General features: G+C 34.5%; 10 protein-coding genes and 9 long non-coding RNA genes across 34 annotated transcripts in view; 10 read left to right on the top strand and 9 right to left on the bottom strand.

Annotated features, from left to right (window-relative positions):
- Positions 1–73,346, top strand: part of LOC141454926 (glutamate receptor ionotropic, kainate 2-like) — a 381,268-nt gene extending 307,922 nt beyond the window's left edge. Inside the window, exons 10-18 of one of the 3 annotated variants that reach the window (XM_074129632.1) lie at positions 15,405–15,608; positions 35,185–35,289; positions 44,377–44,634; positions 60,907–61,104; positions 61,198–61,417; positions 63,787–63,951; positions 64,054–64,154; positions 65,774–65,968; positions 69,196–73,346. In XM_074129632.1, the coding sequence (XP_073985733.1) occupies positions 15,405–15,608; positions 35,185–35,289; positions 44,377–44,634; positions 60,907–61,104; positions 61,198–61,417; positions 63,787–63,951; positions 64,054–64,154; positions 65,774–65,968; positions 69,196–69,252 (1,503 nt within the window). In that variant the 3' untranslated portion in view covers positions 69,253–73,346. Of the gene's footprint in view, positions 1–15,404; positions 15,609–35,184; positions 35,290–44,376; positions 44,635–60,906; positions 61,105–61,197; positions 61,418–63,786; positions 63,952–64,035; positions 64,155–65,773; positions 65,974–69,195 lie in introns of all 3 variants that reach the window. The other 2 variants (XM_074129631.1, XM_074129633.1) reach the window with 2 other exon arrangements.
- LOC141454930 (uncharacterized) lies at positions 717–1,265 on the bottom strand. Its single transcript, XR_012459047.1, has 2 exons — positions 842–1,265; positions 717–749 (listed from the first exon to the last, which is right to left on the bottom strand). It is a non-coding gene; the product is annotated as an uncharacterized lncRNA (long non-coding RNA).
- Positions 8,659–9,207, top strand: LOC141454928 (uncharacterized). Its single transcript, XR_012459045.1, has 2 exons — positions 8,659–9,082; positions 9,175–9,207. It is a non-coding gene; the product is annotated as an uncharacterized lncRNA (long non-coding RNA).
- LOC141454932 (uncharacterized) lies at positions 10,042–11,409 on the top strand. Its single transcript, XR_012459049.1, has 2 exons — positions 10,042–10,707; positions 10,898–11,409. It is a non-coding gene; the product is annotated as an uncharacterized lncRNA (long non-coding RNA).
- A 4,604-nt stretch (positions 73,347–77,950) lies between the features above and the next one.
- On the bottom strand, positions 77,951–112,371 carry LOC141454927 (uncharacterized). 4 transcript variants are annotated; one of them, XM_074129635.1, is made up of 5 exons: positions 112,216–112,371; positions 103,618–103,754; positions 99,980–100,077; positions 80,574–80,674; positions 77,951–79,453 (listed from the first exon to the last, which is right to left on the bottom strand). In XM_074129635.1, exons 2-5 carry the CDS (start codon positions 103,737–103,739, stop codon positions 78,920–78,922), a joined length of 855 nt encoding a protein of 284 aa, XP_073985736.1. In that variant the 5' UTR covers positions 103,740–103,754; positions 112,216–112,371; the 3' UTR covers positions 77,951–78,919. The 4 variants fall into 4 exon arrangements, with proteins under 4 accessions (XP_073985736.1, XP_073985737.1, XP_073985735.1 ...); XM_074129636.1 differs by lacking the exons at positions 103,618–103,754; positions 112,216–112,371 and adding an exon at positions 100,223–100,343; XM_074129634.1 differs by lacking the exons at positions 99,980–100,077; positions 103,618–103,754; positions 112,216–112,371 and adding an exon at positions 89,019–89,270.
- A 1,658-nt stretch (positions 112,372–114,029) lies between these two features.
- Positions 114,030–115,273, bottom strand: Prosalpha5 (proteasome alpha5 subunit). Its single transcript, XM_074129801.1, has one exon. It carries the CDS (start codon positions 115,135–115,137, stop codon positions 114,397–114,399), a length of 741 nt encoding a protein of 246 aa, XP_073985902.1. The 5' UTR covers positions 115,138–115,273; the 3' UTR covers positions 114,030–114,396.
- A 196-nt stretch (positions 115,274–115,469) lies between these two features.
- Positions 115,470–119,088, top strand: LOC141455004 (uncharacterized). Of its 2 annotated transcripts, none has more exons than XM_074129799.1 (6): positions 115,470–115,809; positions 115,883–116,044; positions 116,118–116,294; positions 117,425–117,745; positions 117,831–117,976; positions 118,809–119,088. In XM_074129799.1, exons 1-6 carry the CDS (start codon positions 115,633–115,635, stop codon positions 119,086–119,088), a joined length of 1,263 nt encoding a protein of 420 aa, XP_073985900.1. In that variant the 5' UTR covers positions 115,470–115,632. The 2 variants fall into 2 exon arrangements, with proteins under 2 accessions (XP_073985900.1, XP_073985901.1); XM_074129800.1 differs by having other exon boundaries at positions 117,831–117,950; positions 118,809–119,080.
- Positions 119,089–124,234: 5,146 nt separating this feature from the next.
- LOC141455003 (maternal embryonic leucine zipper kinase-like) lies at positions 124,235–129,864 on the bottom strand. 3 transcript variants are annotated; one of them, XM_074129798.1, is made up of 13 exons: positions 129,724–129,864; positions 129,305–129,530; positions 129,072–129,222; positions 128,229–128,338; positions 127,878–128,138; positions 127,626–127,793; positions 126,777–126,971; positions 126,587–126,695; positions 126,409–126,504; positions 125,269–125,326; positions 124,913–125,072; positions 124,711–124,814; positions 124,235–124,578 (listed from the first exon to the last, which is right to left on the bottom strand). In XM_074129798.1, exons 2-13 carry the CDS (start codon positions 129,446–129,448, stop codon positions 124,374–124,376), a joined length of 1,761 nt encoding a protein of 586 aa, XP_073985899.1. In that variant the 5' UTR covers positions 129,449–129,530; positions 129,724–129,864; the 3' UTR covers positions 124,235–124,373. The 3 variants fall into 3 exon arrangements, with proteins under 3 accessions (XP_073985899.1, XP_073985898.1, XP_073985897.1); XM_074129797.1 differs by having other exon boundaries at positions 129,631–129,763; XM_074129796.1 differs by lacking the exon at positions 129,724–129,864 and having other exon boundaries at positions 129,305–129,651.
- Positions 129,865–134,581: 4,717 nt separating this feature from the next.
- LOC141454913 (uncharacterized) lies at positions 134,582–149,398 on the bottom strand. Of its 2 annotated transcripts, XM_074129615.1 has the most exons (8): positions 149,015–149,398; positions 146,241–146,306; positions 144,379–144,597; positions 144,030–144,281; positions 137,850–137,972; positions 136,601–136,817; positions 136,179–136,498; positions 134,582–135,185 (listed from the first exon to the last, which is right to left on the bottom strand). In XM_074129615.1, exons 1-8 carry the CDS (start codon positions 149,153–149,155, stop codon positions 134,928–134,930), a joined length of 1,596 nt encoding a protein of 531 aa, XP_073985716.1. In that variant the 5' UTR covers positions 149,156–149,398; the 3' UTR covers positions 134,582–134,927. The 2 variants fall into 2 exon arrangements, with proteins under 2 accessions (XP_073985716.1, XP_073985718.1); XM_074129617.1 differs by lacking the exons at positions 146,241–146,306; positions 149,015–149,398 and adding an exon at positions 144,964–145,115.
- Positions 149,399–152,217: 2,819 nt separating this feature from the next.
- Positions 152,218–172,945, bottom strand: LOC141454915 (uncharacterized). 2 transcript variants are annotated; one of them, XR_012459038.1, is made up of 6 exons: positions 172,671–172,945; positions 170,555–170,729; positions 165,887–166,058; positions 160,093–160,443; positions 155,667–155,800; positions 152,218–152,795 (listed from the first exon to the last, which is right to left on the bottom strand). It is a non-coding gene; the product is annotated as an uncharacterized lncRNA (long non-coding RNA). The 2 variants fall into 2 exon arrangements; XR_012459037.1 differs by lacking the exons at positions 152,218–152,795; positions 155,667–155,800 and having other exon boundaries at positions 159,332–160,443.
- On the top strand, positions 156,459–159,153 carry LOC141454917 (uncharacterized). The gene is made up of 2 exons (XR_012459040.1): positions 156,459–157,446; positions 157,995–159,153. It is a non-coding gene; the product is annotated as an uncharacterized lncRNA (long non-coding RNA).
- A 3,184-nt stretch (positions 172,946–176,129) lies between the features above and the next one.
- LOC141454914 (oligodendrocyte-myelin glycoprotein-like) lies at positions 176,130–183,975 on the bottom strand. The gene is made up of 5 exons (XM_074129618.1): positions 183,821–183,975; positions 180,303–180,519; positions 179,972–180,214; positions 179,148–179,308; positions 176,130–176,753 (listed from the first exon to the last, which is right to left on the bottom strand). The coding sequence occupies exons 1-5, from the start codon at positions 183,838–183,840 to the stop codon at positions 176,195–176,197; spliced, it is 1,200 nt and encodes a 399-aa protein (XP_073985719.1). The 5' UTR covers positions 183,841–183,975; the 3' UTR covers positions 176,130–176,194.
- Positions 183,976–187,381: 3,406 nt separating this feature from the next.
- Positions 187,382–211,615, top strand: LOC141454910 (prolyl endopeptidase-like). 5 transcript variants are annotated; one of them, XM_074129610.1, is made up of 16 exons: positions 187,382–187,585; positions 192,590–192,673; positions 192,745–192,968; positions 193,651–193,838; positions 193,952–194,034; positions 194,842–194,987; positions 195,651–195,813; positions 195,916–196,116; positions 196,721–196,909; positions 196,980–197,093; positions 197,498–197,646; positions 198,601–198,813; positions 199,191–199,332; positions 199,418–199,528; positions 199,663–199,731; positions 210,415–211,615. In XM_074129610.1, exons 2-16 carry the CDS (start codon positions 192,608–192,610, stop codon positions 210,478–210,480), a joined length of 2,124 nt encoding a protein of 707 aa, XP_073985711.1. In that variant the 5' UTR covers positions 187,382–187,585; positions 192,590–192,607; the 3' UTR covers positions 210,481–211,615. The 5 variants fall into 5 exon arrangements, with proteins under 5 accessions (XP_073985711.1, XP_073985713.1, XP_073985709.1 ...); XM_074129612.1 differs by lacking the exon at positions 187,382–187,585 and adding an exon at positions 191,008–191,074; XM_074129608.1 differs by lacking the exon at positions 187,382–187,585 and adding an exon at positions 191,996–192,209.
- A 4,335-nt stretch (positions 211,616–215,950) lies between these two features.
- On the top strand, positions 215,951–771,653 carry aPKC (protein kinase C iota type). Of its 2 annotated transcripts, XM_074129614.1 has the most exons (15): positions 215,951–216,086; positions 216,320–216,533; positions 218,215–218,336; positions 218,644–218,733; positions 456,072–456,122; positions 460,212–460,297; positions 466,325–466,505; positions 467,949–468,047; positions 468,142–468,314; positions 470,315–470,549; positions 476,238–476,418; positions 478,850–478,968; positions 481,007–481,176; positions 491,592–491,707; positions 768,858–771,653. In XM_074129614.1, exons 2-15 carry the CDS (start codon positions 216,460–216,462, stop codon positions 768,943–768,945), a joined length of 1,785 nt encoding a protein of 594 aa, XP_073985715.1. In that variant the 5' UTR covers positions 215,951–216,086; positions 216,320–216,459; the 3' UTR covers positions 768,946–771,653. The 2 variants fall into 2 exon arrangements, with proteins under 2 accessions (XP_073985715.1, XP_073985714.1); XM_074129613.1 differs by lacking the exons at positions 215,951–216,086; positions 216,320–216,533; positions 218,215–218,336; positions 218,644–218,733 and adding exons at positions 281,255–281,557; positions 295,042–295,740.
- LOC141454916 (uncharacterized) lies at positions 770,639–772,411 on the bottom strand. Its single transcript, XR_012459039.1, has 2 exons — positions 771,033–772,411; positions 770,639–770,717 (listed from the first exon to the last, which is right to left on the bottom strand). It is a non-coding gene; the product is annotated as an uncharacterized lncRNA (long non-coding RNA).
- Positions 772,412–852,687: 80,276 nt separating this feature from the next.
- On the top strand, positions 852,688–859,663 carry LOC141454924 (uncharacterized). The gene is made up of 5 exons (XR_012459042.1): positions 852,688–853,252; positions 853,325–853,470; positions 853,573–853,832; positions 855,804–855,882; positions 856,047–859,663. It is a non-coding gene; the product is annotated as an uncharacterized lncRNA (long non-coding RNA).
- A 70,698-nt stretch (positions 859,664–930,361) lies between these two features.
- Positions 930,362–932,635, top strand: LOC141454935 (solute carrier family 15 member 1-like). The gene has a single exon (XM_074129642.1). It carries the CDS (start codon positions 930,525–930,527, stop codon positions 932,538–932,540), a length of 2,016 nt encoding a protein of 671 aa, XP_073985743.1. The 5' UTR covers positions 930,362–930,524; the 3' UTR covers positions 932,541–932,635.
- A 33,811-nt stretch (positions 932,636–966,446) lies between these two features.
- LOC141454908 (uncharacterized) lies at positions 966,447–968,829 on the top strand. The gene is made up of 4 exons (XR_012459036.1): positions 966,447–966,684; positions 966,767–967,026; positions 967,716–967,897; positions 968,605–968,829. It is a non-coding gene; the product is annotated as an uncharacterized lncRNA (long non-coding RNA).
- An 11,380-nt stretch (positions 968,830–980,209) lies between these two features.
- On the bottom strand, positions 980,210–982,167 carry LOC141455028 (uncharacterized). The gene is made up of 3 exons (XR_012459103.1): positions 981,548–982,167; positions 981,236–981,463; positions 980,210–980,346 (listed from the first exon to the last, which is right to left on the bottom strand). It is a non-coding gene; the product is annotated as an uncharacterized lncRNA (long non-coding RNA).
- Between the last annotated feature and the right edge of the window lie 31,970 nt (positions 982,168–1,014,137).

Here is a 1,014,137-nt window from a genome sequence, read left to right as displayed (position 1 = left end):
AATAAGAAAATAATTTACACTGCTAACTTAATCAACTGCGCATGCGTAAACTACAGTCAATTGTGTGATACCTTAATACAGCAGGCAGTTGCAATATCGATTATTCCTATCGATTATCACATTGACTATATGTATTGATTAATATCGATTTATTTCTTAATTCAAGTAATTAATATATAACCACTGCTATTTAAATAAGAATATGTTTTACACTGTTAACTTAATCATCTGCGCATGCGCAAACTCCAGTAAATTGTGTAAGACCTTAATACAGAAGGCAATTGCACCCAAATACATATGCGCTGCATTTATTAATATTTTTTTTGAAAAATTAAATAAAAATTGAACTTATTATGACGCAACTTGTTGCAACCTTAACTAATTACCATATCTTCCGTTTACCAACTATACAAACCTGTATGAGCATGTCCTTTTTGCCCTGCTTTCTTGCCCTAATAGAATGATTCATATTATTTCCGGTTATATTTAATAATTTATTTACCTTAACCCCATAAAACTTTCCTGTAATTTTAAGTGTAAAAAGGAAAAATACGAATGAACAAACATTAATTAAAACATTTTATTTTTATTTAAAGGAAAAAATTAAATTAAAATAAATTATAAATTAAATTTATGAAAAAAAAATGCTTAAAAAATTCTTGCTCTGCCTGTAAGCATGCCTGTATGAGAATTTCTTCCTCATCTTTTGAGGAGGATAATAACTTGCGCTGTTCTGCCCTTTGCAGCGCCTGAAAGAAATAATAACAAATATTTTGTTATAATTTATATTAAGATTAATATAAGACAAAAATGCATTTTTATTATATTGATATTTAATTACTTTTGTCCAAAATTCATCTTCATCATCACTACTACTACCGCAGTTGGGCCAAAGGGCCTCTACAGGGTTGGGGGTTGAATTCCAATCCCAATTGGATATGTCCTGGGCATAGGTCTGAGAAATATCAATAATAATTATTATTTTATTACTATTTGCCTATTTATTAATTAAAATTACCTATTGAGAGAAAGTATTAATTATCACTTACTTGCATTAAATAGGAGTCTGTTGCTTGATCCATATTTGTTTTAAAAATGAACCGGAGTCAAGATTAAAAATGAACTATATTGTGCCTAGCAAGAGATTAACATGCCTGCACATGCCAGGCAAAACATGCAAGCGCAGGTCTGAAAAGTTTTGTGTCTGTGCTCCACTAAAAAAAGGGCCTGCTCTGACATGCCGTTTTCAGACTTTTCTTTTTAAATATCATTATTTTTTTAATAATTTATTTTATTTCATTATAATGTATTTATTCAAATATTTTATTATTTTATTTTCATGTTATTCATTTTTTTTTTCAATGTATATTTTTTTTATATAAATTATTTTATTTTATTATTTATTATTTTATTATCACTAGCAAGAAAACAGGGGAAGAAAAAATGAAATAAAAATTTTCTAAATGCAATTTTTTTTTTTATTATTAAAAAAAAGAAATTAGAGATATTCACATTTTTTTTTTTAATATAATCATTTACATTATCAGTTTAACCATTACTTATATACAAACATCTTTTATACAAATACAATACATATATTAAAATTAAATTTTTCTTAATACATTTGAAATTAATATCCAATGTGAAAGAGCATATACATGAAAATGGGTACACATCGTCGGAGTCTTGTTATGAAGAAGACACTGAGTACCATCGTTAAATGGTCTTAATTGGGAAATTTGAGGGCAATCGAATTCTTCTAGGTTGATTACGTTTCCACAATAATGATTTAAAAATTGTTTTTTCTGGAGTCCTTTTACAAAGATTTTGTTGTAATGGGTAAGATGTTTGTGTAGAATAGCATCTAATTCCACATAGTCCACCTCTCCTTCTTCCCATTTAATTTGATGAAAATTTCTAGTTAACCATGAATTTACTCGGTAACTGAATGCATTTAATGACAGATTTTCTGGCGGTTTAAACAACCAGTGTCCACTTGAAAGATTCTCCATGTCTAAAATAGACAATTCTTTCACGATATACAGTTTTGAGTTGTCTATGAAGCACTGCATGTCTACGACACACGCACCCGACGAGGTCATGATTGCAATTGATACAACTGAATGAAATTTTTAATCGAACTGGCTTGTCTTAACATGTCCCAACGTGCACAAACATGGTATTGCAATTGATACTTCTGAATGAAATTTATAAGTAACTGGCTTGTCTTAACATGTCCCAACGTGCACAAACATGGTATTGCAATTGATACTTCTGAATGAAATTTATAAGTAACTGGCTTGTCTTAACATGTCCCAACGTGCACAGACATGGAATTTATTACATTTTCCTCTAAATAATTAAAATATTTTTTTTTTTTAAACTTAATTTTTCTTTAATTTTTTTTTTTTTTAACTAAATTATTTTTTTAATAATTTTATAACAGAAATCTTGCACTAAAAGTATTATTTAAAAAAAATATATATCTTCCAGTTTTACATAAATTAATTTCTTCCATTTTTTTAAACTAAATTATTTTTTCTTTTTTAATTTTATAACAGAAATCTTGTTTTAAGAGTATTATTTAAAAAAAAAAAAATATATCTTCCAATTTTACATAATTTCTTTCATTTTTTTTTTTTTTTTTTTTTTTTTTTTTTTTTTTTTTTTATATATCACATAAAAATAAAAATAACTTAAATAAAAATAAAATTAAAATAACACTTAAAAGAATTCCAAATCATATCGGCGATTTTTTATTCCTTTATAGAGCAAAGCTATTTTTCTGTTTGTAACATCATACTCGTCGATAATTTCTTTCGTAAACATGTCGGTGAATCTATTTGGCAGGAAAACTATATTTGGTTCGTCCTCAAACTGTGTAGGTCCAACATACGATCTGATGTGTGCTATTATGGCTTTTCCATATTTAGTGTTAATCTTATCAAATTTAACTATTTCATAGCTAACTCCTACGCGAAGGTCGGCAAGCCTACCAATCTGTGAGGAGCTTTGGTTAGCATCGTTGAGGTACGCTGCCAAAGTCGACATCTGAAGGGAATTTTGAAAAAAGTACATATGTAATTAGAAAAATAATATTTTAATTCAATCACTGTGAAGTGTATAAAGATTTATGTAAGTATAAAATAGTAGTATAAATACTTACTTTTAAGTATTGATAAAATTTAATTTAATCCACCTGGGTCGAGTTCTAGAGAAGAAATGATGTTGAATCCTTTATCCTATACCCCCACTACCAGTCACAAAGCCGACATGTCAGTGCAAGTCTAATAACTAGTTCAAAATTCAATTGCTAATACAGTTGTGCATAAACATGTTTACACCTGCATAGACCTGATTAGCTTCAGTAATCATTTAATGCATGGATTTTGTAAATTGTACGGAATACAAAAGTAATGATAGTAGTTTTAAGCACTCATTGTACATAATTTATTTTGTCTCTCAATTAAGATTACAAAGTAGAATATAAATATAATTACCATTAAAACTTGAAGTTGCTCAAAGAACAAAATAATGTTATTATCCAGAATATGGTCAAATATTATGGAATTTTGTACAGATTCTTAAGATTTAGCAATAAATGCAAGTGCTTATCATCGTCGTTGAAGGTTAATACTACTTTTTTCATGTCTCACCAGATTTTATTATAGGTGCTTGGAAAAAATTATGATTATGAGTTTTTTAAAAGAGGGTAGGCATGAATGAATACATAACTCAAAAGGTAGCGTACTATTTTTTCATATCTTAGGAAAAAACTGTCACTAAATATTTTCTTATTCTTTTTTCTGGTGTTCGTGTCGTTTATGGCGAATGAAGAAGGATGGATGGATGAGATCTAGCAGTTGTTGCCTAAAGGTTGGAAATGATTCACTCTTAAGAGGACTCCATCGAACTTTTTGATTGTCCATCCACTTTCCTTAAGTGAGGATTCCTCCATTTCGGAAATCATCTTATCAAAGCCTTCTCTTAGAGACTTTTCAATAGAGGAGTCTTTGCAAATTATCTTGTTTTTTTGTCTTGAATGCGCAATTAGTTGTTTCCTCTTTCATATTTTCAAATGTAGCCTCCAAAACCAAATTATATTTTATTGCGGTTTTATCGCCATCCATGGCACTTTCAATCAGTCGATGCAATGTTTCTTGCTTACCTGCTAGAAACTCCATTACATCAACTTCTCCAGAGCACGGTATGAAGAAGGTTCTCAGAGTTCCACCAAACGACGATTCCACTTCGTATAATTGTCCTTGTGCGGCGTCCAATCGTGCTTTTTTGGTTAAGTTGGCCGGCGCTTTCTGTCCACAGCTACGAATGTGACAGTTTAAAGTTTTCTTAGTAGAATAAAACTCGCCGCATGCCACACATTGGAAACGAGTCTGACGCTTCAGATATGTTTTTTCATGGCGTTTTTTTTTTTTTTTTTTTGGAAAATGCTCTTGAAAATATTTTATTGCAATGGCTGCATTCAAAAGACATAATGATAGAATTATTTGAACAAAGTTTAAAAATTAAGAAACAAATCTGTAACAAATTGTATGCTCAACTTAAGAATGTATGAATGCTGTAGCTTAGTAGATATAATTGCGGTTCTTGAAATCAAAGGGTTTAAGTGTACAAGTGTCTAACGAATTAACAGCTTGCGCACAGTCATAGAACTAATAAAAAATGCATACTTCGCAACACTTTTATCGTGCAAGGGATTAAAATCGATATTAGCGTTTCTGTCGGCAAAAAATAATAAATAAATCTAAGATCTGAACTGGTCGTAACATGCATGTTATAGCCCCCCCCCCCAACCACTAACTTAGGTTAGGTTATGATAGTGTAAGTTGCATTTGATTAGGTTGGGTTAGGTTAGGTTAGGTTAGGGTTAGGCTAAGTTATCGAATTTAGCCTATTTAATTGTAAATTGTATTAAATTCGATAACTTAGCCTAACCTAACCTAACCTAACCCAACCTAATCGAATTTAACAGTACTAAATTGTATTTAATTGTAAATTCGATAACGTAGCCTAACCTAACCTAACCTAACCTAACCCAACCTAATCAAATGCAACTTACACTATCATAACCTAACCTAAGTTAGTGGTTGGGGGGGGGGGCTATAACATGCATGTTACGACCAGTTCAGATCTTAGATTTATTTATTATTTTTTGCCGACAGAAACGCTAATATCGATTTTAATCCCTTGCACGATAAAAGTGTTGCGAAGTATGCATTTTTTATTAGTTCTATGACTGTGCGCAAGCTGTTAATTCGTTAGACACTTGTACACTTAAACCCTTTGATTTCAAGAACCGCAATTATATCTACTAAGCTACAGCATTCATACATTCTTAAGTTGAGCATACAATTTGTTACAGATTTGTTTCTTAATTTTTAAACTTTGTTCAAATAATTCTATCATTATGTCTTTTGAATGCAGCCATTGCAATAAAATATTTTCAAGAGCATTTTCCAAAAAAAAAAAAAAAAAAACGCCATGAAAAAACATATCTGAAGCGTCAGACTCGTTTCCAATGTGTGGCATGCGGCGAGTTTTATTCTACTAAGAAAACTTTAAACTGTCACATTCGTAGCTGTGGACAGAAAGCGCCGGCCAACTTAACCAAAAAAGCACGATTGGACGCCGCACAAGGACAATTATACGAAGTGGAATCGTCGTTTGGTGGAACTCTGAGAACCTTCTTCATACCGTGCTCTGGAGAAGTTGATGTAATGGAGTTTCTAGCAGGTAAGCAAGAAACATTGCATCGACTGATTGAAAGTGCCATGGATGGCGATAAAACCGCAATAAAATATAATTTGGTTTTGGAGGCTACATTTGAAAATATGAAAGAGGAAACAACTAATTGCGCATTCAAGACAAAAAAACAAGATAATTTGCAAAGACTCCTCTATTGAAAAGTCTCTAAGAGAAGGCTTTGATAAGATGATTTCCGAAATGGAGGAATCCTCACTTAAGGAAAGTGGATGGACAATCAAAAAGTTCGATGGAGTCCTCTTAAGAGTGAATCATTTCCAACCTTTAGGCAACAACTGCTAGATCTCATCCATCCATCCTTCTTCATTCGCCATAAACGACACGAACACCAGAAAAAAGAATAAGAAAATATTTAGTGACAGTTTTTTCCTAAGATATGAAAAAATAGTACGCTACCTTTTGAGTTATGTATTCATTCATGCCTACCCTCTTTTAAAAAACTCATAATCATAATTTTTTCCAAGCACCTATAATAAAATCTGGTGAGACATGAAAAAAGTAGTATTAACCTTCAACGACGATGATAAGCACTTGCATTTATTGCTAAATCTTAAGAATCTGTACAAAATTCCATAATATTTGACCATATTCTGGATAATAACATTATTTTGTTCTTTGAGCAACTTCAAGTTTTAATGGTAATTATATTTATATTCTACTTTGTAATCTTAATTGAGAGACAAAATAAATTATGTACAATGAGTGCTTAAAACTACTATCATTACTTTTGTATTCCGTACAATTTACAAAATCCATGCATTAAATGATTACTGAAGCTAATCAGGTCTATGCAGGTGTAAACATGTTTATGCACAACTGTATTAGCAATTGAATTTTGAACTAGTTATTAGACTTGCACTGACATGTCGGCTTTGTGACTGGTAGTGGGGGTATAGGATAAAGGATTCAACATCATTTCTTCTCTAGAACTCGACCCAGGTGGATTAAATTAAATTTTATCAATACTTAAAAGTAAGTATTTATACTACTATTTTATACTTACATAAATCTTTATACACTTCACAGTGATTGAATTAAAATATTATTTTTCTAATTACATATGTACTTTTTTCAAAATTCCCTTCAGATGTCGACTTTGGCAGCGTACCTCAACGATGCTAACCAAAGCTCCTCACAGATTGGTAGGCTTGCCGACCTTCGCGTAGGAGTTAGCTATGAAATAGTTAAATTTGATAAGATTAACACTAAATATGGAAAAGCCATAATAGCACACATCAGATCGTATGTTGGACCTACACAGTTTGAGGACGAACCAAATATAGTTTTCCTGCCAAATAGATTCACCGACATGTTTACGAAAGAAATTATCGACGAGTATGATGTTACAAACAGAAAAATAGCTTTGCTCTATAAAGGAATAAAAAATCGCCGATATGATTTGGAATTCTTTTAAGTGTTATTTTAATTTTATTTTTATTTAAGTTATTTTTATTTTTATGTGATATATAAAAAAAAAAAAAAAAAAAAAAAAAAAAAAAAAAAAAAAAATGAAAGAAATTATGTAAAATTGGAAGATATATTTTTTTTTTTTTAAATAATACTCTTAAAACAAGATTTCTGTTATAAAATTAAAAAAGAAAAAATAATTTAGTTTAAAAAAATGGAAGAAATTAATTTATGTAAAACTGGAAGATATATATTTTTTTTAAATAATACTTTTAGTGCAAGATTTCTGTTATAAAATTATTAAAAAAATAATTTAGTTAAAAAAAAAAAAAATTAAAGAAAAATTAAGTTTAAAAAAAAAAAATATTTTAATTATTTAGAGGAAAATGTAATAAATTCCATGTCTGTGCACGTTGGGACATGTTAAGACAAGCCAGTTACTTATAAATTTCATTCAGAAGTATCAATTGCAATACCATGTTTGTGCACGTTGGGACATGTTAAGACAAGCCAGTTACTTATAAATTTCATTCAGAAGTATCAATTGCAATACCATGTTTGTGCACGTTGGGACATGTTAAGACAAGCCAGTTCGATTAAAAATTTCATTCAGTTGTATCAATTGCAATCATGACCTCGTCGGGTGCGTGTGTCGTAGACATGCAGTGCTTCATAGACAACTCAAAACTGTATATCGTGAAAGAATTGTCTATTTTAGACATGGAGAATCTTTCAAGTGGACACTGGTTGTTTAAACCGCCAGAAAATCTGTCATTAAATGCATTCAGTTACCGAGTAAATTCATGGTTAACTAGAAATTTTCATCAAATTAAATGGGAAGAAGGAGAGGTGGACTATGTGGAATTAGATGCTATTCTACACAAACATCTTACCCATTACAACAAAATCTTTGTAAAAGGACTCCAGAAAAAACAATTTTTAAATCATTATTGTGGAAACGTAATCAACCTAGAAGAATTCGATTGCCCTCAAATTTCCCAATTAAGACCATTTAACGATGGTACTCAGTGTCTTCTTCATAACAAGACTCCGACGATGTGTACCCATTTTCATGTATATGCTCTTTCACATTGGATATTAATTTCAAATGTATTAAGAAAAATTTAATTTTAATATATGTATTGTATTTGTATAAAAGATGTTTGTATATAAGTAATGGTTAAACTGATAATGTAAATGATTATATTAAAAAAAAAAATGTGAATATCTCTAATTTCTTTTTTTTAATAATAAAAAAAAAAATTGCATTTAGAAAATTTTTATTTCATTTTTTCTTCCCCTGTTTTCTTGCTAGTGATAATAAAATAATAAATAATAAAATAAAATAATTTATATAAAAAAAATATACATTGAAAAAAAAAATGAATAACATGAAAATAAAATAATAAAATATTTGAATAAATACATTATAATGAAATAAAATAAATTATTAAAAAAATAATGATATTTAAAAAGAAAAGTCTGAAAACGGCATGTCAGAGCAGGCCCTTTTTTTAGTGGAGCACAGACACAAAACTTTTCAGACCTGCGCTTGCATGTTTTGCCTGGCATGTGCAGGCATGTTAATCTCTTGCTAGGCACAATATAGTTCATTTTTAATCTTGACTCCGGTTCATTTTTAAAACAAATATGGATCAAGCAACAGACTCCTATTTAATGCAAGTAAGTGATAATTAATACTTTCTCTCAATAGGTAATTTTAATTAATAAATAGGCAAATAGTAATAAAATAATAATTATTATTGATATTTCTCAGACCTATGCCCAGGACATATCCAATTGGGATTGGAATTCAACCCCCAACCCTGTAGAGGCCCTTTGGCCCAACTGCGGTAGTAGTAGTGATGATGAAGATGAATTTTGGACAAAAGTAATTAAATATCAATATAATAAAAATGCATTTTTGTCTTATATTAATCTTAATATAAATTATAACAAAATATTTGTTATTATTTCTTTCAGGCGCTGCAAAGGGCAGAACAGCGCAAGTTATTATCCTCCTCAAAAGATGAGGAAGAAATTCTCATACAGGCATGCTTACAGGCAGAGCAAGAATTTTTTAAGCATTTTTTTTTCATAAATTTAATTTATAATTTATTTTAATTTAATTTTTTCCTTTAAATAAAAATAAAATGTTTTAATTAATGTTTGTTCATTCGTATTTTTCCTTTTTACACTTAAAATTACAGGAAAGTTTTATGGGGTTAAGGTAAATAAATTATTAAATATAACCGGAAATAATATGAATCATTCTATTAGGGCAAGAAAGCAGGGCAAAAAGGACATGCTCATACAGGTTTGTATAGTTGGTAAACGGAAGATATGGTAATTAGTTAAGGTTGCAACAAGTTGCGTCATAATAAGTTCAATTTTTATTTAATTTTTCAAAAAAAATATTAATAAATGCAGCGCATATGTATTTGGGTGCAATTGCCTTCTGTATTAAGGTCTTACACAATTTACTGGAGTTTGCGCATGCGCAGATGATTAAGTTAACAGTGTAAAACATATTCTTATTTAAATAGCAGTGGTTATATATTAATTACTTGAATTAAGAAATAAATCGATATTAATCAATACATATAGTCAATGTGATAATCGATAGGAATAATCGATATTGCAACTGCCTGCTGTATTAAGGTATCACACAATTGACTGTAGTTTACGCATGCGCAGTTGATTAAGTTAGCAGTGTAAATTATTTTCTTATTTAAAACAGCTGGTACAATTGACTGTAGTTTACGCATGCGCAGTTGATTAAGTTAGCAGTGTAAATTATTTTTTCTATATTTATTCAAAAATATTAAAAAAATGGTTGTAACAAGTTGTGTCATAATGTTTTAATTTTTTTCTATAATTATTCAAAAATATAAATAAAACGGAAATAATATGACTTATCATATTAATACTACAACGATATGTTCATACAGGTTTGTATGTAAACGGAAGACATGGTAATTAGATAAGGTTGCAACAAGTTGCGTCATAATAAGTTCTTATTATTTTTTTTCTGTATTTATTCAAAAATATTAAAAAAAAATGCAGCGCATATGACAGAATTTAAATAAAATTTATACTTTGAAAACTTTTTTTCATAAATTTAATTTTTTCCTTTATAAATGCTTCCTCAGAAGGATCGATTATGATAATCGATTATTAGTAAAAACATGAAATGCTATTGGTTAACTATAAGTGACGTCATACCCAAGGGTGGGAGATACCAGTTAGTTACTGACCAATACAAACAGGGCATGCTCAGTCATGCAAGTTGAGCAATATTAAGCCATATACAAATAAAGAGATAAATAAAGAAAAGTTAATTAAAACTTATTTATATTTTATTAATAAGTTCAAAGTTCAATTTACTTTTAACTTCATAATAACAAAAAAAAAACGGTTACAGCGAAAGAGGCAGCTGGCTACATGTCCAGACTTGTTGGAGCATGTTCAGGTAATCACACATATTGAGACTACACCGATGATATGTTCATACAGGTTTGTATAGTTGGTAAACTGAAATAATAAGATATATGAAAGTTCAAAGTTCAATTTACTTTTAACTTCATAATAACAAAAAAACGGTTAAAGCGAATGAGGCAGCTGGCTACATGTCCGGACTTGTTGGAGCATGTTCAGGTAATCATACGTGTCATCCTATTGAGACTATAACGATATGTTCATACAGGTTTGTATAGTTGGTAAACGGAAATAATAAAACGGTTAAAGCGAAAGAGGCAGCTGGCTACATGTCCAGACTTGTTGGAGCATGTTTGTGCTCGTTGAGGATATGACAATGGTATGAGTCATCATTACTTTTACTTGCCTGTTCAAACAGCTGGCTACATGTCCAGACTTGTTGGAGCATGTTCAGCTATGTTGGCATATATATAAATTAACAGCTATGATAAAAGATGTGGAAGGGAAAGGGGGTGGCTTGCTACAGAGACCTGTCCAGAGAGGCAATCAGTTGGAAAAAAAGATGCAATTCTATTGGCTAGTTAGAGTGTGACGTAATTGTGGTGGGGGGTTAATGCTAGTATCGCAGTCCAAATGCCAGTTCGGGTTTAGTTTTCAGTGAGTGTAGGTCGCGTCATCAGCAACGGAAGCAGTCCAGGTGGAGGGGGTAAGTAAATAGTTTTTTCTATTACCTAAAGTGAGGTTATCCATTTTTATTTAAGTTAAATATTTTTGTGATAGTGGGGGTAATTTAAATAAAAAAAAAAAAAAAATTCTTGGTGAGGGGGGTTAGATTTTTTAAAAAATAATTCCAAGTTAAAACATAAGAGAACATTCAAAACTAGAGTAAGCGAGACTACCACTGTGGCCGACTGGTGCAGATGACGTGTCTATCAGTACGAAGGTTGTAGGATCGAATCCCAGGTAAGTAAAAATAATTTAAAAAAAAAATCCCCTCCTGTCTATCAATGGGCGAGGGGGGTGGAGGTATGAGGTCCGCCATCTTGTGGTCATCAGCTGGTACGAGGTCGGCCATCTTGTGTACTACAGCTGTTAGAAGAGACGCCATCTTGTAGGAGGAGCTTAAGAGGCCAACGAATACGACGACCTAGAGGTGGTGGGGGTAAAGGTAGGTGTCATGTGATAGGAGTAGGGCTTGGGTGGGGGTAAAGGGATGTCGTCGAATACGCTGATTGGTCTATTAAGAAGGGTGGGGGTAGGAGTGGGGGTAAAAGGGGTGTCATCGAATTCGCTGATTGGTCGATTTAAAGGGTGGAGTGGGGGAAGGGGCGTGGCCTAAAGCCCTCGTCGAGTTCGATGATTGGTCAATAAGGTGGGGTGGGGGTAGGGGGCGTGGCTTAAACCCTCGTCGAAATCGATGATTGGTCAATAAGGAGGGGTGGGGGTAGGGGTGGGGGAGGGGGTGGGAGGGGAGGGGATGGCCGCCATTTTGTATTTTAGGTGCGCCAGAACCGCCAAATCCTCTCTACTTTCCACTTTCCCTAAAAAGTTATTATCGATTGGTGCGTTTTAAAATGGATCACTTTGTATAATTACACCTTGCTGATCATGAAATTTATGGACATGCATCTACTCTGATTGATCATAACTTTAATTCTCAGTACCCGTTTCTAGGAGTAAATCTGTGATCAAGTTTTCCAGCTCACTTTTCCTCACTTTTTAAGAATAAAAAAGAAAAAGACAATAAAAGAAAACACGACTCTTACATAAATATAATACATACCCGGGAAAATAAAATAAATAAAACTGCAGAAGCTTAAGTAAGAATTTAGTTTTTTAGGATGTGCTTACATAAAAACGGAGCTTCTCTCAGTGTTGCCATAACAGTGTGCTTCCTCGCTCGAATTTCTCTTCTATTTCCTCCCCCCCCCCCACCTCCTTAAAGCTCGCGTTCTGCACAAACTGCTATCTATTCTCTTCTACAACCTCTTCTATTTTTTCCCCATTCTTATTTTGCTCTTTTTGAATATAGATGAATCTAAAGAAATTGTTCTTCCAGATCTGTAGATCCTTAACCCCTAATCCTCTGCTGCTAAAATATTTGATCTCCTTTTAGGTTTTTTTTTGTTCTTATAGCTTTTTTTTCCACAATTTTGAAAGTTATGAGCTTTTCGGTAAAAAATTTAAAATGTGGACGAAAAAAACAAGTTCCAGAAGACTTTCGTTTTACTTTGTCAGTGTATTTCTTATTTATATCAATTAAAATTATTAAAATAAAATGAAATCCATAATAAACACAAAGCTGGAATATACATAGTGTGAATTCCAAGATAAAAGTTGCTTTTAAAACAGTGGCGTATCTTACTTTAGGCTCTTAGGATGAGCCTTGCCGAAGTACTTTATTATTATTATTATTATTATTATTATTATTACTGCTACTATTATTATTATTACTATTATTATTATAACTTTTTTTTTTTAATGATTTAAGGCGCGTCAACATCTGGCGCCCGGGGAGCTTTTTTCCATTGCACTGCCGGCCTCCGGACAGTGTTCTCTCGTTACAGACAACACTGTCCATCACCCGGACAGTGAGCTGTAAGAAGCTCCTAGGAAGAGAAAATCTAAGGGTCAGCACCTGGATTAGATTAGATTAGATCGGACTAGGGCGGCCTCAGGGCCTACGCCACTGCGACCCCTTTGGGTCTATTGTGGCTCCCCTAACTTTAAAGCTCACCCTCCAGTCCTGTCCTTTTAATTAGACTCTTATTGCTGGAGAGCGACTCTTGGGTAAAGCTCACAGGCCTTGGTTTTTCCTCCCCGAGAAGTAACATCCTTAGCCAAACAAGCCCCTCACACTGGCACAACACATGCAGTGCTGTTTCCTCCTCTTCCTGACAGAACCTACAGAGGCTATCATCTGCCAGGCCTATGCGATGCATGTGTTTTCTGAGTCTGCAGTGGCCAGTTAATAGACCTACAATCATCCTGATAACCACACGGCCTTGGCGGATTAATTCTGCAGTCAGCCTCGGCGAATAGCCTTTAATAAACTCCTTCGCCTGTCTCTGTCCAGTGGTGGCAGACCACCACTCCTGAGACCTACTCTGCACCCATAAGTTAATGGTCGCAGTCTTAATACACTTCGGAACCCCAAAACAGGGCTCCGGGCCAACGAAGTATCTCGCAGAGCCTTCCCGGGCCAATAAATCTGCCGCTTCGTTACCCTTATGTCCAGGTACCCAGACCAGAAAGACCTTATTTTGGTCACTAATTTCCTTCAGGGCACCCAGACAGTCCCAAACCAGTTTTGAGTTAACCTGATAGGAACTAATTGCCCGTAGAGCAGCCTGACTATCCGAGAAAATCACGACTTTAGAATTAATAATTCCTCGCCCTTCAATCTCGGTAGCACAGAACGTAATTGCAGCCAGCTCAGCCTGAAAAACTGTAGCTAGCTTCCCTAGGCTAACCGAAAAGCTACATTTCGGCTTCACCTCGTACACTCCCGCTCCCACTCCCTCCACCATTTTGGAGCCATCAGTGTACCACATTGATATTATTACTACTACTGCTACTATTATTATTATTAATATAACTTTTTTTTTTTAATGATTTAAGGCGCGTCAACATCTGGCGCCCGGGGAGCTTTTTTCCATTGCACTGCCGGCCTCCGGACAGTGTTCTCTCGTTACAGTCAACACTGTCCATCACCCGGACAGTGAGCTGTAAGAAGCTCCTAGGAAGAGAAAATCTAAGGGTCAGCACCTGGATTAGATTACTATTATTTTATTATTGCCTATTATTATTAAATAAAAAATAAGATCTTTATTTGTAAATATTATTTATGTCCAATTTTAAATTCCTTTTTTTGAAAGAAGGGGGAGGAATACCGTATTCTGAAAAGGTTCCGATGCTGATAATCTTTAATGTTGTCGCATCTCAAAAAAAATGTATTAACCTGTGTATACACGTCAAACCAAATCTCTGTTACGGTGCGTTCGACGTGTATACCTCGTTGTGGAAAATGTAAAATTGCCATTAACTATAAAAACTCGAAATTTTAATAAAATACAATAAGAATATTATTTGGTGGGATGTTTCCCTTTATCTTACCCAATAGAACTGCCAAGTATTTTATACGGAGGGGTAGTCAGCCAAATGATAAGTGGTTGGTACATGTTTGGTCTCCGCATTAGAAATTGGGGAGTTACGCACACAAATAGAAGCTCTCACAACCCTTGTGCAATGCCCGTTTTTTTTACCTTTTAGATAGAGATTCAGAGACCTCACAGTATGAGCATGATTTCATTTTGCACAAGAATTCAAAGCTCTTTTCTTCCTTGTAAAAAAGCTCTTGCGTCTCTAGTTAACTAGGAGCAATGCATACGTGAAGATGGTGCAAGATTTTTTTGCATAAGCACAGAATGCTCTGTAATCTGTAAGCCCCACAGAGATATTGCAGAAAAAGACGCTTGCTGTGACTATTATGACGTTTTAAACGTTTTTGGCTGTTTTGCCCTACTGCGTTCGACGACGTGTATACACACGTCATTGTCTGATTTTAATTCCGCTCCACTGTGGGGTTTTTTTTTTAAAACTAAATTCCACCCATAATTGGTTAATAACTTAAAATTTTAGAAATGAATAAAATATCTTTAAATAAACCTATAAAGCCTAAATTGTTCTTGATGGGACAAAACTTAAGGCCTAATATTTTAATAATGATAAAAAAAAAAAAAAAAAAACTAAAAACAAAAAAACTAACATTACAGGAAACACCATACGTAATGATGAAAGACGGTAAAAATGGTACCGGAAGTGGTAAGTTTGTCGGCTTTTGTATCGATTTATTGCGAATGGTATCACAAATGGCTGGCTTTCAGTATACAATAGAATTGGTACCGGATGGTAAATATGGTGTATATGATCCAGAAACTGGTGAATGGAATGGTATGGTTCGTCAGCTTATGGATAAGGTAATAAAAATGAATAAATTTGGTGAATGGATTGTTGAAGCATGAGGTTATTTATTTTGTAACGTGCTTATTTATTTCAGCATGAGCATGCTTAGAAACATCTAGCTGCTTTGAAATTTCAGTTTCCTTCAGTACTTTTGATATTAAATTCTCATTTTGTAAAATTTAGTTCCAAGTGAAGAGAAAATAATTACGATTTAAATTTTATTTTCAATGAAAGTTTAGGATAGAATCTATTTTCCAATTTTACACCAAAAAAAAATAAGAAAATTGTGGTTAAAAAAAGAGAAAATACGCTAATAATGTATCAAGTTTCGAACTGAAGGCATTTTTAATTTCCGTATCGATTGTCACTCGAGCTGACTTGGCTGTTACATGGCTATTACTCAGAGCAAGCGGAGAGCTTATTGTTACCTTCTCTTGCTATATTTGGTAAAAGAAAGTATCTATTTAGATCCTATCGAACTTTCGATATCGATTTTTTTTTAAACCGGAAATACACGTTTTGAGGTCTTGTAATTCCAAAAAAAAAATAAAGTTTTTTTTTTATAAAATTTAAAAAATAAATACAACTGAAAAAATGATTCTTTCACTACACTGATTGCGATCAAAATCGTTACAGTAGTAACCCTCACTTTTGGTCGCGCGTCAGCCCTGCGTATGCGGGCAGGAATCTAAAATCAAGTCACATATTCTAAAACTAGAGGTGATGGGCAAACAAATTTTTTTCCTCTACCATTTTTTTTGGCTCAGATCGAGACCGTTTAAGCATGAAATGCATTTGAGCCGTCTTAACATGGAACACCCTGAATGTTTGGTTAGGTTAGGTTAGGTTAGCTTAGGTTAAGTCAAGTTAGGTTAGGTTAGGTTAGGTTAGGTTAGATTAGTTTAGGTTAGGTTAGGTTAGGTTAGGTTAGGTAAGGTTAGGTTAGGTTAGGTTAGGTTAGGATGTATACACTTACACAAAACACGCCAGTCCACTTTGTAAAAATTCCTCTTTTTCTTCCCATCTCTTGGAAGGTTAGGTTAGGTTAGGTTAGGTTAGGATGTATACACTTACACAAAACACGCCAGTCCACTTTGTAAAAATTCCTCTTTTTCTTCCCATCTCTTGGAAGGTTAGGTTAGGTTAGGTTAGGTTAGGATGGATACACTTACACAAAACACGCCAGTCCACTTTGTAAAAATTCCTCTTTTTCTTCCCATCTCTTGGAAGGTTAGGTTAGGTTAGGATGTATACACTTACACAAAACACGCCAGTCCACTTTGTAAAAATTCCTCTTTTTCTTCCCATCTCTTGGAAGGTTAGGTTAGGTTAGGTTAGGTTAGGATGTATACACTTACACAAAACACGCCAGTCCACTTTGTAAAAATTCCTCTTTTTCTTCCCATCTCTTGGAAGGTTAGGTTAGGTTAGGTTAGGTTAGGTTAGGTTAGGTTAGGATGTATACACTTACACAAAACACGCCAGTCCACTTTGTAAAAATTCCTCTTTTTCTTCCCATCTCTTGGAAGGTATATTTCTCAGCAGGATAACAGTACTTTCTCTTACAGTAAGACTGAAGTATTACGAACATTAAGGTAAAGAGTAAAGCTGAATAAGCAGTTTAACGCGCTTCAATTGATTTCCAGTGTTTTTTTTTTTGTATGAATGTTCGCAAATTGTGTGTAAAATTTCCAGTAATTAAAATAATTTTCCCAAAGTGCCTTTTAAAGTTTTGTGGAAAACCCAAATGAAAAGTTTCTTTTCAAAAGAAAAAAAATGGGGGGAGAGAAAAAAAAAAAGCAGAAAGTGTTTTTATCAGTTCAAACTTTGAAAGCATCATTACTGAACACCAATTAGTGGGGTAAGGGGAAGGGGCAGTTAGTTTAAGCTTTTGTTTTGATTTTAACGTTATCCTTTTTACAAAAGACACGTTATTTGTTGTGGCGTTGTGTTTTAGACTCGTTTGAATTTGTAATTGGTGTTCACTTAACTTATTCATTGGCTTGTACTTTGTATTCACATTTTTTTACTTTTTTTTAAACTCATTCTCTAACGAGCAGTTTGCATAAACGTTTTCTCATAATGTGATTTGCAACGCCAGACATAAAAGCTTCTCGCAGTCAAAGTTAGGAGAGAGCAAACTTCTAACACTATATAAAGAGCTTTTAAAGTTTTATATCCTTTTATTTACAAAGGATGACGAACTTTAAAATTGATATTGAGTTTTTCATCTCCCAAAAATAAAAAAAAGTATAGGGAACAATTTTCACGAATTTTCTTTAGCGCAGTATGGTTATTTTTTTATTTATTTATTTATTTATTTTTTTTTTTTTGAGACTTGCAATTTTTACTGAGACACTTAACCTCATATAATCATTTAATAATGGGAACAGTATTCGAGAAAAAAGTGTTTAAAAAAAATGTATTGTGATCACAAACACGACTCGTTCTCACAACTACTCTCAAAACTTTAGCTCACAACTTTTTTTTCAAACTCTGAATTCTCTATTTAATTCTAATCACTTAACAAAGAATCTACCCCCTCGCTCCCTTAGAAATACCCTAAGTTGTATTTTAGGGAGAAATATTTCAAGAAAATTGAGTTATTCCATGTGTGCTGAGTGTAGTGCGAGCTAGAAACGGAAGTGAAGACGAAATTTTTACACCAAACAGATAAATTAACCTCTGAAGATGGAATTAAGTTCGAAAACCGATCAGGGATACGTATAGACAAACGTCCCACGACGGATAAAGTCAAAGATATTTCAGGTTCTCAGCAAGATTCTGTCCTATATCAATCAGTCTTATGACCAAAAGATCTGTGTTATTTGATTCATCAATAGAAACCAGGCCCCCAGATCTGAGAGAGAACCGAGAATTACAACAATTCCTTGAAGAGACCTGAAGACTATCCACTTCCCTCTATGTATTAAAACAGGGGTCCCCAAACTTTTTACACAGGGGGCCAGAGTTCACTGTCCCTCAGACCGTTGGAGGGCCGATCTATAAAACAAACTATTTTAAAGTAAAAACAACAAAAAACAAAACGGGAACAAATAGAATATTTCAAATAAAGAACAAGTAAATTTAAATCACCAAACTGCCCAGTATTTCTGTGGGAATTATGGGCCTGCTTTTGGCTATTGAGATGGTCCAATGTCCGGTTTAGTTATAGTGCTTTGCCTTTCTTCCTACTTCTGGTTGTAATTTTTCGGAGTCGTGACACGTGCGTCCTGCGTCACCGGAAGTAGTACTGTAAATAAGTGACGCAGCGCTTTGCAAGAGATGCCCCTTCCGGAAGTGCGGCGAGGGCCGGATAAATGTTCTCAGGGGGCCGCATGTGGCCCTCGGGCCGTAGTTTGGGTTTCCTGGTATTAGAAGAACACAAATCACTGAGCTGGCCAAAATTCATCAAAAACTGACGGCGGCTCACTAAGTCTACACCATCGTCTACAATACTTACTGTAATATTGTGAGTAAATACTAAACAGTAAGCGCAGAAGCTGTTTATTTCGACCAAGTTCCCCCACCCCACTTCCGGGTTATTATTAAATCTACGGAACAATTCAACCGCCACAGCTGTTTGGTACCGGAAGTCTCTAGAAAATTCAATATTCCTGCTTCAATATAAAAGTCTTAGGGCAGCGTGGTGCTTGTACCGGAAACTGGATGATTGGATGATTTAATTAAGTCAGAATCATATTTTATTTAGAATTTCAAACTGGTTACCCTGATATTGTAGCAAAAATAAAGTCCCTCGGGAATTCGATTCAATCTGTGGACTGGGACAAGATGATCTTTTATGGTCGTATTAATTTATTCCATTTTGTTATTATTTTTTTATTTTATTTATTTTGCAACTGCAGTCAATACTACAAGCAAAAGAGATGAGGAGGATAGCGCAAATGCACATGCACGTATATAATGTACATACGCATACGTGCATGTGCACCAAGAGACGTGAGTGCAGTGAATGACGAACCATCCAGTGATGGAAGCCGTTATTTCGCCAAGTTGGCAAGCTTACACAGCAACCATCCTAGGAGATCGGCGACTCCATTTAAGGACAAAAAAAAACTAAGTTCAAGCTATCTTTTACAAGAATATTTACAGAAAAATTGGAATTTCAAACGCATCTTTAGTTATTAGAAGTCATTAATTAAAGTAATAAAAAGTTTAAACATGCCCACGAGTTTCCCTGACCACAAATCAATTTCTAAAAACTTGGAATTATTACTTATAAGTTAGCTAACTTTAATGTTGTACATGATCACGAAAAACTTCAATGCCTTATTAAATATCAACATTAGGCTCCACGATAGCCGAGCAGTTAGAGGCGAGATCCGCAAAGCTAAGATGTATTGCGGTACTAGTCTATATTCCCAATGGTTAATATGAGAAATTTATAGTAAAATATGTTAGGCGGATATAGGCTAGACCTGCAAAGCTAAGATGTATTGCGGTACTAGTCTATATTCCCAATGGTTAATATGAGAAATTTATATTAAAGTATGTTAGGGGGTTATAGACTAGACCCGCAAAGCTAAGATGTATTGCGGTACTAGTCTATATTCCCAATGGTTAATATGAGGAATTTACAGTAAAGTATGTTAGGCGGTTGTAGGCTAGACCCGCAAAGCTAAGGTGTATTGCGGTACTAGTCTATATTCCCAATGGTTAATAAAAGAAATTCACAGTAAAGTATATTTGCTAGTCGCCTCCGTCCACGAAACCCTAATTGGTAGTTGGACGGTAAAGCCCACCTGACGAAAATAGGCGATTACTTTACTTTACTAAACATCAACATTCTCTGAAAAATAGTATCAAACCAAAGCGAATAACCCTAAAATACGAAAGGTCCAAGGACGATTGATGACTATCAAATCCCTTTGGTGACTTCTATATACAGAAAACCCCCCCTTAAAAGTTCTTCTTCTTTGCTGAAAGATATTCTTTCATTGTAGAATCAATCTGTACTATACAACGGAAATGTTAAAAACTTTACGGTACGTTGAAAATCTGGGAATAATGTTATGAATGAAGTGGATGTAAAAAATCTACGAAACAGGAAAAGAAACAAAATCTCTATTGCCTAGACGCATACTAGATTTGAACTATCTGCTCAGAAAATGGCGTAAGATCAACTTCCGGTATTATAGACGCTAATAACAAATTTTAGCTTAGCTTTCTTTCCGTCATAAAATAATTCATTAATAATTTATTCATTGAAATTATGAGAATAATGCATTCTCGTTAAGAGCAATCTGGTTCCTTACAGTAAATAATGTCTGGAAGCTACGTCATTATTTCCTGTTGATTTACAATTGGGCAGTGGGGCGGACGGATCCACCCTAATACTCAAGCTAAGCTTCTCCTTTGTTCCTAATGTTTTATTATACCACATCTGTTTTTGTTAAACATTAAATATAGATTTGGATTGGTGGCATTAAAAAATCATTCCATTGTGGTCCATGCTAAATCACACTAAAACACACTCAAGAAGATAGACCCAATTTACTCGGTTACCATGGAGAAGAAAGATGAACTTGGGTAAAAATAAGTCAATTTCAGATACAAGAGAAAAACTAGAATTATTACTATATATATTATTTTCTACTAAAACCTTCTTTAATTTCCTCTAATGGAAAATAACTTTCCATTCTATTTACGACTCTTATTTAATCCATTTTTAGGGGAAAATTTAGATTAGCTTTTTGATAAGACCAGACAAGGAAAGAGAAAACTAAATCTTCTTTCTCTTATCCAACAGATGGTAAGTACGTACACAACACTGAAATGGCACTTCAGAAAATAGACTAACCCCCCCGCTACCACACGTCAAGAAGTACTGTTATTTTATTTGTTTGTAAAATAACAGAGTTACGTAATAGCTAAGCACTGTTTAAGGTTTCACCTCGGCCCCCTTCTTGTTGGATTAAGCACTGTAATTAAGTTAGTCAAGTAAAAAGTTGCTGAACAATGAATCGTTTACAGTCAGTGAACTCCTCCTAAGCGTAGTGTCAACTTAAAAGTTCTACAGTTCCAACTTCGGGGGGCACAAAGCTTTGTTTGAATATAAAAACGAAGAAAAAAGATAAAAAGATAATTGAAAAGTTAACGAGATAACTGTCCTGCTGATAATTCTCTTTGAAGTAAATTTATTTGCTTTCTACTTTTGTTAATAATTTATAAAATTATCACTTGGCACCGGATGTCCATGTAATTATATTGCTACTTCCTGTCACTTCCCGTAAGAGAAAATGAAGCAAGCGTGCTATTCGTGGGATTTTGGACTCCCATTGGAACACGAAACAGCAGTTTTTTTACAAATCAGTTTGTGTGAAAGACGGCAGTTCCGTTCTGTCAGTCTGTCACCAAGAAAAACGATTTTTTTTTTTTGGTGAGTCACACAGACAGACAAAAAAAATGCAGGACAAATTGTAAAGACCACTTTGTAGGACTCACAGAGCCTAAAAAAACAGACATCACTAGTGAAAACTCGAAGTCAGACTTTTCCAATACTTCCTCTTCCTGTAGTAACAAGTAAAAAAAAAAGATCGAAACTACTAGATAAATGCAAACAACTAGCGGCAAAAGAAAAGCTGGAAAAGACAACATGGCGACAGATAAACTGATTGAATCCAACAGTAACAAAAAAAACTTAAAACTAACATTGTGGTTAGAAGTCTAACAAGTGATGTTATCTCTGTGTGCGGGTTGGAGTTCAGCCAAAATCTCAGATTGAATTTTCTAGGTCTCAGAGAGTCGCGAGGCAATAAATCAGTTTCAGTTTTTTTATATATTTATATTGTTAAAGCCAAGTTAAAATTATTTGTTATTCATGTTTAGTTATCCTTACTAAATAATACTGGATCGTGATTGGAAAAACAATTGGATCCATGTGTGGGAGCCATGGACGGTTTAACCAATGGAAATTCTTAATCCATACTAGGAGCTACTTACAAATGCCCGGATTACTTAGTAGATTACGAGACCTGCGAAGCTAATATGCATTGTGGTACTGGGTTTGATTCCCGTCTTAGGCATTGGATTTTATTTAATGTTTATTATGAGAAATTTATAGTAAATTATGTAGGCGGTTATAGACTAGACCCGCAAGACTAAGATGTATTGCGGTACTAGTCTATATTCCTAATGGTTAATATGAGAAATTTATAGTAAAGTATGTTAGGCGGTTATAGACTAGACCCGCAATGCTAAGATGTATTGCGGTACTTGTCTATATTCCCAACGGTTAATATGAGAAATTTATAGTAAAGTATGTTTGCTAGTCGCCTCCGTCCACGACATCTAATTGGTAGTTGGACGTTAAGCCCCGCCTGAAAAAAAAAAAGGCAATTACTTTACTTTACTTTTACTTACTACTTAGAAGACTAAGTCCCATTTTAGCCGTGATGGCTTAAATGGCTTTCATGTCGAGATTAGAGCCATCAATGAAGTAGTAAAAGGAACTGGTTTGAAGGACTTTCTCTTACTGAACTCTATTCTCAGAGTTCGAACTCAAAAATTTTCTTCCAAACTTCAAAACGTTTGTATTATATATTTAATTGCCGTCACAAGAAGACAGGCAAGAAGAGTGAGCGAGAAGGAAAGCGAGCGAGAGAGAGTGAGCGAGAAGGAAAGCGAGCGAGAGAGAGTGAGCGAGAAGGAAAGCGAGCGAGAGAGAGTGAGCGAGAAGGAAAGCGAGCGAGAGGGAAACAAGGGAGGGGGTAGTGAGAGAGGCGGAGAGTTAGAGAGAGATAGGGCAAGAGAGGGGTGAGCTAGAGAGATGTAGGGCAAGAGAGGCGGAGAGCTAGAGAGAGGTTGAGCAACAGATTGGGAGAGCGTGAGAGAGGGAATGCGAGAGTGAGTGAGCGAGTGGGAGAGCGAGTGAGAGGGGAGCTTGAGAGAGGTTGGACAATAGAAGCGGAGAGCTAGAGAGAGGTTGGACAATAGAAGCGGAGAGCTAGAGAGAGGTTGGACAATAGAAGCGGAGAGCTAGAGAGAGGTTGGACAATAGAAGCGGAGAGCTAGAGAGAGGTTGGACAATAGAAGCGGAGAGCTAGAGAGAGGGAATGCGTGAGTGAACGAATGGGAGAGCGAGAGAGAGGGCGAGCTAGAGAGAGGTTGGGCAAGAGAGAGAAAGCATTAGGTAAAAACATTTTCTGACTCAAGGCACCTCAAAACGGAAATTTCCGATATAAAAGTAAAGGAAGTGAAAGTAATGAAAAGCAATTCTTGCAGAGGACTCGTAGCGTGCTAACTCGATGAACTACTTACAAGCTCAAGTACTAGGAAGTAAAAAACAAAGAACACAAAGAGGAATTAAAAGAAGCAGAATTGGAATTAGGCAACCCTTGCTAACTGCTACACTTCCACCTGACCTGCATTGGCAAATAATAAGACTATAAACGAGGCCCTATTATTTGGCAAGCTCATCTAAAGCTAGGTGAGGATGAAAGGGAAACCCTTTATTTGTCACCCTTTGAGAAACCAAAGCCATCATGGACACTGGACACCCCTGTGGATGTCCAGAAATCTTATAGTGTCTTCTTACAGTGGAGGGAGCAACGAATTCTATACTTTAATTAGGTCATCACGAAGGCGGAAATGATTTTCAAGGCAACTAGCTTGCGTAGAATACGAAACATATATTATTCACATACACACAGATTATTTTCTAAAAAACTACTGGGGGGGCCCCGGCCAAAACTTGAAATCTACAATTTGAGATGATCGTAATGTGTACTTTCTTTACCTAGTAAGAGTAAGTGGAGTCAAAAATTCTTTCATTGCAGTAATGTACTACTTCTGGTAGCTAAGTGCGCTAAGTTACGATTGGGTCCCCGACAAATTTTATTATTCATGAAAAAAATAATAACAAATCATTGCAAATTTAGCTAAATTGTCAACTCTGCTAAAGTAAATCAAATTACTGATTAAATCCAGGGGGGAAAAATACACAATCTAATAAAGTAGAACTTGCTAAATTTATAAATGAAAAATCAGAAATGAGGAGATGAACTGCACGAATGAAAAAATGAAATGGAGGAAAAAATATGCTGGAAAAGGTGGGGGAAAAAAATTATCTAGAGTCCCAGCATCATGGGTATTCAATATCATCCCAGGGCATTGCAGCATGAACCAGCACTACGCTCGACAACGCTAATCAGTTTTTCTTCCGGTGAAAAATAACATTACGCTCAAATAGCTGGCCTTCCTGTTTTGCTACGTCAGCGGGACTACACTTTTCCGAGAAACGTCAATGAATATCTTAGCGGCTACTTTGCTGCAGCTTCTTATTTAAGTACAAGATGTATCTAGAAGAATCGTGTAATTAGATTCTTTCTCTCTCTCTAAAAAAACAAGACGTTCCAAAGTATCAATAAGGCTCATTTAGCAGCATTGTGCTCTTTTTTAAACCTTATTTTTATCCTCCAGGAATAAAACTCCTGTAAGTGAAAATGTTTTATTACAGAAATTATGTCCTAGTTTATAGGATAACAGACAGCTCTCTCGATCTGATTTTCCAAAACGGAGACCGCAAAATCTCGTGAAAAACAGATGCAAAGATGTAATTAAAAATAATGCAACTTGGAATTTTTATGAAATTTTAGATACTGTCAACATCAGAATAGGTACTGAGGTACTGAGTATCTAAACAGTCCAGGACAGAAGACCCACTAACCTATGATGACAAAGAGAAAGCTCGGCAAGGAATTAAAAAAATTAAGATTGAAATTGGCAATAATCTTTTTTCTTTTTGGACTAATGAAAGAAACAGTCGCCAAAAACGATGAACAATAGTAAAGTAAAGTAATTGCCTATTTTCGTCAGGCGGGGCTTAACGTCCAACTACCAATTAGGTGCCGTGGACGGAGGCGACCAGCAAACATACTTTACTGTAAATTCCTCATATAAACCATTAGGAATATAGACTAGTACCGCAATACATCTTAGCTTTGCGGGTCTAGCCTATAACCGCCTAACATACTTTACGATAAATTTTTCATATTAACTATTAGGAATATAGACTAGTACCTCATTTCATCATAGCTTTGCGGGTCTAGCCTCTAACCGCCAAACATACTTTACTATAAATTTCTCATATTAACTATTGGGAATATAGACTAGTACCGCAATACATCTTAGCTTTGCGGGTCTAGCCAATAACCGCCTAACTTACTTTACTATTTTCTCATATTAAACCATTGGGAATATAGGCTAGTACCGCAATACATCTTAGCTTTGCGGGTCTAGCCTATAACCGCCTAACTTATTTAATATAAATTTCTCATATTAACCATTGGGAATATAGACTAGTACCGCAATACATATTAGCTTTGCGGGTCTAGCCTATAACCGCCTAACATACTTTACTATAAATTTCTCATATTAGCCTTTGGGAATATAGACTAGTACCGCAATACATCTTAGCTTTGCGGGTCTAGCCTCTAACCGCCAAACATACTTTACTATAAATTTCTCATATTAACTATTGGGAATATAGACTATTACCGCAATACATCTTAGCCTTGCGGGTCTAGCCAATAACCGCCTAACTTACTTTACTATTTTCTCATATTAAACCATTGGGAATATAGGCTAGTACCGCAATACATCTTAGCTTTGCGGGTCTAGCCTATAACCGCCTAACATACTTTAATATAAATTTCTCATATTAACCATTGGGAATATAGACTAGTACCGCAATACATATTAGCTTTGCGGGTCTAGCCTATAACCGCCTAACATACTTTACTATAAATTTCTCATATTAGCCTTTGGGAATATAGACTAGTACCGCAATACATCTTAGCTTTGCGGGTCTAGCCTTTAACCGCCTAACTTACTTTACTGTAAATGTCTCATATTAACCATTGGGAATATAGACTAGTACCGCAATACATCTTAGCTTTGCGGGTCTTGTCTATAACCGTTCGGCTTCCGTGGCGGCTACCAATGAACAATAGCTTAAAATGTAAAATTTTGATAGTTTGCCAAAAGCATAAAAGTAATGAGCGAATGAGCAGCAAGAGACAAGAAAATGGTGGGGGGAGATTTGAATGAAGGAATGAGTATTAGACAGGGAATGAGAAAAAAAAAAACTGGAACATGCCTACTGTTCTTTTGATGCATGTCAGGTGTGTTTGGAGGGGGAATTCATGGGTTCTTTTTTTGGGGGAGGGGAAGAACAACTGTCTTTTAACTCAGCAAGAGTAAAACAGGCAGAATAAAGTTGATGGTAGGCGGCAAGAAGCGTATCATAAGACGGTGGGCGGGATGCTGCGAGAAGAAGGACCGACCAGAAAACCTTTGGTGTGATATAGATGGTGTTGTTTTTTTTGTGTACGGACGAGCGCTCAGCCACGTGTTTGCACATACGTAATGCACACGTGCATACAGTCGACTGTGTTGTACACGATATAATACAGGGCGTTACTTTTTCCAAGTTCCACACGCCCCATCAACCAAGATGTACCATTTCCTTCAAGCTGAAATAAATCTACGAGGATTACCTTGGCCACCCAGATCTTCTGTTCTTTTTTATTTCTTTGCCCACTTCTTGTACGGCTTTGCCGTCTCACACACTAAGAGACAAACACATATCCTCTCTCTCTCGCTCTCATCCTTCATCCTAGAGTAACTTGGGAAAACTCCACCAGAGGGTTCTTAACTCAACTCAGAAAGTTTGAAAGGCATGTTACGCATGTAAAAGTGTAAATGAGGAATTTCCCATACATAAGTGGAAGATAAATTGCCAAAGAAAACCTCTATCTAGCTAGATTTATGTTCAAGGAAAAACTATTTTCCATATTTTCATTTCAAGAGGCACTAAAAAATTAATTATACAATTACTATAAGCGGGAAATATTGTGAAAAAATTTTAAAAAAAATTAAATAAATACGAAATTATTTTTCAACAAAAATATAAATATTCATGACTTTCAAGTATTTTGGAAAATAAATAATTATTTAATAGGATGGAAAAATAACTGCCAGTTTCAGTCATGATATATTTTTATTATGCCGAGCTTTCTGCCTAGGGACTAGGTCACATCTTCAGGGCTGTGGAACATATTTACAGTGTGTTAACAATAATTATATTAAAACGAGTATGTATAATGTAACGTAATTTACAAAAATTATTTACCTAATTGACAATATAATATTTTACAACATTAAAGGGTTTGTGTGTCTTCTGTCTTGTCTTGCTCATGGACTGAGTAGGATCGGTTTTATGTGTGTTTGGCTGTTAGATGTAGAAATAATGTAACATATCAAAGACAGAAAAGAGTCTAAATTTCTGACACGAACATATACGCCAACTTTTACTACAAAAATACTTGTGACAATTGGCAACACTGACTTCCACACAACCAAATACACATAAAACCGATCACACTCAGACCATGAGCACGACAAGACAGAAGACGCACCAACCCCTTTATTTATGTAAAACAGTACATTGTCAATTAGTCCTGAAGATGTGACCTAGTCCCTAGGGGTCGAAAGCTCGGCAGAATAAATGTATCACGACTGAAGTGGCATTTATTTTTTTCATCCTATTGAAACTATGAATCAGTCACCAAAAATAATGAACAGTAATAAATACTTAATGTATGTGTAATATAAGAATAAGTTTCAAAAGAATTACAGAATTCAGCCAAATCGCTGAAATTATCGTTCAACATATTTAAAAGAAAATACCGAAGTAGAAACAGAAAAATCATGTTACAAGGACCAATAATTGTACTAACCAAGAACGACACATACAAAAAGAAAATGTACCTACTCTAAAGAAAATTAATTTCCCCAAAAAATCCTATTTTCTCTTTTTTTTAACAGTAAAAGAAAATAAAGAAAATAGGAAAAAATAACTCATATTATTTATTTATTCATTGCAAAGTGCTAAATTTATTCTCAACAGCTTTTCAATATGTATAGAAAATTTTCCCAATTTTCTCTTTCTTTACATTACGCACGTCATAGTTACACTTGGCGGTAAAAAAAAAGAAGAAGAAAATTTAAAATATGTACAGCTGTTAATTTCCCAAGGGGAGGAAACGGTTTTTTGTTTTGTTAGTTTCCGCCCCCCTTGCTGAATTGAAAATAATAATCTGCATATTAATATTCAATTTTTGTTTTGTTTTCACTTTCTTATCGTAAAAGTTTTTCAATTATTGCTAAGTCGATGAATATTTTTCAGCTATAAAAAATATTCAGTAATCTAAAAGTGGGAAAGATCATTGCCAATTTCCGGGATAATAGCAAAAAAACAGAATAAATAATTATGACTGAAATTACTTACTTACTTACTCAAGCGTCTCCCGAAGGTTGCCTGCACGGATCTTATCTCTCTCCAAACCACTCTATCCTCTATCTATTAAAGGGGGAGTAAACTACTCCCTATCATTTCAGGCAGGGCTTTACGTCCAACAACCAATTAGGTGTCGTGGACGGAGGCGACTAGCAAACATACTTTACTATAAATTTCTTTTATTAACCCCATTAAATAAAATCCAAGGCCTAAGACCAGGCGGAATCGAACCTACTAAACCAGCAATACATCTTAGCTTTACGGGTCTAGCCTATAACAGCCTAACATACTTTACTATTTTCTCATATAAACCATTGGGAATATAGACTAGTACCGCAATACATCTTAGCTTTGCGGGTCTTGTCTATAACCGCTATTAAAGGGTGGTTGCAACCTCAAAACATCTCCCGGGCCATCTGTCGTCTCCCATTCTCTGTATGTGACCGCACCAAGTTAAACCTCTTTGGAATATCCGTACTATTACGTCGACGTCCACTTCCATGAGTCTTGCTTATTGTTTCTGACTTCACCCGTTGTTCTCTTGAGCATCGCGCCGACCCTCTCCAGAAGTTCATTTCGACAGCTCTGAGCTTTTGCATTTGTTTTTTTCGTGAGAGTCCAGGTCTCGCTCCCATACAGCAATATACTCCCTACAATGGACGCATAAATTTGCTTTTTCACCCCAACTGATATTGTGTGGATTCCACAATAAGGAATTCAACATTCTTATGGCTTTTCGTTCACTTTGAATCCGGGATTCCATGCCATCCTTCTCAAATATAGACCCGCAGATATTTAATGCTTTTCACATTCCTAATTGTGGATCCATCTGAGAGTTGGAGATCTTTCTCGTTGCCTGATTCTCCCACTACCATATGTTCTGACTTGTCGAAATTGATTTATAGCCCCCCAGGACCTATATTCCTTTACTAAATTTTTAACCATAAAGATTATATCATCACTATCCTGGGCTATTACTACTTGATCGTCTGCAAAATGTAGGGAAGCCAGACATGCATCATCAATAGGGATACCCATACCAGAGACCTTCCTTTTACCATTGGGACAACACATGGTCCAGCTATATATCTTGAAGGGTGTGGGAGCCGCGCAACATCTTTGTTTCAGCCCTTTTATGGATGACTGAAATTAAAACGTGAAAATAATCTTTATCCCCTTTGGATTAATTACAAATTTTTTACGAAATTCCAAATTTGTTCAACAATTTGTAAGGTTCTATGTCTAATGTATTATATAAGTATTATTATATATAATCCACTGCCGGAAGGAAATACCACTTTACTAAATTTTTTTATTTTAAAGTCTTTCTATTTCCTTTAAGTAGAAGTAAAGTAAAGTAATCGCCTACTTTTTCAGGCGGGCTTAACGTCCAACTACCAATTAGGTGTCGTGGACGGAGGGAACTAACAAACATACTTTACTGTAAATTTCTTTTATTAACCTTTAAATAAAATCCAAGGCCTGAGACCGGGAATCGAACCCAGTACCACAATACATCTTAGCTTTGCGGGTCTAGCCTATAACCGCCTAACGTACTTTACTGTAAATTCCTCATATTAACCATTGCGAATATAGACTAGTACCACAATACATCTTAGCTTTGCGGGTCTAGCCTATAACCGCCTAACGTACTTTACTGTAAATTCCTCATATTAACCATTGCGAATATAGACTAGTACCGCAATACATCTTAGCTTTGCGGGTCTAGCCTATAACCGCCTAACATACTTTACTATAAATTTCTCATATTAACCATTGGGAATATAGACTAGTACCGCAATACATCTTAGCTTTGCGGGTCTAGTCTATAACCGCCTAACATACTTTACTGCAAATTTCTCATATTAACCATTGGGAATATAGACTAGTACCGCAATACATCTTAGCTTTGCGGGTCTAGCCTATAACCGCCTAACATACTTTACTATAAATTTCTCATATTAACCATTGGGAATATAGACTAGTACCGCAATACACCTTAGCTTTGCGGGTCTAGCCTATAACCGCCTAACATACTTTGCTATAAATTTCTCACATTAACCATTGGGAATATAGACTAATACCGCAATACATCTTAGCTTTGCGGGTCTAGCCTATAACCGCCTAACATACTTTACTGTAAATTCTCATATTAACCATTGGGAATATAGACTAGTACCGCAATAAATCTTAGCTTTGCGGGTTTAGCCTATATCCACTCGGCTATACATTAAAAAAAATGTAAACTGCAAAATATCTCATAATTAATGGATTTCCCATTTGTTTCTGATAATTTTTTAAAATACAACCAATAAGTTTTCAACTCGTTACTTATATAGATGAAATTTTTCTGGAAAAATTGTTTTCGGAAAATTCTGCGATATATGATTTCCTGTTTTTCCTCCGGAAAAAACAAAAAAATTAATTCATGCCATTATTTTTTTGGGGGACATTCTATGGAATTCTATTTGAATAATTATGAAATATAATTCACAAAAAAAATCTTAGATGAATCCCAGTCCATTTGGATAAATGACCAACAGTACCAGAGGCTGTAATATGAGCAAGAATTTTAAGGATTTGAGGATTGCCTTTAGAGGGTTGGGGCCAAAAAAAAGGAGGAAATATGGATAAACTCCGAGATAAGCTGCTGTATCGGAAACCAGGTTAAATAAAAGTTGTTTTTCTGCACTTGTTATAAAAAATAAATAGGGTCAGTTATCTATCTAGTTTATTTTACCAATGTAACCTCGTAGACTTTATCTATTTCTTTTTTTTTAAAAAAAAAAAAAAAAAAAAGAAGAAATAGTGTTAAAATATACGCGAAGTTCTAGTTCTCTCCCTCTTTCTCTAATAGAGTTAAGGCCCCCTAGAAGTTATTACCCCCTAGTAAAAGAGGCCGAAGCTCGCTCAAAAATAAGGGGGGCTAAATTAAGCATGACAAGAGTAGAGAGAGAAATTGCTCATTAAGGGCACCGCTCAAGTCAAAGGGGAAAGGAAGTGGAACAAAGTTTTCTCATTGCAGTAAGAGAAAGAGGAGGAAAAAAGGGTGAGTGAACAAGGGAGAAGTGGAGAATTGGTTTTTGAAGAAGAGAAAGAGAAAGCAGCAGCAGCTCTCCGGGGAGGAGATGATGAGGTTTCCTGGTGTGCCAGGCTGGAAGAGGTTTGGCAACAAGGAGTCAGCGAGAGGATTGAGTGTGGTGGTAGAAGGCAGTATGTTTGGAGGGGGGCCCTTTAGGTCCAAAACCCCCCCTCTTTTTTACTATACAAGGAATTAAAACCCTTAAAGGAATTGGCACAGTTCCCTACATTTGTGTAGTGCCATCGGGGGCGGCTTCCAGAGGGCTCCTCCACCTCTCCACTCCACTGTTCCTCTGTCAGTCTGCCTATTGGATGGTTAAAGTTTACTTCACTCTTCTACAGCTAAACTCTGTACTTCCTTCCTGGACACTGGCGGGGGTTTGATGTTCCAAACACTCTCATTTCCATTCTCCAACCGGCCCGCCTCCAGCCGGCACTTTGATCTTTATGTTAGCTAGTTCAATTTACTACATTAACAACCCTTGTCCAGGGTGAATCTCGAGGGTTTGGTTGAAGATAAAGTGAATGAGACTCGGATACGTATTGCTCCGGAAATCGGACAGCAGAGAAACACTAAAGTTACGGACCTTTATATTTAACCGGATGTATCCGTAATTTTTCTATTAAAAAAAAAAGCTGAGTGACCCACTCACATGACTCTCTCTTAATACAATTCTCGAGTTGTTGTCTCACAGGAAGTTTCCAAAACGAGTTTTTTCCAACAAATGAAAACTTTTGATATAAATACGAAGCTTATAGAAAATGAAAATGAGGCATTTTCCAAAAAAAAAAAAAAACAAAAAAAAATCCCGATAAAGTGAAAAATCCATTCATTAATATGGGCCCAACTTTTTGACGGTACTTTTGGAATTTTTTAGGGACACGGGAATTTCTTCAAGGGAATTATTAATAGTATTATTACTATTAACCCCTTAATGCACAGTTTGTTTTTTTTTTAAAACCGCTATATTTTATACTTGAATAAGTAAGTTTTATAGCTTACAATCCCATGTAAATGATAAATATCAATAAAACGATTGTTTTTCTTTGCTTTCACATTTTCAATTCTCGATTATATTCGAGTGTGAAAAATAATAGCAGCATAAAGTACAACGCCGCTCGAATTATCTCGAGTGTGCACAGTTTGGCCAGTTTAGCGCGCTCGAGATAATTCAAGCGTGCACTTTAAGGGGTTAATAGTAATAATAATAATAATAAGGGAAGGGATTAGCTATGCGGTTAGCGTACTGGACTCCCACGTGGAGGTCCCAGGTTTGAATCCAGCTGCTAACCCTTAGATTTTCTCTTCCTAGGAGCTTCCTACAGCTCACTGTCCGGTGATGGACAATGTTGTCTGAGTGAACACTGTCCGGAGGCCGGCAGTGCACTGGAAAAAGCTCCGGGCGCCAATAACCTTAGATGTTGACGCGCCTTAAATCATAAAAAAAAAATAATAATAATAATACTAAGCCTAATTAAGTTCAGATCAGAGTATCAAATAATTATTTATTCACCATTAAAGCGGCTGAGACAAGAAGAAGACAAATACTTAAGATAGTCAAGTTGAACGGCTCCGAGAGCGTCAGAGCGTCAAATGACCTAAGATAGCCTCTGGGTGATTAATCGTCCCAGTGTGTCCCATTCTATCTTCCCATTTATGTCTCCACATATTCCTAGCATCCCAGCCCATCCATATATATTCTTCGTCTCCTTTTTCTAGCTAGAAAGAGATGAATGATTGACGGTTATTCTGTAATGGGAAATTCTAGTTATCCTTCCGAAGATAGTTTGTTGGATACGAGAGAGAGAGGAAAATGAACATTTTCCTTTTTTTTACGTCAATAAAAGGAAAAGCTAAGGTCCATGCTAAACCTGCTGAGGAAAATTTTTTTAATTTTTTTTTTGATAAAAAATTATTTTTTAATCCTCTAGGACAGGGGGTCGGCAATCCGCGGCTCGCGAGCCGCATGCGGCTCTTTTATCCAAATTGTGTGGCTCTTCAGCCTGCCCAAAATATATTGTGTATTTTAATTTTATTGAAATAAATGAAAATTTCATTTATTAAAGTAAAGATATTTTTTCAAAAAGAATTTTAAATTGAGATTTGGTTTGAAATTGAATAGAATTATTTTAAAATACAGTACGTAATATATAGGACAGCCGCCTTTTTCGTTCCTTAAGTTATTATTTATTTGTTTATTTACTTTGCAATATGTGAAAATAAATATATAAAACATTTAAATGTTATTGAATATCATAAAATAATAATTTGTGAATACAAATGATCTACAGACTTCTGTACTCTATCATCCTCGCGGCTCTTGGTAAGATTTATTAAAATTATTTAAGGAGAAATGGCTCTCTACTTGAAATAGGTTGCCGATCCCTGCTTTAGTCCCTTGTAAGATTAGCCAATCCTGGAAGACCACTACCCAGGGGATTTTTAAATGCATCCCGCGATTAATGGACGAAAATTGGCAAAAAAAAAAAAACCTCTCTGTTTAATTCTGCATCAGATTTTCCTAATGCCAAGCTCTTTTCTATTATTAATCGCTGTAAGCCGGAAACCGTGGAAAATGTAAACTAGAATATTCTCCCCTCTCCCCAATTTTCTGTACCTCCAACAAGCTGAGCATTTCTTCCTTTCGTTTATCTCCACACGAATAGAACTGTTATAATACATTTCGAACAAAAATAGAAGGCGTCACTGAATGTAGTAGAAGAAATCAAGACGGCAGTGAAAAGAAGGTGAGTGACGTAATAAAGAGGCTGAAGCAGAGTTGAGGCCAGCAGAAGGTTTCAAGGTAAGGCAGGTTATATATATATATATTCCCTATAGAAAATTTGCTAGCCCTTTCAAGCACGCACCTTCCAGAATAAAATCTTCAATTTTTTGTTATCCAACATTCCCAATTCAATTTATATTCCCCCCTCTAACTGTTTGCTTTATTCATTTTATTTATTTATTTTTAAATTGGTTTTATTTATTTATTATTTATGTAATGGAATAAATTGTTTAGAAATTATTTGTAATTTCTCGCTTATTTGTTAGTTATAATCAACAAAGTTTGTTAACGAATTGTTTGTTTAAAGTTCAACAAACACTTCAACGAAATTATTGAATGAAAACATTTTGGGCCCCACCCCCTTCAAAACTATTGACTAATTTTTTGATATATTTTTTGCAGAAAGCTGATTTAGCCGTTGGTTCCATGACAATAAATTACGCCAGGGAAAGCGTAATAGACTTCACCAAACCTTTTATGAACTTAGGGATTAGTATATTGTTCAAGGTAATGTAATAGTTTTCATTCAGGTTTTTCAATAAATTTTCTTTCTTACTCTGTGCCTGATGTGAGAAAGGTTTTAACTAATAATTTTCTTGGCTAGCAGCGTGAATCTCAGCCTAACAATTTACCACAGCATTCAACACTCTTAGAACACCTTCAACACACATAGAATCTGCAGAGATATTTGATTTGTCCCAACTAATTAGGTTTTAGCGTGCCTTAAGGCAAACTTTAGCTCATCATCCTACATATAATTCCTCTTTTTTAAAAACATTGATACAGTTTTATGGGACGGTTATTTGGTTTAAAAAAAAAGGTAACGACCGTCAATGACGACATGTCACGATTGATGTGGTGGAGATACATGATGTACTTTTTTAAAAATGAACATTCGCACATAGGGCCCCCTATTGGTGGTAAACGACATACCAAACCGTCATACGGAGGGGTTTTTTTTGAGCGGGGGGCGGTCGTAGTTGGGGTTGAATGAAACCTAGAAAAGTAGGCTAACCAGTTAAGCGCGTTCGACGTGTATACTCGTTGTGAAAAATATAAAATTGCCATTAACGATAAAAACTCGTTTTAATAAAATACAATAAGAATATATTATTTGGTGGGATGTTTCCTTTATCTTACCCAATAGAACTGCCAAGTATTTTATACGGAGGGGTAGTCAGCCAAATGATAAGTGGTTGGTACATGTTTGGTCTCCGCATTAGAGATTGGGGAATTAGGCACACAAATAGAAGCTCTCAACCCCTTGTGCAATGCCATTTTTACATTAGATGGAGATTCAGACCTCACAGTACGAGCATGATTTCATTTTACACAGAATTCAAAGCACTTTTCTTCCTTGTAAAAGCAACTTGTGTCCCTAGTTAACTAGAGCAATGTTCATACGTGAAGCGGTGCAAGATTTTATGTAAGAGCACAGAATGCTCTGTAATCTGTAAGCCCCACAGAGATATTGCAGAAAAAGTCGCTTGCAGTGACTATTAAAGAAGTTGTAAACTTTTGGTTGTTTTGCCCTGCGTTCGACGTCTAGTATACATGTCATTGTCTGATTTTAATTCCACACATTGTGGGGGATTTTTTTAAAAACTAAATTCCATGCTTAATAATAAAATTGTGAAAATCTTTTTATTATTATTATGTTTATTATTAATTATTATTATACTAATACTAGTAATGCTATAAGTAACATTGATATAGAACTGTATAGCATGTGACCATGTCAGCAAAACATGTAAAAACACCCAATCGCTCTCGTCATTCCCTGAGGAAATCGCGAGGCTGCTGGCTTTTTAACGGCCTGGAATGGTTATCTAGATTGATGCGAGATGAGAGATAGCAAACCAAGGGGATTAGGGGGTGGGACTGGCATTATCCTTTAATAAAAAAGTATTGCGATTGTGTGTAATTCCCATGCTTTTACCCAAGCCCCTAAGCTTGTGAAAAAAGTTTCGCTTTTCTTTAACTGGCTGCAACTGCGTGTGTGTGTGTGCGAAATATTTTAAAATTACCGGAAATCCTTTTGTGTTTCTACCATGGAAACAGATTTAAGATCAAAATTCCTCAACTGGAAGTATCACCGAACTAAGTTTTCCTCTTCCTCTTCCTAATAGCTTTAACGATTTTCTTCAAACAAACTTTTACTAACTGCAATAAGTTGGTTAGGGTTTCCTTGGAAAAGTTTGAAAAATTGAACTGACGATGGAAGAGCCCAAAAAGTTAGCAAATGGTTATTTAAAAAAATAAATGTGAAAAATAAAAAAAAATTATTGAAAAAGTCATTTAAATTTGATGTGTGAAACTGCTCACACGCACTGATGCACACAATCACATCAAAGGAAATGCTCCCATATTCCCTCTCTCTTATCACAACACACCCCTCTAGATAGCATCCCCACCACTACTACAAAACAAACCATCCAACCCCCCACCAACCTGCTTTGCCAACTGTTGTTATCTCCGCCACCTAGATACGCACAGTTCCACAGCCATCTCAATAAATTGATTATCATAACCAGATGGGCGGAAGAAGATGAGTTTACAATGGAATAAGTTTGCTGTGTGTTAGTGAGTAGTTGTATATGAATGGAAAATATATGTCTCTTTATAGTTATAGACGACGCGTGGAAAAATCTATTTTTTTAATATAAACGATCACTTACAATCTCATTTTTTCCACATTTTTCTCGCACCAACACCCATCCTGAAAGCCAGACATTGTACGAGTATGTCTCTAGTTCGTCTTTTCCCCGCTCCACAATATTTTCACTTTTTTTAAAAAATAAATTGTGAGTTGATGATTTTTCTTTTAAATTTCTAAAAGATGGGAAACAGCAAAGTAACCTCAACATTTTAGGCACTTCTTTCAGTACCTCTGGTCAGCTGTTGTCTTGTTACAGACAATACTGTTTAACACCGGAAACTGAGTTGTAAGAAGCTCCTAGGAAGAGAAAAATCTAAGAGCCAGCAGTTGGATATTAAGAATGGATACTTAGCTATATCAGACCAGCAGATCTGGGGAAAAGACTAAGCCCTATGCTTAATATTGTTGCCTGTGATTATTATTTCATTTTATTGTATTATATTATGTCTCATAAAGTTGCATAGCAACAATGCCTTCATAACTAAGTCAAGATTAACTTAATTTATTCCATCGGACTTAATTATATTTAATCATAAATACAGCAATCAAAACCTCTTTTTTTTGCCTTTTTTACATCCAGCATCCTCTAGGAGCACCTAAAGTGTGTCCTCCTCAATGCAATCCACGCAAAGAGGAGAGGTGGACCTTTTGTTGATCCTGTGAAGATACGATCCGCACACCGCGTGGTTCACTCTCAGCCTGCTTATTGTCGTAACAACCCATTTATTAGTGACAGTTCCCTTAAACCATGGTTGTCTAGGTAACTGATCTACACATAGTTTTATAGAATCTGCCCTTTATTACCAACTCTTAGAACTCTTAGATAAGCATATCACTAGAATATCATTCACTCTCCATTCTTACTTATAAATACATTCGCTTCACACATTCATCTCTCTACTATATACAACTATTTACATACAAACTTACAACTAATGGATGGATCAGTACTCTATATTCCTGCCATCCTTATAGTTTAACCGAAATTAAAATCACCGTAATCCTTCTCTAATCATTTTCTTGCAATCATTCTAATCGGCTATAACTTTTAAATACATTCATATTTCTTAGCTAGCTCTGCTACAGATTTTTAAGCACACAGATGTTGGTGGAGAATATTATGTTTTCGTAGCGAAATGGTGCATCTAAATACCTGTATAAGTCGTCAAACATTCGTTTCCTTTCTACTACATAACGTGGACATATCATTATTGTATTATCCTGAAATCCTCCTCCTCAATGCAATCTACGCAAAGAGGAGAGGTGGACCTTTTGTTGATCCTGTGAAGATACGATCCGCACACCGAGTGGTTCACTCTCAGCCTGTTTATTGTCGTAACAACCCATTTATTAGTGACAGTTTCCCTTAAACCATGGTTGTCTAGGTAACTGATCTACACATAGTTTTATAGAATCTGCCCTTTATTACCAATCAAAACTTACTACTTACTTTCTACTAAACTTTTGTTTTTCACAAATATTCTCCATCTTATGGGCAAAATTATTGATGCCACTCTTGAAGCTGAAAATATTTTGCTTAGAAAATTAAAGGGACGTCATGAAGGGAATCAAATTTAGTGCCTTCAACTGAACCTCAAGGGACATCTGAACAAATTAAAGGTTAGAATTATAAGACTACTTGGAAGAAACGTATTTTTTAAAGTTTTTGGTAACCTTTTATGATTTTCTGGTGTCTTAAATTTTGTTCGTCAAATCTTTCTGAAGTTTGAACTTCATTTTGTGGGGAAGTTTATTGTTTTATTGTCATAGCACGTTTGTTTTCATTCTCTTCGACCTGTTTTTGGAGTTTCATCAATTGATGGGAGATTGAATCAGTTGTCGAGTTTTTGTCTTCTGGTACGAATAAATTTAGATATTATCCAGCGCTGCAGATTTAAATAAATTTCCAGCAAATATTATTTGTACTTACTAATAGATGAACATTGCTGGAACAGATATGTTAAATAAATAGTAAAAACCAATATTGAATGCGTAGCTGATGAATGAACTAACAACCAAATTCTCAAATAAATAAGAACTCAAGGAGTACTTTTTACATTACCAAAATGATTCTTCATCTGAGTAGGAAATTTTGTACTGTTTTGAAGAATTTGGAGGCTGTGAATATCAACGGGGGCCTAGAGAGGTTCAGTAACTTGTCACCAGAGAGTTCTATGCTTAACACGGGCAGATTGTGGTGCAGTAATTCTTTCAGAAAGTCAGCCTTCTGTAAAGAAGATTTTTAGCAGTATTTCATTTAATAATCTTTTCATATTTGTATTGATGGTGAATCTGCAAAATTTTTAATTATTTCTAGAATGCAACCGTTCATTTGGTTAGATACCAGGGGCTAGAGATGAGAGAATTCTTATTCTTCCAGTTTTGTATTCAAACCTTTCTTCTATCTTGGAACAGCTATTTGGGGTAATAGTATTAGGCCTCTTCTTCAGTGAAATTGATATTTCCTAAGTTTGCCTAACAGGCCTTGCACCTGTAAATGTAGTTGCTAATTATTTATATTTACTTCAACCATCCGAGTTCACTAAGCACTACTCTGTATGCAATCTGCTCACACCATAAGAAGTAACAAGTTTTCCACCTCTACAAAGGGCGGTTTCTTTCTTGAATTTCCCAAGTCAATAATAATCTTTTGTTTAATAATATCCCTAGGAGAAAAGCCGTGTACTCCCAATGTTAGACTAAAGATTTTCTATTAACTTAGTATTTGTTCAAATCAGGTTCTATTTCATTTTGCAGTTTATATGCAGATTTATGTGGTTTTCCAGCATCAGCGGTCCTGGTACTGGCATCCGTTGCATACACATGCTCGAAACCCATTCCGGATGTATCATTTTCCGCCCTCAGTAGTAGTGCACAGTTTTCCCACTGTGGAAAATAACAGCGTGAACTTCAATATACAAACGTTTATTATGATGGTATCAGTCTGTAAAATATCTTTCTAATGTTCTACGTATATATTTGCTTTAACAAAAGTTAAATGCTTTTCACAATCTATTGTGAAATATTCCACTATATAAAGCGAAAGCTACAGTATTTACCTACTGTTTCAGGTAATAATACTTGTGAAGTGTTTTGTTGTGCATTATTTATAGTCTGGAATATAACAAAATTTCTACCTTCAAATTTTTTTTGAAACAATGAAGCAAAATGTAACCGACGGTAATTGAGTTTTAAGACTTACAAATTGAAGTTAAGAGGATTTAACTGTTCTAGAAATAAACAGTGTATCATTTTGCTGTTCTTAGCAGTGTAATATTTTTACTGAAGTATTTATTGTTATAAGGAGTAAGGATTATTTGAGAAGATGTTTCTATAGAGATGTTTCAAAAATATTAACCTACTTCTCCACCGTACAACTAGATAGCTCTAGTAGTCTATATTTAAAAACCAAGGTTGGATTCAAACTGAACTTATTATTTGTCCCGTTCCTGAAAGTAAGGTCCCGACCAACTATATTCCAGTAAGTAAAGTAAAGTAATCGCCTATTTTTTCAGGCGGAGCTTAACGTCCAACTACCATTTACTAGGTTAATAGCAATATTTCTCATTTAACCATTAAATAAAATCCAAGGCCTAAGACCGGGGAATCGAACCCAGTACCACAATGCATTTAGCTTTGCAGGTCTCGCCTCTTAACCCGCTCGGCTACCGTGGCGCCTGAAATATATTCCAGTTATTTTATACAAAATGGTTTAATTTTGAAACAATATTTTTTTGATGGTAAAGCAGTACATTGTAAGAAAAAGTATCTACACCAGATTTTAGTTTTGTCTTATTATAATTTTGACAAATACAGTCCTTTTATTTTAACTCAATATAAACTTTAATAATTAAAGTCTTAATGCTATTAAAGTTTGAATTCTCATTAAAATTTAAACAATCATTTAAAACAAAATTCTCTTCTCTTACTCGGTACAAAGTTTCCTGTAGAGTTGTAGCTCTCAGCGCCTTTGAGATCTCCCTGAGAGAAAGCGAGAGCCTCTCTTCTCCTTTACTTCTCTCATGCTCGCATGCAATCTCCTGGATTTACCTTTATCTTCGTAATTTTACATCCTAAATCTTGTTAACCAAACTGACATACTGACAAGATGATGGGTTCGTCGTATCCCAGCTTTAGTCGTCCCCACGAAGAGGTCTCTTCTCTTTCTCCTCAATCTCCCTCTCCCACTCTCTTACCCACCCCCTTTTAGCACTCAACACACTGTGTGAATATAAATTTGATTCATGTCTGTCTTCATTATAATCACATGTGTGACTTAATTTAAAGTAAATGTAAGGAAATTGAAAGTTGAAATTCTAAGCGGGGATGTTGCGCTAAATGTGTACGAATTGAAATTTCAATTAGATCTTATGTCTTAAGTTTAGTTGAAATTATTACAATTCTGAAGCAAGTAGTTACAGAATTTAAGAAAATTGTGACAAAATACGTGTTTCATGAAGCTTGAGATTTTTGCAAAAGAAGTAAATTGCAAACTACAAATACAGAACTTCCGTTCAAACTTTTATTTACGTTAAAATTGGATATTAAGGGTTAAATATTGATTTTCTTTTATTCTTATAAAAGAGACAGAAACCTTGGGCATCCAACCTTGGGCCTAAACTTAATCCCCATGGAAGTGGGGACCAGTTTCTTTTGTAAATCTTCATGTCGCTGGATTTCTTCTTCTTCTGTGTAAGGATTCCAAAAAAAAAATGATGGCGTTCTCAAGTTTGGACCAGAGAAGGAAATAACAGTTCTTGATGGATCCCTTCAATGTTTAAACCTAATCCCTGCACATTCATTCAGCTTCCTTCTTCCACACTTCATCAAACGTACTCTTTGAACCCTTTGGAGTTCTTGATGGATCCCTTCAATGTATAAACCTAATCCCTGCCGATTTAGCTTCTTTCTTCCAAACTTCATCAAACGTACTCTTTGGAGTTCCACTGTTCTATGAATCCTCCAAGGTCACCTCAATACGTCTTACTCTGTTCATGAAAGATCTCTGTAAGAATCTGAGTGGCCAAATACGGATTTTTCTCCGTAGTGAAAGGTAATTGTCCCTCTTTTTTTCTTAAGTTTACCATTTCAGTGAAACGTACCTCACAACATGCTATTTCCGGCCATCACTCAATTTCTGGAATTTGATTTACTCGTACTTGTGTCAACTTCCTTCCAAATTGCCTGCTCACTCTATGCAAGGCCCTAGTTAATTATTAATACTGATAAAATTCACTTCATACTTGCGACTTAAATTGGAACTTCTAATTTTAAACAAACAATTCTTATAATTGAAATGAACAAAGTTTATTGTTTTGTTGTTAGGCGCCACGGTAGCCAAGCGGTTAAGAGGCGAGACCCGCAAAGCTAAGATGTATTGCGGTATTAGTCTATATTCCCAATGGTTAATATGAGAAATTTATAGTAAAGTATGTTAGGCGGTTATAGGCTAGACCCGCAAAGCTAAGATGTATTGCGGTATTAGTCTATATTCCCAATGGTTAATATGAGAAATTTATAGTAAAGTATGTTAGGCGGTAACAGGCTAGACCCGCAAAGCTAAGATGTATTGCGGTATTAGTCTATATTCCCAATGGTTAATATGAGAAATTTATAGTAAAGTATGTTAGGCGGTAACAGGCTAGACCCGCAAAGCTAAGATGTATTGCGGTACTAGTCTATATTCCCAATGGTTAATAAAAGAAATTTACAGTAAAGTATGTTAGGCGGTTATAGGCTAGACCCGCAGAGCTAAGATGTATTGCGGTACTAGTCTATATTCCCAATGGTTAATATGAGGAATTTACAGTAAAGTATGTTAGGCGGTTATAGGCTAGACCCGCAGAGCTAAGATGTATTGCGGTACTAGTCTATATTCCCAATGGTTAATATGAGGAATTTACAGTAAAGTATGTTTGCTAGTCGCCTCCGTCCACGACACCTAATTGGTAGTTGGACGTAAAGCCCCGCCCTGAAGAATAGGCAATTACTTTACTTTTTTTATTTTGGTGTTGATGTGCAAGCAGTAGTTGACAAATAAATTTTAAAGGTGAGGTTACAAGGCAGGTGCGTGAATCTCTTATCACATAGTTTACGATGAATATGAAGTGGTTCACTTTTTTCTTCTTCTTCTAGTAGGTAATAATGGGAATTTAATGAGTTCCGGATATTGGTGGAAAGTTGGTAAACCTGCTGCATTAAACATTCTTTCTCTAGCTCTCTCTCTGTAAAGGGAGATGGCCTTAAAATTTGATGTACTAGTTGAGCGGAATCTAATGTGCCTAAACAGTATAACTTATCGATGTTTAAATCTCGATAGTTACGTTTTCACTTTCTCATGTCCTATTATTGTGCGTCACACTGAATTTATTGTTCTCGAAAGATCGTTAGGTTGCCGAACTATAGAGCTATTGTGGTGATATCTACTGGTGGGCTCCATCCGATTAACTGAAGTCATAAAAACCGCTTAAAAGAGAATAATCTTTTTCAAGTTGTAAAAGAAAGATCTATAACCTTACTTCCTAGTGAAATGCAAGGAGATAATCATGATGGCCGACTAGAAGACGCGTCTTATTTCCGCCTAGTTAGAAAATGACGTTCGTTTCCTAAAAGTAGGTGCAGCTGATTCGATTACAGAATAATTATGAAATTTTTTTTTGTTTCATAATTTGAAACATTTGTTATTGCCGGAAGTCGGGGATAGATGTATCCTACGCCAAAGAGGCCTTAAATTTTTTTCTTCCTAGGAGCTTTTTATGGACAACACTATCCATTGATAAGCAGTGTTGATTGTAACGAGAGAGCTCTGTCCTGAAGCCGACAGTGCACTAAAAAAAGCTCCGGTTGCTAATAACCTATTATGTTGACACGCCTTAAATTAAAAAAAAAAAAAATTGATAAGAATATAATCAATGTATTTTTCTTTTATATTCCAGGTGCCGAAATCACAGGAAACCCGTCTGTTTTCCTTTATGAATCCACTAGCTGTTGACATATGGTTGTACGTGTTAGCAGCCTACGTATTAGTGTCGATAACTATGTTTATTGTAGCAAGATTTTCACCGTACGAATGGCATAATCCGCATCCGTGTGATGTGGAAAATGATCTAGTGGAAAATCAATTTTCTTTAGCTAATTCATTTTGGTTTACTATTGGAACATTAATGCAACAAGGATCTGATTTAAATCCTAAGGTAAGGGTTTTTCTTTATTTACCTGTGATAAAGTTTGTTTTCCCAAAATTTGCTGCAATTTTCCTCATTCATTTGGGAGCCAATTTTAAGAAAATCGTTAAAATAGGGGAAAAATGGACAGCCCCACTTCCGGTGTGAAAACTTTGAAACAGATTTAGAGAATCAAAACCTAGCCAATTCGGGTAATTGGTAATCCAAGTTGCCAAAAAGAAAAAGCAGTTGCACGTGGACAACACGTGTGTTAAGTCTATCAGTTTGGTTCGAAACCTTCTTCTCGGTAAATATAATGAGATTCTAAAGGAGCTGTGACGTCAACTATCTTTTTAGAGCAAATTCGAAGTTTCAAAAAATACTTAATTAATAAGTGGAAGAAAAATAATTATTGCCAAGCTGTCGACTTAGGGACTAAGTCCATTTTCAGGGCTTATACTTATTAATAATAGTAATTTGTGTAGAAGTCGTGGTTGAATAGCTGAGAATCGCAACAGTCAAAGCAGAAGACACAATAATGTAAAACAAATACAATCTTTCATAGATTTAAGCCCTGAAAAGGACCTTAGTCCCTAAGTCGACAGCTTGGCACTAACACTAAGAAAAATATTACGGCTGAAATTGGCAATAATCTTACTACCCCTTTCATTAAAGAATCAGTCACCAAAATGGATGAACAATACAAATAATTATCTGAATTGTGGTAAATGAATTTCGTGTGAGTGTTTTTTCATAATTCTGACCTCACAATCAGTCATAATTCTAGTTATGAGGACGTCAAAAATGTGTATTTCCGGTTCTGACCTCACAATCAGTCATAATTCTAGTTATGAGGGCGGCAAAAATGTGTATTTCCGGTTCTGACCTTACAATCAGTCATAATTCTAGTTATGAGGACGTCAAAAATGTGTATTTCCGGTTCTGACCTCACAATCAGTCATAATTCTAGTTATGAGGACGTCAAAAATGTGTATTTCCGGTTCTGACCTCATAATAAACCATAATAATGGTAACGAAGGCGTAATGAATAAAATAAAAAAAAAACGTAAAATTCCAAATAATGGAACAAGTTGTTGATTTGATTATTTCTCCAAGGGACGAAGTGACCCTTTTACAAGGAGAAGTATGCAAATTCAAGGAACTATAGCCGGGTGTATGTGTGCGATACAGAGATGGAATTTTAGCTTTTGAAAGAAAGAAATTGGCTCGGCGGGATGCTGCGGAAGTAAAAGAGATATGGAGCAGCTCACGTCATTCTCTCCTCCCCGACTATAGCTCGGTCATTTCCACTTGTCAACTTCTGCATCGTCGCCCGTTTATACCGGCAGCCCTTTCTAATTTATTACTAGCTAATAGGGGAGCCTTCTTCTAACTAAATACACAACGGCTTCCAGAGGTCGTTTTTCTTTTTTCTAAACTCCAGGGAAAATAGTTTTTCATTTGTTACGTTAAATGATCTCCCAATTTAATGAACGAACTATTACCCAATTGCAGATGATTAATAGCCTATACTTACTAGTTTCCGTCTTGAAATTAAGTTTGCTCACACATTAAGACCAAATACTTTCATAGTTTACGCTATCAAGGCACCACTGTTCTGCTTTAAATATAAAAATCAGCAGCGACATTCAATCGTCACAATTAAAGCAATTAAATTTTAGTGAATCACGGTTCTAAAAAGTATAGTTGATTTCAATGCAGCACACATTTACTGTAAAAAAATATCACAGTCGGAAGAAAGATTTAGTCACACCATAATTATTGAAATCAACAATAATTAAATACCAATGTTTTCTCTACATTTCGGCAAAGAAATCATGGAATCCAGATAAATACAAAAAGACATATAAACGGTTGAAATTTCACCGTATTCGAGAGAAAAGTGAAAACGACCAAAATTTTATCTTGAATATCTCACGAACTATTATCACTAAAACATTGCCATTTATACCACGTATGAAACTTACTATTTCCTCCATTTCGGTATAGAAATCATTAAAATCTAACCAATACAAAAGGAGATATAAACGTTTGAAATTTGAATGTCTTTGAAAAACATAAAAATTTAACCACCAATATCTCGTTAACTAATATCTCCAGAACATTCCAATTTGTACTACTTATACACTTGTCTTTTCTCTACATTTCGGTAAAGAAATCATGGAATTCTGATAAATAAGAGAAGAGATATAAACGTTTGAAATTTCACCGTATTCGAAAAAAAAGTGAAAAAGAACAAAATGTTTATCTTGAATATCTCACGAATTATTATCACTAAAACATTGCCATTTATGCCACGTATAAAACTTACTATTCCCTCCATTTCGGTATAGAAATCATTAAAATCTAACCAATACAAAAGGAGATATAAACGTTTGAAATTTAAATGTCTTTGAAAAACACAAAATTTTAACCACCAATATCTCGTTAACTAATATCTCCAGAACATTCCAATTTGTACCACTTATACACCTATCTTTTCTCTACATTTCTGTAAAGAAATCATGGAATTCTGATAAATAAAAGAAGAGATATAAACGTTTGAAATTTCACCGTATTCGAAAGAAAAGTGAAAAAGACCAAAATTTTTATCTTGAATATCTCACGAACTATTATCACTAAAACATTGCCATTTATACCACGTATGAAACTTACTATTCCATCCATTTCGGTATAGAAATCATTAAAATCTAACCAATACAAAAGGAGATAAAAACGTTTTAAATTTGAATGTGTTTGAAAAACTCAAAAATTTAACCACCAATATCTCGTTAACTAATACCTCCAGAACATTCCAATTTGTACCACTTATACACCTATCTTTTCTCTACATTTCGATAAAGAAATCATGGAATTCTGATAAATGAGAGAAGAGATATAAACGTTTGAAATTTCACCGTATTCGAAAGAAAAGTGAAAAAGACCAAAATTTTATCTTGAATATCTCACGAACTATTATCACTAAAACATTGCCATTTATACCACGTATGAAACTTACTATTCCCTCCATTTCGGTATAGAAATCATTAAAATCTAACCAATACAAAAGGAGATATAAACGTTTGAAATTTGAATGTTTTTGAAAAACTCAAAAATTTAACCACCAATATCTCGTTAACTAATACCTCCAGAACATTCCAATTTGTACCACTTATACACCTATCTTTTCTCTACATTTCGATAAAGAAATCATGGAATTCTGATAAATGAGAGAAGAGATATAAACGTTTGAAATTTCACCGTATTCGAAAGAAAAGTGAAAAAGACCAAAATTTTTATCTTGAATATCTCACGAACTATTATCACTAAAACATTGCCATTTATACCACGTATGAAACTTACTATTCCCTCCATTTCGGTATAAAAATCATTAAAATCTAACCAATACAAAAGGAGATATAAACGTTTGAAATTTGAATGTGTTTGAAAAACTCAAAAATTTAACCACCAATATCTCGTTAACTAATATCTCCAGAACATTCCAATTTGTACCACTTATACACCTATCTTTTCTCTACATTTCGATAAAGAAATCATGGAATTCTGATAAATGAGAGATGAGATATAAACGTTTGAAATTTCACCGTATTCGAAAGAAAAGTGAAAAATACCAAAATTTTTATCTTGAATATCTCACGAACTATTATCACTAAAACATTGCCATTTATACCACGTATGAAACATACTATTCCCTCCATTTCGGTATAGAAATCATTAAAATCTAACCAATACAAAAGGAGATATAAACGTTTGAAATTTGAATGTGTTTGAAAAACTCAAAAATTTAACCACCAATATCTCGTTAACTAATATCTCCAGAACATTCCAATTTGTACCACTTATACACCTATCTTTTCTCTACATTTCTGTAAAGAAATCATGGAATTCTGATAAATAAAAGAAGAGATATAAACGTTCGAAATTTCACCGTATTCGAAAGAAAAGTGAAAAAGACCTAAATTTTTATCTTGAATATCTCACGAACTATTATCACTAAAACATTGCCATTTATACCACGTATGAAACTTACAATTCCCTCCATTTCGGTATAGAAATCATTAAAATCTAACCAATACAAAAGGAGAGACGTTTGAAATTTGAATGTGTTTGAAAAACTCAAAAATTTAACCACCAATTTCTCGTTAACTAATATCTCCAGAACATTCCAATTTGTACCACTTATACACCTATCTTTTCTCTACATTTCGATAAAGAAATCATGGAATTCTGATAAATGAGAGAAGAGATATAAACGTTTGTAAATTTCACCGTATTCGAAAGAAAAGAGAAAAAGACCAAAATTTTTATCTTGAATATCTCACGAACTATTATCACTAAAACATTGCCATTTATACCACGTATGAAACTTACTATTCCCTCCATTTCGGTATAGAAATCATTAAAATCTAACCAATACAAAAGGAGATATAAACGTTTGAAATTTGAATGTGTTTGAAAAACTCAAAAATTTAACCACCAATATCTCGTTAACTAATACCTCCAGAACATTCCAATTTGTACCACTTATACACCTATCTTTTCTCTACATTTCGATAAAGAAATCATGGAATTCTGATAAATGAGAGAAGAGATATAAACGTTTGTAAATTTCACCGTATTCGAAAGAAAAGAGAAAAAGACCAAAATTTTTATCTTGAATATCTCACGAACTATTATCACTAAAACATTGCCATTTATACCACGTATGAAACTTACAATTCCCTCCATTTCGGTATAGAAATCATTAAAATCTAACCAATACAAAAGGAGATATAAACGTTTGAAATTTGAATGTGTTTGAAAAACTCAAAAATTTAACCACCAATTTCTCGTTAACTAATATCTCCAGAACATTCCAATTTGTACCACTTATACACCTATCTTTTCTCTACATTTCGATAAAGAAATCATGGAATTCTGTTAAATGAGAGAAGAGATATAAACGTTTGAAATTTCACCGTATTCGAAAGAAAAGTGAAAAAGACCAAAATTTTTATCTTGAATATCTCACGAAATATTATAACTAAAACATTGCCATTTATACCACGTATGAAACTTACTATTCCCTCCATTTCGGTATAGAAATCATTAAAATCTAACCAATACAAAAGGAGATATAAACGTTTGAAATTTGAATGTGTTTGAAAAACTCAAAAATTTAACCACCAATATCTCGTTAACTAATATCTCCAGAACATTCCAATTTGTACCACTTATACACCTATCTTTTCTCTACATTTCTGTAAAGAAATCATGGAATTCTGATAAATAAAAGAAGAGATATAAACGTTTGAAATTTCACCGTATTCGAAAGAAAAGTGAAAAAGACCTAAATTTTTATCTTGAATATCTCACGAACTATTATCACTAAAACATTGCCATTTATACCACGTATGAAACTTACAATTCCCTCCATTTCGGTATAGAAATCATTAAAATCTAACCAATACAAAAGGAGATATAAACGTTTGAAATTTGAATGTGTTTGAAAAACTCAAAAATTTAACCACCAATTTCTCGTTAACTAATATCTCCAGAACATTCCAATTTGTACCACTTATACACCTATCTTTTCTCTACATTTCGATAAAGAAATCATGGAATTCTGATAAATGAGAGAAGAGATATAAACGTTTGTAAATTTCACCGTATTCGAAAGAAAAGAGAAAAAGACCAAAATTTTTATCTTGAATATCTCACGAACTATTATCACTAAAACATTGCCATTTATACCACGTATGAAACTTACAATTCCCTCCATTTCGGTATAGAAATCATTAAAATCTAACCAATACAAAAGGAGATATAAACGTTTGAAATTTGAATGTGTTTGAAAAACTCAAAAATTTAACCACCAATTTCTCGTTAACTAATATCTCCAGAACATTCCAATTTGTACCACTTATACACCTATCTTTTCTCTACATTTCGATAAAGAAATCATGGAATTCTGTTAAATGAGAGAAGAGATATAAACGTTTGAAATTTCACCGTATTCGAAAGAAAAGTGAAAAAGACCAAAATTTTTATCTTGAATATCTCACGAAATATTATAACTAAAACATTGCCATTTATACCACGTATGAAACTTACTATTCCCTCCATTTCGGTATAGAAATCATTAAAATCTAACCAATACAAAAGGAGATATAAACGTTTGAAATTTGAATGTGTTTGAAAAACTCAAAAATTTAACCACCAATATCTCGTTAACTAATATCTCCAGAACATTCCAATTTGTACCACTTATACACCTATCTTTTCTCTACATTTCGATAAAGAAATCATGGAATTCTGATAAATGAGAGAAGAGATATAAACGTTTGAAATTTCACCGTATTCGAAAGAAAAGTGAAAAAGACCAAAATTTTTATCTTGAATATCTCACGAAATATTATCACTAAAACATTGCCATTTATACCACGTATGAAACTTACTATTCCCTCCATTTCGGTATAGAAATCATTAAAATCTAACCAATACAAAAGGAGATATAAACGTTTGAAATTTGAATGTGTTTGAAAAACTCAAAAATTTAACCACCAATATCTCGTTAACTAATATCTCCAGAACATTCCAATTTGTACCACTTATACACCTATCTTTTCTCTACATTTCGATAAAGAAATCATGGAATTCTAATAAATGAGAGAAGAGATATAAACGTTTGAAATTTCACCGTATTCGAAAGAAAAGTGAAAAAGACCAAAATTTTTATCTTGAATATCTCACGAAATATTATCACTAAAACATTGCCATTTATACCACGTATGAAACTTACTATTCCCTCCATTTCGGTATAGAAATCATTAAAATCTAACCAATACAAAAGGAGATAAAAGCGTTTGAAATTTGAATGTGTTTGAAAAACTCAAAAATTTAACCACCAATATCTCGTTAACTAATATCTCCAGAACATTCCAATTTGTACCACTTATACACCTATCTTTTCTCTACATTTCGATAAAGAAATCATGGAATTCTGATAAATGAGAGAAGAGATATAAACGTTTGAAATTTCACCGTATTCGAAAGAAAAGTGAATAAGACCTAAATTTTTATCTTGAATATCTCACGAACTATTATCACTAAAACATTGCCATTTATACCACGTATGAAACTTACTATTCCCTCCATTTCGGTATAGAAATCATTAAAATCTAACCAATACAAAAGGAGATATAAACGTTTGAAATTTGAATGTGCTTGAAAAACTCAAAAATTTAACCACCAATATCTCTTTAACTAATACCTCCAGAACATTCCAATTTATACCACTTATACACCTATCTTTTCTCTACATTTCGATAAAGAAATCATGGAATTCTGATAAATGAGAGAAGAGATATAAACGTTTGAAATTTCACCGTATTCGAAAGAAAAGAGAAAAAGACCAAATTTTTATCTTGAATATCTCACGAACTATTATCACTAAAACATTGCCATTTATACCACGTATGAAACTTACTATTCCCTCCATTTCGGTATAGAAATCATTAAAATCTAACCAATACAAAAGGAGATATAAACGTTTTAAATTTGAATGTGTTTGAAAAACTCAAAAATTTAACCACCAATATCTCGTTAACTAATACCTCCAGAACATTCCAATTTGTACCACTTATACACCTATCTTTTCTCTACATTTCGATAAAGAAATCATGGAATTCTGATAAATGAGAGAAGAGATATAAACGTTTGAAATTTCACCGTATTCGAAAGAAAAGTGAAAAAGACCTAAATTTTATCTTGAATATCTCACGAACTATTATCACTAAAACATTGCCATTTATACCACGTATGAAACTTACTATTCCCTCCATTTCGGTATAGAAATCATTAAAATCTAACCAATACAAAAGGAGATATAAACGTTTGAAATTTGAATGTGTTTGAAAAACTCAAAAATTTAACCACCAATATCTCGTTAACTAATACCTCCAGAACATTCCAATTTGTACCACTTATACACCTATCTTTTCTCTACATTTCGATAAAGAAATCATGGAATTCTGATAAATGAGAGAAGAGATATAAACGTTTGAAATTTCACCGTATTCGAAAGAAAAGTGAAAAATACCAAAATTTTTATCTTGAATATCTCACGAACTATTATCACTAAAACATTGCCATTTATACCACGTATGAAACATACTATTCCCTCCATTTCGGTATAGAAATCATTAAAATCTAACCAATACAAAAGGAGATATAAACGTTTGAAATTTGAATGTGTTTGAAAGACTCAAAAATTTAACCACCAATATCTCGTTAACTAATATCTCCAGACCATTCCAATTTGTACCACTTATACAACTATCTTTTCTCTACATTTCTGTAAAGAAATCATGGAATTCTGATAAATAAAAGAAGAGATATAAACGTTTGAAATTTCACCGTATTCGAAAGAAAAGTGAAAAAGACCTAAATTTTTATCTTGAATATCTCACGAACTATTATCACTAAAACATTGCCATTTATACCACGTATGAAACTTACAATTCCCTCCATTTCGGTATAGAAATCATTAAAATCTAACCAATACAAAAGGAGATATAAACGTTTGAAATTTGAATGTGTTTGAAAAACTCAAAAATTTAACCACCAATTTCTCGTTAACTAATATCTCCAGAACATTCCAATTTGTACCACTTATACACCTATCTTTTCTCTACATTTCGATAAAGAAATCATGGAATTCTGATAAATGAGAGAAGAGATATAAACGTTTGTAAATTTCACCGTATTCGAAAGAAAAGAGAAAAAGACCAAAATTTTTATCTTGAATATCTCACGAACTATTATCACTAAAACATTGCCATTTATACCACGTATGAAACTTACTATTCCCTCCATTTCGGTATAGAAATCATTAAAATCTAACCAATACAAAAGGAGATATAAACGTTTGAAATTTGAATGTGTTTGAAAAACTCAAAAATTTAACCACCAATATCTCGTTAACTAGTTCCTCCAGAACATTCCAATTTGTACCACTTATACACCTATCTTTTCTCTACATTTCGATAAAGAAATCATGGAATTCTGATAAATGAATGAAGAGATATAAACGTTTGTAAATTTCACCGTATTCGAAAGAAAAGAGAAAAAGACCAAAAATTTTATCTTGAATATCTCACGAACTATTATCACTAAAACATTGCCATTTATACCACGTATGAAACTTACAATTCCCTCCATTTCGGTATAGAAATCATTAAAATCTAACCAATACAAAAGGAGATATAAACGTTTGAAATTTGATTGTGTTTGAAAAACTCAAAAATTTAACCACCAATTTCTCGTTAACTAATATCTCCAGAACATTCCAATTTGTACCACTTATACACCTATCTTTTCTCTACATTTCGATAAAGAAATCATGGAATTCTGATAAATGAGAGAAGAGATATAAACGTTTGTAAATTTCACCGTATTCGAAAGAAAAGAGAAAAAGACCAAAATTTTTATCTTGAATATCTCACGAACTATTATCACTAAAACATTGCCATTTATACCACGTATGAAACTTACTATTCCCTCCATTTCGGTATAGAAATCATTAAAATCTAACCAATACAAAAGGAGATATAAACGTTTGAAATTTGAATGTGTTTGAAAAACTCAAAAATTTAACCACCAATATCTCGTTAACTAATACCTCCAGAACATTCCAATTTGTACCACTTATACACCTATCTTTTCTCTACATTTCGATAAAGAAATCATGGAATTCTGATAAATGAGAGAAGAGATATAAACGTTTGTAAATTTCACCGTATTCGAAAGAAAAGAAAAAAGACCAAAATTTTTATCTTGAATATCTCACGAACTATTATCACTAAAACATTGCCATTTATACCACGTATGAAACTTACAATTCCCTCCATTTCGGTATAGAAATCATTAAAATCTAACCAATACAAAAGGAGATATAAACGTTTGAAATTTGAATGTGTTTGAAAAACTCAAAAATTTAACCACCAATTTCTCGTTAACTAATATCTCCAGAACATTCCAATTTGTACCACTTATACACCTATCTTTTCTCTACATTTCGATAAAGAAATCATGGAATTCTGTTAAATGAGAGAAGAGATATAAACGTTTGAAATTTCACCGTATTCGAAAGAAAAGTGAAAAAGACCAAAATTTTTATCTTGAATATCTCACGAAATATTATAACTAAAACATTGCCATTTATACCACGTATGAAACTTACTATTCCCTCCATTTCGGTATAGAAATCATTAAAATCTAACCAATACAAAAGGAGATATAAACGTTTGAAATTTGAATGTGTTTGAAAAACTCAAAAATTTAACCACCAATATCTCGTTAACTAATATCTCCAGAACATTCCAATTTGTACCACTTATACACCTATCTTTTCTCTACATTTCGATAAAGAAATCATGGAATTCTGATAAATGAGAGAAGAGATATAAACGTTTGAAATTTCACCGTATTCGAAAGAAAAGTGAAAAAGACCTAAATTTTTATCTTGAATATCTCACGAACTATTATCACTAAAACATTGCCATTTATACCACGTATGAAACTTACTATTCCCTCCATTTCGGTATAGAAATCATTAAAATCTAACCAATACAAAAGGAGATATAAACGTTTGAAATTTGAATTTGCTTGAAAAACTCAAAAATTTAACCACCAATATCTCGTTAACTAATACCTCCAGAACATTCCAATTTGTACCACTTATACACCTATCTTTTCTCTACATTTCGATAAAGAAAGCATGGAATTCTGATAAATGAGAGAAGAGATATAAACGTTTGAAATTTCACCGTACTCGAAAGAAAAGTGAAAAAGACCAAAATGTTTATCTTGAATATCTCACGAAATATTATAACTAAAACATTGCCATTTATACCACGTATGAAACTTACTATTCCCTCCATTTCGGTATAGAAATCATTAAAATCTAACCAATACAAAAGGAGATATAAACGTTTGAAATTTGAATGTGTTTGAAAAACTCAAAAATTTAACCACCAATATCTCGTTAACTAATATCTCCAGAACATTCCAATTTGTACCACTTATACACCTATCTTTTCTCTACATTTCGATAAAGAAATCATGGAATTCTGATAAATGAGAGAAGAGATATAAACGTTTGAAATTTCACCGTATTCGAAAGAAAAGTGAAAAAGACCAAAATTTTTATCTTGAATATCTCACGAAATATTATCACTAAAACATTGCCATTTATACCACGTATGAAACTTACTATTCCCTCCATTTCGGTATAGAAATCATTAAAATCTAACCAATACAAAAGGAGATATAAACGTTTTAAATTCGAATGTGTTTGAAAAACTCAAAAATTTAACCACCAATATCTCGTTAACTAATACCTCCAGAACATTCCAATTTGTACCACTTATACACCTATCTTTTCTCTACATTTCGATAAAGAAATCATGGAATTCTGATAAATGAGAGAAGAGATATAAACGTTTGAAATTTCACCGTATTCGAAAGAAAAGTGAAAAAGACCTAAATTTTTATCTTGAATATCTCACGAACTATTATCACTAAAACATTGCCATTTATACCACGTATGAAACTTACTATTCCCTCCATTTCGGTATAGAAATCATTAAAATCTAACCAATACAAAAGGAGATATAAACGTTTGAAATTTGAATTTGCTTGAAAAACTCAAAAATTTAACCACCAATATCTCGTTAACTAATACCTCCAGAACATTCCAATTTGTACCACTTATACACCTATCTTTTCTCTACATTTCGATAAAGAAAGCATGGAATTCTGATAAATGAGAGAAGAGATATAAACGTTTGAAATTTCACCGTACTCGAAAGAAAAGTGAAAAAGACCAAAATGTTTATCTTGAATATCTCACGAACTATTATCACTAAAACATTGCCATTTATACCACGTATGAAACTTACTATTCCCTCCATTTCGGTATAGAAATCATTAAAATCTAACCAATACAAAAGGAGATATAAACGTTTGAAATTTGAATGTGCTTGAAAAACTCAAAAATTTAACCACCAATATCTCGTTAACTAATACCTCCAGAACATTCCAATTTGTACCACTTATACACCTATCTTTTCTCTACATTTCGATAAAGAAATCATGGAATTCTGATAAATGAGAGAAGAGATATAAACGTTTGAAATTTCACCGTATTCGAAAGAAAAGTGAAAAAGACCAAAATGTTTATCTTGAATATCTCACGAACTATTATCACTAAAACATTGCCATTTATACCACGTATGAAACTTACTATTCCCTCCATTTCGGTATAGAAATCATTAAAATCTAACCAATACAAAAGGAGATATAAACGTTTGAAATTTGAATGTGTTTGAAAAACTCAAAAATTTAACCACCAATATCTCGTTAACTAATACCTCCAGAACATTCCAATTTGTACCACTTATACACCTATCTTTTCTCTACATTTCGATAAAGAAATCATGGAATTCTGATAAATGAGAGAAGAGATATAAACGTTTGAAATTTCACCGTATTCGAAAGAAAAGAGAAAAAGACCAAAATTTTTATCTTGAATATCTCACGAACTATTATCACTAAACCATTGCCATTTATACCACGTATGAAACTTACAATTCCCTCCATTTCGGTATAGAAATCATTAAAATCTAACCAATACAAAAGGAGATATAAACGTTTGAAATTTGAATGTGTTTGAAAAACTCAAAAATTTAACCACCAATATCTCGTTAACTAATACCTCCAGAACATTCCAATTTGTACCACTTATACACCTATCTTTTCTCTACATTTCGATAAAGAAATCATGGAATTCTGATAAATGAGAGAAGAGATATAAACGTTTGAAATTTCACCGTATTCGAAAGAAAAGAGAAAAAGACCAAAATTTTTATCTTGAATATCTCACGAACTATTATCACTAAACCATTGCCATTTATACCACGTATGAAACTTACAATTCCCTCCATTTCGGTATAGAAATCATTAAAATCTAACCAATACAAAAGGAGATATAAACGTTTGAAATTTGAATGTGTTTGAAAAACTCAAAAATTTAACCACCAATATCTCGTTAACTAATATCTCCAGAACATTCCAATTTGTACCACTTATACACCTATCTTTTCTCTACATTTCGATAAAGAAATCATGGAATTCTGATAAATGAGAGAAGAGATATAAACGTTTGAAATTTCACCGTATTCGAAAGACAATTGAAAAAGACCAAAATTTTTATCTTGAATATCTCACGAACTATTATCACTAAAACATTGCCATTTATACCACGTATGAAACTTACTATTCCCTCCATTTCGGTATAGAAATCATTAAAATCTAACCAATACAAAAGGAGATATAAACGTTTGAAATTTGAATGTGTTTGAAAAACTAAAAAATTTAACCACCAATATCTCGTTAACTAATACCTCCAGAACATTCCAATTTGTACCACTTATACACCTATCTTTTCTCTACATTTCGATAAAGAAATCATGGAATTCTGATAAATGAGAGAAGAGATATAAACGTTTGAAATTTCACCGTATTCGAAAGAAAAGAGAAAAAGACCAAAATTTTTATCTTGAATATCTCACGAACTATTATCACTAAAACATTGCCATTTATACCACGTATGAAACTTACTATTCCCTCCATTTCGGTATAGAAATCATTAAAATCTAACCAATACAAAAGGAGATATAAACGTTTGAAGTTTGAATGTGTTTGAAAAACTCAAAAATTTAACCACCAATATCTCGTTAACTAATACCTCCAGAATATTCCAATTTGTACCACTTATACCCTTATCTTTTTTCTACATTTCGATAAAGAAATCATGGAATTCTGATAAATGAGAGAAGAGATATAAACGTTTGAAATATCACCGTACTCGAAAGAAAAGTGAAAAAGACCAAAATTTTATCTTGAATATCTCACGAACTATTATCACTAAAACATTGCCATTTATACCACGTATGAAACTTACTATTCCCTCCATTTCGGTATAGAAATCATTAAAATCTAACCAATACAAAAGGAGATATAAACGTTTGAAATTTGAATGTGTTTGAAAAACTCAAAAATTTAACCACCAATATCTCGTTAACTAATACCTCCAGAACATTCCAATTTGTACCACTTATACACCTATCTTTTCTCTACATTTCGATAAAGAAATCATGGAATTCTGATAAATGAGAGAAGAGATATAAACGTTTGAAATATCACCGTACTCGAAAGAAAAGTGAAAAAGACCAAAATTTTATCTTGAATATCTCACGAACTATTATCACTAAAACATTGCCATTTATACCACGTATGAAACTAACTTTTTTCTACATTTTGGTGTAGAAATCATTAAGATCTGATAATTTCAAGATTCTCAACCACTTTGTCGCTGCACGTTTGTGTGCCGCGAATTTGAAGTGTGCTGTCAAATTTTCGAAATGCATACAATAAAAATTATACAGTAAAAATTGTACTTACTGTAGTTTTGGTAGTATAATTATATTTTATTTTATTTAAAATAAAGAAACTTACAATATTTTACACAGTGTATTATGGATAAGTGAAATATTTTTAAAGTTATTGTTGGTGTACTACTCGTATTAAATTTGGAAATTGGTAAACTTGTGCCGCGACTAAAAAAAAGTTTTTTAATCACTGGTTTGTTCCATATACTAGTGGCACTTCCGGTCTAATCATATTCTTTCTGTACGACAAGCAGAGTGTACAGTTTGGGTTTTAACGAACCCACAAACAAACTCATCATTTTATTGTCGGCACCAAACACTATATGTTACTTTAGGGAGACACTATAGATCTTTTAGGTGGCTGTTATTTTTTTGACTTAGCCACTTTCTTAAAAGATCTTCTGCAACCCAAAACGGGGAAGCCATGTCAACATTACCACTTATAACCACTTTTTTATTTTTGGACTCAGAGGACGCAAAGAAACGTTCTATTTTCTTTTGCCAATTCAATATCGAACATTTAACACGACCATATCCCCTGTTTCTTTATTTCCAGTATAAGAAAAATAAACATCTTAAGATGAAATCCAAAGTTAAGCAAATCTCCGCGAACTAAGTTAAACTGTGATAAGAGTTTAACTAAGAGAAGCTTGCAAACCCCACTAATGGCAACTTAAAGCCACAAACATTAAGGTTTAGTTAAGGTTTGAAGTGTGAACATTGTTAGTAACTAGGCGTCCTACAGAACTAATGTCCCAGTTTATGGTTTTTTCAAGTTTCAACCTGTCTAAATTTGGCAGTACTATCTTAAAATATCTTTTTTAGTTTCTCTTACTCTACTAAAAAGAGGAGGTATTGTAATCGTGCAGATTTCCGATTAAGAAATTTCGCCGGAAATATCCATTTTGATGGTAAGATGACGTGTATTCACCGGAACTTAAAAACGGATAATAGCAGGAAGTTCAAATTGAAAAAACTTCGTTTTGGTGCCCAAAGTGTACTTCCTAAGAATTACGATTGATCGACTTCCTTCTAAAGTGATAAGAGTTATCTATAACACATAATTTATTAGTTAGAACTTTGGGAAAAGCGGTAAGAGCAAAATTGAAAGTTCATTATTGATCTGACTGCTACAAAGGAATGTATGACTTCAAAATGAAAGACGCTGCAAAGTCCAAGACTTCGTTTAGGTGCCGTGGGTTTACCCAGAAATAACTGGACAGATTCTGCTTCCTCCTTCAGCTTTTCCAGAAGAAGTTTGGTTTCCGCTCTCCATATGCATAAGATTTTTAAAAGGCGGGACGGAACCGAAAGCCCCACGGCACCGCAGCCACATGAGGCTTATTGTGCCTTCCCCTTTAAGTCTAGTAGATGAAACCTCCCCTTCTAAGAAGGTCCGTGGGCTTTCCCTACCAGTTCCTTCTGCTCTATAATCTCCTTTGGTCTCAAGGTACCAAAGATATCGTAGAGCAGCCGCTCGATTGCAACACAATCGAATAACAGGTGAGAGGCCGTTTCTTCCTCTTCCTGGCACAATCTGCACAACGGTTCCGAGCTAATAAGCCCTAATTTGTGTAGGTGCTTTCTGAACCTACCGTGCCCTGTGAATAGGCCTGTAACCAAGGTAATCTGATTCCTGCCCAAGCCCAGAGTCTCTTTGGTTTTTTGTTTACACAGCAATGGCATGACACTCTTGCCGTGTTTGACCCCAGGAAGCATCACCCAGTTCTTTTCATGTTCTCTCTCCAGATCCAGATACGAACCTTATCTTTTTCTTCTTCTATTGTAGGCCACTTCAACAAGAATCGTCGGCGGAATTTGGTGGTTTTTCACGTTAATCATCATCTCCTCGTATACAGCGAATCTAGCCGCTTTTCTCACCGTTGAACGGATGATCACGCCGATAGAGAATGCGGAAGATTTGGCCGGCCAGACGGAAATCGCTTATGGTACTTTGGACAGTGGTTCAACTATGACATTTTTTAGGGTAACTACTCTTTTTTTCTCATCCTAGAGAAAATAGTAAAAGTTTTGGAAATTATTCATTTGTTTTGATTTTTCCTGTTTTCTTTTGCTCCAGGACTCGATGATAGAAACTTATAAGAAAATGTGGCGATTTATGGAAAATAAAAAAGTATTTGTTTCGACCTATGAGGAGGGCATAAAGAGAGTGTTAGAAGGAAACTATGCCTTCTTGATGGAGTCCACCATGTTGGATTATATAGTTCAAAGGGATTGTAACCTGACACAGATTGGAGGTCTGCTTGATACTAAAGGTTATGGGATCGCAACGCCTATGGGTTAGTTTTTTTTTTATTATTATCATTATTGCCCTTTTTACAAGCTCTAGGGCTGGCCTCACTTCGTCAGATGTCTTGTAGTCTCTACAACACTTCTTTTGGTTTCACCGACACTGCCTAACTCTACTAGGCTCTCCCATAAAAGGTGTTGATATAATAAAAGGGAAGTATTGATGGCTTTACCGGATTTCAAAAATTGCTTTCAGAGGATTTTGAAAGTAGAATTCGATTCAAAATTTGTTCTTTTTTGTGATGATTTTTGCCGGTCGTTCATGAGGTACAAACTTTTCGAATTTTAAACCGCCCACGGTAACCCAATAACTCAGCGATCCTTCGAACTGTTTAAGATGAATCAGCTTCCATGATGAAATGATTCGAAAACAGGCTTTTATTTGATGTACGCAGCTGATTGCTGCTGAAATAGTCTGTCTCTAAAAAAAAAAAAAGTAAACTATAGTAATCGCCTATTTTTTCTGGCAGGATAAAAAAAAAAACTTAAAAACTCCTACTTCGTGGACAGGATAAAAAGTAGCTACAAGCGGGATTTGAACTGGGCTTTCTCATTTACAAAACTATGCTTCATAACCAATACACCTTCAACCGCCCCAAAAACCCACTTTTTGGGCTTCAATTTTTGTTGTTTTATTACAACTTCAGCCTAAATCACTAATAAGACTTTTTTACGAAATACAATCTTACTTAGTTTTAAACATTGTTTTAAAAAACTAACAATTACTGACAATGTCGCCAGTTATAGTATTTCTATTTAGCGAAATAATGTTAAGCTGCAACATAATTACGTTGGAGTTGATCGTTCATGCAATTGACATTAGCAAAGCTAGCCTCCAGTTATTGTCTAATCTAATTACTGTAACTCCTGGACTGCACATATTCTGAACTACCAGGAGTTTAAGTTTAAAGGTCAAATTTGGCTCACAGAAATTGCGATTAGGATGGCAGAAATTGGAAGTATATATTTTGTAAATTAAGTTTTAAGTTAGCGTACTTAAATTTACTGTTTATATAAAGTTACTTTTAATCCGTAGAAATGTTTGTTGCAACCTCCACTGTAAGGTTATCTTTTTCATGGTCTATTTTATTTATTTCACTGTAAATAACCAGACGGTAGTATGATATAATGTTACAATGTGTTCGCTACACACTGTAACAATACAGTTTTACAACCTGTTGTTAAAGAAATGTACGTGCTCTCCATTGCCCCAGTAGAAACGTATTACCAACTGGAATTGGTAGGATATACCCAACGTTGGGCCTTCCTCTTCACAAGTGGTGGCGATTATTTCCGGTTCTTATCTGTCTCGCAATAGAAGCTAATTCTCCAAGGAGCTGGATGCCATCAACTTTAACTCATGATAAACTTGAATTTAATCCATAATCTTGTTTTAAATTCTAAGATAATTTCATTTGTTTTTCTTTATTAAGCTGAAATTTTGGAAAAGATAGATGGGAAGAAAGTGAATACGGAGAAGGCTCCCGATGTCTGGTGGCTCCGTTTTCGACACATCCCTGAATCCATCTTTCGTCACGGGTCTCAAATTCAGCTAGGGTTGGGGAAGAAAGGAGAGGATCAATCTGAAATCCCTTCTTCCAAATCTCCCGGCTATTCGGATGAGTCCTCGTATGGTCTCTGTTGTCGTTTTGAGGAGCCGCTGCCCGGGAATAGCACAACAAGGATTGTTCCCGTCCTGATTCAATCATTTACAGCTCATTTATTACTTTAAAGCGCATTTTGATGATTTTTTTTTTTTTTTATGAGAAATTAAACATCAATATCCTGAATCAGTAGAGATTCAAATCTCAGTTTACCTTTTCCACTGACTTGGAAAAGGCGGCTTCAAGAGTCGTTCTTACGTTGCCAGTTCTGCGGTAAGTGCTCGAGTACTTTTGGTTAGGTTCATAGACCGCCCTTAATTGCATTTCTTTCTAAGATCGTATCCCACCAAATAATTGTTGAAACCAATGTCAGACTATACCCTGATCAGAGACTACTCTGGTTAGAAAGGAAGTCCCCTAACAATCCTCCATGGTGTCTCAGCATCATTGAATTCTCCAGTATCGACTTAAAATTGCCAAGATATCGTTAAGATTTAGTCATAATATTGTAGAAAAGCTTACAGTTGGACTTCACTTGAAGAGAAGGCAGAATGAACAGAGACTCCCTAAAGGGTCCAGTGCATAATGTCACCTTAGTAACATTAGAGGTAGGTTAAGAGCTTAGAAAGTCCGGTGAACTTCTTTACTTTCTTCCCAAGATCCACAATTTTATTTCTAAGGAATAATCGTTGAAATTATTGCTTAATAACACTCATTTTCTTTCTTTTTTTTTTTTTTTAAATCCAAAACTAAAGGTTCTCCCTGGCGTGACAGAATCTCTTTAGCAATATTAGAGCTTCAAGAAAAAGGTGAAATCCAGATGCTGTACGATAAATGGTGGAAGAACCCGGGAGATACCTGCATTCGCAAGGATAAAAGCAAGGAGAGTAAAGCTAACGCGCTTGGCGTGGACAACATAGGTAACTAAGAATCACCTTATTGGTGCACTCTCAGAGGCAAGTTGCTGAAGATGGAAGAATATTGGTTGTTTTATTTGACAATAGATTTTAATGTGATTTCAGGCGGTATATTTGTTGTCTTGCTGTGCGGATTGGCCATTGCCGTTGTGATTGCTATCTGTGAATTTTGTTACAATTCCAAGAGGAATGCTCAGATTGAAAGGGTATGCTAAGTTTTTATTCAAGATTTTTGATTAAGGGGGGGAACCAAGAGTTATTGCTATTAAGGAGAGATTAGATCAGCTTCTAAGGACCCAAAGTCTAGCGTCTTGAAGCTTGCGCACAATGGGTGCAAGAGAACTTTGCCCTAACCTAGGATAATTGTCATTTCTAAGTCTACACATTAGAGCTGATAGGTGGGCAAACGGGGCTATTATTAGAAACTAGAGAAGCCCATTGGAATGGAAGGGATCAGGGTTTAGGGTCAATGCGATCTCTGTCTTTGGATACTCCCAAACTGGACCGATCTTAAGGATGCATGATGAAAATTCTTGATACGATGATGAATACCTGAAAAAAAAAATTGAGCAATGAATCTTCTGCTGTGGTATGGAAAACCAAGTCATTCTTCTGTTCGAAAGCTTCTTGGTGTCAAAGATAGGTGGCCATCACAAGACACAGCTCATCAAGTTCTTTTAGAGGTTCAACATCTCCCCATCCTCCTTGAAAAAGACCTATTGCTTACCAAACTGAAAAGACCAAGAAATCTGAACAGTCTTTCCTCCAAGATTAGCCTACTTCTGGGGTACACTGTAAAAGTGTGAACATTATGTTGCCTGCAGATTCTGAACAAGAAGGCTGGGAAGAGATTCCAATATAATTTTATGACTTCCAGTCACCGTTCAGTCAAGTTTTGTAAGCTAAGTTCTTTTGTATCAGCTGTTGAAAAAGGAAATATCTTCCTTGGATTTTTGGTGGGCTTGGACTAAAGAGGCGCCGAGGATTGGTTTTTCTCTCTTCCAGGGAAGCCAAAAGGCTTCTTTTGGTTGTATCGCAATGCATCTTTTTAAAAAAAAAGCAGCTTGTTTCTTTCCTAATTGTTTCAAATTGTAAATTTTTCAATTAAATTTTCTATTATATCAAGATATTATATCTATTATATCAAGATATTATATCTATTATATCATGATATTATATCTATTATATCAAGATATTATATCTATTATATCAAGATATTATATCTATTATATCAAGATATTATATCTATTATATCATGATATTATATCTATTATATCAAGATATTATATCTATTATATCAAGATATTATATCTATTATATCATGATATTATATTATATCAAGATATTATATCTATTATATCATGATATTATATTATATCAAGATATTATATCTATTATATCAAGATATTATATCTATTATATCAAGATATTATATCTATTATATCATGATATATCTATTATATCAAGATATTATATCTATTATATCAAGATATTATATCTATTATATCAAGATATTATATCTATTATATCATGATATTATATTATATCAAGATATTATATCTATTATATCAAGATATTATATCTATTATATCAAGATATTATATCTATTATATCATGATATTATATTATATCAAGATATTATATCTATTATATCAAGATATTATATCTATTATATCAAGATATTTTATCTATTATATCAAGATATATCTATTATATCAAGATATTATATTATATCAAGATATTATATCGACTATATCAAGATCTTTTTTCATCTTTCTCTCCGTTCACTTCGACACCAAAAAATTCTCTCTTCACCAAAAACCAGCGAGGTGGCACACAGTCTTTATGCGCTGAAATGGCCGATGAACTGTGCTTTGCGCTAAGGTGTCGCGGATCACGCCAGAGGCCAGCATTGAAACGGCAATGCTCCAAGTGTGTGTCCGGTCCAACTTACGTTCCAGCAGTGCCGCCGGCTCCAGCGCCTCCTCCGCCACAGTTGCCTCCGTACAATAACGCCCAGGTAAGGTACGCAAGCATTTCCTTTTCTTTTTTTTTTTTTTTTTTTAATTGCTTTATGGGAATTTTATTCCTGAGGAAGAAATGCTTTATTATCGGGAGGAAAACAGCACAGATCTTTTTCCTGATTTATGAATCCTAAGATAAAAACTGATGCTCCAGAAAAGAGAGCATAATGTACAAGCATGAAAAACCAATAATTTTTTACTTTAATTTTTAATTAAAAGAAAATTCTGAAGTACTCACACGACTTTTCCTTAAGGAAATAATTCTAATTAAAAAAAAAAAAATTCCTTAAAAATACGTAACATATGGGGGAGATGAAGATACTTGTTTTACCTCACGATGAACTCTGCAACTCTCGTAAAACATGTTTGTACATGTATATTCAGACCACGAATTCAAGCAAATATGATTGGTCAGGCAGGCACGTGCGTATCCAGTATCCCGCCCAAGTCTGTGACCATGTCCAACACTAACCATGTATCTGTTCTGTGAAGAGATTATTAAATCAGAAATCATCAAGAATAAGTCACTTCCGCTTAAAAAAAATAATTATTTTAGCTGGATAAATTGGCTGAAGTGATACTTTAAATTGATGTGCTTAATTTAGAAAACTCTAAAACAAATAACATGCACCAATAACAACATTTCCCCTTGCACTTTATTTAAAATAAAAAAAATTCATCATGAAAAAGTGTTATGTTTGGCCGATGTTATGGAAAAAAAAAGCTACAATAGTTGGATAAAGCTTAAATTATTTCTAAAACATAAAAGTAAATTATGGATGACCAAAGCTTTATAACCTAAAAAAATGTGTAGGTTTTATGTTTAAAAATTTCAAGAAAAATCGCGTAAACTAATGTGAACTAAATACCTGTTCAATTGGCTTAAATAGCTCTATGATTTTCTTTCAAAACTAAGTTAAAAGAAAAGCTGTAATCTGGGAAATCCTATATTAACCAGTGAGGATTTATACTACAGCTAAAGGGATGAAAGTAGGGCCCCCAACTATAAGGAGCTTGCACCCTACTGAATAAATTCTATCTACTTTTAGACTGGATGTAACACTTTACAACCTCCCGGTTAGGTTAGGCTAGTAAACAAATCAGATATCATTTTCGATTCTATGAGAAAGAAAAAAGGTTCAGAGTAACAACATGTGATTGCTTTTTTTCGAGCTTATTTTCGTGTATCAATTATTTAGTAGTGTTTTTCTTTGAGAAGGTTACTTCTACTGGAGGAGAGAGGTAACAGCTGCAGAGGTTAGGATTCTTGACAGTGAATAACAATTTAAATTTCTTAAATAAACCTTACTTGCTGCTCTGGATGTGGTACGAGCGTGCGAATTTTCAACCTGTGAAAGAAATAATATTTGTTCGTAATCTATGCGATCCAAATAATCGGAAAACGTAAACAGTACACACATCTGTATTTATTTTCACAACTGCAGTAAATTTCTGCAATAAGTGAAGCTGATACAACATGATACATAGTATAAATATATGGATAACATGAGGGAAGGTGAAAATTCCAAAGAAGAACGGTTCACTATCGTCCACTGGCACTTACTTCATTAAAAAGATCGCGTGGCCACCTGCGCTTCAGCCGTCTTGGAGTAGTTCCAGGCAATGCAGTAAGTTGGGGATACTAGTGGATTAGGATGTAAGGTAATTGAAGTATGGAATTTAATGTAACGGGATCTTGCAGCTTCTGAAACATAGGGGAACAAGGTAATCTCGGTGAAAGGTAGAGTTTGATACAACGTAAGGGGAGCATTAGCGATTCGACGGAGTGTTTTTTGACTGGAAGGAGTGGATTACTGTAGATATTGGAAGCTTTGGCGAGCCTCAAGTCTAGGCTGGTTTCAGTATCAGGGAGTAGATAAATCGTTTGCTGTTCATTGAAAGTTTCGATCGTTTGTCGAGAAGTCTGAGAGAGAAGTTTGAATCGTCTGTTTAGTTCTTAATCGTTGAAGTCTAGCATGGGGATACCAGGTAGGCGTTTGTCCATGAAGAGTCCTAGGAACTTACCACAATCTGTTGTTGGAAGAGGAATGAGGTTTAGGTAAACGGGTGGAAGGATAGTTCTCGCCTTAGGGAGAATGCAATGTAATTTACATTTGCTTTCATCTAGTTTCATTCTCCAACTCTTTAGCCAAGGCTCCAGGGATTCTGCATGGTATTGATGGGAGCAGTAGGCAAGGACCGGATCTTTGTGAGGAGAGAGAATTGTCGTAGCGTAAGTAAAAAGAAAATTATAAGGGTACGTTTACAACGGAGCTGTGAGTATAGATGATAGCAGAGATGATAACTGATAGAGTAAAATATAATCGCTGATTAGTGTGCACAACGGAGCTGTGATACATGCAACATGTCCGAGTAGTGAAGAAGAGTTTTTATGTTCACCAGCAACAAAATGGTATATTTTAAAGAAAAAACGCTTTAGAAAATATCATGTACATCCCATAGATAAAAAACGAAGTACTTTGGGTGAATTTCACCATTTATATAAGGAACTTAGAAATTATCCGGATCGTTTTTTTTGAATATGTGAGGATGGGTCCACCCACATTCGACTATATTTTAGAAAAAATAAGGTCAAAATTAAGAAAACTTTGGAAAAATTGTCATGGAAATCCTATAACCATAGAAGAAAAACTAGTGATTACTCTTAGGTTAGTAATGATTTTATTGAAAAAAAACAACAAATAAATACACATGAAAATAAATGTAAGCACGATTTAAAAAACAAAATATTGTTTAAAAGTAAATAATAAAATAATAACCAAAAATAATGAGTAAAGACAGCACTAAATAATTTTTCTACGTCCATTTTGAAGCTCCGATACTGGGAGTTCAGCTAGCAGAAAAATGAAAAATTCAATTCTATCATCTATGCTCGTTTATAGCAGCGCGTATGAGTCACTAGTCGAAGCTTCGTTGTGCACGCTCACATAAGAATGTACTAGGTTATTCTATAAGCGCTGATGCATCACTGCTATCATCTCCGCTATCATCTATGCTCACAGCTCCGTTGTGAACGTACCCTAAGAATTGGTAGGGATATCAGCGGTGCGTATGGTGTAAAGGCCTAAGGACATATCCCTGGGAACAGGTGCACATTCAAAATTTGGATAATGAGGAAAAGTCGTGTCTGTCACATCAGATTTTGTTCCCCCAAATTTTGTGGAAAGTTGTAATTATGTTTTTACTTTTTTTGGTGTCCCAGAGATCCAGCATGGCAGTTCCCCTAGATCTTCCAGGAACTATGCATCTTAACATTTAAGAGCAAAAAGTGGAAAAGAAAAAAGGTTACAAAAACAAAAAAAAAGTCAATTTTCAAAATAATACCAAAAATAAAAAGACAAAAGTAGTGAGAAAATTATGTAATAAAATTTTTATTATTTATTAATTTGTTTTCTAGAATTCAAAAAATTAATTCTTAAATATTGCACAAAGTGTCATTAATTTTTTTTTTACAAATTAATTAAATAGTAATTAATTTGATTATTTTTAAATTAATTTTTGTCTCTGTAACTTGGGGTTCAAAAAAAATGTTCCCAATTAATTTAAGACGTAAAAATAAGAAGAGGCTACTATTTTAGAGATTATGTTTAAATTAATTATTGATATTTTCTCAAGAAATTAAAGCTCCCACAATTTTAATTCCCCCCTCATTTCAAAATGAGTGAAAAAATTATTTATGTCGAAACTGGACAAAATTATTGATTTCATTTCTTTTTCATTTGCATCTAAAATTCAAAAAATATTGTATAAATTAAACAAAGTCAATTGATATTAATGAAAGAAAATTAATTGCTTAGGTTTTTCTTAATTAAAGCAAAAAAAAAAAACTACATTTTTCACGTTTACCAACATAAAAAGGCTGACAAGCCTGCTTATTTGTGAGCCACTCGTGATTAGAAGACTCGGAACTGCAGTCTGACCGGAATCCAAAAAACTGACCCCCACTGACCGACAGGCCTTCCCCCTATCCATTTGGCCCGAACTTAAGGAGTAAAAGCAAAACCCCAGACTTGATATTTAACCGTAAGTACTGATCTCAGTTTCCTATTCATCAGTGTTAAGTACTAACCAGTTACCTTGGAAGGAACGAATCTCGAACGAGTCTGAATCAGGATTCGGTTCATTTTTTTTTTAACCCCTACCATTCCAAATTTGTTGTAAAACTAATTTAAATTGAAAGTCACAATCGATTGCGGCAAAAATCGATAGAAACATACATTTTTGTAAAAATTATTTGGTAAATATGAAAAACAGTATTTTATGAATACTTATTAGACCATTAAATGAAAATTCAACTTATTTTTTGTTTTTTTGCGAAAATCATTTGTACTTTTCCATTAAGTTGGAAAACATAGGATATTAAAAAGAAAGCTACATTTGTGCCTAAAACTTCTTTTTTTATTACAATTATTATTTTTCTTTTAAAAAGAAAATCTAATTAATAGGACATTTTCTCGCTAAAATTAAAAAAGAAAAACTAACGTGTGGCTGTGTCAAGGACACGGCCGTGTGTTGTACGTGAATACGTTTACGTAACGGGTTATATTTTCTATATAAAATATTTTTATTCATGTATTTAGGATGAAACAATGTGTCTTCATAATCGACGATTCGAACGCAATCTATGCCTATACAGTCCGTTGTCGATGTAGAAGCGATTTCATCATCCACTTGCATAATTTCAACCGCCCCAGCTGCAGATGTACTGGACACCATCGTTGATCCGCTCGGCCGTATTCATTCTTTTACGTTCCCGGGCACAGCTTGACTCGGTTATATGGTGTTTTATTATTACCATTCGATTGTTCTTGAGAAGCCCTTTCCAACCGTATACGGATCTCTGTATTTGGTTTACGGCTTTTCGACGCGTATAGGCCGACATTACGAGGGTCGTTTGAAAAGTCCGTGCAAAAATAAAAACTACTTAATTTTTTTGGGGTAAACCTTTTTTATTTTTCAACATAGTCTCCTTTTAGGTTTATACACTTCGTCCAACGCTGCTCTAGTTTGTTGATCCCTTCCGAATAATAGGATTTGTCCAAGTCTGAAAAATAGCCATTCGTTTCTGCAATCACCTCCTCGTTTGAATAAAATCTTTTTCCCGCCAGCCATTTCTTCATATTGGGGAACAAATAGTAGTCCGAGGGAGCCAAGTCTGGAGAATAGGGGAGATGTGAAACGAGTTGGAACCCTATTTCCATTAATTTTGCGACCACAACTGCTGAGGTGTGAGCTGGTGCGTTGTCGTGATGGAAAAGGACTTTTTTGTGGGCCAATCGTGGGCGTTTTTCTTGCAGCTCGGTTTTCAAATGGTCCAATAACGATGAATAATATGCACCTGTAATAGTTTTACCCTTTTCCAGATAGTCGATGAGGATTATTCCTTGCGAATCCCAAAAGACAGTCGCCATTATCTTTCCGGCCGAAGGAACGATCTTCGCCTTTTTTGGCGCAGATTCCCCCTTGGTAACCCATTGTTTAGATTGTTCTTTGGTCTCAGGAGTGTAGTGATGTATCCATGTTTCATCCACAGTGACGAAACGACGCTTAAAGTCCTGCGGATTCTTCTGGAACAGCTGCAAACCGTCCTTGCAACACTTTACACGATTTCGTTTTTGGTCAAGCGTGAGCAATCGCGGCACCCATCTTGCGGATAGCTTTTTCATGTCCAAACGTTGATGCAAAATATTATGTACCCGTTCATTCGAGATGCCCACAGCACTAGCAATCTCACGCACCTTCACTCTTCTGTCATCCATAACCATATCATGGATTTTATCAATGATTTCTGGAGTAGTAACCTCAACTGGGAGTCCAGAACGTTCAGCGTCACTTGTGCCCATACGGCCACTCCGAAAATTTTGAAACCATTTATAAACTGTTCTAATCGAAGGTGCAGAGTCACCATAATGTTCATCAAGCTTCTCTTTAGTCTCCTGAGGCGTTTTGCCTTTCATAAAGTAGTGTTTAATCAGCACACGAAATTCTTTTTCGTCCATTTTTTTTTTAAAATCACTCGACTTCCTCGATTCAAACTAATGCCAAACACAAAGAAATAGACCGATCTGGCTGAAACTTGGTGTGTGTTCTTCCAAGAGATGCTACTAACTAAACATAACCTCGATACGCGCCAGTGGTGCTATCTCTCTGACTTTGCACGGACTTTTCAAACGACCCTCTTATATATTTTTGATAATATTTTTTTTATTCTAACACCTTATTATATTCACTGTCACTATTTTACACTAATGTTTTATATACAATCGATAGATTGTGTGACGACAGCTGACGATTAAAACTTAAACGAACATCGTAGCTTCTCTGAGTCAAAAGTTATACTAATTGCAAATCTCGATACGCAGCAAAATGATCTCAAAATGGCGGCGCTTCCCCCTCCACCACGCGCGATGCGTCACAGTCCTCGCTTATCGTAATGAATTCTTTGATCCTTTAGCTATCCAGTAATTTTGGATGTAGACGATAGATTCGAAACTATAATGCCAAACTGTATCCCCCGATTTTGTTATCATTGGGTTTTTTGGATTGCCACCATATGATTCAAATTAAAAGACGTATTCACGTCAAAACTAAAAAAAATATGTATTCGAGCGTATTTCCAGAGCTTTTAATTTTCTTTTAGGAAAATTTAGAAATGATTAGATATTTTCAAAAACCTATTTAAGAAAAAAAAATTAATAAAAAACAAAATTACGTCAGTAATAAAATTATTGGCCTATTTAAAAAATTTTTATATCAGATTATTCAAATAAATTATGTTTAAAACAATTTTTTAGGTAAAGCGTCAAATCTAAAAAATAAAAATAAAGATTTTAATAAACAATTTAAAACAATGAAATTATTTGAAAAAATAAAAATATAACTCGTAATATACTGTAAATATTGTAAAACTCGCAGGCGTAACAACCCCTATTGTGGGATAAAAAAAAATTTACCTATAAAAAAAAAAAAAAATGTAAGTACACAATTTAATACATAATTGTCAAAATATATATTGTAAACTATAAATGTATAAAATATTTTCTAGAACTATATGTATAGCAAATATAAAAAGGCAAATCACAATTGTTTTGGGAGAGGGGCAACTATGAGCGCGTAGTTGAAAGAAATATTTATAATAAATTAAATTATTTATTTAAAAACAAAAACGAAGGGGACATTTGTAAAATTTTAGAGGTTGCACATACTAGCTGATATCTTTTACCATTATTGTACATTATTCTGTAAAATTGTACAGCAATGTTCTTGTTTTTCTTTTTAAAAAAATTATCATTACTATTATTTATCGAATGATTTTAATAATTCATGTTTATAATATATTTGTTGGTTTATTGATCCTAATTGTCTGATCCTTTTTGATCCTGAGGGCATAATCTTAGGCGGAAAAAAAAGGTAATACCAAAAGACGTGAACAATGAAAAGTCCAGAAATGGCCATCTCTGAAAACCAAGCATAAAAAAAAGGAAGTTCTTAAGGTCTAAATTTACTTACATTCTCTTCCTGAGTTTTCAGAGAAGACGAAGAAATCTTGAAATACCATGTATTTTTTAGTGTTCCGACGGAAAAGGTATTCCTCATGTTCTCAAGAAATGAAGGTAAGTTTAAAAAAATATATCATTTTCTGGTACAAAGTAAATTATTATCATTTTCACCTGAAGTACGCGTTACAGACTTCGGCAGCTCGTGGTGATCAGAGTTAGGCTCTTCCCCTTCCAAGAAAATACTCCCCTTTTGGATTAGAATTCGTGGGATTGGCCCTGAAAGCATTCCACCAACCTGGAGTATCTATCTATTGTGGCACCTCGTCTAGAAAGCTTAGGATACTGCTGAAGGGCTTCCTGGAATTCACTTGAAACGTGTATCTTTATTCTTCATCGACAGCAAGCCCTTCACACTAACGTAATTTCTTCTTTTACCTGATAAAAACCTGCTCGAGTCTTGTCCAGCCTAAAACAATTCCCTCCAACCTTTGAATGTCCTCCCGCCACACTTGCGGCAGGCTGTGCACCCATTCTTTCCTTACTACGGCGTTCTATTTCCGGCAAGTGTACTTAGCGATCTTATTGCCCGTGCCAACCCCATGTCCAGTGGCCGTCCATGCTTCGAAGCTGTTCTTTCAAATAGTAGACCTAACTTGAAGTCTGAGTAACTTCTCAAGCTCTTGAGATGCTTTAGGTACGAGCAGCTTCGCTACTATACTTTTCGACGTAAAGATTCTTCAGAAAACAATTGTTTTGTTCGTTTGTTTTCTTTTTTGGGGCATTGGCTTTCGCCATACAGCCAGCATCGTCTAGGTGCTTATCACTAGAATATCACTCACTCTCCATTCTTACCTTATAAATACATTCGCTTCACACATCCATCCCTCCGCTATATACAACTATTTACATCTACTACAACTAATGGATGGATCAGTACTCTATATTCCTGCCATCCTTATAGCTTAACCGAAATTAAAATCACCGTAATCCTTCTCTAATCATTTTCTTGCATTCCTTCTATAACTTTTAAATACATTCATATTTCATTGCTAGCTCTGCTATAGACCTAAGCACATAGATGTTGGTGGAGAATACAGTCGAACCTCGCTTAACGAGCATAATTCGTTCCAGAACCTTACTCGTTACGCGAAATACTCGTTAAGCGAAACAATTTTTTCATATAAATTAAAATAAAAGGGGATAATTGCTAGATCAGCCACACTTACACCATGTTCTCGTTTCTCAATGATTTTACGTTTCAATTCTAACGTTATTTTAATTCTTTTCGAAGCCATTTTGTTAGAGGGATAACAAAATAAACACAATAATATTTAAACACAAATATCACTATATGGACTTCCCCTATACACCACTCATTCGGTGAAGTTCGGTTTCGACTATATCAATGCATTAGATACGTGGAGAATATGAAACGCATATACGTAAACAGGAATGACTAATCGAAGAATGCGCAGTTTTCGATGAGTCAGCGAGAACTGCGCAGTCAGCGAAATGTCATTAGAAAACTATCGTTATGCGAAACATCGCTCGCTATAAGAATCAATTTGTTTTACTCGTTATGCGAATTACTCGTTAAGAGAGGTGCTCGTTATGCGAGGTTCCACTGTATTATAGCTTCGTAGCGAAATGGTGCATCTAAATACCTGTATATGTCGTCAAACGTTCGTTTGACAATTACTGCATCAAGATATCTCCTTAACAAAAACTTACAGTTTAAAAAGTTAAGTATAAGGGTTGATTAAACGCCAAAAGGTACACAAATCAGCAAGTACCCAACATTTCATTCAAGCTTAGTTGATATAATTTAAGTAATTTTGCTGCATTAACTTTTCCTTCACATTTTTTAGAATTTATTAGATGTCACAGACCCTTATGCTGGCCAGTTCGTTCATAATATTATTTGGTTATACTTATGATAAAATGTATATTATATCTTCGTTTTTAAATAGGTACTTTATTTTAACTCTATTCCAAATAATTATTATTCTTCTGATTTATCTTTAATATGCCCTTTATTCTGAAGTTGTCACATCTTATACATGCATGTTAAAGTAGAAAAAGACAAAGTTAGAGTCGGCTACTGTTTAAATTTGAATCACGGAGGATTTAAAACAATATTTCAGACTTGAATTCGTCTTACCGAAATATTCGTGAGCACAAATAACACACAGTTAATAACAAGTAGATTATTCAACAATTATTCATTTCTCAATTGTAATTTAATTTTACTTACAGTAAAATACTGGAATAATTATCTGTCCTAAAAGTATGCAATACTTATTTATTTTATATTACATAACATATATATAACATTGTGAGAAGAACAGCTACATTGAGAGTGTGATTGAAGAAAACTATATTATTTTCTATAAAGGCAGATAATTATTACCTATTATTATAAACGTTTGACTACTACATAAAGTAACAATTACTTTAATCGAAGAATGAACTTAAACAGACGATTTTTATTAAAAATAAAATAATCGAAATCATTGATGTATGTTGGTGTAAGCATTTTTTTAAAAAAGTTTTTAAATTTTGTAGCCTCGTAATTTTTTTTATTTTTTATAACGTTTTCTTTTTAACCTGTAATTAATAGTTTGATTATTATAGATTAATAGATATTACAGTCAATCTACAGTGCTACTTGAACAAATTTTTTGTAGATGAAAATGGCCAGCATAAGGTTCTGTGACATCTAATAAATTCTAAAAAATGTGAAGGAAAAGTTAATGCAGCAAAATTACTTAAATTATATCAACTAAGCTTGAATGAAATGTTGGGTACTTGCTGATTTGTGTACCTTTTGGCGTTTAATCAACCCTTATACTTAACTTTTTAAACTGTAAGTTTTTGTTAAGGAGATTTTTGTACCTTTTGGATAGATTTTCATTTTTGTCTATTTTGCTAAGTTACATATCTGCTTTACTGTTTTTTTTAAATTTGGAATAAGCAATTCTAACATTATAACCTGATAAGGTGTTAAGTAGGAACCGTAACTACCACTGGAGAGATCTTTTTAAAGAATGATTATAGTTGCGGTCCCCAAACCATCCTCAATAACAATTTTTTTGAGAAAGCCTTTTTATATAAAATAGGAAGGTATTTGTACGTAAAAAGCAAATTTAAACTGCGATTTCAGACCTTCCTTTTAAGAGGAGTAAGAAAAATAAACGGGCGATTACAGTACTTCTCCCTAAAAGGCAAAGAGGCAAAGATTTTGAATCGAACGACAATTCATTAATGTAAATAGGTTCACCCATTGATAATTTTAACGATTTCAGTACTTCCTCTTAGTAGGTGTAAGAGCATGATGGCACTTCACAGCCATGTAGAGGAGCTTTAATCACTTCTTCGTGCTAAATTTTATCAAAATCGGACAAAGCGTTATAGAAATATTGGTAATAATAGTTTTAGAAACGGCCTTACTTGGGTGGGGCAAACTCCCCTCCATATGAGGCGTAGCGACGAGACTTTTAAAGTGCAAATCTGTACAAAATTTCGATTCGAATGACACTTCATTCATGAAAATCAGTTCACTTGTCGATAATTTGAAACGATTGCTATACTTCCCCTTAACTAGTGTAAGAGCAGATCGCCGCTTTAATGTTACGTAGGGGAGCCCTAACTCTATCATCCTACCAAATTTTATTAAAATCGGGCTAAGATTTACAGAGTAATTAGTAATAATAATTTTGAAGGGGGCCTTACATAAAGGGGGCTAACTCCTCTCTAATTCGGTGTACAGCGTCGAGACCCCCAAAAGGCACATCTACATAAAATTCCGAATCGAATGTCACCTCATTCATGAAAATCGGTTCTCGCGTTTAGGCGCTACGTAGTTTACAAAAAAGGTAACAACAACAACAAGAAGAAGAAGAAGAAGAACAACAACAATTTCTGAAAATACCGTTTTTGCTCATTTTCGGCAACTTTTTTCTCAAAATCTATTAGGTCTGGGGGTTGCAAAAAAATTACAGTTATAAAGGAGGGTTTGCCCTATATTTTAAAGAAAATTTGGGAATTTTATCTTTTATAGAAAAAGAGAAAAAAATTGTCAAAGTTGGGTGTTTTTTAACGTTACGCTTTTTCGTGCACTTTTTGACGATCAATCCTTATACAACTGTCCTACCGGACAGTTTTAATTATACACAATACTATTCCACAGAATATTGGTTATCCTAAATGAATATTTAAAACGGTGCACTTCTGGAGAAAAATAAAAAAATGAAGTAATGCAATAGAAAGAGGTTAAAAAAGAGTAAAAAACATTCTTTGGCTTAAATTCCATTGACTTACAATGTGAGCCATCTAGCGGCAGTGTTTGGAAAGTGTCCAGCTGATGATCAGTGATGTCGCAGGGTGGCCCAATAAGAACTTTTTCCTTCATATTTTTTTTTTCAAATAAAGGGATTTTTTTTAAAAAAATGAGAAATATTAAGTAATTTATTAATTTATTTTTAATATAAGTTACATCAGGTTTCCATAAATTAAAATAAATATTTACACACCATTCATCTTATAAATTTTAAAGAAATGGAGGGGGGCCTTTCTGTTCTACGACTTAGAACTTGAGTTTAAATTACAGTGTCTGAATTTCCACTACTTTTCGATCTATTAAATGGGAAAATTAACAAATATGTCCATAGAAAAATACCGAATAATAAATTTTGTAATAAAACATTTTGGAATAAGTGACTAAAAATTGTTTTTTGTTTTTTTTAAATAATTTAGGAGAAAAGATTTTTTTTATTTATTTCTCAAAATATAAAAAAAATGTATCCTAGCAAACAAGCCCAAATTTAGTCATCATCGATAAATAATTTTTAATTTTTGCTAAAGCATAATCGAAGTTTTCCAGTTTCCAGCACAAAAAAGAAATGGTTATACTACAACAGAAAAAAAAAATTAAAAAATTAAATCGCAGATTATTTTATTATAACATCGATTAATTTAAATTATTTTTGGATCCGCATTATTGGGGAAAAATCGTTGATCTATTTCCTTGTCGTTGGATACAGTTTGCTTTATTTTGAGGGCATCTCTTTGAGGCAGAGATGATTATCACAGGCTTTTTGAGGGTTAAATCAGTACAAGAACTGTTTTTTGTAGGCTACTTTTTGTCTTCACAACATTGCCAAGCAGTTATCCCAAAATTTTGTATACTATTCTTCAAAAATTGAGAGTATACTGATTTTGCCCAAAACAAGTTCGTGAAAGACTGATACAAAATGAAGCTGGACTGTCACGTTGGAAGTGATCTGTGAAATTTAAATTTTATTTATTGCGAGATCCTGTTGTTTTTAGCATTTAAAAAAAAAAAAATTAAAATTGATAACTTATTTTGGTGAATATTTTTTATTCTTTTGGTTTTTAAATAGTTTCGTTTCGATAGTAGCGATTGTTTCACAGATTTGAAGCGCCTTCCATGTAGTGCTGTGTTCCTGGTGGAGCTCTATAACCAGGATAGGTAGTGGTTAAAGCATGCTGTGCAAAGAACGTAGAGTAATCCTTCTTCACCTTACGTGGCCTACAGGCTGGTCCTTTGGCCAACGCTACCCTTGCTTCATTCTCCGCAGCCGCCTGCTGTTTAACACTCTCTGGCGGCCATTTCTGATCACCACGCATCCTGGTACCTCCTTGAACTGTGGCCGTGACTGGCTGTGAAACGTAAACTGGTGCCGGTTTCTGTCGTACCGGTGCTGTTGGCAACAATGTCACCGTGGTTTTGGGTGGTTCAAAATGTACAGGATGATAGGGTACCGACTGGACGGCAGCAGGCGGTGAAGGAGGTACTATACCTTGGGTACTAGAATAAGTGTGAGCTAGTAGTGGTGGTTCTTCTGGACGTCTTCCGCCGTATCCGCCCAGCTGGGGACTGGGTGATGGTGGTTTCACTGATTTTACAGGACTAACTGGTTTCTGTACACTTTGGAGCCCCTGTTTGTACAGAAAGAAAAAAGATTAGTTAATAACAGGGCGAAAATATCGATTTTAAACATCTAATATTAATCACTTTCTCCCACTAAAATCCTTACATTTTTAAATTTTCACCAGATTTTTGTTTTTAATCAGACTCTTAATTCTGGAGAGCGTCTCCCTGGGTAAAGCTCTCAGGGCCTTGGTTTTTTCCTCCCCCGAGGGAGTAACATCCTTAGCCCAGACAAGCCGCCATCGCATTGACAGGTTTTTTGTTTTTTATATTCTCGTTCAATTATCTTTTCGATGCATAGTGTGTCACAAAACTCCAGACTTGAAAATCACTGGTCAAATCTGGTGAAAACGTTATTTTGAACAATCGATTGCGTAGCTCTAAGAAATCGAGAATATCGAGAAATAATATCGATTCAGTTTCACTAAGAATGGAATTCGTTGATTCAATTATTTTCTAACCTTCAAAAACAAACCAGAACCAATCACCTTTAAGTTGAACGTACCCACAGGTGGAATAATCACTTTCTCTTGTTTGTATTGACTGAGGTCCAATATTTATAAATTTAGTCGTCGTCGATTTATTTAGAAATGAACGAAAAAAACTATTTTGGCGCTTTTTCATCTGTATTAATGAACAGCTGGTATTTTGAGAATATTATTTCCCGCCAGAGGGAACTGACCAATGCACAAAGAGACCGACTTAGAGCCGATAGCCTTTCAATGTCAGTTTGATTTATTGTAAAGAAGGCTTTCCCCATCTTTATGAAGTAAACGTGCCGACTATTTACAGTTCCAAGCTCCTTAAATTATTATTATTATTTTTTAATTTTGCAATTTAAGTCGCGTCATTGGCGACTGGAGCTGTTTACATTGCACTTCCGGCCTCCGGACATAGCGTACTCTCTTTACAGACATTCACTGCCTTCCCGATCACCGGTTAGTTAACTGTAAATAGCTGCTAGGTACTGAGATAATCGGCTGGCAGTTAGTAAAATTGGTTCTGCCTAACAGTTAATAAATTTAAACATTTTAAATGAATTTGAGAGTTAAGCTTATTTAATACGGTATTCTTAATTCATTATTTTTTTTATCACACAAAATTTAAGTAAATAAATAAGTGACATACTTGCGAGTATACGGGCTGTTGGTACTGTTGGTATTGTTGTGAGTGTACTTCCTCTTCTAGGCTCTCTTCAGGAGGCGGTGGCCAAGCAACTCGTTTAACTCCTGAAGCAAATTAAATCCAGTCTTAATCCTAAGTTCAAACCAAGATAATCTTTTGAGAGTTTTGAGGGATAAAAGCAAATATGCCGCTCCCCTAGTATGAAATGTGTAGTTACTTTATGAAATTCCACAAAATTACCTAAAATGTAATTTACAACGTCTGTTATTCGATTAAAAAATATATATATATATAAAGCGGATTATTATTTAGAATATACATGAAATATCCGGGCGGGTTTCTTATGTACAACATTTTGTACAAGCAATAAATTGGAGATATAGAGAGCGTTGTCAGTATGATAGATAGATTAGACTAGGGCGGCCTCAAGGCCTACGCCACTGCGACCCCTTTGGATCTATTGTGGCTCCCCTCACTCAAAACCTCACCCTCTAGACCTGTCCTTTTGATCAGACTCCTAATTCTGGAGAGCGTCTCCCTAGGTAAAGCTCTCAGGGCCTTGGTTTTTTCATCCCCCGAGGGAGTAACATCCTTAGCCCAGACAAGCCGCCTTCGCATTGACACAATACATTGCAGTGCCGTTTCCTTCTCTTCCTGACAGAACCTACAGAGGCTATCATCTGCCAGACCCAAATAAAAAGTAAGGGATTCTAATAGGGCGGCCCTTAAGGCCTATGTCACTGCGACCTCTTTGTATCTATTGTGGGTCCCACCGCACTCTAGAGCTCATACTCCCAGATCCGTCCTCTTAATCAGACTCTTAATGCTGGAGAGCGTCTCCCTGGGTAAAGCTCTCACAGGCCTTGGTTTTTCCTTCCCCCGTGGAGTAACATCCTTATCCACACGAGCCCCTCACACTGACACAACACATTGCAGAGCCCGTTTCCTTCTCCTCCTCCTGATAGAATCTACAGAGGCTATCATCTGTCAGGCCCCGTGCGATGCATGTGTTTTCTGAGCCTGCAGTGGCCCAGTTAATAGTCCTACAATCATCCTTATACCCCCTCGCGGCCTTGACGGATTAATTCTGCAGTCAGCAGCCTTGTCAATATGGATGAAGGACTTTCAAGATTAGAAGGATTCGATTCTCTGAATGTAGGACATCTTTGTGGAGCCTTATAGTTCGGCTCCAGAAATCAAGATCGGTCTCAGTAGTATTGAATAGAACTGAGTTAGCTAGTCTAAAGTTAAAATTAATGAACTTAAAATTATTTAGATGGTTTTTTTACTTTGTAACGTAACTAAGCATTTAGATAAAAAGTCACGCTTGCGCCTTCTGACTGCCAATAAATCCATAACATACGCCTAATTAAATAACTATTATCTGAATAAAAAAGAAAAGTAAAGTAATCGCCTATTTTTTCAGGCGGGGCTTAACGTCCAACTACCATTTTAAGTGTCGTGGACGGAGGCGACTAGCAAACATACTTTATCAATAAGTATCCCATATTAACTATTAAATTAAATCCTAGGCCAAGACCGGGAATCGAGCCCAGTACCACAATGCCTATTAGCTTTGCAGGTATCGCCTCTAACCGCTCGGCTTTTATCTGAATAATTTTATGTGAAATATCCGTCCAAAGGGTTTTCTGAGATGAGATGATATTTCTTTTAGCGTAATTTCCCAATTTCCCAATATTGGACAATGTTAGTAAGAATGAAGTAAAAAATTCAAGAGTTTGGAGGTGGGAAAAAAGTAAGTTAGAAGATTCGTGTGAGTAATTCACCATCTTGTTCCAACAATTTCACGCCTTTCCCTAAATAAAACCCAGTTGCGAATCCTGGATTATATTTAGCTTTTAATGCAATGGAATCTCCCCGTTTAATCCAGACCTGTCTTTGGGAATGAGAGAAAAAGAAAGACAGAGTTTAATGCGGGCACCTAGCCAGGACCTCTAAACCCCAACTATAGCGTCCCTACAAAACTACTGTGTCTAGTTACGTAAATATATTCTTTTGTAAAATAAAATAAGACATTACCTAGAAATAAACTTTTTGTAATTTACTTCTTGTACGTCACATGTGATAAAAGTAGAAAGAAGAAATATCTGGTAAAGAATTTTAGTAGAATTGGGTGACCCAGGTTACTAAAATTGAATTTAAAAAACTAAACTTATATATATTTTTTTGTAGAGCAAGGTAAAATATATAAAAATATTATTTTGGCTTCATGCCACAAACTGTAGTGTAATTAATTATGGAGGCATGTGTTTAAAGGTTTAGTTTAATTTTTTATTCTTTATTTTGTTTGTTTTAAAGATGTATTTTTTTTAATTATTATTATTGTTATGTTTTGAAATTATTTTTATAAAAAAAATTTCATTAATCCAGTCTAGGCAACCATTAACAGTTTATTAAATAGTCCGGAGAATAATAAGGCCTAGTCAGAATATTGCTTTGGTACATTTACAAACAGAATAATGCGTGTAGAATAATAAATTAAATTTACGTGAAAAATCGTGAAAAACTAAAAAAGAAATCTTAGTAAAGTGAAAAGAAAGATAATTTTTCTTAAAATTTCAAATTTGTATTACATATTTTAATCTTCTTCTTCTTCCCATGGTGCTACAGTTCTATAATAGGACCTGGACCTCATTTAAGAGAGAGTGCCACTCTTAAGTAAAAGTAAAGAAAAGTAATCACCTATTTTTTCAGGCGGGGCTTAACGTCCAACTACCAATTAGGTGTCGTGGACGGAGGCGACTAGCAAACATACTTTAGTGTAAATTTCTCATATTAACCATTGGGAATATAGACTAGTACCGCAATACATCTTAGCATCGCGGGTCTAGCCTATAACCGCCTAACTCACTTTACTATAAATTTCTCTTATTAACCATTGGGAATATAGACTAGTACCGCAATACATCTTAGCTTTGCGGGTCTAGCCTATAACCGCCTAACATACTTTACTGTAAATTTCTCTTATTAACCATTGGGAATATAGACTAGTACCGCAATACATCTTAGCTTTGCGGGTCTAGTCTATAACCGCCTAACGTACTTTACTGTAAATTTCTCTTATTAACCATTGGGAATATAGACTAGTACCGCAATACATCTTAGCTTTGCGGGTCTAGCCTATAACCGCCTAACATACTTTACTGTAAATTTCTCTTATTAACCATTGGGAATATAGACTAGTACCGCAATACATCTTAGCTTTGCGGGTCTAGCCTATAACCGCCTAACATACTTTACTGTAAATTTCTCTTATTAACCATTGGGAATATAGACTAGTACCGCAATACATCTTAGCTTTGCGGGTCTAGTCTATAACCGCCTAACGTACTTTACTATAAATTTCTCTTATTAACCATTGGGAATATAGACTAGTACCGCAATACATCTTAGCTTTGCGGGTCTAGTCTATAACCGCCTAACGTACTTTACTGTAAATTTCTCTTATTAACCATTGGGAATATAGACTAGTACCGCAATACATCTTAGCTTTGCGGGTCTAGTCTATAACCGCCTAACGTACTTTACTATAAATTTCTCTTATTAACCATTGGGAATATAGACTAGTACCGCAATACATCTTAGCTTTGCGGGTCTAGTCTATAACCGCCTAACGTACTTTACTGTAAATTTCTTTTTATTAACCATTAAATAAAATCCAAGGCCTAAGACCGGGGAATCGAACCCAGTACCACAGTAACATATTAGCTTTGCCGGTCTCGAAATGTGCCACTCTTCCCTATCCTCGGCTTTTAGGCGCCATCTTCTAACACCCACCTTTCGCAGATCTCTCTTTCCCGCGTCATCCAACCATCTTATCCTGGGACGACCCTCTACGTCTTGCGCCCCCCCAGGTGTCCATATAGTACTTTTTTAGGAACTCGGTGATGGGGCATCCCGAGATATGGCCGAGAGCCACCTCAGCCTGCCTTTTTTGTGATACAAGAAACTATGTACCGTGTTCTCCGTATAGTTTCTTGAGTTCTTCGTTCTTTCGGAGCCTCCATTTACCCCGTCCAATGTATACCGGGGGCCGTAGATTTTCCGCAACACTTTTCGCTCCCATATCCCCTAAGCATATTCTCACATTCTTGTATCTTTTCCCAAGTCTCGCTACCCGTACATCACTACATGGCCTTATACATATTTTATTATTAATATTTAATAGGCGTTAAATTTAATAGGCGTTAAATTCTTGCATTACACGTGCACAGTGGTGCTTTTTGGAGGATGAAGTACTCCAATCACTTTCGCTCCCGGAAGTGCTGTAGACAGGGCCGGATTTAGATGAAAAGAGGCCCTAGGCTATTCCACTTATGAGGCCCTTTCACCTCCCATTTTTAAGTTTGTAAATTACATGAGAGATAATAAAATACATCCCTACTGTGATATATATCAATATGTTAAATGAAACATGATGTAGTTGGTCCTGTTTTTAGAATAGTGTAATCTTAATTTTGCTAACAATTTGAATGTAGGCCCCTTTAGATCTTGAGGCCCTAGGCTGAAGCCTAATTAGCCTATAGGAAAATCCGGCCCTGACTGTAGATTCGAATTTTCTCCGAGAAAATGTTTTTTAAAAAAATTATAGATCTACTTTTGCTTAGGAAAAGTGTTTTAACAGTTTTCCCCATTCTTACGCGAATAATTCCTTAAATGAATCTCTTTTTACGGCCACAGACTGGGGGTGGGGGAAATACGTGAAATTTGAAAAATAGGGAAGGGATAGAGTGTTTAGCATGTATACTGGACGCTGAGATCTAGGGTTCGATTTTCCAGCAGCTGGCCCTTAATAAAATTTGGGTCTCTTTTGGGCTTAGAGGTCCTCAAAACGGATATTCCCTGTGAATACTCTCAAAATGGGAAATCAGCACCCGGAAGCAATACCTTCTCTTACTGCAGTAGAGGAACAGGAAGCTACTAACACTACAAAAGCATTTTCCGAACATCTGTGAACACAGACGCAAACAGCTCGGTTAAGAATCATGTCCAGTGATTGTGTTAATTTTTACCTCAACCTAGGAATTCCAGAAATGTTTATCAGTGCTTCTAGTGTCCTGGAGACAAGGAACAATGACTGTTCTTAATTTTTATTTTTTCTTACTTTTGTCCACAGAGAGAGAGAGAAAGAATTGGGCTCGTGACAGATTTTTCGGGCACGTGGAAATGTGCACTGTACTGTGTCCACCACCGTAACTCAAAAATGAAAAATGAATTTTCCGAAAGTTTGAATTCGAAATTTCGGTTAGTTTCCAACAGAGGAGGGTTCTTCCCATGAACGGCACCCACGATCTCTTCCAAACTCGGCGCACCAGTTCCAGATATGCACATCTTTAAGTTTTTAGTTGAAACATTTTTCGCAGAAAATTTGGCCAAAAGCCTATCCAGTCATTATAGTGTAATGTACGGTTCTATCTCTTGTATACTTCTAAAGAGTCCCTCCACCGGAAGTAGCTATTTACTTAATGAGTTGTTCACGCCACTAAAGTCTCACGTGAATATGGTTTTGGTGTTCTCGTTGAAAACTTCCCAAAGTGGACTCTTTAAATCCACCCTTTTGTTTGGGCACTTCCTTCAGGGAATATTTCAAAGGGATGCTGCCCTCTTCTTAGGATGAAAATGGACTGACCTCTTTTATAGACCTCCAGGCCATCCTAGGTAGGCATTTCTGTCGTGGCATTCACCTCCAAACAGAATACACTACAAGTCTACTCAGGTGGTAAATATGTACAAACTACTTAGCCTTAACCCACAGGCAAACTCTTGGCTCATTATCACAAACCCACATTTTTACAAACGCCTTACACCTTTTATTTTTACAAACATGGCACCTAAGGGAGCCACAATATTTTTTTTTTTTTTTAAGTCACAGTGGGTTTGCCTTTGAGGCAATACCATTTAGAATTTATGGCAGCAATGAGCAAACTCTTTGTGGTCCATCAACTGGATGAACACCTTTTTTAAATTCAAGGTTTGAAACATTAAATGCGTAAGTTAGAACACGTCGAGTATTGAAGTGATTTAAAGGTCGTGTGAGTGTGCGACCCAGAATTTAGTTTCTGGAAGGATGTTGGGAATTTCAGGCTTGAAACCGTTCCGATCTATGCCTCAGGCCGCTCGAGATGGACGTGAAAGATGATTGAGGTCAATCATATTATCCCACTGAACACAACAATACTAAATCCATCTTATAATATGAATCTTTAGTAAAAATTCCATGTCTAAAGTAAGCTTATCCATTGTAAACTATAAGAGAAGCAATTCTGTAACAGAATGTTGGGCGAGCCTTTGAGATATTTTTATATTTGAAATGAAATTTCACAAAGCATCCTTGAATTTGTAATGTAGCTCCTAGCTAGCTATAAATAAATTGGAGAGATGCACCGACAAGAAAAATGCCACGAAATAAATCAAAAAAACTGCACGCAGCATTACCTGTATAATACAGCAAAAGCCAATGTTGAGTTGAATCCCTAGGGAACTGTGCAACTACTGCTACCAATTGATCCTGCAATGTTTTGCCAACTAGCCAGATTGTCGCAAATTTCATCCCCCTCTCCCCTTATTCTGGTGACTAAGTGCAAAATAAAACTCTAATCCCTGTTTTTTGGGGGGGTTTTGTTTCTTATTTTCTGGATGAAGGTGCAGAGAATCAAAATAGAGGTGGTGGGGAGCCCTAGGTGATAGGTAGGGTCACATTTACTGGTGCCCCCTCACCGAGTATTAGCTCGGCAATGTACACGACCTTGATGTATACGAGCACACCTTACATCCCCTTCCCAAAGTGATACCCCCTACTTACGTGAAATACTAAAACCCCACTATTGCAGGTTCGTCTCCCAAGAAATTAGCTGTTTTTAATCTTTGTTCTTTAAAACTTTTTTCTTCTCCTTAAAATGTACTAAACATTGACCATCTCAGATCAATGATGCTTCCAAAAACGATTAAAAGAATGAATTTCACAATTTCTAGCCAACGTTTCGTGGACTGCAATGGTTTCTCTTCATCAAGGCTTAAGTTAAAAAAAAGTCTTCTTAAAGAATTCAGTACAACATTCAGTTTCAGTTTCAATTCCGTTATAAAACTATTACTACGCAAGCGATACAGCCCGTAAAAGTGAGATCAAGACCATAAGCATGGTCAGGAAGAAGTCCAAATCCCTATTCAGTTAAAAATTTGGTAAGCTCATCATCATTACTGGGATAATATCCCTGATTTTATAAGTCCACAGTGCTCTTGTTTATATAAATGTCAGACCGTCTTCTCGCCTCCCAATACTTACACGATTTTGACGAAATTTCCGCTCTAATCTAGGGCACTTTACAATCCCTACATTTCAGCCAAATTTCAGCTTTTAGGAAGAATTAGTGTAGGGAGAAACAGCAAGTTTTAGTGTATTCCAGTTTTTGCCCAGTTTTCGGCAAAGTTTTCCTCAAAATCTATTAGATCTGGGTTGTTGCAAAAATAAAATTACACGAGTTATAAACGAGGATTTGCCCTATATTTTAAAGAAAATTTGGGAATTTTATCTTTTATAGAAAAAGAGAAAAAAATTGTCAAAGTTGGATGTTTTTCAACGTTACGCTTTTTCGTGCACTTTTTGACGATTAACCCTTATACACCTGTCCTACCGGACAGCTTTAATGTATTTCGCACAGGACTTTGGAGTTTCATCCATCATTAAAGTAGATTTAACAACTTTTCTTTTGTTCTGCGGCTTCATGGATTTCCGTAACGTTCCAGATCGGTTCTGGGTTGAAAGATCAGCACTTAAAGTCTTCGACTGAGGCTAAAAGGACGAACTTATGGATCATCAACAGTCTTAAAGTAACTTTTGCAGCCCACATCCTCTTTCTACAGCTTCCAAAATAAACCAGGTTATCCCTTTAATTGGTCAGCGGCGCCTTTAGTGTAAAATACCTGGAAGATGAACGGATATCTGAAGCCACAGTTTAAGAGTTGTTTGGCTTTCACTAACAGGGATTTAGTTTATATTTACTGTCATCGAATCCAATAAAATTACGCTACAGGGAAATTAGATCCTATTCTGTAGAACTAAATTCTAGAAATAAAGCAGCAATTAACCATGGAGAAGGCATTAAATTCTAGACAATTTTCTGGAACAGTGAGGGAAGTTGCCATTTTCCAGCGATTTTCTTTTTCAGTTTTCAGAAAAACTCGGGTGTGACAACCACATTCTTCACTAATCTATTAAACCACCATTTCCATTCCACTACTCCAGCATTAAAGACTCTTCCAGGGGATAGAATAAACAAAACTTTTGACGATAGTACCCTCCAAAATTTAGACATCATGCTCACAAAACTGGACAAAAAAAAGGACCAAAACTCAAGAAAAAAAAATATGCGCTTTGATGCATAACAAAAAAAACAACACCTTGGTTGCAAAAGAAAAACCAAAATCTACCTGACTGTGGAAAACCACTTGCTAATTTCCTAGGGAAGAAAAACGCTGGTCGAATTTTACCATTTTTCTGCATCACTGAAGATGGTGGCCATTTTACTCTTCTGTTTGGCGGATGGACGGACCATTTTTTTAATTTAGACCAAAATTTTTTAATCATTAGTTCATCGGGTTCATCTTTATGGTATATTGCGTGCTGGAGAAATCTTTCAATCCATGGATGGTATAGATCTTTAGCGATTATGTTCATCCGCTCTGCGCAAGTGCAAAAAATAAATTAAAAAAAAAAAAGAAAGAGCTTAATTTTATTTTTCTGTCAACATTTTTTGAATCATGGCCAACGACGTCATTAGTACAGTCGCAAATTGTCAACTAAATTATTTATATATTAGTCAAATATTGTCTTAGTTTAATGGCGTAGTATATTATTAGTAATTAAGGATTTTTTTTTTTTAAATTATTAGTTCCTTTTTTCCGACAAAAAAATGTAAAACAGTGTTTTTTAAGAAAACACTTCCTGTCTCGGAGACGAACATTTCCGGTATAAAATCAATTCAGAAAATGAGCATGATTGCTTGAAGATGATTGCTCTTGTCCAGTCATCAAAATTTTAAAAAATGTCTTAATTCTATTGTAGTAACGGATGAGTTTGACATTTGTGCTCAATTTGTATTTTGTTCTTTATAAAATTTAATAAAAGAAACTCAATCTTCTATAATACATAGAGATAGCCGTCGTACAGCTAATTATAGCCCACAACGATATGAATCTCGCATTTATAACTCATCCAACATAAATATCCACAACCCAGTCAACCGTAGCCAAATGGCAATCTTCATATTTACAAATGCTTAGTTGTTTTTCATTTTATTTCCTTCTTTTTTGTAAAAGAAAACCCTCCAAAAATAAAAGGAAAACATTAAAGCAAACAAAATGTCGCAGAAATTTATTTTCGTAGTCATTGTCGTGTTCACAAAAAACATGCTTGGGTGGAACATTCTAATTCAGCGCCCCCCTCTGATTGTGAAGATCAAAATTAAAGAATAAATAAATCTGATTGCGAACCCACCCCAATTTTTCGTAAGTTTTCTTGGGAATTTACAATTTTTACTTTTAAAAAAATTTGGATGACTTAATTATTATAATTTTTTTTCAAAACAAGCATTTCCGGGGGAAAAAAACTCAAAATCAAAAATCCGCACGATTACAACACTCCCTCTAGAGAAAAAGAAGATGAAAATATGTTTCAAAAGTTCAAAAATGTTGAAGAAAATTCATGAGTTAGAATCTTAAACATTGCAATGAGTGTTTTGAATCTCAATATTTACTTATTTCGTAGATGTTGGCAAGAAAATGCATTTCGCTATCATAAGATCTCATCGCAGCCATAAATCAAATATTATTGGCTAAATTGTTTAAATAATATTCTGACTCCCAGATTTATCTCTAAAGAATCATAGACAGGAAATATAGAAACTGAAAATGTATTTTTATCGTTAACAAAAAAAAGAATGACGGAACTCTAGCAATATTTTATTGATTCTCACTCTCTCTCACTTTCAAGAAATAACCTGAACAGTATAGAGAAATATTTTGTAACCTCGCCAACTGTATGCATTCCATAGTTGATAGATAGATACTGTGAAGGGGGGGGGCCCATGTGGTGTGGTTTGCATGCTTTCAGCGAGTTCGGCCCGTGTTTGCAAGGTCCTGTCTGTCTACAGCTACTTCCAGTGATTCTAAATTTGAATCACTTCATTCACACATACCTGTGGCTGTTTCATTGGGCTACACTAGTTTATCATCACATCTTACTGATTCAAACTAATCTTTTTTTGGTAATCAATAAAGTTCATTTTCATTCACAATCCATTGTGTGGATATCCAACTGGCTTTTGAGAAGGAAAAATTACTATAACTTATCAAATTTTCAACAGGAATAACCCGACCATTCAACATAGAATTCTTTATTTTGTTGACAAAGAAAATAACTTAAAGATTCAAAATTAGCGAGGAATCGTTCCAAGACGAGTTATTTTTGTTTGGACCGAATCCTCGTTAATTTTGAATCCTTAATATATTTTTACGGTCACCAATATAAATTCAAAGAAAATAAAACAAAAAATATATTAGAGATGGTACATACACAGTTAAGAATAGTCTGATCAACTAATTATAAAAAATAAAAAGGCTAAAGTAACCTACATCAAATTATACTTAAAACATAAAATCAAAACCCGAATTCAGAAGGCAGTGGCAACTGCCGCTATTTCAGTTACCAGCGTATAATAACCTTCAACATAGTTCATACTTCTTTCAAGTTGTAAACCTCCGTATCATTTCATCCATCAAGAAAAAGTTAAGAAAGACGAGCTATCAAGACCGTCACCCAATAAAACCAGGATTCAATAGAAAAACAAAGAAAAATATAAGGATAACAAGTAAGTAAAGCACGAAAAAATTAGTTTTTCAAAAAACTGGGATGTTATAGTCTCGCAAAATAGCTGAAAATAATAATAATTTAGAAAATATCAGGTGTATACATCTTGCATGACTTTATCTTATTCAGTTTAGGTAATTAAGTTTTCTTGAAAGACACAATTTGTACCAAAAGTATCATTTTCAAAAAAAAAAAAATTACATTCAAATTTAAAGTTTTGGTTACAAAGTTAATCCTTATAAATATTTATTAGATCAGAAGAACGTACATTAAACTGAAACAGTAGTTAGGAAAAATTTAGCAAGAAAAAGAATTATCTGTTGTAGCTGTCAGTAATAAATTAGAAAGTTATCTTTTTAAAGTCTGTCTTTAGAAAGACAAATGGGAGGAAGTTTTCGAATTTTATCTTATGTATACGTTCCCCCATAAATACTTTTAAATGACATTGAAACTAAGCCTAAAATTTTATACTATGTACTAACAAGCTTGGATTAAAATTAAATTGAGCTTGACATTCGTTTTTATCTTCAACAGATGTACACATTTTATTTTTGTAACTAGTGGATAAAATTTTGTTATTTCTGTGAAATTTTATTTTGGAGTATTTATAAAAGAAAAAGAAAACTGTAACATTGAAACTAAAAATATTAAAATAGGATTGATTACTCAGATCATCCAATTCAATCTGCCAAGTTTTGTTTACTTTATTAGCAACAACAAGATGGTGACTAAGTGAACAGCTCCTGACATCTAGCGGATATTGTAGTATCTAATTTAGTTAAAAAAATTCATTTAACGAACTGTCATTTGCAGACAAGTGAAATCTTGATTGATTCATTTTTTCTTTAAACGATGATTTGGACAGATTTCAGATATTTTTTCAATAATTTTTTTTTTCTTCAACTATGAATTTTTACTAAATGTTTTCTTGGCTTTAATTTGGAGATTCACATACAACAAAAAGCCGAAATCTTTCTTTAAAAAAGTAATTTTCATGATCCTGTTCACAGCATAACTTGATTAACAATAAAGAGAAAAATGTGATGAAATAATTTCATTGTTTTTTATAATTCTGTTTATAATATAAATTCCAAATAAGTTTACTGATATTATCAGCTGTTACTGTATTTGAGTTGGAATTATTGCAACCATTATTTACATTATTGTAATTCAAAATGGCTTCTTTAATAAATTATTTATTATTCAATGGCCAAAAAGTTTTTGGTCGTTTAATGGTGATTTTCTTTATTATTTGGGAAATTTATTTGTAAATATAAAAAGCTATGATTGAAGCAAGAGCTTTGACAGCTGAACCAAGTTCGACTAGCAAACGTACATAACTATAAATTTCTCCATATTAACGAGTAAATAAATCGCCAGTAAAAATCGAACCTTAAGAGGTCAGTAAATTAAGTAATGAGACTGATCTTTTTAAAATTTGTTTATTCAAAAAGATTTACAATTCTATATTGTCACCTTCAAAATAACTTCCTTCTGAAGCCACACAGCGCTGGAGACGTTTCTTCCACTCCTCATAGCAGTGCTCGAACTCCGATACTGAAATAGCCTTCAGCTGGTCTCGGTTACAGCCGTTTGAATGTTTTCCGACTGTCCCAAAATGAGTTCCCTTGAGGTGATTTTTCAACTTCGGGAAGAGAAAAAAGTCACAAGGACTCAAGTCAGGCGAAGTTAAGGAGGCTGAGGAGCCACAGGAATGTTTTTTACTGGCCAAAAACTCTGGTTTATTGAAATTGCTGTGTGACAAGGAGCAGGCGGTCAACCAACACTTTTACCGAGAGAGGTTCTTGAAAAACTTCTGAAAAAGGGTCATTCGTGTGAGACTGCCAAACATCAAGAACAATTTGGGTGTTGCATCACACGATAATGCTCCTTGTCACACAGCGATTTCAATAAACCAAAGTTTTTGGCCCTGTAAAAACATTCCTGTGGCTTCTCAGCCTCCTTATTCGCCTGACTTGAGACCTTGTGACTTTTTTCTCTTCCCGAAGTTGAAAAATCACCTCAAGGGAACTCATTTTGGGACAGTCGGAAAACATTCAAACGGCTGTAACCGAGACCAGCTGAAGGCTATTCCAGTATCGGAGTTCGAGCACTGCTATGAGGAGTGGAAGAAACGTCTCCAGCGCTGTGTGGTTTCAGAAGGAAGTTATTTTGAAGGTGACAATATAGAATTGTAATTCTTTTTGAATAAACAAATCAGTCTCATTACTTAATTTACAGACCTCGTATACCACCAACAATTCTTAGCTTTCTGAGCCTTGCCTCTAACCGCTCGGCTATCATGTAGCCTAATTTTATTATAATGTGAGCATACCCAATATATAGAAGCTGTATTACCCAGAGAGTTCATATACATTTATTAAATAAACGAACACACTACTTTTTCGATCTGTTGGGACCTCAAAACCGGTCATTTCCGGTGGAAATTCGATATCGAAAGAGAAAAAATTGAAATCGTGTACTCAAAATGTAGAATTTGAAACCGTGCTTTATTCGCCTAGATTTCAGAGTAACATCAAAAAAAGTGCAAACTCATGAATTAAAATTATGTGAAAGGGGGCTAAGGTAAATAAATAATAAGGTTACACGGTATTTATTAGACTGAAATCCGGTGAGTAAGGTTATAATAATAATAATAATAATGTATTTTTAGCGTAGTTCGCCTCTTTGATTATAAATAATTAAAGGGGGGCTGCACAAAATCCTTTCGGCATGGCTAGCTGACGTCAGAGCCAGCAAGGAATAGTAACGACATGGTCATACCCCTAGACCCCAAATGTTGCCTCTGCTCGTAAGATGTCCGACGGATTATTCTAGCATACAACTCCATTGGCGGTTCTGCTTTGAAACAACTCATTTGGTTGGTCATAATCAAAAATAGAGTGGGGAGAAAAGCTTTGGCAAAGTAAGTGTTTTACTCTGACGAATCTTAAAAACGGCTGGCATTAAACATCTGTTTCAATGATTTTTTTTGTTTTTAATTTAAAATATCAGCTGTTGTGTTTCTGTAACACTGTTAAAACCTTCCTCTTTTTATTTTCTCTAAGAAAGTTGAACTAATTCAATTTTTTAAAATCGATTATTCAAAGGTTATATACGTTTCCGGAGTCTGACAAAAAAAGAAAATGGTGTACGCTTATGTGAACACTCATTTTGCTGAAAAACGGAAAACTCGCTGGAAGCTGAATATTTATATTTTCTTTGAGTACCCGAATGCGAACTGACAACATCGAAATCGGTTCTGACAGTTTACACCAAACTTCGCGCCATCTTTTGATTCATTTTTCCATCCAACATTTTTCCGGGGAAAAGGTGGGGTTTTCAGCTTTCTTTTTGACGTCATTATGGACTCATTATTTGTTTATTAATAAAAGGAATTTTAAAAAAAATTGTGAAAGTCTAAATTTGAGCTACATGTGTGTCAATACTTGATTACACTAAATTCTACGATAAATGTGGACAGCAAGTGTAGTCTTGGCGGAAACTGTTCAAGTCTATACACCAACTAATTGGTCAACCCCTAATGATGAATGAAGAGTGGAAAACTGGACAGGATCTACAATAAATATTTGATTGGAAGTAATCAACCGATATTGTCCAGCATTGCTGATCCAATCACACAATGTTCATCGTGAAATTGCATTACATTTGTTAACCATTTATGGGCCTCACGAGTCCGGGCTCTTAAAATCTTTTCCAAGGTAAACATCGCGACCATCGACAGCCCTGAAAGTTCTTAAAAATCAAATCCTTAAAAGCCACTACCACTTTACTATTTGTGAAACTTAAGAAAGGGTTTTGGTAAGCGATTCTTTTTTTACTAATAAATGCAGCCAATTCGCTAATATTAACGTACAACGCATTTCCAAAAAAGAAGACCCCCCCTCCCAGCTCTGGATTTAATATAAGGTAAATCACATTAATCAAATTATGCAATATTTGGCAATGAACTTATTTAGTAAATAATACGAACCAGTAAACATACAATGATTGTAAATATTTATTGTAAATGGTTAGAATACATTGTTATAAATATATAACGGAACATAAAAGTGACCACTATCTAAATATAAATATTTACAAGATAGAAGGTTTTCTAGGTCGCACTTGTTTTTTACAATTTCTTGAGAAATACTGTTTTTTATAATTCACTGACAGCTGTTAGCAAAACGTTTTAACCGTTTTTGCTCAACCATTTCAAAAACTTGTAGCAAGATTAAGTCGTGTGAGAATGTACAATATTTCTCATGAATGTTGCATGATTTGTAGCTTGACCATAAAGAAAAAAAAACAAGAAAACAACGGAAATACTTATAAAATTCTTTACATGAACAAAATATAATCAAGTAATCAAGTTCAGTGACTCCTAAAATGCTGAACACAAGTGTAAGCAAGGCTTAATAAAGCTAAACTTGATTTTTGCCTTAACAAAAAAGAAATAAGAAATACGCATTTACTTTTTTGAAAAGCGCACAAATTGATAATTATATGGTAAGTAAGTCCGTAAGAAGGGAGTTAATTGCTAATCAGAATTACAGAGACTCCTTTAATTGGGTTTAACTTATTATAATGTACGATAACTCGGCAATTATATTGTCTTTTATTCATTTTCTTAATGAAAAATAAATTATGAGAACCCAATTAACATTTTAATGTGTGCACACTTAATTACAGAAAAAGTGGGGATTGTAATATGTAATTAAAAATAAGAAATAACTAAATAGAAATTCGAGATTCTTTCACGTAAGAAATTCACATTAGTTAAGTCAAGCTTAGCATTATTTTGAAGATTATTTTTATGTTCTTATGATCGCTTTCGAGGAAATATTGGGATCTTACCAAATATTAGTGTTAGAGTTTTGATATTTTTATAAAATGTACAAAATATTTGTAAAAAAAAAATACCAGTTTGTTTGTGCAAGTAGGTGGATGTATCTCAAACATATAAAGTCACAGTATGGTAAAACTTAGTAGAGGTTAAGTTATGATTGGCAAGCTGGAGGATGTCCTACCAAAATAAAATGTCGAAGATCCATTTCACGCGAATTGAATGGACAAAAAAAAAAAAGACTGGGTGTAGGATGTCCAGGTTCTAAAGAGAAACTGTATGGTTTTCAAGATTTACCTGTAATCGCAGGAGCAGAAGACTAAACCAGGACTGAATCCAGAAATCCGGAGACCCTCTTGGGAATCATGATATATTCCAAGACTGGAGAATCTACCCTGCGCTGAGGAGAACCTGAGATAAGATCTGTAGGTAGGGAAGATCTCATCTTTTCTAACTAGTACAGCTGTTGGGTGTTGATAATTTAACTGGTAATTTTGAGGTTAGATCAAACCTCGTCCTTTTTTTAGCGTAATAATCGAACGAGTGCGCGAAGTGAATCAATGCTATCATCAGTAATCGATTCACAATTATCGAAAAAATAAAATAAATGAATAGAATTTAATTGGATAATTCTACGAACAGTCAACAGATTAGTGTAATTACTCATTAATTTGGATAATGTTTGACTAATTTTAAACTTTTTAAAAGAAAAATAATTAAAGCATTTTTACATATTTTCTGAATCATTAAAATATTTACGATTAGTCCACATCAGCTATGGAACATTAGTAACATAACCTAACATTAGGATCAGCTGTTCCTGTTACATGACGATACTGTATCGAGTTTGCGTTTATTGATTCAATGTTAAAATAGTTTTAAAAATTCTACTCAATACGCTACAAAATTTTGGGTCTAGGTGCCATAAAAGGAAAGCGGCGTCATTTTCCACGTTGAAAGAAACAGGAAATATCACATTGTTGAATAGGTGTTTTTACTCTTACTGTTTTTCTTTTATTTCGCAGCCTAAAATGGCTCTTTTCTTGGGTGTTCTAGATCTGTACCTATTATTTGAAAATAAAAAGAAGGTGTTTCTAAGGCATTCTGGAGGCCTTTAAATGCTTTAAAGTTTCCAGTTCGAAGGAAGTGGATGAGCATGTACCTGTAGATTGTCTAAGAGTGTGCTCACCAAATCAATTTCCTAGTTCTAGCTGTTATTGTTGTTAATTATTAATGGTATCAGTTTGGTTATCTGCATTAAGTGAAGTCCAAGGAATCGAATACATGATTGTTCTTGCCTCTAATTGCTCAATCTGTAATGGATTGCTGTAATGGATCATTGAAATCTTATCCCAAATAATTCAAATATCCTTGATTTTATCCCTCATGGCATGAATATTTTTTCAAATTTTCCTGCATCATCAGACGTTAATTAATGAGTTTTGTGTGGAGAATTTGACTTTAATTATGTTTCCGTGTTGGTGATTCAGTGAAGCAGAGAGTTATTAAAGTGTAGTGCTGAGTTAATTTTACCACCTTTTTCGAATAATTCAAAGTTTTCATTTCCCTTGATTGAAAATCATTTATTGACCAAGCCCTAAGTTAATCTATAAAGTTCCATTGGCTACTTATCGCTAGCAAAGTACATCTACAAGCAGCGGATACAGTTTAAACGTTGAAAAGCAATAAGTTGTGTTTCCGCGTTTCGTCCACCCTCTAGCACCCCCCCCCCCGCATTGCCCTGAAAACTAATAAACATGGCCTGGCCGTTGCCAAACGATCTACCAATGCCAAACGTAGATTGTTTCTGAGTCATCACCTAAAATCTTGGCTATATTTCTGGTCTAATGATTTTACAAAGCAGAAGCAAAACTGATGTGTCATGAACTTATTTTACCATCATTAATCATGGTTTTTTTTTATATATTTTTGTGCGTATTAGTTAATGAGGGACAATTCCGTAGGGACACTCAATAGAGTGTATTGACTTCCGTTTAAAATGTGGATTTCTGTGAGGGCTTTGTTTTATGCAACAATAAAATGACTGCAAATTAAATAAGCGAATTGTTAATACCAAAATTTTGGGCTAAATAATAATACATATTCTTGACGATGCAGTTGGATTATCATTAAGAAAATAAATTCGAAGAGAAGATTTAAAAAAATAAATAAAATAAATGAACTGAACTAAACAATAATCGAAATGATTGACTACAAGGCGCTATAAAAGGAAGGTTCTTCTAATTATGTGTATGGTTATGGGAGAGAAGGTTAACGAGCCTCGTTCAAGGTCCTAAATGGGTAAAGCTAGCCTTCTTGTATTTATTTTATTTTTTATTTTTTAAACAAAACCTTGTTATCGATTGTTATTCGGTCAATCTATCCACTTTCTCTGCCATTCAATCATTGCAATTCTCTATGGTAAATACAATGTTTTCTAAATGTTTAATACAGAATACTAGTATACTTAAATATGGATAGAGGGGATTTCGTCTTGAACAGGACTAAAAAGTGCCCGACTTCTTCCAGCATTAAATAAATTCAAACTTAAAAATCCATTTCACAGGTTCCTGTTTTTTTTTAATGATTTAAGGCGCGTCAACATCTCGAGGTTATTGGGGCGCCCGGAGCTTTTTTCAGTGCACTGCCGGCCACCGGAGGCAGTGTTCTCTCGTTACAGACAACACTGTCCATCCCCGGACAGTAAGCTGAAAAGAAGCTCCTAGGAAGAGAACCATCTAAGGGTCACAGCAGCTGGATTCAAGCCCGGGACCTCCGCGTGGGAATTCAATAAGCTAACCGCATAGCTAATCCCTTCTCTCCTAAGTTCTTAAGGTTTCAAATTTTAGCAATGCTTTTATTGCGAACCTAATAATTTATTAAAATCGGGCTAAGATGTAGTGAGTTATAAGTTTTAGAGAGGGGTTTACTTATGAGGCAAACTCCCCAGCTAATGTATGGAACCACGTTGAGACCCGCAGTATGTGCGTCTACATTGAATTTCAAATCGAATGACACATCATTCATGAAAATCGGTTTTGCGAGTCGATAATTTTGAAACGATTGAAATACTTCCCCAATTTAGGCGTGAGAGCAGGATGGTACTTCAATTCTTTGTAGGGAGCTTTGTAGGGAAGGAAGGTACTTCTTCCTTCTGCTAAATTTTCACGCAGTTATTATTTAGTAATAATTTAAGAGGCGGTCTTACATAAGTGAAGAACTAAATTAGCTAGTTTACTTTAAACTAGCTGAGGCATCCCTCCAAAAAAAACAAGACACCCAAGAAAATTCATTTTAGGGCATTTCTGGGCGATGTTTTAGGGTATCCTTTCATTTAAAGGGGCAATTTCAAGGAATTGTACGCTATTAACTACCTAAGTGATGTAACTGGGGATTGGCAATGTTACATCGATATCGTGTTTGTAAAAAAATCGTTTGACGGATGAGTGAAAATCGATCGATTTTAACGAGTGATTTTGAGACAGTTTTTTTTTTTTTTTTTTTCAACATTTTCTTTTTTTATTGTACGAACGTTGTCAGAAGAAAACTAACATTTAGGAAAAATAATAAATTTGAAGAAAACTTAATGTAATGAAAAATGGATATAGTAAGCCGTGACAGCGTTTGCATCATAGTTCTTTTATTTTTAGGTAAAGATATTCATAAATAGTTTACCTGCAGATCTGCCTCGATTTGCCTCCTCTTCTTCCAGCATCCTCAACACAGCCGAATTCGCCAGGTTGCCAGGTTTTGCCAAATTGTGAAAATCGATCCTAAGAAAAAAAAAAAAAAATGCAACACAAAATATTAAAAAGAAAAATATTTTAATTTAAAAAATATAATCACTCAAACGTCATAGAGTTCGAGCTTATTTTAAAAAAAATGTAATCAAGTCAATTTTCGAAGCCAGACACGAACCTCTGTTCTGGGTAACACTCCATAACTGAATGAAAGGCAATGTACGAACTCTTACTATAAAATTAACACTTCTTGTCTCCTCTAGTGGTGGTGGGGAGGCGGAGAAGGGAGAGTCACCCCAATAACTTTATATTCACCGCGAAATTACTCACTCTAGTGAGCGAAACTAGAAGTAAAATAGCTCTTCTTACTAATATAGTCCTGTTACCGAGTTATTTCAAGAAAAAAAAAAAAAATTACAGCCCACTTAAAGAATGACAAGCAAAACTAAAACCATGATATTACCTACCAGTAACCTGAAATATAACCTCCATGTTTACTACGATTATGATATCGTATTATGATACAAACGGTACTATTTCCAATCTTTTGTGATATTAATGAGTAAAAACGTTATTTTCTTGCTGTTCATTAATTATAATTTCTTGGCGATTCATCTTTTCACTTCATCTTTTTTTCTTGGCGAATGATGGATTCATCCAAAATGAGGAAGAAAAATGATTGCCAATTACAGTCTTTTTATTTATCTTTCCAAGTTTTCGACCTTTGACATTGCAATCCGGTAATTTTAGCTAAAATGAAATATGTTTGCAAATAAGAAGAATAGTTTTAAGCTTAGCTTCTCGCAAATCGTGATAAAAGGAAGTCCAGTGTTTACTCCAGATTTGTTTGGTTTCCCAGGGCGGACAATTCCTGTTTTTTTTTTTTGCGCTAGTAAAAAGCCTTGTTTTTTAGTTGTTCTAAAAAATATTTTGGGTAAACTGTCTGTGGAGGTTCGCTAATGGTGCTGATTGAGAAGGATAAAACCACATTAAGACCTTGCAAGGAATACTTCTACCACTAACTTTATTTTAAGAAATGTAATCAATTTTAAATGTGACAGTTCCCGAAATGTGATTTGGGTTTTCGGTGCAGAATTATAAATAATATTGCCGAAGGAATTAGCTATGCGGTTAGCGTACTGGACTCCCACGCGGAGGTCCCGGGTCCTGCTGCTGACCCTTAGATTTTCTCTTCCTAGGAGCTTCTTACAGCTCACTGTCACCGGTGATGGACAGTGTTGTCTGTAACGAGAGAACACAGGTCCGGAGGCCGGCAGTGCACTTATAAAAGCTCCGAGCGCCAATAACCTTTGATGTTGACGCGCCTTAAATCATTAAAATAATAACATTGCCAGCAATAGGATTAGCTTAATCCAGATTAATGGGAATCCAGTTTGCCCTTAGATTTTTATCTTCCTTGGAACCTATTATAAGTCAGTGCCTGGTAATGGAGGACATCATTATTCGAAGGCTCCAAACGCGAATTACCTCAAATTTTGTTAAGCCTTAAGATTTAAAGAAATGGATTCTCCCATATTACAAATCTCGAGATGTCAACTAATAGAAACATTTAAAAAAATTACCCTCAAAGAGTTTAAAACCAATTTTCCCAGTAATGTTATTCAAATAAAAAACTGTGGATCTAAGTACGAAGTTTCGAGATTATCATAGGCTGTATTTTCGAAGAAAATTAAAACCAACAAAAAGAGGAAAATCCATATTCAGTTAAATTGTACCTATGGTTCTGGAATTTCCCGCAAGTTTGGAACTTTATCAAAACATTTTATCCCTTTAAAATAAAAACATAGAACTGTACATCTTACTGAAAAGGTGCCGTAATAAGAGAATTCCCAAGCTCTTTCGTAACAGTCCTCTTATTCAAATCGTAGAAAAATTACTCAAATTAACGTTTAAAAATCAACAAATGCTAATGCAATTAGGGTTAGCTCTGTATACAAAATTTTTGAGGCCATCCAAGAGAGAAATTAGCATCTGATTCGAACCTCCAATATCTAGAATTAAGAACCGTACATTACACCCAAATAGAACTTTAGAGAAAAGTCTACCCACCCACCACCAAAGAAAATCGCTGAAGCCATTTTTGAGAAAATAGAGGCGGGTAATGTGAATAAATCGATTATAAAGTGGGACTTCCGGTAAGGGGATTTAGATCGCTACGTTGCCGCGTCACATTTCCGGTCCATTTTTGGGACTCGAGGACCTCCTGTGAAAAGTCAAAATCGAAAAGACGTGTTCGCTGAGTTTTCCTGAACTAGTAATTATATATTTACATGTATGTTGCACCATACACAGTAACTAGATAAAACTGTATAAAACTATCTAGTGAACAGGCTGGCACTTAGTGGGGACCAGCGGGAAAATTAAATGTTAAAAGTTATTTGAACTGGAGCCAGTAAATTTAATTGGCTAGTGGTCCTAGTTTTTACAAAAGTTTTTCACACTTACATTGAGACATGTAAAAAAACTACGAAAGAACTCTTTTTAAAATTTCTCTTACCCTTCTAAGTGAGTAAGTATTGTAATCGTGCAGATTTTAAGAATTTCCCTGAAAATAACCCCTTTTAAAGGGAGGGAGGCCCCCGAGTTCGGAAAAGTGAGTTTTCACAAATTGATTTCGCCCACCCCCCTCATCCCTCTTTTTAGTTTGTGTAGCCACCGTGACTCAAGAACAAAATATCGCGAAAAGTTCCAATTCAATATTTATTTCACGTTCCAACAGGAAGGTCTAGGTCGCAATCAGAAAACCGGGAAATATCACTTTATTACCATAAAAGATTTTCAGTTTCCCACATTAAATTTTAATTTACATACCCAGATAACTTGTATTAGAAACAGTTTCCCATAGAAATTCGATTAAGAGCATTTCCAGGAGAGGAAATTGGTTAGGTCTTCCTCTAACGTGCCATTGCTGTTCATTGCACCGGCTTACCACTAGTATAATATTAACAAGAATCAAATGTGCCACTGAATTTCCAAATTTGATGAAAATCAGCTGTCTGTAAGGGCCACTTTTCCACTTTTCGTATCAGTTTCCACGAATGATATTTAAATTTAGAGAAGTGCAGTCAGTATTATTTTTATTTAAAAAAAAAGTACTTTTTCTAAACCAGTAAAAAGGAAAAGCAGAGCCCGGTGAAAGAAAAATTACTTAAACCAAAGAGCAATAAGTAAGAGGTCGAGTGTTTGTTTACATTAAGTGGGGTTGGCCAGCCTGCTAAGAATACACGCAGTGTTTACATTGTGCTAAAGTGAGGTTTCACAGGTTATATTTGAAGTTGGCCCCATCTACATTCCTTTCGCTTGTACCTTTTAACTTATCGCCAGTAAATTTCTACCTGATTGATTATTGTTTTCACTTACTAGCTAAGGGAAGCATTGGAATCCTTATCAGATTTACGATATTGAATTTTCACTTTCAAAAAAAACACTACGGACACGGCAAGGGTAAAAACATTTTTAATTATTTTTAGTCAAATTAACAATTTTACCAGCCAAGACACAATTTATCCGCTTTACAAGTTTTTATAGCCTATAGCAAAGTTTTCAACTTACCCAACAGCTCCGTTGGCTAGAATTTGTTTCTGTTTTTCTAAAGCATCAGCCACGTTTTCAGGAGAGTACAATTTGATTGGTGAATTGAACTGCTTGTTTACCAGGTTCGGTCGGAATGCCATCCTCGAACCTCCAACCTGAAAATTAATTTTTTTAAAGAATAAATAAAGTTGAATAAATAGGATAAAAAGGAGATTGTTTTGCGGGAAGTGGTCCATGAGGAACAGGGATTTGTTGTCTCGTGACACTCAGCTCCCTTTTCTGCACACGGATTCCTTAATTTGGAGGAGCCCGTCATCAGGACATTTGATGGAAGTGGTAGCGTGATTTGCTCTAGTGAGTGGTTATCCCTATTTTCAGATTCTCTGCCTTTACCTTAGGACTTCCCTTTTTGAAACCTGGGTACCTAGATTAGATTAGATTAGCCTCAAGGCCTACGCCAGTGCGACCCCTTTGGATCTATTGTGGCTCCCTCCACTCTAAAGCTCGTGCTCCAAACCCGTCCTTTTAATCAGACTCCTAATTCTAGAGAGCGGCTCTTGGGTAAAGCTCTCAGGCCTTGGTTTTTCCTCCCCCGAGAAGTAAACATCCTTACCTAGAACAAACCCCTCACACTGACACAACACGTGCAGTGCCGTTTCCTTCTCTTCCTGACAGAACCTACAGAGGCTATCATCTGCCAGGCCCATGCGATGCATGTGTTTTCTGAGCCTGCAGTGGCCAGTTAATAGGCCTACAATCATCCTTATAGCCCCACACGGCCTTGAAGGATTTATTCTGCAGTCAGCCTCGGCCAATAGCCTTTAATAAACTCCTTTGCCTGTCTCTGCCCAGTGGTGGCAAGCCACCACTCCTGAGACCTACCTGGGTACCAAGGTGTCATTGGAGAAATTTCTAACAGCTGTTTACATTGGTCTATTTAGTTTCACCGAATGCCGCATTACTCTAGGCTAGAGGTCGACAAAGTGGTCTATATAGACCCCCCCAAGGGGTCTATTAAACAAAAGTAGGGGTCAATCTGAGCTAGGGGGTCGAAGGAAAAACAATTTCGAACCCAATATAGCGGAACCTTGCAAAGAAACACCAGGCACACCCATCTCATTAATTAAGAAGCAATACTGTAGTTACTTTACTTATTATTTAATGAATATTAAATGTATTTAAATTTCAACATTAAGATATTTTTCATAAAACTGTTTGTTACACAATGTAAAATTACTTTAATAAATGTTTAAAATCATAAAATAATTGTACAAACACAGTACCTAATAGTTTTATTTTAATTAACTGAAAATTACTTTTATGGGAGGGTCGATGGAGATTTTTGAAAAATTATATAGGGGGTCCATGATCAAAAAAAGTTTGGCGAGCCCTGCTCTAGGGAATATTTGCTTTCAAAAAAAAGACCGTATTTCTATAAGATCTTTTATTTTATTTGAAGTAAGTAAATTTAAATTATTTAATAGTTTCAAAGTAACTAAATAAATTTTAAATATTAAAACTTATATTTTGGTACTATAAAAAAACACAATTAATGTAAGATTTGCGTCAGATTTGGCAGACCATCTTGCTCAGCGGCGTACATCAAGGTACCGCCCTCTTCATGAACTCGCACACACGAGCGTGGCCATTTAAATAAAACAGTAATTTTTTATAAAAATCTAAATCTATGTTTCTCTTTTATTCTATTATTAAAACGAATAACATTTCAAGGTGAAGCGAGTATTTAAGTGTACTATTTTCTTTTTGTAAATATTAGTGGATTATTCATCGTTGAAGCTTTTAAATAATAACTCTTCTTAGAATAGAATTTTCTTTAGTTAGTCCAAATGAAATGGAAAAGGTTGGGTATAGTTTTTGATCATCCAAGAGCCGCTCTTGGTCACAAGAGCCGCTCTTGGTCACAAGAGCGCCGTTACCTCTTTTCTTGATCAAAGCTACACCCTGCTATCTGCTGCTAGCTAGGCCTTGTGTTCCCTCAAATGACCATGGCTCCTCAGCATGGTCTTCGCTCATCCAAAGCTATTCAGCCTATTCATCCGAATAAATAAGACCTTCTGCTACCACTTCTCGTCAATGATTTCTGAACAGTCCTACACTTTTTTTTTATAGCCTTTATAGATTCAGAGATAAATTTACAAACCAAAGTATGTTATGATATTTAAAGTAAAGTAAAGTAATCGCCTATTTTTTCAGGCGGGCTTTACGTCCATCTACCAATTAGCTGTCGTGGATGGAGGCGACTAGCAAACATACTTTACTATAAATTTCTTTTATTAACCATTAAATAAAATCCAAGGCCTACAGACCGGGAATCGAACCCACTAAACCAACAATACATCTTAACATTGCGGGTCTCGTCTCTTAACCGCTCGGCTACCGTGGCGCCTATTATGATATTCATTACCACCAATAGCTTAGTTTCACAATAAACAAAACCAACTTATACCAGGTTTTTTTTTTTGTTTATTGTGATAGTATTCTCAAATTTTATCTCATGAATATGGTAGCATTATTTTACGAATTCTAAAAACTGTAGTTACCTAAAATTTGCCAAGTTGTGCAATTAAAATGAGCTCATACGTTTACATGATATATCGGCAGAGAATGTATAACAGTTCCGTTAGTAAAATGGGAGTTGGTCCAATAAATATATATAAAAAATATTGTTAAACCAAAGAGAAAAAATATCGTTATTAATTATTTAAAATATTCAAAATGGATGTAGAGAAATAATGAGCTTGAGTGTCTGTCAGCTGATGTTAAATGAGAATAGAATAGCAATAAATATCGACAGTTCGCAATAAATCGAATTACTTATTGAAACGGCTGATAGACTGCGTGATTACTGCATTAACGCAAAAAATTAAAATAACGGCTTCATCAGAAACACCGTAACCTTGTTCTCACCTATTGTTTTCTGAAAATATTTTACACGTCCATTTAGATAATTGCAATGTCAAAATTAGGATGTTCAACTTGTCTTAATGGCCTTTAAAAATAGCCTGGAAGCTGCAATTGTTCAGGTTATAACCTGAACGGAGCTTGTTGATTAATTTTAGCCACAAATTAATACCTGGTTGATTATTTTAGTCTAGAGTCTCGAAATCTAAAAAAACAACTAAATCGTACTGGAAATTTAAAACCTCACTCTCGTCTGGCGTCAGAATTTGGAAGTAGTGGTACACCGACTTATGATTAAGAGGTGAGGTGTTCAGGCACCAAAAAGTGGGTCTCCTGATCTATCGCTTCTCTTCTCTTCCTGGGCTTCCCTGAAAAGCTTTTTTCAAGGAAAGCTACACGCTAGTTGAAGCGAGATATATTCTCCTAGGGGGCAGTAGGGATGTCTGATTAGAATGGTTATTCCTTCTTTCTGCAACCCTGGGAATTCTCTGCAGAGCTTGGGCAATTAATTGGATTGGAGGGATGTATGCCTTTCCTAGAACACTCCAATGCCTTAACTTCAGGTGTCATCTTTAGCCTATCTGAAGGGGACGTTGCAGGAAATGGGGAGTCGGAACGAGGAACAGAATTTAAAGGCGCTTTCATTTCATTTCCTTTCAAACATTCCGTGAATTGATTCATTGTGTTGACTTAATTAATGAACATCCCAGTTCAAAATTAATCCTTTCTAAATGGCTTCCCTTCAAGACAAGTTTAGAGAGCTCAAAACATTGAAAGAAATCTTCTGGAGTTAATCTAAAAGATAGATTCTAAAGAGAATGGCACAAAAATTTGGTAAGTGGTGAGTTTTAAAGAAATGTGGTTTGACGTCAACATATACAATCTTATGTTGTGACTCAGTGGAGTATTCTAGAAGGAGGCCCCATCCCGAACTCCGCCATCTCCCTTCTTTTACAAACACAATTATTTTTAGATATTTTGGCACCAGACTTGCCTTCACGGTTTTTTTACTCCTATCGTTACCAACATACATAAAGTCTGCCTAGATCGGCAATACTATCTTCTTTTTCATAAAAAAAATAGTTTCCTTAAGTTTTATATCTTTTCTTTTTTTTTGTAGCTTGCTAAAAGTACTAACCTTTAAACCCTGTATAAAAAAAACTAAAGAATGATGTTATAACCTCTCTCTTTTGATTAACCTAAACAAATTTTTGTTTTATATAAACAGATGTGTCTAATTTTAAGTATTACTAACAATACTTTATTGTGCTTTATAAACTCTCCTCAAGTCCAAGGATAATAAAATTCTAAAATAAACTACGAACAAATAGTCTACTAAATTTAGCCTGCTCATCAAAATGAAAGTGTAGCCATAGAGGATTCGATCATAAATAAAAGTCTGGTGAGTGACACTCTTATATTCTTTTCTTACTTCAAATACCGGAAGACAAAGTTAAAAAAAAAAAACGAAAATCAGTAGTGTAATTGGCATTAGAAATTGTAACCGTGCATTATTTTAATGTGGCAGATTAGAGGGTTACATTTCCCTTAGAATCTTTTCTAGAAGTGTGTGAATGAGGAATAACTTTAAAATAGTAATAAGGGCTGCCAAATAATGTGGACCAATTGGAGACTTGGTTGTTCCATCTACTGATGACGCAGGGATTAGGGTATTAATCAGGGTCAAGATTGTTGAAGAAATGGCTCAATCCCTTGCCGATTTGTCAAATTGAGGTGGAAAAACTTCATTGGCGTTCTCAACATTTTGAATTCCTGTCTTCCTGTATGGCCTACTTAAGTCGAGTTGGAATTCATTGCCAATAGAGTAGGCATAAATGGGATCGAAAATGTGCTAAGGATGGCGCTTTTAATGAAATACAAATGTTTAGAATAATTTATTGACATTTTTTACTTCTAGTTTTTTAGAATTTGAACTCTTGTAAATTTGGGCATAGGTTTTGAAAAAAGAGATTTTTATATCTTTTGTTTAATGTACACGTTCTACTTTTTAAAGATTCGAACCTTACGAGCTCATCAAAGCAACAGTACGTCTATTAAAGAGCAAATAGCTCCAAATAAAAACAACATCCATACAACATCATTGAAACCACTTCGGGATAATTTAGCTGCAATAATGAAAGTATTCAAACAAATATCTGATACTCGCCATTACATGAAGGAACTACGAACAGCTTAACCAACAGGACATCGTCTATCCCTCATAAAAAAAAGTACACAGGTATGTATTTAAATGCCCTGAACATAAAGGTATCTCAGAAACAGCCTAGCAATTGCAACATCGCAAGCACACTAATCAAAGAATATAACTACAGAATCAAAGATAGGGTCACACACTACAAATCAATTAATGTAATATACAAGATTAGCTGCAACGACTGCATAGACGCTTATATTGGACCAACATTGCAACATTTGGAGAATGAACACTACGAAAGGAGGACAACGTAACTTAAAAGACCATCAATTCCACGCCACAAAGTTCAACATTCGACACTGGCAACCCATAGGATAGTTGATAAATGATGCCGTAGAGTCAAAGGATTCTGGCTTCAATTAAATACTGAACAGTGATTAGTTTACTTCGACCAAAACAATAACCACATAACTCAAACCCAATCAAGAAGGTTGTAAGATAGTCGCCGCTGATGTGTACTTTGTATAATGCTTAAGGACACACGATTTGTTTGATAGTTATTAAAACTGTCCGGTAGGACAGTTGTATAAGGGTTGATAGTCAAAAAGTGCACGAAAAAGCGTAACGATGGAAAACACCCAACTTTGACAATTTTTTTTCTCTTTTTCTATAAAAGATAAAATTCCCAAATTTTTTTTTTTTTTGCAATAGCGCAGATAAAAAAAATTTTGAGAAAAAGTTAGGGGTCAAAAACAGAATTTTGAGATATAAACATCTTTTCCAGTACGATACTGAAAAATAAAGAAAGAAACGTATTAAACGGACCAATCATATGTTTTAAAAACCCTACGAGTATATTTGAAAACCCAAAAGAATTAAATAACACCAGTCATTAAAAAAAATTACACGTTTTTATTTTAACTTTAGCGGTTCTTTGACCGAGACAAAACTAAAATAGAATCGATATTGAATTTGATTTAAGGTTTTTGCCCCCTCCCACAGAGTTGGAGAAGCAGCCTTTACATCTAAAGGCCGCCAAAAAAACAGGTGTTTACGATTCTATGCGTGTCTAAAATTAGTTCAGTATTATTAAATTATAGAAAAAGAAATATTCTATCTTCATGATTCAATAGAATAAGATATAAATGTAGGCAGCGCTATCTTTAGTTTTGCCCACAGCTATTAGAATTAAAATATTTCTATTCAATATATTTAGTAACAGCTGATACTCATAGAACATTGACTTCACGCAGCAGGTCTGCTACTCAACATTCTTCATGTTGGTCTATTATCTTCAAAAAAAAAAAAAAATGCAGTGGCGCAGTTTAGCGCAAGGTCGTGGGAGAGAGAGAGACTCGAAGTTTAAAAGCATGATTGCAACATTACAGAATCATAGTTTTACTTTCTCTCACTAGCAACTAGCTTCAACTAGTCGAATGGTGTTTATATCTAATGTTCTAGGTACAGGTCTCCGGAGTTTGTAAAACAGCTCAAGACGTGATTGATTGTATGTGCGAACAAAAATTATTTCTCATAAACGAAAATGTCCAGCCAGCTCAAAACTATATTTTAATTGTTTTTTAGTAAGGCGCCACGGTAGCCGAGCGGTTAGAGGCGAGACCTGCAAAGCTAATATGTATTGTGGTACTGGGTTCGATTCCCCAGTCTTAGGCCTTGGATTTTATTTAATGGTTAATATCATAAATTTTCAGTAAAGTATGTTTGCTAGTCGCCTCCGTCCACGACACCTTATTGGTAGTTGGACCTTCAGCCCCGCCTGAAAAAATAGGCGATTACTTTACTTTATTTTTTAGTAAGCGGAGTGTCCTTGCACTGCGTCCAAATAGAATTGTTATGTCCTCAAAGGGCCCAGTTGAGACTTACCCAAAAGCAAATATATCCATTTCATGAAATCACTTAGCCAAGTTCTGGGAGAGCAGGGATCACCGGCTTTTTGAGAGATAACAAATCCCACGGTGCTATACACCATTACCCTCTTACCACCGTCTCCAAACATTCTCAGCAAGACTTGGATGAATTCTATGGAGAGTATATCCCCGCCAATAAGTAATTCAGTAATTCCGCGACTCTTCTAGGGGAAGGAGCAAGGAATTTGCAGTTAAGGAAATGCATTCCCTAATGTTCACTTCCTCCACACAACGCTCCTCTAATGTCCTGAAGATGACTCGCACAGATTAAGTAAACCCGGCTTTCTGCAGGAAGGTTCAAGGAAGAATAGGAGCAGCCAATATGAGGGATAACCACTTCCTGGAAGACAACTTCAATTTACTTTTGAATTTGATTATGGCACTGCGACTTGTTAGTTGTATATCTAGTCATCTAAACACATTTACAGACAGGCCAATAGATACAGTAGGAGAGATCTAATGCTAAAAAAACACATCCTCGAGTTCAATAGGACCTCAACGCAAGGATATCCTGCGAAAATTTGACACGATAACAATAACTAGTAGTAGATAAAGTAAAAAATCGTCAAAGCGTTGCCGGGAAAATTGCAGAAAACTCAGAAACGTGCGGAAAAAAATCACACTTCAGGTTAACAGTTCTTTACTGGTTAGAGATAGCTTTGCAATCTTGTCATGTAAGGAAGAGCTTTTACACACACGTTTTAGAGACTCCTGGGGAGTAAAAAGGGAATTTTTCAAGTGGCTGAGTATGTGTGTTGGGATCTAAGAAGGAAAATCATTGAAAGAATTTAATTTTATTATTTTTTTCAAAAATAACTCCCTTTAAACTACGTTCAGTCGAGTCGTTTATGCAGATCCGTAAGTTTTATTACTAACATTTTCCACAAAAAAATTACCATTCTGGATCTTGTTTTTAAAGGGGTTAGTTGGCGTCGCCAGTAAAGTGCATTTTAGTGAACTGTTTTGATTCCTACCTAATATTAAATAAACGATGATTAAATATGTTTTTAAAATTTCTCTGAACTGAAGAGATTTTTCTCAATTTTTTTTTGAGATTGTAAGAAAATTTGGTTAACTATAAATTTTAATAATTTTTGAGGATAATTCTGAAGAAAGATGAGGATAGATTTCCCTCTAAAGTCTGTTCAGTGTAACATACGACTTAGAAACTGTAAGATGTTTAAGAATTTACGGAGTTAAAGAGGAACTGTGAGATTAGAACCCAGAGAAAGTCGTGCCATTATTCACGCTATATTTCATATTTATTTTGAGGAAAAAACATGATTTATGGTGTAAACCCAACACAATCCATGTGTAAGTGAAGAAATAGAGTGATAAAAATAGATTCATAAACTATTCAACAATTATCCTCTTTATTATCTTAAAGGCGGTTCTCAAAGATGGCATATTAAGAAAACGGTTCACCACTCTAAATGGCAGTTACGTGTTAGAATGCAAGTATTTGAAGCTTATTGCTCTGGAGAAACGGAAAAGGAAAGTTTATTTAAACACATTTAGTCAACAAATAGAAAAAAGCAAAAGAAAGAACAATGTTTACAGAAATTGTTTTTTTTTTTTAAATATTTAGTTATGAAAAATTAATCCACTTACGATAATTGCGTTGAGAGGGGCAAACAATAAATGTATAAATCTAATTTTCTAGGTGAGGTTATATCGCATTGAAATCTTCGCAAGAAATGCAAGCTTGTTTTTTTTTTGGTGGCCGAGTTTTAGATTTGATTGGAGAGGGGCGCCTGGCCAGTGTTGGAACAACTGCGGGGGTGTATTCTCTCATCTGTTGTTCCCCTCCCCACCTACACTCTTGATCGTGCCTAGTCGCTTGCAACACTTTTATTTAGTGGGAGGAAACCGCGCATAATTGCAACATATTTGAATTAATGAAATTCCAGAAATTGCATAAAATAGTGCAACTGAAAAAAAAAAAAAAATGCACACTTTCTTAACATGGTTATCGTAATTAATTGCGAATTTTTATTGAAAAATCTGTATTATCTGGTTGACTTAAATATTGTAAATGTTTGGTAAATAATAAAATGATGCCGTCGGAAAAAGCGTGCTCCCGTTAAATCCAAATTTCCTGAGAAAAAGTTTCAATCCTGATTGATAATTTGACGACTGTTATATCCAAATTCAAATGAAATCCCTTGTTTAAGTCTAGAAAAATTGCAGAAAACTAATTGAATGAATTGTAGCAACAGACATGTGTTGTCATGTAAATTAACATGCAGTATCAGAAATATGGCATTTTCAGAAAAGTTTAACTGAGAAACTCCAGTAGAATCTTTCCCTAAATGAAGTTTCCCTGATGAAATCTTTTAAGTATCACATATACTATGTGGTTCAAAAGAAAATCTTATCCATTTTTGACAGGGGGATTGTATTTGATTATTGTCTGTCATAATCCTGTAATGGGATGCGCCCAATTTTTCGTACGTAGAGGGCCTCAAAAATATCGAGAATCTGATACAAAAAATAAAAAAGTACTTAGAGAAAAACAGTAATGTTATTTACTTTCTTTTATTTTTTACTCAAGCAAAAACAAAGGAAAAAATAGTTTGTATTTGTAACATGCTTTGTATTCCATTTTTGACATTCTTTAATATTTCGTGGAGAATTGTATTTTCGAAATTTGAGTTTTTATTTTAAACCAAACGAGTAAGAAAGGAATGCTTTAGCGCTTAGTATGTGACCAGAATTTTCTAGTAAATTGGTTGGAATTTCCTGAAAATTTATTTTATTCGGTTTGTCTGGGAAGGGAATAGTTTATAGAACGATTGAATGGGATTCACATCCAGGTGAGCTGCCTAAAATTTTCTCTTCCTAAGAGCTTCTATATCTCACATCCCAAAAGCAGGCAATGCTCTGGAAAGATCTGGACACCACCAAAGAAAGAAGTTTTTCTGGAATGAACAGCTCATACATCAGTTGATATGTTACTTGTACTTCTTAAACAATGTATTATTAAAACTTTTACCTGATGCCGTGTTCCCATTGAAACGTTTTACTATTTAATTAATTGGAAACGAACTATGGAAGTATCATACCAGTAGCAATATATCTTCAGTTTGGTGCAATTTCCTCGTCAGGCAGTTTATTTTTGTTGTACTTTAACAATTGAGGTAGAACACGTGGGTTGCATAAACTAGTTGTTTCTTATGGAATTAGATAGTATACAGCAACCGATTGGCACAAGTAATAAGGGTTAAATTATTTATTATTAGTAATTATCACAGGGAAATGTATGGTTGAATTTGCTAATCAGATAATAATAGAAAACATGCATGGTAATACCTTTGAATTCTTGATCAACTAAATCAGGCAGCTTTTTCGTTTACCTGAGACCAATAAAAGTTAAGTCAATTATCTAATATGATCATATAAAGTGTAAAATAAACACACAAAACTATTTCATCCACAATTTATTACAAATATAGATAATAATAAAAATTTAGGTACTTATTGTGTTGTAAATTGAAATGAATTAACTAACAAAAACGTTTATGATTAATTCTAAGTACAATCACGTTTCTGAAGCTTATACAAGATTTAATTTTTCAATTAATTAAATAGAAGCCAAAGTTAAGAAGAATACGTAAAAGAAAGAAAATTATTATCAATATTCTCTATAATGTGAAACTGAAGGAGAGTACAATAATCGTTGGTATGAAATGAAAATCTTGAAGACAACTGTACCTAATTCAAAGGAAAAAAAATTAAAAATAGATTGTTATAAAGAAATCTCTTTGTCCAAATACTAAATATAAATTTCCCTCATAACTCGGCTTCACCAAGATCTTGTATTTCAACTTCAACTTCCTCTTTTGTAAACATATGAAACAAACGATCTTTCGTCACTGTAGCTATTTCCACATTATCAGCTTTTAATGTTTCTTCCATTACTTGTTTTAAAATTAACAGCACAGTTTTTATTGCTTCTTTTAATGTCATAGACTTATTGTAATGTTCTTGTAAACTTTGCTGGGCACCTTCACTTCCGGCTCCAATAGCTTTTGCATCAAAATGAAGAAATGTACCCGACGGATCCATATGATAAAGTTGAGGCCCACTTTCATCGTAGCCAGCGAACATGATCGCTACACCATAGGGACGACTCATAGCAACATGATCATAATCTGTGTCACCAAATCTGATGGCTAGATTTGAAGATGCCTGTGCCACAGATTCCACACTCATTTTTTCATCATACAGGAAAAAGTACTGAGCACATTCAAGTCTGGCGTAATCCACGAGAGTTCTACTATCTGCCATCAAACCACTCACCGCACAACCAATGTGGTGATCAACCTCTAAAATTTTCTCAATAGTGCTAGTCACCATGGCAGAAGATTTGATCCTTTTCTCAACGGCCAATACAACTCCTTCCTTTGTTTTTATACCAATTGCGGTTGAACCTAATTTGATAGCTTCAATAGCATATTCAACTTGGAATAATCTACCTTCTGGTGAAAAGGTGTTAACACCTCTGTCGTATTCGGATCTTGTAAGAAACATAATGAAAAAACAAAGAAGTAAATTATTTCCACGAAATGAACGGAACTTGTTCTCTTTAACTAATTGCTAGACACCGCGTACACAGAAAAATGCACACTCACAAAAGGTTATACTAACAATCTATAAGGTAATATGTTATAACCTAGTCTATGCTGATATTCATTAAAGTCATCATTAATGTTTTCATTTATTTGAGATTATAATCAATTTAAAAATATTTTAAAAAAATATGACATTTTAATAATAATTAGCCAATTACAAATATATATTAAACAAATTTTATGGTTAATAATATGAAAGGTTATGTATGCCTACTGAGAAGGTTCACATTCACATTGCAGTTGGGATTGGGTGTCACCTGACGGCGTTGAAGTTAGATGAGAATTCGAAATTTTTTATTAATCCTTTTTGGTTTCTTTGTTTTATATTCTTATGACTTCTTGGTTACGCACATAGCCACAGTATTAACTATGCAGTATAACTTGTGAATACAAGATGAAAACTTATAGTCGTGTTAGTAAAGCACAACTTGAATCAAATCATTTACCCAAAGAGTTTATTAATTCTTGTCGACTGTGTCTAACCAATGTACAAGATAATTTATTCGTTGATATATTTAGTTTTGATAAAAAATTGACTAAAAAGAAAATCAAATTTTGTACAGGATTGGACGTAAGTCTGCTATTACATTACTTTTGCTATTATTATTATTTACCTTATTAGTAATAGAAACAACTTTTTTTAGTTTTCAGATGACGATGGTTTACCTTCAAAAATATGTGAAAAATGCTATACATGTGTCACAAATTTTTATCTATTCAAAAATCTATGCATCTCCAATGATTTAAAACTTCAAAAATATAGTAAGGTTCCTAGGATAATCCAACCAGAACTGAGTATTCAAACTGTAAGTTGTTAATATTAATCAAAAAGAGACTATTGGTCAGATGTATCAAAAATGAATTTGTTCTTTTTTTCAGGTTGAAGATTCTTCAATCAACATTCCAACAAACTTACATATAGATCAGAATATTATTTCTTTGGTCGAAGAAAAGTATAATACAGTTGATTTTCTATTGGAAGAAGAGAACGTCCATCCTGATGCGCCTAATGAAGTGATGTTTCAGATTAAGAAAGATTACATTGGTTCGGAAATGGTATGTCTTTTTAACTAAAAAGTTGAACTTAAGGTCTAATCTTTAATTTTGTAATAGGATATAGGCCATTATGAGGTATCTCCTGTTTAATAACCTACTATTTTTACAAATTTCAGTTTTATATGATAAACATTAAAACTTGCGCACGTATATATATTTAGTCAGTTTTTTTAACGTCGTTTGGTACCTCTAACATTAAATCCAAAGACCTCCAGAAAATGAATTTTTGGATAGAACCACGTTGTTCATCATTAGAGAATGAATGTTGCTAAGAAGGAAAGATTTAGGATATGATATGAGGGGAGATGTTTTAGAACTACTATACGAGAATGATTAAGTTTACATGGTCCAAGGAACAAACGATCAAAACAATGATCCTGTTACGAATTCCCTTCTCTAACAAATAAGAGCAAACGTGAAACACTTGAATTGGGAACGAAATTAGGTAATAATTTGTTTTCAAAAGTAGCCTTGTGTAAGGACTGTTATCTGCGTTGTAGAATTCAATAAATGATTTGGTTTTGCATTTGTATTTCTTACTTTTAAACCATATCAAAATAATGGAAGTTGCGATGACCCGGTTTTTCGTACAAAAAGCTACAATTTCAAGTTCACAGTGTTCTGAGGATCTGATCTTCTTTTAAATTGGAGCATAGGTTTGCTGCATTTAGTGTACTGCACAGTAACCTCTAATAGTTGGCTAATAGTCCAATTGTTTGTAAATACTTTGTGTAAAAACTTATTGTACATAGTCTTCTATTTTTTCCATTATAGCCAGTATCCGTGTACTTAAGGCAAACAGTTACGTGCAAACTGAAAACGTCAGTAAAAATGTGAATTGGACTTCACATTCCTTCTCCCATATCCCTAGCTGTATTCTCTTTCAAATTTCTAGAAGTATCCTCTTTAGTTCTTTTATCTCCTGTTGAGAAGATATAATGTAATAGTCTGCATTCAACCAGATTCGCAAGAATTCTTATTCCTTGCAGCATACCAAGTTTTTAAAACATTCCAAGCAAAAATTAGCCGCTTTCGAAAGTAAAAACCCTATCCTAGGTTTTAGTCAATCCTCAAATTCAGAAACTGCTTATATATGTCTTTCTTCATTTACTATCTCTCTCTGTTTGCAGGAAAAATATTCAGAAATCTTGGAAGAGATCCCTACTGGTAAAAGTATGGAAAATTCTACTGAACCACCACATCTACCAGTGCAACAACGTCTTCTAGAAGCTCAGCCAAGATATTTTACTTGTAAAGAATGCTCCCAGAGTTTTTCACGCACTGACAGATTGATAAGCCATGAAAAGCAAGCCCACAACATTCATAGATTATATTGCAGCCATTGTTCCAAATCGTTTCTCAGTAAGAGTTTAATTGAACGTCACATGCGCACCCACACTGGCAGTAAGCCTTTTCGTTGTACAGTCTGCTCTAAGAGTTTTTCACAGAAGGTAAGTGTACTTTTTCTTTCTAGATTTCTCAGTTTATATATTTTTTTAATTATATTGTATTTTCATATTCCTATATATTTTACAGGAATCATTGAATCGCCATTTCACTCGGCTTCATTGCGAAAAGAAATATGAATGTGATAAATGTCCAAAAGTTTTTACAAGTCGTGAAGGTCTCAAATCACACTTCTTCACTCATCACACTGTACGTACTAATGAAGATTTTTACCGGTGAGTAAAGCACCCATTTCCCAGAGAACTGGGTAAAGTTTTTGTTGTGCCATTAGACACATTCCCTGCATAATAAGGCTTGTACTTATGCCTTATCATATGTCCCATTTTGAAGGTACGGTCCCTGGACTGTGTATCATGAAAAGTCTACACTCCTATTTTTACATTTTTTTCATTTATATCATTCACCTATAAAAATTCATTCTTAATTCATCCGTCTTTATTCAGGAATCCTTTACCTTCATCTTTAATAAATAAAACTACGATTTCCTTATTTAAAACTGAATTATACAATTATTTAATGCAACTATGCAAAGGTGGCGCAAATTAATGTTCTATTTATCATTATTTATTGTAATAATTAATAACCCAATAATTATTATTGTTAGAAGTAAATATTTATAAAGTTTTTTGTTTAATTCATCGTATTTGTAAATTTCTTTCATTTATTTTTATTTTATTTATTTATTTATTTATTGTCCTTAAAAGATATTGTTTCAGAACAAAATAATAATTTATTTTTTCATTTTTCTCTCTGTCTGTGTATGAGTGTTCTCTCTCTAAGAGAGTGTATCCACGGTAAATCTAAAACGAAAAACGAAAAATTTGGGTAGATTCATTCTAAAATAATTAAGTATTAAATTATGATTTGAACATTTTCAATTTGAAGAAAATGTATGAATTTAAAAATTGAGAATTATAGCGAGAAATCACGTGAATGTTCACATTACATATATTTTTACATGCTTTATCCTAAACGTCTACAAAAATTACAAAATCTTATCAGCTTTTTTTTTTTGTTTTTTGTTTTTTTTTTGTTTGATTTTTCAAGGTACAAATGCAAATATTGCACAAAGTCATTTTGCCACTCTTCCGGTCTGTCTCGCCATCTGCTGACGCATACAGGTGTTTTATTCACCTGCAAGATTTGCCAGAAAGGATTCTCCGATGGATCATGCCTCAGAAGACATTCGCTTATGGTCCATCGCGAAGGCCATCATCATTCATTCGTAATCAAACAGATACCTGTTACAAACAATTCCAAAACTATGAACAGTGTTAATCATAGTAAAGCTGTACGCCAAGATCAGAATATATTACCTTGTGGGTAAGCTTTTATTTGCTTTTTTTCTCACTTTCTGATGATTATTTTATATGTATTTCACTATTTCTCTTTGCTCTTGCAATATTAAGATATTTTCTGAAATTCTTCATTCTTCTTTTGGGAATTCTTACAAAAATGTTTAATAATATTAGACATAAATTAACAAATATATAAATGTATTCAAAGAAACAAATATTTCCTCTTGTTTATGAAATATTTGACGAATTTAATTCGATTATTCTACAGCTTTAAATGTACTCAATTTGTATTAAAACTTCAAAACTTTATTATATCAATTAGGGATAGTTAAAGAAATATTGTGATTCGATACCGTAATATACATATGCTTTTTTTCACATTTTCTCTATAAGTAAGATGATTGGAAATTTGATCTTATTCCTATATGGATGATTAAATATTGTATAGACCAGGATTGTCCAAAAGTTGTGTGAGAAAACATAGTTGAAGTTGAATGCTCTTGATAGACAAAACTGATTACAAACCTCTGATAATGGATGAGAGTCTGAAAGCGATACAATAAGCATGCGTCTTACGACGGATAGAATCAACGGTATTACCATTGTCGTAACAATAATTTTTCTCGTATTTTTTTTTTTGCGTTTTCTTATTACATACTGCTATTCCCAAAAATTAAAAAACTTGTGAATTTAGAAGAAATTTTAAAATGTATTTCGGTAATTTGACAAAACCAAGCCTGAACAATTTAGTTTTAGCAATTTAGGCAGCATAATTAAAACAGTTTTAAAATTCAGAATTCATGCATGAATCCGTATTTGCTCTGAATATCCTAAGTGTAAGTTGTAATATCAATTTGAAGCCTCACTAAGTGTTGTTACTGTACATTGCGTCCTGTTAATAATAATTACTTAAACAGCTAAAGATAAAAAAATCCCTAAACTTGTAAGATTTTAGACTTTAATATATTTAAAACCAAGTTTGCTTTATTTGATTGAATAAATTTGCGGAACCTTAAGATAGAAAATGCATTTGCAGGTAAACAATCTCTTCTGTCACCCTTATTAGGAATACTATTTTAACTTAATGTAATAACGTGTAATTCTAGTATTATAAATTACAAGTTTTGGCAGAAATTACTTTGGGTAAAAAAGCAAAGCTTTGTGGCGTTTATCAACTTAATATTAAACTAAAACAAAAGGATTGATTGATTGCTATTAAGCTTAAAAGAGAGGAGACCTATATTTTCTGTGACTAGAAATGATCTTGTGACTACCAAATACCAAAAGTAATCTTTGGAAGCAAAACTGTTTTCACCTCTTAGTATTTGTAATAAATTCACCATTTTATATTTATTTTTTAATCAACGTCAGTGGGTGGATGTCTTACCATTGAGTATAGGCTGCTTTTGGCGATATTCTTTAACACTAAACCTACCGACATTTATGCATAACTATTCCTACCATGACCGGTCAAATGACCGCACTTTAAAATCACTTAAATTTCTTATTTTAGAATGAAGATAATAATTAGTTAACAATGAAAAAGCATAGTTTCTTTTGTTTAAAAATAAATCTCGTAGATTTTACTCTTTTTTTGCATCATTTTTTTATAATTACAGGCTTCTCAATTGCAAATTTCCCGCATACTTACTTTTTACATTTTAGACAGCATTTTTTAGACTTATTGCCTTTGCAGTATCTTATTTGGCTATTTTCCGACCATTTGTTCTTGTACTAGTATTTGTCATGCTTTTGCAATGGTAACACAAATTTTGCTTTGAAATTTCACTTCCGGTAGTTTTTGATACAAAATCCATGCATTTATCCCGGGGCTAAGTCTAGGATATTGAAAACTATTTGTTGAGGCCATCTCCGAAATTTTCTACGGTTATATTTCTTCCACGAGCTGTATTCATTTCTGCTAATTTCAGAGCGACAAACTCCCCAAGCGGAACTGAAGGTTTCTCTGCTTTCACGTTTTTCCAAAAATGGAAAGCCTTTTATTGCATCAAACGCTAGCCAAGATTTGATACCAAATTTATCCGGTTTATTTGGCATGTACCGAGTAAATCTGCATCTTGACTTTGTTGGGAACAAACGTCCTAGGAAGAGATAAATGCTCTTGGTTAGAACAGTTTTGATTGTTCTCAACGAATTTGTTCCAAAATTTAGAAATCAAAGCAAATTTATCGGTTTGTAAACGATTATTTCTTTGATCCACTCGAATAAACCTCGAAAATTTCCGTCTATACATTTCTGCTCACAATGTTTGAGAAGAATGCTCGTCCCTATTTTTGTTCCAGTGAAAAGGGCAAAATCGTACATTTTTCGCCTCATATGCACCACATGCAAACAATAATCCGATAAATGCATTATCAAATTGAGTTTTTGAGAGAATTCTGTTACAAAAATAAATAAATAAATAAAATAAAATATTAAATAATAAGTAAATAAAATGAAAATATTCAGCCGGTCAAATGACCTGTCGCGGTAGTTAAGAGGGACGGACTACAAATTTTTCTCAAAAATCAAATATTAGGAAAAGAAGTGAATATTATAAAAACAATTGTATACATATTTAGGAAAAGTGAAGTTTAATGGCGGTATGATGACGCTGTAATTAGAAAATTTAAATCAAATTTAAAAAAACAGTCAATTGACCAGTCGTGGTAGGTTTAGTGTTTAATCGTTTTGCCGCGTTAAAGCGTAACCAACTCGGCGCCACCCTGAGGCGATCTACTTCATCTCCATATTTTGAAAATGGGCCTTGGAGCGCCAGAGATTGCCAGGACTAGGCTGTTAGCTGGTTGAAAGGGAAGTTCAAAATTAAAATACTCACTATAGATTGCTGAGGGAATTCGACGCCTTGTTGAGCGGGTTTACTCGAATAAAACCAAAGTGCGTCATCTTATTTTATATTTTTATAAACCAAAGTAGAGAGTGCTTATTATATGGAACAGAGTAAAATGGAGTTAGGAACGAAGCATATTTTCCGGGCTTCTAACACCCACTCTAGAAAATATTTTTAAACAGATCTAACAGCTTATGGGGAAAACAGGTATTTATCTCACTAAACCTAGAGGCGAAATTTATGATGTTATTGTAATCTTTTTTAAAAAAATAGAGACGCAAAATCACCCGAATTTCTACATACATTTATTAAATCAACTTTATTTATTTTTTTGTGCATCGATTCATAACTGAAAATATTAGTTTCTAATAAAAAAAAACGTTTAATAGCAGTTGAGAAACGTAGTGAAGCACGGTTGGGGATTAAGAAAAAAAATAACAAGACTTTTTGTTACACCTTCGTATTTTCATGACAAAACCTCCAGATATAGTTAATAAAAGTATTTCGTGGCCTCATGTTACAGTCACTAGAAAAACCATCAAAATAAAGTATACAGCTAAATTTCTTCTATTTCATAATTCCATGATTAAAGAGCACACTACTGCATTATTCTTCAGAAATTAATGTTCTGTTTGATAGATGGAATTAACAATTGTTGACAATATAAATATTTTTTAAAAATAATAATAACTGTCAATTATTTTAATGATAATAAATTTAAATGGCCAAATAACATTTACTTGGGATAAGATGTAAGAAGTAAGTTGGATGAATTGAGTTTATTTTTTTTTTAATTTGATCTCATTTTTAAAGAAATTTATATTAATATAGTATATATTTATTATATTTCTTCTTTTGTAATTTTATAAGTTTACTAAATTGTTAACAAGATTTTTCATGATAAATAAATATTTTACAAATTATGGTTTTGTTTATTTTTTTTTTAAATGTTAATTCAACGTGGCTCCAAAGCAGTTAAAAGGACACATCACAGCATTATTTCGTTCCAAGTCCATCAACCATCAAAAGATCTTTATGGTTTACTAAGGGAAGTTAATAACGGACTGATAAACGTACGATATTGTAAGTTTGAGTTCGTGAGATTCCAGTAATTCATTTTTTTTCTAGTGTATTAAAAGATTTTAAAAGGAATAAGGGAACAATTTCAGAAAATGTTTGAAACATCTATTCTCTGACAAGGAATTTTTCTTTAAATTTAGTATTTGGTAACATAATTCTCATTAATACTATACAGGTAGGGAAGGGATTAGCTATGCGGTAAACGTATTAGATTCCCACGCGGGGAGGTCCCGGGTTCGAATCCAGCTGCTGACCCTTAGATTTTCTCTTCCTAGGAGCTTCTTACAGCTCACTGGCCGGTGATGCGACAGTGTTGTCTGTAACGGAGGCCGCCGGCAGTGCACTGAAAAAAAGCTCCGGACGCCAATAACCTTAGATGTTGAACGCGTCTTAAATCATTTTTTTTTTTTTTAAATACTATACAGGTGATTAAGATCGTATATTATTTTGAAACAGCACCCTGCCCTCCTCTCACAAAACTTAATTTTCAGAGAAAATGTTTAACAAGAAAAAAAAGGTAAGAGAAACCTCTCAGGTAAACCAAGTTTAGGACCAAAATTGGAGTAAAAAAAAAAATACAAGTATTTTATTTTTAAATTTGAGACTTTACTTATTAAATGATTATTTCTTTAGATATATATACATAAAAGCAATTATTCTGTTAAATGTTGTCGTCTTTTACAATTTTTTTGTACAATTTATAGGCATTATATAATAGATTTTTGGATATTTTTGTCTTTTTATTTTTGTTACGAGCACCGCAAGTTACATAATTCTCTCTGTACATAACACATTAATTATTGCTTTCCAAATATAACTATTAATACAAAAAAATAAATAAAGTAAACATGGAAAATCGTATGTATCAGCTTTATTCCAAAATATTAATTAATTAATGTATTTATTAAACATTTATTAACAGAAAAAATAAACTGACTGCAACTAAAACAGTAATACATATTCATTTTTTGGTTTTTACAGCCTCCTGTTTCTTTTTCTTTCTTAAATTGAAAATTTATTTTACTTTTCAATTTCTCTTTCTGCACAATTATCTGAATTTTCTGTTTCATTTTAATGGAAAAAAGAAATCCCTGATAATTTTAAAATAAGAATGGCGTGGCTAAGTCAATGATAAGTTAAATATAGATATATTTTAATTTTTTTTTAATGTTGATGCTTTGCCTCAATTACATTGAAAACTTGTTTAAAAAAAAAAAAACAATGTAAATCATATGAAATGTCTTCTTTTGATTGGTTTTAGAACTGATATTTAAAAGACATTACAGTATAACTCTCCATCCTTTAAGGACTATAGTTTCTTTTAAAAAACAGGCGTGAATATAAAAATTTGTTTAAAAAAAAAGTTTTTTCTTTTGTTTTTCTCTAACTATTGGTGTTAGTTAATTTTAAGATCTGTTCGCAAACTTGTTTATAACACCAGGCATCTCCTTTCAATCGTTTTCTTTTTATACCAACCAATAGTTCATTTCGTGATGCCAACTTCACCATACATACTTCTAATTCAAAAGATAGTTTACAATTCTCTCCTTCTCCTCTACGTTCAACGATTTTGCCTCTTAAAGTGAACCTGAAAACAAATTGAAAAAAATATACAGAAGGGGATAAAATTGTAACGAGAAATTTATATGAAGATTTGGCATATCATTCAATCATGAAATCTCTTCAGTAACATATATGTAGTTTCTGGAAGAACACATACCCTTTAATTTTACAAATAATTCCTTTTTGTTGTAAAGCTGTATTCAATTGAGAGATAACATCCTGTGGGTTAGTGAAACTAGTCGTAGAAACATTGCAAAGGTTCTGGGCAAAAAAAGTAGAAAATAAATAAACTTTCATTACATTCAAACTAACAAATATTCATTAAAAATAATAATAATCAATAGCTTTTCAACACTTACCTTATCCAAAAGTACGGTCGGCAATTTTTCTGCTTTGTCAATACCTGGAGTTCTCTTTCTTGGCGTCAATACGTTCCTTACTTGATTAATCTTTTTCTCAATACTGCAGAGAAGTTTATTACTGGAAGACGATACTACAGGCGGTGGAGTCGATGGTAAACTGAAACAAAAGGAATATTACACAAAAGAGGAAAATACGAATTTTCAGGGAAATCTGTTTCAGATTTTTAAAGGTGTTAAAGTTTATTCATGTTAATTCATAACTTCATAAAATCACCTAAAACAGGATTTATTTTTCACTGCAACTAATAAAAATGCATATAAGCTAAGAAATAATCTGTTCTGTTGTGACTTACTCATTGTTTAACTGAGAAATTATCACTTTTTTCTGGCCAGGCGTTACTTTAGTTGGAACTGAAACATAGGTTATTAGTGAAATTAGTGCATGAAGTGGCAGGAATCGGGGAACCCGCACATTAGTTTAACACTCCCTGGTGTCTAAACACTCCTTTCTTCCCAAGGGGCGAGCTTATATACTGCTCCATGTAGTAACTATTTTCTAAAAAAATTAAATGACCTGCAGCAATCAGAAAAAACTGGTTACTCAAAGGGGCACCTAGTGCGTTGGAGGCTACGTATTCATATCAATCCTTGGCTATTCATCCCTCAGCTTGGAACGCATAACAACAGGGATTCGGCTAGGATTTGTTTTTTTGAGAATCTAAATAGATTACCCACATGAACTATCTCTGCAGAACCTATGTACAATTCCGTGAGTGATAGTTAAGCGTCGTAGGACTGGGATATACACAAGATCTCTTAAGAAGTGGCTAATTCATGCAAGAACAAGAGTGGAAGAAAATCCCTACCATCCAATGAGAGCCCATTCATAAATCTTAACCACCAGTAATTGTAACTAAGATCCTAGCTATATACATTTATATGTATTCAATTATAAGCTTAGTTTTGTGCTTGATTTGTAAATTTACACATACATACGTATAATAATTGAATCAAGACAATATGTTTACACGAAGTTATTTCATTTTACTTTTATTCTTTACTCCTCTTACTCCTATGAGAAGAAAGTATTGTAGCGAACAGATTAAGGGAACTTAAAGAACTGAGGCGAGTTTTGGCTTCACTCTAAAGTGTCACTTTAATGAAATTCAGGATTTATTACCTACTAATGAATAATTAGATACCCGAAATTCCAAATAAATAAGAAGTAAATTAGTTGAATGAAAGTGCCACTTCAAATTTTTTATTATTACTATTTTAAATGTTTTAAAGTGAACTGGTAAAATATAAAAGTATAAAATTTAACTATTAAGAAAATTGCATTACGTAAGTAGCTGTAACAGAAAACAGTCGAAAAGCCTCAAATAATTCCAGTTTTAATTTTAATTCCAGGTTAAAATAAATTGAGCCAATCGTCTAGAGTTCTTTTAACCCAAAGAAATAACAAATTACTTCATAATAAAAATAATACTAACTTGGTGAAATCAGATCTTCAGAGCCAGTGGCATGCGTTCTTTTTCTAGATTTAGGAGGAGTGCTCCAATTTTCTTTATTCTTAACGTTTAACTTCTCTAAAAATAAATTAGGGACAAATTTAAAAATGTTATATATTCATTAGTGTAATCAATTATTTATAATAATAAGGTGGTTCACCTATAGATCCGCAATCATTATTATTGATAGTTGTAACCAGTTTAGAGTAGGAATGCCGGCGTTCTTGTACTGGAGTTCCTCTTTGCATTAATACAGGTATGTAGGATCTCTAATTGGACATTGTTGACCATTTTATTTTTTTCATACTTATCTTACATAAAATATAATGTTTCATAAATTCTAAACTAACCTTTTGACGGAATCTATTGCAGAAATTTGTATTCATAGTGAGTGGAAGTTCTAAACGATGTTTTTCTAATAATAGCTGATAGGTAGCCGTGTCATAATCGTACATCCAGCGGCTCACTCTTGTCCATTCATCTTCTATTGAAGTACCATGGAAGCTGGCCATAACTTCCAACACTTCCTCATTTCTTTCACGATACTGGTTTTTCAAAAAGTAATTAAGGTGAGAGGAAAAAAAAGATCATAATGAAACTTTGGTTAAAAGGGACAAAAGTGAAAAAAATATTACTAGATTTAGACCTTTGATAAACTCTCAACTGTGGATTTTTTTCTTATATAAATTCACAATTGATTATTATCATTTTAAGTACTAAATTCCAAGACGGAGTCTTCTCAAATATGAAGTGGTATCCTAAACAATCATGGTGCAACCCCTGAAACTTTCACAGTTCCAAACACGGTTTCTATAGTAGAAACAAATGATAACTTCATTACAAGATATGCAGAACCTGCAAAGGGATTGTGATTATGCAACTAATCTGAATTTAGCGAACACGAGGCAAATTTTACACCCTCCTACGCAAAAATTACTAAAGGCCTATTCGTCGGCCAATTTTAAGATGCGATCGCAGGAAAATTAAGCACTTTTCTTTTCTAAACATTTCTTTATTGTCCTAACAAAGTCGTCGTATTTCATTCCGTCAGAACACACATCTACTGTAAACAAGCCTTAAAGAGTGTATACGACAAAACATTAAGAACTTTTGTTACCTCCCAAGAGACTTCCAAATCTGGGGGAGCAAGGCACTTAGAATATAAGATTATAAACTATTTTAAGTTCTTTTTCAATTACTTGGTGTAATGTTTTAAATGAAACAGGTTCATAGTAACCCATTGTCATCCAAGGATGGGACAACAGTTTATTAACTGTTATTCTCCTTCTAGGATCCACTTGTAACATTTCTTTTATGACCTGCCTACTCTCTTTTGACAGCCATGGGGGTTCTTCGTACTTTCCAGTCTGTGAATGCAAGTTTAAATCGATTCTTAAATTATTTATATTTTTTCAAGATTAAATTAAAAAAAAAATTATGAGAAAAATTACCAAAATTTTTTTATAAAGACCTTCGATACTATCACAATCAAATGGTAGAAATCCACAGAGTATAGCGAACAACAGGACACCTAAACTCCAGACATCAACTTCTGAGCCTAGATATTTTTCACCCTTAATTAATTCTGGTGCAGCGTAAGTTGGAGATCCGCAGGAAGTTTGTAAATGTGAAAGCATACCACCTTTAGGTTTAGCACACAGGCCAAAATCTATTAATTTTAAATTTAATTCTTTATCCAATAGAATATTTTCCTATAATTTAAGAAATGTATTCTCAATTAATATTGTAGATTTATTCAGCTTATTAAATTTATTCATGAAGGGAAAATAGCAATATCTTACAGGTTTCAAGTCCCGATGAACATATCCTTTACTGTGTAAGTAAGCAACCGCAGAAACTATTTGCCGGAAGAATGTTCTAGCCTCAGATTCTGTTAATCTACTCTTTTCAACTGTAACAGTATGTTAAGTTAAAGTAAGCTAATTTTGGTTTCCCACAAAGTTACAGCTGATTTTTCAGCTCAAAATTATAACACATCATGTTTTAGCAAGCTTTCTTCTTTGTGGTTTTCCAAGAAGAAGTGCTGGGTTTCACGCGTTAACTACAGTAAAAGAAGTTTTGTGAAAGAAATAAGACATTTAAACTCTTCATGAGGACCTTAGTGGCCATGTCCAGTGCAAATTGAGAACTTTTCAAATGAGGGCAGTCATTTTAGTTAATCTTCCCAAAACTACATGTTACTGTGTATGGACCAGAAACTTGGGGCTATCCAGACACTAATGGAAAACAGGCCACTCTTCAACCTAAGAAAAGTCTTTCGCTAAGTTTGTGCTAGCTATGAATATAAAAGAGAGACACATATGAAAAGTTTGATATCATCTTATAATAGAACCAAATATAAAAATCTTCACGAAATTCGGTCCAAAAAGAGTGATGGGATACGTTTCTAGAATGAATGAATATGCTTTGTCTAAAAAATGAGAATGAGGCGGAATAGCTGTCCAGTCACAATTTTTAAATTTAATGATTCTCAATCTTTTATTAGTAAGGTTTGGTAGCTGTTACATCAATAATTTGAAATTTACATAGAATCTCCAATAACGTTGTAAGCTATATAATAAGAATGAAAGAACAAATGCTATTTAATCATCAATAAATAATATTTAAATACAACAGATACATACCAATATGATCGAATAATTCTCCTCCCAAACAATATTCCATTATCATGAAAAAATTAGATGGTGTTTCAATAACTTGATAAAGTTTACAAATATGATGATGTGATATATTTTTCAATGCTTCTAATTCCATTTTAACTCTTGGATAATCATCCTAGAAAAAACAGTTACTCATGAACATCATCACTACTAAGGGCTAACTAACTAACATTTGGAAAATACAATACAAAACTTACCCCAAGCATATTTTTATCCATAATTTTAATAGCAACTTTCTCTCCGGTCAATAAATGGGTACCTAATTTAACTTTGGCAAATCCACCGGTACCTATGGTTTTGTCCACATCATAAAGTGATTTTAAAGCACCGTAACGCACCATTTTTTGGTTTCTTAAAATTTTTGATATTTCAAGAAGAATATAGCACTATGTACAAGCATTAGTTACGGATCGAAGCGATTCTCTACAGAGATATAGTTCTACCATTAATTTTATTATTCTAAATCTTCACTAATTCATCAACTTAAAACAAATGTACACCAATAAATAAATTTACAACTCACACGTATTGTACTAAACAAATAAAACGAATGCAAAACCGTTAAGATTTAGAACAAAACCTATTAGTCGTTAATTTACTAACTCATTTAACCAACCTCATTCAAGGAAAATTTAAAAGATGAGCCAATAAACAGGTCTGATGTGTTGTTGTTGAAGCCCGCCAGATTCCGTCTTATTCAAACGTCTTTTAACAATTAATTTTATCAAATTAATTCTAAAATAATTTTAGTCATATTATTGTTTAAGTTTTACAAGTATATACCTATTTTGTAAAATTTAAACAAGTATATGACTAAAATTATTTTAGCAATTAAATTTATCAAAATAATTCTAAAATAATTTTAGTCATACAATTGTTTTAATTTTACTAAGCCAAATGTACTTCCATCTCATAGAAGTTTTAAGGACTGTAAAAAAAACATGATCCAGATGGCCGTCTTGGAAGGCTTTACTACTAAACTTGGTTGACACCAAATCTGTGTTCTGTGTAGTGATGGGCAGAACGAGTCCGCGTTTGGAGTCGTTGGATTTGAATCAGTTCCAGGGTTGGAATCGATTCCAACAACTCGTTCACTGATTCCAGTCTGTACTTACCCTATGCATTTGTACAAATGTCACGCATTGTAATTAAATAAATAATTAAAAGTTAGCTTTTCCAGTTAATAACAAAACTATATTTCTTTAACACACATTAAGTAGTTCCCTAATTCCCAATTGATCTGATAAATATAAAATTAACAACGTAACCAAATATTAACAAAAATAGGCTAGTCAAATATAAAAATTAAAGCAACTGCAGTTTTGTCGTTATCTAGCTTGACCACCGGAGTTAACTTGATTCAAGAAGAAAAACGCAAATGGGTAGGAAATTATTCCCATAAAAAAAAATTATAACCCTTCAAACAAAATGATAATTACTCATAAAGAAAGAAATATTTATTTACTATGAATTAATATCAAGCTTTTAAAATATCTTATTATTTTACAAAAAGAAAAAGCTGTGTGCCAAATCTTTAACTTAGCGGCTGGACGCTCTTTCTCTTATCTTCATTGGCGAAAGTTAAATCGTGTACATGTCATGACGACGATCAAAGTAATACTGAGCTAAAAAATAGTATTACCTAACTGCTTTACTTACTGCTGTATCCCTCCCACTCTATCACCTATTTCACAAACATTCGTCGATTGGAAGTAGGTTTTAGTTAAATATTTGTTTCATTTGAAAACAAAAAACATTATAACGCTTTCTCAAGATGTTTTTAAGTTTTAAAAATTTGTTTTTGTCCATTACTCTTGTAAAATACGAAGAATTTTAAATAAAATATAATATACAAACACAAATGATCTAGAATGCAGGTGGAGTCAGTCGGCGTTGTCATGGTGATGGAACCGTTTAACGACTCCGGTTCCAGCTCCAGCATTTTCTATTGGCTAGATTCAGTGAACGAAAAAATGGAACGAGTCCGGTTTCAAAAGGATTTAAATCACTCCGGATTTGACTCCACCAATTCCAGTGGATTTAACCAATGAAATTGCTGGTGTTGGGCCGGAGTCGTTAAACGGTTCCATCACCATGACAACGCCGACTGACTCCACCTGCACTCTAGATCATTCTGTGTTTGTATATTATATTTTATTCGAAATTCTTCGTATATTATAAGAGTAATGGACAAAAACAAATTTTTAAAAATTAAAAACATCTTGAGAAAGCGTTATAATGTTTTTTGTTTTCAAATGAAACGAATATTAAACTACAACCCATTTCCAATCGACGAATGTTTGTGAAGTAGGTGATAGAGTGGGAGGGATACAGCAGTAAGTAAACCAGTTAGGTAATACTATTTTTTAGCTCAGTATTACTTTGATCGTCGTAATAACATGTACACGATTTAACTTTCGCCAATGAAGATAAGAGAAAGAGCGTCCAGCCGCTAAGTTAAAGATTAAGCACACAGCATTTTCTATATGTAAAATAAAATATTAAATAATAAGTAAAGTAACTACAGCATTGCTTTTTAATTAACGAGATGGGTGTGCCTGGTGTTTCTTTGCAAGGTTCGCTATATTGGGTACGAAATTATTTTTCCTTCGACTCCCTGTCTTAGATCGACCCCTACTTTTGTTTAGAAATTAACAAAATAATAAAATGAATATTATTTTAGAATCGATATTCTAAAAAAACCTTGGAACTTATTTTATTCTTCAAGCATCAGTATTTAAGCTCGCCAGATTTTGTATTTTGGTGTGGATTCCTCTTACAAGTTGGAATGTGTCAGTGAACTTCTACATAGTAGCCTTAAGTGAGTTTTATTTTAGTGTAAACGACTACAGTATTAATTATTTTCATTTTAATTTGCCTCAATTTTTTGGGGCGGGGCGGAATCACTTTTTTTTAAAATAGGGATTTGAATCAACTCGTTCCACCATCGGACTCGTTCCAGTGGAACGAGTCCGCTCTAATAGCCCATCACTAGTTCTGTGTTCATTCTTGATAAATAGTTCAGCGTCCAGAACCAGTAAGTACCAGTTGTAAGTGAGCTCAGTAGATCATTTAATGTTGGTGAATTCCTAATCGTATCAGTTATTTGCAAACTGATTGCGTCCGTGATTATAAATTTTGTTTTGCAGCATAAACGTGAGTTAGAAATCTGGTTATATTCGTTCCTATAACATTATCGTTCCTATTATTATTAGCGTAAGAATATCAGAAGATGGATTGCCTTCACTGTGAACTCTGTTCTTCATAAAAATAACCAAACCCTCCTTTCTATCGAACTCGTAAACTTAGCAATCTGGGAATGATGCTTCCATCAATTCATTACAAAAGTAATCTGTACGTGATTTTCTAGTCTTTTAAGTATTCTGGGTTTATAAGTTGATTGAAAGAGGGATTTGGTAATTCTTTTTCATATTGCTTACCCTTGTTTGTTTGTTTTTTTTTTTAAATTGAATTTCTTTGCGTTTATTTTATTTCTCTTTTTGTTGCTTTACTTCCAATCCAGATGGTGAATTTTAGGGTCCTGTTCTGTACACATCTTTTTATGCTATATTTTGCTTAACAGATATTTTGTAGATGAAAATGAACAGCGAAAGTGTTTGTGACATCTAATAACTTTTAAACAATATTAATGGAAATTCAATGCCGTGAAATTACTTAAATGATATAAATATTAATTTGAATATAACAAGCATTTAGAAGAAATTTTCTAAATGACTAAAATTACGAGCTGAAGGGTAAATGAAATGTAAGTACCGAACATTTTGTGTCCGGCTTGTCGTATCATCAACCCTTATACTTAACTTTTTAAACCAAAATTCTCGTTAAGATTAGTATAGCGTTTTTCAATAATAATTAATAATTTTGAATAAAATAAGACTGCTTGTATAAAACGGTATTGTTTGAAAGAAAAATTGTACGATTGCTACTTTATTATAACTGCCCTTTAGGATTGGTTCTCCCAGTTGAATGGAAAATTGTTAGCGGTAGGAATAGCTGATATAACTAATATTGATTGTATTGAATCCCATAAAACAATAATTCGAAATATAGTGGAGAAAGTCAAAAATAATAATTTCTGCCTTGATATTGAAGCGGTACTGCGGTCCACATAAGACCCCCTTTTCCGAAATATATGCAATCTAAATTTAGGAGAATATTACCCGCGTCGTTTCATGTTAGTTTTTGGAAATTAAGAATTATCAGCCAGCTATGGTTGGCGCCACTTGGACATTTTTGAAAATATATTTTAAAGGAAAGAGTTTCTTATTTTTTGAAGAAAATTTATGTTCTCTTTATAACTTGAAAGACCCTAATAATATGTATCATTTATTCTTTAAATGCCCTTTCACAAAGAAGCTAGGTCTCAATACTTAAGGAAATATATTGCTCATAATTGTAATGATGTGAATGTAGCGAACATATTACAAATTGAAAGTATTGCTTAAACTCAATGATATTTATTATTTCATTGCCAATTGTTTAAAAAGACTAGAATTTTTGGAAGATTTATAAACATTTATATAGGGTTTGTTTATTGGACTGAGCTATTTTAATGTAAACATAACTAATTATTAATTTAAGTTAATTATAATTCATGCATTCCGTTCTTATTATGTTTTCTTTTATTTCCGCATTCTTCTTTGTTTAGTTTTTTTATTTATTTTTATTTGCTTAATTTTCATTTATTTATATTTACAACAAGCAAGAAGCGTAATCTCCTTAATTTGCCTTTTGTTTTCTTATGATTCTTAGTTTAATTTGTTATGTAAATTGTAAGCTCGTTTGTAAAAAAAATATTGTAATATGTCAACTCCTTGTTAGGAGAGACTGACTCTCAAAAGCAACAAAATAAATAAATTATTAAATAAATATATTTGGTCTAACATTCATCACCTCTCTCCCAAAAAATCGTTGTCGCTTGGACGGTCGGGATACGATTATTATTCCACAGAAAAAAGGAATTTTTTATTATTTCAGCTGGAAATTCCATATTTGTTTTGTTTCCGACATAATATTACAAAGGCAAGCGTAACATACATTGTAATCATTAGGTTGGCTAGATTTCAAGTTATTGAAACCACTAGTTTACTGGAAGACCAATTCAAGTTAGGCGCACACTATTCTGTAAATAATTGCAGCAGAAGTTGATGGTCTTAAAAAATATGGAGTAAGTAAAAAAAAGTAAAGTAATTGCCTATTTTTTCAGGCAGGGCTTTACGTCCAACTACCAATTAGGTGTCGTGGACGGAGGCGACTAGCAAACATACTTTACTATAAATTTCTTGTATTAACCTTTAAATAAAATCCAAGGCCTAAGACCGGGAATCGAACCCTGTACCACAATGCATATTAGCTTTGCAGGTCTCGCCTCTTAACAATGTTCACGTACACCTTTATATTGATGTCCTTAATGGACGGAAACTTGAAATATGGAGTATATGAATTATAATATGAACTATAATACTTTTTCTATTGAAAAATATATTTATTTTTTTACAAAAAATAAATACGGTTACAATTTATTTAAAAAATATCAATAATACATTTAAAAAAATCAGTGCTCTGTAGGTAGCTACAAGAAAATATCGAATTGATTTCAATAATAAACAAGTTTTGTACATAAATAAATAAAGTTTTTTTTTACTTTAATAAAATACAATGTAGTAATTAAAATATCAGATCTTGTTTGTGGCAAGATAAATTCAACTTTTTTCTTTTAATCATTTTTTAAAAAATGAAAAAGAAGAGAAACTTGCATACGGACACAATTGGCTTCCTTACTTTTCCTGCTTGTAAATCTTAAATTGGTATAAAGACAAGTTTCTCCCATTGAGTGGAGAAGAGTATGTTCAACTGTGAATCCAAGCCGATATTCTCTAATCTAATTAATTGTGCTTCCAAATCCTTATTAGTTTTGGTTACAATGGCTGTACCAGATATTCTCATTATTAATGGCTCTGGTGATTTATCGAATCTTGTGTCTATGGTTACATGGCAAGTAACATCTACATGGATATGCTTGGTTAATAGAGTAGTTCCACCTTTTTTCTTTGTTATCTGTAAATAAATAACAGCAATTTAGTGTATTTTCGTAAATGAGGAAATCTCTGCAGTCAGATATCCTCATTAACCGCCACCCTGGATGGTTTTAATCCTTCGAACACTAAGAAAGAATGCTGAAGTTCTAATATTCTCAACTACACTGTAATTATTTATAACTTGCTACGAGAGTAGTGACCTACAATACTGAAAAGATTTTCATCCCTTTAATCGATTTCCAAGACATGATTTCAGCCATAAGGGCATAACCCCTAATCCGTGCACACTCTTTATGAATCTAAGAAAAAAGTAGTTTACAAATGGATATCCTTGCAGTGTGGGCAAGACGATAAAAGAAGATGCGCTCGTGTACCTGAAGTACACCTCAGAAGTACTGCATTCAGCAACAATAATAATTATAAGCTGTTCAGAATATTTAAATTAAATAATAATCTATGCGCAGGAATCTATCTGAAAGGAAATGCTTAGGGTACTGAGAAGTACGAATAAATACCTGCCACCGGATTTACTTTTAGGGGATGTTGCCTTTTCATCCGTGATTGGCTTGAAGGAAATACTTTTACTCCATGTAATAACGGAGATATTGGCTCTCGGACCATCTTGAGGTCCGTTCTGTGCCTCTATATTTGGTATCTTAATTTCGAAAGGACAAAAGACTTGCGGTTGGCGTAGCGGTTAGTAAGAGAAATTTAAAAAAACAATTGCTCCAGTAGGGTAAGTATAAAAGAATAAAAAACTTATCAGCTTATATCGTAAAAGTTCCAATCTTTTTCTTTTATATTAGAAACATTTTCCCTGAAAAAGGTGCTAGACACCAGCGAGTATTTTCACAAAAACTGTTTTTGGTACTCTGTAACACTATTGTAACACGAACTAACTCAATAAGCAATAAGATCATTGAGAATAATAAATAGTAAATTTCGCAGGAAAAATAGTGAAACGGGTGGGTTAACAATAAATGCCTTTACAAAGTAAAATATTAACACTAACCTGTTCTTTTTCAATTTGTGGAGCATCCGCCCTAAAAACTGTCGCCTCTCCCAACCTCAAATTACCAGCCAGTATTTCAAACTTCATACCAGCTCTGACCGCCGACGGCTCGAAACCAAGACCATCTGGATGTGAATCACTCCAGAAATAATTTTCCGGATGGTTCAACGATTCCGAAGCGAAAGTGATTCTTTTACCATAGCCCATACCAGTTGAGACTAACTTCAAGATCTTTCCATTGAACAATGGCCTCCTTTTACCAGCTGCTGGACGAACTCTGTAGTAGAAACCGGGTATTATTCTTGGATCTATGTATGTACCTATGTTGGAGGGGAAAAAAAATGACTGAGTTAATAAAAATACATGTGTCCAATAATATTCAATTCCACTCGTAAAAATGTCAATAATAATAAAACCCTTACCAATAACTGGCAACTCATGGGCATCCAAGCCGGTTATAGTGTACGTGGTTGGGACATCGGCAATAGATTCACCACGCACTTTAGTCGACCTCAGACGATTATTGATGCCAGCCTTCAACGTGAAGCCACGTCTTGGATGACTTCCAATTGTCACGCCAATCAGTTTTGTTTTGAGGATACCTTTTGGAGATTTCACACTGATCGCTACTCCGCTCATCTGGAATTGGAAATTTTGCATTAATTTATTGGTTCAATAAAGTAAAATTTAAATATACAATTATTTTAATGTTATTTCTTGTTTGCAAAATTCTTAAAATTCGTTTCTTTGGAGGCGGAAAGGATTGAGCTTATTTTTCAGATCCACAGAATACAGATTGGATTACTTCCTCTTCGTAAATGTAGATAATCAAGTAAGTACAACTTATAATTTCCAAAAAATTAAAATATTTTGACATTTCAACACATGCTTGATTGCTCTCAAAGACTACAACGTCAGACTGAAGATTGAAGCAGAACTAACTGGCTAAAGTAAGAAACAAAATAGAGCTGTCATAAAAAACAAAGGATCCTTATGAAAACCTAGACGATTCACAATCAGTGTATCGCAAATAAAGAGAAGTATGAGAAGCAACGAAAAATGATTCTTATTATATTAGTAGGCTACATTTCGTCAACTTAAAATATTCTCTATTTGGGAAAGTTTACGAAGCTGACAGAAAGGGGAGTTTGCTTTAGAGAACTTCTACCTAAATTATAATGAACAGAATTAGAAAGTAAGAATAAATATTTTTACTTACTTTTCATTCTACCAAACAAATTGAATGAATGATTATCAGTAATCATAAGAGATTTTGCGAATTTGAGTTCTCTTGGAGAAATACCTGAATTGAGGGGGCCCTTAAGTTGGAAAAAGTGGATCTAACGATTGACCCACACTTTCCCTAGTGTCTTAGGTATATAATATATATCCACCCTAATTCAAAAAAAAAAATAAAGCAGACAGTTTCAAATTTTGATATTTAGAGGGTCAATAGAGAGTTTTTGATAAAAATGGTCGACCGGAAGTGCCACTTCGATTTTTCCAGAAAAAGTCGATTAAGAGCACTTCTGGAAAAGGGAAGAATCATGGAAAATGGATTTTAACCTATCCACTTGAAAACAATAAGCAAAACTATAGATAAAATATCCCGTAATTCTAAAACGTATTTTCCAAAATATTTAAATAAATTAATACCGCACTGATACTTACCGGTACCACAATATCACAGTTACTATCTTCGTACCATTCCACTTTGCACAAGGACCTGATTCTGACGGTTTTCTCCACAGAACCATCTTCTAATATTCGATGACCAACCTCTTCCTGTGGAACCTGCAATCAAAATTAATTATTGTTAAAATTCTGATTATAAATATTTTAATTACATTGTATGTAGATGAAAACTTGGTAAAAATATTTTTTTATTCTTTTAATTGTATATCATTTCAGCATTGAATAATTACTTAAATCATAAATTTTATGATTGTGTGATGCTTTAATCTTTAACAATGTCTTTCATTAAAACAATTAATGAAATCTTTGATGAAAATGAAATTTATCTGGTATTGTTTTCAACGATTCTCGTGCTAAACTGAATATTATTTTTTTTTAAAGAATTACAATTCTAATATAACTTACCTCCAAGCTTCTTGAGAAGCGCCTAATGAATGATTTGCAATAAGGGGTTCTACTTTGTTTTATTTAAAATTATGAACATGGAAAAATGATTTTAAAATACTGGTATATATGTTGTGAGCAAAAATAATTTCATCTTTGATTGGTAATGAAATATTTTTTCAATGAGAAATCAAAAAAATCCTAAGTAACTACTCTTAATTAAACTTTGATCAGATAATTGAATAATCAATAAAAACAGTGGAACTTAATTTTTCATTGTTTTATAGTTTAAATTAACTCACTGATGAAAAGGATTAATTACCAAGTTTGTATCAAAACAAAATATTTTTTAAATTTGTGAATTAATTTTTGAAAATTCCTCAAAAAAAATAACTTTTGAGATTTTCTTATATTTTAAACTTACTCTCATCCCAAGAAATGAGATTTGCAGTTTTCATTTAAAAAAAAAATCAGTTTTGATACAAAAAAAAAATTTACTAATTGGTGTGTGAATATAGTAGTATGTATTGTAACTAGAAATGGCAAGAAGTACAAATTTGAAATTCGTTTAGGTCACTCAGAAATATATTATCGTGTAAAAAAATTGCGATAATTTCAAACACACTACGAGGGTCGTTTGAAAAGTCCGTGCAAAAATAAAAACTACTTAATTTTTTGGGATAAACCTTTTTTATTTTTCAACATAGTCTCCTTTTAGGCTTATACACTTCGTCCAACGCTGCTCTAGTTTGTTGATCCCTTCCGAATAATAGGATTTGTCCAAGTCTGAAAAATAGCCATTCGTTTCTGCAATCACCTCCTCGTTTGAATAAAATCTTTTTCCCGCCAGTCATTTCTTCATATTGGGGAACAAATAGTAGTCCGAGGGAGCCAAGTCTGGAGAATAGGGGGGATGTGAAACGAGTTGGAACCCTATTTCCATTAATTTTGCGACCGTAACTGCTGAGGTGTGAGCTGGTGCTTTTTTGTGGGCCAATCGTGGGCGTTTTTCTTGCAGCACGGTTTTCAAACGGTCCAATAACGATGAATAATATGCACCTGTAATAGTTTTACCCTTTTCCAGATAGTCGATGAGGATTATTCGTTGCGAATCCCAAAAGACAGTCGCCATAATCTTTCCAGCCGAAGGAACGGTCTTCGCCTTTTTTGGCGCAGATTCCCCCTTGGTAACCCATTGTTTAGATTGTTCTTTGGTCTCAGGAGTGTAGTGATGTATCCATGTTTCATCCACAGTGACGAAACGACGCTTAAAGTCCTGCGGATTCTTCTGGAACAGCTGCAAACCGTCCTTGCAACACTTCACACGATTTCGTTTTTGGTCAAGCGTGAGCAATCGCGGCACCCATCTTGCGGATAGCTTTGTCATGTCCAAATGTTGATGCAAAATATTATGTACCCGTTCATTCGAGATGCCCACAGCACTAGCAATCTCACGCACCTTCACTCTTCTGTCATCCATCACCATATCATGGATTTTATCAATGATTTCTGGAGTAGTAACCTCAACAGGGCGTCCAGAACGTTCAGCGCCACTTGTGCCCATATGGCCACACCGAAAATCTTGAAACCACTTATAAACTGTTCTAATCGAAGGTGCAGAGTCACCATAATGTTTATCAAGCTTTTCTTTAGTCTCCTGAGGCGTTTTGCCTTTCATAAAGTAGTGTTTAATCAACACACGAAATTCTTTTTCGTCCATTTTTTGAAAATCATGCTCTCTGACTTTGCACGGACTTTTCAAACGACCCTCGTATAAACAATTAGAAGTAGAAAGTTTTTCCTAATAAGAAAAATTGTCACATCATTATTTGCTTTTAAAATATTTAGTTTCGAAAATTTAAACGATGTAGTTACTTGCGCTAGGTGACTTAGCAGGAAGAAGATTGTAAAAATATGAACTCGTTCATATCAGAAAAATTAATTTCTTTTGTGATAATTATTTTCAAATTGCTGAAATTCCGTCTTCAAAGTAAAATAAAGTAAGAAGAAACGTCTATAAAAATGGACCAGATATTTTTTACAGATACCCATAAAAATATTCTAGCAAGCAATAAACAATTTATCAACTGTGTCAAAAAAAAAAAAAAGAATAAATAATGAAAATCCAGGAAAATTCCTGAAACAAATAAAAATTTTTAAATTCCTCATCACCAAAACGATAAACAGCCTATAAAACTCGAAATTATTCTATTTCATTTTCCTCAATTACTGATCAAAATATGGCAATAAAAGTTGAAAAATTTTCAGTTGAAATATGTTAATGGGATCTTCATTAATTATCTTTTTCTTTTTTTTTTTTTAAGTGAAGAATACTCGTTTTTTTTTTCTCATAAAATGAAAATGAGAGTTCAAAATTTGATTATTTTTTTGAATTGCTTTACTTTTAGATTAAAAACCAAGGGGAGCCCGGTTATAGGGCTTTAGACAAAACTAATCGAATGGAACTGCTATTTCGATAAATCGATTTTCTACTTTCTTTTTTTTTAACTTAGTGTAAGTAAACATAACGTGCTCCGTTTTAATTTGGAGTTAAGAAAAACTCTGTTTAGGCAGTGCTGGGAAGAGAGTGCGAGATTAGAATGACACTGCCGCCGGCCTCCGGACAACCCAAGTCTATCACCGGAAAGTGAGCTGTAAGAAGCTCCTAGGAAGTGAGAACATCTATCGGCTAGCAGCTGGATTCGAACCCTGGATCTTCGCCTTGGAATGCAGTGTTCGCTAACCACTGAAACTAATCCCTTCCCCGTTTAGACTTTCCACATAAATGCTATTTTCTGGTTCTAGTACTTCCACAATATTTAATGAGAAATAACGAGTTGCAATAAATCTTCGCAATAAAAACAGACCACACAGTTCATGGGACAGTGAGCCGCAAAGGAGGATATTAATATCTACTAAAGGTAGCAATGACTGGACTCGGAGATCTCCGGTTTTGAAGAGACTAAGATGCTTTTATTTCTACGCCCAGAAATAATCCGTAATTTAGACTGAACCGCAAAAAAAAAACCAACATTTTCTCGATCAACACTGAAAATGGATCAACTAATCGACCAGATTCACATTTCTGAAAAAGAAGTTTATCATACTGAGCATAGATTCACAGAAAATAAGCAAAACTAGTTTCTTGCGAAGTCGCAGGAATTACAACTATTTTTTGACAGTGCCTCTAATCTGGTTTGTTATCAACCAAACAGAAACAAGAGCAAATTCGTATAACCTTCCAGTTTTGGTTAGTCCACATTTAAATTAATTATTTATTACTATCTTATTAAAAATTAAGTATTAATTTAGTTAATTTAGAAAACAAATAAGCGCATGCAAGAAGACACAATTTACTGACAAATACACAAACATATATACCAGGATTCATGGTGTTATGAATATATTTTTTAATATATTTATCTGTGAATAAAGATAAATATTTTTTTGAATAAATTTCTACAATTTTCTTCATTTATGAATTTTAAACTAACAATTGAAAAAAAAAAAAAAAAATTACGGCTCGAGAAGTGTACCTTGGTCAACCTGATTCAATTGGATTCAATTGTAGTTCGGGTTGCCCAGGGTGTGAGGTATTTTTTGTTAGTTGTTCGTTCAGTAGGGCCTCCTGGACATTCCTCCAGAATTTAGCTTGGCCTGACTGATTCTTTCATTTTTGTTCTCTGTGGATTGGTTCCGGTCGGGGGGCGAGGTGTAGATGTAGATTCCTTGGTGGTAGATGTTGATAACCTCTCTCACTTGTAGCCACACTTCAGGGAGGAGCCTCGTGTTATGCCATCTAATCTCAACACATTTCGCCATACTCCCGTTAAAGGGAACACACAAGCCACAACAATCCAGCCTCATTTTCTTTTTTGTTTACCCGAGGGAATATTAATTTTTCTCTCATTAAAGAACATTTAACTATTCGCGCCACGTGAAAATCATATGAGAGAAAAAATATATAATGATTTAAATTCAAACTTTTCATGCTTATTGGAAAACAAAAACAAAAAATCAAATAAACGAAAAAATGAACATTCCAAAAAGACATCGCGAGCACGTTTACGTCACCGGAAAATAGCCAAAGTAAAAATTTGTTTATACACAAAGCACATACTTGAAATTTTCCCATCATAAAGCGAGACAAAATTTTAAGTGAAAATAAAGATAACACATCAAATCAGTAGAAATTAATTACTCATTTTTTTTAAACACCCTGATTCGCAGAAAGAAGCTTGTCTTCAGAAATTGAACCAAAATATAGAGAAAATTTCAAAATTAAAAAAAAGGTATGTGCTTTGTATATAAACAATACCATATTTAAAACCGATTAAGCCTAATATTTTTCAGTTAATTAATCGGGTTTATTTTAATTAAAGTATGTTTAAAAATTTACTTAACTTAAATATCTTGTACCTAGTTATCAGAGCATTTAAATTGCCATTAAAATAAAAATTTAATTTTGATATTTTCCTTTTGCTTTATTTGATAAGACAACCTAATTTAGAGAGTAACAAAGAATCTGAGAATACCTTACCGGCACAACAATTGTTGTATTGAAAACGTTGTGTAAGGTAATTGGGTATACTCGTATAAGATATAAAATAGATCACGATATTCTGAAGGCATTAAGTGAAATAACATATTCATTTAATCGCAAAAGAAGCAATATGCTATATCACTTCATTAGTTATTAAATCATTGACAGCACTTTTTTGTCCTTTTTGAAGGAAGTACTATAATAAGTTTTGCAAGCAGCACACAAAGCACTGATTTGTTTAGTTTTAGTTAACTCAAATTGATGAAAAAAGACATAAATAATAAAAAGCAATGCAATTTACTCCAGAATATTGTGAATCTAAAAATCTCAAATTGAGTAAAACTTACGACTTTTAAAACTTTACTAAATTTTCTAAATTAAATTTGTAAAATTCTTGGTTACCCAAATTGTATTAACTTCTATTTTATATAACACATTTCTAATTGTTTTTAATTTTTAGAATCCAGGGTTTCCCAACTTTATAACTGACTTTTTTTGTTTTGTTTTCAATTCATTTTGTTCTTAAAATCTCATTGATTATTATAAAATAAATTCACATGAAAATTATTCCTTGAGAGTTGAGAAATCTAAAAAATAATAATAAGAAAAGTCGTTTGATTCGCATATTTTGATTCCTATGGAAGGGGAATATCCCTTTAGTGGATACCTACTTATCCCAAATTTCAATTGACAATATAAGACACAAGCCAGAGAGGTTATTTTCCCCCTAAAAGTTTTATTTCAAACCAGTTGGGAAACCCTGGATTGAAAAATAGAATACAGGATATTTAAGTTAAGTATAGTTTAATAATATGAAATGACCCATGAGAAATAAATTTAAAAACCAAAGGAGAACAGAATAAATGAAGTATGACAAAGAAAATTATGTAATTAAGCATTGAACGTTTTGCTTTAAATGAGACTGACACGTAAAAGTTTTCGTTTTTGTTTCATTTATTTAACGTGACTTATTCTTTTTAATTAAATTATTTTTAAGGTTAAATGATCTAGAAAAACGATAAAAGCTCGACGGTTGAACGTTTTCATAATACAAAAACGAATAATCATTGCGCTAACAAAAATCGACAGGACAAGTGACAAAAGAAAAAGCAGAACAAATTAATTCAGGCCCCAAAAAAAGAAAAAAAAATATTGACGCATTTTGTATTTACCTTTTGTTTTTTCTGGTTAAAACTTGAATAAAAGGAACAAAAAAAGATCTGTCTCACCTGATTTCTAGCAATCTCTAAAGTGCCAACGGGTAAACGGCTTGCATCGAATACAGTGAATTTATCGCCCACAGAGACTAGCTCCAATTCAAAAGCAAATCCTTCCGGCCGTGAATCAGCCCAGAAATAATGTGGATTGTCGTTCAATTCACCACGATCAGCTTTGAACGTGATTCGTCGTGAATATCCACGGCCGACTGATTCCAGTTCCAAGGCACGTCTCTTGAATAGCCATTTTTCTTGGTAACCATTCTGGAAATTTTAAAAAATAAAAAGTTTTTTTTGGATTTTTGATTAAATGGATTAGGAAAATAAGGAAACCATATATCAGAGGGGAAAAAATCCTTACTTGCTGCAATGGACGAACTCTGTATTTAAAGCCAGGTACCACTCTGGGATCCACAAATATTCCAATAACTGGAAATTCATGTTTTCTGATATTTGCAATCCTATAACTAGCTGGTATATCGCCAATGCTGGATCCATTAACTTCTATAGGCCTTGATTCTGTAGATGTGCATTTGCATTCAGCTTTGCATATCGGTGCAAATGTATTCTGTACTAAATCCTATAAACAAAGATAGTAAACATTGAATTAGAAACAATTAAATATCAGTAATTTTACTAACGATTCAAATACACATGTTCGCTTTGAGCGCGCTCAGTAGATTTCTCTTCAAATCTTTTAAAACGAGTTTCAAAGATAGAAAACTTACTTAGAAGGTAAAAAACATGACCCTTAATCTCATTATCACTAGTCTCCTCGCATTTCTATCTAACGTAAAGCTATTCAGGAATTAATTAAAAATACGAAAGCCAATATTTAATGAAGATAGTTTCAATGAACTATTTATAAAGTGGCCCCACACTTCACAATAAACAAAAAAAACTCGAAGCTATAAATAATTACTACAATATTTTTAAAAAAACTTACTTGAATGTTGCAGATTTTAAAACATTTTCTCCAAAATATTTTGCAAATTAAAAATAAAAATAACATTTTCCGAAATTAAATAAATATTTAAACTATAAGATTTGTCATGATTTTAGGATGAACTCGTAGTCTCCTATCTGGACACAGTAAAAGCACTATTAAAGGTGACTACCAATTTTTTTTCTCAAAACACAAACAAAATACATTTATAATGTGCCAAATTTAGCTTAAGAAAATTGGCATTAGTATTTTTTCTAAATTGCAATTGAGTAATTTGTTTATACTCCATCTAAAACGCAGTACATAATGTGATAAATAAGCAGAACAGAAATAACTGATGAGTTTTTGCTATTGTAAAAGACGATTTTGCTTCAGCTCAAATGGATTCATTACGAAGAGATACGTTATTTGGTAACCATTACAATTTTTTACTTTAAAAACAACCGTTTTTGGCATTTTTACAAAACTTTCAAGGTTTTTCTATTTCTTTTAAAGGGAATTTTAAAATAATGAGACAATGATTTATAATTAAGAGCTGCAATACGACAAGGACGCCAATCTTGAAGCTGTTATTCATTAAAACCTACCCCTTTAGGGCAAGTGTTCGGCTTCTTGTTTAAGAGACTAACTTAACAAACTCATTAGGTTTTTTTTAAGAGAAAGAGCCAAATGGGTCAGAACTGTTCTTGCTTAAAAACTTCTTTACTTTTAGTTTTAGAGTATCCGAATGGTAAAGGACTTCCAATGTAGAGAAATCAAAAGCATATTCTTACAACACTAGAAATTCTCCAAAAACTCAAGGACTTATTTTGTAGAATTTACTGTTTTCAGATAAGCCTATTCAATTCAAATTTTGTTTTCTTGTAATCTTGAAATGGGCCTTCACATTAGATATTAGGTTGCTGAAAATTGTTGTAGTAAGGCACACTAAAACTAGCATTTCGCCCTAGAATTGTGTTTCAAGAATGAAAGTGATGAGGAGTTAGGATGCTAATAGCGTAACAATAGTTTAAAGATCGTTGGGTCCATTTTCAAATGAACACTGGACAAACCAATTCCAAGTAAGATGGGAGATACCTTTCACAGGAATTTTGAAGCTTTGGCCATTAAAAACTTAAGTTTCTCTTTCTAGGGACTAAGGTTTCGTCTGTATCGACAGAATACCGTCCAGCGGGCGAAGTTGCACTGAAAAGTCTTCCATGACCTTACACAAATGTTGACGCGTAAATAAATTAAAAATTTCTTTGAGTATATATACAAATAATACTAAAATTTACCTGATAGAATGGATCCTGGCACGGTTGACAAGGACTGCTTGGACGGCTTTTGGCAGCTTCATCAATCTGTGAAAGAAAAGGACGAAAAAAAATTTAAAACTGACGTTAATCCTGTCCATCTAGTGTGGTTACAAAACAGGAGAATCTTATTTTCTTCATTTACAAACACTAAGTAATTAATCGGATTCTAAAGAAAGAAGCTGGGCTTCTGGATAGCGTAAGTCATTCGGTGGAGATTCGCCACTCGCCAAGTTTGCACACTTTCTGTTCACTGAAAATGACGTACTTCTAAATGATGGCCATGTCTTCCAGGGTTGGGTACTAAGAGTAACGGAATTCTAGGCAAGCATCTGTTTAATTATTTGTTTTAAGATTTTTTCCCCTTTCTATGCTATAGTAACACTAGAGGAGAGCCGAAAGTGTCTTTGGATCAGAGTTACGCCTAATTTATTCATCGAAGAGGAGTTAATTAGCTTAATTTCAACTAGCATCGATTGTGTTGTTCTGCTTTAGATCTTGAATTGTTTTTGTATACGTTCATTCAACTTGAGTTCCACTGATTAATTTCAGCACCGTAAATTCATACCCATAAGCTGAAGTATGGATCTGGGTTGAATATATTGCCAAAACTAATTTAGAGGTATTATTCCCGCTTTTTATCTTTCTCAACTAGGCACAGGAGGCCGAGTTAAAGATTCGGAGAGATCTTGCTAGGAAAAGGAACTTAAATGTAAAACCTGCTGAAGTCAATGAGCTAAGGTAAGTCTAAGGTGGTTAGGATGGACCCAGCCAAAACGACTAGACTTATCAAAGGAACAGAAGTATAGAGGAGAAGAAGAAATGGTTAATCAGATAGGGTGAAAGAGATGCACTCCAAAAATAAAACAGACTAACGCAAGGTGTTAAATTTGGCCTCGTTAAAGAGAAAGTGGATTAAGTTGTATAGAGGGGAAATCTTACAATAGACGTAGAAAGACTATGATAAACAGGAGGTACAAATCAAACTGATGCACGTTTGTGTGTTGTGTTTATGAGAGTAAAGAAAACCTTTAGAACCATTTTCTACAAAAAATAAAAAAAAGCAAAACCACTTTAGTGAATTGAGACTTGCGGTCAATAAATTTCGGCCAATAACACACGAAAGCATAAACCAAAAGCAACAATAATGGCAACATGAAATTTTAAATTTGTACATAGTTCGATTTTCATTTTATGAGATATTACTGTAGTCACTAACACTAGACAGATGCGCTTTTGAAAAAGAAATCATGTTCTAGAGACCAATTAATTCATTGCCACGGCAGCGGTATATCCTTTTAATAGATATAGATGCGAGAAAAAATGTAAATGTTCAATCCGATTTTGTTTACTTTCTCTAGCATGATAAGGTAAGGTTTGTAAAGAATATACATTGTTTCATAAATTAACCGAAGATCTACGCATACAATAAATGAATTCATTCGTTTGTCAGCTGTGTTTTGGAAGCCTAGACGTGATTTAATCAATGACAATGCCACCAAAAAATAAAGAAAAGAAAGCAATTTAGAACTAGTTTACAGTATGAAGGAACTCTTTAAAGAAAGCCCTAAAATATAATAACTAAAAAGAAAAAAAAAAAAACCTGACTGCATACGATTTAATGATACCATATCAGTTTTGTGTGGAAATTAAAAACCTACGAGAAGAAAGAAACCATATATTTACAAATCAAAGAAAAATCAATTAATTTAATGTGAAACCAAACATCTACTGACAATGTCATGCAGTGACCCATTCAGTAGGTTTGTAGTCGGTGTTAAATCCAGAGTTTAATTAATTCAGGAAAAAAAAAATGTTGATATGGCAGTTATTTCTTGTTACAAGAAGTAATTAAATACAGAGATGCACTCACTTTATTGTAATAAAACTAAAAAGTCGCAAAAAAAATTTAGTTAAAAGGAAAATTTTCTAATGATCTTACAAAATGACCAAAAAAAAAAGAGTAGCAATCAAAAATTTACATTATGTTCACAAAATTACTTTATGTTAACCGCCTGATCTTTAGAACGTATTTGAACTGTGAAACTCGTTGAAATTGGGTAGAGCTTTTAAATGAGAGGCGGCATGCAGTAACAAAAAAGATCAATACGTGGCGCAGGATTGTTAAGCTGTGTGAATACAGGGCTATGGAAACCGCTTAAAGCTTTAAAGGTTTCACTGAAGACAACAAATAAACTAGGCCAAATGTTTTGATGATTCATAAGCATACCATAAACAAATGGAAGCTTCACAAAACTGGGTTTTAAATTAAGAAAACTTTGTAGTTATTTTTCAGTTTTACTCACTTTGTTAAAAAGAAAAATTTATAAAATGAACTTAAATTAGGTGAAGGATTTTTTAAATTTTCAACTACGTAAATTTATAAAAAAAAAATAGCCCTGATAACTTCCAATTATGACTTCTTGAGCTTCAAACCACTTTCTAAAAATACATTCTTAAACCTGCAATGTTTACACTACATAATTTTTAAGGGTAGACTGCATTCTATATGAATGCAGTGTGTAACTTTTGTTTGCTTACATACCCAGTTATTATTATTAAAACAATGCTAAAATACCGTGAAAAGAATTACTACTTTTTTTTCTAAATAAAATTTAAAAAAGCTCTAAATATAGCTTTTGACGAGCTCAAAAAGTAATCTTCACAAAATTTGAACTCTTTTTAAATTTTGCACAACTAATCACTTACAAAAATCGTAAAACAAATTCCAAAAAAAAAAATTGATTTATATTTACCTCAAGTTGAGCAGATGGGAACAGATCTGGATCTTCAAGAAGGCCGGCTAAATCTTCTTCCAGGATATTACCACCAGTTAATCTTCTACCCCAAAGCCTCTGCAATCCAAATTCAGTCGTAAATTCTGCAGTGGTTTCCATATTTATTTCTTCAAAAAAATGCGTTTTTAAAATTTAAAAAAAGTCTCTCTCTTTAAGTTGAAGTATTTCGTTAAATATCAAATATGGTTAAAAGAGAGCTTGCAGTAGCGGCAACGTAAAATTAAAAAAAAAAACACAATAAAGGAAAAATAAATAAAATAACGGTAGTAATTGTTTTCAAAAACAATACGATTTTCAACGCAGCCTGTACGCTTTCTGGGCAGACACAAACTGAGACTGAGCCAGGCCACAGACCTTACTTATATGTGCCGGTTATCCTGCAAGTTGATTGGTTAGCTTTCAGTTTCGGAGGCCCCCCCCCACTGATACAATATTTTTTTTTCGTGTGCGTGTGACTTGTTACCCACGTGAACAACTCGTGTTCTTGGCAAGACAAGGCATAGTTTTCCATAAGGAAAAAAAAATATGTTTTAATATTTTTCCACCTAAATTCTGATAACCTCTTGTACACTCAAAAAGTTTATCCAAGGAGGACTAATGGTGCGTCATATTTTAAATACGATTGTGCGTTATTAAAATGATAATCCTGTTGTCCTCGATTACCCCCCGCGAACTCAAATTTTTTTTTTATCTAGGAATATGTTTTGGGTTATTAGCGATCTGGTTAACCTTTTTTTTTTTTTAAAGAACTATTTTAAAATAACTAAAGCTATCAATAAAAAGAAACTGATTCAGAACATTTACACAACTTTTCATAGCGCAGTTTAAGCAATTGAATTTTCTTGTAACATTGATTTGTACTAAAAAGTTCAGCATCAGTACATCTTTTCTTTTATTGTAAATTTTTGATTTTGTAAGCTGTATTTTTAATACCTACAAGAATAATCATTTAATAGTTTTTCGTCCAATGTGGTAAGACATTATTTATTTAAAATTATTATTCTTCTTAAAAATAGTTTGTTTTAATACAGTTCAAATGATGACGAAAATCAATTAAATATCGATTCTTGAAGTTAATAAAAACTCGCAACTTTCAATACTAAAAATTGCGATAAAAGGTATGCTGCATCGCAAACTACTGTTGAATGAAAAGCGTGGCAACCCATTGAACTCCATCTAAAACCAATGTTCTTAAATAAAAGTTTCAAAACAAGGAGAATGTACTTAAATTCAAATGAAACCAGTTTATAACATTTGTTACACTGCAAGTTGAGAGAATTGCTCATTTTTAGGGTTAGGAGTGCTTAAATTTGAACGTACAGGTTTGTGAAGTTTGTAAAGATGAAACCAATAATGAGATTAAGGTACGTGTTATTTAACATTTTATTGATTTTCTAAAAGAGAATTTGAAGTACATAGGTGCGTGGGATTGTAAATGCGTATTATTAGTGAAGTTATTGGAGTACGTTGATGAAGGCGTTAAAGAAATGAAGTCCTCCTCTTTAAATACGCCTTCACGTACACTGGGCCAAAAAAGTCTGTGAACACTAACCTAAATTTTATTACTTTTATTATTATCTTATTAGAAACTTCTTTTATTTTCAAATGAAATATACTATTCGATAGAGAGAAACCAGAATTTTTCATTTTATATTCAATCTTTTATTTTTGTTCAACAGGAATATCACAATTAAATGTTTAACAAAACAACACCCCAAACGAATGCAAAAAAAGTCTGTGAACACTTTGCAGAAATAAATCATTGTTACACATTGTACGTGAATTATAAATTTTAAAAACTTGTAGGACCTCCTATGTTCCTAATCACTTCCAACAAGCGAGCTTTCATCGATCCTAATAATTTTGTGGTCGTCAATGTTGGAATTTTATCCCACTCTTCTAAAATAGCGTTTTTTAGTTGTTCACGGTTTCTTATTCCTCGTTTATTTATTTCGCGGCTGATTTCATCCCACAAATGTTCTATTGGGTTAAGGTCTGGCAATTGTGGAGGGGTGTTTAGGCGCCAGAGTGTATTATTTAAAAGCCATTCCCGAGTTTTTAGTGCGGTATGTTTCGGGTCATTGTCTTGTTGGAAGACAAACGTTCCCTCCAACCCTAATTTTTTTGAATTTTCTTTTAAATTGCGTCTTAATATATCCACATACACATATTGGTCCATCATACCATTAATTAGATCTAACTTGCCCACTCCTTTAGCACTCATGCACCCCACACCAGAATGTTGCCTCCCCCATGCTTAAAAGTAGGCTTCATATTTTTCATTTTCATAGCTTCATTTCTTTTTCGCCACACTTTTTGTCGTCAATCAGACCCACATACATTGAATTTTGACTCATCTGAAAAGATTACGGTTTCCCAGAAACTAGAAAGCTTAGAAACATATTCTTTCGCGAAATCCAATCGGCGGTTACTATTTATTTTATTGATTAAAGGTTTTTTCCTCGGGACTCGACCGCAATAATCGTATTCATGTAATTTATTTCTAATTGTCTGTGGTGTTACGCTTACACATAACCACTTGATAATTCTTGACTGATTTTTTGAGCGCTTGTCCTGGGTTCTTCTCGAACAGACTTCAGAATTTGCAGTTTATGAAAGGAATTAAGTTTTGGTGGCCGTCCACTGCGTGGCCTACTAATCACATTTCCGTACTTTTTAATTATATTATGCACCGTTGAAGGGTTTTTTTGAACTATCTTCCCTATTTCTCGAATACTTTTTCTTTCATTTCGCAACGTCACAATAAGTTCTCGAATTGGTCTGGGAACTTCCATATTAGTGGTTAAATATGTACTAATTAGATTATTTATTCACAAAACTGACTGTAGTGGTTTCTACAATACAATAGAGAACTTTGAAACTTTATTCAATCGTTTTTCTGTTTGTTATCTTAATGTTTTTACATATTTATACAGCTGTTCACAGACTTTTTTTGCATTCGTTTGGGGTGTTGTTTTGTTAAACATTTAATTGTGATATTCCTGCTGAACAAAAATAAAAGATTGAATATAAAATGAAAAACTCTGGTTTCTGTCTATCGAATAGTATATTTCATTTGAAAATAAAAGAAGTTTCTAATAAGATAATAATAAAAGTAATAAAATTTAGGTTAGTGTTCACAGACTTTTTTGGCCCAGTGTACATATCCCTTTTTTACCTTCTCTAATAATATGTATTAACTGAAAGGTTAAAGAAAGCGTTGAAGCATGAAGCACTCCAAACTAAAAAGTCAACCTCTAAGATAAACATTATTGATACATTTTCAAAGAAATTTTTCTTAAAACGCAACATTCTTAGTAATCGTGATAAAAACAGATAAATATCAAGAAATTAAATAACTTCTGGTCTTAACAGCACTGAATGGAAATTCTCCGTTTTTTGTTACCAGTAACGTGTAGAACTATACTAATGTTGAAATGTTTTACGGGTAACCTGAACAACCATAGATCAACAGTAAAATGAATTTTGCTCAGAAAAAATTGTTTATTCCAAAAGAAATTCGTGAAAATAGAATAAAATAATCTCAGTCGCATATCCAATGGACGCATTTCGACCAAAATATAATTTCGTGATTCCAGTGAAATTGGTGTGAACTCGTTTTACTTTTTTCGTCTCTAATCACTCAAGTTCCATGGTTGCATAGTGACGATTTGTGCTACTGTTTTGCTACCGTTATAATATTATCTAGTCAAACATCGACTCTTCGTACCAATGTGAGCTAAACATCAGATAATTGCGATAAACTCAGAATAATTAATTATCAATCCTGTGTTACAATATCTATTTTTTGTTCTAATACTTCCCAAAATTAATTCTCCATTTTTTGTTGATTAAAATTAGAAATCATAACATCAAAAGTGAACCTAGTAACGGGTGCTTTCTAATGTAAAAGTTCCCTAAAGTAATTTCCTCCGTTCATAACAAAAAACTTGTTTGACTAGTTTTATTTTAAACCTAAGCCCTCCTTGAAAAGGGTTAGCTTTTTGTATAACTCCCTTCGCTAGGGCTTCTAACAAATATCTAGCAAGTAGTAATACGGCCCAAGTTATATTAAAAACAAAACAAAAATCTTAAGCTATGTGTCTATTTGTTGTAAATGGGCGAACATCATAAATGTAAACACCGTCATGCATTTATCATTCATTAATACGGTTCAGAGCAACAGCTTGTCTTGGTTTCCTTTAAAAAGAAAAAACGATTTGACCTGTCGCCATTCATTAATTTAAACATCAACCATTTTTTATTGACCATTACACGAAAATTACCACGATGGGACAATATATGAGCAACTTTAAATCTGAAAATGGACATTTGAACGTTTCATAAAGCCGCATCTCGGTGATTTTGTATTTTTTATTATCCAGATCAGAAACATAACAATGAAATAATGAATAGTAATGATAAAGGAGGATTTTAAAGAAGACGTTTAGTACAAGTATTTGTGGGCGTGGCTGTCAGCTGAACTAAAGAGCAATTAAAACATTCAACCCTCTTAAGAAGCCTCGCAACAATATTGGCCCTCACAATCTGAGTCTGGTTTGAAAAAATAAATACATAGTAACGTAAATATACATAATTCATGAAAATCGGTTTACGCGTTTAGGCGCTACGCAGTTTACAAAAAAGGTAACAAGAACATTTTTTGAAAAAGCCGTTTTTGCTCATTTTCGGCCACTTTTTTTCTCGAAACCTATTAGATGTAGGTGTTGCAAAAAAATTTCAGTTATAAAGGAGGGTTTGTCCTATAATTTAAAGAAAATTTGGGAATTTTATCTTTTATAGAAAAAGAGATAAAAATTGTCAAAGTTGGGTGTTTTTCAACGTTACGCTTTTTCGTGCAGTTTTTGACGATCAACCCTTATACAACTGTCCTACCGGACAGTTTTAATAACACAAGAAAATAAACGACAGAATTTTTCCCCCTATTTTTTTCAATTATAATATCATTACAATAAGAGAGAGTCATGTAAGTGATCGCACCAGATGAATTTTCTCCACCAGAAGAGCATTCTCCAAAAACAATATTTCTGAATTTACGGAGCTGAAATCTTCCGCTCACATTATTTCTAAAAGTTGGCCTTAGTAATCATAAAGATCTTTCCACTTCACTTAGTCTCCAATAAATATGGTAAACTGAGGAGCACTGAATTTGGAAAGAATTGTTTATCCAAATTTTGCCCTTGTATAATCTTGTTCCTAAATATTAATGTTTATGTAAATTGCTGTGTTTAGAATTATGCATAATGTTTAAAATGATCTTTATAATAAGTTCATTATTATACAGTTTTGAAATAGAATGAGGTGTTTTCAGCAATAGTAAATGGTACATGTTCCAATGAGAATCACAATAATCACGTTGTTTGAGTAGGGGATTTCTAATTCCGTTAAAACCTTAATGAAAGTGGAAAAAAGTATTACACGTAAGTTCAGAACTTTGGTAAGTTGTCTTAATTCTGTCAGGTTTTTAGTTCACAATTTTTGCCGGAAAATCTGGCAATGAAAGGCTGTATGCTTTTCTAGGAAAGTCGTACAGTAATTTTTCCTTATCGAGAGAAATTATTTCTGAGTTTGCATAGCTTTTCTATCTGACACAATCGCAGTTTTTTTTTAATACTTCAACAGCGGTTGCCTTATACAACGCAACGTTAAGATGAATAAGTTGTTGGCAATGATACCTGACATTTAACTCAGGCAATTCTAGGATGACTTTTTTTTTCGAAGCAAGGAGTGCACTTGCTTAGTAAGTAGAACCTGCTTCTCCTCATGCTCCTCATGTGCTGAGAGCACTGAAAATTCGAATGACTTCAGCTTGCAATTAGAGATAGTTGTGAATTACAATTGCAATTACACGTTCAGAAAAAATTTGAGTTGCTTTATTGACTGCATTCTCGCAAATACAGGTCTATGTTTAAATATTAACGGTCACGAAGAAGAAATACTTCTAACTTGATTTCGAGTGAAACCTTAGCAGTATCAGATGAGATGATTAGTTCTGGACGAAATATCAAATTCGAACTCCTCACTATTTCTCACTTACAGCTTACACATTCACTCACAAGAGACCAAATCCTTTTTTTTTTCTTCAATTCAGGGTATTTCAAAATATATATATGGTATATAGTCTCGCCAGACTGTAAGAAGTACGAAGAATAAAGTTTCTCTAGAGTCTGACACTAGAACTAAAGTCTTGAACACAACCGAAAAAGGACAGGAGACTTCAGGTAAGTTTAGTTCAGAAATTCCAATGATTAAACAAAACATCATACAAAGCTTACAGTTACCTGCGTCTACCTACCTGCTTTAAAAGTTTTTACATATGAGAAACTATTCTAAAAGAAGGTAACAAGTTATGGACCTGCATTTTGTTTTTTAAAAACAAACTCTCAGAAACTTAGAGTTCTGAGAAAGAAAATTCCAATTTTTTCTTCTGAAGTATGAGAAATTATTATGAACGTTAAAATTTAGTAAGTATATCAGCCAGTTTTACCTATGAAACGAACTGCATCAACTTGAATAGAAAATTAAATCTAAAAATAGACTCTAATTAGGGGAAGGCCAAAGTAGAAAACCTTACAACATTAATACTAACCGCCATTAATTATTTAAACCAAAAATGAACTACTTCCTGATCAGCTTAAGGTCTCTTATTTAGACTGATCAAGTTTTATCCAAGATTAAAGCATACCCCAGCATCCTCAAGTCTTTGTTGGCGTTATCACAAACCTAAACAAACAAAGTATTAATTTTAGAACGTAAATAATACTGATTTATCAATATTTAAATATTAGTTCGTATTTGTTTTGTTATATCTACAGCTGCTAGAAGAGGGAGACTGCGCCCCTCAGATCCTATAACATTTCCTTATCACTAACATTGGGCTGTACCTAACCTATTTATCACTACTTCGTAACCTTGTTATTTTTCTACAATTAGCTCTCCAAAAAAAATTTTTTCCGACAAATATACAAAATAATGGACCCTATTACAGTGGCATAAGAATCTAAAAGAGAAACGGCATCGTTTCTTTAGTTTTGCAAAGATTTCCTGATCTGAAAAAGAAAGATGTTAATGAACATTCTCGTATTCCAGTTTTTCCAATTATGAAAAATTTACTTCCAAAGGTATATCTATATAATGGTCATTCCAAATTTAAATAGAAACCTATGTTAATTAAATAAAACTATGCATGTATCAAGTAAACAACAAAATCCTAGGAGTACTTTTCGCGAACATCTAAACAAAGTAAATAAACTAAGGAGTATAAAGAGGGATTTCATGCTTAACAGTACTAAATAGATAGGATCGTACAAAACAATCCTAGAAGTATCCCTATTCGAATTTTCCAGAAAATATTTCACAAATTAAAGTTTAGGATTGAAATTTTACCACCTTACGAAGTTTAAAGAAATTCTTAAAAGGAAAAAAATAAAATTGGAAAAATGAAAAATTGATTCAGTAAAGAGGTATTTCCAGTCGACCGATATTGACCCAAACCTTATGGTGGTTTTCTTTGATGACATCTAAGCGAAATATCAAATTTGAACTTTCTGAAACTTTTCTTTTATTTAGATATGGTGGACGGACACAATTATGATATTAAGACACACAGTAAAGATGGATTTATAAGACAAACTTACAGTAAAAATGGATTTATAAGACACACAGTAAAGATGGATTTATAAGGCACACAGTAAAGATGGATTTATAAGACACTCTTACAGTATAAGACACACAGTAAAGATGGATTTATAAGACACACAGTAAAGATGGTTTTATAAGACACTCTTACAGTAAAGATGGATTTATAAGACACGCCGTAAAAATGGATTTATAAGACATACAGTAAAGATGGTTTTATAAGACACTCTTACAGTAAAGATGGATTTATAAGACACACCGTAAAAATGGATTTATAAGACACACAGTAAAGATGGTTTTATAAGACAAACTTACAGTAAAGATGGATTTATAAGACACACAGTAAAGATGGTTTTATAAGACACTCTTACAGTAAAGATGGATTTATAAGGCACACAGTAAAGATGGATTTATAAGACAAACTTAGTCAGATGGATTTATAAGACACACCGTAAAGATGGATTTATAAGACACACAGTAAAGATGGTTTTATAAGACACTCTTACAGTAAAGATGGATTTATAAGGCACACAGTAAAGATGGATTTATAAGACAAACTTACAGTCAGATGGATTTATAAGACACACCGTAAAGATGGATTTATAAGACACACAGTTAAGATGGATTTATAAAAATTACTTTTTAGTCCTCCGGAGTCCTCAAAACCGATAATTCCTGTGAAAAAGATGTCACGAAAAGAAAGCCAGCATGAGTACAATTTTTTTCTAATGGTAAGTAAAAAAAGGCAAATAAATTTCATTTCCTAAAATTTAGAGAGATTTTTGTTCAGAAAATGATTCCAAAAAAATACCGATTAATAATCCTGAAGGAGCTTTAAAATGTTTAAAGTACCATATTGCTAAAAGAAACTACAAAATTAACTGAAGTGAACTATAAGATTTATGTTTATCTCATTGTAACCAGCAATGAAAATAATGTCAGTACGTTAAGGTAAACAAGTAGTAAGGTTATAGTAAGAATTTATTTACAGATAGAAGTCAATACCCTGCATGCTATGTCCCAGCTGCCTTTCTTATTTACTACAAGTGCAACTAACTCGTATTATTATTTGAGCGCACTCATCATGCAGCGATCACGTGCCTAACTGCGCAGAGAAAGCTAGACTTGCCCTACTACTTAATAATTAATTTGTTATAAGATTTACATAATTCCTTGAGCTTAATAAACAAAAATAATTATTTACTATTAGCGTTAGTTCAAATTTATAAAGTCACAAACTGATCGCTTGATATTTTATTGAATCATAAATGGTTAATAGATTATCAGAAGATGCTGGAAAAAGGAAATCAGATGAAATATTCGAAATTCAGTTTGCAGTGGGAAGGATTGCTTTGGGATCCAAAATCAAGTTTCTTCTTCTTATTTTGGCGAAAGAAGTATACGTAAGTAAGAGAAATATCTCAGAAATGAAAAGTCAAAAGCAAATTATCTTTTAGTCCGAAATATGTCATACACGTGTAGAACCACTTTACTGAACTATTATCACAATTGCATTTAGAAATTTGTTGTACGAGAACATAGACAAAGTAGTGACAAAGTTTCCCCAAAAAATACCGTGGAAAATATTTCGTTCAATTGAATAGCATTTTTTAATCTACTATCTATTCAATATATTAGATTAGAACATAAGGCGAGGTTCATTATTCTCAAGCACTGCAGCCAAAAGATTTAAGTCGCTTACTAATAAGATTATCTGAAGAAACCTCTCCTTTTTAGAAAGTCCAGGGGTTTCCCTGTCCATTTCGCTTAACATCTCCTTTCGTCTCCAAGGACAGATGACTACATTGGAAACAATCATTGCATTTAGACAGGAATAACGTGTAAGAGACTGTTTCCTTAAGACTCGAGGCTAATCGCTGAAGAGACTGCTATGCAGTTTGCCTTGAGCAAGAGCTTAATGAAATGGACTTGCGTATTACATATGGTGGCCACAAATAGCTCCTCTCTAACCAGAATGCTCCAAGAGCTCAAAATGAAGGAGTGTACCTCGTCGATTTCCGCCACTAGGTCAGAAAGAACGTGGTGCTTAACGACCGACCAAGAGATCCGCCCATCACAGAAACAAATCCAAGTCCAGAAATTTCACTATAAATTCTAACTTATTAACACTATAGTCACGAAGAAGAAGAAAATCTAGGGTATGGCATGAGCTGTTACTTCACGTCATCTTTAGTCTAGATATACCTAAGCTAAGAGATCAGAAGAGAAGAAAGAATGAACTACAATGAAACGCACAAACTGAAATAATAAATTAATTATACATACAATAACTGTTGCAAACTACTGTAATAAAATTATACTACTCCAAAATTACATAATAATAAATAAACACTACTATTAGGTTATTTTATGTCAACTATAAAACACTAACAAATGAAAATTCTTCTTTTTTAAAATTATAAATAGAACATAAAATATTCAGTGTTTATTTTATACAGGACATTACCTGTTACTAACTCAAAGACTATTTTAAAGAAAACATTCACAGGATATTGAGCCGATGACGTTATTAAATTTCGTATTAAACAAATTCATAAATTTTGTTTACTAACTCAACGCTAACTGTAAATAAAAATTATGTTTACATTTTAGATGGGATTTCTTGTATTAGTTATGTTCCCACGCACTGTAGCGTGTTTATGTTCTATTTTTGTACTGTCCATGTTCTTTATGTACACCCTTCTTTTTTTTTTTGCGTCCCCTTAAAGGGGCTCTATTTTGACCTGAGACCCAAAAGGAAAAGGCCCAAAAAACACTGTTCCAATGGTCTGTAGAGTAGGAAGAATTCTCTCGAAATTCTGTTGTTGTAAGAACATTTACAGAAAGAAATTAGATAAGACAAAAATTGGTATTGAACTATGGAACTCTAAAAAAGAGGAATGTGCTTGTGGTGCAGCTTCCTTGAATGACCAATCCTAGATATGAACACTTACACGACTATATCTAACTATAATTCTTAAGATTATAATTTATAAACTATTTTTAAATAATGGATTTCAGACTATGTTGTTATATAACATTAAACAGTTTATAAAACCGTTCATTAAAATTGACGGATCTCTCTTCTTTGACAGGACGTTGCGACCTGCTAATAATAATATTTTAAGTGTTAGGCTAAATTTCCTGTTTTAGGCAATAAAAAAAAAAAAAAGGTATTTTCTCGAACAGTTTAAGCCCTTTAAATACAGAAGTTGACTGTAGCGAAAAGTGTAAAGCCATTTGAAGTTATAACATAGAACGTATAACAAAGTGAATCTTTGCAAGCGGTCGATGATTAAATAGTTTTATTCGGATTCTGTTCCACCATAAGACGAACGAAAATATGGTAAATCAATAAAAATCTATGGTTTACGAACGAGCGAAGTTAATAGAAAATCTTAGAATCCATTTCCAGAAAAGACATCTTCCTTTGCTTTAAATATCAGAGGGCCTTTGAAGGTATCCATTGGAAGGGTTTCAAGGCCTGGCAAAATGTCCTCTCAGTACTATTCTGTGCTGAATGTCCGAAAATCTTTAAATTTAATAGTGTCACAATCCTTGAATTAACCACATATGACTTTGTAACGAGTTGAATCGCCTGAATATCTGAGAAAATTAGGGTTCAGCAATTGCTTTATAACCAGCTTCTTCCACCTGAAAAGACAGTTTTTCTAAGCTTATCGATATATGTCACACCTCAGATTACATCCCGGCTTACTTCTCCTGACCTGGAACCATCCAAAAAAGTCCAAAAGTTACAAGTAATTACTAATAACCAAAATTTAATGAAAAATGAACTAACTTAATGAAAAATTAAGTTTATATAGGAGGTGTGGACTTAACTGAACAGAAAAATGTTCTTTTAGTTAATGTGGTGGAGTTCGAAAGAATGTGCGCAGCAAGAACATTCTAAGAACAACTAAAGGAATGCCGTTTGAATCAAACGCACACGAAGTTCAGTATTTGCTCTAGATCAAGGCTTAAGTTTGTTAAAGAGCAATACTAAAAAAAGAAGTGTACTCAAAAAAGTTCCGGACGCCAATGGAAATACATAAATAAAAAAATTATATTCAAAAAAATTTAATAAAATATATTTAATTTTATCCGTCTTTGGTTAGTTGGATATGCCATTTTACTGAATACATTTTGGATTTATAGCCATCAATTGTTCCGGAAAAGAAAGTAATTGAAAGTAGTGTGAGGTTTTAATAGGTGAATCAGCTGTATTTATCAGGAGGAACTTGATAGGAAACATGTCATTGTAACTGCAGTAAGAGAAAGTTTGTGTAGATTTCTCATCAAGATTCTCCTCTCTATCTCCCATCTCGAAATCACAAATCATTTAAAATGCTATTCATGCAATTTTATTTTTCAAAATATCGAGATATCTAATGCCTCGATTAATCGCCACTATCAACTAGTTCAGACTATTACGCCTATAATATAAAATTATATAAAAAAGCCAGACACTCATTATCAAAAGACTATTTTTAGCTAGTAAATATATACAATAAAAATAATTTTCAAGAATGTGCAAGGAATGCTAATCAACAAAGACATTTAACCAAAAACGCAAAAAAATTATGGTTCAGAATTAGTTCACGTGATCTGAACGACATTTAGTGCACGTTAGATAATGTGCTACCAAACACAGACGGCGTGCTATGCCCCCAGACGACTTGACTTGCTTGCTACGTTGTTAACAAGACGTATTCTAATTTTGCGTTTTATTAAGTAATCTTGTGTTTTTTTAAAATTATTTTATCTTCCAATTCATAATTTCCAATTAGTCATATTAGTCATTTTTATTTGTTATTGGAGCGTATTTACGTATTTAATAAAATGAACTTTGAACGAATCAATTAAAAAGAGATTATTTCTAATAATTGAGAAAATATTTATTTTCTTATAAAAAAAAAAAAAATAAGTTCCAAAAATTCTCTTATTAGAGTTTACACACTACTGTGCAAACTTAGAACTTTACTACCTTATTAGAAAAAAACTAAATGTAGTTAGTAATTTATTTTTCAGCAGAAACTCAAATATGAAATAAAATCCAAATCTGGTGCTAAAACTCAACGATTTTTACAACAATTCACAAGGTTCTAACTCTTTTACTACCTCCAAATTTTTGAGATATATACTAACTTCAAAGATTTACATTTTGGAAAAACGTTACGTTAAACTTAAATGACCTTTTAAAAGGGAAGTCTAGCGTATCCCTAATAAGAAATAACTGTCCTAAAACATTTCTATTTTCTCATAAGTTTGAAATGTTTTGTAAAGACAAAATTGACATGGCACCAAATTGGCAATAACATTGAAGCAACAGCATTTGTCCCTATTATAATTCTATTAACCTACAATTATATATTTTTTTTGTAGCAATATTGATGGTGAAAATAAAGTAGAGAAATATACTAAAGGTTAACTAAAGGTCAGGCGAGCTTCTTACGATCGAATGGCTGACATGGACGGAGGCGGTTAGCGATCATATTTACCTCAAATAAAAGCCAAGGCTTTTGACTGGTACACGAACCCAGTACTAAAATACATGTTTTTTTTTACCATCCGTGTCTCTAGCCTTCGGTTATGTTGTCGTCTAAAGCAAATGCATCGAATGGATCTTCTGTCAAGGAGAAGATAAAATAGTACTGCACAATTTGTGGCAATTTGTTGGGCTAGGTCAGCTCAGGGTTCTTCTTTTTGGAGAATAAACAATCCACGCCATCATACTTTGCTCCAGGAGTATTTCACTAGATCCCTAATTCTAGTAAAATAGACAGGACTGGAAAGGGTACTCTAATTAGTAGGTGCAATAGATCCTCTGGCAGCGACGTAGGATAACTGAACAACCTAATATCTATGTTGGCATCTAATATGACTACGATTTAGACTACAATGGTTCAATTATAGGCAAAAATAAGTATTTTTTTATTAAAAAAAATCCATCTTCCTTAAATTAAAAAAAAAATTGCCATGTTTTAACTTAAGAAAACGAGTAGATGAGCGGCGATTGCAGGTTCAAAACAAAATCTATTCTTTTCAACAGATATATTTATAACAAATATTTCTTTCATTAGGTTTGACGTAAATTTATGCAGATAACATCCATCAGACTGTTTTTAATGTAAATATCATTTCATCTGATTCTCTTGGTTTAATTTTCGAAATATTTTCTTTATAAATACAAAACTGAGAAATGTGTTCAAATCATCGAATGTATGCAAATTAAAAGTAATTTTCACATTAATTCCTTTAAAATGTAATAAACTAACTAGTTTGTTCAGTTTGGTAAGAAGACAATAAAAATTTCATACATTTTAATTGTATCCGAGCCAGACATAATCTGTTCATGCCCACTAGAATTCGCTAAAACAGCTGTTACATGATTTCTCGTGATCTGATCGACTATATTATAACTTTTCTTTGTTAAACACCGGCACAATTAATCTCAGTGATATAAATATTAGATTAATGTTCTCCAGAATATTTGAACAAAAGTGCTTTGAGATGAAAAACAAAAAAAAAAAGGAAAATTGGGAAATTATGGGTGCGTGACTGACTAAAAGTTAATTTAGTTACTAAAAAAGCCGAACCACAAAGACTTATTTTAGAATTCAACAAATTATAAAATTTGCATGTCTATTGTTTCCAAGCAACTAGAAATGAAATACTCATTAATAAATAAATAAAAATAATAGACATTTCTTTTCATGTTTTTACACAAATAAGAACAAAGCCACAAACCAAAAATAGAGAAAAATTTATCTCTAAATTCTCTGAATTTCAAGCTAGGTTTGTTGGAATTATAATTATTTTTTAATATCGGAACAGTTTTAAGCACAAATTTGCATTTTTTAGGTAAAAATCTTGTTTTCAAAATAGTCTAAAGAGGAAATTAGCTAAAGAATCGATAGTCTAAAGATATCGGAAAATAAAATTTACTAATCTTTCACATTACCTAAACTTTGAGTCCTAATATCTCGATTTCTATCGCACAGAATTCTATGCAGTTTGGCACAATTATAGAGAATAACTACCTTAACAATTGAGAGTAATATGATGATTCCAGATGTAATAGTAAATGAAATATAGTAAGGTAAAGTTTTGTAACCTTTCGTTTTCCTTAAACTTTGAGTCCTTATATCTCGATTTCTATCGCACGGAATTCTATGTAGTTTGGCACAATTATAGAGAATAACTACCTTAACAATTGAGAGTAATATGATGATTCTAGATGTAATAGTAAATGAAATATAGTAAGGTAAAGTTTTGTAACCTTTCGTTTTCCTTAAACTTTGAGCTCTAATATCTCGATTTCTATCGCACGGAATTCTATGCAGTTTGGCACAATTATAGAGAATAACTACCTTAACAATTGAGAGTAATATGATGATTCTAGATGCAATAGTAAATGAAATATAGTAAGGTAAAGTTTTGTAACCTTTCGTTTTCCTTAAACTTTGAGCTCTAATATCTCGATTTCTATCGCACGGAATTCTATGCAGTTTGGCACAATTATAGAGAATAACTACCTTAACAATTGAGAGTAATATGATGATTCTAGATGTAATAGTAAATGAAATATAGTAAGGTAAAGTTTTGTAACCTTTCGTTTTCCTTAAACTTTGAGCTCTAATATCTCGATTTCTATCGCACGGAATTCTATGCAGTTTGGCACAATTATAGAGAATAACTACCTTAACAATTGAGAGTAATATGATGATTCTAGATGTAATAGTAAATGAAATATAGTAAGGTAAAGTTTTGTAACCTTTCGTTTTCCTTAAACTTTGAGCTCTAATATCTCGATTTCTATCGCACGGAATTCTATGCAGTTTGGCACAATTATAGAGAATAACTACCTTAACAATTGAGAGTAATATGATGATTCTAGATGCAATAGTAAATGAAATATAGTAAGGTAAAGTTTTGTAACCTTTCGTTTTCCTTAAACTTTGAGCTCTAATATCTCGATTTCTATCGCATAGAATTCTATGCAGTTTGGCACAATTATAGAGAATAACTACCTTAACAATTGAGAGTAATATGATGATTCTAGATGCAATAGTAAATGAAATATAGTAAGGTAAAGTTTTGTAACCTTTCGTTTTCCTTAAACTTCGAGTCGTAATATCTCGATTTCTATTGCACGGAAACCGATGTATTTTGGCACAATTATAGAGAATAACTACCTTAACAATTGAGAGTAATATGATGATTCTAGATGCAATAGTAAATGAAATATAGTAAGGTAAAGTTTTGTAACCTTTCGTTTTCCTTAAACTTCGAGTCGTAATATCTCGATTTCTATTGCACGGAAACCGATGTATTTTGGCACAATTATAGAGAATAACTACCTTAACAATTGAGCAAAATATGATGATTCTAAATGCAATAGTAAAGGAAATATTGTGAGGTAAAGTTTAGTAACCTTCCGTTTCGTATAAAGTTTCGTTTAAACTTTGAGACCTAATATCTCGATTTCTATTGTACGAAATATTAAGTATTTTGTCACAATTTATAGAGAGAGTATAACTATCGTTAACAATTAAAAGAAATATGAATATTGTAGATTACCTATTTTTCAAGGTATGAGTATTACGTCAGAAGGAACCTTTTGTAGGGTACTATTGGCATTATGACACAGAACACTATTGATTGTATAACTTATATAAATTTGTAAGATTTGTTTTGTTTGTAAGTAAGCTGGAACGCTTTGCCCAAATGCCCCCATTTTCTGACGATATTCAAGTGTGTCGTTACTGCTAGTCATCGACTGTTACCTCACTATTCTTTGAGATGTCCTACTTCTTAAGCATTAGCTGTACTAGAACGTACATTGTAAAACTACTGTTATAGATGTAGGCAATAGAGAATGGGGCATCAGAAGATAAAGTTTAGACTAATTTTTGTGGGAAATTGCTGATACTTAGTTTACCAAACAGAGCTGAACAGAAGTTACCGATGGTAATTTATAATACATACTACAACAGCAGAAGACAAAATTCTTCCTTAAAGGACTACCGCTCGAGGGAAAGTTGATTAGGAAGCTGTGATCTGTACTTAAGATCACCGTTCAGCTTCCAGATCAGCTCACCGTTAATTTTAATGGTAACTTGTCAACTTTAATCTTGACAAATCAACTGTAAAATGATTCCTACTCACAAAAAACAGATAAAATCCCTGGATATAGAAAAAATATTTGGATCCATTGTCACAGGTGATCTTCAACGCAAAGTAGATGTTCAACAATTGGCTGAGACATAAGTTTAAGAATGCTTTGAGATTGTATGAGATGTTGCTGCCAGCGACTTGCATACCAGAAGACAGGTGCAATCTGCAAAAGAAAAGAAGTATTCAGTGTTGGTTAAAGGATGAAAAAGAAAAACAAAATCCAAACAGGACATCCTGCAACAATAATTAGTTTTCTTCAGACTTGGTACTTTTATTTTGCGTTGTAATTAGATATATTTAGATAAGTATAACGTAGATCAGAGAGGAAGAAACTGCCTGGTGAAATTATCAATTGAATGTGTTTTAAAGAAGGATCTGTCTTCCAGTGACTATGACCAATAGAACAAGCAAAACCTTACTTGAATTTGACTAAACTACACGGTATGTCGGAAGGCAGCACCTCCATCAACTCCAGCAAATTAGCGCTGATACTTTGAAAGAAACATTATATCATTGCTTCAATAAATTGTTAAAGTAGCGGCTACATGCCACATCTGTTAAACGGTCCATGCCCTGAAAGATCTATCTTGTCTCCCTTTAATGTAGAATTCGTATTTTGTGAACGTAAAAAGTGAATGTGTGCGCGTTGAAGACTGGACATCCGCAGGGAAAGCCGAGTTTCCTGAAGAGTTTCACTTCTTCTATCTCCACCTGCGACTATTTTACCTTCCTTGGTTATTCTTTCACCATAGAAGACGCCTATCCTACCCGATTATAATGGCAGCCCCCGCTTGAAAAGGTAAAAAATACTACCCAGCAAGTACTGTCTGGCACCTTTCAACTAGCGCTAAAAGCAGACATCTTCAATTTTTTCTTAACAATCCTTTTCACTTTTGAGGAAATGCAATAAGAACAAAATCAATCGTAATACGTTGTGGAATGAATTGTTACATCAAAATCAACAAATACTATTATCTTTCGAAATTAATAAAATTTGCCTGATGTTATGGAGAATTCGCCAACTTTATTAGCGTGCATTTCCACACCATTCACTAACACGATATACTCATGACCTCATTCTATAAACAAACAGTGTCAAGCAGGGAAGCCACATTAGAGCTCTTAGGTCGTATTAAAGTTGGCTTTTCCACCACTTCTTTTATCTAGACGTATATAAGACATAAAAACATACATATGTACAAAGTGGAATGTGCATTTCTATTTTTTACATTGTTTCTAACATTTTTGTATAATATCCATCACGGAACGCTTTTTTGTCAGGCATTGAAATGTTCTGATGATAGCCAAGTGAAGGTACTTTCCTTCTGTTTTTATCCAAATGTTACCAAAAAAATAATAATGTATTTGAAGATTTAAAAATAAAAAATTAAATACTTCCATTTATGGACTTCATCATAAATCTTAGTTTCGAATCTACGAAGTATTAGGAGCGAATACCAGGTTTAAGACTATCTCACACCCGGCGAAAAACCTAAATTTAAAAAATTGTTCACGTTCGTAACACCTCACTTTATGAAGTGTGAGGACGAAGAAATAAAAACTTAATTCTACTACTTACTAAGTATAAATTAATAACTTCCAGAAGTTGACCAAATTTTAAAACTGTAGTGCAGATCTTCAAAGGAATGTGTAGTTATAGTTTATTCCGAATAGAGCGTTGCGCGATGCCACTGTGATAAATAGTGGTTCTTCAGCAAATGACGTGAAATACTGTTTGTACTCTATAAATAATCTCATTTTTTTTGTTTTCTTTAAATCAATATGTATGAAGGTTACCAAGGGGTTATTTGGCTACCTTTGGTAACCTCTCTCCTTAGTACTGCCTCCAACAATGAGACTGCTGTTAGCCGAGTCAAGGTTACAGCAAACTGTCAATCAAACTTTTTAACTACTTCAAAAACTGTTTCAACAGCAGTTGGTCATGCTAGAATTCATACTGGGCAGGATTTTATTTCTTCAAAACGCTGACCAATACTACTTCCTAACATCATTATAATTTTCTTTGCTAAGTTGTTAAAGCATTTTTAATTTAAAGTCTTACTCCTTCTTCTACTAATTATTAAAATTTAATTATTTTTATTGCCTGTAGTCTCTTCAATGTGCATTCAATGGAAATACATCATTTTAGGGGGGAACCGAAGTGAAGGTCATCGTTCACTAGTTTCAGACATTACTGCCAATAATAGGAGTGAGTTTGAAACTCTAAGGGTACGTTCACAACGGAGCTGTGAGCATAGATGATAGCGGAGATGATAGCAGTGATGCATCAGCGCTTATAGAATAACCTAGTACATTCTTATGTGAGCGTGCACAACGAAGCTTCGACTAGTGACTCATACTCGCTGGTATAAACGAGCATAGATGATAGAATTGAATTTTTCATTTTTCTGCTAGCTGAACTCCAGTATCGGAGCTTCAAAATGGAGGTAGAAAAATTAATTAGTGCTGTCTTTACTCATTATTTTTGGTTATTATTTTATTATTTACTTTTAAACAATATTTTGTTTTTTAAATCGTGCTTACATTTATTTTTATGTGTATTTATTTGTTTTTCCTCAATATAACCTTACCTCAGAGTTATCACTAGTTTTTCTTCTATAGTTATAGGATTTCCATGACAATTTTTCCTACGTTTTCTTAATTTTGACCTTATTTTTTCTAAAATTTAGTCAAATGTGGTTGGACCCATCCTCACATATTCAAAAAAAACGATCCGGATAATTTCTAAGTTCCTTATATAAATAGTGAAATTCGCCTAAAGTACTTCGTTTTTTATTTATGGGATGTACATGATATTTTCTAAAGCGTTTTTTCTTTAAAATATACCTTTTTGTTGCTGGTGAACATAAAAACTCTTCTTCACTACTCGACATGTTGCATGTATCACAGCTCCGTTGTGCACACTAATCAGCGATTATATTTTACTCTATCAGTTATCATCTCCGCTATCATCTATGCTCACAGCTCCGTTGTGAACGTACCCTTAGGTTAGCCTGCTGAATTCGAATCCGAAACCTGAGTTTAGTGCACTTCCTTGAGTTAATAACATCCCTTTTAAAATTTCTATTCTTTAACGTTAAGCACTCACCTAAAGTTTGAAGAGTCTCTAGTTACCTAGCCCTAATTGCATTAGTAAATGCATTCTATTTAAACTAAGCAAGAAAAACACAAATAATTTAATCAAAAACGATTAACGTTTCAGCGCCAGTTTCCTGAAGTTGTAAAAAAGTAACCATCTCTCCATCCACAATAGTATCCCTTGGATTAACCACCGCAATCAGATTCAGAAGGATCACTCCATGCTGGTTCCCTAACTATCGCCATATCGATCAAACTTAGTTAGAAAGCATCCCAGTGGAAAAAAGGTAACCCTAGAAACTTGTACCTACCACTTCGTGATACCACAACCTGTTACTCTTAAAGGAAGCCTAATCCAGAAAAATGTATTTATTCATGTCAATTTCCTTTCCAATTTACTAGAACTCCAAGTTTGCCGATAATTGGCAACATCTAAATGCGATTAAACAGAATAAACCTCAAGTTTTTTTTTTTAATTCGCTGAAACAAATTCATTATAACTAACTACAAAGATTTAAAGCAATCACTTTTATTTGAGCAATTTTCTCGAAAAGTTAGTGAGTTTTGAGAAATTGGTGATTCGGTTAAAAACCGAAAAGTCGGGATTGTGATAATTTTTAGCTGAATCAAAGAACCATAATTTTCACTTCCGTGAAAAAAATTCAATTCTTAAAATCGAAAATGCTAAAATACGTCGTAAAAGACGTAAGCACAATAAAAAAATTTAAAAAAAAAATAACGCCGCAATAATTTAATGAATAGCTCATTAGATAAGAGATAAGTTTGCCACCAACTACCAATTTATATCAATTACACTCTGTAATCGTGACGTAATACAGCGGTAGCGGTCTGCTGTGAATTATAGGATGTTTAACTTGGTATTAGTGTTTACCAACAGTGTACGTAAGTTAGATAAACACTAATTGTCAACAAATATACTAGCAATGTATTTAATGTCAACTGCTATTAAAAAATAAATCAGTGTTAGTCGATAGTTACATAATAGAGATATGCATCAATAAAAAACTCATTGATTACAAAGCCCTTGTACAGTTTAAATTGTTCAGGATTAATTCTTTAGCTATGTTTGTTTGTACAATGAATTGCACTAATTGATCGAAAGTATTTCATCAACCATGTTCTGCGAAACTGTTTCCTGAGAAAGGTCTTTAACAATAGTAAACCTATTTTTAGGAAAGTGACTAACAATTTGAAACAATTCGAAGTTAGAAGAAGTAAGTCGTATGAGGGTTTCGAACCAGGTTTATTTTTCAGAGAAATCAAAAATTCACGGTTCAGTCCTATAAAAAAATTGGCCTGTGAAAGAAATCGGAGGCCCTTAGACGAAGCTCTCAAGGTTAGTTGATGGGTAGAGAATTTGGGGTAGATAAGACAGTGGAAAAAAGCGGCAAAGCGGTAAGTAAATGGTGGGGCGTCATTAGAAGGAAGCAAGAAGTAGACACAATAATAGACCTGCTTTAATCGCTAAGACCATCCTTCCAAATACTTATAAGTGATTTATCAGCATACAATAAAAACGGAAAAATTCAATGGATTTACCTGTGTACTTATCGCCGTTAAGATCATTGTTGTTAGACCTAAATTTACTTGAAATCGAGTTCAACTGTCCGCCACATTAAAACAGGGAATGGCATTTTCATCCCTCGAAGTATCTCCTTTATTCTGTAGCATTTCTTTTTTGTTTTCTACCATTATTTTCTCCGCAACAAATCATCTGAAACATTTCAGAGATATTTAATTGTCTGGCTGATGATTTCTCAACCTGTGATCTACTGAACCCTAGGGGATCCGCGAATCTACTTCAAGGGAACCTGAAAAAGTGGTTTTTGGATTTAAACAATTAAAAAATTGTAAGAAATATAAAATAAGGTTAATAACTTTTTATAGATATGTGAACGATTACACAATATTCTCGTCAAAGACTACAACCGTTAATACTATCTCTTGTTTACGTTAGTTATAGGTCAAGTTCAATATTTTTTTAACCTTTCATTCAAATATATTATAAACTAGCTGACCATTCAAGAATTCCTCCTTAAAATATATTTGCATAAAATTCAAACCATTGCGTAAGATGTTTTAGAATTATTTGTTCTAGAAAATAAAATTTCAAACACCAATTAAACCTTTTAATAATGTAAGGTCAGATTAAATGACATCAAGCTGGAGTAATTTTCGTAGCACTCGCGTAAAACCAAATTATATTGAATTGTCTAGTTTTATTTTACTACGATGGCTTTTTTTCACTTATAAATAAATACATACTGAAAATATTAAATCACTGTATTCAATATCTATTAATCGATTTTTTTTGAAGAGTGTCATGTTTAAAATATAAGGTTTTATCGTAAATGGCTTTGTAGAAGAAATACCCAACTGAAGATTTTGATTTTTTATTTAATAGAAAAAAATAATTAAATGAGGCAAGATATTGGCCGTTAATAAAAAGGTTTAACCCTTAATAATTAAAGATACCCGACTTCTAAAAACATACCTTGAGAAGGTATTATATCATCATCAGAAACTCAAGAGTTTCAATAGATGGAAGTAAAGGTCATCTTATAACACTAGGAAATATAAATTTTTCCAAAAGAAATTGCTGATATCTTTTATCCTTCAAGATTCCTTAAAATTGTTATTTATCCACTTTTTGTTTGTAGATGTATGATTGAATTCATTTTAAGAGAAGATACTTCACATTTCGGGGGCTCGTGCTTTGTTAACATTCAAAATAAGGCTTCGCCAATTGTAAATGTAGCGCATTAAAAAAAAAAAAAATTGGTAAATCTTTACAATAGCCCACGGAGGTGTGGCCTAATATCGAAGTGATTCTGATTCGCTGTTAACATATAACCCGCCAAATTCAAGTGTAAATATAAAAATATTTATTTTATATTTACATTTAAATCTGGCGGGTTATATGGTAACGGCGAATCAGAATCACTTCGAATTATTAATTCAAGATTGAAAATTTTATTTAATTGCCCCCACACCCCCCTCACTACACAACTAATCCACACACAACTCTAATTTGTAATTCAGACACATGAAAAACAAAGAAAAGAAGCCTACCTTATTCAATGCAATCCCCATCCTTCTGTTTCTACACTTTATTTACTCCCTTAAATAATGCTCTCATTTGATCGCCCATGGAAGAATGACTTCTTTTCATACTTAACACACTTCGGACCTACATATCTATTACTAATGAAACCAACACTCATTCAAAATTTTGAAACTTTCATCTCTCCATCTTCACTCAGACTACATTCATGCTTTAAATAAAAGAAAAACTGTAGATTTTAAACGTTCATGTTTTATGAACTTTAAAAAAAACGCACCTAAAGTTACACACTGGACACTGGCGGGAACTGATAATACGTTGGAAAGGAAGCAGTTACTAAGTGTGAGTGTACTGCGCATGCTCACTAAAAATAAATAGGCAAGAAATTCAAAAAAATTATATACAGCACATTAGCGGGAAGTTGAGAAATTTAAAAAGAATATATTGAACATTGGCGGGAAGTAGTTTAAAAAGTCAACGGTAAGTGTGCTGTACTGCGCATGCGCTTAAAATAAATAGGCCACACCTCCGTGGGCTATTGTAAAGATCAACTTATATCAATCAAATTATATATAATTTCAGCATTCTTACCTTCTGAACGATTTTGGAATTGATTGATTTTTCTTTAATCTGTAAGTACACAGTTTGCATTAGTTTTTAGTAATACAACCTAGGCAAACTCCGTTAAAAGACGTTGAATCACATATCCATAATGAGTTGATTGCCAACAGACCATATTTCATTCTTAAAAATTCGTAATACCTCTCATACCTATTTGTGGATTAGACAGAATTATCCAGATTAACCTACTTAAAACCAAATTTTCGGGTTTGGGTCAACAATCTGCTAGCAACTAAGTGGCTTCCATTTTGAATACTGATTTGCAATAGATCATATGATCAAAGCTGCCATCGACAAGGCACAAGAATTTTTTTTTTTTAGCAAGTTAACATAATACATAATTTAAGCAAGTTAAAATTTTATTTTGTCCGAGTAATTATTTTTTTTTGTTATATATTTCACTTTATTTCTAAGCTTCAAGTCCATCTTCCGTACGAATCTACAGAATGACAGTTTTCGAGTTTTTTTTGAATTATTTTAGAGAATTTTAGTAAATATATGCAATATTAAAGTCAGATATCTTTTACAATACATTTTGTAATAAAGCCCAAACATCCAATGTATCTATCAGATATCTTTTTAGTGTAAATTCTTATTAAAAATAATAATAATTCATAACTTAAATAGCTCCAAGACAAGTCGTTCACTGTTTGTATTTACAAATTTGATATTTCGAGTCGGTGCCGCCAAGGGATTCGGTAATATGCTTTTTGATATAAATCAGCTGACCGAAAGTAACATTTTACTGAATCAATTTTTCAGTTTTTTTGCAAATTTCTTGAAAACGGCTCAAATGATTTACATCGTACGATCAATGTATTCATGAAGGTCTGTAAATTTTATACCTAACTTTCCCTACCCCCAATTTTTTTTTTTTTAATGCATTGAGAAGAGAGTGAATCTTCATTTTAAAATGACATTCGAGCGTATTAATGGTCTCGTTATCGGGGTAATTTTAGGAGAAATTAAATGTATTGGTAATTTGAATAAAAACTGTTGAGCGTAAGAGTCACTTTATGGAATAAATTGTTTAATTTTAAGTTTTGTCCTTCCTCTGAATGAGCTGCAACCTTTTATAAAATAGATAAAATTTCAATTAATAAAAATAGTTAAGAATAGAATAAATAATAAGAATAGTTATCTTTAAACTTATCACCTCCAAAGATAATGATAATTTAGGCAGTTATTTTTTTCAATGGAATGTCCTAAAATAATAATGATATAGAAATGAATCTTTAGTGAACATTTTCAATTACTCAGGCACCTGAACAGCTAATAAGTGTAGCGGTTACTAGGTGTAATTCCCGGTTTAGATCTTGGATTTTATATTTAATGGTTAATACAAATACCATTCTCCTCCTCACACTCTCCTCTCTCCTATAGAGAGTGCTACCACGGTGGGTAGCTTCTCTCCTCCTGCTCTCCTCCCGCACCAGTTCATCTCATTCACCTCCTATTTACTTATTGTATATATTTATACAGATTGTAAATTACAAAATAAATTAAAAAAAAAAAAATACAAATAAATTCAAAAAGTTTTGCCAATTCAAGGAGAGGGTTCAACTCAGTGATTGTAGTAATGGATTCCCTTGTGGATATCTCGGATTTGAATCCAGTTGGATGCCCTTAGATTTTCTCTGTTTTGGAGAATAATTGGGTAACCTAATTTAGCTGATGATAAATGTGAGGATAATTTTTTTATTGAAGGCCTAATACGGTACCTAAGAACTGCTCTAAAAAAATCCTTGGAGAATGTTCCCATAAAAGTCCTTAAAAAGTTGTTTTAACTAAAAAAAAATTTTTTTCAACTATATAAATACAAGGTTAATAAATAAAAGAGGAATATAATTCTAGACCAATTACATAATGACGTATAGATTTAATTTGCGTATTAACTACGAGTTATCAGAACCCCCTCCCTGTAGCTTATCAATACCCCCTGTGAAGAGTTCAATGTTCAAAATATTTCAATGTGTAATCGATAACGTGGGTTAAAGGCCATAGTAAAATATTTTTTAAAAAAAGTTAAAGAAAATACGTAAAAGATATAAATCATAGTTGGGTCTTTTTAAAATTAATTTCTTTTTTTTGTTTTAGAGTGTGACCTAAATTGTATTTTAGATTTGATTTTTGTTTACTTTTCAAGTACAAGAGTTTTTACTTTCTCTTAGGGGTTTTTAAAGAATGGTCTGTGTATGTTTTTTGTGTGTGAACCGTCTAGTTCAAGCACAAAGACCGTAAATAGTTTAAACTTTATTAATTCTAATGAAAATTCGTCAACCGTACCACTTTACAGCTTGCAGTTTTCAATTATTTTATTTTCTCCAAAAAAAGGCTCTAAAATTTCCTCCGTAAGTCGTAAGAAGTATCCATTAGCTCCTTCAAACGAACGTGCCGAACATTTATAGAACTTTCTTTGATAAATGTTCCAGGAAATCAATATAAACTTTGCTGGCCTTCCTCTACAAAACATAGTGTTTTTTAATTTGAGGAGCCTTAAAACATGCATTTCCGGTTTTAAATGCTAGACAGACCGCAATACTTCCTCTTTCTAGGATTAACCCTCAAACCACAAGATGCGGGTCGGATCCGACCCGAGGCGAAAACAAATTTCCATTGTTCCCCCCACAATTAACTCTTAGCGATTAGACTCGGTATACCCTTTCTGTGAGTCCTTAGGAAGAGGCCACACTGTTTCCGCCGATTCGGTAAGGGTCTCTCCGCTCTCTAGGTTTGTATTTCTTTCAGTAAGTCAGATTCTGGGTCGGATCCGACCCGACCTTGGTATTAACGTTATACGTTTTGTCCTGCACAAGTGGAACAAAAATGAAGAAAGTTACTCTGGAGAAGCACGTTCGACGTTTCTCAAGAATCTTGCGTTTGCCTTGACGCTTCCTCTAGAAGAAAAAAGACTGAAAAACGAGCGTTTTCCAAAGGAATTACTCCTTACGATTGGAAAATATGTCCTACTTGTTCCCACTGATAATGGCGAACAATCAAATGATTTTTTTTCCTTAACAATGTGATAATTTTGTTACCACACCACTATTTTACTTTAATTTTCATTCAAGCTTTTTGTAAACTGTTTTGTTTTTATTGAAACAAAGTTCCTTTTTCAAGTTCATTTCTTCACTTATTAGTCTATTCTAAATAGACTAATGCCATAAAATTATACAATTTATTAAAAAATTTATACATTTTATATAGAAATAAATGTGTTATTTTGAGTTATATTTGAGTTTTTCACTGTATGCAAGAAAATATAGTATCGGGTCGGATCCGACCCTACCTTAGTGTTCGTGTCAAGAAAATTCATCTTGTGGTTTGAGGGTTAAGTAGAATTAGAAACTGCTGAGAAATCATTCACTAAAACAGGAAACAGCAATAATTACTAACTACTTTAATCATATAGACATCTAAAAATCAAAATTAATAATTATCACCTATGTATATTTCCGTTAAAAGTACAAAAAGTTAACAATTAGTTTAAGGAATCAAGAAGGAAATTCCCTAAATAAATCATGATATGAAGGTGGTGGAGTTTCGCTGGGAACATCACCATACTGGGCTCCCCTTTGACGTCGTTGTCTATTATTAGGTCGGCAACGATATTTACAGCAATAAATCCAGAACAGTATGGCGGAAGTTGAAAGCGCTGCACCAGTCACTAGCCCGTTCAGAAACGCTAGCCATAGCATGCTGCGATAATCTTGTTGAGAGAATTTTCTTCTTTCCGGCTGCGTCTCATCCGGTCGAGACGTGGTAGTGTTCACACAATCTTCTTTAAAATCCTCAACCAATTCTGGACATTTACATTCAGTTGCTAAGTAATCCTCATTATAAGTCCCATCGTCGTAATCATCATCATCATCATCCTCTGATGATTCAATTTTCATGATCATCTTTTCAAATTTTTTTGGTTGTCCGCTGGTTAACTGGTTAAATTCATTAGATATGTGAGAAGTAGTACAGGGTGATCCGATGATTCTTGCTGAATTTTCCATAGCCCAGGAAACAAGATTTGTGAAGCTGGCGTCACATTTAATTGCAGTGCTAGAACAATATGAAAAGATATTAGTATTTTCCAAACCTGAGTAAGCTAGAAAGGAAATGAGCATTCAGTCTGAAGTGTAGGGGAAATAGAAATGGTTCTGGCGGGGAAAGCACATGTAGGTTTGGAGGGGAAATGAAAAAAGAGAGCGATTGGCAAAAGAGGTGGTAAAGTATCTTATTAAGTCCATCCTTAATTCTGTAAAACAGAACTCTGATAGGATGACATGTTCCAACATGTTATCGAATCAAATTAAAACTACACATTCCTCATATCTTAACCAAATTTTTTATAGGACACAAGCCCAACAAGCTCCCTGCTGTCCCTGCAATGAAAATACAGTCCACGATGTTCACCACATCCGCTGCTTGGTCGAATCCGCAAGGAGTTTATTAGGCCAATATTGTACTTCAAGAGGAAAGTTGACCAATTCCAAAATCTGTATTAAAGAAATGTACAATTTAGCGCTATCTATTAAATTCGTAGATAATTAGAATTAAAAGAAATGAATAATCTTTAAATGTTTAAAATCGTGTAAATGACGTTAAGAATTATTGTTATAATTTTTTGTTTAACCATTGCGCAAATGTCTTACTTCAAACTTACTTTTGATATATTCTCATTTTACTTGTTAATATACATATCTATACATCAATTTTTAATTAAATTTTTATTACAGATGGTAACGAGAGCTGTTGAAAATGTGTAGAAAAATAAAACTCCCATGTTAGAGTTACTACCAAAGGGATGAAAAAATAAAATTCTAAATTATCTGAATATCTGATTTTATAAAATAATTTAACCTAAATATCCAAGCTTTGGATGCTCTGTCTTCTTTCTTCCATGTAAGTTCTTTAAAAATTCTAGCTTCCCCTAGCTATCTTGAAGGCTAGCGTTGGTAGTGCTCCTAGTTTTAATAATTCTCAATTATCTTTATTAAAATGGCATACAAGCCAATCATTAAAGCGGTTCAGATCAACAGAGGCATAGTAAACAAAATAAAACCCACTGGAAACTTAAGAAAATATTCTACAATTCAGTTAACTGCCACTTTCTGTACCCAAAAAAAAGGAGGAAGTCAATGGTATAATGTATTAATGGGATGATAAATTAATGCCAGTTTTAGTCATGACAAACTTTATTATGCCGAGCTTTCGACCTAGGGTGACTAGGTCAACTTCAGGGCTGTGGAACATATTTATAGTGTGTTAACAATAATTATATTACCAATTAATTATATTACAATGAATATGTATAATGTAAGATTTGAAAAAGACAAACAATCAACCCTTATTTACGAAATTGTATGTAAAGACTGTCACAAAAAATATATAGGCGATACATCACAGTACTTAAAAAAAAGAGACTGTACCAACTCGACACAAAACTAAAAAAGAACACCACAGCACTTTCCTTACATAGCACAGAAAATCATCTCACTTTCGATTTCCCAAACACAAAGATACTTAAATCAGAAACCTACACACCAAAAAAAAGGGAAAGTGCTAGAAATGATATACATATCTAAGACAGGAAACAGTCTAAATTTCAAAACTGACACCAACAATTTAAACAACATATACGCAAACTTACTGCAAAATACTTGACACTTGGCAACACTGACTTCCTTACCACCAAACACAATCACACACAGACCGATCACATTCAGTCCATCAAGACAGAAGACACACCAACCCTCTAATGATGTAAAACAGTATATTGTAAATTAGCCCTGAAGATGACCTAGTCCCTAGGTCGAAAGCTCGGCATATTAAAGTTCATCATGACTGAAACTGGCAGTTATTTTTTCATCCTATTGAAACTATGATTCAGTCACCAAAAAGAATGAACAGTAATAATGTATTAAAGCAAGTATGAAAGAACTAGAGTTTTTCAGATGTTGCACTAAACATAAGAACTATCCATGTCATCCACATCTGCCGGTTCTGTGTTTGCATCTCCTGATGAGTGAAGAGTTAATCGGTGTAAAAGTTGTATAAACGTCTGGCTGAGACACGTTTAGGAAACAAAGATTCACAAGAAAAAATTACTTCGAATTCCTTAAAAAAAATGTTACAATCCAATTTTTGAGATAACTATTAATTAAGTAAATTACATTGAAATAACAAATATTTACATATTTCAATCTTCCAGTTGCTAAAAAACATCTTTTACAACAAATTTTTGAAATTACTGAGAAAAAAGTTCCTGCAGAACAAATTACATTCGAACTTCCTTGAGTAAATTAGTTAAAAAAAATCAAATTTGAAGTTTTCTAAACTTAAACATTCCCCTAAAACAGCTTTTGAAAGCTATCCGTTCGTCCTAAAATCGAACATTTCCGATATTTATTTCAAAATATAACAAGAATATAAGAGATAATAAAAATAACTTACTTGCTAATATCTAATTCTTTTAAATTGTGCAAGCTATTCAATAGATCTTCATGTAACATTAAAATATCATTATTTGAAATATTTAACTGCTGTAAAGATGGTAACGATGTAAAAGATTCAGTGGGAAAATAGCTGAGTCTGCATTCACTGATTTCTAAAATCTGGAAAAAAAAAATTAAACTTAATTAGAAGTAAATTAAATTTTAAATAAGTTTTAGCCATTTTATTTTTGACTTACAATAGGTGTAAAATTGTAAGAAGAAGGTTTTAGGGAGAATAAAATTAATTTTTTGTCTTCAACGAGACAAAACAAATATTGCTAAGGAAATTTCCCATTTAAAGAGATGGTTTACTATTGCGTTACTTACAGATTAAGCGAGAATAAATGATGATAAGTTAAACATGTTGCTGCTCTATATACTGCGTCCATAAAAGTGAAAGGGACTTAAGAGGTATGTGTTATGAAGTTGTAAAGTACAATTTTACGTCTAATCATAAAATTTGAATGGTTTTATTTTTATTTTAGCCCTTTGTTTTGCATTTATAACTTTGCCATTTGTGCCGTTAATATGTGGTGATTTACATACTTATCACATTGTATTTTATAAAGAGGAGCTAGCTGCCTGTTTATTGAAGATTAAATAAATAAATTTAGTTTATTGGTTTGCCTCGGGCACCAAAATTAACTTTACTAGATCCTGATTGTAAGTATCTGATTAGAAGTGCAGTTCATCTTAAAAGATTAGAGTAACCGAAGAAGTAGCTAGCCAACTCAAATAATTTGATTCACCACAAGTCTATCAAGATAATAATCGTTTAATTACCTGCAAAGAATTGGTGATGAGAAATGGTCGATGAGAGGGTATATGTCTTAAAGGATTGCTGCTCAATATAACATGTTCTAGCGATGGATTATTTTCAAAAGTTGCAGGATCAATTCTATATAAATGATTTCCACTTAAATCGATAAATTTTATATATTGTAATCCATTAAATGCATTTAAACCAACATAATTAATTGCATTATTATTTAAGTTCAATATTGTAATACGTTCAAAACCTAAGTCCTGAAAATATTTTTTAAAAAATTACATTAAATTTGCTTAATTTCTGTTTTTAGAAGAAACAATTTTTTTTTTTAGAAAATGGTATTACCTGGAAAATATTATCTCTTAGTTCAGAAATGTAATTATTTGATAACTCCAACCATTGTACAGTTTTAGGTATGTCCAGTTCAACGTTGATTAATTTCTGGCCGCTACATTTGACATGTCTCAGGCCATTTGTTACTGAACATTTACAGTAAGGTGGGCAGTATATGGCGTCCACAAAGTTTATCACGGTTGCCAGTAAAAGCAACGATCTATGGATCCTAAAAATAATTAATAATAAGCTAATCAACCAAAAAAAACTTCTGAGCTTAAGATATATTTTTTTTTACGCTAAAATCTTGGTTCTAAATCGATAAATAAATGAAGATTTCTATTTTAAGATGAATGATCTGAGAGAATTTAAGAAGATGCAATTGATTCACCTTCTTCAGCTTTTACTGCGTATATTATATTATTTAAATTATATTTATTATTTATGTTATAATGTGTAAAGTTAGTACTTGAAATAAATACAAAAATAAACAGACCAAGTTTTAACAATCGAGGCCAAAGAATAAAGCTAAAAGCGTAAATTTTGTGGGTATGCAACAAGAGACCAAGCAATTATGAACTATGTTTTGGGACTGCAAAAATTGGACCAAACAGCGGCTGGGAATTATAACTATACGAGGGGGTACCCAAAAATAACCGGAATTGCGTTGCCGCGCATGGAGCTTATGTAGTACGCATTTCTGCCGCTAGACGTGTATAGCGCAATTCCTTGCCAGTTCAGTCCTGCCTGTGTTGTCTGCCTGGCTTGTTCTGTTCATCTGCAGTGATTGTTTTTACCAGCGCTGTTTTGTTCTTTTTTCGTTTTTTATGATGGCAAGTTTAAGTGAAAACGTGCAGCTCTGAAATTTTGTTTTCTACTCGGCAAAAATGCTGCTGAAAGTGTTTTAATGTTGAAAACAGCTTACAAAGATGACGCTATGGGAAAAACTCAAGTATACGAGTGGTTTACTCGGTTTAAAAATGGCGACATGTCGATTGATGACAAACCTCGTTCTGGACGTCCATCAACTGCCCGAATCGACGAAAATGTTGAAAAAATTCGAGAGCTGGTGTTCACAGACCGTCGACAGACAATTGATCAACTGTCAGAGAGTAGTGGGTTATCTTGGAGCTCGGTTCAGCGAATTTTAACGGAAGATTTGGGGATGAAAAGGGTTGCTGCCAAGTTTGTTCCTCGAGTTCTGACTGACAATCAAAAAGAACATCGAGTTGAAACATGTCGTGCTTTGAAACAACAGCTTGAAACTGATCCAGACTTTCTGTCAAAGGTCATTACTGGTGATGAGTCATGGTGCTATGGTTATGACCCAGAAACAAAGCAACAGTCGAGCCAATGGAAGACGTCATCTTCACCCCGACCAAAAAAATGTCGTCAAGTCAAGTCAAACATCAAAACAATGCTGATTTGCTTTTTTGATGCCAAAGGCGTAGTCCATTCAGAGTTTGTCCCCCCAGGTCAGACCGTCAATCAAACCTTGTATTTGGAAGTTTTGAAAAGATTGCGCAATAGTGTTCGCCAAAAAAGACCCGATTTGTGGCAAACAGGAGACTGGTTCTTCCATCACGACAATGCACCTGCACACACAGCCATCTCTGTTACACAGTTTTTGGCTAAAAATGGCATGGTTCCGCTGCCCCACGCACCTTACTCGCCTGACCTGGCTCCGTGCGACTTTTTCTTATTTCCACGCATGAAAAAGGGCATGAAAGGTCACCGATTTGACAACATTGAAGAGGTCAAGAAAAAAACGAAGAAGCAGCTGTCAGCCATTTCTAAAGATGCCTACAAAAAATGTTTCGAACAGCGAAGCACCGGTGGGACAAATGTATTAGTTGTAATGGAGAGTATTTTGAAGGGGATAAGGTTGTTCTGTAAAAAATTTGTAAATAAATAGCTTTTAAAAAATAATTCCGGTTTTTTTTGGGTACCCCCTCGTATATTGTACAGAAATTCGAGGATATATAAGCTATTTTAACCAGTTAAGTGTGTTTGACGTGTATACAAGTCAAACCAAATCTCTATTACGGTGCATTCGACGTGTATACTCATGAAAAATATAAAATTGCCATTAACTATAAAAACACGAAATTTTAATAAAATACAATAAGAATATTATTTGGTGGGTTGTTTCCTTTATCTTACCAATGGAACTGCCAAGTATTTTATACGGAGAGGGGTGGAGGGAGCCAGCCAAATGATGAGTGGCTGGAACATGTTTGGTCTCCGCATTAGAAATTAAATAAAAGCTCTTAACCCTTGTACAATGCCCGTTTTTTATACCTTAGAGAGACATTCAGACCTCACAGTACGAGCATGATTTCATTTTGCAAAGAATTCAAAGCTCTATTCTTCCTTGTAAAGAAAGCTCTTGCGTCCCTAGTTAACTAGCAGCAATGCATACGTGAAGCGGTGCAATATTTTTGGATGAGCACAGAATGCTCTGGTAATCTATAAGCCCCCAGAGCTTGTAGAAAAAGTGCTTGCAGTGACTATTACGACGTTGTAAACTTTTGGTTGTTATACATGTCATTGTCTGATTTTAATTCCACACACTGTGGGTTTTTTTAAAACTAAATTCCACGCTTAACTGGTTAAGGAGCATATGTAGAAAGATTCGATTCTGTTTCCTAGACACCATCATAACGTTACGTCTCTTTGTACTGCTGTATAACTATACATAGATGAATATAGCTGCTTTCGCTTAAATAACTCCCAAAACAATCAATTTTGCCTGGAAAACTTTTAAATAAAAGTGATAGGCCTGTGAAGTTAAAAGAAAACTGTTAGAGCTGTTTTAGAGAAAGTTGCTAGTAACTAAAAATCGTTTAGTTAAAGTCGCATTTAAGCAAAAAAAACACACACACTCACAGACATTATAATTCCTCTGCTATAGCACTAGCAGAAAGTAAAAACTCGAGACAGAAATAACACAAGTACAAAATATTTGCAAAAGATAGCATAAGCTGTTGGTTTTTATGAAACATTTAGCAAACAGTTCCAAATATCATTAACAGATAGCATAGTAGGTACCTTACTTTTGCATTTATTTATTTTTAAAAGAAATTTTGATTAATGTATCTATCCAGGACCTGCATTCGGTAAAAACATTTTTAGCCCATGATTGTTAAAAGATATCATATTAGAAATCAGTCAAAATGACCCAGCAAGTTCAAACTCGAAAAGTTCATAAAAAAAATGTTTTACTGTGAGTTGAACATTTTAGTTTTTTTTTTTTATCTAAACGAGCTACAACAATTAACTTTAAATTTTCCATACTAACTTTACGACAATGAACTTTGAACTTACTGCAATTTTCTACTTTAAAATAGATTTTTTCCACACATCCAAATAAAAACCAACGACAATAAATCTTAGAGCACTTTGAGAATTCATTAATGATCACAGTATCACCGCTTAAAAACACTTAGAAAATCTTACAATTATCACTGCTTTAAAGAATATCTATATAGATTTTACTTTTTATGAGAGAATAATCTATATGTACTCACTTTAGAATTAGACATATCATATTCACTAAAACTATTTCATTACATAATCATAGTTTTTTTTATTTTTTAAAGACTAAACAATTTCATAAAGTTGTATACACATTCGGTACTTCATTCTTCATTATGAAAGTTTATCTTTTGCTATTTATCTTATCTTTGGTTTTGTTACACCCAAACGTGATGGCATTAAATGAGTCATGTACATGCTCTTTATTTAAGTGGTTACAATTCTTAATTTTTAATCGCTAAATTGCATGTAATGATTGTAATTGTATTTGTTCCTGTTGATACACTGTTATAGAAATTATGAGGTGGAACAAATTAACATGAAAAATACACTTTTTTGCTCTAGTGTTCCCTTATAAGAAGTATAATAAATAAGTAAATAAATGATGCATTCGAAATAAGTTCATTTTAGCGCTATAAATGATTTTTCTCAGAAAACTTTTCATTTGATTCTGGAGGAATTCTGTATCATGAATTAGAAAGTAGTAAATGTATAATACAACGTATTGTAAAATCACGAGAACCTGATAAAATCTAGACATTCCTAAGGTTGTACACCAAATTAAGAAGCTGAAAGTGTTCTAAGATGACATTTACAACCTGGTATACGGAGTGTGGCTATTAAATAAGGAGACTGATGCTGCTACAGAAGAACTATGCATGCGCCAAATCCTAACGACAGACAGCTGTGCAGCTTAAAGCCTTCTCTTTCGATTGTAGCGTCTCACATGTTTGTAGAGAAATCTGTCTGACCGGAACCGCTTTGTGTGTAAGAGGTGTTAGTTTCGTTTTGCCGAAAACATTGATACTACAAATGTAGTAAGAGCAACGAATTGTCGTGAAATTTCACATCAAAACTTGATAAAACCGCTACTGAAACTTATCTTTTATTAAAAGAAGTTTATGGTGATGAATGCTTATCACGTGCGCGAGTTTTTGTGAGGTTCAAGCGTTTGCAAGATGGCCGAGAAGAACGTCGGAGATGATGACCGCCCGGGTTGCCCTTCCACGTCCAAAACGGATGAAATTATTAATATGAATATGAAATATGAAAAATATGAATTATGATTATAATTGATCAACAAAGTCATGGGTTCTCCATCAAGACAACGCGCCAGCTCAAGACGTTTCTAGCCAAGTACAACTTCCCAGTTTTATGCCATCCGCCTTATTCGCCTGATCTGGCCCCATGTGACTTTAGATCTGTTCTCTAAAGTAAAATTTGCATTAAAAGGAAAACGATTTCAGTCATGCAGGAGCTCACAGAAAAAGACTTCCAGAACTGTTTGGGAACAATGGTAAATTCGATGTGGAGCGTTGTAGGGATAGGGGAGGGGTGTATACTGAAGGTGATAATAACTAAATATGTATAAATTTAAAATAAAATGTTTTATAGGAATAGTCTCGTTATTTAATAGCCACACCTCGTAGAACGTATAGTAAAATCAAAATCATCATGAGAACCTGATAAAATCCAATGAATTTAGACATTTCTAAGGTAGAACTCCAAATTAAGAAGCTGAAAGTGTTCTAAGATGACATCTACAACCTGGAATATACCCAGATCCCCCAGAAGCTGGTAGACAACCACTTTCAAGTATTAAACACTTCTCAACTTACAAGAAACGGTTATTCTCTACAACACTAGAAACACGAAGCCTTTCTGTTGAAGACAAATGTCCTCCAAAACATGCATTGAAAGATTACTTACAGTAAAGGCTACGATTTCTATACATCACCCTGTGTTATCCATCCATCGAATAAAAAAAAAAGGAGCTACAGTCTGGGATAGCTCACTCTTTAATGCCAAATGCTCTCGCCATTCTCCACTTAAATTTTCCCCAGATGTTTTGAGCATAAGCTCCCTTAGCTCACCTCTCAACCACAAACTGAGAAAGTGAAGATTAGAGAACGGTGTTACACTATCTGATGGAAATTATAATTAAGGGAACAAAATTTTTATTTAAATTCAGACGTCAAACTAAGCTAGGTAACTTCCACCAAACGAATTTTATGGGTTAAAATCAAATTTAAACATATATATACTAGGGTCGTTTGAAAAGCCCGTGCAAAGTCAGAGAGATAGCACTACTGGCGCGTATCGAGGTTATGTTTAGTTAGTAGCATCTTTTGGAAGAACACACACCAAGTTTCAGTCAGATCGGTCTATTTCTTTGTGTTTGGCATTCATTTGAATCGAGGAAGTAGAGTGATTTTCAAAAAATGGACGAAAAAGAATTTCGTGTGTTGATTACACACTACTTTATGAAAGGCAAAACGCCTCAGGAGACTAAAGAGAAGCTTGATAAACATTATGGTGACTCTGCACCTTCGATTAGAACAGTTTATAAGTGGTTTCAAAATTTTCGGAGTGGCCATATGGGCACAAGTGACGCTGAACGTTCTGGACGCCCTGTTGAGGTTACTACTCCAGAAATCATTGATAAAATCCATGATATGATGATGGATGACAGAAGAGTGAAGGTGCGTGAGATTGCTAGTGCTGTGGGCATCTCGAATGAACGGGTACATAATATTTTGCATCAACATTTGGACATGACAAAGCTATCCGCAAGATGGGTGCCGCGATTGCTCACGCTTGACCAAAAACGAAATCGTGTGAAATGTTGCAAGGACGGTTTGCAGCTGTTCCAGAAGAATCCGCAGGATTTTAAGCGTCGTTCCGTCACTGTGGATGAAACATGGATACATCACTACACTCCTGAGACCAAAGAACAATCTAAACAATGGGTTACCAAGGGGGAATCTGCGCCAAAAAAGGTGAAGACCGTTCCTTCGGCCGGAAAGATTATGGCGACTTTCTTTTGGGATTCGCAAGGAATAATCCTCATCGACTATCTGGAAAAGGGTAAAACTTATTACAGGTGCATATTATTCATCGTTATTGGACCGTTTGAAAACCGAGCTGCAAGAAAAACGCCCACGATTGGCCCACAAAAAAGTCCTTTTCCATCACGACAACGCACCAGCTCACACCTCAGCAGTTGTGGTCGCAAAATTAATGGAAATAGGGTTCCAACTCGTTTCACATCCCCCCTATTCTCCAGACTTGGCTCCCTCGGACTACTATTTGTTCCCCAATATGAAGAAATGGCTGGCGGGAAAAAGATTTTATTCAAACGAGGAGGTGATTGCAGAAACGATTGGCTATTTTTCAGACTTGGACAAATCCTATTATTCGGAAGGGATCAACAAACTAGAGCAGCGTTGGACGAAGTGTATAAGCCTAAAAGGAGACTATGTTGAAAAATAAAAAAGGTTTACCCCAAAAAATTAAGTAGTTTTTATTTTTGCACGGACTTTTCAAACGACCCTCGTATATGTTTTTCTATTTCTGGTCATTGCACTTCTTTTTTTGTTTTTAACCACAAACGTGAGGATGCACCATTTTTTTTTGTACAAACATAAACATTAGACATTGTTTGCATACACTTTTATCTCTCTTGGTAACTGCTTGCTTATAGATAATTGCAGATAACAAAATATTAAATATCAAATCTCGAAATATATAATGAAGTCAAAATTCATTGCATTGGTTGGTTGTTCAATCAATTTGAATCTATTTCAATCTCCAATTCGTTAGTTTTGATTTTATTTTGATTTACAATTGTGTATGATCGTAAAATCCTTGTTTTGTGCGTTTTTTTAAAAAGTTTAAAATCAGGTTTTCTTAAAATCATAATTCTGAACAGTTTCTAGTAAAACCGCTAGGAATCGCTGTCAATAAAAATCTGTGAGGTAAGTCAAATTAAAGCTAGAGTTAAGAATACTCTTTGATCTTTAGAAACAAATTTTAGATTCTCATTAACAGTATCAAGTACAATTCGTTCAAAGTTACAATTTATTGAAATAATACTTAAGAAAAGTGTTCTTCCTTCCTTGAACCTTTCATAAATAAATTTTACTGGAAAAAGTTTTCAATAAAAGTTCTTGTCTACTTCATGAATCAGTAACGTAATAGTTTTAGAGTCTATGAAACTTAAAGATCTGTCAGTAATAGATGCATTTCACTAAATTTGCATTTTAGAGATGCACGTCATTCTTCTTTCAATGAAGTGCATGTATACGATCAGTGTTCCAAATTTACAGATAATCTTAGAAGCTTTTTTTTTTGTTTGGAGAAAATATATTTAAAAATAAAAGGAAAGAAGAAAAATGAAAAGTTATTCATTAAAATGGTATTTCCGTTTGATCAATTTTGACCAAAACGTAATTGTTGTGTTTCTTTGTTGACTTATACGTACTTCCTGATTGTTTTTTTTTTTTTGGTGTGGTGAGCACCTAAACACTTTTGCATAATCAGGTTAGGGGCCGTACTTAAATTACGTAACGAACGCAAGGGGGGAGGGGGGTAAGGCTCGATTGTTACCATTCGTTATGGTTCGGGGGAGGGGTTTTTTTAATGCTTGTACGTAATTTTTCCAATTGAATCTATAATTTTTTGGTCATTAATGGAAAAATACTAACGATATTTTTCGCGCCAAATTCTACTATAGCCAACCTTCATACTAAGTGATAATGTAATTAAATAAGTAATAAATAAAAAATATATGTTTGATTTTAATTAAATACTATGCAATGACGATATTCCATAACAAAAAATTACGTACATTTGGCTAGGGGGGAGGGGAGGTTGACATTTTGTTACGATCTGTTACATCGGGGGGGGGGGAGGGATTAAAAAGCTCTTTAAATTGCGTTACGTAATTTAAGTAAGGCCCCTTACCAGAAAACCTTAAAGGATATTTTTTTCGGATTAGCAGCTTGAAAGAAAGAAAATCTGATGTAAACCATCTCAGGATTTCCTTTTAATATAATTTTCAACGCTTTCTTCAAACTTTGAATTTAAATTAAATGTTTTTTTAGCTTCAATTTGATTTTTTTTTTAAAAATAAAAAGAGTTTTGAGGAGACTTTTACAACCCAAAACTCGTCTAAAATTATCCATTTTCAGAAAACAAATTTTGTCAAAAGCGATAGCTTATTATCAGAGTAGTTGGTTTACAAACTTTAAAAAGAAGTAATAAAAAAAAAAAAAATAGTTAATTACCAGATTAACCTTAGTTTATGTTTTAATTAGAGTCTTTCTTAACTTAAAACAAATTTAGTAAAAAGAAATATGTTATGAAGGTAAATGAAACTTATCTTTTATGTTTGTGATAATACTGGTCACTTTAAAGCAGTTATCGTTAGTTTTCAGTTAAAATGTATGTTATTAACAGTTAATTTATTTTAAAAATAACACACTAAGTGCACAGGACCGAAAAAAAAAATAATGTATAAGTTACTATTACTAAGTGGTAACATCGGGTCTTTTGAATTTCTGTTGCATATCAAAGTTTCGTGGAGAGTGTAAGTGTCACTATTTTAATTCTTCTTTCACTAGGTTATGCTTAATAATTACTTCATAGTCTCAGAAATTGACGTAGAGAGTGAGAGAGCGGCAGAATCATATTTATTGCTACGTGGTGCCCTACTTACTTCCAACCTCCACCAAAAATCTCTAGATTTGAAATAATTTTCTCACCCACCTTTAAGTAAAATAATGATTTGGGGTTAAGGATTTCCTCAATTGAAGCTATGGGAATACCTCATACCTCTGTGCGCTTTACAGGGTGCCCCAAACTATTTAGATAACGACTTTTTCTCGGAAGCTAAGATAGCTAGAAAAAAAACTAAAAAATACGTGTGAACGAGGTGGCCACTGAATCGCCCCCCCGTGTCGATATAACACCATCAGGCATGTAAAGAGATATCTCGAAGGCAATTTGATGGGCGTGTTATATCGACACGGGGAGCGATTCAGTGGCCACCTCGTTCACCGGACTTGACACCTATGGACTATTTCCTTTGGGGACACCTGAAAAACCAGGTGATTATTCATAACTTTTCTGCTTATCTAGAAGCATTTCTAAATCTAGGTGTATCAGAATCAAGCCGGAATTGCATCTTTAGATGAACTAAAGTAAAGAATAATAGATGCCTGTAACTCGGTTAAATCCGAATCTAATTCCTTCGCAGTGAGGGACAATTGGCAGGAAAGAGTATGTCTATGCATCTCTAATAGTGGAGGCCATTTCGAGCATGATCTGTAATATTAATGAGGAGTAAAATTTATAATAAAATAGTACTTTTCTTCTTATTCAATTAAAAAACCGTTATAATATTATCATTTTGAAATTTCTTATAAGAATCATGTTTTCATTCATAACTTGTAAAATATCGCTCACAGTAAAAAACCGTTCAAGCAAAAAAAATAGAGGAATCTATTTCTGAAATAAAAACCCCACCTCCCGATTTGAAAAAATGAAGTTGGTGCCTGTATCTCGCTTCTGGAAGCACCGAAAAAAAATTTACAAATTAAATTTGGATTTCCAACAAAAACTAAGGGAATACGTATTTTTTAGTTTTTTTTTTTCTAGCTATCTTAGTTTCCGAGAAAAAGTCGTTATCCATATAGCTTGGGACACCCTGTATATAACATAAGGTTTTTCAATTTGAATTTAACTTAATTAATAAATTTTATTTCTTATAACTACAAAGTACTACAATGTAATAATGCGAATTATTGCTTTTATCAGGAACTACGTTTTTTCAAAATCGGCATTTCGTCATACATCCCGTGTATTGTCATATTGTTACACTCCACAAGTTTAATGTTTACTTCTTTCTATATAATACATATTTGATATCTCAATAATGGTTAATGTGGTGGATTTCTAAATAATTTCGCTTTTCTATCTGCTTATCGTTGTCACTAAAATGCCTGTTTATCGCCTGTTCCATAAAAATTAATGCTTTCTTAACAGATTAATTAAACTTTGTTGAATGTCCAAGCTTCCTTTTACGTCACTATATTTTCAATTTTCACATGTAAGAAAGTGCTGCTTTGTGCTTAGCGAAGCTCTCAATGATTTCGCATTTTCTTAAGAATATAAAATCCATAAATCAATATAATTTTTTTTTTCCAAATATAAGTAACTTAAGCAAGTCCACTCTAGCTATTTTTAGCTTAAAAAATTATCTACTCACTTAAAGTTGTACTCAACTAAGATGTCTCTTGCTCGAGATACAGAATATATACACGAGCACTACCATCTTCCGGAATTTGTTCTCTTGTTTCAGATAACAATGAAGCTACCAATCACTTAACAGTGAGTTATAAAAGGCTTAAAAATAGGAAAAATTTGGGTGTTTGGCACCAGAGAGATTCCAGTACACTAATCTAGTGAGCAGCTAATATTCTGTAGTATTATTACTAGCCTAGCCTTTGTATTTTCAGATGTTCAGACCAAAAGTAAAATAAGAACAAATTCAAAAGTGAGAATAGAAAAGAATTGTGCTGAAATATCAGCTTAGATTGGATTTCATCAGGAATTATTGAGAATTTTGTTTAGTAGACAACTGGTTTCCGGCTTTGCTCTACTAAACGATTTCCTGATGAACTAGATGATATTAAGCATACTCTCAATAAAAGAGTGGAACTAATCATCTTTTACAGCGAAATTTTTAACATAACGATAAAAATAAAAATCTTTAATACAAAAAATTATAGACACAACATTTACAACGATAAATTATTATGTCAGAAATTAATTCTACCAGTAATGTACGAATTTTAATAGCTAATTAGTTTAAATTTAGTGGGATGATTCCTTTTGACAAAGGTAAAAAGGTGCGAGATAGAAGTTTACCTCAATCCTGATTTTGGGACAATTTTGGGCCTATTGATGTGACTTCCCTAAAAGTATTGTGTCAGTGATCTGTTCTGATTACTATCTACATTACATTAGTTCATTAGTTGAAATATATAAAAGCTGAAATTAAAAAAAATATTTCTTATGGAAATGTATTCTCTGTCTCTCTAAGCGATTTATTTACCATATATCTCCAACTGCGGTGTAACGTCTCTCAAACACAGCTTTTTATTATGGTGAACATATAACAGAACAATCGAATTCCATAAAAAAAATAAGTTTTTAGAAAAAATGTACGAAAGTTAAAACCAACAAAGTTGAGAAATAGTGTGACTGTGAATGATCACGAGAGATCTATGTATATTATTCAATAATCGAATTTTTCAACTCGATTTTACAATTAAAATCTATTTTCTCAATCGATACAAAAATCAGATGAATTGTATTTCTAAGCATTAAGAGAAGTATATAAACAGTGCGGTGCCTTCTCCCAGCATTCTTAAATTTGTTTTCGCGAGTGTTTAGTACATGAGCAATTCATTTTATCGTTTTGCTCATATATCTTCTATAGTTTCTAGTCGAATTATTTCCACCAGTTACCTTTCAAAATTTACCAAACTATCTGTAAACTATTTCCAAACGAGACGTGTACTATCAAAAGAAAAGGTTAATGTTTTGGTTATTTAAGACACATCTGCTTACAGATAACATGTTTATAGTTCATTTAACGGTCAATTTTCTTTTTCTTTAAGTAAGGTGCTAGTAATTTAGTTATTTTATTGCACATTTAAAATACACTTAATGCTCTATTAATAAATTTACTTATCGTTCAGATGCTTTTCACTTATGCCCTATGCTTAGAAAGTACACAATTGTTATTTGTTTTTCTTTTTACGTAAGTTCAAACTGTAAAGTAAAGCATATAAATTTAGTTAGCAATTGAAAAAAACTAGTTTAATCTGAATGCATTAAGCTTCTAATTTTTTTTTTTTTTAAAAAGAGGGAGTGATTTTTATTCTTACATTTATCATTGTCTCAAATTTTAGCTCTCTCGTCCGCAAGAAATGAAATTCAATTACCCATCAGCAAGAAGAGATGAAAATATTAAAGAAAACCTATTTGGCGTACAGGTAATCAGCATTAAATTCTAATATCATCACAATTTATTGTAACTTTCATTCATTATTACGTTAATTTTAAGATATCTGATCCATATCGTTGGCTAGAAGACCCGGATAGTGAAGAGACTAAGAAATTTGTTGATGCACAGAACAACATTTCTGTACCATATTTACATGAAGCGAAGGATCGAGAGAAAATCAATGCCAAATTGACGGAAATGTGGGATTTTCCAAAATATGGATGCCCTTTTAGAAGAGGAGATAAATATTTCTATCACATGAACACTGGTTTACAAAACCAAAAGTAAGTCTATCCTTGTTTGGAAATTACCGTATTAGTCTGACTAAAAACCTCATTTTGACATTGTAATTTATGGAAGTCATAAATTTTATCTTGGTAATGATTAATTTAGAAACTTAAACACTTTACTGTGGAAAAGTTGTGGTTTTTAACTAAAATTGTCAGACAATAAAAAGATTCTGTCGATTGGTTTTCACTTTCTTATTTCTTATTTAAAATTATTGCCGTATAATTTGTTTTAACTTTGATTATTACTGTAGAAGGGACCTATAATTTTATTTTTAACATATTTCCTGTTAAATTTATATGTTCAAGGTTCTAGCAGGTTTTTGACATTCTAAAGTGTCTTTTCTAGAATTATTTTGAGGTTCATTTTCTCATTATTGAGAACTGTTTAAAGCGTATAATTTTTCAGATTTTTTCAATTAATGAAAGTAATTAGTATTGATTAAAAGTTAGAATTGAATTTAATATTAACGTGTATTCATCTTACTAGTAATTCTTAAATGTTCGTATTTTGTGGAAGACAAATCTGGAACATAAGAAAAAATACTCTAACCCTAGTTTCGCTTAGTATTTCCATTAAATGATTTTTTTTTTTGTAGAAGGTGAAGCAGGATTTCGAATTTTAGTCCTTCACTGGGGGACTATTGTAATTAACTGTAATTAATTATCTTATTTCTAGCGTTCTTTACAAACTTGACACATTGGACGCAGAGCCTCAAGTATTTTTAGATCCTAATCTACTTTCGCCTGATGGTACAATCTCACTTGCTGGTACCGCATTTTCAGAAGATGGCAAGATTATGGGTTATGCGTTGAGTGAAAGTGGAGCCGATTGGGTTACTTTTCATTTTAAGAAAGTGGACGATGGTAAGATATACATTTTTTCATGCTAATCACTGTAAATGATATCAGAAACAATCTAAAAAATTACATTTCATTATTTTGTGATTATATTTGTATTATTACTTTTTTTTTTAAAGGAGAAAATCTGCCAGAAGTTTTGGAAAAAACTAAGTACACATCTCTCTCTTGGACACATGATAACAAAGGTGCATTTTACGGGGTATGAAATGATTTTAACATTTATCAAACATTTTGATTGATTTGAAAATCAATACTGTTTGCTAAACAGTCTCAGTTGTACAAAACATACTAAAACTTATTTATATGTCATCCATTATTTAATAAATACTCCTCACCAATTGTTGAAGAACTACAAAAACGAATATGGAGGAAACTAAAGGACGCGTTAAACACAAAATTAATATCTTTATAAATTAAAGAATTTTCAAATGATTCAATCAAATTATCTTTAATTATAATAGAATGAGACTCTCTGAAAATTCAAGACTACTATGTTATCAATATAAATTGCAGATGATTTAAAAATTGATTGCCAGTTGTAAATAAGATCAACTTTTCCACTAAACTCTGCTATTTTGCGAAAAAGCATGTAAGGAAAATTATCAAAATCGATATTTAATTATCTAATGAAACCACTTTCACATTTTTAAAAACGTTAATGCTCATTATGGTTCTCCCTTGTGACTATTAATTAAAAAAAAATGGTTTCATTTTAAAATTGATACCAGAAGTTTGAAATAGTATATTAACGATTATATTTAACTGGATATATTGACGAATTCTAGAAGCTTTTATTTTCTAGCACAATATTTTTATGTGGCTCGCAGTGAGGTACTCGCTCCCTGAGCTAATTTCTTTTAGTATAGTCTTTTGAATTTTCGTCATCTAATGTAAATTTTGTTGTAAGTTACAAATAAATTTTTGCGACATAACAATTTTTAAACTAGTTTTAAGTGTATTTAGTGCAAGTAATTTCTCGTAATTAATTGCATTTTCCTCCCCTCAGTGTTTTCCGGATGTTGAAGGCAACAAAGCTGTTGGATCAGAAAGTGGTGTTGTAAAAAACCAAAAACTTTATTACCATCGAATTGGAACACCACAATCTGAAGATATACTTTGTGTGGAATTTCCCGAAGATTCGGGTTATATTTTGTAAGTATATTTTTAGGACTCACTTGTTTACTAAAGTTTCTGTTGAAGATCTCTCCAACTGACTCTCTCTCCCCAGGCAATCATTGGCTTGCAATCCCAGCTGGATGTATCCCAATGCTGCCTCTGTACCTGTTAAACGGTGGCTGCCACCTCAAGCGCTTCTTGGGCCCCAAATGTTTAAAGCTTTCCACTCTCTCTTAATTATGGTCCCATCTGAAACGAGAAAATCAACCTCACTACTTAATCTCCACTGGTTACGATGTAGTCTATTGTAGCGAAATTGATTTCCAAACCTCCGGATCTATCTGATTTTCTATTTCGCGATTGTCTTAATCATATACTTAACATAGTCTCTGTTTTGGGCAAACACAATACAACTTGGTCATCTGCAAAATACAATAGTTGATGGAAATGTACCCTTAATCGGTACTTCTTTCAAATCTCTTTCTCATTCATTTCTCTCCACAACTACTTCTGGAGCAAGTGTCGTATGTTTGATCAGGTCTCTGAAAACGATATTCGTTTCCTTTACCTTGTGCTCTTTTTTTATATCTCGGAGACTTGACTACGAAAAAATTATCCACACAATTATGTCCTGGGGTGTTCCTTTTATATTATGAATTTAAAGTGTGTACGATTTATAACTTGTTTTACAAAATTTAGGGACGCAACGGTTAGCGACTGTGGTAGGTGGCTGGTGCTAGAACCAAGAAAGATGTGCCATTTTAATTTGTTATATTTTGCCGATCTATCTGCTCTTCCCAACGGTATAACTGGTCCAATACAGCTTACAGAAGTAGTCAGTACCTTGGAGGCAGATTATCAAGTAAGAAAAATTATTATTATTTTTTTTAATTATAACATATTATGTAACTTTTGTCTCGAAATTTTTACTAATCCATGTTTTTTTTGGGGGGGTTGTTTATAGTATATTACCAATACAGGATCAAAATTCGTTTTCCGCACAAACAAAAATGCACCTAATTATAAGCTGATTGTGATTGATTTTGATAATTATACTAGAGAGAATTGGATTACATTAGTACCTGAACATGAAACTGACGTACTAGACTGGGCTGCTTGTGTAGCCACTGATAAACTTGTCCTGGCATATGTTCATGATGTTAAGGTAAGCTTTATTATGTTATTGATATAATTTTTTGTTACAGCTTAGATTAGAAGTCGTCAGAAGTTAGTCTCTTTGTTCACCAACCAGGCGCATTTAAAATTAAATTTTGTGGGCCTGATCCCTCCGATAGGAAAAGCGACATGCTTCTTCAAGAAATGCTCATGAGAGAGGTTGAAGTCAACAGAACTATGCTTTAGAGGACTAAGACGGTTCAAGATCTATTTTCTGATCAATCACTACCGAATAAAATCGGGTTTTTCTTGGAAAACGGATTCCTCTTGAATATTATCTTAAAGTGGGGATTTGGATGTGAAAATGGTAGAGGAAGACCCTCTTGAGAGCACAGATTTTGTGATTTCGTAGATATATGATTTAGAGGGATTATTGCCGGGTTATCAGTCTCGCAAAGCACGAGTAGGGGGAACATAATAGATCTGTGTAGGTCGCAGTACATTATATTCCCAACTATTTTATTTGTGCTTGATATTCTTTAAAAATTGAACCAATTCCAAACTGATTGGAATATTCTAGGTTACTTTCTGCTGAAAAAAAAATTGGAGATTTTTTTTAATTATAGCTACTAGTTTCATGTCTTTGCTTTCAGAGTGTACTTCATGTACACAATTTAGCTGATGGTTCATTCATCCAAGAATTACCATTACCAATGGGAACTGTTAGCGGTTTTTCTGGCAAGAAAAAATATCCAGAAATTTTTTATGATTTTACGTCATTCTTCACACCAGGAACCATCTACCGTTGCGATTTGAGTCAAAGTCCAATACCACAACCTACCGTAAGTTAATTAATTAATTATTTATTAAACAGATATTTAAATTAATAATTTATTACATTTTAAATAATAGGTATTCCGTGAAACAACCATTAATGGCTTGGATCCAGAAATGTATGAATTAGAACAAGTGTTCTATCCTAGTAAAGATGGTACCAAAGTGCCCATGTTTGTGATGTATAAAAAGGTATGTATTGTCTTTTTTTTTTTTTTTTTTTTTTCCTAATTTTCGTAATCTTGCTTAGAACTAAGTACGTTAGTCTGCAATGCTTCAAAATAAGACTCTGTTAAGGCTCTACGTTAAAGTATCATTTAGTTGCTAATTATCGTTTTGCTTAATATATCTCTAGAAATGACTGTCGTATATAGTTATAATATGCTCTGTAAAGTAAAAGAAAATACAATGAGTTACTAAATTGATGTGAATAGGAAATAACTGTAAGTTTATAGGCTGAAAGTAAACTCACAGAAGTCCAAAACAACTCTGATTTAAGGAGTGATGGTGAATGAGAATACAATTAAAGTTTAGAGATTAACTGATGGTTTTTTCAGTTGCCCTATATTAAATGATTTCTTCCTTCTAAATTTCAGGGTACCGTTAAGGATGGATCCAACCCTTGTCTTCTTTATGGTTACGGTGGATTTAATGTTAACTTACAGCCAGTGTACAGTACGTTTAGACTAGTTTTTATGAAACATTTGAATGGAGTAGTGGCCGTGGCAAATCTCCGTGGGGGTGGGTAAGTACAGTTGTCTAATATTTCTTTCTTTTTATTTATTATATTCTTAAGCCTTAAGGCTTATTATACCAACCCTTGAATTTTATAATTGGTAGAAAAACACCTTTATTACAAGGCTCAATCTTCCCCACTACTTTACATAGCGCATGATCTCTTATTACGATCGTGCCACAGCAACGCAATTGACAGGATTTAAGAAGTCTTTTTCTCCATCTCGTGGCCAAGCAAACACTTAGGTTCCGTGTTAAACAACCCTACCCTGTGAAGATAAGGAAGGTAGAACAGATTACTTCTTACTTAATGGTTACTCAGATTGGATATTAGCTTTTTTGATTCCTGAAATAGCGATTCCAGAGATTTATCGTGCTCTTTCTAAAGCGATTCTGAAGGACCGTTTTCATGGTGCCCTTGGGTGTTTCCAATACTTGGCCAGCTGATCAGCAATTACGTTGCCCCAGTTGACAACATGCAGCTTTCTTGTTGCACTGAGAAAGATGTCTCAGAGACTCCCATACATTCCCAAATAAGAGATCAGAGTTGTTTTAAAAGCTGCTAGCTCTTTTAGCGCAGACGGCAAGTCCGAGAAGTTGAGAAGTATCTCCCTTACATTTAAGGCCTTTTCTCAAGATCCTTAGTACAGCTTAAGATTGCAAAAATTCAACTTAGAAAACTGTGTTAACTGTCTTGAGAGTATTCAGTAACTGTCTTGTTTTATTTCAAAGATTCTGGAACCTGAATCACAAGTCATCTATTAAACCTGATGGATCCCTTTTTACGCTGTAAAAAGTCCAGTCTCCAGTCCTTAGTTTTAAGTTCCCTTGAAATGGATGCTCAAAATTGTGTAATGGGGGAAATATGGTCCCCGATCTTAACAGTACCTTGGTCAACCTTTACCCGAAAAATTGCCTTGTGATAATCATATTGTTTTAATTGATTTAATTTTTCCTATCTAAGAGAATATGGTGAAAAATGGCACGATGCAGGTCGTTTACTGAATAAACAAAACGTTTTTGATGATTTCCATTCAGCTGCTGAATATTTAATTCAAAATAAATTTACAAACAATAAAATGCTAGCTATACAAGGAGGTTCGAATGGTGGTCTATTAACAGCTGCTTGCAGTAATCAAAGACCAGATCTCTATGGAGCTACTATATCTATGGTTGGGTGAGTAATAAAATAAACAACATCTTTAATCAAGAAGTGATAAATGAATAATAGATAAGTTTTTTTATTTAAATTTTATTTTAATGAGAAGGTTTTATCGGCAAAGACCATTAAATGTATTTTTTTGGTTACCCAATTACTATGTTGCGTGTTTTTGGTTGGTCTTTTATTTCTCTACATTTCGGTACCCTTCATCAGAAACTTCTGAAAATGTCTGGACAAAAAACTTAAGATATATATTGGAACAAATGATAATCTGATCGAGCGTTTATGCAGGCTGAGATAACAGTCTATTTTCAACAATTTTTTATTTTAAATTTTCATCGTACAACGAAAGTTAATAAATGAATTTGTATTTTTATTTTTTGTCACTACAGCGTATTGGATATGCTACGATATCATAAGTTTACGATTGGTGCTATGTGGATATCAGATTATGGTAATCCAGATGAAGAGGAACATTTTAAAAATGTCCTCAAATATTCACCATTGCATAACATCAAAATTCCAGAAGGACAAGTATGCAATTTTTTTAAAAATTTATATATTTTTTTTGTATTTCCACCCTTATTTTTTGCTTGTTACTTAATTTTTCGGTTTTTAGTACCCAGCCACCCTCTTGATAACGGCAGATCATGATGATAGAGTTGTACCTGCACATTCGCTTAAATTTATAGCAACTTTACAGCACACCTTGGAAAATCACATTGGTCAGGTGAGTCTTTCTTTGATGGAGGGGCGCATCATATTCTAAGCTAATAGCACCCTAAGAATCTTATTATTAAAATTAATGAAACTCCCGAAAATTAAAGATTAAAATTATAATTCGAATGTTTTGTTTTGGGACAGATAAATCCATTACTAGTCAGAGTGGACACAAAAGCTGGACATGGTGCTGGAAAACCGACTTCCAAAAAAGTAAGTATCAATTCGATTAATACATTGAGGTTACGGGTATAAGCAGGCACCCTAAATATGAGTGTAATAATATATTGAAACGTCTTTGGAGTTACCTGGCCTAATAACATATCGGCCCTTTCTAAAGCTGAATGATCTAAGCAATTGTAGTGCCAAATCCTTAAGTGAGAATGAGCTAAACAAGTTTTCAGGAGCCTAGCGTACCTCCGGGCCCCCCAGACTAAATTAAGCACACACACACTGTTGCCCGCCGTGTTTACTTATTTCAAGTGGATTGTCCGAAATGTTCGCGCAATAAGCTACCCTGAGAAGTTAGAGATTGTTTAGTCCCCTCAATCTAGACGATCCAGCGTACTGAATGCTTCGGCAGTCCCAAGGTGGTTTTCCTACCAATTTAAGAAACAGATCTCGAAAGAATAGGATCTATTGTAACATTTTTCCCGTTATCCAGCGTAAAAAATTAGCAGGCCTAGTATGAGGAATCTCGCTATTGCCAGGACCGTGCATTAACGCAAAGCAACATCTGTAATGACATAATCCTCAGCATTTTCATATGTCTACTGAGGCATGTAGTCCAGTTCTTGCCTACTCGATCCTGTTTATGAAGGCTTGCCATTAACTTTGGCCAAGGGTGTTCGAATGAACTTCTTTTATATTCCTTTTGTAGTGTTATTACCACATTAGCCACGAACCCCCTTATTATTAAGACTGAAACAGCCTTAGAGGCACCGAAAGCCCTCGAAATGTTCGATTAAACCAGTGGTTCTTAACCGGTGTTCCGCGAATATCGTCCAAGTGTTCCGCGAAGTATCAATTTTAAATGTATTGAAATTTAGAAACTTAGGAAAGATACGAAAACAAAAAATTGTTCCTTTTTTTTTAATTTAAATTTAATTTTAAGTTCTTGCTAAATACCGAATTTCAAATTATTTATTCTTAGTGTTCCGCGAGAAAAATATATACAAATAATTGTGTACCGCGTCTTTGAAAAGGTTAAGAACCACTGATATAAAGGGTTGAAAATTTTTTGGGTCATGAAATTCTGTAAAATTATGGCCGTCCTATATCTTCCACTTTGAACCACGTATTCTTATGAAATTTTGTTCACTTGTACACTTTGTTTTTCTCAATTATAAGCTATAGTTATTTTGTGCACAGATCTATAAATGTAGAAGATATAAAGGGTTAAAAAATTTATGGGTCATGAAATTCAGTAAAATTATGGCCGTTCTATTCCTCCCACTGTGAACCTCGTTTTCTTATACACTTTGTTTTTCTGAATTATAAGCTATAGTTATTTTGTGCACAGATCTATAAATGTAGAAGATATAAAGGGTTGAAAATTTTTTGGGTCATGAAATTCTGTAAAATTATGGCCGTTCTATATTTCCCACGTATTCGTATGAAATTTTATTTTCTTATACACTTTCTTTTTCTCAATTATAAGCTATAGTTATTTTGTGCACAGATCTATAAATGTAGAAGATATAAAGGGTTGAAAATTTTTTGGGTCATGAAATTCTGTAAAATTATGGCCGTTCTATATTTCCCACTGTGAACCACGTATTCGTATGAAATTTTGTTTTCTTGTACACTTTGTTTGTCTGAATTATAAGCTATAGTTATTTTGTGCACAGATCTATAAATGTAGAAGATATAAAGGGTTGAAAATTTTTTGGGTCATGAAATTCAGTAAAATTATGGCCGTTCTATATTTCCCACTGTGAACCACGTATTCGTATGAAATTTTGTTCTCTTGTACACTTTGTTTTTCTCAATTATAAGCTATAGTTATTTTGTGCACAGATCTATAAATGTAGAAGATATAAAGGGTTGAAAATTTTTTGGGTCATGAAATTCTGTAAAATTATGGCCGTTCTATATTTGCCACTGTCAACCACGTATTCGTATGAAATTTTTTTCTCTTGTACACTTTGTTTTTCTCAATTATAAGCTATAGTTATTTTGTGCACAGATCTATAAATGTAGAAGATATAAAGGGTTGAAAATTTTTTGGCTCATGAAATTCTGTAAAATTATGGCCGTTCTATATTTCCCACTGTCAACCACGTATTCGTATGAAATTTTGTTCTCTTGTACACTTTCTTTTTCTCAATTATAAGCTATAGTTATTTTGTGCACAGATCTATAAATGTAGAAGATATAAAGGGTTGAAAATTTTTTGGGTCATGAAATTCTGTAAAATTATGGCCGTTCTATATTTCCCACTGTGAACCACGTATTCGTATGAAATTTTGTTCTCTTGTACACTTTGTTTTTCTCAATTATAAGCTATAGTTATTTTGTGCACAGATCTATAAATGTAGAAGATATAAAGGGTTGAAAATTTTTTGGGTCATGAAATTCTGTAAAATTATGGCCGTTCTATATTTCCCACTGTGAACCACGTATTCGTATGAAATTTTCTTCTCTTGTACACTTTGTTATTCTCAATTATAAGCTATAGTTATTTTGTGCACAGATCTATAAATGTAGAAGATATAAACGGTTGAAAATTTTTTGGGTCATGAAATTCTGTAAAATTATGGCCGTTCTATATTTCCCACTGTCAACCACGTATTCGTATGAAATTTTGTTCTCTTGTACATTTTGTTTTTCTCAATTATATGCTATAGTTATTTTGTGCACAGATCTATAAATGTAGAAGATATAAAGGGTTGAAAATTTTTTGAGTCATGAAATTCTGTAAAATTATGGCCGTTCTATATTTCCCACTGTGAACCACGTATTCGTATGAAATTTTGTTCTCTTGTACACTTTGTTTTTCTCAATTATAAGCTATAGTTATTTTGTGCACAGATCTATAAATGTAGAAGATATAAAGGGTTGAATATTTTTTGGGTCATGAAATTCTGTAAAATTATGGCCGTTCTATATTTGCCACTGTGAACCACGTATTCGTATGAAATTTTGTTCTCTTGTACACTTTGTTTTTCTCAATTATAAGCTATAGTTATTTTGTGCACAGATCTATAAATGTAGAAGATATAAAGGGTTGAAAATTTTTTGGGTCATGAAATTCTGTAAAATTATGGCCGTTCTATATTTGCCACTGTCAACCACGTATTCGTATGAAATTTTTTTCTCTTGTACACTTTGTTTTTCTCAATTATAAGCTATAGTTATTTTGTGCACAGATCTATAAATGTAGAAGATATAAAGGGTTGAAAATTTTTTGGGTCATGAAATTCTGTAAAATTATGGCCGTTCTATATTTCCCACTGTCAACCACGTATTCGTATGAAATTTTGTTCTCTTGTACACTTTGTTTTTCTCAATTATAAGCTATAGTTATTTTGTGCACAGATCTATAAATGTAGAAGATATAAAGGGTTGAATATTTTTTGGGTCATGAAATTCTGTAAAATTATGGCCGTTCTATATTTGCCACTGTGAACCACGTATTCGTATGAAATTTTGTTCTCTTGTACACTTCGTTTTTCTCAATTATAAGCTATAGTTATTTTGTGCACAGATCTATAAATGTAGAAGATATAAAGGGTTGAAAATTTTTTGGGTCATGAAATTCTGTAAAATTATGGCCGTTCTATATTTGCCACTGTCAACCACGTATTCGTATGAAATTTTTTTCTCTTGTACACTTTGTTTTTCTCAATTATAAGCTATAGTTATTTTGTGCACAGATCTATAAATGTAGAAGATATAAAGGGTTGAAAATTTTTTGGGTCATGAAATTCTGTAAAATTATGGCCGTTCTATATTTCCCACTGTCAACCACGTATTCGTATGAAATTTTGTTCTCTTGTACACTTTCTTTTTCTCAATTATAAGCTATAGTTATTTTGTGCACAGATCTATAAATGTAGAAGATATAAAGGGTTGAAAATTTTTTGGGTCATGAAATTCTGTAAAATTATAGCCGTTCTATATTTCCCACTGTGAACCACGTATTCGTATGAAATTTTGTTCTCTTGTACACTTCGTTTTTCTCAATTATAAGCTATAGTTATTTTGTGCACAGATCTATAAATGTAGAAGATATAAAGGGTTGAAAATTTTTTGGGTCATGAAATTCTGTAAAATTATGGCCGTTCTATATTTGCCACTGTGAACCACGTATTCGTATGAAATTTTGTTCTCTTGTACTTTTTGTTTTTCTGAATTATAAGCTATAGTTATTTTGTGCACAGATCTATAAATGTAGAAGATATAAAGGGTTGAAAATTTTTTGGGTCATGAAATTCTGTAAAATTATGGCCGTTCTATATTTCCCACTGTCAACCACGTATTCGTATGAAATTTTGTTCTCTTGTACATTTTGTTTTTCTCAATTATAAGCTATAGTTATTTTGTGCACAGATCTATAAATGTAGAAGATATAAAGGGTTGAAAATTTTTTGGGTCATGAAATTCTGTAAAATTATGGCCGTTCTATATTTCCCACTGTGAACGACGTAATCGTATGAAATTTTGTTTTCTTGTACACTTTGTTTTTCTCAATTATAAGCTATAGTTATTTTGTGCACAGATCTATAAATGTAGAAGATATAAAGGGTTGAAAATTTTTTGGGTCATGAAATTCTGTAAAATTATGGCCGTTCTATATTTCCCACTGTCAACCACGTATTCGTATGAAATTTTGTTCTCTTGTACACTTTGTTTTTCTCAATTATAAGCTATAGTTATTTTGTGCACAGATCTATAAATGTAGAAGATATAAAGGGTTGAATATTTTTTGGGTCATGAAATTCTGTAAAATTATGGCCGTTCTATATTTGCCACTGTGAACCACGTATTCGTATGAAATTTTGTTCTCTTGTACACTTCGTTTTTCTCAATTATAAGCTATAGTTATTTTGTGCACAGATCTATAAATGTAGAAGATATAAAGGGTTGAAAATTTTTTGGGTCATGAAATTCTGTAAAATTATGGCCGTTCTATATTTGCCACTGTCAACCACGTATTCGTATGAAATTTTTTTCTCTTGTACACTTTGTTTTTCTCAATTATAAGCTATAGTTATTTTGTGCACAGATCTATAAATGTAGAAGATATAAAGGGTTGAAAATTTTTTGGGTCATGAAATTCTGTAAAATAATGGCCGTTCTATATTTGCCACTGTGAACCACGTATTCGTATGAAATTTTGTTCTCTTGTACTCTTTGTTTTTCTCAATTATAAGCTATAGTTATTTTGTGCACAGATCTATAAATGTAGAAGATATAAAGGGTTGAAAATTTTTTGGGTCATGAAATTCTGTAAAATTATGGCCGTTCTATATTTCCCACTGTGAACCACGTATTCGTATGAAATTTTGTTCTCTTGTACACTTTGTTTTTCTCAATTATAAGCTATAGTTATTTTGTGCACAGATCTATAAATGTAGAAGATATAAAGGGTTGAAAATTTTTTGGGTCATGAAATTCTGTAAAATTATGGCCGTTCTATATTTCCCACTGTGAACCACGTATTCGTATGAAATTTTGTTCTCTTGTACACTTCGTTTTTCTCAATTATAAGCTATAGTTATTTTGTGCACAGATCTATAAATGTAGAAGATATAAAGGGTTGAAAATTTTTTGGGTCATGAAATTCTGTAAAATTATGGCCGTTCTATATTTGCCACTGTCAACCACGTATTCGTATGAAATTTTTTTCTCTTGTACACTTTGTTTTTCTCAATTATAAGCTATAGTTATTTTGTGCACAGATCTATAAATGTAGAAGATATAAAGGGTTGAAAATTTTTTGGGTCATGAAATTCTGTAAAATTATGGCCGTTCTATATTTCCCACTGTCAACCACGTATTCGTATGAAATTTTGTTCTCTTGTACACTTTCTTTTTCTCAATTATAAGCTATAGTTATTTTGTGCACAGATCTATAAATGTAGAAGATATAAAGGGTTGAAAATTTTTTGGGTCATGAAATTCTGTAAAATTATAGCCGTTCTATATTTCCCACTGTGAACCACGTATTCGTATGAAATTTTGTTCTCTTGTACACTTCGTTTTTCTCAATTATAAGCTATAGTTATTTTGTGCACAGATCTATAAATGTAGAAGATATAAAGGGTTGAAAATTTTTTGGGTCATGAAATTCTGTAAAATTATGGCCGTTCTATATTTGCCACTGTGAACCACGTATTCGTATGAAATTTTGTTCTCTTGTACTTTTTGTTTTTCTGAATTATAAGCTATAGTTATTTTGTGCACAGATCTATAAATGTAGAAGATATAAAGGGTTGAAAATTTTTTGGGTCATGAAATTCTGTAAAATTATGGCCGTTCTATATTTCCCACTGTCAACCACGTATTCGTATGAAATTTTGTTCTCTTGTACATTTTGTTTTTCTCAATTATAAGCTATAGTTATTTTGTGCACAGATCTATAAATGTAGAAGATATAAAGGGTTGAAAATTTTTTGGGTCATGAAATTCTGTAAAATTATGGCCGTTCTATATTTCCCACTGTGAACGACGTAATCGTATGAAATTTTGTTTTCTTGTACACTTTGTTTTTCTCAATTATAAGCTATAGTTATTTTGTGCACAGATCTATAAATGTAGAAGATATAAAGGGTTGAAAATTTTTTGGGTCATGAAATTCTGTAAAATTATGGCCGTTCTATATTTCCCACTGTCAACCACGTATTCGTATGAAATTTTGTTCTCTTGTACACTTTGTTTTTCTCAATTATAAGCTATAGTTATTTTGTGCACAGATCTATAAATGTAGAAGATATAAAGGGTTGAATATTTTTTGGGTCATGAAATTCTGTAAAATTATGGCCGTTCTATATTTGCCACTGTGAACCACGTATTCGTATGAAATTTTGTTCTCTTGTACACTTCGTTTTTCTCAATTATAAGCTATAGTTATTTTGTGCACAGATCTATAAATGTAGAAGATATAAAGGGTTGAAAATTTTTTGGGTCATGAAATTCTGTAAAATTATGGCCGTTCTATATTTGCCACTGTCAACCACGTATTCGTATGAAATTTTTTTCTCTTGTACACTTTGTTTTTCTCAATTATAAGCTATAGTTATTTTGTGCACAGATCTATAAATGTAGAAGATATAAAGGGTTGAAAATTTTTTGGGTCATGAAATTCTGTAAAATAATGGCCGTTCTATATTTGCCACTGTGAACCACGTATTCGTATGAAATTTTGTTCTCTTGTACTCTTTGTTTTTCTCAATTATAAGCTATAGTTATTTTGTGCACAGATCTATAAATGTAGAAGATATAAAGGGTTGAAAATTTTTTGGGTCATGAAATTCTGTAAAATTATGGCCGTTCTATATTTCCCACTGTGAACCACGTATTCGTATGAAATTTTGTTCTCTTGTACACTTTGTTTTTCTCAATTATAAGCTATAGTTATTTTGTGCACAGATCTATAAATGTAGAAGATATAAAGGGTTGAAAATTTTTTGGGTCATGAAATTCTGTAAAATTATGGCCGTTCTATATTTCCCACTGTGAACCACGTATTCGTATGAAATTTTGTTCTCTTGTACACTTCGTTTTTCTCAATTATAAGCTATAGTTATTTTGTGCACAGATCTATAAATGTAGAAGATATAACGGGTTGAAAATTTTTTGGGTCATGAAATTCTGTAAAATTATGGCCGTTCTATATTTCCCACTGTCAACCACGTATTCGTATGAAATTTTGTTCTCTTGTACACTTTGTTTTTCTCAATTATAAGCTATAGTTATTTTGTGCACAGATCTATAAATGTAGACGATATAAAGGGTTGAAAATTTTTTGGGTCATGAAATTCTGTAAAATTATGGCCGTTCTATATTTCCCACTGTCAACCACGTATTCGTATGAAATTTTGTTCTCTTGTACATTTTGTTTTTCTCAATTATAAGCTATAGTTATTTTGTGCACAGATCTATAAATGTAGAAGATATAAAGGGTTGAAAATTTTTTGGGTCATGAAATTCTGTAAAATTATGGCCGTTCTATATTTCCCACTGTGAACGACGTAATCGTATGAAATTTTGTTTTCTTGTACACTTTGTTTTTCTGAATTATAAGCTATAGTTATTTTGTGCACAGATCTATAAATGTAGAAGATATAAAGGGTTGAAAATTTTTTGGGTCATGAAATTCTGTAAAATTATGGCCGTTCTATATTTGCCACTGTAATCCACGTATTCGTATGAAATTTTGTTCTCTTGTACTTTTTGTTTTTCTGAATTATAAGCTATAGTTATTTTGTGCACAGATCTATAAATGTAGAAGATATAAAGGGTTGAAAATTTTTTGGGTCATGAAATTCTGTAAAATAATGGCCGTACTATATTTGCCACTGTGAACCACGTATTCGTATGAAATTTTGTTCTCTTGTACTCTTTGTTTTTCTCAATTATAAGCTATAGTTATTTTGTGCACAGATCTATAAATGTAGAAGATATAAAGGGTTGAAAATTTTTTGGGTCATGAAATTCTGTAAAATTATGGCCGTTCTATATTTCCCACTGTCAACCACGTATTCGTATGAAATTTTGTTCTCTTGTACACTTTCTTTTTCTCAATTATAAGCTATAGTTATTTTGTGCACAGATCTATAAATGTAGAAGATATAAAGGGTTGAAAATTTTTTGGGTCATGAAATTCTGTAAAATTATGGCCGTTCTATATTTCCCACTGTGAACCACGTATTCGTATGAAATTTTGTTCTCTTGTACACTTCGTTTTTCTCAATTATAAGCTATAGTTATTTTGTGCACAGATCTATAAATGTAGAAGATATAAAGGGTTGAAAATTTTTTGGGTCATGAAATTCTGTAAAATTATGGCCGTTCTATATTTCCCACTGTCAACCACGTATTCGTATGAAATTTTGTTCTCTTGTACACTTTGTTTTTCTCAATTATAAGCTATAGTTATTTTGTGCACAGATCTATAAATGTAGAAGATATAAAGGGTTGAATATTTTTTGGGTCATGAAATTCTGTAAAATTATGGCCGTTCTATATTTGCCACTGTTAACCACGTATTCGTATGAAATTTTGTTCTCTTGTACACTTCGTTTTTCTCAATTATAAGCTATAGTTATTTTGTGCACAGATCTATAAATGTAGAAGATATAAAGGGTTGAAAATTTTTTGGGTCATGAAATTCTGTAAAATTATGGCCGTTCTATATTTGCCACTGTCAACCACGTATTCGTATGAAATTTTTTTCTCTTGTACACTTTGTTTTTCTCAATTATAAGCTATAGTTATTTTGTGCACAGATCTATAAATGTAGAAGATATAAAGGGTTGAAAATTTTTTGGGTCATGAAATTCTGTAAAATAATGGCCGTTCTATATTTGCCACTGTGAACCACGTATTCGTATGAAATTTTGTTCTCTTGTACTCTTTGTTTTTCTCAATTATAAGCTATAGTTATTTTGTGCACAGATCTATAAATGTAGAAGATATAAAGGGTTGAAAATTTTTTGGGTCATGAAATTCTGTAAAATTATGGCCGTTCTATATTTCCCACTGTGAACCACGTATTCGTATGAAATTTTGTTCTCTTGTACACTTTGTTTTTCTCAATTATAAGCTATAGTTATTTTGTGCACAGATCTATAAATGTAGAAGATATAAAGGGTTGAAAATTTTTTGGGTCATGAAATTCTGTAAAATTATGGCCGTTCTATATTTCCCACTGTGAACCACGTATTCGTATGAAATTTTGTTCTCTTGTACACTTCGTTTTTCTCAATTATAAGCTATAGTTATTTTGTGCACAGATCTATAAATGTAGAAGATATAAAGGGTTGAAAATTTTTTGGGTCATGAAATTCTGTAAAATTATGGCCGTTCTATATTTGCCACTGTGAACCACGTATTCGTATGAAATTTTGTTCTCTTGTACTTTTTGTTTTTCTGAATTATAAGCTATAGTTATTTTGTGCACAGATCTATAAATGTAGAAGATATAAACGGTTGAAAATTTTTTGGGTCATGAAATTCTGTAAAATTATGGCCGTTCTATATTTCCCACTGTGAACCACGTATTCGTATGAAATTTTGTTCTCTTGTACACTTTGTTTTTCTCAATTATAAGCTATAGTTATATTGTGCACAGATCTATAAATGTAGAAGATATAAAGGGTTGAAAATTTTTTGGGTCATGAAATTCTGTAAAATTATGGCCATTCTATATCTCCCACTGTGAACCACGTATTCGTATGAAATTTTGTTCTCTTGTACACTTTGTTTTTCTCAATTATAAGCTATAGTTATTTTGTGCACAGATCTATAAATGTAGACGATATAAAGCAGTGGTTCTTAACCGGTGTTCCGCAAATGTGGTCCAAGTGTTCCGCGAAATTTCAATTTTAATTGTATTGAAATTTAGAAACTTAGGAAAGATACGAAAACAAAAAATTGTTCCTTGTTTTTAATTTTATGTTCTTGATAAATACCGAATTTCAAATTATTTAATGTTAGTGTTCCGCGAGAAAAATATATACATATAATTGTGTTCTGCGTCTATGAAAAGGTTAAGAACCACTGGATTAAACCAATCAGTTAGACACAGTCAGTTCGGCCTATCATTGTTCGAGGCCTGGGTAAAATGAAGAGTATTGGAGCTGCATTTATGGATTATTCCTTTATGAAACTATTATATTCAACTATATTCAAGTGATGTGCTAATTAAAAATTAAATTTCTTTTACAGATTGAAGAATGCACTGATATATTGAGCTTCTTACAAAGGACTCTGAATTTGACTTATGTTGGATAAAAAAAAAAACTTGATAAAAAAATCATGCTTTTCAATACAAATGGCTCACTGCTTACTATAGCTCAGAAAATTTTAAGAGAATCTCACAAATCCTAAGGAATTTAGTGAAACAAAAAAAAACAACAAAAAAAACGCCATGTTCAAACCCACAAAGTAGTTTTAAATTGCAAAGAAAATTATTGATTTCATTATATTTATGTAATTTATTTTTTTAAATTGCGGATCATCTTAAAACAAAGTAAAACCGTTTAAATACAGCTTAAAGTCAGAAAATATTATTTTGTATTTATTGTTTATCCTATTACACATAAATTTTGAATAAATTATTCAATAAATAACTGTTCATTAAAAGAAAAGAAGTTATGTACATAAATAATAACAGTGTTGGTAAAATTATCTGACAACTGATGAATAGCAGTCATAAAAGAAAACCTTGGTGAGGTTTTTGAAAGTGAAGCTTTTGAATTTAAGAACTAAATGAAATAGTGAAGGAATTTAAACAAAACTCATGAAGTTAATTCTAATTTCTGATGAAATTTTTGATAAATAAATTGAGAATGATCGTTTAAAATTGTAGCGTATAACGTTTGCAAAGTAAATATTTGATTTTTTTTTTTTTTAGTTCACTGTCTTGTGAGCAGGTTACCTTGTTTTTTTTTTATTATAAACTCAAGTTTTTCAAGTGGATATTTTTAAGTGAATGTGTTTATTAAATAGATGTATTTAATTTCTTTATCTTTATGTTATTTTAATTTTAATTTTATTTAAGGTGACACATTGAGGAATTAATTTTTGTAAATGTACAACTTAAACGGAAAAAATGCGGATAAAAGAAAATTGTACTAGTCTTGAAAACTCATTATCAAAATATAAAACTCTGTTATGATTTGAGATATTCATGGATATTATTCTAATTTTATTGATCAAATTCATTTTATAAGCACGCAAAAATACATTGAGGTATCGAGTTGCTGAAAAAATAAAGTAAAATTACTTTTTCTTGCTCTATTCATTGGGGAAGGTATTGTAATCGGACAGATTTCCGATTCTGAGACTAAGAAATAATGTTTTTTAAAAATTTGTAAGTTTGTATCCACTGTTACAAAAAAAAAAAAAAAAAAAAAAAAAAAGAAAAGTCGCAGAAAGTTGAAATTATTCTATAGTTTTCCCTGTCAAGTGCTGTTTCAGTGCAATCATAGTGTAAGGATAAACAATTAGGAGATAGAAGCAATATATGTTTAATTCCTTGAGACTGTACGGTAAGGGAAAGTCATGTATACAGGGCCGGATTTTGACGAAAAGAGGCCCTAGGCCGGGGGTCGGCAACCTGCGGCTCGCGAGCCGCTTGCGGCTCTTTTACCCAAATTGTGTAGCTCTTCAGCCTGTCCAAAATATATTTTATACTTCAATTTTATTGAAACGAGTGAAAATTTCATTTATTGAATAAAGATATTTTATCAAAAAGAATTTTAAATGTGATAGGTTTGAAATTGAATAGAATTATATTAAAATACAGTACGTAATATATAGGACTGCCGCCATTTTCATTCAAACACAGGTTTGGTTATTATTTATTTGTTTACTTACTTTGCAATATGTGAAAATAAATATATAAAACATTTAAATGTTATTGAATACCATAAAATAATAATTTGCGAATACAAATGATCCACAGAGTTTTTTACACTCTATCATCCTTGCGGCTCTTGGTAAGATTTATTAAAATTATTTAAGGAGAAATGGCTCTCTACTTGAAATAGGTTGCCGACCCCTGCCCTAGGCAATTCCACTTATGAGGCCCTTTCATCTCCCATTTTTAAGTTTGTAAATGAGAGATAATAAAATACATCACTACTGTGATACATATCAATATGTTAGATGAAACATGTTGTTATTGGTACTGTTTTTAGAATAGCGTAATTTTAATTTTGCTAACAATTTGAATGTAGGCCCTCTTGATCTTGAGGCCCTAGGCTGAAGCCTAGTTAGCCTATAAGAAAATCCGGCCCTGCATGTATATGTTCAAACAACAAGTTTTTACTTTTAAGAAAGGGGACAATTTTCTTTGTAAATAGCTTTCAGAACAAATTTAATGTAAATCGTGTTTGGGAAAGTTATGAATTATAAATTTTCTTCATTGATTTAGTTTCAATTTAAAAAAAAAAATGCAGACTAAAGTGGATGTATAAATGTGATATCTCCAGTAGGGGATGTTTTTCAGTCTCTTGTGACTGCAAAAATTCAATTTGTCAAAATCTTGCTTGAATCTTTTAGATTTCGTGAACATTATTCGAAAGCCAACAATGTACTGAAAATGTTCGAGGGATCAAAGATATTGACGAGCTCTAAGTAAATAGTAAAACCAAAAAAAGTGGATATTTTTTAAAATTCAAAACAAGTGGAAAGCTTCAGTACAGTAGTTCATGGAAATAAACAAAAAAAGGGGTGCCCCCCCGAGTATTTCCAATGAAAACACAACTTCGAAAGTTGTAAATAATTACAATGCCTTCCATTTCTTTTTTCTGATTAGCAGTAAGTAAAAATAATGGTCAATACACGGTGGCAACTAAGTAATTATTTGCTAAAATATAATAGCTACTACTTCACCTCAACGTAAATACGCCATAATTGTTATAATGTTGAATTATTATTAATTTTTATGCTAGAGCAATTAAACACTGTCTCAGCCAAATTTAAAAAAACAAAAAATTGCCATGATAATTAGATGATATGAAATGCAATATTTAAAGTAATGCAATGATCTTATGATTAAAAAAAAAGAGTATCTTTCTTATATTTAAGGACCTATACCAACTAGTGCTATAAGAAGTCAATAATAGATTTAAAGATAACACGAGGAAGCCTAAAATGTAGTGACAAATAATAGACCATAAGGAGGAAAGCGGTACTATAATTTTCTCATTCAAAGTTGCATTAAATACCATCCAAAATATAAAATATATTATGTATTTATCATTGTATTACCTCATTTTTATTAAATTGTAATATATATTTTTTATTAGTAATAAATATTTTGGAAGTGCCAGTGCATATATGTATGTTCTACCAATATTATTTAATTGTAATAATGTTTACACATTTTAATACTACGACGTTTTATACACTCCTAATATTAAAGAGAGAGAAAACTTAAAAAGATTTATTTATTTTTAAGATGAAATCCTTCTCTTTTTTGTTTTTAAATTTATATAAAATTTGAATAGAACTCTTTAAAAGTTCAACGATGGCGCCTAAGATAATCTTTTGCCAGCAACTGAACAGCAACGTTTAACTCTGAAGGGCATTTGAAAATAATCATGGAATTTGATTACGATATGTAAATGAATCTTAAATTAATGTGCTGTGACTGCCTGTCGATCTGCTAGAAAAACGTATTTATTTTAAAATTAGAAAGTCAATAAACTTCCAGCTTACGCGCCACCTAATCTTAATCATTTTAAAACAAACCAATAGGTATAAATAATTTTGAAAATGTTTATTATTATGATTATGATAAAGATACGCGAGAGGACTTAGCCTCCAAAGGATCTAATCTTACTTCCCCACTCAAAAATAAATCTAATATCAGAGAATATCTCTGATCTTCATGTGACCGAGGTCCTCCTTTAATATCTAGCCTGTACCAAATACCCCGGAACCTAGACTTGAGAAAGCGAGAACAAAGTCAAATTATCATAGATTGTTGACAGAGATGTAGATTTCCCTTCCGATGGTATCTACTGCACAAGCGTGCCCAGTCTTTTTAAGTGTTTCTTACCCAGATCAAACTCCTTCGCTACCACTTTCTTACAAACCCGTCAATGTAACGTTTCGAAATTGCCAAGCAAGGTTTTGGGTCCATAAAATGATATGCTAAACTCGTCCCTTGCAAGCTCATTAGTTCTTTCGTTACCGTTAATTCCTGCATGTCCCCATATGGGAAGAGTCTAACTATCCTTCCCTAGACAAGATGATCCAGACATCTCCAGCATGTCTACCAGCTTAGAATTTCATTTTTACTTAGCAATCAGGCTAAGTTTCTAAGGTTTGGAAGGAGAACTCTGACGCCGAACAAGTGTCAAAACTGTCTTATGACTCGATCTTCGCATATAAAATATTACGATTGAAGAGTTTTAACGATATTTTTTTGTACTTATAGCAAATTACTTCAGAAAGTCACCAAGTAAAAACTCTTTCTGAGTTTGTACTGATTAAATTTAACGTTTATAATGATGACCGTTTGGCCTAATTTTGTTCATTCTAATGTTACGTTATTCCTGTATTTCAATTTTACATTAAAGTCATAAGTTTATTATAATTATTCGAGGATAAATTAAAAGTTTTTAAAACAAAGAAGATGCAGAATCTTCGTCGCAATATACTTTATTTGCTGTCCGCCAGCTTCAATTAATTAAAGATTAATTATGAATAAAAAACTAAGAAACTGCTTAGAAATAAAAGTAATGCAGATTAGTAGTTCAACAAATTAACGAAACAAATCATTCAAGCTCTGAAGGACACTAAAAAATGTTCAAACTTTAATAAAAAATAAAGTAATTAAACAAAAAATTATTTACAACTGATTCTCATTCTCACTGAACTAAAATTAATCGATATGTTAAGTTATTTCACAAGCAAAAATAAAAAACTAACTTTTCTTTTCAATCTGTTTGACGGAGAATTTAGAGTAAACGTTTTAATGTGGAAATATTACTTTTGAAAGGCTTACAATAAATTTTGAGTTGAATAGGTTTATAAAAATGTCTGCAACTAGCACTCGTAATTCAATGTCTCGTTTGATAAATTGAGTGTACATTAGATAAGATATATAAAATAATTAATTCTTCGAATTCAAGTAAATTTTAAAAAGTTAACAATTACATTTGCAAAAATATTCATTTTCAAAACAGAATTTGATGTTTATCGGGAATCATTGCAAAATAAAGATTTTGTAATTAGTTGTTCATAAATTTTTACCTCTAATTTTTGACGAGTAACTTGTGATAATTTCTCTGGCATTAAGTTCTGAAGGGCACAGAAAGCAATTACAGATTCTGGTTTGGCTAACAACCGTCTTTTGCCGCCGTTTAAGGAGCCTCAATGTTTGTCCTCAAAAAGTGCAACACGCAAGAAATGCCTGAAGTTAATACAAAAAGAAAGAAGAAAAATAATCCCTTAAATCTTAAACAATACAGAAATGAATTAATAAACATTTTAAAAATATCTAACAATAATAACAAAACAAACTTATTTCAATTTCAGAGCGATTGGAAACTGGATAGTGCTGTTATCTAGCGAGGAAATTTCCAACTAATCCGTTTTGCGTATTATTAAATATTATATTTATACTTACTTTTTTCTTAATTTTATTACATATTGGCCCTCCCATCAATTTGTTGTACTTAAAATCCTAAAGACTGCTTATTCACTCATAAAAACGAGCTACATCGAATCGATGGTTAAATACGCAATCGAATTTATGATTCATAAGTAAGAAATTGAAAGAGGGGATCTAACCTATTCAAAGATATGGTAAGGTTATAGTTGTTGGGCTTGAAGGATATATTAAAATCTCTGTAAAGGTGGTTACTTCAATGACAGTTACGGTAAATTATGATATATTAGTAATAATTATATTTATTTTATTTTGTTCTGGATGTTATAAGTTAGTTTTAACAATTCCATTCTACAAAACAAAGACTGACAGTGGTTGTTTTCTTTTTATTCTATGTTTTTTACTCACTTTTTTTTGCTTGATTCCTAAATGAAACATAATTAATTCGTTCTATAAATAGACTTAATTGGGTAATTAGTTACATAAATCTCGTTTTATTTGCAGGCCTTTGTGACTGTTTAAAAGTGAAATAAAGGCTATACAAAGTTTTCAAGTTGGATTGCCTGTGGGAGTTATACGTAGTAATTACTAGATTTTATAAACGTAGAATTAGAAAAGGAAAACGGTTTTTCAACAAGCTTAGAATGCCAACTTATCAGAATACAGCCGATGTGGATTTAGATCCACCAGAAGTACGTGTAAAAACTGCTTACAATGGGTAAGTTTACAATTATTTTTTTTAAACAGTATTTCATGTACCAGCACTTAATTAAATTGGGGTGAAAGCATTTGGTTTTTTATTCTTTGTGTTCTACCTTGTGCTTAGCTTTAAAAGCGGCTTTCTATGGGATGAAATCTATTTCATTCTTCAATATAATATGTGTTAACCTTAGTAGAATGATTTATGTATGCAAATATTCTTTTGGCTTATAAGCTTTTAAATAATTGCACCTTTACGTGGAGTGCATGTAAATGTTGGAAGTATCTATCCAATTCTCAAAATAAATCATTCTCATTTCCAAAATTGGCTACATTTTAGTCAATTCTAGCTGTAAATGCAGATCACAATAAAGATTTGTTTACACTTGTCTGATCTTTTTTGCAATTCTTAATAAATTCATTAATTTCATATAGTGCAACAATAAGTAATAATCAAAACTTCAGTGAAGGAGGCATGCGGCTGGATTGTGTTTTAATTTGTGCCTTATTTTATATGCCTGAAATTAATGGAATGCATTTAAAGCTTAATTTTAAATTTTGTTGATTACATTTGTTAAAATGTTTAATCATTTGATAATAAAAGTTATAATGGTTATAATAATAAGCTGAACTCAGCACATCACTTAGTAGATTTTATTTTGTTAATTCAAGTTTGTTGAATTTCGATTTTTTAAGGTTTTTAAGTGATCTTAGTTTGTATTGCTCCTGAATTTCATTTGCTTCTAAAAACTTTCAAAAGTACTTCTACTCTTTAATGTTGTTTTATTCAATTTTATTAACTATTTCATGGTATTGAAAGTAATTGTTGACAAGTATTCTTTACATGTATTTAGCATCCAAAAAAACATTTGTTTTTGTATATTAAAAGTATTTAAATGCCCCTTCAGTAATAAACCATTAAAATTCCTAAAATGGAATGGGAAAAATCTACACGGGTGTTTTAAATAGTATATTTCTTTAAGATTTGTTAATTTATTTGTAATTTTGCACGATTAAATGATAAATTCATTGCTTTTCAATCCTGCATGAAAAAGTAACTTTTAATATCATTCAATTTTTCGTATCAAATTTTTATAGACAAACCATTTTATTTTTATTTTGAATTTATCTCTGAAGTGATTCTAAATATTGAAAGTTTCAATTAATAGATATATTTTTGTAAAAACTTACTTTTAAATTGAGTTAATTATAAAGGAATCGCCAAAGTTGTATTTAACATTTTTAGTACAGTCATAACCAAATATCCAGGGATTGTGTCCAAATCTTAAGCATTATTAATTTTAAAGTTAAAAATTACTTCCTTTTTTTTTAAATTTTTGCCTGAAGAATAAATAAAAAGATAATTTAATGTTAAGATATTTAATGTTTAGATGTGAACGTAATTTTTGCAAAAAGTACTAGATTCTTTTAATTGACCATCAAGAACAAGGTAGCTGTGGATAATTCTCTTCCTATATCCTGAAAGTTTAAATTCAGTCGTCTTCCATCTTTTTTTTTTTTTTTTTCTCGGTTTCGGTAGTGCGTGAATTGTGTAAATTTGATTTTGTTTCGTTCACTTCAGAAATAAAAGTTGATCTCTTCTTATTTTTTTAAATTTTCATTTCTTATTTTTTTAAACAACTTAAAAACTAAACTTGTTTTACTATGATATGTGAATATTTAGTGTATAAATTTTATAGGGAGATCATGATTACCTATATAGATCCGCAGATTACATTAGAGCAATTATGCCAAGAAATGAGAGATATTTGCAGATTTAATCAAGAACAAGTGTTCACAATGAAATGGGTTGATGAAGAAGGTAAATTAATCAATTTATTAATCTAGAAATTTGACATTTATGGGTTATTAACTAGTATTCATAGTATGAAATTAATCTCTTAGCAATTGCTAGTTGTAATTGTTTAGAATTTATAAGTTTCAATTTAAGAATGTCTACTATTATAGTTGTCTAGTATTATAAGTTTAATTATTTATATAATTATTTTAAATTTGAATAATTTCAATATAAGTAATTCTTATTAAGTTCATAAACTATTTTGGATCAAGTAATTAGCATCTTCAGTGTTTGTTCCTTATTTTTATAATTTTCATTTTACTTGGTTCAGGTGATCCGTGCACAATTTCCACTCAAATGGAATTGGATGAAGCCATCAGATTGTACGAAATCAACAGGGATTCTGAGCTGATCATACACGGTAAGAATTGTTATTTTTACTTTTTGTAACTTTTTTTTTCTTATATTTTTCTTGTTTTATCCCTTGAAAAAGATGTTAACAGAAACGTTTTCTGTTGAAACTTTATACAGCTGAAAACAATTAACTTAAAATTAATATAATATGTATTAAGTTTTATGTCACTGTTCATCTTAGTCATCTCTTTAAAACGTTCAACATTTTGGGCCTTCCTATAGGTATAAAATGTGTACAAAATTTTGTTAAGTTTTACTTTGAAATATTGTTATTCACTGTATTTTATTTTTTATAGAATTATTGCTTTAGCAATAACTGTCATAAATTGAAGATGACCTGTTTCGAGGTTAAAACGTTACATATATAGGATGAAAAAATAATTGCCATTTCTGTCGTGATACATTTATTCTGCCGAGCTTTCGACCCCTAGGGTCTTAGGTCAACTTCAGGGCTAGTTTAAAAAAGTAATATTTTTACATTACAGGGTTGGCGTGTCTACTGTCTTCGTCTATTCATGGACATGCATGGATCCATCGGTTCTGGTAGTCCATGAAGTCTGTTCATGACACCTGAAGTCTGAAGACACACCAACCCTGTAATGTAAAAATTATTACTTTTTTAAACTAGCCCTGAAGATGATGACCTAGTTCCTAGGGGACGAAAGCTCGGCAGAATAAATGTATCACGACTGAAATGGCAATTACTTTTTCATCCTATTGAAGCTATGAATCAGCCACCAAAAATAATGAACAGCAGTTACATATATAATAACCAGAGTTAAAAGGAGATTTGTGGGTTTTGGCGAATGAGCTTGCAGATAGAAATGACTAATTCATGTTTTTCTTTTTAAAATCTTTATTATATTAACGAATTCTCTTGAACAATTTTTATTCATCAAACTAGACCAATTTTTTTAAATTCTTCTTAGTATAAACTAGTTTAATTGAACCTTAAGTGTTTGATACGGGAGAAATTTTCTAATTAGGTATAGTTTAAGTTTAATGAACTTAACGTGAATTTTTGTTTATTGACTCATTGCGTCTTATTAACATTAATAAAACTACCACTTTTTAGAGAGAAGTATCATCGCCTTTATGATGGAATTTATTATTGTTAGATTCTAGTGCTTTTTTTCAGCTAAATATTACGTATCTCTTTTTTTAAGAAGACGCTTATTTTGGCTTAAATTGAATGATAGTTTTATGTTTCATTTTTTTTTTGCTCATCATGATGCATGAAGATTTTAAAATTTTTTGTATTTATTTGCGGATTTATGTATTTCGTTCTCATGTTGGAAAAGTGTGCATGAAATAGTATATCGGTTAAATTTTATTAATTTTGTGTATTTTAGGATTTATTCAAGGATTACTTTTTTCATTGCAGGCGTTTTGATTTCTACCTTCTTTCGTGTTGCAATGCACGTAAAAGTATAATTTCTTGTACTGTTATTATTTTTATTATTAATGTAATAATAAATGTAATAAACATGAAATTTACTTTAAAACTAAGAACTTTAGTTTTAAGTTAATCATGAAGATGGTAGCAGTTGATCTTTGATGTGTGTGATCTATTCATGGGAGTGAATTCCTACTGTGTTTGGGATTCGAGTACATTTTTTTTTTACTCAGTTCTTTTTTAAGGAATTGCATTCCCTTTTGCTTGTAGATCGCTTTGATTTGTGTGCCTTCTTCACTAACCAAGTTTTGCAACCTTATGTGATGGAAAGGTACAGAGTGGGGCAAAAGGTACGAACCGGTTTTAAAGGGATGTAAAACAAAAACAATTCAACTTACAGAACTTATGTTTATATTGTTTAATTCAGTACAGAATCTAGTTTTTTACATTAAGTTTCGAAAGATGATATCACGTAGGTGGCGGCCGTCAGCCGCGATGCACTCTTGAAGGCGAATTCTGAAGTTTTCAACCGCTCTTCTGCACATTTCGATGGGTATTGCCGTAACTTCCTCTCTGATTCTCTCCTTAAGTTCTTCCTGGGTATGTGGACGATGTTTAAAAACTTTTTCCTTTATGTACCCCCAAAGGAAAAAAAATCACAAATGCTCAAATCTGGTGAGCGCGCAGGCCACTCAACGTCACCCCTCAAAGAGACGAGGCGCTGGGGAAACACTTGCCTCAATCTCGCCATTGAAATCCTAGCAGTGTGAAATGTAGCCCCCGTCCTGTTGGAACCAGATGTCTCCCAGATTAGTTGCTTCACTCAATTCTTCCAGCTGAGGTTCAAAAAACTCTTCCAACATTGTCACACAGCGCCTCGACTCTTTGAGAGGTGACGTGGAGTGGCCTGCGCGCTCACCAGATTTGAGCATTTGTGATTTTTGTTTCTTTGGGGGTACATAAAGGAAAAAGTTTTTAAACATCGTCCACATACCCAGGAAGAACTTAAGGAGAGAATCAGAGAGGAAGTTACGGCAATACCCACCGAAATCTGCAGAAGAGCGGTTGAAAACTTCAGAATTCGCCTTCAAGAGTGCATCGCGGCTGACGGCCGCGCCACCTACGTGATATCATCTTTCAAACTTAATGTAAAAAACTAGATTCTGTACTGAATTAAACAATATAAACATAATTTCTGTAAGTTGAATTGTTTTTGTTTTACACCCCTTTAAAACCGGTTCGTACCTTTTGCCCCACCCTGTATTTGAGATTGGTACACGGTACAAAGTCTGCTTGGTTTCCGTGCGGATCTCTCGATTGCTTAAGAATTTCTTGTTATTTTCTGAGAATAACTAAATTGGTCGAGGCTATTCTTGCGTTAATTCTCGGTTTCAATGTCCCCCATTTGCATCCTACTAGTACTTCAAACTGGACTTCATAGTACTGCTGGCTTACCTAGAAGACAAATTTTCTCAACTGGTTGCAGTTTGAATTTCCTATAAGCGATTAACTATTGTTCATTCAAACTTTTTTAGTCCTTTGCGTTCGTACAGAATTTTCCATTTTCATTTTTTCCGGGAAATACATGTTTTTAGTACCCTTTGGCGCTCCGGGCCCTAAAAGAGCTTGGGTCTGCCCAACAATCCTGTTCCCACTCTTCTCTTTTCTGGGAGTTTTCTCAGGAACTCTCTTTTTTCTCCTTTTTCCTGGTCTTCTCCCCCAATTCTTCTCACTCTCATTCTCTGCAGTACTTCTTTTCCTAGGGAAAATTTATTTTGGGTCAGTTTTGGTGAAGTGGTTTCTACAATTCCATTTAAATAAAATAGAAAGATCTTTTCCAGACAGCTATATCCAGTTCGATAACAGCGCATAGTTTACAGTAATAGAAAGTTCCGTTTGTTTGCCGAATTACCTAGGCTCTAGGGTGCCAAACTTTTTAACTATTCCTATACTTTGTACAAATAAAATAATCATGTGCATTGTTATGCAAAGTTTTTCCGTAACTGCATTCCTGTGAACTGCTGGGCTGTGAATAATGTCAAGTTTACATTATTATTGTTGTGCGCGTATTGTTGAATGACTTTTTATTATTATTATTATTATTGCTTTAATGTTATTTTAACGAATGAATTATGCATTAATATTTCAACATACTCAATATCCAAGTCGGGTTTAAGGTTTTATCTTTTGGGAATGGATATAGCTAAAATTGAATAGGCTCATTGTTCGAGTGTTTTTCAGCTTAAAGCTTAAGTTTAGCTTAAATTCTTTCTTCATCATACCGTTTTCAGCTATTTTGGCCTGTGACGTCATTTTCGACAGTTGAAACTCCTTTGCTGCAGTCATCTTCCATAGATTCTAAGTTTATTAAAGTTTCTCCGCTTTTATCTTCTGAACTCCTATTTCAATCGCATTCTTTATTCAGTATTTAGTTTTTTTGGTCAAAAAATTGTCTATTACATTTACTCGCCACGAAGTCTTTGACATCTTATCTGTTTGTTCTGTACCCAATTTGTAGATTGCTCACCGGTTTAAGTAAATTCTTTTTCTGATATAGGAAATTATGTCCAACTACCAATTAGGTGTAGTGGACGGAGGCGACTAGCAAACATAATTCACTGTAAATTTCTCTCATATTAACCATTGGGAATATAGACTAGTACCGCAATACACTTAGCTTTGTGGGTCTAGCTTATAACCGCCTAACATACTTTACTGAAAATTCTCTCATATTAACCATTGGGAATATAGAGTAATACCGCAATACATCTTAGCTTTACGGGTCTAGCCTATAACCGCCTAACATACTTTACTATAAATTTCTCATATTAACCATTGGGAATATAGACTAGTACCGCAATACATCTTAGCTTTACGGGTCTAGCCTATAACCGCCTAACATACTTTACTGTAAATTTCCCATATTAACCATTGGGAATATAGACTAGTACCGCAATACATCTTAGCTATGCGGGTCTAGCCTATAACCGCCTAACATACTTTACTGTAAATTTCCCATATTAACCATTGGGAATATAGACTAGTACCGCAATACATCTTAGCTTTACGGGTCTAGCCTATAACCGCCTAACATACTTTACTGTAAATTTCCCATATTAACCATTGGGAATATAGACTAGTACCGCAATACATCTTAGCTTTACGGGTCTAGCCTATAACCGCCTAACATACTTTACTGTAAATTTCCCATATTAACCATTGGGAATATAGACTAGTACCGCAATACATCTTAGCTTTACGGGTCTAGCCTATAACCGCCTAACATACTTTACTGTAAATTTCCCATATTAACCATTGGGAATATAGACTAGTACCGCAATACATCTTAGCTTTACGGGTCTAGCCTATAACCGCCTAACATACTTTACTGTAAATTTCCCATATTAACCATTGGGAATATAGACTAGTACCGCAATACATCTTAGCTTTACGGGTCTAGCCTATAACCGCCTAACATACTTTACTGTAAATTTCCCATATTAACCATTGGGAATATAGACTAGTACCGCAATACATCTTAGCTTTACGGGTCTAGCCTATAACCGCTCGGCTACCGTGGCGCCTAGATTGGCCATAAGTTTTATCATTTTATTTTCATATTTGAACCGTTTTCTCACACTGTTTTTCTTAGGGGGAACTTTTTGGTTTTAGGCTTCGTAATTCTTGCACCGATTTGACGTGGTCTTTAAATATAACTGGTACTCAGCATTTGGGCAGTACATCCTTGGAAAAAAATACGTTTAAAACAAATTGTAAATTTAATACTTTCAATAATTAGAAAACTATTTCTATGGCCAAAGAAGAACCACTTATTTTAAGAAATAATTTATGCTAACTATTTATTTAATTAACGATACCATTATTTGGTTTCTTTGAAAGAACAGCGTCGTCTGTCCTTTTGGATGGAAATTAGGTTTTAAAAAAACTAAAAAATAGCTGATCATTTGTTTTCCTTCAGCTTTTTTTTTTTCCAGCGTATTCTATTGTATAATAAACAACAATGGATGTTTATTGTTATTTGTGAATGATCCACAAATAAACGGTGTTTCCATTTGCTAGTGGTGTGGTGGGGGGAGCGCAATTAGTTTTAGGGAGGACAGGCATGGTTGGACAAAACTACACTCCTTTATTTTGTATTTAACGAAAAAGAAAAAAAGGCATCTAGTTTATAGTGTTAACTCTAGCCCGTAGGATAAAGAGGGTGTCTTTTATGATGTTATTTCTTTAGGATTGTGGTGTGTGGTTTTTTTTGTTTTTTGTGCTACCATAATTTGGTTTTTATTTTTAATTGTGTGATGTGAAAATAATTGTGCGAATTTTTTTACGTTTTTCATGTTTGTGACTTTTGAAGTGTACGCACTCGATCTATGTTTAGCCTGTTTACATCCGCATATGAGTACTCTGTCTCTATGATAGACAAAGTATTACCATCGAATATTGAAGGTCTGTGTTTATGGTGTCTTTTATGTTTTTTTTTTTGTTTTTTTAAGTACATTCAGACCTTTTTTTTTCTTTTTTACTTTTCTTGTCTTTTATGTTTTATGTTTCTTTTTTTTAAGTACATTCGGAACTATTTTTTTTTAACTTTTCTTGTCTTTCATGTTTTATGTTTGTTTTTTGTTAGTACATTCGGAACTTTACTGAAGATTCTGACGTTTGGGTTCTGTTAAAGGGATTTCAATGAATTTTTTTTTGTTTTAAAAAGAGTTTGAAGGAAGTTCCCCTAAGCGGAAGTAGTTTCTCATTCAGTGGATTTGTTCACTCTTCTTCGAAATTAGTTTCATGCTTTTCGTTCAATTTTGTGCATACTTCCGTTCAGATAGATTGTTTTTTATAGCTTCTATTTCTATCATTTTTCTAGTACTTTTTTTTTTCTAGGCAGTTGTTGGGGGATGGGCTGGGGTAGGCTTCTTCTCTCTAAGGTTATATTTCAGTATAGTGTACGGTTTTAGCCACTACATTGTTATTGATAATTAAGAATGACTCAGATATTTCGAGTTTGAGGAATTGTTAGAAACTTGAGCCGTGAGTTAGTGTTTACAGCTGACTTATTAGTCCGAATTCTTTTACCTCGTAAGAGAGAAAATTATCAAACTTAATACCTAATAGTTTTCCATAAAATGGAAAACAAAATTGGTTAAACCGAGTATGATTGTTAGCGTTAATATTCGCTGTCGTATTACCATTGTGTAATCAGCTGTTTGGAGGTGGTGGTGGGGGAAATAGTGTTGTGGTTACGTCAGCAGAAAATGCATAATTCCGCTTGATTTATCGTTTATACTTCTTATTAGACCCTTCCTTGTATACCTATATACCTATAGCTGCTATTTTCTGTGTCTTTTCTCTTCATGATTTTGTACTTCACAAAAATATAATAAAAGGAAGTAATATCCGGTGTGACCACTCGCACGACTTCCTCTTTTGGATAATTACGTCATTAAATGTTCTTGAAACATAGAATTTTCACTTAAAAGAAATTACTTCGATATTTCGCAAGTTCTAAATAAAAATATTGCTGTTGATGGTGAAAGATATACGCCACAGCTACCTAGAATCACATTTGTATACTGTAATAGTTTCAGGCCAAACTGATAGGCCTTAACACATGTTTAGTTTCTAAAGCAGGAATCGCCAAACTTTTTTTTATCATGGACCCCCCCTATATAATTTTTCAAAAATCTCCATCGACCTCTCCATAAAAGTAATTTTCAGTTAATTAAAATAAAACTATTGGGTACTGAGTTTGTATGTTTATATTATGATTTTAAACATTTTTTTAAAGTAATTTTACATTGTGTAACAAATAGTTTTATGAAAAATATCTTAATGTTGAAATTTAAATACCTTAATATTTATTAAACAATAAGTAAAGTACAGTATTGCTTCTTAATTAATGAGATGGGTGTGCCTGGTGTTTCTTTGCAAGTTTCGCTATATTGGGTTCGAAATTGTTTTTCCTTTGATCCCCCCTTGCTCAGATCAACCCCCTACTTCTGTTAAATAGACCCCTGGGGGGTCTATATAGACCACTTTGGCGATCTCTGCCCTAACCAAATCCAAAAATCCTCAAATAAAAAACATCGGTTTAGTAACTTCCGAGGGGGTATTTCCGGAAGTACGTTCTATGGCTACTACAATTGGCGCTACTGCTCATTACTGGGCCTCAATCCGCTTCCGCCAGTCCTCCATATCCAATTCCTCAACTCCTAGCAGGTCTCTGGCATCCCCGCCTGCCCCATCATTCCCTTAATCTTAATTTAGGCCTGCCCACTCTCCTGACACACTATGTACATCCTCTTGTAGAAGCCGTCTGGGTGTTTCCAACTCAGAGACCTTCCTTGCCACATGGCCTGCCCATCTGAACCCGCTAAGGCCCTAATTACCTTTACGATGTCTGCTTCCCGGGAATAGATGCTGTAGTTCCTGATTCTTTCTTCTTCTCCAAATCGTGCCCTCTTTAATAGGGCCAAAAATTCGTCAAAGAACTTTTCTCTCGGTACACTTGCAGCATCCTTTTAACATTTTTTGAAATTACCCAAGCTTCGGAGCCATATGTTAATACAGGTGGGATCAGGGTCTTTTAGAGATGTACTTTTGTATGTTTTGATATTAGGATGCTTCTCAAATGCTTATTCAAGCCATAATAGCACCTATTGGCCATCATACTCCTTCTTTTTATTTCTAGGGATAGATCGTTGTCCCTAGAGATTAAGGTTCAAAGGTATATGAATGAATCAACTTGTTCATTGATATACAGGGTGTATGCGGAGGAGTGGTCGAAACTTCGGGAGGTGATTCAGCAGCTCAAATGCAACAAAAAATATTCTCTTCGCGAATATCGATGGAAAAGTTAAAAATGCAAATATCTTGGACACTATTGAGAATCAGGCCAAAGTGAAGAAAATATTTTTTGTTGCATTTCAGCTGCTGAATCACCTCCCGAAGTTTCGACACCACTCCTCCGCATACACCCTGTATATACGTTCTATGGCTTGTACAGGTTATGCACGCAAAAGAAGCCGAGACTCGTGTTGAAGTTAATGATTCCTTTTGCTCATTATTAGAATTAGAAGAAGCAGGATTGCATTGTTCTTTCTGTTCTTTCCTGTGACCAGTGTGTGTGGGGTGGGGGGAACTGTTATGGGTTTGTGTTAAGCCATTTTGTTTAACTCTTGGAAAGTGTACATCACGTAGACGCCTAGGGCGGATTGTTACTGTGTGAGTACACAGGGCGTTTCTTTTTCCACCCCCTTTTTTTTTGGCGTGTAAGGGCAAGAAGTTAGCGTAGGGTGGGTGGGGGACGAAAGAAGAGGGTTTGAGGCTTTTATAGTTGGGGGGAGGACTTTTCCTTCTCCAAAGTAACATTCGGCTCCGGAAAACCGGGTCAATGCGAAATCAATGTAGGTACCACCCACCCACACCCCCGTTCTGTGTTCTCAACCCTCCCGTCGCCCGGCTTCCAGCTAGTAAAGCTGGGCGCGTGTGTATGTATGTGTGGGTTTAGTTGTATTTTGTGGTCCTAATGTATTAGGGAGACCTGCTTGTTGGTGGCTTATATTGACGTTGTGTCTGTGTGTGAGTTTGGCGGGTGAAAACTAAACCCCTCACCCCCTCCCTACTGGATAGATACCCACAGGGTCTTAGTTTTTAAAGAGCCCATGGTACTTGGCTTCAGCAGTGCAGCCAACTTACACACTGACCCACTTACTCTGGGCCATTTCCTTCAAGGCACTGGTTCCACTTCCTTTACATTCTCTCTTCCTCACCCATTAGTAGAGAAAAAAAAATACTAGGGATGCTGTATCTTCTAATACCTGATACAACCTTCACAAATCCTACTTATCTTCTTTGAGCACATTGATTACACACCCACATACTTCGTAGTTTTACTATTTGCGTTCATGCAGATTATCATTCCTTCCACAGATATCGATTTGGAGTTTACACCCAGAAAAATTGATTGTAAAGGTCCATTCTATAAGAAAAAGTGGTTTTTATACAATTTTCTCCGGTTCATGTACGTCTGTCTGTATCTAACTCAAAACGGAAATATCACGAATAGTTCTGATTAAAAGTAAAGTAATGGCCTATTTTTTTCAGGCGGGCTTAACGTCCAACTGAATTAGGTGTCGCGGACGGAGGCGACTAGCAAACATACTTTACTGTAAATTTCTCATATTAACCATTGGGAATATAGACTAGTACCGCAGTACATCTTAGCATTGCGGGTTTAGCCTATAACAGCCTATACTTTACTGTAAATTTCTCATATTAACCATTGGGAATATAGACTAATACCGCAATACATTTTAGAATGGCGGGTCTAGCCTATATCCGCCTAACATACTTTACTGTAAATTTCTCATATTAACCATTGGGAATGTAGACTAGTACCGCAATACATCTTAGCTTTGCGGATCTAGCCTATATCTGCCTAACATACTTTACTGTAAATTTCTCATATTAACCATTGGGAATATAGACTAGTACCGCAATACATTTTAGAATTGCGGGTCTAGCCTATATCCGCCTAACATACTTTACTGTAAATTTCTCATATTAACCATTGGGAATATAGACTAGTACCGCAATACATCTTAGTATTGCGGGTCTAGCCTATATCTGCCTAACATACTTTACTATAAATTTCTCATATTAACCATTGGGAATATAGACTAGTACCGCAATACATCTTAGCTTTGCGGGTATAGCCTATAACCGCCTAACATATTTTACTGTAAAGTTCTTTTATTAACCATTGGGAATATAGACTAGTACCGCAATACATCTTAGCTTTGCGAGTCTAGCCTATAACAGCCTAACATATTTTACTATAAAGTTCTCATATTAACCATTGAGAATATAGACTAGTACCGCAATACATCTTAGCTTTGCGGGTCTAGCCTCTAACCGCCTAACATACTTTACTGTAAATTTCTTTTATTAACCATTGGGAATATAGACTAGTACCGCAATACATCTTAGCTTTGCGAGTCTAGCCTATAACAGCCTAACATATTTTACTATAAAGTTCTCATATTAACCATTGGGAATATAGACTAGTACCGCAATACATCTTAGCTTTGCGAGTCTAGCCTATAACCGCCTAACATATTTTACTATAAAGTTCTCATATTAACCATTGGGAATATAGACTAGTACCGCAATACATCTTAGCTTTGCGGGTCTAGCCTATAACCGCTCGGCTACCGTGGTGCCCAAGTTCAAATTAAAGTGCTTTTGCTTTCAATAACTTGCACAACATCTTTCAATTAGTGACCGTCCATTCTAATTTAAGAGATTTCTGAGTTTTAAAACCCCAGATAGTTTCAAAACTTCATATTAGCTTAATTTAACAAAAAAATGATCTACCATTTTTTTTAATCAGCTACTTAAAATTGAATTGAGTAAATATAACGCCAGTTGTATTATGATTCAAATGCAATACAAACAGTTACAGTTTGACTGCATATGTGCATGTAAATTAAATTGGACAATTAATCGACTGTTTATTATGATTAGATTGTCCAAATTGGGCAATTGTTATTGCTGTGCTAATTTTGGTCCAATTTTAGCTAAATGGCTGGGGGTTTATTTATGATAAGGGGCGGCGCTTGGAGTATTGGTCCCGATTTCAGTCAAAAAATGTAGTTTTGTTAAACTCAATTAGTTTTTATTGCAATCTGGGTTGATTGTTTTATTTATTTTTATTACTACGTGTTAAATCGTCGGAATTGGGTGTCTTCCGGTGTATATATATATATGTTTGAGTTCCTTTAAACACGAATAAATTACTGCGTGAACAAATTAAAGATAAATATTTACTAAATAAATAATGGTTATCACTCGTAGATTTCCTTATATTAAATGGAAATCGGGAAATCATGGTGCTGCGCATTAAACAATAGCAAGCATCAACAATTTATAAACGATTAGAATATACTCGTAGCATAAGAGCACCCAGAATGGCCAACAAAACTTACTGGAAGTATTGTGCAAAACGGAAACTTAAGTGAAGTCGTAATCTAAGTGGACAACTAAATCTGACTTCCGCCTAACTTTACGCAACATATCCTAACGTTATATCTACAGGGTCTCTATTGACATCAAAAAAAGTCACGCTGAAGGCTAACAATAAGAACATGGTATCAACAAGTGACCGTCTAGAGCAGGGATGGCGAACCTTTTTTGAGACTTGGGTCAAATTTTGTACTTTTTTTTTTTAGTACTAGCTCTTGGGTCACTAATGCCCATTTGTACAAGAGTTAAGTTTAAAAATTTTAAACTGAATATTTTCAAAACTAAAACATCTTTAAAATTCAGTTGGCTTAACGGGTAAAACGGGGACGAAAAAAAGTGCTAGGGAAGTCTCTTTTTACAAAACATAACTGAACAAAACCTTACAAAAGTGTGTTTTATCTGAACAAAAAATCTAAATATGGTTATTTGCTTTGGGTTGTCGACTTTTTTAACAAAAAAAATATGAGTAAAATTATACATTTTATTTGATATTTTGTAAACACTTTTCCTTTATTTCAAATACTACAAAAGCATTTGTCGCCATTTGCGTTTTAGAACTGTAATGATCAAACTAAAGGTTATAGATAGCATTTAAATTGCTTTTGTGTCAATGCGTGATTGAAAAAAATACAGATAGAATATAAATTATCCACAACAATTAGAAAATCTAAATCAACCCGCGTAAACAAACCAATGGTTGCCTAGCAATTGTGGGTCAGTGAAAAAGCTTGCGCCGCGGGTCTGACCCGCGGGTCATAGGTTCGCCATCACTGGTCTAGAGACTTGAGCAAAAAGGACAAGAAATCATTTAAAGCCTTCAACAACTTATATATGACGTGCCCATAACGCACGTCCAATTGTCGGCTTACAATATCCACAAAAAAAAAAAAAATCAAAGACAGGACCGCCGCCGAAAAACCTGGAACACTAACTTAACTGCAACAACTCTACAGCCTTAGTGCAAAGGGACAGACTTTTTTACAGCAGAATGAAAGGAAATAACTTAAGGGAAATACAGCCTCCAACACTCCGCGACATCATTTCCAGTTCATGATATCGCTCTTATAAAACTTCTAGTCTGCGTATCCTCTTCATTCTTTCTCCCTTCAAAAATACCCTTCAGTAAACTTCCGTTTGCTAGATTTCAGCGAAAATACTTGTTCCAAGAAGGAACAGTAATACGGAAGTAACGTGAAATTTTAAAAAGATTCAGAGTTCTCTGCGGATGTTCAAAGTACATTCATGTTCTTCTATATACCATGTGCTAGATCTGGTCTAGACTCAGTGTTATTTTGGACACGCTCAATAGACTTCCTGTTGTTAGGAGGAACGTGAGTTTGCTGACTGGCTGGTTGTTGGCTAGATGTCATTACCACTAGTGTAGGTTTATAGGTACGTTCTACTGAGAAAGGTAGGTCTTATCGGAGCTATTAACTTCAGACCTTTTCGCGGGAGCGCAGCACTATCTCTCGCGAGATTTTTAGTTGTATTCCCCCTCTCTCGCCCCCGTCACAACTATCCCCACCATATTTGTTCTTCCTAGTGATCTATTATTTCACTAGTGATAACAAACAGTTCTAGCCAGCTTCCAGCATCAAGCCGTCCATTGTGTTCGACTCCAGCTTGTGTGTCTGTCTATCTATCTCTCCGTTCTAAAACTTATCCATAATACCCCTCCCTACTCTACCGTTATTTATCTAAAGCATTATATAAGAATTGGTACCATTGTAAATAAGTCCGTGCAAGCATCCTGAGAACTTAAGGGAAGCAAAGATAAGATTGAGATGAGGTCACTGGATGAGATGTATTCCCCAGGCACCGATAGGGGTGGTATCTATATTTGCAATTCATTAGTTTACTTACATGTAATACAGAATTTTTGATACAACGTCTTCATAATAACTCTAAAGTGGAAGGGGAACAATAGATTATTGTCACTTGGAAAAAAAATAGATGTCTGAAATAGACATGTCTGGGATGCACGCTTATGGTGGCTGTGTTATTTGACAGTGTTATCGTGAGTCCCAAAACTATGGTTTCAGTTTTTAGCAGCGTTACATCCCCCCCAATTAGGCGCCTTTAAGCAGTCTGGAAGAATGTTTGCCATAGAAGCCCGCCAAGTCCTACTCCAGCTACTCTTTCTTTGATTCCATGGCTGCCAACCCAACCGAACAGAACAATTTTTGCATGGGAAAAATTCCGATTCAAGATTCACTTCTAGGTCAATCTTCAAAAATTTCAGAGAGTGTGCAATTAAAGTTCCTCCGGCCAAACTGCCTAAAATGAGCGTAGTAGTGAATTTGCCTTTAAAAGTGTTCAAAAATTGCTCCCAGTCAGTATACCAACTTCATAATCTTCTAAGTACCAATAAGCCAATTTAATGACTTTTCTACTTGACTAAAATATTGTCATTGTTCTAAGTCATGTTTTTGAGGGAATCAATGGTCTATATTATGCTAGACACGTCCAGCAATTATTTAAAAAAAATATTTTTATTTAAAGCACGTCAACATCTGAAGGTTATTGTTACAGAGTGCTCTCGACTCTCTCCATTACCGGAAGGAAGTATGTTGTGGAGACGTGAAACTCTTTTCTTTTTTTTTACTAAAACCCATTTTTATTAATCGTAGGGACTTTATTAAAATGGGTATTTTTGATGTCACCTTTGGTATTATCGAAATATTTTCTCGTATCTAAATTAAGAAAAAGGAATCGTAATGCTGTTATAGTTCCGGTGGGTGGCTCTAAGTCCGTTATCTTCAATTATTAAATTGGGAAAAGAATCGCGGGTCGTTTTTTCTTTTGGAATCAAATTTTTAAATACGCGATTAAATAAATAAAAACAAGTAGATTAATGTTTATCCCTTTAAAAGGTTTATAATCAGTTTTCTCCCGGCTGGCTGGCCGGAAAGATCACGTACACGGCACGATAGTTGAATTTCTAGAGCCCAGGGGGGGGCCTCTCTCTGGAGAGGGTTGGAGGAAGCCCAGTTTTGGCGTAGCTACGGCAGCCAGCCCAGCACGTGATGGGTATTAACGCCTGAATTATTTCCAACACTGACTTTTCAGCTTTCCCCCACCACCACCACCACCCGCTTTTATCAAGCCCGAGTGGGGAGGAGGAGCTAATGTGGTGGCATTACCTCTCTCAGTTAGGTACACGTTCGCTCCACATCACCGGAAACCTGTCTATAGAAGTTCCGGTCTTCTCTCCCTTCTGCTTTGCTTCTATACCACAGCTGCCGCACATTGCCCTTTGGAATCTATTGAATGCGTTGCTCATATTGTTCTACTACTTCTCACACGTAGCCCCCTCCCAAGCTTAATTCAATTATATCACATAATCGTTGTGTTTTTTTTTTTTTATATATAAAAGTAGGTTTACCGTATTTTTTTCTTCGGATTCAGGAAATCCTGTATTTTTTGTGGCTATGTTGGAGTGCGCGTAAAATATTTGTGTAACAAGAAATATGTAGCCGAAATGTGTGCATTATGTCGCCCTTAGATAGAGTTTCCCGGAGAGAAAAGACCGAAAACTTCGTAAAGTTTACAAAAAAAAAAGCATGCCCAAACTCTTAAGAGCCAGCTCTACAACTTATTCTTAAAGACTAACTTGTCCATGGTACACTATGTGCTTCAGGCCACCACCTCCTCTGCGCTTACCTTTATCTTGTCCCTTATATCGCTCCCTTCTCGTGACTCCATTTTCGTATCTAAATTTTCTTTTTCAAGTGATCCAATTTTCTTTTGCATGAATTTTTAAAATTTTTATCTCATAAAACTTTTCTCATCTTATTAACGTCCTTAGTGCGATCTTTTTTTTTATTTTATTTAAGTTCACTTTTTACTCGTAGCAGCTGATTTGCTGGATCTTATCAAATTAAAATGAGCTGTCTCCGGAAGTTTAAGTGTGTTGAGTTTCTCAGATTTTTGATTAGTAGTTAGGACATTCGTAATCCTTTCACCTAACTCAGGGGTCGCCAAACTGTTTTGACCATGGACCCCCCCTTATATAATTTTTCGAAATATCCATCGACCCCCATAAAAGTAATTTTCAGTTAATTAAAATAAAACTATCTATTAGGTACTGTGTTTCTACATTTATTTTATGATTTTAAACATTTTGTTAAAGTAATTTTACATTGTGTAACAAATAGTTTTATGAAAAATATCTTCATGTTGAAATTTAAATATCTTAATATTTATTAAATAATAAGTAAAGTAACTACAAGTATTGCTTCTTAATTAATGAGATGGGTGTGCCTGGTGTTTCTTTGCAAGGTTCCGCTATATTGGGTTCGAAATTGTTTTTCCTTCGACCATCCTGGCTCAGATCGACCCCCTACTTTTGTTAAATAGACCCCTGGGGGATGGGGGTCTATACACTTTGGCGACATCGGCTCTAACTGCTTACTGAAAAATTGTCACTTTCAGAAAGAATTTCACGAGTACCCTTAAACCGGAAATGTGTTTTCTTAAACACTGTGTTAAGTTTAAGAATGTTATCGTAGGAGCCGTTTCCGGGGAATTCTTAAAATACTAAAAAAAAAAAAAAAACTTTTTAAAGTGTCACTTCCTGTCTGGTGATTTTCTTCAAATTTTATTTTGAAATTTTCTTTCAAAATTTGAGTTTGAAGTCATTAATTCATCAGTTACATCAGTAATGAAATTTTAGAAGAGGAAAAAGGCTAAACACCGTTTTTTTTTTCCCGGAAGTGCCTTTAAACGAATTTTCCTGGGGAAATGTCTCGTAAGAAAATTTTTAGAGTTTTCGAGAAAATCCTGAAAAACAAAAACAAAAAATTATTCAGTAAAGTAGTATTTCCGGAAAACTGACTTAGACCAAAACTTTATTGTGGCTTCCTGTGTTAGCATCTAAGCTAAATATTAAATTTCAACTTCCTGCAATTTTTAGTTTTTGAGTTACGGTGATTACTTACAGATAGACAGACACACGAACCCTCCAACCCATGCGTACAGAGAGATTATTTGGTAAAAAAAATACTCCTTTTTTTTCTAGTTAGAGACTTCCGGAAAAACCCACGAAAAATTATCTGCACATTACTATAGTAGGGCAAGGAAAAGTTTTAGAAAACCCTTCCAAGATTGCAAAAACCAAAATGGTTAGAGGTACCTCTGTTCTGGACTTGTTTAAAAATTAAGTTGTTTAGGAAAGAAAATAGAATGGGTGGGTGGATTTTTCTTTTTTTATTCCAAAATGGATTTCCCTGACTAGGGGGCCAAGTAAAGGGCAGTTTCCCTCTTTACCTTTCACTGCCCCCCTAAATAAAATGATCAGGAACTGCAATTTGAGTAAGAGTAGTGAGTGTGATGGTTGGGGGCTGCGGTTGGGAGCGGCAAATAGTTAATTCCCAAAGGTATGATGACACAAGTGAAAGAGTAACGTATGCCCCCGGGGGTGGGATCCATCACTTGAGGGGCGGTGGCTAACCATTGTGTAGTTCAAAATGAAATGGAGGGTGTACCAGAGAAAAACACGTAGACGTTCTATTTTTGTTTGACAACAAAGTCAATGGTCTGGGAGACGGTAGGACTTGCTGATAGACTTACCCTTGGCCTCTCGCCCCTCAAGCTGGAGCTCCTCGTTGGGTAGATGTCATTCTCGCCTTGTTTTTATTCCACTTGGAAGGAATAGGGTTTATTCTTTGTTGAGAATGGGGGTGTATATATATATATATATATATATATAAAGAAGTATCCCTGGGGGAGACTGGATAGCAGACGTGGGATAGTGAGTAAGCCCTATTCAAAGTGACCCTCTAACCCGCAGTCCCGAACGAAGGGAGAAACCCTCGCCAAACTACCTAGATCCCAAGATGGGCTTGAATACAGTCAAAACCAATGGTTCTTTACTTCTTGGATCTCGGTTGCCTTCTCTTGGCTTTCTTCTTTGTATCCAACCCCCCTCCTTTGCGTAACACCCTATTTTTTTTTTCTCCTTCTTCTTCTTCTTCTTCGCCACCCCAAACCCAGAACCAATTGTATTCTCAAGACAATTGTATTCCCTTAGTCTTGCTTCCCAAGTAGTGCTGCTCCCTGATGCTGGAGGTTTTACTTCTCTATCTTTTACTACTACAGTCATTGTAGGGCCCTTCACTAGAGTGTTGCCAATATCCTTTGGGAATAGTTTTTCACAGCCCTCTTTCGCGCCAATAATGCAAACCATTTCCCCTTTTTTGTATTGAAATTTAATTATTTATCAGGACATGTTTCCTTTTGTTAAGGGTTTTTTCCCCCTTTGTATTTGTTTGGTACAAATAAAAATACAAATGACTGTTTTACTTTGTTCATGTAAAAAAAGACTTGGAAAGAATTTTTCTTTTATTTTCATTTTGTGAAGATCATTTGTATGGTTACAACCACCGTAGTTCTTGTAAAATATTGTAGATGATAAATCTGTAAAGAATTCTTAAGATGGGAATGCAATAGCCACTTCTTTGGTGGTTCTGAAGTCCTGTCGTTATATCTGTTAACATCGTAGACAGTCCGCATTGTTCTGTTATACAGTACTCTGGTAGTTGCTGACGTGGAAGGAGATCCGAGTTTAGATCAGCGTTCTTGCAAGCGAATCCATCATCACTCATCTTGTATTAGGCATTGACGACTTCTTCGAGGACTTTATAGTTAGTTGGGCTGTTAGCTGAAGGCCAGTTCGTTCTTCGTAGAATTGTAAAAAAGAAGTGCCTCCGTAGCCTTTAGTTGTCTTAAAGATGGCAAACTTGAACTGGAGGAGGCGATGAAAGAGGCGGGTTTTAAGATCGGAAATTGTAGTGGCGTGTGAAGAATGTAAACCGATAGGGACTTCCGGTGGCACGGATGCTTTGTTGAGGTGTAGGCTGTTTGATTCTTTTTTTTGTGGGAAAGAATATAAAGATTAAAAAGGAATGCGCAGAGAATTTAAAATTGAGGTCTCTCTCACGTGACTCCAAAATGGAGTGACCAACAAACCTTCTCCACTACAAAGTGGTCATTAGGCCGATGTTGCTCTACGGCAGGCTCCGCCTGGAGCCTGGACTTGTAGCTAGTAACATCAAGAAACTCCAGGACAACATAGACTTGCATCTGACTCTCCTCGGACGCACTAAAATTTACTCACCTCTCCACTCTGACTGCATCTATTAGCCCCCGGTTCACTCCTATATCCAAAATCAGTCTGCTGAAACCCACTCTTCACTTTTCCCACTCTAGACTGTCATCCTAATCTACTCTGCCGCGACATAGCCTCCTACAGATCCTTCTATTCCCTTACAGACACACAAAAGACTAACAAACATCCTTCTCTAAATTTCCACAGAAGCTGTAGGTTTTTCCTTCCTTTTTCCCTTGCATTCTGTAACCTTCACATCTTAAGCTTTCACCATACTATTGTTATGAAGGTGTTCAACGGCACTCCATGTATTTATTTCTTGTACATACATATAATAAAGATTATTTATCTAATCTATCCAAAATTGAGGAGTTGAAGTATGTATAAAGGTTTTTTGGAGAATTAATATGGTGGAATTTGAAAGCTCCCAAGAATAATATTGGCGACGTAATTCAGGGATAAGCAGCAAAATGACCATCATGACTGACTTGGTATTCCTAAAATGTGCCTTAAAAAAACTGTTCATCGAGCGCTTTAGCTTATTTTCTATATTCCCCATAATCCAGAACCTCATAATCAAAATTAGAGCATTAGCGGGGAGCAGGCTTTCTAAAAAAATAAATTACTGGATTTTGTTTTCACAAAAAAACAAAATTTTGTGTGGGGGGTTTCAGAAGACTGCAGAAAGGATATTAGTAAATCCTAAACGTAAATAAAATATATGCAGGGTGTCCATTTTCAGACGGCTCAAATGCATTTCATGCTTAAACGGTAAATCTGAGCGAAAAATGGTAGAGGAAAAATTTGTTGCCCGTCACCTCTAGTTTCAGAATATGTAACTTGATTTTGTGATTCCTGCCCGCATACGCGGCTGACGCGCGACCAAAAGTGAGGGTTCGCTTTTGGTAATTAAACGCAACTCTCCCAAAATTACCAAATAATTATTAAACCTTCTTGTTTGTAACAGATGTAAAATTAATTTTTAGCCATTTTGGGTAAGCTTGAGAACATCTAAAGCTCTTAACATTTGATTTTTCTTAGGAAAAATCACTCGGAAAACTGACTTATTTCCCTGATATTAAGAAAAATACTAGCTTTACTGCCTTGGCAATATTTTTAGTAGAAAGGGGATGAAAAAATACATAAAAATGACCTATCGCGTGCTCTTCTTTCTCTTTGATAACAAGTTAAAAAATTGAAATATGATTAATAAATATCCAGATTTTGAAATGGTCTAGCACCTTTAATTTTAAAGATATCGAATTGTGGTTTCCGGTTTCTTTCATAACATTTTATACTCCTTAAAAGTGTTTATATGAAAATGGGGGCTCAACTGCGAACCCTCACTTTTGGTCGCGCGTCAGCCGTGAATGTGGGCAGAAATCTAAAATCAAGTCACATATTCTGAAACTAGAGTTGATGGGCAATAAATTTTTCCTCTACCATTTTTTGGCTCAGATCAACCGTTTAAGCATGAAGCCGTCTTAAAATGAATACTATGTATACTATGTATCGTATCTTTATTAAAGAATATTTATGTACCCCAATTGGTCTCATATAAATATCGTTGATTTTATTTGTCCTAATCATTCATGTTTATTGTAACCGTGATTCGTTTCGGTTTTTCGTCCACCAGCAGAGGTTGATTAACCAGTTTGGTGTAGAAATATCGCACTATACTTGCTGATTAATGTACCTCGTGATTATGGATGAAAATCTGAATTCGGTAACGAAATACAACATGTGCGCAACGTTAATATCCAGCCCTACGTTAGCTTAAAACGTATTCATCCGATTAATAAAATGCTTAGTAAATATTAAAACTTATACTTACGATTATGGTAATCGATTTATTTATTCATTTAAATTACAAAAAGCTAATCGATAATGCTAGACATCTTCTTCCTTTTCACCCTCTATTTCTCTCTCTCTCCTTAAATAACAGATGTCTACTTTATTTATATAATATTCAATTTCTTGTTTAAGCCCTGGTTGAGGCACCACTGCTCACCCCTCACCATCACCCCTCTGGAAATTTTAATAATTCCCTCAGCCGCCGACAGACAGCTCTTTTGCTCCGATATAAAATCTATTTTTCTATAAACGAGTGAAAGAGAAGAAGAAGAATTGATGGATAGGGGATGGAGTAGTGGTGGTAAAAATTGCTGTGTATTGGCAGCACCCTTCTCTACCACTTTGCAGCAGCGGCGGTGAGTGGGTGGTTTCTGCAATATTTTCAAAATTGATTTCCACATGATTTGACTTGGAAGCCATTTTTGTATTTTATTTTCATTATTCATTTACTTCAACATTTTTTATTTGCTCTTTTCTTTTTGATGTTCCAATCTTCCTTCTTTGCCTACGTCTTCTGTTCTTCGTTCTTCTTTGTACTTCGTCAAGATGAGATAATCAAGTTTTGTGAATTCTTATTTTTTTTTTGTTCCTTTTAGATTACGATCTCGTTCAATATTCGATCGCGAATTTTCACCGGAAATACCCATTTTGAAGACCCCCTAAATTCGAAAAAGGGTGTTTCGAAATCTCTTGCCTCTGGTTGTTTGTTTGTACGAGTATAACAAAATCTTTTTAAAAAAAGTGACGAATGGAACGAATATTTCAAAACATTTCCGGTTTCCAATCTAATAGTCGTCATCTTGAGATTGAGGTTTCTCAAGTTATTCACAGTCCGTTATTAACAGAATATTTTTTTTTTTTTTTTTACATGCAGCGGCTCCGGCTCCGGGGAAAAGTCCCCTCTCTCCCTGTCTATAATCTGGCCTGGGTACATTTATATCTTACATACTGATTCATGAAAAGTTCATCGATACATCAATAACCCTGTTGACCTATTCAGTCCAGTTAGAACAGAAAAACAACACGCCAAATGAAATACTCTCAGAAATCAGAACTTAAATAAAAAATTCAATAAAATAAATTAGATTTGTGTGAACAATATCTGAAAAAAAAGGACAAAAGGCGTTCTTTCTTAATTTTAAGAAAGGACAAGGACAACCAGGTGTTAAAAAAAGGACTGTCCTTTCCAAAAAAAAGGGCAGTTGCCAACCTACATTTAACCCAAAAAATTTGTTTTTAACCCACAATTTAATAGCAAAGAAAAAAAAAAAAGACCCATTTATATTTTAAAACACCGATCTGCGTCTCCAAAACATGTGTTGCTCAAAATCCCAGTTTTGATGAAAATTCCACATTCCGGAAGTACCATTGAATGGGATTATTTCCTTCTTTCGAGATTTTTCCTTTGGAATATTCCTTTTAAACTTTCTTGTTGCACTAGGTTTGGTCTATAACTCATAATTTCATTAACTTTTCCAGAACATTTAGATTAAAGGGAGGGGGACTCTTGGGAATGACGTGGCTATTGTTCCCGATACCAGTTTAAAAAGTACGACTCTTACGTGTTTTGTATTATAAAGAGCATTTTTTAATAAATGTCTTGATTTAATTCCTAAGTTCGAAGTAAATTTTAAAACTCCCGGTAGTACCATAATTTTTTTTCTAGACGAATTCTGGATAGAGGGGAGAGGCTTGTATTCCCCCTGAAGTGGGATTTCAATGTGATGTACGATTCTATAAGCTCCGAAATATGAGTTAAATATGTTTGGAGATTTCCATTTTAATGAAGATCTCTCAACCGGAAGTACAATTTCACAGGCCGGAACTTCCGCTATTCTAAGATTTAGTTGAAAATAAATTTTCACTTTTTCACTAAACTGTGCATTTTACATTTACACGCACACAAAGTTCTCAAAAACGTTTTATTTTTATTTATTTATTTTTTTTTCACGAAAATTGGTTTTCACGAGTGTTTTAAATTTAAAAAAAATCTGAGAAAGTTGGAATAAAAAACTTTTTAATCAAGTAGGGCACTTCCGGTAGCCTAACAGAAATATGAAGTTTCCGCTTTCTGGGTACTTTTCGTTTTTAGTTGTTTTGTTCAAACACTTATCATTTGACGAAAACCATTTTCAGTTTTTAACTAGAAGGCTGTGAATAAATATAAAGATGACGAAATTTATGTGCTTTTAAACATAAATGCGATGTATAAAACAGGAAGATGTTCTCTCTCTCTCTCTCTCTCTCTCTTTCTCTTACTCTCTTGATGTATACCTATTTATTATTGAAGGAAGTGGCCAAATTTAATACACGAAGAGATAGGAAGTCGCGTCAATGTATCTTCTCTTCTACTGCTAATCGTGCGTTTGTTCTCCCACTTTCTAGCGAGCTACAGCGAATAAGAGCAAGGGCTCAAGCAAACTGAAGTTTATTCGCTAGATTACTGTGTCGGTGGCGGTGTGTGTGTAACGGGGATAGATTTATATTATGAGATTTTTTTTTAAAAAAGAAGAAGTATAAAGAGAAAAGATTTGTTTCGATCTCTGAGTTTGTATTAAGTAACAAGGAGCTGCACCGCTTTGTGTGATAAAAGGGGAGAGAAGTGAACTCTGAGGGTAGAAAATAAATTGGGAGGGGAAAGATCGGTGGTGGGAAAGAGGCTAAGTGGAAAAAGAAAGAAAGACGTAAGCAAGTGGGAGAGTGGATAACCACTGTCTGCGTGATATTCCAAAAAAAGTAACACTAAGATTCCATATCTAGACTTGACTGTTCACCCGTACAGACCGAAAAACCAAAGGAATTACGCTGGGGATGCTGCAAAAATGGATGAGAAGAAGTCGCAAAATCCAAATCCTGTAGTAAAAGGAGCAGTGGTGCCGCACGTAAATATTTCTCTCGTGATTGGCGAAGTGGTAAAGACAAGAAAAAAGGGAGAAGTTGAAAAGAAAAATCAAAGAGAATGGAGTGTGTGTGGGGTTCACCTCTGAGAGTTAGACGAGGAGGCTGTGGGAAACGGAAGTACTAGCAAGGAAAAATAAAATACTTGCGAGACATTGAAGTCACAGCTATTTGTCTCTCCACAGACAAACAAATCCGAAGAAAAAAAAATCTCTTATCTGCGCCAGTTTCCCCTCGTTGGGGTTTTCTCTTTTCCGTCCTTCACTCTGTATATTCCTCACTTCCTGTCCTAACCACACTAGTCGAAACTCTTAAATGTAAATTTATATGGAAGGAGAAAACAAAAAGAGACACATTTTCCGTTCCAGTGCGCTTTTCCTAGTATATTCTCGCGCACTGATAAGCTGCTTTATAAGATATACAGCTTACTGGTCCTGCTTCTTGTAAGAATGAAAATATTATGCATACAATATTATGTAAGCACGCATGATGGCGTTATTATTTAAATTTTAAATCAAGCTGTTTTTTTTGTCTCTCGGATTTCTCTAACGGAAGGATTATTTATTATTTAAAATAAAATGGTGGAATTGTTTAATCGGTAGCTGAGTCTCGGAATGAAGCTGTATGGTTGATGGCAAAAATTAAGAATAACAAGAACTTCAGAATTTATTTTTTAAAACTATGTAATAATTTATCCTTTTTAATTTTAATTAATACATACGAGGGTCGTTTGAAAAGTCCGTGCAAAAATAAAAACTACTTAATTTTTTGGGGTAAACCTTTTTTATTTTTCAACATAGTCTCCTTTTAGGCTTATACACTTCGTCCAACGCTGCTCTAGTTTGTTGATCCCTTCCGAATAATAGGATTTGTCCAAGTTTGAAAAATAGCCATTCGTTTCTGCAATCACCTACTCGTTTGAATAAAATCTTTTTCCCGCCAGCCATTTCTTCATATTGGGGAACAAATAGTAGTCGGAGGGAGCCAAGTCTGGAGAATAGGGGGGATGTGAAACGAATTGGAACCCTATTTCCATTAATTTTGCGACCACAACTGCTGAGGTGGTGAGCTGGTACGTTGTCGTGATGGAAAAGGACTTTTTTTGTGGGCCAATCGTGGGCGTTTTTCTTGCAGCTCGGTTTTCAAACGGTCCAATAACGATGAATAATATGCACCTGTAATAAGTTTTACCCTTTTCCAGATAGTCGATGAGGATTATTCCTTGCGAATCCCAAAAGACAGTCGCCATAATCTTTCCGGCCGAAGGAACGGTCTTCGCCTTTTTTGGCGCAGATTCCCCCTTGGTAACCCATTGTTTAGATTGTTCTTTGGTCTCAGGAGTGTAGTGATGTATCCATGTTTCATCCACAGTGACGAAACGACGCTTAAAGTCCTGCGGACTTCTTCTGGAACAGCTGCAAACCGTCCTTGCAACACTTCACACGATTTCGTTTTTGGTCAAGCGTGAGCAATCGCGGCACCCATCTTGTGGATAGCTTTGTCATGTCCAAATGTTGATGCAAAATATTATGTACCCGTTCATTCGAGATGCCCACAGCACTAGCAATCTCGCGCACCTTCACTCTTCTGTCATCCATCACCATATCATGGATTTTATCAATGATTTCTGGAGTAGTAACCTCAACAGGGCGTCCAGAACGTTCAGCGTCACTTGTGCCCATATGGCCACCCTGAAAATTTTGAAACCACTTATAAACTGTTCTAATCGAAGGTGCAGAGTCACCATAATGTTTATCAAGCTTCTCTTTAGTCTCCTCAGGCGTTTTGCCTTTCATAAAGTAGTGTTTAATCAACACGCGAAATTCTTTTTCGTCCATTTTTTGAAAATCACTCGACTTCCTAGATTCAAACGAATGCCAAACACAAAGAAATAGACCGATCTGGCTGAAACTTGGTGTGTGTTCTTCCAAGAGATGCTACTAACTAAACATAACCTCGATACGCGCCAGTAGTGCTATCTCTCTGACTTTGCACGGACTTTTCAAACGACCCTCGTACAAACTTACCAACTAAAGGATGGATCAGTACTCTATATTCCTGCCATCCTTATAGCTTAACCGAAATTAAAATCACCGTAAACCTTCTCTAATCATTTTCTTCCATTCATTCTAATCGGCTATAACTTTCAAATAGACTCATATTTCTTAGCTAGCTCTGCTACAGATTTAAGCACATAGATGTTGCTGGAGAATATTATGTCTTCATAGCGAAATGGTGCACCTAAATACCTGTATATGTCGTCAAACATTCGTTTCCTTTCTACCACATAACGTGGACATATCATTATTATATTGTCCTGAAATCCTCCTTCTCATTGCAATCTACGCAAAGAGGAGAGAGGACCTTTACTTGAACAGTTGAACTGCTTTTTAGTTTTAAATTGTAAGTTTCAAAAAAAAAAAAAATAATGACCTAAACTGGGTCGTGTGAGTGTGGTCACACCAAGAATTTGAATTTATTTGAATAATAGTTTGACTAATCTTTTTCTTAATTTTGTTTCAGGTAAGTTTGTAAGTTTTGCTACACCACAAATATGACGTCATATTGGGTGAGTTGGGTTCCCTACTTTTTTTTCTTTTTTTTTCTATTACGTCTTTATCCAATGTTTCTTGTCTAACCAATCATCTTTCTTTTTGCTCGCTCAATTTATTTTTATTAAGATTATTTGTAGTCTCTAAAAAATAAAAGTGAACAAATTAGGGAAAATGTTACAATTCTTGCAGATTTTCTGTTTTGCATCTTCACCGGAAGTAACCCGTTTTGACGTCAATGTGATAGAAAATTTAGAAAACAAAATCTTACAAGCGGAAGTTGGTCTTTACTAAACATTTTTGGTAAAAAAATTCAAAATATTTGTTTGTCCCAAGTTGATAATGTTTATTTCCATCAATTGGAGACGTTTTTTTTAATTTTTATGTAGAAATATACATAAAATAAAAATAAGGATATAAAAATTAATAGCATCATTTTATTACTAGCATTTTTATTGCAAATAAAAAAACTGGTTATTACTTAGCAATTTTATTTGTTACTAGTTTAGTTGTTGCTCAACTTTGTGCCAGCCAATGTTTATGTTTTGTGCACATTATGGGTTTTTGAAAAATTACGAACTTTGTTTATTGGATCTACATTTGTGAAAAATGTTCGAATAGTAAGTAGTTTTTTTTTTTTTTTTTACGAGGGTCGTTTGAAAAGTCCGTGCAAAGTCAGAGAGATAGCACCACTGGCGCGTATCGAGGTTATGTTTAGTAAGTAGCATCTCTTGGAAGAACACACACCAAGTTTCAGCCAGATCGGTCTATTTCTTTGTGTTTGGCATTCGTTTGAATCGAGGAAGTCGAGTGATTTTCAAAAAATGAACGAAAAAGAATTTCGTGTGTTGATTAAACGCTACTTTATGAAAGGCAAAACGCCTGAGGAGACTAAAGAGAAGCTTGATAAACATTATGGTGACTCTGCACCTTCGATTAGAACAGTTTATAAGTGGTTTCAAAATTTTCGGAGTGGCCATATGGGCACAAGTGATGCTGAACGTTGTGGACGCCCTGTTGAGGTTACTACTCCAGAAATGATTGATAAAATCCATGATATGGTGATGGATGACAGAAGAGTGAAGGTGCGTGAGATTGCTAGTGCTGTGGGTATCTCGAATGAACGGGTACATAATATTTTGCATGAACATTTGGACTTGACAAAGCTATCCGCAAGATGGGTGCCGCGAATGCTCACGCTTGACCAAAAACGAAATCGAAGTGAAGTGTTGCAAGGACGGTTTGCAGCTGTTCCAGAAGAATCCGCAGGACTTTAAGCGTCGTTTCATCACTGTGGATGAAACATGGATACATCACTACACTCCTGAGACTAAAGAACAATCTAAACAATGGGTTACCAAGGGGGAATCTGCGCCAAAAAAGGCGAAGACCGTTCCTTCGGCCGGAAAGATTATGGCGACTGTCTTTTGGGATTCGCAAGGAATAATCCTCATCGACTATCTGGAAAAGGGTAAAACTATTACAGGTGCATATTATTCATCGTTATTGGACCGTTTGAAAACCGAGCTGCAAGAAAAACGCCCACGATTGGCCCACAAAAAAAGTCCTTTTCCATCACGACAACGCACCAGCTCACACCTCAGCAGTTGTGGTCGCAAAATTAATGGAAATAGGGTTCCAACTCGTTTCACATCCCCCCCCTATTCTCCAGTCTTGGCTCCCACGGACTTACTATTTTTTCCCCAATATGAAGAAATGGCTGGCGGGAAAAAGATTTTATTCAAACGAGGAGGTGATTGCAGAAAGGAATGGCTATTTTTCAGACTTGGACAAATCCTATTATTCGGAAGGGATCAACAAACTAGAGCAGCGTTGGACGAAGTGTATAAGCCTAAAAGGAGACTATGTTGAAAAATAAAAAAGGTTTACCCCAAAAAATTAAGTAGTTTTTATTTTTGCACGGATTTTTCAAACGACCCTCGTACTTGACCTTCATTCGATCTCAAACTTTTATGGTTATTTTTATTTTAATCGAATTACTTTTTTTTGTTTGCGCATTTGTTTGTTTCTATTTCCGGTCCGATTAGGGATCTCCTGAAGGGCTGCAAGGGTTATTGGCTGCAATTAGGTCATAGAAGTGCCTTAATCTGTATTCTACTTATTATTTCAATTATTTACAAAATAATTTTTCGATTTTAAACCCTTTTACTTCGTAAACTTTCGAAAGCGGAAATTGACCGTGCTGGAAAAAGTAAATATTTTGGGATCTTCTGAATTGAAAAAATTAATTATTGTATAACGGTAAAACATTTCGCTGATACTCTACTTTTAAACCAGCTGATTGGAATTTGATTAAATCAGCTGACAGGAGATGTAAAATATTTTGTGTAATAAAGTTTTATTTGGAAGAATTATGCAAAAGGGTAGCCCGTGTAGCTTGGTAGTGTTCTTTAGTATATTGTTAGTGTCCAAAAGTGCCGGGCAGAGCCCATATTAGACGAAGCTTTAGTAAGGTGTGCTTACTAAGTGCTTCATTACTGTTTAATATACACCTGCTTCGTCTTCTCCTGCTTCTTCTAGCACTAGTGTACATTAAGTATATAAAATGTTGTAAAATATGTAAGGAGAGAGAGAGAGAGGGAGTGAGAGAGAGGACTTTAGGGAGAGCTTTATATAAGTCCAGCTTCACCAGTTCCCTACTTCGCCCCATGAGAAGCACAGTTAAGCACACTATCTTCCTCACTCACTCAACCTCCTGTAAACCTCTTAACCTTTCCCTTCCTCCTGAGACTTCTTCACAAATACTTTTTACCTAATATCTTTTAGGAGGTTAACTTATATACGTATATTATATAATACCTACAGTTTTCATGGTAATTTATTTTTAATCGATTCAGTGTTAATTATTTTGTACTTGGCACCCTTATTCATTAGTGCAAGTGATGCAGGATTAGAAATTTAGAGTTATCTCTCGACAAACGACCAACGTAGTGAAACCCGTTCACCAGACATACAAAAATTAAACTTAATCGCTCAAAACTAATGTAAAATACTACGATTTAACAGATTACTGCGGCAACATATATCGAAATGGTTAAAATTTCAAAGCTACTCTCTTCGTGTTTTTCAGATTTTAATGGTTTCTGTACCCAATTATAGAGAAAAGATAGCTCTACAGCTGATATAAGTAGCAATACTATAGTGATAATAGTTATCGAGAAATCGAAGGTTAAATTTTGGAGGTTTTGCAAATGGTTCAAATTTCAAAGCTTTATATCTCTCTTTGTAATGTTCCGATTATAATGATTTTTGTATCCAATTGTAGAGTAAAGACAGCTCTATAACTGATATAAGTAGCAATACTATAGTGATAATAGTTATCGAGAAATCGAAGGTTAAATTTTGTATGTTTTGCAAATGGTTCAAATTTCAAAGCTTTATATCTCTCTTCGTAGTGTTCCGATTTTAATAATTTTTGTACCTAATTGTAGAGAATAGATAGCTTTACAACTGATACAAGTAGCAATACTATGGTGATAATAGTTATTGAGAAATGGAAGGGTTAATTTTAGGGGTTTTGCAAATGGTTCAAATTTCAAAGCTTTATATCTTTCTTTATAATGTTCTGATTTTAATGATTTTTGTACCCAATTGTAGAGAAAAGGTAGCTCTATAACTGATATAAGTAGCAATACTACAGTGATAATAATTATCGTGAAATCGAAGGTTAAATTTTAGGGGTTGTGCAAATGGTTCAAATTTCAAAGCTCTATATCTCTCTTTGTAATTTTTTGATTTTAATGATTTCTGTACCCAATTGTAGAGAAAAGATAGCTCTATAACTGATATAAGTAGCAATACTACAGTGATAATAGTTATCGAAGAATCGAAGGTTAATTTAAGAGGTTTTGCTAATTATTCAAATTTTAAACCTTCTTCGTATTGTTCTGATTTTGATGAATTCTTTACTGATAGGTAGAGATTTATTTGAATTATATCAGTAAATATGGCTTAAAATAGCTTTCCTTCCCTCCTAGTTAATAGAATTAGTTTTTCCGTTTTATTTTATTTTTTTGAAAGTGAGAAAAATGGAATGATATAGCCGCTTTAATGTTTGTTTGTTATGTTAGTGGATTCAAATGGCGGTGGCCGTGAATATAATGGCTCCTTGTCATCCGCCAAGTTACGCGCCAAATCCATATCGATCTCCTGGTTTGCTCTACTTCCCGTCTGTTCTGCAGTGTTCCTCTTTCATATAAAACTTTATTTCATTCTACTTTTTTCTTTTTTTGTTTTTTTAGTTTCCTTTTTCTTAGTTCTGCAATGAGGAAGTTTGTGATCGTGGTAGATTTTATATATTTACATTTCTTCAATTGAGTTATAAATTTTTTGATACTTCCTTATTGAAAATTGTTAGCGAATTTCCTCTCTCTCTTGAGAACAAAATTTGACTGTTTTAAAAATTCCAAATTTTTTTTTATTTCCGTTTTTTTCTTTCAAATTACTCTTCCTGCTGTAAATTGTTCACGTCTTTTTCATCCATTTTGGATTGTTATTAACGGAATTATTGCACTGTTGATATATTGTGTTCTCTCCTCGACTACTGACAGGTGAAAATGTTCACTCTACAGCATCCTCTAGTGATATGACCACACTCATCCAAGGAAAAGTCTTAGAAGAACTTGACTTCATGTAGAAGAATTGTCTTGGTTGTTGACCTCTTCCTTTTAATGTGCTCCTTGATATTTTAAAAGAGAGATTCCTGCTTAATGAATTCACGTAGGAGGTATTTTCTTCCAAAACCTGGATAACTAACTGGAATTCTAGGGAAGTATAGCGCGTTGTCGGCACTTAAATGGGTTAACAATTTTTTTTTTTTTTCTTTAATTCAAGTCACCTCCTACCCAACGGTCTATTCTGAGGATGGCATCCCTCAATTAAAGGTATTATTCTCTCTAAAGAACTTCTGAGGTTAAGGTGCTTAATGGACCATCTCTTCACAGCTCCTTTCTCAAGTGTTCTAAAGATGAAACCACAAATTTGAGTGGTAGCAACTTTTAATGGTGTTGTTTAAATTGTTAGGCTAGGTTGCATGCAATCTTTAAACACAATTTTTATCCAGAATCTATGATTGAAATATAATTTACTTTATTTTAATTTTAATTTTTTTTTTAACGATGGTTACCTTCTAATAAGGTTACAGTTTTTAAGGAATAGTATAAAAATCGTTGAGCGCCAAATCGGTTGAAAAACATTGGATATGAGAAAAACGTGAGAGACAGATGTTTTTCCATTTTTTTTTCTGCTCAGAATTCACTAATTTTGTTGGCAGAATGAACTGACTGAAGCGTTATCTTCCTATATTTCAAAAAAAAAGTTGTCAATGGAAATAAACGACCCAAATTCCCACGATTTAAATAATGTATTGACCCCCCCCCCCCCATGACTAAACTCTAAGATAAAAAGATACGTTTAAATGCTATTGAAGTTTATGTTTTGGGCGGTTACTACATAGAATAGTCCTTGAGGGGAGGAGGGTAATCACAATTTTGCAGGAAAAAAACATTTATTATTCAAACTGGCTGTGGTGCATTTCCACAGAGAGAGAACAGGAGTAGTCAGGAATTTTCCAGTTTAGCATATTTATTGATTTAAGTGCGTTAGCCTTATGTGATCTAATTAAAACTGGAGTTTTCCCTTCCAGTCTTATCTTCCAGCAGTTTTATAATTTAGTTTGAACAATTTTGTATAGTATTGAGAAATTATAACCCTCTTTATTAAATTTAAAACTGCCTATTGGCAACAAGTAAATGACCTAAAATTTACTGTTAAGACATGGACAATTGTTGACAGTATCTAGACTAAGATACTGCCTTTAACAGGTCATGAAGTTACCAGACACTGTTAGAGATACACATGTAAATTATATTATGCTAAACCCGCAATACTACTGTGTAGCACATATTGCAGCTGTACAATCTACCACAACTAGCTGTAGGCTGTGACGGTTACTATGACGTATTGTAAACCGCATTGCTCTGATTTGACGCTCGAAATCCTTAGGAATTCGTCTTTTGGTCATCCTCTTCCGTTTCAGATTCTCAATCCCAGTAATATTGCGTTATTTTTCTCAAATAAACTGAATTTTTCAACCTTCATTTTTTACTTTCACCAGATAAGGAACGTTATTGTATATGCTAAACCCTCAATACTGCTGTGTAGCACATATTGCAGCTGTACAATCTACCACAACTAGCTGTAGGCTGTGTCCGTTACTATGACGTATTGTAAACCGCATTGCTCTGATTTGACGCTCGAAATCTTTAGGAATTCGTCTTTTGGTCATCCTCTTCCGTTTCAGATTCTCAATCCCAGTAATATTGCGTTATTTTTCTCAAATAAACTGAATTTTTCAACCTTCATTTTTTACTTTCACCAGATAAGGAACGTTATTGTATATGCTAAACCCGCAATACTACTGTGTAGCACATATTGCAGCTGTACAATCTACCACAACTAGCTGTAGGCTGTCCGTTACTATGACGTATTGTAAACCGCATTACTCTGATTTGACGCTCGAAATACTTAGGGATTTGTAGTCTTTTAGTGATCCTCTTCAGTTACAGATTTTCAATCCGATTAATGTTGAGTTATTTTTTGTAGCCACTATTATTTCTCACAAATAAACTTAATTTCTCAGCTTATTTTTCTATTTCCTCTTTCTTAGTCTGAAAAATGGTTTTCCAGGAAATAGTCTTTCTTTATAATTGCCTGTTCCCCCCCTCTTCAGGAGCTTCCCTATTTCTCTCTCTTTCTCTGTGGTTGTGAGGGAACAAAATATATTATTATAAACAGAAAATGGCAGAAAGGAAACTTTATAATTCGATTTGTGTCCCATCAGGAAAACCCATGTTTATAAACATTAGAACAGAATCCCGTCTCCGGAAGTACCACGATTTCGTAGATTTCCTTTAAAATAGCTCTAATAATAATTGTCCTTAAACTTCGCTATTCCATGGTGTTCTGCAAAATTTTTATTGAAATATTTTTCCAGGATAATTCCTGTTAGGGCACTTCCGGGAAACCGGGGGGGGGGGTTGTTGTAGCCTTTTAAAGGAATGTTGCTAAAACAGAAAAAAAATTGCAGTTTTTTTTTTTTGTCATTTGTTGAAGTCTTTGTAGTCTTTTGAAGTTTAAACCTCTTTTAGCCGCCAAAAAAATTATGAATTTTCTTAAGATCATTTTTCTAAATGCTTAGAGGTCAATTTCCACTTCCGTTCTTACTACAAAACCAGCGTATCTCCCGAACGCTATTGTCCTAACAGCAATAGGAATTTCTTAGTTTGGTTTTTAAATGATTTAAGGCGCGTCAACTTCTAAGGTTATTGGCGCCCGGAGCTTTTTTCAGTGCACTGCCAACCTCCGGACAGTGTGCTCTCATTACAGACAACACTGTCCATCACCGGACAGTGAGCTGTAAGAAGCTCCTAGGAAGAGAAAATCTAAAAGTCAGCAGCTGGATTCGAACCCGGGACCTCCGCGTGGGAATCCAATACGCTAACCGCATAGCTAATCCCTTTCCTTAGGAACTACTTAGTATGACCAAAGCCGTTTTTCTAATCAGTCACTGGTATATTAGTTGGTCAACGTATTTTATTTCTATCTACGTAGAAAAAAATTATCAAAGTTGGGTGTTTTTCAACGTTACGCTTTTTCGTGCACTTTTTGACGATCAACCCTTATACGAGGGTCGTTTGAAAAGTCCGTGCAAAGTCAGAGAGATAGCACTACTGGCGCGTATCGAGGTTATGTTTAGTTAGTAGCATCTCTTGGAAGAACACACACCAAGTTTCAGCCAGATCGGTCTATTTCTTTGTGTTTGGCATTCGTTTGAATCGAGGAAGTCGAGTGATTTTCAAAAAATGGACGAAAAAGAATTTCGTGTGTTGATTAAACACTACTTTATGAAAGGCAAAACGCCTGAGGAGACTAAAGAGAAGCTTGATAAACATTATGGTGACTCTGCACCTTCGATTAGAACAGTTTATAAGTGGTTTCAAAATTTTCGGAGTGGCCATATGGGCACAAGTGACGCTGAACGTTCTGGACGCCCTGTTGAGGTTACTACTCCAGAAATGATTGATAAAATCCATGATATGGTGATGGATGACAGAAGAGTGAAGGTGCGTGAGATTGCTAGTGCTGTGGGCATCTCGAATGAACGGGTACATAATATTTTGCATCAACATTTGGACATGACAAAGCTATCGGCAAGATGGGTGCCGCGATTGCTCACGCTTGACCAAAAACGAAATCGTGTGAAGTGTTGCAAGGACGGTTTGCAGCTGTTCCAGAAGAATCCGCAGGACTTTAAGCGTCGTTTCGTCACTGTGGATGAAACATGGATACATCACTACACTCCTGAGACCAAAGAACAATCTAAACAATGGGTTACCAAGGGGGAATCTGCGCCAAAAAAGGCGAAGACCGTTCCTTCGGCCGGAAAGATTATGGCGACTGTCTTTTGGGATTCGCAAGGAATAATCCTCATCGACTATCTGGAAAAGGGTAAAACTTATTACAGGTGCATATTATTCATCGTTATTGGACCGTTTGAAAACCGAGCTGCAAGAAAAACGCCCACGATTGGCCCACAAAAAAAGTCCTTTTCCATCACGACAACGCACCAGCTCACACCTCAGCAGTTGTGGTCGCAAAATTAATGGAAATAGGGTTCCAACTCGTTTCATATCCCCCCTATTCTCCAGACTTGGCTCCCTCAGACTACTATTTGTTCCCCAATATGAAGAAATGGCTGGCGGGAAAAAGATTTTATTCAAACGAGGAGGTGATTGCAGAAACGAATGGCTATTTTTCAGACTTGGACAAATCCTATTATTCGGAAGCGATCAACAAACTAGAGCAGCGTTGGACGAAGTGTATAAGCCTAAAAGGAGACTATGTTGAAAAATAAAAAAGGTTTACCCCAAAAAATTAAATAGTTTTCATTTTTTCACTTTTCAAACGACCCTCGTACAACTGTCCTACCGGACAGTTTTAATACGTAAAGGAAGTTCAATTGCGGAAATACTACAGACTTCCCTTTAGAGTTTGAACACTTTAAAAATACACTTCATGTTTTATGAAACAAAAGTTTTGCTAATAATAAGAATATCTGCATTAAGTCCCCCACCCTCGAAGTGTGTGCTTTGTACAAGATTTTGGTTTATTAAATATATAATTCTTTGTCACGTAATAATACTTTCGTTCTATAAATCTGTTTCGGAACATAAAAGATAATTTTGAAATGTTAGTAAATTATTCAACTTCAGAAGTAGGACTGTTAGAGTTAATTGTATTCGATGGAGTAGCGGTGCTCCATTAACAATTTTTAATTCCACTAACAGATCAAATTTATTACATTTTTGTTAAAGTTAAAAAAGGAAAAACAAAAAAAATAAAGCCTATTATGCATTTTTATTTATTGTATAGTTAGTTTACCTTTGCGAGGGAAAACTTATTTATTTATTTTAAGGGTTAGTAATCCTCTTAACTTGTTTGTTTTACTTTAAAGTAGTTCCCTTTGCATCTAATTAGGGTCTAATGGAAGGGAAGAGAAAGGACCAGTTACAGCTGAGTGGTTTTAAGGACACAGTAGTGACGCATTGCGTTCAGTATTGTCTTTTTTAAATATCCACTCTGTTTTAGGGGGCAGATCTTCATGGCATCTGTAGTATAGGGGGATGTAATATGGATGTTTTTGTCTGCTCTTTTTTGGGAGAAATAGTTATTTATTTAACAAGTGTGGAAAGTAGTACTTTTCCTCACACTCGGCAATTTGCACTTGCACTCGCCTCGCTTCGCTCCGCTCGTGCGTGCAAACCCTGCCTCGTGTGAGGAAAATACTTCACACTCTAGTTAAATACTATATTTTTTCTGCAACCATTAGGGTTATTAACTAAAAAAATAAAACTAAACAGGAATCACTAGAGTCCATTTTAAATTTCTATAAGGTAACACTGTAACCTTTTTAACTGTTATAATTAAAAATATCTAATTATTTATTAAAATATTATTTTTATTTCTATATTCCTTTCAATTTTTTATTTTATTTTTTAATATTCGTTTTTTAATTATTTAGTTACGTTAAATAAGCTTATTAGAGTTTTACAGAAAATATTTATGTTAATAACAAAACTTCTTATATCAAGGAAGCACAATAAAGTTTTTTCACTCACTAGTGAGGAAAGTGACACTAACGGGAATTTTTCCCCACTAGTGAGGTAAAGTTGGGCATTACACAGCTGATTTTAATTGAGTAATGAGAACATTCCTACATGGTTGCAGAAAATAGTTTGTTTTTTTTCATGGTGCAAGATCTGCCTGTACAAGGTTTAATATTAGGCAGGGAATAGTGAATTTTTAGGGTTATCACAGTTGCAGGTTGTTGTTTTGAAAGGTCTGCAGCCTCTGGTTACATGGTTTCTCTTCCTCTATCGCTCGCTCTTCTTCTGCACGCTCTCTCTTCTTGGTGGTCTACCAAAAGTCAGCTTGTTTCATATTGTATCAGGTGAAGGTAGGACAAACTTGGTTCTTGGCTTGTACTCACTGGAATTCCTTACCAGGAACCCTAGTAATGATTAAAAGGGTCTTGGATATCTGGGTCTCAGATGAGTTTATGTCTCTTCCATTAAACTTTTTACTGCTTTCAGTCTTAGTTTTGTTTGTTTTCCTTTTGTCGCAAGTTCTTGCAAAAATCTTCCGGGAACTTCTCTACCTTCTAGAAAACAATATGCCAGATTAATCCTTTTATATTTGGATTATCCAGGAAGTGACGTAGAACCATATCTCTCTGCTATGACTTCCGCAGTTGTATAGGAGTTCATAACTTCTTATTTTTTTCTCTTTTTTCAATTCCTCAGATCCATTTATGGTGTCATTGGTTCCTCAGGATAAGTCTACAGGTTTTTTTTACATAGCTTGAAACAGTTTTTTAAAACACTGAGTTCAAAAATGCTCTTTTTCTTGTAAAGCGTTGACTATTTTTTTGGTTTTGCCCTATTTTATAATTAAATCGTAACACAAAAATTAGGAATTTCAATTTTTGGTATCAGTTTGTGTAGATTGGTGGCTATAAGCCGAATCCAATGCGACCTTCAAAGTTATATTTTAGCTCTCTAAATGGTGGGGAACAATGGGCATTTTGGATTGCCTGCGTTCCTTCCCCTTATTGGTGGTACCTCCCTTCTAATACAATTTACAAATGGTAATGTTCTTGCTTAAAATGTAGTTCTATCGTTGACGTGCAACATGCATATCATGCATGCAACTTAATATGCAACTTTAAAACTTAACATATGGTTGATCCTGATGGTGTGCTTTAATAAGCTAGATACTTCTTGTGATGTCGATGAACCTAAATAGCTACACTTCCTTCTTTTGAAAATTGTTTTAACCAATCAAATAACAGATTGAGGGCGCCACGTTAGCCGAGCGGTTAGAGGCGAGACCAGTAAAGCTAATATGTATTGCGGTACCAGTCTATATTCCGTATGGTTAATATGAGGAATTTACAGTAAAGTATGTTAGGCGGTGATAGGCTAGACCCGCAAAGCTAAGATGTATTGCGGTACTAGTCTATATTCCCAATAGTTAATGTGAGAGAAATTTATAGTAAAGTATGTTAGGCGGTTATAGGCTAGACCCGCAAAGCTAAGATGTATTGCGGTACTAGTCTATATTCCCAATGGTTAGTAAAAGTAATTTACAGTAAAGTATGTTTCTAGTCGCCTCCGTCCACGACAACTAATTGGTAGTTCGACGTTAAGCCCCGCCTAAAATAACCGATGGTTTAAGCTCCATATTAAATTTTTCTTAATAAAAAAAAATAACTTAAAAGCACATTGTATTAATTAAAACAAATTAAGTTAATTTTTAATAGAAGTTATTTTTTTTTTATAACCACTAGTGACTTAAGCTTATAACTTGTCCCAATAAAGTTAACTTTAATATAATTTTAATACAAACTAAGTCCTTGAAAAGATAACTAACCTAATTTGATAATTAACTAATAAAGTACTTAAAACCTAGGCACTTTATCAAAGTTGTGACAACTTCATGCACTAGAAGATTAACTTCTACGAGTTTTCTCTGCAAAATTAACCATTTTTACTGTTTTATTGATTTTTTAATTGTTTTACTGTTTTAATTGTTTTAATTGTTGTCTTTTAAGTAAAAATTCCATCTTTTTTTTTTTTGGAGGTTAGTAAAAAAATAAAAAATAACGCCCACCTAACATTTTCTGCTCTTGAGGTTTCTTCAACTCAAAACTGGTTCTTCGAGTCTGGTTTTTTGTAGTTCTGTTCGTAAATGTAAATAAATAAAAGCATCCGAGTGCCAAAAGATATATCCGGTATGAACACCCATAGCCGACTTCCTGTTCCTTGTATTCTCGACAGTTCGATCTCATTGGAAGTACCCATAATTTGAATATCCGTGGGGGGGGGGGACCTGATAGGTTTATGTATTTGTAATCCACTATAAGTTTAAATAAATTCGTAGGAGCTGTTCTTTGCTAGTAAAATTTTAAAATACGAACAAATTTATTTGGATAGAGTGGGTATTTCCGGTCTGCCAATTTACATCAAGTTCAGAATTTTGAGTCTCAAATTTGATTCTTGGCAAAATTTATTGTACAGTGGTACAAGAAGCAGTATTGACACTTTAGAGCAGTGGTTCTCAACCTTTTTTTTTTTTATTCATTAATTAAATTAAAGAGGAGACTCGTGAACAGAGAATCGATTTATCTAGTTAAACAATAGTTTATTTTTTATCATGAACTATGATAATTTCCTGTTTAACTAACACTTTAAACTAATTTAGTTTTAAAAAGATGGCCCAGAATGTAGATTGGCAATTTGTACTATAATTGCAATTAGGTTAAGTTGCATTGTATGCAAAATGTGTTCTACACACTTTGTGGCGGAATGTGTAGTTAAAGGTTGTGTGAATGTGTGTGTATGGGATGGGGTAGAGAGAGGGTCTTCTTCTCTACTAATGTGAGGTTATGTTGATTTTATAGTTACTAGTTTGAATATCCACCGCAATCACCATCTCAGCGCTTCTTATCGCTTTAATTTGCTTATTTAGCCTATTGTGCAAAAAGCTTTTTAGTTTTCTACTTTATTAAAGCTATTTTTAATACTTATATTACATTAATTACTTTAGGGATACGAGGTTATTTTTTTTGTTGGGGGGGGGGGGGGTTTGCTTTACTGGCCGGAACAGGAAGGAAGTTCAATCGAGAGCGGTTTTGGGGTCCTCTGGGTACGAAAAGGAACAAAACAAAATTCAACGCATTGTCCATTTTTTGGACGATTTAATTGTGGGAGACGATTAAAGTCCAAAAATATCTACTCCAGATTTTTATATACCTTTGATGATGGTTGAAGTTATGAAATCAGGCAGAGATACAATAAAAACTACGACCGATAAAATCAAAGATGATTTATACCTCGTAATATATCTTTTATCTTAATAATTGCCAATTTCAATATCATCAATAATTGATTTATCACTAGGAAAATTGGCATCTTAAAAATGGAGACTGGACCAATTTTCAGATCTTTGTAGCATGTTTACGTCTGGTGTAGAAATGTAAGTTCCGTTTTACTGCTATATTTTATTCTCTCGGCTGGAGTATATGTACATATATCCTTCCTGTACCAGTAATTAACTACACACTCCTGTTCGTACACCCCCAGGTAAACAGATGAACATATCTAAAACCAGAATACTTCCCAGTTTGCAGGTTCCAACCTGTTTGCCCTATCCTCAAATACCTTTTCATCCCTTTCTCTCTCTCTCTCTCTCTCTCTTTCTCTCTCTCTCTCTGTACGCTTTCTCTTGAGAAAAATTTATATCCTTTACCAATTCCACTTTAACTTGGCTGTTGTTACCTTTCGCTAACTACATCCGGGCTGTGTTTATCTGACGGAAATCTATATTGATGGCCATGCTCTTTCATTTACAACCAACCGCTCCTAGGTAACGCCTTTTTTTTTTTTTTTGTGAGAGGCTAGTTTGGGAGTTAGATTCAGTTAAGGATTGTTTGAAAGTTTTCCAGTCCTTTTTCCTGGATTATTTTTCTCTTGTTTTAAAGAAGGGAGTTAAAATCCGGAAGTGTAATTTACTACATACTTTGTCCTTTATCAGCTCATTTAATCCTCCAGGAATAAGGGCTATGGCAATTAAGGGCTATTTTAAGTTTAAAGAAAATCATTTGAGTTATGACGGAGAAAATTAAAAAAAAATAAAGGTGGAAAATCCCCTCCATTGGAAAATTACTTCCGGTTAGTGACCTTGACTATTACGTAAGCTACTTTCAGCTCCCAAGATGATACTTAAAATCATGATCACAATGTATCCGCTTACCTGTAGGAAAATAAGTAATAGAAGGCTGGATAATTTGGCTATCCCAAAAATATAACCTGAATCAATTTTGGTTTTACTTCATTTATTTTCACAACTGCAATAAGTGAAGCTGATAGAACATGAGATCTCTTTCTCTAAGGCTGAACAGTCCTTAAAAGGACCAAGGCCTCCATCACACTATCCTCTGCCATTCCTCTCTCGCCCTTGGGCTCTCGTCCTCCACCTTCTTACACACCCATTGCCCGCAGATCCTCCTCCACCTGGTCAATCCATCTATTTGGTGGGCTGCCCTTGGGCGATAGAACGTGATACATAGAATAAATACTTGAATAGCATGAGGGGAGAATTCATCCCATTGGTGGAACTACCAAAGTGGTACAGTTCCACTGTTGTACACTACCACTTACTTCATAGAGTAAGATCGTGTGGCCACCGGCGCTTCAGCAGTCTTGGATTAATTCCAGGCAATGAAGTAAGTTGGGATACTAGTGGATTAGGATGTGTGGTGATTGATGTGTAGAATTTAATGTAACGTGAGCTTACAGCTTCTGAAACATAGGGGAACAAGGAAATCTCGGTGCAAGGTAGAGTTTGATTCAAAGTAAGGAGCATCAGGAGTGTTTTTGACTGGAAGGATTGATTCTTATATCTGAACCCCAAAGTTCCATTCCATAAATCCAGGCAGGTTTCAGTATCATAGTGTAGATAAGTCGTTTATTCTGTAGTGAAAGCTTAGATCGTTTTTCTGTCATTAATTATATTTAATTCAACATCCAAATACCATTCTTTCTATTTTTGCTGACGATACTGCAATCTTATCTCCTCATTCCGATCCTCTGATCGCTACACGAACTCTACAGACACACATCAGCCACTTACAGGACTGGCTTTTCAAATGGCGAATCAAAACTAACGTTACGAAATCAAAGTTTATAGTATTTACTCTAAGACGGAAAATCCTACCTCCTGTCATCTTGAACCAAACTCCTACACCAACTGTTGACAAAGTACGCTACCTTGGACTGTACCTAGACAAACGGTTGACATGGAATCAACCGATACTAGACTCGAAAAGACAAGAAACTAACCAACGCTACAAAACTTCTCACCAGACTACTTGACAAACGTTCGAAACTTAACCTAAATAACAAAACACTCTTATATCTACTGTTATTGCGACCTATTTGGTCATACGGCATAGAAGTGTGGGGATCGACTAAACAGAAATTACAGTCAAAAATACTTCGAAAACTTCTTTTAACGCTCCGTTCTATGTATCTAACCTCACACTATCCATAATGACCTCAAAATCCCTTTCATTACAGATCTTGCTAACACTCGTTTTCTCAAATTTCATTCCACTCTACAGCAGCTCATTTTAACCCTCTCATAGATTAAAGAGAAGATGGCCTCGTGATCTACTCCTTATCGTGAGAGCAAAGCACGTTACTGGAGTGACACCACTGGGTGCCTTCTCCAATCATGATTTCCTGTTATTTCTTTTTTCTTTCACCATATTTGCTTGCTGCAACAACTGTTGCAGTGGTAAATTACAAAAAAAGATAAAAAAAAAGAAGAAGTTATATTTAATAAAATAGTTTCGTCGTGAAAATTAAATGCAATTTGAGGGAAATTTCTCCATTTCCCTTCTTTTCTTCCTTTTTCTCCAGTTAAGAAATTAACATTGGAGTATAATTTCTGTATCTGGAACAGGATATTGGGTATTATTAAATTTTCTTGTTTTTTTGGTCTTGTTCCGTGCCTTGAGCATATCCATGGGTGTTCCGGAAATAGAGAGAGAGAGAGAGAGAGGAGATTGTGTAGTGTGCGCGTATGTAGGAGTAGAATGCGTACGCTTAAGAATTTTCTCGACAGATAAATATGGATCCTAAAATTTCCCCCTCTCTTTTGCCCGTAGTTTCTTGCTTCTTTAATAAAATCTCTTATAATGTAATTTCATTTTATTCTTATTAAATTTACCATTTCTTTTGCTTTATAAAATATCTTTTTTATTTTTTGAATTATTCCCTTTTTTTTTTTTTTTTTTTTTTAAAATGAAATTCTTGTCCCCAATTGAAAGCCGATAAGACTATATTACAGTAAGGCGCGACAGTAGTCGAGCGGTTAGAGGCGAGACCTGCGAAGCTAATATGTATTGTGGTAGTGGGTTCGATTCCCGGTCTTTAGGCCTTGGATTTTATTTAATGGTTAAGAAAAAGAAATTTACAGTTTGCTAGTCGCCCCCGTCCACGACACCTAATTCATCGTTGGACGTTAAGTCCCGCCTGGAAAAATAGGCGATTACTTTACTTAATTTAGTAGATTACAGTATTACATAGTAGAAGTTACTTTTAAGATGGAGAAGGAACTATTGGCTGATCTTAACCTTGTAGGTGATACGTTCGCCTAGTTTAGGGTTGTCCGTCTTGTACGGAGACGGTGTTTTGGTGGTCAAAGACAAATGTTTGGTTAGGTTATGGAATCAAAACACTTCAACAAAGTGATTTGATTGGCCCACAAAATGCTGATTTTCTTAGAGCATGACATGTACCTCATCACAGTTACTGAAAATGTAAAGAGAGAACATTATTGGGCAGTGCCGGCAGTAGACTGTTGATAGCTCAGTGTTGGTAGGCTATAAGTGTTTCTCCTGTAAATGAACACATAGTCAAGTGAGCTCTTGAACAAACTGAATTATAAAAACGGAAACACTAATCCTCTTTATCCTGTGACGTCACCTACCAACCGCCAGCCCCATTCCACTTTTTGAGCTAACTTTATCGAATTGTAAATTTTATTGATTAATCCACTGGCTCCTCCTGTATTATACACCACGATCTGGATAAAACGTTATATCCTACATACAGAGGTGTAACAATAACCCAATTGTGCACATACATAGTAACATCATCTATGCCAATTCCGCTGAATTAAATTTTAATCTCTCACTCAAGCTATAAAACGATATTGCAATATTGCTTCTGTTCTCTGCTTGGAATTTTTAAATTTAATTTTCAGTGGAAGTACTCTTACATTCAGTGAGTGCGATAGAAGAAGTTTTCAGACGAAAAAAATTGCACCAATAGAAATTATTAAAATAAACAGTCTTAAAAAGGGTATTGTAAAAATTGGTGGAGTTTACTGTTAAGCTACAACATCATATCTGTTGTAACGAGGCGCCACGGTAGCCGAGCGGTTAGAGGCCAGCCAGATCTATGAAGCTAATATGTATTGTGGTACTTGGTTCGATTCCCGGTCTTAGGCCTTGGATTTTATTTAATGGTTAATAAAAGAAATTTACAGTAAAGTATGTTTACTAGTCGCCTCCGTCCACGACACCTAATTGTTAGTTGGATGTAAAGCCTGCCTCAAAAATTGGGCATTACTTTACATTTGCCGTAACGTTGGTATGAAGAAACAAAATTTTTGATTTAATTTAATGATTGCACCTCAAATATTCCCCAAATCAAACAGTCTTAAACTTTCACAGTTTACCTTCCATTAACCAGAACAGTTGACCAAAACAGGTACTCTGGTTTAGTGCTAGTTGTTTTGGGTTTAGGTTTATAGGTTCTGCATCAATTGTTGGCCAAGGTTTAAGGTCTAGATCAGAGGGGGCCACTTATCCGGCCTCCGCCACACTTCCGGAAGGGTACCTCTTTCATTGGTGGCGTCGCTCACATACAGTACTACTTCCGATGATACGTTAGCACGCGTCATGGCTCCGGTGTGAAATAATAGTAGAAGTAGGAAGAAAGTAATAGCGCTATAACTAAACCGGACATAGACAACCTCATTAGCCAAAAAGCAGGCCCATAGTTCCCACAGAAATGCTGGGCAGTTTGTTGATTTAAATTTACTTGTTCTTTATTTGAAATATTCTATTTGTTCCCGTTTTGTTATTTTACTTTAAAATGAGATATGTGCAGTATGCATAGGGATTAGTTCATAGTTGCTTTTTAATAGCCCGGCCCTTCAACGGTCTGGGGGACAGTCAACTTACCCCCTGTGTAAAAAAGTTTGGGGACTCCTGGTCTAGATATTGTACACGGTATCTGCTGCAAGAAAAGGTAGACTAAAGGAATTATTTTTCTAATAAGAACAAAAAAGATAATTTTAAGATTTTCCTTCCATATTTAGATATCAACTTTGACTAAACGAAGTCCCAGGAAAACTTGGAAAACAACATTAAGTAAGTTCACTTACGTAAACTGGAGGCTTTTATAAGGTGCCTTCGAGTCAGTGGTTGGTACAGATTTCCGTTTTGGCTGTATTAAATTTCCAAGCTTTTTTTTTTTTACCGTTTCCGCTTAAAGCTTCCACATTGGCAATAAAATTGGTAGCCCAAAAGCTCTGGGCAATAATAATCTCAGAATTTCCTGAGCTGGCAAAAGTTCTGGGTGTGGGAAGCCCACTGTGACCCTCGTTTATGCTGAATAGGAACCCCCCCCCAGTTTTGCCAATAAAACTGCTAAAAATCTAAAATCTGAATTATTGCGCAGTACTTCTTTTTATGTAAATGGTAATTTACATATTACTATTTAATGGCTTTTCATTTTAGCCGGAAAATAAGAGAGAAAAAAAGGAAAAACAAATATACATAAAAACCTTATTCTTCTACGTGCAGCAGCTGCTGGGAAAGCAGGCGAAAAAGAGGAAAAACTGTATGAATGATAATAAAAAAAAACAAACTATAGAATATTATTACTATAAATAAAGGGATGCTGGGAGTTCAAGTTTGACTGTGCGCGTGGGTAAGTGACGTATATCCGGTTTTGAGGAATAAAGTGAATTCAAAAATGAAATGAAGAGAGAAGGATTAGAGGATTACAGTGGGGGGATAGGTAAAGAGATAGGTTAAAAGAGTTAAAAAGGAAATAAATGTGTATAAGTGAAGAGGGGATAATAGACAGAGAAGGCAAGAAGAAGTTGGGGCGGCTCTGACCTAAATATGATGCTCTAGATGGAGGTGAAGTTTTTGGGGGATGAGATGGGAATATCAACTACACACAGAGACTGAGTGAGGGGGGGGGGAGTTTTTAGTAGTCTGGGAGACCCGCTCTGCTGCTCCACTTACCGCTGTTATACTCCCTACTTGCAGCTCCAGGATCTCTCTCTGGTAGCTGCTGGTCTGACCTCAATGTTTCTAGTGGGGGGGGGGGACAGCTGCAACAGAGTAGAAGAACGAGAGAGGTGGATGAGAGAGAGTTCGTAACAGTTTTATAGAGCGAATGTCTCTACGTAGTGCAAACGGGGCGGAAGATCCCTTGGGGCTGTGCTAGCTCTGCAGCAAACGGGTCCCGGTTTTTCGTCCAAAGTTGGGGTGGTGGGGGTGGTTAGAGCACAGCAGTAAGATGTTGCAGATTTTTTTCTTTCTGCGATAAGATGAGGTTTTTTCTTTTTTTTTTTTCTTGAATTGAATGTACCTCAAAAATCTTGATGTACCGGATCTGACGCTGAATGGGACAACAACGCCTTTTTGGTCATCTAACTTACGGCACCCATCACACGAACTTAGCGACGTCAATTCTAGCTCACTACTCTGTAAAGTGAAACTTTAGCTATAATGGTTTTGATCTTACTTCCGGTCAAGATGTTCCTTCAATCTCAGAATTACTCCTCATTTTACTTCCTAATTAAAAGGATAAATCATTATTTATGGTGAAATACTCAAATTCCCAAAATTTGACTTCTTCTTGCAGCAGTAATTAAATTAAAGATCAAGATAAAGGTTCTGGGAAAGTTGCAGTATAATTGCAGTTCCAGTTGCCATTATCTAAATGCATTTTTTTTTTTTGAAAAAAGGTATTTCAAAAATAGAAAAAAAATAAGAAGCTAGCAATGTGTAACGAGACTATCCAGGTATCGACTGCCCATATCGATAGTAAAGAAAGCAAAGAGAATTCAAAATGACCTTCCCCACCACTTCCACATCACCGGCGCAAAGTTTAACTTCACTTTATCTCTATGGTAACTAATATAACCAAAGCAGAATAATATATACGAGGGGGTACCCAAAAATAACCGGAATTGCGTTGCCGCGCATGGAGCTTATGCAGTACGCATTTCTGCCGCTAGACGTGTATAGCGCAATTCCTTGCCAGTTCAGTCCTGCCTGTGTTGTCTGCCTGGCTTGTTCTGTTCATCTGCAGTGATTGTTTTTACCAGCGCTGTTTTGTTCTTTTTTCGTTTTTTATGATGGCAAGTTTAAGTGAACAACGTGCAGCTCTGAAATTTTGTTTTCTACTCGGCAAAAATGCTGCTGAAAGTGTTTTAATGTTGAAAACAGCTTACAAAGATGACGCTATGGGAAAAACTCAAGTATACGAGTGGTTTACTCGGTTTAAAAATGGCGACATGTCGATTGATGACAAACCTCGTTCTGGACGTCCATCAACTGCCCGAATCGACGAAAATGTTGAAAAAATTCGAGAGCTGGTGTTCACAGACCGTCGACAGACAATTGATCAACTGTCAGAGAGTAGTGGGTTATCTTAGAGCTCGGTTCAGCGAATTTTAACGCAAACAGGAGACTGGTTCTTCCACCACGACAATGCACCTGCACAGCCATCTCTGTTACACAGTTTTTGGCTAAAAATGGCATGGTTCCGCTGCCCCACGCACCTTACTCGCCTGACCTGGCTCCGTGCGACTTTTTCTTATTTCCACGCATGAAAAAGGGCATGAAAGGTCACCGATTCGACAACATTGAAGAGGTCAAGAAAAAAACGAAGAAGGAGCTGTCAGCCATTTCTAAAGATGACTACAAAAAATGTTTCGAACAGTGGAAGCACCGGTGGGACAAATGTATTAGTTGTAATGGAGAGTATTTTGAAGGGGATAAGGTTGTTCTGTAAAAAATTTGTAAATAAATAGCTTTTAAAAAATAATTCCGGTTTTTTTTGGGTACCCCCTCGTACTTGTACAGGTAAAAGCACTATCTTTACCTTAGATAGTAGTTTCAAGTGAAAAGCTAGAGATACCAAGTTATGTTTTTTAAAAGTTAAATTCCAAGTCGTTCATGTCAGACATGTCAATGTGTGCTTGTTGGCCTAGCCTATCAGCACACTATTATCGACCATCTGTTTTGCTTGTTGCATTTATTTCTGTGCAGTGGTAAAAATCTAAATAAAGGTAAAAAAAAAAAAAAAAAAAAAAAAAAAAAAAAAAAAAAAAAAATTCCAAGTTATAATTCTGGGAGCTTTTAAGTTTTAGTCAAAGTTTGGTGCAAACAAAGCCGGATTTCCTAATTAACACTTTACCACTTATACGAGGTGTGGCTATTAGATAACGAGACTGATGCTGTAAAACATTTTATTTTAAATTTATACATATTTAGTTATTATCACCTTCAATATACACCCCTCCCCTATCCCTACAACGCTCCACAGCGAATTAACCATTGTTCGAAACAGTGTTCAGAAGTCTTATTTCAGTGAGCTCCTGCACGACACGTGCCGCTTTTTCTTTCACAGCTTCAACTGGACTGAAATCGTGTTCCTTTTAATGCAGATTTGACTTTGGGGAACTGATCTAAAGTCACATGGGGCCAGGTCAGGCGAATAAGGCGGGTGGCCTAAAACTGGGATGTTGTACTTGGCTAGAAACGTCGTCTTGACAGACAATGCAGTGTGAGCCGGCGCGTTGTCTTGATGGAGAACCCCGTGACTTGTTCTTCCACAAATCGGGTCGTTTTTTTGCTTACTCTTTCACGGAGTTGAGCAAGCACCTCACGGTAGTAATGTTGATTAATTATAATCAATATTTTCATCCGTTTTGGACGTGGAAGGGCGGTCATCATCTCCGACGTTCTTCTCGGCCATCTTGGAAACCCTTGATCCACTCAAAAACTTGCGCACGTGATTAATAATTCATCGCCATAAACTTCTCTTAATAAAAGATCAGTTTCAGTAGCGGTTTTACCCAGTTTTGATGTGAAATTTCACGACAATTCGTTGCTCTACTACATGTGTAGTATCCATGTTTTCGGCAAAACGAAACTAACACCTCTTACACAAACGACTGTTCCGGTCAGACAGATTTCTCTACAAACACGTGAGACGCTGCAATCGAAAGAGAGAAGGCTTTAAGCTGCACAGCTGTCGGTCGTTAGGATTTGGCGCATGCATAGTTCTTCTGAAGCAGCATCAGTCTCATTATTTAATAGCCTCACACCACGTCTATTACTCGGTGACGGGAGTTCCCAACCAAGCTTGTAACTAGTTCTTTGTTTCGAAGCCCATCCACCGTGAGGCTTCAACTATGTTTTCTGAACTGGTTCATCCAAAAAGAAAGAAAATAGGCTGCATTTCCATGAAAATTAAAAGAAACTGTAGATTTAAAAAAAAAAAAGCACGTACGTATTGTTTCTGCTTAACCGCTTCCGGTAAAATGTCGACACTAGCTCGTCATCGGTGTTTCATGCCATACAGCACAGTGACGAGCTACACTAATCACGCGACTAAAGTTACTGTTGAATACGATGATTAATTTAGTTTAAATGTCTAGGGTACTTAATTTGGAAACACTTTTGTTACTTGTGGAAATATCTCAGATCAGTAAAGTAAAGTAATCGCCATTTTTTCAGGCGGGGCTTAACGTCCAACTATCTAATTAGGTGTCGTGGACGGAGGCGACCAGCAAACGTACTTTACTGTAAATTTCTCATATTAACTATTAAATAAAATCCAAGACCTAAGTCCGGTAATCGAACCCAGTACCACAATACATATTAGCTTTACAGGTCTCGCCTCTAACCGCTCGGCTACCGTGACGCCTTATAACAGATCAGTATCACACTTTGTTTATCGTTGAAATTTCTTGGGTACAAGTCACGTCCAAATTGTTGTTAGTCTCTAAGATTTCATTCTTGTAAATATTTAGTGTGAACATCGACCAATATATTATATTGCAAAAGGAAAATCATGTTGTACAATAAACACCATAATGGATAAGAGTAGTGCAGACTATGAAGATCAAGGAGATTGGAGCGATTATGAAGGATCAGAAGAAATGAGTATACATTTACCTGATACTGATCGTGAAAGCAATGAAAGCGAAATATTATCAAGAAAGCGAAAACGTGCTAGTAACGATAAATTTACTAATTTTTACACTCCCAAAAGTAGTATATCTATTGACGAGTCTTTGATGAAATATAAAGTTTGATTGAGTTTTGTGCAGTTTATTGCAGCATCCAAGAGAGAAAGATTTGGAATAAAATATTAACTGTGTGAATTAATAATTAATTTGGTTATTTCATTCAAAGATTTTCATTATTAAATCGTACTGGAAGGGGTTAAAAAAGAGGCGAACTAGATGATTTTTAAATATCAGTAAGTAAATTGGGGGGAGGGCCGGAAGTTTAATGTTTGAACAAAGGAGGGTATTAAAATAAACAATTGATAATAATAATTGAAATTGATAATATGGTCATGATTATTATGAATGATTATTATTATTCATATAAGGCGCGACAACATCTGTGGTTATTTGCGCCCGAAGCGTTTTCTAATGTATTGCCGATCTCTGGACTTTGAAAAGCACAGAGAAAGAGAGAAATGTTGCAGCTGGATTCGAAGCCGGTCTCTCTAAGTTTGAATGCAGAATACGCTAACTACTGAACTAAATTCTTTTTCTGAGAGTTTTTATTGTTTTCTTAAAAACTATTTATAAATTATTTTTATTTTCAAATTGTTTCTAGTATTATAGGTGGGATTAAAAAAAAAAAAAGAAATATTATATGCATAATAAATAGAACAAAGTTGATAAGATCTATATGGTGGTGAGAGGAATGCATAAAATGATCATGGAGAACAGACGTAGCCCTTCAGACTGTAGATAAAGGATACTGTAGGCTTAGAGAGGCCTAGTTCCCCCACATAAACCGGGAATAGCATGCATGAACATAACTAGATGGGAAGGGCCATGGGGCCGTACAGTTATACAGGGAAGACTCTTCTACTGCTAAGGATGGTAAGCGAGAACTCAGCGATACTACCCCACAGTTCCTGCTATTCCCCTAGCAGAGATTGAGAGAGAGAGATCCTGCAGGATTTCACAAGGTAATAGGAAATATTAATCCCCAGGGCCACTTATATCTGCATTAAACTAGCCGTAAAAGAGCAGCAAAAGCCCCTCCCCCTCCCTACTCCTTGCCATTTCCGTTCTGCTGTAGAATGCATCTCGTTGCTGATTGTTGCACGCGCTATATCCTCTTTTATCGTTGCATAGAAATATACTCGCGCCGTATCCACAATGCAAAAAAACTCTTACTACGACTAGTCAGGTTTTGTTTATTTTTATTCACTATTTTCTCTTTCTCTTTCTCTTACATCACAGTTTCACATTGTTCGTGGTAGTTAGGCTGGGATTTGTAGGGAGTTGTTTGTAGTACTCATTGTTCAACAGATCTCCCCGTTATCTGATCTTCTGTTTACATCTTTTATATATATGCTTGTATTATCTGCAATAAATTGCACTCCTGCTGCGTCTATACTTGAATGCAGTACTTCTAGATTCTAATCCTATAAATTGGGATTATGACTTGCATGCATATCCGTTGCTTAAGCCGAAACTAAGTTTCTCTGTCCTGCACCTTCGTTCTCCAATCAGATATTGCAGCACTTCCTTCGTCATAGTTCCATCTGCTTTTCGTTCCAACAGGCTTATACTGCATGACCTTCTTTAGCGGTGGTAGTGACCTGTATCCTAATTAAATGGCCATCCCGTCTTAATCCTTTTATTTTGATCCCATTAAATAACTTGTATGAGTTCCCTGTTATGTCGGATTCTCCGCGTGTCTCCTTCCTAATATTTGGGATTATTACTTATCCCACAAACTTTCAAGTACTACAGAGTTAATGTCTGACAGTAAAGTAAAGTAAAGTAATCGCCTATTTTTCCAGGCGCGGCTTACCGTCCAACTACCGAATTAGGTATCGTGGACGGAGGCGACTAGCAAATATACTTTACTGTAAATTTCTCAGATTAACCATTGGGAATATAGACTAGTACCGCAATACACCTTAGCTTTGCGGGTCTAGCCTATAAAATCGTACTTAATTGTAAAATTTATTAACTAATTATTTCATTCGTCTAGGAATAATTATTGGTATTGATTTAATTTTAAGTAACAAGTTTCTGTACCACCCGTACTCCATCTGCAGCTGAGTGTTTACAGTTGTTTGACTGGAGTATCAATTCGAATATGTAAACGATGAAAAGCAAGTAGCTTTTCCAAGATATTTATGTTTGAGAAAGTTTGTGAGCGATTGATTACATTTCCACAGTGAAACTATGTTAATTTTGAATTTCTATTGATGAATTCGTATTTTCTCTAAATATGTAAAACGGTGAGAAAATATCTCGTGAGCAGAATTTAATTAGATTCAGGATGAACTAGGGGATCACCTTGGTAACTACAGTAAATATTAAAGGAATTATAGTTTATAAACCTTCTTGCTGCTTCCTTCCAAATTTTATCCCTTCAAAAGAGTGCAAGTTGTTAGCAAAAAAGGGACAAGGGTCTAGGGTTTTGTGGTTAGGTTTCTATTTTGCCTACGACAGTATATTCATTAAAAACTCGAACTCATGGACTGCAAGGTCGCTGTAATCAACTTAATCGATACTCTTACCTGAACTTCACTTGCACAAAAACTCAAATTTATTTTCAGTTTGGGAATATATGGGATCCCAGGTTTTGGTCGATTTAACGGTTTTACTAAAAACTTGCACACAAATAAAAATCGATTGCAAATTCTCTCGAATCAATTAACGAAATATCACTAACAATAATACTTGCAGTATCAGTAGAATGTTGTTTATGAATTACAGTAGACTCCTGAAAATGGTAATTGAAATGATTAGCTCACATTTACCTTTTTTTCTTTTCCTGAAAAATTAATCGATTTAATACAATAATAGTATAATCTTAAACTGATATAAGCTTAATGTTAATGGTAGCTTAATTTTTATGTTATATTTTGATGTAAACATTCGTCGTTGATTCTAATGTTAAAGTAGATGTTAAGTTTTCGTATTGTATAGTTTGTAAAATTTTACAACTTAACCTAAATTTAATACAAACAAAAACTGCGACGGATAAAATCATCGATATTATCGATAACTGTTCGATAACTGTTCCTGAATTAATTTTACAATCTTTTGTAGAAAACAGCTTCCAACAAAAAAGATAACTTTTTCAATTTAGCAAGGACTGTTTTACACCAAAACATCATCATTCTAAAAAAGTAATCTTAAAATTTTTTTCCAGCCGGCACTGCCGACCTCCGGACATGTTTACTCGTTACAGACAACACTATTTATCACAGTGGCAGTGAACCGTAAGAAGCTCCTAGATAGAAGAAAATCTTAAGAGCCAGCAGAGCTTGGATTGGAACCGGGGTTATCCATATTGAAATCCAGTACGCTAACCACTGAGCTAATTCCCCTCCTTAATCCGCATCACTGCGGATCTAATTATACATTTTCAACAATATTTTTAATTATATTTCTTTCTTTTGTTTCAGGTAAGTCATTTTATTCGCAATTAAGGTGGTGGGCGGATAGGTGAGTTAACTAAGGTATTTGTTACCTAATTAGCTTAAGCTTTACAGGAAATCGAGTGCTATTTCACAATCATTATATTCATTTCATTACAGTCGAAATTTCCAGTGATGCATCATTTTGAAATTAAGAGAAAAAGTTGCACAAATAGCCTACTCGCATCGTACATAATGCCTACTTACATAATGCTGCGGTTTTTAGCGAATTTACAAATAGAGAATACGCTGGACAGTTCCTTATTATTTATTATTTTCTTAATAAATAAGCGCTTTATTTCAAATCTAATACGAATTAATAAAAAGTAAAGTAAAGTAATGCCTATTTTTTCAGACGGGCTTTACGTCCAACTACCAAATTAGGTGTCGTGGACTGAGGCGACTAGTAAACATACTTTACTGTAAATTTCTCATTTTAACCATTGGGAATATAGACTAGTACCGCAATACATCTTAGCTTTGCGGGTCTAGCCTATAACTGCCTAACATACTTTACTATAAATTCCTCATATTAACCATTGGGAATATAGACTAGTACCGCAATACATCTTAGCTTTGCGGGTCTAGCCTATAACTGCCTAACATACTTTACTATAAATTCCTCATTTTAACCATTGGGAATATAGACTAGTACCGCAATACATCTTAGCTTTGCGGGTCTAGCCTATAACTGCCTAACATACTTTACTGTAAATTTCTCATATTAACCAGTTGGAATATAGACTAGTACCGCAATACACCTTAGCTTTGCGGGTCTAGCCTATAACCGTCTAAAATACTTTACTATAGATTTCTCATATTAACCATTGGGAATATAGACTAGTACCGCAATACCTTTAGCTTTAAACCTGATCTTTAGAGAGATGGGAGCCACAATAGATCCAACGGGGTCGCAGTGGCGCAGGCGTAAGGGCTTCCTTATTAGAATCTTAATCTTAATTCTTAGGCAACGGAATCAGGATTCAAAATACAGTTATAAATGGGTTTCTTTATTCTCGGTGATTTCCTTTCCTAGTAATAATTTCTGAGCTAGGCCGCCTTTATCGTTCCTTTATTCCTATCCCCCCTTCCTTCGTCTTTTTTCTAAACTATGCATTTACGATTGTACATTGTTCCTGTGGGGGGCGTTTGATAAATATTCCCCACCTTTTTTTGGGGGGGAGGGATCAAAGAGTGGTTTTTGAGCACGTCCGTTGGCCCAAATTTATAAATCGATTATTTCTGCACGTACTGTGGTATTGTATTGATGCATGAATCTGAGCAGTTTCCTCTTTTGGGAGGAAATTAAAAAAAAAAACTATAAAATTAATTAAATCATGTAGAGATAGTTAAAAGGATAAATTGTATTTCTAAAACGGAACTCTCTCTCTCTCTCTCTCTCTCTCTCTCTCTCTCTCTCTCTCTCTCTCTCTCTCTCTCTCTGAACCAATAAAGAAGCATATAATTGATTGGCTGAAAGTTCTCGCATCCCATTCACTGGTTGGGCCCTAAACATGTAACCAGCTATTTAATTGGTCCAAAAATTAATCCCGAGCTCTTATTGGATCCGGGGACGTTAGGGGAAGGGAGCGGGATAATCTGCCGCTATACGGGGGGAACATTGTACTCTACACCTGATCTAACCTTACGTCATAGAAACGCACGAACACACATGCACATGACAATCTAGTTACCAGTGAGAGAATGAAAGAGAGAGAGATAGTGTGGAGAGGGGGTATCCAGCAAGCTTTCTGTCTTTATTGAGAGACCACTTGTGCCGCCTGCCGCCGCAGCATATCACAAGTCCTGCATCTTCCTCCATCTCTAGCTGGATGCGACCAAATTAATTGAGCCGTTTTAATTGAATTCTCCATACCTAGGAAACCCACTTTGATCCAGTTCATAACAAGTTGTGGTTAAGAGCGACATCCTACTGGAGACAGAGACAGAGAAGAGTTTCGTTACAATTTCCAGAGTAAGCCGATGGATGTGGTGTTTCCCATGTCACAAAGAGCTTAATATTGTAACCATGGTAAAACTGCCTTTGGTGGCCTTATTCTCTGTCTATTCCCATTCCCTGTATAGCTCTACGCATTATTTTATACAAAGAGGAATACTGGGAATCCGTCAAAAGTTTGGGAGATTGTTTTCATTGTAGTAATAGGGTAAAGTGCCCAAATTTCGTTCCCCCTTCAGTATATTGAATTTTATTGTCAAATAAAACATTTCAACAATAAATAATTTCGACAAAATTTCTTATTGTAGCACAATAAGCGCATTAGCGCTATAAGTAACAATGATACAATAGAGTAGTAAATGATAAGGTAACAAGTAGAGAAGTTACCCAGTGGTAACACTCCAAAACAGACTATTTAGTCACTCTCTTCACTTGGGAGGAGATCACGGGGCCACACTGTCTCTTAAGACGTCTTGTCCGGGTTATCAGGGAAGAGTTCTAGAGGCAGAGATTTTGAGCTAGAGGATTTATATGAGATTGCAGGCTGAAGTGGAGTTTTCTGTATCGTGTTTACAGCGACTTCGGTGATAAAAGAAATGTTAAGGTCCAGTGTGTATAGTCCAGGTTGGGAGACATAAAATGGAGCGTTTACAATAGTTCGAAGAATTTTAGATTGTAGCATTTGAATCCTTTGGAGATTGGAACGTTTGGTTGAACCCCACAGCTCTATTCCATACGCCCAGATGGGTTTCAAAATAGACGTATAAATCAGTCTTTTGTTGTCCAGAGTGAGTTTTGATCTGTCGTCTAAGAGTCTTTTGAGTAGTCGATAGCGTCTATTTAGTTCTGTTCTTTTAAGTCTAGTGTGGAGGTAAATATAAAATATAATTTAAATAAAATACACTTTTAATTGTTTAAAAAAAGTGATCTTAATTTCGTCCCCTCGGCCACAAGTAAGAAATAAAAAAAATAAAAAATTGGGTAATAAAGAATATTGTGTTTTTTTATAATACTATATATTGATACACAAATCTCAAATAAGATGAAAAGTCAAAACTCTGAACAAATTTTTGTCCCGGGGATGAAATTTAGACTACTTTTAAGGGGACGGAATTAGGAACAATTACATTTTTAAAGATGGCTACCACTATAGAAACATGAATGAACTGGCGTTTCGTTGAAGAATTTCAAAATAAAGACAATGTGTGACATGCCCTGAGCAACATCAATATTTTAACGAACCTTTAAAAGACTGTGAATACGTTTTAATTCGTATCCACACCAAAATTTATTTAAATGTATGCTCCAAGTAAAAGGCTAACTTGTGGTTAGAGAGAACATGCTGCTATCTATCCTGCATACACCATTTTCGCTCAAACGAACATTATAATGTTTCATATCCTACTTTACAAACAGATAAGCTTACTGCGGGAGGGGGGAGGAACTTAGTCTTTACTGTAGGTCCACGAGGAGTGGAGCAAGAGAAGATTGGGTGTAAGGGACTTCGTTAGATACTAAGTACTTTGCTTATGTTATTATAGTGCATAACATGCACACATAAATACAACTATTTTGCTAGTACTTATCAAAAACTTTATATATAGTACTTGTTATCTAACAAGAATTTACAAAATAACTTAAATTATTATTAAACTTTTAAGATTTATCAATAAAAAAGAAGGATTGACTGCGTGGAGCTTACCAAAGTGTAAGTTTTTTATTTGGGTGTGTGTGTGTGCTTTGGAATTTAATAATCAGGATAAAGTTTGTAAGCAGAGATGGGCACGTCTAGATGGTAAGCCGAGATGTGCTTTCTGAAAGGGCTTAATATTAAAGGTCGATTTATAAATAACACTGTTTATACTTCGCTCTTTATAAATTAATAATTGTTGCACATATAGAGCTTAAAACCAGAATCACTAGACGAACTAAATGTATAAATAATTATCGATTAAGGAAATTTTAAGTAGTATTTAAACCCAAGTTAATTTGATACCTCGCTGTCGATTTGTTATCCTGATTCCATTGTGCACATTTAGTAAACACTTCTACTATACACGCATAACATTCGTGTATTGCAGGTCTAGTATAACTTAATTGTTAGAAATTTATTTTAAAAAAATTATTATTTCCGACTTTAATAGACAACATCAAAACCGGATATTTACGGTTTTCAAAAATTGTAACATTAAAAACAACATTTTAGTAAGTGGTTACGTAATAGGCCAATACTGACTTCCTTTTTTTTCAAGAACCGATGAGAAAATCGGTAGCCAACGTATGATTTTGTTACAATATATTGACTCTCAGAAGTAATATTTCGTAGTGAAGAAAAATTTTGAAAGGGGGACTCTAAGCCCTTAGATTTCCATTTTCTTAAGGTGTTTCTTTTTTTGGTGGTGGTGGGGGAAATTCAAGATAAACAGACAAACAAACTTCTTGTCTGTATTCGCTTGGGGTTTTCATTTATACATTTTCTTTCTCTCTAGTTTTGTGACGAGATCTCTTCTTTATCATTGAATTCACACTAGGCCAAAGACTCTGCATGGAAGAGATGAACGGGCATACATACGTATGCTGCATTCTTTCTCTGCAAAGATTTTCTGTTTTTGTGTTTTGTTTTTTCGTTAGTCTTGAAGGTTTTTCTTCTTTTCTTTTTAATAACAACATGCACTTATGCTAAATTGGTTTTCTCACTAAAAATGTCTGGTTAAAAAATTCGAATTTTCACACTTCCGGTTTAACTATAAAAAAAAAAAGACGTTCAATGAGCTCTCAGAGAATTTCTGATCTAACGATTTAAAGAAAAAATGATATTTAAGACGCGTCTACATCTAAGGTTATTGGCGCCCGTAGCTTTTTTCAGTGTACTGCCGTTCTCCGGACAGTGTTCTCTCGTTACAGACAACACTACCCATCACCTGGACAGTGAGCTGTAAGAAGCTCCTAGGAAGAGAGAAAATCTAAGGGTCAGCAGCTGGATTCAAACTCGGGATCTCCGCGTGAAAATAACGCTAACCGCATAGCTAATCCCTTCCCTTCTATCGATTTGATTTAAACTTCAGAGTCTCGTGAAGTTTACATTTTTTGACGTTTAATTTTAATATAAAGTCCTTCTATAATTTTTTTATTTAATATTAAATATTGAATTTTGGAAAGCCACACCACGATGACCATCATTAGTCAGCCGATTTAGGATACCGATTAAGTGAATTCAAAGGATGCCATTTTCTTTCAATGCAATCCGGCGAGGTCATCGACGGTTTCAGGATTCGGGGAGAATTCGACCGGAAGGCTGTATAGTTTGGGACAGCAGGTTGTGAGCTCGTAAAAGCGGGTTGAAGTGTTGGAAAATTTTACAATTTTTATTTGAATAATCTCTGTTAAGGGGGCACTTTGGTCCCAGGAAAGGGATGGTTGGGATTTATCACCAATTAAAATATTAGTTATCAAATTTTCTGAGCTGTTTTCAAAAATAGTTCCAATATTTCTTTTTTCTATATTCACTGTCTACCTAAGCATTTACCCTTATATTGGCAAAATTTCTTGGGTTTTCTATTTTCCCGCGAATGCTGGTGAAAACTAGGGGATTTGTTGAACATTTTGAGGTTCCCAGTACTGGATAATAACTTCGATTTGATTATTTAATTATGATTATTGTATTATCTGACCAGAAGTTCGGAATTTCATCCACCACCGGAAGTTGATTTATTAGTTGATGAAGAGTACATCGATTACAACTGTGTTTCCGGTCTCCGTGAGTCAGCAGCTTTCTTATACGAGGAGCTAAAGAAAGCAGAAGTTGGCGAATAGAGGATATTATTTTCATTCAGGTTAGCAGAGCAATTCATATTAGTTTGCTCTCATTTTTCGTCATTATTCTTGTTTTACGCTGGCTAGGAAGAATATAAGAATAAATGGCGCCGTTTCTTAGTTTCCACAGTGTGTGTTGTGTATGCATACATGGAAACTCTGAATGTATGTAGCACGTGCTGCAGTCCCACTGCCCTGTACCTTCATAGTCCCGTTCATCTCTCTCTCTAATTCTCCTAAGCAATGTAGTGGCGCGGATAGTGCGGGTGCCATAATTCTGCACGCTTAATCTCTCGCTATCTCCTTTTTCCATTTAATCATCTCTTTTACAATATCTTTACTAGTTACTCAGTTACTAGGCGCTTCTTCATTCTCCGGGAAATATTCCATTTCCTCTTCTTTATAGGAAGCACTGTAATCGTGCAGATTTCAATGTTTCTTTTTTTTTTTGTTTAACGTAAAACAAAAATCAGGAGCCATTGTTGAGAAAAAATTCTTAAATACGTGAACAATTCATTGAATAATAGGCATTTCCGGTTGAAAAATGATATTTAAACGTGTAATTTTTTGCGACAAATGTAACTTCCTTCATCAGTACGTGAATAGTCAGGACCGTATATTTCACTAAAGTAGTATTATTTTCTTGGTATAAAATGTTTGTTTTTTCGTTTATTTTGTGGTACAATCAGCGCGTTGGCGCTATAAGTAACAGAGTAACAAACGAGTGGAGAAGTTACCCAGTAGTAACACTCCAAAACATTATATGGTTAGTCACTCTCTTCACTGGAGAGGAAATCACGAGGCCACTGACTCTTAAGACGTCTTGTCCGGGTTATCAGGAAGAGTTCTTGAAGAAAGATTTTGAGCTAGAGGATTTATATGAGATTGCAGGTTGAAGTGGAGTTTTCTATATCGTGTTTTCAGCGACTTGTGCGATAAAATTAATTTAATTATTGACGTAAACTTTTGGTTGTTTTGCCCCCTGCGTTCGACGTGTGTACACGTCATTGTCTGATTTCCTTGGAAAATGTTTCAGATCTGCGTATATGCAACTAATATACCAAGTTAAAGAAAAGTCGTTTCAGCTGTTTTTTTTGGGTGGGGAAATTTGTTCTTCCGGAAGGTTGATTTTATTCTAAACCTGGATGAATAGGATATCCTCTGGCGATTTTTACGTACAATGATACAGACAGATACCCACATAAGGATTCAATTTGTAAAAACCACTCTTTCGTACTAAAAACAACGGAGATACATCCGGTATAATATCTCAAAATAGAAAATCTGCACGATTACAGTATGTGTCTCTTACTGCAGGAGAAAATGTGTAGGAGAAAATGAGAAAAAGCAAAAAAGGTTGTGAGAGGGGACACTAATATGTACGAGTATAGCCTACATACTTAGCAACATCACAGGCTCCCTTTTAAACACTGCTCACCTTTAATTAACTTTTATGCTAATAAGGGCTAATTAGCCAGTTAGCCCTTCAGGTATGCGCACAGAGTACACGCATTTCCAGCGCTTTCGATCTGTTCAGCCAGGAAACATAATGATGCCTTACTCATGTTTATGCAATAATGCGTGGGATCGAAAATTATTTGCCAGGGGGACCGAATGTTTACTCTCGATATTTTGTAAAATATGTAATCTACAAAATGGCGGCGTACATTAGTGGGGCTCTGACTTTTCTATTTGGAAGCGGGGGGTGGATGTTCAGGTGTTTGGAATCAGCATATTATCATTCCTGGAAAAAAGGGAGCTAAACATGGGTCTGGGCACCAAATTTAAATGCATCATATGCGTTAGAATAGTTATCTGATATTTCCTCTAAACGCTGAATTTGGTTTCGAAAACTATTTCCCGTTATTTGTTCTCATTTATTGCCTTACTGCAGAGGTCGCCAAAGTGGTCTATATAAGACCCCCAGGGGTCTATTTAACAAAAGTAGGGGTCGATCTGAGCCTGGGATTCGAACGTAAAACAATTTCGAACCCAATATAGCGAACCTTGCAAAGAAACACCAGGCACACCCATCTCATTAATTAAGAAGTAATACTGTAGTTACTTTATTGTTTAATAAATACTAAGATATTTAAATTTCAACATTGAAGATATTTTTCATAAAACTATTTGTTACACAATGTAAAATTATTTTAACAAAATGTTTAAAATCATAAAGTAATTGTACAAACACAGTGTCTAATAGATAGTTTTATTTTTAATTAACTGAAAATTACTTTTATGGGGAGGTCGATGGAGATTTTTGAAAAATTATATCGGGGGTCCATGATCAAAAAAAGTTTGGCGACCCCCTGCCTTATTGTCTGTTTTCATATATATGATCCCAATTTATGATGGGACATCTGTTTGGGGGGGAAGTAGGGAAGTTTGAAATATCTAAGGGAGTTTCGAATCGGTAAGCATTCAAACAAGTTTCGAGCACCCTAGCGTACCGGAAATGGTTTTTACCTTCTCTTACCCCCTACTAAAATAGATTAAATTAGGGCGGCCTCAAGGCCTACGCTACCGCGACCCCTATGGATGTATTGTGGCTCCCCGACTTTAGAGCTCACCCTACAGACCCGTCCGCTTAATCACACTCTTAATGCTGGAGAGCGACTCCCTGGGTAAAGCTCTCACAGGCCTTGGCTTTTCCTCCCCCGAGCAGTAACATCATTAGCCCAGACTAGCCACTCACACTGACACAACACATTGCAGTGCCGTTTCCTCCTCTTCCTCTTGACAGAACCTACAGAAGCTATCATCTGCCAGGTGTCCATGTGATACATGTGTTTTCTGAGCCTGCAGTGGCCAGTTAATAGGCAATAACAATTATTCTTATAGCCCCACGCGGCCTTGACGGATTAATTCTGCGGTCAGTCTTGGCGAATAGCAGCCTCTGATGAACTCCTTCGCCTGTCTCTGCCCAGTGGTGGCAAGCCACCACTCCTGAGCCCTACTCTGCACCCATAAGTTAATGGCCGCAGACTTAACACATTTCGAAACCCTAAAACAGGGCTTTGGGCCAACTGAAGTGTCCCGCAGAGCCTTCCTGGGCCAATAAATCCCTTATGTCCTTGAATGACCAGGTACCCAAACCAGAAAGACCTTATTCTGGTCACTAATTTCCTTCAGGGCACTCTACTAAGTAAGATTTTCAATATTCAGTTTTTCTCCCCGGAAATATTCATTTTAAACTTTCCTCTGAATCAGGAAAATTGTTTTTTCCAAAATGGCCTCTGCGGGGGGAAAGGGTGTATATCTTTGTTTTGTATCCACCGTAAATCGTATTTAGCTTCAAAGTTACCAACTGAGGAGGAGAAGCCCTGAATAGGTTTTGGTTAAATTCGGTCCACCGGAAGTATGTACTGATTTTTCTAAAATTATGGCGAAATTTTTGTAAGGAAAAATAAAAAGATCCGGGGGAGTCCTTTTAGTCTAGGATCTGGAACATAATCAAGTATTTATGAGTAAAGAGGAACGTTTTCTCAGTCTCTCTCTCTCTCTCGCACACACTACTTAATGACGTCACTGAATCCAGCGCGCAGTAAGCAAGGCCATGGTAGAGCCGGCCAAAAAGATAGGAAAGTGCTGCTGCCCAACGGCCGTAGCTGGCATTGAACAGTTTTAGCTCTGGCAGTGGTTGGTAAAAGTAGCGATAGTAGCGCGACAGGTCAAGGGCTGGTAGGTAAATGTGGGACACTTGAGGCAGCAGAGGCACCGATCTGTGTTCAACCCCCCCCAACTTGCTCCCAATCCAGGCTACCCCCCCCCCGTGGAAACCCCAGGCCACTCTACTACCAATATATCCTCTATATCAGTGTTAGTAGAATATGGTACGATATTGTTGGAGGTAGTGGTTGGTAGGACTGTAATTGTGGAGGGGGAAGAAGTTTTTTCTTTATTTTTTTGGGGGGGGGTAGCCTATAAAGTGATGCGCGCGCATCTTCAGCCCGGCCACCAGGGTGGGTCTTACCGCAGTCGTTTTCACTAGAGTGACTGAGTACAGCTGTAACACCTTACGCCGGTTCTATCCCTCTTTATTTCAACCGCAACCTCCGTTTTATCATTACACCCTTTTGTGATATTTGTTTTAGACTTTTTTTTTCTAAGAAAACAATAAAAATAGAATATGTTGGAGACTTAAGTTTTCTTTGACTTTTGAATATAATTAAGTTCTTTTCCATTTTAATCAAAGAAATGCTAAATATTTATTAGAAAAAACATAATCAAAATTTGTGCTAATTTTATATATATATAAAAAAAATCTAATCAGGTATATAAATATATATATTTTTTAGCATTTTATCTTTTATCATTACGCAATACTCTTTTATCTCTTATATTGTAGTATATAGTAGTAGCAAACCTAATATAACCTCTCAATTTTGCTCCATTTTTTACCCAACATCCCTTTTAAAAGTAGCATTATTTAATCAAAACTTTTAACAACTTCAACGCTCTATAATTATCATTTTAACTATAAATTAGGATATAATCTTAAATCTATTATAACTTACTATTATACATTATATATAATACATATTTTTTCCCCCATTTAATCTATATATTTAAAGTATTAAGTTTTTTTTTAGGGATATATTTTAATTATTTAAATCGACCTTTTTTGATCGACTCAATTTCGTAACGACTTCTCTCCTCCATATGGTGTTTTATGTGGTTGCACACAATTTTATCTCTTTGCTCGATTTTATCTTGAAGCTTCATCTTTGTTCTATAGTATTATTATTTTTGGAGTGGGGAAATTTAGTGTAGTTTTAAGGGAAGGAAAATTAGTTTTTCCATTTTTTTTTCTGCTGGATTTTGGTGCTTTACAAAGTAAGTGTTAGAAAAAGTATGTTTTTCCTTTTTTTTCTTCGTTTTTCTTTTGTCCGGGAAGTGTGGTCGAATGATTTTGCAGTAATAATTTTCGGTTTTGTGCGTCGTCTTTTTTTTTTTTTTTTTTATTGGATAAATTAATAGAAACCATTTCCGGCTGGAATTAGGGTCTGTCAATGCTTCTACTTTTGGGTCAAGTATTGATGGGTTTTTGTTTTTGTTATCTTGCTTTTCCATTTTTTGTTGTTTCTATTGTTCGTATAAGAGAAGTCGTTATGGTAATCCGCGAAAAAAAGGAGATTACCAAAAAAGATTTCCATTTCAAAGTCGTCTGATTTCCACTTACCCCAAAATGTGTAATTAAAAAGAAAATCTTGTTGAAAGTTCTGGTACACGACAATTGTTTTCCTCATGAACTATTTTTTTATTTTCTTGCCTCCCTCTACGAATTTTGGGCACCATATTCAATAATAAAATTTCTTTGCCCTGATTTTTCCTTTCAATTATTTGATTAGACTAAACTTTATTTTTAAGTTTCATTTTAGGATAAGAAAAATTAATTTTCCAAACAAGTTTTTCCTCGTAATTTAGAAGGCTATTAACTTTTTATACGTTAAGTTATATCTTTAAAACATTATTTCATTTTTCCCCCTTATCATTTATCATTAAGAGAGTTTCTCTTCCAAGTTCCCGTTCCCGTTTCCCTGGCCCTTGCGCTATTCCCCCCCCCATAATTGCATGAAGTACAAAATAGTTCACGTTTCTTCCATCTGCAGCAGTTTTTCTTTGGCCTTCACTTTGCGCTATTCCAATAATACTTTTTATCTTTTTAACTTTAGCTTTTGTTTCCACTATTTATTGTTGAATCGCAAGTGTTGTGTTTCTATACCAGTTTGATCCTTTTTTACGTAATTAAGGAGATTGTAAAAAAAATATGGGATAAAGAAAATCTGTTATTAGGGGGGGAGGGGAAATATCAGACGGTTTTCTTTAATTTCGGAGTTTTAGGTGGTAATTTAAACATTGTACAGGTGATTGTAGGGCATTCTGAGGTTTACACGTTTCTTAAATGCGTCCGATTTTTTTTTTTAAACTTCGCAAATACATTACTTAATCTATTTAATTTTAATAGAATATATATATATATATATTTTCATTTCAATGGCTATGATGATAATGATGGGAAATACAATTGGTTCACACAACCTTTGTTCAACTTATGGTTCCTCCATTAGTGCCACGGAAAAGCAGTTGCATTGCATCACCTCCAGGAATTCCTCCGGATTCCCTAGGGATGTTCCAGGAATAGAAGTGGAAACCGGCAGTTACAGAATACCCTCTATGGCAACCATATGTCCCCCCCCCCCCAACGCTCCTCTGATTTACTGAAGAGGGATGGTAGTTCTAAGGAAAAAAATGCCAAAAAAAAAAAACCGGTAGTCAGTTATACTAGTTCCTTTCTGCAAAAGGTTTTCCCTTAATATCCTGATGATGGCATCACAAATAAAAATAAAAAAAAAATTTGGCCCTCAGGTTGCAATTCACAGGGATTGTGGAAAGGCTTGCAGGAAATAGCTAATCCCTGGGTTGGTACCAGATACCATACTTCCAATTCTTCCAGCAAAGATCTAGCATTGTTCATTCCAGGTTAATAGCTGGTGAAGTCCAGTAAGCTGTAAGAAGAGAGAGAGAGAGAGAGACAGAGAGAGTGTTTAGCCGGAAGATGGGAGTTTCCCCAAAAACCTCCTCCCCTTAAAGGAAAGTACATCCTTTTCCACATTTTGGGTACTACTCTGACTTTCTCTGGATTATTTACAGGCGCGCTCAGTACCTCAGAAGCACGCGTTTCCTTACATAGTCACACCTTAAGACCCAGGACTTCATGACGTTCTCTGTACTGGATAAAAAAGTTGTGGGAAAGTTCCCCTACTGCAGATGTTCGTAGGGTTCTCCTACTTCACCTGTTAGCACGATTAAGAGATGTGAGATTATTGGACAGTTCCCCTATGTGGTTTCTAGGGAACCTGGAGAACAGTTGTCCCATCCTGTCACCATCTGACTTTCCATTATGCAGTTTTACATCTTTGTCTAACTTAAGTCTAGAGAGAATGTCGTCTTAGTGGTTGCATCAGATTTTCCTTCCAGTAAATAATCTCCAGCTCCCTCCAATTTAATCTCACCATACAGATGTTCCCTGTGGGAATTTTTTTGGAGGGTATTTTAATTTTTTCACTAGATAACGTTGCGTATTAACTCTTCCATAGATTTTTCTCTATTGTGGAAAATCACCCATTATGGATGGGCTGACCCCTCAGTTTTTCTTAATCAGTGGTCTGGAAAGTCTGCAGTTGTTCGTCAGGGGTTTTACCCCGCTTTTCTTTCCTCCATCTTAAACCAAACCACTTTTTCTCTAATTAACCGCCATATCAGATAAAGAGAGCTGTAGAATAATGGGTTGTACAGAGCAGGTTTTCCACCTTCAGCTAATTTTCATTGTGAGCCCTTCTACCTGTCATTCACACTTGGTTCTCCTTCAACCTCTCAGCTCATCTTCAACTTCAGTTTCGTTTAATTATTTATTTTTTTTAAATTAATTCATTTTGTCTTACAATTTCGTAATTAATATATTTAATTAGTACCTTTTTCGTGCTAAAACCCCCAAACCAACTGAATATTTCTTTTATTTCTTCTTCTTGCTTTACTCCTTCATCTGGATGAGGAATAGCCTTGAAGCGGTGTCCCCAAAATACTGTAACCCACTAACTTCTTGTCTCCCCGATCTGTTCCAACACTTCCGCTGTTCACATTTTTTTTTTTTTTTTAACATTAATCACGCACATTTCATGACCAGTAAGCTAAAATTCATTTCTTTGCCGTTTCGAGCGTAAGCGCTAAACGGCCGATTAGAGTTGTTGAATCATGTTTAGACCACAGATCGAAGCACTAAATGGCACAGCATACGCTTGCATCGCTGTAATGGGCACAGTGATAAACCTGCAAAAAAAAAAAAAGAGCCACTTTTGCTGCATATCTAGCCCAACCTTTTCCGAGTTTTAATACGTACGAGGTGTGGCTATTAAATAACGAGACTATTGCTATAAAACATTTTATTTTAAATTTAAACATATTTAGTTATTATCACCTTCAATATACACCACTTCCCTATCCCTACAACGCTCCATGCGAATTTACCATTGTCCAGAAACCGTGCTGGAAGTCTTTTTCTGTGAACTCCTGCATGACGCGTGCCGCTTTTTCTTTCACAGCTTCAACTGGACTGAAATCGTGTTCCTTATAATGCAGACTTTGACTTTGGGGAACAGAACTAAAGTCACATGGGGCCAGGTCAGGCCAGGGATGTTGTACTTGGCTAGAAACGTCTTGCGACAGACACAATGCAGTGTGAGCCGCGGCGCGTTTTCTTGTCACGGAGAACCCCGTGACTTGTTCTTCCACAAATCGAGGTCGTTTTTTTTTTGCTTACTCTTTCACGGAATTGAGCAAGCACCTCACCGGTAGTAATGTTGATTAATTATAATCGATATTTTCATCAGTTTTGAACGTGGAAGTGGGCGACCCGGGCGGTCATCATCTCCGACGTTCTTCTCGGCCATCTTGGAAACCCTTGAACCACTCAAAAAAACTCGCGCACGTGATTAATAATGTCATCGGCATAAATTTTCTTTTAATAAAAAATAAGTTTCAGTAGCGGTTTCACCAAGTTTCTGTGTGAAATTTCACGACAATGCGTAGCTCTACTACATGTGTAGTATCCATGTTTTCGGCAAAACGAAACTCTACACCTCTTACACAAACGACGGTTCCAGTCAGACAGATTTTTCTCTACTGCAATCTGAAAGAAAAGGCTTTACGCTGTGCACAGCTATCGGTCGTTAGGATTTGGCACATGCATAGTTCTTCTGTAGCAGCATCAGTCTCGTTATTTAATAGCCACACCTCGTATTCTTCGCATTACTACTCAGTTCACAGCTGTTTCCTGAGACGTAATCATGCAAACTGCTATTCCAACTTATTAGTATTCCAGATTGTAGCGTAAATAAAATTTTAATTAAATTATTCCAGAATGAGAAAACTTTCTTAAATTTAATTAATATATATATATATATATCTTTACCCAAATTTTGTTTTTCGTGTGGAAATTAACTCGCATTAATTATAATTTTGTTTTGTGAAGAGGAGATTAACTTTTATCGTGGTTTCATCTTCAAATCCCGTGGTAAACTTTTATTGAATATATTTCTAAAGTATTTAGTGGAGGCTGTTGTAACTTTGCTAATACGAGTATAGTGTAATGGAATATTTTTACATATAAATTGTTTTATTTTATATTTTTATTTTAAATTTAGCGTCATTGCTGTAAAAGCGGAAATCTCAAGTAATAATCAAACTTTCTAATTATACTTAACAATAAACAAAATCAGTATAAGCTGAAAATTAGAATGTTCTGGATGAAATCAACCATACGTAGGTCCATACCAGATTTTTGGTTTTGTGATGTTGATCCATAACGTTAAAAGAAAAATACCTCTGTGAATTTCTAGATGGAAAATTCAATAAAGAAAATTTCGTAATAAAAACGGTCGTAATAATAATAATAATATATAATATATATATTATATATTATATAAAAAAAATGTTCCCAATATACAGGGTGTTCATTTTAAGACGGCTCAAATGCATTTCATGCTTAAACGGTTGTTCTGAGCGAAAAATGGTAGAGGAAAAATTTATTGTCCGTCACCTCTAGTTTCAGAATATGTGACTTGATTTTAGATTCCTGCCCGCATACGCGGCTGACGCGCGACCAAAAGTGAGGGTTCGCAGTTGACCCCCATTTTCATATAAACAGTTTTAAAGTGTATAAAAAGTGAAAGAAACCGGAAACCGCAATTCGATATCTTCAAAATTGAAGGTGCTAGGCCTTTTCAAAATCTGGGATTTTTAATCATATTTCAATTTTTTTTAATTTGTTATCAAAGAGAAAGAAGAGCACGTGATAGACCATTTTTATGTATTTTTTCATCCCCTTTCTACTAAAAATATTGCCAAGGCAGTAAAGCTAGTATTTTTCTTAATATCGGGAATTAAGTCGTTTTCCGAGTGATTTTTTTTTAAGAAAAATCAAATGTTAAGAGCTTTAGATGTTCTCAAACATACCCAAAATGACTAAAAATTAATTTTACATCTGTTACAAACAAGAAGGTTTAATAATTATTTGGTAATTTTGGGAGAGTTGCGTTTAATTACCAAAAAAATTGGGCAACCTCCTGCCACATATTTAAGTGATCAATATCTTTCGTAAGGGAAGGGATTAGCTATGAGGTTAGCATACTGGACTCCCACGCGGAGGTCCCGGGTTCGAATCCAGCAGCTGACCCTTAGATTTTCTCTTCCTAGGAGCTTCTTACAGCTCACTGTCCGGTGATGGACAGTGTTGTCTGTAATGAGAGAACACTGTCCGGAGGCCGGCAGTGCACTGGAAAAAGCTCCGGGCGCTAATGACCTCAGCTGTTGATGCGCAAAAAAAAAAAAAAAATAAAAATATCTTTCGTGTAAAGAATCAAACTTATTCCTTAATTTATCAAATAATACACTTTACTCAACTTGTGAAGCATGTACTGTGCCTTTAAAGGTGCCTCCTCAGATACAGAGAGCAGTTGATAACCTCCTGGCTAACCTGGCTTGCGAGTCTGAGGAGGCACCTTTCAAGACACAGTTCATGCTGTAAAAGTGCATTATTTGATAAATTAAGGAATAAGATTGATCCTTTACACAAAGATATTGATCACTTAAATATGTGGCAGGAGGTTTCCAATTTTTTTTGGTAATTAAACGCAACTCTCCCAAAATTACCAAATAATTATTAAACCTTCTTGTTTGTAACAGATGACAAATTATTTTTTAGCCATTTTGAGTATGTTTGAGAACATCGAAAGCTCTTAACATTTGATTTTTCTTAGAAAAAATCACTCGGAAAACGACTTATTTCCCGATATTAAGAAAAATACTAGCTTTACTGCCTTGGCAATATTTTTAGTAGAAAGGGGATGAAAAAATACATAAAAATGACCTATCGCGTGCTCTTCTTTCTCTTTGATAACAAGTTAAAAAAATTGAAATATGATTAATAAATATCCAGATTTTGAAATGGCCTAGCACCTTTAATTTTGAAAATATCGAATTGCGGTTTCCGATTTCTTTCATAACATTTTATACTCCTTAAAAGTGTTTATATAAAAATGGGGGTCAACTGCGAACCCTCATTTTTGGTCGCGCGTCAGCCGCGTATGCGGGCAGGAATCTAAAATCAAGTCACATATTCTGAAACTAGAGGTGACAGGCAACAAATTTTTCCACTACCATTTTTTGCTCAGAACAACCGTTTAAGCATGAAATGCATTTGAGCCGTCTTAAAATGAACACCCTGTATATTGGGAACATTTTTTTTTTTCTTACAAATCGAGAAAAAACAAAAACTGCAATTTCTCCAAAATTGAAAAACATTTTCTTCAGAATATTAGTTTTTCTTAAAACAACCGAGAGAGAGAGAGAGAGAGAGCGAGAGAGAGGTGAGAAAACAGTGAAAAAATTCTGGAGTTATTTAAAGAATTTTTTTTTCTTAAAAATTACTTTCTCCAGGAACGTGATTTTATTTTTATTGCACTTCACTTAGTTTACCTGTGAATTCCTTCCCCCTTCCCACTCATTTCCTGTTTTACTTGACCACGTGATTGAGAAATGATTTGGAGATCTGTGCGTAAGTGATTTCTCAGTGTCATTATGATTGTGAGAGAACAGTTTCGAGTTTATTTATTTTGTATTTTTTTCATGGAAAGCGGGCTAAAAAAATAAAATAGATTTTCTATGGATTTTGATTTAAAAACTTAGTCCCGGATGAAAGAAAAACGTTTTTGTCAAGAAGATGGCGATGTGTGGGAGGTACTTGTCGATTTTGTTTTTCCTGAGTTAACTCTTGTTACAATTAATCGTCCTTAATCGCTTATTCGTCCTGTATTCAGGAATCTTTGTATAAAGAAAAACGTTTTCGTCAAGAAGATGGCGATGTGTGGGAGGTACTTGTCGATTTTGTTTTTCCTGAGTTAACTCTGTCACAATTAATCGTCCTTAATCGCTTATTCGTCCTGTATTCAGGAATCTTTGTATAAAGAAAAACGTTTTCGTCAAGAAGATGGCGATGTGTGGGAGGTACTTGTCGATTTTGTTTTTCCTGAGTTAACTCTGTCACAATTAATCTTTCTTAATCGTTTATTCGTCCTGTATTCAGGAATCTTTGTATAAAGAAAAACGTTTTCGTCAAGAAGATGGCGATGTGTGGGAGGTACTTGTCGATTTTGTTTTTCCTGAGTTAACTCTGTCACAATTAATCTTTCTTAATCGTTTATTCGTCCTGTATTCAGGAATCTTTGTATAAAGAAAAACGTTTTCGTCAAGAAGATGGCGATGTGTGGGAGGTACTTGTCGATTTTGTTTTTCCTGAGTTAACTCTGTCACAATTAATCTTTCTTAATCGTTTATTCGTCCTGTATTCAGGAATCTTTGTATAAAGAAAAACGTTTTCGTCAAGAAGATGGCGATGTGTGGGAGGTACTTGTCGATTTTGTTTTTCCTGAGTTAACTCTGTCACAATTAATCTTTCTTAATCGTTTATTCGTCCTGTATTCAGGAATCTTTGTATAAAGAAAAACGTTTTCGTCAAGAAGATGGCGATGTGTGGGAGGTACTTGTCGATTTTGTTTTTCCTGAGTTAACTCTGTCACAATTAATCTTTCTTAATCGTTTATTCGTTCTGTATTCAGGAATCGTTGTATAAAGAAAAACGTTATCGTCAAGAAGATGGCGATGTGTGGGAGGTACTTGTCGATTTTGTTTTTCCTGAGTTAACTCTGTCACAATTAATCTTTCTTAATCGTTTATTCGTCCTGTATTCAGGAATCTTTGTATAAAGAAAAACGTTTTCGTCAAGAAGATGGCGATGTGTGGGAGGTACTTGTCGATTTTGTTTTTCCTGAGTTAACTCTGTCACAATTAATCTTTCTTAATCGTTTATTCGTCCTGTATTCAGGAATCTTTGTATAAAGAAAAACGTTTTCGTCAAGAAGATGGCGATGTGTGGGAGGTACTTGTCGATTTTGTTTTTCCTGAGTTAACTCTGTCACAATTAATCTTTCTTAATCGTTTATTCGTCCTGTATTCAGGAATCTTTGTATAAAGAAAAACGTTATCGTCAAGAAGATGGCGATGTGTGGGAGGTAAACCCTTATAGGATGAAAAAATAATTGCCAGTTTCAGTCGTGATACATTCATTCTGCCGAGCTTTCGACCCTCTTAGGGACCAGGTCATCTTTCAGGGCTAGTCCCTAAGGAGTCGAAAGCTCGGCAGAATAAATGTATCACGACTGAAACTGGCAATTATTTTTTTCATCTTATTGAAACTATGAATCACTCACCAAAAATAATGGACAACAGTAAACCCTTATCTTGCACCAAAGTTATTCAACCTTTTCTTGCTACTTATAGTTGGTATTACGGTTTTCCAATCTTCTTAGTTCCATTTTCTGGATACAACTTTTCACTCATAATTTTCTTTACGGAACAGTTCAGATCCTATGGAATGTCTAAAAAAAATAGGCAAAAAAAAAGAAGAAAGGGTTATTATTATTTCCGGTGAGATTAACTTTCATTTTGATGAAACCTCCCCAAGTCTTGACTTCGGTGAAGCTAGAAACTCCCCCCCCCCATCCACCCAAAAAATGAAGCTTAAAGCTAAAGCACAGCTTCTTCTAATTGTTGCACTCTACATTGCATTGATTTGACTTGGCAGTTTTAGGTGTCAGTTTTAGTCTGTGAATCTTGAAAGAAAAACTTTTAGATTTTGTTTTTGTTTTTGGACTTTTACGATAAAGTTATTCTCCCCAGTTAAAGATTATCCATGTATTTCCAGATATTTAAATTTTACATAATTAATTTTGTTTGAGAAAATTCTATTTTAATTGCTTTTCCAAAGTTTTTCGTCTTCTTCTTCCTTTTTTGCATTTGGCGTTCGGGCCAGAAGGTTTTTCCTCCTTCTGTTTCCTTTTCTAGCCAACTGCACGCCCTCTGAGTGTCCCCATCCCTAGTTCCTTCCGCATTTTCCACTTTTCCATTCACTTTCTCACCCCCGTCTCTCCAACGCTTCTTCTTTCTTCCTTCAGAGTATTCCTTATGTATAAAGTTTTTGTTTCCTGTCCTAATTTCAACCGACTCAAACCCAGAATAGAAATCTCCAGCGCGCCCATTGCTGAGGCTGTTTTTCAATCTCTCCTCCTTTTTTTTTCTCCTGCCAGCAGGATGTAACACTAGTGAAAACTTTACTCATCCTTCTTTGTCTCAGAACTTCTGGAAGCCTATTTACTGTTTCCCTTTTTTCCCCTTCCCCACTTACTCCTCCAAAGTTTTCTTCAAAATTCATTCGGTTTATTTTCTTCTTCCTTAAAATTTAATTTTTTTTTATTTCGTAATTTGAACAAATAATATTATTAAGTCAAATTAGAGGGTTAAAGTATTTTTTATTTTATTTTTTGAAGTTTCTGCGATGTTTCAGGAAAAATTGTAAGAGCTATTTTGGAAAAATCCAATAAAATAATGTGGTATTTCCGGTATTGGAGTTAACTTCAAACCCATAGTATAAGAGACATAGTATTGAACATTGGGCTTAAGAGGACAGCCTACCCAAATCCATCTCCCTTAAGTATTTCCGTCTTTTTTTTTTTTGGCAAAATGTTACTTCCGGTTAAGGAATCTTAATTACTAAGATACAATCGGTTTCCGGTCAAACTCAATAGAAATATAAAGTTCTAGCTTCCGGCAATTATTTATTTATTTATTTTTTCGTTTTTCATATATATTTTATTTATCAACAGACATAAATAGATAGATTAAACTAGGGCGGCCCAAGGCCTAGGCCACTGCGACCTCTTTGGATCTATTGTGGGCTCCCCTCACTCTAAAGCTCACGTGTCCAGACCTGTCCTTTTGATCAGACTCTTGATGCTGGAGAGCGACTCCCTGGGTAAAGCTCTCAGGGCCTTAGTTTTTCCTCCCCCAAGGAGTAACATCCTTAGCCACACGAGTCCCTCACACTGTTGTTTTAAGGCTGTTTTAATGGCACCTACAACCCCCAGGCTATAATACTCGTACAACGGTGGAGGCGTGATCTTTCTCTTGGCCACAGTCTGACAGATGTTTTGTTAATTTTATCACCACCACCTTCATACTCTGATCGATATTTCAATCGAATGTTTTGTTGATCATTTTAAAAAAAATAACTGTAAATAGATAGATTAGACTAGGGCGGCCTCAAGGCCTAGGCCACTGCGACCTCTTTGGATCTATTGTGGGCTCCCCTCACTCTAAAGCACACCTGTCCAGACCTGTCCTTTTGATCAGACTCTTGATGCTGGAGAGCGACTCCCTGGGTAAAGCTCTCAGGGCCTTGGTTTTTCCTACCCGTTATCAACAGACATACACACGTACAGAACATTTTCTGAAAAACTACTTTTGTTCGAACTCAGGAGGTACATCAAAATAGGCATTTTCGGTAAAAAAAAAAACTGAATTTAAAAAAAAATTGACTAGATCGTAATACTCCGCGAGAGAGGGGAAGGAAGCATAATTGAAAATTGAAAAAGCTCCAGAATATTCTATTTTAAATTGTGTTTCAAAAAAAAGATGGAGGGTAAATTTTCAAGTAGTGAATTTTGTTAATTAAAAGGAAATATTTTTATTAATTTCTAAAATAAATAAAATAAATTTAAATTCCATGAATATTGCGTTTTCTTAAAAAAATAGTCTTACCACTTTAGACTATGGTTGCTAGATTATTTGATAGGGTTTGTTTACTCAAATGTTCGCAGGCTACCCTGGGGCGATAGGCAAATAGAAAGCCGTCAGGGCGGGGTGAAGGGGGAATGTACTTAGTAGTAGAAAGCAGGTTAAGTTCGTTAAGCCTTGGCTGCAGATCTTATTTGCTTAACTCCATTCCTGGTGTGCATGATTGTTGTATGCATCTCTCTCTCTCTGTGTCTGTGTTTGTGTGTGTCTTATTATGTTTGCTATTTTCTAAGCACATATCTAGTCCCCATGGCCTTGCTTTGCTAAGTACGTGAGCTTTGTCTTCAGAGACTTTACACTCGTAGTTTACCTAAGCTTTGTGGTTTTAGGTTCTCAGCGAAAGTAAATATTTTTGTCGTTTATTCTACGACCTAGTTTTTTTTTTTAAATTTAAATCCTTAAAAGCAAACATCAATATATCCATTTTTGTAAATTTAAATCCTTAAAAGCAAACATCAATATATCCATTTTTGTAAATTTAAATCCTTAAAAGCAAACATCAATATATCCATTTTTTAAAATTTAAATCCTTAAAAGCAAACATCAATATATCCATTTTTTTTTAATTTAAATCCTTAAAAGCAAACATCAATATATCCATTTTTGTAAATTTAAATCCTTAAAAGCAAACATCAATATATCCATTTTTTTTTTTAAAAAAGTTCAGGAATCGTGTAGATCCTCTTCTCGTTTTATCTGGATTCCCAAAAACATGACCGTTTTTGAAAGCAGTCTTTAAACTTGATTTCTGGAATTGATACAAATTCCTGTATTCATCTTAGTCAGAGTAATTTTGTGCACCAAACTCATGACTTTTGTTGTTGGTAGAATAAGGTTGAATATGGGGGGGAAGGTTGTCCTGGTGGTTAATGGTCCATGACTGCATCTTTAATTACTTTTGTTTTTTTGTATGATGATGACTCTTCTAGAAGCATCTGGATGATTGAATTATCTTGCTCTTGATTGCTTGCTCTTGTGGTGGAATCTTGGTGGTTCAAATTCGTAGAACCAGGTCCGCTTAATCTTAGAGTTAAAGTCTCCCATTATTATCTTTATACCAGCTCTAGGACACTTATCCACCGCACTTTCGAGTACTTCGTAGAAATCATCTTTTTCGCTTTCTTCCGAGGCGTCCGTAGGAGCATGGATGCTAAAGAGGCTATAGTTAAAGAATTTACCCTTCATTCTCAAATAGCAAATTCGGGGATTTACAGGCTTGAAGTCAATAATTAGCGTTCTTACGTTCTTCTGGGCAATAAACCCGGTACCTAAATAACTGTGTAACCCGGAACTGTGTGGCAAGAGATGCTTTGGCATTGCTTGGATTCTGTAACTGCGCAGGAAAGAGACGCCTGGCGGGCACGTCTTGAGGAGGCCAAGACTCTTCATGAGTTGTAGCGCCATTTAAGAAGAAGAAGAAGAAGGTTCGCTTAAACTGGGAGACATCCTCAATTTTTTTTAAGGAGGGGGGAAAACTGTCGCAAAAAGGAACCCAGAGAGAGAGAAAGAGTGATGTCACACTTCCTTCTAATTCTAATTTTGTCTGTTAGTTCACACATCCAGACTTCACCAGATCGAGGTGATGGACTTCCGCTTAGTTGATCCACTTCCTGTCCACTTTAATTTAATTTAATTTTTTTTTTTAATTTTGAATGAAAAGTAACCCATCTTTTTGCTGCACTTGTATAAATGAAAAATTTAATTCATTAGAAAAAATAGTTGCATTTAATACGAGGTTGTATGCTTTCAGAACTTCTTATTCTGAAAAAAGCTGATCAGGAGTATGCTTAACGTGATATTTTACCGTTTCGTAACGTAATATTTTCTCTCTTTTCTCAAATGTTATTTTTATAAAAAAATAGATATATTAAAACTAGTAAGGAATTTCGCACAAATCCAGAAGGCAAAGTACAGGAAGAACAGCTGTGCTACTGCATGTGTGCTTAACGGGAAAATAGAAAGTAGATGGGTTTTTGATGTGCTTAGTCTTTTTTTTTCTTTTTATTGTAGGTTGGGTGGAATGATAAAACGGAGATAGAGGTGGGAGAGAAATAGAAAGGAAGCGGAAGCAGAAGAAGAGCTAGTAAGAGAGCTCAGTGAGTTTGTGAGTGTGTAGGGGAGAATAACAGGAAACATAGACGGCAGCAAGAAGTAGCAGGAGGAAGAAGTGCGAGGAAAGGGAGGGGTAGCCGACTGGTGGGAGGGGGTGGCGGTTGGCGGAGGTGGTGGAAAAGTGACGTGTGGTGACATGTGGTGAATAGCAGGAAATGGCGTGGGGTTATTGGAGTGCCAGTTCAGTGCAGGATAGAGGCAGATCTCCGAGGAGAAACCAAGTGCCAGCAGCCAGCGAACCGCCGGACAATGGAGCCGACGAAGAAGACTATCCACCACCACTCTCCAGAAGGCCGTCGTTGGCCGACATTGAATTCTCTGGACCGGGAGGAGCTTTGGCCCACGTTTTGTCTTCCAGCGGGCCCAGGGCACCGCTCTCCTTGCCGCCGCCAATCATGCCATTGCCGGTCCCAGTTACAGCCGGCAGCGGCGGCGGTGGACAACAGCCCTGCGGACCGGGCACATCTGGACTGCCGCCTCCATTGCCTAGGCACGAGTGTTTCATGCATCAATCGTCCGCGCTCGTCCACCATCACCAGTGCAGAGTGCACGATCTCTCACCGTCCGACGAGGACGACGAGCCCACTTACGCCACAGGTAAATCTCTGGAATTCTTTTAATCCATAAGCTGAATATTTTTCCTGCACATACCCTAATAAAATTAAGAACGATCTTGTCCTGCTATAAATAGAGCCGAGGTATCCATTGTGATAGAACAGTTTTCTTCAGCCCTACCGCCCACCAAGGGCCTTGACCCCCTTTATAATCAATTTCCAGACAGCCCTCTTCACTACTACTACCTCCTTACTCTTGCTTTTTAAGTTCTATCTAGACCAGATCCGCCCACCTTTTTCCTTCTCTGACTCCTTGTACTACATTCTCACTTCTCGATCTATATCCATTCTCTTCTTACGCCAGTCACCCTAATCTTTTTAGCTTTCTCGTCCAGAACACAGCGTTTATCATTGTTTACCTCTCCACAAGTTTCACATTGCTTTCAATTATCCTCATATTCTTTACCCAATTCAGAGACCCTTATATTGTTTTGCCTCATCTTCATTCAATAGAATCTTAGCTAAAAGGAGACAGAAATTAACACTGAATAGATCAAAGTCCATAGCCTGTACTCTAAGCAACAAACACTTGTATCCTTCTTCTTGTCCAGTGGTCTTAGTACCAAGATATTTGTACCTGTCCTGAAGCTTTTTTAAAGAACACATTTCGGCCCTATTTGTTTGTTTTTTTTTGTTGCATGTCCAAGCTTTCGACTTAGGGGGCTAGGTCAGGGGTTGGCAACCTATTTTAAGTAGAGAACCATTTTTCCTTCAATAATTTTAATAAATCTTACCAAGAGCCGCAAGGATGATAGTGTAAACAAACTCTGTAGATCATTTGTATTCACAAATTATTATTCTATGATATTCAATAACATTTAAATGTTTTATATAATTATTTTCACACATTGCAAAGTAAATAATAACTTAACGAATGAAAAGGCGGCAGTCTTACAATATAAAATCATGTACTTTATTTTGATATTGTATAATTCTATTCAATTTCGAACCCAACACATTTAAAATTATTTTTGAAAAAATGCCTTTAATAAATGGAATTTTCATTCGTTTCAATATAATTAAAATATACAATATATTTTGGGCAGGCTGGAGAGCAACACAATTGGGATAAAAGAGCCGCATGCGGCTCGCGAGCCGCGGGTTGCCGACCCCTCGGCTAGGTTAAATTCAAGATTTGTACTTATCATCCATTATAATATTTTTTTTTTTGCATTGCAACAACTCTCCGGTACTGTTCATAAACAGTACGGGCAGAAGATTTCACCAAACTTTGGAATAATCGGGATTGGAGAACCCCCTTAGTACTACTATAAACGCAAGGCTATCTAATGCCTTATTGCATTTGGGCAATTCTAAGGACAAATTTTATGGCTAACATTTTGTTTGTTTTAAAGACCATTTTATGGCCATTAGTGATAGGAAATATTTTTACCATAATTTAACGCCCAACGTTTTACTAAGCAGAAAAAAAGAGTTAAATCGTTAGTTTTTAATATCTCATGCTTTGTTAAAATTACACTTTTTTTTTTTGCTTGCGTACGTTCAGATAAGAATTAAATTCAGCTTAATTTTTGCTCTACGTACAGTTATGTTAAGTAAAAGGGGAAAATATGTATTGTACTTTAAAAAAACAAGCACATAGCGTACATTAACAATAATTTACTTATAATTATCTACATAAGGGTGTTGTTCAAAAAAATTATATTTCATGAAATTTAAAAGAAAAGCCAGACTAATGCTGCACGAGAATCGAGACAAATCTCGGTCTCGGTCTCGGTTTTTCAAATATTTATTTTTAGCTAGAAAATTATGAAATTGTGTTCTTTATTAGTACCGAGACCGAGACGAGATTTGAGCGATCGAGACCGAGATCGAGACCGAGACGAGACTTGTGCGACCGAGACCGAGACGAGGCGAGATTTGCATAAAGTCTCGCCTAGTCTCGGTCTCGTGCAACACTAAGCCAGACTGCCAGGAGTAATTCAATTTAATCAAAAATAAATTAAACACTTTTATTCCGTAAATAAAATTTTATAACCTTATCAATTAATTACAATCATAAAAAGTAGAAAAGTAAAAAAAAAAAAAATAACTTTAGTGTTAAATAAATAAAATACGAGGGTTTTTATTGATAGAAATAACAATAACTTCTTGCAGATCTCATTTTAAATTATTACCAACACAAAATGCTCTGAAATGTTAAAATGTTAGTCGTTGTTTCCTATTTCCTTTTGAGAGAGAGAGAGAGAGAAGGCGATACAAAAAAGAACAGAGGAGAGTGATAAAGAGAACAAGGAAGAGAAGAAGCTAGAATGGAGAAAGGAGGCTTGGTCCAACCAGTTTGCAGTTACTTTCTTTTGGAGGGTTTACGTACATTTTTATTACCATGGTGATGTGTGGCCGGCTGCTGTCTCCTAGCAGAGATGCTGGGGAAAAAATTTAGCGAAAGAAATAGTGGCAAAGTTTTAGTAATGGTAGTGGTATAAAAAGGTGCTTTATACTTTAGCTCGTTTCTACTTTGCTCAATATTTCATCTGTTTATAAATATCCAAGTTCAAGAAAGAGAAAGACTTCTTGGACTAAGTCCTGCAACTACAACAACCTCTTCCTTCAGGGCCAGTAGTTATGGGAGCTCTTCCAGTGGATAGAGTGTTGGGTTTCTTCAGTACACATTTTCCACCTCGTAACTGAATTCTCTCAAACAACAGCAGCAAACTGGAATTCCTTTCCATCTGATTCACTTGGGTTGTGTTAATATTTTATATCTTATAAAAATTTTGTTCCCCAATTTTTGTTCTGTTTCTATTTTTTAAGGTCCAAGGCTGGAGAGTCCATGAATACCTTATATTTGATATCATCATCCTCCCTCCAGTTTTGGGGACATAATAAAGGTCCCAGTCTCACGTACTATCTGGGAACATGTACATATTAGAAGGTTTTTACTTTTTGGTTTTTCTCTCTCTTTTCTTCAATTTTTTAAAATTTGGAATCCTCTAGTTAAAAAATCTTTCTCCAAGAACTCTTTCTGACAACACGGACAAGACGCCTTAAAAGACAGTGTGGCCTCGTGATCTCCTCTCCCAGTGAAGAGAGCGACTAATAGCCTATTGTAGGGGTCCCCAAACTTTTTACACAGGGGGCCAGTTCACTGTCCCTCAGACCGTTGGAGGGCCGGACTATAAAACAAATTATTTTAATGTAAAAAAACAAAACAAAACGGGAACAAATAGAATATTTCAAATAAAGAACAAGTAAATTTAAATCAACAAACTGCCCTGTATTTCTGTGGGAATTATGGGCCTGCTTTTGGCTAATGAGATGGTCAATGTCCGGTTTAGTTATAGTGCTTTGCCTTTCTTCCTACTTCTGGCTGTTATTTTACACTGTTTTCGGAGCTGTGACGCGTGCATCCCTCATCATCGGAAGTAGTACTGTACATGAGCGACACAGCGCTTTGCGGCACCGCCACATATAGTGCTCCTCCTCTCACTGACCACCAATGAGAAAGAGATGCCCCTTTCGGAAGTGCGGCGAGGGCCGAATAAATGTCCTCCTCAGGGGGACGCATGTGGCCCGCGGGCCGTAGTTTGAAGACCCCTGGCCTAATATTTTGGAGTGTTACCACTGGATAACTTCCTCCACTCGTATACTTCTGTTATTCATTGTTACTGTTGTCACTATTACTTATAGCGCCATCGCACTGATTGTAGCACAAAATAAACGCCAAAAAAAATTTGGAATTTCTCAATAATAAAAACTCAAATTGATGACTCACCTTTTTTTTCAACTTTCTTTTGAAAAACTTAAGCTTTTGTCTTTAACCTGCCAGCCGGAAATACGTCTTAAATGTTTTGATAACTCAACTTTTTTTTCTCAATGTTCTCAAAAGAGGATCAATTTTTTTTTCTTTGAAGTTTGTAGATCAATCTTTGTGGTTTATAATTAAAACTAGCTTAGTCTCATCTCCGGTTAGATAGAAATCGTCTTGAGAGATGCATATTTACTACTCAATACCAAAATCAAATTACGAGCCTTTATTTTGTGATTTTGAATTAGAAAACAATTTTCTTTATTATTCCTGTAATTATAGCAAAGCTAAGGTAGCTTTGCGGTACTAGTCTATACATAACTTTTTATAGTAAAGTAAGTTTGGCGGTTATGGGCTAGACCCGCAAAGCTAAGATGTATTGCGGTACTAGTCTATAATAATAATAATAATAATAGTCTTTATTCAAGACTGCCTCCTGGCCATCGACCATCGGGGGAGTCGGTCATCTCATACATTAAATTAAACAGCACATTACTAGTAAAATACAAAAACCAAATAAAAAGTACAATATACAAAAGAAATGAGATGGAAAATTTACACAAAAACAATACAAACGGGAAAATAAAAGAAAAAAATTCTCCAAATAAGCAAAAGCAAAATAAATTGAAAACTTGTATGCTGATGCAAAAAAAAAAAACAAAATAAAGCAAAAAATAATTTAATTAATTAATAAAAGATAAATGGGAAAAAAGAAAGAAAAGAAAAGAAATAAAAATAAATAAATAACTAAAATAGATAATAGTAATATAGAAAAATAATCATCTCAACTTTTATCTACGCACTAGAGTTTACATTTTGACGTAATCTTGAGGCAATCTTACAGAAATTGACAATTGAATTCCAACCGTACTCTCCATTTAAGTATTTTATTAGCACATCTTTCTGCAATATCTCCTGTTTTAAACATTTTAATCTTATTTCTTTTAATCTGGGACAGACAGCTATGAAGTGGAAAGAGTCTTCCGCTTGAGACAAGTTACATAAGTTACAGAGTGAGCTGTGTTCGCTATGTTGATAGATTTTAAAGTACTAGTCTATATTCCCAATGGTTAATATGAGAAAATAGTAAAGTATGTTAGGCGGTTATAGGCTAGACCCGCAAAGCTAAGATGTATTGCGGTACTAGTCTATATTCCCAATGATTAATATGAGAAATTGAAAACTAAATTTTAAAAAATCAGCTGTTGAACCATTGTGTAAACAACTTGCTAGAAATTTTTGTGTGTGTTTAAAGAACAATTTTATTAGTTTATTAAGACTTTTAATGACCAACTTTGTCATTAAATAATAATTTGAAAGTGGTTTTTTAATTATTAAATAAATTCACCCTTTCCCATCCTGATATAAAGTAAGAAGTTACAAAGCAAATTCCAACTGAAGTGAGGTAACCTAATTATTTACTTATTATTGCTAAGAACAAACAGAAAAGAAAAACTACAAATATTAACCTCCTCGGCGGCTTAGACATGGATCTAAGCGAGACCGACATCGGAGGATCCATCTCTGGTAGCGAATCTACTACTTCTTCTATTAACCGATCTAAACGAACTTCAAACAGTATTAACCTTTCTCCAGATAAAAAGAAAAAGAAAAAAAAGAAATAAAATCTCTCAGTTCACTTCACCTCCTTTAACACGTCAATCTAACTCTGCACTTTCCAAGACTCCGCAGCAAAACCAAACAGCTTTTATGCCTAACTTACCGGCAACAACTTCATCAGCACCTCCACAACAAGTACAGTTTGTGTCAGATTTTGAGACACCTAATAAATTTAATATTCTGCCAGAAGTCAATGACCAACCCGAGCACAAACCGCCTCCTATCTATTTGTACAAAATCTCCAACTATATAACGCTCAACAACGAACTCAGACAACTCCTTGGAGCAGAGAATTTCACATGTAAAGCACGCACTGACAATATTCTGGTTTCAACCAACACCATTGCAACATACAGGGCAACAATTCGGTACCTGCACGAAAAAAATATTGAATACCATACATACCAACTAAAAAAAGACAAAGCCTTTAGAGTCGTTCTGCGCCATTTACACCACTCCATACCGCCTGAAGAGATCAAAGCGGAAATACAATCTAAAGGGTTCAGGGTACGAAATGTTAGCAACGTCAGGCGCCCGATCGAGAAGACTCCTCTTCCTCTATTCTTCATAGATCTAGAACCAGACAGTAACAACAAAAATATTTTTAACCTCACCAAGATACTGAACACAATTGTCCGGGTGGAGGAGCCCTATAAAACAAAGGAAATTGCCCAGTGCAAGAGGTGCCAACAATACGGGCACACCCGCACATACTGTCATGTCTCTCCGAGATGCGTCAAATGTGCAGGGCCCCACTTCGGAGAAAACTGCAACAAAAACACAGAAACTCCGCCTACCTGTGCACTCTGCCACAAACAGCACTTTGCCAGCTACCGTGGATGCGGAGTTCACAAGGTATTGCAAAGGATCCGACGAGAACGAATCCAACTTCGAGGCCAAGGAGCAGCTGTTAGGACGCAACCTCCTCAAGTCTCTTCCCGAAGCGACTTTCCAGTTTTTCCATCAACTCTGCAACAGCAACAACCTCCGCAGCAGCAACCACAACAACCTTATTACAATGGAACTTCCACTGCTAGGCCCTCTTATTCAGAAATCGCGAGGTCACATCCTTCATATCATTCTCATCAACCATCTGCACATCATTCACCTCAATCATCTACACATCCTGCACATCATTCTCCTCAATCAACTGCACATCCTGCACATCATCCTCAATCACCTGCACAACCGGATATAACCTCAGTACTGAACTCCTTTTTCCAAAGATTTGAAACCCTCCTCACTCCTCTCATCAGCCTCTTAAACACTCTTATTACTCACCTCCTTCCAGGCATAAAACCATGATCTCTCCAACACAACATTCTTTAACCATCCTTCTCTGGAATGCGAATGGGTTGAACTCCCACAGAGACGAACTTAATACTTTGCTACATGACAAACGCATTGACGTGGCCCTACTGACGGAAACACACTTTACAAGTAGATCACACTTTTACATTTCAGACTATCAGACATACAGGACCGATCATCCTGATGATACTGCTCATGGTGGCGCGGCAATATTGGTCAGAAACTCCTTACTTCATAATGCTCTCCCTTCATCTGCTACAGACTACCTTCAATCCTCTGCAATCTCCTTGTTCACTCATCCGCATAAAATTAATCTTGCTGCAGTGTACTGTCCGCCGAATAAATCTATTTCTGAGCTGCAATTTATCTCCTACTTTAATTCTCTCGGAACTAAATTTCTTGCAGGAGGAGACTATAACGCAAAAAACCAACAATGGGGGTGTCGCACGACTAACCCTCGCGGGCGTACACTCATGAATGTCCTTTTTTCAAAAAACTACAACATTGTTTCACCTAACCAACCTACGTACTGGCCCACATCCTTATCCAAACTCCCTGACATTCTTGACTTCTTCATACTTTCTCAGGTAGCTCACTACTTTGAAGTTTCGACCTTGACAGAACTTTCTTCAGACCATAGCCCTGTTTTAATTACTCTCGACACTTGTCCCATCCACAGACCTTCCAAACCATCTCTCATCACTGGCCCCGTAGATTGGGAAAAATTTCAATTTGAAATAGAAAGTAACATAGACTTACGTATTCCTCTTAAATCAAAAGAAGACATTGACAATGCGGTAGAACAATTTACTGAAACCATACAAGAATCTATAAGACAATCAACTTTACACCACACTAACCAACAACGAACCCGCACATCCAATATCCCTTTGTTTATACGGACTCTTATTATGGATAAACGACGTGCAAGAGCTAAGTGGCAACGAACTCGCTATCCATCTGACAAACGACTCTACAATAGACTAACGCACCAACTTAAAACTGAACTTAAACAGTTGAAGGATGAACGTTTCCAAGACTACACACTAACACTAACTACGGAAGACAACTCGCTTTGGACTGCTACTAAGAAAATCTTGTCTTACAAAACCACTCCAACACCTCTCCGTCGTGTTGACGGCTCTTGGGCTGCATCTGACGAAGACAAAGCTTCCTTGTTTGCCTCTCATTTTTCCTCAGTTTTTACCCCTCATCAAGATATGATCAATACTTCATTCCACGAATCCTTACGATCAGATCTTGACCTACCTCTTCCTCTCTCCTTACCACCGAAACATTTCACTCCTTCTGACATTCTATTTATCATTAAACATCTCTCTCTTAAGAAAGCCCCTGGCCCTGATCTCATAACTGCTAAAATTCTCCGACGTCTTCCCAAAAAAGCAATAGTCCTCTTAACTACTATCTACAATTCAGTACTAAGAACAACTTACTTCCCGATTCTATGGAAATCCTCTTTAATTTACCCTATTCCTAAACCTAACAAGCCACTTCATCTTTCTTCTTCTTACCGACCAATTAGTCTACTGCCAATTCTTGGCAAAATTCTTGAGAAACTTCTTTTAAAACAAATTCTTCCCATACTCGAATCCTCTAAAATTATTCCAGACCATCAATTTGGATTTAGGCGACAACACTCTACTGTACAACAGTGCCATCGAGTGGTAGACACGATTTCATCCTCCCTTGAGAAGAAAGAGTGTTGCTCGGGTGTCTTTCTCGATGTGAAGCAAGCCTTCGATCGGGTTTGGCACCCGGGCTTGCTCTGGAAACTCAAGGGCATTCTTCCGTTCACTCACTTCCTCATCTTGAAATCCTATTTGTCTGATCGTCATTTTCAAATTCAAATCGGGACATCGTATTCAGCTAAACATCGCATTGAAGCGGGTGTTCCACAAGGAAGCATCTTAGGACCTATCCTATATGTTATATACACAGCAGACATACCAATCCATCCTGAAACTGTCCTTCTAACTTATGCAGATGATACCGCTATACTTTCTCCTCACATTGATCCGGTAACTTCACATAGAAACCTTCAAACACATCTCTTTTCTCTTGAGGAATGGTTTAAAAAATGGAAAATCAAGTTAAATGAAACCAAATCTCAAAATATTACTTTTACTCTCCGCCGCATCACTCTTCCTCCGATCTTCTATGACTCAATTCCAATTCCTCCTGCCAATGTTGTCCGTTATCTTGGGCTTTATTTAGACAAAAGACTGACTTGGAACCCGCACACACGACTTAAACGAACTGAAGTTAACAGGCGTTATCGACTACTTAAAAGACTTCTAGACCAACGTTCAAAACTTTCACTTAATAACAAACGACTGATTTACAATTCCATACTAAAACCCGCCTGGACGTACGGTATTGAACTGTGGGGTTCAACGAAACGCTCCAATCTTCAACGAATTCAATCTCTTCAGTCTAAAATTCTCCGCACTATCGTTAACGCTCCATTTTATGTTTCTAATCTAACCATCCATACAGACCTGGAAATTCCGTTTGTTGGTCAGGTTGCACGAACTCGCTATAAAAGTTTTCATCAGAACATGCACTCTCATTCCAATCCTCTTGTCCGCCACTTATCATCTCATCACCATCCAGATCATCCTCCCAGACGACTAAAACGCCAGTGGCCTCGCGATTTTCTCTCTTCTGAGGAGAGTAGCTAATCCTAGAGATGACATAGGGAGTGTTATCACTGGGTAACTTCTCCCCTCAATTAGTGGAGTTTGTAGTGGTATCAACTATTGACATTGTTACTAATAGTGCATCTAGCGCTGGTGTAACTTAACAAATAAATTAAAAAAAAAAAAAAAAATTTTAAAAATTTTCGGCATTCACAGTATTTCAACTGGTTCATTCAGAGGAAAAGCTTTTCAGAAGCTTTTCCAAACGAGTTTTCTCTCTCCGTAAAATCATGTTAAATTTTCACCAGAAAATATCCATTCCCCCCACCCCCCAATGGGATTTAAATTAGCCTGATTTTTTTTTGGTAAAATGAAACTTTTAAGAGACCCTAGTGCTGTAAGAGAAAGTCATGTGAGTTGAACTAACGTGATGAAAACCTCATTTTCTTTGTAAGAATTAATGAAATCCAATGATTAATTAAAACTAAATTTGATTTTCCTCGTAGTTGGCTAGATGATAAAGCACGTAGTTTCATTTTGATGGTTCCAGTGAACTTGCTGATGCTGTTGGGAATGTGGGGTGGGTTAGTTTCAAGAACTTCTGATAAAATGATTAGCTGATTGTTCTGAGACGTTGTTTCGCTGGGTAGGCCCTTATTCTAAACCGTCCCTCACAATCTTCTCGCTGAAAGGGCTACTATTTCCCCCTCCTCAGCTATTTGCGACTAATTATTACTGCGTAAAGTTTCTAATTCTATAATTTAGCAACTATGCTTCGATTTACTCATCTTGCAGTACTGTAATCGATGCAGATTTTCGATTTTGCGCTTTAACACAGGACATATCCATTTTGAGTTCCCATGAATCCGAAAAAGTGGTTTTTACCCTTTTTCTATGTGTGTATCTATATCCATCGTTTACTGAAAATTGGGAACCACTGAAAGCTAAAAGTTGATGGGCTTATGCACCGTCAGAGGAGTATGTCTTGAATATGGTTTTGGATCTAAATCGATCGAGTGGAAGTATCTCTTTACTCTATAGATTTTCACGAAAAAGCAGCTTCAAGAACTATTTCTTTATACTTATTGTGTTGTGGTACTGGGTTTGATTCCCGGTCTAGGCTTTGGATTTTATTTAATGGTTAATATGAGAAATTTATTGTAAAGTAAGTTAGGCGGTTATAGGCTAGACCCGCAAAGCTAAGATGTAATGCGGTATTAGTCTAGATTCCCAATGGTTAATATAAGAAATTTATAGTGATGTTTTGCGGTACTAGAGTATATTCCCAATGGTTAATATAAGAAATTTATAGTGATGTTTTGCGGTACTAGTCTATATTCCCAATGGTTAATATAAGAAATTTATAGTGATGTTTTGCGGTACTAGTCTATTTTTCCAATGGTTATTATAAGTACATAAGACTCTCTCTAATGGCTCCTCGATTTTATTTAAACTTTTGTAAACTCAAAAATCTACAAGTATTACTGAAACTTTTCTCATTAAAGTTCGACTAAGCTTAAATTCTTGGATAATGGGTGGATTGATACCTTCTAAGTTGATGAAAACTAAACGTAACTCCAACATTTTTTTTTTGTTTGAACATAAACTTAGTAAGAGAATGTCGTGTGAGTCTAGACAGCGGATGTTTTACACATTTCTCATGTACACGAAACATGTAAGCCAGCTCTAAACACCTCCTTTTAATAGCCTAGGAGGGTTAGTTTCTCTAGAGTTCCTCTACCTCTACTTCTTACAGCCTCATCTTCTCCCAAATTATGCAAGTACATTTAGGTTGAAGGTTACCGACGTAAGGGGCGCCAACCTTCATTGTTACCATGGTCTATTATTATAATAATGCCATCTGCATTATTAATGACGTCACTTCTCCTACCCCAATACTGCTGTGCTTGCCTGAAGTGGGAAGTACTTCCATTACTACATAATAGATATTATATAATACACACATTTATTAATATATGCGTTGAATGAAAGCGATGTTGACTTAGCCTAATTGATACTGAAGCACCATCTTAGTGAGTGAGAGAGCCTCTCTCTTCTTGGTATTCAGATGTTTAGTATTAATGGAATATGGAATTCATACTCTCAATTGGTTACTGATTGTATTGACTGGTCTATAAATACGTGTATTGCAAGGGCCTGGCGGATGATAGCCTTTGTAGGTCCCGTGCAGGAGGAGGAGGGAAAGGCACTGCACGTGTTGTGTATACTTATTTGCATTCGTAGAAAATTTTCAAAATCAAGTTTTGACGTCCTCTGAGTTCAGAAAAGTAGTATGTTAGTAAGCCTGAGTGAGAGTGTGAGAGAGAGAGAGAGAGAGAGAGAGAGAGAGATCGCCCGTCTATGGAGTCTGTAGTCAGCAAACATTTGAGTGAACATAATAATGTACAACAAAATTGAAGTCAACTGTCTGATTTTTACAAATTCAAAAGCAGAATATGTCTATTGTAATTTAAGGCGTGTCAAAATCTAAGGTCATTGGCGCCAGGAGCTTTGGACCGGTGTACCGCTCCTGGACCTCTGGGCAGTGTTCTTTCCTGATAAAACAAAAAAGCTTCTTGGAGGAAGCCATATTCGAACTTGGGGTCTAGTTCGCTAACCTCTTCCCTTAAGAAAAGAAAAAATAATTATATTGTGGTAAGATCGTGTGAGTGTTCTCACCAGATTTTGGTTAGTAAAGTAAAGTAATCGCCTATTTTTTTCAGGAGGGGCTTTACGTCCAACCATTAAATTAGGTGTCGCAGACGGAGGCGACTAGTAAACATACTTTACTGTAAATTTCTCATTTTAACCATTGGGAATATAGACTAGAACCGCAACACATTTTAGCTTTGCGGGTCTAGCCAATAACCGCCTAACATACTTTACTATAAATTTCTCATATTAACCATTGGGAATATAGACTAGTACCGCAATTCATCTTAGCTTTGCGGGTCTAGCCTATAACCGCCTAACATACTTTACTATAAATTTCTCATATTAACCATTGGGAATATAGACTACTACCGCAATAAATCTTAGCTTTGCAATCCCCAAATATTTCTTCTCCTTACTATTACTCTCAGTAAAATCCTTAATTCTTAACGATCCGGCTGCAGCCGGAAAACCACGTCTTCCACATCTGTAAAACTAATCCCTCCACAAAAACTTACACACAGAGCATTAACTTGCTGTACATAATGCTAGAAATACAAGAAATGGAAAATGCTATGTTACATAATCAACAGTGAATGCTTTGGGCCAATAATCTTCTGACAGGGGATATCCCTGGTGATATTCGCATGTACTGATGAAATCCATTGTTTCCAGCTAAAAAGGAATCTCCCAGTGCTAATTACCCTTTGCTTGGCCGGTACTAAGTACCCTCTGTTGGGATACTAAGTAAACAGACTGTGGTATTAACTGAACAGCACAGAGGTGATTCATATTCATAAATTCCAAAAAGGGCTTTTCCTCCCCACTATATACTAAATTACCTTCCTCCCTTGCCCTCTTTGGTTCCCCCACTGCCCTTTACCTGAATGTACTGTAGCCTCCTGTATCCGCTCGTTATAACCATTGTTGTGAAGAAGATATTCCTCCCGCCACTCTGCCTTTACTTTCTTTCTTCACTGGTCTCTTAACAACATTTTAATGTATTTCCACCGTGTTCTCTATATTTACTTTCTCCATCCTTCGCAATCTCTCTCTTATTTATGTACATATACATATAAAGAGATATGGCCCGTATATAGAGAGTTATTAAACAATGGCGTCATCACTTATCTAATTTTCCTAAAGCTTATCACATTTTAGGCTTCTCCTCTTTCTTTTACCGGAAGTAGATGTTTTAATGTTTGTTATCAACAGGCAGTTTTGAGGAGCCATCGTAGAGAGAGAGAGGAGTTAACCTTACAGTGGATTTGCCTCAAAATGGATTTTGCCTAGACTATATTTGAGCATTGACCCAAAAAAAGATGCGTAAAGAGAATCGTAAATCTGCCGAGCAAGGCAATCCGGAGCCTAGAACTCCACTGTAAACTTCTACGCTAATCTCCTCTCTTGGTGGTTGCTTATAATAAAATTTAATTAGGCCTAAATTTTTTTGGGCAGGTAATAAATTATAATCTAAATCCTTTATTCAATGAAGTTAATTTTTTATCAAAATTAATGCATTAAAAGAGGAAGTGCATTTTAATTAGCTGCAGATAAAAATTTGTAAAGGGTGGTGTTTTTCTTTTAAAAATATATATATTTTCTTTAACATTTATTTAGTTACAATCTACGCATTTTGCGTTATAAGCAACAAGGGTAACAATAAATAATATTCACACATATCAGAGTGGAGAAATTACCCAGCGGTAACACTCCAAAAACATTCTACTGACTCTCTTCATCAGAGAGGAGATCGCCGAGGCCACTCACTGCCTTTTAAGACTGTCCTAGAAGTGTTGTCTTGGAAATGTTCTGGAAGATAAGATGTTGTACAAAGTGGATTGTGATGTGTTTGGAATGTTAAGATGGAATTTTCTGTGTATCGTGTTTTTGCAACTTGTGTGACGAAAGGAATGTTCAAAGCTGTGTGAATGGTTTGATTGGTGACGTAGAAAGGAGCGTTTACTATAGAGCGAAGAATTTTAGATTGCAAGGACTGGATCCCACAGTTCGATGCCATAAGCCCAGACTGGCTTTAATATTCTTACATATATGAGTCTTTTGTTGTCCAGGGTGAGTTGTTTGTTCTGTTGTCTTGTTAGTCTTTTCTCAGTTATCGGAAGCGTCTATTGAGTTCTGTTCTTTTGAGTAAGAGTATGAGGGTTCCATGTAAGTTTTCCGTGCCAAGGTAAAGGCCCAATTTAAAAAAATTTAAATAATTTTTTAGTCCGAGGAAATTCACTTCAGTGTGCTTACTTGATCCTAATGGACTGTAGGGGTAAGCAGAGCAAAGCAAAAATAAAATAACCCTATTTCCTGTATGCTTATTTATACTTTATGTTGAATATTATGCGAATGATTCTATAAAAAGCACATCTTTTTAAGCAGTCTCTTTCTCCTCCTAGCAGGGAAATCGGTGACCGGCAATGGATGGACCAAGGAATTGAAAGCCTAGAGAGGGAGAAAATTGTGTTAACGGTCAGTGTTCTGGGAAACTCTTTTACTTCTTCTTTTGCCAAGTTGAAAAAGAAGGATGATGAGGATGATGATGATGATGATGATGATGAAGGAGGTGGTGTGGCCAAGTAAAGGAGGATAAAAAAAAAAAAGGACAAATGGAAAATCATATTAGAAAATGGAAAAGGGCACACAGCGTGTGGGTTTATCAGTGCGTAGGCATACGGAAAAACAGGTCCTTTTCTGATGAAAGTATGCTAGGAGATTGTATAGTTTTGTAGTGGAGGGAAATGGAAGCGGCCACAGATAGAAAGCAACCCGTTCCCGCCTCCGCTGCCGCCTCCAAACAAAGTGGAGCCTTACTGTAAATAGAAGTATGCATCATTTATATGCAGCCACTTCCTTCCCTTACCTCTCCATCATCACTTAGTTAGTTGGCTGGACAAATCAATGCGCACAATTCTCTCAGTTTAGCGTCATGTTTCATTTGTTTCTGAAGCTTTTCTATAATCATTTTTCCTGGAAAATTAGATTAAGGGGGGGATCTCTGTGAAAATTGAGGGGCAATATAATTTTCCTCACCCAAATGTTTTAGTAGATCCGCTATTAAATGCCCTGAAAAGAGATTAGCCAAGTATGAGTGCCATTTTGGAATGCACTGTTTGTACAAGCAATAAATTGGAGACGTAGTGAGCGTTGTCAATATGATGAAGGACTTTTAAGATTAGAAGGATTCGATTCTCTGAATGTTGGAGATCTTCGTGGTGCCTTATAGTTATATTATACTTTAAATCAGGGGTGAGCAACCTTTTTAATCAATGGGCCAATTTAAATTTTAATTCTTTTTGGCGGGCCGCACATAGATTAACTCTTATTAATAATTTACGAAACTTAATTTATAATAAATATTAGAATACAAAAATATAAAATTAAAAAAAAAGTAAAGATTTCAAATACAAATTTTAATGCAAGATAAGAACAAACAAGAAAAGAACAGAAAACGAATTTACTTGAAAGTTTTAATGAGAACTTTGGCACTGTTTTTTCGATACAAGCTGATCAATATTAGATCAAATTCAATTTTAGAAATGTTTGGCGGGCCGCGTGTTGCTCATCCTTGCTTTAAATAATTTTAAGTTCATTAATTTAACTTATTTATCTTTACTGATTGGTTATTAGTTTGTGCTTATTAATATTTAATTTGCTTGTTGGTAATTACAAAAAAATTAAGTTCTCATTTTAAGTTTACGTTTATTTGTTAAAAAAACGTTTTTAGTTTCGCAGTGCTTATAACAAGGGTGGCCTACTATTCTGTATGTACGAGGGTCGTTTGAAAAGTCCGTGCAAAAATAAAAACTACTTAATTTTTTGGGGTAAACCTTTTTTATTTTTCAACATAGTCTCCTTTTAGGCTTATACACTTCGTCCAACGCTGCTCTAGTTTGTTGATCCCTTCCGAATAATAGGATTTGTCCAAGTCTGAAAAATAGCCATTCGTTTCTGCAATCACCTCCTCGTTTGAATAAAATCTTTTTGCCGCCAGCCATTTCTTCATATTGGGGAACAAATAGTAGTCCGAGGGAGCCAAGTCTGGAGAATAGGTGGGATGTGAAACGAGTTGGAACCCTATTTCCATTAATTTTGCGACCACAACTGCTGAGGTGTGAGCTGGTGCGTTGTCGTGATGGAAAAGGACTTTTTTGTGGGCCAATCGTGGGCGTTTTTCTTGCAGCTCGGTTTTCAAACGGTCCAATAACGATGAATAATATGCACCTGTAATAGTTTTACCCTTTTCCAGATAGTCGATGAGGATTATTCCTTGCGAATCCCAAAAGACAGTCGCCATAATCTTTCCGGCCGAAGGAACGGTCTTCGCCTTTTTTGGCGCAGATTCCCCCTTGGTAACCCATTGTTTAGATTGTTCTTTGGTCTCAGGAGTGTAGTGATGTATCCATGTTTCATCCACAGTGACGAAACGACGCTTAAAGTCCTGCGGATTCTTCTGGAACAGCTGCAAACCGTCCTTGCAACACTTCACACGATTTCGTTTTTGGTCAAGCATGAGCAATCGCGGCACCCATCTTGCGGATAGCTTTGTCATGTCCAAATGTTGATGCAAAATATTATGTACCCGTTCATTCGAGATGCCCACAGCACTAGCAATCTCACGCACCTTCACTCTTCTGTCATCCATCACCATATCAGTAGTAAGCTCAACAGGGCGTCCAGAACGTTCAGCGTCACTTGTGCCCATATGGCCACTCCGAAAATTTTTAAACCACTTATAAACTGTTCTAATCGAAGGTGCAGAGTCACCATAATGTTCATCAAGCTTCTCTTTAGTCTCCTGAGGCGTTTTGCCTTTCATAAAGTAGTGTTTAATCAACACACGAAATTTTTTCGTCCATTTTTTGAAAATCACTCGACTTCCTCGATTCAAACGAATGCCAAACACAAAGAAATAGACCGATCTGGCTGAAACTTGGTGTGTGTTCTTCCAAGAGATGCTACTAACTAAACATAACCTCGATACGCGCCAGTGGTGCTATCTCTCTGACTTAGCACGGACTTTTCAAACGACCCTCGTAAGATTTATTTATCTTAAAACTGTGTTGCGATCGACTTGTTGTCATAGACGTAGTCTAAAGGGGTTGAGAAGGGGGTGTGAAGTGCACACTATGTTTATACACTGTGTTTCAGTATAAGGTGCATTCCAGCGAGGTATGGGTAGATAAGTAAAATATATTCTTTTTTTAGATCACTTATTAACTTTTCGAGATATAGGCTCATGAAGAAGAAAATAGATTTCCAGACCCAACTTTTGATGGCAGCATTCCCTGTTACATGCGGTTCCTAAAAAATTCTATTTTCCGACACTTTTTCAAGATAGATTTTTACTAAATTTAAAATGCAATTTAATCTTTTTATCAACTGCAATGTATAAGTTGTTGTACTATTTGTTCGTAAATATGAAAAAGTTGTTATAAAAATGCACAGTATGGCTGATAATTTGATTGCAATATTTCACTTTCGCGTTTTTTTGGAGGGGGGGCCGGGAAAATTTATCATGAAAGAATAATATGAGTTACTTTTTGCTAATCTATCAATAGCCCGCTGAGTACACCTCGTACTAAAATATAGATATACGGCTTATCTACCTACGTAAAAAACAACAACAATAATTTAAAGGGCTAAAAAACTCACATCTAGGGCAATTAAAAGAACATGGATAATTATTAACCATATTTATTAACTCAAAGTAGCTACAGATAAAGACAGATTTAGAATTTACTTAGTTGCCTTAACATTAATGGGAAGACTTGAGTTTGCATGTCTCTCTCTAATCATGGAATCATAATTAAGGGGTATATCCTGACAAAGATAATAATAATGAGTCTTCAGTATGGGAATCAGTCTGGACAGAACGTTGGTTAGTCTTCGTTAGCTTCAAGTATACGTAGAGCCGTAACAAGAATAGATATATTCGCTACATTTGGTGATACGATGGCGAAATCTATCTACGATCGACCCAAAGTGGCCTCGCGATCGACCGGTCGAAAAGTGATCGACTTGTTGGCCACTCCTGATGTATACCTAACCTCAGTTCTGAAATCCCGTACAAATGACTATGGCCCTGACAACATTCCTGTTAAATTAATTAAAGCCTGCCTCCCAGCGATATTGCCAGTCCTTTACCATATTTATAATTTCTCCCTTCAGAATTCTATTTTCCCATCCTGCTGGAAAACAGCCCTAGTCCGTCCTCTAAATAAAATCTCAAATCCCACCTCTCCTATTGATTTTCGTCCCATCTCTATTTTATCAAATTTCTCCAAACCCTTTGAACGTTTAGTGCAATCCCAGCTTTCTAATTACCTCGAACAAAACAATCTCCTTAATCCACTCCAATCTGGCTTTCGTCCTTCTTATTCCACTCATTCTGCACTCTTGAAAATTACCCATGACTTGCAGACGGCTATTGACGACCAAAAACTTACCATCCTTATACTCCTAGACTTCTCCAAAGCCTTTGATACCGTTGACCATCATATCCTGCTATCTAAACTACAATCCCTCTCTTTTTCCAATAGCACCCTCCGTTGGTTCCAATCCTTCCTGTCTAATCGTTCCCAATTCGTTGTCACTCCCGATAGTAATCCTTCTTCACTTCTTCCTTTGTCACGCGGTGTACCTCAAGGTTCTTCCCTATCTCCCACCCTCTTCTCAATTTACATCAATGACCTTCCTCTTTCCATCTCTCATTCCCAGTATCACCTCTATGCTGATGATTTTCAGATTTACATATCCTTTTCCCCGTCGGATTTGTTTGAAGCTGTATTTAAACTTCAAGAAGACCTCAATAACATCTCAGCATGGGCCACGAACAATAAGCTTACCCTGAATGTAGAAAAGACCAAAGCTATAGTTATTGGCTCCAACCCACTCCTTAAATCATTGGCTCCTCTTCCTAATCTTTTCCTTTACAATACCCCAATAAAATATTGTTCCTCTGTGAAAAACCTTGGTATCACTTTCGATCAAAACCTATCCTGGAAAAACCATGTTTCCCAAATCTCTCGACATTCCATCCATATCCTTAAGCAGTTTAATAGTTCCCGTCACCTTTTTCCAATTAAGACCCGGCAACTCCTAGTTTCCTCTCTTATATTCCCCCATTTCGACTATGGTTGTTTAGTGTATGGCGGTCTATCTGGTGATATTGAAGCTAAGCTTAAGCGCCTCATGAACTGCTTCATAAGATTTATTTTCAGCATTTCCAGAGACTCTCGCATTTCGCACTGCTACGATGAGTTGAAGTGGCTTTTTCCTGTCTATCGCCGCCAATATTTTTTGGCTTCTTTCCTTTTTCAAGTCATCCAGTCTCAAAGGCCTTCCTATATTTTTCAACTCCTTAAGTTTAAATCCTCCATCCATTCCCGTAACACTAGATCTCGCTCATCTGATCTTTATATTCCCTCTCACCGTACCTCATCCTTTGACAAGTCCTTCCTCATACGTGCTACCTCTCTATGGAACTCCTTGCCTTCATCTGTCCGCCATGCTCCTACCCTATCCATCTTTAAATCCCGTCTATTCAGTTATCTCCTTTCTATTCAGCTTCCTCCGAAATTCTAATTGTTTTAATTTATTTCCTTAATTTCTGCTGTTTTATTATTTTATTTTTACTTTCATTTTCACTTATTATATTTTCACTTCTGTAAATATTTATTTATTTATTTAATTTCTCTATAATCACAGGCCAAACTGTTAAGGCCTCTATTTGTACCTGTATTTATTCTTAGGGGACAATTGTCCCAGAATAATAAATTTCTTTTCTATTTCTATTTCTATTTCTATAACATCATTGATTCTATCAATGTATCCAGCAATTTCTTTTTTTTTTTTTGTATCCATAATCAGAGGTAGATTTAGTTAATTTAGCACAGATTTCGACTTCTGCCTCTTACTACATTTACATCAGCAAGTTTTATGTTTTTTTGTAAGTGAAAGTGTAGTTTGTTTCTTAGTAAGTTATGGTGTAACATTTGAAGTCAAGTCATAATATTGAAGTCAACTATGGTGTAACATTTGAAGTCAAGTCATAATATTGAAGTCAACTACATTTTGAAAAAATTCCAGGTTTTTAAAAAAAAGTAATTACGTAAGCTGTGTTAAGAAAACGGGGTGTGAGAGTTATTAATGGAATCTTAATTAAATTATTAATACTTTACATTGTGTTCTTTTTTTTTGAGAATTTTTCTTCTCATTGATGCAACAGCAGGTAAAACAATAAGAAAATTAAAAAAAAAAAAAAAAAAAGAGCGAGGCAAAATTAACAAAATCAAGATAAATTATATACAAGGGTAATTATATAAGAAGTTTCCATGGATACCCCAGTTGGGAGAACAAAGCGCCTACCGTACGAAGTATTAAAGAGCAACTCTGATACTGACAAAAGAGGGTTGGAGAAGCGAGGTGAGTGAAGTTAACGGTGGAGGCAGGGGACCGACAACACAAAGCCGAGGAAGAAAGGCGAGTATTGTTGAGAGGCGGAGGAATAAGAGTAGGAGGTACCGCACAAGAAGAAGATGAAGAAGAAGAAAGACGACGAACACGGAGGAAAACACAAGCTAAACGAGGAGCCAAGGCAATAAATTGACACGGACTGACATGAACTTCAAACATTTGTCTGTAACAGCCAACTTTAGGCTCCTAGCCACCACCACCATTGCTTGCTCCTGGTCCCAGGAGAGGAGTAGCACAACTGGTTCCACTACTAGTGGCGCGCCAGGCGACAGAAGATATTCCCCGGCTGTCAGCAAAGTGTGTGTGTGTGTGCTGCCCTCCTGTTACCATCCACTCCAGCGCGTTAATGTTGGTACCCTACTGCCTGGCTGGCTGGGTGGCTTCTCCATGATTGATATATTATGCCTCCGATACATATATTTCTCTGGGCCTACTATTATTAGCTATTTTGCTCCTACTTCCCAGTCCCTTAGATTATCCAATTTATTCTATAAGACAAAGGCACTAACTACTGCATTAAAGCTTCTTCTTCTTCTTCAACTATGCTGCACTAACACTGTGAATCCTTTTTTGATGAGACCACCTGCAGTCTCTGGGCGGGGATTACTGCATATCGTTCCCAGCAAATATGAATTTTAGGTAGGTTCACTGACGTCACGCTTACTTCCACAGTATCATTTTGTCCAGGTAACCATGACAAATGATGAGAAATAAATACCCTTTCACTATTTACTCTAAGTTTCCAAAAAAATTTATAGTAATAATAATAATATTAATATTAATAAAATTTATTAATCAGACATAAAATATTTAATAATAAGTAAACAGAATAAAGCTCTGTTTTATGTGAGGTGTTTATTGAAATTAATATTTTATTAGATTCTGCAATCTTTTCTTGTATTAATATTAAATAAAACTTTTATTAAAGGTATTAAATTCACTAGTAAACGGCTCTCTTTGTCTTACCAGTCACCATCTCTGTTACTCTTTAATATCCTAGATATAAGAGTACACTTTGGTGCAAACGGATTAGGACGGCTCAAATATATACCAGAACGTGCCTAACTTAATTTTTTTTGTTACTAATACCTATGTCTTTAACTTTAGGTATTTATTAAAGTTATTGAATTTAATCTTATGGATTTATAGTTTTGTGCTACGAAATAATGTAGCAAAAGTTTGAATATAATTATTTGCCCTTACTGTGCCAAAGCAAGAGGAAAATTATTGAGCAGATTTTCACTGGAAAGATCTGTTTTGAAGTTAGCGTAAGAAAACTATATTATACAGGGTGATCCATTTAAAACGCACCAATCGCAAATAAGGAAAGCGGAATTTCGAAAAAAAACCCACGAAGTAAACTATATGTTTTTTCGGTCTAGTTTTCAAATTTTCCATCCCCGATGCTGTATCTTGAGATACGGCCAAAAACCTGATTGGGGTTTCATAAGGACCACTGGTTTTGACAATGATTATGAAAACTACACAACAAATTGTGAAAAATGATGTTAATCCCGTTTCGATATCCCCTAATATTAGTTGAGATATTTAAGATCAAATTTACATTTTTTTTCTATTCGTGAACGGTTTTCAATATTAATTTTCCACCAGAAATACACGTTTTGGGAGGTACTCTGACTACAAAGAACAAAAATAATCCTAATTGAAGATTTTAAAGAATGTAGAGAATGTAATGGTTTTGAGTGAATCAGGATAAATTTATTTTATCATCAAATAAAAGCAACCATCACATCATTTTAATGCATTCAGTATGCAGGACTTCTTGACCTATGATTACGGGTAAGAATATCTTGCCAGGGATGGGCGGGTGTTCGTCTAGTGGTCAAGAGCGTGGTTTTATAAGTGAGAGAGATTCCCAGTCCGAATCCCGCGGGTGCAGTCATTCACAATACTTAATACAACATAACACTATTTAAATAAAATGTAGTCAAACATGGGATTCGAACTGGGGACCTCCCACTTACAAAGCCACGTTCTTCATCACTAGACCAACACCCTGGAGAGATATTCTTACCGTAAACATAGGTCAAGAAGTCTTGCATATGGGGTGCATTAAAATGATGTGATGGTTACTTTTATTTGATGATAAAACAATTTTATCCTGATTCACCCACAACCATTACATTACACTACATGTTTTAAAATCTTAAATTATTATTTTGGTTTTTTGCGTCACAAAAAACATTTTTTGCAGCCAGAGGACCGTCCCAAAATGTGTATTTCTGGTGGAAAATTAATATTGAAAACCGTTCACGAATAGAAAAAAATTGTAACTTTGATCTTAAATATCTCGACTAATTTTAGGGATATCGAAACGGGGTCAACGTCATTTTTCACAATTTTTTATGTAGTTTTCATAATCATTGTCAAAACCAGTGGTCCTTATAAAACCCCAATCGGGTTTTTGGCTGTAACTCCGCCAAAAATGAAAATGACAGCATCGGAGGTGGAAAATTTGAAAACTAGACCAAAAAAAACATATAGTTTACTTCATGGGTTTTTTTCGAAATTTCGCTTTCCTAAACAGTTATTAGCGATTGGTGCGTTTTAAATGGAACACCCTGTATATGTTACGAGATATATCGTATTTATACTTTTTTTTGTGTTAAATTAAATTCTAAAAAAATAAATAAAATAAAAGTCTATTATGGTTACTATTTATTTTATTTATTTATTTATTTTTTCTCTCTGTGTGTTTAATCTCATTTAATTTGTATCATTTGCACGTATGTATGTGAATGTGAAACGCCCAATTTTTTGTGAATTTGGCTGCAGTACCATATTTGTGTGAATTTTAGCCCAGAATTAGTTTTAAAACGGGAAATGAAAACTTCTACTAGGGTTTTTTTGCGCTGTATTCGGCGGATGCGGGAGGAAGGAAGTTAATTATGATGGTGATACTACGGTGCTCAGTTAGGTGGAATACCAAACCTACGAACAAATATGCGCACACACCAAGATGTGTATATGTTAGAGTCCACTTTATTCTTTTTAGTTCCAATTTATACATTTTCACTGTATTTATTTTATTTTATTTATTTTTTTCCCCCTGTATTTATTTTTATTTCGTTTGACCATTTATTTTAATTAAACGTTGGAGAAGGCTTATTCTTGTGTTTATTAGATAAATAAAAAAAAAAATTTGTTTTTCCTTTATTTTTCCGCTCAAGTAACATTATTTTCCTTCCTCACGGAGTTTTCTTTTAATAAGGGGAGGGGGGTTGGAATTACCTGTAATAATATTATGAAGGCACCTGTCAAAATATGACGTTTACATGAATGAAAGGAAACAATTTGGTGGGCGTGGCGAAAGATACCAGTTATTTCCTGTAAAGCCATTATTTTCTCTTACTAGTTCATGACAAATTTTTGGAAGTGCGCTTTCTGCGGGTAAATTTGGTAAATAATTAACAAACTAGTGCATAAGCGATATTTCGGAATGAAACTACAATAATGAAAGTAAAATTCAGTATTATTAAATATGCCATGTAATAAAAAGTAAAGTAAAGTAATTGCCTATTTTTTTAGGCCGGCTTTACGTCCAACTACCAATTAGGTGTCGTGGCCGGAGGCGACTAGCAAACATACTTTACTGTAAATTTCTCATATTAACCATTGGGAATATAGACTAGTACCGCAATACATCTTAGCTTTGCGGGTCTAGTCTCTAATCGCCTAACATATTTTACTATAAATTTCTCATATTAACCATTGGGAACATAGACTAGTACTGCAATACATCTTAGCTTTGCGGGTCTAGCCTATAACCGCCTAGCATACTTTACTATAAATTTCTCATATTAACCATTAGGAATATAGACTAGTACCGCAATACACCTTAGCTTTGCGGGTCTAGCCTATAACCGCCAAACATACTTTACTATAAATTCCTCATGTAAACCATTGGGAATATAGACTAGTACCGCAATACATCTTAGCTTTGCTGGTCTAGCCTATAACCGCTCGGCTACCGTGGCGCCTATGCTATGTATTCAATTATTATTATTTAATGATTTAAGTTGTGTCAACATCTGAGGTTATTGGCGCCCGGAGCCTATTTTTCAATGTACTGCCGGCCTCCGGACTGGTTTCTCTCGTTACAGACAACACTGTCCATCACATTCAGCTGTGAGGAAGAGAAATTGTGAGGGCCAGCAGCTGGATTATTATTATTTTTTTTTTTAAATCCTAATTTAAAAATATCCTGAACTACTGGATATCTGTTGCTTGGTCAGCTGACGAGAATCAGCGTGAATCGCAAGAAGTTTAAATGTGTTGTTTAGGTGGCAATATCGGTCTTGAAGAGCTATTGGAGTTCATTTTACCGGAAGTGACATTGAATTGATTTTCCAGTTTGTTTGAATTTTCCCAAGATTGGCTATAAGTTTTTCTTTTAGTTTTCGATTCACTTTGTTCTACGACGTTTGGCTGCATGTTTTTTTCCCCGGAAAATTCTATTCAGAATGTTTCTGGTCTAGGAAAGTGGTAGGCTTTTCTCAAAAGTTCTACTTTAGTGTAATGTACGGACGACTTACTATCTATTAAACATTAATATAATGGTTACTCCAATTTCAGTTTACCTACCACCAAAACCCAAAGGGGATTTTGGTTGGTGGTTTAGCGTGTACTAGATTTAAAACCCGGAAATCCTGGGCTGGACTGCTAGCCCATAGATTTTCACTTCCTTGCAGTTTTCTACAGCTCTCTTGCCGGTGACAGACAGTGCGGTCTCTGTAACGACAGTGCAGACCAGTTGATCTCAGAAATTAACGCTCCTTAAATTAGAGAAAAAAGTTCTTGCAACGTAACTTTGTCATTCTAATAAAACATTGTCATCTTTATAAAATGCAAACAATGGTGGTGGGGGAACAAATAGTGAAGATTGAAATAAAGTAATTATTTATCTCTCGGGAAGGCGGACAGTTAAAAAAATAAAAATGAAGCGTGCAAAGACATTAAAAAGATTGCAACAGTCCAGAAACTTTGCCTGCTTCCCATTCTTTCCTGCTTTAACACTTACTTTTTTTTTTAAAGAAAAAATTAATTATCTTTTAAAGCTTATGATTATCCTTCTCATTATCCTTTTTGTAGAAAAAGCTGGCATTAATGGCTGCTGCGTACGTCCTCAAGATAATTAATTGCTAAGAGTCACTCGTATTCAGTCAGTTCACTGATTCTCTTCGCAACTTTTAGACAATAGATCCAATCTCAAGACTGTGATTCCTCCTCTGAAGTGTGTTCATCCTTAAATACTATTGATAATCATTATAGACATGCGCCACGGTAACGTAACGGGCTACACCCGCAAAGCTAAGATGTATTGCGGTACCAGTCTATATTCCCAATGGTTAATATGAGAAATTTACAGTAAAGTACTCGTATGTTAGGCGGTTATAGGCTAGACCCGCAAAGCTAAGATGTATTGCGGTACTAGTCTATATTCCCAGTGGTTAATATGAGAAATTTACAGTAAAGTACTCGTATGTTAGGCGGTTATAGGCTAGACCCGCAAAGCTAAGATGTATTGCGGTACTAGTCTATATACCCAATGGTTAATATGAGAAATTTACAGTAATGTAATCGTATGTTAGGCGGTTATAGGCTTAACCCGCAAAGCTAAGAGGTATTGCGGTACTAGTCTATATTCCCAATGGTTAATATGAGAAATTTACAGTAAAGTACTCGTATGTTAGGCTGTTATAGGCTAGACCCGCAAAGCTAAGATGTATTGCGGTACTTGTCTGTATTCCCAATGGTTAATATGGGAAATTTACAGTAAAGTACTCGTATGTTAGGCTGTTATAGGCTAGACCCGCAAAGCTAAGATGTATTGCGGTACTAGTCTATATTCCCAATGGTTAATATGGGAAATTTATAATTAAGTATGTACGATAGGCATCTCCGTCCATGACACCTAATTTGGTAGTTGGTCGTAAAGCTTCCTGAAAAAAACAGGACTTTTTTTTCTTATAGATCTGTAGACAATAGATTTATCTAACTAAAGATAGATTATAGAATTCTATTTCTTACTTTCACCAGATAAGGAAAGTTATTGTATATGCTAAACCTGCAATACTACTGTGTAGCACATATTGCAGCTGTATGATGTACCACAACTAGCTGTAGGCTGTTTGTTTCTGTGACGTACTCTAATCAGGCTACCGATATTTTTTGGCTGTAATTTAGAATGTCTGCTTACTCGGAATATTATACAAGATATTTGACCTTTACTTAAGATGTGATGTCTCAACTTTTGCTGCAATATTAGTTCTTTAGAGCGAAGAAAACCTCTACTAACAAATAGAAAAATTTCTCTAACAAAATTTTAAGATAACACTAGAACAATGAGAAGGTAAAGTTTATAGAAAAACCTTTCAAGTTCAGTTAGTTAGCGTTTTGGATTCCCAGATGATATTGGAAATTTGGCAGGAAAAAGAGTTGCTAACTTGCTGGTCTTTAGGTCTTCTCTTTCTAGGAGCTTCTTACAGCCTACTATCCGGTGATTGACAGTCTGCAACGAGAGAACATAGCCCGGAAACCGATAGGTGCGCTGATAACTCATAATAACTAATGACCTGAGATATTAACGAGCGTAAAGTTGAAAATTATGCTAATTCTGGTAAAATTTGGTAGGAAAAAGAGAAGTAAGGTTTTTCCTGATTTAGTTCAACCATCATTCTGCTCTTCCTCCTATTAAGGGGGAAAGTATTATGGACCATCTTTTCATAAATCCGACGGAAATTTTGGATAATAAAATTCTAAACAATTGGATTTGCTCAGTGAGTTAGTGCTTGATATTTACCCCAGTTCTGGTTAAAATATTTAAATATATAATATATTGGACATATATAGAATTGTCAATAGTGGGGGATGGTCATATATATGTCTGAAAGGGGAGTATGGGTATTACAGCCAGATTTCGTGGTTATGGTATGATCTTCGGGTATGAGTATGTGGATATAATTGTGTGATAGATGCTGCAGCACACAGTGCGCTTGGATTAATGTGGCTGCGGTATATATGTATGTCCAGTGTGGGTGGGTAGTTAGGGTGAGCTGAATGTGGGTTACTAGCGCGGAGGGAGGGAGGATTCATTAGAGCGGTTGGTGGGTCCTGTGGGTACCACTGCCATAGACCAGAAAGCATCATGATGTAGGGTAGGTGGGTGTATGTGTTATACAGGAAGTGACAGATAGGAAGAGATTGATCGGGTTGTGCCGTTATGAATCTGTGGGGGAGGATGTCTCTTCTGAAATGGGTGTGTATGGGTCCTAATATAGCCTCGGGAGGCTTTCATTGTCTAGTTTCATCCAAAATTGAACTCAATTTCTCCCTATTCTGTAAGGAGTGGGGGTCCAGATAGCCATCCTATTCCTCGGAGCATACGAGTAGGAAAGACACGCTCACAGACCATCTGGGAGGATGCTTGCCTACAAACCCATATGAAGACGTCAGCGTCAGCGTACTATCAAATTAAGTGACACGGACGGAGGCGACTAACAAACGTAATTCACTGTAAAGTTTTTATATTAACCATTAAATAAAATCCAAGGATAGGCTAGTACCGCAATACACCTTAGCTTTGCGGGTCTAGTCTATAAACGCCTAACATACTTTACTATAAATTTCTTATATTAAACGTTGGGAATATAGAATAATACCGCAATACACCTTAGCTTTGCGGGACTAGCCTTTAACCTCCTAACATACTTTACTATAAATTTCTTATATTAACCATTGGGAATATAGAATAATACCGCAATACACCTTAGCTTTGCTGGTCTAGTCTCTAATTTCCTGTTTTTGTTTTTTTAATTTTGAGTACGCAGCGGAAATATCCGTTTTGAGACATTTTTGAGTCCGATGAAGTGTTTTTTTCCAAATTTGCGTTTGTGCGCACACTCGTACTCATCATAACTCGAGAAAGGAAACTCGCATTGAGCTCAAATTTTGAAATTTCTTGATCTTGGTCCTTTCTTCACCAACAAGGGATGCCACTAATAATAAGGTTTAGATAAAGTCCTGGAAAAGTCGGTACCTTTTTTCCAGGATCAATTTTCTAATTATTTTTTATTACCTGCAGTAAATACTTAATGAATTGAATATCATTACAGGAGACTTCATTTTAGGTAAATGGGAGATTATATTTGATTCAAGCCAGAGAAGTATACGAGGTTGTAGTTATTGAGTTAATGCAGCAGATAATAGTTTGTAGTGTGGGAGGTGTTGCTTAGGGCCGTTAGAAAGACCCTTGTTCGCGCCTTCCAGTGCCTGTACAATAGTTTAGGACAGTTCGGCCGGATGTGGGAGAAGACTAACTTCCACTTCTTCTTCATCCCCGCTTTCCTCACTCTCTCTCTCTCTCTCCCCCTCCTAGTTTGGCACTTCCTTCCTTAACCTGTACCTACCTAGCATAGTGGAACACAAACCTACCTACACATCTCTGCCGCTGTAACCCACCCTCTTTTACCAATCTTAGTCCATAAATTCCAAAAAGCACACTCTTGGCAGACCACCTGGGGGTAGGTGGTCTCTTCTATAGTGTCCCAAAACAACGGATGTTCATTATGAACACACTCTCTCAAACCACACACACCACAACTATTTGGGCTTAAGGTAAGAAACACAAGCATTGTATAAAGTGGGGAAGGGGTAGGTAATCTGTTTGGTTTTAAGATGGCTGTGGAGGGTATTACCTTACCAGCTGTAAGAAGCAAGTTTATGGACATGTTCAAACTGGCTAGAACTCTTTCCACACACCCCACCACCCTGTTAGTTTAACATGTACCCAAGGCACCACACCTGGTGTACTGAAGTTCATATCTTTTTAATTTCTCTTACACTACAGCCGGTATCCGGACTGTGTTCTCTCGTTCTCCTACTCCTTGGTAGAGTATATCTAAAAGGGGTCCAGCAGATGATTCGTACCCGGGATTTATGCGAAGGAATGCAGTAAACGCTAACCACTCAGCTAATCCCTTCCTTTGATATTTTAGTATTATCACTATTTTTTTTTTGCCGGCGCATCGACATCTGTGGCCATTAGCGCCCTATTATCACTATTTTTTATTATTATTATTATAACTATTATTACTTTTTCACAATGTAAGTCATTTCAAATATTTATTGATTTTTTTTATTTATATTTTTGACAATTTTAAAAAATACGTATTTACGAGGGTCGTTTGAAAAGTCCGTGCAAAGTCAGAGAGATAGCACCACTATCGAGGTTATGTTTAGTTAGTAGGATCTCTTGGAAGAACACACACCAAGTTTCAGCCAGATCGGTCTATTTTTTTGGGTTTGGCATTCGTTTGAATCGAGGAAGTCGAGTGATTTTCAAAAAATGGACGAAAAAGAATTTCGTGTGTTGATTAAACACTACTTTATGAAAGGCAAAACGCCTCAGGAGGCAAAAGAGAAGCTTGATAAACATTATGGTGACTCTGCACCTTCGATTAGAACAGTTTATAAGTGGTTTAAAAATTTTCGGAGTGGCCATATGGGCACAAGTGACGCTGAACGTTCTGGACGCCCTGTTGAGGTTACTACTCCAGAAATCATTGATAAAATCCATGATATGGTGATAGATGACAGAAGAGTGAAGGTGCGTGAGATCGCTAGTGCTGTGGGCATCTCGAATGAACGGGTACATAATATTTTGCATCAACATTTGGACATGACAAAGCTATCCGCAAGATGGGTGCCGCGAATGCTCACGCTTGACCAAAAACGAAATCGTGTGAAGTGTTGCAAGGACGGTTTGCAGCTGTTCCAGAAGAATCCGCAGGACTTTAAGCGTCGTTTCGTCACTGTGGATGAAACATGGATACATCACTACACTCCTGAGACCAAAGAACAATCTAAACAATGGGTTACCAATGGGGGAATCTGCGCCAAAAAAGGCGAAGACCGTTCCTTCGGCCGGAAAGATTATGGCGACTGTCTTTTGGGATTCGCAAGGAATAATCCTCATCGACTATCTGGAAAAGGGTAAAACTATTACAGGTGCATATTATTCATCGTTATTGGACCGTTTGAAAACCGAGCTGCAAGAAAAACGCCCACGATTGGCTCCACAAAAAAGTCCTTTACCATCACGACAACGCACCAGCTCACACCTCAGCAGTTGTGGTCGCAAAATTAATGGAAATAGGGTTCCAACTCGTTTCACATCCTCCCTATTCTCCAGACTTGGCTCCCTCGGAATATTATTTGTTCCCCAATATGAAGAAATGGCTGGCGGGAAAAAGATTTTATTCAAACGAGGAGGTGATTGCAGAAACGAATGGCTATTTTGCAGACTTGGACAAATCCTATTATTCGGTAGGGATCAACAAACTAGAGCAGCGTTGGACGAAGTGTATAAGCCTAAAAGGAGACTATGTTGAAAAATAAAAAAGGTTTACCCCTGAAAATTAAGTAGTTTCTATTTTTGCACGGACTTTTCAAACGACCCTCGTATATATTTTTTTAATTTCTTATATTTTTTATGGTTTTCAATTTATTACTATATTAGTAGACACTGGAGAAGGTAGTAAAAATTACCGAAACGTTGGTAAAAAGCAGAAAAAAATTGGTATTTATTTATGACCGCACCTCGATATTCCCAAAAAAATCATCCATCGACAACGGTCGAAAAAAAAAACGAAAACCATCATTACCATCATTATTATTAAGATTTAAGGCGTGTCAACATCGTAAGATTATTAGCGCCCGGGGAGCTTTTTCCCAGTGCACTGCCTGCCTCCGGACAGTGTTCTCTCGTTACCAGACAACACTGTCGCATCACTCGGACAGTGAGCTGTAAGAAGCTTCTAGGAAGAAAAAAAAAATCTAAGGGCCAGCAGCTGGATTTGAACCCGGGACCTCCGGGTTACTATTATTATTAATCATTAAGTTAATCGATTACTAAATTACCCTTTATTCTTGTTACAGGTAAGTGAAATAAAAGGGTTATATTCCCCCGTACACAGGTGGATATTGAAAGGTAATTAAAACTTATTCACATTTTTTAGAAAAATATTTTTATTTTTTTACTTTTTCAATGATAACCTTCAAATTAGTTTTTTAGTTAACTTTTTTGTGGGCTTATGTTTTAGAATCTGAGAGAAATAAAATTTAAAAAATAAATAAATTAAGTTTTAGAATTTTTAGTTTTTTAATTATTGAGATTGTGAAAATGGACTTTTATTTGGAAATAACAAAAACTTTAATTTTATGGTAAATTTGGCTTTGTTATTTTGGACTTAAAAAAACTTATTGGTTTAGGGAATGTGATTGGATGAAATTTCGTGTTTAATTTCGGATGTAGTTTAGAAGCTGCTTCCGTTTTATTCGCTCATTTATTTATTTTTCTTTTTCAGCATTGTAATTCTGTATCCAAAATTTAACGTTGAACTTTTACTGACAGTCTCTGATTGTTTTTTTAAGCTTTTTTTTATTTGTTTTCTTTATTTATTTTTTTCTTTATTTTTATTTTTAATTGGACAGGAAAAATCGGGAAGCGTCTAGATATTTGGTTATGGCCCACTTTATTATTTCTAAGTAGAATACATCTTGGGATGGTAGATTTTTATATTTCAAAATCTATGTCCGTATCCTGAATTAAGGCGCAATCGAATATTTAATTTTTTTTTTTCTCCCAACTTTGTTTTAAATCGATCGATTTTAATATACGATTTTAAATACAATCCTCTAGCTAAAAATCTTCCTTCTAGAACTCTTCCTGATAACCCGGACAAGACGCCTTAAGAGACAGTGAGTGAGTGGCCTCGTGATTCTCCTCTCAAGTGAAGAGAGCTACTAAATAGCCTAATAAAAGTAAAAAGTAAAGTAATCGCCTATTTTTTTCAGGCGGGGCTTAACGTCCAACTACCATTTACTAGGTGTCGCGGACGGAGGCGAATAGCAAACGTACTTTACTATTTCTCATTTAACCATTAAATAAAATCCAAGGCCTAAGACCGGGGAATCAAACCCCAGTACCACAATGCATATTAGCTTTGCAGGTCTCGCCTCTTAACCCGCTCGGCTATAGTGGCGCCTAAATAGCCTAATATTTTGGAGTGTTACCACTGGGTAACTTCCTCCACTCGTATACCTCTATAATTCATAGTTCTGTTATCACTGTTAATTATAGCGTCAACGCGCTGATTGGAGCAAAAATAAACGCAAAAAAAAAAATACGATCGACAGTTTTTCTTACAATTTTCCACGTCTAAAATATTTATAAATAGTTGGATGAATTGTTTACTACGCATCATCTTCGGGATCCCCAGGGATGCTTAAGTATATCACCCCGGGGTCACACATAAGTCATTGAACTGGCTCAACCCAGCATTTCTGTTGCAGCCTAGTTTTATAAATTCCCCTCCAAAGATCTCTGTGCATTCCCTAAATTTCATTTCAATTTTTAAATCCTCCAGTGTGGTGGATTCTCGGTCATGCTTGCTCTCCTCCTGCTGTTACTGCTGCTGACCTTTTAAATTTTTGTTCCCACAGGATATCAGCCCCTCCTCCCTCTGCCGAAGTCCTTCATCTTTCGTGCTCTTTTACACTTTTTAGAATTCTCTTCCTAGTTTTATAATTCTTCACTCATTTTTTCTATCAGTCTCTTCAAAATTTTGCTTCTATCTTATCTTCTTCATCTTCTCCCAATCCCAGCTGAAACTTTATTCTAGGAATATATTCATGTTAGGAAACTTTCTAGCGGCCTTATCCAGTCGCCAAATTGTGCTGGCTGTGGTGAGTCCTATGAAACTATGTGGCACTTTGTTGAGATGTATCCAGTTTATTCTAAAACTAGATTTCTCGTTTTCGGGAGGTTAAATGTTTCCCTTCCCGGAGATTGTGGCATCTGGTAATCTTTACCAGAACTTTCTAGGTTTATTCCAGTGCACTGTAGCGATTGAGTCGCCATGCTCCCTAGTGTCCTGTTGCTACTTTATTAGTTTATTATATTAGCATCTGGCAACCTTTAGCCGGATTTGTTGTTTTTAAAGCCCCGGTATGTCTTATGAGATGAGGGGCGGGCGGGCAACAATGGGAACCATTTTGGATTGCCTGCGTTCCTTCGCCTTTCTGGTGGAACCGCCCGTCTAAAGCTATCTAATCTAATCTAAGAAACTTTCTACGAGAAAAGGCTTCTCCTCTAAAGTGTCAATTCATAAAAATTGTACGGAATTATCAATTGGAGTTTACAGAATATGGCTACTTTCTTTTTTAGCTTTGTTTCTTTTTTGCTTATAGGTATCTTTTGATCAAAAATAGGTACTAGGTTTAAGGAGTGGTTCTGAAACGGCACGCCTCCCTTTAAAAGTCAATGTTCATTGGTACAACTTTCTTTTTACGTGATCCTTGAAATACTAGATCAGCCATCATTTATGTAATGCCGCCATATTTGCTACTCCAAAACACTGCCTTCGCGTAATTGCTTTTAAAATTTTTAATCCTTAATTTCAAGCTTTGCCATTGGTCTTTTTTTTCCCTCCCCCTTTAAAAGGAATGAAAAGTCAAAGTTGGATCTAAAGAAAAAAGAAGAAGGGAAAGAAAAGCTTCACACTTTTAAGCTACCTTTTCAAGTTCTTAAGCTTCTAGTACATGAACTTAAGTTTTGCCACCATTAAAACTTTTCAATGTTGAGGGCACAAATAAAGGAGTCAATTTTTTTTTTCTTTCATTTTCTGTGAACTTCCTTCTTTTTTTAAAAAGACTTTTTGCGGGAAATAAAGCTCTAGGTGCTACTTCCTTTCAATGCCATTTAGATCTCATAGCTATACGAAAGGAAATATACTGATATTAGCCTCACTTTTTTTTTTGCCTAGAGGATCCATTTCAATATAAGTGCCTCATTAGGCACTTCTACTTAGGATTATGACTTTATGACCCTATTTCATCATTCTTCTACCATGATTCCTCAAATCCTTCTTCATAGGCACTTCGTTTTTTTTTCATTTTATTTCACTATCGGTATTTATTTCCGTTGATAATCGCGATTGTGTCTAATTTACTTTATTGATCTTTTTTGTAATCGATTAATCACATGCTACAGTTTTGGGCCAAAATTTGATCAACAAGAAGGCTTTACTGAAGTGAGTTTTCCGTTTCCCCCCACAATTTTCACTTCCGTTTCCGATTCCTTTAAACTTAGGTAGAAAGGTTTATCATGGTCTAACCCTTTTATTTATTTTTTTAATTTTTTTGCTTGTCCTAAGTTTAACTTATCCAAATTCTCGAAATATCCGCGTCCTGAAATATCCGTTTTGAAATCTGCTTTAATTTTTATTATTATTTATAGTCAACATCTAAGGTTATTGGCTCCCGGAGCTTTTTTCAGTGCACTACCGGCCTCCGGACAGTGTTCTCTCGCCACAGTCAACACTGTCCATCACCGGACAGTGAGCTGTAAGAAGCTCCTAGGAAGAGAAAATCTAAGGGTCAGCAGCCGGATTCGAACCCGGGACCTCCGCGTGGGAATCCAATACGCTAACTGCTTGTATTATTATTATTATTATTATTATGAAAGTAGTCTCTGTTTGTACGTAAGTATGTGAACAAAAAAAAAGCGCAAGTTGCTCTAAATTTATATTTTATTTCGTTACCTCTGACTAAAAGTAAAGTAAAGTAAGGTAATCGCCTATTTTTTTCAGGAGGGGCTTTACGTCCAACTTTTAAATTAGGTGTCGCAGACGGAGGCGACTAGCAAGTATTCTTGGCTGTAAATTTCTCTCATATTAACTATTGGGAATGTAGACTAGTACCGCAATACATCTAAGCTTTGCGGGTCTAGCCTATAACCGCCTAACATACTTTACTATCAATTTCTCATATTAACCATTGGGAATATAGACTAGTACCGCAATACATCTTAGCTTTGCGGGTCTAGCTTATAACTGCCTAACATACTTTACTATAAATCTCTCATATTAACCATTAATTAAAATCCATGGCGTTGACCAGGGAATCGAACACACCTCGGACTAAAACTATTGCTTATAATAGTTTACCGGAAGTGGCTATTTCTCAAATAAAAGAGGTAATCATTTTTTTAAAAAAACGGTGATATTCACCATAGTAGCACGCGCATTTATTGTTTTGGATTTTCATCCACCATTTTGCTGGACACTTTGTAGTACGTGACGTAAGTGAAGTTGAAATCTCTACCCCTTCCCTACCACCAGCTGATAAAATATATCACCAAGGATGAAAGAAAGTCCAAAAACCGGTCAAGGATTTAACCAACCAACATGCATGGTTATGACGTATAGAAATAAATCAAAGGTTTAAAAAAAAAGATAAATGCTTATTATGTGAAAAAGTATCGATTTTTTACTTTAAACTAATTACTTCTTTATTTAACCGCTCGATTATTATGTTTGTGAAATTATCCGATTATCATTTCACTGTTCGTGCGATAATTTTTGTTTTGATTATCAACTCGTGGCTTTTCTTTTTCTATTAGACAATCACACGCTTGCAATTATCGTATTTATTATAAGGAAACAAGTTGTTCGATTTATCTACTCGAAGATTACAGGTAAAATTATCATCTTGGGGCTTCCGTTATTGATTACATGAATATTATTTATCAATTTTATTTTGGAAAAACTGTTTAAATATTTATTGGAAAAATTTGTTCGATTAACCCGGGCCTCGGTTAACCGGGATTCGGATTAACCGGGATCATGTTGCGTCATCATAAGAACACCTGGATTGGCGCCGAAACAAAAGTTAATTTTCAGTGGCGACAGGAAAATTTTTTGTCTTCCAATTGTAACATACGAGTAATTGTAGTCGTAATTGTAGCCGTGGCAGCAACTCTTTTATACCTGATTTTCTTGAAGGGCCTTTATGTATGTAAAACCCCCAAATATGGTGCAATTAGTACTGAATCTCTTGGGATTTACCATGGTCTTACAAAAAACCATGAGATTTACGTGTCGTAAATGTTTGATTTTCAACTTCACGGTTATATGTAAAATATTTTTATGGATAATTACCGGCATTATTTTAATCTTCCCAGAGAGCAGCCTAATCTCAAGCTAGTCTTCAGAGTGTTAAATCAGTTCTGTCCTAGAGAAAACATCTTTCGTTTGCCCTTTCGTTCGAATTTTTATTTCACTTACGCAATGGAATCCGTTAAGAAAACTGGTGCTAAACGTAAACGTATTTGTTTATCTATCGAAGATAAAATCTACATCGAAACAGTAATGTACGAGTATTAACTATGTAATACTGTGTATTCGGTTTAATCGGGGTTTCAGTTTTCCGGGGTTGGGTATAGCCGGAGGTCAGCCCGGTGTAATCCAGTTTGTACTGTACTTCGGTTTTCTTTGTCCCTCACTTCCGGCTATTTAATTGTATTAGAATGGAACTAAACATTTGTCTATTTGCAAATTTTAATTGTGAGAATAATGGTAAAAGAGATTCGTGTGGTGATTTCATTGCGAGTAATATCGGAAGCTGTGGTAGAACTTGAAACTGCACTTCACTCAGTCGTGTGTTCCTTGTACCGTTGGCTAGTTCTTCTTCTCCTTCCCAGTGACTCTCTACTACTCTTTGGAGGCGGCAATGATTAATGATGCTCTTCTTTAGTTGGTTCATGTTCTCCTCCATTCTATCTTCTTCTACTTACTCAGAGCTTTTTCCCTTATTACTCTCCTTACTTTTTGTCCCCTCTTTGTCTAGTTTTCTCTCTAGAAGGCTCTTGAATACCATGCTTTCAACTTTTTCTTATCTTTTTGCTTTTTACCCCCACTCTTTTTAGAGTATGTATAATAATTAAAATTTCTTTTAAACTTATTTGGAGCTAAAAAAAAATAAGTCCCCTTTTTTTTGCCTCTTGCTTCATTATGCATTCATTCATAACTGACCTTGAATAGATTACGCTTTTTATCTATATTTTTTTTTTTGTTTTTCATCCAATTTTATTTTACGCCTTTCCATTGATTACGAAATGTGATAACCCACGAAAGATTAATTAAGCTTTTGAAAGTTTCTAATTAAGATCATGAAAGCAGCGGCTCCAAGGATGACAAAAAAAAAAACGAGAAAGAAATAGTGTGACGTAACCCTCATGCGAGTTAATCTTCTTATTATGGCTAACAATTTATTTAATTGCATAAATTCCCAGGAAGAATTGCAGCAATTTATTCACTTCTTTCTAATAATATACAGTTGGTAGAACTGTACATCCCCCCTTCTATTTGTAATGGGGGGGGGGGTAAACATGCTCGCGCACTCACTAAATAAGCCCCCTTCTCTTTAACATGCACGTACAGCCTGGTGGTGCGACATAAACACGTCCAGTCGGGCTCTCCATTCTATCCTAAATTGGTCCCGTCATTTGAGGGGGGCTAGACTTCTGTCTGAGCTTAGTTTTCTTCCTCAGCAGTACCGTCCGTGCAATTGTCCTATTGGCCCTTGCCAATATAATGATTGCCTTACTAGGCTGACCATCAGGCCGATCTCTCCAGCCACCAGTTCGCTGCTCTCCAGCATGCCATCAATTTAGAAATAAATCAAAGGGGTGGAGGATGATCAGGCATCATTTCCTGTAGATGCTAATCAACAAATCTTCAATCAATTTTCGGGGATCCTGTTCTGGGTATAAGATAAGAAGATACCCTTTGCGAAATTAAAGGAGTGAGTTAACAAATCTCGGTCTTGCCCTCACCCTGTTCAGGGTTTTGAATAAAACCTGAAGGATGTCCACCTTCCACGGCTCATCTTCTCGGCAGACCATCGCTTCCTGCCAGTATCACATAGGGCAGCGTTTCCCAACCTTTTTTGGCTCGCGTACCACTTGGTAGTACAACATGCTAAATTGTACCACTTCGTAAAAATGATTGTATTTCGTGAACTTTGTTATTCCGAGTGTGTTATTTTATTTATTATTATCTTTATTTATATAGAGATACAATGTATCTGTTACAAAGGAGTTCAAGTTCATGTTCACTTTATAAACTTTGTAAAGTGTAAGATCTTAGTTTTAAACAATTAAAAATTGCTTACATATTATTTCTTTTAAGCATTCAACTACCTGTAAGTACCAATTAAATTTAATGTTGCTTGGACAGAGCTTACTCATTACAATCCAGTCTCTTTAAGCAGATCTTTACATAGTTATCATTTAAGTTCTGTCACATGATAATTCTATTAAATTTTCTTTATCTCTTATCGATAATGATGTAGCTTTTCCTAAATTTTCTTTATAGAAGGAGGTTTGAAATCCAATTATCATTTGTGTTTTCGGGTTTTGGGAAAATACTCCATGAAAGACAATTTTAATCCTTGATAAATGTGCTATTATATTTTCTCGTACATCTTGAGGCAGACTAACCTTATTACTTGTTCATATTAACAACTTTACTGTATAACAATTTTTATAAATTATAGGAAACAATGTTTCCATGATATTTTTATGATTTAATTTTTTTTTTTTAATTTTTTATGTCCGCCATTGATTATTTTTCGCGTACTACCAACCAGCAACTCGCGTACCACAGGTTGGGAAATGCTGACATACCTAAAGTATAGTGCACAATACGCACTTACAGAGAGACTAATAAGTTGTACTTTTTGGGGTAGCAGCATTCTGTATAAATTTACAGTGTAATGTTTTACAAACTTGATAAAGTTGATTAAAGAATTAAATATAAACGTTGTGCGGAGAAAGTTTGTGAATTTAGTTAGAACCTTTTGAGTGAAACAGGAAGTCGTGCGGGTGTTCATGCCAGATTTCATTTTTTAAATATCCCCTCCAAAAAAAAAAAGAAGAAGTAATAAATAACAAAATAGAACCAGCTGGGAAACGTTTTAGACAACGGATAACAATATCGTATATTATTTTTGGGTTTCAAACACCATGTTCTTTTTTTTAATTTCATATTTTTAATAAACATATTTTTCTTGCATGTTCATAGATAACAAAAAAAATATATACATAACTGTAAATATATTCTACATGTGGCGAAAAAAGAACCGAAAAATAGCATGGATGTAAAGATAACGGCTACGATAATGCTACATAGTGTTCAAAATTTATTGGCTGTTAGTCCCATTGTGTCAAGCCAGCGGTTTGTTGGTTCGTAGCTGAAGAAGATTTTTGGGTGCAGGGGGCTTTTTTTTTGTTTTAAATATTTTTTATTTTATTAATATTTATTTTATAGTGGCTGCACTTTAACCTCTAACCGTGGATTCATTCTGTTCACGATAAATGCATGCTTTTTGGTAGATATTTTTTATGCGGGCAGCGGGTTGAAAACTAAACGAACTATATATAGTAGGAAATATATTTGATAATAATAATTTTAATCACAGAATTGGGGACATAGAAGTATTTATTCTGTATATAGAAAATGAAAATTATTATTTTTACTAAATAGTTGAATCAAAAAATACAAGAGTTAGTTTATCAATAAGTTCGGTTTATTCACTTAAAATACATAAAGGTTAACATAAGAGGTGTGGCTATTAAATAACGAGAGTGATGCTGCTACAGAAGAACTACGCAAGCGCCAAATCCTAGCGACCGACAGCTGTGCACAGCATAAAGCCTTCTCTTTCGATAGCAGCGTCTCACGTGTTTCTCAGAGAAATCTGTCTGACCGGAACCGTCGTTTGTGCAAGAGGTTTTAGTTTTCGTTTTGCCGAAAACATGTGATACTACACATGTAGTAGAGCAACGAATTTTCGTGAAATTTCACATCAAAACTTGATAAAACCGCTACTGAAACTTATCTTTCAATAAAAGAAGTTTATGGCAATGAATTTTAATTACGTGCGGCGCGAGTTTTTGAATGGTTCAAGCGTTTCCAAGATGGCCGAGAAGACGTCGGAGATGATGACCGTCCCGGGTCGCCCTTCCACGACCAAAACGGATGAAAATATCGATTTTAATTAATCAACATTACTACCGTGAGGTGCTTGCTCAACTCTGGTGAAAGAGTAAGCAAAAAAAAAAAAAACGACCCGATTTGTGGAAGAACAAGTCTTGGGTTTTCTCCATCAAGAGAACGCGCCGGCTCACACTACATTGTCTGTCAAGAAGACGTTTCTAGCCAAGTACAACATCCCAATTTTAGGCCATCCGCCTTATACGCCTGACCTGACCCTCATATGACTTTAGATCTGTTCCCCAAAGTCAAAGTCTGCATTAAAAGGAACACGATTTTTGAGTCCGTTGAAGCTGTGAAAGAGAAAGCGGCACGCGTCATGCAGGAGCTGACAGAAAAAGATTTCCAGTACTGTTTGGAAACAATGGTAAATTCGCATGGAACGAATTGTAGGGTTAGAGGAGGGGTGTTTATTGAAGGTGTTAATAACTAGATATGTATAAATTTAAAATAAAATGTTTTATAGCAATAGTCTCGATATTTAATAGCCATACCTCGTAAAGCACCACGTGTTACGTAAAGACTACTCACCCCATCAAAACTATCATCCCCTCTCAACACACCCTTATCAGTGTTGCCACCGCTATATCAAAAATGACTTTAAATTTACCTACAATTCCATTATAATAATAGTTTTTGAGAAAATTTTGCAAAAAAAAAAAAACCTTGAAAAATCAATTCACTGAAAAGGTATTTTTCCGGATGACCTAATTAGTTTAAAATTTTATTGTAGGGGGCGCCCTTTGTTGGCGTCTAACGTAATATCCAATTTGGACTTGCTACGATTGAGTTTGGTTGGGATACGGGTGGACCATCCACACAGACAGAATCACTGGCTAATCTTTTGTTTTTTGTTTTCCTTTTTTTTTTAATGGATTTTCCACAACTCGTGGTTTTCCTTTCAGCCATCGCGAGTAGATGCTTTCCTCCAAGTGACACGATCCTCTCTGCCTGTTCCTCCGGCAGACCATATCCCACCATAATCTCCTTCACCTGGCCCCTTTCACCCACTTTTGGGTCTTCAATTCTCACTTCTTCCTTCGGCCATCCACATCGCTGTCCATTACCACCTAGTAAAGAAAAGTAATCGCCTATTTTTTTCAGGCGAAGCTTAACGTCCAACTACCATTTACTAGGTGTCGTGGACGGAGGCGACTAGCAAACATACTTCACTATTTCTCATTTAACCATTAAATAAAATCCAAGTCCAAGACCGGGAATCGAACCCAGTACCACAATGCACAGGTCTCCATCACCACCTTAGGAGGCAATCTTTCTGGACCCATCCTCCATTCAAGGTGACCATACCCATGTGAGTGTCTTAGTCTCGCTCTAATTTTCAGGACGTTCCTCTCTCCTCCCATCCTTTTTCCTGATGTAATTATTCCTAACTTTGTGCCGCCTCGAACATCCTGCAGGTCTCCTCCAAAAACACTAGAGTAGAAGTAAGAGATGCTTACAAAAAAAAAAAAAAAAAAAAAAGAGGAGCTATTTCCGGTATTTTCCACAGTCAAGGTAGAGGTACCTGAACTTTGACCGGAAATTTGATTTGATTACTATTTTATGTGAGCCGTAATTATTTTAAAATAATTGAATTAGGTCGCGGTATGGAATTAATTTGACCAACCGAGTACCGCCCTCTTTTTCGCTCTCTCGTTCTTTCCCCTCATAATTTATCAGATTACCACTGAAATCTAAAACCCTTGATAGACGATATTAAATATTTTCACGAGTACTGTTGACAGTTTTTCTTCCTTTTTATTCGCTGCCTCTCTTTTCATCTCTTTTAAATTATATTACCATAATTTGGCATTTATTGAAGGATATTAAATTTACAGTAATAATTGACAGATAACAGATTTTTTTTTAATTATTATTTTATGAAATTGCGTAGATGAAAAAGTTGGAGAATTTAAATTTTTGAGAAATGCATTTTCTTTCTAATAATAATCTGATATTTTCTTGCACTACATTTTTCTTTTACTATAAATTTACCAACTAAAATTTCTTCCCACTTCTAGCTTCTCAGCCTTTCTTCTCTTCTTCTAAGGCTCAACAGTCCTTAAAAAGGACCAAGGCCTCCACCACTATTTGGTGGTTTTTCTGGAAAAACGTTTTTCCCGGTATGGAGTTGTTTAGGTAATGATCTTGTTAGGATTCTACAGGAAATTTTTCTAAAGGTTTGGACTACAGAACAAATGCAACCATCCTGGAGTATGGCAATAATTTGCCCAATATTTAAGAAGGGAGATCATTTGGACTGTAATAACAACCATCCTGGAGTATGGCAATAATTTGCCCAATATTTAAGAAGGGAGATCATTTGGACTGTAATAATTTTAAGAAGGGAGATCATTTGGACTGTAATAATTATAGGGGAATATCTTTATTAAACTGCGCCTACAAGGTTCTATCGAATATTATTTATAAAAGACTGCTCCCGCATGCCGAAAAGGAGATAGGAAATTATCAGTGTGGTTTCAGGAGTAACAAATCAACGACAGATCAGCTATTCTCCTTGCGTATGATCTTGGAAAAAAGTAGGGAATTTAATATCATCACCCACCATATCTTTTGTCGATTACAAGTCGGCCTATGATAGCGTTCTGCGGAAGGAGCTTTATGAGGCTTTATTAGAGATGTCTGTACCCCAAAAACTTGTTCGACTGATTCGGATGACTATGGAAGGCTCTAACTGTGCTGTTCGAATACAAGGTACCCTCTCCAGAGACTTTGAATGTGGGAGAGGATTAAGACAGGGGGGACGCACTGTCGTGCTTACTGTTCAATATGGCGCTAGAAAAGGCCCTGCGAGATTCTGGAACCCAATTGAAAGGAACGATCTTCGATAAAACCATTCAGATCTTAGCATACGCCGATGACGTTGACATAATCGGGAGATCTCTCGTGAGGGTGAAAGAAGTATTTCTGTGTTTAGATGAAGCTGCGAAGAAATTAGGCCTAGTTGTCAACGAAGCCAAGACCAAGTATATGCGGACTGGTGGAGATGGTACAGGCGGTGGTGGCACCGATGTAGCGGTGGGTTCATATAAATTCGAGAGGGTTGACCACTTTAAGTACCTCGGATCCGTAGTTACCCAAGGTAATGAAATATCAGCAGAGGTCCAAAGTGGAACAATAAGCGCGAACCGATACTACTTTGGACTAGTCAAGCAGATGAAAAGCAAGCTGATATCTAGGGAGACTAAGATCATCCTCTACAAGTCACTAATTCGCCCAGTTTTAACTTATGGTTCGGAAACGTGGGCTTTTTCTAAAACAGATGAAAAAGACCTCCAGATTTTCGAGAGGAAGATTTTAAGAAGAATATTTAGACCAATACGGGATGGCCCGACTTGGCGAAAACGCACTAATTCGGAAATTTACTCACTCTACAAAGAACCGAACATAAGTAAAACGATAAGGATAGGCAGACTAAGATGGGCAGGACACGTGGCTAGAATGGGTGATGATGACGTGCCGAGGAGGCTTATGGAAATGGTGCTACACGGCGGTAGGAAGAGAGGCAGGCCAAAGTTACGTTGGCTGGACGGAGTGAAGGAGGATGCCCTGGCGTTGTTGGGCGTACGTAACTGGAAAGTGGCTGCCCAAAATAGGGAAAACTGGCGGAAGCATTTAACGGAGGCCAAGGTTCGCTAGACGGACTGTCGCGCCGAATAAGAGAGAGAGGGGGGAGTTGTTTAGCCCCCGCCCAACCACAAGTTAATTTGGAGGACCTGTGATTTTGAGGGTTTACTCATACGCCAAAGCCTAGGTGCGGGCGGTGGCCCCTAGGTTATGTACTGTAAATGACCTTTTCTGTATTGTGTATATGTTGTGTAGTGTAAGTGTATTGTGTGCTTCTCTTATTTGTGGTGATTGTGCATGGTGTACTGAGCTGGGGTACCTGGGGGATCGCTACCCCCAGGTGACTGCAGGCAACAGACACCCCTTGCGGGTCATCCTTTCTGCTAAGATCGGTTGTGCAGTATCTGTTCTTAGTAAATAAATAAATAAATAAATAAATAAATAAATAAAAATAATCAGTTTATCAAATTCTAATAACCATAAATGTGGTAACCAAATATCAGATTCAAATGGCCATAAATGCGGTAATCAAAAGTGTTGATGTTTTCCGCAGCAGGTTACTTTTCTCTTTTTATTCAAATAAATGTCCAAAATAAGTTATCGATCGATCAAAATGGTAATTGTGTAAGTAATGAATTACCCTTCAGATAAAGCAGAATACAGTTATCGATTGGTTATTCCAAATCAATTCTTTCTTAAATTGTGCACTCCTATTTCTGAGTGATTCTTATTTTTTTTTTTGCATATTGATTTGGTAATAATTTTTTGTTTTTATTATTTAGCGTCTTTTTTTTAAAACAAAAATCTTCCGTCAAAGCAGATGCTGTAGAACCAGTTACAGTTGCAAATTGCTTAAGATATTTGTTAGTACATATGTTGCCGATAGGGTTGATTTCCCTACCAGTTTGAAAGGAACAAATGATAACTGATTACACTGGCCAAAATTAATTGGTTCCCGGAAACCTCTTAAAGGGCAAACAAAACCTTGCGAATGATGGCTGCACGTCAGTTCCGCTAAACTAGTCCAGGTTTGCTAATTGCTGAAGCTCCATCAAGCAGATCTATAAAAACATTCAGCAAGACCCCCCCCCCAATCATGAGACACTTTAAAAAAAAGAAAAAAAATTGTAACTGAAGTATATCCATCATTATCATCACGACAATCATTCCTCTACTGTCGCCTAATCGTTGTGTGTGAGTAGAAAGATGAAACATACGTATTCTTCCAGTTCTGATGGTCTTTTCTTTTACGATCAGTTTTTGGAAGAAGAAACCCTATCTTTCATGACGTCCTAAAAACAGATTTTGTATTCTTTGAAATTGCTGTACCCTGAATTATGATGACATAAATTCTCCTCAACAGGTACTCACAAGTAGAGTTGTTATGGCTTCCAGGACATATTGATCGAGTGGGAGGTGTCGTTGTCAATCGTCCTCCACATCTGGTAATCTGATTAGAGTTTGTGGCAATTTGTGGGTAATTTCTGAGTTAAGCCTCTAACTAAATTAACTAAATTTTTGTAAATCTTTTTTTTTTAATTTTTTTAACTAATTAGTGGTTCTTAAGGTTTTTTAAAAATTAATGCTTGATTATTTTGATATCTTAATCAAATAATCTTGATTATTTTTCTCTCCTAATAACTTTCTTTTCTAAAAGTAAAATATGTAGATAAAAAATACTTAACACTTTTTAAAAAATAAAAAACTGACCACTTTAGGTTAACTGATTTGGGAAAAAACATAACCCCACCAATATATGATGATATTACTCATTACACGGGGAGGCATTTAGATATATATATTTACAGACAGTCACCACGATGGCCGAACGTTTAAAGGCTAGACCCGCAAAGCTAAGATGTATTTCGGTACTAGTCTATATTCCCAGTGGTTAATATGAGAAATTTATAGTAAAGTATGTTAGGCGGTTATAGGCTAGAACCGCAAAGCTAAGATGTATTGAGGTACTAGTCTATATTCTCAATGGCTAATATGAGAACTTTTTATAGTAAAGTAAGTTAGGCGGTTATAGGCTAGACTCGCAAAGCTAAGATGTATTGCGGTACTAGTCTATATTCCCAATGGTTTATATGAGAACTTTTTATAGTAAAATAAGTTACGCGGTTATAGGCTAGACCCGCAAAGCTAACATGTATTGCGGTACTAGTCTATATTCCTAATGGTTAATGTGGGAACTTTTTATAGTAAAGTACGTCAGGCGGTTATATGCTAGACCCGCCAAGCTAAGATGTATTGTTGTTTTAGTGGGTTCGATTTCCGGTCTCTACGCTTTGGATTTTATTTAATGTTTAATATGAGTAATTTACAGTAAAGTATGTTTGCTGGTCGCCTCCGTCCATGACACCTAATTTGGTGGTTGGATGTAAAAGCTGCCTGAATAAATAGGCATTACTTTTATATGTACACGCTGACGTAAATGTATACAGACCAATTTTTAAAAATCTTCCAAATCTTAAAATTATTTTATGGCTCCTCGCTAGCTAATACTCCCTCTCCAGGGAAGGTTATAGTGCCTCCAGGTTAAAGGGCCAATTGATGTTCCTCTGATGAACTTCCCCCGGGAAGTTTTTACTTAAATGGTTAAAAAAAAAAAACAACAGAAAGTTTCATTAGCATTCATGAGTAAAGGATATGACGTATTGTTTAGTTGGTAGAACTTAGTAAATTATATTGTTTTGTTGTTAAATCATGATGCCCTAATGTATTATTTGTACCTACGGGGAAAGTTTGGAATATAACTGTATAGTTGACTGTGTCACCTGGCAGTATTCGGCTGAATCGGGGTGCTCTCAATGCTGTTCTGGATTATTCTAATCAGTATGGCATAGGGATGAGTGTTTTGAATATATATATATATATATTCAGATACTCGTGACTGCATAGTCGACCCAGGTAAATCAAATCTCCTCCAGTGGTTAGCACAATAATATTAGTGTGTTAGTATACATGTACAAGTGTACACACTACTACATCTCTTCTCTCCAATTAACCTTGCTCGTATCTCTCCCTCTCACCTGAGCAGGTAAACTGGTTCCTAAACAATTGAATCCTTTATTCCTGATTCCTCCCTCTTTCCTACCAAATTTCCTCACACCTTACCGCCCCGTTACCGCCCCTTCAAAACCACCATCCATCCATATATTCTGCCATTATGCTTTGTGGCTGGCTGCTGTCGTCATGTCAAGCCGAGCTTTCAATACGTAATTATTGGATTTTCCAAAGCACTTTACTGTTTAATGTTCAACATTGCTTACCCCTTAACTAAATACTGCTTAGCGCATGGAATCATCACACACACACACACGCCCTCAAATTGAATTCATCCTGCTTAGACTGCTTAAAAGGCTAACCTAAATTCTATTCAGGTTTTCATCCCCATAATTATTACATAATTTATTTTTCAATAATTCTACTAGTACTGTATAATAGACAGCCATCTATCCTAGTGGTGTTAGTAAAATAAATCTACTTTGATTTGCTCGAATACTTTGCTGCATCTAGTTTTCTTAAAACATGGAGTTTTTACTAAATATTACCTTCAAAACGTAGGTTCAGTGAAATAAAAAGGAATTTTCCAGAGAATAAAGACAATTTAGAACCCTTCCTTAATATTTTGTAAAAATTTTCTTTACTAAAAAAAAAAATAATTAAAGTAATACTATGAATGTTAATTATAACAATAAATGCAAAATATTCCCCAATTTAGACGTTTCAGTAACCAAAATTATTTGTTTTTTTAAATTCTGTACGAAATACATAAAAAATGAAGTGATTTTAACGTAATTTTTTTTTTTGCGTTTATTTATGCTACAATCAGGGCGTTAGCGCTATAAGTAACAGGGATAACCGAGTAACAAATGATAAGGTAATGAGTGGAGAAGTTACCCAGCGGTAACACTCCAAAATATTAGGCTATTAGTCACTCTCTTCACTGGAGAGGAGATCGCGAGGCCACTGTCTTTTAAGGAGTCTTGTCCGGGTTATCAGGAATAGTTCTAGAAGCAGAGATTTTGGAGCTAGAGGATTTATATGAGATTGCAGGTTGAAGTGGAGTATCGTGTTTTCAGCGACTTGTGCGATAAAAGGAATGTTAAGGTCACAGTGTGTACGATATACGAGGGGGTACCCAAAAATAACCGGAATTGCGTTGCCGCGCATGTAGTAGTATGTAGTACGCATTTCTGCCGCTAGACGTGTATAGCGCAATTCCTTGCCAGTTCAGTCCTGCCTGTGTTGTCTGCCTGGCTTGTTCTGTTCATCTGCAGTGATTGTTTTTACCAGCGCTGTTTTGTTCTTTTTTCGTTTTTTATGATGGCAAGTTTAAGTGAACAACGTGCAGCTCTGAAATTTTGTTTTCTACTCGGCAAAAATGCTGCTGAAAGTGTTTTAATGTTGAAAACAGCTTACAAAGATGACGCTATGGGAAAAACTCAAGTATACGAGTGGTTTACTCGGTTTAAAAATGGCGACATGTCGATTGATGACAAACCTCGTTCTGGACGGCCATCAACTGCCCGAATCGACGAAAATGTTGAAAAAATTCGAGAGCTGGTGTTCACAGACCGTCGACAGACAATTGATCAACTGTCAGAGAGTAGTGGGTTATCTTGGAGCTCGGTTCAGCGAATTTTAACGGAAAATTTGGGGATGAAAAGGGTTGCTGCCAAGTTTGTTCCTCGAGTTCTGACTGACAATCAAAAAGAACATCGAGTTGAAACATGTCGTGCTTTGAAACAACAGCTTGAAACTGATCCAGACTTTCTGTCAAAGGTCATTACTGTTGATGAGTCATGGTGCTATGGTTATGTCCCAGAAACAAAGCAACAGTCGAGCCAATGGAAGACGTCATCTTCACCCCGACCATAAAAACAATGCTGATTTGTTTTTTTGATACCAAAGGCGTAGTCCATTCAGAGTTTGTCCCCCCAGGTCAGACCGTCAATCAAACCTTGTATTTGGAAGTTTTGAAAAGATTGCGCAATAGTGTTCGCCAAAAAAGACCCGATTTGTGGCAAACAGGAGACTGGTTCTTCCACCACGACAATGCACCTGCACACACAGCCATCTCTGTTACACAGTTTTTGGCTAAAAATGGCATGGTTCCGCTGCCCCACGCACCTTACTCGCCTGACCTGGCTCCGTGCGACTTTTTCTTATTTCCACGCATGAAAAAGAGCATGAAAGGTCACCGATTTGACAACATTGAAGAGGTCAAGAAAAAAACGAAGAAGGTGCTGTCAGCCATTTCTAAAGATGACTACAAAAAATGTTTCGAACAGTGGAAGCACCGGTGGGACAAATGTATTAGTTGTAATGGAGAGTATTTTGAAGGGGATAAGGTTGTTCTCTAAAAAATTTGTAAATAAATAGCTTTTAAAAAATAATTCCGGTTTTTTTTGGGTACCCCCTCGTAGTCCAGGTTGGGAGACATAAAATGGAGCGTTTACGATAGTTCGAAGTATTTTAGATTGTATAGATTGAATTCTTTGTAGAATGGAGCGTTTGGTTGAACTCCTCAGCTCTATTCCATAAGCCCAGATGGTTTTTTTTTAAATAGAAGTATAAATCAGTCTTTTGTTGTACAGAGAGAGTTTTGATCTGTCGTCTTAAGAGTCTTTTAAGTAGACGAACGTTAATTAATCGAAATTTTTCAAAAATGTAGATTTTTCTTAATATTTTTTTTTTTCAAAAATACAGCTTCTTTAATTATTCATAACTTTGAATATAAAATGGCCATCAAAATGATTCCAACTGCCTCTGTCTTTATAGCAAATTATATTTAAATAAACTTTGTACAATTATAAATGTTTTGCTAATTATTTTAAACGATACAAAACATTTAATAAGGATTTTTTATGAAAAAAAAGAGCAAAACAAAAATTTTAAGGATCGATGGTAGCGATCTCTAAATATTAATCGATTTCGCTCTAATACGGACGAAACTTTTTGTTTTTAAATGAACTTTCGATTTTCCGCCCGGCGTTCTTTAAAATTTAAAAGTCATCATTTTTTGAAACACCCTAATGTTTAATAACCTAATATTTAAAAATTACTTATTTATTTATGCTTTTTATTTTATTTGTTTTTTGTTTTTTAATTAATTATATATGCAGCAAATATTAGAAATTACAGCTGTTATTGCAGTATTAAATGTAATATAAGTATCAGCTGATTAGTGGACGAAAATTTTTGGTTGAAATCATTGAAGTGGTGCAGTTTGATTGGCTGTTGATTTTGTAGTGGAATCATTGAAAAAAAAACGATGGGTTTTATGTAGTTTGATGGGTTTTTTACTAACTTTAAAAATAATTGTGGTTTTTTTTAAAAAAAACTCTAAAATTTTATGTAATTTTACAGTTATTTAGCCTTGAGTAATACCATAAAATGCAGTAAAATGGTTCTTTAGTTGATGTCGAAACCATTTATCATTTACGGGGGACTTTTTTTTTGTTTTTTTAAAGTATATACTTTGTTTTATGCTTAGAGAACCACATAATCGAGTGGCTGAAACTTTTGGAACGTTTGAGGCCAAAGAAGAGATAGTAGAGCTAGAAAGAAATAGTAGGGGAGGTTTCGTCTACTACATCCAAAAGGGGAAGGTCCCAATAAGCCTCTTGTGGTTGAGGTGCCGTGGGGCGTAAGTCCCTTCCCGTTTTCTATTTCTAGGGAACCACATAACATGATTTTCCTGTGAGACTTTGTACGATAACAGTACTCTCTCTCTTTAGGGCAATTTTTCACGATCAATCCTCTTTGTCTGCAGCTGCCCTGTAAGGATAGTTTTAATTAAAAAAATAAAATAAAATAAGGGAAAGTAAACGTTAAAAAAAACCCTAAGGAAAATCCGGAACCTCTGTGGTATTGTTATTAGTAAGTTCACTTGGTATTTCCGCTTTCTTTCTGTTCTAGTTCCTCTGGTTGCCATTTATTTCATAAAATTGTTCTCTACGAGTCAGGCAGGACTATATTTATATTGTGGAATATTCGCTAAAGTACTTTAGACAGGTAAAACTGAATTATTAACGAAGTGTTTCCAAGTATTACTGTATATAATGTATGTAGACACTGCACTGGGGTGGCCGAGAGATCCGCACAGTGGTTGGAACGTTGACATCTGAGTATAATTATATTAGTTACCTAGGTTACGCTCTTGTAAAACTTCCGTTCTGGTGTACGTATTTATATAAAATGGAGAATGTCAGTTTAGTTTTACCTTGTAGCTGCCCAGATTTACTGGGAAATGATGTTAATACTCTTTGATTTGATACATTGCATTACTTTCTTTAAATAGATAATGCCTTCCCAGCTTCTTTCATTTTTTGTTTTTTACTTTTTAAGAGATGGGCTATTAAACTTAATGAAAGCAAGTCTCAAAATATCACCTTCACTCTACGGCGCATTACTCTTCCGCCAGTCATCTATAACCTAACACCTCTACCAGTAGTGAATGTTGCTCTCGCTACCTTGGGCTTTACTTAGACCGAAGACTTTCTTGGAACCCCCACACTAGACTAAAAAGAACAGAACTAAACAGACCGCTATCGACTACTTAAAAGACTTTTAGACCATAGATCAAAGCTCTCTCTGTGGACAACAGAAGACTGATTTATACTTCTATTTTGAAACCCATCTGGGCGTATGGAATAGAGCTGAGGAGTTCAACCAAACGCTCCAATCTCCGAAAGGATTCAGTCTCTACAATCTAAAATACTTCGAACTATAAGTAAACGTTCCATTTTATGTCTCCAACCTGGACTATATACCCTGTGACCTTAACATTCCTTTTGTCACCGAAGTCGCTGAAAACACGATAGAGAAAACTCCACTTCAACCTGCAATCTCATATAAATCCTCTAGCTCAAAAATCTTTCTTCTAGAACTCTTCCAGATAACCTGGGCAAGACGCCTTAAAAGACAGTGGCCTCGTGATCTCCTCTCCAGTGAAGAGAGTGACTAACCATCTATTATTTGGGAGTGTTTACCATTGAGGTAACTTCTCCACTCGTTACCTTATCATTTGTTACTCTGTTATCACTGTTACTTATAGCGCTTACGCGCTGATTGGAGCACAAAATAAACGCCAAAAAAAAATTTTTTAGGAAATAAAAAATATTAAGAAGCAAAATTTTCGTAATTACGTAAAATGTATTTGCCTATTATTTTTAGGCGGAATTTAAGGTCCATATCTACCAATTAGGTGTCTTGGATAGAGGCGGAAGCTGCTACTTTGCTATTAACATTTTTTTCAATTGAAAACTAGCGGGATACAAGCGGGATTCGAACCGAGGATCACCCAGTTTAATTGACTTTTTACCGGAAATCTTTCTATTTGTGGTTCTCTGAGATCGTAAAAGTTTTACGGAAATGGTGTATTTTGTTTGTTTGTTTTTAAACAAAATGTTTTAAGGATCAAAATTGGCAGGAACCAACCCTCATTTCTTGGAATCCATATTAGTTACCATTAATTACTCGTGACTTAATCATTAGGAATCAATCCGAGTGGTGTGTGTGAAGGGACATTCATGGAACAGGTAGAGGAGTATAACATAGGTACCTAGGAGTCTTGTTTTGCCGGGATGGCAGAATTGATAAGGAGGTGCTGAATCGGGTGGGTGTGGCCAATACAGCCTATGGTCTGATCAGGAATACTGTGTGGTCGGTAAAAGAGAGGTCAGCAAAAAAAAAAGTGAAAATGACCGTCTTCAAGACCGTTTACTTACCTCTTCTTTAGTATGAGGCAGAAGGTCTTGTACTTGATAAACATGCAAATAAGGAGCTGATTAGAGATACAACCCTTCGAAACCAAGTTGGAGAATCGGTAGTTGGTGGGGTGGTTTGGCCACGTCTGCAGGAGAAGTGGAAGAGGAGAAGATTAGGTGGTTGCTGGAGGCCTAAATCAGAAGGCCGCAGAGCAAGTTTGGGCTATTTGGATTGCATCGGACAGATTGGCACAAAAGCGAGGTCAGACTAGGTCTTCTATCCAAAAATTGGCAAATAACAGAGAAGAGTCCATCCGTTGGTTAAAGGCCTAAGTTATCTAAAGCTCCAAAATATTGGACCCCCCCCTCGGCCGAAAAAAATTTCATTTAAGTTTGAAGCCAAGTTGGCTGTCCCCATCCCCAAGGAAGAGGAAAAAGTAAAGTGGTGGAGATTTGTGGGCGAAAAGAGGAAGATTAGATATGATATATAATACAGTAATTCGTATCTTTTGCTAACTTCCTGTGTATGTTGCGAGCCTCTTTGTATATGTTAGGCTAGTCACTAGAACGGATATGTGCGCGCAGCAATCCAACTTTCTCTCGACAAACTGAATTTCTCTATACTCGAGTATAGCTCCCCCCTCTCCTCTCTCTCTCTCTCGAAACCTCTCCCACTCCACGCATACCATATCTTTTCAATAACTTTATTACAAGTTACAGTTCCTGCTCCTCCTTCTTTCTCAGCCTTACAGACCATCACAACTTTATATTTCTCTTAGGATTTTATCAAAGTTTACAAAAATAAGTTGGCAGCACTGGCACTTGAGGTGGTGGGAGGGAGTTCAAGTATGTGTTTTAGAGCGGGTATGGTTTTTCCGCTTTTACTAAGTAAAGTTTATCATAGAAAGGCTTTCACATCCAATATTATATTTTATAAATTGTATAGTTCTGTATTTTCTCCATTCTTTAGCCTTCTTATTATTATTTTAAAAATTTACTTTTTCTTTTTCTTCTAAGTAAATTAAGTGAAAGTAAAGTAAAATAATAGCTGAAAATTTGGTTAGATCGCTGATTTAACCCCTTCGTAACGCATATTTTTCTCTATTTCCTGTCCGAATTTCAGCCTAAATTTTCAGAATGCTCTTATTGTCTTAAAATAAAGAAGTCAAAGGTCACAAATTGCACTTAAAAAAAAAAAAAAAATTCTGATCTCTCTGAAATATTTGAGAAAATGTTAGTACTTACTCCAAATTACAATTTCCCACACGACTACACTGTTGGAAAAGAAAAGAATGTGAATGAACCTTAACCCTTTTTTTTTTTTTTTTTTTTTTAGTGCCATTTGTGACCTTTGACTTCCTTATTTTAAGACAATCTACTGTAAAAATTGACTACTGGTCCATCTAAAAGAGTTTTCAATGAATTAAACAACTTGATAAACTAACACTGCTTTGTGCTCGTGAACACGTTTTCTTGTAAAACAAACTTAATTTCTCATACGAAGATAAGAAGGAATCCTGGAAAATGATATACCGTTTGAAAGCCCGTTAGACAAGGAAACTTTTACTAAAAAGTGCCAGCACCTAGGTCTGATAATGATCACATAAGGGCCTAATGAGTTTTCTTCAAAAACTTTCGATTACTTTTATTTTTCCCAGTATCCAGAAGGAAGATTGAGGCTGTTTGGAGAATAACTTATGCTTCAAAATGGTATCAATTTTTAGAAAATTTATCTGTCTTTCTAACCGTGTCATCGGAATCGAATTCGGACTAAAACTTTCTGAGTAATAACATTTTTATTGGAAAAAAGTAATGATTTAAAAAAAAAAATGTAAAGTGACGTCACTTAAGAACAGAGGAAAATATGAAGTTGGCCAATACGTTATTGAACTCCACTTTAGATGTACTACACACAGTAGGCCTATGGACAATACTTACTGGTTCACCCTGTATATTTAAGGTTATTTTTTTTAAAAAAAATTTCAAGTTCTTAGGTAAGATTTGAAATGTAAAACACGATCCTAAAACAGTAGTCGCAGAATGGGTCGGTAGGAAGTTAACCTAGATATAGTTATCGTTTTGCTATGATTCCACGAAGCGAGGAAGTGCGTCATTCTGTCTACAAATAGGGTTGTTAGTGTGTGACGCAATAATTTGGCTTTCCCTGGAAGATGGTTTAATAATGTTATGATTATTAGATCGTAGCCAGTTGATGCGAAACAATTTAAAAAATATATCTATATAAATTTTGAAGGCATATCCCCTAATATTGGTGAGAATTAGATGGCAAAATTAGAGTGCATAAATAAGCACGCCCAGGAGGATGGTTGAAGATTCGTGAGTCACGCCATTTTAGATTTATTACCAGTGAGAGGGGGTGGGGGTGGTAGTATCTCCGGGTTTTTAGCTATTCACATATCAGCTTTAAAGTAGGTCTGCAGCAGCTGTGCGCCAGCTAATGATTGGGTTTCTTTTCTGGGTCTTTCATTGATTGATGAAAATAACCCCACTGGGTTTGTGGAGGCAGAACGGGGAAAAGCGCTGGTGGGTCGGTCGTCCATGGAAGTTACCACTTTGTAGCCCCAGAAGATAACAGACAAATACTCTTCTTATCTTTCTCACTTCTTCCTCATTACTCTCACTTTCTAACCGTTTTTATCACCGGTTCCTTCTACACTGATCATTGTGGTAGTGTATTTAACATAAATACTTTGGGTGAGCTTTATTAACGCTATTTCTCTGCGTGTCTGCATTCTCTTTCATTGCTTGCTTACTTTAATTTCCGCTAAATAACGAATATTTCCTTTTGTATATCTTTGCATCTTCGCGCTCTTTCATAGGTTCTTTAAAAAACTAGAAATTTTTGAGATTTAAGATCAGTGCACAATCATCAGCCTGCTCAAAGAAAAAGAAAAAAAAGGCGTCTTAGCAATGAAATTGGTAGACAAGATGGAGATACCCAATTTTGGGCATATGTAACTGAAAGATATTGCAGCAAGTGGAAGAAACTAATTATCCAACACTAATTATTTTATTGGAAAATGTATTTTAAAATTTGAGGCGCCACGGTAGCCGAGCGTTTAGAGGCGAGACCTGCGAAGCTTATATGTATTGTCAGTTTAGTGGGTTCGATTCCCGGTCTTGGGGCCTTGGATTCTATTTAATTTATTGTTAAATAAAGAAATGCACAGTAAAGTATGTGAGGCGGTTAAAGACTAGACCCACAAAGCTAAGATGTATTGCGGTACTAGTCTATATTCCCAATGGTTAATATGAGAAATTTATAGTAAAGTATGTTAGGCGGTTATAGGCTATACCCGCAAAGCTAAGATGTATTGCGGTACTAGTCTATATTCCCAATGGTTAATATGAGAAATTCACAGTAAAGTATGTTAGTCGGTTATTGGCTAGACCCGCAATGCTAAGATGTGTTGCGGTACTAGTCTATATTCCCAATGGTTAATATGAGAAATTTATAGTGAAGTATGTTTGCCAGTCGCCTCCGTCCACGACACCTAATCGGTGGTTGGATGTAAAGCTCGCATGAAAAAATAGGCAATTACTTTACTTTTGACTATAGTTTAAATTTTTTGTTCTAATTTCCCCCCAATTTGACAAATTTTTAAATTATATAATACAAATTTTATGTGAAAATATCTATGTTTATTTAATTTTTATAGTATTTAACATATGGGTTTATCTTATTGATCTTCAAATTTGGTAGATTAAAGTGTTTTGGATGAGGGAAAGTGCGAAAAATTAAAATCTTCTTTGTTGTGTTCCTTGAAGAGGAATAGAACTGCCATGTTTTGATGATAATATGGCGGATTAATTTCAAATGAAATCTAGTTTCTCAAACATTATTTAATGGACCTGTAGGTTGACGAGGTAATTGGAAGTTCAATATTGGATAATCTCCATCATTAAAGAACGATTCTCGGATGGTAACCATTATGGGGGAACTTCTTGAATTCTTCAACATCTGCAGATAGCTGCTTCCTGCAGTATCTTCCTGATGGATGTTTATACGAAACCGGTTTAGAAAATAGAAAATTATTTCCACGCTGATAGATAAAGTCAACGATAGTTTTTACTTAATTTGGACGTAATTTAAGATTTAATACTCAGGTTCTGTGTTGTATATTTTCTTTCTTAGTTAGTTAATAATGATGGAGCTGACATTTACAGCTCTTAGCTAGCAAAGTCCACTCCAACTTCATTAATTACTTCTGTTCAGGTGCGATGTTTTTCCGAGAGAGAGCACTAGTGTAGTTAGTGTTTATGTTTGGTGTTTAAGGTGTGGGTTAATGTACGAACGAACTTCACTTTTGTTTGGGCTGGGTTCTTGGCGGTGAAAATACTTTTTGAAAATTTTACTCAAGCTTTCCCACACACACACAATAGAAGTGAAACTCTTTAAGGTAAAAGGTTTTTCCTTTTCACGTTGGGAAAAGAGTGATATCTTTATTTATTTACTTTATCCTTGATACAGGCGTCTCTTATTACATGTTTGAACATGTTGTGAATTGCATATACATGTTGATCCAATTGATTTTTTTATTTTTTTTTTAATTTTCTGCTTTGAGTTTTTATCAGTATATTACATTTTGATGTTACTGAGTAACGAGTACACTGAGTAGTTTTCACAATTTGGGATCTGCATATATGTCTCTATTTTACTAGTACCAGGTTTAATGTATTATTGAGAGGCATACTTTTAATAATGGGAATGCTTGAGACATTTTGAGCTCAGGCTGCTATAGAGAGACTATACCTTAACATGTTTTCTCTGCGAGGTTTAGGGTTCATGGTGGGAATTACATTAGGGTGAAAGTACTTCACTGTTCAGGGTGCCTAAATAATAATTACAGTTTCAAAGATTAGATCCGGCTATGATCAAGTTTCGAACATAATCGATCGGTCAGAAGAGTCACTTTACTAAACTAAAGTTTCATTGTTGACAATTTTTTTTTTAAACGGCTTATTGATTTTCTCTTTAAAAAAAAATATGTATCTATATATACTTGGCATAGATGAGAAATTTATAGTAAAGTATGTTTGCTAGTCGCCATGATAGCCGAGCGGTTATAGGCTAGACCCGCACAGCTAAGGTGTATTGCGGTACTAGTCTATATTCCTAATGGTTAATTTGAGAAATTTATAGTAAAGAATGTTTGGCGGTTAGAGACTAGACCCGCAAAGCTAAGGTGTATTGCGGTACTAGTCTATATTCCCAATGGTTAATATGAGAAATTTATAGTAAAAAATGTTAGGCAGTTAGAGACTAGACCCGCAAAGCTAAGATGTATAGTGGTACTAGTCTATATTCCCAATAGTTAATATGAAAAATTTATAGTAAAAAATGTTAGGCGGTTATAGGCTAGACCCGCAAAGCTAAGATGTATTGCGGTACTAGTCTATATTCCTAATGGTTAATATGAGAAATTTATAGTAAAAAATGTTAGGCAGTTAGAGACTAGACCCGCAAAGCTAAGATGTATTGCGGTACTAGTCTATATTCCTAATGGTTAATATGAGAAATTTATAGTAAAAAATGTTAGGCAGTTAGAGACTAGACCCACAAAGCTAAGATGTATTGCGGTACTAGTCTATATTCCTAATGGTTAATATGAGAAATTTATAGTAAAAAATGTTAGGCAGTTAGAGACTAGACCCACAAAGCTAAGATGTATTGCGGTACTAGTCTATATTCCTAATGGTTAATATGAGAAATTTATAGTAAAGTATGTTAGGCGGTTATAGGCTAGACCCGCAAAGCTAAGATGTATAGTGGTACTAGTCTATATTCCCAATGGTTAATATGAGAAATTTATAGTAAAGTAAGTTAGGCGGTTATAGACTAGACCCGCAAAGCTATGATGTATTGCGGTACTAGTCTATATTCCCAATGGTTAATATGAAAAATTTATAGTAAAAAATGTTAGGCGGTTATAGGCTAGACCCGCATAGCTAAGATGTATTGCGGTACTAGTATATATTCCCAATAGTTAATATGAGAAATTTACAGTAAAGTATGTTTGCTAGTCGTCTCCGCCAATGACACCTAATTTGGTAGTTGGACGGTAAAGCCTGTCTGAATGAGTATGCATTACTTGTCATAGAGTTAACACCCATAAAAGGGTTTCCCACTTTTACATGGGGAAATTCATCAATTATTTAGGTCATCCTCGGGAAACATTTTAAAAGTGCCATTTTGGTATGTATAGTAGAGGTTAGAAGTACTAAATTTAGTACACTAAGTTCTTAGTATCCCTTTTCAAAAACAAGTCTTCTTTTTCATTAGGCCCTTCTCCTAACAATTAGTTCCTTTTTAATACAGCTTTTAGGTGGCCGTATTTATTAGATGCCCATTAATTAAGTTCCCTTTCTAGGTTTTCATTAGTGTAAAAGCATTTCTCCATTCTAGGGCCATGTGTTTTTTTATTTTCGAATACTTTTGCTGTTAATTTTTGATCATTGGAATTGGTTGATTTGATGAACTCAAAAGTTTTCTTGTGATGTATTATTGAGTGACTTTACTTTTTTGAGAAAATTATAATTATTGATTCTGGTTTTTTTTTTCACTTTTTTTTTTTATTTGAAGTGTAGAGTTTTCCATTTTCTTAATTTTTCTGTTTTCGGTGCGGATTTCACAGGAAATTCTGTTTTTAAGTTTCCTTGAATGCGAAAAAAGATCAGAATGATAATGAAAGTTTTGAATAAATTTTAGAGATGGCTATTAGAAGAATTATTGTGAGTGCTCCCAGTAGTCTTTAGGATGGCAGTCGATTCTTTATCATGTGGCGTGGATGTAGGAGTTAACAATTAACTGGTAGCACCCTCTCTGATTGACAGACGATCAACATGTTTGTGAGACAAAGTTGTGACAAGTTGACAGTTTTAATTCTCTAGCGGGTTTTGAGATCTAGACCATATGATTATAAGTGTGGTTGGAGGAGCCAGGAGATTTGATTATGAATTCATATTAGAAGAATTGACAAACGGTCCTACTATCTGCGTTTATTTTTTTAGAAATGGGTTTATTTGAAAAATTGATGTGATTTGTTTCGAAATGGGAAAAATACAAAAAAACAAAAAGGACAAAATAATGCAACAAAAAGAAAAATGGCCACGATTACTTGGATGTCCAGAACAGAATGGGATCATCTATCAAAATTCGCCTACCGCCCTCCATGCACCATTAACCCTGGGCTCAATACATATGCGCTCAATTCTGATTTGCAAACTCGCTGGACCCTACCACCAATCAATCACAGGAAATATCTTCCTCAAACTGTGTAGAGGATAGTGGTGGCCACATTTGATTTCCGATTCTTCTTAGACTCCAATCAATCACAGGAAATATCTTCCTCAAACTGTGTAGAGGATAGTGGTGGCCACATTTGATTTCCGGTTCTTCTTAAAAACAAATTTTTTTTTTGCCCTTAAATTTTCAACGTCCAAAAAAACCGCTTTTTTCGCTTGCGTATTTTAGCCTACTTCTGCATTTCAATAAAAAAATTTTTTTTTTCACAGTTTTCTTCTTTGAAGCCAAAGTTTCCAATGAATTCCATGAGTATCCATGATTGGATGCTTGCCTATGCAGTATCAGTGACTCTACAGTCCCCCTTATTAGTCTTGGTTACCTTCCCCTTCGCCCAGCTTTCCCTGTTTTGTGTTGCTGCCTTCCAATTCCTGATTCCCCAAAATAAAAGCTGCATCTTTACTTACACCCACTGACTAACTCAATTTTGGCCTCCATATTCTCTTCTTCCCATGAATAACATTCTCTCACGACTTGTATTGCAAGAAGCTAGCCATAGCACCCTCCATTTGTCCCGTCCATCGTAGCCTGTTTTTTTTTTTTTAATTTTTCCACCATTGCCTTGTTCTCTGAACGAAATTTCCAAGCTCCTGTTTAGATCTTCTTCTCCAGTCACTACGTACAAATCTGCTCCATATATTCTGCGAAGTACCTTTCTTTCGTATCTTCTTCACCTTTTTTTTTTTTTTGGAGAGAGTGATCTCCCAGTCAGATTTTAAAACAGGCTTTATTAGAGTAGAATGAATTTGTTTTTTTTTTGTGTACACAATGGACTTTTTGCTCCTAGAAATAAGTTTGCTCTTCAAGTATTAATGGAGGATGAAGAAGTAGAAGTAAAGGCAGAATTCTCTTTTTGATCTCCTGGGATGTGTCCATGAGTGGCGCTGATCAGCGAACCCAAAGACTCAAAGCTCCTTCTCTACTTGTTTGAATTTAAGGGGCCCCCCAAGGATATCTCTCTGAAAAATGGGTGCTCTGCTGTTCTCATGTATTTCTTACTAACTAATTTATTGGCAGTCTTCATCAAGCTAGCATGCTTTCAAGCAAGCATTTTGGCAGCTAGCATGCCTTCAAGCTAGCATTTTGGCAGCTAGCATGCCTTCAAGCTAGCATTTTGGCAGCTAGCATGCCTTCAAGCTAGCATTTTGGCAGCTAGCATGCCTTCAAGCTAGCATGCCTTCAAGCAAGAATTTTGGCAGCTAGCATGCATTCAAGCTAGCATTTTGGCAGCTAGCATGCCTTCAAGCTAGCATTTTGGCAGCTAGCATGCCTTCAAGCTAGCATTTTGGCAGCTAGCAATCCTTCAAGCTAGCATGCCTTCAAGCAAGAATTTTGGCAGCTAGCATGCATTCAAGCTAGCATGCCTTCAAGCTAGCATTTTGGCAGCTAGCATGCCTTCAAGCTCGCATGCCATCATCATCAAGCTAGCATGCCTTCAAGCTAGCATGCCATCATCATCAAGCTAGCATGCCGTCAAGCTAGTATTTTGGCAGCTAGCATGCTTTCAAGCTAGCATGCCTTCAAGCTAGCATTTTGGCAGCTAGCATGCCTTCAAGCTAGCATTTTAGCAGCTAGCATGCCTTCAATCTGGCATTTTGGCAGCTGGCATACCTTCAAGCTAGCATGCCGTCAAGCTAGTATTTTGGCAGCTAGCATGCTTTCAAGCTAGCATGTCTTCAAGCTAACATTTTGGCAGCTAGCATGCCTTCAAGCTAGCATTTTGGCAGCTAGCATGCCTTCATCAAGCTAGCATTTTAGCAGCTAAAATGCTTTCAAGCTAGCATGCCTTCAAGCTTGCATGTCTTCAAGCTAGCATGCTTCCAAGCTAACATGCCTTCAAGGTAGCAAGCCTTCAAGCTAGCAAGTATTCAAACTCACAAGACTTTCTTTACAACTCAATAATAATCTTCAAACTCTGAACATTTCCACCATAATTACGATAATTCTTATCACTTAAGAAAAGAATCATCTACCCAGTACCCACCTCCTTATCATAGAAGGGCTCTTAATGTTTTGTAAGACCACTCACCGAATTCAAGCCATAATTTCAGTCCCCAGTGTAGTAGAAAGAGGAGATCTAATCGGTTGGGCAGGTGTTTAGAGCCGGATAAAGGAAAAAAAAGAAGATTTCCATCAGTTTGCCTTTTCTCTTCTGTAAATTCTCGTTCATTGTGTCGACAACGGAACACTTGGCAGGCCATTTCACTCTTTCAACGCACGCCCTCTCTACTTAGTGCGACCTCTCATACTCTTCTCCAAACAAACCTCTCTCTCTTTCTCTTAATGCTCCGTGGAGGCGTGGAGAGCGACCATGGAAATGGTGCCTGTTCTACAATCGCAACATTCCTTGTCGTTGAATTATTCTTTAATTCAAGCTTCGCTCCATCTTTTTTTTGTCTCTTTGTTTACCTTCTTGAGCAGTTTCTAGTATTCTCTTCTAGTTACTTTCTATTATTTTATTTTTCATTAAAGAAATTTGAAAGAAACTATTCTTCTATTGTTGGCCTTATCTTTCTTCTTTTCGAGTTTTCCATTCGCTCTTGAAAGCAAGTGTACAATGAAAGGCTTTTCCAGCTCATTATACTAATGAAAACGGAAGTGTAACGGGCAGACATAATGGACGTCTGACAGTTTCTTAGCTCACAGCTGTACGTAATATCAAAGAAAGGGTTTTTGTAAGGTGATGGTCCAAATGAAGATCTGGAACAGTGATATACGAGGGTCGTTTGAAAAGTCCGTGCAAAAATAAAAACTACTTAATTTTTTGGGGTAAACCTTTTTTATTTTTCAACATAGTCTCCTTTTAGGCTTATACACTTCGTCCAAACGCTGCTCTAGTTTGTTGATCCCTTCCGAATAATAGGATTTGTCCGAGTCTAAAAAATAGCCAATCGTTTCTGTAATCACCTCCTCGTTTGAATAAAATCTTTTTCCCGCCAGCCATTTCTTCATATTGAGGAACAAATAGTAGTCCGAGGGAGCCAAGTCTTGAGAATAGGAGGGGGATGTGAAACGAGTTGGAACCCTATTTCCCATTAATTTTGCGACCACAACTGCTGAGGTGTGAGCTGGTGCGTTGTCGTCATGGAAAAGGACTTTTTTGGTGGGCCAATCGTGGGCGTTTTTCTTGCAGCTCGGTTTTCAAACGGTCCAATAACGATGAATAATATGCACCTGTAATAGTTTTACCCTTTTCCAGATAGTCGATGAGGATTATTCCTTGCGAATCCCAAAAGACAGTCGCCATAATCTTTCCGGCCGAAGAAACGGTCTTCGCCTTTTTTTGGCGCAGATTCCCCCTTGGTAACCCATTGTTTAGATTGTTCTTTGGTCTCAGGAGTGTAGTGATGTATCCATGTTTCATCCACAGTGACGAAACGACGCTTAAAGTCCTGCGGATTCTTCTGGAACAGCTGTAAACCGTCCTTGCAACACTTCACACGATTTCGTTTTTGGTCAAGCGTGAGCAATCGCGGCACCCATCTTGCGGATAGCTTTGTCATGTCCAAATGTTGATGCAAAATATTATGTACCCGTTCATTTGAGATGCCCACAGCACTAGCAATCTCACGCACCTTCACTCTTCTGTCATCCATCACCATATCATGGATTTTATCAATGATTTCTGGAGTAGTAACCTCAACAGGGCGTCCAGAACGTTCAGCATCACTTGTGCCCATAAGGCCACTCCGAAAATTTTGAAACCACTTATAAACTGTTCTAATCGAAGGTGCAGAGTCACCATAATATTTATCAAGCTTCTCTTTAGTCTCCTGAGGCGTTTTGCCTTTCGTAAAGTAGTGTTTAATCAACACACGAAATTCTTTTTCGTCCATTTTTTGAAAATCACTCGACTTCCTCGATTCAAACGAATGCCAAACACAAAGAAATAGACCGATCTGGCTGAAACTTGGTGTGTGTTCTTCCAAGAGATGCTACTAACTAAACATAACCTCGATACGCGCCAGTGGTGCTATCTCTCTGACTTTGCACTGACTTTTCAAACGACCCTCGTACACAAATATTCATTTTGGCCCACAATAAAGACGAATCTTTTTAGCTCTGGTAAATTTTGATGAGGTGAAGAGGAACGTTGTTGATGATGATGATTATGTTGAGCCGAAAAAGTGCGTAAAGTATAAAGGAAGGGATAATCGGCTTTGTGATACAATATCAGAGTAGTGGGGGTAAAGCAATGTGGTGGCCCCTTTGTAGTTCTAGTAACATCTCCTCTGGTCATCTGAGATGGCAGAACTGCCTCCTGAGCCTTCGTATCGCCGACTAGCCAATGTAGAGCAATCTGATATGGTTTCAGAGAGGTTTCCTCCTCTTTTGTTATAATCTCTACCCAGGACTGGAACCATCTACTCTGTGAAGATTTATTTTCTGACCTATCGGCACCCTAAACTACATTGATGCAAGAAACCTCTCTACTTTCAATAGAAAGAAAAAAGTAACTGCCAGTTTTCAGTCGTGATACATTTATTCTGCTGAGCTTTCGATCTAGGGTGACTAGGTCATCTTCAGGGCTAGTTTACAAAGTAATATTTTACATTACAGGGTTGGTGTGTCTTTCTGCCTTGCCTGTTCATGGACCTGTCCCTATCATTTGGACCTAGTCTTTAGGTTGAGGTTGGAGACTATGAATCAGTCACCAAAAATAATGTACAGCACTCTCTACTTTCGTTGGAACATTCTATCCAGCAGCACCAACTTCAAGATGTAACTATCCAGAAATCCTAATAAATGCTATAATCTCGAATCTGAAAAGTTGGCCGAACTTGGAAGGTCCACAAAGCTAAAAAAGTTCGATTTTTGGTCTTACATCTTGGATTTTATTTATAGTTAGGTGCCTCCGTCCATAAAGCCTGCCTTAATAAATAGGCAATTACTTTACTTTTTACTTTAAAACAAAAATATCTCCAACGCCTTTTTTCCAGTTCAGGAACCCAGTGCAATGTTGAACAGTGGAGTACTTCCGCATGAGGAGGATAATATTGTAACGGATTTAACGGGTGGTTTATGTGATTGATTAATATATATTCATTTTCCCCGCTCGGGGAAAAAAAGAAGCAAAGTGACCAATTTGTTAGCTGTGGACGAGTATTGGTTAAAGTGTGGAGAGTTATTCCCTCTAAATAGAGGGCGTGGTGTGTGTTTTGGGGGGTGGGTGTTGTAGAGGCAGCAAGTGAAGGCTGTGTGTGTTTTTGAGGTTGGTGGAGAGATTTAGCTGCCTAGCCACTGTGGTGCTGATGACCTTCATCTCTTTCTCTTTCTCTCGCCCAGAGTCTGCCACCTTCGGAGACGGCGGCTGGTGCTCTCTGTTTGTATATATGTCTCCAGGTTTATCCCGGGGTACTTGCTACGCTTGATCAATATCTCTCTCTCTCTTAGAACAACCTTGTCTTTTTAAGTTGTTTATTTGTTCTTCTCGTACTAACCCACCTTTTAAGAGTTTACTTTCTTTTCTTGTTCTCGAAGACTTGGTGCTCTTGCAGTTTTGTCTTGTTGCTTTCTTTCTCATTTTTTCTCTCTCTTTGCTGGCTTCTTGAATTGTTATTTGTAGTACCAGCCGAAATGGAAACACCACTCTTTCTATCATCTCTTTCTCTATAAAGGTGCACCAAATCACCCATTACGTAGTCGCCTGGTATTGACCTCTCCCACCTCTAGACATGGCTGATAAATTATTCAATTACGTTAAGAGACTGCCGAGAGAAAGGCAAGTCTAAATAGAAAAAGGCGGAAGATCCTGTGTGTAGAGGGGGAGGGAAGGAAGTTATTGAGTGATTTCAATTAAATTAGTTCGCCTTAAAGAAGTAAATAATTTATTTCCCTTGAAATGGAAAACATACTACCCCATTTCGTTTTGTATAGAAACCCATTACTTCCGGTTTATTGAGCGCTCAGGTTATAGGTAAAGGGTCATTGTTAGCTTTTTTTTTAAGGAAAAAAAACCGGGCATTTTCTTTTAACTAATTATGAAGTGTGTTTGTAGTAAAATGGTTACTTTGTTAATTAAAATGCAGTTAGTAATAATATTGAGGTTAAATTTGATGTGGTTCACTCTAGAACTGCTCAACAATAATAATTGAAATTGCTTCTTTTCGAGCAAAACAACGACTTTGAAGAAAAACCCATCATTCCCTTATTGCTGTTCATGAGACCCTAACTAGACAAATTTTCTCACACTATACAAGTGACCAAACCTTAATTACACTGAAATGTAAACCTTACAGTAACGCCCCATTCTATTCGTCTTGTGCTATAGAATATGGTGCGTACCAGGTTTACCAGTATAGAGCCTAGGAGTCCATTTCCCAGGAAGTGGAACTAACCATTCTTTAAAGAGGGCATTTTTATCTTTAAAACTTCATTTTAGCAAGAAATTTAAGCCCCCTCCCTCCCGTTCAACACAAGAGATTAATAATGATGGTACCTCAGGAAAGCCGAACCTCCTGTCTCCCCAGGAAGTGTCCTTAATAAAATGTTTCCGGAAAAGAGTTTTAAGAATAAGTTATTAGATCTACATATTCTGGAAGACGGTTTTACCTTGCCGTAGAATGTAAAGAAATAATTTGCTTTGTTGTTATGAAATAAAGCATAATAATAATAATAATAGTAATAATAATAATAATAATAATATTTTTTTAATGGGGGATGAAATGCAACTTACGCACATTGTGCTGGACTCCCTCGCGGCCTACAGGCTAAAATACCCCTCCTTACGGCCAGGCCTAGTCTGGATTCGCTGTGATGTCAGCATTGCATCAGGCCTCAATCCTGCCCCTTCTTAGGGGACCCTGCACATACTGTGTTCCATGTCTCTTTTTTTTTTTTTTAGAGATGAGTACTTCTCTTGCAAAACCAGCCACTAACGGCCAATTAGTCCCGCAAGAGAGCAACGCCTCCACCAACCTCTCAGGAGTCAACAGCCCGATTATCTGCTCCAAATCTCTTCTGGGGCGACCCCACCTTTCACATACACAAAAAAAAGGTATGGTAGGCGTCATCTCTCAGTCCTGGAGAATATAAGCAGTCTTCTTGAGTCTCCTTACCCATCCTATTGAGGTATGCTCTAAAAAAAGCCATGCCCCCTCAAGAGTTGGGTAACGTAGTAGTCCACTTCTCCGAATGACCGCCTTATCTAGATGCAATAATAATAATAATAATAATAATAATAATAATAATAATAATAATAATAATAATATGATAACGTGCAGAAAAGCAGGGGCGAAAAGATCCGGAAGTACCAGGACCTTAGTTTCCAACTAAGAGAAATGTACAACAACCTGGACAAAACGACGATTGCGCCTATAATACTTTCCACTAGTGGCCTCGTGCCCAGAATAACGGTGACTGCTATCAATGAGTTGGGCCTATCCACTGATCTGGTTGTAGTGGCGCAGAAGGCAGTCCTCCTAGATACGGTCCGTATCGTCCGAAAGTTCCTGAGTGCTGCCCATTAAGCAGATCAATACAGCCAATCGCTGCGTGCAGCCCGTTATTATTTGGATTTAGTTTTTAACTCCGAGAGATAGATAGTAATTTACATAAGGGGTTGTGGCAAAGTCCACCCCCTGAGTGATCTCCCTAACAAGGAGTCATAAATAATAATAATAATAATAATAATAAACAATAACTCTGCTTATATACTCGTACAATTAATGGATCAAGTTCAAAGAGATTCGTAGGAGTCATTTTCTTTTTACAGCAAATTTAAAAAAAACCTGAAATGATGATTTAGTACTTCCGGCAGAAGAATTTTAAAAACAAAACCACTTTGTGGCATGCTCTGTTGGCGGCAGCAAAGGGAAATATTAAGTGCCCAGCCTTATGCGACTTTCCGTTTATGAGAGATTTTGTTTACACACCCACGGAAACAAAACCGAGAGAGTGTTAGTGAGGGAGAGAGAGAGTTGGACAGAGAGAGAGAGAGGTAAATTTCCCAAAAACCGTTTCATTTTAAAACGGACACTTCCGGTGAAATTCTGCATGATCGTAATACTATTTATTAGATCGCCATTATTATTTTAGTTTAATAAAATTGAGAAAAAAAAAATATCTAATAAATAAAGGGAAAAAAGTGCAGGAAATCGAGTCATACAATGAATGCTCCTCTGAGTTGCATGAACATTAGGAAATGGTTTTTGTGTAGGTATGTTCGTATATCTGTAGATAAAAACGGTGAATAGAGGAGCAGCGGAAGTGTGTCTTTGGCTAGTGATATTGCTGAAGTGATCCAAGCGGGTACATGAGATGCGGTGAATGTACACCTGAAGAAAAGAAAGGTAGAAGGGTCGATGAATAAGATCTCCTTCTTCTTCGAGCCAGGACCGACTCACTAGAGCTGTCTTGGTTTTACAGCCAAACTCGTCTTACTTGGGAGCCTTACTTCGCAGTTTACATTATATCCTTTCTTATCTTAGGATTTCCCCCCCATCCCTCCCTTTGGGTCTTGAAAGAAGTGTGTGGGGGAGGAGCAGGAAGAGGTGGAGGAAGATATCTCTTATCCTCAAATCGGTATTTACATTAAAAAAAGACTAGGTCTTACCCTTTTATATAATAACAACCACCACCCTGTAGTCCTTATTCTTAGGGCCTCTACTTACCGCAAGGTTGCGCTTAGCATTTATTAAAATCCTGATATAAATGACTTTTTCTTTTTTCTTTTTTCTTCGTTTTAAAATTCTTCATGCTTCACTGGCTTTTCCTCAACTACCGTCATCATCCGCTAAATCCGTAATCCCTCTTTCTTTCCCCCATCCCCTTTAGTTTCTTTTCTCCTTCATCAGTTTTTAATTAGAAAATCCCCTTCCTGTTCCAGATCTCGGGTGGATTCCCCCCAAAAAATAAAATGAAAAATTGGTATATTGTAACAATCTCTAGTTTTGAATAGATTAGATTACATTCAGCTATGGTAGCCCTTAAGGTCTACGCCACTGCGACCCCTTTGGATCTTTTGTGGCTCTCCCCACTCTAGAGCTCACTCTCCCAGACCCCTCCTTTTGATCAGACTCCTAATTCTGGAGACCGTCTCCCTGGGTAAAGCTCTCACAGTCCTTGGTTCTTTTCCTCCCCCCGAGAAGTAACATCCTTAGCCGAGGAGGAAACGGCACTGCAATGTGTTGTGTCAGTGTGAGGGGCTTGCCTGGTTAAGGATGTTACTCCTCGGAGATAGGAAAAAAACCAAGGCCTGTGAGAGCTTTACCCAGGGAGTCGCTCTTCAGAATTAAGATTCCAGGTCTAGAGGGCGAGCTTTAAAGTTGGGGAGCCACAATAGATCCAAAGGAATCGCAGTGGTGTAGGCCTTAAGGGCCGCCCTATTAGAATCTTAATCTAAAATCTATAGCCACACGAGCCCCTCACTCTGACCCAACACGTGCAGAGCCCAACACGATTGCGCCTATAATACTTTCCTCCTCTTCCTGACCAGAACCTACAGAGGCTTTCATCTGCCAGGCCCATATGGTTTTGACAAACTGCAATATTTTAACTTATTCCTCAAAATGTTCAACACGAATTTCCAAAGACAAATTTTATTTAAAAGAAAAACTTGTGATCTAAAGACGAAGTTGAAAAAGAAAATTTCTTAGAAGATCTTTTCGGAGCAAAAGAAAATCCAGAAAAGTGGAAAATTCAATGAGTAATGAGGGTACTACCGGTAGTTTTAGAACTTATTCCGGTTAATTTCCTTCGAACTTAGAATTTAATCAAGATATTTAACTGCCCCTTTGTAACTAGAGCTTCGCCATTGTGCTGAAATGGAACCCTAGAGATTTTTCGAGAAAAGCGACCCCCCTTCTTTCTCAAGAATCACGCTTCTCTTTAAAATCGAATTTTCCTGGTAAAATTTATGCAAAAAGGAAAACAATTTTGTAGACTAACCACTAGGACATCGAGAATGGAAAGCTTACAGGAAATAGAACTATTTTAGACAATCTCACGGAAATAAACTTAGCCATAATCAGTGGTACATCCGGTGGTGGGATTTTCTCTTAGGAGTTGTGGCGAATCTTTTGGACTGACCTTTTTTTTTTTTTTCTTATATGTTAAACCGTCTAAATAATGCTGTGAAAATCTTCTGTAATGGTAGAAAATGTACCATATTCTCTCTTGAGATACCTGCAGTGTCTAGATCCTCGTGATCACCTGTAATGGACCATTGTCCAGTGATCTTGATTTGCAACTCCTCGCTTTGCAGCTTCTTTTTCTTCTTCTTCTTTTTTTTGACGCTTTTGAAAGTGGTTCTTCTTTGAGAAAAATGTAAAAGCGATTTAAATTGTAGCGGCTCATTTTTCCACCTTTTTAACAGTGAAGATGTAGCTTCCTTATAAATATTCCTTCAATAACCGCTGTGATTTTTAGCTCACTTTGTTTCTTTGACTGGTTTCAGACCTTCATCTACCATCAGAGGTAGAATAATCACGTCACCGCCTTGCACTTCAGCATTGCTGACTAAATAACCTAGTCAAAAGATGAAACCTTTACACTCAACTTATGAATCAACCTCTTTTGGTAGTGGAAAATCTGAAACGGATCAGGGATACAATAAACCTCACTAACCCAGGAAGAATTCCCCTGAATCGGCGATAAAACGAAAGCACCCTCTTTCAGGCTAGTCACTATCAACACCACTGAAACCCATAGAAAGCCATTGTTGTTCGCTACAGCCATACTTGTACCAAATTCTCCTTCCATTAGGCACGCCATCTTCGTGCACATGCCGAGAACATTTCACTCGTTTCTTAGTACAAACCTTATAAAAAGAGCCAGTTCACGACAATCATGGTTGTTAAAAAATTCGTAAAGTTTAAATTTAAAAGTAATTGCTTCGTTATCATTCGTTTAAACGAATGTAGTGACTTATTTTTTTGAAAGTGTAATTTGTTTTCAAAATTCTATTTCCATTAATAAATTTACAAACTCACCGTTTTCTTGGAAATTGAGGAATTTCCTCGCCCTGGGGGCATTTTATTTATACAAGATTTCCATCTCCTTCTCTTTTTTAGGGAATCATCAAGTGTTGTTAATCTCTCTCCTCATATTTTATTTAAAAGTCTTTCTACCTCCAGTTCTTTTTTTTAAATGCTTCTACGAAGAAACAGCAGTCCTTGCGTTTCCACTCGTCCTTGGTCTTGTAGTCCTTTTGTGTTGTCCTTCAACAAACCCTTCTTCTTAAGCTCGTCCTATACCATCTTAACGGTTATTTTCTTCTTTTTTTTTTTCCTTAATTTAGCACTTTTATCTGAAGGCCGCCCTTTATATTCCATGGTTTTTTATTATCCTCCTTTATTATCCCTTCATTTCGTCCACTCGTGGTAGGGTCAGAGCCGTCTCTGTGGGGGAGTTTATTTTGCAGATTAACTGGCATTATAAGTTTCATACTGGTGCTTTATTTCTAACCCCTCCATTCTTTGCTTAAACCCTTTTTTTCTATATATCTTCCTTAAGGATCCACAAAAAAAAAAGGGGGGGAAATATTTCATTATAATGTCCTTCTTTGCGATCCCAAAATCCGCAAAGAGGATTGCTGACCAAACCAAAGGAACTCCTGAAGGACAGCTTTGTGGGTTTTGATAAGAGTACTATTCCCAACATTTCCATGTATGATGTCTCATGATTTGAATGATCGATAAGAAGCTGTCTAGTACAGAGCTTTGTTTTTCTCATTGCATTCACTAAAAGAAAATAACCATTTTTTTTTAATCGAATCGTGAAGGAAAATTTATTCTGTACGATAATAGAAAACGTTAAGAAAAATGATGGTTATGGTTTTTCCGACCCGTTGTTGATACATGATTTTTGGTGAATATCGAGGTGCGGTCTTAAATAAAAACAACTTTTTTGCTTTATACCAACGTTTCGGTAATGTTTACTACCTTCTTCAGGGTACAAGGGTCGTTTGAAAAGAAAAACTACTTAATTTTTTGGGGTGAACCTTTTTTATTTTTCAACATAGTCTCCTTTTAGGCTTATACACTTCGTCCAACGCTGCTCTAGTTTGTTGATCCCTTCCGAATAATAGGATTTGTCCAAGTCTGAAAAATAGCCATTCGTTTCTGCAATCACCTCCTCGTTTGAATAAAATCTTTTTCCCGCCAGCCATTTCTTCATATTGGGGAACAAATAGTAGTCCGAGGGAGCCAAGTCTGGAGAATAGGGGGGATGTGAAATGAGTTGGAACCCTATTTCCATTAAATTTGCGACCACAACTGCTGAGGTGTGAGCTGGTGCGTTGTCGTGATGGAAAAGGACTTTTTTGTGGGCCAATCGTGGGAGTTTTTCTTGCAGCTCGGTTTTTAAACGGTCCAATAACGATGAATAATATGCACCTGTAATAGTTTTACCCTTTTCCAGATAGTCGATGAGGATTATTCCTTGCGAATCCCAAAAGACATTCGCCATAATCTTTCCGGCCGAAGGAACGGTCTTCGCCTTTTTTGGCGCAGATTCCCCCTTGGTAACCCATTGTTTAGATTGATCTTTGGTCTCAGGAGTGTAGGTGATGTATCCATGTTTCATCCACAGTGACGAAACGACGCTTAAAGTCCTGCGGATTCTTCTGGAACAGCTGCAAACCGTCCTTGCTACCCTTCACACGATTTCGTTTTTGGTCAAGCGTGAGCAATCGCGGCACCCATCTTGTGGATAGCTTTGTCATGTCCAAATGTTGATGCAAAATATTATGTACCCGTTCATTCGAGATGCCCACAGCACTAGCAATCTCACGCACCTTCACTCTTCTGTCATCCATCACCATATCATGGATTTTATCAATGATTTCTGGAGTAGTAACCTCAACAGGGCGTCCAGAACGTTCAGCGTCACTTGTGCCCATATGGCCACTCCGAAAATTTTGAAACCACTTATGAAACTGTTCTATTCGAAAGTGCAGAGTCACCATAATGTTTATCAAGCTTCTCGCTAGTCTCCTGAGGCGTTTTGCCTTTCATAAAGTAGTGTTTAATCAACACACGAAATTCTTTTTCGTCCATTTTTTGAAAATCACTCGACTTCCTCGATTCAAACGAATGCCAAACACAAAGAAATAGACCGATCTGGCTGAAACTTGGTGTGTGTTCTTCCAAGAGATGCTACTAACTAAACATAACCGTGATACGCGCCAGTAGTGCTATCTCTCTGACTTTGCACGGACTTTTCAAACGACCCTCGTATTATAAAAAAAGTTTGTGTAGAGCATCATAACTGTTGTGATGATATTCTCGTAGCTCTACATTAAACTTCACAATTTTTTTTTTATAATACCCTGAAGAAGGTAGTAAAAATTGCCGAAACGTTGGTATAAAGCAAAAAAGTGGTTTTTTATTGATGACCACACCTCGATATTCACCAAAATCATCGTTAAGAACAATAAGTTTGACAAGGCTAAGTTCCCTAAACACTACTTACAGGAAAACATCCATAAAAACAACCCATGGTTACGGCTTGGTGGTCGATGATTGGTATCGATTGATGATTAATCAATGAAGAGTGATACTGTGAAGAAAACTATGAAATGTACCGGAAATTACGCCAACAACATCCGGCATTAGTTAGCAAAGGGGTCCAGTACAACTCTCGGCCGTACCTTCCATAAATTACGTCCAAAAATTAAATTTCTGCTTCTCCCACTTCAATTCGCAGACCTTTTTTCAACGGATTATAACCTTTTATCTGGTAGAAAGAGTAAGAACAGCAGTCGTCGAATTCTTTTTAATCTCGAGAACGGAAACTAAATATCTAGTTTGAACTTCCTGCAATTGTTAGATTTTTTTTGAGTTATGCTGACCAGCATTTCCGGTGTAAACTAAGTCGAAGTCTGAAATTGACTCGATCTTAAATTTCTCTTACAAGAGAAAGCAGAAATCGATACATATCATCGATGATTAGAACTGTTCACAACAAGTTCAATCGATGGAAACACAAAGTTAGTTTTTGTGAAAGTCTGGATAGAATAAACTCTACACGAGACGGACTAGACAGATTGGCTATGGATTGGTGGAGGGTGGTTGAGGTATTGGGTGGGTCTAGTTGTCACTATTTTGCACCCGTTTTACTGTTCCAGTGTGGTCATTGCGGTTGGACCCACATTCCCCAGTAGTACTCCTGGTTGTCCGGTTTTGTACTGTGTTCCAGGAGGAGCAGCACAATTTCCCCATGGACACACGGTTGTGTGTGTGTGTGTGTGTGCGTGTGCCTTGCCCGGATTAGGCCCCGAGTATTAGATAACTAGTCAGCCGTAGGGATCTGGTACCCTGTAGAATCCCTAATTCTAATCTCCTTACTTTATCCCTTGTCTTCCATTCCCTCTTGCTTAGTTCTGTTTCCCTTCTTCTCTTGAGCTTCCGTTCTTCTGCTTTCCCTACAATGTTATCTGCACCACGTTGTTACTGTGGGTCCTTTTCGTACTTCATTACTTTGTCTCCTCTCCTTCTCATTTTCACTTCATCACCCTCTTTTCCCCGCTATTCTGTGATGAAAATTAACTTTCTGTAATTTCCTTTTATCAAAAACATTTTCCCTGATAATAAGCAAGCATTGCGTCCTTGTCTAATTCTCTAAATTAAGTTTTCTTCTAGGTATATAGGTTCTTGTAAGTATTTTTACTAAGAGGTTCTGTCCGATACGGAAGTGTGCGATATGGTAATGTGGTGTTCCCTCCCAAATTAGAGGAAGTATTGCAATTGACAAATTATTGAAAAAAATTCACCGGAAATACAAGTTCTCTAATACTTAGAATACGTAAAAAACAAAAAAAAAAAACCATCCGGCATGTCTGTATGTTTGAGCACATAATAATTACTAGGACATAAGAAGAATTTATCGTGTTCAAAAATTTGAAGGAAATTGTTTTTCCTGAAAGTCCATTTTCACTTTTGTTCCGCTTTTTCTTTTTTCCAAGAGAAGATTTTTAGGTTTTTTTAAAGACCCCCACAATTTGATTTATGGATCTCCTTTAGGGGGTTCTCGAAGGTCAACTAAAGATGAATAGAAATAAAATATAGTTCTTTCTTCGGAATCCCATGCGCTCATCATGCAGAGTCACAAATGGTGCTTATCCTGTGAATTCCTTGGAGCCTTCCTCTTTCGACCTTCTGGCTTTTTGTTTGACGTCCCACTGGACCTCAGCATGGAATAAATAGATCCTTCCTCATCTGTGCCGCTTTTTACCGTTATATACATTCGTTATACCCCCTTCACTTCCTGTTTTATTAAAAACTCGCATCTTCCATTATAATCTCTTCCAGCATCCCATCACTAATTCCTTTTGTGTTTACTGATTTTTCACCTGCTTATGTAATATGTATTCATTACGTGATTTAATCTGTAGTATGGTCCATTATAAGTAGCGGAGAGGGGGGCACATTTGAACAGAATTTACATTTTCTGTTTACGGAGTGCTTACAGAATCGTATTATTGAACCTTTTTATTTAGTTTTCTACAACTTTCAAGTCTTCTCAACAGATCTATATCAATAAACAGTTGGTACTTTACGTACATATCTAAATTTTTTTTAATTTAAAAATGTTGTATCAAATGTTAATATCTGCCCCACTGGTGGGGGTCACCTTTGAACACAACATAAAATAGAAAGAAATGATATTACTTTACTCTGGATCTACCTTCTATCAGCTGTTTCTCTCACTACTACATTACTTACTCTTTTAAACCACTGAAATCTAGTTCAAAAAATCAAGAATGACAGATGTTGTACCCGAAGTGTGATGGGTTTAGGAAGTTTGAACAAAATATTCGGGTTTGTTGCGCTTCTTAATGTAGGTTCGGACCACTTTCTCCTCACAAACTTGCAGGTCGGTAGGGCGGCACATTTTAACTGTGGTGCCCCTCTCCTTCCAAAAAAGAAAATATAATATCCAACACTTTTTTTTGCAAGCAAATAGACTTTTTGTAAATACTAGATTTAAAAATACGAATTCCAAATGTTAATATGGACTAACAATACTTACTCCTTGTCCACTACAATCTTCACAATACACTTCCAAAGCTGCACCAAAAATTTTACTACCACCTTACAAAATATAATAACATTCCTCAATTCTGACTTGACAAAACAATGGAAAACGAAGGGAAACTCTGTCAATTGTACAGCAGGTCTACCACAACATATATGGAGACAATTACCAATCATAAATGTTTTAAATATTTGGAGGGGAAATTGAAAAACTGTTCAAAGGTGCCCTCGTCTCCCCTACATCTTGATTCTTCGATAATCATATAAAGTTTTGCCAATCATAATAGGCCTGTATTTTTAAAATTTCATCACTATTAGGGTACTTTTGTCCTGGAATAAGGTTCTGTTTTCTTCTCATTTTAAATTATATACGTAACCCAGAGCTTAACAACATCTTCCAGAACTTCTGCAATATTCCAAGTACCTATCAATTTGTCTTTTAGTATTATATGTGTTCCAGTTAAGGAATAAAACTGCAGAGAATACTCGCACGACTTTTAGCGGTCACTCTCAAGGTGAAAATTTACAAACACCCAAAATTTAAATCCTGACTTAAAACAAAAAAAACAACTTCACATTTTTCTTTCGTTGATTTATATTTTCTTAAGAATTATTTTAGTGAAGCTTTATAACAAAAAAAAGAAATGACTTATTTCCGGAAATGAAAATGCATTATGGGAAATTTTTGTCAATATATATATATATATATATTTTGCAACAATAAAATGCAGCATGGCCATGAGAATTGCTTTTGTTATTTTTAGCAAAATGGAAATGCGATATTAGTGATAATAAACGAACAAAATTATTCATGCATTTTATAAATTTACTGCTTGAAATTATTCTGGTTATTCTTTTGAATAATGTGCTTTTTTTGAAGTTTGGTAGTTTTGGTGAAAATTTAAGGCTGTAGTTTTCTCTATAATATTCTTGTAATAAAAGAAAAATAATTTTCCAGTACTAGTAGTGAACCGAATGATGAAAAATCATAGAATAAACTAGAAAGCCAGGTATGAAATGCTTTCATGTTGTCATCATGCTCTGATTATTAGGCGTAATGGTCACCCAGTTGTTTCCAGCTTTTCCAAACCAGAGATTGAACCAATGAGCAACGATTTGATACATAATTGTTGGTTAGGTTAGGTTAATACAGTGAGCTTATCCAAGAAGCGTGTTCTATAATCAGGATCATCTGCAAGCGTGTTACAGACCCAGAATCCTTATTCATTTCAAATCTATTGATCATCTACTGGGATTGGTTTTACAGACTCCACTTTTCATCATTTATCTTTTGTCTTATCCAACTTAATTCTCCAGATCTGTGGCTCTGGACATTAGCCTGCTAAAGTAACTAAAACTCTACACAATCGTTTGCCTTTCTCCTCAGTTGCCCTGGTTGTCTTTACGTTGTTGATTGCCTTCTCAAGCGTGGCCTTCCGTACACCTCAGGCCTTATTGGTCATCTTTATCTTGGTTAGACCTTTATTTCCCGAACTAAGTTTTTCAGATCAGTTTTATGAAACGCACATTATTTGCTAATCTCCAAAATGCTATTTCTCGGAAATTAATATCTTGTTCACCTGTTGAACCACCGATTTGAATAACCATCGATCTAATCATAGTTTTGAAGATGATGAACGTTTACTTTTCAGCGACGTCCAAGAAAGGAATATTGTACAGATTTCTTGAGAGTACCGATCAAGAGAAATCTCTGCTTCTTTCTATTTTCACAAACAGTCTAGGTTTTGCTCGCCATTGTATAATACGATCTCTTCTGGTCTCGAAGTGCTAGAAGTCTAAAACTAGTGATAGTCCACGCAACCATGCAGGAAGTAAAGAGATGTTTCCTCTCCTTCTATCACAGTCTGCACAAAGGCTAGGACCCACACACTGCAGGGATACCCTGCAGGAATATTTGAGCCTATAGCTCTATAAGAAGTGCCTTATAAAAAAGGCACAAGACCACGATAAGGAGGCGAGCTACATCCATCTCTTGACCAGTTTGATGGACTTTTATTTCGCATGATGGCCCTAGGGCCTCTGCCCTTCCTGAAATACGTATACTCATCCAACTCTTACTTTCAATCTCCACTCTGGAAATACCTAAACCTACCAGTCTCGTAACAATACCTTCTGTAGTCCTTCAGGAGAGTTTTGTAAACTTATATCTGTATAAACTTCACTCCAGAACCACTGGAGCATGTCCATAAATCAGCGACACAATGTTTTCTAGATCTATCCTGCTCCATTTGATAATCCTCCAGAGAATCTTTCTTTATAAAATCTATTCACATGAATATCTCTCTGCAGCCCAAAAGCTGCAAATAGCTTTTAGATAGAAGAGTGTCCCTCTAATCAGCCAGCAGGTCTTCATTCTAGTGAATTCAGACTCCTAGTGAATTTACTGCTAAGTTACTGGACGTTTCAACGGCCCGCAAATGAAGCCTCTTAAGTTACCCCTTAACTAGTCTCAGCTACCTCTTCGCTGGCATAAACATTGTCATGGAAATTATGGACGTTTCTTTGTTTAAGGGGTAACCTTATCCTTTTTTTGCGCTTAAAAAATTGTGGAGGGGGAAGAAAAATTGAATTTTCAACCAAAGAAAGTGCAACTAGAACATTTTTCATAATAGACTTAATGTAAAACCGGGGCTTATTTATACTTATTGTCGTCTGAAAATGAAGTCTGGAGGGGAGAGTTAGCGGAAGTTGGTGATGCTGTGTGCTGTAGATAGCGGTGTGCGTGTTTAGAGAAGGAGTTAAAGGACTTGATCCGGTGAACTTTGAAGGTCGGCTGAATGTCATACTTTATTTTCGGACTTTGGTTAACTATATTTCCTAAAAACTTTATTTAGTATCCATTCTTCATCTTCATCTTTAGCTTCTACTTCTTCATCATATTCACCAACTTACGAGGGTCGTTTGAAAAGTCCGTGCAAAGTCAGAGAGATAGCACCACTGGCGCGTATCGAGGTTATGTTTAGTTAGTAGCATCTCTTGGAAGAACACACACCAAGTTTCAGCCAGATCGGTCTATTTCTTTGTGTTTGGCATTCGTTTGAATCGAGGAAGTCGAGTGATTTTCAAAAGATGGACGAAAAAGAATTTCGTGTGTTGATTAAACACTACTTTATGAAAGGCAAAACGCCTGAGGAGACTAAAGAGAAGCTTGATAAACATTATGGTGACTCTGCACCTTCGATTAGAACAGTTTATAAGTGGTTTCAAAATTTTCGGAGTGGCCATATGGGCACAAGTGACGCTGAACGTTCTGGACGCCCTGTTGAGGTTACTACTCCAGAAATCATTGATAAAATCCATGATATGGTGATGGATGACAGAAGAGTGAAGGTGCGTGAGATTGCTAGTGCTGTGGGCATCTCAAATGAACGGGTACATAATATTTTGCATCAACATTTGGATATGACAAAGCTATCCGCAAGATGGGTGCCGCGATTGCTCACGCTTGACCAAAAACGAAATCGTGTGAAGTGTTGCAAGGACGGTTTACAGCTGTTCCAGAAGAATCCGCAGGACTTTAAGCGTCGTTTCGTCACTGTGGATGAAACATGGATACATCACTACACTCCTGAGACCAAAGAACAATCTAAACAATGGGTTACCAAGGGGGAATCTGCGCCAAAAAAAGGCGAAGACCGTTCCTTCGGCCGGAAAGATTATGGCGACTGTCTTTTGGGATTCGCAAGAAATAATCCTCAACGACTATCTGGAAAAGGGTAAAACTATTACAGGAGCATATTATTCATCGTTATTGGACCGTTTGAAAACCGAGCTGCAAGAAAAACGCCCACGATTGGCCCACAAAAAAAGTCCTTTTCCATCACGACAACGCACCAGCTCACACCTCAGCAGTTGTGGTCGCAAAATTAATGGGAAATAGGGTTCCAACTCGTTTCACATCCCCCTCCTATTCTCCAGACTTGGCTCCCTCGGACTACTATTTGTTCCCCAATATGAAGAAATGGCTGGCGGGAAAAAGATTTTATTCAAACGAGGAGGTGATTGCAGAAACGAATGGCTATTTTTCAGACTTGGACAAATCCTATTATTCGGAAGGGATCAACAAACTAGAGCAGCGTTGGACGAAGTGTATAAGCCTAAAAGGAGACTATGTTGAAAAATAAAAAAGGTTTACCCCAAAAAATTAAGTAGTTTTTATTTTTGCACGGACTTTTCAAACGACCCTCGTATTGCTCTGAAGCTGCTTTCTTATCACTTTTCTGCTTTAGTCTTGTTTATTATCAATAAGATTTTTAGAAAAACAAATCAGCAGAAGTTCAATTAAATAAAACTATGCGCAAGAATTAGTAAACAAATAAAAGTTGCATAGGCATAGATTGCATATTTATTGATTGCATTTTTTATTATTCAGTTATTTAATTTTATTAATAATAAAAATTATTGTAATGCTATAATTCCTATTCTTCCATTTCTTCTGTTGCAGGTAAGATTTAACCTCATTCTTCAAAAGAAACTTAAATGTAAGTCTGTTATATATTTTTTGTTTTTTTAAATAAATGTATTTATTTTGACAAAATCTAAATCTAAACGTGAAAAGAGGGATAATTGTATTTTTTGAATTGCTCACAAAGAAAGGCAGGCGATTTTAAATGGTTGCATTGACAAAGCTTTGCAATATTATATCTGCTCCATTTCCAGGAAATGTGCCTTAATACGAATGCTGACGTATAAAAATATGACCGATGTGAACGTCTTAGAATGTGTTAATTTTTGGTGAATCTTTAATGTGGTGAACTGTGATCTATGAATTTTGCGATAAGATAGATTTGCTTGTGGTTTCGCTAAATCCATATAGTTTTGTAATACATCAAATTTAACGTATCTACGAGGGTCGTTTGAAAAGTCCGTGCAAAAATAAAAACTACTTAATTTTTTGGGGTAAACCTTTTTTATTTTTCAACATAGTCTCCTTTTAGGCTTATACACTTCGTCCAACGCTGCTCTAGTTTGTTGATCCCTTCCGAATAATAGGATTTGTCCAAGTTTGAAAAATAGCCATTCGTTTCTGCAATCACCTCCTCGTTTGAATAAAATCTTTTTCCCGCCAGCCATTTCTTCATATTGGGGAACAAATAGTAGTCCGAGGGAGCCAAGTCTGGAGAATAGGAGGGGGATGTGAAACGAGTTGGAACCCTATTTCCCATTAATTTTGCGACCACAACTGCTGAGGTGTGAGCTGGTGCGTTGTCGTCATGGAAAAGGACTTTTTTGGTGGGCCAATCGTGGGCGTTTTTCTTGCAGCTCGGTTTTCAAACGGTCCAATAACGATGAATAATATGCACCTGTAATAGTTTTACCCTTTTCCAGATAGTCGATGAGGATTATTCCTTGCGAATCCCAAAAGACAGTCGCCATAATCTTTCCGGCCGAAGAAACGGTCTTCGCCTTTTTTTGGCGCAGATTCCCCCTTGGTAACCCATTGTTTAGATTGTTCTTTGGTCTCAGGAGTGTAGTGATGTATCCATGTTTCATCCACAGTGACGAAACGACGCTTAAAGTCCTGCGGATTCTTCTGGAACAGCTGCAAACCGTCCTTGCAACACTTCACACGATTTCGATTTTGGTCAAGCGTGAGCAATCGCGGCACCCATCTTGCGGATAGCTTTGTCATGTCCAAATGTTGATGCAAAATATTATGTACCCGTTCATTCGAGATGCCCACAGCACTAGCAATCTCACGCACCTTCACTCTTCTGTCATCCATCACCATATCATGGATTTTATCAATGATTTCTGGAGTAGTAACCTCAACAGGGCGTCCAGAACGTTCAGCGTCACTTGTGCCCATATGGCCACTCCGAAGATTTTGAAACCACTTATAAACTGTTCTAATCGAAGGTGCAGAGTCACCATAATGTTTATCAAGCTTCTCTTTAGTCTCCTGAGGCGTTTTGCCTTTCATAAAGTAGTGTTTAATCAACACACGAAATTCTTTTTCGTCCATTTTTTGAAAATCACTCGACTTCCTCGATTCAAACGAATGCCAAACACAAAGAAATAGACCGATCTGGCTGAAACTTGGTGTGTGTTCTTCCAAGAGATGCTACTAACTAAACATAACCTCGATACGCGCCAGTGGTGCTATCTCTCTGACTTTGCACGGACTTTTCAAACGACCCTCGTACATGCAGGGCTCTTTTTGAATTGTGTGAATATTAAGAGGGGTGTCGAGTGGATTGGAAAAAAAAAAAAAAAAAAAAAAAAAAAAAAAACAGCGGCGTGCCAGTCGATAGTTCGGGCCGGAAATAAAGTCTGGTGTGCATACTCACACGACTTTTCCTTACTAAAATTCTAATCCAGAAATTTTTGTCAAACTCCAAACATTTTAGTTATAATTGGTTCTCTTCACACTTAAGAAGCAAAATCTACCCAAATTCGGTCCTCACAGAAGTGGCCTTAATTGAATTTTTCCGGGGGGAGAAAAGTGTTTTACGTAGAATTCCGAACGAAATTACGTCCGTAATCGCTGTATAGGAGCCGGAAAAGTGGCATTTCCGGGTCTGCTGATTTTTCATTAAATTTAGAAATTCACTTCTCACATTTGGTTCTCATTAATATCATACAGGTGGCAAGCCTTATTGTATTGTTAAGTATTGTGAATAACGTGAATTACTAATTACGCAGTATTAGTAATAATAATTAATAATTACGAATTACTGGATACACAAATTATTGTTTCATTCCTATTAAATGAAATTATCTAGAAATAATATGGCAAAGTAAGAAGTGATTATATTTGCGTAGAAAACTTTCTTTTTCCCGTTTCCTGTTCTTCCTTCCTCCTCTCTCCACCCCACACACTCGTTTCCCTCGACATCTCCCAATTTCCAGCTTTATACTACCTCCTAAATTGTGTATCATGATAAAATGTCAGTTTCTTTTTATACAAAGATGGAATGCTGTAATAACCTTAGCTTTTCCTCGCCGAAGGAAATGAGGTAGAAACTTCCCCTCCTCCATTCTTTACGCTTATTTTCCCTTTACCTCTTTTTTTTTGGCTCCTTTGGTAAGTTTAGTTTTTTTTCTGTTCTTTATCATAAGTTTTATTTATTAATTTTTCGCGTCTTGTTTCTTTTTTTTTGGATTTCTTTTTTCCAACAAGCCTTATTACAGGAAAATGAAAATCAGATGTCATTTATATTTATTCATTAAATTTTTATTGTTATTTATGCTCAGAGATGAGCAAATTTTTACTCAATTAAATTCCAATTAAATTCCAAACCAAAGAATTGAATTTTAATCATGATTAAAAATTAAAAAAATTAAATCGGACAAAATCAGTTGGTTGACTTTTAATCTAATTAGAATTTAATTAATTAATAATTATTAATAATAAAAAACAAAGTAAGATTAAAATTAAATAATCAGAATTTTAATTGATCGAATTAAATTCCAAATTTAGTTTTAATCACTTGTGACGTTTAAATTCTTCAATTTAATTAAAATTTAAATGTTTTTATTTTTATAACCACCACTTTGTCAATAATTGAATCAAGATCGGGCCAATGCTCCTTCACTCTACCATCCAGCTGCCTCATATTATCATTTTCCGGAAACTCGACACCTTCATTGTACCCAATACGAACACTATTAATTGAAGGAAGTGCTTGTAGAATTAGGAAAATCTTTTAAAATATCTTCTCCCCAACTATTGCTCACATCCACATCCCTTTGTCTACATCACAGTATGTTGTTGAGGAGAGTGGTTGGAATAAGTTCTAAAGAAGTCTCTTCAATTGATGTATTGCTAGAACAATTGTTTGGATGGGGGGGCACACCATGATCAATAGGATTTTTGTCATTGTAATCTGTAAATCAAATAGCCACAATAGATAGTTTACTGGAGGTGTAACAAGTGATACTTCTAACTAGTGAGTCGTCAACATGGTTAAATGAGAGTGTAAGATATTTCTAAATAAGTCTAGTGAGTCGTAAGCATGGTTAAATGTGAGTGTAAGATAATCCAATATAAGTCTAGTGAGTCGTCAACATGGTTTAATGTGAGTGTAAGTTGGTGTAAATTGGTCTAGTGAGTAACTAACATGGTTAAATATGAGTGTAAGAAAGTCCTATAAAGGTCTTGTGAGTCATCAAATTGTTAATTATGAGAGTAAGATAGTCCTATATAAGTCTAGTGAGTGGTCAACATGGTTAAATGTGAGTGTATGTTAGTGCTATATAGGTCTAGTGAGTAGACATCATGGTTATATGTGAGTGTATGTTAGTGCTATATAGGTCTAGTGAGTAGTCAACATGGTTAAATGTGAGTATATGTTAGTGCTATATAGGTCTAGTGAGTAGTCAACATGGTTAAATGTGAGTATATGTTAGTGCTATATAGGTCTAGTGAGTGATCAACATGGTTAAATATGAGTGTAAGATAAGTCTAGTATAAGTCGTCAACATGGTTAAATGTGAGTGTAAGATAGTCCTATTTAAGTCTAGGGAGTCGCCAACATGGTTAAATGTGAGTGTAAGGAGGAACTTACCTTAAGGAGGATCTTGCGTGAAGTCAACATGGTTAAATATGAGTGTAAGATAGTCCTATATAAGTTTAATAAAGTAGTCAACATGGTTAAATGAGAGTGTAAGGTAGTCCTATTTAAGTCTAGGGAGTCGCCAATATGGTTAAATGTGAGTGTAGAATGGTCTTATATAAGCTAGAGAGTCACTAGCATGGTTGATTTTGAGTGTAAGGTAAAGTAGATCTAGTGAGTAACCAATATGGTTAAGTATGAATGTATAAACTGCATATATGTTTACAGAAATTGCCGCTAGAGTTCTCTACTGAATGGAGTGTAAAGTAAGCTTACAGCCTATTTAATGGCGGCTTACCAGGCTTCAGTATGCCCATTTCTCTTAAGTCTATTTCACGATTAAACAATACAAATTCTCAACTTTTTTGTTTCTGTTAACGATAATTGGGTAAAATATGAGGTATCATACCAAAAGAAATATTAATTATGGTATTTTTAAAGGATTTTTTTTTTTATTGCTTTAATCGATAGTTTATCAAATACCTATGGGAGAAATGTTGGAAAAAAAATTTTAAATTAATTATTTCATTGATTTTAAAGCAGTAGCCAATCACAAAGCAGTACGGTGGCCAACTGTGGGCGGGTCATGCCCACCTCTAGTGTAGCCACGCCCCGTCCAATGATAACCAGTTATGGGCTGGTCAAAGCGTACTACAACAATGGTGCGTCAACACCTTTCACTCATTCTGCTAAATCTTTATTTTTTTCTCATATTTTATTAACTATTTCTGTTATTTTAGAAATAATATTAATGTTACGTAGATATTGAGATTTAATGGTAACAAATTATTTTTTAAAAGAATCATTCTCAGTTTTCAAGAAATTTTTTATTAAGTTAAGATCGTTTTCGAATAGTTTTCGCCAATATTCGACAGTTTCACTTCACTTTCTCATGAAAAGAATCTCGTATGAACACTCACATGACTTTTTCTTACCTTAATTTAGGAATTTAATTTAGTATTACTGTTACTTAGAATTACATTAAAAAAAAGGGGAAATGATCAATTTAATAATAATGTTGATAGATTGCGACACATTCCCTCTGAACCAAACTATTAATTGAGTAATAGTTACAAGCCAAACTGACATTTAAGATTAAGTACGCCATTAGATCAGCTTCAAATGATCCGTTTGGCGAATTCAGAATAAATTACAGAGAAAGCCTTTCTTTAAAATTGCACTTCCGGTGTATTGATTCTATTTCTTTTTGGAAGTTTGGTTAGAAATTTAATAATCAAATACTTGGAGGTAGTAAAACCTTAAAATATCTAAAATGGAAGTTTATAAAATCTTATTTAACCTCTTCTAATTTTTTTTTTTAAATGATTTTAGGCGCGTCAACAACTCAGGTTATTGGCGCCCGGAGCTTTTTTCAGTGCACTGCCGGGCTCCGAACAGTATTCTGTCTTTACAGACAACACTGTCCATCACCGGACAGTGTTGTCTGTAAGAAGGTTGTCGGAAGAGAAAATCTAAGAGTCAGCAGCTGGATTCGAACCCTCCGCTAACCCCATAGCTAATCCCTTCCTTAACCTCTTATAAATAAAATTGCTTGGAAAAAAACAAAAAAAAACACGGTAGTTCCAACATGTAATCAGGAAAGTCATTTAATTAGAAAAATAGTTTAGCGTAAAAATACGTAAATTAGCAGGAAGTTCGATGGAGATTCGCAAATGGCGGAAGTCCAGGGTCTGAATTCCAAAACCAGAAGTACCAACTTTCTTCTAGCCGAATAATTTTAAAGCGCGTTAGCATCTGAGGTTATTGGCGCCATATGGTTAAGCAATATTGTTCATCAGTGTTCATTCTTCAGATAAAATCTGATTAGTTGGAGTTCGCTAGCATTATTTCAGTATGGTGTACGGTTTGTTTTATTTATTTAAGAGTATTTTTACCTTAGTCTTTAGATATTTTCAAAATCTGTAGATTCCAAATAATCAGTGATGCTGTTGAACGTGCTGATTTGTAATGTTCATGTTAATTCCTTGTTTGTCAATTCATTTTCTTTTTCCCTGAACAGAGAGTGAGTTTAATTTGAAAAACGTAATGTTAGGCTCAGCGGGAGTACCCAGTGGTGGCCTGGCTAACTCTAGAGTTAGGTCTTTGTGGATTGGCAGGCAGGCAGGAGGTGCTGCACAGTGATTCTTTGCAGAGAAGGTCGTGTGGCAAGTCGTAAATACGGTCACGCAAGAATATTTTGGTTATTTTTTTCCTTTTTCTTATACATATATATATATTTTCTTCTTAATTTCTTACTGCGGGGAACCCGCGCACTGCCTCTACCCCCGCCCGCCGTGCGATGTTTATGCTTCCGTTTTGTAGGACATTACCATAACATTGGTGGCCCCCCCTTTCCGCCACGCTTGTGTGGTTCTGGCAGCCGCTACCTGCTTTCATATTTAGCACGCAATTTATTTAAAAAAAGAAAGGAAATTCCAAATTCTCATTATTATTTTGTTGAGTCAGATTTTCTTTATTTTCCCCAGTTTATATTGGAAGTAAAATGTTTTATTGTCTCGGAAGTCTGGTGTCTGGAACATTACTCGACTTCCTTTTACTTTAAATTTTTTAAAGTTCTAAACTCAATGTAAAAATTACGATACTTTTAAAAAAGTTTTTAGCTGGATTCCTTACGTATTCACTGTGGTAAAACGGAAGTTGGCTCTTAAGTTGCCAGAAAACAATAAAGGGCAAAACGCAAGTCTTCTGTGGACCCAACTTGATGAAAAAAGTTCTTAAAATTGATTCAAAAATTACTCGATTGCAAAATAGAAATATCTTTGATCAGGACAACGCGCCTGCGTACAAAAATGCTTTGATAATGATGTAAAGACCTGAATTGTTGGGCCACACAGTCGTGAGTATTTTTGAGATGAAGTTAATTTCCGTTTTCTTCTCGCAGATGCTTTGTTCTGGGTTTTATTTCATTTTCCGTTCTTTTTTTTCTTTTTTTAAATTTATTTGTAAAGTTACACTAGCGCTAGACACGCTACAAGTAACACTGACAATTACTGACACCACTACAGACTCCACTAATTGACGGGGAGAAGTTACCGCAGTGATAACACTCCCTAAGTCGTCTCCCAGGATTAGCTACTCTCTTCAGAAGAGAGAGAAAATCGTGAGGCCACTAGCGTCTCTGGGAGGATGATCTGGATGGTGATGGAGATGATAAATGGCGGACAAGAGGATTGTAGAATAAGAGTGCAAGTTCTGATGAAAACTTTTTATTGCGAGTTCGAGGCAGCCTGGACCTACAAACCAGGATATTTCCAGGTCTGTGTGGATAGTTTAGATTTGAAAAACGTAAAATAGAGCCGTTTAACGATAGTGCGGAGAATTTTATACTGAAGTGATTGAATTCGTTGAAGATTTGGAGCGCTTCGTTGAACTCCACTGTTCAATACCAGTACGTCCAGACGGGTTTTAGTGTAGAATTGTAAATCAGTCGTTTGTTATTAAATGAAAGATTTGATCGCTGGTCTAGCTGGTCTTTTAAGTAGTCGATAACGCCTGTTAACTTCAGTTCGTTTAAGTCGTGTATGCGGGTTCCAAGTCTGGTCTTTTGTCTAAATAAAGCCCAAGATAACGGACAACATTTTTTCCGTTAATAAAAGCGATTGTTTGAATTTCACAGCTTCTCTTCGCCTACGTTTTTTTTCTCTTTATTGGTCCACAACACCCTTCGCACCACCGAAGATCTGAGGCACTCTGAGTGGGGGTGGGGCGGGGTAATTTATTCGGAGCTTGCTTAGCCTAAGTTCGGGCAGTATGGCCCCTGTAACGAGATTCCCTTGTCTCCAAAATATGTGTTACCCTATAATGGGACCTCGAGAATTGTAGTTACAGCAAGTCTTGTGAGTGGTCACCCTAGATAATATTTTATTTTGTGAAGGGCGAAGGGGCGGAAGAAGTAGGCAATGTTTGCAATGATGTTATGTATGTCAAGTTAAGAAAAAAGGGGTATGTACATATGTCTGCTGCGCATGCGTGCAGGAGGGTAATGCTGAGAAATAGTAGATGGTGTCCGTGTGTGTATTTGGTACTGCTATAGAAAAGAGATTTTTTTCTTTTCTTTACTATGTCCGGAAGGCGGTAGCGCCGCAGGGGGCCGCCAAGGGTCTTGTGCGATATATTTCACACACAGTAAGAGTGTACAAGGGGAGCTGTCAGTTGTTATATGTGCACTATACCTTCCCTGCGATTACTTCTTAGAAGGGCTCCTTTCAGCAGGCTCCTGTAACCAGGCAGAAACATCCACCGCCCCTTACATTCAACCACCTCCAAAGACTTGCTGTAGTGGGCGGCCAACTGAAAAAGCAAAGACTCCCGTTGCCGTCTCCACTTTAGCCCCCTAGCTCCTTCTACTGACTCACCTAAAAACTCCTCAGTTTGACTGTCGTTTCCTTTACAATAGGACTCCCAACCGACGCTCCTACACCCACCTATTTTACCGCCTTCAAATCAAACATATTCTATATATCGTACATATATATACTTGGGGGCAAAGCGTCTACGCGGTGGTAGTCGCTCTTCTTGTAGGCCGCACCTCGCTACTTATAATACCACTCATTGTGTGACTAGAACATGCCCGTGGGTTTGTGGGTTACCAGACTGTCTCTCTCTCTCTCTCTCTCTCTCTCGTTTACCATAGGACTTCTTCAGTGTTGACAATCGACAAGTCTTCAATGGGCCGTCGTTCCCTTATTGCTCCCTACATGTTCATACATGCGAGCTTTGGTCCTCCTTTCCAATGCAGAAAACTACCAACTCCCATCATTATTTGCTTTCACCTTTACAAAAGAAGTATTTATATTTATTTATATTTAAAGAGATACTGTAAATATTTAAGTTTAATCTTAAATCTAAACATAGTCGATCCAACGATTCCTCGTTGGAAAAAGAATTAAAAAGAACAAACCCACTGTATGGTGTTTAGATTTTCTTTAAAAAATGTCACTCTAAAGAAAATTCTACCATCTCACTCTGCCATAAGGCCTTTCATCAAATTTGGCTTGGAAAAATTTGAGAGAAAATTATAGGCAGCCGTGTAAAGTTTAAAGAAAATAGAGCAAATATCGACCAAATTTATAAAAAAAAAGTTAAAAATTCAATCTTTAAAGTGATACTTCCGGTATAGGTATTTTCGTCGCTCAAATTTTGAGACCAAATCCAAATATTAAGTTTTAGTTTCCTGTGATTTTGAGATTCCAAATTTTAAATGCGCCGCACAGTCCAATAAATTTTTAATATCTATTCGAAATCATCTGGAGCGGTTGAGATTTATTTATATTTTCTTTTATTTAATTTTGTCTGTCAATGCTTCATTCAACTATATAAATACAGTTAATTTCATGTTGGATTAAGCACAAACTTAAACGTTAAGTTTTAATGAAGTTTGGAGCAACAGTTTTTTTTTACATTGATAAGCGGATAAGTATCACATAGCTGGATGGGCAGAACTTTCTCTACAGCTGTACTTCCTCCTTAACTTCTTTTACTTGAAAAGAAACTTCGTGTTTCAGAATTTTCATAAAGAGATTTTTAATCAGGAAGTACGATAACAAGGGGTCCAAGTTTTTGCGGAGAAAAAAAGGAAAAGCAAGCAGTAACGACGTTGTGACCTTCCCCGTTTTTCTCACAGTTTTTCACGTCAGCAAAATGTTGTCTTTGAGTCTAATGGAATAATAAAAAGAAGTTATTAGGAGCGGAGGAGGTCAGATAATAGTGGATAAGCTGTTCCTCGCTGATTTACAATCTCCTAGGGCCCAGAAAGTATTGTTCTTTTAAATTTCTGGATATCAAGTTCTTCCACAAGAATATGTCCGTTTTATTTGTCCCCTGAGTTAGAAAAAACTGGGAAACCTCTGTGTTGAGAGGGAGAGAACACAGTCTTTCTCAAGAAGAAGAAGAAGAAAAAAAAAAATAAAAAATCAGGAAAAGTTCAGAATTTCCATTTCTGTTGAGAGTATACCTCCAGGGACTTGGAGGAAGTTGGCGATCAGTATCTCTCTACCGGAAAAGTTCCACTTTACAAAATGTTTTTTTTTTTTTTCCTTTATCGGCAATTTCTATTTGAAACATTTCTCAGGAAAAATTTTCAAAGGCTGGAACAAGATGATTGACTTGCGGTGGGAAGAGAAATAACGTGAAAATGGGCCCCCCCCCGAACGGAGATTTTATTGCAGCGCTAAAGGCCGGAGATATAAGCAATTACCACGAACTTTATATAAATATTTATTAGGAAATAAATAATAAAGAAAATATATAAGACCAGCTGATTTATAGCTGGCTCACAAGCCAAGGTTACTCTATTATTTATTATTTAAAATTTAGACAGCTGACTACTCCCCCCAACAAGATTTATGTTTCCTGTTAGATTAATAAATAAAGTAAAAGTTCTGTGCTTAAGTTTGGTTTCTTTTCTTCCTGTGGAAAAGTTGTAATCATTATTTATTTTTTGGCCAAGCTTTCGACTTAGAGACCAGACCATCTTTAGTGTTTTTTCTTTTTAACAAATATAATCATTTTTTACATCGTTCAGTATCGAAAGTTGGTGGGTGTGCCATCTGTGTTCTAACTAATTAAACTCAGAGAATGGTTGCTGGCCGATTTTTTGATCGTTCTTGTTTGTTGCCATTGCTGCAAATTGTCCAAATAATTGTGTGACACCTGTTTTGAAATTTAAACTATTTTCCGTCTTTGTATATAAGTAGTTCCGCGAGGTACTTTCTAAAAAGTTCCATGAGATACTTTCTAAGTAGTACCGCGAGATACTTTCTAAGTAGTACCGCAAGGTACTTTCTAAGTACTTCCGCAAGGTACTTCCTAAAAAGTTCCGTGAGATACTTTCTAAGTAGTACCGCGAGGTACTTTCTAAGTAGTTCCTCAAGGTACTTTCTAAAAAGTTCCGTGAGATACTTTCTAAAAAGTACCGCGAGATACTTTCTATGTAGTGCCGCAAGGTACTTTCTAAGTAGTTCCGCAAGGTACTTTCTAAAAAGTTCCGTGAGATACTTTCTAAGTAATACCACGAGGTACTTATTAAGTAGTACTGCGAGGTACTTTCTAAGTATTACCGCGAGGTACTTTCTAAGTATTACCGCGAGGTACTTTCTAAGTAGTCCAGGAGGTACTTTCTAAGTAGTACCGCGAGGTACTTTCTAAGTAATACCGCGTGGTATTAAATGTACTTTTTTTTTGTAAATCTTTTCTAGTACTTTTCTTTTTTTGTTTTTCTTCTGTATTAGTCATTATTTTGATTTTAGTATTTTTTTTGTGTGTGTGTTCGGGAAATTGGCAGTGGGATGATTTTCCGTGCTACGAAAGGAAAAGGCTGTGGTTTTTCCCCAGTTTTTTGTCATGCGAGTATTGGTGCCTGTATTTCTTTTGTAACAGAAACAACTTGCTGTTAAGCACATTTTTTGGATTCATCCAATAATATTTCGTAATTTCCATGAACTTAGAAGAAATTTAAACTAGGCATTCATTTTTGGTAAGATCAATCAATGTCTTTCGAATGATCAATTATTTTTTATTTATTTATTTTTTTTTTGAAACTGCTACTTCAATAAAAAAAAGAGATGTACTTTAATTCTTCGAGCGCAGATTGTTGGACATTTAAGTGAGAAGTATAGCAGGTCATCTGTGCCATTGTCACAGCATATGGACTTAATTTAGCGAGGAAAATTTTGCCTAAAAATAGTTCTATAGAATTTAGTACCAGACAGACTACTTTAGGGCTAAGGATTACAATGTTTTTGTACATCATATTAGCTAACAAATCTATTATATTCGATTAAATGAACTTAATTATATGAAAACTGTTTACATGTTAGCTTTACTAGACTTACTAGGACAGAAATCAAGCTTTGGTTATTGATAAGTTAGCTGAGATCCCATTTTAAGTAGGTAGAGAATTACGAGTATAATTTCCAAATTAATAACTCAGAAGTAACAGATTCTAGGTAAGAGGTCGCCAAAGTGGTCTATATAGACCCCCAGGGATCTATTTAACAAAAGTAGGGGGGCGATCTGAGCCAGGATGGTCGAAGGAAAAGCAATTTCGAACCCAATATAGCGGAACCTTGCAAAGAAACACCAGGCACACCCAATCTCATTAATTAAGAAGCAATACTGTAGTTACTTTACTTATTATTTAATAAATATTAAGGTATTTAAATTTCAACATTAAGATATTTTTCATAAAACTATTTGTTACACAATGTAAAATTACTTTAACAAAATGTTTAAAATCATAAAATAAAATGTACAAACACAGTACCTAATAGATAGTTTTATTTTAATTAACTGAAAATTACTGTTATGGGGGTCGATGGAGATTTCTGTAAAATTATATATAGGGGTCCATGATCAAAAACATTTTGGCGACCCCTGTCTAGAAAATGTGTCCGGTTCCGCAGCCAGAATCCGGATATTTTTAACCTTGTGGTTGATTCTTCCGGTCTCCAGTTTAACTTAATTATTTTTTACACAAATATTAGGTAATTAGATTAAATTAAAAATTATAATTATTTTTCACTTTTAGGAAAAATTCAATTTTTCCAGCCTCAAAATTTGTAGTTTTCCCTGTTGTCCATTTTTAGAAATGATTTTCTTAAGACATCCTCCAGTATTGTATAAAGGTGGTTAGTTAAAGAAAGGAAGAACAGGAAGTAAAGGTTGGTTGGGGCCCCCTTCCCCGTCTCGTTGAGGTATTGATCCACAGGTGGTCTGCCAGCAGAACTCACTTTGCTCTTCTATTGTTACAGCTGATATTTTTGATCTATATAAACCCAGCTGAACATCATTCGGTTTTTTCCCCAAATAACAACCAAGTTTTTATTGTTGATAGTAGTTTTTCCCATGCGTTTAATTCATATTAATGTTTGTATACATTTTGGGGAAAACAGCTGGAAATGTTATTCAATTAATGGTGGGGGGAAAAGCTTCTTTTAACGGTTAAAGCGGTTATTAAGGTGCATTTTTTCATGCGTCTGGCGTCAAAACATCTTGACGTATAGAGCTTGCATGTTTTGTCTAAGGCTATGTGGAGGGGCAAGATAGCGCAAAGAAAGTTTATATGTCTCTGACGACATTTGCAAAAATTCACGCAATTTCATTGCTTATTTCCCTCCCTTTTTATATTACTAGAAAAGGAAGTTATATTAGATCTCACAACTTCTAGAAACTCCTCGAAACTTTCCAGGGATGTCCCTCCATGAGGAGCCTACAGATTATAAATAAACACTTTTCGGGAGCCACATTTCCATTCTCTGAAAAGAAGCGTCCTTACAAAAGATGTTCTGAAAATGGCTTTCTAGTGCTAGAAATTCTAGAGTGGGAGAAATGGTACGAGATATTTACGAGATTTTAGAATAGACTGACGTTAGCTAGATTCACTTACGAAACTCGAGAGTTCAACGTATATTTTTTTATTAATTATCTCTTTTATAGTAAAGAGAAGTTCATCTTTTTAGATGACAGATGAATTAAATTAATCCAAAAATGATGAAAAATTAGGGCCTATTTCAGTCATAATTTTATATTATTTTTTACCAAGTTTTCCGCTCTAGACATATTTATATATAAATGAATATTTAAAGCACCAAATTAATTTCAATCTATTTCTATAAAATATTGTAACGAAGTGACCTGAGTCAGAGAAGAAAGGTCTAGATTGTTCTGGGAGTTTAGTGACCTTGGAACCGAGGGGATGGAGCTTATTAGCCCGTGGAGAGGCCGCTGGAAGGGGCTAACAAAAGTCCAGACTTGACCTGAGCCAGAGAAGAAAGGTCTAGATTGTTCTGGGAGTTTAGTGACCTTGGCACCGAGGGGATGGAGCTTATTGTCCGTGGAGAGGCCGCTGGAAGGGGCTAACAAAAGTCCAGACTTGACCTGAGCCAGAGAAGAAAGGTCTAGATTGTTCTGGGAGTTTAGTAACCGAAGTCTAGAACGTACTACCACTGTATAAAAGTCAAGTGAGCGGCAGTCAGTGAGTCATCCTTTCTCTACATCTCGTAACCACCCTGGTTACTCCAGAGAAATTCTAGAAAAAGTGGGAGCAAGTTTTTCTTCCCGTCTCCAAACTTTCTAGTAGATCGGTAGCCCAGAGATATTCCTGGAGTACAGTCCACACTCCCAAAAAACTCTTCCTTTTTTTTTTTTTTTTTTTTTTTTTTTTTTTTTTTTTTTTAAAAGATAAATTCCCTAATAAGATTTATGGGGGAAGGGATTAGCTATACAGTTAGCGTGCTGGACTCCTACGCGGAGATCCCGGGTTCGAATCCAGCTGCTGCCCCTTAGATTTTCTCTTCCTAGGAGCTTCTTACAGACATCACTGTCCGGTGATGGACGGTGTTGTCTGTAACGAGAGAACACTGTCCGGAGGCCGGCAGTGCACTGGAAAAAGCTCCGGGCACCAATAACCTTAGATGTTGGCTCGCCTTAAATCATTAAAAAAAAGATTTAGGATATCTTTTTTATTTATTTATTTATCTTTTTAATGAAATTTACACCTGTAACTATAGGGTACAATAAGTAAATACTATAAGTGTATAAATAAATAGCGTGTCAGACGTGAATGACGGTCATCCAGTGATGGCCGCCATTAGTCACCCAGTTGGTCACGGGGCCAACGGCGCCTCAGCCGTCTTCGAAGATTGGAGGGTAGCGTAATAAGTAAGGAACGGATTTTTATGTATTTAAAAATGCCAAATATTTAATTAAAATATGCATTTATTTTCGTCAATTATGTGGAAAATATGTGATTTTCTTAAAATATTTTCTGGAATATTTAAGTAAAATGGACTTTTTTTTTATGAAAATGGATTTTTTTCTGGGGGGGCAAGTTATAATTATTTATACAAGAAAAGAACATTTTTACAAATTATAATAATTTATTAGGAACAAAATAATTTGTTTTTACAAGTTGTAATGATTTATACGACAAAGAACATTTTTACTATTTATAAAAAGATGTGTTAAATTTTCAATTTTGAAAACTTCACTCTTCGAAATTGTTGGCAACCACATGAAATTTCAAATGTTGGAACGTAAAGTGACGACGATCTGGGCGTAAGATGGACTTGTAACGACTAAAAGATCGTTCAACATCTACAGATGTTATAGGTGCCTTGCTGAAAGAAGTTATCTCGTTGGTTGTAAAGGGTACACGATGTTCTGAGGTGACTTCTGTTCCACTGATAATATCAGAAATCTGGCAGATGGTCTCCCACCCTTTGTTCTTGCTCAGTACTTCTACCAGTTTTGATCTGATCAGATCTCCCTTACTCCCAGGTATTCCTTCCACCTTTTCGATGACTTTTTTAACGTTGGACACGTTTTCTGTCAGTCGAACATTTTGGGACTCAAGTTGGGTAATGGCTTGTGCAAGAAATACGCAATTGTCAGAAATGAATGCTAGGTCGTTCCTTAAATTAGGTTTCTCGAATAAAGACTTGGCTGTATTTATCGCTACTTCTTCGTCTTCGAGATGTGAAAGGACATTCTTGATTTGATTGTAGTTTTCATAGTAATACTGAGCTGCTTCCAGCCAAGTACCCCATCTTGTCAATATTGGTTCTGGTGGAAGGCACAAGTCTGGATAGAGATCTTTTAGCATTTTAATGCGACTTGGTGCTTTTAAGAACACTTTTTTAACCGAGGAAATTAAGGAATCTACGTCACTGAACAAAGATCGGACAGTTTCTGCTACTCGATGCAAGGCATGAGCAATCAATTGACACCCAAATCGGTCCATCTTTGATATTCTCGAATTTTGGTTAGTGTATCTTTATAGATATCTTCCAGGTAGTTTTGCCCAGAGTGCTCTCGTCAGGCATTTTTTTCCAATATAGTTCTCTAAGAATCCTTTGAAATGAGGATTTTTAAGTTTGTGGAAAGGGATATCTGCTCTAACCAAAGCCCGACACAGATCTGTACTCAGAGTAGACTTACTTGATGATGGAGATGTAAGGAAGGCTTGATAGGACGTCCTCTCTTTCTTTCTGTTTTTATTCTCTATGTGCGATCCGGTGGCAATATGTTGGGTGACTTGGGAACTTTGAGAGCAAGAAACGCGCTTGTCACAAGCTGTGCAGTACAAAATGTCTCCATCAGTTCGAAAAAGTTCTGCTGGAAACTCGCGAAGATATTTAGCAACCAGTTGTTTGTTTGAGGCCGATGTTCGTGGCATTTCACCCAAAAAAGAATACACTAAGTGACCGAACGAAATGAATTGGACACTTCAGCGAACGAGCTGAAAGAACAGACAACGTCAGACAACTTCAAAGAACTAACAAGTGCCCGTCACTGTTTAGCAGCATTCTGTGTAAATTACAATAACCATTGTACCCACTGTGATTCACAGCCCTACAGTCTGTGGTTCACAGTTCCTGTCAACCACCTCCCAATTATGAAAATATGCCCAAAATGAAAAATATGAAAAAATATGTAAATATTTTGATTAAATATGTAGAAATATTTATTTATTTTAATCAAATATGTATAAATATGCGATAACATCCAAATATGTGGAAATATGTGAAATAAAAGTAGACTCAAACGGCTTAAAAAGTGTCAGTATGAATACTTCTAGTTGAAAAACGTCTGTAAATTGCCTAGAAAAAAATATGTAAATACATACGAATCCGTTCCCTAGTAATAAGTGTACCTAGGTCGTCATATGGCTTAGCCATCAGCGAAAATATCTCAAGTTATGTCTAAAGACAAACTGGAAGCCCAATAAAATACTCAAAACATTTCAATGTTAAACAAATCATTTGAATAGCTTTGTTTTGAGCCAATATTTTGTCAATAATTTGTTTTGTATGTTTGTAGGTATGTATCAAACATTTATTGCTGATTGTCTATCTGTTCGCTATATACGAGTATGGCTCTGATTCTTCCCATCTATGTGTTTCGTTCGTTACCTCAAACATCTCTCTCCCACTCTGTATCCTATATACGAGTATATATAAGGCGAGATACCGTTTGGAATTTCTAATATATATTGGAATCTCACGTTATCCTCCGCGCTACTCCTCCTGAATCCATCTATTCCTTTTTCCTTTCTTTCATTTCAGTATATATTTCCGAGCAATCTTTCCGCACTTGCTCTCCTCAGTCAGCCAATCGTTTTCTCTTGTATGTTTGTATTATATATTTATAGATATAAGATCTATTTTATTTATTTATTGAAGTTGGTTTTAGTTTCTCTTGCAGCGGAAATAATGGATTTTTTATAGCCTTTTTTTCTTTTATTTTTTTTTGTACACCATTTCCTTTACATCGGTTACTTTGTTTTTTTTTTGCATTGTCCCTACAGAACATCCTGTAGGACTCAGGACAAGTTTCTTCCTATAAATTTACCTAGAAATGATTTTGGGGAATGTTGAGGTGTGGTCAATCAATAAATTTAAACATAAAGTTTTGTTTCATCTCACCAAAACGTTTCGGTAAATCTATTAGTACCTTCTTCCAGGGTCTGTACAAAAGAAATATTACACTAAATATACGTAGATACAGTTTGAGTAACATAAAAATTATACAAAAAAATTTTTTTTACGATTTTTTGAAATTATATAGAAATAAATAAAAATAGAAATATTTGAAAAAACTTATATTGTAAAATTTGTGAAGTTACCCTCTACGAGGGTCGTTTGAAAAGGTCAGAGAGATAGCACCACTGGCGCGTATCGAGGTTATGTTTAGTTAGTAGCATCTCTTGGAAGAACACACACCAAGTTTCAGCCAGATCGGTCTATTTCTTTGTGTTTGGCATTCGTTTGAATCGAGGAAGTCGAGTGATTTTCAAAAAACGGACGAAAAAGAATTTCGTGTGTTGATTAAACACTACTTTATGAAAGGCAAAACGCCTCAGGAGACTAAAGAGAAGCTTGATAAACATTACGGTGACTCTGCACCTTCGATTAGAACTGTTTATAAGTGGTTTCAAAATTTTCGGAGTGGCCATATGGGCACAAGTGACGCTGAACGTTCGGGACGCCCTGTTGAGGTTACTACTCCAGAAATCATTGATAAAATCCATGATATGGTGATGGATGACAGAAGAGTGAAGGTGCGTGAGATTGCTAGTGCTGTGGGCATCTCGGATGAACGGGTACATAATATTTTGCATCAACATTTGGACATGACAAAGCTATCCGCAAGATGGGTGCCGCGATTGCTCACGCTTGACCAAAAACGAAATCGTGTGAAGTGTTGCAAGGACGGTTTGCAGCTGTTCCAGAAGAATCCGCATGACTTTAAGCGTCGTTTCGTCACTGTGGATGAAACATGGATACATCACTACACTCCAGAGACCAAAGAACAATCTAGACTTGGACATATCCTATTATTCGGAAGGGATCAACAAACTAGAGCAGCGTTGTACGAAGTGTATAAGCCTAAAAGGAGACTATATTGAAAAATAAAAAAGGTTTACCCCAAAAAATTAAGTAGTTTTTATTTTTGCACGGACTTTTCTATCGACCCTCGTATACCTCCCTTACTCTATATACCTCACTTACCTCTATATAAATATAACTCCCTTACTCCGTATACCTCACTTACCTCTATATAAATATACCTCCCTTATACTTTGTATACCTCAATTACCTCCATATAAATATACCTCTCTTACTCTGTATACCTCACTTACCTCTATTTAAATATACCTCCCTTACTCTACAGGGTGAACCAGTAAATAAAGTCCATAGTCCTACTGAGTGTAGTACATCTAAAGTGGAGTTCAATGACGTATTGGCCAACTTCATATTTTCCACTGTTCTTGAGTGACGTCACTTTAAACTTATTTTCCAAAAATCATTACTTTTTTCCAATAAGAATGTTATTACTCAGAATTCTGATAACTTGAACTCGATTCTGATGACACGGTTAGAAAGACAGATAAATTTTCTAAAAATTGGCACCATTTCGAAGCATAAGTTATTCTCCAAACAGCCTCAATCTTCCTCCTGGGTACTGGGAAAATAAAAGTAATCGAAAATTTTTAAGAAAAAACTCATTAGGCCCTTATGTGGTCATTATCAGACCTAAGGTGCTGGCACTTTTTAGTAAAAGTTTCCTTGTTTAATGGGCTTTCTAACGCAGTATATCATTTTCCAGGATCCCTTTCTATCTTCGTATGAGAAATTACGTTTGTTTTTACTAGAAAACGTGTACACGAGCACTCAACTGTGTTAGTTTATCAAGTTGTTTAATTCATTGAAAACTCTTTAAGATGGACCAGTAGTCAATTTTTAAAGTAGATTGTCTTAAAATAAGGAAGTCAAAGGTTACAAATCGCACTTAAAAAAAAAGAAAAAAAAAGTTAAGGTTTATACCTCTATATAAATATACCTCCCTTACCTCTATATAAACCCACTTTTCCATGAATCCTTAACAGTTATTATGATGTAGCTTAATGTTAAACTCCACAAATTTTATACTGTAAGTTTTTTTCCAAATATTTCTATTGTTATTTATTTTTAGATAATTGCAAAAAGTTGTAATAAAAAAAATGGTATAATTTTTATGTTACCCAAACTATATCCATATTAGTGTAATATTTCTTTTGTACAGAGCCTGAAGTTGGTAATAGATTTACCGAAACGTTGGTGAAATGAACAAAAATTTTGTGTTTGAATTTATTGCTTGATTATACCTCATATTCCCAAAATCAGCAATTTCGACAACGGTTGAAAAGCAAAAAACTATCATTACCCAGAGATGTAACCGTCTGATGAGTACAAATTCTACTCGTATCTATAATGGAGAAGTTAACATGGACCATGTTAAATTACGTCAACCGGATTTCATCTAACACGGAACTCCTCTTTCTAGTTCATATTTTCTAATCTTAAAAAATCCTACTTCCGCTACTCTGTAAAGCGCGAATAGGCTCTTGAATAGGACCAAATTCCAACTCTGCTTTGCATTAGAAGTTGTCTGTTTTGTATGATAAAGAACATTTTTCAAAACGACTTCCACTGTAATTGGGTTGCTCGTGGCAAGGTAAAAAAACAAATACGTTTGACAATAAAAAAAAAGTTATTGTCTCTAGGATTTGATTGCCTTAAAGCAGGTGAGGCACAGCTTCAATACAAATAAAGATTCTCTACCTCGACTAATATAATTTCCTTTCGGTATAACCGTGAAGCATTAACCCGACACAGAATACACAGAGTATAAAAAGGAGATTAAGGTTGTTTATTTTCCTGTGGTACGGTAAGTTGACGTTGTAATGCCATCTGCTGTCAGACTAGATAGCATGCGCGTCACAGTTCCTGCGTTCGGCCTCTCTATGTGACTTTCCTTTTTTTTTTTCATGATTACCCTGAAGGGCTTATTTTTTTTTTTTTTTTGTGCACAAATGTCCCTTTTTACTACAACTTTTATTATCGATTTACAACAACACTATTTAAATAGTTACGTACAAAAAAAATTTACTAAAATAGAGAGAAAAGAGAATTAAAACAGCGTATCATAGAAGTTCGATGCTGATATCCTGAAGAGATGTGATGACGACTCTTGTTAATTCATGGTGTTCAAATTCCTTTTGCTTCTTAACTAACTTTTTCGTCCTTGTTAGGGGGTAGTAGCTGATTGTTTCATCTTGTTGTCCCTAAATATCCCAAAGGACCGTGGCTAGGACAGGTATGGACTAAAAGCTGATTAAGTCCCGCAATGCTGGATAATCCGTTGTAGCAAACCATGTTTATTGTATCCCCGACTGGTTTCGTACATTCAGCCATCACCAGAGGTAGATTAAATTTAAAAGTTTTACAAAAAGTTTTATGATTCATTAAAATTTGGAGTAACCAATATACGAGAATCAAAGAATCAAAGATATATTATCCAGCAATATGAACCCTAACCACATTATCAGCTGGATAATATGCTTGATTATATCTATTTTTTTAATGTATTTGTTTTATACTGACTTATTTATGCATTATTTGTTAAATGATTAGAATAAAATCAGATGTTCATTAATATTTAATTCTCAGTACAAATGATCAAAGCAGTATTTGCTGCTTAAATTGGGCACCCTTACCCCTCCCCCTATAAAAAAACAACTCCAATTTTACGATTCTAAAAAATTACCCTAGCTCAAAAACTAATTTATTCCATAAAGAAATTTTAGGTCTCATTAGTTTTTAAAAAAAATATTTTTACGTAAAATGTAACAAGTGTAATAAGCTAATATATATTGTGGTACTAGTCTATATTCCCAATAGTTAATATGACGAATTTATAGTAAAGTGTGTTAGGCGCTTATAGGCTAGACCCGAAAAGCTAAGATGTATTGTGGTACTAGTTTATATTCCCAATGGTTAATATGACGAATTTATAGTAAAGTAAGTTAGGCGGTTATAGGCTAGACCCGCAAAGCTAAGATGTATTGTGGTACTAGTCTATATTCCCAATGGTTAATATGAGGAATTTATAGTAAAGTATATTTGGCAGTTAGAGACTAGACCCGCAAAGCTAAGATGTATTGTTGGTTAGTGGGTTCGATTCCCGAACTTAGGGCCTTGGATTTTATTTAATGGTTAATGAAAGAAATTTACAGTAAAGTGTAGTTAGCCAATCGCCTCCGACCACGACACCTAATTTGGTAGTTGGACGTAAAGCCGGCCTGAAAAAAATAGGCAATTACTTTACTTACGTTACATCAACCACTTTACGGTACTTCTTTTCTGCGCGTGCATTTTTCGCTTCCTGCTTGTCTTTTTTTTGAAGAATAAATTCTAAATTCTTTGGTATTTCGTAATGGGACCTCGCAGAAAATGTGAATGGTTGTTCACAGCAGAACTTTCTTTTTGAAATTGATTGAACTATTAATTTCCCTTCTTTAATGAACTCCTTTTCTTCTACTTCATCATAACTTTTTTATCCCCCAACAATCGATTTTCCTAAATATAAACCAATATTTCACCTTTATTGAAAGGAAAACGAGATATTTATAGAGACAGATAAAATTACAGATATTTAACGCACGAATAATTCGGTTTAATTAATACAGGAGGCAGTAATAACTTTAGGAGGCGGAGCCAAACAAAAGTGGGGGGGATGTGATTAGATTTGTATGGTTGGTATCAAGTGTTTTTGAAATCTATAATTAACAGGATATGATGAGTAGGCGTTTTATTTATTTATTTTAAATGAAGCCGACAGAATTTAATGAAGGCAACAGCTTTGAAAAACGAATTCCTTTATTAGTCTAGTTATTTAAGCGCGCCATAAATTGAGAAGATATTGAGAGTGGAAATTTTTTTGGATCATGGTTTGCTATGATAAATTTTGTGTGTTTATATGTTCTGTAAAAGGATGCGTGGAAACTTGTTCAAAAGTGGAAGTTAAAGTGCTTAGAAAGCCCCCAATAGATGCGGGAGAAATAAGTTCAACAAAAATGGGTAAAAAAAATATAGAAAATTTTAAGTAAAACAATCTTTTTTTTTGAACGTTTCTATCTGGAGGTAATTACGGGCCGAAGTATTAATAAAATTTTTCATTTATTATTTCACCTAGATAATGCAATTAGTGAGATTGTTGTCAGGCGCCGGCAGCATGTTATTAGAACTATTTTCTGGGATTCTGGGACTTTATTGTCTTCCTTGTGAGACCAGGACCACCATGTAACCTTGATGTACCGCCTCCGTTTGTATCCTCATTGAGCAATTCAAAGGGATTGATGATACTTGCATTCGAAGTATCCAACTTAATTGTAGACAAATGCTGATATGGAAAATACGATTCGAACTTAGTCCAAGTTAGCCTTATCCAGTCGCCAAATTTTGCTGGCTGTGGTGAGTCCAATGAGACTGAGCGGCACTTTGTGGAGGTGTGTCCAGTTTATTCTAAAACTAGATTCCTCGTCTTCGGAAGGTCAAATGTTTCCCTACCGGAGATTGTGGCATCTGGTAATCTTTACCAGAACTTTCTAGGTTTATTCAGTGCACTGAGGCGATTGAGTCGCCATGCTCCCTAGTGTCCTGTTGCTACTTTATTAGTTTATTGTATTGGCATTTGGCAAACTTTAGCCGGATTTGTTTTTTAAACTCCGGTATCTCTCATGAGATGAGGGATGGGCGGGGAACATGGGCATTAGGATTGCCTGCGATTCTTCCCCTTTTTGGTGGAACCGCCCGTCTTAAGCAATCTAATCTAGTCCAAGTTATCTACGGCAACAGTCATCTTTTTGATAAGAAGACACATCTCCGAATCATCACAGAACCATGAAGAAAGGTATACGTATATGTACATTCATCGTACCGGAAAATTTTTTCAAGAACTCTTGGAAATGCTGCAAAGCCTTCGTGATCGTCTTTGTTCCAAATAGTATCAGAAATCCAAGTGAAATAATTTATTATTAGGGCACCAGATGTACTTTACCCTGCATAGTTCACTAGTTCTCGTGTAACAATAGTTGGACTAGTTTTAATCTAGCATGTAAATGTTGGCGATCTGCTAGTCCTGCGAACCTTGTATCCTCCCGAAGGAGTATGAGAGGATTACTGGCTACCACTTGCTGCACCCCTATCCTGGTACCTAGAGTGTCCCCATATTCAGTACACCATTTGGGTCAATATCATTTACAACGTAGTGTTCGACCTCACGTATTCACCACGTGTACATGTACGTCCCCGGTTAGATCTGTCGCATGTTATCCCTCTTTGTCCCCCACCTCATCAATTCTCTCACTAGTCTGCACCTGTGTTCCCCTCTGGCTATCCTTGTGCGTGTGTGCCTGTATACTTCATTGCCGTCTCCCTGGTGACCTTCTTCTCCTTTACTAGTCGCCTATTCCAAAATATCATCATCATTGTACCCATCCCATTTCCACCCCCCCCCCCCCATAATGGTGACTGGAATTTTATATTGCCCCAGTATCCCCAACTGGCCTCTATAACCATTTACCCAATTTGCTGGCTACGGTCGTTCCATGGTTTATACATACACCAAACGTCATTTTTTAGAGAGGGAAAGTGGCATACATATACAGTTGATGATACGCCCACGGTTTTTCTTTTTGACGTCATTATTCTAAACCAGAAACTGTCGTATAATATTTTCATTTTTCTCCATTTTTATTCTTATTCTTCAGCCAAGGAAGTATAAAATTCAATCTAACATTCCAATTTTTGCTTTTTTGACATCAGAAAATTTACATTTTTAAGAAGTAATGTTACATGATCATTGTTACATAGGGAATAAACATGATTGCCAATTTCAGTTTTATCTTTTATTTGTAATAAAATATAAATCGATATTTTTAATAAAACAAAGTAATAATAATTTTAATGATTCGTAACAACTTTCGAAACGCTTATTAATATTGTGACAAGATTTTCTTTTCTAGAGTTGAGTAATTAGAAAACGGCTAAGAGAGATAGAAGTAATTTAAGATGTAAATCTAGCCTCTAGGTGCGAAGCTTGTCTACTTCGGTGTCAAAGAAGGTGTTCGTCATTTTGCTAATGAGAACATGCCCCAGCCTCCTTGTTGTAGCCTAGCGCACAAAGGTATCCTCATTTCTAGTTAAAGGAAAGAGCTAGCAAAAGTACTACTGCTGGGAGCTAACTATGTATGCGATAAATGGTAGTGTGTAAAGGAAGACGCAAGTGCTAAAAGTAATTGAAGAAAATGAAGATCAAGAAGTGGAGGGACGGTGGAGAAAGATAAAGCGGGGGTTAGTGGAAGAAACTAAAAAGAACTAGTGGTAGGCGGGAACAAAGAGATCCTCTGTCTTACTATTTCTGCCTGTCTTCTTTTAGGATGTGCGGGTCTGTAGTACCCACAATGCGCGGGGCGCTGCTAGATCTTGGCGCGGCACAGCCCTCTTGTGGGCTCACAGCCAACATTAAATCCTTTTCTCTATTCAATTAAAGGAAATCTCTCTCTCCCTCTCCCACTCCCTCTCCCTCTCCCATTGAACGCTATCCACTAACTTTCTCCTTGACTATTCGACGCGCCTTTACCTTCTCTGTGTCCCAGCAAAGCCTCATTCTCGCTACTTTTACGTCGTCTTTACGTTCTGGATAAAGCCAAAAACGGTTTTTTTTTTTACACTAAAAACACATTTTCGCTCATCTATTTTCCGATCCTCTTACTCTGTCTCTCTCCCTTTCTTGTAGCCATTTACATTTCCTCCAGTGCATTGTAGGAAAATGGTTGTTGGCGCCTAAGTTTCATTTAAAAGGAGTTGGAAAATTATATAAGTCATTCTGGTTTAGTGAGCAAAGTTTAACTTTATTTTGGCACTAACTTTTATCGAGTCTTTCTTAAATACTATTTTATGTCTTGCAATTTATTTCGAACCTATTTTTATCTTCTTTTTTCATCCATCAATCGTAAACATGGTAAAAAATATGATCATGCTCTACACCGCTTTCTTAAACCTGATTTATCTTAGGTTCTGCATAATTTAAATTGATTTTTAAAAGTGTGGGAGTGGCCTAAATGGCTGTTATTAAAATTCTCTTCTCTGATACGCTGTACTGGCACCAATCAATGAGCACCACTTAATGTTGTGAAAGAGATTGGTTGGTAGTTTATGGATGTTTGAAGTTTTATAAACTACAAACTAGTTTAGATAAAGAAAATCTGGCATGTCCACTCACACTACTTCCTGTTTATGTCAAGGTTCTAAACTCACAAATTTTCATCGAACAACGTTTATATTTAATTCTTTAATCAACATTATTTAGTTTGTAAAACATTGCACTGAAACGTTATACAGTAAGATACCTCAAAAGTACAACTTATTAGTCTATCTGTAATTGCGTATTGTATACAGGAAGCTACCCCCAAAAGTACAACTTATTAGTCTGTCTGTAAGTGCGTATTGTATACAGTAAGCTACCCCAAAAGTACAGCTTATTGGACTGTCTGTAAGAGTGTATTGTGTACAGGAAGCTACCCCCAAAAGTGCAACTTATTAGTCTGTCTATAAGTGCGTATTGTATACAGTAAGCTACCCCAAAAGTACAGCTTATTAGTCTGTCTGTAAGTGCGTATTGTATACAGGAAGCTACCCCAAAAGTACACCTTATTATTCTGTCTGTAAGTGCTTATTGTTTACAGGAAGATACTCCAAAAGTAATACAACCTATTAGTCTGTCTGCAAGTGCGTATTGTGTACAGGAAGCTACCCCAAAAGTACAACCTATTAGTCTGTCTGTCTGTAAGTGCGTATTGTGTACAGGAAGCTACCCCAAAAGTACAACCTATTAGTCTGTCTGTAGGTGCGTATTGTATACAGAAAGCTACCCCAAAAGTACACCTTATTATTCTGTCTGTAAGTGCGTATTGTTTACAGGAAGATACTCCAAAAGTAATATAACCTATTAGTTTGTCTGTAAGTGCGTATTGTATACAGGAAGCTACCCCAAAAGTACACCTTATTATTCTGTCTGTAAGTGCGTATTGTTTACAGGAAGATACTCCAAAAGTAATACAACCTATTAGTCTGTCTGTAGGTGCGTATTGTATACAGAAAGCTACCCCAAAAGTACAACCTATTAGTCTGTCTGTAAGTGCATATTGTGTACAGGAAGCTACCCCAATAGTACAACCTATTAGTCTGCCTGTAGGTGCGTATTGTATACAGAAAGCTACCCTAAAAGTACACCTTATTATTCTGTCTGTAAGTGCGTATTGTTTACAGGAAGATACTCCAAAAGTAATACAACCTATTAGTCTGTCTGTAGGTGCGTATTGTATACAGAAAGCTACCCCAAAAGTACAACCTATTAGTCTGTCTGTAAGTGCATATTGTGTACAGGAAGCTACCCCAATAGTACAACCTATTAGTCTGCCTGTAGGTGCGTATTGTATACAGAAAGCTACCCTAAAAGTACACCTTATTATTCTGTCTGTAAGTGCTTATTGTTTACAGGCAGATACTCCAAAAGTAATACAACCTATTAGTTTGTCTGTAAGTGCGTATTGTATACAGAAAGCTACCCCAAAAGTACAACCTATTAGTCTGTCTGTAGGTGCGTATTGTATACAGAAAGCTACCCCCAAACGTACAACTTATTAGTCTGTCTGTAAGTGCGTATTGTGTACAGGAAGCTACCCCCAAACGTACAACTTATTAGCCTGTCGGTAAGTGCGTATTTTGTACAGTAGGCTACCTCAAAAATACAACCTATTAGTCTGTCTGTAAGTGCGTATTGTATACAGGAAGCTACCCCAAAAGTACACCTTATTATTCTGTCTGTATGTGCGTATTGTTTACAGGAAGATACTCCAAAAGTAATACAACCTATTAGTCTGTCTGTAGGTACGTATTGTATACAGAAAGCTACCCCAAAAGTACAACCTATTAGTCTGTCTGTAAGTGCGTATTGTGTACAGGAAGCTACCCCAAAAGTACTACCTATTAGTCTGTCTGTAAGTGCGTATTGTATACAGGAAGCTACCCCAAAAGTACACCTTATTATTCTGTCTGTAAGTGCGTATTGTTTACAGGAAGATACTCCAAAAGTAATACAACCTATTAGTTTGTCTGTAAGTGCGTATTGTATACAGGAAGCTACCCCAAAAGTACACCTTATTATTCTGTCTGTAAGTGCGTATTGTTTACAGGAAGATACTCCAAAAGTAATACAACCTATTAGTTTGTCTGTAAGTGCGTATTGTATACAGAAAGCTACCCCAAAAGTACACATTATTATTCTGTCTGTAAGTGCGTATTGTTTACAGGAAGATACTCCAAAAGTAATACAACCTATTAGTCTGTCTGTAAGTGCGTATTGTGTACAGGAAGCTACCCCAAAAGTACAACCTATTAGTCTGTCTGTAGCTGCGTATTGTATACAGAAAGCTACCCCAAAAGTACAACCTATTAGTCTGTCTGTAAGTGCGTATTGTATACAGGAAGCTGCCCCAAAAGTACAACCTATTAGTTTGTCTGTAAGTGCGTATGTATACAGGAAGCTACCTCAAAAGTACAACTTATTAGTCTATCTGTAAGTGCGTATTGTATACAGGAAGCTACCCCAAAAGTACAACCTATTAGTCTGTCTGTAAGTGCGTATTGTACGAGTATACAGAAAGCTACCCCAAAAGTACAACCTATTAGTCTGTCTGTAAGTGCGTATTGTAATTGTAGGCGACATTCTCGAGGAAATCCCAAAAAAGTGGCAGTTTCTTGAATACGGTCCTACTTTAGACAGAGGCATTTTCTTTAAGCTCGGGATTTTTCGTAACAAATACATCACTACACAGGAAGTAGCTAATTACTAGAAAAATTACCCTTTAGAAGGGGTATCTATTCATCTCTTTACTCCCAAAATATTACGAGAAAGTGTTTTCAAGTTGTACATTTATAGGTTTGTAAACATCAATATAGGATATTTGCATAAAATTGTAGGAGAAAATTCTGGAAAAATCTCTTCTGTAAAATGGTTAGTTATCCGGATTTTTTTAAAATTTAGTCTTAACTTTGATTACTTTAAATATAATATAGATGGCAAGGCAGTCCTTTAACAGTATTGGCGCTTTAAAGGGATGTCTCACCATCTTCCTTAATCTCTAAGAAGATGCCTTTATCTTCTATGAAATAAATCGTAGACTTGGTAAAAGAATACTATTGTTTTTTTTGTTGTAAGCTAGCTTAAAATTATGCCTATACGGTCGTCTTGGAAGAGCCCTTAATGAGATGGTGATTGCAGTTGATAGCATTCTTCACAGTTTTTGGAATTTAATGAGTTTAATGAGCTAGCGTTGTAAGATGTCGCGGAGATATTGTTCCAATTGAGTGGAAAATGGGTTTAGCAATTTTTCCCCATAATTTTTTCCATTATTTTCCCAAAATAATTTTCTTAGGTGGCTGAATGTGTACCTCCACTCCTCCATTGAGGGACAGAATATTTTGTATTTGAAAATGGTTTTAATAATCGACAAAGTTTTCCAAGTTTTTCTCTTCCTTTTATCATCCTCCAGGAGGGTATTTTAGTCAGCAGGAATCTGAGGGGCAGTGCCTCACAGCCTGTGGGGGTAGTGCATAAATTAAAAAACTGTTCTCTCTCTGCCCCGTCCGCCATCAGTTGATTTCTATTGGCACATCGTCTCCCATCGTCCTCCTTATTCAACTTTACCAATTTTCTTTCTGCTCAGCCAGTTTCTTTTGAACAGTTTTTTCTTTTCTTTTTCTTTGAATGAGCAAATTCTTTGGTTATTTCTTTTACTTAACTTTAGTGAACAATTAGTGAGATGGGAGGAGGAAGCTGCGCTGGACGGACGGTGTTGCTGGTGATACAAGGTTGATGCACAAAACAGGACTGACTGGCGGAAACTGGTTGAGGAGGCCAAGACATTGAACATTGAGTTGTAGCGCCGTTGGATGATGATGGCCAATTAGAAATGGTTTTAATTTCCCCCCTTCCCTTGCACAAATTTTCTTGATGGAAAAGTCCCAAGAAAATAAAGTTGCCAGGAGCGGCGTGCTTTGATATTCGGCTATATCCATTCCAACCTGTTCATCCGTCTCTCATTTCCAGATAGGCGTCACTGGCCTAGAGACCAAAATCATTCAATGATGCGAATTTGTGGTTCGGGAGGCACTCCCATTGGATTGTAGATCGTCCAAGGGCTAATGTGTGGTTAATTCTCTTAATTTCTGAGATCTTTTTCTTTTCTTCCTGTTAATTGCTTGCTCTCCTTCTAATTGACGCTACAACTCGCTTGCGCGAATCTTGGCCTCCTAGAGGCTCCTTTGATAGATCAAAGTTTGCCAGTTGTCCCGGTCCAATGCTGCCACCATCCAGTTTCGGACACCAAGGAGAGTTCTTGTATCACCTTCGAAACACTCCATCGCGACCTCGGTCTGCCCACTCGTTCGTGTACCATATATATTTTCTTTAAAGGAGCCACGTAAGCCGAGCGGTTAGAGGCGAGACCTACGAAGCTAATATGCATTGTGGTACTGGGTTCGATTCCCGGTCTTAGGCCTTGGATTTTATTTAATAATTAAATGAGAAATAGTAAAGTATGTTAGCTAATCGCCTCCGTCCACGACACCTAGTAAATGGTAGTTGGACGTTAAGCCCCGCCTGTAAAAATAGGCGATTACTTTACTTTATATTTTCTTTAATTATCTTATATGGTATTTCCTTGAGATTCATTCTGCGCCTACGCGTCCTGCCCAACGAAGGCGTCCAAGCTTCACCACCACTCACCACGTCGACGTCCCTGTACAAACTCCTTTAGTTCTGCGTGTTACTTCTCCTTCTCGCATGTTTCACATAGATCCTTCGAAGAATTTTTTTTTCTTTCGAACCTAAGGAGAAAAACAAGTTCATCATTTCTGGTGGTGACCCAGCTCTCTGACGGGTCAGATAAGGGGCTTATATGTTAAAGCCTTAACTTAGTCGACCTGGAGAGTAACTGACTTTTAAAATGATCTTGCAAACCAAAGTATGTTATAGCCAGCGGTAGTAATTACTTGCTCGCGATTTAGTAAATTAACAGGTCTTTCCTCGCTTCCTTACAAGGAAACTTTTACTCGTAAGATTTTTAAAGTACAACTGTTCTTCGTGATCTTTAAGAACAAAGCCATATCCTAAGTATTTATTTTCAATTTTTTGTTTCTAAGATTGTGTTAGCATTATCAAAACATTATTTGTTCATTTTTTGTTTGATTCTCGTAAATAACAATTACATGTTATTGTTAAATATTACCTATAATTTGTGAAGAACATAAATTATTATTATGAGTAAAAGATATTTCACATGCATAGCCTTTAATATAAATACATATACTCGTATAAAATTCACTATGGTATAGGTTGTAAACAACTGCGGGCCATATCTGGATAGAGTTGATTTACATATTCCCATATATTTTGCTACCACTCGCCCCCCGTGGAACCCAGAAATGTTTTCTACGTGAGCTTTAAATTCTAACGGTGGGGGGAGCTACCTATTGTTGGAGCCTCTGCCTCATCAGGGTCTCCTCTTCGCCCCCTCCACACACACACACACCCACAAGCGAGCACATTATATAACACAAAAACCTGGGTATCTCTGTAAGATTAAATTAATAATATGCTGCATATAATGAACGTTAATGAAAGTATGACGTCATACTCTTATCGTGCATAACGATACAAGTGTGACGTCATTCTCGTCTAGATACTCTCTCTCTCTCTCTCTTCTTTTTATTTCACCATTTTACACTTTTGAAAATCATTTTTGCATTAATAGATTACCTTAAAAATAAAATTTGATAATTTTTAAATTGTTACGGTGCAATTATTATTACCTATTATTTTTTTATTTCCGGCGCATCGACTTCTACGGTCATTAGTGCCCACTATCAAGCTTCTTTTTCTTACCTTATACCACACGAGCTGGGATGACACGTGCAGACCCATAGCTTCCAATCACTACACCTTGCTTAACAAGGTAGAGTGGAGCCCTTGTCGACGAACGGGGAGTATGGAATATGATTGTGTCATCCTTTAAAAATCAACTAACTTTTATTATAAATATCCTATATCTGAATTAATAATTTAAATTGCTCACTATTAGATTCATTTTCGGCAAAACCAAAAGTATTACTGGGTCCTTATAACTTCTACGTTTACTGCTTACTTAGGCTTTATTTTATACTTAATCCGAGGAGGCTGTTTACTCTACCTACCTATGAGAAATTTACAGTAAACTATGTTAGGCGGTTATAGACTAGACCTGCAAAGCTAAGATGTATTGCGGTACTAGTCTATATTCCCAATGGTTAATATGAAAGAAATTTACAGTAAAGTATGTTTGCTAGTCGCCTCCGTCCACGACACCTAATTGGTAGTTGGACGTAAAGCCTGCCTGAAAAAATAGGCAATTACTTTACTTTTACTAAAATTATCGGAGAAAAATTAGAAGCTGAAATGCGCAGTACTTTGAACTAATATTCCTGCACATCCTAAAATAAACTAGAAACTAAATATAATTAACCTAATGGGATTGAAATACTCGTATAAAACTTCTTTTAACCCCAGGATAAAAAACCTAACCTAAACATACGTACGACTTTCTTGCCAATAAATACATTCACGCCAATAAGTACATCATGCCGATAATAATAATAAAAATATTATTATTATTATTTTTTTTGGCGCATCGACTGCTGCGGTCATTAGCGCCTATTATTGTTATTATTATTACTAACGCGAATCGTCAGTTTGAAGTTTCCACCACCGAAGATTGATTTTTAACGAGATTTACTACCATTTTCTTTACAAAGCAGTTTCCTCATGTAGACACAATTAAATATTTAGTAAAAAAAAGAAAGGACTAGAATTCAATGTGAAAGTTTTTTTACTTACGATATAAATTTTCCTGCTGCACCAAAAGGTTTACTTCCACCATCCCTTTCCTGGAAGCCCGAAAGAAAATTCCTAGAAAATAGTAAAGAAAGAAAAGAAAAAAAAAGATTACATAGCTAGTATTTTCCCTTAATATTTACCAGAAAGAATGGCACGCGAGATTTATGGTGAAGTAGAATGAAATGCGAGTGAAGTTACGGTGAAAGGGGCGCTGCTGCGCAGTTTTTCAATTTCTGGATACACGCAACATTATACTTACATTTATTAGTTGAATAAGCAACGCTCCACTGAGCACCGTAATGCCATAAATAAATGGTAAAACATGTCCAATTAATAAATATAAATTTTGGCAGTTGTCAACCATTTCTAATTTATTTTTCTACCTTATATTTTATAACCAGAAAATTGTTTTTAACCAATGATATTTGAATTTAAGTGAACAATTTATGAACCCAAAATGAACTCTTTGAAGGGAGCTCTAATTTCCGGTTGGTTCTTTAACGGTTTTTCTGTAAACTTAGTGCACTCAATGCTCAGATGTCTCAAATGTTTATTATATAACTTTTCTTTTTAGCCAGAAAAATGGAAATATTAGCGAATGATTATTCTTATACAAACATTCACAGAGTGTACAAATATGTTAAAAATATACTAATGTTACGGTCATTTCTGATGAATGAGTAATGTTTGAATTTAATTGTACGTTAGATCTTTATTATTTTGTTTGTATTTTTTGTACCAAGTTGTATTCATTGTTGTTAAGGATAAAACCAACTCCTTTTGTTACAGGTTTATAACCTATAAAACAAATAAAAAATATAATAATAATAATAATAATATAATAACTTTTCCCCGATAATTTTAGTGAAAGTTAAGTAAGTAATGCCTATTTTTTCAGGCGGGCTTTACGTCCAACTACCAATTAGTTGTCGTGGAAGGAGACGACTATCATACATACTTTACTGTAAATTTCTCATATTAAACATTGGGAATATAGACTAGTACCGCAATACATCTTAGCTTTGCGGGTCTAGCCTATAACTGCCTAACATACTTTACTGTAAATTCCTCATATCGTATTTTTGTTTATTTTGGGTTTTTACATAGATACATACATAGTTGCTGCCACGCCTACAATTATGTTACAACGGAAGGCAAAAAAGTTTTCTGTCGCCACCAAAAATTAACTTTTGTTTCGGCGCCGATCCAGGTGTTCTTATGATGATCCCGGTTAATCCAAATCCCGGTTAACCAAGGGCCGGATAATCGAGGTTGTACTGTATTATCTCTGTGTAATTTACGATTTCCACAATCTGTTTAATGTTAGTAAGAATTGAATAGGCTTATTACAAATTCGGTTTTAGGAGAAAATTCATGAGAAATAAAAAGAGAAAGTCATGTGTAATTACAGATTTTATTACTACGTCAGCTTCCTGTTTGCGTGAACTTTTTCTTTTCTTTATTCAAGCACGTGGGGCCTTAGAAAGGCATGCACTTCCGGTGGAAAACTTGATTTCCAAAATCTGACACGAATGCTTCTTATAATTCCTGTTTAAAAGAGAGATTGCAAAGAAGAAGAAGAAGAAATCACGTGCTAACTTCAAAGTTTTTTCATGGTTTCATTAGTTTGGATTGAGAGTATGAGGAGAAGAGGTGTGAGAATGAGGGAGGAGGAGGAGGGCGTATGTGGAGGGATGGAGGATTGTGGAATGGTGAGGGGTGGGGAAAAAACCCCTTAACGAAGAAGAATCGTCTAGTACAAGCGACCACTTGGTTTAGATTAGTTTGTGAAAGTTGAGGCAAGATAAGTTTCCTGTTCAAGGAACTTCCGTTCTTCACGCTTCCTTTTCTTTTTTTGGCGGGGAACCGACACACACACACACACACACACACGGGTGGTGAAGTTGAGTATTGGGCTAGAAGTGGGATAGGCTCCTAGGCGATTCGTCCGTCCCCAAATATACAACAACTTTATGAGCAGAATGGTGGTGGAATAAGAGCTGCTCCCCAATTTTCTCCGTCCGTGACAGCTTTAGGTGCAGGAGTTTTGAGGTGCAGGTTTAGGGGAAGATTATTGGCGTGATTACAAGAAGAAGAAGAAGGATGTGTCTGGGTGTGTGCGGGACATGGTTTGGGAGGATGTTGGGTTAGCTGAGTGTGGGTTATAGCGTGACCTACATAACTTCCGTCTTAATCAGTGTTACAAGAAGACCAGGCTGGAGCCATTTTGGCTATTTTCTCGTTGCACAGTATTGCTACACATGTTCCAGGACCACCCGGGGGGAACCTCCTCTCAGCATGCTTTCTCTTGTCTTTTTAACCCAACGACAAATATCATTCACATCTTCCTGTGTGCACTCCTTTATCTTATTTTCTTTTCGTAAACCCTTACCACCCACCTTCTTATGGATAATAACTTTCTCATTTTTTTTCTTCTTATTCTTTTCAGACTTCTTTTATTATGAAGTTTTCTTTTTTCCACCTCTTCTAGAAAAGTTAGGGTATCTCTGGACCATCTAACAATGGCCGTCAAATCTCTTTTCTTCTTCTTATTTTATGTTTAGTGAAAGGATTGACGTAAAAAGGAAAAAAGAAAACAAACTTGAAATTACATCAGCGTAGACTCTGGCCAGCATCTTTTATGACCATCTCCAGTAATAATAAAAATAAAGAATCCAATCTTATTCTTTATTGCTGCCGCCTCTCCAGCAAATGTGACAAACTGAAGGCGGCAGTAATAATAATGTAAGCGCAAGAAACCAAGAGAGAAGAGAGGGAGACGGCCGCGAGAGAAGAGAACCAGGGAGGGGAGCGAGCCTGACCGAGCGCTGATGCCGAATGGAGGGAGTCAGTCAGGGCCTGAGTGGCGTAAGACCAGGTAATAGGCGCTAGCGGTGCAAGTTCTTCTCTCTCTCCAGCTTGAGGTGTGCGTACGCTTTAAGGAGGACGTTTCATCACGTACAGTTTCTTTTTTATTATTTTTACTACCAGGCTAAGGGAGCCTGAGGCTATTTTATTTCTTTGTATTTTCTTTTCTTTTATGTTAGTGTACTTATTGTGTTTTAGTTAATAAATAGGGCTGGTGCCCGTCTGTTAATCTCTCTTAGCGGCCTTGTTAATTCTTACCCTTTCCCTTCCTCCTCCCCCATTACACTGGTGTCAGGTGTGGGGTTCCTTTGGTGTAATTAAAAAAAAAAAAAAAAAAAAAAAAAAAAAAAAAAAAAAAAAAAAAAAAAAAATTGGTTTGTGTTTATTCTATGTGGGTGATAATTTAGGTGTGTTCCATATTTTGAAATTTAGTAATTTAGCGATAGAATACGTACATGGTATTAATAAGTAAATAGTAATAAGAATAGAAGTGTCAATAACTTATTGTACATAGTGTACTAACTACCATAGAAGAGTATTAAACACCAAATCGAGTGCACGACATTCTGTTTATGTTTGTTGACCTTATAACCATTGGAATAACAAAGTAAGTTTGCAACAGAGGTTTGTCTGTCGGTGAGGCTGTTGCTAAGAGCGTGATTCTTAGTGGAGTAGTGGGAGAGCTGCTAGACAGTACGCCTCAGTTAAAACGGCCTCAAAAAAGGCTCGAGCGTCTGCAGCGAAACGGCAGCGTTTTCATCATTTTTATGCATTTTTTTTTCTCCTCTTTATTAGTGTAATTAAGTAATAATTAAATTATTAATTAATAATTAAAATATAATTAATAATTAAAATATAATTAATAGTAATCATTAGTGTTGTTTGTCACTATGGCATGTTGGGTATCATAGGAAACAGTTTTGAAAGTCCTATGCATCTATGCAACTTTTATTGGAAAAGTAAGAAACCCTGACAAATTTTTGCGTTTTCAATTATTCGTAATTATAAAGTTCTGTAGTATTCTCTGCCCACATATTTCCTGTTCTAGAGAATTTATAGTTCCTTAACGAAACGATTCATTATGGGAGATATCGAGCAATTAAAGAAAGAAATGGCCGTGTTAAAACAAGAATGCGACGAGCTACGGCGACTTTCGCTAGCGCGGTCTAGTACCACTACAGCTCAGACTAGCAGCGCGAAACGGGACCTTAGTCTGCAATCCCTGATAAGACCTTGGGGTGGAGGCGAAGACGAGGAAGGAGTAGATATATTTTTACAAAATATTGAACTGCTGGCGGTCTCAGGGGGTTGGACTGATGATGATCTGAAACTCATATGTAGATTGAAGTTGACTGGCGCTGCTTCGGCGTGTATAGCGGGCCACCCAGAGCTCTTAGAACCGGCGGCAACCTTCCAAGATCTTAAGAAGGTATTAAGAGACCGTTTTGATACCTTGCTCTCCCCAGCCCAGAGACTGCTGCAATTAAATTCGCTTGTACAGCGACCAGACGAGGGGGTGTTGGCTTTTGCAGATCGATGCAGGCGATTGGGCGAAGGTACTATTCCAAAGTCGTTAACGGCGGAGCAATCACGTTACGCCAGGGAGCAAGCCGAACAGGTCTTGCTGGCCGCCTATGTAAAGGGCTTGCGTGGGGAGCCGGGGCTCCAGTTACAGTACCATCCGCCCACTAATTTCCAAGATGCTGTGGCTACAGCAGCAAGGATAGAATTGGCAAAGGCACAGGTCCGCATGGCTAATCAGGAGGTGTGTGCGGTCCAAGGACTATCCGGTAACGAGACACGTTTTTCTCGCCGAGGACCCTGCTTTAAATGTAGAGAAGATGGACACGCGGCGAAAGACTGCCCGGGAATTCAGCCAGGCCCGGAATCTGGGAGCCCCTCAAAACGAAACGCGAGGAAGGGGAAAAGGGGCGCCTGTTTTGTTTGTGGTCAGCAGGGACATTTTGCGAGAGAATGCCCCAGGCGGTCGAACGCAGCAAACGTCTGCTCGTGTAACTCAGGAGTAGCGGAGCTCCAGGCCCCAAATGGGAAGGGACCGGTGGAAGCCCCGTCCACCGGAACTACAAGAACCTAGGGGCCTCAATCTCGATTCCTAACGTCTGCGCGAACACTTCGAAGAATATGCTGGTAACTGTCGAGGTGGCGGGTAGGCATCTACGCCTTTTAGTGGACAGCGGGTCGGAAATTAGTATAATTAAGAAAGCGATACCGGATGTACCCCTAAAAGATGCGGAGATTACAGCGACCGGGGTTACGGGGAGTATTATCCCTGTTCAGGGGACCCAAACGTTACCGTGCCGTCTAGGTAGAAATAGAATAACCCACCGCTTTACTGTGGCGTCAGTCAGTACTATTGGGGATGGACTTATCGGATTAGATTTCATGGCGGCCGTGGGTATGGTAGTGGACGTACCGCAGAATTGTGTGAGAGCCAATGGCGGGTTTATCGAGAAGGTTGCACACTCCGCGGACTATCGAACAGCGGATAATGTTTCGAAGCAAGGAATGAGGAAGGTAAAATTAGCACGTAAGACTGAGGTGGCTCCGTTAAGTGAGCAACTGTTAGAAGGGCGCCTTCATGATAAATTGGAGGGAGACTTGTTGTTTGAGCCGGCATCAGTCCCTTTAGGCCTGAGGATGGCTCATAGTGTCCATACGGCATCAGGGAAACGAGTATGGGTAAACGTGGTAAATCTCTCGGGAGTAGCCATTCACCTAGATAAAGGGCAACCGCTGGGAACCGTTGAGCCCTTAATGGGACAGCAGGAGATCATAGGCTACTGCGCGGCAGTGGAGGCCACGAGGAAACACTCGGCCTCGCCAGATAACCGGGAGCAGGAGTTCCGGAGCAAACTTGAACATTTGCCAGAAGAGGCTCAGAATTGTATCCTAAGGGTTCTTAGGAAATATAGTGTCCTATTCGAGGAACCCGGGCCAGAGGGGTGTACGTTACCGGTTTACCACCGCATATATACTAATGAGGAGGTGCCAATCACCAAAAGACCTTATCGTGTGCCACACTACCAGAAGGGAAAAGTGGCCGAGCACTTGAGGGATATGCTGGATCGGGAGATAATTGCACCGTCGTCAAGTCCATGGTCGGCTCCGGTAATCCTGGTACCTAAAAAGTCGAATGGAGGGGAGGTCAGGTACCGGTTTTGTACCGACTTTCGAGGCCTTAATCAAATAACGAAGACTGATGCCTATCCCCTTCCCCTAATCGTGGAGACACTGGAGACACTGGGAAGGAGCCGTTTTTTTTCCACTCTGGACCTGGCGAGTGGATATCACCAGATACCCATCTGGCCTGGGGACTGTGAAAAGACAGCATTTTCCACGTTGGGAGGGCATTATGAATATCGGAAAATGGCCTTCGGACTGGTCAACGCGCCGGCCACCTTCCAAAGATTGATGGATCACTTGCTCGCGGAACTCAAGGGCGAGGAGTGCCTTGTCTATCTGGACGACATAGTGATATTCAGCGCCACCATTGGAGAGCACGGTGCTCGGTTGGACCGAGTCCTCACCCGATTGCAAAACGCTAACCTGAAAGTTAACCTCAGTAAATGTAGTTTCGCCCAGGAAGAAGTTAAATATCTGGGACACGTAGTATCTGCAGAAGGCTTGAAACCCGATCCCGAGAAGATTAAGGCCGTTCGGGATTATCCTGTCCCCAAGAGTGTAAAGGAGCTGAAAAGCTTCCTGGGATTAGCAGGATATTATCGGAGATTCATCCCGAGATTTGCAGATACGGCTAAACCACTGACGTCCTTGTTGAAGCAGGAGGCTCCATATTCGTGGGGACTGGAACAGGAGAGGGCATTTGAGGCACTCCGAAAAGCTTTATGCGCGGATTCCCTCCTTATCTACCCAGATTTTAAAGATCCTTTCATATTGGCGACGGACGCTTCGGGAGTAGCGTTGGGCGCAATATTGTCACAAGTAAGGGATGGTAAGGAAAGGCCCATCGCGTATGTGAGCAGGCAGCTTAACGCTGCCGAGAGAAATTACTCAACGACGGAGCGCGAGTTGCTTGCTGTTGTATGGGCTACCGCTCAGTTCCGTTGTTACCTACTGGGAAGAACGTTCACCCTACAAACGGACCACTCAGCTTTGAAATGGATGCTGCGGCTAAAGGACCCTTCCGCCAGGCTCACTAGATGGGCTTTACGGTTAGCGGAATTTTCGTACGAGGTGGTGCACCGTCCGGGCTTGAAGCACCAGCACGCGGATGCGCTCAGTCGGGCAGTAGGAACCATTCAAAGCTCACCCACTCCGGAGGAGCTCCGGTTTCGGCGAGAACAACAACGGGATTCGTGGTGCCAAAGTACACTCTCAAGGGAGACGGAGTGTGTTAAGACCGGGGAAAATGGCCTTTTATATTGGACCGAGGGAGGGGAGAACGTTGATCAGTGGAGAGTAATGGTCCCTGCATCCCTTAGGGACCATATTCTCGAGCTTCTCCATAATGCCCCTTGGTCGGGGCACCCGGGGGTTATACGTACCACCAACCGCATTAAAAGATACTTTTATTGGCCTAAAGTCAAAGAAGATGTAGAGAAACATGTTCGGAAATGTCAGCGGTGCAATGAAAGAAAAACCCCAGCTGGGCTGCAAGTACCCCTGGGACAGACCTATGAAGCGCATCGACCATGGGAACAGGTGTCACTTGATATCGTGGGGCCACTGCCCACTTCCCTTTCAGGCAAGCGTTACCTACTGACGATGGTAGATACCTTCTCCCGATACGCCGAGGCGGTACCGCTACGAGAGCAAACGGCAAAAGAAACGGCCCGAGGTTTTGTTGAATGTATCGTCCTAAGGCATGGGGCTCCAAAGCGAGTATTAACGGACCAGGGCCGAAATTTCGTGTCGGACGTGTTCCGACAGACATGTAAACAGCTAGGGGTAAAGAAGCTTCAGACGACGGCCTACCATCCTGAAAGCAACGGAGTCGTAGAAAGGTTTCATCGGACCTTGGTAGAGGCCATGGCGCATGTAGTAAGGAGGGATGGACGGGACTGGGACCGGTGGCTGCCGTTTGTTTTGATGGCCTACCGAACCACACCGCACACCTCGACAGGGTATACCCCTCATTCCCTCATTTATGGAAAGGAGCTGGACTTACCCTTTGACTGTTCAGTTGCTCCCAGTTGCCCGCCAACCAACTTGCCGGAGTACGTGGCTGCCTGGCAAGAGAAGGTGGCGAATGCGTTCACGGAAGTTCGGGAAGCACATCGGAAAGCGAGACACGCGAGGGCCAAAGCCCACGATAAAGGAAAAGTTATGAGGGAATACGAGATAGGAGAGAAGGTCTATCTTTATGAACCTGCACTCCCCGCCGGCCATGCGCGCAAATTCCACCGCCCGTGGTCAGGACCACATACGGTCGTAGCGCAACCCTCACCTTGGACATATAAATTAGCCTTGAACAAGGGGGGATATGGACTAGTACATGTAAACCGGATAAAACCGGCTCCCGACGCCATCCCGGAGGAAAGGGACCCGCACCGGGATCCAAACGGGGGTATCGGGGCCTTCCCAGAAAGCGAAAACCCAACGGGGGGCCGCATCGGCGAATGCGAAAATTGGATAAGGGGAAATGATGAGGATAGTCTGGAAGGGGAGCTAAGCCACCAGGAGGAAATAGGAGACATCCCCCCGGGGAACGGTACCGACACTAGTGGGGGGGATGAACAAAGTGACGAAGGGAGTGAGGAGGAGTCCGCCTGGGACCCAGAAGCGGCGCTGGAGGAAATCTCCGAAGAAGTCGACAGCTTCAGATCACCCTATCACCTACGGAGTCACCCGGAAAGGGACCGCGAAGCCACCTCAGAGATTCCCTGGGATGTTGGAGTCAACGTGCAGGATAGGCGCCGAATCCAACGAGATTAGCATGCCCAGATAATAGCATGAGGGCCTTACGGCAGGGGCGAGTAGAGTAATATGTGTTGCATGCTGTTGTAGTTAACAGGGAAATTAAAGGTAACCTTGCCAGTAAGTAGGTTTAGGGACATAAAATACAAAGAAATCCTTGGGAAGGGGCGTTCACGGGGGATACAGCGTACCCTTTTGTCTGTGAGGAAGAGGGGAGGCGGCCCGGTAAGCTCCGAGTAAACAGTCCGCTGGCAGCTGCGTTTGGAGAGGCCCCATCCACTCATGAGATAAGGTGGAAAACATACTACCCCAAGCGGCGCGTTCATACTGTTAGCCGAAATTCGCCTCACGGAGGAGACCGCTAGGAGACGGAAAAATGGCAGCCAACCCTGAGAAGAAGCAGGAGGATGCCCTAAAAGTGGAGCCTTTACTGGGTACTCCACTTTTCAAAAGGGGGAGACAAATGTAAGCGCAAGAAACCAAGAGAGAAGAGAGGGAGACGGCCGCGAGAGAAGAGAACCAGGGAGGGGAGCGAGCCTGACCGAGCGCTGATGCCGAATGGAGGGAGTCAGTCAGGGCCTGAGTGGCGTAAGACCAGGTAATAGGCGCTAGCGGTGCAAGTTCTTCTCTCTCTCCAGCTTGAGGTGTGCGTACGCTTTAAGGAGGACGTTTCATCACGTACAGTTTCTTTTTTATTATTTTTACTACCAGGCTAAGGGAGCCTGAGGCTATTTTATTTCTTTGTATTTTCTTTTCTTTTATGTTAGTGTACTTATTGTGTTTTAGTTAATAAATAGGGCTGGTGCCCGTCTGTTAATCTCTCTTAGCGGCCTTGTTAATTCTTACCCTTTCCCTTCCTCCTCCCCCATTACAATAACAACAGTTTTTTATTTTTATTTACTATCAAACTCCAAACTAGAATACTTTTGTGTCCAGACTCCGCAAATGATGTCTATGAAGATTGTAATAAACGGTAAAAGCGCCTTCCAGTTTTTAAATCCAATGATTGTTTCGTTTTTCGATTTAAAGTTAGTTACCGATTCCATTTTTAGGAATAAAATAAAAATATATTAATTAAAACTTATAGACAACAGATGTCTTCATATACCAGTAAAATATAAACAAAATCTATCGAGTAGTTTTCGAGTTATGTGAAGTTTAATTTTTTAGTGTGTAAAACGGAACCAAACTTTAACTCTAAATATCTCGTTTTCTACTCAATAGAATTTTACTAAATTTTACACAATTATAGAGAATATATGGCTTCATATACAGGTAAAATATAAACAAAATCTATCGAGTAGTTTTCGAGTTATGTGAAGTTTAATTTTTTAGTGTGTAAAACGGAACCAAACTTTAACTCTAAATATCTCGTTTTCTACTCAATAGAATTTTACTAAATTTTACACAATTATAAAGAATATATGGCTTATATACAGGTAAAATATAAACAAAATCTATCGAGTAGTTTTCGAGTTATGTGAAGTTTAATTTTTTAGTGTGTAAAACGGAACCAAACTTTAACTCTAAATATCTCGTTTTCTACTCAATAGAATTTTACTAAATTTTACACAATTATAGAGAATATATGGCTTCATATACAGGTAAAATATAAACAAAATCTATCGAGTAGTTTACGATATGTTCGAAGTTTAATTTCCCAGTGTGTAAAACGGAACCAAACTTTAACTCTAAATATCTGGTTTTCTGCTCGATAGATTTTTAGCACCTTCAGCATTAAGGTCTCATACAACTGACTCCAGTTTACGCCTGCGCAGTTGATTAATTTAACAGTGTAAAATATATTCTGAATGAAACAGCTTTGATTATACATAAAAAATTACTTGAATTAATAAATATATCCAAGAAATGCTGCACATCAGTGCCATGATGATTTTAGTTACAACCTCTCCGTTATAATTCCTATCAGCTGATAGATTCAACCAATCCAGGTAAATTTTATAGCGACAGTAGTGCTACTTGGTTGGAAAAGGGGTGTGTGCGGTGGTGAAGATACTACGGTAAAATACCGCAACCTGATTAGCGCAGATCGTTGAAATTGTAAAATCTAATTTGATAGTTCCCGTTACACAAGAGTTTACTTAACAGGTTTTAACAGGTTCTTGTGATTCAATTTAGTTCCATCGAAACTGGTAACCGGAACGTCTTATATCTATAGATTACTGTCGTGAAAAATATCCGGTGAGAAATATACTACTTCCTCTTCCTGTAATTATTATAATTCTAAAATTACAATGTTTCTTAAATAAATAAACAAAATAATAATGTGAAATACAGTTCTAAGGATTGCTAACTCTTTTACATTTATTGTGCAGATAAAAATTTGTAATTTTTGTGTTCAGTACGAACTAATTTTTAAAATACAAATTTAACGTAAGACTTAACATCTGTGAAATAATTGTGTAACTAAACTATTCTATTAAATAAGTGTTTAGAAATTAATTTGCTCTCATAATATGTGCACAATTAAGAGTTTTTAATTTGAGAATATAAAAATTATTTTTAATTTTGAATTGTTTGCTCTATTCTAGTATGTTTGGTTTAAAGGTAATTGTAGTTCACTCATAATTAATGGCTATTAACGTTTTGTTCATCGTGCACATGTATTATACTGTTTCTTTCACCGTGGGGCCGGTAATTTGGTGAAATTAACTGTATTATGTAATTATTTAACATATTTATAGTTTCTTAGGTAACAGAAAAGATAATATTATTCTCCCACATTCAAAGATTCAAAATTAGTTTCAACTATCTTGTGCCCACAATTCCTAGGAAGGCAGCGCTTGATTGGTTCATCATGGTAAACCCTGGGCACGATAGAAACAACTGAATAGGATTGGAAATAATGGAGAGCCACATTTTTTGTCAAGTTTTGACAAGAGCAGGAAATGTAGGAAGCCTTGAGAAGAAGAAGTGTAGCCAACTTGCTTCCAAAAAATGTTGCCAATGATGAATGTCCTAGAGGCCAGTTTGATGGGCAAATCTTTTTTTTTTTTTTTTTTTTTTTTTTTTTTTTTTTTTTTTTTTTTTTTTTTTTTAGGAATGAAATGCCAAAAATTAAAAAAAGAAAAAATTTGGCGGGGCCTTAATTTTTAAAAAAAATAATTTATTAAGTTATCTACAATCTGTATACAGGGTGTCCCAAGCTATATGGATAACGACTTTTTCTCGGAAACTAAGATAGCTAGAAAAAAACTAAAAAATATGTGTTCCCTTAGTTTTTTGTTAGAAATCCAAATTTAATTTGTAAATTTTTTTCGGTGCTTCCAGAAGCGAGATACAGGCACCAACTTCATTTTTCAAATAGGAAGGTGCGGTTTTTATTTCAGAAATAGATTCCTCTATTTTTTTAATGAAAAATTTACTGGAACGGTTTTTTTCTGTGAGCGATATTTTAGAAGTTATGAATGAAAACATGATTCTTATAAGAAATGTCAAAATGATAATATTATAACGGTTTTTTGATTGAATAAGAAGAAAAGTACTATTTTATCATAAATTTTACTCCTCATTAATATTACAGATCATGCTCGAAATGGCCTCCACAATTACGAGATGCATAGACATGCACTTTCCTGCCAATTGCCCCTTACTGCCAAAGAAGTACATTCGGCTTTAACCGAGTTACAGGCATCTATTATTCTCTGCTTTAGTTCATCTACAGATGCAATCCCTGCTTGATTCTGATACCACCTAGATTTAGAAATGCTTTTAGATAAGCAGAAATAAGGAAAGAAAGAAAAAAGTTATGAATAATCACCTTGTTTTTCAGGTATCCCCAAAGGAAATAGTCCATAGGTGTCAAATCCGGTGAACGAGATGGCCACTGAATCGTCCCCCATGTCGATATAATACCATGAGGCGTGTAAAGAGATATCTCGATAGGCAATTTGATGGGCATGTTATATCGACACGGGGGCTATTCAGTAGCCACCTCTCTCACAGGATTTGACACCTATGGACTATTTCCTTTGGGGACACCTGAAAAACAAGGTGATTATTCATAACTTTTTTCTTTCTTTCCTTATTTCTGCTTACCTAAAAGCATTTCTAAATCTAGGTGTATCAGAATCAAGCCGGAATTGCATCTGTAGATGAACTAAAGCAGAGAATAATAGATGCCTGTAAGTCGGTTAAAGCTGAATCTATTTCTTTGGCAGTAAGGGGCAGGAAAGTGCATGTCTATGCATCTCGTAATTGTGGAGGCCATTTCGAGCATGATCTGTAATATTAATGAGGAGTAAAATTTATGATAAAATAGTACTTTTCTTCTTATTCAATCAAAAAACCGTTATAATATTATCATTTTGACATTTCTTATAAGAATCATGTTTTCATTCATAACTTCTAAAATATCGCTCACAGAAAAAAAAACCTTTCGAGTAAAAGTTTCTTTAAAAAAATAGAGGAATCTATTTCTGAAATAAAAACCCCACCTCCCCATTTGAAAAAATGAAGTTGGTGCCTGTATCTCGCTTCTGGAAGCACCGAAAAAAATTTACAAATTAAATTTGGATTTCTAACAAAAAACTAAGGGGGACACGTATTTTTTAGTTTTTTTTCTAGCTATCTTAGTTTCCGAGAAAAAGTCGTTATCCATATAGCTTGGGACACCCTGTATACAATCAGTAAATCAGGAAGTATTAAGATCAATTGCTACAATAGGATGAAAAATAACTGCCAGTTTCAGTCATGACAAACTTTATTATGCCGAGCTTTCGACCTAGGGACTAGGTCATCTGCAGGGCCAATTTACAAAGTTTACAATGTTTTACATCCATTGGTTTTTGGTGTGTTCATTGTAAACTTTGTAAATTAGCCCTGAAGATGACCTATAGTCCCTAGGTCAAAAGCTCGGCATAAATTTTTCATGACTGAAGATAAGATAAGATCCTATTGTAACTATGATTCAGTCACCAAAAATAATTGGTACGTGAAGAGCAGGAGGAGAGAAACTACCCCAGTGGTAGTTTCTCTGTACGGGATATTAATGATCTTTAGGTCTTCAGACCTCAAGGAAGTAGCGGGGCCCACTGGCGATTCAGTCGGCGAGGAGGATTTTTAGAAGGATTGTCAGAGGAGGCGAGAGTCAGTACAAGAGAGGATTGGAGCAAGTGCAGAGAGCAGTATGGAATTTTAGATATTTCGTCTTGGCGAGTTGTTGTGCGAAAGGGTTGTTTGAGGCCGTTGTGAAGAGTGTTTTCATTTAAAAATTACAGTAAGTTAGAAATTTTTATAAAATACAAAGTAAAACTAATCCGATGTACGTATTAAGCTGCGAGTACGTCATAGTTTGACCCAAATTGGGGACGTAGTTATTCTTAAGAGTGAACTCAGGGGTCTAATCGCCACTCTATATCTGAACTCAGCTTTTTCTAAGTTTCATTATTGGAAAAAGCTGATCACAAATACATGAAGTATAATTATTATTTTTAATTATTATTCCTTCCGCTACGAAGACATAATATTCTCCAGCAACATCTATGTGCTTAAATCTGTAGCAGAGCTAGCAATGAAATATGAGTGTACGTATTTAAAAGTTATAGCCGATTAGAATGAATGGAAGAAAATGATTAGAGAAGGATTACGGTGATTTTAATTTCGGTTAAGCTATAAGGAAGGCAGGAGCACAGAGTACTGATCCATCTATTAGCTGTAGTTTATGTAAATAGTTGTATACAGGGTGTTCAGCATAAGACTACGGTAACTTCGGAAGGCGATTCTGGGCTTCATTTGCAACAAAAAATTTCATATAAACAATGGTTCGATTCGGCTCCGTTTTGTAGATATTTTTAATTTTATGTTTTTTCAAGGTGTTACTACTTTTTAGCAAAAAGTTGCCTGTATTTCTCTAACTATTAAAGCTACTGCTATTTTAATAAGCTCATTAGAAAGAAGGTTAAATTTCCTTTTAAATAAGCTAATTTGTATTCCAAAATAATAATATTAAGTATTTTACTTTGTGGCCCAAACATAAGAAATAGCAAGTTTCTAATTTTTTCCAAAAACTTTGACTTCATTTTTCTCAAAAACATTTTATATGAAAAAACCGTGCACTATTCAGGAAAAACATCTACATAGGATCACCTTTCGAACGGTATACAATAATTGGGGTTATGTTAAAAATTGATGCAGAAATATGTGATTAATTGCAAAAAAAGTAGGCCTCAAAACAGCGTCAGCATTATGAAAGGAATTCACCTACCATAAGAATATAACTGATCAGAAAAAGTACGATTTTTTGCAAACGTGTAATTTAATAAGCGTTCGGAACACCCTATCAGGAAAACATCTAGAATATTCCCGCCTAGCTTCTCCAGTATTCCAATCTACGAAACCGTAGATGTATTCAATATTCGAATACGCTGGCATAATGATAGCAAAATGACAACTAAATATCTAATGAAAATGTATACTTTAAACTATCTTTTCTTCTTCTTGTATTTATTTGTTTTTATAAGCCTTATTAGGATAAAACATGTCAGTTTTTAACTTGGAGATTAGAGCGATAAGTAAGTTCTCGGGTTATTCATTAGCTCTTCACAACCTGTTAATTCCAAAAGTTTATTGAGTAGTTCAAGAAAATCTGTGATTTGTTCACATTATTTGGCATATTTCTTTAATTAACTAAAGAATATCACACAGATCTAAACTCGTTAAACGAAAATCCTTCCTTTCGAAATTGGTACCTAACCCTCATTTAACATCATATTCATTTTTCTTCTTTTTATTTTATTTTATTATTTATAATGTAAATTTTATGTTTTTGAAAATAGTTCTTAAATTAATTAATTATTAAATTACACGTTTGCAAAAAATCGTACTGGATCTGATGATTCTGATCAGTTATATTCTTATGGTAGGTGAATTCCTTTCATAATGCTGACGCTGTTTTGAGGCCTACTTTTTTTGCAATTAATCACAGATTTCTGCATCAATTTTTAAAATAAACCCCAATTATTGTATACCGTTTGAAAGGTGATCGTATGTAGATGTTTTTCCTGAATAGTGCACGGTTTTTTCATATAAAATGTTTTTGAAAAAAATAAAGTCAAAGTTTTTGGAAAAAATTAGAAACTTGCTATTTCTTATGTTTGGGCCACAATTTGAAATACTTAATATTATTATTTTGAAATATAAATTAGCTTATTTAAAAGGAAATTTAACCTTCTTTCTAATGAGCTTATTAAAATAGCTGTAGCTTTAATAGTTAGAGAAATACAGGCAACTTTTTGCTAAAAAGTAGTAACACCTTGAAAAAACATAAAATTAAAAATATCTACAAAACGGAGCCGAATCGAACCATAGTTTATATGGAATTTTTTGTTGCAAATGATGCCCAGAATCGCCTCCCGAAGTTACCGTAGTCTTATGCTGAACACCCTGTATAGTAGAGGGATGAATGTGTGAAGCGAATGTATTTATAAGTAAGAATGGAGAGTGAGTGATATTCTAGTGATAAGCACCTAGACGATGCTGGCTGTATGGCGGAAGCCAATGCCAAAAAAAGATAAAAAAAATGCAAAATATGTGACGGGCCGGATTTTGAAACTTTCACTGTACCGGAGTTAATCCGCGGGCCGTAGTTTGCCCCATCATTGTCCTAGATAATTAGAAAATTATATTGGACTGTGCAAAGAATATAATAACAATTCCCTCCAGTTCCAGTATGTATTGTTGGAATGTTAGATGTTTTCAATGTATGAGGATGCCTGCAAAGACTTGCAAGACTACGAAGGAAATGGATCTAACCCACTTCCTCCTCCGCCACAGAGCAGCGTCTTGTTGCATCCTAAATGTAATCGTGATTTCTATGTGTTAGTTATTACACTTAAATTCTACGAAATATGAAATGAACTTAATAGTTAATGTGCTTCAATACGAGTACGTCTTCTAAAATAGACGATAGTTATGCAAAAATAAGTGTTCAAATGATGCAGACCTTACATGATCGTTATTTTAGAGATAGACGCCACGGTAGCCGAGCGGGTTAAGAGGCGAGACCTGCAAAGCTAATATACATTGTGGTACTGGGTTTGATTCCCCCCCGGTCTTAGACCTTGGATTTTATTTAATGGTTTGTTAATCGTCTCCGTAAATGGTAGTTGGACGTTAAGCTCTGCCCGGAAAAGTAGGCAATTACTTTACTTACTACCTATTAGTATTGGTAGTGTGAACAATACGAAACAAGTTAAAAAACAAAAATTTGGCACTTTGTTTAGTGCTAACCTAAGCTTGAATGCGCTATTTAGGTAAATACCTGTGTTTTGATTGGTGAACTTTTAAATCCCCGTAGATAGGGTAGAGTTCTCTGAAAGTTTAGCGAGAATATAATTGTACCAATAGCAGCAGCAAGGGAAAACCCTAGATTATATTCTAGTAGGCCTTAAAGGCCTACCGCGACCCAATGGATCTATTGTGGCACCCACAACTCTAGAGCTCGCCCTCCAAAGCAGTCCGTTTAATCTCGCTCTTAATTCTGGAGAGCAGCATCTGGGTAAAGGCTCTCAGCCCTTGATTTTTGTAGCGAAAACTTTATGAAAAAATTTTTCATCAGACATAAAAAAAAAATTTATTTTTTCTCTCCACCGACCCGAGGTCATACCTCTAACGTGTGTATAATTCTCAATTATGTATAATTAATCACCTGTCAGTGTTACCAGTGCTGCACCGCCTTCTAGAGTTTAACTTGTTCATTAACTTTCTAACCTTCACCTAATGAGCACCGATGAACTTTGTTTTATCTCGCCGGAAACTGTTCAAAATAAACCCGTTTTATACCTTAACCTATTAATTATTACAATGCTAATTTATCATTTACAAAATCTGGACGAAGTTTTTTTTGGTAGAGGTTGTGTTATCAATAATAATTTGTGTTAATTTAATTATCGTAGCTTTGCTTCCTTTTCTTTTTAAATGATCTTTTAATTAGCAAAGTTCATTAGTTCACAGTTCTTACACTTCCTTTGGGAACCTAATGGGTAGATGTTCCCTAAAGTCATGTATCAAACTTGTTGCAAATGACTGTTTTGTATCACCCTGAATTATCTATTTATTGGCAGTGTCTGAATGAAAAGCTAGTGAATAATACATTGTCAGAAGTGTCAGACTCTTCACAGCCTCGCGGATTTCGAACCCAAATCAAGAAAGAAGAAGAAGACTTTTTTTTACTTTGAGTTTGAAACTTTCTCAGTATTCTCTTTAATGGACCCTTGGTCTTGAAGATTAAAGTGCTTTAAATAATAAGCCAAACCCACGGCAACGTTGTATACGATCCGTGGGTAAATGTTGAAGAAATAATTATAATTTTTAATACGAGATTCTTGGAACCGCCAGACTGGACTTAAAAGAACAGAACTAAACAGACGACTACTTAAAAGACTCTTAGACGATAGATCAAAACTCTCTCTGGACAGCAAAAGACTGATTTACGAGGGTCGTTTGAAAAGTCCGTGCAAAAATTAAAAACTACTTAATTTTTTGGGGTAAACCTTTTTTATTTTTCAACATAGTCTCCTTTTAGGCTTATACATTTCGTCCAACGCTGCTCTAGTTTGTTGATCCCTTCCGAATAATAGGATTTGTCCAAATCTGAAAAATAGCCATTCGTTTCTGCAATCACCTCCTCGTTTGAATAAAATATTTTTCCCGCCAGCCATTTCTTCATATTGGGGAACAAATAGTAGTCCGAGGGAGGAGCCAAGTCTGGAGAATAGGGGGGATGTGAAACGATTTGGAACCCTATTTCCATTAATTTTGCGACCACAACTGCTGAGGTGTGAGCTGGTGCGTTGTCGTCATGGAAAAGGACTTTTTTGTGGGCCAATCGTGGGCGTTTTTCTTGCAGCTCGGTTTTCAAACGGTCCTAAAACGATGAATAATATGCACCTGTAATAGTTTTACCCTTTTCCAGATAGTCGATGAGGATTATTCCTTGCGAATCCCAAAAGACAGTCGCCATAATCTTTCCGGCCGAAGGAACGGTCTTCGCCTGTTTTGGCGCAGATTCCCCCTTGGTAACCCATTGTTTAGATTGTTCTTTCGTCTCAGGAGTGTAGTGATGTATCCATGTTTCATCCACAGTGACGAAACGACGCTTAAAGTCCTGCGGATTCTTCTGGAACAGCTGCAAACCGTCCTTGCAACACTTCACACGATTTCGTTTTTGGTCAAGCGTGAGCAATCGCGGCCCCCATCTTGCGGATAGCTTTGTCATGTCCAAATGTTGATGCAAAATATTATGTACCCGTTCATTCGAGATGCCCACAGCACTAGCAATCTCACGCACCTTCACTCTTCTGTCATCCATCACCATATCATGGATTTTATCAATGATTTCTGGAGTAGTAACCTCAACAAGGCGTCCAGAACGTTCAGCGTCACTTGTGCCCATATGGCCACTCCGAAAATTTTGAAACCACTTATAAACTGTTCTAATCGAAGGCGCAGAGTCACCATAATGTTTATCAAGCTTCTCTTTAGTCTCCTGAGGCGTTTTGCCTTTCATAAAGTAGTGTTTAATCAACACACGAAATTCTTTTTCGTCCATTTTTTGAAAATCACTCGACTTCCTCGATTCAAACGAATGCCAAACACAAAGTAATAGACCGATCTGGCTGAAACTTGGTGTGTGTTCTTCCAAGAGATGCTACTAACTAAACATAACCTCGATACGCGTCAGTAGTGCTATCTCTCTGACTTTTTCAAACGACCCTCGTATACTACTACATATTTTGAAAAAACCATCTGGGCGTATAGAATAGAGCTGCGGGGTTCAACCAAACGCTCCAATCTCCAAAGGATTCAATCTCTACAATCTAAAATACTTCGAACTATTATACACGCTCCAATTTTATGTCTCCCAACCTGGAATATACACACTGGACCTTACATTCCTTTTGTCACCCAAGACGCTGAAAACACGATACAGAAAACTCCACTTCTGCCTGCAATCTCATATGAATCCTCTAGTTCAAAAATCTTTCTTTAAGAACACTATCTGATAACCCGGACAAGACGCCTTAAGAGACAATGTGGCCTCGTGATTTCCTCTCCAGTGAAGAGAGTGACTAACCATATAATGTTTTGGAGTGTTATCACTTGGTAACTTCTCCATCCGTTACCTTATCATTTGTTACTCTATTGTACTTATAGCGCTAATGCGCTGATTGTAGCACAATAAACGCAAAAAAAAAAAAACAAAAAAGAATACGAGGTTGACGATTGTTGGTAGACTAGTCACTCAACTAATCGATAAAAGCTCAAAACTTATCATTGAATTGCCTTTCAGGATGCTCTTAAAAAAAATTGCGTATTTCGTTTTGCCTGGTGTTGTTCTTAATGTTTAAGATGAAACCAATCATAACTTTCTTTTTTAGGAAAAGTCATTTTCTTGTTTTACACTTGGATTTTTTGTTTTTCATAACCTATTTACAAAACTTGTTTATGTTTTTCTTAATATATATGTATTTTCATCTAAGTAGAACGTAGAACACAATACTGATAAAACTAGAAAGATAAGGAATTGTGGCGGTTGAAGGGAAAACCCATGTTGAGAGAGTCTCTGGGTTAGTAATAAGTTCTGTCAAGATAAAATGTAAGGTTTTATAGTTTTTCCAAAGAAAATAAGTGACATAGTGGGCGAGTGGTGGAGGAAGGCGGCGGAAAGCGTGTTATTGAAACAAAGTAACAGGAATTTCCTTTCTCCTCTCGGAGACAGAGAGAGACCAGAGAGAGGACATGTGTGCGTAAGGCAGGTTTTATCATAACTTTCACATCTCTCACTTAAAATCTTCGCAGACTCCGGGAAATGGCGAGATAATAGGGTCCAAATAAGAAGTTCCGACTTGTTTTCTTCTTTTGCTATTATTGTTATTGTTGTTTGTGCTTATTTAGTATTTGTTCCACGTCTAGTCGAGCCGAGTGTTTGTTCTCCTATGATTGGGTTGCTATAACTTCTTCCCCCCCCCCCTTTTCGTTACAACTCCAGATGTTAAGGAAGTATCAGGGCACGTGACAAATTTTGAAAAATTGTTTTTACCGGAAATACTTATTTCGACGACAATTTTAAGAACATCAAAGACATATTTAATCCTCGTTTCTAGAGAGATTTATTACATGCTTTACAAGCACCAATGAACTGGCTCTTTAGGACAAGACATCATAATCAACTCCTACACCCAAAAAAATGCTATTGTGTTGTTAGCTGTAGATGAAGTCGCTAAGAGTAGCCACGAAAAGGTGATTTAGGAAGCTGTTAACTTTATAGGCACGAGTGGAATATTGTGGTTTGATTAAGAAGGCTGAATTAAACTTAGGTCTCTTTAAAAATAAGTACTTCATTAGATATTTTAAAGTCGAGCTAACTTAATTAAGTTGTTCTATTAAAAAGATTTACACGAAACTTCTCTCTTCTTCTTAGAAATTTCGGTTACAAGCGAGTGGAAATAGTAAACTGATCAAATTAGGATCATTTGAAACCGTACGCCACGTACAATATTCCAGTTAAGCGTGGAATTTAGTTTTCAAAAACCCCCCACAGTGTGCGGAATTAAAATCAGACAATGACGTGTATACACGACGTCGAACGCAGGGGACAAAACAACCAAAAGTTTACAACGTCAGTAATCACTGCAAGCGACTTTTTCTGCAATCTCTGGGGCTTGAGATTACCAGAGCATTCTGTGCTCGTTCAAAAATCATGCACCGCTTCTTCACGTATGCATTGCTCTAGTTAACTAGGGACACAAGAGCTTCTTTTTTTTTACAAGGAAGAAAAGAGCTTTGAATTCTGTGCAAAATGAAATCATGCTCGTACTGTGAGGTCTGAATCTCTATCTAAGAAGTAAAAACGGGCATTGCACAAGGATTGAGAGCTTCTATTTGTGTGCCTAATTCCCCAATCTCTAATGCCGAGACCAAACATGTACCAACCACTTATCATTTGGCTGACTCCCACCATCCCCCTCCGTATAAAATACTTGGCAGTTCTATTGGGAAAGATACAAGGAAACATCCCACCAAATAATATTCTTATTGTATTTTATTAAAATTTCGAGTTTTTATCGTTAATGACAATTTCATATTTCTTCACAACGAGTATACACGTCGAACGCACCGTAATAGAGATTTGGTTTGACGTATATACTCGTATAATATCCGGTTTATAGTCTCCGGAGACGGAAAAATGATTTTTAGAAAAACAAAGCCCAATAAATAACTTAGAACACGATATATTGGCAGTAATAAGTTCACATTATGTGTCATCTAGGGGGGGATGTTGTGATTCTTTTGTCAAAATTGATCTGCCGGAAGTAGAGCATTTTATTAAATCGTTTTTTCAGTTTTTTAATAGTTTTTAAAAACGGATCTTAGGATTTTCGTAAACACAGATCTATAACTTGTAGGAGATTTACCGTTTAAAGATTTATTTCGATGTAGTTTCCGGTTTCTGATGAGAAATGAATACGACGCAAATATTCGAAGATTTTAGAAAACCTTGTGAATTAGTAAATAACTGGAGGTCTCGTGAGTTTATTTATTTATTTATTTTCAAATTTATCCTTGAAAATAAAGAACTTCAACAATTAGGCTGAGTTATCAGCTGTTACTTATTGCAGAATTTGTTCTGAATAAAATAAAGAATATAAATTATTTGTTTACATAATAAACTTTGTATTTAATTTATGGGCCCTTTTTGTCTTTTTGCATCATATATATTTTGTCTTTGTTTATCTTGTTCTTATACACTAATACTAAATGAAATAATAATTGTAGTGATACTTGTAGCTATCAGAATAGTGTGTGATTGCAGTCAGTGAGCAGTAATATGTTCCAGTTCTACATATATTTACGTTCTGCTTTAGCTTGTTCATTCAGTTAGTAACCTTTACTCATACTTTGGAGTTAGTCGTTAATCTTTATTAATATTTTTCTATGGATTTAGTTATAACTTCTTTAACTTAGTTAGAGTATGGTGCCACAGAAAGCGTTACATTTCTTCCTATTTGGATGTTTTCGTAAAAGATCCTATGTTATTGGTAAGTTTTACAGCTTTTATTATAAATACGAATTATATGTTTTTTAGACCGTAAAGGGAAGTTGTTAAGGGTCTTATACAATTGAAGTAGAAGTTTTGAAATCAAAGCCAGCTGATTTAAAGAGAATTCAAGTTTAATAAGATTCAAATGGTTCGAACTAAAAAAAAAAAAAAAAAAAGCTTTCATCAGAACTTTACAGTATTTCATTGCAATCCTCTTGTCTGCCATAAATCAGTTCATCACCTTCTAGATCAGGGGTCCCCAAACTTTTTACACAGGAGGGCCAGTTCACTGTCCCTCAGACCGTAGGAGGGCCGGACTATAAAACAAACTATTTTAATGTAAAAAAACAAAACAAAACGGGAACAAATAGAATATTTCAAATAAAGAACAAGTAAATTTAAATCACCAAACTGTCCAGTATTTCTGTGGGAATTATGGGCCTGCTTTTGGCTAATGAGATGGTCCAATGTCCGGTTTAGTTATAGTGCTTTGCCTTTCTTCCTACTTCTGGCTGTTATTTTACACTGTTTTCGGAGCCGTGACGCGTCCGTCCCGCGTCACCGGAAGTAGTACTGTACATGAGCGACGCCGCCACATATAATGGCTCCTCTTACTGGACCACCAATGAAAGAGATGCCCCCTGCCGGAAGTGCGGCGAGGGCCCGGATAAATGTCCTCCTCAGGGGCCCGCATGTGGCCTGCGGGCCGTAGTTTGGGGACCCCCTGTTCTAGATCATCCTCCTAGGCGATTAAAACGCCAGTGGCCTCGTGATTTTTCTCTCTTCTGAGGAGAGTAGTTAATCTGGAGATTAGTAAAGTAATCGCCTATTTTTCTAGGTAGGGCTTAACGTCCAACTACCAATTAGTTGTCTTGGACGGGAATGTCATCTGGAGATTACTTAGGGAGTAATACCATTGGGTAAACTCTCCCCTCAGTTAGTAGTGGAGTACATAGTGGTGTCAGTTTTTGCTCCATGTTAGTAGCCTAGTGCTGGTGTAACTTAATAAATAACTTTTTTTAAAAAAAGTTATTTATTAAGCTGTACCGGAAACTGGTAATAAAGTCACAGGGGAAAAAAGTAACAGACAGATGTCAAGCATTAAATTATTGATATTGAACTTGACAACGCCATTATATTGCATACATCATGATGGCGTTGCATTTAAGTGATAAAGTCTGGTCTAGCATGGACCATATGCTTTCACAATTTTCCCGTTGAAATTTTTGGGTAACTTACCCATGAAAAATCGATAGAAACGTCAAAAATTTAGGTAGTAAAGTTTCACTTCCGTGTTTCCGATGTTTTTTTGTTTTCAACTTCAAAGAATTTACCAACTTACAAGTACATTATATCCCTTTTTAATATTATAAACAGGAAATTACAGTATCATTTAGGCTTAAGTAATATTTTGAATCTTCGCGTATCCAATAAGCGTGTGGGAACTTCAAATAACATGGCTTTTCTGCTTGATTATTTTCTTTTTGTGAAAATTTCTAACGTAAAAATAACAGCAACTTTGAACATGAGTGAATTTGAAGCCAATAACCTGAGCGAAAATGGAATTTTATTAAAAAAATCATGCGATTGTTGATATCGTCTTCCGCTTCTTCTTCGACTTCGTCCATCTGGTAATACTGTCAAATTGTGGATCCTGATCCTTTATCTGCGAGTGTCTGCCATTTCACTGTATTGGCCGCCTTTTGTTCGTCACCACCTTATTTGTCCTGGAAGAGAGATCATCCTCTTTTGTCGTATAGCCATCTCTTAAACCCTCTTTTCTATCTCCCTAGAGAGTCTGGCTTTCCATACATCATCTTCCTGCGATATATATATATTCTAAATAAGTGTCGATCTATCCATAATAAATCAATATTAATTACGTTGAGCGACACTACTGGGAGTACAGACTACAGACTATGCATGTAGAGATGTTGGTGACTACAGGATTTCGTAGCTTGGATAAATAAACGAAAACAACTCTTATGATTGAGTGAGCGCTGGGATGATTGGGTAAAAGCAGAGAGAGAGATCCTGTGGGAGTCGTGTGTCCTCCGCACTGAGGAGGCAGGGATTTCTCTGGGGTGAGTGATTGAATTTGGTTGCAGAACGGTCCGAGAATGTCAGCGCTCATCTCAATTATTTCTTGCCCTTCTCATTCCCGGAATGATTTATCTATTTTTCCCACATATCCGCTTTTTTTTTGTTTCCCCTGTTAACTAGATTGGGATAGCGTCGTTTTTATTTTCATTTGTTTTGGTCTTCCTTTCTTTATATGCTGATGATATTTATGCTACAATACTTTTTCTTAATTATGTTTTTTTTTTTCATAAAAAGAATGCCCTTTCTTCAAGAATCATACTCTCCAGACTTCCTCTAACGTGCCTTTGCTGCTAATTGTTCTGGTTTACCACATGTGTAATATTAATAAGAATCAAAGGAGGAACTGAATTAACTAAATTTGAGGAAAATAGCCTGACCGGAAGTGCCACTTTGCCGAATGGAATTGAGGAGATATCTGGAAAGCGGCTCCAGTGTGATCAAATTTGCGAATCATGTGATTAAAATGCAAAAATTTTATTGGAAAGATTTTTCCCTGGGAAATTCGTTTAAGGGAGCACCCTTCTGTGAGAGAGGAAGTGAGCTCATTATCCGGAAGTGCTGCAGTTATTTAATGAACGCTCCCTATCTCTCTGGTACTATTTAAAAAAAAATTTAAGGCGCGTCAACATCTAAGGTTATTGGCGCCCGGGGAGCTTTTTTCCAGTGCACTGCCAGCCTCCGGACAGTGTTCTCTCGTTACAGACAACACTGTAACATCACCGGACCAGTGAGCTGTAAGAAAGCTCCTAGGAAGAGAAAATCTAAAGGGTCAGCAGCTGGATTCGAACGAACCCAGGAACTCCGCGTGGGAATCCAATACGCTAACCGCATAGCTAATCCCTTCCCTCCTATTTTAGGGCAGTCTGAAGGTGAGACAGGATGCAATTTTTTAGGATGATTTACAGTTTTACATGAAGTTAGTAATAATTAAATGTGAGTTGAAAACATATTTGTGAATTTAGAACGTTGAGAATAGCAGCAAGAGGAAACTGCTCCCCAGGATTGTGGATTCTGATAACAAGGCTTCCAAAGAGATTTTATACTTGGGAATTATTAAAAATCGAAACGCCCCTTTGGGAAGATGACCCCCACTGGGACTCTTATGGATTGTTTTGTTGATGCCCTCGGGCCAAGTTCTCCCTCTTCTCTGCGTGCGCTCTCTCTCTCTCTCACTTGGTTTGAAAAGCTCTTTTTTTGGGGGGGAGTTGGGGGAGGAATTGTGGGTGGAGTTGGAGCATTTATTGTTTTAAATTAAAAAGGAATTGTAATTTTTGTAGTCGATCAATTAGAGCACACTAGTTCTCAATCGACTGTTTTCACTGTGTCTATTTGAATGAATGTGCGTATGTGAATTTCAGAGTGAGAGTGTGAAGAATTAAAGAGAGATAGGATATCTGGTAATTGCTATAGCAACAGTGTTCATTGAAACTTAACCACACTGGGTGTTCATTGCTACATTTGATGGAATAGCCATTCATTCATGGCTATCTACAAAACTGAGCCCATCTTGTTGGGCTAGGCTGTCCCATACTGAGTGTGATCTCTCTCTACTCCAATTGGGCCCCCTCCCAATTCAACCAGAATTCAACCGCTGTCGACAATATACTAGGGCTACAGGCTTTTCAATAATGAGTAGTTTGGCCGGCCCGTTAATTATCTTCTATGGGGTTTCTGGTTAGATGCTACTCAAGACTTTGACTGATCATTGGAATACATTTTTAAATTCCTTCTGCATTATACTCTCACTACTCCGAGTATACATCAATTTTAAATAACCAATTGTTTTTGGAATATAAAGTGAACATTCCAAATTTTTATTAAATAAGTTCTCTTGAAATTTAAAATTTGACTGATTGGCTTTAATATCCCCAGAATACTGTTGAAGGAAGTGTGACGTCCAAGCCCCTGCAGAATCTCACTATTTCCTGAAAAGAAATTTTCAACTACTCTGATAGGCCTAAAGTTCTTTATGATTCAACTGATTCCGCACTTCATAAAGAAGATTTCGCCATACAGCCAGCATCGTCTAGGAGCTTATCACTCACTCTCCATTCTTACTTATAAATACATATTCCTGCCATCCTTACAGCTTAACCGAAATTAAAATCACCGTAATCCTTCTCTAATCATTTTCTTCCATTCATTCTAATCGGCTATAACTTTTAAATACTCTTATATTTCTTTGCTAGCTCTGCTACAGATTTAAGCACATAGATGTTGCTGGAGAATATTACGAAGTCTGTAAATTAAGTAATGAGACTGATTTTTTATTCAAAAAGAATTACAATTCTATATTGTCACCTTCAAAATAACTTCCTTCTGAAGCCACACAGCGCTGGAGTCGTTTCTTCCACTCCTCATAGCAGTGCTCGAACTCCGATACTGGAATAGCCTTCAGCTGGTCAGATACAGCCGTTTGAATGTTTTCGACTGTCTCAAAATGAGTTCCCTTGAGGTGATTTTACAACTAAGGGAAGAGAAAAAAAAGTCACAAGGACTCAAGTCAGGCGAATAAGGTGGCTGAGGAGCCACAGGAATGTTTTTACAGGGCCAAAAACTCGTTTATTGAAATTGCTGTGTGACAAGGAGCATTATCGTGATGCAACACCCACTTGTTCTTGATCCACGGAATCGTCCACAAAGAGTTTCTACCTCAAGGTCAAACGGTCAATCAACATTTTTACCGAGAGGTTCTTGAAAAACTTCGAAAAAGGGGTCATTCGTGTGAGACCAAACATCAAGAACAAGTGGTTGTTGCATCACGATAATGCTCAGACCTCGTATGTCTTCGTAGCGAAATGGTGCACCTAAATACCTGTATATGTTGTCAAATATTTGTGTTTCCTTTCTACCACATAACGTGGACATATCATTATTATATTGTGCTGAAATCCTCCTCCTCATTGCAATCTACGCAAAGAGGAGAGGAGGACCTTTTGTTGATCCTTTGAAGATACGGATCCACACACCGCGTGGTTCGCTCTCACCCTGCTTATTGTCGTAAACAACCCATTTATTAGTGACAGTTTCCTTAAACCATGGTTGTCTAGGTAACTGATCTACACATAGTTTTATAGAATCTCCCTTTGATATTATTTGTTATTTTTTTTTTTTAAAGATATCTTACGTTTAACGACCTTTTATTATTTAAATAAGATGTGTTAATAATTAGATAAACTGGGCAGTTTGAAAGGTTAATTTTATAACAATATATAATATATAACATAATACAACCAGTGCATAAATATCTAGGGCTACGTTTTGCCCAGGATTTATTTAGCTGTCAGTGTGGAAGTGTCCTTTCGTTAAAGGTTAATTAATATCATCACACTATATCCTGGTCCCGCTCATTATAAATGGCTCCTATATAAAATAGTTTAGCCACCTTCCGTGAAGTTAACACCCTAAAACTGTTTATCCAATTATAGTGAATTTAGTATTTATTTTTTTTGGCAATCGCGTAAAATAATTGGTCCCTTATTATTGGTCCATCATTATTGGCCCGTTAAATTTAGTGAAGAATGTTCTAATTTTAGTCATTACTTCACATAACTATATAAAACGATTCTGAACGTGGGAGGATTACCTGAATATCGTTGCAGGCAAGACTCTATATCAGGAGATTTTTTACAAGGACAGAAAAGTAGATAGTCGAAAATTTTTCGATATTTTCTATGTACTGCTTTAGTTAAATTTAGAATTTGAGGCAAAAAATGAAGCGTGTATAAATTTGAAAAAGTAATTTCGATTAAAAAAGACTAGATTTTCCTTGAATTTTTAGAGTTTGGTTCCGCCCGTACACTTTTCCAAGTGCTTAACATAAGTCCACATAGGTTTGAGTATGTTGTTTTAAAATAGCCTTTTTTTTTTTCTGGTAGTTTCGAGACTGCCTGCCTATCAGGTGCAGTATTAATTGTTCCGTTTGTTCATTTTCAAAACCGTGTTTCAGTCTGTACATAGTTGTACTGCCTAAGTGATAGCGTACCAGGATAGCAGGAAACACTGTTAGTGCAAGAAGGTGACGTAAGTAAAGTCGAAACCTTTACGTCAAACTGATAAATTAACCTCTGACGATGGATGCAACTCGGAAACAGGCTAGAGATACCAATACGCATGCGTGCTACAATGGGTTGAATCAGTGATATTATCCAGCACTACCAACCTAACCACATTTTTGAATAATTTAAATATTTCGTCATAAATTTTATATCTATCTATACTGTCCACTTTCCGCCCCATTATTTAAAGTTACTTATAACGTTATAACTATTAAAATTGTAACAATTGCTAGGAGGGAAATTATGTGATTGCTCCCGCAAAATTTTCACTTTACATTTTCTTTAACACTATTTTTCTTTGGCAATCTAGTTTATTTTATTTCCTTTAAGCAAAAAAAAACCTGCCTACAGTTTTATCTTATAAACAATAAATAAGAAGTTAGAAAAAAATGTACGTCATCACGCGACCATTCTTTGCATTCATAATTAGACTTTTTCTGTTTTGAAAAGAAAAAGGTCTGTGGTGATTTCTATCTTTGTTTTTAAAAAAAACATTTATATATATAATCTACTCGCGTTATAAGCAAAAATATATGTAATTATTAAGACCCTATAATTAGCAGAGTTTTTGGTTAAATATGATTGCATATACAATACAGTTGTTTTTTTTAAACAAAATTTATTCAAGTTTCCCTCCACATTAGGTCACAGGTAGCTTAGTTCCAGTAGTAAAGTTACCAACTGGACTTATTAAATGTATGAATAAATTGAACTGAAAATGTATTTTTTCTGCAACCATGTAGGGAAGTTCTCATTACTCAATTAAAATCAGCTGTGTAATGCCCAACTTTACCTCACTAGTGGGGAAAAATTCCCATTAGTGTCACTTTCCGCACAAGTGAGTGGAAAAACTTTATTGTGCTTCCTTGATATAAGAAGTTTTGTTATTAACATAAATATTTTCTGTAAAACTCTAATAAGCTTATTTAAATTTATTTTATTTAAATAATTGAAAAACGAATATTAAAAAATAAAATAAAAATTGAAAGGAATATAGAAATAAAAATAATACTTTAATAAATAATTAGATATTTTTAATTATAACAGTTAAAAAGGTTATAGTGTTACCTTATAGAAATTTAAAATGGATTCTAGTGATGCCTGTTTAGAAAACACTCCTCCATCAAAAAAGAAACAGCAGAAAATGTAATAAGTAATGTAAATACGTAAGTAATGTAAATAATTGTAATATAACAATAAATGTTTATAATAAATAAATTACTTTTTGTAGACTGTAAAAATGAAATTTTTAATTTTATTAGTTAATAAATGGTTGCAGAAAAAATATAATATTTAACTCTAGTGTAAAGTATTTTCCACACACTCGGCAATTTGCACTGTGCAAACCCTGCCTCGCGTGAGGAAAAGTACTACTTTCCACACTTGTTAAATAAATAACTATTTTGACTTGGAATTAATTACTAAAATAACCATGAAAAATATCTAATCTTGTTTCCCAATCATTGTATGAACTGTGGTCAATTTTCCACCACCATTATTTGCAGATTATATATCCAGATTATTTCCAATAATTATAGCTGAGAATTGCTAAACTTTTTTTTTTGCACCAGTAGCCACATAATGCTATAGGAGCTCACAGCAAAATCTTCTTTAGGATTACGTCATAAGCAATTCAATACGAAGTAACGTCTCCTTTGCGCGTACTGCGAATCACAATAACAGTGTACAGGCTGTACGCTCCTACAGTATTACGTTGCGTAAGTACTAAAGTTTCTAAATACTAAAGATAGAGGCGCCACGGTAGCTGAGCGGTTAGAGGCGAGACCTGCGAAGCTAATATGTATGTACTGTGTTCGATTCCCGGTCTTTAGGCCTTGGATTTTATTTAATGGTTAATAAAAAGAAATTTACATTAAAGTATGTTTGCTAGTCGCCTCCGTCCTTGACACCTAATTGGTAGTTGGACGTTAAGCCCCGCCTGAAAAAATAGGCTATTACTTTACTTTACTTACTTACTTACTTACAAATACCTACTAAAGATTTTTTTTTGTGAAAAATTCTTAAAACAGAAGAAATTGATTTTTTTTTATTTTTCATTAAAAATAGCAAATTATGTAAGTAATAATTAAAAAATAATCATAGAACCACGAAAAATAACAGAATCTGCAAAAATTTATATCTAAAAACGAAGTAAAATTGTAATTTTTGTAACAGTAGGACATAATGCTATAGGAGCTCACAGCAAAATGTTCTTGGGATGTGCATGAATGAGTGGTGGAAGGCGTCAGCCAATCAGAATTCAATACGAAGCAAGCCTTCTTTGCGCATGCGCGAGAAACAGCGAATCAAAATAATAGTGTACTGGCAGAGAGCTCCTACAGTATTAAGTTGCGTTAACACTTAAGTTACCTTTTTCATAACGTTTTGAATAGAATTTTAATTATTCTCTAAAGATAATCGAGAATCATAATTGGTCTTTAATTCTTAATAAATACAAAACACCTTTTGTTCGCCAGTGAATGTTTCCATTAACTCAGACGCATCTTTGGAGATGGTTTATGCTTGAAAATAGAAAGAAAATTAATAGTGAACATTTTCCAAATAGAAGCATTTGAAAATTATTAGAAACTATTTTGAGTAGGACGAATGCTTAAAAAACTTGAAAAAGGGTAGTTTTTTTCCCCATAATTCTTTAAACTGAAAAAATTACCTTTTCTTCAATTTTTCATTAATAATAGCAAATTATGGAAGTAAAAATTAAGAAATAATCATAGAACCACGATTCTGCAAAAATTCTTATCTAAAAACCAAGTAAAAATGTAATATTTGTAACAGTAGGACATAATGCTATAGGAGCTCACAGCGAAATCCCAATGGGATATGCACGAATCAGTGGTGGTGGAAGGTGTCAGCCAATCACGATTCAATACGAAGCAACACCTTCTTTGCGCATGCTCATGATACAGCGAATGAAAATAACAGTGTACTGGCTATGAGCTCCTACAGTATTACGTTGCGTAAACACTAAAGTTACCTTTTTTGTAATGGCTTATGCTTGAAAATAAAAAGAAATTCAAATGTTAATAATTTCCGTAATAAAAGCATTTGAAAATTATTACAAACAATTTTGGAAGGGTTTTTGTTATAAGCAGTAAAAGATTTGAGTAAGATGAATGCTTTAAAAAACTTTATATATTAATAAGTGATGAAAGTTGAGACTGAAAAGAAAATAGTGCTTCCACTATAGAGCTTTATTCAGTCGTTGGCTGAAATAGAGGTATGAGTTTAGGGCAAATATTATTATACATATATAAACTGTTGGAAATATAAAAAAAAGTAATGTTAGATGAAGTTGAGTTATTACTTGATGGCCGCAAACAGCAGCACCATCTGAAAGTGTGCAATTCACCTGCACAAGTGTCCACTATTAGAGCTCTCTCTGTTTTATTGAACAATAACTAGAAATGGGAGATAAAAAATATACCCAGACATTTCTCTCGAAATTTAGGAGTACTATCAAGCAATATGGCGGAAAAATGATAGGACAGCCTGGCAATACTTTTTTAGCAGCTATGGTAGCGATTAAACACAAAAATTTATTGACTGTAATAAACAAGATATAACTAAAAACCTTTCTATCAGATAAATTCAGGTTCATTGCCTCCAGGAGAACTTTAATAATGGTAATTCGCTCTATTTTAAATCGTCTAGTGAAGTTTCTGTATCGGGGAATATCGGCTCTGTGCGATTATGGCGCATAACGTAAAAACAAAACAGACTCTCTAAAGAGATTCACATTTCAAATAAATTTACTTCAATCTCACACAAGTTTCTCAAGAATCTGACTTTCTTTGGGTACCCCCCCTCCGCCGGGATTTCCGCTTTTGGAATCCAGTATAAGCAGTTTTTAATTTTATGATAATTCGGTTAAAAATTCATTTTAGGACTAGTATTGCTGTGAGGTTGGGCTGGGTAGGCCTTTTCTTAAATTTTATTGAATTATTTTAGAATTTGAATTAGAATCTATAGAATTATAATTATTATACAGAATTTTTAAATTTTTATTCAATTGTCATAAAATTAAGAACCATAAATGTATATTAGGTAAGGGATTACCTCAGTAACAGGGTATACTGGATACTCAATTATAGTGTATACTGGATACTCAATAATAGTGTATACTGGATACTCAATAATAGTGTATACTGGATATAATAGTATTCAATAGTACTCAATTATAGTGTATACTGGATACTCAATAATAGTGCATACTGGATGTAATAGTATTCAATAGTACTCAATAATAGTGTATACTGGATACTCAATAATAGTGTATACTGGATGTAATAGTATTCAATAGTACTCAATAATAGTGTATACTGGATATAATAGTATTCAATAGTACTCAATTATAGTGTATACTGGATACTCAATAATAGTGTATACTGGATATAATAGTATTCAATAGTACTCAATTATAGTGTATACTGGATACTCAATAATAGTGCATACTGGATGTAATAGTATTCAATAGTACTCAATAATAGAGTATACTGGATACTCAATAATAGTGTATGCTGTATATAATAGTATTCAATAGTACTCAATTATAGTGTATACTGGATACTCAATAATAGTGCATACTGGATGTAATAGTATTCAATAGTACTCAATAATAGTGTATACTGGATACTCAATAATAGTGTATACTGGATGTAATAGTATTCAATAGTACTCAATAATAGTGTATACTGGATACTCACTAATAGTTATACTGGATACTCAATAGTGTTTACTGCATACTCAATAATAGTATATACTGGATACTCACTAATAGTGTATACTGGACGCTCAATAATAGCGTATAGTGTATTTGTAATGTATAAAGGGATTCTAGCGGGAAAGATCACAGTTTTGAATCCATCTTCTTGCACTTAGATTGTTTTTTCTTCCTGTATGTTTGTAATGTATAAAGGGAAGTTCACAAATATAATAATAATAATAATAATAATAAGGGAAGGGATTAGGCATGAGGTTAGCATACTGGACTCCCACGCGGAGGTCCCGGGTTCGAATCCAGCAGCTGACCCTTAGATTTTCTCTTCCTAGGAGCTTCTTATAGCTCACTGTCCGGTGATGGACAGTGTTGTCTGTAACGAGAGAACACTGTCCGGAGGCCGGCAGTGCACTGGAAAAAGCTCCGGGCGCTAATGACCTCAGCTGTTGATGCGCAAAAAAAAAAAATAATAATAATAATAATTAGTAGTTATAATTTATAAGCTACTTATTACTTATTATAGTGGGGAGGGATTAGCTATGTGGTTAGCGTACTCGATTCCCACGCGGAGGTCCCGGGTTCGAATCCAGCTGCTAACCCTTAGATTTTCTCTTCCTAGAAGCTTCTTACAAAAAAAAAAAAAAAAATAATAATAATAATTATAGTAATACTTATAAGGCGCCACGGTAGCCGAGCGGTTAGAGGCGAGACCTGCGAAGCTAATATGTATTGTGGTACTGGGTTCGATTCCCCCGGTCTAGGCCTTGGATTTTATTAATTTATTGGTTAATAAAAGAAATTTACAGCAAAGTATGTTTGCTAGTCGCCTCCGTCCACGACACCTAATTGGTAGTTGGACGTTAAGCCCCGCCTGAAAAAATAGGCGATTACTTTACTACTACCTACTACTAGTAATACTAATAAGCCATTTATTGCTCTTAATGTATAAAACATGATTAGATATACTCGTTTATCTAAGTAGCAATTCAGCAAATTTGCTGTGACACCTTTTAAAGATATATTTCAGTTTACTTCAGTTACAACTTTAATATTAATTTTTTACAAATTGATACAAATACAAATACATAATTGAAAATATCAAATAAATCAAATAACAACAAAAACAACTGGCTGAACGCCACTCATTGCACATTTAATTTATATACAAGATTTTTGTCTTCATTAGGATAAAAGTTTTATCAATAAATATTTGAAACCTTCTTTGATGTTATTTTTGAATAACATCAAAAATTGAAAAGCTAACGTTTTTAGTCACGTTAATAATGTCCATAGCTTCACAGCACCAGCTTTGGTTCTCTAGCCAATCCCTGGGGCCACACTTTGAAAACTTATCTTGAACACTCTGGCAATTCCGATCTAGTCGCTAAGTTTCTAAGGATATTGAATGCAATAACGTTGGCCAAAGTTTGCTACAAATAGGGGAAAACCAAACCACACTCCAAGTCGAACAGAAATAGTTTACATACCCACAGCTACCACCACCCTTACACATCTTCCAAGGACTACGCACTAGAAATAGTTTTAATTGATAAATTATCCTGGAGTGCAGTTTTTAATTATGGTTTTACAAGTGAAAGTAATATTTGTGCAAAGATTAAATAGTGTAAATAAAATAATGTGCACAATCTGACTAAACTACCCACATAGTTTTTCTAATTTTGGACAGGTTGGCCTAATAATAGTGATCGAGTAGAAAATTTGACTTCAATTTTTCAATTTAATTGATTCTTGTTGCTCAATTCTTGTAGATGTACAACTTCTGAAGGAGAAAACTTGGCGACTGCATGGTAGATGGTGACCGATGAAGACTATTTGGATTTTCTTGCGTGAAAATCAAATCCAGAATTTTTCCATCCCCTCTAAAAGTAACATTTAAGTATAAATTTAAATTCATATAAATATAATGAACTATACATAATACGTAAATTAAATAAAAATCCTATGTACATTTAACTGTTTGTTAACAATGGCAGCTTGCACAGAAGTTACTGAAACGTTGCTAATGTATATTCCCTTGGTATTGCCCATGTTTTTTTGCTGCCCCCACATACAATTCTGGCATACCCTTATACAAACCGCCGCCTCCGCATACAGGCGGTTTTATTTTATTTTTCCTCGGTATTCCTGCTTATTCTGTTCTTATACATACATGAAACTAATATATTCTATTTACATACGAGTAAATCCTGTACTGGGTTTTTGGACAAGCACGGGTGGCCATCTATCTCCTCCAAGCTTCTACAGGCTTTTTTTTCCTTCTTACAGTATCTTCTTGATGCTGAGGTCACAAACGCAAGGTTTAAATTTTTATTTCAAAAATCTGTTATTTCTTTTGAATGTTTTTAAATGCTGTATCACTTCCAGAAGTTTCAAGTTTATCAATAATAATAAAGCGTGGGACTTAAGATGATGTTTAAGATTCTTCCAGACTTAAGATGATAGATAGATAGATAGATAAAACTAGGGTTGGCTCAAGGCCTACGCCACTGCGACCCCTTTGGATCTATTGTGGCTCCCCTCACTCTAAAGCTCACCCTCCAGACCTGTCCTTTTAATCAAACTCTTGATGCTGGAGAGCGGCTCTTGGGTAAAGCTCACAGGCCTTGGTTTTTCCTCCCCGAGAAGTAACATCCTTACTTAAGATGATGCTTTAGATTCTTCCAGACTTAAGATGATGCTTCAGATTCTTCTTCTTCACTTACTTAGATATTCCCTCAGGATACCCGTAGGATAGATTAGATTAGATTCGATTTACATGGCGGGACGGGACCCATGCCCCACGGCACTGCAGCCCTTAAGTCTAGTAGATGAAACTTCCCCTTCTTAGAAGGTTGAGGGCTTTTTCTACCAGTTCCTTCTGCGCTACTATCTCCTCTGGTCTCAAGGTACCAAAGATTTCGTAGCGCAGTCTCTCGATTGCAAAGCAATCGAATAACAGGTGAGAGGCCGTTTCTCCCTCTTCCTGGCACAATCTGCACATCGGTTCCGAGCTCATAAGCCCTACCTTGTGCAGGTGCTTTCTGAACCTTCCGTGCCCTGTGAATAGGCCTGTAATCAGAGTGATCTGATTTCTGCCCAAACCTAGAGTCACTTTGGTTCTTACCCGTAGGATAAGTCACTTCTTGATTCTCCAATTCTTATTTTTAATCTCGCATCTCCGCAGCTACATCATCTTTATAAAACACCAACTCTATCTTTTCTAACGTTCATCTGTTGCGAAAGAATAGACACTCTGCAGCCTCTTTCACTTCTTTCTTCTCCATGACTTCCTCAAGGTAAGAATTTTATGTAGTCAGAGAAAGTTGTGTGAGTGATCTCAACAGTTTTTGCTTTTTGGTGTGAAAATTAATCACCCACGAATTCCAGTCAAAGAAAATTTGCCACATTTTAACTACAATTAACAGTATTGTACAGATAATTAAGAGAAATAGTTCCCATTTTGGTTATTTATTTAAATAGTTAAGTAATAACTATCCTGGGTGTAAGTTTTGTAATGGACTAGTTTTGGGAATAGGCAACCCCCCCTCTAGAAATGAATACTTACATACCCACCAGCAAACCTATAATAGGAGAGAATATCTTGTATGCATGTGAAAGCTGCAGTTCCCTCTAGGGAGTCGAGAGCGTTACCTAAACATTGTAACAAGAATGGACCTGCAATGTCCACAAACAACATTTTAGGTTGGCAGTACTGATGCTGATGGGGAGGTAATGTTACGGGCAGAGTAGCATTAAAGCTATTTTAGTTCATCTCGGGCATAATTGAAATAGTGTGCAACATCCATATTACTCGTACTAGCCCCCCCTCTTTTCCTTCCCAACCTATCCAAACCATGCTCCCATGCGGATTATCTTTTATACATATAAAATTGTGTATACAAGCATGGAGCTTCCAATGCGCTAGATGTATTACTAGACTCCTGGATTAGAGCCATATGTATTCGCATACATCATTGTAGTAATACATATTAATTACCCAAACTGACATTCGATCGTTTAACTCAATTTCACTAATTATTTACCTTGTTTCAATGCATTTGTGCAACATTATTTTGCACTTTCTGTAAAAGTAAAGTAATTGCCTATTTTTTCAGGCGGGCTTTACGTCCAACTACCAAATTAGGTGTCGCAGACGGAGGCGACTAACAAACATACTTTACTATAAATTTCTTTTATTAACATTTAAATAAAATCCAAGACCAGAGACTGGGAATCGAACCCACTAAACCAACAATACATCTTAGCATTGCGGGTCAGTCTCTTAACCGTCTAACATACTTTATTATAAATTTCTCATATTAACCATTGGGAATATAGACTAGTACCGCAATACACCTTAGCTTTGCGGGTCTAGCCTATAACCGCCTAACATACTTTACTATAAATTACTCATATTAACCATTGGGAATATAGACTAGTACCGCAGTTCATCTTAGCTTTGCGGGTCTAGCCTATAACCGCTCGGCTACCGTGGCACCAAATCTACCATGTGTATCAATAGCAAAGAAAAAGTAAAAACTATGCTGCTGAACACTGAACTAAATGAAAGAACTTATGCAGTTGCCTTACTTGCAGTTTATTTTTGGAGGGGGGAGACGCTGCATTTTTTGGGGATTTTAGAAGAAGAAACTTGATCTATAATACGACACCATCGTTTGCAGAAAGTAAGAGTAATAGAATTTAATTTTTCTCCTTCTAAATACTCTTAAATTAACCAGGAATGAGAAGTAATCGTCTACTTTTTTTTTTTAGCAGGCGGGGCTTAACGTCCAACTACCAATAAGATTCTAATATTGGGCGGCCCTTACGGCCTACGTGACCCCTTTGGATCTATTGTGGCTCTCCAACTACCAATCAGTTGTCGTTGACTGGGGGGCGCAAGCTCATACGCGGGATTCGAACTCTTGGGAATCTCCCAAATAAATTGCAAGCCTTGTAAATGAGGAAATACGAGTTGAAATAGTTTAGTAACGGTAAAATGGGCATCATGCACAAGTTAAAGAAAATTCCATGTTAATATTCCAAGTGTTTTGGAAGGTAGTATTATCACGCTTCAAGGACTTGCACAACGTGATCTGGGAAAAGCGGGAGGTAGTTGCGAAATGGATGGAGTCTACCACCAGTTCCTTGGTTACTATCCCTGGGGAGCTTAGCATCCAGGGGGCAGCCCCCCTCTCTCTCTCTCCATTCAGAATAAGAGGGTCAGGTTCTCAGATCCTGAGAGACAGGCCCGCTAACTCTTGAGGAGTAGATCGTCCTCTATACTTCGGCACTGGGTTTTCTCTTATATAGGGAAGGGGGTGTTTAGGGAGAGTAAATCCTAATGAATATTCATTTTCATTAGCCGAGTTTTCTCTTAAGTTTGGCCTGGGCTCGCTAACCCACAATCGCTTCCCGTATTTCGCCGCTTTAGATTCTACTAAGCGGAAATTGAATCACAATACCAACTTTATGTTGCAAAAATGATTTTCCCGATCACTTCCTCGCACTTCGTCGCTTTTCCAATTCTACCGCCCACTGTACTAACTTTTAATATAAAAAAAATTGTGTTGAATACTCATACGACTTCCTTTTATTTGAATACACGTAGTTCTAACTACTACAGTATTATTGCCGATAATGGCGGAGGCTGACAGCGCATCTGGAGGTTCCAGTATCCGACTACATCGCTCTTACTGAAGCCACTTTTTGGAACTTAGTGAAAACTTAAAACGAAGCACGATCCCAATATATTAGTGTGTGAGTGAGAGAATTAACCAATAAAATTGTTTCCTGTGAGGTGAAAATTACTTTTCAAAAAAAGATCCTTCCTCTATTCCATCCCCTCCTAACAAAAGTTGGGCTCCCTTAAATTATCATTTAATTATTCCTTTTTCTCCTTTATTTCCCGTTAATACCTCAACTACACATTTTACGATCTCAAGCTGGTAAAATTTCCATTTTTATGGGATCGCAGGCGCTTTATTATAGATGTTTTAGCACGTTCTACTTTTTTCTAGAATTAAATTTACACTTAGCTGCTGCAGCTATTACAAGCAATGCGGGTCAAAATTTGTAAAATGTTACGCGACAGAGGAAAGGAAGTTGAATAGACTATCTTTTAAAACTATAAATCTGTTGTATTTTCGTCATTACTTGCTGTACCGTTTCCGTTTTAACGTTTTTTGGTTTTAACAATTCATTGTTAAATTATATGGAAGTGCTAAAACATATTTCGCTCTAAAGCACCCTTTTTTTTAAAAAAAGTCGGTAACTCCACACTCTGGAATCCCCGGAGTGCTTCAGAACTATTTATAGAAAGTTATAGATTCATGGATTAGCCAGTGGGTGTCATTTTTGAAAAAAAAAACAAAAAAAAACCTGAAAGTAGAATGTGCTAGCGGATTTCCCTCAAGGAAGCATCCTTAGGACCTATCCTATATGTTATATACACAGCAGACATACCAATCCATCCTGAAACTGTCCTCCTAACTTATGCAGACTTTCTCCTCACATTGATCCGGTAACCACACACAGAAACCTTCAAACTCATCTGTTTTCTCTTTGAATAATGGTTCAAGAAAATGGAAAAATCAAGTTAAATGAAACAAAATCTCAAAATATTACTTTCACTCTCCGACGCATCACTCTTCCACTGGATCTTCTATGAATTCAATTCCGATTCCTCCTGCCAATGTTGTCCCGTTATCTTGGGCTTTATTTAGACAAAAGACTAGACTTGGAACTCGCCCACACGACTTAAAACGAACTGAAGTTAACAGGCGTTATCGACCACTTAAAATACTACTAGACCAACGTTCAAATCTTTCACTTAATAACAAACAACTGATTTACAATTTTATACTAAAACCCGTCTGGACGTACGGGTATTGAACTGTGGGGTTCAACGAAACGCTCCAAATCTTCAACGAATTCAATCGATTCAGTCTAAAATTCTCCGCACTATCGTTAACGGCTCCACTTTACGTTTTTCAAATCTAACTATCCAAACAGACCTGGAAATTCCGTTTGTAGGTCAGATTGGCACGAACTCGCTACAAAAAGTTTTCATCAGAACTTGCCACTCTCATTCCAATCCTCTTGTACGCCATTTATCACCACATCATATCACCAGATCATCCTCCCAGGCGATTAAAACGCCAGTGGCCTTGCGATTTTCTCTCTTCTGAAGAGAGTAGCTAATCTTGGAGATGATTTAGGGAGTGTTATCACTGGGTAACTTCTCCCCTTAATTAGTGAGTTTGTAGTGGTGTCAGTTATTGCCATTGTTACTGATAGCTGTATCTAGCGCTGGTGTCACTTAACTAATAAATTTTAAAAAAAGAGCATGTGCTAAAACATCTATAATAAAGTCAGTGATCTCCATTAAAATGGAATTTGAGTGGTCAAAATTCCATTTTATTGTCAGGTTTCGCGTTTGACAACTAGTATCAAATATTTATCAGATTTGAAATTCCTGCGATTTTCTGTTTAGAGTTAGAGCTGACCTCGATTAGAGACAAACAGACAGACAGACAGATAGACAAAGAGAGAGAGTTTGATGTGGGTGGGGGAGAAACTATACTCCCCCTCCAATTGGTGCGAGTGTGGAAAACTAACAAACATTCACCCCCACGCGAAGTGGGTGAGAAAATCAATTGGTAAAAGTCACTTTTCCGTCATTTATCTCAAAAAAAGGTGAAGTTTTGGTGTAAAAATCAACTTAGGAAATAGTAAGAAAATCCATATTTACGAACGTTTTTCATCATATTTACCCTAACCGAATTTTCCGGGAAAAATTTTACCCTAAGGAAAAGCTGTTGGTAATGACTATATAGTTTGTATAAAATCAGCGAGAAAATCTCGAAACTTCCGGAAAGTTCTATTCAGCAAAGTGGCACTTCCGTTCAGGTCAATTTTGTTTAATAAGTTTAATGTTTGTTCCGTTCTCTTTGTTAGTAACTAAGCGAAATATATATATATATATATATATATATTTTAATCTTTTATTGGAATTTACAACTGCAACGGTTGTTGCAACAAGCAAATATGGTACCTCATAAAAAAATACGTGAATATCACGAGTGGAGAAGGCACCCAGTGGTGTCACTCCAGTAACGGCTCTTGCTATTCAGCTCTCACGATAAGAGTAGATCACGAGGCCATCTTCTCTTCAATCTTCTTAGAGGATTACCTTGTAATGTGGAAGAAGATAGGTGTTACAATGAGAGGGTTAGGATGAGCTGCTGTAGAGTGGAATGAAATTTGAGAAATCGAGTCTTAGCAAGATCTGTAATGAAAGGGATTTTGAGGTCATTATGGTTAGTGTGAGGTTAGATAAATAGAACGGAGTGTTAAGAAGTTTTCGAAGTATTTTTGGACTGTAATGTCTGGAGGCGTAGTAAGTTGGAACGCTTTGTCGATGCCGTATGACCAAATAGGTAGCAGTAACAACAGGTATAAGAGTTGAGTTTCGAACGTTTGTCAGGTAGTCTGGCGAGAAGTTTTGTAGCGTTGGTTAGTTTCTTGTCTTTTCAGTCTAGTATGGAGGATTCCATGTCAACCGTTTGCTTCTAGGTACAACAGTCCAAGGTAGCGTACTTTGACCACAGTTGGTGCAGGAGTTTGGTTCAAGGTGATGGGAGGTAGGATTGTAACGTTAGTTTTGATTCGCCATTTGTTAAGCCAGTCCTGTAAGTGGTTGATGTGCGTTTGTAGTGCTCGTGCAGCAATAAGAGGATCGGAATGAGGAGATAAGATTGCAGTATCGTCAGCAAAGGTTGAATGAATGGTATTTGGATGTTGAGGTATATCTGCTGTATATAAGGAGTAAAGAAGAGGACCTAGGACACTGCCCTGAGGAACACCAGGCGAAATATTAAAATGAATCTATCATAACCATAGCATTACTCAAAAGTTATGCTAAAAGTTTTGAATGGCTTTGATGGGAACCTTAGTTTTGAAGTCATTGAAGAAAATTCAGGAAAAATTATTTATTTTTATTTTTTGGAAATACAATATTTCATAATGTATAAAGGCTTAAGTAAGTTTCAACTTGATATAAATACGTAGTTACGTAAGAAACATCAAGAACGGAAATGATGAAATAGAGACTATAACATTTCAAACGTTAGAAGCTAACAAATAAATATTGTTCCAAGTCTTTATTGATTTACAGCTAAATCTGGTGATAGTTTAACTACATTCAGACAGACATGATCGAATAATTAATTCGATTATAAAGCCCAATCAATACAATATCCCGAGATAAATGTATTAATTATCTAATACATGTATGACATTAATGTGCAGGAGATTGACCATCCAGCTGTGCATACATAATTACAAGAGAGGGGCCTAAAACACAGAGCACGACTTCCGTTCCTCTACACCAACTATAGTGTGCGCAGCTCTGTCGAACGATCATGATTGTTAGTGATTCAATCACACGGGCTATGTAAGACGGTGTATAGATGATGATGTATATAGTTTCTTCCTTAAGATATTCTCGTCTTTTGTCTCGACTAAATCACTATGGAAACTATCTGCTTATTACTATACGCTTGGATTAACTTAACTTAGTTTCGTTAACTATTAATAATTAACTTTTCCCTTTAATAGTTTCAATAAACTAAGGCGCAACTTTTGCTAGAAAATGATTAATCCAAATTTAGTGTTATAAAATGTTTAGCATTTTATTGAATTAATTTTTTGGAAAAGTCTTTAGCACAGCCTAAGGGCCGGACTAAAAAGGTCAGCTAGTGGGGCTCTAATCTGTAGGGTGGGCTTTTCAAATGCAGTCCCATAATTATGAAATAATACGTAGGTGACTTGATTAGGCCATGAAATAAGCAAGGGATGGTTTAAGGGAAATTGTGGAATATTAATAGGTCTTATCTAATAAACATTAATAGTTAGTAACCATAATTAATAGCGTGATGCGCTTTTGCAAGTTATTACGCACATCCGGTAGACGACATGGAGAAAAAAGTTCAAATCCACAAAATGGCGATGGTGTCCAAGATCTTACGCCACGTAATTATGCACCTTGCTTTAATAGAAATGTTATTTAGAATAACCAACCAGAATAGGTGTATTGTTTCACGTTTTTCGGGTGCAACGAGTAGTAGGGGAGCAACTTTGAATTTTCCGGATCCCTTAAGCGGCCACTGTACTCCATAAATCCCATCTTGGATTAAGAATATCCTATGCAGTGATCCATAAGAGAGATCTAAGCAATTAGCCTTCATTATCAGTGGGTATTTAACTTTATAGGGGAACTCTAATCAAGGTCCTCTCTCCTCTTTGCGTAGATTGCAATGAGGAGGAGGATTTCAGGTCAATATAATAATGATATGTCCACATTATGTAGTAGAAAGGAAACGAATGTTTGTCGACATATACAGGTATTTAGATGCACCATGTGCATTACAGCTGGTGAATCTGTTATTTTAACCAATTTGTGGTACAGAGTAATCCAATAAACTTAGTAGTTATAAATGTACCCTTAGAATAGAAAGTAAAGTTTAGAATAACACCAAAGCAGTCGGATTTGTTATCTAAAATCCCAACTGCTTACTGAGGAAAAGACCTTACTCCTGAGATCAATATCACAAACATGTACATCTCAAGCGACGTGGTAAGAAGGTCGGCTGCCGCCATTGAATGGAATGATTAATGACACGATCTGAATTTTGTAAAGAGGTAGGTGAAGAAGTTGTGGACATCTTATTTCAGCGGCAACAAGTTCTTAACAGAATCATGGATAAGTATGGCGTAAAAGTTGCAATCTCCTTTAATGAGTAGATTACAATAATCGAACGAAACTTATCGATTTATACGATTAAGATTAACTTATCGAACGTAAAAAAAAAATGGCGATTAGTGGGTGAAATGTAAGTTTATGGGTTCTCGCCTGACTTAAATATTGTCGTCAAGCGTAGAAAGAAGTTGAAGGCTCTTAAGTTTGTAAAACTACGAAGGGACTTCTCTTTTAGGAAGTACATAGCACATGATGTCATCACGGTTAATAAACTGCGCTGCCTTAAATATTAATATGGTTTCTTATTTATTTTTATAGTTCTGCAGACTCCCTTTAACTCCTCATCCGTGCGTGCTTAAGAAGTTATGCTACTTATGAGGAGTATTAAAACTTAATAAGAGTGTGTTTTATATAAGAGGCTCAAATAAAACTACTCTTCCAGTATTTCTTGTAAAATTGTGAAATTTATGGTGTATGGGCTCCCGGAAGGATATGAAATTTGTGGTGTGCTGGTTTCTGGTGAATGTTCACAGTTAAGAGTGTGGTGGTAGTAGGTTTTAAAGATAAAGGCACCATAAAGGCCGATAAAGTATTACTGTTATATGTAAAAGTTTTTCTGTGTATTAGTCTAGTGTGTGTAGAAAGCGCCTCATATAAACACTAACACATTCATATCACGCCTTTTGGAAACTTGTCTATTCACCGTGTAGTACTCCAGTATAAACTTTGTGGAACAGAACTGGATAGAGAGGGAGTGGTAGGAAAGCCACTGGTCCATTTCCCCAACACAGATTGATGTTACCTTACTGGGTACTAAAACAGTATTCTCCGTATACCGCCCCCGGGTACTTGCTCCTCTATGCAGATAGTTCCAAAGAGTAAACCGTCATACTTAGTTCTGCAAACTATAATCCCTCGGGAGATATTTCTCTAGTATTTGTATGCTTCAGCTGCTCCATATCTCTGACGGCTTAGAGCGTATCTCTCATCTCATCTCTCTCTCTCAACCTCTCTCTCTCTCTCTCTCTCTCTCTGTAGCAGCTTCATCTTCCCAAAATGACTAAAAGTTGCTAATGATGCCAACATATTGCAGCTGAATTCGAACAGTTTGTCCAGTGGTACATGGTCCATCAATTTTTGTATTCAGGAAAGTCTGTAACAGCGCTCAGCAACGTACCAGATGATCCTCTCTTGAGCTATTGCATAACTAGTCTTTCATAAATAGTAAAACATAGGTGAGGTCACTGGGAACAGTCCCAGAGAGTGTACAGTATGCTGGAAGAGTATACATATCCTCGCCTAGGAGGATAGGGATTTTTGGACACCACGGAGTTGAAAAAGGCCTAGGGGTAGGCCTCGACTAGGATGGTTGATTGACGTACAGACCTTGGTTTGCAGAGAGATGGAGAACGTCGGCAAGAAACCAGAGATAGGTGGAGAGCTGTAGTGGCTGAGGCTCGGGTCCTTCATGGACAGTTATAGCCCTTTTATAAGTAAGTAAGGGAATTGTTATTCCAGTCTACAGGGTTTCCCATTCTTCTGGGCTAGGATAGTCATCACCAGGTGTCTCCTTTTGCCTTTGGGAACTAACGGGATAAGAACGTGGTTGTGGACCACCTATTGGTAAATCGGAACTTGGGTGTAGGGAAAGTTTTTATGTCCAGTTTTCCAGGCGCTTACCATCTGAGATCATTTACGCCCGTTGTCTTTTCAGTGCATTCCAGTCCACTTCTGGATCTCAGTGCTCGAATCAGGAATCTTCGAGTTGAAGTCAAAAGCGGTAATTACGTACTCAACTGTAGCAGAGCTCTGTGACGTACCAGATGATCCTATCTTGAGTCTTTCCTGTGTAAAAAAAAACATAGATGAGGTCCCAGGGGAGTTGTTATTCCAGTCTACAGGGTTTCCCACTCTTCTGGGCTAGGATAATCATTACCAGGTGTCCCCTTTTGCCTTTTGCCTCTAACGGGATAAGAATGTGGTTGTGGACCACCTTTTAGTAAATCGGTCCAATTTCCCAGGCGCTTACCATCTGAGATCATTTTTCGCCCGTTGTCTTTTCACTGCATTGTCCCACTTCTGGATCTCAGTGCTCGAATCTGGAATCTTCGAATTGAAATCCAAAGCGCTTATTACTCAAGTTAATAATACTTTCTCCTTTAATATTACTGAAAATACTAATTAGCATATCGTCCATCTCTATTTGCTTTGTTCGCAGCGGAAGAAGTTTCTAATCTCTCGTAAATTCGCTTAAAGAAGCTGATGCTTTTAGATTAGATTGACCTGAGTTTGTTTGTCTAAGCTACAGCCTCCTGTCTCCTGGCAACCATCCATCATCTCGTTTCTTTCCACTTCCTTCTTCTTTCTTCTTCCGCTTTAGTATTTTTTTTTTATTATTATTAATTCGATCTAGTTTGGCCAATACAAATTTTAATGATCGATTTTCTTTGTTTTTATATATTTTTTTATTTATTTTTTCTTTTTTTAATTTATATTTATATAGTCATAAGATGATAAGTGGCAAGTTCGGTCAAGACCTTGTATTTGTAAAGATGGACTTGAATTCCATGCAGCTTCAATCTGTTGTCTAAGTGTACTTAACATGTCGGCATTTCTAATGGAAAGTCACTCTAGAAAACTACATGAAATATAGTTTTATACTTGGCGCTTCACAAACTATAAACAACTATGCAGATATTGAATTTTTTTTCAAATTACATTAAAAGATTTCAAAAGGATGATCTTGAATTATTCGTAAAAAATATTCGATATCTTAAAAACGAAATACTGATCTAACTGTATTGTTATCTTGTCACTGATCCTAGTTTCTTTCCGCACCTTTTGCGAGTCATAAAACTAATTTTTGACTTTTCTTTTGTTACAGTTTTTCCGAATGTGCCGCCGGCGCCGGGCATGCCATGTCAAGGAGAAGATAGTAAGTTAATTTCTTGTATTATTATTATTTTTTAATATTTCTTTAATAAAAATTAAAGAAAGTGATAATCACAAAGAAAGGAGGTACCGTAAGTACGAGGTGTGGCTATTAAATAACGAAACTGATGCTGCTACAGAAGAACTATGCATGAGCCAAATCCTAACGACCGACATCTGTGCCCAGCGTAAAGCCTTCTCTTTCGATTGCAGCGTCTCACGTGTTTGTGTAGAGAAATCAGTATGACTGGAACCGTCGTTTGTGTAAGAGGTGTTAGTTTCGTTTTGCCGAAAACATCGATACTACACATCGTAGTAGAGCAACGAATTGTTGTGAAATTTCACATCAAAACTTGGTAAAAACGGCTACTGAAACTTATCTTTTATTGCTGTAAAAGAAGTTTATGGCGATGAATTATTAATCAGGTGCACGAGTTTTTGAGTGATTCAAGCGTTTTCCAAGATGGTCGAGAAGATGTCGGAGATGACGACCGCCCTGGGGCGCCCTTCCACGTCCAAAAGGGATGAAAAATATCGGATTATAATTAATCAACATTACTACCGTGTGAGGTGCTTGCCCAACTCCGTGAAAGAGTAGGGAAAAAACGCGACCCGATTGGTGGAAGAACAAGTCATGGGGTTCTGCATCAAGACAACCGACGCCGGCTCACACTGCATTGTCGGTCGCAAGACGTTTCTAGCCAAGTACAACCTCCCAGTTTTAGGCCATCCGCCTTATTTGCCCTGACCTGGCGGCCCCATGTGACTTTAGATCTGTTCACCAAAGTCAAAGTCTGCATTAAAAGGAATACGATTTCTGTCCAGTGGAAGCTGTGAAAGAAAAAGCGGCACGCGTCATGCAGGAGCTCACAGAAAATAGCCTTCCAGCACTGTTTGGGAACAATGGTAAATTCACTGTGGAGCGTTGTAGGGATAGGGGAGGGGTGTATATTGAAGGTGATAATAACTAAAGATGGTTTTACAGCAATAGTCTTGTTATTTAATAGCCACATCTCGTACTGCTTTTATTTATCTGGAAAAGTTGGTAATTCTTAAATGTGTGAACGCCACATCCTGTCCGAATCTCGATTGAGATATATATGGGCAGAAAATTGAATCAATTCAGTAAAGAAAATCGTAAAGCGATTCAGTAAAGAGGCCATTTTAGTTTTTGCTAACTTCTGAACTTTGATTGGTCGGGTCAGATAATGGCATATTAAAGCTAAAGGTCAAGTTTAAGTTTGTGCAATTTTTCAATTTTTGAGCTATGCACACATTTATGCTCTTCAGACAAAAAGAAAAATAGCCAAATTTGTGGAAAAACCACTTAGGAGGGAGGAAAAAATCCAAAATTTGCCTTTAATTTGCTGTACCTTAGTAAGAGTCCTCGTCGAGGAAAATTACAGCAGTCATTTCCTTTAGAAATCACCAAATACTGAAACACACTAAAAACTCACTTCCGGTTACCGGATTTCGGGCTTTAATAACCTGCGAAAAGCTTAAACCTTCTTTGTGGTTTTCTTAAAACGCACAATACGAGGGTCGTTTGAAAAGTCCGTGCAAAGTCAGAGAGATAGCACCACTGGCGCGTATCGAGGTTATGTTTAGTTAGTAGCATCTTTTGGAAGAACACACACCAAGTTTCAGCCAGATCGGTCTATTTCTTTGTGTTTGGCATTCGTTTGAACCGAGGAAGTCGAGTGATTTTCAAAAAATGGACGAACAAGAATTTCGTGTGTTGATTAAACACTACTTTATGAAAGGCAAAACGCCTCAGGAGACTAAAGAGAAGCTTGATAAACATTATGGTGACTCTGCACCTTCGATTAGAACAGTTTATAAGTGGTTTCAAAATTTTCGGAGTGGCCATATGGGCACAAGTGACGCTGAACGTTCTGGAGGTTACTACTCCAGAAATCATTGATAAAATCCATGATATGGTGATGGATGACAGAAGAGTGAAGGTGCGTGAGATTGCTAGTGCTGTGGGCATCTCGAATGAACGAGTACATAATATTTTGCATCAACATTTGGACATGACAAAGCTAACCGCAAGGTGGGTGCCGCGATTGCTCACGCTTGACCAAAAACGAAATCGTGTGAAGTGTTGCAAGGACGGTTTGCAGCTGTTCCAGAAGAATCCGCATGACTTTAAGCGTCGTTTCGTCACTGTGGATAAAACATGGATACATCACTACACTCCTGAGACCAAAGAACAATCTAAACAATGGGTTACCAAGGGGGAATCTGCGCCAAAAAAGGCGAAGACCGTTCCTTCGGCCGGAAAGATTATGGCGACTGTCTTTTGGGATTCGCAAGGAATAATCCTCATCGACTATCTGGAAAAGGGTAAAACTATTACAGGTGCATATTATTCATCGTTATTGGACCGTTTGAAAACCGAGCTGCAAGGAAAACGCCCACGATTGGCCCACAAAAAAGTCCTTTTCCATCACGACAACGCACCAGGTCACACCTCAGCAGTTGTCGCAAAATTAATGGAAATAGGGTTCCAACTCGTTTCACATCTCCCCTATTCTCCAGACTTGGCTCCCTCGGACTACTATTTGTTCCCCAATATGAAGAAATGGCTGGCGGGAAAAAGATTTTATTCAAACGAGGAGGTGATTGCAGAAACGAATGGCTATTTTTCAGACTTGGACAAATCCTATTATTCGGAAGGGATCAACAAACTAGAGCAGCGTTGGACGAAGTGTATAAGCCTAAAAGGAGACTATGTTGAAAAATAAAAAAGGTTTACCCCAAAAAATTAAGTAGTTTTTATTTTTGCACGGACTTTTCAAACGACCCTCGTAGACCATGCGCTGTTTATTTTACCTCAATTTTTAGAGGAAAATACGTATTTCCGGTGTGAAAACTCGATTTGAACAATTCAACATGATTGCGCACTACTTCCTCTGGTAGGAGGAAGCGGTTATTGAAAAGTTGAAATTATTTAGACAGAAATATAGCTGTAAAAAAGTAATTGATAATTTACTAGAACTATTAAAAGACAAAACTGCAAGTTACAAGTTAAATCTCCATGGATTGTGGACAATTTCGCCATTAATTTTAATTACCAAACATTATTTTAATTCTATTAATTAAGATGGATGGAAGTACTAGTAGTATTGAATTTTCATTACGTAGCTAAGTAAGTTGAAGCGTCATTAGGAATCTCTTTAAACTAGCCGGATGTACGAGTACATCAAGGAGAGGCCTGTGCAGTGATGGATAGTCGGATGATGCACCCACATCTATCGATAATCGATTAGTTATCGATTAATTTGCTGGCGGATTTTTTAGTAGCTCATCGATTTGGAAGTGATATCAAGCATTAATATCGATACTACACAGTCATTGCGATTTTATCTTTCCTTTTTTTTTTTTTTTTTTTTTTTGGTAAATGTCAAAAGTTAACGATTTGAGATTAAAATCGAGAAATTATGTTCGATTTCATTAAATTTAAAAAGTGATTAGTATTTGTACACGGCAAGTTTCGCTGAAGACGTTAAATTTTTTGTGACTTCAAAAAAATTGATGCTGAAATTTTTGCAGAACATGAGGAAAAAAAGTGGTTATTTTCGGCCAAATTAGGGCCACGTTTCTTCTGCCCTCTCTCCCTCTGATTAGTGTGTGGCGTATCTTTGGGTACACACCACACGTGTCTGTCCAGCATCACAGAAATGGACGTCTTTCATCTGTGTTCTTTATAATTGATGATGACGCACATTTGAAATCAATGAGATTATTCTCCGCGATTATTCCGGAACCTATCTAAAATTTATTTTAGCTGTGGTTAGATGTGTTTTACGTAAGTAAAGTTGTGAGGAATCCAGAATATTTTAAAGGAAATAGATGAAACCCTCCCTTTATTGCCCCCCCTCCAAACTCCTGGATCTTACCACGCAGGTAGGAAGTAAAGGAATACTAAAGTTCCAGGCACCGGGAACATAATTGGTGGCTATAGATTCTGCGTAACTGTTCATCTAGACTAAGAAGTCAATATCCATGATTAGTAGACAATAAATTGTAGCTTACAATTTTTTTTTATGCAATTTTTTTGTTTGTTTGTTTTGTCTGTTTCAAACAGGAAGTATATACAGGCGGGGTGCAAGACGCTGGAGGAAACTGTACCGAGTAAATGGCCATATTTTCCAAGCGAAAAGGTTTAATAGAGTAAGTATTTTGATTGGTGGATCACAGGTTTAGTGTATCTCTGTAACCAATAATCTAGCTATATATCCTGTACCAGGAAGAATTGTTACTTTCATCATACGTAGAATGTTGTTGGCAAGCCTGCTCCCACATTTAATTTTTGTAATAAAAGTTATAGACACCTATACGCGTAACAATTAGTTAACAACTATTTTAACACTAAACCTACCACGGCCGGTCAATTGACCGTTTTTTAAATTTGGATTAAATTTTCTAATTACAGCGTTATCATACCGCCCATTAAACTTCACGACTTTTCCTAAAATATGTATACAATTGTTTTTTTAATATTCACTTCTTTTCCTAATATTTGATTTTTGAGAAAAATTTGTAGTCCGTCTTAACTACCGCGACCGGTCATTTGACCGGCTGAATATTTTCATTTTATTTACTAATTTTAATACTTTATTTTATTTATTTATTCATTTTCTTTGTAACAGAATTCTCTCGAAAACTCAATTTGATAATGCATTTATTGGATTATTGTTTGCACGTGGTGCATATTGTTACAGATAGAAAATCTGGTACCAAGAATTTTTAATTAACTTTTATAGAAAATCGGGTAACAAGTCAATTAGGGGGCAAATGTGTACATCAAATGGAATATGAATAGAAAGAAATACGTCTTTGGCAAGTTAAGCGAGTAAAATTGTACTTCGGCCTGTTTATGAAGCGAACAAAAGGGGATAAACAGAGAGTGGCGCGTATGCGGAGAGCCAGAGCCCGACTGTGGGCAGTAAGCCACTGATAGCTCTGTTACAAGGTGACTTCCTTTCGTCGGCTTGGCCGGATAGACCTACAATTTTCGGACAGAAATTGGGAAAATTTTTCGTGACCGGGTGAAGTTAACAGCGGTGGTGAACATTTCCCAGTGTGGGGATTGCGCTCAACGAAATCAACCACAGAGAAGGAAGTTGGGAGAAGTGCTGCAGTAGCCTGCGAACAGGCGCCGGAAAGGCATTTGAAAACAGTGAATACAATTTCACCCCCGCAAAACCGAGTAAGACCCAGGCCTGGGGGATAAGTTAAGTATTTCTTTTGTAGACAGTTATGTATATAGTTTTCACGGCTTTCTTTTTTTCCCAATTATATTGTATATAACTAAGGTTTTCAACAGTGTAATCTTTTTAGTTTTGTAACGCTATTAAGATATTTTTTGTTGGTTATTACAAGAAATAGAACAGTTACACGGAAGCTTCCGCCCTGGCTTTTTCTCCTGAACAAGGTTTTTCCCATTTTCTTTATTGTTTAAATACAGCTCTTACTTGATTTAATATATTGAATATTTAAGTGCCGTGACTCTAACTGATAGTATGTAAAAAGATACACATTTGCCACCAAATACTTTTTGGTTTCATTAAAAATTTCGTTTTTTTCAATATACACTTTTTTTTTCCAAATCGCCTTCTTCTTTTTCTTTTTTTTCCAGAACTTCCTCCCTCCAACCTATTTTTTTTTGTTGCAGGCCTAAAAACCAGTATGTTCCCGTAGGTTCGCTGTTCCCTGCGGAACTAACTTAAAACAGCGTGGCGCCCTGAATACATTTTCTTTTATTCTTTTTTTATTTTCTCTTTTACTCTTCTTATTTTATTTTATTGGTTTCTTCCTCATCACGACTCACCCCCTTCTCTACTGAGGTGGCGCTGGGCCTAAATGGCACCGTAACATTGAGACAAAAAATGTACGATATTGCCCATTTCTATGGAGTGGGGACGAGCATTCTTCTCAAACACTGTGAGCAAAAATGTATAGACGGAAATTGTGAGGTTTATTCGAGTGGATCAATGAAATCATCGCCGATAAATTTGCTTTGATTTCTAAATTTTGGAACAAATTCGTAGAGAACAGTCAAAACTGTGCTAACCAGGAGCATATATCTCTTCCAAGTACATTTGTTCCCAACAAAGTCAAGGTGCAGATTTACTCAGTACAAGCCAAATAAACCGGACAAATTTAATATCAAATCTTGGCTAGCGTTTGATGATGCAATAAAAGGCTTTCCATTTTTTTTGGAAAACGTGAAAGCAGAGAACCTATAGTTCCGCTTGGGGAGTTGGTCGCTCTGAAATTAGCAGGAATGTACACAGCTCGTGGAAGAAATATAACCTTGGAAAATCTCGGAGATGGCCTCAACAAATAGCTTTCAATATCCTAGACTTAGCCCCGGGATAAATCCATGGATTTTGTATAAAAAACTACCGGAAGTGACATTTCGAGGCAAAATTTGTGTTACCGTTGCAAAAGCATGACAAATATTAGTACTCGAACAAATGGTCGGAAAATAGCCAAATAAGATACTGCAAAGGCAATAAGACTAAAAAAATGCTGTCTAAACTGTAAAAAATACGTATGCGGGAAATTTACAATTGAGAAGCCTATAATTATAAAAAATGATGCATAGAAGAGTAAAATCTACGAGATTTATTTTTAAACAAAAGAAACTATGCTTTTTCATTGTTAACTAATTATTATCTTCATTCTAAAATAAGAAATTTAAGTGATTTTAAAGTGCGGTCATTTGACCGGTCATGGTAGGAATAGTTATGCATAAATGTCCGTAGGTTTAGTGTTAAAGGAAAACGTAGTAGGCGTTTACAAGAAAATCTTAGTTAAAAAAGAAGAAGAAGGAAAAAGGAAAACCCCCATTTTGTAATGGGTATTTCCCCGGTTGTTTGAATTCGTCTAAAACCTTTATTCTGGCATCCTGAGAAGCTATCTAAGCGAAATGTGAATTTTCTGCTTATTTGTCTATTTTTTTTAATGATTTAAGGCGCATCAACATCTAAGGTTATTGGCGCCCGGAGCTTTTTTTCTTCAGTGCACTGCCGGTCTCCGGACAATGTTCTCTCGTTACAGACAATACTGTCCATCACCGGTCCAGTGAGCTGTAAGAAGCTCCTAGGAAGAGAAAAATCTAAGGGTCAACAGCTGGATTCTCGAACAACAAACCTCCGCGTGGGAATCCAATACGCTAACCTCCTAGCTAATTCCTTCCCTGCTTATTTGTCGTATTGTTTTTGATTTGGGTCTAGCAGCTTTGGAAACGCATTACTTCCGGTAAAATCTCAAAAACGGAAATCCTCTCAGATGTTCTAGTAGAGAAAGATAAAAGTAAAAAAAGCAACTGCTGTTACTGTACATCAAAATCTATAAATGTGTTGTGAACATCACACACGTGAATTACTTAGAAATCTATTTAATACTCTTCGGGATGCTCAATCTTGGCCAAAAATATTACTGCAAGTGTCTCTTGGGTGGCGCTATTAAATGAAAAATATAGAATCTGAATTTTCTTTGTAGGAAAGAAAAAAAATCACAATTTTTCACGATTGAGAGACCCCAAAAAAGGAGTATATCCGGTGGAAAACTGGAAGTACAAGAGACTGCATTGCAGTAACTTTCTTGTAGTACTTGTAGAGTGGAAGAAACCAAGTTGAGAGTACAATAGTTATCGGTTAACGCTCGTAACAATTATTAAGAAAACTACAGAGCTAGTTATAATTATATTGGCTGTAAGAAGAAATTGGAAGTTTTTCCTTTAATTTTGTTAGAAATGGCTTTCCCACAAAGAGGGTTTGTTGGAGTAAAATGGGCATAGGGGGCGGCCGTTCCATCACAGTTTGATATAAGAAAAGTTTTCTAACATAGAAATGTTGCTTTTAATTATCTTAAACAAGTGGAGTTTTCCCAATTTCCTGCGGTGGCTTTGCCGCTACTCTAGGAAAACCATCATCGCGTTTCCATCATAAAACTTTATTCCATTCATCAATGATAAGATTTCCCGGCTGTGATAAACTTCTAGCTAAACTTCCACTTTTATGATGTACACACTCGCCTACCATCCTTTGTAAGATTAGAATTTAATTTATTTGTCACTTAGATTATAAATCTAGTTTTAATTATTCAATAATTCCTTAAAATGTAATTTTATTTTGTATGGGGGGTAAGGGCGCTAATAAGAAGGGAGCTTTGAAAACTTTCACAAAAGGTAAGGCGAGAAGTTTCATGTACTTCTCAAGGGAAAGTGCCCTGCGTCTTATTATTTAATGCTTACTGCGTCCCATAAAAAGGACACGGGGATCTGACAATTAAATTGTTGCAAAAGCACTTTGGAAAATTATCAACACCTTGTTAGTCTGAGTGTAGTCACTGCCATGGAGGGGGAGAACTTATTACGTAAGAACATATCAGAGAAAACTTCTTTGTGTAGGGAAAATGCTTTTAAGTCAAAAACATCTAATGTGAATCACTCAAAACTTTGAATTTTGGGTGTTTTTCTAGTAAAAAAGTTGAGATAGTCAAAATTGCAACTAACTGGTGTAACATACTTGAATTATTTCAAGTCTTGAAACTTTGGCTTAAGCCTTAATGATAAGTTAAGAGCTAGATGCTTGCTAGTATTGCTGTAGCGGAGAGGTGGGCACATTTGAACAGAATTTACATTTTCTGTTTACAGAGTGCGCACAGAATCGTATTATTGAACCTTTTTATTTTGTTTTCTAAAACTTTCAAGTCTTCTCAACAGATCTATATCAATAAACAGTTGGTACTTCACCTACATATCTATATTTTTTTAATTTAAAAATGTTGTGTCAAATGTTAATATCTGCCCCACTGGTGGGGGTAGCTTTGAACACAATATAAAATAGAAAGAAATGATATTACTTTACTCTGAATCTACCTTCTATCAGTTATTTCTCTCACCACTACATTACTTTCTCTTTTAAACCACTGAAATCTAAGTTCAAAAATCAAGAATGACTCAGTTCGTGATGTTGTACCCGAAATGTGATGGGTTTAGGAAGTTTAGGAACAAAATATTCGGTTTGTTGCGCTTATTAATGTAAGTTCAGACCACTTTCCCCTTCTCTGCGAATAAACCAAAAAAAGTCACCAACTCGCAGGTCGGTAGGGCGGCACATTTTAACTGTGATGTTGAAATGTGCCCGCAAATCCTCCTTTACAACTGTAATTTTTTTTTTTTTTTTTTTTTTTATGCAACAACATAGATTAAATAGATTTCGAGAAATACGTTGCTGAAAATGGGCAAAAGTGGCATTTTCAGAAAATTGTTGTTGTAGTTACCTTTTTTTTTTTTGTAAACAACTATCTTATTTTGTTTTTCTCAACGTTTCGTTCCAGTACAGCTAGTGGGAGAATGGTATAGGAGAACTTGTCTAATTCTTTTGTTGTATGTAAAGATTGGAAGGATCGTAATTATTTTGCTGCATGCTGGGTTAGGATGACAATTCTAGAATGGAGAGAAGTGTCAGCTGACCGGTTCTGGATAAAGGAGATTTTGAAAGATATTTTCTTAAGGAAGACGATTCTGAAGAGTCTAAGAAGAAGATGGATGGATAATTATAATTAATGCTATGGTTTCTGGGATTAGTTAAAGAAACGGAACCTGGTCCAAGAATCTATAGAAATCATCCATATTCTTTAAACTCTAGTTCTGTATTGCACCAGTTCGTTAGCACTTTTATTTTTCTCATGATCTCCCCCACCCTCCTCCACTAATTTATTGTTATGTATTTGTAACACTTGTGGTGGCTAAAAATAAGAAGTTAACAATATATTTCTCAGTGTGGTTCTCACAGGTTAAAAAAGACTAGCTGACAAGGAAGGAGTCCTGCAGTCTTGACGATTGTCTTGTCTCTCCCATAACTTGCGCAAAAAACTATCGCTCCCACTAGTTGTCGTCTATCTTCCGGGTTATCTTTCGCTCATATTCTCTTGAATTTTGTAAACGTTAATTACCATAGTTTGTTTTTTCAAGAAAGTGTATCTAAATAACCACTAAAGAAAAACTATCGCCATTTTTGTTTTCTTACGTTTGTAAAGATGTGATTTTATTTAAAGAAAAAAAAATTTAAATGAATATAATTTTTATTCAATTCTATATTACTGTAAGTTTGCCCAATTCTGTTTCAAAATAATTTGCTTTACTTTTATTATCAATTAATTAGCTCTCTTTTTGGTTTCTAGAGAGCGTTTTGTGCATTCTGCCAAGATAGAATTTGGGGCCTTGGACGGCAAGGTTTTAAATGTATTCAGTGTAAGCTATTGGTCCATAAGAAATGCCATAAACTTGTACAGAAGCCGTGCAGCAATGAAGCTGTTGAGCCAATAGTCAAGGATGAATCCAATGGAGACACGCCTACGATTAGTAAGTTTAAGCCAATTATTATCCAATATTTTGTTTGTGTAGGTTTTTTTTTTTGAAAGTGTTGCTATAGTTACAGGAAATGGTTTTTGCTAAAAAAAACTCTCTCGTGAATGTAGATTGTGATTTGCAGAAACATGTATTGTTCTTTCACTGATAAAAAATCATTTGGACCACTCATTCAGTTCCTGTAACCAGTAACCAGAGAGAACTCTGGCAAATCTGAGCAGAATCTCAGTCTCAGAGAGTTAATTTGTGAAATGGAGTATAATATGAAAAAAAAGAGTAAAGTAATTGCCTATTTATTCAACCAGACTTTATGTCCAACTACCAAATTAGGTATCGTTGACGGAGGCGATAAGTAAACATACTTTACTATAAATTTCTCATATTACCCATTAAATAAAATCCAAGGCCTACAGACCGGGAATCGAACCTACTAAACCAACAATACATCTTAGCTTTGCGGGTCTAGCCTATAACCGCCTAACATTCATTACTATAAAATTTCTCATATTAACCATTAGGAATATAGACTAGTACCGCAATACATCTTAGCTTTGCGGATCTAGTCTCTAACCACACGGCTACCGTGGCGCCTACCTCTTGCGCTATTTTGGCGTGCAATGTACGTCTTTCATCATTTTCTCCTATTACTGAAAAAAACGTGCATCGTACGTCCACTAAATTTTCTGAGATACTGGTACTACTTGCTACATTTTATTATTTTTCGTGTTGGTAATACTGTACTTAGCTCTTAATTGAACACCGTTATTCAAATGTGAAATTAGTGCAATTACACGAGAACTGCCTTTTTTTATTTAGTCGTACATATTAGATTTGTAATGGTATAATAAATTAAAACCTGGTCAGTATAATAATAGTTTCATTGTTATTTTTAGTAAGTATTATCCTTATTCTGATCCCTAAAATGGATGATGGATAGTGAAGGTAGGGATATTATTCGACCACTCTCAAAAAATCTAGAATTTCAGACGAAGAAGATGGAACTGTTTGAATGTGGAAAAATGAACCAAATAATAATAAAGTGTGGCATTTCTCGAGAATTTCTGGTATAGAGAAATCAACGCTTGTGAAGTTATAGGTCAAAAATGTTACACCGTTACCTGTAGTTCATGCTATATTGATGGCATATTTTGCTTCTTTTTTTCCCCCGTGGGGTGGGCACACATTTTTTGCTGATTAAATAATAGCGCAAGAGGTTAATAAATCATTTTTGAAAGAAATCCAAGCTCTTGGAATCATTTTGAAAGTATGACACATTCTGAGTTAGCTTAAATTCGTACATGTGACGGACTCGGTCCTGTACACCCAGACAGCCAAGATACTTGGGCGTGGACAACTCCTTTTCAGGAGCAGATAGGCCAAAATAAAAGAAACCCTTTCGGCATATCAAAAAACTAAATTTTCTGGCCACTATTTCAGGCACTCCAACTTCTGAACTTCTTCCAGAACTCAAGGACTTCCCTGAGCCACCGTTGGATATTTCATCCGATTCAGTTCCAATAGAAGATCCCTCCAAAAGTAAGTACTTATTTAAAAAAATGTATACATCTAAATGAATTATAAAAAAACTAAAGTATCAATTAAATGAATTTATTAATTTATTTTTTTTCAGCCGATGAAAATCTTGAGCCAGGTTCCCAGCGACAATACTCAATAGCTGATTTTGAGCTGATCAAAGTTATCGGACGTGGTTCATACGCTAAAGTGCTCATGGTTGAACTGAAGAAGACCAGACGTATTTATGCGATGAAAGTTATCAAAAAAGCTTTAGTTACTGATGATGAGGTAAAAAAAATATCTTCTGTTATCTATTTTAAAGTATTAATTTAGATTAACTAGGGTATCTAAACCGATCAGGAAGTCTAGAACCGAGGTGGTTCTTAGAAGGTTTAGTTACTCTCAAATGAAACATCTGAGAATTCTAAGTTTTCGAAATGAGAGATCTCAGTCTATAAGTTTTGAGAAACCAAAGGGTAATGGCCTACCTGGTACAGCATTTCTAATTTAGATCAAACATAAGATCTGTCTCCATACAGAGCTCTATTCATCAAAGCATTTATACCAGTAAATTAAAACTATATCCGGTAGGACAGTTGTATAAGAGTTGATTGTCAAAAATTGCACAAAAAAGAGTAAAAAACACCCAACTTTGACAATTTTTTTTTCTCTTTTCCTATAAAAGATAAAATTACAAAATTTTCTTTAAAATGTAGGGAAAATCCTCCTTTATAACTGTAATTTGATTGCAACAACCAAGATTAAACAGAAAATGGGCAAAAACGGCATTTTCAAAAATTGTAGTGGTTCTTCTTCTCTAGTTCTTGTTGTTGTTGTTGTTACATTTTTTGTAAATAACTATCTTATTTGGTTTACTCAACCTTTCGTTCCAGTACAGCTAATGGGAGAATGGTATAGGAGAACTTGTCTAATTCTTTTGTTGTCTGTACGAAGTGGAAGGTTCATAGTTGATGGCTATTTAGAGGCAGGTACGTTTAGGATGACAATTCTAGAATGGAGAGAACTGTCAGCTGACAAGTTCTGGATAAAGGAGTGTACTAAGATTTTGAAAGATATTTTCTGATGGAAGAAGATTCTAAAGAGTCAACCCTGAGAAACTCGTCCAGAGTAGTTTGGTGTTTCTTTGGAGTTAGTACAACAGGTCAGACTCCAGAGTAACATCAGCCTGATGACCACTTTGTAGGAGGGAGTACTTGGAAAAGTAATCTTGTTGTCAGTTTACAGGTATTTACTTTGTCCTGTCCTGTGTAACAGGCAAGTTTAATCTGTTGTCCCAGAGTTAAGCCGAGGCTAAGTTCCTTGATGAGGTTAGTCTAAGGACTCAGTATATTGTTTTTTGTCTGTTCGGTAAAATTCGGCGATTAATAAAGAGTGTGGCGTTAGTTTTCTTTAATAGTTATCGAGTATTTAATTTTCCATTTAGTGTTTAGTTTTGTTAATTGCTAAAGTAAGTTTTGTGTACAGAGTGTGGGTTGATTTGAGGAGGTTTGTAGGGAGTGGATTAATGTAAATGATGATCTGTGGAAGGGGACCTTGATGAAAATACCCGCTGCGATTGGATAGGAGTTTGGAGAGACCTAGTTTTCTTTGAATGACAGACTTTGGAGAGGTTTTTTTTCTTAAGCTGAAGAGATTAAAGCAGGGAAATCTTCTAAAGAAATAGTCTAAGCTTTTTTAGTGCTGGACTTCCACTTAGATTCTTTTCTAAACTTAAGTTCTGAGTTCCGAGAGTAACGAGCTTGAACGTAGGTGCTAAGGCCGTAAGACGAGTGAGGGCCAGTGAATATCTTATAGTCTTGAAGTTTAGTGTTGGTAATTCACTTATATGATGAGCCCTCATCATAAGTCAATAGAAGTAGAGCTACAGATTGAGACTATATCTTACATCTAGCCCTAAGAAGGTCAAGAAATGAGCGAGATTTCCTAGCGGCGGAATTCTTTTTCATAATAGAATGGAGTAGAGATATTATTCACCGGAAAGCCATCTTCTAGATATAGTTCTGCTATCAAGATGTGTGCATGATTAAAGTTATTGGTAGCTGCAGGTTTTACCTCGTGGAAAACCTGAAAAAACTATTCATTTTCTAATAATTTAATTTAAGAAACTCCAGTATTTGGAGTTCAAAAGGGTGGTAAGAATTTACTAAATAGTCAAATTTAAATGAAACAAATTTGAGAATAACTTTTGTCTGTGCAAAGAGTGAAGAAAAGTTTGTATAAAAATCTTCTTTGTTATATATCTTGATGAGTTTTCTTTTCTATTCCAGGATATTGATTGGGTACAAACAGAGAAACATGTCTTTGAAACGGCGTCCAATCACCCATTCCTGGTGGGTCTACATTCGTGCTTCCAAACACCGTCACGTCTGTTCTTTGTAATAGAATTTGTTAGAGGTGGCGATCTCATGTTCCATATGCAACGCCAGAGGCGGCTACCTGAAGAACATGCTAGATTTTATGCAGCCGAGATCAGTCTCGCTTTGAATTTTCTCCATGATAAAGGTAAAGAAAAAAGAGTAGAAAAAGAAGAAAATTATTATGTTTAAATGATTTGTGTTCAGTTTTTCAGTATCAGATCATTTGTCAATTATTTTTCAGTATCTAAAAAGTTTTTTTCTTGATGTAATTTTTCTGTATCTGTAAAAAGTAAACCAATACAATTTTGCAATTTTATTTGCATGATTTAAAGGAAATCAAACATTTGTTTGCTTGTAAAAAAGATCAAGATTAGTAAGTGAAGTGTGCGACAGAAAAATGAGTAGATATAAAATTGTCTTAACCAAACTCAATCAATCAACTTAATCAATTAAACTCTGTACATATAAAAACCTTTATTAGTAACTTGATGGTGAGTTAGGGGCGGGTGTTGGTCCAGTAGTCAAGAGCATGGCTTTGTAAGTTAGGAGATCCCAAGTTCGAATCCCGCGTATGCCTACTTTTTATTTGTTAGAACAAGTAGTAAACTATGAGCTTACGCCCCGGCCCACGAACACCTAATTGGAGTTAGACTTTAAGCCCCGCCTTAAAAATTAGGCGATTACTTTACTACTAGATGGAAAGATAAATAGGATTTGTATCTAAAAAAAAAAATAAATAAAATAAAATGGGATGAGAAATGGCAGAGATGGCCGTTGCAGCATTTTCCAGAAAGGGGGGAAAACTTAAAGGACAGTACCGGCACAGTTTTCATACGCTGTGGTGCGTTTATATTTACATGGACATGGCCAATTAATTGGGAGTTATAGTACAACTTAGGACTAGTGTATGATTGCTACAAAACAGCTGAAAATGTAATATTTCATTGATCTCCCCGTTTGGGAATCTGGGCGAAATTAGGCTTTTTCTTGTAAACTTTAAAAATGCTTTTCCCTTGATGCTGGAAAATTCTTCCAGTTTATAAAGCCTTCAGCACACTTCCGGATCGACGTTGACTAGAAGAGTTGGAAATAGCGGGGTAGATTGATTAGGCAGAGTGTCTGATTATGTAAAGGTAGATTACTGTTTGCTTGGAGCACTCTTGCAATTAGCAAAGGGCTTAGGTTTACTATTAGGAATTTTAAGGTTTCTTTTTGAGTATCAAATCTAGGAATATTATAAAGCACCACGGTAGCCGAGCGGTTATAGGCTAGACCCGCATGCTAAGATGTATTGCGGTACTAGTCTATATTCCCAATGGTTAATATGAGAAATTTATTAGTAAAGTATGTTAGGCGGTTATAGGCTAGACCCGCATGCTAAGATGTATTGCGGTACTAGTCTATATTCCCAATGGTTAATATGAGAAATTTATTAGTAAAGTATGTTAGGCGGTTATAGGCTAGACCCGCATGCTAAGATGTATTGCGGTACTAGTCTATATTCCCAATGGTTAATATGAGAAATTTATTAGTAAAGTATGTTAGGCGGTTATAGGCTAGACCCACATGCTAAGATGTATTGCGGTACTAGTCTATATTCCCAATGGTTAATATGAGAAATTTATTAGTAAAGTATGTTAGGCGGTTATAGGCTAGACCCACATGCTAAGATGTATTGCGGTACTAGTCTATATTCCCAATGGTTAATATGAGAAATTTATTAGTAAAGTATGTTAGGCGGTTATAGGCTAGACCCGCAAAGCTAAGATGTATTGCGGTACTAGTCTATATTCCCAATGGTTAATATGAGAAATTTATTAGTAAAGTATGTTAGGCGGTTATAGGCTAGACCCACATGCTAAGATGTATTGCGGTACTAGTCTATATTCCCAATGGTTAATATGAGAAATTTATTAGTAAAGTATGTTAGGCGGTTATAGGCTAGACCCGCAAAGCTAAGATGTATTGCGGTACTAGTCTATATTCCCAATGGTTAATATGAGAAATTTATTAGTAAAGTATGTTAGGCGGTTATAGGCTAGACCCGCAAAGCTAAGATGTATTGCGGTACTAGTCTATATTCCCAATGGTTAATATGAGAAATTTATTAGTAAAGTATGTTAGGCGGTTATAGGCTAGACCCACATGCTAAGATGTATTGCGGTACTAGTCTATATTCCCAATGGTTAATATGAGAAATTTATTAGTAAAGTATGTTAGGCGGTTATAGGCTAGACCCACATGCTAAGATGTATTGCGGTACTAGTCTATATTCCCAATGGTTAATATGAGAAATTTATTAGTAAAGTATGTTTGGCGGTTATAGGCTAGACCCGCAAAGCTAAGATGTATTGCGGTACTAGTCTATATTCCCAATGGTTAATATGAGAAATTTATAGTAAAGTATGTTTGTTAGTCTAGTCGCCTCCGTCCTCGACACCTAATTTGATAGTTGAATGTAAAGCCCGCCTGACAAAATAGGCATTAATTTACTTTACTTTTTATAAGATTATTGTTTATTACTTGTATAAATCCTGCGCGCCAGGGGAAGAAAAATTATTTTGGCTACAGGATAACTCTGGAACAACTCTTAAAAGATTAAATGTAATCTAGTGTGAACCCTCGCTCGACTGACTAAACTTTTCTAGTTGTGGACTTAACGGGATTACTTGATTAATAATTGACTTTTCTCATATCATTATTTTAATAGAAACTTTTGATCTAAATAGGAAGTTTAGGAGAAAAATTTAGGAGCCATTTCCTTTCAAAAAGAAATCGTTGGAACCATTTCCAATAAAATATCAAAAAAGTGAAAATCCAAAGTTGTAAAGTGACCTTAAGGATTATGATCGCTAAGTTGCAAGCAGGTTCCCAGGTAAAGCTCAAGCTCAGCTTCCAGTGGCTTTGATTTCCACACGTTTTCCAAAAAACCCGATTTTTTCCGGCTCATTTTTCCCTGTGAAAACTTGAATTAGCAACTTTAACAGGATGACAGTAACTTACCCAGTCAAAGAACAACATGAAATATCAAATCAGATTTCCTTTTTTTGAACGGTAAGTTGGTGGGTCTGTTAGTTCGCGAAATTTAATCCACTTCTTAGAAGATACACTCTTTATGGATGCTGCGTCACCTTTGATCCTATCTCGAACATATTATTGGGTGCGCTCTCTATAATTATCAGAACGTTTAACCTTAACCAAATTGGAATCAATATGCTGACCACGCACTTCCCAGTTCAGTGAACACCTACATACAAACTTACATTTAAGTGAGTAAGAAACCTCAAGTTCGAATATGAACTTTTATCCAGAAGGAGGGGAGCTAAAAAATTTAAAAGAGTGAAATTCATCTGAAATGAGTTCATCTAATGTTAATACTAAATTGAACCTTTTTTTTGTTCGCTGTTGATTCCAATTCTAAACATTTTGTAGCCCTTATCTATAGAAACTAATGCAAGATAATGTTACAGTCTAAAAGAAGCTGGAGCGAGGTGGTGGGGCTACTAGTTGAGTTACAGTCGCCTCCATTTAAATTGATGAGTTTTTTATGTTGTCCGCCGGCAGATCCGCATCTCTAAGCAACCGGCTCTCCATCCTAATGGTATTGAATGAATAATAGATAGCCGGACGGAAGTTGGCCCAATACAACTCTACTTATCTCACTACCAAGTCGTCTGAGTGATCGGAAGATTCTTCATACTCTTCTGTTTTTTTTTTTCTGGTTTTTTCCTTTTTTTAAATTTTCTTGTGGAAAATTCAGAAATATGCGTTTTTTTTTGTTGAAACCATCCATTTCTCTGGTATTAATGAAATCATCTCTAAAAAGATTTTTCGTACCCACAAACTTGGTTTCTAATAAAAACGCAAAATTTAAAACCTTAACGATTACAATTAATACTTCCGTTTATAGGTGAAAGAAAACGTTCCTAGCCAGATTTTTCTAACACTTTCTGCTAAGATTGATGTATGTAATTGTTTTAACAGTAAAAAGTAAAGTAATTGCCTATTATTTCAGGCCGACTTTACGTCCAACTACCAAATTAGGTGTCGTGGACGGAGGCTAGCAAATTTCTCTTATTAACTATTGGGAATATAGACTAGTACCGCAATACATCTTAGCATTGCGGGTCTAGCCTATAACTGCCTAACATACTTTACTATTAATTCCTCATATTAACCATTTGGAATATAGACTAGTACCGCAATACATCTTAGCTTTGCGGGTTTAGCCTATAACCGCCTAACGTACTTTACTATTAATTCCTCATATTAACCATTGGGAATATAGACTAGTACCGCAATACACCTTAGCTTTGCGGGTTTAGCCTATAACCGCCTAACGTACTTTACTATTAATTCCTCATATTAACCATTTGGAATATAGACTAGTACCGCAATACATCTTAGCTTTGCGGGTTTAGCCTATAACCGCCTAACGTACTTTACTATAAATTCCTCATATTAACCATTGGGAATATAGACTAGTACCGCAATACATCTTAGCTTTGCGGGTCTAGCCTATAACTGCCTAACATACTTTACAATAAATTTCTCATATTAACCATTGGGAATATAGACTAGTACCGCAATACATCTTAGCTTTGCGGGTCTAGCCTATAACCGCCTAACATACTTTACTATAAATCACTCATATTAACCATTGGGAATATAGACTAGTACCGCAATACATCTTAGCTTTGCGGGTTTAGCCTATAACCGCCTAACGTACTTTACTATTAATTCCTCATATTAACCATTGGGAATATAGACTAGTACCGCAATACATCTTAGCTTTGCGGGTCTAGCCTATAACTGCCTAACATACTTTACAATAAATTTCTCATATTAACCATTGGGAATATAGACTAGTACCGCAATACATCTTAGCTTTGCGGGTCTAGCCTATAACCGCCTAACATACTTTACTATAAATTTCTCATATTAACCATTGGGAATATAGACTAGTACCGCAATACATCTTAGCTTTGCGGGTCTAGCCTATAACTGCCTAACATACTTTACAATAAATTTCTCATATTAACCATTGGGAATATAGACTAGTACCGCAATACATCTTAGCTTTGCGGGTCTAGCCTATAACTGCCTAACATACTTTACTATTAATTCCTCATATTAACCATTGGGAATATAGACTAGTACCGCAATACATCTTAGCTTTGCGGGTCTAGCCTATAACCGCCTAACATACTTTACTATTAATTCCTCATATTAAACATTGGGAATATAGACTAGTACCGCAATACATCTTAGCTTTGCGGGTCTAGCCTATAATCGCCTAACATACTTTACTATTAATTGCTCATATTAAACATTGGGAATATAGACTAGTACCGCAATACATCTTAGCTTTGCGGGTCTAGTCTCTTAACCGCTCGGCTACCGTGGCAGAGTGAGCATGTATCCTAAAGGCAAATGGACTGCACGCTGTTGGTCAACGATATAAGAGGTAATGTGAGTGTTTGTGTGTGTGTGTGGGATGAACTCGAGTTTGCCTGTGGGTTTGCTAAGCCCAAATAGTTGTACAATATCAACTACCTCTGCAGGCCCTATGTGAATGTTTCTAATACGCAGTTTGCCTGTGATATTCTTGTAGTTAGCGCGGGTTTATCCGCAGAGACGTCAAGATCTTGCGGTAAAGCAACATATTTTGCAAAATCCTATTCTGGATAAACTTGGATATATTGATTTTAAAGTACATTCAACTTTGAACAGATATTATAGCCAAAAATGTTACTTTGTAAGAACCTATGCTTATGGATCATTCATATTTTTCGATTTGTATATTAATGAAAGTTTTGAATTGATATTTCAGGTATAATATATCGTGACCTGAAGTTGGACAATGTCCTGTTGGACCATGAAGGCCATATTAAACTGACAGATTATGGAATGTGTAAAGAAGGAATCAGGCCGGGAGATTCTACATCAACTTTCTGTGGCACGCCTAATTATATTGCTCCAGAAATACTCCGTGGGGAAGATTATGGATTTAGGTATATACATAAATGAAACCTATACCATGATTATATTGTTTTGTGTTATTTCTTTTGCAGGAGGAGGTTAAATTTATTCTCGAATTTAGCGGAAGTCCGCAACCGGTGTGCCATTTCTCGGTATTAATATGTGCATCACCGACATTAATTAAAACTGTCCGGTAGGATACTCTAACAGTGCACAAAAAAGTGTAACGTTGAAAAACACCCAATTTTTACCATTTTTTTCTCTTTTTCTATAAAATATAAATTCCCAAATTTTCTTTAAAATGTAAAGAAAATCCTCCTTTATAACTATAACTTTTTTGCAACAATCCAGATCTGTTAGATTTCGTGAAAAAAGTTGCTGAAAATTAGCAAAATCGGCCTTTTTAAAAATTGGTCTTGTTCTTCTCGTTCCCTTTTTTGTAAACAACGTAGCGCCTAAACGATTTTCATTCGATTCGGAATTTCATGTAGATGTGCTTTTTGGGGGGTCTCGACGCTGTACATCGAATGAGAGAGGAGTTAGCCCCATTTATGTGAGGAACTATATACTTTAATGGCGTCTATCCAGTCATTTAGTAATTAGGTTTAAACTAAGAACTTAAAACGCTGGAAAATACGGCTAGGCAATGACTATTTTTCTAAAATAAAAGTAGTTTTTGTACAACTTCTTCCATAATATCCTTCCTTTGGAGCTTAACTCTGTGCAAATTAATAAGATGAGGAAGAAGATGATTCATCTGGTACAGGACTTCGTCAGGACTTCAACGATAAGCAGTTTGTGATGATGTAGACTAACAAGAAAAAGCAATTGAACTAAAATGGAGACAGATTCATGACGGGGCGTCTCTAGTCAGCAACGAACACCTCTTTTCTTGGAAATACTTTATGAATAAATTCTTGTAATGTAAAGTAAAGTAAATGCCTATTTTTTTAGGCAGGCTTCACGTCCAACTACCAATTAGGTGTCGTGGTCGGAGGCTACTAGCTAACATACTTTACTATAAATTTCTCATATTAACCATTGGGAATATAGACTAGTACCGCAATACATCTTAGCATTGCGGGTCTAGCCTATAACCGCCTAACATACTTTACTATAAATTCCTCATATTAACCATTGGGAATATAGACTAGTACCGCAATACACCTTAGCTTTGTGGGTCTAGCCTATAACCGCCTAACATACTTTACTATAAATCTCTCATATTAACCATTGGGAATATAGACTAGTACCGCAATACACCTTAGCTTTGCGGGTCTAGCCTATAACCGCCTAACATACTTTACAATAAATTTCCCATATTTACCATTGGGAATATAGACTAGTACCGCAATACACCTTAGCTTTGTGGGTCTAGCCTATAACCGCCTAACATACTTTACTATAAATCTCTCATATTAACCATTGGGAATATAGACTAGTACCGCAATACATCTTAGCTGTGCGGGTCTAGCCTCTAACCGCCTAACATACATTACTATAAATTCCTCATATTAACCATTGGGAATATAGACTAGTACCGCAATACACCTTAGCTTTGTGGGTCTAGCCTATAACCGCCTAACATACTTTACTATAAATCTCTCATATTAACCATTGGGAATATAGACTAGTACCGCAATACATCTTAGCTTTGCGGGTCTAGCCTATAACCGCCTAACATACTTTACTATAAATCTCTCATATTAACCATTGGGAATATAGACTAGTACCGCAATACACCTTAGCTTTGCGGGTCTAGCCTATAACCGCCTAACATACTTTACAATAAATTTCCCATATTTACCATTGGGAATATAGACTAGTACCGCAATACATCTTAGCTGTGCGGGTCTAGCCTATAACCGCTCGGCTATCGTGGCGCCTGAATTTCTTGTATCAGTTAATTCATTAAGCCTCTTACTAGGCGTAAAATTCCCTGTGCTACTTAAAAATCCCTATAAAGACTCCCGTAAATGGTAGTATTTGTCCATAGAATTTAGGTACTTTAAGTGAACATATAAGTGTGTGTGTAAATGTGAGGATACTGACACCGCTATCGCACGTCCTGATCATTTTTACAGGATGTTCAGGATTATTTTTGATCAGAATTAGAACTATTTTAATAGCTGAACAATGCAAAGTAAACGTTCGTTTTAGTTAACGTTATGATTTATAGTATTTTCATGACCCGTTTAAATATGGACTAGTTTTTACGCATCAAGACTAGCTCACTAACCCACGAGCCGTTTTGGACACTAATCCCTTAAGCTGTATGCAGGTAAAAGTATCGCTAAGAACCATTTCTGTCCATTCAATGAATCGATCATAAGACAAAAAATTGGTTCTTGAAAATCAATAATTGAAGTGACTACAATCAAAAAGATTTTTCATTGATTGATTTGATTTTGTACTTTTTTTTTTCTTTTTTTGAAACTAATTCATGTTTTTGTTATTCCACAGCGTGGATTGGTGGGCGCTAGGAGTACTGTTATACGAAATGTTGGCCGGAAGAAGTCCATTCGATATTGCCGGTGCCTCTGAGAATCCAGATCAAAATACTGAAGACTATCTTTTCCAAGGTAAGCATATTTTGTGGTTCGTTTTGTAAATTTAGTTTGTAGATGTATTGACTGTTTACGGATTGGAAGAATTGTCAATTGATGAGTTGTTTGTAAAAAGGGTGTATCACGTTTTGCCACTACTAAGTGAGTTCTGAGATATTCTCTTTAGAAAACGTCTGGGAGATTTGAAGCAACATCATATGGTACGAGTATTGCTGGCAGAACGGAATATTACTTTTGGAAGAGGCCACTGACGGATTGTTTTTCCTCTTTCTCTGGATTAAAGCCTGGATTTTAAGGATAAAATCCTTTTTGGGTTCACATTCTGTGCCTGTAATGTACCACGAAATAGTCACCGTAAATCCTTCTTTACTTAACCGAACGGTGTTGGCAAGAAAATTAGATCTTTTAATTTAACATATCACCTGGAAAGACATATTGAAGGCTGCTTACCTTCAAACATACTTTAACCTTTCTCTTCTTAACAGTACAGAATTCACAAAAATGGGAAAGTCTATGAAAGTCTAACTTGTTGGTTCAAGGATATCCGCTTTAAAATTAGGCCAATTTAAGTAGCGCAGTCGTAAACGGAAATTATGCATTCTTAAAGATCCAAGGCTTTAGACTAAGTCCCGAAAAAATGGAATTTTACACTAAAATATACAAATTAACAGAATATTTTAACGATTTAAATTTACATTCAAGAATCAATAAGCAATAAATCCACTTCCGTTTATTTATTATATTAAGATTAATGTAGAACTAATTAGAACTTAATAGGAAAACTTGATGCGCATCAGTAAATAAAGGGTCACACTGGCTAATCCAGTACAAGATATTGCGAATATGGCTGAAGAAAATCGGGAACAAAACTTTACTCAGAGGGTAAAGGAAAGATAACAGTACAAGGAGTTGTGCAGAAACTAGAAAAATTGCTAAAGCAAATGATGTATCCAAAGGATAAAACAGGAAAACATGACTGAACTCAAAAGGAAATCTAAAAAAGAAATACATTTTTGGAACTAATGCAAGTAATAATGAAACATGAGTTGTGATAGGGCCCTACAGTGGTATATTGAACAATTGACTACAGGAGAGTTACTCCAGGAGAAAGGGGTGGCCAGAAATTCCTCTAATGTGCCATTACTATTAATTGTACTAGTTTATCATCTATAAGTAATGCCTATTTACTTTACATTCAACTACCAATTAGGTGTCGAGGACGGAGGCGACTAGCAAACATACTTTACTATAAATTTCTCATATTAAACCATTGGGAATATAGACTAGTACCACAATACATCTTAGCTTTGCGGGTCTAGCCTATAACCGCCTAACATACTTTACTATAAATTTCTCATATTAAACCATTGGGAATATAGACTAATACCGCAATACATCTTAGCTTTGCGGGTCTAGCCTATAACCGCCTAACATACTTTACTATAAATTCCTCATATTAACCATTGGGAATATAGACTAGCACCGCAAAACATTTTAGCTTTGCGGGTCTAGCCAAAAACCTGGTTTACATCCTATGTATATAATATTTAAAACAATGACATTTTAGACTGAATTCCTAAATTTTAAGAAAATCAGCTGAAGAGCTACTTTTCAGCGAAGATTTTCTCTTACAGTTTGATGGAAAAATCATAAAGTGATTGCAGACAGATAAATGTACAACTATATTACCCGGAATTCGATTAGAGGATGAATAGATTCACTCTAAAAGAGCCGTTTCTGTTTTATCTCTTGCGAACTGGCCGGATTATATTTTTGCTAATAATATTCTGAGTTAACTGAAAATTCATTTATCGGAAGTAATTGAGATTTCCTCGACAATGACTCCTAGAATTTTCTGCCAACTTCCTTCATTCACAGATGTTCTGTAGATTCCCTGTAACGTTTCTCAGTAATGTGGTAAACAATTATAATATAAGAATTAAATATTAATATTGTTTAATTATTATTAATATTCGTCAGCCAGATGAGTGTTAATACCATGTTTTATTCATTTCGATATAATTTACCATATTTTATGATTTCTTGTTTGCAGTGATATTAGAGAAAACAATTCGTATCCCTCGTTCGCTGTCAGTAAAAGCTGCCTCGGTACTGAAAGGTTTTCTGAACAAGAAGCCAGAAGATCGGCTCGGCTGTAATAAAGAATCTGGATTCATGGACATAGTTAACCACCCGTTCTTCAAAAGCATCGACTGGGAAATGGTCAGTAATGTTTAATATTATCTTAAATTTATTAAGTTATGTCTCATTTAAAATCTTACAATTGATTTTTTCGGTTATTGTTTTGGACCTGGTTATTGTTTTGGACCTGGTTATTGTTTTCATCAGCTTTTCTGTTATTGAAACAACTATCTGTTTAGTCCAAGGTGTGCTTAATTTATTGCACTATCAGTAAAATTCTTTCATCCATCTTCAGAGATTAATGCATCTCGTTTGAATGAATGAATGAATGAATGAATGAAAGAAATCGAGCATTCTGTTAGGATGGAAAAAGTCTCTGGTGTTTTCTTGAGGGGTTGCTAGGAGCATAGGTTTAGCATCTTCGATTGGATCAGTGTGAACATTAGGTTATGCATGAGAACTACGCCTAACTTAGTCTATCCGATGGAGGCTTTGTCGATATTGGAACCACTTAATTGATTGATTAGTGATCGGAGAAGCTATGAAGAGTTTTCTAAGACTTGTAAAGAGGAGAAGAGGCAACGATTTCGTGGAGTCCATTCCGGTGTAGAGGTTTTAAAAATCTTGATCTTGAAATTGAATATGGCCAGTAAGAAATGGGGGAGTTCACCAATAGAATTCATGTTTTCAAAGAAAAAAATTAGGCTAAGAGGCTCTTAATTTGTTAACGAAGTCTGAGAATGTTTTCTATTGCTCTGCAGATTGGTTCTAGGTAGGAGCTGTCGGATTAGCCAGAAGCAGGTGCACCAAAGTGGTACGAGAAAAGGATTATGGTGCATACAGGTTTTCTTTTTGTAGGCTAAGTGATATGAGGAAAATAGAATGCTACGATGTACTGGAAGCGATTCAGAATGAGTTCAAGAAGATAAGGATCAGCTGTAAAGGCATTAGCTAAACTCAGCTGAGACTCTAACCTCTGGTAGGAAAAAAAGCAGTAGACGCCTTTCAGAGTCACTTGCCTAGGGTAGAATATTTACGTCTCTTTATAGATCTCTGGCCTTGGAAGGTAACATGAACTTGCAAGTAATGGGTCTAGCACATCATTTTGTGGACCCAAAGCAGAACCCTGGCTAACTCGAAGCGATGTAGTGACTAGATTATCAGCTGAGAGAATATGGAGAGACTGATAAGTCTGGAGGAGGCTCAGGTTTCTCCAACATTTGTGGCCGAAGCTTATAAATGGAACAGCAGTGATAAAAGATGGAAACTGAATTATTAATATAATCCCGATATAAAGTAACAGGATAATGAATTGAGATTATCATACTGATGGAATGAGAAACTAACCAAGTGGCAATGGAAAAAAAAAAAAATAGCAAATATTCTTTCAAAGTCTCAACTTGGGTGGTTAAGTGGGTGGCCATATCTCCAGATTAGGGAGCTCCCCCTATCTGTTGGATGAATTCGGTACTAAACTTGTATTTCCCAACAGTGTATTAGCATTTCATGAAAATTGGGAATTTTCTAAGGGGAAAACTGTGCGACTGATTCAAGACATTAATTTCTTTCATTGCCATCTTACATTAATCTCGATGTTGAGTTTATCTTGAGGTCCTCTGATACCGTAAACATGCTTTATTAAAATTCAATTTGTGTTGCATATATAAGGGTAGCATAATCAATTTGAAAAACTCAGCTAATCAAAAATGTAACTGAATCAATTTTTTGAGTTTTCCAGGGGCGTGATTTTCTCGAGAACGTCTCAAGCGATTTCCACTGAACTTCCGCTTGTAATATTTCCAGGAAAACGCTTCCCAGCTTAGAGGTCTTTTCAAGCTTCTATAGGTTTTTAATAACTCTTATTATTTTACTTTAAAATTACTAGTTAAGAGAATAGTCGAGCAGAACTACTACTTACGACAAACAAGGTCTTCTTATAAGTAGGTGTATGCAATTTAAATGGTACATTCTCCAAGTCCATAAGTAAATTAAAAATATTAACATGCCCTCGGGCCTCCATAAACTGACTAAAATAAGACAAAGCTATCTTATTGTCAAAAACATCTTTTATATTCAGAGCTATGTCTTGAATTAGACTCACATAATTGTTTACCTAAAAAATTAATAAATTTTATTAGGATTGCCAAAGTTAACTTTAAAAAACCATATTTCTTTAATAGAGGCGCCACTGTTTCCGAGCGGTTGTAGGCTAGACCCGCATAGCTAAGATGTATTGCGGTACTAGTCTATATTCCCAATAGTTAATATGAGAAATTTATAGTAAAGTATGTCAGCGGTTATAGGCTAATACCCGCAATGCTAAGATGTATTTGCGGTACTAGTCTATATTCCCAATGGTTAAAATGAGAGAATTTATAGTAAAGTATGTTAGGCAGTTATAGGCTAGACCCGCAAAGCTAAGATGTATTGCGGTACTAGTCTATATTCCCAACGATTAATATGAGAAATTTATAGTAAAGTATGTTAGGCGGTTATAGACTAGACCCGCAAAGCTAAGATGTATTGCGGTATTAGTCTATATTCCCAATGGTTAATGTGAGAAATTTATAGTAAAGTATGTTAAGCTATAACCCGCAAAGCTAAGATGTATTGCGGTACTAGTCTATATTCCCAATGGTTAATATGAGAAATTTATAGTAAAGTATGTTAGGCTATAACCCGCAAAGCTAAGATGTATTGCGGTATTAGTCTATATTCCCAATGGTTAATATGAGAAATTTATAGTAAAGTATGTTAGGCGGTTATAGGCTAGACCCGCAAAGCTAAGATGTATTGCGGTACTAGTCTATATTCCCAATGGTTAATATGAGAAATTTATAGTAAAGTATGTTAGGCGGTTTTAGGCTAGACCCGCAGAGCTAAGATGTATTGCGGTACTAGTCTATATTCCCAATGGTTAATATGAGAAATTTATAGTAAAGTATGTTAGGCGGTTATAGGCTAGACCCGCAAAGCTAAGATGTATTGCGGTACTAGTCTATATTCCCAATGGTTAATATGAGAAATTTATAGTAAAGTATGTTAGGCGGTTTTAGGCTAGACCCGCAAAGCTAAGATGTATTGCGGTACTAGTCTATATTCCCAATGGTTAATGTGAGAAATTTATAGTAAAGTATGTTAGGCGGTTTTAGGCTAGACCCGGAAAGCTAAGATGTATTGCGGTACTAGTCTATATTCCCAATGGTTAATATGAGAAATTTATAGTAAAGTATGTTAGGCTATAACCCGCAAAGCTAAGATGTATTGCGGTACTAGTCTATATTCCCAATGGTTAATATGAGAAATTTATAGTAAAGTATGTTAGGCTATAACCCGCAAAGCTAAGATGTATTGCGGTACTAGTCTATATTCCCAATGGTTAATGTGAGAAATTTATAGTAAAGTATGTTAGGCGGTTTTAGGCTAGACCCGGAAAGCTAAGATGTATTGCGGTACTAGTCTATATTCCCAATGGTTAATATGAGAAATTTACAGTAAAGTACTCGTATGTTAGGCGGTTATAGGCTAGACCCGCAATGCTAAGATGTATTGCGGTACTAGTCTATATTCCCAATGGTTAATATGAGAAATTTATAGTAAAGTATGTTAGGCTAGACCCGCAAAGCTAAGATGTATTGCGGTACTAGTCTATATTCCCAATGGTTAATATGAGAAATTTATAGTAAAGTATGTTAGGCTATAACCCGCAAAGCTAAGATGTATTGCGGTAGTAGTCTATATTCCCAATGGTTAATGTGAGAAATTTATAGTAAAGTATGTTAGGCGGTTTTAGGCTAGACCCGGAAAGCTAAGATGTATTGCGGTACTAGTCTATATTCCCAATGGTTAATATGAGAAATTTACAGTAAAGTACTCGTATGTTAGGCGGTTATAGGCTAGACCCGCAATGCTAAGATGTATTGCGGTACTAGTCTATATTCCCAATGGTTAATATGAGAAATTTATAGTAAAGTATGTTAGGCTAGACCCGCAAAGCTAAGATGTATTGCGGTACTAGTCTATATTCCCAACGATTAATTTGAGAGAATTTATAGTAAAGTATGTTTGTTAGTCACCTCAATCCACGACACCTTATTTGGTAGTTGGACGTAAAGCTCGTCTGAATAAATAGGCGCTTTACTTTTTACCTTAGTGTTACATACTTTTGGAACATACTTCCCAGATATTTAATTAGATTTAAATTTCATTTTTGGTTTATTTAACTTCGGCTAGCCTTACTATGAAAGCATAATTCCAATAAATCGTTAAAATTTTAATAAATGAAAGTGAATACAGGCAGCATGGCGCTCTAATATTGCTGATTAAAATTCATTGAAAATATTTTAGATCGAACATCTGTAGTATTCGCAGAATTTTCTATTGAGGTAATAAATTGTTACCTCTCCTGGCTGCTGGCTCTTCTTCCAGGGTTGTTCCAATAAACAAATCGAATCCTGTGCCGCTAATGATGGGAGCTCTTGAGTTACCAACTTATCAGGTTTCAATAATTCATGTTTGGTTACGTTTAAATGTTCCAGCATGCAGTAGTTGTGTGACTCATCATTAATATTTGCCCATTATTGATTAGCAAAGGGTAGTTTCCGTTTGTTTTACCTTTTCTTACAGCAGGAAGTGAAAATGCATTGTGATCGTGTGGATGTTTTTGATTTTTAAGTTTTCACCGGAAATAGGGTTTAACAAAAAAAAAAGATGTATTGTGGTATAGGGTTCGATTTCTGGTCCAGGCCTTTGGTTTTATTTAATGACGGTACTGTTTGTGAGAAATCAGCTCATAATTGAATAGTTCATTAAGTAATGGCGTACACTTTCAACCAATTTAATTCCACCCTATGTTTGATAACACCTGAATGAATCATAAGTTTTGAACTTTACGTGATTATCCTGTTACGCGATGGAAAAATGATTTCTGGTGCAATAACTAAACAGTGATAAAATAAGGTAATAAAATTTAATAAATCGAAAAGAGATAAAGGGATAAAGTTAGTTACAAGTTCAACGAACACACGGTGAATTTAATAAGTTATTATAACACTACGTAGTGGCAAAGATTGGTGGATCGTATGTGACCTCATACAAAACTGTGGTGAGCTCCTTGTTCTTCTTTATGAGATAGTTTTATCAGGATTCACATAATATATCGGGCACCATCAAACTCCTGTCCTTATCTCAGCCAGCCTGTTATTGGGCGCACATCGAAAACAGTTTGATGTGTGTGTAGACACACAGTGGTCTACGGGACTCTGTGTACAGAACTTAGCCAAGCTCTTTTGAACAAGCTGACTGCAACAACATCATTGTGTGTATAATACTGTTATTGTTCTGTTTTCCGTCCAGTTTGTTGAACTCTTTTTTATTTTTCTTTAATCATCAGTCTTAAGTTATTATAAATCATCATTATATTGATTGATGATTGTAATTATTATTTTTTTCTCTGGTATTCTGGTGAGATTGGAAACATGGAATTTGCTACAGAAGCGCATGCATCAGGTTGTGTTTGAAAACAAAAAGTCAGCGTTATACCTCATCTACATTTTTTATAACCTAATTTTAGACAGAATTAGCATATTTTCATTTAATAACCTACACGCTTTGAAAATATCTACGTCATTTTTGCTCTCATAGTTCATAAAAAACTCCACTGCATATTTCTGGAGCAGTGTTCGGCAGTCATTCACCATCCCTATTCTGTTCTGTTTAGTGTAGTGGTTATAAGTGTGGACTATTAAGTGAGGGGTGCTCTAGTTCGAATTATATTGAACAACGTGCCCAATTTTTTCTTTTACTCATTTTTCGTTCAAATTACAATAACCCTAACTTTTCTGCATTCTTCTATGATCTCACTAACCCCAGCTGCTTTATTCTTTTAGCTTTCTTCGCTTTAAGCTCTGTCAAATATTTAGTTGCCTCCCTAGCCTGGAGGAGGTGGCGGCATCATTGGGATAAATTGGAACTTTTTCACCAGAGCAGCTATGGTGGGTGGGTTTAGGTCTTTGTCAAAATATCAGTTTCGATATGATTTTGGGTTGGGAAATAGCGCGCAAGCGGAAGTGCGAATCTTGGAGTTCGTAAATCGCAGCTGTATAATACAGAACTAACGCTTTAAAGAAAATATATATACATTTTTTAATGAGACTTTCGGGTATGACTCGCTTGCCACCAAATGCCCTTATATTAATTGGATTTATATTATAGCCCTTATATTTTGCCACCAAAGCCCTTATATTTATTGGACTTATACTATAGCCTTTATATTTTGCCACCAAAGCCCTTATATTTATTGGAGTTATATTATTGCCCTTATATTTTGCCACCAAAGCCCTTATATTTGTTGGACTTATAGCCCTTATATTTTGTCACCAAAGCCCTTATATTATTTATATTTAGTGAAATTTGAAGTTATAAAAAAAACCTTAGAGAGAAATTGGTGTGAGTAGTTCAGGATGTGGAGGAGAGAGAGTGAGTAAGAGGGGGTATTTCAGAGGTCCTCGATTTGACAATGAATTACGTGATACAAACACGTGACTAAAAGGAGAGGGAGAGAGAGGCCTTTGGCCCTACTTCCATTGATTACCCAATGAAAGGGGTTTCTCAGAGTCGTGTTTGAGCTATATCCGTTTGGGAATGATAGAGAGTGACAACAGTACGTGGTAGCCATCATGGCTTGCTGGTGAAGGACACCCTCGGAATCCAATGTGAATACTTGGGAATGAACGACGGGACTTTGGACAAAGGTGGGAGGGTTTGAATACCGGCCAATCGACCAAGAGTCCAATTACGGTCGGCCTGGCAGTGGTATTGAAAAGGGGAATGCTTGAAGAGGAGATCCCTTCTGTGGCAAGAGGAGTCATCCCCCTTCAGCTCCACACACATCACTCCCTCTCTCTGTCACAGTGATTGCCGGATACAGGAACGTAACTGTAACAAGGGCCAAACTAGTAGCTATCCCTCCTTCCCAATTCCCGATAACTCCAGACTCTTGAGAAGTCCAGACAGAATAGTAAACATCAAACGAGGAAATACTGCTGCTTTCAGAGTAGTTCTGAACAGCGCTCCTTGGAGATCATCCCTAATTAGGCCTCCCTTGACATAAAGACGTCTCCCAACTATGTCAGCTGGCATACAGCTAAAACTTTCTTATTAAGTTCTTTCAATTAAAAAAAGCTGTTCCGTACAGACAGACCGTCATACGTACAAGCAGATTTTTTTTCCACTAACGTCACAAAAAGTAAAAGTAAAGTAAAGTAATTGCCTATTTTTTAGACGGGCTTTACGTATAACTACCTAAATTAGGTGTCGTAGTCGGAGGCGACTAAAAAAACATACTTTACTATAAATTTGTTATAATTAACCATTGGGAATATAGCCTAGTACCGCAATACATCTTAGCTTTGCGGGTCTAGTCTATAACCGCCTAACATACTTTACTATAAATTTCTCATATTAACCATTGGGAATATAGACTAGTACCGCAATACATCTTAGCTTTGCGGGTCTAGCCTATAACCGCCTAACATACTTTACTGTAAATTTCTCATATTAACCATTGGGAATATAGACTAGTACCGCAATACATCTTAGCTTTGCGGGTCTAGCCTATAACCGCCTAACATACGTACTTTACTGTAAATTTCTCATATTAACCATTGGGAATATAGACTAGTACCGCAATACATCTTAGCTTTGCGGGTCTAGCCTATAACCGCCTAACATACTTTACTATAAATTTCTCATATAAACCATTGGGAATATAGACTAGTACCGCAATACATGTTAGCTTTGCGGGTCTAGCCTATAACCGCCTAACATACGTACTTTACTGTAAATTTCTTTCATTAATCGTTAAATAAAAGTCCTAAGACCGGGGAATCCGGTACCCAGTACCACAATACATATTAGCTTCACAGGCCTCGCCTCTAACCGCTCGGCTACCCTGGCGCCTTCACTAACGGCTAAATTTTACAGTATTTTTTACCTTTTCACCTGCCATAAAATGATCTAGTCATTCACATTGCTGGTAGTTTTTGCGATCGTGAAGGAAGCCGTATGAGTATATCCTTGTTCCATTTTATTTTGTGGTAAAGCTAACATCCGGGTTGATTATTTTGTACTAATTGATTCCACCATTTGGCATAACTCTCTAAAAACTGTCCCCGGAAGTAAATTTACGGCTGCCACAAAATTTTAATTCCATAAAACTTTTTTTTGGCAAAGTTTTTAAAATTGAATTCTTTTTAATATTTGCTCATATATTTTCTCTCAGTTTTTTTATTATTTTGTTCACAGCTGTTCGTTCATATCAGCGTTACTCCTTTGGAGCGCTGCTCCTCGGGTAAAGCAACAAAGTAAAGACTAAAAGGTTTTTTAAAAAGCAAAAACTGTAAATGCTGTCCCGGGTTCTTTCTTAAATACTTGTCATCCGCCCCACATCTCGAACCATCATACTCCAGGGTGAACTCTCCGTCACTCTGAAGACCTCCTGCAAGAAGAAGAAGCGTTCAGTAGCTACAAAGATTCTCCTCCTTCTCTCCCTGTAGTTCTACTATATCCGTCACTCAAGCTTCAACTCTTTTCATCACTTGAACTTTTTAATTATGCATCTTTTCTCCTTTTTCTTCTCCTTCACCGCTCTTTTTCCTTTACACGGGGTTCTTTTTTCTTCTTTCTCATCTCTTCCCTCCTGCTGACTTTAGCACAAGTGTTGAGAGAGAGAGAGACGGCCCTGGGTAGCTTTTCAAACTCAAGCACCTCAAGTACCTTGGCTTTGCAGAATTTCATTCTTTATAACCTTTTTTTACCTCTTTTCACTTTAGACATTTTATTTTTATTATTTTTTAATCTTCACTTTTACTTCTTCTTTTTTGCCATTATTAATACAGTGACATTTTTCGGCAAAAATAATTTTTTCCTCCTAAATATATAATACATATATGTACACAGGGTGAACCAGTAAGTATTGCCCATAGGCCTACTGTGTGTAGTACATCTAAAGTGGAGTTCAATGACGTATTGGCCAACTTCATATTTTCCACTGTTCTTGAGTGACGTCACTTTAATTTTTTTTTTCTAAAATCACTACTTTTTTTTTCCAATAAAAATGTTATTACTCAGAAAGTTTTAGTCCGAATTCGATTCTGATGACACGGTTAGAGAGACAGATAAATTTCCTAAAAATTGGCACCATTTCGAAGCATAAGTTATTCTCCAAACAGCCTCAATCTTTCTCCTGGATACTGGGAAAATAAAAGTAATCGAAAATTTTTGAAGAAAACTCATTAGGCCCTTATGTGATCATTATCAGACCTAGGTGCTGGCACTTTTCTATAAAAGTTTCCTTGCCTAATGGGCTTTCAAAACGGTATATCATTTTCCAGGATTCCTTTTTATCTTCGTATGAGAAATTGCGTTTGTTTTACAAGAAAACGTGTTGACGAGCACTCAACAGTGTTAGTTTATCAAGTTGTTTAATTCATCGAAAACTCTTTTAGATGGACCAGTAGTCAATTTTTAAAGTAGATTGTCTTAAAATAAGGAAGTCAAAGGTTACTGATCACCTATAGTCTACAACAATCCCTTATCTAATAAAACAATATATACTCCAACAAACTATTACTTCAGAACATAATACCAATTAACATTTTATAGTTCTACATATAAACATTGCTAGATAATGTTAAGTCTTTTTCAAACGTTTAAATTAAAAACACCAACAATGTATTAGTTTAGAACAGAGGTCGCCAAAGTGCTCTATATAGACCCCCAGGGGTCTATTTAACAAAAGTAGGGGTCGAGCCAGAGGGTCGAAAGATAAAAAAACAATTTCGAACCCAATATAGCGAACCTTGCATAGAAACACTGGGCGCATCCATCTCATAGATCTCTTTTATTTTGATTCTACTTTTATTGTATTAGTAATGATTACCTAAAATTTTACGCATACATTAAAAAACTATAATTGTTACTATAGTTACGAGAGAGGAAATTGGCATCACCATTCATGCCGGATACGAGTAGCCGCCATTGTCTGCACAATTTTGACCCACAGTTCACTGATATGCCACTTCGCTTCACGCCAGACGATCCGTGAGTCGTCCCCAGTTTTAGAAAAAGCAAAACCAAAAAAAACTAGATTTCTGTGTGTGTGTGCTCTTTTTAAGTATTTACTCCGCTTATATGTTACGTAAAATAATTTGTGTGTTAGTGTGGTAAATAACTGCTGTTGTAGTGAGAGTTTCTTTGATTGCAGTTACCTCCTCTCCTCCTCCCCCCTAAGTTACCCTTGCCTAAAGCGTTCATAGATTAATTAATCGCACCTCAAATCATTTGCTAGCCCAGCTCACGATTGGTCCGATCTGTCGAAACTAGTTGTAAATTATTTCCTGTATATATGCTTATATTTCATTATTCGCTTTATAGCAGTAATGTTTGAGTGGTAGTATTTTGGTTTGTTTGTCCATGGTTTGGCTACGTAAAAACAGTTGGAGCAGAAACAAGTCGGACCGCCTTACAAACCAAGACTGGACTCGGATCGAGACCTCGCCAATTTCCCACCGGAATTCACCGACGAGCCTGTTCATCTAACTCCAGATGATCCGTAAGTCTATTTATTTATTTTAAATTATTTTATTTAAATGCAAGAAAAAAATTATGTTGTATTCTTGATTTTACAATTAATAACCATTTTATTCCTCACTTCCGTCGATTAGTGCAGTGAATTGAGAGGGGATATCGGGAAAATACCCGATCACCTATACTCTATCCTTCCTTGCTGGACAAGGTACTGCGTTTAGGAGCAGAATAGGAAAATAGTCAGTACCATCTAGCCCGAGTGGTTGTACAACAAGAAGGATACTAAGATTTAGGGCATCGCAATCGTTGCGCCAAAAAACTATAATTAAAAATAAATAAATGAATACCAGAGTTTCAGTTTCCGTCCATTAGGACATTAATATAAACGTGAACATATCGGACCCTCTTGGATCTTATTTAATGGTTAATATGAGGAATTTAAAGTAAAGGATGTTAGGCAGTTATAGGCTAGACCCGCAAAGCTAAGATGTATTGCGGTATTAGTCTATATTCCCAATGGTTAATATGAGGAATTTATAGTAAAGCATGTTAGGCAGTTATAGGCTAGACCCGCAAAGCTAAGATGTATTGCGGTACTAGTCTATATTCCCAATGGTTAATATGAGGAATTTACAGTAAAATATGTGTGCTAGTCGTCTCCGTCCACGACACCTAATTTGGTAGTTGGACGTTTCAGGCCCGCCTGAAAAAATAGGTAATTACTTTACTTTTACTTTTAAAAATAAATAAATAACCGTCTTAGTTGTGAAAGAATAAAAATTTAGAATTTTCAGGAACAAAAGGTACTGACAACTAAGACACTTATAGTGACCTAAATCTAAACTAAGCACCACCCAACAAACTAATCCTCTACAAGAGGTTGCTTAAACCCATCTGGACTTAAGGACTTAGGAGCTGTGGGGCTACAACTAAACCCTCCAATATCTCCCTGCATCCAATCCTTCCAATCAAAAGCCTTCCGCCGTTAATGCCTCCCTATTATGTCACAAGCCTCATCCTTCACAAAGACCTAAATATCCCCCTTTTGTCACTGAAACGATCCATTTCATGGATTCTTCAATTTCTTCACAGAAGCCTCTATCCTGCCATAACCAATTACTCGAACACTATCGGAAACTCTTTCCCTCAATCGCCCATTCTGATAATCCACGCACAACGTCTAAAATTGACGTTAGTCTCGTGATCTCCTATCATAGACTTTTCCAGTCACTGAAATTCCCAAGAGAGTCAGCACTGGCTGATTTTCCTCTTCCTGTGTCCCTACGGAGGTTGCGTTTTGAGTTACGGTTGCGTCATGCATCGGCTCAGCTGGGGCCTATATTATGCATCACGTAATTGTAATTACCCCCTATATGTAAACTTTGCCTGATGTATTATGCAGCTAGCAATAAAAGTATATTGTATATTAAAAAAAAATAAATAAATAAATTGTTGTGAATCTCACGATATATAATTTTCAAATAGATGAGATTTCAACATTTTTTGGAGAAAATCGAAATTTGTTTGCTATTATCCGCTTCCGCCCATTAAGTGGTCATCTAGGTCTGCCATCTTCATTAGACCATGTTATTAGAACATATTTACTTTTAAACTTAGGATGGAAGATTTGCGAGGAATCGGTCAAATAAAACAACTCGTCTTTTTTGCCAACGTTTCGACAAATATATTGTCCTCTTCAGGGCGTGGCTATGCGGGTTGGTTGAGTTACAGAAACTGACCGATTCCTCGCAAATCTTCCATCCTAAGTTTAAGAATTTGCCGTCTCGAAAACTATATATTCATATTTACTTTTATAAGTGATTTTAGAGTACTGAAGGCCATTTATTTGTGTGGGTACATTTGCACTACGAAGTAATAAACCCAATAGGAATTTAAAGTCAGTAGGGCGGAAGTGCCAATTTACAAAATAAAATATTGCGATTTTTAGTGGTTACTTTTATTTTTACGGTTTTGAAAGAACCATATTAATGTTTTCACTTCAGACTAGTAATTTTATAAACTATTTATGGATAGCAATGTAGTAATTACTACGTAAAAATTATTACAATTATTTGTTCGTGTTTATATTATTAAATTGTGAGGAAAGATTAAATTTGTGCAAAATACAAATGTAAGCTTTGTAAGCACAAAACAAAGTACTAAAACTTAACTATCGTAACTTTGTATTCGCTCCAGTAAAAGCACTAGTAATAATAATGTTAATCTAAATTAGCTTTACTTGGATTTTAGATAATCTACGAAATACATTTAACGATTATATCTCTAGATTGAGCCTGTACTGTGTAAGTTCTATTTGGATACATTACTACTAAATTCTATTCAATTATTTTGTTCTCTAAACTGATTCAACTTGAATCCCCACACGATTTACTTAGCCTCTTGAGTTCCATGCTACATTTGTTCTGTAAGTCTGTTGTAATTACATAGAAATCTTAAACTATTACTAGTTAAGACCTAAGAGAATTTACTTTTGATGTTTACGGGAATCCATTAAACCTATTCCAGAGAGAGAGAGAGTCCAGCTAATCTTACGGGATTTACTTCCGCTTGGACTGTGGTTGATGGCCAAATTAATCCATATTAATTTTAGCTTTAATCCATAATTTGGGAATTTCTCTTCTCTGTATTAAGTCTTAGGATTACACAATGTGAATAAAAAAAACTGTCGCTCATCGAAGAATATTTAGAAGTTGAATCTCAATTAAATTTATTAAAAATGAAAGAGGGAAATTTATTTGTATTAAAATATATAAAGGGATATATACTCGTATATAAAGCTTTATGGGAAGCTTCAGAGTTTCGCTCGGTGGGTTTCCTTTTCAGTTTCACTGCCAACACACACCGTAAATGTCTCTCTTATATATTAATTTAAGTTGAATGCTTTCGCGCTTTTATTAAATAATTAAAAACATACAAATCGACATTGAGAAAATAAAACAAACAAATATTTGAAGAATTTCTTGTTCCTTTGTCATCTAATTAATTAGATTAAATTAATTAGATTAAATTAATTTAAAATTAACATTCGCAGAACTAACGTTCAATATTTATTTGAACGTTGAAATGTTATACATGAGGTAACAATCTTATTTGTAATAGTTCAGGTAAAATGCACGTGTCCCAAATTTTAAAAATTTGTGAAGAATTTCACAAACGGATGTGGAATAAATCTACAACATTTTACGTAGAAACAATTAGGCTGGAAATTCAAATTAAAATATGGGAGAGTATCGATTACTTGTAAAATTATAAGAATTGAATATGACGTAAACCTCTTCGAAGTTTGTTGACTATTTGTGAGTCAAAACTTTGGAGTTTGGTAGTAATTTTGGGTAAATATTTAATTGCTATTGAAAGGTAATGGAGGCCAAATTTTGTATTTAAATGACACGTAGAGGGAAGTTAAACATTATCTATCCAACAGAACAGACTCGAAGAAGGGATTTCTTGTGTATACGTATCAAAGAAATACGTATCATTTAAGCTAGACGGAATAGTCGCTCTGAATCTGAGCTTTATTACCACCTCGATCGAAGTAGTTTTCTTTTGGATCCATCAATATCCTGGGCAATAAGATAACGATAACAGGGATTCAGCCAAAGAACCTATTGCTTCGTTGCACTTTCTGTCCCAAATACTTACTTCCTCAGTTTCCTGTAAGCCTCGCAAGAATTTCCTATTGTTTCCTTAAAAAGAATTACTTTTAAGAGATCTCTATTTTTTTTTTTTTTTTTTTACACCATCTTAAACTCATAAACTTGCCTAAACTCATTCCAAATTCTTCTTTCGCCTTTGAGAGTCTCTCTCTCTCTCTCTTTCTACAATTTTACTTGGGACCTATTGTTCTCTCCTCTGGTTTTCATTCCTTTAAATTATCTGGGTGGGTAAAGGAGTTAAAGGTTTTATGATGTTGAAGAGGGAGGGAGAGTTCCACCTTACAATTTTACGGCGTTTACCACCCTACACCGAGAGAGAGAGAGAGAGAGAGAGAGAGAACAGCACCCTAAAATAGTAAATAGCAAACAGTGCCCGAAGTGAGAGATCGTCCACGGGAACTTGAGGGAAGAAAAGTAAAAGCTCCAAAGCTGTAAAAACTTTTTCCTTCAGTTTAACTTTAATTAACCGTTAAAAAGCTCCTCCTCCAACTTCTATTATTATTATTCCTTAATCTCCTTTCTCTTTTCCTTGTTCTCCTTTTCTCTCTGGCTGGCTGGTGTTTTTGTATTTGCTTGTTTAGTGCATGGTTCCTCCATGTTCCCTTGGGAAGATAATCTTTTTTTTTTTGGCTTGCTTCCACTTTATGGAGTCTTTAATGACAAGTTGCATTGTTTTTTATTTTAATCTATTTATATATAGTTCTTTCTTATCTTCTGCTTCATTTTCCCTACCATCCTCTATTATCTTTTTTTCATCTAACCTTATCATTAAACATAATTCGCTTATCCTTATTAAAACAAAGTCAGAAATAAAACAATGATTTGGCATTTTTAATACAGCTTCAACATTCTTCAAACAGCTGCTGACAAAAAAAGATAAAATAAAACATTCCATCTCATATTTAGTAGAATTTTCTTAGCTTTTCTTCTAAAAAATAAACCTTTTTAAAAGTCTTGAAACTAAATTTTAACATTTTTGTGCATTTTTTTGGAAAATTGTTCACAATAATTATCTTTAAACTGTGTAGATCTTTCATTGAAACAATTTTTTTCTATTATTTAGAGGATTTTAGATATGTCCCTTTAAGTGCCAGAAACCTCACTTTATATCTACTATCAAGGACGTCTTAAAGGAAAATTTTTTACCCTAAATTGCAACTTAACAGAATGAATTTTTCACTTCCACCTCCTAATTTTTTCTTTTAACTTTTATTTGAATAATTTTTCGTGACAAATTCGGCAGTTTTAGGGACGAATAGGGTTACTTTTGAAACTTTTAGACCCTTCTGAGAATTTCTGTAGGTAAACGAAAGTCATACCCAAGTAGAGTACATTCCTTATCTTGGGCTAAGAACCTATACATATATATATAATGAGAATGAAAAGGAAGTAGGAGACAGCAGGGGGTCGTCATTCTTCGAGCACTTCCTGTGCAGGATTATACAAACTAGAAGAGGGGTATGGGGAAGAGTATTGTGGCCCAGATATTACTCAGGAAAATTAAAAAAAAAAAAAAAACCTGTAGAGATATCACTGGAAATTTATGTCGTACTGACTGACTGACAGAACACAGAACACTGGCTCTGTGTGTGTGTGTGTGCATTTGGCTGGAGGCGGTTCGGGGGCTGTACACCACCATCATGATGAGTGCTTCAGCGTAGGGTTTTTCCTATAATGGCCGCACTTTTACTTAACTTCGCAGCTCTATATCTTTTATACTTTATCTCTTTTTGTCTGCTCCATATTTTGTCTTGTTACTTAGTAATCCTCTTTCCGGTTTTTCATCTTCAGCCATTCTCATATTCTTCAATAGAACTTCATAATTTATGACTTCCTTTGTTTATCGTAATGGTTATTATACTAATTAATATATTCTATGTATTTTAAATATACTAAACTCTCGTATTACCTTGACTTTTATTAGATGTTAGAAATGGAAAACCAATATGAGCTACCTCACTGTCGTTATGTTATTTTTAACACTTCCGGGTTTCGTATCTGGATACAGCTGGAATTAGACCCCAAGGTTCATTTAATCCTTTATCTTCAAGCCTTTGGCCAAGTATATGGCCTAATCTCTCTTTGCGTTTCCAATAAACTTCTACTCGCCATCATCATTCTCTTTTTTGGTAACATTCTTCTTCTTTTCAAGTCTCTTCAATTTCAAATCCTTCGTTTGCTCTTCTTCTTCTTCTTGTTTTGCCGACTTCCTGTGTCATCTTCTTTTCGGACTCTATCCTTCTTCTTATTCTCCACCTCACTTAATGTACACAGCGTCTTTTTTTCCCTCCCTTTTGGTCCTGTGTTGATTTAAAGCCAACTATGAAATTCTCGGCCAAAGGAACCAAAAATTTACTTTACTAACTAATTCTTGATTTTGCTCCTTGTTCGACACTTTCGAAACGCAGAGTTCCGGTACGCGTTTGTTCATGCAAAATTGAAATTAGCATTTCCTGGGTTTTGGCATCATATTTTAAAAAAATCTACCACGTTTCCGTTAATGGGTTTTTATTGCTTGTTAGAAAAATTGGATATATACTATTTTTTTTCAAGTTGTTCTTGAGGAACCCATTATCATTATTATTATATTTTAATAATTTTAAATTTTTGTTTTAAAAAAAAAAATAATGTGCTTATCACTTTGTGAGGTTAAGGGAGTGATCTAGCGTGATTATTCTATGTGGGTAGCTATATCTGCAGGATGTTATACAGTAAAACCTGTCCTAACATCCAAGAAGGAGTATAGAAGTTATTTTTTTACCTTCAGAAAACTGTTTTTCGTAGGTGCCATATAAATTTTCCATCAAGGCTTTTTAAAAGAAAGAAAGAATGTAGAGCATTAATTTCCACAGTTTTTCTTTGCTATATAAAAGATCAGAAAAACTGCCCGGCCGAACTATTATAGGCCTAGTATATGTGATTAAAAAGCTAAGTTAGAGTTAATGGTTCTGTGTGTTAGTAATGTGCGAGAGTATAGCGTGTCCCGTATCGGCAGGAGTCCCAGGGTTTGATCACTATCGGGTATGTTTGGAAGAAATACTAATGGGGGAGGAGGGGGTTCTCTGGTAGAAAACCAGAGGAAGTCTAGATGGTCGGCAGCCGCCTGACTCTGTTCTGTTCAACTCGCTGGCTATTTCCGTTATGTTAGTTGATCACGATTCCGCTCCACAGTGCTGCTTTTCTTTTGTTATCTAAAAATTATTGTCACTCTTCTTATCTCTGTTGTATTGCACTAATATTTATTACGGTGTCCAGGGGCTTACTGCTTGCCACCCACTATGTGCTTTGTTTAGCCTAATTTAATGGACTGGCGCGTGAATAGAGTTTCGAATTGTTGCCATAATTACAAGACTATGGGAAAAAGCTCCCAGACTTATAAGTAGTACAACCTGGCTGGAATCATGACTTACACGACTAATCTTTTGTTTCTCCAACTTATTGCCAATGTAAGCCACAAATTAACTTGAAATGATTTGTGTTTTCCTGGGGATTGTGGTAGTGTTTGTTTTTCTTGCCGGTTAATACGTATTAGAGTAACAAAGCATCCAAACACATAAAAAAATCATTTTACAGAACAAACCTTAAAAACGTATTAAAAAATACGTAACATTTACTAAAATATAAGTAACAGGAAGTGTCAAATACTAAATTTGTGCTACAGATTTTCCGCTAAAATAAATAAATCGTATTCAGAGAGTTACACACTGTACGTGAAAGTTCTAAAATTTCTAAACATTTTCTCTGAACTTTCTCAGAAATTATGACCTCTGCAATTCAGTATTCTAGTTTTCACGGAACGTTGTATATACGTATTCCACTTCCTTCCAGTCTTATCACTAAATATTCATTTTTTTTGCCGGAAATAATAATGTTCTCGTGATTAAAACCTATAGATTGCGATCTAATATAGATTATCGGTAGATGTGACCATAAATTATTGCAATAAATGCGAAACAGGGGAAGGGGTGTAGGAAAAAAACAGGAACATGTGATTAACGTGACGTAGAAACAGATCATTAAGGTCATACATTCAGGTCACAGGTCACACCCACACACGCACTGCCATCTAGATGGAAAACTTGGGGTTTTAAGTTTTTTTTCTTTTTTTTTTTTCTTTAAAATGTTTGTAAAAGAAAAGTGTTTTTGATCGTGTGGAGTCCATGATGTTGAATTCCAGGTGTCCCTTGAGTCTGAAAATGTGTATGTGTATTGAGGAAAAGCACAAATCTTGCAAACGGAAATATCATTTTACAAAATTTTCTTGCAACTTTAAATTGATAAATTTTCGTTAATTTTAAAGCAATCTAGAGGAGGGTAAAGGAAAGAGTAAAAGGATAAAGGATGAAGGGACTCCCTCTGAAGTTCCCTTTTTAATGTAATATTGACTTCTAACACACATCATATGAACGAGATTAAATGAGTTTCGAGTTTGAAGATATTTTGAGAGAGGAAGTGCCATTTTCTCGAAACTTAGTACTGTAGATTATCTACGTAATTATCTAGGTATTTTGTCTGTCCATTTCCTCTTCAGAAAATTCTTTTCCTTGCGAGTTCTTGGCATGGAGTGCCATCCTCTCCAGCTGGTACAGTGGAGTCTCGGTTATCCGTCATGACCGGGACCGGACACGTGCCGGATAGTCGAATAGACGGGGATAATGGAAAAAAGACAGGAAAATTTCCAGATTCTTTTGTTTAACGTGTATAAAACTTTGTATTAACTGGTATACATATTATACCGGTCTTTGTTCCTATTGTTTCTACTTGTATATGTATGTATTTGCCATACACAGACCTTAGATCAGTTCTATCTTCCCTCTCAGTTCATTTGTTCAATGCATGTTAGGTAGTACCTAATAATAATTCTCTAAGACTCTAACTAAATGTATAATTACTAGTACTATACCTATAAATACTTTACTAAAACTATATTTAAGAGGAGTAAGTACTTTGGATAAAATATTCCTTACTAATTGAGACATTATTTATCCTAACATTCTCGCTCAAAAATCCCAATAAATAAAATCATACCTAAAAATGCAATCATGCCTATAAATACAATCACATTTATAAATTATTATTACTATTATTATTTTTTTTAAATGATTTAAGGCGCGTTAACATCTAAGGTTACTGGCGCCCGGGGAGCTTTTTTCCATTGCACTGCCGGCCTCCGGACAGTGTTCGTTACGGATAACCCTGTCCATCACCGGACAGTGAGCTGTAAGAAGCTCCTAGGAAGAGAAAATCTAAGGGTCAGCTGCTGGATTCGAACCCGGGACCTCCGCGTGGGAGTCCAGTATGCTAACCTCATAGCTAATCCCTTCCCTTATATTATTATTATTATATATATTATTCTTCCCTTATATATTATTATTATTATTATTATTATTTTTGTTTTTGATATCGCAGCCAATAACTTTACATTCCTACTCGATTTAAGCCCAAGTAACTTTCAGCAATTTTTAAAATACATGCTCTCAATTTTCCAGATGACTCACTGAAGCTCCCATTAGAGTTTTCCTCTTTTTCTCACCAACATAACCCGGGATGAATTTCCCTGACTTCTGCGCATTCCCACTGTCTGGGAAAAACTTTTTCTTTTTTTCCGCGTAAATTTTGGGTTACTTCTTCTCATTCTTTAACCTGATTGGACAATTTTATCACACTCCCCACCTACTCCAGGACAATTTTCTCAAAACAACTGGAATAAATTTTCGTGTCCCATATTTACATAATATTCCCGTTACCTCCAAAAAAAAAAAAAATAAAAATAAAAAAAAAATTATATATATATATATAAACAATTGGTTTCTTTCGGGTTCATTATAATTTATGAAGAAGAAAATTGTCAGAGGAAATATTATATTGTAAATTTTCCAAGTTCAGGATAAACAACTTGAAAACCTCAAACGTGATGGAGATAAAGGTTTTTCCCTCTTTAGTGATTTACCATTTTGTTTAATGGAAATTCAGAGAAGTAGGACCCTTGATATTGTATAATTTATTACTTTATTTATCGGAAGTATATTTTCCGTGTTTTTGGTTGTTAAGTTTTTTTCCTAAATAAATAATTTCTCTTTTCCTTTACAACGTAATGGAAAACAGTCTATTTGCGATCAATTTTAGGCTAATGTATGTATTTCCAAGGAAGGAAAAATCCAAGAAATTGGAGCGGGGAATCAAAACATCAGATTCTGGAATTTTGGTCAGAATGTGACTTTAACTTCCATGCCTTTCTCCAAAGCAGCGCGAAGCATTTTTTCTTGTACCGAATCCCACTTTGCTTTTTTAAATATATTTCCTCCCCCTATATCAGCATGCTGTATTTGTTATCTTGAAATCACTTCTCTTACTTCCTTACTGACGCTACAACCTCGCGGCGAGTCCTGGCCTTCCTAATGAGCATCTGCCATCCAACTTTATCTTGTGAGGCTGCTTTCCAGTCAGGAATTCCCAAAAGTTTTTGCGTCAGCCACCACTCCATTTAGCCCACTTCAGCCTCAGCATTCCTGCCCTTCTTGTTCGGTTGTACAGTATCTTCTAACACTTTCTCTTAGGATCTCTAGATTTCTCCATTCTCTAGTTAGATAGCCTGCCCAGCTCAGCCTTTCTGAGCTTAACTTTTGCAATATCCGCTTAGCGGCATACAAGTCTTACAACTTCCTATTCATTCGTATTCCGAGACCGGCGAAGCTAATAAGTATTGTGTGTGGTACTGGGTTCGATTCCTCCGGTCTTTAGGCCTTGGATTTTATTTAATGGTTATTAACAGAAATTTACAGTAAAGTATGTTTGGAGGTTATAGCTAGACCCGCAAAGCTAAGATGTATTGCGGTACTAGTCTATATTCCCAATGTTTAATATGAGGAATTTATAGTCAAGTATGTTAGGCGGTTATAGGCTAGACCCGCAAAGCTTAGATGTATTGCGGTACTAGTCTATATTCCCAATGTTTAATATGAGGAATTTATAGTAAGTATGTTTGCTAGTCGTCTCCGTCCACGACACCTAATTGTGGTAGTTGTATGTGAAAAAAGGTACGTGAAAAAATAGGCATTACTTTACTTTTCTTTCGTATTCACCAGACTTCTCCCTCTTTTACTGGGGCGGGCCAAAAAATTCTGTCCCAAGGATCTTCCTCTTGAAAATGAGCGCAGATCTTTCTCATCTTACTTCCTTAACTTCTGATAAACCAGCTCCAAAATAAAAAAAAATCACTTTACAGTTTTCTTAAAGTTGGTGGGCCAAATGTGGACGATACTTAAGTTTTTAGCTAGCTATTCCCTTAAACTGTAAACTGCGCTGTATGTTCATCATTGAATTTTTCGTCTCACTTAGTGCGGAAATACGTTTTATATGATCGACAACTGTTCTGCCGTGACTTTCTTTCAGCAGGGAAACTGTTACTCATCGTGCATCCGTTAGTTCTTCCACCATTGGGTGAATTCTCCTCCTCATGCTACTGCAGAAATTATTTATTTGAATCTTGTTATCAGAAATGTGTGAAAAATAAATCATTTAAAAGTTATAACATTAACGGTATGGTTAAGGGAAAGCAATGAAGCGTAAAGAATAAAGCAGGAAAAGCTAGTGACGTAATGAGTTGAGTTTTCCTTTTTGTAACCACCCACATTGCTCAGCGCTGGAGAAGTAGGTGAACAGAGATGCCGTGCGATGTCACACTGTTCCCTGATAACAGTCCCGAACGGCTGAAACATTGCACAGTCCGATTTACTAATTCCAGTCGTGCCTTCTATCCCCGTTTGCTTATCACATTGCCGGTCAGCTCGTCTCCTAGAACTCCTCACACAATACCTAAACGTTTACTCTCTTCCCCTCTTTATTTCCTGAAATTAATCTTTTCTACCCCTACCTCGTTTCACACTGATAAACACTCCTTTTCCTGCATATATCTGCTCCCTGTATCTTTCTAATTTGTGGTTTTTTTTTACTCTTTACACGTTATTTTCCATTAATCTAGTGCAAAGCTTTGTATGATTTGCATTCATTTGCAACATTTGCATTCAAATATATGCTGGAATTGAAAGCAACTATGCGTAGATTCGTGCATGCTTTACTTCCTTTTTGAATTATCCAGCCCCCTGCTATCTAAACATTCTTGAACCAGTTCCAGCTTGGAATTTAGTCTTCAAAAAACCCTCCCACACAGTGTGGCAGAATTAAAATCAGACAATGACGTGTATACACGACGTCGAACGCAGGAAGCAAAACAACCAAAAGTTTACAATTTACAACGTCATAATAGTCACTGCAAGCGACTTTTTCTTGCAATTTCTGTGGGGTCTGAGATTACAGAGCATTCTGTGCTCATTCAAAAAAAATCTTGCATCGCTTTACGTTTGCACATTACTCTAGTTAACTAGAGACACAAGTTGCTTTTACAAGGAAGAAAAGAGCTTTGAATTCTCGTGCAAAATGAAATCATGCTCGTACCGTGTGGTCTGAATCTCTATCTAAGAAGTAAAAATGGGCATTGCACAAGGGTTGAGAACTTCTATTTGTGTGAGGTAATTCCCCAATCTCTAATTGCGGAGACCAAACATGTACCAACCACTTATCATTTGGCTGACTTCGCCCACCTCCGTATAAAATACTTGGCAGTTCTATTGGGAAAGATACAAGGAAACATCCCACCAAATAATATTCTTATTGTATTTTATTAAAATTTCGAGTTTTTATAGTTATTGGCAATTTTATACAGTTCACAACTAGTAATACGTAATAATAATAGTGTTTTTTGGTCCCGGGTTCGAATCCAGCAGCTGACCCTTAGATTTTCTCTTCCTAGGAGCTTCTTACAGCTCACTGTCCGGTGATGGACAGTGTTGTCTGTGACGAGAGAACACTGTCCGAAGGCCGGCAGTGCACTGGAAAAAGCTCCGGGCGCTAATAAACTCAGCTGTTGATGCGCCAAAAAAAAAAAAAAAGGATTTATCCTAACTATAGCAAAACATTTCTCTAGTTCAAAACTTAACACACTTCGAGCATGGACTTAGTCCGTCTGCCGAGTTGACTCTAATTTACAATGACATAAACTACGAAAGTAAACCTATTTCTGTATTAAAAATTAAAATGATATATTAAGAATTGTCTATAACTCCAAGCGGATATTGCGTACTTAAGTATACAGCTTGGACCAATCAAGGCCATTCATATAAAGAATAAACTCACCTTTATTGAGTTTTCTATTTCCCAAGTACTGTACCCTGAACTCCTGTAAAATCGGACATTCCCCAATGAAATGGATGTTATCTTCAATCACTCCAAGATAACTGAGAGAACAATAATGCCTATTTTCATCCCTGTTGACACTAAAATTTGAGCACCTCTCAGCTTCATTATTACAATAATAAATTGTAAACTTCTTTTATCATTAATATAACCGTTTTCCCCTAAATCTAATTCTAATTCTTTGTAAATACCATGGAATTTCGCGCTATTTGCTTTTCGTAACAGACTATCCCCAAAATTCTGATTTTATTCCCAACATCAATTCATTATTAGATAATTTTATTTGATTTTCAAAACGAGTATACGAGGGTCGTTTGAAAAGTCCGGGCAAAAATAAAAACTACTTAATTTTTGGGGGTAAACCTTTTTTATTTTTCAACATAGTCTCCTTTTAGGCTTATACACTTCGTCCAACGCTGCTCTAGTTTGTTGATCCCTTCCGAGTAATAGGATTTGTCCAAGTCTGAAAAATAGCCATTCGTTTCTGCAATCACCTCCTCGTTTGAATAAAATCTTTTTCCCGCCAGCCATTTCTTCACATTGGGGAACAAATAGTAGTCCGAGGGAGCCAAGTCTGGAGAATAAGGGGGGATGTGAAACGAGTTGGAACCCTATTTCCATTAATTTTGCGACCACAACTGCTGAGGTGTGAGCTGGTGCGTTGTCGTGATGGAAAAGGACTTTTTTGTGGGCCAATCGTGGGCGTTTTTCATGCAACTCGGTTTTCAAACGGTCCAATAACGATGAATAATATGCACCTGTAATAGTTTTACCCTTTACCAGATAGTCGATGAGGATTATTCTTTGCGAATCCCAAAAGACAGTCGCCATAATCTTTCCGGCCGAAGGAATGGTCTTCGCCTTTTTTGGCGCAGATTCCCCCTTGGTAACCCATTGTTTAGATTGTTCTTTGGTCTCAGGAGTGTAGTGATGTATCCATGTTTCATCCACAGTGACGAAACGACGCTTAAAGTCCTGCGGATTCTTCTGGAACAGCTGCAAACCGTCCTTGCAACACTTCACACGATTTCTTTTTTGGTCAAGCGTGAGCAATCGCGGCACCCATCTTGCGGATAGCTTTGTCATGTCCAAATGTTGATGCAAAATATTATGTACCCGTTCATTCGAGATGCCCACAGCACTAGCAATCTCACGCACCTTCACTCTTCTGTCATCCATCACCATATCATGGATTTTATCAATGATTTCTGGAGTAGTAACCTCAACAGGGTGTCCAGAACGTTCAGCGTCACTTGTGCCCATATGGCCACTCCGAAAATTTTGAAACCACTTATAAACTGTTCTAATCGAAGGTGCAGAGTCACCATAATGTTTATCAAGCTTCTCTTTAGTCTCTCCTGAGGCGTTTTGCCTTTCATAAAGTAGTGTTTAATCAACACACGAAATTCTTTTTCGTCCATTTTTTGAAAATCACTCGACTTCCTCGATTCAAACGAATGCCAAACACAAAGAAATAGACCGATCTGGCTGAAACTTGGTGTGTGTTCTTCCAAGAGATGCTACTAACTAAACATAACCTCGATACGCGCCAGTGGTGCTATCTCTCTGACTTTGCACGGACTTTTCAAACGACCCTCGTACACGTCGAACGCGCTTAACTGGTTAAGTATGGAGTTTGGACCTTTCCACAGAACCTCTAAAGATCCACACGCGATCTCGAATCCTGGCTTCCATTACAAACAATCCTTTACCTACAGAAGTACTCTCTTGTGTGCTTCGAAACCATATACGAGTACTTTTCATGTAGCTTCTAAAATATTTTGTTAAATAAATTTGTGTTAATAACGCAGACAAATTCAATTAAAAGGATATTAGACGGAGAAGATGTTTTTAGTGAATTTAATTACGTAAGGAAATCCAATTTGTTACAATACACAATTATTTGTGACAGAATTGTTTCCCTCCGGGAGAGAATTCTAATAGAGTAGCTAGCCCGCAGTTTCTTTCATCTTCTAATAAATATGTATTTAGTCATCCCGTAAACTGTGTTGTTCTAGTGCGATGCGCACAGGAGGGTCGTCTTGTTTTAGTTGGATGGGGCAGAGGCAGACAAGTCTTTACCACCAAGCGGAAGTTCACAAAGACCGCGTCTTTGCTTGGGTTTAATCACTGTTCTCTAGGAGAGCCCTAAGTTGCAGCTTCCGGCTTTCCCAGGCCATCGTCTGAAACACACACACAAACACAGTGTTCTGATGTGAAGACTACACAAATACGTTCAATTATATCTCGTGTATTGTCAATGAATTAATTAGTGTTATTCCTGTGTGTGCGGTTGTAGCAGAGTGGGAACCATTCCTGTATTTCTCTTTGGGCTTCCCCCGGGACCTTCATCCCTTCACATTATACAAAACGCCTTCGTCAGCGGCTTCAGCTTACATCATCCACTTGCCTCTTCGCTGCTTAGAAATGTTTGTTCTTTCCCATAAAGTACTAGTTTACAACTTAAACTAAAGCAACAAACGGACGTCTGCTAAGTCCGTATTACTGCACAAAGACTCCTGAAGAAACTCCCATCCGTCCAGTTCTACTCTCTGCCAACTACTGCTTTACTTTGCCCCTTTCCAAAATGCTTACACGATGAAATAACTAATGTCGAACTTAAAATGTACTTAGCGCTTTCAATTTTCATCAGAATGATTTATTTTAAAATTTTAATCAATACTTGGCTCTCCCAGTATGGATCAAATCCAGCTCCCACACTGGCTATCCCAGGGCGATCTTCCTCCATTACACTCTTTTTAACCTGACAAGTAGATATTCATCAGGAACCTCAATCCTTTTTCTTCGTTTAATATTACCAAAGCTCTCTAAATGCAACCTCTTTCAGTTGCATGGAGTGTCATAACTTAAAAAATAGTAAGTTCGCAGGAAGTACGCATAATCTAACCCTACCGGAAGTGCCACATTACTGAAACTACATTTCCGTTGTTTTGAGATTTGAGCTCAAATTGTTGATTTTTAATATTCTCTCAAAAAAAAAAAAATATATTTATATATATCCGCATTGAGTCCTGTGAGTCAGAAAACCTCTTCAGACTCACAAACTGAGGAGTGAAGTTACCCAGCGGAAATACTCTCTAAGATTACGAAATTAATTCTTTTTGTTTAAAATATTTTCAATTAAGAGCACTTCCGAAAGGAAAGATGGCCTAGCAGTGGAGGGACGCCTACTTAAGTATCTAAGTATCCACTACAGTATAAAGTACGATACTGCGTGTTACAAGTTTACAAAGTATCGTTAACTGACCTGATCACACATTACTCGAATCACATTCTCAAAAATATAAATGGTCTTCTTGCAGAACGGATGCCCGGCAAGCATGGACAAGATTTGACCGTCATCTCAGGTTTTCAACAGAAATGGATATGTTTCCGCTAGCCATTCAGTCAGTCATTTTATCCTAAGATGGTTATTTTCCTTTGCATACATGGTTCAGTGACCCAAATTATCACTCATTAACGGATGCCAATTTATTGTGTACTTTAGCAAATGAAAACCACCTCTGGAAAACAGAACTACATGTTATCGATTCTAACTAATGGTTATTAGAATGGTCTCGTAATGAGCGACTCCATTAGTAAATATACAACGGAAACGATATCATTTTACAGCCCCCCCCCGCAATTCTGGCCAATCAAAAATAGCATCATCCCCAGTATCATCACCCAGTTTTTATTATGAAAAGGGCTATCAAAATTTAAAGCAATTGAATAAACACAAATCCTGTACCTAATAGGAAAATGAAAATATCTGGTTAAATTTTCCCCACTAACATGAGAAAGAACAAATTGAAAGCCGTGGTGAACACTGAAATATTAGTTTGTCAGCGAGCGGTGGTGTGTGGAAAACCAGAAAGAAAATTAGAGTTTCCCTCTGCAGACTTCGTGAACCTACTCTCACTAGTTTGAAGAAGAATTAATGTTCTAGGTTGGGGAAAAATATTATAAATGATCGTCGGGCCAATGTCTCGGATCCGCTTTTCCCACCTCCTCTTGCAATCGGAGAAAACTTTAATATTATTTTCCATTTTTCTTACAGAACCTCTCTCCCCTCCTTTGTAATAACAGGATTGTATTAGTTCTTTCCATTGTTAATAAAATTCTATTTTTCCATTCTTCATAAAGTTTATTTTCTAAATAGTTTTCCTTTCTAGTGTGGTGTTTGAAAATATCTTTGGGAAAATCTATAGCGCACAATTTTCTTTTAATACAATTTTCTTGGAATTAAATTATACTTATTCTTCAGGCTTTCCGCATTTCAAGAGAGGTTTCATTCTAACTAGCATTGTACTGTTCATAGATTTCCTTTGAATTTTCCAAATAAAAGGTTTGCATAGTTGCAGCTATTTTAAGGGTGCGCTGTTAGATATCTAGTTTAAAGAGGTGCATGCTGTTCTTGGCCGGTCGTTGCTAAGGTACTATTGCTTCTAAGGAATCTGGAGTTTTGGTCAGTTTATAAATAAAAAATCTTTACGCCAACGTTTCGAATTATATTTAGTTCATCTTAATGGTTAATAAAAGAAATTTATAGTAAAATATGTTTGCTAGTCGCCTCCGTCCACGACACCTAATTGGTAGTTGGACGTTAAGTCCCGCCTGAAAAAATTGGCAATTATTTTACTTTACTGAGTCTTGTGTTTGTTATTATCACTTGCTTAAGTTTACTATTAATTGATTTAGATATTGTAACGGAGAAGAGCGATTGGTTTCAGGAAAACTGATGAAGCACGCCCAAAAGAAAAAGAAGCACCAGAACCATTAGTTATGAAACGTTCCAAGAGAACAACCAGCTTCCCCAAAATCTGTCAAACGCAGTTGGCAAGAAACACTACCTTAGTTTGGTAGATAAAGGGGGATTTGTGTTAACTTGACGGATGTGGGCTATGACTTAGGTTCGTCCCCTATCTTTAAACCAGAGCATTGGATCTTTATTTTTTTTTTTTTGCTCGGTTTTTACTCACAATGCTCTAACCAAAACACTATTCCTGGTTCCCATGGTGTCTGTTTGTCCGTAAATTCATACGGAAGCCAATTCTGTTCTGCGATTTGGCGCTCCTGATGCATTGAGACTTGGCGTGATAAATAATATATGTATTCTAAAAAGAAATGCAAAAAAAGTACAATTGAGAATGCAGAACATGCCCATCGCCATTTCCACTTCCCCCTCCTTGTACCCAGTTAGGCCCTCATTTCTCTATTTGTTTTCATTCTTTCTCGCAACTACTTGCCTTCCTAGAATAATAATATTTTTTATTTTATTTGTACTTCCGCACAAAATTTATGGTTTTTTTTTTTCCTTTTTTATTTTTTTACTTTCTCTGACTTGTGGTGAAGGAAGTAGGGTTAAATATTTAGACGGAAATACGTGTGCGGATGTGCTCTTAAGTTACAAAATTTCGTTTAGCGAATTTTGTGCCGTGTAAACAGGATAACTCAAACACTGTAAAATCTCGGAGAGCACTAACTTATTAGTAGTTTACTATCTGCGCTTCCTGATATGGGTGGGATTTCAGACTAGAGTTCAGCTGGAATGGGCTGCAAATCTGCTGCAACTTTTTGTTGATACTAAATTCACTCAAGAATGTTAAAAGTTTAAAAAAATAATTCTTACCACGGTTATTTCGTAAATGTAACTTTCGGTTTTTCTATTAAAGATTTTATTAATTTCACTTAGTAGTTAGGGGATGTAAGTAAAGTAAAGTAATCGCCTATTTTTTCAGGCGGGGCTTAAAGTCCAACTACCAATTAGGTGTCGTGGACGGAGGCGACTAGCAAACATACTTTGCTGTACATTTCTCTTATTAAACATTGGGAAAATAGACTAGAACCGCAATACATCTTAGCTTTGCGGGCCTAGCCTATAACCGCCTAACATACTTTACTATAAATTTCTCATATAAACTATTAAAGGTATAGACTAGTACCGCAATACATCATAGCTTTGCGGGTCTAGCCTATAACCGCCCAACATACTTTACTGAAAATTTCTCTTATTAAACATTGGGAATATAGACTAGTACCGCAATACATCTTAGCTTTGCGGGTCTAGCCTATAACCGCATGGTTATCGGGCGACTTAAAGTAAAGTAATCGCTAATTTTTTACAGGCGGGGTTTAACATCCAACTACCAATTAGGTGTCGTTGACGGGGGGGGGGCGGGGCGGAAGCTCATACTTTACTACAAAAAATTATTTTCTGCTAAATAAAAAGTAGTCACACGCAGGATTCGAACTGGCGACCTTCCACATATGAAGCCCCAGCTCTTGGCCACTAGAGACCAACACCCGCCCCGAGAAAGTATGAGAAAGATTATGTCAAATTTCTGGTTTTGAGTTTCTTTAACCGGAAATATCAATTTTGAGGTTTCCGGTGCCGGAAAGAGTGTGTGTGTCTTTATTGTTATCATTATTACGTATTATTATTTATAGAAAACGGTTTGCCGGTATTGGGAGTGCGTGCAAAATATCTGGAATAAAAAGGAGCTGAAAGTTGGGAGCAAAACAGGAAGTACGTCTACAATTGTGGCGATCTAAAAGAAATCCCTCGGCCCAAATAGGCTACTTCATTGAATAGATTTTCACTTTTTGTTTCCCCCGCCTTCCGAAGATGAGTCCCCATTTTCTTTCCATTTTCCCAGGAAAATCCTATTAAGAGTACACTTTTGTGTTAAAATTTGTTTTTTCTAAGAAAATTCTCCAACCGGAAGTGCCTCTCTCTCTCTCTACCATAATTTTTTTTGAAGATTTTTTGGAATATAGTGGTCCCTATAGAATTTTCTATTAACTTTTTTTTTTAGAATAATTCATTTTTGAGAAAATTTCTTGGGGGGGAAATTTTGGGGTTTTAAGGCGTCTCTGGAAGGTTACATTACGTTTTTAATTTGCAAACTATAAAATTTTGGATTTTTCAAGAAAATTTATAAAAGATCGAACGAACCTCGAGATTAGCAGCAGGAGATAGTCGTGTTTAATATTTATTTTTCTAAACTTTGGTTTTTGTCTCTTGAAAAAAGAGAAAAAGTGAAAAAAAGCGGTAATTATATTGGCTCCAATTTTTCTACTTCCTTCCCGCCTCCACACAGTGACGTCAGAGGCTAATGAAGTTATAAAAATGCTTTATTACATCTATCTACCCTTTGTGTAGGACCAGTTTGTGTATACAAGGGGGAATATAGGGACTACATTTCATTTTTTTGGTTTCTGTTCTCTGTTGGTCGTAAAGGGAACAAGATACGTATGTGATAAAAGGAAGAAGCTGTACAGATTGTCTGTGACTGTGTGTTTTTTTCTTTTGGCGTGGTGTGATGCTTCCCCCACCTCAGCTTACTGACTTACATACAAGACAAAAAAATCTTAACATATTAGTTTGTCTGTGAGTTATACCAGAGACGCAGATAGTGTTCGTGTCGAAAGGGATTCTGGCGTTCGCATGGGTACACAGTAAATGTGGGAACTTCTATAACTACGCATCTCTTGTCATGATGGGGAGCGCTCCTCTCCATGTGTCCACATTTTAACTACATCACTACTACCTACTTGGTGCTCCGTCGTAATATTTATAGACAGCTCCAAAAAATAATATTCTTCATAATTTAAAGCGGTTATAAAAGTTGGGAGGGCAAGTTTTTTCTATTGTCATTAATAAAAGGCTACAAAAAAATATATAATTAATTCTTTTGAACTAATGAACCTTATACGAGGGTCGTTTGAAAAGTCCGTGCAAAAATAAAAACTACTTAATTTTTTGGGGTAAACCTTTTTTATTTTTCAACATAGTCTCCTTTTAGGCTTATACACTTCGTCCAACGCTGCTCTAGTTTGTTGATCCCTTCCGAATAATAGGATTTGTCCAAGTCTGAAAAATAGCCATTCGTTTCTGCAAACACCTCCTCGTTTGAATAAAATCTTTTTCCCGCCAGCCATTTCTTCATATTGGGGAACAAATAGTAGTCAAGTCTGGAGAATAGGGGGGATGTGAAACGAGTTGGAACCCTATTTCCATTAATTTTTGCGACCACAACTGCTGAGGTGTGAGCTGGTGCGTTGTCGTGATGGAAAAGGACTTTTTTGTGGGCCAATCGTGGGCGTTTTTCATGCAACTCGGTTTTCAAACGGTCCAATAACGATGAATAATATGCACCTGTAATAGTTTTACCCTTTTCCAGATAGTCGATGAGGATTATTCTTTGCGAATCCCAAAAGACAGTCGCCATAATCTTTCCGGCCGAAGGAATGGTCTTCGCCTTTTTTGGCGCAGATTCCCCCTTGGTAACCCATTGTTTAGATTGTTCTTTGGTCTCAGGAGTGTAGTGATGTATCCACGTTTCATCCACAGTGACGAAACGACGCTTAAAGTCCTGCGGATTCTTCTGGAACAGCTGCAAACCGTCCTTGCAACACTTCACACGATTTCGTTTTTGGTCAAGCGTGAGCAATCGCGGCACCCATCTTTCGGATAGCTTTGTCATGTCCAAATGTTGATGCAAAATATTATGTACCCGTTCATTCGAGATGCCCACAGCACTAGCAATCTCACGCACCTTCACTCTTCTGTCATCCATCACCATATCATGGATTTTATCAATGATTTCTGGAGTAGTAACCTCAACAGGGCGTCCAGAACGTTCAGCGTCACTTGTGCCCATATGGCCACTCCGAAAATTTTGAAACCACTTATAAACTGTTCTAATCGAAGGTGCAGAGTCACCATAATGTTTATCAAGCTTCTCTTTAGTCTCCTGAGGCGTTTTGCCTTTCATAAAGTAGCGTTTAATCAACACACGAAATTCTTTTTCGTCCATTTTTTGAAAATCACTCGACTTCCTCGATTCAAACGAATGCCAAACACAAAGAAATAGACCGATCTGGCTGAAACTTGGTGTGTGTTCTTCCAAGAGATGCTACTAACTAAACATAACCTCGATACGCGCCAGTGGTGCTATCTCTCTGACTTTGCACGGACTTTTCAAACGACCCTCGTACTCGTGAGATTTTTTTGGGCTTAATTCTTTAATGATGATTGGTTCAAAGATGTCATCGAAAATTAAAAAATTAAATTGTGCCTTCCTTCTAAGTCTAGTAGATGAAACCTCCTCTTCTAAGAAGGTTGAGGGCTTTCCCTACCAGTGCTTTCTGCCCTATAATCTCCTTTGGTCTGAAGGTACCAAAGATATCGTAGAGCAACCGCTCGATTGCAACGCAATCGAATAACAGGTGAGTGGCCGTTTCTCTTCCTGACTCAATCTGCACAACGGATACAAGCTAATAAGCCCTATCTTGTGCTGGTGCTTCCTGAACCTTCCGTGCCCTGTGTATAGGCCTGTAATCAGAGTAATCTGATTTCTGCCCCAAGCCCAGAGTCACCTTTGTTCTTTGTTTACACAGCAAGGACATGGACACTCTTGCCGTGTTTGACACCGCGAAGCATCACCCAGTTCTTTTCATGTGTTCTCTCTTCAGATCCAATCTCTGAGAGCCTCACGAACTGCACCCTTGGTGATCCCCGGGACAGGCTCCGGGGCCGATGAAAGGAGTGTTAGCTCCATTCTTGGCCAGTAGATCAGCTGTCTTATTCCCCTTAATCCCCACATGACCCGGCACCCAATCTAACCTAACTTTATACTACTGCCGAGCCAGTAGTTCTAGGGCCTTCAGACTACGTAGTTTTCTTTTTATAGTCGAAGAATTTTTTGAAGGAAATTAACCAGTTAGAACCTACAGCATTGCAATAAGAGGAAGTCGTGTGTAGTCGTCGTTTTGGTGTGTATATGGTGGTAAAAGATTTCCCTCAGTATAAGAAGGCCTTGGAATTCGCGTAGGCCGCAACTATGAGTTTTGGTCTGGCGATCTTATTGGTCTTGAAACCCAGGTATCAGGCCCAGGAGGGGTGGGCGGGGAACAATGGAAACCATTTTGGATTGGTTTCAATCGCCCTTCTTATACAATCTACAATCCACAATGAGTTTTGAGTCACGACAGACGTGATTTAGGCTAAAGCTTTTATGAATCAGTGGAAAGGTCTTGAAACTGTGATTGGGCGTAAAAGAGCTTGGTTATGGATATTTGGGGCGGAAAAACACACTGAGCACCATTTTTCCCCAGAAGATTGATATCACTTGTAAACAATGGTACTCTGGTTTGCCGGAAAGCGGCCTGCCTGTTGTTTCCCCCGCCGTTGTTTTGTTCGTGTAAGGTTTTCACGAAAACTACTACAGGCGCGCGCTATATACCATGAATATTGTATGTCACGCGCGGAGGACCTCCTTCTGTGACCTGTTCGCTATTTCTCTTGGTGGTTACTTGGTCGTCGTAATGTTTGCTTTTTTTCCTCTATGACAAGGATCACCGTCCCGCTTCATGCTTTCTTCTGTGTATATGGGGGGGAGCAGTGCCTCCATCAGCTCCTTATACTATCTGTGATATATAGGTCGCCGCCATGTCTACCCCCGTTTCTTATTCTGGTGGAAAACACACACACACACACACACTTAAAACCGTTTCGCCTTACTACAGAAGAAAATATACAGCTTCAATCGTTGGTCATTTAAAAATTCATATGTCGTATTGCCGTCTCCATCATTCTGTTCTCGTCTTTTACGCACACTTCCTTCCTTCAGATCACATAAAGGATTATCTAAATCTCAAGCGTTGCTACCAAAATCTTTTAGGCCTTAACATTATTTATTTATGTATTTTTCTTTTTATTCCTCCGTTTTTCCGCTAAATAAACTTAAAAAGAAAAAAAACCTGACCAAGGATTTATTGCCATGAATATATTTATGTATTTGGGGTGTCACGATAAGTATTGTATTTATTGTTATATCTATTCAAGCTTGTGAATTTCTATTGGAGCTTTTCGTTTCCACCGACTAGAAGAGTAATTCACTGACAGAGTTATCACAGTTCAGAAGAGTAAGAAGGATATTAGTGAGATAGGACCTTGAGAAGTCATAGTAGTCGTGTGATTGGTCATAGCAGTCTTTTTGGTAATAAGAAAACTGCTGCGTAGAAGTTAATATTAAGAATTAAAAGAGGGTGGAAGAATAGCGTTGCGGGTTGTAAGATTGTAAGCTGGTAATGAGTGGGAATAGTCTGGAGAGGAGATGTCGGTGATGATTAGTGCCTTGCTGATTACTGAAGAAAGGAGATGAAGTGGTCGTCGCTGCACGATAATGGAAGTACAGCTGGCACACCCCTCTCAAGGGGAGCTCCCTCTTGCCCCTCCACTGAGCAATGACGAGGTGCTCGTCTATTGTCTTTGCAAACCTCCTCCATGCCCGGCGGGGGCGGGGGAAGCCTTCTTCTCCAACTACTTCCTAACTTCTCTTTCATAATTGCAAATACTCTCAAGCACCAAGAACTCTTGTTCTCTTGTCGTGGGGTTCGTTCTCTTTTCCATCAACATCACTCTGGCTCTTCTTAGTTGGGATCCTGTCTGCCCACTTGTCATCTGGCAAGTGAAGAGATCAGGGCCATCTCTTGCTAGCTTTTTTTTTTTTTTTAACAAGAACTGTTCTTCACTTGTCTGGCCCCATGAGGGTGATGATATAGCTCTCTCTCACTCTCCAGTATATTCCTTTCCTTTATCTAGGGAGACTGCCCATCTGTTATGTAGATGGAATCTGCGTATTATCTCATAGCAATCCCTTCATTGAAAGTGCAGCATCCTCTTTTTGACGACACATTCTCCTTCAAGGGCATGTTGAGTACCTAATTTCAGGACACCCATTTGATTTACAACAAGATTTCAAAATTGTTCGCATTATTTTATACTTGCTAAAGATTTCCAAGTTCGACACTAGTGCCAATTCACTTTTGAAGTCGCTGAAATAATTGTGCCACAATTGATGATTCCAGTGTCTTCTTTCAATGACCAACTGAGCATAGTCTACCACATGGAGTAGACAGTCTCAGATATCAACGGAACTTTCAGAAAAGGACCCAGACATTGTATCTCAACAAAGAGATAAAGCCTAAAATTTTATTTTCTACACAAAAATCGATTGTGAACATATTTCTGTAAAATCGATTAAGAATATTTCTAGCTGAAGAGGATAAGTTATTAATAAAAGTAAAAAAAAAAAAGTAAAGTAAAGTAATCGCCTATTTTTTCAGGCGGGGTTTAACGTCCAACTACCAATTAGGTGTCGTGGACGGACGGAGGCGACTAGCAAACATACTTTACTGTAAATTTCTTTTTTTAACCATTGATTAAAATCCAAGGCCTAAGACCGGGAAATCGAACCCAGTACCACAATGCATATTAGCTTTGGAGGTCTCGCCTCTAACCGCTCGGCTTCCGTGGCGCCTGGATAGATTATTAATATGGGGTTGAAATATATCTGAGTTTGGAAGAATATTAAAGAATTACAACCTTGAGAGTTTGTGAGTTAGGTATGAGTTGTAAGAGATAGTCGAGTGAACGCCTGGATAGATTATTAATATGGGGTTGAAATATATCTGAGTTTGAAAGAATATTAAAGAATTACAACCTTGAGAGTTTGTGAGTTAGGTATGAGTTGTAAGAGATAGTCGAGTGAACGCCTGGATAGATTATTAATATGGGGTTGAAATATATCTGAGTTTGAAAGAATATTAAAGAATTACAACCTTGAGAGTTTGTGAGTTAGGTGTGAGTTGTAAGAGATAGTCGAGTGAACGCCTGGATAGATTATTAATATGGGGTTGAAATATATCTGAGTTTGAAAGAATATTAAAGAATTACAACCTTGAGAGTTTGTGAGTTAGGTGTGAGTTGTAAGAGATAATCGAGTGAACTTCATAGGTAAATAATTATTTGAGATTCAGCGTATTCTCAGCGCATAAGCGTATTCGTCCAGTTTTTTTTTTTTTACTTTAGTCAGCTTACGAGGAAAACAAGCATAAAATTTGGTAATTTATTGATTCCATAAGCGCTCTCAAGCAGAGTCAAGGTGAGCCCCACTTTCGCTCCAGAGCGTCCGTGGGTGGTGCTTAATTTTGCCTTTGCTGACCTTTGTGTGAGAATTAGGGGCTCTGGGCGTGTTGTTTTGTATTCTTAGACAGGGACACCCTCAGGGTTGCCAAGATTCAGGTACAGTAATAGCAAAATTGATTTTTTTGTTTTTTTTTCTCAAAGAAAAACGGTTTACGTTTGGTTCAGTCAAGCTGGAGCTCTACCTTCAGCTACTAAGAGAATTGGATTTTTCCATTTAAACATTTTCTTATTGCATTACCCAAGTTTTTTTTTTTTTGTATTGAATGGAGAAAAAAGGTAAAATATCCAGGGCTAAACAGGAGATCAGCGTATCGTACAGATTCACACTTAGGGTGCGTAAAGTGAAGGGAGATCACAAGGTGGACCGCAAGGATTTGAGGGGGCGGCATGATGGGCGCCTAGAGAGTCTCCAGGTGTGCAGCTATTCGTTGTGAACGTTAAACTGGGAACTGGTCCAGTAAATGTCCTTCGCCAGTGTTTGGGTTAACTTGGGGTAATGTGATGATGATGCCGATGGTACTCCGGGGAATTCAATCCTCCTTTCGGATGCAATTATCCAGCTTCCGCCTTCTGTGATGTGCTCATCTCCTTTCCCTCTTCCCTCTTTGTAAATGCCCTTTTTGATTTCCCCCCCCTCACTCTCTCTCTCTCTTATACACACACACACACAGATTTTCCTGAACTTAACAAATAATTGCTTATCAGCAATTCTTATCACGACCGCTTATCAAAGTCTTCTTTTGTTTTTTGCATCATTTATCTGCAAAACCAAAACTCCACTTCTACTCGTGTTATCAACTTAGTTTTTTTTCCCCCCTAATTGCTTCTTCAACTTTTCTCTATTAGACACGAGTACTGCATCAATTTTTCTCAACATTCTGTCAATTAACATTAAGAACAATATCTTTGAACTGTTGCCTTTTTCTTTTGGCCTCTGATTCCCTCTCCTCCCCTTTCTTAACAGCGGCTCCACGTTTTTGAACTTTAACTTTCATCATTTATTCAGCTGGTTAATTTCGCCATCTTGCTTCTCTGTTTTCGTGCTAACCTTCATTCTGAATCATTCATTTCCTTTTATGAAGATTCTCAAGGGAAATCTACAGCAGGTCCCTCCAAGATGTTAAACGACAACACAAGTGGAAGATTGAAGTCACTAATCAAGGAAACGATGGGGAAATCTAATGTAAATACTCACTCGTCATGTTTTTATCATGATGTACGCATTTAGCATTTGTAACTATAACTAATTAATAGTCGGATGTTAAGCCCCGCCTGAAAAAATAGGCTATTTCCTTACTTTTTCTTTATAAATATATGTATAAAGGGTGTTCCATTTAAAACGCACCAATCGTTAATTACTTTTTAGGAAAGCGGAATTTCGAAAAAACCCACGTAGTAAGCTATATGTTTTTTTCGGTCTAGTTTTCAAATTTTCCACCCCCGTTGCTGTATCTTTATTTTTCGCGGAGTTACTGCCAAAAAACCTGATTGGGGTTTCATAAGGACCATTAGTTTTGACAATGTTTATGAAAACTACATAAAAAAGCTGTGTAAAATGACGTTGACCCCGTTTCGATATCCCTAATATTAGCCGAGATATTTAAGATCAAAGTTACAAATTTTATCTTTTTCGTGATCTGGTTTTCAGTATTAATTTTGCCACCAGAAATACACCGTTTTAGGGAGTTCCTCTGACAGCAAAAAATGTTATTTTTGACGTAAAGAACAAAAATAACAACTAATTGAAGATTTTAAAGAATGTAGTGCAATGTAATGGTTATGGGTGAATCAGGATAAATTTGATTTATCATCAAATAAAAGCAATCATCACATCATTTTGATGCACTCAGTATGCAAGACTTCTTGACCTATGATTATTGTAAGAATATCTTTTTTCTGATCTGCTGATTTGGAAAATTAAATTTGGGAAATGCAGTATTTACATTTGCTTCTTTTTATGTTACTTACTAATATCTAAACGAGTTTATTTTATTTAAATCATATAAACTGTATTTACTATTTCAGTAAGATAGACCTTACGGAGACAGTTAATATTTGGAAATATCTTTCAGAGGATCTATTTCCACAGCTGTGCACACAAATATTAGCACAATTTTATTTGGGGATCTGCGTAAAGAAAATAATTTTAGTGAATGTAAATATGTATTTGTATCGGCAGTTTATGTGTACAGTAAATATTATACTGACGGACTAAAATGGGGTAGATTAATGGTAGACTGCATTTGACTTTAATAATGACTAGCAGACCGACATATGTATGTATGTATGGTAATGAGGTTTATATTCGAATGTCACACATTTGTTTAGGAGCTTAAGTAAACTATGGTTTTAAGATAGGTTTTAGTATAATTTGATATGATACTATGTTCATGCAACATACAAGGCAGTTATTTACTTATTATCCCTGAACTTTTTATTTTTTTATAATTTTATTTATTTATTTATTTATTTATTTATTTATTTATTTACAACCTGTATATATACACATACATGAAGTAAATGTGTTCTTAATTGAGTTAGGCACAGATTGTAGGCCGAATCCTAGTGAATCCAGTGCAACAATGGGGAAGGCATGCTGAGAGGGGCCAGCCAATGCTGGAACTCTCTAGAGGTTGGAAGGAAGTTTAGGAAATTGGTAAAAGGGCGCGGGGCCAACGTCGTTTCCAGGCGTCGTGGAGGACCGTCGGGATGGGTTGTTGTGTGGATAAGGCTTGTGCTGTGGGATTAGGATATACGAGGTGTGGCTATTAAATAACGAGACTATTGCTGTAAAACATTTTATTTTAAATTTATACATATTTAGTTATTATCACCTTCAATATACACCCCTCCCCTATCCTTACAACGCTTCACAGCGAATTTACCTTCGTTCGAAACAGTACTGGAAGTCTTTTTCTTCTGTGAGCTCCTGCATGACGCGTGCCGCTTTTTCTTTCACAGCTTCAACGGACTGATATCCAGTTCCTTTTAATGCAGATTTGACTTTGGGAAACAGATCTAAAGTCACATGGGGGTCAGGTCAGGCGAATAAGGCGAATGAGGCCTAAAACTGGGATGTTATACTTGGCTAGAAACGTCGTCTTGACAGACACAATGCAGTGTGAGCCGGCGCGTTGTCTTGTCACGGAGAACCCCGTGACTTGTTCTTCCACAAATTGGGTCGTTTTTCCCTTTCTCTTTCGTTGAGTTGAGCAAGCACTTCACGGTAGTAATGTTGATTAATTATAAATTCATATTTTCATCCGTTTTGGACGTGGAAGGGCGACCCGGGTGGTCATCATCTCCGATGTCTTCTCGGCCATCTTGGAAACGCTTGAACCACTCAAAAACTCGCGCACGTGATTCAAAATTCATCACCATAAACTTCTTTTAATAAAAGATAAGTTTCTGTAGCGGTTTCAACCAAGTTTCATGTAAAATTTCATGACAATTCGTTGCTCTACTACATGTGCAGTATCATGCTTTCGGCAAAACGAAACTAACACCTCTTACACAAACGACGGTTCCGGTCAGACAGATTTCTCTGACAAACTTTTGAGACGCTGCAATCGAAAGAGAAGGCTTTACGCTGCACAGCTGCCGGTCGTTAGGATTTGGCGCATGCATAGTTCTTCTGTAGCAGCATCAGTCTCGTTATTGAATAGGCACACCTCGTATGGTTAGGCTATTATGGAAAATAAGGAATTAGGTCAATTGACAAAAGGGATATTGAGATCTTTATGGAGGGTTAAATTTGGATACATAATAAGGAGCGTTGAGGATTTGCCGAAGGGACTTTAAATTGAAAGGATTGGATTCCTGGGATGTTGGGTGGTTTCGCAGAGCTCTACAGCTCAGCTCTGTAGGTCCACATGGGTGTTAGTAGTGCCTTGTATAGAGTCAGTTTGTTCTGTACGTTCATGGCTGATCTCCGCCCTAGCAGACTTCGCAGTTGTCCCTATCCCTGAACTAATTACTATTTTGGGGGGACGAGAGACCCTTTACGAAGAGTAGGCAAAACACAATTCCAAAATTCCGACACGAAAACAGCATAAAGAAAAACGAGTAAAATTAACGAACACACACATCCCAAAAAAAGAAAATTTATAATAAAGACAAATTAAAAAAAAGGTCCAGATATAGTTAGAGGCAACTGGAAATTTATTTTCAAGTAGATATTAAATTTGCCTCCCTCCTTTATTTCTCTTAGCGCGAGTTTAATGAGAATACTTGTAGATAAAGGCACACGTTGAGATGGTAGGTGGGTGGATTTAAAGAAAGAAGAAAAGAGGTGATGGAAGCAAGAACTGTGGAAGCTGGAAGATAGGGTTCAGAGTGAAGAAATAGTAGAAGAAGATCGAGTGTACTGGAGCCTGGGATTGTACAGTCCAGTTTCATTAGACATGAACATAAAGTGTTGCCACTGGCTTGCTGGGAAGTCCCCGAGGATAGGCAGGTAAATGAAGAAGTGGTCTAACACTCCAATTAGAGGAACTTACTGACAGACAGAGAGGCACACTGCTGGATGTTGAGAAAAACTAGGGGCTTAAAAAATAATAATGCAAAAAAGAAAAACTTCTATTTCCTCCCTCCCCCTCTCTTACGAAAAGCCCTTTCTACTACTTCCGGGGCGCGCACAGAATGGGGAAACTCATAAAAATAAATAAGAGGTCACAACGATGGAATGAATGAATGAATGGGAAAAGAAAGCCTAAAGGATGAGAAGGGAAATACAGAGGCTCTCTAGAACTTAATTAGAAGCTGCGGCACCAAAGACCTTTCTGGTTCCTCCATCTACCTTTCTACCAGACTTCCGGTACCCCAGCGAGTATGCACTAAATAAGGGCGGCGGCGGGGAAAAAAAATATGTTCGGCTTTATGGAGTGTACTTCAAAGGGAAATAACAAACCTAGCATATCACTACGTACGCGCGCAAAGCTCCGCCCACCTTGCATGCGTGCGTACGCAGTTGAAAAATCAAATCATTGTAAACCCTCTCATGACTTCCTGTTATCACAGTTTTCCAGATGTTGAAACATTTTAGCTCTTCTCAAAATTCCCAAATACAAATTTTCTCAGAAAAATTACTCAAATTTAGAATTTTGTTTACACGTTTAATGCTTAATAATATTTAATAAGCCCCCATATAAATAATGAAAGGGCAATTCACAGATAAGACCTCCTCGCTAAGGAGAGTGCTCTTAATCGAATTTGCCGTCGGAAAATGGTCCAATTAAAAGTTACTGATCAACACACAATTATCAATTATCAATCAGCCAATTTCGATTTATTTATATCGAAAATAAAGTTTTCCTTTAAAATAGATGGGGAAATTCTTCCTGAAAATAGAATTCTGTCGTGTCCTTCTCACTTAAGAATACTTTTCCTCTTATTTTGGGGGCATTAAAAACTTGACTATTTCGTAAAAGTATTAAGGGATTGTGCAGTAAACTTTTCTATTATTGTGTTGCAGGTAATATGGGTGGGGGGTATTTTTTCTTTTTTCTCCTGAGATTTTCCTCTCTTTTTCTAGAAGTTTTTCCCTCCTCCCCCTTAGTTGATCCCTTGTTTACGCCACTAAGTTTCTCGTTGACATGGGTAAATAGCTTGCGTGTCACCCAATGTTGCGCATGTGTAGGGTTTATTTACTTTCTTTTAGAGTTTAGGGATTTCTATTTTCATTAAGGTTCTGTTTTGATTTCTGTTCCGATTCTTTAGGGTGTTTTGTTTACCATTACAGTAATTCCATTAATCTCCTAGTAAGAACCAAATTTCAGGTCAATTCATGCCATGCTGCTCTCAATTTGTTGGGAGCTTTGAATACCTGTTTCGGATGCTTAGGTCATTCCGGGATTCCGGTTAACGAACTTGCTGACGGAAACAGCAAAGGAAGGAGCTGCGATGATAACAATGGCTCCTTAGCCCATTATCCCCTGCATTCTATCGACGTTGCAGAACAGAGGTGGAGCAGTGGATTTTGGAAGGAACATCTGGAAACGGTGGAGATCCGCCCGAGCTGACTGCCGTCAGGCTAAAGAAATTCTTGGCCTGTCAAAAACCGGCTATAGTTGGTTTTAGCAGGTCCCGGATCTGCCAGTTGGTTCAGGTTATACTAAACCTGCATTACTCTCCTGTATTGATGTAATCTTTAATATAACTTACTGTTTAATAAACAGTGATTATATTATTCAGATTATATTGTGTATAAGTCAGATTATACTCTGAATGCAATACATAAGTAATTCAGATTATACTCTGGATAAGTCAGATTATACTCTGAATGCAATTTAATAGTAATGTTTAAAATTATTTAGATCTTGTATTATTACATTTTGAAATAGCACTTTTGGGCTTATCTGTTACATTGAAATTTTTCTAAATTCACTTTTACAGAGTCGATTAAAATAAAAATGATATTTAGGTACATAGATTCGAATTATATTAAAAGTAAAAATAAATTACTTATTATTATTATTTTTATTATTATTATTACTATTATTATTATTATTATTATTATTATTATTATTATTATTATTTATTGCTTAAAGAACCGTTTAAGGAAGATTATTAAATATATTTGTTTCGTGACTGTAACCGACCAAACTAGCGGTTACGGAGCCAAGGGCTTTCAACAAATCAGTTCTTTTATATCAGTTAGTTTATTTACAATATTTACAAATAATTCCTTATCTTACAAGTTAATCAGTAACATACACACCGCCCTAACCGACAACCGACAAACAGACACACACTCATCCACACTACGGCCCTAACTAATCTACGTACTTTTTTACTTAACTAATATATACTACTTATTACAGCTAATATATTTAATTACATAACATAAACCTAATGCTAACTGAAAACCAATCTCTTTAAATATTACTATAACTAATAACTAAAATAACGAATACTAGAGCTGCACAGAAACACGCGAAAAGTCCAAGTCTCTCTCGCCAATCCTCCACCTCCACATAGAACTCACCCATCGCCGCCGATAACGCCTCCTCGAGTCGGATACCAGTGCGGGACTTCCTCTTAGACCAATCTGACGAAGAAAATGCTTCTTCAGAAGACTTCAAAAAACGTCTTATTCCTAGCGAAAAATCAAAATTTGAAAATCTGCCCGAAACGTTTCTTTTACGAGTTAGGTAAAAAAATAAAGTAAATATATTTTCAAAAATGTATTTAGGTATATTTCCACATGAAGACCTTTCAGTTGATTTTCTAATCAACATGTATTTTTTTATGTATAGGTCATTATTTATTTATTGTACTGGAGATCGCTTCTTTCTTCTACTTTGCAGTTACTAATTTGGACTTTTGTTCTGTTTTTCTGTTTTAGGTGAGTATATGGCCAATCTGTTAATTGCATGAAATGAGGTAATGTAAGTTTATTTTAATGATGTATGGTGCACGCTTTTTTAAAGTTTAGACTTTAATTCCTCGTATTTTCTATCGAACATAGTGCGCGAACGTAGCTGTTTAATTTGTAGTCAGTAACTGTACATTAAAATGGGGGCTAAAAATTTAATATTTATATGAATTAAAAACGCCTTGGACTGAAATAATCAAAGATCCTATCTGGGTAGTTTATACTATAACAGGAATAGTTCTGAGGCTTGCAGCTAGAGCAAAATTTGGCGGTGCATGCTTACGAATTTTCATTAAATGGCATTTTTTTTTGGACTCGGAGTGTACCTTAAAAAAAAAAAAAAACCTGGAAGGGAGAATCTTTGGGGGACGGAAAAATAGTGGAGATTCCCTCAATTCAACTCCCAATCTGCAGGATCGTAGAGAAGGTTCCAAAGTTCCTCCCAGGAACACTTACAAACACCTCTCTTTAGAACCCACTCAAGATACTTAGAGCAGCTTTCCCCTGAAGTGTGTACTAGTCTGGATCGTACCCATGGAGAAGCTTAATAGATCTATGAAGGTCCGCTGTGCAAATAGTTGCAATCCCCGCTCTGGCCAACCCAAAAAAAGAATAGTTGGGCTTTCTTTGCAAAACCTTGCCCCCCCCAAAAACCCCACTCCGAAATAGTACCACAGCTAATTAACAGCGACCGAATACTTAGAATGCCGATAGTAAAGCCTCCACCTGTTGCTTAATAAAGCCACCTTAGAATTCTCTTGTTCAGCTGCCGCATTCATTTAGTTGTATATAACTAGTAAAAGAAATAATTGTAGAAGCTTTTTTGTGAGCAAAAAAACTTTTGACAGCTTTTATGGATGGATGGTCGTTAGAAATACTTGCGTGATATATCAATCAAAAAATTAATGTCACCCAAGAAATGTAACAATATTATTTTACTAGAACAACTCCCTCTCAAGCGTGTCACCCAGAAATACTGATTAGGCTATCCACTAAATTGATGGAGCTATCCAAGAAAAATTAACCCAATATATTATTTAATAGAGAAAATGTATTTTTATCGAAATTAAGTTAGATAAGAGGGGGGTGGAGAATTATATGTATATATACATATACAGGGTGACCAGAGTTATATGCTCCACCCACTTTTTTTTTTAACGGCGGGAAATTTCGAAAAAATAAAAAACACGTATTTAATCATTTTTAGTCTAGTTTATTTTCAGTGAATGACCCATTTTTTGAAACCCCTGTATCTCGAGATACAGCATCCAACTTTGTTTTTTCAAATGTAACGTTATATTTTTTTGGAGGTCAAGATCTAGGCAGGCTAGAGTTATTCGACGTTTCAGATCATCGATTGAAGCCACGGGATTAAGGTTACTGTACACTTCATTTTTTAGATATCCCCACAAAAAAATAGTCCATTGGGGTTAAGTCCAGCGATCGAGGTGGCCATTGGATGGGACAATGAGTCCCTAAGCACTTTTCATGGAAATTTCTGTCCAGGTAACCTCGAACAACTCTCGCATTATGTGCCGGGCAACCATCTTGTTGAAAATAAATATCTAGCCGACGTTGTAGAGGAACATTTTCAAGCAGAACTGGCAAAATGTCTATTAAAAAAAGTTGGGTCCTTGCACCAGTTAAGTTCTCTCTGTAGAAGTATGGGCCGATTAGTTGATTTCCTATAACTCCACACCAACAGTTTGTAGAAAAAACAACCTGAACGTCGAATAACTCTAGCCTGCCTAGATCTTGACTTCGCCACCATAAGTGCTGCTACAAGCAAAGCGTGGGAGTCCAGAGTTTTGGCTTGCCTATCCGTTGGTTGTGCCCAGTTTGAACAGGTTCTTTCAAAAAAATAACGTAATTTTGACAGTAAACTGAAATTTGTTTTTCATATTTTAAATTACCACAACTTTTGAAAAACCTAACCGATTTCAAAAAATGTTTTTTTTTTTTTTCTTAGGAGCTCAAATACTATAAAAATATGCAAAAAAAAATATAACGTTCCATTTGAAAAAACAAAGTTGGATGCTGTATCTCGAGATACAGGGGTTTCAAAAAATGGGTCAATCACTGAAAATAAACTAGACCAAAAATGATTAAATACGTGTTTTTTATTTTTTCGAAATTTCCCGCCGTTAAAAAAAAAAGTGGGTGGAGCATATAACTTTGGTCACCCTGTATATTGGGGGGAGGTGACAGTTTGGAGGGAGGATGAAATTAGTGAAGAGGGAAGTGTTAGGGACAAGGGTGGACAATATTCTGCTCTATGGGTGTTTTTGGGTTAGAACTAGAGTACCTCTGTGCGATGGAAGCGCCCCTGTAGGAGACGGCTCTATCAGGATACAATGGTTAATGTTGTTTTCCTGACACGTCCTCTACTGGGATGATGGTGGTAGTTTCTTGTTTTAAAAGCACCACCACCTCCAACCATGGGGACCTAAAATCCATCCACAAACTAGACGCAGTCACGAATCTCACTTTATAACCTTCTTGTTGTTGTACCCCAGCATCGCTGTACCACCGAAATGGATTTAATTAAGTTCACACACACTTGGTACTCTGTACGTAATTAACTATGTACTCTAGATTTATTACAACACAGGTCAACGTATCGCAAATATACAGTTCTATTGTTGGTTTTGGTATATGTATGCACCAAACTTTACCCATTCTATGGTACTTATTGTCCTTTAGATCAACTTCCTTGGGGTAATCCCATTTATATTTCCAGCTTTGAATTGGATTCCTGGAAATGGATTCAATCCTATGAGAGAGGACCGACCGTCTAGATATTTTCCAGGTACAACGCACTGTCACCTGTGATATGAACTAGAGTTTCTCTCTGAGTGTGGGTTCACTAAACCCATTTTAACCCATAGTTGTATTCATTTCAACTAACCCTACCAAGCTTTGTGATGTGCAAGTTTTGGAGGCTAAAAGTTTGTGAGTAGGGAACGCCAGGTTCCTAAAAGGTCAACAACGTAGTCATCTACTCCCTTGCAGATATTTGGAACAACTTCCGAAGTATGGCCAGTTTCAACCAGGTACATCTTGAATAAATGTTATGGAAAAGTGATACATATGGCTACAAATTCTAAAATAGTTAATTTTTTTTAACCCCCAAAAACTCAAAGGAAAATTTATCCAACTAAAACCACAGGTAAAATCTTTCCCGCTTAGTAAAAACCATTACCATAATTTCTACCAACTTTTTAGTTTTATCCACACATTACATAATGCTACAGAGAATAACCAAAGCCACTTCCACGTTACATTATTCTGTTATTCTGTATTTACAAAGAAATATCAACCACATTTAAATTACCAAAATTTATGTACATATATGTAAATTCATGGTTTCTATTATTTTAAAAGTTTTTAGTGGTTCATTTTAAGTAATTTGCATTTAAGTGAGAAGTTTAGTTTTAATGGTATAGTTTGTGTATGTAAATGAGCAGGAGGAGGGTTCAGGTTGTTGGATGATGAGCAAGATTAGCGCGCGGTATGTGTACTTACGTCTATTATATGTTCTAGTTTTTGTACATATATGTGTGTGATTTATATACATTTTCGTTTTGAAGTTTTACCATATTTATGGCGTCTCCATTTCCTCATGTATTGCGGTACTAGTCTATATTTCCAATGGTTAATATGAGAAATTTATAGTAAAGTATGTAAGGCGGTTATGGACTAGACCCGCAAAGCTAAAATGTATTGCGGTACTAGTCTATATTCCCATTGGTTTAATATGAGAAATTTATAGTAAAGTATGTAAGGCGGTTATAGACTGGACCCGCAAAGCTAAGATGTATTGCGGTACTAGTCTATATTCCCAATGGTTAAGATGAGAAATTTATAGTAAAGTATGTAAGGCGGTTATAGACTAGACCCGCAAAGCTAAAATGTATTGCGGTACTAGTCTATATTCCCATTGGTTTAATATGAGAAATTTATAGTAAAGTATGTAAGGCAGTTATAGGCTAGACCCGCAGAGCTAAGATGTATTGCGGTACTAGTCTATATTCCCAATGGTTTAATATGAGAAATTTATAGTAAAGTATGTTAGGCGATTATAGGCTAGACCCGCATAGCTAAGATGTATTGCGGTGCTAGTCTATATTCCCAATGGTTAATATGAGAAATTTTATAGTAAAGTGTGTTAGGCGGTTAGAGACTACATATTTCAGCTTCCCAAGTTAAAAATAATTTCATCCTAAAGCAACTCAAAATCAGTTTTATTAGCAAAAGTTACAAATTCATTATATCAGTCTTTAGTTAGTAATCTATTATGAGGCAGTGGCCAGTTTTCACCAGTTAAGGCTGTTTTTCTGATGAGTCTAGGTCCTGTGAAACTCAAGTAAGCAACAGTGAAAAAGCAAGTGATCAACATCCTGTTTGGTTGTTCCTTCACAAAGACATCTGTCGTCTGAAATTATGTTGAACCTTTTAAGATAGTCTCCGATATGGCCGTGACCTGAAATTAACTGCGTTAATTTAAAACTGTCACATAACGTTACTTTCAGCCGGTGGTTTACACTAGGAAAAACCCTCTTTGTAATAGCTCCGTTCTATATTCCAAGAAGTCGTTAATACTTAATTAGCTCCTTATGTAAACTAATTGATTGACTTTGGAGATTATGTTTAACTTGAGCGTTCGCTAAAACATCCAGCAATATTTTACACGCCTCAAAAAGCATGATAATGATATCAGAACTGGAGTACACTTCCAAGAATACAAATATTTAGTCTCAATATTACAAAATTGGTCATTGTTATTTAATTTACTGTAATTAGAATAAACCAAGTGAAATTTCTCATTAGTTAGGGAAATATAGGCGTCTCCTATCTCTAGCAGCCAAGGATATTTCTCGCGTCCTGGGCAACTCCATCATTCCAATGCAGTGCTAGGTCTACCTACCCTCCGTCTCCTATCCGAGGTCCCGCGCAGCAATTTGGAGGGAATGTCATCGGCACTCAGCCTCGCCTTGTCCATTCCAGCGAACTTCCTGGATAGTGACTAAGTCCAAATCATACCTAGTGATTTCATTAAGGAGCACTTTCAGTGCCCCCCGGTCTAAAAAAGGGTCAAATACATTCCAATATCCAATTTTAAAATCCTTATGACGGTGCCTGGGTCTAATCCGTAAAGACAGTCCGGGTTCATTATCATTTTTAGGTTTCGGAATCGTGAGCTTTAAGACTTGAGGGTGATTAGCCCTCAGCGCCCGAGTCTGGAGGAGGGGCTGCCTCCTTAGAGGCCTCAGGGGCGGTAGTCCTGAGTTGTGGACTGTATATGCCTTAGTGGTATGTGTGGGGTGAATGTAGAGTGCGTGTGTAGTCTGTAGTGTGTGTACGTGTGCATGTTCCCTTTTAGTCGCCTCTTACGACAAGCAGGGGTACTGAGGGCGAATTCTGAAGCCCCACCCCCCAGGGCTAAAATAATGGGAATAGTTCTACAAAATCCCTAATAATCCCTAATTTTCGAAAATGTTTTTTTTTGGACAGGAAGTTTCGAAAGTTACCCGACTTTTCTAGCGCATTATCTGTGATAAATAGCCCAAAATATTGCTCAGGAAACACCACAGTCTTTTGATTCTTGAATCGGAGATCGGAATAACTTCCAAATTCGAAACTAAGAAGGTCCTTCGAATTACACCTTGAAATTATTGTCTCGAAACTCTTCTCTTTTTTTTTTTTAAGTTTAAACGTCAATTTCTATGAATATAATTAAACGGGAAGTGGCCGGAAACCTGTTAGTTTTCCAATAGTTTACAGCAACTATCCGTACACTATTATTATTTCGTGTAATGTTTGGCAGAACGTGGTAAAAGAGAGCAGCACTACAGTTTCATTAGACCGACTCTCATGGCCTAATTAGAGACAACTAGTTAGTGTAGCACAGGAAATTAGTTAGCGTAGACTCGCTTTCCGCCACAGAGAGCCTCTCTCTACTGGCTCGCCGCTCAACTACTGCAGTCATGTGGTTTGGAAACGTTTCAAATTGACTGGCTCTAGTTTTATCGGGACAAACTGACCTTCCCTTCTTCATTGAAACTTGTTACTACAAAGCTGGCCAGTGAACAGTTACTAAGCCCCTAATTAGATTCCATCTGGTGAAAATAACAAAGCATCGTTTGTTTTTTTTATCAAACTATTTAGCAAGTTTTTGTTTTTCTTTTCACTTCCTTTTTTCCATAGTTTATTAGGGTTTTCAGTGGGAATTCCTGTTTATGGGGTTAATGTGTAAGGGAAGGTGATTTTTTACCAATTATTCTGAGGTTCAAAGCCAGTAGATAGAAAAGACTTTAATGCTTTAAAAAAACGATACAACATAATCTTACAAATAATGAAGAAAACATCCACTTCCTGATGGATTGCAAACTGTAAAAACGTTCAAGATTCAAAATTTTGTCTCTTACTATTTAAAAAAGGGCCCTACAATATTTACATCACATTTTGAACCAAAGGAAAAAGGAAAATGAATAAAACAGAGCCGTGGAAATGGTCAATATGAAAAGTTATCCAAAAAAAGTAGAACAAAATAAATCAATAAAGGAAAAGAGAGATTAGTGCCCATTTAAAATTTAATTGCCATCTGTAAAACATATACCCTGAAGATGACCTAGACCCCCAGGGTAAAGAGCTTGGCCAAACAATTATGTCGGAAATTGGTAATAATGCTGCTTCCTTTTGGATTAATGAATCAGTTCCTAAAAAAAAAGATGGACAACTTCTACGAATGATTTTTTTTTTACGAAGACGGATTTCCTCTTTGAATGGATTATCCCATAAGATTCCCCAAAGTTCGTCTCCCCTCCTCACAGTAAGCTGACTTGCAAGTTTCATTCCTTGATTTTTTGTACTTACAGGATGATGCTTATTTGATCTCAAAATCTCTGGGTACTTTCTTGGGGGGCTTTAGGGTTTAAATGTAAGTAAATGCGTTTCATTGGAGATGTCGTGATTAAGTTGGTAAAGATTCAGTGATTGTGTGATGCTGCTTCATTGTGGCCAATTTTTTCGCTCCCTACAATACTCTCTTGATTTGGGTGGGAGAACAAAACCTTAGGGAAAGCATCTCGTTGGGTGTTCTTGAATTGAGAGATAGAGAGAGCTGGAAGGTGTTGAAGAGATTGAAAAAGGGCCGAAAATAGAGGTTTTTTTTTTTTCTCTACGTCGCCAACCAACCCACTTGAACTACCTGTAAAGCGGAAAGCGATCGCTGAGGAGGAGAGAAATTTCACGAATAGTACTCCAGTAGTTGGGATCTACACATCTTTTTTTCATCCGTCCCTCCGGGTGGCTGTTGTTGAAGGAATGGCCTGGAATCCGATTTTTGGGCAGAGCAAAATACCTTTTAACTTTGGCCAGAAAACAAAGGAAGAGTCGCTGTTACCTCCTCTTTAATTCCTCAGCCTCCAGATCTCCGGAATATTGACTAGCCTTTCCCCCCAACCTCCTCCCTATATAACAAGGGCACATTCCAATTAAATGAAGCACACAATCGTAATTTTTTATTTTTTGCTTTCAATGGGAAGGAAATGAATTTCCTGATTCTCAGTCGACATGATTGCTATCCCCACCCCTTCTTCATCCACATAGTGTTATTTAAATCATTTCCGTTTCTAATTGACATCATACTCGTCTAGAGACCTCTTCAGATTTGTAAATCTAATTAGAGATTTCCCCTTTGAACTGTAAAATATTTTTTAGTATTCAAAGAAGTGGAAAATGGTTTAGCAGGTTGCTTTTTCCATTAACAAACTTTCCCTACTTAGAAAATAGGCCCTACAAATTGTTCTGAAACACTGAAAATTATAATTAAGGTTTTTTTCTGCTAACTGTAACATTTCTGTTTCCGTCATTTCTTTGTTTTGTAGATTCCAGGTTGTTCTTTTGAGCTTTTTTTTTTTATTGAATTGGTCTCTCAGTAACCACAGGTTGGATGTTTCAAAGATTCAATCAAAGTCAGTGCTTTCTTCTTTTTCGTTTTTTGAACAGTTGAATTTTCGGAAAAACCAGGAATGCTTCCGAATAAATCTAATTTACTGATGGGGTGTTGTTGTTGGGTTGAAAAGTGTGGATTTGTAAGGGGAAGATCGCCGGTTCAAATCTCGCATTTTCCTTCTTTTTTTTTTGTAAGGAAAAAAATATTAATAGCAAAGGATGATCTTCCCCCGTTAGAAAAATTTAAGGTCAGCAGCCCAGATCTGGCTTTTCTTTGGTGGTTTCTGAAGAGTACGTTCTTTCCGGGATAGAGTTGTTAGCCCCACGCCCAACTCCTGTTAACTTGGAGGACCAGTGTAGTAAAGTAAAGTAATTGCCTATTTTTTTCAGGCAGGCTTTACGTCCATCTACCAATTAGGTGTCGTGGACGGAGGCGACTAGCAAACATACTTTACTATAAATTTCTTTTATTAACTATTAAATAAAATCCAAGGCCTAAGACCGGGAATCGAACCAGGTGCCACAATACAGGTTAGCTTTGCAGGTCCTCACCAGGTTAGCACTGGTGAGGACCAGTGATTTTGAGGGTTTACTCCCTGGGTATGGCACTTTGAGGGCAAGCCTGGGGGCAGGAGGCCCCCAGGGGCCGCCCACTAAATAGATGGATTGACCAGGTGGAGGAGGATCTGCCAAAGTGGAGGACGAGAGCCTAAGGGAGAGAGGAATGGCAGAGGATAGTGTGGTGGAGGCCTTGGTCCTAGGTTATGGACTGTTCAGCCTCAGAGAGAGATCCCAGATCTGGGCAAAGCCGCCCTAGCCTATTTATTTGTGGCATCTAATTGCTCTTAACTTTAAAACGTTGTGAGACGCGCTGATTGATGACGTCTTTCTATTCCTGGACTCTACTACAAACTGGGGGATCATTCCAATTTCCAATTTGTGTTGTGACCGGCTAGGGAAGAGAGGGAGAGATCCCTCTCTCTAAAGGGACGGTATCGTTACGGGCGCCAGATAGCCGGAGCTATCAGAGACGATATCCCTAACCAGCCCCAGTTAATACCCTTAAAGGCGCCTCTGGCGTGATAGCTCACTCGTGAGAGGAGGGAGGGTCCTGTAGAGAATCACCCGGGGCGACAAGGAGCAAAATAAAATTCTCTCTTGTGCTATAATTGGACAACCAAAAGAATACCTTTATTTAAGGAAAGATTGATACAGAAAAGATTTGAGAGATTTATTACAGAGAAAATTGTAGGTATGTTCTAAGCTAAAGCAAAGTAGAACGAAGAGCATACAATAGAAAGAATAATTAGGCTAAATACAAAATAATAATAAGAAAATGCAAGTCTCACAGTGACGATAACGATATTCGAGGCACTGGCCAGGCCGAGCGTACGAGAATCTTATTCCTATTTTTAAAAATGTTAGCGATAAACAGTATATCGCTCTTGCAGTTCAAGGATCACTTCAAATTTATATTAATGAGGCAGCTCCTGCCATCTTTGACCATTTTTCGGTTACATTGTATAAAACCTATTATCTAAGAGTCTTTAATTCTAGATCTAATCATTAGTAAGTTCCTTTACTCGATCGTATTAAACTGGTTAAAGCGACATGTCGGACCAATGTTTTCCTCCATGTTGTGAGTAGCGCGTGCGTATGCTGTGATGGGCCACTTAAAGGCTATACTGCAGTGCCACTTCCAGATCCTAGATCTGACTTAGATAAAGCTATATAGTGAGACTTCTGTATAGAAGAACCTTCTACGTGCTGCTGTTTCTCTCCCTGCTTGTTCATGTCACTTTAGTATCTTCTTTTTTTTCTTTTGCTCCACCTCCAGGAGAAGAGGCTACGTGTCATGTAGCTCTAACTTGGTTTTTTGTGTTCTGTGCACACACGCTGACGTAGAGAGATCTTGCTAGACTAGCTCTTTTTTTTTTTTTTCTTTCTAATACTAAACTCAACTCTTATAAACCATATAAATAATGAAGGTTAGATGTAATCTGTAAATGAAGCCAAAATCCTTTTTCTTTCTTACCCAGAATTTTATCCCATTCCTTTAAAACCTACACCCTACCCCTCCAAAAAGTAGAAGGAAAGGGTAACCGCTGCCACAAGCAAATCCCAGTTTAAGAACTAAAACCTTCCACCTCTCTTTCTCCTATCTTTCCTCCCTTTTTTTTTATTTAGCCCAACATTCAGACTGCATTCGTGCTTTCTTTTCCATCTGCCATTTTCTTCAGCTTTCTTTCTATACATCATTCCATTTCTTTTCTATGTCTTCTCTGACATCCTTCTAACTTCAGAGAGGGGTAAAAGGAAATAATTCCTACACCAAATGTGGGGCTACATTGTTAAAACCTAAAAGAAGATTAAAAAAGAAGGAGGGACTTTTTCTCCATTCTAGTCATTCGCTAATAAATTTTTCCTCTGCGAGATTTCCCTTTAAAAAGAATTTTCCTTCAACCTGCTTTGCCAAAGATTTGTTTTTCTTTCTTTCTTTTTTTTTTTCATTAATGAAATATGTTTGATACTCTTGGATGAGCTTTTAGATCGCATTTCGTTTTATTTTATATTTTTCTGACCAACACCGGAAGTAAGCTGCTGTAGAGAATAATAAGATCAGCAAGACTCAAACGTGGATATTCGCAGCGTAGTTATCTGTTTGGGTCTGTGTTAGAGTTTATAGTATATCTCCAAAAAAAAAAGGCGCCCCGGTAATCGAGCGGTTAAGAGGCTAGACCCGCAAAGCTAAGATTTATTGCGGTACTAGTATATATTCCCAACGGTTAATATAAGAAATTTATAGTAAAGAATGTTAGGCTGTTATAGGCTAGACCCGCAAAGCTAAGATGTATTGTGGTATTAGTCTATATTCCCAATGGTTTATATCAGAAATTTATAGTAAAGTATGTTAGGCGGTTATAGGCTAGACCCGCAAAGCTAAGATGTATTGTGGTATTAGTCTATATTCCCAATGGTTTATATCAGAAATTTATAGTAAAGTATGTTAGGCGGTTAGAGGCTAGACCCGCAAAGCTAAGATGTATTGCGGTACTAGTCTATATTCCCAACGGTTAATATAAGAAATTTATAGTAAAGTATGTTAGGCGGTTAGAGGCTAGACCCGCAAAGCTAAGATGTATTGCGGTACTAGTCTATATTCCCAACGGTTAATATAAGAAATTTATAGTAAAGTATGTTTACTAGTCGCCTCCGTCCACGACACCTAATTTGGTAGTTGGACGTAAAGCCCCGCCTAAAAAATAGGGGGGAAATTGATCTCCAAAAAAAATCGCAGGAAAATGAAACTTAATAGTTCGATTTTGCCCCTCCCCCCAGCTGGAAGACCATCAGAAACTTCGCGATCAAAATTCTTCAAATTCTTGAATTACTACTCTAGTCGGTACTCCAACCACAGATTTCGGGCTCAAGCCTAGCTACTTGTTTTAAGATTGGAGGCAACACATGCTCTTAGGGAAGTAAACCGCAGCCCTAAATTTCCTCCTTCATGGAGCCTCTATAGCTCACAATCCTCCAGTGCTCCAGGGCCTCCAGTGACCTTACATTTTTGAAGCACCACAAATTAAAAATAATAATAATTATTGTTGGAATTTAATAAATTGAGTTTGCAACTTAGAAGCACCAATTGATGAAAATATTGAGTTTAATTCTTTGAGTTTTCATAATTTGCTGGTCCATTGTTAAGAAGCAAAAAACAAAGATGGCTGATTCACAAAGAAATAGTTACCTAGGTATTGTGCGAAAAGGATAAACAAACTTCCCATCAAGGTGGCAGTGGCATTAAAACTTAAATCTACATAAAAACTTCCTTTAGAATTCATCTTAGTAAATGGAGAGTTACTTTGCAAAGGAGTAAATTGTAGAATACAATTAAAACTGAAGTAAAACCGGATGTAATAATGATAATGAAGATAATACTATCTGAATTCAAGAAGAAGTTTTTACGCGGGAAGAGGAAGTGGGGAAACTTTCTAGGGAAAGCACGAATTTCCCTTTATAATTTTCCATCTCCTACTACTTTTCCAAAATGAGAGATATTCAAAACTGTTATTAAATGTAATAATCAAGAGTAAGTAAGTTAGAAATTTAATGCGCATGTCTCCAAACTATTATTTTAATGATGTTTCCTTTGGAGTTTTTTATTGGTTAGGCTGATTATTCAAAAAAATATTTTAATTATTGTTTCAATGGCAGTTTTGGATGGAGTAGGGAGAGGACAAAGGGTTCTTGTTAGGGAGTTCTCCTGGCTTTTTCATCTACGTGGGGGGCGTGGCCCTTCACTCCAGCAGGGGCTCCTGTTCTCCAGATTATTTCTCCACTTCAGCTCCTCATTATGGCCTACTTGAACGTTAAGAAATTAACAACAACAAAAAAGAAAAGTTATTTTTCTTTCCTCTTTAATTTCTTTCATATTTCCCTCTGTTTCTACCAACTGTTCGAACAAAACTCTTCTCTAAACAATCTTTAACATTGCAGGTGTAATTATTGGTACGCGGGGCTGATCCTCTAGCTATCCTCTCTCTTCAGATCCCGGATCCGGTTCTTAGCACACATAACCTTCACCCTCAGACGTGCCATTATGAACTGGGGACTTGATGTGTTGATAAAAAACAGTAAAGCACCAAGGAGGACTCTTCACAGACAAACACTTGATCTGGAACCTAAATTCAAGACTGAAACGATAAGTTCTATTCTAGAAGTCTGCTCCTAAAACCAATTAGGACTTAGGGAATGAGATTATTTGGTTAGACCGCTAAACCGATATCCGCCGCCAAACCGTTCACGTGGAAATTTTCTTGAATTATAACTCACCTATAACTTCTTTTCATGTGTCCAAAAATATAACAATCGATTCTAACCTTCGGATTCAATTCATCAATTAACTAATCCGAACCATATCCTTTTTGAGGGCCACTGAGAATAAAAATAATTTAGCTAATCCCTTCTATTCCCTCACTAACATCCTTTTTGCACATTAACGGGGTGCCAATAATGCGGATGCTAAGCCTCTCAACACCAACCATTTCTCAGCACTTTCACGTGAAACTAGAAGAAGGTAGAACATTCCTAAGGCTGGATACATAGTGGAGCGGCGAGCAAAGCGGCGGTGATAGCGAAGAGCAAAGCGGCGAAATCAAACACAAGTTAACATATGGGACCGCGCATAGTGGAGAGCAAAGCGAAGATAGAGCAACGCTATCTATAGAGAGTGTTTGTTTTCGCCGCTTTGCTCTTCGCTATCATCGCCGCTTTGCTCGCCGCTCCACTATGTTTCCAGCCTAAGAAGCCTTCCGCCGGGAAACTTCTGAATTAAAACTGTTTCCGGTAGGACAGTTGTATAAGGGTTGATCGTCAAAAACTGCACGAAAAAGCGTAACTTTGAAAAACACCCAACTTTGACTAAGCTACAAGGATTCATACGCTGGCTCTGAGTCATGAAACATAATTAAAGTTGAAATCTATCCACAATCTACCTGATGGTGGACCGGACAGGAATAAACATGCGTGCTTATGAAGGTTAAAAAAAAATCAAAGAGACAAACGTTAAATTTAACACGCCTCTAGTAAGTTACGCTGGAGAAAAGAAGACCTCCCACTATCACCAAACAAACATCCCGAAAATACACACCTCTTCATTGGTAGAATTGAATTCGAGAATCCATCCTGAGAACTCGCACTTGAATTTTGATTTGCTTAAAAAACGGGTTTCCGGTTTCACCCCCCAAAAATTATCCTGTCCAATCCCAGATCACCAGGTTTGAACAGTGTGGCAGAGAGAACTTGAAACATTGCACAAACTGTACACAGGAGTTCCTTTATAGTTCTACACACTTTAATGGCCGAACTATATAGTTTTCCTAGCAACTATAAAGATTATAACTTCCAGTACAATATATGTCAGTCCCCAGATTCAAGTACAAGCTTTCAAAATTCAGGATAAGCCTCTTGGAGACTATTTTTAAGTGGTTTCCTGTTGGAAGCATTAAAAAGATAACACAAACTCTTTCCGACAAAACGTCAGCGTACCACATCCTGTCATGGCCAAAGTTGGCAAATGATATCAACTTCCTGCCGCAACTCGTTCTCTCTGGTTTATAGGAAAAACGTGGCGAATTGAATTTTAAAAAATATGGATTCAATTATTCCAGCGGGATAAATTCCTGATTTTTTCTTTTTATGCACTTTTTATTAAAGGTTAAATTTACTTAATCTGTTTAAAAAAAAAAAAAAATCATTAAATTGTTTTTGGGAAATTGCTGTTTATTTGGGAAACTGATTTCCCAGCTAGCTAAGCCCCTTCAAGCGTGATGGGGCCATATCGAGGAGATGAAAAAAATACAAACAAATTCATCAAATATAAAGTCATATTTAGTTTGCACAACGTGGACGGTTGTTTTTAATCAAATTAAATTTTATTAAATTGTACGTCAATATTAAATATTGATGGTGTAAATATTTCCAAAACTGATTGAGAAATATTATTGGTCCAGGCTGACTTCGGAGAGGGGGAACACTGATAAATTGTCTGTATTACATTATTGGATTTCATTCGGTTAAACCCTTCTTATAGGTCTATTGTTACGCAAGAGAGAGAGACAAATTGATGTAATTTTTGTCCTTTAATTAAAAAGTAATTGTTCAGTATTTTGGGTATTAATAGTAATTGAGCTGAATATTTTGTAATGTTCATTTGATCCTTAAATTTATTATTTATAACTGTAGAAAAGAATCAAATATTGGCTGTTGTTGGAAAAAATAAAATTTTGTTAGTAACTACTCGTAGACCATCGGGAAAGAAAGCTAATCGATGGAAAAGCCGGTTGTTCTGCACCAAGTAAAACAGATGCAGTCGATTTCAGCTGCAGGGAAAAAAGAAATCATGAACATTGGGTTTAAAGTAAAGTTAAGTAATTGCCTATTTTTTAAGGCGGGCTTTACGAGGGTCGTTTGAAAAGTCCGTGCAAAGTCAGAGAGATAGCACTACTGGCGCGTATCGAGGTTATGTTTAGTTAGTAGCATCTCTTGGAAGAACACACACCAAGTTTCAGTCAGATCAGTCTATTTCTTTGTGTTTGGCGTTCGTTTGAATCGAGGAAGTCGAGTGATTTTCAAATCGTGTGAAGTGTTGCAAGGACGGTTTGCAGCTGTTCCAGAAGAATCCGCATGACTTTAAGCGTCGTTTCGGCACTGTGGATGAAACATGGATACATCACTACACTCCTGAGACCAAAGAACAATCTAAACAATGGGTTACCAAGGGGGAATCTGCGCCAAAAAAGGCGAAGACCGTTCCTTCGGCCGGAAAGATTATGGCGACTGTCTTTTGGGATTCGCAAGGAATAATCCTCATCGACTATCTGGAAAAGGGTAAAACTATTACAGGTGCATATTATTCATCGTTATTGGACCGTTTGAAAACCGAGCTGCAAGAAAAACGCCCACGATTGGCCCACAAAAAAGTCCTTTTCCATCATGACAACGCATCAGCTCACACCTCAGCAGTTGTGGTCGCAAAATTAATGGAAATAGGGTTTCGTTTCACATCCCCCCTATTCTCCAGACTTGGCTCCCTCGGACTACTATTTGTTCCCCAATATGAAGAAATGGCTGGCGGGAAAAAGATTTTATTCAAACGAGGAGGTGATTGCAGAAACGAATGGCTATTTTTCAGACTTGGACAAATCCTATTATTCGGAAGGGATCAACAAACTAGAGCAGCATTGGACGAAGTGTATAAGCCTAAAAGGAGACTATGTTGAAAAATAAAAAAGGTTTACCCCAAGAAATTAAGTAGTTTTTATTTTTGCACGGACTTTTCAAACGACCCTGTACGTCCAACTACCAATTAGGTGTCGTGGACGGAGGCGACTAGCAAACATACTTTACTGCAAATTTCTCTTATTAACCATTGGGAATATATACTTGTCCCGCAATACATCTTAGCTTTGCGGGTCTAGCCTATAACCGCCTAACATACTTTACTATAAATTTCTCATATTAACCATTGGGAATATAGACTTGTCCCGCAATACATCTTAGCTTTGCGGGTCTAGCCTATAACCGCCTAACATACTTTACTATAAATTTCTCATATTAACCATTGGGAATATAGACTAGAACCGCAATACATCTTAGCTTTGCGGGTCTAGTCTATAACCGCCTAATATACTGTAAAGTTTTTCTTGTCCTTTTACTAAGAAAGAACTTTACTTACACAACCAATGCCTGCCACTAGTTATTTTAATAATATTATGTGGGTTTGATTAAATAATAAAACTCGCTAAAGTTGTAAGTAATAACCTGATTTATTAACACATTACCTTTACTAACATTAACATTTACTAGCAACTAACGCCATTCATTACAGTCACCATTTACAACAGTCACAACAGTTTACTGTTACTTACTCACTACGTAACGCCACAAAACTGTTCCCCGACTGACCACTGGTCCGCACTGCACCGAATTGCACTAGTCTCTGCTACACAAACAAAGCTCTACTCACTAACTGACTAACCGCCTGACTAGCTATCTCTGAAGCACTCCGCAACACTGACTCTCTCAAACTGTCACTTTCAAAGTGTCTCTCCAAACTAACGTCTCTCCAAGACTCACTCAAAACTAACTCATAAACTTGACTATAAACTCTAAACTCTAATAACTCCTTAAAACTGATTAACAACTCATTAAGAACTCCTTAAAACTGACTTCTCCAGCTGTGTCTGCCTCCTTTTAACTGCGTGCCTCCCTCCAACTGGGACTGCCTTCCTCCAACTCTCTGAGCATAAGTTTCCACGCCCTCCTGACGTTCATTAGCTGGAGAAAACATACTGCCACCACCTCAGCTGGGGCCGCCCTCCTCTTACTCTCTGTCTCGCTCCTACCTGTCAATCACTGGCTGCGAAAACACATATGCCACCACCCCAACTGAGGCCTTTCTCTTAGCTGGCTTTTACACAGGTCACTAACTCCTTGAACAATCTAGCCCTTTCCTTTCTAGTTCAGGTAGAGACCGGCCCTTTTGTCTACAGAGTGGAGGCCTGATACCGACTTTGGTCGCTTAACCCCTAGAACAATCTAGGCCTTTCTTCTCTGCCACAGGTAGATACCGCCCTTTTGTTTATGCAGTGGCGGCCTGTTACTGACTTTGATCGCTCAACCCCTAGAACAATCTAGGCCTTTCTTCTATGCCCAGGTCAACTTCGTTACAATACTTTACTGTAAATTTCTGATATTAACTATTGGGAATATAGACTAGTACCGCAATACATCTTAGCTTTGCGGGTCTCGTCCTAACCGCTCGGCTACCGTGGCGCCTAACTTGGGGTTTAATAATCTCTGATAAGAGAAATGTTTTTGTGAACATTGGATCTTTGCAAGCCATCACCAGATCAAAAAAAGACCCAATGGTTTCTGGTTCCTGGTATTATGAAACTAATTTCCACCACCCCCATCATGGTTTCCTCTAAAATTTCTTAATGTGATGGTAGGGGGGGAACCTTGAAAATTTTGTAAGAGGAAAATTTTCTCCCGGTAAATATTTGGCCCCCATACCCAGCGCGCGGCTGCCTAACCTTTCATCTTCTTCATCTCGCCAATAGTTTTTCCATCTCATATTTCCTTTTTAGATTTCTCCATGCGAAGACCAAATAGACGATCTCAAAACTTTATAGAAATCCACTTCCGCTTCACCAACCCCCACCACCAACCGATTTCCTCACATCGTTGACAGTTACAAATTTTATTTCCAGCCCAAATCTCTTCGAGTGTATATTATATATTTGGTCCTTTGACTAAACCAACTGGAAATTTATATGTGTGCTATCTTCCGCGTTTTGTTTCTTGTCTTTTTTATATCTACTTCCTTTTTTCCTTTTCTTTGTGTCCTTTCCATCGGCCCTAAGTTCTCCGTGTGATTGTGTGAATGTGAACTGAACAGGAGGACATAAATTTCAGTTTGATTTACTTTTTTAAGATATATTTGGAAAAGTTCTTTATTTCCGTTTTGTGTGTGTGTTTTCTTTTTAATGGCAAAACAGTTTCTCTCACTCTCGTAGCAGTTTTTCCCAGTTTCCACGCCAGTAGACACAAGCCATGTCTTCTTCAACGAAGAATCTGTCTATCCGGTAAGATTTAGTTAACAGTTCAACAATTTTTACAAAAATGGTAATCCTTCTTCTTATAGATAAATACGAAAATAAACGTTTTTGTTTTGGGTCCTTTACGCACAAAGAAGAGCTTTATAATACACCAATTGGTCGTGTAATTTTATTATATTTTGGTACATGGCATTTTTTTAAAAATCATAGAAACGGAATCGAGCGCATTCTGCTGTGATTGGACTAGCCGAAGAACGAATCCATGGGCACTAATCCTCCAGATGATCCATTGAACCTAGGTACATCTGGATCGTGACACCTTAAAATGTTCCCTAAAGGTTTTTTCTTGAAACATAAAGCTTAGAAAATCGTGTAACTTTTATGGAAACCAATTTCATGGCAGGAAACTTTAGAGGCCTTAAAGGAAGTGTGGTAAAAAAAGAAAAAACAGTTAAGCCTTGCTGTAAAAATATTGTTTCTTTAAATTGTAGAATCTAAAAATGCCTTTACTTTGTATTGTTTGGTGGGAGGGGAAGATAAGATTCTAATAGGGTGGCCCTTAAGGCCTACGCCACTGCGACCCCTTTGGATCTATTGTGGGCTTCCACAACTCTAGAGCTCACTCTCCCAGACACGTCCGTTTAATCAGACTCTTAATGCTGGAGAGCGTCTCTCTGGGTAAAGCTCTCAGGGCCTTGGTTTTTCCTCCCCCCCGAGAAGTAACATCCTTAGCCCCAGACAAGCCCCTCACACTTGGGGGAGAACAATGATTCTAGTGCGCATCCGGGGGGAGTTTTGATGACCTCACACCTCCTTCAGTCAAATCCTATCTTTTTAGTACAAATCCCAAAATTGAAGAAAATTTAATAAAACGGAAATGGCGATAACATAAATTTAATCTACCGCGCTAGCTTTTCTTTTTTTGTCGCTTGTTTACATTGATTAAGTTTCTTTTGTGTGTGTGATAGATGATAATTTTCCTTATCTGCAACTTTTATTGAGCTAGATGAAGGAAGTTACACTTGATGCTGGGAACTTTCTTTACTAGAGCCACTGAAGAAGTGGATGAACACATAAAATATAATTTATGGTCTGTTCTCAATTAAGCAGACCAGAAGCAAGCGTCCATATAAAACGCTGCTGCTGCTGCGGCCCCTGTTTTGAAGAAAGTGTGAGAGAAAGAAGAAGCGTGGAGTTCTGAAGATGGTGGTAGAGCTGAAGTGAGAGGTTGGGATGCTGCTATATATATATATAAAGTTTACGCTCGATGTATTATTTACGGGGCAATGTCATGACTCATCTGTCCCGCCGTTTTGTCTAGACACTAGGCGACTCTCCCTCCACGGATCTATCCTAAGGCATACACATGGAGCGACCACCATAGCAGTAGTTTTGGATCTCTACCACTTCTTCTTGTACTATAGACAACTGGCCCAGGATTAGACTGGACAACTTATCCAGCAGTTCTGTTCGGGTCTTCTTTTTCTTCAACTGCCTCTTCTTCTTCTTTTTTTTCCCCTTCAGCTGAACTCCATTTATACTTGTAACCAAGAACGACAACTATTACAACAAGCAGAAGACAAAGAAAGGAACCAAGTTTTGTTATATCCTTTTCTGTTCACCTCCCAACCCTACAAAAGCTCTCCCCTATCCTGGATGCTGTTTCTTGTGTCTATGCCGTTTTTATCGCTCAGTCGGATATCTTCATCCCAGGTCAGCGGTTCCTCTTCCTTTGCTGATCTTTCTTCTCCAACTCTTTTACAGAAAGGAAAAGTGGGTGGAAAATCTTTTGATATTTATTTTATTCCTTTTTTTTTTTTTTTTTTTTTTTACAGACAACTCAAAACTTTCTTTTATATCTCAATCGATTCTATTTACATTAACTAGCCGGGTTTAATTAGTAAGTGAGAGACTTATTTTGGGCTTATTATCGCACACAAGGGTGTTTAAATTGAGCCCGTTCACAGCACGAATCGATTAGCTCCACTTTTTTAAAAAATAACGTATTTAAGTGCCCAAAACACTTGGTTCAGACATAGCTTTTTGTATATTTATAATAAATTTCCCAAATAATAAAGTTGAACACCATTAAACGACAAAAAAATGTTTTGGTCATTAAATAATTAATTTCAGAAGCCATTTTGATTAGCTCCGTGCTCTAATGTATCAGTGCGTTCGAGTTAATATCGTTGGAAATACTGAGTTAATTAGACCTCCGAAGCTAATGTCTATATTCCCAAAGGTTAATATGAGGAATTTATAGTAAAGTATGTTAGGCGGTTATAGGCTAGACCCGCAAAGCTTAGATGTATTGCGGTACTAGTCTATATTCCCAAAGGTTAATATGAGGAATTTATAGAAAAGTATGTTAGGCGGTTATAGGCTAGACCCGCACAGCTTAGATGTATAGCGGTACTAGTCTATATTCCCAAAGGTTAATATGAGGAATTTATAGTAAAGTATGTTAGGCGGTTATAGGCTAGACCCGCAAAGCTAAGATGTATTGTTAGTTTAGTGGATTCGATTCCCCTGGTCTAGCTCTTGGATTTTATTTAATGGTTAATAAAAGAAATTTACAGTAAAGTATGTTTGCTAGTCGCCTCCGTCCACGACACCTAATTTAATAGTTGGACGTCAAGCCCCGCCTGAAAAAATAGGAGATTACTTTACTTTACTTTTTACTGAATTAATGTAATTGTAAATACAAGTCTCAGTATATGTAAATTAGAAGATAATGGCGTCTAAATTATGGATAACAACAGGAGAGTTTTTTGTACAGCATGCTGGAAGCCTATTTAAAGAGGAAGTCAGGATACCTTTAAACAAAATCAAACCTCTGATGATGAATGAATGTCTGATAAAGGGGGGGGAACACACACGTGATGACGATAAAATAAAATCAAGCCCGAAGTTCTCATTTCCACTAATACACTGCCATTAAGTACAACTTAATTGGTCTTGAGTGAAATCATTATCTCTTTGCAAAATTGTCTGCTTACGATGTATCTTAACTTTCCTCATTAAACATCTCTATCCTGCTTTCTTTAGCGCTTCTTCTGTGGTACAAACCGCACAATAAAGATCTGACAAAGGAGGATTATTACATGAAATTCTTGGTTGTTTTACACAGAGTCTGTAGCTTAAGGCGAACTAATTAGGTATTTGGTATTACATAGTAATTAATAAATTTTATAAAAGAGTCTGGTGGGATTTAACTTAAGAATTTAGTACCAAACATAAATAGCTAAAAAAGAAGCAGCATTCTAAGAATATTATTAAATATTTTAAGAGTTAAAAACAGGGTCGTATATATACATTGTGGAGCTTACAAGTTCACAGCGAGTGAAGTTATAGCTAGTACATATATTACAGTAGGCGTTGGGTTGGGGTATCTGCTTATATATGAACCTCCCTGCTTACCTTCATAAAGCCTTAAACCCTACGAGGTAGAAAGGGGGGATTAGTCTCCCTCCCTTGACTCACACTCTCATTACCTTTAAACTTCCCAGCCCTTTTACTCAAATATCTACAAAACCTTCGCCCTATGGGCCATAATTCTTTGCAAGAGATGCTTAAATAAAAAAAAAAATCACTTTTTCACTAAAATCTAACTAAGTTAAAATTTACTGTTACAATATATATTATTATTCTAAGGATAGTTCAGGCGCCCAAGTATAGCCAAGCGGGTTAAAGGTGTGGCACGCAACACTGTGTGTGGTGGGTTCGATTCCCGGGTCTACTAAGGTTTTAGTGGATGTTTTTATTTAATAAATTAAATAAGAATATTCGCCGCTGATGGCAACCAGTAAATGTTAGGCTCCCTTAGCCTGTTTGATAAGCACTATCTTAAATTTGATGGCTAAATTTCGCCGGAAGTATGAGTGTTTTGTACAGAAACTTCTTCAAATTTTTTTCAATGTCTGAAGAAAGTCAATCAATGGTTCCATTTGGACAAGAAAAAAGAAACAAAAAATTGTGTTAAGGAATTACTTTGGTATGAGGCTATTTGAGAGAACTGGGATTTTTAGGGAGGATCTAGGAGAGCAGAGATGTCGCAGCATCACTTAACTGATATAACTGTTCAGTTTGAACTTTAAAGAAAATTTCTGAAATCGCCAAGTGCAGTAAGAGATATTCGCCATTGTATTCAAAACAGAATTTCTCTATTGAGAAATCGTAAATAAATAAAGAAAACTTCAAACTAAAATAACGGAAGCTGTTCCGGAGATAAGTAGTAATAAATTTAGAAAGGGTTTGTAGGGGGAGGCCTACAAGAGAAGCTTACTGGAAAGAGGGCCCCTATAGTGGGTGACTAGGTGGAGCTCTGGTCGATATTGCGGGTCTAGACAGTAGACGGACGCCTCCTAGTTCGACGACGACGACGACGACGACTATCGCTGGTGGAGGCTGGCAGAACAAGTTATTGTGGATAGCTGAGAAGGGGAGGTGGATAGGAGCTAATACTCGTTAGGCTTCATTTGAATTATATACGTGTATTTATTGCATGAAACATGCCATCCCAGCTGCACATGTTACATGTATAAGCGTCCCAGGGCAGAGCCGAATGTGTGTCCGGGTCGAATGTAAATTTATTTGCTTCTATAGTCCCCATTAACCCCGACCCCCTTTACCAATTCCCTTTCCATCCCTACCTCTTTTTCTCGGCTCTTCTCTGTTTTTATTTCCTTCATTTTTTCTGAGTTTTTTCATTTAAATATCTGTTTGGTAAAAGAATAATAAACAAACAGGAAAAACTAAAGAAAAGGCAATATTTGAACAGATAGATTTTTAAAGGACATTTTCGATTTTAACTTCCTTTCTTACGTCCATCATTCTGTCAGTCCATTTTCATTTTGGATAATAACAAAAAAAATGCCCAATTTATCACGACGGGATTTACGTCCAACTACCATGCAGGGAAGAAATCCCGTTACTACTACGGTACTTAACTTTGAGGGACTCGGCCTCTAACCGCTCGGCATCTTATTGGAAAATGATTTTACGTGTATCAAGGCCGTTGGGCATTGTGAATGGATAAATCAGGCATGCATTATGATTGGTTCCTCAAAAAGCTTCTCAGGATTGCCATTTTTCCTGACGGCATTTTTCATTATAATGTATTTCCCTCTGAAGTCTAGTCAGTGTATAGAGATTGGCTGCAGAGAAAAAAAAGAAAGGATTTAGGGCCGTTGTGAAAAGATTAAATCAAGCATTACAATTGGTCCCTCAAAATAAGCGTCCCAGTAACGATAAACGTGGAGGATAGTTCCTTGAGTAGTTCCGCTGAATTTTGAGGTTAATTCCCTAAAGTAATTCTTTTCATTAACTCTTCATAAAATCGAGTCAGTTTTCATAATAGATACAGAGACTTGAGGAGGTTATACTCTGGTTGTGATTACAATCAGGTGATTGTGATAACTTGATTGAGATTTTGGATACAAGATTGTGTAATGATTTAGCTATTTGTAAATGTTCGGTAATTAAATATGTACAGGCGGAATGGTATGTCTCAGTAATAAATAAATTGATGTACACTCTAGCTAAGGCCCAAGTATCCGCTGGAGTAGTTTGGCGAGAATGAGACGTTCTAAGATCTTCATAAAGGAATTCTGACATTGCCCACACCAGGGCAAAAGATGCTCTCCTAGAGTATTACGTTTGAGTAAAGTAAAGTAATCGCCTATTTTTTCAGGCGGGGCTTAACGTCCAACTACCAATTAGTGTAAATTGCTAAAATAGGCTACCAATTAAAATCCAAGGCCTAAGACCGGGAATCGAACCCACTAATCCAACAATACATCTAAGCTTTAGGGGTCTAGCCTATAACCGCCTAACATACTTTACTATAAATTTCTCATATTAACCATTAGGTATATAGACTAGTACCGCAATACATCTTAGCTTTGCGGGTTTAGTCTATAACCGCCTAACATACATTACTATAAATTTATCATATAAACCATTGGGAATATAGACTAGTACCGCAATACATCTTAGCTTTGCGGGTCTAGTCTATAACCGCCTAACATACTTTACTCTAAATTTCTTTTATTAACCATTAAATAAAATCCAAGGCCTAAGACCGGGGAATCGAACCCAGTACCACAATGCATATTAGTTTTGCAGGTCTTTTCGTTTGAGGAGATATCTAATATACAATAGAATGGAATTCCAGCTAGAGGAACCCTATGCAAGTAAATGTGGTAACCAGGATTTTACTTCTTTTTTCTTCTTCCTTGGGGATTGCGTGCACTTGGTTTGGCTCCTGTAATTGGGAGATGAATTGGATAAGGGTCCAGCGTTACTGGCGGCTTGAATGATACCAGGGTTGCGTGAAAAGCCCTTATATCCAGCTCCTTCCAAGGGGAGAGCACGTTATTTCAATTTTGATAGAATCGTTTATTAGTTTATTACTCGTATTATTGCAATTTCCAAATTCCGAAAATTCTATTTAAAGTTTAAAAAAGCACACGCTTTAAGTGCTTTATATCTTGGACTTAATTAGGACTGAGCAATAAATTTGGCTGTTGTTATGTTCAACGAAGTAATCATGCCTTGAAACATACATAAATCAAGTAATAACTACTTTTTTTATTACGTCTTGTAAAGTTCTTCAACAACAATAGTTGAATTCAATAGTTTTAGTTGGACGTCAGAAAAAGTCGTGTGAGTCGAATTTCTCTCTTGCCAATTTTCTAAATGGACAAGACTTAGTTATCTTGGTATTCTTGAAAGGGGCCAAACCACATTTTAGCGGAAATATGTGCAGGTTTACCACCTTTCACTTTCTTATAGAGAAGTTTTATGTGAACTGTTTACCACATTGTGTACATTTAATTTCCTTTCCACGAAATGAGTAAGAGAGAGACCGTATATTATGTATGTTTAGGGTTATATGTTTGTCAGTATGTGTGATGCAGGTATATATTACTAGAGTTTGTTGGCTAAGTCCCCCAGCGTAAAGTTCAGTTCACGTGATTAGTGTGTATATGTTTGGTTTAAGTGGACACATGTTGTAGTGCGTAGTAAAGTGTAACAGTTTGAGAGTGTGCGTGATAGATGGAAAGTGTTCAACACATGTCTATCAAAGTCCTTCGGATCAATACTTGCAACCAGCAGTTAGCCTTCCGCAGTAACCGGAAGTCTATATATATATATATATACACGAGCAACTCACTACTTCAACTCACCGACAAACATACCCACCCGCGTTACACCTCATTTGCTATATTCTCTCAACGATACTCTGTGTGTCACATAGTTCCTCCTCATCTCTCCTCGTTTTGACTCATTCCTCATATTCCTCCGCTCGTTGTTTTGATACCTAACACCACATTATTATTAACTTATTTCCAACTCTTGTATCGCATTACCAAGTCTATTGACATAAAGTGGATTTGAACACAGAGAAGTAAAGATTTACCTCGTACCTGAACTGATAACTAGCAAAAATTTAATAACAGCCCTAAATTCTTTAGGTTAGATTTGAACCTAAGAGCGGGATCAGTTTTCAGAAGCTCTACATCCAAAAGAAGCTTCTCAGGTTGCAGTTCTTTCTTTTTTTTTTGCGAAGTAGTTCAGCAATTCAGCCTCCACATAATTCGCTTCCAATCTCTTCCATTAATGCCAAATTTAAGATTTATAAGAATAGGTTAGGCTACACTTATATAGAGAACCTCGTTTTGCGCTGTTACCATGGCAGCTTCCAAATGAGCCTATTTCGGGAACGGCCTGCCCGCCCAACACCTTAATAGGTGCCGGATATTCTTCTGTGACAATTATAGGAGGTTTTGCCACCTCATGAGTCCCGCATTCGACCCAATAACCTCCTGAAAATATGTCTTAACCCAAACTTAAACCTAACCTAACCGTTCTGTCATCGTGGCTACACACTACCCGAAAATGGTGACAGAATTTTGGGAAAATGTCCAGACTGCCGTCCGTCAAAGGCACTTTTATAGGCAGGTATCGAATATCTAGGCGCCATGATAGCCGAGCGGTTAGAGGTGAGAATTGTAAAGTTAATATGTATTGTGGTACTAGTCTATATATTCCCAATGGTTAATATGAGAATTATATAGTAAAATATGTTAGGTGGTGATAGACTAGACCCGCAAAGCTAAGATGTATTGCGGGACTAATCTATATTCCCAATGGTTAATATGAGAAATTTACAGTAAAGTATTTAGGCAGTTATAGGCTAGACCCGCAAAGCTAAGATGTATTGCGGTACTAGTCTATATTCCCAATGGTTAATATGAGAAATTTATAGTAAAGTATGTTAGGAGGTTATAGGCTAGACCCGCAAAGCTAAGATGTGTTGCGGGACTAGTCTATATTCCCAATGGTTAATATGAGAAATTTATAGTAAAGTATGTTTGCTAGTCGCCTCCGTCCCCGACACCTAATTTGGTAGTTGGACGTAAAGCCTGCCTGAAAAAATAGGCATTACATACTTTACTTTACTTTTTGTCAAATATCTGGGACTCGTGTTATTTAAATACAATTTATGGACAACAAAATAGATTTCCCAAGCGTAGAAAACTTCATTACAGCAAAATATTAACATCCATTTTCTTTATTCTATTCAGGGCCCTCTTATCGTGATTGTTATATCTTGTACTTCCACAAACCATTGAGAAGAAACTGGACATATGACAGAATGTTAGATAGTTTTGGTAGATAGTGGTGTTGTAATGTTTTCAACAAGGAGACAGCCACTAAAATTGAGCTTGAAGCGCTCATCAGAAAGATCTTCTTCTGGTACTTCTGGATTCTGGGAGTGTTTCCTTCCTTCCTCTCGTTTTTGGTTGGGAAACGATAATGTGGGAGCCACCGCTTGCTTTACCATCGAATCGTTACTACTCTGGCCAGCCAACAGAGTGACTTCCTGCGATATGACCGTATATTCAGCCAATAGAGAAAAAGCACCTTATCATACTTTATTATTATTATTGGGAAATTCCGGGACTAGGCAGCATCATTAGATAGAGAAAAGGATGTTTGTCAGTTTGTAAGCAAAATGAAGCTGGCAACCCTGCGAACGTTTCCGCACCTAAAGCACTAATGTTGCAGAGTAATATATATGGGGTCGCTGTCTCTTTTCTAGCTAAAGGAAGTACTGTCACTGTGACCAATTTTGGAAATTGAATATTAACAGGAAATATAAGTTTTTGGAGGGGGGGTTGTCTGGGGCTCAACATGTATTTATAGAAGTGCGAGTGTGTATGTGTTAATACAAATACAGAAACGATAAAATGGAAAAATTAATTTACTGAAATAAATCTCCAGTTTGAAAATAAGGCTAAGTTTCCAGTGCTGGATAATATCACGACGATTTCAGAATATCAGTGAATTTTCAGTTACTTTTTTTGATAAAACATTGGGTGAAGATGATTAGGATAATCAACGGATAAAGAAAACCAGAATCGATTACATAAGAGTGATTATTTCAGATCGATCATCAAAAGTTGCGAGAGAATGCAGAAGAAAACTTAGCGAAAACACGAAATGATTCTGTATCTCATACAGTTTCCTGTATTTTTTTTTCTTACCAATGTCATCTTGGAGCCCCTAAGTGCTGCAATATCCAGCATACTATGATCCCATCTAATAAGCTGATACTCGTCACATGTTACAACCAACTAAAAGAATAAAAATTAATAATGCGTTTTTTTGTTGTTTTTTTTGGTATCATTGTTTTAATAATGCGTTTACGAAATGAATAGAAAGATAATTAGATAATTAGAAAAATAAAAACCATAAGATGGTAGGTGTTCTGAGGATGTGAAGGATAAGGCGATAAAGGGAAGAGCTGCGACGCGGATGCTGCATTCCGTAATCTGGAACCGCACTTTGAGCATTCCCACTAAGCACCAAATCTACACTTCCCTCGTAGAAAGCCTAATACTGTATGGATCCGAGGCATGGACACTGACAACTAAAGAGCGCAATACCCTTAATTCGACAGAAATGGGATTCTGGAGGAGATGTTTAGGGAAAAACAATCTTCGATAGAGTCCCAAATATGGTTATAAGGGAAGCCGTCGGTATAGATAAAACCATACTGGATAGGGTGGACAAAAGAAGGCTGTTGTGGTTTGGACATGTCCCCTTCGTATAAGCGATACGCGCCTCCCAAAAAAGGCTCTCTGCTGGCAGACAAAGAAGAGGCAGGCCTATGAATAGCTGGCTAGCGCAGGTAAAGAAACTAATGACAGCGCGAGGTCTATGCGAAAGCGACGCTCAGGATAGAGAGAAGGGTGGATGCTTGGCGCAAGGAACCTTGGTTAGGGAAACTCCTTGAAAGAAGAAGAAAAACCATAAGATCTTCCACAAAAAAAAAACCCTTGCTTAACCAAACCAAATAAGGAGAGACTATGAAAAATAACACTTGAACATATAAACAATCAACGAAAATCAACAACAGTAAAAAAAGCTATAAAAATTACAACTAACTGTTTACTAGATGGACTTACAGCGGTGAAGCTAACTACATTATCATGTAAATCGGTTCACGCATTTAGGCGCTACGTTGTTCACAAAAAAAAAAAAAAAAGGTAACAACAAGTGGAAGAACAAGGACAAGCAACATTTTCTGAAAATGCCGTTTTTGCCCATTTTCAGCAACGTATTTCTCGAAATCTATTCAATCTATTTTTTTTTTTTTTTTTTAAATGATTTAAGGCGCATCAACAGCTGAGGTTATTAGCGCCCGGAGCTTTTTCCAGTGCACTGCCGGCCTCCGGACAGTGTTCTCTCGTTACAGACAACACTGTCCATCACCGGACAGTGAGCTGTAAGAAGCCTCTAGGAAGAGAAAATCTAAGGGTCAGCTGCTGGATTCGAACCCGGCACCTCCGCGTGGGAGTCCAGTTTGCTAACCTCATAGCTAATCCCTTCCCTTTAATCTATGTTGTTGCAAAAAAAAATAAATTAGGGTCATAAAGGAGGATTTGCCACTATATTTTAAGGAAAATTTGGGAATATAATCTTTTATAGAAATAAAGAAAAAAAAATTGTCAAAGTTGGATGTTTTTCAACGTTACGCTTTTTCGTACAGTTTTTTGACCATCAAGCCCTTATACAACTGTCCTGCCGGAAACAGTTTGAATACATCCCTGGACACGAGCGGGAATGCTGGATAATGGGAAGGAGGATAAGCGAGGTTTCTTCCAACCGTCCAATTCGGCCCAAAAAAAAAAACGGCGTTAGCCATTTTGGACACACTACGGAATAGTAAAAAGAAATAAAGGAAGTGGAAGCTCCAGGTTTTATTTGAGGACCTTCATTCTTTACAGAACTCCTAAGGGACTTACCCCTTTCTCTAAAGTACTTGAACGTGCTTTGTAAAAAAGGAAGTAAAAAAATAAAAACAAAAAGTTTTTTAGAAAATAGAAAATTGCAGAATGAGAAACAAAGTCGTTCTAAGCTTACTTCTATTTTTTCCAATATTTATTCCAGCCGAAGGCAGTAAACTTTTATTTACGGCTTTATAAATTATTAATAACAAAAGAGGACCCAATAGTTGCCTTTCTCTTTATTCTATTTTCACCATTTTTCTCCGTTCTGTTGAAAATACATAACAAATAGTAGTAAAATCGAAGATAAAAGAAAAGTAAATAGTATATACGCGTATTGTCTAGTAAGCTGGAAATTTATCTAAGTTCATATATTTCTATTACAGATTTGACTACCGTCAGCCAGCGCAATCCCCTCTGATCTTCCGATGGCAAAACACTTACAATTTGATTTTACTGGCATAGATTTACGAACAGTTTTACGTAGAAAATGAAATTAAAGATCTTGCTGAAGTACATAAATTATTATTATTTTATTTACTCCTGGCTGTAACGGTCCCTTAGTCACTCCTCGAACTATCCTTAACTCTCGCCAGTATTCTCTAAGGGAGGCTAAAAAACAACTGCCATCGATTTCATATTTCATCGCTCAAGTTGTGTACACCGGGAATTTAAGATCTCATATCTTAAACAAAGCCTAGGGATTTCTAAAAAAATTTCTACCTTTGTAACCTAATCCTTAAATCATCCTGCAACCTTATCATTCCAGAAAATTTCTTTAACAAACACGATCTCTCCTTCTCCATATAATTATCAATCAAAGATGATCCGCACTGTCAGCATCCCGTTTTAAATTCACCAGATTCAGTGTGCTACATAAATCTTTAAGTAAAATAAGAGATGCTCTTTTCTAGTACTGGTATTTCATTTAAAATACCTAAATTCTGTTCGAATCAAGTGGGCCGCCAATTCTCCCTACAGGAGCAAGAAATTCCAAGCAGATCATAATCTCCACTCACTCCGGCAATCCGATCCACCCTTACTGCAAGTCTCTTTGAAGTCCAATTTTCAGTTTAGTTAAAACAGTTCTGAAGGACATTCGTATAAGGGTTAATCGCGAAAAAGTGCACAAAAATGCCAACGTTGAAAAACACCCAACATTTGACAATTTAAAAGTTTTGGAGTTTTGCAAATGCTTCAAATTTCAAACCACTATATCTCTCTTCCTGTTGTTCCGATTTTAATGAATCCTTTACCAAATTGTAGAGAAATTTTAGCTCTATAACTGATATAAATAGAAATATTTTAGTGTTAATCGTTATGGAGATATTGAAGGTTCAAGTTTGAAGGTTTTCTAAAAACTTTAAACCACTATATCTCTCTTCCTGTTGTTCCGATTTTAATGAATCCTTTACCAAATTGTAGAGAAATTTTATCTCTATAACTGATATAAATAGAAATGTTTTAGTGTTAATCGTTATGGAGATATTGAAGGTTCAATTTTGGAGGTTTTCTAAAAACTTTAAACCACTATAACTCTCTTCCTGTTGTTCCGATTTTAATGAATCCTTTACCAAATTGTAGAGATATTTTAGCTCTATAACTGATGTAAATAGAAATGTTTTAATGTTAATCGTTATGGAGATATTAAAGGTTCAAGTTTGGAGGTTTTCTAAAAACTTTAAACCACTATATCTCTCTTCCTGTTGTTCCGATTTATATGAATCCTTTACCAAATTGTAGAGAAATTTTAGCTCTATAACTGATATAAATAGAAATGTTTTAGTGTTAATCGTTATGGAGATATTGAAGGTTCAATTTTGGAGGTTTTCTAAAAACTTTAAACCACTGTATCTCTCTTCCTGTTGTTCCGATTTTAATGAATCCTTTACCAAATTGTAGAGAAATTTTAGCTCTATAACTGATATAAATAGAAATGTTTTAGTGTTAATCGTGATGGAGATATTGAAGGTTCAATTTTGGAGGTTTTCTAAAAACTTTAAAACCACTATATCTCTCTTCCTGTTGTACCGATTTTAATGAATCCTTTACCAAATTGTAGAGAAATTTTAGCTCTATAACTGATATAAATAGAAATGTTTTAGTGTTAATCGTTATGGACATATTGAAGGTTCAATTTTGGAGGTTTTCTAAAAACTTTAAGCCACTATATCTCTCTTCCTGTTGTTCCGATTTTAATGAATCCTTTACCAAATTGTAGAGATATTTTAGCTCTATAACTGATGTAAATAGAAATGTTTTAGTGTTAATCGTTATGGAGATATTAAAATTCTAGTTTGGAGGTTTTCTAAAAACTTTAAACCACTATATCTCTCTTCCTGCTGTTCCGATTTAAATGAATCCTTTACCAAATTGTAGAGAAATTTTAGCTCTATAACTGATATAAATAGAAATGTTTTAGTGTTAATCGTTATGGAGATATTAAAGGTTCAATTTTGGAGGTTTTCTAAAAACTTTAAACCACTATATCTCTCTTCCTGTGGTTCCGATTTTAATGAATCCTTTACCAAATTGTAGAGATATTTTAGCTCTATAACTGATGTAAATAGAAATGTTTTAGTGTTAATCGTTATGGAGATATTGAAGGTTCAATTTTGGAGGTTTTCTAAAAACTTTAAACCACTATATCTCACTTCCTTTTGTGCCGATTTTAATGAATCCTTTACCAAATTGTAGAGAAATTTTAGCTCTATAACTGATATAAATAGAAATGTTTTAGTGTTAATCGTTATGGAGATATTGAAGGTTCAATTTTGGAGGTTTTCTAAAAACTTTAAGCCACTATATCTCTCTTCCTGTTGTTCCGATTTTAATGAATCCTTTACCAAATTGTAGAGATATTTTAGCTCTATAACTGATGTAAATAGAAATGTTTTAGTGTTAATCGTTATGGAGATATTAAAATTCTAGTTTGGAGGTTTTCTAAAAACTTTAAACCACTATATCTCTCTTCCTGCTGTTCCGATTTAAATGAATCCTTTACCAAATTGTAGAGAAATTTTAGCTCTATAACTGATATAAATAGAAATGTTTTAGTGTTAATCGTTATGGAGATATTAAAGGTTCAATTTTGGAGGTTTTCTAAAAACTTTAAACCACTATATCTCTCTTCCTGTGGTTCCGATTTTAATGAATCCTTTACCAAATTGTAGAGATATTTTAGCTCTATAACTGATGTAAATAGAAATGTTTTAGTGTTAATCGTTATGGAGATATTGAAGGTTCAATTTTGGAGGTTTTCTAAAAACTTTAAACCACTATATCTCACTTCCTTTTGTGCCGATTTTAATGAATCCTTTACCAAATTGTAGAGAAATTTTAGCTCTATAACTGATATAAATAGAAATGTTTTAGTGTTAATCGTTATGGAGATATTGAAGGTTCAATTTTGGAGGTTTTCTAAAAACTTTAAGCCACTATATCTCTCTTCCTGTTGTTCCGATTTTAATGAATCCTTTACCAAATTGTAGAGATATTTTAGCTCTATAACTGATGTAAATAGAAATGTTTTAGTGTTAATCGTTATGGAGATATTAAAGGTTCAAGTTTGGAGGTTTTCTAAAAACTTTAAACCACTATATCTCTCTTCCTGTTGTTCCGATTTTAATGAATCCTTTACCAAATTGTAGAGAAATATTAGCTCTATAACTGATATAAATAGAAATGTTTTAGTGTTAATCGTTATGGAGATATTGAAGGTTCAATTTTGGAGGTTTTCTAAAAACTTTAAACCACTATATCTCTCTTCCTGTTGTTCCGATTTTAATGAATCCTTTACCAAATTGTAGAGAAATTTTATCTCTATAACTGATATAAATAGAAATGTTTTAGTGTTAATCGTTATGGAGATATTGAAGGTTCAATTTTGGAGGTTTTCTAAAAACATTAAACCACTGTATCTCTCTTCCTGTTGTTCCGATTTTAATGAATCTTTTACCAAATTGTAGTGAAATATTAGCTCTATAACTGATATAAATAGAAATGTTTTAGTGTTAATCGTTATGGAGATATTAAAGGTTCAATTTTGGAGGTTTTCTAAAAACTTTAAACCACTATATCTCTCTTCCTGTGGTTCCGATTTTAATGAATCCTTTACCAAATTGTAGAGAAATTTTATCTCTATAACTGATATAAATAGAAATGTTTTAGTGTTAATCGTTATGGAGATATTGAAGGTTCAATTTTGGAGGTTTTCTAAAAACTTTAAACCACTATATCTCTCTTCCTGTTGTTCCGATTTTAATGAATCCTTTACCAAATTGTAGAGAAATTTTAGCTCTTTAACTGATATAAATAGAAATGTTTTAGTGTTAATCGTTATGGAGATATTGAAGGTTCAATTTTGGAGGTTTTCTAAAAACTTTAAACCACTATATCTCTCTTCCTGTTGTGCCGATTTTAATGAATCCTTTACCAAATTGTAGAGAAATTTTATCTCTATAACTGATATAAATAGAAATGTTTTAGTGTTAATCGTTATGGAGATATTGAAGGTTCAATTTTGGAGGTTTTCTAAAAACATTAAACCACTGTATCTCTCTTCCTGTTGTTCCGATTTTAATGAATCCTTTACCAAATTATAGTGAAATATTAGCTCTATAACTGATACAATAGAAATGTTTTAGTGTTAATCGTTATGGAGATATTGAAGGTTCAATTTTGGAGGTTTTCTAAAAACTTTAAACCACTATATCTCTCTTCCTGTTGTGCTCGATTTTAATGAATCCTTTACCAAATTGTAGAGAAATTTTAGCTCTATAACTGATGTAAATAGAAATGTTTTAATGTTAATCGTTATGGAGATATTAAAGGTTCAAGTTTGGAGGTTTTCTAAAAACTTTAAACCACTATATCTCTCTTCCTGTTGTTCCGATTTTAATGAATCCTTTACCAAATTGTAGAGAAATTTTAGCTCTATAACTAATATAAATAGAAATGTTTTAGTGTTAATCGTTATGGAGATATTAAAGGTTCAATTTTGGAGGTTTTCTAAAAACTTTAAACCACTATATCTCTCTTCCTGTGGTTCCGATTTTAATGAATCCTTTACCAAATTGTAGAGAAATTTTAGCTCCATAACTGATGTAAATAGAAATGTTTTAGTGTTAATCGTTATGGAGATATTGAAGGTTCAATTTTGGAGGTTTTCTAAAAACTTTAAACCACTATATCTCACTTCCTTTTGTGCCGATTTTAATGAATCCTTTACCAAATTGTAGAGAAATTTTAGCTCTATAACTGATATAAATAGAAATGTTTTAGTGTTATTCGTTATGGAGATATTGAAGGTTCAATTTTGGAGGTTTTCTAAAAACTTTAAACCACTATATCTCTCTTCCTGTTGTACCGATTTTAATGAATCCTTTACCAAATTGTAGAGAAATTTTAGCTCTATAACTGATATAAATAGAAATGTTTTAGTGTTAATCGTTATGGAGATATTGAAGGTTCAATTTTGGAGGTTTTCTAAAAACTTTAAGCCACTATATCTCTCTTCCTGTTGTTCCGATTTTAATGAATCCTTTACCAAATTGTAGAGATATTTTAGCTCTATAACTGATGTAAATAGAAATGTTTTAGTGTTAATCGTTATGGAGATATTAAAGGTTCAAGTTTGGAGGTTTTCTAAAAACTTTAAACCACTATATCTCTCTTCCTGCTGTTCCGATTTTAATGAATCCTTTACCAAATTGTAGAGAAATTTTAGCTCTATAACTGATATAAATAGAAATGTTTTAGTGTTAATCGTTATGGAGATATTAAAGGTTCAATTTTGGAGGTTTTCTAAAAACTTTAAACCACTATATCTCTCTTCCTGTGGTTCCGATTTTAATGAATCCTTTACCAAATTGTAGAGATATTTTAGCTCTATAACTGATGTAAATAGAAATGTTTTAGTGTTAATCGTTATGGAGATATTGAAGGTTCAATTTTGGAGGTTTTCTAAAAACTTTAAACCACTATATCTCACTTCCTTTTGTGCCGATTTTAATGAATCCTTTACCAAATTGTAGAGAAATTTTAGCTCTATAACTGATATAAATAGAAATGTTTTAGTGTTAATCGTTATGGAGATATTGAAGGTTCAATTTTGGAGGTTTTCTAAAAACTTTAAGCCACTATATCTCTCTTCCTGTTGTTCCGATTTTAATGAATCCTTTACCAAATTGTAGAGATATTTTAGCTCTATAACTGATGTAAATAGAAATGTTTTGGTGTTAATCGTTATGGAGATATTAAAGGTTCAAGTTTGGAAGTTTTCTAAAAACTTTAAACCACTATATCTCTCTTCCTGTTGTTCCGATTTTAATGAATCCTTTACCAAATTGTAGAGAAATATTAGCTCTATAACTGATATAAATAGAAATGTTTTAGTGTTAATCGTTATGGAGATATTAAAGGTTCAATTTTGGAGGTTTTCTAAAAACTTTAAACCACTATATCTCTCTTCCTGTTGTTCCGATTTTAATGAATCCTTTACCAAATTGTAGAGAAATTTTATCTCTATAACTGATATAAATAGAAATGTTTTAGTGTTAATCGTTATGGAGATATTGAAGGTTCAATTTTGGAGGTTTTCTAAAAACATTAAACCACTGTATCTCTCTTCCTGTTTTTCCGATTTTAATGAATCTTTTACCAAATTGTAGTGAAATATTAGCTCTATAACTGATATAAATAGAAATGTTTTAGTGTTAATCGTTATGGAGATATTAAAGGTTCAATTTTGGAGGTTTTCTAAAAACTTTAAACCACTATATCTCTCTTCCTGTGGTTCCGATTTTAATGAATCCTTTACCAAATTGTAGAGAAATTTTATCTCTATAACTGATATAAATAGAAATGTTTTAGTGTTAATCGTTATGGAGATATTGAAGGTTCAATTTTGGAGGTTTTCTAAAAACTTTAAACCACTATATCTCTCTTCCTGTTGTTCCGATTTTAATGAATCCTTTACCAAATTGTAGAGAAATTTTAGCTCTTTAACTGATATAAATAGAAATGTTTTAGTGTTAATCGTTATGGAGATATTGAAGGTTCAATTTTTGAGGTTTTCTAAAAACTTTCAACCACTATATCTCTATTCCTGTTGTACCGATTTTAATGAATCCTTTACCAAATTGTAGAGAAATTTTAGCTCTATAATTGATGTAAATAGAAATGTTTTAGTGTTAATCGTTATGGAGATATTGAAGGTTCAATTTTGGAGGTTTTCTAAAAACTTTAAACCACTATATCTCTCTTCCTGTTGTGCCGATTTTAATGAATCCTTTACCAAATTGTAGAGAAATTTTATCTCTATAACTGATATAAATAGAAATGTTTTAGTGTTAATCGTTATGGAGATATTGAAGGTTCAATTTTGGAGGTTTTCTAAAAACTTTAAACCACTATATCTCTCTTCCTGTTGTGCCGATTTTAATGAATCCTTTACCAAATTGTAGAGAAATTTTATCTCTATAACTGATATAAATAGAAATGTTTTAGTGTTAATCGTTATGGAGATATTGAAGGTTTAATTTTGGAGGTTTTCTAAAAATATTAAACCACTGTATCTCTCTTCCTGTTGTTCCGATTTTAATGAATCCTTTACCAAATTATAGTGAAATATTAGCTCTATATCTGATATAAATAGAAATGTTTTAGTGTTAATCGTTATGGAGATATTGATGGTTCAATTTTGGAGGTTTTCTAAAAACTTTAAACCACTATATCTCTCTTCCTGTGGTTCCGATTTTAATGAATCCTTTACCAAATTGTAGAGAAATTTTAGCTCTTTAACTGATATAAATAGAAATGTTTTAGTGTTAATCGTTATGGAGATATTGAAGGTTCAATTTTGGAGGTTTTCTAAAAACATTAAACCACTGTATCTCTCTTCCTGTTGTTCCGATTTTAATGAATCTTTTACCAAATTGTAGTGAAATATTAGCTCTATAACTGATATAAATAGAAATGTTTTAGTGTTAATCGTTATGGAGATATTAAAGGTTCAATTTTGGAGGTTTTCTAAAAACTTTAAACCACTATATCTCACTTCCTTTTGTGCCGATTTTAATGAATCCTTTACCAAATTGTAGAGAAATTTTAGCTCTATAACTGATATAAATAGAAATGTTTTAGTGTTAATCGTTATGGAGATATTGAAGGTTCAATTTTGGAGGTTTTCTAAAAACTTTAAACCACTATATCTCTCTTCCTGTTGTTCCGATTTTAATGAATCCTTTACCAAATTGTAGAGAAATTTTAGCTCTATAACTGATATAAATAGAAATGTTTTAGTCTTAATCGTTATGGAGATATTAAAGGTTCAAGTTTGGAGGTTTTCTAAAAATTTTAAACCACTATATCTCTCTTCCCGTTGTTCCGATTTTAATGAATCCTTTACCAAATTGTAGAGAAATTTTAGCTCTATAACTGATATAAGTAGAAATGTTTTAGTGTTAATCGTTATGGAGATATTGAAGGTTCAATTTTGGAGGTTTTCTAAAAACTTTAAACCACTATATCTCACTTCCTTTTGTGCCGATTTTAATGAATCCTTTACCAAATTGTAGAGAAATTTTAGCTCTATAACTGATATAAATAGAAATGTTTTAGTGTTAATCGTTATGGAGATATTGAAGGTTCAATTTTGGAGGTTTTCTAAAAACTTTCAACCACTATATCTCTATTCCTGTTGTACCGATTTTAATGAATCCTTTACCAAATTGTAGAGAAATTTTAGCTCTATAACTGATGTAAATAGAAATGTTTTAGTGTTAATCGTTATGGAGATATTGAAGGTTCAATTTTGGAGGTTTTCTAAAAACTTTAAACCACTATATCTCACTTCCTTTTGTGCCGATTTTAATGAATCCTTTACCAAATTGTAGAGAAATTTTAGCTCTATAACTGATATAAATAGAAATGTTTTAGTGTTAATCGTTATGGAGATATTGAAGGTTCAATTTTGGAGGTTTTCTAAAAACTTTAAACCACTATATCTCTCTTCCTGTTGTTCCGATTTTAATGAATCCTTTACCAAATTGTAGAGAAATTTTAGCTCTATAACTGATATAAATAGAAATGTTTTAGTGTTAATCGTTATGGAGATATTGAAGGTTCAATTTTAGAGGTTTTCTAAAAACTTTAATCCACTATATCTCTCTTCCTGTTGTTCCGATTTTAATGAATCCTTTACCAAATTGTAGAGATATTTTAGCTCTATAACTGATGTAAATAGAAATGTTTTAGTGTTAATCGTTATGGAGATATTAAAATTCTAGTTTGGAGGTTTTCTAAAAACTTTAAACCACTATATCTCTCTTCCTGCTGTTCCGATTTAAATGAATCCTTTACCAAATTGTAGAGAAATTTTAGCTCTATAACTGATATAAATAGAAATGTTTTGGTGTTAATCGTTATGGAGATATTAATGGGTCAATTTTGGAGGTTTTCTAAAAACTTTAAACCACTATATCTCTCTTCCTGTGGTTCCGATTTTAATGAATCCTTTACCAAATTGTAGAGATATTTTAGCTCTATAACTGATGTAAATAGAAATGTTTTAGTGTTAATCGTTATGGAGATATTGAAGGTTCAATTTTGGAGGTTTTCTAAAAACTTTAAACCACTATATCTCACTTCCTTTTGTGCCGATTTTAATGAATCCTTTACCAAATTGTAGAGAAATTTTAGCTCTATAACTGATATAAATAGAAATGTTTTAGTGTTAATCGTTATGGAGATATTGAAGGTTCAATTTTGGAGGTTTTCTAAAAACTTTAAGCCACTATATCTCTATTCCTGTTGTACCGATTTTAATGAATCCTTTACCAAATTGTAGAGAAATTTTAGCTCTATAATTGATGTAAATAGAAATGTTTTAGTGTTAATCGTTATGGAGATATTGAAGGTTCAATTTTGGAGGTTTTCTAAAAACTTTAAACCACTATATCTCTCTTCCTGTTGTGCCGATTTTAATGAATCCTTTACCAAATTGTAGAGAAATTTTATCTCTATAACTGATATAAATAGAAATGTTTTAGTGTTAATCGTTATGGAGATATTGAAGGTTCAATTTTGGAGGTTTTCTAAAAACTTTAAACCACTATATCTCTCTTCCTGTTGTGCCGATTTTAATGAATCCTTTACCAAATTGTAGAGAAATTTTATCTCTATAACTGATATAAATAGAAATGTTTTAGTGTTAATCGTTATGGAGATATTGAAGGTTTAATTTTGGAGGTTTTCTAAAAATATTAAACCACTGTATCTCTCTTCCTGTTGTTCCGATTTTAATGAATCCTTTACCAAATTATAGTGAAAAATTAGCTCTATATCTGATATAAATAGAAATGTTTTAGTGTTAATCGTTATGGAGATATTGATGGTTCAATTTTGGAGGTTTTCTAAAAACTTTAAACCACTATATCTCTCTTCCTGTGGTTCCGATTTTAATGAATCCTTTACCAAATTGTAGAGAAATTTTAGCTCTTTAACTGATATAAATAGAAATGTTTTAGTGTTAATCGTTATGGAGATATTGAAGGTTCAATTTTGGAGGTTTTCTAAAAACATTAAACCACTGTATCTCTCTTCCTGTTGTTCCGATTTTAATGAATCTTTTACCAAATTGTAGTGAAATATTAGCTCTATAACTGATATAAATAGAAATGTTTTAGTGTTAATCGTTATGGAGATATTAAAGGTTCAATTTTGGAGGTTTTCTAAAAACTTTAAACCACTATATCTCACTTCCTTTTGTGCCGATTTTAATGAATCCTTTACCAAATTGTAGAGAAATTTTAGCTCTATAACTGATATAAATAGAAATGTTTTAGTGTTAATCGTTATGGAGATATTGAAGGTTCAATTTTGGAGGTTTTCTAAAAACTTTAAACCACTATATCTCTCTTCCTGTTGTTCCGATTTTAATGAATCCTTTACCAAATTGTAGAGAAATTTTAGCTCTATAACTGATATAAATAGAAATGTTTTAGTCTTAATCGTTATGGAGATATTAAAGGTTCAAGTTTGGAGGTTTTCTAAAAATTTTAAACCACTATATCTCTCTTCCCGTTGTTCCGATTTTAATGAATCCTTTACCAAATTGTAGAGAAATTTTAGCTCTATAACTGATATAAGTAGAAATGTTTTAGTGTTAATCGTTATGGAGATATTGAAGGTTCAATTTTGGAGGTTTTCTAAAAACTTTAAACCACTATATCTCACTTCCTTTTGTGCCGATTTTAATGAATCCTTTACCAAATTGTAGAGAAATTTTAGCTCTATAACTGATATAAATAGAAATGTTTTAGTGTTAATCGTTATGGAGATATTGAAGGTTCAATTTTGGAGGTTTTCTAAAAACTTTCAACCACTATATCTCTATTCCTGTTGTACCGATTTTAATGAATCCTTTACCAAATTGTAGAGAAATTTTAGCTCTATAACTGATGTAAATAGAAATGTTTTAGTGTTAATCGTTATGGAGATATTGAAGGTTCAATTTTGGAGGTTTTCTAAAAACTTTAAACCACTATATCTCACTTCCTTTTGTGCCGATTTTAATGAATCCTTTACCAAATTGTAGAGAAATTTTAGCTCTATAACTGATATAAATAGAAATGTTTTAGTGTTAATCGTTATGGAGATATTGAAGGTTCAATTTTGGAGGTTTTCTAAAAACTTTAAACCACTATATCTCTCTTCCTGTTGTTCCGATTTTAATGAATCCTTTACCAAATTGTAGAGAAATTTTAGCTCTATAACTGATATAAATAGAAATGTTTTAGTGTTAATCGTTATGGAGATATTGAAGGTTCAATTTTAGAGGTTTTCTAAAAACTTTAATCCACTATATCTCTCTTCCTGTTGTTCCGATTTTAATGAATCCTTTACCAAATTGTAGAGATATTTTAGCTCTATAACTGATGTAAATAGAAATGTTTTAGTGTTAATCGTTATGGAGATATTAAAATTCTAGTTTGGAGGTTTTCTAAAAACTTTAAACCACTATATCTCTCTTCCTGCTGTTCCGATTTAAATGAATCCTTTACCAAATTGTAGAGAAATTTTAGCTCTATAACTGATATAAATAGAAATGTTTTGGTGTTAATCGTTATGGAGATATTAATGGGTCAATTTTGGAGGTTTTCTAAAAACTTTAAACCACTATATCTCTCTTCCTGTGGTTCCGATTTTAATGAATCCTTTACCAAATTGTAGAGATATTTTAGCTCTATAACTGATGTAAATAGAAATGTTTTAGTGTTAATCGTTATGGAGATATTGAAGGTTCAATTTTGGAGGTTTTCTAAAAACTTTAAACCACTATATCTCACTTCCTTTTGTGCCGATTTTAATGAATCCTTTACCAAATTGTAGAGAAATTTTAGCTCTATAACTGATATAAATAGAAATGTTTTAGTGTTAATCGTTATGGAGATATTGAAGGTTCAATTTTGGAGGTTTTCTAAAAACTTTAAGCCACTATATCTCTCTTCCTGTTGTTCCGATTTTAATGAATCCTTTACCAAATTGTAGAGATATTTTAGCTCTATAACTGATGTAAATAGAAATGTTTTAGTGTTAATCGTTATGGAGATATTAAAGGTTCAAGTTTGGAGGTTTTCTAAAAACTTTAAACCACTATATCTCTCTTCCTGTTGTTCCGATTTTAATGAATCCTTTACCAAATTGTAGAGAAATATTAGCTCTATAACTGATATAAATAGAAATGTTTTAGTGTTAATCGTTATGGAGATATTGAAGGTTCAATTTTGGAGGTTTTCTAAAAACTTTAAACCACTATATCTCTCTTCCTGTTGTTCCGATTTTAATGAATCCTTTACCAAATTGTAGAGAAATTTTATCTCTATAACTGATATAAATAGAAATGTTTTAGTGTTAATCGTTATGGAGATATTGAAGGTTCAATTTTGGAGGTTTTCTAAAAACATTAAACCACTGTATCTCTCTTCCTGTTGTTCCGATTTTAATGAATCTTTTACCAAATTGTAGTGAAATATTAGCTCTATAACTGATATAAATAGAAATGTTTTAGTGTTAATCGTTATGGAGATATTAAAGGTTCAATTTTGGAGGTTTTCTAAAAACTTTAAACCACTATATCTCTCTTCCTGTTGTTCCGATTTTAATGAATCCTTTACCAAATTGTAGAGAAATTTTAGCTCTTTAACTGATATAAATAGAAATGTTTTAGTGTTAATCGTTATGGAGATATTGAAGGTTCAATTTTTGAGGTTTTCTAAAAACTTTCAACCACTATATCTCTATTCCTGTTGTACCGATTTTAATGAATCCTTTACCAAATTGTAGAGAAATTTTAGCTCTATAACTGATGTAAATAGAAATGTTTTAGTGTTAATCGTTATGGAGATATTGAAGGTTCAATTTTGGAGGTTTTCTAAAAACTTTAAACCACTATATCTCTCTTCCTGTTGTGCCGATTTTAATGAATCCTTTACCAAATTGTAGAGAAATTTTATCTCTATAACTGATATAAATAGAAATGTTTTAGTGTTAATCGTTATGGAGATATTGAAGGTTCAATTTTGGAGGTTTTCTAAAAACATTAAACCACTGTATCTCTCTTCCTGTTGTTCCGATTTTAATGAATCCTTTACCAAATTATAGTGAAATATTAGCTCTATAACTGATACAATAGAAATGTTTTAGTGTTAATCGTTATGGAGATATTGAAGGTTCAATTTTGGAGGTTTTCTAAAAACTTTAAACCACTATATCTCTCTTCCTGTTGTGCCGATTTTAATGAATCCTTTACCAAATTGTAGAGAAATTTTAGCTCTATAACTGATGTAAATAGAAATGTTTTAATGTTAATCGTTATGGAGATATTAAAGGTTCAAGTTTGGAGGTATTCTAAAAACTTTAAACCACTATATCTCTCTTCCTGTTGTTCCGATTTTAATGAATCCTTTACCAAATTGTAGAGAAATTTTAGCTCTATAACTAATATAAATAGAAATGTTTTAGTGTTAATCGTTATGGAGATATTAAAGGTTCAATTTTGGAGGTTTTCTAAAAACTTTAAACCACTATATCTCTCTTCCTGTGGTTCCGATTTTAATGAATCCTTTACCAAATTGTAGAGAAATTTTAGCTCCATAACTGATGTAAATAGAAATGTTTTAGTGTTAATCGTTATGGAGATATTGAAGGTTCAATTTTGGAGGTTTTCTAAAAACTTTAAACCACTATATCTCACTTCCTTTTGTGCCGATTTTAATGAATCCTTTACCAAATTGTAGAGAAATTTTAGCTCTATAACTGATATAAATAGAAATGTTTTAGTGTTAATCGTTATGGAGATATTGAAGGTTCAATTTTGGAGGTTTTCTAAAAACTTTAAGCCACTATATCTCTCTTCCTGTTGTTCCGATTTTAATGAATCCTTTACCAAATTGTAGAGAAATATTAGCTCTATAACTGATATAAATAGAAATGTTTTAGTGTTAATCGTTATGGAGATATTGAAGGTTCAATTTTGGAGGTTTTCTAAAAACTTTAAACCACTATATCTCTCTTCCTGTTGTTCCGATTTTAATGAATCCTTTACCAAATTGTAGAGAAATTTTATCTCTATAACTGATATAAATAGAAATGTTTTAGTGTTAATCGTTATGGAGATATTGAAGGTTCAATTTTGGAGGTTTTCTAAAAACATTAAACCACTGTATCTCTCTTCCTGTTGTTCCGATTTTAATGAATCTTTTACCAAATTGTAGTGAAATATTAGCTCTATAACTGATATAAATAGAAATGTTTTAGTGTTAATCGTTATGGAGATATTGAAGGTTCAATTTTGGAGGTTTTCTAAAATTTTTAAACCACTATATCTCTCTTCCTGTTGTTCCGATTTTAATGAATCCTTTACCAAATTGTAGAGAAATTTTAGCTCTTTAACTGATATAAATAGAAATGTTTTAGTGTTAATCGTTATGGAGATATTGAAGGTTCAATTTTTGAGGTTTTCTAAAAACTTTCAACCACTATATCTCTATTCCTGTTGTACCGATTTTAATGAATCCTTTACCAAATTGTAGAGAAATTTTAGCTCTATAACTGATGTAAATAGAAATGTTTTAGTGTTAATCGTTATGGAGATATTGAAGGTTCAATTTTGGAGGTTTTCTAAAAACTTTAAACCACTATATCTCTCTTCCTGTTGTGCCGATTTTAATGAATCCTTTACCAAATTGTAGAGAAATTTTATCTCTATAACTGATATAAATAGAAATGTTTTAGTGTTAATCGTTATGGAGATATTGAAGGTTCAATTTTGGAGGTTTTCTAAAAACATTAAACCACTGTATCTCTCTTCCTGTTGTTCCGATTTTAATGAATCCTTTACCAAATTATAGTGAAATATTAGCTCTATAACTGATACAATAGAAATGTTTTAGTGTTAATCGTTATGGAGATATTGAAGGTTCAATTTTGGAGGTTTTCTAAAAACTTTAAACCACTATATCTCTCTTCCTGTTGTGCCGATTTTAATGAATCCTTTACCAAATTGTAGAGAAATTTTAGCTCTATAACTGATGTAAATAGAAATGTTTTAATGTTAATCGTTATGGAGATATTAAAGGTTCAAGTTTGGAGGTTTTCTAAAAACTTTAAACCACTATATCTCTCTTCCTGTTGTTCCGATTTTAATGAATCCTTTACCAAATTGTAGAGAAATTTTAGCTCTTTAACTGATATAAATAGAAATGTTTTAGTGTTAATCGTTATGGAGATATTGAAGGTTCAATTTTTGAGGTTTTCTAAAAACTTTCAACCACTATATCTCTATTCCTGTTGTACCGATTTTAATGAATCCTTTACCAAATTGTAGAGAAATTTTAGCTCTATAACTGATGTAAATAGAAATGTTTTAGTGTTAATCGTTATGGAGATATTGAAGGTTCAATTTTGGAGGTTTTCTAAAAACTTTAAACCACTATATCTCTCTTCCTGTTGTGCCGATTTTAATGAATCCTTTACCAAATTGTAGAGAAATTTTATCTCTATAACTGATATAAATAGAAATGTTTTAGTGTTAATCGTTATGGAGATATTGAAGGTTCAATTTTGGAGGTTTTCTAAAAACATTAAACCACTGTATCTCTCTTCCTGTTGTTCCGATTTTAATGAATCCTTTACCAAATTATAGTGAAATATTAGCTCTATAACTGATACAATAGAAATGTTTTAGTGTTAATCGTTATGGAGATATTGAAGGTTCAATTTTGGAGGTTTTCTAAAAACTTTAAACCACTATATCTCTCTTCCTGTTGTGCCGATTTTAATGAATCCTTTACCAAATTGTAGAGAAATTTTAGCTCTATAACTGATGTAAATAGAAATGTTTTAATGTTAATCGTTATGGAGATATTAAAGGTTCAAGTTTGGAGGTATTCTAAAAACTTTAAACCACTATATCTCTCTTCCTGTTGTTCCGATTTTAATGAATCCTTTACCAAATTGTAGAGAAATTTTAGCTCTATAACTAATATAAATAGAAATGTTTTAGTGTTAATCGTTATGGAGATATTAAAGGTTCAATTTTGGAGGTTTTCTAAAAACTTTAAACCACTATATCTCTCTTCCTGTGGTTCCGATTTTAATGAATCCTTTACCAAATTGTAGAGAAATTTTAGCTCCATAACTGATGTAAATAGAAATGTTTTAGTGTTAATCGTTATGGAGATATTGAAGGTTCAATTTTGGAGGTTTTCTAAAAACTTTAAACCACTATATCTCACTTCCTTTTGTGCCGATTTTAATGAATCCTTTACCAAATTGTAGAGAAATTTTAGCTCTATAACTGATATAAATAGAAATGTTTTAGTGTTAATCGTTATGGAGATATTGAAGGTTCAATTTTGGAGGTTTTCTAAAAACTTTAAGCCACTATATCTCTCTTCCTGTTGTTCCGATTTTAATGAATCCTTTACCAAATTGTAGAGAAATATTAGCTCTATAACTGATATAAATAGAAATGTTTTAGTGTTAATCGTTATGGAGATATTGAAGGTTCAATTTTGGAGGTTTTCTAAAAACTTTAAACCACTATATCTCTCTTCCTGTTGTTCCGATTTTAATGAATCCTTTACCAAATTGTAGAGAAATTTTATCTCTATAACTGATATAAATAGAAATGTTTTAGTGTTAATCGTTATGGAGATATTGAAGGTTCAATTTTGGAGGTTTTCTAAAAACATTAAACCACTGTATCTCTCTTCCTGTTGTTCCGATTTTAATGAATCTTTTACCAAATTGTAGTGAAATATTAGCTCTATAACTGATATAAATAGAAATGTTTTAGTGTTAATCGTTATGGAGATATTGAAGGTTCAATTTTGGAGGTTTTCTAAAATTTTTAAACCACTATATCTCTCTTCCTGTTGTTCCGATTTTAATGAATCCTTTACCAAATTGTAGAGAAATTTTAGCTCTTTAACTGATATAAATAGAAATGTTTTAGTGTTAATCGTTATGGAGATATTGAAGGTTCAATTTTTGAGGTTTTCTAAAAACTTTCAACCACTATATCTCTATTCCTGTTGTACCGATTTTAATGAATCCTTTACCAAATTGTAGAGAAATTTTAGCTCTATAACTGATGTAAATAGAAATGTTTTAGTGTTAATCGTTATGGAGATATTGAAGGTTCAATTTTGGAGGTTTTCTAAAAACTTTAAACCACTATATCTCTCTTCCTGTTGTGCCGATTTTAATGAATCCTTTACCAAATTGTAGAGAAATTTTATCTCTATAACTGATATAAATAGAAATGTTTTAGTGTTAATCGTTATGGAGATATTGAAGGTTCAATTTTGGAGGTTTTCTAAAAACATTAAACCACTGTATCTCTCTTCCTGTTGTTCCGATTTTAATGAATCCTTTACCAAATTATAGTGAAATATTAGCTCTATAACTGATACAATAGAAATGTTTTAGTGTTAATCGTTATGGAGATATTGAAGGTTCAATTTTGGAGGTTTTCTAAAAACTTTAAACCACTATATCTCTCTTCCTGTTGTGCCGATTTTAATGAATCCTTTACCAAATTGTAGAGAAATTTTAGCTCTATAACTGATGTAAATAGAAATGTTTTAATGTTAATCGTTATGGAGATATTAAAGGTTCAAGTTTGGAGGTTTTCTAAAAACTTTAAACCACTATATCTCTCTTCCTGTTGTTCCGATTTTAATGAATCCTTTACCAAATTGTAGAGAAATTTTAGCTCTATAACTAATATAAATAGAAATGTTTTAGTGTTAATCGTTATGGAGATATTAAAGGTTCAATTTTGGAGGTTTTCTAAAAACTTTAAACCACTATATCTCTCTTCCTGTGGTTCCGATTTTAATGAATCCTTTACCAAATTGTAGAGAAATTTTAGCTCCATAACTGATGTAAATAGAAATGTTTTAGTGTTAATCGTTATGGAGATATTGAAGGTTCAATTTTGGAGGTTTTCTAAAAACTTTAAACCACTATATCTCACTTCCTTTTGTGCCGATTTTAATGAATCCTTTACCAAATTGTAGAGAAATTTTAGCTCTATAACTGATATAAATAGAAATGTTTTAGTGTTAATCGTTATGGAGATATTAAAGGTTCAAGTTTGGAGGTTTTCTAAAAATTTTAAACCACTATATCTCTCTTCCCGTTGATCCGATTTTAATGAATCCTTTACCAAATTGTAGAGAAATTTTAGCTCTATAACTGATATAAGTAGAAATGTTTTAGTGTTAATCGTTATGGAGATATTGAAGGTTCAATTTTGGAGGTTTTCTAAAAACTTTAAACCACTATATCTCACTTCCTTTTGTGCCGATTTTAATGAATCCTTTACCAAATTGTAGAGAAATTTTAGCTCTATAACTGATATAAATAGAAATGTTTTAGTGTTAATCGTTATGGAGATATTGAAGGTTCAATTTTGGAGGTTTTCTAAAAACTTTCAACCACTATATCTCTATTCCTGTTGTACCGATTTTAATGAATCCTTTACCAAATTGTAGAGAAATTTTAGCTCTATAACTGATGTAAATAGAAATGTTTTAGTGTTAATCGTTATGGAGATATTGAAGGTTCAATTTTGGAGGTTTTCTAAAAACTTTAAACCACTATATCTCACTTCCTTTTGTGCCGATTTTAATGAATCCTTTACCAAATTGTAGAGAAATTTTAGCTCTATAACTGATATAAATAGAAATGTTTTAGTGTTAATCGTTATGGAGATATTGAAGGTTCAATTTTGGAGGTTTTCTAAAAACTTTAAACCACTATATCTCTCTTCCTGTTGTTCCGATTTTAATGAATCCTTTACCAAATTGTAGAGAAATTTTAGCTCTATAACTGATATAAATAGAAATGTTTTAGTGTTAATCGTTATGGAGATATTGAAGGTTCAATTTTAGAGGTTTTCTAAAAACTTTAATCCACTATATCTCTCTTCCTGTTGTTCCGATTTTAATGAATCCTTTACCAAATTGTAGAGATATTTTAGCTCTATAACTGATGTAAATAGAAATGTTTTAGTGTTAATCGTTATGGAGATATTAAAATTCTAGTTTGGAGGTTTTCTAAAAACTTTAAACCACTATATCTCTCTTCCTGCTGTTCCGATTTAAATGAATCCTTTACCAAATTGTAGAGAAATTTTAGCTCTATAACTGATATAAATAGAAATGTTTTAGTGTTAATCGTTATGGAGATATTAATGGGTCAATTTTGGAGGTTTTCTAAAAACTTTAAACCACTATATCTCTCTTCCTGTGGTTCCGATTTTAATGAATCCTTTACCAAATTGTAGAGATATTTTAGCTCTATAACTGATGTAAATAGAAATGTTTTAGTGTTAATCGTTATGGAGATATTGAAGGTTCAATTTTGGAGGTTTTCTAAAAACTTTAAACCACTATATCTCACTTCCTTTTGTGCCGATTTTAATGAATCCTTTACCAAATTGTAGAGAAATTTTAGCTCTATAACTGATATAAATAGAAATGTTTTAGTGTTAATCGTTATGGAGATATTGAAGGTTCAATTTTGGAGGTTTTCTAAAAACTTTAAGCCACTATATCTCTCTTCCTGTTGTTCCGATTTTAATGAATCCTTTACCAAATTGTAGAGATATTTTAGCTCTATAACTGATGTAAATAGAAATGTTTTAGTGTTAATCGTTATGGAGATATTAAAGGTTCAAGTTTGGAGGTTTTCTAAAAACTTTAAACCACTATATCTCTCTTCCTGTTGTTCCGATTTTAATGAATCCTTTACCAAATTGTAGAGAAATATTAGCTCTATAACTGATATAAATAGAAATGTTTTAGTGTTAATCGTTATGGAGATATTGAAGGTTCAATTTTGGAGGTTTTCTAAAAACTTTAAACCACTATATCTCTCTTCCTGTTGTTCCGATTTTAATGAATCCTTTACCAAATTGTAGAGAAATTTTATCTCTATAACTGATATAAATAGAAATGTTTTAGTGTTAATCGTTATGGAGATATTGAAGGTTCAATTTTGGAGGTTTTCTAAAAACATTAAACCACTGTATCTCTCTTCCTGTTGTTCCGATTTTAATGAATCTTTTACCAAATTGTAGTGAAATATTAGCTCTATAACTGATATAAATAGAAATGTTTTAGTGTTAATCGTTATGGAGATATTAAAGGTTCAATTTTGGAGGTTTTCTAAAAACTTTAAACCACTATATCTCTCTTCCTGTTGTTCCGATTTTAATGAATCCTTTACCAAATTGTAGAGAAATTTTAGCTCTTTAACTGATATAAATAGAAATGTTTTAGTGTTAATCGTTATGGAGATATTGAAGGTTCAATTTTTGAGGTTTTCTAAAAACTTTCAACCACTATATCTCTATTCCTGTTGTACCGATTTTAATGAATCCTTTACCAAATTGTAGAGAAATTTTAGCTCTATAACTGATGTAAATAGAAATGTTTTAGTGTTAATCGTTATGGAGATATTGAAGGTTCAATTTTGGAGGTTTTCTAAAAACTTTAAACCACTATATCTCTCTTCCTGTTGTGCCGATTTTAATGAATCCTTTACCAAATTGTAGAGAAATTTTATCTCTATAACTGATATAAATAGAAATGTTTTAGTGTTAATCGTTATGGAGATATTGAAGGTTCAATTTTGGAGGTTTTCTAAAAACATTAAACCACTGTATCTCTCTTCCTGTTGTTCCGATTTTAATGAATCCTTTACCAAATTATAGTGAAATATTAGCTCTATAACTGATACAATAGAAATGTTTTAGTGTTAATCGTTATGGAGATATTGAAGGTTCAATTTTGGAGGTTTTCTAAAAACTTTAAACCACTATATCTCTCTTCCTGTTGTGCCGATTTTAATGAATCCTTTACCAAATTGTAGAGAAATTTTAGCTCTATAACTGATGTAAATAGAAATGTTTTAATGTTAATCGTTATGGAGATATTAAAGGTTCAAGTTTGGAGGTATTCTAAAAACTTTAAACCACTATATCTCTCTTCCTGTTGTTCCGATTTTAATGAATCCTTTACCAAATTGTAGAGAAATTTTAGCTCTATAACTAATATAAATAGAAATGTTTTAGTGTTAATCGTTATGGAGATATTAAAGGTTCAATTTTGGAGGTTTTCTAAAAACTTTAAACCACTATATCTCTCTTCCTGTGGTTCCGATTTTAATGAATCCTTTACCAAATTGTAGAGAAATTTTAGCTCCATAACTGATGTAAATAGAAATGTTTTAGTGTTAATCGTTATGGAGATATTGAAGGTTCAATTTTGGAGGTTTTCTAAAAACTTTAAACCACTATATCTCACTTCCTTTTGTGCCGATTTTAATGAATCCTTTACCAAATTGTAGAGAAATTTTAGCTCTATAACTGATATAAATAGAAATGTTTTAGTGTTAATCGTTATGGAGATATTGAAGGTTCAATTTTGGAGGTTTTCTAAAAACTTTAAGCCACTATATCTCTCTTCCTGTTGTTCCGATTTTAATGAATCCTTTACCAAATTGTAGAGAAATATTAGCTCTATAACTGATATAAATAGAAATGTTTTAGTGTTAATCGTTATGGAGATATTGAAGGTTCAATTTTGGAGGTTTTCTAAAAACTTTAAACCACTATATCTCTCTTCCTGTTGTTCCGATTTTAATGAATCCTTTACCAAATTGTAGAGAAATTTTATCTCTATAACTGATATAAATAGAAATGTTTTAGTGTTAATCGTTATGGAGATATTGAAGGTTCAATTTTGGAGGTTTTCTAAAAACATTAAACCACTGTATCTCTCTTCCTGTTGTTCCGATTTTAATGAATCTTTTACCAAATTGTAGTGAAATATTAGCTCTATAACTGATATAAATAGAAATGTTTTAGTGTTAATCGTTATGGAGATATTGAAGGTTCAATTTTGGAGGTTTTCTAAAATTTTTAAACCACTATATCTCTCTTCCTGTTGTTCCGATTTTAATGAATCCTTTACCAAATTGTAGAGAAATTTTAGCTCTTTAACTGATATAAATAGAAATGTTTTAGTGTTAATCGTTATGGAGATATTGAAGGTTCAATTTTTGAGGTTTTCTAAAAACTATCAACCACTATATCTCTATTCCTGTTGTACCGATTTTAATGAATCCTTTACCAAATTGTAGAGAAATTTTAGCTCTATAACTGATGTAAATAGAAATGTTTTAGTGTTAATCGTTATGGAGATATTGAAGGTTCAATTTTGGAGGTTTTCTAAAAACTTTAAACCACTATATCTCTCTTCCTGTTGTGCCGATTTTAATGAATCCTTTACCAAATTGTAGAGAAATTTTATCTCTATAACTGATATAAATAGAAATGTTTTAGTGTTAATCGTTATGGAGATATTGAAGGTTCAATTTTGGAGGTTTTCTAAAAACATTAAACCACTGTATCTCTCTTCCTGTTGTTCCGATTTTAATGAATCCTTTACCAAATTATAGTGAAATATTAGCTCTATAACTGATACAATAGAAATGTTTTAGTGTTAATCGTTATGGAGATATTGAAGGTTCAATTTTGGAGGTTTTCTAAAAACTTTAAACCACTATATCTCTCTTCCTGTTGTGCCGATTTTAATGAATCCTTTACCAAATTGTAGAGAAATTTTAGCTCTATAACTGATGTAAATAGAAATGTTTTAATGTTAATCGTTATGGAGATATTAAAGGTTCAAGTTTGGAGGTTTTCTAAAAACTTTAAACCACTATATCTCTCTTCCTGTTGTTCCGATTTTAATGAATCCTTTACCAAATTGTAGAGAAATTTTAGCTCTATAACTAATATAAATAGAAATGTTTTAGTGTTAATCGTTATGGAGATATTAAAGGTTCAATTTTGGAGGTTTTCTAAAAACTTTAAACCACTATATCTCTCTTCCTGTGGTTCCGATTTTAATGAATCCTTTACCAAATTGTAGAGAAATTTTAGCTCCATAACTGATGTAAATAGAAATGTTTTAGTGTTAATCGTTATGGAGATATTGAAGGTTCAATTTTGGAGGTTTTCTAAAAACTTTAAACCACTATATCTCACTTCCTTTTGTGCCGATTTTAATGAATCCTTTACCAAATTGTAGAGAAATTTTAGCTCTATAACTGATATAAATAGAAATGTTTTAGTGTTAATCGTTATGGAGATATTGAAGGTTCAATTTTGGAGGTTTTCTAAAAACTTTAAACCACTATATCTCTCTTCCTGTTGTACCGATTTTAATGAATCCTTTACCAAATTGTAGAGAAATTTTAGCTCTATAACTGATATAAATAGAAATGTTTTAGTGTTAATCGTTATGGAGATATTGAAGGTTCAATTTTGGAGGTTTTCTAAAAACTTTAAGCCACTATATCTCTCTTCCTGTTGTTCCGATTTTAATGAATCCTTTACCAAATTGTAGAGATATTTTAGCTCTATAACTGATGTAAATAGAAATGTTTTAGTGTTAATCGTTATGGAGATATTAAAGGTTCAAGTTTGGAGGTTTTCTAAAAACTTTAAACCACTATATCTCTCTTCCTGCTGTTCCGATTTTAATGAATCCTTTACCAAATTGTAGAGAAATTTTAGCTCTATAACTGATATAAATAGAAATGTTTTAGTGTTAATCGTTATGGAGATATTAAAGGTTCAATTTTGGAGGTTTTCTAAAAACATTAAACCACTATATCTCTCTTCCTGTGGTTCCGATTTTAATGAATCCTTTACCAAATTGTAGAGATATTTTAGCTCTATAACTGATGTAAATAGAAATGTTTTAGTGTTAATCGTTATGGAGATATTGAAGGTTCAATTTTGGAGGTTTTCTAAAATTTTTAAACCACTATATCTCTCTTCCTGTTGTTCCGATTTTAATGAATCCTTTACCAAATTGTAGAGAAATTTTAGCTCTTTAACTGATATAAATAGAAATGTTTTAGTGTTAATCGTTATGGAGATATTGAAGGTTCAATTTTTGAGGTTTTCTAAAAACTTTCAACCACTATATCTCTATTCCTGTTGTACCGATTTTAATGAATCCTTTACCAAATTGTAGAGAAATTTTAGCTCTATAATTGATGTAAATAGAAATGTTTTAGTGTTAATCGTTATGGAGATATTGAAGGTTCAATTTTGGAGGTTTTCTAAAAACTTTAAACCACTATATCTCTCTTCCTGTTGTGCCGATTTTAATGAATCCTTTACCAAATTGTAGAGAAATTTTATCTCTATAACTGATATAAATAGAAATGTTTTAGTGTTAATCGTTATGGAGATATTGAAGGTTCAATTTTGGAGGTTTTCTAAAAACATTAAACCACTGTATCTCTCTTCCTGTTGTTCCGATTTTAATGAATCCTTTACCAAATTGTAGAGAAATTTTAGCTCTATAACTGATGTAAATAGAAATGTTTTAATGTTAATCGTTATGGAGATATTAAAGGTTCAAGTTTGGAGGTATTCTAAAAACTTTAAACCACTATATCTCTCTTCCTGTTGTTCCGATTTTAATGAATCCTTTACCAAATTGTAGAGAAATTTTAGCTCTATAACTAATATAAATAGAAATGTTTTAGTGTTAATCGTTATGGAGATATTAAAGGTTCAATTTTGGAGGTTTTCTAAAAACTTTAAACCACTATATCTCTCTTCCTGTGGTTCCGATTTTAATGAATCCTTTACCAAATTGTAGAGAAATTTTAGCTCCATAACTGATGTAAATAGAAATGTTTTAGTGTTAATCGTTATGGAGATATTGAAGGTTCAATTTTGGAGGTTTTCTAAAAACTTTAAACCACTATATCTCACTTCCTTTTGTGCCGATTTTAATGAATCCTTTACCAAATTGTAGAGAAATTTTAGCTCTATAACTGATATAAATAGAAATGTTTTAGTGTTAATCGTTATGGAGATATTGAAGGTTCAATTTTGGAGGTTTTCTAAAAACTTTAAGCCACTATATCTCTCTTCCTGTTGTTCCGATTTTAATGAATCCTTTACCAAATTGTAGAGAAATATTAGCTCTATAACTGATATAAATAGAAATGTTTTAGTGTTAATCGTTATGGAGATATTGAAGGTTCAATTTTGGAGGTTTTCTAAAAACTTTAAACCACTATATCTCTCTTCCTGTTGTTCCGATTTTAATGAATCCTTTACCAAATTGTAGAGAAATTTTATCTCTATAACTGATATAAATAGAAATGTTTTAGTGTTAATCGTTATGGAGATATTGAAGGTTCAATTTTGGAGGTTTTCTAAAAACATTAAACCACTGTATCTCTCTTCCTGTTGTTCCGATTTTAATGAATCTTTTACCAAATTGTAGTGAAATATTAGCTCTATAACTGATATAAATAGAAATGTTTTAGTGTTAATCGTTATGGAGATATTGAAGGTTCAATTTTGGAGGTTTTCTAAAATTTTTAAACCACTATATCTCTCTTCCTGTTGTTCCGATTTTAATGAATCCTTTACCAAATTGTAGAGAAATTTTAGCTCTTTAACTGATATAAATAGAAATGTTTTAGTGTTAATCGTTATGGAGATATTGAAGGTTCAATTTTTGAGGTTTTCTAAAAACTTTCAACCACTATATCTCTATTCCTGTTGTACCGATTTTAATGAATCCTTTACCAAATTGTAGAGAAATTTTAGCTCTATAACTGATGTAAATAGAAATGTTTTAGTGTTAATCGTTATGGAGATATTGAAGGTTCAATTTTGGAGGTTTTCTAAAAACTTTAAACCACTATATCTCTCTTCCTGTTGTGCCGATTTTAATGAATCCTTTACCAAATTGTAGAGAAATTTTATCTCTATAACTGATATAAATAGAAATGTTTTAGTGTTAATCGTTATGGAGATATTGAAGGTTCAATTTTGGAGGTTTTCTAAAAACATTAAACCACTGTATCTCTCTTCCTGTTGTTCCGATTTTAATGAATCCTTTACCAAATTATAGTGAAATATTAGCTCTATAACTGATACAATAGAAATGTTTTAGTGTTAATCGTTATGGAGATATTGAAGGTTCAATTTTGGAGGTTTTCTAAAAACTTTAAACCACTATATCTCTCTTCCTGTTGTGCCGATTTTAATGAATCCTTTACCAAATTGTAGAGAAATTTTAGCTCTATAACTGATGTAAATAGAAATGTTTTAATGTTAATCGTTATGGAGATATTAAAGGTTCAAGTTTGGAGGTTTTCTAAAAACTTTAAACCACTATATCTCTCTTCCTGTTGTTCCGATTTTAATGAATCCTTTACCAAATTGTAGAGAAATTTTAGCTCTATAACTAATATAAATAGAAATGTTTTAGTGTTAATCGTTATGGAGATATTAAAGGTTCAATTTTGGAGGTTTTCTAAAAACTTTAAACCACTATATCTCTCTTCCTGTGGTTCCGATTTTAATGAATCCTTTACCAAATTGTAGAGAAATTTTAGCTCCATAACTGATGTAAATAGAAATGTTTTAGTGTTAATCGTTATGGAGATATTGAAGGTTCAATTTTGGAGGTTTTCTAAAAACTTTAAACCACTATATCTCACTTCCTTTTGTGCCGATTTTAATGAATCCTTTACCAAATTGTAGAGAAATTTTAGCTCTATAACTGATATAAATAGAAATGTTTTAGTGTTAATCGTTATGGAGATATTAAAGGTTCAAGTTTGGAGGTTTTCTAAAAATTTTAAACCACTATATCTCTCTTCCCGTTGATCCGATTTTAATGAATCCTTTACCAAATTGTAGAGAAATTTTAGCTCTATAACTGATATAAGTAGAAATGTTTTAGTGTTAATCGTTATGGAGATATTGAAGGTTCAATTTTGGAGGTTTTCTAAAAACTTTAAACCACTATATCTCACTTCCTTTTGTGCCGATTTTAATGAATCCTTTACCAAATTGTAGAGAAATTTTAGCTCTATAACTGATATAAATAGAAATGTTTTAGTGTTAATCGTTATGGAGATATTGAAGGTTCAATTTTGGAGGTTTTCTAAAAACTTTCAACCACTATATCTCTATTCCTGTTGTACCGATTTTAATGAATCCTTTACCAAATTGTAGAGAAATTTTAGCTCTATAACTGATGTAAATAGAAATGTTTTAGTGTTAATCGTTATGGAGATATTGAAGGTTCAATTTTGGAGGTTTTCTAAAAACTTTAAACCACTATATCTCACTTCCTTTTGTGCCGATTTTAATGAATCCTTTACCAAATTGTAGAGAAATTTTAGCTCTATAACTGATATAAATAGAAATGTTTTAGTGTTAATCGTTATGGAGATATTGAAGGTTCAATTTTGGAGGTTTTCTAAAAACTTTAAACCACTATATCTCTCTTCCTGTTGTTCCGATTTTAATGAATCCTTTACCAAATTGTAGAGAAATTTTAGCTCTATAACTGATATAAATAGAAATGTTTTAGTGTTAATCGTTATGGAGATATTGAAGGTTCAATTTTAGAGGTTTTCTAAAAACTTTAATCCACTATATCTCTCTTCCTGTTGTTCCGATTTTAATGAATCCTTTACCAAATTGTAGAGATATTTTAGCTCTATAACTGATGTAAATAGAAATGTTTTAGTGTTAATCGTTATGGAGAAATTAAAATTCTAGTTTGGAGGTTTTCTAAAAACTTTAAACCACTATATCTCTCTTCCTGCTGTTCCGATTTAAATGAATCCTTTACCAAATTGTAGAGAAATTTTAGCTCTATAACTGATATAAATAGAAATGTTTTAGTGTTAATCGTTATGGAGATATTAATGGGTCAATTTTGGAGGTTTTCTAAAAACTTTAAACCACTATATCTCTCTTCCTGTGGTTCCGATTTTAATGAATCCTTTACCAAATTGTAGAGATATTTTAGCTCTATAACTGATGTAAATAGAAATGTTTTAGTGTTAATCGTTATGGAGATATTGAAGGTTCAATTTTGGAGGTTTTCTAAAAACTTTAAACCACTATATCTCACTTCCTTTTGTGCCGATTTTAATGAATCCTTTACCAAATTGTAGAGAAATTTTAGCTCTATAACTGATATAAATAGAAATGTTTTAGTGTTAATCGTTATGGAGATATTGAAGGTTCAATTTTGGAGGTTTTCTAAAAACTTTAAGCCACTATATCTCTCTTCCTGTTGTTCCGATTTTAATGAATCCTTTACCAAATTGTAGAGATATTTTAGCTCTATAACTGATGTAAATAGAAATGTTTTAGTGTTAATCGTTATGGAGATATTAAAGGTTCAAGTTTGGAGGTTTTCTAAAAACTTTAAACCACTATATCTCTCTTCCTGTTGTTCCGATTTTAATGAATCCTTTACCAAATTGTAGAGAAATATTAGCTCTATAACTGATATAAATAGAAATGTTTTAGTGTTAATCGTTATGGAGATATTGAAGGTTCAATTTTGGAGGTTTTCTAAAAACTTTAAACCACTATATCTCTCTTCCTGTTGTTCCGATTTTAATGAATCCTTTACCAAATTGTAGAGAAATTTTATCTCTATAACTGATATAAATAGAAATGTTTTAGTGTTAATCGTTATGGAGATATTGAAGGTTCAATTTTGGAGGTTTTCTAAAAACATTAAACCACTGTATCTCTCTTCCTGTTGTTCCGATTTTAATGAATCTTTTACCAAATTGTAGTGAAATATTAGCTCTATAACTGATATAAATAGAAATGTTTTAGTGTTAATCGTTATGGAGATATTAAAGGTTCAATTTTGGAGGTTTTCTAAAAACTTTAAACCACTATATCTCTCTTCCTGTTGTTCCGATTTTAATGAATCCTTTACCAAATTGTAGAGAAATTTTAGCTCTTTAACTGATATAAATAGAAATGTTTTAGTGTTAATCGTTATGGAGATATTGAAGGTTCAATTTTTGAGGTTTTCTAAAAACTTTCAACCACTATATCTCTATTCCTGTTGTACCGATTTTAATGAATCCTTTACCAAATTGTAGAGAAATTTTAGCTCTATAACTGATGTAAATAGAAATGTTTTAGTGTTAATCGTTATGGAGATATTGAAGGTTCAATTTTGGAGGTTTTCTAAAAACTTTAAACCACTATATCTCTCTTCCTGTTGTGCCGATTTTAATGAATCCTTTACCAAATTGTAGAGAAATTTTATCTCTATAACTGATATAAATAGAAATGTTTTAGTGTTAATCGTTATGGAGATATTGAAGGTTCAATTTTGGAGGTTTTCTAAAAACATTAAACCACTGTATCTCTCTTCCTGTTGTTCCGATTTTAATGAATCCTTTACCAAATTATAGTGAAATATTAGCTCTATAACTGATACAATAGAAATGTTTTAGTGTTAATCGTTATGGAGATATTGAAGGTTCAATTTTGGAGGTTTTCTAAAAACTTTAAACCACTATATCTCTCTTCCTGTTGTGCCGATTTTAATGAATCCTTTACCAAATTGTAGAGAAATTTTAGCTCTATAACTGATGTAAATAGAAATGTTTTAATGTTAATCGTTATGGAGATATTAAAGGTTCAAGTTTGGAGGTATTCTAAAAACTTTAAACCACTATATCTCTCTTCCTGTTGTTCCGATTTTAATGAATCCTTTACCAAATTGTAGAGAAATTTTAGCTCTATAACTAATATAAATAGAAATGTTTTAGTGTTAATCGTTATGGAGATATTAAAGGTTCAATTTTGGAGGTTTTCTAAAAACTTTAAACCACTATATCTCTCTTCCTGTGGTTCCGATTTTAATGAATCCTTTACCAAATTGTAGAGAAATTTTAGCTCCATAACTGATGTAAATAGAAATGTTTTAGTGTTAATCGTTATGGAGATATTGAAGGTTCAATTTTGGAGGTTTTCTAAAAACTTTAAACCACTATATCTCACTTCCTTTTGTGCCGATTTTAATGAATCCTTTACCAAATTGTAGAGAAATTTTAGCTCTATAACTGATATAAATAGAAATGTTTTAGTGTTAATCGTTATGGAGATATTGAAGGTTCAATTTTGGAGGTTTTCTAAAAACTTTAAGCCACTATATCTCTCTTCCTGTTGTTCCGATTTTAATGAATCCTTTACCAAATTGTAGAGAAATATTAGCTCTATAACTGATATAAATAGAAATGTTTTAGTGTTAATCGTTATGGAGATATTGAAGGTTCAATTTTGGAGGTTTTCTAAAAACTTTAAACCACTATATCTCTCTTCCTGTTGTTCCGATTTTAATGAATCCTTTACCAAATTGTAGAGAAATTTTATCTCTATAACTGATATAAATAGAAATGTTTTAGTGTTAATCGTTATGGAGATATTGAAGGTTCAATTTTGGAGGTTTTCTAAAAACATTAAACCACTGTATCTCTCTTCCTGTTGTTCCGATTTTAATGAATCTTTTACCAAATTGTAGTGAAATATTAGCTCTATAACTGATATAAATAGAAATGTTTTAGTGTTAATCGTTATGGAGATATTGAAGGTTCAATTTTGGAGGTTTTCTAAAATTTTTAAACCACTATATCTCTCTTCCTGTTGTTCCGATTTTAATGAATCCTTTACCAAATTGTAGAGAAATTTTAGCTCTTTAACTGATATAAATAGAAATGTTTTAGTGTTAATCGTTATGGAGATATTGAAGGTTCAATTTTTGAGGTTTTCTAAAAACTATCAACCACTATATCTCTATTCCTGTTGTACCGATTTTAATGAATCCTTTACCAAATTGTAGAGAAATTTTAGCTCTATAACTGATGTAAATAGAAATGTTTTAGTGTTAATCGTTATGGAGATATTGAAGGTTCAATTTTGGAGGTTTTCTAAAAACTTTAAACCACTATATCTCTCTTCCTGTTGTGCCGATTTTAATGAATCCTTTACCAAATTGTAGAGAAATTTTATCTCTATAACTGATATAAATAGAAATGTTTTAGTGTTAATCGTTATGGAGATATTGAAGGTTCAATTTTGGAGGTTTTCTAAAAACATTAAACCACTGTATCTCTCTTCCTGTTGTTCCGATTTTAATGAATCCTTTACCAAATTATAGTGAAATATTAGCTCTATAACTGATACAATAGAAATGTTTTAGTGTTAATCGTTATGGAGATATTGAAGGTTCAATTTTGGAGGTTTTCTAAAAACTTTAAACCACTATATCTCTCTTCCTGTTGTGCCGATTTTAATGAATCCTTTACCAAATTGTAGAGAAATTTTAGCTCTATAACTGATGTAAATAGAAATGTTTTAATGTTAATCGTTATGGAGATATTAAAGGTTCAAGTTTGGAGGTTTTCTAAAAACTTTAAACCACTATATCTCTCTTCCTGTTGTTCCGATTTTAATGAATCCTTTACCAAATTGTAGAGAAATTTTAGCTCTATAACTAATATAAATAGAAATGTTTTAGTGTTAATCGTTATGGAGATATTAAAGGTTCAATTTTGGAGGTTTTCTAAAAACTTTAAACCACTATATCTCTCTTCCTGTGGTTCCGATTTTAATGAATCCTTTACCAAATTGTAGAGAAATTTTAGCTCCATAACTGATGTAAATAGAAATGTTTTAGTGTTAATCGTTATGGAGATATTGAAGGTTCAATTTTGGAGGTTTTCTAAAAACTTTAAACCACTATATCTCACTTCCTTTTGTGCCGATTTTAATGAATCCTTTACCAAATTGTAGAGAAATTTTAGCTCTATAACTGATATAAATAGAAATGTTTTAGTGTTAATCGTTATGGAGATATTGAAGGTTCAATTTTGGAGGTTTTCTAAAAACTTTAAACCACTATATCTCTCTTCCTGTTGTACCGATTTTAATGAATCCTTTACCAAATTGTAGAGAAATTTTAGCTCTATAACTGATATAAATAGAAATGTTTTAGTGTTAATCGTTATGGAGATATTGAAGGTTCAATTTTGGAGGTTTTCTAAAAACTTTAAGCCACTATATCTCTCTTCCTGTTGTTCCGATTTTAATGAATCCTTTACCAAATTGTAGAGATATTTTAGCTCTATAACTGATGTAAATAGAAATGTTTTAGTGTTAATCGTTATGGAGATATTAAAGGTTCAAGTTTGGAGGTTTTCTAAAAACTTTAAACCACTATATCTCTCTTCCTGCTGTTCCGATTTTAATGAATCCTTTACCAAATTGTAGAGAAATTTTAGCTCTATAACTGATATAAATAGAAATGTTTTAGTGTTAATCGTTATGGAGATATTAAAGGTTCAATTTTGGAGGTTTTCTAAAAACATTAAACCACTATATCTCTCTTCCTGTGGTTCCGATTTTAATGAATCCTTTACCAAATTGTAGAGATATTTTAGCTCTATAACTGATGTAAATAGAAATGTTTTAGTGTTAATCGTTATGGAGATATTGAAGGTTCAATTTTGGAGGTTTTCTAAAATTTTTAAACCACTATATCTCTCTTCCTGTTGTTCCGATTTTAATGAATCCTTTACCAAATTGTAGAGAAATTTTAGCTCTTTAACTGATATAAATAGAAATGTTTTAGTGTTAATCGTTATGGAGATATTGAAGGTTCAATTTTTGAGGTTTTCTAAAAACTTTCAACCACTATATCTCTATTCCTGTTGTACCGATTTTAATGAATCCTTTACCAAATTGTAGAGAAATTTTAGCTCTATAATTGATGTAAATAGAAATGTTTTAGTGTTAATCGTTATGGAGATATTGAAGGTTCAATTTTGGAGGTTTTCTAAAAACTTTAAACCACTATATCTCTCTTCCTGTTGTGCCGATTTTAATGAATCCTTTACCAAATTGTAGAGAAATTTTATCTCTATAACTGATATAAATAGAAATGTTTTAGTGTTAATCGTTATGGAGATATTGAAGGTTCAATTTTGGAGGTTTTCTAAAAACATTAAACCACTGTATCTCTCTTCCTGTTGTTCCGATTTTAATGAATCCTTTACCAAATTATAGTGAAATATTAGCTCTATAACTGATACAATAGAAATGTTTTAGTGTTAATCGTTATGGAGATATTGAAGGTTCAATTTTGGAGGTTTTCTAAAAACTTTAAACCACTATATCTCTCTTCCTGTTGTGCCGATTTTAATGAATCCTTTACCAAATTGTAGAGAAATTTTAGCTCTATAACTGATGTAAATAGAAATGTTTTAATGTTAATCGTTATGGAGATATTAAAGGTTCAAGTTTGGAGGTTTTCTAAAAACTTTAAACCACTATATCTCTCTTCCTGTTGTTCCGATTTTAATGAATCCTTTACCAAATTGTAGAGAAATTTTAGCTCTATAACTAATATAAATAGAAATGTTTTAGTGTTAATTGTTATGGAGATATTAAAGGTTCAATTTTGGAGGTTTTCTAAAAACTTTAAACCACTATATCTCTCTTCCTGTGGTTCCGATTTTAATGAATCCTTTACCAAATTGTAGAGAAATTTTAGCTCCATAACTGATGTAAATAGAAATGTTTTAGTGTTAATCGTTATGGAGATATTGAAGGTTCAATTTTGGAGGTTTTCTAAAAACTTTAAACCACTATATCTCACTTCCTTTTGTGCCGATTTTAATGAATCCTTTACCAAATTGTAGAGAAATTTTAGCTCTATAACTGATATAAATAGAAATGTTTTAGTGTTAATCGTTATGGAGATATTGAAGGTTCAATTTTGGAGGTTTTCTAAAAACTTTAAACCACTATATCTCTCTTCCTGTTGTACCGATTTTAATGAATCCTTTACCAAATTGTAGAGAAATTTTAGCTCTATAACTGATATAAATAGAAATGTTTTAGTGTTAATCGTTATGGAGATATTGAAGGTTCAATTTTGGAGGTTTTCTAAAAACTTTAAGCCACTATATCTCTCTTCCTGTTGTTCCGATTTTAATGAATCCTTTACCAAATTGTAGAGATATTTTAGCTCTATAACTGATGTAAATAGAAATGTTTTAGTGTTAATCGTTATGGAGATATTAAAGGTTCAAGTTTGGAGGTTTTCTAAAAACTTTAAACCACTATATCTCTCTTCCTGCTGTTCCGATTTTAATGAATCCTTTACCAAATTGTAGAGAAATTTTAGCTCTATAACTGATATAAATAGAAATGTTTTAGTGTTAATCGTTATGGAGATATTAAAGGTTCAATTTTGGAGGTTTTCTAAAAACTTTAAACCACTATATCTCTCTTCCTGTGGTTCCGATTTTAATGAATCCTTTACCAAATTGTAGAGATATTTTAGCTCTATAACTGATGTAAATAGAAATGTTTTAGTGTTAATCGTTATGGAGATATTGAAGGTTCAATTTTGGAGGTTTTCTAAAAACTTTAAACCACTATATCTCACTTCCTTTTGTGCCGATTTTAATGAATCCTTTACCAAATTGTAGAGAAATTTTAGCTCTATAACTGATATAAATAGAAATGTTTTAGTGTTAATCGTTATGGAGATATTGAAGGTTCAATTTTGGAGGTTTTCTAAAAACTTTAAGCCACTATATCTCTCTTCCTGTTGTTCCGATTTTAATGAATCCTTTACCAAATTGTAGAGATATTTTAGCTCTATAACTGATGTAAATAGAAATGTTTTGGTGTTAATCGTTATGGAGATATTAAAGGTTCAAGTTTGGAAGTTTTCTAAAAACTTTAAAGCACTATATCTCTCTTCCTGTTGTTCCGATTTTAATGAATCCTTTACCAAATTGTAGAGAAATATTAGCTCTATAACTGATATAAATAGAAATGTTTTAGTGTTAATCGTTATGGAGATATTAAAGGTTCAATTTTGGAGGTTTTCTAAAAACTTTAAACCACTATATCTCTCTTCCTGTTGTTCCGATTTTAATGAATCCTTTACAAATTGTAGAGAAATTTTATCTCTATAACTGATATAAATAGAAATGTTTTAGTGTTAATCGTTATGGAGATATTGAAGGTTCAATTTTGGAGGTTTTCTAAAAACATTAAACCACTGTATCTCTCTTCCTGTTGTTCCGATTTTAATGAATCTTTTACCAAATTGTAGTGAAATATTAGCTCTATAACTGATATAAATAGAAATGTTTTAGTGTTAATCGTTATGGAGATATTAAAGGTTCAATTTTGGAGGTTTTCTAAAAACTTTAAACCACTATATCTCTCTTCCTGTGGTTCCGATTTTAATGAATCCTTTACCAAATTGTAGAGAAATTTTATCTCTATAACTGATATAAATAGAAATGTTTTAGTGTTAATCGTTATGGAGATATTGAAGGTTCAATTTGGAGGTTTTCTAAAAACTTTAAACCACTATATCTCTCTTCCTGTTGTTCCGATTTTAATGAATCCTTTACCAAATTGTAGAGAAATTTTAGCTCTTTAACTGATATAAATAGAAATGTTTTAGTGTTAATCGTTATGGAGATATTGAAGGTTCAATTTTTGAGGTTTTCTAAAAACTTTCAACCACTATATCTCTATTCCTGTTGTACCGATTTTAATGAATCCTTTACCAAATTGTAGAGAAATTTTAGCTCTATAATTGATGTAAATAGAAATGTTTTAGTGTTAATCGTTATGGAGATATTGAAGGTTCAATTTTGGAGGTTTTCTAAAAACTTTAAACCACTATATCTCTCTTCCTGTTGTGCCGATTTTAATGAATCCTTTACCAAATTGTAGAGAAATTTTATCTCTATAACTGATATAAATAGAAATGTTTTAGTGTTAATCGTTATGGAGATATTGAAGGTTCAATTTTGGAGGTTTTCTAAAAACTTTAAACCACTATATCTCTCTTCCTGTTGTGCCGATTTTAATGAATCCTTTACCAAATTGTAGAGAAATTTTATCTCTATAACTGATATAAATAGAAATGTTTTAGTGTTAATCGTTATGGAGATATTGAAGGTTTAATTTTGGAGGTTTTCTAAAAACATTAAACCACTGTATCTCTCTTCCTGTTGTTCCGATTTTAATGAATCCTTTACCAAATTATAGTGAAATATTAGCTCTATAACTGATATAAATAGAAATGTTTTAGTGTTAATCGTTATGGAGATATTGATGGTTCAATTTTGGAGGTTTTCTAAAAACTTTAAACCACTATATCTCTCTTCCTGTGGTTCCGATTTTAATGAATCCTTTACCAAATTGTAGAGAAATTTTAGCTCTTTAACTGATATAAATAGAAATGTTTTAGTGTTAATCGTTATGGAGATATTGAAGGTTCAATTTTGGAGGTTTTCTAAAAACTTTCAACCACTATATCTCTATTCCTGTTGTACCGATTTTAATGAATCCTTTACCAAATTGTAGAGAAATTTTAGCTCTATAACTGATGTAAATAGAAATGTTTTAGTGTTAATCGTTATGGAGATATTGAAGGTTCAATTTTGGAGGTTTTCTAAAAACTTTAAACCACTATATCTCTCTTCCTGTTGTTCCGATTTTAATGAATCCTTTACCAAATTGTAGAGATATTTTAGCTCTATAACTGATATAAATAAAAAAGTTTTAGTCTTAATCGTTATGGAGATATTAAAGGTTCAAGTTTGGAGGTTTTCTAAAAATTTTAAACCACTATATCTCTCTTCCCGTTGTTCCGATTTTAATGAATCCTTTACCAAATTGTAGAGAAATTTTAGCTCTATAACTGATATAAGTAGAAATGTTTTAGTGTTAATCGTTATGGAGATATTGAAGGTTCAATTTTGGAGGTTTTCTAAAAACTTTCAACCACTATATCTCTATTCCTGTTGTACCGATTTTAATGAATCCTTTACCAAATTGTAGAGAAATTTTAGCTCTATAACTGATGTAAATAGAAATGTTTTAGTGTTAATTGTTATGGAGATATTGAAGGTTCAATTTTGGAGGTTTTCTAAAAACTTTAAACCACTATATCTCACTTCCTTTTGTGCCGATTTTAATGAATCCTTTACCAAATTGTAGAGAAATTTTAGCTCTATAACTGATATAAATAGAAATGTTTTAGTGTTAATCGTTATGGAGATATTGAAGGTTCAATTTTGGAGGTTTTCTAAAAACTTTAAACCACTATATCTCTCTTCCTGTTGTTCCGATTTTAATGAATCCTTTACCAAATTGTAGAGAAATTTTAGCTCTATAACTGATATAAATAGAAATGTTTTAGTCTTAATCGTTATGGAGATATTAAAGGTTCAAGTTTGGAGGTTTTCTAAAAATTTTAAACCACTATATCTCTCTTCCCGTTGTTCCGATTTTAATGAATCCTTTACCAAATTGTAGAGAAATTTTAGCTCTATAACTGATATAAGTAGAAATGTTTTAGTGTTAATCGTTATGGAGATATTGAAGGTTCAATTTTGGAGGTTTTCTAAAAACTTTAAACCACTATATCTCACTTCCTTTTGTGCCGATTTTAATGAATCCTTTACCAAATTGTAGAGAAATTTTAGCTCTATAACTGATATAAATAGAAATGTTTTAGTGTTAATCGTTATGGAGATATTGAAGGTTCAATTTTGGAGGTTTTCTAAAAACTTTCAACCACTATATCTCTATTCCTGTTGTACCGATTTTAATGAATCCTTTACCAAATTGTAGAGAAATTTTAGCTCTATAACTGATGTAAATAGAAATGTTTTAGTGTTAATCGTTATGGAGATATTGAAGGTTCAATTTTGGAGGTTTTCTAAAAACTTTAAACCACTATATCTCACTTCCTTTTGTGCCGATTTTAATGAATCCTTTACCAAATTGTAGAGAAATTTTAGCTCTATAACTGATATAAATAGAAATGTTTTAGTGTTAATCGTTATGGAGATATTGAAGGTTCAATTTTGGAGGTTTTCTAAAAACTTTAAACCACTATATCTCTCTTCCTGTTGTTCCGATTTTAATGAATCCTTTACCAAATTGTAGAGAAATTTTAGCTCTATAACTGATATAAATAGAAATGTTTTAGTGTTAATCGTTATGGAGATATTGAAGGTTCAATTTTAGAGGTTTTCTAAAAACTTTAAACTACTATATCTCTCTTCCTGTTGTTCCGATTTTAATGAATCCTTTACCAAATTGTAGAGAAATTTTAGCTCTATAACTGATATAAATAGAAATGTTTTAGTCTTAATCGTTATGGAGATATTAAAGGTTCAAGTTTGGAGGTTTTCTAAAAATTTTAAACCACTATATCTCTCTTCCCGTTGTTCCGATTTTAATGAATCCTTTACCAAATTGTAGAGAAATTTTAGCTCTATAACTGATATAAGTAGAAATGTTTTAGTGTTAATCGTTATGGAGATATTAAAGGTTCAATTTTGGAGGTTTTCTAAAAACTTTAAACCACTATATCTCTCTTCCTGTGGTTCCGATTTTAATGAATCCTTTACCAATTTGTAGAGAAATTTAAGCTCTATAACTGATGTAAATAGAAATGTTTTAGTGTTTATCGTTATGGAGATATTGAAGGTTCAATTTTGGAGGTTTTCTAAAAACTTTAAACCACTATATCTCACTTCCTTTTGTGCCGATTTTAATGAATCCTTTACCAAATTGTAGAGAAATTTTAGCTCTATAACTGATATAAATAGAAATGTTTTAGTGTTAATCGTTATGGAGATATTGAAGGTTCAATTTTGGAGGTTTTCTAAAAACTTTAAACCACTATATCTCTCTTCCTGTGGTTCCGATTTTAATGAATCCTTTGCCAAATTGTAGAGAAATTTTAGCTCTATAACTGATATAAATAGAAATGTTTTAGTGTTAATCGTTATGGAGATATTGAAGGTTCAATTTTGGAGGTTTTCTAAAAACTTTAAACCACTATATCTCTCTTCCTGTTGTACCGATTTTAATGAATCCTTTACCAAATTGTAGAGAAATTTTAGCTCTATAACTGATATAAATAGAAATGTTTTAGTGTTAATCGTTATGGAGATATTGAAGGTTCAATTTTGGAGGTTTTCTAAAAACTTTAAGCCACTATATCTCTCTTCCTGTTGTTCCGATTTTAATGAATCCTTTACCAAATTGTAGAGATATTTTAGCTCTATAACTGATGTAAATAGAAATGTTTTAGTGTTAATCGTTATGGAGATATTAAAGGTTCAAGTTTGGAGGTTTTCTAAAAACTTTAAACCACTATATCTCTCTTCCTGCTGTTCCGATTTTAATGAATCCTTTACCAAATTGTAGAGAAATTTTAGCTCTATAACTGATATAAATAGAAATGTTTTAGTGTTAATCGTTATGGAGATATTAAAGGTTCAATTTTGGAGGTTTTCTAAAAACTTTAAACCACTATATCTCTCTTCCTGTGGTTCCGATTTTAATGAATCCTTTACCAAATTGTAGAGATATTTTAGCTCTATAACTGATGTAAATAGAAATGTTTTAGTGTTAATCGTTATGGAGATATTGAAGGTTCAATTTTGGAGGTTTTCTAAAAACTTTAAACCACTATATCTCACTTCCTTTTGTGCCGATTTTAATGAATCCTTTACCAAATTGTAGAGAATTTTTAGCTCTATAACTGATGTAAATAGAAATGTTTTAGTGTTAATCGTTATGGAGATATTGAAGGTTCAATTTTGGAGGTTTTCTAAAAACTTTAAACCACTATATCTCACTTCCTTTTGTGCCGATTTTAATGAATCCTTTACCAAATTGTAGAGAAATTTTAGCTCTATAACTGATATAAATAGAAATGTTTTAGTGTTAATCGTTATGGAGATATTGAAGGTTCAATTTTGGAGGTTTTCTAAAAACTTTAAACCACTATATCTCTCTTCCTGTTGTTCCGATTTTAATGAATCCTTTACCAAATTGTAGAGAAATTTTAGCTCTATAACTGATATAAATAGAAATGTTTTAGTGTTAATCGTTATGGAGACATTGAAGGTTCAATTTTAGAGGTTTTCTAAAAACTTTAAATCACTATATCTCTCTTCCTGTTGTTCCGATTTTAATGAATCCTTTACCAAATTGTAGAGAAATTTTAGCTCTATAACTGATATAAATAGAAAGGTTTTAGTCTTAATCGTTATGGAGATATTAAAGGTTCAAGTTTGGAGGTTTTCTAAAAATTTTAAACCACTATATCTCTCTTCCCGTTGTTCCGATTTTAATAAATCCTTTACCAAATTGTAGAGAAATTTTAGCTCTATAACTGATATAAGTAGAAATGTTTTAGTGTTAATCGTTATGGAGATATTGAAGGTTCAATTTTGGAGGTTTTCTAAAAACTTTCAACCACTATATCTCTATTCCTGTTGTTCCGATTTTAATGAATCCTTTACCAAATTGTAGAGAAATTTTAGCTCTATAACTGATGTAAATAGAAATGTTTTAGTGTTAATTGTTATGGAGATATTGAAGGTTCAATTTTGGAGGTTTTCTAAAAACTTTAAACCACTATATCTCACTTCCTTTTGTGCCGATTTTAATGAATCCTTTACCAAATTGTAGAGAAATTTTAGCTCTATAACTGATATAAATAGAAATGTTTTAGTGTTAATCGTTATGGAGATATTGAAGGTTCAATTTTGGAGGTTTTCTAAAAACTTTAAACCACTATATCTCTCTTCCTGTTGTTCCGATTTTAATGAATCCTTTACCAAATTGTAGAGAAATTTTAGCTCTATAACTGATATAAGTAGAAATGTTTTAGTGTTAATCGTTATGGAGATATTGAAGGTTCAATTTTGGAGGTTTTCTAAAAACTTTAAACCACTATATCTCACTTCCTTTTGTGCCGATTTTAATGAATCCTTTACCAAATTGTAGAGAAATTTTAGCTCTATAACTGATATAAATAGAAATGTTTTAGTGTTAATCGTTATGGAGATATTGAAGGTTCAATTTTGGAGGTTTTCTAAAAACTTTCAACCACTATATCTCTATTCCTGTTGTACCGATTTTAATGAATCCTTTACCAAATTGTAGAGAAATTTTAGCTCTATAACTGATGTAAATAGAAATGTTTTAGTGTTAATCGTTATGGAGATATTGAAGGTTCAATTTTGGAGGTTTTCTAAAAACTTTAAACCACTATATCTCACTTCCTTTTGTGCCGATTTTAATGAATCCTTTACCAAATTGTAGAGAAATTTTAGCTCTATAACTGATATAAATAGAAATGTTTTAGTGTTAATCGTTATGGAGATATTGAAGGTTCAATTTTGGAGGTTTTCTAAAAACTTTAAACCACTATATCTCTCTTCCTGTTGTTCCGATTTTAATGAATCCTTTACCAAATTGTAGAGAAATTTTAGCTCTATAACTGATATAAATAGAAATGTTTTAGTGTTAATCGTTATGGAGATATTGAAGGTTCAATTTTAGAGGTTTTCTAAAAACTTTAAACTACTATATCTCTCTTCCTGTTGTTCCGATTTTAATGAATCCTTTACCAAATTGTAGAGAAATTTTAGCTCTATAACTGATATAAATAGAAATGTTTTAGTCTTAATCGTTATTGAGATATTAAAGGTTCAAGTTTGGAGGTTTTCTAAAAATTTTAAACCACTATATCTCTCTTCCCGTTGTTCCGATTTTAATGAATCCTTTACCAAATTGTAGAGAAATTTTAGCTCTATAACTGATATAAGTAGAAATGTTTTAGTGTTAATCGTTATGGAGATATTAAAGGTTCAATTTTGGAGGTTTTCTAAAAACTTTAAACCACTATATCTCTCTTCCTGTGGTTCCGATTTTAATGAATCCTTTACCAATTTGTAGAGAAATTTAAGCTCTATAACTGATGTAAATAGAAATGTTTTAGTGTTTATCGTTATGGAGATATTGAAGGTTCAATTTTGGAGGTTTTCTAAAAACTTTAAACCACTATATCTCACTTCCTTTTGTGCCGATTTTAATGAATCCTTTACCAAATTGTAGAGAAATTTTAGCTCTATAACTGATATAAATAGAAATGTTTTAGTGTTAATCGTTATGGAGATATTGAAGGTTCAATTTTGGAGGTTTTCTAAAAACTTTAAACCACTATATCTCTCTTCCTGTGGTTCCGATTTTAATGAATCCTTTGCCAAATTGTAGAGAAATTTTAGCTCTATAACTGATATAAATAGAAATGTTTTAGTGTTAATCGTTATGGAGATATTGAAGGTTCAATTTTGGAGGTTTTCTAAAAACTTTAAACCACTATATCTCTCTTCCTGTTGTACCGATTTTAATGAATCCTTTACCAAATTGTAGAGAAATTTTAGCTCTATAACTGATATAAATAGAAATGTTTTAGTGTTAATCGTTATGGAGATATTGAAGGTTCAATTTTGGAGGTTTTCTAAAAACTTTAAGCCACTATATCTCTCTTCCTGTTGTTCCGATTTTAATGAATCCTTTACCAAATTGTAGAGATATTTTAGCTCTATAACTGATGTAAATAGAAATGTTTTAGTGTTAATCGTTATGGAGATATTAAAGGTTCAAGTTTGGAGGTTTTCTAAAAACTATAAACCACTATATCTCTCTTCCTGCTGTTCCGATTTTAATGAATCCTTTACCAAATTGTAGAGAAATTTTAGCTCTATAACTGATATAAATAGAAATGTTTTAGTGTTAATCGTTATGGAGATATTAAAGGTTCAATTTTGGAGGTTTTCTAAAAACTTTAAACCACTATATCTCTCTTCCTGTGGTTCCGATTTTAATGAATCCTTTACCAAATTGTAGAGATATTTTAGCTCTATAACTGATGTAAATAGAAATGTTTTAGTGTTAATCGTTATGGAGATATTGAAGGTTCAATTTTGGAGGTTTTCTAAAAACTTTAAACCACTATATCTCACTTCCTTTTGTGCCGATTTTAATGAATCCTTTACCAAATTGTAGAGAAATTTTAGCTCTTTAACTGATATAAATAGAAATGTTTTAGTGTTAATCGTTATGGAGATATTGAAGGTTCAATTTTGGAGGTTTTCTAAAAACTTTAAGCCACTATATCTCTCTTCCTCTTGTTCCGATTTTAATGAATCCTTTACCAAATTGTAGAGATATTTTAGCTCTATAACTGATGTAAATAGAAATGTTTTAGTGTTAATCGTTATGGAGATATTAAAGGTTCAAGTTTGGAGGTTTTCTAAAAACTTTCAACCACTATATCTCTATTGCTGTTGTACCGATTTTAATGAATCCTTTACCAAATTGTAGAGAAATTTTAGCTCTATAACTGATGTAAATAGAAATGTTTTAGTGTTAATTGTTATGGAGATATTGAAGGTTCAATTTTGGAGGTTTTCTAAAAACTTTAAACCACTATATCTCACTTCCTTTTGTGCCGATTTTAATGAATCCTTTACCAAATTGTAGAGAAATTTTAGCTCTATAACTGATATAAATAGAAATGTTTTAGTGTTAATCGTTATGGAGATATTGAAGGTTCAATTTTGGAGGTTTTCTAAAAACTTTAAACCACTATATCTCTCTTCCTGTTGTTCCGATTTTAATGAATCCTTTACCAAATTGTAGAGAAATTTTAGCTCTATAACTGATATAAATAGAAATGTTTTAGTCTTAATCGTTATGGAGATATTAAAGGTTCAAGTTTGGAGGTTTTCTAAAAATTTTAAACCACTATATCTCTCTTCCCGTTGTTCCGATTTTAATGAATCCTTTACCAAATTGTAGAGAAATTTTAGCTCTATAACTGATATAAGAAGAAATGTTTTAGTGTTAATCGTTATGGAGATATTGAAGGTTCAATTTTGGAGGTTTTCTAAAAACTTTAAACCACTATATCTCACTTCCTTTTGTGCCGATTTTAATGAATCCTTTACCAAATTTTAGAGAATCTTTAGCTCTATAACTGATATAAATAGAAATGTTTTAGTGTTAATCGTTATGGAGATATTGATGGTTCAATTTTGGAGGTTTTCTAAAAACTTTCAACCACTATATCTCTATTCCTGTTGTACCGATTTTAATGAATCCTTTACCAAATTGTAGAGAATTTTTAGCTCTATAACTGATGTAAATAGAAATGTTTTAGTGTTAATCGTTATGGAGATATTGAAGGTTCAATTTTGGAGGTTTTCTAAAAACTTTAAACCACTATATCTCACTTCTTTTTGTGCCGATTTTAATGAATCCTTTACCAAATTGTAGAGAAATTTTAGCTCTATAACTGATATAAATAGAAATGTTTTAGTGTTAATCGTTATGGAGATATTGAAGGTTCAATTTTGGAGGTTTTCTAAAAACTTTAAACCACTATATCTCTCTTCCTGTTGTTCCGATTTTAATGAATCCTTTACCAAATTGTAGAGAAATTTTAGCTCTATAACTGATATAAATAGAAATGTTTTAGTGTTAATCGTTATGGAGATATTGAAGGTTCAATTTTAGAGGTTTTCTAAAAACTTTAAACCACTATATCTCTCTTCCTGTTGTTCCGATTTTAATGAATCCTTTACCAAATTGTAGAGAAATTTTAGCTCTATAACTGGTATAAATAGAAAGGTTTTAGTCTTAATCGTTATGGAGATATTAAAGGTTCAAGTTTGGAGGTTTTCTAAAAATTTTAAACCACTATATCTCTCTTCCCGTTGTTCCGATTTTAATAAATCCTTTACCAAATTGTAGAGAAATTTTAGCTCTATAACTGATATAAGTAGAAATGTTTTAGTGTTAATCGTTATGGAGATATTGAAGGTTCAATTTTGGAGGTTTTCTAAAAACTTTAAACCACTATATCTCACTTCCTTTTGTGCCGATTTTAATGAATCCTTTACCAAATTGTAGAGAAATTTTAGCTCTATAACTGATATAAATAGAAATGTTTTAGTGTTAATCGTTATGGAGATATTGAAGGTTCAATTTTGGAGGTTTTCTAAAAACTTTCAACCACTATATCTCTATTCCTGTTGTACCGATTTTAATGAATCCTTTACCAAATTGTAGAGAAATTTTAGCTCTATAACTGATGTAAATAGAAATGTTTTAGTGTTAATCGTTATGGAGATATTGAAGGTTCAATTTTGGAGGTTTTCTAAAAACTTTAAACCACTATATCTCACTTCCTTTTGTGCCGATTTTAATGAATCCTTTACCAAATTGTAGAGAAATTTTAGCTCTATAACTGATATAAATAGAAATGTTTTAGTGTTAATCGTTATGGAGATATTGAAGGTTCAATTTTGGAGGTTTTCTAAAAACTTTAAACCACTATATCTCTCTTCCTGTTGTTTCGATTTTAATGAATCCTTTACCAAATTGTAGAGAAATTTTAGCTCTATAACTGATATAAATAGAAATGTTTTAGTGTTAATCGTTATGGAGATATTAAAGGTTCAAGTTTGGAGGTTTTCTAAAAATTTTAAACCACTATATCTCTCTTCCCGTTGTTCCGATTTTAATGAATCCTTTACCAAATTGTAGAGAAATTTTAGCTCTATAACTGATATAAGTAGAAATGTTTTAGTGTTAATCGTTATGGAGATATTGAAGGTTCAATTTTGGAGGTTTTCTAAAAATTTTAAACCACTATATCTCTCTTCCTGTTGTGCCGATTTTAATGTATCCTTTACCAAATTGTAGAGAAATTTTAGCTCTATAACTGATATAAGTAGAAATGTTTTAGTCTTAATCGTTATGGAGATATTAAAGGTTCAAGTTTGGAGGTTTTCTAAAAATTTTAAACCACTATATCTCTCTTCCCGTTGTTCCGATTTTAATGAATCCTTTACCAAATTGTAGAGAAATTTTAGCTCTATAACTGATATAAGTAGAAATGTTTTAGTGTTAATCGTTATGGAGATATTGAAGGTTCAATTTTGGAGGTTTTCTAAAAACTTTAAACCACTATATCTCACTTCCTTTTGTGCCGATTTTAATGAATCCTTTACCAAATTATAGAGAAATTTTAGCTCTATAACTGATATAAATAGAAATGTTTTAGTGTTAATCGTTATGAAGATATTGAAGGTTCAATTTTGGAGGTTTTCTAAAAACTTTAAACCACTATATCTCTCTTCCTGTTGTGCCGATTTTAATGAATCCTTTACCAAATTGTAGAGAAATTTTATCTCTATAACTGATATAAATAGAAATGTTTTAGTGTTAATCGTTATGGAGATATTGAAGGTTCAATTTTGGAGGTTTTCTAAAAACATTAAACCACTGTATCTCTCTTCCTGTTGTTCCGATTTTAATGAATCCCTTACCAAATTGTAGAGAAATTTTAGCTCTATAACTGATATAAATAGAAATGTTTTAGTGTTAATCGTTATGGAGATATTAAAGGTTCAATTTTGGAGGTTTTCTAAAAACTTTAAACCACTATATCTCTCTTCCTGTGGTTCCGATTTTAATGAATCCTTTACCAATTTGTAGAGAAATTTAAGCTCTATAACTGATGTAAATAGAAATGTTTTAGTGTTTATCGTTATGGAGATATTGAAGGTTCAATTTTGGAGGTTTTCTAAAAACTTTAAACCACTATATCTCACTTCCTTTTGTGCCGATTTTAATGAATCCTTTACCAAATTGTAGAGAAATTTTAGCTCTATAACTGATATAAATAGAAATGTTTTAGTGTTAATCGTTATGGAGATATTGAAGGTTCAATTTTGGAGGTTTTCTAAAAACTTTAAACCACTATATCTCTCTTCCTGTGGTTCCGATTTTAATGAATCCTTTGCCAAATTGTAGAGAAATTTTAGCTCTATAACTGATATAAATAGAAATGTTTTAGTGTTAATCGTTATGGAGATATTGAAGGTTCAATTTTGGAGGTTTTCTAAAAACTTTAAACCACTATATCTCTCTTCCTGTTGTACCGATTTTAATGAATCCTTTACCAAATTGTAGAGAAATTTTAGCTCTATAACTGATATAAATAGAAATGTTTTAGTGTTAATCGTTATGGAGATATTGAAGGTTCAATTTTGGAGGTTTTCTAAAAACTTTAAGCCACTATATCTCTCTTCCTGTTGTTCCGATTTTAATGAATCCTTTACCAAATTGTAGAGATATTTTAGCTCTATAACTGATGTAAATAGAAATGTTTTAGTGTTAATCGTTATGGAGATATTAAAGGTTCAAGTTTGGAGGTTTTCTAAAAACTTTAAACCACTATATCTCTCTTCCTGCTGTTCCGATTTTAATGAATCCTTTACCAAATTGTAGAGAAATTTTAGCTCTATAACTGATATAAATAGAAATGTTTTAGTCTTAATCGTTATGGAGATATTAAAGGTTCAATTTTGGAGGTTTTCTAAAAACATTAAACCACTATATCTCTCTTCCTGTGGTTCCGATTTTAATGAATCCTTTACCAAATTGTAGAGAAATTTTAGCTCTATAACTGATATAAATAGAAATGTTTTAGTGTTAATCGTTATGGAGATATTGAAGGTTCAATTTTGGAGGTTTTCTAAAAACTTTAAGCCACTATATCTCTCTTCCTGTTGTTCCGATTTTAATGAATCCTTTACCAAATTGTAGAGATATTTTAGCTCTATAACTGATGTAAATAGAAATGTTTTAGTGTTAATCGTTATGGAGATATTAAAGGTTCAAGTTTGGAGGTTTTCTAAAAACTTTCAACCACTATATCTCTATTGCTGTTGTACCGATTTTAATGAATCCTTTACCAAATTGTAGAGAAATTTTAGCTCTATAACTGATGTAAATAGAAATGTTTTAGTGTTAATTGTTATGGAGATATTGAAGGTTCAATTTTGGAGGTTTTCTAAAAACTTTAAACCACTATATCTCACTTCCTTTTGTGCCGATTTTAATGAATCCTTTACCAAATTGTAGAGAAATTTTAGCTCTATAACTGATATAAATAGAAATGTTTTAGTGTTAATCGTTATGGAGATATTGAAGGTTCAATTTTGGAGGTTTTCTAAAAACTTTAAACCACTATATCTCTCTTCCTGTTGTTCCGATTTTAATGAATCCTTTACCAAATTGTAGAGAAATTTTAGCTCTATAACTGATGTAAATAGAAATGTTTTAGTGTTAATTGTTATGGAGATATTGAAGGTTCAATTTTGGAGGTTTTCTAAAAACTTTAAACCACTATATCTCACTTCCTTTTGTGCCGATTTTAATGAATCCTTTACCAAATTGTAGAGAAATTTTAGCTCTATAACTGATATAAATAGAAATGTTTTAGTGTTAATCGTTATGGAGATATTGAAGGTTCAATTTTGGAGGTTTTCTAAAAACTTTAAACCACTATATCTCTCTTCCTGTTGTTCCGATTTTAATGAATCCTTTACCAAATTGTAGAGAAATTTTAGCTCTATAACTGATATAAATAGAAATGTTTTAGTCTTAATCGTTATGGAGATATTAAAGGTTCAAGTTTGGAGGTTTTCTAAAAATTTTAAACCACTATATCTCTCTTCCCGTTGTTCCGATTTTAATGAATCCTTTACCAAATTGTAGAGAAATTTTAGCTCTATAACTGATATAAGAAGAAATGTTTTAGTGTTAATCGTTATGGAGATATTGAAGGTTCAATTTTGGAGGTTTTCTAAAAACTTTAAACCACTATATCTCACTTCCTTTTGTGCCGATTTTAATGAATCCTTTACCAAATTTTAGAGAATCTTTAGCTCTATAACTGATATAAATAGAAATGTTTTAGTGTTAATCGTTATGGAGATATTGAAGGTTCAATTTTGGAGGTTTTCTAAAAACTTTCAACCACTATATCTCTATTCCTGTTGTACCGATTTTAATGAATCCTTTACCAAATTGTAGAGAATTTTTAGCTCTATAACTGATGTAAATAGAAATGTTTTAGTGTTAATCGTTATGGAGATATTGAAGGTTCAATTTTGGAGGTTTTCTAAAAACTTTAAACCACTATATCTCACTTCCTTTTGTGCCGATTTTAATGAATCCTTTACCAAATTGTAGAGAAATTTTAGCTCTATAACTGATATAAATAGAAATGTTTTAGTGTTAATCGTTATGGAGATATTGAAGGTTCAATTTTGGAGGTTTTCTAAAAACTTTAAACCACTATATCTCTCTTCCTGTTGTTCCGATTTTAATGAATCCTTTACCAAATTGTAGAGAAATTTTAGCTCTATAACTGATATAAATAGAAATGTTTTAGTGTTAATCGTTATGGAGATATTGAAGGTTCAATTTTAGAGGTTTTCTAAAAACTTTAAACCACTATATCTCTCTTCCTGTTGTTCCGATTTTAATGAATCCTTTACCAAATTGTAGAGAAATTTTAGCTCTATAACTGATATAAATAGAAAGGTTTTAGTCTTAATCGTTATGGAGATATTAAAGGTTCAAGTTTGGAGGTTTTCTAAAAATTTTAAACCACTGTATCTCTCTTCCCGTTGTTCCGATTTTAATAAATCCTTTACCAAATTGTAGAGAAATTTTAGCTCTATAACTGATATAAGTAGAAATGTTTTAGTGTTAATCGTTATGGAGATATTGAAGGTTCAATTTTGGAGGTTTTCTAAAAACTTTAAACCACTATATCTCACTTCCTTTTGTGCCGATTTTAATGAATCCTTTACCAAATTGTCGAGAAATTTTAGCTCTATAACTGATATAAATAGAAATGTTTTAGTGTTAATCGTTATGGAGATATTGAAGGTTCAATTTTGGAGGTTTTCTAAAAACTTTCAACCACTATATCTCTATTCCTGTTGTACCGATTTTAATGAATCCTTTACCAAATTGTAGAGAAATTTTAGCTCTATAACTGATGTAAATAGAAATGTTTTAGTGTTAATCGTTATGGAGATATTGAAGGTTCAATTTTGGAGGTTTTCTAAAAACTTTAAACCACTATATCTCACTTCCTTTTGTGCCGATTTTAATGAATCCTTTACCAAATTGTAGAGAAATTTTAGCTCTATAACTGATATAAATAGAAATGTTTTAGTGTTAATCGTTATGGAGATATTGAAGGTTCAATTTTGGAGGTTTTCTAAAAACTTTAAACCACTATATCTCTCTTCCTGTTGTTTCGATTTTAATGAATCCTTTACCAAATTGTAGAGAAATTTTAGCTCTATAACTGATATAAATAGAAATGTTTTAGTGTTAATCGTTATGGAGATATTAAAGGTTCAAGTTTGGAGGTTTTCTAAAAATTTTAAACCACTATATCTCTCTTCCCGTTGTTCCGATTTTAATGAATCCTTTACCAAATTGTAGAGAAATTTTAGCTCTATAACTGATATAAGTAGAAATGTTTTAGTGTTAATCGTTATGGAGATATTGAAGGTTCAATTTTGGAGGTTTTCTAAAAACTTTAAACCACTATATCTCACTTCCTTTTGTGCCGATTTTAATGAATCCTTTACCAAATTGTAGAGAAATTTTAGCTCTATAACTGATATAAATAGAAATGTTTTAGTGTTAATCGTTATGGAGATATTGAAGGTTCAATTTTGGAGGTTTTCTAAAAACTTTAAACCACTATATCTCTCTTCCTGTTGTGCCGATTTTAATGAATCCTTTACCAAATTGTAGAGAATTTTTAGCTCTATAACTGATGTAAATAGAAATGTTTTAGTGTTAATCGTTATGGAGATATTGAAGGTTCAATTTTAGAGGTTTTCTAAAAACTTTAAACCACTATATCTCTCTTCCTGTTGTTCCGATTTTAATGAATCCTTTACCAAATTGTAGAGAAATTTTAGCTCTATAACTGATATAAATAGAAAGGTTTTAGTCTTAATCGTTATGGAGATATTAAAGGTTCAAGTTTGGAGGTTTTCTAAAAATTTTAAACCACTATATCTCTCTTCCCGTTGTTCCGATTTTAATAAATCCTTTACCAAATTGTAGAGAAATTTTAGCTCTATAACTGATATAAGTAGAAATGTTTTAGTGTTAATCGTTATGGAGATATTGAAGGTTCAATTTTGGAGGTTTTCTAAAAACTTTAAACCACTATATCTCATTTCCTTTTGTGCCGATTTTAATGAATCCTTTACCAAATTGTAGAGAAATTTTAGCTCTATAACTGATATAAATAGAAATGTTTTAGTGTTAATCGTTATGGAGATATTGAAGGTTCAATTTTGGAGGTTTTCTAAAAACTTTCAACCACTATATCTCTATTCCTGTTGTACCGATTTTAATGAATCCTTTACCAAATTGTAGAGAAATTTTAGCTCTATAACTGATGTAAATAGAAATGTTTTAGTGTTAATCGTTATGGAGATATTGAAGGTTCAATTTTGGAGGTTTTCTAAAAACTTTAAACCACTATATCTCACTTCCTTTTGTGCCGATTTTAATGAATCCTTTACCAAATTGTAGAGAAATTTTAGCTCTATAACTGATATAAATAGAAATGTTTTAGTGTTAATCGTTATGGAGATATTGAAGGTTCAATTTTGGAGGTTTTCTAAAAACTTTAAACCACTATATCTCTCTTCCTGTTGTTTCGATTTTAATGAATCCTTTACCAAATTGTAGAGAAATTTTAGCTCTATAACTGATATAAATAGAAATGTTTTAGTGTTAATCGTTATGGAGATATTAAAGGTTCAAGTTTGGAGGTATTCTAAAAATTTTAAACCACTATATCTCTCTTCCCGTTGTTCCGATTTTAATGAATCCTTTACCAAATTGTAGAGAAATTTTAGCTCTATAACTGATATAAGTAGAAATGTTTTAGTGTTAATCGTTATGGAGATATTGAAGGTTCAATTTTGGAGGTTTTCTAAAAACTTTAAACCACTATATCTCACTTCCTTTTGTGCCGATTTTAATGAATCCTTTACCAAATTGTAGAGAAATTTTAGCTCTATAACTGATATAAATAGAAATGTTTTAGTGTTAATCGTTATGGAGATATTGAAGGTTCAATTTTGGAGGTTTTCTAAAAACTTTAAACCACTATATCTCTCTTCCTGTTGTGCCGATTTTAATGAATCCTTTACCAAATTGTAGAGAATTTTTAGCTCTATAACTGATGTAAATAGAAATGTTTTAGTGTTAATCGTTATGGAGATATTGAAGGTTCAATTTTGGAGGTTTTCTAAAAACTTTAAACCACTATATCTCACTTCCTTTTGTGCCGATTTTAATGAATCCTTTACCAAATTGTAGAGAAATTTTAGCTCTATAACTGATATAAATAGAAATGTTTTAGTGTTAATCGTTATGGAGATATTGAAGGTTCAATTTTAGAGGTTTTCTAAAAACTTTAAACCACTATATCTCTCTTCCTGTTGTTCCGATTTTAATGAATCCTTTACCAAATTGTAGAGAAATTTTAGCTCTATAACTGATATAAATAGAAATGTTTTAGTCTTAATCGTTATAGAGATATTAAAGGTTCAAGTTTGGAGGTTTTCTAAAAATATTAAACCACTATATCTCTCTTCCCGTTGTTCCGATTTTAATGAATCCTTTACCAAATTGTAGAGAAATTTTAGCTCTATAACTGATATAAGTAGAAATGTTTTAGTGTTAATCGTTATGGAGATATTGAAGGTTCATTTTTGGAGGTTTTCTAAAAACTTTAAACCACTATATCTCACTTCCTTTTGTGCCGATTTTAATGAATCCTTTACCAAATTGTAGAGAAATTTTAGCTCTATAACTGATATAAATAGAAATGTTTTAGTGTTAATCGTTATGGAGATATTGAAGGTTCAATTTTGGAGGTTTTCTAAAAACTTTAAACCACTATATCTCTCTTCCTGTTGTGCCGATTTTAATGAATCCTTTACCAAATTGTAGAGAAATTTTATCTCTATAACTGATATAAATAGAAATGTTTTAGTGTTAATCGTTATGGAGATATTGAAGGTTCAATTTTGGAGGTTTTCTAAAAACATTAAACCACTGTATCTCTCTTCCTGTTGTTCCGATTTTAATGAATCCTTTACCAAATTGTAGAGAAATTTTAGCTCTATAACTGATATAAATAGAAATGTTTTAGTGTTAATCGTTATGGAGATATTAAAGGTTCAATTTTGGAGGTTTTCTAAAAACTTTAAACCACTATATCTCTCTTCCTGTGGTTCCGATTTTAATGAATCCTTTACCAATTTGTAGAGAAATTTTAGCTCTATAACTGATGTAAATAGAAATGTTTTAGTGTTTATCGTTATGGAGATATTGAAGGTTCAATTTTGGAGGTTTTCTAAAAACTTTAAACCACTATATCTCACTTCCTTTTGTGCCGATTTTAATGAATCCTTTACCAAATTGTAGAGAAATTTTAGCTCTATAACTGATATAAATAGAAATGTTTTAGTGTTAATCGTTATGGAGATATTGAAGGTTCAATTTTGGAGGTTTTCTAAAAACTTTAAACCACTATATCTCTCTTTTTGTTGTTCCGATTTTAATGAATCCTTTACCAAATTGTAGAGAAATTTTAGCTCTATAACTGATATAAATAGAAATGTTTTAGTGTTAATCGTTATGGAGATATTGAAGGTTCAATTTTGGAGGTTTTCTAAAAACTTTAAACCACTATATCTCTCTTCCTGTTGTACCGATTTTAATGAATCCTTTACCAAATTGTAGAGAAATTTTAGCTCTTTAACTGATATAAATAGAAATGTTTTAGTGTTAATCGTTATGGAGATATTGAAGGTTCAATTTTGGAGGTTTTCTAAAAACTTTAAGCCACTATATCTCTCTTCCTGTTGTTCCGATTTTAATGAATCCTTTACCAAATTGTAGAGATATTTTAGCTCTATAACTGATGTAAATAGAAATGTTTTAGTGTTAATCGTTATGGAGATATTAAAGGTTCAAGTTTGGAGGTTTTCTAAAAACTTTAAACCACTATATCTCTCTTCCTGCTGTTCCGATTTTAATGAATCCTTTACCAAATTGTAGAGAAATTTTAGCTCTATAACTGATATAAATAGAAATGTTTTAGTGTTAATCGTTATGGAGATATTAAAGGTTCAATTTTGGAGGTTTTCTAAAAACTTTAAACCACTATATCACTCTTCCTGTGGTTCCAATTTTAATGAATCCTTTACCAAATTGTAGAAATATTTTAGCTCTATAACTGATGTAAATAGAAATGTTTTAGTGTTAATCGTTATGGAGATATTGAAGGTTCAATTTTGGAGGTTTTCTAAAAACTTTAAACCACTATATCTCACTTCCTTTTGTGCCGATTTTAATGAATCCTTTACCAAATTGTAGAGAAATTTTAGCTCTATAACTGATATAAATAGAAATGTTTTAGTGTTAATCGTTATGGAGATATTGAAGGTTCAATTTTGGAGGTTTTCTAAAAACTTTAAGCCACTATATCTCTCTTCCTGTTGTTCCGATTTTAATGAATCCTTTACCAAATTGTAGAGATATTTTAGCTCTATAACTGATGTAAATAGAAATGTTTTAGTGTTAATCGTTATGGAGATATTAAAGGTTCAAGTTTGGAGGTTTTCTAAAAACTTTAAACCACTATATCTCTCTTCCTGTTGTTCCGATTTTAATGAATCCTTTACCAAATTGTAGAGAAATTTTAGCTCTATAACTGATATAAATAGAAATGTTTTAGTGTTAATCGTTATGGAGATATTGAAGGTTCAATTTTGGAGGTTTTCTAAAAACTTTAAACCACTATATCTCTCTTCCTGTTGTGCCGATTTTAATGAATCCTTTACCAAATTGTAGAGAAATTTTATCTCTATAACTGATATAAATAGAAATGTTTTAGTGTTAATCGTTATGGAGATATTGAAGGTTCAATTTTGGAGGTTTTCTAAAAACATTAAACCACTGTATCTCTCTTCCTGTTGTTCCGATTTTAATGAATCCTTTACCAAATTGTAGAGAAATTTTAGCTCTATAACTGATATAAATAGAAATGTTTTAGTGTTAATCGTTATGGAGATATTAAAGGTTCAATTTTGGAGGTTTTCTAAAAACTTTAAACCACTATATCTCTCTTCCTGTGGTTCCGATTTTAATGAATCCTTTACCAAATTGTAGAGAAATTTTAGCTCTATAACTGATGTAAATAGAAATGTTTTAGTGTTAATCGTTATGGAGATATTGAAGGTTCAATTTTGGAGGTTTTCTAAAAACTTTAAACCACTATATCTCACTTCCTTTTGTGCCGATTTTAATGAATCCTTTACCAAATTGTAGAGAAATTTTAGCTCTATAACTGATATAAATAGAAATGTTTTAGTGTTAATCGTTATGGAGATATTGAAGGTTCAATTTTGGAGGTTTTCTAAAAACTTTAAACCACTATATCTCTCTTCCTGTTGTTCCGATTTTAATGAATCCTTTACCAAATTGTAGAGAAATTTTAGCTCTATAACTGATATAAATAGAAATGTTTTAGTATTTTATCGTTATGGAGATATTGAAGGTTCAATTTTGGAGGTTTTCTGAAAACTTTAAGCCACTATATCTCTCTTCCTGTTGTTCCGATTTTAATGAATCCTTTACCAAATTGTAGAGATATTTTAGCTCTATAACTGATGTAAATAGAAATGTTTTAGTGTTAATCGTTATGGAGATATTAAAGGTTCAAGTTTGGAGGTTTTCTAAAAACTTTAAACCACTATATCTCTCTTCCTGCTGTTCCGATTTTAATGAATCCTTTACCAAATTGTAGAGAAATTTTAGCTCTATAACTGATATAAATAGAAATGTTTTAGTGTTAATCGTTATGGAGATATTAAAGGTTCAATTTTGGAGGTTTTCTAAAAACTTTAAACCACTATATCTCTCTTCCTGTGGTTCCGATTTTAATGAATCCTTTACCAAATTGTAGAGATATTTTAGCTCTATAACTGTTGTAAATAGAAATGTTTTAGTGTTAATCGTTATGGAGATATTGAAGGTTCAATTTTGGAGGTTTTCTAAAAACTTTAAACCACTATATCTCACTTCCTTTTGTGCCAATTTTAATGAATCCTTTACCAAATTGTAGAGAAATTTTAGCTCTATAACTGATATAAATAGAAATGTTTTAGTGTTAATCGTTATGGAGATATTGAAGGTTCAATTTTGGAGGTTTTCTAAAAATTTTAAACCACTATATCTCTCTTCCCGTTGTTCCGATTTTAATGAATCCTTTACCAAATTGTAGAGAAATTTTAGCTCTATAACTGATATAAGTAGAAATGTTTTAGTGTTAATCGTTATGGAGATATTGAAGGTTCAATTTTAGAGGTTTTCTAAAAACTTTAAACCACTATATCTCTCTTCCTGTTGTTCCGATTTTAATGAATCCTTTACCAAATTGTAGAGAAATTTTAGCTCTATAACTGATATAAATAAAAATGTTTTAGTCTTAATCGTTATGGAGATATTAAAGGTTCAAGTTTGGAGGTTTTCTAAAAATTTTAAACCACTATATCTCTCTTCCCGTTGTTCCGATTTTAAAGAATCCTTTACCAAATTGTAGTGAAATTTTAGCTCTATAACTGATATAAGTAGAAATGTTTTAGTGTTAATCGTTATGGAGATATTGAAGGTTCAATTTTGGAGGTTTTCTAAAAACTTTAAACCACTATATCTCACTTCCTTTTGTGCCGATTTTAATGAATCCTTTACCAAATTGTAGAGAAATTTTAGCTCTATAACTGATATAAATAGAAATGTTTTAGTGTTAATCGTTATGGAGATATTGAAGGTTCAATTTTGGAGGTTTTCTAAAAACTTTAAACCACTATATCTCTCTTCCTGTGGTTCCGATTTTAATGAATCCTTTACCAATTTGTAGAGAAATTTTAGCTCTATAACTGATGTAAATAGAAATGTTTTAGTGTTTATCGTTATGGAGATATTGAAGGTTCAATTTTGGAGGTTTTCTAAAAACTTTAAACCACTATATCTCACTTCTTTTTGTGCCGATTTTAATGAATCCTTTACCAAATTGTAGAGAAATTTTAGCTCTATAACTGATATAAATAGAAATGTTTTAGTGTTAATCGTTATGGAGATATTGAAGGTTCAATTTTGGAGGTTTTCTAAAAACTTTAAACCACTATATCTCTCTTCCTGTTGTTCCGATTTTAATGAATCCTTTACCAAATTGTAGAGAAATTTTAGCTCTATAACTGATATAAATAGAAATGTTTTAGTGTTAATCGTTATGGAGATATTGAAGGTTCAATTTTGGAGGTTTTCTAAAAACTTTAAACCACTATATCTCTCTTCCTGTTGTACCGATTTTAATGAATCCTTTACCAAATTGTAGAGAAATTTTAGCTCTATAACTGATATAAATAGAAATGTTTTAGTGTTAATCGTTATGGAGATATTAAAGGTTCAAGTTTGGAGGTTTTCTAAAAACTTTAAACCACTATATCTCTCTTCCTGCTGTTCCGATTTTAATGAATCCTTTACCAAATTGTAGAGAAATTTTAGCTCTATAACTGATATAAATAGAAATGTTTTAGTGTTAATCGTTATGGAGATATTAAAGGTTCAATTTTAGAGGTTTTCTAAAAACTTTAAACCACTATATCTCTCTTCCTGTGGTTCCGATTTTAATGAATCCTTTACCAAATTGTAGAGATATTTTAGCTCTATAACTGATGTAAATAGAAATGTTTTAGTGTTAATCGTTATGGAGATATTGAAGGTTCAATTTTGGAGGTTTTCTAAAAACTTTAAACCACTATATCTCACTTCCTTTTGTGCCGATTTTAATGAATCCTTTACCAAATTGTAGAGAAATTTTAGCTCTATAACTGATATAAATAGAAATGTTTTAGTGTTAATCGTTATGGAGATATTGAAGGTTCAATTTTGGAGGTTTTCTAAAAACTTTAAGCCACTATATCTCTCTTCCTGTTGTTCCGATTTTAATGAATCCTTTACCAAATTGTAGAGATATTTTAGCTCTATAACTGATGTAAATAGATATGTTTTAGTGATAATCGTTATGGAGATATTAAAGGTTCAAGTTTGGAGGTTTTCTAAAAACTTTAAACCACTATATCTCTCTTCCTGTTGTTCCGATTTTAATGAATCCTTTACCAAATTGTAGAGAAATTTTAGCTCTATAACTGATATAAATAGAAATGTTTTAGTGTTAATCGTTATGGAGATATTGAAGGTTCAATTTTGGAGGTTTTCTAAAAAGTTTAAACCACTATATCTCTCTTCCTGTTGTGCCGATTTTAATGAATCCTTTACCAAATTGTAGAGAAATTTTATCTCTATAACAGATATAAATAGAAATGTTTTAGTGTTAATCGTTATGGAGATATTGAAGGTTCAATTTTGGAGGTTTTCTAAAAACATTAAACCACTGTATCTCTCTTCCTGTTGTTCCGATTTTAATGAATCCTTTACCAAATTGTAGAGAAATTTTAGCTCTATAACTGATATAAATAGAAATGTTTTAGTGTTAATCGTTATGGAGATATTAATGGTTCAATTTTGGAGGTTTTCTAAAAACTTTAAACCACTATATCTCTCTTCCTGTGGTTCCGATTTTAATGAATCCTTTACCAAATTGTAGAGAAATTTTAGCTCTATAACTGATGTAAATAGAAATGTTTTAGTGTTAATCGTTATGGAGATATTGAAGGTTCAATTTTGGAGGTTTTCTAAAAACTTTAAACCACTATATCTCACTTCCTTTTGTGCCGATTTTAATGAATCCTTTACCAAATTGTAGAGAAATTTTAGCTCTATAACTGATATAAATAGAAATGTTTTAGTGTTAATCGTTATGGAGATATTGAAGGTTCAATTTTGGAGGTTTTCTAAATACTTTAAACCACTATATCTCTCTTCCTGTTGTTCCGATTTTAATGAATCCTTTACCAAATTGTAGAGAAATTTTAGCTCTATAACTGATATAAATAGAAATGTTTTAGTGTTAATCGTTATGGAGATATTGAAGGTTCAATTTTGGAGGTTTTCTAAAAACTTTAAACCACTATATCTCACTTCCTTTTGTGCCGATTTTAATGAATCCTTTACCAAATTGTAGAGAAATTTTAGCTCTATAACTGATATAAATAGAAATGTTTTAGTGTTAATCGTTATGGAGATATTGAAGGTTCAATTTTGGAGGTTTTCTAAAAACTTTAAGCCACTATATCTCTCTTCCTGTTGTTCCGATTTTAATGAATCCTTTACCAAATTGTAGAGATATTTTAGCTCTGTAACTGATGTAAATAGAAATGTTTTAGTGTTAATCGTTATGGAGATATTGAAGGTTCAATTTTGGAGGTTTTCTAAAAACTTTAAACCACTATATCTCACTTCCTTTTGTGCCGATTTTAATGAATCCTTTACCAAATTGTAGAGAAATTTTAGCTCTATAACTGATATAAATAGAAATGTTTTAGTGTTAATCGTTATGGAGATATTGAAGGTTCAATTTTGGAGGTTTTCTAAAAACTTTAAACCACTATATCTCTCTTCCTGTGGTTCCGATTTTAATGAATCCTTTACCAATTTGTAGAGAAATTTTAGCTCTATAACTGATATAAATAGAAATGTTTTAGTGTTAATCGTTATGGAGATATTGAAGGTACAATTTTGGAGGTTTTCTAAAAACTTTAAACCACTATATCTCTCTTCCTGTTGTGCCGATTTTAATGAATCCTTTACCAAATTGTAGAGAAATTTTAGCTCTATAACTGATATAAATAGAAATGTTTTAGTGTTAATCGTTATGGAGATATTGAAGGTTCAATTTTGGAGGTTTTCTAAAAACTTTAAACCACTATATCTCTCTTCCTGTTGTACCGATTTTAATGAATCCTTTACCAAATTGTAGAGAAATTTTAGCTCTATAACTGATATAAATAGAAATGTTTTAGTGTTAATCGTTATGGAGATATTGAAGGTTCAATTTTGGAGGTTTTCTAAAAACTTTAAGCCACTATATCTCTCTTCCTGTTGTTCCGATTTTAATGAATCCTTTACCAAATTGTAGAGATATTTTAGCTCTATAACTGATGTAAATAGAAATGTTTTAGTGTTAATCGTTATGGAGATATTAAAGGTTCAAGTTTGGAGGTTTTCTAAAAACTTTAAACCACTATATCTCTCTTCCTGCTGTTCCGATTTTAATGAATCCTTTACCAAATTGTAGAGAAATTTTAGCTCTATAACTGATATAAATAGAAATGTTTTAGTGTTAATCGTTATGGAGATATTAAAGGTTCAATTTTAGAGGTTTTCTAAAAACTTTAAACCACTATATCTCTCTTCCTGTGGTTCCGATTTTAATGAATCCTTTACCAAATTGTAGAGATATTTTAGCTCTATAACTGATGTAAATAGAAATGTTTTAGTGTTAATCGTTATGGAGATATTGAAGGTTCAATTTTGGAGGTTTTCTAAAAACTTTAAACCACTATATCTCACTTCCTTTTGTGCCGATTTTAATGAATCCTTTACCAAATTGTAGAGAAATTTTAGCTCTATAACTGATATAAATAGAAATGTTTTAGTGTTAATCGTTATGGAGATATTGAAGGTTCAATTTTGGAGGTTTTCTAAAAACTTTAAACCACTATATCTCTCTTCCTGTTGTGCCGATTTTAATGAATCCTTTACCAAATTGTAGAGAAATTTTAGCTCTATAACTGATATAAATAGAAATGTTTTAGTGTTAATCGTTATGGAGATATTGAAGGTTCAATTTTGGAGGTTTTCTAAAAACTTTAAACCACTATATCTCTCTTCCTGTTGTACCGATTTTAATGAATCCTTTACCAAATTGTAGAGAAATTTTAGCTCTATAACTGATATAAATAGAAATGTTTTAGTGTTTATCGTTATGGAGATATTGAAGGTTCAATTTTGGAGGTTTTCTAAAAACTTTAAGCCACTATATCTCTCTTCCTGTTGTTCCGATTTTAATGAATCCTTTACCAAATTGTAGAGATATTTTAGCTCTATAACTGATGTAAATAGAAATGTTTTAGTGTTAATCGTTATGGAGATATTAAAGGTTCAAGTTTGGAGGTTTTCTAAAAACTTTAAACCACTATATCTCTCTTCCTGCTGTTCCGATTTTAATGAATCCTTTACCAAATTGTAGAGAAATTTTAGCTCTATAACTGATATAAATAGAAATGTTTTAGTGTTAATCGTTATGGAGATATTAAAGGTTCAATTTTGGAGGTTTTCTAAAAACTTTAAACCACTATATCTCTCTTCCTGTGGTTCCGATTTTAATGAATCCTTTACCAAATTGTAGAGATATTTTAGCTCTATAACTGATGTAAATAGAAATGTTTTAGTGTTAATCGTTATGGAGATATTGAAGGTTCAATTTTGGAGGTTTTCTAAAAACTTTAAACCACTATATCTCACTTCCTTTTGTGCCGATTTTAATGAATCCTTTACCAAATTGTAGAGAAATTTTAGCTCTATAACTGATATAAATAGAAATGTTTTAGTGTTAATCGTTATGGAGATATTGAAGGTTCAATTTTGGAGGTTTTCTAAAAACTTTAAGCCACTATATCTCTCTTCCTGTTGTTCCGATTTTAATGAATCCTTTACCAAATTGTAGAGATTTTTTAGCTCTATAACTGATATAAATAGAAATGTTTTAGTGTTAATCGTTATGGAGATATTGAAGGTTCAATTTTGGAGGTTTTCTAAAAACTTTAAACCACTATATCTCACTTCCTTTTGTGCCGATTTTAATGAATCCTTTACCAAATTGTAGAGAAATTTTAGCTCTATAACTGATATAAATAGAAATGTTTTAGTGTTAAGCGTTATGGAGATATTGAAGGTTCAATTTTGGAGGTTTTCTAAAAACTTTAAACCACTATATCTCTCTTCCTGTTGTTCCGATTTTAATGAATCCTTTACCAAATTGTAGAGAAATTTTAGCTCTATAACTGATATAAATAGAAATGTTTTAGTGTTAATCGTTATGGAGATATTGAAGGTTCAATTTTAGAGGTTTTCTAAAAACTTTAAACCACTATATCTCTCTTCCTGTTGTTCCGATTTTAATGAATCCTTTACCAAATTGTAGAGAAATTTTAGCTCTATAACTGATATAAATAGAAATGTTTTAGTCTTAATCGTTATGGAGATATTAAAGGTTCAAGTTTGGAGGTTTTCTAAAAATTTTAAACCACTATATCTCTCTTCCCGTTGTTCCGATTTTAATGAATTCTTTACCAAATTGTAGAGAAATTTTAGCTCTATAACTGATATAAGTAGAAATGTTTTAGTGTTAATCGTTATGGAGATATTGAAGGTTCAATTTTGGAGGTTTTCTAAAAACTTTAAACCACTATATCTCACTTCCTTTTGTGCCGATTTTAATGAATCCTTTACCAAATTGTAGAGAAATTTTAGCTCTATGACTGATATAAAAAGAAATGTTTTAGTCTTAATCGTTATGGAGATATTAAAGGTTCAAGTTTGGAGGTTTTCTAAAAATTTTAAACCACTATATCTCTCTTCCCGTTGTTCCGATTTTAATGAATCTTTTACCAAATTGTAGAGAAATTTTAGCTCTATAACTGATATAAGTAGAAATGTTTTAGTGTTAATCGTTATGGAGATATTGAAGGTTCAATTTTGGAGGTTTTCTAAAAACTTTAAGCCACTATATCTCTCTTCCTGTTGTTCCGATTTTAATGAATCCTTTACCAAATTGTAGAGATATTTTAGCTCTATAACTGATGTAAATAGAAATGTTTTAGTGTTAATCGTTATGGAGATATTAAAGGTTCAAGTTTGGAGGTTTTCTAAAAACTTTAAACCACTATATCTCTCTTCCTGTTGTTCCGATTTTAATGAATCCTTTACCAAATTGTAGAGAAATTTTAGCTCTATAACTGATATAAATAGAAATGTTTTAGTGTTAATCGTTATGGAGATATTAAAGGTTCAATTTTGGAGGTTTTCTAAAAACTTTAAACCACTATATCTCTCTTCCTGTGGTTCCGATTTTAATGAATCCTTTACCAAATTGTAGAGAAATTTTAGCTCTATAACTGATGTAAATAGAAATGTTTTAGTGTTAATCGTTATGGAGATATTGAAGGTTCAATTTTGGAGGTTTTCTAAAAACTTTAAACCACTATATCTCACTTCCTTTTGTGCCGATTTTAATGAATCCTTTACCAAATTGTAGAGAAATTTTAGCTCTATAACTGATATAAATAGAAATGTTTTAGTGTTAATCGTTATGGAGATATTGAAGGTTCAATTTTGGAGGTTTTCTAAAAACTTTAAACCACTATATCTCTCTTCCTGTTGTTCCGATTTTAATGAATCCTTTACCAAATTGTAGAGAAATTTTAGCTCTATAACTGATATAAATAGAAATGTTTTAGTATTTTATCGTTATGGAGATATTGAAGGTTCAATTTTGGAGGTTTTCTGAAAACTTTAAGCCACTATATCTCTCTTCCTGTTGTTCCGATTTTAATGAATCCTTTACCAAATTGTAGAGATATTTTAGCTCTATAACTGATGTAAATAGAAATGTTTTAGTGTTAATCGTTATGGAGATATTAATGGTTCAATTTTGGAGGTTTTCTAAAAACTTTAAACCACTATATCTCTCTTCCTGTGGTTCCGATTTTAATGAATCCTTTACCAAATTGTAGAGAAATTTTAGCTCTATAACTGATGTAAATAGAAATGTTTTAGTGTTAATCGTTATGGAGATATTGAAGGTTCAATTTTGGAGGTTTTCTAAAAACTTTAAACCACTATATCTCACTTCCTTTTGTGCCGATTTTAATGAATCCTTTACCAAATTGTAGAGAAATTTTAGCTCTATAACTGATATAAATAGAAATGTTTTAGTGTTAATCGTTATGGAGATATTGAAGGTTCAATTTTGGAGGTTTTCTAAATACTTTAAACCACTATATCTCTCTTCCTGTTGTTCCGATTTTAATGAATCCTTTACCAAATTGTAGAGAAATTTTAGCTCTATAACTGATATAAATAGAAATGTTTTAGTGTTAATCGTTATGGAGATATTGAAGGTTCAATTTTGGAGGTTTTCTAAAAACTTTAAACCACTATATCTCACTTCCTTTTGTGCCGATTTTAATGAATCCTTTACCAAATTGTAGAGAAATTTTAGCTCTATAACTGATATAAATAGAAATGTTTTAGTGTTAATCGTTATGGAGATATTGAAGGTTCAATTTTGGAGGTTTTCTAAAAACTTTAAGCCACTATATCTCTCTTCCTGTTGTTCCGATTTTAATGAATCCTTTACCAAATTGTAGAGATATTTTAGCTCTGTAACTGATGTAAATAGAAATGTTTTAGTGTTAATCGTTATGGAGATATTGAAGGTTCAATTTTGGAGGTTTTCTAAAAACTTTAAACCACTATATCTCACTTCCTTTTGTGCCGATTTTAATGAATCCTTTACCAAATTGTAGAGAAATTTTAGCTCTATAACTGATATAAATAGAAATGTTTTAGTGTTAATCGTTATGGAGATATTGAAGGTTCAATTTTGGAGGTTTTCTAAAAACTTTAAACCACTATATCTCTCTTCCTGTGGTTCCGATTTTAATGAATCCTTTACCAATTTGTAGAGAAATTTTAGCTCTATAACTGATATAAATAGAAATGTTTTAGTGTTAATCGTTATGGAGATATTGAAGGTACAATTTTGGAGGTTTTCTAAAAACTTTAAACCACTATATCTCTCTTCCTGTTGTGCCGATTTTAATGAATCCTTTACCAAATTGTAGAGAAATTTTAGCTCTATAACTGATATAAATAGAAATGTTTTAGTGTTAATCGTTATGGAGATATTGAAGGTTCAATTTTGGAGGTTTTCTAAAAACTTTAAACCACTATATCTCTCTTCCTGTTGTACCGATTTTAATGAATCCTTTACCAAATTGTAGAGAAATTTTAGCTCTATAACTGATATAAATAGAAATGTTTTAGTGTTAATCGTTATGGAGATATTGAAGGTTCAATTTTGGAGGTTTTCTAAAAACTTTAAGCCACTATATCTCTCTTCCTGTTGTTCCGATTTTAATGAATCCTTTACCAAATTGTAGAGATATTTTAGCTCTATAACTGATGTAAATAGAAATGTTTTAGTGTTAATCGTTATGGAGATATTAAAGGTTCAAGTTTGGAGGTTTTCTAAAAACTTTAAACCACTATATCTCTCTTCCTGCTGTTCCGATTTTAATGAATCCTTTACCAAATTGTAGAGAAATTTTAGCTCTATAACTGATATAAATAGAAATGTTTTAGTGTTAATCGTTATGGAGATATTAAAGGTTCAATTTTAGAGGTTTTCTAAAAACTTTAAACCACTATATCTCTCTTCCTGTGGTTCCGATTTTAATGAATCCTTTACCAAATTGTAGAGATATTTTAGCTCTATAACTGATGTAAATAGAAATGTTTTAGTGTTAATCGTTATGGAGATATTGAAGGTTCAATTTTGGAGGTTTTCTAAAAACTTTAAACCACTATATCTCACTTCCTTTTGTGCCGATTTTAATGAATCCTTTACCAAATTGTAGAGAAATTTTAGCTCTATAACTGATATAAATAGAAATGTTTTAGTGTTAATCGTTATGGAGATATTGAAGGTTCAATTTTGGAGGTTTTCTAAAAACTTTAAACCACTATATCTCTCTTCCTGTTGTGCCGATTTTAATGAATCCTTTACCAAATTGTAGAGAAATTTTAGCTCTATAACTGATATAAATAGAAATGTTTTAGTGTTAATCGTTATGGAGATATTGAAGGTTCAATTTTGGAGGTTTTCTAAAAACTTTAAACCACTATATCTCTCTTCCTGTTGTACCGATTTTAATGAATCCTTTACCAAATTGTAGAGAAATTTTAGCTCTATAACTGATATAAATAGAAATGTTTTAGTGTTTATCGTTATGGAGATATTGAAGGTTCAATTTTGGAGGTTTTCTAAAAACTTTAAGCCACTATATCTCTCTTCCTGTTGTTCCGATTTTAATGAATCCTTTACCAAATTGTAGAGATATTTTAGCTCTATAACTGATGTAAATAGAAATGTTTTAGTGTTAATCGTTATGGAGATATTAAAGGTTCAAGTTTGGAGGTTTTCTAAAAACTTTAAACCACTATATCTCTCTTCCTGCTGTTCCGATTTTAATGAATCCTTTACCAAATTGTAGAGAAATTTTAGCTCTATAACTGATATAAATAGAAATGTTTTAGTGTTAATCGTTATGGAGATATTAAAGGTTCAATTTTGGAGGTTTTCTAAAAACTTTAAACCACTATATCTCTCTTCCTGTGGTTCCGATTTTAATGAATCCTTTACCAAATTGTAGAGATATTTTAGCTCTATAACTGATGTAAATAGAAATGTTTTAGTGTTAATCGTTATGGAGATATTGAAGGTTCAATTTTGGAGGTTTTCTAAAAACTTTAAACCACTATATCTCACTTCCTTTTGTGCCGATTTTAATGAATCCTTTACCAAATTGTAGAGAAATTTTAGCTCTATAACTGATATAAATAGAAATGTTTTAGTGTTAATCGTTATGGAGATATTGAAGGTTCAATTTTGGAGGTTTTCTAAAAACTTTAAGCCACTATATCTCTCTTCCTGTTGTTCCGATTTTAATGAATCCTTTACCAAATTGTAGAGATTTTTTAGCTCTATAACTGATATAAATAGAAATGTTTTAGTGTTAATCGTTATGGAGATATTGAAGGTTCAATTTTGGAGGTTTTCTAAAAACTTTAAACCACTATATCTCACTTCCTTTTGTGCCGATTTTAATGAATCCTTTACCAAATTGTAGAGAAATTTTAGCTCTATAACTGATATAAATAGAAATGTTTTAGTGTTAAGCGTTATGGAGATATTGAAGGTTCAATTTTGGAGGTTTTCTAAAAACTTTAAACCACTATATCTCTCTTCCTGTTGTTCCGATTTTAATGAATCCTTTACCAAATTGTAGAGAAATTTTAGCTCTATAACTGATATAAATAGAAATGTTTTAGTGTTAATCGTTATGGAGATATTGAAGGTTCAATTTTAGAGGTTTTCTAAAAACTTTAAACCACTATATCTCTCTTCCTGTTGTTCCGATTTTAATGAATCCTTTACCAAATTGTAGAGAAATTTTAGCTCTATAACTGATATAAATAGAAATGTTTTAGTCTTAATCGTTATGGAGATATTAAAGGTTCAAGTTTGGAGGTTTTCTAAAAATTTTAAACCACTATATCTCTCTTCCCGTTGTTCCGATTTTAATGAATTCTTTACCAAATTGTAGAGAAATTTTAGCTCTATAACTGATATAAGTAGAAATGTTTTAGTGTTAATCGTTATGGAGATATTGAAGGTTCAATTTTGGAGGTTTTCTAAAAACTTTAAACCACTATATCTCACTTCCTTTTGTGCCGATTTTAATGAATCCTTTACCAAATTGTAGAGAAATTTTAGCTCTATGACTGATATAAAAAGAAATGTTTTAGTCTTAATCGTTATGGAGATATTAAAGGTTCAAGTTTGGAGGTTTTCTAAAAATTTTAAACCACTATATCTCTCTTCCCGTTGTTCCGATTTTAATGAATCTTTTACCAAATTGTAGAGAAATTTTAGCTCTATAACTGATATAAGTAGAAATGTTTTAGTGTTAATCGTTATGGAGATATTGAAGGTTCAATTTTGGAGGTTTTCTAAAAACTTTAAGCCACTATATCTCTCTTCCTGTTGTTCCGATTTTAATGAATCCTTTACCAAATTGTAGAGATATTTTAGCTCTATAACTGATGTAAATAGAAATGTTTTAGTGTTAATCGTTATGGAGATATTAAAGGTTCAAGTTTGGAGGTTTTCTAAAAACTTTAAACCACTATATCTCTCTTCCTGTTGTTCCGATTTTAATGAATCCTTTACCAAATTGTAGAGAAATTTTAGCTCTATAACTGATATAAATAGAAATGTTTTAGTGTTAATCGTTATGGAGATATTAAAGGTTCAATTTTGGAGGTTTTCTAAAAACTTTAAACCACTATATCTCTCTTCCTGTGGTTCCGATTTTAATGAATCCTTTACCAAATTGTAGAGAAATTTTAGCTCTATAACTGATGTAAATAGAAATGTTTTAGTGTTAATCGTTATGGAGATATTGAAGGTTCAATTTTGGAGGTTTTCTAAAAACTTTAAACCACTATATCTCACTTCCTTTTGTGCCGATTTTAATGAATCCTTTACCAAATTGTAGAGAAATTTTAGCTCTATAACTGATATAAATAGAAATGTTTTAGTGTTAATCGTTATGGAGATATTGAAGGTTCAATTTTGGAGGTTTTCTAAAAACTTTAAACCACTATATCTCTCTTCCTGTTGTTCCGATTTTAATGAATCCTTTACCAAATTGTAGAGAAATTTTAGCTCTATAACTGATATAAATAGAAATGTTTTAGTATTTTATCGTTATGGAGATATTGAAGGTTCAATTTTGGAGGTTTTCTGAAAACTTTAAGCCACTATATCTCTCTTCCTGTTGTTCCGATTTTAATGAATCCTTTACCAAATTGTAGAGATATTTTAGCTCTATAACTGATGTAAATAGAAATGTTTTAGTGTTAATCGTTATGGAGATATTAAAGGTTCAAGTTTGGAGGTTTTCTAAAAACTTTAAACCACTATATCTCTCTTCCTGCTGTTCCGATTTTAATGAATCCTTTACCAAATTGTAGAGAAATTTTAGCTCTATAACTGATATAAATAGAAATGTTTTAGTGTTAATCGTTATGGAGATATTAAAGGTTCAATTTTGGAGGTTTTCTAAAAACTTTAAACCACTATATCTCTCTTCCTGTGGTTCCGATTTTAATGAATCCTTTACCAAATTGTAGAGATATTTTAGCTCTATAACTGATGTAAATAGAAATGTTTTAGTGTTAATCGTTATGGAGATATTGAAGGTTCAATTTTGGAGGTTTTCTAAAAACTTTAAACCACTATATCTCACTTCCTTTTGTGCCAATTTTAATGAATCCTTTACCAAATTGTAGAGAAATTTTAGCTCTATAACTGATATAAATAGAAATGTTTTAGTGTTAATCGTTATGGAGATATTGAAGGTTCAATTTTGGAGGTTTTCTAAAAATTTTAAACCACTATATCTCTCTTCCCGTTGTTCCGATTTTAATGAATCCTTTACCAAATTGTAGAGAAATTTTAGCTCTATAACTGATATAAGTAGAAATGTTTTAGTGTTAATCGTTATGGAGATATTGAAGGTTCAATTTTAGAGGTTTTCTAAAAACTTTAAACCACTATATCTCTCTTCCTGTTGTTCCGATTTTAATGAATCCTTTACCAAATTGTAGAGAAATTTTAGCTCTATAACTGATATAAATAAAAATGTTTTAGTCTTAATCGTTATGGAGATATTAAAGGTTCAAGTTTGGAGGTTTTCTAAAAATTTTAAACCACTATATCTCTCTTCCCGTTGTTCCGATTTTAAAGAATCCTTTACCAAATTGTAGTGAAATTTTAGCTCTATAACTGATATAAGTAGAAATGTTTTAGTGTTAATCGTTATGGAGATATTGAAGGTTCAATTTTGGAGGTTTTCTAAAAACTTTAAACCACTATATCTCACTTCCTTTTGTGCCGATTTTAATGAATCCTTTACCAAATTGTAGAGAAATTTTAGCTCTATAACTGATATAAATAGAAATGTTTTAGTGTTAATCGTTATGGAGATATTGAAGGTTCAATTTTGGAGGTTTTCTAAAAACTTTAAACCACTATATCTCTCTTCCTGTGGTTCCGATTTTAATGAATCCTTTACCAATTTGTAGAGAAATTTTAGCTCTATAACTGATGTAAATAGAAATGTTTTAGTGTTTATCGTTATGGAGATATTGAAGGTTCAATTTTGGAGGTTTTCTAAAAACTTTAAACCACTATATCTCACTTCTTTTTGTGCCGATTTTAATGAATCCTTTACCAAATTGTAGAGAAATTTTAGCTCTATAACTGATATAAATAGAAATGTTTTAGTGTTAATCGTTATGGGGATATTGAAGGTTCAATTTTGGAGGTTTTCTAAAAACTTTAAACCACTATATCTCTCTTCCTGTTGTTCCGATTTTAATGAATCCTTTACCAAATTGTAGAGAAATTTTAGCTCTATAACTGATATAAATAGAAATGTTTTAGTGTTAATCGTTATGGAGATATTGAAGGTTCAATTTTGGAGGTTTTCTAAAAACTTTAAACCACTATATCTCTCTTCCTGTTGTACCGATTTTAATGAATCCTTTACCAAATTGTAGAGAAATTTTAGCTCTATAACTGATATAAATAGAAATGTTTTAGTGTTAATCGTTATGGAGATATTGAAGGTTCAATTTTGGAGGTTTTCTAAAAACTTTAAGCCACTATATCTCTCTTCCTGTTGTTCCGATTTTAATGAATCCTTTACCAAATTGTAGAGATATTTTAGCTCTATAACTGATGTAAATAGAAATGTTTTAGTGTTAATCGTTATGGAGATATTAAAGGTTCAAGTTTGGAGGTTTTCTAAAAACTTTAAACCACTATATCTCTCTTCCTGCTGTTCCGATTTTAATGAATCCTTTACCAAATTGTAGAGAAATTTTAGCTCTATAACTGATATAAATAGAAATGTTTTAGTGTTAATCGTTATGGAGATATTAAAGGTTCAATTTTAGAGGTTTTCTAAAAACTTTAAACCACTATATCTCTCTTCCTGTGGTTCCGATTTTAATGAATCCTTTACCAAATTGTAGAGATATTTTAGCTCTATAACTGATGTAAATAGAAATGTTTTAGTGTTAATCGTTATGGAGATATTGAAGGTTCAATTTTGGAGGTTTTCTAAAAACTTTAAACCACTATATCTCACTTCCTTTTGTGCCGATTTTAATGAATCCTTTACCAAATTGTAGAGAAATTTTAGCTCTATAACTGATATAAATAGAAATGTTTTAGTGTTAATCGTTATGGAGATATTGAAGGTTCAATTTTGGAGGTTTTCTAAAAACTTTAAGCCACTATATCTCTCTTCCTGTTGTTCCGATTTTAATGAATCCTTTACCAAATTGTAGAGATATTTTAGCTCTATAACTGATGTAAATAGATATGTTTTAGTGATAATCGTTATGGAGATATTAAAGGTTCAAGTTTGGAGGTTTTCTAAAAACTTTAAACCACTATATCTCTCTTCCTGTTGTTCCGATTTTAATGAATCCTTTACCAAATTGTAGAGAAATTTTAGCTCTATAACTGATATAAATAGAAATGTTTTAGTGTTAATCGTTATGGAGATATTGAAGGTTCAATTTTGGAGGTTTTCTAAAAAGTTTAAACCACTATATCTCTCTTCCTGTTGTGCCGATTTTAATGAATCCTTTACCAAATTGTAGAGAAATTTTATCTCTATAACAGATATAAATAGAAATGTTTTAGTGTTAATCGTTATGGAGATATTGAAGGTTCAATTTTGGAGGTTTTCTAAAAACATTAAACCACTGTATCTCTCTTCCTGTTGTTCCGATTTTAATGAATCCTTTACCAAATTGTAGAGAAATTTTAGCTCTATAACTGATATAAATAGAAATGTTTTAGTGTTAATCGTTATGGAGATATTAATGGTTCAATTTTGGAGGTTTTCTAAAAACTTTAAACCACTATATCTCTCTTCCTGTGGTTCCGATTTTAATGAATCCTTTACCAAATTGTAGAGAAATTTTAGCTCTATAACTGATGTAAATAGAAATGTTTTAGTGTTAATCGTTATGGAGATATTGAAGGTTCAATTTTGGAGGTTTTCTAAAAACTTTAAACCACTATATCTCACTTCCTTTTGTGCCGATTTTAATGAATCCTTTACCAAATTGTAGAGAAATTTTAGCTCTATAACTGATATAAATAGAAATGTTTTAGTGTTAATCGTTATGGAGATATTGAAGGTTCAATTTTGGAGGTTTTCTAAATACTTTAAACCACTATATCTCTCTTCCTGTTGTTCCGATTTTAATGAATCCTTTACCAAATTGTAGAGAAATTTTAGCTCTATAACTGATATAAATAGAAATGTTTTAGTGTTAATCGTTATGGAGATATTGAAGGTTCAATTTTGGAGGTTTTCTAAAAACTTTAAACCACTATATCTCACTTCCTTTTGTGCCGATTTTAATGAATCCTTTACCAAATTGTAGAGAAATTTTAGCTCTATAACTGATATAAATAGAAATGTTTTAGTGTTAATCGTTATGGAGATATTGAAGGTTCAATTTTGGAGGTTTTCTAAAAACTTTAAGCCACTATATCTCTCTTCCTGTTGTTCCGATTTTAATGAATCCTTTACCAAATTGTAGAGATATTTTAGCTCTATAACTGATGTAAATAGAAATGTTTTAGTGTTAATCGTTATGGAGATATTAAAGGTTCAAGTTTGGAGGTTTTCTAAAAACTTTAAACCACTATATCTCTCTTCCTGCTGTTCCGATTTTAATGAATCCTTTACCAAATTGTAGAGAAATTTTAGCTCTATAACTGATATAAATAGAAATGTTTTAGTGTTAATCGTTATGGAGATATTAAAGGTTCAATTTTAGAGGTTTTCTAAAAACTTTAAACCACTATATCTCTCTTCCTGTGGTTCCGATTTTAATGAATCCTTTACCAAATTGTAGAGATATTTTAGCTCTATAACTGATGTAAATAGAAATGTTTTAGTGTTAATCGTTATGGAGATATTGAAGGTTCAATTTTGGAGGTTTTCTAAAAACTTTAAACCACTATATCTCACTTCCTTTTGTGCCGATTTTAATGAATCCTTTACCAAATTGTAGAGAAATTTTAGCTCTATAACTGATATAAATAGAAATGTTTTAGTGTTAATCGTTATGGAGATATTGAAGGTTCAATTTTGGAGGTTTTCTAAAAACTTTAAACCACTATATCTCTCTTCCTGTTGTGCCGATTTTAATGAATCCTTTACCAAATTGTAGAGAAATTTTAGCTCTATAACTGATATAAATAGAAATGTTTTAGTGTTAATCGTTATGGAGATATTGAAGGTTCAATTTTGGAGGTTTTCTAAAAACTTTAAACCACTATATCTCTCTTCCTGTTGTACCGATTTTAATGAATCCTTTACCAAATTGTAGAGAAATTTTAGCTCTATAACTGATATAAATAGAAATGTTTTAGTGTTTATCGTTATGGAGATATTGAAGGTTCAATTTTGGAGGTTTTCTAAAAACTTTAAGCCACTATATCTCTCTTCCTGTTGTTCCGATTTTAATGAATCCTTTACCAAATTGTAGAGATATTTTAGCTCTATAACTGATGTAAATAGAAATGTTTTAGTGTTAATCGTTATGGAGATATTAAAGGTTCAAGTTTGGAGGTTTTCTAAAAACTTTAAACCACTATATCTCTCTTCCTGCTGTTCCGATTTTAATGAATCCTTTACCAAATTGTAGAGAAATTTTAGCTCTATAACTGATATAAATAGAAATGTTTTAGTGTTAATCGTTATGGAGATATTAAAGGTTCAATTTTGGAGGTTTTCTAAAAACTTTAAACCACTATATCTCTCTTCCTGTGGTTCCGATTTTAATGAATCCTTTACCAAATTGTAGAGATATTTTAGCTCTATAACTGATGTAAATAGAAATGTTTTAGTGTTAATCGTTATGGAGATATTGAAGGTTCAATTTTGGAGGTTTTCTAAAAACTTTAAACCACTATATCTCACTTCCTTTTGTGCCGATTTTAATGAATCCTTTACCAAATTGTAGAGAAATTTTAGCTCTATAACTGATATAAATAGAAATGTTTTAGTGTTAATCGTTATGGAGATATTGAAGGTTCAATTTTGGAGGTTTTCTAAAAACTTTAAGCCACTATATCTCTCTTCCTGTTGTTCCGATTTTAATGAATCCTTTACCAAATTGTAGAGATTTTTTAGCTCTATAACTGATATAAATAGAAATGTTTTAGTGTTAATCGTTATGGAGATATTGAAGGTTCAATTTTGGAGGTTTTCTAAAAACTTTAAACCACTATATCTCACTTCCTTTTGTGCCGATTTTAATGAATCCTTTACCAAATTGTAGAGAAATTTTAGCTCTATAACTGATATAAATAGAAATGTTTTAGTGTTAAGCGTTATGGAGATATTGAAGGTTCAATTTTGGAGGTTTTCTAAAAACTTTAAACCACTATATCTCTCTTCCTGTTGTTCCGATTTTAATGAATCCTTTACCAAATTGTAGAGAAATTTTAGCTCTATAACTGATATAAATAGAAATGTTTTAGTGTTAATCGTTATGGAGATATTGAAGGTTCAATTTTAGAGGTTTTCTAAAAACTTTAAACCACTATATCTCTCTTCCTGTTGTTCCGATTTTAATGAATCCTTTACCAAATTGTAGAGAAATTTTAGCTCTATAACTGATATAAATAGAAATGTTTTAGTCTTAATCGTTATGGAGATATTAAAGGTTCAAGTTTGGAGGTTTTCTAAAAATTTTAAACCACTATATCTCTCTTCCCGTTGTTCCGATTTTAATGAATTCTTTACCAAATTGTAGAGAAATTTTAGCTCTATAACTGATATAAGTAGAAATGTTTTAGTGTTAATCGTTATGGAGATATTGAAGGTTCAATTTTGGAGGTTTTCTAAAAACTTTAAACCACTATATCTCACTTCCTTTTGTGCCGATTTTAATGAATCCTTTACCAAATTGTAGAGAAATTTTAGCTCTATGACTGATATAAAAAGAAATGTTTTAGTCTTAATCGTTATGGAGATATTAAAGGTTCAAGTTTGGAGGTTTTCTAAAAATTTTAAACCACTATATCTCTCTTCCCGTTGTTCCGATTTTAATGAATCTTTTACCAAATTGTAGAGAAATTTTAGCTCTATAACTGATATAAGTAGAAATGTTTTAGTGTTAATCGTTATGGAGATATTGAAGGTTCAATTTTGGAGGTTTTCTAAAAACTTTAAGCCACTATATCTCTCTTCCTGTTGTTCCGATTTTAATGAATCCTTTACCAAATTGTAGAGATATTTTAGCTCTATAACTGATGTAAATAGAAATGTTTTAGTGTTAATCGTTATGGAGATATTAAAGGTTCAAGTTTGGAGGTTTTCTAAAAACTTTAAACCACTATATCTCTCTTCCTGTTGTTCCGATTTTAATGAATCCTTTACCAAATTGTAGAGAAATTTTAGCTCTATAACTGATATAAATAGAAATGTTTTAGTGTTAATCGTTATGGAGATATTGAAGGTTCAATTTTGGAGGTTTTCTAAAAACATTAAACCACTGTATCTCTCTTCCTGTTGTTCCGATTTTAATGAATCCTTTACCAAATTGTAGAGAAATTTTAGCTCTATAACTGATATAAATAGAAATGTTTTAGTGTTAATCGTTATGGAGATATTAAAGGTTCAATTTTGGAGGTTTTCTAAAAACTTTAAACCACTATATCTCTCTTCCTGTGGTTCCGATTTTAATGAATCCTTTACCAAATTGTAGAGAAATTTTAGCTCTATAACTGATGTAAATAGAAATGTTTTAGTGTTAATCGTTATGGAGATATTGAAGGTTCAATTTTGGAGGTTTTCTAAAAACTTTAAACCACTATATCTCACTTCCTTTTGTGCCGATTTTAATGAATCCTTTACCAAATTGTAGAGAAATTTTAGCTCTATAACTGATATAAATAGAAATGTTTTAGTGTTAATCGTTATGGAGATATTGAAGGTTCAATTTTGGAGGTTTTCTAAAAACTTTAAACCACTATATCTCTCTTCCTGTTGTTCCGATTTTAATGAATCCTTTACCAAATTGTAGAGAAATTTTAGCTCTATAACTGATATAAATAGAAATGTTTTAGTGTTAATCGTTATGGAGATATTGAAAGTTCAATTTTGGAGGTTTTCTAAAAACTTTAAACCACTATATCTCTCTTCCTGTTGTACCGATTTTAATGAATCCTTTACCAAATTGTAGAGAAATTTTAGCTCTATAACTGATATAAATAGAAATGTTTTAGTGTTAATCGTTATGGAGATATTGAAGGTTCAATTTTGGAGGTTTTCTAAAAATTTTAAACCACTATATCTCTCTTCCCGTTGTTCCGATTTTAATGAATCCTTTACCAAATTGTAGAGAAATTTTAGCTCTATAACTGATATAAGTAGAAATGTTTTAGTGTTAATCGTTATGGAGATATTGAAGGTTCAATTTTAGAGGTTTTCTAAAAACTTTAAACCACTATATCTCTCTTCCTGTTGTTCCGATTTTAATGAATCCTTTACCAAATTGTAGAGAAATTTTAGCTCTATAACTGATATAAATAGAAATGTTTTAGTCTTAATCGTTATGGAGATATTAAAGGTTCAAGTTTGGAGGTTTTCTAAAAATTTTAAACCACTATATCTCTCTTCCCGTTGTTCCGATTTTAAAGAATCCTTTACCAAATTGTAGAGAAATTTTAGCTCTATAACTGATATAAGTAGAAATGTTTTAGTGTTAATTGTTATGGAGATATTGAAGGTTCAATTTTGGAGGTTTTCTAAAAACTTTAAACCACTATATCTCACTTCCTTTTGTGCCGATTTTAATGAATCCTTTACCAAATTGTAGAGAAATTTTAGCTCTATAACTGATATAAATAGAAATGTTTTAGTGTTAATCGTTATGGAGATATTGAAGGTTCAATTTTGGAGGTTTTCTAAAAACTTTAAACCACTATATCTCTCTTCCTGTGGTTCCGATTTTAATGAATCCTTTACCAATTTGTAGAGAAATTTTAGCTCTATAACTGATGTAAATAGAAATGTTTTAGTGTTTATCGTTATGGAGATATTGAAGGTTCAATTTTGGAGGTTTTCTAAAAGCTTTAAACCACTATATCTCACTCCTTTTTGTGCCGATTTTAATGAATCCTTTACCAAATTGTAGAGAAATTTTAGCTCTATAACTGATATAAATAGAAATGTTTTAGTGTTAATCGTTATGGAGATATTGAAGGTTCAATTTTGGAGGTTTTCTAAAAACTTTAAACCACTATATCTCTCTTCCTGTTGTTCCGATTTTAATGAATCCTTTACCAAATTGTAGAGAAATTTTAGCTCTATAACTGATATAAATAGAAATGTTTTAGTGTTAATCGTTATGGAGATATTGAAGGTTCAATTTTGGAGGTTTTCTAAAAACTTTAAACCACTATATCTCTCTTCCTGTTGTATCGATTTTAATGAATCCTTTACCAAATTGTAGAGAAATTTTAGCTCTATAACTGATATAAATAGAAATGTTTTAGTGTTAATCTTTATGGAGATATTAAAGGTTCAATTCTGGAGGTTTTCTAAAAACTTTAAGCCACTATATCTCTCTTCCTGTTGTTCCGATTTTAATGAATCCTTTACCAAATTGTAGAGATATTTTAGCTCTATAACTGATGTAAATAGAAATGTTTTAGTGTTAATCGTTATGGAGATATTAAAGGTTCAAGTTTGGAGGTTTTCTAAAAACTTTAAACCACTATATCTCTCTTCCTGCTGTTCCGATTTTAATGAATCCTTTACCAAATTGTAGAGAAATTTTAGCTCTATAACTGATATAAATAGAAATGTTTTAGTGTTAATCGTTATGGAGATATTAAAGGTTCAATTTTAGAGGTTTTCTAAAAACTTTAAACCACTATATCTCTCTTCGTGTGGTTCCGATTTTAATGAATCCTTTACCAAATTGTAGAGATATTTTAGCTCTATAACTGATGTAAATAGAAATGTTTTAGTGTTAATCGTTATGGAGATATTGAAGGTTCAATTTTGGAGGTTTTCTAAAAACTTTAAACCACTATATCTCACTTCCTTTTGTGCCGATTTTAATGAATCCTTTACCAAATTGTAGAGAAATTTTAGCTCTATAACTGATATAAATAGAAATGTTTTAGTGTTAATCGTTATGGAGATATTGAAGGTTCAATTTTGGAGGTTTTCTAAAAACTTTAAGCCACTATATCTCTCTTCCTGTTGTTCCGATTTTAATGAATCCTTTACCAAATTGTAGAGATATTTTAGCTCTATAACTGATGTAAATAGAAATGTTTTAGTGATAATCGTTATGGAGATATTAAAGGTTCAAGTTTGGAGGTTTTCTAAAAACTTTAAACCACTATATCTCTCTTCCTGTTGTTCCGATTTTAATGAATCCTTTACCAAATTGTAGAGAAATTTTAGCTCTATAACTGATATAAATAGAAATGTTTTAGTGTTAATCGTTATGGAGATATTGAAGGTTCAATTTTGGAGGTTTTCTAAAAACTTTAAACCACTATATCTCTCTTCCTGTTGTGCCGATTTTAATGAATCCTTTACCAAATTGTAGAGAAATTTTATCTCTATAACTGATATAAATAGAAATGTTTTAGTGTTAATCGTTATGGAGATATTGAAGGTTCAATTTTGGAGGTTTTCTAAAAACATTAAACCACTGTATCTCTCTTCCTGTTGTTCCGATTTTAATGAATCCTTTACCAAATTGTAGAGAAATTTTAGCTCTATAACTGATATAAATAGAAATGTTTTAGTGTTAATCGTTATGGAGATATTGAAGGTTCAATTTTGGAGGTTTTCTAAAAACTTTAAACCACTATATCTCTCTTCCTGTTGTTCCGATTTTAATGAATCCTTTACCAAATTGTAGAGAAATTTTAGCTCTATAACTGATATAAATAGAAATGTTTTAGTGTTAATCGTTATGGAGATATTGAAGGTTCAATTTTGGAGGTTTTCTAAAAACTTTAAACCACTATATCTCACTTCCTTTTGTGCCGATTTTAATGAATCCTTTACCAAATTGTAGAGAAATTTTAGCTCTATAACTGATATAAATAGAAATGTTTTAGTGTTAATCGTTATGGAGATATTGAAGGTTCAATTTTGGAGGTTTTCTAAAAACTTTAAGCCACTATATCTCTCTTCCTGTTGTTCCGATTTTAATGAATCCTTTACCAAATTGTAGAGATATTTTAGCTCTATAACTGATGTAAATAGAAATGTTTTAGTGATAATCGTTATGGAGATATTAAAGGTTCAAGTTTGGAGGTTTTCTAAAAACTTTAAACCACTATATCTCTCTTCCTGTTGTTCCGATTTTAATGAATCCTTTACCAAATTGTAGAGAAATTTTAGCTCTATAACTGATATAAATAGAAATGTTTTAGTGTTAATCGTTATGGAGATATTGAAGGTTCAATTTTGGAGGTTTTCTAAAAACTTTAAACCACTATATCTCTCTTCCTGTTGTGCCGATTTTAATGAATCCTTTACCAAATTGTAGAGAAATTTTATCTCTATAACTGATATAAATAGAAATGTTTTAGTGTTAATCGTTATGGAGATATTGAAGGTTCAATTTTGGAGGTTTTCTAAAAACATTAAACCACTGTATCTCTCTTCCTGTTGTTCCGATTTTAATGAATCCTTTACCAAATTGTAGAGAAATTTTAGCTCTATAACTGATATAAATAGAAATGTTTTAGTGTTAATCGTTATGGAGATATTAAAGGTTCAATTTTGGAGGTTTTCTAAAAACTTTAAACCACTATATCTCTCTTCCTGTGGTTCCGATTTTAATGAATCCTTTACCAAATTGTAGAGAAATTTTAGCTCTATAACTGATGTAAATAGAAATGTTTTAGTGTTAATCGTTATGGAGATATTGAAGGTTCAATTTTGGAGGTTTTCTAAAAACTTTAAACCACAATATCTCACTTCCTTTTGTGCCGATTTTAATGAATCCTTTACCAAATTGTAGAGAAATTTTAGCTCTATAACTGATATAAATAGAAATGTTTTAGTGTTAATCGTTATGGAGATATTGAAGGTTCAATTTTGGAGGTTTTCTAAAAACTTTAAACCACTATATCTCTCTTCCTGTTGTTCCGATTTTAATGAATCCTTTACCAAATTGTAGAGAAATTTTAGCTCTATAACTGATATAAATAGAAATGTTTTAGTGTTAATCGTTATGGAGATATTGAAGGTTCAATTTTGGAGGTTTTCTAAAAACTTTAAACCACTATATCTCTCTTCCTGTTGTACCGATTTTAATGAATCCTTTACCAAATTGTAGAGAAATTTTAGCTCTATAACTGATATAAATAGAAATGTTTTAGTGTTTATCGTTATGGAGAAATTGAAGGTTCAATTTTGGAGGTTTTCTAAAAACTTTAAGCCACTATATCTCTCTTCCTGTTGTTCCGATTTTAATGAATCCTTTACCAAATTGTAGAGATATTTTAGCTCTATAACTGATGTAAATAGAAATGTTTTAGTGTTAATCGTTATGGAGATATTAAAGGTTCAAGTTTGGAGGTTTTCTAAAAACTTTAAACCACTATATCTCTCTTCCTGCTGTTCCGATTTTAATGAATCCTTTACCAAATTGTAGAGAAATTTTAGCTCTATAACTGATATAAATAGAAATGTTTTAGTGTTAATCGTTATGGAGATATTAAAGGTTCAATTTTGGAGGTTTTCTAAAAACTTTAAACCACTATATCTCTCTTCCTGTGGTTCCGATTTTAATGAATCCTTTACCAAATTGTAGAGATATTTTAGCTCTATAACTGATGTAAATAGAAATGTTTTAGTGTTAATCGTTATGGAGATATTGAAGGTTCAATTTTGGAGGTTTTCTAAAAACTTTAAACCACTATATCTCACTTCCTTTTGTGCCGATTTTAATGAATCCTTTACCAAATTGTAGAGAAATTTTAGCTCTATAACTGATATAAATAGAAATGTTTTAGTGTTAATCGTTATGGAGATATTGAAGGTTCAATTTTGGAGGTTTTCTAAAAACTTTAAGCCACTATATCTCTCTTCCTGTTGTTCCGATTTTAATGAATCCTTTACCAAATTGTAGAGATATTTTAGCTCTATAACTGATATAAATAGAAATGTTTTAGTGTTAATCGTTATGGAGATATTGAAGGTTCAATTTTGGAGGTTTTCTAAAAACTTTAAACCACTATATCTCACTTCCTTTTGTGCCGATTTTAATGAATCCTTTACCAAATTGTAGAGAAATTTTAGCTCTATAACTGATATAAATAGAAATGTTTTAGTGTTAAGCGTTATGGAGATATTGAAGGTTCAATTTTGGAGGTTTTCTAAAAACTTTAAACCACTATATCTCTCTTCCTGTTGTTCCGATTTTAATGAATCCTTTACCAAATTGTAGAGAAATTTTAGCTCTATAACTGATATAAATAGAAATGTTTTAGTCTTAATCGTTATGGAGATATTAAAGGTTCAAGTTTGGATGTTTTCTAAAAATTTTAAACCACTATATCTCTCTTCCCGTTGTTCCGATTTTAATGAATTCTTTACCAAATTGTAGAGAAATTTTAGCTCTATAACTGATATAAGTAGAAATGTTTTAGTGTTAATCGTTATGGAGATATTGAAGGTTCAATTTTGGAGGTTTTCTAAAAACTTTAAACCACTATATCTCACTTCCTTTTGTGCCGATTTTAATGAATCCTTTACCAAATTGTAGAGATATTTTAGCTCTATAACTGATGTAAATAGAAATGTTTTAGTGTTAATCGTTATGGAGATATTAAAGGTTCAAGTTTGGAGGTTTTCTAAAAACTTTAAACCACTATATCTCTCTTCCTGCTGTTCCGATTTTAATGAATCCTTTACCAAATTGTAGAGAAATTTTAGCTCTATAACTGATATAAATAGAAATGTTTTAGTGTTAATCGTTATGGAGATATTAAAGGTTCAATTTTGGAGGTTTTCTAAAAACTTTAAACCACTATATCTCTCTTCCTGTGGTTCCGATTTTAATGAATCCTTTACCAAATTGTAGAGATATTTTAGCTCTATAACTGATGTAAATAGAAATGTTTTAGTGTTAATCGTTATGGAGATATTGAAGGTTCAATTTTGGAGGTTTTCTAAAAACTTTAAACCACTATATCTCACTTCCTTTTGTGCCGATTTTAATGAATCCTTTACCAAATTGTAGAGAAATTTTAGCTCTATAACTGATATAAATAGAAATGTTTTAGTGTTAATCGTTATGGAGATATTGAAGGTTCAATTTTGGAGGTTTTCTAAAAACTTTAAGCCACTATATCTCTCTTCCTGTTGTTCCGATTTTAATGAATCCTTTACCAAATTGTAGAGATATTTTAGCTCTATAACTGATATAAATAGAAATGTTTTAGTGTTAATCGTTATGGAGATATTGAAGGTTCAATTTTGGAGGTTTTCTAAAAACTTTAAACCACTATATCTCACTTCCTTTTGTGCCGATTTTAATGAATCCTTTACCAAATTGTAGAGAAATTTTAGCTCTATAACTGATATAAATAGAAATGTTTTAGTGTTAAGCGTTATGGAGATATTGAAGGTTCAATTTTGGAGGTTTTCTAAAAACTTTAAACCACTATATCTCTCTTCCTGTTGTTCCGATTTTAATGAATCCTTTACCAAATTGTAGAGAAATTTTAGCTCTATAACTGATATAAATAGAAATGTTTTAGTGTTAATCGTTATGGAGATATTGAAGGTTCAATTTTAGAGGTTTTCTAAAAACTTTAAACCACTATATCTCTCTTCCTGTTGTTCCGATTTTAATGAATCCTTTACCAAATTGTAGAGAAATTTTAGCTCTATAACTGATATAAATAGAAATGTTTTAGTCTTAATCGTTATGGAGATATTAAAGGTTCAAGTTTGGAGGTTTTCTAAAAATTTTAAACCACTATATCTCTCTTCCCGTTGTTCCGATTTTAATGAATTCTTTACCAAATTGTAGAGAAATTTTAGCTCTATAACTGATATAAGTAGAAATGTTTTAGTGTTAATCGTTATGGAGATATTGAAGGTTCAATTTTGGAGGTTTTCTAAAAACTTTAAACCACTATATCTCACTTCCTTTTGTGCCGATTTTAATGAATCCTTTACCAAATTGTAGAGAAATTTTAGCTCTATAACTGATATAAATAGAAATTTTTTAGTGTTAATCGTTATGGAGATATTGAAGGTTCAATTTTGGAGGTTTTCTAAAAACTTTAAACCACTATATCTCTCTTCCTGTTGTTCCGATTTTAATGAATCCTTTACCAAATTGTAGAGAAATTTTAGCTCTATGACTGATATAAAAAGAAATGTTTTAGTCTTAATCGTTATGGAGATATTAAAGGTTCAAGTTTGGAGGTTTTCTAAAAATTTTAAACCACTATATCTCTCTTCCCGTTGTTCCGATTTTAATGAATCTTTTACCAAATTGTAGAGAAATTTTAGCTCTATAACTGATATAAGTAGAAATGTTTTAGTGTTAATTGTTATGGAGATATTGAAGGTTCAATTTTGGAGGTTTTCTAAAAACTTTAAACCACTATATCTCTCTTCCTGTTGTGCCGATTTTAATAAATCCTTTACCAAATTGTAGAGAAGTTTTATCTCTATAACTGATATAAATAGAAATGTTTTAGTGTTAATCGTTATGGAGATATTGAAGGTTCAATTTTGGAGGTTTTCTAAAAACATTAAACCACTGTATCTCTCTTCCTGTTGTTCCGATTTTAATGAATCTTTTACCAAATTGTAGTGAAAAATTAGCTCTATAACTGATATAAATAGAAATGTTTTAGTGTTAATCGTTATGGAGATATTAAAGGTTCAATTTTGGAGGTTTTCTAAAAACTTTAAACCATTATATCTCTCTTCCTGTGGTTCCGATTTTAATGAATCCTTTACCAAATTGTAGAGAAATTTTATCTCTATAACTGATATAAATAGAAATGTTTTAGTGTTAATCGTTATGGAGATATTGAAGGTTCAATTTTGGAGGTTTTCTAAAAACTCTAAACCACTATATCTCTCTTCCTGTTGTTCCGATTTTAATGAATCCTTTACCAAATTATAGAGAAATTTTAGCTCTATAACTGATATAAATAGAAATGTTTTAGTGTTAATCGTTATGGAGATATTGAAGGTTCAATTTTGGAGGTTTTCTAAAAACATTAAACCACTGTATCTCTCTTCCTGTTGTTCCGATTTTAATGAATCCTTTACCAAATTGTAGAGAAATTTTAGCTCTATAACTGATATAAATAGAAATGTTTTAGTGTTAATCGTTATGGAGATATTGAAGGTTCAATTTTGGAGGTTTTCTAAAAACATTAAACCACTGTATCTCTCTTCCTGTTGTTCCGATTTTAATGAATCCTTTACCAAATTGTAGAGAAATTTTAGCTCTATAACTGATATAAGTAGAAATGTTTTAGTGTTAATCGTTATGGAGATATTGAAGGTTCAATTTTGGAGTTTTTCTAAAAACTTTAAACCACTATCTCTCTCTTCCTGTTGTTCCGATTTTAATGAATCCTTTACCAAATTGTAGAGAAATTTTAGCTCTATAACTGATATAAATAGAAATGTTTTAGTCTTAATCGTTATGGAGATATTAAAGGTTCAAGTTTGGAGGTTTTCTAAAAATTTTAAACCACTATATCTCTCTTCCCGTTGTTCCGATTTTAATGAATCCTTTACCAAATTGTAGAGAAATTTTAGCTCTATAACTGATATAAGTAGAAATGTTTTAGTGTTAATCGTTATGGAGATATTAAAGGTTCAATTTTGGAGGTTTTCTAAAAACTTTAAACCACTATATCTCACTTCCTTTTGTGCCGATTTTAATGAATCCTTTACCAAATTGTAGAGAAATTTTAGCTCTATAACTGATATAAATAGAAATGTTTTAGTGTTAATCGTTATGGAGATATTGAAGGTTCAATTTTGGAGGTTTTCTAAAAACTTTCAACCACTATATCTCTATTCCTGTTGTACCGATTTTAATGAATCCTTTACCAAATTGTAGAGAAATTTTAGCTCTATAACTGATGTAAATAGAAATGTTTTAGTGTTAATCGTTATGGAGATATTGAAGGTTCAATTTTAGAGGTTTTCTAAAAACTTTAAACCACTATATCTCACTTCCTTTTGTGCCGATTTTAATGAATCCTTTACCAAATTGTAGAGAAATTTTAGCTCTATAACTGATATAAATAGAAATGTTTTAGTGTTAATCGTTATGGAGATATTGAAGGTTCAATTTTGGAGGTTTTCTAAAAACTTTAAACCACTATATCTCTCTTCCTGTTGTTCCGATTTTAATAAATCCTTTACCAAATTGTAGAGACATTTTAGCTCTATAACTGATATAAATAGAAATGTTTTAGTGTTAATCGTTATGGAGATATTGAAGGTTCAATTTTAGAGGTTTTCTAAAAACTTTAAACCACTATATCTCTCTTCCTGTGGTTCCGATTTTAATGAATCCTTTACCAAATTGTAGAGAAATTTTAGCTCTATAACTGATATAAATAGAAATGTTTTAGTCTTAATCGTTATGGAGATATTAAAGGTTCAAGTTTGGAGGTTTTCTAAAAATTTTAAACCACTATATCTCTCTTCCCGTTGTTCCGATTTTAATGAATCCTTTACCAAATTGTAGAGAAATTTTAGCTCTATAACTGATATAAGTAGAAATGTTTTAGTGTTAATCGTTATGGAGATATCGAAGGTTCAATTTTGGAGGTTTTCTAAAAACTTTAAACCACTATATCTCACTTCCTTTTGTGCCGATTTTAATGAATCCTTTACCAAATTGTAGAGAAATTTTAGCTCTATAACTGATATAAATAGAAATTTTTTAGTGTTAATCGTTATGGAGATATTGAAGGTTCAATTTTGGAGGTTTTCTAAAAACTTTAAACCACTATATCTCTCTTCCTGTTGTTCCGATTTTAATGAATCCTTTACCAAATTGTAGAGAAATTTTAGCTCTATAACTGATATAAATAGAAATGTTTTAGTCTTAATCGTTATGGAGATATTAAAGGTTCAAGTATGGAGGTTTTCTAAAAATTTTAAACTACTATATCTCTCTTTCCGTTATTCCGATTTTAATGAATCCTTTACCAAATTGTAGAGAAATTTTAGCTCTATAACTGATATAAATAGAAATGTTTTAGTGTTAATCGTTATGGAGATATTGAAGGTTCAATTTTGGAGGTTTTCTAAAAACATTAAACCACTGTATCTCTCTTCCTGTTGTTCCGATTTTAATGAATCCTTTACCAAATTATAGTGAAATATTAGCTCTATAACTGATATAAATAGAAATGTTTTAGTGTTAATCGTTATGGAGATATTGATGGTTCAATTTTGGAGGTTTTCTAAAAACTTTAAACCACTATATCTCTCTTCCTGTTGTTCCGATTTTAATGAATCCTTTACCAAATTGTAGAGAAATTTTAGCTCTTTAACTGATATAAATAGAAATGTTTTAGTGTTAATCGTTATGGAGATATTGAAGGTTCAATTTTGGAGGTTTTCTAAAAACTTTCAACCACTATATCTCTATTCCTGTTGTACCGATTTTAATGAATCCTTTACCAAATTGTAGAGAAATTTTAGCTCTATAACTGATGTAAATAGAAATGTTTTAGTGTTAATCGTTATGGAGATATTGAAGGTTCAATTTTGGAGGTTTTCTAAAAACTTTAAACCACTATATCTCTCTTCCTGTTGTACGATTTTAATGAATCCTTTACCAAATTGTAGAGAAATTTTAGCTCTATAACTGATATAAATAGAAAAGTTTTAGTCTTAATCGTTATGGAGATATTAAAGGTTCAAGTTTGGAGGTTTTCTAAAAATTTTAAACCACTATATCTCTCTTCCCGTTGTTCCGATTTTAATGAATCCTTTACCAAATTGTAGAGAAATTTTAGCTCTATAACTGATATAAGTAGAAATGTTTTAGTGTTAATCGTTATGGAGATATTGAAGGTTCAATTTTGGAGGTTTTCTAAAAACTTTCAACCACTATATCTCTATTCCTGTTGTACCGATTTTAATGAATCCTTTACCAAATTGTAGAGAAATTTTAGCTCTATAACTGATGTAAATAGAAATGTTTTAGTGTTAATTGTTATGGAGATATTGAAGGTTCAATTTTGGAGGTTTTCTAAAAACTTTAAACCACTATATCTCACTTCCTTTTGTGCCGATTTTAATGAATCCTTTACCAAATTGTAGAGAAATTTTAGCTCTATAACTGATATAAATAGAAATGTTTTAGTGTTAATCGTTATGGAGATATTGAAGGTTCAATTTTGGAGGTTTTCTAAAAACTTTAAACCACTATATCTCTCTTCCTGTTGTTCCGATTTTAATGAATCCTTTACCAAATTGTAGAGAAATTTTAGCTCTATAACTGATATAAATAGAAATGTTTTAGTGTTAATCGTTATGGAGATATTAAAGGTTCAATTTTGGAGGTTTTCTAAAAACTTTAAACCACTATATCTCTCTTCCTGTTGTTCCGATTTTAATGAATCCTTCACCAAATTGTAGAGAAATTTTAGCTCTATAACTGATATAAATAGAAATGTTTTAGTCTTAATCGTTATGGAGATATTAAAGGTTCAAGTTTGGAGGTTTTCTAAAAATTTTAAACCACTATATCTCTCTTCCCGTTGTTCCGATTTTAATGAATCCTATACCAAATTGTAGAGAAATTTTAGCTCTATAACTGATATAAGTAGAAATGTTTTAGTGTTAATCGTTATGGAGATATTGAAGGTTCAATTTTGGAGGTTTTCTAAAAACTTTAAACCACTATATCTCACTTCCTTTTGTGCCGATTTTAATGAATCCTTTACCAAATTGTAGAGACATTTTAGCTCTATAACTGATATAAATAGAAATGTTTTAGTCTTATGGAGATATTAAAGGTTCAAGTTTGGAGGTTTTCTAAAAATTTTAAACCACTATATCTCTCTTCCCGTTGTTCCGATTTTAATGAATCCTTTACCAAATTGTAGAGAAATTTTAGCTCTATAACTGATATAAGTAGAAATGTTTTAGTGTTAATCGTTATGGAGATATTGAAGGTTCAATTTGGAGGTTTTCTAAAAACTTTCAACCACTATATCTCTATTCCTGTTGTACCGATTTTAATGAATCCTTTACCAAATTGTAGAGAAATTTTAGCTCTATAACTGATATAAATAGAAATGTTTTAGTCTTAATCGTTATGGAGATATTAAAGGTTCAAGTTTGGAGGTTTTCTAAAAATTTTAAACCACTATATCTCTCTTCCCGTTGTTCCGATTTTAATGAATCCTTTACCAAATTGTAGAGAAATTTTAGCTCCATAACTGATATAAGTAGAAATGTTTTAGTGTTAATCGTTATGGAGATATTGAAGGTTCAATTTTGGAGGTTTTCTAAAAACTTTAAACCACTATATCTCTCTTCCTGTTGTTCCGATTTTAATGAATCCTTTACCAAATTGTAGAGAAATTTTAGCTCTATAACTGATATAAATAGAAATGTTTTAGTGTTAATCGTTATGGAGATATTGAAGGTTCAATTTTGGAGGTTTTCTAAAAACTTTAAACCACTATATCTCACTTCCTTTTGTGCCGATTTTAATGAATCCTTTACCAAATTGTAGAGACATTTTAGCTCTATAACTGATATAAATAGAAATGTTTTAGTCTTATGGAGATATTAAAGGTTCAAGTTTGGAGGTTTTCTAAAAATTTTAAACCACTATATCTCTCTTCCCGTTGTTCCGATTTTAATGAATCCTTTACCAAATTGTAGAGAAATTTTAGCTCCATAACTGATATAAGTAGAAATGTTTTAGTGTTAATCGTTATGGAGATATTGAAGGTTCAATTTTGGAGGTTTTCTAAAAACTTTAAACCACTATATCTCACTTCCTTTTGTGCCGATTTTAATGAATCCTTTACCAAATTGTAGAGACATTTTAGCTCTATAACTGATATAAATAGAAATGTTTTAGTCTTATGGAGATATTAAAGGTTCAAGTTTGGAGGTTTTCTAAAAATTTTAAACCACTATATCTCTCTTCCCGTTGTTCCGATTTTAATGAATCCTTTACCAAATTGTAGAGAAATTTTAACTCTATAACTGATATAAGTAGAAATGTTTTAGTGTTAATCGTTATGGAGATATTGAAGGTTCAATTTGGAGGTTTTCTAAAAACTTTCAACCACTATATCTCTATTCCTGTTGTACCGATTTTAATGAATCCTTTACCAAATTGTAGAGAAATTTTAGCTCTATAACTGATATAAATAGAAATGTTTTAGTGTTAATCGTTATGGAGATATTGAAGGTTCAATTTTGGAGGTTTTCTAAAAACATTAAACCACTGTATCTCTCTTCCTGTTGTTCCGATTTTAATGAATCCTTTACCAAATTGTAGAGAAATTTTAGCTCTATAACTGATATAAATAGAAATGTTTTAGTCTTAATCGTTATGGAGATATTAAAGGTTCAAGTTTGGAGGTTTTCTAAAAATTTTAAACCACTATATCTCTCTTCCCGTTGTTCCGATTTTAATGAATCCTTTACCAAATTGTAGAGAAATTTTAGCTCTATAACTGATATAAGTAGAAATGTTTTAGTGTTAATCGTTATGGAGATATTGAAGGTTCAATTTTAGAGGTTTTCTAAAAACTTTAAACCACTATATCTCTCTTCCTGTTGTGCCGATTTTAATGAATCCTTTACCAAATTGTAGAGAAATTTTAGCTCTATAACTGATATAAATAGAAATGTTTTAGTGTTAATCGTTATGGAGATATTGAAGGTTCAATTTTAAAGGTTTTCTAAAAACATTAAACCACTGTATCTCTTTTCCTGTTGTTCCGATTTTAATGAATCTTTTACCAAATTGTAGTGAAATATTAGCTCTATAACTGATATAAATAGAAATGTTTTATTGTTAATCGTTATGGAGATATTAAAGGTTCAATTTTTGAGGTTTTCTAAAAACTTTAAACCACTATATCTCACTTCCTTTTGTGCCGATTTTAATGAATCCTTTACCAAATTGTAGAGACATTTTAGCTCTATAACTGATATAAATAGAAATGTTTTAGTCTTATGGAGATATTAAAGGTTCAAGTTTGGAGGTTTTCTAAAAATTTTAAACCACTATATCTCTCTTCCCGTTGTTCCGATTTTAATGAATCCTTTACCAAATTGTAGAGAAATTTTAGCTCTATAACTGATATAAGTAGAAATGTTTTAGTGTTAATCGTTATGGAGATATTGAAGGTTCAATTTGGAGGTTTTCTAAAAACTTTCAACCACTATATCTCTATTCCTGTTGTACCGATTTTAATGAATCCTTTACCAAATTGTAGAGAAATTTTAGCTCTATAACTGATATAAATAGAAATGTTTTAGTGTTAATCGTTATGGAGATATTGAAGGTTCAATTTTGGAGGTTTTCTAAAAACATTAAACCACTGTATCTCTCTTCCTGTTGTTCCGATTTTAATGAATCCTTTACCAAATTGTAGAGAATTTTTAGCTCTATAACTGATATAAATAGAAATGTTTTAGTCTTAATCGTTATGGAGATATTAAAGGTTCAAGTTTGGAGGTTTTCTAAAAATTTTAAACCACTATATCTCTCTTCCCGTTTTTCCGATTTTAATGAATCCTTTACCAAATTGTAGAGAAATTTTAGCTCTATAACTGATATAAGTAGAAATGTTTTAGTGTTAATCGTTATGGAGATATTGAAGGTTCAATTTTAGAGGTTTTCTAAAAACTTTAAACCACTATATCTCTCTTCCTGTTGTGCCGATTTTAATGAATCCTTTACCAAATTGTAGAGAAATTTTAGCTCTATAACTGATATAAATAGAAATGTTTTAGTGTTTATCGTTATGGAGATATTGAAGGTTCAATTTTGGAGGTTTTCTAAAAACTTTAAGCCACTATATCTCTCTTCCTGTTGTTCCGATTTTAATGAATCCTTTACCAAATTGTATAGATATTTTAGCTCTATAACTGATGTAAATAGAAATGTTTTAGTGTTAATCGTTATGAAGATATTGATGGTTCAATTTTGGAAGTTTTCTAAAAACTTTAAACCACTATATCTCTCTTCCTGTTGTTCCGATTTTAATGAATCCTTTACCAAATTGTAGAGAAATTTTAGCTCTTTAACTGATATAAATAGAATTGTTTTAGTGTTAATCGTTATGGAGATATTGAAGGTTCAATTTTGGAGGTTTTCTAAAAACTTTCAACCACTATATCTCTATTCCTGTTGTACCGATTTTAATGAATCCTTTACCAAATTGTAGAGAAATTTTAGCTCTATAACTGATGTAAATAGAAATGTTTTAGTGTTAATCGTTATGGAGATATTGAAGGTTCAATTTTGGAGGTTTTCTAAAAATTTTAAACCACTATATCTCTCTTCCCGTTGTTCCGATTTTAATGAATCCTTTACCAAATTGTAGAGAAATTTTAGCTCTATAACTGATATAAGTAGAAATGTTTTAGTGTTAATCGTTATGGAGATATTGAAGGTTCAATTTTGGAGGTTTTCTAAAAACATTAAACCACTGTATCTCTCTTCCTGTTGTTCCGATTTTAATGAATCCTTTACCAAATTATAGTAAAATATTAGCTCTATAACTGATATAAATAGAAATGTTTTAGTGTTAATCGTTATGGAGATATTGATGGTTCAATTTTGGAGGTTTTCTAAAAACTTTAAACCACTATATCTCTCTTCCTGTTGTTCCGATTTTAATGAATCCTTTACCAAATTGTAGAGAAATTTTAGCTCTTTAACTGATATAAATAGAAATGTTTTAGTGTTAATCGTTATGGAGATATTGAAGGTTCAATTTTGGAGGTTTTCTAAAAACTTTCAACCACTATATCTCTATTCCTGTTGTACCGATTTTAATGAATCCTTTACCAAATTGTAGAGAAATTTTAGCTCTATAACTGATGTAAATAGAAATGTTTTAGTGTTAATCGTTATGGAGATATTGAAGGTTCAATTTTGGAGGTTTTCTAAAAACATTAATCCACTGTATCTCTCTTCCTATTGTTCCGATTTTAATGAATCCTTTACCAAATTATAGTGAAATATTAGCTCTATAACTGATATAAATAGAAATGTTTTAGTGTTAATCGTTATGGAGATATTGATGGTTCAATTTTGGAGGTTTTCTAAAAACTTTCAACCACTATATCTCTATTCCTGTTGTACCGATTTTAATGAATCCTTTACCAAATTGTAGAGAAATTTTAGCTCTATAACTGATGTAAATAGAAATGTTTTAGTGTTAATCGTTATGGAGATATTGAAGGTTCAATTTTGGAGGTTTTCTAAAAACTTTAAACCACTATATCTCACTTCCTTTTGTGCCGATTTTAATGAATCCTTTACAAATTGTAGAGAAATTTTAGCTCTATAACTGATATAAATAGAAATGTTTTAGTGTTAATCGTTATGGAGATATTGAAGGTTCAATTTTGGAGGTTTTCTAAAAACTTTAAACCACTATATCTCTCTTCCTGTTGTTCCGATTTTAATGAATCCTTTACCAAATTGTAGAGAAATTTTAGCTCTATAACTGATATAAATAGAAATGTTATAGTGTTAATCGTTATGGAGATATTGAAGGTTCAATTTTGGAGGTTTTCTAAAAACTTTAAACCACTATTTCTCTCTTCCTGTTGTTCCGATTTTAATGAATCCTTTACCAAATTGTAGAGAAATTTTAGCTCTATAACTGATATAAATAGAAATGTTTTAGTCTTAATCGTTATGGAGATATTAAAGGTTCAAGTTTGGAGGTTTTCTAAAAATTTTAAACCACTATATCTCTCTTCCCGTTGTTCTGATTTTAATGAATCCTTTACCAAATTGTAGAGAAATTTTAGCTCTATAACTGATATAAGTAGAAATGTTTTAGTGTTAATCGTTATGGAGATATTGAAGGTTCAATTTTGGAGGTTTTCTAAAAACTTTCAACCACTATATCTCTATTCCTGTTGTATCGATTTTAATGAATCCTTTACCAAATTGTAGTGAAATATTAGCTCTATAACTGATATAAATAGAAATGTTTTATTGTTAATCGTTATGGAGATATTAAAGGTTCAATTTTTGAGGTTTTCTAAAAACTTTAAACCACTATATCTCTCTTCCTGTGGTTCCGATTTTAATGAATCCTTTACCAAATTGTAGAGAAATTTTAGCTCTATAACTGATGTAAATAGAAATGTTTTAGTGTTAATCGTTATGGAGATATTGAAGGTTCAATTTTGGAGGTTTTCTAAAAACTTTAAACCACTATATCTCTCTTCCTGTTGTGCCGATTTTAATGAATCCTTTACCAAATTGTAGAGAAATTTTATCTCTATAACTGATATAAATAGAAATGTTTTAGTGTTAATCGTTATGGAGATATTGAAGGTTCAATTTTGGAGGTTTTCTAAAAACATTAAACCACTGTATCTCTCTTCCTGTTGTTCCGATTTTAATGAATCCTTTACCAAATTATAGTAAAATATTAGCTCTATAACTGATATAAATAGAAATGTTTTAGTGTTAATCGTTATGGAGATATTGATGGTTCAATTTTGGAGGTTTTCTAAAAACTTTAAACCACTATATCTCTCTTCCTGTTGTTCCGATTTTAATGAATCCTTTACCAAATTGTAGAGAAATTTTAGCTCTTTAACTGATATAAATAGAAATGTTTTAGTGTTAATCGTTATGGAGATATTGAAGGTTCAATTTTTGAGGTTTTCTAAAAACTTTCAACCACTATATCTCTATTCCTGTTGTACCGATTTTAATGAATCCTTTACCAAATTGTAGAGAAATTTTAGCTCTATAACTGATGTAAATAGAAATGTTTTAGTGTTAATCGTTATGGAGATATTGAAGGTTCAATTTTGGAGGTTTTCTAAAAACTTTAAACCACTATATCTCTCTTCCTGTTTTGCCGATTTTAATGAATCCTTTACCAAATTGTAGAGAAATTTTATCTCTATAACTGATATAAATAGAAATGTTTTAGTGTTAATCGTTATGGAGATATTGAAGGTTCAATTTTGGAGGTTTTCTAAAAACATTAAACCACTGTATCTCTCTTCCTGTTGTTCCGATTTTAATGAATCCTTTACCAAATTATAGTGAAATATTAGCTCTATAACTGATATAAATAGAAATGTTTTAGTGTTAATCGTTATGGAGATATTGATGGTTCAGTTTTGGAGGTTTTCTAAAAACTTTCAACCACTATATCTCTATTCCTGTTGTACCGATTTTAATGAATCCTTTACCAAATTGTAGAGAAATTTTAGCTCTATAACTGATGTAAATAGAAATGTTTTAGTGTTAATCGTTATGGAGATATTGAAGGTTCAATTTTGGAGGTTTTCTAAAAATTTTAAACCACTATATCTTTCTTCCCGTTGTTCTGATTTTAATGTATCCTTTACCAAATTGTAGAGAAATTTTAGCTCTATAACTGATATAAGTAGAAATGTTTTAGTGTTAATCGTTATGGAGATATTGAAGGTTCAATTTTGGAGGTTTTCTAAAAACTTTCAACCACTATATCTCTATTCCTGTTGTATCGATTTTAATGAATCCTTTACCAAATTGTAGTGAAATATTAGCTCTATAACTGATATAAATAGAAATGTTTTATTGTTAATCGTTATGGAGATATTAAAGGTTCAATTTTTGAGGTTTTCTAAAAACTTTAAACCACTATATCTCTCTTCCTGTGGTTCCGATTTTAATGAATCCTTTACCAAATTGTAGAGAAATTTTAGCTCTATAACTGATGTAAATAGAAATGTTTTAGTGTTAATCGTTATGGAGATATTGAAGGTTCAATTTTGGAGGTTTTCTAAAAACTTTAAACCACTATATCTCTCTTCCTGTTGTGCCGATTTTAATGAATCCTTTACCAAATTGTAGAGAAATTTTATCTCTATAACTGATATAAATAGAAATGTTTTAGTGTTAATCGTTATGGAGATATTGAAGGTTCAATTTTGGAGGTTTTCTAAAAACATTAAACCACTGTATCTCTCTTCCTGTTGTTCCGATTTTAATGAATCCTTTACCAAATTATAGTGAAATATTAGCTCTATAACTGATATAAATAGAAATGTTTTAGTGTTAATCGTTATGGAGATATTGATGGTTCAATTTTGGAGGTTTTCTAAAAACTTTAAACCACTATATCTCTCTTCCTGTTGTTCCGATTTTAATGAATCCTTTACCAAATTGTAGAGAAATTTTAGCTCTTTAACTGATATAAATAGAAATGTTTTAGTGTTAATCGTTATGAAGATATTGAAGGTTCAATTTTTGAGGTTTTCTAAAAACTTTCAACCACTATATCTCTATTCCTGTTGTACCGATTTTAATGAATCCTTTACCAAATTGTAGAGAAATTTTAGCTCTATAACTGATGTAAATAGAAATGTTTAAGTGTTAATCGTTATGGAGATATTGAAGGTTCAATTTTGGAGGTTTTCTAAAAACTTTAAACCACTATATCTCACTTCCTTTTGTGCCGATTTTAATGAATCCTTTACAAATTGTAGAGAAATTTTAGCTCTATAACTGATATAAATAGAAATGTTTTAGTGTTAATCGTTATGGAGATATTGAAGGTTCAATTTTGGAGGTTTTCTAAAAACTTTAAACCACTATATCTCTCTTCCTGTTGTTCCGATTTTAATGAATCCTTTACCAAATTGTAGAGAAATTTTAGCTCTATAACTGATATAAATAGAAATGTTATAGTGTTAATCGTTATGGAGATATTGAAGGTTCAATTTTAGAGGTTTTCTAAAAACTTTAAACCACTATATCTCTCTTCCTGTTGTTCCGATTTTAATGAATCCTTTACCAAATTGTAGAGAAATTTTAGCTCTATAACTGATATAAATAGAAATGTTTTAGTGTTAATCGTTATGAAGATATTGAAGGTTCAATTTTGGAGGTTTTCTAAAAACTTTAAACCACTATATCTCACTTCCTTTTGTGCCGATTTTAATGAATCCTTTACCAAATTGTAGAGAAATTTTAGCTCTATAACTGATATAAATAGAAATGTTTTAGTGTTAATCGTTATGGAGATATTGAAGGTTCAATTTTGGAGGTTTTCTAAAAACTTTCAACCACTATATCTCTATTCCTGTTGTACCGATTTTAATGAATCCTTTACCAAATTGTAGAGAAATTTTAGCTCTATAACTGATATAAATAGAAATGTTTTAGTCTTATGGAGATATTAAAGGTTCAAGTTTGGAGGTTTTCTAAAAATTTTAAACCACTATATCTCTCTTCCCGTTGTTCCGATTTTAATGAATCCTTTACCAAATTGTAGAGAAATTTTAGCTCTATAACTGATATAAGTAGAAATGTTTTAGTGTTAATCGTTATGGAGATATTGAAGGTTCAATTTGGAGGTTTTCTAAAAACTTTCAACCACTATATCTCTATTCCTGTTGTACCGATTTTAATGAATCCTTTACCAAATTGTAGAGAAATTTTAGCTCTATAACTGATATAAATAGAAATGTTTTAGTGTTAATCGTTATGGAGATATTGAAGGTTCAATTTTGGAGGTTTTCTAAAAACATTAAACCACTGTATCTCTCTTCCTGTTGTTCCGATTTTAATGAATCCTTTACCAAATTGTAGAGAATTTTTAGCTCTATAACTGATATAAATAGAAATGTTTTAGTCTTAATCGTTATGGAGATATTAAAGGTTCAAGTTTGGAGGTTTTCTAAAAATTTTAAACCACTATATCTCTCTTCCCGTTTTTCCGATTTTAATGAATCCTTTACCAAATTGTAGAGAAATTTTAGCTCTATAACTGATATAAGTAGAAATGTTTTAGTGTTAATCGTTATGGAGATATTGAAGGTTCAATTTTAGAGGTTTTCTAAAAACTTTAAACCACTATATCTCTCTTCCTGTTGTGCCGATTTTAATGAATCCTTTACCAAATTGTAGAGAAATTTTAGCTCTATAACTGATATAAATAGAAATGTTTTAGTGTTTATCGTTATGGAGATATTGAAGGTTCAATTTTGGAGGTTTTCTAAAAACTTTAAGCCACTATATCTCTCTTCCTGTTGTTCCGATTTTAATGAATCCTTTACCAAATTGTAGAGATATTTTAGCTCTATAACTGATGTAAATAGAAATGTTTTAGTGTTAATCGTTATGAAGATATTGATGGTTCAATTTTGGAAGTTTTCTAAAAACTTTAAACCACTATATCTCTCTTCCTGTTGTTCCGATTTTAATGAATCCTTTACCAAATTGTAGAGAAATTTTAGCTCTTTAACTGATATAAATAGAATTGTTTTAGTGTTAATCGTTATGGAGATATTGAAGGTTCAATTTTGGAGGTTTTCTAAAAACTTTGAACCACTATATCTCTATTCCTGTTGTACCGATTTTAATGAATCCTTTACCAAATTGTAGAGAAATTTTAGCTCTATAACTGATGTAAATAGAAATGTTTTAGTGTTAATCGTTATGGAGATATTGAAGGTTCAATTTTGGAGGTTTTCTAAAAATTTTAAACCACTATATCTCTCTTCCCGTTGTTCCGATTTTAATGAATCCTTTACCAAATTGTAGAGAAATTTTAGCTCTATAACTGATATAAGTAGAAATGTTTTAGTGTTAATCGTTATGGAGATATTGAAGGTTCAATTTTGGAGGTTTTCTAAAAACATTAAACCACTGTATCTCTCTTCCTGTTGTTCCGATTTTAATGAATCCTTTACCAAATTATAGTAAAATATTAGCTCTATAACTGATATAAATAGAAATGTTTTAGTGTTAATCGTTATGGAGATATTGATGGTTCAATTTTGGAGGTTTTCTAAAAACTTTAAACCACTATATCTCTCTTCCTGTTGTTCCGATTTTAATGAATCCTTTACCAAATTGTAGAGAAATTTTAGCTCTTTAACTGATATAAATAGAAATGTTTTAGTGTTAATCGTTATGGAGATATTGAAGGTTCAATTTTGGAGGTTTTCTAAAAACTTTCAACCACTATATCTCTATTCCTGTTGTACCGATTTTAATGAATCCTTTACCAAATTGTAGAGAAATTTTAGCTCTATAACTGATGTAAATAGAAATGTTTTAGTGTTAATCGTTATGGAGATATTGAAGGTTCAATTTTGGAGGTTTTCTAAAAACATTAATCCACTGTATCTCTCTTCCTATTGTTCCGATTTTAATGAATCCTTTACCAAATTATAGTGAAATATTAGCTCTATAACTGATATAAATAGAAATGTTTTAGTGTTAATCGTTATGGAGATATTGATGGTTCAATTTTGGAGGTTTTCTAAAAACTTTCAACCACTATATCTCTATTCCTGTTGTACCGATTTTAATGAATCCTTTACCAAATTGTAGAGAAATTTTAGCTCTATAACTGATGTAAATAGAAATGTTTTAGTGTTAATCGTTATGGAGATATTGAAGGTTCAATTTTGGAGGTTTTCTAAAAACTTTAAACCACTATATCTCACTTCCTTTTGTGCCGATTTTAATGAATCCTTTACAAATTGTAGAGAAATTTTAGCTCTATAACTGATATAAATAGAAATGTTTTAGTGTTAATCGTTATGGAGATATTGAAGGTTCAATTTTGGAGGTTTTCTAAAAACTTTAAACCACTATATCTCTCTTCCTGTTGTTCCGATTTTAATGAATCCTTTACCAAATTGTAGAGAAATTTTAGCTCTATAACTGATATAAATAGAAATGTTATAGTGTTAATCGTTATGGAGATATTGAAGGTTCAATTTTGGAGGTTTTCTAAAAACTTTAAACCACTATTTCTCTCTTCCTGTTGTTCCGATTTTAATGAATCCTTTACCAAATTGTAGAGAAATTTTAGCTCTATAACTGATATAAATAGAAATGTTTTAGTCTTAATCGTTATGGAGATATTAAAGGTTCAAGTTTGGAGGTTTTCTAAAAATTTTAAACCACTATATCTCTCTTCCCGTTGTTCTGATTTTAATGAATCCTTTACCAAATTGTAGAGAAATTTTAGCTCTATAACTGATATAAGTAGAAATGTTTTAGTGTTAATCGTTATGGAGATATTGAAGGTTCAATTTTGGAGGTTTTCTAAAAACTTTCAACCACTATATCTCTATTCCTGTTGTATCGATTTTAATGAATCCTTTACCAAATTGTAGTGAAATATTAGCTCTATAAACTGATATAAATAGAAATGTTTTATTGTTAATCGTTATGGAGATATTAAAGGTTCAATTTTTGAGGTTTTCTAAAAACTTTAAACCACTATATCTCTCTTCCTGTGGTTCCGATTTTAATGAATCCTTTACCAAATTGTAGAGAAATTTTAGCTCTATAACTGATGTAAATAGAAATGTTTTAGTGTTAATCGTTATGGAGATATTGAAGGTTCAATTTTGGAGGTTTTCTAAAAACTTTAAACCACTATATCTCTCTTCCTGTTGTGCCGATTTTAATGAATCCTTTACCAAATTGTAGAGAAATTTTATCTCTATAACTGATATAAATAGAAATGTTTTAGTGTTAATCGTTATGGAGATATTGAAGGTTCAATTTTGGAGGTTTTCTAAAAACATTAAACCACTGTATCTCTCTTCCTGTTGTTCCGATTTTAATGAATCCTTTACCAAATTATAGTAAAATATTAGCTCTATAACTGATATAAATAGAAATGTTTTAGTGTTAATCGTTATGGAGATATTGATGGTTCAATTTTGGAGGTTTTCTAAAAACTTTAAACCACTATATCTCTCTTCCTGTTGTTCCGATTTTAATGAATCCTTTACCAAATTGTAGAGAAATTTTAGCTCTTTAACTGATATAAATAGAAATGTTTTAGTGTTAATCGTTATGGAGATATTGAAGGTTCAATTTTTGAGGTTTTCTAAAAACTTTCAACCACTATATCTCTATTCCTGTTGTACCGATTTTAATGAATCCTTTACCAAATTGTAGAGAAATTTTAGCTCTATAACTGATGTAAATAGAAATGTTTTAGTGTTAATCGTTATGGAGATATTGAAGGTTCAATTTTGGAGGTTTTCTAAAAACTTTAAACCACTATATCTCTCTTCCTGTTTTGCCGATTTTAATGAATCCTTTACCAAATTGTAGAGAAATTTTATCTCTATAACTGATATAAATAGAAATGTTTTAGTGTTAATCGTTATGGAGATATTGAAGGTTCAATTTTGGAGGTTTTCTAAAAACATTAAACCACTGTATCTCTCTTCCTGTTGTTCCGATTTTAATGAATCCTTTACCAAATTATAGTGAAATATTAGCTCTATAACTGATATAAATAGAAATGTTTTAGTGTTAATCGTTATGGAGATATTGATGGTTCAGTTTTGGAGGTTTTCTAAAAACTTTCAACCACTATATCTCTATTCCTGTTGTACCGATTTTAATGAATCCTTTACCAAATTGTAGAGAAATTTTAGCTCTATAACTGATGTAAATAGAAATGTTTTAGTGTTAATCGTTATGGAGATATTGAAGGTTCAATTTTGGAGGTTTTCTAAAAATTTTAAACCACTATATCTTTCTTCCCGTTGTTCTGATTTTAATGTATCCTTTACCAAATTGTAGAGAAATTTTAGCTCTATAACTGATATAAGTAGAAATGTTTTAGTGTTAATCGTTATGGAGATATTGAAGGTTCAATTTTGGAGGTTTTCTAAAAACTTTCAACCACTATATCTCTATTCCTGTTGTATCGATTTTAATGAATCCTTTACCAAATTGTAGTGAAATATTAGCTCTATAACTGATATAAATAGAAATGTTTTATTGTTAATCGTTATGGAGATATTAAAGGTTCAATTTTTGAGGTTTTCTAAAAACTTTAAACCACTATATCTCTCTTCCTGTGGTTCCGATTTTAATGAATCCTTTACCAAATTGTAGAGAAATTTTAGCTCTATAACTGATGTAAATAGAAATGTTTTAGTGTTAATCGTTATGGAGATATTGAAGGTTCAATTTTGGAGGTTTTCTAAAAACTTTAAACCACTATATCTCTCTTCCTGTTGTGCCGATTTTAATGAATCCTTTACCAAATTGTAGAGAAATTTTATCTCTATAACTGATATAAATAGAAATGTTTTAGTGTTAATCGTTATGGAGATATTGAAGGTTCAATTTTGGAGGTTTTCTAAAAACATTAAACCACTGTATCTCTCTTCCTGTTGTTCCGATTTTAATGAATCCTTTACCAAATTATAGTGAAATATTAGCTCTATAACTGATATAAATAGAAATGTTTTAGTGTTAATCGTTATGGAGATATTGATGGTTCAATTTTGGAGGTTTTCTAAAAACTTTAAACCACTATATCTCTCTTCCTGTTGTTCCGATTTTAATGAATCCTTTACCAAATTGTAGAGAAATTTTAGCTCTTTAACTGATATAAATAGAAATGTTTTAGTGTTAATCGTTATGAAGATATTGAAGGTTCAATTTTTGAGGTTTTCTAAAAACTTTCAACCACTATATCTCTATTCCTGTTGTACCGATTTTAATGAATCCTTTACCAAATTGTAGAGAAATTTTAGCTCTATAACTGATGTAAATAGAAATGTTTAAGTGTTAATCGTTATGGAGATATTGAAGGTTCAATTTTGGAGGTTTTCTAAAAACTTTAAACCACTATATCTCACTTCCTTTTGTGCCGATTTTAATGAATCCTTTACAAATTGTAGAGAAATTTTAGCTCTATAACTGATATAAATAGAAATGTTTTAGTGTTAATCGTTATGGAGATATTGAAGGTTCAATTTTGGAGGTTTTCTAAAAACTTTAAACCACTATATCTCTCTTCCTGTTGTTCCGATTTTAATGAATCCTTTACCAAATTGTAGAGAAATTTTAGCTCTATAACTGATATAAATAGAAATGTTATAGTGTTAATCGTTATGGAGATATTGAAGGTTCAATTTTAGAGGTTTTCTAAAAACTTTAAACCACTATATCTCTCTTCCTGTTGTTCCGATTTTAATGAATCCTTTACCAAATTGTAGAGAAATTTTAGCTCTATAACTGATATAAATAGAAATGTTTTAGTGTTAATCGTTATGAAGATATTGAAGGTTCAATTTTGGAGGTTTTCTAAAAACTTTAAACCACTATATCTCACTTCCTTTTGTGCCGATTTTAATGAATCCTTTACCAAATTGTAGAGAAATTTTAGCTCTATAACTGATATAAATAGAAATGTTTTAGTGTTAATCGTTATGGAGATATTGAAGGTTCAATTTTGGAGGTTTTCTAAAAACTTTCAACCACTATATCTCTATTCCTGTTGTATCGATTTTAATGAATCCTTTACCAAATTGTAGAGAAATTTTAGCTCTATAACTGATGTAAATAGAAATGTTTTAGTGTTAATCGTTATGGAGATATTGAAGGTTGAATTTTGGAGGTTTTCTAAAAACTTTAAACCACTATATCTCACTTCCTTTTGTGCCGATTTTAATGAATCCTTTACCAAATTGTAGAGAAATTTTAGCTTTATAACTGATATAAATAGAAATGTTTTAGTGTTAATCGTTATGGAGATATTGAAGGTTCAATTTTGGAGGTTTTCTAAAAACTTTAAACCACTATATCTCTCTTCCTGTTGTTCCGATTTTAATGAATCCTTTACCAAATTGTAGAGAAATTTTAGCTCTATAACTGATATAAATAGAAATGTTTTAGTGTTAATCGTTATGGAGATATTGAAGGTTCAATTTTGGAGGTTTTCTAAAAACTTTAAACCACTATATCTCTCTTCCTGTTGTTCCGATTTTAATGAATCCTTTACCAAATTGTAGAGAAATTTTAGCTCTATAACTGATATAAATAGAAATGTTTTAGTGTTAATCGTTATGGAGATATTGATGGTTCAATTTTGGAGGTTTTCTAAAAACTTTAAACCACTATATCTCTCTTCCTGTTGTTCCGATTTTAATGAATCCTTTACCAAATTGTAGAGAAATTTTAGCTCTTTAACTGATATAAATAGAAATGTTTTAGTGTTAATCGTTATGGAGATATTGAAGGTTCAATTTTTGAGGTTTTCTAAAAACTTTCAACCACTATATCTCTATTCCTGTTGTACCGATTTTAATGAATCCTTTACCAAATTGTAGAGAAATTTTAGCTCTATAACTGATGTAAATAGAAATGTTTTAGTGTTAATCGTTATGGAGATATTGAAGGTTCAATTTTGGAGGTTTTCTAAAAACTTTAAACCACTATATCTCTCTTCCTGTTGTGCCGATTTTAATGAATCCTTTACCAAATTGTAGAGAAATTTTATCTCTATAACTGATATAAATAGAAATGTTTTAGTGTTAATCGTTATGGAGATATTGAAGGTTCAATTTTGGAGGTTTTCTAAAAACATTAAACCACTGTATCTCTCTTCCTGTTGTTCCGATTTTAATGAATCCTTTACCAAATTATAGTGAAATATTAGCTCTATAACTGATATAAATAGAAATGTTTTAGTGTTAATCGTTATGGAGATATTGATGGTTCAATTTTGGAGGTTTTCTAAAAACTTTCAACCACTATATCTCTATTCCTGTTGTACCGATTTTAATGAATCCTTTACCAAATTGTAGAGAAATTTTAGCTCTATAACTGATGTAAATAGAAATGTTTTAGTGTTAATCGTTATGGAGATATTGAAGGTTCAATTTTGGAGGTTTTCTAAAAACTTTAAACCACTATATCTCACTTCCTTTTGTGCCGATTTTAATGAATCCTTTACAAATTGTAGAGAAATTTTAGCTCTATAACTGATATAAATAGAAATGTTTTAGTGTTAATCGTTATGGAGATATTGAAGGTTCAATTTTGGAGGTTTTCTAAAAACTTTAAACCACTATATCTCTCTTCCTGTTGTTCCGATTTTAATGAATCCTTTACCAAATTGTAGAGAAATTTTAGCTCTATAACTGATATAAATAGAAATGTTATAGTGTTAATCGTTATGGAGATATTGAAGGTTCAATTTTGGAGGTTTTCTAAAAACTTTAAACCACTATATCTCTCTTCCTGTTGTTCCGATTTTAATGAATCCTTTACCAAAGTGTAGAGAAATTTTAGCTCTATAACTGATATAAATAGAAATGTTTTAGTCTTAATCGTTATGGAGATATTAAAGGTTCAAGTTTGGAGGTTTTCTAAAAATTTTAAACCACTATATCTCTCTTCCCGTTGTTCTGATTTTAATGAATCCTTTACCAAATTGTAGAGAAATTTTAGCTCTATAACTGATATAAGTAGAAATGTTTTAGTGTTAATCGTTATGGAGATATTGAAGGTTCAATTTTGGAGGTTTTCTAAAAACTTTCAACCACTATATCTCTATTCCTGTTGTATCGATTTTAATGAATCCTTTACCAAATTGTAGTGAAATATTAGCTCTATAACTGATATAAATAGAAATGTTTTATTGTTAATCGTTATGGAGATATTAAAGGTTCAATTTTTGAGGTTTTCTAAAAACTTTAAACCACTATATCTCTCTTCCTGTGGTTCCGATTTTAATGAATCCTTTACCAAATTGTAGAGAAATTTTAGCTCTATAACTGATGTAAATAGAAATGTTTTAGTGTTAATCGTTATGGAGATATTGAAGGTTCAATTTTGGAGGTTTTCTAAAAACTTTAAACCACTATATCTCTCTTCCTGTTGTGCCGATTTTAATGAATCCTTTACCAAATTGTAGAGAAATTTTATCTCTATAACTGATATAAATAGAAATGTTTTAGTGTTAATCGTTATGGAGATATTGAAGGTTCAATTTTGGAGGTTTTCTAAAAACATTAAACCACTGTATCTCTCTTCCTGTTGTTCCGATTTTAATGAATCCTTTACCAAATTATAGTGAAATATTAGCTCTATAACTAATATAAATAGAAATGTTTTAGTGTTAATCGTTATGGAGATATTGATGGTTCAATTTTGGAGGTTTTCTAAAAACTTTAAACCACTATATCTCTCTTCCTGTTGTTCCGATTTTAATGAATCCTTTACCAAATTGTAGAGAAATTTTAGCTCTTTAACTGATATAAATAGAAATGTTTTAGTGTTAATCGTTATGAAGATATTGAAGGTTCAATTTTTGAGGTTTTCTAAAAACTTTCAACCACTATATCTCTATTCCTGTTGTACCGATTTTAATGAATCCTTTACCAAATTGTAGAGAAATTTTAGCTCTATAACTGATGTAAATAGAAATGTTTAAGTGTTAATCGTTATGGAGATATTGAAGGTTCAATTTTGGAGGTTTTCTAAAAACTTTAAACCACTATATCTCACTTCCTTTTGTGCCGATTTTAATGAATCCTTTACAAATTGTAGAGAAATTTTAGCTCTATAACTGATATAAATAGAAATGTTTTAGTGTTAATCGTTATGGAGATATTGAAGGTTCAATTTTGGAGGTTTTCTAAAAACTTTAAACCACTATATCTCTCTTCCTGTTGTTCCGATTTTAATGAATCCTTTACCAAATTGTAGAGAAATTTTAGCTCTATAACTGATATAAATAGAAATGTTATAGTGTTAATCGTTATGGAGATATTGAAGGTTCAATTTTAGAGGTTTTCTAAAAACTTTAAACCACTATATCTCTCTTCCTGTTGTTCCGATTTTAATGAATCCTTTACCAAATTGTAGAGAAATTTTAGCTCTATAACTGATATAAATAGAAATGTTTTAGTGTTAATCGTTATGAAGATATTGAAGGTTCAATTTTGGAGGTTTTCTAAAAACTTTAAACCACTATATCTCACTTCCTTTTGTGCCGATTTTAATGAATCCTTTACCAAATTGTAGAGAAATTTTAGCTCTATAACTGATATAAATAGAAATGTTTTAGTGTTAATCGTTATGGAGATATTGAAGGTTCAATTTGGGAGGTTTTCTAAAAACTTTCAACCACTATATCTCTATTCCTGTTGTATCGATTTTAATGAATCCTTTACCAAATTGTAGAGAAATTTTAGCTCTATAACTGATGTAAATAGAAATGTTTTAGTGTTAATCGTTATGGAGATATTGAAGGTTGAATTTTGGAGGTTTTCTAAAAACTTTAAACCACTATATCTCACTTCCTTTTGTGCCGATTTTAATGAATCCTTTACCAAATTGTAGAGAAATTTTAGCTCTATAACTGATATAAATAGAAATGTTTTAGTGTTAATCGTTATGGAGATATTGAAGGTTCAATTTTGGAGGTTTTCTAAAAACTTTAAACCACTATATCTCTCTTCCTGTTGTTCCGATTTTAATGAATCCTTTACCAAATTGTAGAGAAATTTTAGCTCTATAACTGATATAAATAGAAATGTTTTAGTGTTAATCGTTATGGAGATATTGAAGGTTCAATTTTGGAGGTTTTCTAAAAACTTTAAACCACTGTATCTCTCTTCCTGTTGTTCCGATTTTAATGAATCCTTTACCAAATTGTAGAGAAATTTTAGCTCTATAACTGATATAAATAGAAATGTTTTAGTCTTAATCGTTATGGAGATATTAAAGGTTCAAGTTTGGAGGTTTTCTAAAAATTTTAAACCACTATATCTCTCTTCCCGTTGTTCCGATTTTAATGAATCCTTTACCAAATTGTAGAGAAATTTTAGCTCTATAACTGATATAAGTAGAAATGTTTTAGTGTTAATCGTTATGGAGATATTGAAGGTTCAATTTTGGAGGTTTTCTAAAAACTTTAAACCACTATATCTCTCTTCCTGTTGTGCCGATTTTAATGAATCCTTTACCAAATTGTAGAGAAATTTTATCTCTATAACTGATATAAATAGAAATGTTTTAGTGTTAATCGTTATGGAGATATTGAAGGTTCAATTTTGGAGGTTTTCTAAAAACATTAAACCACTGTATCTCTCTTCCTGTTGTTCCGATTTTAATGAATCCTTTACCAAATTGTAGAGAAATTTTAGCTCTATAACTGATATAAGTAGAAATGTTTTAGTGTTAATCGTTATGGAGATATTGAAGGTTCAATTTTGGAGGTTTTCTAAAAACTTTAAACCACTATATCTCACTTCCTTTTGTGCCGATTTTAATGAATCCTTTACCAAATTGTAGAGAAATTTTCGCTCTATAACTGATGTAAATAGAAATGTTTTAGTGTTAATCGTTATGGAGATATTGAAGGTTCAATTTTGGAGGTTTTCTAAAAACTTTAAACCACTATATTTCTCTTCCTGTTGTTCCGATTTTAATGAATCCTTTACCAAATTGTAGAGAAATTTTAGCTCTATAACTGATATAAATAGAAATGTTTTAGTGATAATCGTTATGGAGATATTGAAGGTTCAAGTTTGGAGGTTTTCTAAAAACTTTAAACCACTATATCTCTCTTCCTTTTGTGCCGATTTTAATGAATCCTTTATTAAATTGTAGAGAAATTTTAGCTCTATAACTGATATAAATAGAAATGTTTTAGTGTTAATTGTTATGGAGATATTGAAGGTTCAATTTTGGAGGTTTTCTAAAAACTTTAAACCACTATATCACTCTTCCTGTTGTTCCGATTTTAATGAATCCTTTACCAAATTGTAGAGAAATTTTAGCTCTATAACTGATATAAATAGAAATATTTTAGTGTTAATCGTTATGGAGATATTGAAGGTTCAATTTTGGAGGTTTTCTAATAACTTTAAACCACTATATCTCTCTTCCTGTTGTTCCGATTTTAATGAATCCTTTACCAAATTGTAGAGAAATTTTAGCTCTATAACTGATATAAATAGAAATGTTTTAGTGTTAATCGTTATGGAGATATTGAAGGTTCAATTTTGGAGGTTTTCTAAAAACTTTCAACCACTATATCTCTATTCCTGTTGTATCGATTTTAATGAATCCTTTACCAAATTGTAGAGAAATTTTAGCTCTATAACTGATGTAAATAGAAATGTTTTAGTGTTAATCGTTATGGAGATATTGAAGGTTGAATTTTGGAGGTTTTCTAAAAACTTTAAACCACTATATCTCACTTCCTTTTGTGCCGATTTTAATGAATCCTTTACCAAATTGTAGAGAAATTTTAGCTCTATAACTGATATAAATAGAAATGTTTTAGTGTTAATCGTTATGGAGATATTGAAGGTTCAATTTTGGAGGTTTTCTAAAAACCTTAAACCACTATATCTCTCTTCCTGTTGTTCCGATTTTAATGAATCCTTTACCAAATTGTAGAGAAATTTTAGCTCTATAACTAATATAAATAGAAATGTTTTAGTGTTAATCGTTATGGAGATATTGATGGTTCAATTTTGGAGGTTTTCTAAAAACTTTAAACCACTATATCTCTCTTCCTGTTGTTCCGATTTTAATGAATCCTTTACCAAATTGTAGAGAAATTTTAGCTCTTTAACTGATATAAATAGAAATGTTTTAGTGTTAATCGTTATGAAGATATTGAAGGTTCAATTTTTGAGGTTTTCTAAAAACTTTCAACCACTATATCTCTATTCCTGTTGTACCGATTTTAATGAATCCTTTACCAAATTGTAGAGAAATTTTAGCTCTATAACTGATGTAAATAGAAATGTTTAAGTGTTAATCGTTATGGAGATATTGAAGGTTCAATTTTGGAGGTTTTCTAAAAACTTTAAACCACTATATCTCACTTCCTTTTGTGCCGATTTTAATGAATCCTTTACAAATTGTAGAGAAATTTTAGCTCTATAACTGATATAAATAGAAATGTTTTAGTGTTAATCGTTATGGAGATATTGAAGGTTCAATTTTGGAGGTTTTCTAAAAACTTTAAACCACTATATCTCTCTTCCTGTTGTTCCGATTTTAATGAATCCTTTACCAAATTGTAGAGAAATTTTAGCTCTATAACTGATATAAATAGAAATGTTATAGTGTTAATCGTTATGGAGATATTGAAGGTTCAATTTTAGAGGTTTTCTAAAAACTTTAAACCACTATATCTCTCTTCCTGTTGTTCCGATTTTAATGAATCCTTTACCAAATTGTAGAGAAATTTTAGCTCTATAACTGATATAAATAGAAATGTTTTAGTGTTAATCGTTATGAAGATATTGAAGGTTCAATTTTGGAGGTTTTCTAAAAACTTTAAACCACTATATCTCACTTCCTTTTGTGCCGATTTTAATGAATCCTTTACCAAATTGTAGAGAAATTTTAGCTCTATAACTGATATAAATAGAAATGTTTTAGTGTTAATCGTTATGGAGATATTGAAGGTTCAATTTGGGAGGTTTTCTAAAAACTTTCAACCACTATATCTCTATTCCTGTTGTATCGATTTTAATGAATCCTTTACCAAATTGTAGAGAAATTTTAGCTCTATAACTGATGTAAATAGAAATGTTTTAGTGTTAATCGTTATGGAGATATTGAAGGTTGAATTTTGGAGGTTTTCTAAAAACTTTAAACCACTATATCTCACTTCCTTTTGTGCCGATTTTAATGAATCCTTTACCAAATTGTAGAGAAATTTTAGCTCTATAACTGATATAAATAGAAATGTTTTAGTGTTAATCGTTATGGAGATATTGAAGGTTCAATTTTGGAGGTTTTCTAAAAACTTTAAACCACTATATCTCTCTTCCTGTTGTTCCGATTTTAATGAATCCTTTACCAAATTGTAGAGAAATTTTAGCTCTATAACTGATATAAATAGAAATGTTTTAGTGTTAATCGTTATGGAGATATTGAAGGTTCAATTTTGGAGGTTTTCTAAAAACTTTAAACCACTGTATCTCTCTTCCTGTTGTTCCGATTTTAATGAATCCTTTACCAAATTGTAGAGAAATTTTAGCTCTATAACTGATATAAATAGAAATGTTTTAGTCTTAATCGTTATGGAGATATTAAAGGTTCAAGTTTGGAGGTTTTCTAAAAATTTTAAACCACTATATCTCTCTTCCCGTTGTTCCGATTTTAATGAATCCTTTACCAAATTGTAGAGAAATTTTAGCTCTATAACTGATATAAGTAGAAATGTTTTAGTGTTAATCGTTATGGAGATATTGAAGGTTCAATTTTGGAGGTTTTCTAAAAACTTTAAACCACTATATCTCTCTTCCTGTTGTGCCGATTTTAATGAATCCTTTACCAAATTGTAGAGAAATTTTATCTCTATAACTGATATAAATAGAAATGTTTTAGTGTTAATCGTTATGGAGATATTGAAGGTTCAATTTTGGAGGTTTTCTAAAAACATTAAACCACTGTATCTCTCTTCCTGTTGTTCCGATTTTAATGAATCCTTTACCAAATTGTAGAGAAATTTTAGCTCTATAACTGATATAAGTAGAAATGTTTTAGTGTTAATCGTTATGGAGATATTGAAGGTTCAATTTTGGAGGTTTTCTAAAAACTTTAAACCACTATATCTCACTTCCATTTGTGCCGATTTTAATGAATCCTTTACCAAATTGTAGAGAAATTTTCGCTCTATAACTGATGTAAATAGAAATGTTTTAGTGTTAATCGTTATGGAGATATTGAAGGTTCAATTTTGGAGGTTTTCTAAAAACTTTAAACCACTATATTTCTCTTCCTGTTGTTCCGATTTTAATGAATCCTTTACCAAATTGTAGAGAAATTTTAGCTCTATAACTGATATAAATAGAAATGTTTTAGTGATAATCGTTATGGAGATATTGAAGGTTCAAGTTTGGAGGTTTTCTAAAAACTTTAAACCACTATATCTCTCTTCCTTTTGTGCCGATTTTAATGAATCCTTTATTAAATTGTAGAGAAATTTTAGCTCTATAACTGATATAAATAGAAATGTTTTAGTGTTAATCGTTATGGAGATATTGAAGGTTCAATTTTGGAGGTTTTCTAAAAACATTAAACCACTGTATCTCTCTTCCTGTTGTTCCGATTTTAATGAATCCTTTACCAAATTGTAGAGAAATTTTAGCTCTATAACTGATATAAGTAGAAATGTTTTAGTGTTAATCGTTATGGAGATATTGAAGGTTCAATTTTGGAGGTTTTCTAAAAACTTTAAACCACTATATCTCACTTCCTTTTGTGCCGATTTTAATGAATCCTTTACCAAATTGTAGAGAAATTTTCGCTCTATAACTGATGTAAATAGAAATGTTTTAGTGTTAATCGTTATGGAGATATTGAAGGTTCAATTTTGGAGGTTTTCTAAACACTTTAAACCACTATATTTCTCTTCCTGTTGTTCCGATTTTAATGAATCCTTTACCAAATTGTAGAGAAATTTTAGCTCTATAACTGATATAAATAGAAATGTTTTAGTGATAATCGTTATGGAGATATTGAAGGTTCAAGTTTGGAGGTTTTCTAAAAACTTTAAACCACTATATCTCTCTTCCTTTTGTGCCGATTTTAATGAATCCTTTATTAAATTGTAGAGAAATTTTAGCTCTATAACTGATATAAATAGAAATGTTTTAGTGTTAATTGTTATGGAGATATTGAAGGTTCAATTTTGGAGGTTTTCTAAAAACTTTAAACCACTATATCACTCTTCCTGTTGTTCCGATTTTAATGAATCCTTTACCAAATTGTAGAGAAATTTTAGCTCTATAACTGATATAAATAGAAATATTTTAGTGTTAATCGTTATGGAGATATTGAAGGTTCAATTTTGGAGGTTTTCTAATAACTTTAAACCACTATATCTCTCTTCCTGTTGTTCCGATTTTAATGAATCCTTTACCAAATTGTAGAGAAATTTTAGCTCTATAACTGATATAAATAGAAATGTTTTAGTGTTAATCGTTATGGAGATATTGAAGGTTCAATTTTGGAGGTTTTCTAAAAACTTTCAACCACTATATCTCTATTCCTGTTGTATCGATTTTAATGAATCCTTTACCAAATTGTAGAGAAATTTTAGCTCTATAACTGATGTAAATAGAAATGTTTTAGTGTTAATCGTTATGGAGATATTGAAGGTTGAATTTTGGAGGTTTTCTAAAAACTTTAAACCACTATATCTCACTTCCTTTTGTGCCGATTTTAATGAATCCTTTACCAAATTGTAGAGAAATTTTAGCTCTATAACTGATATAAATAGAAATGTTTTAGTGTTAATCGTTATGGAGATATTGAAGGTTCAATTTTGGAGGTTTTCTAAAAACCTTAAACCACTATATCTCTCTTCCTGTTGTTCCGATTTTAATGAATCCTTTACCAAATTGTAGAGAAATTTTAGCTCTATAACTAATATAAATAGAAATGTTTTAGTGTTAATCGTTATGGAGATATTGATGGTTCAATTTTGGAGGTTTTCTAAAAACTTTAAACCACTATATCTCTCTTCCTGTTGTTCCGATTTTAATGAATCCTTTACCAAATTGTAGAGAAATTTTAGCTCTTTAACTGATATAAATAGAAATGTTTTAGTGTTAATCGTTATGAAGATATTGAAGGTTCAATTTTTGAGGTTTTCTAAAAACTTTCAACCACTATATCTCTATTCCTGTTGTACCGATTTTAATGAATCCTTTACCAAATTGTAGAGAAATTTTAGCTCTATAACTGATGTAAATAGAAATGTTTAAGTGTTAATCGTTATGGAGATATTGAAGGTTCAATTTTGGAGGTTTTCTAAAAACTTTAAACCACTATATCTCACTTCCTTTTGTGCCGATTTTAATGAATCCTTTACAAATTGTAGAGAAATTTTAGCTCTATAACTGATATAAATAGAAATGTTTTAGTGTTAATCGTTATGGAGATATTGAAGGTTCAATTTTGGAGGTTTTCTAAAAACTTTAAACCACTATATCTCTCTTCCTGTTGTTCCGATTTTAATGAATCCTTTACCAAATTGTAGAGAAATTTTAGCTCTATAACTGATATAAATAGAAATGTTATAGTGTTAATCGTTATGGAGATATTGAAGGTTCAATTTTAGAGGTTTTCTAAAAACTTTAAACCACTATATCTCTCTTCCTGTTGTTCCGATTTTAATGAATCCTTTACCAAATTGTAGAGAAATTTTAGCTCTATAACTGATATAAATAGAAATGTTTTAGTGTTAATCGTTATGAAGATATTGAAGGTTCAATTTTGGAGGTTTTCTAAAAACTTTAAACCACTATATCTCACTTCCTTTTGTGCCGATTTTAATGAATCCTTTACCAAATTGTAGAGAAATTTTAGCTCTATAACTGATATAAATAGAAATGTTTTAGTGTTAATCGTTATGGAGATATTGAAGGTTCAATTTGGGAGGTTTTCTAAAAACTTTCAACCACTATATCTCTATTCCTGTTGTATCGATTTTAATGAATCCTTTACCAAATTGTAGAGAAATTTTAGCTCTATAACTGATGTAAATAGAAATGTTTTAGTGTTAATCGTTATGGAGATATTGAAGGTTGAATTTTGGAGGTTTTCTAAAAACTTTAAACCACTATATCTCACTTCCTTTTGTGCCGATTTTAATGAATCCTTTACCAAATTGTAGAGAAATTTTAGCTCTATAACTGATATAAATAGAAATGTTTTAGTGTTAATCGTTATGGAGATATTGAAGGTTCAATTTTGGAGGTTTTCTAAAAACTTTAAACCACTATATCTCTCTTCCTGTTGTTCCGATTTTAATGAATCCTTTACCAAATTGTAGAGAAATTTTAGCTCTATAACTGATATAAATAGAAATGTTTTAGTGTTAATCGTTATGGAGATATTGAAGGTTCAATTTTGGAGGTTTTCTAAAAACTTTAAACCACTGTATCTCTCTTCCTGTTGTTCCGATTTTAATGAATCCTTTACCAAATTGTAGAGAAATTTTAGCTCTATAACTGATATAAATAGAAATGTTTTAGTCTTAATCGTTATGGAGATATTAAAGGTTCAAGTTTGGAGGTTTTCTAAAAATTTTAAACCACTATATCTCTCTTCCCGTTGTTCCGATTTTAATGAATCCTTTACCAAATTGTAGAGAAATTTTAGCTCTATAACTGATATAAGTAGAAATGTTTTAGTGTTAATCGTTATGGAGATATTGAAGGTTCAATTTTGGAGGTTTTCTAAAAACTTTAAACCACTATATCTCACTTCCTTTTGTGCCGATTTTAATGAATCCTTTACCAAATTGTAGAGAAATTTTCGCTCTATAACTGATGTAAATAGAAATGTTTTAGTGTTAATCGTTATGGAGATATTGAAGGTTCAATTTTGGAGGTTTTCTAAAAACTTTAAACCACTATATTTCTCTTCCTGTTGTTCCGATTTTAATGAATCCTTTACCAAATTGTAGAGAAATTTTAGCTCTATAACTGATATAAATAGAAATGTTTTAGTGATAATCGTTATGGAGATATTGAAGGTTCAAGTTTGGAGGTTTTCTAAAAACTTTAAACCACTATATCTCTCTTCCTTTTGTGCCGATTTTAATGAATCCTTTATTAAATTGTAGAGAAATTTTAGCTCTATAACTGATATAAATAGAAATGTTTTAGTGTTAATTGTTATGGAGATATTGAAGGTTCAATTTTGGAGGTTTTCTAAAAACTTTAAACCACTATATCACTCTTCCTGTTGTTCCGATTTTAATGAATCCTTTACCAAATTGTAGAGAAATTTTAGCTCTATAACTGATATAAATAGAAATATTTTAGTGTTAATCGTTATGGAGATATTGAAGGTTCAATTTTGGAGGTTTTCTAATAACTTTAAACCACTATATCTCTCTTCCTGTTGTTCCGATTTTAATGAATCCTTTACCAAATTGTAGAGAAATTTTAGCTCTATAACTGATATAAATAGAAATGTTTTAGTGTTAATCGTTATGGAGATATTGAAGGTTCAATTTTGGAGGTTTTCTAAAAACTTTCAACCACTATATCTCTATTCCTGTTGTATCGATTTTAATGAATCCTTTACCAAATTGTAGAGAAATTTTAGCTCTATAACTGATGTAAATAGAAATGTTTTAGTGTTAATCGTTATGGAGATATTGAAGGTTGAATTTTGGAGGTTTTCTAAAAACTTTAAACCACTATATCTCACTTCCTTTTGTGCCGATTTTAATGAATCCTTTACCAAATTGTAGAGAAATTTTAGCTCTATAACTGATATAAATAGAAATGTTTTAGTGTTAATCGTTATGGAGATATTGAAGGTTCAATTTTGGAGGTTTTCTAAAAACCTTAAACCACTATATCTCTCTTCCTGTTGTTCCGATTTTAATGAATCCTTTACCAAATTGTAGAGAAATTTTAGCTCTATAACTGATATAAATAGAAATGTTTTAGTGTTAATCGTTATGGAGATATTGAAGGTTCAATTTTGGAGGTTTTCTAAAAACTTTAAACCACTATATCTCTCTTCCTGTTGTTCCGATTTTAATGAATCCTTTACCAAATTGTAGAGAAATTTTAGCTCTATAACTGATATAAATAGAAATGTTTTAGTGTTAATCGTTATGGAGATATTGATGGTTCAATTTTGGAGGTTTTCTAAAAACTTTAAACCACTATATCTCTCTTCCTGTTGTTCCGATTTTAATGAATCCTTTACCAAATTGTAGAGAAATTTTAGCTCTATAACTGATATAAATAGAAATGTTTTAGTGTTAATCGTTATGGAGATATTGAAGGTTCAATTTTGGAGGTTTTCTAAAAACTTTAAACCACTATATCTCTCTTCCTGTTGTTCCGATTTTAATGAATCCTTTACCAAATTGTAGAGAAATTTTAGCTCTATAACTGATATAAATAGAAATGTTTTAGTGTTAATCGTTATGGAGATATTGAAGGTTCAATTTTGGAGGTTTTCTAAAAACTTTAAACCACTGTATCTCTCTTCCTGTTGTTCCGATTTTAATGAATCCTTTACCAAATTGTAGAGAAATTTTAGCTCTATAACTGATATAAATAGAAATGTTTTAGTGTTAATCGTTATGGAGATATTGAAGGTTCAATTTGGGAGGTTTTCTAAAAACTTTCAACCACTATATCTCTATTCCTGTTGTATCGATTTTAATGAATCCTTTACCAAATTGTAGAGAAATTTTAGCTCTATAACTGATGTAAATAGAAATGTTTTAGTGTTAATCGTTATGGAGATATTGAAGGTTGAATTTTGGAGGTTTTCTAAAAACTTTAAACCACTATATCTCACTTCCTTTTGTGCCGATTTTAATGAATCCTTTACCAAATTGTAGAGAAATTTTAGCTCTATAACTGATATAAATAGAAATGTTTTAGTGTTAATCGTTATGGAGATATTGAAGGTTCAATTTTGGAGGTTTTCTAAAAACTTTAAACCACTATATCTCTCTTCCTGTTGTTCCGATTTTAATGAATCCTTTACCAAATTGTAGAGAAATTTTAGCTCTATAACTGATATAAATAGAAATGTTTTAGTGTTAATCGTTATGGAGATATTGAAGGTTCAATTTTGGAGGTTTTCTAAAAACTTTAAACCACTGTATCTCTCTTCCTGTTGTTCCGATTTTAATGAATCCTTTACCAAATTGTAGAGAAATTTTAGCTCTATAACTGATATAAATAGAAATGTTTTAGTCTTAATCGTTATGGAGATATTAAAGGTTCAAGTTTGGAGGTTTTCTAAAAATTTTAAACCACTATATCTCTCTTCCCGTTGTTCCGATTTTAATGAATCCTTTACCAAATTGTAGAGAAATTTTAGCTCTATAAATGATATAAGTAGAAATGTTTTAGTGTTAATCGTTATGGAGATATTGAAGGTTCAATTTTGGAGGTTTTCTAAAAACTTTAAACCACTATATCTCTCTTCCTGTTGTGCCGATTTTAATGAATCCTTTACCAAATTGTAGAGAAATTTTATCTCTATAACTGATATAAATAGAAATGTTTTAGTGTTAATCGTTATGGAGATATTGAAGGTTCAATTTTGGAGGTTTTCTAAAAACATTAAACCACTGTATCTCTCTTCCTGTTGTTCCGATTTTAATGAATCCTTTACCAAATTGTAGAGAAATTTTAGCTCTATAACTGATATAAGTAGAAATGTTTTAGTGTTAATCGTTATGGAGATATTGAAGGTTCAATTTTGGAGGTTTTCTAAAAACTTTAAACCACTATATCTCACTTCCTTTTGTGCCGATTTTAATGAATCCTTTACCAAATTGTAGAGAAATTTTCGCTCTATAACTGATGTAAATAGAAATGTTTTAGTGTTAATCGTTATGGAGATATTGAAGGTTCAATTTTGGAGGTTTTCTAAAAACTTTAAACCACTATATTTCTCTTCCTGTTGTTCCGATTTTAATGAATCCTTTACCAAATTGTAGAGAAATTTTAGCTCTATAACTGATATAAATAGAAATGTTTTAGTGATAATCGTTATGGAGATATTGAAGGTTCAAGTTTGGAGGTTTTCTAAAAACTTTAAACCACTATATCTCTCTTCCTTTTGTGCCGATTTTAATGAATCCTTTATTAAATTGTAGAGAAATTTTAGCTCTATAACTGATATAAATAGAAATGTTTTAGTGTTAATTGTTATGGAGATATTGAAGGTTCAATTTTGGAGGTTTTCTAAAAACTTTAAACCACTATATCACTCTTCCTGTTGTTCCGATTTTAATGAATCCTTTACCAAATTGTAGAGAAATTTTAGCTCTATAACTGATATAAATAGAAATATTTTAGTGTTAATCGTTATGGAGATATTGAAGGTTCAATTTTGGAGGTTTTCTAATAACTTTAAACCACTATATCTCTCTTCCTGTTGTTCCGATTTTAATGAATCCTTTACCAAATTGTAGAGAAATTTTAGCTCTATAACTGATATAAATAGAAATGTTTTAGTGTTAATCGTTATGGAGATATTGAAGGTTCAATTTTGGAGGTTTTCTAAAAACTTTCAACCACTATATCTCTATTCCTGTTGTATCGATTTTAATGAATCCTTTACCAAATTGTAGAGAAATTTTAGCTCTATAACTGATGTAAATAGAAATGTTTTAGTGTTAATCGTTATGGAGATATTGAAGGTTGAATTTTGGAGGTTTTCTAAAAACTTTAAACCACTATATCTCACTTCCTTTTGTGCCGATTTTAATGAATCCTTTACCAAATTGTAGAGAAATTTTAGCTCTATAACTGATATAAATAGAAATGTTTTAGTGTTAATCGTTATGGAGATATTGAAGGTTCAATTTTGGAGGTTTTCTAAAAACCTTAAACCACTATATCTCTCTTCCTGTTGTTCCGATTTTAATGAATCCTTTACCAAATTGTAGAGAAATTTTAGCTCTATAACTGATATAAATAGAAATGTTTTAGTGTTAATCGTTATGGAGATATTGAAGGTTCAATTTTGGAGGTTTTCTAAAAACTTTAAACCACTATATCTCTCTTCCTGTTGTTCCGATTTTAATGAATCCTTTACCAAATTGTAGAGAAATTTTAGCTCTATAACTGATATAAATAGAAATGTTTTAGTGTTAATCGTTATGGAGATATTGATGGTTCAATTTTGGAGGTTTTCTAAAAACTTTAAACCACTATATCTCTCTTCCTGTTGTTCCGATTTTAATGAATCCTTTACCAAATTGTAGAGAAATTTTAGCTCTATAACTGATATAAATAGAAATGTTTTAGTGTTAATCGTTATGGAGATATTGAAGGTTCAATTTTGGAGGTTTTCTAAAAACTTTAAACCACTATATCTCTCTTCCTGTTGTTCCGATTTTAATGAATCCTTTACCAAATTGTAGAGAAATTTTAGCTCTATAACTGATATAAATAGAAATGTTTTAGTGTTAATCGTTATGGAGATATTGAAGGTTCAATTTTGGAGGTTTTCTAAAAACTTTAAACCACTGTATCTCTCTTCCTGTTGTTCCGATTTTAATGAATCCTTTACCAAATTGTAGAGAAATTTTAGCTCTATAACTGATATAAATAGAAATGTTTTAGTCTTAATCGTTATGGAGATATTAAAGGTTCAAGTTTGGAGGTTTTCTAAAAATTTTAAACCACTATATCTCTCTTCCCGTTGTTCCGATTTTAATGAATCCTTTACCAAATTGTAGAGAAATTTTAGCTCTATAACTGATATAAGTAGAAATGTTTTAGTGTTAATCGTTATGGAGATATTGAAGGTTCAATTTTGGAGGTTTTCTAAAAACTTTAAACCACTATATCTCTCTTCCTGTTGTGCCGATTTTAATGAATCCTTTACCAAATTGTAGAGAAATTTTATCTCTATAACTGATATAAATAGAAATGTTTTAGTGTTAATCGTTATGGAGATATTGAAGGTTCAATTTTGGAGGTTTTCTAAAAACATTAAACCACTATATCACTCTTCCTGTTGTTCCGATTTTAATGAATCCTTTACCAAATTGTAGAGAAATTTTAGCTCTATAACTGATATAAATAGAAATATTTTAGTGTTAATCGTTATGGAGATATTGAAGGTTCAATTTTGGAGGTTTTCTAATAACTTTAAACCACTATATCTCTCTACCTGTTGTTCCGATTTTAATGAATCCTTTACCAAATTGTAGAGAAATTTTAGCTCTATAACTGATATAAATAGAAATGTTTTAGTGTTAATCGTTATGGAGATATTAAAGGTTCAATTTTGGAGGTTTTCTAAAAACTTTTAACCCCAATATCTCTCTTCCTGTTGTTCCGATTTTAATGAATCCTTTACCAAATTGTAGAGATATTTTAGCTCTATAACTGATGTAAATAGAAATGTTTTAGTGTTAATCGTTATGGAGATATTGAAGGTTCAATTTTGGAGGTTTTCTAAAAACTTTAAACCACTATATCTCACTTCCTTTTGTGCCGATTTTAATGAATCCTTTACCAAATTGTAGAGAAATTTTAGCTCTATAACTGATATAAATAGAAATGTTTTAGTGTTAATCGTTATGGAGATATTGAAGGTTCAAGTTTGGAGGTTTTCTAAAAACTTTAAACCACTATATCTCTCTTCCTTTTGTGCCGATTTTAATGAATCCTTTATTAAATTGTAGAGAAATTTTAGCTCTATAACTGATATAAATAGAAATGTTTTAGTGTTAATCGTTATGGAGATATTGAAGGTTCAATTTTGGAGGTTTTCTAAAAACTTTAAACCACTATATCTCTCTTCCTGTTGTTCCGATTTTAATGAATCCTTTACCAAATTGTAGAGAAATTTTAGCTCTATAACTGATATAAATAGAAATGTTTTAGTGTTTATCGTTATGGAGATATTAAAGGTTCAAATTTGGAGGTTTTCTAAAAACTTTAAACCACTATATCTCTCTTCCTGTTGTTCCGATTTTATTGAATCCTTTACCAAATTGTAGAGAAATTTTATCTCTATAACTGATATAAATAGAAATGTTTTAGTGTTATTCGTTATGGAGATATTGAAGGTTCAATTTTGGAGGTTTTCTAAAAACTTTAAACCACTATATCTCTCTTCCTGTTGTTCCGATTTTAATGAATCCTTTACCAAATTGTAGAGAAATTTTCGCTCTATAACTGATGTAAATAGAAATGTTTTAGTGTTAATCGTTATGGAGATATTGAAGGTTCAAGTTTGGAGGTTTTCTATAAACTTTAAACCACTATATCTCTCTTCCTGTTGTTCCGATTTTAATGAATCCTTTACCAAATTGTAGAGAAATTTTAGCTCTTTAACTGATATAAATAGAAATGTTTTAGTGTTAATCGTTATGGAGATATTGAAGGTTCAATTTTGGAGGTTTTCTAAAAACTTTAAACCACTATATCTCTCTTCCTGTTGTCCCGATTTTAATGAAACCTTTACCAAATTGTAGAGAAATTTTAGCTCTATAACTGATATAAATAGAAATGTTTTAGTGTTAATCGTTATGGAGATATTGAAGGTTCAATTTTGGAGGTTTTCTAAAAACTTTAAACCACTATATCTCTCTTCCTGTTGTTCCGATTTTAATGAATCTTTTACCAAATTGTAGAGAAATTTTAGCTCTATAACTGATATAAATAGAAATGTTTTAGTGTTAATCGTTATAGAGATATTGAAGGTTCAATTTTGGAGGTTTTCTAAAAACTTTTAACCCCAATATCTCTCTTCCTGTTGTTCCGATTTTAATGAATCCTTTACCAAATTGTAGAGATATTTTAGCTCTATAACTGATGTAAATAGAAATGTTTTAGTGTTAATCGTTATGGAGATATTGAAGGTTGAATTTTGGAGGTTTTCTAAAAACTTTAAACCACTATATCTCACTTCCTTTTGTGCCGATTTTAATGAATCCTTTACCAAATTGTAGAGAAATTTTAGCTCTATAACTGATATAAATAGAAATGTTTTAGTGTTAATCGTTATGAAGATATTGAAGGTTCAATTTTGGAGGTTTTCTAAAAACTTTAAACCACTATATCTCACTTCCTTTTGTGCCGATTTTAATGAATCCTTTACCAAATTGTAGAGAAATTTTAGCTCTATAACTGATATAAATAGAAATGTTTTAGTGTTAATCGTTATGGAGATATTGAAGGTTCAATTTGGGAGGTTTTCTAAAAACTTTCAACCACTATATCTCTATTCCTGTTGTATCGATTTTAATGAATCCTTTACCAAATTGTAGAGAAATTTTAGCTCTATAACTGATGTAAATAGAAATGTTTTAGTGTTAATCGTTATGGAGATATTGAAGGTTGAATTTTGGAGGTTTTCTAAAAACTTTAAACCACTATATCTCACTTCCTTTTGTGCCGATTTTAATGAATCCTTTACCAAATTGTAGAGAAATTTTAGCTCTATAACTGATATAAATAGAAATGTTTTAGTGTTAATCGTTATGGAGATATTGAAGGTTCAATTTTGGAGGTTTTCTAAAAACTTTAAACCACTATATCTCTCTTCCTGTTGTTCCGATTTTAATGAATCCTTTACCAAATTGTAGAGAAATTTTAGCTCTATAACTGATATAAATAGAAATGTTTTAGTGTTAATCGTTATGGAGATATTGAAGGTTCAATTTTGGAGGTTTTCTAAAAACTTTAAACCACTGTATCTCTCTTCCTGTTGTTCCGATTTTAATGAATCCTTTACCAAATTGTAGAGAAATTTTAGCTCTATAACTGATATAAATAGAAATGTTTTAGTCTTAATCGTTATGGAGATATTAAAGGTTCAAGTTTGGAGGTTTTCTAAAAATTTTAAACCACTATATCTCTCTTCCCGTTGTTCCGATTTTAATGAATCCTTTACCAAATTGTAGAGAAATTTTAGCTCTATAACTGATATAAGTAGAAATGTTTTAGTGTTAATCGTTATGGAGATATTGAAGGTTCAATTTTGGAGGTTTTCTAAAAACTTTAAACCACTATATCTCTCTTCCTGTTGTGCCGATTTTAATGAATCCTTTACCAAATTGTAGAGAAATTTTATCTCTATAACTGATATAAATAGAAATGTTTTAGTGTTAATCGTTATGGAGATATTGAAGGTTCAATTTTGGAGGTTTTCTAAAAACATTAAACCACTGTATCTCTCTTCCTGTTGTTCCGATTTTAATGAATCCTTTACCAAATTGTAGAGAAATTTTAGCTCTATAACTGATATAAGTAGAAATGTTTTAGTGTTAATCGTTATGGAGATATTGAAGGTTCAATTTTGGAGGTTTTCTAAAAACTTTAAACCACTATATCTCACTTCCTTTTGTGCCGATTTTAATGAATCCTTTACCAAATTGTAGAGAAATTTTCGCTCTATAACTGATGTAAATAGAAATGTTTTAGTGTTAATCGTTATGGAGATATTGAAGGTTCAATTTTGGAGGTTTTCTAAAAACTTTAAACCACTATATTTCTCTTCCTGTTGTTCCGATTTTAATGAATCCTTTACCAAATTGTAGAGAAATTTTAGCTCTATAACTGATATAAATAGAAATGTTTTAGTGATAATCGTTATGGAGATATTGAAGGTTCAAGTTTGGAGGTTTTCTAAAAACTTTAAACCACTATATCTCTCTTCCTTTTGTGCCGATTTTAATGAATCCTTTATTAAATTGTAGAGAAATTTTAGCTCTATAACTGATATAAATAGAAATGTTTTAGTGTTAATTGTTATGGAGATATTGAAGGTTCAATTTTGGAGGTTTTCTAAAAACTTTAAACCACTATATCACTCTTCCTGTTGTTCCGATTTTAATGAATCCTTTACCAAATTGTAGAGAAATTTTAGCTCTATAACTGATATAAATAGAAATATTTTAGTGTTAATCGTTATGGAGATATTGAAGGTTCAATTTTGGAGGTTTTCTAATAACTTTAAACCACTATATCTCTCTTCCTGTTGTTCCGATTTTAATGAATCCTTTACCAAATTGTAGAGAAATTTTAGCTCTATAACTGATATAAATAGAAATGTTTTAGTGTTAATCGTAATGGAGATATTAAAGGTTCAATTTTGGAGGTTTTCTAAAAACTTTTAACCCCAATATCTCTCTTCCTGTTGTTCCGATTTTAATGAATCCTTTACCAAATTGTAGAGATATTTTAGCTCTATAACTGATGTAAATAGAAATGTTTTAGTGTTAATCGTTATGGAGATATTGAAGGTTCAATTTTGGAGGTTTTCTAAAAACTTTAAACCACTATATCTCACTTCCTTTTGTGCCGATTTTAATGAATCCTTTACCAAATTGTAGAGAAATTTTAGCTCTATAACTGATATAAATAGAAATGTTTTAGTGTTAATCGTTATGGAGATATTGAAGGTTCAAGTTTGGAGGTTTTCTAAAAACTTTAAACCACTATATCTCTCTTCCTTTTGTGCCGATTTTAATGAATCCTTTATTAAATTGTAGAGAAATTTTAGCTCTATAACTGATATAAATAGAAATGTTTTAGTGTTAATCGTTATGGAGATATTGAAGGTTCAATTTTGGAGGTTTTCTAAAAACTTTAAACCACTATATCTCTCTTCCTGTTGTTCCGATTTTAATGAATCCTTTACCAAATTGTAGAGAAATTTTAGCTCTATAACTGATATAAATATAAATGTTTTAGTGTTTATCGTTATGGAGATATTAAAGGTTCAAATTTGGAGGTTTTCTAAAAACTTTAAACCACTATATCTCTCTTCCTGTTGTTCCGATTTTATTGAATCCTTTACCAAATTGTAGAGAAATTTTATCTCTATAACTGATATAAATAGAAATGTTTTAGTGTTATTCGTTATGGAGATATTGAAGGTTCAATTTTGGAGGTTTTCTAAAAACTTTAAACCACTATATCTCTCTTCCTGTTGTTCCGATTTTAATGAATCCTTTACCAAATTGTAGAGAAATTTTCGCTCTATAACTGATGTAAATAGAAATGTTTTAGTGTTAATCGTTATGGAGATATTGAAGGTTCAAGTTTGGAGGTTTTCTATAAACTTTAAACCACTATATCTCTCTTCCTTTTGTGCCGATTTTAATGAATCCTTTATTAAATTGTAGAGAAATTTTAGCTCTATAACTGATATAAATAGAAATGTTTTAGTGTTTATCGTTATGGAGATATTGAAGGTTCAATTTTGGAGGTTAACTAAAAACTTTAAACCACTATATCTCTCTTCCTGTTGTTCCGATTTTAATGAATCCTTTACCAAATTGTAGAGAAATTTTAGCTCTATAACTGATATAAATAGAAATGTTTTAGTGTTTATCGTTATGGAGATATTAAAGGTTCAAATTTGGAGGTTTTCTAAAAACTTTAAACCACTATATCTCTCTTCCTGTTGTTCCGATTTTATTGAATCCTTTACCAAATTGTAGAGAAATTTTATCTCTATAACTGATATAAATAGAAATGTTTTAGTGTTATTCGTTATGGAGATATTGAAGGTTCAATTTTGGAGGTTTTCTAAAAACTTTAAACCACTATATCTCTCTTCCTGTTGTTCCGATTTTAATGAATCCTTTACCAAATTGTAGAGAAATTTTCGCTCTATAACTGATGTAAATAGAAATGTTTTAGTGTTAATCGTTATGGAGATATTGAAGGTTCAATTTTGGAGGTTTTCTAAAAACTTTAAACCACTATATCTCTCTTCCTGTTGTTCCGATTTTAATGAAACCTTTACCAAATTGTAGAGAAATTTTAGCTCTATAACTGATATAAATAGAAATGTTTTAGTGTTAATCGTTATGGAGATATTGAAGGTTCAATTTTGGAGGTTTTCTAAAAACTTTAAACCACTATATCTCTCTTCCTGTTGTTCCGATTTTAATGAATCTTTTACCAAATTGTAGAGAAATTTTAGCTCTATAACTGATATAAATAGAAATGTTTTAGTGTTAATCGTTATAGAGATATTGAAGGTTCAATTTTGGAGGTTTTCTAAAAACTTTTAACCCCAATATCTCTCTTCCTGTTGTTCCGATTTTAATGAATCCTTTACCAAATTGTAGAGATATTTTAGCTCTATAACTGATGTAAATAGAAATGTTTTAGTGTTAATCGTTATCGAGATATTGAAGGTTGAATTTTGGAGGTTTTCTAAAAACTTTAAACCACTATATCTCACTTCCTTTTGTGCCGATTTTAATGAATCCTTTACCAAATTGTAGAGAAATTTTAGCTCTATAACTGATATAAATAGAAATGTTTTAGTGTTAATCGTTATGGAGATATTGAAGGTTCAATTTTGGAGGTTTTCTAAAAACTTTAAACCACTATATCTCTCTTCCTGTTGTTCCGATTTTAATGAATCCTTTACCAAATTGTAGAGAAATTTTAGCTCTATAACTGATATAAATAGAAATCTTTTAGTGTTTATCGTTATGGAGATATTAAAGGTTCAAATTTGGAGGTTTTCTAAAAACTTTAAACCACTATATCTCTCTTCCTGTTGTTCCGATTTTATTGAATCCTTTACCAAATTGTAGAGAAATTTTATCTCTATAACTGATATAAATAGAAATGTTTTAGTGTTAATCGTTATGGAGATATTGAAGGTTCAATTTTGGAGGTTTTCTAAAAACTTTAAACCACTATATCTCTCTTCCTTTTGTGCCGATTTTAATGAATCCTTTACCAAATTGTAGAGAAATTTTAGCTCTATAACTGATATAAATAGAAATGTTTTAGTGTTAATCGTTATGGAGATATTGAAGGTTCAATTTTGGAGGTTTTCTAAAAACTTTAAACCACTATATCTCTCTTCCTGTTGTTCCGATTTTAATGAATCCTTTACCAAATTGTAGAGAAATTTTAGTTCTATAACTGATATAAATAGAAATGTTTTAGTGTTTATCGTTATGGAGATATTAAAGGTTCAAATTTGGAGGTTTTCTAAAAACTTTAAACCACTATATCTCTCTTCCTGTTGTTCCGATTTTAATGAATCCTTTACCAAATTGTAGAGAAATTTTAGCTCTATAACTGATATAAATAGAAATGTTTTAGTGTTTATCGTTACGGAGATATTAAAGGTTCAAATTTGGAGGTTTTCTAAAAACTTTGAACCACTATATCTCTCTTCCTGTTGTTCCGATTTTAATGAATCCTTTACCAAATTGTAGAGAAATTTTATCTCTATAACTGATATAAATAGAAATGTTTTAGTGTTAATCGTTATGGAGATATTGAAGGTTCAAATTTGGAGGTTTTCTAAAAACTTTAAACCACTATATCTCTCTTCCTGTTGTTCCGATTTTATTGAATCCTTTACCAAATTGTAGAGAAATTTTATCTCTATAACTGATATAAATAGAAATGTTTTAGTGTTAATCGTTATAGAGATATTGAAGGTTCAATTTTGGAGGTTTTCTAAAAACTTTAAACCACTATATCTCTCTTCCTTTTGTGCCGATTTTAATGAATCCTTTACCAAATTGTAGAGAAATTTTAGCTCTATAACTGATATAAATAGAAATGTTTTAGTGTTAATCGTTATGGAGATATTGAAGGTTCAATTTTGGAGGTTTTCTAAAAACTTTAAACCACCATATCTCTCTTCCTGTTGTTCCGATTTTAATGAATCCTTTACCAAATTGTAGAGAAATTTTAATTCTATAACTGATATAAATAGAAATGTTTTAGTGTTTATCGTTATGGAGATATTAAAGGTTCAAATTTGGAGGTTTTCTAAAAACTTTAAACCACTATATCTCTCTTCCTGTTGTTCCGATTTTAATGAATCCTTTACCAAATTGTAGAGAAATTTTAGCTCTATAACTGATATAAATAGAAATGTTTTAGTGTTTATCGTTACGGAGATATTAAAGGTTCAAATTTGGAGGTTTTCTAAAAACTTTGAACCACTATATCTCTCTTCCTGTTGTTCCGATTTTAATGAATCCTTTACCAAATTGTAGAGAAATTTTATCTCTATAACTGATATAAATAGAAATGTTTTAGTGTTAATCGTTATGGAGATATTGAAGGTTCAATTTTGGAGGTTTTCTAAAAACTTTAAACCACTATATCTCTCTTCCTTTTGTTCCGATTTTAATGAATCCTTTACCAAATTGTAGAGAAATTTTAGCTCTATAACTGATATAAATAGAAATGTTTTAGTGTTTATCGTTATGGAGATATTAAAGGTTCAATTTTGGAGGTTTTCTAAAAACTTTAAACCACTATATCTCTCTTCCTGTTGTTCCGATTTTATTGAATCCTTTACCAAATTGTAGAGAAATTTTATCTCTATAACTGATATAAATAGAAATGTTTTAGTGTTAATCGTTATGGAGATATTGAAGGTTCAATTTTGGAGGTTTTCTAAAAACTTTAAACCACTATATCTCTCTTCCTTTTGTGCCGATTTTAATGAATCCTTTACCAAATTGTAGAGAAATTTTAGCTCTATAACTGATATAAATAGAAATGTTTTAGTGTTAATCGTTATGGAGATATTGAAGGTTCAATTTTGGAGGTTTTTTAAAAACTTTAAACCACTATATCTCTCTTCCTGTTGTTCCGATTTTAATGAATCCTTTACCAAATTGTAGAGAAATTTTAGTTCTATAACTGATATAAATAGAAATGTTTTAGTGTTTATCGTTATGGAGATATTAAAGGTTCAAATTTGGAGGTTTTCTAAAAACTTTAAACCACTATATCTCTCTTCCTGTTGTTCTGATTTTAATGAATCCTTTACCAAATTGTAGAGAAATTTTAGCTCTATAACTGATATAAATAGAAATGTTTTAGTGTTTATCGTTACGGAGATATTAAAGGTTCAAATTTGGAGGTTTTCTAAAAACTTTGAACCACTATATCTCTCTTCCTGTTGTTCCGATTTTAATGAATCCTTTACCAAATTGTAGAGAAATTTTATCTCTATAACTGATATAAATAGAAATGTTTTAGTGTTAATCGTTATGGAGATATTGAAGGTTCAAATTTGGAGGTTTTCTAAAAACTTTAAACCACTATATCTCTCTTCCTGTTGTTCCGATTTTATTGAATCCTTTACCAAATTGTAGAGAAATTTTATCTCTATAACTGATATAAATAGAAATGTTTTAGTGTTAATCGTTATGGAGATATTGAAGGTTCAATTTTGGAGGTTTTCTAAAAACTTTAAACCACTATATCTCTCTTCCTTTTGTGCCGATTTTAATGAATCCTTTACCAAATTGTAGAGAAATTTTAGCTCTATAACTGATATAAATAGAAATGTTTTAGTGTTAATCGTTATGGAGATATTGAAGGTTCAATTTTGGAGGTTTTGTAAAAAATTTAAACCACCATATCTCTCTTCCTGTTGTTCCGATTTTAATGAATCCTTTACCAAATTGTAGAGAAATTTTAGTTCTATAACTGATATAAATAGAAATGTTTTAGTGTTTATCGTTATGGAGATATTAAAGGTTCAAATTTGGAGGTTTTCTAAAAACTTTAAACCACTATATCTCTCTTCCTGTTGTTCCGATTTTAATGAATCCTTTACCAAATTGTAGAGAAATTTTAGCTCTATAACTGATATAAATAGAAATGTTTTAGTGTTTATCGTTACGGAGATATTTAAGGTTCAAATTTGGAGGTTTTCTAAAAACTTTGAACCACTATATCTCTCTTCCTGTTGTTCCGATTTTAATGAATCCTTTACCAAATTGTAGAGAAATTTTATCTCTATAACTGATATAAATAGAAATGTTTTAGTGTTAATCGTTATGGAGATATTGAAGGTTCAATTTTGGAGGTTTTCTAAAAACTTTAAACCACTATATCTCTCTTCCTTTTGTGCCGATTTTAATGAATCCTTTACCAAATTGTAGAGAAATTTTAGCTCTATAACTGATATAAATAGAAATGTTTTAGTGTTAATCGTTATGGAGATATTGAAGGTTCAATTTTGGAGGTTTTCTAAAAACTTTAAACCACTATATCTCTCTTCCTGTTGTTCCGATTTTAATGAATCCTTTACCAAATTGTAGAGAAATTTTAGCTCTATAACTGATATAAATAGAAATGTTTTAGTGTTTATCGTTATGGAGATATTAAAGGTTCAATTTTGGAGGTTTTCTAAAAACTTTAAACCACTATATCTCTCTTCCTGTTGTTCCGATTTTAATGAATCCTTTACCAAATTGTAGAGAAATTTTAGCTCTATAACTGATATAAATAGAAATGTTTTAGTGTTAATCGTTATGGAGATATTGAAGGTTTAATTTTGGAGGTTTTCTAAAAACTTTAAACCACTATATCTCTCTTCCTGTTGTTCCGATTTTATTGAATCCTTTACCAAATTGTAGAGAAATTTTATCTCTATAACTGATATAAATAGAAATGTTTTAGTGTTAATCGTTATGGAGATATTGAAGGTTCATATTTGGAGGTTTTCTAAAAACTTTAAACCACTATATCTCTCTTCCTGTTGTTCCGATTTTAATGAATTCTTTACCAAATTGTAGAGAAAAGTTTGCTCTATTGCTGAGGTATAAATGGTCTGTGGTGTTTAATAAATTCATTACAAATTTAATGAAAAGTTAATACTGTAAAATTACTTGAATGATATCTATGAAGTAAGAATGAAATGTTAGATACATGCTGATTGTGTACCTTTTAGCGTTTAATTATCCCTTGTACTTAACCTTCTAAAGTGTTTTTTTATCTGTGTAAAGACTCGTAAGTAAAATTCTTATATATTGCTTTAAACTTTTTTGTTGAGGGCAGAGGTCAATAAAGGTTATAAAACTTAAATAACTACTTTGAAAATTATGGTAACAATTTTCAAGAAAATGTCGCGATTAATATCTCATGTCATGCTCCATTTATTTTTATTATTTCCCTGTAAGAATAAGGGATAATTAAAGGTGTAATATAATAAATAAAATTCTTAAACTAGGTTAAAGGAATTATTTGTGGGTTTCAATGAGAATTAAATTTTATATCTTCACAAATAATCCTACCTTGTCGCCTGTCTGGTGTTCTGACTTATGTAATATGCATGTTAGGTTTAGAATTTGTAATAGAAATTGGACATATATGTCTGTATGATTGTTACCATATTCATGCAGTAGGCGTGATAGTTAAATGCACAGCGATAGGCTGACAAGCGTTCATTCTAGTGTACAGAAATCATGCACTGTGAAGCGCAGGCATAGAGGACGAAAGTTATGCTGCAAAGTTTTATTAAGAGGCTGTATCCCCCTTCCGCCGCCTCCGCCAGCAAGTTGAACTTGTTCTCTGGATACGCAATGCACCCCCGTATGCCTTCTGCATCTATCCATTACCCTCCTGTGCAACAAACCTGTGGACACTCCGGGGGTACCAGGAATACTCGGTTAGTATTCCTGGAAATCGTTGTCTCTATTCCTAGTATTCTGTTAACTTCATTTTCAGTTTTCTACGCTTGTGTTTCCCTCACTGGACCTTCATTTTAATCTCTGGAATTCATTTTTTTTGCATGGAAATTTCTGTTGTAAATAAAATTTCCCCGAATAAATTTCCCTTTTAAATAAATAAAATAATATTTCTCTCCTACGTTCCACGATTTGTAGCATTCACGGAAGTTCTAATGCCTCCTAACTGCTCGTATGTGAATAAAGGAGATGATCGAGCAATATTCTAACCACTATTTACAGCTGTAGGGAGTGGGGGAAGAATTGAACTGTTGATGGTTAGTAAAAGCAGATATAATTTCCGGGTCGACTAAGGACTAAAGGAGCGGTTGCTCTTTTTCCATACTTCCTGCAAATATATAAAAGGATCAGCTGATATATCTTAGGACATAACTTTTGAATCGATTAACGACTAACTGTATTTCACTTATTACTTATATTCATCGCACGATACTTCTAGCCACGTTTTCGCATTTTTTCTTTTTTGCTGTCTTAACTAATCGATCTTTAGGTAATTATTGTTTCTTACATCCCAATAAAGGTCGATTGTCTTTAAAAAAAAAAAAACTGTTAAGGTAACCTGTACTTTGCAGGTTCTGTCAGGAAGAGGAGGAGGAAACGGCACTGCAAGTGTTGTGTTAGTGCGAGGGGCTTGTCTGGGGCTAAGGATGTTACTTCTCGGGGGAGGAAAAACCAAGGTCTGTGAGAGCTTTACCCAGGGAGTCGCTCTCCAGTATTAGGAGTCTGATCAAAAGGACGGATCTGGAGGGTGAGCTTTAGAGTGAGGGGAGCCACAATATATCCAAAGGGGTCGCAGTGGCGTAGGCCTTGAGGCCGCCCTAGTTTAATCTATCTGTACTAAGTGCTTATGGTTGCAGCAATCTATGTAGTAAATGCCTGCCATTTCACCATTGTTCCAAAGAGTGCTAATTAAAAGTTCAGCAACGTTCAGCAGAAATTCCATGCCCAGTTTAACCAGTTCGATTGCAGGAAACAGATAAATGGGGATTATGCCATTTTTTTTTTTTTTTTTTAAAGTTAGTGGTTTTCATTTTCTTTCTTGTTCCTGTGCTTGGTGCAGGTCTGGTTTCCGCATTTCCTTGTAGCTGGACTTTATCCCCTTCCAGTGCCTTGATGTTTCTTAAGAAGATAAGATTAGTCAAGATCTTATTTAACCCAGAAGACCAGCCTTCTTCTTCATCTACCTTGAATCATCACTTCATTAACAGCTTTCAGGTAGAAAGTTACTAGGCTTTTTAGCATTCAGAGTATAATCTGAATAATATAATATAAAGAGGGAAGGGATTAGCTAAGCGGTTAGAGTACTGGACTCCCACGCGGAGGTCCCGGGTTCGAATCCAGCTGCTGACCCTTAGATTTTCTCTTCCTAGGAGCTTCATACAGCTCACTGTCCGGTGATGGACAGTGTTGTCTGTAACGAGAGAACACTGTCTGGAGGCCGGCAGTGCACTGAAGAAAGCTCCGGGCGCTAATAACCTTAGATGTTGACGCGCCTTAAATCATTAAAAAATAAAAATAAATTGCTATACTTTTGCCAACGATCTATTATTTCTAAGTCATTCTTTGATTCAGTTCATTCACTTCTAGTCAGACTCCGCCTCCCCCCAAATTAAAGAATTAGGTACTTCTTTCGTGTCAATGAATGCAGATAATTAACTCAGAGATCATTTAATTGCTTCCGCCATTTTTGTTCTTTAGAAAAAAAATCTCCGCTTTTTGAAACTGATCTTTATATTCTAAGGTATCAGAAAATTGCTTCTTCTTTCGTTTCAATTCTTAGGTTTAAAAAAAGAAAAAGTAGAGTGGATGAATAAAATGGAACACTATATTATAAAGAAGTAAAATTCTTGTCCAATTCTTAAAAGTATAAGATTCTTTGTGTGATGATAATCTTCATATAATAACTCTTGAGTTTCTTTATTTAATCTAAAGGTTTGCTTTGATCACACTCAAAGAAGTAATTCTTTTCGGGATATTCAAGGACTTTCATCTAACCTGTAATTATTAAAAATGATTTGAATTGCTAATTAGTGAATGTAACAATAACTTATCTGATTGGTCCTTTGTTATTTCTTTTGTTGTAAGGAGTAAGAAATCACGACTATACTTCTTTAAAACACGAAAAGAAGTGATTCGATTTATAATCCTGTGAAGTTCAAATAAATAAGGGAGCGGCTATTGACTGCTCCCTTAATTGTCAGTGTTTATTTAGACTGGATGAACCAGTAAGTAAAATGTCCATAGGCCTACTGTGTGTAGTACATCTGAAGGGGACTTCAATGACGTGTTGGCCAACTTCATATTTTCCACTGTTCACTTGAGTGACATCACTTAATTTTAACATTACTTTTTTTCCAATAAAAATGTTATTACTCAGAAAGTTTTAGTCCGAATTCGATTCTGATGACACGGTTAGAAAGACGGATAAATTTTCTAAAAATTGACACCATTTTGAAGCATAAGTCATTCTTCAAACAGCCTCAATCTTCCTCCTGGATACTGGGAAAAATAAAAGTAATCGAAAATTTTTGAAGAAAAAACTCATTAGGCCCGTATGTGATCATTACCAGACCTAGGTGCTGGCACTTTTCTGTAAAAGTTTCCTGGTTTAATGGGCTTTCAAACGGTATATCATTTTCCAGGATTCCTTTTATCTTCGTACGAGAAATTACGATTGTTTTGCAAGAAAACTGTTGTCGAGTAGTGTCAGTTTATCAAGTTAATTCATTGAAAACTCTTTTTAGTTAGACCAGTACTCAATTTTAAAGTAGATTGTCTTAAAATAAGGAAGTCAAAGATTACAAATTGCACTTTAAAACTTGAGAAGTTTGTTTGAGTAGGAGATGCTGAGGAGCTAGATTGTCTCTCCTGTGGGTACGTTAAACTCGCAAGATTTGCGCTGATTAACTTTAGCTCCTCTATATTTACTATGTTAGTGTCAAAAAGTGTTTTAAAGTTTTGTTGAGTGTTGTTAGGCTGGGCTACCCGCAGGGACGCCTAAATCCCTGAAGAAGTGGCTAGTCCACTTCCTCCCTACGGGGGAATCAGTTAAGAGGCATCCAAATTTTAGTATGCTGTATGGGTGACATTGTCAAAAAGAATTTAGTTAGCCATTTCCACTCTGTTACAAGTGATACCTTCTGTTAATCACATATAGCTTAATATTGATTAACCTAGCTATGATTTAATGTAGATCAGTTGTCTAAGATAATGAAACTAAAATGAGTTAATTTGCCCCGAGCGTTTCTTTAAATACTCTTACAATCCCAGAGCAAATATTGCACTTCCCTCTGGTTGCCATCTGCTGTTCTAGAGAGGCTGCCACTTAGAAAACAACGAAGCAGGGATTAGAACTGAAAGTTCATCTGAGCTAAGACTGCAGACGTAACTGTTCAGCTGAAACTAGTGCTGCACGAGACCGAGACGAGGCGAGACTTTATGCAGTCTCGATCTCGGTCTCGGTCTCGGTCGCTCAAGTCTCGGTCTCGGTCTCGGTTTTTTTGAATTTTTGTTTAAGTATTAAAAGCGGTTTGCTATTAATAATCTTTTCAAAAAATGTTATTATTTTCTAATAATTATTTTAATTTATATATTGGTAATGAAAATGTGTGTAAAAGAAGACAACTACTTACACTTCAATGCATCATATGTTACATTACTGTTATATATCTTTATATAATTTCAAAAAGATGTTAAAAACGCGCCAAATGAAAGACCCAAATAACATATCTGCCTCCTATAACAAGTCGATTCGTGAAATAAAAAATACACCTCCCAACAAACTTCCCACTCCATTAGTTATGGCTGTTGGTGAAGATAAAGAATCTGGTGATTCACCTTTTGACGACGACGAAGACTGCATCAATATTTTTGCACCATTTGCTCAAAAATCAGCAAATATCACCGAAGCATGGAAGACAGAATTAATTAATTATACCAAATTAGACCAAGCACCAGTAGACGTCGACATTTTAGAATGGTGGAAAACACTTGAGAATTCCTTCAAAAATTTGTCTAGAATGGCGAAAGATATTTTTAGTATCTGTGCAACTTCAGTGCCATCGGAAAGATTATTTTCGCAAGCTGCGTTGATAATGACTAATAAAAGATCTTCTCTAACTTCCGACTCAGTAAAAGCTCTTTTATGTATCAATGCTTGGGCAAAGTGTAACTTAAAAACGAAAATTTGTGGCAATATTTTTTAGGTGCATAGATGGTCTTTTTTTTCAAATTCACTAATTCTAAAATTCTAAAATATAATTCAAATAATATCTAAGTTCAAAGTATTAGATTATTAATAGTGAAATTTATGAAATTGAATGAATGAATGATATGAATAGTGAAATTTAGTGAATTTATGTAAAAATTAGGTAATTCGAAGGGGGCCGCCACGGTAGCGAGACCTGCGAAGCTAATGGTATTGAGCACTGGGTTCGATTTCCGGTCTTAGGCCTTGGATTTTATTTAATGGTTAATATGAGAAATTTACAGTAAAGTATGTTTGCTAGTCGCCTCCGTCCGCGACACCTAATTGGTAGTTGGACGTAAAGCCCCGCCTGAAAAAATAGTCGATTACTTTACTTTGGTTACTTTACTTATGTAATTCGAAGTCAAATAGATGTAGTAATATTGAACATAAATAATAAAATCGTATCTTTTAATAATTAATTCAATACCCGTAATGATTATTTATTAATAAAGAACACAATTTTATAATTTTGTAGCTAAAAATTAATATTTGAAAAACCGAGACGAGACCGAGATTTCTCGACGAGATATATATCATGTCTCGATCTCGGTCTCGGTCTCGGTTGCTCAAGTCTCGTCTCGGTCTCGTTTCTCGTGCAGCACTAGCTGAAACTAAAATGGACTTACCGATTGACTCTATAAATTTTGACGATAGTTTAGTAATTAATAGTTTTTAGTTTTTGGTTTAGTTTGGTTACTAAACTAAAGTAACCAACTTGATGTGCTTGATTTCCCGTTAAACTTATTTTTAATTTTAAATTACATAATGACTGTACAGGACATTTCAATCAAAACTACTGCCGACAAATAGTTGTCGCTCCTTTCTACGGTGACTAACCTCACTCTTCACAACGACCTCAACATTCCCTTTATAGACCAACTCGCCAAGACGAAATATCGAAAAGTTCCATACTGCTCTCTCCACTTGCTCCAATCCTCTTGTACAGTCTTTCGCCTCCTCTGACAATCCTACTAACAATCCTCTTCGCCAACTGAATCGCCAGTACTACACTGCTCTCTCCACTTGCTCCAATCCTCTTGTACAGTCTTTCGCCTCCTCTGACAATCCTCCTAACAATCCTCGTCGCAAACTGGATCGCCAGTGGCTCCGCGACTTCCTTGAGGTCTTGAAGACCTAAAGATCATTATATCCAGTAGAGAATGCCACTACTGGGTAGTTTCTCTCCTCCTGCTCTTCACGTACCAATTAATCTTGTCTTCCTGATTTACTTATTGTATATATGTATATACAGTTGGTTGATAACTTAATAAATTATTAAAAAATAGAAATAATTAAATTATTGTCAACCAATATCACAGCTGATCATACTTCAACCTAACCTAACCAATTCTTGCCAATAAATGCATAGTGCTAATAAATACAGTACAGACTATTATACTAAATGGTCTACTGTTCATTCATGCTTCTAATATTACCATTGGATAGAATATTCTAAATTCCTAATCATAACTTTAAATATCAATGAATCGATAGTAAATTAATATTTGAGCAATCAGAGCTATATGTTCCCTGGGTATTACCTCTTTTTTTGTTTACATCTTGGACATGTTAATTGTTGCAAAATTTTAAAAATCTTAACAGCATCAAAATTACAGTTTATGGTTGAAAGCTGATATTAAACTATAAAAAAAAAAGTTTAGAACACTAAAATTAAATGTTCTTACTTAATATTAATTGCATAATAAAGATCTATTTATTAATAAAAAATGCAAATAGCACTAAAAGTAAACTTTTAAAAGGCCATTAAAATGGAGCTTAAAAAAAAAACCGAAAGTGCAAAGGAAAGAATAAAGAAAAGAGGAGAAGAATTTTCTTTAGTGAGGAAAAACCATTGTGGAAACACAAGTTTTATTACTTGTTTGGGAAAACTTCTATTATCGTGTTAACCAAAAAAAAGAAGAAATAATAATAAAATTTTTATAAAAGTACACTTTGGCTACAACTTGATTAAACTTCAAGCATCTCTGGCCGTACCCCCCACTCTTTTTTACCACGTCATTTCCAACCTCCCCCAAAATACCACCAACCAACCCAATCAAAGTTTTCTAATTTTAATAGTTGAATTTCCTCCCCCCCCTTGCTTTTCTGATTGGATTGTTTCACATGACTGGGCGGGGATTTTTGGGTGTGCTGCAGTCATAGTGATAGTGTGGGAGAGTTGGGGGGGGGGGGAGAAAAACCCCTCTGGAATGGAAAACATACAACTTTTACTGCAATTGTTTCAACAATTCTGGCAATTTTCCTTTGGTGGACAGAGTTTTCCATATATGAAGGGTTAAATATTGGTAAAGAAAAAAGAAAAACACACAGCCTCCATGATCTCAGTTGGACTGCAATCTGGAGAAATTGTTTGCAGCGAATTCATGTCAACGATTTTCCTAAGAGATGAAAATTAAAAATAGCCATATCTTTTTTTTTTTTTTTTTTTTGGCAGTTGGTTCTTTAAACCAGAGATCTGCCAAAACATAAGAGATTTGGCGAGATTGCCGACCTTTACTAAAAGGCATAACGTGCCTTCCTTACTGGAGCTAGGTCAGGTTGCTGCTGAAGGCAGCAGCAACCACCCAACCGCTCTAATCTTAATATTTGAGGTCTCAGAAACTGGGGAAGGCTTGCGGTGTTGGTGTACGTCCCATCTTCTTTAAGTAATAGCCGTCCAGGTGTTTTAAAGTGAGGCACATTCCTTGGATGTGATGGCTGCTTAGTTAGTCAGGAGAAAAAGCCCCCTACTGTAAGGAGTGGGGGGGGGGGGGGAGAACAGACAGACAAATGATGGTAAATAGAACTTAAGACTAACTATTTTGGGAAACTCAAGAAACTACTTACTAACGAACAACACTAAACTGGTTTTTCACACCCAAATAACAAATACCAAGCTCCTAAATGAATGATGAACTGGCTGAAATGAATGATGGTAATTTTGGGGAAATTTTAGGAAAAGCGAGAGGATAGTGTAAAAGTTTTCAATTGTGGAATTTCTAGCGAGAATTCTGCTGGAAAATTTCCCTTTTTCCCTTCCAAAATACCTCGCAACTCCAGTCCATCATATCCCCCACCACAGTTAGTCCACGGATGGAAAGGTAGGGGTCAAACTATACCCCCATAAGCTAGTGCGGGAAGCTGGATAATTCGTCATTCTTTTCATCATTATGTACATTCTGCTGTTACTTTTCTAGCTTTGAAAAATTGGTAAAAAGAGGCCGAAACTTTTAAAAAAAATTGTAATTGAAATGATTTAATTATACAGGGAGTTCATTTTAAGACGGCTCAAATGCATTTCATGCTTAAACGGTTAATCTGAGCAAAAAATGATAGAGGAAAAAATTTGTTGCCCGTCACCTCTAGTTTCAGAATATGTGACTTGATTTTAGATAGCTGCCTGCCTACGCGACAGAAGCGCGTCCAAAAGTAAAGATTTGCAGTTAACCCCCATTTTCATATACACAGTTTTAAAGAGTATAAAGTGTTATGAAAGAAACCGGAAACCGCAATTCGATATCTTTAAAATTAAAGGTGCTAGGCCATTTCAAAATCTGGTATTTATTAATCATATTTCAATTTTTTTAACTTGTTATCAAAGAGAAAGAAGAGCACACTCAAGGTCATTTTTATGTATTTTTTCATCCCCTTTCTACTGGAAATATTGCCAAGCCAGTAAAGCTAGTATTTTTCTTAATATCAAGAAATAAGTCGTTTTCCGAGTGATTTTTCTATGAAAAATCAAATGTTAAGAGCTTTAGATGTTCACAAGCGTACACAAAATGGCTAAAAATTAATTTTACATCTGTTACAAACAAGAAGGTTTAATAATTATTTGGTAATTTTGAGAGAGTTGCGTTTAATTACCAAAAAAAAAATTGGAAACCTCCTGCCCCATATTTAAGTGATCAATATCTTTCATGTGAAGGATCAAACTTATTCCTTAATTTATCAAATAATGTACTTTACTCAACTTGTGCAGCATTTACTGTGCCTTGAAAGGTGCCTCCTCTGGCTCGCAAGCTAGGTTAGCCAGGAGGTTATCAATTGCTCTCTGTATCTGAGGAGGCATATTCTGAAACTAGAGGTGACAGGCAACAAATTTTTCCTCTACCATTTTTTTTCGCTCAGATTAACCGTTTAAGCATGAAATGCATTTGAGCCGTCTTAAAATGAACACCCTGTATTTATTGAACAGAGACTAGTTGAACCAATAGTTTTACACCATTTTACCTAGGTCTATTAAAATAAAATAAAACAATTGTGAATAAAAAAGTATTTAGAAACGTTTTAATAAATAATAAATAAATGTCCCACTAGAATTTATTATTTAATGTATAATATTATAGAATAATATATAACCACTCAATATATTTATATACAGGGTGACCAGAGTTATATGCTCCACCCACTTTTTTTTTAAACTGCGGGAAATTTCGAAAAAATAAAAAACACGTATTTATTCATTTTTAGCCTAGTTTATTTTTAGTGATTGACCCATTTTTTTAAACCCCTGTATCTCGAGATACAGCATCCAACTTTTGTTTTTCAAATGGAACGTTATACTTTTTTTTTGCATATTTTTGTAGTATTTGAGCTCCTAAAATAAACAAAAAAAAATTTTTGAAATCGGTTAGGTTTTTCAAAAGTTATGGTAATTTAAAATATGAAAAAAAAAAATCACTATTGTCAAAATTACTTATTTTTTTTTAAAGAATCTGTTCAAACTGGGCACAATCAACGGTTAGGCAAGCCAAAACGCTGGACTCCCACGCTTTGCTTGTAGCAGCACTTATGGTGGCGAAGTCAAGATCTAGAAAGGCTAGAGTTATTCAACGTTCACGTTGTTTATTCAACAAACGTTTGGTGTGGAGTTATAGGAAATCAACTAATCGGCCCATACTTCTACAGAGAGAACTTAACTAGTGAAAGGTATCCAACTTTTTTTTAAGAGACATTTTGCCAATTCTGCTTGAAGATGTTCCGCTACAACGTCGGCTAGATATGTATTTTCAACAAGATGGTTGCCCGGCACATAATGCGAGAGTTGTTCGAGGTTACCTGGACAGAAATTTCCATGAAAAGTGCTTAGGGACTCATTGTCCCATCCAATGGCCACCTCGATCTCTGGACTTAACCCTAATGGACTATTTTTTGTGGGGATATCTAAAAAATAATGTGTACTGTAATCTTAATCCCGTGGCTTTAGTCGATGGTCTGAAACATCGAATAACTCTAGCCTGTCTAGATCTTGACTTCGCCACCTTAAGTGCTGCTACAAGCAAAGTGTAGGAGTCCAGAGTTTTGTCTTGCCTATCCGTTGGTTGTGCCCAGTTTGAACAGATTCTTTAAAAAAAACAAACGTAATTTTGACAGTAAAGTGAAATTTGTTTTTCATATTTTAAATTACCATAACTTTTGAAAAACCTAACCGATTTCAAAAAAATTTTTTTTGTTGTTTTTCGGAGCTCAAATACTATAAAAATATGCAACAAAAAATATAACGTTCCATTTGAAAAACAAAAATTGGATGCTGTATCTCGAGATACGGGGGTTTAAAAAAATGGGTCAATCACTAAAAATAAACTAGACTAAAAATGATTAAATACGTGTTTTTTATTTTTTCGAAATTTCCCGCCGTTAAAAAAAAAAGTGGGTGGAGCATATAACTTTGGTCACCCTGTATATATATATACATATACATATATACATTTTACAGAAGATATAATTACCAAGTACCCTGATAAATGCTCGTATTTTAGCTCTGTCGTAACATGATATTAAAATACAGTGGCTTAACTGTGGCCATTTCGAAATTTCAAGCTTGACAGATCCATTGTTGGATATTTAATTAAAATAATTTATTAAAGATATATTTCAATTATTATTTAGCCACATTTATTGTGTATCCAAATTGTATACTGAAAAAGTTGTTTAAATTTGTTCCTTTTTTTGATCAGTTTTCCCAAGAAAATTAATTTTTGAACAGTTTTCTGGTAAAGTTTGGGGTTAAGCTCTAGATTTGTAACAAATTGGTTATTACAAAAAGTTCCATTAGCTAGCTTACCGAACAAGCAACACCGATTGGTTAGCTAGCCACGGGATCACAGGGCATTTATAATTATATAACTTTTTCTCCTCATTTATTGCGCAATAAAAAGCATAAACAAAACTATGTTAAGAACAGTAGCGTGGTTATTTGTCTGGGTAGGCTTTAGCCGTAGAATCTTTCCAGGTGCTTACCCAATGGATTCCTCCTCTCTTTAATTTTTAGGCCGAGTATTTTACATATCCAGATTAAGTGTAAAACTGCCTCTACCTGCTTGTATTCTTAAGCCGGGACTACACGAGACACCGCAGGAATCACTTTTTAATGACGCTATGGTTTGGATGTGTTTTCTGTTTGGAGGGAATGACCTACCACTTATCTTTTGGAGGCAAAACGACAACTTCCCTCTTTAGATTAGGCCTTAATTCCATATTAGGCAATACAGGTATCTAGTAACTCCTAGGAAATTGCATATTAAAAAGTAAAGGCAAAGATGTAGTTAGCCTTAATGAATTAAAGATGAGTAAGTTAACAAAAACTTTACTAAAGTCACCTCATGCTTTGCAAGTTAAAAGAACAAGTCTTGGGGGAAGTATATGTTGAAGAAGTATGGAAGTATGGAGGATGTAGGCTGAACTTTACCAAAGTGAAGTTCCTAAGATAAGTAACTAATTTCAATATGTGAATATCGTAAGTATAAAGTAGATAGGATGTAACAACTGTTGTAAGGATGATAAAACTTTTTTTTTGCTAAGAAGATGTTGACAAGGATGATGTTCAACATGTAGGATACTTGAACATTGAAGCCTCTCTTTCGAAAGAAGCGAAAAAAAAAAAAGACGAAGAAAATTATGTGAAAGATTGTGGAAGCACAGGGACTTACCACCACCCAAACCTTCACTGTGTCACCTAATAAAGGGGCAAAAAGGAGTTAAGCCCTTTTCGGAGGGAGGGGGTCCCCGGCTGTGACGTCAAGACCTCTGTGCGCCATGGATTATCCTTTTTTATGGAGGCTTGGAAAGCCTCGTTGGAATAAAGATAAAAAAAAGGTAAAGAAATGTGAAAAGGTTTTATGAGGAATAAAAATGAATGTAAGTTGAGGAGCGAGGAGAACAAGTTGTAAAGGAAGGTCGCCCTTCAACCCTACGAGGCACCCTTCAATTTTTTTTTTCCTAGCGAGGTATAACCTCATAAACCTTATCCCAGAAAGAGTAAATCTTATACCGGCTGTTGTAGGGAAGCTGAGCTGTCGGGTCGCCATATATATTATACCATCGAAAATAGAAATGTTAAAAAGATTTAGAATAAGAAGATTTAGGCATAATTAGGACCAAAAAGATATAAAACTATGTTATGAACAGTAGCGTGGTTATTTGTCTGGGAAGGCTTTAGCCGTAGAATCTTTCCAGTACTTACCCAATGGATTCATTCCATAGAAATCTTAAAAAAGTTTAGAATAAGAAGAATATTTAGTTATAATTAAGCCCAAAAAGATATAAAACTATGTTATGAACAGTAGCGTGGTTATTTGTCTGGGAAGGCTTTAGCCGTAGAATCTTTCCAGTACTTACCCAATGGATTCATTCCATAGAAATCTTAAAAAAGTTTAGAATAAGAAGAATATTTAGTTATAATTAAGCCCAAAAAGATATAAAACTATGTTATGAACAGTAGCGTGGTTATTTGTCTGGATAGGTTTTACCGTAGAATCTTTCCAGGTGCTTACCCAATGGATTCCTCCTCTCTTTCATTTTTAGGCCGTGAATTTTACACATCCAGATTAAGTGTAAAGGTAGGTCTACACGGGGACACCAAAAAGTTGCTAGACCATTTCTCTTTGCTAGAACTGTGTCTCAGTTCTGCCCAGACGTGAGAGTTCAAAAGAGCTAGACTTTGTTGCAGAGAGTGCTCTAGATGAGACGCCTTGTGCCAAGTTGCGAGAGTAGTGTCAGATCTGTCTACATGGGCATTGTCTCCTGTACTGCTCTAGTGCAATTTAGTTGATCGCCTCTTTAATATGGACACAGACCTCGTGTCAATTTGCTCGTGCGGCTATTGCTATAACTGGTGGTGGGGATGCAATTCGGACTAGGAGACTGCTCTAGGAACCGTCGTCCACATTGCGACACCTGCTCTAGCTACTCGTAAGTGTCTCCGTGTAGACCTACCTTTATAAATTAATAAGGATTTTTTGTAATAACCAATTAAATACTTTGTTATTAAAGTTATGGATTTTACAGTGGTATGATTCATTGACACAATTTTGGCTATTTGGCAAACATAAGTTTGGATTATTCCAGTAAATTTATACTTCAAACAAAGGAAAATTAAATCAAAATTAGTGTGCACATGGAATAAACAAACACAATAAATTAAACAATATCCATTGTTTGATTGTCATTAAATGTTAACAAACAATTCTGGATGGCGGGGGCGGCGTGGCGGGGGGTCAGTTCATTATTATGTGTTGTACATGTTGGTTATATTACTTAGGCCGCAAAATGGCGGTAGTGTATTGGAAATGGAATTTAGGATTACCGATATTATTGTAATGCTCGGGATATAATATGGCTAAATGATTATCTGAACGGCCCTGATCAGAGAGAGATATTCTGTTACAAAATTTAACCGAAATAAATGAACTGCTGATGCGGAAACCGGAAATGTAAATGGAAATAATTTAAATTTCATTTTGTATTGTTGTTTACAAATGGTTAATTTTAATAAATAAATATGATTTAATAAATCATGCTCTAATTTATACAGTAAATATTTCTGCAACACTCCAATAGTTTGCAATGTTCCTTTTTGCGGTTACCCTTGTTCACTATGGATTTCAACTCAATGTTTTAAGATAAATGGCTTCGAGAATGAAGGGTAAAACGGATGCAATTAAGTGTAAGTACGTTACACGTCCCTCCAGGCCGCAAAACTGATATAAACCAGACGCGTGTTCACAATGGTCGACCAGAATCTGTTACCTTGGTTTATCTCTATACAGAACTCATACCTGAATCTCTAATACTAGACAGAAAAGAGTGAATACCAACCAACGCAGTATAACTTTAAGAGTTTTAATAGTCGCTCAATAGGGAAGGGATTAGCTATGAGGTTAGCATGCTGGACTCCCACGCGGAGGTCCCGGGTTCGAATCCAGCAGCTGGCCCTTAGATTTTCTCTTCCTAGGAGCTTCTTACAGCTCACTGTCCGGTGATGGACAGTGTTGTCTGTAACGAGAGAACACTGTCCGGAGGCCGGCAGTGCACTGGAAAAAGCTCCGGGCGCTAATGACCTCAGCTGTTGATGCGCCAAAAAAAAAAAAAAAAAAAATAGTCGCTCAATATTTTCTGTAACGAATAGAAGACAACTTGTATCCTATTGCCTGTTAGTCTAAGCTAGATTTATAGACCTAGAGTGAGGCGCCACGATAGGCTAGACCCGCAAAGCAAACGTGTATTGCGTTACTAGTCTTTATTCCCAATGGTTAATATGAGAAATTTATAGTAAAGTATGTTTGCTAGTCGCCTAATTGGTAGTCTTTATTAAAGTTTTGACTAGTGCGGGTAAGCTGGATTTAGGCAGGACCCTTTTCCTAAAATGGTAAAAGTGACTGGAACGTTTAGAAATCAAAAACTGAAATGATTCAGCGTACAATTATTGAACTCAGATCAGTTCAAACGGAGAGTTTATTACTTTAAAACTATTTTTTTTTTTTTTTTTTTACCCTCGTCAAATATAAGGGAACAAAATTAAATTTAAAAACATTTTGAATATTTAATTTCAAATTAATTTTTTGTAAATGTAATATGAACTCAGAAATATAAATGTTTATATATAGTGTAAATCTTTTATAATGGAATATAATTTTACAGTTTCCGAGAAAGAGAAAGAGATTCCGAGAGTATAATAATGCGGCATTCGCTAATCGTAGATTTAATGAGACGCAGATGACTCTTGGTGGTTCGTTCGTGAGCGAGTGTACATATGTATGTACTACAAACTACATCAGGGTGGTCTGATTTATTAATTAGTGTGCATCCAGCTTTCGGAGTGTTATTTTGTTTATACATTTCAAGTTATATAACCACACAATGTATAATAACAATTGTATGTCATATAAAGTTTCCTAACAAACGTTATAGTTTTGACGTGTGGCAGATATTAAAGTATAAAGTGAGTGGCTTTAACTATATGGGGGTGGTTGACAAAACTTTGTACTAAAATTCTCTAGTTTGACAATCATAATTAGATATTTCATTAGGATTAATTTATAAAAGATATCTTTCGGAGTATTTTACTACGTCATTAATTTTAGTCTGCTTTTGATAATATTTTCGCTTTAATATCGGTGACTATGACTAGAATACGATTGCAAGCAACTTTGTGAATACACAAATTGTTTTGTGGATGCAATGATAAGTGACTGTAATGCAAAGATCATGTGCTCTCAAACTGGTACGCCATTTTACGTCATTTTATAGCAGAATATACGATTTTACGTGATTACTGAAACAGCTGGCTATGTTCTACGCAGAAATTCCTTATGTTTAGAGAGGTAGAAGTAATCTTGGAATAACAAGAACTTAGAGGAGATCTACTTGCAAAGAGGCTGGCCAAAAGAGTTGTGGAATTTTTGAAGGCGGTATATCCGGAAATTAACAAATGTCAAAATTTAAGTATAACTTCCGGTATGCACGTATAGGCAGGAAATGCGTTGAGAGAGAACCATGTGGACATTGTACGGTTGTGATTTCTAAGTTTTTAGGACTGATTTTGTTTATTGTTAGGAAGATTTTACCTCAAAAGATTCAATCAAAGCAGCTCTTGTCAGATCGAGTGTACAGCATTGACAGCAAATGTGAAATTGGAAGCGAACATACCGGCCATTTGAACGGGCAAGAGGCTTGGAAACGGTCTGATCAAATTAGTTTTTAGGTGTAGATTTGGTGTTCAGTGTAAGCTTTTTGTGTGGAGCAAAATTGGTTTCTTAGCAATTTTGGGATGCTGTTAGAAGCCACCAAAATAATCACATTATTCTAATGGTTAAAAGATAAAAAAAAAAAAAAAACTGTGATCACGCAGAATCCGTTTGTTGGCCAGAATCTTCTTCTTGCGTATTTGTATACAACAATCTAATCTCAGATTGTGTCTGGAGAAGATTTTGAAATGGCAATGTTCGCCTACAACCATCTTGCTTGGCCTTTCACTTTGAATCTTATTTAATCAAGCAATCAAGTTTTCCTACTAATAAAATGAGGCCCATAAAACGCAGTTAGAGCTTTTCCCCACAGTGGTGGTTAAGGGAAAACAGAATTAGGGAATAACGGCCTATTTAGTTAGTGTGCGCGTATGCACGATGTAGACTGTGGGTGCGTGTGTATGCAAGGACAGTAGGGACATTTGCCCGCCTCCCCCTTGAGGCGGCAGCTCAACGAGACTCACCATTCCCTCTTGCTCTTCAAAAAGATCGTTTTTCCTCCCCTTAGCTTAAGAACTTGAAGGTTACTTGTGCTTCGTAGTCAGGTTGTGGTGTAAAATGTATTAATTCGACTAGATAGAGTATTAGACGTTCTCTTAAGCGACCTTAGACGAGATAAGCTTAACTTCACTTTGATAAAAACCTTATACCCAGTACAAAAACTTTACACGGGCTAAGCCCCTCTCATAAGTCCTCTAGGCATTCTTAAAGCATTATTCTTGAAGTCCCCCTACCGTCTAACCTAATTAGCCTCCACTAAATGGTTATTTCCTCTTGGGAAACCTCTTGCGATTTTTCTATTTTGAGTTTTTTCCACGTAATTACACGTTCTGGGAAAGCCCCTTGAATGGTGGAAAGTTCAAAATACGATACTTTTTTTTTTTTTGGCTTGCTGACGCCTCCGGCGTTACAAGGAGGTAGATTAATTAGTAGAGATTTCGAGTCCAATTCTGTTTTCGTGTCGCTATGAAGGTGCATGAGTAGTCTGATTCAAGTAGTCAGCAAGTGCGAGAAGGTAACGTTAAGTAAAGTCGAAATCTCTACACCAAACTGATAAATCAACCTCTTATGATGGTTGGAAAGTCCGAAACCGTTCAAGGATACAATAAACATGCATGTTACGACATGCAAAAAGAACGATACATAATTTAATTATTTTTTTTTTTTTAATACAAATTCTAAGTAATAATAAAATTTAATTACGTCATTCCGTCCAGCAATTGTCGTGTGAGTTTTTCTCATTAGATTATAAGAAATGAGAAAATTATGATAAAAATATTTTATTACCGTAACAGATGTTGTTAAAACGTTATTCGCTGTCGTTGGGCGGGAATCGCCAACAAAATTTGGTGTCAGCTGGATGTATGCTACCATTTTTTTTTTGTCTTTTATGATGTTATTAAAAGTGAAGCGTGATATTAATAAAATGATGGAAAAAAATAAAATAAACTGAATAACATTAGGGCAGCCAGCCTCTTTCGTTTAGGGTGTAGCACCCTATCGTAAAAACACTATCTGTCCCTTTAGTTTTTAGGCTGCAACGCTCTCTCCGTACAGGGCAGGACGCGAAATTATATAGCCAAAGGGTTTTTTTTTTGTCGGAGGGGAGAAAAAAAACAGCTAGAATATGAGCTACGGAGGTTGTACTACTTGTATTTACGACCTCCATCCCCTCCTCCTTATATCCAGGGATCTTTGTACAGTTTCCTTTTATCTTCAGAGCCAAACTTGCAGAGTCTTCACTTTTATATCGTGGAAGTGTTGAATTGACGAGCGTCACAAGGTGCGTGGGAGGGAGGAGGCCTTTCCCCCATGTAACCCCCAATAGTGATGGGGGTTAAATAAAAATATCTCCCCTCAAGGGAGGAGGGGAGAATGTTTCAGATTAACTCCACAGATCTGCGCTCGCTATCTCGGCTAGTTTGTTAGTAACAGTATTTGTCGACAAGAATGCGCCTGTATGCACTTGATTTACAAAACACATACTAGATATAATGGGAGAGAGAGAACCATTTTCTCAGCGGCTTGTTCGTGGAAATTGGGCTTTTCTATTTTTCCTACCTTTTCCTATGTATCATTCCAAAAAAGTCTTCAATTTGTAATAGATTATCCACTTGGTAAAATAACAAGATTTGGCAATCCATTTGGTCATCAAGCAAAGCATGACTAAAAAAAGCTATAAAGGAATCTCATCTACGGCACCCATTTTATTATTATTTTGCAGGAGCAGTTGGGAGCAAAGTTTTTGGGCCATTATTGGGCATGGAGCGCATTATTAGTGCAGCCGAATCAATATTTCATTTTATTATTTTTCTCTTCTTTTTGCCACCAATTCCTTTTTATCAATATTTTATTATTTTTTTTAATACCTTTTACCATATCTATTAAAGGGATGATAGAAGACTATTTCACGCATGGTACCCCAAGCGCAAAATTGAAAACAGGTTGTTATAAATATGGGAATTCTTGCCCAGGTATTTGGAGAGAGACGATACATGGTATCTTTCTGGCATACTTGCCGCTCCCAAAGTAGGGTAAAACCTTTTTTTTCCCCTGTTGAAATGGAAATACATCTTATACCCAGTGTTTTTACTTTCCCTTGAATGGTAAGTCAAGAAAAATTCTCTTTCTCTTTTTATAAAACTGTTAAGAGGTGAAAGAAAATCTTGACTAAACAAAAAACACTTCTTTTAAATGGATAACAAATTTAAGATGGACTTCCGAAATCTTTATTTCAATCAAGCTTCATTTCATATCAGCCACTGATAAAGGCAAACATCTGTGCCAAAACGTCCCGAATAATTTTTCCTGACAATTTTCCGGTATATTAAAATGTTAAAAGTCAACAACTGGAATATTGGTCCCGTGTGTGTTTCACACCAGATTCCTTACTTCCTTTTGCAAGGTAATGAAAGTATCGATTGTCTGAGATTTTCGATATCGAGTTATTTGTTTTTTTATTTATATTGTATCATTTAATATAATTCAGATAGTTTGAGTTTTAAGGCGCCACGATAGCCGAGCGGTTATAGGCTAGACCCGCAAAGCTAAAATGTATTGCGACACTAGTCTATATTTCTAATAGTTAATATGAGAAATTTGTAGTAAAGTATGTAAGGTGGTTATAGGCTAGACCCGCAAAGCTGAGATCTATTACGGTACTAGTCTATATTCCTAATGGTTAACATGAGAAATTTATAATAAAGTATGTTAGGTGGTTATAGGCTAGACCCGCAAAGCTAAGATGTATTGCGGTACTAGTCTATATTCCCAATGGTTAATATGAGAGAATATAATAGTAAAGTATGTTTGCTAGTCGACATACTAGGTGTCCACGACACCTAATTGGTAGTTGGACGTCAAGCCTGCCTGAAAAAATAGGCAATTACTTTACTTAGTTTGAGTTTTAATTGAGAAAGTGTTCTATAATATATTATATCTGATTAAAAAAAAAAAAAAAAAAAAATAGTTATAACAGTGTTTTCACGCTGTTAACATAATACAGTTTTACTCCAAAAGTTGGGAGTGTGTAAAGTTTCATTTTATCTCCTACTTTTATCTTGAGTTTAAATGATAGATTATTTATTAAATAAATAAATAATTTAGTGTAGAGCAAAGTTGAAGTGTTCTTATGGAGCTTTTAATCCTGTTTTAGTTACTTTCTTTAGCTCTTAGGAGAGGAGAAAAGTGAACTCTCCTTCGGCGAAAGTGATAAAGTATTTCCTGAGCAAAGGCGCTCCGACTGTCTGGAAGATGATGAAGCACTTCACTTAGTATATATACACACAGACTTCGTAAAGTTTTTTTTTTTTTTTTTTTTTTTTTTTTTTTGAAGTAAGATGAGGAAAACGGAGCAATGAAGTTAAAACTGTAAAAATGTAACAGACCCTGGGCGGCGCGGCTTTCCAAGTAGATTTCCCTTAATATTAAAGGTAAATGAAGTTTGTTTTCAAAAAGATGGGTGATGGTGGGAGGGGGCGCGCGGTTTGGAATTAGGCAGAGGCCATGTGCGGATCTGGTCCCCTCACCAGCTAGAAATGTTAATATATTTCAATTTTCTGCAGAGTACTCCACAGCACCCTTTGCCACCTCTTTCATATCTTTCTACTCTTTCACAGCCTCCGTCTTCGCATAGCCGGGCTGTCTCTCTCACCTTGTTACCCTTATTTAAACATTTGCACATCTATCTTCCAACCCACTTGTCCTTTAATTTGGTTTCTTCGTCTTCAGTTTTCAAGAGGGAGAGAGATAAAGATGGTTTGTCTTGTTTCCATATTTATATAATAAAGAAGATTATATAATATTTAATATAAACGTGAAGAACTATAAGCTTTATTAAGTTATATACCTTAGCACTCAGCTAGAGTATAAAGTAAACCAAGTTTTACCAGGCTCGTCAAGATTAAAATGATGTCACAATTTTCTTCACACTTTAAAATGAATTTCCTTAAATATATTTCAATTTTCACCAAAGCCTTTTATATCGAATGAAATTAAGATTAGTTCCATTTTTTGCTGGGACGCTGGAGTTTAACGAAAATTTATACAAAGAATATTTATTAATTGTCCTTCTAACTTATTGTACGAACTTCTTAGTGAAAAGTTTGTTCAAGATGTTGTTGCAAAATTAACAGAGTGTCAGTAAATTTATTAGATAAATAAATGAACGACTTTGTTTACTTCAACAAAGGTGCAACTAAAATAAAAAAAAAATATGCAAAGATGATCTCTCAAGACCAAAAGATCTCCTTATCATCTCCCGATAAGGAGCGCCCCAAAACTAACTAGAGGCGGGGAATTCTTTGTGAAGTAAATATTAAGTTGATATCTTTGGAAATGATCTATTGACTTAAGTGGAAGAAGAGAACACGGCCCCCGTGTTCTCTGGTCTTGAAGTAAAGTTATTCCTGGACATGTAGCACTGGGAGAAGTAACATCAGCATATGCTAATACCAACTCGGGGAACAAGAGAGTGGCTAGCTCATCGGTTCGGTGAAGTCTTTTCAGTGGTTTCTGAACTTACTGGAGTCTGAGAGTAAAAACTTAGGGAGCAGATATGGCACAATAACGTAGTACACTTGTATCGTGCTTATCAGCAAGTTTTCTTTTAAGGTCTGCATCCTTAATCATCTTTATTAGTGAACGAGGAATATTGCTAGCCTGCCAGGAATTACATGATCTGTGTACTTTTTTTCTATCTCTTTTTTAAGAAAGGGTTGTTGGAATTTCTGTAAAGATGCATTTAGCAATGATGCACTTTGTATAATAATATTTGGTAACATTTTCCAGAAGTTTTCTTGTATAAAATCCTAAATATTTTTCTTTTTCCCAAATGACACAAAGGCTTTTCCGATTCCCGGGACACAGAACAATCGCAGAGTTCTAAAAAAAAAAAAAAAAACTCATAACCGGGTGTTTCCGTGAGATTAATGATAATGATTATGGTGCTAGAAGGAGATGAAGCTTGCATTTGTGACGATATACCCGTGTGGTTACAGTTTTCCGAGCGAATGGTTGAGCTATTACCAAGTCGAGGTGCGCGAAGGCGCCTACATCTACAGATGAGAAAGACGCGAGATTTTTTAGAGAGGGTTAGTCTCTAGTGTCCTTAGTGCGTAAGCCCCACCACCTCGTCAAGGTTGGACACAAGGTGAGGTCAAGAGCGGGAAGGACCCCAGGGGTCGTAAAAGAGGGCGAAAAAAACAAGTACACCGGACTAACCCCAAAGCAGATATGCAAAAGTACTATTGAAGATGAATAGAAGAGTAGTGCAAAGGATGCAGAACGGCGGTTGTTGTTTCTTCTTCTTGCCAATGAACGAGATGCACTATATGGTAAGCGTGGAAAGAACAGCAATGAAGACACAGCAAAGTTTATAGCACTGCAACGCTACAGAAGTTTGGCGGTAACCAGAAGCGCGGGAAAAAGCGGGATGGCGGGAAAGTTAAAAAAGGCCGCCAAGATAAGGCTGTGGTACGACTGAACACCTCTATTGTTGCTACATCTAGTAGCAATCAAAAGTTATAAGTGTTCATCAACTTAATTTTTAGGCTGGTGTGTGTGTGTCTGCTTCAAAGTTGAAGGACTTCATTTGATGGTCTTGTGAAGGCAATGAGAAGGCGGGCGAACGCTCTGAGGAAATCCGGAATTAACCATTAACGGAAGTCTTTAACGACGTGAACATGAACGGGACGATATTAATCTTCCATGACTTAGGTTCGTAATTTGAGACTTAATGGGTTAATATCTCCAATACAGAGACGATCAAAGATGTTTACTAGGATATCCTAGTCGTTTAAGATGGATGTGATAAACAGTTGAAAACGGCTCCAGCAATGTTGCTTAAAGATTGTACAACGTTACCAGCAAAGATTAAGTAAAAAAAAAGTTCAGTAATCGCCTATTTTTTCAGGAAGGCTTTACGTCCAACTACCTAATTTGGTGTCGTGGACGGAGGCAACTAGCAAACATACTTTACTGTAAATTTCATTTATTAACCATAAAATAAAATTCAAGGCCTAAGGCCGGGAATCGAATCCACTAACCAACAATACATCTTAGCATTGCGGGTATAGCCTACAATCGCCTAACACACTTTACTGTAAATTTCTCATATTAAGCATTAAATAAAATCCAAGAAGTAACCAGGTGAATCGAACCCACTAAACCAACAATACATCTTAGCATTGCGGGTCTAGCCTATAACCACCTAACATACTATACTGTAAATTTCTCATATTAACCATTGGGAATATAGACTAGTACCGCAACACATCTTAGCTTTGTGGGTCTAGCCTATAACTACCTAACATACTTTACTATAAAGTTCTCATATTAACCATTAAATAAAATCCAAGGCCTAAGACCGGGAATCGAACTCACTAACCAACAATACATCTTAGCATTGCGGGTCTAGTAAAGATTATAGTTTTTAAAAAATGTTGTATAATAATTGAATCCTGAAAATTTGGAACAAAGAAAGTAGTGCTAGGATCTAAAAGTACCAGATTTTTCTTTTAAGACTTCATATTCATGGAAATGAATTTCCAAAAATTTTCTATCAGGCTTGAAATGTAAATTATTTTTTAGGTTAAGAAAGGACCCGTATCCATCCCAGCCAGGAAATTAGATTGCACCCTACACGAAAAGCTTTTTATGCTTACGTTATAGCTGTTCAGTCTCACTTACAAGGTGATAGATCGGATTCTGGTGGCAACCCGTAACTCCCACTACTCAGATTTATCACCTACAGCATTCATTATTCACTCTGGAATTAGTTTACCTTCTTTTGTTTCACTAGTGGTTAGGTTTATCCTGATATTTTCTCGCGTTTCCGGATATTTCCGGATCTAAAGTTAAAACACAGCTCTGTGTTTGTTTACGGAGAATTACCCAATAAAGAAGTTAAAGTGAGCTCAATCGAAGTATCATTTTGATTGTATTGATTGCGAAATAATTAAAAGTGAAATAGTGTTGGAACAAAATAGTAAATTCCTGAATTTTTTATTCATCAAAATGGGAAAACGAGTTATCCTGTCTGGAAGTTGTAATGATGGTCCTAAATTATTGCTCCTAAAAAAAAAGTACGTATGTTAAGACTTTAATGCGTAATTCCATGAAAACCGCTTTTTCGGACTCCAAAAAGTATTTTTCCGGTAAAAAAAATTCCAATATTAAATAGCCAAACAAAATTAATTTAAAACAGAAAAGAATCTAACTATTGGAGCCTCCGGTTCCCCCCCCCCAAAAAAAAAGGTTTAGATCTCCGAAAAGGAAGAATCACAGGCTTACCAACTGCTTCTATTAAATTACTAATAATATCAATCTATTATACTTCGTATTATTTTATGGAAATGTATTTTTATCCTTCTGATGCGTGCCTCTGAATGGACCACTCCAGATAAACCTTTCACTTAGAAGTAAGAGTCTTAATCAAACAGAACAGGGAACATCTAAAATAGTCCGTTGTGAGGGGAGCTACTTCTCTTATTATCTATCCAGACAGGATTTATCTCGTGATTCTTTTTTCTTTATATTTATAATACTTCACTCGTTTTTTGTTATTATTTATTTTCTTCGAACATTCAAAAGGGAGGAGCAGATGGAATTAATTCAAGTCCAGAGGAAATCTTGAAGATAATAAATTTGGTTGAATAGGGTTGGATGGAATATATAACTATTGGGTCATATCTGCAATCCCCATTTTTCTTAAGAATACTACATTTGAATGTGGCATTGCCTTAACTAAGCAGAATGGCCACTGTAGGAAGTCTCAAGAAGCCTACATGCATCGCATGGGCCTGGCAGATGATAGCCTCTGTAGGCTCTGTCAGGAGGAAGAGGAGGAAACGGCACTGTACGTATTGTGTCAGTGCGAAGGGCTTGTCTGGGCTAAGGATGTTATTTCTCGGGGGAGGAGAAAACCAAGGCCTGAGAGCTTTACCCAGGGAGACGCTCTCCAGAATTAAGAGACTGAATTTAAAGGACGGGTCTGGGAGAGTGAGCTCTAGATTGTGGGAGCTCACAATAGATCCAAAGGGGTCGCAGTGGCGTGTAGATCTTGGGCCGCCCCATTCATAAAATCTTATCCTAACTAAGCAGAAAAACAAAATCAAAATTTGAAAGAAAGAAATGTCTCTCAATTTTCGCCAAAATTTAGCTTTACACACATCAAGTGAAGCGAAAAATGAGAAAATGTGCTAAAAGTTTTCCTTCTTATGGTTAGACGCTGTTTCCAAATTCGAAGTTTCAGAAACCTACTTAATTCCATATTAATTTTAGGGAAGTCAACACTTATTCCTTCCCAGAATTACCCTAAAATGAAACATTTCTGGAATAAATATTTCAAATAAAAATTACAGGAGCAAGTATAGATAATGCGAGTGCACGAATTTATTTTTTATTTTTAAATCATTGGAGCCGTTTCCTAGAAAATCTTTAAAAAACTGAACAAAAAAGGAACTTCCGGTTGAGAGATATCGATCGCTAAATTATAATCGAATAACTTAATCGAATTATTAGCTTCAGTTTTCTCTATTTTTTTCCCTTATTTGTTGTGTTCAGGCACCCACCATACACTATTTTACTTTAAACAAAAAAAAAAAAAAACTTTTCTGGGGCCAGGGGGGGGCACCCTTGAAAACAAAACGAAAATTCGATTCAGAAGATATTGTGACAAGGTCTCAATATTTCCTCTTACCGAGATAAAAAGTTTGCTGACACCGGAAATGCTCTTTCACGCAAATAGCTTGTCAGAAATAATATTTTTCCAGATCATAAAAATATATAAAATCTTTTTAATAAAATTTTCTGCTGAATTTTCAGCATTTTTGCTATTTATTAGGCTGTAGAAAATTTAGTAAAGTTTTACACGCTTGGAATGAACTATAAAGTTTACACGTAGGATCGTAAAATTGGAACTAGAGAGAGCTACTACGTAGTTCAGATGCGTACGTGAAAGAGATCCTTTACAAAATCGTAAGTATTCAGCAGGTCGTTTGTCTAAGAGGAAAATAGGATGCTGTGATGCTCTTGTTTACGTCTTTATTTATGAGAGAGAAGCTGCACACGTTTGGTCCATAGTTCATTCCGGAAATGAACAATATTTGGGCAGGACTCGTCTTTCGATTTTTGGGCAGTTCTCCTGGGGAGGTTAAATTTCAGTAAAAACACGGTTACCAACTGAATAATGGTGGATAAGAATTAATAATGAAACAAATGTGGGGGCCCCAAAAGTGCTTCTTTTTTTTTAAAGCCTGAATTGCTGATTATAAATTTCTTGATGTTTGACGACTCCTTCAGACGGTCTGAGGACCATGAATATGTCTGTCTTAATTTTTGTATTTGTATTTCAAAGTTTATAATTATCTAAAACTTTTTAATAAATACTTTTTTTTTCTTTGTTAATGATTTAAGGCGCGTCAACATCTAAGGAGGTTATTGGCGCCCGGAGCTTTTTCCAGTGCACTGCCGGCCTCCGGACAGTGTTCTCTCGTTACACTGTCCATCACCGGACAGTAAGCTGTAAGAAGCTTCTAGGGAAGAGAAAATTCTAAGGGTCAGCAGCTGGATTCGAACCCGGGACCTCCACGTGGGAGTCCAGTGCGCTAACCGCATAGCTAATCCCTTCCCTAATAAAGACATTATTATTTTTTTTTTTTTTTTTTAATGATTTAAGGCGCGTCAACATCTATGGTTATTGGCGCCCGGAGCTTTTTTCAGTGCACTGCCGGCCTCCGGACAGTGTTCTCTCGTTACAGACAACACTGTCCATCACCGGACAGTGAGCTGTAAGAAGCTCCTAGGAAGAGAAAATCTAAGGGGTCAGCAGCTGGATTCGAACCCGGGACCTCCGCGTGGGAGTCCAGCTCGCTAACCACTCAGCTAATCCCTTCCCTTTAAAGACATTATTATTATTATTATTATTATTATTATTATTATTATTATTATTATTATTATTATTATTATTATTATGTGGGGCCATTTAATTAGTAAACAAGACGGAGGATTCACCATCTTAACGATAACCATATAAAAATATCATATAGACAATAAGCTCTGAAGATGACCTAGTCCCTTAGGGCCGAAAGCTCGGCCCAGTAAATAAATTATCACGACTGAAATTGGCATTTATTTTTCAATTTCAGTCGTGATAATTTATTTACTTAGGGCCGAATCATCCTATTATTATTTAAGAACCACGTAGTTATATCCAGTAAAAATGCTTAAATCATTTTAATAACCTTTTTTTTTGTCCTTAAAGGGTGGATGGGAATTAATGCTTTAGCCCATAATATTCTTCATGAGGGCATAAATTTATAAAAAGCTTCATTTTTTATGAAGACAAATTAAGCTAAATCGGGCAATATTAAAGTATTCTTGTAGCTGTTGTTATCTTTATTAGGGCAACCTTTTTTTTCTTCTTCTTTTAAACAACGTAATGGCCCGTGGAACATATGCTACAGCAAATAAAGTAGCACGCAACTTGCTGGCACATAGATCTGGAATAAATTCAAATGATAATAATAATTAGCATAAATTTGCAATTAAATAATTAATAACCCGTTGGTGGTGGGGGAAACATAAGGCTGTTTACCCCCAGGACCATAATACAACGGTGGAGGCGTGATCTTTCTCTTGGCCACAGCCTGACAGATGTTTTGTTAATTGTATCACAACTACACCATATTCTGATCGATATTTCAATCGAATGTTTTGTTGATTGTATCACCACCACACCATATTCTGATCGATATTTCAATCGAATGTTTTGTTAATTGTATCACAACTACACCATATTCTGATCGATATTTCAATCGAATGTTTTGTTGATTGTATCACCACCACACCATATTCTGATCGATATTTCAATCGAATGTTTTGTTAATTGTATCACAACTACACCATATTCTGATCGATATTTCAATCGAATGTTTTGTTGATTGTATCACCACCACACCATATTCTGATCGATATTTCAATCGAATGTTTTGTTAATTGTATCACCCGCACCTCCATATTCTAATCGATATTTCAATCGAATTTATGCAGATCATTTTTAAAAAAATAACTGTAGATAGATAGATAGATTAATCTAGGGCGGCCTCAAGGCCTGCGCCACTGCGACCCCTTTGGATCTATTGTGGCTCCCCGCACTCTACAGCTCACTCTCCAGACCTGTCCTTTTGATGGGACTCTTAATTCTGGAGAGCGGCTCCCGCTCCCTGGGTAAAGCTCTCAGAGCCTTGGTTTTTCCTCCCCCGAGAAGTAACATCCTTAGCCAGACAAGCCCCCTTCGCACTGACACAACACGAGCAGTGCCGTTTCCGTATCCTCCTCCTCCTGACAGAACCTACAGAAGGCTATCATCTGCCAAGTGCCCATGCGCTGCATGTGTTTTCTGAGCCTGCAGTGGCCCAGTTATAATAGTCCTACAATTAATCCTTGACGGATTAATTCTACAGTCATCCTCGGCGAATAGCACAGCCTCTAATGAACTCATTCGCCTGACTCTCTGCCCAGTGGTGGCAAGCCACCACTCCCCTGAGACCTACTCTGCACCCATAAGTTTAATGGCCGCAGACTTAACACACTTTGAAACCCCAAAACAGGGCACCGAAGCCAACGAAGTGTCCCGCAGAGCCTTCCCGGGCCAAAAAATTACTGTTGTAAGTTTTTGCTTTGTTCAAAACGATCACTTTCGCGGGGCAGGCGCTTGGGAGTGGAGTTTAAAAGTAATTATTGGAGAAAAATTAGTTTAACAGGAAATTAAGGAAAACTTTTGCATTCGCTTTCAGCACTGAGCCATGATTTCCCGTAATAAATCTGTGAAAACTCAAAAAAAGACTTTTTCTTACCCAGATGTTGGAATTGATAACCGATTTTTTCGCGTTTTCCTCGTAATAACCAAAAAGAAAAAAGAAAACAGTTGAAAATTATGCGATATTATTTTAAGTAGTCCCCACCACTACCTCCTATAATGAGGCTTTCACAACATGTATTCAGCAAGTGGACGATAGCGGAAGAGAGAGGGAGGTTTCATTAAACATTGTTTTGTAAGGTTACATAGCTAGGGCGCGCCATAACATGATAACAGCTGTGTTGTTATGTGTAACTAGACAGACTGAACTACAATTTTACATGTTACCCACCCAGACATACATATATACAATCTTGTTCGTTTCCAAGTTTCGTTAATTTGGAATTCCAGGTTCTGTACACTATTCCAAAGCTCCACTCTAATTCCTTCCTTTATTCTCCAGCTGGCAAACATATCGTTCTCCCCAAATTTCCATCTCCTTCCTCTTGTTAATTTAATCAGTTTGTTCTGATGTTCTCATTTTCTGGAATAATTTTATCACTTTTACAGAGAGATGCTTTCTTTTTTTAAAAAGAATTATCCTCTTGTTTGTACTCTTCTTCCCTTTTTATTATCATTATATTAAGAAATCCACACTATTAGAGGGTAAAAACCAGGATTTTTGTAGTGAGCTCGTGAATAACAACCTAATACTCATTTACGAAGAAAACTTGCCATTAGAGAATGCCTTGTGCGTTTTATCAAACTAGAATTCTTCTTCCTTCTGTAATATTCTTGGTTGGCGGCACTATAAGCACATGAACGTTGGTTGTAGAACCGAGTTGGAGCAGTGGATTTTTGAAGGAACATCTGGAAACGGTGGAGATCCACCCCGAGCTGACTTCCGTCAGGCTAAAGAAATTCTTAGGCCTGTCAAAAAACAGGCTATGGGTTGGTTTTAGCAGGTCCCGTATACGCCAGTTTGGTTCAGGCGAATTTAGGGTACCATTTTTTTAAAAAAATGTGGCCTTACCCAGTCTCGCCAATCTGCGCTGGCTGTGGTGGAGTCCAGTGAGACTGTGCGGCACTTTGTAGGGAGTGTGTCCAGTTTATTCTGTAAAACTAGATTCCTCGTCTTCGGGAGGTTACATGTTTCCCTTCCCGGAGATTGTGGCATCCGGTAATCTTTACCAGAACTTTCTAGGTACATTCAGTGTACTGAGACGATTAAGTCGCCATGCTCCCTAGTGTCCTGTTACTACTTTATTAGTTTATAGTACTGCTATCCAGAAAATCTTAAACGGATTAGTTGATCTTGAAGCCCCAGTGTCTCTTATGAGATGAGGGGTGGGCGGGGAACAATGGGAATCATTTTGGATTGCCTCCGTTCCTTCCCCTTTTTGGTGGAACCGCCCTTTTAATACAATCTACAAATCTACAATAAGCACATGAAGAACCTTGGCTTCCGCAACCCACTTTCCTCCACTGTTCCCTGTTCTGGGGCCACTTTCTCGCATCCAATACCATCAGATCCTAATCCACGTCGACTAGCCGTTGAAAAGCTTCTTGCTTATTCGTTGTAAGCGAGATCAACATCCACTATGTCCTGCTTCCCATAAAGCTTCTTCAGTTCTTCAAGTTTCCACCTCATGCTTTTTTTTCTCTCTTAATGGGCCAAAAACGTTTTTGAGCCTCATCCTCTCTCTTTCACAATACTTGCTGACGATATTAATAGAATAACTCACCAATAACATAAAATGGTTTTTTGTGAACACAAGTTCATTACAAAACACAACAACAACGGCTTTTGTACGGTTTGAACGGGAATATTAATGAGCGATAATAACTGTTATCACTTTCAATGGATACTCCAGTTATTAATGACGGTACTATATCAATACCAGGCCGTAATGTCTCTCCTCATTGTTGGAATGGTTTTTTGTTTTAAAGACTAATCCTATTTGCGGCTATGCATTGTTTTATACGGAATTGTTTCATCTTAGAATCGCTTCATCATTAAAAAACCCCGCCCCAAACACGCCCATTGAGACACACCCCCATTCAATTCTCCGTTCAAACTTCTATCGACGTTTAATTGGTCGATTTATTTGTACCAGACCTCCTGGTATTTGAACACCTGATCCTCGCAAAGAAAAATCAAATACTTGGGTTTCTTTATAAAAAAAAAAAAAAAAATGGAATGTTAAATTAAAACTACATGGATAGTTGGGAATTAGAAAGCAATAAGCAGGCTGAGAGCGAACCACGCTGTGTGCGGATCGTATCTTCACAGGATCAACAAAAAGGTCTCTCTCCTTTTTGCGTAGATTGCCATGAGGAGGAGGATTTCAAACATATAATAATGATATGTCCGCGTTATGTGGTGGAAAGGAAAAGAATGTTTGACGACATATACAGGTATTTAGGTGCATCATTTCGCTACGAAGACATAATATTCTCCACCAACATCTATGTGCTTAAGTCTATAGCAGAACTAGCAATGAAATATGAATGTATTTAAAAGTTATAGTCGATTAGAATGAATAGAAGAAAATGATTAGAGAAGGATTCCGGTGATTTTAATTTAGGTTAAGCTATAAGGATGGCAGGAATATAGAGTACTGCTCCATCCATTGGTTGTAAGTTTGTATGTAAATAGTTGTATATAGTAGAGGGATGAATGTGTGAAGCGAATGTATCTATAAGTAAGAATGGAGAGTGAGTGATATTCTAGTGATAAGCACCTAGACGATGCTGACTGTATGGCGAAAGCCAATGCCAAAAAAAAAAAAAAAAATTAGAAGCTATATTAAAAGCCCGACCGGGCCACCAAGATAGAGTATTCAACTAGACTGAATGAACTCCCAATGACCTGTAACTTCATTTCCGTGCTGCATGATGGTCCATCTAAGCATGTGATTTAGTCACACGAAAGGTCACCACAGGTAAAAAGAAAAAGTTTCCCAAAAACTTCTCTTCTGCAATTGCCATAAAAGTAGTAACATCGATAACTCTTTGGTTATAGCGATATTACTTTTTTAGGACAGTATTTTGATTTCTTAAATGATTTCAGGAGGCTTAGAAAATAATTATTTCAGTATATACTGTATTAAATTTTCATTTAATATTGTTTAGCATTTATTAGGTGACACACAGTCACTCTTAAGCTGGTCATATTCATATAACCTAATTTAAACCTAGTATAACAATGTTAGCTACCTACCTCGTACACTGTCATGAACAAGACATGACCATTCAGTTATTAACAAAACCAAAACACCGACTTACAGACATCAACTTATCTCAAAAATTGGTTAAAACAAAAAAAAATCTTCCCTCTAAGAAATATACGAAATGAAAATCTAAGACCTCCCTAAAAACTACCAAACAAATCTGTAAAAAGTCAGAAAGATCAAGGAGTTTGACTAGCTCGACGTAACTCTGGAAGTCGACACATTAAAACTAAAACTATAACAGTCGATAACACAACAGAGACAATTATAAATACATTAAAAACACTAACAATAACGTACAAGGCACTTACTGAAACCTATTCTGACACACCTATGTCAAATAGTTATAGATAACCGCTAGTAAACGACATGATCAAACAGCTAAAGACATTATAAATATAATTCACTGAACGTCTCTTCGTTCACCAGAGACACACAAATTCATACAAACGCTAATTTAAAACATACAATCGATTAAAAAGAAAATACATCAAATATGTTCAGAAAACGATTTTGGGAAACAAAAGCGCTAATGTAGAACATTTAGTCGATTAAAAAGATTAAATACATTAAAAAGGTTGAGGTATTAATTCCAAAAAACAATACTTTTAGTCTATTAAAAGGAAAAGATTAAAGAATACATCAAATATGTTCAGAAAACGATTTTGGGAAACAAAAGCGCTAATGTAGAACATTTAGTCGATTAAAAAGATTAAATACATTGAAAAGGTTGAGGTATTAATTCCAAAAAAACAATACTTTTAGTCTATTAAAAGGAAAAGATTAAAGAATACATCAAATATGTTCAGAAAACGATTTTGGGAAACAAAAGCGCTAATGTAGAACATTTAGTCGACTAAAAAGATTAAATACATTAAAAAGGTTGAGGTATTAATTCCAAAAAAACAATACTTTTAGTCTATTAAAAGGAAAAGATTAAAGAATACATCAAATATGTTCAGAAAACGATTTTGGGAAACAAAAGCGCTAATGTAGAACATTTAGTCGATTAAAAAGATTAAATACATTAAAAAGGTTGAGGTATTAATTCCAAAAAACAATACTTTTAGTCTATTAAAAGGAAAAGATTAAAGAATACATCAAATATGTTCAGAAAACGATTTTGGGAAACAAAAGCGCTAATGTAGAACATTTAGCCGATTAAAAAGATTAAATACATTGAAAAGGTTGAGGTATTAATTCCAAAAAAACAATACTTTTAGTCTATTAAAAGGAAAAGATTAAAGAATACATCAAATATGTTCAGAAAACGATTTTGGGAAACAAAAGCGCTAATGTAGAACATTTAGTCGATTAAAAAGATTAAATACATTAAAAAGGTTGAGGTATTAATTCCAAAAAACAATACTTTTAGTCTATTAAAAGGAAAAGATTAAAGAATACATCAAATATGTTCAGAAAACGATTTTGGGAAACAAAAGCGCTAATGTAGAACATTTAGTCGATTAAAAAGATTAAATACATTGAAAAGGTTGAGGTATTAATTCCAAAAAAACAATACTTTTAGTCTATTAAAAGGAAAAGATTAAAGAATACATCAAATATGTTCAGAAAACGATTTTGGGAAACAAAAGCGCTAATGTAGAACATTTAGTCGATTAAAAAGATTAAATACATTAAAAAGGTTGAGGTATTAATTCCAAAAAACAATACTTTTAGTCTATTAAAAGGAAAAGATTAAAGAATACATCAAATATGTTCAGAAAACGATTTTGGGAAACAAAAGCGCTAATGTAGAACATTTAGTCGATTAAAAAGATTAAATACATTAAAAAGGTTGAGGTATTAATTCCAAAAAACAATACTTTTAGTCTATTAAAAGGAAAAGATTAAAGAATACATCAAATATGTTCAGAAAACGATTTTGGGAAACAAAAGCGCTAATGTAGAACATTTAGTCGATTAAAAAGATTAAATACATTGAAAAGGTTGAGGTATTAATTCCAAAAAAACAATACTTTTAGTCTATTAAAAGGAAAAGATTAAAGAATACATCAAATATGTTCAGAAAACGATTTTGGGAAACAAAAGCGCTAATGTAGAACATTTAGTCGATTAAAAAGATTAAATACATTAAAAAGGTTGAGGTATTAATTCCAAAAAACAATACTTTTAGTCTATTAAAAGGAAAAGATTAAAGAATACATCAAATATGTTCAGAAAACGATTTTGGGAAACAAAAGCGCTAATGTAGAACATTTAGTCGATTAAAAAGATTAAATACATTGAAAAGGTTGAGGTATTAATTCCAAAAAAACAATACTTTTAGTCTATTAAAAGGAAAAGATTAAAGAATACATCAAATATGTTCAGAAAACGATTTTGGGAAACAAAAGCGCTAATGTAGAACATTTAGTCGATTAAAAAGATTAAATACATTAAAAAGGTTGAGGTATTAATTCCAAAAAACAATACTTTTAGTCTATTAAAAGGAAAAGATTAAAGAATACATCAAATATGTTCAGAAAACGATTTTGGCAAACAAAAGCGCTAATGTAGAACATTTAGTCGATTAAAAAGATTAAATACATTGAAAAGGTTGAGGTATTAATTCCAAAAAAACAATACTTTTAGTCTATTAAAAGGAAAAGATTAAAGAATACATCAAATATGTTCAGAAAACGATTTTGGGAAACAAAAGCGCTAATGTAGAACATTTAGTCGATTAAAAAGATTAAATACATTAAAAAGGTTGAGGTATTAATTCCAAAAAACAATACTTTTAGTCTATTAAAAGGAAAAGATTAAAGAATACATCAAATATGTTCAGAAAACGATTTTGGGAAACAAAAGCGCTAATGTAGAACATTTAGTCGATTAAAAAGATTAAATACATTGAAAAGGTTGAGGTATTAATTCCAAAAAAACAATACTTTTAGTCTATTAAAAGGAAAAGATTAAAGAATACATCAAATATGTTCAGAAAACGATTTTGGGAAACAAAAGCGCTAATGTAGAACATTTAGTCGACTAAAAAGATTAAATACATTAAAAAGGTTGAGGTATTAATTCCAAAAAAACAATACTTTTAGTCTATTAAAAGGAAAAGATTAAAGAATACATCAAATATGTTCAGAAAACGATTTTGGGAAACAAAAGCGCTAATGTAGAACATTTAGTCGATTAAAAAGATTAAATACATTAAAAAGGTTGAGGTATTAATTCCAAAAAACAATACTTTTAGTCTATTAAAAGGAAAAGATTAAAGAATACATCAAATATGTTCAGAAAACGATTTTAGGAAACAAAAGCGCTAATGTAGAACATTTAGTCGATTAAAAAGATTAAATACATTGAAAAGGTTGAGGTATTAATTCCAAAAAAACAATACTTTTAGTCTATTAAAAGGAAAAGATTAAAGAATACATCAAATATGTTCAGAAAACGATTTTGGGAAACAAAAGCGCTAATGTAGAACATTTAGTCGATTAAAAAGATTAAATACATTGAAAAGGTTGAGGTATTAATTCCAAAAAAACAATACTTTTGGTCTATTAAAAGGAAAAGATTAAAGAATACATCAAATATGTTCAGAAAACGATTTTGGGAAACAAAAGCGCTAATGTACAACATTTAGTCGACTAAAAAGATTAAATACATTAAAAAGGTTGAGGTATTAATTCCAAAAAAACAATACTTTTAGTCTATTAAAAGGAAAAGATTAAAGAATACATCAAATATGTTCAGAAAACGATTTTGGGAAACAAAAGCGCTAATGTAGAACATTTAGTCGATTAAAAAGATTAAATACATTAAAAAGGTTGAGGTATTAATTCCAAAAAACAATACTTTTAGTCTATTAAAAGGAAAAGATTAAAGAATACATCAAATATGTTCAGAAAACGATTTTAGGAAACAAAAGCGCTAATGTAGAACATTTAGTCGATTAAAAAGATTAAATACATTGAAAAGGTTGAGGTATTAATTCCAAAAAAACAATACTTTTAGTCTATTAAAAGGAAAAGATTAAAAAATACATCAAATATGTTCAGAAAACGATTTTGGGAAACAAAAGCGCTAATGTAGAACATTTAGTCGATTAAAAAGATTAAATACATTAAAAAGGTTGAGGTATTAATTCCAAAAAAACAATACTTTTAGTCTATTAAAAGGAAAAGATTAAAGAATACATCAAATATGTTCAGAAAACGATTTTGGGAAACAAAAGCGCTAATGTAGAACATTTAGTCGATTAAAAAGATTAAATACATTAAAAAGGTTGAGGTATTAATTCCAAAAAACAATACTTTTAGTCTATTAAAAGGAAAAGATTAAAGAATACATCAAATATGTTCAGAAAACGATTTTGGGAAACAAAAGCGCTAATGTAGAACATTTAGTCGATTAAAAAGATTAAATACATTAAAAAGGTTGAGGTATTAATTCCAAAAAACAATACTTTTATTCTATTAAAAGGAAAAGATTAAAGAATACATCAAATATGTTCAGAAAACGATTTTGGGAAACAAAAGCGCTAATGTAGAACATTTAGTCGATTAAAAAGATTAAATACATTGAAAAGGTTGAGGTATTAATTCCAAAAAAACAATACTTTTAGTCTATTAAAAGGAAAAGATTAAAGAATACATCAAATATGTTCAGAAAACGATTTTGGGAAACAAAAGCGCTAATGTAGAACATTTAGTCGATTAAAAAGATTAAATACATTAAAAAGGTTGAGGTATTAATTCCAAAAAACAATACTTTTAGTCTATTAAAAGGAAAAGATTAAAGAATACATCAAATATGTTCAGAAAACGATTTTGGGAAACAAAAGCGCTAATGTAGAACATTTAGTCGATTAAAAAGATTAAATACATTAAAAAGGTTGAGGTATTAATTCCAAAAAACAATACTTTTAGTCTATTAAAAGGAAAAGATTAAAGAATACATCAAATATGTTCAGAAAACGATTTTGGGAAACAAAAGCGCTAATGTAGAACATTTAGTCGATTAAAAAGATTAAATACATTAAAAAGGTTGAGGTATTAATTCCAAAAAACAATACTTTTAGTCTATTAAAAGGAAAAGATTAAAGAATACATCAAATATGTTCAGAAAACGATTTTGGGAAACAAAAGCGCTAATGTAGAACATTTAGTCGATTAAAAAGATTAAATACATTAAAAAGGTTGAGGTATTAATTCCAAAAAACAATACTTTTAGTCTATTAAAAGGAAAAGATTAAAGAATACATCAAATATGTTCAGAAAACGATTTTGGGAAACAAAAGCGCTAATGTAGAACATTTAGTCGATTAAAAAGATTAAATACATTGAAAAGGTTGAGGTATTAATTCCAAAAAAACAATACTTTTAGTCTATTAAAAGGAAAAGATTAAAGAATACATCAAATATGTTCAGAAAACGATTTTGGGAAACAAAAGCGCTAATGTAGAACATTTAGTCGATTAAAAAGATTAAATACATTAAAAAGGTTGAGGTATTAATTCCAAAAAACAATACTTTTAGTCTATTAAAAGGAAAAGATTAAAGAATACATCAAATATGTTCAGAAAACGATTTTGGGAAACAAAAGCGCTAATGTAGAACATTTAGTCGATTAAAAAGATTAAATACATTGAAAAGGTTGAGGTATTAATTCCAAAAAAACAATACTTTTAGTCTATTAAAAGGAAAAGATTAAAGAATACATCAAATATGTTCAGAAAACGATTTTGGGAAACAAAAGCGCTAATGTAGAACATTTAGTCGATTAAAAAGATTAAATACATTAAAAAGGTTGAGGTATTAATTCCAAAAAACAATACTTTTAGTCTATTAAAAGGAAAAGATTAAAGAATACATCAAATATGTTCAGAAAACGATTTTGGGAAACAAAAGCGCTAATGTAGAACATTTAGTCGATTAAAAAGATTAAATACATTAAAAAGGTTGAGGTATTAATTCCAAAAAACAATACTTTTAGTCTATTAAAAGGAAAAGATTAAAGAATACATCAAATATGTTCAGAAAACGATTTTGGGAAACAAAAGCGCTAATGTAGAACATTTAGTCGATTAAAAAGATTAAATACATTAAAAAGGTTGAGGTATTAATTCCAAAAAACAATACTTTTAGTCTATTAAAAGGAAAAGATTAAAGAATACATCAAATATGTTCAGAAAACGATTTTGGGAAACAAAAGCGCTAATGTAGAACATTTAGTCGATTAAAAAGATTAAATACATTAAAAAGGTTGAGGTATTAATTCCAAAAAACAATACTTTTAGTCTATTAAAAGGAAAAGATTAAAGAATACATCAAATATGTTCAGAAAACGATTTTGGGAAACAAAAGCGCTAATGTAGAACATTTAGTCGATTAAAAAGATTAAATACATTAAAAAGGTTGAGGTATTAATTCCAAAAAACAATACTTTTAGTCTATTAAAAGGAAAAGATTAAAGAATACATCAAATATGTTCAGAAAACGATTTTGGGAAACAAAAGCGCTAATGTAGAACATTTAGTCGATTAAAAAGATTAAATACATTAAAAAGGTTGAGGTATTAATTCCAAAAAACAATACTTTTAGTCTATTAAAAGGAAAAGATTAAAGAATACATCAAATATGTTCAGAAAACGATTTTGGGAAACAAAAGCGCTAATGTAGAACATTTAGTCGATTAAAAAGATTAAATACATTAAAAAGGTTGAGGTATTAATTCCAAAAAACAATACTTTTAGTCTATTAAAAGGAAAAGATTAAAGAATACATCAAATATGTTCAGAAAACGATTTTGGGAAACAAAAGCGCTAATGTAGAACATTTAGTCGATTAAAAAGATTAAATACATTAAAAAGGTTGAGGTATTAATTCCAAAAAAACAATACTTTTAGTCTATTAAAAGGAAAAGATTAAAGAATACATCAAATATGTTCAGAAAACGATTTTGGGAAACAAAAGCGCTAATGTAGAACATTTAGTCGATTAAAAAGATTAAATACATTAAAAAGGTTGAGGTATTAATTCCAAAAAACAATACTTTTAGTCTATTAAAAGGAAAAGATTAAAGAATACATCAAATATGTTCAGAAAACGATTTTAGGAAACAAAAGCGCTAATGTAGAACATTTAGTCGATTAAAAAGATTAAATACATTAAAAAGGTTGAGGTATTAATTCCAAAAAAACAATACTTTTAGTCTATTAAAAGGAAAAGATTAAAGAATACATCAAATATGTTCAGAAAACGATTTTGGGAAACAAAAGCGCTAATGTAGAACATTTAGTCGACTAAAAAGATTAAATACATTAAAAAGGTTGAGGTATTAATTCCAAAAAAACAATACTTTTAGTCTATTAAAAGGAAAAGATTAAAGAATACATCAAATATGTTCAGAAAACGATTTTGGGAAACAAAAGCGCTAATGTAGAACATTTAGTCGATTAAAAAGATTAAATACATTAAAAAGGTTGAGGTATTAATTCCAAAAAACAATACTTTTAGTCTATTAAAAGGAAAAGATTAAAGAATACATCAAATATGTTCAGAAAACGATTTTGGGAAACAAAAGCGCTAATGTAGAACATTTAGTCGATTAAAAAGATTAAATACATTAAAAAGGTTGAGGTATTAATTCCAAAAAACAATACTTTTAGTCTATTAAAAGGAAAAGATTAAAGAATACATCAAATATGTTCAGAAAACGATTTTGGGAAACAAAAGCGCTAATGTAGAACATTTAGTCGACTAAAAAGATTAAATACATTAAAAAGGCTGAGATATCAATTCCAAAAATCAATTTGGCAAAACAAAATCTATATTTTTGAACTTAAAGTAGACAAAAAGGTTGAATCAATTTTAAATACTTTTTGCAGTATCAAAATTAAAGAATTAACCAAGACTGAACGTAGTCAATACGTAGCATTTATAAAAATCAGTTTGTAAATAATAACTAAATGGTAACATGCTATTTTCATGCATAAGAATATAATTGACAATAAAGACTTACTGTGATTAAAGAATATCCAAGTTCATCAGCATCACAACAGATCACCAGTCCAATAGCACTTGACACTATTTAAAATAATTCACAACACTATTCGCACTGAAACTTGTATATCACGCACTAAGTATAACTTAAACACAATTTATAAAGCCGAACTTCACTTTACCACTCACTTATATTCACTTTAAAAAATCACGTTAATGAAGAGACACCACGAACGTGTTAAAGATGGCCGCCAGTAACTGGCCAGGCAAATCAGCTGGTAAAGGAAGGTTATCTGAACAGTGTGACCAACTTCTTTTTTCAATTAACAATGAAATAAAATCCCTAATTTGCTTATTACTCATTTACTAATTAAATTTCATTTTGTAAATTATGCTACCTTTATTCAGTGCAATGCCCGCCACCGGACAATGTTCTCTCGTTATAGGCAATACTGCTTATCACCGGGACAAGTGAGCTGTAACAAATTTCTAGCAAGAGAAAAATCTAAGGGGGCTAACAGCTGGATTCGAACCTGTGATCTCCACTTTGGATTTTTACTACTATTGCTAATCCTTTCCCTAATATTTTTTATTATTATTATTATTTTAATCAAAATACTGGCTGTAGCTGTAAAAAAAAAAAAAAACAACAAAAAACTGGGTATTTGTAACATATACCTTATTTAATTAATTCATGGAGAAAAGTAATTAAAAACAGAATTTTAATAAAAGTACCCAGCATTAATTTAACATCCCATTTTCTCTCTCTCTCTGTCTCTCTCTCTGGTTTTTTTATGGATATAAATCGAGCAGTAACGAAAATATGGGCGAATGAGTGACGTACTTTGGGGATGAGAAAAGTTTGACGTTTTATTTACTTCGTTAATAAATTCCCAACTCCCCCCAACCCCAACCCCAGTGAAATATGTAATAACTAAGTATGCGTAAAAAAAAAACATAGAATTAACACCGCTTATTATTATTCCCGGGAAAAATCCATTAATGTTAATTTAATCTGCAGATTCCAGTGCTTTCCAGGGCCATTAGGATTATAGTGAACGAAAATAAAATCCACTCCTCCCACAGGAAGTTCATAAAATTATCAACAATATCGCTCCAAAAAAGAAAATGCTGACACAAACTTTTGCATTTAGAGATAAGCTTCTTCTTTTTTCTTTTTTTTTTTTTTGAATCCCTTAAGTTCAAACTTATTAATCTACTAGAAAAGGGATTTGTAAACGGGTATTTTTTTTCTATTTTTAGGACTATAATCCATGAACTAGACCAGGGGTCCCCAAACTTTTTACACAGTGGACCATGTTTGCAAATAATCAGCATGATTCAAATTCTGTTTCCTTACATTGAAGTCAAAGAATGGAATGTGATGAAAAAAGTCCCAAAATTAGCTCAAAGAATATCAGCCCACGAATATATACGACTACAAATATGGCTGCCATAAAATACAATGTTATGACAACTTACATTTACTTTATGTTCTGTTTTTGTTTCTATACGAAGATGCCCTAAACATAAATATGTTGTGACTGTACTAATGTTCAGTCATGTACGTGTTTTTTTTTTTTTGGCGCATTGACTGCTGAGGTCATTAGCGCCCCTCATCATATTGAGCTTCTCTCTTCTTTTATCCACTCGAGCTAGGTCGGCACGCGATACCTTCGGGCTTCCACATACTGCACCTTGCTGAGCGAGGTAGGGTGGAGCCCAGGTATGTTGGACTATACGAGTATGTCCCACACATCCCCTCTTATCTCATCGATCCAGTCAAAGAGGGGAAGAGTGGGATATATTTTTATGTACGTGTTATGATTAGAAGGGGTATTTCATAAATATGGGAGCCTTTTGGGAAGAGGCTGGAGAGCCTCTCATCTTCCTCTCACCCAAAAACTATCCCTTTAAGTTGATTTTACCTGTCATAGCAAGCATGTTGCCCGTATTTCTAATCGGTTTCGAATTTCCATCCATCATCAGAGGTTGGTTGGTTTATCAGTATCTATCAAGAGTTTGACTTCCATTTAGAAAGTTTGTTCAATATCAAAGTGCGTCTTTTAAAGGTCGGCTCTTTTTTGCAAGACTAATTGAATGATTGATAAATTAAGAGGTTTAAAGCGTACTTGAAATATGTGGGCTTTTAGCAGCTAACTTTAGCGGAAGATTCAAGAGTCATCAATGCGGAAACAGATCCATAATTGGCGTAGAACTCTAAAAAAAAAAGATGGCGGCTTTTTAAGGGTAACGATGTTTGCTGGCAAATATTGGTTGTTGATAGTAGCGTATGGTTGGATTTAGTACAAGCTCTTGTGGCCGAAATTATTGAATACCTGAATTTATTAACTTTCTATGACAGAACCAAAGCCTCCTAATGAGCCGCCAGCTTACAACAAGCCCGCTTGAGTAGCTTTGCTTACTCCGCATTACTTCACGAAGCGCACACTTCATGTTACCGGAAATCCAATGAATTCGGAGAAAAGCACCAATTTATATATCTGAAAATAAACTTTCCCCAAAAGTTCAAAGTCCTAACACACTCGGCAATCACAGTAACCACAATTTTCTCTTGGGGAAAATAGCTATGAAACTTTTCTTTAAACTTAATGTAAACGCCAACCACACATATGGTAACCTCTACCATTTTTCTTTAAAAACAAAAAAAAACAAAAAAGTATTTTAAAATACTTCCGGGGTTTGAGATTTTGAGTACAGCTGGTTTTGAGTTTACACAGGTTTTTTTGAGGTTATACAGAATTTTTTATTTATTAATTTATATTTTAGTTTTTTATTTTTTTTTTCTTGCGTAAGAAAAACGAGAATGTTGGATTAAGCTCTGCTTTAAAATTCCATTAAAATATATTTCACGATAGTGGTTGCAGCTTAAACCGGAAATGGCTTGTTAAAGCCTAATGTACTGCATCCTAAAACTATGTTTTGTGTCTAGCTTAGGTGTTTGTTAGTAGCCGAGCGGTTATAGACTAGACCCGCAAAGCTAAGATGTATTGCTGTACTAGTCTATATTCCCAATGGTTAATATGAGAAATTTATAGTAAAGTAAGTTAGGCTGTTATAGGCTAGACCCGCAAAGCTAAGATGTATTGCGGTACTAGTCTATGTTCCCAATGGTTAATAAAAGAAATTTATAGTGAAAGTATGTTAGGCGGTTATAGGCTAGACCCGCAATGCTAAGATGTATTGCTGTACTAGTCTATATTCCCAATGGTTAATATGAGAAATTTATAGTAAAGTAAGTTAGGCTGTTATAGGCTAGACCCGCAAAGCTAAGATGTATTGCGGTACTAGTCTATGTTCCCAATGGTTAATAAAAGAAATTTATAGTGAAAGTATGTTAGGCGGTTATAGGCTAGACCCGCAATGCTAAGATGTATTGCTGTACTAGTCTATATTCCCAATGGTTAATATGAGAAATTTATAGTAAAGTAAGTTAGGCTGTTATAGGCTAGACCCGCAAAGCTAAGATGTATTGCGGTACTAGTCTATGTTCCCAATGGTTAATAAAAGAAATTTATAGTGAAAGTATGTTAGGCGGTTATAGGCTAGACCCGCAATGCTAAGATGTATTGCGGTACTAGTCTATATTCCCAATGGTTAATATGAGAAATTGCATGTAGGTATGTGTGAAGGGTCTCTTGCGTGTGAAGCAGTGGTATTGTTGAGCTAGAGTTTAGGCTTCCAGTAAACTCGTTTAAGGATTCTTCTTTGATAGGGGGCAGATTCCTTCTAAAGCTATAATATGACTCAAACGATCGAAGAAAAGTTGCAACGTTGTGAACAGCAGTAAGAGAGAACCGCGAATGTGTTCAGACCAGATTTTTTTCCCCTATTTGAAAAATGATGCTAAATCAGCATCCCAGTTCTTCTTTAAAAAAAAAAAAAAAATCACAAATAAGAGACTTCAGCAGCGTGCGATCTGCGGATGATTTACAAGCAGGAAGAAAGAGAGAGCCAGAGAACGGGAGGTTGGTGTTGAGGAGTCGCTGAGCACTGGAGGTTGTTGTTGCTGATAAACTGTGGGTACGACGGAGGCGGCAGACTATATATTCCCTAATCTTGTCGCCAGTATAAACGAGGGGCCCCCGACTATATTTCGGGGTGGCAATAAGGTTGAGTGGAGCAATATCTGGTTGGCCCCCGAGGGCCTACTTCCGCACACTTATACTCCAACTTTTTTAACACATGCTCACCGATTTTCTTACGCATAAGATCCTATACACATACATTTATTCTGATTTCCACTATTTTCTGCATATTCCTGCAGTTGGAGTGGAAAATGAAAATTGAAATAGATTTTGATTGGAAGATTAAATTCTTTAAATTTATCAGATGCTGAATATTTCTATCTAATTTATAAGAGGAAGTATTGTAATCGTGCAGATTTCCACTTGTGTGTTTTCCTCACCGGATATTTGCTTATTGTGATCCGCTGAGTCCGGAAAACTGACTTTTTTCTAATAGGTCTGTTTATTGGTGCTGCAATCACCACGTAGTAACAATGATAACAGTCAACAGTAGAAGTAAACGAGAGTGGAAGTTACCCAACAGTGGTTAACACTCCAAAACACTGAACTATTGGTAGCCGAGCGGTTATAGACTAGACTCGCAAAGCTATAGATGTATTGCGGTACTAGTCTTTATTCCCAATGGTTAATATGAGAAATTTATAGTAAAGTGTGTTAGGCGGTTATAGGCTAGACCCGCAAAGCTAAGATCTATTGCGGTACTAGTCTATATTCTTAATGGTTAATATGAGAAATTTATAGTAAAGTATGTTAGGCGGTTATAGGCAAGACCCGCAAAGCTTAGATGTATTGTTGGTTTAGTGGGTTCAATGCCCGGTCTTAAGCCTTGGATTTTATTTAATGGTTAATAAAAAAAAATTTACAGTAAAGTATGTTTGCTAGTCGCCTCCGTCTACGACACCCAATTTGGTAGTTGGACGTTAAGCTCCGCCTGAAAAAATAGGCGATTACTTTACTTTTTACTTACTGAACTATTACTGTTAACTCTCTTCACTTAGAGTGGGGGATCACGAGGCCACACTGTCTTTTAACACAGTCTTGTTGGGTTTGTAAAAAAGAAAGATTTTGAGCTAGAAAACGCGCATATGATTTGCAAGTTGAAGTGAAGTTTATTGTATCTAGTTTTGGCAAGCTGGGTGATAAAAGAAATGTTAAGACCACTATTTAATGGCATTAAAAGGAACGTTTACGCCGGATCAAAGTATTTTAAGATTGTAGAGATCGAATTCTATGGAGATTTGGATGCGCATAAATTAGCCATTTCTTGCGAAGATACAGTTTAGATTTATTGTCTAAGATTCTTTTAAATTGTCGAAAGCGACGGTTCAGCGTCTGTTCTTCTAAGTCTTCTGTGCGGGTTCCAAGAAAGTTTCCGGTCTATGTTAACGAAAAATGGCAGGAAGTAGAAACTTAATATTTTGCTTAGATGCCAACAAAGTATGCCCTAATACAGTTTGGTGAAAATTGGTCAACCGGAAATACTTTATTGAATCGATTGTTTTTTGTAAATTTGTTTCGAAATTCCGAAAGTTTTGACGGAAATGTGTGAGTTTAGAACCTTGAGAATCGAAGTAAGTAATCGATGGTCGAAGTGTGAATGAGAGTTAACAGCTGATTTTTTAGAAAAAATTTAAATATCTTTATCGATGGATAAACTTCTCTGATGAAATATGAATCTGCAATTTAATATTATTTATCCAATCTAAGTACTTATTTTAAGTTCATGTCTAGGTAGAAGTTAAACTCATGCTAGTTCTTTGTTAAGTTGTCTCATTAGTGGTACAGAAAGATTGAAGATTATGCACTTTACTATAGATCTTCGTCAACATCATTAAAGTCACTTATTGATCCAACTAGAAGTGAATACTTAATGCAACTACTTGCACAAATGGTACTCCAACTAAAAATTATTATTCTGCAATCTGACTCAGCAAGATTGCCACATTGCATCTATGGTATTGTATTGATCACCAATATTGATTGATAAGTTGTCAAGTAATATCCCATCTGTTCCAGGCCTCTTGTAGAGTTGATGACATTCATGTGTTGTATAAAATACCATTAATCTAAAATACCGTTGGAAACAACAGTAGTTGTCCATCCCACGAGTCGCATGCGGCTTAACAACAACAACAACAAAAAGAGAAAGAGCATTCTTAGGATTTCTTCTAGAAACCATTAGCAGAACCAATGAACCTCCGGAATGATAACGTGGACAAAACAAGGATTGTAACGGAGGATAATGGAGACCGAGGGAAATAGGCTTTCAATCCGCCAAAAATTTCCAATTTTCCCAAAAATTATTTCCATGATTTTCTGTATAATTATCGTGTATACATTTACAGGAAGGAAACATAAGTGAAGCGGAAACCTCTGATGATGAAGGGAAGTTAGAAACAGGTCAGGGTAAACGAACATGGCGTATAAAAGCGCTGCGGATTTAACCACATTTTTTTTAATGTCGTAAATACTTTGAAATCGTTTTTCTGGAGAGATACATACATTTTTGGGAAGTTTCCGGCGAAGGAATGGTAAGATGACAGTTCTAATGTCCGTTACAAGATTCAGGGCCCTGAAGTCTGAGGTAGTACTAGACTAGGAGACTTAGGGACTAGAGTTATGCATTAACTGCTAACAGGGGGAACCTGGAATGAGCTTTGAGACCAGAATTGTTTATTGAAGATTGATGAGACTCGTCAAGACTCAAGATGTATATGACGTGTGAGATATCTGTAGAAGGGTCAACCCCCTCCCCTTCCCCAAGACGTTGCCAGCCCATTAATACCTACTTGTCCTACCTTTTAAACAAACACAATAATACAAATAGTATTACACTATGTACGTACAAAAATATTTCTCTTATAATATTTTGAAGGCACTATCTGTTTGACTGACTGTCTAGTTATGCGCAGCCGGATAGTAACCCAAGTGGCTAGGGTATTATTTTGTCGTTGGATACAGCGAGAGAATATTTTCACCCTTTTTTTTTTTTGATGGAATACATCAGGTCATGGGTTACTTTGCACGCTCGTCTGTCTGTCAGACAGCCGTCTGTCACCGCCCTATTCTCACTCATACCGTGACAAGCTCCTGTGGTGTGCACATATATGGGAACTTATCCTCTACATCCTAACATTTCTCTTTCTCTGTAGTTTCAGCTACACCATAAATCATCCCATTTTCTGGCAAACAGCAGTTTAGCTGGCAATTACAATTTAGTTACCCTCTTGCCTAACCTCTAAAGTTAACACAATTATCCCTTAAAGAAAACTCTGGCGTGAACACCCCCTCGAATTCCTGTTTGCGTAATGGCGTTTCCTTGAAGCTTTCAATTTCTACTAAAAAGTAATTGGCTTCAATATTACAAAGGTTCTATTTCCACACATAAATATATAGTAATAATAATCGCTAACAACTTGGCAATTCCGTTCAATAAAATAAAACTTCCGCTCAGCCAATAATTCTTCAAATCTTGAATCTGCATTACTTTTATAATCTTATCAATATTAAATAAGGATTAAGTTTACCACAACAAGAGAAAGGGCGGTACGCACCACGGTAACCGCAAGCGGTTATAGGCTAGGCCCGCAAAGCTAAGATGTATTGCGGTACTAGTCTATATTCCCAATGGTTAATATGAGAAATTTATAGTAAAGTATGTTAGGCGGTTAGAGGCTAGACCCGCAATGCTAAGATGTATTGCGGTACTAGTCTATATTCCCAAAGGTTAATATGAGAAATTTATAGTGAAGTATGTTAAGCAGTTATAGGATAGACCCGCAAAGCTAAGATGTATTGTTGGTTTAGTGGGTTCGACTCCCCCGATCTAGGCCTTGGATTTTATTTAATGGTTAATATGAGAAATTTATAGTAAAGTATGTCAAGCAAGTCGCCTCCGTCCACGACACCTAATTAGGTGGTTGGATGTCCGTGGAAAAGTAGGCATTGCTTTAGGTCCCTTTTTTTTTAATCTATACTTTCTATTTAAAACATATTTACAGGGTGATTCGGTTAAGGGCACTTCTGGAAGAGAACAACTGATTGATGGGTTTCCCTCTAAAATATCATTACAATATGAAAAACATCAGATCCCTGACTTTGGTTCCGCTCTTGAACTTCAACGAAGAAACCGTCCAACATGCCCTTCCCCGCTAAAAAAAGAACCTTATAAAGAAACAGGCTACTCACGGGGGTCTCAAAACCAAAATCATACAGTAAACAACCAATGAGAACGTATGGGGTAAACAAATAAACGTTAGAAGAATTACTTTAACATGTTTCTTATTTGTTAAAGAAAAGCCTAACGCATGAATTTAGAGACTCTTTAAAGTTCAGAAATACAGGTCAAACAGTTTTGAAGAGATGAACAGCGCTTTTGCAGTGATTGATGAATGAAAGGTTGATGAAGGCAGAGATGGGGGGACTGACTATCTATTGATGGCTCTAAGAGGGATGCTGCTTTAACTTTTTCTTTTTTTCTTCACCTTGGCATCTTCTAACAGTTAGTTATTGACATCAATACTAGAGGCTGACGATAGTTACCCCTGTGTCTCGGTCATTAGGCTACCTGTTTGCCACACCTGGAACTCTTCACAGCTACATCCCCTTCAGATTGTTTCCCAGGCTATAGACACTCTCTGCCCTGTAGGCGATGCTCTGCTCTGGACCAGCCCAGTCTCCAGGCACTCACAAGATAGCTCCCCGGCTGACCTTATTATACACCGTGCTAATTTATATTACGTTACGTCTGATAAGTCACGCCTATTTAACGGAACATGCTCATGCATTTTTTATTAAACGTCCTGTCTACCCCCCTCCCCCAAGACTGGTTGGTGAAGAAAAGAAAGTTCAATCAATGTCTAATTTACATCTGTAAAAATCCTGCAAGATAAAACTGTAAAGGACATATTTGCCAGTCAGTTTTTTTGCGGCCGTTTGCGAGAAAATCTCAAAAATTGAAGTAAAGTTACTTTACTTCCGGTCGTGAACCGGTTCTATTACTAAGTTCCAGCCGGATTCTAAGGATATACTAAAAAAAAAAGTTAGCTATTTTAATGTACACTCATACAATCACACCATTTTTTAAAAAACACTTTGTCGAACCCAGGTGACCAGAAGAACATGTACTTCCGCTAAATTCTATTTTATATAATATACTTACAGATAATGCCATCGAATTAAGAGGGAGTAAAAATTTATTACGGTGAAATGGAAGCGAGATACATCCCCGTAGGTAGTAGTGGTCTAGCCATTTCTTCCGGGATCTTGGCGTCTCTGCGGGTATCCTAGTCTAACAACACTAACAAAATTACTGGCAACACCACGAAACATTCCTGCAGAGGTAGTTGATATTGTGCTAAACTATTTGGGTTTAACGAACCCACAGGCAAACTCGAGCTCACCTTACACACACACACAAACACACTCACATATTTAACAGTTTAGAGACGCCTAACTTTGTGCAAAAAACACTGTACAACGCAGTAGGTTTGGCTTATATTCCAAATCACCATATAATTTATTCAAAATAACTTTTTTATATTATTTAAGCTTTCCTAATGAAAAGTAAAGCTTACTACTTTATTAAGCGGGCTATACGTCCAACTACCAAATTAGGTGTCGTGGTCGGATGCGATTAACAAACATACTTTACTGTAAATTTCTCATATTAACCATTGGGAATATAGACTTGTACCACAATACATCTTAGCTTTGCGGGTCTAGTCTATAACCGCCTAACATACCTTACTATAAATTTCTCAAATTAACCATTGAGAATATAGACTAGTACCGCAATACATCTTAGCTTTGCGGGTCTAGTCTATAACCGCCTAACATACTTTACTATAAATTTTTCATATTAATCATTGGGAATATAGACTAGTACCGCAATACATCTTAGTTTTGTGGGTCTAGCCTATAACCGCTCAGCTACTCTGGCGCCTTAATTGTAGATTAAATGATTACAATAACAGCGCAAAAAATTGAAAATTGTTGGAGCTTTAATCTCAAAAAAGGGTGAAATAACCAAATCTGGAAAATGGTAATTTAAAAAATGGTAACGAACCAATAATCTTCTCAGCTAACCTTTGCTTTTGCAATCAGTTCTTACTTCGTCAGCAGGCTTCATTAATGCATTCTATTGCAACTTTTTTTATACGTACAGTGTAGAATTAAATTCCGACAATGACGCACAGAATCTCTATTGAAAGATCAATATTTCTGTTAATGAGATTTAGTTTCTTAAAAACGGTACAGATCCGAAACCTTGCACAGAGATCTTTTCCCAAAATCAGAGGATGTCAAAAAATAGATAGTTTGCGCAGTAAAGTCGATGCAGACAATTTTTGAAATTTTAATATTTCCTCTAAGAGAAATATATAAAATAAATTTATTAAAATCTACACGAAAACGAAAGAATATACTATTACTCGTCGGACATTACAATGTACTTGCTTTAAGTACAGTAATACTTCGGCAAACCTCTTTCAAAGTGATAAAATGTAACATTTTCTAGGGCAAAAAAAAATGGTTGCTGTAAATTAGCTCCATCCAGCCATTTTGTTGTGTGGGTAGTTTGTGAATGTCAGCAGCAGAAACCAGAATGTCCAAGATCCATGGATACCACGAGCCTCTTCAATCTCTCTCTCTCTCTCTCTCACCACGTTGGACCACTATTTTACCAAGATTTCAGCTGAATAGAAATAATATTTTTCACAGCTGATTTGATTTATTTTTTTTAAAAAATGTTTTTAAAGGGCAGTTTTTAAATTTTATATCTCGGTTCGCCTAGAACGATATTAATTGAAAAGTTCACCAACATGAAAAATTTTTCTTTCTCCTTATTATTTGGGTCAAAACTAACCCAAATCCACTGAAAAGCAAATCGGTTTACTTTGCGGATTTTTTTTTTTTAATTTTTCAGGTCAAAAAACGGGAAACGGTTTTTTTTTTTGCATTGTTAAGCCTAATAAATGGGAAAAACAATACAGTATTTTGCAAAACCAATGCATGCATTTTGAAGCTGAGGGAATTTCCGTCAGAAAAATTATTTGGGCTCTTTTAATCCAAAAAGTTTCATTAAATGAATTTAAATTGGAAAATTTCACTTTTCCCAGTGTATAAATATTGTATTTTGCAGGAATTTTTCTCATTTTTGAAAAGTCCCATTCCCTTCCACAAAAAATTGATGATTTATTTGTTAAGTAAGCTTTGAAATGCGAGAAACACCTTGTTTTTGCCTTATTTTGCTCAAAAATGTCTTTTTTATTGATTTTAAATGGCGAAATTTCATTTTTATCATTTATAAATTACATCAATCAGTCAGAAATTTCCTCAGCTTCAAAATGCATGCATTGGTTTTGCAAAATACTGTATTGTTTTTCCCATTTATTAGGCTTAACAATGCAAAAAAAAACCGTTTCCCGTTTTTTGACCTGAAAAATTTAAAAAAAAAAAAATCCGCAACGTAAACCGATTTGGTTTTCAGTGGATTATGGTTAGTTTTGACCCAAATAATAAGGAGAAAGAAAAATGTTTTATGTTGGTGAACTTTTCAATTAAAATCGTTCTAGGCGAACCGTGATATATGTAATATATAGTTATATTACCAAGTTTATTTACATTCCAAGTTTAAAAAGAAAATCTTCCCAAAAGAGTCGTCATACTTCCGGAAAAGAGGGCCCTTTTTCCTCTTAGATAAATTTTCTATTAAAACAAAAAAAATAGTTACAACTCAATCTGTAGCTTTCTGGACTAGAGTGAATAGCACACCCTAAATTTTGAAGAAATCAACCTGGATCAGTTATCGTGGAAAAACTGGACGGGGAGGGGAAGCCGTCGGGAAAAATCGCATTTCTGGTGACTTCACTTAAATTCTCGTAGATATTTTTTTATAAAGATTAGTAAGCTCTTGAGATATTTAATTTATTTCCGTGATTTGAAGGTAATATTGAAATAAGGTTATCTTAGGGGGGAAAAAGGGCCGTATTTAGGGCGTTTACCCCCACCCTCACCCACCACGTTGCTATATTTTTTAAATGACCTTTAAAGGGCCTCCGAGCACACACTCAGGTGGTTCTGGTGTGATGAACTGTAACTGAATTTTTTTCCAGGGCGCTTTTCTTCTCTTTAATATTAGATTTAACTTAACGGCTCTCTGAAACCTCTGAAAGGTGTGTGTGTGTGTGTGTGGCTTTCCAGTACCTGTTGGTGGAAAAGGTCATTCTTTCACTTTTGTTATATTCTTTCCATCATTTTCCCATAATTTTTCCACTTCTTATTCTTTTTTTATCTTAATTTTCTCATTATTTTAGATTAAGAAATAGTAATTAACATTTGCACCAAAGTTAGAATATCTGGAATTTTCTCATCCTTCTTTGCGAGACCATTCTGCCAAGTACTTTCACCAGGAATCAATCAAAAAACTTATGATCCCTGTTTTGTATACGCAACACATTTCACTCAGAGCTTAAGATTTAGTAAAAATCAAATCAAATTTGATAGTATGGTTTACAGTACTGGCTAAGGCAGCCAGCGTTATGCGAATACCGAAACTTAATTGAAGTCGAAATCTCTACTATACTCTAGCAGATTTTCTGTAAGCTTCTAGTATGACTAGATTTTGGGGTTACTTAGAATGGCTAGCGCCTTAGAGACCGCCCCAATCTTGACATAGTCACCCCTTTGTATCATCCATTCTTCATATGTGCGTCATATTATGTCGAATTGGGCTGAGCTAGAAATTTACTTATTCTTTTAACTTTGGGGCCACCTACATCTACTTGAAGAAGTAGATGACCTACACCCGCCTCCTTGCAAGGACGCCAAACTATAACCGTTCGAAGGAGTGGATGTTCTGAATGACTAGTGTACAGGGTATTTTAGGTCGGAGATACCCGCAAGGACGCCACAAAATGTTTTTGCGATCGCTTGTCTTCCCCCTAGTAGTAGAACAAATAAGTTAACCCATAGCATGTCTTTGTGTTTAAGATATCTTGCAACAAGGGTTGAGTCAATTTACAAGATAATAACAGTAATTACAATAAGACGAAATAATATAACAATTATAAAATAAACTTACTCTGTTTGATATGATACAGAAAATAGATAAATAGTAATAATAGTAATAGATAAAAATAAATGGTAGTACGTAATAATATCTAAACACAATCATTTACTTCGAAATAAAACAAAATGGCGAGAAAAATTGATATAAAATAAATCAGATTGAACTACTACGAACTCTACATAAAGTGTTTTAACTTTAAAGATTTCTGAATGTATAGAAAGATGTTATTCAATTTACAATGAGTGTCTATTGTCAGTAAATTTGACAGTGTATCCTCGCCCATGGGGTACTGAAATATAGTTTAAAAGATACATTTGCCTAAAACAATTCACAACATAGGGCATGATAAAAGGAAGTGTCCTAGATTATCGCTTTCAAATGCACAGAAATTACATTGTTGCTCAGGATTAAGGAAGATTCTACAGTACTTGCTTCCAAAAATATCCTCAATTGGCTGGCTATCCCTTAATTTGTTTATGTGACACTGAAAAAAAAATGAGATACAATTCTCGCGAGTCCTAAAGAACTTATTATTTCTAATGACTGGATTATATAGGATGATGTAACCCCCATTTTTAGTTACATCTTTTCAGATTAGGTTATTTTTTTTATAAAGATTCCAATAGGCTCTGGGGAGAGAACAGGATTGGTGGTTGGGATCTTGAGATTTCCAGACATTATCAGCTCCTATTTCTAGTAAATATGACTGTGTATAGCAGAGGTCGGCAACGCGGCGCCCGCGGGCGCCACTGCGCCCTTCAATAAATTTTAGTGCGCCCTTAAACTATTGTTAATTTAGACAAGAAATTCAAAACGTAAATTTTAAAATTCCTTGAATCTACTGTACGTCAACGGTGACGCGCTGAACTGAAATGAACTGAGCAATCATGTCAGTAGTAGTCAGTACACAAGAGAGCATAGATCAAGAGAGTTTGTCACAGGTTTATGCCATCCCTATTATGGACTCATCGTAAAGAAAACTTACTTATTATTTCAATGCCGAGTGAGAAAAAGAGTTCCCATATTGCTGATATGATTAGCGCAGTTAATTCTTTCAAATGTAAGTTGGAATTGTTAAAAGCGCATTTGTTGAAAAATTCCTTGTCTCACTTTCAAAATGTCAAACGAATAATTGAAAATTAATTTAAATTTGAGTGTTGATGAATTTGACACTACATCGTACATAAAAACCATTGATACGTTAATAATCGAATTTTCCTCGAGATTTCAAGATTTTCTACCGTTAGAATCAGTAATTCCATTTTTCGAAAAATAGTTGGCGCCCGCCATGAATTTTTAATTTGGTATTTCACTCTTTACATTAAAAACGTTGCCGACCTCTGGTGTATAGGATACTTTCACAAAAGACACAGTGCCCTGATGTTGAAGGACATGGTATTCTTGATCCCAACCACCGTTTCTGGTAAACAGGTAAGTTAGGCTTCCCGTAGGACGGCCGCTACATATTCTTGGAGAGCCTCATTCCTCTGCATCGTGACTCTTCTATTAACCCCTAGAGATCTGCGTAGTTCATCTATTTCCCCCTTAGAATTCATTCACAATTTTTCTTCCTTTAGTTTCTCGCCTCCTGCTCTTCACGCACCAATATATCTCATCCATCTTCTAATTTACTAATTTGAATATGTTTTTATACAGATTGAAAATAACTAAATAAATTAAATTTAAAAAAAAGAAAAAGAATTCTAAAATGAATTAACAGTAAATGTTAAATCGTTAGATTTAGCTAGATCGTTAGCTAGATTGATGCTTATTCAGCTACAAAGTTTGTCGTCCACTGTAAATAGAACTGACAAGACCAACAACCGAATTCAGAATTTTTAGGACGTTACTCAGCACTCTTGTTATGGTAGAGTATTGTACGACACGTGCAGATTTGAATTGTTTTCCTCTATACTTTACTTTTCTTCTTTTTTCTTTTTTTTTTTTAAGTGCTGCGCAAATATGGAGCTCGAAGCTGCTTGTTTTGGCTCCAACTTCCCGTCTAACAGCCAAACATACACCCCCACCACCACCACCATTAAATACAGGAAATCTACCGGCCAAGAATGTGCGGAATTTGCGTTTTAAACCTAATAGACAGGTTTTTTTTTTTTTTTTTTTTATGTTTACTGTAAACTATAAAACAAATATTTAGTCTAGAGTTGGTATTTTCCAGCCCCTCTATTTGAACGATTTAACATTTTTTAAAATTTATTTTCGAGAGTAAATATTTTTTTTTTATTTACGCTTGTTGAAAATAGGCTTTCTGATTAGATTTCCACCGGAAAACTGTTTATTGATAGAACTCTTGAAATTAGTTCGCAGAATTTTTTTTTCCCCCACCTTTTACGTCATTTTTTACTTCCTATTTACTGTGAATCAGGTGCCAAGATAGCTGAGCGGTTATAGGCAAGGCACAGCTAAGATAAATTTGCATATTGTGGGATTGAGTTTGATCAAATAAATCAGAAGTTAAATTATTAAATTTTAATTTTACGTACACACTATACAGACAGAGACAAACACTCCGAGAACTTTAAAATAGTTCTATTTCCGGTAAAAAAAAAACTCTGAAGCAAAAATTTGGTACTATCACAATACTTCCTCTTGCCTGCAGAAGGCATAAATGCATTTTTAGGTTAAAAAAAATGAAGCCTTGAACTTCAGTGCATAAATGCAGTGCATAAACCAACAATTTATTCCAAGCATTTGAATTCCAAAAATTGGAAGAATTTTAGATTTTAAAAGATTAAATTATTTATTTTTTTATTATTATTTTTTTTAAATTTATGAATGTATGTATTTAGAGAATAAACTATTTGTGTTTAAATTTTGTATTTTGTTTGAAACATACACGAGAGAGATGCTGCAATGGAAGTTGACAGCTGTCTGCCAAAGAGGTTTAACATGTATAACGCACGATTATAAATACATTTCGTACACAAAGAGATAAACTAAAAAAGTGTCGTATTTTTTGTCTTTTTTTCTGCTGTTAGTTATTATAGAGAAGTGCAGTTCTTGGCTATTTCACCTATGTAAACGACCTTTTTCTCAATACACTTGTGTTTAAATATACAAAATTTATTTAAGGATATTTATTTACATATATGCACTTCTGATTGTTTATTTATTTATATGCACTCGGCGTCAAATAGTAGGAGCTAGAGCAGGTTCATTGAATTTTGTTGCAGTTTATTTTCACTTACATTCTTTCCTCCTCTACAAAGATTACTTCTTTAGTTTTGTTTGCAGTTTTTAAATTCAGAGATTGGCATCATAGTTAAGTAAAGTAATTGCCTATTTTTGCTGGCGGGCTTTACGTCCAACTACCAAATTAGGTGTCGTGGACGGAGGCGACTAGCAAACATACTTTACTGTAAATTTCTCATATTAACCATTGGGAATATAGACTAGTACCGCAATACATCTCAACTTTGCGGGTCTAGCGTATAACCGCCTAACACACTTTACTATAAATTTCTCATATTAACCATTGGGAATACAGACTAATACCGCAATACATCTTAGCTGGGTCTAGCCTATAACCGCCTAACACACTTTACTATAAATTTCTCATATTAACTATAGGGAATATAGAGTAGTACCGCAATACATCTCAGCTTTGCGGATCTAGCCAATAACCGCCTAACATTTTTGGTTCATGTTTTATTTAAAGCGGTAGGATGGCTTGAAGTGTTTAAGTTATGGTGAGCTAGAGTTAGCCCGTGGTTACTAAGTAAGCGGATGTTGTTACTTGAATTATTTCTTGTTGACAAAGATCCATGCTTAATAAATAGGAGCGAGATACACAATCTTAAAGTGCACCCTCCGAAATCATAACAAAACTTTTCTCCTCACTTAAGTTCACATGCTGGTGGTCTTTAAAGAAGGTTAAATGTTTGTTACGGAGATTCTTTTACGCGCGTCAAATAAAACACGTAGGACATGTTTACGGCGCGAAGATTAGTTAAAAGGTATTTTGCTGTAGCCGTTGGAACTGTTTATAGTTTGGATACATCTTCAGGAATGTTATTTATTGAGAAAATAAAAATATCTAAAGTGGAGATTGTAACAATATAACACTTACAGATAGACCCAATATATTCCTTTACACGTAGTCTAGATGTAGTGCTTTCTGCTCTAGTAAAATAAAACTAACATATATTTACCTACTGATATATTTAACTTGAAGGTCATTGAATTTAGATTGTATTTTACTGCCTTTTTCTGCATTCTCTTTCTCTACCAAATAAGAGAAAGTAATGCCTATTTATTCAGGCAGGCTTTACATCCGACTACCAAATTAGGTGCCGTGGACGGAGGCGACTAACAAACATACTTTATTATAAATTTCTCATATTAACCTTTGGTAATATAGACTAGTACCGCAATACATCTTAGCTTTGCGGGTCTAGCCTATAACCGCCTAACATACTTTACTATAAATTTCTCATATTAAACATTTGGAATATAGACTACTCCCGCAATACATCTTAGCTTTGCGGGTCTAGTCTCTGACCGCCTAACATACTTTACTATAAATTCCTCATATTAATCATTGGGAATATAGACTGTACCGCAATACATCTTAGCTTTGCGAGTCTAGCCTACAACCGCTCGGCTACCGTGGTGCCTCTAATAACTAGAAGCTATTGTAATCGTGCAGTCTTAATCTGTATTGAAGTTCCTACAGCTAAAAAAAAAGAAGTGATTTTTACAAAATGATGTTTCTCTCTCTTTCTTTCTCTCAAATGTTAATTGGAAAGAATGAGATTCCGTTCGTGTCTACCACTCTTAATTTGGTAGTTAGACGTTAAGTTCCGCCTTAAGAAGCAGACATTGCTTTACTCCATATTATCAATTTATTTCCGACACAATTACAATATGTGAGTGTTGTGAATGTCATTTAGTCCGGGGACGCCAAGATCCCTGTAGAAGTAGTTAGTTCTGTTTCCGCTACGAGAAGCCCAAATAGGTAAAGTTCATTTTTAATAGTGAGCCAAGTTTGACTAATCAAATAATTAAAACAAAACCTCAAAGACACAATTGGTGACAAAAACAAAAGTTTATATTTAATTGGCTCCACCACTGGAGATATTTTCTGATTACCTGGAGAAACATTAAATCTAAATAAAACAGTGTGGAACTAGAAAGATAAGCCACAACTGGAAGATCTCTTAAGAGAAGGAAGTTTACAAGCAAGTAAAGATGGAAGCCGTTCTATGAGAGGGAGGGGGTGAGGGAGAATCGTAAAGATAAGAAAGTGTACACATAATAGTTGGTAACAAGAGTGATGACCATAAATGTTTGATGGTTGGATTTAGGAATGTGTTGCGCGATATGTGAGGGGAAGGGGTTTATTCATGTTGAGACATGTCGCTCTCCAGGTCTATTTCAGACTACACTATCTATAATTGTCTCAATACTTATGTCCTATCTACGATGTCTAACTGGGAGGTTTCTTGAAGGCGAACAAATTCAGCATAATTCCCTCGGTTTTTTTTACTGAGCATATTTTTTATTATTTTAAGTTGTCCTTTATTATCATACGATATTAAAAGTTAAGTGCACATTAGGGAATTCAAACTTTTCTCTGGTTCTACGCAAATATAACATCTTTTTTTATTATTCTTCATCAATATACTATATACGAAGGTTATATGTTCAAGGTTAACTGCGAAGAACTTCTACAAAGAACAGAGGGCAGGGTGTACCATTTCTTTCCATATATTCATAATTTATAACAAGAACTAAAAACCAACAATTTTTGTACGTTCCAGCCCCCTTTCATGTTTATTATATCCACTTTCAGTTATTTAACTGGCTCTCTAGATTTCTCTCATGCTCCTTCATTATTGCTACAATTCCAGCTTCACATTAAGCGTTTGTCTACTTGAGATCAATAAAAATTTCTTCTAGCCATTTATTTCCATTTTATTTTTGATCAAAACTTGTACATGAATAACGTTTTATGTTACAAGTAATAAATTTATTTTAGAATTTACTTTAGCTGTACTTTACAAATATTTTATACAATATTTAATAGGTGTTTTTCTTTAAGTAAAAAAGTTAAAGTAATTGCCTTTTTTTTCAGGCAATTACCAACTACCAATTAGGTGTCGTAACACATACATACTTTAATGTAAATTTCTTTTTTTTTTTTAACCATTAAATAAAATCCAAGGCCTAAGACCGGGAATCGAACCCACTAAACCAAAAATACATCTTAGCTTTGCGGGTCTAGCCTATATCTGACTATCACACTTTACTGTAAATTTCTCATATTAACCATTAAATAAAATCCAAGGCCTAAGACCGGGAATCGAACCCACTAAACCAACAATACACCTTAGCATTGCGGGTCTAGCCTATAACCGCCTAACATACTTTACTATAAATTTCTCATATTAACCATTAAATAAAATCCAAGGCCTAAGACCGGGAATCGAACCCACTAAACCAAAAATACATCTTAGCTTTGCGGGTCTAGCCTATATCTGACTAACTTTCTTTACTATAAATTTCTCATATTAACCATTGGGAATATAGACTAGTACCGCAATACATCTTAGCTTTGCAGGTCTAGCCTATAACCGCTCGGCTACCTTGGCGCCTGGAGTTTTTCTTAAATGTTACAATAATTACAGTTATCAACATTTGTGCAGACAAAAATTGTACTTAGAGAACATGTTTTAGCTTCTAGTTTACTTGGTGATATCGGCTTTCACGTGGAAGCTAACCGGGTTTACAGAAACGTTTGTCTTAGAGATCATGTAAATTACAATAAGTTGAATCCTAGAACTTTTTTCTTTCAAAAAAAAAAATATATATATATATATATATATATGAAATAAAGAAATCACGATGACTAAGAAAAGGCGGCTAATTATTGGTTAGTTTTGGCGGAAGAAGCGTTATAATTAAGAATTTTGTGAGCACGCGTTTCAGATATTGGGTTTCTGTGCAAACAGGCCGGAGGATTAAGGCATTATACTTAAGGTCCAGCTTCTGCTTACTTGCAACTAAGCCAACTAAAGCTATTAAGATTGCCATTCCGCTAGTTAAGCATTATTACAGAGCAGCAAATTACTACCGAGGGACGACAAATTTCACCTGGCTTGTTTGTCTGTTCTAGCTTTTGCCAGCTGAGGCAGAGATCCTTCTTTAGGGCAAGGCGGCTCCTTTCTTGATATTCAAAGGGATACTACCCCTAATTGGATAAGATTTGATTATATTTCCAGTTTGTATTTTGCTCTGCTAATTCACGTTTGCATATTGCAAACATTTGCCAGTCTTCGCTCCATTAGCTGCGAGAAGCTCCATTCCTACTTTCTTAATAAATTAGGTTTTAATGAAAGGAATATTTCGGGAGTGAGTGTTGTTCATGTTTCCTTGGCCTCCAAGGACTATAATAACACCATGTTTTAGTTTATACGAACTTTCTACAGTCAGCATAAGAAGCTTCTTCAACATTTCTAAATAAACTTTAATGCTTCCACATGTTTTGCCAGAAAGATATCATTATTTAATTATGTTCTTCACATTTGCCTTAGGCTAATGGAACTTTCACTTTTAGCATTGCTAAGGACGCGTACATAAAAGGTCCCTTAATGCACACTTATATCCATTTATTAGGGCCAATAGGCTCTTCGTTAGTACATGTCTCTGATCCAACTTGTTTTGCTTATTAGCTTTTACAAGCTTTTGATTGGAAGGTTTTGCAGTCCAAACTCAAAGGCAAAAATTCAAGGCCTAAGACCGGGAATCGAACCCACTAAACCAACAATACATCTTAGCTTTGCGGGTCTAGCCTATAGCCGCCTAACATATGTACTTTACTATAAATTTCTCATATTAACCATTGGGAATATAGACTAGTACCGCAACACATCTTAGCTTTGCGGGTCTAGCCTATAACCGCCTAACATACTTTACTATAAATTTCTCATATTAACCGTTGGGAATATAGACTAGTACCGCAATACATCTTAGCTTTGCGGGTCTAGTTTATAACCGCCTAACATACTTTACTATAAATTTCTCATATTAACCGTTGGGAATATAGACTAGTACCGCAATACATCTTAGCTTTGCGGGTCTAGCCTATAAATTTCTCATATTAACCATTGGGAATATAGGCTAGTACCGCAATACATCTTAGCTTTGCGAGTCTAGCCTATAACCGCCTAACATACTCTACTATAAATTTCTCATATTAACCATTTTTTAACCCAAAATTCTCTTTCTAAAATCCCAGAGGATCTTATGGTAACCACATCATTTTTAGTCCAGTCTGTTTAATTAGACCTAAGAATCTGGTGAAGGGCTATCCTAGGGCATAGTATGAAGTACTCCCAACCTATAAAAAAAAAAAATCCTATACACTGATTCTTTAATCACTTATTTTTTATGCTCGAAAATGCATGATTTTTTCACAGTCCACAGTCTGGGCCTGCGATTTCCACCATTAAATAAGTGGTACCCCATGAGGCAATATTAGGCAAGCGGCCTATGGGTTTCCCATCCACCATTTCTGATTATTTCATTCACCTTCCATCTACGTTTTTGTACGAGATGTATTGCCACTCTTTGAAAAGAGGGCGGAAGCTCTATCGGACCGCATCTGGGTCTGCCGCTTCATGTTGCGGGTATCCTGGAACCGTCCGCATGGATTAAGGAGAGCATTAATTAGTGTTTCCCACTTATCTAAATTCTTTCTTCTGGAGATTTTTCAAAGGGGATCGTTGTATTTACACATTTTTCCCCAATCAAGGCTCTTTAAGGCAGGCACTGTTCTTCCGGTTATGTATCAGTTCATTTTAAATTTTAACCGATCGGGCAGATAATTAAGAAATGAATTAGATCATCTATTAACTCTATAAAATTTAGAAATTTGTTTTCGTTAATTTAATAGCTTTTTTTTTCTTTTTCTTTTTTTAAATTTTATTTTGCAAAAGTGAATTTATTTTTGTTTTTCTTCTCTTTGTTTTTCTTTTTTCATGTATTTTATCTTTTGTATTTTATCCGTGTAAAGTCATGGGACAACCCTTTGCTACAATTGTACATTATAAGCACGTAACAATTAATAAATAATAAATAAATACTAAAAATTTAGAAAATGAAATAAATATGAGAAATTTATTTCTTATAATTGGTGAAAATTGTCACAATTAAGGACCTAAAAAGGGCCCAGGTGGTAGAACTGTCCCTGTGACAATATCATACCTTAAGGACAGAGAAGAACAATTTATGGTGGTTAATATATACTTAATTACATACCCACACATATTTACTGAAGAACTAGGAGCCATATAAATCTTGCTCCTCCAATTAGGACAATTTATAAGGAATGGATAAATTTGATATAAATATATATGTATATATGTAAACCCAAACATATATATAGTACTATAAATTCAATGAAATATTTCTCTTGAGGAAATTAATTGGTTCTCAGATTGCTGCAATGCTACTACGCTTCACCGTAAAGGGCCACTTCTTCTTTATTTACTACGTGAAGGGATTAAAGGTACATTTAAAAGCGCTGCTAGAGTTACAGCTGCTGAGGAAAAAAGATTGCTTAATCGGATATGAGGCAACTTATCAGATAAATTAGGGCCCTAGATATTTATCGATTAACGTTTTCCTCTCCCCCTCTCATATCTCTAATAACAGGAAGTATTGCAGTCTTGCAGATGAATAAGAGTTTTCCACCGGAAGTGGACTCCAATAAAAGAAAAATGTGTTTGTATTCAGCGTAGTATGTTTAGAGTTGAAATTTGCAGGCTTGTCCATGGGACATATTTTTCTGTCCCATCCCATCCCATCCCACGGGATTCCCATTATAATATTAATATGGAATACCGTTCAAATAAAATTATTAAATTTATGAAAGTTTACGTTTAGTGTCTACTAAATAGGACTACATGTACAAAGAGACATGCAAAACTACAAAATTTATTAACTTTACTAACTTTAACACTCAAAAGTATAATCTAAGTATGACAATTCAGTATCATTCTTTAGACTCGAAATCCTTCTCATAGCACCATCCAGTTACATAGATGATGAATGAATTCTGTTTTGTTGCACTTACGCAACTGCGAATTTCAGCCTAAATTTATCTTACAATATCAAGTATCGACTACCATGAGAAATACAAATGTCTGCTGTCCCATCCCATCCCATCCCATGGGCTTCCCATGGGAATAACAATTCTATGGACAACACTGGAAATTTGATTTCAGATTTCAGGCTTGAATTGATTGGTCACCATTAATGTCCAGATTATGCCTTATTCTCCATTAACCACAATTACGGAAGCTTGCTTACAGATTGCTTTTTAGATTATTATAGCATTTTTGGTTTGGATATTCCGTCCAAATCAGCCCCAACGGGAAGTGGCACTTTATTGAAAGTTATTCTTCACTTTTACTAAATGTTTGTGAGTTACAATCTGGGAATGTTAGTCAGAGAATGTAGCCCTTACACTTTAAACACGTTCTTTTTGATCAAAGCACAGGCAAAATTGATGACGACATACAACAAAACTCACAAACTAGGAGAACAGCTTTTGGAATATCTAGAAGGTATCTAGGGATATATCATAATGTCAATAACTTCTAACAGAAAATTTCGCGACAATATTTGAGACAAAATGATGTCATAATGATGAGATAACTCGATAACAAAGCGGCTGAAACTTGAAACAACAATTTCTCTGTTTGTTTGTTGTTAACCAGCAACCTGGCTAGCGCCACCGCCACAATCTGTGTCTAAGACTAAGACATCGTCCATTGCTGGACAAGTTCTTAATATCTGATCCGGTGAGAATGCGTAAAAAAAGAAAAAAAGTTACTCTACGATTAGCCGAAATCCACTTTCTGGTATTGGACTTACCGATATTTATCGTAAATCGTAAAGAAAGGAAGTCAAGTACTGATAGCGACTCTCATTCACCAATGAACATACATTGTAACGTCTAGCTATGAAGTAAGACAACTGATTGGTAATACCCAAACCTAAAAAAATGCTACAGTAATCCAATAAGCAATCTGTGGGCAACCTTCCAAGATTGTGGTTAATTAGAATAAGGCATGTTTTTGACCAATCACAAATCGTAAAGAAAGGAAGTCAAGTACTGATAGCAACTCTCGTTCACCAATGAACATGCATTGTAACGTCTAGCTTTGAACTAAGACAACTGATTGGTAATAATACCCAAACCAAAAAAAAAAAATGCTACAGTAATCCAATAAGCAATCTGTGGGCAACCTTCCAAGATTGTGGTTAATTAGAATAAGGCATGTTTTTGACCAATCAATTCAAGCCTGAGATCTGAAATTTAAAAAAAAAAATAAAATCCCTGAGTATACTAAGTGGTTTTCAGAAAATTGTTTGGGGATGAAAAAATATCTTAGAAAATGATCAATCGCTGGAAGCTGAAAACTTAGCATTCGAAATCTTTCTGCTGGAAAGGTGACTTTACTGGATTTTTCCAATTTTTGGTGGTGTAAAACATTTATTTGAAACAGTTTCCTTGGAAAATTCTATTAAGGGCCCCCTCTGGAAAGATTTCAATGCAAAAAAAAAAAAATTAATAATGAATTTTTCCTTTTAATTTAGAAGAGATGCGACAAATCTTGCTCGGTTAGGAAATGATAGGTGAGGTACTGGAAATTTCAGTAATACGTTTAACCCTCTCATATAATTTGTATCCTAAATAATTTAAGGGAGAACAGGAGCAATGAATCATCCAACTGTCCCACACAGCAGCAGTGAAATAAATTTAAATTGTAACTTCTTAAAAGAGTGGGAGTGATCATTGTCTATTTGAAGACTGAATTGATGTAACAAGTTTATGAATTGATTTGAAAGGAGAAAATAAATAACCAAGAGACATTGAAGGTCAAATTCTAACCGAAAACGGTTTGGTATAAGCTCGACCTTTTAATAAAGGGGAGCCAGAAAATATTCCCGCTGGACCAGAAATCTTTTGGATCAGGCGGGCGTGAAAGTTCCACATGATTGGCTATAAATAGGAAATGGCAATGGGGGTTTTTGAACAACAGTAAAACCAGGATCAAATTAGCCACAGCCCGCTGCAGAACAATAATGGAAAATCGGTGAGGGGGCCACTTACTTACTCAATGTAAGACAGTGGCGAAGAGTTAGGCGGGCGAGACTGTCCTTGTCAATGTCACCTAGAGAGCATCTCTTGTCATCTCTCTGGAGGTTTGGGCGACAGCAGTAGCCTGGACATATTGACCAGACAGGAAACTAACTACTGGAGTTACAAGTTCTAACCCTTTTCGTTCCTTCGTACAACGTTATAAAAATAACGGACAATTCAAACTGAGGTAGCCCTTCTTTGTCAACCAATCCACCCCTCAATTTCTTCTACCTGATACTCCTACTCTTCCATCATCAGAGAGCTCTTAGTGCAAGATTCTTCTCTATTGTCAATCAGCATCAATCAACAAGTGGGTTTTTTTTTTGTATTCCCAAGGATGCAAAGTTATATGCAAATTTTTACACTCTAACTTATTACATTTTTTTTTTTATTTTTTTACAAAAAATAAAAGTCTACCAGTTTTTCTCAGAGATGACAACTTTGAAAGTAGTTGAAGCGTGAAAAATTTGTAACAATTTTCTCAGGATGTAACTAATATATATATTTTTTTTTTCACAATATTCTAAGTTAACGGTCACAACTTACGACTTTACCACTTGTTGGTTAACTTTAGTCTCTTCTTTAAATTGACTGTTCCTTGAAATGGGTAATATTTAAATTCTTTGCGTTCATATGGTATAGGTACTGGTTAGCTTAAAAGCTCGGACAGCTTTAGCTCGTGTAAATTTTTCTAATCTGAAAGTCTCAGAGCCCTGACAGGAAAGAAGCTGTACTTAGGGCCTATTGCACCCCCACCAAAGATGTCAGACACCCTTCTGCCTCTTATGAAAGCAAAAACGGAAGACTCACGGTGAAAAGAAGTACTTACAACTATAATTATTCAAACTAGAAAATACACACAGCAAAGTGGTGTTTCCGACAAATAGATTAACCAGTTAACTGATTATGACGAATATCTTCGTGTAAAATTCTGTGTTATGACGAGTATATTCGTCATGCTTTTTCAGTAGTGACCATCGGCAGTTAATTCGTAATATGCAAGAAGTTTGGAATATTTTGAGGCCATGTCGAAATAAAAAGAACTAATAGATAGATATAGTATGAATTAGTCTTATTAAATGTATCCATTGTCTTTTATTAGTCATCACTGAATCAAATAACGAATTCGTATATTGGTGTTAGGCTAGGCTACACTATGCAGTAAGTGGCGCGCCTGATAATAAAAAAACGGGATGCAGATCCTTTTGTTCCCTATTTACCTGTATTCAAGAGGCGGAGCTTTTTTTCTAATTCATGTGCGGGGGTTCAAGATTTAGCGATCATCCAAATTGCTGATTCGTGGGCTACACTAATATAATAATTAGTATATATACAATTGTTTGTATTTGATCATATCTGGTCAGGGATTCATTTGCATAAATACCAGTCCTGTAATGTTGCGACCTATTTGGAATAATTGCAGCAACCCAATTTCATATCAAACATACTTTAGGGTTTGACGAATATATTCGTCATCGCTTAATTTTGTACGACGCACGTAGGGGACACATTTTCCAACAAGGTCGAAACAGTTAACTGGTTAATAAATTTTGGTGCAGAGCTTTAGTAAGAGTGAAGTCGAAATCTCCTACATCAAACTGAACTCTGAAGATGGAATAAAGTACGAAACCGTACTCATGGATACCAATACGCATGCACGGGTACGATGAATAAACTCAGCGATTACCTACCAAGTTATTAAAGAGAATTAGGTGTTTCTTGACAGTCATATTAGCTTTGAAAACGCGTATTTCCGCTAAAATTCTTTTATTAATAATTAGACATAAACGCAGCGGAAGTAGACAAATAGTTCCGGCTTTTGTCTTAATATTTCAAAGCTCAGTAATAAGATTAGTTAGGATATTAAAGAGCAGGTTTTTTTTTTATATTTTACTGTTGCCCGTATCTAGTTGACAGAGTGTGTACACGGTGACACGGGCGTAACTCTGAGAAAGAGAGGGGGTCCCCTCCCTTATTATGCATGAATATGTAGTAGAGTCGTGTGAGATGGAGAAGAGAACATTGCAGCTAATCACTCATGTTTGGTCACCATAATAACGGTCGTGTTATATTTCACAAACCCTCCCCTTCTCAGTATGTTTTCTGTCTGTCATCGAGTTTGTACATGCTCTCACCCTCACGCTCTCTCTCTCTCACTCCTATCCCCACTCTTCGTATTCCAACATTTATTATACTGTCTAAACACTGTAAGACAGTTTCATGCAATGCTTTGTAGAAAACACTTTTTCAGAGTTAAAGGGACCTCGAAACCGGGCACTTCCGGTGAAATCTCAAAAAATCGAAAAGCAGCATCGATTCTAATCGATAGAAGGTATTCTAATACCTTCTAGTTACTATAAAGTAGAGTATAATAAAGTAAAAAAATAAATAAAAATAAAGTTTTATAATATCGTGCCACGGTTTAAATATTTAAAGAGAATTAGGTTAATATGTGTTGCGGTAAGAGTCGGTCCTGTGAATGATTCTCGTCAGGTTTCCGGTTTTTTTCTGACATAACTGTTTCGTTTGCCATATTTATGATAAATGATCCGGTTCATGATAACAATAGGCCTGCGGGAGAAATTTTCCCTTGTTGGTTAAAATTAGAAAAATGTTAGTGTGTCCATGACTTAGGGGGGCGCCCAAAACATACACACACACATACACACACACACACACACACACACACACACACACAGAGAGAGAGAGAGAGAGAGAGAGAGAGAGAGAGAGAGAGCTCCAAGTGGTCATATACGCTTGGTGTATGTGTAAAAGTGTTCTGAGTAAAATATTTATGTTTTTGTTAGCAAAAACCCCATGGGGTTGGTGAACGAACACTGCTGTAGCGGTGGCTTGGATATTGTCACTCACAATGGGGACACAATATTGTGTCGTCCCCACTGTGCTCTCGTCATCATCAACATCATCCTCTTTTTGCTAAAGCCACGTCACTTTCAGGCTTGTACGGCTATGGCTATTGTCTTGGAGATAAGCCCATAGCTTTCTCCATCCAAACTCTTCTTTCTCATCTGGGCACACTCACTAGTGGTCTGTTCTTAACTCTATATATATATATCTAGAGAGATGTTGTATATATTTCCTTCTCTCGGGGTACTAGTGTTTATGATACGATGACTCCACTATTCCCCACCATCCTCTGTGTTACTGCTTGCTGCAGGCAATCTTAGCACTTCCAAAAGCTTCTCCCTTCTATTCTAGCTACTAGAAGGAAACAGGACACTATAAGATGGTAGAAGGCATCACCAACAATATCCCAGGATGTTGCTAGAAGTACTTCCTATAATATCCTAGGCTTTAATAAACAACGCACAAACAGAAAAACCCTCCCCCCATAGGACGACGTATGAATGTCTGTTCCAGTCTCTGCATAAATGGTCGGGGCTAGAAAATATTACATCGTTGTTTCAGTTTTAATAAAATCCTCTTCGTAGTTTACACTATGAAAGAGGACGTGAACTACAACAAGATATATTGTGGCTTCCAAGGAGGAATCAGTAATTAGTAAAGTAATGCCTATTTTGTAGGTTGGCTTTACGTCCCACTACCAAATTAGGTGACGTGGACTGAGGCGACTTTACTGTAAATTCCTCATATTAAACATTAAATAAAATCCAAGGCCTAAGACCGGGAATCGAACCCACTAAACCAACAATACATCTTAGCTTTGCGGGTCTAGTCTCTAACCGCCTAACATTCTTTACTATAAATTCCTCATATTAACCATTGGGAATATAGACTAGTACCGCAATACATCTTAGCTTTGCGGGTCTAGCCTATAACTGCCTAACATTCTTTACTATAAATTCCTCATATTAACCATTGGGAATATAGACTAGTACCGCAATACATCTTAGCTTTGCGGGTCTAGCCTATAACTGCCTAACATTCTTTACTATAAATTCCTCATATTAACCATTGGGAATATAGACTAGTACCGCAATACATCTTAGCTTTGCGGGTCTAGCCTATAACCGCTCGGCTACCGTGGCGCCTGAATCAATAAAATTGTTCCTAGGAAATAGATATTGTTTTTACCTAAACGAGTCAGCTTTATAAGCCATGAGCCTTCTAGCAACTCAATACATTTTAGAACTTCTAGCGTAAGCCATCTTCATTGTCCAAAATATCTTATTGAAGAAGAAGAAGAAGAAGAAAGAAGTCTTTATTCAGTTTAAAAGATACATAACTTATAATTTTTTCTAAATATGTATAAATTGTAGAATTCAAAAATTATTAATTCAACTAATAATAAGAAAGACAATAAAAGAAACTTTAATTTTAATTTATCAACTTGGAATTTTTACTTACATTTAGCCATAAAGACGTCCGTCCACATGGTGCTCTGACCGTCAGGGGAGTCTGTTCTGAAAGAGTGAATTCATTTAGTAGATCAGAAATTAACCATGTTATACATTTATACAAAATTACATACGAAATTTTTATTTTTATTTATTTATTTATAATATATAATATATATTTTAATAAATATAGACACATACATCTAGGTTAATAAAGCACGGCGAGGCCAAAACAGCAAGGCAAAATTTGGCTAACGCCACCCAATCATTTCCGTTTAAGTAGGTCGTAACGTTTTTCTTTTATTGCTTCCCTGTAAGCACTAAAAAATATTAAAGCTGTCTTGCTCTCTAACTTGGAAGCTGGCGACGCCCTATTTCAACCTCTGATGGTGGATAAAAATCAGAATCCAGTCAGGAATAGAACATTTTTTTTTTTTGTCGGGAGGAAACATTTCTAGGAAACAAATTAAGTAATTGGCCAAAAAGAAAATAGAAAAAAAGAAAATGGGGCAACATTCCATTACATATAATGCTGCAGATAGATAAGAACTATAGCAGAGTAGGGAAAGGGTGGCTCCCCCAAACTTATTACATAGATAGCAGGGGAAGGGGTACCTCCGGGCCCAAAACGGCCAGGGAGGCGCCCTCCTCCTTGTGGTGATGGACAATGTAAGCCAGCGAGCAGTCTGCACGACCGAGACATCACTGTACCGGGAAAATGGTAGTTTTTCCAAGAAGTTCTCTCTCATCTAGCTTCTCTATTGTGAAATAATAGATTTTATTTATTTAATTCCCCAACTAACATTAACCACTTCTTTTATTTATTATTTATTACAAATACATAATGCGAAAGAATGTGATTAAAAATATATTTTTTAAATATGTAAAAATCTGGTCTAAACTCACACAACTTTTACTGAATAAAATTTTCGTAATTTTCTGTAAAATGTAAAAGAATCGGATGCGTCTAAATTTACTCGGAGTCAGATCAATACATTACACTAATAAAAAGAGTCACTTTAGAATAAAGTGAAACCACGTTCCTCCTAGAAGTGCCTTTAGTCGAATTTCCTCGGAAAATGATTCTAAAAAAGAACTATTAAACAGGTAATAAATATTTAATGGTTAAAATAAATATAATATTTTATGGTTAAAATGAGAAATTTGTAGTAAAATATGTTTGGCGGTTACAGAATAGACCCGCAATGCTAAGATGTATTGCGGTATTAGTCTATATTCCCAATGGTTAATATGAGAAATTTATAGTAAAGTATGTTAGGCGGTTTATAGGCTAGACCCGCAAAGCTAAGATGTATTGCGGTACTAGTCTATAATCCCAATGGTTAATATGAGAACTTTATAGTAAAGTATGTTTGCTAGTCGCCTCCGTCCACGACACTTAATTTGGTAGTTGGACGTTAATCCCCGCCTGAAAAAATAGGCAGTAACTTTTACTTTACTTATCTATCGTCAATGCGAAACTATTTTTGCTGTGATTCAATTGTAGTTTTTTTGAAAATGAAAAACTCCCAAAAGTATCTCCTTGTAAAAAGCACTATTTGGAAAATTCAAGCACGACCGCGATACATTATTTGCAGCACTTAGGGGCGAGAAAAGCTTCTCTAGTTTGTGTTGCTTGTAAAGTGGTGAGCAGCAGAAGGGTTTGGCTCTTGTGAGTTGTTGGGAATATAGAATGAAATAAAATAAAAGGTTTTTTCTTGTGGGGGAGATTTCCTGTCCATAGGGGCAATGATGGAAGAGTACAGTTACTCTTAGAGGAAATGGGACGCCCTAAAGTAAGTCATTTGGACTCTTAAGGTGGCGTTCTTTCAGATTGAATTCTACATCCTGCAGGTAGGTAGTATGTGGTTACTTCCTTTTTCCATCCCCCTCACCCACCCACTCTCTTGCAGTCCGTTTTTTTCTTCAATGGATTCCCAGTTCCTTTCCACCACCACGCCGGATACGTGTTATACATACTTCCAGTGCAAAGCGTCTTGTTTGCGTTTAGCATTGATGCCAACCTTTACTTTTCCTTTCTAAATATATATCGCTAACCAACCTTAAACTTACAATCCGCGCTTTCCACGTAGTTCACCCTTTTCTACAAAGCAAAAAAAACATTAAACTTATATCCTTTCTTATTTTCTTTTGCTAGAAAATATAATTTTACTTTTCCCCATATTCCTGAAAAAGATCGTGGAAACTGCAAAAAAAAACTCAAAGAAATGCCCTGACCGGGACCTCTTTCTATCTTAAATCCCCCCCACCCCCATTTCATGAATTTGTCTCGGCAAGCGTTAACACTCACATGACTTCCTCTTTTTTACAGCATTTTTTTTTTTTTGTAAATTAATTCGAAAATTTTGAATGGTGGTACTTATAGAAATAGAGTACTTTTTATAAAAAAAGATACTTATCAACATTACGAAGAGTTGGATCATCTGGGTCCTTATAAAATGTCCTCATTCGTCCTTAAATTTACCATATATGTCCAAGTGGACATATTAGACTTCCTCTTCCTGGAAGAAAACGCTGCCCAGAAAACGGAAATGCACCTAAAAAAAAAAAAAGAAAAGAATAACTAGAGGCTCACGTGTTGATTGACATATCTTTAATTAAATAAATAAAATATATGAGTTTAACAAAAAGATCTTTGTGAAGTTCTACTTGTGTGATTCTTCATAGAACTGAAGCGATTTTCCTCCTCTATTTTATTCGAAAGAAATGAGGATAGGTTAACTTCATCAATATTACATTTGGAAGGAATTTAGCTAAGTGGGTTCCCATGCAGAGGTCCCGGGTTCGAATCCAGCTGCTAGCCCTAAGATTTTCTCTTCCTAGGAGCTTCTTACATTTCACTGTCACTGGGCAGAGACAGGCGAAGGAGTTCATTAGAGGCTGTGCTATTCGCCAAGACTGACTGCAGAATTAATCCGTCAAGGCCGCGTGGGGCTATAAATATAATTGTAGGACTGTTAATTAACTGACCACTATAGGCTTAGGAAGCATATGGGCCTGGCGGATGGTAGCCTCTGTAGGTTCTGTCAGAAGGAGGAAGAGGAGGAAACGGCACTGCACGGGTTGAGTTAGTGTGAGGGGCTTGTCCTAGCTAAGGATGTTACTTCTCTGGGAGGAAAAACCAAGGCCTTGAGAGCTTTACCCAGGGAGCCGCTCTCCAGCATTAAGAGTCTGATCATAAGGACGGGTTTGAAGGACGAGCTTTAGAGTGAGGGGAGCCACAAAGGGGTTGCAGTGGCCGCCCTAGTTTAATCTATCTATCTACAGCCCACTGTCAGGAACAGTTGTTTGGAGTAAGAGAAACTGTCTGGTGGAGATCTCTGGTTCGAATCCAGCTGCTGGCCCTTAGATTTTCTCTTCCTAGGAGCTTCTTACAGCTCACAGTCTGGAGGCCGAAAATGTACTAAAAAATAAAAATCAATATTGTAATCCTTTAATTCATACTACAGGGATAATTTTTCAATAGTTATGCTCACTGTAAATTATTGATAATGCTACTATTATTTGTTGTTATTAGTTATTGTTTTATTCATGCTGTAAAAACGTTGTTGCTAACAACGTCAAGAAACAGATTACAGTAGTGAATAAGTATTAAAACTCTTCCCCCCACTAGAAATATTAACATTAAGGTGCCGAGAATACTGCCGCTTAAACAGCACAAAAACACGCAAGCTCATCCAATTCGAATCCAATCTCCGTTTGAATGATGATGGTCTTTGATGGAGATAGTTAGATGGTGAAGGGATGAGAAAGTTGTGAAAAGGTTGTGCTGCAAGAGGAGGAAAGGGGAGTTGTTTTTGCAATGAGTAGAGGGAATGGGGAGCATAGTTAGGAAAGAGGAGGAGGATTGGAAGAGTTTATTATAGAGGAGGTGGGTACTAAACACCCAACAGTCAGTGAAGAGTGTTTTCAGACTTGATGAGTCCAGACCAGGATGTTTGTAGAGTTACCCAGGAGTTAGGGGGATTGGTGTGTAGGGAAATTGGACAGGAGGAGAAGCTGGTGGTGCTCCCCAGGATGGGTTTTCTAATTCCGCTATGAAATGAGACCACTAATGGAGTAATCTTGCCCTTGGAAGCTGGGGGTTGTGCGAATCGTAAGTTCATCCACGGTTACTCTCTTTTCAAACTACCAAACGGGGGGATAAACAACCAAATTGCAAGTGAAATAATTGTTTTCTATTTTATTAAATAATTATAGGGGAAAAGAAAGCATCCTGAATAACTCCTCTATAATTTAGCCCACCTACACAGGAAATGCATTCTAGATTATGAAAAAAAAAGTAACTATTTTGTCGCTAGTTGTACCCGAAACCAGTAATTTTCTTGTGCAATACAGATCTGCATGTTCGAACAAAAAATAAATTGATTGTTCTCGAGATACTTCCGCAGTTTTGTTCCGCGTTTGAATACAATTTTAACATCGATTATCTATTGTTACGCCTCTCTGGGCCACAGTGGTGCCGCTAGCTTCAGTGGAGAAGGGGTGGGCCTGAAGGAAAGGAAAACACACTAAAACAAAATATTGGACGCCACGTCGTTTTATAATAAAAAAGAATTTTTTAATAATAATAATAAAAAGAGGAAACGGGAAAACCCTAGAAGGGGATGAACGACGAAACCCCAAATAACATATATGGAAAGGACAAGGGCCGGAAACTGGGTAATGTGGGTATCGGAAAGGAAGATAACAAGTGAAAAGAAAGGAAAAAGGAAATGATTTAGGAACTAACAGAATAATAATAGAAGGTAGTGTAATAAAAATTTATATCAATAAAAAAAAATAAATAATAATAAAAAAAAATTAAATTAAAATAAATTAATAATTTAATCGGAGAAAAAAAAAAAAAGTCGGATCTGGCTGGGATCGAACACTGGTTTCAATCACCGGAGTTAAGTGTGCTATACACTCGGCTACTCTGACTTGCTGGTTAATCTAGTTAAGAAGATTGTCTTCACTTCTGACTCCTTTACAACTGAAACAAAGCATGGTTTCTAGGGGTAGGATTTTTTTTTTGGGTCTTATTAAAATTAAACAAAATACGTATAAACATAAACAAAATTTATTAGTTTTCCTTTAACATAAAAAAAACGAAATTCTCTTTACAACAAAAAAACTGCCTAACCAGAAAAGAAAATAATCAACCTAACTCAATTAATCTCTATCTCGAAATTTATTTACAATTAAATTCCTTACCCCTAAAACAAATAATTACAGTTATACTTAAGTGGCCACATAAACCCAAGGATTAGTAAGTAATTAAAATAAAATAAAATAACTTCGTGGGGCCGGGTCGGCACCGAATTTAGTTTGTTAGTCTTTTTTTCCACAAACAAAAGCACCTGTTGTTGGTCTGGACTCGCTGCTCCTCTTAAACCCCTTTCGGGTATTCCTTCAGTTTTCCTTTTTGAAGGACTTTTGAGAAAGTAGCGTGCTAAACAGATAGCAAAATCCACTAATGGTTCAGCCCAACACACTCGCCATACTCCTCTCCATAACCTGCTGCCTCCTTCCACTAGTCTCCGCTGGAAGCGCTGTCTGCTTGCCTCTTCTCTCGTTTCTCTTCTCTCTTCTTTCTTCTTTCTTCTGACCCGGGCCTCTCTTCGAGAATTAGCCGACTAAAAACTATTTCAACGAAAAAACCTAATTCTTAATACAAAAAAAATTTCTTTTTTTTTCCTCAGGTAGCCAGCTTTTCCGTGAAGACACTCTCCTTATAAAATTTTCCAATATCTACCGTTTCGCTATTTTTCTTTGATTTTATTTTAGCTGTTATAAATCTTATAAATATTATAAATATTGACACCGTAATAATCTCTCCTCCTTCCCGGAAAGAAAAATAGCGAAACCTCTAGCGTACTTTTGGTATAGAAAGGGCAGGAATAGGAAAGGAAAGGAAAGGATACCACCCCTAGGTCTAGTCATCTGCTGGATGTACTTTCAAATCCTTTGCACTCCAAATCCCTGCGAACGCTCCTGTCTCTACATTCTCGAGTTCGTATGCTGCTTGGGATATCTTCCTTCTAATCCTTCGCTGCACAAACCTTGGTGCGAGCTTACCAGAATAATATGCTGATGCATCCGATTGTGGATGTGTTTTGCACCATACCAGCTGTCCTTCAGCATACTCTACAGGTCTTCTTCGTAGATTGTAAGCGCGACATCCTTTCTCGTACGCTCGGTTCAGCCTGTCTTGTACTTCTCTGTATAGAAGCGGCATTGCTTTTAATTTTTCCAGGCGGGACTCTCGGTTTACATTTACTTCCCCAGTTCCATCTGATGCTTGCTCATCATAGTCTGCAGCAGTCCTTGGTAGTTCTCTACCATAGTTTAAATATGCTGGGGTATATCCTGTTGCTTCGTGCACAGCAGTCTTTAGCGCAAATTCCAACTTCGGTAACTGGCTGTCCCATTTCCTGTGGTTATCTTGTACGTATGATGACAGCATGATTTTCAACACCCTATTGACACGTTCGGTGGGGTTGGCTTGGGGATGATAAAGGTTGGTAAACCAAATCTTTGTCCCATACTCGTCCATCTTACTTTGAAATTCACGTCCTTTAAATTGGACACCATTATCGCAGATGATAACCTGCGGCACACCGAACTTCAGGAATACCTGATCTTCTATCAAATCAGCAATCTTCTTAGCTGTAGCAGTTCTCAACGGCAAAAGGATAGAATATTTTGTAAAATAATCGCATACCACTAGCAGCATCCTATTTTGTTTGGTCGATAAGGGAAGTGGCCCCATCAAGTCCGTTGTAATTATCTGCCACGGTTGTTCTGCGACTCTTTGCCCTCCCATTAAGCCTGCTGGTCCCTGCTGACAAGGTTTCAACGAAAGACATGTAGGGCATCTCGTCACATATCTGGCAACATCTGCGGCCATACCAGGCCAATAATACTGCTCTTTTAAGCGTTGCAGCGTCTTAAATGAGCCAAGATGTCCTGATATGGGACTGTCATGGAAGTCAAATAATAATTTCTTCCTTTGAGATTTGGGTACAACCAGCTTCCATGGTCGATCTTCTCCAAGGATCTTATTAGAATCGACAACTCTTTTATGCAGCCTTGTTCCCTCTACTTTCCAGGCTGGATAGGCTTCCGGCTGTCTGCGAACCTTGGAACATAAATCCCTATACCAGTTGTCGAGTTGGTCCTCAGAATAGTCGATTGCCGAGATTTCTTCTTGCTCTTCTTCTACTCTGGACAGGGCATCAGCAGCTTTGTTTAGCTTTCCTGCTCGGTGCTGGATGGTGAAATCATATTGCTGTAGTTTCACTGCCCAACGTGCCAATCGTCCCTGTGGGTCTTTTAAGCTATTAAGCCATTTGAGAGCCATGTGGTCGGTGACTACGCAGAACTTCATACCCTCCAAGTACGGTCGGAACTTCTCGATAGCCCATAGCACCGCTAGGCATTCCTGCTCCGTTGTAGAGAATTTTTTTTCTGCGGCGGTCAGTCCTCTGCTGGCATATGCAATTGCCTTTTCCCCTTCTGGATATTCTTGACTAAGGATGGCTCCTAATCCAGAAGTCGAAGCATCCGTTTGTAATACAAATGGTCGGCTAAAATCCGGACAGGTAAGTATGGGCGCGGAGATCAGTTTGTTTTTTACCTCCTCAAAAGCTCTTTTCTGGTCCTCGTCCCAATGCCATTTCTTACCTTTCTTCAGCAGAGATGTAAGGGGGGTGACTACGGTTGAGAAGTTTGGCACAAAACGCCGATACCACGAAGCTAGGCCCAAGAATCGTCTTATCTGTTTCACAGTTCTGGGTGTGGGAAAATCCATTATTGCAGACACTTTGTCAGGATCAACTTGAAGTCCCTCCTTGTTCACCACATACCCAAGGTATCTTAACTGGGGTCTGCAAAAGCAGCTTTTGTCCCAATTAATTGTCAGATTCGCTTTTGCCAGGCGTTTGAAAACTTCTTCCAAAGTTTGTATATGCGTCTTGAAGTCTTTGGTTATGATCACAATATCGTCGAGGTATACGAAGACCTGTGGTTCTAGCTCTGCTCCAAGGACATTGTCTACCAGACGCTGCCAGGTTGCCGGTGAGTTGTGGAGTCCAAAGGGCATCCTGGTAAATTGAAATAATCCCCTGCCTGGGATGGTAAAGGCCGTTTTCTCACAGCTATCTTCCTCGAGAGCAACTTGCCAATAGGCGGATTTTATGTCTATGGAAGAGAGATAGTGGCCATCTCTAAGTCGGTCAAGGATGTGTGAAACGAAGGGTAGTGGATAAGCATCCCTTTTCGTCACGGCGTTTAATTGTCTATAATCCACACAAAAACGGTGAGTCCCATCCGGCTTTTTAACAAGTACCACTGGGGATGACCAAGGACTCTTGGATGGTACTACTATACCCTGCTCCAGCATCTCATCTAGTTCTTTATTTAGTATTCCCTGAATGTGGGGGGATACAGGGTAATAACGTTGTTTGATAGGCCGGTGGTCTGTCTCGATTACATGCTTGACTGCACTTGTGCATCCCAACTTTTGTGGGCGAATAGCTTTCCACTTTTCGACGACTTCCTTTAATACCTGCTTCTGATCTTCCTCTAGTGCGGAATGTTCAATTATCGCAGGACCTGTTTCTACTGCCATGACTGCGTCATCGAAGGACCAAGTACCTCGTTCTACATTGGGAATGACACTCATCTTTTGCCAAAAGTCGACTCCTAGGATTAGGTGATACTTGAGCTTAGGAACTACTAGAAAATTAATTATTCTAATTTTTCCACAAAGCTCCACAGGCAGACAGATTGTTCCCACTACTCCCATCTTGTCTCCATTTGCTACTGAAATTGCTCCAGGATTCGCTACTCCTAGTTCTAGTCCAAGACTTGTTAATCTTTCCCATGTCTGTTCATCCATTAAGCATCTGGTGGCTCCCGAATCCAGAAGTCCAACCATCTCCAGTCCCAAAATTTTAACTTTTATATATGGACGGCTGTCTCGGCTACAATAGTGAGTTAATTGTTTGGAGGGCTGCTGGTAAACTTCTCTCACTGTCGCCAACCATTCCTGCCATTCAGTGCTATGTCGATCGGACTGGGGGGTTATGCACGAGCTGCGTCCTTTCAGACTCGTCCCCTTGGTGAGTTTCCCTGGTCTCTGGAACAAGAACATTCTTCTGTGGTGACTTGCTTCTTGCCACAACGTTCGCAGAATAATTTCTTTTCTGCCCTACACCACCGGAAGGCGTGACCAGGTTGGCTACAGTTCCAACATTTGCTCCGAGATCTAGGATTAATCTTTGCTGTGGGTGCGCTGCTGGGTTTTTGGCTGCACGAAGGTTCTTCACTTCTAACTTCAGCCACTGTAGCATTATTCCTGCGCATAGGTGGGAGATAAGCTAGATCAGGCTCTAGGAGGTATTTCTTTGGTGGGGGTGGTCGATGTGTTTGAATCCGCCACCGATTTTGCTCCAAGCGTCTTCCCTGTTGTACCAAGTCATTTAAATCTGACACTTCTTGAAGACCCAATCTATCCAAATAATAAGGGTGAAGATTCCGCATCACAATTCGCAACATTTCTTGTCCTGCAGGCCTCTGAGGTAGTCGATGGAAATAATTTCTCATCACACTCACATAAATTCCTATCGGCTCATCTTCTCCTTGGGTGCGGGAGCGGATCTCATCCCACAATCGCTCAGCATAGTCTTGTGGCTCAAACTCATTTCTCATTTCTCGAACAATTTGGCTCCAGTTGGAAGTCTCACGCCTAATGGCTTTATACCATATGAGGGCTCTACCAGTAAACAGATCATACGCTGAATTATACAAGTCAGCTTCACTTGCATTCCGTGCCGTTTTCATTTCATCAATTGCTTCCAGAAACGCATGAACACTCAGCCCTTGGCCGTCTCCAGAAAATTTGATTCCCCAATCTTTAAGTGGGACTTGAACTTTCTTTACAAAATATCCTTCAGAAGGTGGCCGCTGCGGGATAGGGTTACTATCCGCTGGTGGGACGTTAGGCGCTGGTAGTGCCTGACAGCGTTGGTTTAACTCTTGAAGACAGCCAACTGTATGTTGCAGGTACTCAATGCGCAACTTCTCTTTATGAGTGTCTCCTAAAGACATCAGAGTCAATTTAGATAGCAAATCAGCGATTAGGCTATCCAAATGGCGAGCGATTGGACTCTCTCTGCTTCCTGAAAAATGCGCCATCTGCATCTTTAAGGAGTCTAGCATCCTCTTGTACTGATCCAATTCTTGTGTGGTTGATTCCTGAACAGGTCGTTCAATCTGCTGTGGTTCCTTTGCGGTTTTCTCCTCAAACTGAGCCCATAACAAGGCACATTTATCCGTGAGTTGCTTCTTTAGCTCGCATGCTTCCACGTTTTTAACTTCGGGCCTCACCCGGTTAATTCTATTTGTCACATGTTGCAATCCCGTATCTATTTTTCGCAACTCCCCTTCTGTAGACGTCGCTTCCAAAGCTGTGATTTTAGCTTCTAAGTTGTCCACCTTTATTTGGCAAACTTCCAATTCTTTGGGTGAGGTGGTCTCTACCAATGGAAGACTGGCCTTCCCCTCTCTCTCCAGTCTTATGCGTGGCCTAAGTTTTCGCCGCATCTCATCTACAGACGCGTCTTCGGCAAGTCCCCTAATACGTAGCTCATATATTAGCTCATCCTTATTCAGTCTATCTACATCCATTTTGTAGATTTTTTTTTCCTAGAAATCCAAAAGAAGTAAATAGAATTCCGGAGTAAAACAAAAACAATTATTTGATTAAATACCAAAAAAACAGTATAAATTGGGTACTTCTTCAGGGCCCCACGTTGGGCGCCAAAACTGTTACGCCTCTCTGGGCCACAGTGGTGCCGCTAGCTTCAGTGGAGAAGGGGTGGGCCTGAAGGAAAGGAAAACACACTAAAACAAAATATTGGACGCCACGTCGTTTTATAATAAAAAAGAATTTTTTTAATAATAATAATAAAAAGAGGAAACGGGAAAACCCTAGAAGGGGATGAACGACGAAACCCCAAATAACATATATGGAAAGGACAAGGGCCGGAAACTGGGTAATGTGGGTATCGGAAAGGAAGATAACAAGTGAAAAGAAAGGAAAAAGGAAATGATTTAGGAACTAACAGAATAATAATAGAAGGTAGTGTAATAAAAATTTATATCAATAAAAAAAAATAAATAATAATAAAAAAAAATTAAATTAAAATAAATTAATAATTTAATCGGAGAAAAAAAAAAAAAGTCGGATCTGGCTGGGATCGAACACTGGTTTCAATCACCGGAGTTAAGTGTGCTATACACTCGGCTACTCTGACTTGCTGGTTAATCTAGTTAAGAAGATTGTCTTCACTTCTGACTCCTTTACAACTGAAACAAAGCATGGTTTCTAGGGGTAGGATTTTTTTTTGGGGTCTTATTAAAATTAAACAAAATACGTATAAACATAAACAAAATTTATTAGTTTTCCTTTAACATAAAAAAAACGAAATTCTCTTTACAACAAAAAAACTGCCTAACCAGAAAAGAAAATAATCAACCTAACTCAATTAATCTCTATCTCGAAATTTATTTACAATTAAATTCCTTACCCCTAAAACAAATAATTACAGTTATACTTAAGTGGCCACATAAACCCAAGGATTAGTAAGTAATTAAAATAAAATAAAATAACTTCGTGGGGCCGGGTCGGCACCGAATTTAGTTTGTTAGTCTTTTTTTCCACAAACAAAAGCACCTGTTGTTGGTCTGGACTCGCTGCTCCTCTTAAACCCCTTTCGGGTATTCCTTCAGTTTTCCTTTTTGAAGGACTTTTGAGAAAGTAGCGTGCTAAACAGATAGCAAAATCCACTAATGGTTCAGCCCAACACACTCGCCATACTCCTCTCCATAACCTGCTGCCTCCTTCCACTAGTCTCCGCTGGAAGCGCTGTCTGCTTGCCTCTTCTCTCGTTTCTCTTCTCTCTTCTTTCTTCTTTCTTCTGACCCGGGCCTCTCTTCGAGAATTAGCCGACTAAAAACTATTTCAACGAAAAAACCTAATTCTTAATACAAAAAAAATTTCTTTTTTTTTCCTCAGGTAGCCAGCTTTTCCGTGAAGACACTCTCCTTATAAAATTTTCCAATATCTACCGTTTCGCTATTTTTCTTTGATTTTATTTTAGCTGTTATAAATCTTATAAATATTATAAATATTGACACCGTAATACTATTCAACAATTTTACATGGTTTCTCTAAGCCAATGATTCTCAACATTTTTTTTTTTTTTTTTTGGCGCGGCACACTTTTGACAATTTTAAAATCTGACGATACACTAACAATAAGATAAGTTTAAAAGTATTTTACTTTTTCATAAATACACTCTGTAAAATAGTGTAGTAACTGCCTATTTTTTCAAGCGGGCTTTACGTTAAACTACCCAAATTAGGTGTCGTGGACGGCGGCGACTTGCAGATATAGTTTTCTGTAAATTTCTCATATTAAACATTAAATAAAGTGCAAAGCCTAAGACCGGGAATCGAACCCACTAAACCAACAATACATCTTAGTATTGCGGGTCTAGCCTATAACCGCCTAACATACTTTACTGTAAATTTCTCATATTAACCATTGGGAATATAGACTAGTACCGCAATACATCTTAGCTCTGCGGGTCTAGCCTATAACCGCCTAACTTACTTTACTATAAATTTCTCATATTAACCATTGGGAATATAGACTAGTACCGCAATACATCTTAGCTTTGCGGGTCTAGCCTATAACCGTTCGGCTATCAGGGCGACTAGCAAACATACTTTACTGTAAATTTCTCATACTTTCTGTAAATAGTGTAGGTTTATTTCAATGTAAAATAAAATATGTTCTACAAAAACAACAGTATATGTTTATTAAGGGATTAACTACAAGTTAATAATAAGAATACTTTTAATGAGAAATTTGAGCTTGATGTATTTTTTAATAATTACAGTTTATACATATTTGGTCGTATAAATGATAGTGCTACTTTCATATCGTCTTCTATATTTAATATATAATTTTTATTGTATGCATTTCTAAAATTTGGCGGCAAACTTCAAAACGCGGCCCAGTGGTTGAGAATCACTGCTCTAAGCCAGGAACAGGAAACTAGAGTAAAATTCACACGATTTTCTCTTTTACTATTCCCAAGATTCTAACCCGATTTCTTGCAACTCTAAATATCGTTGGTGGCCCTTTAATAACTACAAAATCCAAAATGGATTACACTTAAAGATGCTGGATGCTGTGTATAACTTTGATAAGGCGATCGTTGATTAAAAAAAAACTATTACACGCATCCCAATCGACAATTGTTTCCAAAGTATTGTGAAGTTGTAAGGAATTTTTCTGAAAACCTCAATTGCACCGCAAAATCTTAAGACATTTCCTCTTGCTGTAGCTCTTTTAGACTTCTAAGAAATGTTTTATTGTTCGTTCTGTCATTTAAACGAAACTTTCTTTCTTTCTTGGTATTACAGCCCTAAAAAAAAGGTCATTGGAAAAATTAAGTAGAGGCTAGACATTATTAAGGTTTTTGTTGGGCAGGTTTGTTGACGGCCTTAAATAATGTACCATGGATTTTAAGTGTTAACTCTCCTTTGCCGAGGCAATCACCAAGAGGGGAATGTAGCTCTTTGGTTGTCTTAGGGTACGTTCACAACGGAGCTGTGAGCATAGATGATAGCGGAGATGATAGCAGTGATGCATCAGCGCTTATAGAATAACCTAGTACATTTTTATGTGAGCGTGCACAACGAAGCTTCGACTAGTGACTCATACTCGCTGGTATAAACGAGCATAGATGATAGAATTGAATTTTTCATTTTTCTGCTAGCTGAACTCCAGTATCGGAGCTTCAAAATGGACGTCGAAAAATTATTTAGTGCTGTCTTTACTCATTATTTTATTTGGTTATTATTTTATTATTTACTTTTAAACAATATTTTGTTTTTTAAATCGTGCTTACATTCATTTTCATGCGTATTTATTTGTTTTTGTTTTTTTTTTTTTCAATAAAATCATTACCTAAGAGTAATCACTAGTTTTTCTTCTATGGTTATAGGATTTCCATGACAATTTTTCCAAAGTTTTCTTAATTTTGACCTTATTTTTTCTAAAATATAGTCGAATGTGGGTGGACCCATCCTCACATATTCAAAAAAACGATCCGGATAATTTCTAAGTTCCTTATATAAATGGTGAAATTCGCCCAAAGTACTTCGTTTTTTATTTATGGGATGTACATGATATTTTCTAAAGCGTTTTTTCTTTAAAATATTCCATTTTGTTGCTGGTGAACATAAAAACTCTTCTTCACTACTCGACATGACATGTTGCATGTATCACAGCTCCGTTGTGCACACTAATCAGCGATTATATTTTACTCTATCAGTTATCATCTCTGCTATCATCTATACTCACAGCTCCGTTGTAAACGTACCCTTAGTGTACTGGTATGTGCCTTGGTGTGCTTGAATGAAGTGTAAGAGTATTTGTGTGCCTATTTTGTAGTGAAAGTGCATGGAACACCCTTGGGATTGCAACAGCGGTTCCCCTTGCAGGAATAAAACTGCATATTGATGTTCGAGAGCTATTTTTCTTAAGTTTCAGTCCAACTATCTTAAGTTCCATCAAATTGTACGTACCACGGGCGAATAGCATTGAACGCCGAACTGTGGCGGCAGAACTGGAAATGAATCAGTGATGCCTTCTCTTTTCACTTGTTGTCTTTCTCACAGATCTTTCTCAATACTCTTGAAAGATCCATGTCTAAATTAATTTTCTACAAAATCGATTAAATAATAATAATCTTTTTCTTCTCTTTCTGTTACAGACGTGTAATCGAGAAGATCGACCAAAGCGAATTCGAGGGCTTTGAATATGTGAACCCGCTATTGATGTCCTTAGAAGATTGTGTGTGACATCACGATGTCTGGGAGGACGGTATGGCCGATATAGACGATATAGAACCATCCTCTCCAATAGATCGGCCATCTTCCAGAGCTGGTCTTTTATCCTGCCTTCCTCTTCGTTAACCCCACCCACCCAAAAAAAAAAAATAAAGAAAAATAAATAAATCCCTATCACCATCCCAGGAAGCCAACCTGAATTAGACACCACAATCCCTGCCACAGAATTCTGCCTCTTCTAATTACTTTAAATATTACATATTCCCCTTCAAAAACAAAAAAAGGGGGATGAAAAGCATCCCTTAAGTTGGAAAAATAAAAGCCAAATAAGTAATTTATTAAAAAAGCCTTTTTTCTAGTTTATTTTTTAGTGATTTACCAGTGATTTAAAATAACCTACATTCCTAATATAACTTTTTAAAAAATACTTGTCCACATTCCATTTTAATTAAAAAAAATTTAAAAAGCGTATCTTGAACTACATTTTTTAAGATAAAAATAAGTTAAAAAGACTTTTTTTATTTTTTACAAAAAAATTTCTCTCTTAGTATTATACATATATATGAAAAATTGCTCCACAAACAATTTGATTATTCAAAATAAATTGCTTCGAAAATTATTAAAACACATAACACACACAAATAAAAGATGTTAATGAACATTTTAATGAAAAATAGAAAAATCGATAAAATTAGAACTTTTTAATATTTAAAAAAAAATAAACATAAAGAAACTCAATAATAATAAAGAAAATAAAATAATAAATAGAAATTAATATTTAAATAAATAAGTAGCGCCTACTTTTTTGTGCCGAGTTATATATACATACATATATACATTATAAATATATTAATTTAGAAAAAAAGAATGAATATTATAATGGACGATCTTAAAAGACTATAAACCTGTCAGTTTCCTTTTCCCATCTCTCTCTTCCTTTATTATAGGGCCTTCTTGATAAAATATTTAATAAATAAATTATGGGGACATAAAATGAAAATTTATGGCGACACGTAAAGGTATAAAAAAATAAATTAATTAGGTTATCTAATTTTTTCATTTTTTGGACAGAGGGGATTTTCTATTTCTTTTGATTTTCTTAATTATTTAATTTTTTTGTTTGTGTAAAGGGGTTTTTGTTTTTAAGATTGTTAATAAGTGAGAAAAAAAAGAAGATATTTAGGTTTAATGTTAAAACAAGAGTCAGTATTTAATAAATAGTAGCCGTATACATTCCATGTTTAAATTTAGTACGAGATACGTAGCAAAGCCACTTTTGGGGAAATTCAATGCGTTTTAACCTGATTCGTCAGAATATTGTGTCTAGGATGCAAGAAGACAGTCCAGGTGGGGAGGCAAGCCTCTTTAAAGCTGAGCCACTTTTGGGGAAATTCAATTCGTTTTAACCTGATTGTCAGAATGTTGTGTCTAGGATGCAAGAAGAGAGTCCAGGAGGGGAGGCAAGCCTCTTTAAAGCTGAGCCACTTTTGGGGAAATTCAATGCGTTTTAACCTGATTCGTCAGAATATTGTGTCTAGGATGCAAGAAGACAGTCCAGGAGGAGAGGCAAGCCTCTTTAAAGCTGAGCCACTTTTGGGGAAATTCAATGCGTTTTAACCTGATTCGTCAGAATATTGTGTCTAGGATGCAAGAAGACAGTCCAGGAGGGGAGGCAAGCCTCTTTAAAGCTGAGCCACTTTTGGGGAAATTCAATGCGTTTTAACCTGATTCGTCAGAATATTGTGTCTAGGATGCAAGAAGACAGTCCAGGAGGGGAGGCAAGCCTCTTTAAAGCTGAGCCACTTTTGGGGAAATTCAATTCGTTTTAACCTGATTGTCAGAATATTGTGTCTAGGATGCAAGAAGACAGTCCAGGAGGGGAGGCAAGCCTCTTTAAAGCTGAGCCACTTTTGGGGAAATTCAATTCGTTTTAACCTGATTGTCAGAATGTTGTGTCTAGGATGCAAGAAGACAGTCCAGGAGGGGAGGCAAGCCTCTTTAAAGCTGAGCCACTTTTGGGGAAATTCAATTCGTTTTAACCTGATTGTCAGAATGTTGTGTCTAGGATGCAAGAAGACAGTCCAGGAGGGGAGGCAAGCCTCTTTAAAGCTGAATCCATTGCTATTTCCTAGTCCAAGTCCTAATGTGGGCCGCCCTTATAGGTCATTGTGCGAGAATGGTTTGGTGTTGTTAGGCCTGGAACACTCACAGGAATGCCCAAAAGATCTGTGGCTAAGTCCACTTGTATTCCCTGCCTTGAAGACTGGATCTTTAAAACGTTGACCACACTGTCTAGGACTTTGGGGAATGAATGCTAAAAAAAAAAAAAGAAGAAAAAAAGACTTTAAGGAATCCCCAAAAGATCTGTGGCAGAAGGTGGCTAAGTCCACTTGTATTTCCTGCCTTGAAGACTGGATCTTTAAGACGTTGATCACACTGTCTAGGACTTTGGGGAATGAATGCTAAAAAAAAAAAAACTTTAAAAGGAAGTGATTCCTTTACACAGTTAATTTTGGGTTCTACAGAACATAAGCGTTTGTTCGCTACACAAAATCCATTTCCTGTTTCTGAAAGTGAACAAATGTCGTGGGGGGGGGGGGGGTTCCACCTGTAATCAGCTTCAAAGAATGCTCCTTACCCCTCATTGTATGCAGCCTCCAGGTTTCTTCCAGAACCTTTTCTCATTTGCAGAGATTTATTCAAAAAATAAAAAGAGAGAAGCAATACGAGCAAAAGTTAAACGCAAAGAAATTCCAGTTGGCATTCTATGTGCTTTTTCAAAGTATTCTTTATGAACATTCCATTAATTAATATTTCAGTATTATTAAGGGGGAAAAAAATTAATTAGAATAACATCAATTTTCTTGGAAATTGTCAAGCATTGAAAATGTGGGACAAAAATCAAGAAAGAACACTAGTTTTTTTTCAAGTTTAATTTACCCCCCACTACGATCAACCTCCACCACACACACACACACACACAAGAAAAAGAAAAACTACATTAAGTTTTCCCACAACATCAATAATGGACATGAAAAACATTTTCAATGCTAAAATTCAGTAACTGTCGATCTCTTTATTGGGTGGGCGTGGAAAAACTCAATGATTTTTCCTCTTTTTTTTTTCGCCCCACAAAAATTGAAAAACCAAGAAAATTATACATTCCAAATATTTTTTTCCCACCCAAAGAGTAATGATAATAAGTTGATAGAAAAATGTTGTTCAAGGTACTTTAAGTTTATTTCGTATTATTTTTTTATTGGTTACAAAACAACTTCCCCCCACCCCCTCTTAAAACCTTACCTATTATTATTTATTAATTTGAATTTCTACAGCCCCTTAAAAAAAAAATAAATAATTAAAAATGTTCCCCAAGCTGTGCAAAATGAAAGACTAACGTCCTTGATTAGATAAAAAACGATTTAAAAAAAAATCAAAAGATGAAATTAAAAAAACATCTGTTCTATAAATTCTAAATCAGCAGTAAAAAAAATAAAGTAAATAAATTAAAAAAAAAAATAAAGTAAATAAATTAATTTGTTAATTGTAAATTAGTATTTTTTCAGAAATGAACTTTATTCTGTTTTTTCTTTTTTAAATATATATATATATATATATAATTGCAAATTATGTAAAAAATAATAATAATAATAATAACGGTAAAGAAAATAAATAACTTTATTCAGTTTATAATTTGCTTTCATTTACAAAGGCATACGTATAGTTATGCAGCACTAAAGTGTAACTGTGATTTGTAATCTGCAAAAAAAAGAAAAAAAGAAAAAAAAATCGATATTTGTTAATAATTTAAGATACTATGAAACAAAAAAGAAAATATCCAATTAAAACTATCTTAAATAAAATCATTTTTAATGGATAAATATTTAAAAAAAAAAAAAATAATACTTTATTGGTTATAAGTGATAAATATATTCAAACATGAAATAAAAATAAATGCATTAATAAAGAAAACTATATTGTAATTTAACCCAATAGGGGGTGTCAAAAAAAAATTGCCCAAAATATTCACAAAAAAACAAAAAATTAGTATTTGTAAAAATTAAAATTAAACAAAAAAAAAATTCTTCGCCTGTTTGTAGAAGATTACGTGGGGGGGGGTTTAATAAAAAGATACAACTCCCTTGAATCATTTTTAGATAATATTATATAGGTACTTAAAAAATAAATTTTTTTGAATGCAAATAAAGAATTATATTTAAAAATAAAAATGGACGACTTTTAAATAATTGAATATAAAAATTATGTATTTTAAATAATGTAAAATAAATGACGTATATTTAAGTTTTTATATACATTATGTATTAATTTTTATTTATTATACAAGACTGTTGACGTTGATTGGTGTCCCTGTATTATTGGAAACAGAGCACATCAATTGTACTGGAAATTGTTAGCTAGTTTCCCTAGTGTGAAAAAGTCACAATTTTTTCAAATTGTATGGGTATAAAAGAAGATTGGGTGTGATTTACTTATGGTGGCCCCCACAAAGCAAGTCCTAAGTCTCGAAAGCCAAAGCGAAGATCACAGGGAAAAGCGAATTTATGACCCTTTTGAAAAAAAAAAAGAATGTGTTGAAAGAAACATTTTAGACTTGTTCAAACCTGTTTAAACCTGTTCAAACTTGTTCAAACCTGTTTAAACCTGTTCAAACTTGTTCAAAACTTGAAACATGCAAAATGCTTCTTCTTTTTTTTCCCTTTGAAGGTCTAAGTGTAGTCCTTTGAAGATCTATTTTGGGTAAGACCTTTTAAAATTGTCTTGAGTAAAAAAAAAAAAAAGTACGTATAGTTTCATTTGATCACCGCGCACTGTTTGCCCACAAACGGAACAAGAAAGAATCTTTTACTTCCTTTTTTTTTTTTTTTTTTTGGAGTTAATACTTTTGGAATCCGTCAATTTGGAAAGACTATAGCTAGCTTCGCAAAGTGCACAATAGAAGGTTCATTTTTAATTAATCTTTCCTCTAAGAACTAAGCTTCCTTTGACTTACAATCAGATCCTCACTCTGTGCAACACCTTAGGGACTTTGGCAACAACACTAAAATTCTACAGTTTTCATATTATGTACAATTCCAGATTTCTTAATACAAGATTTTAGAATCAATTAAGTGGACAGCTTTAAATTAATTGACATCAAACAGTAGACCACTCTTTTTTTGTTTACGATATCCGTAGGATTATCGTGTTTTGACCCTTAAAAAAGGCACTCTATTTAAAGATTTTGGATTACAAAGATTAGTTCCAATTAATAATTATTAAATAAAAGATTTTATTTAGCATTTATCCAGCCTCCGAAGACTAGTGATATGACTGATTAAAAATACAATACTTTAATTTTTTTTATAAAAGTTCTATATAATTATTTATTAGAGCAATCTCGAAAACACTGTTTTGACAACTTCTATTTATAATGCAATAAAAGCGGATGTATGCTTTCTTATAAATACGATTGAATGCTGTATATATACATAAAAAAAAAGTTATTGTCCAATATACACAGTATTTTTAATTCGTCAACAAAATTATTACATAATGTGTATAAAAAAATTGTATGCGTCGCGAACAGACAAAAACAACACTCTCACATATGCAATACACAATATATATATATATTCGTATATCGTATATATACATTACATTATATTAGGAGTTAAGGAGAGGTAGGGGAAAGCAAAAACAAAAAAGAAACACTGTAATGTTAATATCATCACTGCAAATATATTATTATTGTAATTATTATTGTTACTATTAATGTAACTTGAGTTTTTGTATTATTAGTTTAAATTAAAAAAAATTATAAATTCAGGAACAATAGGTCAGTATTAAATTGTAATTGGTTTTTGTATTTTTAACAATTCTTTTTATTTTATATATTTGTAGCTATTTTTGGTTTGTTTTTCATATATTTTGAATGAATTCAAAACAATATACAAATTAGTAATTTTTAAACAAACATACAAATATTATTTGTATAAAATTATGTTTTGTGCGTATTATATTTTGTTAGCGACAAAGTCAGTATGTAATAATGTAATCTGTATTTGGTTGTTTATTATTAAGGATTATTTTATGTTTCTTTTAGTTAGTATTATATTGAGTTGTAACTTAATAAAGTCAAAGATAAAAAAAAGAAGTAATAAATGCAAAAAAAATGAATTAAAAAAGTTAAATTATTTGTTTCATTGACTGCTGAAGTCAATTATCCATCTTCTTGTTGTTTTCATTTAAATAATTCGCTAAACCGGAAGTTTTGGTTTCCTTCCCCCCTCGGTTCGCGAATTTAGTAATCATAAATGGCCTGCCACTGTCATGTGAAACGCTTCTTATGCTTTCCTTTATAAATAATAATAATAACAATTTTCCGGCGGAACATTGCCTTCCACTAGGCTTTCCTGTAGGAATGACAATCAATATGGCTTAGTTTCATTGGCCAACTTTAATGGAAGTGTAAAATACACAGGGTGATCCATTTAAAACGCACCAAATTGCTAATAACTTTTTAGGGAAAGCGGAAATCTGGGGGAAAAAAAACCATTAAATAAACTGTATGTCTTTTTTTTCGGTCAATTTTCCACCCCCTGATGCTGTATCTTCATTTTTGGCGCAGTTACGGGCTAATACGTTTGAAAAGTCCGTGCAAAGTCAGAGAGATAGCACTACTGGCGCGTATCTAGGTTATATTTAGTTAGTAGCATCTCTTGGAAGAACACACACACCAAGTTTCAGCTAGATCGGTCTATTTCTTTGTGTTTGGCATTCGTTTGAATCAAAGAAGTCGAGTGATTTTCAAAAAAAAAATGGACGAAAAAGAATTTCGTGTGTTGATTAAACACTACTTTATGAAAGGCAAAACGCCTGAGGAGACTAAAGAGAAGCTTGATAAACATTATGGTGACTCTGCACCTTCGATTAGAACAGTTTATAAGTGGTTGCAAAATTTTCCGAGTGGCCATATGGGCACAAGTGACCGCTGAACGTTCTGGACGCCCTGTTGAGGTTACTACTCCAGAAATCATTGATAAAATCCATGATATGGTGATGGATGACAGAAGAGTGAAGGTGATGTGGGCATCTCGAATGAACGGGTACATAATATTTTGCATCAACATTTGGACATGACAAAGCTATCCGCAAGATGGGTGCCGCGATTGCTTACGCTTGACCAAAAACGAAATCGTGTGAAGTGTTGCAAGGACGGTTTTGCAGCTGTTCCAGAAGAATCCGCAGGACTTTAAGCGTCGTTTCGTCACTGTGGATGAAACATGGATACATCACTACACTCCTGAGACCAAAGAACAATCTAAACAATGGGTTACCAAGGAGGAATCTGCGCCAAAAAAGGCAAAGACCGTTCCTTCGGCCGGAAAGATTATGGCGACTGTCTTTTGGGATTCGCAAGGAATAATCCTCATCGACTATCTGGAAAAGGGTAAAACTATTACAGGTGCATATTATTCATCGTTATTGGACCGTTAGAAAACCGAGCTGCAAGAAAAACGCCCACGATTGGCCCACAAAAAAGTCCTTTCCCAACACGATAACGCACCAGCTCACACCTCAGCAGTTGTGGTCGCAAAATTAATGGAAATAGGGTTCCAACTCGTTTCACATCCCTTTATTCTCCAGACTTGGCTCCCTCGGACTACTATTTGTTCCCCAATATGAAGAAATGGCTGGCGGGAAAAAGATTTTATTCAAACGAGGAGGTGATTGCAGAAACGAATGGCTATTTTTCAGACTTGGACAAATCCTATTATTCGGAAGGGATCAACAAACTAGAGCAGCGTTGGACGAAGTGTATAAGCCTAAAAGGAGACTATGTTGAAAAATAAAAAAGGTTTATCCCAAAAAATTAAGTAGTTTTTATTTTTGCACGGACTTTTCAAACGACCCTTGTAAACTGATCAAAGTTTCATAAGGACCACTGGTTTTTGACAATGATTATGAAAAAACTACAGACAAAAAAATTGTGAAATATTACTTTGACCCCGTTTCGATATCCCCTAATATTTGTCGAGATATTTAAGATCAAAGTTACAAATTTTATCTTATTCGTGATCTGGTTTTCAATATTAATTTTGCCACCAGAAATACACGTGTGTTGGGAGATTCTTCGACTGCAAAAATTTTATTATTTGTGACGCAAAAAAGAAAAAATAATAATAATTGAAGATTTTAAAGAATGTAAGTGTAATGTAATAGTTGTGGGAGAATCAGGATAAGTTTGTTTTACCATTAAATAAGAGCAACCATCACATCATTTCAATGTACCCCCGTAACCAAGACTTCTTGACATATGATTACACGGTAAGAATATCTTGCCAGATTTGTTCTAAGATAAAAGATGGAAAATTTACCTTCGTTTTTATGGTGAAAAACACGAATATCGACGGAAAGGTTAAAAATGCCAATATCTTGGACACTATTGAGAATCAGGCCATAGTGAATAGAATATCTTTTTGTATTATCTCCCGAAGTTTCGACCACTCCTGTATAGCAATATTTTGTTAATTTATGCGAGATTTGATCCAAGATAAGTAGAAAAACCGTTAAAAAACCTTTTACACTACAATGCAGAAGGTACATATTATTTCAAGATGACAAGATATATTGTGTGATTGCAAGTATGAAGGGCGTGACAAAGTTTAGACAGCTAAGTAACTACTGGACATAATGGGCGTAGTTCTGGTACTACTGTCTAGTAAAAGATAGACACATGTTTTTTTACTACTACTGAGTAGTGTCTTTTAAAATAGCAGGACGTGTTTCTCTTGTAATAATTTCGGTTTTATTATCATTTAGAAAAGGTGCAAAGTGGTGGGTGCTATGTGGAACTAGACCCAGGTGACAAGGTCATAAGGGCACCTCCAGTACATTGTATTCGGGGGGGGGACCTGGAGCAAGCAGTAGTGGTGGGGCGGGTAGGGGAGACAGAGTGATTGAGAGCTGTACAGACAGACAGTGTTACCAACTCTCCCTGCTGCAATCGAGACGGAAATACCCTCCTTCTAGGGTTCGACCTTTCTTAGATCACTTTGTAGACCAACATCAGCGCAGAGATTATTATAGTGGGGAGGGCCGACGGATACCTTCAATGATGGAAAGAAAACTGCCACCTGCACTTCTCATTCACACACACACACACACACACATCCCCATCTCTGTCTGTAACCCTTTCAACCCAGTTTCCGTTCTCTGACATCGCTAATTTTGCATTTGACAGGTTTTTTTTCTATTTTTAGCTCCTTTCATTTATCCAGGCAAAAAAAAGAATTCTAATTTCAACACTCTATCGACATTCACTTACTAAAATTCTTACAGATTTCAATCTTTCATCCACCATCAGTAGTTGATTATAGGCAGTTTTTTGAATATCGTAGTTGTCTAACCCACAATATCTGCTATGTGCACTTATTGGAGATTTCCGACATTTTGGACTATTATGACTAGTTTAATAACCTAATTTTCGTACAAAAAGACTGCTATGTGACTCTAAGCATTATACGGGTGAACTGTGGTCTCGCTAAACATGCTCCGTGCATCAGCTAGAATATTATTCAACAATAATAAAACACTAATGTAAATTAGACAAGGCCCTTAGTGACATACTCTGCAGAAACATGGACCCTAAGTGCTAGCGCAGTCAAACACGCTGAAGGTTTTTGAGCGTAAAATATTAAGAAAAATGTGCTAGAGGAAGGTGCATGGAGAAGAAGGAATAACAAAGAGCAATTAAGAGTAATACGACGTTGTAAACTTTTGGTTGTTTTGCCCTGCGTTCGACGTGGATACACGTCATTGTCTGAATTCAATTCTGCACACTGTGAGGGTTTTTTTTATATCTAAATTCCACGCTTAACTTGTTAATCTAAGTTATTTAAAAAAAAAATTACAGTTATAAAGGAGAGTTTGACTTATATTTTAAAGAAATTTTGGGAATTTTATCTTTTATAGAAAAAGAGAAAAAAATTGTCAAAGTTGGGTGTTTTTCAACATTACGCTTTTTCGTGCAGTTTTTGACGATGAACCCTTATACAACTGCCCTACCGGACAGTTTTCATTTAATAAGCTTGGGAAAACCGATCACTGTTAATGTTATCAATGCGAAAAGTAAAAAAAAAAATCAGATTTTTCCGCACGACCGTTGGAAAAATGATAAGACTGCATTTTAAAACATTCAAATAAACCAGTGTGTGTAGTTTCTAACATAAACATTAATGGTTATGCTTACGACAAAATCTTCTATTTTTCTTTCTTTCCATTTAAAGAAGTCCAGCTACTGAAAGCCCAAAAGTCGTCGTGAATAAGCCAGAGTGAGTGAAAATAATGGTCCCACATAGAGAGGGAGAGAGATTTATAATGGAACCACTCTAGCGGAAGTTGTCACCTGTCTGTCGCTCTCTAGAGTTACCTGTTCTCTAAATGAATAGATTAAGGTACGTACTCTGCATGCACTTCGTTTCGGGTTTAGTTCTGTCCTTCACTGAAATATATGCATCACTCCTTTAGTACTTTAAACACAAATAACTCCCTCACAATAAGTGAACTCCATTGAACTAGTTAGGGTGTAGACTTCGCCCTATTTACACTGGAGAAACAATGTTAAAACTGTTCGTCCACCCTTACGTTTATTTTAATTTTTTCCAGCATTTCTGCCACAGTTTTTACACCTAATTCTTACTCGTTGAAGCAAAACACGAAAATTCTCGGTAGCTTTAACGGCTTCGCCCATTTCCCTGTATGGGGCTTGGCTCTACTCCGCAGACGCGCTATGGTGTGGATGAAAAAAAAAAAAGCAAGAAGGCTTATTCTCCACCAACATCTATGTGCTTAAATCTGTAGCAGAGCTAGCTAAGAAATATGAATGTATTTAAAAGTTATAGCCGATTAGAATGAATGGAAGAAAATGATTAGAGAAGGATTACGGTGATTTTAATTTCGGTTAAGCTATAAGGATGGCAGGAATATAGATAGAGTACTGATCCATCCATTAGTTGTAAGTTTGTACGTAAATAGTTGTATACAGGATGACCAGAGTTATATACTCCACCCACTTTTTTTTTAAACGGCGGGAAATTTCGAAAAAATAAAAAACACGTATTTAATCATTTTTAGTCTAGTTTATTTTCAGTGATTGAGCCATTTTTTTAAACCTCTGTATCTCGAGATACAGAATCCAACTTTTGTTTTTCAAATGGAATGTTATATTTTTTGTTGCATATTTTTATAGTTTTTGAGCTCCTAAAAAAAACAAAAAAAGAATTTTTGAAATCGGTTGGGTTTTTCAAAAGTTATGGTAATTTAAAATATGGAAAACAAATTTCAGTTTATCGCCAAAATTACGTTGTTTTTTTTAAAGAATCTGTTCAAACTGGGCACAATCAACGGATGGGCAAGCCAAAACTCTGGACTCCCACGCTCTGTTTGTAGCAGCACTTATGGTGGCGAAGTCAAGATCTAGGCAGGCTAGAGTTATTCGACGTTCAGATAATCGACTGAAGCCACGGGATTAAAGATACTGTACACTTTATTTTTTAGGTATCCCCACAAAAAATAGTCCATTGGGGTTAAGTCCTTAGAGCGAGGTGGCCATTGGATGGGACAATGCGTCCTTAGGCACTTTTCATGGAAATTGCTGTCCAGGTAACCTCGAACCACTCTCGCATTATGTGCTGGGCAACCATCTTGTTGAAAATACATATCTAGCCGACGTTGTAGCGGAACATCTTCAAGCAGAACTGGCAAAATGTCTCTTAAAAAAAAGTTAGATACGATTCACCAGTTAAGTTCTCTCTGTAGAAGTATGGGCCGATTAGTTGATTTCCTAAAACTCCACACCAAACGTTTGTAGAAAAAACAACCTGAACGTCGAATAACTCTAGCCTGCCTAGATCTTGACTTCGCTACCATAAGTGCTGCTACAAGCAGAGCGTGGGAGTCCAGAGTTTTGGTTTGCCTATCCGTTGATTGTGCCCAGTTTGAACAGATTCTTTAAAAAAAATAACGTAATTTTGACAATAAACTGAAATTTGTTTTTCATATTTTAAATTACCATAACTTTTGAAAAACCTAACCGATTTCAAAAATTCTTTTTTTGTTTATTTTAGGAGCTCAAATACTATAAAAATATGCAACAAAAAATATAACGTTCCATTTGAAAAACAAAAGTTGGATGCTGTATCTCGAGATACAGGGGTTTAAAAAAATGGGTCAACCACTGAAAATAAACTAGACTAAAAATGATTAAATACGTGTTTCTTATTTTTTCGAAATTTTCCGCCGTTAAAAAAAAAGTGGGTGGAGCATGTAACTTTGGTCACTCTGTATAGTAGAGGGATGAATGAGTGAAGCGAATGTATTTATAAGTAAGAATTGAGAGTGAGTGATATTCTAGTGATAAGCACCTAGACGATGCTGGCTGTATGGCGAAAGCCAATGCCAAAAAAAAAGGCAAAAAAAAAAGCTGGAATGCAGAGGATTGGAGCAAAAAAGGCTTTCCAGCAGAACGACCGCTGGAAACCACAACTTAAACTCGAAAGCTTAGTTCTCTCGTTGCAGACAATGAGCTGTAAGAAGTTTGCTTTGGAGAGAAAATCTTACGAGTCAGCAGTTGGTTTCGAATCCTGCAGCAAGTTGGAATGCACAGTGTACGGTAATCACTGATCTAATGCCTACTCTTAATTGTCTATATATATTCATAGAGGCGCCACGGTAGGCGAGCGGTTAGAGGCGAGTCCTGCAAAGCTAAGATGTATTGCAGTACTAGTCTATATTCCCAATGGTTAATATGGGAAATTTATAATAAAGTAAGTTATTTATAGTAAAGTATGTTATGCTAATATGCATTGTGGTACTGGGTTCAATTCCCGGTCTTAGGCCTTGGATTTTATTTAATGGTTAATAAAAGAAATTTACAGTAAAGTATGTTTGCTAGTAGCCTCCGTCCACGACACCTAATTGGTAGTTGGACGTTAAGCCCTGCCTGAAAAAATAGGTGATTACTTTACTTACTTTTTACTTTTATATATTCGTAGTTGTTTTAGTTTATCATTTCTTTACCAATTCTCTCGCACCTCTTAGAAGGCATCACACTTCATACAATCAGCTGTTTGATCCGCCAAAAATATTTGCTTTAAAACAGCAGGTTTGGAAGAGAACTAAAACTACAGCTTGGTGATGTTACTCTGCAGGATATTAAGGACAATCTCCTTCTTTTCAAATGATCAGAAGAAAACATTTCATGTTTTCCTTGAGTATACAAGTGTCATCTTACCGAGTGAAATATAGAAAGGAAATTTCTTGGCTTTTACTTGGAAGTCAGTTTTCCTCCCTTTCCTTCCACACGCTGGAACTCATCAAACATCCCCTAGCTGAGAAGTAGTTTTGGAAGCACTGCAAGGCAAATATACTGAATGAGAGTTCTCTGAAGGATGAAGAAGGCTGGAGTGAAGGGTTGTCGAAGGGTCCTGGGCAACTAAAAAGCTACTATCCCAGTATATATATATATAGTAGGAGTTTTAGAAGAGGTATTGCTCAGTACTGTGTGTGGAGTCTGTGTAGTGTGTAAGTCAGTCGGTCGAGGGGAGATACTGAAAGACAGAGCGAGAGATCAACATCTCCTTCGGGAGTTTATTACTTGGGAGCGGAGCCGCCGTCTCACACTTGCCGCCAATGCTCACTTGATTTTCCTCGCCACACTTCTTTGCCGCTCCCTAGAACTTCAACCACTTCCTCTGACTTGCACTTAGTTCATTCTTAGCTAGTTGAATGCAAATTTTCTCTCCCCCAGCGAGTGTGAAAATCTTCAACTCACTACTACCCAACAACTCCAGGACTTTCTAAAATACTATTAAGTTCACTTCTTCTTAGGAACTTTAAAATTAAATTTTTTTTCCAGTTCTGTTTTACTACAAGTCCCCTTTTTAATTTAAAAAGTACATTATTTGACTTTCAACATTTAAAATGTTAATTTTTATTATTATTATTAAAGACACTAATTTATTGTTTATTCTTGGATATTAGATTGAAGAGAGAGGTTGGCTTAAATAAGACCCAAAATATATACTTAGTTCTATATCAAAGTATTCGTCCCCAGATTGTATACAGGGTGAACCAGTAAGTATTGTCCATTGGCTTACTATGTGAAGTACATCTAAAGTGGAGTTCAATGACGTATTGGCCAACTTCATATTTTCCACTTTTCTTGAGTGACGTCACTTTAAATTTAAAAAAAAAAACATTACTTTTTTCCCAATAAAAATGTTATTACTCAGAAAGTTTTAGTCCGAATTCGATTCTGATGACACGGTTAGAAAGGCAGATAAATTTTCTAAAAAAGTGATCCCATTTCGAAGCATAAGTTATTCTCCAAACAGCCTCAATCTTCCTCCTGGATACTGGAAAAATAAAAGTAATCGAAATTTTCGAGCCTCCTATAAAGGACACTCTCACTAGCGACCACCTCCATTTACGGACAGTTTTTGGATAACCTCCGTCTAACGGACACTCTACATAGCGGACCGCGGACAATGAATGATTTTGGGGAACAGATTAAACGTTTCACCTCCCACCAACGACCACCTATTTATTAAAAGTTCATTTGACGCGGTGATCAAAATAATTATCCCCTCTCAAGTTTTTGTTTTTTTTTCTGGTTTTTCCTAGTTTCCTATACAAGCTCCATACATCTTGTACCATTTTTCAATATTACTTTGTGGATGAACAATATTATTTTTTCCGATATGTCTCTCAAACGAAAGTGGTTAACTCTAGAAGGAGAAAATCAATGTGTTGGAAGATTTTGCAAAAACCAAATCGAGCCATCGTCAACTTGCCGAAAGGTTTGTTCTATTTTTCTAATAATAGATGGATAGTATGATGATAATTTCACCATAAATTATTATTGTTATGAATAAGTGTGATGATTATTATAAAAATTATTAAATAAGTCAATAATATCTAGTTTTTTGATAAATGTTTTGGATAATTAAGAAATCTATTGATAATAAACAGTTTTTAAATAGATGTTTGGAAAAAAAATCCATATTTTTTCATTATGAAACTTGCCAACCTCCTTCTAACGACCACCTCCAAATAGCTTTTCCACTTTGCTTTCCCCCGCCAGTGTCCGTTATTGAGAGGCTCGACTGTATATTGCTAAAGGAAAATCATGTTGTACAATAAACACCATAATGGATAAGAGTAGGAGCAGAATATGCAGATCAAGGTGATTGGAGCGATTATGAAGAATCAGAAGAAATAAGTATACATTTACCTGATACTGATAATGAAAGTGAAAACGTGCTAGGAACGATAAATTTACTAATTTTTACACTCCCAAAAGTAGTATTGACGAGTCTTTGATGAAATATATAAAGTTCGATTGAGTTTTGTGCAGTTTATTGCAGCATCCAAGAGAAGCAAGATTTGGAATAAAATATTATTAACTGTGTGAATTAATTATAATTCATTTGATCATTTCATGAAAAGTTTTTCATTATTAGATCATACCGGAAGGAGGTTAAGTACATAAAAGTTTACTAAGTTTTTCCAAACTTATTTTTAAAAATTAATAGACACTTAATTACTGGCACTTCCGCTCATAGAAAGGTGGTTACTTATCAACTGACACCTCTCACTCTACCTTTCTTACAACCACTTACGCAATACCCGCCTCTAACAAACAATAAACCGAGTTGTAAAAAAAATAAAAATAAGAAGAATTTGACTGCCGACTGTTTAAATAAACAACTGATAATTTTCTTTATTTATTTAAAAAAGCAAGTAAAATCAAGGAAGAAGAAAAAGAAAGAGTTGTTTATGGCGGCCATAAAAGAAAAAGGAGAATAGACGAAAATAAAAATCAAAGCAGAAATGTAATAATAGACTTGAATATAAAATGAAAATCTATTATATATATACTAGGCCATATACTTTATATATTTTGATTTGATTACAGTTTGTCAAGAGGCATGAAATTTTAATAAATAAGGGGAAAAGAAGGATGAAAAACAGGAGCCAAGGAAAATAAAAAGCTCAAGGCAAGGGATAAGGGAAAGGCCCTTACAGTGAGCTAAAAAAAAAAAAAGAAGTTTTATAGATCTGTGATTTTATAGGACTTAGCCCTTTCTCCGCCCTTCTTATAAGGCAAACGATTTTTTATTTTTGCTATTCGCTCATAGCTGCTGCGCTCTTGTAAGCAAAGACCTAAGCATTGGTTGTCAAAATAGTGAAAATAAAATAAACAAAATTCTCGTGCAAAACAAAGACAGACAGACAGACAGACAAATCAAGAAACAATTCGATCCAGCGGAGCACAATACCCAGAGAGACTGGACTCCATGTTGTCCAGAAAACACGTGCCAGTACGGTCACTAGATATATATATATATATATTTTTTTTTTATTGTGCCAATAAAACCCGATATAAAATATATTATATGGATACAGTGGGAGGTCGGTCGTACGCTTTTCATTCTCTTCACCCGGTAGCCAGATGACCCTAGAGGAGGCTAGAGAAGTGCCCACTTCAGGACCAAAGGAAAAAGGGAAAATTTGATGGAAACAAAAAAAAAAACCTTCCTCCAGAGGTTGGCAAGATGTTGTTATTTCTTTTCTACAGGATTCTCTTGTTTATTACATAGAAGAGATAACTTGAAGAAAAGCTACTTTTCAAATATATGCCCTTTTCCATGATTGCTAGCAAAAAAAAGAAAACAAATAAAAGAAAGATTGTGCCCTTCGCAGCAAAATGGCTCGTTTAAGTTTGGTATCTTTTTTCTTTTTTTTGAAAAATCCCGGTAAGTTTGCAAAATTATTTTTAGAAAAGTTTTAAAAAAAAACCATTGCGGTTTTTCATTGTAAGGATTGGTTACTGTAGATATTGGAAATAGTAGTATAAATCAGTCTTTTGTTGTCCAGAGAGAGTTTTGATCTATCGTCTAAGAGTCTTTTAAGTAGTCGATAGCGTCTGTTTAGTTCTGCTCTTTTAATTCTAGTGTGGGGGTTGTCTGACATCTGGGCAAATGGAATAGAGCTATGGGGTTCAACCAAACGCTCCAAACTCCAAAGGATTCAATCGCTACAATCTTAAATACATCGAACTTATTGTACACGCTCCATTTTATGTCTCCAACCTGGACTATACACACTGGACCTTAACATTCCTTTTGTCACCCAAGTCGCTGAAAGCACGATACAGAAAACTCCACTTCAGCCTCCAATCTCACATAAATCCTCTAGCTCAAAATCTTTCTTCTAGAACTCTACCTGACAACCCGGACAAGATGTCTTAAAAGACAGTGGCCTCGTGATCTCCTCTCAAGAGAAGAGAGTGACTAACCATATAATGTTTTGGAATGTTACCACTGGGGTAACTTCTCCACTCGATACCTTATCATTTATTACTCTATTGTATCATTGTTACTTATAGCGCTAACGCGCTGATTGTTAGCATCAATGAACGCAAAAAAAAAGAAGAAGATATTGGAAGCTTTGGCTGAGCCCCAATGTTCCATTCCGCGTGTCCAGGACAGGTTTGAGTATCATGGTGTAGATAAGTCGTCTGATGTTCAGTGAAAGTATCGATCGTTTGTCGAGAAGTCCTGGGAGAAAAGTTTGAATCGTCTGTTCAAGTTCTTTCCGTTTAAGTCTAGTGTATGGTATTCCAGGTTTGGGATTTTGTCCATTAATATACCTAGGTGCTTAACCCAATCTGGTTTTGGGAAGAGAAGTGTGCTGTAGGCAAACGGGTGGAAGGATGGTTCTCGCCTTAAGGAGAATGCATTATTGTTGCATGCTGTACATGTAATGAACCCTTGACTGCACAACATTTACTTGTGGAGGTGTTCAGAATATGATAATGTAGATACCGTCACAGTATTCCGGACTCACTAGAAGAAGTCTTGGCAAATGACCCAAATAGGATAGATAATATAATAAAGTTATTAAAAGAAATTACATTATTTAATAATATATAGGAAAAGAAATTAATATTTAGAAATAATGTAAATAAAAATTTTTAAAATGTATATATAACTGTATATAATTATATATAGGTGAGGATGTAATTTATAGTGTGAATGAATCTTAACTTTAAGTATATAGTTTTAAGACGTGGTTCCGTAAGTGTGGCTCTTTTAATAAAAGGTTGTGTATGAAGATGGCAAATGCACCGCCACAGTACAGCAAAGGGCATAATAACCAATAGGTTCATTGCCTTTAAAAAAAAATATATATTGCAATGTTAATTCTCCATTTCTTTAACCAAGGCCCTAGGGATTCTGCACGGGGTTGAAGGGAACAAGGGACCATGCAAGGAAACATGCAAGAAGGGACCCAATTTTTTGCAATCGTGTTAAAGTGAAAATAATTCCACATCCGGGAGTAGTAATTATGGCAATTTCTGGAAGTAATTTCACTGCAATCTGTTGTCTTACAAGAATTCGGGAATAACGGGAGAGAAAGACGAGAGAAAAGGATTATAATTCCATTTTTTCTCTGGTAAATTGTGTGTGTATGTTTTACCTAAAGTAAAAGTGGGAATCCACTTTGATTATTTCTAGTATATGGACTCCAGGTTAGGCGTCAAATATCTTTTTTCAATCAACATTTAACTTTAAAGAAAATTTATTTAAGTTTTAGAAGTAATAGAAGTAATTACTACCCTATACTCTGGAAATTTTCTACAGTTCGAGTGATACCCAAGCCCAACAAACCGACTCAACTACCTTCTTCCTATCGACCGATAAGCCTACTGCCTCTCTTGGGCAAAATATTCGAGAGACTTCTGTTACCACGCCTCTACGAAATTACAGAATCTCTCGAAATTATACCGGACCATCAGTTTGGTTTCAGAAGCTGCCACTCGACGATCCAGCAGGCCCATCGTGTTGTAGACACCATCGCTTCTTCACTCGAGCGAAAACAGTACTGTGCTGGAGTATTCCTCGATGTTTCGCAAGCCTTTGACCGAGTCTGGCACGAAGGTCTACTGTGGAAACTAAAACGCATCCTTCCTAGCACTTATTACCTCATACTCAGCTCTTACCTCTCTGACAGATTCTTTCAAGTTCTTCAAGGCACTACTCACTCTTCCATCTATCCCGTCCTTGCTGGTGTGCCACAGGGAAGTGTCTTAGCTCCTCTTCTTTACACAATCTACACTGCCGACTTACCTTCTAACCTTAATACCTCAATTTACACCTTCGCTGACGACACTGCCATTCTCTCCACACACTCTGACCCTATCCTCGTAGTACGCTCACTACAGTCCCACCTTCACTCAATAGAACCTTGGTTAGAAAACTGGCGTATAAAAATTAACCCAACTAAATCTAAATACATAGTCTTCACACTCAAACGTCAAACTCCGCCACCTGTCTTCTTACATCACACACCTATCCCACCAGCCGACCATGTGCGGTACCTTGGAATGTACCTAGACAAGAGACTTACCTGGAACCCCCATACGAGACTTAAACGTACCGAACTAAACAAACGATACAAACTTCTATCCAGGCTACTCGACAAACGCTCAAAACTCTCACTACTGAACAAACGACGACTCTATACAGCCCTTCTCACACCAATATGTACTTACGGACTCGAACTTTACGGTACAGCTAAAAAATCCAACCTCAATAGACTACAAACACTGCAATCCAAAATTCTCCGCCGCATACTAGACGCTCCATTCTACGTAAGCAACCACACTATACATACAGATCTCCAAATTCCACTTATCTCCGAACATGCCAAAATTCGATACAAAAATTATCACCAAAAACTCTCACTGCATCCCAACCCTTTAGCTGCAAACCTGTCTACAACTACGCTACCCTCCAATCCTCGAAGACGGCTGAGGCGCCGTTGGCCCCGTGACCAACTGGGTGACTAACGGCGGCCATCAATGGATGACCGTCATTCACGTCTGCCACGCTATTCACATACATTCATCGCATTTACCTATTGTACCTGTAGGTACAGGTGTAAATTTCATTAAAAGGATAATAAAAAAAAAAAAGTTTTAGAAGGTGCATTAAGATGCGTGAGTATTTTACACAGAGATTTTTTTCTTACTATTTACAATGTCGTGAGTTATAAAAATTTGCCCCCCCCACGATGTAACCCGCAAGACATCATCGCTCGAGCTACCCCTACTACCGATAACCATCGAAGAACCTCACAAAAAAAGATGATTTATTACATTTCATGAGAACTATGTAATATTAAGGAAAACTAGCGGTTAAAGATTTATTATTACAAGTGGGTGATAAATTTCCTTCGTGAAAATCATACTTTAAAAACTCTGGACGGAAAATTTTCTCCCTTTTCCCTCCGTTCGCATAAATTAACAGAAATTTAAATTATTTCAAAACTGTCTAATTTGAAAATGATTGATTGTAGTTTGTTTCATGTAAACTACTATACTATTATTCAACTACGTAATTGAAATAAATAAATAAAAATAATCTATTCAAATTTAATTCAAACTCCGTATTTTAAATACATTCACTTCTACCGATAACACCAATTACACAGGTGATACAGCAATTCCAAATTTGAAGAAACTGTAAAATTCCAAAAATCTATCACCTCAAAAATCTCCGATAAAAATACTGATAGAAAGCTGCTAATCTACACAATTGTAGAGGTAAACTAGTACTGTAATTGCACCATAGGTTCACAGGATTTACCCTATTAGGACTGGAGATACAGCAATTCGGAATATGAAGGTAATGTAAAACTATCAAAACTTATCACTTTAGATATCCAATAAAAATACTGATAGAAAGCTGCTAATCTACACAATTGTAGAGGTAAACTAGTACTGTAATTGCACCATAGGTTCACAGGATTTACCCTATTAGGACTGGAGATACAGCAATTCGGAATATGAAGGTAATGTAAAACTATCAAAACTTATCACTTTAGATATCCAATAAAAATACTGATAGAAAGCTGCTAATCTACACAATTGTAGAGGTAAACTAGTACTGTAATTGCACCATAGGTTCACAGGATTTACCCTATTAGGACTGGAGATACAGCAATTCGAAATATGAAGGTAATGTAAAACTATCAAAACTTATCACTTTAGATCTCCGATAAAAATACTGATAGAAAGCTGCTAATCTACATTATTGTAGAGGTAAACTAGTACTATAATTGTACATAGGTATACAGCATTTACCCTATTAGGAATGGAGATACAGCAATTCGGAATATGAAGGTAATGTAAAACTATCAAAACTTATCACTTTAGATATCCAATAAAAATAATTATAGAAAGCTGCTATTCTACACAATTGTAGAGGTAAACTAGTACTATAATTGTACCATAGGTTCACAGGATTTACCCTATTAGGACTGGAGATACAGCAATTCGGAATATGAAGGTAATGTAAAACTATCAAAACTTATCACTTTAGATCTCCGATAAAAATACTGATAGAAAGCTGCTAATCTACACAATTGTAGAGGTAAACTAGTACTATAATTGTACATAGGTTTACAGGATTTACCCTATTAGGACTGGAGATACAGCAATTCGAAATATGAAGGTAATGTAAAACTATCAAAACTTATCACTTTAGATCTCCGATAAAAATACTGATAGAAAGCTGCTAATCTACACAATTGTAGAGGTAAACTAGTACTATAATTGTACATAGGTTTACAGGATTTACCCTATTAGGACTGGAGATACAGCAATTCGGAATATGAAGGTAATGTAAAACTATCAAAACTTATCACTTTAGATCTCCGATAAAAATACTGATAGAAAGCTGCTAATCTACACAATTGTAGAGGTAAACTAGTACCATAATTGTACATAGGTTTACAGGATTTACCCTATTAGGACTGGAGATACAGCAATTCGGAATATGAAGGTAATGTAAAACTATCAAAACTTATCACTTTAGATATCCAATAAAAATACTGATAGAAAGCTGCTAATCTACACAATTGTAGAGGTAAACTAGTACTATAATTGTACATAGGTTTACAGCATTTACCCTATTAGGAATGGAGATACAGCAATTCGGAATATGAAGGTAATGTAAAACTATCAAAACTTATCACTTTAGATCTCCGATAAAAATACTGATAGAAAGCTGCTAATCTACACAATTGTAGAGGTAAACTAGTACTATAATTGTACATAGGTTTACAGGATTTACCCTATTAGGACTGGAGATACAGCAATTCGGAATATGAAGGTAATGTAAAACTATCAAAACTTATCACTTTAGATATCCAATAAAAATACTGATAGAAAGCTGCTAATCTACACAATTGTAGAGGTAAACTAGTACTATAATTGTACCATAAGTTCACAGGATTTACCCTATTAGGACTGGAGATACAGCAATTCGAAATATGAAGGTAATGTAAAACTATCAAAACTTATCACTTTAGATCTCCGATAAAAATACTGATAGAAAGCATTAATTATGCATAATCGTAGAGATAAACTAGTACTATAATTGTACATAGGTTTACAGGATTTACCCTATTAGGACTGGAGATACAGCAATTCGAAATATGAAGGTAATGTAAAACTATCAAAACTTATCACTTTATAGATCTCCGATAAAAATACTGATAGAAAGCTGCTAATCTACACAATTGTAGAGGTAAACTAGTACTATAATTGTACCATCTAAAAGTTCGTCACCTTATATCTCCTTTAAAAATACTTCTACTAGTAATAAGCTGGAATTGTGCATATTGTAGAAGTAAATAAGTGCTATAATTGTACATATTTCCGAAGAGATTACACCAATAGGACAGGAGATACACAGCAACTCGAAATCAGAAGGAAATATACGACTTAAGATCCGATAATTAATCTCCTCAACAAAACATATAGTTAAAAAAGTTAAGTATAAGGGTTGACTATACGACTACAGGTACACAAATCAAGTCAGTCGTTTAAAAAGGAATAATAATTTAAGAATAAATTAAAAAGAAATAGAAATCAAACCAAAAACCACTTGGGAAAACCCAGGAAGGAAATTTTTTAACTTTTTGTCTATGAAAAATAAAATATTAAAAATTACATCAAAAAGGTTTAGGAAATGAATTCCAAAAAACTACTTGGGGAACAAAGAATGCTAATTTAGAAATTATAGTGGATTAAAGAGAAAAGATTATATTAGTAAGGTGTAAAATCTAACCAAAGAAACCAATTGGAGAGCATTGAATGCTGCTTTTAACTTATAATCGAATAAAAATTAAAGATTATATTAAAAAGGGTTAATAATCCTACCGTAATAACCATCTGGGGAACAAGGAATGCTAATTTTAAAAATGAAAATATAGAACACATTAAATAGGTTTAGAAAGCAATTCCAAAAAACAGCCTAAGGAAACAAAAATACTTACTATTTTTAAAACTTATAGTCGATTAAAAAGAGAAAAGCAAAGAATACATCTAAAAGGTTTGGTAATTAATTCTAAAGAACTATTTTGAGGAGCCAAAGAATGCAAATTTTAAACTAATTGAAGTCAATTGAATAGAAAAGATTTATTGAAATAAAAAACTAACCAGCACTGAACGTAGTCAAGACGTAGCATTAATTTGTAAGTAATAATTAAATGATAACATGCCATTTTCATGCAAGAATAATAAAAATATAATTGATAATGAAGACTTACTGTGATTAAAGAATATCCAAGTTCATCAGCATCTCAACAGATCACACCAGTCCAATAGCACTTGACACTTGACACTATTTAAAATAATTCACCAACACTATTCGCACTAAAACTGTATTTCACGCACTAAGTACAACTTAAACACAATTTATAAAGCCGAACTTCACTTTAACACGCACTAATATTCAGTTAAAAAAAATCACTTAATGAAGATACACGACTAACGAGTAAAAAGATGGCCGCCGGTAACTGGCCTGGCAGATCAGCTGGTAAAGGAAGGTTATCTGAACAGTGTGACCAACTTCTTTTTTTTTTAAATTATGAATTAAAATTAATAAAAAAAAAAAAGAAAAGTTGGTCACTCTAACCTTAATTTATCAGTTGATCTTCCTAGACAGTTATACCTATCATCCTGCTAAATTTTATCGAAATTAGGGTAAGATTTTACACTGTTATTAGTAGGGAACGGATTCGTATGTATTTACATATTTTTTTCTAGGCAATTTACAGACGTTTTTCAACTAGAAGTATTCATACTGACACTTTTTAAGCCGTTTGAGTCTACTTTTATTTCACATATTTCCACATATTTGGATGTTATCGCATATTTATACATATTTGATTAAAATAAATAAATATTTCTACATATTTAATCAAAATATGTACATATTTCTTCATATTTTTCATTTTGGGCATATTTTCATAATTGGGAGGTGGTTGACAGGAACTGTGAACCACAGACTGTAGGGCTGTGAATCACAGTGGGTACAATGGTTGTTGTAATTTACACAGAATGCTGCTAAACAGTGACGGGCACTTGTTAGTTCTTTGAAGTTGTCTGTTCTTTCAGCTCGTTCGTTGAAGTGACCAATTCATTTCGTTCGGTCACTTGGTGTATTCTTTTTTGGGTGAAATGCCACGAACATGGGCCTCAAACAAACAACTGGTTGCTAAATATCTTCGCAAGTTTCCAGCAGAACTTTTTCCTGGGAGTAAGGGAGATCTGATCAGATCAAAACTGGTAGAAGTACTGAGCAAGAACAAAGGGTGGGAGACCATCTGCCAGATTTCTGATATTATCAGTGGAACGGAAGTCACCTCAGAACATCGTGTACCCTTTACAACCAACGAGATAACTTCTTTCAGCAAGGCACCTATAACATCTGTAGATGTTGAACGATCTTTTAGTCGTTACAAGTCCATCTTACGCTCAGATCGTCGTCACTTTACGTTCCAACATTTGAAATTTCATGTGGTTGCAAACAATTTCGAAGAGTGAAGTTTTCAAAATTGAAAATTTAACACATCTTTTTATAAATAGTAAAAATGTTCTTTGTTGTATAAATCATTATAACTTGTAAAAACAAATTATTTTGTTCCTAATAAATTATTATAAATTGTAAAAATGTTCTTTTCTTGTATAAATAATTATAACTTCCCCCCCCCCAAATTCCATTTTCATAAAAAAAATGTCCATTTTATTTAAATATTCCAGAAAATATTTTAAGAAAATCACATATTTTCCACATAATTGACGAAAATAAATGCATATTTTAATTGAATATTTGGCATTTTTAAATACATAAAAATCCGATCCTTAGTTATAAAAATCTATTGTGACGATGATATTTCAAAAATTGGTTCTTCTTCATTATTACATAATAAGTCAAACAGTTCCATTAGGAGATAAGGAACATAATTTGTTTAAATTAGATTGAATTTCGCGGGCCATAAAATTATTAAATGCGGGCAATATGCGGGTTGGCCACCCCCTGTTTTAAAGGTAAGTGTACCCCCCCATGCCCGGAAATGGCATAAAAAATAATTTTTCTGCAGTTATTAAATAAAGGATATTTTTAATTTTAGTTTTATTTGTTATTTTATTAAAGCACTCACATGATATGGACATGTAAGGAGGATTGGTCCAGAAAGATTGCCTCCTAAAGTGGTGATGAACAGCGAGGTGGATGGCCGAAGGAAGAAGAGAGAATTGAAGACCCAAAAATGGGATGGAGAGACCAGGTGAAGGAGATTATGGTGGGATATGGTCTGACGGAGGAACAGGTAGAGAGGATTGTGTCACTTGGAGGAAAGCATTTACTCGCGATGGCTGAAGGGAAAACCACGAGGTGTGGAAAATCCTTAGGAAAAACTTTTATTTGTTCTACTTTTAATTAGTGATAGCGAAGAAGGTGTTGTAAAATGTTTTCAATATGAATAATAATATTAGATGCACTTTGCATTTATAATGCACCAGCTAAAGTCTTTGAAACTATTACATGAAATTGGTGTTTCTAATTTTTGGAAATGGTATTGTAAATATACAAAATTTATTCGGCTTAACCGAAAAGATAAATAGTGGATCTGCAGTATTCAATATAACTGAAATATCGATGTGCAGATCGATTTAGTCGGTCGATATACCGCCTAATGAGGGGCTAAATGAATGTTTTGTTTTGCTGTTGAGCGGAAATAAACTTTATTAATGTTTCATTAGCTCTCCTCTTAATTAATTTTAGCGACTATAACCGTGAGGTTTCTCTCCCTCCACCAACTTCCTATTATCTTAATAGATTCCCCTCATTCTGGATCCCCCACTGCCCTTTCCCCTATAGAATATTCTATATGACAACCAAAAGCTATGAAGAATGATAACACGAAAAAATACCCTATTGTTACGGAAGTTGCATCAGTTTAAAAAAAAAATAAAAAGTTTTACTTTCAAAACTTATTCCAATTTAAACTTATTAATTACTATGGTTGTAGTTGATTTATTAGGAAAATTCAATTTCCTCGTTGGAAAATGTATTTTCCAAAACTCATTAAAAAATAAAATATCCACTTCAAAACCGGAAGTAGATATTGCTTTACATAATTACAAACTTTGCTGCTGGTTGGTAGAGTTTTAGAAACGTTACTAAAAGTTATCTGGGACTTGATCAGCAGTAGGGATGGCAAAGTAAAGTTAGAGGTTATACTACAGTTAGCAGCTTGTAAAGCTCCGAGCTTGATCTCTCTAGGGAAACATAGTTTACATAAAGTTTACACACCATATTTTACTACACGTGTAAAATGTTTACAAACATACATATTTCAGTCCTATATTAGCTACAAATCCTTCAATATATTCCAGTACTAGGAAGAAGGGCTAAATCAGCTGTATTCAAAATAGAACAACCTGTTAACTTTACCGGAAATAACTTGAGCAAACTTGTACGCCCTTTTTTCTGCGACATATTTAACAATTTGCATTTAGATTTTTTTAATAAATTGGTTGCCTTCAAAAACCACTTATTAAAAAAAAATGTTATATTGAGAATTACAGTTTATTTTTTTTATTATTATATTAAAATTTAAATACCGTAGAGTTAATAAACATTAGGTTATTTTGAAGCAGAAAGTTCTTAGGGAGATTCTATAAAACTGTGGCAGATCAGTTACCTAGACAACCATGGTTTAAGAGAACTGTCACTAATAAATGGGTTGTTACGACAATAAGCAGGCTGAGAGCGAACCACGTGGTGTGTGGATCGTATCTTCACAGAATCAATAAGAGTTCATCTCCTCTTTGCGTAGATTGCAATGAGGAGGAGGATTTCAAACATATAATAATGATATGTCGCCGTTATGTGGTAGAAAGGAAACGAATGTTTGACGACATATACAGGTATTTAGATGCACCATTTCTCTAGGAAGACATAATATTCTCCACCAACATATATGTGCTTAAATCTATAGCAGAGCTAGCAATGAAATATGAATGTATTTAAAAGTTATAGAATGAATGCAAGAAAATGATTTGAGAAGGATTACGTGATTTTTAATTTAGGTTAAGCTATAAGGATGGCAGGAATATAGAGTACTGATCCATCCATTAGTTGTAAGTTTGTATGTAAATAGTTGTATATAGTAGAGGGATGAATGTGTGAAGCGAATGTATTTATAAGTAAGAATGGAGAGTGAGTGATATTCTAGTGATAAGCACCTAGACGATGCTGGCTGTATGGCGGAAGCCAATGCCCCCCCAAAAAAAGGCAAAAAAAAAGAAAACGTTCTTAGGCGCCACGTCGTGATGCTCCCTCAAGCTCATCGCTGGTCAGAAAATGCTAAACACTTGGGAGGAGTCGCTGTTGCCTTAGAGACCACAGATTATTGTGCTGACAAAATCACTATTAGCTGATTACTGGGCTGCAAAATGCCCAGCGAATAGAGCGAAAGGAACACTGGTCCTGCCGCACAAAAGAAACTGACTGGACAGTTGAACGGATATGCTCTTTCATATCAATTTTAGTGCTGGACTTTCCCACACATTGATGATATAAATTTTCCCTGAATGGATGATTTCCCTGAAGGATCGTACGAATACGTTGCGAATTCTCATCACCCCAAATTTTTGCTGATTCTGAGAGAGAGCAAACAGCAGTCTGAACTGCCTATGGGTGAGCTAATAAAAGCTAGCTGGAAAATTTCTACTCCAGGACAGCCAGCCGCAAGGTGTGAAAATTCAAGGTCATGGAAAATAGATGAGAACAATAACTTACAATCTAGAGAGCATTGACTTTGACACCCATATTCGAGGAAAAAATAAACACCTATGTGCTTTATCTAGAATTATAATACTCAGTTTCGGGCACAAAGATTTTCCTTAATGTATGGAAAAGCTTTATAAACATTAAATAAAGCTAGCATTCATTACTAACTAGTAAATACTGTGAAAATTAATTTTCCACGCGCTCTGTTACATTAGGAGTACACTATTGGCTTGTTTGTCAACAAATTTAATGCTTTTACTTTTAAACTATTTAAATAACAATTATATTTTGTAGTTTTTCTTTTCAAAATTGGCCTTTTTTACTAAATTAAAAAAATATATATATAATATGAGAACAATTGGTTTAGCACTGTTCATTATTTTTGGTGACTGATTCATAGTTTCAATAGGATGAAAAAAATAACTGCCAGTTTCAGTCATGATATATTTTTATTATGCCGAGCTTTCGACCTAGGGTCTAGATCATCTTCAGGGCTAATTTACAAAGTAATATTTTACACCAACCCTCTAATGATGTAAAATATTACATTGTCAATTAGCCCTGAAGATGACCTAGTCCCTAGGTCGAAAGCTTGGCATAGTAAAGTTCATCATGACTGAAACTGGCATTAATTTTTTTCATCCTATTGTTTTAGCACGTTTAGTGTGTGTGATCTACGCCAGCCAATCCAGCCAATAAAGCGCTTAAAGTTCATATGTGTGTTAGCTCCCAAATTATGTCGACAAACTTAATGGGATCCTGCACACAAAAGAACCAACTCAAGTATTTTGGAAGTACGAAAATTTTGGCGCAGATAGGTGATACGCTGGTAAAGTAATTTCCCATCCTCTGGATGGAGCCTGAACCATTTTGTGGGATAGCCCAACTGTTATTTTCAGAAAAAGGTTATGAAAGAAAAGGCCCAATATTTTTTTAACTGAAACAGGAAGAAATCCGAGAACTTACAGGATAACTACATTATTAATAATTAATAAGTAGTAAAGTAATGCCTATTTTTTCAGCCGTGCTTTACGTCCAACTACCAATTAGGTGTCGTGGACGGAGGCGACTAGCAAACATACTTTACTGTAAATTTCTTTTATTAACCATTAAATAAAATCCAAGGACTAAACCAGGGGAATCGAACCCACTAAACCAACAATACATCTTAGCTTTGCGGGTCTAGCCTATAACCGCCTAACATACTTTACTATAAATTTCTCATGTTAACTATTGGGAATATAGACTAGTACCGCAATACATCTTAGCTTTGCGGGTCTAGCCTATAACCGCCTAGCATACTTTACTATAAATTTCTCATGTTAACTATTGGGAATATAGACTAGTACCGCAATACATCTTAGCTTTGCGGGTCTAGCCTCTAACCGCTCGGCTACCGTGGCGCCTTATTAATAATTAATATTACAAATTAATAATTGGTAGTAAGAGCATACTGTCACTGAAATATCATTTTCATGGAAAAGCCCAACCACTTTTCCAGCCTAAAAGTGCCCTTATTCGCATTTCCCTGGGAAAATGATTAAAACAAAAAATTGTTGGACTTCATATGAGCTATAAGCTTAAGAAAATTTAAAGAAAATTGATTAATTGATTCATCAGAAAAGTGGCACTTCTGATATGCTGGTTTTAGAGTCCATAAGTTTATAGTCAGTTCTGATACCAAGCCGTACAAGAGGATGAGCACAATGAAGGCTCTTTGTTGGGCTGCAGTGACTGGGAAACAGGAGTTGCCCCGTTATCTAACTGGGGAATATACCCGGTACGAAAGGAGCAAAACAAATAACCCAGAAGAAATACTAGAAACATTAAAAAGGCTCCTAGAAACACTCTCCCAGAGGGAACTTAATTCCCAAGAATGATCTTTATTTGGCTCTTTGGCTTGCCACTAAATCTTCAGTAAATATTCTAGATGTAATATAGAATTGTATTTATGAGAAGAATATTTGCAGTTTACTTCTTTTGGGAAGCAGTTGGAAAAGAATTTTATGCACTGGCATAAATATTAGATGTTGAATAAGTCTGAGTGCTTGGAAATTTTGGGCTGGTATAATACTGAAATGAAAATGGAAAAGAAAGAATTGAACTGAAAAGTGGGACAAGAGAAAAAAAGTAACTCATTAAGTTTGTTTTTTTTTCATCTTAAAGACAAGTTTATGGTTAATGGTTGGTTGAATAGAAAGGCACATGTATAGCGCATGCGTGTATATAAGTAAGTCGGTGAAATGTTCACTGGTTTGAGAGAATTTCCTTCGCGGTTTATTTTCACTTCCTTTTTTTTTTTTTTTTTTTGGCGGCAGCGGGCTTTTCTCTGCCGTACCATGTGTACATCATAAAGGAAGCCCTAGAGATTACAGTTGTGTGTACATTGGTGTGTAGGTTAGTTTACAGTCAGTATATAATAATGTATCCTGTATTCGTCTTCCCTGTCTGCTCTCGCAGGATGACAAAACAACCCGAACAACCCAGCAGCCTCTCCACCAATCTCTTCTCCACACATCAACTTCTTCACCCTCCCTAGCTAACCAACTCTCCCCCCTTGCGCAGGATTATAGATATTGTTTATTGTCAGTTTGTGTACTATGGGTTTTCTCCCTCGTTCTTGTAAATAGCTCTATTTTATTTTACAGACGCATTCTCAGTATTCAGTCTGTTTTTCATTTTTCTAGTCCAACGTTTTTCTGCTCTCTCTCTCTCTCTCTCCCTCTCTTTGCCAAAAATAATAATATTTTTGTTAAATGAACAGTGAATTTTTCAGCTTGAAGTAAGAAAAAGAAACACTCCACTACTAAATTTTTCACTTTCCCTTATTTTCTCCTTGGATATTTATTTTTAACAATTCAGTTCAATGAGGCATATGGTTTGCAGTAAAAAATATTGGATAGTTCATTTTCTTTAGATATTTAGTGGATTGCATTGTTTGAATAAAATGTTTTCTCGAATTCTTTTTAAGTTTTTTATTTGTTTTTTTTTTCTTTAGTTTGACGATATTATCAGTTGATTTATAATAATGGTTTTATAAAATACCAGTCATCCGGAAATAATATCTCTAGTGCTGCACGAGAAACGAGACAAATCTCGGTCTCGGTCTCGGTCTCGGTCTCGGTACCGAGACCGAGACCGAGACCGAGACGAGACTTGAGCAACCGAGACCGAGACCGAGATCGAGACATGATATATATCTCGTCGAGAAATCTCGGTCTCGTCTCGGTTTTTCAAATATTAATTTTTAGCTACAAAATTATAAAATTGTGTTCTTTATTAATAAATAATCATTACGGGTAAAATAATTATTAAAAGATACGATTTTATTATATATGTTCAATATTACTACATCTATTTGACTTCGAATTACATAAGTAAAGTAAGCAAAGTAAAGTAATCGCCTATTTTTTCAGGCGGGGCTTTACGTCCAACTACCAATTAGGTGTCGCGGACGGAGGCGACTAGCAAACATACTTTACTGTAAATTTCTCATATTAACCATTAAATAAAATCCAAGGCCTAAGACCGGGAATCGAACCCAGTACCACAATACACATTAGCTTCGCAGGTCTCGCACCGCTCGGCTACCGTGGCGGCCCCCTTCGAATTACCTAATTTTTACATAAATTCACTAAATTTTACTATTCATATCATTCATTCAATCAATTTCATAAATTTCACAATTAATAATCTAATACTTTGAACTTAGATATTATTTGAATTATATTTTAGAATTTTAGAATTAATGAATTTGAAAAAAAAGACTATCTATGCACCTAAAAAATATTGCCACAAATTTTCGTTTTTAAGATACACTTTGCCCAAGCATTGATACATAAAAGAGCTTTTACTGAGTCAGAAGTTAGAGAAGATCTTCTATTGGCCATTATCATCGCAGCTTGCGAAAATAATCTTTCCGATGGCACTGAAGTTGCACAGATACTAAAAATATCTTTCGCCATTCTAGACAAATTTTTGAAGGAATTCTCAAGTGTTTTCCACCATTCTAAAATGTCAACGTCTACTGGTGCTTGGTCTAATTTGGTGTAATTAATTATTTCTGTCTTCCATGCTTCGGTGATATTTGCTGATTTTTGAGCAAATGATGCAAAAATATTGATGCTGTCGTCGTCGTCGTCAAAAGGTGAATCATCAGATTCTTTATCTTCACCAACAGCCATAACTAATGGAGCGGGAAGTTTGTATTTTTTATTTCACGAATCGACTTGTTACAGGAGGCAGATATGTTATTTGGGTCTTTCATTTGCCCCTAGCGTTCGACGTGTGTCGTATACACGTCCATTGTCTGATTTTAATTCCGCACACTGTGGGGGGGTTATTTAAAACTAAATTCCTCGTTTAACTGGTTAAGAAAGACTTCCTGCTTCTATCCAAAAAATCCCATTTTATTTTGTTGAATTAAAAAAAAAAAAAAACCTATTTACTAAAAAGTCCATATTTAAAGAAAATTACTGAATTACAACCATTTAGCCTCAAAAAAAAATTCTCCAAGGAATCTCTTGGCTATAAATGGGATAAATGGGGAAAAAATTTGTTGACTGTCCTCGCAAAATGTTGTTTTTACTAGTATGAAGTAGCTATTTTTAAAACTACGTCATTTTCTATATGGTGTCATCAACAACAAAATTGAAATTGATGCTGGGTGTTGCAAAGTTTTTCCTTTTTATCTTGCTTTGACGAAATAAATTTAAATAAAATTTATTATTTTTGTAGAAAATGGTAAAAAAATATAATAAACAAATCTTTAAGAAGCTAAATTTGTTGTAAGTATTAGTTTTGTAGAAGATAATCTTGAATGTTTTATGGATGTCTAGGTGTAATAAAAACAATATTTCATTGTAATAAATTTACGTATGAATTTTAAATGTTAAAATATATATATAAATGGCATTGCTCAAAGAGATGAGACAGGAAGAGGAATTTAGTAAGTGGCAAAGGGAGATTATTTTCTGCATTCTACCGGCCCTGACAGATAATGGGGGCCCCCCCGTCACTGTCAATCTTCTAGAATACAGCATCCAACCACAATAATAATATGAAATCTACAATGTTTTCTCTCGGCTTGATATATTCGGTGACGGTCTTATTTAAGTTACTAAGTTTTATAATAAATTTTATCATTTTTAAAGCTGTGTGTTTTGTTTTTAAGAAATTTGAAGAATTTATAACTTTTCCGCTTCTCTGGTAAGCGGAAGGATTACAAAAAAAAAAAGTTTGTTTTTTTTCTATTTTCCGCTTTTAAGAAGTGGAGGCTGCAAAACTGATGTTATGGTTAAATAAGTTATTTAAATCTCCTAGCAGAGTGTCCAACTCAAGCTACGTATTGTACCGAAATTTCAATAACAAAATATTAAGTTGTAACTACTACTTCTAATTGAAGAACTAAGTTCTGAACATGAAAGGAAGTTCTGGATATTGACAACTTAAAGTAATTGCCTACTTTTTCAGGCGGGGTTTAACGTCCAACTACCCAATTAGGTGTCGTGGACGGAGGCGACTAGCAAACATACTTTACTGTAAATTTCTTTTATTAACCATTAAATAAAATGCAAGGCCTAGAGACTGGGAATCGAACCCACTAAACCAACAATACATCTTAGCATTGCGGATCTAGCCTATAACCGCCTAACATACTTTACTATAAATTTCTCATATTAACCACTGGGAATATAGACTAGTACCGCAATACATCTGGCTTTGCGAGTCTAGCCTATAACCGCCAATATACTTTACTATAAATTTCTCATATAAACCATTGGGAATATAGACTGGTACAGCAATACATCTTAGCTTTGCGGGTCTAGTCTATTACCGCCTAACATACTTTACTATAAATTTCTCATATTAACCATTGGGAATATAGACTAGTACCGCAATACATATTAGCTTTTCGGGTCTAGCCTATAACCGACTAACATACTTTACTATAAATTTCTCATATTAACCATTGGGAATATAGACTAGTACCGCAATACATCTTAGCTTTGCGGGTCTATTCTATAACCGCCTAACATACTTCAATATAAATTTCTTTTATTAACCATTAAATAAAATCCAAGGCCTAAGACCGGGGAATCGAACCCAGTACCACAATACATATTAGCTTTGCAGTTCTTGTATCGACAATTTAAAGAAGAATATAAACCACCGTAAATCCTTAGATCAGGAAGCTATAATTTGGTTCTAAATATAATAAATTACTACAGGAAACTCAGTGGATTTGGTTTCCGGGGAGTGCTGTACAGTTAGCATTAATAAACGAAGATATTCAGTCATCTTAGGATCGACAGAAATCAAGTATTTTTTCAATCATTCAAAAATCGGAAACCAAGAAAATTGCTCAACCTACTAAGATATCCAAGAAAATTTGGAAAAATTTTAACAGTTTCCCAAAAGATGAACCATTTATAATGGTTTCCGTCTCAGGCTTGATGACCAGATTACTGTAGTGGTACGAGGCGGAAATAAAAGTTGGAAGTTACGCTGAAGGTTGAAAGTTTCAAACCGGATGCAATAAACACGTATAAAACCAGTGAAACTTCCTTTTGCAGGCTCCTTTCCATCCTAGACTGTCCATCCTAATCCACTCTGCGGTGACATAGCCTCCTACAGATCCTTCTATCCTCATACAGACACACAAAAGAATAAAGCAGATACTCCTCGAACTTTCTACACTAGCTGCAGGTTTTTCCTCTCCTTTTATCTCTGCATTCCTATCCTCCTCCTCTTAACCTTTCTCGTTCCTCACTTGTTAAGAAGGTTAAAATGTATTATACATTATACTTCTGTATTTATTTTATGTATATATTTATAGAAATAAATATTTATTCATTCATTCCTTTTGCAGGCATTCTGCTCCCCTTAACCCAGGATATTCTAATTTCCTCCTCTTGTCTTAGAAGGATATTTTAACAAGAAGTCCTTCTCAAAGTTCCAGGCAAGCGATCAAACCTTTAGGGACTAGATAAGTGTGGTTCTGCCAAGCGTGTATTCCAGCATCCTCACCACCTGAACTGCTCAATCAGAGCTACAAAGAAAATTCTGGAAAACTCTTCTGTGTTTATGTGAGGAAGGAATACCCCAAAAATTCCTATTATAAATGATGAGTTCCACGCCTAATTCCAGGAAATTGTGTTACTGTTATAATCCAGCTTTGTTTCCATTCACATCGTTGCGGCTCGAGTTCCAAATGGAAACACTCCTTGCCTTGTACTGCCTCCAGCTCACATCTCCAACCTTATTATAGTCGCTCATTTCAAAATCTCCAACCATAAATTAGCTCTTCACATTGCTACCTTTCTTTCCTACGCCATCCCCTTTCTGCTCCCCGCGTTAACCCTCATTTAATCGTTTTTATACGCACTACTGCCCATCAAACTATACAAGTTCGCCAATAGGCTACACAGATCTGCGCAACAGAATATTTTTACGCTGTGTCAACATGTTGCGTAACTTGGTTTTCTACAGCAACTTCTTTTTCTTTGAGGCTAATTTTGTTGATTCTTTAACGCCTCAATGCACCCCTATCTAGCGTTAACTATTGAACATTAAAATAGTTAAATAACGTAACTGGTTTTTTTTCTTTTACTATTCTGGTGCGTAAATAACATGGCATAAAGATCAGAATATATGAGGGTTTTTTTTATTCTTTATTCCATCAGTAGGTACCAGTTATTCTTTTATACGACATATACAAATATGGGTATATTAATTTCTGTAACCAATTTTTATAACCAGGTGTAAATTTTTTTATTACCTAATACAAATAAAAGTTTTTCTTCAAATCGTAAATTGAGGCAGTTAGTTACTCAATCCAAAATAGAGGCTAAAATTGTACTTTTAAAACACTAGCTCGGTGATGACGAACCTTTTGAGGCTCGGCGTGTCAAAATTTTTGGAAAACCCTACCTAACCTCTGGTACCGTGTCCAATATAGAAATATTCATAATTTTCTTGATACTTGCAACAATAGTAGAAAAAAAAGAAGATCTATTAAATGACCCACTTTAAGGTAATTGATCTGAGAAAAGTTTTTCCAAGATCCTTATTCTCAATTATTACCATAATTTCTTCAAAGTACTCGCTAAATTATTTAAAATTATATAATAATTTTGTTGTCCCTGTCAATGCGTGTCACCCAAAATGAGTTCGCGTGTCACCTTTGACACGCGTGTCCATAGGTTAGCCATCACTAGCTAAAAGCTGGAGTCCCTCAAGTAACTGTTCTAGGTCCTTTTCTAATATGTAATAATAATTAACTGCCCGTTTATTTTTCGTCCCAAAATACTATTGTTTTTTGTCTCGCAAGCCAGGTTAGCCAGGAGGTTATCAACTGCTCTTTGTATCTGAGGAGGCACATTTGAAGTCACAGTACATGCTTCACAAGGCATCACAATATCATGAAAGATATTGATCACTTAAATATGTGGCAGGAGGTTTCCAATTTTTTTGGTAATTAAACGCAACTCTTCCAAAATTACCAAATAATTATTAAACCTTCTTGTTTGTAACAGATGTAAAAATTAATTTTTAGCCATTTTGTGTATGCTTGAGAACATCTAAAGCTCTTAACATTTGATTTTTCTTAGAAAATCACTCGGAAAACTACTTATTTCCCGATATTAAGAAAAATACTAGCTTTACTGCCTTGGCAATATTTTTAGTAGAAAGGGGATGAAAAATTACATAAAAATGGTCTATCACGTGCTCTTCTTTCTCTTTGATAACAAGTTAAAAAAAAAATGAAATATGATTAATAAATATCCCAGATTTTGAAATGGCCTAGCACCTTTAACTTTGAAGATATCGAATTGCGGTTTCCTGTTTCTTTCATAACTTTTTATACTCTTTAAAACTGTGTATACGGAAATGGGAGTCAACTGCAAATGTAAACGTCTAATCTAAAATCAAGTCACATATTCTGAAACTAGAGGTGACAGGGCAACAAATTTTTCCTCTACCATTTTTTGGCCTCAGATTAACCTTTTAAGCATGAAATGAATTTGAGCCGTCTTAAAATAAACTCCCTTTATATATATTTTAAAGTAAATTTGGTTAAAAGAGCTCATTTTGGGTTGAGAGGGACCTAAAGATATGAAAGGGGCGTGGTACTTCTAAAGAAAGAGTAAAATAATTCCTAAGATCGTATCTTCATGAGCAAACTTAAAAAAACTTTTCGGTTTCTTTATTATTAAAGAAATAATTATTTTATAAATTTCAACTTTGTTTACTTATAATTAAAAGTTCGTTTTAAGTTAGGGAAAAGTTCTTTAAAATGATATTTATCAATTAATTAATAACTTGACTGTTTTAAAACAAGAAATAAACATTAACAGGAAGTTGATAGACGAACAGAGAGAGAGAGACATTTAAAATGAAGACCAGCTTGCTTGTGATACAATACAAGTGACTAGGAACATCCTCTTAAACATGGAGAATCTAGTCTGCTAGCACTACTCTTGGCAACAACTCCCCTCCGCCCCGCTTCCAACCCCATGTTGTAAATTCTAATTAAGTATTGACTTAGGCACACAATACTAGAAGGAAATAAATGGGAAATTCAACACCCGAAAACGTGTGCTAGTTTCGGGGGTGGAAATTGAGTGCTATGACTTCCACGGAATGGGGGGGGGGGCCTGACTGTATTGTAACGTGCCGAGAGAGAGAGAGAGAGAGAGAGAGAGAGATAGTGAGAGGCAGCTCGCCCTCGGGGGCGGCAAGAGAAGCTCCCATAATACGGAGAAACCCAATCTATTGAATTGGCCCGTGGAGTTTTGCTGCCTGGAATACTGATAATCATATCAATGGAATGTTAACCTCCTCTCCTCCTCCGTGCCTTCAGGATACAAAGTCCCTGTTTGTACAACTGCAGATTGTTTAATATTATTTGTTGCTTTCTTTATTAGATATTTTCTATATTAGTGCAATTTAATTCTTTCTCTTGCAGCTACTTTATTCTCTTACAATTATTAATTTATATGGGATATCTTGTTTTTTTTTAATTAACTTAGAGTTTTTACTAAAAAGTAGTTGCTTTCAGGTCTAAACATGTCCATTGTAAAAGTCCATTTTTGGGCAGAAAGGAAATTGTTTAATAAATAGAAAAATTTATTCAGTATAACGTCACATCCGATAAGCCATTTTGCTTCTTGTTTTTGTTTTAATCTTTTATTGAAATTTGCAACTGCAACGATTTGCAGCAACAAGCAAATGTGATACAAGTATAGTATAATGACGAGAATGAAGATTGGAGAAGGCACCCAGTGGCGGGCGACACTCCATTAACGTGCTCTTGCTATACTGCTCTTATGTTGAGAGTAGCTAAGATATATTGCGGTATTAGTCTATATTCCCAATGGTTAATATGAGAAATTTATAGTAAAGCATGTTAGGCAGTGATAGGCTAGACCCGCAAAGCTAAGATGTATTGCGGTACTAGTCTATATTCCCAATGGTTAATATGAGAAATTTACAGTAAAGTATGTTAGGCAGTTATAGGCTAGACCCGCAAAGCTAAGATGTATTGCGGTACTAGTCTATATTCCCAATGGTTAATATGAGAAATTTACAGTAAAGTATGTTAAGCAGTTATAGGTTAGACCCGCAAAGCTAAGCTGTATTGTTGGTTTAGTTGATTCGATTCCCCTGGTTGGATTTTATTTAATGGTTAATAAAAGAAATTTACAGTAAAGTATGTTTGCTAGTCGCCTCCGTCCACGACACCTAATTTGGTAGTTGGACGTTAAACCCCGCCTGAAAAAATAGGCGATTACTTTACTTTACTTTACTTACTAATCAACCAAAAAAGTGTGGTGCAAATGGAATGAATTCAATGCGAGCACACACATTGACGTACAAACAGGGTGATACTAGAGAACTGGGTGGTTGTTGGAGAGGCTGCAGAAGAGAATGTAAAGATCTAGAACTAAAAGAAAAATGAAAAAATTGAAATTATTTGACTCAGAAAATCGTATTAAAAAAAAAAAACTTTTTCAAACTTAATATAAATTTCGTAGAGTTGATAATTTAATACTTTGTATGTAGATTTGTAATAACTATACTCGTACAACGAAGTGTACACAGGCAGAGTTTAATGTTCATTGGTGTGATGTCACACGTCCTCCGTCGCAAAAACTTATTCGACATGATATTAACTTTTTGGAAATTAGCTGTCCCTCCTCCCTAGTTACGTACTCCCAAACATACAAAACAGAGGCACCCCACCCTAGACTCTGAACTAACTTTTGTCATAATGTGGTTACTTTGGTACATTCGCTCGCCGCTTCTCTCCTCCACTCTTTCTCTTTCTCTCAATGTAACTTCCTTTAAAAATAATTTAATTTAAACAATTTAAAATGAGAGCTAATTACCTTGATTAAGGTGGTTCATTAACTAAATTATATTTTGTAATTAAAAGTGTATTAAAAAAAAAAAGAAGCCCTTTATTAACCCTTTTTCTTTCTGAAAAGTTGTACACAAATTGCTTTTGTGAAGTGTAATAATGATTTAATAAAGCTACTGATCTTTTTGGGAGAGAACAGTGCGCAATGAAAACTAGAAAAGTTTCATGGCGAATGATGAAGAAAACATAAAAATAATAATAATAATAAGATAAAAGATAATGTATGCACAATATTATCACTTGACTTGGCAATAATCTTTCTTCCTTCAGGATTTTAATGAATCAATCGCCCAAAAAAAAAAAAAGCTGGACTCTTCAATAATAGAAAAAAATCGACGATCCAACACAATCTACGCCTATACAGTCCGTTGTCGATGTAGAAGCGATTTCATCATCCACTTGCATAATTTCAACCGCCCCAGCTGCAAATGTACTGACACCGTCGTTGATCCGCTCGGCCGCATTCATTCTTTTACGTTCCCGGCACAGCTTGACTCGGTCATATGGTGTTTTATTATTACCATTCGATTGTTCTTGAGAAGCCCTTTCCAACCGTATACAATCTCTTGGTATTTGGTTTACGGCTTTTCGACGCGTATAGGCCCGACATTATATATTTTTGATAATATTTTTTTATTCTAACACCTTATTATATTCACTGTCACTATTTTACACTAATGTTTTATATACAATCGATAGATTGTGACGACAGCTGACGATTAAAACTTAAACGAACATCGGAGCTTCTCCGAATCAAAAGTTATACTAATTGCAAATCTCGATACGCAGCAAAATTATCTCAAAATGGCGGCGCTTCCCCCTCCACCACGCGCGATGCGTCACAGTCCTCGCTTGTCGTAATGAATTCTTTAATCCTTTAGCTATCCAGTGGCCTAATTTTATTTTGGATGTAGACGATAGATTCGAAACTATAATGCTAAACTGTATCCCCCGATTTTGTTATCATTAGGTTTTATGGATTGCCTCCATATGATAACAAATTTAAAGACGTATTCACGTCAAAAACAAAAAAAGTTTATTTTTATAACTGTCTAGCAAAAATACTAACTTAATGTTTTGTAGTTATTAGTTACGAGCTGTGGCTATTAAAATAACGAGACTATTGCTGTAAAACATTTTATTTTAAATTTATACATATTTAGTTATTATCACCTTCAATATACACCCCTCCTCTATCCCTAGAACGCTCCACAGCGAATTTACCATTGTTCCCAAACAGTGCTGGAAATCTTTTTCTGAGCTCCTGCAAGACGCGTGCCGCTTTTTCTTTCACAGCTTCAACTGGACTAAAGAAATCGTGTTCCTTTTAATGCAGACTTTGACTTTGGGGAACAGAGTTCTAAAGTCATATGGGGCCAGGCTAGAAACATCTTGACAGACACAATGCAGTGTGAGCCGCGGTGCGTTATCTTGTCACGGAGAACCCCGTGACTTGCTCTTTCACAAATCGGGTCTTTTTTTTTTTTTTGCTTACTCTTTCACCAGAGTTGAGCAAGCACCTCACGGTAGAAATGTTGATTAATTGTAATATCGATATTTTTATCCGTTTTGGACTTGGAAGGACGACCTGGGCGGTCATCATTTCCGACGTTCTTCTCGGCCATCTTTGGAAACGCTTGAACCACTCAAAAACTCGCGCACGTGATTAACATTCATCGCCATAAACTTCTTTTAATAAAAGATAAGTTTCAGTAGCGGTTTTTTCAAGTTTTTATGCGAAATTTCACGACAATTTGTTGCTCTACTACATGTGTTTTTCGGCAAAACGAAACTAACACCTCTTACACAAACGACGGTTCCGGTCAGACGAGATTTCACTGACAAACACGTGAGACGCTGCAATCGAAAGAGAAGGCTTAACGGCTGCACAGCTGTCGGTCGTTAGGATTTGGCGTATGCATAGTTCTTCTGTAGCAGCATCAGTCTCGTTATTTAATAGCCACACCTCGTATTCAGTCTTACCAACTGAATTTCCTCTACATCTAAATCTATTTGAGGGAAAGAAAAAAATACATTTAAAGAAAATGTATCATCTATCAATGTGATGGTTTGGAGTGTGGGAAAAGTCGTGTGAGTTGCTGTTTATAGAGGGAGAGTAATAATTCCGAAAGAACTTGGAAGGGAAATAAAAATACCGATGAAGGGGATAAGGAAAACATGCCTCTCAGTTCGGCGGTAGGTAATTTCGTTTCAATAAGGCGACAGAGGCGGTTGGGAGAAAGGCGAAGAAGTTGTCCCCCACCCCTCAGACACAGGAGGCGGCACGCAGAGTAGACAGACGCTGCTCTCCTGAAGTAGCTGTCCTCTGTAATCCAACCTTGATTAACGTCGGCCGAATTCAGTTCCCTCCTATCCTAGGCTCTTTAATAACCTGGGGTATAAGCAAGTAGCTCATTCGACCAGAAACTATCTCTCATACTTCTACGAACTCTTTCTTCATGTAACCCAAATAGGAAAAAAAAAAACCTCTTTCTCATCCCACAATCCCAAGGAACATGAAAAGGCATAATCAAAATGGATTCCCACTTTTACTTTGGGTAAAACATGCACACACACACAAGAATGGAATTATAATCCTTGTTCTCCCGTCTTTCTCTATTCCCGAACTCTTGTAAGGCAACAGAATGCAGTGAAATTACCTCCAGAAATAATTAATAATTGCCATAATTACTTCTCCCAGTTGAAGAATTTTCTCCTAACACGATTGCAAAAAATTACGTCCTTTGCATGGTTCCCTTGCTCCCTTCAATCCCTTGCAGAATCCCGTGGAGCCTTGGCTAAAAAAATGGAGAATTAACATTGCAATAATATTGCATTCCCTTTAAGGCGAGAACGATCCTTCCACCCGTTTGCCTACAGACACTTCTCTTCCCAAAACCCAGATTGGGTTAAGTACCTAGGAATATTAATGGACAAAATCCCAAACTTGGAATCCATATACTAGACTTCAACGGTTAAGAACTAAATAGACGATTCAAACTTCTCTCTCAGACTTCTCGACAAACGATCTAAACTTTCACTAAGCAACAAACGACTTATCTACACCATGATACCCAAGCCGTTAACGGACTTACGGAATGGAAATTTTGGGCCAACAGCCAAAGCTTCCAATACCTACAAGAAACCAATCCTTCCAGTCAAAAAACACTCCGTCGAATCATCAGCTATAATGCTCGTAAACACTACTTTGGATCTAACCCTAACTTGAGCCCTAAGTTTCTCCACGCCTCCTTCTGTGCTAAATTCTTCCTAAATAACTTTAAATGAACCAATTTAAAATGTTCTACTGAATGAAATACGAACAAATTTTTTTTTATCACACTTTTTAAAAAAGCCAACAGCAGTAAACCGGTTTGCACGGTTCAAATTTCATTTAATTGGTAGGTCACCCAACAATACTCAACCACAATTGGGTAGTTTCAGTACGCTGCGAACTGTACGCCATTTTAATTAGGCTAACTTGGTGTACGTAGTAAAAAAATATCGCCATCATAATGTTGCTTCTAGTGAACACCTGGGGCGCTGTGGGCATTAAAAAAGCGGCTACCTTGATAAATAAATTGGGTAGTTTATTTTTTGTATAAAACACAAAAATAAATGAATTTATTCATTGTTCTTTAATTCAATGTTTGTTATTAAATTTTGTTTTATTGTTCTTCACTTTAATTTATGTAACTGTTCGAAATCCATGGATTTCAATGCTCTTTTTTTTGCGCAACAAATATTCTAATCAAGATTTTCGAAATTGTGTGTTTTTTTTTTTACCGGTAGCGATTCTCCCACTCCCAGACAGTTTCCTAAAAGGAGGGGGCACACCAAAACCCTCTAATCCCCGTATTTCATCCTTGGAAAAATGATTTAAAAATGGGAAAAATCTAGCTGAATGAAACCAAATCCAATCCATTATCCCGATGCCGCACATTCTTCCTACAATTTATTAAAATTTCATTCCCTACTAATGTCGCCCGCTAACTTGGGCTATCCATTGACCAAAGACTTGATTTGAACTCTTTCAGGAAGAAGAATTGAACCCAAACTGACGTTACCGACCTATTGGAAAGAAGTAAGCGTTGTAATCAAATTTTTGGATCTAAATAGATGAGAGAGAGGTAATAAATCTTTATTATAAGTATGTACATTAAATAAATACATGAAGTGCTAAAGAACTATACATTATAGTAAGGAAAGCTTAAGGGGAAAGCTTAAGATGTGAAGGATACAGAATGCAAGGAAAAAGGAAGGAAAAGCCTGCAGTTAGTGTAGAAAGTTAAAGATGGATGTGTTTTAGTCGTTTGTGTGTCTGTAGGGGTGTAGAAGGATCTGTAGGAGGCTATGTGGCGGCAGAGTGGGTTAGGAGTGAATATGTTTGATTCTTTAGTGTCTTGTAGGGAATAGATGGATCTGTCGGAGGCTATGTCGCGGCATAGTGGATTGGGATGACAGCCTAGGATGGAAAGGAGTTTCAGCAGACGATTTTGGATATGGGTGTGTACAGGGGGATAATGGATGCAGTCAGAGTGGAGTGAGTTAAAATTCTAGTGCGACGTGGAGAGTCTGTTGCAAGTCTCAGAAATTTGTATTACATTGTCCTGGAGTTTCTTGATGTTCCTACTACAAATCAGGCTCCAGGCGGATATTCTTTTCTGTCCTGTAGGGGGATAGAAGGATCTGTAGGAGGCTATGTCGCGATAGAATGATTAGGATGACAGTCTAGAGTGGGAAAAGGAGTTTCAGCAGACTGATTTTGGATATAGGAGTGTACAAGGGGAATAAGAGATGCAGTCAGAGTGGAGAGTGGAGTCAATTTTAGTGCGTCAAGGTGGGTCAGTCGCAAGTCTATGTTGTCCTGGAGTTTCTTGATGTTTCTAGTACAAGTCAGGCTCCAGGCGGATATTCTTTTGGGGGATAGAAGGATCTGTAGCAGGCTATGTCGCGGTAGAGTGGATTAGGATGACAGTCTAGAATGGGAAAAGGAGTTTCAGCAGACTGATTTTGGATATTGGAGTGTACGGGAGGATAATGGATGCAGTCAGAGTGGAGTGAGTCAATTCTATTGTGACGTGAAGAGAGTCTGTTGCAAGTCTGAGAAAATTGTTCTGTGTTGTCCTGGAGTTTCTTGATGTTACTGGTACAGGTTCCAGGCTCCAGTAGAGGATCTAAATACATACATAAGAACAAAGAAGTTCGCGGAAAATTTTAGGAGTCAAGTACATGAGAGGGAGGGAAAAGAAAATCTTAAACTAGTACTTCCGGTTTTTCAACAAAACCTTATTGTGGCAGCTAAGATAAATGCCAAATTTTCTGCAATTTTTCCGTCACACTGAAGCGCACATAGACCAAAAGCACTTTCCTTTTTTCTTTTTTTTTTTACTCGGAGCTCCTCAAAACCGATTTTCAAGGTGAAAACTTAAAAAATGAATTCAGCGTGATTATCATAATACATTGCTTACTAAAGAGATGCCCTTCTTGAATGGATGATTGGTTTTGGCCGCCCTAAATTTGAGTCCTAATTGGGATTCGTCTTCAGGATTCGGAGATATTTCGTTCACCAATTCTATTGGCTATTTTGGTCTAAATGACAAATTGTACCATTTATTTTTATATCAGCTCTCATTATAAAGAGAGACAAAGACCCGCTACTAAAGGATGGCCTCCCCCCCCACAAGACAGAGGCTACGATTAAATTAAGGTGAAGATTTACAAGCAAGAAGACGATAAAACACTCCAAAGACAAAAAAGAAAATATCCCACAGTTAATCAGGTAAAATTAATTCTTTTTTGGCATCACACTCGTATTTTTTGTTTCTTTGTGTTTATTTTTGAAAAAAAAAACATTTTCAAGAATGAAGCTAATAATAAATAGGCGGAAGAAAGTTTAGAACAGTCAAAGAGACAACGGGACAAACACAGAATACAGGATGTGATCTACATACATCTCTCCTGTTCTCCCAGAAATAAACACAGTTTACACACAACAGATTCTGTAGATGGCGCCAAATGTTCGCTTTTGAAATTGAAGACCTATTTTTGAGGCAACCACACCCTATTTGGGATAGTTGGGTTGGTCCCTTTTTTTTCTATTATTATTATTCATTTTTATTCCCTTTATGTTCGGTCTGTTCTTGTCTTTAAAAAAAGAAGATCGTTAATAATAAATCTTTAAAAATGTGACGTCAACTATCACGTGATATTCTCGTCCCGTAATTTACGTGTAATTAAATTTAATATTTATAAAACAGCTGTAATACATCAAATGTTAAGATATCAATTGTGGAGAAAATTTGTAAATTAGAACTTTTAAAATAGTTTTTCCCCCCTTTATCTTTGTATTGCAACTGCGCAATACAAAACGCAACAAGCAAATATGATAGTTGCAGTATAGTACATCATAAATGTGGAATAGAAAACTGAAATAAAATAAAATAATATATAAAGTAAAAACAAAATAATATAATAAATAAATAAGTAAATAAAATAAATTTAGGAAGGGCTTGAATGAGGGCCATCCAACGATGACCATCATAAGTCGGTTGATATGAAATACCGGAATGGATTGAATACGAAGGATGACTTGTTTATCATCTCTCGACCAGGAGATCGCGAGGCCAACGGCGCCTTGGCCGGTGAGGAGGATTTGACGGGAGAGGTTAGTGCAGGACAGGACTTACTGATTAAGGGATTATGATGTTGGTAAAGTCTGGAGAGGAATTTGATGTAGCCGGGACTGGGCAAGGTCAGAAACAAGATGGGATTCGCAGGTCGGTGTGGATGGTATGGTTGCTTACATAGAAGGGTGAGTCAGTTCGAAGGATTTTTTACTGGAGGGTTTGGATTCTGTTTAGGTTCGAACGCTTAGCTGTTCCGTACAGTTCAAGTCCGTAAGTCCAGATAGGGAGCGAGTAGGGCTGAGTATAGTCGTTTCTTGTTTGTAAGAGTCAGTTTAGACCGTTTGTCGAGTAGTCTGTAGAGCATTCGATATCTCTGGTTTAGTTCAAGTCGTTGAAAATAGTAAAAAAATAAAAAATAAAATAAAGACCTTGTAAGTCTACACAATAGACTCTAGATTATACTCTAATAGACTCTAGAATATAAACTCTAGACTCTAGAGTTTATATATATCAGATTTTCATGATTAAAATGCTCAAATGAGCTGAGAACAATCCATTGTGAATCTTGAGCTTTATTCTGACACAAAAAAAAAATTGTTTCACGTTTTCCCGCAAGGACGGTTTTTCTGAAGCATGCGTTCTAAAATGGAAAACCTCCATCAGTCTAGTTTAAATTTGGAAAGCATCGTTAATTTTGCTTGGAATCATAGACTTTATATTTCTTAATTTTGGGCAAATTAATCGCAAAACTTGAATTTGGAAAAGAATAACCACCGCGTTCAGCAATAAAATTGATCATTAAATAATAATCTTAATAATAATACCTAATAGAAATGATGCTGCGTAAAAATCTCAAGATTTATGTTCTTATTTTATTTTGCCAGGAATCTCGTCTCATTGGTCGGCCGATTGTTTATCTGTAAGAGATAAATATGATAAATTATAATGTAAGTTACACATTATATTGGAAGTTATTAGTACCAAGTTGGTAATGTATATTGGGGAATTCTGCGACAGTAACAAGGCAATAGATTTAAAAATGGGGGCCACACAAATACATTATGCGAGCACACACATCTTTATGAATTGAGAGAGTATGATACGAGATGAGAATGGAGCCGTCTGCCCCCCAAAAAAAAACAGCATTATACCAGCCGCTGAGTAAGTTTGAGCCAAATTGATATCTATACACCCACACACATAGCCTAGGCCGTCCAATGTTTTCCTCCTACATTGCCGAGATTTGTAGCCTTATATAGGCTTTCACTTTTTCCAATATTGGTTCTACAGGGAGACTTGCCTAACTGGGTACTAAGCTGGAGTAACTAACTACTCGTATACTCTAGAGGAGCGATTGTAAAGACTAAAGGAGCCACCGCCAAAAACTCCCGTCAGTTCCTGTGAACTCCTTATCTTCCTGCCCTTCATCATACACCCTTTCTACTTCTCCTTCGCCCATCAGCCCTACAAAAGGTACATTTATCATTTCGTTTCATTTCTTGTTAGAGTGCTGATAACTCACAATAAAAGATTGCAATATTTACTAATTAAAATCAAAATTAATGTTTGCTATTTTAGATATATTAACATTTTTTTAGATTAAAAAAAAATCTTAATTTGAAGGAAGTTCTAACACCAAAAGTACCATTTCAATGAGTGGATAATTAGATTAGCCTTGAAAGGCCTACGCCACTGCGATCTCTTTAGCTCTATTGAGACCTTTATATTTTCCAGGGGTGCGGGGACGGAGGAGTTATTAAATAAAAAATAAAAGTAAAGTAATCGCCCATCTTTTCAGGCGGGGCATAACGTCCAACTACCAATTAGGTGTCGTGGACGGAGGCGACTAGCAAACATACTTTACAGTAAATTCCTTTTATTAACTATTGGGAATATAGACTAGTACCACAATACATCTTAGCTTTGCGGGTCTAGCCTATAACCGCCTAACATACTTTACTATAAATTTCTCATATTAACCATTGGGAATATAGACTTGTACCGTAATACATCTTAGCTTTGCGGGTCTAGTCTATATCCGCCTAACATACTTTACTATAAATTTCTCATATTAACCATTGGGAATATAGACTTGTACCGTAATACATCTTAGCTTTGCGGGTCTAGTCTATAACAGCCTAACATACTTTACTGTAAATTTCTCATATTAACCATTGGGAATATAGACTTGTACCGTAATACATCTTAGCTTTGCGGGTCTAGTCTATAACCGCCTAACATACTTTACTATAAATTTCTCATATTAACCATTGGGAATATAGACGAGAACCGCAATACATCTTAGCTTTGCGGGTCTAGTCTATAACCGCCTAACATACTTTACTATAAATTTCTCATATTAACCATTGGGAATATAGACTTGTACCGTAATACATCTTAGCTTTGCGGGTCTAGTCTATAACCGCCTAACATACTTTACTGTAAATTTCTCATATTAACCATTGGGAATATAGGCTTGTACCGTAATACATCTTAGCTTTGCGGGTCTAGTCTATAACCGCCTAACATACTTTACTGTAAATTTCTCATATTAACCATTGGGAATATAGACTTGTACCGTAATACATCTTAGCTTTGCGGGTCTAGTCTATATCCGCCTAACATACTTTACTATAAATTTCTCATATTAACCATTGGGAATATAAACTTGTACCGTAATACATCTTAGCTTTGCGGGTCTAGTCTATAACAGCCTAACATACTTTACTGTAAATTTCTCATATTAACCATTGGGAATATAGACTTGTACCGTAATACATCTTAGCTTTGCGGGTCTAGCCTATAACCGCCTAACATACTTTACTATAAATTTCTCATATTAACCATTGGGAATATAGACTTGTACCGTAATACATCTTAGCTTTGCGGGTCTAGTCTATATCCGCCTAACATACTTTACTATAAATTTCTCATATTAACCATTGGGAATATAGACTTGTACCGTAATACATCTTAGCTTTGCGGGTCTAGTCTATAACAGCCTAACATACTTTACTGTAAATTTCTCATATTAACCATTGGGAATATAGACTTGTACCGTAATACATCTTAGCTTTGCGGGTCTAGCCTATAACCGCCTAACATACTTTACTGTAAATTTCTCATATTAACCATTGGGAATATAGACTTGTACCGTAATACATCTTAGCTTTGCGGGTCTAGTCTATAACAGCCTAACATACTTTACTGTAAATTTCTCATATTAACCATTGGGAATATAGACTTGTACCGTAATACATCTTAGCTTTGCGGGTCTAGTCTATAACCGCCTAACATACTTTACTATAAATTTCTTTTATTAACCATTGGGAATATAGACTTGTACCGTAATACATCTTAGCTTTGCGGGTCTAGTCTATAACCGCCTAACATACTTTACTATAAATTTCTTTTATTAACCATTGGGAATATAGACTTGTACCGTAATACATCTTAGCTTTGCGGGTCTAGTCTATATCCGCCTAACATACTTTACTATAAATTTCTCATATTAACCATTGGGAATATAGACTTGTACCGTAATACATCTTAGCTTTGCGGGTCTAGTCTATAACAGCCTAACATACTTTACTGTAAATTTCTTTTATTAACCATTGGGAATATAGACTAGTACCGCAATACATCTTAGCTTTGCGGGTCTAGCCTATAACCGCCTAACATACTTTACTGTAAATTTCTTTTATTAACCATTAAATAAAATCCAAGGCCTAAGACCGGGAATCGAACCCAGTACCACTAAGTTATTAAATATCTCAATAAAATTCCGAGTTCGACTTAAATTCAAAAAAAAAAAATCGATCAAATTACAGAAAATCGATTCTTCACTTTTATCAAATTTCTTTTTTGGTGCGACCTAGATTTATATAAAAATTCTATATTTTATTTATTTATTTATTTATACTACATTAAAGCCTGAGGCTTATTGTAGGGAGTTGGGTAAAGTATTTACATAAGTATTTACAAAATTGAAGAACATAAAACAAAACAAAAAATGAAATTACATAAAAAAGAAACAGAAAGTAACATCTTTATCAGTATAATAACTTAGATAAAATAAAACCAATACTTAGTAATAATAATAATAATTATAATAATAATAATATTACAAGAAAATAATCTAAATAAACCAGCACAGGATACTAAATGAATTTTTGAATATTATAAAATCACACAGTTAGGTTTATAATACATTTATAACACATTTGTTTATTTTTTTTTTTTTTTTTATTTTTTATAATCAGTTAAATTTGTAACTTTAATTTCCTTAAGTTAAGGCTGCTATGAATATAGAAGTAAATATCATTGAGTTGTTCAATAGAAACAATATCCAGTATGGTGATCACATTACTACAGTCTTCCACATTCTTTATATATTTACTTAAATATTTAGTTCTAGCTGTAGAATATAAAGGACAGTTTACCAGAAAGTGAACAATATCCTCTCTATGTCCAAGTGAGCAACAACGGCATTGTTCTTTGTCGAAAATAAACTTTTCACCTTTAATGTATAGTCTGGTATGGTGCTTGGAGGCTAAACGTAACTGACAGACAGCTCTAATTTTGTTAATATGAGTGTTAAATAATATATATGAGTCATCAAAATTGAAATAACATAAACTTCTATAATAATTATTGTAACTAGAACTGATAACTTTGTCAATATCTTTACTTAACAAATTGTTACTGTACGCAAATACCATATTATTAAATTCACTTTCAATTAACTTGACATCTTGAGCCATCCAAACATCAAATCTGCCAATAGAGGTTAAACAGTTTCTCAAGTCATGGGTCCAGTTAAAGGGCAAGTCAAAAGTATCCAAGAGTGCAGCTAGTCTGTTGTAGCAGATCTTAGGCGTTCTATCATCTGACATATTAAGCAGACAGACCCACCATTTGAGCATTCTCTTAAATATCTTCAATTGGGTGTGAATACGGCCAGTCTCCAATCTCACATACGAGTCTGGGGTTGATATAGCCAAACACAGTAACTTTTTAAGGAAATTCACCTGCCCACGCTCAATCAAAGATCCGTATCTGCAAGCCCAGATCTCAGACAAATATAACAAATTACTTTCGGAAACAGAGTCATACAGATAACAATTTGAACGCCACGAATCTGATTTAGAACCGGATAGTACCTTCATGACAACTGAATTAGCTGCTGAACCCTTAGATAGAAAATACTTTGTGGTCTGGAAGAAAGTACCTGACCTGTGGAAAGGGACCCCGAGATACGTAAAACTGTTTACAATTTCAATACCAGTACTAGCGTACTTAAAAGGCTTGAGATTTGAGGTGCGACCACCTTTATGGAAAGGAAGTATTTTAGTTTTTGCGGTATTAACTGTTAAACAGTTATTCTGGCAATATTTTTGCAAAATGCTTAAATTTGTCTGGGTGTCCAGCCAGGAGGAAGCTAAAATAGCCACATCGTCAGCATACAGCAGCAGATGTAAATCTGTATTCTTGTCAATATTAATACCGCGGGATCCGTTAGTAATAAAAAAATCAGGCATATCGGAGACAAATAGCAAAAAAAGCAAGGGGCTGAGCACTTCCCCCTGAAGCACTCCCTCCGTGATACGAATGTCCTGTGAGCTAACATTCCCCTGAGTAATAATGAAAGATGACATTTCATAAAGATTTTCAAGAATTCTTATTATTTTGGTACTGATCCCCAGATGATACAACTTCCGCCACAGTAGTGAATGATTTATAGAATCAAACGCTCTTTTAAAATCCACAAAAATAGTGAAAACTTTCCTTCTCTTTAAGCGTAATTGAATATTTATAGCAGATATTAAAGAAAAAACACTATCTCTACATCCACGACCCATCCTAAACCCACATTGATTTTCAGGAATCAATTTGTTAGACTCAGCCCATTTTACCAGTCTATTATAAACCACAAATGTGAAAACCTTCACAATAGTATTGAACAAAGCAATCCCTCTGTAATTGTAAGGGTCCAAGGGGTCTCCTTTTTTGAAAATCAAATTCAGTCTTATTTTACCCCATGACACAGGAACACTTTCATTTTCCCATATTTTATTAAATAAATTTAGTAGGTAGTGAATCCATTCGTCTGGGAGATTTTTTAAACATTCATTAGGTATTAAATCAACACCAGTTGCCTTTTTATTTTTACAATTAATTAGAGACGAATGGATTTCATCTAGTGAAATGGTAGCATCCAGTTCAGGGTTGTAGTAGCCAAAAAAATTGTCTAAATCTACTTTAGATTTAGAAAACACTGAGTTATAAAAACTTTCCCATTGTTCAACATCAATAGGGCAGACTGTATAGTGTGTCTTTTTAATTTTATTAACAACATTCCAAAAATCATTTGGGTTGTTTACATTACGGAAGCGCTCCTTAGTATCGTCATAATATTTCTGTTTACATGACTTCAATAAACCTTTGTATTTCTTTTTTGTTTGTTGATATTCAATGACACAATTTCTTTCAAACTTACTGTTATGACATTTTTTAAAACTATTTTTTACTGCTTTCTTAGCCATGAAACATTCAGACGTAAACCAAGGTTTGTTATTTAATAAATTAGAAATAGTTATTTTTTTAATCATGTCTGCCTGGTTCATACTATCAAGTATAGCAGATTCAAAATTAGTATACAAATCGTTAATGTCAACACAGTTATAATAAATACGAGATGAATGTTTCAGGGTCAATACAAAGTTGCTAAGATGGTCCGTGTCACGGAAAATCTTAAGGATTTCAGATTTTTCATTTTTGTTATTTAGCTTATGGCTACTGCAAAAATCAATCACTAAACTAAGAGAGCAGGCCAAGTGGTCGGATAAATCGGAAATATTAATTATTTTTAGATCATTAATAACAGTAACAGTTTCAAAAGAGGCGCACACCAGATCGATTACGCTGCACCCTTGGTTACTAACAAATGTATAATTACCTAATTTATCGCTAATAGTACGCCCATTTAGTATGAAAAAACCCATTTCATCAAGTAAATCGGTCAAAGCAAGTCCTCTATTACTGACTATCTGGTCACACGAGCTTCTATTACTATTAAGGTAAGAATTCGCAAAACATTCACTATTTACCGTATCTAAACTACCCACCCTAGCATTCAGATCGCCCGCCAAGATTAAATTACAGCAGCCATACATTAATTTAATTTCATAAATATCATTTTTTATCAGCTCAACGATATAATCATATTCCCTGCCTGGTCTCAGATATACCAAACAAATAATTAACACAGAATAATCATTTTTTAACAAAACAGACAACCACCAATCTCGCGATTGTAATACGGTTACACTCACATTAAGACACTTTTTAACAAAAATAATCAGACCACCACTGCCCCGACCTTTCAATTTTTCCTTCTTAGCTGGTACTGCAACAGATACATAATTTTTCAAAAAACCAGGGAAAGCAGCCTTCTCAGACAGATGCCATGATTCGTACAATCCAATAATATCATAAAATAAAAGTTTCTTAATTTCTTCACAAGTCAAATTATAAAGAGTTGAAAGCCCATTTATATTCCAGAAACACAAGGAGATGTCATTTGCCGTAGAATTGGTAGTTATTTCAGCCGATCTAGGGAGGGGGAGCAGGGTCTTAAAAAAACATCAATTGGTCCAGCTTTATTATCGACCTGACGGCGCCTTCTCTTCTTTCTGCCATCCAGAGACATTTTTGAGGTTTGAGATGAAACATCAGTCTCTACATCTTCAAATTCATCAGAAAAAAGAACCTCCTCAGCCTGTCCAGGGAGTCCCTTCAAACTGACAATGTCCGAAAAAGAGTTAATTGTTATAGCTGGTGTATTTTCCTCTTTTCTAATTAGAACTCTACCTCCTCTGAACCAAACATACTTTACGAGATTTTGCACTTTAAGTTCTCTAGCTTTTTTATAGAGAAAATAATTAGAAGGTGACATCTCTTCAAAAATCTTAATTAATATTGGATTTTCTTGAGTACCTAGATTAACTGAACCTTTCTTCTTAAAAAAATTTATGAATTGTGTCTTCAGTAAAGCATTAAAAAATTTTAAAATAATCGGAGAAGAATATTCACTGGCCCTGCCTTTAATACGAAATACGGATTTAATTGAACTAACATCCAAGTTGTAATCAATCAAACCTGCAATTTGTTTAATAATTTCAAGAATATTTTCGTCAGGTTTGTAGGGAACATTAAGAATTCTCAGACCATCATAATGCACAAATTGCTGAGTGTAATTAAAAGAAGTCTGAAGCTTCATCAGCTGGGCTTTTAATTCATTTAACTCTTTATGTAGAGATAATAGTTTTTTATTCGTTTTATGCAAATTATTTTTAAGGCTTTCTACAGACGCTTTAATTTCATTTTTGAAAGCATTGAGCGAGGAAGAGACATTTTGGCTTTCGCTTTTCACACACTTTAATTCTGATTTGACAGAGCTCAATTCAGAAACTATATTATTGAACCCTTGTTCCAATCTGGACAAAATTAAGGCAGTAGCATCAATTCCCCCTCCACCGACACACTCACCTCCAACAGTCCCCACTGCCGAGCGCTGTTCTATTGTATCTTGTTTATCCATAGCAAAAATTCCAAAAGTTCAAAATAACATTAGGAAACAAACTTATTAAATTTTTTCACACAAAAATTACTATTTTCTCGAAAACTACTCGATGAAAAAAAAATAAAAAAATAACAGAGAAAAAAAGAGCAACTTAAGAACACTTCACGTGGTTTTTAAAAATAAAAAATACTTTGAGAATCACTAGAAAAACCTATCTTAATAAGAACGAACAGTACGAGATGTTTACTGGTTAAAGGCTCAAGCCCAACTCCTAAAAATTCTATATTTAAATATATATTTGTGTAGAGAAATTCATTCTGGATAGTTTAAAGAGTATCTTAAGAAACAATTCGGGGATAAGAGAAAGAGAAAGATGAGAATAAGGGTAGTGAGAGGAAGTCGTGTGAGTGGTCACATCAGACATTTTAAACTAATTTCTACAAATAGTAAAAGAATATGAAAAATCAAAGGTAATTACATTTTGGAAACCACAAATGAATAACAAGGTAGTTTAGATATAATAAAGGAGATTGTAATGAAAGGTTTGATTACCTTGGGAAGGTAAATTCGTTCTAATTTTGGACGGATAATGGTGGACAATTTGCATCATTATCTGTAACATGAGAATGGCGGCTACCTTGCTTATTTTTTTAAAAAGGAAAATGGTCCCTACCTACTGGCTACCTGTTGTGGTCTCCCCTCCACTACAAGGGTTGTACGGTGGTGGTCTACTAATGACAGACCCAAATCAAATGAATCATGATGGACGAACGGAAGGCGATCTGTATAGACTTCATCAATGTTTTCGCCAGTTAATATCCTAACAGCACGTGCTCATTTATTATTAAAATGAATCTAGAAAGAAAAATCTTTTCAACTCGTGTACTAAACTAATCTTCACATTTTGATAGCATTCATACTGTGGCGGAGCACGCGATCTCTCTTTTAAACAGTCACCAATTTATTATTTTGATTTTGCTTTATTAAAAAAAAAAAAAAAAAATCAAAAGAAATCTGGTTCAAACCCGGGCTAGCTCTTACTACTTACTATTCTTAAGGTTCTAACTCCGGGGCGGATGCTGGTCTAGTGCAGTGATGGCGAACCTATGACCCGCGTGGCAGATACTGACCCGCGCAAGCTTTTTCACTGACCCACAATTGCTAGGCACAACCATTATGCTGGTTGATTTAGATTTTCTAATTGTTGTGGATAATTTATATTCAATCTGTATTTTTTTTTCAATCACGCATTGACACAAAAGCAATTTAAATGCTATCTACAAAACCTTTAGTTTGATCATTACAGTACTGAAAACGCAAATGACGACAAATGCTTTTGTAGTATTTGGAAATAAAGCAAAAGTGTTTACAAAATATCAAATAAAATGTATAATTTTACTCATATTTTGTTTGTTACAAAAAAAAATCGACAACCCAAAGCAAATAACCATATTTAGATTTTTCTTCAGATAAAACACACTTTTGTTCAGGTTTTGTTCAGTTATGTTTGTAAAAAAGAGACTTCCATAGCCACTTGTTTCGTCCCGTTTTACCCACTTAAGCCAAACTGAATTTTAAAGATGTTTAGTTTTGAAAATATTCAGTTTAAAATATTTAAACTTAACTCTTGTTGAAATGGGCATTAGTGACCCAAGAGCTAGTACTAAAAAAAAGAAAAATGAACAAAATTTGACCCACGTCTCAAAAAGGTTCGCCATTCCTGCTCTAGTGCAACGGTTCCCAACCTGTGGTACGCGTACCACCAATGATGCGCGAGTTGCTGGTAGGTGTCAACCTATAATGTTACCTATAATAATCAATAATGGCGGACATAAAAAACAAAAATATAAATTACAGCATAAAAATATCATAGAAACGTTTTTTCCTATAATTCATAAAAATTATTTTAATTAATAATATTATACAGTAAAGTTGTTAATATGTACAGTAATAAGGGTTAGTCTGTCTCAAGATACGTATACAAAAAAATATAATATCATATTTAACGGGATTAAAATTGCCTTTCATGGAGTATTTTCCCAAAAACCGAAAGCACAAATGATAATTAGATTTTAAACCTCTTCTATGAAGAAAATTCAGGAAAAGCTACATCATTATCGATAAAAGAAAAAGAAAATTTAATAGCATTATCGTGTGACAGAACTTAAATGATAACTATGTACAAAAATCTGCTTAATGAGACTGGATTGTAATGGAGTAAGCTCTATCCAAGCAACATTAAATTCAATTGGTACTTAACAGGTAGTTGAATGCTTAAAAGATATTAATTTAGAAGAACTTAATTAATAATATTGGAAAGAAAAATATGTACGCAATTTTTAATTGTTTAAAAAAAGTATTAAAACTAAGATCTTACACTTTACAAAGTTTATAAAGTGAACATGAACTTGAACTCCTTTGTAACAGATACATTGTATCTCTATACAAATAAAGATAGTAATAATAAAATAACACAGTCAGAATAACAAACTTCACGAAATACAATCATTTTAACGAAGTGGTACAATTTAGCATGATGTACTTACTACCAAGTGGTACGCGAGCCAAAAAAAAAACGTTTGGGAAACGGTGGTCTAGTGGTCTAGAGTGTGGCTTTGTAACTGGGAGATCCCTGGTTCGAATCCTGCGTGTGGCTACTTTTTGTTTGTTAGAAAAAAATTTGTTTTATAGTAAAGTATGAGCTTCCGCCTCCCCGTCCATGATCCCTAATTGGTAGTTGGACGTAAAGCCCGCCTGAAAAAAAATTGGCGATTACTTTAAAGTTCCAACTCACAAAAAAAGAGATCAGATCAATGATATCATCAATGTATCGGATGTTTATCTAACAAATAGCTGGCATTAATGTATTCGTTCGCATTATTTGGCAGAGATAGCTGTGAAGACATCCAGAAATAACTGAAGAATTGGTTAGTTGAGTAGTTCTCCCCTACCTGAAGAAGTTGCCAATTGAGGCGTTGTTCTTGTTGTTTTGGATGAAAAAAAAAAAAGGATTGAAAACGTTGCAAATATTGGGAAAACAAAGTTTGGGGAAATTCAGTACGGAAAAACTTGAAGCCGTTGAAATCAGCAGGAAGTATTTTCATATAAAGTTTGATTTAGAATTTGAAGTTATATTGAATTAGGACTATTACCCCGCGTCATAAAAGTGCTTTCCCTTGGGAAAGTAACAGGAAAAACTAGTTGGCTGGTTTGGGAGAGAAAAAAGGAAGAAGAAAAAAGGTAGAGAAGCGTTGGTTCTAAGAAAACCAACCTTTACAGAAATAAAGGAGCGATGGTGTTACTTTGTAGGAAGGGAGGTGACTCACAACTAGAAGTGGTTATACCGTTTTTGGAGACTGCTGAATAAGGCCGACGAAGGGTATAAGGTTGGAAGTGGTGAGACAAGGAGTAAGGAAGCTGTAGTATGTGTACTGCAGTGGCGGTCGGGCTGAAGAAAAGTAATATAGAATTAGGGACTTAGTGGAAAGAAGGCGCTGATACCAGTTCCCGTGGGAATGAACTTTTTCATAGAATAAGCTGCCTCCTCTTCCGTTGGTTTTAGTAGCGTATGTTGGAGGTTGCAAAGGGAGATGCGTATGTCAGAACTACGTATTATATATATATTCTTCAGAGCCATGTGTAGTAACATCCACTCTATCAGAATTCTGTATCCTCGGTAATAAAGTAAATTGAAAATCATTGACTCGTACCAGGAATTACCATACAAGAAGGGGAGAAAACGCGTTTTCCGCTTTGTAAACTTCACAAACATGAAAACTCTATAGATTTTCCTATTTTTAGGAAAAATTTTAGTTAATAATTGTTGAGAGAATAAATACATCGGGAAAATGAAATTACTTAACGACACAATTAGAGAAAATATAATATAGCTATTCCTCCTCGGTGAAAAAAAGTTGGTGAAACCCTGCTAAAGAAGATCTCAAAGTGATGAAGGTGAAGCTAAGAAGATTTCTATGTCTGAACGATAATATCAGAACAATAACTGGGAAACTAGCTTTCCTGATTCTTATATTTCCAGGACACAAACTGTTCATTCGTCCTTCATCATCTAAGCTGAGAGGAATGCAGGAAAATGTCACATAGTCCTGATCGCAGATCATCAGAGGGTAGCTAAGAATCCGTCCTGGCTTAAGCTGATGAAAAAAGTTTTAAACACTAGAATAATTTTCGATCCAGGAAGATCATTAAGGATTGGACTAGGAACTTAGTAAAGCCGAGGAAGGTGGCATCCTTTCAGTAAGAATCGCTACTCCATCACTAAACTTGTTTCTTTAGGGAAAAGTATAAGAAAGAGTGAAGCTGATAGGAAACAAGATTAATAATTTAGATATATCAGGAAATGGTTTTGGAGCTCCGAACCCGAGATTGATGACACTTAGTCAAGCAGAGTACCTGGCATTTAAGGGCAAAGGTTTGGCTAACATATACTGTATCAGAGACCAAAATTTGGTTAAATTACCAGTGATTTGGGATACTGGTAAGGGAACCCTTTCTGGATCTACCTAGTATCCACTCAAAATCGAGGCGCCACGGTAGCCGAGCGAGTTAAGAGGCGAGACCTGTAAAGCTAATATGCATTGTGGTACTGGGTTTGATTCCCCGGTCATAGGCCTTGGATTTTATTTAATGGTTAATAAAACAAATTTACAGTAAATTATGTTTGCTAGTCGCCTCCGTCCACGACACCTAATTGGTAGTTGGACGTTAAGCCCCGCCTGAAAAAATAGGCGATTACTTTACTTTACTTTTTTTTTAATGTATCAGAGACCAAGATTTGGTTAAATTACCAGTGATCTGGGATACTGATTACGGAACCCTTTCTGGATCTACCTAGTATCCACTCAAAATCGAGTTTAGAGAACAAGAGTCCCAACATGGATTTGAGCACCGGATGCCTGAACAAACTGGACAATATCCTTAAGGAAAAAATTAAGCTGTACTCAAGAATTTAGTTGATAAAAAAATGGGATTACGGAAAATAAAATAATTTAAAAATCTGTCCTGTTTGAGAGGAACATCCGCATTGAACATCTTGTGAAAGAAGAAGGAAACAGCCTCTGGAGATAACAGAGGACTTAATTTAGAGAAGGCCATTTTTCCAGAATAAATAATTTGAAATATCAATTTTATAAATTTTAAAAAAAAAGAAAAAAAAAAAGCATAATAAATAATTTCTTTTTCGGTGCGGGGCGCCAAAGAAAATTTATGTAATCAAAGTATAATAAATTAGGAAAAGAGAAAAACTCCCTACCAATTTTCTAACGACAGACGGATGCTAGTTTTCCAGCAAGAAATCCTTTTCCAGCCTTAAAGTTGAAAGAAACATTTCCTCCTCTTTTCCCCCACTAGTTATCCCAGATAAAGGAAGAGAAAGGACAGAAAACTTCGGTGACATTTAACAAGCAGAATAGTGATATCAAAATAAAACGGGCAGAAAAAAGGGAAAAAGCATTAATTGCCAAGAGATAAGAATAAACTCCCACAAAATATAATAAATATTTTTGGGATGAGCTTTTACCAGTCTGCAGCTATTTTTCTTTGGTTTTTCTTTTTATTATAGCTTTTAACCATTTTTATCTAAGTGAAGTTTTCCTATAATTTTCGCTTAATTGGTTTTTCAATGGTTGTTATCTATTTACTATTTATCAATTTTATATATATGTATATATGGCAGCCATTCAGTTTTTGGCAAAGTAACTAGCGTTTCACAACTACTTATCTCTATGGAAGTTAGTTTTTTGTAAAAAATAAAGGGTAAAAGCTAAATTCTAGTGCGACCTAAAAAGTTCTATTGTCAGTTCCTTTACAGGGTGTTCATTTTAAGACGGCTCAAATGCATTTCATGCTTAAACGGTTGATCTGAGCAAAAAATGGTAGAGGAAAAATTTGTTGCCCGTCACCTCTAGTTTCAGAATATGTAACTTGATTTTGTGATTCCTGTCCGCATACGCGGCTCACGCGCGTCTAAAAGTAAGGATTCCGCTGTTGACCCCCATTTTCGTATACACTGTTTTAAAGAGTATAAAAAGTTAAGAAAGAAACCGGAAACCGCAATTCGATATTTTCAAAATTAAAGGTGCTAGGCCATTTCAAAATCTGGTATTTATTAACCAATATTTCAATTTTTTAACTTGTTATCAAAGAGAAAGAAGAGCACGCGATAGGTCATTTTTATGTATTTTTTCATCCCCTTTCTACTGAAAATATTGTCAAGCCAGTAAAGCTAGTACTATTTTTAATATCGGGAAATAAGTAGTTTTCCGAGTGATTTTCTTAGAAAAATCAAATGTTAAGAGCTTTAGATGTTCACAAGCTTAAATAAAAGGGCTAAAAAATAATTTTACATCTGTTACAAACAAGAAGGTTTAATAATTATTTGGTAATTTTGGGAGAGTTGCGTTTAATTATCAAAAAAATTGGAAATCTCCTGTCACATATTTAAATGATCATTATCTTACTTTTAAAGATCCAAACTTATATCTTAATTTATCAAATAATGCACTTTGCGCAGCTTGTGCAGCATGTACTGTGCCTTCAAAGGTGCCTCCTCTGGCTCGCAAGCCAGGTTAGCCAGGAAGTTATCAACTGCTCTTTGTATCTGAGGAGGCACATTTGAAGTTACAGTACATGCTTCACAAGGCATCACAATATCATGAAAGATATTGATCACTTAAATATCTTAAAGTGGCAGGAGGTTTCCAACTTTTTTGGTAATTACTCGTAAACGCAACTCTCCAAAATTACCAAATAATTATTAAACCTACTTGTTTGTAACAGATGTAAAATTATTTTCTGTGTATGCTTGACAACATCTAAAGCTCTTAACATTTGATTTTTCTTAGAAAACCACTCGGAAAACGATTTATTTCCCGATATTAAGAAAAATACTAGCTTTACTGTCTTGGTAATATTTTCAGTAGAAAGGGAATGAAAAAATACATAAAAATGACCTATCGCGTGCTCTTCTTTCTCTTTGATAACAAGTTAAAAAATTGAAATGTGATTAATAAATACCAGATTTTGAAATGGCCTAGCACCTTTAATTTTGAAGATATTGAATTGTGGTTTCCGGTTTCTTTCATAACTTTTTGTACTCTTTAGAAGTGTGTATATGAAAATGGGGGTCAAGTGCAGAACCCTTACTTTTGGACGTGCGTCTGCCGCGTACGCGATCAGGTATCTAAAATCGAGTCACATATTCTGAAACTAGAGGTGACGGGCAACAAATTTTTCCTCTACCATTTTTTGCTCAGATTAACCGTTTAAGCATGAAATGCATTTGAGCCGTCTTAAAATGAACACCCTGTTTATACGAGTATTTGTATCCCACAAAGACAGCTGATTAAGTAGGCCTGGTTGAAGACCCAATCTTCCGGAGAGAATGAACATACCCAGATAAAGTACTCTCTTTTTAGGAAAAACTCTCTCTTTAATCTCTTTAAACAATTTTCAATTTTTATTGCGTTTAATGTTTATTTAAAGAAAAGAATAAATAAATAAATAAGAGAAGTGATATTTAGCGATAACAGTGGAGTTCAGCGACATGAAACGTGCCGAGATGTTTGTAACTGATAACCGCCTTACACTTTATATTTGTTGGGCCAAATACACAGTTCAACTAACTGTGTACTTACTGTTTTTTAACTACTGTACACCATCTTAATATTGTAAATTTTTTCTTTTTTTGCTGTAGGTATATTAAGTCAGTTTTATTGGCTTGTTTTATATAGGAAGTAATATAAAATTTTATGATTATTTTTACTTTATTGACGTCATTTATTTAATTTAATATCTTTATTATTACAGTAGTTTAAAGTTTTTCTTTTTAAAGCTTTTATTAACTTAAGCTGTGCTTTGTTGTAAAGTCAAACTAGGAACGAGAAGCTTTACGATATTGTGCTTCACTAATACTTTGTGTTTTTACATAGTATGTATTGCGTCAGTAAAACAAAAAATGTAGTTGCAGTGAGTGAGTATTTTGCGGTTTGTCGATGAGCTAGAGTTCGCCTGTGGGTTAGCCTATACCCTGAATTAGTTGTCGACTGTATATTCTCGCAAGTATTATTTGTATTGAGTGGGCATGTCAGAGTGAACTTTGGATATCCCCGCTAGGATGTAAAGATACCTGAAGGATTGGCTAGTTTACTTTATCTTACTGGTTCGTAAAGAGAACTCTGTCATTGTGCGATCTGACGTCAGCAAAGTAATGATGTAAATCCGGAAGTAACACTTCGATGGCAACGACTTTTTCTTTAAACTTAGCTTACAAACTAAAGAATGCTAATGGTTCTAATGGAGTTAATTGGAAAAACAGATTTTCTGTAGGAAAAACTGATCGAATTAGAAAAGAAAAGGGTGCAGTAAAAAACAGAAAACGATCTGCTGAAAGTTTGTTTCCAAATTCAAGATGGAGGACCGTTGCTCGAATAGAACAGCTGTTAAGTCACACTTGCTGTAAACGTATCTCGGTCGAATGGGGGTTATAAGAGAAGCAACCTAAATACCCAAACGAAAACCCAATTTTCAGATAGCTATGATTTTTTTCTTTTTCAGGTATTTATTCACATAATAATAAATCCAATCGACTGTTCCTCGCGACAGATTTTCCGTTGGAAATTCAATTTGGAAAATTTGACATGATCCTTAAGGACTAGGGATGGAATAGAATATTTCAGGCAAGGTTAAAATAATAAAATTTCAAATAAATATGTTAATAATATTTAAATTTCTCAAGTCTACTTTTTTATTTTATTTATTTTTATGAACCATCAATAAATCATGTCTACACTTGTTGGGGAAAATAAGTATCCAATTTCCCCGGACAATGTTTCAAGAAAATTGGAAAATAAATTACATCCTTGTTGAAAGATTGAAAGAATAAATTACTTCCTTGTAGCCGTTATAGAATCAATTTATAGTAATTTGATTCGATATAAGTTTACCGTAGATATCGCTGTTATTACATTTAAGTTGGGAAGAAACATCCGGCATCTTTCACTAGCTGCCATTAAATTCTACAGCCGTTAATGATTTAATTCCTCTGCTGCCAGTAATTTTCCCTCAAAAATATATATTGCCTTCCCACCAGTACCGTAGCTTTCGTATCCACACGATCTCCTCTTAGCTTGTGGAGTGATGATGATGAAGATGTCAAAAATTGCCCTTTGTTTTGGAACCCAGCAACCCGGAGTAACTCTTCCGTTAGAGAACTAATTTGTCGAGACATTCACTTTTAAAAGAGATTATCGAAGGTTGAACTTCAAGGTCTAATTTCTTTCATGAATTAGGTAGAAAGCGTCACGGAAAGCCGAGCGGTTATAGGCTAGACCCGCAAAGCTAAGATATATTGCGGTACTAGTCTATATTCCTAATGGTTAATATGAGAAATTTATTAGTAAAGTATGTTAGGCGTTATAGGCTAGACCCGCAAAGCTAAGATGTATTGCGATACTAGTCTATATTCCCAATGGTTAATATGAGAAATTTACTAGTAAAGTATGTTAGGCGGTTATAGGCTAGACCCGCAAAGCTAAGATGTATTGCGATACTAGTCTATATTCCCAATGGTTAATATGAGAAATTTATTAGTAAAGTATGTTAGGCGGTTATAGGCTAGACCCGCAAAGCTAAGATGTATTGCGGTACTAGTCTATATTCCCAATGGTTAATATGAGAAATTTGCAGTAAAGTATGTTAGGCAGTTATAGGCTAGAGCCGCAAAGCTAAGATGTATTGCGGTACTAGTCTATATTCCCAATGTTTAATATGAGAAATATTTAGTAAAGTATGTTAGGCGGTTATAGGCTAGACCCGCAAAGCTAAGATGTATTGCGGTACTAGTCTATATTCCCAATGGTTAATATGAGAAATTTGCAGTAAAGTATGTTAGGCGGTTATAGGCTAGACCCGCAAAGCTAAGATGTATTGCGGTACTAGTCTATATTCCCAATGTTTAATATGAGAAATATTTAGTAAAGTATGTTTGTACCTCCGCCCTACATCGAATTTGGTAGTTAGATTTAAAGGCTGCCTGAATAAAAAGGCATTACTTTACTTTTACTTTAGTAGCAACACTTTTATTCACAAGAAAAACTGCCATGTACAAATAAACCGTCAGAATTATTTTAGTTTAGTGGTGTGTGTGAAATTTAATAGGTAAAGAAAAACCTGAAAAGTAAGTTAATTCAATTTTAATTGGCTATTTACCAGTCGTTGTTTATTATTAAACAACTAATTTATTAAAATCGTGCTCAATATACAATATTAGCTATATCAAGATTGAACGCTACAGGAAGTGAAGTAGCTGCACATCTATTGATACGGTAGCTGTTCTAAATTTGTAGAAATGAGGCAGTCTGATGCTAATATCCGGTAGCAGGATAGAGGATGTTCAAGTGACTGAGGAGGGGTATTAGACAGAGAGAGCTATGTAGTGTGTATTGTATCAGAGTAGAGAGAGAACGCAAACCGTTGGTTAATTGCCTACAATCTAGAGATTCCACAGGATCACAAGGACCCCCTCGGCTTCTTCCGCACTACTTCCCCATCAAGCATGAAAACTAGCCCTCTAATCCGCCGGTACGGGAAGCGCTTTACGTCTCATTGGCCTGAACGGTTGGTTACTAAGCCGCTGTTTAGTGCAGATCATTAAATGATGGGGCTTTGAGCCAGCAAGGACGATAGATTCTGTAGGTATTACGGATATACAGAGTGAATCTCCCACTCAGCAACAGCCAGCATCAAGCACACTTGGCTTGACGGTTCGTTGACTTTCAATGGTCCCCATTTGGTTCGTAATTCTGGAAATTGCTCCCAACAAAAAGTTTTTTTTTTTTTGACAAACTATGCACATTGACTATTCCCGTTATAAGGCTTTGGATGTGATTAGGTTGAAGATGCCACAGCAGCGGAAGAGGTAGCTAACGAGAATGAAATTTGATAAGCCATACTAAATTAATTACTAGAAATAATACCACTTTAAGGCGCCACGGTAGCCGAGCTGTTAGAGGCGAGACCTGTAAAGCTAATATGTATTGTGGTACTGGGTTCGATTCCCGGTCTTAGGCCTTGGATTTTAGTTAATAAAAGAACTTTACAGTAAAGTATGTTAGGCGGTTATAGACTAGACCCACAAAGCTAAGATGTATTTCGGTGCTAGTCTATATTCCCAATGGTTAATATGAGAAATTTATAGTAAAGTATGTTACGCGGTTACAGACTAGACCCACAAAGCTAAGATGTATTGCGGTACTAGTCTATATTCCCAATGGTTAATATGAGGAATTTATAGTCAAGTATGTTAGGCGGTTATAGGCTAGACCCGCAAAGCTTAGATGTATTGCGGTACTAGTCTATATTCCCAATGGTTAATATGAGAAATTTATAGTAAAGTATGTTAGGCGGTTACAGACTAGACCCACAAAGCTAAGATGTATTGCGGTACTAGTCTATATTCCCAATGGTTAATATGAGGAATTTATAGTCAAGTATGTTAGGCGGATATAGGCTAGACCCGCAAAGCTTAGATGTATTGCGGTACTAGTCTATATTCCCAAAGGTTAATATGAGAATTATATAGTAAAATATGTTAGGCGGTTATAGGCTAGACCCACAAAGCTAAGACGTATTGCGGTACTAGTCTATATTCCCAATGTTAAATATGAGGAATTTATAGTAAAGTACTCGTATGTTCGTTAGTCGCCTCCGTCCACGACACCTAATTTGGTAGTTGGACGCAAAGCCTGCCGCAAAAAATAGACAATTACTTTACTTTTTTACTTGAATACCACTTTAGACCCTTCACATTCAAAATCGGGAGTATATTTTTTATCACCCCTAAAATAATTCGTTCCGGAAATATACACTTAACACACACAATACTAACACAAACGTTATTGCACTGTGAAATGCCTATTTCTCTCAGGTGGCAGCTTAACGTCCAACTGCCAGTTGGGCGAAGTGAACGGATGTGGAAGCATATATTTTACTTTTATAATAATTAAAAAGTAGCCTATAACCGGGATTCGAACTTGGGCTCTTGCACTTACAAGTCCACACTCAGTAATCACTGGAGCAATCCCCCCCCTTCCAAAACCACCTTTTTCAGACTCTCTGGTGATTCTTAAAACGGAAGTATCTCCTTTTATCTGCACGTATTAAATAAATTCCTCTCCCTTTGCAAGAGCAAGGAATATAAATAACCACATTTTTGGTTTCTCTAGCTAAAGTAATTTCAAAAACTATGGGTAAACCGAAACAATAACTGCCAATGATAATTGCCATTACTATAAATACACTTTTGGAAATTAAATATTTGAAATATCTAGTTATCCAAACAGCAGTGCTTTGGGATAGTTAAATGAATAATGGTTAGAACATGACTAATGACTAAGAAATAAATATAGTCACACACTGGGAGTCACAGACAGACACGACGGCTGTGATAACAAGCTGGAAATGTCGGCTGTAGGATCGCCATAGTAACGAGCTGCTACTGTTGAAAGATCTTCTCCAATTCTATACGCTTTGTATGTTTCTACAATTCGGATTGATTTATTTTTATTTTTTTACCCCTCCCTGATATATTTTTTTATAATTGTATATTTATTCTAGAAGGATATTTCCCCTTGTTAGCCCGTTTATTTTTATTCTTTTTAGTGTAGGAGTTTCAATTAATTTTGGGATATTGTCGTTTTGATTGAACAATCCTTTGACTTAGAAACTAAACTTCATTTTGAAGGAACACACCATTGTTCCTTCGACTTCACTGAGAAAGGGTCTTAAAATTTTGTTAGCTTCTTTCACTTTATTCGTGTTTTAAATAAGGGAATTCCACCCTTTACATATTACACTATATTTTGGTAAAATCACAGTCAATGAATTTTGTCAGTAAAGTTAACCAACTCTCTCTCTCTCTCTCTCTCTCTCAATGAGAGAAAATGCGTAATTGTGCCGATTTTAGTGTTAAGCCTAGTTTTTGTTCTAACATACAATTTTTCTTTGACAACATTATCGTCCTCCACCATTGAACTTATTGGTTAACTAAATCTAAAATTAGGATCAGTTTTTTTTTTTTTTTTTTTTTGACATAAATTTGTTTTGTAATTTCTAAAATAAGGTTTTTAGGGTTTATATAATGAATTAAGAAAAAGGAAAAACGTTTTAGGCTAATTTAGGTGTTACAATAGCCGAGCGGTTATAGGCTAGACCCGCAAAGCTGAGATGTATTGCGGTACTAGTCTATATTACCAATGTTTAATATGAGGAATTTACAGTAAAGTATGTTAGGCGGTCATAGACTAGACCCGCAAAGCTAAGATGTATTGCGGTAATAGTCTATATTCCCAATGGTTAATGTGAGAAATTTATAGTAAAGTATTGTAAATTTTTTTTCCAAATAATTTTACTTACACAACTAGTGCCTGCCACTAGTTATTTTAATAATATGTGGGTTTGTTTAAATAATAAAACTCGCTAAAGTTGTAAGTAATAACCTGATTTATTAACACGTTAACATTACTCACATTAACATTTACTAGCAACTAACGCTATTCATTACAGTCACCATTTACAACAGTCACAACAGTTTACTGTTACTTATTCACTACGTAACGCCACAAAACTGTTCCACGACTGACCCCTGGTCCACACTGCACCGAATTGCGCTAGACTCAACCGCACTAGCAAAGCTCTACTCACGAACTGACTACCTGCCCAACTGGCTAACACTGAAGCACTCCGTAACACTGACTCTCTCAAAACTATCACTTCCAAAGTGTCTCCCAAAACTGTCTCTCAAAGACTCACTCAAAACTAACTGATTAACACTCGTTATGAACTCCTTAAAACTGCTTAAAAACTTGATTCAAAACTCTTCTTAAAAACTCGATTAAAAACTGACTTCTCCAGCTGTGTCGGCCTCCTTTTAACTGCGTGCCTCCCTCCAACTGGGACTGCCCTCCTCCAACTCTCTGAGCATAAGTTTCCACGCCCTCCTGACGTTCATTGGCTGGAGAAAACATACTGCTACCACCTCAGCTGGGGCCGCCCACCTCCTACTCTCTGTCTCGCTCCTACCTGTCAATCACTGGCTGGGAAACACATATGCCACCACCCCAACTGAGGCCTTTCTCTTAGCTGGCTTTTACACAGGTCAGTAACTCCTTGAACAATCTAGCCCTTTCCTTTCTAGTTCAGGTATAGACCGGCCCTTTTGTCTACACAGTGGTGGCCTGATACCGACTTTGGTCGCTTAACCCCTAGAATAATCTAGGCCTTTCTTCTTTGCCACAGGTAGATACCGCCCTTTTGTTAATGCAGTGGCGGCCTGTTACTGACTTTGGTCGTTCAACCCCTAGAACAATCTAGGCCTTTCTTCTCCGCCCAGGTCAACTTCGTTACAGTATGTTTGCTAATGGCCTCCGACTACGACACCTAATTTGGTAGTTGGATGTAAAGCATGCCTGAATAAATAGGCATTACTTTACTTTCAATCGAATTGCAGTCATGATTTTTAATTTATTTTTTTGGCCAAGCTTTCGAATTAGGGAGTAGATCATCTTCAGGGCTGTGGAACATATTTTACAGAAACATACGTATTAAAATGTACAATTGATTTGATATAAAAAAAAAATAGTTCACAAAAAGTATAAATATGAGGTAAATAATTTTTCTTAACTACTTTTTTTTATAACATATCCATTTTATCCATTGTAATATGTTCCTGTAAATATCTTCCACAGTCCTGAAGATGACTTAGAGTACCTAGGTTCAATAGCTAGGCCACAAAAATAATGACTGATATTTGCAATTCCCCATGAGGATTACTGAATCAGTCACCAAAAAAGACGAACAGTAATTTTTCCAATAATAAAGTAACGTTTTTAAAAAGAAAATTATCAATTTTTATACTTTTAGTTTTCCTGAAAATGTATTTACATTGGTTAAACTATCTTAATTTGATGTATACAATAGTTATCTATTGATAAGTAATAATAAAATGCGACATTAACTAAAACATCGCTAAAAGCTTATGTTTTTGTTGCTGATATTGTAATATCATAATATTACAGTATTTCAAATACTGTAATAAAGTATTTCTTGTACACTCAAGTCACATAACGTCACAAAATGGAAGACGAAACGAATTTAGACAAGGTGTTGAATGTTAAGTAAACGAGCTTGGTTTCATGTGTATGTATGTTTTGTTTGTACGTACACCTAACATACAGGTAAAGGTAGGTATATTTGTTCGTATGATATGTGCAGAAAGGTAGTAGTCGTCCCCTCCACACACACACACACACACACCCCTTGGACATCATCAAATGCGATCATTTATTCAGAAAGCGAATCGCATTGCATGTATAATATTTTAGGATGTCTGGACTACATCCCGTTGGCCGGCTCAAAGCCTGGCCACACTATATTCCCTCATCCTGTCACTATGTTATGTCTGTCCGTCTGTCTGCCTCTAACCGAAGATTCCAGGTGGAGGGAGTGAATATGCTGAGGTAGGGTGAGGAATGGCAATGTTGCATTCTGCATGTGCAATGTTCATTAGCACTTGCATCCTCCTCTACACATGCCATTAATTGTAAATGCAAACTCTGTCCACATCTATGGCTCTTCAATAATAAACAAAGGTCCAATAAAACTCATTAATTTTTAATCAAGTTATCTTATTGGTAACTGAATGTCATCTATATTAATTAGCCGGAAAAACCAATGTAATGGAAAATTCTAAATTTTCACGTCAATTAATGTCTTTAAATCAATCCCCCTACATTTTCATATCAAAACATTCTATTTGGAATTGTGACTGTATCAGTATTTCAATTAATTTCCAACGGAAATAGATATTTAGTAGATACAATAAATGTTATACCTATTGCGGAAACAATGGCATGTGTCAATATGTCAGTTCTTATTTATGAACATCCGATACGCAAAATACAAAAAGAAAGATCCAATTTCTACGTCATTTACGTAGATGAATCTTGATGAAAAAGAGGAACAGTTAGAAATTATCAAATAATAAAGCGATAATTTTTTTTCGTGTTCAGGAATCTCAATTCGCGCATTTCCGGGTGAAAAAAAAAAATCTAAATCTAAACTTGCCACTACTTCCTCACACAGAGGAAAAGAGAAAAGCTGCCAAAATAAAATGAAAAATTAATTCCAACCAGTTTTACAGACAAACATAGTAGTCTTGGGTTAGTATTATGCGAAAAATATTCCTCCGTGTTAGTAAGACTACGCCGTACGTGTTTTTAATATTAAAACCTTTTATATTTACTCACACATGTGTATTACAGAACGAGGGTGGGGAAAAAAAAAAAAATTTTAACGATGGATGGAGTAAACACACGAGAAGAAAAAATTGGAAATTAATAAAATGGAACCGGAAGCAAGCGACAACACGTTTTTCTTCTTGTTTAATTTTCCCAGGTTGATAAAACTTCTTTTCTGAACGTTTTCAAGGAAATGAAACTAACAAAAAAACAGGGTGAGTATTTTCTACTTATTTTTGAATGGTACTTGAAGAATATGTTTTATACTTAAGTAATTGACGAAGATGTTACTCTAATCACTAAGTATATTGCTAGACAGAAACATAGTTTAAGTCAAAATCTCTACACCAGAACTAGTTAATCAACCACTGATGCTGGATGAAGGTCTGAAATTAATTAGGGATAAGAAACAGGAATCAAATGCGGATCTAACCACTGTAAGCTTTCTTCATTATATTTGAAGTTAGACTTAACATACTCTGAGTGCAGTCAGAATTTCCAGAGGTGCTAAAATCGCCCAGTGATTCCTTTAAACCTTCCTTCCTATCCCGCACTATTAAATTCCAAATCCCCTTTCAATTCCTCCTATTCCTCTGACTTAATATTCCTTCCCATAAGACATCAAACTGAATAGATCCTTTCTCATCCTTGCCTCTCGCTTTCGGACTTCTTGCTTGTATAAATTCGACACCTCTCTTTTACTTCCGTTACCTTCTCTAGCTTCTGCTTCTCTAATTCCTCTTGAGTTTTCTGTTTTTATATGCTTAAGTAATTTTATTACTCATAAATATGTAGTATGTTTGAGTGTTTATTAAAATTTGCTCGAATAAATGATGTATAACTATTTACGTAACTCTCAGTTCAGTTTTCATTCATTCTTTTATGTTAGGCCTACCTATCTATTAGTTGAAGTCTTTCTAAGGGAATATTGATAGTAGTAAAAATCTGGGGGAGCTATGACAACACGCTTTTGCAAACAATATCTAATGTTAAAGTCAACTAACCTTTTTAGTTCAAATAAATTGTGAAAGTTAAATACTGCAAGACGTTTTATATCATAAATGCAATAATTACCGTAAGAGAAACATGATGTAATCGGAAGACAAACTGACAAAGTTTTGTTGACTCTTTAAAGAGTTGGCAACAAAAAAGGGTAATTAGGAGAAAGTGAAGGGGGCAGGGGGGAGTTCAGGTAACAAATGGTTAACATTTGTAACGATAAGCAGAAAGAGAGAGAAAGTGTGAGGAATTGAGGATGCTGAGGGTTGATGAACAGAGCGGAGACTTTGATGAGGACAAATTGACACAAGGAATTATCGCCCAAAACCCCATCCCCTCCACAACTCATCAAACATAACAAGAACAAGTAAATTACAGTTAAAGCAATTGTATTAGACAAGGATTTCAAACTGGTTGTGTCCACCTTGGTAACGACTGGTGTGGGGCTTGCTTGGCGCTAAAACGGAGAAGGGTCCAGTACAAGCGAGAGAGAGACCCTAGTCCTGCTCTCCCTGATAACCAAATACCAAAAGGGCTCCAAAGAGAGATAGAGAGGGGAGCACAGCTTTAATGAGAGCAGATAACAAAGTCGATTTCGAGAAACTGGCAACAAACAAGCAGCCAACCAAAAAGGGCCTAGTTACCTCCCACCTTCCTCTAAAATTAAACACTCTAATTATTATTGCTCCAACTGACAAATGCCTAATTATTGTTTACGCCCCGATTTAATCTAAATTTTCACTCTACATTAATAATCAAATTTTCAAATTAATACACAAAACAAATAGATCCAAATTTATTTTAAAGTTCTATCTAAAAATCTATCCTTTTATTTAAAACAATTCCAATAATTTAAAAATCTGGTGCAGACTTTTTCTTACCGCAATAACTAAATCACCTTACAGTTTCTACTAAACAATAATTGACTTGAATGTTGCTAATGTTCATCTTAAAGATTTTCGAAAAGAAAAGCTTCAAATCTGTTCAGCGAAATGCGTACCCTTGATAAGGCTAGTTTTCAATAATTTGAAATTTTGGTTACTTATATAAAAAATCTTAATCATTATTCATTAGTTGGTAGGTCCAAACATAAACGCAGAACATTTAAATTTGATGTTTACGTTAGGTGCCAACATAGGTTTACCATAAACAAATTTTGAAATTTAAAATAAAACGGTAGTCGAGTGGTTATAGACTAGACCCGCCAAGCTAAGATGTATTGCGGTACTAGTCTATATTCCCAATTATTTATATGAGAAATTTATAGTAAAGTATGTTTGGCGGTTATAGGCTAGACCCGCAAAGATAAGATGTATTGCGGTGCTAGTCTATATTCCCAATGGTTAATATGAGAAATTTATAGTAAAGTATGTTAGGCTTTTATAGGTTAGACCCGCAAAGCTAAGATGTATTGCGGTGCTAGTCTATATTCCCAATGGTTAATATGAGAAATTTATAGTAAAGTATGTTAGGCTTTTATAGGCTAGACCCGCAAAGATAAGATGTATTGCGGTGCTAGTCTATATTCCCAATGGTTAATATGAGAAATTTATAGTAAAGTATGTTAGGCTTTTATAGGCTAGACCCGCAAAGCTAAGATGTATTGCGGTGCTAGTCTATATTCCCAATTATTTATATGAGAAATTTATAGTAAAGTATGTTTGGCGGTTATAGGCTAGACCCGCAAAGATAAGATGTATTGCGGTGCTAGTCTATATTCCCAATGGTTAATATGAGAAATTTATAGTAAAGTATGTTAGGCTTTTATAGGCTAGACCCGCAAAGCTAAGATGTATTGCGGTGCTAGTCTATATTCCCAATTTTTTATATGAGAAATTTATAGTAAAGTGTGTTAGGCGGTTATAGGCTAGACTCGCAAAGCTAAGATGTATTGCGGTACTAGTCTATATTCCCAATGGTTAATATGAGAAATTTATAGTAAAGTATGTTAGGCTTTTATAGGCTAGACCCGCAAAGCTAAGATGTATTGCGGTACTAGTCTATATTCCCAATGGTTAATATGAGAAATTTATAGTAAAGTATGTTAGGCTTTTATAGGCTAGACCCGCAAAGCTAAGATGTATTGCGGTACTAGTCTATATTCCCAATAGTTAATAAAAGGAATTTATAGTAAAGTATGCTTGCTAATGGCCTCCGTCCACGACACCTAATTTGGTAGTTGGATGTAAGGCCCGCCTGAAAAATTGACTATATGTTTAATAAAAATTCAATATAAGATGAACTTTCCCCTTGCCCTCAGATAAAACTCTTCCATAATATATGCTCCTTTAGAAAAGATGAACAGCCTGCTTAGTTTGGTTAATTTTATATAAAGAAATATGTTGTTTACGATAAAAGCTCTACTTTGGGTGTGTGTGTGTGGTGGAGAGGAGGAAACAAGCGCTATTATGTACGCAGAAAGTGAAAGTAGTTTTTTCCAGACTAGAAGAGTGAAAGGAGGAAGGGGAAGGAGCACACTTTGCTGGAGCTTTTCCGAAGATAAGACAATGAAGAAAATGGCCTTCCCCTCCCACCCATCCCCCCAAAAAATAGATACACTTAGAGTGTAGCATAAGCGCGGTGCGGTGGTAAGTTTATGAACTAGTATGGCACGCTGCCAGAAATATTAAGTCCTGTATTACATACATTCATACATCCTGCTTCTATATATATAATAAGGCATACAAGAAACTACTTGACTTATCTCAGCCATGTTCCTATTGCCCTGTTATATTTCTTCTTTTCTGTTTTCCACTTTCCTTCATCTAATATTATCTTAGAATAACTGTATATTCAATTCTTTTTTCTTTTCTATGACCTCCATAGCAAACTTATCAACAATTCTAAAAGCCCATCAATTCTATTGTTATAACTTTTAAGAAAAATTAGTTTTTTCTACGTCGCAATTCAGAATCGCAACATGACAATCAAACAAATTGGTAGAGAAATCCAGTCTACTTTCAGTTTTTGCATTATACTAAGTGATAAATTCTCTTTTTAGATTAACCGCAACAGCATAAGTGGTACAAACTAGTGAAAAAACTGTTACATTCTAAAATGAATACTTTGCGAGAAAAGTTTCTTGAAAAACCATTGTTTTCCGCCAGCAAATCGACATCAACTTACAAGAATGTTATCCAAGTTAAAAGGGAAACAATCAATATGAAGTATGCAGTCAGAAGATGAAAAGATACTATCTCAAAGTTGGATGCTGGAAGTTTAACGAAGGAATTTCGAAAAACTAACGATGGAAAAATAGCTTCTAATTTCAGTGGAGAACTAGCAAAAGGTCTAGTATAGTATCAGATGGGCATCGAAAACTAGTTAGGGATACTCACAGTGTCGTAAAAACTAGTGTAATGGCTTCCTGAAGAAATTAGAAGAAGGCAGAAACAGAGATACCTGTTCATGGTAAACTAGCTGGACAGCTGAAGTTGCAGAACCATGAGAAGCTTGAATGATCTGTACTGGAATTAGTAGTTAGCCAAGGTAGCAGAAGAACAACGAGAGGGAACTGCTATTAGACTAGCGAGGAAGGATCTTAGGTGACTGGCAATGATCAGCTAAAGGCTATCTCATCAATGGTCACGATTGCCAGTGAAGATTTGTGCATCGTCAAAGTGAAGGAAACGTCGGCCATCAAGAGCGGCAATAGAAGACACAAGAAAACAGATCGCCCCCCACGACGCCTTATTTAGGAAGAAAACTAAATCATACTGGATTGCAAGAAGCTGAGTGGCCTTTACAGCCTCCATGACTTGCTAATCCTCTTTCATTGAACAGGCAGTGAGACCGCAGATGGTATTAAGGAAATTCAGAACTACTTTAATACGATTTTTCCGATAAAACTGAAACAGTTACATCCTATGTCTTGAGCACACTATAAATGAAAATCTATAGTAGCGATTGTCGATAATAAAACGAACAGCCATTGGAAGAAATAGAAGCCAAACAGTAACCATAACCGCTAACAAGCTAGTTTTGGTTCTGTCCTCGAAAAACAATAAATGGTAATTGTGCAACCAAGATAACAATATCCTAGAAGTATCAATACCCAGCTTCTGTAATCTCTAAACGATGTTCGAATAAAATTTTGTAGGAGCAGTTATTGAGGAAAACTTTTAAAATATGGGAAAAATCTATTTAGTAAATGGTTAACTTTTCTTTGAATTTGGTAATTTAGTTTTTCGTAATTCGATTTTCATAAATATTATACAGGTGGAAAAGCAGTACAATATCCGGTAAAGACACTGGAAAGCCCTATCCGATTCCAGCACCCCAAAAGTGCCCTAAATCAAATTTTCCCGGGAAAATGTTTCCAAATACATGCGGAAAATCTTAAATCTGCACAAACACAAGAAGTTGAGGAGTAAAATTGTAATACGTACATTAGGGTGTTTCAAAAAATGACGACTTTTAAATTTTAAAGAGCGCCGGGCGGAAGATCAAAGTTCATTTAAAAACAAAAAGTTTCGTCCGTATTAGAGCGAAATCGATTATTATTAAGAGGTCAATGTTGACCATTGATCAAAAAAATTTTCATTAATTTAGACGTTTCAGTCACCAAAATTATTTGTTTTTTTAAATTCTGTACGAAATACATAAAAAAGTGAATTGATTTTAACGTTAATTAATCGAAATCTTTCAAAAATGTAAATTTTTCTTAATATTTTGTTTTTCAAAAATACAGCTTTTTTAATTATTCATAACTTTGAAAATAAAATGGCCATCTAAATGATTCCAACTGCATTGTCCTTTATAGCAAATTATATTTAAATAAACTTTGTACAATTAGATGTTTTGCTAATAATTTGAAAAGATACAAAACATTTAATAAGGATTTTTAAAAAAAAAAAAATTCTGATCAATGGTATCGACCTCTAAATATTAATCGATTTCGCTCTAATACGGACGAAACTTTTTGTTTTTAAATGAACTTTGAGCTTCCGCCCGGCGCTCTTTAAAATTTAAAAGTCATCATTTTTTGAAACACCCTAATGTGCATGGTAAAACAAGCTATGAATGAACAAAATGGTTTTTTGGATTTAAAGTTGACATATCTGAGTTCCATGAGAATTACGACCGATTTAAGTTTACGAACTGAGCTTAAGATAAAACGCGTGGGGTTAATCTTAACACGTGTGATGAACAATATACATAAAGACGGAGGGATAAGTGTCGTAACAAAAGAGAAATGGTCGCGATGAGAGTAAAGACGGTGGAGAAGGACAAGCCAGCAGCAGTAATCTTGGAACGACTGTGCATCACTCTCTGTGTCACTACTTCCGCCCTGTTTGGCTCTCGCAATGTCTAGACCATCTCTGGCTGATAACATTCTTATCACACGCACACGAAGGCGACTGGGTTTTTTATTTCTTATTCTCCCCTATCCTCTGTAGCTTCTTCTTTTTTTTTTATCCAGATATCTCTGCTGCATTCTTATAGTAACCTTCTTCATTTTAAATGATACCAAAACATTCTACGACTTTTTCGAATTATTTCTCAAAATATTTTGAAACATAGGCAACAACTATCATGACTACTTTTCTCAGAGTACTAACACAAACATTCTATTCAAATTCCGGATGTTAAAGCCATATATCCCTTTTATCACTTCAGAAGGGATCACTCTTCCCTCACTCTTCCGTAAAAGTATGCCTTAATTCGTAGGTAACAGTTGGTGAAAGAAAAATTAAAAAAATACTGAAAATTCTGTAGGAAAAAGTGGTATTTCCGGTCAGCGTAATTTCATGAAATTAAGAAATTCAATTTCAAATTTAATTCTTATTATTATTAAATAAATTCTAAAGCTAGTCAGTTAATGACATTATTAGCACATTAGAGGATGTCTAAGCACCCCCCTCTCCCGTTGAATTTTCCCCGGTTAGTTACAGCTCTATACATGTACAATTATCAGAAAAGCTTAAAAGAAAATCGCAATGGCCTTTTTTCCGAGAAAGCCCTTTAAAAAAATGAAATATTTATTCCGGTAAAATATGTAGTAATTTCCGTCGACCGATTCTGACTACAATCTTATTGTGACTTCCTGTGTTGATTGGCATCTAAGCTAAATATTAAATTTTAACATTTTTTGTAATTTCTTATTTTTTTGACTTACGGTATTCAAATCTGAACACACACTGGAACTTACGCCAATACACACACATATATGAATTTACGAAAAACCACTTGTTCAGGACTCAAGGGAACAAGGAAACGGTTATTTCCGTTGAAATAACAAAATTGGAAATTAACACAATTACAATTATCTTCAATCCCGTGCAGAATCCCGTCGAGCCTTGGCTAAAGAGATGGAGAATTAACATTGCATTCTCCTTAAGGAGAGAACCATCCTTCCACACGATTGCCTACAGCACACTTCTCTTCCCAAAACCCAGATTGGGTTAAGTACCTAGGCTTATTAATGGATAAAATCCCAACCTGAAATGCCATGTACTAGACTTAACCAGTGACGTAACTGTTTATGACGAAGATATTCATCATGGAAAAAGTATAAAATTTTGTGTTATGACGATTATATTCGTCATGCGTTTTCTAGTAGTGACCATCGGCAGTTAATTTTGCAATTTCAGTTTAGTCTAAAATATATTCCTAAATTGAATTTTGATGTTTTTGGAACCTATTTATGTTAATATAAATAAATGAATAAATGTACATGAAATAATATAACGCAATAAATATAAAAGTCATTTCATTGCAACCCAATTTCATATCAAACAAACATCTGGGTTTGACGAATATATTCGTCATCGCTTAATTTTGTACGACGCACGTCGGGCAGGGGTGGGCAACCCGCGGCTCGCGAGCCGCATGCGGCTCTTTTATCCGAATTGTGTGACTCTTCAGCCTGCCCAAAATATATTGTATAGTTTGATTTTATTGAAACGAATGAAAATTCCGTTTATTAAAGGCATTTTTTCAAAAATAATTTTAAATGTGTTGGGTTCGAAATTGAATAGAATTATACAATATCAAAATAAAGTACATGATTTTATATTGTAAGACTGCCGCCTTTTCATTCCTTAAGTTATTATTTACTTTGCAATGTGTGAAAATAATTATATAAAACTTTTAAACGTTATTGAATATCGTAAAATAATAATTTGTGAATACAAGTGATCTACAGAGTTGTTTACACTATCATCCTTGCGGCTCTTGGTAAGATTTATTAAAATTATTTAAGGAAATATGGCTCTTTACTTAAAATGGGTTGCCGACCCCTGGCCTAGGGGACTCATTTTCCAATAAGATCGAAACAATTAACTGGTTAAAAGGAAAGAACTGAAACAGACGATTCAAAACTTCACTCTTAGACTTCTCTCGACAAAAAGATCGAAACATTCATTAAACAATAAAGACTTCTTCATCTACACCATGATACTGAAACCTGTCCTTGACATGAGGGATGAAACTTTAGGGCTTAGCGCCTACTTAATTCACAACATTACATTAATATCACTAAACGGTACTTTACTTATCAAGAAAGTACATCCAGTACAACTAACAGACACCTGGGTAACTTCTTTAACAAAATGATATCCGGAATTTACGCTTAATTACTGTTCATCACTTCCTTTGTTACCCGTAAATCCTAAAGAGGCGTACCAAAAAAGAAAGAAACGTACAATCAATCAGATTTCAACTAGATGAACATCTAATTAAAGTGGTATTTTACTACCATAAAAATAATGCAAACGATGTAATAATTACGTGGAGAGATAGATATTGTTGCATTATTTATTCTGCTATAGATCATGCTATATCATTACGAGCACCTTAAGCACTTCCGGTTCGGATTCTTCTCTTCTTCTTCTTCTTCTACACTTACTGCATATTTTTCATTAATTACTAATTACTATTTCATATTTTATAACTACGTAATTTCATATATGGTTCAGCTAGCTATAACTGTTTCAGGATATTGTAATAAGGTTTTTTCGGCGGTGGGTGGGCGGACGGAGGAGGAGGAGAATGTTTCAGGGTTGATGAACTCCAGAAATTTCTGGTTTATGGTACCAATTTCTTCTTATTATATATTAATTATAAAGTTTATTATTAAAATTTTCATCTGGATAGAACTTAAAAACTCACATTACTTACGCCACTATCCATTACCCTAATCATTATAATACTGATTGCAAAATTTTGCAACATGTACTAAATTTTACTGGAAATTAAATTTACTCAAAACTGCTGGAGAAACTTGATTTAAAAAATGCAGAAATATTCAAGTGAAATCAAAAATCAATTGGGTTTTAATCAACATTAATTAAATACACTTTTATGCGATATATATAAAGATATTTATATAAAGATATGTAAGTATATAAAGATACATATATATATATATATATATATAAAGGAAAACGTAATTAATTAATGAGGTCACACGAAGCTAATTATGAACGATAGAGACAGTGTAATTAATAACTATGTCACGGATGACGTCATATATAACGCACACAATAACTAATTGACCTCACCAAGTGCAGTGCAACCAACAGACACACACTAGAGCTACCTCATACTTCTCTGTTGCCTCTATAGCCGTAATGTTGCTTTATAGCTTTTTTTTTTTTTTTTTAATTGCTCTTTTTACCAACCATTAATGTTGTTATCATTATTTTTGTTGTTATGATTTTTTATTCTTAATGAGCTATCGTCCGGAAAATTTTTATCCATTGTGGGAGGTCTTCCGAGATCGGAAAAGTGGTATTTTTTTTTTTTTTTTGTACAATATGAGCTATTTGGGTGGAAAAACAACTTTTTTGTTGGTTCTTTAAATATCTAGGACCATGGCAACTTGCAGGGAGTAAAACAACTTTGAGTTAGCAAGTAAGAGTTTTAGGAGTCATTTCGTACAGGAACTTACAGACACAGCTGAGCAAAGCTCACAAAGAAAAAGAACGTTGTAAGTTCTTTACTAATTAAGTTAGGCGCCACGGTAGCCGAGCGGGTTAAGAGGCGAGACCTGCAAAGCTAATATGCATTGTGGTACTGGGTTCGATTCCCGGTCTTTAGGCCTTGGATTTTATTTAATGGTTAAATGAGAAATAGTAAAGTATGTTTGCTAGTCGCCTCCGTCCACGACACCTAGTAAATGTATAGTTGGACATTAAGCCCCGCCTGAAAAAATAGGCGATTACTTTACTTATTAAACTATCAATGTTTAAAGTGCGAATGAAAATGAAAAGCTGGAAAACAAATCGCTCTAAGAAAATACATTGGATTTAAATTACATTTTAAAAAATGTATGCGTTTAAATATAAGAAATTAAATATTGAAATTATAATTAATTTCTTTATTTTAGACGAAATTACTTAATTTTTTTATTGAAAATAATTGTAATTAATTTACTTGAAGAGTCATCATCACTGGCTGATGATTTCTCTCCTGTTTCGATGATCATCTTACTTAGTAATTTAGTAATAGGAGCTTGGCTGCCTTCCGGTTTTAAATTACTAAATACGTTTAGAATAAAAAAATTAAAAATACTATTCAGAGATCGATAATAACTAGAATCTATCATCCACCGAGGAATGGCATTCCTTAGTCCCAGCATTTTGTATAGATTAGCCTACCTGAATTAGCTGTAGGGAGGGGACATGTTCCCTATCTCTTGCTGGTAGATATCCATCGATGTCTTCTTCTGTACCACTGGACAATGGACACTGTTTAAAAAAGTGACGTCTCAAAAAAATAACTACTGTAACGTTTTTATCTGTATGATATCGGAATTTGGGAAAACCCGGATCTATTTATACGCACTGGTTAAAAATATATATTTTGTTTAAAAATTATAAAAAGCACTACCGAAGTCAAGCACTTCCGGTGATATTAACACTCCCACATTTCCTGTAAAAACAGATAAAAACAAAAATAAAATTAGTGACATCAAAATCTGTTTTGAACATTCAGATCACTTGCTCTTATTAAAATTCACTAAATCCCAAATTTACTTCTAACTTCAAAACTTTGAAGTTATGATTCTTAGATGGTAGATACCTACTTCCTCTTTTAGAAGTACCATGAATCAAAATTACACACACACACACACACGCAATACTAAATTTAAATATATTGGAAGGAACGGATTTTGTACAAATCCTAAATAACTGAAAAATTTATTCTGTAAAATGGTAATTTCAATAAACCTATTTTGACTAAAACTCTACTGTTTCATCCTCTGAAAGTGTTTAAGCTAAATATCAAATTTCAGCTTTCTGCAGTAAACTAAAAGAAAGTAATAATTATTATAAAAACTATAAAAATTTGATTACATACTTACTTTTATAGTACACATGTCTCCTTCTGTTCCCTAGACACTGGACACTGGACACTGGACACTATTTAAAAAGTATTTTAACACAAAATCGAAAAAAAGTACTGCAATGTTTTCTGTATTATGTCATAATTTGGAAAAACCCCGGAAAAATTACTTATTATCTTACTGGCACTTCATTTATAGGTTCCCAAGTCACTTCCAACGATAACAACACTCCCGCACTACCTGTAAACACAGAAAAAACTAAGTTAGTTATTAAAAATTACAACTATCTTCAAAGATAGCCTGGAGGTTATCAACTGCTCTCTACGTATATCTGAGGAGGCACCTTTGAAGGCACAGACAGCACATGCTTCACAAGTTGAGTAAAGTGCATTATTTGATAAATTATAGAATAAGTTTGATCCTTTATATGAAAGATATTGATCACTTAAATATGTGGCAGGAGGTTTCCAATTTTTTTGGTAATTAAACAAAACTCTCCCAAAATTACCAAATAATTATTAAACCTTCTTGTTTGTAACAAATGTAAAATTAATTTTTAGCCATTTTGTGTACGCTTGAGAACATCTAAAGCTCTTAACATTTGATTTTTCTTAGAAAAAGTCACTCGGAAAACGACTTATTTCCCGATATTAAGAAAAATACTAGCTTTACTGCCTTGGCAATATTTTTAGTAGAAAGGGGATGAAAAAATACATAAAAATGACCTATCGCGTGCTCTTCTTTCTCTTTGATAACAAGTTAAAAAAATTGAAATATGATTAATAAATATCAAGATTTTGAAATGGCCTAGCACCTTTAATTTTGAAGATATCGAATTGCGGTTTCCGGTTTCTTTCATAAAATTTTATACTCTTTAAAACTGTGTATATGAAAATGGGGGCCAACTGCAAACCCTCACTTTTGGTCGCGCGTCTGCCGTATATGCACGGGCGGGAATCTAAAATCAAGTAACATATTCTGAAACCAGAGATGACGTGCAACAAATTTTTCCTCTACCATTTTTTGCTCAGATCAACCGTTTAAGCATGACATGCATTTGAGCCTTCTTAAAGTGAACACCCTGTATACAACTTATGGTAAAAGAAATGAACATAATTGGGGGTGGCTAGGGTGTTTTAGAAAAGGAACAGAAAGGGCATGTAAAGATTTGTTTTCTCCCTAAGCGGGATACAAGTTGAGGGTTTTGGTCAGTGTGCTGAAGTACGTACATGCTTGGAGTGCCCCCCCAATATAGGCAGGGTGATCAGTTAATTATAGAGTAATGAAGGAGTTGTAGAAATTCTATTCCACATTTAGGATCAGTGTACCTGTTTTGCCAAAACTAGGTTTACAGTGTAGGCCAAGAATGGTACAAACTCTTAAGGAAATGCTTAGGAAAATTAGAGCTCAGATATCTTGTGACATTATTTCTAGAGGGGGCCCCATTAGAGTTTCTGTTTTAATTTGGTTAATAGGCTATAGAGGACTTGATGCGGTTAAGACTAACATTAAGTTAGGCCACTAATACTTAGACTCGCCAATAATACTAACTAGAACTAGAAGACTCCTTGTAAATGAGAATATGCCATTGTTGAACTAAAAAAATTTAGCGAAACAATCATACTAAATGTTTGTTTACAATGTCCAGTACAGTTGAGAAACGTTTAGAATTCAGTTTAGACAGGCCATTTCACATGAAATACTTGATTAAGAATTTAAACTTGATTTATAATAATTAAATTATATTAATTTCTTCCCCAAACTTTTATTAATAAAGCGGGGGAAAAAACTGTCTATTACATGTTGCAACATCATTTCTGAGGTTATGAATAGGTTACAAGAAAAAGAGCAAAATGATAAGGTTTTGGACATTATTTTATGGTGATATTAGTATTATTTTTAATCAATGATTTGCTTTATTTTCTATTTACAGTTTAGGTTAAAGCTTTGTGAAGCGTGGATCCACTGTTTTCACAATCAGTAAATATTAGAGGGCCAAATTGAAATCCTACTTTTAAAGTTTGAGAAGATATTGCACAAGTTGAAGGCTACTTTATGATCTCCACATTATTTCAAAAAGTACACATTCTTTTCATTATTTTTTTGTTAATAAAGTGAAATCTATAAAAACAATCTATCACTAAAATGTTTATGAAAATACTAAACATTGTTCTGTTGTAGAGAATTCAGCATTTTATTTTTTTGTGGATCTTTTATTTTTCATTTGCATTTTTGTTGGATTGTACAAGTGGATTGTACATTGAATACTAACTGGAAATAGCAAAGGATTCATTTCAAGCGAATGGATAGTATTACTTAAAAAGAGCTTACATTTTTATGGAGAGAAGTGCTTTTTTTTTGTGATTGCAATAGACTTAAACAAACTTAAGCCTTATTTTCATCAAGAAGCTTAATGACTTAAACTAGGATTAACAATCCAGGTATGTTTGAAAACTATTTTTCTAATTAAGTGTTCACCTAACCTAACCACTTCAGCCCATTGTTTGAGCATACACAGCATAAAAATGTTACAATAGAGAACTACTATAATAATTTTGCTACATTTGAGCCCGAACTTTATAAATTTCTGTTCCTTTGGATGATGTTGAAATTCCCCTAGAACAATTTCATACCAACATAAGGGAATTCAGCTTGTTAATGCTAAAAAATCTGAAATTGCAGCTAAATTGGGCACTAATTAGACTTAATTCTGTTACCAACATTTTTTTTTTTAGAAAATACATAACTTTGAAAACAATGAGGAGAAATATGTACATTACTGTTCTTTTTGCTCAGAAAAGTGAATGACCTTTCTCTAGTTATAACCTATTTTGGCTGAGGAGTTGAAGATGTTAGTAACTTCACACCAAAATCTCCAGTTTATGATTTTATTTAACCAAAATCAATTAAGAGATTTTAAAAATTACATTTTCAATAAATTTAGAGGGTTACTATCTACCATGTGAGCTATGAGATTTTTTTCATCTAACCAATTTACCAATGGATCTTATGGAAATCTCTGTAGTGAATCTTTACAATAAAATAAAGATATAACTTTGCATTATTGGTGAATATCAAGCTAAAATATTGATAATTCTTACAAATTTTCATAATTAAAGTTCTAGATAAAAGTATAAGCAACGTTATACATAAATAACAATTATACTCTGTCTGCAAATCATTCAAAATTTAAGGCAACCTACATGCATTTGAATGCTATCTGAACTGTATCCGAAACTTTCTCAGATTAAGGCTACGTTTATTTTGTTTCAAAAACTTCATTAATTAAACTAAATTTAAAAAGTAATGTAACTATGGTCACTTTAGTTTAATTAAATGGTTCTGATCAATTGTAGATTACCTACTAACTTTTTAAGATTCATACATTTATTGATTTAAACAATTTTGTAATAAAGAAATGAAAGTTTTAAATCAATCTTACAGTTGAATCTAATCTATTTGGGTAATAAAAAACTACTTTTAAAGCTAACTTGCATTTCTGGAAACAACAAATTAATGTTTTAAGAATCATTCTATGTTAAACAAAAGTAAATCTATCATTAAGCTTTTCTGATCTATTAAAGAATCACTTAATTACCTTCTAATGATCATAATCTTAGGATAAAGAAACGCAGTATTTGATAAATTACTAATTAATCACCGCTGAAACTCTAAACATTATTAGCAAATCTTTTTTAATTGGCTAAGAATGTAAATGGAATTGCTTCTAAAGCTTAGTTCCACTTCTAAATCTATAAAATGTATGCTTAAAATTACGTTTTCGTCGCTAATCGATCAAATTTACTATTTTGAACACTTGAAAAGGTAAAACCCATACTCTTTACTTTAGATTTTAACAAAAAAAAGGAAATATATTTGATGTAAAAGTTACCATTAGTCATTTAAATTTCAAGAAAACCTTTAAATTTCACTTAAAATAGTATTCATAAAAAAACAAAAGAAATGCAGATTTTGATAATCTTCTATCAGAATTTATTTTTAAAGCTATTGATGGTCAATCTTGTATCATATTGCTTTTTAAAGTAATTAAAAGATTACTTTAAACTCTTTACCATCTTACAACTGTAAAAATAATTGTTCATGATCGTTTTTAACGTTAAATAGATTGCTTAAAATCTTGTTTAAGGGATTTTCTGTGCGCACAAAAGAACATAAAACAATCTTCAAATAGATTTCAATAAGTTTTAAGAAATATATCTTGGCAAAACTTACCATTCTTCATTTAAATTTGAATACATACAATAAATTTAGAATGGCATCCCTTAAGTTAGATTAAAATGAAAGATTCATTATGAAATTGTTAAAATTCATGATCTTATCTGATCTTAATTGCGAAATAAAGATCTTCGTAAAATGTTTATTTCTTATATTAATAGTTTTCTTTATTTCAGATTAAATAAAAAAAGTTAAACGTGAACTAAATTTTGGTCCAAAAAGGAAAAAGAATGCAACACTCACCGTATCTGAATCGTAAGTTGAGCCATCCAAGTTTTACTTGTTTTTATTGTTTACTCAATAAAACCCCATAAATTTAATATACTTTCATTGCTCATTATTTATTGAATGTATTATATATTTAAACTTACACTGAATATATTAAAATAATTTGAACTTCACTTACACAAAAAAAAAAGGCAAACGATTGTAGTCTCGGAAACAAGATGTCGTCCAACTAACTTGAACTTTAGACTTCAGAGGGCACTTCAGCCAACATGATCCTATTTTTGGAAGAAAAATTTATTATTATCAAATGTTAATTTGATGAATATCGCATTAATTTATGTAAATATGTTTAAAATTTATTTGTAACTATCTATGGCAAAATGCATTTAGTTCAAAATGCAGTAAAATTATTTCAAGAACTTATTATGAAAATGAGTTAGTTTAACTGAAAATTATTTTTTTTTTTAACTCTTTGAGTCACACGATTTTAAAGAAAATAAAAGCCCTAGTTGCACAGAATTTCTTTTATTATAAAAAAAATGGAAATAAACATTCATTCCCATTATCTTACATATGTAATCATCCCTCTCAAATAATCATCACTCTCGAAATACGAGAAAAAAGGAAAAGAAAAAATTAATACCATTTCAATAGTCCTTTTTTAGTGTGGGACACTGGTATTGTATAATACCACTATGCAACTAATGCTTTATATCAAGGATGAGCAACACGCGGCCCGCGGGCCGCATGCGGCCCGCCAAGCATTTCTAAAATTGAATTTATTTTATCGACTTTCTCCCATCAATATATTGTTATAAAATTAATTATAATAAAATGGTCGTACATACTAAACCTACATATTTTTTTTATGGCGAGTTACTTGTCGACGACGTTTTTAAACATGCAATACGAACGCGCCGCGTCTGCGCGATTTTTTTTTTGTGACGAGATACACACTTGTCGGTGGCTTGTTCAAACATGCAATACGGACGCGATGCGTTTCGTACGAAGTTTCGTAAATTATTAATAAGAGTTAATCTATGTGCGGCCCGCCCCCCCAAAAAAAATTAAATTTAAATTGGCCCATTGATTAAAAAGGTTGCTCACCTCTGCTTTCATACAATGTTCATACAAAACACAACTTTTTACCAAAACAAAGCGGAACTTTGCAGATAGTACAGCACTGTCCTTCAGCGCACTGTTCCTTGAAATGTTTAAGTTCCATGTTTTTGACCCAATTGTTTAAAAACAATACATGAATTAACAACAGCTGCATCCCAATAATAGCAACAGTATGCGGTGCCACCATTTTTTACTATCGGTCAAGTTTATAATAAATATAAAAATTATTCAACTTATTTACGCATTGGTGCATAGCACTGCCAACTGAATGAACTACTTTAAATAACATATTAAGCTGTATGTATGAATAACTTCAACTTTTCGAGGTGGGTTAAAATATATCCCAGCATGCAGCAAAAGCTAAGCAAAAGGTGGGACAGTTTTTAACCAATCTAGCCGCAAAGAATTAAATAATTTTTAAACTGGCTGATGTATTTTAAATTTTGATTTAGTGATTACTTATCTTATTGAAACTCAATTGGGTTCCCATTATGGTATCCCATTTCATTTGAATATTAATTTGTATTAGTTATAGTCTGATTTGTTATTTATTAAGTTGCTTAAAATATTATGTTTATCCAGCTTTGTTAATGATATCATTTTAAATGTAGAATTACTTTAATAATAATTTATTTATTGAAAGACAATTTTATTCAAATAATCTTTTAATACTCATGAGGGATATTAATAGTTTTCCGAAATGATTGTATAGTTAATTTCTATAATTTTTATCACAGTAACTACTAAAATTAAGTAAGTAAAGTAAAGTAATTGCTTATTTTTTCAGGCGGGGCTTAACGTCCAACTACCAATTAGGTGTCGTGGACGGAGGCGACTAGCAAACATACTTTACTGTAAATTCCTCATATTAACCATTGGGAATATAGACTAGTACCGCAATACATCTTAGCTTTGCGGGTCTAGCCTATAACCGCCTAACATACTTTTACTATAAATTTCTCATATTAACCATTAAATAAAATCCAAGGCCTAGACCGGGAGAATCGAACCCAGTACCACAAATGCATATTAACTTCGCGGGTCTAGCCTTCAACCGCTCGGCTACCGTGGCGCCCACAGTAATGTAAGGGTAGTGAAACCCCACCACTCACCCACTCTAGCCAGAGAGAGAGAGACAGCCCCCTCGGCACACAGAGAAGGGAGGCTCGGTGAATGTATATAAGAACGAGAGGAAAGTCAAAAGGAGATTCTGTGATTCGCAGATTCTGAGGTTCTGTTCAAAGTCTTGCACTTTAATTGTACACATCGTTTTAGCCACGTCAGTCAATCTGTTCTGTTCTTGTAGTGTAAAGTATACAGTCCTTGGCAGTCAGTCATATACATATATTATATCTTATACCAATACAAGGTGTTATTTATCCATCAACATCTACAACCAACATCTCCTCAAACACTATTACAGTAACTACTACAAATACTAACCAATCGCAGACCCTTTTTAAACCAAGAGTAATATATTTTACTGTTTATTTTTATATTACTGATTTTTACTGATTTTCTATGCTGCTGACTCTGTAAATTGTTTTGTATTTGTAATATCCAAGCCCTGAAGAAGGCAATATATTTGTCGAAACGTTGGCAAAAAGACGAGTTGTTTTATTTGACCGATTCCTCGCCAATCTTGAATCCTTATTTATATTAAGAGAGGTTTAGGGATAAAATTTGATGTCATTATAATAGCCACGTGTTTAGACGTATACCCTAAAGCAGTGGTTCCCAAAGTGGTCCCAACGGACCCCTTTCAATAGGGGATTTTGACTATAAAAAGGGGTCCATGGCCAAGTTTTGATCATAAAAAGGGGCCCATGGGTCAAAAAAGTTTGGGAACCACTGCCCAAAAAGCCTAATTAATATTTTCTTTTCGTTTATAAACAACTTCTACTGCTTTTCTTTTTTTTCTGACGTATGATTTTTCTTTTTCGCCCTCTCTCTCTCTTCACAATTTCAAACCCAAGATCATACTCATTGTATCTTTATACTCACATCATTCTGCCCCCAGGACTTCTTCGTCTGTTTTGCAGGAAAAGAAATCTTTTTCTTCAGTCTTCTTCTTCTTCTTCTTCGATATAAGCAATTCCATGGACAGATCCAGTCCCACCAGGGGTTATGAAGTTTGCTTGTTCACTACTAATCAAGTCACATGTCCTTAGTTTTGGTCATCATTATCTCGCTTCCTGTTAACTTTATTTTATTGTTATTAATACAATAACAGCCAAGTTGTCTTTGTTCATCAACAAAATACTTAATATTAATGAATAATATTATTAATAATAATAATAATAATGTATCTTAAGAGGTAAAATGAGGGCAAACTAATCTCCTGTGGATGTAATAGAAAGCAACTTCAACTTTAACACATCTGACAGTCACTTCTCGTATTATGTAACCTTTGATATTATTAATTATATATTACAAACAGATAGACATTATATATATATATAAATGTGAATGTGTTATTGTAATGCATAAACTTTATCTTTGTCATTAAATATATTAGCTGAGTTCTCTCTCATACAGGTATCAGTCTCTAGAGTATGTACCACATGTATGTAAACTAGTATGTATATGTATGTTCTCGTATGTATCTTTTAAACCTATATATGTAATAACATTCAATTATTATTAAGATCAAAATAATGTAAACAATGGTTTAGAATTAAATTTTGTATTATTATTCTGTGGATGTGTGGTATATTAATTATAAAGCTAGATATCGTGCGAGTATTGTGAAGGAATTAATTAGAAAATTTATAATTAGAAATTAATAGAAAATTGTTTCAGTAGTAAAATTAAGTTTGTAAAGTTGGGGTGTGTGGGATAACTTGCCATAAAATACAGTCTCAATGTGCTTGCAAGTTTGATTAACGGCTGGGAAACATGGGCATAATATTTTGGAACAATAGCTTAAACTTATTCCAATTTGGTTACCAAAGCTTCCCCTACTGCTGTTTTTGTCACTTTAAAAAAGGCCCTTTGTGTTGGAAATTTTCAAAAAAAAGCTCATGATCAACTTTGTAAGTCAATTAATTCTAGCAGAATTTTCTTGACTTCAGTTATCTCAAAATAGATATTTCACCTGAAAACTCTATATATTAAAAAAATTTGAGACGATTGCAAGACTTCCTCTTTAGGAGTAAGAGGAAAGAGAACACCTGAAGAATGGGCCCAAATGGCGGTTTCAATTGGCCCCCCCCCAAAAAAAAGAAAAGTAAACTGATACAGTTGTCTATCAATACTAGTAGCCCAAGTTTGGGGGGGCTCCAGGATGGTGTCACACTATAACGGAAAGTAACTATTGAAGAACCAGAACCGACGGAGTGTGGTATAATGAATAAGGTTCTGCGTTTCTTTTTCCTGCTGGTAAATCAGTTTTCTTGAGTAAAATCTTTTAAATATAAGTGATGCAAAAGCTTTTCATCGTGAAAAAAATTGAAAAGTAAACCTTGAAACCAGGACATCCTCTTAAAGTAGCCCCCTGAACGAAGCTGTTAGAAGCCTTCTGAGGGTTACTCAAAGGACATTTTTTTTGCCATTTTATTGATTTTTACTACAGTAATAGAAATGAAAATTAAGAACTATTAAAAATAAAATATTTCAAAAGTTAAAATTAAAGTTATTAAATTTGTTGTGGGGAATTTGGAAGGATGGGGGGGTACAATCTGGCTCCATTCAGTCGAATCATAGTCGAAGGAGAAGATCTGCTCTTGTTTAATAAGTTGACGGCATGATCTCCCTAACGGCTTTACAAACCTTTGGACTATTATCGTATCCAAAGACTACAAAGATACCTTAATAAAATTAAGAAGATTTAGGAACTGGCTCTGTTAGCCTGCTCAGAGGAGCAGTTGCCCGGGGGGCACCACGTGGAGGTAGAGCTCAGAATTTGGCCCCCCAAAATAATACCATTCTTGCCTATATATAACCGCATTCCAACCAGTTTTGACCCCCTATAAAGCAGGCTTATTAGCAAATGTCAATATTACTATTGGCATCCATCGCCTACGAAGGCAACGGGGTGAAAACCAGTGATTTTGGAATACGGTTAGCCGCGAAAAAAATTTGGCACGAATGGCGGAAAATAGATTATTCGCGTTTTGGGGGAAACAAAAGAAATAGAACAACAAAAACCAACAATACAACCAACAACAACAACAACAAACAACTGAAAATCGAAAAACGACAGGAATGAAACAGCAAAAACAATTGAAACAAAAACAATATGAAAACCTGAAAAAACATAGTAAAAATACATAATTTATACAAATACATAATATATAAATAATATAAATATGAATAAATATATAAAATAATCATGCAGAGAAAGAAAGCATACTTAGTAACAAAAGAAACAAACCTTTGCTGCTCTACTTGGACTTGAAGTTCCGAAGAAGGATATTAGTAGTGGCCATATAAGTGAATAATTATGATTCCATTTATTTATAAAATGACTAGTGTCATTTCGTCATGCACTAAATTTGTATCATGCACTAAAGAGTGGCTGGTTGATGTGTAACTGAAAACCCTAACTAAAAAGCAAAATCTAAACTTTAATTTTGAAATTACTTTAACTATCTAATATGTTGTTCCTTTCCAAAGTAGCTGATTGATGTGTAGCTGAAAACCCTAACTAAAAAGCAAAATCTAAACTTTAATTTTGAAATTACTTTAACTATCTAATATGTTGTTCCTTTCCAAAGTAGCTGATTGATGTGTAGCTGAAAACCCTAACTAAAAAGCAAAATCTAAACTTTAATTTTGAAATTACTTTAACTATCTAATATATTGTATTGGTCCACCTGAAAACCCTAATTAAAAAGCAAATTCCAAACTTTAATTTTGAAATCACTTTAACTATCTAATGTGTTGTATCATCCTTCTTCTTGAAGTTCCTAACATGCCCTAATAAATGGAATCATAATTATGGATAAACTCGAAGTATTTATCGTTGACGGAAAAGATAGTTCGCAAATAAAATTTGGCCAAGTATACAAAAAATAATTTTGATAAAGAGAGTTTAGAGTGCCACTCGCTTTAGGCGAGCCTAGAGCGAGCGACACGCTACTAATCGCGCCCGAACGTCATCGATATAACCACTATAATTCCCCAGTCTACCTTTTTTTGCTGTAGGTTGGGATATGTAACAATATCTTCCAGTTACATATCCATCGATGTTGCTTCTTCTTCTTCTGCACCGCATCAGAATAACGCAAAAAATGATAGCGCATTACATTGGAATTTAGAAAAATATAAATAAATAAATATAAAAGAAATGAAAATGAAAAAGTTGAAAGCAATCTCCGATAAAAACACTCCCGGAATTTTAACACTCCCGGAACTTTAACACTCCCGAGCTGAAACAGAGAAAACAAAAAAAAGCAGCCTCCCTTTGGAGATGGCAAGTGGTTTGTGTTATGTCTGCATGAGTTTATTGCTTCTGTTTTAAAGAGTGCATGGTATTTTGAGCTGGGGTAACCGTGGGGTCGCTACTCCCCAGGTAGCTGCATGCATCAGCTACCCCTTGCGGCGTTTATTGGCAATGTTACCGGAACCACTAAAAAACTGCCGGAAAGTAGTAATAGTCAATCGTAATTTCTAAATAAAAGAAAAACTAGTTGCAAATGAAGAATAATGGTTTTTCTTATCCACTATTTTACCGAAGAACAAATAGTAATGTTTTTCGACCTAAGGATTGAAGAAAATATGAAATTAATGTTAAAGGAAGTCTATTCTACTATTTTCGGTCTGCAATAGTTGGTTTAAAACAGCATAGTGGACAATATGAACCTGGAAAGCTGGAGTCCTTTCTCTATTCACAGGTCTTCTGTTGGCAGTCTAGGTTCAAATTCCAAAACCAGGACTTCAGGACTGTACCGGGTTAAAAAAAATAAACCATTCCATTAACCCATCTTACCAAATCCACCTAATTCAGATCACAACTGAACTCTCCGCTTTGAAAAACACAAGATACAAACAATGAAATTCCTAACAAGTTAAATATCAATGAAATAATAGTAGAATATTTTTGTTTTTTTTTAATCTGGAAGGTAATTAAAATTACTAATGTAATATTTTGTTTATAACCCCTTCTAAATTATACGTTTACTTTTAATTGCAAATTTAGGGTACTGGCCGAACAATAATGGGTCGTCCTATACATCTATACCATCTAATCCAGCTCATCTATCCCATCTAATTCAGTACATCTACCAACTAATCCATCCCATCTAATCCAGTACATCTGTCCCCTCTAATCCAATACGTCGATCCCATCCAGTTCATCAATCCCATCTAACCCAATAATTCTATCCCATCTAATTAAGTACATCTATCCCTTCTAATACTATACATCTATTCTATCTGATCCAATCCAGTTTATCTATACCTAAATTATCTCTAATCTCTAATCATCGTATACTTCAAAATAAGATTTACCAGACGTGACAAATGATTATTCCCAATTTCTTGCATCTTTAGCCTATTAGGATGCAAATCTTTAAATTTAAATGTGTGCACTAATCAAGCTTTCTTTGTAAAAGGCAAGCATGATTAGGTTAAGCACATTAGGCCTTGCTTTTCAAAAATAATGAAGGTAAAATTAAATGAACTCAAATTCCAAACTAGAATGCATTTTCGTAAATTGTCAGAAAACCAAAAATAGTATATTTAGTTGTAGCATTTTTATAGTTATATATCTATAGTTATAGTATATTTCCAGAACAGTTAGTCTGTAGACATGTTAGAGAGTTTTCTGTTTGAATGTGTAAAAATTAATAACGACTGAATTTGTAGGACAATTTTTGCAAAAATATTGGACCTGATCTTTTATTTCATATTTAAACCAAACTTTTTGATCGCTACCAGACTGAAACTTGTATTTATTCTTTTAAATAAAAAACTTTATAGAATTTTCCTACAATGCCGTCTTATTAGGCCGGGTCTAAATGAGCAAGAAACTAACGCGATCAATTCAGTACGGAACGGAAGATCGCAGAACGGCGTATGATGGTAGCATGCTACCATAGAAGAATTACGAAACCAATAAAGCGACTAGATACGTGTAAATCGACCGGCCCCTCTTCACGAGCGACGCGCTTTTCTCCGACGAGCTAAAAGCCGACGCGATTCAAATTCGTCGTTGTTTTAAAAGTATCGCCACGCGCATCAAATCACAAAGTACGCGCCGTATCTCGTCGAACGATAGACCCAGCTTTATGTTTACAGAGATTTCTCAATTTCATTATCTTTGAATTCGATCTCAGAAAATAAGATTCTCAGAGTCTTATTAGAACTTACAGAACGGTTATATCAGATTATATGTGAAGTTTTAAGACATAGTTTTTCTAATAGTAATTATTACTGTTCTTGCTTAGTGATTTCCATCCCAACTTAGAGAAAAACTCAGGGTGTATAAAAGGTTCATCAATTCAGAACCACATTTTTAAAGGAACACAGCTTATGAACAATATTATACAAAGCACAGTTTTTGAGCGAACTTTCAGCCCAAGAAGTAAAGCTGATTGAAAATTACCATAGATACGGTTGCTACACTATTGTAGTTAATAACTATTATTCTCTAAATTATTCTTTCCTATACTCGATTCTAGATACGAATAAGATTAAATTCACCAAGATTCTAATTACGATTCCCGTTCATTAATTTGCACCTTTTCTACTAAGTGCAATACTTCATGCATTAAATATAGTACTTAATGATAGTTGTCCTTAGATGGAAAAACTTCTTATCGAATTCAACAAAATATTTGTTTCTTCAGGACTATAATTAGTTCAAAGATCAAAATACTGAGCAAATGATAAATTTTTTTAGAAAATATTATTTTGAAATATTTAATTTTATTAACTTAAACTATAATAGTTTTTTTTTATTTAAACCTGAAAGTTTATTTTTCGTAGTTATATTGCAAACTATACTAGTGCCGACTTCTAATAGCTTTTCGAAGAATGGCAATTCTTGTAGACTGACTTTAAGATTACAATAAAGTGATCTTGATTTTATTGAAAAGTAGAATAATATTCAATAAAAATTAATAAGAAAAATGAAGAATTTGCTTATAAGCAAATAAAGATAATATAATTATACCATTTTGAGATAAAAATTGAACTTAAAATTCAGTTCATGACAAATAAAACAGAAAAGTAAATGACTATAATTAATATTCAATGAATTTTAATAAAATAAATTGAACTCATTTCATTGACATAAAACTTGAAATACAATATTAAATCATTAATTGCATTTTATCAAGACGGGCTTTGTTTGAAGTAAGTGATTATAGCTTAATCTTGAATGAGTAAATAATGGATGGATTTTATAAAAAGTGAAGGTGCAAGCATGAGCGATCTTATTCCGGTAAAATGTTAAATGTTTGGCTCTTTGTTGTGTATTAGTTTAGATCAATTCGAGTAAATTCTACTGAATATGTCCCAATGACTTGTTTAGTTTGTTTTGTTAAGAAGTTACTATTTGGATAATTGTTTACCACAGTTTTATTGCGTGGTCTTGAGTTCATTCAGAATTATAGATTTATCGGAAGTGAAATTGCGTGCCCAAAAGGTTATTTTAAATCACCAATTTTGTGTTTGCATATTCTATTTTTAAATGTTGTTACATCTTACCAAAGTATACTGTGAACAATTATCAGAACCTTTTATTTAACAATCCTGATCAACTCAATCGTACTGCTTTGATTTCATGTTACTAAAGTCATGTATAATACATATTTCTAAACTCCTAACAACAAACATCACCACAATCTGTCTTTTAGCTAACATTATCTATAATTCACTTTCTTGTTTTTAACAAAACATCTTGAGCACCTCGTATCTGAGATGACTCAGGGCTGGCTGCAGTCCAGCTTCTGCAGTTACCTCGATACAGGTCTTTTGTTTTGTTAGCAGATGAAAAAAGTGATATTAGATTTTTATAGCGTAGACTTGATTTGTGATGCTTGCTGTTTAAGTTAAGTTAAAGAAATTTCTCATTAAGTAACATGAAATAAAGAAGTCCAATCGTGTGAGGAAGTTGACATTCTATATCCTGATTGTTCTTAAATATACAAAGGTCACAAATAATATCTGTTTATAAATAGAATATGTAGCCACAAAATTTGACTTAAAAATAAGTAAATAAACCTTCTGTGAAAGCCACAACTTACTTTCCCTAAAATCACTACCTTAATGAACTCAAAACTAGGATATACGTAACAATAACCAAACAGAAACACTTACAAATCAAAGCAAAGACAGTCATCTCAGCAGAATGTTTTAATCGACTATTTCCTATTTAAATAATACAAAACATAAATCCACCCATTTACAGATATATAATCTCTCGTAGCTTGCACATACCTTTATCAAAAACCCGAGATACACCATCATTAATTTTGCTCGAGTAATGATTAAGCCAAAACCTTTACCTCAAACACAGTTCTCCTCTTTAAAATATAATTTTAATTTAGTATTTATAGTTTTTGCCCAATTTAAATGAACTCTTTCTTTTCAATTTCATTTTATTAAAATTTATTTATGTTGTTGCATCATTTACTTTAATGTAATTTTGTAATTCAACTATTTTATCTCAAAACCTTTTTATAGATATATTATCTCAATTTCTCGCAGCATATTTTTCTTTCATGCTAAATATATTAATTTATTGAATGTAAATAAAATATCTACTTGACTTAAATATTAGACCATCTAATTTATTTTAATCTACTGCCAAGTCAGAAGAACTGACAGTCTGTAGTTAGAAGTCTAAAGCTGGGTAGTTCATAGCAATAATCTCAAGTAATGAACTTTTATGTTTAAAAAAATTATTTTAATTTCAAAATAAATCATTCAAAATATTTATTGTTGCCTCAGCATTCACTGTACCGCCGAATAAAGTACTAAATAATGTAGGAAGTAGTTTAACGGAATCTAAACCATTAGTGAACTTAATCAAGGCGTTCTAAATTAATCAAGTATAGGATTGGAATCGAATAACGATAGAAAACTAATAGTTATACTGCAGTGGATCAGCTGGAAACTATGCAATGTTTTACAATCAGTCTTGTTTGAATATTTCTGGCAACCTAAACTATGGAAACCAAATTCTAATCATTTGGGCAAAAATAGGAATTCGAAGTGCCGCTTTCTATTCAATAAATACTATTTTGTATCAATTAAACTAGTGAATATAAAACTGTTTGTTACGTTTAGAAGCAAACTAAATGCAAAGCTCTAAATGTGAAATGTTGAGAGACGAAATTATTCATCTCACTTCACTGGGCTGGTTTCAAAATTGTTGGACCTCTGATAGGGCCTCTATGTCATAGAGATGGGTTTATGAATTGTGAAAATCGATTATACACTTTAAATACCGTAGAAATAGAAACAACTAAACTAAGATCAGTAAACAATATAATCTTTAAGTCTGGATGAAAAACAAAGAGATAAACCCCCAAAAATAATCTGATTTACCGTTCTCTTAGTTCTCGTAAGTCTATGAACCTTTCTACGATTAAAAATATAGTGAAATTAAGATTTCTTCCTGCAACTTAAGATGACAAATAGAAATTCTGTAATGTTTATTATTTAAAACTGAAGTTTCAGTCTGTAAACAATTTTAAAGTTTGATTTATCGCTAAAAAAGATCACATACTAAATATGCAATAAGGCCTACTCTATATCTTAGAAAATTTAACACATAAAAATAGAACATCTCATGCAAAACAAGACCAGCTGATGTAGACAGCAGTAACGGAACTCTGTCAAGTTGAACCGATTGTTTTTTATAATAAATTTTTACTCAGTTTGTAAGAACATAAGCAGGTTTGAAATTTAGTCAGTATATGTTCAACTTTTTTTGATTCCTGTGTAGCCATTTAGTTATTTATTATGTAAGTTTGTTAAAAGTTCTGTTCAAAGGAAATAATATTGTTCAAATCAGAGAATGAAGGTTGCATTCCTAATTGGTTAAATATAAATTTAAAACTTACCCCAGTTTTGGAATAATCCTTTAAAATTTACCAATTTGCCACACGTTCTAAAGAAAACTTCACTTGAAACTTGTTGATTCGGGGATCCAAAAAATGGCATTGAAATTGATTGAAGAAGTTGGCTTAAGAAAAAATGGTTCTTCTACGGACGTTGTTTATGAGCTGAGGCAAGTTGTGGTACAGCTATTTGGATCTTGCTTTCTTGATCACTTCAAAATTGGTAAGTAGGATTATGGCCTCGAAATTAATCCTCCCTGATTGAAGAAATGTGCTTAAAGATAGTTGGATCGTGTACGGATATAACTAGATGTAATTAATGAACTGAGAAAGGTTGTAGTACAGTCATTTGGATCTTGCTTTCTTGATCACATCAAAATTGATAAGAAAGATTACTGCTAAAAAATGAATGTTCTCTGAGAGAGGAAATAAGCTTAAAGATGAATCTTGACGGGATGACCTTAATTTGTTGAGTGGGGTGCGGATAAACAATAGAATAAAATAAAAAGAAAAAAGTGTTTCTCAGAAATCTAATACAAAAAGTGTCGAACCATTTGAAAGAATTCAGTTCCGATAAGAGCTGAGCTCAGAAGAAGGCAAAAATATCAATTCGAAATGGAATAAAACTAGCTTTCTTGTACTTCGTCGAACAAACGATAGTCTCAACGATTATTACACATCTAATCCAGTACATCTATCCCATCTAATCCAGTACATTTATCCCACCTTATCCAGTACATCTATCCCATCTATTCTATTACATCTTTCCTATCTACTATTCATCTATCCCATCTTATCCCAAACATCTATCCTATCTAATCCAGTACATCTATCCCATTTTATCCAGTAGATCTATCCCACCTAATCCAGTACATCTATCCCATCTAATCCAGTAAATCTATCCCTCTAATCTATTACATCTTTCCTATCTAATCCAGTACATCTATCCCATCTAATCCAGTTCTATCTTATCCAATTCATCTATCCCATCAATCCAGTATAACTATCCCCGTCTTATTCAATTCATCTATTCCTTGTACTCTTGTTCGTCTATCCCATCTTATTCTGTTCGTCTATCACATTTTATCCAATTCATTTATCCCATCTAATCCAGTACATCCTTCCAATCTAATACAATTCATCTATCCCATCTTGTCCCAAACATCTGTCCCATCTAATTCAACACATCTATCCCATCTAATTCTGTGCATCTATCCCTCCTTGTCCAACTCATCTATCCCTTCTACATCAGTTCGTCTAACTCATCTACTCCAGTTCATCTATTCCATCTAATCCAGTTCATCTATCCCACCAATCCACTATAAAAATCCCCGTCTTATCCAATTCATCTATCCCTTGTACTCCTGTTCGTCTATCACATTTTATCCAATTCAGCTATCCATCTTGTCCAATTCATCCATCCCTTGTACTTCTGTTCGCCTATCCCGTCTTATCCAATTCATCTATCCCTTGTACTCCTGTTCGTCTATCCCATCTTATTCTGTTCGTCTATCACATTTTATCCAATTCATTTATCCCATCTAATCCAGTACATCCTTCCAATCTAATACAATTCATCTATCCCATCTTGTCCCAAACATCTGTCCCATCTAATTCAACACATCTATCCCATCTAATTCTGTGCATCTATCCCTCCTTGTCCAACTCATCTATCCCTTCTACATCAGTTCGTCTAACTCATCTACTCCAGTTCATCTATTCCATCTAATCCAGTTCATCAATCCCACCAATCCACTATAAAAATCCCCGTCTTATCCAATTCATCTATCCCTTGTACTCCTGTTCGTCTATCACATTTTATCCAATTCAGCTATCCATCTTGTCCAATTCATCCATCCCTTGTACTTCTGTTCGCCTATCCCGTCTTATCCAATTCATCTATCCCTTGTACTCCTGTTCGTCTATCCCATCTAATCCTGTTCGTCTATCCCATCTTGTCCAATTCATCTATCCTTTCTACATCAGTACGTCTACAAATCTAATCCAGTTCATCTATTCCATTTAATCCTGTTCATCTATCCCATCAATCCAGTATAACGATCCCGCCTTATCCAATACATTTATCCCTTGTACTCCGGATCGTCTATCCCATCTTATACACTTCATCTATCCCTTGTACTCCTGTTCGTCTATTCCATCTTATCCAATTTAGCTATCCATCTTATCCAATTCATCAATCCCTTGTACTCCTGTTAGACTATCCCATCTTATCCTGTTCATCTATCATCCTAATCCATTTCAACTAAACCATCTTATCCAATTCATCCGTCTCAAGTAATCCTGTTTATCAATACCTTCCGAACTAACATCTAATCATTATATACTCCAATAGAGGATTCACCATTTAAATAAGTGATAATTATCCCTAACTACTTGCAGTTAGATGTAATTTTTAGTCTTCTAGGATGCAAATCTTTAGCCTTGAAAGTATACATTAACAAAGCTCCTTGCACAAGACAAAGAATGAACTTTAACAACTGATTCTTGCGTCATAAAAATAATGAAGATAGAAGTAAATGAACTCAAATTCCAAACCAGATATTCCTAAATCATGTGAAGTTCAGGTAAACAAAAATACTATTCCAATAGGTAGTCTTGGGTGTTTGTGGACTTTAGCTCCAATGTCTAAAATTGTCTACTGACAGAAAATGTAGGGCAATTTTTACATAAATACTAGTGGTGATCTTGTTGTCTATACCAAAGTTTATTATTGCTCTCAGACTGAAACATGTATCTAGTTCTCTTAAATAAAAACTTTACAGAAGTTTTCCTATATGTCTCTTTGTTAGGCCGGGTCTATAAGAACACGAACTAACGCGATCAATTCGGTACGGAACGGAAGATCGCAGAACGGCGTATAACGGTAGCATGCTACCCTAGAAGAATTACGAAACCGATACAGCGACTAATACCGTGTAAATCGACCGCCGAAGAGCGAAAAGGCGTCGCGGATTATTTTCGTCGTTTTAAAGCTATCGCCGCGCGCGGCAAATTACAAAATACGCGCCGTATCTCGTCGAACGATAGACCCAGCTTTAAGTTTACAGAGAGATCTCTCAATTTCATTATCTTTAAATTCAGTCTCAGAAAACAAGATTCTCAAAGACAAATGCGAACTTTTAGATCGGCTAAATCAGATCATATGTGAAGCTTTAAGTCTTTATTTTTCTTAACTTATTACCGTTCATGATTTAGTCCACCTTTAAGAGAAACCTAGCTGAATAAAACTTTTCTCAATTCAAAATATTTTCAAAGTAACACAGCTTTAGAACATGATTGAAAGCACAACTTTATCTCTCACCGATTTTCCCATTTAGAGCTTTAAAAAAATTATCTATTCATCATTTCTCACAACCTAAAGTGAAAAACAGCTCGTGAGTAAATGTAAATCTGTTTCTGAAGAAAACTGAATTGATTTTCCGGAAAGAAAATCCTTTTGGACAAATTTACTTTTTTTTTACCAATTTCAGGACTATAATTAATAGTTCAAAGATAAAAATACTGAACAAATGATAGATTAATTCCCCTAAATCAAAATATTTGTACCAACTTTAGTAACTTAAGCAATACTTAGTTTTTATTAATTTAAAGTTGCAAATGTTCATTACTCGTAGTTATATTGCAAACTATACTTGTGCAGACTTCTAATAGCCTTTGAAGGCCCTATACGAAGACTAACAATTCTTATAGACTTGTAGACTGACATTAAGGCTACAATGAAGTGATCTTGTATTTATTTAAAAGTAGTATTCCATTCAATAAAATTTAATAAGAGAAATGAAATTTAGCATCAATGAAAGAAGAATTTGCTGATGAAACAAATAAAGGTAATAAAATAATATTTTGAGATAGAAATTAAACTAAAATTAATAAAGTTTAACGACAAAAAACAGAAAACTATAAGGCAGAAGTTAGTAGAAACAGCATTAACATTAAATAAATTTTAATAAAATGAACTGAGCTCATTTCATTGACATAAAACTTAAAATTCAATATTACATCAATAATTGCATTTCATCAAGGCAAGCTTAGTTTGAAGTTAAGTGATTTTAGGTTAATCTTTAATGATGAATTAAAGAACAGATATTAGCTAGAAACAGTGAAAGATGCAAGCATTGAGCGATCTTCTGCTGGTAAATTTAAATGTTTGGCTCTCTGTTGTGTATTATTTTTTATTATTCTTTTATCAAGTTGAGTAATTTCTGTTGAAAGTGACTTATTTAGTTTTTGTTAAGTATTTACTATTTTGGTAAAACGTTTACCATTATTCTATAGTATAATCTTGAGTTCATTCTAAATTGTAGATTTATCGGAAGTGAAATTGCGTGCCCAAAAGGTTAATTTAAATCACAAATTTTGTGTTTGAATACACTAATTTTTAAATGTTATAACATCTTACCAACGAACACTGTGAATAATAATCAGAACATTTTTTTAACAATCATTCTCAGCTCAGTGGCACTGTTTAGATTTCATGTTACTAAAGACCAAAGTAATACACATTTCTTTCTTCAAACTCTTAACAAACATCACCACAATCTGTCTTTTAGCTAACAATATACATAATCCACTTTCTTATTGTTTAACAAAACATCTTGAATGCCTCGTATCTGAGATGACTCAGGGCTGGCTGCAGTCCAGCTTCTGCAGTTACCTCGATACAGGTCTTTTGTTTTGTTAGCAGATGAAAAAAGTGATATTAGATATTAGATTGTGATGCTTGTTGTTTTGGTTTAGTTGAAGAAATTTACCAGGTAACATGAAATAAAAAAGTCCCAATTGAGTGAGTAAGTTAAGATTGTATGTCCTGATTGTTCTTATAAAATATACAGCGGTTACATGTAGTATGTATTTAAAAATATAGTCACCAAATTTGATGTTAAAATAAATTAACCTTTTGTGAAAACCACAATTTTACTTTTCCGAAGTAATGAACTCAAAACTACAGAGGTTGTGCAGAACAATGGTGAACAATAACCAAACAGAAACACAAGACAAAACAAAGACACTGGAACGTCTCAGCTGATTTTTTCTTCAACAATTTCGCATTTAAATAATACAAAACATACATCCAAACATATAAATTTATATAATCTCTTGTTACTTGCACATTCCTTTTCAAATACCCAAAATATCCTTTTTAGTTCTGCTCTTGTAAAGATTAAACCAATACCTGTACCTCGAACACAGTTCTCCTCTCTAAACTGTAATCTGTTATTTAAATATTGTTCTTACAGTTTTTACTTAAGAAAATAAACTACTTTATTCTACTAAAATTTATTTTTGTTGTTGCGGCCTTCAGTTTACTGCTTATAGTTTAATGTAATTTTGTAATTTAACTACATTATTTTATCTTAAAGTGTTTTTATACATTATCTTAATTTCTTGTACCATATTTTCCTCTATGCTAAATATATTAATTTATTGAATTTAAATAAATATCTACTTTACTTAAATATAAGATCACTTAAATTTTTTCTAATGCCAATTCAAAAGAATTGACAATCTGTATTTAGAAGTCTATAGCTGAACAGTTCACTGCAATTATTATTATGTAGAAACTAGCAATAATTCAATCAAATCTTCTAAAAACAGATGTTAAATTACCCGCGAGCAGTATCTTACGTTTAGAAGTGATTAGAGTAAAGCTCTAAATATGCAATATTGAGAGATGAAATTGGTCATCTGACTGTGTCATAGAAGTGGGTTTTTGAATTGAAAAAATCGATTATAAACTTTAGTTTCTCCCAAACACCGCGCTGTTGGAAACGATTAAACCAAGAACAGTAATAAATTTAAACCTTGTCTCCATAAAAAACGAAGAATTAAACTTCACATATTTATACGGTTTACCGTTCTGTCAGTTCACGTAAATCTATGAACCTTTCTACGATTAAAAATATAATGAAATTAAGATTTCTTCCTGCAACTTAAGATGACAAATAGAAATTCTGTAATGTTTATTATTTACAACTGAAGTTTTAGTCTGTAAACAATTTTAAAGTTTGGTATACTGCTAAAAAAAGATCAAGTACTATTTTTGTAATAAGGCTTAATCAGAACTTAGAAATTTGAACAAATTCAAAAAGAACATCCAATGGAAAACAAGATCAGCTGACTTAGACATAGCAATGGCAACTGACAAGTTGGAAGCTTCTCTTTTTAATGTATTATATATGCAGTTGTTAGAATATATGTACAAGTTAACTCCTTGTTATTCCTATATAGTCATTTTGTCATTTAAGTAAGTTCGTTAAATGTTTAGTCTTTTTTGCAGAGAAAACAATATTACTCAAATCCCAGGGTGAAGGTTGTCTTCCTTTCTACGAACACAAAGCTTACTACGATGTTTCAGAATACCCGATTAAAAATTAACAATTTGCCACTACCACACATGGAACAAGGAAACTTGACTTGGAACTTGTTGGAGGGTTCAATATATTGAATTGAAATTGATTGAAGAACAGACTTGAAAATGATTGGATCTGGTAAGACTGTTGAATGAGTTGAAGCTGTAGGGATCGGTCATTTGAATCTGGCTTTCTTGATCTCCTCAATATTTGCGACGAAGTTGAAATGAATCTCTCTGATTGAAGAAATAGGCTTGAGAAAAGTTGGACCTGGTACATGTTGTTGCAAGTTGTAGAGCGGTCAATTGGATCTTGTTTTTTTGATCTCTTCAAAGTTTGCATCGAAGTTGAAATGAATCCTCACAGATTGAAGAAGTAGACTTCAGGAAAGTTGGATCTGGTACGGATGTTGTTAATGAGTTGAGGCAAGTTGTAGAGCGGTCAATTGGATCTTGTTTTTTTGATCTCTTCAAAGTTTGCATCGAAGTTGAAATGAATCCTCACAGATTGAAGAAGTAGACTTGAGGAAAGTTGGATCTGGTACGGATGTTGTTAATGAGTTGAGGCAAGTTGTAGAGCGGTCAATTGGATCTTGTTTTTTTGATCTATTCAAAGTTTGCATCGAAGTTGAAATGAATCCTCTCTGATTGAAGAAGTAGACTTGAGAAAAGTTGGACCTGGTACGGATGTTGTTAATGAGTTGAGGGAAGTTGTAGAGCGGTCATTTGGATCTTGTTTTTTTGATCTCTTCAAAGTTTGCATCGAAGTTGAATGAATGAATCCTCTCTGATTGAAGAAGTAGACTTGAGAAAAGTTGGATCTGGTACGGATGTTGTTAATGAGTTGAGGCAAGTTGTAGAGCGGTCATTTGAATCTTGCTTTTTTGATCTCCTCAATATTTGCGACGAAGTTGAAATGAATCGTCTCTGATTGAAGAAATAGGCTTGAGAAAAGTTGGATCTGGTACGGATGTTGTTTATGAGTTGAAGCAAGTTGTAGAGCGGTCATTTGGATCTTGTTTTTTTGATCTCTTCAAAGTTTGCATCGAAGTTGAAATGAATCCTCACAGATTGAAGAAGTAGACTTGAGGAAAGTTGGATCTGGTACGGATGTTGTTTAAGAGTTGAGACAAGCTGTAGAGCGGTCATTTGGATCTTGCTTTCTTGATCTCTTCAAAGTTTGAATCGAAGATTACTGAGTAGAAATGAATCCTTTTTGATCGATGAAGTAGTCTTGAAAATAGTTGGATCTTGTTCGTGATAGAGGCAAGTTTTAGAGCAGTCATTTGGATCTTGCTTTCTTGAACTCTTCGTAATTGGTAATGAAGCTTATCGCGTCGAAATTAATCTTCACTGATTGAAGATGTAGACTTAGAATGTTGGATCTGGTACGGATGACCTTAATTTGTTGAGTGTGGAGAGGCTAATTTTTGCGTCATGATTAAAACAAGGATTTGCAAAAAAGAAGCATAGGAATACTTTGAAAATGATGGAAATCACTGACATACTACTTCTTGATGAAGCGTTATGGGCGAACTAACTGGAGTTTATGAAGAAGCAGGAAAACTACAGTTGCCTTACTATCTATGCCTTGTTTTGGATTTTCACAGCTGGAAACGCACTAAAATCCTTGGATCGCAATAAATAACTAACCTACATCTTAGATTAAAGATTTATTATTATCAAGTTTTTAGACCAATATTCGGACTATGAAAAACAACAAAAATATGGGACCAACAAACAACAAAATGCTGTGAAGAAGTATTAGAAGTTCATCTCCAAACTAAGCTGATCAGTACATAAAATGAATCTTTGAACGTGGACTCAGTTCTACTGAATACAAAGGTCCTGTGTTTGCTTTCAAAAATTGTGGATAACATCTTGCTAAGGTAAGGTTTCATCGAAAATGACATCCTATCGGATAAGGAGCTGACAAAGAACTTTTTTCACCCACTGAAAATATTTTGTCAGAAACCAACTTTGCAATAGTTTAGAAAAAAAAGTCGCATTATCACAAAGAAGCTGTTATAATCGGGAAAACTAATTTTATCAAGAATCGCCAAAAACACTAAATTATTCAGTGATCTCCGTCCAATACACGTGACATGCTGCCAGAAGACACCACTTACATTCTTTTAACTTGGCACTTAATACTATTTCGTATAATCCTAACACACCACGGAAAATACCACCACGTTAATCAGTGAGTTTTATAACAGCCACGCGAAAAAAGAAAGAGTTACAACTAAAAATCAAATTAAATCTAAATTGAATTCATATTGGAATGCAGTGTTGTTTTGTGTAATGTTGTTACACTGTGTGATTGTTGATTTGGTGTCAGTGTATGGGTGTTGTTTGTGTAAAAAAAAACTAGAGCCTGGGAACCTGAAAACCCTAACTAAAAAACAAATTCTAAACTTTAATTTTGTAATAACTTTAATTATCTAACTAATATGTTGTATTTATCCACCTGAAAACCCTAACTAAAAAGCAAACTCTGAACTTTAATTTTGAAATTAATTTAATTATCTAACTAATATATTGTATTTGTCCACCTGAAAACCCTAACTAAAAAACAAATTCTAAACTTTAATTTTGAAATTAATTTAATTATCTAACTAATATATTGTATTTGTCCACCTGAAAACCCTAACTAAAAAGCAAATTCCAAACTTTAATTTTGAATTACATTAAATATCTAACTAATATATTTATTGTATTTGTCCACCTGAAAACTCTAACTAAAAAGCAAACTCTGAACTTTAATTTTGAAATTACTTTAACTGTCTAACTAATATAATGTATTTGTCCACCTGAAAACCCTAACTAAAAAGCAAATTCTAAACTTCAATTTTGATATGAGTTTAAAAATCTATCTAAAAATATTTTCTGCTGTAAATAGAAAAATAATCTTGCAAAGAAAGCGAAGATGCTTAGTAACATGCAGAATTGACTTACCCCTCTGCTCTACTTGGACTTGAAGTTCCGAAGAAGGATATTAGTAGTGGCCATATAAATGAATAATTATGATTCTATTTATTTATAAAATGACTAGTGTCATTTTGTCATGCACTAAATATGTATCATGCACTAAAGAGTGGCTGGTTGATGTGTAGCTGAAAACCCTAACTAAAAAGCAAAATCTAAACTTTAATTTTGACATTACTTTAACTATCTAATATATTGTATTGGTCCACCTGAAAACCTTAATTAAAAAGCAAATTCCAAACTTTAATTTTGAAATTACTTTAACTATCTATGTTGTTCCTTTCCAAAGTAGCTGGTTGATGTGTAGCTGAAAACCCTAACTAAAAAGCAAAATCTAAACTTTAATTTTGACATTACTTTAACTATCTAATATATTGTATTGGTCCACCTGAAAACCTTAATTAAAAAGCAAATTCCAAACTTTAATTTTGAAATCACTTTAACTATCTAATATGTTGTGTCATCCTTCTTCTTGAAGTTCCTAACATGCCCTAATAAATGGAATCATAATTATGGATAAACTCGAAGTATTTATCGTTGACGGAAAAGATAGTTCGCAAATAAAATTTGGCCAAGTATAAAAAAATAAATTTTGATAAAGAGAGTTTAGAGTGCCACTCGCTGTAGGCGAGCCTAGAGCGAGTGGCACGCTACTAATCGCGCCCGAACGTCATCGATATAACCACTATAATTCCCCAGTCTACCTTTTTTTGCTGTAGGTTGGGATATGTAACAATATCTTGCAGTTACATATCCATCGATGTAGTCCTTTGCGTCTTCGTCTTGGTGGAGGGGGAAGAGCAGTAGTCCTCGTCAATCGTCAATTGGCACTGGACACTTGACACTAGTTAAAAATATATCGCACACAAATACTTCGCAGGCTTTACTTTAGCGGAATTTGGAAAAACCCGAAGCAATTACTTTTAAATACGCACAGGTTAAAATATCAATGATAATAGTTAATAAAAGGTAAAAAAAAGTTCCGAAGCAATCACTCCCGGGGATTTTAACACGAACTCGGTTCCTGTAACAATAGGAAAAAAAGATAAGTACACATATAACTAAAATGAACACATTTTTTTAAACTGAATTTTGACCAAAATATTCAAATAATAAAACTCATTCTAGTTCATAAATTCATAAAATACTTTTCAAACAATTTATAGGCATTTGAATTAATTTGTTCCTTCAGCTAAAAGGACCAATAGGCCCAAAATTAATTCAGAAAAGTTTAATTCAAACCTCATCAAAACGTTCATACTAAACATTAGTAACATGTTTAATACATAATACATGATTGTTGAATACATAAAAATGTATTTATATTCCAGTCATTTAGTAAAAGAATTTAAAACTTATCTGTACAGCTTAATTTTTCACCTAAGTCCAAAAAATTGGACTTTGAATTCATTTTCACTAATTGTAGTGGTGTAAATCAATAAAAAATCAACATTATTTAAATTAATTAATGCTAAAAATGTAAAAAAAGTAAAGTTCAGTTAATACCTAGCACAGATTCATTAAATACCTACCTATACCTCAATTCATTAACTACCTAATGTCTTAAAGTTCATCTATTTACTTAAATTTTTTTAAAGAAAAGTTGAATTACAAATTTACTCAACTATTGAAGATAGTTTTATTCAACAAAATCTACTTTTACCATGCATTCAATTGAATGTGAGTTCAGACATGTCTGAACTGGTCAATTCTATTTCCTCTTAATTTCTTTAAATTAAATTATGAATAACTATAAATATTTATGTATTCTTATTTCTTTCTAATACTCTATTAATAAAAATAAAAAGTTGATGGAATATTAATTTAAATTAAGAAAATGTACTTACTGCGTAGAAGTGATGTTACCTCCACCAGAACACGAGTTGAAATGATAACCTACGTGTAAAGGTTATAATGGCCGTTACAAATGCATAGTAGTTACATATGGTACTTTTTTTTATAATTATTGGAAATAATTTAATAAATATAGATTTTTTTTAAAATATTCTAGTATGATATTTTTTAAATAATATTAATATATAATCTAGTAGGGAATACTTTTATGACGTCACACGCAGATGGTTACCATGGTAATTAGAAAATAAAATGTAATTAAAATAAAATTCTAGTTGTTTTTTCTAGTTTAAATAATAGATTACCGTTAAGATTAAGTTTTAGAATATATATATATTAGGTAATCCATATTTTTAAGACGAAGTTAAACAGCTGATTCTTATAACCTTCTTTTAATATATTGTTAAAACCAGCTGGAAAGATTTTCTAAAATTATGGAATTATTTAATTAATATTAAATAATAATATTTTACCAGTAGTTTAACCGTAATTTAAGTTTAAGGGCCTAGAGATAATAATTCACTTTTGAATACAGCTTGTTTCGGCATTTCATAGTTAATATAATGGGCAAATGATAGATCGAACATCTTAAATCGATCTATTTTATAAAACAAAAAGTAAAAACAATTTGAAAAGATGGAAATAGTCTCCTGATTACTCTAGAATGCTGCATTTGATAGTTTGTATTAGGAGCAATGCTAGATCGAACATCTTAGATCGATCTATTTTAAAAAAGAAAAAGTAAAAACAATTTGAAAAGTCTCCTGATTACTCTAGAATGCTGCTGTTTCTGCATTTGATAGATTATATTAGAGGCAATGATAGATAGTACATCTTAGATCGATCTATTTTATAAAACAAACAGTAAAAACAATTTGAAAAGGTGGAAATACTCTCCTGATTACTCTAGAATGCTGCTGTTTCTGCATTTGATAGATTATATTAGGGGCAATGATAGATAGTACATCTTAGATCGATCTATTTTATAAAACAAACAGTAAAAACAATTTGAAAAGGTGGAAATAGTCTCCTGATTACTCTAGAATGCTGCTGTTTCTGCATTTGATAGTTTGTATTAGGGGCAATGATAGATCGAACATCCTAGATCCATCTTTTTTAAAAAACAAACAGTAAAAACAATTTGAAAAGATGGAAATAGTCTCCTAATTACTCTAGAATGCTGCTGTTTCTGCATTTGATAGTTTATATTAGGGGCAATGATAGATCGAACATCTTAAATCGATCTATTATAAATAACAAACAGTAAAAACAATTTGAAAAGGTGGAAATAGTCTCCTGATTACTCTAGAATGCTGCTGTTTCTGCATTTGATAGTTTATATTAGGTGCATGGCTTTGATGTAGATGTACTGTCGATCTATTTTGTAAATTAGGTAGTAAGAACTATTATAATAAATAGAAATAGTCTTTTAATTTCTCGGGAATTCCGCTTTTCTGTATTGGATAGCTAATATTAACGCCAAATGCTAGTTTGTAATTACATGTTGGGTCGATATATTTTTAAAAAAAGTGGTAAAAATTATTAGAAAAAGCGGAAATAGGCTCCTAATTTATCATGATTTCTGCTGTTTCTGATTTTGATAGTTAATATTAAGAACAACGAACTGGCCAGCATAAGGAGCTGTGACATCTAATAAATTCTAAAAAATATGAATGAAAATTAATGCAGTAAAATACTTAAATGAAGTATTAATGAAATGTTTGATACTAGCTGATTTTTGAACTTTTTGGCGTTTAATCAACCCCTTATACTTAACTTTTTAAATTGTAAGTTTTTGTTAAGGAGATACACTCAACAGCAAAAAAAACCGGACACTTAATATTTTTTATATTAAAAGCTGATTATCAGTAATGTGTTTGTTTTTGTGGGTAATCTGGTTATTATAGAGAAGGAAGGGTCTAAGTCCATTGAACTAATCCCGTCAGGATTAGTAGGGCATGAGATAAGACTCAGATGTGGCTTATTTGTCTTGAGGCTGCTTTACCTGACGGAACTCTTCTAAACTGTAAGTAGGTTTTCGCACCTTTAGAGATCTTTAATTTATTAACCGCGCCTTTCTGTCATTAATAGACGTGATTTTTTTTATTTTAGTCCAGAATATGGTTCTTTCGAATGTAGACGTAGCCCGAGCTGATGCCTTGGCAAGAGAAGGCCAGAGCGTCCGATCTATCGCAGAAACCCTTGGAGTAGCGAAGTCCGCCATTAATTATGCACTCCGGCGTTTCCGGAAGACTGGCAGTTATGAACGGAGGGCTGGCAGTAGCCGACCAAGGGCCACAACTGAAGTTGACGATCGATTTATCACGCTCTCAGTATTGAGAGACCGCCATTTAACTGCTCCTGAGGTTCGGGACAGGCTGTTAGTGGCGCGAAATACGCGTGTTAGCTCGGACACAGTACGGCGGAGACTGAGGGAGCGTGGACTGGAAGCAAGGCGCCCTGCGACAGGGCCCAACTCCTGGAAAGGCATGGTAGAGAAAGGAGATTATTTGCTGACCAGCATTTTCATTGGACTGTAGAGCAATGGGAACCACTCAGAAGATCGAGACAGAGTGTGGAGACGATCAAGGGAGCGATTTTCTCAATGTACTCTTCGCGAGTCACGACCTTTCGAAAGGAGATCAGTTATGGTTTGGGGTGGAATCAATTTCCACGCCTGTACTGAACTGATTTTCATTGTTAATGGGGGCTCTGACTGCTCGGAGGTACATTGAGGAAATGGTCCTAGAGGCTGTGATCCCGTTGGCTCCATTTATTGGTGACCAATTCATTTTGATGCAGGATAATGCTCGCCCACATACCGCCAGAATTGTTACCGAATACTTGGAGCAAGTGGGGAATCACAGTTCTGGACTGGCCTGCACGAACTCCCGATATGAATCCCATAGAACATTTATGGGATAATTTAGGAAGGCGTGTTAGACATCGTCATCCTCCTCCTAGTGACTTAAATCAGCACCAAATTGCTCTTCGTGAAGAATGGGATGCTCTGCCGGTGGAGTACGTCCAAAATTTAATTTCTATGCCTGACAGGATTAGGGCCCTTCGCCGTAGACGAGGGAGAAATACCCGCTATTAGAAGAACATCCCTTGTCAGAAAACCTGATAAAAATGAAGAATAAAGTTTAAAAAAAAATGTGTTAATTTCTTATTTTTTCTTTATTTTATAATTTTGTGTTAATAATTAATAAAAATTAGTCATCTGTGGTAGATTTTGTGTAAATAACTTATAAATAAACCAATTCTTACCATAAATTAAAAAGATTAGCGTATTTAACAAAATTATGAGACCAAATCTGAGTGTCCTTTTTTTTTGCTGTTGAGTGTATATTTCTAGAAGTGAGAACCTAAATTGAATCAAAATTAAAAATATTTGAAAATGATTTCAATGTCGTTCATTTTCTTTTTAATTTTAATTAATACATCGATCTTTTTTGAAAATGATATTCGATTTTTTATTATTCATTAATTTTAAGTTCTTGCTAAATACCGAATTTCAAATTTTTTTTAATGTTAGTGTTCCGCGAGAAAAATATATGTATACATACTTGTGATCCGCGTCTTTGAAAAGGTTAAGAACCACTGGCTCTAGCTAGATAAAATGTGGAAGAAAAATAAAATTTCCGGAAATCGAACCCACTAAACCAACAATACACATTAGCTTTGCGGGTCTAGCCTACAACCGCCTAACATACCTTACTATAAATTTCTCATATTAACCATTGGGAATATAGACTAGTACCTCAATACATCAGCATTGCGGGTCTAGCCTATAACCTCCTAACATACATTACAGTAAATTTCTCATATTAAACCATTGGGAATATAGACTAGTACCGCAATACATCTTAGCTTTGCGGGTCTAGCCTATAACCGCCTAGCATACTTTACTATAAATTCTCTCATATTAACCATTGGGAATATAGACTAGTACCGCAATACATCTTAGCTTTGCGGGTCTAGCCTATAACCGCCTAACATACTTTACTATAAATTTCTCATATTAACCATTGGGAATATAGACTAGTACCGCAATACATCTTAGCTTTGCGGGTCTAGCCTATAACCGCCTAACATACTTTACTATAAATTCTCTCATATTAACCATTGGGAATATAGACTAGTACCGCAATACATCTTAGCTTTGCGGGTCTAGCCTATAACCGCCTAACATACTTTACTATAAATTTCTCATATTAACCATTGGGAATATAGACTAGTACCGCAATACATCTTAGCTTTGCGGGTCTAACCTATAACCGCCTAACATACTTTACTCTATTTGGTAAAGTTAAACTTTATAAATAAAAGGTTTTTTTTAAAAAAAAGTTCCTTTCTTAATTTGATGTTAACAAAAAATTTAGGCTTTACTTTAATTATTTTTATTTTTTTGCTTTTAATGTTAATTTAAGAAGGGCTAAGTTTATGGTAGAAATTAAGGGCGATGAAAGCCTCCTCCCGTAAAGGAGGGGGAGGTTAAATTAAAGGCATTTACTACACTGACAGCTGGCCTAATAAAGAAAGTAAGTACAGGCGAGTAAAATTCGGAAGTTATGGCCAGCGTTTCCAAGGTGGAGGTTTTTGTAGTAGCGTGACCGAAGGAAAAGAAAGTGGTCGTAACTTACCGCTGGGTGGAACCCGGAACGGGGGGCAACAAGGAGAAGGGGAAGAAAAAAAGGTCTAGTAAACTTAGTCGCTCCGGCGATATACTAAGGGCGGTCCAAGCGTTATTAAATGTACCTCATCTCCTCGCCCCCCTTAAACTACCTCAGGGGGTAGGGGGAAAAAAGAAAAAAGACCCTTCTAGAGGTGGATGATTTTCAATGATGATAAGACGGAAAAACCTTGTTCATTCTCTCAGTTTGACGAAGTGAACGTTGAAAAGAGTTCTGTGCTTAGCATTTCCCCGGCCATTTTTACAACCTTACAAGGAAACCCCCCTCTACCCGCGGCCACAGCCACTCAGAGATCTACCACTCACTCACTGGCTGCTATATCCAAAATCGTTTTCCCACCTCCATCATCATCTTCATCTTCCCCTAGAAGACTATAAAACTGCCAGGTCTTGCCTCTTTTCCGTCTACCACAGTTCTACTACAATGTCGCCATTGTTGTAACTTTACGGCAGGATAAAAGTCGAAATTGGTTGGCCGATTCCCCGACCCTTACTCCAGCAAGTACCACTTATAAGTTCTCCACAGCTTTCTACTATAAGACCTATTCCTTCGTTTCACTATTCAACTTAATGCTTGTCATGTTGACAACAGCGACAACTAAGCACACCCACCACTGTATACTAGGATACTCTTCGTTTAAGTGGTACTTCTCCCATCTCTAAAATTTTACAGCCCTTTTTACTTAAAATACTAGGAGTTGAGCAATTTTATACTGTGCAAGAAACTAGTAAAAAATCACTCTGACTAAATTGCAGTAGCAATTCTGAGGAAAATTAGCGGGGGGAAAAAAAAGTACAGCATCTGCAGTCATTGTGGCTAGAACCTTCCAATTATAAGGTTATGCTTATTTTTGCCAGCTAATCTAGGTACCTCTTTACCGATAACATGTTCAGACATGCTTCTTCGCAGAACCGGAGGGGGGGAAGAAGCTGTTTTGCACCACGACTCTCATAAAATTACATAATTTCTTGGTGCTTACAATATGTACTTGAAGAGCTAGTTGGCTCTATTATTGTACATAATCATGTTGTACATATGATTATAATTATTCTATTGACGTCATTGCTTTCCCCCCCGGTTCCTGTCTGGAATCATTGTTCTCTCTGAGAGCATTTCAAATTAAACTGAAAGGCTTAGACATTACGTTATGTCTAGGAGATGAAGAGAAATCCTTTGCAGCCTGACATTGTCAATCACAATGTCACTCGAGGAAGCCGATTTGAACATCCGAATTTCAGCTATACATTTGATTCTCATTAAATTAACATTAAGCTGTACAAGAAACAATAAACGGCCCTTTAAAACAAAGCCTAACTTCAACTTTGTAAAACTGATGTAAATCAAGTTTCCTTGAAACTAGATTTAAGTAAAAGTAATAGGCCTAGTTCTATGTATTCTGGGTACAGAGTTAAAAGAAAATATTTTTATTTTTTTATAAACAAAAAATGACTGAATGTTTGTGGAATGTTTAAATTTGATTGCCAATTTGAGTGATCTCATTTGATTGCCAATTTGAGTGATCTCATTTTTTCCATCAAGGTATCATCGCTTTTTCTTTCTCATTTTTTCCAGCACATTATCCAAAATTTACTATTCTCTCTCTCTCTCTCTCTCTCTGTCGATCAGTAATCATGAAAAAATTTACTAATTTCCATGTAGCCATTTTTAATTTAAGTTATACAATTCCAGTAATCAAATTTTCACATAAAACTTTTATTTCGCATGACCAGGATACATAGATATACCTTCATAGGTTGCATGTTCCAGGAATCTTCAACATTCTACAGACAGACAGACAGACAGACTTACTGTATTACCTTTTTTTTTTTTTTGTATATTTACAAGTATTCCCTAGCTAGAATACTCTAGAGGCCATCGATGGCCGTTATAAATAGTAACAAATAAATGATGAGATTACCATCTAGCCAAAAAAGTAGAGACTTGGTTTTTATAGAGGCCATATCCTAGGCTAAGAGATTGCCCTTATCTCTTCGATTTTCCACAGTTTTATTCTGCAGCCATTTTAGGGCGAAAAAAGAGAAAAGAATAAACGTCATTAATTTTCTTGTTTTCACCCCCAAATAACTTTCCTCATTAATTTTTTAATTAAGCCTAATAACTAGACTTAAAAGACGAGCAATGACGAAACGTGCTAAACTGCTTTACAGACTACTTGGGACGACGCTCCAAATTACCCATTGAACACAAACGAATACTATACAATACTATCCTCAAACCTATGTGGGACTTATGGACTAGAGCTGTGGGGTACAGCCAAACCTATAAACATACCGGACAGTGCAGGACATTTCAGTTAAAACTACTGCCGACAGATAGCTGAGGCTCCTTTCTACGGTGACTAACCTCACTCTTCACAACGACCCTCAACATTCCCTTTGTAGAGCAACTCACCAAGACTAAATACCAAAAATTCCATACTGCTCTCTCTACTTGCTCAAATCCTCTTGTACTGTCTCTGGCCCCCTCTGACATCCCTAACAATACTCCTCGACGACTGAATCGCCAGTGGCCCCGCGACTTCCTTACTGTCTGAAGAATTAAATCACATTCCCCTATCTCATATAGAGAGTGCTACCGCTGGGTAGCTTCTCTCCTCCTGCTCTTCCCGCACCAGATCATCTCATTCTCCTCCTATTTACTTATTGTATATTTTTTTTTTTTTTTGGCATTGGTAGCACCCATACAGCCAGCATAAATTTGTAAATAAAATAAACATATTTGTACATAAATACCAGAAATTTAGATTTAAACCTTTATGTTTTTATAAATTATCCATTAGTACCTAAAATCTGTTAAATTTTAATGCCTGCCTCTACCATAAAACCATATAATATTTCATATACCTTTACATTTCTACTGCTCAACATGCAGATATAATTATAAGGGGATGTTAGCTCCTTATAAAGGAGGTTGAAAAGCTCTTTTCTTTGTATCTCGTGCTTCGCACACTCCATAATGATGTGCTCAGCACTGTCCACCTCATGGCATCTCTCGCACAAGTCATTATTGTATATATTTATACAGATTGTAAAGTACAAAATAAATTAAAAAAAAAAAAAAAACCTAATAAAAGTCTAAAGCATTTTAATATAGTATTACATAGCTGAGTGTATAGGCCATTTCCTGTGTGGCCTAAAATTAAAGCTCCTGCAAGTTAACCATTATCGGCCCTAGGCAGTGACAGTTTTTTTTGGAAACGGTTCCATAAAGTCAAGTAATTGTCTAGGTACCTATTCTTTACTTTTTAAGAGTGAAAACAGATCATTTACCTTATTCCATTTCATAAAATAAAGGAAATAAATAAATAAATAGCGAAAGGTAAATAATATGCGAGTATGACGAAAACAAAGCTAGCCAGTATATTTACGTGCTGTCGTGTGCTTTACAATCTACGGCGAAATTTCAACGCATTGAAAAAATGAAATATGCCTAAATTTTTACAAAATTTTATTTAGTTATTTATTTATCGCAGGTATACAGGCATCAATATTGCAAGGTTAACATGATGCATAATATATTACAGTTTTACATCAAGATTATTTATGTATTCTATTGTATTTACAAAATACATTTATAATCTAGTGATATTTCTTTGCTTTTTTTTTTTTTCAATCCGTTGAACTTTTGCCCTAACTGTTACCTCTGCAGTGTACACTATTGCTATTACAGATTACGGGGGGGGTTGTAATTTTGTACGCCCCCTCCGGACTTAGGCAGTCTTGCAGTTGCAACACTGCAGGGCGCACGATTCAAAATTGAAGTCAAGAGTTATTCATTTATTTTTTAATAACCCGTTCCCCTAAGGTTTCATAATTTAAAGAAAAAATAAGGTTCGCGCGAACCGGTAGGTTGCCATTACTGGTCCCTAGGGTTTTTTTTACTATATTCAGTTAAAAGTTGAGCCGCTTTATACAGGGTGTATGCGGAGGAGTGGTCGAAACTTGGGGAAGTGATTCAGCAGCTCAAATGCAACAAAAAATATTCTCCTTCACTTTGGCCCGATTCTCAATAGTGTCCAAGATATTTGCATTTTTAACTTTTCCATCGATATTCGCGTTTTTCACCATAAAAACGGACGTAACTTTTCTATCCTTTATCCTACAACAAATCTACTTATTCCAAACGAAAGAGCATTAAATTTCCTATAAATATGCTAGGTACAGAAATTTTTACTTGAATGTCTAAAAATGTCGTTCTCGATGATTTTTGTTAAAATTTTCAACTGCATTTTTTCAATGATTAATGAATCAAGGAGTCACATAATTTCAGAAAAAGTTGCGCATTTATTGAGCTTCAAGGCCATATGGATGTTTTTGGTTTTTAATAAAACCCTAGCCCGAACAGAGGGGTGTAAATGCAGAAAACTGGGATTTTGCGTAACCGACTTTTCACTACTGATTTTCTCAAATGTCAATTTTTGGAGAAGGAACAAAAAGAAAAGTCACCATTTTAGTTTTTAACAATTATTATTTAATAAAACGGCAGTAAAAAATAAAGTAGCAATAAAACGCAGTAGTTGACTACAATTGTTTCTGCAACTTATTTGACTGACTTAATGGAGGTTTTTTTGATCAAAGTTAATTAATAATAATTCAAAAATAAAATGGTTATATTCTTTTTGTTCCTTCTCCAAAAATCGATTAGTTTTGAATTATTATTAATTAACTTTGATGAAAGAAACCTCTGAATCACCTCTCGAAGTTTCGACCACTCCTCCGCATACACCCTGTATATACATACATTTAATTCTAGTAGACATATTAGGACGGAAATATCGTAAATATCAGGTGGTGATATTTAAAGGAAAAAGCAAAGTCCAGCTTCCTGAATTACGGGTATTTTGAGATTTATATACGTCATTCATTTTGAAAACACGTGATCTCTAGCAGCCTGAATAGTCGTAAAATATATGATACACGTGTTTGTTTGTTTTTTCCCAATATATATATGTATCTGTGATATATATTCAGCAAAAGATTTATTTCAGTTCTGGTAAAGGGATTGGTCGCTGGGAGATTAACAGTACTAATTTATTTATTGCTACAGGCTGGTAGTCCTGGATTTAGGCTAGCACCTGGCTGGTCGGGGAAATTCCAGATATTGGTTATATTGTACATTTCATTAGGCTAGGTGTGCATGTGTATGTGTTTCTGTAAAAAATTGATGTTTGTGAAGGTAAATAAGGGATTTTATTGCTAGTAATAAAGTATCCATGTTTTTATATTTGTCACTTTAATAAAACAAAATACAAAAATTTTATTGAATATATTTATTTATTGTCCTTGTCGTTGATATTGTAAATGGGGGGGGGGGAATGTATTTAATAAAATAAAGTTTTGTGAAAAATGCCATGAAAGTTATGCTGCAGGAGAAAATCTGAAAATGGAAAAGAAAATTCTGCACTACAAGATAGATCTATTGGGCTTCACCGAGGGATTTCCAGTGATGAAACGATTCACCTTGGGAAAGTTCTAGAAGTAGACCATTAAGGATAACCACTTTTTGGTGCAATCCAGATCACTTTCTTCTGCTTACTATCCATATATTCTGCAATATGACTCGACCAAGTCAAGTATACTCTCCTATCTCTTCTCCAGATGCCAGATATTCCACAGAGACGGCACTCTAAATGAAGTTAGAAGGATTTTAGGGAAGCATCTCTTCATCCTTGGTAGGCGACTTCCTGCAGCTAGAAATTTCTTCCCCAAGTCCTCGCCAAAAAGAATTATTCCGTTGTTAACTACCCAGGCTCTCTAGAGATGCCTAGGAATAATGCGGAGGCGGCAGATTAGGATAATCAATCACTGGAGCCTAAAACACTCCCTCTAATCTTAAGAGAACTCCTCCTCGACTATGCAGACTATCTGGAAAAGTCACAGAGTTCTGCTAAGCCCTAACTTTAGACAAGAAAACACTATTTACCCCAAAGGGACGGACACCTGGAGCCTGGCAACTGGAGGGCTCCATTCTCGATACTAGTCACCCTTCATTCATTCCTGGATTTGCCTGAACTCAAATAGTTGCAACAACATCATCGTTGTTTACGTCAGATTTGTCGGTATTTTGTTTGGTTAGGCTGGGATGTATATGTAACAATTCCTAAGGAATGGGCTAATTCACTTCGCACTACCTAATATCTAGAACCTTTAAAGCAAAGGGCCAGTTTCCCTATAATAATCCTACAAGAGGTTGGCCCAATAAGGACTCTTTTTTTGCTGCACTGCTTGAGAGAGAGACAGGATTTCCACAGCTTCCTAACAGAAGTTACACAGAATATCCCCAGTTAAGATCGTCAAGTTAAACGTTGTGTTTGAGTTTAGAGTTGTGTCAAACTGAAGCTTTAATAACTAAGTAGGAAATAATCCTTACAGTAGTTGAAAAAAATAATATAACACGAAGTTCGTTATAATAAGCTTCTATTCTACTATAACAACAATAACTAAAAACTATTGTATAAACAAAAAGTACTTACCCATAAAACTGCAGTAATAGAAATAAAGCTGTTCTTACCTGAAACAAGAAGAAAAACCGTAATTAACTTCATGAAAATCTACAGTGGCTACCTACTTCCTTCCGCTTATTGAACACTTGGGTTTCAATTTTCTCTGTTTCTTTCAAACACGTAATTTCCGAAAGATGTGGGCAAAACCTCAGATATTGACGCGTCTTATAATTACAATAATAATAATAATAGAAATAATAATAATAGTAATAATAATAATAATAATAATAATAATAAAGGAAGGGATTAGCTATGCGGTTAGCGTACTGGACTCCCACGCGGAGGTCCCGGGTTCGAATCCAGCTGCAGACCTCTTAGATTTTCTCTTCCTAGGAGCTTCTTACAGCTCACTGTCCGGTGGTGGACAGTGTTGTCTGTAACGAGAGAACAGTGTCCGGAGGCCGGCTGTGCACTGAAAGAATCTCCGGGCGCCAATAACCTCAGCTGTTGATGTGCCAAAAAAAAAAATAATAATAAGTAATAATAATAATAGGTAATAATAATAATAAAAAAAGTAAAGTAATCGCCTATTTTTTTCAGGCGGGGCTTAACGTCCAACTACCAATTAGATGTCGTGGACGGAGGCGACTAACAAACATACTTTACTGTAAATTTTTTTTTACGATTTCTTCTCGTATTAACCATTGGGAATATAGACTAGTACCGCAATACATCTTAGCTTTGCGGGTCTAGCCTGTAACCGCCTACTTTACTATAAATTTCTCATATTAACCATTGGGAATATAGACTAGTACCGCAATACATCTTAGCTTTGCGGGTCTAGCCTGTAACCGCCTAACATACTTTACTGTAAATTTCTCATATTAACCATTGGGAATATAGACTAGTACCGCAATACATCTTAGCTTTGCGGGTCTAGCCTATAACCGCCTAACATACTTTACTATAAATTTCTCATATTAACCATTGGGAATATAGACTAGTACCGCAATACATCTTAGCTTTGCGGGTCTAGCCTGTAACCGCCTAACATACTTTACTGTAAATTTCTCATATTAACCATTGGGAATATAGACTAGTACCGCAATACATCTTAGCTTTGCGGGTCTAGCCTATAACCGCCTAACATACTTTACTGTAAATTTCTCATATTAACCATTGGGAATATAGACTAGTACCGCAATACATCTTAGCTTTGCGGGTCTAGCCTATAACCGCCTAACATACTTTACTGTAAATTTCTCATATTAACCATTGGGAATATAGACTAGTACCGCAATACATCTTAGCTTTGCGGGTCTAGCCTATAACCGCCTAACATACTTTACTGTAAATTTCTCATCTTAACCATTGGGAATATAGACTAGTACCGCAATACATCTTAGCTTTGCGGGTCTAGCCTATAACCGCCTAACATACTTTACTGTAAATTTCTCATATTAACCATTGGGAATATAGACTAGTACCGCAATACATCTTAGCTTTGCGGGTCTAGCCTATAACCGCCTAACATACTTTACTGTAAATTTCTCATATTAACTATTGGGAATATAGACTAGTACCGCAATACATCTTAGCTTTGCGGGTCTAGCCTATAACCGCCTAACATACTTTACTGTAAATTTCTCATATTAACCATTGGGAATATAGACTAGTACCGCAATACATCTTAGCTTTGCGGGTCTAGCCTATAACCGCCTAACATACTTTACTGTAAATTTCTCATCTTAACCATTGGGAATATAGACTAGTACCGCAATACATCTTAGCTTTGCGGGTCTAGCCTATAACCGCCTAACATACTTTACTGTAAATTTCTCATATTAACCATTGGGAATATAGACTAGTACCGCAATACATCTTAGCTTTGCGGGTCTAGCCTATAACCGCCTAACATACTTTACTGTAAATTTCTCATATTAACCATTGGGAATGTAGACTAGTACCGCAATACATCTTAGCTTTGCGGGTCTAGTCTATAACCGCCTAACATACTTTACTATAAATTTCTCATATTAACCATTGGGAATGTAGACTAGTACCGCAATACATCTTAGCTTTGCGGGTCTAGTCTATAACCGCCTAACATACTTTACTATAAATTTCTCATATTAACCATTGGGAATATAGACTAGTACCGCAATATATCTTAGCTTTGCGGGTCTAGTCTATAACCGCCTAACATACTTTACTATAAATTTCTCATATTAACCATTGGGAATATAGACTAGTACCGCAATATATCTTAGCTTTGCGGGTCTATTCTTTAACCGCCTAACATACTTTACTATAAATTTCTCATATTAACCATTGGGAATATAGACTAGTACCGCAATATATCTTAGCTTTGCGGGTCTATTCTTTAACCGCCTAACATACTTTACTATAAATTTCTCATATTAACCATTGGGAATATAGACTAGTACCGCAATATATCTTAGCTTTGCGGGTCTATTCTTTAACCGCCTAACATACTTTACTATAAAGTTCTTTTATTAACCATTGGGAATATAGACTAGTACCGCAATACATCTTAGCTTTGCGGGTCTAGCCTATAACCGCCTAACATACTTTACTGTAAATTTCTCATATTAACCATTGGGAATGTAGACTAGTACCGCAATACATCTTAGCTTTGCGGGTCTAGTCTATAACCGCCTAACATACTTTACTATAAATTTCTCATATTAACCATTGGGAATGTAGACTAGTACCGCAATACATCTTAGCTTTGCGGGTCTAGTCTATAACCGCCTAACATACTTTACTATAAATTTCTCATATTAACCATTGGGAATATAGACTAGTACCGCAATATATCTTAGCTTTGCGGGTCTAGTCTATAACCGCCTAACATACTTTACTATAAATTTCTCATATTAACCATTGGGAATATAGACTAGTACCGCAATATATCTTAGCTTTGCGGGTCTATTCTTTAACCGCCTAACATACTTTACTATAAATTTCTCATATTAACCATTGGGAATATAGACTAGTACCGCAATATATCTTAGCTTTGCGGGTCTATTCTTTAACCGCCTAACATACTTTACTATAAATTTCTCATATTAACCATTGGGAATATAGACTAGTACCGCAATATATCTTAGCTTTGCGGGTCTATTCTTTAACCGCCTAACATACTTTACTATAAAGTTCTTTTATTAACCATTAAATAAAATCCAAGGCCTCTAGTCCGGGAATCGAACCCAGTACCATAATGCACATTAGCTTTGCAGGTCTAATAATAATAATAATAATAATAATAATAAATATAAATACAAGACACTATCGTGGCGATCCTAATTCTATCTTCCCGCTATAAAACTAATTTTCTAAAAATCGGAATTTTCCTAGAAAATTGATTGAAACCAATTAATAGAGCTACGTGTGCAATGAAAATGGAAAATTTAAAGACGAAAAATCATTGGTGCCTTTCTTAGAAAGACTCCAAAATAGTGGGAAAAAAACATTTCTTAAAATGATACTACTATCAGGACTCCAGTTACCTCCCTCTTCCTCTTGAAATTTCCTGGAGAACTTGGTTCAAATGTGGAATATCCCTTTTTTTTAGAGTTATATCGTACGCCCAGACTGAAACATTTTTCGTATTCAGGGACCATTGAGCATAAAACTGAAGAACACAGAAACTAGTTAATGCCCTAGTATATCCCCCAGGGGGGGCCAGGAGCTGTCCCTTTTTCCCCCCCGGATCCTGTCTAATGAACTTAGTTTTGGTACCCACTTCCTGTAAGTGCAGCACAGTTACTGGAACTTCACTTCCTGTACGCTATCCCCCCCCCTAATTGATAATTAAATACTGGACCTGGAACAAGTTCTTTGCGTTCCCTAAAACCTGTCCAATAACTACTCCTAGGTTCTCTAGTTTATCCTTTTATTTCTGAAAATAACTTTACGTCATACTTTATCTACACAGTAGTGTTGTTACCACACACCTACGTCCATTATGTCCAAACCCTTGTACCTCTAGTGAAACTAAAAACACCTAACAATACCCTTCAACAAACTCTAGGACACTCTAGGACTAATATACTATGCTGCTGGTGGCTACATTTGTCCTTCGCAAAAGTAAGTACATTAACTATTTTCAACTTGCTAAGTATGTAGTAAGGGGGGCTACAATTTCACTTAATTCACCACTCTCATACCACAAAGTAGATTAATGGTGGAAATCACTAAGTAACTACTCTTCTTCTAAGTAACTACTCTTTCCATGTATTTACATAAAAATATAATTTATTTTTTGCATTTCCATAAAACAGGGTCTTAGATCTTAAGAACTTTTCACTATTTCAGTCAGGTTTGGTTTTTTTTTAACCACTTTCTTACCAAAAGTGCCCTTAATCAAATTGATCCGGTTATCTCAAAAAAAAAGTGCTACATCCGGTTGACGGATATGCCCCAGTTGGGTCCAATAGTGGCACTTAAATCGTAAATCAATTTTGAACTTCCGCTTTGAGTCATGCTGACAATGGACTTGACGGACAGACAGACGGGAAGAAATTTGGAAAAACTCACAACTCAAAATTGACACTATTATCATACCTCTCCTTTCTTACCTTCAATAAAAAATAAAATAAGTAAAAATTCTTAGTTTGAAAAAGATTACTATTTTAGAGCTTTGCGTGAACTAAGATAGAATTTAGGGTATTGCAAGTGAGATTACTTCGTCTAGTTCTGCTATTAATATGCTGATTTAGCAATTTAAGCTCATTTAATGTAAGCTGCTTTCTGCTTAAAAATGAAACATTATAATGAGAAGCAGCAAATTCCCTTTTCGCAATATCAAAATAAAAATAAATAAAGATAGAGAGAGAGAAGGCCCAAAAAAAAGATGACAAATAAGAAATACCCTGAGCACAATATTATAAAGGAAATAGGGATAATAGTGAAGGGCATTCTAACCCTAGGGGTCCAGCACTGGAGAATATGCTTGAATAGGGACAAAATTCCCCTATCTATACTTTACGGATCAAGTACTTGGTACTGGCCAGGGCTGTGGGGGGAGACACAGATCCACCGGGATATACACAATGGGTTCAGAACCCATTGCAAGCAAGGCGACCGGGGAGGGGGGACGGCGGATTGACCGTCTGTTCAGGCGGATGAACAAACCTGGAGAGAAACTTCTCCGGGATGCTGCGCCCATCCACGCCCACTTCCTATATTCCTGCCTTTATATATACATATATATATATAGATACTTATACAGATATATATAATACAGGACTTAGAGATCACTACTATTGTCAGAATGGAACAGCGTACATTTATTTCCCTCAATCATTTCAAAAACCAAACAATAAAAATAAATACCAAAATAATTGTTTACATCCGGTCCTCCAGAACAGGAAGTACAGCGATATTTACAAAGAAAAGCTAATTAGAACACTCTCTCAAACCCAAAAAATACCTAATTACATTTTCTTGGAAGTTAAATTTGAAAAAAAGATAATTTTCATACTACATTTTTCATTTCATGGACATAATTTCCAATTTCCAGGTAAATTAAAAAAAAAAGAAAAGTAAAGTTCACCAGGAAATATAGATGGAATCAAGGCTTTTGTTATGGAAAACCATATATAACCTTAAATTCAATAAATCTACGTGCAAAGACTCTAAATGCAACAGGTTTCTGTAAAAATAAACAAAGAGTAATGCATTTCCTGTTTAGATAAATACATTTCCTGCGGAACTGATGCAAACATTTAGATATCAGAGCTCCTTAAATGAAAAAAAATATAAAGAAATGCATGTGTTTAAGTGCATATATAGCGCAGCATGATCATAGCAAACTCCGTTATTTTGTTAAATATTTATTTCTTAGAGGGGGGCGAAAAATGTCCAGAAGGAAGGGAGAATAAACGCCAATTTCAATCAATAATTTTTCACAATAATTTTCCAATCTTTCGGAACTGGGGACTAGGTCATCTTCAGGAGGCTTATGCTATTGACAATTATAATAATTTTTTTCATTGTTATATGTAAGGTTGGTGTAGGTGCCACGGTAGCCGAGCGGTTTTAGGATAGACCCGCAAAGCTATTGCCAAGTATGTTAGGCGGTTTTTTAAGCAGAAAGCAGCTTACATTAAATGAGCTTAAATTGCCAAATCAGCATATTATTAGCAGATATGTATTGCGGTACTAGTCTATATTCCCAATGGTTAATATGAGAAATTTATAGTAAAGTATGTTAGGAGGTTATAGGCTAGACCCGAAAAGCTAATATGTATTGCGGTACTAGTCTGTATTCCCAATGGTTAATATGAGAAATTTTTAGTAAAGTATGTTAGGCGGTTATAGGCTAGACCCGAAAAGCTAATATGTATTGCGGTACTAGTCTGTATTCCCAATGGTTAATATGAGAAATTTTTAGTAAAGTATGTTAGGCGGTTATAGGCTAGACCCGAAAAGCTAATATGTATTGCGGTACTAGTCTGTATTCCCAATGGTTAATATGAGAAATTTTTAGTAAAGTATGTTAGGCGGTTATAGGCTAGACCCGCAAAGCTAAGATGTATTGCGGTACTAGTCTATATTCCCAATGGTTAATATGAGAAATTTTTAGTAAAGTATGTTAGGCGGTTATAGGCTAGACCCGAAAAGCTAATATGTATTGCGGTACTAGTTTATATTCCCAATGGTTAATATGAGAAATTTTTAGTAAAGTATGTTAGGCGGTTATAGGCTAGACCCGCAAAGCTAAGTTGTATTGCGGTACTAGTCTATATTCCCAATGGTTAATATGAGAAATTTACAGTAAAGTATGTTAGGCGGCTAAAGGCTAGACCCGCAAAGCTAAGTTGTATTGCGGTACTAGTCTATATTCCCAATGGTTAATATGAGAAATTTATAGTAAAGTATGTTAGGAGGTTATAGGCTAGACCCGAAAAGCTAATATGTATTGCGGTACTAGTCTGTATTCCCAATGGTTAATATGAGAAATTTTTAGTAAAGTATGTTAGGCGGTTATAGGCTAGACCCGCAAAGCTAAGATGTATTGCGGTACTAGTCTATATTCCCAATGGTTAATATGAGAAATTTTTAGTAAAGTATGTTAGGCGGTTATAGGCTAGACCCGAAAAGCTAATATGTATTGCGGTACTAGTTTATATTCCCAATGGTTAATATGAGAAATTTTTAGTAAAGTATGTTAGGCGGTTATAGGCTAGACCCGCAAAGCTAAGTTGTATTGCGGTACTAGTCTATATTCCCAATGGTTAATATGAGAAATTTACAGTAAAGTATGTTAGGCGGCTAAAGGCTAGACCCGCAAAGCTAAGTTGTATTGCGGTACTAGTCTATATTCCCAATGGTTAATATGAGAAATTTATAGTAAAGTATGTTAGGCGGTTATAGGCTAGACCCGCAAAGCTAAGTTGTATTGCGGTACTAGTCTATATTCCCAATGGTTAATATGAGAAATTTACAGTAAAGTATGTTAGGCGGTTATAGGCTAGACCCGCAAAGCTAAGTTGTATTGCGGTACTAGTCTATATTCCCAATGGTTAATATGAGAAATTTACAGTAAAGTATGTTAGGCGGTTATAGGCTAGACCCGCAAAGCTAAGTTGTATTGCGGTACTAGTCTATATTCCCAATGGTTAATATGAGAAATTTACAGTAAAGTATGTTAGGCGGTTATAGGCTAGACCCGCAAAGCTAAGTTGTATTGCGGTACTAGTCTATATTCCCAATGGTTAATATGAGAAATTTACAGTAAAGTATGTTAGGCGGTTATAGGCTAGACCCGCAAAGCTAAGTTGTATTGCGGTACTAGTCTATATTCCCAATGGTTAATATGAGAAATTTACAGTAAAGTATGTTAGGCGGTTATAGGCTAGACCCGCAAAGCTATGTTGTATTGCGGTACTAGTCTATATTCCCAATGGTTAATATGAGAAATTTACAGTAAAGTATGTTAGGCGGTTATAGGCTAGACCCGCAAAGCTAAGTTGTATTGCGGTACTAGTCTATATTCCCAATGGTTAATATGAGAAATTTACAGTAAAGTATGTTAGGCGGTTATAGGCTAGACCCGCAAAGCTAAGTTGTATTGCGGTACTAGTCTATATTCCCAATGGTTAATATGAGAAATTTACAGTAAAGTATGTTAGGCGGCTAAAGGCTATATAATTTTACTCCTATTCCTGAAAAAGTATTTCGCAAAGTTCCAAATTCATTTTTTTTCCGCCCTCACAACTTAGGTAAATGTTGATGAGCAGAGGTACATCATCCATTCTGCTGCGGTTTTGATGGCAAAGAACGATGATAATAAGATGGAACAATTAAAAACAAAATAAGCACACAATTACACTTGATTATAATTTTGTTTTTTATTTCCATGAAGTTGTTAATAAAAAAAGGGGAAAGAGAAGAAAATTAAATAATTAAAGATGGAAGGAAAAATGCTGCTTATTGTGCACAGGATCTTAGCGTGCAAGTTTCAGCAGGGATATGGAACACAAACAAAAACAAAATGAATAACTTAACGAAGTAAACGAGAAGAGAAAATTGCGGGAGTGAACAGGTGAGGAAAATTAATTAAGAAAAAACAAAGCAAAAAAGAGAAAATCTAGGAAAAAAGAAAAAGATAATTTTAATATTAAAGTTTTATTGATTATTTTTAATATCTCGAATGGGAAGAGTTTCTATTGTTTGTGGGTTGGACGGAGAGGCAGTTGGTAGACATTTTTTAGAGTCAAGGGAAGAGAACGTCAAGATGAGGTCGGCCTGGATTATGTCGTTCCAGTGGCTGGAAAAGAAATGAAAAGCAAACAGCTCAATGTTGTCACATCGCTTCACACTGGAAAGCTTCTCTTTTCATGGCTTCATGTTTTCACATCATTTTCTTATCCTTCGCGGAGGGTTTTCTTTCCATTCACATAAATGAAGTAAAAATTCTGGTGAGTACACTCTCACGACTTCCTGTTACTACTTAATCTCAAAGTTCGAACTTAATAATATACTCAAAACTGGGAATGTTTGGCCTAATATTAATAATTATTAATTTTTTTTTTTTTATTCTGTAATTTACAATCTGTATAAATATTAAAACTGTCCGGTAGGACAGTTGTATAAGGGTTGATCATCAAAAAATGCACGAAAAAGCGTAACGTTGAAAAACACCCAACTTTGACAATTTTTTTTTCTTTTTCTATAAAAGATGAAATTCCCAAATTTTCTTTATAATAAAGGGCAAATCCTCCTTTATGACTGTAATTTTTTTGCAACAACCTAGATCTGATAGATTTTGAGAAAAAAGTTGCCGAAAATGTGCAAAAACGGCATTTTCAAAAATTGTTCTTGTTCTTGTTCTTCTTGTTGTTGTTGTTGTTGTTGTTGTTGTTGTTGTTACCTTTTTTGTAAACAACGTAGCGCCTAAACGCGTGAACCGATTTTCATGAATGAGGTATCATTCGAGTCGGAATGTTATGTAGATGTGCCTTTTGGGGGTCTCGACGCTGTACATGGAAAGGGAGAGGAGTTAGCCCCCTTTATGTAAGGCCCCCTCCAAAATTATTATCATTAATTACTCTGTAAATCTTTGCCCGATTTTGATAAAATTTGGTAGGATGACAGGGTTAGGGCTCCCCTACGTAACATTAAAGCAACGATCTGCTCTAACACTTGTTAAGAGGAAGTATAGCAATCGTTTCAAATTATCGAAACGTGAACCGATTTTCATGAATGAAGTGTTATTCGAATCGAAATTTTGTACAGATTTGCACTTTTAAAGTCTCGACGCTGTGCCTCATAAGGAGGGGAGTTTGCCCCCACCCAAGTTAGGCCCTTTCTAAAACTATGTTTACCAATATTTCTATAACGCTTAGTCCGATTTTGATAAAATTTAGCAAGAAGAAGTGGTTAAAGCTCCTCTACGTGGCTGTGAAGTGCCATCATGCTCTTACACCTACTAAGAGGAAGTACTGCAATCGTTAAAATTTTCAATGAGTGAACCGATTTTCATCAATGAATTGTAGTTCGATTCAAAATCTTTGCCTCTTTGCCTTTTAGGGAGAAGTACTGTAATCGCAGTTTATTTTTCTTACTCCTCTTAAAGGGAAGTACTGAAATCGCAGTTTAATTTTGCTATTTACGTACAAATTACCTTCCTATTTTATTCAAAACGCTTTCTCAAAAAAATTGTTATTGAGGATGGTTTTGGGACCGCAACCATAATCATTCTTTAAAAAGATCTCTCCAGTGGTAGTAACTCCGACTTAACACCTTTTCAGGTTATAATGATACAATTAAAATTTATTATTCCCAATTTTAATAAAATCTGTAAAGCAGATATGTAACTTTGCAAAACATACAAAAGGAAAATCTATCCAAAAGGTACAAAAATCTCTTTAACAAAAACTTACAGTTTAAAAAGTCAAGTATAAGGGTTGATTAAACGCCAAAAGGTACACAAATCAGCTTTGTGTACCTTTTGGCGTTTAATCAACCCTTATACTTGACTTTTTAAACTGTAAGTTTTTGTTAAAGAGTATACAATAAGTGAGGTGAATGAGATGAACTGTTGCGGGAGGAGAGCAGGAGGAGAGAAGCTACCCAGCGGTAGCACTCTCTATAGGAGAGAGGAGAATGTGTGGAGGAGAGAGGAGAGATAGGAGAATAATGGCGTTTAGGTCTTCAGCCTACAAGGAAGTCGCGGGGCCACTGGCGATTCAGTTGGCGTGGAGTATTAGGGATGCCAGAGGAGGCGAGAGACTGTACAAGAGGATTAGAGCTAGTCGAGAGTGTAGTATGGAATTTTTGATATTTATTAGTCTTGGCGAGTTGGTCTATGAAGGGAATGTTGAGGTCGGTGTGAAGAGTGAGGTTAGTCACCGTAGAAAGGAGCGTCAACTATCTGTCGGCAGTAGTTTTGATTGAAATGTCCTGTACAGTCCATATGTTTGTAGTGTTTGGCTGAACCCCACAGCTCTAGTCCGTAAGTCCCACATAGGTTTTGAGGATAGTACTGTATATTAATCGTTTGAGTTCAATGGGCTCTAAATAATAATTAATAAAACTGTAGATTACAGTGAAATACAACTTTACTAGGAAATCTTTCACGAACTATACGAAGTTTACTTGAATAGTCGAGGAATGAAAGGAGATGTGAAGCTAGGTCGGGTTGCCTGGGGCTTCACCGTGCCTCACTGGTTGAGATATTATTGGTTGGAGCTGCTAATCATGTAGAGTAGACCATGAAACATCCCAGTTCGATAAAGAAGGACATAGCTCTAGGGGCGCTAATGACCACAGTCGTCGATGCGCCAAAAGCTGTGGGGGTGGGGAGGAAATAGCCTAGGAACCATTTCCGTGAAATCCATCCATTGGATCAAGGAAGGGTATTTCCGTTTCAGGAATTCTCTTGAAACTCGACTCTAACCATACATTAAACCTCTCCCTTTAGCAGTAAACAATACTTAGGACCGCACCTTCCTAGGGAATCTAAACCACCTGCTCACTCAGAATTACTCTTAAACAAATTTTACGGAAACAATGTTTCAAATATAAGTTCTAGATTTATATTTCTTTGTAACTAACTATAGGAAGTTTAAATTGAAATCGTAGGAGTAGTTCTCGAGGAAATCTTAAAATGGTGAAAACTCTCTTTTCCAAGTAAAAAGGCACTTCCGGTTTGCTAATTTTCCTTGAAATTTTTAGAAATTCAGTTTTTCATATTTGATTCTTATAATTTATTTTGTAGATGGTAAGCCAGTACAATGTACACAGAGCCAAAGGCTGTAAAACCAACCAACGCTACAAACTTCTCGCCAGACTACTTGACAAACGTTCGAAACTTAACCTACATAACAAAAGACTTTTATATCTAATGTTACTGCGACCCATTTGGTCATACGGCATCGAAGTATGGGGATCGACTAAGCGTTCCAACTCACTACGCCTCCAGGCATTACAGTCAAAAATACTTCGAAAACTTCTTAACGCTCCGTTCTATGTATCTAACCTCACTATCCATAATGACCTCAAAATCTCTTTCATTACAGATCTTGCTAACACTCGTTTCTTCAAATTTCATTCCTCTACAGCAGCTCATCCTAACCCTCTTATAGAACACTTATCTTCCTCCACATTACCAGATAATCCTCTAAGGAGATTGAAGAGAAGATGGCCTCGTGATCTTCTCTTATCTTAAGCACGTTACTGGAGTGGCACCACTGGGTGCCTTCTCCACTCATGATTTTCTTCTATTTCTTTTCTCTTTCACCATATTTGCTTGTTGCAACAACTGTTGCAGTGGCAAATTCCAATAAAAGATTTATAAAAAAAAAAGAATGAAAACTATGTTTATTTTATTGTTTTAAACGTTGTACAATTGTTTGCTAGATTTTTCCCCACTTTCACTGCGATACACTCCACTTATAAAGGAAAAGACGACGTCCCTAGTGATTTTCTATAAAAATAAAACTGTTCCACTGGATGACAAGTAAATACTTGGCGGCGAACAAGTATTCTGTTAAGCCCCTGGGAGGGGGCTTATACTTCCATTTCACTCTCCAGCCCGAGACAGACATATAGAGAGAGAGCATTTCCACCGTCGTATCTTAGTGGAGTGATTCCAATAAGAAAACATGTCTGTTAAAGGAACGTCAAGGTGAAGCAAGTGCTTGTCCTACTCAAAACAAAGGGGAAAACAGTTGGGAAGAAAATAAATTAAAAATCTAAGATTTTTCCCAAAAAGATGATCTAGAACAATCTGAGAAACAGTTACGTAATTTTCTCTTACTTCCTGTTCTTGGTTTTCCTTCAATCTTCCTTTAAACTAAATATTATTCCAATATTATGAACGTTAATTGAAAAATCAGTTTCCCTCCCCCCTCAATAAAAAGAATTATAAAGAAAAGCGATTGAATTTTACTTTTTCCTAATCTACGTATTGAGAAAAGGAGCCGTAATCGTAAAAATTGAGTCTTCTTTTGAGGTTCCTTTCATGCCAAAAAAATAAAATAAAGACGCAAAATGTTGCAAGTTTAATAATTCGCTTAACTGATTATAGAAGATGCTGATTATAAAGATTTGGGTCAAATAGCTTTTCCGGAAGTACCAATTTATCGAAACAATTTTCCAGTTTTTTTTTTTAAAAGATTTTCTCGAAAACGGTTTGCGATAATTTTCTTCCATCATCCCCCAATGTGTAGACCAATAGAGATCTATAATTTTTATTTGAAACATTTTTTCCTGGAAAATTTCGATTAAGGGATTTTCAGAGAGAGAGGGAGAGAGAAAGAAGGAAATACGTTTATTAATGTCCTGGGACATTAGTCCCTTAAGGACAACAAAAAGTATAAACATAAATTTAATAAACTAAAATTTCTCTTCTGAGTTGCTGCCAAATTAATATTTACAATATATACAGAGTAAAACAAAAAGATAAAAAATAAAACTAAAATTCCATTTCCGTTTTAAATATATACACAAATAAATACATAAATAAAAATGTTAACTTAAAAGAGAAGAATAGGTCTACTGCTTACAGTTTAAATAACAATATAATAATTATATAATGGTAATAATAACATTAATAACAATAATATCTATAATAATAGTAATAGTGATAGTGGTAATAAGTAGAGGAAAACATGACAAAATAAAGATAATAATTAGAACAAAGAAGTAATAATAGTAATGATAATAATAACTTTAATAATAAATCACTGATTTAGATAACTTTTGATAAGATGTTCGTATAAATGAGGTTTAAACGTATTGACAGACTTTGCACGCAAACCAATCGGAAGTGAGTTCCATAACCTGCAAGCTTTTAAATAAAAAGAATTTTGATAGGTTGCAGTCCTAGGTGTGGGGGGCGTGTACAACTTTGTATCCACTTGTCGAGTGGTCCTCAAGTGTAACTGTTCTTTGCTACTAAATAGTGAATACAGATAGTCTGGTGCTCTATTTTTGAACAGAAAATAAATAAAGGCACCTAAAAAATAATGCCTTCTGTATTCAACATTTAGCCAGTTCAGACGATGGTAATAAGGAGTAATATGTTCATCTCTCCTGACATCAAAAATGAAACGAACACCCGAGTTTAGAGCTCTTTGTATCCTTGTATTCAGTTCTGAAGTCAGGTCCAAATAAACAAGACAGCAATAATCTACATGCGGGAGGATGAGTGTTTGAACCAACTGCTTTCTTAGTGACACAGGCAAGATTTCTTTATGGTACTTCAGTTGATACAGAGCTTTGTTCATTCTATTGACAACATCACCCACATGATTATGCCAAGTTAAGGTGCTATTGAAGGTAACTCCCAAAAACTTAGCAGAATCCACATAAGGTAGATCAATGTTACCAATTTTTATCCTAGAAATATTGTTAAAATCGATGCCATTAACAAATCTAGAGCTACCAACCACCATCCAGAGAGGGAGAGAGAGAGAGAGAGCGAGTGCGAGGAGGGAGGTTAAGCACCCCTCTACATTCCCATCATTGGCTTGTCACCTGCACAATAATATTCAGAATCCAATTTTGTGTAACTAAATTTCCAAATTTAACAAGAAAAGCAGCAGAACGGAAGTATGACTTTATTGACGTAGGTGGAAATTGTGGAAGCTATAACGGAAATTTAAAATTTGGTAAAGCTACTGGTTTACGAACATATCATTCCGAAAATGTTATAGCTTCTTTATTTATTTATTTTTTTTTTATTTTTTTTTTTTTTGTTTTCTTTTTTTGGCATTGGCTTCCGCCATACAGCCAGCATCGTCTAGGTGCTTATCACTAGAATATCACTCACTCTCCATTCTTACCTACAAATACATTCGCTTCACACATTCATCATTCTACTATATACCGCTATTTACATAAACTACTGCTAATGGATGGAGCAGCACTCTGTGCTCCTGCCATCCTTCTCGCTTAACCAAAATTAAAATCACGTAATCCTTCTCTAAGCATTTTGTTCCATTCATTCTAATTCGGCTATAGCTTCTAAATACATTCATATTTCATTGCTAGCTCTGCTAGCGACTTAAGCACATAACTGTTGGTGGAGAATATAATGTCTTCGTAGCGAAATGGTGCATCTAAATACCTGTATATATCGTCAAACATTCGTTTCCTTTCTACCACATAACGTGGACATATCATTATTACATGTTTGAAATCTTCCTCCTCATTGCAATCTACGCAAAGAGGAGAGGACCTTTTGTTGATCCTGTATAGATACGATCCGCACACCGCGTGGTTCGCTCTCAGCCTGCTTATTGTCGTAACAACCCATTTATTAGTGACAGTTCCCTTAAACCATGGTTGTCTAGGTAACTGATCTGCCATAGTTTTATAGAATCTACCTTTATCACCATTATTGTAATCTGTCTGCCATTTTTGTAGTGCTGCTTTTGCAATTATACCCTTGATATCGGTGTGTGGTAATTTATAATTAGCCATTTCCCCACTATTGGTGGCTTCCTTTGCAAGTGTATCAACAATTTCATTCTCTTTTATACCACAATGACCTCTTACCCACAAAAAATTAATGCAGACTCCCTTCTCTTTAAAAATGGCAATAGTTTCTACAATCTCTGCGATAATGTGATTCATTCCTGCAGACTGGTTGTGTAGATGTGATAATTTACACAACGCACTCTGGCTGTCACTAATAATGGTATATTTTTTCTCCGACAACGAATAAATATATTTTAAAGCCGTTAAAATAGCAATTAGCTCCGCTGTATAGATGGACGCCTCATCTTCTAATTTAATTATCGTAAAATAGTTCCGAACCGGATCATACACAGCACTTCCGACTTTATTATTGATTTTGGACCCATCTGTAAATAAACGATATGAGCCCGGATAATGGGAAGAAATGTAATCTTCGAAGGCCGCAGTTCTCATCTTTTCCGGTACCTTTATCAAGTCGAAGGAAGTGTTAACACTTAATTCGCTCAATAAATGTTCGTATTTTAAGTTGTACACATCTAACTTATTATTCGAATATACCTTATCTCTAAAGGTAGAGATTCTAATAAAACTTTCTGTGTAAATGGGGCCTTTCTTTTTTGTCCAATATTTGTGAGTGAGGACTTCGGTATTTAATTGGCTTATTTTGTTATAAATTATTCGGTTCGTGGCTAATTTTTTTAAGACATATCGATCGGACAGTACTTCTATTCTATAAGCGAGCGGTAATTCGCCAGCCTCTGCGTACATTACGTCCACAGGTGTGCTGTTCAAGAATCCGAGACACAATCTGATACATTTATTTTGTAATACGTGAAGGGGTCGCATCACATACTTGCAGGCCTGACCGTACAGAAAACACCCGTAATCCAGTACCGCTCTTATTGTGGCCCTGTAGAACATTAGGGACACCTCCGGGTCCGCCCCCCACTTCCTATGGGAAAAGGCTCGTAATGTGTTGAAGTACTTTTCTATTTTTAGTTCCACGGTTTCGATGTGTTTTTTCCAATTAAGTACTTTGTCCATAGTCAGCCCTAAGAATTTTGCGGACATTTGGCATGGAAATTTCCAGTTCGCCAGTACCATCTCACCGGAGAGGCCCAATCTCCTCTTTCTAGTAAAAGGGCAGAGAACTGATTTTGGTTCTGACAGCGACAGCCCGTTCAGAAGTGTCCAGGATTTTAGGTTTACCATAACTTCTTCAAGCGCTTTTTTGCAATCCTCAGAAGTTTTTTGTGTTGTGTAGATGCACACGTCGTCGGCGTATTGTAGCATTTTAACATTTTCGACCAACACTGTCTCTATATCCGCTATGTTTTATTTTTTGGGGCAGTAATATAGTATATCAGTACCTCGGAGGTACACAACATGATGACACTTTTTAAATTTTTTTACTGGAGAGCAAATGAAAGAGTTTTTTTCTTATTTATAAGCTCACGGGAGTTATTTTGCTTGAATCTTTGGTGGATAATTAGTAACATAGATGCACGTTAACAGATGGTTGGGTAATAAAAGTAATAATTTTGTATTAGAAACATTAGTTAAGAAAAAGAAATTTTGAAAAAAATGGACTTAGTTTTACCTATATACCTCCGAGGTACAACAAGTATTAATGCTTGTGTGAAAACAGAAGACAGTACAAAAAAAAAACTGGGAGATCTCAATATTTTGAGAAAGGAGTTATCAGAGAGAGGCTGCCATAACCTCAGTGGTATAACCCATTTTAAGTGTATCCCAGAAAAGATTTTGTAAGTAAAGAAGGTGGTCAAACAGAACCAAGACGAAAGTCAGTAAGGTTTAGATCCCATAGATGTAGCCAAGATCTGTTTAACCAAATGGGTGAAATGCAGGTTACGCACATAGTGCCGGACTCCCTCGCGGCCTACCGGCTGAAACACCCCCCCCCCCCTACTTCCAGGCCTAGACTGGATTCGCTGTGATTTCAGCATCACATCAGACTAGGCCTCAATCCTGCCCCTACTCAGGAGAATCTGCTCATACTGTATTCCATGTCTCTTTTTTTTTTTTTTAGAGACGAGTACTTCTCTTGCAAAACTAGCCACTAACGACCAATTAGTCCTGCAAGAGAGCATCGCCTCCACCAACATCTCAGGAGTCAACCGCCCGATTATCTGCACCAAATCTCTTCTGAGGCGACTCCACCTTTCACACACAAAAAAGAGGTATGGTAGACGTCATCTCTCACTTCTGGACAATATACACAATCTTCTTGACTCTCCTTACCCATCCTATTGAGGTATGCTCTGAAAAGACCATGTCCACACAAGAGTTGGGAAGGTAGAAGTCTACTTCTCCGAACGACCGCCTTATCCAGATGCTTATATCTCTGATAAGCCTGGCGGTCCATCGGCCATGCGGCTCTTCGTCCCAGGCAGCCTGCCATTCCAGGACGGTTCCTCCCTGGACACGGCTTCCCTGTTGATTTCCAGTCTCCTCTTATAGAGCCTCTTACGTTCTCCAGCTAAGAGAGCAATTGGAATAACCCCAGCAATTACCATGATTGCTGGCTCGGATAAAGTGCGGTATGCCCAGGCAATCCACACTGCACCAAGCCTCTGGACCCTGGCTAGCCTCTTTCTGTACGCCATTTCATTAAGAGCATCAGCCCACACCTCCGCCCCATAAAGGAGTGCGGCGTGGGAATGACGCTCATCAGAACTCGACGAGTGCTTGCCCACGGGCCACCTACATTGGCCATCAACCTCACCAGAAGAGCGACATTCTTCGCAGCCTTGTCCGCGGCCTGCTGAATGTGCAAACCGAAGTTTAATCTCCTATCCACCGTCAATCCCATGTATTTCACGGAGTTCCCAGAGATCACCTCCTCCTCATCAACACACCATGAGATGTCCGTCAGGATCCTTTTTTTCGTTAAATCGACAACATCCGTTTTGGCCAACGCCAGAGAAAGACCATGTTCAGCCATCCACCTATTTACCACCCGCATCACTTGATTCAGCTTCAGCTGAGCATATTAATAATATTAATAATAATAAATATAATATAATAACTGAGCTAGTTTGAAAGTAAAACTGAAGTTTACCGAATGAAAAGTTAATTTAGACAGATATTTTTCTGTATTTCTATTTACAGTTACTTCTTTTGAATTTAACAATTTTCTTTTCCCATCAAAAAGAAAAATAAATAAAGCCCCTCTCTAAAAACAAGTGCTTAATTAAACTTAACATTGCTAAGATGATGTGTGGAAATGAAACCCATTTTCCATTTACCATCAGCACCATTTTCCTTAATTTCTTATAGCAACCATTTCTTCGTAATTACTAATTTCTTGAATTTGGTTTTCCCTTTTCCTTAATTAATTAATTAATTAATAACTTAGAGAAAGTTTTCTTGGAAAAAAGGTAGATGAAGCAAAAGTTCGAGCAAAGTAAATGGACTTTTTTCTTTTAAGTATCTCTGTTTTTGATTGTTTTAAATTAAGTATTTTTCGAACATTTATTTATTTTGATTTAATGAAAATAATTAAAGCTTTTCCTTTAAGTCACATCACCGAATTTTACAGTTGGAAATTCTTATATTTTAGACTTTTCAATTTCCTCCCCCCTTTTTTCCTTAATTAAAGGGAAATATTGAGTTTCCTTAATTGAGTTTTCGCGGGTAGTGCGTGTTCTGGCATCTTCTAGGGAGCAAATCTGGTGCAAGCAATCAACCTCGATTTTCTCTTGACCCTAATTCTTTAAATATGGAATTTATACTAAAAAAAAAAGTGTGTACTCCAAATCTTATAATTCTTGCTTCCTGATGGACACTTGTTTAAAGAATAGTGTTGTCCCACAGCCACTCTTCCAGCAACTTGGCTAGGATTAATATTTCATAGGGAAGGGGGAATAGCTATGCGGGGTAGCGGATTGGATTCCCAAGCGGAGGTCCTGCGTGGTTCGAATCCAGCTGCTGACCTTTAGATTTTTCTCTTTCTAGGGGCTTTTTACAGCTTACTCGTCCGGTGATGGACAGTATTGTCTGTAACGAGCGAACACCGGCCGGAGAACGGCAGTGCACGGAAAAAAAGCACCGGGCACCAATAACCTTAAATGTTGACGTGCCTCAAATCATTTTTAAAAATATATAAAATATATTTCCTCAGATAAATTTTCAAAACAGTAATGGTAATAAAGGGAGATTCTATAAAACTATGGCAGATCAGTTACCTAGACAACCATGGTTTAAGGGAACTGTCACAAATAAATGAGTTGTTACGACAATAAACAGGCTGAGAGCGAACCACGCGGTGTGCGGATCGTATCTTCACAGGATCAACAAAAGATCCTCCTCTCCTCTTTGCGTAGATTGCAATGAGGAGGAGGATTTCAAACATGTAATAATGATATGTCCACGTTATGTAGTAGAAAGGAAACGAATGTTTGACGACTTGTACAGATATTTAGATGCACCATTTCGCTACGAAGACATAATATTCTCCAGCAACATCTATGTGCTTAAATCTGTAGCAGAGCTAGCTAAGAAATATGAATGTATTTAAAATGTATTTAGCCGATTAGAATGAATGGAAGAAAATGATTACGGTGATTTTAATTTCGGTTAAGCTATAAGGATGGCAGGAATATAGAGTACTGATCCATTCATTAGTTGTAAGTTTGTATGTAAATAGTTGTATACAGGGTGAACCAGTAAGTATTGTCAATAGGCCTACTGTGTGTAGTACATCTAAAGTGGAGTTCAATGACGTATTGGCCAACTTCAGATTTTCCTCTGTTCTTGAGTGACGTCACTTTAAAGTTTTTTTTCTAAAATCATTACTTTTTTCCAATAAAAATGTTATTACTCAGAAAGTTTTAGTCCGAATTCAATTTGTAACTTTTGACTTCCTAATTTAAGGACAGTCTACTTTAAAATTGACTACTGGTGCATCTAAAAGAGTTTTCAATGAATTAAACAACTTGATAACTAACACTGTTGAGTGCTCGTGAACACGTTTTCTGGTAATTCAAACGTAATTTCTCATATGAAGATAAAAGGAATCATGGAGAATGATATACCGTTTGAAAGCCCATTAAGCAAGGAAACTTTTATAAAAAGTGCCAGCACCAAGGTCTGATAATGATCACGTAAGGGCCGAATGAGTTTTCTTGAAAATTTCGATTACTATTATTTTTCCAGCATCCGGAGGAAGATTGAGGCTGTTTGGAGAATAACTTATGCTTCAAAATGGTATCAATTTTTAGAAAATTTATCTGTCTTTCTAACCGTGTCATCAGAATTGAATTCGGACTAAAACTTTCTGAGTAATAATATTTTTATTGGAAAAAAGTAATGATTTTAGAAAAAAACTTTAAAGTGACGTCACTCAAGAGCAGAGGAAAATCTGAAGTTGGCCAATACGTCATTGAACTCCACTTTAGATGTACTACACACAGTAGGCCTATGGGCAATACTTACTGGTTTACCCTGTATAGTAGAGGGATGAATGTGTGAAGCGAATGTATTTATAAGTAAGAATGGAGAGTGAGTGATATTCTAGTGATAAGCACCTAGACGATGCTGGCTGTATGGCGAAAGCCAATGCCAAAAAAAAGAGGAAAAAAATTAAAATTTAGCATTTGTCTTTTATTATTATTATTTCTTAATCTTTATTCTTATTTATTCGTCTCTTCAAGATTTAGAAATGCATGTTCTAAGCATAAATATGCAGGCACAAATTCTGTAAACCTTTTTCCGAAATAGTCCTTAAAAGCGGCAAACTTAATCTGTTCCCTGACAATCTGGTTTAAATAAAGCTTTCTGAAAATATATTTCAAAGAAAAAAATAATCTTTATGTAACTGAATTGTGTGTTTTCGCATTTTCTAAATATTATCGATTTGTTTTATTGAAATGTTTAAAAAAAACGTTCGGTCTTCTTATTTATTGGAAGAGACAATTTACAATCGATTAATTTTGATTGACAATATAGAGATAGGTTATTTTATTTTATTTTTTTTAATCAACGCTTACCCGTCATTTCCCACAATCCAGACATTAGACAAACAAACCAAAATTATGTTAACATTAGCGATAAGATGACGCGATAAATTGTAACTGTTTAAAATTGAAGTGACGTCAAGGCCGGCTTATCGTTTGGGAATTTTTATTACATTGCTATAAAAAAAATCTGTGTTTTCCTTTTTGCATAATAAATTGATTTATTATTTGCTATATCTATGTAAGTAAACAAAATTCATTGTGAAGTATTCACGCGATCTGTTTTAAAAAAAACTGACCTAAGCTTTAGCACGTTTAGGGTGGGCCTAAAGCATTGTCTCTTGGGAACTCCTTTTTTTAGCGACTAGATCCTGGCAATTTATTAAAGGTGTCCCAGATGGAAGTGGGCATTCTCCTTCTGTTCACGTACAAAATGGAAATTTCGCAGTATCCAGAAGCTATAAATGAGACTGCAATGTAAAATAATCATATCCGGACATTGAACTAAAAAAAAAAAGCATTACGTCTATTTGAGACTAGTTAGCGAGATGAACCCACTGCATCCCTATCAAGTGGACAGATCTTAAAAATAGAGAGATGGGATGTTAAAAGCGAAGAACCCACAAGGCTGCTTAAATCAATTTCAATCATTTGCATTCTTTTAACCATGTATTAAATGTATGTTGCTAGTTTAAGTAGGTAATTAAGGTTGGTAAGAACCGATGATTCGACTCAAATGTTCAAAGTTTGCAGGCGGTTATATGCTAGACCCGCAAAGCTAAGATGTATTGCGGTACTAGTCTATATTCCCAATGGTTAATATGAGTTTATAGTAAAGCACATATGTTAGGCGGTTATAGGCTAGTCCCGTAAAGCTAAGATGTATTGTTGGTTTAGTGGGTTCGATTCCCCCGGTCTTAGGCCTTGGAATTTATTTAATGGTTAATAAAAAGAAATTTACAGTATGTTAGGCGGTTATTGGCTAGACCCGCAAAGCTAAGATGTATTGCGGTACTAGTCTATATTCCCAATGGTTAATATGAGAAATTTATAGTAAAGTATGTTAGGCGGTTATAGGCTGGACCCGCAAAGCTAAGATGTATTGCAGTACTAGTCTATATTCCCAATGGTTAATATGAGAAATTTATAGAAAAGTATGTCAGGTGGTTATATACTAGACCCGCTAAGCTAAGATGTATTGCGGTACTAGTCTATATTCCCAATGGATAATATGAGAAATTTATAGTAAAGTACATATGTTAGGCGGCTGTAGGCTAGACCCGCAAAGCTAAGATGTATTGTTGGTTTAGTGGGTTCGATTCCCCCGGTCTTAGGCCTTAGATTCTATTTAATGGTTAATAAAAAGAAATTTATAGTAAAGTATGTTTGCTAGTTGCCTCCGTTTACGACACCTAATTGGTAGTTGGACATAAAGCCCCGCCTTAAAAAAAAAAAAAAATAGGCGATTACTTTACTTTACGTTTTTTTTTTGGTTCGGAGTTTGCAGAATACTAAGGAGTTAGAATCTTAGTGAGAAAAAGTCTTGTAAGTCTGTACTATTAGATTTAGTTTAAGTAAATAATATGCGGTTTTACCAAAAATTTAGGTTGATAAGAACCGAAAATTTGGCTCAAATGTTCAGAGTTTGCAGAATACTAAGGAGTTAGAATCTTAGTGAGAAAAAGACTGTACTACGTAAATTTATTTTTTATCCCAGAACTGGAAAGCTGGAAAAGATAAAAGATTTTCTAGGACACAAAATAGTGGCAACAAAGTGTAGTAAGTGACGGGAAACCGGAAGTGTGTATCAACTAAGTGTAGCAAGTTTCCACAGCCAACTTAATGGATCTGTGTTCAGCAGAAATTAGAGAGAAACTTATTTTGCTGGAAAACAGGAAATGGATGTGGCCAGATTAAGGTACCCATGGTTAAGGGTTTTTCTTTTTTGGTAGGGAAACAAGACTATCTCAGCTTTCCTTCTTCACCCTGCTGTTTGCATATATATATTTATATATATAGAACTTAATGTGGGGTTTCAAGGTTAGTTGAACATTTTAACTAGTAGCTAGCTAACTAGGCAATTTGCACGGTAACCTTTCCTTATAACCTGCTCTCTAGCCTAAGGGAGGGTTGGCTAAACCCTAATTTACCCTCACTTAGAAACCACATTTCCTCACTTACCAACCAGAAGATGTTGCTAAACACAAAATAAACTACCCGTATTTTTTGCTAGGGTTTCTAAAAAAGTAACCAAAAACGTTTACATACGTCATTGTCAATCAAAAATACAAAATTCACGAGATTTTCTTTTACTACGTCAAAACTATAAATGAAAAATTTACGTGTAAATATAATTTTTTTAGTTCCTTGTACTAAGAAAGGAAAAACATTGCATTCAGATCAAAATTTTCAGTTTTCATCAGTTTTATGGTCTCATCAAGTCCAAAGAAAAAAATGGTTTTCGGAAAATGTATGTGCATGAGTTTGTGTGTAAACAAAATATATATTTTAACAAAGAAAACTTGCTGAAAGCTGGGAAGTTTATATTACGATTTGATCCCAAAAGGGAAAAATCGACCGTAGCTTAAGGAAGAAAATAGTATGACTGGAAAATATCACTTTACTGAAGAAGATTTTTCCCATTTTTCTTTGTGATTTCCCTTAAAATGGCTGCAATAATTTCATTTAATTTGATCCTACAAATTGTTATGACGTAAACTCTTGAAAGTAGTAGACCAGCAGGGAACTTTAAAAGAAGAATAAAGAGACGTACGTATATTTGAATCAGTATGTAAGTACGTAAGGTACTTGGCGGATCTTCTGCAACCAAGGATTGGACGGCCTGATTAGGTCATGAAGATATCGAACGTTTTAATTAAATCAAGTAGAATAAGAAGTGCCAAATCCCGTTACCTAAAATTCCATTCCCGATTATCCCGTTACATGAATCCTTTAGTACAAGCCGTCTCAACCTCTACCCTTCCTAACTAATCCTCTACGTCGTTTGAAGCGTTGGTGGATTAGCGACCAACTGCGAATGTAGCGTCGCACCTGTCTAGTAGAGAACTACACGTCATAATAGCATCGCTGGATGGCCTTTGTAGTGCTTATATACGGCTCCGAAGCATGGACCAAGTCAAAAGTAGATGAGCGGTCCTTGGCGGTATTCTAGAGGAAGATTCTCCGTAGAATTTATGGCCCTGTACTTGATGGACAGAGTTGGAGAATCAGGAAAATCCGGGAGGTATATGCTTTGTTCAAGGAACCGGATATCGTTAAAATTATAATACTCGGAAGATCTGCGATGGGCAGGGCACGTGACAAGTTGGGGCGATGAAGAAATACCCAAAACAAAATTATGAACGGCAGCGAACAAGGTTCCAGAAGGGTAGGCAGACCAAAGCTACGCTGGGAGGATAGTGTGGCACAGGATGCTGCATCTACTCGTATGTTAGGATTCCGTAACTGGAGGACGACTGCGCAGGAAAGAGACGCCTGGCGGGTACGTCTTGAGGAAGCCAAGACTCTTCATGAGTTGAAGCGCCAGTTAAGAAGAAGGTTGGCCATTTTTCATGCCAGTCATGCCAGTGTGTGCATGTTAGGCTTCAGCCAAACAGGGTACTCACTATTACGAGTCATCTGTTTTCATTTATTTCTACGCAGTTGTAACAACTTCAAAGGTTTAAACAAAAAAACACTTGTATAGGTTAAAAAAGTTTAAAAATTTGTATAAGCGAGCTGAAAACGGGCACTTCCGGTAGTAAAACGGAAATCCATAAAACTGCACAATCACAGTAACTTCCCTTTCTAGGAGATAACTCAAAAAAAAGAAAATCCGATACCAATTAACGCTAACAAATTAATACAATTACAATTTTGAATATTAATTAGGTTGCATAACACATTATTCATTATGCAATTGTTTGTAACGTTCTTGAAATGAGAATAATCTTAATTTTAAATTATTCAAAATTACTTCGTCTGATTTTATATTCCGCCATTAATTAAGAGCAATAATTATATAATAAAATTAATAAATTATTGTTCTTAATTTCATTCTTTAGTAACTCGATTAATTGTTCGTACATCTTTTTTTTTTAATTCTATTTAAGATTAATTTAAGATTACGTGATTTAATAAATTTAATTGATTTAGTTATTAAAATAATATCATCGATAAATTAGGTTGTCGAAGTCAAATGGGATGCTGCCACAACAATGGTTAATTTATTATTTATCTACTGACAGAAGCGCATCTTATCGCAAAACGCAATCTGCTCTCGTCAAGTGAGGCACAGGAAGTGTATTTCTTAAGGTTTTTAGAGGGTAGAGTATAGATTTTTGCGTACACTAAATGCTATCAAAATAAATCTACATGAAGAATCTACTCTTTTTAGATTTTCCTTTTAGTTAAGTTGTTTAACCTATTTTACCATACATAAGAACGGGCATTATACTGAAATGGTACGTTAGATGGAAGTCTAACCATTCCTCTCTCTCTCTCACTCTATATCTCAATTGCCTTTTATGGAAGTTTCCTTCCATAAAAATTTTGGCAAATGTCTAAAAAAAGTTGAAAAACTACAATGTGCACGTTTTGAAAAGTTTTGATACAATTTTTTGAGGAAGTACTCCTCCCTCCCTCTCCCACAAAACAGGAAAATCCATTAAATCCAATGTAGTACTTCCGGCAGAAGGATTTTGACCGCCAAATTTTACTGTTAGTTTTATGAATTTTTTAAAAACTAAGTATTTACTGTGTTTGAGACACTGCGTAGCGGGTCAAGTGAGTCTCGGCTCACATGAATACGAACGTGTGGACAGTTTCAAATACTTAGAGACGCTTGTTACTTAGAGATGCTTGGAAATATAAGCGAGAATTATAGCAGGTAATAAGGAGCTTTCTGGTCCTTACAGAAAGTATTGCGCTTTAGAACTCTGTCGAGAGAAGCCAAATTGCATGCTTATAATAAGACGATTTTGCGACCTATTTGGGGATGTACGAGAGCGAAACGTGGCCTCTTACTAAGGCTGGAAACATAGTGGAGCGGCGAGCAAAGCGGCGATGATAGCGAAGAGCAAAGCGGCGAAAACAAACACACTCTATAGGATAGCGTTGCTCTATCTTCGTTTTGCTCGCCACTATGCGCGGTCCCATATGTTAACTTGTGTTTGATTTCGCCGCTTTGCTCGCCGCTCCACAATGTTTCCAGCCTAAGGAGAATGAACGCTTTCACAGTGTCTGGGAGAGAAAGATTTTTGAGAAGAATATGGTGGCCCCCATTCTGGAATGGGGGAATAAGATAGAGGATAAGGAGCAACAAGGAAGTCAGTGACCTTTGAACAGCTGATCAGGACCTAGTTGACTTTATCAAGCAAGGAAGAATTAGATGGTTGGGTCACTTGGAACGAATGAGGGGTAGGAAAGAATAGCCAAAAAACTATTTCTTGGACATCCAGGAGGGGCTGGGAATGGAGAGAGAGGCCCCGGGTGAGATGGCTCGACAATGTTGAGCAGCATCTGAGAGATTTTGGGCGCAAGTAGTTGTGGAGAAGAGCGGCCGAAAAGAGAGAGATGAATTGTACAAGATTATTGAGGCGGCCAAGGTCCCTTCCTGGACTGTTGTGTCAATCAAGAAGAAGAAGTTTATGAATTTTTTTTGAAATTTCAAACAACATAGAGGGGCCTCAAAATATGCATTTCCGGTGACTCTATATCGAAAATTTAAAAGCAATAATTTCTTTACCAATAATAAGAGAATTTAAATAGAAACTTTAAACCCTTAGAGAGGAGGGGGAGAGAGAAATAACGGTTATTTGTTTATTTATTTTTCAACAAATAGAAAACATCTGCCGCCTAGTTATTGCTGGGATAGATCCTGCACAGGCAAATACCAATTGATATTGGTTTAGTCCTTAAAAAGAAAAAAAAATGTTTATTCTCTCACGAAAACGATATTTGCACTTCCGGTAGACTGGTCAAATTCAATGTTAGCCACAATCTTGAAGAGATCATGGCCGCACTAAGTAAATAGTGATTCAATTGCTTATTGCAGCATGGAAACCGGTTATATTCCCTTCTTTTAAGTATGCTATCATGATAGTAAATAATGGGGTTGTGGTAACCTCATTCGAATTAATGAATATAGCACGAAAATATTGCAGGCTGATCTAAATGGTGGTTATGGTGGATTTGGGTGATTACCCAAATAATCATCTTTAACTTCCACTAAGATTCTCTTATTTCTAAGAAATTTTTAAAAAATAATAATTTTTTTGAATTCAGAAGTGGTCAGCTAAGAGGTTAGCGTATACTGGATCCCGGGTTCTGGCCACTTGGATTTTCTCTTCCAAAGAGCTACTTACAGCTCACTGTCCGGTGTTGCCTGCAACGAGAGGAGAACGCTTCCCTCCCCTGGAATACACCCGAGTGTGGATGGCCTCAAATGATGATGCCCCTAAAATAATAATAATGATAAAAAAAAAGAGCTTCACAATAATAACTAATACCCAAATAGTGATGCCGAACCCTGAACAAACAATAGAGCAAATTTTGGATCGATGTCTTCCGCAGAACTAAAAAAGGATTCAAACGTACAAGTTGGAGGAAATCAGATGGAATGTCTTGTTTTCTTTAAAGAGAAATCGTGGGAAATCGATATTCCCTCTTCCAATCTTTTCTCAACTTCGATCAGTCTCCTTTCAACAGCATTCTTTGAAATTTCTGGCACAGGTTCTCAAAAAATCAATCGATTCGTTTTTTTTTTGCAGCCTCTTTCTCATTAACCAGCTCTTCAGCTGCTTCTTCCATTGTGACTTCCGGAGAATGTGGAAACCATTCCAAAGGTCCTGAATTCAAACCCTCCATTCCATAACTAGCTTGTTTCACACTTGGATTATTACGCCTCAATTTCATTGTAATTTCTTCTGACTATCAAGTATTTCAGGTGGGGCTTTACGTCCAACCATCAAATTAGGTGTCGTGGACGGAGGCGACGAATATAATTCTCTTCTATTAAACTTTGAGAATATAGACGAGTACCGCAATACATCTTAGCTTTGCGGGTCTAGTCTATAAGCGCTCGGCTACCGTGGCGACTAGCAAACATACTTTACTATAAATTTCTCATATTAATCATTGGGAATATAGACTAGTACCGCAATATATCTTAGCATTGTGGGTCTAGTCTATAACCGCCTAACATACTGTAAATTTCTTTTTATTAACCATTAAATAAATTCCAAGGCCTAAGACCGGGGGAATCGAACCCACTAAACCAACAATACATCTTAGCTTTACGGGACTAGCCTATAACCGCCTAACATATATGCTTTACTATAAACTCATATTAATCATTGGGAATATAGACTAGTACCGCAATATATCTTAGCATTGTGGGTCTAGTCTATAACCGCCTAACATACTTTACTATAAATTTCTCATATTAAACCATTGGGAATATAGACTAGTACCGCAATACATCTTAGCTTTGCGGGTCTAGTCTCTAACCGCCTAACATACTTTACTGCAAATTTCTCATATTAACTATTGGGAATATAGACTCTAGTACCGCAATACATCTTAGCTTTGCGGGTCTAGCCCTAACCGCCTAGCATACTTTACTATAAATTTCTCATATTATATATTGGGAATATAGACTAGTACCGCAATGCATCTTAGCTTTGCGGCTCTAGCCTATAACCGCCTAACATACTTTACTATAAATTTCTCATATAAACCATTGGGAATATAGACTAGTACCGCAATACATCTTAGCTTTGCGGGTCTAGTCTATAACCGCTCGGCTATCGTCAAGTAACCCTGTTCTAAAATAATCTATTGCAGAATATTCAGTTTTAGTTCTTAAAAATAGCCTCCATATATGCCCCCGGTCGTTTATTGGCCTTCAATCTTAATGCCCATTCTATTCCAATTTGAAACTTAATTTAACTCTTCAAATTGGATTACTTTTTATTTTGCTTTTAAATTCCAACAATTCCTAGGGTTCTCTCCTTTTATTTTTATTATTATTACTATTATTGTTGGCCCGCCAACTGCAATTACTGGTGGGAATTGAAGTTTTATTACTAGTGCTGTAGGAATGTAGGGGGGCCTATTGTTGGGTTGGGAATATACCAGGGTAGAGGTCCCTTTTGCAAGGACCGGGATTAGTGCATGCTATTGCTTCGCTTTAATAGTGTATACACACACAGAGAGAAACAAAACAAAAAAAGTATTCCCTTTTATTTTGGTTAATAGTAAGTAGAGAGAAAAAAGGGTGTTTTTGTGCGGGAACAAAAGGGATGATTTTATATGACGTAATAAAAGTGGAAGCAGTGTACGTGGCGGGAAAGAGGAAGATAAAAATAAACACAGGGCGGAAATAAAAAAGCGTTTTTACCTTAATGAAGGATATTAAATGTTTTAATATTATTATTATCGGGCTTTTTTTTGTAGCGTAAAGAACTTTATAGCCAGCTGTTAATCAAACTATTTGTAGCTGGGAGGGGTTTATCTAGTTCTAAGTAGACATAGTCTTCGTTATTTATTGACTTTATTTATTTATTTTTTATGTATTTACGAATAAATTCAGGTTTCAGGAACTGGAAGGAAGTTTACGATAATTTAAACATTTAACACTAAACTTACCACGACCATTGACCGTTTTTTAAATTTGGATTAAATTTTCTAATTACAGCGTCATCATACCGCCATTAAACTTCACGACTTTTCCTAAAATATGTATACAATTGTTTTTTTAATATTCACTTCTTTTCCTAATATTTGATTTTTGAGAAAAATTTGTAGGCCTTCTTAACTACCGTGACCGGCTGAATACGAGGCATGTCCAGAAAGTAAGTGTATTACTGAGGCTCTCACGGCCGGAGGGATTTTTTTTTTCGACATGTTGGCTACACTGCCGTGTAGCCTGATTCCTTCCCTCCGCAACGAGACCGGTTCGAGGTCAATACATTGAGAACTGTCGACGCTTGAGGTTGAGGTTTATAATGAGGTAAAAACTGCATATTGCACAAGAGAGGAGGCGCGCTGACAAAGGCACGACAATGCCAAACCACACACGGCCAATGCCACGAAGGAACTGGTCGCCTCGTTTAAATAGGATGCCCTGAACCATCCCTCCGCGCGTTCCCCTGACCTAGCACCTTCAGATTACTATCTCTTTACCTCCCTGAAGCTGCACATGGGTGGAAAAAGGTTTTCAACCGACGAGGAGGTGAAGGGTGGTGGTGGTGAAGTGGACGAAGGGGTTGGTGGGAAACTACTTCGAGGAAGGTATCAAAAAATTAATACCCCGGTTCACCACCTGCACTGAGAGGAATGGTGACTATGTCGAAAAATAGCTTACATACCTACTAATGTAACCAGGTAATGTTTTTGATCAATTAAACCTTTTTGTAACCTACTTTCTGGACATGGCTTGTATTTTCATTTTATTTACTTATTTTAACATTTTATTTTATTTGTTTATTTTTATTTATTTTTTCTTGTAACAGAATTCTTTCGAAAATTCAATTTGATAATACATTTATCGTATTATTGTTTGCATGTGGTGCATATGAGGCAAAAAATTGATATTGCCCTTTTCTATGGAACAAAAAATGGGGACGAGCATTCTTCTCAAACACTGTGAGCAGAAATGTATAGACGAAAATTGTGAGTTTTTTTTTCGATTGGATCAAAGAAATCATCGTTTACAAACCGATAAATGCTTTGATTTCTAAATTTTGGAATAAATTCGTAGAGAACAGTCAAAACTGTTCTAACCAAGAGCTTAGATCTCTTCCAAGGACTAATTTCTTCCTAACAAAGTCAAGATTTAGATTTATTCAGTGCATGGCCAAATAGATCGGACAATTGATTTGGTATCAAATCTTGTGGCTAGCGTTCGATGCAATAAAAGGCTTTCCCATATTTGGGAAAAACTTGAAAGCAGAGAACCTTCAGTTCCGCTTTTGGGGAGTTTGTCGCTTTGAAATTAGCCTGAAATGTATACAACTCGTGGAAAATTTTGGTGATGACCTCAATAATTAGTTTTCAGTAGTAAGTAATCGCCTATTATTTCAGGCGGGGCTTAACGTCCAACTACCATTTACTAGGTGTCGTGGACGGAGGCGAATAGCAAACGTACTTTACTATTTCTCATTTAACCATTAAATAAAATCCAAGGGCAAGACCGAGAATCGAAAACCCAGTACCACAATGCATATTAGCTTTGCAGGTCTCGCCTCTTAACCCGCTCGGCTACCGTGGCGCCTTTAGTTTTCAGTATCCTAGGTTTAGCAGGGGATAAATGCATGGATTTTGTATTTAAAAAAACTACCGGAAGTGAAATTTCAAGGCAAAACTTTTTATTACCATTACAAAAGCATGACAAATATTAGTACACGAACAAATGGTCGGAAAATAGCCAAATAAGACACTGCAAAGTAAGTATGCGGGAAATTTGCAATTGAGAAGCCAATAATTATAAAAAAAAAAAAAGGATGCAATAAAGAGTAAAATCTACGAGATTTATTTTTAAACCTATGAGGACTTACGGACTAGAGCTGTGAGGTTCAGCCAAACCTACAAACATACGGACTGTACAGGATATTTCAGTCAAAACTACTGCCGATAGATAGCTGACGCTCCTTTCTACGTCACTAATCTCACTCTTCACAACGACCTCAACATTCCCTTTATAGACTAAATATCAAAAAATTCCATACTGCTCTCTCGACTAGCTCAAATCCTCTTGTACAGTCTCTCGTCTCCTCTGACATCCCTAATACTCCTCGCCGACTGAATCGCCAGTGGCCCCGCGACTTCCTTACAGTCTGAATCTAAATCTCTACTCTCTCCTCCTCGTATTCTCCTCCTCACATTCTCCTCTCTCCTCTAGAGAGTGCTACCGCTGGGTAGCTTCTCTCCTCCTGCTCTCCTCCCGCACCAGTTCATCTCATTCACCTCCTATTTACTTATTGTATATATTTATACAGATTGTAAATTACAAAATAAATAAATAAACTATGCTTTTTCATTGTTAAATACTTATTATCTTCATTCTATAATAAGAAATTTAAGTAATTTTAAAGTCCGGTCAATTGACCGGTAGGAATATTTATGCATAAATGTCGGTAGGTTTAGTGTTAAAGAAGCTCCTAGGAAGAGAAAAATCTAAGTTCCAGCAGCCTGGATTTGAACCCGAGATCTCTGCGTTGTGATTCTTTGGACGTTAACCACTGAACTACTCCCTTTTTCCCTTACAACCGTATTACTAATCATCTTACAGCTGGCAAAACACAAAATAATATATCAACAAAAAAGGGATGATAAATACAAACCAAAAACTAACAGAAGTGGATAATAATTTCATAAGAAACAAGAAGATCAAAAGTTATTACACATGTTGTGGGGCCCAAGTTTGGCTTCATAACTTTATTGGGCTTCCTAACTAATTGGTCCAATATTTTTGAGAGGTTTCTTGTAAAGACCAGCGAATTAAAGCAAGCTCACTGACTGTGGGCAATCGGAACGGGGTCAACAGGGGTCAAACTGTGCATGGCTTTATTTTTTAGTTTTAGAAATAAATAAAATAAAATAAATAACGGCTCTCTATGGAGGATATGGAAAAAGCGACGGTTATTTATTTGACAAGTTAATAAAGTAACTTTTTTTTTCTCTCTCTACACTCAAGTTCAGCTTTGACACACCTCGGAACGCTGCAAGCTTAATTGGATTGCAGTTCAAGTTAAGATTTATAACAATTTGGTCAACTTTGTGACGTAGCGCCATACGTCTTTTTCCTTCCATTGAACTTGACCAGGCAATTAAACTTAGACCAAACTTTTTGATATTAACCGTCCTCTCAATATTGCTGCCTCCTCCTAACCGAAAAAAGCCCCAAAATAAAATCAACAGGTTTTAGGCAGGATGAAGAAGATTAAAACGGGCCGCGGAAAAAAAAAAGAAAAGAAATATAAAGGATGAACCCAGTAAGTCAATGTCCACAGGCCTACAGTGTGTAGTACATCTAAAGTGGAGTTCAATGACGTATTGGCCAACTTCATATTTTCCACTGTTCTTGAGTGACGTCACTTTAAATTTGTTTTCTAAAATCATTACTTTTTCCCAATAAAAACGTTATTACTCAGAAAGTTTTAGTCCGAATTCGATTCTGATGACACGGTTAGAAAGACAGATAAATTTTCTAAAAAACTGATACCATTTCGAAGCATAAGTTATTCTCCAAACAGCCTGAATCTTCCTCCTGGATACTGGGAAAAATAAAAGTAATCGAAAATTTTTGAAGAAAACTCATTAGGCCCGTATGTGATCATTATCAGACCTAGGTGCTGGGCACTTTTTTTATAAAAGTTTCCTTGTCTAATGGGCTTTCAAATGGTATATCATTTTCCAGGATTCCTTTCTATCTTCGTATGAGAAATTACGTTTGTTTTTGCAAGAAAACGTGTTCACGAGCACACAACAGAGGTTAGGTTTATCAAGTTGTTTTACTGTTACTATTTTTATAGTTGAAGGTTAATTTGCTTAGTTTTCAAATAGGGTAAAATAGAAAATTGAATTAATTAATGAATTAAACAACTTCCTAAACTATTTCAATGTAAAGTAAGAGATTTTCCAACTATTAAACATTAATTGAGGAATAAAAGAAGTGAGCGAAATTTAAAAAAATTGGTTTGACCGGAAGTGTATCACTGTACTGAATCGATTTATCGATTTTTTTGAAACTTCCTCACCCAAAAAAAAAAGTCTCTAACGATTTCTTCGAGCAAGAGCTTTTCTAGACATCAGGGTTCGCCATGAACCGAGAAAAATTTCAGAGCAACGAAGAAATTATCACGTATTAAATTCTTATAAGGATGGGATATACAGAGGGATCCATTATTATTATTTTTTAATTTTTAATTTTTTTTATTTAAATCTTCAATTATTATAATTTTTGTTCTTTGCGTCACAAATAACATTTTTTTGCAGTCAGAGGACCTCCCATAACGTGTATTTCTCGTGGAAAATTATTATCACGAATACGAGGGTCGTTTGAAGAGTCCGTGCAAAGTCAGAGAGATAGCACTACTGGCGCGTATCGAGGTTATGTTTAGTTAGTAGCATCTCTTGGAAGAACACACACCAAGTTTCAGCCAGATCGGTCTATTTCTTTGTGTTTGGCATTCGTTTGAATCGAGGAAGTCGAGTGATTTGCAAAAAATGGACGAAAAAGAATTTCGTGTGTTGATTAAACACTACTTTATGAAAGGCAAAACGCCTGAGGAGACTAAAGAGAAGCTTGATAAACATTATGGTGACTCTGCACCTTCGATTAGAACAGTTTATAAGTGGTTTCAAAATTTTCGGAGTGGCCATATGGGCACAAGTGACGCTGAACGTTCTGGACGCCCTGTTGAGGTTACTACTCCAGAAATCATTGATAAAATCCATGATATGGTGATGGATGACAGAAGAGTGAAGGTGCGTGAGATTGCTAGTGCTGTGGGCATCTCGAATGAACGGGTACATAATATTTTGCATCAACATTTGGGCATGACAAAGCTATCCGCAAGATGGGTGCCGCGATTGTTCACGCTTGACCAAAAACGAAATCGTGTGTTGCAAGGACGGTTTGCAGCTGTTCCAGAAGAATCCGCAGGACTTTAAGCGTCGTTTCGTCACTGTGGATGAAACATAGATACATCACTACACTCCTGAGACCAAAGAACAATCTAAACAATGGGTTACCAAGGGGGAATCTGCGAAGACCGTTCCTTCGGCCGGAAAGATTATGGCAGCTGTCTTTTGGGATTGGCAAGGAATAATACTCATCGACTATCTGGAAAAGGGTAAAACTATTACAGGTGCATATTATTCATCGTTATTGGACCGTTTGAAAACCGAGCTGCAAGAAAAACGCCCACGATTGGCCCACAAAAAAGTCCTTTTCCATCACGACAACGCACCAGCTCACACCTCAGCAGTTGTGGTCGCAAAATTAATGGAAATAGGGTTCCAACTCGTTTCACATCCCCCCTATTCTCCAGACTTGTCTTCCTCGGACTACTATTTGTTCCCCAATATGAAGAAATGGCTGGCGGGAAAAAGATTTTATTCAAACGAGGAGGTGATTGCAGAAACGAATGGCTATTTTTCAGACTTGGACAAATCCTATTATTCGGAAGGGATCAACAAACTAGAGCAGCGTTGGACAAAGTGTATAAGCCTAAAAGGAGACTATGTTGAAAAATAAAAAAGGTTTACCCCAAAAAATTAAGTAGTTTTTATTTTTGCACGGACTTTTCAAACGACCCTCGTAGATAAAATTGTAACTTTGATCTTAAATATTATCGACAAATATTAGGGATATCGAAATGGGGTTAACGTCATTTTTCACAATTTTTTATTTAGTTTTCATAATTAGTGGTTCCTTATGAAACTCTGATCAGTTATTTCCACCAGGGGGTGGAAAATTTGAAAACTAGACCAAGAAAAACATATAGTTTACATCGTGGGTTTTTTTTGGAATTCCGCTTTCCTATTTGCGATTGGTGCGTTTTTAAATGGTTCACCCTGTATAAGCAAAATTTTAAATTTGTACCAAAAAGTAAACCTTTTTTTGCCTCATTTCTGCAGTTTTTGACGTGAATACGTCTTTAAATTTGAATCATACGGTGGCAATCCAAAAAAAAATCTAATGATAACAAAATCGGGGGATACAGTTTGGCATTATAGTTTCGAATCTATCGTCTACATCCAAAATTAAGCTAAAGGATCAAAGAATTCATTACGATAAGCGAGGACTGTGACGCATCGCGCGCGCTGGGCGTATCGAGATTTGCAATTAGTATAACTTTTGACTCGGAGAAGCTACGATGTTCGTTTAAGTTTTAATCGTCAGCTGTCGTCACAATCTATCGATTTTATATAAAACACTAGTGTAAAATAGTGATAGTAAATAAAAGAAAGGTGTTAGAATAAAAAAATATTATCAAAAATATATAATGTCGGCCTATACGCGTCGAAAAGCCAAAACCAAATACAGAGATCGTATACAGTTGGAAAAAGCTCTTCTCAAGAACAATCGAATGGTATTCAGTTACTTTTTCTGCCAGGAATATGCCACATTAATTCCATTGATTGGAATAATGGCATTTAAATAAATTTATTGAAAGCTTCTTCATTTAAGAATTTGAATACCAGCTGATCTCTCGAATTTTTGAAAATAAAATTTTATAAATATTAAATTTGAATACCAGCTGATAATTTGAGAATAAAATAATAAGTGATATCGGCGTAAGAGTGGAAATTTTTATCCCTGGTAAAAGATTTAATGAAAATTCAGGCGGGGTTTGGGGGTCTGGGAAAAACTGTCAGCGGAAAATTTCTCCTTCAATTTTCTTTTCTTTTATTGTTCTTTTCGTTTTTCTTTTCTACTTAAGATTTTCCAGGACGACATCAAGTTTTAATGGAATACTTAATTCATTTTTTTTTTGAATAATTAAACTGAAAAATTTCAAAAAAATAAGGTCCTACAGTTTAAACAAATATTTGTAGTTTTCCAATTATTAAACGCCGGAAATGATTAATAATGGTAGCCACCATTATGGGAATTAAACTGGTTCGTTAAATTTGGTCCCAGCCCAGAGATTGTTCTCTATCTTAAAATAAAATATAAATTTGAATTTAGCCTGGAGCAAGCTAATTAAAACAATTTGTAGTATAAATTTTTGCAACAACAAAAATGTACATGAAAGTTGTTATTGTTCCCCTAACTTTAAATCGTTATACATAAAATTTATTTAATTACTAGTAATCACTAATTATTTTTAGGGTGAGGCTCAAGGGGGGGCCGGAAGTAAGACGGCAATAAACCTGAGACCATAAAAAAGACGGCACAAGAGAATGGACATGCAAAGAGGAGGAGAAAAAGTGAAAAACAATTGATGGAAGCGCAAGTAAGGAGTTGTGGAAGGGGGGACCAGTTTTCTCTCGCCGGATATTGACTTTTATGATCAAGTACAACAATAGGAAGGGCTGCACGCTTGGACCAATTTAGTGCCCTGCACCAATATCACAATATAGAAGGCATATGTGTGTGTGTGTGTGTGTGTGTGTGTGTGTGTGGTAATAAAGGGTTTAAAAAAGGGCCCTCTCCCTTTACTTGTTCCCAGTGCTCTTGCCTTGATCTTTTGCTTTCATTCTTCCCTCTTTTTTTGATGTCGATCCGTCAGCAGCAAATCTTCAAACTTTATGTGACAAGTTAAGCGTTCGTATTGCGTACTGGACTTATATCCTTTTCTTCTAGAACCAGGAATGTCCTTCTCAAGGATACTTCCACTACCAGTCTCCGATAGTGGACACGGCCAAATCATAAATTCTTCCACCCCGTTTCATCTCTTCAACACAATGTAAAATTCAAATAATTTTATTGGCTCAGCCATTGTTGGTACCCCCCTTTATGATGTTCCCAAAAAACTATCATAGTTATTGTTTATGTTCGTGGTGTTTTTCTACTTTTTTCTTCCTTAACAAAAGGTTGAAAAGAAAAACTGTTTAACGATAAAGTGTTAAAAATGTGAAGTTTTTATTACTTTGCCCTGTAGGCCCTTTAAAAAGGGCAATATTTTTCAATTTTTTTTTTTTTTAGCCAATGGTGAGAACATAAGCGATTTGTTCGTTTCTCATTTTTTCTTAAAGTAATAACTGTACAATTTTTCAAACTGACCGTTTCAAAACGCTGAACAGTGAAACCGGTTCAGGTTTAAACGAAGTCTTGTACGCTGAGAACTTGTTCAATCATTCCTCCAAGTCCTATTCCTTGCATAGCCATTCTCTGCACATCTAGATCTTCTCAGATTCGAACAAAGGGTACCAAAATCCATGAATTTTGCTTCTTTTTATTGTATCCATTTTGTATAAGTTAGTTAGTCATACCACTAAAATGCCTTCTTAATAGAATCTACGGGCTTTTTCATCTATTAAAATTAAACTGTCCGGTAGGACTGTTGTATAAAGGGTTAATCGTCAAAAACTGCACGAAAAAGCGTAACGTTCAAAAAAACATATTTAACCAGTTATGCGTGTTTGACGTGTAATACTCGTTGTGAAAAAATATAAAATTGCCATTAACTATAAAAACTCGAAATTTTAATCAAATACAATAAGAATATTATTTGGTGGGATGTTTCCTTTATCTTACCCAATAGAACTGCCAAGTATTTTATACGGAGGGAGGTGGAGGGAGCCAGCCAAATGATCAGTGGTTGGTACATGTTTGGTCTCCGCTTTATAGATTGCGTTGGGAATTACGCACACAAATAGAAGCTCTCAACCCTTGTGCAATGCCCGTTTTTACCTCTTAGATAGAGATTCAGACCTCACAGTACGAGCATGATTTCATTTTGCACAGAGAATTCAAAGTTTTTTTCTTGCGTCCCTAGTTAACTAGGCGCAATGCATACGTGAAGAAGCGGTGCAAGATTTTTTTGAATGAGCACAGAATGCTCCTCTGTAATCTGTAAGCCCCAGAGAGATTGCAGAGAAAGTCGCTTGCAGTGACTATTACGACTATTGTAAACTTTTGGTAGATTTGCCCCCTGCGTTCGACGTGTATACACGTCATTGTCGTGATTTTAATTCCGCACACTGTGGGGGGTTTTTTAAAAAAATTAAATTCCACGCTTAACTGGTTTTAATAAGAAATAAAAGAAGTGAGCAAAATTACAAAAAATTTGAAAGAATTGGTTAGACCGGAAGTGTATCACTGTACTGAATCGATTTATCGATTTTTGTTTCGATTACCTCAACCAAAAAAAAAAAAAATCTTCAACGATTTCTTGCGAGGAAGAGCATTTCCAGGCAATGGGATCGCCGTGGACCAAGATCAATTTCAGAGCGACGAAGAAATTATATCGTAATTAAATTATTTTGTCCGGAAGTGCCAGTTAAATAAATAATTTTTTTTTTGGAACAATTAACAGAGTGGTTTGTTTACTAATAAACCTAAATATTGAAATTATGGTTAGTTCTCGCAGTTCTGGATAATATTGTTGATTTTATCCATCATAGCCAGGGCATGCTTAGCATATCTCTGACCGGTTTTGGATATTCATCCATCATCAGAGGTAAATTAATCCATTTGGTGTAGAGAATACGCCTCCACTTCCGTTACCAGGCTGTTCAGCAAGTGTAGTGCGTAACTATAAATGTAATTGAAGTCAAAATCTTTAAACTAGCTCTGATGATGTATGAAAATCCAAAAAGAAACCGGTCAGAGATACAATAAATATGCGTGCTTCGTCTTATAAAATCAGAGATAAAATATAAATAAATAAATCTTTGTTCTTGTATCACGGGAAATGATTTTTTTGAACAATTTCCCACCTGAACGATTAATTGGATAATGTGTTAATAGAAAAATAAACAATCGAAAGGAAGATCTAAGGTTTCATTTCCTCAAAAATACTTTCTTCTGTCCAACCAGAAAAATAATTACAAAATTTGGCTTAAAATTTGTAAAGAGACATATGTTTTAGTTTTATTGTATTAAATTTTAATTACTTAGGATACCTAGAAGTTTAATTAACTGTACAAAAAATGCATTACGATCTAAGTTTTGTGCACAAATAGAAAAGCGGAAGTGATGACGTTAAAATAGTGTTTTTGAAAACAACAAACAAAAAAAAGAAGAAAATTAAAGAAAACCCAACAATGGCCGAAGAAGACGATGAAGAGGTGGCCCGTGATTCCAGGTACCATTGTCCAAAACCGGTTATGGCATTATGTTTATGTTATGGCGTTGTGTTAGGCTTACATTATTCATTGTTAGTGGCCAAACCATTGTACGTAACGGAAGATCTAATGTTGGGCAGATCGATGGGCCTATTTCTAAGCCATTTTCCAGCTGGTGTTCGCTTGATGGGCGGCATAATTGCCGCCGTTTTGGCTGATTCATATTTTGGCAAGTTTGACGTCATGGCCTCCTCATATTGTCTAGTTTTTTTGATAACCGGCCCGTTGATAACCATGTCCACTTGGCATTCGTTTGAATTGAGCACCAGAAGAACATTATACATTGTGGGCGTGATAAGTGATCTAATTGTTGGCTTTGGCTCGGTTGTACATCCGGCGTTTATCGCTGAACAATTCAAGATGCCCCAACAAGAGTATACACTGCAAACCTATTATATGTTCGACTATTTCTATTATAATGTTTGTGTAGCCGTGCTGGAATTTGTAACACTTGAATATACGTTCGAGGTTAGCTGTTTAGGCGGCCCGAAATGCTATCAGATTATCTACATCACTTTCTACATATCCTATGGACTTAGTACTTTACTATTTCTAGCGATGAAAAAACTTTACGTTATAAGAATGCCAGTTAGAAGTGTTATTAAAGATGCGATCAGTTGTATTTGGACAGCTTTGAAAAATCGCCGTAAAATGCGTGACCAAACTAATGTCCATTATGAACATTGGCTGGATTGGGCCGACTGTTTTGACCAACAATGGCGTGACGATCTACGAAGAGTTGGTAGGATTATGACAATGTTATTTCCATATTTTGTTTATTATTTTTTGTACGCCCAGATAAACAGCATGTGGATCTACCAGGCATGCAGATTGGATGGCCGAGTCTCTGAACATTGGACCATGAAACCATCACAGGTGGAAGCATTGAATCCAATTGTGATAATTAGTGTAGCACCACTTGTGGAATTTGTGTTGAATCCAATATTAGAGAAGTTGAAGTTCTTTCATACGCCGCTGCAACGTATAGGCCTAGCTTACTCGTTGACCATCGTAGCGTTCATCATGGCCGCAGTCTTACAGTTATACATTGATAGAAATAGTTCGCCAACTTTCACCGTGGGTAAAGCACAATTTCGTCTGTTCAACACCCTGAACCAAAATATTGATTTGAAATCAACATGGGCAAATGTTCATGTGAAACCGTACAGTGTGGCCCAATTATTGGAACTTGATGCGGACGGTACAATCAATACGAAACTTGACGTCAAATTGCCAAACAGTACGCTATCACAAACGATCAGCGCTGAAGAAGGGAAAGGTACTAATTATGTAGTCATGGAGACAGGTGTGAAAAGATTGAATCAAATATTGGACAACAGTCTGTTGACTTCGTTGAGACCTTCCATATTGATTATAATCGCTGAACGATGTAATGGACAATTTTACATAAATTATGGTAAACAATATTTCACAGAAACCTATGATCTGGAGAAAATGAAAGAGGAATCCTTCACGATTACTTTAAAAAGCGCTGGTCCAGCTAAATTTTACCTGAACAATCGTATAATCGCTCAACATTATATCGGCGATGGAGGATTATATAGTTTATTGTTTCATAAAGAAAGTCCAACCGATCTAAAATGTGTTATGGAAATGTCTACACTGATAAAGCCGAATACCATAAATATTATGTGGATCTTTCCGCAATATATTATCATAACAATTGCGGAAATCTTCTTATACGTATCGACAAACATGTTCGTATATACACAATCACCGCCCACCATGAGAAGCGTTGTCAGAGGTTTGTTCACGGCTGGTAATTCACTGGCCCAGATGACTTTGGGCGCTGTGGTTTTAATTCGCGTACCGGAAGTGATTTGGTTCTTCTCGTTGGCCGGTACTCTGGTATTCGCCACAATTATACATATAATCATGGCCAAACGTTACACATACCAAAAAGCTCATGATTAAACCAATCAATCAATCTAATAAATCATTAATTAATGATCAATCAATACTTTTTAACCTGAATATTTTCATGTAAATACATATAAACACTTTTTAATTAAAACATAATTTTTATTTATTATATTTTTAGTAATAATTTGTGATTGTTGGCACCCCAAAAAAAAAATTGAGTTGTGAAAAATCTCTCACGAAAATTAAAAAATAATTAACGTTAATATTTACTAATTTATTAATTAACGTTTAAAAAAATTTCCCCGAGAAAAGATGATGCGAAATAAACGTGTTCTAGCCCTTGTGTACCTGTTAACGAGGATTAAAGTGTTGCTATAATCAAATTTAAAGTAAGAAAGGTTACTTTTCAGGTTATTATATTCGAAGTGTGTAAGAAGACTTCAGGGTTATAGTAAGGAAAAGTCATATGAAGTTTCATGGTGGATTTTTAGTTTTAGAGGGAAATTATGCACACATACAGGGTGAACTATTAAGTATTGTCCCTCGTTACATCTAAAGTGGAGTTCAATGACGTATTGGCCAACTTCATATTTTCCACTGTTCTTGAGTGACGTCACTTTAAATTTTTTTTCCAAAATCATTACTTTTTTCCATTAGAAATGTTATTACTCAGAAAGTTTTTAGTCTGAATTCGATTCTTGATGACACGGTTAGAAAGACAGATAAATTTTCTAGAAAATTGATACCATTTCGAAGCATAAGTTATTCTCCAAACAGCCTCACTCTTCTTCCGAAGATTGCTGGAAAAATAAAAGTAATCGAAATTTTTGAAGAAAACTCATTAGGCCTATACGTGATCATTATCAGACCTAGGTGCTGGGCACTTTTCTATAAAAGTTTCCTTGTTTAATGGGCTTTCAAAACGGTATATCATTTTCCAGGATTCCTTTTATCTTCATATGAGAAATTACGTTTGTTTTGCAAGAAAACGTGTTCTCGAGCAGTGTTAGTTTATCAAGTTGTTTAATTAATTGAAAACTCTTTTAGATGGACCAGTAGTCAATTTTTAAAGTAGAATGTCTCAAAATAAGGAGGTCAAAGGTTACAAATTGCACTTTAAAGGAAAACAAAATCGAATGCGGACTAAAACTTTCCGAGTAATAACATTTTTATTGGAAAAAAAGTAATGATTTTGGAAAAAATAATTAAAGTGACGTCACTCAAGAACAGTGGAAAATATGAAGTTGGCCAATACGTCATTGAACTCCACTTTAGATGTACTACACACAGTAGGCTTATGGATAATACTTACTGGTTCACCTTGTATACACACTAAAATTAAATTTGGAAAAACTACTTCAAGGGACTGAAAACTCCAAATAGAATTTTCACGGTTGCTAAATCATTTTTTTTTCTTTTTTATGGTGAGTGTTACGAGGGATTTTCCGTTTCCGCTGAGTAAAAAGTGGGCTGCTCTCTCTCTCTCTCTCTCTCTCTCTCTCACTCTCTCACTCACTTTTATTCATTCTTTCTCTCTCGCTCGGCTTGTAACAGTTTTTTTTTCATTAGAGAAGACACAATTACTGATGCAGGGATGCTCCCATCACTAAATCATCCTATTCCTTATTTTCTCAAGACTATCATCTCACTGGGAACATCAGGGTATCATCTCAGTTTATCTGTGAATTTGTATATATATTTTTTTTTTGCTTCCCCTTTCTGGGTGTCATTATCAAGACTTTGGGGAATGAAGATTTTTTTTTTTTTTTCCTTTAATAATATAAATTCATCTTAAGCCAGTGTTAAAGTGTTGGGTCTTGGGTAGGTCCAAGGACGTACAGTTTAAGGGAAGAGTTTGAAGACGAGGTGGTGAATTTGGGAGATGTTTGGCGTGTGTAGTGAGCATTACTACTCTAACACAGTCTGGAATTTTAGAGTATATAATAGGTTGGAGCAACTGTAAGAGGGCCCCGAAGTCTTTAGGAGCTGTATATTTCCACCCTTCCTGGGGACGCACTCAAATAAGCTCTCTTTAGTATTGCCACCACCCTTCAAGGAAATACACCCTGGTGAAAGTAAAGAGGAAGAAGAAGAAGAAGTAGAAGAAAAAAGGAGCAACCATGAGCTTAATAAGAGAAAGTGGAAATCAAGCTCTTGGTAGTAAAAACTGGAGTGGATATCCACCATTCCAGGAGCCCTTTTGCTAGCACCCTTCCGGTATAAAGGAATCCCTAGGTTTTTATAGGTGGGCTCTCTCCACTCATCAGGACTTCTACCACCCAGTTTCCTCCACTCTTCTCCGCACGCTATGTACGCGCCTCTATCCACAATTTGCCCACAGATGCAGTCAGTGGCTTTGAACCATGGCCCCCCCCAAAAACTTTTGGCTCTCCTCCTTTCACCATCCATATCCAAGGGGACTGTACACTACCAACAGAAACTCCACTTAGTAACCTCATTCCTCACCCCTCTCCACTAACAACTACGTCATCAGATGATAGAAGATTGGTGAGAGCCCGAAATGTCTCCTTATCAAGCTTGGCTCACTCTTTGGTTTTTACGACCCTTAGCTCCCTCCCTTCCCTGTGCATCATCATCATCCTTTACGCCTTGAATATAAAAGCCAGCGAATGCCCAGCCTCCTGTGTGTGATCGTCACGCTGTAGGCCTAAACTGGGCGCGGCACATATCAACTCCAAGCAAGCCTCTGCACTATTCTACTTACTTAGTTACTAACTTATTCTCCTCCAGTGCCCTTTTTACAGTTAGGGCTTATTTCAAAAAACCTCTGTCTCTAAAGTACTGGAAATGAGCACGTATTTTGTATTATATGTTCGCATGTATAAACAATATACTCTTTCACATGTTCCTATGTAGTAACAAATGAAATCTCTTACAGCATCTTTGTCACTCACTCACACCCAACAGAGTTATGGTTCTTTGTATTGACTATATCCTTAAAAACAATAAAACCAGTGTAAATATCAATAAAAGAGAATTACTAAGTTTTCTTTTCTCTTACAAATCAAACAGATTAAGTTTTGCTACTATTGTGTTCAGTTTTTTTAGAAACGTTCATTAAAAAAAATTTAATTAAGATTAGACGACAATAATAATAATAATACAAGGGTTGGCTGAAAAGTAATGCACACATGCTAGGAGAGGGGGAAAGATAAGAGTTATCAAGTTCGGACAGAAAGTATATTAAAGTGCAATTCTTAAGCTTCACAATTATGTATTACTTTTCAATATAGTCACCATTAACGCTAATACATTTCTCCCAATGTTAAACAAGTTTTTTCATTCCGACACTGAAGAATTCTTTTGACTTTTCTTGAATCCAGGAATTGACAGCTGCCTTCACCTCATCGTCTGAGGAGTACTAATTACCCTTGAAGTTTCTCTTGAGTAGTGGAAACAAATAAAAATCGCAGGGGGCAAGTTCCGGGGAATAAGGAGGTTGTGGAATTGGTTCACACTTCAGTTTTTCCAGAGCCTCTGAAGTTTCGCCGCGCGAGGTATGAGCACGAGCCTTGTCATGTTACAAGATTATTGGTGCCTCTAACACGACAAACTCAAAGGAGTCGGAGGTTTCTTAGAGTCTGTAAGTACCGAGAAGAATTTACCGTTGCCCCTGGTTCCAGAAGAAAATCGGTCACATAAACTTGGTGAGCATCCCAAAACACAGTCAGAAGAATTTTTTTTTTTTTTTTTTGCGGACGATTGTGTTTTGACCATTTTCGGCCGAGAAGAAGACGCATGTCGATATTCAGTGCTCCGTCTTTCTCTCTTCTGAGTGTCGTAATGATGGACCCATGATTCGTCTGACCCTGTCACAATATTCAAAAGAAAGTCCGATAACAGCACGCTGTTTAACTCTTCGTAGTAACATAGCACCAGTACACGGGTCCATACTTCGGCGTCTAAAAATACACTGGCTGAACGCAGCGAGTTCAAACTGCGAATACGTAATAAGGGGAAATGTGACTTCCAAATGCCACCTCGCAAGCTTTTTGAAGCTTTTCGTTCGCGCTCGGCAAGCATGTGTGCCTTACTTTTCAGCAGTGTTGTCCATAGGAATGTTATTCCCATGGGAATCCCATGGGAAACGTCCCATAGGATGGGACAGCACACACTTGTATTTCCCATGGTAGTCGATAGAATGATACTGAATTGTCATACTTAGATTATACTTTTGAGTGTTAAAGTTAATAAAGTTAATAAATTTAGTCGTTTTGCATCCCTCTCTTTTTCCAATAGCACCCTCCGTTGGTTCCAATCCTTCCTGTCTAATCGTTCCCAATTCGTTGTCACTCCCGATAGTAATCCTTCTTAACTTCTTCCTTTGTCACGCGGTGTACCTCAAGGTTCTTCCCTATCTCCCACCCTCTTCTCAATTTACATCAATGACCTTCCTCTTTCCATCTCTCATTCCCAGTATCACCTCTATGCTGATGATTTTCAGATTTACCTATCCTTTTCCCCGTCGGATTTGTTTGAAGCTGTATTTAAACTTCAAGAAGACCTCAATAATATCTCAGCATGGGCCACGAACAATAAGCTTACCCTGAATGTAGAAAAGACCAAAGCTATAGTTATTGGCTCCAACCCACTCCTTAAACCATTGGCTCCTCTTCCTAATCTTTTCCTTTACAATACCCCAATAAAATATTGTTCCTCTGTGAAAAACCTTGGTATCACTTTCGATCAAAACCTATCCTGGAAAAACCATGTTTCCCAAATCTCTCGTCGTTCCATCCATATCCTTAAGCAGTTTAATAGTTCCCGTCACCTTTTTCCAATTAAGACCCGGCAACTCCTAGTTTCCTCTCTTATATTCCCCCATTTCGACTATGGTTGTTTAGTGTATGGCGGTCTTTCTGGTGATATTGAAGCTAAGCTTAAGCGCCTCATGAACTGCTTCATAAGATTTATTTTCAGCATTTCCAGAGACTCTCGCATTTCGCACTGCTACGATGAGTTGAAGTGGCTTTTTCCTGTCTATCGCCGCCAATATTTTTTGGCTTCTTTCCTTTTTCAAGTCATCCAGTCTCAAAGGCCTTCCTATATTTTTCAACTCCTTAAGTTTAAATCCTCCATCCATTCCCGTAACACTAGATCTCGCTCATCTGAACTCTATATTCCCTCTCACCGTACCTCATCCTTTGACAAGTCCTTCCTAATACGTGCTACCTCTCTCTGGAACTCCTTGCCTTCATCTGTCCGCCATGCTCCTATCCTATCCATCTTTAAATCCCGTCTATTCAGTTATCTACTTTCTATTCAGCTTCCTCCAAAATTCTAATTGTTTTAATTTATTTCCTTAATTTCTGCTGTTTTATTATTTTATTTTTACTTTCATTTTCACTTATTATATTTTCACTTTTGTAAATATTTATTTAATTTCTCTATAATCACAGGCCAAACTATTAAGGCCTTATTTGTTCCTGTATTTATTCTTAGGGGACAATTGTCCCAGGATAATACATTTCTTTTCTATTTCTATTTCTATTTCTCTTTGTACATGTAGTCCTATTTAGTAGACACTAAACGTAAAGTTTCATAAATTTAATAATTTTATTTGAACTGTATTCCATATTAATATTATAATGGGAATCCCGTGGGATGGGATGGGATGGGACAGAAAAATATGTCCCATGGACAAGCCTGCTTTTCAGCCAACCCTCGTAATAACAAAAAATTGGAGTGAACGCAAATACATAAGATTTATTTATTTTTAATTCCCAGCGTAATTTCATGTCGTTAAATTTTATTAAAAATTTAGAATTTAATAGGTTTTTCTTCAATATTAAACATTTTCACCCTAGTCAAATTATTCTTTTAAAGAGAATAATACGTCAGGGAAACTCTAACTAAAATATTTTCCTCGAAAAATGATATTAAAATCAAAGTAATTAGACGCAGGTTATGTATAGAAAATTGGAAATTGTTGCTTTGTGAAGTCACACTTCCCGGTCGACTGATATTTTATCAAAAAGTAATTGGAATATGTGTTAAACAAAAAATAATACAAAGAAAAACGATTAAAAAAAAGAAAATTGTATTTATTAAAAACGAACGATGAGCTGTTTTTCTTAAAATTTGAAAATTCTGTTAAAAATATAACTCTTATTAATAATATACTGACGATAAGATCGTACATTACATTGAAATAGCACGTTAGAGAGAAGTTTATTATGTTCTCTTAGAAGTAAAATCCTCAACTAATTTTCAGCAATTGTTGTACGAACTTCCAAGAAAATCGTAGTAGGCATTTTTTTTAAAAAAATTTCGAAAAATGGGTACTTCCGGGAGACTAATCTTGGCGGAAATGTTATTATTATTTATTTTTTAATTTAAGGTGCGTCAACATCTGAGCTTTATTAGCACCCAGAGCTTTTTACAGTTTTACTGCCGGCTTCTGGACACCTCTAAGCTCCAAGGACGAAAAATGTTAGGTACTGCAGCTGGATCCGAACTCGGTATCTTCTGGCGAGAGAATCCAGCTAACCTTTGAACTAACTGACTGACCATCTCTTAATTTTATTAAAAATGAAAATTTTCCGCTTGAAACAATATATATACATACCAGGTCTGTAAATTAAGTAATGAGACTGATTTTTTTATTCAAAAAGAATTACAACTCTATATTGTCACACTTCAACTGTCCCAAAAAGAGTTCGCTTGAGGTGATTTTTCAACTTCGGGAAGAGAAAAAAGTCACAAGGACTCAAGTCAGGCGAATAAGGAGGCTGAGGAGCCACAGGAATGTTTTTACTGGCCAGAAACTCTGGTTTATTGAAATTGGAAAAAAAAGCAAGGATGGCGAAGTCGAAGATCAAATGCATGCTGATTTGTTTTTTCGATATCCACGAAATCGACCACAAAGAGTTTCTACCTCAAGGTTAAACGGTCAATCAACACTTTTGCCGAGAGAGGTTCTTGAGTATCACGATAATGCTCCTTGTCACACAGTCAATTTTAATAAACGAGTTTTTGGCCAGTAAAAACATTCCTGTGGCTCCTCAGCCTCCTTATTCGCCTGACTTGAGTCCTTGTGACTTTTTTCTTTTCCCGAAGTTGAAAAATCACCTCAAGGGAACTCATTTTGGGACAGTCGAAAACATTCAAACGGCTGTAACCGGCCAGCTGAAGGCTATTCCAGTATCGGAGTTCGAGCACTGCTTCGAGGAGTGGAAGAAACGTCTCCAGCGCTGTGTGGCTTCAGAAGGAAGTTATTTTGAAGGTGACACTATAGAATTGTAATTCTTTTTGAATAAATTTTTTTTTAAAAATCAGTCTCATTACTTAATTTACAGACCTCGTACACAAACCACTTTTGGGGAACTCATATTTTCCGACTAAACTGACTAAAAACGTGGTAAATCAAAATTCTGAGTGAAAAAATTAAAATTACTTGAATATAATCGACAATAAAATCGAATAAGTGAAGATGTACAATGGATCGATTCTTTGGAACAATGTGTTGCATTGGGCACGTTTTACACGCCAGTGTGTGGAAACGTGATAGTATATCAAGAACAATCCAACTACAGGGGTGATAGGAGGGAGGGGACGTTGCATCAATCGTGATTTTATTAGGCATTGTGTGTGTGCTGGCAAGTAGACACAGGAGTCACGGCCCCACCAAAAAGTAGTACCTAGGGACTACTTCAGTGGAAGTGAAAGCGGTTGTCAGGGAGCAGGAAGGGCCCTCCTCCCGAAGTAAACGACAGTGAAATAGTTGGGCGAATCTGCTACAACAAGGGTTACATCAAAATACTTACACATTCTGAGGAATAGCAAAAGGAGAAGGGAGGTTTCTTTTTGAAAGTGCGTCCTGGATTAGCAGTGATGATTCCCCAGTTGCTGTACTTACCCTCCCAAGAAAACACGCTACATATCTTCCCAGTGATAGTGCAAATGGGAAGACTGTGGACGAGGGGGGGGGGGGAAAGATCTCCTGTACAGAGAAGCTGAAGAAGAAGGAGCAAAAGGGAGGATATAAAGTAGGTCGGTCGGCAAATATTCCGTCGGGACTCTAGGCTACACATAAGCGACGCAAAAAGGGGATAGACTTTATTATTCCCGCCGGTACCAACAGTCCAGTAAACTGCCGCCACTATCTGTAAGCAGCTTCTTTTTTTTTTGGCGGAGGCGGGAGCTTCAAACCAAGCCAAGGCCAGCTGTATCTAAACCAACTTGTTCCCTATGCTTTCTTTTTTTTTGAATAAAATAAAGATAATTTATTTCCTGTGACTACTTAACATAAACAAAATCTGATGTTGAACATTCAGACGACCTTTTTCTTGCCGGAAATATCCGAGTCCTAAAACTACTCGTTTTATTCGTACTCGGGATTTCCAGAAGAAAAAACATTTTACTCAAACTCACATCGTATAGATCCTAAAACCGAGTTCCATTCGAGTAAAACGTACACTCGAGTGAAGTGATACTTTAGATTAGAGGGGAAGTGTACCCCCATCTCACCCCAGAAGTGCCCCAAAATAGTTTTTCTTTGGAAAGTTAACAGATTACTGTCTTGATCCATCGTAGGAAGTATATTTTCTCCGGTTCAGGCCGATATCTGAATATGATGACGATGTAGGAGCTTAGACTGTTTCCAGTTAAGCTAGTTGCTTGATACGGCTCGGAAATCTGTGAAACTTGGTTGGCTCAAGCTTGGGTCTCAACTTTCTTCCGGTTTGTTCCTAGTATTTTTCTGTGCGGTACCCAATATGGACCAAGAGGGGCTTAATCTGACGAATTGTTTCGTTACCCTTTGATAAGTTGTAGATCTTACACGTGAGCCATTAATTTTTATACAAAGTTCAAATCAAAGAAAAATCGTAATCAGGTTTTCTGAGAAAATTTCAGAGAAAATGAAAAATTCCCCTGGTGGGAACAAATTGAAATATAAAATTCTTAACTAATAACGATTTTATTTAGTTACAGGGTGTCCATTTTAAGAAGGCTCAAATGCATTTCATGATTTGATCTGAGCAAAAAATGGTAGAGGAAAAATTTGTTGCCCGCAACCTCTAGTTTCAGAATATGTGACTTGATTTTAGATTCCTGCCCGTGCATATACGGCACACGCGCGACCAAAAGTGAGGGTTTGCCGTTGACCCCCATTTTCATATACACAGTTTTAAAGTGTTTAAAAAGTAAAATTCAAAAGTAAAGGTGCTAGGGCCCTTCCAAAATCTGGTATTTATTGATCATATTTCAATTTTTTTAACTTGTTATCAAAGAGAAAGAAGAGCTCGTGATAGGTTATTTTACGTGATACGTATTTTTTTTTTTTTATCCCATTTCTATTGAAAGTATAACATACATATACTTAATTCTCTATCAAAGTATTCGTACCCAGATTGTAAAGAGCCGTAAAGTGTACAATGTGTATACAGGTTGAACCAGTAACTAATGTCAACAAGCCTACTGTATTTTGTACATCTAAAGAGGAGTTCAATGACGTATTGGCCAACTTCATATTGTCCACTGTTCTTGAGAGACGTGCCTAGCACCTAGGTCTGATAATGATCACATAAGGGCCTAATGAGTTTTCTTCAAAAATTTTCGATTACTTTTATTTTTCCAGTATCCAGGAGGAAGATTGAGGCTGTTTAGAGAATAACTTATGCTTCAAAATGGTATCAATTTTTAGAAAATTTATCTGTCTTTCTAACCGTGTCATCAGAATCGAATTCGGACTAAAACTTTCTGAGTAATAACATTTTTATTGGGAAAAAGTAATGATTTTAGAAAAAAAAATGTAAAGTGACGTCACTCAAGAACAGTGGAAAATTTGTAGTTGGCCAATACGTCATTGAACTCCACTTTAGATGTACGAGGGTCGTTTGAAAAGTCCTTGCAAAAATAAAACTACTTAATTTTTTGGGGTAAACCTTTTTTATTTTTCAACATAGTCTCCTTTTAGGCTTATACACTTCGTCCAACGCTGCTCTAGTTTGTTGATCCCTTCCGAATAATAGGATTTGTCCAAGTCTGAAAAATAGCCATTCGTTTCTGCAACCACCTCCTCGTTTGAATAAAATCTTTTTCCCGCCAGCCATTTCTTCATATTGGGGAACAAATAGTAGTCCGAGAGAGCCAAGTCTGGAGAATAGGGGGGATGTGAAACGAGTTGGAACCCTATTTCCATTAATTTTGCGACCACAACTGCTGAGGTGTGAGCTGGTGCGTTGTCGTGATGGAAAAGGACTTTTCTGTGGGCCAATCGTGGGCGTTTTTCTTGCAGCTCGGTTTTCAAACGGTCCAATAACGATGAATAATATGCACCTGTAATAGTTTTACCCTTTTCCAGATAGTCGATGAGGATTATTCCTTGCGAATCCCAAAAGACAGTCGCCATAATCTTTCCGGCCGAAGGAACGGTCTTCGCCTTTTTTGGCGCAGATTCCCCCTTGGTAACCCATTGTTTAGATTGTTCTTTGGTCTCAGGAGTGTAGTGATGTATCCATGTTTCATCCACAGTGACGAAACGACGCTTAAAGTCCTGCGGATTCTTCTGGAACAGCTGCAAACCGTCCTTGCAACACTTCACACGATTTCGTTTTTGGTCAAGCGTGAGCAATCGCGGCACCCATCTTGCGGATAGCTTTGTCATGTCCAAATGTTGATGCAAAATATTATGTACCCGTTCATTCGAGATGCCCACAGCACTAGCAATCTCACGCACCTTCACTCTTCTGTCATCCATCACCATATCATGGATTTTATCAATGATTTCTGGAGTAGTAACCTCAACAGGGCGTCCAGAACGTTCAGCGTCACTTGTGCCCATATGGCCACTCCGAAAATTTTGAAACCACTTATAAACTGTTCTAATCGAACGTGCAGAGTCACCATAATGTTTATCAAGCTTCTCTTTAGTCTCCTGAGGCGTTTTGCCTTTCATAAAGTAGTGTTTAATCAACACACGAAATTCTTTTTCGTCCATTTTTTGAAAATCACTCGACTTCCTCGATTCAAACGAATGCCAAACACAAAGAAATAGACCGATCTGGCTGAAACTTGGTGTGTGTTCTTCCAAGAGATGCTACTAACTAAACATAACCTCGATACGCGCCAGTAGTGCTATCTCTCTGACTTTGCACGGACTTTTCAAACGACCCTCGTATGTACTACCACACACACAGTAGGCCTATGGACATTACTTACTGGTTCACCCTGTATATTATATAATAATTTTGTAAAATACTCATAAACCTTTTTGTTTAAAAAAAAAAAGAAGTCTTTTTCTGACTCAGGGGACCACAAAAAAAAGTTATTTTCAGTTAAAAATTAAATATCTGTAAATTTTGCCCAATAGTAAAATACTCCTTTCTAAGTGAGTAAATGTAAAAATGTTTCTTTTTCGGGTTCATTTAATTTACATTTTCCCGAGGAATCCCTGAAATTAGAATAAATTTTATGGATTAAACTATCTCTAATTGAAGGAGACAGAATTAATTCTTAATTAATTAACCTCCCTGCTGTTCCCAGTATTTCCCTTGTTAATTCATGGAATTCTTCACTTCTCCCATTTTCCTGGGAAATAAAGTGGGTGGAAAAAAAAAGGACTGCTCAGTTTAATAAATTAAAGTAGTTGTTCTTATAGAGTTAAAGAGGGGACTTAACTAAGGGCGAAAGCAAAAACAAAAAAACGAAGAAGATAAGTTAAGTAAGAAAAATTGGTAAAGAGCTTCACAGTGAGTTGGTAAAGAATGTAGAGCTGGAAAATTATTAGGGTGAGGGGATGTAAAGAAGCGGAAATACCAACTAGGGAGTAAATAAAGACTTTTCTCTACTTTTTCTTTTTACAAATTGGCTTGGTTTGGGTGAATAACCCAGATCTTATTTCAGTGTTCTTGGAAGCCTACAGCTCTAAGTATATTGTTATCTTAAAGAAGATCGCTGGAGGCGACCGTTCGTCAGATTGTAGGATGAAGGTAGAACACGACCTGTCCGCAACAGACTTCTCGGATAATCAGAGATAGAGAGAAAAAGAAAAGAAAAGAAAACCAACTCCTTGTTGAAGCTCTTCAACAAACAAACAACTGATTGGTTGTCTCTTTTTTAGTTGAGTTTCGCTTCCTTTAAGTGGATCGCAAAAAGGAAGAAGTACTACTGGTAGCAAATGTTCAAAATTCAGTTTTTTAAATGGGAAAATCTGTTTCGGAAAATTATCGATAAAAAAAAGAAAGATTGTTTTTCACTTTTCCTGTACACAAATTACAAAAATTTTTAGAACCCTGTATTGACTCGTAAAATTGTGTTAGGCATTCAGACATAATTGATCTGATATAGGTTTAAAAAAATGTCCCTAATTAGGAGAAAACAAATGCCAACTTCCGCTTTTCTCAGGCAAACATGCCCTCCGATATACAGATATGATGGAAATGAAATATCAACCTACGAAAGTACGAAGCAACTTCGTACAGGATCTCGTGGATCCCTGGATATGAGGGGATAAGAAAGCGAATGAGCTGGCAAAAGGTGGGTTCATCAATCCCAACAGTTAATTAGCCCCCAGAATCGGCGTTAATCAATTTGGCCAAAAAAAAAACTTTGAAACACAAAAATAGAAAAAAATAATGAAAAATAGATGGAGCCAGCGTTCAACTTCCGCTCGTGCGTCTGAGGCAGGGGTCCCAAAACTATGCGGCCCCCTGAGGAGAACATTTATCCGGCCCTCGCCGTACTTCCGGCAGGGGCATCTCTCTCATTGGTGGTCAGTGATAGGAGCACTGTACGATATGTGGTGGCACCGCTCATGTACAGTACTACTTCCGATGACGCGGGATGCACGCATCACGGCTCCGAAAACAGTGTAAATTAACAGCAGGAATAAAACAGTGCAATTAACAGAAGTAGAAAGAAAGGCAAAGCACTATAACTAAACCGGACATTGGACCATCTCATTAGCCAAAAGCAGGCCCCATAGTTCCCACAGAAATACTGGGCAGTTTGTTGATTTAAATTTACTTGTTCTTTATTTGAAATATTCTATTTGTTCCCGTTTTTTGTTTTTTTTTTTTACTTTAAAATAGTTTTTTATAGTGCGGCCCTCCAACGGTCTAATGGCAATGAACTGAGTTTGGGGAATCCTGATCTAAAGGGATTGATTCACAAAGTCACATCTATCTGGTATCTCTAGAATTGTTTAATTTGAACAGGAATCCACTTGAGGAACATGGCAGACAGCTGATTAACGGTCACACCAAGGTTATGGCGAGTCATATTTTGAATATAGAGGTACTTAGTCAAGCGCAGGGATCAGCACGAATTGAAGGAGCAAGAGAAACTGCCCTAAAAGTTCGTACAAACATGATTCTGTAATTACTGTTCATTATTTTTGGTGACTAATTCATAGTTTCAGTAGGATGAAAAATTAATGCCAGTTTCAGTCATTGATATATTTTTATTATGCCGAGCTTTCGACTGAGTGTCACACTCAGTCCATGAACAGACAGATAGACAGACAGAAGACACACCAACCCTTTAATGATGTAAAATATTACATTGTCAATTAGCCCTGAAGATGGACCTAGTTCCTAGGGGTCGAAAGCTCGGCAAAATATTTTTAAAAAATACAAAATATGACTGAAATTGGTAGTTATTTTTTTCATCCTATTGATTCACGATATTTGGGATGGCAATATTAGAATGAGAGAGAGGGAAAGAGAGAGAGACAAGTCAGGGAATTTATACCTAATTGATTTGAGAAGACACTTAAAAGGGACACAGGTAGATTTAGGGTTATTGTAGCCACTTTTGGGGGATAAGATTGAAGAAACTACATCAATCGTGGGCTTTTTGAGAGCGGAATTAGGGCCATTTTTGGCCTAGGTCCTCTGCCATAGGGCCTAACTATACTTTATAAAACACTCGTTCAGAAAAAAAGGTACTAATCAAATAACTGTTCATTATTTTTTGGTGACTGATTCATTGTTTCAGTAGGATGAAAAAATAAATGGCAGTTTCAATCATGATATACTTTTATTATGCCGAGCTTTCGACCCCTAGGTCATCTTCAGGGCTAATTTACAAAGTAATATTTTACATCATTAAAGGGCTTGGCGTGTCTTCTGTCTTGTCTGTTCATGGACTCAGTTCGGCATAATAAAAATATATCATGACTGAAACTGTCAGTTATTTTTTCAAACCTATTGTACCAATTAAAGGTTTATAATAGTCACTGAAATCAACGTGACTAAAATTTGTAAAAAAGACGACATGTCAAGTATAACTTTAGTCCAAAAATGAAGAGAATAATATGAAAGTCAAAAGGATGAAAATACGATTGTCATTATTTGAATTTTACATGATTGACTTGAACAAGATTCATGACCCCGTGGTGACTCACCAGATGAAGTTTTAATCCATTGATCTGCCATCCATCCCTGTGGAAATCACATGGCCTTTTGTTACATCAATCGTCGACTAGACTTGTTGGGAGAGAGAGGCTACCAATAGTTGAAGATAGGTGATAAATTAGTTGGATTGGGATGATCAGGAAGAAGATTAGGGTTAAAGTTTCTGTATCGAGCCGATGGGGAAAGTCATTGATAAATGGCATCTTTAGCTAATCTCCTACAGGATACATAAAGGGAAACACTGGTTATTCGGCGAATAATGTTTAATTAAAATAAATGATCGCAATTAATCTCCTTGTAGTTTATCTTAAAACCCTGTATTTCACTGGGAAATTTATTTAAAAAAAGGGTTTTCTTGTTTTGTTTTTTTAGCAGAAAAAGAAAACTGTGGAAAGTTAAACAGTCCGTCAAAAAGGGTTAAAAGGGGAAAGGCCAAGGGCAGAAAGAAGTATCCTTTTGTTCTCAAATTACATTATCTTATAAAAACAAGCATTCAAATTTAATCAAAGTACATTCTAGAATTTCAAATTTTAATGGGAAATTCAATTTTATGGACAAAAAAGAAAATACGCGCTGTCGATTTGCAGGAGGAAATCAAAAAGAAAATTTCTCACAACTAAGAGAAATTCTTTGCGGACAGACAAACAGAAACTCATTCACACATATTATATTATATAAAATATTTACTTATATAAAATAAATATAAGGGTTGATCGTCAAAAAGTGCACGAAAAAGCGTAACGCTGAAAAACACCCAACTTTGACAATTTTGTTTTCTCTTTTTCTATAAAAGATAAAATTCCCAAATTTTCTTTAAAATAAAGGGCAAACCCTCCTTTATAGCTGTAATTTTTTTGCAACAACCCAGATCTAATAGGTTTCGAGATTATATATTAATACTAATGCATGCCTCCTTATTTCAGGAGTTGCATAATACTTTTTTCTTTTTTTGGTATTTAGTACCTATCATAAAATTACTCAAATTTTTTTCAAAATTCGTACGTTCATATCTTATAAAAGACGTATATTATTTCGTTTTATCAAATCAGTTTATGATAAGAAAATAAATTAAAAAAAAAATGCTATCTAAAGGTAATAAAATTTTTTATGAAATGCAACCAATGATTTGCATAATAAAAGTGCATTATGCAATCAAAAGGGAAGGTCAATTGTTAACTCTTTTAATTGGTCATAAATTAAAAATGTTCTGCATATTTGAACGGTAATTATTATATTATTCATAAATACAATATATTATAAAATTTTTATAAGTTTGAACCTTGAGATTCAGTAATGGAAAGTCTTGTGAGTTAAAGTTCTTTCTTTTTAATATAAATCTTGAAGAAAACTAACCTGATGTAGAGAAAAAAAAAAGAAAGTTATTTTTCTTAGCTTTTCCTGCATCCAAAAGTAGGAGAGTTTAGTTTACGGACTTCTTGGGCCCATAAAAGGAACGTCAAAGATTACAGGTTACGGAGAAAAACAAAAAACCAAAAAAAAAGTAGACAGAGGCTTCTTTTAGGAGTTGTTGTTATCTCAATGTATTCTTTTGTTGTATCAGCCATGCAGAAAGGAAGAGTGAAGAAAGATGAGCAGAAGGACAAGGGTAAAAGAAAAGGCGAGACACAAGGAAAGTGTAATTTGTTCCTTCTTTTAATACAGGACTTTTCTTTTCTTTTTTTGGAAAAAGAAAACGTTGGACCAGAATGTAGAAAAGAGATGGAGATAGAGAGAGAGGAAAGCAGTTGGGAAAACAAAAGGAAACCCTCTTTATTTCTATGCACGTCCACCAGGAGGACCACCTTTTCCATAACCCGAGTCTGCTACAATATTCTAGGTAGAAAACTATTTCCACATTTCTGGACAAACTAGATTTAACCATTAACCTAAATCTGACAACCTAGAAATTCAATTTGGACTTTGATGACTTGTATACTCGGTCATTTTATATATAAAAAAAAAAAACTATTTTTGTTTTAAATGATTAAGGAAAAAAGAAAATCAAAATTTTCCGATTTAAATTTAACATAATCTTCTCTTTTACTGTTGCATTGTTAAGCTTTATTTTGCCAGGAGAAGATTGGAGAATGTCCAAATAAGATTTTTCGAATGGGTGTGCCACTGGTAAGAAGAAATAGTTGTAAGTCCAGGACAGACGTGAAAGTATGGAATCCCGTAGGAGATAAGTGGGTCATGGTTTGGCTGACAAGACAGGAAGATGTGGAGGAATGGCTTGGACTAAAACGGTTAGCCCTTAACCAGTTAAGCGTGGAATTTAGTTTTTAAAAAACCACCCACGCAGTGTGCGGAATTAAAATCAGACAATGATGTGTATTCACGACGTCGAACGCAGGAGGCAAAACAACCAAAAGTTTACAACAGGGGTGTCAAACTGGAGGCCCCTGTGGTAATTTCTTGGTGGCCCCACGATGTTCTGAAATAAAATGAAAATAGAAAAAGTTTTTGTGAAGGAAATAACGCTTAAGGCAATACGGTACACACAATTCCCAATTTCCGTTAGCTGTAAACTTGTATAAACGCGCTGATTCAGTTCCAGCGACGTTTGGAAGCGATATGTCTACCATTCTCATTGGAATTCCAGAATGATTCGCTTTTAAAAGACGACGTAGGAATTCCCAAAATATATTCTACAACCTAATAAATATATAATCTAATTATATAGGTGAGGAATATCCAAAAATGTTCGCTGTACAAATTTTATGTTATTATGGGAATATGTACTTGTGTACTTGAGCAACTATTTCCGTCTATGAAATTAAATAAAACGGCAAACAGATGAAAGATTGACTGGATAAACATCTATCTGCCCTAATGAAGGTTGTCTGTTCTCAGTCTCTGAATCTGAAAGATATTGGCGAACTAGGAAACATTTTTAAATATGTTGTGGCCCGCGTGAATCTTGCCTGATGCATCAAGTGGCCCGTGGTTTAATTGTGTTTGACACCCCTGGTTTACAACGTCAGTAATAGTCACTGCAAGCGACTTTTTTTTTGCAATCTCTCTGGGGGCTTACAGATTATAGAGCCTTCTGTGCTCATTCAAAAAAATCTTGTACCGCTTCACGTATGCACATTGCTCTTGTTAACTAGGGACGCAAGAGCTTTTTTACAAGGAAGAAAAGAGCTTTGAATTCTGTGCAAAATGAAATCATGCTCGTACTTTGAGGTCTGAATCTCTATCTAAAAGGTAAAAACGGGCATTGCACAAGGGTTGAAATCTTCTATTTGTGTGTGCGTAATTTCCCAATCTCTAATGGGAAGACCAAACATGTACCAACCACTTATAATTTAGCTGGCTCCCACCTCCGTTCTATTGGTAAGATAAAGGGAAACATCCCACCAAATAATATTCTTATTACATTTTATTAAAATTTCGAGTTTTTATAGTTAATGGCAATTTAATGATTTTCACAAGTATATACGTCGAACGCACCGTAACAGAGATTTGTGGTTTGACCGTGTATACAAGTCAAACACGCTTAACTGGTTAAGAGAAGGAAGAAGTCGATTTAAGTAAGAAATTTTATGGGATATGCAGTAAATTATACAGGAAGCAAATAGCAGCATTTGATTGATCAACATTTTACAGTTTAAGATCGTACTCTACACTGTAATGTAACCCTTCCTGCCTGCGCTATCTTATTTTCCAGTTAATCATATTTTGAGGAGAGAATGTTCAAAGAAAATTTGTTAAATCTAATTTCGAAAAAAAATCTTAATGAAAAATCTATTTAGTAAAGCATTTCCGGTTAAAGTATTTTACTTTTTCCATAATATTTCAACTTCCTAAGAATTTCCGTTTTCTCCTTGCTGATATTTTGTTCACAAAATACAAGCCAATTTTTTGCTGTCAGCGGAAAATTCATACCTTCAGAGAAAACTCGATATTTTGAATATTTAACATAATCGTAATATCTTCCTTTTTTCCAGCAATAAGAGGAAGTAATTAGGGAAATTATATGCCATTTCCCCTCCAAAAAAAAAAAAATATTCAGAGCTTTCACTCTGCGCTCTTTTTTTTTTAATGATCACAAATCACGTACAAAATTTTCCGGGACAAAAATACTATTTTCCTTAGTACCAGATAGTTGTAAATATAAACTATCATTATTTATTGAAGTTTGCATGCAAAAACCCCTTCAATTTATATTCTAATGATTTGTTATTAACTTTTTTATACGTATATATATTTTTTGCAACAAAAAATACCGTCAATTTTGGTTAAAGCAATTTAGAAAGTTTCGCTTCCTGTAGAAGTATATATAATAAATTACTTCGATAAATCAAGTCGATTGTAAATTACTCTATTTTATCCTCCGTATCGTAACATCTGCAATTGTAACTAATAGTTAATTTTCAACTACTTTAATATTAATTTTTTTATAAAAAATAAAAAATCTCTTACTAGATCAGGCACCATGTTAAAATTTCGATAGACACTTTTACCGGAAATACACAGTGCGTCCCATGGGAAAATCGTATTGACGATACTAAGCGCCTATGAGGTTAGCATACTGGACTCCCACGCGGAGGTCCCGGGTTCGAATCCAGTAGCTGACCCTTAGATTTTCTCTTCCTAGGAGCTTCTTACAGCTCACTGTCCGGTGATGGACAGTGTTGTCTGTAACGAGAGAACATTGTCCGGAGGCCGGCAGTGCACTGGAAAAAGCTCCGGGCGCTAATGACCTCAGCTGTTGATGCGCCAAAAAAAAAAAAAAAAAGATACTAAGCGCGCCCATTATGTAAGTGGTCAAACTGTAAACTACAGATTACTAATTGCACCGCGGCCAGGATTAGTCGTCGAGTTCGTCCGACGACTAAAATATCGGGGAACTGCATGAACGGCTACTGCACGATAATAGCCACTGACTCACAAGAGTAAGATTGTACGTGGATTTCCTTGTCGAAAAAACGTATCATGGTGCTCAATATTCGCCTGATTTAGGCACCGTGCAAACTTCTAGCTAATTTCCAAAGTTGAAACTGGCGATGAAAGGAAAAAAAGTTTTGGATATCCAGAAGACTTCGACGACCATTTTGGGACAGCATACCAAGAGTTGGGTACTTACAAAAGCTACCGGGAAAGAAAAGTACTTTCGATGAATATTTGGACCTGTCTGCGAAAGTGGGTGGCTGGAGAATTAGAAAGAAAAAATGAAGAACTTCGGACAGAGTTTCGGCGGAACCAGATCTGGGTATCTTTTGTAAGGAAGAGAACCAGTTAAGGTTCAGGCTTGGACATGTCGAAAGAATGTGCCAGAAAATAGGATTCCAAGGAAACTTAAAGAGGAAAAGCCAGGAGGAGGAAGCCGTGGCAGAGAGAGAGAGAGAGAGGCCTCGTATGAGATGGTTAGACGGTGTGGAGGGGAGTTTTGAGAGGAATGGGTGTTAGAAGAAGATGGCGGAGGTACGCCTATGACAAAGCCGAATATGGCAAAAAATATTGGAGGAGGCCCAGGTCCTTGTAGGAGGCCGCAGCGCCATGGGGTAGGTAAGTAGGTTTACCTAAGAAATGAGTTTGCAGAGAGCTTTAAAAACCATTCTACCAAAGATTGCAGCGATGTATTGACTCAGAAGGAGTATATTTTGATTAAAAATGATTATTAATTTAAAAAAAGTCTCAAAAACGAGGGGGGGAAATCACGAAGCTGAAACTTGATATTTTGATTTGTTAGCAGAAGCGGATGTAAAGATGCTGCAACCGGAATTCTCCAAGCCTGCATCAGTATATTCATTGTATACACGAAATTATATTAAACTTTTCTTCTTTTTTTTAATTTTCCGAAGAAAATTGGCCCAATATTCCTTATAAATTTACAATTTCTACTTTTCCTTCATAAAGTGTGTTTTTTTTCAAAAAAAAAAAAGCAATACTATGGAAAATGTAGTAACACTAAAGCTTGAAATGGAGTTCTATCAGCCATCAATGTCAACTTCTATTCCATTGGATACGCTTTAAACGTCAGATTGTGGTGACTAAAAGTTCAACTAGGGGTTTCCCAGAGGTAGGTATCTAACATTTAAAAGGTTGTCATATGATAAGCGGCTGATGTTAAGTAGAACTTGTTTTAATGCATTTGAATGACAGAAATATCTAAATTATATGACCTAAGTGTTTAGGAATGCCTGAATGTCTCTGTCTGATTAGAGAGCGTAAGGTATGGTAGAGTTTGTCTTTGTAGAAGCCATCTAATCAAAGAAAATGCATCTTTTCTATATTTTCCAAAATAAGAAAAAGCTTGTCAAATTTTGTTAATTGAATTTTTACCGATGTCAAATATTTATTTATTTATTAAACACTGTTTCGATACAAATACGAGGTGTGTTCAAAAAGTAACGGGAATTTTCGTTTTTTGAAAAAAATATTTATTTATTCATCTACATTAATATTGTCGCCTTCAAAGTAGTCCCCTTCGCATACAATACACTTGTGCCAGCGCTTTTTCCAATCCTCGAAACACTTCTGAAACTCGATCTTTGTGATAGCTTTCAGCTCTTTCAGCGATTCGCTTTTAATGTCATCTATGCTTGTAAAACGACGGCCTTTTAATGTTCTCTTTATGTTTGGAAATAGAAAAAAGTCACATGGAGCCATGTCTGGCGAATATGGAGGCTGGGGCATCGTTAAAGTTTTGTTTTTGGCCAAAAATTCACGAACAAGCAATGAAGTGTGAGCAGGTGCATTATCGTGGTGCAAAATCCATGAATTGTTTTGCCTCAAATCCGGGCGTTTTTTTCGGATTGCTTCACGCAAACGGCGTTGAACTTGTAGGTAGTACTCCTTATTGATTGTTTGACCTTGTGGCAAGAATTCATGATGCACTATGCCATTAAAATCGAAGAACACAGTGAGCATAACCTTCACATTCGACCGCACTTGTCGAGCCTTTTTCGGTCTTGGCGATCCAGAATGCCTCCACTGGGACGATTGAGCCTTAGTTTCGACATCATATCCGTAAACCCATGTTTCGTCACCTGTTATAACACGTTCCAGTAGATCCGCATCGTTGTCGACTTCATTGAGTGACTCTTGAGCAACTTCCATTCTCCGCTGTTTTTGTTCGAAATTCAACAATTTTGGAACAAATTTTGCTGCCACACGTTTCATACCCAAAACATCCGAAAAAATTTCATGGCATGAGCCAATTGATATGGCAACATCATCAGCGACTTCTCTGATTGTGATTCGGCGATCGTTCATAACCATTTCTTTCACTTTTTTCACGTTTTCATCGGTTGTTGATGTGCTTGGACGTCCAGGTCGTTCGTCATCTTCAACGTTTTCGCGGCCATCTTGGAAACGCTTATACCACTCGTAAATCCTTGTTTTACTCATAGCAGACTCACCATATGCCTTTATTAACATTTCACACACTTTATTACACTTTATTTCATTTTTTACGCAAAATTTAATACAAATTCTTTGATCCATTTTTTTTAACAAACAAAAATCGCCAAGCTCGAAAAACACGTCTAACCTTAACGGCTGCCACTTAAGAAGTAAACAATGAATATTACTGAAAATTTTATCGTACTTCAGGGGCATGTGTACCAACATAATAAAAAAAAAAAATTTACAATCAGACTCTCCAAACCCGCGAAATTTAAAAATTCCCGTTACTTTTTGAACACACCTCGTACATATGTATGTAACAGTGGGATTGTCCCAGAGGGTCCGATAGGGACCAGAGGGTCCGATATGTTCTCGTTCACCTTTATTACTGATGTCCTAAATGGACGGAAACTTTGAATTGAATTTTTACCGGAAATAAAAGCATTGAAGACTGCTGTTCAAGCAGTCGAAGTTTAAAAAGGAAACTGGTCATTCTAAAAAGTGATGCATTTCGTTAAGTAATATTTTAGATTTAATGAAAACAGCTGATACTTCAGCATTTAACATCCCACTGACGAATTTAGTGCCAATTATTTTTAAAGAATTATTTAAAATTATTCAAGCCACTTATTTATTTAAATAACTCCAGTTTGTGTCACAGAAATTTATTTGTTTTTAATAAAATTATTGATTAATAAACGTATGGCCTACCTCTTTATTGGTGTTTAGCTTTGTTTGTGTAAGAATCACCTTGCAGTAATACCATCTTGAAGTGAACTTCCGCCGGACGATCACTGACTGGACACAGGACACTGTTTATTAATGGATAACTAACGTAACAGAAACTCGAGGATTCACTTTTTAAAAATGTGGATTTTAAAAAGCCCGATTTAATTGGTTAATTGGTTAAAAAAAAGCACTTCCGTAAAAAGAACACTTCCGGAATTTTAGAAATTTATGCACTACCTGAAAAAAAAAGAAGAAAAAATAAGGTTACAACTTGTTAAAATGGGACCTGAAAGGTTTCTCTCCCACAAAAACAACCATTTAGTGTCTGGAGTTCGTTCTGGGTGAACAACTCAGGCCAAAAGACAGCTGATTTCAATTTTGTGTACGTTCACTAAATAAATGATACTGTTGATGAAAGCCTGAGGTCATTGCTCTCCAGAACCTTACTAAAAGATAAAAATAAAAGTAGAAGTAAAGTAATCGCCTAATTTTTCAGGCGGGGCTTAACGTCCAACTACCAAAATTAGGTTTCGTGGACGGAGGCGACTAGCAAACATACTTTACTACAAATTTCTTTTATTAACCATTGAATAAAATCCAAGGCCTAAGACCAGGAATCGAACCCACTAACCAACAATACATCTTAGCTTTGCGGGTCTAGTCTATAACCGGCTAACATACTTCACTATAGATTTCTCATATTAACCATTGGGAATATAGACTAGTACCGCAATACATCTTAGCTTTGCGGGTCTAGCCAATAACCGCCTAACATACTTTACTATAAAGTTCTTATATTTATTAACCATTGGGAATATAGCCTAGTACCGCAGTACATCTTAGCATTGCGGGTCTAACCTATAACCACTTGGCTACCGTGTGGCGTCTCACTAAAAGATAATATTTCGTAGACCCTGTTGGAGGAAAGGGATCCCTACTTTAGGGATCTTGATGTTACTTTAGACATGCCAGGCTAACAACACGAAACTATATCCTATTAACAGATACCCCTAAAATACGTAAGGCTAGCAAAGATACTGGCCAATACCAATAGGGTTCCAGTAATTTTTCAATTATTGAGGCAGAATCTTTCCTCTAATTTTGGGCTCAAACTCTCAACATTGAACATGCTCACTAGAAGTGGTGAGAAAGTGATAATATTCACTCTCTCAAAACATCAATGTAAGAAGAAGAAAACTTCAATCAGGAATTAAGAGATTGTACCATTATCGAACCAATCCAATAGCGAGTTAGTATTGGAAAAAGAAACAATGGCGACTATTGTTGGAACAATAGAAGTATAGAGGATGTAAAGGAAGTTCTGGAGGAAAGGTTTTTCAATGAAGCTTTTTCTATTTCTTCCTGTCCAGGTTGTGTATTTGGAGCATTGGCGGGGTTTGTATCGGCGGATGTAGCAGGAGATGATATTATCAAATAGGATTCTTCAGGTGTGTGTCTGTGTGGTAGTGCAGGAGAAACTAAGAGATAGAAAGAGATGACGTGATATGCTGAATGTACCTAGTAGCGTAACTGTTCCTCCCCTATTGATGCCGCCAAATTAGATGCCCTAGGATGGCGGATCTTCCTGCCCCTCCGCTCTGAGTACACACAACCTCCACTTCCCGCTTCAAAATAGCTTTGTTAAAAATTGTTTCGTCTTATTTTCCACCTTCCACAACTTGTTCCCGCCGCATTCCCCTAGGATCGGTCTCCAATATTAGAAGTTCCAGATTGGTTACAACTTACGCCCGTTTGCTCCCCTATTTTCCTACCTTAAATTAGAACGCACGTAATATCTATATTTTGCCCCCCAAACACAGGTTGTCGTGTTGTTTATTGACCAAGATGTTATTTCCTTTTACGAAAATTGGGTGCGTCAGAGAATTTAGGAAGAGCTACAACTACAATGACAGTTCCACGATTTGCCACAACAAACCTCTTTTGAAAAGCAGTGAAATAAATTTCCTCTTTTAAAAACTTTATTTGAAAGTAGACCAATAGGTTTTTCACGAAGGTAATTCTCCTAAAAGTTCCTTTAAAGTACTTTTCAATACAAATACAATGCCTAAAACCAGTGGCGCAAATAAATTTTTGTTAGGAAGGATATAGAAGTTAAATCCATTACTTTTTCATTTTAAAACTATTACGTTATTTAAATCACAACGCTATCACTTTCATAATGAGATTCTTTCCGTATGACCTCATTAAGCTGCAAAATAAAGATTAATAATCGCTAGTGATGACTGATTAAGTAATTATTTAATGTTTGTGATTGTGCGAGGTTTCTCTGTTGGCTCCATTAAGAGGAAATCCGGAAATCCGTGGTATACGTCACCAATGCCAGCTTAAGATATCTGGCTGGAGTCCTGGTAAATAGTGTAAAAATTAGAAGAGACAATTTTTGGTATACATCCAAGTGAGGCGCCACGCTAGCCGAGTGGTTAGTGACGAAACCTGCAAAGCTGAGATGTATTGTTGGTTAAGTGGGTTCGATTCCTGGTCTAGGCCTTGGATTTAATTAAATGTTTAATAAAAGAAATTAACAGTAAAGTATGTTAGGCGGTTATAGGCTAGACCCGAAAAGCTAAGGTGTATTGCGGTACTAGACTATATTCCCAATGGTTAATATGGGAAATTTACAGTAAAGTATGTTAGGCGGTTATAGGCTAAGGTGTATTGCGGTACTAGTCTATATTCCCAATGGTTAATATTAGAAATTTATAGTAAAGTATGTTAGGCGGTTATAGGCTAGACCCGCAAAGCTAAGATGTATTGCGGTACTAGTCTATATTCCCAATGGTTAGTATGAGAAATTAATAGTAAAGAATGTTAGGCGGTTATAGGCTAGACCCGCAAAGCTAAGATGTATTGCGGCACTAGTCTATATTCCCAATGGTTAATATGAGAAATTTATAGTAAAGTATGTTTGCTAGTCGCCTTCGTCCACGACATCCAATTTGGTAGTTGGACGTAAAGCTGGCCTGAAAAAATGGGCAATTACTTTACTTTACTTTTCAGACATCGAGATGGATACTAGAAAATCCACGAAGTTAATTTAAGGCAAGGTGAAGCTGTCTACCTGGATTGACATTCTGATGAGTATTGGTGTGATGGAACTGTAATGGAATAATAAAAAAGAACAAAAATGTAATGAGACGACCGCCTGCCTTAGAATGGAAGAGTACCTATGAATACTGCGCCATTTATGGCCACAGTAGTTCAGCAAATAAAGCATGAACGCAAAAAGTGGTCCTACCATTGTTGGAGATAGTCTCAACATTATAAATTCATCCTAAAACAAGAATATTTTATTCTCGTGACAAAAAAACAAAAAACAATGAATTATGTGAATTTTGATTTAATTTAGTTAGGGGGGGCTTGGAATTCTCCCGAAGAGCGGGGATGAATAATGGAACACTTAGTGGTGGTCAGAACTCTCGCTCCAACAATATTCAGGAAAATTTCCATTAAGGGCCACTACTGGGGAAAGAAGAGAGTGGTTTAGGTTTTCCCCCTGAAGGGCCATCACTGTTTATTTTCCCAGCCATATAATAGCAAAGCATAGGATTTTCGATGTGAAGATCCCAAGTTCGAATCCAGGTGCTGGACCTTAGATTTTTTTTTTCTCGTCCGATAATAGACAGTGTTGTCTGCTGTAGCAACGGGATGCTGTAAGAACTGAAAGAAGCTCTGGGCACCAATGGCTTCTGATTATGACGCGCCTTAAATTTAAAAAATAATAATAATTTATAGTTGTTCATTTTTTTTGGTGACTAATTCATAGCTTCAATAGGATGAAAAAATAATTGTCATTTCAGTCGTGATACATTTATTCTGCCGAGCTTTCAGCCTAGGGACTAGGTCATCTTCAGGTCATATTACTTTGTAAACTAGCCCTGAAGATGACCTAGTCCCTAGGGTCGAAAGCTCGGCAGAATAAATGTATTACGACTTAAATGGCAATTATTTTTTCATCTTATTAATAATAATTAATAATCCAATGTGAAACTAAATTGCAAAATTTGAAGAAAATCTGCCACTCCAAAACTAACTCTTTAATTAATAATTTTTCCAGTTACTTAAAATTTTCTCGCCAACGGCACCTGTGATTTCAGATAAACTTCCTGTAGTTATTACTAATACATAAATCTACAACTTTTACTGGAAACATTTTTCGTGAAAATCAAAAGAAAATGAAATCTGATCATCTAGAGAAAAATGGGTGTGGTAGATTCCTTTCTAAAGTTGACTCGAAACTTTTTGAAGTCAGAAGAAAAATGCTTGAGTTGAAACTCTAAGTTAGAGTAGTAAGGGGAAGTTCCACAGACCTTCTCGAAACCTCTTTGGGGAAGGGAAAAAAAATCTATGAGCAAGCAGACCTGGATTCGAACCCACGGACCTCCGCCGCGTTGGAATCCAGTTAGACACTAACCACTGAGCTAATCCCCTCCCTTATTTTTAATTGATAATTTTAAATTGATGTCCACTCCCCCCCCCAAAAAAAAAATTACTTCATTACACCATGTAAAGACCGTGATCTCTACAGAGGTACCTGTTCTTTCCTGCTCCCAGACTTTACGACATATTTCAACATGTAGTTCACCGGTGGTCACGGATTGTCAGTGATTTCTCCCAAGCTCCTTATATTGTAATAATACAACAGAAAAAAAGTTAATTAATTATACCAAGCAATTTTGGAAGGTTAACAGTTGCCTGAAGCTATAAAAAAAAATATTTAAAAAAAACAGTCAGTGAGCTACTCTGACATTTTTATTGTTTTAATTATTACATTATTATAATTAATAATATAGATTTTTTTAAAAAGAATAAATTAGCACACATTTAATGTTAAACACGCCATGTCAAAAAGTACAATAGTACCAGGGCAAAGTATCAGGGTCCACAAAAACTCTGTAGCTGCAGGCAATAATTTATTAAAATTCTGTTTTATCAAAATGCATATTGTAAAATAATATTTTAAATATTATTAAAAAAAATTTATGAGGAGTTATTTTGTTAATTAAAATTTTTAATTACAAGTGTGAAGGAATGGATTAACTAAGTGGTACTGCATTCCAGCGCGGAGATCGTGGGTTCGAATCCAGGCTGTTGGCTCTTAGATATTTTTTTTCCTAGGAGTTTCTAGTAATAATAATGTGAAACTGTATCTTAAAATTTCAACGTTACTTTTTTTTTTTAGCCCGAATTCTGAATTTTAAAACTGTCCACTATTCTAATATGACACGTTAGAGGAAAGCTTTTCCCAACTTGGAAAAATTCTTCAAAGAAAAGTTATGCAGGAAGTAGATTGCAATGAGAAGGAGAATTTCAGGAGAATATAATAATGATATGTCCACGTTATGTAGTAGAAAGGAAACGAATGTTTGACGATATATACAGGTATTTAGATGCACCATTTCGCTACGAAGACATTATATTCTCCACCAACATCTATGTGCTTAAATCTATAGCCGAGCTAGCAATGAAATATGAATGTATTTAAAAGTTATAGCCGATTAGAATGAATGGAAGAAAATGATTAGAGAAGGATTACGGTGATTTTAATGTCGGTTAAGCTATAAGGATGGCAGGAATATAGGAGTACTGATCCATCCATTAGCTGTAAGTTTGTATGTAAATAGTTGTGTATAGTAGAGGGATGAATGTGTGAAGCGAATGTATTGTATAAGTAAGAATGGAGAGTGAGTGATATTCTAGTGATAAGCACCTAAACGATGCTGGCTGTATGGCGGAAGCCAATGCCAAATACAAACAAAGAAGAAAAAACCTGCAGCTAGAGGAGAAAGTTTAGAGAAGTATGTGTTTAATTCTTGTGAGTCTGTAGGGAATAGAAGGATCAGTAAGGGGGCAGAGTGGATTGGGGTTTTAAGGGATTGGGGTCTAGGATGAAAAAGAGTTTCAGCAGACGATTTTTGGATAAAGCAGTGTTCAAGGATTATGGAAACAATCAGATTCTAGAACGTCAAGGAGAGTCAAGTGAAAAAAAATGTGTTCTGTATTGTCCTGGAGTTTCTTGATGTTACTGCTACAGAGGTCCAGGCTCCAGGCATAGAGTAACATCAGCCAGCTGACCATTTTCTAGAGGAGAAGATTGTTCCGTACGGTAATCTTCCAAGTCTCGTAAGAGTAAATGGAAAAGTCATAAGATTACCGGAGTTCATTTTGTCCTGTAGAAATTCGTTTGTTGTCCAAAGATAAGCCGGGATACTTGGCTAAGTGATAATTAAGTGACGGCCAAAGAAAACTTCATAAATTTTAAGTTTTGTGTACTTATACACAAAGTTTTCAGAATAGCCTAAAAGCCATTTTCAAGAATAGGAAATAACTATTGAGCAAGGGGCGGATGTTGGTCTAGTGGTCAAGAGCGTGGCTTTGTAAGTGGGAGGATAACTCAGTTCGTATCCCGCGTATGACTACTTTTTATTTGTTCGGAAAAAATTGTTTATAGTAAAGTATGAGCTTCCGCCCAACCCCGTCCACGACATCTAATTGGCAGTTGGAAGTTAAGCCTCGCCTGAAAAAAAATGGGCAATTACTTTACTTTAATATTGAGCAAAGGAAATCGTTCTAGTGAAGGAATTTTCTTTTTAACACGATATTAACAACATTTGACGTACCAGTACACATTAGTACAATTCAGACAAATTGGGGTCATGCTTTTTTGGGGGGGGGAAATAGAACTCTACTTTTTGAGGAGGAAAACCCTGTCAAATTTTCTCCCATTCTTATTTGATCATAGTTTTAAATGTTTCCTTAATTTTACTAAAAACTTTCTCTTCATCTGATCATTTAAATTTAGCCCAAATATATACCAGTTGAACACAATTTTAGTGAATAAGTTGATTATGAATTAGTTTTAGACAATCAATGTTATTCCTTTATTCACAATGTTAAGCCTTAAATCGTTGTTTTGATAAAAGTTTAAATCTTATTAAAGCCAAAAGCCTAACAGGCTCAAAATAATATGGGAAAGCATAAACATGGCATTTATTTATTTATATGAGAATTATTATCAATTATGTTAAGTAAATATGCTGTAAGCTCTAGTGCAAACATAAACTCAATTAAGCTCCCTTAATTGAAAGTGATAACGTCATAATATTTAAATGTTGAAATAAATACGTAATAATAATAATCTACAATTAAAATTTTTTGTAAAAAAAAAAAAAACTTTAAACAGTAGATAATAATAATAAAACAAACACAACAGAACAAAGAAAACAAGAGTAAGATTTGAATGTTGAATTAGAGAGATGTCTGATTTTTCACATTGAAATCGCGTTGAATATTTGAAAATCAGATGGTGTACAGCCATCAAACATAATCATCGTTAGATAATAATAAGTGTAAAACAGGAAATCAATTTGAAACACCATTATGTCCTGTTTTTAATTCCGGAGAACATGAACAGAAAGCGAAAAGACAATGTCTGCATTAACTAAAAATAATTTTAAACAAAAGTACAGTCTATTTTGGATCTGGCGATAAGATTTTAACCAAGAAAGATTTAACGCTGTCTAATGCTGATTTAAGATAGAGAGATCCTCTGATGTTGAATTACTGGATACTACTAATCTAAAGAAACGATATTGTACACTTTCTTACACTCAAAATGTGAACATTTCCATTATGGTGGCCTAAATTATCAAGCAGTACATCATAGCTGTGCCCAAAGACTAGAAAACGTAAAATAATTTATTTGGTGGAATAAATGGCCCTGTTTTACGCATCAATGCAACACTAAGTTAATGTTTTAGGAAATTTGCCGAAAAATAAAAACTAATTCCAGGTTTGAAGCAACCTATTATAATATTTAGGTCGATTATGTTCACTTGTTATATGTAAAACAATTTAAGAGAAGTACCTCCTAGACATATTGTACTATATTATACGCATTTTCTATTCTCTTCTTTTTCAGAGAAAGGAGAAGAAAAAGTTGTTTAAAAAAAAAAAAAAACATTTTATACTTCAAGAGAAAATGACAACAACAGCCGACGAGGTCGCAAAGTAGCAGCACACAGACTGGCGGGGCTATCTCAATTCTTGTGTGACCTTTGACCTCATGTAACTATGCTGATTGTATGCAAATTTCTGATAAGAACCGTGAGTGGATAGTATTTTTTTTGGGAGGCAGGATTGAAGAAGAGATTGTTCTATACTTCCAACCTCCACCGCTAGTTTATTTTTGAAAACATATTGTATGCTTCTTGTTTCGTATCTTATTTAAGCTTATCCTATTGTAAGACTAAATCTTTTACAATTTAAAAAAAAAAAAAATCACAGCAGTAGAGATTTTTATCTTATACTTTACGAGCTCGTTTTCCCCTTCCAACGTTAACAAAAAACATTCCCAATTATCTGATTATGTTCATAAAATAAGATGTAAGGAACAGTTTATTTAAAATAAATTAACAAAATTTATAATTATGATAAGCCCACAATAGGGTGTTTCATTTTGTAGGGGGAAAAAAATTAATATAAAATTTTGGCAGACTTTGCTCGCCTTCCGAGTCTCAGTAATTCAAAAGTTATGCATACCAAATTTCGAGAAGATTTGATCATATTTAGAGGTTGCACACTTTGACCACTTTTATAGATTTAGGAAAAATACGAAATTCTCAATATTTATGACATTTATTGGGAAAACTATAAATCACAAACTTAAAATTATAATAACTCTAAATACAAAGGGAAGGGATTAGCTATGAGGTTAGCATACTGGACTCCCACGCGGAGGTCCCGGGTTCGAATCCAGCAGCTGACCCTTAGATTTTCTCTTCCTAGGAGCTTCTTACAGCTCACTGTCCGGTGATGGACAGTGTTGTCTGTAACGAGAGAACACTGTCCGGAGGCCGGCAGTGCACTGGAAAAAGCTCCGGGCGCTAATGACCTCAGCTGTTGATGCGCAAAAAAAAAAAAAAAAAAAACTCTAAATACAAGGTTTAGCAGGCATTATGAACATGTAAGGTACTTGTATATTAATCAGTTTTATATGATGTAATCTCTTCTTTTGTTCGGTTAGTGACGACTTCTCTGTGATACTCGACTACCCTCAACAAGAATTGTTTTTGTTGTTCGTCTCTAACCGATTCGTTAAACTTTTTTATCAAAACTATTCCTCTTTCTACAGCATCATTTACAACTTTAAGAGCATTTACGTGGCTTCTTAGAGAATCGCTGCGGTATTCTGTCACGTCGTAGATCTCAAATAACTCAAAGAACGTCTTGGTTTTTTGGGTAACGAAATGGCTTGTCTTTTCCTTCAAAGTCTAGATTTTTACCCTATAATCTTTTCAATTCCTTCTTCTTCGCAGGTTTGGTTTCCAAATTTTGAACCATGTTTAACTTCTTCAGTAATACGTTCATCCAAAAAGGCCAATCACACGTTTGTTTCCCGACAGATACCAAAGGTGCCTTTTGGCAACTGTGACTGCACTGTTTTTGACGTCTGTATCCCGGGTAAGAGTCCAGAAGCTGTATCAAATCCAGATCATTCTTTGGAGCCCATCGACTTACAGTTGCCTCGTGCCAAAATCGACTACGCGTTTCATTCCTTTCAATTCTCGTTGAGACATATTCAATTGTTTAGCAAAAAGGGCTATTTTAAGTGCATATAATGCCTTTGCCATCCACCTTGCTTGATGCAAAGCTCCTGGGATCCTGAAAGTGAAATTGTTTTCATCCCAACCTCCTAAATAAAGGAGTGGGAGATTTAATAACTCTTTGTAGTCTTCTCTTGGATGGCTTTCTTCTTTTAGAACATTTTGGATGTAGTTAACCATTGTTACGCGTTGTTCTTCTAGAAATCCTTGAACAGGAGTGTCTTCATCCAACATTGATAACACTAAAATAAACACTAAAAGTACTTGCTCTTCTGAAGGAAGCCTTGCTCCTAAAAACTCATCATTGGGCAATTTTTCTAACAGCCATATACCACTTTTAGTTCCCATTTTCAAGTTTAATTATTAACCAGTAATGAACAAAGAAACGTAAATGAAATTATAGAAAGAAAACTTACATTAACACAAAACACTTCATTAGCTAGTTTGAGATAATAGTGACTAATGTGTGCAACCTCTAATCATTGTCCAATCTTCTTGAAATTTGGCATATATATCTTTTGTAATACTTAGACTCAGGGGGCAAGCAAAGTTGTGTGATACTCACAACTTCGGAAAAATGAAACACCCTAGCCCACAATTATAGTGAAACACTAAGGCCATATATTTTACCCTAAGGGATGCCTCGGGGATAAACTAAGTGCCCCTCATATTTAAGAGGATGCCTCAAAGGTCCTCTTTTCATTACGAGAATTCCGAATTATAAGTATAAGAAATTCATTAGGGGAGTTTACATAGGAACAGGCCATCGCCTAGAGATGGTCTATTTTGACGCAAACTAATACCAATTTGAGAAAAATATCCCTTAACAGTGCATGTCTGTTAGCAGGGCCGGATTTTCCTATAGGCTAACTAGGCTTCAGCCTATGGCCTCAAGATCAAGAGGGGCCTACATTCAAATTGTTAGCAAAATTAAAATTACACTATTCTAAAAACAGTGAACACTAAAACGCTGAACCGAAAATAAGGAGAAATTCTACGCATATCACTTAATAAACAAACATAAAAATGTATTGGTTAAGATCAACGCGTTCGGCTCATTGGGACTGTAGTGATGTATTTTGTTATCTCTCATGTAATTTACAAACTTAAAAATGGGAGGCGAAAGGGCCTCCATAAGTGGAATAGCCTAGGGCCTCTTTTCATCTAAATCCGGCCCTGTCTGTTAGACATAAAATATTGGTACGAGACTCCTGCTTAAGTTTTGAAGATCTCAAGTTTTCATTTTTTTCGATTTTAGCTGAACTCTTAGCCAGATGTCATGTTCACGGAGTTAAAAATGGAAATTTTTACTCAAGAAAAACAAAATGTATTTAAAAAAAAAAGGAGAGCATTTTGTGTTCTGGTAAGTTAACATCTTTAGCCCAGAAATATCGGTATTCAGAGGATGGAAAAATGTGCTACTCCAAAAAAATAATGCAAGATCTCGTACATAGAAATTGATTCAGCAGATAAGACAAGAACTAGACGTAATTGAGCCTATTTCAATCAGTATACAGGCTCCGTAAGGATTTTACTATTCGATAAAGACTCTGTTTTATCCGAGAACAGCGAGTCAACGATTTAAAGAAGCAACAGAGTGCAGAACTAAAATTCTTTGCTTATAGTAACAACTATGTTGTTTCCAACAGCTCACCAAAAGATATGTAAGTAACTACCAAAGAAAACGTTGAATAAAGTATATTATTCCATTTAAAATCTCATTTTCACACATTTTCATTTGAACAGTTTTTTAAATATGCATTAAAACGATGGATAATTTCAACATGACAAAGCAAGATTTCTTGTAAGTTCAATTTTCATATTAAATAGTTCATAAATTAAATCCCTAGAGCGCTCCATATCGGTCATCAGTGTGTAATGTTAACTTTAAACAATGAAACCATGTTTTCCTTTGAGGTTATTAAATGGTGAACCTTATTTTAGTAAATTATTAGTTGTAATTTCTTCTTTTCATTCAGTTTGCATTAGGTAAAAAAAATGAAATGGTTTTTATCTGAGTCAAAACAGCCCCAAATTAGCTAATCAACAGTTATAGTAGTGTGTTGTAGATAATACTTTGGAAATATTAAGGTTAAACACTCTTTTAAGGTGAGTTACACATGCAAAAAAATACTTAATTTATTTATTATTATTATTATTATTAAGAACGTGTTGATTTGTTTTTTAAAAGAGACAATTGAAGTAGGAATAAATCAAATTTAGTTGAAGCAAAGCTGACAAAGAAATTGTCTTAACATTTATGTGAAAAAGAAATTGCATGCTATACTTGAAATTTGTGGACATACCTTTCACTAAGGAAAAAACAAAAAAAAGATTCTGATTCAAAACCTAAATTAACTTTCCAACGAATATCATGCAGCCACAGATGTGATGTATCTTAAATAGTTCCGTGAAGATCTCTTGGAAATGAAACGGGAGACTCAGTTAAAAGTTAGTATGAAACTAAATTATCCAAATTCAACAAAACTTAGCAAGAAAACTGCAGTTAATGTTCACCAACTTTATACTTAGTAGAATTCTGCTTTAGGCTGTAAATGATTAGCAACTGAAGAAAAGAAATCCACTGGATAACCCTTATCTGGGAAGAACTTGATTGAAACTGACTAGATTAAGTGCTAATGTAAAATACTTGTAGAAAGATTTCCAATCTTTGAATTGTAATATTTCAAAAGTTTGAATCAGGAATTTCGAAATGCATGAAGTGAAGATTCCAAAAAAAAACATATTTAGGATCCCCATTTTGCATTATCATATTGCTTCTTGCTTCTTGTAGAGTTCAAAATGCATAGTTCTTAACATTAAAATGCATAAATAGTGTTGAATTAGTTCAGATTCCCCTGACAATCACGTATACAGATCTCAAAGCTAATATGTTAATTTCTACTTTGGATGTGTTAGTAAAACTAATTACGCACTAGAAGTTTTTACACTTAATATTTTCCACATTCTAAATAAAAGCAAGAATATAGTTTCTTGTTCTTTAAATAAGAAAAAATAAATTAGAAAAAAACTCATTATTAAACTAAGAAAAATTAATTATTGAACAATAAAGGACCAATTAAATGTTGCATTAACTTATTTTTTTATGTAATTAATAGACTAATTTTGCTAATTTTTAGACTTTAGTGTTCAATGAGAGACAAATACAGCACAAATATAAGATGTTTGGATTAAAAAGATGATTTGTGAAGTTACCTTGCAAATATATCTGCTCCTATGTGCTTAACACTGGATGGATTCTTATTATATTGAAAAATGATCTCTGAAATATAAAAATAAAAGCCTTTTCACACACTATAAGGTAGGTTTAAAATCTAAACATGCTTAAGTCAATACTTTTTCAATCAAATTAACCCCTTAACGTGCACACTCTAGATAATTCGAGCGGCGTTGTACTTTATGCTGCTATAATTTTTCATACTCGAATATAATCGAGAATTGAAAATAATGTGAAAGCAAAGAAAAACAATCGTTTTATTGATATTTATCATTTACATGGGATTGCAAGCTATAACACTTACTTAATCGTATAAAATATAGCGGTTTTTTTTTTCAAAAATACTGTGCATTAAGGGGTTAAACTAGATAAGTTTTCTTTTTCTTCTAAGTTAAGTGCTCAATAGAATTTTACCAAAATGGCCACTTCTTCACAGAGACTCCATTTCATTTCAAAATTCTTAAACTAGCATTTTTAATGCTAATAAAATAGTTTAATGAATTTCTTTATAAAGTAAATAAGAACAAAAAATACTATTTCTTAATAGTTATTACCAATTTATCGTAGTATCTATTTAAGTTATTTTACTACCACTTTGGACGAACTTAGAAAATTCAGTCACCCTTAATTTCGTTCAATTACTTTTCAATTAATCTGTCATGAATCTAATTAGTTCTTACTTATTTTATTGCTCATTATTAATGTTTTAAATTGTGTAATTAAATATTATAGTTATAATAAACTTACCTTGTTAAAAATTCCTTTATTTTACGAGATAATTTTTCTTGCAGCTCAGACAGGATTCGATGACGTAACACACAATGGGCAGTGGATTGAAGGGAAGTTTGGCTAAGAATGAAAATTCATCTTAAAATTAAAAATTGCAATTTGAAATATTTAAGTTTAATGCATTTTTTTGCCTAAATATATATTAAATTTGAAAATATATATTATTTTAAACGAATTCATAAAATTTCTATAACTCAATTTAGAAATTACGATCTTTTGAAGTTATTTATTTGTAATAAATTTTATTTTATTTTAATGTACATCAATTTTATTTTTAATTTTAGAATAAATTATAATTCATTTTATGAATAAATATAATTTCACATATTTCCATTGTGACGTCATTGATGGATCTTCTTTTTTCAACTTTTGCCCTTGGCTGTGACCTACTTATGTGATTTGGTTTAATTTATTCTTTTACTTTAATTTAAGTGACTAAAAAAAGTTAAATAAGTGTTTAAAATGGTTTAAAGTTAGTAATCACTAGTTTTCCATAAATAGGGAAGCAATTATTAAGAAAAATAGATATTTCATGAACTCCATGACGTAGTAAGGTATGCAATGAGAATTACTATTTTTATAAGTTTAAAAAAAAGGGCTTAATTTTGAATTAATTAGCCATAATTCTTTGGAATTTTCACCTCTTTTTTTAACCTTTTATGAAATAAAGAAAATGAATATGGAAATATTTTTCCATAAACTTACATCTCAGAAAATTAAAATTTATTTCAATTGGGCCAAGGCCTTATTTCTTCTAGAATTAGAAATCTATTACTTTTATCAATTAGTTTATAGATACGTTAATTGTAAAGTTGAAGGTAAAGAAGTATAAATTCTTTCATTAAATGAACTAAAAGGTAAAAAAAATGTTAAGTTTGAGTAAAGAATGGTTGAGTTTGTTCATCTTTAATGATGCTGGGCTTTGCAAAAAGAAATTCTTTTATTCTTGTCAATCTTATGTAGTTTTATATCATTTGATTATCATCTACTTAATCTTCTTTGATGTATCTCTAAATTATTATGACGATTCTTATTGGTAAATTTGATTTTATTTTTTTTATATGTTCTTTCAGAATGATTGATTCTGTAAGATTGATAATATTGATTAATTTGGGTGTCTTTTTAACCCTTTCACTACTCCATTCAATAATTTATGATTTTATTACTTAAAATTAAAAATTTATATTGAATGTAGGGTTTCTACTAAACTAAGTAACTTTAATGTGAGCTTTTAACGTACTTTGTTGTATTCAGATATACTTTTAAATTTAACTTTTACAATGTCTAGCCATAAGACAAGAAGAAGTATCAGTTTTAAGAGATTTTTATTTCAATTGTATGGCGATGATCATGGAAAAGGTAAAATAAGAATTAACAATGGGACAGTTAGGAGAGAAAAGATTTGAATCCTCACTGTATGGATTAATCTTGATTAAATTTGAGGTCTTTTTAAGAAATATTTGAAGAGGTAAAAGTTATTAGAAAAATGCAAATGCACTTTTACAAATTTTAGGTTTTCATTGGCGCAAGTAGAAGTGGTACTCAGTTCTACATTAGTTTTGATTAGGTGGTAATTGCTTAAGAATTTCTGTAGGAACTGTTGAGTATTTACTCCAGATTGGTAGTAGAAAAGAAATCTATAAGATTAATATTTGCTTAAAGCTTATTGTCCCAAAGGAGGCTCTAGCATTTGTATTCGCAACATTACTCCTTAGCTATTCATCTTTCCGTTCCTTAGATTTGGTCTTCTTCAGTTGTTAAGCAAGAATATAAGTTTTTTTTGGCTAGACAACCCGCAGTTATGCCAAGAACTTCTGATGAAGAACAAGTACTGTGGGTAGTAAATGACTAAATTGAATCTAGTTAGTTTAGAATGTTTAAAAACATAGAAGCCTTGTAAAGGAGAAATCCACTGCGACCTAAAAGACTGATTGACGCACCCAAACGTGTGTTTGTTGACCACTCGTAGATTATAAGCCTACTTGTTAAGTGGTACAATGTATCTGTGAATTAACGAGATTTTGACTTTGGAACAGCTAAGCCAAGCAGTTGCTCAGCTTATGGCCTGTAAAAGGAAGTACTAATGTCCAGTGGCTAAATGTTGTGTGGTTTAAAGAGCTAATCTTAAGAGAATCCACTTTAATGTCCAAGAATGGAACTTCCTGCCAGTAAAGAGAAATAACGCCACTTTATTATTATTTTTATTATTTAAATAATAATTTTGCAGTTTCTTTGACTACAGTATAGAAATAGAAATAGAAAAGAAATTTATTATTCTGGGACAATTGTCCCCTAAGAATAAATACAGGAACAAATAGAGGCCTTAACAGTTTGGCCTGTGATTATACAGAAAATAAATAAATAAATAAGTATTTACAAAAGTGAAAATATAATAAGTGAAAATGAAAGTAAAAATAAAATAATAAAACAGCAGAAATTAAGGAAATAAATTAAAACAATTAGAATTTTGGAGGAAGCTGAATAGAAAGGAGATAACTGAATAGACGGGATTTAAAGATGGATAGGGTAGGAGCATGGCGGACAGATGAAGGCAATAGAGCGAACTTAGTTTTGAGTTGAATTAGTTTAATACACTTGTGGGTATCTTATCTACTTATTTTATTTATTTGAGGATTGTAAGGTAAAGTTAGCGCCTTAGGTAGGAGCTAAGGTAAGCTGTAAAATACATTACACAAAATATGCTAAAATAAGTCCAAAACTAGATTTGAAAAAATAATATAAAACTAAAGTAAATTATTACACTTAACTTGTTAAGATAAGTTTTTAATGTCTAAGCAAAAATAAATAAATGGACGTAGAGAACATGAGCTTTATTTGGAATTTGAAGGATTAAAACATAACTTGTAAAGTAATAATGTAAATAAGCAGACATGGAGGAGATTAAAAAGGCCAAGTAATTAGAGAATGTTGAAAATCCTGTTTGCATGTGTACAGACTGAACAAACCCTAGGGATTATTTTGTAAGTTGAGGCTACAGAGGTTTGTTTTTTTGTTTTTTTTTTTATAAAATAAACTTGGTACTTAGACTAAAGGCTTGTCTACACCAGGGTATTTAGCCACAGCATTTACTGAAACAAGTAAATTTGTACTAAAAAAGAAAAGAACTGTATACTCGTATAAACTGTTAAGATCTTTTTAAAATACATGCACTCGTGTTTTTTCTCTACCATTAGGAGATTTTAGACACAAGTATGAACGCATATTGCATCTTTACAGTAATATGGTGGACTTGGATAAATTACACTTTTTTAAATTAAAGAATTTGTACAGCATTTCCTGCTTTTCAGAAGTACAGTATGGGCAAAAGTATAGTCATATTTAGCCTTGTAAAAACCATTTTTATCGTGAAAAACACTTCATTTAAACCAGAGGTTCTCAAACTTATTTCGTCTCCTGCCATACTTTGAGAGTCAATTATTTTCTAGAGTCCCTTAAAATTTCTTAACTTTACCACATCTTAAAAATCACAATCGCAATCATTAATTTAATTATAGCGTGCCACATGAGTCTTATGCTGTTTCTGAGTTCAAGCTTACATTTTAAATGAGAGCAAAAAAAAGGCAACTTTATAAATAATATTTAGAAAAACGTTTATTCAAATTAAAATAAACATTTCAATTTAAATTTTAAAACTAATCTAATGTGAAGATTGAATCTGATGATTTTTTAATAAGTTTGGTTAATATCAGGCTCGAATTTACTGAAAAAAAAACAGCCGTAAGTCTCCGCCGTTCGGCAGGTAACATGCAAACGATTTCTTTTTCTAGTTAGCAGCGTTGCCACAACACTAAATCCACGTTCACGACAAATACGACGATGTGAATGCTAACAAAAATTGACTACAATCCACGGTACAATTGCGGGATTGGCTTTTTTAGCCTAAAATGAACGCAGTACGCAGGTTTTGATTTTAGTTAAAAATATTGGTAAAACACAAATCAGCCCATACACTCCTTAAACCGTTTCAACCCTCCAATTTTCTCTGTGCCCTTTTCCGTCCTTCTGTAGGCTTCCAGCAGAAGGCCCACTTTGAGAAAGACTGATTTAAACCGATCTTCTGAATTAAAATTACAAAATAATCATTCCACACAATAACATAAAATTCCATTTTTCCAAATATTAAATTTAAAGTCATTCAACAGATTTTCACAATAGCTTGTAATGAGTACTGCTCATTAGGTGACGTCTTTTCTTTCATTTCATACAAAGAAGTAGCAAACACAAATCCTCTAGAGCCGCTTATCCTTTCGCCACATAATACTGAAAGTGTTTTTATGAGGGCACACATTTTTGTGTAAATCTTTTGTTGTTGTTGTTGTTGTTGAGGACAAAAACAAAATAATCTTGCGCATATGTTTTTTGTTATGCAGGCAAATGTTTTTAAGGCTTTAGAACAAGAGCAAATGTTCTCAAACTTTTTACTTGTGAACAGTGTACATGTGTAGATATGTTTGAGGCTTAAGCTGAGCTAGAAACTTAAAACAATAAATAAGTTGTTGCTGAAAGAGTGCGTATGTACCAAAAACTAAAATTGAACCAAACTTACTTTACTAAATCAAGATCATAAAACTGCCTTTGAATTTTAAATTTCTTTATACCCAACTATCTATTTTAAGTAATTCTGACATCTCCAAGTTGGAGTAACAACTGACATGAATTTCAGGCATTGGCATCCTCTTTACTTGATTAAAAAGATATTTTAGAAGATATACAGTTTCTTTAAATATGCAATACCATGTTAGATTCCTTACGGGCTGCGCTTTTAGTATAACTTTCTCAAGATAAACAATACTACGAAAATCCTGCCCGACAAGGATTCGAATCGCTTGATAACAATACCTTCTTAATGATAGCATCATCTTGTAATTAGCGAGCGCTGTTAACTCTTCTAACCAGTTCATAATTCTGATTAACCCCTGGGGAGGTGTTTCGCTCTTGCAATTTTTGTATTTAGTTTTATTTTCCACTATTTTCCTACACTTGTGGGAAACTATTGATTGAAAACTTTTTTTTTAAATCTATTAACATGGATGTTCTTTCCAAGATAGTGGATTTGGATTACCAAGATAGTCAAGTTTTTAAACCTTTCTCTAAGAATTAACATGAATAACATTTAAATCAATTATCTTTGCAAAGACTATGTTTTAAGGAAGTTTTTTGCTTTTTTTTCTTGTTTACATTCTCTTGCAACTTAAAAGAAAAACCACTAATCAAGAACATCTCACTAGTAGTTCACTTGTTTTCCAGGTGAAAGATTTTCCTGGATTCTACGCCATTCTAGTTTTCACTGAGGTTTCTATCTGAAATATTGGTTTCTATTATTCACACTATGATGAACCATTTCCCCCATTTCTTTTTTTTTTATTTTATTTTATTCAAGTTCTCCAGTTTTTCCAGATGTTTTATAAGTTTCCTTTTTTCTTTATTTCTTTGCTCTTGTTGAGAAAAGTTCTTCTTTTCTAAACTTATATGGTGGACAGATATTTCACTCCATTTCCAACTGATCTCCGTTTATTCCTTATTCCATCTTATATCTGTGATATATCTTTTATTTTCTATGCCTTTCCTTTCAGTTCTTCATAACTGAAACTTTCTTTTTTTCGCAACAGGAAGTAGAAAAAGAAAAATAAGTGAAGTTTCCCAACTTTTAATTTAATGAAAAATTGATATATTGTGCACTATGGTCAGAGAAAAGTGATTGGATGAACTTGTTGAATTGATTTATGTTTGCCAATCAGATTTATGGCCTATTTGTACAGAGGAGCTTTTAGTTTCCCGGTCCAGTTCATTGATTACTTGAAGAGTTGTGATGTTTCAGGAATTTCTTTAGCACTTTCTTTTGCCTATCTGTAAGGAGCAAATAATGCGATCGTGGCTAGTTTCCAACATAACACAAAAACGGTATAATTCAAATTTGATATTTAGAGCGTGGTAGGTAATAAGGTTCTGGTTTTTGGGCACTTTTGTATACACATTATCCACCATTAAATAAGCATGGAAAGTAACAGCCAGCTTAACTCGATCCTATAGAGCAGCGTACCACTAGTAATAAAAATTATTTTAATTAATAATATTATACAGCAAAGTTGTTAATATGTACAGTAATAAGGTTGGTCTGTCTCAAGATATAGAAAATATAATACATTTAACAGGATTAAAATTGTCTTTCATGGTGTATTTTCCCAAAACCTGAAAACACAAATAATAATTGGATTTCAAACCCCTTCTATAAAGAAAATTTAGGAAAAGCTACATCATTATCAGTAAAAGATAAAGAAAATTTAATAGAATTATCATGTGACAGAACTTAAATGATAACTATGTAAAGATCTGCTTAAAGAGACTGGATTGTAATAAGTAAGCTCTATCCAAGCAACATTCAATTTAATTGATACTTAACAGGTAGTTGAATGCTTAAAAGAAATTAATTTAGAAGATTTGAGCACAAATATAATAATCCTAAAGAAGAACTTTGTAAATTTATTAATAATTTTGAAGGTAAAAATAAGTACGCAATTTTAAAAATTTTAAAGCTAAGATCTTACACTTTACAAAGTTTTTAAAGTGAACATGAACTCCTTTGTAACAAATACATTGTATCACTATGTGTATAAAGATAATAATAATAAAATAACACACTCGGAATAAGAAATTTCACGAAATACAATCATTTTTACCAAGTGGTACAATTTAGCATGATGATAACTACCAAGTGGTACGCGAGCCAAAAAAGGTTGGGAAACGCTGCTATAGAGTACTGCAAGTTTTTCAGCATAAAAAAAAGAAGAAAAAAGTCACATTTTTAAAACAATTTTCCTAGATACAAAGTCGTGGACCATAAAGAAGCTGTAAAAAGAAAAATTACTAACGGTAGATAGATTTTTTTTTTTTTAAGATAGACTGCTAGAAAAATGAAGAAGAGACATGTTGAGGATAAAGGTAAATCTCGTCAAGGCAATTCCTAAACTACTTAGTAGTTTGGTCACCAAAAAAGAGTAGAGAGTGCCAAAAAAAAGAGGAGGTAACAAGAAATAGAAAAAGAAAAAGAATGAAAAGAGAAGGTCAACGAGAAGCTGGATATGGGTTCACAGAAGAAAGAGTCCCTCAATGAACAGAGAAGTTGGAAAAAGGCAGAACTCTTTTGAGGCTTGAAATAACTCTTTTAATCAAGTTAGTTGGGTTCAATAAACACTTCTTTGTGGTAAAATTTGAGGAGTATATGTATTTTGAAGTTGTATTTGAGCAACTTTTTTTTTGGGTAGAGGGACTTAGCATTAATACTTAGAGGAAAGATACTGAATATTTTACAGAGCTTAAAGCATTGGGATAACCCTAAAGAACTTCAACAAAAATAAGTTTAGCCTGTGCTCTGTTTTGTGATCTGTCATTCGGATTCTTTTCACAAACGTATATTCTTTTAGTCAACTAAAGCTGGAGTCTTTTATTTATTCATTTAAAGAAAACTGGAAAATTTATTGAACTGGCAAATCAAGATAAAATCTAATACTGAGAAAAATCACAAGATCTGAAGGATGAAATTTAAAATAAGTCGCCTTTAGGGAATGGAAGATTGGAATAAAAAAAAAAATTCTGATTTCGTTTAACGCTTTAAATATTTTCTCTGATAATGGAAAAGTGTGGGTGGGAAAAAATAAATAAATAAATAAATCACCAGATTACAAAATCCAATTTGATAAATTTTCGTGTGATTTAGCGCGAGAAGCTGAATCCTAGAAATGCAATTGAATTTCAGTTAGTTGGAGTACTTTTAATTACTGAAAGTAGTGCTTAGAGCTTTTGTTTATTTCCAGTTGAGTTAAATTAAACTACACTAGCAATTAAAGTTGAACAGCACTTCAAAGGCACAGCAATTGATTGCATTCAATTTAAATCAATACAAAATCACGAATACATAGAAACACTAAACTTTGCTATTAGTTTGTATGTTATCTATTCAAGTTTTCATCTAAAATAAATAAGTAAATTTGATGAGCATCAATCTGATGATTTTTCTTGCTACCGTTCAGATAATTTTTTATATTTGTATATATTTTTTTTTTTCAAACGGGCATTTTCGCTTAGTGTCTACATGTTTGGCGAAGAATTGAATCACAAAAATCTGTTGTAATATACAAGATATGAATCACATAAGGAGAAGTTAGACGTAGTCACTTCTCCAAGAATATTGATCCCTTCAGGCGAGTATTGCATCCTTCTAAAACTTGAAGAACTCACTAACCCGTACAACACTCTTAACCATTCCCGTAAATTCTGCAGTGATAGTTCCTCCCATGTGAACAAATATACTTCGAGTTTAGCAAACCCATTGCGCTTAACCCATTGCGTCTAATATTCTTTGTCTAAACACTGATGCAAGGAAGGATATAGTGGCAAGTTTCTTTTTTTTAATTTTCCTGGCCAAGATTTATCTTCAAGCCTATCCTCTATATCGCGTAGGATTTTCTTGAAGAGGTCGTTGTGTGAAGAATCATAGTATGGACGGAGATATTTCGACTCATCTGGGTGGAAATCCGAAGACGGTCTGAATTATTCTGAGGCTATAAGACTTTTCTTTTTTTTTCTTTTTTTTTTTTTTTAAGTTTCTAGTCTGGGATGCCTTCTTTCCTTCCTCTTCGGCGCTACAGTCCTGCAAGGACCAGGGCCTCCTCAACCAAGGCCCTCCACTGAGCTCCAATCAAGAGCCTTCAGTCTCCACCTTCGCACATCCATTTTCCTCAAATCCCCCTCGACGTCATCAAGCAATCTCATTCTTGGCCTACGTCTTCTCCTGACGCCTCCGTGCCTTCTCTATGAAAGGCGTTTATGGATGCGGTTATCTACCATCCTCTCCACATGTCCTAACCAACTCAATCTTCCTTTTTTAGTACATTGAACGATGTCTGCTTCTCCATAGAGAGTTTGCAGTTATAAGTTAGTGCAGATTCTCCATCTTCCTCCTCCCTCGTTCACAGGACCATATATTTCCTCAATACTTTTCTTTCCCACACTCTCAAGGCTGTCTGGCTCTCTTGGGTCAGAACCTAGCTTGCGCTTCCATAAAGCGCTACCGGTCTTATCAGGGTCTTATATATGAGAAGCTTCGCTTTTCTAGATAGGAGTCTGAGATGCCAGCTACCTAAATTTTGGCCAAGTGGGGTCTGGATAGCAATAGTTGGACATACTGCAGATGTTTGGCAATTATACCAAATGTAAAATATCCAGATACCCTATTTGTATTTCTTTCTTCAAGAATTAGTTTTATTTTTTAAATGACAAATTATTCCTAGAGTTAGATTAATTTCTGTTTTTATTTTCGCCGTTTTTATTGTTTTTATTCTCTTCAGTTTATTTATGTAGATGTTTATATTTAGCTACAAACAAACATAATAAATATTTTTCTACTTTGTATCCTAGTGAATAATTAAATAGAAAACTGTCAAATAAGAATGTAAACAAAAATAGTAAAAGTGGTAAAGAGGGGAACCTTTATACGTTAGTCTATTTTAAAAGACTAACTATAGACAGAATTATAGATCTTCTTCGTGTTTTCTTCTGGTATTTATGTATAGTATAGGTATAATAATGTATTTTAAGTTAATATAGTTATTACAGTGTGTTGCTGCTACCAGGGGCGCCACTGACTCATTACTTTATATTTCTTTTGGCTGGGCTATTCATCTCAAGATAATACTTGTTTTTTAGTACTTACTATTTGGTATAAAATACCTGCAACGGTTCGCAATCATAAAATGTGGAAATCTCTACTGTTTATGCAAAATAATTTATTCACAGTCGTTAGTTGGGCCACCAACATAGCTTTCTCTTATTATTTTTTTAGAAATAACAAATATTATTAAGTAGGCATGTAAAATAGGAAATATTTTATTAGCTATTTGAATTACGACGTCGCAAAACCTGAGATTAGGAGTTATATTTAAAGTCTGTTAGGCTGGATTTATTATTATTATCATTATTGAAACACACACTAGAGCAAACAGGAACGCTGTGCAAAGTCTGCGGCAACAACCACAAACTCTGCACAGTTCACAATCATTATTCACTCTCACTTTCAAACCCTGTGAAAATCGTATTTCATCGTACCCTCATCAATCTCCAACAAACCTAACTTCCATTAAGCGGCGGGCGGCCGCAAACAACTCTACAGCAATTCTCAATAACTTGCGCAAATTTTGCTGGCGGTATATCCAGATCAGGTTTTGCTGGCTACCTTGTCGACAGAAATGATACCGAAAGAGATATTCAGTGGCCTTGATTGTTGCTTATTAGGGCTTACTGGCCTCACTTCTACTTTCTCCAAACTTTTAAATAACTTTTAGTTCGCCCAAAAGGTCCCTGATATTAGCTAATTAAAGTGACCAAATGTAGTATTCATATTCCCATCATTCGGGACCGCTATCATCAATAGTCACTATCTGTGCAGCCACTGCCTGGCTCCAAGACAGCTCCTATCTATCATTCCTCACTAAGCGCATACTTCTAATATGACGTGTCAGCCCTTAAGGCACCAGCTTGACTACCGAGGCCTGGTGATACTGCTTCAGGCCCTAAGAGGCCATATAAGAGACCTAACACTTCTTTTAAGAGCCGTTCCAACAAAATGAGGCTGATCTCCTTGGGCAGTTATAACTGGAAGAGGTCTAAGGAAGTTCCAAGCTGAACACAAACAGTCCACCACATTCTTGCCGTTTTTCTCCCCTTATTGAAAGGAATTCTGAAAAAGCTATGCCAAGAACATTACAGCTTGTGCAGTTAAAACGTCATCTCCTGAAAAAAAAATACCGTTGCTCTCATTTAAACTTATTATGGAAGAAGCTTGGGTATTGTTTTGAGTGTCTTTAGAAAGAAAGATACAATTCCCTTAAGGAATCAGAATAGAAAAAAAAAGATAAGTGATGTGGGTGAGTTGAAGGTCTGTTTAGATTATGAAAAGAATAAGCCCAAGAATGCACTCCATCCACCAGTCTTCAGTCTTCCAGTGAAATGAAGTTTCTTTTCCGGATCTAATGTAGAAAAAAAAACAAAAAATCAGAATATAATAACTTGAAGTGGTTTTGTTTTTTGACAAATCATTTGATTGTAACAATTATTTTTAATTTAATTCATTCTGTATTATGTTGTAAACAACATAAGTTCGTTGTAAAACAAATCATCATTTTCCTAATTCCACAAAATGAAAAGAGAATGTTACTAATTATCTTAAAAAGCAACATAATACAGAACTTATTCCTTTGTATGTTTTCATTTATAATTGAATTACACATGTAAAGTTTGTTTTAAATATTTCTTTATTTAGACCTATTTCTTTTAAAGAGTTTTTAACAAGTTAATCAATAATAAGTTCTTAAAAACTAAATGTCTTAAAATGTAAATTAATTTATCCATTTTATTTTATTTTTAAATATGAGCTAATCATAGAATAACCCTCCTTACAAAGAGTTACCTTCTATAAAAAATTGGCAATAAAACACAAATTAATGAGGTAATAATAAAAAAAATATACTTAAAAAATATTTTAAGTATAAAAAAGTGCCTAGAACAACAATACATAAAGTTAGGAATACAAAATTATTTCAATCACAACTTTAATTAAAACTTGATAAACTTAATTAATGGCATTGGCAAATGTAGCCATTGTAGTGACGTCACGAATGCCTCAGCTTCCTGGGCGATCTTCTTAATAGTTTCATCTCTGTACGTAAACCCTGATTAAAATTAAACATAATTCGTGTAAATTTAAGATTATCAATTATTTTACATTGTAATTTCAAATGGAACTAAATTTAATGAAGGTAATGCATTTTTTTTACAAGTTATTGCTAAAATAGATTTGAAAAAATGATCTTTTCAAATTGCAGTGAACTCTATAAGATTTCAACTTTTTTGTTAAAGACTTTGTATGATTGTATAATCTATTTTTAACTCGTATTATTTCATTCAATGCTAATTATTGATTTTAATCATTATCATTTTCAATTAATATTCGTAATAATTATTATTTTATAGTGAATGTTAAATTCTGAATGTTTAAGTAGAACAATATGGCTACCAGATTCATTGGTCCATTGAATTTTATTTAGTCTATCTACTTTATATCACTTGAAATATTGATTAAGCAATCCAATGTAAGTAATTTTAGATGAAAGAATACCATTTTTCAACAATTGTCAATGATTAAATCTGTTCATAAGTACTTTAAAGATGAACCCTATGATTTAATCACTTGATTTAATGGAAGCTGGGGCTTTTTGAGAATCATATTTCTCAATCTTTCTCTTTTGGAAGATTGGAATTCTCTTTTGATACACACTTATTTTGGGTAAATTATCATTTTTGAGCAATTTGAATGTAGAAAATAAGATCTTTTAGTGAAATAGTTCAAGTTTTACTTTCTTCCAAGGTCATTAAGAATCAAATTGGGACTTTTTCACTGTTGGTTTCTTAATTTTGGTTTCAATTTTATTAATATCATTTGATACAAAAATTAATAGTTTTTTGAGATGCTGGTTTTAAGAGTGTTACATTTTTAATGTTAAATTTTAATCAATACCCAATTCAATCTAATTGAATTACTAAGTTATTACTTTAACATACCTGATTTTTGCAGATTATATTAGATTTTCATCTTTATGCTCGTATATTAGCCCTTCTTTTTAGAGTAATGATGAAAAGAAACTAGATTTAAGAATTTCATTGTTCATTAATTCATTGATTTGAATGTAAAAGATTTGATTAGACACAAAACTTGAAAGATTCTTCTAGTATCCAAAATTACTTGTTTAACAGCAGATTTTCTATAATAATTTGAAAAAACAAGATAGCCTAAAAAGAAAACAGAAAAATAAGTTATTTGCTCAGCAATTGTTATTGCCAAATAATGCAAATTAGGTTAATTGTAATGCACACCTCATGTTCAATAATTTCATACAATTTGCTTCCAACCAAACTAAGTATTTGAATTTTTTTGTGATCTACATCTTTTTTCTGAAATATCTTTATGTTTTAACAGGTATATTCCATAAAATGATGTGAATGCTGTTCTTTAACTGGACTCGAGATTCTTCCCTGAAGTCTTAGCTGTTGTACAACATAACCTAAAACTTTCTTGAAGAAATACAAGTAATTGAAATTGTTTTCACTATTTTTATGAATTAAATAAAATATTACGCACTATTGCTGGTTGGAAAATTAAAAGTCCAATCAGAGCACATGTTAACAAGTGACTTTTTTTCCTTCTACTTACAGCTACGCACAGAACTTCACTGTTTGTTTTTCACATTTTCAATTACCACTGAATTTAACTTATATTAACAATGTTTTACAACTACAAAATAAATTATTATTCTTCACGGCACACAAAAACTTATTGTAAGGAATGTAACCATAAAAGCAATTCTAGAAATGAATGATGTGCTAACCTAACCTACTTCTTCCCTCCAATAGAACCTTTACAACATAATTTAATTAGAATATCAAATGGTTTTGTTAGACTTCACAGTAAATTGCCCTCTAGAGACTTCTGCTAGAAACTTATTCTGGTAATACTAACAAACAATAATGGAGGGCTAATTTAAATTTCAAACTTGGATTTTGCTAGCAGAATTTTACTTTTAATGTTTTATTTAGATTGATTAGATTTTTTTAAAAAAAATTAAAGCATTGAAAATAAGACCAATCCATAGGGTTTGATTTGCTAGATTTAGAATAGGTATTTATTTAAAGTCAAACTTCCTAATTATTTTTTAATAGTTAATTTTTACTTTCTCTTTGTGAACCCAACGGGAGCTTTTTTACCTTATCCCTTATAGGTACGCAAAGAAATTCTCAGATATTTGGACGACCTAGGCCCAACTTCTTCAGTGTAGCTTAACCCATCTATAAAACCTCCTTTGAAAAAATTGGACATTATTCGTAGCTCGGAAAATTTTAGTCTAATTGTCCGTTTAATGTTTTAAGACTGACTCATTGCAAGAGATTATGAAATTGAAATAGTCACATTGAATAATTAGTCACGTTGGGTGTAGAGAAGACTGTATGTTAAGAATGATCGTGTAATGTCTCACGATTTGAAGGTAGGGGATCCTGAACCAGGTAGTGCTTTACCATCCTAATCTGTCTGCTCCGTTATCTCTGGTACCTTTCTGAATAGAGGCTGGATGGTTACCAGCTTAGAATGTTTCTAAAATTTTAATTTAAGCCATTTACAGAAATTTTCATCTTCAGACAACAAATTCCTCAGACTTGCAACTGACTCTCCAAGATATACTCGTACAATAGTTGGACTTTCTCCATGAGAAATCTTTCATTATCCCAGTAATCTCCTACATCGAAAACCGTTCGCTGAAACTTCTCTCCACTCTAGATCGTCATCCTAACCAACTCTGCCACGAAATAGCCAACCATAATTCCCTAAAATTATACGTACATACACTTTCTTAACTTTCTCCTCTAGCTGCAGTATTTTTCTCTCTTTTCCCTGCATATATTCATCTTGCCCTATCCCTAAACGTGCCTAAACAAATAAGAGGACTGTAATGTTCATAAATTGGTACTTCTCTACTTATTTATGTAAGATGTTTATGGATATACTTTTCAAATAAAGTTAATGCCTATCTAACTGGAGTGTATCTGGGGCGATCGGTACCTCGTAGGTACCTAGATCTTCACAGTCCTCCTGAGCAAGCCATTCTTGTACAGGTCGCCAAGAATTGGGTTCGAGTAATGCTAAGAAGCTTTTTTTTTTTCAGACCCTCCAATGTCTGAAATTCTTCCAGACATTCTGAAGATTTTTTTTGTTCTCATCTTAGCAAGTTAGGATTTCTTTACTCTCGGCTATGAGACATGACCTCATACTGTGGCCTGTTCTTAGCATCGGATTTCCGATGGTTTTTCGTGAGGAAGTACAGATAGGATTCTTCTCCTCCTGAAGTTTTTAGATCTAAAAAATTTGCACTAAGTACATGCAGTTTTTAAAGAAGTTCTTTATCGAACTCTAAACGTGAATTTTCAAATTTAAACTCAAAATAGGAAATCTACCTTGACATGAATGGAGAGTGAAAATAATTTAGTAAAACGAGATATTCCAGATGGAATTTATTCCGGATGAAATGTCAGTCATAATGGAGTAATGGAATGTAAAATATATGACATTATATGCAACCTTGATATTCCAGCAATGCGCATTCCGACCTAGCCAATTGCTATTAGGTAGATAGTGGGTCTGCGGGTTGTGAACCCAGCTGATGATTGTGGGTCTCTTTTCTTTAAACTCTCTCTCTCTCTCTCTCTCTCTCTCTCTCTCTCCGTGAATGAGTTTGTGAGTTTACAGCTGCAATTTAAATGAATCCTCCCACGCAGTGAACTGTAGCCATTGTTAAACGGGGCAAATTAAACTCCCGTCAGTTTAACAGATTTTCCTTAACCAGTTAAGCGCAAGCAGTTAAGTGTGTACACGTCAAACCACAAATCTCTATTACGATGCGTTCGACTTTTACGCTCGTTGTGAAAAATATAAATTTGCCATTAACTATAAAAACTCGAAATTTTAATAAAATACAATAAGAATATTATTTGGTGGAATGTTTCCTTTATCTCACCTAATAGAACTGCTGAGTATCTTATACGGAGGGAGGTGGAGGGAGTCAGCCAAATGATAAGTGATTGGTACATGTTTGGTCTCCGCATTAGAGATTGGGAATTAGAAGCTCTCAACCCTTGTGCAATGTCGTTTTTAGGTTAGTTACAGGTTCAGACCTTAGTACGAGCATGATTTCATTTTGCACAAGAATTCAAAGCTCTTTTCTTCCTTGTAAAAAAAGCTCTTGTGTCCCTAGTTAACTAGAGCAATGCATACGTGAAGACGGTGCAAGATTTTTTGAATGAGCACAGAATGCTCTGTAATCTCAAGCCCCACAGAGATTGCAGAAAAAGTCGTTTGCTGTGACTATTAAAGACGTTGTAAACTTTTGGTTGTTTTGCCCTGCGTTCGACGACATGTATACACGTCATTGTCTGATTTTAATTCCGCACACTGTGTGGGGTTTTTAAAACTAAATTCCGCGCTTAACTGGTTAAGCATCTGGTATATATATGTATCTTTAATTAGGGAAACCTAGCACTATTCCCTTCATATTTCCCTATTTTTAGTTTTTCTTATGTTACCATAGTAACAGGGCCGATTTTCTTTTTGTACATTCACCAGAAAGATCCGTTTTGAGATTTCTTAGTCAGGAAAAGTGGGATTAGTTTTAAATCCCTTAAATCCTTTCTCTTTTCCGGAATTTGTCCCATTTCTGGGCAAAGACCTCTCCCAGTTCTTTCCAATTTGTTTTTTTTTTAGCCATAGAACTCCAGTTTGTTGTAAGGGTAGATCAGCTGTCCTATTAAAGACTGTTTAAATAGGTAACTAAAATGTTTTGAAGGCGATTGGTACTATATCTCCTTAACAAAAACTTACAGTTTAAAATGTTAAGTATAAGGGTTGATTAAACGCCAAAAGGTACACAAATCAGCAAGTACCCAACATTTCATTCAAGCTTAGTCGATATAATTTAAGTAATTTTGCTGCATTAACTTTTCCTTCACATTTTTTAGAATTTATTAGATGTCACAGACCCTTATGCTGGCCAGTTCTTTCATAATATTATTTGGTTATAATTATGATAAAATGTATATTATATCTTCGTTTTTAAATAGGTACTTTATTTTAACTCTATTCCAAATTATTCTTCTGATTTATCTTTAATATGCCCTTTATTCTGAAGTTGTCACATCTTATACATGCATGTTAAAGTAGAAAAAGACAAAGTTAGAGTCGGCTACTGTTTAAATTTGAATCACGGAGGATTTAAAACAATATTTCAGACTTGAATTCGTCTTACCGAAATATTCGTGAGCACAAATAACACACAGTTAATAACAAGTAGATTATTCAACAACAATTATTCATTTCTTTTATTTAATTTTACTTACAGTAAAATACTGGAATAATTAGCTGTCCTAAAAGTATGCAATACTTATTTATTTTATTAAAACTGTCCGGTAGGACAGTTGTATAAGAGTTGATCATCAAAAACTGCACGAAAAAGCGTAACGTTGAAAAACACCCAACTTTGACAATTTTTTTCTCTTTTTCTATAAAAGATAAAATTCCCAAATTTTCTTTAAATTATATTATTACATAACATATATATAACATTGTGAGAAGAACAGCTACATTGAGAGTGTGATTGAAGAAAACTATATTATTTTCTATAATGCCAGATAATTATTACCTATTATTATAAACGTTTGACAACTACATAAAGTAACAATTACTTTAATCAAAGAATGAACTTAAACAGACGATTTTATTAAAAATAAAATAATCGAAATCATTGATGTATGTTGGTGTAAGCATTTTTTTAAAAAAGTTTTTAAATTTTGTAGCCTCGTAATTTTTTTTATTTTTTATAACGTTTTCTTTTTAACCTGTAATTAATAGTTTGATTATTATAGATTAATAGATATTACAGTCAATCTACAGTGCTACTTGAACAAATTTTTTGTAGATGAAAATGGCCAGCATAAGGGTCTGTGACATCTAATAAATTCTAAAAAATGTGAAGGAAAAGTTAATGCAGCAAAATTACTTAAATTATATCAACTAAGCTTGAATGAAATGTTGGGTACTTGCTGATTTGTGTACCTTTTGGCGTTTAATCAACCCTTATACTTAACATTTTAAACTGTAAGTTTTTGTTAAGGAGATTTTTGTACCTTTTGGATAGATTTTCCTTTTTGTCTATTTTGCAAAGTTACATATCTGCTTTACAGATTTTTTTAAAATTTGGAATAAGCAATTCTATTATTATAACCTGATAAGGTGTTAAGTTGGAACCATAACTACCATTGGAGAGATCTTTTTAAAGAATGATTATAGTTGCCATCCTCAATAACAATTTTTTTGAGAAAACGTTTTGAATAAAATAGGAAGGTATTTGTACGTAAAAAGCAAATTTAAACTGCGATTTTAGACCTTCCTTTTAAGAGGAGTAAGAAAAATAAACGGGCGATTACAGTACTTCTCCCTAAAAGGCAAAGAGGCAAAGATTTTGAATCGAACGACAATTCATTAATGTAAATAGGTTCACCCATTGATAATTTTAACGATTTCAGTACTTCCTCTTAGTAGGTGTAAGAGCATGATGGCACTTCACAGCCATGTAGAGGAGCTTTAATCACTTCTTCGTGCTAAATTTTATCAAAATCGGACAAAGCGTTATAGAAATATTGGTAATAATAGTTTTAGAAACGGCCTTACTTGGGTGGGGCAAACTCCCCTCCATATGAGGCATAGCGACGAGACTTTTAAAGTGCAAATCTGTACAAAATTTCGATTCGAATGACACTTCATTCATGAAAATCAGTTCACTTGTCGATAATTTGAAACGATTGCTATACTTCCCCTTAACTAGCGTAAGAGCAGATCGCCGCTTTAATGTTACGTAGGGGAGCCCTAACTCTATCATCCTATCAAATTTTATCAAAATCGGGCTAAGATTTACAGAGTAATTAGTAATAATAATTTTGAAGGGGGCCTTACATAAAGGGGGCTAACTCCTCTCTAATTCGGTGTACAGCGTCGAGACCCCCAAAAGGCACATCTACATAAAATTCCGAATCGAATGTCACCTCATTCATGAAAATCGGTTCTCGCGTTTAGGCGCTACGTAGTTTACAAAAAAGGTAACAACAACAACAACAACAACAACAACAACAACAACAACAAGAAGAACAACAACAATTTCTGAAAATGCCGTTTTTGCTCATTTTCGGCAACTTTTTTCTCGAAATCTTTTAGGTCTGGGGGGTTGCAAAAAAAATTACAGTTATAAAGGAGGGTTTGCCCTATATTTTAAAGAAAATTTGGGAATTTTATCTTTCATAGAAAAAGAGAAAAAAATTGTCAAAGTTGGGTGTTTTTAAACGTTACGCTTTTTCGTGCACTTTTTGACGATCAATCCTTATACAACTGTCCTACCGGACAGTTTTAATACAAAGATGCTCCTTAATTTGATGATGATGGCGCAAATAGTGTGCATCAGTGAACATGCTGGGGTAACTGAGTGCCCCAAAACGATACCTGGTTAAGATTTAGTTAATCATTAATCGATAATAGTCGATTATAGTTACAATTCATAGTAACTGGAGAAAGAGGAATCAGTGTCTGGAACTCTGTTAGCGCCAGCTTTTTCATTCCCTCTTTATTCTTCGTACGAGGGATACATAGGATACCCCTGTCATCCAGTTTACTCAATAAATTGTAAATTGATTTGAAAATCGAAAAACTTCCGGAAACACATTAACAACGGAAACACACATTAAACTTCTCATCACAATTTAGAAAATTGATTTTCCAAAAATTTCCGGTTTTTCAAACTTAAAACGAATGTATGAATGGAGTTTCCTGTGTTAGTAGAAATTGAATTATTGCAGTATGTAGTTGAATTATAAAGGTGATTTCCGGTAATTTCCACAACATTAAAACAAACATGGGCAACATAGAAATTAAACAGGAAATCTTTTTTAATTTAAACAGAAAGAAAAATAACACTTCAAATTTCCTGGCATTTTCCGTGTTGAGAAAATGAGTTTTACGAAAAATGGGTTTCTGTACGTTGGCGGAGGGTGGAGGGTTGTTGCAAGTGGCTAAAAATTGATGTTGCTCATATTCTGCATTTGCACTTTGCAACGACAGGAAATGCATGTTTTAGCTTTGTGCTCTCTTTTAATGGAAAATATTGTACATGAAAATCAACTTCAAATTGTATTTGATTTTGACAGGTGAATTACTCTAATTTTCGGGCTATTTCCGGAACACATGTACGAAGGGTGGCTAATGAGGTATTGCACATATATGTTCCGCACATCTAGAATCTATCTATTGGGAACACAATTTTCTTTTTTCGCAAACTAAGTGTTTTTACTAGATATTAGTTAACTTTTTTCAAAGATCAAATTTAATTCTATTATTTTCTACTTACTATTACTTACTTAAATCAGCTTCTCCGTTTGCTGAAGTCTCGCCGCTGAGACCAAGGCACTTCTCCACTTCTTCCTGTTATGCCAGTTCTATCAGCGATCAGCCATCTCCTCCGAGATTCCATCCTCTCACGTATATCGTGGCCTGCCTTTCTTGCTACTCTCCAGTGGCACCCATTCGTAAATCTTATTTGGCCACCTATACGTCACTCTTTAAGTGGCGAGCACAATTTCTTCTTCACTGAATTCCCGGTAATTTCCTCTCTCTTACTTCCATCACTGCTCTTATCCCCCACCATTTCTCATCTTATCTTATCCATTGTCTTTCTCAAAATTCTTATCCAAAAATCCATATTCATACACTTCATCCTTTTTTTTTTATAATTTCGCGGGAGACGGGTTTTTGCCGAACACAGCAGAATGCTTTCGATTATCAAGTGGAAAATTCTTTTATGAAATTGTCGTATTCTGTAACACCGGATGCAGCACGTTTTTTAAGTCTTCCTTTTAAGTTTATCCAAATCGAATCTCCCCATTTTGTACCTTATCATTGATCACAAATACACAATCTACTATACAGCTGCTATTATTTTCTCATCAACGACGACCAATTGTAGATAATAAAAAATTTTGTAGATTTTTTTTTAAAGAGTATAATTTACGATGCTTTTGCTGTACTTATTTATCGGAAGCGAGAGTAAATCGTTCAGCGTAAATGAAAATCATATTTCGCTTAAAAAACGCTTTGCTGTTCCTGTCATCACATTTTCAGGCCTTTCAATTCTTTTCAGAAAAACGTTATTGTTAGTATACAGGTTTATTCTGTTTTACAATAACACAGCTGTAGCAGTTTTAATTGAATAATATTAAATTAATTAGTGAGTGGAGGGAGGTCTTTAAATAGAGACCCTGTTGTTAAATTTGAGTAAATTTAGTCTTTTACACAGACTAAATTTTGCTGTCTAAACCTGTTTCTTCCATCAAACTTCCAACTATCTCAAGTGTCTGTTAATGAAAGTATTTCACATACTGTGGGGGTATATCCCGAGTAGAAAATAATTTTCCTCCTTTCTGGGAAACTCTTGAAGTAAAACATGGCATGCATGTAAAAATTTCCCTTGGTAAGATCAAAATTTTCATGTTCAGAATTATATTTCTCGGAAGTTAGTTGTAGACTGATTAAAGTTGTTGTATAAGATAACAACTAGTTTAGGTTCTCCATGAAACGTTACTGTTCAAAGAACTGTCTGAATTTTCTTCAACAAGGGTTTTCCGGGTGAAAAGTTTTTTTTCTTTGAAAAATGCTTACTGGGAGAGTCATGCCCGGGACTCTTGGGAAACTCAAGTTCATGATATGGAACTCATCTCTCTATGAACCTTACACACAAAATAAATTTCTATTTTATCATAATACCTTCGTTAACTGTAAGTAACCCAAAAAGGGAGTGGCTATATTTCCCGTTAAAGTACTATTTTTCCAGCGGGCTTTACGTCCAACTACCAATTAGGTTTCGTGAACGGAGGCGACTAGCTAACATACTTTACTGTAAATTTCTTTTATTAACCATTAAATAAAATCAAAGGCCTAAGACCGGGAATCGAACTCACTAAACCAACAATACATATTACTCTACAGGTCTCGCCTCTAACCGCTCGGTTACCGTGGCGCTTTAAAGTACTAATTTAGTATGATATATGTTCCTGTTTATGTCATTTTTATGAGCAGTTCTAGAGGGGGAGGACAGCGGCAGTGCACTGTGGCCTCAAAGATCTAAAGTTCCTTTCTAGTACAAGGTCGCCCGGAGCCTTATTTTGGGGTTCCAAGTGTCTTAAGAGTGTGGCCATTAAATTAAGGGTGCAGAGGAGGTCTCAGGGGGGGGGGAGGTTGGCCCTCCACTGGGCAGAGACAGACGAGGAAGTTCATTAGGGACTACTCGCCAAAGCTGACTGCAGATTTAATCAGTTAAGGCTGTGTGGTTTTTTTTTTAAGGATAATTGTAGAGGCCTATTAACAGGCCACTGCAGGCTCAGAAAACACATGCATTGCATGGGCCTGGCAGATGATAGCCTCTGTAGGTTCTGGTCAGGAAGAGGAGGAAACGGCACTGCACGTGTTGTGTCAGTGTGAGGGGCTTGTCCTAGCTAAGGATGTTACTTCTCATGGGGAAGGAAAAACCAAGGCCCTGAGAGCTTTACCCAGAGAGCCGCTCTCCAGAATTAGGAGTCACTGGAGAGTGTGCTCTAGAGTAGTCGGAGCCACAATAGATCCAAAGGGGCCGCCCTACCAGAATCTATCTATCTAGTACCAACTGATAATTGATATTTAGGGTAGTTCTTTGGTGATTTCAGTAGTACCCTTTTATTACAGAAAACCTTCGAACAGGTTGGAAAATTTTCAAAGCATGAAGGAAATTTCTGAATTAGAATCTTAAGAATGTTTTTCTTTTTTTATTTTTCATTGTAACTGAAAGAATGGGAAATGGAAGATTTCAGTAGATACACACGTCATCACTATGATGTCACAACATCACTGCCCAGTTACCTTTCTTCATATAGAAATCCCCACTCTTGCCCTGTCTGCCGCCTCATTCTTTCTTGTATTTATTACATTATTAAACGCAGACTATAATGAAACTTGTCTTTATAATATACCTGCCCCAGTTTACGATCTGTCTCAAAGAAAACAAAGAAAGAACTTTTACAGCCTCTTCTTTGTTATTATTATTATTATTATTATTTTCTTTTTGTTGCTTTTTAGTTCAGTTTTCTTGTTCGTCACATTTTTGGCGCCACGTGTGATGTAGAAACATGTGTTTCTTTTATTTTCTGTCTCTCTTCATACACACACACACACACACACCGAAAGTAGAATTTAATATCTAACTTTAATTTGTTTTTTCTTTTCTCGCTCTCTCTTTGATGTTTAGAAAATTCTCATTTTTTCATTTCATGATCGTGTTCATCAAACTAAAAAATTTTCTCACTATTGAACAGTTCGATTACAAACTTCTGAATTAACAGTTTAAAAGGAATTAAAAAAAAAAAAACAAAGTAAAGTAATGCCTATTTTTTCAGGCGGGGCTTAACGTCCAACTACCAATTAGGTGTCGTGGACGGAGGCGATTAGCAAACATATTTTACTGTAAATTTCTTTTATTAACCCGTTGCCGCAAATGACGGCTATATCCGTCCGATCTTTGTTGATATGTAGGCAAACGACGTCTATAGCCGTCGTGCACATTTTAATTAATAAAAAAAAAGTACAGCGTTAGTACGAAGTGTACTAACGCATACACTTGTTAATTATTGAATTAGTAAAGCAAATGCTGTATAGTCGTCACGACGGTCATAGCCGTCATTTGCTCTGGAAAGAGAAAAAATGACATGATGAGCAAATGACAGTTATAGCCGTCGAGAGGTTTTTTGGAAAAACCGTGGCCAAATGTGATAATTTTTACTTCCAAACATACAACTTACACTTGATTCCATCTGGCAGTCATAAACAATTGAGAAAAAAAAGTGTGTTTCTGAGCACGATCATCAAATTAAAAGTGTGCGGCAACGGGTTAACCATTAAATAAAATCCAAGGCCTAGACCGAGATTCGAACCCACTAAACCAACAATACATCTTAGTTTTGCAGGTCTAGCCTATAACCGCCTAACATACTTTACTATAAATCTCTCATATTAACCATTGGGAATATAGACTAGTACCGCAATACATCTTAGCTTTGCGGGTTTAGCCTATAACCGCCAAACATACTTTACTATAAATCTCTCATATTAACCATTGGGAATATAGACTAGTACCGCAATACATCTTAGCTTTGCGAGTCTAGCCTAACTTTCACTATAAATTTCTCATATTAGCCATTAAATAAAATCCAAGGCCTAGACCGAGATTCGAACCCACTAAACCAACAAAACACCTTAGCTTTGCGGGTCTAGCCTATAACCGCCTAACATACTTTACTGTAAATTTCTCATATTAACTATTGGAAATATAGACTAGTACTGCAATACATCTTAGCTTTGCCTATAACCGCCTAACATACTTTCACTATAAATTTCTCATATTAGCCATTAAATAAAATCCAAGGCCTAGACCGGGATTCGAACCTAGTACTACATCCCAATATGCGCATTATCTTTTTAGTACAAAATATTCCATCATTCATCTTGTTCTGAGCACAAATAACTTAATTCTAAGCTCTGTAATTTTTTTTTATTTATGACTTTTTATTAAGTGCGATGGAGTTGCTTAGGAGCGGTTTTGCTGGTATAAAATTGAGAGCTTCATCCTAGTTGTAGCCTCCACAGATATAAAATAACAACGATTAGCTACTGGATATATATAGAATAGAATAGATTAAATTAGGGCGGCCTCAAGGCCTAAGCCACTGCGACCCTTTTGGATCTTTTGTGGCTCCCCGACTTTAGAGTTCGACCTTCAGACCTGTCCGTTTAATCAGACTCTTAATTCTGGAGAGCGGCTCTCTGGGTAAAGCTCTCCGGCCTTGGTGGAGGGCGCATACTGGATATATATATATATATATATATATATGTATGTATGTATGTATAAAAAAAAATCGAACGTTGAATTTTTTCTTGCGGTATCCAGTTTATTGTTTTTAGCAGTTTCTCCTGGAGGTTGGCTGCCATCTTAATTGAGTCTCAACTTCCTTTTTTATTATGACTTCATTTTTCTTGTAAATTAAAAAGAATAAAGAGTGAGACATAGGGAGAGAGAGAGAGACAGAGAGACCCCCCTCCTTGTAGTCGTTTAATTAAAAACTTACGGGGGGAGGAAGGGTTCAAAAGATTTAAAGTCCCTTTTTCTAAATACCTAAGTTTACAGCACTAATCTTTAGTTTGTATTTTCAAATAACTGGATCCCCATCCAGATTCCCTCAAAGTTTGCCCCTTAATAAATATTTCTTCTTTTTTTATGCCCTTCTAGGGTAACCCTTTTGGGCTTATAAAGTTTTTTTTCTTCTCCTTCTTCGTCTAACAGGTGGGCTATTTCAATTTCAATCTTACATTTCAGGGGGATTCAAATTAAAAGTACAAATAATTACTGGAGAACGTTCTACAATTAATCTTTTTTGTCTTTATTTTGTCTTTATTCTTTGAAAACAAATTTGTTGTGTTCCTCGCTCCATTTTTAGATGTTTTTCCACCGTTTTCTCTATAATTTTCTCCATGTTATGTTTTTATTTTCTCTTTTTATCAGCTTTTTTCCTTGGAATATTTTAATTTTTTTTTTATCTCTTATTACTCCAGCATTTTTTCAGGATGAATTACGTTTTTTGTTTTTCGCTAAATACTTTCTCCTCGAGGCAAAAAAAAAAAACAGTTTAATAATATAAGAATTTTCTTGTACCACCAAAATTGTGATTTTTCTTTCTTTTTGGCTGAAAACATAATTTTCTTTTACTCTCAATGATGTTCGTAAACTCACAAATTTTTCTTTTAACTTGTTATAGGTTATATTTAATTAAAAATGTAATTAGGTTGGCAGTGCTGGATATCTTTGATTTTTACCTGTCACAGCATGCATGTTTATTGTCCGTTTTTCAGACTTCCATCCATCATCAGAGAATAAGATTAATCAATTTAGTGTAGAGATTTCCATTTCACTATTGTTTCCCTTTCGCGCTACAATTGCATGACTGAGTGAGGAAGGTTATAATGGTGTGTATTTGTGTTATTCAAAAATGTCAATGAATCATAAAACATACTTTTTCTAGTACTCTAGTACTGTGGGCGCCACGGTAGCCGAGCGGTTATAGGCGAGACCCGCAAAGCTAACTTGTATTGTGGTACTAGTCTATATTCCCAATGGTTAATATGAGAAATTTATAGTAAAGTATGTTAGGCGGTTGTAGGCCAGATCCGCAAAGCTAAGATGTATTGCGGTACTAGTCTATATTCCCAATAGTTAATATGAGAAATTTACAGTAAAGTATGTTAGGCGGTTATAGGCCAGACCCGCAAAGCTAAGATGTATTGTGGTACTAGTCTATATTCCCAATGGTTAATATGAGAAATTTACAGTAAAGTATGTTAGGCGGTTACAGGCTAGACCCGCAAAGCTAAGATGTATTGCGGTACTAGTCTATATTCCCAATGGTTAATATGAGAAATTTATAGTAAAGTATGTTAGGCGGTTATAGGCCAGACCCGCAAAGCTAAGATGTATTGCGGTACTAGTCTATATTCCCAATGGTTTATTATATGAGTAATTTACAGTAAAGTATGTTTGCTAGTCGCCTCCGTCCACGACACCTAATTTGGTAGTTTGACGATAAGCCCCGCCTTAAAAAATAGGCAATTACTTTACTTTTTTTCCCCCTAGTACTTGTTTAAGGATACGCTTAGTGCATGTGTAGTTGTTTTTAGAATTATAAAGCTGGTGTTGCACTTTGGTTATTATATATTACTATTAATCTCACCACCTTATTGTTGTGACGTTGTTTCCGGTTTGCACCTAAGCGGAATATCTAATTGGAGCTTTCTTCAATTTTTCCGCTCTCATCCTGACCAATTAGTGGGGCTACTTAGGGGAAGGGGAGCCCAAAACGGATATTGCTAGTGATTTTAAGTTTTCACCAGCAATTTCCGTTTGGTAGGTTCCCCTAGGTCGAGGTTAACCATGATCAATAAGATGGTTCCTCCAGGCACCACCAGATTTTTTTGTATTTATGACTGCCATTTGTATCAACACATGAACGGTGTAATTGCCAAACTGTAGTTCACTCTCTCTCTGTCACACACACTGTATCGTTCTCTTGACAAGTGCCGACGATAAGGAAGAAGGATAAGAGAGTATTTGATACTGTGTCAAGCATCGCCATGTTTTGCCATCGAGTGATTAATGTACCCATTTCCATCAAGTGAACACCACTGTGCCAAAATCGCCGCTCACAAACCTGTAGGTTAACCCATCCCATACCTGTAACCTGAAGTATTATGACCTTGAAACGTGCTAGGACCCGGGAAATTTCATGCTCACTTTCTAGCCGTCTGGATTGGCATGGAAATCCAGAATGAAAATACGTGGCAGGGTTTAAAGGAGAAAGGGAGGGCGCTTATATAAACTTCCCTTTACGTCCTGAATATCATATCCAGACATTGTCGCTCTTTCCCCCCACTTCTCCACCCATCTGACGATGGCTTCTCCAGCTCAGCTGTTCCGCTCATCCTCACTATTCCAACACACTCCTGGACTAAATGATAGATTGCACTGGTTCGACGATATTTATGAGCACGAAAGAACTGTGTGCTGCTTGCAAATCCCCCAGCATCATCGCTGTACTCCCTTGCTGTAACTTCGCCCACTCCAATCACAGTGCTGGTTCTAAATACAGATTTTAATGAATCATCATCCTTCGCTCCAGCATCGTTCAAATACACGGACACACACACAAATCCATGGACAAAGCGTGTACGCAACTTCCTGTACCGCCGCATCCATTCAACTCTGAACTCTATCAATCATCCTATAATAGATAGAATTTTAATTATTTCCACCAACCGTCTAACTTCCTCCGGTACCCCCCTCTCCTGGTGGGAAAACCTCTCTCCAGCCCCCGCCCATAGCGCTAATAATGCACTGTTTTCCCTTGCTAAATACACATTATGACAGTATTTCCATTTCTCATTTCCATTCCATTAAAGAAAACATTGTGAAAAGGGGTGGGGATAGAAAATATTTATTAATAATTAATAATTGTTAAGAAAATTGTTTTTCCTAAAATTGTATATAATATTTAATAATAATAAAAGTTTTGGTTTGGGAGGGGTTAGCTGAATGGGATGTGGATGGTTCGCCAGAGTTTTAGATTATTAGCCTAGACAACGCTTCTTTTTTCTTGCCTTAGGAGCCTCTACAGCTCTGTCTGCTAGGCTACTCTTTAAAGTACAAGTTATTAACCTTCTCCTAAACAACACCTTTTTCTCCCTAAATGAACTTACAGTTAGTTCTCTTTCAGAAAGTTTGATTCCATAAAGCAGTGATTCCCAAAGTGTGCGCCGCGGCTCCCCGGAGCGCCGCGGTGCCGTCATAAGGGCGCCGCGAAATATTTAATTAAACAATTCGGCTATTTGGTAGCATGGAACTTTCTTCATTTTTGGATATCAGTAATAAAAAGGAATATCCACTGGTTAGTGGTAAAGCTCTACGCATATTAATTCCATTTGCATCATCCTATTGGTGCGAAGCTGGGTTTTCGGCGGTCGCGGTAATAAAAAATAAATATCGTTCGAAAATTAACTGAGGGTAGCCATATCCAATTTTATTCCGAGATTTGAGAAGTTGTGTTGTGAACATCAATCCCGTCCATCCCATTAATAATTTTAATAATGTTATTCATCAATGGACGTTCAATAAATTGTCTGTGAATTTTATTTTTTTTTTTTGGCGTTTATTTTTGCTCCAATCAGCGCGTTGGCAGTAACAGTGATAACAGTAACAAGAAATAACAGAAGAATACGAGTGGAGAAGTTACCCAGCGGTAACACTCCAAAATAGGCTATTAGTCGCTCTCTTCACTTGAGAGGAGATCATGAGGCCACACTGTCTTGTCGGGTTGTCAGGAAGAGTTCTAGAAGAAAGATTTTTAGCTAGAGGATTTATATGAGATTGCAGGTTGAAGTGGAGTTTTATGTATCTTGTTTTAGCAACTGGTGTGACAAAAGGAATGTTAAGGTCAGTGTGTATAGTCCAGGTTGGAGACATAAAATGCTAGCGTTTACAATAGTTCGAAGAATTTTAGATTGAAGAGATTGAATCCTTTCGGGGATTGGAGCGTTTATTTGAGCCCCACAGCTCTATTCCATACGCCCAAAATAGATGTATAAATTAGTCTTTTGTTGTCCAGAGAGAGTTTTGATCTGTCGTCTAAGAGTCTTTTAAGTAGTCGACAGCGTCTGTTCAGTTCTGTTCTTTTAAGTCTAGTGTGGGGGTTCCAAGTTTGTGAATTTAAAATTCGTGTTCAATTTATTTTTCAACTAACCTAACCACATGGTGGTTGTCCCGTCTCGATATGGATATTACCGAAACAGTTGATATTAGATATTTTATATTATCCCAAGGAAAATAGTAAGTATCTGTTTTTAATTTCTCTCTGTTAAATGGGAAATCGCTTGTGAAAAGGAAAGTTTTCCATTTTTTCAAGAAAGTCAAAAATTTAGATAAAATCTTATGTATATTAAGGGCGCCGCGGAAAAAAATCCGATTATTTAGGGAATCGCAAAATCGAAAAAGATTAGGAACCTCTGCCATAAAGTAAGTGAGAATTTCCGTAAGAGTGGCCACAAGAGATTGTGTGAGAAAAAATTATTTTTCAAAAAACGATTAGCTAAGTTGGTAGTAATCACGCTGAGACGTAACTACATGAAGGAGGTGGGTAACAATAGACAGCCATAATGAATGTTTTTTCTATTCAACCTCTTAACATGACCAGCTAGTAGTACTCCAAGAGTTCTTGAGCACACCAACCCTAAAAATGGCCACAAGTATACTCCATACTCAGGTTAAACATTCCCACAGGGTTGTTATAGTATCTGAATGTAGAAGACCCATGGAACTAAGGGCGGTAAGAGGAGGAGGACTTCATTAAGCGAAGTGACCATCTATATGGATGTAGAAGTCTTTATGTGAGCGGGAGGGATTGTAAAACAAAGGATGCTGTACTGGAATCATCTGAAGGGGGGGATGCTGTTACCACTTAAATGCACACTTGCAGAGAGCCGAGTGAGAGAGAGAGAGAGCGAAAATCCCTTTCTTTATGAGGTAGGCCAACTAGGGCCATAGAATTCTTCGGTTCTTTCAGGGATGGTTTCAATTAGGTGGGCTATTCACTGTATTGTACTTTTTTTAAATACTCTTTTTCCCGGGATCCATTCAAAAAAAAAAAAAATGCCTGGCTGTCTTTCAGAAGATTCTGATGAAGAGGATGAAAACAAAGAAGGAATTCAGGGCAAATATGAGCGCGTTCCTTCCCAGTGAATCATCCCTTGTTTATTCTCCAAGACCTTTTTTTAGATGCTTTGGACCAGTTAGCCAATGGTTTCTACCCTAAAGGTGGCTGAGGTTGCAAGCTAAACCCAGGCAACTAGCCTGTTAAAACCCAGGAATCGAAATGTACAGGGAAAAGTCTATCAGGTGGTTTAAAACCACTAAGTTCTGTCTTCTGAAAGTCCTTAAGCATAGTCCTTCCCGCTTCACCCCTTCTTGCAGCCCTTCTTCCTGTCATCCAAGTACTTTTTGGGCGGCCTCTTTTTTTCTACGCCTCTCTGGTACATAATCCAATAGGATTTTTCAGCTTTCAGTTGCAACCCATTCTTTAGCCGATGTCCTGAAGTATTTTTTTTAAATTTGCATCAGTCATTTTTGTAATTTTCAATATTAAGCACTAACTGTCTTGGCTGCCTATTAACCTCCGAGGTTATTCCATCACCGGAAACTCATTCCTAAGTTAACACCTTTATTATTTATTTATTTATTTATTTTGTGCATACAAAATTACAACCAAAGAAAAATTAAAACAAAAATAATACAAAAAATTAAAAAAATAAAATAAATCAAACTTCTATTCACATCTATGCACATAGACAATGGATAAAATCCGTCTGTCAAGTCTGTATTTTACAGAAAGTGTTTTTAAATAAATACCATATAAAATACAATAAACAATTAATTAATTAACTTAAATTAAATAATAAATGTGTAACGCATTCTAAATAATGATGATAAATTCACAGTTTCTTTTTCTCTTCTTCCTTATTTTTTTCTAATTTTTCTAATAACAAAAATTACCTACTTTTTACGCCCTCGAAAAGGTAATTGTAAATAAACAAACAATATTTCAGTAAAAAGTAAAAATAAAATAAATAAACATACCTACACCCTTTCTAAAAAGACAAAAACAAAAAAGACAAAAACAAAAGAACACCCGAAATAAAAAATGGCTCAAAATTTAACTTCATAAAATAAAATCATAAAATAAATTAATCCTCCTATGCCCTTTACCAATTAAATTCATTTATTAATTCATTTCTGTAATAACTGGCTTGCCTTAGGTACATAACGAGATTTGACCAGTTTCCACCATTTAACAAATTAAAAACCTCTTCCTTAGTCAATTTTTTCTTTTTTAACCATTTGACCCTCCATTTAGATAGAACGGTACACATCCCAATGAAGTGATATGTATCCTCTTTTTCATTAGAATTACAGAGGGAACATCTAACTGTATTGTCTCGTTTCCAATGTTTAAAATTCAGATTTAGGGATTCAGTTCTAGCCTTACAAATCCATCTCATTGAATATAAATCACTATCATCATTCAAATATATAGTGCTGTCCCCGACAGAACAAAGCTTACCGTACAATTCATACCTTGATTGTATACAATTATTTAAGGCTTCTTCTTTTTGAGCTTTTATTAGATCTTGCCTCAAACTTTGTAATTTTTGCCGCAATGATGGGATATTTGACAAAGGTAAATGTGCTGCACCCAACTCCCCCCATTTTTTATACCAGTATATATTCCTTTTAATAGTCTCATTACACATAATGTGGGGTAGACGAGTGGAGGGCATTTCTAAAACTTTTAGTATATACTTGAAGTGAAGCTTCAAAGTATAAGAATATATAGATTCAATTCCGGTTTCAAAGTCTACTATATAATTTGGGGTATACCGGGAAGTGATAATAATTTTTTTATAAAGTATCTTCTAAATTTTTCTAAACAGTCGTAAGGCTCAAATCCCCAGACTTGAGACCCATAGCTGACTACTGAACGAGAAACAGAATGAAATACTTCTAACTTGGTGGAGTAGGGAATATCCTTTTTCATCATTAAGTTATGCCAAGTAGTGTTCAGCCCAAATTTTGCATGACTAATTCTTTCTAGAAAATGCTCGCTAAGAGATACTTTTGAGGAGATGGTCATACCAAGGTATTTATAAGAATTTACAATATCGATTTGTCGCCCCTCTAAATACCACTTTTCAAATCTAGAAAGTTTACCACCATTTCGGAACACTACGACTTTCGATTTTGCTAAGTTTATATTTAATCCCCACAAACTACAATATTCACCCAGTTTGTTTATCATCCTTTGTAATTTAATAGGGGTTGATGCTAGCATAACAACATCATCAGCATACATGAGACACCTAATGTTTGTCCCAGCCACATCTAAGCCTTCTCCAATGCTATCGTGCAAATCATTTAGAAAGAGTCCAAAAAGTAAAGGGCTCAGAAACAACCTTGCCTCACGCCAATATTAGTGTGAAAGAATTCAGACATCCCCTCTTTATGCCACACTGTAGCCCTCGTTTCATCGTAAAAACCCCTTAAAATATTTATTACTTTCGCTGACAGTCCCAAATTAGCCAACTTAAAAAATAGCGCATGCCGGTTGACACAATCGAAAGCAGATTTGAAATCTATAAAAAAACTGTAAATTTTTCGCCGCTTTTTTGATAATACAATTTTGAGAATGTTAAGAAGGGTGAAGATATTGTCAACTGTAGAGTATCCAGGACGGAATCCCGCCTGAAATTCGTTTAGAATATTATATAAATCCACCCAATCCCACAATCGTTTTAATAAGATTCCTGTAAATAGTTTTGAAACCACATTAATAAAGGAGATCCCCCTATAATTTGTAACAGAGTTTAAATCACCTTTTTTATATAACGGATAAATGATCGATTCGTTAAAACTACGTGGAATTTTACAAGTCTCATAGATATAATTAAAAGTGTTCACTAACTGTTCGAGAAAATTATCAGAACTGTTTTTGAAAAATTCGTATGGTATTGAATCAATTCCTGGGGCTTTGTTATTTTTCGCTTTTCTAAGAACATCTTTCAATTCTAGTAGTGTAAACTGTTTATCTAAATCTGAATTAGACCAGAACGGTTCGGCATAGAGAATTACGGCATTAGTTACTGAAGGGTTTAACAATTCCTGAAAATAGTTCATAAATTGGATCTTAGATATATTCGACTCATTAATATAATTACTGACTTTAAATTGCTTTATTAGTTTCCAGTAGACTTTCGAATCTCTCACATTTTTAAATTTATCTTTTAAACTTTCAATATATTTTTTCCTTTTATTTTGGCATACCTGTTTGAAAATACTGTTCGCTTCAAGGTATAATTGTCTCACATAGGTATTATTATGTTTTCTAAAGATCTGTAAAAATCTAAATGAACGCTTGCGATACTTTTTACATTCGTAATCAAACCATATTTGTTTACCGATTTTAGCGATATTTGGCTTGTATATTTGGTTACCGTAATGGGAACAATCTACAATACAGTTTAACAAAGCATCTAGTTTTTCTTCCGGCTTAATATGTTGTTTTGCCAGCAGCGCTATTTTCTTACTCATTTTTAGTTTAAAATGTTGTTCGTCTTGGTCTGACCATAGCAATTTTGAAAGCATGCGAGGTTTGCTAACATTGTTTGAAAATTGTTTATACTCGAAGGTAATCACAATTGGCATGTGGTCAGAATAAATTTCTGGAATTACCTCAAAATCAGAAACCAGGTTTAACAAATTAGGACTGACGCAACAAAAGTCAATTACTGAATTTCCTCTATCTGAAATAAAAGTAAATTCTCCGTTACTGTCACCCTTGGTACGGCCATTTAATATAACAATGTCCGAATCTTCACAAAACTGTAAAAATAATTTACCCCTATTATTTAAACATAAATCTTTTGAATGCCTAAAACTTTCTACAATACACTTTTCTTGTGCAATACAATCAGGTAAGCTTTGTCCGTCAGCAACTCTTGCATTCATGTCCCCTATCACCACACTATTACAATTTATGGTTTCCATTACATTATTTAATTTGTTAAAATCTGAATCCCAGTGTGAAAAATTAAGTATACTGGTATTAAATAAAATTTCTGGTCATAAGCGATAATCTCGATAACATCATAATCAAGAATTTTAACAAATTTACAATTTAAATTCGGATAAATATTAGATTTGTAAGCTAATAACGTACCTCCACTAGGTCTTCCAAATTTATTTAATCTTTTTGCACCCAGCCAGTTAAGTTTAAAGCCATGAAAATATTTATCAAATCTATGACACTCCTCACTAACTAAGAAAGTTTCATACAGCAATATAATTTCATATTGTTTTAAAAACTCGAAAAAGGAAACATCATTAAATTTACTAAACAAGCCATGAACATTATATGAACATATTTTAAATTTGTTAGTTATGCACTTACTTGTGTTAACCTGACAGACGTCTTTATATTGTACAACTTGTTTATTACAGACATTTACTGAGGTTGTTTCTCTAAAAGAACTTTGATCTTCTTTCTTCTGTTTATCTTCTCCCATCTCTTCTTTTCTTAAATTTAACTTCTCAGCTGATACTTCACTCAATAACTTTTGAATAACTGTGGAAAAATCATAATTCGTAATTTCTTTTAATTTACTTATTCCACACTCTCTACCAAAAATAAGCCCTTCTTCCTCTATCCAATGAAATCTTGAATTGTTAATAAATAAATTTTGATTCCATACTGATACTTGCACTTTAGGGTTTGTTTCTTTTATGCATTTTCTCAGATATAAAAGTTTCCTTTTTATATCTCTCTGCATCCCAGTGAGATCTTTCTCCACTGATATTCCCGTTCCCCTCAGTATTCTGGCGCTTTTTAAAATGTTCATCCTTTCCGCTTCTTTTGGAAATTCCGCCAGAATGATTTTCTTACTGGCATTTTTATTGCCTATAGGCTGAGCTCGATATATTGTAATATCTTCTGGAGTGTTTAATAGATTCAAGCACAAGTTTTTTACCTTTTGTAAACAGTCTTCTTCAGGGCTCATTGTAATACCTTTAAAAATTAAATTCTTTCTTTTCACTTCCCTTTGAGTAAATTCCATCTGGCTTCTTAATTTTCTATTTATGTCTTGCTGCTTTTTTATTTCTAATTTCAGGGTGGAATGTTCATGACGGAGAAGCTCCAACTGGGCAGAGAGGATAGAAATATCTTGTTTTGTCGCCATATTTTTTAACTTTAAATCAAATAGCTCACTTAACTGATTCACATTCATATTTCCTACCTGTTCCATTGGGCTTGCCATGATGTATTTTTCCCTTCTCTTAACTTCCTCTTCAGTTTCCGGAGAACTATTACTCCTCTGTCTTTTACCTTTCGATAGTTTTGGCGAGCAAATATCCTCAGAATTTTTGCTCATAAAGAATTTAATGTAATGAGGTTTTCTAATTCAATTTAATGTGCTATAGACAAATAACCTGTATCAATATATAAGTGCAATTTTTCTTCTTTTTTTTTTTTTTCTTTTCTTTTAATTCTTCAGAATTAAGATCTAATTAGAAAAAAGTAAAACCACTTCTCAAAAGTTCGGCACAAACGTAACTGAAGAGCAAGCTCAAGCCAAAGTTCAACTGGCCTTGAAACTTCCCCACCACAATTCCTATCACGAATTTGCAGATTTGTGCATTAAATTTCATCAATTAATTTTTGTTAATTACTCACTTATTTTAAGTTCTTAGGCGCTAATTATTTTCTGAATCAAAGGTCTTTTCATATAGAAAACTATTATCCAAAAAATTTTCCGCAAAAGTCACTTTAACACACAGAAAAAAAACACTTTAACTTAAGAGAGACAACAGCACGTCTTACCTCGTTCGCTACCAAATACAGACTCTTTTTTTCTACGCCTCTCTGGTACATAATCCAATAGGCTTTTCAGCTTTCAGTTGCAACCCATTCTTTAGCCGATGTCCTGAAGTATTTTTTTTAAATTTGCATCAGTCATTTTTGTAATTTTCAATATTAAGCACTAACTGAAGTCTTGGCTGCCTATTAACCTCCGAGGTTATTCCATCACCGGAAACTCATTCCTAAGTTAACACCTTTATGACGCAGCATCCGTCAACTTGAACCTGATAGGCATGTTTTTTCGGATCCTTTATTACTTTAAATGATGCCCTGAATTCTTTTTAAAAAAAAAATAGCCACAGCTTGTGACCTGTTGATGCTGTCGTATATACCAGGAGTGGCCAACTTTTCTGTACGTAAGATCTACATTTTATCTTAAAAGAGTGTCGCGATCGATTTGTTGACGTAGGCGTAGTCTAAGGGGCGAGAAGGGGGTATAAAATGCATACTATGTTTATACAGTCTGTTTCAGTATAAGGTGCATTCCAGCAAGGCATGGGTAGATAAGTAAAATATATTCTTTTTTAAATCACTTAATAAGTTTTCGAGATATAGGCTCATGAAGAAGAAAATAAATTTCCAGACCCAACTTTTGATAGCAACATTCCCCGTACATGCGGTTTCTAAAAAATTCTATTTTCCGTCACTTTTTCCAAGATAGTTTCGACAATTTAATTTTTTTATCAACTGCTTTTGTATAAGTTGTTGTACTATTTGTTCATAAATATGTATAAGTCGTTATAAAGATGCACAGTATGGCTGATAATTTGATTTCAATATTTCACTTTTGCGGTTTTTTGGGGGGGCCGGGAAAATTCATCATGAAAGAATAATATGACTTACTTTTTGCTAATCTATCAATAGCTCGCTGAGTACACCTCGTACTGAAATATAGATATACGGCTTATCTCATCATCATCATCATAATCTATTCCCCTTCTACCGGGTCAGCAGTGTAGGGGCCTTGCATAGTTTCTTCCATTCGACTCTGTTTCTGGCTAGTTCCTTCCTTCTTGATGTCAGACCGGCCCTCACTTCCTCCTCCCATGTTCTTCTAGGACGGCCTCGACGTCTTCTTCCCTCCACTCTGGCCTCATATACAGTTATCGCCACTCGGTCCTCCATCATTCTTGTTACGTGGCCATACCAGCTGTAGAGTTGGTTTGCTGTAATTGTCTCTATGGCCGGTTGTACACCCAAGTCTCTTCTTACGGTTACATTTATAACTCTATAACTCTTCTAGTCTTCCCTATAACTTTTCTCAAATAGCGCATCTCCATCGCTTGGATTTGGCTCTTCAAATCTTGTTATAATGGTCCAGGACTCACTTGAATACGTTAGAAACGGGAGAAATACAGTTTTGTAAACAGAGACCTTCGCTTGCGTGGAGACTTTCCCAATGAAGGTGTTTCTGGTTGCGTGAAAGAACCTTGCTGCCGCACCTATTCTTTCTCTTATTTCCTCCTCCAGCCTTCCTTCCTCATTTAGATGGGCACCCAGGTATTTAAAGCTTATCTAACTACGTAAAAAACAACAATAATTATTTAAAGGGCCGAAAAAAAGCCGATTCGCTTAGGTATCTAGATCTGAAACAAGAATAGATATATTTGCTATATTTGGTGATACTGGGATATTTTTCTACAATCGCTACAAAGTCCATGGTACACGGAATTCCACCCCAGACATTGCGAGCGATCGACGTTCGACCAAAACTGGCCTTGTGATCGACTTGTCGGCCACCCCTGGTATTCAGCCTGGCTGAAATCAATGGGATGAAACCACTGTGAGAATGTCAGATTCATAAATAAACTAGAAAAAAAAAAAACTAAAAAGATATCAGTTTTTTTCCACTTTGTGATCATTTCAGGCGCGAACATTGTTATCAATTTCTCTAAAAATAAGGTTACCTTTCTGATATTTAGAAATATCTCCCACTGGCTGTTATAGTTGCTAAAAATAATTTAATATGGGACAAATTTTATTATTAGATTTGGGATTTAAGAGCAAGATTAGTTCATGCGATTGGATGCACATCCAGTTATTTGTTTTAAAAATTTTGCGTAGGAGTTCGCCTACTGGACTTTTAAGTTAATTTTTTATTTTCTCTCTCCAAATATTCTTCTAAATATAAAATTCTATTTTATGTAAAGAACTATTTATAATTCTGTTAAAAGTCTTTTTTGCTTTTTCGTGCTTACTTAAATTTCTGTCCTGCAAACATTTATATAAATATATATTATATATATTTTGTGTTTAAATAATCCCACACTAAATCTCTTTTCCTTGGCCCCAGCCAAGAGGTTGTTGTTCTTTCAGAACAAACTCTGCCAGATTTCTTTCGGCATGATGAAAAATCCTGATTTCCTTTAGACTTGTTGTACAATCAACAAGTTCCCTCCCCCCCAAAAAATGCCTTTAAGCGTAACCTACTGCTGTGATTTCGATTTGAACTCAGGATTGTTGGGTATAGATCTTGAAAAATTCCTCTTTCCATATTTTGGGGGGGAAAAAAAACAAAAATTCGCTCACCATCATTGTCCTGATTATGGGAAGGAAGTGTCATATGGATACTCTGCTCTCACGAAGAACGTTTTTACCTACCGTATATCCATATCGTATAGTTTGGCAATGATTGTCAGAATCTAGATCCAACAACAAACCAAAGTTTGAAAAAAATAAAAGAAGCTGACCAAATCACACCGGAAACCAAGACAATTTGATTGTTCCCCCCCCGGGCACACTGGGGGGCATAAATGTTTCAGGGGCTTCATTATTTAATACACTCTAATCTACTTCATATAACATGATCACTTAGGAAGGAAAAGGGTCCTGGAACAGAGAAAGGATTGACGGGTCCAGTAACGGCTGTACGTAAGAATGAAACAAACCGGAAATGGACAAGTGATATTCTCTGTGGATAATGTTAACTAGAGTGGGAAGAGTCGTGAAAACTAAGTTGCGTACTAACAAGCACACCGCTGAAAGATAGAACCAATGGTCTCACGGGACGGTAAAACTCTTCAGAGTGGTTGATGGTGATGTCAAAAAAAATCGAGGCGATCTTAAAGTTGGTAGATGAGTAGGCGTGATGGTCAAGGGGGGAGGGGATTAAGAACGTCATTGATCTTATTAGTTTATGTTTATGTTTATCTTATTAGGTTAGAGTAGGTATTTCGCCAAACTATTTCCATCGCACTGTCAAAGACGTCACAGTTAAAGACGTTGAAGCCCTCCCCGCACCTTCTCCTCTGATGACGTCACAGTTAAAGACGTTGAAGCCCTCCCCGCACCTTCTCCACGCGATTTTTAATATATCGATTTGCGAGGTAGTGTATTGACTACTAGATAATATGCAGACAAGGAGCACCTGGATGGTCTCCTTACATTCATTCCACCTGTCCCAGAGCCCCGGCCTACTACCGAATTCAGACTTAATGCGCCTTCCAATAGCACTGGAAGATTCTCCCCAAAAAATATTTTTTGACCATAATAATCAGTTCCTTTTCGGCAGGTACATGGGATATCCAGGCTCTCGTTCAGTTTTAAGCGTTTCTTACACCTCAAGTTTACTTGGAATGAAATTTTTTCTAAGATACTGCTCTTTGATCGCGATCTCAGTGAATGAGTGACTTATTTATTATTATTAGAGTTATTACAAAAAAATCATTATTAATCAATAAAGTAAGTGATAAACAAAAATCGAATCTAATTTTTCATTTTTTTTTTCTCAGGAGTTACGCAGAGTGTTAATTTTCGCGTGTGTTTGTGTGTGTGTGTTAATAGCGGAAGTGCCTTTCTTTAAAAAGTGTCAAATTTTTTTTAAATTTGTGCGAAGAAAAAAGAACAAGTAATTCGGTTATTCAAAATTGCCGTTTAAACAATAAAATAACACACACAAAAAAAACAGTGCGAAACAACTTGTTTTGCGTTGCATATAAGGGTCCAGAGGATGCTGCAGAGTTTTCCAGGCGATTGGACAATTATGATAAAAGGTAAGAAGCAGGAAATGATGCGCACTTGTATTTTAAGCTAGAGAGTTTAAATTTCTTTTCAATTTCAAATTTCCCGTAAGAAGGTTTTAGTTGAACTATCTTATTTTTGAAAATCTATAACGTAAAAGTTGTCTGGAACGGTCATAGTATCTTTTAGAGGGGCCGCTGCTAGTGTACTTTATTCTTAAACCTCCCTTCACCACTTCTGCGACACGCTTCCCCGAAAGGCAAAGTACTTAGTACTTGACGTTGGAAACAAAAAGTAACATTGATTTGGTACTACAGCCCTTGGGTAAGGGCTTTGACCTCCGCTGTAATGCTTCTCCAAGCATTTCTTATTAGAAGCTGTTTATTTCTTCATTGCCTCCTGTTTCCCAGCTGTCTGCGGTCCTCCTCCAATTTCTCAGACTTTTTTTGTTGCCTTCTTTTTTTTTCGCCATACAGCCCAGCATCGTCTAGGTGCTTATCACTAGAATATCACTCACTCTCCATTCTTACTTATAAATACATTCGCTTCACACATTCATCCCTCTACTATATACAACTATTTACATACAAACTTACCAACTAATGGATGGATCAGTACTCTATATTCCTTGCCAACCTTATAGCTTAACCGAAATTATCACGTAATCCTTCTCTAATCATTTTCTTCCATTCATTTTATAACTTTTAAATATATTAATATTTCATTGCTAGCTCTGCTATAGATTTAAGCACATTCTCAGTCTTCTTACTTGCCCTCTACTCTCTGGTCGGTCCTTATACAGCTTCTTAAATCCTCGATCCCATATTATCTATTATAATTATTATTTAGGCGCCTCGCTAGCCGAGCGGTTAGAGGCGAGACCTGCGAAGCTAATATGTATTGTGGTACTGGGTTCGATTCCTCTGGTCTAGCTCTAGGATTTTATTTAATGGTTAATAAAAGAAATTTACAGTAAAGTATGTTAGGCGATTATAGGCTAGACTCGCAAAGCTAAGATGTATTGTGGTACTAGTCTATATTCCCAATGGTTAATATGAAAAATTTGTAGTAAAGTATGTTAGGCGGTTATAGGCTAGACCCGCAAAGCTAAGGTGTATTGCGGTACTAGTCTATATTCCCAATGGTTAATATGAGAAATTTGTAGTAAAGTATGTTTGCTAGTCGCCTTCGTCCTCGACACCTAATTTGGTAGTTGGACGAAAAGCCCTCCTGAAAAAATAGGCAATTACTTTACTTCAGTTTACTTTATAATTATTACATTTATTGCAATTATTATATATATTTTAAACTATAGATATGTACTGTACACAAAGACGGACTTTAAACATAAGATATTTGTAGGTATCAAGTGATTTTTTTTTTTTTATTCAGTGGACCGGTAAGAAGTAAAATTGAAAATCTGCCCAATTTCGATACTTTTAATTTCCAACGGATAAGAAAAAGTAAAATAAATAAAATGAAAACCTGAATTAAAAAGTTTTATTTTAAACTTAAATTCATTAAAGCTTAACAGCTTAACATTAGCAAGTTTAGTAAAGCTGGTGAAAACCTTTTCAAATAAAATGAACTTAAAGTTATGTTAAAAATTTTAACACACACGGTTTTGATAATTTGTAGATGGAAAAGTTGATTTCAACCATTTTGAAGCGATGATGGAGAAAGAGCACAAAAACTTTACAATAGAATAATTTATAATAACTTGCCTAAGTATGTGTACTTTGGGAAATGTTTCTGTGCTTCAGGGAGTTTCCCAAAATTGTGCTATGGAGGTTGGGGGGGGGGGAAATTAGGCTGCTTCACTTATTGTATAAATCGTTGGAAAAGTGTATAATGAAAAAAATTTTCTATTAGTGAGCTAGAGTTTGCGTAAAAATAATATTGTAAGGCTGGGATTGGCGCAGGGATGGCCAAGATCTCTTGAAGAAAAGTGTGGCTAGTGCAATCATCCCTATGACTATGGGTGGGATAAACGTATATCCCTATTGATTAGTTTAATGACACACAACCAGACCAGCTCCTTGTCTCTCCATGTAAGGGGAGCTTTCCCAACAAGTTATCTGACTGATTAATGTCTCCCATTCACTGTAATTTTCTTTAAGAAAAAGAATATTTTCCTTTACATGCTGATCTCTTCAGATGAAAGTCCTCCCTATTACACCTGCTGCAGTACCATCTGCCAGTATCCCCGGGAAATTAATGTCCTATATTAAAATTTAGATCTTAAAAGAAATTAATATAACTTACTAAGAGTTTTCTCATTAAAATGATCAATTACTTCAGAACAAAGTTGTAGCAAGATATTTTAAATCGTTTGTTTTTTGGAAGAATTACTGATTTTACAGGATTAGGATTAAGGATTAAAATAGCGGGACGGGACCCACGCTCTACGGCATCGCAGCCACAAAAGGCTTATTGTGCCTTCACCCTTTGGATCTACTAGAAGAAACCTCCCCTACTAAGGAGGTTGAGGACTTTCCCTACTAGTTCTTTTTGCCCTACTATCCTTCTTTGGTCTCAACGTTCACTCGATTTCAATGCAATCAAACTACAAGTGAGAGGCCGTTTCCTCCTATTCCTGACCACAATCTGCACAACAGATCCGTGCTAATAAGCCCCCACCTTGTACAGATGCTTTCTGAACATACCTGCCCTGTGAATAGGCGTGAGAGTAATCTGATTTCTGCCCAAGCACAGAGTCGCGTTGAGACTCTTTGATTACACAACCAACACATCATAGTCTTGCTGTATTTGACCCCTGAACACATCACCCAGTTCTATTCATGTTGTCTCTAGATCCAGTCTCTGGGAGCCACACGAATTGCACCCTTGATGAGTCCCAGGCAGTAGGGCTACTGCTGAAGACCCCCGTAATCAACTGACAGGCCAGTCTGTGCACCCTAGCACAGCCTTGATGGTTGGACTGTTGTCCACTCTTCCTCCACCACACTACCTCACCGTAGGTGATAGTAAGAATGACTTGTTCGTGTATAGAGCCAGTGGGTCATTTTGGGGCGTAAACCCCCTGTCTTGTCACAGGTTCTAGCAGTGCCACAAAATGCCTGTTTTACCTTTAGTGTAACTTTATCTAAATGTGCTTTCCAAATGAGTCTGGAGTCTCTAGGACAGTGGTGGGCAAACTTTTTTAATGGGGAGTCACAAAGTTTAAGAAATTCTAGAGGAGGGCCAGAATTATAGAAAAAATGCATTTTGTGTTAAAGCTTTTAATTATAATATTATAAAAACATTACAGCATTACACACTTGTGTAACTACGCGGCTAGTTTAGCTTCACCTATAGGTTATGCATCTATTATTCTACTAAGTAGAATCTACTTTATACTTCTCGACCGTCAAAACGTAATTATAGCGGGCCATATTCTATCCATGTCGATGGACCCTCGGCGGGCCGGAGTTGGCCCGCGGGCCGTACTTTGCCCATCACTGCTCTAGGACAACGCCCAGATACTTAACCTTATCCGACACATCCAGAGTTTTGTCAAAAGATTTTTTTGTAGCTCCCTATGTCCTTTCTCCTAGAAAAGAGGACCAGAATAGTCTTAGAAGGGTTCTCAGTCAGATCTACTCTTCTAACCCAATTCTCTATGATCTTGAGTGCTTCCTGCATGAGCTCCACAGTCGTGCCTGCCCCTGACCACCATAGAAATATCGACTGCGTAGCCCAGACCCGAGAACCCACAAAAGTCTAGTATCTGGCAATCTGACACTATCCGCGATTACACTCCCGCTTGTTGGAAACATGAAAAAGTAATAAAGAAAAAACTTAAAGAGTTTAATGGAAGAAAAACAACTGACCTCAGCTTTTCTAATGAAAATTGTCGTGAGTTTAAATTAATTCGTAAAAGAAAATTTCAGTTGAGCTAAATTGCGGTGACGTCAGCTAAAAAACCTGTTAAATATTCAACAGCTTTTTGAAGGTAAAATCGTCTAGCCATTCGTCTGTCAAAATAACTGGTTTCTCTTCAAGGATATTTTAGCTAGACGTTTATCTATCTATATTGTATATATATTTAAATAGGTAGATTTATAAACAATTACTCTATAAATTTCACCTGTTGTCTACTTAGAATTAATTTCTGCTTTTTGATGACGAATTTAACTTACCCAATCTATTTTATGTTATCTAAATTTCGTCTTAGTTACAAACAAAAAAAATTCTTTTAGACATTAAAAATTTTAAATTCTAAATTGCACTTATTAATTCTCTTATTCTTTATAAAAAACAAGAAGCTGTGGTTTTGAGTTCTCACTAGAAATAATCTTTTGTTTTTTATTAGTCTTTTGAATTACTAAATTTCATAAAAACAATTTTAATTATAACTAAGGAAATAAAGAGATGAGATTTAGGTTAATTAGTTAGCTGGTATACACGCAAAGATCGTGGGTTCGAATCCAGCTGCTGGCTCAGAAAGTTTTTTTTTTCTCTCTCTCTTCCTAGGGAGCTTTTTTGCTGCTCCACTGTCTGGTGATGCGACAGTTTTCTGTAGTTATAGACAATACTATGAGCTCAAATGTTGACGCGCCTTAAATAAATAAAAAAATAATAGGCATGAAGCCCAGCCGCCTAGGAAGGTGAGTGGTGAGAAGGATCGTACACGGTTATTAAACCATATTAATAATCGGATTGAACGATCCGAGTACGAGGGACCTGTACGTGAGAAGACTAGAAGGAAAGATTGATGAGAATCATGATGGATCCACAGAAGAATTGTATGAGCACCTTAAGAGTGTTATACGAGAGGCAGCAAACGAGGCACTAGGAGCAAAAAGCAATGAGAAGAATATCATCGGATGGTTCAACGGTGAAATTGAAGAACTAGTGAAACAAAAGAAGCTGGCCTACCTAAAGTGGCTTAGTACTAAAGGTGAAGATCTTCAGATCTAATTCAAAGTTACTTAATTTTTATAAGTACCTTTATTTCATTTTTATTTTACATTTTTTACTTTAATAATTTTCTTAAAAAAACTATTTATGGCACTTTTTGTGGAGAGTTTGGGCAAACTTCCTTATAAGTTTACGTTTCAGTACAACTTGTAGTTTTACAAACTGACAATGTCGGGTATCAACAATTAAATATTACACAAATACTTTTAGAATTTAAAGAAAATTTTTATTTAAAATCTTAAGAATATTAGAAAAAGTCGTGAGAGTGTCCAAAATGAATTTTTTTCCTTAATCAATAATCAATATTAAATGATAAATATTGATTAAATTTAATATTATATATTTGGCTAACCAGCGCCGTACAACCTGAACAATAGTTCGCTATCTGGCCGCTAGACTGAGTCACCAGTTTGCCAGGTCGCTTATACTCCCAGGTATTATTTATTCATTTATTCAATGATCAGTTGTTGTTGACTGAGCTCCACAGACGTTTTTATAGTCGTAACAGATCTCTGGCGGTATGCCTGAGATTGCTTACTTAAATTCAACGTTTTTTTTCAAGGCGTTTACCTGCCAATAAACACCGAAAATAATGCTAATTAAATTAAATGACAAAGCAATTTTGTTCAATTGAATTTTGAATTAAGTTAACTCATATATTCTGGACGACATGACTGCCTTTATATAGGAGTTATAGGAGTTTTCAAAACTCTTACCAGCTACGTTTTATGTTCTCCTATGCAGTGATATTATTCGAGCTCTTGGACGCGTATTGTGCACTCGGGAAATTTGTTTTTTGTTATTTTTATGTTTTATTTTTTTTCTTATACAGTTTGAATATAAAATTTTG

This window comes from Rhodnius prolixus, unplaced genomic scaffold, assembly GCF_049639745.1.
Source record: "Rhodnius prolixus isolate KJV_2025 unplaced genomic scaffold, Rpr scaffold_15, whole genome shotgun sequence".
Lineage (NCBI taxonomy): Eukaryota > Metazoa > Arthropoda > Insecta > Hemiptera > Reduviidae > Rhodnius > Rhodnius prolixus.
Note: the sequence above shows the minus strand (reverse complement) of the source record. Positions and strands in the feature narration are given on the sequence as shown.

Coding starts and splice junctions, on each gene's coding strand:
- LOC141454935 (XM_074129642.1), top strand. CDS start 930,525: ATGGCCGAAGAAGACGATGAAGAGGTGGCCCGTGATTCCAGGTACCAT.
- aPKC (XM_074129613.1), top strand. CDS start 295,299: ATGGCGTGGGGTTATTGGAGTGCCAGTTCAGTGCAGGATAGAGGCAGA. Junction 460,298..466,324: donor AAGCGAAAAGGTTTAATAGA/GTAAGTATTTTG, acceptor TTTGGTTTCTAG/AGAGCGTTTTGTGCATTCTG. Junction 476,419..478,849: donor GGGGAAGATTATGGATTTAG/GTATATACATAA, acceptor GTTATTCCACAG/CGTGGATTGGTGGGCGCTAG.
- Prosalpha5 (XM_074129801.1), bottom strand. CDS start 115,137: ATGTTTCTTACAAGATCCGAATACGACAGAGGTGTTAACACCTTTTCA.
- LOC141454910 (XM_074129608.1), top strand. CDS start 192,072: ATGAGCAATTCATTTTATCGTTTTGCTCATATATCTTCTATAGTTTCT. Junction 198,814..199,190: donor GCTACTATATCTATGGTTGG/GTGAGTAATAAA, acceptor TTGTCACTACAG/CGTATTGGATATGCTACGAT. Junction 199,732..210,414: donor GAAAACCGACTTCCAAAAAA/GTAAGTATCAAT, acceptor TTTCTTTTACAG/ATTGAAGAATGCACTGATAT.
- LOC141455003 (XM_074129798.1), bottom strand. CDS start 129,448: ATGGTGCGTTACGGTGCTTTAAAATCACTTTATGATGTGGACAAAACC. Junction 126,505..126,586: donor TAATGATTGCGGATCTATAG/GTGAACCACCTT, acceptor ATTTATTTTTAG/AGAAGTTAAACGTTAAGAAT. Junction 124,579..124,710: donor ATTATTTGTAAAATTAAAGG/GTATGTGTTCTT, acceptor ATTTGTTTTCAG/GTTCACTTTAAGAGGCAAAA.
- LOC141454927 (XM_074129634.1), bottom strand. CDS start 89,265: ATGAACATAATCGCTAAAGATCTATACCATCCATGGATTGAAAGATTT. Junction 80,675..89,018: donor AAGTGGTTTTCCACAGTCAG/GTAGATTTTGGT, acceptor AATTTGCTTCAG/GAGTTAAACGAGTTGCTTGG. Junction 79,454..80,573: donor AACAGCCCGTATACTCGCAA/GTATGTCACTTA, acceptor CTGTACAAACAG/GGGCTCCAAAGTGTACAGAA.
- LOC141454914 (XM_074129618.1), bottom strand. CDS start 183,840: ATGATATGTCTAATTCTAAA. Junction 180,215..180,302: donor TAAGAGATAATATTTTCCAG/GTAATACCATTT, acceptor AAATATTTTCAG/GACTTAGGTTTTGAACGTAT. Junction 179,309..179,971: donor TCATCACCAATTCTTTGCAG/GTAATTAAACGA, acceptor TTTTTTTTCCAG/ATTTTAGAAATCAGTGAATG.
- LOC141455004 (XM_074129799.1), top strand. CDS start 115,633: ATGAAAACTTATAGTCGTGTTAGTAAAGCACAACTTGAATCAAATCAT. Junction 116,045..116,117: donor CAGAACTGAGTATTCAAACT/GTAAGTTGTTAA, acceptor TCTTTTTTTCAG/GTTGAAGATTCTTCAATCAA. Junction 117,977..118,808: donor ACTAATGAAGATTTTTACCG/GTGAGTAAAGCA, acceptor TGATTTTTCAAG/GTACAAATGCAAATATTGCA.
- LOC141454913 (XM_074129615.1), bottom strand. CDS start 149,155: ATGGAAACCACTGCAGAATTTACGACTGAATTTGGATTGCAGAGGCTT. Junction 136,818..137,849: donor ACTGTGATATTGTGGTACCG/GTAAGTATCAGT, acceptor TTCCAATTCCAG/ATGAGCGGAGTAGCGATCAG. Junction 135,186..136,178: donor CACAAATTGAAAAAGAACAG/GTTAGTGTTAAT, acceptor ATTTATTTACAG/ATAACAAAGAAAAAAGGTGG.